Below are 1,153,433 nucleotides of genomic sequence, written 5' to 3'. Positions count from 1 at the left end.
TGATATTGATAACAGGTGCTCATAGCAACACTTTTTTTGCTGTGGACTTGAATTTCTGTCTTGTGTAGTGTTATGGTCTGTGAAAACACAATGACACTACTACAACCAAGAAAAATTTTACTAGCATTAATTTGTAAAATAACTGCTACAAAATAGAATTCTGATCCCTTCCTAGTAGCTGGAAGAAGACAGCATCATTCAACGTCCTGACGACCTGACAACAGGGTGAGTACACAATGTTGTGGACCTGTACGAGATGAAGAAAAGAGACAGAAAAAAACAACAGAGAAATCAAAGAGTATAAAAAATGGCATCTGAAACATTCAACCGGCCCCCACAGCAGTGAAATGAATCCTGTTGTCATATGTATTTTCTTCCTTTTGGTCCGTGGGCACAAGTACCAGTCTTGTTCTTGAAGCTGCTAAGCATCACTTCATTGCAAGACTTTTCTCTATCCGCCACCCGAGAACGCGCTCTGTAGCGCTCAGGCTCCGCCTAGAGACTTCTGGCAGTGTGACGTTAATCTGCGCAATATATACACAGACTTTAGTTGCTTAATTTTTAGCAAACTCATTGTGAGCGAATTTCACTTTTGAATTCGTAAAATATTTGAATGTAATATAACATCGAAATGCTGAGGCTTTAGAACATTGCAAACTTGACCTGCTCACATTAACAATCCCAGTGCCACATGCATGCAAGAACTGCTTGCCTAATCATGAATCAACTAAACCATTTTGATATATTGACAGGTTTAAAAAAAATGACCATTCTTGAAAATTTTGTATTCATATTTTTCTCCTAAAGGACAAGTTACTGTTGCTGAAAAGAAAAAAAAAGCAAGTTATATACAATATATGATACTTTTTTTGCAGTTTACAGCTGCACATGGTAAAAGGCTGCATGCATCAGTTTTTGTTGTGTGCCATTTATGGTATTATTTCCGAAATCCTTATTCAGTTGACATTGAGCGATCAGCCTATGAATTTCCTTTTGTTTTTTTATTTTTCATTTCTGGCATGGGATATGAATATCTTGTAGTTCAGGAAAATTTGCTCAACGAAGGAAAATTTTTATACTTGTGGTGAAAAAAACAGAACAAAACAAAAACTAGTCCTAGAACTTTTAGAAGAGACAGGTTTGACGTGATGAGAAGTCAATAAAAAAGAAATGCCACAGAAGGGTTGCCTCAACGAAGGAATTTGGTCCGTCGGGCCGACATACATTTGCCAATGTTTTGATGGACTCTTTGTTAACACTCCACCACTTACAACAAGGGAGAAAAATAAGGTGGTGCATGCAGAAAGTCAACTCATCACATAACGCGAAAATTTGACCCAGCACAAGAGAGGGAACAAAGACGAGTGCTCGCTTCCAACAATATTTATCTTAAAGAGCGAACACACATATACTCTTGAAATGTAAAAAACAGACAAATCATTCAAACAGCCCACAACTGCCATGCACGAAAACCTTACATCCTCAGAAAAAACAATTCGTTGTGACAAATCTTTAGAGAGAGGGTGAAAGAACGTGCTGACGCAGTTCAGCTCTAGTCTACAAATCCTTTTTGCCAGGACAATTTCTCTTGCAGTTTTTTTTTTCAATAATAATGGTGTCACACAAAAGTGGCTTGGAGGCACACCTGCTGCAGTGCAAGGCCAAGAAACGATTGCGACCAATTCTTGAGGTTACAAGCGCGTTCATTGCAGCACGTGTGACTGTAAACTGCTTTTGCACGACACCATTATCACTGGAACAAAAAACAACAAATACAATGACAAGAGAAATTACCGAGGCAAAGAGGATTTGTAGACTAGAGCTGAACTGCAACAGCACTCTGTCTCTCTCGATCTTTGTCAAAACGAATTGTCTTTCTTGAGAATGTAAGATTTTTGCGCATGGCAGTTGTGGGCTTTTTGAATGATTTGCCTGATTTTCACATTTCTGGAGTATATATGCGTTTGCCCTTCAAGATAAATTTTCTTGGAGGTGGGCACTCGTCTTTGTTCCTTCTCTTGTCCTGGGTCGAATTTTTGTGCAGTGTGATCAGTTATGCATTATCAACATGCCTAACTTCATACTTTCGATCCCTGAAGACAGTCCTTAAAGGGCCACTCACCAGGTCCCATCATCATCATCATCATCAGCCTGACTACGTCCACTGCAGGACAAAGGCCTCTCCCATGTTCCGCCAGTTAACCCGGTCCTGTGCTTGCTGCTGCCAATTTATACCCGCAAACTTCTTAATCTCATCTGCCCACCTAACCTTCTGTCTCCCCCTAACCCGCTTCCCTTCTCTGGGAATCCAGTCAGTTACCCTTAATGACCAGCGGTTATCCTGTCTACGCGCTACATGCCCTGCCCATGTCCATTTCTTCTTCTTGATTTCAGCTATGATATCCTTAACCCCCGTTTGTTCCCTAATCCACTCTGCTCTCTTCTTGTCTCTTAAGGTTACACCTACCATTTTTCTTTCCATTGCTCGCTGCGTCGTCCTCAATTTAAGCTGAACCCTCTTTGTAAGTCTCCAGGTTTCTGCTCCGTAGCTAAGTACCGGCAAGATACAGCTGTTATATACCTTCCTCTTGAGGGATAGTGGCAAACTACCTGTCATAATTTGAGAGTGCTTGCCAAATGTGCTCCACCCCATTCTTATCCTTCTAGTTACTTCAGTCTCGTGGTTCGGCTCTGCGGTTATTACCTGCCCTAAGTAGACATAGTCTTTTACAACTTCAAGTGCACTATTACCTATCTCGAAGCGCTGCTCCTTGCCGAGGTTGTTGTACATTACTTTCGTTTTCTGCAGATTAATTTTAAGACCCACCTTTCTGCTCTCCTTGTCTAGCTCCGTAATCATGAGTTGCAATTCGTCCCCCGAGTTACTCAGCAATGCAATGTCATCGGCGAAGCGCAGGTTACTAAGGTATTCTCCATTGACTCTTATCCCTAACTGTTCCCATTCTAGGCTTCTGAAAACCTCCTGTAAGCACGCGGTAAATAGCATTGGGGAAATTGTGTCCCCCTGCCTTACACCCTTCTTGATTGGTATTCTGTTGCTTTCTTTATGAAGCACTATGGTAGCAGTTGATCCCCTGTAGATTTCTTCCAGAATGTTTATATATACTTCATCTACGCCCTGATTCCGCAGTGTTTGCATGACGGCTGATATTTCTACTGAATCAAACGCTTTCTCGTAATCTATGAAGGCTATGTATAGGGGTTGGTTATACTCTGAGCATTTCTCTATTACCTGATTGATAGTATGAATGTGGTCAATTGTTGAGTAGCCTGTTCGAAATCCTGCTTGTTCCTTTGGTTGATTGAATTCTAATGTTTTCTTTACTCTGTTAGCAATTACCTTTGTAAATAGCTTGTATACTACAGAGAGCAAGCTGATCGGCCTGTAATTCTTCAAGTCCTTGTCATCTCCTTTCTTATGTATTAAGATGATGTTAGCGTTCTTCCAAGACTCTGGTACTCTTCCCGTCAGGAGACACCTCGTAAACAGGGTGGCTAGTTTTTCTAACACAATCTGTCCTCCATCTTTCAGCAGATCTGATGTTACCTGATCCTCACCAGCAGCTTTGCCCCTTTGCATGCTCTCCAAAGCTTTCCTGACTTCTTCTATCATTACTGGTGGGGTGTAATCTGGGTTTCTGCTTGTTCTTATAGTATTAAGGCCGTGGTTGTCACGGCTACTGTACAGATCTCTGTAAAACTCCTCTGCTATTTTAACTATCCTATCCATATTGGTAGTTATTTTGCCTTCTTTGTCCCTTAGTGCATACATCCGACTTTTGCCTATCCCAAGTTTCCTCTTCAATGCTTTGACACTTCCACCGTTTTTCAGAGCGTGTTCAATTCTCTCCATGTTATACCTTCTTACATCGCATACCTTACGTCTATTAATCAACTTCGAAAGCTCTGCCAGTTCTATTTTGTCTGTTGTACTTGACACTTTCATGATTTGACGCTTCTTAATTAGGTTCTTCGTTTCCTGGGAAAGCTTGCCAGTGTCCTGTCTAACTACCCTGCCTCCAACTTCCACTGCACACTCCGTAATGATACTCGTTAGATTATCATTCATTGTATCTACGCTAAGGTTCGTTTCCTCACTAAGAGCTGAGTACCTGTTCTGCAGCGACACTCTGAATTCCTGTACTTTCCCTCTCAGTGCTAGCTGATTGATTGGCTTCTTGCGTATCAGTTTCTGTCGTTCCTTCTTCAAGTCTAGGCGAATTCGAGACCGTACTATTCTATGGTCACTGCATCGTACCTTGCCAATCACTTCCACATCCTGCACGATTCCAGGTTGTGCACTCATTATAAAGTCTATTTCGTTCTTATTTTCGCCATTAGGGCTCCTCCATGTCCACTTGCGGTTTTCTCGTATTCGGTAGAAGGTATTCAAAATCCGTAAATTATTGCGTTCTGCGAATTCTACTAGTAGCTCTCCTCTGGCGTTTCTAGTACCGATGCCAAAATCTCCTACTGCCTGGTCTCCAGCCTGCTTCTTCCCTACCTTTGCATTAAAGTCGCCCATCACTATAGTATACTGTGTTTTTACCTTACTCATTGCCGATTCCACGTCTTCATAGAAGCTTTCAACTGAAGCGTCATCATGGCTGGATGTAGGCGCGTAAGCCTGTACTACCTTCATCTTGTATCTTTTATTCAGTTTAATTACGATACCTACCACCCTTTCATTAATGCTATAGTATTCCTCTATGTTGCCAGCTATGTGTCTGTGCATTAGGAACCCCACTCCCAGTTCTCTTCTGTCTGCCAAGCCCCTGTAGCAAAGGACGTGCCCATTCTGTAGCACCGTATAGGCCTCATCTGTCCTCCTAACCTCACTGAGCCCTATTATATCCCATTTAACACCCACTAGCTCCTCGAATAGTACAGCTAGACTTCCCTCACTAGATAAGGTTCTAGCATTAAACGTTGCCAAGTTCAGTTTCCAATGGCGGCCTGTCCGGATCCAGAGATTCTTAGCACCCTCTGCTGCGTTGCAGATCTGACCGCCGCCATGGTCAGTTGCTTCGCAGCTGCTGGGGACTGAGGGCCGTGAGTTATTTGACGTAAGCATGTGGGAGGTAGTGGCCAGATACTGCACCAGGGTGGCCGATCCTTCTCTGGTGAGGGAGTGCGTTCTCGGCGGTGTTTGCCGGTGAGGCCGCACCCCAGGCCTCTTAATGCAGTTCCATCAACACGCGGATTTTTTTTTTAATCCGGTTGGGAACTGCGCGGTACCGGGATTTGAACCACGGACCTCTTGCATGCGAGGCGGATGCTCTAACCACTACGCCATCGCCGCCGTGTAGCCATCGCCGCCAGGTCCCATAACAAATTTTAGTTAGACTGTGGGTGCTGTTGTGTGTCCGACCAAGAGCATTATACCACAAAAGTTTTTCAATCAGTTAATTACGAGCTCAGAAAACTGTTTCATTTTTTTAACAGCAGGAAAGAAGGATGAAAGGAGGCAAGCTCAATACCCTTGCCACTCCCCCGTGTAGTCTTCGCGAGTCAAATCTCTTTCCTACCCTCTCCAGCATCCGCCCAAGAGGTCATGTGTGCATGACGTGGTCGAACAAGCCCAACCCCCGAGCGCGCGAGCGGTGTTGTTTTGTTTACCAGCGTTATTTTGTGTCTACTGCCTGTTTCTGCGAGAGTGTTTGGGAACGCTGGCTTTGACGCGGTTGAAAAGATGAGCACAATGAGTGCTCGAATGCGCAGGATCATTCATTTCTTTTCTAGGAGAGGCGTCTGCTTTATGCAGTAACTGCGGGGACACGAACGCATGCGAAACACCGGCACATTAGTTCCGCATCTCGTTGCAATTCACGGGGGAAAATGAAAAAGACAAACACATTCTCCTATTGCGTCTCAATATGTATCCCGAGTTTTATTAATCTCTTCAAACAACAAATTACATTATCTACGCATGTCGCGTTAAAGAATTTTCGCCATGTCACGTGTCACTGTTGGCAGCGTCAGAGCACAGTCGTCTACAAATAGGACCAACGTCACTGCACTGCTGTGTATGTAGGGTGATTGATACGTGCACATCATACCTTTCTTTTCTGGGCGCGCACCCGCCAAAGAAAGAGGGAGAAGCATTCCTCTTGAAATTTGACCCATTTCCGCGCCGCATAGCGTGGCAAAGTTTGGCAGACGTGACCATAAACTCCCGATTTACGCATTGCGCTTGTCAGCTCAAAATTGTCAAACCCGGTCAGTGGCTCTTCAAAGAAGAGTAAAAATTAGAGGAGGAGACATGAAGAATGGTTATAAATTTTGCCGTATGTCTACACAAAAACGGAATGCTATTATTAATTAGAAGAACGTATCTTTTACTTGGCAAACAGCAAACATGGTTTAGAATACACGAATACTTTTTTTGTCCAAGTTAGCTGCTAAAGAGCCGAGACAAGCTCCGTGAAGTCCTTTTGAACAACCTGCACAAGTAATGTCCAATACTACCCAACCATATAGCAGTTGCCGGCCGACACAACGTAACTTGTAAATACTATCTCATGGCTGTAGGTGAGCATCCATGGAGTTTATAAGGGGAAAGTCTTCGATCATACCATTCTGTATGCATTGCAGTAAATGTTTGCGTTGCATTACTTGGTTAAGGTTCAAAGCTTCTGGTTTTCTGCCTGATGCTATATAATACATGTTAGCGATTGCAAAGAAGGCACAGTCAAGTGTGTTGCACTGGTTTTGTGCCTTCATTGTTTGAATGGTTAATGTTGGTGATTGTAGTTTTAGAATATGACAGATTTGCCTGACAGCGTCAAAAGGGGTATCTTGATCGATTGAATCATATATGAAGACTGTGTTTTTGTCGGCACCGGCATTTCTTACTGTAAGCCAATGATTGGGGTTCTGAACATGCAAGATTTGAACGAAAGGGCCTTTGATTTGAGTGAATTGTAAACGTTGGCCCTGTAAGACATCTTGAAAGCCGACACAAGTAGGAGATTTTTTCCTAATGAAATACTGTGTGACAGTGATTACGCTATCTGATATGGAGGTGCCCTGTACCAGAACATTTAAATCTACATCTGAAAGAGAATACCGTTTAAAGACATTTAGCCGGTCTACTTTAACCGTCGCAAGGCCTACCTTTTTTACTTGATTTGGGAAAAATTTACGCTTGACAGCTCTCACTTTTTTTGGCCGCCCCCTTTTTGCTTTAACCAAAGGTACCACAAGTTTAGTACTCTAAGAATGCCCAAGATAATTGGTGCCAGTAGTTTGTGGTAACTGAGCTGGTGCAGCCTTTATGCCTGCTGAAGTTTGTTTACGAGGAAATGTGGTTAAAGTTCTGAAGAAAGCTTCGCAGGACGAAAGTATTTCCATTAACTTCTTCTCACCGTAATTAAATAATACGTTAGCCACGGTTTCGGACATTTCGCAAAAACTGTTATAAGCATAAGTATACTTCTCTTGTGCAGTGTCAACCTTCACACAGGGTGGTGACTGAATGCTGCTTGTTACCACTGGTGTGGCACGAGTGGTTGTGCAGCTGTCACTCAGGAAATGACGCTTGCACCACCTGTCCGCTATGCAAGCCTTGTCGAAAAGGTCTTGCTAGGTAAAGTCAGGCACTGCTAAAATATGTGTGCAAGGCAGAGTTTACTGGTTATAAAAAGCACATGTGCAAGAAGTCAAGCACAATGAAACACTGCACTGTGATCTTGGTGAAACTACAACATAAAAATTAGGAGTGGAAGTGACTTGATAACTTACATTTTTAAACTTCTCATACTGCTGTAGTACTTGTAGCCTCATAAGTGCAATTACGGGACAATTCTAGCTGAAATAGGTCATTAAAATCATTTATGTTTAGGTTCAGCCTCATTTCTTTAAGCTTGGAGAACTGTAGAGATAAAAAATCATTATCAATGTAACCTATCAATGCTTCTATTGCTTGAACCAAATGCCTGCTTGAAGAGAGATATTTTTTAATTTTTTGATTTTGTCACTCAATGCGATTATTAGTAATATTACCAAATGTAGGAAGGGCTTGCCGATATGCATGTACCCACATTTCCTTACACAAGTGCCAGTTATGCATATAGTAAGAAATGAAATCTGTGCTAGTCATAGCTTAGAGGTCAGCAAGCTTATCGAAGTAGTCATGCTCAGTGGGGGAATAAACTAAGCTTTTTAAGAGAGGAAGCAACTGATCGAGTTGCTGGCTAGCTTTTTCATTAACCTTTTGCTGGAAATAATGCAACACCTGCCACGTACACAAAAGTATGATAAAATTAGGAAGAATACTGGTTAAAATGCGCAGTTCATTGAGATCTTTATCAATCATCACTACTTTGCAAGCAGACACAACAAATGTGTTGAAATCTACAAACTTCGTGAACATGGGCTCCACAATTTCAGTCGTCTCATTTCGTAAGAAGGCATAACACACAGGTCTCCCACGACCACGATCATCTTGAACTAATAGAGAGTAAAGAATATAACCTTCAATATTCACTTTTTACGTCCCGTCTATAAATAAAATCTCTGGCTACTTTTCCAAAATATCACACATGTGCGTTGTTTCAAGAAGTATGAATTGAAGCTTATTATTTTGATTCATTTCATAGTGAATAACCCAGTTTGGGTTATTTTTAGCAAGGTCTCTACCTTCTGTAAAACTATTTCACCATGAGCCTGCTCATGGCAGATAGGAATAGAAAATCGTTGCTTGTATTTAATAAAGTCCTTTGTAGGTAACGTCTTACCAGTTTTCTGCTCGACCAAGTTTTTAAAATCCTTTGCGCCAATATTACATTTAACTAAGTCAAAGAATTCTTTTTCTCCATAATTCAAGAGCCTCTTCTGAGGATACAAATCATAATATTCTGTGGGACGGTTATTCTTAGCTTGTAGTTTAGTTATCTTGTAGTGCAGAGTAGGCGATTTACGTGCGCTTACCGATACTTTCATTTCACAGCCAGTACCATTGTAAGCTTGCTTTGGTCGCTTTCCCATCCCCCTGGGCTTTATTGTGCGACCGTAAATGCAGCTATATTTAATCCTAATATACTCGAAGTCCTTATCTTCTCATGTGAATGGACTTTTATTACTCTTATTTATCATGACTACATGCCTGCCCTCCCTGTACCACTCATTAAAGCTTTCCTTAAAAGAAGGAAAGTTATGAATTGTTGCATTTAAGTAAACTTTGCTACCCCCATCATGTAGTGTACTTACTGGGTTGTTGAGGACGGTTGGGTTGGCACCAGTGTTTACACAAAGAGCCTGGGCACCAGGGTTGGCAGGCCTGTTTCTGGATGTCAAAGCAGCCTCACAATACTTGTACTGCACAGCTGCAGTGCACCCAGCTTCCATAGGGTCACCAGCCTTTGTGCCAGGATCGCGCTCAATTCGCATTCAATTCCGAGTCAGTGCTGGTAGATGGCTTTTGCAGACAGAAACCTCGTTCACATCGTCATTAGTGACAGATTCACAGTGAGTCGCGGAACTAACTGGGCCTTTCTTCAACTGCTTGCTAGGAACACGCTGCACCTTTTCAAAACTATCACAAATGCCGCTGTGTGAGACAATGGCTCGTTCTTCAGGCTTTCTACCACAGACATCGGAACAAGCGGACTGAATCTGCTTCTGGCTCACAACTGCTGGCATAGGTGAAGTGGACCTGATGGACTTGGCAGCTGTCACAGCAAGAACTTTGCCTTCACTGTCTGCACACAGTTTAGAGCTCTGTTCTTGCTTGTACAGTGCCATAGCCTTCCGCCGGTTCTTCTTTGACTGCACCAGTTTCCACTCACTGTCGCTACACTGGCCGACAGCCTGTGGCACAGATGCTTTTCCAGCACTGGCTTCCTCTTCCCCCACAGAAGAGCACACAACAAGAGCACTCTCACACTCCTGGGAGGCTCTCCATATTTTCCCGTCACAAGTGGTGCTTGCACCTCGACTAGAGATCATTGGCTGAACAGGCCTCTCCTCAGACTTTCCCTTGAGTGGTACACTTGTGCCATGGAAAATGGGGGAAGGTAGGCTGTCCCAGGTTCACCAAGCATTGCTTCCCTTGCAGCGAACGCGGACACCGCCAACGAGAGTAAAGCCAATACAATGAATGGTACTGGCCAGTTGGTCAGTATCATGTCTCTGCATGAGAGCACTGCTGGTTTTCCAGACCAGAGCAGGTGCAGCGGAAGGTCCGCCTACTGCTGGAGAATATTGAACTGCATGCATACCAAGTGCAGGAAAATTGGCTTCCAAGTTGATGGCACAGTGCTCCTGCCGAGCCAACCCACTCCATGCAGATGCCTTGGACTCCTTGTAGGACTGCTGGATGCGTCTTCTCTCTAGATGGGTGGGCAAGGCACAGGCCTCCCGGCGCAGGAAGTCTGCCAGCACCTTGTTGCCAAGCCGGCTGGGGTGGACACCATCCCTGCTCAGGAATCTAGGCCAGCTGTCCACAAGACTATCCTGGAAAGTGAAGCCCCCCTCCAGGCAAAGCTGTGTGAGTGCGGCATTCACATTCCTGTAGTGGCCACTCAAATGACAAACATCAGACAGCTGTTCTTCCCCTTGGCGTTACCGATTCTGCCCCCGAAGAAGAACGGCAAAAAAAACTACATGCAACGTGGGATTGCTTTTGATGATTCCCTGAGCGAGCTGGCGATATTTGTCCATGCACATGTTGACACTGTCAACAGTGTTGTTGTTCGTGCCAACATGTGCAATGAGAACATAAAAAAACTGGCCAGCCTGGCAGCAATCATTGAGGGCAAGTGCTCAATCCTTATTCCTCTGTGTGCGACAACGCTAATAGACAAGCCACGGCGCGATGGTAAATACTGGTCCACGTATTTCCCCATCGAATCGCCAGCGACTAACAAACGCGTCATGTTGCGCACACTTTCAATTCAGGATTACACCATGAAAAAAAGAAACAAGAAAGTGAATATTTAATCTAGAACACGGCTGTCAATTGCGCAAATGTACTACGCCTCAGATACGAAGCACGTTAACACGGATTATCAAAGAAAGGGCCTCGTACAAATACTGCTAAATCAGCCTATACGCAAAAAATCACAAAAATACGTATTTAGATGGATATAAACAACGTTAGTAAATATAAAATAGCAGTGAAAATGAGCGGTTGAGCTTAGACGAAGAGGATGTTCGAGGCTTGCGAATATGTAGCAGAACAAGGCCTGTAGACAGGTCGCAGAAGCAGCAACCAGCCATACTCCAGCAGTAGCAAGTGAGCGTCTGCTGAGCAGATCACTCACGTTCCAATTCGGTAAATTCAAACAACGCGCTCAATTGGAAACGACATATTTCGTGACAGTTTTTGTGACGTCACTTTTGTGCGGCGCAGGAGCCTATTCTGTGTGGGGATGGCTGCTGCGCCGCGCGACGCAGCAGTCACTGCCTTTTTTCAGCGTTTATTCCCTTTTTTTCTCTTAAAGTGGAGTAGCTATGGAATCACACACATGTACTCGTCAACGGAACGCATTGTCGGGACCGGCGCTGAGTCACGGAAAAACCGGTGACCTCTTTCCTCTTCCTCCTTTTCCTCCCAATACAATGAACAGGTCCCCCGAGGGCTGTGGCCCTGCTGATGGCCGTCCAAATATGTGCTCCCGACACGGGAAGTGGGTCACTATGCAGCCCGACGAGGCACGGTGTTCGACGAAAACAACTGCAATGGTTCCCGACCACAACGGCTTGAGAAGAGCTGTGTCACCGTGGATGACAACCAGCCCCGATAATTCAGCGTGGCGAGTGGTGGTCCTTTTCTTGCTCCGTTGCACGAGCGTTAGACCTATACCGCAGCCACCTTCTCACATCAAGAAAGGGACGCGTTGACGTTATGTTTAAAATGTGATGGACATGCCGAGTCAAAAACGGTGACCGGCGAGCGGCGTGAGCTCAGTGGAGACATCTTCGTCTGGTTTCACATGTTCGTCACGTAGCAAAATGCTTGTCCTGTAATTATTCTAAATAAATGTCCAGTTTCCTTCTACTGAAGGAAACTTAGTATCTTCAAGCTGCCTCGACCCCATCTTTGCGAATCTCTTGTGCCAGAACGACCTGACACAACACTGCAACAACCTCAAGAACCACTGATATATCTCTACAGAGTTTAATGCCGTTTCGTAATCTGTCATATAGAGGGTTCTTTTTTTATTTGGCAGTTTTATCAATTATTCGACTACTCGCATGAGGATAATCTATGGTATAACACTATGCACAATTCAGATGATCTTTCTGAACATCTCATCCAGCATGCTGAAAGGAGGTCGATCAGTCTGCTTGTTGACGATCGGTCTGTTTGTTGATGAATGGTGAAATAGATCACGTCATGCGTTGATGAATTCATTTTGTATATGCGCAGGATGGGAAGTTACCGGGAGAAGAGCAAGGGTGTGAGGTTGGTTGCTACGTCACTCGCATGAAAATAAAAGTGATGATCTCTAATGAACTATACTTTATGAGAAACCAACCAAAAGCCCAAAAACAGCGAAGGAACCAGAAAGGACAAGTGCTAGACTAATAACTAAATACTTAATAAAGAGAGCCCCTACACGTATGAACCGTCAACCATCATGAATGGGCTGTCTGAACCTAGTACGTTGCACATTTAACAATACACAGCCAAGAATTAGGCATCTCAAGGTGTCGCAAACAGCGCATTTCCACAAAGCCAAAATATCAACGCCAAATGAGCCCGTTGACTAAAAACGGGGGGTTCGCATCACATATGTCACGTTGCCTTTTTATTATTTTGATGGGCTTCACAACTTTCATATAAAATGCTATTTCTCAATTCCTTCTTTATGACACCCTAATTTGAAATCAGGGGCGTGCAGCTACACCCATTGCAGTACAAACGTACGTGAGTTTCGAAATTTTCTTGTCATGCGTCCGTGTCTACAAAAGTCAGAAGAGCTGATCAGCATCAATACAGGCTGCGTGAACACCGCATTATACTCTCTACAGGTACTGTAGGAAACTAATCTCTACACTGCAATGGCTCTGCGTCCTGATTTCAAATCAGCAATTGTCATTGGCAGATGAATAAAAATAAGCTTGAACGAAAAGCCTTTAATGTCTTCAAACTGAAATAAAACAAAACATGGCAAAACGTCATGTGTAAATCATTCATCAGTTTTTCTTACGGATAAAGAACTCGCGTTATTAGATAGTGATTGTGCGGTAGCTTCTACACTGAAGTGTTTCATAAAAATGTGCTGCTTGTAACACATTAACACCTGTGAACTGTTAGGTGTGCAACTGTGAAATGACTCAGCCTATTTATGCACGCGTAGCTGGCTTGTGTGTGGGAAGGTTTTATGCAATTAACATTGTGTTTGAAATCCAATGCTTGTTCTGTGTTGTTATTCTCCTTTGCTGTCTTCGCATCTTTCGTTGGATTCCTCTTCCGAATATTATGAAACAACTCGCACAGCAAGTTGTGTTAGTGATGTACTGTTTCAAACACCATTGGGAAAAATTGGCATCTAGATTTAATTAGTCGAATTTAGTCGAAGATAGAAAACGGGCGAAGTAAGGAGCAGATAACTCGGTTTGATTGTCTGGCGAGTGCATGACAAGGGGGGGGGGGGGGGGTAGTGATTTTAAGTGAAAAGAAGAGAAAAGTGAGCCACTATTTCAGGGGGAGGACATCTCAATAGTAGCTCATGAGGGATGAAGGTAGAGAAGGGATTAAAAGGATAGGATTAAGAGCTAAAGAAATAGAGAGAGAGGAAAGAAGGAGGTGCAGGGACAGCGAACTACGGAAGTAAAGATAAGACAGGAAAGATGGACATGGTTGCAGGAGACCGAGGACGGAGCACCACGGGCAAAATCTCTTGTCAGCGTCAGGAGTTGGCGTTGGGCTAATCCAGTCGGCCAGAGCTGCACTGTCGTCGGAGATCTCGAGGGCACGACCGGTCGGCACAGAATCCAGTGAGAGAGTCCATGACAAAGCGGAGGAAACACAATACAATGCGTACTTAGTGTTTTATCCGCATGCATTCCTGTTGTGTGCAGTACTTCACACAAGGTTATGGTGATCCTAATCTCGCCCAATGGTTGACCTTGCTGAACCTGCCAACTGTATCGTTTGTTTGGTAGAGCATATTTCATCTGGGTTGATCGTCTCTTTCTCTCTTCTTTAAAGGCTGCGTTCCGATTCCTTAAAAGACTTTTTCTAAATACGCATGCCGTAAACAGCTGGCACTTGCTTGTTAATAAGCAACTATAAGCAACTGCTTTCATACGCATTCAATTCAGTTCAGTTCATTACCTTAAAGGCCCCCCAGTCTTAGAGGGGCATTACATATGGGAGCTACATTAACTAGTGGCGATCTTCCCCTTTGAACTGTAAATGTTCCTTCACTCGTTTTCACAGTCGTATGAATTGTTATTGCAATACCAACTTTCCACACATTTTATTAGTACATATTGTGTGAAAGAAGTATGTAGACTCCATCTTCAGCCAGATATACACCGCCATTGAAGCTGGTGCCGACCTTCATTCGCTTAATTACAGTGAGCTTCAAAGTAGCTTAATATTAACGTTTATTTTTAGTCCAACACTAGCTTCGTACGTTATTATAGAGTAGTGAACAAGTTTAACAGTAATAGCTGTTATGAGATCACAACTCGGGTCACGCGCAGTTGTCCGCCATGGCCACCGGTTTCCGTAACCACATTGCACGAAAATATAAAAAAATAAGCTAGTACGAAGGACACTGTGGGGCTTGAACCCGGGTCTTCTGGGTGCCTGCCCAGCATTCTCCTACTCAACCACACAGGTTCTTGAGACTTTTTGGCAAACTTGCCTTAGGCAGGCTCCACTGACGTCGGGAAAGCAATCGTGATAATATGACTTATAAAACGTTTTAAAAAAATCGAAAGAACCACAGCCGCTGGATGAAAGAGCGCACCATGCACTCTTTTATCCAGCGGCCGTGAAAGAACAACCAGTCGTCGCACAATGCCAATAGCGTAACGAGTGGCTCGTCCAATGCTCCAACCCATTGCAAGATATTGTTTTTGTTCAGCTATTAACTGTGGCACATACCCACTTCAGGCATCGTCTCAGATTGCATGAACAATTAGCACGAAATTCCTTGCTAGTGTTATTGGATACCGCACGCTTCTCAGAAAATTATGAAAAATAGCATAGCGAATGCCAGCCTACTACGCCAAAATTTTTATTATTATTGCCATAGTGGGTATCAGGCAAGTGCGCTCACAGCAGTTACGCAATGAGTGTTTAGAAAGGGCTCTGAAAGACCGCTCTTCTAGCTTTCGCTGTTACTGTGCTGTGCTTTCCGCGAAGGCCTATCGTTTTTTTTTCTGATCCAGTTATTTATTTGTAACCAGCAGGCGAAGTGATTGCGATGCGTTCGCTAGAGGGCAGAATGAAGAAAGGACCGGCAATTTTGTGGTGACAGAATAAGCGGCCAAAAAAACCCAGGTTTACTAAGAAAGGATTAATCGGCACGCCCAGAAAACACATCGGCGGCAGCGGCGGCGGCGCGCCGATCAGTTGGCGATGGTGGCGACGACGTAGCGAAAATTGTTGGCGGCGGCGTGCCGACGTCACGGCGCACACCTCTAACTACAATCTACGGCGCGTTTCTGCTTCAAACACCCAAAGTGGATTTACTAATCTCTCTCACCACTCGCGCTATTGCTTGATGTATGCATAGAGTTTTCCAAAATTAACTAGAGGGCACTTTGGCGCTGCGATCGTTCACTCTAGACACTACCAGCATTAATGTACGCAGATGATATAGTGCTAATACCCGACAACAAGAAAGATTTGCAGAGATTGATGGACATCTGCGGTAATGAGGGAGATAGAATAAATTTCAGATTCAGTAAGGAAAAATCAGCAGTCATGATTTTTTATGATAATGAAGGCAGTGAACTTAGAATTCAGGAGGTCAGGCTAGAGATAACAGATAAATACAAATATCTCGGCGTATGGATAAACAATAGGACCGAGTACCTAAGGGAACACGAAATATACGTGACGACTAAAGGTAACAGGAATGCAGCAGTCATGAAAAATAGGGCACTGTGGAATTATAATAGGTATGATGTTGTGAGAGGAATATGGAAAGGGTCATGGTTCCTGGTCTGACGTTCAGCAATGTGGTCTTGTGAATGAGATCAAAAGTTCAAGCAAGATTAGAAATTAAGCAACATGGAATAGGTAGGCTTACTTTAGGAGCTCACGGGAATACACCAAATCAGAGAGTACAAGGTGATATGAGATGGACATAATATGAGGGCAGGGAAGCTAGCAGCAAGATAAATTTTGAGAAATGATTGAGAGGAATGGAGGAGGAGCATTCGGCAAGGAAGGTTTTGAGCTACAAGAATGTCGATACAAAATGGAGGAATTGAACCAGGAAATTGACTGGCAAATACTTAAAAAACAGCAGGTGGCCAAACCAAAAAGAACTATCGGTTAAGAAGAAAGTGAAGGAAATGGAGACAGATATGTGATGAATTGGCATGATTAAGAAGTCCGCACTAGAGATCTATCAAACTTTTATGCAGGAAATTGCCAAAGGAAGGATCTATGATAATACCCGGGATAGTTCTCTACTGTTTGAGGCTAGGACGGGAGTGTTGCGAACCAAGACATATCGGGCCAAATACGAAGGGGTAGACACGGTATGCAGTGCATGTGGAGAGGAGGAGTAAACTGCCGAACACTTGATAATGTTCTGTAAAGGGCTTCACCCTATAGTTCAGGATGATGGCGCAGAGTTTTTCAAAGCACTGGGGTTTAGGGACAGGGAGGGCAAAATAGACTTTAAGCGGCTAGAAATAACTAGAAGAAGGTTGTCTGATTGGTGGCTAAAACCAAGACACGAGTGAAAATCAAACCCTTCACTGCAAAGTACCAGTCCTCAACTTTACTATTTAAAGAAAAAAACTTTAAATCTAATAGTTAGTTCACTAAGTATTACGGCTAGGTGGCGTTAGCCACCACCCGATCTAAATGGTACAGCCCGTTCATTTATCCATCCATCCGTTCAGTGACCATGAGAATGATGGATTGATGGGTAGTAAACACATTTGCCTAGACTTCGTACTTGTGGACGGCAAATCGCACTTGCGGCTTCGTTTATTGCTCTGTTTCGATTTTGTTCTAAAAAAAAGATTCAACCATTTTGAAGTTCATGAGGCAGTTTAGATAGGTAATTTGAAAAAAAAAATATGGTGGTGAAGTGCAATCGCTGAACATTTGCTGATTTTTTGTTTCGTGAAAAACAGGTTCAAGCCACACGAACACACACGGAGCCAAAAGCAGGCCAGAAGTACGAAGTTTAGACAAATGTGTGTACTCTATCGGCCGCAGCTGCTGCTACCTGGTGAGAATAGCCGGTATGCTATATTCACCCGGTCAAAATAACGAAAAGGCTATTTTCATCCGACCATTAACCGATGAGGTTGTGTTAGGTTCTTGGCCTGACGCCAGCAGCACACATGTGGTTATACGAGCCGTCAACGCTTTCTTAAAAGCCACTGGACGGGATGCACGTCTGTAGAGTTACCCAGCCTAATAAGAACATATCATCTCTCTACTTTACCATCGTCATTCATCACTCTTTCACTTTCACTCCCCAGTCACCCTTCCCCAGTGTAGAGTAGCAGGCCAGAGCAAACTACAGCTCAGGCTGACCTTTCTACCTTTCTGTAAATAAATTCTCTCTCTCTCTCTCTCTCTCTACACACACACACACACACACACACACACACATATATATATATATATATAGATATATATAAATATATATATATATATATATTCACCCAACTTGGCTTGGATCTAGGTGGATTTGTGGAACATTGCGGCTTTTTGTCAAAGTTTACAACGCTGGTTCAGGCAAACTCTGGACGCTATTGTTTTGTCGTGTTTATGGTCGGCTCAGTGTTCACTTAGACGTGTGGCAGCTTGGGCTAGTTGGTATGGCATGACGATAGTTATAGCACGAGATCAAAACGACGACACAGAGACAAGAAGGACTTTCGTGTCCTTCTTGTCTCTGTGTCGACGTTTTGTTCTCGCGCTATAACTATCGTTGGTGTTCACGTCGTTGGCGCACGATGTGATTGTGTTTGTCGTTGCAAAGCGCTTTGTGAACGTGAATAATTAGATTGTGTTCGCGTTTGGAACTGCTGAATTTTGTGGTTCGCCTGAGCTTGCGTGAAGGCCACGATGTCAAGTACTCGTCAACCTGTTTCAGTGCTCTTTGACATCCGTGTTATTTACTTCTGTTGGGTGTGCAGTGGTGATGATGTGGTAGTCCGTACGTGTTGCCAGTTTTGCTAAATGCGCTTGTAGTTTTGTGGTTTGCGTGGCCGCTCGGCTACCTGCTCAGATTCTTGCGCTTGTTGGTCGAATACTTCACTTTACATGCGCAGTAGCATCGAACTTTATTATCTGAGCTGTTAAATGCGCGGTACTTCAACCACTACATGATTGTGCTGACTATTTTCATAGTCAGCAGTTGTGCTGACTATTTTCGGATCTCTGCACAGATGCATTGTATGCATGTTGAAATTGACACAGTCAGACTCGCTCGCTGGATTTCGTGCCGACCGGTTGTGCCCTCGTGATCTCCAACGACAGCGCAGCTCTGGCCGACTGGGTTGGTCCTACGCCACCTCTTGACACCGGTCCCCTACGACGACGTCAGCCCAGCTCTGGCTGACTGCATCAGCCCTACGCCATTTCCTGTCGCCGACAAGAGCTCTCGCAAGCCCCATCTTCGAACTCCTGTGACTGTGTTCCCATATTTCCTATTTCTCTTATGTCGTTGCTCACTGTCCTCGCGCCTCTCTCTCTCTTTTTCTCTCTCTTTCTCTCTCTCTCTCTCTATCTTTACTCCTATCATTTTAATCTCTCCTTACCCCCATCTCTCGGGAACTACTTTTGAGGTGTCCCAGTTTTATGCAGACAGTTATGGGGCTTACTTTTCTCTTTAAGAATCGCATAAGAAATCGACACAGCGAAAAAAACGAGGACACAGGAAGAATAAATACACATCACTGCGCCATCTTCCAACTAAGCTTACGAGAAAGCATACCATTAGAAGAAAACCGAAAGTATCAAGCTCCACTGATCTGGTGGACCACAATCACAAAGTTAGTTCTGAAAAGGCTAGCATGGTGTAGAAATTTGATGTGGAGGAGGGGGTGAAAAAGGTAGATTAGTGCAATTTAAAAAGCCTTTTTACTGCATCCTATATATGGGAAATTTCTTAGAGAGATTTGTCAATAAAATTCCAGAGAGATGATAATACCGACATTCAGAATGGCTAAATTATGAATGCTGATTACAAAATAAAGAACATTTAATTCGTTGGTAAGTTCTCGCAGCATGGGGTGCTTGTGGAACAAAAACTTGAAAATAATTACATCTGTGTGATTTGCCTGAACACGTTATCAAGAGCAAGAGGCAAGAAATAAGTCGAGTGCTATTTAGCGAAATGACACAACATTCTTCCTTGTAAAGTACAAAACAGCTGCAGAAGTTCTGAACATGTTCGCTTGATGCCTTGCGAAATTTAGCAGCGACAAAAGAAGAATTGTTTGTATTGTTCTGCTGAGACGATCCTCATGGTCGATCGCCGGGCCTCGTCAGTAGGGCAAGAATATCGGCTTCAGAGTGTTTTGTTCAGGCTTGGTCCCTCAAGAAAGGTCGGTGGGACACGTTTTTCAGGCCTTTGATTTAATCTGCAACCAGTTATGAGTGTTGTTCCCACGTGACAGAAAAATTGAGGCAGATTTGCAATAGTTGTGCCAAGTCTAAAGAAATGATACTGCACAAACTTCCTTTTTTGTGTTATTAGTCTTTTTCTTCCTATTTTCTTTTCGTCTGTTATTTCTGTCTTCTTTCCTACAATTGATTTTTGTTTTATTTTAGATTCTATTCTATTTCTCTTTTTCACCTTTCTCCTTCACTTTTTATCGTGTTCCTTCCTCATTCTTTCCACGCGACACCTTCTCCTCTCCACCTTTTTCCCTGTTCCTCACTCTCACTTATCTTTCCAGCCTCCTTGCCCTCTATACTATATAAAGCTATGATAAATCTTGCTAGCGTGCCTGGATATCCGAGTGGTTGTTTTCAGATGGTCAGTACATAGGTTTGAATGCCGTCTCGTTGAGATTTTTTATGCCAACATTTCGTTCTCTTTGCGCTCATTCTATTGTTCATCAGTCTTAAGGCATCCCATGCCGGACGTATTGGCACATATGTTCTGGTAGCGAAGCACAGCAGGACAGAAATGAACAAGAGGCAAAAAAGAGCATGTGCCCGTTCATGGTGATAGTTACTTCTGTTCTCCCATCGCAAACGAATTCTCTGCCTATACAGCTCCACTGTTAATACATGAAAAAGGTTGTCACATGCCGAATCTTTTACTACGTTCCAAATGATCTTCCGATTTGTCCATAAGTGTGTGTGCACCATTTGAATATCAAAGCATTTTTTTAGCGAAATAAAGGTATTTTGACCGTTTCAATCTATCCACCTCTCTAGCTGCCTGTTTGAGGGTGCTCGGGTGATCACCTCTTTTACTAGTACGTTCCAAAACTGGCATATAAGAGTATGAGTGTAAGACAAACATGACTGACGCGTTGTGGCTTGAATGACATGAAATGCCTGTTGGGTAAACCGAGAAACCTTTTCCCATACACATCTGGTGCATACCCATGACCCATGAAATTTGGGCGTGTCCCGCAGGTTGAAAGCCCACAGTAAGGCTTTATTCTCAAGTATTGCTGAAACAGACATTGGACATCTTATCATGATAACTTTAAAAAGCCTATGTCGAAAAAAAAACCTAGTGGCTGTTTCAGTGACAATGGCGGAGAGTAAAATATTTCTAGACTATACAGAATAAAAATCACTGTTAAAGCCAAAAGTGAACCCAGGCACTTTGTGAAGTAGCCAAATTTCTACCCCAGAGCCACACGACTACTTAAAGTTGCGTCCACCATGGCGGATCAGGGGCTAAGGTGCTCGCCTGCCGACCCGAAGTTCGGGAGTTTGATACCGGCAACGGCAGTTACATCTCTACAACTTGTTACAATGCAACAAGCGAGTACGCCTACGAACAGTTATTTTTATTGACAAAGTGTTAGCTACAACTAGCTGGTTCAGGCAGAAACCCGGAAATTACAAACCACACGAACATCGTCTTCTTTCACACTGGCACATAGATGGCACCGCTTTGCTCGGGTACATACTATTTGCTTTACAAGATGTTGCTTAATGTATGAAATCAGTGCCTTACAACGTCTCAATTCTGAAAGCTTGAATACCACGTGTATTCAACTTTAAAGGAAAGATGTGCCTTATTTTTATCGTGCTTCACATTGCTGCAAGAAGCAGGAGAAGGTGCTTTGTCATTTATACTATGCTATACACTGTATTCTATTGCAGATAGATTTATTGTCTTCTTGTCTATAAAGTGGTCTCTAATGCACCCAAAAAACACTCGTACATTTAAAGCCTCACATGTTGGGTGCCTCGTCTTGAACTGCATTATTGCTAAGGCAAAGGGGCTAAGGAAGCATGTGTTCCTGGAAAACAACCATTAAGTGGCTTGTAACGAGCCTCAAATCACTGTGTCTTATTACAGATGATTACCATGTTGCACAGATCACTAGCTCTTGCCTTCTTACTGAACGAGTTTGCAGCATCGAAGAATTTTGTAATTTGTTCACAGAACGTATGAAAAAAGTTGGATTCATCGATCTCTTACCTGTCAGTATCAAAGAAGAATGTGGCATTTTGTGTGCCTCAAAATAAACCGATGCTCTTAATTCTGTGTGCGGTTTTGTCGATGCCACACATGCATGCACAGTCCATTTGCAGTTCTATTCAAGTTTTATGCAATGCAGCAAATAAAAACAAACTTTCTGCTTTACGGTAAATATTCAATGAAGCCTTCTCTGTGCGCATTACAACATAGGTGACAAATTGCTTGCGGTGCTTTTTCTACGTTATACAGAATTACGTGGTTGCATCAACAAAGAAACGGATAAAAACCAGTTCCAAGGAAACACACAATACTGCATTAATACCCTGCTGAGTATACTTATTTTCTATTGGTATAACTAATTTATCCAGTCATTTTTATTATGTGTCTATGCTGAGCATCTTCTAATACACACTGGGGCAAAAACATCTTGCATCTTCAGCTTCAATCAAGCTCTTTTTTTTACAGCACTGCCTTCTGTACAAAAATTATGTACAGTAGCCTACATGAAGATGGGACTGGGCTGCATTTGCCAAGACTGAATTCTGCCATGCAGTTTCTCTATGAAAAATAAATTAAACAGCACTAAAATTAAAAGATAAGGTGAAAATGGCAGACTCTTGTGGTGCATGTTGCCTTCTCTCCAACTTATTCACAGTGCTGCACGATTCTCCTCTAAAAAAGACATATTCTGTAGCACACTCTCAGTATGTGCTATTAGGCACATAGTGAAAAAGTGCTCTACACAATAAACGAGGGAGTTATTCATATCAGAGTCTAATATAGGATCAGAAGCTCCACTTTGGTATGTATAGGTTCTATAACAAAAAAACAGCAAATGACTATGCCACTCATGAAGGAAGTTAAAAACATGCCAGAAATTCTAAAGTTAAAAAAGAAAGGACAAATGATTTCGAAGACCTAGCTAGCACTCATATGTAATAGGATATCACAATCTTGTGCATTTCAAACGAGGCAATATACATACCCTGGTTTCCTCTATGGCTTTGTTGATACCAGGGGTGTATGCATTGCCCCTGTACTGTCGTAACCTAGTATAGAACACAGCAAAGAAAAACACTTTCTTCTCTACAGTATAAGTATGTCCCAATAACGAGTATAGATTTAGTGACTAATTGCTATTTGGGTTATTTGGACAAAGAACAGAGTATACAAATGTCGTTGTTTCAACAAGTAGAGAGATAAAACCAGAGACCACGGTTAAAAGCAATGTTGTACCTATGCTGTCCTTAATGTAGATATTTTCTTTTGTTATGATCCATATGCCAGTCATTATTTAGCTTGAGTCTATGCCAAGCTTTCTTATAATAGAGCCAAAATATGCTGCATCAAGTTACAGCAATGTTAGTTGGGTCACATTATTCAAGTGTCTCACTTATTGGGCAGCATTTGCATATGCCTAATTTAGCCATAAATTTATGATCAGCACTATATAAAGAAAAGAGTTGGTGAAAATTACAGACAAAGCATGCATGTCCCATTGCCTGCTCTCTATTTCATCAATAGCGCTGTTATTTCCTCCTAAAAATTAGTATTTAATACTGCAATTGCATGCACGGTGCATGTGCCACCGAGTACATTCCAAACAAGTACCTCACAAAAACTCTGGAAGTCATTCCTTTCAAAGCCAATTACATCTGGTATGTAATAACTATGCCACTTTTGCCAAACTGCTATGAAAGCATATGCCAGCAATTCTCTCTCTCTCTCTCTCTCTCTCTCTCTCTCTATATATATATATATATATATATATATATATATATATATATATATATATATATATATATATATATATATTGTGAAGAAGAAGATGTGCCTGCAGCGAGCAGCATCGTCAACGACCGGCTCTCTCGGCTCGTGCTCAGGTTCGTTGCTGTGCCGATCGCTGGACGGTTCTTCACGCTGTCTCGTCGCTGTCTTTAACGGCGAATAAACCTCCTCACATTTGGTGGAAGGTGTTGTTAATCCCCGTTGCTACACCCTGGAGCGGCGAAGCCGCACGCTACCACCTGTCATGACTGCCAACGCCACTACATCGACGCCTTCCCTCCAGTTCAACTGCCCTGGCCATCCTACGCTACGGGAGCCGAAGGTCTTCAGCGGTGCGGATGGGACCGACGTCGAAGACTGGCTCGAGCACTACGAACTGGTGAGCGCCAACAATAAATGGGATGAAGCCGACAAGCTGGGCCACGTGATATTTTATCTCACTGGCGTCGCGGAATTGTGGTTTAATAACCACAAACACAACATCCCCACATGGAGCGTCTTCAAGACGTCATGTGCTGAAGTGTTCGGTTGGCCGGCTGTCCGCAAGCAGAGGGCAGAACAGCGCTTGCGCGTCCGCTCTCAGCAGACTGGCAAGACCTTTACCAGCTATATTGAGGACGTCGTCGACCTTTGTCGACGTGTGAATGACACCATGCCCGAATCTGACAAGGTCAAAAACATCCTGAAGGGCATCGACGACGGCGCATTTCAAATGCTCTTGGCAAGGAATGCAAGCACAGTTTCTGAAGTCGTCAGCTTGTGTCAAAGCTATGACGAGTTGAAGAAGCAACGCACTCTGACTAGGCAGCCTCAGCCTGGTGGTGAGTCGCTGTCCAGTTTCGACTCTATGCCTGACAATTCACCATTGCTTCAGCATGTCCGAGCCTTCGTCCGTGAGGAAGTCGCCCGCCAACTTTCCCTAGTGCCCTTTACTCACGAGACCACCACGCGTCTACCTGCCCCGCTTCGCACTGCTATATCGGACGAGGTTGCACAAGCTGTTCTTCTTGCGCACTACGAGCCACCTCTATCTAGCCGTGGTCACTGCCCGGGTGGCGCACAGCCGGTAGGCACTCCTGTCGCCTATCCGCCAGCCGTTCAGCCTGTGGCCGTGCCCCTAACCTATGCAACGCAGCCTGTGGCTCCTCCTGTCGCCTTTTCACAAGAGATACAGCCCGTAGCCGCGCCGCTCACATATGCAGATGCTGTGCGTAGGCTCCCGCAACTACCCTACACCACGCGCTCACATTCCGCACACCCGGCTGCTTATACTGCACCTTGGACGGCAGCGCCAGTCGCCAATCCCTGGAGGATGCCCGATAACCGACCGATTTGCTACGCTTGCTTCACTCCCGGACACGTTGCTCGCTACTGCCACCGTCGACCTCAGACGTTCGGCAACTACGCCCGGTCGTCGCATCCCGGCAGCCAACCCTTCGTCCAATACGGGCCGGTCTCACCACCTCGCTATGCGCCTACTGACCACCTTGACTCCCAGCCGCAACGCGCACCCTCTTCTTGTCGGCGATCGCCCTCCCCCATGCGTCGCCGGCCCGGACCCTCCGACCAGGAAAACTAAGCAACGCAGTTGAAGAAGCAAGAACTGCGCCGTTTTCGAACTGTCTAAGCCCTCGCTCCTCTCCTGCTAATGTGCTCACAGTAACTGTTGAAGGTTATTGTACTTTCGCCTTTGTGGACACTAGCGCCACTGTTTCTGTTATTGCCGCTAATCTCTGCCGTTTATTACGCAAAGTAACGACGCCGCTTTCCGGACTGTCGCTTCACACCGCAAGCGCACAGCAAGTAACGCCTCTCGCAGCCTGCACTGCAAGAGTCTCCGTAGAAGGCATTCTTTACATCGTGGAGTTTATTGTTCTTCCGGTCTGTTCGCATGACGTCATTCTCAGGTGGGACTTCCTATCCCGCCACAATGCCGTCATAGACTGCGCACGCGCCGAAGTTGAGTTTTCACCCTTGTGTGATGTCCCATTACTGGACGCTCCTCATCAGCCGCCGAAGTTGCTCATTCATGAAGATACCGATATTCCGCCTGGAAATTTCGCCCTTGTTCTCGTTTCATGCAACGCCTACACTGACGCTACAGTTCTTTTTATGCCTTCCGATATCTTCAAATGTCGTCGAGCTTTGCCGCTGCCTTTCGCAACAATTGACCTTGCCGCCGGAAGAAGCACCATGTTCGTAAGCAATCCGCTTTCCACACCTATCACATTGCTTGCGGGGGAATGTCTCGGCCACGTGCAGGATCTCGACCCTTCGTTTTTGTTTGATGTCCCGGACGACTACTGCGACCACCCAAAAGCACTGTCGACACTCGGGGAGTCGTCCAATGATACGTTTTCCAGCGCCATCGCCGACACTCTCACTCCCACCAAACATGCCGACCTGCTCGATCTTCTGCATGAGTTCAGGAGTTCGTTCGATGTGTCGCAACCTCAACTGGGCCGCACATTACAAGTCAAACATAATGTTGACACCGGTCTACACCAGCCACTGCGTGAAAGACCATACCGTGTCTCTGCTGAAGAGCGCCGCGTCATCTACGATCAAGTCAAAGATATGCTTCGTAGAGACGTCATTCGACCATCTCACAGTCCCTGGGCGTCCCCCGTCGTCCTGGTGCGTAAGAAAGACGGATCTATCCTATTTTGCGTGGACTATCGTCGTTTGAATAAGATAACCCGCAAGGACGTCTATCCTTTGCCGCGCATCGATGACGTCATTGACACCCTTCACGGAGCGGAATTTTTCTCGTCGCTAGATTTGCAGTCTGGCTACTGGCAGGTCCCAATGGCAGAAGCCGATCGCCAAAAAACGGCATTTATTACACCAGACGGACTATATGAATTTACCGTCGTGCCCTTTGGGCTTTGTAACGCGCCTGCCACGTTTGAAAGTCTTATGGATAATACGCTACGTGGCCTCAAATGGAATATGTGCCTCTGTTACCTCGACCATGTTGTGGTTTTCTCCCATGACTTTCCTACGCACCTCCTTCGCCTCAGGCACGTTTTGAGTTGTCTGACCAACGCTGGTCTGCAGCTTAACTTGAAAAAATGCCGCTTCGCTGCACGCGAGCTCGTCATCCTAGGCCACATTGTGTCCAAGCACGGCGTATTACCAGACCCAGCAAAACTTCGAGCAGTCGCAGAATTTCCCAAGCCGACGACCATGAAAGAACTTCGCAGTTTTGTAGGCCTATGCTCCTATTTCCGGCGCTTTGTTCGCAATTTTGCATCTATCATGTCACCGTTAACCCAGCTTCTACGCGGTGACGTGAGCCTCACCTCCTGGTCCCCTGCATGTGACGTTGCCTTCACTACTCTGCGCCGTCTGCTCACTTCCCCACCTATTCTTTGCCACTTCGACCCGACGGCTTCTACCGAAGTGCACACCGACGCCAGTGGCGTCGGGCTAGGCGCGGTCCTCGCTCAACGAAAGCCCGGCTATTCAGAATACGTTGTAGCCTACGCTAGCCGCACTCTGACGAAAGCGGAAACTAATTACAGCGTGACAGAAAAGGAGTGTTTGGCTCTGATGTGGGCGCTTGGAAAGTTCCGGCCGTACTTATACGGCCGCCCGTTCGATCTAGTAACTGATCACCACGCGCTTTGCTGGCTCTCCACGTTGAAAGACCCTTCTGGCCACCTTGCGCGATGGGCACTCCGCATCCAGGAGTGCGACATTCGCGTCGTATACTGCTGCGGACGCAAACACTCTGACGCTGATGCCCTGTCCCGCTCACCTTTACCACCAGATCAGACGTGCGGAAACACTTGCCTCCAGACCTTGTCATCGCTAAATCTCGACTCGATTGCCACCGAATAACGTCGTGACCCGTGGATCGCCTCTCTTATCGAATATTTATCTGGCACGGCCAACCTTCCAGTATCTCGATCCCTCCGACGTCAAGCTTTCCATTTCGCCATCCGCGATCAACTTCTTCATCGACGCAACTACGCTCCCGATGGCCGCCGGTGGTTGCTGGTCATTCCACGCACTTTACGATCGCAAGTATGCGCCTCCCTTCACGATGATCCGCATTGTGGCCACGCCGGAGTGTTCAAAACATATGAACGCCTTCGCCATCGCTATTACTGGCACGGCATGTACAATTTTGTACGTAAATTCGTGCAGTGCTGTCCTGACTGCCAGCGACGTAAATAAACACTGCCACGTGCGACTGGCGCATTGCAGCCACTTCCATGCCCTGCCAAGCCATTTGATCGCGTCGGCGTTGACCTCTACGGTCCCCTTTCATTGACACCAGATGGTAATCGGTGGATTATAGTGGCGGTTGACCACCTGACACGCTACGCCGAAACAGCCGCTTTACCGAGCGCTACAGCTCAGGATGTCGCCTCTTTCATTTTGCAACGCTTTATTCTTCGACATGGTGCACCTCGAGAGCTCCTTAGTGACAGAGGCCGCGCTTTCCTTTCCGAGGTCGTCGAAACTCTGCTTTCGGAATGCCACGTCATTCATCGGAAAACGACAGCATACCACCCGCAGACTAACGGACTAACGGAACGGTTCAACCGCACGCTAGGTGATTTTATTCATCAATTTTATTCATCAAGCGTGAACATGGAAAAGTGCATGGGTACAGATTCACTGGGAGGTCCCAAGGTAAGAACCGCAGGCGGGACCTCCCATGATGGAAAAAAGAAAGGTAATCATCAAGCAACACTGAAATACATTGTCAGCAAATAAACACAGCATAAAAAAGAGAAAGATGAATAAAAAACAAAAGAAAACAAAAAACCATTAGAATAATAAGCAGGAACACTAAAAAAACAAGGAATACATCGTCAATCTAAAAAAATGTGGATATGAATACCACAACAAAAAAAGACATGATAATACAGTTACAATTCAATCAAACAGAAGGGCCTAACAAGATAGTCTTTAGTTTGGATTTAAAAACGCAAAGTGATTTAGAAGATTTAACATCAGAGGTTAGTGAATTCCAGAGCGAAATGGCCGAGAATAGAATCGTTTGTTTGCCGTAGTTAGTGTGTATACACGGAAGTAAGAGATTCTGGCGTGGGGCAAAGCGCGTTGAATTGAGATTCTTAGTGATGCAATGAGGGAGAATATCTAAGACAAGGTGATCGTGCAAAACGTTAATAAATAAAATACCAATGCTGTACCTAAAAGGATGATGAAGGGGCAAAACACGGAGCTGATAGAACAGCGGGGAAGATTTTGCTTGTCGATGGGAAAATGTAATGATGCGTAACGCTTGTTTCTGCAGTGTTATTAATGGGGTGATGTGGGTATGATACGTACCACCCCAGGAAGAAATGCAGTAATTTAGGTGACTATGGACAAAAGCGTAATACAAAGTTAGGAGAGTTTGCAAGTTGAAGTATGGTCTAGCTCTAATCAAAACTCTTATGCCGAACATAACTTTCCTTGAAATGAAGATTACGTGCTCATGAAATTTAAGGTGAGAATCGACTATTACGCCAAGAAAATTAGTGCTACGACGAAGTTCAATTTTACTACCGGAAATATATAGGGAAGGGAACTGGGAAATTTTTCTTTGCGGGGAACTAAAAAGCAGAAAGCAAGTTTTAAGAACGTTAATAGATAACTTGTTGAAAAGACACCATCGCTTGAGGGAAAATAGGTCAGCTTGGAGCATTTGCGTTAAGGTACACATGTTTCGGTGGGAGTTAAAGATGGTAGTGTCGTCAGCATATAGTACGCATTGTGAAGAGGTTAAACAGCGAGGAAGGTCATTAATATAAATTAAAAAAAGAAGTGGGCCCAAGATTGAGCCTTGTGGAACGCCTCTGTTAACTGTGACCGGGGGTGATGTTGCTGTGGAAACAGAAACTATTTGTTGCCTGTTTAAAAGAAAGCTGCGTAACAAAGTTAGAGCCGGACCCGTAATGCCATAACGCTCCAGTTTAGTGAAAAGAATGTCATGGTCAATGGTGTCAAATGCTTTTGAAAAATCTATGAAAACAGCAGCAGCAACGTCGCCGCGATCAATGAAAGACTTAATTTTATCTGTTAGACATGCAGTCGCAATATTAGTTGATAGGGCAGCACGAAAACCAAACTGAGAGGGGGTAAGTAAGTTGAATTTTTTAAGGTAGCGGGAAACACGGGTCTCAATAAGTTTTTCTAGAACCTTATCTAAGAAGGAAAGAATAGAAATGGGTCGATAATTATCCATAAAGCGCGCGTCACCTTTTTTGAGTACAGGAACAATTTTTGCTATTTTCAAGGACTGTGGAAATAATCCGGTTTTAAAAATGAAGTTGAATATATAGCAAAGTAGTGGCGCAACAAGTCGACGTACAAGTTTCAAATGGAACCCATGAATACCATCTAAGCCAGGCCTGGTATTCTTTAATCCTGCAATGGTAGCTTCGATTTCGTCGGAACAAGTAGGAAATAGAAAAAAACAATTGGGGGCAACGCAAAAGGTCAGAATAATAAGGGCACGAGTGAAGTTGTGAGCATACACCCGAAAAAATGATTGCTAAATGCATTAGCAATGTCTGCAGGTTCAGTAAATGATGAGTCGCCCTGAACAATGGATTTGATGGGCTTATGCTGAGTAGCGTTATTCAGGAATTCCTTAACTAACTTCCATTTTTTCTTTATGTTGTTACCGCACCTATTGAATTCATTGTCATAGTAGCGGCGCTTGGCGGCTTTAAGGAGCGAGCACAGAACTTGAGAGTAGCGTTTATAACGTGCTCGGAGATTAGAATTTAAAGGTTTGCGCTTGATCTTTTTGTATAGATTGTCTTTTTTATGCAAGGCAAGAAGAAGGGAATTTGAAAGCCATGGGCACCGAGGGGCAGTGTAACACCTATTGGAAGTTATTATTGTCGTACAGTCACCGACAGCATTGATCATTGCATCAGAAAATTGCTGTAAAGCGATATCAGGATTCGAGACATTGAATATGCTGGACCCGTCTATTTCTGATACAAGGTTTAAAAATTTTTCACGATCAATTATAGAATGCTTGAAGGTTTCAGTTTTGTTTTTTCTTGCTTGTGCAAGTAAAAAAACACGGGGAAGTGATCGGTAATATTGCAGTCGATAGTGCCAGCTTCTATTGGGGAATCATGATTAGAAAAAATATGGTCAAGTAGGGAATGGGAAGAATGATCTACAACACGTGTAGGCGTATTTATCAGTGACTCATAACCGTAGCTACAAAAGACACTAGTGTAGATCGAAGTGATAGGATTCGCAGAATCAAGAAGATTGATGTTAAAGTCACCCATGATGAACACATTTTTGTTTTCGAAAGACAACTTATCAAGCACAAGAAAAAGTGCATCGCAGAAATCAGCTGCATTAGATGAAAGAGAGCGGTAAACGGAGCCAAAGACTGTCCTAATAACATTTGAAGAATCAATTGGATCGAGTTCAACCCAGACAGATTCGCATTTGGGAACATTTATGCTTAGATCTTTGCGTCGACAATACGAGAGCTGGTTTGAAACGAAAATGGCAGAGCCCCCGTAAGGGCTACCACTGCGATGATCGTATTCGCAACCATAGTCGGCAAAGCCATACATATCGCGATCTTCACAAGTAAGCCAGGTTTCGGAGAAGCAAATGATGGAGAAATGATGGTTCAAAGTATGTAGTAGTGTGGAAATCTTGTTACAGTTCTTTTTAAGGCTACGAGCATTGAAATGTATTGCGCTGAAAACATTCGCGTTACCTAAACATTTAGCCACCTGTGCTGGTGAAGCACAATTCATTACAGAAGAAGAGAGAAAGCTACAAAGCCAAGGAAAGTAGCCTACTCTTCAAAAATTGCAAGGTCGTGGTCAGTCAGTACCCGAAATACACGACTGTTGATTGTTTTACGCGCCTTAATAACACAGTTCTCGGTCCACACGAACATCCAGTTTTTGTCTTTCTTTAGCGCGCGCGCCTTTCCGAGCAATCTCTTCTTTTCCGGGGTAAGGTGTTCATTGATAAAAATGGGTGAATCCTCGCGATCATTGAAATTGAGGGATGAGGTCGCAAGACGGGCTTTGCGGGCTTCAGAAAGGAAACTGGAACGTTTGTCTCGTGACCGAAACCTGGCAATGATGTTTAGTTGATTTTTTACATGTGTGGGGACCCGATGCACAGTATCAAAATCATCAGGAGTCACTGGGCAACAGACTTTCTCTCCGATTAGTTCCAGGATCTCTGAGCAGTTTTCGTTTTGAGTTACAGAAACTCCCCTAATTTCAAAGTTATTTAAATGTGAGTATTGCTCGACTTGAGCCACTTTTTTGGAAAGGCGATGGTTGCACTCAGCCTGTGACCTGTTACTGGCAACAAGGGTGGCATTTTCCGCCTTGACAGCCTCAAACGTCTTATTCATGAAATCCATGGAAAGTTTCATCTCGTTTAGCTCACGCTGTAGATCCTTAATTTCAGCAGACTTGCTGTCTACCAATGCGAGTTTCAGCGCGTTCAGTGATGCAGAAAGTTTCTCCAATTTTGCATCAACAGCAACCTTATATTGTTCGAACTCTTCGGAAAGTGACGCGACAGTGGGTTTCATGGTTGGGGCGAGCGATCCACACTGCGGTACCAATTAGAAGTTCAAGAAAATAATTCGCACTGTATTACCTGGGTGAAAAGATGATTCCGATTAGTGGCCGGTCAGAGCGGTCCGCAGTGGAGGATATGATATGCTCTCAATGCACGAGGCATCTGATCATAGCAACTGGGACCGTGTTCTCCCATACTTCACGTTCGCATATAACACCGCAATACAAACCACCACGGGATTCTCACCTTTCTTTCTTCTTTACGGACGCGAGCCTTCCCATACAATTGATACCCTACTTCCTTACCGTCCTGAAGCTTCCGAGTGTCCACCTATCTCCGATGCTGCTAGACAAGCCGAAGAGTGCCGCCAGCTCGCCCGTGCGTTCATTTCGGAAGAGCAACAACGCCAGAAAGAAACCCGTAGCACCTCTCTTCCGGATCCCAGCTATGCCCCAGGGTCTCTTGTGTAGCTTGCCATCCCATACCAAACACCGGGACTCTCCTCGAATCTTGTCCCCCGGTACGAGGGGCCTTACACCGTTTTGGAGAAAACCTCTCCGGTTAATTTCCTAATTGAACCAGTTTCCCGATCGGACGACATGCGCCGGCGTGCACGTGACATCGTCCATGTTTCCCGACTGAAACCGTACCTTGAGCATTTGCCTGAAACTTCTTAAGTCGCCAGGATGGCTCCTTTTTCAGCGGCGGCGATTGTGAAGAAGAAGATGTGCCTGCAGCGAGCAGCGTCGACAACACCCGGCTCTCTCGGCTCGTGCTTCGGTTCGTTGCTGTCCCGATCGCTGGGCGGTTCTTCACGCTGTCTCGTCGCTGTCTTTAACGGCTAATAAACCTCCTCACAATATATATATAAATATATATATATATATATATATATATATATATATATATATATATATATATATATATATATATATATATATATATATATATATATATATATATATATATATATATATATATATATATAAAAGTGGACAAAAAGAAAATTTCTTTCAAATGCTAGGTATTTCGTAGGTAAAAAACTTTGTATATACATCTCAGAAAGAATCAGATTTTCAGAGAACTGCAGTAGTACAGCTACTGCAGTTCTCTTGATACTGCAGATGACTGATACTGCAGATGACTTCAAGTATGGTCACATAACTCCTAATGTGTACTGTGTACATACATGTGCATCCTCACTGCACAACAAAAGTTATTGCAGTTGAAGAATCTAGGAAACCAAGTTTTTGGGATTGATTGCAGCTACATAAAGGGTATGCTTACATATTGGGTTCTCGCGAGAAAGCCCAAGATGCACTTTTCACCCGTAAATATTGTTGCAAAACTACCTTGTACTGCAAATGAAACAATTTGTGCAAGGAATACGTAAAGGCAACAATTAGCAGCATGATTTGAAAGCAATGTGACAATCACAACTGAGTTTATTGTATGACTTAATTGTTATGGATGATTTTCCCCGTGGGTACGTGTAGAAAAGTTGTGAGTGAGTCATTGAAGGAGATTTGATTGTATACAGAAGCCGTGATATTCCACGCTCGCTCATTTCTTTCTTATATGGTCGATATACCCATGAAAAATTGATTGGCGAAAATAGCGCCAGAATGTTTGAGAAACTTCTAGATTGTTTTAGACTATTTGCGTGTATGACACGTACTAGGAGTCTCATTACTAACTCAGTTTTTATAACTGTGCTCCCAACGTCAGCCTCCACGATAACGCTCGTTTCTTCTTTAAACAGCTAACTGATATGGCCACCTTTCTCATAAAACGGCATGCCATTATTAACACACATGACAATCGATACTGCACGAATTAGATCGTCAGATGAGAAGCGGTTCTGAGTGTCTGACGAATGATGTACATCAACGTCAAACATGTGAGCTAGCTGAAGTGCGTTTGTGGGCTAGTTTGTTTATCATATTTGCATGCGCGATAGCTTGAGGTAATCGCGTCATGTCGTTACGAATCTGGCCTCCAGAGATAATGTTGAATATATTCTACTCGTTCGAGTCAAAATTGCGCCATTGTGACCAGAGTTGAAAACGGTGGAAACGAAAACATGTGCGTTACTTAGCCCTGAATTGTCATGTTACAATCCGTGCAACTGTCTGTGCATTCACACCTGTGAAAGCACATGGATATATCAATTTGATGCGCAAAAGATGTTAACTCTTATTAGTCTGCTTACTATGAGCAACCCAAGAGGTCCAATACCTTTCGCTACATATTGCCACGTTCCATTTCCCAAGTTTTCGTTATCGTCCCAAAACACCACACGATTCTCAGCGCAAACCGCGCCTGCAGTTTTCCAGAAGGTTCCGGACTGTAGTAGATCATTTCGATAAGATCACGCCCACTGTGCGAACGGTACAGATTGTTCTGGAACCTACGCCACCACGAGCGATAACGCTAGAACATTCGATGGCAAGAGTATGAATGCCGACGCGCTTCGCCACTTGTCAGTAGTTGTTGATCGAAGGCCGACGCTCTGTTCGCCGCTATCAGTCCGAGACTGCTATCTGTGCGAGACTGCTGCTGTAATTGGACTTTCCTTTTACCGGGCACAGGTTCGCCCAAATAAACAGTTAAATCCCAACACGAAGTCTCCTGTCTTCGGCCACGTCACGACCCCGTGACATCTGGTGGAGGTGCTGCTTCGTTCATGTACCGGACGCCCCCGTCAAGCCGTGAACCCAGCCCACGTCGCGGAGAAGATACCGACGCCAACCAGGAGCAGCGAACAAGCCGCCGACAGCAAGGGCTACCACCGAAGTACGGGCTTTTGCAAGACAAGGCGCGGAAGACCAAGGCCATGACCGCGACTGCAGCGACAATGACAACCGCAGCGTCCCAGCCCACGATGGTCATGCATCAACCCAGGGAACTACCAATTTTCCATGGGTCACGTTCGAAGACCCGGAGTCCTGGCTAGAAATATACGACCATGTGGCCGCCCTCAACCACGGGGACTTTGACAAAAAGCTGCGTCGTGTGTTCTTCTATTTGGAAGACACCGCAAGGACCTGGCTCGAAAATCGAGAGTCCACGCTCCGAACGTGGGATGTTTTCTGCGGCGCATTCCTGCAAACGTTCGCGAGCGTCGCTCGCAAAGAGAGGGCCGCTGCTTTATTAGAGACCCGGGTTCAGCTACCAAATGAAAATGTCGCCATTTTCACAGAAGAAATGATCCGACTATTCCGTCACGCTGATCCAGACATGCCTGAGGAGAAAAAAGTTCGTTTCCTCATGCGAGGGGTCAAACAGGAGCTCTTTGCGGGACTGATGAGAAACCCACCGAAAACCGTCCAAGAATTTGTAGCCGAAGCGACCACCATCAAAAAAACCCTGGACATGCGCACCAGACAGTATAATCGTTGCCTGACTCCAGAATGCGCTGCTGCTCAAGCCAGCGACTCCGACAACCTGCGTGAAACGATCCGAGCGATCGTGCGGGAAGAGCTGCGCAAACTGATGCCTTCGGCGCAACCTCAAGTGGATTCGATCGCCGACATTGTGCGAGAATAAGTTCAGCAATCGCTTTGAATTCCCCAAACACCACTGCCCGAGCCAGAAACTATGAGCTACACCGCTGCAGTGCGCCACAACGCTCCTCCCCGTCCACGCCGAAACGCCGCCCCGTCGCATTTCCGTCGCCAGACACCACCGCCGCCACCACCCCCACTGACGACCTACCGTTCGCCAGCGGGCCAGCGCAGTGCGCCGAGGAAAACCGACGTCTGGCGCACCCCTGACCATCGCTTGCTCTGTTACCACTGAGGCGAGGCCGGACACACATACCACCGTTGCCAGTACCGACAGATGGGACTGCATGGCTTCGCCGTCATTGCACAGCGTCCACAGCCAGGAGAACGACTACGTGACATCGCCGACTTCCTGAAAAGAACTCGGTGGACACCACGAAGCCCTTCGCGTTCGCCGTCGCCCAGCCGCCGCACGTCACCGCACCACCGGCAGTACTCTGGCCCAACGCGGGGCCGGTCTCCTAGCCCGTATCCGAGAAACTATGGGCAGCAACCGGTGGAAGTGCGGTTGCTGTGCGACGAACTACCGAAGATCCTCCTCCGACGACGACGCCGCGACGGAGCTTTCCGAACACAACGCCAATCAGGCAAAGCCCTGACGGCGAAAGCTCACTTACCGAAGGTGGCCTGACGACGCAACATGGAAGCAGCGGAACAAGGCGACGCAGCCGTGACCCGACGCCACGCCCTAACTGTAATGCGAGACGGCGAACTAGCGACCTCAACGTTCTTATCGATGGCCACAGTGTGACTGCTCTCGTCGATACTGGAGCTGACTATTCTGTCATCAGTGGGTCGTTCGCCGCGAAGTTAAAGAAAGTTAGGACAGCTTGGAAAGGCCCTGAAATCCGCAAAGCTGGAGGTCATCTCGTAACGCCTGCAGGAATCTGCACAGCGAGAGTCACCATTAACGGCCGTATTTATCCTACAGACTTCGTAGTTCTACAGCGTTGCTCGAGAGATGTCATCCTTGGCATGGACTTCTAATGCCTTCATGGTGCTGTCATCAACCTAAAAACAAAGTTGATAACGTTATCCACAGAAGAAGCACTACTGCCGCGCACGCCGTCAGGACACCATGCCTTGAATGTGCTGGAAGAACAAGTCACCATTCCGCCTCGCTCAAGCGTCATTGTTTCAGTCGGCGCTCCTAAATCACCTGACTTGGAAGGCGTCGTTGAAGGCAGTCAGCATCTGTAGGTCACCCGAAATATTTGCGTCGCAAGGGCAATTGCAGAGCTGCGGGGAGGCAAAGCAACGGTTATGCTCACGAATTTCATCAATGAGTACAAACATGTGAACAAAGGAACAACGGTCGCATACATCGAAAACGTTGTCGAAGCCACCAGTGCTTTCGCCCTCGCCGATTCTGCGGAACCTGCTCAGAGGAACCAAGCCCCTCCCATAGCTTTCGTCGTCAATCCCAGACTTCCGAACGATAAGCAAGCACAGCTCAAGGCCCTGCTCCTGCAATACGAAGATTGCTTTTCGTCGTCATCGAAAATTCGGCAGACCCCAATCACGAAACATCGCATCATAACCGAAACAAATGCCAGACCACTTCGTCAGAGTCCGTACAGGGTTTCGACACGAGAACGTAAGGCCATGAAGAGACAAGTTGATAAAATACTGCGCGATGACATTATCTAGCCGTCCAAGAGTCCATGGGCATGCCCCATGATGTTAGTGAAGAAAAAGGATGGGACCCTACGTTTCTGCGTCGATTATCGCCGCCTGAACAAAATCACAAGAAAGGACGTGTATCCTCTGCCACGAATAGACGACGCACTTGATCGGCTCCATAACGCCAAGTACTTTTCGTCAATGGACCTCAAGACTGGCTATTGGCAAATCGAAGTCGACGAAAGAGACCGAGAGAAGACGGCGTTTGTAACACCGGACGGCCTCTTCGAATTTAAGGTGATGCCCTTCGGCCTTTGCTCAGCGCCTGCAACTTTTCAACGCGTTATGGATACAGTACTGGCAGGATTGAAGTGGCAGACTTGCCTTGTGTACTTGGACGACGTTGTGTTTTCCTCAAGTTTCGACGAGCATCTTCGGCAACTTGAAGCTGTACTTCAAGCTATCAAGGCTTCCGGACTCACACTGAAGCCAGAAAAAGCAAGATTTGCGTATGAGGAGCTCTTGTTTCTGGGGCACGTTATCAGCAAGTCTGGAGTTCGTCCCGATCCACGGAAAACAGGTGCCATCGCCGACTTCCCGCCGCCCACTGACAATAAAGTCGTGCGCCGATTTCTGGGCCTGTGGCCTATTATAGGCGGTTCGTGAAAAACTTCGCCCGCATAGCCGATCCTCTCACTAACCTTACCAAGGCCGACGTGGAATTCAAGTGGGAAACGCCACAGGAACACGCTTTCCAGGAGCTTAAACATCGCCTCCAGACGCCTCCGTTACTAGCCCATTTCGACGAATTCGCCGAGACAGAAATACATACTTACCCAAGCAGCGTAGGTCTTGGCGCCGTTCTTGTGCAGAGGGCTGACGGACTTGAAAGGGTTATTGGTTACGCCAGCCGATCGCTATCCAAAGCAGAAGCAAATTATTCCACAACAGAAAAGGAGTGCCTCGCCATCATTTGGGCTACGTCGAAATTTCGCCCCTACCTCTACGGCAGGCCCTTCAAAGTTGTGAACGACCACCACGCCTTGTGTTGGCTACCCACCTTGAAGGACCCTTCAGGTCGCCTCGCACGATGGAGCCTGAGACTTCAAGAATATGACATTACTGTCATTTACAAGTCCGGCAAAAAACAATCCGACGCCGACTGTCTCTCTCGTGTGCCTGTCGACCAACCGCTACCTGACGACCCGGATGATGACTACTTCTTGGGAACGTTAACTACAGACGACTTCGCTGAACGACAGCGGGCCGACCCGGAACTTAAGGCCCTAATAGAATACCTCGAAGGCAGGACCGCCGAAGTCCCGAAGGTATTCAAGCGCGCACTTGCGTCGCTCTTCCTACGAAACGGTCTTCTACAAAAGAAAAACTTTTCACCGCTTCGAGCTAAGTACCTCCTTGTGGTGCCTTCAGCTCTGCGACCAGAACTCCTGCAGGCCCTACACGACGATCCGACGACAGGGCACCTCGGTGTTTCTCGCACGCTCGCGAGGATACAAGAAAGGTACTGCTGGCCACGTCTTACCACCGACGTCACTCGTTATGTGAGGACATGCCGGTACTGTCAGCGACGCAAGACACCACCGACAAGGCCAGCGGGACTTCTGCAGCCAATTGATCCACCTTGCCGACCTTTCGAGCAGATTGGTATGGACCTACTGGGGCCGTTCCCGACGTCGGCTTTCGGAAACAAGTGGATCGTGGTAGCTACCGACTACCTCAACCGCTACGCCGAGACAAAAGCCCTGCCAAAAGGCAATGCATCCGAGGTAGCTAAGTTCTTCGTCGAAAGTATCGTTCTACGTCACGGCGCCCCGGAGGTCCTTATCACCGACAAAGGAACGGCATTCACTGCCGACCTAACTCAAGTGATCTTGGCATACAGCCAAACAAACCACCGCCGGACGACAGCGTACCACCCACAGACCAACGGCCTCACCGAGCGGCTTAACAAGACGATCGCCGACATGCTGTCAATGTACGTCGATGTCGAACACAAGACGTGGGACGCCATTTTTCCGTATGTGACCTTAGCATACAACACGGCGGTGCAGGAGACGACGCAGATATCTCCAATACCTTTCGCTACATATACAGCTAGATTTCCGACAGGCACACCTTCAATCAATGTAAGTGCAGCAAGGGTGTTTATTCTGTGTGTGTGTGTGTGTGTATGTGCTTGTTCTCTTCTCTCCGCATTTAATCGCGCTGTTTAAACTTAGTGGGAGCTTGCTCAAGAAGCTCCTACAAGTTGTATACATCAGGAAGAGCCGCTTTCGGTATGCTCACATCAAATATGCTTTACCGCAAATCAATTATGCTTCACCGTGTGACACTTTTGTCATGCAGTGAAGCCAAACAAACGCTACGTTGTCTTTGAACGCATGTACGATCGGCCCTTCCCCATGTATGTGTATAATATATGTGTGTAATGACCACGGTAGTATTCTATGATTGTGACAACATCTGTAGCTCCAGCTCCATTTTCTATCTCCATAGGGGAAGTTTATTTTGAATTAAGAGATATTTTGCGTTGAATGCACCTTTCAGCACCTAAATAATGACTGCTGTTTTATTAACTTATGTGTACACCTATATAGGGTGCAGCGATGGCGTAGTGGTTAGAGCATCCGCCTCGCATGCAAAAGGTCCGTGGTTCAAATCTTGGTACCGCGCAGCTTCCAAACGGATGAAAAAAATCCGCGTGGTGATGGAACTGCATTACGAGGCCTGGGATGCGGCCTCACCAGTAACCACTGCCGGGAACGCATTCCCTCACCAGAGAAGGATTGGCCACTCTGGTGCAATATCTGGCCACTACCTTCCACACGCATACGTCAAATAACTCACGGCTCTCAGTCCCCAGCAGGTGGGAAGCAACTGACCACGGCGGCGGTCAGACCTGCAACGCAGCAGAGGGTGCTAAGAATCTCTGCATCCGGACAGGGCGCCCTTGGAACCTGAACTTGGCAACGTTTAACGCAAGAACCTTATCTAGTGAGGGAAGTCTAGCTGTACTATTCGAGGAGCAAGATGGTGTTAAATGGGATATAATAGGGCTCAGTGAGGTTAGGAGGACAGATGAGGCCTATACAGTGCTACAGAATGGGCACGTTCTTTGCTATCGGGGCTTGGCTGACAGAAGAGAACTCGGAGTGGGGTCCCTAATTAACAGAAACATAGCTGGCCACATAGAGGAATATTATAGCATAAATGAAAGGGTGGTAGGGATTGTAATTAAACTGAATTAAAGATACAAGATGAAGGTGGTACAGGCTTACGCGCCTACATCCAGCCATGATGACGCTTCTGTTGAAAGCTTCTATGAAGACGTGCATTCGGCAATGAGTAGAGTAAAAACACAGTATTCAATACTGATGGTAGACTTTAATGCAAAGGTAGAGATGAAGCAGGCTGGAGACCAGGCAGTAGGAGATTATGGCATCGGTACTAGAAACGCCAGAGGAGAGCTACTAGTAGAATTCGCAGAACGCAATAATTTGCGGATTTTGAATACCTTCTACTGAAAATGAGGAAACCGCAAGTGGACATGGAGGAGCCCTTACGGCGAAAACAAGAACGAAATAGACTTTATAATGAGTGCACACCCAGCAATTGTGCAGGATGTGGAAGTGGTTGACAAGGTACAATGCAGTGACCTTAGAATGGTATGGTCTCGAATTCGCCTAGACTTGAGAAAGGAACGACAAAAACTGACACGCAAGAAGCCAATCAATGAGCTAGCACTGAGAGGGAAAGTACAGGAATTCAGAGTCTTGCTTCAGAACAGGTACTCGGCTCTTAATGAGGAAACCAACCTTAGCATAGATACAATGAATGAGAATCTGACGAGTATCATTACGGAGTGTGCAGTGGAAGTTGGAGGCAGGGTAGTTAGACAGGACACTGGCAAGCTTACCCAGGAAACGAAGAATCTCATTAAGAAGCGTCAAATCATGAAAGTCTCAAGTGCAACAGACAAAATACAACTGGCAGAGCTTTCGAAGTTGATTAATAGGCGTAAGGTATCCGATGTAAGAAGGTATGACATGGAGAGAATGGAACACGCTCTGAAAAACGGAGGAAGTGTCAAAGCAGTGAAGAGCAAACTTGGGATAGGCAAAAATCGGATGTATGCACTAAGGGAAAAAGAGGTCAAAATAACTACCAATATGGTTAGGATAGTTAAAATAGCGGAGGAGTTTTACAGAGATCTGTACAGTAGCCCGGACAAACACGACTTTAATACTATGATATCTAGCAGTAACCCAGATGACACCCCACCAGTAATGATAGAAGAAGTCAGAAAAGCTTTGGAGAGCATGCAAAGAGACAAAGCTGCTGGTGAGAATCAGGTAACATCAGATCTGCTGAAAGATGGAGGACAGATTGTGTTAGAAAAACTAGCCACCCTGTTTACGAGGTGTCTGCTGACGGGAAGAGTACCAGAGTCCTGGAAGAACGCTAACATCATCTTAATACATAAGAAAGGAGATGACTAGGACTTGAAGAATTACAGGCCGATCAGCTTGCTCTCGGTAATATACCAGCTATTTACAAAGGTAATTGCTAACAGAGTAATGAAAACAATAGAATTCAATCAACCAAAGGAACAAGCATGATTTCGACCAGGCTGCTCAACAATCGACCATATTCATACTATCAATCAGATAATAGAGAAATACTCACAATATAACCAACCACTATACATAGCCTTCATAGATTACGAGAAGGCGTTTGATTCAGTAGTAATATCAGCCGACCTGCAGACACTGCGGAATCACGGTGTCGACGAAGTATATATAAACATCCTGGAAGAAATATACAGGGGATCAACTGCTGCCATAGTGCTTCATAAAACAAGCAACAGAATACCAATCAAAACGGGTGTAAGGCAGAGGGACAAATTCTTCTCAATGCTATTTACCGCGCGCTTACAGGAGGTTTTCAGAAGCCTAGAATGGAAACAGTTAGACATAAGAGTTAATGAAGAACACCTTAGTAACCTGCGCTTCGCCGATGACATTGCATTGCTGAGTAACTCAGGGGACGAATTGCAACTCATGATTACGGAGTTAGACAAGGAGATAAGAAAGGTGGGTCTTAAAATTATTCTGCATAAAACGAAAGTAATGTACAACAACCTCGGAAGAGAGCAGCGTTTCGAGATAGGTAATAATGCACTTCAAGTTGTAAAAGACTATGTCTACTTAGTGCAGGTAATAACCGCGGAGCCGAGCCAAAAGATTGAAGTAACTAGAAAAATAAGAATGGGGTGGAGTACATTCGGCAAGCACTCTCAAATCGTGACAGGGAGATTGCCACTATCCCTCAAGAGGAAGGTATATAACAGCTGTATCTTGCCGGTACTTAGCTACGGAGCAGAAACCTGGAGACTTACTTAGAGGGTTCAGCTTAAATTGAGGACAACGTAGCGAGCAATGGAAAGAAAAATGGTGAGTGTAACCTTAAGAGACAAGAAGAGGGCAGAGTGGATTAAGGAACAAACGGGGGTTTAGGATATCATAGCTGTAATCAAAAAGAAGAAATGGACATGGGCCGGGCATGTAGCGCGTAGACAGGATAACCGCTGGTCATTAAGGGTAACTAACTGGATTCTCAGAGAAGGTAAGTGGGTTCGGGGGAGACAGAAGTTTAGGTGCGCAGATGAGATTAAGAAGTTTGCAGGTATAAAGTGGCAGCAGCAAGCACAGGACCGGGTTAACAGGCGGAACATGGGAGAGGCCTTTGTCCGGCAGTGGACTTTGTCAGGCTGATAATGATGATGATGATGATGATGATGATGATTACACCTATAACCAAGCAGGGCTCGACAGTGAGTAGATAACGTTATAAAAAATTCCATTGACTGAGGAGAAAAAATTGACTTCAATGGTCTGTCTGTCTACCTAGCCGCCTACGTCTGGTTGCTCTCGTGATCACTCCCCTAATAGCTTTGGGTAAACCAAAATAGTATGGGATGGTAAAATGGTTTGACGTATATGATTGCCCGCCAGGTCGTGAATAATGCCGCAATTTCATCGCGTATATCGTCAAAGCCTTTCTTCCAGATGTATGGCACACATATTGCAGGTATGCGGTTATATGTGCCACAGGTGATTGACAGTTCGTCTATACCCAAGAATGGCAAGAAATAATATAGGTAGTTTTAACATGACAACGTCGAGACAAAGGTCAGTGTGATTGTTAGAGTATCAATTAGAACATCAAAGGTAACATGTGCAAGAGGATAAAAAGGCTCGCAGATATACGTAAAAAAAAACTTGATAATTTCTATATGGAAATAAATGAGTACTCTGATAAACCGAACTGATACACACATATGTGTTAACATGATATATAGATCATATATACCCAATAATTAAAATAATAAGGGCACAGCACTACTGTGCTAGTGAACAAAAATTATATATATGTGCGCAATTACGAATTCTAATCATGAATTAATCTGTGCACATTCAAAATTCATTGTGAAAAACTGCGACAATAAGTGAATTTTTTGATAAATTTGAAGAAAAATGATTGATTTTCGCGCGAATGCTGCATGCAAATGACGCGTTGCTTCAGGTTACATATATAGCCGAAAAAAGTGAGTTCAAAAAATTGAATGAGTGCATGCATGGTAGCACTCGTTCAGTTTAAAACAACTAAGGCGAATCTCTTGAATTGCGATCTTGGAAATTAAGCATGCTGTGAGAGAGAACCTAAATATTCGCGGCTGCGGCTGATGCCAAATTGTAAACAAACTGCATGCATGGCTACTGATCGAAGGTGTGCTTATCAAAACATGACAAAATCGGATGTCGGACCTCTTGGATGTGGCTCTTGACAGGCATGCCAATAAGAATAAACACCACGTGTGCCTCAAAGTGATATTTTTATGTGCTTATTCAAGTGTGAATTCACATAAAGATAGTTGCATGTACTGCACTCTGTCGGATTGAAACAGGACAGTTTAGGGCTTAGTAACGCACATGCTTTCGTTCCTCCGCTTTCACCTCGGGTCAAATCAGTGTAATTTTGACTCCAGCCCCTAGATCAGTCAGCGTTATCTTTAGAAACCAAATTTGTGGTGATGTGATGTCGTTACCTCGATCTATTGCACATATAAGTATGATAAACAAACTAGCCCATCAACGCGTCCACTCACTGTACAATGTTTAATACAATTCCTAGTCCACAAAGTTGACTGATTCGGACTCCGTAGAATACGCGTCGTTATCGCGCAGGCTCGCGTTTAGACTACTCGTGCCGTGGGCGCAAATAGTCTAAAACAATTTAGTAGAAGTTTTTCAAAGATTCTGGTACGGCCATGGCACTCGAAGGCCTAAAAATGAGCACGCCCGGCTTTTGCAGCAAAAGCAAAATTAAAAATTATACAATGAACTTGGTTGTCATAAACTACAGTCGTGGCTCTCACGTGGGCCGGGTCTGAGATTCATAATATATATTATGCAGTGAATTATCGCCTGTATGCCTTGGAAGCTATGGTTGTTCAGACTTCATTCACGTGTTCACATGAACGCCATTAATGACTTTGTAACACTTGTTTCACTTGCAGTGGGAATCTATATCTTACGTAACATATTTCTAGGCTCAAAGAGAAAACCCACGGCAAGCCATGGTTCTGTAGCTGCAACAATTATTAAAAAAAACTTCATTGGCTCAATTCATTGCAATAACTTTTGATGTTAAGTGCAGATGTGCATGCGCAATATAAAGGCCGGCCTAGATATATGTGACGTACCACACTTTCAGATCATCCGTAGTACAAATTAAGAAGTGCCTATAATCCTGCAGTACCCAAGAATCCGTTTCTCTCAGAAAGCTGTGCTTAATGTTTCTCACCAATACATATATAGCAATGGAAAACTATGGCCTTTCTTTCCAACTTTAGAATTGCTGACATTATTTTAACTTTCTCACAAGTGTAGTATACTCACTTTATTTTTCAATTATATAACTCATACATGCCAGATGTGGTGCCTCGACTCCCGTAATTCCCCGCCGCGGTGGTCTAGTGGAAGGTACTAGGCTGCTGACCCGCAGGTCATGGGATTGAATCCCGGCTGCGGCGGCTGCATTTCCGATGGAGGCGGAAATGTTGTAGGGCCGTGTGCTCAGAATCGAGTGCACGTTAAAGAACCCCAGGTGGTCGAAATTTTCGGGCCCTCTACTACGGCGTCTCTCATAATCATATGGTGGTTTTGGGACGTTAAAGCCCACATATCAATCAATCTACCCTCGTACTGTGAAATGAATGACTCTCCCAAATTTTGTGGAGCACTTGTTTAAACTATGCATGGCAGCCCACACTGCAGGTGAACTACTGAATACGGATTCTAGGAAGGTATCAAACAGCACAGTAGATGAAACAGTGGGCAAAAGACACATATGTTGTGTCTGTCATTTTCACCCACCTTTCCTTTATGGCGCTGTTAAATATCTTCTCCATCAAGTAATGCACTACTTAATCCAGTCCAATGCAGCCAACACACTATATTAATGTGCCCCGAAAAACAGAGCCCTAACTTTACACAGAATATTTTCGCACTATTTTACATCATAAGATTTCTTCGCAGAGCCACATGCGTAAGAGTGACGGAAGAAATCAGTCACAAAAAGAAATAATGACTTTAAGAATGGTAAAGATGCAATATTGCTTCTCACCTTGGTCTCTGCTGCTTTTATATGCTTCCATGCTAACACAAACGCATGACTCTGCTCATTCTCGAGTTAGTAAAAACTTAATAGTAGTTTAAAAGTGGCAGAGGCTGAATGGGAACAGAGGTCCCGTTAGCTCAGCGAGGTAGCCCCACCCTAAGAACCCCTTAGCAATTTGTCACTAAATCTCTACTCCTTCATACACGTGCCTCTACCTCAAAGAAGAGGGTTTTGTGTGTGTATGTGTTTTGTACTACATGGCTAGAGCGGCACAAGGACTATGCATGCATCCCTGGTTTTAACGAAGCGAAGAGGAAACCAGGGTATGAATATCACTTTGTTTTAGGGCACACAATACTGTCACATCCTATTATGAAGCTGACAGGTATGAAATAGCGCTCATTTAGCAAGAAGGCCAGAGTGAAGGTGCACTTTTAATTTGGAAGCATAGTAAACAAATAACGGATTAAGACACATCAAAGGAAGGCCAAGCCTATTAGAACCGACTTTTTAAGTGGCTTCCAGGCACACATGTGCAATTTCAGATAATTCACTCAGGGTCTAAGGCGTTAAAGTGTGAATGCAGAAAATTATAAATAGGCTAATCAGTCCATTAATTTTTAAAAAATGGCAGATCCCACGTACAGTGGGAACCAATGATATAGGAAGCACGAATGAGAAAGGCTGATATGTTGCTTAAAATAACAATGTTCTGAAACGGACGTAAATTATACCAAGCATGACTTCCATGTCATGATTATTATGTTTGGACATGTCTTAATTTTACCTTCATCGTCTATTCACGCCGCATGATACCGAATGTGGTATATGTGGAGCTAGCAAAATGGCCGCGAGCCAGCTATGAGCGTAGCATGTAGTGATGTTTTAGATGACATGCATATTATAATTATCATCTTTGGACCTGTCATTTACTTTCATTCTCCATTTAAGTCACATATTTACTACGTTCGTTATATGTGGAGCTAGTGAAACGGCTGCAATTGCATCATGAGCGTGGTATGATGTCATGTTCTCACAAGACACGCATGTCATGTTTATAACTTTTGCACCAGTCATATACTTTCGTCTTCTGTTGATGTTACGTAACACCAAACTTGGTGTATGTGAAGCCAGGGGCGGATCCAGCCACTCATTTCGGGAGGGGGGGGGGGGTCATGACTTTTTTTACTAGCAGAAAAACTACTTCATAGCACAAATACTGTTAATGTGTGCTCACAGGGGTTTAATTCACTCATGAAATGAAAATCAAACATTCTGCATGGCAATCAAGTACTCTACCACAGAGCCACACCAGGTCTCGACACTGCTGTGAAAATAGACACCACTCAGGCACAATGTTGCTTGAAAGGTCAATTGCTGTTGCAATGCTAACATTAGAATGTTCTGAAAATTACACATGCTTTCCTATGGTACAGCCGTCATGACCAGTTCACGTCGATTGTAATTAAGTGCCATATGCTTTGATAGATTAATGTAGCAGTGTTCGGGGCTATCACCCTTGAGAGCACAAGCTCTACATATCAGCTTACCGCAACTGATGTTGATAACACTCGTGTTGCTTCTGGCATCATTATGCAAATGTAAAACGTTGGTTGTATAAAACATATGCAACTGTTAAACGTACATCTGTGTGTACAACATTTGTTCATATGTTTAATGTCATTTAGTATGTTTTGCTAAATACACCACAGTCACCTTCGTTCAATGGTATACTTGAGTCTCAAATTGCAAATTACGTCATTGTACAACATTTCTATACATTAAAAAAGTCACCATTTTTTCAGTGCTTTTTTGCTGTTATCCTACATAGACGAAGTTTTTTTTTCTCCTTAGAAATTCGCTTGCTTTCCGATTACAGAAAAAACAAAACAGATGCCAATCTGTTTTTTTAATCTCAGACACGAATTGATACTAGTTCGTTTATTGCTTACAAGGGCACCATTTTGCGCCGGAAAATGAGGCACGCGTGGGCAGGAAAACCTGCGGGGCGCAAACCGCACGTACTACATACCTAGGCGTCGAACGCCCATTTATGTACAACTATCGATAGTATTATCATATGCAGCAGTATGAGGAATGAGTAGAGCCACACAACCTCTTTCAATTCGATTCGTGTTTCTCAAGCAGGAACGACTCACTTCTGCATTTTGCAATCACGATCACGATCTCAATCGAAATTACATCATGTAACTTTTGCATGGATTAACCGAGACAGAAAATCGACCTCGTTGACTGATAAAACGGCTGCAATGCCACTCGTTAATTAATTGACACATTCGATGAGCCTGCGACAAAACAGTCAAAAGCAAGTGGCCGATTCAGCATATGATCAAGCACAGTGAAAAACATACTTTCATGCTCAGTACAATTCGTACAACGAATGCTGCCACCTCACACACACACAGACACACACACACACAAATCAAATATCAGCAATCACAAAATTAACACTGAAGCACGTAGTGACAGTGCAAATATGGTTTCTAGTCCAAGCGACCCTAGTGCAAGTTCAAGCGCTGCAAACAACGTCCGCGTTCGTCAAGCACATGAGCAACGATAAGCTCAGTCGCAGTGCCCACGCCCACTACAAGGACACCGCAATCAGCGCAGGTCCAGCGCAAGGTCGTGAGCACAACACAGATGTGTTCAGCTCACGATCGCGTACAGCTCATCCCACACACGCACGCATGCACACACGCTACAGTGTACTAGAAGGGGGCGGCGGGCTCACTCTCCGGCAGAGGGTATACAGAGGGGTGGCTCCAGAAATGTCACATGTTTGTGGTTCTCTGGTCGCACGAGCGGCAGCGCTGGCATCGTCATCAGTGGATGGCGATGCCATCCACTACCAGCATTAATGTACGTTGATTGGGCATGGATGCACAACCAAAATGTGGCACTCACAATTCTTGTTCATCATTGCGGAGCTTCTTGGTTTCGTTGGATTTGCCGACTGCATGGACGGCGCCGCGTCCACGGACTCGACTGATGGTGGTTTCGGCAAGGGATCTTCGTTCAACGCCCCTGGCTGGCGTATTCATGGCGCACAACCACTCTTGCTGAGGACCGACAGCGATGCCAAGTACAATTTCCCACAGTTCGCCCTCCCCCGGAGTGTAACAGCCACAGCAACATCGACTACACGCCTGCCGGACCCTTTAAAAACCCATCTAACGGATCTTATCGCCAGTGGGTATGGATGCACAACCAAAATGTGGCACTCACAATTCTTGTTCATCATTGCGCAGGTTAGTTGCAGTTCATTACCACCTCTTAAGTCTTTTCGATCAGACAACCGATTCGTTGTTGTGCTTCCATGCCCCAGCGTCCTGCTTGAACCTTTCTGTGTCTTGTTTTTGGCGTTGTGCGGAGACGTCGAGCAAAATCCGGGTCCTACTGATGAAATACTTAAAATGGTGAAAGAAACAAATGCTCGATGCATTCGAATTGAGGCAAACCAAAGCAACATTGCGCAAGCAATAGACGACCTTAAAGCTGCCCACACTTTTTTGGTGTCCACAGTATCGAGCATTATTGAGCGCTTGCAGTCAGTGGAACAACAAAGAGCTTGTTTCGAGGGATTTCAGGGAAACGTCTGCCGCACACGTGAATGTGTAACTACAATTCAAAAAGAACTAACCACATTGCGTGCTAGACTTGAAGATGCTGAAGATCGTTCTAGGCGGGAAAACCTGCTGTTCTTTGGCATTGAAGATGATCCTCTGGAAAACTGGGAGCGATCATCAGCAAAAATTATCGCGCTTGCATCGGATAGACTACCGCTGCAGCTTTCGTCAGATAGTATTGTACGTGTCCATAGGTTGGGACGATACAAAGCAGGGAGTAACAGATCCATTATTGATAAGTCTGCTGCAGACAAAAGTAAAGATTTAGTTTTCTCAAAGCGTTCTCTGCTTTCTGGAACTGAACTAAGTATAAAGCAAGACTATTCACTCGCTACGCACACTGCCCGGAAAAACACTGAGTTCAGCAAAACACTTAACATAACCACTAAGTTAACTCACAACAAACTTCTCGCAGGTGGTAAGTGCTATATTTACGATCCAGGCGAAGACAGTGTGTATGAGCGTGTTCGCGAAGAACCTTCAGACAAAATGTGTAAGCCTGCGTCAACTTCCCGCACTTGTCAGAATGCCCCTTTCTCGCCTAAGTTAACGCGCTCTAGTAGAACGCAAGCCACAAAAAAATAGGATGCCGCGAGGGGTGGTGGCGTCTTGTTTCCTATACCTATTCTGTATACCAATATTCGCAGCCTCAGTAATAAAAAAGAGAGCCTCAGTGCTCTAATCAACGATTCGGATGCAGATGTCGTTATATTAAGTGAAACTTGGTTGTCAAACGAAGTAAAAAACAACGAGCTGTTTCATTGCAACAAAAAGTTTGTTGTGTACCAACGTGACCATGACGAGAGAATTGGTGGGGGTGTTTTGATTGCTGTAAATGAAACAATCGAGAGTTTCCTAATTTCAACTGCGAGTAGCTTGGAAATAATTTGGTGTTGTGTAACAATCAATTTCAAGGAAATATGTCTTGGTGCCTGTTATCGTCCTCCAAGTTGTGCCAGTGGTTTTTCTGAGGCTTTTCATGACTCGGTGAATAAAATTACTGTCAAGTTTCCTGCTGTGCTCGTCTTTCTTGCTGGTGATTTCAATTTTCCACATATTCAGTGGCCAGAACCTTACCTGTCCTCCATTTCATCATCCGCGGAAGCTATCACTTTTATTCATGCATGCCTCGACTTTAATCTGTCTCAGTTGGTAACTGGGCCAACGCGTGTAACGCCCAGCACAGCGTCACTACTTGACCTGATACTAACATCAGTTGCTGATATCGCTTCCTCTGTAACACACACGCCTGGCTTAACCGATCATGACGTACTTCACTTTACCATTACCCTTCCTGCACCAAACCCACGTAGACAGTTGAAACAGATAAGAGACTATAGCAAAGCAGACTTCGAAGCTATAAACTCCAGTCTCTGCTCTTTTCTCGATGAATTTCTTTTAGATTCTTCTCACGAACCCGTTGAAATACTATGGCAGTCATTCAAAGTAACGGTTGCAGAACTAACAGCCCAACATGTCCCTCTAAGAACTATATACAGCAATTCTAACGCACCTTGGTATTCTAGGCACCTTAAAAGGTTGTCGAATAAAAAATCACGGCTGTTTCGTGCCGCGAAACGATTGCAAAGCGCCGAACGCTGGTCTGTCTATAAAACGGCAGCTAAGTACTACAATGACGCTCTCAATAGTGCCAAACACCATTTCTTTCACTTCACACTACCAGCAATGTTACAAGCTAATCCAAAAAAGTTTTGGAACACATTTAAGCCGAAAGAGCACTCAACTATTTGCCTTGTTGATGAACTCGGTAATCCAGTCCCAAAAGTTCACTGTGCTTCATTACTGAATGAAACGTTCTCTTCTTCTTTCTCCGACTCTATCATTAACAATCGTCCATGCATGCAGAATCTTGACGTTCTTCCTATGGATCCCATTACCTTTACTACAACCGGCATTGCGACACTTATTGATAAGCTGAAGCGATCATCGTCATGTGGAGTTGACTCAATTAACTCTAAATTTCTTCAGAATACTAAGGAATACAGTTCCATTATCTTAGGCTGCCTATTTACTAAATTGCTCCAAGATAACTGTCTACCTAAAGACTGGAAAACCACTAAGGTGATCCCACTCCATAAGTCTGGTGAAAGACATAACCCCCGAAATTATCGTCCTATTTCTCTCACATCGGTCCCTTGCAAACTAATGGAGCACATAATTTACTCAAATCTCGTTAAACATTTGGAATCAAATAACCTCTTTCATAACTCTCAGCATGGTTTCCGCAAATTTTTCTCTTGCGAAACACAACTAATACTGTTTACTAATGATCTCCACGCTTCACTTGACTCAGGTGTGACTATTAATTGTATTTTCCTAGATTTCGCCAAAGCTTTTGACAAGGTTAATCATTAACTGTTCCTACTAAAATTACATTGCTTGCGCATAGACCTTTTATTACTTGACTGGATAAAAGAATTTCTTTCTAACCGCACACAGTTTGTTTGCACTAACGATAATAATTCCTCTGAAGTGCCCGTGCGTTCAGGCATACCTCAAGGTTCTGTTTTAGGCCCACTACTATTTTTCAATTTATATTATTGACTTGCCTAATAACATATCCTCCCCTATTTGCCTCTTCGCTGACGATTGTGTCATTTACCGTACAATTACTGATTATAACAACAACGAAACCTTACAAGCAGACCTAAACAACATTTTACATTGGTGTAACCTTTGGAAAATGGAACTTAACATTTCTAAATGTAAAGCAATGAGAGTTTCACGTAACCACACATCTATCGATAACTATTTCTACAGCCTGAACGCAACCCCTCTTGAATATGTCCTGTCTTAAAGGTATCTTGGTGTTCACATTACTAACTCGCTATCATGGTCCGACCACATTAATCACGTCACATCCAAGTCTAATCGCATGCTCGGTTACTTAAAACGAAACTTTCCTGTTGTGCCGACTTTCTTAAAGAAACAGCTGTACATCACCTACATCCGTCCTCTACTGGAGTACGCCGCATGTGTATGGGATCCCGGCCACATAACACTCGTTAACAAATTAGAGGCAATCCAAAACCGGTCGTCACGTCTCATTCTTTGCAGCTATAATCGAACATCTAGTGTAACTGCCATGAAGGTCAGGCTTACTCTCCCTGCGCTTGTCATGCGTAGAAAAGTCGCTCACTTTTGCACGTTCCAAAAAATATACTATCACAATCACGTTCTAAAATCGCGCTTATTACAGCCTGCATCTTTCATATCATCCCGCATAGACCCCCACAAAGTGCATATTCCTTGAAGTAACACCGTCACCTTTTCCCAATCTTTCCTTTCTAACACATGTCGCGACTGGAATCTTCTGCCAGCATCAACCGCCAGTATTACTGAACCTGACGCGTTCCGTCAGGCCTTGACATCTTCCATGTAAATTGAATTTCATGTTGCGCAGGCGATAATTCCTCATCGTATTCGTAACTTGTATTTCACACTGCATTGTCTTTTTTTTTCTTCTCGTTTTCTTATTATTGAATCTTTTGCAGCTTTTTTGCGTTGCCTGGCTTATTAAGTGTATGTTTTGCTTTTTGCCCGTTTCGCTTTTGCCCGTCCCGCTTTTGCTCGTTTTCTTATTATTGATTCTTTTGTAGTTTTTGCACGTTGGCTGACTTATTACGTGTATGTTTTGCTTTTTGCCCCTCCCCTCTGCAATGCTGTAAAGCCCTGAGAGTAAAAGAAAGAAAAAAAGAAAGAAAGAAAGAAGGAAGGAAAGAAAGAAAGAAGGAAAGAAGAAAAGAAGCAAAGAAGGAAAGAAGGAAAGAAAGAAAGAAAGAAAGAAAGAAAGAAAGAAAGAAAGAAAGAAAGAAAGAAAGAAAGAAAGAAAGAAAGAAAGAAAGAAAGAAAGAAAGAAAGAAAGAAAGAAAGAAAGATGATATAGTGCTAAAGGCCGACAACAAGGAAGATTTGCGGAGATTGGTGGACATCTGCGGTGAGGAGCGAGATAGATTAGATTTCATATTCAGTAAGAAAAAATCAGCCGTCATGAGTTTTAATGATAATGAAGGTAGTGAGCTTAGAATTCAGGAGGTCACGCTAGAGATAACAGATAAATACAAATATCTGTTCGTATGGATAAGCAATGGGGCCGAGTACCTAAGGGAGCACGAAATATACGTGTCGACGAAAGGTAACAGGAATGCAGCGGTAATGAAAAACAGGGCACTGTGAAATTACTATTGGTATGATGTTCTGAGAGGAATATGGAAAGGGGTCATGGGTCCTGGTCTGATGTTCGGCAATGCGGTCCTGGGCATAAGATCAGAAGTTCAAGCAAGATTAGAAATTAAGCAACGTGGAATAGGTAGGCTTGCCTTAGGAGCTCACGGGAATACACCAAATCAGGGAGTACAAGGTTATATGGGACGGACATCATTTGAGGGCAGGGAAACTAGCAGCAAGATAAAGTTTGAGAAGCAATTGAGAGAAATGCGGGAGGAGCGTTGGGCTAGGAAGGTTTTCAGCTACTTGTACATGAAGAATGTCGATACAAAATGGAGGAAGCGAACCAGAAAATTGACTGGTAAATGCTTAGAAAACAGCAGGGGGCCAAAACAAAAAAAAAATTATCAGTTAAGAAGAAGGTGAAGGAAGCTGAGACCGATATGTGGAGAATCAGCATGACTAAGAAGTTCGAACTAGAGTTCTATCGAACTTTAAGCAGGAAATATCCAAGGAAAGGATCTATGATAATACCCGGGGTAGTTATCTACTGTTTGAGTCCAGGACGGGACTATTGCGAACCAAGACATATCGGGCCCAATACGAAGGGGTAGACACGGTATGCAGTGCATACCGTGTCTACCGGAGGAAACTGCCGAACACTTGGTAATGTTCTGTAAAGGGCTTCACCCTATAGTTCAGGCTGATGGCACAGAGTTTTTCAGAGCATTGGGGTTTAGGGACGGGAAGGGCAAAATATACTTTAAGCTGGTAGAAATAACTAGAAGAAGGTTATCTGATTGGTGGCTAAAGTCAAGGCACGAGTGAAAACCCTTCACTGCAAAGCACCAGTCCTCAACTGCACCAATTAAAGGGAAAAAAAGATAAATCTAGGGGTTAGTTCACTAAGTATACGGCTAGGCCGCGTTAGCCGCCGCTTGATCTAAACGGTACAGCCACAAACACCTATAGGACAGTCACATCCATCCATCTATCCATCCATGGAACAACTTTGGGAGGGACGTTGCAGCTGAGCCAGTTGAGAGCCGGTCAAGACCTGCAAAGCAACAGAGTTTGAGCCACGTTGTGTTGCTGTGAACATAGTTGCGCCGAGTTTTTGCCGTCAGCTTTGAGCGTTACGCACCATGCAAGATGACAATATGCTTTACTGTGCATACTGTAACCATGCCGCGACAACGGCAAAACCACTGTTACGCGCTTAGGTGTCTAACAGGAAGCGTGTTCGTGAAGAGTAAGCAGAACCTTTCATTGTCCGGAGTCCTGAAGGATGAAAACAGGCGGAAAGAATGCGAGAAGAACCAGCACAGAGTGTACAAGCTTCTGAAAGACACCATGGCAGTTTGCGAACTCCACTTGCAACCGGGTCTTTAGCTTAAGGACCATGTGCATAATCGATGAAAAAAAAGTGCGCATACCTCCCTCATTATCCACGCCGAGGCTGTTTTCAACTTGTTCGGCTGACCAACTTTTGTGACCGAGGAGGCCTCCTTTATCCCTCAAGTCAGCTGTAAAGCTTCATGAAAAAGTTCGAAGATATTTTCACAGAATGTTTTTGCCAGAGTAAGCAGCACTCTGACAGCATTATGGACATACTGGCAATTGTTCAGCGCAGACTCTCGATTGAAGTTGGTTGCAGTGTGCATGCAGCTACCCTCACAGCGAAAGTAATTACTTTTTACGTTGTCACACCTCTTCATTCAATGTGAAAGGACTAAACACTGACAAGGCAGGGAAGTGGTAGAGGGCCAAGCAGATGAAGATGAGCCGTCACACAAGAAGTGAATAAGGTGTGTAAATAAGTGGCTAGATGGTGTACTTCAGTTTTTGCAAATAAGAGCTTCGTGTCAGGAGCAGAAGCTTCGTGTGTATCTTTATTTAGTTTTTCACTATGTCGCTCTACATATGTCTAACATACGTGTATCTGCATAATTACGATTATTAATAACCTCCAGAAAACTGTTGTGCCATCGTCTGCAACTGAAGCAGAACAAAAATGATTTAAGCACTACAATTTCACTTTATAATTAAGGCGCAAACCCAGCCAGCACGCCTGCATCTTAAAGCTTTTCTAGGAAGTGAACATGCACTGTTTTCTAATTATGTCGTGAAAGGGCGGGCATAATCTTGTTACGAATTATTTTTAGGTTTGGTCTACACAGCATGAGCCGTACGTTTGGTCACTGTATGAAACCATATAACTTGTGGGATAAATCATCCTTTTCAACGAGGTGTTATATTCGAGGAAACACGATGTGGCCTGAACAAGTATAGTGCTTATCAGGAATACTCAACTAACTTAAGCACACACCCTCCGAAACACCCCCCCTCCACACACACACACACACACACACACACACAAAAAAGCGTTAACTGCGTCGCACTAGAAAGGAGAATGCACAGACTGTGCCGGCTGCCATCAGACTAATTTTCAGGCAGCTGTACCGCAAAATAAAAGGAAAACACTGTGAAGCGAGAGCGCCAGAAGCTCCTAATATAATCAGAAAGCAGTCAAAGCATACAAGATTATTACAAATATCGAATAAATGCACATTCCAACTTTTATGAGCGGCCATCAGCGAGCAGCTTCTGCAGGTGAAGCTTCCATTGAAGATACCTGTGGCGCCATCTCTTCTATGTGACGCCAAATGCGTCAGAGTAGCAGCGGAGTAAGCCCACTGCCCTCTTCTAGTACACTGTAGACACACGAAACACCGGGCAGTGTTTCGATTCACCCGGTGGCACGAACCTTTTCGAGCCAAAAACGCTCGGTTCACCTAATAGCCGCTTAAAACCGGCTTGACTTGGCTTAAAGGGTAATAATAGACGACGTTAGAATCGCTGTGTTAGAAAACTTTTTTCAGGCGATTTAGGCGTTCTTTGTTTTGTGGTTCGGGTATGGTTTCTCACTAGCTTGTGACACACAGTCTGTGGCGGGTTCATCGTATTCTAGTCTTGATGTTTTTTTGGTCCGATGTTGGTGTTGGGTTGGACTGTAATCTGTTTGAAATGGCGAGAACCGCCTCTGCCCGTGGGGACGTGGTTGCTTTCTGTTGTTAGAAAGTGATTCGTACGCAAGTCGCTGCCGCTTTTGTTAATTCCTGTGATGTCACCATGTTCAGGAGCTTCTCATCCGTGCTTATCAAGTAGTTAACGGCATTCGCCCGAAGTGTTTGCCACCAAATCTACAAGAAATGATAATGAGCATAAAATAAAGGCCGTGTGGAATGCGATTTGTGAATGTTGGTCTGACGCATGTACTACGCAGATGTATGGTAGGTGCATGCGTGTTGCTTGAGGACCGATCGAACAGCTGGTGTCACTTGGGAGGAAGTATATACTTGTGCCGACGCTTTCGTTGAAGCTTGTTCTTGGGTAAGTGCGTGAGATAGATACGGAATGCACAAGTTGGAATTAGAGAACGTTCTTGTCCGAGTGGCTTTATTAAGCGGTCGCAGATGATGGCAATATGTTTGCTTAGCAGTGTGTGCTTAGCTTGTGGTAACCAACAGTGAAGGTAGTTGTGCGTGGCTGGGGAAATTAGTTTTCTTTGTTTCGGTGCCTTCCGAACAAATACGTTGTTTCTTCTCTTCATTGCGTTGGTCTCTTGATGTGGCACTAAATTTTGCTATGTGCTCTTCGTGACACTTCCTCTCGCTGTAGAATGCTCTAGTAAATGTTGACGTGAAAGTTCAGCTGAAGTGTTTAAAATTCCTTGCAGCTATCCACAGCAACATTTCTTTGTCTGTGTAATCAGTTGGACGCACGTTATTTGGCGTGGCTTTGATAACACAAAACGTTCCTCTTTTTTGTTCTCGTTTACTGAATGGTCCGGAAAAAATCGGGGACATCTGTCCCGACTGGGACACCGCGGGCAAAGTCTTGGACAGTCCAGCAAAATTCGGGACCGCTGGTAACACTAGTTTAGGCAAGTGTATAAAAATGAAAACAAATAGAATAAAATAAAATTTCAATGCTCGGAGTATTGTCGAGCTTAAATTGCTAACCCCTAAAAATTTTTTTAAAAGTTAACATTGCCGCAATACAGAAGTATCATGGGGTGAAGTGCTTGCAGTGTATTGCAGTAAATCATACATAACGCGTGTGTGTAAAATGGAAGCGTAGGACTGCTCTTAGGCGCAATGTGATGCGTCGTGCTTTGTCTAATTACTGGTCATGCGGCAGAAAGAATCGGCACCTACTGCAACCTTTGTAAAGAGTCCATATGTTCCCCCCATAATTATTTTTTTTAAATTGTGGCAAATGACTCACACTGCAGTGAACTTCTAGTATATCGCATGAATAATTTAAAATTGTTGCATGCCCCCAATAAAGAAGTGAAAAATACCTGTGACAAACTCTTTGGTACACCAGATTTTGTGCCATAAGATATGTGCTCTAAAATGAAAATGATCGTTATTATTGAAAGATATACTCAGGCTATGGGTATTGGAGATGATTGTGCATATTTCGCTAATTTCCATTTAAAAGGTCATGGTTCACTTTATCAGGCTTTCTTGAGTTATCAAGAAAAATAGCTCCCCAAGAATGGTCTAAAATTAAATACAGTTTGTCAAGGGGCAAGTTGAGCTTAGCAAGAAAATGATTTATAAAAACCATTCTGTCGCATAACTAAGAGCAAGATGGTTTCAGAAAATAAGTTGTCCTGAAATGATGGCACGTGTTCAAGCATCTCACAAAGGCTCCTTGTTGTTATAATGTGGCTGTAATTGGTCAAATGCCTGTAATCAGGTGTGGAGATACATCGCATCTCTGATCGTCGAGTTTTTAAAGAATGAGTTTTGGGGATGCTAAAAAATTTTTTGAAGGGGTGAGCATTAGAGTCTCCAATTTCATTTGGTTAGCACTGAGACTTGCAGGTATGTTAAATGAGCATGGTCACTTGAGTAACACCTCAAAGGTCAATAATTATAGGGTAGACAGCCCGGTATGCATAAAACAGGATTATGCAAATTGCAGAAGTAGACATAATGAAGTTGTCGAGAAGACTTTGTTAACAGTACATTTACAGGCTTTATGCAAAATTTGCTTTCTCGCTGGGTGAATTTACTTTTGCTGATGCTTTCGATGACATCATTGCAGTTCATAAGCACTGGTTTTATGCACTTCACATGATGATCTTGTGTTTCCAAGGTTCATGTACTGATTAAAAAGTATAGGATCAAGAAACTTACATGCTTTCTTAAGGCTTAATCAGGCTCACCATAGAGGTAAGTGGTGACATTTTAGTGAGTTCTAAGTGGGAGGTCTGTGTACATAACATCATAAGAATCTTGCAATGCTGTAGCTTTATTTGTGTAACGAGTGAAGCTTCTTTTTCTGTTAAAAATTTCTGCCAAGCAAACAAGTTCCAACAGCAGGATTGGCCCTTGGGTAAAGCAGGTGGTAAGAGTGAGCTTATTCACAAGCCCTTCAAGAGTACCCACTGAAGGAATCAGTACCTATAGGGCAAAAATTCTAGTGCACCAAGAAGGATAAGGGAGGACGGTGCAGGTTAACATTTCAGGAGGGTATCTTCTGGACATCATCCTTCTCTAGCCACAAGCTTGTATGACCAATGTTTAGCAGACTCCTACTAACATAAGTAAGGTATAAATGTTATTTCTGTGTTGCAAGATGACACACCATATACCTTTTGAGAGTCTCCTCACCACAAGACCTTACATTAGCCTAAATGTTTTTTTCCACGGTGCCCTTTTTTTGTCCCAAAGAGTTGTCTCAAGCAACAATATGCACATTGTGACAGTCTAGCTGGTGACCACAGAGATGGCTCCAGCCATCACCATGTATACTCCACTCAAAATGTAAGACACTCCAAAATCATAGTCCGGTGTGCGTGCATAGGACCTTGAACATGTAAGCAGTGACCACTTCTCTTGTGTTTTCTGCACTGGCGCATGCTTGTCGCACACCTGTTCAAGATTGTGACAGGGAAATTAGTTCTGGCAATGCTGTCTCAGAAATAAGACTGTGTACACCCACAGGAACACCATGGTGGAGTGAGCAGAGGTTCACATCAAACGTAGTAATAAACTGGCAACACCATGGTTACATAAGCACACTTGCATTAATTTATTACATGAATTTAATTAGGCAGACATCGCACCGCTAAGCCTAGCTGTGATCTCTTTCCGTTATTGTCTACATTGTTTCCCGGTTGGTCACAGCACAAGAAGAAAAATTTCTTTGTGGGAGCACCACATTTTAAGCTTGCATGACTTCAATGAAGCACTTTGCGAACAAATATATTGAAAATGTCAATACTTCGGGTCTTATAAATGGTGAACTGGTTGTCACGTTCAGCCGGTGATTCTGCAGGAGCTCTAGCGTATACTCTAAAGCAATTTTGCATGAACAATACCACATACAATAGTTTAACAATGCTTGTAAATGGGCGAGAGGGTGCATAGCTTCAGGGAGATAATTAAGCTAAGGGGAAAAATTCTAGATGCATATGCACCACAGGAAAAATGAAAGAGCACAGGAAAAGAGCGTCACTCGCAGCTTAACTACAGAAAATATTTACACTACACTACACATTCGCATCGTCTAGAATTTCTCCTAATAATGTTATACCAACCAGCCCAGCAACACGTACTTCCAAAGTAATAAAGCGCAAAATGACACTCGCATAGGTCAAGAAACACAGGACGTGATTTAACTGCCATCTATCTTTGTTTCTGGCTATGGTAGAAAATATATAAGGAAACAGACACATGTGCAGAGTGAAAGTGTGCAATGTCACAGTCATCAAAAACATCACATAACATTGTCTGCTCGAGAAACTTTCCTGGTTTTCAATGTTTCAACAAATTTGTCACTAATAAATACGCCACTTCTTTTTTAGCTTGAACTGCTTCCAACAGTTCACATCTATCAGGACTGCTGCCTGTAATCTTTGTCTCATATTTATTCTGAACTGACATGCCCTAATACTTGCGCACAATCAGCCAGATTTGTCTATCTACCGTTACAGCCTGTAAGTCCACGTGTAACAACACCCGCTCCACCATTCCAGTGGTCATAGTCCATACGGGTCGTTATATCATTCAGTTAGCTGCCCAATTATACTTTCATTCATTCACTTCATATTTCTTGAAAATAGATATGTGAACCCTACAACTGCTTTGCAAAAAAACTAATGAAGTACAAGTATAACACTTGCTATGATGGCCTAATTAAAAAAATTATTTCACGATGATGGCCCAGAAGCTTTCTCTCAAAAACATGTAAAGCCCATATGGAGAAGTATGTGTCCCAGGGAAATTCTGAAACTGCCAAATTCGAAGGGTGTGCAAAATATTCTGCGATTTCACATACCAAATTTAATACTGTTCTATTTGATTAAGTCACCATTATTCGTAGAACTAAATATTTTTTACTTGTTTAGTAATATTTTATATGTTAAGTGCACTGCAATAATTAGAAAATGTGTAAAAGTATCATAAATTTCATCCCTGGCAAGTTATACACATTAAACATGTGTAAGAAAGCGCAAAATGACACTCGCATAGGACAAGAAACACAGGACGTGATTTAACTGCCATCTATCTTTGTTTCTGGCTTTGGTAGAAAATATATAAGGAAACAGACACATGTGCAGAGTGAAAGTGTGCAATGTCACAGCAGTTCAAGCTAAAAAAGAAGTGGCGTATTTATTAGTGACAAATTTGTTGAAACATTGAAAACCAGGAAAGTAAACACAGAGGGCACGGCGGCATTGCCTCGAGCATGTCTGACTGCGCATGGCTGATCGTGCAGGTTTTTCTTGTCTGCTCAACGCAAGGGCCAGCTCTGCTGGCTGATCCTGGACAACCGCCTTGGAACAATGACTCGCCTAACACGTGGAGCTCTTCGGTGTCACCGGATCATCAAAATATCAGCCCGATCACCGCCCTGACGCCCCATTGGCTGCCCAGCCCGGTGACGTCGCCGCTTCCTGCTATAAAGCCAGTGGACATCGTTTACTGCATCAGAGGTCACGGCGGCATCGCCTCGAGCATGTCTGACTGCGCATGGCTGATCATGCAGGTTCTTCTTGTCTGCTCAACGCAAGGGCCAGCTCTGCTGGCTGATCCTGGACAACCGCCTTGGAACGATGACTCGCCTAACACGTGGAGCACTTCGGTGCCACCGGATCATCAAAATATCAGCCCGATCACCGCCCTGACGCCCCATTGGCTGCCCAGCCCGGTGACGTCGCCGCTTCCTGCTATAAAGCCAGTGGACATCGTTTACTGCATCAGAGGGCACGGCGGCATCGCCTCGAGCATGTCTGACGGCGCATGGCTGATCGTGCAGGTTAGTTTTTATGATACTTCTTTAGGAAAATGTACTAGTTACTATGGATTAGTAGTGCTGCCGTGCCCTCGGCGTTGTTTCTGTATAGTTGCTGATTGTTGGTCTGTGCTACTTCTTGTATTGTGCGGGGACGTAGAGACAAATCCCGGTCGCCAGACCCGGTCCGCTGTTGACCTCAATGAGCATAAAGATGTGTTAAGTGCTATTCTTGAGGAACTGAAAGAGATAAAGACTGCCGCGAACAAGCGCGATGAAACTCTGACCCGTATTAGTTCAAACCTTGATGCAGTTCTGGAGCTGTCAAAAGCAAATAAAGAAAAAATTCATACCCTTCAGCACACCGTTGAACAACTAGAAAAAACTGTCATAATTCAAGGCAAGAGGCTTAATGACTATGAAGATAGGTCACGACGGAATAACTTAGTAGTCTATGGCATACCAGAAGGCCCAGAAGAAACCAGAGAAGTCCTTGAAGACTTAGTTGTCCGACGGGTTTGCAATGATGAACTAAAAGTCGCTGTCACCTCTCTCGAACGCATTCACCGAATTGGTAAACCCCGAACTGATAAACCCCGGCCAATCATTCTCAGGTTGTACAATTACAACAAAAAAATAGCCATACTAAATAACTGCTTCAAACTAAAAGACAGCGAAGTTTCCGTGTCACATGACTACTCCCAGGCAACGCAGCACATAAGAAAAAAACTTTGGCAATCTGTAAGTTCTGATAACAAGGCCGACAATAAGATAAAACTGGTTCATGATAAACTGCATATTAACAACGACATTTATGCGTGGGACGAAGCAAAAGATTGCCGGGTGCTCGTGCGCAAAGGTAAAAAACGAGAACTGAGCACTAAACCGAAAAACACAAAAAAGGCGAACGAATGACTTCCAGATTCTGCAAAGCAACAACCGAAAACACTGAGGCTCATTTCCCTTAATGTGCGAAGCTTATGCAACAAACAAGGAGAACTGGAACACGTGTTGTTAACATATGACCCACACATAGCTGTCATCTCCGAAACCTGGCTTTGCCCAGATTTGCCTGATAATTACGTGATTCCGTGTTCATATACGTGCTATCGCAAAGATAGACTTACACGAGGAGGTGGTGTGGCAATTCTTGTGAAGGCGGGCCTTTCATCTGTTTCACTGCCTGCTGTTAACCCTGACAACGAAAGTGTCTTTTGTAAAATAAATATTTCAGGAAACCATATTGTTATTGCGGGAATTTATAGGCCGCCGGAAGCTCCCTGTGAATTTTTAATTGAACTGTATGATCATTTGGTAGTGTATAAGGATCAGAACATTATTGCTGCGGGAGATTTCAACTTACCGCACATGGATTGGTGCTCGATGTCATCAGGGGGCACTGATACAAAGAACTCCGAAATCCTTCTAGATACTTTATTAGCTTACAACCTTACACAGACAGTACTATATCCAACACGGGTGACTAGCACTGCTTCCTCCATTCTAGATTTAATTTTGTGTTCAGCCAGCTTTACTGATCATACCACAGAAATTCACGAAGGAGTCTCGGACCACAAGCTCGTATATTTTTCCTGCAAGCTTCCAAACCGAATCAAGTTAAACAACGCTAAATTTGTAAAAGTAAAAGACTACAACGCAGCAGATAACCCAAACATTGCCCACCATTTAGAAGAAGCATTACTGACATTTCACGATGACGATGTTAACGTCTTATGGGCAAAGTTTAAGTCATGCTGCAATTATTGTATCAATAAGTTTATTCCAGATAAAATGAAAAAAATCAACAAAGCCAATCCTTGGATAACCAGAAAAATTATACATTTAAAACGTAAACTAAAACGATACCGAAAAAGGAAGAAGAGGGATGCCGCCCTCCTTTTTAAGCTAAGTTCTAAGTTGAAATCTAAACTACGAGAAGCTAAAGAGCGCTTCTATTCAACCACCCTTGGGCGCTTTGCTACCGAATCCCCTCACAAATTCTGGCAATTTTTATCAAACAAGGACTCAAGAAGCATAGATCAAATAGCTGTTGGTGCTCGCATTGTTACAGATAAAAAAGAAATTGTTGAAACGTTTAATTTCTATTTCCAGAGCGTATTCTCAAGGCCAGCCACGCTGGGTAATACGCCTTACGTCAACGATAGCAACCAATATATCCATATTACTGTCGAAGGTGTTACTAAGCTGCTCTTACGATTAGACCCTAAAAAATCCGCAGGACCTGATAACATTCCCACCGCATTTCTCAAAAGATATGCAGAGCTCCTAGCTAGATTCTTGGTACAGTTGTATTCTAAGTCTCTTGAAACTTCTTGCCTCCCACTTGAATGGTTAGTTGCCCGAGTGAAACTAATTTTTAAAAAAAGCTCTGTCACCGATTATTGTAATTACTGACCCATATCTCTCACTTGCACAGTTTGTAAAGTTCTAGAACACGTAATTGCTAAACACCTAAATGATTTTCTTGACAACAATAATCTTCTTACTAACGTACAGCACGGTTTTCGAAGAGGTTTTTGAACTGCAACTCAATTAGTAGTTACCGTCCATGAGATGGCACAGGTACTTGACGAGGGCGGACAGATTGACGCAGTTCTAATAGACTTTTCGAAAGCGTTCGATATAGTTCCACACTCAAAACTAATAACAAAAATGAAAAACTTAGGCATTCCATCACAAGTCGTCAATTGGGTCATTTTATACCTAACTGGCCGCAAACAGTATGTTGAAATTGACGGTGCCTGTTCTCGTTTTCTTGATGTTTTCTCTGGCGTCCCACAGGGCTCGGTCTTGGCACCGGTTCTATTTAACATTTATATTAATGATCTTGGCCAAATTGTAAAGCCCCCTCTAGGCCTTAAGCTGTTTGCAGACGATTGCATCATATTTAGCCACATAGTGTCTGCCACTGACCAGCACGTTCTTAACCATGCTTTGCATGCAATAACGCAATGGTGCAATAAATGGGATATGCTTATAAATCTCGACAAGACAGTTCACATGTGCATCTCCAATAAGAATAGATCTCACTTCATGTATAGTATTGGCAATTATCAGATTAAACAAGTGGAGGAACATAAGTACCTGGGGTTAACCTTGACGTCCAGACTTAACTGGTCAACACATATAATTAACATATGTTCCTCCGCGAGAAAGAAGTTAGGATTTCTGAAGCATAAATTAGGTGATGCCCCCTCGTCGCTTAGACTCATTGCATACAAATCCAATGTAAGACCTACCCTGGAATACGGAAGCATTATATGGGACCCCCATACTATCACTAATAAAGAAAAGCTTGAAAAAATTCAGAGATTGGCAGCTCGCTTTATTTATAAACGTTTTAGACGTCGCGACTCCCCTTCAGCTATGTTGGAGCTCGCACACCTAGAGCCATTGGCCAACCGACGTAAAAGTACCCGTCTAAACTTTCTACACCAGCTATATTTTAATAAATTGGGAATCCAGTCACAAGATTACATAGCTAATAACCCTAGTCGAGCGTCTCGTCACAAACATAGCCGAAGAATTGCACCGTTCTTTGCCTGTACAGACCAATACAAATATTCATTATTTCCCAGAACTGTTTCCGATTGGAATGTTTTGCCAGAGTGCTCACCCTTGCTGTCATCCAATGTATAATGATTGTATACTTACCTGTTGATTATGTACCCTCACATTCATGTGTCGATATTGCATCTGTACGCATGTCTTCTGGATGTGTACATCCCTCTCCTGCTTGGACCTCTCAAGGTTCGCAGTATTGTACAAATAAATAAAAATAAAATAAACATGACAGCTTATTTAGTGCAGCTGGCTGCTTCGCTCTAGGAAAGTGATTTTGCTACCTATACAATTACCCTTTTTTAACACTTCTGTAGATTTTAAAGGCTTGATGTTTTTGCCAGATACTCGATTCCTACTTTTAAAATTGCTAGGAGTCCTTATCATAACTGCAAAGGGAAATCAGCCAGTATTTGATGTACTTGTTTTTATATTGCAACAGAAATAATACATCAACTGGGAAGTAGCAATGAAACATTTTGTATTAAAATTTATTTCAAATTCATTTTACTGCACAACATGTGTACCAAACAGTGGCTGACAACCATTGGGTGTACTTGCACCACGCTCTGCCATAACAAAGCACATGCATGAAACCTCAGAGACACGAGCTCATGCATCCAGGTGCAATTATTATGTAGTCTCTCTTGAAAATTCCTTGGTAATTTTAAATACTTGGCTGGGCAGATGTCTGTTAGATTATTCTCGAATGTCCAGGCTGAGTACAAAATGAGCAATGCTAATAATGTTCTTGGCTTGTGCCACAAATTTTCTGCCACTAATTCTTTAAAAATATTTCCTAACGCTGTTGTTGTACAACCAAACAAGAATATGTACATGCTCTTTAGCATACTGTTATTCACAAACTAAAAACTAAAAGCCAGTTTATTAAAACTCAAGATAATTAAACATTCATGTTCCATAATTACGATGAAACTGCAGGTGAGTTACCACAACAACCAATCTTGCACTGAAGTTATTCTGTTTTCATTATGAATTTACTAATTTGCATGCTTGCTTCTTTTCCACAGAGTATGCATATATTATACAAGACACCACAACTAACTCATTTATCAACTTCAGTACTTAATCACTTTAAATCAACCATCATATTGCAAAGTCTTGAAACAAGTCACTTTTAAGACCCAAAAGTTTTCTTGTGCCCTTACAGTGCATCGAAGGCCCTGAAGTGTCAAACAGGCCAAAAGGCAACGGTAAAGCTTGTTCATAGGCATTGGACAAATCTGTTTACAAAACCTGTTAAAGGCACATGCGTGCACTTGTTTTGGTTTGGTTGTACGTTAACATTAAGAAAGGAAGGAGTGGTGCGACATTTCTGGCACAAGCCAAGCATGTGGTTAGCATTGCTAACTTTATAGTTAGTACGGGAGTTTCAGATCCATTCCACCCTACTTTTATTTAGCAATATATCTATAACATGTGGTACAAATAGTCTCTGTTAGTAACTTCACAAATGACAACATCATTATCAGCAAATCACGATGAAATTTAGGTGATAGCAAGGAAGGGGCATCGGCAGCTAAAATGAGAAATAAGCCGGGCTTAGCTGAGCACAAAGCGAGTTCAATTTCATGCGAAGCATTGAAAGTACTAAACTTTGTTAGTGCCAAGGTGCAGATGACTTAATCTTAAAGTAAATGTTTATGACTGACCTTGTCAAATGTGTTAGAAAATTCTAAAATAATTCAGTGTATGAATCACTGCATCAAGAAAATGGCACAATTTATGAGTAAGTGAGTGGAGTCTACTTTGAAGCGTATTTTTAAATCTATTCTGCGTAATGTTGTATGAATTTTAGGGCGATGTAGATGTACTGAACTGCTAAATAAGCTTTGTTAGAATATAATAATAGTAGTGGTATTACAACGTATGTGCAAGTTAAAATGAGGAAAAATAATAATAATTTTTGTTAAATCCCAGAAGAAAAAAAGAAAATTAAAAAAATTACAGCATATTCGTGGAGTGATTGATGATGAGTGGGGTGAAGCGTCCGTCCGTGCATGCGTCTATGCGTCCGATCGCGTTCGAGAATGCAGATGACGCATGGGTAACACCGATGAGACACGTGCCAAAAGAGCCGAGCGCAAGCGTCTTTAACGTGCCCGCCACTCTGCTTCGTTCATGCCCCACCAACGATCCACTACGTATGGTGACTGTGAAGGAGACTGAGAGATCCGCTCGTTTTATGCATACCCAGGCACAGCCGCCCCATGCAGCCAATCTGAGAGTAGGGGTACAGCGCCATCTAGTTATCTTTACCCAACTGCAGTTTCTATGTAATTCTTAAGAAAGCGCTGTCTAATATACTGTTCGGTAAATACTGCCTGCTTTTCTTTCTCATCTCTTCTCTTGGTTACGCGGGACGCTTGTACCATATTTAAGGACACAGTGAAAGATGAGGCATTATTAGTACCAAAAGGACTTATTTGGTTTGCATTCTATTATCGTTTGGGGGAAGTATGAATATTTATAGCAATTCGATTTAGAAATGTATTTATTAAGTGTTTGTGAGTGCCCGTAATGTGTTAACTTAAAACGACAGAAAAAAATTACTTTTGACGTGTCGATGTTTATGTCACTATGAATTAATTGAAACAAAATGTTTAGTCTTGCTATTTTTGCCCTACCTTGTAGTGTGAATAGACCAGCTTTCGTTTGCAACTCAGTAGGAGAATTCGTTAGATTGCATTTGTTATAAACATACTTCACTGCCTTCCTGTGAACTCCCTTTTAATCCTCGCAATTAGTTACTTTGTATGCAGAAATCAAACAATACTGTTACAATCATGTTAGTAATGTATTCATTTATTATTATTATTACTATTATTATTGCATCGATAACATTGCACTTGGTTTGCGGTTTAATCAATAAATCTGTCTTCCCCTGTTAACTGTTCAAGGCAGTATTTATAATGTACTTACAGAGACCTACATATTTTAACTGCATTTAATGAACTCAGATATATCAGCCAGTTTTCTGGCACACCCTACAGGACAAGAATATGTTCATAATTTCAGGACATCCTGAGGATCTTTTGGATTTTTGAAAGAGGTACGCATTAGGGAATGACTGATGCACAGCTACCTGTTTTTCATGCAACCTTACCTTTTATCTCCAAAAGATCAGGTGATGGCAGTATGAGACAAAGCAGTTAGACTTTTTCAGAGTACCTTTATGCCTTTCTAGAAATTGCCGTGTCATGTCCTCCTCTGGCAGAGAGGTGCAAGGCAATAGTTGGTAAAGGAGTGCCAGCCCCTTCAAAGTTCGATGCAGCACACAGCAATATTTGGTAGTGCATATGTCCTGTGCTTTACACAAACTGTTTTTTAGTTGTTTTCACTGCTTGAAATGCCCTGTGCCTTTTTGAAATGAAACTTGTACTGGCATACAATGAACTGTAAATGTTGTCAGCATTAGATGTACAAAAAAAAACCACCATGAAGGCAGTGAGCCCTTATCACTTATTTGCCTTGCACTACAGGTATTCTGGGATGAAGAGAATGGCCAAAATAAAGATAATAATAAAAATATTATTAGTAATAATAATAATAATAATAATAATTCACACCAACTGGTTTCATTGCAATAAATTATTCCAGCTGATTTCATTTCCAGGCCAGCTGGTTTCATTTTCAGACTCGACTGGTTCATGCTGGGACCAAGAGGAACATGTTGCTAACCTGTTGGCTTCTACTTAGTCCCAGCTGTATACAGTGATGGTTTCAGTTAAAGTCAACTGAAACCGTGGAGTATATTTACCTGGAATAGGAAGAATGTAGAAAGTGATGCATCGAAAAGCAGAGAAGAAAACAAAGAGTAAAGATAAAGCAGAGAAAAGAGAAAAAAAGGCGAGCTCTTAAAGAGAAAGAGAGAAGAAACGAGAGGAAGAAGGAGGCAGAAGCACATGGAACTTCTCTCGCCCCCATTTTTGAGGGCTCCTCGTTTTTTCCCTATGCGTCACTTTTTTACCATTACCTGGCTAAATTTTCGCTCCAATACACAGATCGACTGAATTGATGGCGCACTCAGATTTGGTGTACTTGCTCATTGTCACATCCTGTCCCGAAATTTTCATGCCTGTCGTGCCAAAAAACATCTTGGCGATGCAAATCACTATCCTGTGGCTGAGGAGCTGGATCATGCACAGATCATAATGTCAGCCTGATCGCACGAAGTAACGGTAATAACTTAGTAGTACACCATGCATAACACAAGCGTTCAGTGGGCCCTTAAGTTATGTCGTGTTAACTGCAGAAGTGCAAGTTGTGCTTTGCCAGCATTTTCTTCAACTATGAGCCATACACTACAATTGTGTTTTGTATGAATATAAAAGAGAGTACTGCTTGAAATGTTAAGTACACTGACTGCACGATTAAATATATAGTAATCGGCATTCCTAGGAGTTGCATTTTCTTGTACAATACTGACACATACCTATGTCAAGATTCGTGCCGAAAGTACGTCTTGTCCAAGGTTATTTCTGACAAATTCAGCGTACTCCACGTAGTTTAGGAATCGACGTTATGTGAAGCATGCGGAGGCATGCTTAGCGTGACCATGTTGTAATTTGTTTATAGCGTCACGTCATGAAATTACGCCAAATATACGTCCAAATGTTTCACGCACAGACATACATTGAAGAGTTCCAAGTGTTTATATAACCAGTTGTTTGCATTTGTGCAATGATGCAAACATAAACTTGAGCATTAAGAACACCAGAAGCAGCAAGCTGGTATGAAGTGCTGGTGCTAGTGAGGATGGTAGCCCTGGACGCTGCTGCATAAATCCACTTCAGCGCATGGCACCTAGCAACAATTGACGTTAACTCGACGTCACGGCTGCATCATAGGAGTACATACGTAATGTTTAAAAAGCTGAATTGTCACCACTGCAACCACTATAACGTTTCATGACCATATTAAAGTATTAAGCTATTTGAAAAGTAGGTCCGAGATCTGGCGTAGCTTTGTTGTAGAATATGCTTGATTTCCGTGTAGAATGCTTGGGTTCGATTCCTGCTGGGACCACGACATTCATTCTTTGCATTCGTCGGGTCAGCGCTGTAAGACTTTTTAGATGCGAAGCATCTCTGACTCACGTGTGTAACGCCGTACGTACGTCCGTGCGAACGAACCACAGCTCGTTTTTCTCGCCGCAACTATTGGAGCATTGCCAAGTAGGTCATGTCACAGCTGCGCGTTAACGTCTCACCCGCAGCAGCTGCCGGCTCCTCCACCCACTCATAACACACATCTCTCCCGCTTTACCCTCTCCACCACCCGCAACGCTCTACCGCATGTCGAGTGGAACCACTTTTTCAGCTCGCTATCTGCGATGAAACTTACACGAAACCCAACCCACCTCCCATGTCTTTGCGTTTCAAACAAACGTTTACTCGAGTAAACGTTACACCAAGTTCGCTTCCAGCCGTTCTTCCAGCACCCGCGTCGACGCCCGTTTCAACTGGGTCAACGACGTGCGCACCACTGCTGCTTCGCATCCCAGCAGAGTTCACTTCAGGGAAATGGTTCATAATTTCTCAATGCTCACGCGTCAAAATTTTCCACGTGTTTTCTCGTCATTCCTGGGTAGATGCAAAAAATTAGGTGTCAATTACTTGTGGCACATACCCGCCCGCGGGTATGTCACTGTTCGGCAGGAAGCGTTTGACGACGCGTGTGACAGGATTGTGACCTTATTCACGTCTTGACCGGCGCGCCGTATTCTTCTAACTATGGAACCCTCCCATACTAATTTTTGTTCACGCCAAGTTAAGGAGGTGATCACGAGAGCACCCAAACGTGAGCGGCTAGATAGATAGATAGATAGATAGATAGATAGATAGATAGATAGATAGATAGATAGATAGATAGATAGATAGATAGATAGATAGATAGATAGATAGATAGATAGATAGATAGATAGATAGATAGATAGATAGATAGATAGATAGATAGATAGATAGATAGATAGATAGATAGATAGATAGATAGATAGATAGATAGATAGATAGATAGATAGATAGATAGATAGATAGATAGATAGATAGATAGATAGATAGATAGATAGATAGATAGATAGATAGATAGAAGAAATGCTTCGTCTGTCATATCTTTACTCACATTTGTAAAACAGCAATGGTAAAATAAATATGAATTACCTTTCTTAGGTTTAATCAATCACAACAAGGCTGTTTGTGTATGACGCGTTTTTGTTGATAATCTGCATGCTGTGAAAGAGCTTTTCGTATTGCTCTTTACATGTGCGTTAATTTGTTCCATTTATGCACTTGGAACTGCATGCATGCTTTCATGACGCGAGGACGTGCGTTGCTGTCACATGCGGAATTCAGTATTTCTTTTGTCGAGCTACACAATAGGACATGGCACAGCGCTTATAAAGCGCTGCGCAGTGCGCCATGTCCACTTATACTCTATGAATGGGTCTTGGCGCTCTCAGCCACAATGATTCTTCAGATGCATTTGCCGGTGCGCAAAGTTTTAACACAGTGAAAGGGCACGAAGGAATATATATATATATATATATATATATATATATATATATATATATATATATATATATATAGACACACTGTACACTGTGACTTAAAATTACGCACGCTAGCAAATACTTGTGCCTTCTAGATGATTTCCGACGCACGAGCCTGTGGGACCCAGCTGCGCGCGAACCGTGTTGGGGAAAAAGACGAACGTAGAAGAGGAGGCAGAAGGGAATCCTCGAGACAATCTGGCTGTGCTATTATTCTCGGGCACAAGTTCGCCCAGCGTACGTTAGCGTATTAAAAGAGTTTATTGAAGATTGTGTTACAAATCTGGTGGAAGTGCTGGGTGTGATGCCAAGCCCCTCTCGACTGACGGAGCACAGTCCAGAACCACAGCGAGTTCGACCGAACGAGCTGACGCCTGTTCATCAGCGCTGCAGTCGACGCCTCCGTGGTGAGGGTCCTGAATTTTCACCTTTATCGACTTCGCTTGGAACATCAACGGCTGTGAACGGGTACGCAACTGACATGACAGCTCAGGTCACTCCAGCCAACATTGTAGTAAACCAGCCATTGCTACCAAAGCCTTTCCACGGTGAAAGCTACGAGGACGCTGAGGACTGGCTTGAGCACTTTGAACGCGTCGCAAAGGCTAACAACGGATATGGGGAAGAGCGCAAACTTGGAAGTGTTTACTTCGCACTGGAAGATAGCGCACGAACGTGGTATGAAAACCACGAAGCCACCTTCCGGTCATTGAATGATTTTCGACGGGAGCTGCTCGCTGCTTTCCCGAACACAGACCGCAAAGAGAGAGCTGAAGCTGTGCTCCAGACAAGAAATCAGCGCAATAACGAAACTGTCGCCATGTATGTGGAAGACATGTCTCGCTTATTCCACCGAGCGGATTCAAATATGAGCGAAGACAGGAAGCTGTGCCATCTGATGCGAGGCGTGAAGCAAGAACTCTTTGCCGGACTAATTCGAAGCCCGCCGCGCACCGTCGCCGAGTTTCGTTCCGAGGCTACTACAATGGAAAAGACGCTACAACAGCGAGCAAGGTTATACAACCGGGATGCGATCGTCACTTCCTTGGACATGTTGCCACCAGCCTTCGGTAACGGCATGGAAGCACTACGCGAGCAGGTGCGGTCTGTTGTGCGAGAAGAGCTGCAGAGGCAGCGTCTTGACCAGAACGCTCCAATGCTTTCGTCTCTGGCCGATGTGATCCATGAGGAGGTCAGGCAGGTGGTACGCGAACCTTCGAGCAACGCACAGCCAGGGCTGCCACTACAACATAAGACGAGAATGACGTATGCTGATGTGCTACTACGAGGACCTCCAGGACGTGCGGACGTCGCGGCGGCTACACCTATGCAGTACCCGATGCCGCCGAGCACCCTGCAGCCAACGCCAGAGAGGAGACTAAGGAAGAGCGATGTCTGGCGCACCCCCGACAGGATACCGCTGTGTTACCAATGTGGGGAGCCTGGTCATCTCTACCGAACGTGCCACTACCGCCAGGCAGGACTACGTGGTTTTCCTGTTAATGCACCTCGACCACGAAATGGTGAACGTCCCTTCGAAATTGAAGAATACCTGTCAGGTCGTCAAACCTCAAGTAGCTTCCAACGACACCGACCTCGGGCAACGACAACGGGGAGGTATAGATCGCCTAGCCCCTGACCTTCAGCAAGCTCCCCAAGGTCTCGTTCCCCAAGCCCACGTCGGGAAAACTAGAGTCAGCGACCTGTGGAAGCAAGGCCGCTGTCGACGCTAATGCAAAAAAACCTCCAGTGCTGACTCTCAACGACGACCGATTCAGAAACCGGTGCTTCGATAGTGACGTTGCTTCCGATTTACGTGTGTTCGTTGACGGCTATGAAGTCATCGGACTGGTAGATACCGGCGCAGATTATTCAGGGATGAGTAGCGGACTTTCTAAAATACTAAAGAAAGTGCTGACTCCTTGGAAGGGACCACAAGTTCGCACAGCAGGAGGGCACCTCATCAACCCTACTGGAATATGCACAGCAAGAATCGGAATACGGGGTTTCACGTACGTCGCCAGTTTTATTGTGCTGCCGGAATGCTCAAGAGATTTGATTATCGGCATGGATTTCTTACGAGCTAATGGCGCTGTAATTAACTTGCGAGAATCTTCCGTCTCATTCTCGACTATGCACGCGATTGCTACCTTTGAAACGGAAGAAAACGTATATGACCTTTGTATTGCAGATGATGGCGTCATGGTGCCGCCAAGATCGAGCATTTCTGTCGCAGTAAACAACAAAGCATTCAGTGAATTCGAAGGATTTGCTGACAACAACACTGCCTTACTACTCCAAAAAGGGATCTGCATGGCACGAGGCCTTGTTAAGTTACGTGACGGATGTGCAAACGTTCTTCTCACAAACTTTGGAAATGAGGTGCAGCATGTTGCAAAAGGAACCGTCATCGCCAGTCTGAATGATTTCGTCCAGGTTACGGAGCTGCGAACTTTCAAACCAATGATTCTGATTTCGAAGACGTGGAGTCTGTCCTCGCCACCATCGACATCGAGCCAGGCCTACTACCGAGCGAAAAAGAGCAAATAGAGGGTCTTTTAAGGGAATTCGCCGAATGTTTCTCGTTGTCATCTAAGGTTCGACGCACTCCTCTCGCCAAACATCGCATCATTGTCGCCGAGTCAGTGAGACCAATACGCCAGCATCCCTACCGAGTGTCACCAAGAGAAAGAGAAGCTATTGGTAATCAGGTTAAAGAAATGCTCAAAGACGATGTAGTCCAGCCTTCATCAAGTTCATGGGCGTCACCTGTTGTTCTTGTGAAGAAAAAAGACCAAACCTTACGTTTCTGTGTTGATTATCGGAAGCTGAATGCTGTCACCAAACGGGATGTTTATCCTCTGCCAAGAATTGATGACACTCTGGATAGGCTGCGAAATGCCAGGTATTTTTCCTCATTGGATCTTAAAAGTGGGTATTGGCAGATAGAAGTTGACGAAAGAGATCGTGAAAAGACAGCGTTTGTGACACCTGACGGTTTATACGAGTTCAAGGTACTCCCTTTTGGCCTTTGTTCAGCACCCGCCACATTCCAACGGATGATGGACACAGTGCTCTGTGGTCTTAAATGGCAGTCATGTCTGGTTTATCTCGACGATGTTGTAGTTTTCTCTGCTACCTTTGAGCAACATTTGGAAAGGCTCCGGGCCGTGCTCACTGCGATCAAATCAGCGGACTTGACGATAAAACCGCAGAAATGTCATTTCGGCTTCCGTGAGCTCCTTTTTCTCGGCCATGTCATCAGTGCAGAAGGCGTCCGCCCAGACCCTGCAAAAACTGAGGCCGTAGCAAGATTCCGAAGCCAACAGACAAAAAGGCTGTTAGGCGATTTTTAAGTCTCTGCGCCTATTATCGACGGTTCGTTAAAAATTTTTCACGAATTGCTGAACCACTGACACGGCTGACAAAAGAGGAAATGCCTTTTGTATGCCTTGCCGAACAAGAGGATGCCTTCAATGAACTACGAAAGTGTCTTCAAAGCCATCCTGTTCAGGCGCATTTTGACGAGGAAGCGGAAAGCGATATCCACACAGATGCAAGCAATTTAGGTCTTGGGGCCGTGCTCATCCAATGGCAAAACGGACAAGAACGAGTCATTGCGTATGCCAGTCGCACTCTTTCGAAAGCTGAGGTGAACTACTCAGCGACCGAGAAAGAATGCCTTGTCGTGGTATGGGCTATCAGCAAGTTTCGACCATATTTATATGGTAGGCCTTTTCGGGCTATAAGCGACCATCATTCGCTATGCTGGCTGGCTAATCTCAAGGACCCATGTGGACGGCTTGCACGATGGAGCTTGCGATTACAGGAGTATGATATCACGCTTGTGTACAAGTCAGGTCGCAAGCACAGTGATGCGGACTGCTTGTCACGTGCTCCGATTCAACCTGCTGCTTCTGCTTCCACCGAGGATGATGAAGATTTTATTTTCTTGGGAGCTGTGACACCATCAGAGATGGCACTTCAGCAGCGATCCGACCCTGAGATACTCCTTTTGATCAAGTACCTACAAGGACAGTCTGTCGATGTTCCACGACCTTTTGTCTGCGGCTTGTCAGCGTTTGTCCTACGAAACAACATCCTGTATAAAAGGAACTTTGACAACAATACAGCGACATTCCTGCTTGTCGTCCCTTCACCTCTGCGACCAGAAATTTTGGAGGCTTGCCACGACGATCCATCAGCTGGACACTTAGGAGTAAGCAGAACGTTAGCACGCATCCGCACTAAATACTACTGGCCGAAGTTGCTTAGCTCTGTACGACACTAAGTCAGAACCTGCCGGGACTGCCAAAGACGTAAAACTCCACCGCTAAAACCAGCAGGTCTCCTTCAACCGATAGAACCACCAGAAGCACCATTCACACAAGTGGGAATGGACTTACTGGGCCCATTTCCTACGTCGTCATCGGGAAAACGGTGGATAATACTTGCCACCGACTATTTAACCAGATATGCCGAGACAGGTACTCTTGTTAAAGGATCAGCCGTTGAAGTAGCCGAATTTTTCGTCTCCAACATTGTACTGCGGCACGGAGCTCCAAAAGCGTTGATCACGGACCGAGGGACTGCATTTACGGCCGACCTGATGAAATGCATCATGAAATTGACGCACACCAGTCATAGAAAAGCGACGGCATATCATCCTCAAGCAAATGGTCTTACGGAACGACTGAACAGAACGCTGGCTGATATGTTGTCAATGTACGTTGATATAGAACACCGTACTTGGGATAAAATATTACCTTATGCAACATTCGCCTATAACACTGCGATGCAAGAGACAACACGGATGACGCCATTCCAACTTGTTTTTGGCCGGACGGTAACGACACCTTTAGATGCAATGTTACCTATTGACGAGACGCCCGAGAATTACTATGACGTTCATGACTACATACAAAGAGCAGAAGAAGCCAGACAGCTGGCACGATATCGCATTCTCCAACAGCAGAAAACCGACACGCATCGATACAATCTGCGAAGAAGAGACGTCCAGTACGCACCAGGAGACAGAGTATGGGTGTGGATTCCTGTACGAATACGTGGCCTGTCAGAAAAACTGCTTCGCCGCTATTTCTGTCCGTACAGAGTGCTCCGTCGCGTCGGCTCCCTCAACTACGAAACTATGCCATAGGGACCGGATATTCCAATCCCGACGGCGGCATCGCACGGAAACTGTGCATGTCGTCAGGATGAAACCATATCACGACAAGCAATGAAACACTGAAGATACAACGTTCTTTGACGTTAACGACATCCCCGACGAGGGTTTGTGAATGACCGCCATGCGACCAGTTTGACACAAGCATCGGGACGATGCACTCTGGAAAGGGGGGCAATGACACACTGTGACTTAAAATTACGCACGCTAGCAAATACTTGTGCCTTCTAGATGATTTGCGACGCACGAGCCTGTGGGACCCAGCTGCACGCGAACCGTGTTGGGGAAAAAGACGAACGTAGAAGAGGAGGCAGAAGGGAATCCTCGAGACAATCTAGCTGTGCCATTATTCTCGGGCACAAGTTCGCCCTGCGTACGTTAGCGTATTAAAAGAGTTTATTGAAGAGTGCGTTACAATATATATATTTATATATATATATATATATATATATATATATATATATATATATATATATAACTTCGGTTGCCGCAAGGTTATAAATATGAAAGTAGATGCGCTTTCACATAACAACTGTTTATTGTGCCGACGTTTCGACAGGAACCCTGTCCAAACGTCGGCACAATAAACAGTTGTTATGTGAAAGCGCATCTACTTTCATATTTATATATATATATATATATATATATATATATATATATATATATATATATATATATATATATATATATATATATATATATATATATATATATATATATATATATATATATATATATATATACATATATGAGATGTAACAGACAGCAATGCCAAGGAATGTACAGGGGAAGTTATTGGAACCAATGGAATGTAAATAAGAAGAAAGAAAAGTGGGTGAAAAGATAACCAGCCGTGAGCAGAAACGCGTTATTTGAAGGTCGTAGGTTCGTTTCCTGCTCACGGCTGGTTATCTTTTCACCCACTTTTCTTGCTTCTTATTTACATTCCATTGGTTCTAATAACTTCCCCTGTGCATTTCTTTGCCTTACTGTCTGTTAGATCTCATTATTATTGTGTCAAAAACACGGAAAAACGAGCCCTTAGGTATACACTTCTTTCCCTTATATATATATATATATATATATATATATATATATATATATATATATATATATATATATATATATATATATATATGTGTGTGTGTGTGTGTGTGTGTGTGTGTGTGTGTGTGTGTGTGTGTGTGTGTGTGTGTGTGTGTGTGTGTGTGTGTGTGTGTGTGTGTGTGTGTGTGTGACGCTATGGTGAATGGGCGACGTGGCCTGGTTCATTGGCTCATACGCCATGTTTATTCCTTAAGCACTTCTTCTTCCTCTTCTACTTCTCCTAACCATCCCTGCCTTTTACTTCACAGGATTCTTCCTCCCCCCGAAAGATGGCACCGGTTACAAGCTACAACAAGTTGCAGAGAATAAACAAAATAATGGCCGAATTCACAGTTTCACGTCCCGACAAAGTTTCACAATCTCACTAAATCGTCAAGGCCGAGGGAGCTGTCCGGCGATTTTTATGACGACTCTGGTGGACGAGCTTGACTGTTGCGTTCCGGACAGAGTGGGCTACACATGAACACTGACAATACTGCTTGAACTGTTCTGGGGACTGAGCAAGGTTGGAATGCATTGTTGCATCGGCAGCTCGGATGTCATCGGGGTTGTATTTTTCGTCGTGAATGGTGCAATCCCGGTGCTTCTTGCTTTCGTGCTTTTTGACAGACTGTGACGAAGTGCCTGAGTGTTTCCGGTGTGCAAGCAGTGCTTTTGCGTCTTTCTCGGCGTTTTCTGTGGTGGTGCAGTCGGTGTAAATAGCAGGTGCAGGGAGTGTTTCTGGTGACTTTTCTTTGTGCGAAAGTGCCCGGCGTCTTGAATTGGTCTTTGGTTTAGAGAACTTATTTTACGATATTCTTTTATTGGTGAGTGCGCTTCCGTTGAGATTTGCGTTCGTCGATGCCCTCGTTGTAGTCTTTCTCGTTGTAGCATGAGTTCATAAACGTGGCTTTGCTTGCTTTTCTGAGGCTGCTCAAGAGATGGCTGTAGTGGCGCCCCTTCCGGAATGGGGCCTTCATTTCCTTCGGTGTTTGAAGTGTCCTGTCGACAGCTGATGCTTGGTGAATTGGTGTCTTGCTTGTCAGGCATAGTTGGTAATGCGTCATCATTGCTAGCAGGCTCTTCAGAGGCTTCGGTGACGTGCTTCATTACGCACGCTTCCGAAAGACAACTGTGTACGAGGTTTGATGTGTCATGTACTTCTGAATTTGTTCGATTCATGAATTGGTGAGCTCTGCATATGGGCACCACAGGTGACATGGCATTACGAGGTTTGAACTGCAGATTTTGCCAAGTCGGCGGTGCCGTAGAAATGACACGAAGCTTTTCAGGGGCTTCTTTTTCGCTCTTCACTGCGAGTAGTTCTTGCGCCTCGTAGCGTGTGACCTTCGATGCGTCTGAGCCTTCTGTTTTGTTTAGACTCTCGAGGGTGTGTGAACAGGACGGTGATGCATGAAACCATACGGAAAAAGAATGGCTTGACAGGGTATTTTTCCGATGCGCGAGGTTATCCACAATGAATACGGCGTCCTTATAAGGCAAGTGGTGAGCGTTAGGAGCACTTGAAAAACCGCGTAACGAAAACCCAGGTGGTGGACCACGTATGCGACACGAAGAGTGAAGGGCATGAGGTTGTTGAGCCGCTTCTCGTGTCATATGTTGAAGCGATGACTTCGGAAATGCCGACTTTCGCTCAGAAGGGAGGCGCCCTTGACGGTTGGGTTTTTCCCAATATACGCATGGCCTTCTGTAAGTAAACTCATGTGCCACTTTGTCTTGAGGCAGTTGTCGATTCGCGCTGGGCTTTCGAATGGTTGAGGACTGCTTAGAAAATTGACGATAATGTGAGGCTGTCTCTAGATGGTTGGCAATGAGTAGGTCTTGGTGATAGTCATTAAAACGAGTAATCATCTCCTCTTTGATCTTTTGCCATGACTCTTCGTTCTCAAATATGTGGGTTAGGTAAAATTGAAATGCCTCACCGGTGACGTAGTCATTGAAGTTCGTAACCATCTCCCGTTCCGACCACGATGCAGCGGTAGCGTTGAGCTCGAACAGGTCGAACCAGTCCTGTACAGGCCCACCGTCCACTGCTTCGGTGTACTTTAGTATGGGAAAGTCAGTCGATGGTTCTGTCATGATGCCGGTAACTGCATGCGCCTGAGATTGCCTCTTCTGTGGTCGATATTCAGTTCAGACGTATGGCCGGTGGCTTCGTGAATAATGTGAGGCTGATGAACGGCAGCTAGGTCTTCATCTTGTCGACTCGTGTGACGCTATGGTGAATGGGCGACGTGGCCTGGCTCATTGGCTCATACGCCATGTTTATTCCTTAAGCACTTCTTCTTCCTCTTCTACTTCTCCTAACCATCCCTGCCTTCTTACTTCGCATATATATATATATATATATATATATATATATATATATATATATATATATATGAGATCTAACAGACAGTAATGTCAAAGAATGTACAGGGGAAGTTAGTTATTAGAACCAATGGAATGTAAATAAGAAACAAAAGTGGATGAAAAAATAACCAGCCGTGAGCAGGAATCGAACCTACGACCTTCGAATAATGCGTTCGATGCTCTAACCACTGAGCTACCACAGCGGCCTTCCCCCATCCACTTTTTTTTTTGGGGGGGGGGGGGTTATATGTGAATTTAGAAGTAGGAGTGACAGTCAGCCCCATCTATAAGCCAAACGACGAGTGTGAAAATACTCTTATGCGCATGTTTGCCGTTACGTAGCACGTGAACTTATTATGAGCGGGCAGCTGATTAATTGTCTCTCTCATACAACCTAAACACACCATGTCGGCCTTTACGAGACCCTCGGCAGACTTGGTGTGTTTAGGTTGTATAAGAGGGACAATTAATCAGCTGCCTGCTCATAATAATTTCACGTGCTACGTGACGACAAACATGCGCGTAAGAGTGTTTTCACACTCGTCGTTTGGCTTATAGATGGCGCTGACTGTCACTCATAAATCTAAATTCACATATAAACCCAAAAAAAGTGGATGGGGGGGGGGGAAGGCCGCTGTGGTAGCTCAGTGGTTAGAGCATCGAACGCGTTATTCGAAGGTCGTAGGTTCGATTCCTGCTCACGGCTGGTTATTTTTTCATCCACTTTTCTTTCTTATTTACATTCCATTGGTTCTAATAACTTCCCCTGTATATTCCTTGGCATTACTGTCTGTTAGATCTCATATATATATATATTGGGATGAGCGAGACAGAGAACAAGAGACAACACCCGATCCTGGGCCAGCTGTTCTTATTCTGTCTTTATCTTCCTCTACCTTCTCTTAGCAGCCCACGCGCCAAAGCGCCAGCGTCTTTCTTGGTCATGACACTCGGCCATGACTGCGCGCGAACGGAGCTGGCGGCAAAGCTTCTGGTGGACGGCACTGGCTGCCTCGAGCTGGTCGCTCTTTTGTACGCCACGATGTCTTTTGCAAAAGCGCTGTCGACTCAGGCGGCCGGCACTGGCGGGCCCATTGCGGCCGGCGCTCTCGGCCGCGGTTTGGTCCCGGTATCTGCCAAAGGTAGATCTGGCGGTCGATATAGTGGCTACATCTCGAAGGTCGGCCTTGGCCACGCTGAAACTGGGTGCCAGAGTCTTCCACAATTCTATCGGGAGGTCGAGACTGGCTGCTGTCTGCATCTTGAGCGCACACTATCTCCTCATGATCTTGGTCAGTGACACCAGCAGTGGTTACCTTGGGCTCTACCAGCGCCATCACCGTAGGTGGTTCAAGCATAGGCGATGCTGGTGTCTCCACTTGCCTCAGTAAAGGTGACATTGGGCTGGCTTCTCTAACTGAGCTGTATGAGGACTGGTATCAGCCTCTTCCACTGACATGATGGCATCGCGTACCGGCGCGGGTACTGAGAGCAGGAGTGGCGTGTCGCTCCTGCATCTGACGTCATTCGTAGGACAGGCGGAGAAGCTTTCTGTCGCATGGCTGGAGGGCTCCTTACACCTTAAACAAGGCAAGCACCTTTGCTTAACGTGTAGACCAATGTTGGTATAGAAAGAAGGAGCGGTACTTTTAAAATAAACTTTTCCACAAAGAACACCCAAACGACATTTTCAGGAAACTCAAAAGGCAGCCACATGACCACACATTTTTTTCTCTGAGAAAAATTTCAGCAGTTCACTGTTTTCAACGCAGTGAATCAGCACGATTTTTTTTTCGAATAAACTTGAGATGGTCGCCAAAATGGCTGGGACGTTTGGCATAGAATGACCCAATTGCAATGCTTTGAATAATTCGGCACTATATATGCTATCTGGTGGAGGCAAAAGGTGTATTAATGCCGATGTGCTGAAGAAAGTCAAGCTAGCCCAAGAACAGGAAAGGGACTGCTATTTATTTGGAGAAAGCGTGTAAGAATGGGTTACATGAAATTCCTGTTGTGGGATGCTGTGTGACACATTACAAGAAATTAAACAGGGGAGTCCACATAGCCCAAAAATAAAATGATGAGAATCAGAGAGATGAATCAACTTTCATTGAGCCCAGCTATGTTGGTGGTGCCCACAGGCACCAGACGAGGTCGTTCACTGGTTACAGGACCCATATGTTCTCAGCAGATCTTGGCCCTTGTTCGTCAGTGCAAGCCGAGCTGGTAGGAGGGGGCTGGATATCAAAGTCTCCCACGCCAAAGAGGTTGGGTATTGAGGGTGTTGGGAGAAAAGAAAAGAAGGGGGGTCTTGAGTTCTGAGCAAGCTGCCAAGATATGTGGCAGGAAGCCTGTTTTTCTTTTGAAAAACGGACTGAGCGTGGCATGTTTCGCTGGGCACATGCGGTTAATTTCATTGATTTAATCTCAGGGCGCATAAAGGCCTTGCAGAGGGGGTAGGGTTATACAAAAACAAAAAAGCAACAAACACAACATAGCAATACAACATAATAATGAAAATATATGCTCAAACAAACTAAGTTACTATAGGCTGAAGACGTAATCCGCTAGTGCAGCCTTGAATGATGACGCATCCTCCATGCAGGCGACAGAATGCAGAAGGCGGTTCCACTCAGTGCTCGTTTTTGCTAAAAAGGAGTTTGAAAAAAAATTAGTGCAGTAAAAAGGAATGAAAACCTTGAATGAAAAAGGAATGAAGATGCAATGATTCGTATGAAGACACTGAGATGATTTCCGGTTTAAGTGAACATATATGGAGGCTGATTTTTTGAAAAAGAAATACGCGAGACATTTTTCTTCGAAGTTTCAAATTTGTTTGTCCAAGGTCTGATTTCGTCAGTGAAATGCTAGCTGAGTGGGAAATGACTTAAGTGTGTGAAACGTGCTGATTGTTTCTGTAATGATTCAATTAAAGTTGTTAATACCTTTTAACCAGGTCCCAAAGATGAGCAGCATATTCCAGCTAGGGTCTAATTAATGTTTTGTAGAGTTCTAATTTTAAATGACATGAAGCGTTGGAAAAACTTCTGCGAATGTACCAGAGAGATGTAGGCGTACCAGCCGGTGGGGGAGCAAGGAAAACGCGAGCCCCCCTTCACATTAAGAAAACTTGGGGGGCTGAGCCACCCACTTTCGACAGTGGTCACTCTTGGCTGCACGCTGGTGAAACTAACAAGTAAGGTGTAAATATTTATCACAACAGCATTTACTCAATTGTGTTTTATGGGCGAATGAAATTGTTAAGAGGATATGTTACAACAAAGTGTAATTTTGCCAACATTTCCGTTTTGATGATTTTACTTGTGGGTTCATATATATATATATATATATATATTCAGCAGGAAGTTCAAGGGGTCTGGTACGTATAAAGAACACAAGCGAGTACACGTACGAAAGAGCAATACTTTTATGCCAACGTTTCAGCCGTGGCACGGCCTTCGTCAGGGAATAAAGAGTAGACAAGCAGATGCCCCTTTTAAGGGCCGTTGAAATCACACAATTGATCAGAATAGTGATTAGAAAGTGCGAAAGCAATACCAAAACAACATTGTCAGTATAATTTGATACGAGTATTGAGCAACAATATCGCTGTGGATAACTCAAGATATGAGCGCATAGCTTCAGCGTAGGGCAAATTTTTATGCGTAGGGCAAATTTTTAAAGCAATAAAGCACTTCATAAGCCAAGCGAATATCATGAGCACATGTCACGCACACTGTAAGATACCGTACGTGTACTCGCTTGTGTTCTATATATATATATATATATATAAATATATATATATATATAAATATATATATATATATATATATATATATATATATATATATATATATATATATATATATATATATTGTCTCGTTCCATTTCCCAAGTTTTTGTTATCGTCCCAAAACACCACACGATTATCAGCGCAAACCACGCCTGCAGTTTTCGAGAAGGTTCCGGACTGTAGTAGATCATTTCGATAAGGTCACGCCCACTGTGCGAACGGTACAGATTGTTCTGTAACCTACGCCACCGCCAGCGATAACGCTAGAACATTCGACGGCAAGAGTATAAATGCCGACGCGCTTCGCCGCTTGTCAGTTGTTGATCGATGGCCGACGCTCCGTTCGCCGATCTAGCTTTCTCTTCTCGAGTCCTCGCGCGAGACCCGGGGTCACGTCACGCGGACGTCGACCCCAGGGGTTCAAGTCGACAAAGAAGTCTACGCGGCACCGGCGTCTTGTACGCGCGACCGCCGCCCCTGGGTCTCGGACCTTGCTGCCTGGAGCCCGCCTACCCCATGCCAGGAGGAGGTGCAAGGTCCCCGGTTCACGCCCACCGTCCCGGAGTGCTCTGCGGTCCACCTGGTACCACCAAGACCTGCGCGGCGCCCGCCTCGGCTGAGCCGCTTCCTACCAGAGTGCAGCTCGACTGCACGTTACAAGTCACCCACGAGCCACGCCCAACCGGCGGCTTGCGGGGTCCGCCCACCAGAATGGCCACGCCATTTGAACTCCCGGTGAGGGAGAATTGTTTCATGTTTTCTGCGCCCGAGGGCGATATCTCTATCGATAAGTTAATTGACGCAATTGAAGAGACAGCTGGTGACGACAGCGTATTAGTAATGCAACATATGGGGGGCGCAAAATTTCTTGTATGCACCCGCAATGCTGGCCAGGCGACGAGGCTAATGGTGGCGGAAGGGTTTGAATTGAACGGGGTGAGGGTGCCAGTAGAGGCAGTCGGGCCGCCGGTTACATATGTGAACGTTTACCGTTACCCCGCTTTTCTATCGGACGAGGCCCTTAGCAACGCCTTAGTCCAGTTTGGTAAAGTGAAGGGCATTACGTTCGCCACCCTAGCCACTCGCCAGACCAAGTTAAACGGGGTTCGTGTGGTTAAAATTGAGATGTGCCACCCAGTCCCCAACTTCATCACTATTGCGGAGCACAAAGTTATGTGCGAGTACAGAGGCATGCGCCGGGTGTGCGCGCGTTGTGGTGAAGTCGGGCATATGGCGACTGCGTGCACCACGGCGTACTGAAAGTGGTGCGGCACCTTCGGTCACGATACTGAGGGCTGCTCGGCAGACTGTAAACGTTGCGGGGGTCACCACCGAACACGCGAGTGCTTTCGTAAGCGCTCATACGCTTCGGCCGCCCGCAGATTCCCCTCGCTATCTGAATCCGCTTCGTCGCACTCTCAGTCAAGCGGCCCCGTCTCTGCCCGAGCAACTAACTCGCCGCGTATGCAGGTCCTTACATCCAGGTCCGCATCCCGCACAACCGAGAGGGGATCCCCTTCCGGGGACCGCGACTTAGACTCCGATCTGACTTCAAGCAGTGGCATGGGCGATCCGTCCGCCAGTGAGGGGGAGAGGCCCGGGAGTTTTGACGAGACTACCACCAGGTCGACCGAAAGGGAGTCTAGCGTAATCGAGACGGGTTCGGCACAATCGTCCCCCCCTAAGCCGCCTCCACCCTCGGCGAGCCGGGATGACTGCGGGAATTCGCTGACCACGGCTGAAGCAACTCCCGAGTCCAACGAGCAGGGAGATGCCCTCCTCGCTTTATCCCACACACCCGTCAACGTCCGGGCCCCAGTGACCAGCCTGGCCTTGGAGGCCGGCACCCAAGACCCAGCTGGTTACGGCACCCCCATAAAAAGTAAAGGGTATTACTTTCTACCCGGCGACAGCAAATGCGACCATGCTGCACCGACTTCTTCCCCCGCCTTCCATTCGGCACGCCCAAGCCGGAAATTAGACGCGAAAACTGGACAGATGGCCACTGGGCTAGAGCAGAGAGCTCGCTCGCGCTCACGAATACGCCCTGCTGACCATAAGCGGTATCTGGGTGAGAGGCAGCCAGCAAGGAGGCCCGGCAGCGTATACCCGGGCCAGAGGCCAAAGCAGTGATAGCGACGCTCCACCACACGCGAAGGCTCAGAAGCTCGAGAAAGACAGTGTAGGCAAAGGGGAACCACCCCCCAAGCCCCGAGACGCAAGTCAGTGAAGCGGCGCGCCCGCCGGCCCGGTCGCCTTCACGGCCCTTTTCCCTTCCTGTCGTTCACTCTGGCCGCACTCTGTCCCACTTGCCTTTTCTTCTTCTTTGGGTGCAGCACCCTCCTCGCCCCTTTCTGTCGGCACGCGGCTGTCGCTTATCTTGCTCGGTGCATTCGCTCACCCTTCTTTCCTGCTCCCCTCCAGCGCATGGCATCGTGCCCAATCGGCGGATGACGGCCACGCTGCTTGCTAGCCTCGATACTACCCGCGTTTTGTTTTCTTCTTGTTAAGGTTTTTGATGGCTTTTTTTGAAATTGGCTACGTGGAATATCCGAGGGTTTAGAGATAGGGCGAAACAAGCAGCCATACTAGGTTTCGCAGAAACCAGAACATAGACCTCCTCTTTATTCTAGAGGCGAATTTCCGAACGCCGCTGGATGTGGTTAATTTCCGCGTAGATCATCAGAACGACGCCTTTTTCTCTCTGGCAACAACGAGAGCATGCGGGGTCGGAGTAATATTCGTATCAGGCCGATTCCGATCAAAATCCCATTGTATTTTCGGGGCGAATGGTCGGTATATAATGATTGACATTTTCATCGAAGGCAAAAAGATACGCATTGTGAACGTCTATGCCCCCGTGACAAGAAAACATACGAATAAGTTCTTTCAAGAGATGCACGAGCTCCTCCTAGAGCCCAATCCCCACGTACTGGTCGGTGATTTTAATTGCGTAGTAGATTCTAACCGGGACGTGAGGGGGCCAAGCCAAGGAAGATCAACCTACAATGCAAAAGGTTGGTGAAAACCCTTCCGCACCTAAACCTCTCGGACATATGGGTACACCTCTATAAAGACCGCTTCGTAGCAACCCGTACCTCTAGATCAGCGGGAAGTAGAATAGACCGGATGTACATTCCGGACCTCCCCCTCCCTTTGGTTGAAGGATGCGAAGTACTCGCGCCCCCGGCCAACCTGAAAAACAAAACGGATCATGCCCCGCTTGTCACGATGGTAAAGGGATCTCCCGGCCCGCACTCTGATAACAATAGCTGGAGAATAAACGCTGAGCTGCTGAGAGATGAGACTTGCGTAGAAAACTTGAAAGCTGCCATCAGCGCATCAGTAGAAAATGCCGGACATATTACTCCCCCCTCTGTGGGATAAACTTAAGGAAGAATGGAAGGGAAAGCCAGAAAAAGACGTCATCCATAAAAGATGAAAGAACTTCTTCGCCGAATGCAGATCATCAAGGCAGCCGACACGTTGACCTCATGTACAACAGAGTACCTGACCTCGCTCGAGGAGCAATACAACCAACTCCTCAGAGATACCATGAGGCGACCTAGATGTGAGCATGGACTGTTGGGCACGGCGACCGGAGTTGATGTGAGGGAAGTACGTGGAAATGGCTGTTTGCGAATTACGGAGGCAAAGCGCTTAGACGGTTCTGTAACCGACGACCCAGCAGAAATTGAGAACATCTTCAGAGAGTACTTCAGCATACAGTTCTAAGACACCGAACCAATAGACACCAATAGAGGACCCGACCATGTCAAAGAACTTTGCAAACATCTGCAGCGAATTAAGGAGGAGGAGGAGCCAGCAACCCTTAGCGCTGAAGTCTCCCCTGCAGAGCTTCGCGAAGCCATAAGAAGCATGACCCCCAATTCTGCCCCAGGCGCTGATGGCCTGACTGCAGCCTTCTATGTGACTTTTCTCGAAGTTCTCGAAGAACCCTTGTTTGCGATGGTGAATGCGATCTTTAGGTCCTTTAATAAACCCGACTCCTTCGGAGTGGGTAAAATTGTCCTACAACAGAAAGAGGGTGCACAACCAAACAAGCCCATGGCGTGGCGTCCAATCACGCTTTTGAACACCGATTACAAGCTGGTAGCCACTATACTGAACAACAGGCTCAAGCTCCTGTTACCGGACATCATTAGCCCGTACCAAACGTGCGCGATTCCAGGAAGGTCGATTTTTGCGAACCTCACAGTGATCCGTGACTCTTTCGAATACGGGACGACAAGAGGTTTCAATGGTGTTTTCATTTCCCTAGACCAAGCTAAAGCTTTTGACAGGGTACGACACCATTACCTCTTCGACGTGATGCAGAAGTTTGGCTTACCGGCAAGTTTTATAAAACTGGCAAAAACTTTGTACGAGGACCTAACCTGCACCGTTGTGATAAACGGAGTCGCAACGCTGGCATTCAAGTATAGCAGAGGCATAAGGCAAGGATGCCCATTGGGCCCGACCTTTTTTGTCATGTCGTGCGAGCCACTGATCACAAGCGTTATTGCGCATGAAGGCATTCGGGGCTTCCCACTCACGGGCCAAGAGCAGGTGAAAGTGCTCGCATACGCGGACGACATTTCCCTGTTTGTTCGGGATGAAAGCAGCCTCCAAGCCTTCAGTGCGACGTTCACAAGATACGCGCAGGCATCCGGAGCGGTGATAAATGCGGACAAGAGCAAGGCGATGCTATTTGGAACTTTCCCTAGAGAAGCCCTAGACCCCGCCGCGGTGGTCTAGTGGCTAAGGTACTCGCCTGCTGAGCCGCAGGTCGCGGGTTCAAATCCCGGCTGCGGCGGCTGCATTTCCGATGGAGGCGGAAATGTCGAGGCCCGTGTGCTTGGATTTGGGTGCACGTTAAAGAACCCCAGGTGGTCAAAATTTCCGGAGCCCTCCACTACGGCGTCTCTCATAATCATATTGTGGTTTTGGGATGTTAAACCCCACAAATCAATCAATAGAGAAGCCCTAGAAAACATCGGAGTGGTGTCCATCGTTAAAGTACTGGGAATCTACTTCTCCAGTGAAGGGGTGGCACCAGCCACGTGGCAGAGAGCCCTCGAGAGGGCAAAGCAGGCAGCTGACCGCATTCGCCTCCTAAACCTTACGTTACGTGAAAAAGCGCTGGCAGCAAGGACCACTGTTTGCGCGTTTGCGTTCTACGCCAGTAGGGTAGCGGTGATCCCTAGGAAAACCGCGAGCCAACTGAACGCCGTGATCACCGATTTGCTATGGGAAGGGAAACCGGCACCAGTCAAGCGACACCTCCTTCAACTACCCGAGGACAAAGGTGGCCTCGGCCTCCCACACGGACAAATGACCAGCCAGATACTGGCACTCAAGATTACCCGCATGCTTTATTACGCAGCGAGTTACGTTGGGAAGAATCTAATCAACTACTGGACAAGCACCATCACGCACTATCTGGAAAACCACAAACACACTGGCCCGCGCGCGGAAGCGCCCTCACACTTTTACAGGATGGCGGCAACTACGACAAAGATCATAGAAAAAGAAGCTCCAAACTGCGACATTGACAGGGACCCACCCACCCGAATTGTCGAAGCGATAACAAAAAACCAGTTGTCCGAAGAGGAAAAGGGGCAGATCAAAAGCCTAGGACTGTACAAACAAAAAAGCAATAAGTAGCGCAAGTGGCAAGTTTTGCCCACGAGACATCGCCTGCACCGTTTCGGCATCACGCCGAATAGCCAGTGTCCTAATTGCCGCGATGAGGAAACGATCTCCAACGCGTTTTTAGAATGCGGGGCGGCCAAGTCGGTATGGCGCCTGGTTGCGAGGTGCTTCAGCATCCGCCCTTCTCCGGCCCTCGAAAGGAATAGGGGCTGCTTCGCAAGGCTGGTGATTGCCATCACACTCTTTGTGATTTGGAAACACCGGTGCCTTGCTGAGATAAAGAACACCCCAGTGAGAGCGGCCTACCCAGCACTAGCCATGATCAGGCAGAAAATAGTGCAGTACTTGGCCAAGCAACTGGAAGCTGATGGGGAGGACCAGTTCCTTCGCCGCCTGCACACAAAGTTTTCTTTTCGTCAGAGGTGCGAAACTCCGTACCCCCCTAATCCCCTACTAACCCCTTCTCCCCAAAACATTGTGTTACAAGTGTGTGTCGAGTGCCAGTCGAAGTATTGTAAATATGCCTACCCATGTTCGTGATCTGTTGTAAATATATGTATACGTGATTATAAATATATATTTGTGGTTTTTACGAATGTATGCGTAGTTTATCGCAAACTTGTATATATATATATATATATATATATATATATATATATATATATATATATATATATATATATATATATATATATAATATATAGATCTGTGTATGTGCCGCTAGTTTCCTCGCTGGGTAATGGAGTTTGTATGCCCCCTAGTGCACTAGAGTAGTGTCTAAACGAGCACTGTATGTATAAAATGATGTAACGAGTTTTTTTGAGTTTGAAGTTAATAAACTCCTCTTTGTATAGATCTGTGTATGTGCCGCTAGTTTCCTCTATGGGTAATGGAGTTCGTATGCCCCATAGTGCACAAGAGGGCTGTCTAAACGAGCACTGTATGTATAAAATGATGTAAAGAGTTTTTTTGAGTTTGAAGCTAATCAACTTCTCTTTGTATCAGTCCGAGACTGCTATCTGTGCAAGACTGCTGCTGTAATTGGACTTTCCGTTTACCGGGCACAGGTTCACCCAAATAAACAGTTAAATCCCAACACGAAGTCTCCTGTCTTCGGCCATGTCACGACCCCGTGACATCTGGTGGAGGTGCTGCTTCGTTCATGTACCGGACGCCCCCGTCAAACCGTGAACCCAGCCCACGTCGCGGAGAAGACACCGACGCCAACCAGGAGCAGCGAACAAGCCGCCGATAGCAAGGGCTACCAACGGAGTACGGGCTTCTACAAGACAAGGCGCGGAAGACCAAGGCCATGACCACGACTGCAGCGACAATGACAACTGCAGCATCCCAGTCCACGATGGTCATGCATCAACCCAGGGAACCACCAATTTTCCATGGGACATCGTTCGAAGACCCGGAGTCCTGGCTAGAAACATACGACCGTGTAACTGCCCTAAACCACAGGGACCATGACGAAAAGCTGCGTCGTGTGTGCTTCTATTTGGAAGACACCGCAAAGACCTGGGTCGAAAATCGGGAGTCCACGCTCCGAACGTGAGATGTTTTCTGCGGCGCATTCCTGCAAACGTTCGCGAGCGTTGCTCACAAAGAGAGGGCCGCTGCTTTATTAGAGACCCGGGTTCAGCTACCAAATGAAAATGTCGCCATTTTCATAGAAGAAATGACCCGACTATTCCGTCACGCTGACCCAGACATGCCTGAGGAGAAAAAAGTTCGTTTCCTCATGCGAGGGATCAAACAGGAGCTCTTCGCGGGACTGATGAGAAACCTACTGAAAACCGTCCAAGAATTTGTAGCCGAACCGCCCACTATCGAAAAGACCCTAGACATGCGCACCGGACAGTATAATCGTCGCCTGATTGCAGACTGCTCTGCTGCTCAAGCCAGTAACTACGGAGACCTGCGTGAAACGATCCAAGCGATCGTGCGGGAAGAGCTGCGCAAGCTGTTGCCTTTGGCGCAGCCTCAAGTGGATTCAATCGCCGACATTGTGCGAGAATAAGTTCGGCAATCGCTTTGAATTCCCCAAACACCACTGCCCGAGCCACAAACTATGAGCTACACCGCTGCAGTGCGCCACAACGCTCCTCCCCGTCCACGCCGAAACGCCGCCCCGTCGCACTTCCGTCGCCAGACACCACCGCCGCCACCACCCCCACTGACGACCTACCGTTCGCCAGCGGGCCAGCGCAGTGCGCCGAGGAAAACCGACGTCTGGCGCACCCCTGACGAAAGAGACCGAGAGAAGACGGCGTTTATAACACCGGAAGGCCTCTTCGAGTTTAAGGTGATGCCCTTCGGCCTTTGCTCAGCGCCTGCATCTTTTCAACGCGTTATGGATAGAGTACTGGCAGGATTGAAGTGGCAGACTTGCCTTGTGTACTTGGACGACGTTGTGTTTTCCTCAAGTTTCGACGAGCATCTTCGGCAACTTGAAGCTGTACTTCAAGCTATCAAGACTTCCGGACTCACACTGAAGCCAGAAAAAGCAAGATTTGCGTATGAGGAGCTCTTGTTTCTGGGGCACGTTATCAGCAAGTCTGGAGTTCGTCCCGATCCACGGAAAACAGGTGCCATCGCCGACTTCCCGCCGCCCACTGACAATAAAGTCGTGCGCCGATTTCTGGGCCTGTGCGCCTATTATAGGTGGTTTGTGAAAAACTTCGCCCGCATCGCCAATCTTCTCACAAACGTTATCAATGCCGACGTGGAGTTCAAGTGGCAAACGCCACAGGAACACACTTTCCAGGAGCTTAAACATCGCCTCCAGACGCCTCCGTTACTTGCCCATTTCGATGAATTCGCCGAGACAGAATTACATACTGACGCAAGCAGCGTAGGGCTTGGCGCTGTTCTTGTGCAGAGGGCTGACGGACGTGAAAGAGTTATTGGTTACGCCAGCCGATCACTTTCCAAAGCAGAAGCAAATTATTCCACAACAGAAAAGGAGTGCCTCGCCATCATTTGAGCTACGTCGAAATTTCGCCCCTACCTCTACGGCAGGCCCTTCAAAGTTGTGAGCGACCACCACGCCTTGTGTCGGCGAGCCACCTTGAAAGACCCTTCAGGTCGCCTCGCACGATGGAGCCTGAGATTTCAAGAATATGACATTACTGTCATTAACAAGTCCGGCAAAAAACACTCCGACGCCGACTGTCTCTCTCGTGCGCCTGTCGACCAACCGCTACTCGACGACCCGGATGACGACTACTTCTCGGGAACGATAACTACCGACGACATCGCTGAACGACAGCGGGCCGACCCGGAACTTAAGGCCCTAATAGAATACCTCGAAGGCAGGACCGCCGAAGTCCCGAAGGTATTTAAGCGCGCACTTGCGTCGTTCTTTCTACGAAACGGTCTTCTAAAAAAAAAAAACTTTTCACCGCTACGAGCTAAGTACCTCCTTGTGGTGCCTTCAGCTCTGCGACCAGAACTCCTGCAGGCCCTGCACGACGATCCGACGGCAGGGCACCTCGGTGTTTCTCGCACGCTCGCGAGGATACAAGAAAGATACTACTGGCCACGTCTTACCACCGACGTCGCTCGTTATGTGATGACATGTCGGGACTGTCAGCGACGCAAGACACCGCCGACAAGGCCAGCGGGACTTCTGCAGCCAATTGATCCACCTTGCCGACCTTTCGAGCAGATTGGTATGGACCTACTGGGGCCATTCCCGACGTCGGCTTTCGGAAACAAGTGGATCGTGGTAGCTACCAACTACCTCAGCCGCTACGCCGAGACAAAAGCCCTGCCAAAAGGCAATGCATCCGAGGTAGCTAAGTTCCTCGTCGAAAGTATCGTTCTACGTCACGGCGCCCCGGAGGTCCTTATCACCGACAAAGGAACGGCATTCACTGCCGACTTAACTCAAGCGATCTTGGCATACAGCCAAACAAACCACTGCCGGACGACAGCGTACCACCCACAGACCAACGGCCTCACCGAGCGGCTTAACAAGACGATCGCCGACATGCTGTCAATGTACGTCGAAGTCGAACACAAGACGTGGAACGCCATTCTTCCGTATGTGACCTTAGCATACAACACGGCGGTGCACGAGACGACGCAGATATCTCCATACCAATTGGTCTGCGGAAGGAGCCCGGCAACGACGCTCGATGACATGTTACCCAACGTCACTGACGAAGAAAACCTCGATGTGAGCGAGTACCTTCAACACGCCGAAGAAGCCCGACAACTTGCGCGTCTCCGTATCAAGAATCAACAGACGACCGACAGCCACCGTTACAACCTTCGACGACGCTTCGTGGAATACCAGTCCGGTGAACGTGTTTGGGTGTGGACGCCGATACGCCGACGTAGACTAAGTGAAAAGCTTCTGCGACGGTACTTCGGACCATACAGGGTGGTTCGACGTCTCGGCCCACTTGATTACGAGGTTGTCCCCGACGGCATCATGAACTCTCAACGACGCCGATCACGACCTGAAGTCGTCCATGTCGCGCGCCTCAAGCCGTTTCATGCGCGTTAACAAACTGAAACAGTGTTTTTTTTATCATTGTTGTATCGTAATTTATTTATCGTACTTTCTTGCATTATTATAGTACCTTCATCTTTAGTTAAAGCATCGGGACGATGCCTTTTTTTCAGAGAGGGGCAATGCCACGTTCCATTTCCCAAGTTTATGTTATCGTCCCAAAACACCACATGATTCTCAGCGCAAACCGCGCCCACAGTTTTCGAGAAGGTTCCGGACTGTATAAGATCATTTCCATAAGATCACGCCCACTGTGCGAACGGTACAGATTTTTCTGGAACCTACGCCACCGCCAGCGATAACGCTAAAACATTCGACGGGAAGAGTATAAATGCCGACGCGCTTCGCCGCTTGTCAGTTGTTGATCGAAGGCCGACGCTCCGTTCACCGCTATCAGTCCGAGACCCTGCTATCTGTGCGAGACTGCTGCTGTAATTGGACTTTCCGTTTACCGGGCACAGGTTTGCCCAAATAAACAGTTAAATCCCAAAACGATGTCTCCTGTCTTTGGCCACGTCAAGACACCGTGACAATATATATATATATATATATATATATATATATATATATATATATATATATATATATATATATATATATATATATATATATATATATATATATGTATGTATGTATATATATGTATATATCTCCCGAGTGACAAGAGAGGGAGGCTTGCCCGCCCACTCACGAAAGAATTGGTACGCCACTGCAGAGAGATCTGTTAGCATTTTTATTTATGTATTCAATGTGTGCATGCTAAGAAAGGTTATTGGCAATCTGAATTCTGAAGTATTTATATCATGTTACCTACTTTAAGTTGATGTTATTGATGGCATAGCCGAAACATTTTGTCGAGTCATGGCAATGCAATAAATGCATGATTTAGCATTTATAGTGCGATTTAAGAACATAAGCCGTTGCGAGCACTTTCTTTATATGTTATCCGAGTCAGATTGAAGAATAGAGTTGTCATGCTGATTAGTGATTTCATGGCATAAAACACAGTCATCAGCAAATAGTTTAGTGGGACTAGTAATTATTGTAGGTAAGTCATTGTTGTAAATTAGAAATAACAATAAGCCGGGAACAGAGCCTTGAGGGACGCCCGACTTCACATCACAACAAGGGAATGCAGCATCAAGTTGCAAATTGAGTATGGTTATCCAGTTCAAGATGCTATGGTCAATGTTAAGAATACTATGTTGGAGAAGCGATGAGACACCTTGTCAGAAGCTTTAGCAAAACTTTAAAAAATACAGTGAATAATATGACCTTTGTCAAAAGTAGAGGAAATGTTATGGCTAAACAATATTAGTGTTGTTTCGCATGAGTAGTTCTTGCAAAACCCATGCCGTAATGAAGTAAAATGAAGAGTTTGATGTGAGCAAGGAAAGAAGATTAGTAAATAAGACACGATGCTTAAGCGATCCTGCCTGCGCTCAAAGTGGGATTGTCTGCGGTTGCCTGGCCAGTTTGGGCTGCGGTTCTGGCAGTTTGCGCCATTCTTCTTGGTGTAACCGGGTAATGTCCCGAAGGCTGGTACCCGGGTGCAGTGGCTCTTGCAGTTCTTGCTCGGCTTAGGTTACCATTTCTCAGGCATGGTAGTCAGCGATGATGTTGCCTGCTACCTGTGAGTGATCCGGAACCCACAAAAGCTTTACAGAAACATGAATTCAGTAACATGATATGTGAGACACCACAAATGTCTGTGCACAGAAATTTCTCAGATTTTTTTTCAACTATTGCTACTGCTGTAGAGTCGAGCCCCTTAATCTCTGTTCGTTGTCACAATTTCTTTGCAGCGAGAACTGAAAAATATGCAAATCTTGCAGTTACACAGCACAATTAAAATTTATTTAAGGTTGTTGGTGACCTTGTTCTGTTTCATATAATGACATTGCTTTGAAAGAGTTTGATGGCTGACCGCTTAGTACGCTTTGCATAGCTTTGTCATAGTCGTGGGTGCTAAAGAATGTGCGAGCGTTGTTAAAAGTATCAACAACTTCACACAAGCTTGCTTTGCGGCTTTCCTCACTCTTGTTGTCATCCTCATTTTTCTTTGCGCCTAGTAGGAGAGGTGTGCGAACACCCCTGCAACTTCGTTAAGTCACAATATATGTGGTTAAAAGCACACTTCTTCTCTTTTTCTCTCCTCAAACCTCTCCGAGGCTGGCGCCGAGTTGGTTTTGGCTAGATGTTTTCACGTCGGACCGCTCACAGCTCTCGTTTGTTTACGGCCGCTCTCGATTACCAACTTTGCTTTAGACGCACGGATTCGATGGTGTACAGCGCATCTGTTTTTTTAGAAATGCACTTGTCCTTTAGTGCGCATTGAGCTGTGAAATACCTTTCACCCTAGAATGACCTTGCTGTTGGATGCCATCGGTGCCTGTTGCACCTCCTGATGCCAGAATAAGTTGTGTCGACCAAAAGCATTTCATAATGCCATCTTTTAAGTGTAATGAGTTGCGACAAAAGACACGGTTGCATAGAATCAAAATTAAGAATTTCAGGCAGCCTCGCCACGGTGGTCTAGTGGTTAAGGTACTCGGCTGCTGACCCACAGGTCGTGAGATCGAATCCTGGCTGCAGCGGCTGCATTTCCGATGGAGGTGGAAACGTAGGCCCGTGTGCTTGGATTTGGGTGCACGTCAAAGAACCCCAGGTGGTAGAAATTTTCGGAGCCCTCCACTACGGCGTCTCTCATAATCATATGGTGGTTTTGGGACGTTAAACCTCACATATCGATCAATTGAACTAATCAAATCAGAATTTCAGGCATACATCTTCCACTCGACTTTGCGATGTAAGTTGCAAGTCTATCACTATGAGTATGGGTTTTGTCAAGGCTTGCTTAATTTAAAGCCTGCTTTAACACTGTAGACATGACCTACTGAGTCGTTGAGTGCGTCAACCATTTAAGAACCTCACGTAGACGTGCAATTTCGCGTGGCAGTCTTCGTGCTATTAAATGTGAAGATTTATATCCACGACTGGAGCTCTTGTGAAGGAATCGCTTATGGTGGCATGCTAGTTCATCAATTTGCTAGCTAGTTGTTTCAGAGGTATAGTTTGTATGTAAGACACCTCCACAAGGCGTTCCTGCTAAATATGGCTGGTGCATCTAACCACTTAACGAAATAAATACTGTCGTTCGAATGTATCAGCTATAAATTATGTGCACCAAAAAAACTATTAAGTATGCTGTCTCATGCATTAATAATGTGAAAACCTTAGATGCCTCCCCCAAACACTAATATTGGCTGTCGGCAACATCGCCGTCGTACGTCGGCGGAATCAATGCGAGCTGTTGCTTCTACTGACAGTCATTGTGCGTGCTCTCTGCACATGTTGTATACCTTATGCGGCACTTCACAGAGCTCTCATTGGCCGTGACACTCGTTTAGATAATTTTATGGTGAGTTTGACAGCTGGTGTGCAATCTCTCATAGCACTGCCTGGCAAGCAAGCGCTTTCTCCACGAAAGGCCGTCTGCTATGCAAGAACAAGGCAGGCGGCACCACATTCATAAAGGTAATGTGAAGAAGACTGCGCGGGAGCACTGTGAACAGAGTGGGACACGCTCTCACTGTAATCGTTGGGTTTCAATGATAAGTAGCATCAGTTGCTGCCCAGTTATTTAACGCATGGTTTCATAAGAATGCATCACAGCCTGCAGTTCATAATTGGGAGAAAACGTTTTGTACCCTGCTGCAATACACCCTGGGGTATAAGATGTGAGAAAAAAGTTTTTCTTGTTTTGTGCAACGAAAGATGATGACCTTCTGGACAAGTGGAGGCGAGCAGTCCTCATGAACAATCAGGTCCTTCATTCAACTGATTTTGCCTGCAAAAAACATTTCGAGCTCGAATGCATGTGCAAAGAATGAATGACACACTACAACGAACACGTCCTGAGAAACATGCCGCAAAGGGGGACATTGTCAAGGGACACTGTGCCAGTAAAGTTCCCTATCTGGCATACCCGACCAATGTGAGAAAACATTGCAATAAATGCCAAGCTGCTAAGTGCAGTGAAGCAATTGTTTCTGCTGAGGTTTTTAATAGAGTGTCGCTACCGCTCCTCTCTAGGTATTGCACGTATTTTACTGTCTTAGTTAATCATAGTTTTGTTTCACTGCAGTCTGTGCAGCTTACGCGATGTGACGTACTCTGCTGTGGTGAAGCAATACTTTTTTGCAGACTAGTTGGTTCATACTTGAAAAATTGAATTGCTGCACAAACTTGAAGAAAAAAACAAGAGAGACAGGAAAGAGTGCAGACTACCAACTGTTTATTGTCGTTTTTTGAAGCCAATATATACATGCTACGCTGCGCTTCCACGATGCGCACAAAACCAAAGACGCCGCAAACAAAGCCGACCAAATCAAATCAAAATTGACTGTCACCACAATGACAAACGTGAAAAATGGCAAAATACAAAAGTGATACCCACCACGATCTAAACTGCTTACTCCCAAGGTGTGCGCTCATCTTTTATCTTTTATTATTCATTGCACCAAGCATCAACTAAAGCATGAAAAAATGAAAACATGTTCTAGAGATTTTCGTTTTAAAACCCTAAAAATAGCGCTTAGCACCAAATAAAACAACAAATTAACATTTTCATATTCACTCCAAGCAGCCCCAAATGAGAAACCAGAAGAAGCAGTACGCCGAGAGAGTCAAAAACTATACTAACATAAAATCTAACAAAACATTCCGTAGCGTCACATGGGAAAGAAAACAAGAACACTAATAAACAACACAAAGAAAGATGAATGGAAGAGAACACAATGCAAGGCGTTAGCCACAACATTACACATGACCTTGCAGGAAGACCATTTCCCTGTCCGAAAGTGAAATGGAAGGCATGCTTATGCACTTGTCATCATATTGCCTGATAAAATACGCTTCAATTATCTCTCTTTCGGTCTTTTCACGCGCCTTAGCCATGACTGACGCACTCTCGAAACGGGGGGAGCAACCGCATGTCCTACAGTGGAAATCTAAATGACCGCCATTTTTTCCTTTTACGGCCAGACTGTGCTCACGCAAGCGTTCGTTGAGGCAACGCCCCGTCTGCCCTATGTACACCCTCCCACACGACAAAGGAATCAGATACACAACCGCAAATACACACCTAATGAACAAGTTCGCATGCTTTTTTGTGCATTTTGCCTTCTTTTGTTTAGTTATTAACGAGCAGATCTGACGTAACTTTGTAGGCGCAGAAAACAGTACATCAACACCGTACCTATTAGCCACCTTTTTTACATTATGGGAAACACTATGTAAGTAAGGCATAACATGAATAGGCCTCTTCTCCCTTCCTTCGACAGTTGGACCCCCGCCCTTGTATTTTTTAAGAAGGCTTTCACAAGCGCTAGCTAAAAACTGTGCTGGGTACCCAGCCGCACCCAGACGAGCTACCTGATCCTCGAAGCTTTCAGAGATCAGATGAGGGCAAGACTTGTCGAGGGCTTCCGCACAAGCTGACAACACAATGCCCCTCTTAATCAACTTCGAGTGCGCACTATCAAAAGGCAACAAGCCTTTCTTCGATCGCGGATTGTACTTGAAGCAGATGTGCTCTTTGACAAACTTCAGCCGTAGGTCCAGAAACTGGATCTCATTATCAACCGGCATTTCGTGCGTGAACTTCAGGCCAGTGGAGTGTCTGTTGAAAACCTCAAGGACACCTTTCACAACACCTTGTACCCGTTCACATGGGACCTTCCCAAGCACGATAAGGTAGTCGTCCACATACCTGAAGGTGCGAACGACATCCAAATGGGACAGATCATCCTTCAGGCGTTGGTCGAAGGCTGCCAAAAAAATGTCACTAGGAACAGGTGCGACTGCAGATCCAATACAAATTCCAGCTTTTTGGACGTAGGTGCCCTCCTGGTGGCTGATTGCAGTGGACTCGAGGTCCTACGGCTGAAGTTTGTCAAAGAGCACATCTGCTTCAAGTACAATCCGCGATCGAAGAAAGGCTTGTTGCCTTTTGATAGTGCGCACTCGAAGTTGATTAAGAGGGGCATTGTGTTGTCAGCTTGTGCGGAAGCCCTCGACAAGTCTTGCCCTCATCTGATCTCTGAAAGCTTCGAGGATCAGGTAGCTCGTCTGGGTGTGGCTGGGTACCCAGCACAGTTTTTAGCTAGCGCTTGTGAAAGCCTTCTTAAAAAATACAAGGGCGGGGGTCCAACTGTCGAAGGAAGGGAGAAGAGGCCTATTCATGTTATGCCTTACTTACATAGTGTTTCCCATAATGTAAAAAAGGTGGCTAATAGGTACGGTGTTGATGTACTGTTTTCTGCGCCTACAAAGTTACGTCAGATCTGCTCGTTAATAACTAAACAAAAGAAGGCAAAATGCACAAAAAAGCATGCGAACTTGTTCATTAGGTGTGTATTTGCGGTTGTGTATCTGATTCCTTTGTCGTGTGGGAGGGTGTACATAGGGCAGACGGGGCGTTGCCTCAACGAACGCTTGCGTGAGCACAGTCTGGCCGTAAAAGGAAAAAATGGCGGTCATTTATATTTCCACTGTAGGACATGCGGTTGCTCCCCCCGTTTCGAGAGTGCGTCAGTCATGGCTAAGGCGCGTGAAAAGACCGAAAGAGAGATAATTGAAGCGTATTTTATCAGGCAATATGATGACAAGTGCATAAGCATGCCTTCCATTTCACTTTCGGACAGGGAAATGGTCTTCCTGCAAGGTCATGTGTAATGTTGTGGCTAACGCCTTGCATTGTGTTCTCTTCCATTCATCTTTCTTTGTGTTGTTTATTAGTGTTCTTGTTTTCTTTCCCATGTGACGCTACGGAATGTTTTGTTAGATTTTATGTTAGTATAGTTTTTGACTCTCTCGGCGTACTGCTTCTTCTGGTTTCTCATTTGGGGCTGCTTGGAGTGAATATGAAAATGTTAATTTGTTGTTTTATTTGGTGCTAAGCGCTATTTTTAGGGTTTTAAAACGAAAATCTCTAGAACATGTTTTCATTTTTTCATGCTTTAGTTGATGCTTGGTGCAATGAATAATAAAAGATAAAAGATGAGCGCACACCTTGGGAGTAAGCAGTTTAGATCGTGGTGGGTATCACTTTTGTATTTTGCCATTTTTCACGTTTGTCATTGTGGTGACAGTCAATTTTGATTTGATTTGGTCGGCTTTGTTTGCGGCGTCTTTGGTTTTGTGCGCATCGTGGAAGCGCAGCGTAGCATGTATATATTGGCTTCAAAAAACGACAATAAACAGTTGGTAGTCTGCACTCTTTCCTGTCTCTCTTGTTTTTTTCTTCAAGTTTGTGCAGCAATTCAATTTTTCTGCTGTGGTGCCTCATGCATGCTCACATAAGCAATGACACAATTGGCAAAGTGAGAAAATATATTTGTAACAAAGATTGCTTGAGTATGTGAGTATTGTGAGTCCAGCTAAACCACTGGTCCTGCGAGGATGTACAGGCACTATTTTACAACTCAAGACGACACAAACGCACTGCATCACAGGCCTTTACAAAAGTAAGTGTGGGTACCGCAGCCTGCAGTTGTCGACGTACGTAAATAACACTTTCAGTGTTGACAGAGTACACGTCTAGAATATGGAAATTCTAATATGCAATTCAAAAACAAAAGCAAAATAAAAACCAGTTTTGACTCTCCGTATAGCTTCATTCTGCTACAGAACAAAACCATCCCTCTAGTGGGGCCTACATGATGCAGGTGCCTATTATACAAATGTGTATGTTGATTTTTCAGGCATTTTCATGTGACTGGTGTGCGCGCATAGGTATCTGTGCATGACAGCCTTGCCTGTGGCGACAGCCTACATTCGTTTCTACTTTCACAGCATGAGCAGATGATCGCAAGAACTTCGACTAAAGGAAAAAAATGTCAACAAACCCATTTTACTGCCCTCAATGTTCAGCTGCGCTTTCCTTATATACACATATGGCAAGGAGGCGAGACCCTGGTGCACAGCTCACTACGTATTGTGCCATCTATTGCAGAAAGAGCCCAGTCTTATTGATTTGCCAACCAAATCTGGAGACCAGTTGATACACTTCTTACTTTTCCACTGTGGCATGTACTTCTGATGTTGGCAACATTGCAGAACTCCTCGCATGCAATCAGGTCGCCATCAGCTCACACAAAGTCATGTAGAACAATAGCGCCTGGTGTCGCTCCATCGAAGCTGAAATGCCAAACACCTCTGCACGTAAGCAAATTGTGTGAGGTCTTGGAATGCGTTTGGACAGAACCACATCAGCAAGAAGTTAGGCAGCCTACAGAATATCTATTGAAATTATGGCACTTTATATGTCATGTGCTGACGTAGTTGCCAACAGAAGCATTAGTAAAAAGTATTCTCTTGAAGAAAAGGAAGTGATTTTGCTAGCATCATTATTCAACAACGTAAACAGCAATGGTTGCACCAATGCCTTTTGGCGAATACCCAAGTGCTTGACTTGTAAAAAAATTGGAGCGCCGCTCATTTCACATCTACTTTCTCACCTAGTAAGCTTCGATTCCAGCGCGGTGATCAGTCAGAAGGGCTGGCACAGTATTGAAATAATGTAAGTAATTTCTCAGCTCTTTCCACAGACCCTGTGCTTGTTGCAGCGCCTGCATCTCCATAAAAGGAAATGTGGTCGGACGTTGCACGGAAGTCTGATTCTGCTACCATACAATGTCACAGGGCGATGTCAGTGACACCTAAGGTCGCAGAAACAGACACTGCTCATGGGTACCCTTCACTGCCAATAACTGCAGTGGCAAGCACCAGGGCTCCAGCTGTGACTGTTATCACTCAAGTAAAACGGCGCCCTGTGCGTGCTCCTGCACTCGTCAGCGGTGTGTGGATGCAGCACTAGGTGAAGAAGACTGGGCGTACTGCCGTGCCAGTGTGCTCTGCTGCGTTTGAGCAGAGCCCACCTACTGACTGTGGGCCACTCCATGCCTGCGGTGTAACATCCACGGTGAGCCCCCAATCAGAAGGTGTGGTTCTGCGCAAGGGCAGCAGTGCGGCTGACACCAGCGCTTCCACACCTCGTGGTGATCCCCGTGTAGAAAAGGAGGGTAGAGTCGAAAATAAGAAAGGGCGCAGTAACAAGAGACCAGTTTCTCCTGCTCTTGTCAGTGGTGCAAGTGTGCACCACATAGTGAAGAAGACTGGGCGTACTGCCGTACCACTGTGCTCGGCTGCTTTTGAGCAGAGCCCACCTTCTGACTGTGGGCCACCCGACGCCTGCGGTGTAACATCCACGGTGAGCCCCCAGTCAGAAGGTGTGGTTCTGCGCAAGGGCAGCAGTGCGGCTGACACCAGCGCTTCCACACCTCGTGGTGATCCCCGTGGAGAAAAGGAGGGTATAGTCGAAAATAAGAAAGGGCGCAGTAACAAGAAACCAGTTTCTCCTGCTCTTGTCAGTGGTGCAAGTGCGCACCTCAAAGTGAAGAAGACTGGGCGTACTGCCGTGCCACTGTGCTCTGCTGCTTTTGAGCAGAGCGCACCTTCTGACTGTGGGCCACCCGACGCCTGCGGTGTAACATCCACGGTGAGCCCCCAGTCAGAAGGTGTGGTTCTGCGCAAGGGCAGCAGTGCGGCTGACACCAGCGCTTCCACACCTCGTGGTGATCCCCGTGGAGAAAAGGAGGGTATAGTCGAAAATAAGAAAGGGCGCAGTAACAAGAAACCAGTTTCTCCTGCTCTTGTCAGTGGTGCAAGTGCGCACCTCAAAGTGAAGAAGACTGGGCGTACTGCCGTGCCACTGTGCTCTGCTGCTTTTGAGCAGAGCGCACCTTCTGACTGTGGGCCACCCGACGCCTCCAGCCACCCGACAACCACAGTGAGCCCCCAGTCAGAAGGTGTGGTTCTGCGCAAGGACCACAGTGTGGCTGACACCAGTGCTTTCTCACCTTGTGGTGAAGACCCTGAACAGGAGCAGAAAGCAACATCAGCAAAATTGTCGCACAGCCATATTTGCACAGATGTAAGAAATCTTTCTGTAGGGAGCAAATTCAGCACTTATAAGGAGTTCAAAGCTAGCTTTGAATGATGGAGCAGTGAAGGGTTCCATCCGATGCGTATTGAAAGATCAGATAAAAACCCATTGTGTATTGAGAAAGATTTAAACAAAGCAGACTTTCCGTATGTTCGAGTTAAGTTTGTATGTTGCCACGCAGGATATCCAAATCGGAGGAAACAAAATATTCGGCCCAATCAGCACTTCAATGGTACAGGTTGCAACGTTGAACTTAAGCTTGCGCTGCGGGTTTCTCTACAGCCCTATTATGAAGTTGTAAATTTAGCCGATGTGCACAACCATAAAGTAGGTCCCGAGATTTTTGTATGGTACAATAATAATCGCGCATTAACTGCTTCTCAAAAGAGCAACTTCCGGACTTGTAATGTGAAACCTAAAGACCCAAAGGATTCTATTCTGAGGAAAATGGGAAAACACGTTACTTCTCCTGATATTAAAAACTTGAAGCATAGAACAGCTAAAAAATTCAGGACAATGCTCACCATAGAGCCGTTCTGTTAGAAAAAATCAACGAATTGTTTTCTGAAAACTCTGGGTGGAAGTTTCATAATGAAAAGAATACAGAAAATGGTCTCTTGTACGTATTGCTTCAATCAGAGCATATGGCCGAGTTACTAGAAAAATACCATGAAGTGTTGTTCTTTGATGGTACGTATAAAGTTAATAAAGAAAAGCATATCTCGCATTCGATTCTATGTGAAGATGGAACAAGCCATGGGAGGCCTGTATATGTTATGCATTTGTTCAGCAGGAGACATCAAAAATAATAAAGTCTTTCCTAGAGACATTCCTTTGTTTGAATCCTGTCGTAGAGGAGAATTGCAAAATTGTGGTAATGGACAAAGATTTAAATAAAATGCATGTAATTAGGCAGCTTCTGCCCAAATTTATAATCTTGTTGTGTTCGTCGCACGTATTAAAGTACTTACACATCAAAGTGATGCAGCATAAGTCAAACAGTCTAGATAAGAAGTATGTTAAAATATAATTACGAAACTGGTTTTTGCACCTACTGTAGATATATATCAAGAGCACTTGCAGGACTTGGAAGAAGCACTTGAAGATTACAAAGCCCTCCTGGAGTACTTTTATAAAAATAGCCACAGCTGCAAGATCATGTGGATTCATGCTTATCGTGCAAATGCATGTAGTTTAGGAATTAATACTAACAATCGAATGGAAAGCCATAATCAAAAGAAAAAAATTATCTAACACGTGACATGCACTTAGTGGAAGCAGTGAAAGCTCTGATAAGGTTGTGAGTCATGATGCTCTCGCACTCAGCCATACGCAATATAAAAAAATGAGAACTTGCATTGACACCAATAAGACTGATAAGTTTTGCATTGCAGTGTCAGCAAAATTCACCGAATATGCTAGAAAATTGGTATGTAAAGAATATGGGCTGTTTATGAAATATCCAGGAGACTGTGTTGTCTCTGATGGCAAATGCACCATTTTTGTTTGCAGTAAGCTTTATGAAGTTACTAATAATGTGAGGGCATGCATATGCACATTTAACGCGCAGTACCAGCTGCCCTACAGGCACATTCTTGCAGCTAGATCAAAAAATAATATGGAACTGTTAGATGAAAGTTGTGTGTCGAAAGCGCTGGCTTAAATCTGATTTTGTGCAGACCGACCAGACAGTGTCACCATAACAAACTAAGCATTTTAACCACTAGCATGGTAAAAAAGGTACAGCAAAACTTGATAACTCAGAGGCCAGATATAAATATGCAATGACATCTGTTGGAACTTTCAAAGGAAGCTGCTAATGCACTAGCCCAATGTAGCGCAACTGAACTTTTCGAAAAATTGAGCGAGTGTGAGGACTTTTTCTAAAATCTTGTTACTTACCCTAGAAATAAGAAACATGATTCACCACTTTCCAAAATAGCACAAAGTAATGAACAAGTTAGTGGGGAAGGAAAAGGTTTAGAAAAATTGATTGATATGTGGGGTTTAACGTCCCAAAACCACCATATGATTATGAGAGACGCCGTAATGGAGGGCTCCGGAAATTTTGACCACCTGGGGTTCTTTAACGTGCACCCAAATCTGAGCACACGGGCCTACAACATTTCCGCCTCCATCGGAAATGCAGGCGCCGCAGCCGGGATTCGAACCCGCGACCGGCGGGTCAACAGCCGAGTACCTTAGCCACTAGACCATCACGGCGGGCAGGCTTAGAAAAGTCACAAGAAGTAAGTAATTCTTGGAGTGTAGACCTGAACGACTACCTATTGGCCAAGACTGTAGATGATGACACAACCAAGAAGGGCTCCACAGAAGATAAATAGGAACTGAAAGAGCAATCTGGTGAAATTATTTCTGATTCAAAAGATGAAATTAGCTTTACTACATCCTCGCATGATGATGAGGTATGTCATGTTCTAGCAAAGACATCAGACACTAGCTCTTCGCCTAGTGATTTTGCACAGCAACTGACAGCGCTTAGCATACCTCAAGTTAAATTCGCTCGCGGCCGACCACGTAAGAGATGCGCACATGATACGAAGCGGGTAGAAAAAAGACTACGTTCGCATGTTTTGAAAAACTCTCCATTTAAAGAGAAGGCATCTGTGACAGTCGTTGGTAGAACAGTGGAAGAAATTAGTGACCCCATAGCTGCCACGATTTGTGCTCCAAATAATTGCAACCCGTACAAAATAAGTTCCTCTGATTTACTAGTGGCCTTACGAGGCACGGTATGGCTGTCAGATGCAATCGTAAATGCAGCGCAATTTATTATTTCGCGTCAGTTTTCTGGTCTGTGCAATTATTGGGTTGTTCTTCTTGTGGAGAGCTTGAAATTTAAGAAGCGAAACAACTTTATTCAAAGTCTGCATATTCCTGGGCATTGGGTTACAGTGACAAATTATGGTGCCCTTACAAACAATGTTTTTTGTATGATTCATTAGACCAGGACAATATGCCAAGTGTAGCAACTCAAGTTATGAACATAAGGAGTCTAGCTTCTAACACTCTCACCATTCACGCTAAGCAGTACAGCGTCAAGAGAACTTTCATGACTGTGGTGTTTTTGCCATTGCTAATGCATTCACCATTGCATCTGGCGTCGACCCGTGCACCGTTGCTTTTGATAAGACGTTAATGCGCAGGCATTTAATATCATGTCTTGCAGACAATGAGATGCTGCATTTCCCTAATGCTACAATGCAAGTGCCCAGGGTAAAACCAAAATCAAGTCATTTTGTTCCAAAGTAATATTTCGTATTTAAACCAATAAAAAATCTGCCTTAAATTGAAACCATATAGTTATATAGCTGCTGATTTGAGACCTTTTTATAGATACCAACTCTAGGTTATTATTATACTCTGTCATAATCATTAGCATTCTTAGTTCTTCTGCCCCACAAAGAATTTTAAAATGACATTCTTCGGTCCGTGTTATTCAGTGAGATAACTTTCTGCAGGCGTTATTTACCCAGAAAATAATGCAAAACATTATACTATATGCACCTTGCTTTTAAAAACTAAGTGGTTTGAGGAAAAGTTAATACATTTTGATGCCTATCGGTCAATAAAGTGAACTGTGTAAATAACGCAGGCCAGAAAGTTATTACTTTCGTGGTATATTTTAGGAACCATGAGCATCCTAGCATGTTGCAACCTTTTTAGATGTTTAAGTATACAAATGTATTAAACTTTTGAAAGGGGCCCTAAAGGCATACTGTTGGTGCACTTTTTGTGGTGCACTGTTTGTTCCGTGCTAAGAAAATGCCTTGTTTAAAAATAAGTTATATATTAAGTGGTCAGCACGTACAACTGGTATTTAAACAACTTTCTAAGTAGGTCTTTTTGACATTTTGTTGCTTAGGTGGCGTGAAATACAGTAGTAGCAGGCGTGGTAGAAGGAAAGTTTAGCTTTTTTGAGCAGACACTAGTCAGTAGCTTCGGAGAAGCTTCTGTGGCACAGATAGGTAATTTGAGAGAACTTTCACTGCCCACCCTCCGTTTTTGGGGGATGATTGAAGCTAGCCATGAGTGTTGTCGGCAGCTCTTAGTTCAAAGAATGAAAAAGAAAGAACCAAGCAGCATTTCATACCAGATTTGGGCGCACGTTAAAGAACCCCAGGTGGTAGAAATTTCCGAAGCCCTCCACTAAGGCGTCTCTCATAATCATTAGCTGGTTTTGAGACGGTAAACCTTACATATAAAAAATAAGCATTTCATACCAGATTTTAATGCACTGAATTCATCTTTTCTACTGTGGACAGTTTTAGTAATTGCTTTTTCTAGGACTCGACTATGTCATTTCACAGAGTTACAAAGTTCGCAGAATATTGCATGGGTGCCTCGAGCCTTATCGTACATTTACTTCTTTCTTGGTGAACTAAGCCCTGTAGATATTACTGACGTTTAGGCATTCTTAAACTTTGACTCATCATTCGAACGGGAGAAATTTTTTGCCTTTAGCGTCCTTTTCAGATGAAGATTTCCTCCTTTGTGATTGAAAGCGTGACTAAGCTGTGCTATGTGGAAACACACACTTCGGTAAAAAGAAAGCTAATGCGGGCAGCTGGTGAAAATTTACTTTTCCAACTGTAAATAAATTTTACGTGATTGTATTACAATGTAAGATGTTCTTGATGCATTAACAAATAGTTCATATTCTGAACATTCTTAGAAAACAGCATCATTTCTAGTAAAAGTCTTAATGTTTGCTATGGCAAAGTTTGATTCCATTACGCAGGCTGCAGTTTGAGGCAGCAGTTCAGCATGGCCTGTATTAGTTTCATACTGTCTAAGTCTCTCGGCGGAGCCTGACCACTACAGAGCGCGTTCTCGGGTGGCGGATAGAGAAACGTTCCATGATCTGAAGTTGCACAAAGCTGTTTCATATCATGGTGCAGGCAGTTATGCCCGCGGACCAACAGGCATATAGTCATGGTTCATATTAGTAACAACCATATTTTTGCTGCTGTTAGCGGCCAGTGATTTTTACACATCACCTGAATTTAAGTCAGTGCATATACTTAGACATTGTGATGTGCGTGTAACATCAGTGCAGTGCTCATGTTGGTTACCATTCACGAGACCATAACAAGGACCTGCTGCCAGCCATCATGCCCTGGTCCTGACCTGCCTTTAAGAGGCTGACTCAGCCGTCTAGGTTGGCGAGCGGGTTCCTGCTTCTGGTCACCAGCCACAATGGTGCAGTGACCAGCCACCATGGTGTATGCATGGGTAGATCTGTCTGATATAAAGCGTTAATGCAGGCTTGTTAATACGTCGTGAACTTGCTATAAACAGCACTACAACTAGACAAAGAAAGAAGAAACAAAAGCTGCAAGGGACATCCTGTCTCTTGCAGCTCTATCTATCAGATGTTCTGATCTCTCTGCTCACATTTGGAGATTGTTTTCCCACTATGACTGAAGCGCTTCTGTCCATGACTTATGGGTGAGGTGGGCTTCTCATCTGCTTCAGCCAACAAATACACCTGCAAAGAGTGAGTCTGCCACTCTGGATGACACCAGCATTGGAACTACTAGTGACTGTTTTTGTTTCAATTGTTCAGCAGAACTTCATTTAATTACAAAGCTTTGCTTGTCTTAGTAATTTGGTAATGGGTGCAGTTTAAGTGTGGTTGTTTTGCTTTCATTTAAAATTATTTTTGTTTTAAATATTTGACATTTGTGTGTGAAAAACTGGCTCATCCTTTCCTGAAACGAGACCCTGCCTCAATAAAACGATCCTGCATCGCAGGCATGATGGCTGAATGGCTGCAGCTGCTTCACTGCTGCCCAAGGATGTAGTGTTGATGTTTTAGAGCAGCAGCCATAGGCCGGTAGAAAAAGTGGAACCTATTTAAACTCACTCAATAAATACGTTTCACCATGGAAGCACACTCGGACTCAAATTCACTGAAATTTAGCTGAACAGAACTAATTGGGACTCGCTAAACTTTTTGTCAACCACTCTCACTCAGGCTCAAATTTACCAACATATTACTCAGTTCGGCTCCCCCAGACTCGCGATTTGACCTGTGTCTGAGTGAGCGAACAGCTGTCACTAGTCGCAATTCAATAAGAATATTTTTATGAAATATGCAGCTCACATCAGAAATTTTTGCCATGAATGTCCCATGAGCGAGTTTGTGAAGGGAGGTCTTGAAGACCCCCTTATCTCCTAACTTGCGCCTCTGTTCAATAACCACATGAACGGTTGTGGGCTGACGTATGCTTGAACAGACTTGATTACCAATGTAAGCAAATCTGACGTCGTTAGTTATGTTGATAGGTTGGTATATAGAAACTTAGGTTAGAAATAAAAGGTGGTGCTCACTAAGGCTCACCCAAGAAATACACGTTGAGCTTAGGGCTCACCACCTCAGACTCGCAAATATTTTACTCACTCGGATTCGAGCTCATTAAAATTTTCCTTAACCAGACTCACTCCAACTCAAACTCATATAATATTACTCAGCTGTACTCACTCAAACTCACGACTCAATTATAGTCCAAGTGATCCTGGCCTCAGTAACGTCCAATGTGCCATGCTCGAATCAGCCAATCGTGAAACTGTTTGTCAACCACTCTCACTCAGGCTCAAACTTTCCAACATATTACTCAGTTCGGCACGCTCAGACTCGCGATTTGACCTGTGTCTGAGTGAGCGAACAGCTGTCACTAGTCGCAATCCAATAAGAATATTTATGAAATATCCAGCCCACATCAGAAATTTTAGCCATGAATGTCCCATGAGCGAGTTTGTGAAGGGAGGTCTTGGCGACCCCCTTAATGGCTGTGATGAGTAATTTTTGAGCTTGTGGCGCAATTTGTCGAGTGAAAGGAAAGCAATTTTCAGCTGAATTTGAACATTTATTGAGAAATTGTGGCCTCGTGCTGCGCAACAATATTTGGCTCACGTGTTCTCGGCAGTCTCGACTACCGATTGGCCACGTTTTCCGACGTTATTCAATAAGTGTTGCAGGGCCCCTTAAACTTTGAAGAGGTTTTGCGGCAATGCGAATTCCCTTGGTTAGGTGCTTTCTTGGCATAGCATTCTATGCTGCAGCGAAACGATCTTTACAGAAGGTTGTGTGCCGAAGAATGTTAACTATTTGTTCATTGCAAATACTTCAAAATTTTCAATAATTTAAAATCGAGTCGAAGCGAGATTGAGTACAGTACTTTCCTTCAAATATTGGAAGCATTCAAATATTTGCACAAGCCTGCTTTTTTAGTTAATATCTTTGTCTATTTTGCTCTCTCTCTGCGCAATTGGTTTCTCCCCTTCTCTTTTTCTCTTTCTCCTCTTTCTAATGGTTCTCCCATCTTCTTTTTCACTCTCTCCTTTGCATCCTCTCTTGCCTTTCCCACCCCATATACTATTCAAGGCTATGATTTCTTCTGTCACCGTGCGTAAATAGCTGAAGAGTTATTATGCTCCACTTTCAAATATACGTTCGCTGGTTTGAATATTGCCTCGGGTAATCAAAAAAAAAACTAAGAAGTGTTCTTGTTTTCTTTCTTTCTGGTGCTAAAAAGTGGTTCATTGCGGATGGGGCCCATCTTCTAAAGCTGCACAGGCTCGGAGGTGCCAGTTAGCTTGCCAGTATCCATTCAAATGTTATGACTGGCAGTGCAAAGACCCAGTCTGCAATAGACGCTCATGGCGTACCTGCCAAATGTGGTACGCGTCGAGCAGAAACGCAACAGGTGCCTAGGTGTGCTGCAAGGAACACGCATCAGCGTTGTTCGGACAGACAGTTCGCGTTTGAGGAGAGGCGCATGCACGGACCGAGGCTATGAAAAACGCGTCGTGTGTGCGCTCAGTGCTCTCTCTGTGGCCTTCGTAACGGCCAATCCTGTCTCCTGTAAAAGCGCATCTCGACGCCTTGTCTTTTTTACACCTGTAAATATGTCAACAAATTGTGTGTTTCTCTCATCAAGAAGCCTCTCAAAGGTATCTTCTTCCCTGGCACCTGGGTGAAAGCCTGTGCCCCTAACCTCGGTCACATCAAGGAGTGCTTCCCAAAAGTACCGCTGTTGTATGTATTGTGTGCTCACAACTGACAACAATGAAGGTATGGCTAAACTTGTTGCTGGTTTATCACCAGCCTTCTTGCAATATGTGCCCGTTTCAAATCTATGAGGGCTAGGTTTTCTTTTTTTCTTCAAGTCCTAATTCGTTTGAGATAAAACTACAGCGAATTCAAGGCGCTCATGTTTGGAACATTTAGTAGACTTTCCAGCTGCCCCTTTGCATAGTTGCCACTGCAATTGAGCCATCTGTTTTGGCCTTGTAGCAGCTTTTTTATGCCCCCCCACACACACATTGAAGACAGCGAAGTCAATTATGTATGCCACTCACTGTCTGTAGATTGTTGTCTTCACAACCTGCTTCAATATTTCTATATTGTTTTTACACTTTGCTGTCACCAGGGTTGCCACATTTTCTCAAACAAAAAACAGGCCCTTCAACGAGGGAAAAAGGGAGGGCCGAGGATACCTGGAGAATAATGTCCAACAATAGACACGATGTCAGGTCTTTGGCATACAGTGCCATTTCAATATAATATTGCTTTCCTTGAATAAAAAAAAACCTGATGTAAATGCAAAAATAGCTCACTGAGCTAACCTACTAGTCAAATTGCTGGCATAAAAATATACATGGTTAGAATAATTTTTCGTTTCTCTCACTTAAAAAAGAAAAATTGGGGGACCCTTAAGGTTCGCTTTCAAGAATTGAACACGATAACGATACCCTGGCCCTAGTGCGTACTTCAAGCACTTGGTGCATGAAATCTTTTCGAACTTGGTATGCACTCACTATGTGGTCTGAAGGAAATGTGTGCAGCAAAATGTCTGCGTTTTGTTATGTCTGGCAACTTTTTAACTCTGAAGTCCTTAAGATAATCACATGTTCTGATGCCTCATTACAATGCACACTTGTATCAAGAAATATTACTGTGATGTTACATATGAAATTGTGAAGGCAGTATACAGGACCCATGTGTTTGCAAACCCTAACGTTACTTTCACTGCATTTTCAAGCAGATGAAGGAATTTTCCCTGAATTTCCAAGCAGATGTGTGGCTGTGTGGTAGAACGCCTGCTTGCCATGTAAATGGCCTGGGCTCGATCCTCCTGCAAACTGGGAAACTTTTTACTACTAATTTTATTTGCATCTTTCTTAGTTTTCCGGTTGCTCACAAAGTCCATCACTCACAATCAATGACGCTCACGAGATTTTCAAAACTATCACGTTGAAACTGGCTTAAAAGGGTAACAATGTATGACTGATTGAATAAGCTTTTACAGCTTATGCCAAATCACATTGGTGTGATGTTGAAATCTCTAGGTCCGTGGTTAGACTACCAAATGTCATGACTTTCACTTGTATGTCAATTTAGGGGTACAGCAATTAACTGGCCAGAAAGTGTAAATAGAGCTTTCTTTATTTGGAAACATGCAGAAGTATGATAAAATCAAGCTCCCTTTCCCTTGAGTAATTTTGGTTGTATACGTATTTTGAAATAGTGTTTGAAAATCACAGCAGCTGTGCCATTGCACTGCTTCGTGGCAAAAACTTAGTATTGAGTTCTGGAGAACTTCTGCACGTTGTCTGCTGCAGCTCAGACAATTGTTAATCTGGCTTAAAAATATATAATATATATATTGCATTCTCACTTTCAATTTTGCTTACTATGCAGTTTAACTTACCCTTCGTGGTTCATCGATATTTTTCACATAACAGAAATTTGCAGAACTTCATGCCTAAAAATAGTTTGACACAATCTTCACTAAAATATGGCCATCAATTTATAAGAAAAAAGTGGGACGCATGTGGCTCAGCGACCCATGAAGCATCTTTGAATAAGTGGGGCAACACCTGTCACATTGCCTCATAAGGGCACTAAGCTGTAATTCTGCAGCCAAATTTTTTGCCCAAAAAGACCCAATGGAAGCAGTACAGAGGAACACTTCTAAAACTGTGGAAAAAATTGCATTGAACCTTATTTTCAGATGTTCTACACAATTCTGTGCCTCTGCCTGTGGCATTGAGTCTAGCAGCCCTGTTCCAAGGTCTTAACATACACAAACCCTTTCAGCTTGTGTCTTTCTTGTCGGTAGGTGTAGATAATATTGAAATTCGACGAAGACAAGTAGAAAACAGCAGGCATAGAAGAGTGCACGCATTCATAAGAAAATAAAAAAGGAGAATATTGATTTTCATTCACATTCAACGAAGCTGTGTCTATGCATGTCTTGTTTTGTTTCTGCAACGATTAAGGGCGAACATGTCAGTTAAGCCTGCATTTTTGCACATAATTAGAATTGTGGTAATGAATCATGGCAAGCCACTTCGACATGGTGTCAATGCGCTGAATGCAAGTGCGTTTACAAATGCTGCATCATATTCGTGAACTCTATTCAGGTGTGACGTATTTGCTTTTCTCCTGTATCTTGCATGATTTGATGATCTTGAATATTCTTGTTCTCGTTGGCTTCCTGGCTGTATGAAGCAGCAATTTTGCCATATTTTTTCTTTGGCCGAAAGTTTTAGCAACAGTGTCTTAGCCACCACAGCTTTTCACCTCAATGCCTCTCCTCATAATGGTAAAAAATATAAAAGAATGCGCTGTTTTGTGACATCCATCAAACATGAAAAAACAGTTATGCATGCATGCTATGTTGTTAGGCTATGCAAGGAACTGCTTCATTTTTTATTCGAGTGCACTTCCACAATGATTTTAGGCAGATATAATTTTGCAATTTAGAAAGAAAATCTATAGTTGCATGCTAAAATTCTCTCAAAATTCTGAACAGAAGAATACCATAAATTTGGAACTTTAGCTACCTGGTACGCAATATGACACCGGCTGAAAAAATATAAACAGAACAAAATGATTTTAAGCTCAATGTATCACTGATACCATGCATTGTAAACGTGCAATATATAGTTTCTCAGTTTCCTTAATGTTTCTGGTACACCACAGCTGGAAGGCATTGTGCTGATGGCAACGTAAAGTGACAGAGAAAGTTTTACAGAGAAAAACGTGGGATGCATTCATACTAGTAACCCTCAAAAGGTTAAAAAATTGATGCTCAGCAGTGGAGTTTCCTCCACAGCAACAAAAAACCTGCATTGAACCATAGTGCATGCACACACCATCTCTCCAGCATTTATCTCATGCACTCTGTCATGGCAGAATTTGGTATAAATGCAGTGAACAGCTGTAAGCCACTGTTTGCAACATGTGTTGCGTATAAGACTCCATCAGCAACAAGGTTTGGTGAATACTGTTTCATTGCCTTTTTTGTGTTGCCAATGCGTGATTAGACACTCTGAATTACGAGCTTTCCAGTGACATAAAATAAATGTACATTAAAAAATTGGTTGGCTGTAGGAAATAATCAGGCCCTCGGAAGCCACAGAACCGTTAAGAAAGGCTAAGTATTCATTGATACAAGCACATTCCTGGAGCTAAGTAGCCAGCTGCGCTACACAACTTCTCAAGTCTTTTCTTATAATGTGCCAGGGCGGACGCTGTGTATCATACTGCTGCACAAGTTTTCATTTTATTTTGGTGTACTTAACATTTTAAAACATTAGTAAACTGTTAAAACATATACAGTTTTGCAAATCATGACTGTTTAATCAAACACAAAAAAATTAAATTTGGAGTGTTAAATCACTGAATATTTCGACAAATCGAATCACACTTTTCTAAAACACTCAGCTGACCGCTGCAGCTGCTGTTTTCTGCAGAAATATGTTAATGCCGACGCCGTATGAATATTTAACATGGCATACGGTGTGCTAGGCCTTTGTGCGATAAAAATAAGCGTGAACAGAAGCATGTAGCTCAGGTGACATAGAAGCCTTCGCTAACAAGATCCATGCGCTCCGCTGCTCTGGACAAGTGTGATTCCATCTGTACACCTGCAGTGTTGGCATTTTTAGTGCATTGAATTCTCCATGTTCACTTTACAATTGGTCCATGATATAAAAACATGGAAAGGTGCAAATAAAAAGAATAACAAATAAAACCTTCTAGGTCTGAGTGAGAGAAGAAGCCAAGCTGCTTGTGTGGTAAGCAGGCGTTCTACCACAAAGCCACGAGCCTGCTCAAAAATAATTTTCATGCTTTACAAATACACGCGTCTTGTATAGACGCTTCACAATACAACATGTAATAACGCAGTGTTTCATGGTACAAATGTGTATTGCCACTGGCCATCAGAACGTGTGATTATCATAATGACTTCGTTATTTAAAGCATGCCACGAATAACCAAAGGCACAAATGCTACTGGAGTATTCTCTTAGGACCACGTAGTGGGTGCATAACAAGTTTAAAAACATTTCATGCACATAGTTGCTCGTGGTTTAAAGCATATTACCCTGTGCCTGTATTGCGTGGTCTATCCTGTGTCCCATCTCCGCGCTCTTCGAAGTAACTATGTGTACGTATCAACAAGCTCGCTTAGCCACCATTTAGAAATCCATTACACAGACTGCAGCTATACGCAAAACCCTTACTGGCACAAGCCACTTTAAACATTGATTACATAGTAATAATCTGCAGTATAAACTTTTCAAGTAATGTTATTCCGTAAAAAGTACGCACTAGGTGGTTGGAGTATGCACTAGGAATAGGATATTACTGTCGTGTTCTACTCGAACCTTAAGGGTCCCGTAATTTTTTTCACCAAACAATTGTAAGGTTCATGTATAGTAATGTTCCACAAGCATGGTTTCGCAAGTAATCACCCTTTTGGCCTATACTGGAAGAGTGGAGAGGGGGCTGTTAGGAGTGAAATTACAGGCTGTTAAGAGTGGATGGACAAATCTGACAGATTGTTGTGCAAGTATGCAAGTATTAGGGCATGTCTGTTCAGAATAAATACCTGACAAAGATCAAAGGCAGGGGTCCTGATAGATGTGGACTCTTGAAAGAATTTCTTGCTAGGAAAGAAGTGATGTGTCATTGACTCGTCTGTTGAAACTTGGAACGTCCAAAAAGTTTTTCAAGCATAGTTATGTGACGTTTCTTGACAGTACATGACTGTGACATCGCACACTTACACACTGCACATGTGTCTGTTTCCAAACATATTTGCTAGAAAAGCCACAACAGGGTGTTTATCAATTAGATTTCATTCAAATTCCCTGATTTTTCCAGGTTTTTCACAGCGATTAAAAGCAAACTCCATGACCATATTGTCTGCTTGGAAAACTGTGCGGTGGAAAGAACACTATAGCGGTAAAAAAAATATGAGGCACTCATATAAAACAAATGAACATATTTTGCACACACACTCATAATGTTGTGAGTGTATATGGCAAATATGAAAAAATGTGTGTATTTGGTCAAAACAAAACTTGTGACCTAGGCACTGAGGAAGTTGGCCGTTTGATTTTTGGAACAACCAGGACACAACCACACAAATAAAATCAACTGCAGCTGCAAGTTTGAAGGAGCCTGCGATAGTCCAACAGTGCAGCCAATGCTGCTAGAAAACGTAGAAGTGGCGCCATCTCACGGCATTCATATAAAACAAGCATGCGGCAACCCGGCCAGTTGGCTTACTGTAGCACAGTCTAGTTCATTATAATGGCTATAGCCTGGAGGCCATTTAGGATTGGATTAGATTACCTTGACCTAGACTGCTGTATTTACTAATGATTTGCATCCCTGTCTAATTTGTATACGTCTAAAATATACTTTTCAGCAAAAAAAGAGTACTTACGTATTTTATGCATCCTTGTCTTGACAACGACTAACAACGTCCCAAGAACGAAACCGTACAGCAAAATTTACTGTATTTTTTTTTCACTCTCTTGCTTTTTATACACAACGCAAACATGCTTGTTGGTGTTTTATTTCTCTGGGTTCTGACACGTGGAGCACAATGAAAGTCCTCAGACACCTGTAATAAAAGCTGGTGTAGCAATTGAAGTGCTGATGTTTGAATATGGGGAAGAAAAAAGAAATCTTTCAGGCCGCAACAGATTCTCTGATTCCATAGGTAAATAAAAGATGCAGAATTGTGAGTTAGGCAAATTGGTGAATGTTCACCGTATAATATTTTACAAAAGAACGGGCTTGAAGCGGTCAGAGAGGGTCACAGCACTGATTTCAAAACTGCGATTTATTTGGGAAAGAGAAGAACATATATAGGAAATATTGACTCATCAAAACTGTGAACATATACACTTGTGTTACAACACAGAATAATTCATGTCTTCTCTAAGAGCTAATGTTCTTCATCTAGAAGAGTGTTACATGGAATACTTATGCACTTGTTGTTAGATCTAATGAAAAATGCTTCGGCTATTTCACGCATGCGCTAATCAACGTGTCAATATTTGATATTTGTTTTCTACAAGTGGGGCACACACAGGGCTGGGCAGTATCGCAATATTATTTAAGAGATACTTTTGAGTGTCTGTATTGCTGTATCGAGGCACTTTTCAAAAATGTACTTTTCTTTTGCGGCATCCATTTCAAAAACTGGAGCTTACTGCGGAAGCCACAAACCACCCAAAGAATTTGGTGAATGATGCCGTGTGCCATCTACGATACTTCTTTCTGCAGAGCATTTCTGAAAAACGCCAGCATGTTTGAACGGCGATTTGAAAGAGGTCTTTTTGAGTTTCTTTTCGCATTCCTTGTTTTGTCGGTTCTTAATTCTTTCTGCCTTTTCTATCACGTTTCTAGAAAACGCTAAACCTTCAACTGGAAGTTCGTTTGTTTATGGTTCCAGCACTTCGCTTGAACTATGCTCCTTCTAGCCTAGCTAATATTGTTGCTGTTGAGTTCCGGATTTCGGTTTACAATGCGTGTGACTGATGCTCTCATACGGCATAGTTCTTTATTGTAACTGATATCTGTAAATATGTGGTTATTACAATTATGTGCAGTATAAGCATCCTTTGTATTGCCTTAATGGCACACAGAAGACGGCGATAATAAAATAATCAATTTACATTTGCAAATTTCAATGCGCTGCACATTTTAAATATTATGCTGAACATAACAAATGTCTGTATGGAGTATAACTATCCCCGACATAGAGAAAAGTATTTTAGCATCTGTATTCCGGAGTACTTTTTTTGTCTTTTTGCAAAAGTATCTCTGAAATATCCTGTCCCATCAATTACAAATTTATCTCAGTATCTGTATTTTATGCTTCCAAACCACGCATTTCGATATCTGTATTCCAGAATACTTTTTCGGGCATCTCTGCCCAACCCTAAGCACACGTCCACATGGCTCACAATGAGCTGCCAAATGAGACGTGATTGCAGCATCTGATAGCATTAGCTCATGCTCTTTTAGGCGCAAGTTTATATAACGCCCCATTTCACCTACATATTCGCAGCCGCAAGACAGTGGAATCCCATAAACCACGCCAGTAGTGCAAGGAGCATATCTGTGGACATGACCGCAGACACATTTGTTCCCTTTCCCTGGCTGCTGAAACAACGCTCTATTCACCAAAGTACACACATTATGCACTTTATTACGTGCTGAGATTGACATGTTTATGCCATAACGAGCATTAACATTTTTCAAACCATGTACTATCCTGTGTATGTATGGGATAACTACCTGCCTCTTTTTTTTTGCTAATTTCTGGGGCACTAGAATCAGAATGATAAAACTTCTTCAGCTTTGAAATAAGTTTTTTCGACAAGGAGCAAATCACGTCACTCGAAAAGCCAGAATTTGCAAGGCGAGCAACTTGTGTATCAAATGCTTGCGCCATAAGGTGCTCGCGTAACTTCTGAAGAGCGGCACCCAGAACAGTTGAAGCAATGGTTCCCTGTATGATTTTTGAGTGGCCAGAATTAAAATTCAGAATTGGCTTTGTGAATCTAAGTTGGTATTGCTACGAATGTGATCTTTGACGAAAGCCTGTCTTAAATCGAGAAACTGTAGCTCATCAATTTTTGGCAACTCCAAAGTGAAATGCTCACATCCTGTTTTCCTTAAAATCTTTCTTTATATTAGCAACCAGTACAGAGCAAACGTTAATGTCCAGTAGAACTAAGAAGTCATGGACAAATCGAACAGCGTGTGATGATATCCAATTCAAATGCTTTTGCACCTGCCCGTCTACATACCCAAGAAAAATATAACTAATTCCAGGTATATTCAAGATTCAATGCAGATGCCAGATTTTGGGACAAAATTATTTCCCTTCCAAGACATAACTGTAGAATTTAGGTAGCCTGCATGAGCTCTAAAAACGACGCAATAGAGAAGCCACACTGGCACTGAAACAACAACTCATCGTTATCTTCTGTTACGCACTGCTTTATACATTTCAAATCTTCACATTGGGGCAAACAATAATATGAATCTTTAACGTCTATACCAAATGCGTCGCGGTACAAAGAAGGTTGTTCACTTAGTATTAAGATGACACATTCTGAGTTGAAAATTCTTAGTGGATCACAAGTCTTCAAACGCTCCAAATTTCTTTGAAGATACCCTGAAACATTTATTTACCAAGTGTGTCTTTCTGAAACAACAGCTCTTAGTGGCAACATGAATCTTCACTGAAATAAAAACTGATAGTTCTTGCCTTTTTGCTTTTTTCACACTTGCCGCTAGGCATTCTCGATTAAGCTTTAGTAACAGGACATGAGCTCATTCACTCCGTCGCCCACTTTTTGCATCAGCACTTTTTTTATTCGTATATACCCTAAAGGCCCATTCGGGCAATACACAGGGGGTTTTAGTTGTACAATAAATTTGCACATCAGAACATTGCCATTATAAAATTAAAATGGTAAACAAAGTAAAATACAGTTCAATAGACAAAGATGCAAAAGGAAAAAAATTTGTGGCAGAAATGAAAACTCAATAAAAGAAACAGCTATAGTGCAAAAATATATATATACAGAAAATTGCCATGAAAAAAATTGGCCCCGTATCTGCATATTTCACTAAAAATGTTCTTGAAAGACTATTGTTTTTCGCCTGAAAAGAGTGAATAGAATGAAATATTTATTTGACGTTTTGCACGAGAAAACTGGTGAATGAGATTCTGGAGGTGGATGGGTGGATGGATGTATGTGGCTGTACCCTTTAGATCGGGCGGCGGCTAACGCCACCTAGCCGTAATACTTAGTGAACTAACCTCTAGATTTATCTTTTTTTGTTCTTTAAAAAGTGAGGGTGAGGATTCGTACTCTGCAGTGAAGGGTTTAACTTTCACTCGTGCCTTCACATTAGCCACCAATCAGATAACCTCCTTCTAGTTAAGTCTACCCGCCTAAAGTCTATTTTGCCCTCCCTGTCCCTAAATCCTAGTGCTTTCAAAAACTCTGCGCCATCATCCTGAACTATAGGGTGAAGCCCTAACAGAATATTATCAAGTGTTCGGCAGTTTCTTCTTCCTCTCCACACGCACTGAATACTGTGTCTATCCCTTCGTGTTTGGCCCGATATGTCTTTGTTCGCAATACTCCCGTCCTGGCCTGCTGATTTTTCCTTACTGAATATGAAATCTAACATATCTCCATCATTACAGCAGATGTCCATCAATCTCTGCAAATCTTCCTTGTTGTCGGCCATTAGCACTATATAATCTGCGTACATTAGTGCTGGTAGTGCCTGATCAATGAGTTTTCCTTGTTTAACTAAAGAGAGGTTGAAGCCAAGCCCACTTCCCTCTGATTTGGCCTCCTTGTAGGTACATCATGAATAATAAGGGTGACAGTGGACACTCCTCCCGAAGTCCCCGTTTCACCTCTGTGGGCTTGGATACCCGTTTTCCCACTTTATAACTACCTTGTTACTTTTTTAGATTTCCTTTAAAGGATCAGCGACTCCATCTTCCACACCCAGTGTGTCTAGTATTCCCCACAAGTCCTCTTGAACCACGCTATCGTACGCTCCCTTGATATCCAAAAATGCTAGCCCCAGGGGCCTGAGTTCCTTTTCTGCTATTTCGATGCACTGCGTCAGTGAGAAGAGATTGTCTTCCAACCTCCTGTGTTTCCGAAACCCATTCTGCAGTTCCCCCAGCATCCCCCATCCTCTATCCATGCCTGCAGTCTTTCCTTTATAATCAGCATCGCCAGCCTGTAGACCACTGATGTCACTGTTATAGGACGGTAGTTGTTTATGTCATCTTTGTCCCCCTTTCCTTTATCGATCATGCTGATCCTGCTAAGTTTCCATCCATCACTGACTTCACCATCGATTATTGTTCTGCTCACTGCCTCTCTCAAAGTCTGTTTAGACTTCAGACCCAATGTCTTTATCAGCATAATTGGAATGCCATCTGGGCCTGTTGATGTACTACTTGGAACCCTCTTCTCAGCCCTTTCCAACTCTCGCTGTGAAAATGGAGCCATTGTGCCACTTGATCCATCCCTGTCCATTGTGGTGCATAAGGCACATTGTTGAAATTTTTCCGTCACCGTTGTTCTTATGTATTCAATAGCTTCGTCTCCTTCTAGCCTAGCACCTTGAGCTGTAGTTATAAACCTGTGCTCTAGGTTTGTTTCATTTCTTAGGGAGTTTAGATGGTTCCGAAATTGCGCAGATGCCTTTCTGTCCTTTTTATGTACTTCTGCCAGACACTGAGCACCCTTTCTTTCAATCTTTTCATTCATCAGGAGAGATGCTTCCTTTCTAGAGCTTAGAAAGATTTCTCATTTTCCTTTTACATCATATGTCTGTTCACCCCGTTGCTTAGCATGTCTGTGTTCACTAGAGGCTTTCTGACGTTTTGCTATGGCTCTCTTAACTTCCGCATCCCACCAACTCGTGGGCTTGTGTCTTCTCTTTCGGGGAAACTTGTCACGTGCCTTAGCAAGCTCTAGCCCAAACAGTTTAATTAAATTTGTGTATGTCCACACAGTTTTATTATCCTCAGTGTTTACTTTCGCAATTTGTTTAGTAGAAATTTTTATTTCTCTTTCTGGATGAAAATTTTCCTTTAGTTGCTCATCTTGTCTCCTTCCCACTTTCGATGGTCTTCCAAAACTTACCTTGATACGTTTGTGATCCCTACCCAGACTTCTGGAGCCACCTTCATGTATGTGCATTCCCCTGAGCTTATCATACATCCTATGTAACATCAGTGCGTAATTTATCGTTGACTACAGCCTTCCTACCTCCCATGTTATTTGCCCTTCACACTTCTCGGTACTGTTGCAAATGATCAAATCATGCCTTTCACACATATCCATGCTCATTTTGCCACTTGAGTGAGTATACCCATCTATATCTTCTATGTGCGCATTCATATCTTCTAGTATAATTATCTCATACTCTCCTCCTAATTCCTCAATGTCCTTTGATATACACTCCACCATTGCCTGGTTTTCCTCTCTGGCCTTTGATCCCGTCTACAAGTACACCAAACCAAGAGTGTCATCTGCCCAGCTACTTTCCCTCTTAACCATAAATGTTCCATGCATCCCTGCTTGACTCTTTGCCAACCCATGCTCTTATATATAAATCCACCAATTCCAACCCCCCGTTTGCTGCCTTCTGTTCTATTGCAATATTCCCATACGTGGTACGGATCACAGGATGGTTGCTCCGTGTCCCGAAGATGTGTCTCCACAACCCCATATACCATCAGCTCCTCCTGCCTCAACTGCTCTTCTATCTCTTCCCACTTTAACCTATTCCTGCCACCCTGCATTTTAATATAACCTACGTCTGACTTAGTTCGGCCCTTGTGCTTACGTCGATTTCTTCTCCCACGGATTTCGTGTGACTTGAATATCTGTGCCCCTTTAGGTCTGTCTTTGGCTACACTGTTGACCTTAGGGCTCTGGGTCCCCCTAAAAAAGCTATGGCTTGGCGACCCATTCTGTTACCGACCCTCCTGCCCGTCACACCACTGTAATGAATGCCATCCTGTGCAAAGGGGCTAGCGCTGGCTGGTACACGTCATGGTTAACTTCCATTCAGGGGCGGTGCCAGGGGGGGGGGCAAGGGTGGGCTGGAGCCCCTCCAAAATTCTCGCCTGCCCCCCCCCCCTCTATGCCCACCCAAGTGCCCGGAAGCATATATTGAAAACCTAGTAGGAGCAGAGCTAGCTTGCCCCCCCGAAGGAACTCACTTTTCGTGGTTGCCCCCCCAGTAAAAACATTCTGGTGCTGCCCCTGCTTCCATTACGCTGTATACAAGTTGCCGGCTCAAACCCTTGATCACACAATTGGCCTCCACTACCCTCCTTTTAATCCCACGAGGCTGCCCCCAGACCGCTGGGACTGTGCATATGGTCACATGCACACTCCCAGAGGCTTCTCGGAGCTTACGCATCCCATCCTCTAACTTTCTCTGAAAGTTCTCTGAAGGTGTTGCGTCAGACATCAGCGCCATCTGGCGGTAATTTCGGAAAACAAAAGGATGGCCTTTGTTATAGCGAGCACACAGCATGCGTGCAATCTTGGAGGCCATATTTTGTAGATTTCAAGATATGTAGCAGCACAGTATCGTCTTAGCAAAGCGTAGGAAACTTGCCTTTTTGTGCGAAGCATCACATTGTCAGCTGCACTGCTTAGAATTACTTATTTATGCCTTTTCTAATATAAAGAAACACAGTGCAGAATATCGACGTGTTGATATTGTGCCTCAAATATGCTCAATGTTTGCTTTTTATTGACAATCGTACAAGTATCAACGCAGAAACTTGAGCAATACTAGTGGATGCTGTGGATGTAGTCGTATTTGAGCCTTTTTGCTGACAGACAGACCAAAATTTTTGCGTTGAAGTATCCCAAGCAAGACTATCGTCTTTAAGGAGAAAATATATTTACAATGAAAGAACAGTAAAAATAAGCGCATACTAGCACTTACAAACTCAAACAGATGGGCAAGTCATATGTTCAAGAAAATATTGAATAAGTTTACAAAAGCGGCACGAACAATGAATCAAGCAATGTCGCCGGCAGTGTGTTCCAGTGATGTATAGCTCGAAGTAATGGTGAGTGTGGATACATAATTGTGCGTGCCAAAAAAGGCTGTACATTGAATAGGTGATCAATATGTTTCAAAATAATATGAGGGGTGTTTGTGCGAGCTCCACGAAGGCAGATTTATTATGATAAAATGTATGAAAATGCAACAACAGTGAAGACAGTCTGCGTTTTTCAAGAAGTGGTAATGAAAGTGAGTGTGTAATATCTGTAGTGCTGCAGTTGCGAGAATACTACTTGGTGATTAATCCTAATGCTTCATTTTATATTGATTTTAGTTAATCTATGAGATCTGATTGATGTGGGTTCTAGGTGTTGGATGCATATTCTATATTTGAACGGACAAGTGTAGTGTACGCTAGCATTTTAGAGGTATAGTTCACCAAGTAAAGGTTTCTTTTAATAAATCCAAGTGCTTTTGACACCTCACTAGTTATGATATCGATGCGCTTATTTTAAGGCAGGTCAGAAGATAAATGAATTCCAAGATATTTATTAAACAGGGATACTTTTTCAATGGTGACAGCTTGAATTTCACATTGACTCATTTCTGTTTTATGTGCTCTTGTAAATATCATGGCCTTTGTTTTAGAAGTGTTAATTTGCATTTGCCACTGGTGACACCAAAATGCGAGTTTATTAAGGTCCAACTATAATGACTCGTTAGCTTGGTTGCTATAAATCTTTCTATAGATGATGTAGTTGTATGTAAATAATCTGATAGTAGATGATAAACCATGTCCAATGGCGTTGATGTAAATGAGAAACAAAACTGGTCTCAGGATTGATCCTTGGGGAACACCAGACTTTACATGTGAAAGTGAAGATGCGTGTCTATTCACATAAATTGATTGGCTGCAGTGGCTCAGAAAATGATTTATTCAGCTCTTTTCCAAAGCAGTGGCTACCTTATCATTATACATAGAGCCATCCAGAGTTAAAAAGAAGCCTTCCTCGTCAGCAATCGAAACACGCAACTAAGCTTCCAGATGCATCTCAGACAGCATGAACACCGTTGTGAGGAGTGACCATGCTATGTACAACAAAGGCAAGCTGAAAAAGCCAGTAGACTTTTTTTGTGAAGCTAAGTTGCGTGTTTTGGTAACCTTTGTGCTACTTTCGTTTACGTACTCTTCTATGAACGTAATGCTAAAAAATATTCATGAATTTTATAACACCATCTCAAGAAAATGAAAAAAAATGAGAATAGAGTGTGCTACTCTTGAAATATCTGCAATAAGTGCATAGCGGAGGACGTTTGCAGCTGCATGGCCAATCATAATATTAGCAGTAATATTATAAAAGGCAAGATATAGCCCAGCAAGCCTCTTGCGATGGCAGTTCTAACATAAGCACCTAACTAAAATGCCTTCAAGCCAAGCCAAAATTGTGGCCACGACAAATATGCCCAAAATTACCGATGTGAGAAATGCTGTGCTTGGAAAGTCAGATATGCTATGTGATGTGTATAAGGAACATACATCAAAATAGGGCGTGTACCAACATGAAAGCTAAGGAATGCTTTCGTCAAAAAGAACAAGCTGCCTAGCGGAAATTTCCCTAGTCTTGTTTACACTGTAGTCTGTCACAACTGTGAGAACAAGTCAATCTATGCGATCTATGATTTCAATGAAAGAGTTAAACAACACGAATACGATGTCACCAAATCATGGGCGGCTTTGAATTCCCTCGATGAACATGTGTAATCTACAGGCTTTCAAATGGACTGGTCAAGCAACCGTGTTCTGGTCGAAGAAAACAAGCTTGAATCATGCCGGCACCTGGAATCCCTGCACATGCACACAGCTGTAAATATCCTCAATAAGATTTATGGAGCGCTGACCATATACTTTTGTTGCTTACATCACGCACCTAGTCATACTTAAATATGATGTACCTTTCTCATGGCTATCATTCAGAACAATATCGGGTGCCCAAGCGTCAATAAACTTTGTGTTGTTTTGGTCGGTGTATCCTTTTGTTTGTACACTAATAAGAAACAGTTATGCATTGCCTTTTTTTCAGGCCTCTTCTAGCTGTTCACTGTAGTTTCAGTTGAAGGAGTGACCTTTTGAGTATTGATCAAGGGTAATGCTTATTTTTGTGATGGTGGCACAGACTGCCGTCAGTTTCCATGAATTGGCCAGGTTTTACCAAAGTTACCCCAGTTTTCCAGCAAGGCCCCAATTCACCGAGTTTTTCAGGTTGGTAGACACCCTGCACAAATAAAGATAGATGGCAGTTAAAGTGCGTCCTGTGTTTCTTGTCTTATGCGAGTGTCATTCTGCACTTTATTACTTTGGAAGTACTTGTTGCTGGGCTGGTTGGTATAACATTATTAGGAAAATTCTGGACGATGCGAATGTGTGGTGTGGTGTAAATATTTTCTGTAGTTCAGCTGCGAGCGACGCTCTTTTCCTGAGCTTTTTCATTTTTCCTGTGGTGTTTAGGCATCTAGGATTTCCCCCCTTAGCTTAATTACCTCCCTGAAGCTATGTACCATCTCACCCATTAACAACCATTGTTAAACTATTGTATGTGGCATTGTTGATGCAATATGACCTTAGAGTATATCCTAGAGCTCCTGCAGGATCACCAGCTGAATGTGACAACCAGTTCACCATTTATAGGACACGAAGTGCTGACATTTACAATATATCTGTTCGCACAGTGCTTCACTGGAGTCATGCAAGCTTAAAGTATGGTGTTCACACAAAGAAATTTTTCTTCCTGTGCTGTGACCAATGGGAAAACAATGTAGACAATAACAAAAAGAGATCACAGCGAGGCTTAGCGGTGCGATGTCTGCCTCAATAAATTATTGTAATAATTTATTGCAAGTGGGCTTATATTACCATGGTGCTGCCAGTTTATTACTACGTTTGATATAAACCTCTGCTCGCTCCACCATGTTTTCCTGGGGGTATACACAGTCTCATCTCTGAGACAGTATTGCCAGAAGTAATTTCACTGCCGCAATCTTGAACAGGTGTGCTACAAGCATGTGCCAGTGCAGAGAACACAAGAGAAGTGGTCACTGCTCACATGTTCAAGGTCCTATGCACGCACAATGGACTACGATTTTACAGCGTCTTACATTTTGAGTGAAGTATACATTGTGATGGCTGGAGTCATCTATGTGGTCACCAGCTAGACTGTCACAATGTGTTTATTGTTGCTTGAGACAACCCTTTGGGACAAAAAAAGGGCACCGTAGAAAACAATTTAGGCTAATGTAAGGGCTTGTGGTGAGGAGACTCTCAAAAGGTATATGGTGTGTCATCTTGCAACAAAGAAATAACATTTATACCTAACTTATGTTAGTAGGAGTCTGCTAAACATTGGCCATACAAGCTTGTGGCTAGAGAAGGATGATGTCCAGAATATACCCTCCTGAAATGTTAACCTGCACCGTTCTCCTTTGCCCTTCTTGGTGCACTGGAATTTTCCCCACTAATTCCTTCAGTGGGTGCTCTTGAAGGGCTTGTGAATAAGCTCACTCTTACCAGCTGCTTTTCCCAAGGGCCAATCCTGCTGTTGGAACTTGTTTGCTTGGCAGAAATTTTTAACGGGAAAAGAAGCTTCAATCGTTACACAAATAAAGCTACAGCAATGCAAGATTACTATGAAGTTATGTACACAGACCTCCCACATACAACTCACTAAAATGTCACCAATTACCTCTATTGTGGGCCTAATTATGCCTTAAGACAGCATGTAAGTTTCTTGATCTTATACTTTTTAATCAGTACATGAACCTTGAAAACACAAGATTGTCACGTGCAGTGCATAAAACCAGTGCTTATTAACTGCAATGATGCCATCGGAAGCATCAGCAAAAGTAAATTCACCCTGCTAGAAAGGAAATTCTGCATGAAGCCTGTAAATGTACTGTTAACAAAGTGTTCTCAACAACTTCATTACTTCTATTTCTGTAATTTGCATAATCCTGTCTTATGCATACCTTGCTGTCAACCCAAAAATTATTGACGTCTGAGGTGTTACTCAAGTGACCATGCTCATTTAACATACCTGCAAGCCTCAGTGCTAACATAATAAAATTGAAGACTTTGATAAAGTAATGCTCTCTGCTACTCACCCCTTCAAAAACATTTTTAGCATCCCCTTCAAATCTGCTTGTTTAAAGACTCAACAGGCACAGTGACGTGACTCATGAAATGCATTTCCGGAGCTTGTGGAGCAACTAAAATCTCTTTGGAGCAGCATAAAAGCCGCCTGAAGCTCTTAAGCTAGAGCTGTTGGACCACATGTCACACGGAACTAGTTCATGAACATACACATGCATGTTAACTTGGACTTCTACTCAACATGAACGTAGACTTTTTGCTTTTATGCAGACATCCCCAATTTATATCAAGCTACCTAGCGCTTTCCGGGAATTCACATGGTATCTGTAAATGACTGTGGCTTTCAGTGATAGTTTAGCTGCAATATTGAAGCACGGGACAGTAAGACTTTTTATGCATTTTATTTACTTTAAAAAAGGTCTGTATATATTATTGCTTTTATTAGTACAACCTAATCATTCATTGTGTGTAGAAGTGGTTGCTGTCATCGTTTATGCACAGAATTGTTAGGTTCCTGATTAATGAGCGGTTCATAACAAAAGGGTTTTGTAACTGGTCCTTACTGCCCATTGGTTATTATGGCTCCACAAAATTTAGAGTTATGGGGAGTAAGTAGTCACACTTGGCAAACTGTTTGACATGTACAGTCGTCGAGGTCAAGAAGCCCAGCCGAGACATACCAGAATAGTTGAACACCATGCCTCCTAGGAGAAGTAACAGTGATTGTACAGCATGTGGTACTGCTGATAAAACTTGCCCACTGCATGGACTCAAAATTTAACCGCCCTTTATGAAATATTTTGAAAGTAAACTGTCACAAATAGGACCACAAATAAAAAAATTAAGTAAATGGTCAGTTCTATATGCAGGTACTAACTTACTATATTTTAATACAGTCAGTACTAAAATATATTACAAAGTATTACAAAGTATTACAAAGCTTAGGAAACCGATTATCGTCATCAGCGACAGCATATTTAAGCCACTTGGGAAATAACGTCGTGTGGACACCTGCTAATATTCCATCGCTTCCAACTTGTGCATTTCGTATCTGTCTCACGCAGTTACGCAAGACGAAGCTGCAATGAAAGTTTTGGCACAAGCATACACTTCACCCAAGCGACACATCGATCCTTTCGCAACACACGCACTTACCAGAAATACACGTACCGCAGGCATACGTCCACAAATAGCATAACACACGGTGTTCATGGTCGGGCAAGTCGTTACCACAGTGCTTACAGACAGTATTATAGAACGAGACCACGTATCCATGCGCAGAGGCGGTTCTCGTGAATGCATACAGCTCCCGACCAAGCAAAGACCACGGAAAAATAACCACCGCACAGTAAAGATCCTCAAAAGTAAGTGAGCAACATTACAGTAGATCTTTTGTTTTCACCACCTAAACATTCCAAAAAAATGTCCAACACAGCGATTGTGTCACCATCTACTCATACTTTTTAAGCCAAGTCAAGCCGATTTTAGGCGGCTACTGGGTGAACCAAGCGTTTTGGCTCTCAAAAGGTTCGTGCTTCCCGGTGGAAGCAGACAAGGCCCAAACACCGAGAGAACCTGAGGTTGCCTCACCCACTGTAACCAAAAGCTACAGCACGCCACACACAAAAAAATATGCCAGGAGAACCAGATTTAACTCTGCAGAGAACCTCAGGTTGCCTGACCCACCATTCTCCAAAAGCCATAGCTTTCAACGGATCCAAGCCAAGTTGTGTGAACGTAGCGTTTGCACCACGGAGGAATCTTTCCTTCCTCCATTTTGCGCTATATCCCAATTCCAGGATGGGTGGATGGATGGATATGGCCGTACTCTTTAAATTGGACGGTGGCTAGCGCCACCAAGCCGTAATACTTAATGAACTAAAAACTAGATTTTTTCCATATATAGGGAGGTTGAGGATTCGTACTTTGCAGCGAAGGGTTCAATTTTCACTCGTGCCTTGACTTTAGCTACGAATCAGATAACCTCCTTCTAGTTAATTCTACCCGCTTAAAGTCTATTTCGCCCTCACTGTCCCTAAACCCCAGTGCTTAGAAAAACTCTGCGCCATCAACCTGAACTACAGGGTGAAGCCCTTTACAGAACTTTATCGAGTGTACGGCGGTTTTTTTCCTCCTCTCCACACGCACTGCTTACCGTGTCTACCGCTTCGTATTTGGCCCGATATGTCTTTGTTCGCAATACTCCCGTCCTGGCCTCAAACAGTAGATAACTACCCCGAGTATTATCATAGATCCTTTCCTTGGCGATTTCCTGCTTAAAAGTTCGATAGATCTCTAGTGCGGACTTCTTAATCATGCCAATTCTCCACATATCGGTCTCAGCTTCCTTCACCTTCTTCCTTACCGATAATTCTTTTTGGTTTGGCCCCTGCTGTTTTCCAAGTACTTACCAGTCAATTTTTCGGTTTGCTTCCGCCATTTTGTATCGACATTCTTCATGCACAAGTAGCTGAATACCTTCCTACCCCGACGCTCCTCCCCCATTTCTCTCAATCACTTTTCAAATTTTATCTTGCTGCTAGTTTCCCTGCCCTCAAATGATGTCCGTCCCATATCACCTTGTACTCCCTGATTTGGTGTATTCCCGTGAGCTCCTAAGGCAAGCCTACCTATTCCACGTTGCTTAATTTCTAATCTTGCTTGAACTTCTGATCTCATGCCCAGGACCGCATTGCCGAACGTCAGACCAGGAACCATGACCCCTTTCCATATTCCTCTCAGAACATCATACCTATTGTAATTCCACAGTTCCCTGTTTTTCATTACCGCTGCATTCCTGTTACCTTTCGTCGACACATATATTTCGTGTTCCCTTAGGTACTCGGCCCCATTGCTTATCCATACGCCAAGATACTTGTATTTATCTGTTATCTCTAGCGTGACCTCCTGAATACTACCTTCATTGTCAATAAAAATTATTACTGCTGATTTTTCCTTACTGAATCTGAAATCTAACCTATCTCCCTCATTATTGCAGATGTCTACCAATCTGCAAATCTTACTTGTTGTCGGCCATTAGCCCTATATCATCTGCGTACATCAATGCTGGTAGTGCCTGTTCAATGAGTTTTCCTTTTTTGACGAAAGAGAGGTTGAAGCCCAGTCCACTTCCCTCTAATTTGGCCTCTAATCCTTGTAGGTACATCATGAATAACAAGGGTGACAGAGGACACCCCTGCCTAACCCCCCGTTTCACCTCTGTGGGCTTAGATACCTGTTTTTTTCACTTTATACCTACCTTGATACTTTTATAGATCTCCTTTAAAAAATTTGTGACTACATCTTCCACGCCTAGTGTGTCCAGTATTCCCCACAGTTTCTCTTGAACCATGCTATCGTACGCTTCCTTAATATCCAAAATTGCTTGCCACAGGGGCCTGTGTTCCTTTTCTGATATTTCGATGCACTGCATCAGTGAGAACAGATTGTCTTCCAACCTCCTGTGTTTCCGAAACCTATTCTGCAGTTCCCCCAGCACCCCCTCATCCTCTATCTATGCCTGCAGTCTTTCCTTTATAATCTGCATCGCCACCCTGTAGATCACTGATGTCACTGTTATAGGACGGTAGTTGTTTATCTGAGCTTTGTCCCCCTTTTCTTTATAGATCATGCTCATCCTTCTAAGTTTCCATCCAACAGGAACTTCTCCACCGATTTTTATTTTGCTGACTGCCTCTCTCAAAGCCTACTAACACTTCGGACCTAATGTCTTTATCAGCATAATTGGAATGCCATCTGGGCCTGTTGATGTACTACTAGGAACCCTTTTCTCAGCCCTTTCCCACTCTTGTTGTGAAAATGGAGCCATTGCGCCACTCGTTTCATCCTTGTCTATTGTTGCGCATAAAGCACTTCTGTGTTGAAACTTTTCTGTCACCCTTGTTCTTATATATTCAATAGCTTCGTCCCCTTCTAGCCTAGCACCTTGAGCTGTAGTTATAAAGCTCTGCTCTAGGCTCATCTCATTTCTTAGAGAGTTTAGATGGTTCAAAAATTTCGCAACTGCCTTTCCATTTTTTTATGTACTTCTACCAGCCACTGAGCTCCCTTTCTTTTAATCTTTCTACTGCTCAGAAGGGATGCATTCCTTCTACAGCTTAGAAAGATTTCCCATTTTCTTTCAACATCATCTGTCTGTTCACCCCACTGCTTAGCATGTCTGTGTTTCTTAGAGGCTTCCTGACGTTTTGCTATGGCTCTCTCAACTTCATCATCCCACCAATTTTGGAGTTTCTGTCTTTTTTTCCGGGGTGACTTTTCACGTGCCTTAGCAAGCTCTAGCTCAAACACTCTAATTAGATTCGTTTATGTCCCTACTGTTTTATTATCCTCAGTGATTACTTTCTCAATTTGTTTAGTGGCTATTTCGATTTGCCTTTCTGATTAAAAATTTTTTTGTAGTTGCTCATCATGTCTCATTCCCACTTCCACTGCTCTTCCAAAACTTAGCTTGATACGTTTGTGATAACTACCCAGACTTCTGGAGCCACCTTCATCTATGTGCATTCCCTTGAGCTTATCATACATCCTATGTAACATCAGTGCGTAATCTATCGTCGACTGCAGCCTTCCTACCTCCAATGTTATTTGCCCTTCACACTTCTCCGTACTGTTGCAAATGATCAAATCCAGTCTTTCACACATATCCATGATCATTTTACCTGTCGGGTCGGTAACCCATCTATATCTTCTAGGGGTCCATTCATATCTCCTAGTATAATTAACTCGCACTGTCCTCCTAACTCCTGAATGTTCTTTGATATACACTCTACCATTGTCTGGGTTTCCTCTCTGGCCTTTGCTCCCGTCTACAAGTACACGAAACCAAGGAGTGTCATTCGCACTGCCACTTTCCCTTTTAGCCATAAATGTTCCTTGCACTCCTGCTTGACCCTTTGCCAGTCTGTACTTTTATGAATGAATGCCCCAATACCACCCCCCTTTCTTTTTTCAACGAGGGCGCCCCAACAAGTGCTTTCTTGTAGGGGCGCCCTCGTCGGGGCCAAGTTTCAATTCTAAAATAATTAAATACTACATCTTTGCGTACAGCTATACATAAAAAACTTGTCATATAGCAAGTAATTTTTTGAACATGTGCTGCGTCATAAATTTTTCGTAATAGTTTTTTCTGCAGCTGTAGTCAGCAGCAGCCTATCGACATCAATACCCTCATTTCAAAATGGCAGCGTCTCCTGCGCCGCGCGGCGCAGCAGCCACCCCACACAGAAGTGGCTCCTGCACCTCACGGAAGTGACGTCACTTAAAAAATTATTACCTAAAGCTAGTTAAATGTCTAAATTATTCGTGCGTAATGCGTTAAACCTACAAACCTTTTACTAAGCAGATGTTTAACGAGTCAATTAGCTTAGGTTTGTTATTTAAATACATATTACAAGTATTTTGAATACAGGGGGCGCCATGGGCGCTGCGGCTGCGAAAGGTAAACACTGCGAGATAGTAGCCGCCTGCGATGAGTTGATGGCGAAAACTCCGATGAAATTGTGGCCATGGCCTAGGCCACTCCCAAGGAGGACTGGAGTGTCGTCGCTGCTTCATGTGATTGCTGGATGCTTAGTTGAACCTGGTGATTGGAGCTAGCGCGGCCATTCACCGCACCGCAGCTTGATCTGAGTGTGTGCGCCATTAAGTTTCTCAGTATGATGTGCGGATTACAGTCGTTGGACGTACTGCATGTTCTAGATTGCAATGCCAAGCGTGGTGTTGTCCAAGGAGAAAGTTTTCTTGCTGCCGAGTTTTGCTTGTCGCGAAGGACAAGGTCGACGATGAAATAAATGCTTTCGCACGGTTCACGTGTGACTGACCAGATGCACATGCATGAAACCCGAGTGCGTCGGCAAAGTGTTCGTACGATGGATGGAAACAACTTTATTGTAATGTTCTTACGAAGCCTGTGATCTCCGAAGGCCAGAGCTACTGCATTGCCGTCTGTTTTGTCAAGTGCAAACACGTACGGCCGTTCTCATCCGTTGCTACGTGAATGCTCCCGTGCTGTCACAGGCCGCGCGTGTTTTTGAGCAACGCAGACAAGTAGTTAAATGGGCTAACGCCGTCGGCACTTGCCCTTGGGCATCGTTTATCAAGTGCTGATCGCCGAGAACATTGCCGTGACATGTCAGTATTTTTAAAGAAAGCGGCCTGCTGGTTACCTCGTCAGGTGATGGTACACTGAGCGACATAAAAAAAAGTTGCCCAAGACTACGTTGCAGTGCACCTTTCTGTCATCAAGACTTTGATAAACCGTGGAAATCAGCATTCCTGACACCTGTGCTGAAGAAACAAAAGCAGCCAGCTGCATTCGAGTTTTTGTGGCTTTTTGCGTCTCGCCGATTTAGAGCACTAATTCGCAAGACACTGTATTATAATAAATATATAAATATAGTCAATCCTGCAAGCATCATCGAAGATCCAATATTAAAGGACCTGTGGACGGGACCACCAGCAGCAGCAAGTTGGGCTGATGAGGAGGCGCAAATGTTAAAACAATACATGCGTGAACAAAAAAAAGAGAAAATTATCGATAACTGCAAAGGGACTTGAACCACCGACTTCACCAGCTCATGTGTTGCTTTAACCAACTACGCCACAGCTGCCGATCGGCTAGAGGAGCCAAACAAGCCTGTTTTGTACTGATGTCACGCGAAACCTAAATAACATTTTTGTTCACTTTTTCGTTTGGACGTAATTTTAACGGCTTTTAATGGTATGATTGACGTACCGATAGACACTCCCGACTATTCAAACAAAGCGCCTAACCGGAAAATGCAACATGTCACTTTCGTGCGGTGCAGCAGCCGTTTCTGTGTGGGGGTGGCTCGTGCGCCGTGCGGCGCAGCTGTCTCTGCCTTTCAAAAATATACGACGGCCAACGGTACCGACGGCAGGTAACGGCTCGCGGTACGTTCGGATGTGTCTTGCAATGTTTCGTTTCGCTGTAAATATTTCGAGCCACTGCCGACCGACAAACTTTTTTTCGTTCTGTTTATCTTGACTCGTTCAAATGCTTTCGCTAAGGGAATTCAAGTGACATCCGGGGAACGAAGCGACCGTTGAAGCTTTCATCGGATGAACACCTGTTGCGAGCCAGAGAATTATGGCCCGCTGAGTAGAAACCACTTCAGTTTTCTAAGGACGGTTGCTTGCTGGGCTAATTGGTTCATTTCAAAATATGTAGTTTTTTTGCCAATGACTGCGTAGGCGTCACACGGCGGCAGCGCATCGCCACATTAAATTTTAAATTTCTTTTAACGTCTCAGTCTGTCACCAGAAAAACGTGCGTTACTTGCGGCATGGCTTCATCTGGGAACAAGTCGCTGACTGAATAGTTAATTCTGAACTTTTATTGCCAGGTAACACAAACCAGGCCTTTGCGATGAAAAGGGGCAAATACATTACTGTCACTTCGCATGTGTCTTCGTAGCTAGCCTATATATTAGTGCAAAAAACACACGAGTTAATAGTTTATCGCAGTCGTATTTGAGCAACATCTCATAAATATGGGTGTGGTTTTGCTATAGTGTGACAAAGAAAGTGTCGTATAAATCAGAAATACCACAGCCTCCTGGCCTACCTGACATGGAAGCAGCTGTGTAGAATGGGCAAGGAACCTGCTACGTGACATGCCTTGCGAAGAAGCAGCCCCGAGTGATACACGATTTATGAGGTACCATTACATATATGTATAAAATACTGCTGTTTAGAAGTTAACGGAGTTTGTTTACTTTGGGAAATTTCATGATTTGATTATGCATTGATTTCATGCATTTATATCTGGCTATATTACTTCTTTTTCCAGACTGCCATGCAACGACAGGATGACTGCCCCCAAATGTCCACTTCTCAGCCGTGAGCCCATGATATATGGGCTCACAGCTGAGAATTGAAACTAGTGCCTACCCTGTCGACACGACGCGACATTGCACAATTGTCTAGTACTCAATGTAGCATTGCAGAGCGAGAAATATTCAGAACTGCACGCATCCGCAATTGTTTATTTACCAAATTTAGCAAAACTACATTGCTCTCACTGCGTGAGCTATCTATCGGCAATGTGCAAGTTTCCTTTCCGATTACACATCATGCATTCACATCACTTCAAGATGAATACTACAGGGCAAGCGCCGCATTTGACAGCAGAATCTCATCTTGTCCTGAAGCTACGCTGTTTAACTAGAACTCCGCAACACAATGAGAGCGACATTTATTCTGCAATCTCGATGTTCAGTAGTATGCATATGCTTGTTAGCTTTCAAGAGTGTTTACAAATGGGTTGAAAGTTTTTTAAACGTATGAGTGACTTTTGTTCGGAACTCACTGTATGCATTGGTTGTACCAGCTTGCACACTCGCAATAAACGATGCAAACATTACTTTATTGACGTTGTTTTTGCCAGTCGAGGCCAGTTAGGTGACCTGGTGATAATTACAAACGGAAACCACGATTTAGCAACGAGAAGAAAAAACTAAATATCAGAGGAAGCGAGCAGCGTGAACCAGCAGCGAGCCACGTGTGACGTGACTTGATGCACTCGTTCGCCTCCACAGGAGACTCGAGGCACTCTAACGCAGCACCTCCAGAATTCCATTCACCATTTTTCTTGCGCAGAACATCAAATAAATCTTTTTGTTCACTCTCTCCGGATGCAAGACTATCGTCTTTCGATGACATTTGCGGTGTAACATGCAGATACGGGCTAATTTTTTTTATATCCGTGATTGTCCCTTGGGCCAGACTAATACTGTGGAGCATCGAATTTAAACTGGTGACGCTGTGCCCATCCATTGTCGGCCTTATCACGTGTCCGCATCAGAACGAGCAGTGATTCAGAAGGAAGTGGCCAACATGCTAGCGAATGACATCATCGAACCATTGTCAAGCCGTTGGGCCTCCCAGTGGTCCTGGTAAAGAAGAAAGACGGCTCCTGGTATTTCTGTATTGGTTATCGGCACCTCAACAAAATAACCAAGCAAGACATGTATCCTCGTCCACGTATTGACGACGCACTTGACTGTTTTTATGGTGCCGCCTTCTTTTCCTCTCTCGACCTCCGATCTGGCTACTGACAAACTGGTGTAGACGAAATTGATCGTAAGAAAACTGCATTCATTACCCCCGACGGCCTTTACCGATTCAAGGTCATGCCGTTTGGTCTCTGTAATGTGCCAGCAACCTACGAGAGAATGATGGACACGCTGCTTCAAGGATTTAAATAGGTGACGTGCTTGTGTTACTTGGATGAGGTGTAATCTTCTCACCAACCTTCACCACACACCTTGAACACCCTTTGACCATTCTATCAACATTCCGAAAGGCTGGCCTCCAGCTGGATTCCTCGAAGTGCCGCTTCAGTCTTCATCAAATTACTTTGTCAGTCCACCTTGTTGAGGCTTTTGGTGTACGACCATACCCGTCAAAAGTACGTGCAGTAATCTGCTTTCCCATTCCGCGCTCTATCCATGATGTTCGCAGTTTTGTACGCCTATGCTCTCACTGTGATAGCAAGCATGTCGACGTTGACTTCTCACCTGGTTCCCTAGTTCTTCTCTAGTGCCCAGTTTGTCGTGTTGTATTTTCAGAGAAGTTGCTATTTCAGTACAAGAGACCTTGCTGTATCATACGACGGGTAACAGACGTTAACTATGAGGTCATTTCAGTCTACGGGACTAACCTGTCTTCAAACGCCCCCAGTGATGTAGTCCACGTCAGTAGGTTGAATTCAGACTGTCCTCCTTCTGAAGAACATGTATAAAGTGCACCGAGCCGGTGCTTTTATAACTGGGGGAAGTAATGCTCCGTAGTTATCCCATGAAGGGTGAACTGCAGACAGCAGACGAGGAAGAGGACTGGCTTGCTTGCTCTGCGTGCTGTGCTACGTTTGGTCGTTGCCAATACACTGGTAAATAGTCACATCCCTTCTCATTTAAAGTAACAATATTCACAATTTTTACCATTAGTCTTAAAAAAGTGTTGCTCACACCAGCCTGGAGCAATACACAATAGGCAGCTAGATGCAAAACATCTACTGCACACCGGACAATGCAAAAATCAGAGGTATCGCATGGTATGCTTTCAGAGTGTGACGCTATTTGCATTGTATTTACAGGTAACAGGAGAAAATGCTGTAGCTAAGACATGCAATAGGAAGGTGTTTTGAGAAAATACAGTACAGTTTCCTATTTAAGTACATCAGCTTAATCTGTGGGAATCACAGGACATCACTTAGACGTTATTTGCCACAGAAGGTAGCTGTTGGTTCTGGACATTTGCTACCTACCACAAGTTTCATTTTTGGTCAGGCTTTGCTTAATTTGTTGCTGTGTCTTGATCTCAAATGTTGGGAGCATTGTTTCCCAGTTTTACTAAGAAGCTGGGGTTTTTTTTCTGCATCACTGTCTGCTTCCTGAAGGAGTGGCCACATTTGCATGAAACGTGAGTTTCAATGTAACACTGGCACTTAATGGGCCTTAAAATCTCGCTACAAGTTTTAACCTGAAAATTTTCAGAACATCCTATTAATTTCAGACTATAACGTCGTCTGCAAGCAATTTTGCTGAGTACATGCCATTTACAACTAAGAAACATCTGGATGAAAGCACTTATTAGATGAGAGATTTCAAATAAGTTTCACAACAGCAAATACAAAAGACTACTCTGACAATTCCACAAAAATTCGTACAGAGAAAGAATACACGACAAAGCACAATTATTGAAGATCACAACACTTTGTTAAAGAAAAAACTCTTTAAGCTATGCCACCACAGGAATGTAGCAAGCTATCATAATGCTTGCTACGTGCGGAGTTAAGGGGGCAGACTGGTCTTAGACATTTTTTTGTTAATTTTTTTTCAGTGATCTTGATCAAACTGCACAGGATTATGCAGTTTATTGCTGATTTTAAATATTTAATTAGTTTTCCTGTAACTCATCTTATTTCTGAGATAACTTAAGTTCACTCCCTATTGTTTAAGGCCACCTTAGAAAAACAAAGTGCTTAATTAAAAGTAATATTTAAAATATGCTAACGTAGAATTATGACTATAGAGTGAAAGTATGCAAGAGTTTTTTTTTGTTTTTAGGCACTTCTTGGATATTTTACAGCAAAATGAACTATCTATTGTCAAAAGCAGTTGGAATTGTGTTACAAATTTGATGAGTAATTAATTAAAAAGCTTTTACTCCGAAATATGCTCCAATACTTGCATTCTACACACATATAAATTTTTCTTGTAAAAAGAATTGTTCTTTTACAATTCCTGTTGCAGAGATATTGAGGTCTCAACATAGAACAGTCGTAAATTTACATTTTTGAAAAAAAATGAAAAAAAACTGAAAACACACAGCATCTTCAAAAACCAACAATCATGGTGCGCATGTTTTGCAATCCTCATAAAGGTGCTCATAAATTCCTAGCAGAGCTTCTAACACAGGTGCCGGCAAATTATAAACAAGCCACAAAGTCAGTTCCCCATTTTTTCGCAGGTTCTGTATGTTAACAGCACCAGGAATCTAGACAGTTAGATGACATTACAAAAAATTACCACTTTCTGGCGTGTGAAAATTTGGAGAGATAAAAAAATACTTGTAGAAACCAAACATGTGAATTTTTAAAAATGAAATTTTTTGTCGCTTTTTGGTCCCAAAGACCAGTCTGCCACCTCAAATGACTGTAGACTGCCTAGTTTACTCTCATGAGCATTGCAATTGACATACAAGAAGACATAAGTACTGTGCACAGAGAGAGCAATATTATTGTTATTGCAATTATAAACTTTTCCAACATGAATTGTTTACTGATTAGAACTTATAAGTAGCTAAAACCAGGTTTTACAGCTTCGATAAAGTTATTTACAAAAATATTTTAGAAGCACACAAACAATTATATAGAGTGATGACACTGTGCACTTCACATGTTTTTGGAATTTCGGCTAAATATTTATGTCGGACTTTTTTTTCAACTGTTAGCACATTTCACAGTTTCACAAAAATAAGGACACACTAAAATTAGCAACATACAGTAAAAACTTTCCAATCAAACTTCATTCTCATGTTTGGCATTTAAAAATTAACATTTTTACACTTCATAATTTTCGGTAGAGAATGCCCAACCAAAAACCATTCCTAAAAAGGCTTGAACACAAAACGTGCAGTCCATCAGTAGTCAAGACTCCCTAGAACACGTCCATCAAGCATAGCACAGCATGCAGCTTGGAATATAAATATAATTTTTGGATTCAGCTAAACTGACTCCATGTTCTCTCTACAAATAATGCCATATACTCAAATGACTACAACACATACCAAAATTTACAGTCATTGGCCTATGTGAGCATCATGGAGCGCATAGATACTGTGCCCGCTACAACACTTAAAAAATATAAAGTAAAAAGGGTGTCTTTTTGTACCACAACAATAATCGTAGTTAATTTCCTCCTCCTCGACTAGCTTCAACACTACCTAAGGAGAGAAGATGTTTGAGGTTCGGAATGGGTCCCCTCGATGACTCGAGTGCACGGTGGCAGCCCGAAGGAAGAGCCGTAGTCCGGTAAAGAGACGCTTTATCGCAGCCTCAGGCTACTGCCCGAGTCCAAGCCCGAACATCCGCTCTCATTTCAAATTCAAACATCCTCTTTTGAAACCCTTGGTCGAACAAAGAGTCTTCACAAAAACCAATCACGTGTTGGGACTCGCATCATCACAACCAACCACAGAAACACTTTCAAAAAAGGCACTACATTTGTAAAAACCTTGTCACCAAATAAAACACGCAAGTGGATAGGTTCTCCGCATGTGACACTCTCTCTCATGCCAGGCCGTGCTGCCCAACATTACTAGTGCTGCCTCCATCGGCCGACTTCCGTCGGTGGCCGTTCTCACGCTCGAGCCCCGTCAGTTCTCTCATTAATTGTTGCTTCCTAGAAGCATCCTTAAGAGCGGTGGGTACACCGTTAGGCTCCGTGCGCTTACCAGATGTGCATGCGACAGCGAGGCACCCCGACATCCTAACAACAGCGGGGAAGGTTATTGTCGTTTCCCTGCCGCCACTATGTCTCGGTCAGCCAAGTGGTCGCGTCCCCGTGTCATTTTCAATGACACGCGTGCCTGCCAACAATGGCTTAAACTCAGACGGTGGCGCCTGACCTGCCTCATGCCAGACGCTTTTCCGAGTAAGCTTTCCCCTTCTAATCCCGAACGGGGTGACCTTGACTGCTATGCATGCTTGCGAACCGTGAGAACGAAGAAGTCTCTTTTCTATCCCGCGCTCGGGTCTTCCGCGTTCGCCTTCGCGGAACCGATCAGCTTCCTTAGTTGACGGGTCGGGAACTGGCTACGCGCTCTACATCAGCCGCATTAATTGCGCTACACCCCACATGCGGGTAATTGGTGCGTCATACTAACTCCTTTCCCCTCAAGAGTGTTACTGGATACTCACTGTCCAGTAACGCGATAGAAAAACGAACAAAAAATCGCTCAAAATAAACTCACTCTCAGTGCACGCACATGCGTGAACCAATTATTACTTCCATCTAACAGAAGAACTTTCGGGTCCTTCTGCGAAATAGACACCGCAACATATATACATAATGCTCTCAAATGGTCCTCCGACAGAAAGCACTAGTAATGCACAACACTGAATAACGCACTTAGGATGAAGTCCACAGCGCTAGTCAGTTCGCATTAGCTTGGAACAGGGCACACGCACCGTGCAGAGTCTGGCGGCATATTGTCTTTTAAATTCACAACACCACACGGTCATTGTCCCAAAACGGCAGACCCCTCCATGCGCTCTCCAGGCCCCACATAACACACTCAAAGAGAGCGACGGACCCAGCGCTATAGGTATACCTCAGTCTGAAGGGATCACACCAAGACAAAAAAAATGATAATGAGCTTACTTCTCAAACGCTACCCTATTTTATCTACAAAATTATTCCTACAGAAAACAAAAACTACGCCTAAAAGCAGTTCTACCACTTAGATGCAAGCTCGCATCTCTACAACAACAACACAACCAAAAAATGTCTGGTACAACAAACAAAACGTTTTCACATCACGCTGGATCTATTAGTCTGTTCGACTCACTTAAATATCACGCATAACACTTAAACGTGCGATGCAAACTCCTGTACAGTCACTCAATTCACAGAGACTACTTGAATTGCACTACAACAATAACAAAAAAAAGAACTCAACCATATGAGAAAAACGTCACCTTGCCACAAAGAGTTACAATCACGCATCACTCAGTGATCATCCGAGACGCGAAAGAGCACGAGCAGCCTTGTTCAGCGCGCCTTCAATACGAACAATTAATTTTTCTCATTCGCCTATCATTCAACTGTGGACACCTCTTGCTGCGACTAGCACAGCCTTTAACCAAAGGATGTGACTGATTGTTCACCTTCACCTATCGTTTAGGAGAGGCAACCTCTAAATTCCCATTTCCGATGCGTTCGTGGCCAAACAAAAAGCTTTGCTGGGTTGGTTGCCGTCACTCAGAAATCAACGCGAAAGCCTCTAGCTCATCAAACGCAACTGGTGCCACTACGTTGCACGGCAGCGTGTTCAACACTCTCGAACCGCCGTTACCAATAATTAGCAGACTTTTCACTAAAAGCCATTCACCATGTCACCACTCTTCGGTAACACGCCATACCTAAACACTAAAAAAAACGAAAACGCAAAACTAGTACTACAGTAACTTCTGTCTACGGCGATTACAAAAAAACTGTTTAAAAAAAGAAAACACAGAACAAAAATACCTTTAAAAATTCCGGTAGTAATATCTTTCCAAGAACTTACGGCTCCACTTCACTCTTGAGTCGCACACGTGATGGTACCGTCCTGACAACCTTTCTTTTTGAACGGGGATTACGCAAGACGTAGAACCCTTTCGTTCCACCGCCAAAATCCAACGCCAGACGCTTTTTGGCAAAGTATGCGCTAACGCGCTCCCTCATCTTTCCTGACGTCTTACCACCGCAAGAGTCGTTGTGTGTTAACACTTTGTCTCAGTACGCCTTTGGTTTCCCTGAATGGCATGGCTGCTTCTGGTCTAACTGCTTAATATCAGTTCTCCTGACGTGCGACCCCTTTTTCACCCGATGCCGACCATCAGCCAGACACTCATCTCGCTTCGGCTCTCCTGCTCGGCCGTCCTGTTTCTTCATTGTGCACAGCACAGCGTTAGGGCTACTTCGAGACACATGTTCTGGCTCCCGCATTGGTGCATACTGATCCTGACTAATGCCCTGTCTTAAACAGCTGATGTCTCTCGCATTACTCTCCTTTTGATCATTCAGTGACTTTTGCCGATGACGACGAAGACATTCGTAATCTCCTGGTGTAAGTAATACGGGCACACTCGTATTTAACTGATCGGTTACTGCGCATCGCAATTTCACAGGCTGCGCAGCTCTTCCCGACGAGGTTGGAAGAGCTAGAGGTACCCACACTAGACACGCGGTAATGTCTTGCCCAAAAGCGTCAGTAAGCCTTATTGCGCCATTGCTCTCCCACAAAATCTCAGCGGATACCTCATTCTCTCGTACCACTGTAACATCCGCACCTGTGTCAACGCGTGCGAAGCAGGACTTGCTTCCCACGAGAATGTCAAGACGCTGGTCTCTCATGAGTGAGTTTTTCGTCACGGCAGGGTGTCGCAACGATGTAGCTGGGCTCTCAAATGACCGCTCATTCTTGGCAGCTACACAAGAAACTTCTGCTTTATTAGCAGCTGTGTCACGTGAGAGCTCGCAATTTCTTTGGAAGTGACCCTGCCGTCCGCATCTAAAACACACTCCTGAACTAGGGCGGAAATTAGCACAAGCAAAGTGCTTGGCTTGCGCTCGGCAACTTTGATTCCTTGTCGCAGTACCATGGTAACTCAATTGCGCAACTCCCTGCCTGCTGCTGTCAAGGCTTTCTTCAAAATTGGTTGCTAACTCATTGATATCCTAGGGCTTCAGCCTGTCAGCTATCAGTAATTCCTGAAGACTTTCGAACGACATTACCTCTCTGCTTTGAAGGTAGTACGTAAACATGGTTTCCAGGTGTGCCTTGACTTGGCTCCACGATTCACTGACTCCTCGTTTGATTTCCAAAAACTTTCGATGGTACTCGGTTGGAGTCACCCTCAGCTCCCTTAGCACCCTCACCTTTAAACCTGAATAAGGCATTACCCCAGCTTCCGATTGATTGGCCACGAACGTACGCATCTTCTCAGTTAAAAATGGCAACAGAATCGTGCCCTGAATTTCCTTAGGAATGCTCAGTGCCGCAAAAAGAGCATCCACGTTCTAGAGCCAAGCCGGAATCATCGGCTCACTACTCGGCATGGGCACTAGGACTGCTTTCAGCTCTTTCGCGTACCGTGCGATACTATAGCATGCCGGCTCCGGTTTTCCGACTCATATAACAAGGCACGCGATGACTTCATTTTCTCTAGCTCAATATTGAGCTTTAACACATCTATCTCTTGCTGCAACTCGTGGGTGCGATCCAATTCTTTCCCACTGTCACCTTCCATCACATTTCTCTCTGAATCCGCCATCTCACAGAGTGTGCCTGAACGCAAGTGCATTCAGTTAAAAAAATTGGGGGCCCCGAGAGTGCACAAAGCCGGCCTCACCTTGCAGTGATGCGTCGCCCGATGCACTTGACAGCTGGAACTGCGTCAGTCTCGTCACCAACGCTATGTGCGATGACCACTTTCAATGCAGCAGGTCTCCGCCCGATCATCCCTGTCACTGATTCACATTGACTGTCCCTGCTGCTCTGCTCCTGAAGCAACACCCTGTAGTGCCTCTCCGGTAAGTCCGTCGCTCAACGACGACCTTTGGCTCTGCTCTCGTTCACTGACGCGCAGCCGAACTCCAGGCTCCAATGTTGACCGGCAGGCTCGTACCCATTGCCAATGCTGCTTCACGCAGTGCAACAGCAGGTCCGAAGCGGTGAGCGTCTTCTCAGCTTCCCAGACTTCAGCACCATCCTCGCAGCGGGCTCTCCACTCCACGTCGACAGCGCCAGTTAGTTTTCTCCTCCTCGACTAGCTTCAAAACTAGCTAAGGAGGGAAGATGTTTGAGGTCCGGAATGGATCCCCTCGATGACTCGAGTGCAAAGTGGCAGCGCGAAGGAAGATCCGTAGCCCGGTGAAGAGACGCTATATTGCGGCCTCAGGCCACTGCCCGAGTCCAAGCCTGAATATCCGTCCTCATTTCAAATTCAAACATCCTCTTTTCAGCCCTTGGTCGAACAAAGAGTCTTCACAAAAGCCAATCACATGTTGGGACTCGAATCATCACAACCAATCACGGAAACACTTTCAAAGAAGGCACTACATTTGTAAAAACTTCGTCACCAAATAAAACACGCAAAGGGATAGGTTCTTCGCATGTGACACTCTCTCCCATGCCAGGCCGTGCTGCCCAACATTACTAGTGCTGCCTCCATCAGCCGACTTCCGTCGGCAGCCGTTCTCACGCTCGAGCCCCATCAGTTCTCTCATTAATAGTTGCTTCCTAGAAGCCTCCTTAAGAGCGGTGGGTACACCGTTGGGCTCCGTGCGCTTACCAGATGTGCATGCGACAGCGAGGCACCCCGACATCCTAACAACAGCGGGGAAGGTTATTGTCGTTTCCCTGCCGCCACTATGTCTCGGTCAGCCAAGTGGTCGCGTCCCCGTGTCATTTTCAATGACACGCGTGCCTGCAAACAATGGCTTAAACTCAGACGGTGGCGCCTGACCTGCCTCATGCCAGACGCTTTTCCGAGTAAGCTTTCCCCTTCTAATCCCGAACGGGGGCCTCTCGCTAGCTGGATTTCGTGCCGACCGGTTGTGCGCCCGCGTGCTCCGCGCGCTTGCGACCTTCGGCGTCACCGTAGCTCTGGCCGACTGGGCTCGCCCTACGTCACCTCCTGCCGCCGACGACCTTCGAAGACAGTGAAGCTCAGACTTACTGGACCTGCTCTACGCCATCTACAGACGCCGACAACATCTCTCGCAAGTCTACCCCGTCCTCGTACTCCAGTGACCGTGCTTCCATCTTTCCTGCCTCTCCTATCCCCTCAGTTTGTTGTTGCGTCTTCTTCCTCTTTTCTATAACTTTACTTCTACCCTTTTTATCCCTCCTCACCCCCATCCCTTGTGAGCCCTGTGGCGGTGTCGCTCACTGAAGCAGACAATAACGGGGCTCACTTTTCTATTCCTTTCTCTTTATTAAGAACCACTCGCAACGGGGGTGACCTTGACTGCTCTGCTTACGAACCGTGAGAACGAAGAAGTCTCTTTTCTTTCCCGCGCTCGGGTCTTCCGCGTTCGCCTTCGCGGAACCGATCAGCTTCCTGAGTTGACGGGTCGGGAACTGGCTACGCGCTCTACATCAGCCGCATTAATTGCGCTGCACCCCACATGCTGGTAATTGGTGCGTCATACTAACTATCATCATCAGGCTTGCGTGCGCTTCCTTTCTTGAAAACTCTGTGCTGGCCACTTTCCTATCGAGAATGCAATGTAAAACCCTGATAATGGGCATGTCGATCATGACCAAAATGCGCTTTTAGAGTGAAGAGACCACCACATGATTCGGTGCACAATCTCATTGAAGGTTAATTGCGCTTTCAGAGAAAAAAAAGTGCTCAATGTCATGCACGATGCGCAACGTAAAACATAGCTCAAGATAACTGCTTTACCCTGTGCTATCCCTCCAGGCTTGGCCTTCAGCACATTCGTCAAGACAAAAGATGAGAAAAAGCAATTATAATGTGCAACAAATCTTTACTGCTTGTACTTGGTGCATCCCAAATGTGGGTTCATTCTGAAGGCAATAAACTACTTTAGTGAAGCCATATGATGGTTACTTAAAAAAGCCTTGCAATGGCACTTTGATGCTATGCATGTCGCATTGAAAATTCCTTTGAATCCCAATTGCTGCTAAGCCTGTCATACTGCCATATACATGAAAAAAAAACATCTCACAAAGCTCTGCCATGACAGATTTGCGTTGATGTGTCAGCATCCACTTGTGTAGTACATACAAAGTTGCAACCATCTTCAGTGTCCTTCACAATTGTGCAAAAGAAAAAAATGTGCTCGTGAGTTTGTGCTTGTCCATACACTCGCACATCACATGCAAGCGTGCGAAAGTATTATCAATAACTTTTCATATTAATGCTTACTTGCAAAGTGGGAGTCCTCGCATCTTCTTTGCTAAACTTGCAGATCCATACAATGTAGAGAAACCACATTTGCTCACGATACCACACATGCCCATGGTTAGCCACTTAATGGCATGAAGTAATTTTTTCACAATGGTTTGCTTCATGGGTATTGCAAACCTTGAAGACAAGACTGAGTGTCGAAATGCTCCCTCCAGTGACACCCCATGTTCCATAGCATTTTATTAGTATCAAAACAACAATTTTGAATAACTCAGGCACATAAGTTCTACATATGGCATTAAACTCCTTTGCGGTTAAATTGACAATTCCAAGGGTATCCAAGTGTTTGAACCAAATTCTGTATAGACTTTCTGCCTTTCTAAATAGTGATATGAAAGTTACTTTAGGTAAAATTCTACAATTTAATTGTGACAGAAACCCTGTGTTTTTTTTCAAACATTCCTTGCAGGCTTGTCTTTCTGAAAATAACAAACCTAAAGTGTCTGCAGAGCAGGGTTAGCTTTGAACCAGGACATCTCTGCTAAACATTGTACAAGTGCTGCACACCATGGTAGCTAAGAAGCGCAGCACCCCTGCAGCTGCCGAGAGCTGTTTCAGGGGAAAATTTCAGCCCACGAAAACAAGGGGCTCTCATAGCACAATGCGCTGTGACCTTCCGCCAGCATGGCGCGGAAAAAGGAGTCTAACAAAGCAAACAAGACAGGTTATTTCACAACTGAACTGGAGTGCTTATCTGGGCCGGCTAGTACATGTCTACAGAAAATGAGAAACAGCGCAAACAGAACTCAGACAACAGCACTTAGTCTGCCCCTGTCCTCTTTTTGCTGTTTTTTCATTTCACACTATCTTAGCAGAATAAATGAAAAACAGAATCCAAAGCCATACACAAGTGCATGCCTACTAAGTGTTATATCTAACCACACACACATCTGCATAACCACGTAGACAAAGTAATAAAGCAATGCCCGATTTGCCATGCCAGTGCAGAACCATTGTACAAAACAGGACTTTTCTGATGTAAAACTGCCGAGGTTGAAACAGGTTGAATTTCTGAGGACAACCTGTGGTCATCAAGAGTTCAGGCTTGAGCCACAATATTGAGGCACCATTTGTAGAAACCAAAGCAATTTATTCGGTAAAAAATGCATTATTTAATAAAAACATCTGTTCTAATGACTCACAATAAAACTTTGTACTTTAAAAACAAAACAAATGCAAACAATTTGAATATCAACAGAACTTTGCTTAAATTCCTGTCTTCCATGAAAGGTAATATGACTACTATGACATAAATAAAATGCTGGAAAGATAAAATCTACTTCGATTAATTCTAGGATCGTAAGGAAATAAGTGATGCACCAACACTTCATAAACAAGAAGAGAAAATTAGTTCTAAATTAAGATTACACATTTGACAAAAGGGTTCAAGCTGGTTCTTGTTTGATGACTGGCAGTCTGACCAGTTGAACAACAGGGTTTACATTTGTAACACTAGCAAACTGGCTGTATGGCACTCGTGCACCACCCGGTCAGATGAAGACATTGTCAGTGATAGTTGAGGCTCTAAATTACTTTGATTTATTCTGCTTGAAATGCAACACTACCTTACTGTTCGAGTGCTCGAACTGTGCATGACCACTGGGACTAGACTTGACATTCTTGATGGTGTTGGCAATGGATGCAATTTTTTGCAGTTACCAGTTACCTAGCAAACTTATTTCGCCAGCACTGTCAACATACCTGGAAGAGTTCTCGTGCATTTTTTCAAAATGCTTGCAGAGATCTTCAAAAGTGCCAAAAGAGATAAGGTACACAGAGCACACATGCGCAGCGTGTGTGCTCCAAAATGAAAAGAATCAGGGCCACTACCAGCATTATCCTTGATTACATGCATGATGTTCAGACTAGCCAAGTTTCAGAGAACATCTTCCTCAACTGCAATGTTTCCATTCACTTTTTTGCAAGAGGAAGCATCAACGTACACTGATGACAGTATTTTCATGTGAACTTTACCATTCATGCTCGGCTGAAGCTTTGTGCAAAAAGGTGTTTTTATTTATAAGCATTTTAAAAGCTGTGGTACAGAGGACTTGATGTTAAAGTCATTTGGCACACAAGACAGAACTCCTGAATGGTTGGATTCCTCCAAGGATTGATCAATTCCATTGTCTCTGAGATCTTCCAGTGCTAACGGAGGTTTGTGCCTTGTCTTGAAGAGGTGGGCTACGAGTGACTCTAGTATACAAGCTGTAAACCATTGGTTCTGTACATTGTGTTAAGGTCTCTACAGCTGTACATGTACATTGGTCAGCTTTAATGGAGGATGTGGCGCTTCCTTGCTGCTGCTCCACTTCATTGGAAAGGACAGCAGAGCTCACATAATCAATTGAAATTCTCAGATTTTTTTATCATGGTTTTACCCTTCGCATGAAGCCTTGCACGGCTGGTCAGCTTAAGATAACACTGAGCTTCATGAACCATTGATGGTGCAACAAGCTTGCCGACATAAACTATTTTTCCATCCTCACAATTCAACATCGAAAATGGGAGCCCCTGATGATGATAACCAACATAAGTGAGCAGATATCTCGACCTCTTGTACAGGTTCAAGCAATGTCCACAGAAAAATGCCACGGAGTGTACAGTAGTCATGTGACGACAGTAGGAAAACTTTGTATCCAACTGCATAAAATAAGTGTCACAAAATATTTTGCAGTGAGGTCTTCTCCATTTTCTGCTTGACCTACATCATACTCATCAGCCTCATCATTTTCAAAGAACAATACATTGTCAATATCAACACAATCTTTGCTAACCTCTTCAACGTAACTTGCAGAGGGTGAAATATATGAAGCACGAAGTGCAGCTCCTGTAGTCGCTACAGCTCCGTCAGCCTTTTCCTACTACTCCTGGTAGATTTGATGGGTTCGAATTATGTGTTCATCAACATTCCACTGATTCTGGCTTCCAAATGAGCAGTTACCATAAGGACAAAGTATGACCCCACAGTGCCTCTCAACAATGTGTGCAAAAATATCTACTGAAGAAACAAAGATGCCACACTTTGAACAGTGAAATGGTGATCTTAGGGGATGACTTTCAGTAAGATGGTTCATAAAGCCAAACACATCACTGAATTCCATGGTGCAGTTTTCGGCGTGGCAAATAAATTGCTGTCTACCAGGAAAAGATGTGTCTTTCAAAGTCACTGTCAGACGGTCGTTGTCCGGCTTTGCTTTATTTTGTGCATGCCAACATGATGCATCCATTTCAACAGTGTGCTCAATAGTGGGTTTCCTCTGGTCATTGTCAGCTTCTGCTTCACATTGTGCACTCTCAGCATGTCCCTCCATTTCAACATTGCACTCAGGAGTGAACATTACTTCACCATTGTCAGGTGCCGTTTTGCATTGTGCATACTCAAATGGTGAAAATTGACATTCTGCACTTTCAGCTTTTCCCACATCTCTTTGAACAGTGTCCCCCATTCTCATTTATTTTGCAGCCTGTAATACCACTTTCTGATTTTTTATTTTTGCAATGTTGCATCACCAATGGCTCCTGATCTTGGTTCTGTTGCTTCATATGAACACGTTTTAATTTGAAATGAAGTGGGCATTAATGACTCTGGCAAGGGCACAGCTGGATGCCTAGGTTCTACTTCAATACTTTTAAGAGCCACCTCAACAGTTCGCTGTTTATTTTCACTGTTATTGTAAATTCTGTTTTCTGTATTTTTCAAGGGCAACGACTCTGTTGAGCAAAGTTGATCTGAGCTTGTTGTCGACTTGTTTTTTCTGCTGATATTGATTTGATTGATTGATATGTGGGGTTTTAACGTCCCAAAACCACCATATGATTATGAGAGACGCCGTAGTGGAGGGCTCCGGAAATTTTGACCACCTGGGGTTCTTTAACGTGCACCCAAATCAGAGCACACGGGCCTACATTTCCGCCTCCATTGGAAATGCAGCCGCCGCAGCCGGGATTTGAACCCGTGACCTGCGGGTCAGCAGCCGAGTACCTTAGCCACTAGACCACCGCGGCGGGGCTGTTTTTTCTGCTGATGTCTGCAGTCTGCTGTATTGACCAAGTACATGCTTCAATCTGTGATGACCCAGGCAGGAAAGATTGTGGCATAGGCGGCTGCACAGGTTTTCTAGACAGGTATTCTTTAACCAACTTTTCCAGCTCTTGAATGACATCAGAGGTGTCTCGACTTCTAAGCAGCGGGCTAAATGGTTTGTCAGGGTGCTTTTTCATAATGTGGCACATAACAATCCAGTCGTCTTCTTTGCCGAAGTCACGGTACAAGCAATGCACTTTGAAATAATCATGATCGCATCTGTAGTGCTCCAACAGTATACCTGGAGAGCCAGCTCTAATCAAACACAAATGGCAGTCATATGCTATAGATCCACAATGGTGCTCCTTAAGGTGTTCACAGAACATAACAGTTGTGAAACATCTAAAACGGTGCTCTTTGCAAAGTCCACATATGTACTCTTTCGGTCTGACCAAAGATAATGTCTCAGGCTGCGGCGAAACACTATCATTCGAACGCCATCGCACAGGCTGCACACCACCATGCTCAAGGTAGACGTGAACAGCTAGATGAGCCTTGCCGCATGCAGAGTATGCACAAAGATTACATGAATACATTTGAGATGCTCTGATCAGACACTGCCTGCTCCTGTTCTGCAAGAGGCGAGTGGGCCTCCTAGAAGTTCCAGACCCTAGAAACAAGTTGAAGACCACAATGCATAAAAGTTGGAGGTACTGGAGACACAAAATAAAAGTAATCTGAATAAAATAAGGTAAAAAAACGGATGTGCAGTGTGCACGTTCCTAAAAAAATAACAGCCTTTCAAGCACAAAGATTGGGGCGAAGGAATTAAGGAAAAAAATTTCTACAGCACTCTCACAATATTATTATTTCAATGATACAATTACCTAAGCTCTCCAGTTAGAACCGAGCAAGCAGACAGCTTTAAAATGTTGCATATTTTGTCTGTAAACCTGAAAAGCAGGACATGAGCATGGCACACTAAAAGGTGCTCTCAACCTTGTGGACACACTTTCAAAGCAAAGCTCAATGAAAACGTTTATATGCTTCAAAAGGGTGTGTGCTTAGGAACAGTGTCATGGCAATCTTTCCATATCAAATAACAGGAAGAAAACAAAATGACAAAAGAGCAGTGAAAATTACCCTTCTGCATCAATATTTTGAAGCAGTTGGCACGACGGCATCTGCCACGAACATCACCTGCAAATGGATATTCAGCAGCTGTATTTGCCCTGCCTGAACACTCTCACACTTCTGTACCATGCTGCCCATTTCCAAATAATGTCTCTAGGACACACCTCGAGGGCAGAGGGCACATTTTGACCACATTGTCAAATTTTGATCAGACTTCGCTTCACTCTATTTAGTCATCAAGTTACAAATAACCTTTTACCAGACAATCTATGACTGAGATGCGAACAAAGCAGGCACTATAAATTCACACAGGTTGCAGCCTTCAGCCTGAGCTGGGTGCCAACGAAAATTCGGAAGGAAATTTTCAATTGGGGAGCCATCATTGTTTTTTTTTTCAGTTTTCGTTTTCTTTTCTGACCTATTTTCTATCTTTTTTTATCCCTTTATTTCAATTTTTTTATTTCTTCTACTTCTTCCTCTTTGCTTTTATTTCTTGCTTGTTTCCTTTTTTCTCTATCTTTATAAACGGTTTTCCCTGTGCTATGCCAAAACGACAGCCTGAGCCCGTCAAGTGAATAGCAAAACAGTGTGCTGTCTGCCACAACACTCCTAGTTTGAGGCCTTTTTCTTAACAGTTTCAACCTGGAGGCACGTGTCTCCTCCCTCACTGCTTGCTGTTAAGTGCAACGAGGAAGCAGATACGAAAACAGAATAAGTTCATCAAAACGCTTTTCTTGGGCATTGATAAATTGATTCCAACACGATTTTCATGCTGCAAAGTCCCAAAAAGCGCCTGCCTGACCTAGTTCAGACTGTGAAAGCTCTTTAGAAAGCCCTAACACTGCCACAATAATCACCTTCCTGGCTTCTCTTGAGTTATAGGAATAGGAAGTAGTTTGGCCGGCTCAAATCAGGGCTAATTCACTTCTTATACAGCCTCATGCAATCCCAGCACATTTTTTCGTGTTCCCAAATCTCAAGGGAAGATAAAAGGTCACTGCTTCAACGGTGATCCCGCCATCTAACGGGCTCTCTGAAAGGTCACAGCAGTCAACCTCTGGGAGCCTTCGTAGCATGGGAATCTCATTGCCCTCATGAGCAGGGCCTCAAGCGTTATGTGGCCTACAACATTTGTATAAAAAATGCATTTGTTTAAATCATTTTATGTGTATCACGAACTGTTGCTGATATCATTGTGTCATGTTTTTCTTTTCTCTTAGTGCTTCTGGTTTCTTGAATTGTATAGTTTATATACATTCGAAACTCTGTTGAACAATGCTTGGGTGGTAGGGCCCAGTGGCATAGCCAGGGGGAGTTGGGGGGAGGGTTCAAACCATCTCCTCACCCGAAATTTTTCGTCCAACACCCCCTTCCTGCCACTTACTCGACTCTTTTTTTTCGTCGCTTCTTGCTGACATGATTTAGAAACTAAGCACTGCTGCTATCACAATATCATTGCTGGGCGCTTTTACAATGTATAAAGTCTGCATACGCAAAAACGTGTTGTGATGTTTCTCAAAGCTTGGCATTCTGTGAGATTTTGAGCAGGAATCTCGACCCCAAGTGTTTCAAGTTGGCTCGACAACAAGATAAACGCTCAAGGGGTGGTCATACTTGTACCTGCCGAAACAGACCTCACCAGAGTCGATCACTACGATAATCTTCAATAGGGAGACGTTTGTTTTAATGCAAATAGCCAGACACAGTTCCAAGCTCTCATAGGCCTCATTCAAGCATAGTACAGTGTCTCTTCATATGTGCGCTAAGATATACTCCACCCAAAGAATAACATTTCTATTTAACCTTCGCGCACTCTGCTAATATCTAAATATACACATATGCACACACACACACGGGCAACAGAATATTCGGTTTATACACCTAACTCAGCTTGTACGCAAGTGTACAATATATATCTTTATTATGCCCTAACGTCTAAGGCTCTCCAAAGTGTTGTCTAGTGACGAAGGTGTAACACAGGCAAACGAGCAGGCTAATCACAGCCTTGGAAAGGCCTACTAAAATGCTCATCGTGTAACTTAGGCTCATAAATAAAAAGATGGTGGTCATAAACCTAAAGCAGCGTAACGAGAAATGCAGTGTGGGCAGCTGTAGTGAGCAAAAGCTTTATTGTTCAGAACTGTAGCAAACAGCGCAAAAATAAGGAACATAAAGCTGAAAAAATATCTGACAAATAATATATATGTATTCGCTTCATCTGTTTGTTTCTTTACATTGACATGACTAGAAGGGCACACCGAGCAATTTCTGCAACTAGCGACACGACGCACGACAAGAAATGCACAGAATGTAGAAACTTGGGTGGGCGCGTTATCTGTAAAATTACGAGCAATATATATAGTAACCATAATTTTTTACAAGAAATGAAAAAAACTTTGTGCAAGCAATGTCTTGCACTGCAAACAGACACATTACATAGCGGAATACCGTTGATCATCTTTTTCAATTGACACATAGATTCTCCTGCGCATTGTATGTCACATTATATGCCCCATATGTTAACTAAAATTTGCTAGAGTTGTCACATGCAAATTTGGGTTGTTGCATTGTCGTTCACAGCTTTCGTATCCGCTAATCAAGTCTTCAAGTGAAAGGTGCCACTGGAAAGCAAGGAGTTAGCAACGGGAGAAAATGGAATCACTCGGCCATGCTGTCTAGGTTTTCAGCGATATGTCTCACACAGTTGAACTTGATTCCTTACAGCTGGACGAAAAGTAGCGCATACTGACTTTACCAAAACTGTCTGTTTTACTACCCGCCAGGGTGGTCCAGTTGTTATGGTGCTCTATTACTGCCTCGCAAGTAGCGGGATTGAATCCCTGTCGTATTTTCGATGTAGCAAAAAATGCTTGAGGCCCATGCGCTTTGATTTAGGTACTTGTTAAAAAACAAAGTGGACAAATTTCCGAAGCACCCCACTATGGCGTCTCTCGTAGTCAAATCGTGGTTTTTGGATGTCCATTATCATCATCATTAACCTGACTACGTTCACTGCAGGACAAAGGCCTCTCCCATGTTCCACCAGTCAACTCAGTCCTGTGCTTGCTGCTGCCACTTTATACCCGCAAACTTATTAATCTCATCTGTCCACCCAACTTTCTGTCTCCTCCTTACCTTCTCTGAGAATCCAGTCACTTTTAATGACCAGCCGTTCTCCTGCCTATCTGCTACATGACCGACCTACGTCCATTTTCTCTTCTTGATTTTCTTAACCCCGGTTTGTTCCCTAATCCACTCTGCTCTTTTCTTGTCTCTTAAGGTTACACTCATCATTTTCCTTTCCTAAACTCGCTGCATCGTCTTCAATTTAAGCTGAACCCTCTCTGTAAGTCTCCAGGTTTCTGTTCCATAGCTAAGTACCAACAAGATGCAGCTGTTATATACCTTCCTCTTGAGGGATAGCGGCAATCTACCAGTCATGACTTAAGAGGGCTTGCCAAATGTGCTCTACCCCATTCCTATTCTTCTAGTCACTTGAGTCTCGTAGTTTGCTTTAGCTGTTATTACCTGTCCTAAGTAGACGTAGTCTTTTACAACTTCAGGTGGACTATTACCTATCTCGAAGCGCTGTTCTCTTTTAAGGTTGTTGTACATTACTTTCATTTTCTGCAAATATTAGGACCCACCTTTCTGCTCTTCTTGTCTAACTCCGTGATCATGAGTTGCAATTAGTCCCCTGAGTTACTCAGCAATGCGATGCCTTCGGCAAAGCGTAGGTGTTGGGCTCGAACTTCGTGCCTTCCCCGAATACCTTATTGTTGCCCACCCCACGGCCGCCGACCCCTCGCCAACAAGGAAGTAGGGCCACCGGAATGCGGGACCACGACTGTCAGCTGGCCACAAAGGACGCGACAACTCCCATGCCTCAAGGTGGTCAATTATGGCGCCTTACAGGAGACCAAGGCAGGCTGCAGGTTCCCGGGCCAGGCTGCAAGGATGGAAGGTGCACGTGCGCGTCCGCCGGATAACCAGAATCAGCGGAGGCGACGGCATTTGTGCACGGGCCAATTGTATTGATGGCCTGTCAGCCCGGCATAGCGAGAACTTACTTGGAGGCGCTTTCCGGAACTACGACTCGGCAACGACCGTCGTCGATCATTCCGGGATTCAGGGTGAAAGAAACCGATGAATGGGCAAGAGGTGGTGGGTCTTCGAGGTTGTGGCGAAGAGAAATCCGGGCCTGGCACTTTAAACGGCAGCCAACCGGAAGTCGAAGAGAGACACATCCGTGCGTTCCGATTGGACTGTAAGAGTGATGCGTTACAATTGGACTGTAAGAGTGGTTGAATGGGGAGACAGGGGATAAAACCAGGGGTGCAGGGACAGAAAAAGGAGAAACAAATAAACGTCTCTATATCCAGATGATGTCGGAGCGGTCGTTTCCTCAAGGTGCCAGCAGATGAAAAATTCTCGTCTTCGGCTTCCTTGCCCTCAGCAGCAAATGTCACGCAACAAGCGAGAGGCGAGTGGAAAGAACCAAAACGGAACCTAACTGGCGAAGTCGAGCAGGATCTGCATGGCTGAACTGAGGAGGACAGCGGGGAGCGACATCGGCTGAGACTGACGAAAACCACCTTCAACTGACTACCGCGCTGCGGGATCAACAAAGCAAGGCTTGTCCACCGGATTCCGAGGAGGAAGAGCGCACCGCAAGGCTACTTCAGGCGGGTACCTCTTGATTTTCTGTTGGGCGCAGGCGATGACAAAGCATTACAACTCGCGAGACAGAGAAAGGGACAACTCGAAAATGAACGGGGACGAGGCAGGAAACTTGCAGGCGTTGTGAGTCGCCGACAGCGGCACAAGGGATCATGGTAGTGGCACGTCAGATGCGGCGTCAGAACAGCAGCTAGCGCTGCTCCAGCTTCAATTAAAAATTGCTGAGGCGAAAACGGAGAAGCAGCGCTTGATGCTGGAAAGCCAGCGGCTACGAGCCTGCAATGGGGCAGAGTCCAACGAGAGCAATGACAGCGTAGCGCTTGGCGAAAGGTCAGAGGAAGACAGGCGACTGAAATTCGCAAGCTGGCACCAATGCCAAACCAAGAGGCGATTGCGCCAATGTGGTTCGAGGCTGTTGAGGCAATGCTCGAGTCGTATGAAGTTCCGAGCGAATGGTGGGCCGGGCTAGTTTTGCCACAGATGAGTGAAAGGGCACGCGGGCTGCTGTGCAAGCTTACAGCAGAGGAGCGCAAAGCTTATGTTAAGCTTAAGTCAAGCATTTTGGAGGGTCTCAGGCTTTCGGCGGCGGAGTACAAGAGGCTGTTTGCGGGATCAAAAAAGGGAGAAAGGGAGTCCTGGGATCAGTTTGCCGTGCGCCTTGAGAATTATTTCGACTATTATGTCCAGAGTTCAAAGGTAGGCACGTTCGAGGGACTCAAGCAGCTAGTCGTCGCGGATCTCTTGAAAGAATGTTTGAGCCCGGAAGTGAGAGCGCATGTCATTTGTAAGCAACAGGAGTCTTTTTTGCTGCCCAGTGGCGTGGCTAGACTCGCGGAGAGATTCGAGAAGGGCGAAAAGTGCAAGGCAGCACAACAGAAGGCAAATTTATAGGAGTGGCAAAAGAAAGCTAAAACAGCGGTAGATACACCCACGGACAGAAAAGGGAAAAGGCAATGTTTTGAGTGTAAGGGTGCCGACCACATTTCCAGGAATTGCCCCAATAAGGGCTCAGGTGCAATGCAAGGCACTAGGCCAGCAGGACAACAAAACGGTTTAGTGGTCGCGAGGGTGACGGCTTCTGCATTCGGGTCAGAAATAGCAATGACAGACAGGTTGTGGCAGCGTAAAGAGCAGAAACAACCCTCACTGGAAACTGTAACGCTTAAGAGCTCAGGTCGATCAATAAACGCCGTGGTAGACTCAGGAGCGGAGGTGAGCGTCATAAGAAAGGCAGTGGTACCTCAGTACGATGGTACGGGTTCGCAGATAAAGTTGACGGGAGCGTTCAGGCAACAGATAACCGCTCAGTTGGCTTACGTGCCGCTTATAGCTACTGAAAGAAGTCCTTACGTGATGTCCGAGGCGGTGCAGTCGGCCGTGCTTTGTGCAATCACAGATAAGCTGCTAGACGGCACCGACGCGCTGATCACGCCCAACGATTACGCTCAGCTTCTCGAGGAAAGGGCTAAACGTGACATAGTGTCAGACGAGTGTTCAGCAGTCGAGGAGACCGAAGCTATAGTAGAGCTGTCAGATGAGGCATGTGAGGAGCAACGGGCGATGGCAGGCGTCATAACCGCGGAGAGCAATAGCGAAGGTTCCGAGCTTGTCAAAAGCAAACGACAGGATTTTCGTGAGGCTCAGGAAGCAGACCCGGCTTTGCGAGATGCTTGGGCGCAGGCAAAGGCCGGAACGCATAGTATGCTCGTTCAAGACGAGCTATTGTATCATCAGGAACACCTCGCGGGTCGCATCTGCAAACAGCTAGTGCTACCATCGCACAGGCACAAAGAAGTGCTGAAAATGGCTCACGATTCACCATGGGCAGGTCATTTAGGAGAGCGGAAAACACTACAACAAGTGAAAAGCTCATTTTACTGGCCGCAGATGTCGCGAGATGTAAAGGAGTACTGTAGGTGGTGCCATGGATGCCAGGTGAAATCGCCGACGAGGCAGATTGATAGGGTTCCGATAAAGCTCCTGGCAAGGCCCAGCGCGCCGTTTCAGACAGAAAACATGGACTGCATCGGTCCTATGGTACCCCCTTCGGCTAAAGGTCACCGCTATGCTCTTTATGTCGTAGACTTACATACCAGATGGCTAGAGGTGGTATACCTCCGTTCACTAATGGCAAAGGCTACATGTGACGCGTTACTCCAGATATTTTCTCAACACGGGGTGCTGGAGACAATTTGCTCAGATCAGGGCGCCAACTTTACGTCAAGGTTGACACAGGAGATGTTGCAAAGACTGAGGGCAACACTGAGATTTTCCACGCCCGATCACCCGCAAAGCAACGGCTTAGTCGAGTGCTGGAACGGCACGTTCAAAAGAATGCTTTCTCACATAGTCAGCGAACATGGACACGAGTGGGATAGGATGATTCCGTTTTTGTTATGGGCATATCGTGACGTCCCACATGCGACTACAGGGCGGTCACCGTTCGAGCTCATGTACGGGCGGGTGCCAAACGGGCCCCTATCCATTCTCAAAAGGACTTGGTCAGGAGACTGGGAAGTGCCGGAATCATTGGGTATGCCAGCAGCGGAATATCTTGCGAAGCTCCGAAGTAGTTTGGAAGAAGCTAGCGAAGGAGCCGCCCGACAGAGTGAAGTCACTCAGAAGGAGTACGTAGGACGCTATAACTTGAGGGCCACAGACAAACAGTTTGTCACAGGGGACCAAGTACTATGGCTCGAAAAGAAAGGAGAGGGGAAGCTAGTGGTGAAGTGGAAGGAACTGATCACAGTGGTCGAAAAACTGCGACCGTACAGTTATTTGGTTGAGCTCGAGGACGGTTAACGCAGAACCATTCACGCTAACAAGCTTCGCGCATATCCCGCCCGAGTAACTGCAGTAGGAGTGATATTCGAAGGCGATCAGGAATTTGGAGAGGTTCTGGTCCCACCATGCAGGCTAGAGGCGCAGGCGACGCTGCAGCTTGATGAGGTAGCACACCTGGAGCCCACACAGAGAGAACAGCTGCGAGGCGTAATCGCGAGGCACCCGAGGGTATTCGCAAACAAACCCGGCACCTGCAAAGTGGGAATCCATAAAATACGAATCAAAGCAGGAGAGCAACTTAGGCGCGCATACACATACAGAGTGCCGGTGGCGCTGGTGAACGAAGTAGAGAGGCGGGTAAATGAGCTCCAGCAGTGGGGATTGATATACCCGGTTGAAAGTCCGCACGCGTATCCACTGGTCTGCGTATCAAAGAAGGACGGTGGCATCCGCATCTGTTGCGATTACAGGAGACTCAACGAAATAACAGAGACAGATGCATTTCCTATGAGCATGGCGACTGATCTGTTATACCAAGTGGCGAAGGCTAAGTACATAACTTTGCTAGACATGTTCAGGGGTTACTGGCAAATACCTCCCGACGAGGACGCGCAGGTTTGTACTGCTTTTGCCACTCCCTCAGGCCAGTACGCATGGAGAGTGATGCCCTTTGGGTTAAAGAATGCCGCCAGTACCTATCAGAGGGTCATCAATAGTGTACTGGCTCCGCATAGACATTATGCTTGCGCTTACATTGACGATGTAGCGATATACTCTAAGAACTGGAACGAGCACCTAGAACATTTATACAAGGTGCTTGCGTCCCTAGCGAAGGCAGGGTTGACGCTCAACGTAAGCAATTGTCAGTTTGCACAACAAGAAGTAAAATTCTTGGGGCATATTGTGGGATCAGGCAAGCACGGGGCCGATCCAGAGAAGGTCAGGGCGATAAAGGAGATTCCGGCTCCCGAAACAAAGGGACAACTTCGTAGTTTTTTAGGGCTAGCCAACTATTATAGGGACTACGTGCCCGAGTACTCCGAAGTCGTTATGCCTCTGACTAACGTAACTGGCCGATGTATTCCGCGAAAATTACCTTGGAATACAGAGGCGCAGGAAGCTTTTGACAAAGTGAAAAACTGTCTAGTGCAGGCGTCAGCGTTTCAGGCACCAGATCCGAGGAAAGAATTTATCCTCGCCACAGATGCATCCGATTACGCCGTTGATGCATGCCTGGCACAGCAGAATATGGTTGGCAAGCAGCGCCTTATCGCTTTTCTGAGCAAGAGGTTTAGCCCGGCTCAGACCCGATGGGCCACAATAGAAAAGGAAGCTTATGCAATCATTTGGGCACTGGGAAGTTGGATATTTGGCTGTTTGGCGCTAAAATCAAGGTGATTACCGATCATAACCCACTCAAATTTCTGACTTAACTACTCCGCAGAGCGCTAGGCTGACACGCTGGGCGTTGGCACTACAGAAGTATAACCTGGAAATTGAACACAAAAAGGGGTGTCTAAACGCTAATGCCGACGCAATGTCGCAGTTAGTGACTCCTAATGATGACGCATAAAAGGGACGGCGAGTTAAGGGGTGTATGCTTTTTAGCGCGTGCGCACGACGGAGTCAACGAGGCACGAGTGACAGTTGGTGCCTCACGTGTCGAGCCAGTGAACATGTATGCATATGCGGTTGCGTTTGTGTCGCATGTCATAGATGCAGTGCAACACAGTTGGAGGGGAGGTGTTGGGCTCGAACTTCGTGCGTTCCCCGAATACCTTATTGTTACCCACCCCGCGGCCGGCGACCCCTCGCCAACAAGGAAGCAAGGCCACTGGAATGCGGGACCGCGACTGTCTGCTGGCCACAAAGGACGCGACAACTCCCATGCCCCAAGGGGTTCAATTATGCCGCCTTACAGGAGACCAAGCCAGGCTGCAGGTGGCCGGGCCAGGCTGCAAGGATGGAAGGTGCACGTGCGCGTCCGCCGGACAACCAGAATTAGCGGAGGCGACGGCATTTGTGCACGGGCCAATTGTATTGATGGCCTGTCAGTCCGGCATCGCGGGAACTTACTCGGAGGAGCTTTCCCCACGACTCGGCAACGACCGTAGTCGATCATTCCGGGATCCGGGGTGAAAGAAACCTAAGGGACCGCGGAGAACCGATGAGTGGGCAAGAGGCGGTGGGTCTTCGAGGCTGTGGCGAGGAAAAATCCGGGCCTGGCACTTCAAACGGCAGCCAACCGGGAGTCGAGGAGAGACACATCCGTGCGTTCCGATGGGACTGTAAGAGTGGTTGAATGGGGAGACAGGGGATAAAACCAGGGGTGCAGGGACAGAAAAAGGAGAAACGAATAAACGTCTCTATATCCAGATGATGTCGGAGCGGTCATTTCCTCAAGGTGCCAGCAGATGAAAAGTTCTCGTCTTCGGCTTCCTTGGCGGCAGCAGCAAATATTGCGCAACAAGCGAGAGGCGAGTGGAAAGAACCAAAACGCAACCTAACTGTAGGTTACTAAGGTACTCTCCATTGACTCTAATCCCTAACTCTTCTCATTCTAGGCTTCTGAAAACTTCCTGTAAGCACACAGTAAATAGTAGTGGGGAGATTGTATCCCCCGGCCTTACACCCTTCTTGATTGGTATTTTGTCACTTTCTTTATGAAGCACAATGATGGCAGTTCATCTACTGTAGATTTCTTCCAGGATGTTTATATATGCTTCGTCAACGCCCTGATTTTGCAGTTTCCGCATGACTGCTGATATTTCTACTGAATCAAATGCCTGTTCGTAATCTATGAAAGATATGTATAGTGGTGGGCTGTATTCTGAGCATTTCTTTATTACCCGATTGATAGTATGAATGTGGTCGATTGTTGAGTATAGCCTGTCAAAACTCCTGCTGGTTCCTTTGGTTGATTGAATTATGTCTTAATTCTGTTACCAGTTATCTTTATAAATAGCTTGTATATGATAGAGAGCAAGCTGATCGGACTGTAATTCTTCGAATCCTTGTCATCTACTTTCTTAAGTATTAGCATGATGTTAGCATTCTTCATGATTCTGGTACTCTTCCCTTCTGGAGACACTTAACAAACAGGGTGGCTAGTTTTTTTAACACAATCTGTCCTCCATCTTTTAGCAGATCTGATGTTATCTTCGAAGTCCCAAAGTTTTTATTTTTATTTTCACCAAAACAGATACAATGGCGAAAAATGAGGCAAAAAAGCTGCAGTTATTTCAGTTTGACTAAGCACCGTCCACCCTACGTCAGCAATGACAAGGTGCAAACGAAATACAATAAAATAAAAAAATATTATAGAGCAGGAAACAATTTAAACAGAAGACAAAGTAAATGACAGGACATTGTATACAAACAAAAAATAATATTTCATAAACACATGAGCACAGTAATTCGCAAATTATGTATAATCGCTCTTGTACATAAGAAAGGTACACAATGAGGTTACACAAAAGAAATAAGAAAAAAATATATATAAAGGTACACAATGAATGGTGCAAAGCAATACAGAGTGACCTATGTAAACAGTACAAATCTACAAGAATAGTGTTTGCGCATCGATATTGTTTGATGTGTCAATTTTTATGTCTTGCTGCTCGTATGAGTTCAATATAGTAGGTAGCATGTGGCTAAGTCTTTGGGTGCCGTAATTGGCGCAAGATAACGGAATTTTCCACGGGGGTTTATATCGATGGAAGTAAATGGTTTGTGTATGTTCAAGATTTGCAAGTGTCAGGAATGCGTCGAGTTTCCCTCTGTTTGCGCTTATATAGGATTGTAACAACCTGAATTTGTATATGTCATTTGCCTTAACAATTTTATGTTTAACAAAGATTTGTCCTGTGTGTTCAAGGTATGATATGATACAAACTCGTAACAATATGTTTTCTATTTCCCTGATCGCCCTTTTTTGAAGTATTTTTAGCCTATTTAAATTTGTTGACGTAGTGTTTACCCATATCAAAGCGCAGTAGTTCAAGTGGGCATGGAAAAGAGCCTGATATAAGAGTCGCTTTGAGTAACAGGCAAAAGACGTCGACAACTATTTAGAGTGCCAACCACGCGTCTCAACTTTAAACTGATGTGGTCTGTATGCTCATTCCAGGACATATGTCATTAAAAACTACTCCAAGCGTCTTAATAGAATTGGTCACTGCAATTTTGTAGGGGCCTAGGGTAACATAATTTGGTACATGCAGGGATATGCCGAGAGCTCGGAAAAGGACACATTTTGTTTTTGATTCATTTAACATTAAATTGTTCTTGGTAGACCATTCACGAAGCTTATAACATGTGTTGGCCGCTAAAGCCTCGAGAGTACTGAAATCTTTTCCAGCAAAAAATAATGTGCAGTCATCAGCATATATTATGCAGTTACAACTTTCACAAATTCTGACTATATCACTTATGTAGTATAAAAACAATACAGGCCCCAGGATACTACCTTGTGGCACTCCGGTTTTAATTGGTTGTGTGCGCGATTTGAAGCCATTTATTTCAACATACTGAGACCGCGCACACAGATATGACTGCATAAGTTTGAGTGGTATTCCCCTAAATCCATAGCATTCTAATTTTTGTAGTAACAGTTCTTGAGATACACGATCAAAGGCTTTACTAAAGTCCAAGTACAATGCAAGTGTCAGAAGTCTCTTTTCGATATTGCAAAGTATGATTTCTTTTTGTGCTAATAAGGGACTTTCTGTTGAAAGTTTCTTTCTGGAACCATATTGGAATTCGGTTATTAAATTGTGCTCTCTCGAGAAACTATCAATTCTATCATTTATTATTTTTTCAAGGCATTTCGAGAAAACTGGTAGTATAGATATTGGGCGATAATTGCTTAAGTTGTTTTTATCTGCGGACTTATATATTGCGGTAACTTTCGCTAGTTGCATGTTGGTTGGGAAAATACCTTGTTGATAACACTAAGTTGCACATATGTGCTAGCACTTCCGCTATGAAGTCTAATACATACTTTATTGGTCGCATTTGTATGCCGTCAGGATCACAGCTCCGACTATTTTTTTATTTTAACGAAAAGCGTTATCACTTGAGATGTCGAAGTCGGTTTAAGAAAAAGTGTGTTTGATAAGCATAGGCCGGCACTTTGAGAGACTACTCACTCATACTCAGTAACCACAATTTTTTCAGCCTTCACCCTCACTCACGTTCATACTCACATCTACTCCCACTCATAGGCCCTCACTCACGTTCATACTCACGCCTACTCGCACTCATGAGTACTCACTAACGTTCATACTCACTCCTTGTCACACTCAGAGTACTCACTCACGTTCATACTCACTCCTTCTCACACTCAAAGTACTCACTCACGTTCATACTCACGCTCACTCACACTCACTCCTACTCACTCACGTTCATACTCACTCCTTCTCACACTCAAAGTACTCACTCACGTTCATACTCACTCCTTGTCACACTCAGAGTACTCACTCACGTTCATACTCACTCCTACTCACGCTCATGAGTACTCACTCACGTTCATACTCACTCCTTCTCGCACTCAAAGTACTCACTCACGTTCATACTCACGCTTACTCACACTCACTCCTGCTCACTCACGTTCATACTCACTCCTTCTCACACTCAAAGTACTCACTCACGTTCATACTCACTTCTTGTCACACTCAGAGTACTCACTCACGTTCATACTCACTCCTACTCCCACTCATGAGTACTCACTCAAGTTCAAACTCACTTCCACTCACACTGAAAGTACTCATTCACGTTCATACTCACTCTTACTCATACTCATGAGTACTCACTCACATTCAAACTTACGCCAACTCAAACTCTAGGCCCTCACTCACGTTTATACTCACGAGTACTCACACTGATGAGTACTCAATCATTTCATAATCAGAACTACTCACACTTGTGAGTACTCACTCACGTTCACACTCACGCCAGCTAGCACTCATAGGCCCTCACTCACGTTCATACTCACGACTACTCACACTGATGAGTACTCACTCATGTTCATACTCACGCCTACTCACAGTCACTCATGTTCATACTCACGCCTACTCACACTCATTCTTTATGACTCACGTTCATACTCACGGCTACTCACACTCTTAGAGAAACACGGACTGCTGGGCAAGTTGGTAATTCATATTAACTGAGGTGCGCGAAAAAACTGAAGTACAAAAGGAAGACACCTCGAGACAGCACGCCGTGTCCAGGTGTCTCCTTTTTCTACTTCAAATTTTCGTGCACCTCAATTAGGACTCATAGTTACTCACTCACCTTCATATTCACACCTGCTCAAGATCATAAGCCCTCACTCACCTCCACACTCACATAAGAATTCACCTTCAAACTTACGCCTACCCATACTCAGGCGCACTCACCCACGTACTTTTACATTCACATATTCATCATCATCACAGCAGGACAAAGGCCTCTCCCCTGTTCCGCCAGTCAACTCGGTCCTTTGCTTGCTATTGCCACTTCATACCCGCAAACTTCCTAATCTCAACTGCCCACCGAAATTTGTTTCCCCTTTTCCAGCTTTCCTTCTCTTAGAATCTACAAAATAACCGGCAGAAAACGAAAGTAATGAACAACAACCTCGAAAGAAAACAGCACTACGAGATAGGTGGCAGTGCACTTGAAGTTGAGAAAGGTATATACGTCTACTTAGGACAGGTAGTACCTGCGGAGCCGAGCCACGAGACTGAAGTAACTAGAAGAATAAGAGTGGGGTTGAGAAGATTCGGCAAGCATTCTCAGCTCATGGCTGGTAGATTGTCACTATCTCCTCAAGAAGAAGGTATATAAGAGCTGCATCTCGCCGGTACTTACCTACTGAGCAGAAACCTGGAGGTTTACAAAAAGGGTTCAGCTTAAATTGCGGGCGTTGCAGAGAGCGATGGAAAGGAAAATAGTAGTTGTAACCTTAAGAGTCAAGAAGAGAGCAGAGTGGATCAGGGAACAAACCGGGGTTAAAGATATCATAGTTGAAATGAAGAAGAAGAAATGCACATGGGCCGGGCATGTAGCGCCTAGGCAGGATAACAACTGGTCATTAAACATAACTATCCAGATTTCCAGAGAAAGCAAACGGGTTAGGGGGAGACAGTAAGTTAGGTGGGCAGATGAGATTAGGAAGTTCGCGGGTACATAATGGAAGCAGCAAGCACATGACCGAGTTGAGTGGCGGATCATGGGAGAGGCCTTTGTCCTGCAGTGGACGTTGTCAGGCCGACGATGAATATTAACATTGACGTTGCGTTACGTGTACTCAGGTTACTCAAGAAACAATCGAGCTGAACAATTGTCGCTTTCTTTTAGGGTCGGTAGACTCCACAAACAGGCAATGACTCAGCGCAATTACGACGCACCTGCACATTTGTTTGTGTGCCATGACACGTAGGAGACGCTGAGACATCGTTTAGAATCTCACTAATGTGTTACAAGCACTCAAAACGCGCTTTCGTAGGCCACGACGCATGCTCGCGAAATAGAGACGCTCTCGACAGTTTCAGTATACTACATGGCCGCCACTATGATTACCCGCCAGAACCTAAGACGTTGCTATGCCATCCGGCTCGGCCGCTTCGTTCGTTTCAGTGCCCCTAGCCCCTTCAGACTGCACTAGCGGCACAGGCGGGCGCCGTGGCCAGCCCGGCCACTGGTAGGTGTTCTGTGGCCCGGCGTAACCGTCGAGACGGTGCCTTCCCTCTCTGCCTCGCCTTCAGATGGAGTGCGTTGCGTACGGCAGTTTTGCATTCGAGAAAGTGTGCGCATCTTCGGAGATGTTTTCCTTCCTCTGTGGGTCGCGCTCACGCGGAGACTTCGTTGGCTCCGTGCCCGTACTGACGATTGCAGGGGGCCTTATTTATGGATCTGCGGACGCGGTTAAGGTTCAGTGTGCGTATGCAGGGTTATCGCGGACAGCCGAATGAAACGGTAATTAACAAGTTACGTTATGTGTGTTTTTGTACTAGCCCGCATTATGTGAATGATAGAATAAATTATCAAGGGTGATTGGGCGCTTATTGCACATTGTGTCTGCACTGTTGAAGGCATAATAGGCAGCCGAAAAGTGAAGCGAGGGTAGAGATTGAAATGGCGATGCCAACAGAGTCCGATTACGCTATCACATACTATACTATTGACGGCGAAGCTCAACCGTCCTCCAAGCTTTCCTTTTTTTTCTTAATGGGACACTGAGAAGGCGAAGTTTGCACACAGCTTCGTGCTTGAGAGGTCATGAGATCACTTAAGGTTTTCGTTCAAGGCAACCTTCACTTGAGGGACAACGCAGAGATAGAAACAGCAAAATCGCTGCGCACAATGTGCGTAGCGCACACAATGTGCTTTCTCTCGCGGGCCATTTCAGCGCTTTTTTTTTGTAGCTTGCGCAGTGCATTTCTTTTTTCTGAACCGGCTCGCGCGGCAATTTTCGTTAAAGGGCTTCCCAAGACCTTGTTGTTTTACATGTATAATCAGCGCGTTGCGTAGACTGACGCGCAAGAGGTAAGTGCAGCAAGAACGGTAGCTATAGGGACAGGCAGTTCAAAGTTATTCAGCCTAGAAAATTCAAATTACAATAAAATGGACGGCTACCCTTAACTCGAGTTTTGCGCGGTCACCTTACCCCCCCCCCCCCTCTGATGTACGATGGCTCCCCCAGTTTCCAAACTAACTGAAGGCTTTTACGTACAGGAAGCTTGCATGCCATAGTGCCCGTTATTTCCAACGTATTGAGGACGCCGTTGCGATGGTTACAAATATTTATCACACTCATAGTAACTCACTCATGTTCCTACTCGTTGCTGCTCACACTCACCTTCGTAGTCAAGTCTACTCACACTCATGAGTACTCACTCACGTTCGTACTTACTCCTACTCACATTCATGAGCTCTCACTCACTCCTAATCTCACTCATGAATACTCACTCACGTTCATACTAACAAATACTCACACTGATGAGTACTCACTCACGTTCACATTCACATCTGCTCACACTCATGAGTACTCACTCACGTTCATATTCACTCATACTCACACTCAAAGTACTCACTCACGTTCATACTCACTCTTACTCACACTCACAATACTCACTCAAATTCATAATTCTACTCACGCTCAGAGTACTCACTCACTGTCACACTCACTTATACTCACACTCAGAGTGGTCACTCTCGTTCATACTCACTCCTATTCAAACTCAGAATACTCATTCACGTTCATGCTCACTCCTACTCACACTCATGAGCACCCACTCACGTTCATACTCACTTCTACTCACACTGAAAGTACTCATACACGTCCATACTCACTCTTACTTATACTCATGAGTACTCACTCACGTTCTACTCACTCCTACTCATCAGTACTCACTCATACTCACACTCACCATGCTCAAATGAGTATGAATGAGTGTGAGTGAGTGTACTCATGAGTAAGTATGCCGAGCTATGTTGATAAGCGAGTAATGTCAGTTGTTGTTTGCACGCTCTGGCTGGCATTTCCTATTTTCAGAAAGAAGTCAATAAATGTTTCAGCTAGGTCGATGCCATTTAATATCTTTCCATCCATTTCAAGATTATCGATTTTTGTGGCAGGGGCTCCTCTGTTCAATACTTCATTTAACTTTTTCCACATGGATTTACGTTGCTCTGAGCGTTCCAGGTCAAAAATATGAGAGTAGTAGTCTCATTTTGCTCTTTCTTTTTCTTTATTCAATTGATTTCTAAGAGCCTTGTATTCTACCCCTAGGTCCGCATTACGTGTTTGTACGAACTGCTGGTAAAGTTTATTTTTATGGTTTATCTGACGCTTAAGGTAGTTTGTTATCCAGGGCTTCCACAATTTGCTCGACCTGTGATGTGCCTTGAGAGGAAATGATTCAAAGTAAAGTTCCTTGAATGTTGCAATAAAATTGTTATATGCGTTTTTTGCATCTTCATCAGCCATTATATCATCCCAATGTGTCTGCATGATGCAGCACCATAAGTGCTCCAATGTATTTGGTGTTATTTAACAGTACATGAATTTTTTCGATTTTGCATAAGCCAAATTTGTATGCATTTTTAAGAAAATGAATATAGGCAAGTGACCACTTATGTTAGAACTGATCACCCCGGAAATTGTTTCTTCTGCAGAAGAATTTGTAACAAACATGTCTAGCAATGACACTGTTGATTCAGTAATACGCGTAGGCATAGTAATGACATTTTTAAAAGAGTTGCACTCAAGCACGGATAAAAATTCAGTACTTCTGACTGAGTTCATCAAGACATCTATGTTGAAATCGCCACCTACGGTAAGCATATAATCCATGACACTTGCATATGACAAAAGACGATCAATAAATGTTAGGAAATAAGCCATAGAACCACTAGGAGGGCGATAGACCACAGCAAATACCTTTGTGCCCTTTTTTAGACATAGTGATTCGTAGTTTTTTGTGATAAGACTATATTCTTGAATTACTTCACAAGACTCAAGCGTTGTTAGAATGGCTCCCCCTCAACTCTCCGTGCGATTTAAAAAGAAGTGATTGTACCCTGGTAGCATGAAATGTTCTGACTCAACAGTATACCACGTTTCTGTGAACATTAAAAGGTCAAAGTTTGTGCCACACGATTCCAACAGCGAAGTAACATCATTCTTTTTTGGTTGAAATGATCGGGCGTTCAAATGCATCACTTTGAACAGACTGCGGGCGTTTTTTTCCAGATTTCAAAATGCGCTGAATGTCCTCAGCGAGGATATAACTAGCCGACAACATGGTAAAAAGATCCATCACCCAATACTTCAAAAGCTGCACTTATAAGGTGGCGCTAATTTTTTCAAGATCACTTTCTCGACAGATTGCCACGTTCGGTGACGTCTCCGCGCGACGGGCAAAAATGTTTCTGTTTCTTGTCCAAACAAACTTCCAACCATGTTCACGCTTTCGTGAAATCGCCATGCCCAGTAGTCTATTTCCGGACACAAGTGCTCATTAATATAAATAGGGGCGTCACTTTGCAAGCCGATGGTAGCGTTCGTTATCTTCTTTTTCGAGCGACATTGAGAACCCTGTCACGCTTTTCACGGCGTTGGAACTGAACAATGATGTTTGGTTTTTCTTTATTTTTACTCGGCACCCGGTGATACACATCGACGTCACATGCTGATATGGGTTCTCCGATAGCCTGTCCAACTTTTATCAAAAGCTGTGCAATGTTCTCATCGGCTGCCTTTACAATTCCCTTGATTTCAATGTTTCGATTTCGCGAGTAATGCTCCGATTTTACCATGTTCGTTTCACAGGTAGCGAGACCCTTTTCTATAGTGATGATCCTGAGTTTGAAAGCATCATTTTCTTTCTTGATTTGTTTGTTCTCGTTCAGAACAAAGTAAAGTCGGCAATTCACATTATCGAGACTGTTGCTAACATGACTTAAGCTTGATTTATGTTCTTGAATTCCGCACGCATCTTGCGCTCGTCTGAGCGCATGCCTCATTCAAGAGCCTCTTTCGTGCTTTTCCACTCGGTTCTGATTTTCTCTTTCAAATCTTGCAATAGTTTGGCGATTTCTTTTGACATGATAAGTACAGAGACTCACAGCAAAAGCAAAGAAAAATAAATCACAGGGCAGCAGTGACAGCGGCTAGAAATATTGCACAAACCTATCATAGATCAATGCAAGAACCTGTGCACCAACCTGGAAAAGGCAGTAGATGCTTGTGAAAAGACGAATGCACACCACTGTCACTGCTGCCGAAATGTCGGTTCGGGGGGGGCGGTTCCGGATATATACCGTAATCACTCGAATCTAATGTGCACCTTTTTTCCGGTTAAGCGAGTTCCTAAGTCGCATGCGCGTTATAATTGAGTACGAAAAAAATGAATACGGTCATTCTATTGCCATCGGCATACCGAAATGGCCGCCCCCTATGTGCGTCGGCATGGCGCGTCGGCCATTTCTGTCTATGTGTTTCCCATGTGCGGCACTTCGTACGTGTGCTGAGGAGTTCGTCATCTTGGTGTGCATTAGCATCGACGGCATGGAAGGGCCGACTCCAAAAACTCGACGAGTGCACCACAGTGCCGCTTTTAAAAGAAAAGTCATCGCGTGTGCCGAAACGGACGTAAATCGGGCTGCATCGCGGTCGTTCGGAGTTCCCGAAACGTGCGTGCGGGACTGGCGGAAACAAAAGCAGAAGATTGTCGACAGCAAAGCTTCACGCAAAGGCTTCAGTGGACCACAGCAAGGTCGGTTTCCGCAAATTAAAGAGCTGCTCGGCGAGTATGTGCTTGAGCAGCGAGCGGCACGGCGGCCCGTGACGACAGAACTGCTCCAAGTGCGGGCTATGCAGTTAGCCTTAGAATAGAAAAAGGGCTAATGCGGAGCCAGTTTAAAGCGAGCAGGTGCTGGCTAACTAACTTTATGAAGAGGAAAAGCTTTTCCCTTCGAAGGCGTCCGGGCATATGCGAAAAGTTTTGCGGAGGAGTACGATGAAAAGCTTCACAGTTTTCAGAGGTTTGTCCTGAACTTGCGGCACAACAACGGCTACCTGCTTGGGCAAATCGAGAATGCCGATCAGACGCCTCTTTACTTCGACATGCCTGGCACCACAACTGTCGAGAAGGGGGCGAAGCAAGTTCGCGTGCTGACATCGGTCCACGGTACACTCAACTACTGCTAGGCGCGGTTCATTCTGTTAATTAAAACGGCCAGCGTCGCTCGTTCGCGAAATGCACCGCGAATGGCACCAATTTCTCACGAAAAAGCCACAACCACAAAAAAATTTCCCGACAAATTTAGCGGCAGCCTGGCAACACTGACCCTCTCAGTCTGGCAACCACTTATGCAACGCCAAAAGGAACCTTGCCGAATGACCGACATCCCGCGTCGATGTGATATGTTCAAGTGCTGGCTGTCTTGTGTGTCCTGTGCGGTGGTTTGTTTGACAAATTTAGTTCCCTGCACACTTGATGATACGTCAGTGTTGGCTGGTTTATGCGAGCCGTAGCGTTTAATTACTGTCACACGGGCTCTTGTTTGCTATGTCGTACCCTTTTATATCGCAGTTAGATGACGGCTGCACCTTATTTGATCCGATTAGTTTCGGCAGTTAGCGGTGACTAATACTGGTGTCACTCGAATAACTTTGATCGAGATCGACAGGTCTGTCGCTGCTGCGCCGGATCCAGTTTAGCGCAGACGCCCTAGCTGATTGCAATCAAAAGTACCCGTGTGACACCGGTATGATCGCACGTGCGAAAGCTCAAACCCTTTCTGTGCGCTCTTGTGGTCTCTAGCTTCTTGGTTGCTGGTTGCGTCAGTAGACGAGCGTGCAATAAAAACAGTTTACTACATATACAAAGCTATTCTACCAAAATTATGCAGAAAAGGTGCATCATACTGGGTAGCTAGGTCTGTAATAATGGGACTTCCGCAAATAAGCACATGTAAACAGAAAGACTGAAAGCTGGGCCAGTTGGTGACAGTACTTTAACATATTTTACACAGCGCACAAGCGGGCACAAGAGCGATTTGTCTCTTCTCTAGTGTCCGTGTAGTCTTACCCTGTGTTACAATACGTTCAAGCACATGTATGTGTTCCGTCTTGCTAAATGAAGTATGACATGGAAAATTGAAGCACTTTTCATTTTTTAGGAAGTACAATGTCATTCTGGGTCTTATTATTAGTTTTCCTGCGTGTTATTTTTTAATCAAGAGGATGTGATATTTACTTCACTATCAGATTAGCACATTTGTCCCCGCTTAGTAGTAGGTGCACGATACAAGCTTTTGGTCTTCGTTGGTGCGTGTGCACAATATTGAATAGCATCAAGTTACATTTCTCGGCTCCTCTATATTTTAAATAACGTCATTTTTCGCGATAGGCACAATGATACAGTAATATGGTTCTTGTATTAAACGAAATTTTCAAAAGTTTGTTGAGCCTTGTAAAAGACAAGTCCACTTGTCAGAACATCATTTCCAGCACCCACTCCCTATTTACAAAATTTTCAGAGCTCTCTAATGTGTAATTTTTTACTAATATTATTAAAACTCTGTATAGCAAAACAATCTTACGAAGTTTCTAATCTTAACGAAGAATTTCCATTGACCAGCAAAAATCTATAGAATGTAACGTTGTCTTACGACCACTTTAAAGTTTTTTTTAAACGACTAGGTAAAAAAGCAGTGATGTTTTCATCATTTTGCAGCAACAAATTTGAGCATGCGCTCTGACACTAGCACGTTAAATTATTTATGTGCCCTCGCTTTACTTTTATGGAGCTGCATGCCGTAAGCCTGTGCAGAAGACCAATGGATGCAGCTTTTGGTAGTGCTCTTACGTTACAGATGGTGGCAGAGGTGACGGTGGTTGCTTTTGTTACTTCATGGCTTATGCGACAGAAGGCACTGATCACTCCCAGTCTTTTTCTAGCTTGGAATGCTCGCACAATCACTGCATTCATTCTCCTTGTCATTGCATATTGGTAACTTTTCATAGCCTCATGTCTCCCTGGTCTGCATCACCCAGACACGGTGTCCCTCTTCTATGTCAAATTTGCTCCTACAAATTTTTAAGACACAATGGTCGGGCTAGTACACTTTGCTGTTCTAATAAGTGTGTGTTCTTGTAGAAGCCTAAAGATATGGCTGTCTTTAATGACAAAATAATGAGAAAAAAGGTCTAGTGGAGCTCAAACTTTCGACATTTTATTCATCATATCCTGCATCGCAAATTGTAAACGCACATGCGTGAGGTAAGCTAGGCTCACACTGAGAACATACTAACTAATCGCAATCTCTGAACTTGTTCTTTACCTACCAGAAAGACAAAGTATCACTGATACCTTGTGATTTATACAGAATGCATTCATGCATTCTCAAGTAGTTGTGTCCTTGCTTCTGCCAATAATCCAAACCTTATCCAAGTACGGCTCACACTTATGAGAATTGCAATTCATCAGCAAATGTGCCCCATCTTTATCTTTAACGAAAGCTCATGTTTCTGTGCATGCTCATTCACGCATATTCTTGCCTGGCTAACATTCATCTTTTGCCGTAGGGTGGTGGAAATTCATAAACGACCTGGTTGACACAATTTGTGTATGATTGGCGTGCCTCTTGCCGTACCCATCTTTGTTGCTTCCATCAGATCGTATACTAGTAAACATGAGAAAGCTGAGATGATTTTCGTGGCGCAGAAAAAAGAATCAGCATGCCATCTCTGTTTGCAACCATTTTTAGATCGTGCGCAGCTCGGTGCATACACGCTACAACCTCAGGTCTCGCTGTTCTGTGCTCTCGCTCTACCCCAGTACCGTGGTGTTCTCTCTTGATAGTGCCCCGCCGCGGTGGTCTAGTGGCTAAGGTACTCGCCTGCTGACCCGCAGGTTGCGGGATCGAATACTGGCTGTGGCAGCTGCATTTTCGATGCAGGCGAAAATGTTGTAGGCCTGTGTGCTCAGATTTTGGTGCACGCTAAAGAAGCCCAAATGGTCGAAATTTCCGGAGCCCTCCACTACGGCGTCTCGCATAATCATATGGTGGTTTTGGAACGTTAAATTCTACATATCAATCAATCAATCTCTTGATAGTCTGGTGGAGCAACTCAGCTAGAGCGTTAAGGAACATGCGAAAGAAACCAACCACAGACAACCTGTTCAATTATTTTTGAAAAGTCTGCATAACGTGTGAGCACGACCCTGCATATGCATACTCTGGTAATTCTTCAGCTATGGCCCTTTTCACAGTTTTGGAATGCGTCAACTCCTATGGAAGCGATTTGTCAGCACACCTAGACAAAAAAATCTAACAGCCGTGACGACTCTGCAAGGTAATGTGCTAAGCCAAAAACTGCAAAGAGCCACAAGCCTTCAAATCGTGTGTAAACACCAATCTTTTTTCAGTCTGCGAAAGCCTGCTAGAACATTGTTCACAATGGGCTAATATGTGACGGTGGTTAGTTGCTTTAAAATAATAAGAAAATTATCATCACAGTAAGAGCTTTCAAAACCTCTCACTAATTAAAATGTCGGTGGAACGTAACAAAAGCGCATAGGGTCAAACATAAGAAACTGCACAACATTGGAGCAAGATAAGACCCTACGAAAATGCCTCATTTTTGAATATAAAGTTGCTAATGAAGTTGACTTTAACATAAAACTTGAGAAAGGCCATAAAAGCTTATACTGCCATGCCCGCGGCATTCCTGAAGGCAACCACATCAATCTCGTCTATGCAACTTCTTGTGTAGAAAAACAATTCAACGTGCAGGACAGAATAAAATAGGACCTCAATATCAACAAAAAACAAGTGTCCATCGAAGGATTTTTTGAAGAAAGTGGATGATGCATAGGAAATTCTCAGTTTAAAGTGGGTCTCTCATGACAACCGAGTCTAGCCCCTTCATTAAAAACTGACTTATTATGTTCTGCCAGATACCTCAAACACTCACAATTGTCCTGAATGAAACACTTGGCTTATGCATCTTGGCCATAACAAATACAGAAAGGGTGTTGTTTTTGCTAGCTGCAGTATGCAATAGACTCTGTTAGTTGTGCAAGTTCCAAGTCCTTACCCAGAGCCACTGCCTTGCATTTCAAAACTCTTGTTTTGATGACTTTTGACTTGACAAATTTTATGTAGACTGCTTGTCTTGCCTTGAAGTTACACAAATCTACATTCATTGCTACGGAGCCACTACTTTTATCCACTTGAAATGGACTCAAATTGTTGCACTTGAAGAATGACAACACCCACCAACGTGTCCTTCTGACGAAAAGGGTTTTTCCCCTGTTCTTGCTAGAGCTTAGACATTGTATTGTAAGCAATAGTCGCTAACTGCGACATCGACTTTTGCCGTAAGTCGTCAGTGCAATGCCAGTAATTAGTGAGCCAGCAACAGAGGTTCATGGCTAAATTTCGGACCTTTGTTGAGTACATAGCGTACACTTTCTGCAATGTGAAGATTTCCCAGCCCAGTTAGGCCTTCCCAGGTCATGCGAGCAGGCTTCTTCAGTATGAAACAGCGGGCATGCCTCACCTTCAGGTTCCAGTTTGCCTACGTAAAGTGGGCTGCTGAACGCTTGGCATAGCGAAACTTCTTCAGTGCCAGCCACTCCAGGTCCAAGCTAAGCAAAGTGCACCAAGCAGGTAAAGACAGCACACCTGCTGCCACAAATAATGATTTCACGTACTTTCGTAACATGACCAAATAAATTGTGACTTCCCCGAAAAGAGGACTCACTTCTTGTAGAACATGACCTTTCGGGGAAGTCGTGCCTTCGTTTGGTTGTGTTAGCAAGCATGTAAAATTTTAAAATCCTAATTGTAGTGGCAGGTGCGCTTATTTTTTTACCTCCTTCATGCAATGTGCTTTAGTTTGGAACTGGGGTGGTTGATGCTAAAAACAATTTGCAATGCTAACCGTATCATACTTGACCAGGCACAATAACAAGTGCCTAGTCAGGCATGTGTTATCAGTCAAAACGCGTCATCTCAGAGTTCACGCGCTGAAAGCGCCCTGAGGAACCGTGCATCTACGGTTAAACAGGCACACCTTTCAACATGGTGACTCTTGTGCAAAGCAGCCCAGCATGTCTATTAGGTCACGGGTGCTCCTGGGCACAACACGTCGAAGCCCACAACTTCCGCAAGGTATCACGGATTAAGCCTGGATGCCGATGCACTATAAGTCATGAACATAGCTGTAGATGGTTCTGCTAAATGTTCCAGATATGTTTCAACGTTGCTAGAAACCTGTCGAAAAGCAGTTAGTAGCACAACTACAATGCATAAGCAGTAGCACTGCGATGTGAGTTGAATAACCTGTTGTTATTGAAACCAACCTTCTATGTGCAAAAGCTCAATAACACATGCTCTTCTTGTATATTAGCCTTTTTTTATGTCTAATTCTATACAAAGGCTTCCCCACTTACCTACAATTTTCCCAACCCTGTGCAAGCTTATTCGATCTTATGCGTGCAAATTTTTCAATTCATCATCCCATCTAACGTTCTGCCTTTCTCAACTTTTTTCCCATCTTTTTCTACCCACACAATCTCTCTAATTCGTCACTTGTCTCTCCCTCACATTGCTTGACCTGCCCAGGTCCACCTTTTTTTTTTTCTTAAAGTAAGCTAGAATGTCAACTAGCCCTGTTTGTTCTCCATCGAGCTCTGCTTTTTAATATCTCTATGTCATGGTTGGGACATCGGGACAAGTGCACCTAGGGAAGTGATGGAGGCTTTTTTCATTGAAAAGGAGGGGGAAAGGTGTGTAAGTAAGCCGTCTGTGGCCCTTGGTGCAAAGGAAGTTTGGTACCTGGGTTCAGCGCTGCCATGTTAAAGTGATTATTAGTTTGTTAGGGACTGATGCGTGTGTTTTTGGCAAGTATGAAGGTGTGTTTTTTTTTCTCGGTTGTTACGCACGTGTTGTTGTTCAATATGATTAGGCTTGTTTCGTACCTTGTTTGCTTTGATGCGTAGGCGCCTTTGGTTTGCCACGTGACCGGGTCGAATGCTTGATATATGTGCGTGTGTCTTGCAATAAAGTTTAGTTACAAGTTCAATGCGGTGTCATCTCTTCCTCTGTCTTTGTATATATTTTTACGCTGTTTTTACTTCCCAAGTTATGCTAACCATTTTCTGTTTCTACTTTTCATAGTTCTTGATCTGTTCTGGACTTTTTTCTTTTTTTTACTATCATTCAAGTTTCTGCACCATATGTTAGTACTCGCAACATACAATAGTAGACCACTTTCTGCCTCAGGGACAGTTGTAATTTGCCTTTTATGATTTGGGAATGTCTACCATTAAGGCTTTAGCCCATCCATATTGTTTGGTGAATTTCCTTTTCATGAATAGTGTGTCCTGTGAATATCTGACCTAAATACATATATATTGTGAGGATTCTAGTGTGCCAAATTGCGAACTCTTGCTCTCTTGTTTGGTCTTCTAACATTAGATCCTTGTCTTTTACTTATTTATCTGTAACCCCACTTGAACATTTTTTGGTTTAGACCCTCAGTCCATTGTAATTCAATGGCACTACTGCTGAAAAGGAAATTGTCATTTGCAAAGTGTAAGTACTGAGATATTCTTTGTAAATGTTTATTCGTGTTTCTTATCAACATGGTGGCTCAAATACTTCTGCTAAGCATGCTGTAAATATTGCTCAGATTTCGTCTCCTTGCCAGATCCACTTCACGAATAAAATGTTTCTCCTCTCCGACAGCTCCTTCCCCATAAAGGGACTTACCATCTAGTCGCCCCTCAAGACCTTAATAAAGTTCATTGTCTGTCTGCTGTTGACTATCTGTAGATATTGGCTAGGGTATTCATGCATGCATTATGCAGTAGCTACTCTAAGACTGCTAGTATTCTCTACCGAGTCGAACGCCTTTTATTAGTCTCTGCAAGCTAAGTAAATGGATGTCTTCCGTTTCGCAAATTTTTCACTTTAGACAGCGCATGGCTATGATCCACAGTGGGACATCTGTTGATCTGTGTATAATTCTTCAAATCTTTCATCTTTTTTCTGTATTTGTTTGGTATTGTGAGCGCATAGTATTCGCATTTTTACAGTTCGGTTATACATTTGATTGGCCAGTACGTGAGGCATTGTGCAGAAAGTGTCACAAGCTTGTTAAACACGAGATCTCCATCTTTGATCGGGTCAACAATTTCGCTGCATGATTTTTCGTTGGTTATGTTTTGTAGGGCTCTATTCCATTCCCTCAGGATAGGGTATCCAAGAAGATTTGTTCGTGGTTAAGCTTCTGATTTTATGTTTCTTTCTAATTTTGTTTATATTCACTCATGGAGTTTATGTGTTTTGTTGAACCTTGGCTTCTTTCTCTGTTAGGTGGCTTATTCGTGAGCTGTAGTAAATGTCTTCTGCCACCTTACTATAGATGTTGAGACTGCTGATTATGTTACTCGATCTGTTGGAGTGTGCATCCGTAGGTAGTTTCTTGTGGTCATGCTCTGTCCTTTCTTTGGATTCTTCATCATAATTCTTTGGAGCTAAAAATCCCCATGTCGGCAATCTTCTTTTTGTTAATCAGCCCTTTTAGCTCAGTTAATTCAACTTTAGATCTTGAGTGGGCAGCTTTTGTAGATGGTTGTTTTTTTTCTTTTTTCTAATTCGGAAGAGTTTGCTTACTTCTTGCCCTAGTGCTTTAACCTAACTGCAGTTGTGTTTTAGGAATCAATGTATGGGTTTGTTCATTTCCTCTATGTCATAACTTTTCTCTTGTTCTAAGGCCTCGCATACGAGTGTTCTCAGGCAGTGCTGAGAATGCGCGTGACTGTGGCTCTGCTCCATTTTCGGAGGATCCTTGCAAGAAATGGCATTGTTGGGTGCTTTCAAGTTCCGCATTCAATTTTGGCAGGCTTACTGATGATGATGACTAAAGAATTCAAGCATGTAAAGGTATCGTTTTCATCAAACATTTAAAATGAAAGATTATAAAGACAAAAACGTATTAAACATGAATCGCCGGTCATCGCGGCTGTATTTGAGCTGGTAGCTGGGTTGAATTTTGCTCTCAATAACTTAGGCTTACCTTGGCTCGTTCATGTGAGAAAAAGTACCATGGCGGCTTCCGGTTTTGTCGTTGGACCAGCGCGAAGTTCAAGCTACGTGTTTATTTGCCACAAGCACCCTTCCTCGCGATAAATCTACTCTTCAGTGACGAAAGTGATGAAGGCATATGTTCGCAGCTTCGTGTCAACGACGGGTAAGCTGTCAACCTCTTATCTCCGGGTGAATGCGCTTTTGCGCCATTAATTTCGGGGCAGTGATGGTAATACCTTACTTGAACTGGTATAGCGCATTATGGGGAAGAAGAAACGGCTGAGCAGACCGACACAAAAGGACAGAGCGCTAACTTCCAACTGAGCTTTATTGTCAAACTGCATCAAATATGTAGACCGGCGCAAGCATACAAAACCACCCTAACGCAACGACAAGATAACACACAACATCACACCGTCACATATCACAGATTCATAGGCGGTTATCCTGATTAAGGAAGGCCACTTTATGTTCAAATAAAACCAAAGAAGGGGCGCTAATACACGTGCTGCCAGCTCTTGCTATACAATGCGCTTCTATAATTTCTCGAGTTAATTGTGACGGGTGCTTTTTTACCACTTCGCATTGATCAAACAGGGGGGTACATCCACAATCTCGGCAGTGAATTCCAATGTGGCCCTGGATTGCTTTGTTAACATTATAATGGTGCTCTTTTAGCCTTTCATTAAGGCATCGCCCCGTTTGGCCGAAATACCACATACCACATGAGAATGGAATCGCGTAAACAACCCCCGCTACACACGGCACAAACCGAGTTTTGTGCTTAGTTGCGCAACCAGTGGTAGGTGATTTGAGAGGGTTGACTGCTTTGCAAAGCCGCTGTAACTTATCCGGCGCTGAAAACACCACTTTGACGCTGGATTTCTCCCCTATTTTTTTTAGCCGGTGGGAAATTTCTAGGTTCAGAATGAAAAACCCCTTTTACCCTATGACTCTTCCCATTCCAAGTTAGTTAAGCGCAGCATCACGAATCTTTCTCTCATCAATCCTCTTAGGAAATCGTGTCATCATGTCATGCAGTGCAGCTTTGCAGCTCAAGCTGAAAGGCTTTTGAGTGCTGGGTACCCAGCTATCCTACTGGCACCTATAGCTGAAAAGCTATTAAAAGAGATAAAGACAGGCTGCAACTCCAAGGCTCAGCCGGAATCTAACGACCGTAAAAGACCCGTAGTTTTACCCTACGTGCATGACATTTCCCTCCGGCTTAGCCGGCAATGAAAGGCTAAAAGAGCACCACCATAATGTTAACAAAGTAATCCAGGGCCACATTGGAATTCACTGCCGAGATTGTGGATGTACCTCCATGTTTGATCAATGCGAAGTGGTAAAAAAGCACCCGTCACAATTAACTCGAGAAATTATAGAAGCGCATTGCATAGCAAGAGCTGGCAGCACGTGTATTAGCGCCCCTTCTTTGGTTTTATCTGAACATGAAGTGGCCTTCCTTAATCAGGATAACCGCCTATGAATCTGTGATATGTGACGGTGTGATGTTGTGTGTTCTCTTGTTGTTGCGTTAGGGTGGTTTTGTATTCTTGCACCGGTCTACATATTTGATGCAGTTTGACAATAAAGCTCAGTTGGAAGTTAGCGCTCTGTCCTCTTGTGTCGGTCTGCTCAGCCGTTTCTTCTTCCCCATAATGCGCTATACCAGTTCAAGTACGACGAACCAACTTGCCCAATCTTCAACACTCGTGGATGGTAATACCGCTCTGTTTAATGCACCACAATTCAAAAACGTTCTCGCTGCGCAAGTTGCTCGGTTTGTTCAGCAGCCTGATGAGATTATTGTAAAGGCTAATACAGAATTTGACAATAAAAGTAAGACTTTCATTGTTTACCGTACTTCCACCCTACGTGTTGCATATTTCTCTTGTTGCGATACGTGTACTCATAATGTCCGTTTATTGTGTGTGTAATTTAAACACGTTGCTGATTTTCAGATCACGATTCGCTCTTCTGCTGTGCCCGATCTGCAGCAGGGGGAGCGTTTAAATCAGGTAAAATTGGCTGCGCTGACACTGAGTGACGGACGAGTCAGCTGCTCAGTGCTGCATAACAAATTAGGGTGATACGTCACATTTGGCCCACTATTCAAATTGTTATGTTATTTGAATTAATGAACCACCGAAAAAAATTGCAGGTGAGCGTCGGTGGGGGAGAGGGGATCTTTTTCACTTTGGCCCAGGAATGAACTGTTCATTGGTTAGCCCGCTGTCATGCCTCCAGCACTTGACATGCTGGTAATAAAACTAAACGACGCAATTACTAAATATTCTAATTTCTGTGCTACAGTGTAAAAGCGTCAGTCTTTTTGTTTCTTTCATATTTTCAGTCTTAGCGAAGTACGTACTAGTCTGTAGATGCAAGATGGCAGGAAATAAACAAAACATGGCAGGTAATAAACGATGAAGAGCAATCGTTGGTTCACTAACTTAGTCAAATTATTGCTCAAAAGAAACCAAGACAATGGGTGCACTGAAAATCTACCAAAATACAACAAAAATCAGCTATTATTAACACGGATTATATAACACAGTACCAATTTTATTATTTTTTATCAGAAGTGTCATGTTATGAAACAAAAAAACACAGAAGCTGAGAGGAAGACAAGCTTAAAGAGATGAAACATTTGTGAACACGGGTTGTCGCTAGTGCCATCATCTCAACATGCAGATTCCTTCAAGGCTTGAACTGCCGACCTTCTGAATTGTGTAGGGCAGATTTTTCAAGATGAAGGGAACCCACATACACTGGTGCTAACAATCAGCAAAGGACCACAAAACATTTCACATATGTTGTACCAACAAGGCCGAAATTCATCCCTTGCCTACCTTAGTCTATTTTGTATATTCTTCATACCCTCTCCTTCAACTTAAACAAAGCAGAGAAGGCCACACGTGAAAACGGGGAGATGAAAACAACGAGTCGGCATGCTGAACTGGGTGAGTTAAAAGCCAATCTCCCGTGATGAGTTGCGCCACGGTAAAAAGGGCTAACAATCAAAAGCCCATGAAACGGAAAGAAATGAGTGGCAGGAGGGAGCAAGGGTTTTGCATGGACGGATAGAAAAGGAGAAGACATTTCGCTGAATTATCTTTGCCTCAAGGAAGCATTACCTGGCAATGGGGATAATTAGCCTCAGAAACTCTTTGAAGAATGGCTTATTTTTATAGGTTTTCGCTGTGTATGTGCCATGTCAAATTGGTTCAAGTGCACCCTTTGAAACATTTATACATGTCGGCTGGAATGTATTAAACTTGTGAATAAGGTGCGGCAATTTTTTTCTTTTCGAAAAGCTGGTTACTGTATTTAGGTTTTAAGATCGTTGATGATATGTCCTGCCACTATGAAATGCTGCGCCATTGCTTCCAGTTAATCGCGATGCTTACTTGATGACTATTTAATGAAATGTTAACAGGCTGTTCTGTTTGTCCAGTAGGGTTGAGAGCTGGGCTAGTGGGTGAGATATCATTTTAACATGTGGTGTAGTAGCGCAACTTCGACGGGGACACAGAGGACAAGAAAAGCGAGTGTCGTGTTTTCTTGTACTCTGTGTCCCTGCTGAAATTGTGCTACTCCGCCATGTAAAATGTTGGCCTGTTTGTGACAATATGTATATTGAATCATGTTGATAATGTTTAAACTAGTGGAGGTTAAACTAGATTTTATACTATGCATAAATCACTTCTAGTGCTTTTAATTCTAACATAATCTTGAAGGTGTTTGCAGGTTTTAAATCTTGGATGACAACTAGTTATGTTATTATGTGTACAAAAAGAGGCAGGTTTACTTTGGCATGCACTAACATGTCTGGGAACGTTTTCCGAAGTGGCTCGTTGCTTGTTAATGTTGGGCAACACTTGCGAAGGATATTATTTAAGTTTGGAAGTGCGTTTCAGTATTTGATTACAAAGGTTTGTGGCTGGTTGGGCTGTGCTATGGGACATGTTCAGCTAGTGATGATTTCCTAATTTTCAAGCTTCATTTTGGATTTCGTTCAAAGTGTTGTGCAAGTCATTTCGCTAATGTCTCCTTTAGCTTGCTTAATTGGTGAGCATAGTGATCAATGTCGCTACAGACACTTCTTAAACGCTTTGCCTGTCTGATGAATAATTCTTCTTTGCCTTGTCATAGATGTTGACATGTGTAGTCTAGTATTATAGTTGGCTATTCGTTAGCATTATGTAGAGTGCAACCTTTGAATTCTCTGTAAAAGCAGGAACTCCAAGACAGCCCCAATAAGGTGCGCATCACAAAAATTCACTACTGAAGATTAAATTTGGCCAAACATGTTAGCAGCAAGAACAACATTGTAAACCTAACAAAGATCCTTTTTTTTTGTCCGGTTCGACTGAAAGTAGAGTCCGCTTCTGCACATCTTTCCTCCTAAAAATTTCTTTTGGATATGCCCTGTTCATTTTTCTTTTCTGATTGGCATTGCCTGCTATTATATCTTTATGGTGCGGGCGAAGCATTTGTCTATTTTTATACCTCACAATAAAAAATGTTTCAGTAGATGCCGTCATATCCGGGAAGTTAATTTCGCTAAAACGTTGATGCATGGTAAATTTACTACTAGGGTGAAACTTCTTACAATTGCCAATGAATGTGATTGTCATGAATGATGTCAGAAAGGAGGCTAGCAGCAGAGCTATTTAATTTATTCTTCAAAATGATTCTATTTTCAATAATATCAGTGGTACCTCAAGAAAGATGAAAAACAAACATTTAAACCAAGAGAAAATGCATGTGTTAGTCCCTGTTTATGATAGAGTTGTAAAAAACGAGTGGAATAAATGTCATGTTTTACCACTATTGAACTCATGTAGTTGAAACTGTGAAAGGAAACTGGAGGGATTTATAGGCCTGTGCTGCTGTAGTCTCGAGCAGTTTGGTTCCCTTCACAGCAGCAATGTGACATGGTTGAAATCACATTGTACAAACTCCGTACTCCCAACACCAGTTTGCTGTGCAGCTTTGCACTTGATTCACAAGCTTCTTGTGTGTATTTTACGAAAGCATTACAAGGATACTTAAGAGAAACAGTGGTTTTGTTTAGATTTACAAACTGCACTCTGAGAAATCTAATGCCAATGCCATATGTTTCACTATCCCAAGTTCATTGTTAGCGGAGAAAATTGGGGTTGAAGTATCACTATTGACATTTGTGCCGAAATGTCTATGCGTGATGTCGAAAGTTTTTAAATGTATTTTTCATAATTTTGCGATTAGCTCGGCTATATTTTCTCAAACTCTGTATGCTAGGTCTATTGCACCCACAAATGATAATGTACTTCATTTTTATTGATTGTAAGCTATATAGAACCCAGTAAACGCCATCAAAATTAATGATGTCATGGTTTTTGGCAAGACATTTTCTTTGCGCTGTTCTGCACTTGCCAAGTGTCGTGTAGTGGTAAGAGTGGTGTTGTGAAATCATACTTCAATAGTATGCGAAAAATTATTTCGCTGTTAAGTGTCCCTTCAACACCCAAAAAAAAAAAACTAGCAACAATGATGTAGAGTAGCTGACCAGCTCATTCACCTGGCCCAAAGAGCAATGAAAGTCAGTTGAGTTGTAATGTTAGGTGTATCACATCTCAATGCCTATAATGCTAGGAGAATAGAGGATAGGAATCGTGACACAGAGGACAGTTTATTGCAACAGACGCACATTACATGTACAATTAAACGAGCCCGTGTACTGCTTTTCTCAAACAAGCAAAAAAATGCAGTCTCACAAGTCTGCAGCACTGTCGCACCTTGTGCGGCGACGTTCATATTGCCGAGCAGTGCATTATGATAATGTCTTTAAACAACTTAACTCTTGTGCGCTTCGTTAAAAAAGGTTTGCAGTCAAGATAACAGGGTCATTAGCTATTCATTGCAACAGAAGAAATGACACGTCCAGTTTTTGTGTCGGTACTCTCTTACCATTATTTACTTACTGAATTGGAACAACCAAAACAACCGCTAAACAAAGCACATTGCCTTTTTAAGGCATCTATTGGCAAACAAAAGAATAAATTATGGCCGTTGGATAGGCGCCGATAAAAACAGAAGCGGGCACGCTTTCTTCAGATGTAGGTTGATTGTGCTGTAGCCAGTCGCCGCTGAGCGCAGGCCACGTGCTCACGTTTTCCTTTTTATAAAGGACGACAATGTATAGCCATGCTGACTATGACTGGTAATGTGGGAAGTGTGTCCTCACAAGCTCAAAGGCTACACATGGCTGAAGATTGCCCTGCATTTACACAACTTGTTTGATACACATGTGAGTTTCACCATGGTGAACTAAAACTTGAAACAGTGCAAACGTATTTTATATGCTGTGTTTCTTCTCTTTGCGTAGGGGTACAAGCTGTCCAGGTTTTTAGTACTTCCAAGTGAGAGATGCACACTGGCCCAAGCACTACCTTCAACTTCATACTACTGTAAAATCCCGAGAAATCACCCCCTCGACGCTGAAAGATGATCTGGAAGGGGGCCCTTGCTTGGTCGCGGACACTAATTCATTATTGAAGTGCCTTTAAGCAAAATGCACACCTGTGTTTCTAATGAAGTGCTGTATTGAATACACGCGCATTTACTGTTTTACAGACCCGAGGAGAATCCTTGTGTGAAATTTCAGGTGTTATGAGAAGGCGGGAAAGATGTTCTACAAACGTTCAAACAATTTGTGACAACTCAGAATGCAGCCTCGAGGCATCACACTGTAAGAGTGTCAAAAAAATCTTGCGCATATATAAGGAATCTCAGAACTTTGGTTGCAAAGAACTGCTGCTGCAGAATTTCGTAGTAGAGAACAGGTGGAAAAATATTTGCGCGAGGGGAGGGGGTGCTTGCTCAATCATTAGCACATATTCGAGATCTCCTGTAAAGTTGAAAGGGGCGCTTGCTCTGTATTTTACAGTGCCCACTCGCGATTGAAGTTGGAATGGAGACACTAGCATGTGCTTTGTTCATAGCATTGCCAGGGCTGCACAAGAGGCTCATTGAATGTGACTACCCGTACAACCAAGGAACGCTTGCCACTAATTCAGCTGGTCTATCTGCGAGAGTTCTCTTCACATTATTTTTACTGTGCTACATTAAAAGTGCACACCTAGTTTCATATTTTTGTGTTTCCACCAATTGTGCTTAAATATCTACAGTCTGAACAAAGTGGACACTTATTACAGTTTCTTATGAGGATTTATGCTTTGAATTGCAGCCCGAGTCATGCAGTGAAGTTCGTGCATGCACAGCTGACTCACCGCCACCTTTATTTGGGAGTGGAAAGATAGGCTGCTGCTTGAATTGTACAAGAAAATAAAGGAGGAGGTGAGGTAATTTGCCTTGTCTGTTACAGGTAGGTGTACTTACTTCCAAGAACCTCAAAGGAGGATAAGTGACAGTGGCGGAAATGAATCTGCACTCCAACCAAGTGCACAATGCGCTAAGTCGGGAACATTATTGAAAAGAACCACAAGTTAAGCATTTTAAGAACTGATAATGAATTGTTTTCTTGGCTTCATCAACCCACATATAGTCATTTTCATGATTCCTTTATTTTTCCTGCATCAAAAACCTTAAGCTGAGCATTCTGTTGCTATTACTAGCGCATACGTTTGCATGTGCTTATTTTCCTGCCATCTTGGATAGGATATTTATTAAGAGTGCTCAGTGACATTAATGTTTATCTGCTCTCTCGTTTGGTTTTAAGATGCACTTTTTTCTAGATTTGCACTTGTCTCTAATTGCAGATAAGTCATATTGATCCTTGAAGTGTGTAGTAAATAACAAGCCACTTTTTTACGCAAGGTTACCTTATCATTTTCGATGATATGTGGGGTGTAACGTCCCCAAACCACCATATGATTATGAAAGATGCCTAACTTTACATTTTCTTGTCAGTGATTTTTATTAAACATTTCCAATTGTCCTGAACATTACTTCTTTGACAGTATAGCTGCATGACTGCTGCACAATTATATAGAAATAGTTTGCCTAATGAAAATGAAGAAATTTTGTTGATTTGCAAAAGGCATGTGTAAGGGCCAACTTGAACACATAACCAACTGTTTCAAACATCCTCCAATGCAGTAAATGTTCCCTGGTGAGCTTGTTTTCTGGTTTGAACAAATGTGAAAAAAAGGTCATGGCAATAGGAAAGGCCTTGAAAAATCACATTGCTAAATAATGCCATAAATTTTGTGATGAACCACACATTCACATGAAAAAAACTGGAAGCAAAATTTTGCAAGCACTGTACATCTATGCTGATTTAGAGCAGAATTAATAAAATTAAGTTCGACGGTTTCGTGTCACAAAACTAAAATCTGGTTATGAGATGCACTGTTTCAAGTGAAAGCCTAATTATTTTGACCTCATACTCTTTCTGAGTGCATGGAACTAGGGTACTAGTACATATTACAACTATTATATAGCCATCTTGCTAAGAAGCGCAGCCACTATAACAAAGAACACACAACACAAGCGCTTAACTTCAACTAAACGTTTATTTCAAACGTCAGAGTATATAAAGGGGAAGAAAAGAGAAAAAGAGCAAAGTGAATAAAAAAGATAAAACTGGTAGACAACAAAAAACACACGTGTCAGTCCCGTACATCGCTATCCGTTATTGTCTATCACCCCATCCAAAAAACATAGTTCTTTCCGCGTGAGCGAGATAGAGGGTGCACTAACACAATCAAAATCATCGCGTGTCATTTCAGCCGCTTCTACTATCAAACGGGTTAACAAATCTCTGTCTCGATACAGCACGCACGTGTTATCAAAATAAGGCACACAACCGCACTCCTTACAGTGGATCGCCAAATGACCATCAGTACCCTTCTGCACTTTATTGTGGTGCTCCTTTAGCCTATCATTGATGCATCTTTCGGTTGTTCCCACATAAACAAGACAACATGACAAGGAAACTCTGTAAACAACAGACTGTGCACACTCAACAAATTTATTGCGATGCTTAATTTGGCAACATTTCTTTTCTTTTGAAACAGGACAAGTTTGGCGACATATTCTGGACAGTTTTTCAGGAGGAGACATAACCACTCGGACGCCCACCTTATTACCAATCTTTTTAAGATTGTGCGCCACACTATGGATATAGGGGACAACAGCCGTTTTGCGCTGCTGCAGGGAAGTGTTAATACGCTGCCTACTTTGTTTCTTTAGGTCCCTATGTAGCGATTCAGCGACGCTTATAACCATTCGTTGTGGGTAGCCTGCTGCCTTCAGACGCAAAACCTGTTGCTCAAAGCTCTTCTGCATGAGGTGAAAACATGACTTCTTCAACGAATTAAAAAGGCACATTCGCGCAACAGACCTCTTCACTACTTTGGTATGTGCAGAAGAGAAAGGCAACAATGGCTTTTTTCTCCTGGGCTCATAAAGCCAGCAAACGTGGTCATCTTGAAATTGCAACGACAGATCTAGGAACCTGAGCGTGTCACCATAGGGCATTTCATGTGTAAGTTTCAGAGGCTGGCAAACTGTCTCAAATACTTCAAGTGTCAAAACAGCAGCACTTTGAAACTCTTTGGCATCACACTTCAAAAAAACCAAATAATCATCCACAAACCTGAAGATCTTTAAAACCTTAGTTCCCGACAACCTCTCATCAATTAATCGATCTAAGTGGGCCATGAAAATATCACTAAGGACGGGTGCAATGGCGGAACCAATACAAATACCCTGTTTTTGGATATAGTTGTTCCCATTCCAATTTACGAATGTGGACGTTAAATACAAAGCCAGTAAATCTAGAAAACCTCTCACTGACATACCACAAGTGTTCTGAAAGGTCACTGCACTATGCTCAAGTATGCACTCCTCAACAAATTCTAGAAGCATTTCATGGGGTAAAGAATAGTACAAATCCTTCACATCTATGGACAACGCCTTAACGACAGTTTTGGCATTCGATACCAAAAAATTCACAATCTGCTCAGAATTCTTAGTGTGAAAGGGGTCATTGATATGAAGGATATTCTACAGGAAAAGCTGAATCTCCTTCATATCAATGACCCCTTTCACACTAAGAATTCTGAGCAGATTGTGAATTTTTTGGTATCGAATGCCAAAAGTGTCGTTAAGGCGTTGTCCACAGATGTGAAGGATTTGTACTATTCTTTACCCCATGAAATGCTTCTAGAATTTGTTGAGGAGTGCATCCTTGAGCATAGTGCAGTGACCTTTCAGAACACTTGTGGTATGTCAGTGAGAGGTTTTCTAGATTTACTGGCTTTGTATTTAACGTCCACATTCGTAACTTGGAATGGGAACACCTATATCCAAAAACAGGGTATTTGTATTGGTTCCGCCATTGCACCCGTCCTTAGTGATATTTTCATGGCCCACTTAGATCGATTAATTGATGAGAGGTTGTCGGGAACTAAGATTTTAAAGATCTTCAGGTTTGTGGATGATTATTTGGTTTTTTTGAAGTGTGATGCCAAAGAGTTTCAAAGTGCTGCTGTTTTGACACTTGAAGTATTTGAAACAGTTTGCCAGCCTCTGAAACTTACGCATGAAATGCCCTATGGTGACACGCTCAGGTTCCTAGATCTGTCGTTGCAATTTCAAGATGACCACGTTTGCTGGCTTTATGAGCCCAGGAGCAAAAAGCCATTGTTGCCTTTCTCTTCTGCACATACCAAAGTAGTGAAGAGGTCTGTTGCGCGAATGTGCCTTTTTAATTCGTTGAAGAAGTCATGTTTTCACCTCATGCAGAAGAGCTTTGCGCAACAGGTTTTGCGTCTGAAGGCAGCAGGCTACCCACAACGAATGGTTATAAGCGTCGCTGAATCGCTACATAGGGACCTAAAGAAACAAAGTAGGCAGCGTATTAACACTTCCCTGCAGCAGCGCAAAACGGCTGTTGTCCCCTATATCCATAGTGTGGCGCACAATCTTAAAAAGATTGGTAATAAGGTGGGCGTCCGAGTGGTTATGTCTCCTCCTGAAAAACTGTCCAGAATATGTCGCCAAACTTGTCCTGTTTCAAAAGAAAAGAAATGTTGCCAAATTAAGCATCGCAATAAATTTGTTGAGTGTGCACAGTCTGTTGTTTACAGAGTTTCCTTGTCATGTTGTCTTGTTTATGTGGGAACAACCGAAAGATGCATCAATGATAGGCTAAAGGAGCACCACAATAAAGTGCAGAAGGGTACTGATGGTCACTTGGCGATCCACTGCAAGGAGTGCGGTTGTGTGCCTTATTTTGATAACACGTGCGTGCTGTATCGAGACAGAGATTTGTTAACCCGTTTGATAGTAGAAGCGGCTGAAATGACACGCGATGATTTTGATTGTGTTAGTGCACCCTCTATCTCGCTCACGCGGAAAGAACTGTTTTTTTGATGGGGTGATAGACAATAACGGATAGCGATGTACGGGACTGGCACGTGTGTTTTTTGTTGTCTACCATTTTTATCTTTTTTATTCACTTTGCTCTTTTTCTCTTTTCTTCCCCTTTATATACTCTGACGTTTGAAATAAACGTTTAGCTGAAGTTAAGCGCTTGTGTTGTGTGTTCTTTGTTATAGTGGCTGCGCTTCTTAGCAAGATGGATCCTTACCAACTGGCCCGATACAATTGTTTATTGTATTATATAGCGACTCCTGGAATTAATAATCAATCATGTGATCTCGTGCAGAACCGCACGCAGTGGCAGATCCAGAAGGGGGCGCTAGAGGCGATAGCCCCCCCCCCCCCCCCAAAGCGTGTCAGTACCCCCGCCCGCTCTCTTCAGTGCTTGCCGTCCACCTGTTATCACCAGTTAGGACAAATGAGTGGAATTCCTTTAAGCACACAATAATAGTATTTATGCTGTGATTGAGTTTTTGAGCTAGTAAAAAAACAAAAAAGTAATGACCACGCCCTTCTCTTCGGTGTTACTTTAAGCAACCCCCTCCCGCTAAAATTATTGGCTGAATCCACCCCTGATTGCATGGCACCATTTCCCTTTACCTTAGGGCCAGAATAGAGATAGAGACTTTCTTTCTTTTAATGCACTACTTGATATTTAAATAAAGATAGCCACATTTACACTGATGATTTTTAAAGCAACATATGAAAACCAAAAAAGCATGTATATGTGACCGATGATATAGCGTTCTGTACAAACAAACAGTATTGCTCATATGCTCTACAGCAGAATGCTGAATAACGTCACTGCCTTAAACAATAGCTTAAAAAGAAACCTTTTCGTGGTGAATGGGAGATGTGACATATTAATCTCTTTTGGCATCTAGCATCGTACACTATTCTAAGTTGGAGTGAAATATAACAAAAACAGGCAATATTAATACGACTTTCGGGTTGTTCAAATGTCTATAATTAAATTCACAGGCATAAAGAAGAGAATACATATAGAGCGATATGTACATGCAACAAAGTGAAACCTCAATACTAATTATTTAAATTCAATTAGTTCTATGACTATGGAGATCACCAGCAATGCTTTTACTGAATGATGTTACCCTCTTCATGAGATGGGATAAAACACCACTTTTGAATTATACCAGTTTTATGTTTACTAAGTTGAGGCATTTGTTATTAAACCATTTGTGATGGGTTTGACAATCTGTGCAAATGCATGGCAATCGAAACAGCACCTGTTCAATCAGAGCGAAAATATTCTATTCATTACAGTGAAGTTCAATATGTTATGACACCATCCTGACACGCTAAAGAAAATTCGAATAATCTGTGGCAATCTTGACTTTAGAAGTATTTGAATTTCTAAACATTAATGTTCAGGTATTAGCAGTTTGTTATAAACGGATAAGACAGAAGCTATATAAAAAGTAAAAATGGAGCTTAGTATAATATTTTTCGGAGGCCAGCAAAAGAGCTTAAGACTTAGAAAAACAGTTGACTTTCCTTGGTGTTAGCGAAGACGGTTAAAACTCTATTGCCAAAAACTAGCAAAGGCTTTTTTTAATCACAATCAATAAAAGCCTTGCCTTGGTTTTTCTGCTAAGGAAGCATTTGCTTTTTGACCACCAAGGCCTCTTCAGTGGGTCTTATACACTTCGTGCAGGACCTATAGAGGGCACCTTGAGAGGCGCACGCAGCGCCATTTGTGGTGTGGTGGGCGCGAAACGTTGAGAGTCGTAGCAGAGAGCAGCGCCTAATTGCTTTGATAACTATTGTGGCACAAGCGTCCGTGCTCGGCGGGTTAGTGCGTGCTTCGATAAGAATTTAAAGATATTGTCACGAGGTTGTGATACACGCAGCACTTGAGAGGAAGCACGCAGGAGTCAGGGCGGTGTCAGGCGAACTGTTTATTGGGCGAACTTGTGCCCAGCAAAACAGGGCCAAACACAACTCACAGCAACAGCGGCGTGAACAGTCGTCGGCCGACGGAAAAAAAAAGAAAGACCCCCAGTGGCGCACTGCGCCGGCTTTTTATACACGCGTCGTAACGCGTTCCAAAGTGGCATACAAGATAAACGCGGCCTGCGTTGCGCTTAACAGAAAGTGATAGCGTCTTCCTTCGCAAAAACCAAAAGAACCGCACGTGTCACTACCCCCCTCTGAAAAAGCATCGTCCCGATGCTAAAGACAGAACATAAGAGAGAGTACATGCAATAAATTACATTAACAATGCGTCACAGCTAATCAGCGCGCGTAATAAGGTTTAAGTCGCACCACGTGTACGACTTCGGGTCGTGCACGGCGTGGTTGGGATGACGTTAAGCCATCGGGCACGACCTCATAGTCCAGTTCACCACGACGTCGGACTACCTTGTAGGGTCCAAAGTAGCGTCGCAGGAGCTTCTCAGACAATCCCCGTCGTCGTATCGGCGTCCAGACCCAGACAAGGTCACCTGGTTGGTATTCGGTGTGGTGTCGTCGAAGGTTGTAGTGGCGCCTGTCGACCGTCTGTTGGCTCTTGATACGCAGGCGGGCTAGCTGTCGAGCTTCTTCAGCGCGATCCAGGTAGCTGGCGACGTCGAGGTCTTCTTCGTCGGTGCCGACCGGTAGCATGGCGTCAAGCGTCGTTGTTGGGCTCCGTCCGTAGACGAGCTTGTATGGAGCAAACTGCGTCGTTTCCTGCACGGCCGTGTTGTACGCGAAGGTTACATACGGGAGTATGGCGTCCCACGTCTTGTGCTCGACGTCCACGTACATGGCCAGCATGTCGGCGATGGTCTTATTTAGACGCTCGGTGAGGCCATTCGTCTGTGGGTGGTACGCGGTGGTTCGGCGGTGGCTTGTCTGACTGTACCTCAAGATCGCTTGCGTTAGGTCAGCCGTAAAGGCCGTACCTCTGTCGGGGATGAGGACCTCGGGGGCTCCGTGGCGGAGGACGATGTTCTCAATGAAGAACATGGCGACCTCGGCGGCAGTGCCCTTGGGCAAGGCCCTTGTTTCGGCATAGCGGGTGAGGTAGTCAGTCGCTACGACAATCCATTTGTTGCCAGAAGTTGACGTCGGGAACGGCCCCAGTAAGTCCATGCCGATTTGTTGGAATGGCCGTTGAGGTGGTTCGACGGGTTGCAGAAGTCCGGCTGGCCTAGTTGTCGGCGTCTTGCGTCGCTGACAGTCTCTGCATGTTTTTACGTAGTGGGCGATGTCGGCAGCGAGGCGAGGCCAATAGTACTTCTCTTGTATTCGTGACAGTGTGCGGGAAACACCAAGATGTCCGGCTGTCGGGTCGTCGTGTAATGCTTCCAGAACCTCTGGACGTAACGCTGAAGGTACCACGAGGAGGTGGTCGGCGCGGAGCGGCGAGAAGTTTTTCTTCAGGAGGACGTTGTTTCGCAGGAAAAACGAAGCCAGTCCTCGGCGGAATACTTTCGGCACGTCGGCGGTCTTGCCTTGCAGGTAGTCCATGAGGATCTTGAGCTCCGGGTCAGCTCGTTGGCGTTCCGCGTAGTCGTCGGTACTTATGGGTCCCAGGAAAGAGTCGTCGTCCTGGTCATCCTGGGGCGGCGGATCGACAGGGGCGCGAGACAAGCAGTCGGCGTCGGAGTGCTTTCGTCCGCTCTTGTAGACGACGGTGATGTCAAATTCTTGTAGTCTGAGACTCCACCGTGCGAGGCGCCCTGATGGATCCTTCAAGTTAGCTAGCCAACACAAGGCGTGGTGGTCACTCACGACTTTGAAAGGCCTGCCGTACAGGTAGGGGCGGAACTTTGATGTAGCCCAATGATGGCAAGGCATTCCTTTTCTGTCGTGGAATAATTGGCTTCTGCCTTCGAAAGTGACCGGCTAGCGTAACTGATGACCCTTTCAAGTCCGTCGGTCCTCTGCACGATCACGGCGCCGAGCCCTGTGCTGCTTGCGTCCGTGTGAATTTCGGTGTCAGCTTCTTCGTCGAAGTGCGCCAGTATTGGCGGCGTTTGCAGGCGTCGCTTTAATTCTTGAAATGCCTCGACTTGCGGCGTTTCCCATTTGAAGTCAACGTCGGCCTTCGTGAGGTACGTCAGTGGCTCGGCGATCCGCGAAAAGTTCTTCACGAAGCGCCTGTAATAAGCGCAGAGGCCAAGAAATCGGCGTACTGCTTTCTTGTCGGTGGGTGCAGGAAAGTCGGCGATCGCAGCTGTTTTCTGTGGATCAGGGAGCACTCCCGACTTGCTGATAACGTGGCCAAGGAACAATAGTTCCTCGTAGGCGAAGCGGCACTTTTCTGGCTTCAGGGTAAGTCCCGAGGCTTTGATTACCCGAAGAACAGCTTCAAGGCGCCGGAGGTGCTCGTTGAAGTTGGAAGAAAATACGACTACGTCGTCCAAGTAGACGAGGCAAGTCTGCCACTTCAAGCCTGCGAGTACTGTGTCCATAACCCGTTGGAACGTCGCAGGCGCCGAGCAAAGACCAAAGGGCATGACCTTAAACTCGAATAGGCCGTCTGGTGTTATGAAGGCAGTCTTCTCTCGGTCTCTCTCGTCTACTTCGATTTGCCAGTAGCCGGTTTTGAGATCCATCGACGAAAAATACTTGGCGTTGTAGAGTCTGTCCAGAGCGTCGTCTATCCGTGGGAGGGGATACACGTCTTTCTTCGTGATGTTGTTCAGGCGACGATAATCGACGCAAAAACGTAGGGTTCCGTCCTTCTTCTTCACCAACACCACGGGTGATGCCCACGGACTCGTAGACGGCTGAATGATGTCGTCACGCAGCATTTCGTCGACTTGTTGCTTGATGGCCTCGCGTTCCCGTGCAGAAACTCGGTAGGGGCTCTGACGGAGCGGACGGGCATATTCGTCGGTTATGACGCGATGTTTCGCGAGAGAGGTCTGACGAAGCCTCGACGACGACGAGAAGCAGTCCTTGTATTGGTGGAGTAAGGCTTTGAGCTCCTTTTGTTGCTGCCTGGAAAGGCTTTGATTGACGTCGAAGGCGGGCGCGGACACTGCTGTCGACGTTGCGGCTCCCTGAGAATCGGTGAGGGCGAAGGCATTGCTCGCTTCCACAAATTCGCACCTCCACCAGATGTCACGAGGTTGTGATACACGCAGCACTTGAGAGGAAGCACGCAGGAGTCAGGGCGGTGTCAGGCGAACTGTTTATTGGGCGAACTTGTGCCCAGCAAAACAGGGCCAAATACAACTCACAGCAACAGCGGCGTGAACAGTCGTCGGCCGACGGAAAAAAAAAAGAAAGACCCCCAGTGGCGCACTGCGCCGGCTTTTTATACACGCGTCGTAACGCGTTCCAAAGTGGCATACAAGATAAACGCGGCCTGCGTTGCGCTTAACAGAAAGTGATAGCGTCTTCCTTCGCAGAAACCAAAAGAACCGCACGTGTCAATATCACAGGGGACAATCTTCCGCGATGCCACCATGAATAAATGGGAAAACCTTCACGAAAGCGGCCACGTTTTTTGCGTTAGTGAGTGCTTTGCTGCCCGTCGCCAAGAATGACGGCTAAAGCTGTGCGTCAGGTGTGCGTAAGGCATGAGGCTTGCTGCATAATTATCACGGCAAGCTGTCATTCTTTCGAACTTAGATTATTATCGGTGCTTGCCCAATGCCCGCGTACTTCCAAAATACTCGGAGCGTTTAGAAATATCAATGGCTCCACAGCCACTCGTCATGGAAACTGGCGTGCTCGTTGGTTGCGGCATCGTGCCACGGCTATTTTCAGCCACTGAGTCTCGCTAAGCACTTTGCTTGAAATTGTCGCGGCATCATCGTCGCTCATCATAAATCAGAAATCCGAAAGATGAGATTCAATTCACTACTTCCGGCGGTTATTTCCTTTGGAGCTACAGCACTTTGTTTTAGACACAGGAGCGTTTGGGATGCCATGTGGGATTTGCTACGCGAGACGAAACTAATTTAATTGTAAGGTTATGTAAGTGATTAATCTTAAATGACATTACATTTTGTTTCATGAATTAAGCTAATTAGTTAGAAAACAATCTATTGCCAAATATTTCGAGATTTATAAACAAAATCATTTATATAACAAGACCCCACCCATTTCATGACCGATCCCCCATAGTGTCTTGTGCCAGTTCAATAAGAACCAACCAACCAACTGACGTACTAGCCTGATCCTATCGAGTGCGCCTACGCTGCTGGGTGCCTACCTGTGTTTACAGGAAAACGCTACGTAATTCAGTTCGCCCCTTCACTGATGGACCCATCAACTCAGGAAAGCACCAAGTGACCTCGCATTGCATTCCTCATAACTGCGAACGGTATATGGCTAAGTAGTAATTATTAAGGTCCATTTATTAGTCCCATCAGCCTTGGTCTGAAATAAAATTTCTTGCATGCGTTTTTTTTCTCACCAGCTCTATGGCAGCAAGAACATCACGTAAGATAATCGCATCTGCAGAGGATGTCTCAGCCTAACTCAAGCACGCATCGGCAGAATGCGAGACGGCAGAGGAAATGGAAACTGAACAGTTTTTACTTCCCACAGCCGTGATCCACTTATTTCGCTGCTCGATAAAGCAGGAACAAGTCGAGAAACTCTGAAACTTCGTTCCCGCAGGGCACGCCGTGTACCTGTTGGTACAATCGACTACGCAGAAGTTCATGATTCAGATAAACTACGTGCTAGCGAACGTTGGGAGAGTGCTTCGTTCTGCTCGGGCTCTCAACGTTTGTCTTCTCTGACGACCATGTGGCGGTGCGCCAGTCTCAGTGCACGGAGTCTATAGCATCTAAAGATCATAAGTACTTTTACCTCCTCAACCAACTCTAACCAGACAAACTTCGTAGTTGAAACGTATGGCCTCAAGAGGTCAATCGAATTTATGTATTATGCTTTTAATGGAGAGCAACGTAGGATCCTTCTGCTCTGCTGTGCATGAGCCTGCAAGCACAGAAACTTATGCAAGTACAAAAGATCTGTACATGGTGACAGACTCCCAATAGTGCTGTGATCAAGCGCTTCCAGCTTTTATTTAACTGCAAATAACTTGCTTAAAGTGCTCCAGCTGTTGTTTTGTACCTATTGACCACATATTTTAGACAAATACTATTACACTGTATTATAATCAGTAGACATGGAGTACCATATGGGTGTTTTTTAAAAACTAATGGACCAGCTGTAGTCGATCGTCTGAGCACGTTTTCACAACCAAAACTTTACACAGACAAATATAGCAACACTAGAATTTATTACGCATAAATATTCCATGCACATGATACGCCATGATACGCATTGAATATGTCAAGCAGTCTTTTTTGAGTTGCAGTTAAAAATTGCAATATGGTAGTGCATGATCAAAGTGTCAAGGCCCTTCACTGCCCTGGTCCTTTTATTCATGTATGAGATGTGATCTTTTATTAAATAATTTGCAATATGAAGTGGCAAAAAGCAACAAGACAATAACTGATATTTCATGCCCAAAACAAATTACTGCTACATCATGAAAAGAAGATGCACTAACTGAAATACGCTGCACTTACCTGCACTATGAATTGTACCATACGTTAACGTTATCACGTGCCATAAACATATCAAACAACACCTTCACATATAATCAACACCTATACACAGCCTTCATAGAGTACGAGAAGGTGTTTGACTCAGTAAAAACATCAGCAGTAATGCAGGCACTACTGAATCAGGGCATCAACGAACGTTGCATAAACATAGTGGAAGCAATCTACAGTGGATGCACAGCCACCATAAAGAAAGCAGCAGAATTCCAATAAAGAAGGGTGTAAGGCAGGAAGATACAATCTCTCCAGTGCTATACATCTCGTGTTTACAGGAGGTTTTCAGGACCCTAGCTTGGGAAAAGTAAAGAATAAGAGTTAATAGAAAGTATCTCAGTAACCTGCGATTCGCTGATGACATTGCCTCGATGAGTAACTCAGGAGATGAATTGCAGCTCACGATTACAGAACTGAACATGGAAAGCAGAAAAGTAGGTCTGAAAATGAATGTGCACAAAACTAAAGTAATGTGCTACAGTCTCGGCAGAAAACAGCACTTTGCAATAGGTGGGGATACGCTGGAAGTTGTAAAGGAATATGTCTACTTAGGATAGGTAGTAATCGCAAAGCCGAACCATGAGAGTGAAGTAACTAGAAGAATAAAGATGGGGTTGATCATATTCAGCAAGCATTCAATAATCATGAATAGTAATCTGCCACTAACCCTCAAGAGGAAGGTATATAACAACTGCATCTTGCCAGTATTTACCTACGGAGCAGAAACCTGCAGGCTTACAAAGACGGTTGAGCTTAAATTGTGAATTACCCAAAGGGCGAAGGAAAAGAAAACGATAGGTGTAACTTTAAAAGACAAGAAGAGAGCAGAGTGGGTCAGCGAACAAACCAGGGTTCAGGATATCTAAGTTGTAATTAAGAAGAAGAAATGGACATGGGCCAGGCACATTGCACGTAAGCAGGATAACCGCTCGTAATTAAGGGTAACTGACTGGATTCCCAGAGAAGGCAAACGCACAAATGGGAGATAGAAAGTTAGGTGGGCCAATGAGATTAAAAAGTTTGCAGGTATAACATGGCAACGAAAAGCACAAGACCGGGTTGATTGGCAGATCATGGGAGATGCCTTCGCCGTGAAGTGGGCGTAGTCAGGCTGATGATGATGACACTTTCAATGTACAACGAGGTTCAGATTTAGGTGTTAAGCAGAAAGTGAGCATGCCAAAGTTGCGCTGAAGGCAAAGCACTCGCTTTTTACGCAGATCGATATTTACAGGTGACCACTTTACACACCAATCATACAATATATGTATAATGCGGGGGTCCACTGCGGCTCATGTCAGCAGAACCCTAACAACAAAATTTGTCAAAAGCGTGAGCAATAAGCTTGTCTGCAAGTCCTAACATGTACATGGGCTTCTTTGCAGACGTTTTATTTTTTCTAGAGACTTGCCTAAACATGATGCACCAATTATGCGTAAGTTTGATGTAATTCGTAGACTGCTTTTTTCTTGCATTGTCATGTAAACAGCAGCCAAAGAAGTAGAGGCCACAAAAGTGTACAGAACTGAACGGTTTACCTTGGTATAAGCATTCACGCGTGATCACCGACAAGGGATATCGCAGTCAAAGCTTTTTTTTCCTCTATGTTACTTGGACTACCTGTGCGAGTAGTGGAAGTAATGCGATATTCATACCGCTATTGTCACACAGACACTAGTGATTGCGGTCAGGGCATCTGCGCCAAACTCGATGCTGTACAGTGCAGCAGCGACAAATTGTTGCGCGCGATCGAAATTTCTCGAGGAAAACTGGTATTAGTTACCGCTAGACGATCTAAACTAATCCGGATAAAATACAGTGCAGCGCGACCCCTTGAAGCGAGTAGCCATGTGACAGCGTTCACTAAAGCACATCAGAGCGCACCGCGCATTCAGAACTAACCTCCAGGCAGAACAGCCAGCACTCACGCATCACCATATTCGCTAGGAATAATATCGCAATAATACAAACCACCGCACAACACCAAAATAGAGGAAGCGCTGACACACACATAACACGGACAGCGGCGCTTTTACATACCGCAAGCTGGAAGATGTCATGAGGTAAGCGAGTGCAAAACTCAAAACTACAGCTGATAGACGAAACCTCGTGATAATTTCAGGTGGTTTAAACAATGTCTTAAATGAAAATACGGCAGGACTAGCAACTACACTGGCGAAAGGCGTCGATGACATGCGCGCCACTTCTTCTCAGGTACAGGTAGCGATATGTACGATTCTTGAGGTACCGGTGCGTGATAGCAACCTGCAAAGAGCGGTTGTCAACGCAAACCAAGAGATATGGCGGATGAGTCGAGAGAAAGGCTTTGAGGTGGCGGAAATAAACAGAGAGGTGCATAGGTGGGGTGGTTTTCAACGAGACAGAACTCACTTCAATGGGCGGCTAGGTCATGAGGTGGGTTGGCGACTTGCAGGACGCGCAATAGCTTTATGGGGGGTACGCGGGTCCTTCGGGGTCCAAGATAGCTACTATCGAGGAAAACGACCAGGGGGACCCTTTGACAGCTGGTATGGACAGATACGATTCCAAACTGGCACCAATATCTAAGACACGTGGAGTCCGGGGCAGAAATCGACGTCGCCACGAGGGTCGTGCTGATTCAGATATAGGGTATATTACCATGCAGGGTGGCAGAAATAGGCTGAAGTGGAAAGAGATAGAACAGCTAAGTGAGAGACGCCAATGGTATATAATTTTATAGAAACACATCTTAGGGACATATAACAACCTCCTTACAATCCGGACTACGCGTGGGAATATTTCAATAGTACAGAAGGCAGCAAAAAGGAATAAATGAAAAAAGGGGGTAGAATTGGTGCGTTCATACATAAAAGTATGGGTTGGCAATGAGTCAAGCAGGGATGCATGGAACATTTATGATTAAGAGGGAAAGTAGCTGAGCAGATGACACTCTTTTGTTTGCTGTACTTGTGGACGGGAGCAAATACCAGAGAGTGAAACCAGGCAATGGCGGAGTGTATATCAAAGGACATTGAGAAATTAGGTGGAGAGTGCGAGATAATTATACTAGGAGATATGAATGCGCACATAGAAGATATAGATGGGTATACTGACTCAACAGGCAAAATGATCATGGATATGTGCGAAAGGCATGATTTGATCATTTGCAACAGTACTGAGAAGTGTGAAGGGCAAATAACATGGGAGGTATGAAGGCTGCAGTCGACGATAGATTATGAACTGATGTCAATTAGGATGTATGATAGGCTCAGGGGAATGCACATAGATGAATGTGGCTCCAGAAGTCTGGGTAGTGATCACAAACCTATCAAACAAAGTTTTGGAAAAGCAGTAAAAGTGGAAAAGAGACAAAATGAGCAACTACAGGAAAAATTTTTGTCAGAAAAGCAAATAGAAATTGTTACTAAACAAATGGAGAAAGTAATCGCTGAGGATAATAAAACAGTGTGGACATACACGAATAAAATTATACTGTTTGAGCTAGAGCATGCTAAGACACGTGACAAGTCACCCCGGAAAAGAAGACAAAAACCCAAGAGTTGGTGGGATGAGGAAGTTGAGGGAGCCATAGAAAAACCCCAGGAAGCCGCTAGGGAACACAGACATGCTAAGCGGTGGGGTGAACCGACAGATGATGTTGAAAGAAAATGGGAAATCTTTCTAAGCTGTAGAAGGAATGCATCCCTTCTGATCAGTAGAAAGATTAGAAGAAAGGGAGCTCAGTGGCTGGCAGAAGTACATAAAAAAATAGAAATGCAGTTGTGAAATCTTTGAACCATCTAAACTCCCTAAGAAATGAGACGAGCCTAGAGCAGAGCTTTATAACTACAGCTCAAGGTGCTAGGCTAGAAGGGGACGAAGCTATTGAATATATAAGAACAAGGGTGACAGAAAAATTTCAACAAAGAAGTGCTTTATGCACCACAATAGACAAGGATGAATCAAGTGGCACAATGGCTCCATTTTCACAACGAGAGTGGGAAAGGGCTGAGAAGAGGGTTTCAAGTAGTGCATCAACAGGCCCAGATGCCATTCCAATTAGGTATGCTGATAAAAACATTACGTCCGAAGTATTTGAGAGAAGCAGTGAGCAAAACAATAATCAATGGTGAAGTCCCCAATGGATGAAAACTTAGCAGGATAAGCATGATCTATAAAGGAAAGTTGGACAAAGCTGACATAAACAACTACCGTCCTATAACAGTCACTCAATGATCTACAGGCTGGCGATGCAGATTATAAATGAAAGACTGCTGGCATGAATAAAGGATGAGGGGGTGATGGGGGAACTACAGAACGGGTTTCGGAAACACAGGAGGTTGGAAGACAATCTGTTCTCACTGACGCAGTGCATCGAAATAGCAGAACAGGAACATAGGCCCCTGTGGCTAGCATTTTTAGATATCAAGGGAGCGTACGATAACGTGGTTGAAGAAGACTTGTAAGGAATACTGGAAACACTAGGCGTCGAAGATTGAGTCACTAATCTTTAAACCATATCTCTAAAAGTAACAAGGTAGTTATAAAGCGGGAAAAACAGGTATCCAAGCCCACACAGGTAAATTGGGGCTTAGGCAGGGTGTCCTCTGTCACCCTTATTATTCATGATGTACCTACAAAGATTAGAGGCCAGATTAGAGGGAAGTGGACTTGCCTTCAACCTCTCTTTCGTCAAACAAGGAGAACTCACTGAACAGGCACTACCAGCATTGATGTACGTAGATGATATAGTGCTAATGGTTGACAACAAGGAAGATTTGCAAAGACTGGACATCTGCGGTTATGAGGGAGATAGGTTAGATTTCATATTTAGTAATAAAAATTCAGCAGTCATGATTTTTAAGGATAATGAAGATAGTGAGCTTAGGATACACGAGGTCTCGCTAGAGATAAGAGATAAACACAAATATCTGGGCATATGGATAAGCAATGGGACCAAGTACCGAAGGGAACACGAAATATACGTAACGACTAAAGTTAACAGGAATGCAGCAGTGATGAAAAATAGGGAAATGTGGAATTACAATAGGTATGATGTGAGAGGAATCTGGAAAGAGGTCACGGTTTCTGGTCTGATGTTCGGCAATTCGGTCTTGTGCATGAGATCGGAAGTTCAAGCAAGATTAGAAATCAAGCAACGTGGAATAGGTAAGCTTGCTTTAGGAGCTCACGGGAATACACCAAATCAGGGAGTACAAGGTGATATGGGATGGACCTCATTTGAGGGCAGGGAAGCTAGCAGCAAGATAAAATTTGAGAAGCGATTGAGAGAAGTGGGGGAGGAGCATGGGGCTAGGAAGGTTTTCGGCTACTTGTACATGAAGAATGTGGATACAAAATGGAGGAAGCGAACCAGGAAATTGACTGGTAAATACTTAGAAAACAGCAGGTGGCCAAACCAAAAAGAACTATCGGTTAAGAAGAAAGTAAAGGAAACGGAGACTGACATGTGGAGAATTGGCATGATTAAGAACTCCGCACTAAAGGTCTGTCGAACTTTTAAGCAGGAAATTGCCAAAGAAAGGATCTATGATAATACTAAGGGTAGTTCTCCACTGTTTGAGGTCAGGAAGGGAGTATTGTGAACCACGACATGTCGGGCCAAATACGAAGGGGTAGACACGGTATGTAGTGCATGTGGAGAGGAGGAGGAAACTGCCGAACACTTGATAATTTTCTGTAAAGGGCTTCACCCTGTAGTTCAGGATGATGGTGCAGAGTTTTTGAAAGCACTGGGGTTTAGGGACAGGGAGGGCAAAATAGACTTTAAGTGGGTAGAATTAACCAGAACGAGGTTATCTGACTGGTGGCTAAAGTGAAAGCACGAGCGAAATTTAAACCCTTCACTGCAAAGTACCAATCCTCAACTTCACTATTTAAAAAAAAGATAAATATAGTTGTTGGTTCACTAATTATTATGGCTGGGTGGCATTAGCCGCCACCCGATCTAAAGAAGACAGCCACATCAATCCATTCATCCATGCGGCGGCTTCACGAATATGAAGTCATGGCCTCTCCACGGAGGAAGGAAAAGTGGGCTCTCCTATATTTTTCCTTCCTCCACGAACGTCACATATGAGGTCAATAGCAAAGCGATCAGCTTCAATTGGCACTGCAAATGGCTATGTCTTGTCAAAAGAGTTTGAGGTTACGAAAAAAAAAGACGCGTCTTGTCTCCGATTCGGTTCGCTTTCAACTTCCATTTCTGTGGTCGTCATCCACGCTTCGTTAACTTGGTGACTCGTTTTCTTCTGCGTTGCCCCAATTTACACTCCGTCGGCCGAATAGTAATATTTGACAGAGTTTAAGATCCCAGAAGCAGATCAGAATAAGAGGAACGCGGTAATTTCAACCACCTGGGGTCCTTTAATGTGCATCTCAGCAAACGAGTCTCAAGTATATTTGTCTCCATCGAAAATGCTGCCGCCTCGGATTACGTGCAGTGACAATCTGGTCGATCACCTAGCGAGGGACCAGAGCGAGTGCTCGTTTCACTGGAACTGGGTGGTACCACTTGTTCTGTCTCATCTCACTGGCGAGTTGTGTGTTACCGTGCATGACATAGTACAGTACATGGCGCCAGAGTGCTGGAACGTAATATTATCGTGCCATACAACAACGGCACCATTATGGCGTGATACACAAGTCTGTAGTTGTCAACTGCTCACTGGTTACTTCAAGAATTAGAAGCGAACGCCGCGAGAGAACCAGAGGGCCATCAGGAAGACTGCGGGCTGTACACCTGTAAACTTCAGTAGATTAATTTGATGTAAATTGTATGGCGCCGCAGCTGTATCAGCGGATGGCACCAAACTCTTACGGAAAAGCCACAACTACAGAAAAAAATTCTCAGCCAAATTTAGCGGCAGTCTGGCAACAACCACCACAAAGTTTGGCAACTGACTTATGCAATGCCAAAAGGAACCTTGCCTCAGCAAATGCCGGCAAACATATTCCTAGGTGTGTTTGCCACCAAACAACAGGGAGACTACATGACCGGCCGTTCTCAATTGGCACTACCCTCGATAACACTCATTACCCTAAAACACGGCACATGATCGACACGTCGATGAACGCCACAGACCACCGATTTCGATTACGCGGGCTTCCTTTGCCGCAGGCTCTTCAATCCGACAGGGCACGCAACAAAATGATAGCAACAAAACGCGCCTTCCCAGTTTGCTCACATGGAGGAGTCTCCAAATCCCCGTTTCGTTGTTCTTTTTTTTTTGTCACTTGACCTCGTTACGTTTAGCGAGACAACAAAAATCGGCATCTGTCCCCTGAACTTGGAAGTGTGTTTCATATCCCTATGGTTCTGGGAAAGAAAATATTTTTAATTGCTTAAGTTTTTGTGCTAGATTCATTTATCACAAAAACTAAAGCACTTAAAAATAGTTTCACTTGAAACACACCATGGTTGTAATGAACGTGGTCCAGTGTGGCTAGTTTCCAGGGTTGCAACAAAACGAAGGTATGGCTAATCACTAATATACAAGGTAATAGTAGGGGTGAGCATATATTTGACATTTAGAATATTTTTTAATGTTGTTTGCTATTTGATTCGCACTGGAATTTTACTATTCGAACTGCCCAATGACAAATGCTAATAATGTCTGGCTGAAAGTGAGTTCACTTTTTCAACATGCTTCACCTCATCACACTCGTATTGCGACAAAGCTGACTTTCGGTCTCCACTATGAATGAGCTTTCCAAAGACGGTCAATGTATGAGTGAACCCTTCAGCTTTTCAATATGCTTCACCTCGATATATTAACCTATTGAGGCAAAGCGGCCTTTCAAGATCTGCTATTGCTTATGTTGTGTACGTCTCTACCTTTTGTGTCTTCTGCACTACCCATTCCAATCTGCCCAACTTGCCACACCTCTTCCCTTATCAGTGGAACTTCCCAAAGATAAATAGAGTCAACATCCGATTGAAAGTGGCCCCTCAAGATTTTTAATGTGCTTCAACCCACATGCCCGTGTTGCATCAAAGCTGCCTTTCAGGCTTTGCTACAGTTGCTAATACCTATATTGACTAAAGAAAATGTCGATTCCAACATGGCGATGAAAGATGTTGCAGAGGTGAAGGCTCAATGATGTTTAGGACCTGAATTCCAGCAGAAAGTTCAAAAAATCGAACACCGGAGATTTTCGGCATTCAGAATTTCAGGTGTTCTTACATAATTACATGTACGAGGTACACTTGCAACTCTGGCATTGAAGGCAGCACACCCTCGTCTGCCACATTAGTAGGGCTTCAACAGAAGCTGAAAGAAGAGGAGGGGCTGAGGAAATAGCATGTATGCCCTTCAAATGTAAAGTGTTCTTAGCTACAGTGGTTCAGCTATAGTGCCCAGAATATACTGGCTACAGTGCTGTTAGCCAGCTCTTTTCAATTGGGGAGGGTAGCTCTAATTTGGATGAATGCCGCAGGGTTGGGGGGCAGCACGACAACTTGGTTCTTTCAAAAGGACAAGGAGGCGTGGAAGTTATGCGTTGTTGAAAACATGTAATGAAAAAAGTGTTCTAGGTTTACAAGTTACCTCCATAGAACGAGTTCACATAATCGGCCGCACGCAAAGCAATAAGACACAGCCCGTGATCCCTAGACTATATAACTTGGCCGAGAAAAATTAAATTTTGTCAAGTTGCTTCAATCTGAAAAACACACCAATTTTAATATCTCAGGCTTTTTTAAAGAAGGTACCTGATAGACATGTTAAACTATGGCATTCTACAGTAAACGACAGAGCAATAGAGGCAACAGTATCATTGACATTTGATAAACTGAAAATAAACGCAAAACGTTTATCTGGAGTGAACACGAAGGTCGAAGATTCGAACAAAACCCAACACCTTCCCCACATGTTGACTCGACGACTGATAACAACAGGTGACAACAAAGCGCCAAATCTATCAGAGCTTTATGGATGAATGCTCACAGTGTAGTAAATAAGCTCAGCCTGCTAGAATGCACTGTTGCAGCCCATCAACCTCACGTTATAGTTATCACCGGAACTTGGCTTCATGAAGATATCAGGATTGAGATGTATTACCGTCGTATTATTTGCTGATCCGCAAAGACTGAGAATCAGATGGTGAAGGAGTGCTTGTTGCAATTAAAGCGAACCCCAACTTTACCATTCCAGATGATAGCATACCTAGTCATCAAAATGTCTAGTGTAAACTTACCTTTCACGGAACAAGTATATTGCTGGGCGGAGTGCACCGACCTCCAAATGCCACGGCCGAGTACCTCTATGTCATGCACGATTACATTGCAGAGCACACCAATTCACATTCTAATATTACCATCACAGGTGATTTCAAATCACCCGGAATGCACTGGACTAACGGTTCGCACAAAAATCGCGACACAAAGTGCTAAATAACTGTTGTATATGTCATTTACTTTCTCTCTAAAACAATTAGTTTCTGAAACGACCAGAATAGTTGGCCCCTCATGTACTCTTCTCGATGTGATATTTGTTAGCAGTCTATTTCATGATAATACTGTGACAGTGGTATTTAAGACCACAAAATGATCGTATTCTGCTGCCCTATTTCAGGCAACAGTGAACATGTAAAGCCGTCAATAACCGTCATCAAAGATTACTCTCGATCAAATGAAAATGCCATCTCGCAATATTAAGGTGCCCGTTTTCCACAGTTTTCATTGATACAAGATGTAAATACGTTACGGTTATGTTTTAAGCAAACTGTATATTTTTTGGGTAGAAAACAACATTCTCTCCTGGAAAAAAATGTGTTAATAGAGAAAACCCTTGGGTTTTGTTTGAAATCGTTCACCTAAAGAGGAAAATTCAAGAATGAAAACACGTGCTCTGCAAGAACTTTCGCGCACACTACAAGATAAGATTCAAGCAGCGAAGGAACATTTTTTCACGCTCACTCTGCCTTCTTACATGACGGAAAAACCGCAAATCTTTTCGTGCTATCTCTCGAAGGAGCGACATACTGTATCGCAGATTACTGTTGCAAACGAAACTATTGTACAGCCTGATTTCATAGCAAATGTGTTTCATGCGTTTTTTCAATCGGTATTTACCAGAAATGCCTCTAACGACCCCCTGCCCCATTATCCATGCGACAATCCAATGCCAGAAATAGACATCACTCAAGAAGAAATTTATCGCCTCCTACAAAACTGCATGTAAAAAAACTTGAGATCCTGACCTTATGCTTTTTTGCTGAAAAGCGTAGATTGCATGTCAAGGTATTTGTTCGTAATTCACAAGCGATCATTGGAAACATTGGTAATACTGGACGACTTGCAAAAATAGTACCTATGCATAAATCTGCCTCTAATCACGAAGTTAATAGTTACAGACCAGTTTCATTAACATGTGCCTACTGTAAATTGTTTGAACATACTATTTATAAGGCCGTCATGATAAATTTATAGCATAATATTTTACTATACAACCGCCAGCCCCGCGGCAGTGGTCTAGTGGCTAAGGTACTCAGCTGCTGACCCGCAGGTCGCGGGTTGAAATCCCGGCTGCGGCGGCTGCATTTTCGATGGAGACGGAAATGTTGTAGACCCGTGTGCTCAGATTTGGGTGCACGTTAAAGAAACCCCGGTGGTAGAAATTTCCGGAGCCCTCCACTATGGCGTCTCTCATAATCATAAGGTGGTTTTGGGACGTTAATCCCCACATATCAATCAATCAATATCAATCAATTATACAACCGGCAGCATGGTTTTCGTTCAGGACTGACAACTATCACCGAACTATTTGAGATAAGCCATGATATAGCTGAAAGACAAAAGCCAAATTGATGCAATTTTTTTAGATTCCTCAAAAGAATTTGATTTTGCCCCACATGCAGGCCTAGTTACTAAATTAAGTGCCATTGGTATACACGAAAAAGCAGTATCATGAATAAAGAGCTACATCGAAAAAAGGATGCAGTGCACAGCAGGGACTGATTGTGTGTCTGATTACCTTGACGTTTATTCTGGTGTGCCGCAGTGTTCATTGCTTGTGTCACTACTATTCCTGATCTACATCAATGATATTCAATCATGCATTTATCCACTTGTTCAGATGCGATTATTTGCTGATGATTGCATAGTTTACACAACAACAAATAGCAGGGATGACCAAATAGAATTAAACTATTCCATGGCTTCTATAAAAAACTGGTGCAACAAATGGGGATGAAATAAATACAACTAAAACATCTAGTATTCCCTTTACGCAGAAAGGTAAACCTCTTTAGTATCAGTAATTGATTGATATGTGGGGGTTTAACGTCCAAAAACCACCATATGATTATGAGAGACGCTCTTCAGTATCAGTATACCATCAACAACGTGCCGCTGAAGAAACGCGACGGTCAATCATCTCGGCGTAATGACGAAACTAAACTGGGAATGTCATATAAATAACGTATATCAAAAGGCTTTAAGCAAGCTGCATTTGTTGAGAAAAAAACTACAATCACACCTCCCAGCATTAAATTAAATGCGTATAAAACACTCATTAGACCAGCTATAAAGGATGTGGACATAGTATAGCCTCCACACCAAAACTATTTAACCAATAAATTGGAACGCATACAGAACCTGGAATTGTGGTTTATATATTCAAAGTATTCACAACAAACATCCGTTACGAACTTGAGGGTCAGGGCTGATATCCAACCACTTGTACAAAGCAGACTGGTTTCTACACTGACATTTTTATACCTCCTTCATCAGGGACCTTATCGAATACCCAAAGCAACATACATTCACATGCCATTCAGGCATTTAACTCAGACAATTCATAATAAAACAATACGCCAACAAACCTGTCATACTTACACTTTCACATTTTCTTTATTTCCACTAAATTTCCCAATAGAATGCGCTGCCTGCTGATACTTTAAACTGCTCAACTGTCGATGAATTCATTAGCAGCATTCAGAATTTAGCTTTCAAATGATAAAATACATGGTATCATTAGTATTTCACATGCTACCTCTTCAACATGGACAGTTATAATACTGGTTACTGTTTATATGTACATTTTGTTTACTGCATAACGTTCATATTCCTTGTCATTTATATGGGCTCATACTTATTGCTCTGTATAGATGGCTTTTTTTTTCAACCCACCCCTGCATCAGCCCAATAGGGCCTACAGCATTGTGAAATAATAATAATAATAATAATAATAATAATAATAATAATAATAATAATAATAATAATAATAATAATGAAGTGGGGGAGGCGAGAATAACAAAGGCTCCAGCCCACTCGTGCCGCTCCTAGCTGGCATGTTGCTGTTCCGCTATGAATGGCTTGGTAGGCTAGCCGGTAATGCATCATGGAACACTACACAGCACTCATTGCTGGAGACGAAAGAAAAACACTCAAGGCATGTGCATAACACCATGTCTTGTGTGTTATTCTTTCATTCCCGTCTACATGTAGCTTCATGCTCTTGTAATATTTTTTCCTACTTTCTTCATTTCTCTATGTCTTTTGCGTATGTCTTTTTTGTATCTGCTAAATTGTATTGCATTCTTTTTTGCTCTCTGTTATTTCTTTGTGGCGGTCTTTTTTTTTCCTCTTTCTCTAACCTTCTCGCATCCTCCTAATATCTCTTTCTGCCACTCTCTTTTTAGTCTCTCATTGCATTTTCTTTCTTTACTATATGTTTTTGCTCTCTCCCATTCTCAACATCAATTGCCTTTTACACACCTTCCCGTAGTTCTTCATTATACAAGGCTCTACGGCGAAGAAATTTTGTCAATGTGTCTTTTTGCGCTAGTTGGTTAGATGTGCTTCAAAATTCGTGTGGCATAGTGCTAATACAAGACAGGTGCTAGACAAGTAAAAGATCCCCCCCTCCACCGTCCTAGAATTTTTCTCCTCTGCGCCGCTGATATGTTAAATAATTATTCATTACTTCATATATATGTACTCTTGTCATGTGTACGCCTTTGTAATTTGTTTCAATATATTTTTTAAATAAAAGCCATCTTTCTTGAACATCGTATATTACTGGTAATTAAGAATGAAACTGCATGAGGTAACCCTATCTAGCGGCCGCCTATACAACAAAATAAGACAGTAGAACTAAGCCCTCACAGCATATAAGTGGCTATTTCCAAAAAGACAGGGCTTTCGCGCTTCTGTCTCCCTTATAAGGGACACGGCTAAGTGCCCAAAGCTGGTTCAGTGGAAAATTCCAGCCCACAAAAGCAAGGGGTTCTTAAAGCACAATGCGTTGTGACCTTGTGCCGGCACGCCACGGGAACACGAGTCTAACGAAGGGAACAAGGCTCAGGTTATTTCACAACTGCACTGGAGTGCTGATCTTGGCGGGCTGGTACAAGTCTATAGAAAATGAGGAACAGCACAAACAGAACAGAACTGAGAGAACACCACTTAGTCTGCCCCTGCCCTGTTCATGCTCTCTTCACTTCACACCATCTTGGCAGCATACAATCAAAAACAGAATCCAAAGCCATACTGAAGTGCATGCCTACTAAGTGTTCTATCTAACCACGCACACAACTGCATAACTTCATACACAAAGCAATGAAGCATATGCCACATTTATCATGCAAGTGCAGAACCATTGTAGAAATCGCGACGTTTCTAATGTAGAAGTGCAGAGGTTCAAAGAGGTTGAATTTCTGAGGACAACCTGCGGCCGTAAGAAGTTCATGCTTGAGCCAGAATATTGAAGCATTATTTGTTAAAACGAAAGTAATTTATTGAGTAACAAATGCATTAATTAATAAAAACATCTGTTCTGATGACTCACGATAAAACTTTACACTTTGAAAATAAAACAAATGCAAACAATCTAAATATCAACAGAACTTTGCTTAAAATCCTGTTTTCCATGAAAGGCAATAGGACTACTATGACATATATTAAATGCTGGGAAGATAAAATCTGCTTAGATCAATTCTCGCATCATAAGGAAATGAATGAACATTTTGGAAAAAAAAAAACAAAAGTGAGTTCAAATAGAGATTGCACATTTGACAAAGGTGCTCATAGTGGCTTTCGTTTGACAGCAGGCGGCCTGACCAGTTGAACAACAGGGTTCAGACTCGTAACACTTGCACTGTATGGCAGTCATGCAACACCCAGTCGGATGAAGACGTTGTAAGTGATGGTTAAGGCTTTAAATTTTTTTTATTTTATCTGCTTCAAATGCAACACTATCTTACTGTTCGAGTGCTTGAACTGTGCATGACCCCTGGAACTCGACTTGGCATTCTTGATGGTAGTGGCAGTGGATCAAATTTTTCGCAGGTTCCAGTTACCTTGCAAACTCATTTTGCCGGCACTCTCAACGTCCCTGGAAGAGTTCTCGTGAAGTTTTGCAAAGTGCTTTCAGAGATCTTCAAAGTGCCAAAGAAGATGAAGCACACAGAGCCCACATGCGACCCTGCATGTGCTCCAAATAGAATAAAATCAAGGCCACTACCAGCATTATCCTTGAGTACATGCATGGTGTTCAGACTAGCCGAATTCCAGAGAAACTCTTGCTCAACTACAATGTTTCCATTAACTTTTTTGCAAGAGGAAGCATCAATGCATACTGACAACAGTATTTTCATGTGAACTTTATCATTCAGGCTCGGGTGAGGCTTTGTGCATAAGGGTGTTTACGCTGATAACCATTCCACAAGCTGTGGTATGAATGACTTGGTGTCAAGGACATTTGGTACAAAGGACGGAACTCCTGAATGGTTGGATTCCTCTAAGGATCAATCAATGCCATTGTCACTGAGACTGTTCAACGCCGATGGAGGTTCGTACAATGGCTTGTCTTGAAAATATGGGCTACCAAGGACTCTTGTACACAAGCTGTCAATCATGAGTTCTGAACAACGCAATGGAGTCTCTGCAGTTGTACTTTGGTCATCTGTATTGGATGTGGTGTTTCCTTCTTGTGCTCCGCTTCATTCGAGAGAACAGCAGAGCTCACATTACGAATGGCAATTCTCAGATTTTTTATCATGGTTTTACCCCTGTTTTGAAGCTTTGCACGATTGGTCCGCTTGAGATAATGCTGAGCTTCATGAACAGATGATGGTGCAACAAGCTTGCCGACATCAATAATTTTTCCATCCTCAAATTTGAACACCGAAAATATAAGCCCCTGATGATGATAACCATCGTGGGTGAGCAAATACCTCGTCATCTTGTACTGCTTCAAGCAATGTCCACAGAAGAATGCCACGAAGTGTTCAGTAGTCATGTAATGACAGTAGGAATGATTTGTGTCCCACTGCGCATGACAAGTGCGACAAAGATATTTTGAAGAGTGGTCTTGTGCAATATTAGCATTTCCCACATCTTTTCGAAGCCTGTCTGGGTTCTTATTAATTTTGCAACCTGTGTCACCAATTTCTGCATTTTTTTCTTGTAATGGTGCATCACCGCCGTCATTAGCTTCTGATCTCAGTTCTGTTCTTTCACATGAACATGTTTCAATTTGAAATGATGTGGGCGTTGATGATTTATTTATTTATTTATTTATTTCACCAAAACAGATACAATGGCGAAAAATGGGGAGACGGCAAAAAAGCTGCAGTTATTGCAGCTTGACTAAGCACCGTCCACCCTGCGTCAGCAATGACAGGGTGAAAACGAAATACAATGAAATGAAAAAAACAAATATTGTAAAGCAAGAAACAATACAAGCAAAAGGCAAAGTAAATGACAGATTGTGGCAAGGGCGCAGCTGGACGTCTAGGTTCTACCTCAATACTTTCCAGAGCCATCTACACAGTTGACACGAGGGCATCTGGAGCCACGAACATCACCTGCAAATAGACATTCAGCAGCTGTATTTGGCCTGCCTGAACACTTACTTCTGTGCGATGCCTCTAAGACACTCCTCAAGAGCAGAGCGCATTATCAAATTTTGATCGGATTCACTTGACACTATTGAGTCATCAAATAAAAAAACCTTTTACCAGACAAGCTATGATGAAGATGCCAACAACACAGCAGGCACAAAAAATGTCTGCTAATCAGATCCCACTCCACACAGCATGAATGCGCATTCTACGTGCGTTTCAAATCAGTGACAATGCTCCTTGCTTTATGTCGAAAATAGCATTGACAGTGAATGCAATCTCTTTTGAAGATACCTTGGACTCAATCTCAACAGCTGAGGACGCAGCTGCCCTCATCTCATTTCAGGATACTGAAGAGCCTATTCATTATAATACTGAACTCAAATGAAGCCATGCTATATCTCCTGAAAGTAAAGCATAAATCCCCAACCAAAGCAAATGAAACTGACACTTTCGATGAGTGAAACTATTTCTACTGAGTTAACTGCTCATCCAACAAATTTTAAATATTTGTAGCTGCCCAACCTTCAAACGAAACTACGGTAGCACACACTCAACACATTACTGCAGCCTCTATAAAACCTTCTGGATGTTTCGTGAAAGCAACTACCCTGTCAAACGTCATGCCACATCTTTTCCGACAGGGTTCACATCGCATCTTGGCAAAGCAGAATGTCAACCAAGTCTCCTCGCTTCTGTGTACATGCTACAGACCTCAAAGTTCTCCTCCCGAGGTTTGGGCAGTGCGAACAAACAAGTAGTGCACACAGTGGGGTACAAAGCCTGGATTACAATGCAAGCGTCGTAATCGAGTCACACTATAAGAGCATAGCATAGCCCTGTAGAGTATAGTACAGCATGGGGGAAAAGGGAAATGAATTTGAGGAGAAGAGATGTGATGGTGAGGAGCAAAAGCAGGAGGGGGAGAGAGCAAGGAGAGAAAAAAAATAGATTTGCGAAAAAGGACGAAAGAGAGGAACAAAGAAAGAGAATATAACGAACCCAGCCTTGCTGCGCAATGCCTTCAGGCTAGGCAGCACTAGAGCATTGCTGCTGCTTTATTTTCCTTTCCTTCATATAGCCTGCTGGTCTTACCTGGGATCATCAAACAGTGAGAGTAATTTGGGATGTTCTTAACTCACACACGAGCACTTCCGGCTGCAACTAAAATTTTTTTCTCTGGGAGCGAAAATCCTGGTTTTGTTAGCTCAATTTGGCAATATTACTCGCGAAGCCAAAAGCTGTTTTCAACACTAACATTAGGCCAGAAAACAACTTTTTCCAACTAGTTTAGGCCAAGATATAGCGGGATATTATAACACTACGCTTTCTCAACAAAGTAACACTAACTGTGTAGTATGTGGCATTGTTGATAAAATCTTCTTATTGTTTCGTATAGAAACTTAGGTGCCCTGCATAACATAACTTAATAAACTGGAACAAACAGCATTAAAAATTTTGAAAAATACCTTAAATAAATGGTTTGTTCTATATACACATTGTGAGTTAGTATAAACAATAGATTCAAACAACGATGTCGCCCAAGAACAACTAAGTCACTATTACTTTTTTCTAACAGTATCCACAAAAGTTAAGAACTATTCTGTTGCAATCAATAATCTTATCTCACAGTACAGTCTATTAATAATAGAAAACTAATACAGCAAGTTTTGCAGTATGGTCAAGTTGAATTTTTTCAAAGGCTTTCTCCCAGTAACTATCTCAGCTATATAGTACTCTTCTGTCTACTCCATTGATTGCTTGAAATTACAATAGTAGCCTATGAATTTAGAGCGCTCTTCCATCTTGTTTTTCACGGAAAGAACGCAGAAACGAAACTTTGATGCAGGCTTGCCGAAAATATCTGAATATTTGCCAAAATGTAGCATGTTTCATCTCTTTGCACAGCTTGGCACAATAGGCACACCTATTGTATCTCCGACATAAGCAAAAATCAATTTCTACGACGGAAGAAAAGTAGTTCCTCGAGTGTCAAAACTGTGGTCACAAAGGTGTTGGTGACGCATAGATAGAAAAGAGCCATTGACAGCACAAGCTGCTTGCACATCACATAAGCAGGCAACGACAGCATCAACTTGCTTGCACAAAACCTAAGTTCACAGAGTAAAACCTCGCTGTAACTTGTACTAACAAATCCCCACTGCAACTTGTTTCATAACAACCCCTATTAGAAGCGATAGCCATGTCTAAATATTTGTTTGTCGAATATCACTGCCCCCACAAGCAACATTTTCATGCACTACCCTGATAGGCTGCAAGTGTTCCTTTCAACTCGACTGTCACCAGCCCAGTGCCCCTTTGCAATTTGGAACCTGAAACCCACCGAGCTCTAGAAAGTGCTATCAGTCACAGAACATCACTCTAAGCTACAGCCATATTTCTAGCCATAAATACCTCTGTGGTCATTGAAGTAATGGGGTGATGGAAGCGGCATTTTCCTTTTTGGAGCAGATTTTGCAGCAGAAAAAAAATGGTGCTTTCGAGCAGCCTTAAGTGTCTTCAGTGCAGAAAAAAATACTATAGCTTACAGTTGCTATTGCTGTTTTCAAAGCACATGCATATTCCTAATGACTCCTGAAGTCTAAACCATCACTTAAGCATCTAATAAATATTTATATTTATTATTCATGCCAAATGCAGCAATATAGTTGGCGTAAATCGTGGGCCAAGGAGGGGGAGTCAAGAGAGTTTGGACTTTTCTGGTGTCCCCGTGCTCGTTTTTTTTACGTTTTATTTGAAACCATAATTTATTCTTATATAAATAAAATTGCAAAACATATTAAAAATACAAATTGGACACCATGACTTGATATGTGTCAGCCCTTGAGATTTTTCTGGATTCACGGCGTTGAGTAGCACACTAGTATGATAGTGTATGCAGCTTCCTTTTGGTTTCGCAGAGGCTTACCGGATGGTCCCATGGTTACCCTTTATTCTATTTAGTTTGCCAACATCCTTTGGGAGCAGGTTTGGAGCAGTAACTAGCAAATATTGCACTTCGAAGCAGCATGGAGCAGCATTTTTCATTTTGAGCAGTTTCGAGCAATTGGAGCACCACTTCCATCACGGCTAATGTTATCAGGCCATGCTGTTAGCTATTCACAGATTGAATCACTGAGAAAACTCTGCCCATCTTTCATATTCCTCCTGTGGTATTTTCCTTGACAGCTTGTGAGCCTCATATCGCCCTTTACAGCTTCATTTGATGCGAGCGTCTCAGGCAGTCTCCCACAGTTCATTGAGCCATGTCCTGTCCCTATTACACCACCTAAACACGACTGAGTTTGCAAATCAAACCTTCCCGCAATCATGTAGCATCACATTGTTTAGCAGCATTCCCTTTTTTTGTCACGGCTTTTTCCTGTACAGAGCTTTTACGCTGTTCCTTGTTTCTAGTGTTTTCCCATTTAGTGCTCGAGACTGCTCCTCACCTGAAAAAGAACGACCACTTCCTCTTTCAATGTGGCACCCACACCTATCTACTCATATTGCCACAGGAAATTACCATTGCTCCGCGCAACGCGGACGTCGGGAACCAGATAAACGCTAACGGCACGACTACGAGCGACGAAGCCAGCCGCAATGCACGAGCCGGCCCTGCATGCGCCCGGTACTCCGCTGAACAGCCAACGCGCGTGAAGAAGAAGAGAATGAGGGTGCTCGAGGCAGAGGCTCACAAGGACCACCGCCCTTGGGTCTTCTTAATTGCTGTGCGTCGTTCACTTTGGGTACAAGTTCGCCCTTAATAAACCGTGTAATAGAACGTCCTTGTTGTGAGGCTACTACATTTGTTGCATTTTCTTGTGGAGGTGCGGGGTAGATAATTCCAAACCCCACGAGAGAGCGAAGTCCGAGCCCTGACCATCCGCAAGCCGTGGAGTTTACGCCAGTGCACCAACAGATAAGTCGCCGTATTCGAGGGGATTCACTAGAATTTGGATCACTTCCCCCTGTGCCAAGGGTATCACTGACGGAAACAAGAAACGCCACCACCATGACTAGCCAAGTTGCGGAATCACAGCTCATTGTCAGCCAACCCGTCGTACTGAAGGTCTTCCATGGTGACCCGTTCGAGGACGCCGAAGACTGGCTGGATCATTTCGAGAGGGTGGCGAACATAAACCAATGGAACGAAGCCGGCAAGTTGCGCAAGGTATACGTTTCTTTGGAAGACGCAGCGCGAGTGTGGTACGAAAACCACGACACATCTTTGACGTTCGGGGAAGAGTTCCGGCGGCAGCTACTGTGAACGTTTGGCAACAATGATCGCCGGTGTCATGGGTCCCGTTAATTAGGGAGGCGATCGCCGGGCTAATTTCAAGGGCCGAAGTATCGGCCCCCCGAACCGCACCACGAAAGCGTGGACAATTTAGAAGTGGTCCTTTTTGGCGCGCCAGCGGACGCCGGCTGTGGCCGAAAGAACAAGTCAGAGTCGATAGTTGATAAACAAAACAGACTTATATTCTCAGTAACAACAGATCAAAAACAATACACAAGTATGCACACTCTACAACAGTTGAATACAATATGTCTCCCACCAAACAACGTACTACACAGTACAATCAGCCACACTCGAAACAACGGACACTGACAACAATACGCACTACAATGCAGTCGCAAGCATTGAACAACCAAGACACTTAAACACTAAAGAGATAGAAAACCTATTCAGTCCCAAGTTCTTGGAACAAAGGTCTGGATGATACTCTTCCGAGAATCACTCACTCAAAGTCCAGCGTTGTTGTCGTTCCGCGGCCCCCGAAGTTTCTCTTCCAGGAAACCTCGCCGAAGTTTCTCTTCCAGGAAACCTCGCGTCTTCAATAGGCCACTCTCCAAGCTTCAAACTTCTTCGCCGGAACACGTCGGCTTCACTCACGTAGCTGTTGCCACGCGTCTTCGCTCGATAGCGGTAAACACACACTCTTGCCTGTAGCTCGAGTCATCACCCCTCAGGTGAAAATCATCTTCTTCTCCTGCTTTGTCTCTACGGACAAAAGCTTCGCCGACTACACGGCGGTATACCCTACGCGCTCTGGCGCTAACTTCCGTCTTCTCCTGATCTCTCACCTCGGCTGCTCCATTAAATACCTTCCGCGCGAGATTCCAGAAAGTTCTCGTCATTTCGTTGGCGTGATACGGAGCGAAGGCTGGGGAGAGGGCGAGACGGTTCGAATGCCGTCCGCGACAGATGACTCAACCCGGCCTCACCACGCCCCTTTCCATCTAGAACATTCGAGTGCTTGCTCGGCCGCCGTTGTGGGGTGAGGAGGTTCGTGGGCGAACCTACGCTTCCGAGGGGAGAGGGAGCGTGCCCCGGGAGCTTGTTTTCTTGTTTTTTGTTTCTTTTTACCTCGCGGCGTCACTCCGGCGTTTTGTCGCGAGAATTTGGCGGCGCGCCCTTTTTGAGCGCTCGTTCTGTGACAGCCGGAAAAAGGCAGAAGCAGCTCTTCGTGCATGGAATCAACGCACAAATGAGACTGTCGCTATAAACATAGAAGACATTTCCCGCCTGTTCAAGCGAGCTGATCCTAACATGACTGAAGACACGAAGGTGCGTCATCTCATGCATGGGGTAAAACAAGAGCTGTTCGCGGGACTCGTTCACAATCCTCCGCGCACTGTTGCTGAGTTTCGGTCGGAAGCAACAACCATAGAAACGACGCTGCAGCAGAGAGCCCGGCAATACAATCGTGACATCAGCAGGGGTCTTCTTGGCAAACGTTGTCGATAATCTTCACACTCTGCGGGAGCTCGTCCGGTCAGTTGTCAAGGAGAAACTGTGCAAGCTGTAGCCATCCGCTTCACCGGAACTGTCTATTGCTGATGTTGTCCGAGAAGAAATTCGGCAGGCCATACGGGAGCTGCAAAGGGATGCACCACCGACACGATGCGCGGTAACTTATTCTGAGGTGCTCAGGCGGCCTGCTGTCCACTGTGCGCCTATCGAGACACCTGGTACTTACGCACCGACAACACGTAGCCCGCGCCATATCGTAGAGGCAACTCGCAGCGCACCTCTTCTGACAGAGACAACTCCTCGGAAAAGCGATGTATGGCGAGATGCGGAACGCAGGCCCCTGTGCTTCCACTGTGGAGAAGCTGGCCATCTTAACCGGTTTTGCCTATATCGTCAAGGTGGTCTTCGGGGATTAGCAGTCAACGCACCATGTCCGCGAAACGGCGAAAGGTCGTCCGACATCAAGGAATACCTGTGCTCACGTCAGAGCTTCGACTTGCATCGTCGTCATTAACCACAGTCACCATCCCCTCTACGTCAGCGCTCGCCAAGCCCACGTTCCTTTCCAAACGCACACAGGCATCGTTCGCCTAGTCCAAACCCGGGAAACTGAAGTGGGCGACCTATGAAGGCGAGGCCGCTGGTGATTCGAAATATGAAGACCCTCCACTGCGACACCAGCGTGACGACGACGACTGTCTCCAGGTAAAAAAGTGCAGTAATGACAAGATAACTTCAGACTTGCCTTTGGTAATTGACGGGCTAGAGCTCATGGCTTTAATCGATACCGGTGCGGATTACTTTGTGATAAGCTACGATTTAGCAAAGTGCTTCAGGAAAGTTCTGACCGAATGGAGTGGACCTCAAGTCCACTCCATTCTGACTCTCCTGCCCGTCGCACCACTGTAGTGAATGCCATCCTGTGCAAAGGGGCGAGCGCCGGGCTCATACACGTCTTGGTCAACTTCCATTACGCTGTATCCGAGTTGCCAGCTCAAACCCTTGATCACACACTTGGTCTCCAATACCCTCCTTTCAAACCCACGAGGCAGCCCCCATCCCTCTGGGACTGTGCATATGGTCACATGCACACTCCCAGGGGCTTTTTGGAGCTTACGCATCCCATCCTCTAACTTTCTTTGAAGGTTCTGATCCTTGCCCTTCAACATATCATTGAGCCCAGCATGAATAATGACTAGATTTTCGCTACAACCTCCTGTGCTTTGGCCAGTGCATCCACCATGTTCTTCCCTGACTGTGCCTCCACCCTGACTCTTCCACCTTCCTTCACTGTCTTGAAGACGCCATCCCTAACCCTGGCCACGTTAGAGTCCCCCACTTCTAGGACCCTTCTACGATCCAATTGCTGGCTTCCTGTTTGTGATGGTGCCCCTGTTTGCTTCACCGGTTTCTCTCTCTGCCGTCTGTCCTGTGTTTCTGCCCTGCTTGAAGACTGCTGTGCCACCGAGCTGTATGTTCTCGGAGCCTCCGTGCTGTGGCCAGACACTGCGCCCCCCTGACCTCCCTTCTCGCCTGTTCCTTCCCACCTGTCGCCTTCTCCGCTTCCCACGCCTTCAGTCTCACACCGCTCGGGGCCGGGGCAAAGCACCATTAGTTCCTTTACCCACTGCTCTAGCTCGGTCCGTCTTCCCGTTCTTTTCGAAGGTCGCCTTTCATTTGCTCTAATAGGCTGGCCGTAGCCTCCTCCTGCTCACGCGACGCTCCGAGTTCTTTTTGGAGTTCTATCCTGTGCTCCCATTCCGCCCTAAGCTCCCCCTGAAGCCCCTTGATGCTCGCCTCCATGCGCTGCACGGCCGCCTTCAGTGCCTCACACAGCCGGCACACGATGCTCGCCTTCTGCGCGTTGGCCAAACTCATGAATGCTGTCTCATCTAAGTAGCACCAGCGCTTGCATTCTTCGCACTGCACCAGCTCACTCTCGCTGTGCACTGCATGGATGGATGGATGCTATGAGCGTCCCCTTTATAACGGGGTGGTGACAAGTATGCCACCAGGCTCGACAAAAAAAAACCTTTTTTCTTTTTTTATGTTGGCCTAATGCCTCTACTTCGATAAATTCTATCTTAATGGAAAAAAAGGTAAATTTTCAGCTTAAGTTCTCTGCCATTTACGGCACACTGTCCATATTTTATTTTTCCAATATTTATTTTTGTCCTTTCTCTCTAATTTTCTGCCACCAATACTCTAACCGTCTCTTACTTATTTCAATCGCGGGTGTGTTCAGCTTTCCATTGTTGTCCCTAAAACCCAAGGCTTCCTGTAGGCTCGTGCCCAAACGTACACCTGGGTGGATATCTCCACATTCAATCAGAACATGCTCCGCCGTTTCCTTATCTTTCCCGCAGCATGTGCATTGTTATTCTTCTTTACTGAATCTTGCTTTATAACTACGCGTTCTAAGGCAACCCGATCTCGCTTCAAACAGTAAAGCGCTTCCCCTTGAATTATCGTAAAATGCCTCCCTCCTTATTTCATTTTTGCCCTTTCGGTAGTTACTCAAAGCCGGTTTTTTCTCCATAGCTGCCATCCAGTAAATCCTCTCCGCCTCCCTGACTTTTCCCTTAACGCTCTTTGTTGACATATGGCTCACAATACCAGCCGTATATTTACTAGTGAGTCTTCTAGTTCTTTTTCTCCACTGTGTGTCCACGCTCTTCCTATACAAATAACGGAACACCTTCTCTGCCCATCTACTCTCCTTCATATTTCTTAGCCTTTCTTCGAACCTTATTTTGCTCTGCGCTTCCCTCGCCTCAAAACCTGCCCACCCCATATCGCCCTTTACAGCCTCGTTTGTCGTCTTCCCGTGAGCACCCAACGCGAGGCGTCCCACAGTCCTTTGATTTACATCCATTCCCGATTGCACCTCTGCCCTCATGCACACCACTGAGTTCCCAAAAGTAAGCCCTGGAACCATTACACCCTTCCACAGACCTCGAAGCACCTCATATCTATTGTATCCCCACAACGCTCTGTGCTTCATTATTGCCGCATTCCTCTTTCCTTTTGCTGCCGAGGCTTTTTCCTGTACCTCCATGTATTTATCACTCTCATTTACCCATACTCCAAGGTACTTGTATTCACTTACCCTCGGTATTTCTTGGCCTTGTATGGACACCATCTGATCACAGGGATCATTGAATACCATCAATCCACACTTCGTTACACTGAATCCTAGTCCAAGAGCTTCACCTTCCCTTCCGCATATATTCGCCAGCTGCTGTATATCATCTCGACTGTCCGCAAATAAGACGATATCGTCCGCATAAAATAAACCTGGAAGCTTCTGCTCAATCATCATGCCGCCCTGTTTGTGTGACAGATTAAAACCAATGTTGCTACCTTCTAGCGCTTTTTCCATACTCACCATGTACAGCATGAATAGCAGCGGGGACAAAGGACATCCCTGTCTCAGACCCCTGCTAACCTCAACGTTCTCTTTGCTACGCATTCCTTCCCACTCTATGCAAACTGTATTTTCTCGGTATATCTCCCTCAAAAGCTGTATACAGTCGTCGCCCATGCCCATTCCTTTCAATATATCCCACAGAATTTCCTGATTAACGTTGTCGTATGCCCCAGTGATGTCTAGAAAAGCCACGTACAAGGGCCTATTCTCTATTATAGATATTTCTATACACTGAGTGAGAACAAACAGGTTCTCGTCTAACCGCCTGTCGACTCGAAATCCGTTCTGAAGTTCTCCCAAAATATCGTTATGTTCGGCCCATGTTTCTATTTTCATTTTTACTGCTTGCATCGCCAACCTGTATAGTACCGATGTAATGGTTAGTGGTCTATACGAGCGAATCTTGTCCTTTTCTCCCTTGCCTTTATAGATTAAGTTCATTCTACTTTGTCGCCAACTGTCCGGTATTTGTCCGTCCTTTAAGCTTTTTTCTACTGCTTTTAACAATGCTTCTTTAGTGTTATGTCCTAGTTCGTTAATGAGGCTAACGGGAATTCCATCTAAACCCGCGGCAGTGCGCTTTGGAATTTTTCCTTCGGCCTTTTTCCAGTTGAAATTATCAAGTACTAGCTCTTCCTCTGTTGCTTTCTCCGCCACACTTTTACTCACCGGGGAGATCCCCTGGACGCTCTTTTGAAACGAATCGGCTGTTACCTTTTGGATGTAACCTAGCGCTTCGTACCCTTCCAATTGATTTCACATGTGACATTGATGACACATGTGAATTGATTGCACATGTGAGACATAAGCGCCATCTAGCAGTTGTCTTAGAACACAAAACGTGTGGCTCTGAGACGGGTGTGCGTGCCCATCTCAGAGGTGATAAGGTGTAGAATGCAAGGCGACGGGTAGGCGCCACCACCGTTTCGTTTTAGCAAAGCGTTGGAAAATATCACCTTTTCGTACAAGCGTTGCATCGTCAGTGCAGCGTGATGAGCGCTACGGTCCTTAAGATTACTTATGTATGCATTTTATAGTAAGAGACGCACATGCAGAATATATACGTGTTGTTGTGGTGGCCCAGACATGCGCAATAGTTGCTTTTTATTGACAATTGCACAAGCATGAACGCTCAACCTTGAGCAACGTAGGTGGGCGCTGCGGATGGGGTCAGCCGTTTCAAGTACCCAATGCCGTTAAGAGTGGACAAACGTACAAATGTACAGACAAACAGACCAAAATTTTTGCGTTGAAGGTCGCCAAGAAAGACTATCATCTTTAAAACATCGACCTGCAAGCGGGCGTGGGCTGAGTGGAGACATCTTCATCTGGTTTCGCGATATGTCCGTCACGTAGCAAAATGCTTGTCCTGTAATTATTCTAAAGAAACGTCAAGTTTCCTTCTACTGAAGGAAATTTAGTATCTTCAAGCTGCCTCGACCCCGTCTTTGCGAATCTGCTATGCCAGAATGACCGGACACAACACTTCAACAACCTCTAGAACCACTGATATATCTCTTGAGAGTTTAATGCCGTTTCGTAATCTGACATATAGAGGGTTCTTTTTTTATTTGGCAGTTCGTTTATTGTGGCACTTCTCGCCCTACTTCCAAGCTGTGCGGAAGTTTTTTCGCGCGCTCCACCTGTTCGGTGGATTCAAGGTCGTGCAAGGTTGTTCAAGGTTGGTTGGTGCAGAAGCAGCGCGCAACGAGAGATAAGTTTCTCTTCATTTCATTGTGCTTGTGTAACCAATATTATTTTTTTGTCCTAATCAATAATTAGCAATGCTAGTATTGTAGGTGTGGGACACGGGCAACGTTGTAGTGACGTTGACCACGTGAACGGGCTAGGCGGCTCTTTTGAAGAAGGTCGGGGCACCCGGTTAGTTGTTAAAGAGCTAGTACCGAACACGAAGGGGACCTAGTGAGAGGCTACTAGCGAAATTGAACATGTGTGCGGTGTAGGCGGCAGCTTCAAACAGTTGTTGAGGTACGAGAGTTACGGAGGTGGCTGGATAGCGGGATTAGGGTTGAACGTAGGCCTGTCAGGCACGCGGTCCGATGGTCGGCATTGTTGCAAGATGTTTGAGCGCGCGAACAAAGGAAAAAGAACAGGGTAGACAGAAAGAGCACTGACTTCCAACTAACTTTATTTCACTATGTCGGGCAAACCGGCAGGTGCATAAATGACCGCCTCCGAGAATACCGAAACAACGTGCACAATGTGGTACAAAGGCATCTTGGCATTCATTGCCGAGATCGTGGGTGCACCCCTCTCTTTGATCAGTGCTCCATATTGGCAAGGCACAGGGACCAGCTTACCCGAGAGATTATCGAAGCCGAAAAAATACACTTGCTAGGAGATAAATGTGTAAGCACTTCATCGATTGCTTTATCACAGGCTGAACGTGATTACCTGGCTTGGCTTTGAGGCAATAGAGGACCCGTCACACGTGTTTTGTTACTGATGTGTAGATTAGGCTTGCATTTTACCTTCATGCTCTGTTATCATCTTTTTTAGCAGTATATATTCTTGCTACTCTGTGAAATAAAGTTAGTTGGAAGTCAGCGCTCTTTCTGTCTACCCTGTCGTTTTTCCTTTGTTCGCGCACTGAAACATCTTGAAAATACGACTACGCACCAACTAGCCCAAGCTTCCACTCTTCCGATGGTTGGGCGATGGCTAAGGAGGCTAGGAAAACCACGAGCGAGAGTGAGCTGGTGCAGTGCGAAGAATGCAAGCGCTGGTGTTACTTAGATGAGACAGCACTCACGAGTTTGGCCGACGCGCAAAAGGCGAGCTTTGTGTGCAGGCTGTGCGAGGCTTTGAAGGCGGCCGTGCAGCGCATGGAGGCTAGCATCAAGGAACTCCAGGGGGAGCTCAGGGCGGAACGGAAGCAGAGGATAGAACTCCAAAAACAGCTCGGAGTGTCACGTGAGCGGGAGGAGGCTACCGCTAGCCTATTAGAGCGAATGAAGGGCGACCTTCGCAAAGAACGGGAAGGGCGGACCGAGCTAGATCAGCGGGTAAAGAAGCTAATGGCGCTTCGCCCCGGCCCCGAGAAGTGAGAGACGGAAGGCGGGGGAAGCGGAGAAGGTGACAGGTGGGAAAGAACAGGCGAGAAGGGAGGTCAAGGGGGCGCAGTGTCTGGCCACAGCACGGAGGCTCCGAGAACATACAGCTCGGTGGTGCAGCAGTCTTCAAGCAGGGCAGAAACACAGGACAGACGGCAGAGAGAGAAACAGGTGAAGCAAACAGGGGCGCCTTCAAAACCAGGAAGCCAGCGATTTGAGCATAGAAGGGTCCTAGTGGTGGGGGACTAACGTGGCCAGGGTTAGGGATGGCGTCTTCAAGACAGTGAAGGAATATGGGAGAGTAAAGGTGGAGGCACAGTCAGGGAAGAGCATGGTGGATGCACTGGCCAAAGCTCAGGAGGTTGTAGAAAACAGCATGCAGAGCGAAAGTCTAGTCATTATTCATGCTGGGCTCAATGATGTGTTGAAGGGCAAGGATCAGAACCTTCGAAGAAAGCTAGAGGATGGGATGCGTAAGCTCCGAAAAGCCTCTGGGAGTGTGCATGTGACCATATGCACAGTCCCAGAGGTATGGGGGCTGCCTCGTGGGATTGAAAGGAGGGTATTGGAGACCAATTGTGTGATCAAGGGTTTGAGCCGGCAACTCGGATACAGCGTAATGGAAGTTAACCAATACGTGTACGAGCCCGGCGCTCACCCCTTTGCACAGGATGGCATTCACTACTGTGGTGCGACGGGCAGGAGGGTCGGTAACAGGATGGGTCGCCAAGCCACAGCTTTTTAGGGGGACCCAGAGCCCTGAGGCCAACAGTGTAGCCAAAGACGGACCTAAAGGGGCACAAATATTCAAGCCACACGAAGTCCGTGGGAGAAGAAATTGACGTAAGCACAAGAGCCGAGCTAAGTCAGACGTAGGCTATATGAACATGCAGGGTGGCAGAAATAGGTTAAAGTGGGAAGAGATAGAAGAGCAGTTGAGCCAGGAGGAGCTGATGGTATATGGGGTTGTGGAGACACATCTTCGGGACATGGAGCAACTACCCTGCAATCCGGAAAGGCAGCAAAAAGGGGGGTGGAATTGGTGCATTTATACATAAGAGCATGGGTTGGCAAAGAGTCAAGCAGGGATGCAAGGAACATTTATGGCTAAAAGGGAAAGTGGCAGGGCAAATGACTCTCCTTGGTTTCGTGTACTTGTGGACGGGAACAAAGGCCAGAGAGGAAAACCAGGCAATTGTGGAGTGTATATCAAAGGACATTGAGGAATTAGGAGGAGAGTGCGAGATAATTATACTAGGAGATATGAATGCGCACATAGAAGATATAGATGGGTATACTGACTCAACAGGCAAAATGATCATGAATATGAGTGAAGGGCAAATAACATAGGAGGTAGGAAGGCTGCAGTCAACGATAGATTACGCAGTGAAGTCACACAGGCTGTGTGATAAGCTAAGGGGAATGCACATAGATGAAGGTGGCTCCAGAAGTCTGGGTAGTGATCACAAACGTATCAAGCTAACTAAGTTTCGCAAGAGCAGCGAAAGTGGGAAGGAGACAAGATGAGCAACTACATGAAAATTGTCATTCAGAAAGTGAGGCCAGGACGGGAGTATTGCGAACCAAGACATATCGGGCCAAATATGAAGGGGTAGAGACAGTATGCAGTGCGTGTGGAGAGGAAGAAGAAACTGCCGAACACTTGATAATGTTCTGTAAAGGGCTTCACCCTATAGCTCAGGATGATGGCGCAGAGTTTTTCAAAGCACTGGGGTTTAGGGACAGGGAGGGCAAAATAGACTTTAGGCAGGTAAAATTCATTAGAAGGAGGTTATCTGATTGGTGGCTAAAGTCAAGGCACGAGTGAAAATTAAACCCTTCACTGCAAAGTACAAATCCTCATCCTCACTATTTAAAGGAAAAAAAGGATAAATCTAGTGGTTAGTTCACTAAGTATTATGGCTAGGTGGCGTTAGCCGCCGCCCGATCTAAAGGGCACAGCCACATCCATCCATCCATCCATTTTTACCAATCCTTCAATCACTCGCATAACGGTGATCTACGGTAGACCACTATACATAAATCAGATTATCTTTCTGAATATTTCGTACAACCTGCTGAAAGGAGGTCGATCGGTCTGTATAATTTGTAGATGAATGGTGAAACAGATCATGTCGTGTGTTGGTGAAATCAATTCGTATATCCACGTGATGGGAAGTTATCGGGAGCAGAGGGAGTGCGTTAGGACCGTTTTTACGTCACTCGCATGACGACGAAAGTTATGATCTTTAGCGAACTATACTTTATAAGAAACCACCCAAAAGCACAAAAAGAGCGAAGAAACCAGACAGGACAAGAGCTGCACTAACAACTGAATATTTATTAAAGAAATCCCCCACACGCATGAACCATCAGCGCATGCGTAAATGGGCTGTCTATGCCTAGTATGTTGTACATGTAACAATACAAATCCAAGAATTAAGCATGTCAAGGTGTGGCAAACAGCGCAATTACACAAAGCCAAAATATTAACGCCACGTGCGCCCACTGACTAAAAACTGAGGGTTAGCATACCATATGTCACGATGCCTTTTTTATTATATTGATAGGCTTCGCAACGATCATATTAAATGTTATTCTGAATTCATTTTTTATGGCGCCTAAATTGAAATCAGGGGCCCGCAGCTACAGCCTTTACTGCGCAGACGTACATGAGTTTTCAAATTTCCTTGTCATGCGGCCGTGTCTACAAACGTCAGAAGAACCGATCAGCTTCAATGACAGACTGCGTGAACACCGCTTTCTACTCCCTGCAGGTACTGGTGGAAACTCACCTCTGCACTGCAATGGTATACGTCCCTGATTTCAAATCAATAAGTGTCATTGGCAAAGTAATAAAAAATAAGCTGGAACATAAAGTATTTAAAGTCTTCAAAATAAAATAAAACATGGCAAAGCATCATGTGTAAATCATCCATCAGTTTTTCTTACACATAAACAATTCGTGTTGCTACATAGTAATTGCACGGTAGCGTCGACTCTATAGTGTTTCATGAAAATGTGCTGTTTGTAACACCTTAACACCTGTGCACTGTTAGGTGTGCCACTGTGCAATGACTCGGATAGCATAATTTATGCACACTTTACTGGGTTGTGTGTGGGTGGGCTTTCTGCAATAAACATTGTGTTTGAAGTCCTATGCTTGCTCTCTGTGGTTGTTCTCCTTAGCTGTCTTCATCTGTTTCGTTGGATTCCTCTTCCGAATATTATGAAGCGACTCGCACAGCAAGCAGCGTTAGTGATGTACTGCTTCAAACACCGTTTAGAAAAATCGGCATCTAGATTTAGTTAGTCGAATTTAGTCGAAGATAGAACACGGGTGAAGTAAAGCGCAGATCACTCGGTTTGATTGTCTGACGAGTGCATGACAAAGCGGAGGAAACACAAGACATTACGTACTTAGTGTTTTATCAGCATGCATTCATGTTCTGTCCAGTACTTCACACAACTTTATGGTGATCCTAATCTCACCCAATGGTCGACCTTGCTGAATCTGCGAACTGGATCGATTGTTTGATAGAGCATACTTCACTGTTATGTTGATTGTCTCTTTCTCTTTTCATTAAAGGCTGTGTTCCAATTCCTTAATGGACTTTTCCTAAATATGCATGGTGCAAACAGCTGGCTCCTGATCGTTTATAAGCAACTGCTATACGCATTCAGCTCAGTTCAGTTTATTACCTTAATTGTTCCCCTTTTTTGTAAGGGCATTACATAGGGGGGCTTCTACATTAACTAGCGCCTATCTTCCCTTTGAACTGTAAATGTTCCTTCATTCGTTTTCACAGTCGTATTGTTATTCCAATGCCGACTTTCTACACCTTTTATTCATACATATATTGTGTGAAAGGGAGTTCGTTGACTCGATCGTCAGCCAGAATATGTTGGTATATAGTTCTCGCCATACACCGCCCTTGGCGCTGTCACCGACCTGTATTTGCTTAATTAAAGTCAGCTAGAAAGTAGCTAAAACAACGTTAATTTTGAGTCCAATGCTACTTTCCTATGTTATTAGTAGTACTTGGAAGTTTCACAGCGAAAGCTGTTATTAGATCATAACTCGGGTCACGCACAGTTGTCCGCCACCACCAGTGTCCGAAACCACATTGCACGACATTAGAAAAAAAAACCTAGCATTAAAGACACAGTAAGGTTCAAACCTGGGTCTGCTGGGTGCCTGCCCAGTATTCTACCACTTAGCCACACCAGTTCTTCGGACTTGTTGGTAAGCTTGCCTTAGGCAGGGTTAATGTCGGGAAAGGAATCGCGTTAATATGACGAAGCGTTTTAAAACAGCGAAAGAACAATTAACCAGTCATCGCACGATGCGAATAGCATAGCGTGTGGGTTGTGCAATGCTCCAACCCATTACAAAAATTATTCTTGTTCAGTCATTAACTGTGGCGCATACCCACTTCAGGCATAACTCCTTATCGTCGCTTCAGGCTTAATTCCTTATCGTCGTCAGCCACTGCATGAACAATTGGCAAAAAATTCCTTGCAAGTATTTAGCGGATACCATGCTTCTCAGAAAAATGACGAAAAATACCAGAACGAATGCCGGCTTACCACCCTAAAATTTTTATTAGTAATGCCGTAGTGGATATCAAGCAAGTGTGCTTGCAGCAGTTACGCAATGAGCGTTTAGAAAAGCCTCTCGGTAGGTGTTCTGTGGCTACTCTTTTAGCTTTCGCTGTGACTGTGCTGCGCCTTCCGCGCAGGCCTGGCGTTTTTTTTTCTGATCCAGTTATTTAACTGTAAATGACAAACTGATTGCGATGTTAGCCACTGTGTTTACTAGAGGGCAGAATTAAGAAAGGACCGGTTTTTACTGTTGACAGAATAAACTGCCAAAGAAAGCCAGGTTTACTAACGAAAAATCGTTTAATCGGCGCGCCCAGAAAACACATCGGCGGCGGCGGGCGGATCAGCTGGCGTCGGCAGCGGTGGAGTAGCGAAAACTGTTGGCGGCGGCACGCTGACGTCTCGGTGCACACCTCTACTTGCCGCTCATCACACTTTTCTATTTTAGCCACTGTCGAGTGCCTCAACAAAGGTACAGTGGCTAAAATAAAAAAGTGTGATGAGTGGCAAGCGGCACTTACGAAGCGCGCTGAAGCTTCTGAGGAGGAGCCGCCGGGGGCACGCGCAGTCCCTTTTTCGTTTTTGCGCGTTTCTGACTGTTTGGTCGGGAGCGGTCGTCCTTTTTTTATTTTATATTACGGTGGCATCCGGACCTCAATGCTTCTGTATGCACTCTGATGACGCGAAAACAAAGTCATTTCTTCATCCCAGGCTGCACTGCAGGCTACAGTCAGCTAAAAAAAGCATGCCTTGTTCGGCGTTCCAGAAGACTGAGCTTTGTTTGCGCAGTGGCGGAGAGCGATGCCGCGCGCTGACAAAAGAGAGAGAGAGAGAATAAAACATTTATTTGCGACCGAGGAAGGAGTGTCGGTGAGTGGGCTCTAACCCGGCATCCTATTGGCACAGGCCTCTGTTCTCGCTTGTCTCACGAGGGCCTCTTGGGTCCTCGGATGCGAGCGGGACGGAGCTGCCTCCCACCGTACAGTGTTGTGCTGTGCTCTGGGTTGTAGAGATGGATTGTGTGGGCATTACCATACAATGTGGTACAGAGTGGCTGTTTTAGTGACGCAGAACCTGCAATGTGGTGCGTATGTGTCAGGATGTATACGTATGGATTGGACAGTATGTATGGATTGGGGTAAGACAAGGTCTGAAGGCGATGCCACGCTACCTGAGATTCTTTACTGACCTTTGGCCCCGGAAGTGGAAGTTTCTGTCTTTCGAGTCTTTGATGTTCTAGAATATCTTTGTATGTTGGGAACGGGTCCATACACATAGCCGAGGGTGGGTGCAATATGCCGGGGTCGGAGTTTGGGAAGAGTAATTCTCGGGCCGAGGCATGGGCGAGCTCATTGCCTCCAACACAGCAGTGGTCGGGTATCCATATCAGCTGCTTCCATTCGCCCTCTGAGCGTGAGGACGAGAGTTGTGTAAGAAGTCGATGCGCAATGGGGCCTATGTAGCCTTTACAAAACGTTCGGTAGTTTGCTTTTGAATCTGTTAGAACGGCTGTGTGCGGGCTGCACTTCGATGCGAGGTACATCTCCCGGCACTTCGAGCACACTGTGAATGGCGAAATTGTCCGAACATAAAGGGGCAGGCCCATAGGCGTACTTGCCGTTCAGGGAGGAGAGGGGGGGGCGAAGTTTCATTGCAGGGCGCCTCCTCCCAATTAAATCAGTGTATGAGGCAGATTTTACGCCTCCCTTTTAGATGACTAAAAGATTGCCCCGCTGCCTAGAAGGATGGATGGATGAATGGCCGGATGGATGTGGCTGTACGCTTTAGATCGGGCAGCGGCTAACGACGTGCACCGAGCCATAATATTTAGTGAACTAGCCACTAGATTTATCTTTTTTTTTCTTGAAATAGTAAAGTTGAGGACTGGTACTTTGCAATGAAGCGTTAAATTTTCACTCGTGCTTTGACTTTAGCCCCCAATCAAATAACATCTTGCTAGTTTATCCTACCCGCTTGAAGTCTATTTTGCCCTCCCTGTCTCTAAACCCCCTTGCTTCAAAAAAAACTGCGCCATCATCCCGAACTATAGGGTGAACTCTTTACAGAACAATATCAAGTGTTCCGCAGTTTCTTCTTCCTCTCCATAAGCACTGCATACTGTGTCTACCCCTTCATATTTGGCCCGATATGTCTTGGTTCGCAATACTCCCGTCCAGGCCTCAAACAGTAGAGAACTACCCCGAATGTTATCATAAATCTTTTCCATGGCAATTTCCTGCTTAAAAGTTCGATAGATCTCTAGTGCGGACTTCTTAATCATGCCAATTCTCCACATGTCAGTCTCCGTTGCCTTCACTTTCTTCTTAACCGATGGTTCTTTTTGGTTTGGCCACCTGCTGTTTTCTAAGTATTTACCAGTCAATTTCCTGGTTCGCTTCCTCCATTTTGTATCGATGTTCTTCTTGTACAAGTAGCTGAAAATGTTCCTAGCCCAATGCTCGCCCCCCATTTTTTTCAATCGCTTCTCAAGTTTTATCTTGCTGCTAGCTTCCCTGCCCTCAAATGATGTCCATCCCTTATCACCTTGTACTCCCTGATTTGGTGTATTCCCGTGAGCTCCTAAAGCAAGCCTACCTATTCCACGTTGCTTAATTTCTAATCTTGCTTGAACTTCTGATCTCATGCACAAGACCTCATTGCCGAACGTCAGACGCGAAACAATGACCCCTTTACATATTCCTCTCACAACATCATACCTATTGTAATTCTACAGTGCCCTATTTTTTATCACTGCTGCATTCCTGTTACTTTGAGTCGTTACCTATAATTCGTGTTCCCTTAGGTACTCGGTCCCATTCTCATCCACACGCCCAGAAATTTGTATTTATCTGTTATCTCTCGCGTGACCTCCTGTATCCTAAGCTCACTACCTTTATTATAATTAGAAATCATGACTGCCGATTTTTCCTTACTGAATCTGAAATCTAACCTATCTCCTTCATTAATGCAGATGTCCATCAATCTTTGCAAATCTTCCCTATTGTCGGCCATAAGCACTATATCATCTGCGTACATCAATGCTGGTAGTGCCTGTTAAATGAATTTTCCTTGTTTGACGAAAGAGAGGTTGAAGCCAAGTCCACTTCCCTCTAATTTGGCCTCTAATATTTGTAGGTACATAATGAATAACAAGGGTGACAGAGGCCACCTCTGCCTAAGCCTCCGTTTTACCTCTGTGGGCTTAGTATACTACACAGTATACTATACTGATGGGAGACTTTAATGCAAAAGTAGGGAAGAAGCAGGCAGGAGACCAGGCAGTAGGAGATTATGGCATCGGTACTAGAAACTCCAGAAGAAAGCTACTAGTAGTATTCGCCGAACGCAAAAACTTACGGACTTTGAATACCTTTTACCAAAAAAGAAGAAACTGTAAGTGAGACATGGGGGAAGCCCTAATGGCGAAAATAAGAACGAAAGAGACTTTATATTGAGCGCACACAGGCATCGCGCAGGATGTGGAAGTGATTGGCATGGTACATTGCAGTTACCATAGAATGGCACGGTCTCAAATGCGCCTAGACTTGAAGAAGGAACGACAGAAACTGATACACAAGAAGCCAATCAATGAGCTAGCACTGAGAGGAAAAGTACAAGAATTTAGAGTGTCGCTTCAGAACAGGCACTCGGCTCTTAGTGAGAAAACCAACCTTAACGTAGATAAAATGAATGATAATCTGACGAGTATCATTACGGAGTGTGCAATGGAAGTTGGACGCAGGGTAGTCAGACAGGACACTGGCAAGCTTTCTGAGGAAACGAAGAATCTCATTAAGAAGTGTCAAATCATGAAAGTGTCAAGTACAACAGACAAAATAGAACTGACAGAGCTTTCGAAGTTGATTAATAGGCGGAAGGTAAGCGATGTAAGAAAGTATAACATGGAGAGAATTAAACACGCTCTGAAAAACGGAGGAAGCGTCAAAGCAGTGAAGAGAAAACTTGGGATAGGCAAAAATCGGATGTAACCACTAAGGGACAAAGAAGGCAAAATAACTGCCAATATAGATAGGATAGTTAAAATAGCAGAGGAGTTTTACACAGATCTGTACAGTAGCCCGGACAACCACGACCTTAATACTATAAGAAGTAGCAGTAACCCAGATGACACCCCACCGGTAATGATAGAAGTAGTCAGAAAAGCTTTGGAGAGCATGCAAAGAGGCAAAGCTGCTGGTGAGGATCAGGTAACATCAGATCTGCTGAAAGATGGGGGACAAATTGTGCTAGAAAAACTAGCTACCCTGTTTACGAGGTGTCTCCTGACGGGAAGATACCAGAGTCTTGCAAGAATGCTAACATCATCTTAATACATAAGAAAGGAGATGACAAGGACTTGAAGAATTACAGGCCGATCAGCTTGCTCTCTTTAGTATACAAGCTATTTACAAAGGTAATTGCTAACAGAGTAAAGAAAACATTAGAATTCAATCAACCAAAGGAACAAGCAGGATTTCGAACAGGCTACTCACCAGTCGACCACATTCATACTATCAATCAGATAATAGAGAAATGCTCAGAATATAGCCAACCACAACACATAGCCTTCATCAATTACGAGAAGGCGTTCGATTCAGTAGAAATATCAGCAGTCATGCAGACACTGCGGAATCAGGGCATCGATGAAGCATATATAACCATTCTGGAAGAAATATACAGGGGATCAACTGCTACCATAGTGCTTTATAAAGAAAGAAACAGAATACCAACAAAACGCACCTTCCCAGTTTGCTCACATGGAGGAGTCTCCAAAATCTCGTTTCTTTTTTTTTTGTCACTTGACCTCGTTACGTTTTGCAAAACTGAACAAAAATCGGCATCGTTACCCCTGAATTTGGAAGTGTGTTTCAGATCCCTATGGTTCTGGGAAAAAATATTTTAAATGCTTTAGTTTTTGTGCTAGATTTACGTATCACAAAAACTAAAGCACTTAAAAATAGTTTCACTTAAAACACACCATGGTTGTAATGAACGTGGTCCAGTGTGGCTAGTTTCCAGGGTTGCAACAAAATGAAGGCATGGCAAATCAGTAATATACAAGGTAATAGTAGCGTTGAGCATATATTCGACATTTGGAATATTTTTAATGTTGTTTACTATTCGTTTCGCACTGTAATTTTACTATTAGAACTGCCCAATGACAAATGCTAATATTGTCTGGCTGAAAGTGAGTTCACATTTTCAACATGCTTTACCTCATCACACTCGTATTGCGACAAAGCTGACTTTCGGTCTCCACTATGAATGAGCTTTCCAAAGACGGTCAATGTATGAGTGAACCCTTCAGCTTTTCAATATGCTTGACCTCGATATACTATCCCATTGAGGCAAAGCTGCCTTTCAGGATCTGCTATTGCTTGTGCTGTGTACGTCTCTACCTTTTGTGCCTTCTGCACTACCTATTCCAATCTGCCCAACTTGCCACACCTCTTCTTTTATCAGTGGAATTTCCCAAAGATAAATAGAGTCAACATCCAATTGAAATTGGCCCCTCAAGATTTTGATGTGCTTCAACTCACATTCCCGTGTTGCATCAAAGCTGCCTTTCAGGCTTTGCTACAGTTGCTAATATATTGACTAAAGAAAACGCCGATTCCAACATGGCAATGAAAGATGTTGCAGAGGTGAAGGCTCAATTAATGCTGTTTAGGACTTTAATTCCAGTAGAAAGTTCAAAAAATTGAACTTCGGAGATTTTTAGCATTCAGAATTTGAGGTGTTCCTACATAATTACATCTACCAGGTACACTTGCAACTCTGGAATCAAAGGGAGCACACTCTCGTCTGCCACATTAGTAGGGCTTCCACAGAAGCTGAAAGAAGAGGAGGGGCTGAGGAAATAGCACGTATGCCCTTCATATGTAAAGTGTTTTTAGCAACAATGGTTAAGCTATAGTGCCTAGAATATACAGGCTACAGTGCTGTTAGCCAGCTCTTTTCAATGGATGAGGGTGGCTCCGATTTGGATGAATGCTGCAGGGTTGGGGGGCAGCACGACAACGTTGTTCTTTCAGAAGAACAGAAAGGCGTGGAAGTAATGCGTTGTTTTTATTATGCTTGCTGTTGGGGGGGGGGGGGGGGGATCCGGATTCGTCGGACGACAAATCCAGCTGTCTGGATTTGTCTTCCGACGAATTCACCTGTCTGCCTTGCTAGATTCATCAGACGAAACACAACGCATGATTCGGAACCACGTGTCCTCAATTAAGACCACCTGACTAGAATGATGACGTCGACAGATAAAGCGTGCATGGTGATAAAAGCGACTGCCATGTTCATGTACCTTTCAGTGGACTTTGGAGCACCGAAAGAGCACAGATGCTGATAAAATTCTTTTTGATCGCATAGGTTAGTACCAAAAATTCATTTTCATCAGAGACAATGACGTGACATGGACGGTGCTTGTAAGTCCACAATATCTTGTTGTCTGTTTTTGATACTGTTGTAATGTTGTTCTTTTGCTATTACTAATACCCAGATGTGTGGAACGAAACATCGGTCCTGACTGGTTCAGATGATTGTTCGCAGCGGGACATAATGAGACACATTCTAAAAAAGCAAAAAAGGAAACAAACAAAACATTGAAGCAGCTATCTTTGAACCTTATGCAGGTAGAAACAATAGTTGCAGATATGCAGGAAAGATTATGGGTAATTGAGAGTGAAAGAGTACCATGGAAAGAATATGAAAAAAAGACAGTACATTGTGAGGAATCTTGTAAATCTACAGAAGCACAAATCAAGCTTCTAGAATCAGTTTACGACTTGGAAAATACAAGTAGCCGAAAGGACCTATTAATTTACAGATTAAATCAGGCCTCTGATGAAGATGCCAAAACGCTCAAAGGGAAAGTGCGATATGATATATTGAAAAAATATTCTAGAATTACTAGTTACCTCCATAGAACGAGTTCACAGAATGAGCCACAAGCAAAGCAATAGGACACAGCCCGTGATCCCTAAACTATTTAAATTTGCCGAGAAAAATAAAATTTTGTCATGTTCTTTCAAGCTGAAAAACACCCCGATTTTAATATCCCAGGCTTTTTAAAGAAAGAACGTGATAGACGTGCTAAACACTTGGCAATCTGCAGTAAACGACAGAGCAAAGGGGGCAAAAGTATCATTGGCATTTAATAAACTGAAAATAAATGGCAAAACGTTCATCTGGAGTGAAGACGAGGGTCGAAGATTCGAACAAAAACCAACACCTTCCCCACGTGTTGACCCGACGACTGATAACAACAGGTGACAACAAAGTGCCAAAACTATCAGAGCTTTATGGATGAATGATCACAGTGTAGTAAATAAGCTCAGCCTGCTAGAATGCACTGTTGCAGCCCATCAACCTCACGTTATAGTTATCACCAGAACTTGGCTTCATGAAGTTATCCAGAATTCAGAAGTATTACCGTCGTATTATTGGCTGATCCTCAAAGACAGAGAATCACGTGGCGAAAGAGTGCTTGTTGCAATTAAAGCGAACCCAACCTTCACCGTTCCAGATAGCATACCTAGTCATGAAAGTGTCTAGTGTAAACTTACTTTTCACGGAACAAGTATATACCTGGGCAATGTGCACGGACCTCCAAATACTACGGCCGAGTACCTCTGTCATGCACGATTACATTGCACAACACACCAATTCACATTCTAATATTACCATCACAGGTGATTTCAATCCACCCGTAATTAACTGGACTAACCGTTCGCATGAAAATCGCAACACAAAGTGCTCAATAACTGTTGTATATGTCATTTACTTTCTCTCTAAAACAATTAGTTTCTGAAACGACAGAATAGTTGGCCCCTTATGTACTCTTCTCGATGTGATATTTGTTAGCAGTCTATTTCATGATAATACTGTGACAGTGGTATTTCAGACCACAAAATGATCGTATTCTGCTGCCCTATTTCAGGCAACAGTGAACATGTAAAGCCGTCAATAACCGTCATCAAAGATTACTCTCGATCAAATGAAAATGCCATCTCGCCATATTAAGGTGCCTGTTTTCCACAGTTTTCATTGATACAAGATGTAAATACGTTACGGTTATGTTTTAAGCAAACTGTATATTTTTTGGGTAGAAAACAACATTCTCTCCTGGAAAAAAATGTGTTAATAGAGAAAACCCTTGGGTTTTGTTTGAAATCGTTCACCTAAAAAGGAAAATTAAAAAGGAACGCGAGAATAAAAACACGTGCCCTGCAAGAACTTGCACGCACACTACAAGATAAGATTGAAGCAGCGAAGGAACGTTTTTTACGCTCACTCTGCCGTCTTACATGACGGAAAAACCACAAAACATTTCATGCAATCTCACGGAGGAGCGACATACTGTATCACAGATTACTGTTGCAAACGAAGCTATTGTACAGCCTGACTTCATAGCAAATAGGTTTAATGAGTTTTTCAATTGGTATTTACCAGAAATGGCTTTAACGATACACTACCCTATTATCAATGCGAAAATCTAATGCCAGAAATAGACAGCACTCAAGAATGAATTTATTGCCTCCTACAAAAACTTTATGTAAACAACCTTGTTGTCCTGACCTTATGCCTTTTTGCAGAAAAGTGCAGATTGCATGTCCAGTCATTTCTACGTAATTTACAAGCGATCATTGGAAACATTGGTTATACTGGACGACTTGCGAAAGTAGTACATGTGCATAAATCTGGCTCTAAACACGAAGATAATAGTTACAAACCAGTTTCATTAGCATGTGCGTATTGTGAATTGTTTGAACATACTATTTATAAGGCCATCATATTACATTTAGAGCATAATAACTTACTATATAACCGGCAGCATGGTTTCCGTTCAGGATTGTCAACTATCACCGAACTATTTGAGATAAGCCATGATATAGCTGAATGATAAAAGCTAAATCAATGCGATTCTTTTAGATTCCTCAAAAGAACTTGATCTTGCCCCCCATGCAGGCCTAGTTACTAAATTAAATGCCATTGGTATACACGGAAAAGCAGTTTCATGAATAAAGAGCTACATCGAAAAAAGGATGCAGTGCTCAGCAGGGAATAACTGTGTGTCTGATCACCTTGACGTTTATTCTGGTGTGCCACAGGGTTCAGTGCTTGTGCCACTACTATTCCTGATCAACATCAATGATATACCATCATGCATTTATCCAAATGTTCAGATGCGATTATTTGCTGATGATTGCATAGTTTACAGACTAACAAATAGCAGTGATGATCAAATAGAATTAAACTATTCCTTGGCTTCTATACAAAACTGGTTCAACAAATGGGGAATGAAACTAAATACAACTAAAACAGCTAGTATTCCCTTTACGCATAAGCGAAAACCTCTCCAGTATCAGTAATTGATTGATATGGGGGGGTTTAACTTCCCAAAACCACTATATGATTATGAGAGTCGCTCTTCACTAACAGTGAAGAAACGCGACGGTCAAACATCTCAGCGTAATGACGAAATTAAACTGGGAATTAAATATAAATAATGTATATCAAAAGGCTCTAAGCAAGCTGCATTTATTGAGAAAAAAACTAGAATCACACCTCTCAGCATTAAATTAAATGCGTATAAAACACTCATTAGGCAAGCTATAAAGGATGTGGACATAGTATAGCCTCCACACCAAAACTATTTAACCAATAAATTGGAACGCATACAGAACCTGGAATTGCGGTTTATATATTCAAAGTATTCACAACAAACATCCGTTACGAACTTGAGGGTCAGGGCTGATATTCAACCACTTGTACAAAGCAGACTGGTTTCTGCACTGAAATTTTTATACCTCCTTTATCAGGGACCTTATCGAATACCCAAAGCAACATACATTCACATGCCATTCAGGCATTCAACTCAGACAATTCATAATAAAACAATACGCCAACAAACCTGTCATATTTACACTTTCACATTTTCTTTATTTCCACTAAATTTCCCATTAGAATGCGCTGCCTGCTGATGCTTTAAACTGCTCAACTGTCGATGAATTCATTAGCAGCATCCAGAATTTTGATTTCAAATGATAAAATAACTGGTATCATTAGTATTTCACATGCTACCGCTTCAACATAAACAGTTATAATACTGGTTACTGTTTATAAGTACACCTTCATTACTGCATAATGTTTATATTCCTTGTCATTTATATGGGCTCATACTTATTGCTCTGTATACATGGCTTTTTTTTCAACCCACCCCTGCATCAGCCCAATAGGGCCTACAGAATTGTGAAATAATAATAATAATAGTAATAATAATAATGAAGTGGGAGAGGCGAGAATAACAAAAGCTCCAGCCCACTCGTGCCGCTCCTAGCTGGCGTGTTGCTGTTCCGCTATGAATGGCTTGGTAGGCTAGCCGGTAATGCATCACGGAATGCTACACAGCACACACTGCTGGAGGCGAAGAAAGAACAGTGAGGGCATGTGCATAGCACCATGTCTTGTGTATTATTCTTTTATTCCAGTCTACGTGTAACTTCATTCTCTTGTAGTATTTTTTCTTTTTTCTTCATTTGTCTATGTCATTTGGGTATGTCTTTTTTGTATGTGCTAAAGTGTATTGCATTCTTTTTTGCTCTCTCTCTATTATTTATTTTTGACAGTCTTTCTTTTTTCCCCTTTCTCTAAACTTTTTGCATCTTCTTAATATCTCTTCCTGTCACTCTCTTTGTAGTCTATCATTGTATTTTTCTTTCCGTACTATATGTTTTTGCTTTCTCCCATTCTCAACATCAATTCCCTTTTATACACCTTCCCGTAGTATTTCATTATACAAGGCTCTACGGCAAAGAAATCTTATCAATGTGCCTTTTTGCGCTAGTTGGTTATATATGCTTCAAAATTCGTGTGGCATAGCGCTAATACAAGACAGGTGCTAGACAAGTAAAAGATCCGCCCCCCCTCCTTTCACCGTCCTAGAATTTTTCTCCTCTGCAAGCTGATATGTTAAATAATTATTCATTACTTCATATAAATGTACTTTTGTCATGTGTACGCCTCTGAAATTTGTTTCAATAATTTTTTAATAAAAGCCATGTTTCTTAAACATCGTATAGTACTGGTAATTAAGAAAGAAACTGCATGAGGTAACCCTATCTAGCGGCGGCCTCTACAACCAATTAAGACAGTAGAACTAAGCCCTCACAGCATATAAGCGGCTGTTTCCAAAAAGACAGGGCTTTCGCGCTTCTGTCTCCCTTATAAGGGACACGGCTAAGTGCCCAAAGCTGGTTCAGTGGAAAATTCCAGCCCAAAAAAGCAAGGGGTTCTTAAAGCACAATGCGTTGTGACCTTGTGCCGGCACGCCACGGGAACACGAGTCTAACGAAGGGAACAAGGCTCAGGTTATTTCACAACTGCACTGGAGTGCTGATCTTGGCGGGCTGGTACAAGTCTATAGAAAATGAGTAACAGCACAAACAGAACATAACTGAGACAACACCACTTAGTCTGCCCCTGCCCTGTTCATGCTCTCTTCACTACACAATCTTGGCAGCATACAATGAAAAACAGAATCCAAAGCTATACCCAAGTGCATGCCTACTAAGTGTTCTATCTAACCACGCACACAACTGCATAACTTCATACACAAAGCAATAAAGCATATTTAAGATTTACCATGCAAGTGCAGAACCATTGTACAAACGCAACTTTTCATATGTAAAACTGCAGAGGCTCAAAGAGGTAATTTCTGAGGACAACCTGCGACTGTCAAAAGTTCAAGCTTGAGCCACAATATTGAAGCATTATTTGCAAAAACCAAAGTTACTTATTGAGTAACAAATATAATAATTATTAAAAACACCTGTTCTAACGACTCACAATAAAACTTTGCAGTTTGAAAACAAAACAAATGCAAACAATCTAAATATAGTAAAAGCTCGTTAATTCGGATTTCACGGGACTGGAAAAAATCTCTGAATTGACCGAATGCCGAATTAACGAATGAACAGGGAAAACAACACTTAAAATCAAGCTGCAGAAGCATACATTTATTTGTTGAAGTATTTTGTAATTGTCGTCTGCGTTTTCGCGCAGATTCCGGCTGACATCACAATTTTTCTTAACTGTTCCAAATGGCCAACAGCACACAAGCTGTCGGGAGTGTTCAGGCAAGCGTCCTCTAATATTAACAGCGCCTCCGAGATTTCCCGTGAGGTGCGATGAGGTCGCGGCTGTATCTCGTCGCATGATTCTTCGTCGGAATCGTGGTTTTCATGGGCGCCCGTGACATCATTAATAATCGCTTGATTGGTCAGGAGACCACTCATGGCGACACCATGATCAATCGCGATGTAGTCCTGAAAGGTCACACCTGTGGGAAAAACAGCATCGAAAATCGGGCAGTCATCGTCGGTGGACTCGGCTGACACCTCCTCGATGCCAGCGTCAGCTACTGCTGCATGCTCGGGCCTCACAAAACCGCTGTGCCGAAAACAGTTGGCGATGACTTGCGGCGGAGTGTTTTTCCACACGTGGGCGATGATGTGCACTGCGCCGAGTAAGTCCACTTGATACAACTTTCCAGCTTCTGACCATAGGATCATTCGCTCTAGCAGGTGCTTGCGGTACTTCGACTTCACGTAGTGAATGATACCCTGGTCCATCGGCTGAAGAGCAGACGTAGTGTTGGACGGCAAAAAACTACTTTATAGCTCTTCAGTTCGACTGTACAGTTATGGGCACTGCAGTTGTCAACAACCATAATTATCTTGCGGTCCTTCAACGTGAAGTGCCGGTCCAACTGCTGCAGCCAACCGCGAAAACTGTCCGATGTCATCTATGCCTTCTTGTTCGCTGTGTACTCGACAGGAAGGCTTTTGACGTCCTTAAAACAACGTGGCTTAAGCACCTTCCCGACGACAAGTAGTGGCAAGTGCTCTGTGCCAGTCATATTGGCAGCAAGAAGCACAGTTATCCTTTGCTTGCACTTCTTGCCACCAATGCACGCGTTCCCTTTGAAAGTCACTGTCTTGTCGGGCAGAGCTCTGAAAAATAGAGCAGTTTCATCTGCATTGAACACGTCACGTGGTTCATACGCGGCGATGTGCTCCAGCAGCTTCACATTTCTCCACTCGGTGGTCACGCTTTCGTCAACACTGGCCTCTTCGCCGCACACACTCCTGAAGACAAGTTCGTGTCTCTCTCGAAACCTCGCAAACCACCCTTCTGATGCTTTGAACGATTCAATGTTCATCATTGCAGCGTACTTCTCACTTTGCGCCATGATGAGAGGTCCGCTAAAAGGCAGATGCGCGTTGCGACAGTCAGTAATCCACCAGAGCAAAGCTTCTTCGAGCTGGGGATGAGCTGCGGATGAGCTGGCGTTGCATAAATCTGTTGCTAGACTTTGGGGTGGTTGTTGCCAGATTGCCGCTAAATTTGGCGGAAAAGTTTTTTTCTGTAGTTGTAGTTTTTCCGCAAGAGTTTGGTGCTATCCGCGGTGCACTTCTTGGCTGAAAATCTTTGTTCTGTAGTTGCGGCTCTCCGTAAGAGTTTGGTGCTATCCGCGGTACATTTCTGAGCTGAAAATTTTTCTTCTGTAGTTGTGGCTTCTCCGTAAGAATGTGGTGCTATCCGCGGTGCATTTCGCGAGTGCATGAGCGACGCTGGCCGTTTTATTTACGGAATGTACCGCGCCTAGCAGAAGTCGAGCACGGCACTGCTGCGCAATTAAGAGGCCGTTTTAATTAACGGAATGAACCGCGCCTAGCAAAAGTCAAGCGCGGTGCTTCCGTGCAATGAAGAGGCGGTTATAATTCCGTTTTTTATTAATGGAATGAACTGCGCAATACAGAATTCGTTTTACTTACGGAATGTACCGCGCCTAGCAGAAGTCGAGCGCGGCGCTGCTGCGCAATTAAGAGGCCGTTTTAATTAACGGAATGAACCTCCCATTACAGAAGTCGAGGCGCGTTCTCTTGCTGTGTGCGCAGCTGTGCGATTATAATATCGCGTCTCAGTATTAGGAATGACGGGGAAAACTGAATAGAGTCGTAGGAGGTGATGCGCTGCCCCCCTTCCCCCTTACTTTTCTTTTTTTTCTTCTCTCAGCTGATCGTGTCGTGTCTACCGCGTGCTACGACGGGGGACGCTACGCTTCCCCTAGCTGTGTCAGCACAAGACATGTCGTTCGGACTCGTGTATACATGTGATGAATAAGCGTTCCAAGGCTGGTTAATCGGGGTACATCGGATATGCTACAGCTATGTACGCCTGAAAGGCTGCTTTATCGAAGTGAGACGTCCCCCGCTACGCAACCGATTACCAAAGAAAGGGAAGACCACTCAACCTCTTGTCTATTCGGTTCCCTCTTGGCTATGTGTCTCAATCACTTCTCACATACAGCGATTCGTGCTGGGGCCGGGAAGTAAGAGACGCTACGACCTGTTTCTGTTTACTGATTCATGTAATTAAATAGCAAGTGCAAGTGGCGTACACACATACTGTCCGTGAACGACACCTCTGTTAGACGAAATTGTAACACAACAGGAAATACTCGCGACGCGCGAAACAGGATACATAAGCGAAGTAATAGTGACAATACAAGGGCGCCTCAATACAGAGTAAACACAGGATGACACAAATGATAAAATCATTAATTAATAAAACCGCGCAACGTCTCAATATGCCGCATCCCTTCCCACAAAACTCGTTTAGGTAAAGGGGGTGAAGTTTGTCTGACGAATGCTCCATGTGGTCAGTCTTCACCGTCTTCGTCGTCTCTCTCGGCGATTTCCATCTTAATCTTCTTTCATAATGTCCCGCAATCACTCGTTTCCTCGTTTCCCATCTCTAACTTTCATTCCTCGTCATATCATCTCTGCCTCAGTCATCATCCCATCGACTCTCATTGCTATCTCTTCACACCGTTATCTTCCTTTTCCATTCCGTCTCTCTACCATCTCGAGCTCATCGCATCGTATCTCCGACTCTCCTCGCATTGTATCTCTGACTCTCTTTTTGTAGGACCCGACTCCGCCCTGCCGGGGCACCAAACCAATCGCCACTATCCATGCGGCATATTTCTCTCTCAGTCGGTGTGTGTCATTTTCAATGGCCGCTCCCGCGGCCCACACCAGTAGAAAACCCTCTCCCAAACAAAGCCGAGCAAGCAACAAGGTACAAACTCAAGCTTCAGGGAGAGTGATGGGCGAGCCGTCCGATGACACTTTAATTACAGGCGAACAATGGTCCCGATGCTTCCGGTACTTGGTGAGCCGATGTCCAGACCAAGTCTCAACGTTTCCATGTAGCTCGGTGCCTCCCGCGAAATTCTCCGTAGCCGCCGCTTCTTCGTCATTCACCGCCGCGGGCGGCCATCCGCGCAGAACGCAGTAATCAGCCCTGGAGCCACCGAGGCTGACGAAAAGCCATACTGGACCCGGCACAAGCGCTTCGGCCGCGTCGCATTCCCCGAACCAACAAAAGGTGCTCTGCTGCTCCCCCATGCACAAATCTGAAGGGTGCGTGCCGATTATCTCCACCGTACACTGTCACACGGTCTGTAGACGACAAGGCGCCACCCGGTCCTCGTGTTTGCGCAGAGGAGCCCGTGAGAATAGTAGAAATAATCCTTCTGGTACTTAACTCCGGAATGCCCATTCGTTAAACCGAAGGTTTTCTTTTCCTTTTTTTATGCGTGGGTTGGAGAAACGAGCGTACACATCTAGAAAGGAGCGGGGTTCAGTCCGTGTTTGCGGGGACGTCACAGAAGCATATGGAGCGAATTAAGCGCGACTTGCGCGTACATGTAAATGGGACCCGGCCGACGAGCCACTGTCGCTTACAGGGCCCCACCCACAATAAGCACAAACTACCAAAATTCCAAATAAAGATTGTGTATTGTTTCTCAGCTCAAGAGTTTAGTATACAACAATAAGAATAAAATGACATAATAAACATAATAATGACAATAAGAATAATACAACATAATGACAACATAAACATAATAATAAAATGACAATATGTCTCACTACGCGCTAATCACAATTAAACTAGATACCGAGGATACCAACAAGACGACTACCTCACTTATGCCGTCTCACCAGGCGAGGTGAGACGGCATACGCCTGGTGAGACGGCATAATTGAGGTAGTCGTCTTGTTGCTGTTGCGCACGAGACGGTGCTTGGCCTTTTGCCATTCACTTTCAATCCTTTGCGTGTTGGCGCCTGTCGCAGGATCAACGAAGTTGACACTGTGGTTCATGGTGTGCCAGTCCAAGTTTAGCGGTGTTCCGTTGGCATCCACAAGTCTGGGTATGCACTGGTACGCGGCCCACTCGTCGCTGTACACCGTCGTCCCGGGAAGAATGTGCTGCCGATCGAAGCTAAGGCGCAGGCGACAGTCCGATTTCACGAAGGAAGGCCTCTTCCGCGGCAGGGTACCTTATGATGTCGGCGATTTCGACAATGCTGGGGTCTATCCGTGGCGGGGCCATGACGAGACGCTTTCTGAACTGGTAACAGTGTAGCTTGCATGGCTAACGTTACGGCATTTTATAAGGGTCATGAGGTGAAAGGGGGATAGAGCGCTCTAACGTTGACAGGGCGCCTACGTGATGCAGCATCAGCGGGGAAAGAAAGGGTGGGTCACGGCGCCGACGTGGCGCGAGCATCTGCGGAGAAAGAAAGAGTGGATGGGCCACAGCCCTAACCACGCGAGCACCTGCGGAGAAAGGGGGGTGGCCAAAGACGCCTGGAATAAAAAAACATAAAAAAACCTTTTTGTACCTCAAACGTTGGTTGACATGGCGCCGACCCGAAGCGACGCGAGCGTCTGCGGAGAAAGAGGGGGTGGGTCACGGCGCCGATGCGACGCGAGCATATGTGTGAAAATGCGGGATAGGCGAAGACGCCTCGAATCGTACAACACCTAGGTCACGTACTCCACTTCGGCGCCCCTCCTTCTCCACAGCAACGGTGACTTGAGCGGGAGTGCGAACGACGTTACGTGATGCTACGTGATGTGACCCACGTATCACGTAAACAGTACACCACCCAGGGCACGTACTCCACCTCGGTGCATTGGGCGTCGACACATGGGCAAACTTGCTCACGTAAACCTCTTAATGTTCCTTATTTGGTGCTCCCTATCTCGGTTGCAATCCCCAAGCTTTAGGATTGTGACCCTTATGAAATGCCGTAACGTTAGTTGTGTAAAGTACATTGTCACCATTTCAGGAGCCGTGGCGTTATTGGACTGTCGAAGACGCCATCGCTTCGAGTGGCAGTTTGACCTGCAGACAGTCGGGAAAGGCACAGAAGCGGCCGCCAACATCCGAGTGATGGGGAATTCGCAAGGACCTCGGATTAATTATGATGACCCAGGATGCAGTAAGTCGTCACGTATAATCGCCCCGGCAAAAAAACGAGCAGACCCACACTTCAGGTACAACGGTTGCAGGAAACAGCTAGCTGTCCGAGCTCCGCGGGACACTCACAATGCTGGGTAGACAGGGGCAAGGCTCCTTTTTTGCCTCTCGAGACGTACTTGGTCGTTGCACGTCTCAACGTGAAAGACCCTTTCCTTCGATTAATGGAGGTGATCACTCGCCGATATCTCGTTTAGGGATCCTTGCCATATCGTGAGTGATGAGCGTGTAGTGAGACATATTATGCCATTTTATTCTTATGTACATACCCTATTGTTTTATACTGCGCTCTTGAGCTGAGAGACAATTTGTGATCATTGTGGGTGGGGCCCTGTAAACGACGGCGGCTCGTCGGCCGGGTCTTATTTACAGGTACGCGCAAGTCGCGCTTGATTCGCTCCATCTGCTTCGATAAAGCAGCCTTCCAGGCGTACATAGCTGTAGCATATCCGACGTACCCCGGTTAACCAGCCTTGGAACGCTTATTCATCACATGTATACACGAGTCCGAACGATATGTCTTGTGCTGACACAGCTAGGGGAAGCGTAGCGTCCCCCGTCGTAGCGCGCGGTCGACGCGACACGATCAGCTGAGAGAAAAAAAAGAAAAGTAAGGGGGGAGGGGGGCAGCGCATCACCTCCTGCGACTCTAATGAGTTTTCCCCGTAATCCCTAATACTGAGACGCGATATAGTAATCGCACAGCTGCGCACGCAGCAACAGAGCGCGCCTCGACTTCTGTAATGGGAGGTTCATTTCGTTAACTAAAACGGCCTCTTAATTGTGCAGCAGCCCGCGCTCGACTTCTGCTAGGCGCGGTACATTCCGTTAATTGAAACGAAATTAAAACGGCCTTTTAATTGCACGCCAGCACCACGCTCGACTTCTGCTAGGCTCGATTCATTCCGTTAATTGAAACGGCCTCTTAACTGCGCAGCAGCACCGCGCTCGACTTCTGCTAGGCGCGGTACATTCCGTAAATAAAACAAATTCTGTAATGCGCGGTTCATTCCGTTAATTAAAACGGAATTAAAACGGCCTCTCAATTGCACGGCAGCACCACGCTCGACTTCTGCTAGGCTCGGTTCATTCCGTTAATTAAAACGGCCAGCGTCGCTCATGCACTCGCGAAATGCACTGCGGATAGCACCAAATTCTTACGGAGAAGCAACAACTACAGAAGAAAAAAATTTCAGCCAAAAAATGTTCCACGGATAGCACCGAATTCTTACGGAGAAGCCACAACTACAGGAGAAAGATTTTCTGCCAAATTTAGCGGCAATCTGGCAACAACCACCCTTCCGGTCTGGCAACCACTTATTCGACGCCAAAAGGAACCTTGCCGCGCTCCGTGCCAGTCATATTGGCGGCAAGAAGCACAGTTATCCTTTGCTTGTACTTCTTGCCACCAATGCACGCGTCCCCTTTGAAAGTCACCGTCTTGTCGGGCAGAGCTCTGAAAAATAGAGCAGTTTCACCTGCATTGAACACGTCACGTGGTTAATATGCGGCGATGTGCTCCAGCAGCTTCACATTTCTCCACTTGGTGGTCACGCTTTCGTCAACACTGGCCTTTTCGCCGCACACACTCCTGAAGACAAGTTCGTGTCTCTCTCGAAACCTCGCAAACCACCCATCTGACGCTTTGAACGATTCAATGTTCATCATTTCAGCGTACTTCTCACCTTGCGCCATGATGAGAGGTCCGCTCAAAAACAGATGCGCGTTGCGACAGTCAGTAATCCACCGGAGCAAAGCTTCTTCGAGCTGGGGATGAGCTGCGGTTCGCAACCGCTTTCTAGAGGCATGAAACTTCTCGCTTTCGCAGGCTTGTCGAATCTGTTGTTCATTTTTCACGTACGTTCCCAACGTGCTCCACTTCACGTTGTACTTGATCATAACCTGCTGTCGCGATTCGCCGTTCTTCAGTGCTTCCAAAATTTCCACTTCAGTCGCCAAGTTCTTCGCGCCGTAGTTCTGCCGCTTTTTCGGCGTTGCCAACCCTGTAGCGCACGACGGTGGTGGCATGCAAATACGGTCACAATAGAAGAAAAAGGAACTCCGCAAGAAAAGATGGTTCCGACACAACACAAGGGAAAATGGTGTCGGAAGTGCTGAATCGTGGGCTGAATGGAGAAGAAAGACGACGCCGACGTTCGGTGACGCTGCGATCGCCCCCACTACTTGATGATGATGGCGATGCCACTCAGGTTTTGGTTTCACTCTAGTGGTGCCAGCGTTGCTTTATCACACTTTTGTGTAGCAGCATCCGTCAGCATTTGTCCGAATTAAGCGGTGCGGAGCCGAATTCCGACAAAATAACGAAGGTTTGGTCCTATAGAATAACATGCACTTCTGCTGGAACCAATTGAGCCGTCCGAATTATCCGAATTTCTGCATTAACGGGTGTCGAATTAACGAGCTTTTACTGTATCAACAGAACTTTGCTTAAAATCCTGTTTTCCATGAAAGGTAATATGACTACTATGACATAAATTGAATGCTGGGAAGATAAAATCTGCTTAGATCAATTCTCGCATCATAAGGAAATCAATGAACACTTCGGAGAAACGAAGAAAAGTGAATTCAAATTAAGATTGCACATTTGACAAAGGTGCTGATAGTGGCTCTCATTTGACAGCAGGCGGCCTGACCAGCTGAACAACAGGGTTCAGACTCCTTGCACTGTATGGCAGTCATGCACCACCCAGTCGGATGAAGACAGTGTTAGTGATGGCTGAGGCTTTAATTTTTTTTTATTTCATCTCCTACAAATGCAACACTACCTTACTGTTCGAGTGCTTGAACTGTGCATGACCCCTGGGACTCGACTTGACTTTCCTGATGGCGTTGTCAACGGATGAATTTTTTTGCAGTTTCCAGTTACCTAGCAAACGTATTTCCCCGGCACTGTCAATGTCCCTGGAAGAGTTCTCGTGCATTTTTGCAAAGTGCTTGCAGAGATCTTCAAAAGTGCCAAAGGAGATAAGGCACACGGAGCACACATATGATTGTGCATGTGCTCCAAATAGAATAGAATCAGGGCCACTACCAGCATCATTTTTGAGTACATGCATGGTGTTCAGACTAGCCGAATTCCGGAGAATCTCTTGCTCAAGCACGATGTTTCCATTAACTTTTTTGCAAGAGGAAGCATCAATGTACACTGACGACAGTATTTTCATGTGAACTTTACCATTCAGGCTCGGTTGAGGCTTTGTGCATAGGGATGTTTTCGCTGATAACCATTCCAAAAGCTGTGGTACAAGGGACTTGGTGTCAAGGTGATTTGGCACAAAGGACGGAACTCCTTAATGGTTGGATTTCTCCAAGGATTGATCAATGCCATTGTCACTGAGATCGTCCAATGCTGATGGAGGTTCGTACAATGGCTCGTCTTGAAAAGATGGGCTACCAGGGACTCTTGTACACAAGCTGTCAACCATAAGTTCTGCACAACGCGTTGTAGTCTCTGCAGTTGTACTTTCGTCATCTGTATTGGAGGATGTAGTGTTTCCTTGTTGCTGCTCCGCTTCATTCGAGAGAACAGCAGAGCTCACATTACGAATGGCAATTTTCAGACTTTTTATGATGGTTTTACCCCTCTCTTGAAGCTTTGCACGATTGGTCCGCTTGAGATAATGCTGAGCTTCACGAACCCATGATGGTGCAACAAGCTTGCCGACATCAATAATTTTTCCATCCTCAAATTTGAACATCAAAAATGAAAGCCCCTGATGATGATAACCAACGTGGGTGAGCAGATACCTCGTCATCTTGTACGGCTTCAAGCAATGTCCACAGAAGAATGCCACGGAGTGTTCAGTAGTAATGTAATGACAGTAGGAAAGCTTTGCGTCCCACTGCGCATGACAAGTGCGACAGAGATATTTTGAAGAGTGGTCTTCTGCAATATTATCATTTCCAACATCTGTTCGAAGCGGGTCCGGGTTCTTATTAATTTTGCAACCTGTATCACCATTTTTTGCATTTTTTTCTTGCAATGGTGCATCACCACCGTCATCAGCTTCTGATCTCAGTTTTCTTGCTTCACATGAACATGTTTCAATTTGAATTGATGTGGGCATTGACGATTGTGGCAAGGGCACAGCTGGACGCCTAGGTTCTCTCTCAATACTTTCCAAAGACATCTCATAAGTTGACACGATGACATCTGGAGCCACCTGCAAATAGACATTCAGCAGCTGTATTTGGCCTGCCTGAACACTTACTTCTGTGCGATGCCGCTAGGACACGCCTCAAGAGCAGAAGGCATTATTAAATTTTGATCGGATTCACTTGACCCTATTGAGTCATCAAAATAAAAAAACCTTTTACCAGACAATTTATGACAAAGATGCCAACACAGCAGGCACAAGAAATGTCTGCTAATCAGATCCCACTTCGCACAGCATGAATGCGCATTCTACGTGTGTCTCGAATCAGTAACAATGCTCCTTGCCTTATGTAGAAAATAGCATTGACAGTGAATGCAATCACTTTTGAAAATACCTTGGACTCAATCTCGACAGCTGAGGACACTGCTGCGCTCAACTCATTTCAAGATACTACAGAGCTTATTCGTTATAATACTGAACTCATATGAAGCCATGCTATATCTCCTGAAAAAAAGCATAAATCCGCAACCGAAGCACAGAAAACTGACACACTTTCGATGAGTGATACTGTTTCTACTGAGTTAGCTGCTCATCCAACAAATTTTAAATACTGTAGCTGCCCTACTTTAAAGCAACTTGCACCCACCCAACACACCACTGCAGCCTCTATAAAACCTTCTGGATGTTTCGTGAAAGCAACCATCCCTTCAAATGCCATGCCACATCTTTTTCGGCAGGGTTCATATCGCATGTTGGCAAAGCAGAATGTCAACCAAGTCGCCTCGCTTCTGTGTAGATGCAACAGACCTCAAAATTCTTCTCCCGAGGTTTGGGCAGTTCGAACTAACAAGTAGTGCACACAGCTGGGTGCAAAGCCTGGATTACAATGCAAGCGTCGTAATCGAGGCATAGCATAGCCCTGTAGAGTATAGTGCAGCATGGGTTAAAAGGAAAATGAATGTGAGGAGGAGAGATGTGATGGTGAGGAGAAAAAGCAGGAGGGGGAGAGAACAAGGAGAGAAAAAATGACATTTGCAAAACAGGACGAAAGAGAGGAAGAAAGAAAGGGAATATAACGAACCCTGCCCAGTTGCGCAATGCCTTCAGGCTAGGCAGCACTAGAGCATTGCTGCTGTTTTTTTTCCTTATTTCGTTTTTTTCATATCCCGTATTTTTGCGCGTATAATCCGCCCCTGCATATAATCTGCACCCCCACTTTCAGCTCACCGAGAAAGGAAAAAAAATCCTCGCGTATTGCCCGCACATTTGATATACAGGAAAGGCTGTACAAAAGCTACTGTTCAAGCAACATAGCACATATCTAGACAGAAAAATCTTTATTTAGCGAGCAGAATACGCTGTCTGCAAGGCCAGTCACAATTCACTCACTGTCGCTGCTCTCGCTTGAGATATCACTTGAACCGCAGTTCTCACTATTATGCACAAGGTCATCTGCGGTTCCATCCATGTTGTTTGTGATGCAGCATTTCTTGAACCTTTTTCGCACCATCACACCTGGAATGGCCTTCCATGCCTCGGCAATCCACTTGCAGAATAGGGCAATATCAGGCCTTCGGACTCGTCCTGTAGGCGTCAAATCGCAGCAGCCTTCGGCCATCCACTCGGCGTAATAGCGCTTGACATGCGCTTTGAAGGGTTTGTTAAGCTACACATCTAGAGGCTGCAACATTGGCGTCATTCCACCGGATATAACAACTAAGTCGGTGCCGTTGCGTGAAAGGCGGTACTTTACTTCCTCAGTGGTGTGGCGGCGGAACGAGTCAAGAACGAGCATGGACCTCTTTGCGAGCATCGCACCGGGCCTCTACTCCCATACCGTCTTGATCCAGTTTACGAACAAGTCACTGTTCATCCACGCGTTCTCGTGTGCGCGCACCACCACACCGGCAGGCAAATGAACCTTTGGTAGAGTTTTCCTTTTCAAGATGACGTACGGTCACAGTCGCGTGCCGTCGGCGAGGGCACAAAGCAAGACTGTGATGCGCAGTTTTGTGCTCCCGCCGGTCAGCACGCTCACCGAACTGCTGCCCGTCTTCTCCATCGTTGTGTCCAACGGAATTTCAAAATAAACAGGAGTTTCATCCACACTGCCGATTTGCAAGAAAATGTAATTGTGCAGCTTTCGCAGGCAAATTACATATCTCTGGTACTTGAGCAGCTTCTCCTCATAAGAAGCCGGCAAGCGTTGACATATTGTAGTCCGCCGTCTGATTGAGAGCCCTTGCCACTTCATAAAGTGGTGAAGCCACCCGCGGCTCGCACGGAACTCGTGAGGTAGGCCTAGCTCCCTCGAAAGTCGCCGCGCTTCCACTTGGGCCATCTCGGTCAATACGGCGTGACCCCTGCTTCTCACATCTTCGATGAACTTTACTAGCTCCGCCTCCAGCTCAGGGTACGCACCGGTCTTGGGGCCACGAAATTACCTACGGTCGCGGTGCGCGGCTTGTAGGCTCTCTTTCTTCTTTCTCCACAGTCGCACGCAGGACTCGTCCACATCGTGCCGTCTTCGCGATTTCCGAATTCCTCGGAGACGGCGATGATCTTAAGCTTTTGCTGTGCCGTGAAGGCCTGCCGCCGTACGCTACTCACGGTGAGAGAACAGATCGACTTAGGCTTGGCGAACGGGTCGAGATGTGGAGAACTAGCGGTATCGGCGAGGTAAAGAGCGCTCACACTCGGCGACAACTTGACAGCACTACCCCTTCTAGTACACTGTAACAGCACCCTGGAAACAACAGAACCAAAATGCATGCCTGCTGCCACGTCAAAAAGTAGTACATTAATTTACTGATAATATCTCTATTGGCACTATATCTCATTTGCCTTGCTGAAATAAATACTGCTTTTTTAATTATGGAACTTACTTCATTTATTATGAAACTTTCTTAGACAGCACCATCTTTTCGGCAAGCCCTTTCCAAAATTAAACATAGCGTCCGTGACGTAGGGACATGTGGAGGGTCACTGAGCGGCCGCGAACGTCCAAAAATTATACTTGTGGTGGGACAGTGAGATTTTACATAACAATCAAATTGTCTCTCCCCAAATGTTTTTCTAAACGCTTCAACGATGCAAGCAAGTGAAACCAAAATCAGCCGAAAGCTGCCGTGCTACTTGCGGAGCAACACAAATTTGCGGAAACCGCCTCCGTGGCCTTCGCTACACTGTTAAGGGGCTTCACAGCACAGCACGCATTGCTGTGAAGCAGCACTATAGAAAAAACCCTGCTTATTATTCGCACCTCCACTTTGCCACTGAAATTTTTGGGTTTTTGGTGCGGGTTATACGCGCAAAAAATACGGTAACCTGCTGGTCTTACCTGGGATCATCAAATAATGAGAGTAATTTGGGATGTTCTTAACTCACACACGAGCACTTCCGGCTGCAACTGATTTTTTTTCTCTGGGGGAAAAAATCCTGGTTTTGATAGGTCAATTTGGCAATAATACTCGCAAAGCTAAAAGCTGTTTTCAACAATAACATTAAGCCAAAAAACAAGAACTTTCAACTAGTTTAGGCTGAGATATAGCGAGATATTAGAACACCATGCTTTCTCAACAAAGTAACAGTAACTGTGTAGTATGTGGCATTGTTGTTCAGATCTTGCATTGCTTGGTGTTGAAACTTAGGTGACCTGCATAAAATATCTTAGAAGTAAACTGGAACAAACAGCATTAAAAATTTTGAAAAATACCTTAAATAAATGGTCCGTTATATATATACATTGTGAGTTGGTATAAAAAATACATTTAAATAACGATGTCGCCCAAGAACAACTAAGTCACTATTACTTTTCTCTGACAGCATCCACAAAAATGAAAAGCTATTCTGTTGCAATCAATAATGTTATCTCACAGTACAGTCTATTAGTGATAAAAAACTAATACAGCAAGTTTCGCAGTATGGCCAAATTGAAATTTTTTAAAGGCTTTCTCCCAGTAACTATCTCAACTACATAGTACTCTTCTGTCTACTGCATTGATTGCTTGAAATTACAATGGTAACCTATGAGTTTAGAGCACTCTTCCATCTTGTTTTTCATGGAAAGAACGCAGAAACAACACTTTGGAGCAGGCTTGCCGAAAATAATCGAATTTTTGCGAGGATGTAGCAGGTTTCATCTCTTTGCACAGCTTGGCGAAATAGGCACGGCTATTGCATCTGTGACTAAAGCAACAATTAATTTCTATGGCGGACGAAAAGTATTTCCTGGAGTGTAAAAAACTATGGTCACGAAAGTGTTGGCGGCGCGCAGATAGAAAACAGCCATTCCTGCAAACAACCAACAATGCATCTCCAACTTAAGCAATATTTAATTTACATTGCCACGTTCCATTTCTCAAGTTTTGTTATCGCCCCAAAACACTACACAAGTCTCAGCGCAAACTGCGCCTGCAGTTTTCGAGAAGCTTCCGGAATTTAGTAGGTCATTTCGATAAGATCACGCCCACTCTGCGAACTGTACAGATTATTCTGGAACCTACGTCACTGCTAGCGATAACGCTAGAACATTCGATGGCAAGAGTATAAATGCCGACGCACTTCGCCGCTTGTGAGTAGTTAATCGACGGCCGACGCTCCGTTCACTGCTATTTGTGCAAGACTGCTACTGTAATCGGACTTTCCGTTTACCGGGCACAGGTTCGCCCAAATAAACAGTTAAATCCCAACGCAAAGTATCCTGTCTTCGACCACGTCACGACCCCGTGACATCTTGTGGAGGTGCTGGATATCGATCCCCGTACCTCTCGGGGATCGATACCCTCTCGGGAAAGCGGTGCGCCGATTTCTGGGCCTGCGCGCCTATTATATGCGGCTCGTGAAAAACCTCGCCCGCATCGCCGATCATTGCCCAGCCACGGTGGTCTAGTGGCTAAGGTACTCGGCTGCTGACCCGCAGGGCGCGGGTTCGAATCCCGGCTGCGGCGGCTGCATTTCCGATGGAGGCGGAAATGTTGTAGGCCCGTGTGCTCAGATTTGGGTGCACGTTAAAGAACCCCAGGTGGTCAAAATTTCCGGAGCCCTCCACTACGGTGTCTCTCATAATCATATCGTGGTTTTGGGACGTTAAACCCCACAAATCAATCAATCAATCAGCATCGCCGATCCACTCACTACCCTTACCAAGGCCGACGTGGAGTTCAAGTGGGAAACGCCGCAGGAACACGCTTTCCAGGAGCTAAAACATTGCCTCCAGGCGCCTCCGTTACTTGCTCATTTCGACGAATTCGGTGAGACAAAAATACACACTGACGCAAGCAGCGTAGATCTTGGCGCCGTTCTTATGCAGTGGGCTGGCGGACTTGAAAGTGTTATTAGTTACGCCAGCCGATCGCTATCCAAAGCAGAGGCTGATTATTCCACAACAGAAAAGGAGTGCCTCGCCATCGTCTGGGCTACGTCGAAATTTCGCCCCTACCTCTACGGCAGGCCCTTCGAAATTGTGAGCGACCACCATGCCTTGTGTTGGCTAGCCACCTTGAAGGACCCTTCAGGTCGCCTCGCACGATGGAGCATGAAACTTCAAGAATATGACATTACCGTCGTTTACAACTCCGGCAAGAAACACTCGACGCCGACTGTCTCTCTCGTGCGCCTGTCGACCTACCACCCCCCGACGACCCGGATGACGACTATACTTCTTGGGAACGATAACTACCGACGACTTCGCTGAACGACAGTAGGCCGACACGGAACTTAAGGCCCTAATAGAATACCTCGAAGGCAGGACCGACGAAGTCCCGATGGTATTCAAGCGCGCACTTGCGTCGTTCTTTCTACGAAACGGTCTTCTACAAAAGAAAAACTTTTCACCACTTCGGGCTAAGTACCTCCCTGTGGTGCCTTCAGCTCTGCGACCAGAACTCCTGCAGGCCCTGCACGATGATCTGACAGCAAGGCACCTCGGTGTTTCTCGCACGCTCGCGAGGATACAAGAAAGGTACTATTGGCCACGTCTTACCAATGACGTCACTTGTTATGTGGCGACATGCTGGGACTGTCAGCGACGCAAGACACCACCGACAAGGCCAGCGGGACTTCTGCAGCCAATTGAAACACCTCGCCGACCTTTCCATAAGATTGTTTGGACCTACTGGGGCCGTTCCCGACGTCAGCTTTCAGAAACAAATAGATTGTAGTAGCTACCTACTATCTCACCCTCTATGCCGAGACAAAAGCCCTGCCAAAAGGCGGTGCATCCGAGGTATCTAAGTTCTTCGTCGAAAATATCATCCTACGTCACGGCGCCCGGAGATCCTTATCACCGACAGAGCAACGGCATTTACTGCTGACCTAACTCAAGCGATCTTGGCATACAGCCAGACAAACCACCGCTGGACGAAAGCGTACCACCCACAGACCAACGGCCTCACCGAGTGGCTAAACAAGACGATCGCCGACATGCTGGCAATCTACGTCAACGTCGAACACAAGACGTGGTACGCCATTCTTTCGTACTTGACCTTCGCATACAACACAGTGGTGCAGGAGACGACGCAGATATCTCCATACAAATTGGTGACGGAAGGAGCCCGGCAACGATGCTCGATGCCATGTTACCCAACGTCACCGACAAAGAAAACCTCGATGTGAGTGAGTACCTTCAACGGGCCGAAGAAGCCCGACAACTCGCGCATCTCCGTATCAAGAATCAACAGACGACCGACAGCCACCGTTACAATCTTCGACGATGCTTCGTGGAATACCAGCCCGGTGAACGTCAACGAAGTGAAAAAAACAGCGCGTAACACAGGACACAGGACAGAGAAGAGACGGACGAGGCGCCTCGTCCGTCTCTTCTCTGTCCTGTGTCCTGTGTTACGCGCTGTTTTTTTCACTTCGTTGACCATGTACCAACCGGCCCAAATAAGCACTTTAGTACCGGTGAACGTGTTTGGGTGACGCCGATACACCGATGTGGACTAAGTGAAAAGCTTCTGCGACGGTACTTCGAACCATACAGGGTGGTTTGACGTCTCGGCCCACTTGATTGCGAGGTTGTCCCCGACGGCATCACGAACTTTCAATGACGCCGATCGCGACCTGAAGTCGTCCATCTCGCGCGCCTCAAGCCGTTTGATGGCATTAACTCAAACAGTGTTTTATTATTATTATTATTATTGTATCATAATTTATTCATTGTACTTTCTTGCATTATTGTTTTACCTTACTCTTTAATTAAAGCATCTGGACGATGCTTTTTTCAGAGGGGGGCAATGCCTCGTTCCATTACTCAAGTTTTGTTATCACCCCAAAACACTACACAATTCTCAGCGCAAACCGCGCCTGTACTTTTCAAGGAGCTTCCGGACTTTATTAGATCATTTCGATAAGATCACGCCCACTCTGCGAACTGTACAGATTATTCTGTAACCTACGCTACCGCCAGCGATAACACTAGAACATTCGATGGCAACAGTATAAATGCCGACGCACTTCGCCGCTTGTGAGTAGTTGATCGACGGCCGACGCTCCGTTCACTGCTATCTGTGCAAGACTGCTACTGTAATCGGACTTTCCATTTACAGGACACAGGTTCGCCCAAATAAACAGTTAAATCCCAACACAAAGTATCCTGTCTTCGGCCACGTCATGACCCCGTGACAATATGGTGGAAGAAAAGTATTTCCTGGAGTGTCAAAAACTGTGGTCACGAAGGTGTTGGCGGCGCACAGATAGAAAAGAGCCATTCCTCACAGTGCACTGCTGTGGCAACCAGAGACCAGATGGGTGGAGCAGTAGAGGTGCGAAAGGGGCCTGGAAGGCAAGTCACGGAGTGCTGAAACTAAAACTTCAGCTGGAGTCGCAGCAGGAGGAGCACTCCTACAATTGGAACAGAGTAGCAGCATGGGAGCATCACAGGTCAGGCAACAGTTTCTTCCATCCAGTGGATTACGCCACAGGCACTGCCAGAGAACTCTTGGACACAGGTGAAAGGAGATGTCTCTTCCAGCTTATTGGTCTCATCCTGAATCAACATGACATCCACTGCAATCCCCCTTATTGGTCTCATCCTGAATCAACATGACATCCACTGCAATCCCCACGGAACGAGTTGTGCATATGACGAGCTTTGCTGGATGAGCTCGGAGCGCAACACAAAATAACTTCATAACACACGCTGCCCCTTTCATTCTCCACGGCCGAACGCTCGACATTTCAAAAATTCTTGGAGGGCTACAACACAATAATACAAGCACTACTTCCAAAACATTTTTACAGTATGCTTGGTTTTCCAGTTTTAAGAAGAAAAGTCTAACAAGTAGATCACGGCATGCCAGGGTGTACTAATAGAGGCTACATTTGAAATGATGCTGACGAGATTATAATGTCAAGCTTCATCTGATATTATTTACAATAAAAACTTTTCTGCTCCATAATGCCAGCTAAAAAGCTAAAGACCGATGAATAGTTTACGGATTTATAATAGCCATGGCTTCTCAAAAACCCAAGTAGGACCTCAGTACAATGGTCACTAAAAATATGGGCATGTGTGAACTATACACGCTACTGAACCCACTAGCCTGAGATCACATATCAGTAAAATGCATTACACTAATGAAATTCATGAGCAATAGCAACAATTGAAAAATAGAAACTTGAGTGAAAAGCTGTGAAAAAAATTCATTAAAAAGTCGCTTGTCTTGGTGAGCCTTCAAACACACACAACTCGAATCAAAACTTCGAATATGGAATAAAATCTGGTTTAAATATCAGTATCAGGGATGCAACAGAAGAAATAGAATTTGGAGCAATTTCTGGGGCAGCAAAATATTACTTTTGGAGCACTAAAACCCAAATTTGGAGCAGGTTACAGGAGAAAAGACATTCATTTTCAATCACTAAAGACCAAATTCAGAGCAGTTTTAGAAACAAGGCTTAGATTTAGAAGAAAATATATATGTACAAGCCATTCAAATTTCCCTAAATCATGCAGACTTAATATGAGCGTTGCTATTTCAATAAAAGTAACATTTTTCTTTAAACAGCTCCTCTGCGTACATTGATTTAGGGGCAATTTTGGGGCAATTTTCATAAATTTTATGTTTTTGGCGCAGTTCAGTGCACAAAGACATAATTAAACCAAATTGGCACACCTGTCGCTTCCCTGCAGTATGAAATATTGACCAAAACCATCAATCTTTCACGTGCAAGTCTGCATGCCCCGTTTTCCAAATTACTCTCACAAAGTGTTTTCTTGAAGTAGTTTACCACCTAGAGGCAAAGTGGTATTGGGAGAAAGACAAATTGACAAGGTGTTAATGAGCAAAGTACAACAACAAGACAGACAAACTATTCACCTGCTAATTACATTCAGAAGCACAGTGTCTGGTTAGGGAGTCTTAAGAGGGCTAATCATGCACAAACATAAATGCCGCATTTCTAAGGCTGCTGTAATGGGCTGTGTCCCGGTTACTGTCAACAGACGTTCTGCAAGCAATGACAGCACCAACTTGCTTGCACATCATCTAAGTTCACACGGTAAAATGTCGCTGTAACTTCTTGTACTAACGAATCCCCGCTGCGACCTGTTTCATAACAACCCCTATTAGAAGTGATAACCATGTCTAAATATTTGTTTGTCAAATATCACTGCCCCCACAAACAACGTTTCCTTGAACTGCCCTGATCGCCTGCAAGTGGTCCTTTCAACTAGACTGTCACCAGCCCAGTGCCCCTTTGCAATTGGGAACCTGAAACCCACCAAGCTCTAGAAAGTTTGCGATTAGTCACAGAGCATCACTCCAAGCCACAGCCATATTTCTGGCCATAATTACTCCCGTGGTCATCGCAGTAATGTCGTGATGGAAGCGACATTTTGCTTTTTGGAGCAGAAAAAATGGTGCTTTCGAGCAGCCTCAAGTGTCTTCGGAGTAGAAAAAAAATGCTCTCGCTCAGGGTTGCTATTGGTGTTTTCGGAGCACATACATGATCCTAACGACTCCTCAAGTGTAAAACGTCACTTAGGCATATAATAAATATTTATATTTATTATTATACATGCCGTATACAGCAATATAGTTGGCATAAATCATGGGCCGGGGAGGGGGGGTGGTCATAAGAGTTTGGACTTTTCTGGTGTTCAGGCTGAGGAGAGCACCCCTTGCAAGTGTCCCACTTGAGATATAGTTTTAGCATGCGATATATTTGACTTAACAGTCAAGTATAGTGCAATGAACTTTTTAAAAGGTTTTTAATCTTTTACTGCATACCTGTGTTAAATGTCCCTCAGTGGCGTGAACTACGGAAATCAAAAAGTTGTGAAGAAAGAGAGACTGAGTACAACAATACAATTGCTGAAGCTTAGACCCTATGCTCGTTTTTTTTTACAATTTATTTGAAAGCATAATTTATTCTTATATAAATAAAATTACAAAGCATATTACAAATACGAAAAGGACACCACGACCTGATATGCATCAGTCCTTGAGATTTTTCTGGATTCACGCCATTGAGTAGCACACTGGGATGATAGTGTATGTAGCTTGGTTTTGGTTTTGCTTAGGCTTACGGGATGGTCCCATGGTTACCCTTCATTCTTTTTAGCTTGCCAACATCCTTTCGGAGCATGTTTGGAGCAGCAACTAGCAAATATTGCACTTTGAAGCAGCATGGAGCAGCATTTTTTATTTTGAGCAGTTTCGAGCAATTGGAGCACCAGTTACCTCACTTCTAATTTTATCAGGCCATGCTGTTAGCTATTACAGATTGAATCACCGAGAAAACTCTGCCCACTTTTCATAACCCTTTTGTGGGATCTTCATTGACAGCTTGTGAGGCTCATATTGCCCTTTACAGCTTGATTTGAAGTGAGCGTCTGAGGCAGTCTCCCGCAGCTCATTGAGCCATGTCCTGTCCCGATTACACCACTGACACAAGAGTGAGTTTCAAATGACACCTTCCTGCTAACCCGTAACACCACAATGTTCTGCAGCATTCCCGTTTTTGTCATGCCTTTTTCCTGTACAGAGCTTTTACGCTGTTCCTTGTGTCTAGTCTTTTCTCATTTAGTACTCGAGACTGCTCCTCACCTGAAAAAGAACAGCAATTTTCTCTTTCAATGTGGCACCGTCACCTATCTACTCACATTCTTAAAGAATTCCGTGGCCCTTTAATAATACTACCCGATTACTGCTGCGATTGAATACTATCAATCTCCATATTTTTCTATGTATGGAGCACTCAAGTTGGATAACTGCAGCTGAGAGGCTCAGCTAGGTCCTTGCTGGAAAATCTGACCTCCCAGTTGGGAAATACCGCAGCGTCATGTGGTTATCAAGAGGCAACAAAAGCGCTCATGGTGCCAGAAATTGTTGCACTATGAAAGGCCCAATTATTCACACTCAGATATTTGTCTCCGTGAACTACAGGCACAGGGGCGCTTAGAGCTTATGGGGCAGCGTGCCTACCACTTTGTCTAGGAAACATCAAAAGACAAAATATAAGCAAGTAATTTCAAAGCAATAAACGGCAGCACGTATTTGTGCATTGTCTGCTCACAAGAAGGTTAATTTTACTTGAAATCCACAAAATAGATATGCTTGCCTTTTACACTGTAGTTGAGGGACCACAACACGAGGACGCAGACATATGATACTCCTTGTTCCACTTGAAGAACCGACTCCAGCACGAGATGGAAACTATGCGATCAGGGAGAAATCACCTTGGTACAACAACACAACGCTCATAGCCAACAGACTGGATTTTTTGAACAACTTGATGATTAATAAAGTTTATTGGCGCAAGGGCCAGATGTGGCCAAAGAGCGCCAGAGCGATGATAATGAACTGTGCGTTACGCAGTGTGGATATTACAGATGTTACGTGGCTGTAAATGGGCCTAAAAACAGTCGCTGTAGGTGCATATAATAAACATAGAGCAAACTTATGGCAATGACAAACGATGTGAGCTATGTAGACATAAAATTCATTAAAAATGATACGTAAATGAAATAAAACTTGGCGTGGAGTACTAGTGCCTCGGCAGAGCCCTTAAAACAAGGGCATGGAGGCCTGGGCTCATTGAAAGCTGCTATCACAGCGGCATCTTCTGGACAGAGGATGCACTATGAGCTTGTTGGGCTAAAAACATTCAATATCACATCTTTGAGAAAGCATAGGACTGATTTTGCGTCAAAAAAGCGGCTCTTCGCCGAGAAAATTATTAGGATGTAAAGGAAGCTGATAACGGTATGCTAAAGGAAAATATTCCTTTCTTTTTCTTTCAGCTTCCAGACACTCCAGGAGGACGTGGAGGACGGTTAGCCTCTCGCCACATCTACCACAAGTAGGAGGTTCATCGCCAGCCAGAATAAAGCTATGGGTACCATATGTGTGTCCTAATCTTAGGCGACAGAATAGGACACCAGTTCGCCGTGTTCTTGTAGCGGAGGGCCAGTAACCCAACCGCGGCTTAATCAAGTGAAGCCTATTATTTATTACTGTGTCCCACAAGCGTTGCCAGTGGCTTCGCAGTTTCTTGCGTAGGAAGGGTTTTAGATCTGTTGCAGGGACAGTAGCGGTAGGGTTAATAGTGTACAATATAATTGACGTGGCCATTTGGTCAGCTAACACATTGCCCACGACGCTTCTATGGCCAGGTACCCAGCAAATAGTAACATGCTGGTTGGACTTATACGCAGTACACAGAACGGAATACAACTCAGTGATTACCGGATTTCTGAATCTTAAAAGTGATCTTAATGCATTTACGATGCTTAACGAGTCTGTAAATATAATTGATTTTTGTATGTTTGATTTCCGTATATGCTTCACAGCCAACAATAGTACATAACCCTCAGCCGTAAAGATACTTGTTTCCGGGTGCAGTACACCGGATTCCGAGAAGGATGGTCCGAGGGCTGCATAAGCCACCCCTGCATGCGACTTAGAAGCGCCGGTATAAAACCCTACGCATAAGTAGTTGGACTGGAGTTGTCGGAAATGCATTTTAATATGTGCTTCTGGTGCGTGTTTAGTGATCTCGACAAATGAGGTGTCTCAATGTGTAAGCTGCCACTGCCACGGCGGTAAAAGTTTCGCTGTGGGCATAGGACAAAGTTCTATCAGTGGAACACCCATTTCCTCACTTAAGTTTCTCACATGCAAAAAGAACGGCTTTCTCACAGCGGGTCGATTATGGAAGAGGATGGCAGCAGTCATATCGTTTATAGTTGAATAAGAAGGATGCTTGATGTTTGCACGTACCTTTATAAAATATGTGAAACTCCTATAGGATAACTGCAGGTGAAGTGACTACTCATTCGACTCTACATAGAGTCTCTGGATCAGACTTGTCCTGAAAGCACCGGTTGCAAGTTGGATACCCAGATGGTGAACGGGGTCTAGGATTTTGAAAGCACTTGGCATTGCGGAAAAATAAATTATAGAGAAATAATCAAGGCGCGAACAGACTAGGCTTTTGTACAACTTCAAGAGACACTTCCGATCACTACCCCATATTGTTTGTGGTAGGAGCTTTAGAAGGTTTATCGCTTTCAGACATTTCATTTTTACATATTTATTATGGGGAATAAACGTGAGCTTAGAATCTAAAGTGGTTTCCAGGAATTTATGCTCGCTGCTCACAGACAGATGGTCTCCCTTGATCGCAACAATTGGTAGTGGCATTACCCCTCGTTTGTTGGAGAAGAGTACGCAAGTACTTTTCTGGGTGTTTATTTTAAAACCATTCTTATCCGCCCATTTAGAGAATTTATTCATTCCAAGCTGCACTTGTCGTTCTCAGATAGACATATTGCATGATTTGAAACTCATCTGCACATCATCAACATACACGGAATAAAACATCGCGCTTGGAATTACTGTCTTGCTAGGAAGCGCAGCCACTATTACAAAGAACACACAACACAAGCGCTTAACTTCAACTAAACGTTTATTGCAAACGTCAGAGTTTATAGAGGGGGTGAAGTGAAGAAGAAAAAAAATGGTAGACAACAAAAAGCACACGTGCCAGTCCCGTACATTACTATTCGTTATTGTCTATCACCCCATCCAAAAAAACATAGTTCTTTCCGCGTGAGCGAGATAGAGGGTGCACTAACACAAACAAAATCATCACATGTCATTTCAGCCGCTTCTACTATGTATAGGGTTAACAAATCTCTGTCCTGATACAGCACGCACGTATTATCGAAATAAGGCACACAACCGCACTCCTTACATTGGATCGCCAAGTGACCATCAGTACCCTTCTGCACTTTATTGTGGTGCTCCTTTAGCCTATCATTGATGCATCTTTCGGTTGTTCCTACATAAACAAGACCACATGACAAGGGCACTCTGTAAACAACCGACTGTGCACACTCAACATATTTATTGCGATGCTTAATTTGGCAACCTTTCTTTTCTTTTGAAACAGGACAAGTTTGTTGACATTTTCTGGACAGTCTTTCAGGGGCAGACATAACCACTCAGACGCCCACCTTATTACCAATCTTTTTAAGATTGTGTGCCACACTATAAATATAGGGGACACACCCCTATATCTATAGTGCCAAATTAAGCATCGCAATAAATATGTTGAGGGTGCACAGTCGGTTGTTTACAGAGTGCCCTTGTCATGTGGTCTTGTTTATGGGGGAACAACTGAAAGTTGCATTAATGAAAGGCTAAAAGAGCACCACAATAAAGTGCAGAAGGGTACCGATGGTCACTTGGCGATCCACTGTAAGGAGTGCGGTTGTGTGCCTTATTTCGATAACACGTGCGTGCTGTATCGGGACAGAGATTTGTTAACCCGTTTGATAGTAGAAGTGGCTGAAATGACACATGATGATTTTGTTTGTGTTAGTGCACCCTCTATCTCGCTCACGCGGAAAGAACTATGTTTTTTGGGTGGGGTGATAGACAATAACGGATAGTAATGTACGGAACTGGCAAGCGTGCTTTTTGTTGGCTACCATTTTTTATTCTTTTTCTCTTTTCACCCCCTTTCAAAACTCTGACATCTGCAATAAACGTTTAGTTGAAGTTAAGCGCTTGTGTTGTGTGTTCTTTGTAATAGTGGCTGCGCTTCCTAGCAAGATGGATTCTTACCAACTGGCCCGATACAATTGTTTATGGAATTACTGACTGCAGGGAGTTCATTTTTACGAAGAAGATGGATGGATGGATGGATGCTATGAGCGTCCCCTTTATAACGGGGTGGTGACAAGTATGCCACCAGGCTCGACAAAAAAAAAACAACTTTTTTCTTTTTATGTTGGCCTAATGCCTCTACTTCGATAAATTCTATCTTAATAGAAAAAAAGGTAAATTTTCAGCTTAAGTTCTCTGCCATTTACGGCACACTGTCCATATTTTATTTTTCCAATATTTATTTTTGTCCTTTCTCTCTAATTTTCTGCCACCAATACTCTAACCGTCTCTTACTTATTTCAATCGCGGGTGTGTTCAGCTTTCCATTGTTGTCCCTAAAACCCAAGGCTTCCTGTAGGCTCGTGCCCAAACGTACACCTGGGTGGATATCTCCACATTCAATCAGAACATGCTCCGCCGTTTCCTTATCTTTCCTGCAACATGTGCATTGTTCTTCTTCTTTACTGAATCTTGCTTTATAACTACGCGTTCTAAGGCAACCCGATCTCGCTTCAAACAGTAAAGCGCTTCCCCTTGAATTATCGTAAAATGCCTCCCTCCTTATTTCATTTTTGCCCTTTCGGTAGTTACTCAAAGCCGGTTTTTTCTCCATAGCTGCCATCCAGTAAATCCTCTCCGCCTCCCTGACTTTTCCCTTAACGCTCTTTGTTGACATACGGCTTACAATACCAGCCGTATACTTACTAGTGAGTCTTCTAGTTCTTTTTCTCCACTGTGTGTCCACGCTCTTCCTATACAAATAACGGAACACCTTCTCTGCCCATCTACTCTCCTTCATATTTCTTAGCCTTTCTTCGAACCTTATTTTGCTCTGCGCTTCCCTCGCCTCAAAACCTGCCCACCCCATATCGCCCTTTACAGCCTCGTTTGTCGTCTTCCCGTGAGCACCCAACGCGAGGCGTCCCACAGTCCTTTGATTTACATCCATTCCCGCTTGCACCTCTGCCCTCATGCACACCACTGAGTTCCCAAAAGTAAGCCCTGGAACCATTACACCCTTCCACAGACCTCGAAGCACCTCATACCTATTGTATCCCCACAACGCTCTGTGCTTCATTATTGCCGCATTCCTCTTTCCTTTTGCTGCCGAGGCTTTTTCCTGTACCTCCATGTATCTATCACTCTCATTTACCCATACTCCAAGGTACTTGTATTCACTTACCCTCGGTATTTCTTGGCCTTGTATGGACACCGTCTGATCACAGGGATCATTGAATACCATCAATCCACACTTCGTTACACTGAATCCTAGTCCAAGAGCTTCACCTTCCCTTCCGCATATATTCGCCAGCTGCTGTATATCATCTCGACTGTCCGCAAATAAGACGATATCGTCCGCATAAAATAAACCTGGAAGCTTCTGCTCAATCATCATGCCGCCCTGTTTGTGTGACAGATTAAAACCAATGTTGCTACCTTCTAGCGCTTTTTCCATACTCACCATGTACAGCATGAATAACAGCGGGGACAAAGGACATCCCTGTCTCAGACCCCTGCTAACCTCAACGTTCTCTTTGCTACGCATTCCTTCCCACTCTATGCAAACTGTATTTTCTCGGTATATCTCCCTCAAAAGCTGTATACAGTCGTCGCCCATGCCCATTCCTTTCAATATATCCCACAAAATTTCCTGATTAACGTTGTCGTATGCCCCCGTGATGTCTAGAAAAGCCACGTACAAGGGCCTATTCTCTATTTTGGATATTTCTATACACTGAGTGAGAACAAACAGGTTATCGTCTAACCACCTGTCGACTCGAAATTCGTTCTGAAGTTCTCCCAAAATATCGTTATGTTCGGCCCATGTTTCTATTTTCATTTTTACTGCTTGCATCGCCATCCTGTATAGTACCGATGTAATTGTTAGTGGTCTATACGAGCGAATCTTGTCCTTTTCTCCCTTGCCTTTATAGATTAAGTTCATTCTACTTTGTCGCCAACTGTCCGGTATTTGTCCGTCCTTTAAGCTTTTTTCTACTGCTTTTAACAATGCTTCTTTAGTGTTATGTCCTAGTTCGTTAATGAGGCTAACGGGAATCCCATCTAAACCCGCGGCAGTGCGCTTTGGAATTTTTCCTTCGGCCTTTTTCCAGTTGAAATTATCAAGTACTAGCTCTTCCTCTGTTGCTTTCTCCGCCACACTTTTACTCACCGGGGAGATCCCCTGGACGCTCTTTTGAAACGAATCGGCTGTTACCTTTTGGATGTAACCTAGCGCTTCGTACCCTTCCAATTGATTTCCTCCTTCATCTAGAATATGTTGTTGCGTTGTGACAGACTTCCTACCTAGCGCCTTTATGTGGCTCCAAAAAATCCTAGGCGCGGCCTCCTTTTTTTCGTGTATCTCTGTCATCCAGCGTTCACTTTCACCTTTAATTTTTGCCTCTACCAATTTCTGTACAAGGGATTTTTTCTCTAAATATATTTCCCATATTTTTTTGACTTCGTCCTGCGGCCGCTTCTCCTTTTTTGCCTTTCTATGCTCCCGTGAGGCTTCGCGTCGCTTCTCGATCGCCTCCCGGATTTCCTTGTTCCACCAACTTTTTGGCTTCCTTTTTCCTTTCCAGCAAACAGTTTTCTTCTCTTTCCCTATCTCCTTCGTCATTAGATGTAACAGCTCACTATACTCCCAGTCCTTGCCTGGTATTTCGCCTACTTCTTCCTCGACTCTTGCGGCTATATTTATTATTTGTTTGTCATTTAAATACGAGCTGCCAGACTTTGATTCCATGCTCATATTTTCAGTTTCGTATCCCATTTGTAATGTTATTCGTTTATGATCACTACCCAAGCTGTTAATGCCTTCCTCGTCTATCCTCATTTCTGTCAGTTTGTGGTAAATTCCTTCAGTCATGAGACAATAATCAATACTTGATTGCTTGTTTCCGACTTCCCATGTGATCTGGCCGTCACATTTAGGCCCCGTGTTAACTATCTCCAGACTATGTTGCTCGCAAAGATCTAGTAATAACTTCCCATTGGTGTCTGAATATCCGTCAAGGTCATGTATGTGGGCATTCATGTCCCCTAGAAGGATGATTTCGGCCCCATTACCAAATTCCTTAATATCCGCACTCATGCAATCCACTATCTCCTGATTCTTTTCTCTGCAGTTATTCCCCGTCCACAAGTAGGCTACCCCTAGCCACGTTTCCTTTCCACCTACTGTGCCCCGAACCCAGAGGTGCTCTGAACACGTCTGTTTCACTCTAACCCATTTGGCTCCGCGGTGAATTAGCATTCCTACACCCCCACCTTTCCTTTCCGATATGGTCCTGTTACACCCTTCCCAAACATAATTTTTAATATGTGGTGGCTCTTCCAAGTCTCTAAGGTGTGTTTCTGTAACCGCATACACGCCTATCTGTTCTTTGTTTAACTGCTCCTCAATCTCTAACCATTTTGCCTTCTTTCTGCCACCCTGCATGTTTATGTAACTAATTGCAACACGCGCCTTTTTCCTTTTTCTTTTACCTTTTTTCTGGTTTTTCGCAATTCTACCTGTCAAAGCGTCCTCCTGGTTGCTTTCCCTGTTACGAGCTACCCCGGACTCCGAAGGGCCCGTGAGCCCCCCAAAAAAGCTACTGCGCGTCCTGCCAGTCGCCAGCCCACCTCGTGTCCAAGCCTCTTATCGAAATGAATCCTGTCTCTTTGGAATCCACACCACCTGTGCACTTCCCTGTTTAAATCCACTACCTCGAAACCCTTCTCTCGACTAATCCGCCATATCTCCTTGTTTGCGTCGACAACCGCTCTTCGCAGGTTGACGTTGCGCACCGGTACTTCCGGTACTGTGCATACTACAATTTGCACCTGGGGGGACACGGTGCGCATGTCATCCACCCCTCTCGCCAAGGCCGTCGCTAGTCCTGACGATTCTTTTTTCAGGACGTCATTTAACCCTCCCGCAATTACAACGAGGTTACGATTGCCAGCCTTAGCTGCGAGTTGTTCACCCGCTTGACTCATTACTGTCCCCAGCGTTTGTCCTGGGAACGTCCCTATCGCAACTCTCTTGTCGCCTTTCACCCTTTCTTTGATTGCCGCGGCGCATCGGACCAAATTTGAGTCACCGGCGATGATGACCTGTTCAGACATTCCTTCTGAAACCTGCACCTGGCTGCTGACTAGGTGACTAGCGTGAGTCACGGCTGCTGGTTTGCTCCCTCCCTCCCTCAAAATTACTTCCCGGTAGCTGGGCCCTGTGGCCAATGTATCTGCCTTTGTCATGCCTGTTTCCTTCATCTCTCCCGCACGGGGGGTCGTCGCCATAATGCTTCCGCCGTCACCTGCGTCTTCGTTCCCTTTCACGACCTTCGATAGGCCCTTCTCGGCTACCCGGAGCCTTTCTTCCATGGCTGACATTTTCTCTCGCTCCTTCGCCAATGCATTCTCCAGCGCTGCGATTTTCTCCATGAGCCCACTCTGGACCGCCATCATATTTTTCATTTTCTCCTCGAACTCGCACTGTTTACACTTGGCGTCATCTTCTGCTTTCTCCTCCGCACTAATTTCCACCTTCCGCCCTACCCCGCACTCGGAACACTTTACGGTCTTTTTGACCATGGCTAGCTCAGTTTACCGATGCCCACGTGTTAGAAAACTGTACTAAAATACACTGGTCTAAGCCAAAAAGAACCACAATAATAAATAAATACGCTACACTTCACAGCACCTGCGCATGCACGTGGTCGGTCTACGCGCAGGCTTCAGCCACGTGGTGGCTGGAGAAAAAAAAGGACACAGTACAAAATACTAATAGAAGAGTGTGCAACTAAGCACGCCCTCTTGCGGAACACCAGTCGCTTGAGTAAATGGTCTAGAGAGAGCATTTCCCACTTTTACGCAAAAGATTCAATTAGACAGATAGCTTTCAATTGTGTTTAACATGTTCCCATGGATGCCCATGGCAGCAAGATCGCGTAGAATCCCGAATCGCCATGTGGTATCGTACGCTTTCTCTAAGTCTAGGCACACCGAAAGTACAAACTGCTTATGAATAAATGCATCTCTGATGTATGTCTCTATGCGAACGAAGTGGTCTATTGTCGACCTCCTCTCTCTGAAACCACGCTGAAGGGGGTCTAGTATACTGTTACTTTCCAGAAGTGAATTAAGCGCCGGTTTAACATTTTCTGATATAGTTTGCATAGACAGCTTGTTAATGCTATTGGCCTGTAGCTGGCGGCTAAGGACGGGTCTTTGCCTCGTTTAAGTACCTGGATGACTATAGCTTCTTTCCATGACAATGGAATATAGCCAGATTTCCACATGGTATTGAAGAGGTTTAGGAGTGTTCTTAGTGCTTCGGGGTGAAGGTACTTGATCATTTCGTACATTATACGATCACCACCTGGCTCCGAGTTGTTGCAGTACGCAAGAGATGCCTTAAGTTCAGATAATGAATATGGGCAGTTGTAAGTTTCACCGGATAGATGTTTACATTTAAGGGGTTGCCGCTCTTCGCGTTCTTTGAATCTTAAGAATGTTTCTGTATACTGTGATGCACTTGAGAAATATTCAAAGTGTTGGAGATGTACCTATTCCAACTTTCTTTCTTTGCAAGACAACGCGTTCTTCTGGCTTGGGACTTAACCTGTTAGAAATTGACGAGGTTTTCACCTGTTGGGTAATTTCGGAGTAATCTTCAAGCTTTATATCGAATATTGTGCGCTTTCCGACAATCGTTGTTCTACCATGGAATGCGACGCTTATTAGTCATTTTGTTAGTTTGCTTAATACGTTTCACTGCAGCGTCAATAGTAAAACCTGTTAGGTTTTACAGCATCGTCTATATTAAAATCAGGAATGTCATCTTCGTCTAAAAATGTAATTTCTCGGAACAGTTCCCAGTTGGCTGAATTGGTGTTCCAACAAGGACAGTCAGGCGTGCATGTATATTCTTTTGTTAGCTTCAACATACTCGGGAAGTGGTCACTCCCAAAGGGGTTCTTCAGAACGAACCACTACAAATATGGAATTAATGTACTCGAGACAATACTCAGGTCAGTAAAATCAGGTTCTCTCTTCTCGATGTAGAAGAAACCACTTCTCCCCACTCGGCGCCCGAGGCGCACCATCCGCGGTGGTATAGCAAAGTGGGAGAAGAAACGTACGCCGCTATCCCAATAGCGGCTATTGGCCTGCTGGTCGCTTGACGATGAAGCAGAAGCAACGCTGAAGAAGTTTTAGATGGCTGAGAAAAACTTGTATTTACAGATTTTACAAAACAATGGACATCAATTTTACAAAAAAAGAAAAGAAAAACAACTTGGAAATGAACCGACTTCTGTAGGACGACCCTACGGGGTTCGGCGGAGCCGATGGTGCCTAACACCGCAAGCTCGGTTCAGAACCCTTAGCAGCCACGGGGCCTCTTCTTATCCCTTCCTGGCGCTCTGCCCTTACCACACTCTCGGCACATAATCACTTGCTTGTCCTTTGATTGAACAGTACATTGGGTAGATTAAAAAAACGCCACGAGGATCCCGCCTTCGTGCACGTGGGACTCATGCACTCTCCCCAAACAACACAACAACCAAAACGTAAATAAAACAAAACTAGAAAAAGCATAGAGGCCAGGGCCAGCTTCGCGGCGCACAATTATCTAGACCTAGCTAGCCATACTCGGTATTGCGGCCGTAGGGCGATTTCCCTCGACCACGTCAATTTCTTGATGACGCGGCTATAATCCTCTTGCCTCTGTGCGTCGTACGAGGAACCGCTCGCTGACCGCGCATGTTTCTGCTTACGAGTTCCTTTGCCCAGATAAACGGGGACGCAGTCGAAGACATGCCCGATTCAACAATAGGCAACCCAGGTGTCGAACGGGCGGCCGTCACCATTTCCCGTGTCGCGAGCCCGCTTCTGAGAGTTACTGGACCAAAGCCGGACCGGCAGAAAAGGTCGTCGGTGACTTCGGAGTTTTGGCAACGCGCGCCGCCGATTCTGCAGGCGCGCAAACAGTACGTGGCCAGGTCATACGCCGAACCGATGCGAGGAGTCGCCGCGGCGCGCGGGGTCTCGGAAGAGGCCCATTGATGCGCCGACTGCCCGTTCCGAGAGGCAATTAGGGGGCCGTCACACCGACGTTTATAATCTCACCCCTTTCGTTGCCCCGGCTGGTTCCCTTTTCCTTGAGTTAGTAGTAACTGGAAACGCTCGACCGTCTCTGGCGTTGAACAAAGCAGTGTAATATGCTGGCGCCGTGTGTCTGCGCTCGCGGCAAAACCGGTCGGTCGCGCTTCGACCGCTTGTCACTCAAGCAACGCTGGCTGCCCGCGGCTGGCGTGCCCTCCCAAGCTTACACCGCAAAGCAAATAAAATCACACAAAAATTGCCGCGCTACCGATTCTTACCGCGGTCCTACACCCCCCATCCAAGACTTCGCAACAACTTGCCTACAGTGTTGCCGAAGTAAACCCACACAAAAAAACGGACCGCACTCAACCAGTGGGTGTACGGCGGGTCAACAGCTACTGCCAACGGCTGGGGTGTCCCACCACTACGCAGTGGTCACGCTGCACCTGGCCGGCAGCAGCATGCGCAAATTCTCTCCAGCAAAGGAAGCGCGCAAAGAGCCACACTTGGTCTCGGTTCTCAAAAAAAAAGAATGAAACAAACCAGTCTCCAGCGCCAGCTGACATGACAAAGCTACTTAGTGAGCTGCCCTGCTCTCTTAATATAGCGAGCCTATTCCAAACATCATGTGGCTGAAACGCGGTATCTAGTAGCCCCGACCAAACATGCCAGAGCTGGTCGCTCCGCATGCCTTTTCACCAAACGCTTATGATGCATGCAACATCTGACATTCCCTGCCGTGGGCAATTTTTTTGAACTCTGCAAGAGTTTTCATTAACATGACACACACTGCAACACATGCCCCAGAACATTTAGGCGCTGTTGCCCCACCCAACATAATAAAAACGCAACAAAAAAATATTGGCACGTAAAAGCAAACAGACACCACACGCAGTTCACACTACACTTGGTAATTGTCACACACTGTTGTATGATGTTCAAAAGTTTCATCACCATTCTGAAGTGTTATTGCCATGCTTGCACCATAAATCCATCACTTAGTCCCGTGGCACATAACACTCGTTCCCCCTCCTTCACTGATCGCCGCTGCGGGGCTCTCAGGCTACTACACCTCCTCCCAGCATTGGTTTGTCAGCCGGGAAAGCGCGTCGGCATTAGCATGTGCTGTACCCTTTCTGTGTTGCACTACCACGTCATAGCGCTGCAAAACCAATGCCCAACGTATCAATTTGGCCCCTTGTGGCGAAGCTTGAGTGAGGTACGCGAGTGGATTGTGGTCGGAGACGACAAAGATTTTGGCCCCGAATACCCAGGTGTCGAACTTTTTGAGTCCCCAAATGACACCAAACGCCTCGCGCTCTATCGTAGACCATTTCATCTGAGCAGGCGTGAAGCGATGACTGGCAAAAGTAATCGGGCACTCGGTACCGTCATCGGCCATTTGGGCCAAACAAGCTCCCACAGCGATAGCGGAAGCGTCCGTAAAAAGCCAAAACGGCTTGTGAATGTCTGGAGTGGTTAATTCAACAGCGCTGCACAGGGCACCCTTGAGTTTTGCAAATGCCTCGTCGGCCTCGCGCGTCCAAGGGATGTGGTTAGGAACATGTTTAGCCGTCAATTGGGTAAGGGGCTTGGCAATGCCAGCAAAATTGGGTACGTAACCCCGGTAATACCCACACAGACCTAGAACACTCCTTAACTCTTTTTTATTCTGGGGTACTTGCAGCCCCTCAATAGCCGCGAGCTTGCTGGGGTCCGGACCGCGTTTTGCCGATCCCACAATATGTCCGAGGTAGCGGATAGACGCGCACGCCACCTGACATTTTTCCATGTTAGCTACTAGACCTACGGACGTTAGGGCGGAGAACACAGCGTGGAGGTGCCGGACGTGCTCCTGTAGGGACCTGCTGAAAACCGCAATATCATCCAAGTAGGCACAGGCATACGCCTCGTGGGGTGCTAACAGCTGGTTCATACTCCGCTGAAAGCTGGCTGCCGCGTTCCTGAGCCCAAATGGCATTACCCTCCAAGCAAACTGACCTAGGTGCGACACGAACGAGGTCATGCACTGTGACCCCTCCGCTAAGGGAACTTGCCAGTAGCCTCGTCGGAGATCAATGAGGGTTATATAACTAGCCTGACCTACATTCATGATAAATTCTTGCGGGAATCCCATTGGGAATGCGTCTGGTTCGGTTATGGCATTCAAGCTTCTGTAATCGACACACAGGCGCATAGTGCCATCTTTTTTCGGGACGCACACAAGGGGGTGAGCAAATGCACTTTCGCACCGGTATATTAAACCAAGCTCGAGCAGTTCCGCTATCTGTTTTGAACCCTCGTCCTTCAAGGCCACTGGCATGCGGTAAGGGCGGCTACATTTCGGTGTGGCCCCTTGCATAAGCCTTATCTTATGTTCGCCGACTTGCGCGATCCCCACTTATCCGCTAAATAAGGCCGCATGGCGTTCAAACACCTCCCGTACTAACACTCTCTCCGGGGGCTGCAAATGAGCCAAGCTACCCGCCGGTAGGATAGATGCTCTGTCGTGCGAGGTGACAGGACGCGGCACGTATTCTACCTCCCCGAACTCGTGGTCATCATGGAATATGTCACCAATGCCAGCGACACGGCACGTGTACGGGCGCAGGTGGTTGGCATGCACTAGCATACGCTTACCCGCCGGCGTCTCTAAGTAATAGGAGTGTTGGCGGTACTTTCCTGTGATCCTGCACGGACCTACCCATTTTGGTTGCATCTTACCGGAACGGTTGCTATCAAAAACAAGCACCTGCTCCCCAAGTTGAAACTCTTTTTCTTTCGCACGAAGGTTGTATTGCGTCGCGTACGCCCTCTGCTGTTTAGTTGCGGTCGCGTTAGCAGCTTCCACGGCTATCTCCAACTGTTGCTTCAGTTTTCGCATATACTCCGCCGGCTTGTCTGCCACTGTCGCGGGCATTTCCTGTTCTCCCGTCCAAGCCCTCTGTAGGATTACGAGCGGACCGACGGGTTTTCTGCCGTACATCATCTGGAACGGGGACACGCCCGTAGTGTCGTGAAGAACTTCTCTATATGCCCACAGTAGAAGTGGCACAAACTTGTTCCATTGTCGCCCCTGTTCAGATATCACATGAAATAGCATGTTTTTTAATACTCTGTTCCACCGTTCGACCGCTCCGTTGCTTTCCGGGTGGTCCGGTGTCGAAAACCGAGGGGAACAGCCGAGGCGCGTTAGGAATTCGCGGGTCAGCGCGGCGGTGAAATTGGTCCCGCAATCTGAACATACTACCTCTGGTATCCCGCTGCGGCTGAAAATTTCCAACATTGCGTCGCAGGTAGCTTTAGCTGTCAATGACTTGAGACATATGACCTCGGGCCAGCGGGTGCAGAGATCTATCATGCAAAACGCGTAGCGGTGGCCGCGAGTTGTCGGCGGCTCAATTGGTCCTATGACGTCGATATTGACTATCTGAAAGGGGTATCGGGGCCTTATGATGGGTGCTATGGGAACTCTGTCTGTCTTCCTCCTGTCAGCCCTGATCTGGCACGCGTGACAACAATTGCAGTAGTCTCGGACGTCCTTTTTTATACCTGGCCAAAAAAAACTAAGTTTAATTCTCGCTTTCGTCTTACGAAACCCCAGGTGTCCGCCCCAATACGACTCATGCGCCAGGCTGAGCACATCAGCCCGCCGGGTGGTCGGCAAAACTAACTGCTTGATCGGTTGACCCAGTACCTGTTCTCGGTGATACAGCAACCCGTCAATCACCAGCATTCCACCTCGCCCTTTCGCGGCGTCTCTCCATGCCCGGCCCAACGTTTCGTCACTCTTTTGTTCCTCACGCAATGCCTCGAAATCGCCCCTCTCGCCACTTGCGCCACCTTGCGACACGCAACTTGCCTCGTTCTCGACGGTGTGTGGTGTTTTCTCTCTAGCGTTACGCTCTCGTTCTGTCTCCATCCGAACCAGCCCTAATTCTCCCTCCTCTACCTCCACGGCTGTGCCCACCTCTTCCTCCCGGGCGCGTTCGACCTCGCTGGGCTGTAGTACGCTTCCCTGCGCTGACCGCGGATAATCCGGAGTCGGTCTACTCTGCTCTACTACTCTCCCATCTAGCTTTGCGGCCGCCTCTCATTCGTCGGAGTAGTTTTGGGGGCATAGTGTCGTGTCCTGTTCGTTGTATTCACAGTGGCTCTGTTGCAACGCGGTCCAATCGCTCGCCGAGAGCAGGCATTCACTCACGCTTAGTTTATCTGTGACCGCACACAAGACCGGTGTGGCCTGTGAAACTTCGGCGAACACCAATTGCCCCTGTTTCAGCGTTAGCGGGAGCTCTACTAGTTTGGCCTCGACTCGTTCACCAAATGCTGCCCGGAGGCTTACGCGGCCATGGGCCTGGATAAATTCATCAGGAACCACGCTTTCCTGCACTACCGTAATCTCGGCGCCCGTGTCTACTATTGCATTCAAAGTTTTATCTTTGCAATTCAGAGTTACCTTCCACAAGCGGTCGGCAGGCGTTACCTTATCTAGGCAGACTCGAGCAGTGAGTTTGTCATTTCCCTCCGAAGCGCTAGGATTCGGTGCCACCCTTTCAAGATAGTGCGGACAGTTGAGTCTGATATGAGTGTTCGATCCACACTCAAAACATCCCGTTTTCCTTGGTTGCCTACTTGAATTATACGAACCCTTCGGTCTCGTGTTCGAACCCTGACTCGGACCCGATGGGCTGCTACTCTGGTGGTCGGTCGTCTTTTCTACCCCTTTACTGCTGGCGTTACGCGGCTGTCCTTTCTGCGCTTCCGCACTGCCGTTCGCGTCTTCAAAGGTGTGCAAGAGCCTTGCAATTTCTGTGCTTTTGTACCATGCTGCCCCCTCACGTAACCTCAAGTATTTTAATGCCTCTTCAGACAACACGGTTTTCAATTGGTACACTACCAGTAGTTCCAAAAGCTACGCGAAGGTGGACACGTCTCTTGAAGCCACATAAAAATTTAAGTAGCTGCCCAACCTTGTTGTAAAACTTTTCCACGTCTCTGTTTTTCGCTTACGTGCCCCTGTGAATTTCCTTTGGTATTCTAAGGGAGACCGCTTCAGTTCATCAAGCACTACTTCCTTTACGGTCTCATAGTCCCGATGTTGGGCGGGTGTGAGCCGAGTTGATAAATACTCTATGCACTCAGCCACGAGTGGAAAGACTATTTGTCCCCAATAACTTCGAGGTACCTCATATGCCTCCAGAGTGTGCTCCACTGACTCGAACCAAATTGGGACCTCCGCGTCTGCGGGAAATTTTGGGAAAGCGCCCACTAACAATTTGGCGTATTTGCGCCACTCAGTGTTGGAGCAGCGCTCAAATGTTCCGCCAGCATCACTCACGCTACCTGATGGGCTTGCCGGACGTAATTTAGCGAGCTCTAACTCCAACTCAATTTGCCGGCTTCGTTCCCAAGCCATCTTAAAATCATGATCTGCTTGGTCTAGTGCCGTCCAAGGGACGTAACCACTCCCATCCTCACTCGCCCCATCGCCACCCTCCATCCTACTGAATGTGGTGCTAGCCTGTTTGCCCCGCAACAACAATACAGCAATGAGAAAGGGAACTCACGTTAGCTCGGTCCCGTTGTCGTGGCGTCGCTCTGGCTTGCTGCTGCAGGCTTCTGGTCGATGCCCCACCTCGTCGTGGACGCGCCTTTTTGGTGTCGAGAACTCGTTCGAGGACCGCTTTGACCCAGTCACTCCCTCAGTGTCTTCCAGGCACACCAGGCTATCTGCAGCTTCCAGCTACCGCAGCTACTTGCTGCAGTGTCTGTCTGTTGGTCTGGTGCCGATTTGCGTCTTCATCTGTACTTCGTCTTTCCTCTCAGCCAGCTTCTTCCTTCTTCCACTCCGTCCTCAGCAAGCCAATAATGTCGACTGCGCCAGTATAATCAGGTTCTCTCTTCTCGATGTAGAAGAAACCACTTCTCCCCGCTCGGCGCCCGAGGCGCACCACCCGCGGTGGTATAGCAAAGTGAGAGAAGAAACGTACGCCGCTATCCCAATAGCGGCTATTGCCCTGCTGGTCGCTTGACGATGAAGTAGAAGCAACGCTGAAGAAGTTTTAGATGGCTGAGAAAAACTTGTATTTACAGATTTTACAAAACAATGTACATCAATGTTACAAAAAAAGAAAAGAAAAACAACTTGGAAATGAACCGACTTCTGTAGGGCGACCCTACGGGGTTCGGCGGAGCCGATGGTGCCTAACACCGCAAGCTCGGTTCAGAACCCTTGGCGGAGCCACGGGGCCTCTTCTTATCTCTTCCTGGCGCTCCGCCCTTACCACACTCTCGGCACATAATCACCTGCTTGTCCTTTGATTGGACCGTACATTGGGTAGATTGAAAAAACGCCACGAGGATCCCGCCTTCGTGCACGTGGGACTCATGCACTCTCCCCAAACAACACAACAACCAAAACGTAAATAAAACAAAACTAGAAAAAGCATAGAGGCCAGGGCCAGCTTCGCGGCGCACAATTATCTAGACCGAGCTAGCCGTACTCGGTATTGCGGCCGTAGGGCGATTTCCCTCGACCACGTCAATTTCTTGATGACGCGGCTATAATCCTCTTGCCTCTGTGCGCCGTACGAGGAACCGCTCGCTGACCGCGCATGTTTCTGCTTACGAGTTCCTTTGCCCAGATAAACGGGGACGCAGTCGAAGACATGCCCGATTCAACAATAGGCAACCCAGGTGTCGAACGGGCGGCCGTCACCATTTCCAGTGTCGCGAGCCCGCTTCTGAGAGTTACTGGACCAAAGCCGGACCGGCAGAAAAGGTCGTCGGTGACTTCAGAGTTTTGGCAACGCGCGCCGCCGATTCTGCAGGCGCGCAAACAGTACGTGGCCAGGCCATACGCCGAACCGATGCGAGGAGTCGCCGCGGCGCGCGGGGTCTCGGAAGAGGCCCATTGATGCGCCGACTGCCCGTTCCGAGAGGCAATTAGGGGGCCGTCACACCGACGTTTATAATCTCACCCCTTTCGTTGCCCTGGTTGGTTCCCTTTTCCTTGAGTTAGTAGTAACTGGAAACGCTCGACTGTCTCTGGTGTTGAACAAAGCAGTGTAATATGCTGGCGCCGTGTGTCTGCGCTCGCGGCAAAACCGGTCGGTCGCGCTTCGACCGCTTGTCACTCAAGCAACGCTGGCTGCCCGCGGCTGGCGTGCCCTCCCAAGCTTACACCGCAAAGAAAATAAAAGCACACAAAAATTGCCGCGCTACCAATTCTTACCACGGTCCTACACAGGGGTATGGAAGAATATGTGTTGTGTGTAGTACTATAACATGTTGGTTCTTTTTTGCTCAGTAAACACGCACCTGACGAAAACAGAAAGTGTTCTATTAGACGTCCTCGTGCATCTAAACCGGAGTCGCCTCATAGGAGATTATGTGCATTTAGATCACCAACGACTATATATGGCGGAGGAAGTTCATCAATGAAGCTTTGAAATTCTGTCTTCGAAAGTTGATAGCACGGAGGAATGTAAATAGAGGTGATTGTTAGTAGCTTCCCGAACAGCACTGCTAGGACAGCAAATGCCTCAAGAGAAGTTCGGAGGTTTAATTGCTTACAAGCAACACCTTTATCAACTAAGTGAAAGCTCGTTATTTCACACCTCATTAATTCGAAATTTTGGATAATTCGAAATGGTCGCCGCAGTCCGGTCCGCAGTGCATAGGAGACCATGGGTAAAACGATTCGTTAATTCGAACAGAGATTGCTGCCTCTACGGATAATTCGAAGCACGCGCCGCCGAGCGTCATCATTGTCAAACACTAGTGGAAGCTTTTATGGCCGAACAATAGGTGGCACGACCAGTTTTTTCGAGCTTCAAGTGGCCTCCGAGCGAAGGGCGAGCAAAGTATGGCCTCCAAAATCTAGAGAGCAATTTTTTTCGTAGCCCTCCCGCTACCTCAGCGCCTGGCGCCACTTGTACGCGGGACACACGGGACGCTGAGGAATCGGCGCAGTAGTCCTAGCAGCCCTAGGCCGCTCCCGGCAGCGTCACTTTGTTCCTCGAGCACGTTGTTCGTTCACGCCGTCAAGCCGTCTTATTCCGCATCGAAGTTGCAAGATGCCGCGGGGAAACTACTGCGCAAAGACTGTCAAGGAGAAGGTGGAGATTTTGCGAGAGGTTGACCAAGGGAACTCGAGCAAATACGAAATTGCGAGGAAGCACGGCATACCTTCGAGCACGTTGTCAACCTACATACGCAACAGGACGGCCATTGAAAACGCCTATGAAGCCGAGGATTTTGGCGCCAGTCGTAAAAGGCTAAGGACAGCGAAGTTCCCGGAACTGGAGTCAGCTTTGATTATCTGGGTTAAAGAAATGAGAGCCCAGAGTATCGCATTGAGTGGCCCTATCATCATGGCCAAGGCAGCCGATTTCGCCCTGCGCTTGGACATTGAAGACTTTGTCGCCTCCGAGGGATGGTTTCATCCTTTCAGGGAGCGGCACAATCTCGTATTCCGCACGTTATCCGGCGAGGCAAAGGAAGTGTACGCCGAAACATGCGCTACTTGGAGAAGCGACACCCTGCTGCAGTACTTGGAGAGCTACTCACAACAGGATGTGTTTAACGCTGACGAGACAGCGTTATTTTTCAAGTTGCAGCCAGACAAGACGATCACCTACAAGAGAGACAGCTGTGCCGGCGGCAAGCGCAGCAAAGAGCGTGTCACTGTTCTGGACGCCGCAAATATTACCGGTACGGAAAAGGTCCCCCTTTTTTGTGATTGGCAAAGCACTCAAGCCACGGTGCTTCAAAAACATTCGCTCACTGCCGACGGAGTACGCCGCAAACAAGAAAGCCTGGATGACAGGTGACCTATTCAGGAAGTGGCTACTGAAATTCGACAGGCGAATGGAACTGGGCGGCAGACGCGTTCTTCTTGTCGTCGACAACTGTTTGGCGCACAAAGTCGACGTTGAGCTGAGAGCAACTAAGTTGGTGTTCCTTCCGGCAAATACGACTGCGGTCCTACATACAGCCAATAGACCAGGGTGTGATAAGGAACATTAAGTGCTTTTATAGGCGTCACGTGCTGGAGAGAATGATTTTGTGCGCGGGCGACAGGAAGCACTTCGGCGTTACGCTGCTCACTGCCACGCACATGTTGGTGCGCGCATGGGAACAGGTGACCGCGACCACAATCGCAAACTGTTTCAGCCACAGTGGATTTGCAGCTGGAAGTGCGCAGGATAGTTGTGACGTCGACGTGGATGGGGCTGAGGAGCTCATGCCAGCGGCATTGCGCGACACTCTTCGGGGCGTACGTTTTGCCGATTATGTTGAAGTTGACACCGGTGCATCGGTGTGTGGTGCCCTGACTGATGAGGACATTATCGCTCAAGTAGCTGGTGCGCAGCCTGATGCTGAAGAGCCAGAAGGTGAGGAAGACGAAAATGACGAAGCGCCTGTGCGCCCGTCAGCTTCTTCGGTGATGGAGGCACTTAATATGGCGTGTCTCTTCTTCAGCTTTGAAGAGGGTGAAGAGGATTCCCTGCGCCGCGTCCGCGCGCTGGAACAGGGAGCCACAGCTGTGGCATTCAGAGAAAAGAAGCAGATCGTCATCACCGACTTTTTTGGCCAATAAATATTTTTCGTGCCCCCACCCCCAAAATCCACCCATTTTTGCTCACTTTCATCATTTCGAATTTTGTTTAATTCGAAATTGCTCAGCGTTACCAACGAATTCGAATTAACGAGCCTTTACTATTATAGCGACACCACCCGACAAAGCGGCAGCTCGTCACGGTCTTAGCGGAAGATGGCATATTGCTTTAGAAAGTTAGTTTGTGTGGACTTGAGATGTGTTTCCTGAACACACAGCACCTTTGAAGTATGTTTATTAAGAAGTTCTCTAATATCAAGTTATGGAGAAGTCCTCTCACATTCCACTGTAAGATCTGTGTGTCCATTTTAGATGTGTTTTGTGCTGTGTGCTCAAGGATGGAAAGTTAGCTTACGGACCCTTTCCAGGGGCCGTAAGCTAAGAGATTTTTCTTTTTTGGATCGGTCGACGGAGTCGCGCCGATCCTTAGGCGCTGGCTGCGCCCTCACGCTCGGTGTTGTGTCCATTGCCTCTTGCTAGGCGCTAAACACGCGCTCTTGCAAGCGCTACGCTTGTTTTGCGGGCCTCGCCTCAAAAGACGAGACCTTCACGGCCCCCAGCCCGGATATTGGTGTGTCTTTCTCGGATGGCGGAGCAGCATTGGCTGCAACCGCCGAGAGGGCGGATGGCGTCACCGTTGGTTCACTACGTGTGTGCCAGACAGCCGCCGGAGGCCGTTGTCGTGCTGCCCCTGACGCGCCACTTCGGCAAAGCTGGTTTCTGGTAGGTAGGACACCTGTCTTCGTGCCTCCCTAAATGAAATGTTTTGTTTTACTTGAATTGTGGCAATTTCCTTTTCTTTTTTTCAGCATGGACATGACCGTGAGTATGCGGCATGCTCCCCATTACAGTTCGCACAGTGAAGAGAGTTTTCACAGGCATCAGATGTGTGTTCTTCAGCACTGCATTTCACGCAAGTTAGGCGGCCTCGGCAGTTCTGTGAGCTGTCGCCGAACCGCTGGCATTTGAAACATCGGAGAGGGTTTGGTGTGTATGGCCTCACTCGAAGCTTGATGTAACCAGCCTCAACGGAGTCGGGCAGTACACTTGAATTGAAAGTAAAAATCAGGTGCTTAGTCTGGACTTCTTTGCCATCACGCCTCATCCTAATTTGTTTCACTTTGATGACATTCTGTTCGCTTGAACCCTCCAGGAGTTCAGCCCTAACAGGTCATCATCTGAAACAACGCCACGGGTGGTGTTCATGGTTCAGTGTGGGGTTACTATTAATTTGGTATCTCCGAATTTCACTAGATTGGGCAGTTTCTCATATTGTTTCTGGTCGCGGAGCTCCAACAGGAGGTCACCACTTGCCATTCTTGATGCTTTATATCCTGGGCCAAATATTTTCGTCAAAGACTTTGAAACTAGAAAAGGGGAAAATGTTCGCACTGGTTTGCCGGGTGTGTCAGCGTGGATAACATGGAAGCGGGGAAAATACTCTCTGGTGACCAAAAAACTGGAAGACTTCATCGATGCGCCCTCTTTTCTGAGGGCGATCAGGGAGTGGAGGGCAGGAACTAGCCATGTAAATGTTTAATTTTCAGCAGCGGCGCCAGCCACCCACGGTGGAGTCCTACAAGGGGACGCTGCAAGGTCTGTAAGTACAGGCCCTGCGGACACCAGTTGTACGTCACCACTATAACCGAATATGGTGTATCCAAGGTAGGATAGCCACACAGTGTTAACCCTTGCCGCCAGGAAACACGGAAGTCAATGGAAGTGAGTAGAGGACTGGAAAGATTTAAAGTAAAAGAAAAGACGAAGATGTGAGGTGGAGACAGGAAAAGGCGACTGCCGATTCCCCCCGGGCGGGTCAATCCGGGGGTGCCGTCTACGTGAAGCCAGGGCCAAAGGGGTGTGTTGCCACTGCTGGGGGCGTTCCAGGTCCAATCACCCAGCATTGGATCAACCCCCAGGATCCCCTTTTCCCCGGACACAGCAAAGCCACGCATGGCTAGGCGTGGGAGGGGGTCGAAGTCCCCCCATTAGCTCGGGTCTGTGGTGTCGCTGCACACCAAACACCTGCTTGCGCAGACGCCCCTGCGGGGGTTTTTGAACAACTTGACTAGTAATCAACACTATTGGACGAGCCTCTCAACAGAAGCACCACGATGCTTTCAGGCTCCAGAAAAACAATTTCGAAATGACTCCACGAACCGAGTATAGATTACTACGATAATTGCTGTAGATTGTCATTGTTTCCAAGATCCACGAAGGCATGCCCTGCACTTGTTTTACTTGAAAAAAACACCACATTTGAATTAATATATTCGTGCTGTATGCAGCAAACAATAGGCCATCGACATAACCTACAAAAACATACTTTCACCATTTTTAACGGCTAATATAAATTACAAAACGCATGTAGCATTAACAAGAATATGTTTTACAATAACCGCCATTTTGAACAACTGGGTTTCCAAGCCTTTCGAACGTAAATGGACGTTATTGGACTCACTTCGTGGAGTTGCCGAGGCGCGCAGTCAGTGGTGGTTATGGTACGTTGTGGTGCCTTCCTCGTGGTTGAAACACGAGGAAGGCACCTAATTTTTGCAGCGCAGTAGCGTGTTTCCGTATCATATCCCAAGGTGTATGGAAGAAATGCGGCGTTGCTGTTTAATGAAAGCGGTCACGTTGTCTGAATGCGGTTCCGATATTTTTTTTTAATTTTTATTTCTTTTAAGAGAGATGGCAGCACGCATCGATGCTAGATTCGCAATGCGCCGGTGAAGCTTGCTGAAGCCGTATGCCATAGAAATTACGCTGAAACGTGTGGGATACTCACCGACAGTAAACGGGTTGTGTTTTTACGCAGCTGGTGCGTTCCAATTTTTCTCGTCTATTACGCGTTTGTTTGGGCTGGTTACCGGAAAAGAAGACGCTCAGCTTGAACTACTTCGAATGTCAGCTGTTTTAATGAAAGTGGGTTGTTTCACTTGTCCAATTTGCGCTGCGGTGTTCTGTATCACGCGTAAGACTCTTGTTTTAATCATAGACGTAGACGGGGTGCTTCTTCTTCTCGCTACACCGCGCGTTCGCCCAAGGGTCCTTTCGCTTCTTTTTTCTCTTTATATCACGCGCAACGCACTGCCTCTGAGCTGTCGCTTTGTTAACACGCCCAATGCTCATGAAAATTGTGAGAGAACAACTAAACATAACGCATAAGAAAAAACAAAGGAAGAAAGGCGCATGTAGTAGAGTGCTTGGAGCCTAGGCAATTGCGGGCTATTTTGAGTTGAGTTGAGTTGAGTTTATTCAAGCACGTGACAAGTACACGAAAATACACTGTATACGTGGTTTGGTGCGAAGGGAAAAAAAGCTGCATTTCACAGCTTGACTGGCCCCTTCACCCAGAAAAAATCTAAACTACAAATTTACAAAAATTACAAAAATTACAGGCAGCGGAAAGCGACAATACAAAAAGAAACACGCACGTGGCCCATGACAGCAAATAATAGAATGACAACTCGGAAATACATACAAAAATATTCATAACAAAGCAATGTATGAAAGACTAAAAACTGAATAACCATTACAGAAATCAACCAACATTCATTTACAACACAATCAGCACATCCGATTTAACATTTCAGTTTTAGACAATATACGCATATTGTCAGTTGTTGGTTTCCATTTGTTCATCACACTTGGAAGGCGGTAACGTAGTGTTTCAAATGCATAGTTTGTGCGAGGACAAGGTTCGTACCAAGTCTCTGTACACCGAGTAACGCGACTGGCAGGATTTGGTTGCAAGGTAGCTAAGGTGCGTAAAAAGATACTCCCTATGCGTATTTCTGATTTAAAAGCTGACAGAAGCTGGTACTAGTAATAACAGGCAATTCTTAAAATTTTATATTTTGCAAATATTGAAGCAGTTTGTGCGCTGTAGGATACACCTTCAATGCACCGCAAGGCATTTTTTGTAACACGACCAGGTTCTTTAGAGATGCTTTAGAGCCTGTAGACCAGACCAGATGACAATAGTGTAAATGTGAAGAAAAAAGAGCATTGTACACAAATATTTTTTGTTTCACAGGTAGTATGTTCTCGCATCGACGCAACACACCTAAAACTTTACAAAGTTTGTGACTAATGTGTTCGGCATGGTAATTCCATGCCATGTGTTCTTTAAAATGGACACCGAGAGTTTTAACTGTTTGACAAAGTTTAATTTCAACATTATTAAGTATTATTTTGTGATACGTTTCAAATGACCTCACAACGGTGTCTCCAGTGAAGCTACCAACAAGATGGCGCTTCTGTTGAAAACAAGCCTGGAGGCCAGAAATATTCGAAGCTCTTCCAACCGTTGCAAGGGGAGCCAACTATGCAGTGGCGTGCTTTGTGCCCTGTAAGCTTTGTGTTTTCTCGCCTTATGTGCCAAGTGCGGGACAAGTGAACTGGGGCCAACGATACGGAGTCATCAAGAGCATCTCCGAAAGCGGACACTTCGAATTGCGGAACAGTTACCCCTGGACAGTGGCTGCAGACCCTTGTCCATCAGGTCATCGCCACCCCGACGGAGATGCTGTTACGAACTCACTACGCGCTGGGCAGTGCTCTCTCACCTCTCTTATTTATTTATTTATTGTACCCTCAGGGCCCGAGGGCATTACAGAGGGGAGGGGAGATATACATCACGGAAACATTGTAAAACAGCAAGGAAAAAAACTCACACCAGATAAGTAAGTGAAATAAAGTAGGCATAAATGACAAAAATTTGATAAGGAAAAACGAATACTAACAATAATAGCCTTATATATACACACATATGTACTACCTATATACAAACATATATATATATATATATATATATATATATATATATATATATATATATATATATATATATATATATATATATACAAACATTTAGAGAAGATTAATAGTTTTACGAAACATATTTTATCAGTTATATAAGCGATATCATGGGGAAGATCATTCCAACTTACACAAGTTCTGGGTATGAATGAGTCATGAAAACATTCGGTGTGACATGATGGAACTCCAACTTTATTGCGGTGATCAATTCGAGCTGATATGTACGATGGCCTTGGTAATAATTTCTGTTTCAGATAGCTGTTGTAATAAATTTTGTGAAAAAGACATAATGAAGCTACTGACCTGCGATGAGAAAGAGGAGGGAGAGACAAACTTAATTTCATGGCGGTTACGCTCCTTGTTCGGTGATAGTTGGAGAGTATAAAACGGCAGGCAGGGTTCTAAATCGGAAATGAGTGATTCAATGCCAGGGCTCCAGACAGATGCAGAATACTCTAATTTTGAGCGAACCAGTGTTTTATAAAGTAGTAGTTTTATTGAACTGAATGAATGAGAAGTTGCTGCGAATATACCCAAGCATGCTGTCGGCGTTATTTATGATATAAATGAATACGAGCTTTCCAAGACAGGTTAGAAGAAATGTGAACACCTAGGTACTTATAAGAGAGTACAGTTTCAAGAAAGACATTGTTAATGTGGTGAGTGGAAGCTGGGCTAGAATTTCGGGAAATGTGCATGTGCTTACACTTATTATAGTTTAGTTTGATGTTCCAAGTGTTGCACCAGTTCATGACCTTGTTAATGTCGGATTGAAGGCAAGAGACGTCGTTATTGTCGTTAATTTCGCCATAAATAACACAATCATCTGCAAAAAGATTAACTGAAGAAGAAATATTAGTCGGTAAGTCATTTATATAGATTAGAAACAGAAGGGGCCCGAGAACGGACACCTGAGGTACACCACAATGGACAGATAAAGAATGTGAGTCAAAGTTGTTTGCTGTTAGAATTGTGAGCGGTTTGAAAGAAAACAGATCAACCATACAAGTACATTAGGGTCAATATTAAGATTACGTAGTTTAAGAAATAGAAGTTCATGCGAGGCTTTGTCAAAGGCTTTCAAAAAATCCAAATATATACATTCTGCCTGAGATCCGTGATTGAGGATGCAATGAAGTTCATGCGTGAAACATATGAGTTGGGTTTCGCATGAAAATGACTTACGGAATCCGTGCTGGGCTATAGTGAAAAAAGAATTCGATTCTACGAAAGAGACGAGATGAGAGTATATGACGTGCTTCATGATTTTACAAGGTATACTAGTGAGAAAAACTGGATGAAAGTTGTCAGGGCAATCTGTATTTCCAGACTTGTGCAAAGGAATCACCTTCCCAACTTTCCAATTATTGGGAATACAACCTGTTTCAAGGGATTGTTCAAAGAGTTTATTAAGAATTGTGGAACAATACAACTTTGTATTAATCAAGAATTTGGAAATAATGTTGTCAATGCCATAAAGAAGAAGAAATTTTAAGAATTTTTATAATCTTCTGAATGCCGGATACGTCAAATATAACTGGGTCCATAGGAGGAACTTCGAAAACAGGGTAGTTAAAATTAACGCAAGAAACATTAGAAAAAGCCGCCGCAAAAACATTGTTGAGAACACAAGCACATTCGTGTGATGGGACTGCAACACCATCAGTAGATGTAAGTAACAATGTGGTGGTGTATTTCTTGTTTATTACATTCCAAAATTGTTTAGGATTGTTAATAAGCATAGCAGGCAAAGTGTGGTTGTTGAACGTGTCCTTGGCGCTCTTTAATGCAGCTTTGTACTCAGCAGCCACAAAAAATAGGATTCCCATTGCACCTCGGAATTCATAACCTTTGCAGAGCGAAACAAAGGTTTCTTTTTATTCGACAGTCTTTTCAAATACTTATTAAACCAAGGTGATTCCCTCTCACACCTCAAAGATTTGAGCGGCACAAAAGCGTCAATATGACGCTCAACAACGCCCTTAAACGATTCCCAATTAGTGTCCACAGAGCGCAGTGAAAACTCCTGTAAGTAATCATCGAGAAAAAGAGGTAGCTCACGATTCATCGCGTTGTAGTCAGCACGTTTATAGTCTCTAATGTATTTTTTCTGATTGATGTGTTTACAGACAGGAGTTTCAAGATCAAAATGGAGTATTCAATGATCACTGAAACCAGGTAGATACACGAGTGAAGAGATAAGATGCGGTACATTAGTTAGAAAGAGATCTAAAATGCTGGTTGTGGCTGAGGTAGTTCCGAGTAGGTTCAGAGACAAGTTGTGACAGGTTGAAATCTAGACAAGTCATCAAAAACTTGTTACGCTCAGTCGAGAATTGGCTAGGATAAGGCGATGCATTATTCCACACAGTCGAGGGGTAGTTGAAATCCCCAGCCAAGAGGATAGGAGTGTTGGGAAAACGTACAGTGATCATGTTAAGTGCGTCATGCAATTCATCAACGAAAGTGGGACACGAAGACGGGGGACGGTAACATATTCCCAAGATCAACTTCTTAAAGCGTACGCAAAGCTCAACCCAGACTAGTTCCAGGTTACTTGGGGAATTAATGGTCAACGCAACAAAATTATCTGCAACAGCTATCAAAACACCACCGCCACACCTTTGGCCTATGTCGAAGCGGAATACGTTGAACTTCTTTTTGCAATCAAACAATTCCATACTCGTTACCTTAGAAGAAAGCCATGTTTCAGTCAACAAAACAACATTAGCATCACAGGAATCGATTATATAGTGAAGTTCATCGCGCTTTGGTAATAAACTTCTAATATTTGTAAAAAGAAAAGAGACAGAATTTGCGGTAGTAGGCGCTGAACCACTACCCCTCGCGCAACCCTACAGTGCAGGGTGCGGTAGACCAGTGACATCACGGTTTCACTGCTGACTCTGGACCAGCGGACGAGCAGAGCGATCAGTATGCTCAGTTTACGACAAATCAGAGATACTAGAATCGTCGATATCGTGACGTGATGTCTGTCTCCGAAAATTATTTTCTATAAAAACATGATCATGAGCTGTGCTGTAGCTATAGCACTGACCGTTAATGCACAGTTTGTTGTACCTCAGTTTGTGATGCGAGCCCCGATTCTTTGCAAATTGAAGCAGCTTTTTCCTGGCTTGGCACGTTTTTAAAAAAAATCTTCCCTTAAGTGATACCTTTATCCCTGAGTTTCACTGACTGGTATAGAATCAGCTGCTTCGTTTTAAAGGAACGAAATTTCACGATTACCGGACGGCATTTTCCCTCCGAGAATGCACCAATTCTATGAGCACGTTCTAGCGCGTCCTTTGTAAGCACTGGAGTAAAGCAGCTACAAATCATGTTTAACAGCTTTTCTTTTGTGGCCTCCCACGTTTCCGATAAACTGTCATGTACACCAAAGAACAATAAATTTTCTCTTCGTTGCCTGTCCTCCAGCTGCGATTGACCAAGTCGCAATTTGTCATTTTCACGAGCTAGGTTATCCGCGAGTTTTCTTAAGGCCAGCAGGTCTTGTTGAGCGGTGTCAGTGGTAGGCGTCCTAGTTTCAACAGCGGACAGCCTTATATCAATATTGGCTATGTTGCTTTTCATAGTTTCCCGAGTTGCTTTTAACTCAGCAATATACGTAATTAAACGTGACTGTTCCGTTTTTGTCCTAGCTGTGCGGGAATTAACGCTCTGTAGTAGGGTTAACACATCATTCAGTTTCTTCTGTATTGCCTCCTCGCTAGCATTGTCTTTAGACCGCGTAACAACGCCAGAAGCACCAGTAGAAGGGCCAGGGTTTAACTCTACGTTTCCTGACTGCAAAAGCAGCTGACCACAAACATCAAATGATTGCACAAATAAAACAAGTAGCACTCGTGGGCGTGGGAACAGCAAAATACAGGCATTTCTAAATTTCTTAGCAAATAACAAAGTGTTATTACTGACCTGCATGAACAAACGCATGTTGTAAAGCAACCGTCCAACGATGCTGTTCGCACGCCCACTGGAAGGCGCGGGCCGTTGGCGTCCGTTTATATCCAGAGGAAATGATGATGTCGTAGGCGATGAGCTGAACTTGTGCAATGGAGCCTTGGTCCAGAATGGTTGCCAAGGCAAGTCATGTTCAGCGTAGTCTTCATGGCGGTGGCCGCAATCAGTAGGCGCGCACGAAGCGATAACGGCTAGAGAGTTCGATGCCGCGCAAACTTGAAGTCATCCCACTATCTGCATGAACAAACGCATATTGTGCCGTTGTCAGATAGGAAGGAGACGCGGCGCCGAAGCGCTTTGTCCCAGAGTCACACTTAACTCATCAACCCATCATCATCCTACGTCTGTCCCGGCACTTCCTCCCCCCCAGGGTCGTGTGGAAGGCGATTTGTTTCGCGCAGACGGCCATGCCCTGGCATGGTGGCCACCGTTCGGCGCCAGGCGCCAAACAGACGCGGCCTGCCTCCCGGCGTACAAGCCAGGGAGGCCTCACAAAAGGACTACCCTTGGGCAAAGCAACTTCGGTCGCAACGCACAAAGTGAACGTACCCTGGCAAGGTGGGCTATCGCAGCGCGTTGGGTGCGCTGCGGTCACGGCCCGTCTCCTGACCACTAGGGCCCAGCGAGACTTGTCACAGGGGCTACCCTTCCGCACGGTGGCTCTCGTCACCGCACGCAAAGCGGACGTAACCAAAAACGTGGCAGCGGGACTGCCCTCGGTCGCGGAAACTTCAGTCACCGCAATCAAAGTGCCCGTGCCCTCACACTGTCGCGCGGCTGAGAGCCTGTGACGACACCCCCTCAGGCCGGTTGGGCTATCGCTCAGCGCGAGGTGCTTTGCGGTCACGGCCCGTCTTCTCACCACAAGGGCGCAGTGAGACACAATCCGTCCTGTGGGGTCTACGGGACTACTATTTGGTGCAGAGGCCAGTGCCGCTGCACGCAAACCAAACGTACCCACAGAAACCGGCATGGCTGAAAGCCGGCCTAGTCCTTCTCGATGAAGGGAGCCACCTTCCGCCTCGACGAGTAGAGCTGCCGAGCCTGCAGAAGGGGCCAACACGGACCTTGCGGGTAAAGCCCGACAAGGTGACAGGATCACCTTAGCACATGCAAAGCTCGGGTGAAAGACCATACAGACCAAACTCGGGGGCGACTGGCTCACTAGGCCTAGTCGTGGAGCCTTAGAGAAAGACATCATTAAAAGTTGATGGTTATCTGCCCTCCTGCCTCACTGAAAATCACTGCCGGACGGTGCCACATCTCATAAAACTTCTTTGCACCTAGGCGCTGCCACTCTCGGTGGAGAACGAAGCAGACCTCCTTCTGTACTTTTGCAAGCACTTCGTGAAGCCCGGGTCGCTTGCCGTCAAAGGCGGCAGCGCAACGTGCCACCCACACTTGGTAGGAGCACTCAACAAGCAGAAGCACGAATTGCTTAACCGCTTGTCCCAACAGGGGATGAAGAAAACGAACGGTGTTGAAAGGAACACCTGGGTGGCCAAACAAGCTAGCTATCCTTCGATGGAGGGCAGCTGGTAGTGCGCACTGAGAGAACACGTGAACCAGGTCCTCCTTAGTGCCACAAAACGGGCACGCTCCTCGTTGAGGAATTCTTATGAAGGGCCTGAACGTTAGAGGCAGGCAATCTCTGGCTAGGCGATACATGAATGTAGCGCGCTTGGCGTCCAGGAAACTGGCACTAATTAACCGCCAGTTAGGACTGTGTTGGGACAGGTCATGTTCTCTATAGCGTTTAGGTAACTCCGGAGCGAGTCTATCGACTAGCTCGCGGAGTTCGATCGAAACTAAATCTATCTCGGGGTCGACGTCTTGGAGATGGGCCAAAGTAGAAGCGGCCCCTGCATAGAAGGCAGAAGGCGTTCCCGCCCGAGGCACGGAATTCGCAAATGCCCCGGGCGAGAACAACCTCAGCCTGGTGCTCAGGAAATACGACGTGAAGCTTCTAGTAAGGAGCATATCTGAATCAAGAGCTACCCGTGTCCATTTAACATGTAATGCTGTGGTCACAACGCTAAGGTCGGGAATACCTAGTCCTCCTTCGTCCCTACGCAACTTCAACACGGGGCGCGCCACAAAATGAGAGGCACGACCCCTAAAGAAATCGAACACTTTCTTTTCCAAGATAACTTTGGTGTGGCGTTTAACGGGCATAACCGAACCTATGTACGTAAGGAAACTAAACAACAGTGATCGAATTATCGTGGCCCTAGCTGTAAGCGGACAAGACAAGGCACCGAGTTCCTTAATCCTGTCGGTCAGCTTTCGCCTTGCTAATCGCCAGTTTTCGGTAGTCAGGCCATCTGGCTCGAAATGGAAACATAATATACGTACGCGCTTCTGTATGGGGAGGCCATGTACAGGACGTGGACTGGAGGGAGCACAGTTCAGATACATGACTGCACTCTTCGACTTATTTATGCTGGCGCCGCTCGCCGAGCAGTACCCCTCCACAACGTCCAAGACGGTGCAAACAGTTTCCTCGTCCGGGACGACAATAGAGAGGTCATCTGCATAGGCAAACATTGTCACCGGGGGGGGAACTTGGCGGAAGGGGAAATCTGCCTATGCCGGTGTCTTTAGAAAGCCTCTGCAAGAGCGGCTCGAATGCGAGCACGTTGAGAGCGGGTGACAGTGGGTCACCCTGTCTGACTCCACGGCACACACCGAATGACTCCGAGACGCAATCTTGTATGACAACAGCAGAACTAGGACGAAAGTAGAGAGCCCTGACCATGCTGACGAACTTAGAACTGAAGCCCGACTGCTTTAAAACTTTGAAGATGTACTTATGGCTGATAATATCAAAAGCCTTTTCTTGATGAAAAGAACAAAGGATTTCACTTAGGTTGCGTGAATTCGACCATTTTATAAGGTCCCTGATAGCAAAACCATGAAGTTGGCACGATCTACCTTGGACACAACACGCCTGGTACGGACCCAAAACAGTACTAAGCACTGGAGTGAGTCGAACGGACAGACACTTAGCTATGAGCTTGTAGTCACAGTTTAGGAGGGTGATGGGCCGCCAGGCTCTCAGGTCGGTGCGTCTCGTCTCATCCTTGCACTGCAGAGTGATCCGCCCCTCCCTTTGAGTTGCTGACAGGGTCCCCTCACGGAGAAGCCTGTCTGCCAATGTGGTAAAAGGCCCCCCCAAAACCTTCTAAAACTTGACATAAAACTCGACTGTCAAACCATCTGAACCTGGGCTGCGATTATGGTGCAAGGATTTAAGGGCTGCAAACACCTTCTCTTCGGCGAGAGGAGTGTCACAGATATCAAAGTCCTCGTAAGTTTTGGTGAAAGGAAACGAGTACGGAGTGGAAGGTGGTTCGGCGTAAAGGTTCTTGTAGAACTGTCTTGCCACCTCTAATACTTCGTCCTGCGTTTCCACTAAACTGCCTGTGTTAGCATTGACCAAAGAGGTTATCGCTGAGCTCTTCCTAGCCAAGTGTCTGCGAAGGACATTTCTGCTGCACCAAGCCTCCATTTTCCACTGCTCGACGCGTGCTGTGGCCCGCAAGCGGTCCCAGCGTCGCTGGAGCAGGACTCTATATTCTTTGCACAGTGAAGTGAGAGCTGCGGTTACCCCCGGGCCGCAGGACAATGGCTTTGAGAGCAGGAGAATCGCATCAGAGACCGCTTTAATCTCTGCGCGCTCCTCCCGCACCCGCCTCTTGCCCCAATTCCGAAAGCGCTCCGCGACTCCGGCCTTCACCGCGTCCCAATCACTACCGCCTAAGTTCTGGTCGCCAAGGAGTGAACCGATGAGATAGGTCACTACATCTTTTGTGGCGTCCTTATCTTTAAGGAGCCGCAGATTTTGACGCCACGGTCGCTTGCCCCATGGCACTAAACTAGAGTCGGCAAATCTCAGTGCAAGGAGGCTATGGTCACTCAAAGCGGAAGAACACAGCCAGCTAGAGTGCACGCTAGGAGCAAGCGAAGGCGAGACATAAAAACGATCGATCCTCGACCGGCTCCCTCTCCCCGTCCAAGTCATTCCTGACTGGAGAGGACGGAGGGACTGCCAAGAATCGACAAGCCCCAACTCTTTACCAAGCTCCCGCAACTCTAGGTCGCCGTTTCGGTTTCTAAACTTTGGAGTTCCTTTGAGGGAAACGCGATCCGCTTGTTCTAAAATACGGTTGAAATCGCCTACTAAAATGACACGGGAAGGGCCAACTAGATAAGCATCTAGGGAATTAAAGAAATCTTTCTGCTGTGCGTACTGCGCTGGAACATAAACATTCACAATTCTAACGCCAGAGTCAAGATCCACTGACAGAACACGGCCATCCGAATCCCTGGCGTAGCGTAGCACAGAACCGGTGAATCGTGGCATTAAAATGACAGCAACTCTCCGGCAATGTGAGCCGCCATAATTCCAGTAGGATTTGGTGCCATACGTTCTCTCGAAGTTCTTAATTTGTTGCAATCTAGACACAAAAGTTTCCTGCAAAAGGAGAATGTCTATTTTGCGAGACCCTGCTAAATGGATAACCTCGGCTTGTTTCGCTGCTCTTGTGATACCTCGACAATTAAAGGTAGCAATAGTGAGAGAAGAAGCCATGATGAAAGATAGGAGAGAAAACAGACTCTAGGATAGGCAAGAAGCGAAAAGAAAATCACAGAAGAGATGGAAACAGCAGATACTCGTAGGTATCAGCTGCTGAAAAGCTACCTAATATAAACCTACGAACGAGAGTCCCCTTCGGAGAGGGAATCCTCGTTCGTGGACGAGTACATTGTGTCAGACATTAACGAACACTCGCAATTGCCTGGTTCACAGTTAGGGCAAGAAGAACTGTTGTTCAACTCACCCGTGGTACTGCCCGTGACTGTCGACGAGGTAGATTCCTCGTCAGACTCTGTCGCTGTGGGTCGCTTCGGAACCGGGAGGTCGTCCTTAGGGCTGCCGGGGCCGCTGCTCGGAGCCGCCGCCAGCCTCTCCTTGGAGGGCCCTGGTGATCGGCAGGCGCGCCGCTTCTTGCCCCGAACAGCGTCGGTCCAGCTCATGGGTTCCTCCTTCTCCTCGGCAGCAGGCGCGTCAGCAGGGCTGGTCCCGAAGCACTGGCAGGCGAGGCTGGCGACGGCTCGGCGGCAGCAGAAAGGGTGAGGGCCTCAGCTAATTCCGACCCCGCCTCCTGCTCTTCCCCTCCTGGAGCCCGTTCACTAATGGGCTCCGGCTGTGGCTGGGTCGAGCCCTCGGCGTCCCCTGGAGCAGCCTCCCGATCCACCGAAACGCCGCTAACCTACTCCCGGGAAGAAGAAGAGGCTACAGGCGGGGCGGCCGACGAATTCGTCTGCGCCTTGCACTCTGAGGGGCCATGATCGCCGCCGCAGTGCTTGCATTTGACCGCGCACTGGTCGTGACCAAAAACCCCACAGCGCACACACTGTGGTACAGTGCACTTTGCCGCACGGTGTCCGGTTCTGCAGCAGCGCCGGCAAACACGCGCGACACCCTCGTATTCAAACTGGACGATGATGTCCCTCACCTGGTGTAGGTTGGGGACACTCTTGTGCATCTCCATTTTGACCACGAGGATGCCGCTCCAGACTCCCGGCAGATACGCCGATTCCTCTCGCGCCACATCCAAAACAATTCCATACATTCCCAACAATTGTGCTATGATACGCACATCCGCGTCCGCCGGGAAGCCAATGACGCGCACCACCTTGACCCGAACACCTCGGTACTGGAACCTGATCCTCGCATCGCGAATGGCGAGGACTGGACCGTCGGAAAACCGCCGACTCGCCTCGTCGTTCGCGAACGTCACTTCGAACTTCCCCATGCCATAATCCTGCACACATTTCAGCTCACTGAGCTTGAAACGCTTCACAAGCTCCCTGCAAATGTCGGCACTGCCGACGCCCTTAGGCACGCGTGCGTAGTGCACCCGCGGCCTAATCTGCGAGAGCAGGTTGGTAGTCATCGAGGTAAAACCACCACGAGGCTACCAAGTCAGTTAGGAGCTAGCCTAACCTAGAAAAAAAAGGGAGAGAAAAAGGGACAAAGAAACCTCACCAAAAACCTGCGAAAACCGACGAAAAACCTGTGCGGGAGTCCGGCGGGTCACCGCATGCGAACAGCGGGTCTCGTCCCACTCGAACCAGCCAACACCTCCTCAAACGATGACGAAAGGGCGGCACTAGTCCCACCGGGAGCGGGCCAGGGTGCGTCCGATCAAAGAAACCGTCTAACGATGCTGTTCGCACGCCCACTGGAAGGCGCGGGCTGTTGGCGTCCGTTTATATCCAGAGGAAATGGTGATTTCATAGGCGATGAGCTGAACTTGTGCAATGGAGCCATGGTCCAGGAGGGTTGCCAAGGCAAGTCATGTCTAGCGTAGTCTTCATGGTGGTGGCCGCAATCAGTAGGTGTGCACGAAGCGATAACGGCTGGGGAGTTCTATGCCGCACAAACTTGAAGGCATCCCGCTATCTGCATGAAAAAAACGCATGTTGTAAAGCAACCACCCAACAATGCTGTTCCCACGCCCACTGCTAGGGTTCCCCAAAAGACACTGATGCGTCGTTCACGGACAGCAGAGGTATTTGTCAGACAAGCTGCGCGCATCAAAAAGTGGGCATTGCCCTCCTCCATGAGTGTCTCGGCGCCTATAAAAGGCCCGCACATTCAGCATCGGAGGTTTCCTCGTCCACGTTCTGTCGATATGTTTAATATAACCGTTTTGTTTCTTTCTGGCTGCCTTTTGCCTTGGCCCTGCCTGGATGCTCCCTGCCGTGTTGGCTCTCACGACATTCTTCCCAAGAAGACCTGTGAGGCCTCCCTCTTCGTAACAATATGTAATGTTTATAAAAGTGGGTAGGCAGCACTGAAACCACTACTGACGTTTACGAAGATCAACGTCTATTTGAAAAGTGGTTCTGAGACCTGGTGTAGCTCTGTGGTAAAATGCTTCATTGCCACGCAAATGCTTGGGTTTAATTCAAGCTGGGACCCTTCCATTTGTTCTTTTCATTCGTCGGGTTGACGCTACTGGTGTCGGGTATTTCTTAACGCTCGTGTGTTAAAATTGCCCATGTGTGTTCTCTTCTTTCCTGGTTAGATACTAAGTGTCAATCCCCTGTGGCTTATACCCGCTCATGGGTTTGTGCCACTGTCTGGCGGGAAGTGTTTGACGACGTACACGACGGAAATCTTACCCACCATGCTAATTTTGGTTCGCGCCAAGTTAAGGGGCTGACCACGAGAGCAGCCAAACGTGACCGACCGACCGACCGACCGACCGACCGACCGATAGATAGATAGATAGATACGCTGAAAGTCACCAAAGTTTGCAAAGAAATGCTTCGCATTTAACAAACCCTGTCGTGATAAACTGAAATGTGCACCTGCTGAAAACAAGACTTCTTGACTGTAACACGCAGGAAGTATGTTACCTGCTCCTTGCTGCATCAGCACGTCATCATGCGACCATACGCACATTCTCTCTGGTACTAATAGGAATTTAATTATGGCGAGTATGACAAAACTCGCAACATGTTTTGACTGGCAGAAAATTATTTTTAAAACTTTCGAACTTTGTTTTCAAAGTAGGTGTTGCTGACAAGAACACTGCCAACAGTGCGAAGGCGCGAATTGCTGGAGAAACCGACAATCGTAGGTTCGAATACATCGCAAATTCCTTCAAAATATTCTTTTTGATTTCAGTACAGTCTCAGACAAAATTAGTCCGCGCGCCATGATTTTCTCATTCTTTCTGGGAATATAAAGATAGTAATTAGGGACCTTTTAGAGAAATCGGCGACTAATGCAAACTTTCGAGTGCCGGTCGCTCCAGCCATTCCCGCAATTGCGCAACAGGCTGAGTTCTTGCCTGCAATGCCTACTTCGGAAACTGGGTCGAAAGCTTTAATGGTGATGTTTCCCAATCAAAACACTTTGCGAATTTCATCACACTGCCCATTATTAAATTATTTTACGAACAAGAAAGGGCGAATGGCCGCATCAAGCATGTCACTTCTGTGATGCAATGAAGATGTTTTTATCAGGCACGCAAGTTAGTCGATCACCTTTTTTTGCGGTGAAAGCAGTTAGACTTGTAATTCCCCCTTGTTTTCGGCGAAACTGTGACCAGGTATTGCTGGAAAACTTGAGCCTTGGAGCCACAATCCAGCCAGCAAAGCAACTACCCCTTAAGATGCCATGCCACATCTTTTCCGACAGGGTTCACATCGCATCTTGGCAAAACAGAATGTCAACCAAGTCGTTTCGCTTCTGTGAACTATCGGCGTCAAATAAAACCCGAACAGCGGAGAGGTTGTTTCAAGCATTAGAAACAGAATAGTGTTGGCCGTCCAGTCATCACTATTGACAGGCATGCACATCCGGTTTGGCAGCACTGCGCGATCCCCTACAGTGCGTTATCTCCATTTCTGCTCTAGTTTTCGTAAGGTGGTAATGGGCGTGCCAAGTGCTTTTGATTGTATCACTTGCAATTCCTTGCTTATACGTCAGCGTCACCGTGTAATCGGTGACTTGGCACGATAAAACAGAAACAGAAGTATAATTGGTTTGTAGTCGATTTTCAAACAATCGTAGTATCTCGTTCGCCAGCGCTGCTTCACCTGCACCCTTCTTTCAGACACCGACCTGAAAACACGTCACTTTAACTGAAAATGCCGAGCGTTTTTTTCAGCAGAGAAAGCATAAATTGTTTCAGTTTACCGGCACGAAGTGAAACAGCGTGATATTGCCAGCATTATGAACCGACTTTTGTCTACTATAAATAGAATCAGTCAGGAATTCCATGATGATGGGCTCCGTGATGACAAACCGTGCTTCGATACTCGCCTTTGGCTGCAGTTGTTTAACCTCTATTTTTTTCGTTCCTTTCAAACACCATACCTGGAACACAAGCAGAAATATTACACTGTAGGGGGATCGCGCAATGCTGCCACACCGGATGTGCGGGCCTGTCTGTGTCAATGACTGGTTGACGGCACGCACTATGCCACTGATAAGGCTTGTGCCACGCACTCCGTTGTTCGCGTTTCACTTGATGCCGATAGTACATGCTACAGACCCTCAAAGTTCCCCTCCCAAGGTGTGGGCAGTGCGAACAAACAAGTAGTGCACACAGATAGTTGGGTCTAAAGCTGTCTGCCTGGATTACATTGCAAGTGTCGTAATCGAGACACACTATAAGAGCATAGCATAGCCCTGTAGAGTATAGTAGAGCATGGGGAAGAAAGGGAAACGAGAGGAGAAGAGATGTGACGGTGAGCAGAAAAAACAGGAAAACGAGAGAGCAAGGAGAGTGAGAAAGAAAAGAAGAAAGAAATTTGCAAAAAAAAAGGACGAAAGAGAGGAATAAACAAAGACACAAAGACAATATAACGAAGCCCGCCCAGCTGCGCACTGCCTTCAAGCAAGGCAGCACTAGGGCAAAGCTGCTGTTTTTTTTTTCTTCTCTTCCAGAAGCCTTATCTCCATTTCGTTCATATAGCCTGCTAGTCTTACCTGGTATCATCAAATGGTGAGAGTAATTTGGGATGTTCTTAACTCACACACGGGCCCTTCCTGCTGCAACTGATTTTTTTTTCTCTGGGAGAAAAAATCCTGGTTTTGATAGCTCAATTAGGTAGTAGTATTCGCAAAGCCAAAAGCTCTTCCCAACACAAACATTAAGCCAGAAAACAACTTTTTCATACTAGTTTAGGCTCAGATATAGCGAGATATTAAAACACCATGCTTTCTCAACAAGAGAGAGAGAGATAAAGATGCAAGGAAAGGCAGGGTGGTTAACCAGACCCATATCCGGTTCGCTACCCTGCGCTGGGGAAGTGATGAAGGGGAGAAAAGAGGTTCAAGAGAGCTAAGAATGTACACATAATCACGAGCACACTCGGGGGAGCACACACAGTCTACAGGCGGCCGCTCAGTTTTGTTGACTTAAAGTAAAGTAGGAGCGCTTTAGTCACTTTTTGCGCAACCGAGGCAGATGCCCAAGGTCCTAGAATCTTCTGCACACAAAATGGTCTGGAGTCAAGTTGATTCAAAACCATCAGGAGCTGGCATCGCTGTGTGTCTTAGCAAGCGCAGCTGCACAGGACATGTTCAATGGTTTCTTCAGCTCCGCAGTAGTCGCATGTAGAAGTGTCTGCCATACCAATGCGAAAGGAGTACACCTTTGTGAATGCAACACCCAACCAAAGGCGGCATAACAGTGTCGCATCGGAGCGGGAAAGTTGTGATGGTAGCTTTATCTTGAGCGAAGGATCCAGTTCATAAAATTGACACCTTTGGAAGCTGGTAGACGACCAGAACGTGCGTGTAAGATCTCGAGCCAGCAGGTAAAGTTGTCTTGCTGCATTATTCTTTGATAGAGGAATCAGGACCACACAGGTTCCTTCATAGGCTGAGCGGGCTGCATCATCGGCTAATTGATTTCCGGTAATACCGATATGTCCAGGCAGCCATTGATATATAATATCATGCCCTCGTGCTGGAGCTTCATCATGGCAATGTCTTATTGCATAGTATGTGGGATTGTTGATCGAATTTTCCTGTTGTTTGGTATTGAAACTTAGGCGCCCTGCATAAAATATCCAGGAAGTAAACTGGAACAAACAGCATTAAAAATTTTGAAAAATACCCAAATGATCCTTTCTATAAAGACATACTGAGTTACTATTAATAATACATTCAAATAACCATGTCGCCCAAGAACAACTAAGTCACTATTACTTTTCTCTGACAGCATCCACAAAAGTTAAAAACTATTCTGTACAAATCAATATACATATCTCACAGTACAGTCTACTAGTTATAAAAACCTAATGCAGCAAGTTTCACACTATGGCCAAGTTGAAATTTTTGTAAAGGTTTCCTCCCAGCAACTACCTCAACGATATAGTACTCTTCGGTCTACTGCATTGATTGCTTGGTAACCTAAGAAATGGTAACCTATGAATTTAGAGCTCTCTTCCATCTTGTTTTTCATGGAAAGAATGCAGAAACAACACTTTGGCACAGGCTTGCCGAAAAGAATCGAATTTTTGCCAAGATGTAGCAGGTTTCATCTCTTTGCCCAGCTTGGCAAAATAGGCACGGCTACTGCATCTCCGATTTAAGCAACAATTATTTTTCTATGGCAGAAAAAAAGTATTTTCTGGAATGTCAAAAACTGTGACCACGAAGGTGTTGGCAGCGCGCAGATAGAAAAGAGCCATTGCTCACAGTGTACTGCTATGGAAACCAAAGTCCAGATGGGTGGAGCAGCAGCGGTGCGCAAGGGGCCTGGAAGGCAAGTCACGGAGTGCCGAAACCAAAACTTGAGCAGCAATTGCAGCACGAGGAGCACTCCTGCGTTGGGAACAGTGAAGCAGCATGTGAGTATCACAGGTCAGGCATCGGTTACGCCACAAGCACTGCCAGCTCTCGGACACAGGTCAGAGGAGATGTCTCTCCCAGCTTATTGGTCTCATCCTGAATCAACATGACATCCACTGCAATCCCCACGGGACGAGTTGTGCATATGGCAAGCTCTCTTGGATGAGCTGCAAGCGCAACACAAAATATCTTCGTAACACACGCTGCCCGTTTCATTCTGCACGGCTTAACGCTCGGCAATTCAAAAAGTTTTGGAGGGCAACAACACAATCTGACAAGCACTACTTCCAAAACATTTTTGCAGTATGCTTGGTTTTCCAGTTTTAAGAAAAAAAGTCTAACAAGTAGGTCACGGCATGCCAGGGTGTACTGAGGCGACATTCAAAATGATACTAACAAGATTATAATGTGAAGCTTTATCTGATCTTATTTACATTAAGAATTTATGTGCTCCATAATGCCAGCTAAAAAGCTAAAAGCTCAAGGACAGTCTACGGATTTATAATAGCGATGCCTTCTCACAAATCCAAATAAAACCTCAGTACAACGGCCACTAAATATAGGGAGAGGTGTGAACTATACACGTTACTAGACTCACTAGCCCTAGAAGAGCACATATTAGTAAAATTCATTACACTAATTAGGTTCATGGGCAATAGCAACAACTGAACAATACAAACTCAAGTGAAAAGTTCTAAAACAATTCATTAAAATGACGCTTGTCTTGGTGAGACTGCACACACACACGACTCAAAGCAAAAGCTTCGAATATGAAATAAATTCTGGTTTATATATCAGTATCAGGAGTGCTGTAGAATAGAATTTGGAGCAATTTTCGAAGCAGGAAAATGTTACTTTTAGAGCAATAAAATCCATATTTGGAGCACGTTACAGGAGAAATATCATTCATTTTTTATTCCTAAAGACCAAATTCAGAGCAGTTTTAGAAAAAGGCTTAGATTTAGAAAAAATATATATATATGTACAAGCCATTCAACATTCCCTCAATCGTGCAGACTGAATATGAGCGTTGCTATTTCAATAAAAGTATCATTTTCTTTATTCAGCTCCTCTGCGAACATTGCTGAGGTGCACATTAGAATTCGCCATTGTTTGACAGAGCCTGAGGATTAAAATGTGGAGCTTCCAAAATGGTGTTCATGAGATTCGTAAAACTGGAAAAAACAAAAAGCTGGTGCATGGTTTTGTTTGATTTTTTACGGCTGCAGAAAGATCATACAATACTCCAATTCATTTTGCTAGTAACTTTGTTAGACGTGAGCGATCCTATTAGTACTCACAGTTATGGAGCGTGTACACACATCAGTAATTGAACAAACTGTGCTGTGTCTATAGACTACTGCTATAAGCCCCTTCCAAATCTTTAAACACTTTTGTTCAGGCCAGCCATGTACTATGACGAAGGTGACATAAGCGGTGTCCCGAAACGTGTTAGAACAAGACTAAAAATTTTCGAACTACTACCCCCTCCTCCCCTCCCCCTCGTATTTTTTCATGAAAAGGTTAGGTTTAGGTGAAACTTCTGGGCTCGCTTGAGAGGTGCATTTGACCAGATATAGTAACGACGACACACACCCAATGTCCTGGCGACGGAACCGTATCGCATGTAGCGTTACACAACTAACGTGGTCATTGCATGAACTAATGCTGAAAGCGAACATCTTCGAAATACTGTGAGTTTGTATGCTTCCAGCTTTAGTTCCCAAAGGCTCATAACATGCCATGGCTGCGTTTGCCGACTAGGCCGTTCATATTTCTCGCGTTGCTGGCTACTGCAACACATTTTTATCATGAAGTGTTTCGCCTAGGTAATCGCCGTGGTCCGCGAACTGACAGACGCGCAGCGTTGTCACTTCATCTGGTAAAACACATTTCGAGAGTCTCTTAGCCTAATGAGGTACTATCTTGCACTGTGGTTTAGGTTCTGCCCAATTGGATTGATTGATGACACAGGCGACCAAAGTGGCATCTTTTTCTCACTTAACTTAGGGCAACTGAGAAAATTTGGAGGCTGGTTGGGCATTTTGGGGCAATTTTTATAAATTTTAGGGTTTTGGCGCAGTTCGGTGCACGAATGAATAATTGTATCAAATCAGCGCAGCTGTCGCTCCCCTGAACTATCAAATATTTACCAGAACCATCAATCTTTTACGTGCAAGCTTGCATGCCCCGTTTTTCAAATTACTCTCACAAAATGTTTCCTTACAGTAGTTTACCACCTAGAGGCAAAGTGGTAATAGGAGAGAGACAAATAGACAAGGCGAGAGAGACAAATAGACAAGGCAAAGTACAACAACAAGACAGAGAAACCATTCACCCGCCAATTACACCCAGAAGCATGGTGTCTGGTTACATAGTCTTAAGAGGGTTAATTTTGCACAAACATAAATGCCGCATTTATAAGGCTGCTGTGATGGGGTGTGTCCCGATTACTGTCAACAGATGTTCTGCAAGCAATGACAGCAACAACTTGCTTGAACGTAACCTAAGTTCACAGACTAAAATGTCACTGTAACTTCTTGTACTAACGAATCCCCACTGCGACCTCTTTCATAACAACCTCTATTAGAAGTGATGACCATGTCTAAATATATGTTTGTCGATTATCACTGGCCCCACAAGCAACGTTTCCTTGAACTGTGCTGGTAGGCTGCAATTGTTCCTTTAAACTCGACTATCACCAGCCTAGTGCCCCTTTGCAATGGGGAACCTGAAGCCCACCAAGCTCAAGAAAGTTTGCGATCAGTCACAGAACATCAGTCCAAGCTACAGCCATATTTCTGGTCATAATTACTCCTGTGGTTATTGCAGTAATGTGGTGATGAAAGCGACATCTTGCTTCTGAGAGCAGATTATGGAGCAGAAAAAAATGGTGCTTTCGAGCAGCCTCAAGTGTCTTTGAAACTGAAAAAAATGCTATAGCTGAGGGTTGCTATTGGTCTTTTCGGAGCAATACATGTTTCTAACTACTCCTGAATTCTAAAACATCACTTAGGCTTCTAATAAATATTTGTATTTATTATTATACATGCCAAATGCAGCAATATAGTTGGCGTAAATCATGGGCGGGGGAGGGGTCAAGAGACATTGGACTTTTCTGGTTTTCAGGCTGAGGAGGGCACCCCTTGCAAGTGTCCCACTTGAGATATAGTTTTAGCAAGTGATATAAATGAATTATCAGTCAAGTATAGTGCAATAAACTTTTTAAAAGATTTTTTTATGTTTTACTGAGTACCTTTGTTAAATGCCCCTCAGTGGTGCGAACTATGAAAATCGAGAAACTGTGAAGAAAGAGCGACTGAATAAAACAATACAATTGTTGGAGCTCGAACATCATGCTCATTCTTTTGATTTTTGTTTGAAAGCATAACTTATTCTTATAAAACTAAAATTACAAAGCATATTACAAAAACGAATTGAACACCACAGCCTGATATGTGTCAGCCTTCGAGTTTTTCTGGACTCACACCATTGAGTAGCACACTAGGATAATAGTGTATAGAGCTTGCTTTTGCTTTCGATTATTCTTACGGAATGGTCCCATGGTACAACTTCATTTTTTTTAGTTTCCAACATCCTTTCGAAGCAGGTTTGTAGCAGTAACTAGCAAATATTGCACTTTGAAGCAGCATAGAGCAACATTTCTCCTTTGGAGCACTTTCGAGCGATTGGAGCACCACTTCCATCACTTCTAATGTTATCAGGCCATGCTACTAGCTATTCACAGACTGAATCACCGAGAAAACTCTACCCATCTTTCACGTTCCTCCTGTAGTATCTTCTTTGACAGTTTGTACGGCTGATATTGCCCTTTACAGCTTCATTTGATGCGAGCGTCTAAGGCAGTCTCCCCCAGTTCCTTGAGCCATGTTCTGTCCCGATTTCACCATTGACACACGACTGAGTTTGCAAATCACACCTTCCCGCAAACCCGTAACTTCACAAAAATCTGCAGCATTCCCTTTTTTGTCATGGCTTTTTCCTGTACAGAGTTTTTATGCTGCTGCTTGTTTCTAGTATTTTCCCATTTAGTGCTCGAGACTGCTCCTCACCTGAAAAAGAACAGCCGCTTCCTCTTTCAATGTGGCACCTTCACCTATCTACTCATATTGTTAAGGAATTCCGTGGCCCTTATTGACACTGCCAGATTGCTGCTGCCATTGAATGCTATCAATCTCCATTTTTTTCTGTGTATGGAGCGCTCAAGTTGGATAGCTGCAGCTGGGAGTCTCAGTAAGGACCTTGCAGGAAAATCTGACCAGCACAGTTGGCGAATACTGCAGCTTTCATGTGGTTATCACGAGTCAACAAAAGCACTCATGGTGCCAAAAATTGTTACACTGTGAAGTGCCAAATCATTCACACACAAATATTGGCCTACGTGAACTACAGGCAGAGAGGCGCTTGGGGTTCATGGGGCAGCGTGCCAACCATCTTGTCTTGGAAACAACAAAAGAGAGAAAATAAGCAAGCAATTTCAAAGTAATAAAGTGCAGCAGATTTCTGTGCATTGTCTGCTCACAAGAAGGTTATTTTACTCGAAATCCGCGAAATGGATATGCGTGCCATTCACACAGTAGTTCCGGACCACAATACGAGGTCGCAGACATATTATACTTCTTGTTTCACTTGAAGAGGCAACTCCTGCAAGAGATGGCAACTACGCGATCGGCAAGAAATCCCCTTGGTACAACAGCACAATGCTCATAGCCAACAGACTGGATTTTTTGAACAACTTCACTGGTAATCAACACCACCGGACGCGCCTCTCAACACAAGCACCACGATGTTTGCAGGCTCAAGAAAGGCCATTTTAAAATGACTCCGCGATTCGGTAATGGATTAATATGATAAGAGCTGTAGATTGTGATTCTTACCTACATCCACGAAGACGGCTGCACTTGTTCTATAAAAAAATACCATATTCGGATGAATACACTCGTGTTGTAAGCACCAAACAATAAGCCATCGACATAACCCGCAAGAACGTATTTCCATCGTTTTCAACGGCTAATATAAATTACAAAACACGCGTGACACAAACACGAATATGTTTTACAACTGGGCTTCCAAACCTTTCGAACATAAATGGACATTATCGTCCTCACTTCGTGATCCCAATGCATATTGTAAGTGCAGGAGCGAGCAGTTTTTGAAATGACTAGGAAAGGAGTTGGCCAGATACTCTTCACGGACTCATTTGCTTTAGTGACCTAGTATTCACAAGAAATAAGCACGCACGATTTCGGCAGAGCTTGACAAATAAGCGCGCATGAGCGGGATTCTTACCTTACGCCAGAAATCGGGAAACATGCATTCAGGAGCGAATCACACAACCAGTATGAGCGAAAAAAAACAGTAATAAAAGAAGCTAGAAGATCATTGTTAGACAATCCAATTTACGTAGGGTCTCTACTCTAGCGGCAGACAACCAACCCACAGAAAATTTTTTTGTAGTTCAGTGCTTTCGCCATAAGGAGCGCTCGCAGATGACACCGGAGCGCTTTTTGATGCGCATTTCTTCGTACCTGCCCATCATTTATGTCTAACACATGATGTCATAACCCTTAAAGTATGACACGCCAACCTACGGAATACGAGCTTCATAAAACCCTTGTGAGAGATCGAAAATTATTTATTTTGTTGCGGTTAAGCGTAAATCTATAAAGATAACAAGGTAGTTATAAAGTGGGAAAAACAGGTATCCAAGCCTGCAGAGGTGAAACGGTGACTTAGGCAGGGATGTCCCCTGTCACGCTTATTATTCAAGGTGTACCTTCAAGGATTAGAGGCCAAATTAGAGGGAAGTGGACTGGGCTTAAACCTTTCTTTCGTCAAACAAGGAAAACTCATTGAACAGACACTACCAGCATTGATGTGCGCAGATGATATAGTGCTAATGGCCGAAAACAAGAAAGATTTGCAGAGATTGGTGGACATCTGCGGTAATGAGGGAGATAGGTAAGATTTCAGGTTCAGTAAGGAAAAATCAGCACTCATGATTTTTAATGACAATGAAGACTGTGAGCTTAGAATACAGGAGGTCACACGCTAGAGATAACAGATAAATACAAATATCTGGGCGTATGGATAAGCAATGGGGCCGAGTACCTAAGGGAGCACGAAATATACGTGACGAGTAAAGTAAACAGGAATGCAGCGGTGATGGGAAAAAGGCCACTGTGGAATTACAATAGGTATGATGTTATGAAAGGAATTTGAAAAGGTGTCTTGGTCTAACTTTGGGCAATGTGGTCTTGTGCATGAGATCAGAAGTTCTAGCAAGATTAGAAATTAAGCAACGTGGAATAAGTAGGCTTGCCTTAGGAGCTCACGGGAATACACCTAATCAGGGAGTACAAGGTGATACGGGATGGACATCATTTGAGGGCAGGGAAGCTAGCAGCAAGATGAAATGTGAGAAACGATTGAGAGAAATGGGAGAGCAGCGTTGGGCTAGGAAGGTATTCGGCTACTTGTACATGAAGAATGTCGATACAAAAGGGAGGAAGTGAACCAGAATATTGACAGGTAAATACTTAGAAAACAGCAGGGGGCCAAATCAAAAAGATTTATCGGTTAAGAAAAAGGTGAAGAAAGCTGAGACCAATATGTGGAGAATTAGCATGACTAAGAACTCTGCCCTAGAGCTATATTGAACTTTTAAGCAGGAAATTGCCAAGGAAAGGAGCTATGACAATACTCCAGGTAGTTGTCTACTGTTTGAGGCCAGGACGGGAGTATTACGAACCAAGACATATCGGGCCAAATACGAAGGGGTAGACACGGTATGCAGTGCGTGTGTAGAGGAAGAAGAAACAGCCGTACACTTGATAATGTTTTGTAAAGGGCTTGGCCCTATAGTTCAGGAGGATAGCGCAGAGTTTTTCAAAGCAGTTGGGTTTAGGGACAAGGAGGGCAAAGTAGACTTTAAGCGGGTAGAATTAACTAGAAGGAGGTTATCTGACTGGTGGCTAAAGTCAAGGCACGAGTGAAAATTAAACCCTTCACTGCAAAGTACGAATCCTCAACCTTACTTTTTAAATAGAAAAAAAATAAATCTAGTTTTTGCTTCATTAAGTACTACGGCTTGGTGGTGCTAGCCACCGCCCGATCTAAAGGGTACAGCCAGACTCATTCATCCATCCATCCTATACTCAAAGCACGAGTGAAAACTTGTGCTTTGAAGACCGCGCTCTGTCTCTACTGTCCTTTTTCCCCGAGTTATTGCGCTGCCCTTTATATGTGTGCACTATGAACGAACTTGCCCTTAACCAAAGTAATTCTTGAAAACTAAACCCTTCACTGCGAAAATTCAATCCTTAACGGCACTATTTAAAGAAAAAATTGTAGTTTTTGCTTCACTAAGTATTTCGGCTAGAGGCGTTAGCCGCCACCGAATATGGGGGCTAGAAGGAGAGGAACTTGGAGGAAGGAAAAATGCCATGACGTAATATTCGTGAAGCCCCCTCACATGGAGGAACGCCGCTAAAGCCGCCGCTCGAGTGTACTAGAAGTGTTGAGTGGCGGCCCCGCGCCTCGCCGCCCGTTCCCTTCCGTGTTGCCAAGTGGCGGTGGCGCTGCAGTCTAATCTTCGCTTCTCACGCCTGTTCGTCATGTGTAAGTGATGTGTGTGAAATAAGGAGCCGTAAAGGCGTATGCAAGCAAGCCCTGCGCCCCACGTGCGGGTAACTATGTCATCAGATCACAGGAATCATCCGGATACCATCTATGTGTGGAGACAGTGTATCGCGCCGTACGAGCCTCCTCCGAAGGGACAAGGCCTAGCTTGCCGGCCATGCCGACCTCGTCTTAGAGGCCTCCGAAACAGCACGAACATCCTCACATACGGACGAGAAGTGGTGCCAGCCTACGCCTCACCGCACCAGCTGCTGCGACACTCCGCCTGACCACCCGCCCGTTCTCCTAGCTTACCTGCAAGACAATGGTAAAGCGATCGAAGAGAAAGGAACGCGAGGAGCCGATGGTGCAATGTTACAGGTGCCGGAGGTGGGTGTATCTAGATGAAACGTTCTTCACGTGCACAGATGCTGCAGATGTGGCGCCCTTCACATGCAACCTCTGCAACATAGTGGGGTCTCTCGAAACAAGGCTTTGAGCCTCAGAGCAGGAAGTGGAGACGCTCGGAAGGGCTGTACAGGCGATGAAAGATCAACTAGAGGCATACTATGCCAAACCTGATCCGAGCGGTACCCCATAGCGAAGCCGACCCTTCAAGAATACCAAGAAGATGCTATGCTTAGCTGCTCTTCCCAGGCTCCTGGAGAAACCACTCGAGAAGTGAAACAGCCGGAAGTAGAGGAGGGAAACGGCCAATCACCACAGAAGCCACAATAGCGGAGAAGCGCTCCGAAAACAACCATGCATAGGGGCGAGAATGCTCGGCTGGACGAGCACAACGCCGACCGCACTCTCGATACTGCGAATAGAGGCAAGGAACGAGCCAGCGAAGCATGCAATTCTTAAAAGACTGGGAAAACAGGGCACAGTACAAAAGCTGAAAGCAATGGGGCTAGGTCAATGGCCGGCCTCATACCAACACCCAGAAAACAAAACGACAGGAGAAGAAAAAGGCGCCGCCAGGCTCTGCACCCGAGGTTCTAGTCATTGGTGACGGCAATGCACCTCGAATCGCGGGCGCTCTTCGACGAGTATGGGACAATACTGTGATTGTGAAGCAAAGGTCCGAACGCAAGGCGACCACCGACAGGCTACAGCATCTGCTCCGACGGCACAGGGAAGGCGAAAGCCACGGAGCAGGGCTGGTGGTCCTACACGCTGGTATACAGGATGTCCTTAATGGATCACAGCCTGAAGATATCGTCAAAGCCATACGGGAGAGTGTGGCCCCATTTACGCAGAAGCTGGTCATATGCTCAGCCCCCGAAGTTGCAACTAGAGGCAAAGCAATGCGGGCAAAAGCAATGCTACTTAACACTGAGCTTAGGAAGCTATGTGGAGCTCTAAAGGTGACGTTTGTTGACCTATACGATACACTGGCAGGCGAAAACCGACTAGCCCAGGACGGGATCCACTACCTGTCAGCTACAACGCGCCAAGTCGCGACCCAACTGGCCCAAGCGATACGCCCTTTTTTAGGACTACAGAGGCCTCGAAGGAGCAGAGACAAGTCCAACCGCACACCTCGACGGAAGTCGGACCCAAATGTCTCCTCGCTTACCCCGGAGACGCCAGCCGTGCCCCCGCCACCGCAGCCATAACTCATGGCAGCCGTGACTCACAATACGCCACACAGGGAGTTCAGATACAACATCCAGGACCTCCCCCACCCGATGTACTTAATGGACACGGCGCTTCTACCGACCCAAAGCACACAACCATGCCCACCAAGGGTGAGCCCAGCTCCGCCGACATGGATACCACACGAGGGCACCACCCGCCCTGCAATGGTCCCATGGCGACCACCTAGCCCCGATGCGCACCCAGACCTCTTCCACATGGTGGGGGACATTGTCCGCCAACAGATATCTGTACAATGGCCGACGCTGGTCAAACATGCTATGCTCCCCAACTTGACACAATGAAGAGACGTTGCCGCCGCCGCCGGAAAAAAAGAGGCCAATGCGAATGTCGGCTTCCTCAATACTCATGGAGGGCGAAAATGTAGCAAATGGGAGGAGCTGTAACAGATGCTCGAAACCAAGAAGATGACGCTATACGCAGTCGCGGAGACTCACCTCCTCGGGCTAGAGGAGCCACCGGTTCACCCAAATCGGCAATGGGCGGGTAACAACACAGAGCCCGGCTCCCGTAAAGGAGGCGGAATAGGTGTCTTGTGGTGCAACGGCATAGAAAGCAACTGGAAGAAACTGGAGGGCTCCTGCAAGGAACACATGTGGATGACGGGTGCTATCTTGCGCATGCCAGTGCTTGTTGCAGTCCTATACTTCAGCGTTGATCCTGGGCAAAATGCTGAAAACAGATGCATCGCCCAATGTATCGCGGAAGACATTCAACGCTGGGGCTCCAATAGAGAGATCCTAATTATGGGAGACTTCAACGGACATGTCCAAAGCATCGATGGTTTCCAGGACCATAACGGTGCACTTATGCTGCAGCTAGCAGAAACGTTCTCCCTTGAAGTCGCCAACCTCCGCCCCGACTGCATAGGCGAGACTACATGGAGCGCCAGAAATAGTCGATCTTGCATCGACTATATCCTCACATCGCCTAATCTAGCGGCACACCTGACAAGAGTGCATGTGGATGAGAGTGGGCACTATAGTTTGGGTAGCCACCACAATCGCATCGCCCTGACATTCTTTACCTCTGTCCATCGGAATCGTCAGACACAATGCCGCAAGTCAGCTCGACGTTTCCTACCGGCAACATCCTTTGAACGAGTGGCGGAGAACTTCGAAGAGAATGCCATACATGCACAGCAAACCACATACGAGGAAACGTGGGAGAGCTTTTACGCACTATGTGTCACTATGAGAAGCGAGTACAATCCCGAGGAGGAGCCAGACCAAAGGCCTGGTGGGAGCAGCAGGTGAAAACGGCACTTGAAGCGCGACGTAAGGCCAATAGAGCTCACCGACACGCAGTAAAGCGCTTATAGATTGAGGAATGCCAACAGGCGTGGCAGGAGTTCTTGCGGACCAAGAGAGACATGCAACAGATGGTCCAGAAGAAAATCGCGGAAAGCAGTAAAAAACAACTGCGTGCAACTACAGAAGCTGGCAACAACGGACCGCGCAAATTCTGGACATATATCTCGTCGCTCAACCGCGAGGCCCCCATTCCAACTCTCCGAGACGCAACAGGTCAAGCTGTCACAGACCTTGCAGAACACCTGACAAGCCACCTGCAGCGATTGTATGACAACCCGTCACCAGAACAACAGGGAGTGTCGTACCAGCCTCGCAGAAAAGGATGTGAGATGGACAACGGCACCACGGCGGAGTGCGAATGGAAGGTGTCCCGTGTGGCAATCGACCGAGCCATGTTCAACATTGGAGCCCACAGCGCCAAAGGACTGGATGAAATTCCACCTGGGCTAGTGAAACGGCTTGAACAGAATGCAAGAGAGACCTTGGCGTCCATCTTCACCGGCATTATTAATGGTGACCCCATCCCAGAGGACTGGCGCTGCAGCAAGGTGTGCCTGGTGCCCAAGGGGGAGGCAGCAGTGACCAACTGCACGATTATAGACCACTCACCGTCACCAGTGTGCTGTATAGATTTTTCACACAGGTCATCAAGAGATGGATGAGTGGGTGGGTGGAAACGCAGGGACCACTTACTCAGCTGCAAAATGGCTTCAGTCGAAATCGGTGAGGAGAGGACAATCTCTTTGTGCTCCTACAGAGCATCGAACTCGCACGCAGGGAATCCCGCGGGCTAATCGCCTGCTTTCTAGACGTGGCCAAGGCGTACGATAGCGTGCCACACGGGCGCCTTCTTTCTCGGATGGAAGAACTCAATATGCCGCCTGTGTCAATCGAACTACTGCACCGACTCTACACTGGCAACACAGTTGAAACCAACTTTGGTGGAACCCGCGCGCGCCCAGTAACAGTACAGCGGGGACTGAAACAAGGCTGCCCTCTTTCCCCATTGCTGTATATGTTATATACAGTGGGTATGGAACATGCCCTCCTAGATTCAGGTGTGGGGTTCAAGCTGAATGGGTCCTATGACGGCACCCCAATGACTTGGACACTCCCCGGCCTTGTTTTCGCGGATGACCTCGTGCTGCTGGCCGAAAATACGGCACAACTGCAGCATCTGGTCGAGACATCAGCCAACCACCTGGGCACCCTAGGCCTGGCCTTCAATCCGAAGAAGTCCGCGGTGCTCCAGTTCTCTGGTGATTGTGCTGAGGCTGCTCTGGTACTACCAAATGGCGAGGAGCTTCCAAGACTGGCGGAATACCGCTATCTAGGCGTGTTACTGTCCACCTCAGACAAGCTCATAGTGGAGCATGAAACCCACTTGAGACAAGTGGCACAGCGAGCCAGCAGCATACTGCGTCGACAATGCCTGTGGGGCTGCAGCCGATACCACATGGTGCGCGACCTGTGGAAAGCCGTACATGTACCTGGACTTACCTACGCTAACTCGGCCATATGTCTGTCAGCCCCAACGCGGCATTGGCTGGAACGTGCGCAACGAGAGGTGGGCCGCATAGCCTTGGGATGCCATGGCCATGTCGCCGTGGAGGCTATCCAGGGGGATGTCGAATGGTCCACGTTCGAGGCTCGAGAGGCGCGCAGCAAAACCTCGTTCGAATGTCGGCTACGGACCATGAATGACAACAGGTGGGCAGGCAGGCTCTTTCGATATATTTACATCAAGGGCCTCCGCACTCAATGGAGGTCCAGAGTGAAGTTCTTGAGGCGAAAATACGGCCTCCTCGATTATATCGAAACGGGACCTGAGCGAGAGACTGCAAAGGGCATTCGTGACCGTGTTCGTGAGGCAGAGGGAGAAATGTGGCATTCAGCCATGTTCCCTAAGACTACCCTCAACATCTACCGGGAAAGCAAGAGAGATATTGCGACGGAGCCAGCGCTGTACGACAACAGCTGTGGTGGTGCCCTCCTCTTCGAGGCTCGGGTGGGCGCGCTGCGAACTCTCGACTATCGAAGCCGTTATGATTGCGCCCCCGAGACGTGCGTGGCGGTGTGCAGGTCCTGCAGTGGCGAGCGGGAGACTATCGAGCACTTGCTTCTACGATGTTCGAAGTAGACTCCCCCTGCGGTAGAGGGCACCACCCTGCCGCAAGCCCTCGGATTTTTTGATGCGGCATAGCCTCCTTTATTGCCTGCGCTTTGCCGCCGGGATCAAAGGGAGCCGACCGTCGGGCTGAGTTCCCGCAATCACCACCAGGCGGCGCTGCCTTCCCAGAACCGGCAAGGAATATTGTAATGGAACAGAAGGCAGCAGAAAGGGGGTGGTATTGGGGCATTCATTCATAAAAGTACAGACTGGCAAAGGGTCAAGCAGGAGTGCAAGGAACATTTATGGCTAAAAGGGAAAGTGGCAGGTCAAATGACACTCCTTGGTTTCGTGTACTTGTGGACGGGAGCAAAGGCCAGAGAGGAAAACCGGACAATGGTAGAGTGTATATCAAAGGACATTCAAGAGTTAGGAAGAGAGTGCGAGATAATTATACTAGGAGACATGAATGCGCACATAGAAGATATAGATGGGTATACCGACCCGACAAGCAAAATGATCATGGATATGTGTGAAAGGCTCGATTTGATCATTTGCAACAGTACCGAGAAGTGTGAAGGGCAAATAACATGGGAGGTAGGAAGGCTTCAGTCGACGATAGATTATGCACTGATGTCACATAGGATGTATGATAAGCTCAGGGGAATGCACATAGATGAAGGTGGCTCCAAAAGTCTGGGTAGCGATCACAAACGTATCAAGCTAAGTTTTGCAAGAGCAGTGAAAGTGGGAAGGAGACAAGATGAGCAACTACAGGAAAATTTTTTTCCGGAAAGGCAAATTGAAATAGCCACTAAACAAATTGAGAAAGTAATCACGGAGGATAATAAGACAGTATGGACATACACGAATCTAATTAGACTCTTTGAGCTAGAGCTTGCTAAGACGCGTGACAAGTCACCCCGGAAAAGAAGACACAAACCCAAAAGTTGGTGGAATGACGAAGTTGAGAGAGCCATAGCAAAACGTCAGGAAGCCTATAGGGAACACAGACATGCTAAGCAGCGGGGTGAACCGACAGATGATGTTGAAAGAAAATGGGCAACCTTTCTAAGCTGTAGAAGAGATGCATCCCTTCTGATCAATGAAAAGATTAGAAGGAAGGGAGCTCAGTGGCTGGCAGAAGTACATAAAAAAGATAGAAAGGCAGCTGCGAAATTTTCGAACCATCTAAACTTCCTAAGAAATGAGACGAGCCTAAAGCAGAGATTTATAACTACAGCCCAAGGTGCTAGGCTAGAAGGGGACGAAGCTATTGAATATATAGGAACAAAAGTGACAGAAAAATTTCGACAAAGAAGTACTTTATGCACCACAATAGACAAGGACGAATCAAGTGGTGCAATGGCTCCATTTTCACAACAAGAGTGGGTAAGGGCTGAGAAAAGGGTTCCGAGGAGTACATCAACAGGCCCAGATGGCATTCCAATTAGGCTGATAAAGACATTAGGTCTGAAGTCTAAGCAGGCTTTGAGAGAGGCAGTGAGCACAATAATAATCGATGGTGAAGTTCCCGATGGATGGAAACTTAGCAGGATGAGCATGATCTATAAAGGAAAAGGGGACAAAGCTGACATAAACAACTACCGTCCTATAACAGTGACATCGGTGGTCTACAGGCTGGCGATGCAGATTATAAAGGAAAGACTGCAGGCGTGGATAGAGGATGAGGGGGTGCTGGGGGAACTGCAGAATGGATTTCGGAAACACAGGAGGTTGGAAGACAATCTGTTCTCACTGACGCAGTGCATCGAAATAGCAGAAAAGGAACACAGGCCCCTGTGGCTAGCATTTTTGGATATCAAGGGAGCGTACGATAGCGTGGTTCAAGAGGAATTGTGGGGAATACTGGACACACTAGGCGTGGAACATGTAGTCACTAATCTTTTAAAGGGTATCTATAAAGGTAACAAGGTAGTTATAAAGTGGGAAAAACAGGTATCCAAGCCTGCAGAGGTAAAACGGGGGCTTAGGCAGGGGTGCCCCCTGTCACCCTTATTATTCATGATGTACCTACAAGGATTAGAGGCAAAATAAGAGGGAAGTGGACTGGGCTTCAACCTCTCTTTAGTCAAACAAGGAAAACTTATTGACCAGGCACTACCAGCATTAATGTACGCAGATGATATAGTGCTAATGGCCAACAACAAGGAAGATTTGCAGAGATTGATGGACATCTGCGGTAATGAGGGAGATAGGTTAGATTTCAGCTTCAGTAAGGAAAAATCAGCAGTCATGATTTTCAATGACAACGAAGGTAGTGAGCTTAGAATACAGGAGGTCACGCTAGAGATAACAGATAAATACAAATATCTGGGCGTATGGATAAGCAATGGGACCGAGTATCTGAGGGAACACGAAATATACGTGACGACTAAAGGTAACAGGAATGCAGCAGTCATGAAAAATAGGGCAGTGTGGAATTACAATAGGTATGATGTTCTGAGAGGAATATGGAAAGGGGTCATGTTTCCTGGGCTGACGTTCGGCAATGCGGTCTTGTGCATGAGATCAGAAGTTCAAGCAAGATTAGAAATTAAGCAACGTGGAATACGTAGGCTTGCTTTAGGAGCTCACGGGAATAAACCAAATCAGGGAGTACAAGGTGATATGGGATGGACATCATTTGAGGGCAGGGAAGCTAGCAGCAAGATAAAATTTGAGAAGCGATTGAGAGAAATGGGGGAAGAGCGTTGGGCTAGGAAGGTTTTCAGCTAATTGTACATAAAGAATGTTGATACAAAATGAAGGAAGCGAACCAGGAAGTTGACTGGTAAATACTTAGAAAACAGCAGGTGGCCAAACCAAAAAGAACTATCGGTTAAGAAGAAAGTGAAGGAAACGGAGACTGACATGTGGAGAATGGGCATGATTAATAAGTCCGCACTAGAGGTCTATCGAACGTTTAAGCAGGAAATTGCCAAGGAAAGGATCTATGATAATACTCGGGGTAGTTCTCTACTGTTTGAGGCCAGAACGGGAGTACTGCGAACCAAGACATATCGGGCCAAATACGAAGGGGTAGACACAGTATGCAGTGCGTGTGGAGAGGAAGAAGAAACTGCCGAACACTTGATAATGTTCTGTAAAGGGCTTCACCCTATAGTTCAGGATGATGGCGCAGAGTTTTTCAAAGCACTGGGGTTTAGGGACTGGGAGGGCAAAATAAACTTTAAGCGGGTAGACTTCACTAGAAAGAGGTTGTCTGATTGGTGGCTAAAGTCAAGGCGCGAGTGAAAATTAAACTCTTCACTGCAAAGTACGAATCCTCAAACTCTTTTTAAGGAAAAAAAATAAATATAGTTTTTGGTTCATTATATATTACGGCTTGGTGGCGCTAGCCACCGCCCGATCTAAAGGGTACAGCCATATCCATCCATCCATCCATCCGGCAGAGCCTGTTCACTGACTCCGGTGCTACCGCCGGCACTGACGGGTGGGTCCTTCGTTGCGCGTTTGTAAGCGCGGCAAGCTTAAAATCAAAAGTGTGATACCACTCCCGTGTGCCACCTAAATATTTAGGAGAGAACATATGCAAGAGAGAAAGAATAAGTACGCAAGATAGCACATTGAACAGAACACCATACCTTCAAGGAAACGGTAGAGAAACTTGTTTATTGCGTATTAATTCATTCGCAACCTGCGGAAACGAACAAGAGGGCGTCGATCGAAACGTTCCTCACATGCACACAGTCTGACGAGCTTTAGTACCCTCGTTGACACTGTTCACAAGCAGCAATCACAATTTTAGCACTTTAGCAATTTTTTTGTCGAAGGCTGCAAGTAGCGCGGATATTCTTCGAATACGCTAGGCACCACACCTTTCATAAGCCTTCGTGTTTTACATCCTTGCTTAAAATCAGAAGCAGCGAAATGACGACTGCACACGGTTGAGTAGCAGGAAGTGGTGTTCGGCGTCCAATTGTCTCGTGAAATGACTTTTATCCACTTTTGCCGCAACTCCTCGTCGCTTGGAATTTCGTGTAATGAAATTCCTACTTCCTTCTTTTTGCTTGAAGACTTGCAACCGGGCACGCAACAGTACGCCATCGCACCTGACGCGGGTCATCACAGTCGAATGAACCACGGAGACTTGTGTGCGTAGGCCGCTGCACGAGACAGAAACGAGAGAAACCGTAAACTAACATTCCTGATTACTTAGCGAAATTCGCTGATAGGTGCGCGGAAAAGCCTTACGAGAAAGAAGCGTGAAAAATGATAGCAAAGCATGAAACCGGCCCTGCAAACACGAGGTGCAAACGACGTTGTTTGTTTACACGCACTCACTTATTGCCGCGTGTCATCTGTTCACGCAACACAGTGAAGCAACAGTTAAATATCATACTTGCTGAAAGTACTTCGCTGCGAAGATAGGTGCACGGAAAAGTATTGCCAGAAAGAAGCGCGAAAAATGATAGCCGCGCTTGACAACGGCCGTGCAAACGTGGGGTACAAACGACGTTGTTTGTTTATACGCACTCAGTTAATGCCACGTGTCATCTGCTCACGCAACACAATGAAGCAACAGTTACAATTATACTTGCTGAAATGGCTACGTACCGTTTTGGTCGTAAATAATTGGTGTTGCAAACGTATGCGACACGAACAAAGGTTTCCTGGAGATGCGTCGCCGCGGCTGAATGCGCCGACTCGATTCTGGGATGCGAGCGCCCCTGGCGGACAGCAGACGCAAAAACAGAGGAGGATGCGGGAGGCGACCGAATGGGCCCGGCGGACTGACTGCGCAGGCACAGAAAATAAAGGAGGCTATGGCTCACCGTATAGGGACGCTATCTGCATCTAAACCTCGCCCCATTATAATGAAATTTTGTTCCTTTAACACCCGAGATAAGGTATTATCAGCGCGCGCTAAACCTAAAGTATCCGGTATTTCGGTATCCGAAGACTTTTCGCCTGCGACTCGTGAGGCACGAAAAAAACTGTCTGAATTCGCTAAGGGTCTACCTGGATCCCCGAAATACAAATTGCGCTACACGAAACTGCATGTCAACCAACAATGCTACGTATATGACTCTTTAACCGATACTGTAACAGAAACGAGTAACTTTCCCCACCCTGAAACGCATCAACGCAAAGCATCACAAAACAACGGCCTAGACGCTACGCAAACAGCAAACCTAGAGACACGATAGGAAGACGCGAGGGGATGTGGGCGATTGCCGCCCCCATCACGCTTATCTGTACTTCTTGCGAACGTCAGGAGTGTGCTTAATAAACTTGACTCTTTTAACTCTATCGTAGACACGTGCAGACCTAATGTTATCGCGTTAACCGAAACTTGGCTGAATAATAACATTCAGAACACGGAAATTTTTTACGATGCGTCCCGCTACACAATTTACCGTTGTGACCGTACCCTTCGCCAAGGCGGTGGCGTTATGCTTGCTGTTTTGAATGCACACGATTCTCACCAGGTTGCTGTTGAAACCGATATTGAAATTATCTTATCGTTTGTTGAGGTGGCGCACCAGAAATTCATTTTTTTCGGCATGTTATCGCCCCCCTAACGCCCCGCCAACTTTTACTGCTTCCTTACACGATGTTCTTAATACCGTAGTAACTCGCCTGCCAAACGCCCCGATTTTCTTATTAGGTGACTTTAATTTCCCTCAAATCATGTGGTCCTCCGAATCACCCATGTTTAATTCAAGTTCCTCACAAGTTAGCGACTTTCTGAACCTTTGCTCAACCTTCACCCTTACCCAACAGCCGACGAGAATAACAGACAGCACAGCAACGGTACTAGACCTCGTACTTACCTCACGCCCCGAGTCTGTCTCGTGCATGACATATTTACCCGGTTTATCTGATCATTTAATCCTTTCTTTCGACATCTCAGTACCAGCTCTAGAAACACGTAAGACAACTAAGCAAATTCGTGATTATAAGAAAGCAAATTTCGATGCCATTAACATTGAACTGTCCACCTTTCTTGACATTTTTCTAGACAATTTCGACAACCGTACAGTTGAAGCTAACTGGAACTTATTCCTGCGAAAAGTCGACGAGCTAACCAACAAATACATCCCTCTTCGCAAAATCTCTTCGCATGCCAGAGCTTCATGGTACAATGCCTACTTAAAACGTCTATCAAACCGCAAGAAGCGCCTTTACCGTAAAGCGAAACTGCTGCCCACGAACGCTCGGTAGGTTGCATACAAAGTAGCTAACAATTCCTATGTATCCGCTGTCAAAAATGCAAAATCCAACTTTTTCCAGAGTACCTTACCTAGCCTGCTTCTAAACAATCCCCAAAGCTTTTGGCGTGTAATTAATCCAAGCACGACTGATTCAATTAAACTGCTGGACCATAATGACAAATTCATTCCCGACAATGAGTGTCCGGTTGTTCTGAACAGGTTTTTTTGTAGTAATTTTGTGGTTTCTTCCAGTACATCTCTTCCTTCCCCAAAGCTGCACGATTATCCACTCATGAATCCAATTATTATTGACACTCGGGGAATTTCTAAAATAATACAGTCACTTAAGCCCTCTTCAAGCCCTGGTGTCGATCTTATAACTTCTAAATTTCTTCAAGGTACGGCCTCGTATTCTTCAATTCTTCTTACCAAACTTTTTCAACAATCCATTGACAGCGGGTCCCTACCCATCCAGTGGAAAATCGGTAAGGTGGTCGCCGTTCACAAATCAGGTAGCAAAGAATCTCCTTTAAAATTACCACCCTCTATCCCTTACGAGCATTCCTTGTAAAGTCTTGGAGCATGTCTTGTACACAAGCATTGTAACGTTTCTCGAATCCAGCTCATTTTTTACGGATTCACAACATGGTTTTCGAAAGGGATTTTCGTGTGAAACCCAACTACTGTCTTTTACACACCAGCTTCACCGCATTCTTGACCGTTGCTCCAAAGCGGACTGTATTTTTTTAGATTTTGCAAAAGCCTTTGAGAAAGTGTCCCATAATCTCCTGCTCCTGAAACTTAGCAAACTTAACCTTGATCGTGATGTGTTCAAATGGCTGGAACACTTTTTGTGTGGCCGTACACAGTTTGTTGCAGCCAACTCATATAATTCCCCAGAATGTTCTGTTAATTCGGGCGTACCCCAAGGCTCAGTCCTGGGCCCCCTCTTATTTTTAATTTACATCAATGACCTCACTGATTGCGTTTCATCAAACATACACCTGTTCGCTGACGATTGTGTGATAATTCGTGAAATTAACGACACAAGCGATGTTAGTATTTTACAAAACGACCTTAACGCTATTTCAAACTGGTGCAGTCTTTGGCTAATGAACCTTAATATTAAAAAGTGTAAAGTTTTACGCGTATGTCGAACTTCAACCACTCCCGCCTCGTACCATCTTAATAATGCTCTACTCGATTGTGTTTCATCCTACCGGTACTTAGGTGTGCACATTACTTCTTGCCTGACCTGGTCCGTTTACATAAGCAACATTATTAACAATGCAAACCGTATGTTAGGCTATCTTCGTTGCAATTTTTCTTCTTCACCTGCCTCTCTAAAACTACTGATGTATAAGAACTTGGTTAGAAACAAATTAGAATATGCTGCTTCAGTTTGGGATCCCAGCATGGTTTATCTGATTAAAGCCCTCGAACTGGTCCAAAATAACTCTGCCCGGTTTATCCTACACGATTACGATCGAACAGCAAGCGTTACAGCTATAAAAAACTCGTTGCAGCTGACTTCCCTTTCTTCTCGTCGTAAGTTTTTTCGCCTGTGCCTTTTTCATAAAATCTTCCATAACAGCCCCCCCTTCGTGCTAATCTTTTTCTTTCACCGTCCTACGTGTCCTCTCGCATCGATCATGCGCACAAAGTTGGTATACCGATATGCCAAACAAGAACGTGTTCAGAATCTTTTGTCCCACGCACCAGCAAAGACTGGAACCAGCTTCCTGGAGCGACTGCTGCGATTACTGATTATCAGCTGTTTCGCGCTGCACTAACAAACATTGTAAACTGAGGTTACTTATGACGTGTGCCTTTTTCGTTTTTTTTTGTTCTTGCGTGTTCTGATGTGTTTTGTAGCTAGAATTGTATACTAAGATTATTTAAAATATGTACACTAGATCTCTTTTGTTCTGCTTTTGTGTCCTAACTTTGTTATCAGCTAAAATTGATTATTCAGTAAACATTGAATCCTGTACTCCCCTTTACTCTCCTTCTGAATCCATTTTTTGTAAACCCACTTCCCTATTCAATGCCTCTGGCCCTAAGGAAACAATAAATAAACAAATAAATAAATACTGTTAGACGCCAAGTCGAGGTGATGCAACCGTTTAATGGGCCGAACAGCAGTGAGACAGCAGCCAGCGGTTTCAGCAGCAGCTGCAGCAGCACGAGACTGCCACAATAAACGTCTTCTTCGTCGTCTCTAGCAAGCCCGTATTTTTGTCACAACATTGACTCCCCGGTGCAAAAGGAGCCATCCTGGCGACCTATGACACAGACACGACTGGTGAGTCGTAGTGAAGTTTTAGACGGTCGACGTGCAATGTTTCACGCCCGCGGCGCCATTGATCTGTGGGTGGCTGAATAGGTTCAACCATGTAGTTGGCTTGGGTGTGAACTTTGAGCAAAGGCCTGGGGTAGACGATGGCACGCGGAGCCACACGATTGTTCCAGGCGCGTATGACGATGGAGATGAGCGTTGGTCCTGGGAGTCCTTCTGGCGAGCCTGATCGTGCGTAGTAAGCGCACGTGCGAGCTGCCGACATTCTTCGGTATATGTGGCGGCTTCGGCCAAAGTCGTTGATTCTGAAGGGTCTGGGTGGTACAGAAGGATAGTGTCCAAGAACGATGAAGGTTCCCGACCATAAAGAAGAAAGAACGGGGATAATCCAGTTATAGATTAAATTGCGCTGTTGTAAGCGTACGTAACGAATGGCAGTATGCGGTCTCATTTCGTATGGTCATCAGAAAAATACATGGAGAGCATGTCACCCAGCGTGCGATTAAATCATTCGGTCATCCCGTTGGTTTGGGGGTGATATGCGGTGGTTGTTCGACGCACGATGTTGCATTCGCGTAGGAGGGCTTCTACAGCTTCCGACAAGAAGGAACGCCTACGGTCACTAAGAAGCTTACTGGGCGCACCATGCCGGAGGACGAGGTTGTGCAGAATGAACAAGATTACTTCACGCACAGTGGCCCCGGGAAGCGCTGACCGAAGTTTCGGAGTAACACGTAAGGTGGTCCACGGCTACGATCACCCAGCGGTTTCCATTTGGTGTGTATGGTAGGGGACCGTACAAGTCGATTCCGATGCGGCCGAAAGGCCGAGAAGGACACGGCAGTGGCTGGAGTGGCCCTGTGGTTGTGCGAGGGGAGCTCTTCCGGCGTTGGCACAAGGTACATGAACGGACGTACTGCCTAACAAAGCGGTACATTCCGCGCCAGTAATATCGAATTCGTAGGCGAGCATACGTCTTCACTACACCTGCGTGGGCGCATTGCGGATCCGCGTGGAAGGAGGCACAGACTTCAGATCGTTAGTGGCGAGGTATCACCAGCAACCATTTGCGGCCATCAGATAGGTAGTTTCGCCGGTACAAAAGACCGTCACGGATGGTAAAATGGCGAGCAGTTCATCAAAGTAAACGGTTGTTGGTACTTGGAGACGTCTGAGACAGGTACTTTAAGAGAGACGCTATCCATGGATCCTGGTGTTGCTCACAGGACATGTCGACATGTTCAAGTGAAGAACATTCGTAGCGGGAAACAGACGCTGTAACATAATCGTGGGGAAGTGGCGAGTGAGAAAGAGCGTCGGCGTCCTAATGCTTGCGGCCTGACCGATAAATTACACGAATGTCGTAATCTTGGACACGTAGTGCCTAGCGAGCTAGGTGACCAGATGGGTCTTTTAATGACGATAACCAACACAATGCGTGGTGATCAGTCACGACGTCAAATGGGCAGCCATATACGTAAGGTCGGAATTTCGTGATTGCCCAAACAATGGCAAGGCATTCTTTCTCGGTGACTGAATAGTTCTTTTCCGCTTTAGTAAGGGTGCGACTAGCGTAAGATACAACATACTCATCGAAGCCAGGTTTACGCTGAGCAAGAATAGCGCCGAGGCCTACTCCACTAGCGTCCGTGTGGATTTAGGTTCGAGCGTCTGGATCAAAGTGGCGTAAGATAGATGGTGATGTCAGAAGATGCCGTAACGAGGCGAATGCTTCATCGCATGCTGGGGACCACGCTGAGAGGTCTTGGTTGTCGACAAGTAGCTGCGTCAGGGGTGCGATTATGGTGGCGAAATTGCGCACGAAACGGCGAAAGTATGAGCAGAGGCCGATGAAGCTGCGGAGTTCTTTTAGTGTAACTGGCCTGAGAAAGTCGGCGACAGCGCTAAGCTTGGCTGGATCAGGACGAACACCATGCTTGCTAACAACATGTCCTAATATGGTTAGCTGCTGGGCAGCGAAGTGGCATTTATTCAAATTCAGCTGCAGTCCAGCGTCCGAAAGACAAGTCAGGACGCTTGTGAGGTGGCTGAGGTGGGAGTCGAAGTCCTTCGAGAAAACGACGACGTCATCCAAATAGCACAGGCATGTGTTCCATTTAAAGCCTCTAAGGATGTTGTCCATGAGATGCTCGAAGGTGGCAGGCGCATTACAGAGGCCGAATGGCATCACGTTAAATTCATACAATCCGTCAGGCGTTACAAACGCAGTCTTGGGGTGGTCGGCTTCATTCATATAAACCTGCCAGTAGCCTGATCGAAGGTCTAAAGAAGAAAAAAACTCTGCTCCTTGTAGGCAATCGAGGGCGTCATCAATTCTTGGCAGCGGATAAACATCTTTTCTCGTGATCTTGTTAAGACACCTGTAGTAAACGCAAAATCTGATGCCGCCGTCCTTTTTTTTTCACCAGTACAACTGGAGAGGCCCAAGGGCTGTTTGAAGGTTTTATTACACCACGTCGAAGCATATCGTTCACCTGATCATCAATGGCACGGCGTTCAGCGTGAGAAACTTGATATGGGCGCTGGTGCAAAGATGCATGGCTACCGGTGTCGATTTGGTGAACGATTGCAGATGTGCGACTCAAAGAAGGTTGGCTATGGTCAAATGACATCTTGAAGCGATATCGCAGAGCCAGGAGTTGGGTGCGCTGAGCAGCGGGAAGTTTAGGGTCAATCGATGGGAAAAAAGCCTCCGGAGATGAAGTGGGAGTGATATCAGAGGTAATAGTGTTTAGGTGAGGTAATGGCAAGTCGTCAGGTAGGTGACTGAATCAGTTTCCTCAAGGTGACCGAGGACTTCGCCACGGAATAATATGGCTGGGAAAGGAAGCGAGTTCGTTATACAAAATAAAGCCATGGGAATTTTCTACGGTGACAACTGGGAACGGGAGAAGGAAGCTTTTGCGAGAGCGAAAGGCGTCGGAGGGGTAAAAGAGGGCGGTGACAGAGGGCGCGTCGTCGCAGAAGAGTGGCACAAGAACACAGAATAGAGGAGGAATGTGAGTGTCCGCGGCCACGGTGACTCGAGAAGATAGCGGCTTGAAAGGTCTTTCAGACGTCGGCGCTTCACACAGGGGCAGTTCAGACATCGTCGACAACTCTAGTTCGGCACGCGCACAGTGAACGATGGCATGATGAGTGCAGAGGAAGTCCCAGCCTAAGATGATAGCATGCGAACATGGGGAAAACACAACGAATTCGACTTCATACAAAATGTTTTGGATGACAGACACTTATATATATATATATATATATATATATATATATATATATATATAAGTGTGTGTGTCTGTGTGTGTGTTTACTGTGTGCATATATATAAAAGTTAAATTTCTAAAAGACAGAATGCACCACCACCTGCCTACAGCTTTGACACTTAATAAAAGAACTACACTTATAATACAAAACATCGTCATGAATTTGCTGGGCTTACAATGGCCATACGCCAATAGAATACTTGGAAATCAGCACAATTTAGGCTGTGAATAGAAAATGTGAGCTGGTTACAGTGAATTTACGCAGATTAACAGACGGTCTATATATACAATTGGTACTTTTTATTATGTTTAGGATAACTCCGTTCGCGTATGATTGATTGATTGATATGTGAGGTTTAACGTCTCAAAACCACCATATGATTATGAGAGACGCCGTAGCGGAGGGTTCCGGAAATTTCGACCACCTGGGGTTCTTTAACGTGCACCCAAATCTGAGCACACGGGCCTACAACATTTCCGCCTCCATCGGAAATGCAGCCGCCGCAGCCGGGATTCAAACCCACGACCTGCGGGTCAGCAGCCGAGTACCTTAGCCACTAGACCACCGCGGTGGGGCAACCCCGTTCGCGTAGAATTTATGACTCTTAGGTACACGCTTTCCTTCAGATCGGCCTCCTGGTATTATAAGCACTTGAAGCTTAAATAAAAGAAGCAGAGTAAGCGCGAAAGCATGCGGTTTAAACAATATGAGCTTTAAAAAAAACTATATTTATTTTCTTCCGCAACACTGACATGACAAAACTGAGTCGTCGCCGATATAAATGTTGTGACAACATTAGTTATACTCGGGTTTCTCATGAAAAAAATCGAGCGCATGTGAGCTCATATGAGGAACAGTGCTCTGGATATCATAGACGTTGCCGACATAGCGAGCTTATGATTTATTCGCACTATTGATACTTCTCCTCTCTTTGTACTTCGCCAGTAGCCACTTATAATGATGTCGCGTAGCTCAAAGGGCTGCTTGAGTAAGAAGCTAGGCGGATCCGCTCAAATTACGACCTTACGTGTTCTTTTTTTTTTTGGTCGGTAGGTTTTTGAAACAGTGAATGTCTTGGCGCAATTTCGGCATGCCTGCGTATTTATTCCTTCACCATGGCGCATAGCAGATGTGCATACACTTGTGAAGGCTCAGGAACGCATTAAACGCGCTAAAAACGAGCAATTACACGCTTTCGCGCACACGCTCCTGAGATCTTCAGTGTGGATGGATGGATAGATGGATGGATGGATATGGCTGTACCCTTTAGATTGGGTGGTGGCTAGCACCACCAAGCCGTGATACTTAATGAACCAAAAAATATATTTTTTTTTTCCTTCTTTCAATAAATGTTTTCTCTCTCTCTATCTCCTTTAAATAGTGAGGTTGGGGATTCGTACTTTGCAGTGAAGGGTTTAAATTTCACTCGTGCCTTGACTTTAGCCACCCATCAGATAACGTCCTTCTAGTTAATCCTACCCACTTAACGTCTATTTTTCCCTCCCTGTCCCTCAACCCCAGTGCTTTGAAAAACTCTGCGCCATCATCCTGAACTATAGGTCGAAGCCCTTTACAGAACATTATCAAGTGTTCGGCAGTTTTTTCTTCCTCTCCACACGCACTGCATACCGTGTTTGGCTCGATATGTCTTGGTTCGCAATACTCATGTCCTGGCCTCAAACAGTAGAGAACTACCCCGAGTATTATCATAGATCCTTTCCTTGGCAATTTTCTGCTTAAAAGTTCGATAGATCTCTAGTGCGGACTTATTCATTGCAAATCTCCACATATCGGTCTAAGCTTCCTTAACCTTTTTCTTCACCGATAATTCTTTTTGGTTTGGCCCCCTGCTCTTTTCCAAGTATTTACCAGTCAATTTTCTGGTTCGCTTCCTCCATTTTGTATCGACATTCTTCATGTACAAGTAGCCGAATACCTTCCTAGCCCAAAGTTTCTCCTTCATTTCTCTCTGTCGCTTCTCAAACTTTATCTTGCTGCTAGCTTCCCTGCCCTCAAATGATGTCCATCCCATATCACCTTGTACTCCCTGATTTTGTGTATTCCCGTGAGCTCTTAAGGCAAGCCTACCTATTCCACGTTACTTAATTTCTAATCTTGCTTGAACTTCTGATCTCATGCACAAGACTGCGTTGCCGGACGTCAGACCAGGAACCATGACCCCTTTTCATATTCCTCTGACAACATCATACTTATTGTAATTCCACAGTGCCCTGTTTTTCATTACCGCTGCATTCCTGTTACCTTTAGTCGTCATGTATATTTTGTGTTCCCTTAGGTACTCGGCCCCATTGCTTATCCATACGCCCAGATATTTGTATTTATCTGTTATCTCTAGCGTGACCTCCTGTATTCGAAGCTCACTACCTTCATTGTCATTAAAAATCATGACTGCTGATTTTTTCTTACTGAATCTGAAATCTAACCTATCTCCCTCATTACCGCAGATGTCCACCAATTTCTGCAAATCTTCCTTGTTGTCGGCCATTAGCACTATATCATCTGCGTACATTAATGCTGGTAGTGCCTGATCAATGAGTTTTCCTTGTTTGACTAAAGAGAGGTTGAAGCCCAGCCCACTTCCCTCTAATTTTGCCTCTAATCCTTGTAGGTACATCATGAATAATAAGTGTGACGGGGGGCACCCCTGCCTAAGCCCCCGTTTGGCGTCTGCAGGCTTGGATACCTGTTTTTCCACTTTATAACTACCTTGTTACCTCTATAGATATCCTTTAAAAGATTAGTGACTTCATGTTCCACGCCTAGTTTGTCCAGTATTCCCCACAATTCTCCTTGAACCACGCTATCGTACGCTCCCTTGATATCCAAAAATGTTAGCTACGGGGGCCTGTGTTCCTTTTCTGATATTTCGATGCACTGCGTCAGTGAGAACAGATTGTCTTCCAACCTCCTGTGTTTCCGAAACCCATTCTGCAGTTCCCCCAGAACCCCCTCATCATCTATCCATGCCTGCAGTCTTTCCTTTATAATCTTCATCGCCAGCCTGTAGACCTCTGATGTCACTGTTATAGGACGGTATGTGTTTTCGTCAGCTTTGTCCCCCTTTCCTTTATATATCATGCTCATCCTGCTATGTTTCTATCCATCGGGAAACTCACCATCGATTATTAGTTTGCTCACTGCCTCTCTCAAACCCTGCTTCGGCCTCGGACCTAATGTCTTTATTAGCATAATTGGAATGCCATCTGGGCCTGTTGATGTACTACTAGGAACCCTTTTCTCAGCCCTTTCCCACTCTCGTTGTGAAAATGGAGCTATTGCGCCACTTGATTCATCCTTGTCTGTTGTGGTGCATAAAACACTTCTTTGTTGAAATTTTTTTGTCACCCTTGTTTTTATACCATACCATACCATAGAACTATAGAACTACAGCACCGCCGCTACTGTCACCCGCCGGAGAATCAGCCGAGATACGGTACGGCCCCCTCGTTCACTCCACTACCCCCTTCTAGTACACGGTACCGCCGCATGAATGCATGGTCGGGTGGATTGATATGGCTGTATATTTTAGATGGGGCGGTCACTATCGCCATGAAGGCGTAATACTTAGTGAACCAAAAACTAGATTTTTTTTTCGAATAGTGAGGTTGTGGGCTGGTACTTTGCAGTGAAGGCTTTAATTTTCCCTCGTGCCTTGACTTTAGCCACCAATCCCATATCACCTTGTACTCCCTGATTTGGTGTATTCCCGTGAGCTCCTACGGCAAGGACTGATAGTTGGGCTAGTTATATAGTGATACATTATGGGCAGTAAAGCGCACAAACTCACGGGACGAAGAGAAGAGACACAAACAAGCGCTGACTCTCAACTGAAGAATTTATTGAAATATACAAATTATCTAAACACGTAACATAAGAACACACAGAACATGCGCAGTGGGGCCAGCGAAGAAATGTGTCGACGTCATTAATAATTTTGCGCTGCGGGTAACTGCGCAGGCACAACATATTCTATTCAAACATGCTGCTGATTAGGATTTCATCTTTTTTCATGTAAAGATATTCACTTCTGACTAATGCAGGACCCCCCCCCCTTTTTTTTTAATGCTTCCACTAGTTCTCATGTGATCTGATCGCTATGTTTGAAGAGCACTGTCGTTTTATAGAACAAGGGCCTGCTCCCAAACCTGTGCCAGTGCGAAGGCGAATTCGCGTACGTGCTGGTCTTGAAAGTTCCGGAGTGTTTTTTTAATTGTACATAGAGACAACGCCCTGTTTGCCCAATATTAATCCTTCCGCATGGTGCTATGTAGAACAAAGTTTCTACTAACAAGTGTGTCGCCTTCAAATAGCCGGTTTCCCGACGCCCCTTATCACTTCTGTTCGCGAAGGTCTGATACGTCCGATCAAGAAGGTTGGAAAAAAGTGTTAAAAAGCAAGAGATGGCAAGGAAATGTGCCACCATTCTCTACAAGCATAGAATAGACAATGGACTAAAAAATGTGGCATCGATGTACGATGGACAGGTTCTATTCTCAGCAAAAACCAATTAGGAAAATTGTGCCCTATAGTGAGCAAAAAACACGATAAAAAGAGCTCTAGCCAATATAAATGCGGTGTAAAACACAGGGACGCCGCACTACTATTGTGTGCTAGGGGTGGTGTACGGAATTCCCTTAACATGCGGAAAGATTTATATTGGGCAAATAGGGCGTTGTCTCTATGTACGATTAAAAGAAGACTCCAAGACCAGCACGTACGCGAATTACCCTTCGCACTGCCACACGTGTGGGTGCAGGTCTTTGTTATATGAAACGACAGTGCTCATACGATCAGATCACAAGAGAACTAGTGGAAGCATTCTATATAAAAAAAGAAGGGGAGTCCTGCGTTATTCAGACATCAATATCTTTACATGAAAAAGATGAAATTCTAATCAGTAGCATGTTTGTTTGAATGGAATATGTCACGCCTGCCCAGTTACTCGTAGCGCAAAATTATTAATGACGTCGACACGTTTCTTCGCTGGCCCCTCTGCGCATGTTTTGTGTGTTTTTATCTTATAGGTTAAGATAATTTGTATATTTATATAAGTTCTTCAGTTGAGAGTCAGCGCTTGTTTGTGTCTCTTCTCTTCGTCCCGTGAGTTTGTGCGCTTTTACTGCTCATAACTCCTAAGGCAAGCCTACCTATTCGCGTTGCTTAATTTCTAATCTTGCTTGAACTTCTGATCTCATGCACAAGACCGCCTTGCCGAATGTTCGACCACGAACCATGACCCCTTTCTATATTCCTCTCACAACATCACACCTATTGTAATTCCACAGTGCCCTGTTTTTCATTACCGCTGCATTCCTGTTACCTTTAGTCGTCACGTATGTTTCGTGTTCCCTTAGGTACTCGGTCCCATTGCTTATCCATACGCCCAGATTTTTGTATTTATCTGTTATATCTAGCGTGACCTCCTGTATCCTAAGCCCACTACCTTCAGTATTATTGAAAATCATGATTGCTGGATTTTCCTTACTGAATCTGAAACCTAACCTATCTCCCTTATTACCGCCGATGTCCATCAATCTCTGCAAATATTCCTTGTTGTCGGCCATTAGCACTATATCATCTGCGTACATCAATGCTGGTAGTGCCTGTTAATAAACTCAGTTAATTTGTAAGCAGCAGTAATTTGTAGATATATGTAATGGTACCTCACACGGTGTAAGAGAAGTTTAGGTGAGAGAACGCCCCCGCTCTTCGCTTCGCGACAAAGCTCTGCTTCTCAAGTTCATCAACAGATGGCGCTAGCAACTAATGCCCCTTCAGTGCAGCAGAGCAGGCCGAGCTCGGAGCCCCTTTAGCTGAGGCTCGGTGTGTAAAATGCAGTTTGGCCAAGCTATGGCACCGAATGCGGCTATTATAAAGCAGATCGTTCCACGAAATATGCATTTTGACCGTTCTGCCTCATAAAATCATATGATTGAATTCATCAAGCATGCATCATTCAGGTTTATGTCGCAAGGCCAAGCAGCGCGTCTTCGTAAATGTTCCAATTGTCTGGCCGATATTAATATTTGCGGAGGTGGCCGGAGGTCTCTCCAACACCAAATATCATGTCAAAGAACGTTCGCAATATTTACGTTTGCCCTGGTCATGGTCGTAGGCCGTCAAGAGTACGTGCAGTTACATTCAGTTGATTTTCCGCCTCTCACGAGGGCTTTATTATGCGATGCGATAACATGAGCGTTGGCGATAAGCTTGAGATAAATTATTGAGTTAAAGGAATAGGCACAAAACGCTAACTACATCTTGGCCAAAAAGCGGCTCATGAATTGTCTCAGCTCATTCGTCATTTTCTTGCTTTGTGTAACATGCGTATCTTCGACAATCCAAATTCGACGCTTTCCCATGTATATACATTTTAATATTCTTTATGACTCCTATACTTCACGACACGCATGCATGTATTTGTGAGGGTGGCAATACTGAATGTCATTCATTTAGAATGGAGCAGTAGTACATTTAAAAAACAAACACTTTACATAAACACAAAAAGTTACATCACAGCACACCCTGATCACAGTATACATAAGCATTATTATTGCACACATAACATATTACACATACACATCTCTCGTCTCCTGAAGGAAATACTCAAGTCTTGGTTCTTTTTTACATGCGCATTCTTTAGCTGTCTGCAATACTGCCACATGCGTAGGCACACATAATAGTGCAACAGCTTGGCAAGAACATCTTTTTTATGAGCAGCACATGGAAACGTGAAGGTAAAATTTTAAAGCACTGCATCTGTCGTGCGATCATATACATCTCTCTCGCCAGCATGTTTTGCGAAGTGCTCCTCAGCCTCTTTGAAAAGAATTAAGGAACACATACACATTCGAATGTGTGAGCCCCGCTCTAGTTTTGCAATTTACCAAGTTGGTTTCTGGTAACTTTGAAATACCTTTCTGGCCAATCAAAGCATCCTTACAAATCGTACAGGAAGTTTGAGTGGCAAGCTGTCGTGACACAAATCCAGTGACATAGTATACAATGCAGTCTACGACGGCAGCATCTGAATAATCATGTTCAAACACCTCATCGCATTCCCACGTTTCTTCAGTGATGAGGCCATTTAGTTTCTCCTTCAGTTAATGCATTTTATCAGTGTGCTGGAAAGGTGCAGATTAGAACACTTCTCTGAAATTGCTCAGGGTCGGAAAAGCAGACTGTTTTTTTTTTTTTCAGAAACTACACAGTTACCAAACTGTGGGGGCTTAAGCAAAGATTACAAGAAAAGCAAGTGGTACAATTGCAAAAATGTCGAAAATGTTGGATGCTCATTTTGGCCTCCTGCTTCTCTTATGATACCAAAAAAGCATTCCAACTGATCCTGGTTTATTTTCGCTGTCAGGACATATTTGAACTCACACTCAGAAGAAATGTTGAGAGTTCCCGAACAGACTTAAGGGTAACACGCAGACCTTCAGCAGTAGGCTGCGTTAAAAAAAAAAGATCTTTGTGAATTTCACCCCTCACAACTTCCTGCTTCCAGCTATCAAGCCAATTAGATGCTGACTCTAGAACATGAAAGTCTTTGCTAGCAAGCATACCGCCTTGACTGTATTCGAGAAGTCTTCATCTTCTTCGACAAGTAACTATGCGCTCCTTCGAAAATAGTAGGCAAAGCGTCCTTTGAAAGTCCTGCTCTTATGTTCCCAGACATCAGAACGTGCTTATTCATTTTTGCAGACCATGTTTTCAAAGTAAAATGTGGAGCGAAAGGTTTTTCGCACACAAGGTCTGTCCATTGAAGCACGCGGTCTTTGCGAGGGATGGTCCGCCTCCACGCTTCAAGCCGGGCTTCGTCGTGCGAAAGCTAAAAGGTGAAAACTTTTCTTTACACGACTTGTAGCCGGTATTGCAGTAAGGTACAAAGCACTCACCCATCGCGAAGCACACGAAATCACGCGAACACGTTCACAAACACAAGTCACATTTTCGACGTGAAGCAGGGTTGAGTGACGGGAAAGCAAGGGGCACACGGCGGGAGAGCAAGCAAGAGAGAGAGAGAGAGATAAAACATTTACTTGTGACCGAGGAAGGAATGTTGGTGAGTGGGATCCTTAGCCAAGGATCCCATTGACATGACCCACTGTCCTTGCTCGTCTCACGAGGGCCTCTTTGGTCATCGGATCCGAGCTGAACAGAGTGGCCTCCCACCATACAGTGTTGTGCTGTGCTCTGGGTGGTGAAGGTGGATTGTGTGGGCATTCCCATACCGTGTGGTACAGGGTGGCTGTTTTAGTGACGCAGAACCTGCACTGTGGTGCGTATGCGTCGGCATCTATCTTGTACAGTATGTATGGATTGGGGTAAGACAAGGTCTGAAGGCGACGCGACGCTACCTGAGATTCTTTACTGAGCTTTGGCCCCGGGGGCGAAAGTTTCCGTCTTTTGAGTCTTTGATGTTCAAGAATATCTGTCCATGTTAGGAGCGGGTCCATACACATAGCCGAGGTTGGGTGCAATATGCCGAGGTCAGAGGTTCGGTAGAGTAATTCTCGGGCCGAGGCATGTGCGAGCTAATTGCCTCCAACTCCGCAGTGGCCAGGTATCCATATCAGCTGTTTCCATTTGCCCTCTGAGCATGAGGACGAGAGTTGAGTAAGAAGTCAATGCGCATTTGGGCAAATGTAGCCTTTACAAAAATTTTGGTCTTAACCCGACCATGTCGCACATAAAGACATGTGCGACATGATTTTTCTAGTTTCTATGTATAGGTTAATTAATAGCGGGGGAGAAGGCAATGATGTTCTTAAGCGTGTTAAGAAAATGCAAATTCAGCATAGTGCAAAAAGCTTTTTCTTTAAATTACACTCCGGAACACTACCGGTTAAGACTTTTTTAGAAGATATATAGAGGAGTTTGTATGCCATGGGGTTCGAACTGTTTGATCTGCCGAAAGCCGGAGACAATAGATCACGTTTTTCTGCATTGTTGGGAAGAGGTTTACTTCTGGGATGGTTTACAGAAAACTTTAAAAAAGGAACTTCCCATACTTTCACTGGGTATCAGGTTTTCAACAGTAGAAAAAGAGGAGGGACTGCCTTTTGATCTTATAATGCTGCTTGGCCTCCATTGTCTATGGCGGGCAAGAATGACCGGTTACTACTGTGACCCTGACAGGCGTCCGGCCCGTATGCTTTTCCGCGAAAGCATTGCTCAGTACATTGATATACTCAAACAACAAGATTTTGTTCCGGAATGGCTCTCCAGGGTCGAACCCCTGGTGAACCTGAAGAAATTTTAGCACTGTAATCACTAATAGTTCCACGACTGTTTTGTCATCGCTTCTGTTTGTATGTTACTGTTTATGGTGCATTCAGACGACGGACCGAATCCGGATTTGTCGTGGACGTAGACAGCTAATCCGCGGATGGTCCGCCTGCAGGCGCATCCACACGACAGACAGTGTCCTAGGGGAAGACAGCCGGATTACCCTCGACAGCAGATTCGGCGCTAGCCTGCGCCCGCTGGCAGCAGACCGGTTTGAGAGTATTCAACATGAATGCCCGCAAGAAGCGAAGCTTGGCTGCGATGTCTGTCGTGTTGTGACAAATGAACGAGTAGTGTTATTTTTTAGTTCTTTCAACTACATTATTCCCCACTTGTAGAACTTCTAAACGTGTCTCCCGCCTTTTTTTTTTTTAGAAGCGGCACGTCGCCGGTTGCAGAAGTTGGAATATTTCACCACAATGACGGCTAAAAATCTCGCGTGTTAAGCGACGGCGGCGACATTTCCCGAACCACCAAAAGTGATTTCTGCATATTTAATCACCTGAGAACAAAGTCTCCGGAAACTAAGTAAACAATGCTCAAGCGCAGATGATGCCGACCAGTCATGCAGCTGTCCGCGAGCCATGGAGGACATGCCGCGAGCAGACGAAAAGTGTACTGGTTGCCACTGACCCCAAGCTATTCCGCTGAAGTAGCGGCTCTCCCCCGCCAGGATCCCGATGTGAGAAACAGGTTGGGTTCATCCGTCCGGGAGCCGCGCGGACGAGTCGCGGAGGAGGGGAATCGCTGATGTGAGGTCACGTGACGCGCCGCCCGTCCCGCCACATTGGGATTCGATCCGTCGTCTGAATACACCATTACAGTGACTTATATTGATGTGTGTACCTTGTGCGAAACCGGTGATAAAGAAAAAAATTTGTATGGCGCAGTGGTTAGTGTCTCCGAATGGGAATCCTCAGGTTGCACGTTCGATTCTCCGTGGCACCTTGTTTTTTTTTACGGGACAGGTGTTTTTTATACTGTTTTTATAGAATTCTTTTTTAATTTTTGTGGTAGCTCGTCACGGTGATTCTGACGCCATTTCGCGCTCAAGCGTTGCCGGCACTGCAGCACCCACTATATCCCACTAGTGGGCGTTTCCCACCATTCACCCACTACATTATTCCACTATAATGGTGGGTGGGGGTTTACACCATGCCCACCATTCGTTTTTTTTTCCGATAAGGATGAACCATCAACCATCATGAATGGCCTATCTGAGCCTAGTACGTTTGCACATTTAACAATACAAAGCCAAGAATTAAGCGTGTCAAGGTGTCGCAGACAGCGCATTTCCACAAAGCCAAAATATCAACGCCAAATGAGCCCGTTGACTAAAAACGGGGGGTTTGTATCACATATGTCACGTTGCCTTTTTTATTATTTTGATGGGCTTCACAACTTTCACATAAAATGTTATATCTCAATTCCTTCTTTATGGCCCCCTGATTTGAAATCAGGGGCGTGCAGCTACACCCTTTGCAGTGCAAACGTATGGGAGTTTCGTAATTTTTTTGTCATGCGGCCGTGTCTACAAAGGTCAGAAGAGCTGATCAGCATCAATGACAGGTACTGTTACAGGTACTGTTGGAAACTCATCTCTACACTGCAATGGCTCTGCGTTCCTGATTTCAAATCAGTAAGTGTCATTGGCAGATGAATAAAAATAAGCTTGAACGTAAAGCATTTAATGCCTTCAAACTAAAAGAAAACAAAACATGGCAAAACGTCATGTGTAGATCATTCATCAGTTTTCCTTACGGATAAAGAATTCGCGTTAATAGATAGTGATTGCGCGGTAGCGTCGACACTGTAGTGTTTCATAAAAATGTGCTGCTTGTAACACATTAACACCTGTGCACTGTTAGGTATGCAACTGTGAAACGACTCAGATAGCCTATTTATGCACGCGTTGTTGGCTTGTGTGGGGTTAGGTTTTCTGCAGTTAACATTGTGTTTGAAGTCCAATGCTTGTTCTGTGTGGTTATTCTCCTTTGCTGTCTTCGCATCTTTCGTTGGATTTCTCTTCCGGATATTATAAAACAACTCGCACAGCAAGTTGTGTTAGTGATGTACCGTTTCAAACACAATTGGGAAAAATTGGCATCTAGATTTAATTAGTCGAATTTAGTCGAAGATAGAAAACGGGCGAAGTAAGGAGCAGATTACTCGGTTTGCTTGTCTGGCGAGTGCATGACAAAGAGGGGAGGGTAGTGATTTTAAGTGAAAAAAAGAGAAACGTGAGCCCCTATTTCAGGGGGAGGACATCTCAATAGTAGCTCATGAGGGATGGAGGTAGAGAAGGGATTAAAAGGATAGGATTAAGAGCTAAAGAAATAGAAAGAGAGGAAAGAAGGAGGTGCAGGGACAGCGAACTACGGAAGTAAGGACAAGACAGGAAAGATGGACATGGTTGCAGGAGACCGAGGACGGAGCGCCACGGGCGAGATCTCTTGTCGGCGTCAGGAGTTGGCGTTGGGCTAATCCAGTCGGCCAGAACTGCGCTGTCGTCGGAGATCTCGAGGGCACGACCGGTCGGAACGTAATAGTGAGCGAGTCCATGACAAAATGGAGGAAACACAATACATTACGTACTTAGTGTTTTATCCGCATGCATTCATGTTGTGTGCACTACTTCACACAAGTTTATGGTGATACTAATCTCGCCCAATGGTTGACCTTGCTGAACCTGCCAACTGTATCGTTTGTTTGGTAGAGCATATTTCATCTGGGTTGATCGTCTCTTTCTCTCTTCATTAAAGGCTGTGTTCCGATTCCTTAACAGACTTTTTTCTAAATACGCATGCCGTAAACAGCTGGCACTTGCTTGTTTACAAGCAACTATAAGCAACTGCTTTCATACGCATTCAATTCAGTTCAGTTCATTACCTTAAAGGTCCCCCAATCTTGGAGGGGCATTCCGTAAGGGAGCTACATTAACTAGTGGCGATCTTCCCCTTTGAACTGTAAATGTTTCTTCACTCGTTTTCCCAGTCGTATGGATTGTTATTGCAATACCAACTTTCCACACATTTTATTAGTACATATTGTGTGAAAGAAGTATGTAGACTCCATCTCCAGTCAGATATACACCGCCGTTGAAGCTGCATGGTGCCGACCTGCCTTCGCTTAATTACAGTGAGCTTGAAAGTAGCTTAATTTTAACGTTTATTTTTAGTCCAACACTAGCTTCGTACGTTATTATAGAGTACTGAACAAGTTTTACAGTGATAGCTGTTATGAGACCACAACTCGGGTCACGCGCAGTTGTCCGCCACGGCCGCCGGTTTCCGTAACCACATCGCACGAAATTATTTTAAAAATAAGCTAGTATGAACGACACTGTGGGGCTTTAACCCGGGTCCACTGGGTGCCTGCCCAGCATTCTCGTTCTGAGCCATACAGGTTCTTGAGACTTTTTGGCAAACTTGCCTTAGGCAGGCTTCATTGACCTCGGGAAAGCAATCGCGTTAATACTACTGTGAGAATTCATTGTACGTCATCTTCCTCATCTATCAATAACCATCATCAGTCTTCGGCCCGTTCCTCTTCATGATCGGCGCCATTTTGCTGTTGCTTCAATAAAGCGTCAGCTGCACCGTTGTATTTCAAGTGGTGGAAGGTTCTTCCCGATCTCTTCGACCTCTCTCCATCCAAAGCCAGCTCCTGGAGCTCCGTTCGGGACGTCGCTTGCGCCAGCAGAGCACCATGGCCCAAGAGCAAGCCCAACCGAACCACTCGCCGGCGCAACCACCAGCCGCCAACCCTAGCCCGGTCAACAACCCCCCTCGGGAGCCTCCAATCTTCTCCGGTCTGCCTGGCGAAGATGTCGAAGACTGGCTCGACAACTATGACCGCGTAGGTCTCTACAACAACTGGAACGAGGCATCGAAACTAGCACGCGTCCAGTTCTACGTCTCTCAGGTTGCCAAGACGTGGTTCCTGAACCATGAGAGCGACTTCCGCGATTGGTCTTCCTTCAAAGACCAGCTCCGACGCATTTTCGGTACACCGACCGTCCGTTCAGAAGTTGCTCGCAAGAAACTGGCAGAACGCGTTCAACATTGCGGTGAGTCCTACACTTCCTATATTGAGGATGTGCTTGCACTTTGCCGCCGTATCGACGACACCATGCCAGAAGGTGATCGTGTCCGGCACCTTCTGAAGGGTATCGGACCTACCGCTTTCAACGCCCTCGTCGCACACAACCCTTCGACGGTTTCCGACGTCGTCTCGGTATGCCAGAGGCTTGATACCTTGCAGTCAATCCGCCTACGACCCGACTTCTCTGAGAACCCCCTGGCAAACAGTATGGAGCTTCGATCCATCATTCGAGACATAATTCGTGAGGAATTGCAAGCCTACACTTTACCTCCTTCTAACAACTTTCCCGCTCAACCCGCCTCTAGCGATCTGCGTGGAATTATTAGGGAAGAAATGTCAGCGTTCCAAAGCATTCACCGGGCTCCACCATGCGCCCAACCCCCTTCGTATGCACAGATCGCTGCAATGCAACCCTCGCCGTCTCAAGCACCACCACCTGTACCTGATCACGAACATCTCGCACCTCTAGTCGCCCGTCCACCGAACCCTACCTACCATTCTTCCTGGCGGGCCCCACGTCCTATTTGCCACTACTGTGGAATTCGAGGACACATTTCCCGGGTCTGTCGACGTCGGCAGCAAGATGAACGTCGTGGTTATGCCGCTTTTGAACGAGACGACACATATGCTCGAGGTTACTACCGTTATGCCGACAGTCCTTCCAACCACCGATCACCGTCTCCTGTGCGCATTTCCAACACGACCAACAATACACGTGCATCCCGACCACGCTCCCCTTCGCCACTCCGACGCTCTGTTTCACCACTTCGGCCTGTCTCTCAACTGGCTGCCCAGCGATCGGAAAACTAAACAGTGCAGTTTTTGGAGGGAAAACTGCATCGCGGCGAAATGACCCAAGTCCTCCTGAACGACCGTCAAACATGTTATTGGTAACTGTGGAAGGTGTGCGGGTGTTGGCTTTGGTGGACACGGGAGCAACTATTTCAGTTATGCGTGCCGACTTGTGTTCTCGATTGCGGAAAGTGAAGACACCCTACCTTGGATCATCTTTGATTGGGGCCAATGGAGCAATAATTAGACCATCGGCCCAATGTACAGCGCGTGTCTTCATTGATGGTATTCTTCATCACATCACCTTCGCTGTCTTAATTTCATGTGCTCATGAACTAATTTTAGGCTGGGACTTTCTCTCATCAGCATCTGCATTAATTTCTTGCCGTCAACGTGTAGTCGAAATGACCGAGACCGATCACTGCAGCGAACGCGTCGACGAAAGACCATTGCGTTTCTTCACAGCTTCCGAATCCATACTACTCCCGGGTCAAGAGCAACTCATCACCATCACTTCTCCGAATATTGCCAATGGTGACGTCCTCATCACCCCTTCCAGCAGCTGTCTAGCTCGCGGCGTTGTAGTCCCCTCCAGCCTGGTGCGGTTCAAAGACAGTGCAGCGATAATCATTGGCCTGAACCCTACCCCAGAGCCCGTCCTCCTACCCCAAGGTTCTGCAGTGTCATGTTATGTGGATACCCAACCGGTTTCTTTGGTCTCTCTTGACGCCTTGACAGCTCAGCCACAACAGGCCCAGTCTGTTACGTCCTCCTCCTTTGCTCCCGGGATAAATCCTGACCTTTCTGCTTCTCAGCGTGAGGCGTTGCTGAATTTGCTCAGGAAACACCAGGCCTCCTTCGACGCCAATGCTTCGGCACTAGGACAGACCACAGTTGCGCATCATCGCATCGACACTGAAGGTCAGACTGTTGTACGCCGTCGTCCCTACCGAGTCTCCTTGGCCGAGCGCAAAATCATCGAGGAGAACGTGACCGATATGCTAAACAGAAACATCATACGACCCTCTACCAGTTCTTGGTCATCACCCGTTGTGTTGGTACAAAAGAAAGATGGATCGGTACGATTTTGTGTTGATTACCGCGCGCTCAACAAGATTACCCGAAAGGATGTATATCCGATGCCCCGTATAGATGATGCACTTGACTCATTGCAAGGCGCCCAATACTTCTCCACCCTTGACCTTCGGTCCGGGTATTGGCAAATACTAATGGACGAAGCAGACAAAGAAAAGACCGCCTTTTCTACGCCGGACGGTCTTTACGAGTTTAACGTAATGCCATTCGGTCTATGTAATGCTCCCGCCACATTTGAAAGGATGATCGACACTGTTCTTTGTGGCCTCAAGTGGAAAACTTGTCTATGCTACCTCGATGATATCGTCGTGTTTTCTTCCACTTTTGATGATCATCTGCAACGCCTAGATCAAGTGCTTACATGTCTCTCCAACGCTGGACTTCAACTAAACACAAGGAAGTGCCATTTTGGCAACACAGCTATAAAAGTACTAGGACATCTCGTTACTAAAGATGGCATCCAGCCCGATCCGGACAAAATTTCCGCAGTCCTCAACTTTCCGCGACCCTTTCGCTCCAAAGAACTACGCAGTTTTCTTGGACTCGCATCGTACTTTCGCCGCTTCATTCGCAACTTTGCCACTATTGCCGCTCCTCTCCACAAGCTCCTTGCTAGTACCGGTTCCTTCGATTGGAATGATCAATGCCAAGCCTCATTCCAAGAACTCAAGCAGGCACTGACATCCCCACCGGTGCTTTGTTATTTCGATGACAAGGCACCTACGATATTACACACTGACGCGAGTGGACAAGGAATCGGCGCCGTACTGCTCCAGCGCGACCATGCCTTTCGCGAGAAAGTTGTCGCGTATGCAAGCCGCACTCTGACCACTGCAGAGAAGAGGTACTCGATAACCGAACAAGAGTGCTTGGCTGTTGTCTGGTCCATCCAAAAATTTCGTCCGTACCTACATGGTCGACATTTTACTGTTGTGACAGACCACCATGCTCTTTGCTGGTTGTCCACAATCAAAAACTTGTCGGGACGACTTGGCCGCTGGATTCTCCGATTACAATCTTATGACTTTGACGTCATCTACAAGACTGGAATACAACATCAAGATGCCGACGCTTTGTCACGATGCCCTTTGCCGCAGTCACATCCCCTTGTCAAATTGGCTATACGGAGGACGCCTCGTCGATATCATTCATTTCTTCCCTACCTTCATCCACCCGTCCGTCAGCACTTGCTACTCACCAGCGAGCCGATTCTTATTGCACTGACATCATTGGTCGGCTTACCGGTGCTTCGTCTTCCCCTAATGCCAGGCTCCGGAAACAACTCCGACTATTCAAGTTGGAGGACGATGTGCTATATCGATACATTTTGCACCCGGAAGGCCACCGATGGGTTCCCGTCGTACCACGCGCACTACGCACTGAAGTTCTGCGCGCTTCTCACGACGACCCGACGTCAGGACACTTGGGTTACTACAAAACATACGAGCGCATCCGCAGTCGATTTTTCTGGCCAGGTCTTTCCACGACAGTAGCTAAATATATTGCCTCGTGCGCACTTTGCCAACACCGCAAGCGGCCCACTACTCCTTCAGTCGGGACCCTACAACCACTTCCTTGTCCATCAGAGCCGTTCTCTGTCGTCGGAATTGACCTCTTCGGGCCCCTCCCAACTACATCAGACGGCAAGAGGTGGATAGTCACCGCGGTTGATCACTTGACCCGGTACGCTGAGACGGCCTCAATCACTTCAGGAAGTGCTTCGGAAGTAGCAACTTTCTTCTTGAATGCTATTTATCTACGTCATGGAGCCCCTCGTGTCCTCTTGAGCGACCGGGGAAAGGCATTTCTTTCAAGCACGCTCAGTGAAGTTCTTCAAGCATCAAAAACAGTTCATAAAACAACATCTAGCTATCACCCGCAAACCAATGGCTTAACGGAAAGATTTCATCGCACGCTGTGTGACATGCTGTCCATGTATATCCGACCGGACCATCGCAATTGGGATGCCATACTACCCTTTGTCACGTATGCATATAATACGTCAGTTCAACGAACCACAGGCTATTCTCCATTTTTCCTAGTATACGGACGCCAACCGACATCACCACTCGACGTTTCATTCTTTTCTGGCCCCGTCAACTCTTCACCATTCGTTTGCGACCAGTTTCTGTCCCGCGTTGCTCGATGCCGTCGTCTTGCCCGCGTAAACACCGAAGCTAGCCAAGAAGATCGCAAACATCGTTACGATGCCACTCACCGCGTCGTTCTCTACCGCCCTGGCGACAATGTACTTCTGTGGACTCCTGCGCGAACGCCTGGCTTATGCGAAAAGTTTGAGTCACGCTATCTTGGCCCTTACAAAGTTATCGAACAGACCTCATCGGTGAACTACCGTGTCACACCTGTTCATGTCCCCACTGACCAACGCTGCCGCGGGACAGAGATTGTGCACGTTTCGCGTCTCAAGCCCTATTGTATGCGTTCCACAGCGTAATTCGCGGCCAGGCTGGCCGCTTCCGTCGACGGGGGAAATTAGTGTGAGAATTCATTGTACGTCATCTTCCTCATCTATCAATAACCATCATCAGTCTTCGGCCCGTTCCTCTTCATGATCGGCGCCATTTTGCTGTTGCTTCAATAAAGCGTCAGCTGCACCGTTGTATTTCACTACTTATAAAGCATTAAAAAAAAGCGAAAGAAGCATGGCCTGGATGAAAGAGCGCAACATGCGCTCTTCCATCCAGTGGCCGTGAAAGAACAACCAGTTGTCGCACAATGCGAATAGCGCGTAACGAGTGGCTCGTCCAATGCTCCAACCCATTACAGGATATTGTTCTTGTTCAGCTATTAACTGTGGCACATACCCACTTCAGGCATAATTCTTCATCGTCTCAGACTGCATGAACAATTAGCACGAAATTCCTAGCTATAGTGTTATCGGATACCACACGCTTCTCAGAAAATTATGAAAAATAGCATAGCGAATGCCAGCCTACTACCCCAAAATTTTTATTATTAATGCCGTAGCGGGTATCAAGCAAGTGTGCTCGCAGCAGTTACGCAATGAGTGTTTAGAAAGGGCTCTGAAAGGCCGCTCGTCTAGCTTTCGCTGTTACTGTGCTGCGCTTTCCGCGCAGGCCGGGTGTTTTTTTTTTTTTCTGATCCAGTTATTTAATTGTAACCGGCAGGCGAAGCGATGCGTTCACTAGAGGGCAGAATGAAGAAAGGACCGACAATTTAGTGGTGACAGAATAAGCTGCCAAAAAAAACCCACGTTTACTAGAAAAGAATTAATCGCCACGCCCAGAGAACACTTCGGCGGCGGCGGCGCGCCGATCAGTTCTCAGTGGCGACGGCGGCGTAGCGAAAATTGTCGGCGGCGGCGCGCCGACATCCGGCTACAGATTACTAGAAGGGTACACTCTAGTCCGGCCTACACCTCTAGTACAGTGGCTAGAATTCTAGCCACTGTACCTCTAGATACCCACGAACAGCTGATGTTTCTGCGCGTCCCGCACGTAGTGCGGACCGTGCCAATAGGCTAAAAGCGAGTGCCAATGCTGCAATTTCCTATTGAAATTAATATACACTGGTAAGCTTATCATCTGTAACAGTTTACTACAGTGAAATTAAGCACTGGAATGCATCTAATACGTGCCGGTCTATGTTTCTGACGTGGGTGAAGGTGGCTGGTTCAGACTCTTTCCTGTGCCACTTCACTCGTCGCCTTTAGAGTGGCGACCGGCTCGAATATGTACGGATGTACACTGTCGTCCTGTATGAAAGGGAACACGCAAGCGCGTGACCTGCGCTCTGCGGCGGCGGCCTACAGCACTATCAACCGACAACAAAAAGAAACACGTTGGCTTTCAGTGTCATCTGTTCAAAAAAAAATAATAACAAGTTATGGCCGGTAGACAAGCGCTGCTAGATTGCACACTCTCCCCGCCGTGGTGGTCTAGTGGCTAAGGTACTCGGCTGCTGACCCGCAGGTCGCGGGTTCGATTCCCGGCTGCATTTCCGATGGAGGCGGAAATGTTGTAGGCCCGTGTGCTCAGATTTGGGTGCACGTTAAAGAACCCAGGTGGTCGAAATTTCCGGAGCCCTCCACTACGGCGTCTCTCATAATCATATGGTGGTTTTGGGACGTTAAACTCCACAAATCAATCAGATTGCACACTCTCTCTGCTCACGCCTGCAATGCGTTCCACTGCCAACATATCAAACGTTGTTCGCGACCACTGCGCAAGCTGCAGTAATCGCCCACCATCACTCGCCGCGCTATCGATCAGGGAACGTTGATTGATTTGTGGGGTTTAACGTCCCAAAACCACCATTTGATTATAGAGACGCCGTAGTGGAGGGCTCCGGAAATTTTGACCACCTAGGGTTCTTTAAGGTGCACCCAAATCTGAGTACACGGGCCTACAACATTTCCGCCTCCATCGGAAATGCAGCCGCCGCAGCCGGGAATCGAACCCGCGACCTGCGGGTCAGCAGCCGAGTACCTTAGCCACTAGACCACCGCGGCGGAGCCGATCAGGGAACGTAATCCAGCAGCGCTTGTCTACCGGTCATAACTCGTTATCTTGCTTGGCCATAGATAACGCGAAAAGCCATGTGGAAAAGCGAACGTGCTTTCTAAACTTGTCGGTTGATGGTGCTGTAGGCAGCCGCCGCCGAGCGGAGGCCACTCGTTCGCGTGTTCCCTTTTATAAAGATCGACAGTGTTAGGCCGCGTTCACACTGAGCATTCCGGCCGCCGAAAGTGCTCCGAATCCGGTTCGGCGGCGGCGAGATCCGCCGAAAGGGCCCTCGCCGCGCCGGTCGCTCTCGGACCGATTTTTGCGGCGTCTGCCGCCGAATCGGTCACCGCGGACCAATAGGAGCGCTAGTCAAGGAATTTTGAAAAATGGCGGCCAAGCCCTACTCACTTGTTTTGCCGCAGTGCACGTAACTGTATGTTGAAACCAACGGAAGTTTAACCTACTCTGTGCCTACTTCGCGTCCGTATTTTGTGGAAGAGGTGACCGAGCTTGCTGTTGGCGTGACCGAGCTTGTTGTGGTCTTGCAGAGCAAAACGAACCCACCAACGCCGCTGGCGTCGGTGGTTTTTCTGCTCTTCGTGCATTACAAGACAGCCACTTGCCAGCAAAGTAAGCAGTACTGTCTTTTCTTGCTTCTTGCGTACGAGAATCGTCGAAGTATACACCACCGGATATCGTAGTAGCGTTTGCGAGCCGCGACAACAACCGGGTGGCAGCGCATCCATCCCGCGTTCACCCCGTAGTAGATGGCATATTCGGCGGCGCGGGGCGCGTCCAGTGCGAACGACGCTGCGTTTCGGCGGCAGGGGAATTTCGGTCGCTGTGGAAAGCGGATGTTTCAGTGTGAACTAGGCATTAGAGTGTATTAGAAGTGTTGAGTGGCGTGACCGCGCTACAGTGTACTGCGAACGCGGCCCGACCGGGACAGGTTCTTTGCAGTACGTTCCACAAGGGTCTCCTTTGCGCATGCGTGGCTACGCCTGGCAACCATGGGCGCTCGCGTCACTAGCAGACGCCTATGAGGACCGAACTAAAAATGTCGCTCTACAACAGGCCAAATCAATTTTAGAAGAATAGAAAAAACAGACTAAGGCTCCCACGCGGGCGCATTTGAAAGAAGTATTGAGCGTGCAGCTGCTACGATGGGCAATTATATGCGCTGCACGCAGGCATGTGCTAGGGGCATAGCCAGATTTTTTTTTTTTTTGGGGGGGGGGGGAGGTTGACCATACTTCGTGTATGTTCGTGCGTCCGTTTGTATGTGTGTGTATATATACATGAGCAAAATTGAAAAATTTCGAAGAGGGGTAACCCCCCCCCTGTCTACGCTCCTGGTCTGTGCTTGTGCTACTTCTCTCCATTCGATACAAATGTTACTTCAGTACATTTTGAAGATGAAAACTTTAGCGCTAATCAGGACGGAACACGCGCACTGCGCCAGGGCTCGTCTCATCTCTCTGTAATTAGTCCTCGTTTGTGCTGAAGTTCTTACCTGCAAAGTTATGCAGCAACTAGGCCTATTAACGGTGAGCGTTTGAACAGGTAATTCATCTAGAACATCGTCTTCATGGCTTTTACCTTCCAGTCATCTCAGGAAAATGCATAAGGGAGCCCGAGTTTTTATTATACTTCAGTACAGGCCATTTCATTGGGGCATCTTGGCACTTCCGTACAGCAAACGCCGAAAATACGGCATCTACCGCACGCAAATGTCGGTCGCCTGTCTATGCAGTAGGAAAGGCGACCCGTTACGGTACTCATAGGCGTGCGCATGGTGGGGGGAGAGGGGGTGCCTCACCTAGTCACCTAGGAGGGGAGGGCGCAAAATCTGCCCCATACATTCACCCCCAAGTCACCCAAGAGGGGGGGGGGCGCTGCGTTGAATGATGGGGAACCCTGCACACACCTCTATGACGGTACTTACCGCATGGCTGTCCGGCTGGGCTGATACTGGGTTTCAGCTACAGTGCGATGCTGGGGCGGCTGCGGGCATAGGTCGGCAAAAATTGTGGAGCTCACTGAGACTAACACTCACCAAAATTTTTTCTGAGCCGGACTCACTTGGACTCACACTCGCGAAAATTTTCTTCGACCGAACTCGCTCGGACTCAAACTCACCAAAATATCACTCACCTGGACTCACACAGACTCAGACTGGTGGCTTGATCCGAGCCTGAGTGAGTCAACTCACGAGTGAGTACGTCGACCTATGGTTGCGGGTTCACTAAATAGCGCATGTACTGCGTGGCATGTAGATGGGCACCGAATGCTAAGCATGCAAGACGGCCACGCGTGTAGAAGCAAAATATCTTGGAAAAAAAGCACCATTAGCAGCCGTGCTGACCACTTTATGAACGTTGGCAGACCCAAGACAAACTCGCCTGTTTTCTTACAAAATCCACGAACACTTCAGCTGTTTCGCTCGTTGTTTGTCGTAGTAATAGGCATGCAAGAATGAGAAAATGTGAACTGCTGACCACGGTGCATCAAAATCAGAATACAGTTTATTTTTGTTAGCGCTTAATTATTCACTAATAAACACGGTACACAGAAGAAGGTCTGATGTTTGAGGGCTTGCTTTACCAAGCAGCAAGACTAATGCTGCCACAAGAGACGCATCAGAGGCAGAATATACATCATATTCAACATTACAAATGCATGTCAGTTGTTCAATCAGCATAAAAATAACATTTAAAAGTAATGAGTCACATACATGAGGTAAATATACATTGGTGGTACAGAAATGAATATGTGTCATAAAACAATACTGCACAAACACTATAAAAATAAAACTTGAAAGCAATGAGTGTTATACACAAGGTATATACACATTGGTGGCACAGAAATGAATATTAGTCATAAAAGAATAGTGCACAGACATCATTTCAGGAACTAATAACAAGAACTAAAAATAAACACTGGTAGCATGTGTAGCAGACTCCACTAAGCCACAGTGAAGAAGAGCACCATAAGATAACATTGTTAACAGAATGCGACGAAAAAAAAAGATGTCATGCAAAGTGTCTCGCTAATACAAAAGACCATAGTCTGCCAGCACGCAGCCTTTCACAAACTCTGGCAGTATGAACCAGCCAAAGATATTACACAACCTGATAGGAGCAAATAATATTGGATCAGTCTATCTAAAAGAAAGGGTTCATTGACATACAAGCTATGGGGTGTGCATATTGAAAATACAGTTTTTATTTTAGTATCCTTGCTCCAAAGCACCAAACATTACCTGCTGGCTTACAAATCAGCACGGTGATTTGTAACATTCCCTCATAACTTCAGCCTTTCGGCCTACCCTTCCCCTTGAGACCCAGTGCTCCTTCTGAGGCAGATGGTCCTTATGTAACTGCAGTTTCTTCACTGCATCTCCAGTTGCTGGTGATGCTTGTGCTCTTTTTTTTTTTTTTTTTGCTGCCACTCCTGAGCACCCTTTTGTTGGTGAGCCTCTTACAGCGATTCCACTGCTTGTGGTAACATTTTCTTCAGAGAGGATTCTCGCCTCATGTAGTGCGCCAAACAAGTGTTGCAACACTATGTCACTGTGAATGTAGTGTAGAGAAGAGAGCAGACGATCGGTTTCGGCCCTTATTTTTGATCTTAAGTGGCGCCTACTTCGTTTAGATGTTTTCTGCAAACCACGCTGAAACTCTTCAGTGACCGGATCAGCTAGCACTTCAGGGTCTTCTGTGTCAGCAGATGTGCAGCTTGTGACAGAATGGGCAGTCATGTTAGGCCCTTTCCTGTATTCCACAGGTAGACGTGAAAAGCCCCACCCATCAACAAGCAAAAAAATGGCAGCAAAAGTGTTTGCATGGAAATTTTGACTTCTTGAAGTCGAAGCATGTACAGCTTGGATCACTAAAGTTAACTTCATGAAAGCCACCACCCTGAGTGACAGAAAGAATGCGAAATGTTTCTTGTTCACTGCCGACTTCCACGTCCTCCGACCTGTAATCAGATGTTCTTGTGAGCCGCTCCATAATATGCTTAGCTACAACAGGGGGCCTCCCATGGAGGAAATCGGGCACATCATGATGATAAAGGCGGTATGAAGTTGAAAAACTCAGATTTGCTTGCAAGAACTGCCCCTCTTTTTCCGGAAAAAAAGCTTTCAACTAAGACTTTCAAAAGCCCTTGCAGGCTACGGCGACCACTGTTTCCAGCCAAGTATGCCTTGAGCTCCTTGTTTTTTGATTCTGTTCTGTTGTTTGTGCCAAAAGGGAGGTCCAACCTGCACTTTTTCACCCACATTTCTTTTACTGAAAGCCACTTACTACTTAGATAGGCTTGCAGCTTCTCGTTTCTCTTCCATTGTTGTGACTCCTTCAAAAATTCGATTGTTTTGGTCAAGTCCCCCTCGTTTGTACTGGCTGCTACTTGCCTCAGCATTTTCTTAATATCGTCAACATCTTGTACTTCATTTTTTTTCGAAAGCCACCTGTGCCAAGCCTGCTCTCGGTGAAAGTCACATAGGACTGGCCTACTCTTCGGGAAGGCAACAGAAAGTGCACTGATCTCTGCCTGGCTATAGTCCACCATCCAAAACTTAGGACTTAGGGTTGGATTCCAGGCCTTAAAGATGTTTAGTGCCTCTTTGATGCAGAGAGATGTTTCAAATTGTACAATGAAAGCACCTGCAACAGCATAGCAACTTGAAGTTTTCACCACAATAAGGAAGAGCGGAAGTGCATAATCCGTTGCTTTGTATGTAGCATCAAGACATACGACAACATCACTGTACTTAAGTATCAACTCCTTCATGAACTCAGTCTGAATGCAAAGCAGCAGTGTCTGCTCGCATTCCTGTGCCACAGTTTCTAAAGCGTCACAATCAAGTAACTCGGCCTGCGGTTCCTTTTGCCCATCAGGATCATTTTCCAGAGACATGGCATGATAGGCTCGGAAAAAACATCTTGTTCCAGGTGCTTTCTCTTTCACTTGTTCTACATACACTGCCACATTCTCTTGATCAAGTGAACTAAATCTGTCCTTACGAAGTGCCTTCTGAATATGATTTTTTATGTCTGTCTTCGTAGGGTAAAAGTCTGTGCAAGTAGATGGGGGGCACTGCTTGTTTGAGAACAGTACATCTCGGACAAAAAACCTTAGACAGCTCTCAACAGTTTTTACAGATGTCACACCTTGTTGTACAAGCTCACAATTTTTTTTGGACACTTCTGAATTTATCGGCTGTGCGTAGCCTGCCCAGCGAGCATCAATGTAATGAATAGAGTGGCTTTCCCTGTTGGACATACAGACATAGAAGCGATGCTGGTGCAGAACAGGTTTACCACTAGCTTCTTCTTGCAATGCCAACCTCAGTCGAGAGATCATTTCCTTTGAAGCTGTTTCGTGCTGCCATTTGGTACATGGTTGTGGGATGTTGATCTAAAAATAAAAGAGCAAATGATAAACAGCATAAAAGAAATTAGGTTCCCAAAATTGGCTGCAAAAATGGGAACCTCTTTCAGTGGAGGAAAATAGAGGTGCATTTGACACATGAAAGCAGAGAAGACATGACAACTGAAGGACATAGGCATTAGAAAGCTGTGTTTTATAACGGTGACATTACACAATACCCTCAATACAATAATACTAAGATGATTTTAAATACACAACCTTTTTTCAGCTTTAGCTGCATTTGCCAGAAATATATCCGCTGCCATGCATCCTTTACCAATGATTGATTGATTTGTGGGGTTTAACGTCCCAAAACCACCATTTGATTATGAGAGACGCCGTAGTGGAGTGCTCCGGAAATTTTGACCACCTGGGTGCTTTAACGTGCACCCAAATCTGAGTACACGGGCCTACAACATTTCCGCCTCCATCGGAAATGCAGCCGCCGTAGCCGGGAATCGAACCCGCGACCTGCGGGTCAGCAGCCGAGTACCTTAGCCACTAGACCACCGCGGTGGGGCTCCTTTACCAATGAATACTGCACTTCAGTGCTGTAAACACTAAAGAGCAGTTAAATTTTTCAATGGCGCTCAACTGACACTTTCATAGGCAGCATAAAGTGCTAAAACCTTGCAGCAATGAAACTGAAGGCAGGCCAACTCCGCTGGGAGCGCGAGCCATTCCCCAGGCATTGTTTAGAGGAGCCAACACCATTCGGCTCGGCTACGCCAGGTGTTCTGTGGCTACGCTCGCAAAGCGCGTCTCCGTTGCTAGGCGACGGCCACGCATGCGCAAAGGAGACCCATATGGAACGTACTGCAAAGAACCTCTCCCGGCCCGACTATGCTATGGTAAGGAAAGGTGTCAGCATCAGCGCGCCAGAAAACGAGCAGGAATTCATCCGGATGCGGTGGCGCTGCGGTTGCTTTCGAGATGCCTCTTTCGCGCCCGCGCGCGCGTATAAGTCGTTTTTTGTTGCAAATATTTCACGCTACCCTGCGGATTATAACAAAGTATACCTGTTACAATTCTGGCGGCACGCCGCTAAGCGTGTATTGGCACTGAAAACCAGTGTTTTTCAATTCGCTTCGTAGTATATCAGCTACGAAGCTCAGAAGATAGAGAATCAAGTGACTTGCCGTGAGCTTGACACCAAAACGAAGTCCGTGCAGTTTTAAAATTTGATGCCGTAGTATTCTCCGTGAAGTCTCAATGCACGTAAAGGTATCGGCAACTGTTATTTTTATGACTTGTGCAGTTAAGGTCTAGTTTTACAAGCAAGACATTTATTTCCTCGAAAGCGAAAAACAACATGAAAAATAAACACAACTAATGCATTAAGGTTGAGAAAAACTACAAGTTATATGAAACTTAGCTAAAGCAACTGAATAAGGCAAATAAAGAGAACAGTAAATATACGATGATACAATGTGCATACATACACACATAACATTGAGATTTCATTGTCAAACATAGATATAGTCACAAACTAGTTCACGAAAAAAAAATTTGCGTATGTGAAACACAGCCAGACACTGACATCACTGTTGTTAACGGGATATTTATAACAATGTGAACAATAGTAAAATCACAAGAAACAACAAAGTGTGAGTAATTCACAAAAACATGAAATAAAAATTGTTCTCCGAGTTAACACTATGACAGTTAAGTCGTACGTCTCAACTTCAAGAACTTCATTTTTTTCTCTCTTTTTTTTCATTGGACGCATTTTCTACAGCAACGAGAAAATGAATTGTGGTCAGTGTAAAAAATCTAACTATCTAATTTGTCACTTCTGCAGTTTGTGGTCTCGCAGCCGACCATATTTAACCTCTTAACAGACAGGCAAGAGATAAGATCTGTTATGCGGTCACTTTTCAGCGTATTGAAACTGAAGCAATAGGTTAATGTATCTTCCATAGCTTTGACGAGGCCTGTTAAGGATTCGGACGGGTACAGAAAGCATGATTCTGCCGGAAGCATGATGAGTACAGCCGACGCAAACAGCGCAGACAGCTATAACTGACGCAATGACAAGACAGACAAAGAACATCTTTCTTCGACCAACCGATGAACAAGAAATAGTTTCAATTTTTTTCCACGCTAAAACAGAGCAGCGCTCGTGACATAGATGGAATTCAGATTTCCCCGATCAAACATGCAATCAATATCATAGCTCCCGTGCTCTCTCACATTTATAACTTGTCCCTATCAACAGGCTGTTTCCCAAAACAAATGCAAACGTCCGTTGTCAGCGTGTTATATAAGAAAGGAGACAAGAATGATCTTACGAACTATCGGCCAATTTCTATATTACCCATATTCTCGAAAGGCTTGGAGAAAATTATTTTTAAAAGACTTATGAATTTTTGTATGAAGTTTAACATAATATCCCAATCTCAACATGGTTTTATGAATGGCAGGTCGACGGAGACTGCTTTACTAACTCAGAAAGAAATAATCCTTAAATCGTTTGAGAGTAAAGAACTTTGCATTGGTGTTTTCATAGATTGTTCTAAGGCTTTCGACCGTCTCTGTCATCATACTTTATTTGAAAAATTAGAAGTATATGGTGTTCGCGGCATTCCACTTTCCCTCTTGAAATCTTACCTCAAGTACCGCTCACAATGTGTAAAAATTAAGGATTCATTTTCTTCTCTCCAGGCAATAACCACAGGGGTTCCGCAAGGTAGCATTCTAGGACCGCTGCTTTTTAACCTATACATAAATGACATTGTCAAGGTCAGTGACAAAGCTAAATACATAATATACGCGGATGACACCAGCATTTTCTTTACAGGTAATGACATGACTGCCATGACCACACTTATAAACACTACGCTAGAAAGCTTAAACACATGGAGTGAACGAAATTCATTACTTATTAATGCAACAAAGACAAAAGCTGTAGTTTTTCATTCGCGGAGACTGATTTCCTTAGACAATAGATTACGTATAGGTAGCGCGGCTGTTGAAATCGTAGAAACCGTTAAAACATTAGGAGTACTTTTTAATTGCACAATGTCGTGGGATCCTCAGATTAATAATCTAATTACCAACCTATCAAAATGTGTGGGCATACTTGCACGAATGCGTTATTTTCTTCCAGTTTCTGTTAAACTAATACTTTATAACAGCTTGTTTTTGTCGCATGTAAATTATTGTCTTTTGGTATGGGCAAGTACGACAGCAACCAACATAAATAAAATATACAGACTACAAAAGAAAGCGATCAGGTTTACAGCAAATGTTGACTACTATGCACACACAGATGAACTGTTTCAGCGCTATAATATTGTCCCAATTCACAAACTTTACGAGTATTCCCTAGCAATAAGATATAAGCAATCTCTTTTTCATAACAATCGTGCCTTCCTAGATATTTTTGAACTGGAAACGCATGCTAATCCGTACCCTACTCGTCACCAACAACATTGGAACCTTCCATTCTGTAGAACAAATTTTGGGCGACAAATGTTATGTTTTAGTGTTCCTTTGTTATTAAATAAATTACTGGAGGCGAAAATAATCCTTGAGAAATGCAGTGCACGTGACATTAGGGAAGTGCTTTTATCGTGAAAATTGAGAAAATGGTGGTCCAGGCATTCATGGAACTCTCTATATATGTATATGTGTGTGTATATATATGTGTATATATATGTGCGTATATATATATATATATATATATATATATATATATATATATATATATATATATATATATATATATATATATATATATGTGTGTGTGTGTATATGTGTGTATGTATGTGTATATATATGTGTCTGTATATGCATCTCCATATGTGTGTGTATATTTATGTGAATGTGTGTACACGCAATTTCTATGCATAGCATTGTTGTCATATATATAGTATTCTGTATTCCGTCATATTTTGCATTCTACTTCGGAATTTGTGCCGAACTACTTACGCATATTAGTCTCTGTATATAGCATTACTGTACGTGCATCTTCCGACTTGTACTGCGCTAAACATCTCATGGCTTATGTTCGTTGCCTATATGTTCATGGCCTATGTTTCTTCACCCATGTCCACGTTGCTTGCCATGTATTAGGGAGGCTCGGGTTCTCCTCAAGTGACAAAACGTCACTTTTCTCCCGAGCCTGCCCTCATCCTTGGGATGAAATAAAATTGAATTGAATTGAATTGAATGAGTGGGGTTTAACGTTCCAAAAACAGCATATCATTATGAGAGACGCTGTAGTGGAGGGCTGTAGTGGGGGTTCTTTAACGTGCACCCAAATCTGAGCACATGGGCCTACATTTCCGCCTCCATCGGAATTGCAGCCGCCGCAGCCGGGATACGAACCCGCGACCTGCGGGTCAGCTGCCGAGTACCTTAGCCACTAGACCACCACGGCGGGGCATTCTGCCGGAAGCAAGCTGGAATTCTTAGTGAGGACACAACCTACTACTTTCGTTGCACCTCATATTTTTCACCATCTTCTGGGCCACATAGCCACTGTCGTAATGTGATGCGGGAGTCACTTTTGCGTCCAATGAGATCAGTGTGGTCAGGGAGGGCTTCACAGGCAACAATAATTTCATGAACCTCATTGAGGCGCCACACATCTAGCAGCTCATCCAGCTTATTCTGCCATTTTATTGAATTATTGTGAATGGCAGAACATAGAAAGCTGCTCAGTACTCCAGAAGGTATATGTTTCCACTGGAGGGTGATGGTGCCAAACTGTAAACACTGAGGCAATTCACAGAGATAAAAAATTGTGTCGGCGAAGGGTGATCATTCCAGCCAGACATTTTCTTTAGAATTCCAAAAAGAGATTTTAAGCGCGTCTGGGCAGAGACGAGACGTCATCAAGTATTTATAGCCCAAGGTTTTCGTGACATAGTGCCGGTGGGAAAGGGTGCTGGTAAGAGTGACGCGGAGTTCTTCGGCAGTGAATTGACATAGGAACCCAACCTCCTTAGGTACAGCGTTTTGCCAAGTTGCCAAGAGCCCGTTGATAACATGCCTGTAGCTACGGACGATGAATCTTTCGTAGAAATGAGCTTCGCACGCCACGCAGTCCTTTTCCAGTTGTTTGTCAGCGCGAGGAATCGTACGCTCCCAGGCTTTGCGCTGTTCATCGTCGGCGTGAGCAGAGAAGAGAGACGCTTTCTTCCCTTGTTTGCAGGCCGAAGCATATCCCACATTGCATCCAGGTGCAAAGCAGTGTCTTTGCTGTTTACGCATCACTGTTGCATGGTCACGTTTGCACGTATTGATCCCAAACAAGTCCAAATAGGCTAAGCGCAGGCGTTGCGGCTTGTTAGCACACGGGCAAGCGACTAAAAGTGCCGCGCTAGCGGCTGGCAAGCGCTCTAGGCCGATCGCGGTGGCGACTTGCGTGTTGCTTTACGGCGGAATGAAATGGTGGTGGTGGTAGTGGTTCATGTGGAAAAGAAAGAAGGCACCTAATTTCTGCCTGCCTACAGGTGACACGGCGCAGTGCCTCGGAATGAAATACCAGCACGCCTCCTTTCAAGGCGCGGCCGGCACGACGCTGACTCCTTTCCTTCTAGCCACCTAACCCTGCCCCGGAAACTCTCAAGTTCAAGTGATCACCTGTAGGGGAAAAAAATTGAACTACGGGCCATGAAGATGTTTTTTTTATTTATTTGTGTTACAGTGTACTGGAAAGGCATGAATATAGAAAGGGACAGTGGGTGCACTCTCCAGCACGGAGGAAGGAAAACGGTAAGGAGAGGGCATGCCCAGCCGGCGCAGGGCGTGAAAAGTGTGGCGGAAATGACATCATGGCGGCCATACTCACTAGGCACAAAGGCGGCGTTGCTATGGTTACGTGTTGCGCAGTGGAGCTGGTCTCGCAGTGAGCGGCCGCGGCTGGCGGCGGAATGTGTGCCTCCCCAGGTCTCGTGCTGAGCCGTGGCGGACAATATCTGTACTCAGCGCCACGTTATTGGTTACGCAGTGTTCTCCTGGCAGTTACATTACTCTTAGCAACGTTTACAAATCCCTTTGACCATTACGGGGTTTCAACAGTGCGTAGAACAATATCCATGTGCCGTGCGGTGGATGACGCGGATGAAGCAGTTAGTGTTCAGCGAAATCGCGTTGGGAAACATGACGAAGCTGAATGACGACGAACGCCTTGCAGGTCAGTGACGGTTGAGCAGTGCTCCTGCTTGTGACGACGGACGACGCTGTTGAGCCCAGCAAGACGCCGTGAGGACCATATGTGCACATACGTAGTTTCGTGTTGTGTGTGTACAGTAACAACTTGCATGTGCGTATTGAAACACCTTTTCTGTTCCGCTTGGTACACTCTCCACCAGCATTGCATGTAATCTCAACGTAACAGCAACCACGTTCAACTGTCACTAGCACCGTGCTCAAAGTCACCACGGTCGCAGAATGCTGACGCTGGTGAGTTTCACGCAGAACACGGACACAGTGGCAGGACGCTGCGTCGGCCGCGTGGCGGAATGCAACCGTAGAAGGCGCACGACCGATCGTGTTGTCTGTACAGTTGCTGAATTAACGACGTGAAAGCGCTCGCCGTTGTCAGTGCATCTAGCGCGCGTTCTCTCGTAGTTGCTTTGTTGTCGGTGAGCTGTTACTCCCTGTTATTACTCGGACGAAGCGATTTCGCTGAAGGTGTCCCGCTGGCTTAGAGTGATGAGCCCAGTTCCATTAGTTTCGGATCGTCACGACACACGCGCTGCGCAGCCCACGTGCTTTCCGAGCCGGAGAGGGAGTCGCGCCTTCTGCTTCGCATTCATAGGTAAAAAAGAGAGGAGAATTTGCCTAGTCAATATGGCCGACTTCCGGTTTCATCGCGGCTTCACAACGAGTGACGTCAGGGCCTCTCCTTACCTTTCCTTCCTCCGTGACTCTCCAGCGAAGGGTGTGCAGAGGATGGCTCCAGAAACTTCACACGTTTGTTGTTCTCTGTTCACACAAGCGGCAGCGCTGGCATCGCCACCAATGGGACCGAGTTACCTAACCGAGTCCTAAGGGAACACGAAATATACGTAACGACTAAAGGAAACAGGAATGCCGTGGTGATGAAAAATAGGGCACTGTGGAATTACAATAGGTATGATGTTGTAAAAGGAATTTGGAAAGGTGTCATGGCTCCTAGTCTAGACATTCGGCAATGCGGTCTGGTGCATGAGATCAGAGGTTCAAGCAAGATTAGAAATTAAGCAACGAGGAATAGGTAGGCTAGCTTTAGGAGCTCACAGGAGCACACCAAACCAGGGAGTACAAGGTGATATGGGATGGTTATCATTCGACGGCAGGCAAGCTAGCAGCAAGATAAAATTTGAGGAGCGATTAAGAGAAATGGGGGAGGAGCGTTGGACTATGGTTTTCAGCTATTTGTACATGAGAAATGTCGATATAAAATGGAGGAAGCGAACCAGAAAATTGACGGGTAAATACTTAGAAAATAGCAGGGTTCCAAACCAAAAAGAACTCTCGGTTAAGAGGAAGGTGACGGAAACGGAGACCGACATGTGGAGAAAAGGCATGAATAAGAAGTCGTCACTAGAGATCTATCAAACTTTCAAGCAGGAAATTGCCAAAGGAAGGATCTATGATAATTCTCTGGGTCGTTCTCTATTGTTTGAGGCCAGGATGGAGGTATTGCGAACCAAGACTTACGGGACGAAATACGAAGGGGTAGACATCGTATGCAGTGCAAGTGGAGATGAGGAGAAAACTGTCGAACACTTGATAATGTTCTGTAAAGGGCTTCACCCTTATTGTTCAGGATGATGGCACAGAACTTTTAGTTCTTGCAAATAAGAGTTCCGTGCCAGGAACAGTATCTTCATGATTGTCTTAATTTAGTTTTTAATTATATCGTTCTACATATGCATAACATACGTGTATCTGTATAATTATGATTGTTAATAACCCCCAGAAAACTGCTGTGCCATGTTCTAAACCGAAGCAGAACAAAAATTATTTGAGTGCTACAATTTCACTTTACAATAAAGGCGCAAATACAGCCGGCACGCCTGCATGCTAAAGCTTTTCTAGGGAGTTAACGTGCTGTGTTTTCTAATTATGTCGCGGAAGGGCGGGCATAATCTTGTTACAAAATCACTTTAGGTTCGGTCTACACAGCATGAACCGTACAATTGGTCACTGTATCAAATCGTATATTTTGAGGGATACATCATCCTCCTCGACGACGTGTTATATTCGAGGAAACACGGTGTAGCCTGAACAAATATAGAGCTTATCAGAAATATTCAAATAACTTGAACCCCCCCCTCCCCCCCCCCCCCGAAACACACACACACACACACACACACACACACACACACACACACACACACACACACACACACACACAAAAAAAAAACGTTAACTGCGTCACACTAGAAAGAAGAAAGCACAGACCTCGTCGGTTGTCATCAAAATGCTTTTCGGGAAGCTGCATCGCAAAAAAAAAAAAAAGAAAGTGAAACACTGCGAACCGAGAGCGATATATATCGCTCTTAGTCAAGCCAGAGGGCAGTCAAAACATGCAAGTTTCTCACAAATATCGAAGAAATGCGCGTCGAAACTCTTACGAGCGGCCGTCGGCGAGTGGCTTCAGCAGGCGAAGCTTTATTGAAGATGCCTGTGGCGCCACCTCTTCCACCTCTCCTATGTGACGCCAAATGCGTCAGAGAAGCCGGAAGTGAGCCCACTGCTCTTTTGTAGTACACTGTATTTGTGTCTAGCTGTCTGTGTTTTCCAAGTCCCGGGAAAAGCGAAGTGTGTGTTTGAACGCGCATTCATTGCGAAAGTCCTGCTGCGGCAAAGCTTCCAATGGTGAGTGGAGCATGTAAATACGGTTGGTGCTCCAGTAACCTGTGCTCCTCGCGCATAGTTGCGTGTACGCTCTCTCTTATTTCTGACAAGGAGTACGGCCACATTTAGGATGTGCTCATCTGTTTTTTTTTTTATTCATCAGCACTGCGTGCAACTATCATCCGTTCGAATTTTCACCTCCTCCCTTTTCGTGAGCTATAAATTCGTGCACGCATATTTAAAAGTTTTGATTTCTGTCAACGCCTGACCTCGTGTGATGTGCCCTTGTCGAGCCACCGTCTAAGGAAGAGGGGGCTCGTCTAAGCTTGAATAAAGTTTTTACTACTTTTGAAAATAACTTTTCTTTGTATCTATCTCTCCTAAAAATGTTGCCCTTCGAGTTCTTGTGAAGTAACGTTAATAGCGCCTGCCTGGGAGGTCGAGAACTTGAAAGCTGAACGGGTGCATTTATTTCGGTACTTTCACGATCTCACTCGATTAATGCGAGCGTGACACCCCACGTACTAAGTTCGGTGAAACCTTCCTCGTACCTAATGACCGATGTTGGCGTTAACTGTCGTCGTACCAACCGCGGCAGAGTGTCAAAACTCGCGGCGCTGCTTAGGTCGGGCTGCGATTCCCGGCCACTGTAAAGCAAAATGCATGCGTATTTCGTAAGAATTCCAGGTGGTTCAAGAGTCTGTCACTACGACGTGCCTGATATTTATATCGTAAAATTATCGTGAATGTCGCAACTAAAGCATGAATTGATCGAATACGTGAAGCACCGTATGGCGCATCCTGTGCTCCGCGGGTTTGCTAATTTCAGGCGTTAGTAGTTTGCCGTGGTCTTATACGTTCTCAGAGCAGGCTTTTTTTTGTGTGCTTTTTCGTCTGGCTTATGTTTAAATACAACTGTTATTATAGGTACCCTATAGGAAACCAGTGTAGGAGCTTTCAGTGCTCTGGCTGTCTCAATATATACATTGCCGCCGATGAGAGCGCCAACTGGCAGAGGCGATGCACGTGTTGATAAACATTGTGAGTCCGACAGTTCGGCTACGTGTACAGGTGCCACCACTACGATGAAAGTACGAAGGAGAATTGTGCGCTGCTTTATTTTCTTTTAAGGACATAGACATTCAGCGATCTGTGAGTTGCATCCATATTTTCCTTAATGGATTCTTTTCTCACCAGTGACTGCTCCCTCATGAGGTTTGTTAATTGATGCCCTTGCATCACCTGCATCATAAATCTTAAGTGCGAACCATTGCAATGTGCTTGTATGTTTTGCCTTCGCCAGCCTTGCACGGGCCGGTGACTCTGCAATGACGGCTACAAGAGAGCATTTAGAAACGGCTTAATGTGAACATTCGCAGGCTATCATTGTCGCACTTATAATCTCTCAATATAGCACTGTTCACGCAGAGATAACAAAAGATTCACGCTGATTAGCGGCGCCACCTTTGTGGCTACTACTGGACCATGCCGAGCTGTGTATATGCTCATAGAGTGCAGGCATGAGCAGCAAAGTGCGACGCTCAAACATGAACTGCTTTTGAACTTACTGTTTGCAGCATGTATTGTGTGTATATATTTTATAGTTGCTACAAATAGAAATATTTTGATTCTGAATTCTTCAATACGTCTTGAACATAGCATTCCCTCACCAGACGCTTTTACCGGTAAGCTTTCTTTGCACAAGAGAAAACATGTGCCATAAAAGTTGGTTGTCGGTGCTTTCAACTTTTCTCCAGTATTGGTGAACTTGTTCGATGATAGATGTATATTCATGCAAAAAAAAGTATGGCCAACAACACAATAAGGGAGGTCAAGAAAAGTGTAAATCTTTGTTTCATTTTTGGAGTTATTTTCATTTTTAATCCATGATTTTTCAGTTTGTCACTTAACTTGTGACATTGAAGCTTCCATGTGCATTCGAAAGTCACACAACTTCGGAGTCACAACATCACACTATATGGTTCAGACTGCTCATTATAGATTTATGTAGTGTGAGGGAGTTGACTGGAGTGGTCCTCCCCAAGTGCCTACAGTTAGTTACCTGACAACAAGAACATAAGTGGCATCAACAGAAGGCATGTGCACTCGCTATGGCACATTATTGAAATGCCACGAGTCCATTTTTATATCAAGGGCTGCTCGTGGTCCTTTGTTTCAGCTAGTTGTTTTTTTCATTGTGTTTTAGCTACAAGTTCTTTTTGTGAACCGAGTGGGCACTTATTTCGCATTGCCGGGGCCTTGACCCACTGTGCAACACCCCTTGTCTATATGATTAGCCAATCAGCTGATTTTTCTAGCTGTGTGTGTGCAGCAGTTATCCAACTTCAGCGCTTCATACACAGAAAAAAAGGGAGATTGATAGTACTCAGCGACAGCAGTAATCGGGCAGTATCAACCAGACACCATGCTTCTGGATGTAATTAGCGGGTGAATGGTTTCTCTGTCTTGTTGTATTTTGCTCACAAATGCCTGGTCACTTTGTCTTTAGGTGGCAGCTACATTAAGGAAACACTTCGGGATAGGCATTTGAGAAAAGGGGCATGCAAGCTTGCATGTAAAAAAAATTGATAGTTCTGGTAAAGCTTTGATACTGACATTTGAGTCAGATTTTCTTCCATATTCGAAACTGTTGCTTCAACCAGTGTGTGTGTGTGTGTGCTCACGAAGAGAAATAATTTTTTAGTGAATTTTTTTCATGACTTTTCTCGTAAGTTGTTAGTTTTTAATTGTTGATATTGCCCATGACCTTCATTAGTGTAATGCATTTTACTGATATGTGCTCTTCTAGTGAGTCTAGTAACGTGTATAGTTCACACCTGCCCATATATTTAGTGGACATTGTACTGAAGTCTTATTGGGATCTGTGAGTAGCCATCGCTATTATGAATGCGTAAACTGTCTACCTGGCATTATGCAATAGAAATTTTTTATTGTTAATTAAGCTCTGATGAAACTTTATATTTTAATCTTGTTAAGCATCATTTCGAATGTCCCCGGTATTAGTACACCTTGGCATGTCGTGATCTACTTGTAGGACTTTTCTTAAAAGGAGAAAAACAAGCATATTGCAAAAATGTTTTGAAGTAGTGTTCGTCAGATTGTGTTGTTACCCTCAAGAACTTTTAGAGATGTCAAGCGGTAAACCTTGAAGAATGAAAGTGGAAGTGAATATGTGAATTTGTGTTGTGCTCCGAGCTTATTCAAGAGAGCTTGTTATATGCACAACTCGTCTACTGGGGCTTACATTGGATGTCACATTGATCCAGGATGAGGCCGTTAACCTGGGAGAAACATCAGCTCTGACCTGTGTCCACGAGTCTTGCTGGCAGTGCCTTGTGCATGATCCACTCGATGGAAGCAACTGTTGCCTAGCCTGTGGTGCTCACCTGCTGCTTCACTGTTCCCAACACTGGAGTGCTTCTCGTGCTGTGGCTGCTGCTGAAGCTTTGGTTTCGGCACTCCGTGACCTGCCCGGGTCTCTTCCAGACCCCTTGCGCACCGCTGCTGCTCCACCCATCTGGTCTCTGCTTGCCACAGCACTGCACTGTGAGCAATGGCTATTTTTTAGATGCGTGCTGCCAACACCTCCGTGACTGCAGTTTTGCTTATAGCTGAACCTAAAAGCAGCATTTTTGCTCCCAGGAAAAGAAAGTTCAGTTGCAGCAGAAAGTGCTTGTGTGTGAGCTAAGAACATCCCAAATACTCTCACCATTTCATGATCTCAGGTAAGACTAGCAGGCTACTGGTCGCGAGGAAATACCGTGGCGCCACCATGTGGAGGCGTCCCTGTGACGTATGTGGTTGGATTATTCCACGGCCCTCTCGCGCGCAGCCCACAGCTGCTTTTGCGTCTCCTTTTTTTAATTATTTTTTTTCCATACTTCACTCGGTAAGATCAGTAAAATACTACTGCAGCTTCTTCTCTGACTCTACAAAGTGCTAAATAACCAGCCTGGAAAAATTTTACGGTTATCATAATGCCTGACTGCCGGCGTTGGCTGGTATGGCCACCTGGATGAAAACCGTGGGCGCTGAGCACGCCGCCTCTGAAAAGATGGCTACTCATATCGTGTCGAATTGAAGTATAAAATGGGTATAAACGGTAAAGAAACTTATCTCTGCGGCAAGAAATGCGCGCAACCGTGCATCTTCATTCATTGTAAGTTTGCGTCTAAAGAGGAGCCCTGGTTGACATGAGAAGCGTGCACAAATTACATTTTTATTTAGCACACATAGCCCTACGAAGCACAGCGCCAGCGGATTCTGTGCTTTTTGGGAAGCAACACAGCATTCTTACGGCCGCATGCAGCCGCAACTTTTTTGTTGTCATTGCGGACAAGAGTGAGAATGACGCATATGTGTGCCTCATTCAGAGTTTAAGGTTTCTCTGTGGCACGACCCTAATATGTGGCGATCGAATGTGCATACGTTGCACGTTGGGTCGCCTAGGAGCTATGCATTGGTGAAAATTATGAATGATTGGTTCAGTTCCACAGGTTTTATAAAAGGGTAAATCATGATAACAAATGCGATGTGCCAGCTGTATCCTTTTGCGACCTTGAATGTGCATGCTGCGAGGTGTTGTGTGATCTAAACGGCAATTTCATGTTTCAGTAAAATTGCCAATGTCGAGTTTTTTTTTTTTTTTCAAATTTTTTTACAGCTTTATTCATAAGCTGTGTTATATTTCGCGGCAGCTCTTAAAAGATGAATCAGATCTCGAAGCTGACCACGTTTTCACCTGTAGATCAAAACAACATTGAGAGGAAGTGACAGTGGTTATGGGCCCCTTCTACAGACGTAATCTATAAGGAAGGAATTAAACCTGCGAGCTGAAGTCGCGGGGCAGAAATTTTTTTCGGAGGTGGCACCACCTTGATTAGAGTTGGGCCCGGGCAAGCAGCAGAGGCGGTAGATCATTATTTTGCACACATATACCATGGAAATATTTTTTTGGGGGAGGGGCAGGAAGGAGGGCTTGGTGTGCCAGCCCACTGGCGGATGGGAACCTGTGTGGTTGGGCACACAAACGGGGACGGGCACACGGGAAGGAGAATGGGGGTGGCACAAAATGCGGTAAAGGTTACCTTGGCGAGAGAAGTAAGCTTTTGCGAAGACAGGAGCCGCACATGATGATGCAAGAAAGAAGCTTTCATCAAACGCACTGGCCGATCACACAAAAGCAACTGGCCACGAAATAGATCGAAATAGGGTGAAAATAGCGAAAATAAAGGGAAAAGAATTGGACTTCCGGGCTATTTTGACTCTAACAATTCAGACAATGGCGCACATTTTTTAAATGTAAGAATGGCAACTTTCCCCACATCTGTGCTCCGATGTCCTATTTTAATATATGCATAATCAGACCGTTTGCTCATTCATTTTTCGTGAACGAGGCTCCTGTGCGGAAACTGAAACGATCTGCTTTTATGCGAACATTTATGGTCTGTGCTTTAACCTCATGGGCTCGAAATAACAATCACAACAAAGAAAGTGAGAGGTGACAGTGGCACTCCCAGCGGCCAGTAGCATCGCATATGCAGTGAACTATGGCACGCCGCCGATGACTGGTACTGCCACTTTTCACATTGGTGTAGTGTGTGGAAGTCTGCGCACCTTGAGTCAGAGCAATACAACGTTGTTCAAAAATGAAAACACCGCGAAGGCACGGTAAAAACAATACATCCAACCGTCAGCTTTCCTTCACTAGAGCGTGGCGAGATCACGTGATTCCATCCTGCACCTCACAGCGATTGTAGCACTCGCGCCTCTAGTGGTGGGCGCCACGTCCAATATGAAAAAACAAAAAGAAGGCTTCTAGAAGAAGAAAAAAAAAAAAACAGATATGCTCTAGTGCTGCCAAGCTTGAACGCAGTGCGGAGCTGGGCGGACTTCGTTTTATCTTCTTTTTTCTCTTTCTTTGTTCTTCTCTTTCATAATTTTTCTCAAATCTCTTTCTCGCTCTTTTTTTCTCTCCTTGCTCTCTTCCCCATCCTGTTTTCCTCACTATCACATCTCTCCTTCTCACTCATTTCTATTTTCCACCCGCTTGCTGTACTATACTCTACAAGGCTATGCTATGCTCCGATAGTGTGCATCGATTACGACGCTTACATTGTAATCCAGGTAAATAGCTTTGCACCTAACTATCTGTGTACACTGCTTGTTTGCCCGCACTGCCCAAACCTTTGGAGGGGAACGTTGAGGGTCTGTAACAACTACATGGAAGCGAGGCAACTTGGTTGACATTCTGCTTTGCCAAAATGCAAGGTGAACCTTGTTGTAAAAGACGCATGGTATCAGAAGTAGTAGTTGCTTTCACGAAACATTCAGAAGGATCTATAGAGTCTGCAGTGGTGTGTTGGGTGATTGAAAGTTTGCTTTTGAAGGTTGGGCAGCTACATTTATTCAAAATTTCTTGGATGAGCAGTCAAGTCAGTAAACATAGTTTTACTCATGGATAGCGTGCCAGTTTCCTGTGCTTTGGTTGCTGATTTATGCTTTTCTTCAGCAGGTATAGCATAGCTTCTTTTGACTTCACTTTTATAACGAGTAAGCTAGATAGTATCCTCAAATAAGGTGAAGGCAGCAGTGTCTTCAGCTGTTGAGATTGAGTCCAAGGTATTTTCAAAGGAGATCGCATTAATGGTTATTGCTATTTGCCACATATGGCAAGGCCACTGATGCAAGAAGCTCATGGAATGCACATTCATCCTGTGTGGAGTGGGATATGATTAGCAGACATGTGGGCCCCCTCTGACTCTTCAGATCAACAGAGAACTTCTAAGCTTGCCACCTTCCGCATAAACCGGAGCACCTCGGAGGCCCGCAACTGCTCTTGGTCATAGACCCACTTTGGAGCTGCTTTCACAAAAAACTGTCAAGCGATTCACCTGTTTGACCACAGGTGTCTTTGTATAGAAAATCGTGCACATACACTACATAAACAAAGGACCCCATGCGTTTGAAGCCTTTCAGGTTTGATAATCTAATGAATGAAATTTTTTTTTCACCACAGCATTCATGGGCCACACATCTGATGCTGAAGCTTTGCACGCAGCTGCACAGGGTGAGTTGTGTGTCATGCAGAAATTCTAATCAGTTGAGCTTAGTGGGTTTTGTAACTTGTGCTGCTAAGGGACAGTGGGAGATGAGGGGTGACAGCTCTAACTTGTCGAGGAACGTTAGAGAAACTGGGTAGCACGACATCTTCCAGTAAATTATGTATTGTTTATTTGTAATGCCATTTGTAGATTTTTCTTTCTTTCAAGTCATTAACCATTTTTATCAGATTACTGTGGTTATTTAGGTCTTAATTTAAATTATAAATGTATATAGGCATGCCATGCATTCATAATTTCATTGAGGTCTTCAATTTCTCACCAAAAGTGTTCTCTCATTTGGTTATCCACCCATTGTAAATAGTCTCGTATGAACCTATCTAAAGTAAGCTTGCACAATAAATTACTATGGAATGTAAATTTAAAAAATAGCTAGAAGGTCATATGGAAACTGGCTATGAAAAAATCCGTAAACAGAGGGGAGGGGGGCGGGTGCTTGAGCGGAAATTTCGATAAGTGGACTTGTTTTCATCTAGGCTTAAACTGATTTTCTGGAAAGAATGTCAAGTGATTTTAAATGCGACACATTTTTTTTTTGCATACTGCAGGCACTTTTGTCCTCTATCTACGTATCTATCAACACTCTAGCCGCCTACGGTCTGGGTGGTCTCGTGATCACCCCCTTAAGGGGGACACTGTGCTTGAGAAATGCCAGAAATTTTCATGTGTTTATAAAGAAAATTCACAGTGTGATTGAGTTTTTGATGCTGATTTCAAAATTGTAATTACTGTTCCTCTAAACCAATTAGCTTTTGAGATATCCTAAAATTAATTACCTATTGTTTGCCGGTATGATAGCACAAAAAATTTGTATTGCAGAGCTACTATTGGCATATGCCTGTGTACTAATGAACATAAGCCACACATTGGTAGGAGTGCTTTTTTGATTTGATAATTTTAGCAAGGTTTGTCACACCTTGCGTTTCAGTGTTGCAGACACACCCACTTTACGCTCTAATTTTTGGCAAAAATAAGATTTTTGATGACCTCAATCAAAAATTCACACCTACCATTGCGTAAACTAACGATACAGCTACATGTCACAACAAAAAAGATAGTCCTAGCTGCTCCGGAGGCAGAGATATCTTTTAGACAAGTTTGCAACTGCAGCAAAATTTGAATCCTGAGAAATCATGCAAAAACACAAGTCCATTTTAAACAGACTGTAGCATGGAAAAGCTGATTATTTACAATGACTTGCAAATTCAGCTTTCAGTAGGCGCCAGGCATGTCGTCCTTCTGTTTTTTGTCACCTAAATGGCATTTTTTCAATGCCCGCTGCATGTTTTCCGCAGAGGCACACTTGCGAGCTGATGCGGTCGCCGTGTGCTCGTCTGCTGACTAGGCCGCTTATCAGTTCGGTGCCGCCCATGTGCGACGAATGTGCGCATGGGCGGCATCCGTCATATTATAAAGCGATGTTTTCCAGCTTGTCCAGATTGAGTTGTCGCAGACCAAACTCACACACTCGCTCATCAATTTCAAAGCTGCAAGAGCAGCGAGATGTTAGTTTCCTTTTTACGTAAGATTGCCACATTTTCGAATGGAAGCCGCGGCGCAATATGTTCATCGTTGCGGACGCATCGTTACAAGCACTCTACCTGTTGCCAGTAGCCTCTATTGTGCGGGCGGCGAGCACGTTCACCGTAAATAGATTGATTTTCTGTTGTCTGTCTACGCGCGGCGAACTCCACCCTGACCACCCGTCACGCAGTTCACGTCAGACGGGGGGAACCGGCGGCATCGGTGCGTTTAGCGATAAGACTGCGCTTTCGTTACATCGTTGCAAAGATTGCTATCTCTCATAGCTTCAGTTCTGCTTTTTTCACTTTCCATCCTGCAACTGTTGAGGCTCCAAAACACAGCCGCTTTCAGCGACGTTGTCGACAACCGACGAGCTTGTACGTGAGTTAGGTTACCAGTGACTCGGCGACCGCCGTTGATCGCCGTGAGTTGGTTATTCTCCCTGTCCTGAATGATAGCGGGGCTCTTTGGGAAGTTAACAGCGAAGAAACGATCGCCACACCTGCTTCACGAATTAGTGTTTCGTGGAACTTATTTACTGTGGCAGGCAGTCGACAGCACCATGACAAAATGGTGCATGTCCGTGCGCGACACGATGGTGAAGCAGACGCCAGAAACGCCACTTGGCCAAATGGTGCCTAGCTTTTCTCACATGCCCCAAGCAGCCAACAGAATCATGCGCTGGTGCTTCTCGATGACGCGTTTTTGCTGAAAAATCAGTGCGCAAGGCGAGCCACTGGTGGCGGGAAATTGAAGATGAAGAATGACGCTTCAAAACGAGACCAAGATGACCACGATAGCTCATGTGTAACGGTATTGGTTCGGCATGAAAAAAGCGCGACTTTAGCGTCTATTCGTGCTCAGATTCATCTCACAGGGGTGTTATAAATTGATTTTGTGCTAAAAATAATGATGCGAGAGGCTATGTTAGCGTTGTAATCACCGTGCGTAGAAGGCCCCTTTGCCTTATAATTCTGCGCGTTCCAAGCTTGTAAAAACGGGGATTGCCGAATTGTGTCTCCGTTCCACTCTTGAGAAATCTTGCACACATGCAACGCAAGATAGTTTTAATGATCAGGCGCAGCACTTAATTGCTGCCGGGTATCCTTGCACGGTAGTGACGGCAATTGCAAAGGTTCTTCTGCGTGATGCCAAAGCAGCGCGTTCCAGCTTGACCCATGGCCCGCATCGCAGGTGGCATCCGGAGGTGGTGCCTTATATGCATCGCATTTCCCGCAACCTGAAAAAGATAGCGAGTTGGCATGGTGTGCCGATTGTGTTCTCTGCCCCACGTAAGCTGGCTGGACTTTGTCCCACAATCTTCTCTGGCAAGAAGAGATTCAGTGGTTACACGTGCTTATGTATGTGAAATGTGCGACTGGTTTCATCTACAAAATACCGCTGTCTTGTGGGAAATGTTATGTAGGTCATATGGGGCGTTGCGTAAACGACCGTGCAAGGGAACATGAGCTTTCACTTAAAAATGACGGGATCATGCATTTGCCTGCGCATTGCAAAACTTGCATTTGCTCACTGATTTTCTCAGAGATTATGGTTTTGGGTCGAAGTGCTGATACCACAGCCCGTAAACTGATGGAAGCCTTTTATATGGCTACAAGAGGTGACGCTTGTGTTAGTGATATGTCAATATCATTATTTGATAGTGAGCGTGATTTTTCGCGCGGTATGCTGCAAGATGTTTGGTTCAGACCTTGTGACTGCTTGACTTTGTTATATGTGACTATATATATGAAGGATGACGAAGAAGTGAATTCGATTGAAAGCTTGCGCTTCTCCCTGTCTGTTCTTTTCTGTTGTCTTTTGTCTGCATTTGCACACACCAGTTTACCCTGACTTTTTGCTTGTCCATATCTGAAAAGGTCTGCCGCCTTTCTTGCGTCTAGCCGAGCAGTCACACTTTGTGTTATTAACAGTCGCAGATAAAACTTTTAACATGCTTGCCTAGAAAATCGATAAACTGCATTCTTTAACAATGACATGTGGACTGAGGAAGGAAAAAAAAAAGGCAAAAAAGTCTGGCCTTAGTTTGCCGTATACCGAATGCAGTTTTGCCTCTGTACACTCGTGGCATTTATTATTTTTTTTTTTTTCAAAAAGAGCCAAGTGCGCAAACTGAAACTAGCATAATAATTGCATGAACTTCCAGAACAGTTGGAAATACAATGGGTCAATTCCTGATTGTAACGTGAACTCAAACAGGCAGTTTTCAATCTGAGCTAAATCCTGCATATGCTTCTGTCAAATTGAGCCTATTCATTAAACCAGCACTGTGTCAACAACCATGACCGATATAACTCGCGTGGTCTCATCTAGTCTGTTTCATTTGTGTCCTACAGTAAAAGCTCGTTTATTCAAAGTCAATGGGGTCACCAGAAATTTTCGTAATAAGAGGGCTTTTGAATTAACAGAACTTACAAAAAGTGAGATGCAAGGAACTTGAAACTATTCAAAGTAATCAGGGCTTGTCATTTGCTGTGCCGGCTAGCATGCGACTCCAAGTGTTATGTTTTTCAGCATTACCTGGTCTTAATTTTGCTGCAAACGTGGGGAAACGGTAAGCCTAGCTGCTGCCACCAGGAAAAAAAAAAAAACCTGTCGTGACAAATTGAAATGTGCGCCTGCTCAAAACAAGACATCTTCACTGCAACACAGCAGTGACACGCAAGCAATTTGTCGCCTGCTCCTTGCTGTGTGAGAACGTTCAGATGCTACCATACGCACATTCTCTCTGGTACAGTTAGGAATTTAATAATGGCCAGCATGACGAAACTCGAGACGTGTTTTCACTTGCAAAAAATTACCTTTGAAACTTTTGAACTTCGTTTTTGAAGTAGGTGTTGCTGGCAAGAACTCTGCCAGCAGTGCAAAGGCGCAAATTGCGGGAGCAACCGGCAATCGTAAGTTTGAATGCATCGCGAATTCTGTCAAGCTATTTTTTGTTAATTTCTTTACAATCCCAGAAAAAATGAGTAAACCATGACCCGCTCACGTTGCAAGAAACATGCGATATGCTGCCCATGTGTTTCGGCTGAGTTGCAGTGAAGCACATTTTGTTTTCGGCACGTGCACATTTCAGTTGACTATAAGACAGTTTTTTTGCTCTTTCTTTTGCACTGGAAGTAGTGAGGCTGGGGTGCTTCAGCTGCCACTCATTAGTATCACTACATTGCATTGCCTTGTGTCTATTAAGGGCCGTCGTTTCCGTGGATTTGCAGCGGAATCGGGATTTGGAACTGGCACTTGGCACCCAAAGTTTTCGAATTAACTAAGCTGGTGTCGGCCACCGCTTGAAATTATCCTCTGAAGCTTACATAGCATAATACAGGGCCGCGGACTTTGAATTAAGCGGGATTTCAAAATAACGGAGTTTGAATTAATGAGGTTTTACTGTGCTTGCTTTGCTATTGTGTTAACGGTGCACAATAACTTTTTTAGTGTGAGTTGGCACTTACTGAAAGACATAATATTGTAGAGCAAAATACTAATATATAGAGTGATCATTTGAATTTGCTACTTCGTTTTGCCTGTTAGTGTTTTTTTTTATTTTCTCAATTGAGTATCATGTGATTCGTGTCCTTCTTTTGCTCCAAAGTGGTATGTTTGAATTGAAAAAGATATGAAATGAAGATATTGGGTACCAGTCTATTCCTTGATGAACTAATCTTCAAGGATTAGATCAGGGCTACATGTGGTAAAGGGCTGCATATCACTGGATGGCCTGTATGTATGAAATCACATTTGTGCCGTCACAATGCAGCTGCAGCAGTCAACTAAATAATTGGTTCAGTAGGCGATCCATGAGTCGTGCCACAACACCTCAAGTCATAATAAAGGGGGGTGTCCTAATCCTTTCTCAAATGCAGCCATGCATGGCTGAGCTGTGTCCAAGTCACACAGAATCTTAAGGTTTGAGCCAGCATTCACTGATTGGTCGGCTTAATCTTCTCCCATAACTTCATACAGAATTGTATCAGGCAAGCTGGTATGGATCCATCTTAGTAGGAGGTGCACAGCTTTTACACAAAGACGTGAAAGAAGGGACACAAGCGCTTAACTTCAACTAACTGTTTCTTTCAAAACGTCATAATATATAGGGGTGAAAGCAAGAAAAAGAACAAATAACCAAAAGCCCACGTGTCGTGCCGCACATTAATCATCCATTATTATCAATCACACCATCCAAAAAACAAAGTTATTTTCAAGTGAGTGATAGAGATGGTGTGTTTACACACTCAGTCATTATGTGTCATTTCTGCTGTCATGATATAAAACTATGTGTTGTTGAAATACGGCAAGCAACCACACTCATTACAGTAAATAGCCACATGACCACCTATTGGTGATGTTCTGTTACTCCTTCGTTAATACAATAGAGTTAATATGACAGACTCTCGAGAAAAACCTGGGCCTGAAAGCTATAACCACAAAAGTCCTGCCATCTTGGAATGCTGTCACTGTTGCCCTTACAAAACTTCAGAAAAGGGATAAATATGGCAATTTAAAACACTTAAATTCTCGCAGTATAAAGGATAGACAAGTGTAGTGATGTATAATAAATGGATGGAAATCATGTCATGTTTATATCAACTACATTTACGAAAGATGCATTGGTAATTTATGCAGGGGTGCAATAGCTCTGCCAATTGTGCCAATTTGATACAGTTCCCCATTTTTGTGCCGAGCTGTGCCAAAACAATGAAATTTGCTGAAATTGCACCACGCTGCACCAAAATGCTCGAAGAGTCTCAAAATTTTCTCAATTGCGTTAATTTGAGCTAGAAATGGAGGCCACATGGGCCACCTGTAGTTTGCGTCGTCAATCAATCCAGGGACACAGGCACGTAGACCCTAACCCGCGCTGTATTTTGTTATACTCATTAGGTTGGGACACTCGCGAGCGACCAGATAAAGTAACAACGTCATGCGGCCCACTGATATCGGTCTGCTGACCACAGCGGATCTCTGTAGGTGGGACCATGCAACTTCAAGACAGAATGCGCTGCCGTAGCCACTAACTCTTCATGAGAAATATAAATTTTCTGGTCAGGAAACATGCCTATGGCATGTTAGGAGCTAAAGCTGAAACGGTACTGCGAACGATGGCATTGCCGGCGACTGAGGTGGTTGCCATAGCAACAGCACATGCAATAGATAGGCGCTCCAGGCTTTTCGAACCTACCCCATTTTATTATAAATGAATTTAAGAGGCGTTCATCTAAACGTACAGTAGAATATCAGTGATGCGATACCGCGGCGGATACGAAGTCGTGAAATTTTCCAGCCAAATTTCACTATGTTCGTTGGGCCTAAATTCGTATGTTCTGAACGCTTTCCTAATTGGGGCGGGTGACACCAACCTTAGTACGAAAACCATCGAACAAAGGCCGAGAGCAACATACTCGCAGCTTCTTAAGTACGCGTGCGACCAGTGCACGCACTGTCTTCTACATTGCGTGTGATTGTCGTTGCCTCAACCGCTGTGGATGAAACTGTGGTCGTTCTTGACACGATCATGTATGGCGACGACTTAACTGACAGAACCTCGAAAGTGTGTGTGCGTCCGACACTCAACCAGTCAAAGCAACGCCGCTTTCCGCAAACTTTGTAAACAAAACCGCGGCAGATGCCATCGTAGATGGCATCTGCCGCGGTTTTGTTCACCCATTTCTCCCAACAATGCAGGTGTTCCTTGTAACTCTCGCTCGCCTGCTGATGCCCGGCCTGGCAATCACTTCGTTGGACTCATCATCAAACTGCACCTTCCTGCCTGGCAGTGACGAAGCAGGCACTGTCCCGCCCCCCTCCGCTACCGCTCCGACGCTGTTGCCAGCGCCGTGGCTTGACTACTCCTCCCACACTTCACCTTGGACAGCCCCATCGAAGTCAACATCACCACTCCGAGCACCTATATATCGCGACTGGTCACCGGCGTCAGCTTGTGGGCTTGGCAGCTGTGACACAATGCAGTTTGCTTACCCGTTCCTCCCAATAATGCAGGTTAGTAAGCACAGCAGTCTTTATGCAAAAAAATCAAGCGATTACTTTCTAATCCAGCTGCCGGGCCCACAGTGTCTTGTCGCTATCCTTGCCGAGTGTTTATATGCCGTTTACTCCGTACTCTTGTTGTTATCTGGTGACGTTGAAAGTAACCCTGGTCCGGAAATGAACGAAGTTCTTGCAGAACTCGGAAAGATTAGTGCTGGACAAAACAAACTAATATCTGATTTTGAAGAAGTAAAGCAGCAACTCCTCACAACTGACATCGGATCTAGGAAAGCGTAGGACCCAACTAGAACGCCATTACCAAAATATTTTGCCCATACGAGCTGACATTGCCGCAATTCAAGCCGACACTACCTCAACCACGCACTTAGTTTCCGAACTTGAAAAACGGCTGGATGACACAGAAAACAGGTCACGCCACAACAACTTAATCTTCTATAACCTTCCAGATACTAACGCCAAAGAAACAAATATTGAAACAGAAGAACTTATCATTAATCACTGTCTCGAACACTTGAAAATAAAAATTGACCCGAAAGAAATTGACCGAGTGCATCGCCTCGGCCGCCACACCAATGATCATTGCCGCCCGATAATTGTCAGGTTCACATTCTACAAAACCAAAGAAAATACCCTCTCGGGATGAGAAGAGAGAATGCAATGACAGGATGTGACAAATCTTTGGGGCTCCGCTCATACTGGACAGATTCTAAAAATTTTTATGGCAATTAATTCATAAGGCAATAAGCTTCTTCAGTGAATCCGTTTCTTGAAGAACTGTTGCTAGGTCGCTTTAAATGAGCATAAGCTCAAATATATTATTGACAATTTTTCAAGCTTTAAAGCTTGTTTTGCCCGTTTATACACTTTAGCTGTAATGAATAAAGTTACATATTTTACAGGTTATTACTTGCATTCAATTGAAAGTCAAATCCCGCTACTTCTAAAGGTTGTATTCACTTACCTTGAATGGAAAAAAATTAAATATTTGGCATAGAGGCCTAGTTTAAAAAAAGAATATTGTGCTAGTTTGTTAGGTCATGATAAATATGCCCATTTTTCTTTATACATCATATATTCTGTTCAATTCGATTCGACCATAATCACTATTCGCTTCGAACCTAAAATTCACTATTCGTACAAGCCTACATAAAGCGACTTAGTTTTGAAGGCGCGTGCGCAGGGAAGGGCACGAGAATCAAAAGAGCAACTACCGTTTTTCCGCAACCACCGTGCACAACACCGCGGTCGCGGCGACACGATAGCGATCTATGAGTTCTGAAGGCATGCGGCAAATGCAACAGTAAATTAAAGGCAGTAAAAACATAAAGAGGCCAGACTCGTTTTGGCGTTCTTGTAAAAAAAAAAAATCTAGCAGCGAGCAAAGCTTTGACTTACACTTTTGTGGCAGCCAGCTGCGCCGTCCCGTCCATTCACGTGTGTCCCATGAAGACATATGCCAGTTGTTTGGATGGTAATAGATTTTGCAAGTTGTGCTAATCCTATGAGGTTCTCACCATAGTAGGAAACCCTACCCTTGTGTGTTCGGCCGCTCCAAGCCACTATAAAACCGCAACGCTGATGTTGGCGCTTGCGATTGAGACCCCCCCCCCCCCTTCTTTGTTTTCGCTATGCTTCTTTCTGGTTTGCTTGTTTGGGTTGGTTCTTTTTTTTTTTTTTGTTGCCAAAAAAATCGGAAAAATAATTCATTGCACCCCCCTGCCTTGTTGCAAAAATCTCCTGGATTAAGAATCCTTGAACTTGGCAAGTATGCTTCTGCAAATGCTGCAGGCTAAACAATGACAGAAAGCAATCATAGATAGCTTCTGTCGCGAAACAAGTGACTTGGTTTAGAAGGCACATGCGCTGGCCAGCGCTCGCAGAATAAAAATGGAACTGCCCTTTGGCACAATCACTGCGAAGAAAACTGTGGTCAATGTGACATGATCATCGATAGCGATTTCAAGCTGCAAAGGTATGCGGCTAATGCAGCGGTATATTAATGGCTATAAAGGAATAAAAAGAAAGCACGATGCATTTTGGTTTTCATGCCGATCTTCGTTTATGACTATGGTGGAGCAGACTTTAGCACTTGCCATTTGGCCTCAAGCGGCACCTTGACACGCAGTTTCGCGACAGCCAGCTGTGCCGTCCCTTATTGGTCGATTCGCGTGTGTCTCCAGAGAACTTACCTGAGTTCTTTTGACGCAAATAAATGTTCTGTTCGTATATCCCGGTTTGAAAGCTGCTTTTGCTAGTCTTTTTTAATATACGGTACAAAGCTTCAGGCAATAAGAATATTTCCGATCCTGGGTCAGATGGGTACGTATCACCGAGATTTCACTGTTGTTTAGACACTCTGCCTCCGTTGTTTATAAGCCATGATAAGGCCGCAACACCATTGTTTGTGCTTATGGGGCTGTTCTGGACTCCTAACTTTTCCAAAATTTTTTTTTGTGGGAAATAAAATGTAGTGAGGAGGATATATCAAACTTCGATATACCGGGTGTATCTGAATATCATATATACTAAGTAAATTCCTTTGAATTTTCGAAATAAAAGTATGGGGCCGGTGCACACCTACATTGAACTTCCAATCAGTGAAACATCTGATATACGGAATGCTATGTCACGCTGAAGCCCGTAAAGTGTGTTTTTCATAATAAATACTGATAATTGTTTTTGCCTCGTTCTATCAAGTTACAATTCCACATCGGACATTGATCTGGTTCATTGTGCAGTGCTTCTCAGCGCATCGGTATGTTTGATGCACAATCTGCAAGATATAATGCATGGGCATAGTGTTTTTCGAAGAAGCTGGTAGCCAAGGGCACCAAAATGAAAATGTGAAGTGACTCGGCGGCCTCGCTGCAGTGTTTGCATTCTCTTCTTTGTTCATGCCTGATTGCTTCCAGCTCAAAAAAGCATGGCGTTCGAAGTGGGCAGTGTTGTGACATTTTTTCTGTTTTTGGTTTTAGGACACACATCTTGCTGGCTACGCTTTTTTTCGCATTTCGCGTCACAGCTGCGGCTGCCTGCTATAAAGCCAGCGCTATCGCCAGCATGTTGACGGTGGGGAAATGTTGCTTTGTTGTTTTTGGGTAGCGTCGTCTCTTGCGGCATGTGGAATCGTGTACTTCTCACTTTATTCCTGATGAGTCCTCATTTGGGAGTCAAACTAAACAATGACCTGCTCGTAGGGATAAAAATGATGACCGGTGCTTGGGGTGACGTCAAGTAAAGCTCTGTCGCGCACTGTTTTCTTGCGGGCTTTGGTGTCAGGTGACTTTTAGTGCGTCATGACCGCTGACTATGTCGTACAGTACATCAATGGATTGTGCGACTTGCGTTTCCGGGCGCCATCTTGAACAGGAGTACAGTGAGCCACTTGATCGATGGCTGGTGTCACTGGTGTTGCGGAAATGAACTTGTCCGGTCATCAAAGTGCCAATGCCACCGCTGCCGCTGGCAAACAACCTTTTATTATGCTGCAGAGCTTGCATCGGCGTTGAGCGTTGACCACCACTGTGGTGGCCGAAGGGGCTGAATTTGATTATTTGAAAATTTTCACTGATATTCAAGATGACTTGATGAACGTGATGGCTTGCAAGAAGCAAGATAAGCTTACTGACTAATTCACATAAAAAACAGCGTCAATAACGAGGGACAAGAGGAAGAAGGAGACAGACAGCGGCACTGACTTACAAGATTTATTTGCTAGAACCGCACAATATATACTTGGGCAGTATCTGACAAAAAAAAGAGAAAAATACAACACAAAAAAAACAGAATCCACCTAACAACCACGTAGTCATTGCCACAACGCACCATGAACAACACGTGTGCTAACGTTCCGAAGGAAATCTATTTCTTTTTGTGATAGCGCAATTGAAGGAAAAACGTTAGCTACTTACTGACTATTTTTGTGTGAAATAAAGTGTCCGAATTTCAAAAGAAGTTTGTCACCTTGTTCTTTAGGATAATGTGGGTAAATCATGTTAGTGCTTGTTACGTTTTTCAAAAACTGTTCCAAGGCTTTGAATGCTTTGATTAAAGCCTTAGATATGCATGCTTTATAGTATTTTGTATTATCAATGTATCAAGCTATTTCGTGATCCTATTAGAGTTTGATATATCCCGGATCGACTTTATTCAGTGCTTGTTGAGGGGGCTGCTTTGTCTTGTGACAGTCTAAGCCCTTGATGTAAACGTTGGGTATTCCTGCCGATCACAAACACTGTGACATGCAGTCAGTTCTCGCAACCTGCAGCGTGAAGCTGTCAAGCCGGAAGTCTTTTCAGATATATGATGATGAAGCGCACATGTGAGATGGAGATTACTGCACAAAAAGGATAGAGAACTGATGCATAAGACTTGAGGAAACCAAAGAGAAAGCTGCCCTTTTTTCCAACCTTTTTATTCAAGCGGTGCCCACCTGCGCATGTTTATTCATTGTTTTCTATGGCACTGTCATGCATATGGAACTGTTGCACACTCGGTGCTGTGGAGGGCAAGAGTGTTATTATGAAGTGCAATTCCCTTACTGTTCATTTTTGAAGATTAGGTCTTGCTGCCAAATTGTATGTAATACTTTACAAATGTGAAATGAATGAGCTTTTAAGTGTTGAGAGATTTCAGAGGGAATTCTTGAGGCTTCACGTAGGTTGCAAAACCACTTCAGAGGGTTACAGAAGCTCGAAACACCAGTGTACTGAACATAAAAAACTGCATAAGGATGTCATTTGATAAGCGGTAGGGAGGGATAGTACATGAACGTTCTGCATAAATAAAAACATTCTTATTGGCTTTCAATCCAAATGCATGTAATAGTTAAACCTGGATATATAATGAAATTGATGAATTGTCAGAAAAATTTATTTTAAAGTGAATTTTGTTATGTGGAGGTTTGGTACGAAAAATCGGAAAATAATCACACAAATCAAACAAAAGGGGGACTGAACGCACAGCTGACCCAAAACACTTATTTAGCAGTAAAAAACAGCGTTATTATTGCGATAGCAATTGTACGGACACTCTCGGCGTTTTTTTGTCGTCGTCGCCATGTTCCGTAACAACTTTCTCGAGCGAGTAAAAGCTCGTGATCGCTGCTGAAGTTCAGATCAAATGAGCCGGCCCATCTCTATCACTTGGAAGGCGCATAAAACAACATCCCCGCATGTTAAAACTGCCATAGAATGCTCCCGTCTTGAATGACATGAAACAACGTGGTGGAGGGGGTCGCTCGAGTTGCAACAATGACCTTGGATTTTGAAGGGCAGTTATGATCTCTCAGAAAACATCAGCTGTGTGCTTCAGGGTGTCTACCAACCTGGAAAAGTCAGGTATATTTGACAAACATAGCCAGGTCATAAAAACTCACGGCAGTGTGTGCGACCATCACGAAAGTAATCATTACCATTGATCAAAGCTCAAAAAGTGGCATTTTTGGCTGAAACCGCAGTGAACTGTAGCTAAACTATGGAAAAAAAGGCAGTGCATAACATTTTCCTTAGTGTAAGCGTGAAAAGATACACTTAGCAAACTAACACAAAGTTTAGTGACGTTTCAGCACCCTATGTGGCAGCCTTGTTCACAAAGGCATAATAAGGCACAGTGTATTTAAGTACGCCTAAGTATGTCACATAACCGCTTAGAGTACATTGTTGGAAGTGGCCCACACTCTTGTTCAGTGCATGTTCAATTGTCTGTGCAAGAACTCCAGGTGCAAGGATGATGCAAGCTTCGTTTCTTAGACCAGAACATGCGCCCTTGACCAGCGAATTTGGTGGACTGTGGATTCCACTTGTTCAGTGAGGGCATTCAAGGCCAGGCGTCGTTTCCTGATGTCATATCGGGAGTGGTTTAACTCTTTTCTTGAAATAACCTTTCTCACCAATGCACTGGCTGTCACAATCATGGTAGCCTATGGCTTAAACAAGACTGGAGAAATTTTCGCTCGGCAACTTCTCCTTGACGTTGACTAAAGTATTTCTTTACTTCTGTGTTACGTATCACACAGTATATGTGACTTTCCCAGCAGAACGTTACTCATGTCAGTAAATTTGAGCATGTTTGTCTTGACAAGGATTTTGTCTCTGCTTGAAGGCCTTCTAGTTAGGCTATAGAGCTGCAGTGGCATGCAGTGCCATGTCAAGCTTTTTATTGTCAATTATTTTTTATTATTATTGCTGATGCAATGGCAAATGTCTCAAGCTTCACAGTTACTGCTGGTAGCGGGTGTTTTAAACGTAGCATGTGACTTCTGCTAAATTTCAGTTTCTTGAGAGGGTATTAATATGTGATGAATTTTTAGCGTCACCTCTACAGTATGTAAACTAAAGGAGCAAGCTGGCATTCGTGATTAATCTATCGAATTGAGAAAGCTGTTGTGGCCCGAAAGATTCCTCCCTGTCGCCACAAATTCATCAGTGCTTCAAATGCTACCCCCAGCTTTTATTGCAGGCCTCGGAGGACTTTCATCGTGCTCCAAGCATTAGAGCCAAGAGGAATATATTTTATTTATTTATTTACTTTTACTGCAAGCCAAAGACTCATACAGGCATGGGCATACAAACAGTACTGCCATAGCATCTATTACAAAAAGAAAGTACAAAAGGCACACTATGACAGTAAAAAAACAAACAAAAAAACTGAGCAATGTCAAGAATCACATTGGGCATCTCATGCAAAGCCACTTTATACAAAATTTTCAAATAAACAACGCAGTGAGGCACACTTGCACATACCTATACGCAGTCACTGAGTAACTTGTCATTGTAAACACATGATAACATGTGCATGCAAGTGAGCAGAAAAAAAGAAAAAAAGGTTGCAGATGCAGGAAAAGGGACAATATATAGGTAGATTCTTTTGTTAGGGAGAGGGAGGACCAAAGGTCGCTGATGGGGAGATTAGAGAAGGGGGAGGGTTGACCCAAAGATATAAAACAAAACATACGTGTGCCCGTCGTGTGAAAAAAAAAAATTTGGAAGGAAAGGAATTTCGCTGTACGTCTTCGTTGTTGTGACGCTCTTCTTAGCCATAGTCAAGGTAAGGGCATGGAATACGCAAGTAGTGTGAGGAACCAGTTCATTCAGCCAGGCTTGAGCTAAATCACACTGGTGATGATATTTACAGATGGAGATGTACAGGTGATGATTATATCAAAGAGAATAAAAAGTTATTTGCTTGTCGCGCTCACACTAATTCCCCCGCGCGGTGAAAGCGGCCGCCTGGTCGCTTGACAGTACTATTATGAAGTGCGTCGCGCATAAGGCTTTAAACGAGACACATGCACTATATCTGTTCTTCGGCAACGATGATCAGGATTATAGCTAACAGGAGAAACGCGGTAATTGACAGATGTCTGTTCGACCACCGTGTACGGCCCGATGAAATGACTGATTAATTTGTCGCATAAGCCGGGGACGCGTAGTAGAGTCCATAGAAGAACTTCGTCACCAGGGGAAAAACTCACAATACGGCGAGACGAGTCGTAGCGAGATTTTCGAGTGTCTTCAGAGAGACCGATGTTAACACGGGCCTGGTGACGACAGTGTGCGAGACAAGATAGAAATTCTTCAGAGAAAGGAGCCGTCGAGGGTGCAGGGGCCGAAAGGAAAGAGACATCCAGAGCGAAACTCGGCGAGCGACCATGGACGAGAAAAAAATGGTGAAAAGCCGGTAGTGCGTTGAGCAGCCGTATTATGGGTGAATGTCACGAAGGGTAGAATTGCATCCGAGTTCGTGTGGTTGGGATGAATGTACATGGCGATCATGTCCGATAGGGTGCGATGAAACCGTTTAGTCAATCCGTTGGTCTGCGGGTGGTAGCTAGAAGTGGTCTTGTGAACAGTGTTCGAGGCATGCAAAACTTGCTCGACAATGGAAGAGAGAAAGACTTTGCCACGATCACTCAGGAGAATGCGTAGAGCTCCATGACGCAAAAAGATGTGACGAAGAAAGAAATCGGCGACCTCAGTGGCAGTCCCAGATGGTATAGAAGCTGTTTCTGCGTAGCGGGTAAGGTGGTCGGCGGCCGTGACAATCCAGCGATTCCCTTTGGATGATATAAGAAGAGGGCCATACAAATCGATTCCAACGACTTAAAAAGGCAAGGCGGGACAAGGAAGAGGTTGCATTAAGCCAGCCGGAGCAGTTGTCGGTCGTTTTCGCCATTGGCAATGGACACAGGAGGCGACGTACTTAGCGACGGCGGAAGAGAGGCCAGGCCAAAAACAACGACTTCGTATTTTGTCGTAAGTCTTGTGATAGCCTAGAAGAGCAGCGGTTGGATCATCATGAAAGGCTTCTAGACTTTAACGTTGCTGAGAATGTGGGGTGACGGATACCCACTTGTTGCCATCAATGTGGTAAATGTAGCGGTATAAAGCACCACCGACAAGCTTACATTCTTTAAGTTGTCGACGGAGTCTGGCGTTTGGAGGAGTAGTAGAGCCGGTCAAGCGGTCAATAATGGTGCGGCAGTATGGGTCGACACATTGTTGTGAAACAAGGACGGATAGGGTGGCAGGTGATGAACTTAGCGCTGCGATTGGAAAGGCTGTCGTTTTCGAGTATCGATAGTGAGTGGCTTCCGCTGGGCAAAGGACAGCGTGATAGAGCATCAGCATCTTGATGCTTCTTCCCAGATCTGTAGGCGACATCGAAATCATACTACTGCAATGATGCGCCTAGTGACCGAGGCGACCCGGTAAGTTTTTCAGCGATGAAAGCCAGCATAGGGCGTTATGGTCGGTCACGACGATAAAATGATGGCCGTGAAGATATGTTCGAAATCTTTGCACTGCCCAAACAACAGCAAGGCACTCCCGCTCGGTGATAGTGTAGTTCTTTTCTGGAGCGGTAAGAGCACGACTTGAGTAAGCAACGACGCGTTCGCGTGAATTTTTGTCACGCTGCAAGAGTACCGCACCAAGACAATGACTACTTGCGTCGGTGTGAAGGATGGTGGATGCGGTAGAATCGAAGTGGCACAGTACCGAATCCGACGTGAGGGCTTGCTTCAATGCCGTGAAAGCGCTTTAGCAGTCTTCAGACCAAATGAAGGGGACGTTCCTTGCGAGGGGTTGATGGAGCGGAGACGCAAGTTCCGCGAAGCCACGTATGAAGCACCGGAAGTAAAGAGATAACCCAAGATAGCTGCGCAGGTCCTTTTGACGTAGGGGTCGAGGAAAATCGAGGACGGCGGCAAGCTTCTCAGGGTCCGGCCAAATTTCTTCTTTGCTGACGAGGTGGCGGAGAACCTTGATTGTCTTGCTAGCAAAGGTACATTTCTTGGTGTTAAGCTCTAGACCGGCTTTTGCAAGGCATGTGAGGACTTCGTCAAGACGTTGTAGATGCTGCGAGAACGTGGATGAAAACACTACTATGTCATTGAAATAGCACAGATACGTTTTTCATTTCAAATCACGCAATAGGCCAGCTATCATGCGTTCGAAGGTGGCGGGCGCAATACAGAGTCCAAAAAGTATCACATTAAACTCGTACAACCCACCTGGAGTTGAAAAAGCGGTCTTCTCTTTATTAGACTCCGACATTGATATCTGCCAGTAGCCTGACCTAACGTCGAGGCTAGAAAAATACTCTGCGCCCTGTAATGAATCCAGTGCATCGTCGATTCGAGGGAGAGGATAAACATACTTGCGGGTCATTTTGTTTAGCTCACGATAATCGACGCAGAAATGCACTGTCCCATCTTTCTTTTGAACGAGAACAACTGGGGATGACCAGGGACTCAAGGAAGGACGTATGATGTTGCATCGTAGCATGTCAGACGTTTTCCTCGATGATCTTGCGTTCTGCGTGAGACATGCGATATGGACGCCGATGTACAATACGAGAGCCGTCAGTCTGGATGCTGTGAGTAGGGGTGGTAGTCATGCTGAGGGCGGGCGAGTTCACGTCAAATAGAGAACGGTGTTTATTCAACAGGGCGAGGAAATCTTCAGTTTGATCAGGTGTTAAGTCAGTGCTTATGGTTGCCGACACAGGTGTGGAAGAGGCATTGAATGGCAATGATTGCGACTTCGGAACATCGTTGTGGTTGTTGTTCGGAAGAGTAACAATCGCAACAGGCTCACTGTCGACCGCGCAAGATACTGTTGAGCCACAGAGGAGCAGTACACACTCGGGCGTTCGATTTATGGCGGTTAGGTAGGTAGACCAATCGAAGAAGGGAATAAGCCCTGGTGTGATCACAATGCCCCTAAGTAGGGTATGGCCGTAAGGGAGAATTAGTACGTCACCATCTGCAATGTCGGTGCAATTAACACTTATAATTTCTTCGATGTATGGCCGAAGTACATAATCTGTTGTGGTGACAAGGCGGATGCGTCCATCGTGTTCAAGCGGAGGAGTCAGTGGGATTTAGATGCAGGAGGCGCTGATGACAAGATATGAAAGCGGATGCAGAAGACAACAAATCCCACCCCAGAATGAAAGCGTGGGTGCACTCACGAAATACCGCGAAAACGATGTGATGACGAATGTCTTCTATGCAAACACGAATGGTACACTGTGCAAGTGGACGAATGAGAGCGTTGGTCGCCGCACGTAGAGTTGGGCCGCCATAAGGCGTGGTGACTTTTCGAATTCGGGAACAAAAATCTGCACGAATAATCGAAACGGCAGCGCCAGTGTCTACAAGAGCCTCAACGCGTACACCTTCTGCAAACACTACGATCCAATTCGATGGCCGCTCTGGAGGAATTGTTAGCTGTCTGGTGGATGCAGTTTCCCCTCCTAAAACTGCATTGGGGAGTTTCCCGCGTGGGCGTTCGTGAAATGGGAGGCGGGCCGCAGAGGCGACTCTGAACGGTGACCTGGTGAAGGCGACCTGCGGCGAGACGTACGGAAATTCCCAGGCATGTCAGTATGGTAGGTAGGAGACGGTGAACGGTAATAGGACGATCAGGAGGGTGGTCGTAGGTAGTTCATGGTCTGATGGAAGCTTCGAAGTTCTTCAGGAACGTAGCCGCGTTGCTCGTCTTGTTGGCGCCTTGACAAAACCGAGCGATATGTCCTCGATAGCCGCAGTAGTAACAGATTGGTTGAGGTGAACGCTGAGGTGCGTAGTAAGACGGTGCACGCACTGGCGGTGACAACGAAGCCACAGACGTATGGTCTGCTGGTGTGGGCACAGAAACGGTGGGTGCGGCAGAGAGCGCGGCAACTTCGGCGTACGTGCGCGTCTGGCGTACGCAGGGACCGTTGGAACATGTCAGACGCGATGCGGAGGCGATCTCTTGTTTAATCAGGTCTCGCAAGCTATCTTTTTCAGAAAGGAGAGTAACTTTCGCAGCACAGGAAAAGTAGCGCCCGTGAAGCTTTTCACGAACAATGTCGCGAATAAGCGCACGCAAGTCGAGGGGTGCAGGCAAACAAATGTCGGTGGCATCGTAGCAAAGGCAAAGAGACTGAAGCTCGTCAAGTCGCTGTCAGATGGTTATCACGTCCTGGGTGGTGGCAAGATTTTGTGTGGCGAGGGCGTTGAAGGCGACGGTGTGGTAATGCCTTTAATAATGTGGCGTATTTGGTCGTTCTGAGACATGCCGGTGTTAACACGCTTGCACTGTGCAAGGACATCCTCAATATAAGAAGTGTAAGATTCACCCGGCAGTTGCGTGCGTTCAGCGAGCTTCTTCTTTGCTGCCTCAGTGTGAACTGTAGGGGCACCAAATATTTGACGAATTTGCTGCTCGAAAGTGTCCCAGTTGGGAAGATCCGGGTGGTGGTTCCAGAACCAAGTTTTCGCAACATCGGACAAGTAAAATGGGACACTGCACAACTTCTGTGGATTGTCCCACCTGTTCAAATCGCTGACGAGGTGGTAGTTCTTGATCCAGTCTTCGACATCATCGCCTCGGTGACCGGAAAACATAGGTGGATTACTCAGGCGAATGCTGTTGGGTGGAGCGGGTGGCGGTGGTTGCAGTAGGACGGCGACGTTGGATGGGCCAGGGTTTTTTTGGGACGTCATGGCTGAGGGTTGTATGCGACGACCCGAGTGGAGCTCCAGCGAGAACGGGCGAGAAGACTTCAGGGAACGAAAAGCACTATCCACCACTTGTGAGGAATCGGTTTATTCAGCCAGGCTCGAGCTAAATCACACTGGTGATGATATTTACAGATGAAAATGATGTACAGGTGATGATGATATCAAAAAGAATAAAGAGTCATTCGCTTGTCGCGCTCACAGTAGTTTTTATTATTTTTTGTTGAAAATGATGCTTTAGAGTAAAGTTATTCAATCACATGAGTTGCGAAACTCCCCATGGGGAACCAGCGCTGGAGTTTCCACGGCCGTCCTAGTGGTCCAAGCATGCACTTCTCAGGCGCTCCCGCAAACGAGAGTGGTGTCTGGTAGGGCTGGTCCGGGCGCACATCACTGTAAAAAATGAAAGGGTGCTGGCGGTACTACTGTGTATTCAAGTGCAACAGTAGGTACAAAGAGGGAGGACATATCCATCTACGTTTTTCGTTCTTAATCAGATCGATAAGAGAGGAGCTGGCGTTTCATTCAAGCGGTCAGGCGAGCAAAGTATGTTCTGCTCTCACTCTCCTGTTTAGTGGTATCGGGGTTATTCCTGCACCGAATGGCGTGTGGCGGACATATTTATTCGATATAATATATTTATTCGGAAACCAGAGCCAAGCAGTCTAATTCAAATGATGTTTTACCGGAAATAAAGCGAGCGTAATGTGCAGCATACGGCATTTATAATTTTTTTAATCTGGTCCACTGAGCGTTGAGTCGTGCATCTCAGAACTAGCGGAGTTTCTCATGCATCTATCTATCTGGCCACCACCACCCAACTCCACCTGATGCCACCGCGTGAAGTGAATGATACGAGAAGCAGGTAGTTTACATTATAAAAGAGTGATCCCACTCCTGTGCCAAAGTGCACCAAATTAAATTAACTGCGCCGACGAGAATAATATTGTCAGGAATTGCGCTAAACTGCACCAATGTTGGATTTAGAAGCGCCTATCACCGGCAATATCCACGCCGGTGCGTCAAAACATGCGCACCTTTTTCAACGGGGCCACCAAAGTCACAATCACGTACCTAGAGTCATTCCGCTGAATAAACAGCAGTCGCGCGCGCGTCCTAAATAATCCACAATGCTATGTTTGGTGCCAACACAACTTTAGTTGTGCAGGTCTGCTTAATGGTGAAACGGGCCCTCTGCAGGGGCTCGCGATGTCTAGTACAATAGGTAGCGTGATACTGCGGCAAGGATTCATCGGTGGACTTTGTCCATACCAGGAACGCTGCTGATAGCTCGTTTAAAGAGTTGTGTGGCACGTAATTGAAGTGATATTTACTAATAACTTCATGCGTGCCACCAGAATGTCCGTCACGTCTACTTCTGGACATCGCGATCTAATTTTATTTTTTTGTGCTTTGCATTTACATAAGAACACGTGAACGGTGGGAACGCATTAACACTTTTCCTATAATATACAGTCAACTCTCGTTAATTCAAACTTGAAAGGACCTCTCGGACCCGAGCTAACGAGAGAGTTTTGACTCTCTCCCACGCCTAGCCGTGCGTGGCTTTGCCGTGTCCGGAGAAAAGAGGATCCTGGGGGTTGAGCCAATGCTGGGTGATTGGACCTTTAAGGCCCCCCGACAGAGGTAACACACCCCTTTGGCCCCAGCTTCACGTAGACGGCACCCCTGGGCTGACCCACCCAGGGGAAATCGGCAGTCGCCTTTTCCTATCTCTCTCTTCCTACATCTTCGTCTTTATCTCTCACTTTTTATCTGTCCGGTCATCTCCTCTTTTCCGTTTACTTCAGAATTTCTTGGCGGCTAGGGTTTGTGTAGCCCTGTGTAGTTACCCAAGCTTGGGTAGTTATATTCGGTTATAGCGGCGATGCATGGCTGGCGTCTCCAAGTGTTCACTAGTCAACCTTGTAGCGTCCCCTTGTTGGGCTCGGTGGTGGGTGGCCACCATCGCCGCCGAACTTTATTGTATTTTATGGCAAAATCTTTTCCCCCCCTTCCTGATCGCTCCTTAAAAAGGTGGCGCACCGAAAATACTTTCCTGCCTAACACACCAAAGCCGACATTCCCAAAGTACCATGTAATCCACAGTCAAAACGAAAAGAAGACAGTCCGAGCTATTTCACCTTTCCTCGTTTCCAAAACTCTCACAGAAGCAATAGGCCCAGGTTACAAAGTAACAAAGATGGGAAGTGGCGATCTTCTTCTGGAGGTTCGTGACAAAGCTCAGTATGAAAAGCTGTCTAAGCTTGTAGCATTTGGGGAAACCCCTGTTTCGGTGGGCCCACACAGGTCCATGAACACTGTCCGTGGCGTAATTTCTGATGATGATCTTACTGAGCTTTCTGAAAGTGAGCTGCTCGAAGGTTGGCAGGACCAGAACGTGGTCAAAGTCCAACGAATAACAATAAGACGCAACAACAAACTGACCCCTACAAAACACGTAATAATTACCTTCGGAACAAGTGACCTACCAGAATCAATCGAAACCGGCTATTGTAAGCTTCGTGTAAGACCATACATTCCCAACCCTCGTCGATGTTTCAAGTGCCAACGTTTCGGTCATGGATCGCAGAGTTGCAGAGGGCGTGCCACTTGTGCAAAGTGCGCATCCATTCAACACATATCAGACAACTGCACCTCAGAAACAACTCATTGTTCGAACTGTGAAGGAGATCACGCTGCCTACTCACGATCATGCCCTGCATGGAAAAAAGAGAAACAAATAGTACAACTTAAGGTTAAATTCAATCTCACATTCCAAGAAGCGCGCCAACGCTTCGCAATACACAACCCATTTTATCCCTCCTTTGCAGATGTGACGCGCCGGGGCGCCGCGCCACATGCCTCGGCACCCGCGAATGTCACACAGTGTGTGGCCGCGGTCGTGCCGCCAGCGCCCCCGGCTGGAGCAGCCTGTACTGCTCCGCCACCTGACAAACAGGGCCGGCAGACCCTAGTGTCTGCTGAACCTCGGACCACTGCAGGCGCAGTCAGGTCCGAAAGTTCAGTGAATGTGCCCGCCCAGCAGGCACCATCCACCACCTCACAAGAGGTGATGGATACAAGTCCCACTCCTCCGGCGTCTCAGACGCCGAAGGATAGGCGCAACTCCTTGGAGCGCGCCAAAAAAGAAAAACCTCGAATCACAGGGCCCTCAAAAGGCCCTGTAAACTAACGCAACACCTCTGTATGCACAGCACCACACTAAATTAAAATGACACAAATACTACAGTGGAACGTCAGAGGACTGTTGAGAAACCTCGATGATATCCAGGAACTTTTACACAAACATACACCTAAGGTGCTGTGCGTACAAGAGACACACCTGAAACCGAAACACACCAACTTTTTACGTCACTACGTTATCTTTCGGAAAGACCGGAATGATGCCATTGTGCCATCCGGTGGTGTTGCCATTATAGTCAATCAAGGGATTGCATGCACACACCTAACACTACAAACATCCCTTGAGGCGGTGGCTGTTCGAGCAGTTCTATTGAATAAGCTTGTCACCATCTGCTCTCTCTACATACCTCCACAACACCGTCTCGAAAAGCATGAATTCGAGTCCCTCATAGACCAACTTCCAGAACCTTATATTCTCCTGGGAGATTTCAATGCACATAGCAATCTGTGGGGTGACTCTCGCTGCGATGCTCGAGGTCGCCTGATTGAACAGCTTCTTTTTTCTTGCGGTGCATGCCTGCTGAATCGGAAAGCGCCAACATACTACAACATTGCTAACAATACGTACTCAACAATAGACCTCAGCATAATATCCCCATCACTCCTGCCTCTACTTAAATGGGAAATTATTAATGATCCATATGGTAGTGACCATTTTCCTATCGTTGTCAGCTCATCGATAACAAATACATGTTTTGCACAAGTTCCCAAATGACTCACTGACAAAGCCGATTGGGAAAACTTTCAAAAAATGACTTTATTATCTTGGACTGACATGGCGGCATTGAGCATAGAGGATGCTGTATGCTACTTTACAGCTTTCTTGGTTGATGCAGGCACAAAATGTATTCCCCAAACATGTGGACCGTCAAGCAAACGACGAGTCCCATGGTGGAATGATGAGTGCCGTGATGCTCGAAAAAAACAAAATAAGGCATGGAGGTTGCTTAGAGACTCGCCCACAGCCGAGAATCTTGTAAACTTTAAGGACGTCAAGTCGCAAGCAAGGAGGACGCGCTGACAGGCGAGAAGAGAAAGTTGGCACAAATTTGTATCGGGCATTAACTCATACACAGATGAGTCGAGAGTCTGGAGCATGGTTGGTAAGGTGGCAGGACGAGAAGCACATTCGCTTCCTCTCGTGAACACACAAGGGGAGAGTTTGGAAGACCAGGCAAACACTCTCGGAGCGCACTTTGAACAGGTCTCCAGCTCAACACACTATAGCGAAGCGTTCTGACGATACAAAACGGCAATAAAAAAACAGAGATTAGAGCGCAAGCCCAGAACACATGAGGCATACAACGAACCTTTCTGTTTGGCTGAACTGCAGGCCTCACTTGCCTGCTGCAATAAATCTGCCCCAGGCCCGGACCGTGTGGCATATGAAATGTTAAAACACCTGCCCACTGAAACCCAGAAAGCTCTCCTCTCTCTTTAAAATGCGATATGGTCTTCTGGCGAGCTACCCTCAGCCTGGAAGGAAGCTATCATTATCCCAATTTTAAAACAAGGCAAGGACCCGGTTTCAGTTTCCAGCTACATGCCAATAGCATTAACCAGCTGTATTTGCAAAGTCTTTGAAAAAATGATTAACAGGCGCCTGATGCACTTCCTTGAAATTAGTGGCTTACTTGACCCATACCAGTGTGGGTTTCGAGAGGCTCGGTCCACCACTGACCACCTTGTCCGTATCGAAGCACAAATTCGCGACGCTTTTGTTCATAAGCAATTTTTTCTTTCTGTGTTCCTCGATATGGAAAACGCTTATGACACTGCATGGCGCTTCGGCATATTGCGAGACCTCTCACATTTAGGTGTGCGGGGTAGAATGCTGACAGTTATCGAAAGCTACCTGTCCAACCGTACATTCCGTGTCCAAGTTGGCACTGTCTTATCTCGAGTATTTGTCCAAGAAACAGGAGTGCCACAAGGAGGTGTATTGAGCTGTACACTTTTCATAGTTAAAATGAATTCTTCGCACCTGTCTCTCCCACGAAATATTTTTTACTGCATATATGTAAATGATGTGCAGATTGGTTACAAATCGTGCAACGTCTCAATGTGCCAACGTCAAGTTCAACTAGGGTTGAACAAGGTATCTCATTGGGCAAACGAGAATGGTTTTCTACTCAACGCGCAAAAGAGCACTTGTGTCTTGTTCAGCCAAAAGAGGGGCCTCCATCCTGACCCCGACATTGACCTGCATGGTCAACCTCTGTCAGTGAAGACCGAGCACAAGTTTCTTGGTCTCATATTAGACATTAAGCTAACCTTCATCCCACACATCAAGTATTTAAGGGACAGGTGCTCAAAAACAATGAACATTTTGAAAGTGTTGTCATACACTACATGGGGTAGTGACAGGAAATGTTTAATTAACTTATATAAAAGCCTCGTACGCACACGCCTAGATTACGGTGCTATAATCTATCAGTCGGCAACACCATCAGCCTTGAAAATTCTCGACCCTGTCCACCATCTAGGCATTCACCTCTCTACGGGGGCTTTCCGCACCAGCCCTGTGGAGAGCCTGTACGTGGATCCGAATGAATGGTCGCTCCACCTACAAAGATGTTCCTTGTCCTTTTTGTACTTTTTGAAGGTGAAGGCAGACAAGAAACATCCCTCCCATTTCACAATTAATGATTTGTCTTGTTCTGGCTTGTTCGAGAACCGTCCTTCGTTTAGGCAGCCCTACGCGCTGCGTGTAAGGAGCCTGGCCGAAGAAACAGGTGTGCCTCTTCTTGAACCCAGTTTGATGGCTCCTGCAACATATCTGCCACCGTGGCAGTGGCAGCTTATAGACTGTGATTTTTCTTTTGTTGATGTCACAAAGCACGCACCACTTGCACACATACATACATACTTTTTAGAACTACAACATAAATACACATGCCCTGAGTTCTTTACTGATGCGTCAAAGTCAAACACTTCTGTGTCATATGCAGCGGTAGGCCAATCCTTTACCGAGTACGGCGTTCTTCATCCTAATGCAAGCATCTTCACAGGAGAAGCTTACGCAATACTGGCGGTCATAAAACACATTAAACAGATAAAATTACAAAAGGCGGTAATATACACAGATTCCCTAAGCGTGGTCAAAGCCCTGAAAACTCCTAAAAAACACAAGAACCCCGTGCTGGTGTCACTCTACTCACTTCTGTGCACACTCTACACATCAAAACAGCATGTCGTTGTCTGCTGGGTTCCAGGGCACCGTGAAATACAAGGGAACGTTTTGGCCGACAATCTGGCTGCTTGCGCCTATCTCACTATTGCCAATGCATTTACACCAGTCCCTGCACTTGACTTAAAACCTTTTATAAAACGAAAGCTCAGGGGGTATTGGCAGAGTATGTGGGATAAACACACAGATAATAAACTCCATGCTATTAGGCCGCAACTAGGTTATTGGCCGCCACTATCAAAATCACGACACACAGAAGTAATACTAACAAGGCTTAGAACAGGACACACACATTCTACACATTCATTTCTTCTGTCTACCGGTGATCCACCATATTGTGAGAGATGTGGAGAGCCCCTTACGGTTCTCCACATTCTCGTCCAATGCAATGAGCTAGATGCTCTAAGAAAAAAGCACTTTTTACTGCCCTACCAACAGCAGCTCCCTCTACACCCTGGGATGCTCATCGGTAGGGATCCGCTTTTTAAACTGCAAACACTTTTTACGTTTTTAAAATATGTGCAAAGCTTTCACCCGATATTTCGAGGTCATCCGTAGCACGACCTCTATAGAGTGGTCGTGGCTGCGGTGACTACATCTTCATCATGGTTTTATTATCATGACATTTTGCCATCAGCTATCACCACACATATGTCACGCCACTGTCATGATTTTATTACTTTCATGTTTTAACCCGCGTTAGAGCGAGGAATTTTAAGGCCCCTTTACAGCCACGCTCCATATCATTGTTCATATCTGTAGTCAATTGGAATGGCGCTCTTTGGCCATCAATTGGCCCTTGCGCCACTAAAAACTACTCATCATCATCATCAAAGGACCTCTGGATTTTGTTTGAATTATCAAGAAGTTTGAATTATCAAGAAGTTTGAATTATCATAAGCTCTCAGATGTATGACTCTGGATGAGGTGACACCCCACATTATGGTTAGGCATTGATAAAAAAACTTTTAAGCATTCTAAAACCCTAACTGCACGCAATGAACAGAAAGCAGTGGCATAAGGTCCACAAGTTTATTGGCCGTTTACTGCTGATCAGTCATTTTAAAGAATTTGTGAATTTCCAACTGCTTCTTTGCTATATGTGCCTTCAGCACAAAGCTCTTTATACCAGTTGAAAAGCATCACGGTTTACCATGCGTGTGCTTCGTTTGAAGCATTCCTTTACTGGCAAAGTCTTTTTCCTTGAAGGCCTGAGGCACTTATTTTACAGCGAAAGCTGTTATGAGATCATAACTCAGGTCACGCACGGTGCCGTATTTGTCTGTCACCGCCGGTGTCCGCAACCATTATCACACGAAAGGAGAAAAAAAAAAAAACCTCGATAAATAAAGAACACCAAGGACACAGTGGGGCTCGAACCTGACTCCGCTGCGTGGCAGCCCAGTATTCCACCACTGAGCCACTACGCTGCTTGGAAATTGGTTGCAAACTTGCCTTAGGCAGGCTTGACATCGGGAAAGGAATCACGTTAATATGAGTAATAAAGTGTTTTAGAACAGCAAAGGAACAACCAGGCGTTCCGCAATGCGAATAGTGTAACGAGTGGGTCTTCCAATGCTGTAGCCCATTACGAAAGCTTGTTCTTGATCACCTGCTAAGGGGGGACGCTACCACAAAAACCGAACTTTTTAATTTTTGTAAGATATCTTTATAAAACTTTCAGGGTATGTTCACTACATTAAAACTAGAAAAACTGCAAAGTTTCATTGAATTGTGTTCAGGGATTCTAGGGGGAGTTACTGAGGTCTAACTGGGTGGTTCACTTGTGTGCTTGAGGAAGAGCCTGAAGAAATCCCTGGACATACCAGAGGCTGAAATTTGTGGCCATCTCTGAATAGATATCCTAGGGCATTAAAGAGGTGTTTTTTTTTCAATTTTTCCTCCAAAAACTTTTATGCAACTTTGATTTTTATGTAGCCAGTAGCTATTACATTTATCAAAAATAATTGTTTATTAATAATTAATTACACCAGTTTTCAAATAAAGAAGCTTGTTACACCCTGGCAAAATCATCCAGGAGCAGAATAAAAGAAACGACACACAAATCTGATAAGCAGTTCTGATAGACACTACAACTAGCTAAAAAATCTGTTTTGAGAAAATGGGCTTTGAAAGTTGAGCACATGTGTTTTCCTCAAAAAGCTCCAGCAGAGTAGCTTGAAGTGTCCTTGTGTACTTTTTTCCTTTTTTGTCTTCCCTCCATCTTCTCTAAGTGCCATTTAGAATTTTTTTTTCAGACGTAGGGCATCTTTTTTAAGAGCCGGCGGCATCAGTTCAAGTTTTTTCTGTGTTGATGGCCTAGATTTGAGTTCAGCGTGAACGGTGTCTCGATGTCTCAAATTCGCATCGATTTCTTCCTTAGTTAGAAAATACTTTCTCAGATGAAGGGTTGACGGTCCATGCACGCTATTGGCCCCATTGCAGACGGGAGTGCTGGGTCTGGCGATCTTAGCAACACTCGGTGTCTCAATCAATGGTACTGATTCAGAGCATGTTCTGGATTCGGCGATCTCAGACACGCTCGATGCATTTGCGGCTTTAGGTACACACAGTTTGTCCGATTCTGGACTGGTGGCAGCCGACAGCACAGTTTCGCCGGCGCAAGCATTTACGCACTGGGCTTAGCAGCAGAAAAGCGGAATTTCGATTCTTGTAGAATCCGTATAACGCATTTCTGCGCTCCGAACTAGCGCACCGTCTTTGGCTTCGTTGCCGGCATCACGCACAGCAAAAAAAATAATGGGCACAAAACTTGTGTTAAAAGAAAAAAAGGAAGTGAAAATGATCAAAAATACAGCGTAAGGCAAAAAGCGGCCCGTTAGCAAATATCTATCGAAGCGGACGGAGCACAGAGCAACAGCGAGACGAGCGCGTCAGACGTGCCACCGCCAGGAGGGACCACCCCCGCTTCCAGCGAAGCAGCCAATGGCGGGCACGCTTTCGCCCGCAAGGTATGAATTAGCTGCTCTGGCCAATCAGCGCTCCGCATCGCATCTTAACGACACGCGGATAGTATTGGAATGGCGCGCACGCGAAATTTGGTTTGATTTAAGCTTTTGCGCGTGTTTTGGGCACTGCGGTGGCCTCGAAAATAGCATCTTTTTTGCACTTAGATGTCGAATTAGGTGCTGATATTTACAGAATAGGTAGTTTATGTGACATACAAGCCAAAAATATGGTTTTTCAAAAACAGACTTTTTCGCTATTTTGCCGTTTTTAAGGGCCGTGTCTTCCCTTAACTGTGGCGCATACCCACGTCAGGCATAATTCCTCATTGTCGTCAGGCATAATTCCTCATCGTCGTCAGCCATGCCTGAACAATTGGCACAAATTCCTTGCAAGTGTTTAGCGGATACTACGCTTCTCAGAAGAATGATGAATGATAGCACAGTGAATGCTGGTCTCCTAACCAGAAATTATGAATAATAATGGCGTAGTGGGTACCCAGCAAGTGTTCTTGTACCAGGTACTCAAAGAGTGTTTAGAAAAAGATGTGAAAGGCCGCTCTTCTAGCTTTCGCTGTGACGGTGCCAGAGTTTACTATAAGTGTTAAGGGGTGTGACCGCGTCTTGCCACCTGGTCCCTTCCCCGTTGCCCATAGCGACGGCGAATAGTACTGAAAGAGCCGCGCGCTGCGCGCAGGAACTGCTATGCGCTTCGCCTCCTTCGGCGTGCTTTTTTCGATGTAGATTTCTTCGTACGGGCCCATCATTCATGTCTAACACATGATGTCATAACTAGAGGCCAGATATTTAGGCACTAAAAATGTGTGTTTTAGGTGCCAAAAACAGGCAAAGGAAACACCGTTTTAGACCCTCAAAATCATAATTGCCGGAACAATGAATTTCTACAAAGATTGAAATATCCCCAAACAATGACGTCGGTGACTTGCATCTATGGCAAGAAGCAAGAAATGATATTGTTCAAGATAACAGAAAGGTACCAATGATTGATTATAGGCAATCATTTCACGCGCAATTCGCAGTATGTGGTATTTCGTTTTATTGTTTAGCATTGTGCATCCAGTGTCCACCAATGAAGTAACACTCTGCTGGGTCTCTTTCGTTTTATTGTGGCTGGGGAGGGCAGGGTAGGAGCAAATAAACAGACCACTGATACCCCAGAAGAGAGGCATGCTTGGTGTAATTGCATAGGACCAATTTCTCCCCTATCGGTAAACACCTTAAAGGACCCCTCACTAGGGTTGGGCATTTCAAGCTGACAAGCGTCATGGTGAACTGGGCGCTCCGGATCATTCCTGTTAAAATTTGTATAATTACATGTCTGGGTAAAACGCTCAATTTCTAATGAATGCCACTTGCCCTTCTCGCGGGCGTGTGCCCAAGATCTAAGGAGTGACGTACTGCAAGGAATGGTCCTGTTCTAACGTCGCTCCTTTGCGTTGACATTGGTGGACTGACGCCGCATACCATACGCTCTTCATCAGGACTTTGTTAAATGCTGGCTATATCTAGAAAAACAGACAAAAAATGTCCCGTCTCCCGATTATATCGTGCATTTTAAACGATACCTCATTAATAGCATTATACGTGACGTTACTCTACTTTGCATGTGCATGTTGTGTGTTCTGTTGTCTAGCATCAATGAAGAGTACTTTGGTTTGGGCTAGTTGCTTTGTATCATTTTGAAAGTGAAGCGCAAGACAATGGAAAAGAAAGACAGCACTCTTTGTCTCTATGTCTTTTTTTTCCTTGTGTCTTTGCACTGCCCTTTCAAAATCAGTATAATGAATGAAAGCTAAGAAAAATGATAAAACATGCAAACAGAATCTTAACTTGTTGTTATTTTGATTTTTGTTTTGAATAGCCTCGAGATGCTATTCACTGATCGGTCCTCGTTTTGCGTCCGCCTCGGTGGATCAGTCGATATAGGGTACAGCACTGCTTACTTAGGGCCGCGGGTTCGATTGTGGCCGCGGCGGTCACATCGAGATGGAGGCGAAAAAGTCAATGCCCATGTACTGCGTTATGTCAGTGCACGTTAAAGAACACCAGATGTTCAAAATTTGCGGAGACCTCCACTACGGCATCCCTCATATTTATATCGTGGATTTTTATGTAAAACCACACATACTACTACTACTACTACTACTACTACTACTACTACTACTACTACTACTACTACTACTACTACTACTACTACTACTACTACCCTATTTCACTTGCGTTCATCTTCTCGTCGTTCTTGTATCGTACCTTCGCCAACCCTGACAACGCTTAGCTTGTGTTTGGTGCGTCTTTGACCGCAGTTTCAGCGGAGCGACGTGGTGTATTGCAGTCACAATGCATGATCCTTGCGAGTTTTTCCTAACACGCACTGATTGATCCATCCCACAGAAAATGGTAATACACAACAGAGAACGCCAAAACGACACATCGATGGCGTATGCGCACGAGTAGGCTGGGGCACGTCATGCGCGCGTGACCTTGCTTGCGCATGATGTTCTTGGTGTGTCTGCATAATGTGATCCTCCAGCCCCGATACCGAAGAGAGGACGGAAGGAATCAGGCTGGCGATGGCTACGTCGGGCGAGAGGCAAGGGATTCAAGCTTGCCTCTTCGCATTATAGTTTTGTGGCTCGTAGTGAACAAATTTGCAAAATCGCCGTGGTAGAACGCTTTTCACTGCGCACGCAAAAACTTCTAGTGTCTAACTACAACTTATTATGTCACCTAGAGAGAAACGCTTAAAAAATAAGTTACAAACAAAACTAAAGCTGCGTGCACATATTTTTTTACCCAAAGGTGCTGCAGCAGATGGGTTACAATGTCAAAGAAAACGCGTCTTTATTGACGCAACACACTTTGTTCTTTTTATAAGCCATTTCATTCTGTCATGATACTAACAAAAAACGAATTAGAAAATTATTTCTGATATGACATGCGAAGAGAACTGTTTATGTACATTCATTTTCAAGTGCGAGTTTCACCATGAAAAGCCTGACATAGGAGCTTTAACCGCAGTTTAATTCGTCGTGATAATAGTAGTTTTCATCCTAGCTCATTTTTCATATTGTCACACCTGTCATTTTTGAGTAATGGCTTAGAACAAACGTTGAAGCCCTGTTCTCTATTTTTTCATGTGTCACTTAAATACATATGACAAGGGATCTCATACGGAACACGTGTATTCAAGCATACCATGAATGTATTGTGGGCATTTAAAGCACGCTTCTTCATCACCTGTACAAAACCATCATTATCTAGTGTCCTTCATCTTCATCATTAGTGCGTATTACCCTTGAGTCGGTTTTGTGCCTTGGAGGTGACTGTTTCGGCCACATCTTCCAGGCCTAATAAAGTCGTGTAAAGGACTTCGTCGCAAGTGGTGGAGGTTGCTCCTCGATTCCCCGTTCCTGCTTGCCCGCTTTATCTCCTGGAGCTTCACTCAAGTCGTCGTTTGGGCTACGTGTCCACCAGCATGCCGCAGGACGAATCCTTGGGCACTTCTTCCTTTACCCCTCCGGCTACGAGTGCCGCAGCTACTCACTCTTGGATCGTCAGCGGACCCCCTCGCGAGCCCCCTCTATTCGCTGGACTCCGAAACGAGTACGTGGATGACTGGCTACATCAATATGACATAGTGAGTGCAGCTAACCGTTGGGACGATCCGCACAAGCTCAGCCATGTCCATAGAGTTTCCCAATTAACTAGAGGGCACTTTGGCGCTGTGATCGTTTAGCGACCATGGGAATGATGGGTAGTACACACATTTGCCTAGTCTTTGTACTTGCAGGCAGCGAATCGTACTTGCGGCTTCGTTTATTGCTGTGTTTCAGTTTTGTTTTGAAAGAAAGAATGAACCCTTTTGAACTTAGTGACTTGATTCGAAATGGTAAGCCTAAAAAAATAAGGTTGTGAAGCGCAAACGGTGAACATTTGCTAATTTATGTTTTCGTGAAAAAACAGATCCAAGCCACATGAACACACACGGAGCCAGAAGCAGGCCAGAAGTACGAAAATTAGACAAATGTGTGTACTACCCATCATTCCCATGCTCGCTGTAGCGCCGTGTGTTGCAGCTCCCATAGGCACTAGCGCCAGAGTTCCCTCTAGTGTATATTAAGAAACTCTATGGCCACGTCTCCTTCTGTTTTACTGGCGTGGCCAAGACTTGGTTTTTTAACCACCAGATCGACTTTCTCAACTGGAACGTCTTCAAAGAACATCTGCAACAAGTCTTCGCTACTCCGGCAGTTCGAGCCAATCTGGCGAACAGAACACTTGATGGTCGCAAACAACAACTAGGCGAGTCTTATACCTCGTATATCGAGGATGTTCTCTCTCTCTGTCGACGCGTCAACGCCTCCATGACCGAGACAGACAATGTGCGCCATCTGCTCAAAAGCATAGGGCCTGTTGCCTTCAATGCTTTGGTCGTAAAGGACCCAAGTACTGTTGCTGACATTGTAGTTATGTGCCAGCGCCTGGACGAGCTCGAATCCGCACGGCTGCAGCTGGACAACTCTCCTGCAGTCATCCCTGACAACCCTACTGTCGACACCTCGTTACGAGCCATGATCTGCACCATGATACGAGAGTGTCAAGAATGACAAGATGAATAAAAAGAAGAAGAGAAAGAAGTTGTCTTGAACAGGTAATTTAAATGCTGGAATGAGGGAAAAGAAGACGAAAAAAAAAGGAGCAGCGCAAGGAAGTACCGCTGTCCCTGGACGGCAATGGTTCTCGCCCGAGCACCTGACTCGGTGAGCACCTCACAGAGCAACCGCTGACCCTGGGCTGCAGTTTCCCACCCGAGCACCGACCTCGGCGAGTAGCCCTGGAACCACCGCCGACCCTGGTCTGCAGTGTATCCCGCCCGAGCACCTGCCTTGGCGAGAAACCACTGGAGCTACCGCTGTAGTGGTTCTTCAGCATCGTCGCCACCGTTGAGCATCGATATGGCGTGTAATTATGCTTGAGAGGGACTCCCAGCGGACCGGAGGCCACACCACAACTGTAAGCGCGAGAACTAGAAAACGCAAACGGTATCGGACGTTGAAACGCGTGTCATTAAGACATTTCCTTTTCTTTGTGTTTCTATGTGTGCATGTTTTTGTTGTTGTTTTGTTTTGTGATTTTTATGGTAATGAAGTGGGAGTTTCGTTCGGTACCATCAGCCTCGATGGTTCATTTTCGCAACGCCCGACGAGCGAACCAGGCATCAGCATATACGCGTGACAATGGCGAGCCTGTCAGGATCTATGTAACTTTGTCACATGCCTAGGTCTGTCGGGAGCCGTGAAATGGATCTGGAACGCTTGATGGCAGCCAGTAGTGCTGCGGGATTATTGGCTGAGGCTATAATGACGCTCTATCATGAGGAACGGAAAAGATTACGTGAAGAACATGCAGAGGCACGAGAGGCCGCGAAAAAAGATGAAGAGCGAACGAAAGCCGCTGAAGAGAGAGGGAAAGCCGCAGACGAGCGAACTTATAAAAACTTAATGCTGGAAAAGAAGCTCACTGAAAAAAAAAAATTGCAGTTGCGCGCAAGCACTAGTGTGGAAGTACCAGATAGGTCAGAGATGGTACCCCAGCCACCAAAAGAGAGTTCGCGTAAGTTAATCGCACCGTTTGATGAAAGGTGAGATGACCTCGACGCTTATATACAGCGGTTCAAGAGAATAGCGATAGGACAAGGCTGGCAGAGGAGTGATTGGGCGACTGGATTGAGCACGTGCCTTGCGGGAGAGGCATTGGCTGTTTTTAGCCGGATGCCAGCAGTGGATGCGCTAGATTACGACAAGGTCAAAAGGGCTCTGCTCCAGTGCTTCAGATCAACTGCCGAGGGTTTCCGAGAGAAATTCCGGAGCTGGAAACCACAGGAAAATTAGACAGGCCAGCAGTTCGCTGCTCGAATCTCCAATTACTTCGATCGGTGGTTGGAGATGGCTAACATAGATCATTCGAGGATCTAAGAGATAGCATGATTGTGGAACGATTCCTGGCATCGTGTCACAAGGGAGTGGCAATATTCCTGAAGGAGCGGAACTTGAAGATGGTAACTGAGCTGTCCGAACACGCCGACCGTTATTTGGAAGCTCAAAGTCAAAGGAATCTAGGGAAAGCCCAAGATGAGAAAGGTTTGGAGAAGAAAGAGCAAACCCAGAGTGCAATCAAATGCTACCTCTGTGACAAGACTGGCCATAGAGCAGCGAATTGTCCCGCGGGTCGCACTCACAGTTCATCGTCGAAATGCGACCGGTGCGGAAAGCGTGGGCACACAACAGAAACCTGTCGTGATGGGTCAGGAAATAAAACGGCTTGCATGTTTGCAGATGAAAGCTCTGCTGATGCTGACAGGGAAAAGTAACGTGACCAGGAGGACAAGGATAAGACAAGTGCTGTTATGACATCTGTCAAGGCGGGAGAAGCCGAAGATGCTATGCCAGTAGTCGCAGGGATGTTGCACGGACGTAAAGTGTCGGTACTTCGAGACACGGGCTCCAACATTGTCCTTGTAAGAGAATCCATGGTGCCAGAAACGGATATCACGGGTACAGAAAAGCCAGTTCGGTTGGCTGATGGAACAGTACGGCGTATGCAAGTTGCTAGGGTACTGATTTTGTCGCTGTATTTCTGCGGTTAGATTGAAGCCCGATGTATCAAAGACCCTCTTTATGACGTAATTCTCAGAAATATGCCAGGGGTCAGAGGAGTTGACGATCCGGATCCCCTCTGGAGATTGCCTACTGCAACGCGCGCTGAGGGTACGGAGTTCCAACCTCATAAGGTTATGGATAAATGTGACAACAGATGTGTCGATCAGCATACCAGGGAAGATTCAGGCTATGCCGTGGAGAGAGCGACGAGGAACAAGAGTGAAAAGGAAAAGGAGGGCATTAAAGAGAACAACTCAGTGGCAGCCATGGATATAACTGCAGCAGAAATGGGGAGAATGCAGGAAGCGGACAGTACGCTGCGACGGTGTTTTGAGATTCAGGGCAAATGGATCTATTGTAAGAGGAGTCCGGTCGTGCATAAGTTTGAAAAGCTTTCAGGGCTGCTGTACAGAATAGTCAAGACCCATGAGGGAGGGGAAAAGAGACAGTAGCAGTGCCGGTGAGTTTACAAAGGGCTGTTCTAGACTTGGCACATAAAACTATTATGGCTGGCCATCAGGGAGTAAGAAAGACAACTAGCAGAGTTGTGAAGAGTTTTTTTGGCCGTGTATGCAATGCGACATTAACAGGTTTGTGCGATCTTGTGACACATGTCAGAGAACCACACCAAAAGGTTTGGTCTCCAAGGTACCCTTGAGGACTATGCCTATTATTGAGCAACCTTTTCAAAGAGTCGCAGTGGACATTGTAGGACCTATAAAACCAGTATCCCACAGAGGAAATAAGTACATACTCACAATGGTGGATGTGGCTACTCGGTATCCGGATGTGGTTCCAATGAAAACCACGGATACGGTAACAATAGCGGAGGCCTTGGTGGAAATGTTTACGAGGTATGTGGTTCCGAGAGAGATACTAACGGATAGAGGAATCTATTTCACCTCGGAATTGATGAGGGAGATTTGTAGACTGCTGTCTATGCGACACCTCTTGACGACACCATATCACCCCATGTGTAACGACTTGGTTGAAAGGTTCAATGGCACGCTCAAGAATATGTTGCGCAAAATGTGCCAGGCGAAACCCAAGGACTCTTGTTTGCATATTTGCAACTTGTTTGCATATAGCACTCTTGTTTGCATATAGGGAACTGCAATCGCTTGGTTTTTCAGTACGTCAGTTTCCTTCTGCACCCCCAGTACAAATTTACGGGACGTCGTCAAGGAGGAGTTGGTGGCTATGACTGCTAATGCCTACACAGACCCTCACGTCTCTAAAGCCCCGCTGACATACGCGCAAGTCGCCGCAGTTACTCCAGCCTTTGTTTCACAGATACCGCCGATGACGACGCTAGCCCATTTGGCTTCCTTTGTGCCCATTATGCAAAACCAGCCTTACTACGCACGACTCGCGCCAGGACACCTGGATTCCATAGACAACCAGCCCTACTATCAATCATAGTGCCCGACGAGACCTACATGCTACTATTGCGGATATCGCGGACACATCGCAAGTGTCTGTCGCAAGCGTCAACGAGACGAGCGCCGTGGGTTTGACACTTACGAACTGGATGACTATGCCATAGGAACCACTTTCCAGCAATGTCCTTACGCTACACTTCACGGTTGCTCTTCTTCGCCATCAGTAACTTCTGAAATGGCTCCTTGCTACCGTGGTGCCAGGCATTGCTCGCTGTCCCCTCTCCGTCGCTCTACGTCGCCACTTCCACCAGCCTCTCAGTTCGCCGATCGTCACCCGGAAAACTAAATTACGCAGCTTCTGGGGGTAAAGCTGCATTTAGCAAAGTAGAAAAAATTCCTCCAGGACATCCTCATGATATGATATCTGTTTCGGTGGAAGGCATAGAAGTGGAAGCATCAATAGACACTGGTGCTAGTTTCTCAGTCGTTCACTGAGATTTGTGTGCATGTCTCCGCAAAGTTACTATGCTCTACGATGGACCTACGTTGCTCGCTGCTCAAGGGGACGTTGTCCGACCTTCCGCCATGTGCACTGTTTGTGTCTACATTGATGGACTTCTCCATTATGTGCAATTTGCAGTGCTTAGTTCGTGTACTCAACAGCTAATATTAGGATGGGACTTTCTTTCAACGGCGTCCACGTCCATCTGCTGCCGGCAACACGTCTTACACATGAGCGATACCGCCTATTCGCTTCACACAGATGATGCACCACTTCGTTTTTATGCTGCAGAAGACACTGAGCTGTGTCCGCACAGTCAGCGAATTGTTACACTTCTGTCTGATGTCATTGACTACGGCGATGTGCTCGTACAATCCTCCATACGCTGTGTTACCAGAGGAATAGCCTTTGCATCAGGTCTGATACGTTTCGACCATGGCTTCGCATTCGTTTGCGCAACGAACCCGACGGCCGCAAAAATTCTGGTTCCGAAGGACCTAATGTTGGCTTGTGTCGCTACACTGGAGCCTTTCTCTGTGATAGACGCTTCTCCTGAAGATATCCCTGTTGCACGTTCCCCATCCACTTCCTCCCTCAAAACTACCATCAGCCCTGACCTGACCCCTTCGCAGGCCCAACAACTGTTTGCCTTACTGACTAAACACGAAGCTTTGTTTGATGTCAATTCACCCGTACTAGCACAGACGTGCGTCACCACGCATTGCATCGAGACTGAGGGTACGTCAGTCATTCTTCGTCGGCCATATGGCGTATTAGTAGCTGAGTGGTTGGTTATTGAAAAAAACGTTGACGACATGTTGAGACGGAACATAATACGCCCCTCTGCTAGCCCTTGGTCATCACCTGTCATCTTAGTTCGAAAAAAAGACGATTCTGTGCCCTTTTGCGTAGATTACCGAGTGCTAAACAAGATCACGTGCAAGGATGTATACCCTATGTCACGTATAGATGACGCCTTGGATTTCCTACAAAGACCTCAACACTTTTCGAGTCTCCATGTACGTTCGGGATACTGGCAGATACCGATGCATGAGGACGATAAAAAAAGACGGCATTTTCGACACCAGACGGACTTTACGAGTTCAATGTAATGCCCTTCGGCCTCTGCAACGCACCTGCAACATTTGAACGCATGTGTAACAATGTTGGCTCAAATGCAGCGCTCCCACATGGCGCTGATAGTTGTGTTGAGCTGTGCAAGCCTGGCACAGCAGGGGGTGGCCGTTTTGGAAACAATAAACCACAGTTCGTTCAGGGCAAGGGGCTCAACATGTTGTCGTGTTCTTCGCGGACCTGATGGCCTACTGTTCACGGTAGTCACTACCGCCTGGCCATCAGTTAATCTACACATGTATCAACTGGCGACGAGGATGGTCGTCCACGACGAGGACGGATCGCCCACTCTTCTTGGACGCAACTGGATGCGTGAGCTCGGCATTGGCGTCTCAGACGTTGAAGTGAACATCCACGCACCCTCTGATGTCAAACACCTAGTCCAAGACTATGCCGAAGTGTTCGAAGAAGGCCTGGGTACATTCAAGGGAGCTAAAGCTTCTCTAAATTTCCTTCAGATGCTCCGCCTCGGTTCTTCAAGCCACATTCACTGCCAAATGCCGTGACAGATGGAGTAACTAAAAAAATCCATAGACTAAGAAGAGATTCCATTCTTGTCCCAGTCAAGACAGCAAAGTGGGCTGTACCTATTGTTCCTGTGACCAAAAGGGATGGATGCATCAGAATCTGTGGAGACTTTGGTGTCATCATAAACCCAGTGGCTACAGTGGAGCAGTACCCCATTCCAAGGATCGAGGACCTGTAGACTGTGCTTGCTGGAGGTGAGAAATTTACAAAATTGGATTTTTGAGATGCGTACCAACAAGTTGTTCTTGACGAAGCCTCTAGGGAGTACGTCACCATTTCGATGCATATATGGGGTTATTTCAGCACACCCGGTTGCCTTTTGGCGTCTCATATGCTCCTGCCATATTTCAGCGCGAGATGGAGAACTTGTTCAGGGGAATGCCCCATGTAGCAGTCTATTTTGACGACATTCTTGTGACTGGCGCAAATGATGTTGAGTACCTTCGCAACCTTCGTGCTGTACTTAGCAAGCTTCAGGAATCTGGCCTCAAACTGAAACTTGAAAAATGCCACTTCTTCGTGCCACAAGTTGAGTATCTCGGGCACATCATCAGCAAGGAAGGCCTTTCCCCGAATATTGACAAGGTAGTAGCCATTCTGCATGCACCTGTGCCTCCGGATGTCAAGAACTTCAGAGTTTCTTGGGACTTGTAAACTTCTATTGGCGCTTCTTACCCAATCTTTCGTCACTCCTTCATCCACTGCACTTGCTTCTTTGTGAAGGGAAGAAGTGGAAGTGGAGTCATGAACAATAAGATGCATTCAATGCCTGCAAGCACTTGGTGACATCAGCTCCAGTTCTTGTGCATTTCATCCCTGCCAGACCTCAGCTGTGAAGCATTACCTTATGGTATAGGGCAGTTCTGGCGCACAAAGATGCTGATGGTGGGGAACATCCCATTGCTTTTGCTTCGAGGAGCTTGTCAAAAGCAGAACAAAACAACAGTCAACTCGACAAGGAGGCACTGGCTTTAGTGTTTGGTGTGGATCGGTTCCACCAGTACTTGTGGGGCATCTCATTTGAAGCACACACTGACCACAAGCCACTTCTTGGACTGCTGGGTGCCAACAAGCCCGTTCCCGTGCAAGCTTTGCCTCGAGTGGTCAGGTGGTCTCTGAAGCCGTCTGCTTGCAAGTACGAACTTGTATACAAGCCTGGCAAAGAGCTCGGCCATGCTGATGCTCTTAGTAGACTGCCTCTCCCAACTGACACTAGTGCATTACCCCGACCTGCTGAAATCTTCTTGCTAGAGGAGGCATATCCGAGACTTCTTTCACCAGGTGTTGTGGCCCACGCCACACGAAATGACCCAGTTCTGGGTCATGTTGTTCTTGCTGTTCTGAAAGGAGAAAGCCTCCCAGTAGGACCAGAGTGGAACCCTTTCAATACCAGAAGCTCAGAACTCAGTCTCCATGAGGATTGCCTACTCTGGGGATTGAGAGTAGTGATCCCAAAGTCATTGCAGGCCCAAGTTCTTGGTGTTCTTCATGTCAGCCACCCGGGTATCGAGAAGAGCAAGATGATTGCCAGGAGCCATGTTTGGCGGCCAGGCATCGACAATGACATTGCCAACAGCGTGAAGAGCTGCGCTACGTGCCAGACTCAACATCAAGCTGCACAGACGGTTCAGCAGATGCCGTGGCCTTTTCCACAGCGACCCTGGTCAAGGCTTCACATTGATTTTGGGGGACCATTCCTAGGTCACACATTCTTGGTTACTGTGGATGCGTTCTCAAAGTGGATAGAAGTCTTTCTTGTGTCTTCCACATCTGCAGAAGCTACCATTTCTGCATTGAGAATTGCATTTGCCCAGCATGGCCTGTCTGATGTCATAGTTTCTGACAACGGTCCTGCCTTCACCAGTGTCCAGTACCTTGAGTTCTTAACTCAAAACAGAATACGCCTCATTCTTGTACCGCAGTATCACCCTGCCTCAAATGGTGCAGCTGAACGAGTTGTACAAACTGTGAAGAACAAACTCAAGAAGTCTGGTTCTGGGAACTTCCAAACGCAGATATTCAGGTTTCTGTTCTACTATAGGACCACACCACATGAAGTGACAGGTCGGCCACCGTGTGAACTCTTGACAGGAAGAATGTTCAAGACTCCGTTGGATGTGCTCAGGCCAAGCCTGCAGGTATCTGTATTCCTAAAACGACTCAAGCAGAAGTTGTATGCTGACAGAGGGTCCCGGCAGGCTCCGTCACTGCAGCCAGGTGATGATGTGTACGTGCGAAACTTTCGCAGGGTACACCCTGGGTGCCTGCCAGTGCCGTGGACGTCACTCCGTCATCAGCCAGTGTCCGTTTTGAAGATGGCAGCTTGGCGAACCGACACAGTGACCACTTGCGCCTTGTGCAGATAGAAACATTGGCCTCTCCTGAAACTGCTATCGCTGCAGCTTCACCACAGTTGGAGCCGCCACTTCTTCATGTGCCAGCTCAGATTTGGGTGCACGTTAAAGAACCCCAGGTGGTCAAAATTTCCGGAGCCCTCCACTACGGCGTCTCTCATAATCATATGGTGGTTTTGGGACGTTAAACCCCACACATCAATCAATCAATTCATGTGCCAGCTATTCCAGAAGTGCCTCATCAGGAACAGCTACCTGGAACTAGCTTCTCTGGGAGTAGCTGTGCCATGAAGAGCGACGGGACTGCGCTCAACAGTGGTGTACATGTAAACAGTGACTCTGTCGTGCCTGCGCCTAGCACGCCGAAGTTGCGACGCGGCACAAGAACTAGAAAACCGGTGAATAGGTACTCCCCGTAGTCTTCCTCCTAAGAGGGGAGGAGTGTAACAATGTTGGCTCAAATGCAGCGCCCCCACGCGGCGTTGATAGTTGTGTTGAGCTGTGCAAGCCTGGCTCAGCAGGGAATGGCCGTTTTGGAAACAATAAACCACAGTTCGTTCAGGGCAAAGGGCTCAACATGTTCTCGTGTTCTTCGCGGGCCTGATGGCCTACTGCTCACGGTAGTCACTACTGTCTGGCCATCAGTTAATCTACACATGTATCAGCATGATTGACACCATTTTACATGGCCTGAAGTGGAAAACTTGCCTGTGCTATTTGGACGACATCATTGTTTTCTCGTCAACCGTCTCTCAGTAGTAGTAGTAGTAGAAAACTTTATTATATACATAATCCAGACAGGCTTGAACTACAGTGCCCCGAGGAATATACGGGGTGAAAAGCGAAGTCTGTCCGGCAAGGTGGTGCCCCTATTCCAGGGCCCCACTGGCGCGAGCCATCCGCTCAGCTCTTTGGATCAGTCGCAGCTGATCCACTGGGGCTGGGCTAGACAGCAGCGCCTCCCATTCCTCTCACGTGCCAGTGGTGTCGTGTTCTTTGTTGTGCTCTGCACACTCCCCCGTGATGTGAAAGAGTGTTGGGGTGGCTCCATACAACGGGCATATATCTCTGTACACCGTGGGGTAGATCAGGTGATGAGTGTGCAGGTTTATGTAAGTGTTAGTCTGTATTCTTCTTAGCGCTGTTGCCTCCGCAGCGCTGAGCTTGCTATGAGGATGTGGATACAGCTGCCTATTTTTCCTGTAGAACTTTAAACTCATTGCGAAACAAGGGTCCAGGGGTGTAGGGTCGTCACTTGCATTGTCTTGAGTGGCTCGGTGATTTGTGAAGCCTCGAGCCGCCTCGTCCGCGTGCAGGTTCTCTGTCACACTCTTGTGTCCCGGTGCCCAAGTCACAGCCTGTACGTATTTTACTGTGGGTTCCCATCCTGTCCCAACCAATATACGGAGCGGAGCGCCTGCGCTCCAATTATGCCCTTGAGATAGTTTCTGCAAGTTTTTTGCGAATCTGTAATGATTGTTAATGGAGCGTTTCGCGTCCATCCCTCTTTTATTGCGAGTGCTATGGCAACCTCTTCTGCTTGTGTTGTCGACGCCTGATCTATTAAAGCGCAGGCTGTAATTTTCCCTCTATGGTCGGTGACTACACACACATATCTCTTTGCATGGGTCTGATAAAGCGTGGCGCCAGTGAATCTGGCCGTGTTCAAAAATCTTGTCATTTTGTTTATGTAGTCAGCCCTTGCCTTTCTTCTTCCAGCATGCAGAGTAGGATCTATGTTGCTTGGTATTGGCAATACGGTGTACCATTCTCTAAGTTCGCTTGGTACTTCTTTAGTTTCTTGGTGTGTTTGTAATAAAGTATCGTGCCCTAGCTTTGTTAGGACAACTCTGCCCGTTGGGGTCAGGAGAAGGCGTTTTTCTTGCGCTAGAAACTGGGCCTCGAATAATTCTTCAATTGTGTTATGAATACCAAGCGCCAGTAGCTTGTCGTTTGAAGTATTCCGTGGTAATCTCAGGGCTGTCTTGTAGGCCATTCTAATTATTTGGTTTGCTTTTTTCTTCTCTTCACTGTTCATAATTTGATACGGAAGCGAGTATGCAATGCGACTGATGACGAGGCTTTTGACCAATTTTAGGGTATCTTGTTCTCTCATGTCTTTATGATTGTTTGTTATTCGCGAGATCATGCGTGAGATCTGCTGTAGTGATGTTTTAAGTTGATTTAGTGTGTGCAGACATCTCTGATTAGCTTGAAGCCACATTCCTAGTATTCATACGGTATCTTTCTCCGAAATGACATTTCCGTCGAGCTTGACTTCCAGCTTTAGATTCGGGTCGATCCTCCGTGCTTTTCTCTTCGTGAAGCGAATGAGCTCTGACTTTTTTGGCTGAGCACTGAAGACCCCATATCCTTGCGTACTCTTCTATGGTGCTAGCTGCCTGTTGTAGCCTATCTTCTTTTTCTGCTAGACTGCCTGTGGTTGTCCATACCGTAATATCGTCTGCATATGTCACATGTTGTAGACCGGCAATATCTTTGAGTTTTCCTGCAAGGCCTGTCATGGCGACATTGAAAAGTGTCAGTGAAATGACCGCTTCTTGGGGTGTTCTTTTGTTTGGAGGTTTAATGATGTCGGATTTGTAATCTCCCAACTTGATTGTTGCGGTCCTGTGACTAAGAAAGCTTTTGACGTAGTGAAACATTCGTTCTCCACAGTTAGCTTCCTCCAGACCTTCTAGTATTGCTTTGTGACTGATGTTATCAAAGGCTCCCTTCATGTCAACTGCCATAACGACGTTTTCCCCCACTTTAGAGATGTCCATTCATAGTTGTTCTTTTAAAAGTAGTAGAACATCTTGCGTGGAAAGGTGTGGGCGAAAGCCAAACATAGTTTCCGGCATGAGGTTGTTGTTCTCGAGATGGTTGAGGAGCCTGGTGTTCACCAGTTTTTCAAAGATTTTTCCTAAGCAGGACATGACCTAGATAAGTCTCATGCTCTCAATGGCAAGTTTTTTTCCTGGTTTAGGCACCATGACCACAATTGCATGTTTACATTCTGGTGGGACAGTTCCAGCGAGCCGATGTTCGTTTATGTATTTAGTGAGAGCTTCAATGGCTTCGTCATTTAGGTTCCTGATCATACCATTGATGATCTTGTCTGCACCCGCGGCTGTGTTCTTTTTGTTACTAAATATGGCTGCTCTTATCTCAGCGTCCGTAAAAGGCTTGTCTAAATCAGGTTGCGGTGATCCTCTATACCTTTCTTGATATGAAGGCGTCGCTCCATCTTCCCCAAAGCATTTTTTATGCATGGCTTGAATGAGGTCAACTTTTATACTAGGGTATAAGTGCAGCAATCTTTTAACTGCTTTACTGTTTTCACTTTTTGTCTTCGTGGGGTCTATCATGGCTTTCAGTATGTTCCATGTTTTGGCCGTACTCAGCATTCCATTGAGTGAATCACAGAAATTGGCCCAATTAGTTGCAGCTAGTTGATTGGCGTATTCCTCCGCGTGCTGGGTGATATCTTAGATTTTTTCTTTCAATTCAGGGTTACGTTTCTGTGTTTTTCATCTTTTCGTAAGGCTTCTTCTTGCTTCCCAAAGATGTAGTAGGTGTGAGTCGACCTCAGGGGCATTGCTTGATTGCGTTATTTCTTTACTTTACCTTTCTTTTTGACGCCTTATTTCGTCACACCAATCACTCAAGTTTGTTATATCTGAGGCAGTCAACCTTTGTTCCAGTGATTTTCTGAACGCATGCCAATTAGTTATGTTGGCAGCGCCAATCTTTTTACGTGTCTGATCTGTGTGTATAGTGGTGCATAATGTGTAATGATCACTGCCTAGATTTTCTAGAGTTTTGGGCCGTTCCACCTCTTGACAATTTTTGCACATAGTTAGATCCGGTGTCGTGTCTCTGGAGTTACTGTTTCCTAGTCTTGTTGGCATTGCTGGATCCGTCAGGAGTGTCATACCTGTAATTTATATTTGCTGGGCTATGTTTTTGCCTTTGGAATCCTGGGTGAGGTATGCCCAGCTTGGGTCTTTTGCATTGAAGTCCCCCACCACTCTGAGCATGTTCTGCTTCGCTAGTTTTGCTGCATCTTCAAATAGTTTGTCCAAAGTTGCCTTTCTTTGTCGAGGTGGGCTATAAATGTTCAGGATGAAAATACTTTTCTTTTTCTTCTCTTCATATAGGATTTCCGTAATGATACATGGGATTTCGATTCCTTCTATTGGTTTATGCTGTATTGCGGTTATGGATCTGTGGACTAATGTCGCCACTCTCTATTCGTTGTTATTATTCACAGCTTTATCATGAGTGTCATAGCTCTGCATGCTTGGCCTTATTCCCACCTCTTGGAGAGCTATCACAGCAGGTGGCCTCGGCTGCATGGCCACCAGCTGTGAAAGCAGTTCCTTTTTTCGTCGGAATCCCCGGCAGTTCCACTGCCATATGTCGCACTCTTCCGTAGTTTTTCTTAGTCGCTTATGCATTGTCAGTAGCTTCTTGTGTCATATTAAGTAGGCCCGGCCTGTTGTATGCCTTATCTGCTTTTTTTCTTATGTGGCTACCATTGGTATGCTTTCTCAACGCCTTCGTGAATTCTATCTGCTGCGCTTGAATTTTTCTTTCCAACACGTCAAGTTTTCTGTCTACCTGCCCCATGACCTGTTTGACGATGGATGGAACTATTTCTTTTACGGCTTCTTTCAGAATAGCCATCGTCACCACAGTGTCGCCGTTCAATATCGATACGCTTTGTTGCTGTTGCTGCTGCTGTCCTGCCAAGAAAGATTGAGTGGGTTTCTCTTGTGCTTGTTGCTGCTGCTGCTTTTGTTGGCTTCTCAGTTGCCTATTTTCTTTTTCTAAAACCCCCATTCTTACACGCATTAACTCTAGTTCTCACTTGAGTCGTGCGAGCTGTGTGTGTGTTGATTGCGCTGGGTTTGGAGGAGGTTGGGAGGCTGCTGCTGCCCAGCTTACCCTGAATTTCTGGTGATGGTGGTGGTGGTGCTGCTGCTGCTGCTTCTGCTGTTGTTGTTACTGCTGCTGCTGCTGCTGTTGGTGGTGGTGCTGCTGCTGTTGCTGCTGTTGCTGCGATGTCTTCTTGAGCTTCTTGTTCTTGTTCGTCTTGCTTTCTTCTTGCCAATTGCCTTTGGAGCTGGAGTGGTCTTGGGAATCGGATCTGGACTTTGATCTCGAGCGGGAACTGGATCGAGATCCGGAGCGTCTCGGGAATCGGATCTGGACTTTGATCTCGAGCGGGAACTGGATCGAGATCCGGAGCGTGATCCCGCGTCGGACCCCTCTATTAAATCCATATCCTGCCTTTCGGTGCTGAATCACCGATGCTTCAGTATTCCTGGGGATCGTTGTCCATTATCGTGTCTAAGCTGCAGTACATGTTCTTTTCCCCGTTGGGGGACTTTCTTAAGCCTTTTAGTCTATTCCTTTGCCGCGTTGGATGATCCCTGCCACTTAGTGCACACTCGGGAACGCACTCGTGGTCTTTTGGAGGGTCTTTAAGCCTGCAGCCGCCACACACATTCACAGTGGATGTTGGACAGACGTCAGTCCTGTGGCCTTGGCTTTTACACAGTTTACAGTATTGTCTTGTGGGTTGGTATGGTAGACACGGCATCTCACCACCATGGTAATACACAAAACGCGGCACAATGGGTCCATCGAAGGTTATCATTGCCGTCTCAGATTTTCCCAACATGCGTGCTTGCACGATTGTGTCGCCCTGTGTGCGTACTCTAAGGTTGTTGACAAGTTCTTTTGGTGTTTCACGTTCTAGTCGGTGCACAACTCCCTTGAGAAACCCTTCGGGTGTAGAAATGTAGGTATTCACGAGATGTCTGGTGTCCTTGAGGTCGAGCGCCTTGATTTTGAAAATTTGCTCGGCGACGTGCTCGTACGGAGTAGTTGCAATGATAATGTTGGATCCATTCTGGAGGCGCAGCAGGAATTGTTCACCTCTGCATATTTCCGCGTCTCCACATGCACGTTCAATCGCTCGTGCCAAAGTCTCTCACCACGAGCCCTGGTTTGGGTCGTATAATAATTTTCATATCATTCTTGGGTAGGGGCATCACACGTGAGCGTCGGCGGCCTCTCATGGTCTACTCCCGTGCGCCCGCTCAGGCGTTCTGTAACTGCCACCCGCGTTCCTCTCGCTGTCTCTAAAGCTGCTGCCTGCCAGAGACGCTAAGTCATTAGTTGTTTTTTTTGTAAGACTTAGTGATAAAGTTTGCTGAAAATCATCAACTTGCCTGGGATCTTCCATGGCCTGCGCTTGCTTCCTTAGTCTCTTACGTTGACGTAATGAAAGAGCAAGCTGCCACTGACCGTCTTTCGCCTCGTCGTCAGCTCCCTTTGATGCTTCATGGTGTTGGCTCGCGTCGCCGCTGGCTGACTCCACTTACTTATCGCCTCGTCAGACGATGGGGAGTATTTGACGAAATCTTCTGCAGAGCCCAGTTCTGTGCTCAAATCTTGATCGTCCGTGTCTATGGCTTCCTTTGTCCTTACCTGGTCATCGTCCATTGGGTTATTGGCTGCTGCATTGGCACGCCCAGGAGAGTTGCTGGCAGTCGATGCACTGCTCCCCGGTCCGCCGCTAGTCCTAGCCTGGCGGCCGGGCATGCCAAGTGTTTGGTCACTTTAGAAGGGAAGAAATCGATGTCGTTGTCCCGGTAACTTGGTGTTAAAATGATCACGTCATACTTCCAGACACACTCTGCATTTGCTCTAAAGAAGCCACGAAGTTTAACACAAAAACAGCCAAAATTTTGAGGAGCCGAGACGAATGCGTCCGATCCACTCGATGCCACCTAGCGTTCTCCAAAACCATCTCTCAACACTTGCACCGTTTAGACGAAGTCCTCATGTGCTTGGGTACAGCTGGCCTTCAGTTGAACACCAAAAAGTGCCGTTTTGCCAGCAAGACAATTAAGGTATTATACCACATTGTGAGTAATGATGGCATTCGTCCTCATCCCGATCACTTCGTCGCAGTATGCTAAATACACCGTTGATTGTAAACATGCCGGCGCCTGTCTCAGGCCTCGCTCTATAAAGTATAACAATTTGGCGACCTTCGTCACCACTGAATCAATAAGAGCATTCCATGAGTGGTCTTCTATGGATTTTTATTCATTCTCCAGCTACCTGCGGCTGCCCAGAAAAACCTGCTCTTCCTTTCCCACCGCAATACCCAGGTTTTCAGGGTGGTTCTTCAGTTTTTTCAGGGCACTGGACAGTTTTCTGTAGAAGGCAGTCACCACCTCCTCGGCCATAGACGTTACTTTTTTCTTACTCCTCCTTAATTGTCTCTCCTCTTTCCGCTGCAGACGCTGAGATGTTCTTCCACTTAGGGCTGCAAAAATAGCGTCTTTTGCACTCCTCATGCTCATCCTCCAATCGCTCCCAGCATGCCAGCTTTGTCTTCGCTGAACCTTATAGTGTTTGGAAATATCAATTTTGCCTTTTTTACATGAATGATTTCACACCATGCTAGAGCACAAAATTTGGGCTTGAATAGCGCTCATATATGCATTCGTTTGGAAAATAGGCATTTATGGGCACTTTTAGATATTTAGGCACGAACATCCAAAGTAGGCATTTATAGGCACTATAAAAGCATCATAAAAGCCCTTCTTAACCTCTAATTCATGCTAATATATTAATATGACATGATAGGAACGCAAGAAACATAATAAGCATTTGCCTGTAATCCGGTCTCTAGTCATAACCTTTAAAGTATGACATGCCAATCTGCTCAATTCGAGCTTCATAAAAGCCCTTGTAAGAGATTGAAAATTATTTAGAAAGGGCATGCCTTATTGTGATTTCTTCTGTCTTGACTCTTTCTTCATTGGTTAGACATCTACAATACTCAGAATTTCTAACTGAACCAATTTTTCGGAAGTTAGCTGTCCTCAGAAAGCTGTGATGAAAAAAAAAATTACCGTGCCCAGTGCAAGCAGAACCAGGAGGCCGTAAGTAGAGAGGGGAGAGAAGGGAGTCTGAACCTCCTACACTGCGAATTTTTTTCATAATTTAAACTTTCAGGTTATACTAAAATATTTACACATGTTCACAGTGACCACCGATTGCTAAAGTTAGTCATTCTGCTGCGCACCCTACCCCCCCCCCCCCCCCAAAAAAAAAAAGAAATCCTGAGTAGCTTTGCGGCAAGAGTTTACAGTTGGCAAAGTTTATAGCACGTCTATACAAATGTGCAATGTATATTTCATCTTTTTGATGGTATGAGGTGTTAAAACTAGTTAAAGTCTAACGTAATCGGACGAGAAATGCACCGGGTAAAAATAGCGACCATTCTTAGGGGCATTGCATTGATATTGTTTCTAGGGCAGTGACGTGTGTGACTTTAATGCATGTACTTGTGGATATATATATTTGTGTGTGTGTTTGTGTGTTTACTGTGTACATATTCAAGTTAAATTTCTCAAAACAAAATGCACGACTGCCTGCCTACACCTTTGACGCCTAATGGAAAAACTACACTTATATTACAAAACATTGTCATTGCTGACTTACAATGGCGTTACGCAAATAGAATATTTGGAAAGCAGCACAATTTCAGCTGTCGTTATAAAATGAGAACTGGCCACAGTGAATTTACACAGATTAACAGACAGGCTATATATACAACTGGCATTTTTCAATATGTGTAGGATAACCCCGTTCGCTTTGAGTTCATGACTTTGAAGTACACGCGTTCCTTCAGCTTGGTTCCCAGGCTTGGACTCCTGGTATAATAATCGCATGGAGCTTGCATAAGAGAAGCGAAGTAAGCGCAAATGCACACGGTTAAAACAAGATAAGCCTTTCAGAAAGCATTAATTACTATTTTCCACAAAACTGGTATGATGAAATGCTGTTCCCTGATATTAATTGATATTGCCACGTTCCATTTCACAAGTTTTTGTTATCGTTCCGAAACACCACACGATTCTCGGCGCAAACCGCGCCTGCAGGTTTCGAGAAGGTTCCGGACTGTAGTAGATCATTTCGATAAGATCACGCCCACTGTGCGAACGGTACAGATTGTTCTGGAACCTACGCCACCGCCAGCGATAACGCTAGAACATTCGACGGCAAGGGTATAAATGCCGACGCGCTTCGCCGCTTGTCAGTTGTTGATCGAAGGCCGACGCTGCGTTCGCCGCTATCAGTTCGAGACTGTTATCTGTGCAATACTACTGCTGTAATTAGACTTTCCCTTTACCGGGCACAGGTTCGCCCAAATAAACAGTTGAATCCCAACACGACGTTTTCTGTCTTTGGCCACGTTACGACCCCGTGACATCTGGTGGAGGTGCTGCTTCGTTCATGTGCCGGACGCCCCCGTCAAGCCGTGAACCCAGCCCCCTTCGCGGAGAAGACACCGACGCCAACCAAGAGCAGCGAACGAGCCGCCGACAGCAAGGTCTCCCACCGGAGTACGGCCTGCTACAAGACAAGGCGCGGAAGACCAAGACCATGACCTCGACTGCAGCGACAATGACAACCGGAGCGTCCCAGCCCGCGATCGTCATTCATCAACCCAGGGAACCACCAACGTTCCATGGCTCATCGTTTGAAGACCCGGAAACCTGGCTAGAAACATACGACCGTGTGGCCGCCCTCAACCACTGGGACAACGAAGAAAAGCTCCGCCGTGTGTACTTCTACCTGGACGACACCGCAAGGACCTGGCTAGAGAATCGGGAGTCCACGCTCCGAACGTGGGATGTCTTCTGCGGCGCATTTCTTCAACCGTTCGCAAGCGTCGCTCGCAAAGAGAGGGCCGCTGCTCTACTCGAGACCCGGGTTCAGCTACCAAATGAAAAGGTTGGAATTTTCACAGAGGAGATGACCCGCCTATTCCGTCACGCTGACCCAGACATGCCTGAGGAAAAGAAAGTTCGTTTCCTCATGCGAGGGGTCAAACAGGAGCTCTTCGCGGGACTAATGAGGAATCCACCGAACACCGTCCAAGAATTTGTATCCGAGGCAACCACCATCGAAAAAACGCTGGACATGCGCACCAGACAGTATAATCGTCGCCTGACTCCAGAATGCGCTGCTGTTCAAGCCAGTGACTCCGACGACCTGCGTGAAACGATCCGAGCGATCGTGCGGGAAGAGCTGCACAAACTGTTGCCTTCGGCGCAGCCTCAAGTGAATTCGATCGCCGACATTGTGCGAGAAGAAGTCCGGCAATCGCTTCGAATTCCCGAAACACTGCCGCCCGAGCCAGAAACTATGAGCTATGCCGCTGCAGTGCGCCACAACGCTCCTCCCCGTCCACGCCAAAACGCCGCCCCGTCACACTTCCGTCGCCAGACGCCACCGCCGCCACCACCCCAACCGACGTCCTACCGTTCCCCAGCGGGCCAGCGCAGTGCACCGAGGAAAACGGACGTTTGGCGTGCACCTGACAACCGCCCGCTCTGCTACCACTGCGGCGAGGCCGGGCATACATACCGCTGTTGCCAGTACCGACAGATGGGACTGCGTGGCTTCGCCGTCAATGAACCGCGTCCGCAGCCAGGAGATCGGCCACGTGACATCGCCGACTACCTGGCAGGAACTCAATGGACACCACGAAGTCCTTCCCGTTCGCCGTCGCATGTCACCGCACCCCCGGCAGTACTCTGGCCCAACGCGGGGCCGGTCTCCTAGCCCGTATCAGGGAAACTAAGGGCAGCAACCGATGGAGGTGCGGTTGCTGTGCGACGAACTACCGAAGATCCTCCGACGACGACGCCGACGCGACGGAGCTTTTTGAACACAACCCCAACCAGGCAAAGCCCTGAAGGCAAAAGCTCACTTACCGAAGGTGGCCGGACGACGCAACATGGAAGCAGCGGAACAAGCCGACGCAGCCGTGACCCGACGCCACGCCCTCACTGTAATGCGAGACGGCGAACTAGCGACCTCGACGTTCTTATCGACGGCCACAGTGTGACTGCTCTCGTCGATACTGGAGCCGACTATTCTGTCATCAGTGGGTCGTTCGCCGCGAAGTTAAAGAAAGTTAGGACAGCTTGGAAAGGCCCTGAAATCCGCACAGCCGGAGGTCATCTCGTAACGCCTGCAGGAATCTGCACAGCGAGAGTCACCATTAACGGCCGTATTTATCCTACAGACTTCGTAGTCATACAGCGTTGCTCGAGAGATGTCATCCTTGGCATGGACTTCTTATGCCTCCATGGTGCTGTCATCAACCTAAAAACAAGGTCGATAACGTTATCCACAGAAGAAGCACTACCGCCGCACACGCCGTCAGGACACGATGCCTTGAATGTGCTGGAAGAACAAGTCACCATTCCGCCTCGCTCAAGCGTCATTATTTCAGTCGGCGCTCCTAAATCACCTGACTTGGAAGGCGTCGTTGAAGGCAGTCAGCATCTGTTGGTGACCCGAAATATTTGCGTCGCAAGAGGAATTGCAGAGCTGCGGGGAGGTAAAGCAACGGTTATGCTCACGAATTTCAGCAATGAGTACAAACATGTGAACAAAGGAACAACAGTCGCATACATCGAAGAAATTGTCGAAGCCACCAGTGCTTTCGCCCTCGCCGATTCTGCGGAACCTGCTCAGAGGAACCAAGCCCCTCCCATAGCTTTCGACGTCAATCCCAGACTTCCGAACGATAAGCAAGAACAGCTCAAGGCCCTGCTCCTGCAATACGAAGATTGCTTTTCGTCGTCATCGAGAATTCGGCAGACCCCAATCACGAAACATCGAATCATAACCGAAGAAAATGCCAGACCACTCCGTCAGAGTCCGTACAGGGTTTCGACGCGAGAACGTGAGGCAATGAAGAGACAAGTTGATGAAATGCTGCGAGATGACATTATCCAGCCGTCCAAGAGTCCGTGGGCATCCCCCGTGGTGTTAGTGAAGAAAAAGGATGGGACCCTACGTTTCTGCGTCGATTATCGCCGCCTGAACAAAATCACAAGAAAGGACGTGTATCCTCTCCCACGAATAGACGATGCCCTTGATCGGCTCCATAACGCCAAGTACTTCTCGTCAATGGACCTCAAGACTGGCTATTGGCAAATTGAAGTCGACGAAAGAGACCGAGAGAAGACGGTGTTTATAACACCGGACGGCCTCTTCGAGTTTAAGGTGATGCCCTTCGGCCTTTGCTCAGCGCCTGCAACTTTTCAACGCGTTATGGATACAGTACTGGCAGGATTAAAGTGGCAGACTTGCCTTGTGTACTTGGACGACGTCGTCGTGTTTTCCTCGAGTTTCGACGAGCATCTTCGGCGCCTTGAAGCTGTACTTCAAGCCATCAAGACGTCCGGACTCACACTGAAGCCAGAAAAGTGCAGATTTGCGTATGAGGAGCTCTTGTTTCTGGGGCACGTTATCAGCAAGTCTGGAGTTCGTCCCGATCCACGGTAAACAGCCGCCATCGCCGATTTCCCGCCGCCCACTGACAAGAAGGCCGTGCGCCGATTTCTGGGCCTGTGCGCCTATTATAGGCGGTTCGTGAAAAACTTCGCCCGCATCGCCGATCCTCTTACTAACCTTACCAAGGCCGACTCGGAGTTCAAGTGGGAAACGCCACAGGAACACGCTTTCCAGGAGCTTAAACATCGCCTCCAGACGCCTTCGTTACTTGCCCATTTCGACGAATTCGCCGAGACAGAAATACATACTGACGCAAGCAGCGTAGGTCTTGGCGCCGTTCTTGTGCAGAGGGCTGACGGACTTGAAACGGCAAAAAACACTCCGATGCTGACTGTTTCTCTCGTGCGCCTGTCAACCAACCGCTACCCGACGACTCGGATGACGACTACTTCTTGGGAACGATAACTACCGATGACTTCGCTGAACGACAGCGGGCCGACCCGGAACTTAAAGCCCTAATAGAATACCTCGAAGGCAGGACCGCCGAAGTCCCGAAGGTATTCAAGCGCGCACTTGCGTCGTTCTTTCTATGAAACGGTCTTCTACAAAAGAAAAACTTTTCACCACTTCGGGCTAAGTACCTCCTTGTGGTGCCTTCAGCTCTTCGACCAGAACTCCTGCAGGCCCTGCACGACGATCCGACGGCAGGGCACCTCGGTGTTTCCCGCACGCTCGCGAGGATACAAGAAAGGTACTACTGGCCACGTCTTACCACTGACGTCACTCGTTATGTGAGGACATGCCGGGACTGTCAGCGATGCAAGACACCGCCGACAAGGCCAGCGGGACTTCTGCAGCCAATTGATTCACCTTGCCGACCTTTCCAGCAGATTGGTATGGACCTACTGGGGCCGTTCCCGACGTCGGCTTTCGGAAACAAGTGGATCGTGGTAGCTACCGTCTACCTCACCCGCTACGCCGAGACAAAAGCCCTGCCAAAAGGCAGTGCATCCGAGGTAGCTAAGTTCTTCGTCGAAAATATCGTCCTACGTCACGGCGCCCCGGAGGTCCTTATCACCGACAGAGGAACGGCATTCACTGCCGACTTAACTCAAGCGATCTTGGCATACAGCAAAACAAACCACCGCCGGACGACAGCGTACCACCCACAGACCAACGGCCTCACCGAGCGGCTTAACAAGACGATCGCCGACATGCTGTCAATGTACGTCGATGTCGAACACAAGACGTGGGACACCATTCTTCCGTATGTGACCTTCGCATACAACACGGCAGTGCAGGAGACGACGCAGATATCTTCATACAAATTGGTCTACGGAAGGAGCCCGGCAACCACGCTCGATGCCATGTTACCCAACGTCACCGACGAAGAAAACCTCGATGTGAGCGAGTACCTTCAACGCGCCGAAGAAGCCCGACAACTTGCGCGTCTTCGTATCAAGAATCAACAGACGACCGACAGCCGTTACAACCTTCGACGACGCTTCGTGGAATACCAGCCCGGTGAACGTGTTTGGGTGTGGACGCCGATACGCCGACGTGGACTAAGTGAAAAGCTTCTGCGACGGTACTTCGGACCGTACAAGGTGGTTCGACGTCTCGGCCCGCTTGATTACGAGGTTGTTCCAGACGGCATCACGAACTCTCAACGACGCCGATCGCGACCTGAAGTCGTCCATGTCGCGCGCCTCAAGCCGTTTCATGCACGTTAACAAACTGAAACAGTGTTTTTTTGTATTATTGTTGTATAGTAATTTATTCATCGTACTTTCTTGCATTATAATTGTACCTTCATCTTTAGTTAAAGCATCGGGACGATGCCTTTTTTCAGAGGCGGGCAATGCCACGTTCCATTTCACAAGTTTTTGTTATCGTTCCGAAACACCACACGATTCTTGGCGCAAACCGCGCCTGCAGGTTTCGAGAAGGTTCCGGACTGTAGTAGATCATTTCGATAAGATCACGCCCACTGTGCGAACGGTACAGATTGTTCTGGAACCTACGCCACCGCCAGCGATAACGCTAGAACATTCGACGGCAAGGGTATAAATGCCGACGCGCTTCGCCGCTTGTCAGTTGTTGATCGAAGGCCGACGCTGCGTTCGCCGCTATCAGTCCGAGACTGTTGTCTGTGCAATAGTACTGCTGTAATTAGACTTTTCCTTTACCGGGCACAGGTTCGCCCAAATAAACAGTTGAATCCCAACACGACGTTTTCTGTCTTTGGCCACGTTACGACCCCGTGGCAATAATATTGTCACGACCCCGTGACAATATTAATGTGACATTGTTACTTATACTCGGGGCTTTCTCATGAAACAATCGAGAGCATGTAGACTCATATGAGGAACAGTACTCTGGGTATCATAGAGACTGCCAACAAAACGAGTGTATGATTTAATCGCGGTTCTGAGTTTTGGTACTTCTTCTCTCTTTGTAGTTCTCCAGTAGCCACTTATAATGTAGTGCAACTCAAAGTGCTGCTTGAGTGAGAAGCTAGGTGGATCTGTGCAAATTTAGATTGTACATGTTTTTTATTTGTGGGAGGTCGGCAGGCCCATGAAACGTATATTTCAGCGTGCCTGCTCATTCCCTCATGCACCATGGCATGTGGCATGCGTGCCCATACTGATAAAGCCTCAGAAATGCAATAAACACGCTAAAAACGAGCAACTACACGTTGTCGCAGGCTATAGAGCACGCGCTCCCATACAGATGCTCTTGAGATCTTCAGTACCATATGACTACAGCGCCGCCGCTACCGTCACCCGCCGGAGAATCAGCCGAGATGCGGCGTGGACGCCTCGTTCATTTCACTGCCCCCTTCTAGTACACTGTAACGGTGTTGCGCCTTCCGTACAGGCCTAGTGTTTTTTTTTATTTTTAGACTTAGGAATATATAAGCACTCAAATTGTTAAATATTAATAGGAAACCAGCAGATATTTTCCGGTATGAAACCGCAAAAAGTATGAATTAATAGAATTTAGGAGTTTGAATTGAGAGGCTTTCAAGTACATCGACAGAATAGAGGGCCAACCAAAAAATTAACTTTTGTTTCAATTTGCCGAAAGTATGAATTATAAGAGTTTGAATTATTGAGAGTCTGCGGCACTTTATTCCTGGAGATTTTTCCAGAAGAGCTTTTTCGTAATGCGTTCCACCAGCACATCTGCGTTTGTAATCGCTATTGTGGTAAAAACCCCCAGAAGACTCTGCCCTTTTGAACTCGAGATTGCCACGGTCCGAATACAAAATTTTTGCGTGCTTTCTTTGGAGATGTCATCTCTTTAATGAAAGCATGCCTCCTGGTCAGAGCAGCCGCAATTTGGTTTTAATATGCGCCGCTTTTAGCAGTGGGGCCATCGCTGACAGCTTTTGTCGTAAGGGGCACTATGAAACGGCTACGCCTTGTTACACGTATGCCCCTTGCTTTCCAGGGTCAGTAGCTGATGGTTAAAAACAAAAGGAAAATAAACGTCACGGCACCGCATTCTCTTTTTTTTAGGGGTTGGGGTGGGGAAGGCTGCGTCGCTCGAAGGGCGCAATCGCTGACGCGCGCTATATCAGTGGAGGCATAATGAGACCGCTTGTAAACTTTCTGTGCTACTAACTGCTGTTTCGCGTTTCAGATAACTGATAGCACGAAAACCGCTTCGGTAACTAGAGTGGTCATTGTCCTTTTAGCCAGCATTCTGTTGAGTTATGGGACACCGGGTCCAAAAGATACTATTTGTTAGTTTCACTTAAGCTCTTAGCATGAATGTGATACCAAGAAATTGTATTGTTTTACCAAGTAATAAGGCATGACGTCATCCGCGAGGAGCACTGGCGAGGTTGCCATTTTGAAGGTCTGTGCAGGCGCAGAAAACTTGCTGCACGTGTGGTGTTCGATATCTCTACAGCGACTTGGACTAGAGACTACCGGAACATCTTTTGCACGCTGATGCACTTACAGATAGAATCAGACTTGTCTAGAGCACCCAGCTGGTTGCTTCAGATGCCGGTCTTTTTTTTTTTTTCAGAGATATGTAAAGAGAGACACTGTAATGATATCAAACGTGGTCATACTGCATGTTAATTTTTGTGCTATAATGTAAATATGAACGGTAGCTAACGTGAGATAGAAGCCATGGCCAACAACAGTGTCGGCAGTTGCGCGCTCCGATGGTCTAGATAAGTGTGATATTATCAATGGCGAACGGCCCGTACAAATGGACCTCCAAAATGGCGCAACTATGGTATGGCCGCCTTACGATCAAGGCTAAGTGCACACCCCTATATGGCCGTTCCAGAAAGCGAAGCACTTTCGTCCAGTCAGTTTACTTTGAAAGTAAAAGGTGCACTCGCCGAAATTGCGAGCACGCCAGCGATCACACCTTCAAAGTCTAAGTTTGTATTCACATAAAAAACAGCGCCAATAACGAGGGACAAGAAAATAAGGAGACAGACAGCGGCACTGCTTCTTTTCTTGTCCCTCGTTATTGGCGCTGTTTTTTATGTGAATCATGTCGTACCAACTCGCCCGAGCAACCACGTTAGCTAAGTTCATGTAACGCCCCCTGCCTTCCAGCTGTCCTAGTTTCTTCCTGCTCCTTGAAGATTAGCAGCATGTTCCTCTGTGCTTGAGTAACATTCGATGGCAGGCCTGACACGCTGGGTGATGTTATCACATCCGCTCTCCGTGCAGAGGAGATAGGTCGACTCTTTTCATCTCTGCTTTATCCGTGTTCGTCGCCCTCGTTCGCACGCTTTTACCCACATCTAAAACATGATGTGTGGGAGGATGTTATCAATTTGGACAGTACACAAAACATGATGGTGACGGCCAGTGGCACAGCCAGGGGGGCGGGGGGCACATAAAGAACGCCCTCCCCTCCTTTGCAAAATTTTTTTCGCTATGGCATATCTAGTGTTAAATGACCCCCCCCCCCCCCCCCCCCCCCCCCCGTGCAAATCGAGGTGGTCGACTCCTAAAAAAACAAAATAAAACATTTCTGCCTACGCCCCTGGTTATGGCAAAAATCAGTTGAGAGTGTACATATAATTGCTATCACAATAAAAACAAAATGGCTCTCGCCGTCGAGTTGTCTTGAACGAATGCATAAGGCACCCCTTGAGGGTTTTTTTTTCTTTTTGCACTGCTTTCTAGAAGACACTATAGGGGGTTTTGGGTGTATAGACAGCCGCCCTAGCCACATGAAACACCGCTTCAAAAGGAAAACGAAGTTTGCTAAATTGTGCAGTTTTAGCACTGAGAGATAAGTGTCGGAGGAGGTCGGCTTTATGAGACTGGCTAAATGACATCATGTTACACCCAGCAATATAACCAGATGTGAAGAAAAAAAGAACCTTTTTTATTTTTGAATTCATCGTAGACGTATGCAGTTGGAACTGTGTGAGTTTATAGCGTTGTACGTCACAGCATTTGTCTCCGAAATCAGCGGATAATCACAAGGTTGTATTTAAGATGTTATTTTATGTACTATTTTATTCAACCAGTATTTTGCTTATTTGCTACAAAAATACAGTCACTGAACACGTTTTTTCAGAATGCTCAGCAGCCTGAAATTATTTTTGCATCATCAACTGAACCCGGGAGTCCTCCTAAGATGTCTGGCTCCATGAAATTTGCAGTCAATTGAAATATTTCTAGCTCTTCACAAGAGCCCTAAGATAATTATTCATGTCTTCAATGTAGATGCAACTTGCTTCTCCTGCAGGATGTAAAGTTACGTGCTTTGGATTGCTCCAAAATGGAAAATTTTGCTGCTTTGAAGTCCTACAAGATGCAAATTTTTAAGCTTCAAAGTGCTCCGAAATGTAAATTTTGCTGCTCCGAAAATTGCTCCAAATCAGCAGACCTCGGTAGGATCACTGTAAACAGTTACGTATAAAGGAAAGCTGCCTTGTCCTCAAGATTTGTGTGGGGGCACGTTCACCTAAGCCCCTGAAGTGTTTAAAATATACTCTCGTGGTGAATACTAAATGCTCAGATGCGTGTGTTTAACTTAATTTGTGCTAAAGACAGGGTTTTTGTTACAAAGCAGCAGACTACTCGAAGCTTAGCTTTCTAGAGTCAGCCAATGCGCCAAGATTCTTTTTCAGTGGCTGCCGTGGCTAAGTAACATCTGAATTTAGCTTTGCTAGAGAAGTATCAAATGTCTTCAACTTTTACTCTTCATTTAGTTTGCCTAACGCACAGTTAGTTTTGCCGCTTGCCCGTGTCAGCTTAAAATAAAGGTGTCTGTTCAACATCAATAATTGATATGGCTTTCATGTGCCAAATAAGATATCTTGAGGCACGTTGTATTGAGGGTATCAGGATTAATTGTGATCGCTTGGGGTTCACCTATGTACACATATATCTTGGTTCACGGGCGTTTGAATTTCACACCCATCTAAGTGCGGCTGCCGTGGTCGGTAATCTATTCCGCGCCCTCATGCAGAGCAGCGCGACATCACACGCTCTATGATGCCTTGGTGGTTTGCTTGATCAAAGTGCCCGTGCATATATGAAAAAACAAAAACAATATTGACGCAGCTACCACTTTCATTGCTTTTGTTTTGTGTTACTACAGATGTGGGCAGCGTATAGTATTGTTGCAGCAAGGAATTATCTACGGGGATTAGCCTGCACTAGCATATTATCCCAAAACCCAGCAAGCAACCAGGAAATGACGACCAAGGAGTCCCCATCATGGCACAGCACTGTCCCTTCAATATGATATGCATAGACGCAGTCCACTTTGCGAAGCTTCTCTATGTTTTTTAGTGCTTTTTATGTGAGAGTTGCCTTTGGACAAAGTGATTTTTCTAAACCACCATGCAGTATTACTGGCGCAATGGCTTTTCGAGCTGTTCCTTCCAAGACCAAGCACGGCAGCAGCGCGCGGGCGTGCTTTCAGTGCCATACACTATGGCCGATCGTCAAGATAGCTGTGGGAGATGAAATGCTGCCAGCAAAGCTGGCCTTTATGCTCTCACTTTCAGAGAAATCGGAGCCATATTTATTGGAGTTCAGACAAAAAAGCCCATGCTACCCTTTTTTTGCAACAGCACCAGATGACCTGTTGCAGTGACAGTTGGGACGAATTGTGCTAAAAGCTGGAAGCTGCAGACACATCTTGTAAACTGATGAAAATTTACCTGGAGAACGCGAACAACATCATTGATATAGCTGCCTTTGACATAGGCCTTGCTGCCAAAAGTGAGCTTCGAAAGATTGCTAAACAATCACACACTGTAGTTGTAAGTGTAAAAAAGGAATGCATTTCATTCATCAAGGCCTGTTCAGCAAAGATAATTGAAAGATCACCTCCAAAGTACAAGCTTACAAGGCGGGCCACTTGCTTAAACCCAGCTGTTTGCGCTGCTTTCGTAGAAGCAGGCCAAAAGAAACGGAACATTGCACTAGATGTCTTTATGGAGCACCGGCACCTTGCAGGCTTACAAGCATAGAGGACCAATCGATCATATGTGCAAGCGTGCTCAAACAGTACCGCACAAGTGCGTTTGCAAAAGTTAGCACATGAGAGTGCTTGGAACAATTGGGGATGGAACTGCGTTCAAATTCTCATAAAAAGCTTCACTTGTTTGTGAAGATGGTGCTTTGCCAATTCTTCAGTGGAGCAGGGTTTTTTGGTAAATAGGGAATGTCTGGTGTAAAATATGAAGGAGTAGCAGATGTGCAACAGCTGTGCCAATTGCGCCAATGTGATATGATCCCCGATCGTTGCGCTGACCTGCGCTAAAATCGGGAAATTTGCTTAAATTGTGCTATGCTGCATTCAAATGCGCAGCCAGCTTCAAAATGTTCTCTAGTGCACTAATTTTGGAAAGAAATGCAAGCCACGTCGGCCTCCTGCAGTTTGCGCTATCAGTCAATATACTTGAAATAATCTAGGCACCTTCCCTATGCTTGTGAGTCACGATCGACCAAATAAAGTAACGACGCTCTGTTCCTATCGGTCCGCTGGCCTCAGAGGATACCTATTGGCAGGAAGACAGAACTTCAAGACAAAAATGTGTTGCTGTAGCCACCAACGGTTCGTGGGATATGTAAATTTCCTACCCTGAAAATGCACCTATGGCTTGTTAGGAGCTAAAGCTGGAGCAGTGTGCCCCATTTTTTTCGCTCAAGCAAGCTCAACATGCTGCAAACGCTGGTGTTGCCAGCGACCATGTTTATTGCCTTGGCAGTGGCACATGGAATATTTGATTTGCCTTGAAGTTGCGTCGTCCCGGCCACGGTCCTGGCGATAGATATCCGGTATCGTCGTCGAGCCAACGGGCACGCGCCGTTGTTACTTTACCTGGTTGAACACGCCTTGCAAGGGAGCTGAAGCGGCACCTAACTCCCAAAAATTAGTGCCCCGAAAGTAACACTCTGCTTCTCCAAAAATTTCTCCAAATCGTATTTTGGCTATTGCACCCCTGGAGGAGTTTCTTGTAGCACAAAGGTCAGGGTACAATGAGGTGCCTAAGCCGATGGTGTCTCAAAAGTTGACATCACAGACAAGATGATTGACATGGTTCGAAGTGCCAACATCAAGGAACGGTTAGACTCATCAGATGTTGAAAGGAAGAAGAGGAGAACTGGAGCTCTTGTGAAGGAGCTTGAATTAAAGGAACAAAAGCTATTGCAAGACGCTCAGATTCAGGTCTCCGAGCTGCAGCAAGAGATCGAATGTTTGATAATGAAACTATTGCTGATGCAAACAAGCTTTTCTGTTTGTAAACATTTATTGTGTCATTTATAATAGATAGACAGCTATAGCATCTTTTATATATTATTCACTGTAAAGGATGCTTTCAGCCATAGGAATACTATAATAAAGCGTTTGCAGTTTATGCGAGTGCCTTTGACATTTTTTTCTACCACTTGAGGGTTTGTTTCCAGAGCAGAATTTTCCAAGTGGATGCAACGTTCGTTGAATTTGCCTTTGATTTTCACGAAAAACCTGAAAAAGTCAGGGAATTAGGAGAAATGAAATAGGTAGACACCTAGGTGCTTTCAATGCAAAGGGACTGTGTGAAAGGGGCACTTCTCCCTGGAGCGGCCGTATTTGCTCACACAAACGTTTTATAGGAGCACCCGATATCGGATCCAAAGAGTTGACTGCCAACCTTACTTTGTGTAACATTAATTTTTTGCTATCGCTTTCATTGCACTGCACTCAACACGCCGTTGTGTTGTTGCCAGAACTAATAGGCTAATCGCCAAAGCTATGAGACTGCGAACTCCTGGCACGGCGCAAGACGAACGTGCTTGACGAGTCGACCTCTGAAGATACGTGTTCTTATTGTGGTCTTTGAGAGTTTCCATCAGCGCCTAATCTAACATCTCCTCAGTGGTGACGTCACGGTTGTCCGCATTCAAAAATAAGAAAAGCAAAGCTGAATGTCGTAGGGGGCCACACTATGCGTGCGCAGTGGAACCATGCGCGCACGCACGGCGTTGAAAACGAAGAGCGAACGACATGGACATAGACACGGGTACTGCGGAAAACTGTTCAATAAAGAGCCCTCGATATGCAGCGTGGCCCCACATATGTAATGCTAACTAAAATCGTGGCACTGCTAATGCAAAAGTATTTTCTTTTGTTTGGTTTGGTGGGGGAGGGGGGTGGGCATATTTGCGCATGATCTCTCGGCTGCAAGGACAGCGGAAAGGCCGGCTCGTGAGGTGCAGGCCTGCATGCTCGCCTCGTGGGCACCGGCGCACAATAACAAGCCCTCGCTCTCCCCTAGTGCGCCGTCGGCGGTGGGGCACCCGTGGATGATGCATGCTCAAACCAAAATTTCAAAATCCGTGGCGAAATTCCTAGATAGTTCGTGGGGAAAATTCGTTATATCAAGGTTGTGTCTCGCTGTTACTTTATTACATAGAGGTTGCAAATACATGTGCTTCTATGTAGCAGCAATGGCGGGGAATAGAAAAAATTTTTTATATCGAGGAATATGTTATATGGAGGTTCGTTATAAGCATGGTCAGCTGTAGTAACTGTTTGGGTTTCATATCTATAATCACAAGATTATTATAGAGTGGAGGACTTAAGAAATTTTGACCATCTGGTTATATTGATCATGCACCTGAATTCAAGTACATGAACTTCTAACAATTCACCTCTTTTGAAGTGTGGCTTGCGCTGCTGGAATGAGATTCTGTGCTCTTTCGGACAACAGTTGAGCAGTATAACCACTAGATCACTGTGGCTCGTTGTATGTGCCGGTGTGCATTTTTGTTGGCTGGTGCTCATAAAAAAGAGGAATAGCACACCATGAAAATAAATTGTAACCAAATCACATTCACAAACACCTCGAAAGAGTTCTTATGTAGTGCATGTACGTTTCCTGGTTGTACTTCATCACAGCCCTCCCTCTGTGGCAGCCTGCTTCACTGCAACTCTTTACGCAGGTATGTGTCGTGCTGTGACTCTGCTTTCGTTGTCGGAGATTCCTGATGCTCAAGACATGTTCAAGGTGGTGGTTGAAGATGTTGTAGGCAGTGTGAGTGGCGTTTATTTATCTCTGTCATTGTGGGAAAGCCTTATGCATGGCAAAGCTGCGCCACTGTGCTGGAATCTGCTGCGGTGTGTGGCTGTTTGAGACAAGTGCTCACTCATGAGCTTTTGTGCGTTGAAAGTGTTAGTTGAACCGCTATTGGTGAAGCGGTTCTGTCAGATTCTATAACATGGAGGAAAGGTCAATTCGCATCCACTGGTCTGCTGCCCGGAAAAGGCTTTGGTCCAATGTAGGATTCCCATACCAGGACAAATTTTCGTTCAGCCATGTCTAAAATAAAGAAGTTGTCGTTTCATGACAATATATATTTATTAAAATTTGCTATTAATTGCTTTCATACTGAGATTCTGGATTATTTTCAAGTTGGGAGGTCTGGAGCCTCTATGCTTCCTCTTGAGCAACGTACCATGGAAATGCTGTTGTAGCTGCTCTTTATAATACAGTATTTCCTCGCATAATCCTCGCACTTTTTTCCGCTGAAAACCTATGAAAAGTGGAGAGTGCGAGAATTACGTGGCGAAAATTTTTTGTGAAAAAATATGCTCCTGAGCGCCTAGAAGGGTGGAAAAAGGGGGGACGTAATTTGGCAGATCGAACGTGCCTTACGAATCGACATTATGCAAAGCATGCGGAGAGGATACCATTTTGTAATTTTTAATATTCAGTAGCACGTTATCAAATGATCATGAATTTATGTAAAAATGTACGCACAGATATGTTGAACAGTTGCACATGTTTTTAAATAACCAGTCATTTGCACTTGCGCACTGATGCCAGCCCCAACATGAGTATTAGCAACGTGAGGAGCGGTAAACTGATGTGTAACGCCTGTATTCGCAAGGATAGTAGCCCTGGTACTGCTACATAAGTTAACTTCATTGGATGGTACTTGACTATAACTGGCATATACTCGGTGAGACAGGTGTATCATACGAGTACATATGTAATGTTTTTAAAATTGGATAGTCAGCATCGCAGCGACCGTTGACACTACACCAACATTCCACCCAAATAATATATTTTTTCAAAGCAGTACCGAGACGTGGCATGGCTCTGTGGTAGAATACCTGATTTCCATGCGGAATGATTGAGTTGGATTCCTGCTGGGACCCCGATGCTCATCGGGTCAGTGTTGCCGATGTCAGTATTTCTTCATGCTCTCGTATTTAAATTACCAGTGTTGTCACCGTTCTTGGGTACACATAAACTGTGAATCACTTGTGGCACATATGCACATACCAGTGGCATATACCGACCCACGGGTATGTGCCACTGTCTGGCGGAAAGTGACCGATGAGATGATTGTGACAATACTCATGTTACAACCAGCGGATCATATTTGTAAACCATTGTATATTTTCTTACTAATTTTGGTTTACCCAAAGTTATGAGGGTGATCACGACATGACCCTGACATAAACAAATAGACAAACAGACAGGCTGACAGACAGAAGGATGGACGAACAGACAGATATATATATATATATATATATATAGATGGACAGACAGATAGACAGACTCTCAACATGCCGACGGTACGCAAAGTAATGCTTCGCATCTAAAAGCAAATGAAGCGGTTGCAAATCAGGGTTCTCATGCCATCACCTAACTACAAGCTTTGAGAAGTATTAATCAAGACCCCGCAGGGGCGTCTCCGCAAGCAGGCGTTTGGTGTGTAGCGACACCACGGACCCGAGCTAACCGGGGATTTTGACTCCTTTCCACGCCTAGCCGTGCATGGCTTTGCCATATCCAGGGAAAAGGGGATCCTGGGGCTTGAGCCGATGCCGGGTGATAGCACCTTTAAGGCCCCCCGGCAGAGGCAACACACCCCTTTGGCCCTGGCTTCACGTAGACGGCACCCCTGGGCTGACCCACCCGCGGAAATCGGCAGTCCCCTTTTCCTATCTCTCTCTCTACCTACACCTTCGTCTTTCCCTCTCACTTCACATTTTCCCTGTCTTCTCCTCTCTTCTAGTGGCTTCTAATTTTTGATGGCGGTAAGGGTTAATCGTGTGTGGTCATCCAGCCTTGGTATATCATATCAGGTTATAGCGGCGGCGTACGACTGGCGTAGTGCAGATTTTTTTATGAAGCTCTGCCGCGTCCCCTTGTAGGGCTCCGTGGTGGGCGGTTGGCACTGTTGCCGAACTTTCCCAACTATCTAATGGCGGAAGTGTTCCCTAAACTCGGAAATGGAAATGTTCCCTAGAAGGCGGAAACGTTCCCTAAAAGTTTTCCCCAATAGCATTTTGCCTCCAAGAAACAAACCTGGGTGCAAAGCACGCTCGTATACTAAAAGGGTATACAGTTGTCCAAAGGACTGGCAAAATTGTAGCCATTTATCGGGAGGAGTTGCAATTGTAGTAAAAAGCGACATTCCCACCCGAGCAATCCTATTAAACACCCCTCTCGAGGCTGTGGCAGCCACCATTATTGCACACAAAACCATATCCATCTGCTCTATCTAGATTCCCCCTAATGAACAATTAACACTACAAGAACTTGAGGACTTGACTGCCCAACTTCCTGAACCGTTTGTTCTTGTAGGAGATTTTAACGCCCATGGTGTGCGGTGGGGCAGTGACAGAACGGACCAAAAAGGGCGACTCATCGAAGATTTTATTTTGTCGAATAACATTTGTCTTTTAAACTTTGTCACACCAACATACTTTTCACCAAGTTCAGGCAAGTTTAGTTGCCTCGATCTAGCAGTTTGCTCACCATCTGTTTTTAATAATCTTAAGTGAGAAGTCCTCGACTCTTCGTACGGCAGTGATCACTTACCTGCAATCATCAAACTGCCATCCTCACTACCCACCATCACCTCCAAACCACGCCGCTGGCTAATTCATCTTGCGCACCGGCCACTATATTCAGAAAACATGAAATTTAAGGACATCGTATCGCCAGATATCACCATCGGTGACATTAATCGCAAAATCACAGAAATTGTAATTGCAGCTGCAGAAAAGTCAATACCACGATCGTTAACTGATCTCCGAAAAACGAGAAATGCCTGGGGGACAAAAGAATGCACCGAGGCAAAGAAACTGAAAAATAAGGCTTGGGGCATCCTAAGGAGGCATCTCACGTACAGTAACCTCGTGAACTTCAAGCAGGCGAAAGCAAAAGCGCGATATATTCATAAGCAAGCCGAAAAAACGTCATGGCGCAATTACATAACTTTTATAAATAGCACTGTCTCATCTAAATGATTGTGCGACCTATTGAGAAAATTCAAAGGAGACTACTCAGCCTACACAATTCCCATTCTCACAAGCCCAGACATCCAAACAACACAAGAACAAGCCGACATACTAGGGGAACATTTCCACATTTTCAGTTAAGCCAATTACATTGATACTTTCCTCAAGCACAAAGAAACTACAGAGAAGCTGAAACTACCGCTCACAGGTGTTTCACACGAAACTTACAACCAACGCCTAACACTACAGGAACTAAGCAGGGTACTCTCATATGGTAAATAAAAAAAACGACAGTAGGCCCCGACAACATACACTACTCTATGCTGGCTCACCTGTCGGAATCATATACAAAAGTTTTACTAACATTTTTCAACATGGTATGGCAATCTGGATCTATGCCAAAACAAAGGAAAACTGCCATAGTAGTCTCATTTCTGAAAGCTGGAAAACCCCCAACATCCCCTAGCAGCCACAGACCGATCGCTCTTACCAGCTGCCTGGCGAAAACTTACGAAAGTATCATGAATTGTAGACTATCATTTATTCTGTATTCCAGAAATTTGATAGACAATCATCAGTGCTGATATAAAAAAGTTTGCTTAACCACTGACCATCTTGTTCGTATGGAGCATGAAATATGAGAGGCTTTTCGTCACAAGCAGCACTGTCTTACGGTTTTTTTGGACCCAGAAAAGGCCTACGATACCTCGTGGCGACACGCAATTCTGCAAGACATCGTTATTCTAGACATTCGAGGCAAACTGCTAAAATGTTTAATTTCATGACTAATACAACATTTTAGGTGCAGTTAGGCCCTATACTTTCACGTACATTTATCCAGGAAAACGGCGTACCTCAAGGATGCTTCTTTAGCACTACTCTTTTCATAGTCAAAATGAATTCCATTGATACGGTCATACCACCCACAATCATGCACTCTCTATATGTTGACGATCTTCAAATCGCTTCTCGTGCATCTAACCTATCAACATGTGAGAGGCAACTTCATGTTACCATAAATAAACTAACACATTGGGCTGACAGAAATGGCTTCGGATTTTCTGCACACAAGACGGTTGCTGTGGTAATTACATTGAAAAGAGGATTATTTCCAGACCCAAAGCTTACATTAAACAACAAGGCGATAATGATAAAGCATGAACAAAAATTGCTAGGGGTTACATTTGATAGTAAACTAAGCTTTCTTGCTCATATTAATGCACTCAAAATGAAGGCCAATAAAGCACTTCATATTTTAAAGGTTTTATCCCATAAGCATTGGGGTTCTGATCGATTATGCCTATTGAAGGTTTATCGTTTCATTGTGCGCAGCATTTTAAACTATGGGTGCATTGTTTACGGCTCGGCCAGACAATCCTACATTCGCCGTCTAGACGCCGCACACAATCTCGGTTTGCGTTTATCAATTGGTGCCTATAGAACATCCCCAGTTCAGAGTTTGTACATAGATTGCAATGAATCATCGCTATTCTAGCCCTGCATATTTTTAACCCTCTCTTATGTTTTAAGGATTAGGTCACAGTCTCAACATATATGCCACGACATCACCACGCAATGCCACTCACGCTTATACTACTCAAACAGGCCACACCTCATCACACCATTGATTTTACGCTTCGAAGAGCATTGCCACACCTACTATATTTGTAATGATGCACTGAAGGTCGCCACCGAACCACCGAAACTGCCGCCATGGGCTCACCTGGCGCAACTGTGCGATTTTTCACTGACCCGATATAAGAAAAACGACACCGCACGACAACACTTAATTCAAGAATTCAATGCAATCCAGGACAAATAAATAGAATTGTTATACCAAAATTTACACAGATGGCTCGAAAACAAAACACCATGTTGGCATTGGGATTGTGACAGAAGCAAGCGCTGTCGGTAGACTAGCAGAGTGCATGTCGATTTTCAGCGCTGAAATGTACGCCTTATGGGAAGCAGTAAAAAAAAAAAAAATCACTGAGGAATACAGACAAGCAATCATGTACACTGACTCATTAAGTTCAATAAAAGCACTACATTTAAAATCTGAGAGTGAACCTTTACTAGGTGATGTCCTACATATAATTGTTTCAAATAATGAGAATATGACTGTCCGGTTCTGTTGGGTTCCAAGCCACATAGGGATACCAGGCAACGAAAGGCGGAGGAATATGCGTTCTTAGCAGCACAGACATCAGTTAAACAAAGATTCCCCTTAAAGATAGCCTACATACTATACGTGTAGCATTATAATCAAAATGGCAATAACAATGGGACTCCTGCATGAGTAATAAACTGCATTTGGTGAAGCCCACAGTGGGCGAATCGAAGTCATGTGCTCACCAAGAACGATTCATTGAGGTCGTCCTATTCCGTCTTCGCATTGGGCACAATCGCCTCACCCACAATTTTTTTGCTTAGAAGAGAAGATTTTCCTGAATGTGAAAAATGTCAACAGCCATTAACGGTTTTACATATTCTAGTATCATGTCCATACATTGAAGCAGAAAGATGGAAGCATTTCAGAGCACTATACAAACACCACACACCGATGTACCTGAATCAAATTTTAGGAGATGATTCACTTGCTCCACTGTCTAACGTTATCAATTTCCCGAAACAAAGTGGATTCCTCCATAAGCTTTAGGATTAAAATGTATATACTGGCTCTAACTAAGGTACCTTGTGTTTGGCGTGGCTTAGCCTGAGTCACTCTTGCGCCAATAAACCCAATACAACTAAACAATATAACTAACTATTATTTAGACTTTTGTAAACAATGAAACCACAGGTTCAACAATGACATTTATTTGAAGACACCGAAGCCTCTAGAAAATAGTCTCTCAAGGGTCTTTGCACAGGGATGCTGCACTACACGACTGTACCTGGATGTAATCATGAAGTGCCGCCTCAATCTGTAGATATTCCCAGTCTTCGCCCACAGAAGGCTCGACATATCTTGTTGGTGGCTTTCAGCTTATCGTGCTACCGTTGCCAGTTGCTAACGTGAAACTGGACTCCGAATTGTCTGCCGGCGGCCTTGTTGTCGTTTTTTAGTGCATGATTGATCGCTTGCAACTCAAAAGCAGCTGTGAACGGACGCAACAATGTACGCAACATGAATTAGCACTAACATGCTGCAATGTGTACTTGGCACTTGTGGCCTGGCTTGGATTAGTGGTCTGTGCATTGACAGAATGCATGATGCTTAAGAGGTGGTGCTAGGTTGTTTATTGTCATAATGAAGTAAAAGGTGTGTGGTTAACAGAACTGGAGTTTCACCCAGAATGTCAAGTATTGACACAATGGCTGCCAGATTAGCACTTGTGGATTTTGCTTCGAAGATGCTTAATTAATGCTATTATGGAAAAGATGTTTTTGCATGGAGAGTGTACCTCACTCAACTACAGTCGAACATGGTTATACTGAAACCACATATATAGAATTTTCGTGTATATCGAACTCGCAAGTTATACCCTTGAAATTCCTTTGTAAAAGTATAGAAATTAGCATGTTCATATCGAACGGTACTTTTGCCCGCCTTCAGATATATCGAACGCCGTGCGAGCTGGAAGGTGCGCTTTGGCACTTGCCCAAACCCCTCCCTCCGCGACCTCCGCGACAGCGCGGCTTTATGCGCGAGTTGGAAAGCGCGCTTTTTGGCACTCGCAGCAGCGCCCAGCGACCTCCGCGCAACACCACGCCTTCGGTAAAACCCGAAACGCTCGAAAAAAAGTAAAGGCGAGGAGGCTTGGACCGCGCTATCTCCAAAGTGTGGACGGCTTTTTTTTTCGTTTCTCTTTCTCTCTGTCATGCTTTCTCTGCATACGTGTCAGCTCGGACAGTAGGAACGAAGGAGGTGACATCTTCCTCTTTTCGCCTTTTCTTTTATTTTTTGTTGCTGTTTTGCGAGTTTGATCCGACAACCACAGCTCGCACCTTTTGCTGTTGCCCTCGTAGTTGGCCATCGCCTCGCGAGCGCTTTGTTGCTTCTGTTGTCGCGTCACCTACGAACCACTGCATGTGCAGCAATTCTTTTTTGCCTGTGTGGTGTGCAAAGCTGCTGCGGACTCTTTTAACGTCGACTTTTCATGTAGCTATGGCCAGCCTCAAGAAGCGCAAGACCCTTGACTTTGTGACAAAGTTGAAGGCTATGAAGTGTGTTTAGGTTGGTGAGAAATGTTCGACCGTCGCGGACAACTTTGGAATACCACTGAGCACTCTAGAGTACCTTGTTGAAAAACAAGACAGATGTCAAGGCAAAGGCGAAGGAGCAGCGAATGTTGGGAGCCTGTCATGTGCGCGCTTCTGCCTATGGGAATGTAGAAAAGGCACTCTATGGCTGGTTTTTAGAAGTGTGCGCGAAGAACATTCTGGTGGATGGCCCGATACTGATCGCCAAAGCCAAATGGTTTGCCGCTGCACTCGGTGAAACAACTTAGCCAACAACACCGGGTGGCTTTACGAATTTAAGCAGTGCTACAACATTGTTGGCAAAACCATTTCTGGCGAAAGTGAAGCTGTCAGCAGCCAGAACATCTAGCAGTGGATGGCAAAAGAGTGGTCGGAAATCTCTGCAAAGTTTTCTCCCGCGGAGATCTTCAATGCCTGGCGAGACGTGAAGACAGACACAGTGGTCTACTGCTTCCGCAAAGCAATCTTCGAGACGGCGGAACTTCAGGAAATGAACGAAGACGACAACAACGAGTGCATAGATGACGCGTTTCCCGAGTTGTGATAAGATCAAGACTAGCGTCTTCAAAATTTCAAAAACGAAGAAGCAGGCCAAGGTTAGCAATTTTTTTTCACACAAATAAATCATTCTGTTGCGGCTTGTGTGTGGAATCAGTTGTCATTCTTGAACGAATCTATTGTTGGTGATGATTCACTAACAGGTAAGCTCTCGGGGCCTCTATTTTTTTATATCGAATTTTTCGTGTATCGATCTAACTTGTGATCCCCTTCGAGTTCGATATATCCCTGTTCGACTGTAGTCATAGGTAACTAGTAATTATTGTCAACAAATTAAGGTCAACTTGCTTGCATCGGTTATGGTAGAACACCTGGACACAAGACATGCAGGATGTAGAGTGAAAAATAGCTTTGTTGGATGAAGCATTGGACATAAATTTTGAGATGAAAAACATATCGACAAAAGCGAAATGGCTTGTTGCAGACTATAGCCCAAGGCTGTGATCTTGACTGCTGAGGCATGTCAGCAGCCGAGGACCTTGGGTGACAGTAGCAGTGTGGTCATTATAGCTACCTATTTCTAATTTAGCATGTAATCACTGAAATATTGTACTTTCAGCCGCTCTGCCACAACCTCATGTGCTTTAACCTTACATCATTTCTGTGTGGCCCCAGTTCTCCGAAGTCAAGGTTTTGAAGCCTCAAAGAAATTAAAATGTTCATTGGGTTGCGATGTGCCTATAGTAAGTTGAAACTCGTGTAGGAGCATTTAAATGCAGGAAGTGGTATGAGGCAAATTGCAGGATAAACAAGAAGGGAAAAAAATTGAAAGGTGGCTCCACATCTGTGGAATGCCATTTAGACAATACTGCTTGCAGCATCTGTGGGAAAAGATGAGAACAAGCAGCCAATGTTTTCATTGCAGAGGAAATCATGCATTAGACATGCATTCATTTGGGCTCATGCAGTGCCACTGTTGCAAAATCATGGTCACATTGGGAAGTGTACTCTAGAAGTTTACTTTTTTTGTCTTCAGGTTTTAAGCTTTACGCCGCAAATAACTTGTTTATTGAACATTCAAAAGGCTAGCTGGCGAAAAGCTATGTGCTTTTCAAAGCCTTGCATGGAAATCCGTAAGAAAGCTGGTCAGTGTCGCGGTAACAAGCATGATGAGTGCCTTTCAGATACAGTGGAACTTCGATTATACATCCCTTAGTTTCATGACAGCAAATCGGTTTGGTCTTGACGAAATCCCCATTGAAACAATGCGTGAAAAGCATTGGTTATACGACGCAGTTTTACGCCGACCCCGTATCTTACGAGAACGTTCAGATTCCGTCTGAAAGAAAAAAAAAACACATTTACTCGAATCAAATGTTGACTAAATATTCACAATATTCACCAGTGCATAATATCAAGTTGTGTTTCCTTAGCATGACGATCAGAAAAGTAGAGAGTGAGATAGGATGTCTTCTTATAATGGAAAATTTATTCTCCTGGAAGTTCATGAACTTGTACATAAGCTTTGATCACGGGCATACTTATCCGAGGTTCTTCCCTAGTCAAGCTCTATCCACACAGAGTAGCTTCAGAAAAGCTGATATTCTTACGTTCTTGGTTCGTGAGAACTTTTTCTGGTCAACATACACTTGATCGCCTGTCTTTGTTGTACTCACAGCCACACGCTTGCGCAGGCATAAGGGCACAACGTAGCTGTTTTCAGCGTGCAAAATTACTTTCACTTGATGTCAACGTTCATAATAACAGCGGAACATCATTAGTTGCTCATCACAAGCCAACAAATTACAACGCACACAGCTCAAGTCACACACTGAGACATTCTATGCAAACTCGTAGTCCATCGCTATTATGTGATAGCGATGACACTGTGTTCGAGTCTTCTGACGGGAGGCTGTTGTCAACGTTGTTTTGGTTTCGTTTTCGCATACATGCAATTTTCGGACTAAGTTTATTGGTAGAAAGATGTGCGTTGGATTCGTTTTTTTTCTTAGAATAAATATTCGCTCACATATCCTAATTATGTAGTGCTGCCATTAGCTGCACTGGCAAGAATAATTCAATCTACCTTCTTTGCACAGGCAGATCTAGCAGTTGTATTACGCAGGCCGTCTGTGCCCGTTTTTTGGGCAAGGCTGAGTGTCACTGCCTACTATCTTAGTTTTTCGGTTATACAATACCTGAATTTTAGAACAGTTTGGCGTGGTCCACTGAAAGTTGTATAATTGGGGTTGCACTGTAGCAGCTGAAAAGCCTGCATTCCGCATCGCTGTCGAAGTTACTGAATGGCCTCTCAAGATCGAACTCTATTTCAGAGCTGTATGTTTTGTTTTAAATGAGAGGACTCCGCGGTGACTGTGGTTGTCCAAGCATAAGCTTCTATGTAAGCAAACTGAAACTTTGCATGTGTAACCAGCAACAACTGAAGCTGCTAGGCTCGGTGACACTTCTTGCCAACTTCGGCAGGCAGAAGCCACTCAAGGGAGAAGGCGAGAGCTTGCTAGGTCGGGGCTTGTTCAGGGCGCTAGGAATTGAACTGAGGGTTCATCAGCTGAGAATGAACAAGGTGAGCTAGAGCCCATCGCTCGTTGGTGTGCTAAGAAAACATTCCCAGCTTTTCGAACCTGGTCTGGGCAAGGAGGAGGAGGAGGAGGAGGAAGAGAAGAAATGAAAGGCAGGGAGGTCAACCAGACGCACATCCAGTTTGCTACCCTGCACTGAGGGAAGGGGTGAGGGGATTAAAGGAGAAGAGAGAGAGAAGTGAAGGGCAACGTGTGTGTAGATGTGACCTTGTCCATCACACGCTTATAAGCAGTCGCGTAGTCCGGTCGTCTTTAGAAAACTTAGCAATGCCCGCATCGCTTTGCTAGCCAGCGGCGCGTAGAGCCATGAGCCAAGGATCTTTTCTTTGGAAAAAGGTCTACTGTCTAGTGTCTCTAACGTTTCGCGTAGCAAGTTGCGTTCGCTCGCAAAATGTTCACATGAACACAGTAGATGTTCTATTGTCTCGTCAGTGTCGCACGATTCACATCGGGAGCTATCCGCCATTCCTATGGGAAAGGAGTACGCCTTTGTAAAAGCTACTCCTAACCACAGGCAGCACAGTAAAGTTGCATCCTGGCGGGAGAGGTCCGATAGAACTTGAAGCTTTCTCGATGGGTCCAATTTGTGTAGGCGGCGGTTCCTGACACTGGAATCACTCAGCCAAGTTTCTGACATGGTGTTAGCGAACGAGTGAAGGCCCCTTGCAGCGTCGGTTCTCGACAGTGGAATTAGGGTTGTCTTGGAGTCCACGTGGGCGGATCGGGCAGCATTATCAGCAAGGTCATTACTGACAATACCACAATGTCCCGGTAACCACTGGAACACCACGTCATGTCCTTTCGATAAAACTTCGTAAATCACTTCTCTTGTTTCATTCACTAGTTGTTGATGCTCCCTTTGTCGTATAGCTGATTGCAAGCTCTGAACGGATGCCTTGGAGTCGCAGAACACAGCCCATTTTTGAGGTCGGGCTTCCGCGATATAAAGTATAGCAGCACGTAAGGCGGCAAGCTCCGCTGCTGTGGATGTTGTCCTATGCGACAGTTTGAACACTATAGTGACCTGGTACGTCGGGATGACAACAGCACCTGTGGAGCTGTCAGCCGAGACCGATCCATCGATGTAAATGTGGGTCCTCTGGCCATATTTTTCGTTGAGTAGCGACAATGTAACCTGTTGCAGGACCACTGTTGAATGACGGCTCTTGTTCGTTATTCCCGGAATAGTGAGGCACACCTGTGGTTGTTGTAGGCACCATGGAGGTGATGCTGGTCTTGTTGCTGGAGTGAAGCCAAAAGGAAGGCATTCTCTATGGGCAGAAATAATCTTTGAAAACATCGCTTGTGGTCTTTGAAGTGGCAACACTGCAACATGGTGACCAGGAACTCGGAAGAGGTGTCTTATGTGGGCTCTCAAATTGTCAGTGGTGATGTATGTTTGAATTGGATGCTCTCTTGCGATCATAAAAACCAAGGACCGCCAGTAAAGGTGAAAGCGTAACCCCATGCACAATAGAGATTTCTTAGGCCCCGGCCTGTTTCTCCCCCCCCCCCCTTTTTTTTGCATCTATGGACAGATGATGCCTTGAATAAGCTTATCGGGCTAAGAATTCTCAAACCTGTCCAACATTCTGGGTGGGCCACACCTGTAGTTCCGGTTGTCACAAAGGATATCAGTATACAAATTTGGGCACTATAAGAGTATCCCTAACCTTATCATTCGTTGGGATACATTCTCTGCCGACACTACAGAAACTGTTCACAAAGCTAGCTCGCTGTTACATGTTCAATTTTCCCATCCATGAAAAGATTTTTAATTATGAAAACTGTCACTCATTTATGAAGGGGAGTTTAAACAACCACCAAGTTGTTTTGTACAGCAAAAATATGCACAATTGGGAAAGAAAGAAAGCTCATTACCAATTCTTAATACTGTCTCCAGCGCACTCTCCATTCATTTGAAGGCACGTTTGGCACTACACGATTAACATTTCTTGTTGGTTCCTCTGGCGTATGTTTGAGGGGACGAGTTAAGCAAAAATATTTGAAAAAATCATTTTTTCTTTTTGCATTATTTGAAATGTTTAGCCTGTTTTGAACTAGAATCAATCATTTCTTTGTCTCAGTGGGATTTTTTTATCTAAAAATGATATATTTAAAAACTTGTGCGGTGGCCTGTGCAGCGTCGTCGATGAACCGCTATCACCCTCACGTTTTCTCATCTCTTGTTAAGCAAGCCCTGATGTACTCGGCCACAACTCCTGTTGGGACTTGCATGGTTTTACAGTCTATAAAAATGCCAAGTGCCAAGCAATAAACAGTTCAGTTCGTGTTGCTATTACATTGCGTCACTTCAGTGGCGACGACGCTGGGATGCCTACCAGGTGCGCCTCGAAGCCTACTTTGAAGGCAATGATATCACGGACTTCTCAAAACGTCAGGCACTCTTGGTAGCACCACTCAGGGACAGCGTGGTTCGATTCATTCAAGAATGATGCCTGTCGACGACCGTAAGCAGCCTAACGTACGAAGGCGCCGCAAAGGTGTTGGAAGAACATTACAGCCTGCAGGTGAACGAGACTGCAGCAAGTCATGAATTTTTTGTGCGAAGGCAAGGAGACATCGAGGCAGTCAGAGATTTTGTCACGGACTTGCGACGTCTTGCAAAGGACTGCAACTTCGGCAACTTTCTTGACAGAATGTTACGTGACCAGATAGTGTGTGGCATACGGGACGACAAGCCGAGAGGGTTCCTGCTGACTCGAAGAAAGCTGACTGCGCCGGAAGCTGAGGGATTCTCCATGTCGTCAGAAAGAGCTGACCGGTAACGCTGGTCCATGAAAGATGCAGATGGCAAGATGACACAAATAACATGCATCTAGTTCAAAGGCGTCCTAGCAGCAGACAAAGAGGCTGCAGGTATGACAGGAGCACCGCATCAATCGTGCTGGAGATGCGGCTCTAACCACTCGAAATGTGATTTTCAGCATGTCGAAAGGGTGTGTCGCAAGTCCGGCACTAAAGGACACTTGGCTAGGATGTGCCAGCCCAGACGTAGCAACCGGCAGAGATTGTGCCAGCTCAGAAAACTGACGGATAGAGAGGACAGTAAGGAGGATATGTTTTTCGCCCTATCCGCCCAGGACAACATTGACTAGACAAGAAAGCGGCCCATCAAATGGAGTTTTGTCTGGGGTGGCAGGACACTGCAGATGCTGATCGACTTGGGTTCATCAGTTAGTGTGATTTCAGAACACGTCTTCAGACAAAATTGTAAGTGGTGGCCCAGACTAGAAAAAACTCCTTCGGCTATCTTGCTTCCTGGGTCCTCTTCCAGGGGTCAGCATAGTCGTCATGAGCGTTGAACAGGACAAGACGCGAGTGAATAGTTCGCTCCTAGTAGTGGATTGTGACGGACCATTACTGTGCAGCCTAAACACTGTTCAAGCTTTCCGTGAAGCCGGCGTGTCACATTTAGAAGAAAGTGCCCTCCCTAGTGTCTATGCACTGCAGACTGAAGTTGACTTAAAAGGACTCCTGGAAGAGTTCTCAGACTTATTTCAAGATCGACTTGGCTGTTGTAAAGGTAAGCTTGTTAAGCTGTACAAGAAAAAAGGGGCTGTGCCATGGTTTTTAAAGGCCCGCCCGGTGCCCTTCCCGCTTCGCAAAGCAGTCTCGGCAGAAATCGACCGCCTCGTGCAGCAAGGCGTCCTAACCCCCAGTGAGCGTTTCTGAATGGGCTGCTCCTGTCGTACCAGTGGTGATGAAAAATGGAGACATCAGATTGTGCGGTGATTTTAAGCTCACCGTGAATCCGGCCATTCACCTGGAGCTAAGGTGTATGATATTTTTAGTGCGTTTTACGAGGGAGAAGTATTCACTACACTGGATTTGAGAAATGCCTATAACCAGCTCCCACTAGACGAAGAGGCGAAGAAGATGACTGTCATCAATACTCACCAGGGCTTGTACTCATACAACCGACTGGCCTTCGTCATCTGGTTGGCTCCCACACTGTTCCAGCGGCGCATTAAGTCGTTATTACGGGACTTGCCAAGAGTACATGTATATCTAGACGACATCATAATGGCCGAGAAAGAACAGGACACGTCCACACTTCGACAAGTTTTCCAGAGACTTCAGGACAATGGCCTCCAACTGAACTAGGTCAAATTTCGGTTGCTTAAAAAGAAGTGCTGTTTTTTTGGCATAAGATTGTTGTGACCGGCCTTCACCCACTTCGCGACAACATTCAAGCCGTAACAGCTACTCCAAGGTCAGAATCGGTAAGCCAACTCAAGCCCTTTCTAGGGCTCATAATCTATTACTCAAAATTCTTACCGAATTGGGCCATGATCTTGACTTCGCTCTATCGCCTACTGCTCAAGGAAGAATGCTAAAACTGGAAAAAAGAGCATCAAAAAGCATTCGAAGAAGCGAAGTGTGCCTTGTTAAAGGTGAATTTTCTGCTTCACTACGATCTGCAGAAAAAGTTGCGGCTGGAGTGTGACACTTCATCAGATGGTGTAGGGGCAGTATTATTGCATCGCATTGATGCCGTGGATCACCCGATAGCATTTCAATCGAGAACGCTGACGTCAGCAGAATGCTACTGTTCCCAAATAGAGAAAGAAGCGCTGGCTTTGGTGTTTGGAATTCGCTAATTCTGCGATTTCTTGCTGGGAGACCGTTTCACGTGGGTGACAGATCATAAGCCACTCACTGAGCTTTTCCATTCCAACAAGCCCATCCTGCAGTTGGCGGCAGCTCAGATTCAGCGTTGGGCGCTCCTTGTATCAGCTTACCAGTACAATCTAGAATACCGCTAGGGAAAACACCATGGTAACGCAGATGACCTTAGTTGCTTGCTTTTGCCAGGGGATCATGAACATGCAAGTTGATAAGTGACCACAATACGATGATAAGTGATGATAAGTGATGATAAGTGATGATAATAGATGATAAGTGAAAGCAATACGTATGTAACGTAGCGTTTGGAGGCATGTGCACTTCCATCTAACCAAATGATTGCTTTAACCCAGGAGGACAGCATGCTTCGGCAAATCTGGGAGTGCATCCAGCAAGGCTGGCCATCACATTTCACAGAGCAGCAGCAATATCTGCAACCGTACTTCACCCGCCGACATGAACTTGCTGTGAGCCATAGCCTTGTTTAATGGGGTCATCTTGTGGTCGTGCCAGTAGCGGCCCGGCAGTGCCTACTCAACGAGCTGCACCACACTCACCCATGTGTTGGGCCCATAAAGAGGCTCATTCGTACGCTGTTCTGGTACCTTGAATTTGACAAAAGATATTGAAAGGTTGGCGCAAAACTGTTCTCAATGTGTGCAAGGGTGGTCTATGCCTGCGGCGCAAGTACCTTCACTGTGGCTTAAGACAGCGAAGCAGTGGCTTCGAGTTTGCATGGATTTTGCAGGTCCTGTTGAGGTCCTAGTTTGCAGGTCCTAGTTGACGAGGAAAACGGCTACTACAGACACAACTATTCACTTGCTTAGAAAAATTGTTTGCTCATTTTGGTATCCCGCCCTGTGCAATTTCTGACAACGGCCCCCAGTTTTCGAGGGCAAGGATGGCAAAGTTCTTGCGTGAGAAATAGCATGTACCATGTCAGTAACGGTGCCGTACCACCCACAACCAAATGGACTAGCGGAGCGAGCAGTGCAAACAATAAGAGGGCCTAAAGAAAAAAGAAGCGAAACAATTTGCAAGAAATATTGTCTCGTTTTCTGTTCTGTTACAAATCTATCGAGAGTGGCAAATCGCCAGCACAACTGCTGCTAGGATTCGAGCCCAGGACAAGGTTGTCCACGGACTTTCCAGCAGGGAAGGTGTTTGTCGAGGCTACCTGAGAACAACCTTTGTCAGCCAAAACACCACCACTTTTCCCACCCGGAAAGCCCATCTGGTCCCGCCAATTTCAACAAGGGTAGAAATGGCTGCCAGGACGGTAATAGCAACAAAAGGCAATCGGATAGTGGAGGAGACCACCCTTGGAACCCAGCACCATCATGTTGATCAGCTGAGGGCACAAGTGACGTCAACCATGCCGGAAAGAGGGCATTGAAAGCAGCGCCAGTTAAGCGAAAACTCAGCCTGACGCAGATGCTTGAGAACCTAGAGCAACATTGAACTCCAGTCCAGTGACCCCTCAGTTGCCCATCTCGATGCGAGTAACCTGGGCGCCGGAAGCTGTCCCAAATTTACTCTGCCGTTCATCGCGAACAAGACGCCCTCTGGAACAACTGGGCTTTTGAAGGGGAATAAGACGTAGCGTCATCGATAAACCGCTATCACCCGCAAATTTTCTTATCACTTGTTAGCAAGCCTTGATGTACTCAGCCACAACTCATGTCGGGACTCACGTGGTTTTAAAGTCTATATAAAGGCCAAATACCAAGTATTAAACAGTTCAGTTTGTGTTGCTGTTACGTTGTGCCACTTTAGCACGCCATGCCTTTATTCTTAAACAAGAGATTCCTTGCATTTGAAGCCTCATAGCCATATGGAGTGGTTACAGTTAGCAAGCTGGAGTGCATTTACCACATTCAGAAAAGAATGTGCCCAGAATTAAGAAAATGAGAAAAGGCAGAGTCATAGAGTTTACTAAAATTAACTAGAGGGGACTCTGGCACTGCGATCACTCAGCGACCATGGGAATTATGGGTAATACACAGCTTTGCCTAGACTACATAGTTGCGGGCGGCGAATCGTACTTGCGACTTTGTTTATTGCTGGTTACGGTTTCATTTTGTAGGAAAGAACAAACCCTTTTGAATTTCATGATCCGATTCGAAATGGTAAGCCTAAAAGAATAAGGTGGTGAAACGCAAGTGCTGAACCTTTGCTGTTTTTTTTTTATCTGAGAAAACAGCTCCAAGCCGCACGAACACACACGGAGCCAGAAGCAGGCCAGAAGTACGATGATTATACAAATACGTGTACTACCTATCATTCCCATGCTCGCTGAAGCGCCGTGCGTTGCAGCTCCAATAGACACTAGAGCCAGAGTTTCCTCTAGTGTATATTAGGAAACTCTGTGGGCAGAGGCATCAAGCTTTCTGTCGGGAAATTTATATCTGGCCTGGGACGTCTTGAGGGTGGAGGTGGCGATTGGAGAAAACTTTTTTGTTTGTTGACCTAGAGTAATAAAACTTTTCAGGCATACTGAAGAGTGTCTCGAATAGATATGAAGTTTCATTGCAATATCTCAAATAGTTTTCAAGTTACACTACGTTACATAATCTGATGACATAGTCTGCTGGTGAAAAGCCTAGCATTCTTAGAAAATATGCTAGAAAGGTCCAAGTGGTTTTGATCTTTATTCAAAAGAACACTACACAGGATGGCATTATCAAAAATTGTCTATTCCTTTTAGTTTAAAATTTTTATAAATAACATCCCCACAAGCTTTATGTATTGCATGAAAACTTCTCATGCACTGTCACATAAAAAAAAAAAACTAGATCATAAGAAAGGTAATGAATAATGCCATCTTGTCAGCAAGGCTTCCAATATGGTTACCAAAGGATAGAAAACACAATCTGGGAAGGCAGAGAGTTGGACAGAGGGAAGAAATTAGGAAAGCTGCAGGAATAAAATTGTATCAGCTCGCGCAGGACAGGGTAAACTGAAGATCATTAGGAGAGGCCTTCGTCTTGCAGTGGACTAACGAAGGCTGAGAATGATGATTATGATTTTTTTAGAATGAAAGTAACTTTAATTGCTCATCTCATGCAGTGTATCATTCAATTTTTTCAGATATTGACATTTTAACTTTTTCATTCATCTGAGGTCTATAGTACCTATCCAAAGCATTGCTTATGTCTTGTTTTTGTTTTAATTACTTTGCTTTCAGCTTAATGTTTTAATGTTTTAACCACTCAAATTTTTCGTGTACCAGATAGAAAAAAAAAGAAGGAAAATATACCCCAGGAATTCGCTCTAAAACTAACTTGTGTTGCTCTGAAACACGCCTTTTGGTGCTCCAAGGCTGCTCCCGAATTCACGTTTTAGAGCTCCAAAGCTGCTCCGAAACAGCATTATTCCTGCTCCCTGAGCTGCTGCTAATGAGTGAAGCCTGCTTCCACTACCTGCAAGTAGCAGCTATATACCTCATTTAATGTACCACAAGTGGGCAGGCAATAAAGACATAAGTTTATTTTTAATGCTGCTGCTTCATTATATTTAGTTTATTATTTAAACGACTTTGTCACGCAATATTGCCTGCACATCATAAAGCAGAAAATAAAAGTTTATCCTATCCAATCCAATCATAAAGCAGAACTAAATGTAGTGTGAGCTGGCTGCCCGAGTGGGATACTTCTGTAGACAACCACTTATAGCTGACAGTAATCATTGTCCTACATGTCCCGTGACTGTCAGTGAAATGCTTTGAAGGTAGCTAGATAAGCTCCTACATGCGTGAACCTCATGCATAGCAAAAATAAATGTTGCAGTTTTGCCTGGCAAGCAGTGGCTCTCCAGAGAAGACTGAAGCAAGACTAACGGTCTTGGCAACTATGGCAGCTCTGAATGGTGCAGCAGTGGGCAAAGTGATTGCTTTAAAGACAGGTAAGTTTATGCAGGATCTTTTTAATAGGCTTGTGCGAACAGTGAATTTTAGATTCGAAGCGAATAGTGACTCTGGTCGAATAATTTAGAATCGAAGTTGAATGGTATGTATGACACATAAAAACAAAAAGGGAATATTTATCATCGACAGTATTTTTTTAAATTGAAATAAGGGCTCTATGCAAATGCCATTTTTTTTTCATTCATAGGAAATGGAAACAACTTTGAGTAAAAGCGGTATGTGAGTTTCAGTAGGATATGAGTGATAACCTGTAAAATACGGAACATTTAAAAATCCATTAAAATCTACATATAAGCCATCATAATAAGCTTTTAAGCTTAATGAAAGGATGAAGTGGTTTGAGGATATTATGTTCATTTAAAGGGGCCCTGCAGTTCTTTTTAAAGTAACCAAGGAATGGATTCACTAAAGAAGCTTATTGCCTCAAGAATTTACCACCTCCAAATTTTTAAAATACATGCAGTACGAGCGGACTTTCGAAGATTTGTCGCACGCTGCAATCGCATTCTCTCTTCTCTCGTCCCGACGAAAGAGCTGGAAACTAAGCAGGGAGGGATGGCCCAGGAAAAGAAAATATGTCACGCACGCCTCGTGAGCTCGAGTACTTTCTCTCTTTTTTTTTCTTCGAACAAACGGCTTTTCAGTGCGATGACGCACGTACGTGTGGACAAGTGACAACCTCCCGTGGCGGCCCTAGTAACGACCGAGCGCGCCATGCTCAAATCAGCCAGTGGCTGTGACAAGTGATTTTTGAGCTTGTAGTGTGATTTGCTGTGAGAAGAGAGTAATTTTTAGCTGACTTTAAGAATTTAATGTGAATTGCAGATCGCATGCTGCGCTGTAATATTTGGCTCGTGTGTTTTTGGTAGCTTCAACTACTGATCGGCAGCATTTTCTGACCATGCTAAATAACTCCTAGTTCACACTGAAGCATCCGCTTTCTACTGCGAGGGAAATTCTCCTGTCGCCAAAACGCAGTGTTGTTCGCACTGGACACGCACTGCGCCGCCGTATTCACTGAGTAGCTGCAGTGTGCTATCTGCCGAATGAACAACCAACCACGAGGCGAGCGCGGAATGGATGGGCTGTTCCCTGGATTTTGTCGCTGGCTTGCAACTTCAGTGCACCCATGAAGAGTTCATCTTCTCGTTTTGTGCGTTTGAACACTCGTTGCAACTCTGAAGTGAAAGACAACTACATCACAAGGTGCGCGCGATTCAAGGGGCAAAGTAACATAGGCAGAGAAACTCGTACTTATCTGTCAATCTGAGCTCGTTTCCTATTTTATTCCTTAAGTCGTCATTTATCAAGCTGTCCTCTTGCTTGGGGTTGCGTTTGTCGTATAGGACAGGATGGTTGCGCACCAATTCATTGAGCATTTCTGCTGAGCGCACATTACTTGACTGTGACATGACGAGCCAGTCGGACTTGGCCGTCATTTTTTTAGTTTGGTGGCTAGCACTCCTATTGGTTCGCAGCGAGCTGATTCGGCGGCCGACGCCGCGAAAATCGGTTCGAGAGTAATTGGCGCGGGGAGGTTTCTTTCGGTGGATCTCGCCGCCACAGAATCACATTCGGAGCACCTTTGGCGGCTGGAATGCTCAGTGTGAATGAGCCTTGAGTATTGCAGGGTCCCGTTAAATTTGTAGGGGGGCTTTGCGGTAGAGTGGATAGGTGCTTTCATGGCTTAGCATGCCTGCACTGCTGTGATTTATACCTTTACAGGTGGTTACATGCGGACTAATATTCATCTATTTGTTCATAGCGAATACTTTGAAATTTTCAATAATTTAAATTTGAATCGAAGGGAATTTGAATACTGTACTGTTTGTTTGAATATTAGAAGTATTTTAATTATCGCACGAGCCTACTTTTAAATTATAAATAGTATCATGCTGTCTATCAGTTGCTTAACTCTTTCATTACTATGCCTATTCAAATCGATCACCGGTGATCGACGCTTTTGGATCGTTGATATTGGCATGTTAGATTTGTTTTTCGTGCAGCCAGCATTTTCTAGTAGTTAGTCTAGCCATTCGACTTTCAAAATCAATTTGAATTGGCCCATTTTGGCAACATAGTAATTTTTGACAGACCTTTGAGCAAACCAATGTGCGTGTATACTGGAAAAGTGCAGTAAGCTGGTGAACTTGACAGAAGTGCGTGCCCCTCGTGATTATGCTACAGTAACATCGAAGTTTTGTAATGAAAAGAGCATTTGCAAGCCAAATATTCACTTAAAGTGTCAGCTTTGCAATTTCACAATGTTGAGCAGTAATTATTGCCAGAAGTTTATGCCAGCTATTCAATAGAGAGCTGTTCCTAGGAGTCAGGGAAGATTTGTTCTACAAAAAATATTTACTAAGGTTCGTTGTGTGTTTAAAGTGTTGAGGTGGCCTTCTCTGACAGTTTCCAGCACCTTTGGTTTTGCTTGCATCGTTATATCAGACACAGGCTCGCATTTAGAGTCACTAGTTGCTGCTATGACGTCGTCGTCCCGCGCGCATGGGTACACACCAGCGCTGCAAAACACATGCACTGCTCGAAACTGTCTTGTGACCCCAGCTAAATTGAGTGAGGGCGAGCTTAGAGTTAGAGGGTGACAGCACCTCAGCTTCAAGTTTTATGGCGACGGTGTTTCATGTCAGCCTGAGAGATCCGCAGCCATTCATGGGTTTGTTTTGTTTTTATCCTCAAGTTGTCTCCTCCGCCGCAAGTGCATATAGCTTCTGGCCTTTGTGCATAATCATAAAGCTACTCTGGTTACATGCGAGGACCACACTTCGCTGGGGCGTGGTATGCTGGCGCCAGGTGCAGACCTTCTCCTAACGACAAGAATATCCCCGGAGCACATCTTGGCCCTGACTACGTAGCAGTGCGAAACGCTTTAGAACTGTGCGCAATATTGTCTTTTTTTTAAAATACATTATACGAAAAAATGCAATGAAATATGCTTGGATGCATATATTGGAATGCCAACCTATGAGAAGTGGGGCAGCTCATGGATTATTCACATGGGCATTCATTTATATTGGAAGACCTGGAGACTCTTAACGCAACAAAACAAAAATTTACTGAGAAAAGTGTACGAGTTCACTTGTGCCTCACGAAAAACCATGCAATGCTTCTCCGCATGGCACAAGCAATGAAGCAGCACCTCAGTTCTGATTTTCATTGTCTTTGTGAAGAGAAACACTTTGTACAACATTCATTATTTTTTATATTGTTACTGGGTCATTGATCTACAAAACATATATTGTGAATTTTCCTTGTTTTGAATATTTTTGCATTTATAGTGTTTTTTATTGTACTGTGTACCACCTAACAATAAAAAAATTACACAATACTCACATCTTTATTTTAAAATATTTTTGTTGCTCTACAACATATAATTTTTCGAAAGAGCATTTCATTGTGCAAAGTTTGGTATGCTGCAATGCTCGCTGGAGTACTTTGCAAACTGGCAAAAATGATCTTCCTGAGACATGAAAAACAACTACTTTTGCGTGGTTAAGGGGCGACGTAGCAATGAAAATGAGCCCCGCCGCGGTGGTCTAGTGGCTAAGGTACTCGGCTGCTGACCCACATGTTGCGGGTTCGAATTCCGGCTGCGGCGGCTGCATTTCCGATGGAGGCGGAAATGTTGTAGGCCAGTGTGCTCAGATTTGGGTGCACGTTAAAGAACCCCAGGTGGTCGAAATTCCAGGAGCCCTCCACTACGGCGTCTCTCATAATCATATGGTGGTTTTGGGACGTTAAACCCCACATATCAATCAATCAAAGCAATGAAAATGATTTGATTATTTATTGAGATGAAGTGGTAAAATTTGGCATGCAGGTGTGATTTGTTTAGCTGATATCATAACCAAAGGTGATTCTGCACTATGTAATGTTTTTGAGTTAGACTACTTAATAGACTCTCATTGTTATCCCAATACAATTAAAGGGACCGACAACTGCCCAGAACATCAAATGAGATGACTGTATGGATGGAATTATTATCTCTTATAGTGACTCAAACCAACCCTGTTTTTCTCGTGAGAAGTGTTGCTATATTTTCATTGCATTGAAAAATTGCAAAAATGGCCTGTTGCACCATCTGGTGGCAGAAACTTCAATTATTAGATGTACCCTGTCATGTGACCGTAGGCTGGTGCACGTGGTCAACAGTTTTCTCCTTAGTATTGAAATGTTGTTTGCTTCTTTATAGTGAAAGATATTACTCCGTAAAAATATACATGTAGGTCTGCGTTAGTCGTGCACATTAAAGTGGCACTGCCTTTACATTTTCATTTATTTATTTATTTATTTATTTTGCCCTTAAAGGGCAAAATAAATAAATAAATAACATAACGCAAAGATCCCATGCTCATCAGCACGTCTTGAGCAACTCTTCTGAATTCTCATGAAACCATGCATGCAGTTTCCATGTCGCTAAGATTTTGGAGGGACGTGGTTTTCCTACTCACATGATGTCTCATGGCGAATTCCACTCGTCGAGCGGGAGCAAGTTTTCTTGCTCTGCAGCTGACAATCCGCGTTTCGCTGGTAGATTCGGAGCAAGTTCCCATTTTCCACAGGTAGATTCGGAGCAACCCACTCTGCGATGGCGCGTTCCGCGTCCTCTGTTTGCAGAGATGGATTTTGCCGGAACTCCGAGAATGCGTTGCTGTCATTTCCGGTACAGTCAAGCTGCTAGGTTGTCTTCAGCGTTTTTTTTTTTTGTTTTTGAGGTGGTCTAGTAACCCTGTGCACTTGTTTAAAACCAATCCTAAAATCGGAAAGTGGTGTCCCTGCTTTCCGCGACCGCGTGGTCGAAATGCGTGCTTTGCAATGGCAAGCGACACAGTTGCCATTGAAACGTAAAGAGCGGAAAACAAGATCGTTTCAGGTATGGGTTTAGTGACGTATGCGCAAACAACTTTCGGAGTGACCTCACGCTAGGCATTCCCGTGTTCCACTCGCAGATCTGGCTTAGCGCTATCCGAGTGCTCGCTCTAGGATTTCGGCGGCCGCTCCGGATCTACCAGCAGAATTCGCCATTAGAAACTACATGCACTGTTAATCGGCATGGCTGCGCATATGTATAGTGATGTTTTCGGTGAATCGGCTTGGCTCGTGTGTCGAGAGAGTAACGACGACAGACAAGTCATCCACAACTGCAGTGTACTAGAATACGCTGTACCATGACACAAGTAAAGTGAGCTTCTAGCTCACTTTAACACAGGCGCATCAACCTAGGGTGTAGGTAAACATGACACTGTAGAAATACAGAGAAGCTGTATAAATCCACATCATCTCATTGTAATGACTCGTTATATTTAAAATAGTATTGCTCAGAATAAACGTGGTTAAGCATAGTTACAGATACTCCTACAAAAGAAGAAGAATGACAGCATGCACAAGTTGCTAGAAGGACTACCGGCATACTATCCATTCTCAGCGTTGCTGGACAAAACAGGCATCCGTGTTCAGCCTTTCAGATTGAAACATACTTTTTATGAAATAACTAGTAGACCACTTATAATGTAACTGCTTGTAGTGCAGAACCGGTTACAATGCGGTTATTTTCGTCTCCCATTTACCCTCCCATAGAACCAAATTAATATGCATACTGCTTATTGTGCAGTCCGGCTGGCGCATTCTGCGTGGCACCACGCCTCCGCCAAAACCCGAATCGCTCGAAAAAAGGTAAAGGCGAGAGGTCTTGGACTCCACAATCTCTAACTAAGGGAACAGATTTTTTAAATGTTTCTCTTTCTCATGCTTTCTCCGAATACCTGTCGGCTTGGCGAGCAGGAACGAAGGAGCCACCGTACTCCTCCTTTCGCCGTTTCTTTTATTTTTTGTTGCTGTTCTGCGAGTTTGATTCCCCAACCACAGCTTGCTCTTTTTGCTGTTACCCTCGTGGGGGGCCATCGCCTCGCGAGCGCTTTGTTGTTTCCGCTGTCGCATTGCCTGGGTACCACCGCATGTGCAGCATTTCTCTTTTGCGTGTGTGGTGTGCAAAGCTGCTGCCGACTCTTTGAATTGTCAACTTTTCGTGTAGCTATGGCTAGCGTCAAGAAGCGCAAGATCTTTGACATTGCGACGAAGTTGAAGGCTATTCAGCGTGTTGAGGTGGGTGAGAAATGTTTGACCGTCACGAACAACTTTGGCATACCACGGAGCACTCTTGAGTACCTTGTTGAAAAACAAGACAGATGTCAAAGCAAAGGCGAAGGAGCAGCGAATGTCGGGAGCCTGTCATGTGCACGCTTCTGCCCGCAGGAATGTAGAAAAGGCACCCTATGTTTGGTTTTTAGAAGTACGCGCGAAGAACATTCCGGTGGATGATCTGATGCTGATCACCAAGGCCAAATGATTTGCCGCTGCACTCGGTGAAACAACTTTGCCGACAACACCGGGTGGCTTCACCGATTTAAGCAGCGCTACAACATCGTTGGCAAAACCAATTCTGGGGAAAGCGAAGCTGTCAGCTGCCAGGACACCCAGCTGTGGATGAGGAAGGAGTGGCTGGAAATCGCTGCGAAGTTTTCTCCCGCGGAGATCTTCAATACCTGGCGACACGTGAAGACGGACACAGTGGTGAACTGCTTCCGCAAGGCAGGCTCCAAGACAGCGGAACTTCTGGAAACCGGGGAAGACAACGACAATGAGCGCCTAGACGACGCGTTTCGAGAGTTGTCATTTGGCTTCCCGGCCGCAGTTCTACACAACGTGTCTGCGGACGACTTCGTGGAAGTGGACTGCAATGTCGAGGTCAACAGCTCACGTGACGAGGAAGCTCGTCCAGACGAGGTGCTGGCTACGCGCGCGTACTTCGCTGCTGAAGTGGCGGCAGCATTCAGCATCATTCGCCGTTGTATCGGCCACATAGAGGGAACCAGGCTGTCGCACCTGGACAGCCTTAATAAGATCGAGACAAGTGTCTTCAACATTTCAAAAAAGCAGAAGCAGGTCAAGATTAGCGATATCTGCCACCGTAATAAATCATTCTGTTGTGGTGTGGAATTAGTTGTCATTCTTGAATGCGCCTATTGTAGGTGATGGTTCAATAGAGGTGAGCTCTCGGGGCCTCTATTTTTTTATATTTAACTTTTTATATATCGAACTAATTCGCAATCCCCTTCAAGTTCGATATATCCGTGTTCGACTGTAGTGCATTGCTGCTTATACTGCGGATATTTGCGACTCCCGCTACTTGCGTCTATACTGTACATGTTTTTGAGATTAACTACTGCAGTTATGAACATTACGAAGGGTAAGCTTTCTGTTGTGTCAGAAAAAAACATTGTAAAAAAATTTGGTTCTCGATCTTTTCAGTGAATTTGACATGAATTTGTCAAGATTTTTGCATATCGATATTCACAAGGGCCCATTCTGTGGCTAATGCTATTGGTTTGTTTTTTAATATTCAAATAGGTACACGAAACATTTTAAAAAAAAGTCTTGTACGTATTGTCCCGTTCACAACTTTTACGAAAAGCCATTTATAAAAATCAGTATCACTTGCACTTAAAAATGGGCGGCTGTACGGCGCTCACCACTGTCTTCAGTTCTAAGTGAAAAAACTGGAATGTCTATATCTTCATTTGTTGTGAAATGCCACAGGGATGACTGGCAGTAACTGTTAAAAAATTGAGCTCAGAAAATAGAGCTCACAGAAAATGGAGCTAGATGCTAAGAAAACAAAACAGGGAAGGAACCTGGCTTTATTTATCATTGGAGATAAGTGGCACTGAGGCTATCTTGGGTTCTGATCTGTCCTATTTACGATGATGCCAATATTGTGGCAGTTTGCTTAGGTAATGCTACAGATTTGCATTTTTTTAAAGCTCAATTTTGTCATAGTTTTTTATTACAGCACACTAGTGGAATTCGTTTTCCTGACTACTACTACCTATTTTGGTGTAATAATTTACCAAGGCATTTTTAAAATGTGGTCTCTACATTGCAGGAAAAAAATAAAATGAAAAGTTGAGCATTTGACCAAATTTACCATTTTCATTGCCACATCCCCCCCTTAAGTGGTGTGTGGGACTGGTTGCCCATATATAGCCATTTATGATGTGCACACTGGTCTGTCCATATATCATACCTGCCAAGTCTCCCGGATTGGCCGGGAGACTCCCGGATTTTAACCGTTTTTTCCGGTTGTACGGCTGTCGTGAAAATCTCCCAGAAATTGAAATTTCTGTGCCTGATCTGGCTGCATTGACAAAAAAGCAGCTAAATCTGCTCCAAACTTTTCGAACCTACTCCAATTTATTATAAATGAGTTTAAGAGACGTTCATGTAAACGTACAGCATAATCTCAGTGATGCGAAACCGCGGCAGATATGAATTCTTAAATTCCCCAGCCAAGTTTTACCATGTTCATTGGGCCTGAATTCGAATGTTCTGAATACATTTCCTAATCGCTGTGGGTGATAGGAAATTTAGTACGTAAACCGCCAACCGAAGGCCGAGAGCAGCGTACTCGATGTTTCAGAAGTACGCGTGCGACCGGCGCACTACAGTGCGTTGAATTGGCGTTGCCACAACCGCTGAGGTCGAAACCGGGGTCGCTCTTGACACGATCATGTATGACGACGACCTAACTGAGAGAACCCTGAAAATGTGTGCTTAACCAGTCAAAGCAACGCTGCTTGCCACAAACTCTGTGGACAAACCTGCGGCAGATGCTATCGTAGATGGCATAAAACGGCTTAGTTTTCAAGGTGCTTGCGCAGCCAAGAGCATGGAGATTGTATAACGAACTACCGTTTGCCGCAACCGCCGCACACAAAACCGCGTTCGCAGCAATATGATAGCGATCTACGAGCTCCGAGGGCACGTAGCGATAAGTTAAAGGCAGTAAATACAAAAAAAAATTTAAAAAGTTACAGTTGCACCGCAAGGGCGAAGCAATAAATGCGACAGCAACAACTTGAAGTGTAACGCTGAGAACGGCAAGCAGATCGAAACCTGAAGCGCGCTGCTCACACACAAATGACGCACGAAAACGATACTCGCAGGATGAGAGAGAGCTAACAGCTTTTACCGCTCGACACGTAACGCGCTGTTTAAACAAAAACGATGCACGATAAGTAATCACAGGTACAGGTGAGTACAAACTAACAAGTGTCTCAGTTGTTACACCTCGCTGTGTATGAAAAGCGCGCTGTTTTCGCAAAAGGGGGGTGTGCAGAGACCGAAGTGACCTTTGTGCGCCTGGCAACTAATGCTTTCGTTTCAGTGAAAGCCGAAGGCACACTATTCCCCCACCAAAAGATAAGCGCGTGCGCACAGGCATCCATCATGGGGCAAAGTACACGCGAGAGATAAGCACGCGTCGGCGCATCGCGACGAGCTCTGCGCCAAGCACAGGTGGCTATATGAGTGCTCATATATATAGATACATATACATATACGGTGAAGGACGGCGACGGTGGCGACGGCGAAAAAAAAAAACAGCATATAATTGTTATCGCAATAAAAAGGGGCCAGACGCGTTTTGGCATTCCTGTCAAAATAATCTAGCAATGAGCAAAGCTTTGACCCAAGCTTGTGCGGCAGTCAGCTGCGCCGTCCCATCTGTTCACGTGTGTCACACGCGAATTGTTTTGACTGAAATAGATTCTGCTAGTTGTGTTGATCATTTGAGACTCTCACTTTAGTGAAAAACTCAACCCTCGTGTGTTCGGCCACTCCTAGCCATTATAAGACCGCAACGCTGATGTTGGCGCTTGAGATTGAGACCCCCCTCCCACCCCCTTTTGTTTTTCGTGATGTTTGTTTGTTTGGTCTTAGTTTTTTATCCCCTCCCCCACCGTTGCATAAATCTCCTGTATTCAAAATCTTTGAACTTGGCAGGTATGATATATTTTGGCACCTTTAAGGACATGAAAGGACATTGTGTCTGGTGCAAGTGCAAAAGTTTCAAGTCTTGTGGTGCTAGACTGAACAAAACTGTTTCTGGTGCATAGCTGAACTAAAAGAAAAAAGTTTACGCCAAACACAATGAAAGAAATTGTAGGAAGACACCTTTGTCTTATCTAATGGCTTTTATTATTCTTATTCCTATCATTATTGACGGGGCAATTGCAAACGTCCTGAGCTACGCATGTACCGATGGTAGCTCGTGTTTCAAGGGTTGTATTGGGTAACTTCACCTAAATTTCTCATTCCAGTTTCTTAAAATGGTGTTATTAGATCTGTGATTGTTTTTAACATCACGTTCATAGAAGAGTATGTAAATGAAAGTAAGATGCTGGCATCAATGATTCGCCTATGGAATTGAGGAAGCTGCTGTGGCCTGACAAATTCCTTCATGTTACCACAATCCGCATTCACTAACGTAATGAACACACTTGCATGATAAACTTCAGTCGTCAAAATTAAAATTTTTTTTTCCCTGCGTAATAAATGCACCCCCTACTGCTGCAGTCCCGCTAACCGACACCTTATGCCTCCTTCTACCCTTTGGATCTCTCCCGTTTTTAATATTATACCGACCCCCCTCGGCCACCTCGACTTGCCCCCCCCCCCTTCACCCGTTACCACGTGCCGTATTGTTTTTCTTTCTATAAAATAGATAAAAAAGACGATTTCCATTTTTTTATCTGTGCACCACAGCGAGGTTTAGGAACAGTACCAGTGTAGAGACATCACAGCTGATCAGCACACAGTGAGCCAGAGTGAGTGAAGGTCACGAAATAAACTGTCTATGCCAACCTACAGTCGCTTCCTGCAAATAGGAAACTTTAAGGCGCAAAGACGTGCACGCGATTTTCGAGCGACAAAGACAAGATTTGCTGTCGCGGAGGGTCATTCATCGCTATCGTGTCGCAAGTTTCTGGAAGACAAGGAAGAAAATTTCTTGGCACCCACCCCTGATTGTCGCTTCGTGTGCTCTTCGGGCATACAGGAACTTCTCATGTGCAAGGCGCTGACCGTATTTTGTCGTTAATCTTGTTATGGATGAATTGCTTTAATGCTTCAGGTGTAGCTTGCTGCAATGTCGGTTACTTGCTATAATTCTCAATGGCGTTGTTACAGTTGTGCGAGGTTGCCCCGTTGTTGGCAAAGTGTGTAGTAATGTCGTAGCGCACGCTTCTTGGCACCCCTCGAGATCACAGCAAGTGCACTGTTGCCATTTACCGATTGTGAGAAAAGATACCCGCAAAACGCTGTTATGGCGTGCATGGGTGGTGCAAAGACAGCTTGCAGAAGATAGCGCCATCAACCACCAAAGATGACTAAAGCGCAACAAATTAAAGAAGCTGTTTCCAAACAGTGTACGCATATGTCAATTGTGAAAGGCTAAGCGATCTAACTTTTTTTTGCATTACCGCATTTTTTGCTCATCCTGAAAAAGTTACCATAAAATTTGCCCTGCATAATAAACGCACCCCCAGCTTTACTTCGATTTTTCGAGAAAAAAGGTACGTTCATCATGCGAGTAAATACGGTAGTTGAATGCATAGCTTGAACGCTACCCCCAGCTTTCATTGCAAGCGTATGAGAACTTCCGTCAAGCTGCAAATATAAGAGGCCAGAGAAAGAAAACACCAGCAAGCATGTTCCCAATTGTGTTAAAAAGAAAAGAGAAAGAAGACAAAGGAAATTTTGCATAAGGGCTTCATTCTTGAAACATTGTTGTCACTTGTTGGAAAGGCAAGGTGCACAGAATACGCGAGTAGTAGTTATTTTTTTTTTTTTGTCGAAAAGTATATTTTAGAGGTGTGCAGATAAGGTGCAGATGCAAATCAATAGTAAACGCAGCATTCTAGATCGACCTAATCCAATCCAGTCCTAAGTGGCTTGGGCTGTAGCCGTTATATTGAACTAGAATATACTTCAGAGGTGGAACCGGCTGGACTCTCATGTCATCCTTGTACACGGATGTTGCAAGATAGCGCTACTTCTACATTTTCTAGCAGCTCTGGCTGCATTGTCAGACTGTCGTGGGCTCCTTCAAACTTGCAGCTGCGCCCCGCCGCGGTGGTCTAGTGGCTAAGGTACTCGGCTGCTGACCCGCAGGTCGCGGGATCGAATCCCGGCTGCGGCGGCTGCATTTCCGATGGAGGCAGAAATGTTGTAGGCCTGTGTGCTCAGATTTGGGTGCACGTTAAAGAATCCCAGGTGGTCAAAATTTCCGGAGCCCTCCACTACGGTGTCTCTCATAATCATATGGTGGTTTTGGGACGTTAAACCCCACATATCAATCAAAGCTTGCAGCTGCGATTAACTTTAACTCGGGTGTTTGTTTCCTGGATCTTCCGAACATCAAACAGCCCACTTGTTCACTACCTTGCCAAACGTTTTATTTTGGCTGGATATACATGTATTTTCATATTTATTGCATCTTCTCAGAATGTTATGCCTACTTATTCCATATGAGTGCCTGATATTTTTTTACCACTCGAGGGTTTGTTTCCAGTGCACAGAGTTTTCTAAGCAGGTGTGATTGTCTTTTAATTTGCTTTTGATCATCATGGAAAACCTGGAAAAGTCAGGGAATTCGAAAAAATCAAATTGGTAGACACCCTGCTGTACATAGCTAAAAATGGCACAGTTTTACCACATGGCCAAAGCAGTGAATGCCATAGCATCGAATTGCAATAGTATACAAAGTGAGACTAATACCTGTCACTCGTGGCAACTTAAGTGCACTTTGAGTGAGCGTACTTATGCTCACAGAGTGTCATTTTGGCAGTTCGCTGCTTCATGAGAAAGCGAAGTATACTTTGGAAATGATTGCAGTGGTGATTGAGGGATTTTATCACAACGTATATTTGTTATTTTTGCATCGGTGTCTCATTCTCGGACTGCATTCTCTTTGTGGATGTAGCACCAGTGGCATACGCCATTGTAAATGACTACAGAACGACTTGCCTACACATGTGCAAATGTGCCTGGAAGTAAACAATGCGACGGATGCAGCCATTATACAGCATGTGCTGCCGCATCCCCCTAGCGGATGTTGCCGTAAAACTGCCTTACGGGGAGAGCAGCATGTTTTTTTTGTTGTATTACCACTTGTTTTAATAGATAGCAGTGTTCTGCATAACAAAAACAACGGTTTAAATATAGTATGAACGCCGCTTTAGATAACAATGTATTTCTGTACAAGCCACTGGTGCTGAGGCTACACACTTCGTCGCAGCCGTTGCAGTGAAGTGAGGTTGGGGAACACACTTACCAGCAAGTGTACTTTGCAGCGAGTGACACTAAACTTTCTCGTGTGACAGCGTGCAAATGACACTCGTGGTGAAATGTACTCGCTCAAAGTGCACTTAAGTTGCCACGTGTGACAGGGGTATAGCACCTAATTCATTTGGATTCTATCTCACGTAACTATTCAAAATGCTAGTGTAAAAAGTACAGCCTCTTAGGGAGAGCAAGTCTTTTTGCAGTCTCTCCGCAATGAGAGAACAGCTTATAGAAGTGTGTAGAGCTACCTCCTGATGGCTGCCAAGCTAGTGGCATTCGCAGGCGATTGCAAGTCAGGGTTTAGAAACAAAGAAGCAGACAGTTGCTGCTCAAGTGACATCCCCCTCTCTCCATCCTCTACGTCTTTTCATGCTCGTTGAAAACAAGTAGGGTGTTTTTTTCTCTGCTTCTATGGTGGGCCTCCCTATTGTGGTAATGTTATCACATGCGCCTTCCGAGCGACGAAGGTAGGCTGGCTCGTTGGATCATTGCCCCCACTTGTGAGTTTTTAGCGACATGTAGAGCATACGATACGGATGGATATTATGAATTTGGACTTTACACGGGACATGACAGCGACAACAATGGTGAAAACCTGTCGAGAATCCATATAATAGCTGTTGCAATGATAAGGCTATTGTGCAATTTAGCATGGAGTTTGAAAAATGCAGCATTGCACGACTATTGCTTCATAAATGCTGTGAAATGGGGCTGCATCTCCTCTGAACGCTCTTTCTGACGGCTTCAAACTTGCTCGAAAAGGCCTTTCTGGCTGCTCCAAGCCTGTCGCAAAAGGCACTTTTGCTTGCTTTTAGGACTGCTCCCAAATTCATGTAACCACTATGAGATGAGCAGAAGCTCTAGCCGTTGGTCCTAGGAGTCAACACTACAAGAGACGTGTGCGATGTTCACAGCGAGTGCAGCTCACTATTGTAATCTGATGATTGAGTTTGCGCTCGCAGCTGCCAACTAAAGCGTGATTATATTCCAAGTGATTGTCGACCTGTGAACATGACTGTGAACGAGTCACTAAGCACGAATGTCTACAGCCATGACCTCGCGACGCCCAGGCAGCAGACTACACTGTCCCATAGTGAGCATCAAACTAATGGCGAGGCGTGCTAGAGCAACATAGCGAATACAGTAAATCGGAGGCTTCGAAATGAACTGCAATTGTTTGCTGTTTGTACAGTTATTTCTGAATGAAGGACCTTGCTGAAGCCAGAAACTTAGAAAACGGAGAAGTAATCTTCCAGACGAGCCAAAGATGGTTATGCCCTGTTGCATCGTTGCAGAGCTATAATTTTCTCAGAATGTAATCTAGAATATTTGTGGGCATCTTGTGCAACTTTTTTTGTTGATTTTGCTTTGAAGTATTAAAGATGTTGGAAAAATATTTTAGAATTATTTGATTCAATGGGTACTCAATCTTTTATTTTTTTTTTTTTTCAAATTGCTTCGCATCAAAATTTTGCTATTCACACAGCCCTAGTTCAAACGTGGAATTTACCCACGTTAATTTTGTGATAAAGTGAAGCAGTTTTACATTATATTGCTTGCAGGCCTCATTATCTTGTCTGTGCATAATCATTGGGCTCAGAGTTTGAAAGTGTTTTTCTGACTCAGCAGTGTTCTAAAATACACCTACTTAAATTAGTTTACTGTGTATCAATTCAATATCGTTTAGCTTATCATATTTACAGTTTTGTTCATGAAATATGTATTTAAGATTCTTTAATGCCCTGATTTTTCTCTTGTTCTCAGGTGAAGTGGAAGCTGTTTTCTTGCGGCTTCTTGCGTCATCCTCGTCACCTGAATGCACCTTACAACAGCTCGTCTGCCTTCTTTCCCGGCTATGTGAAGAGGGCATTTCGCTACAGAATGCACTTCTGTTACAAGTGCTGTATCAATCTGCTGAATTTCTGCACTCATCTCGCAGCCCTGAACTTCATGAAGAGATACTGCGTAAGAAACTTCCTATGCTCCAGCTTATAGCAGCCATTCTACTGAAAAACACATTTGATGAGCTGTTGACTGACTCTGTTATGCAGGGAGTATAAAACTGTGCTGCAATTTGGTGAAAATGCTAGCAAAGTGATAACTTGTTCTTTTCTTTGGTAGTTTGGTGACTGTGTTGTGCACATATTAATAGCCTTTAAGTGACAGTCTTGCCTTGTACCATGAGCTGAAATGATGGTATGAATGTACCAATTGCTGTTGCTGGAGTTAAAAATGAACCTCCTGTGTAGCCTTGCATATTGGCAGTTAGACAATATAGACGACTTATAGCGTCAGTGCTTATACATTCAAGCGCTATTAAAGCAAAGTTGCAACTCACATGAAAATACATTTGTCATATCTGAACATTTGTCATAAAGGTTTATTTCTAACACTACTCTATTGGAAAACTACTTTTCATATTTGTACTTCGTTATAACCGATGTTTCATTATATCAGGGCACGCTATATTGAGGTTTGAGTAAAGTGCACGACAGCTTACCATGTAGTCTTTTTCGACTCCTGTTTACCTTTCTATAGAAAAGCATTTTATTTCACTGGATTACCTTAGAGTCCCCTGTTGGGGGTGTTACATATGGGGTATGTGACGTGTCGTTGTGGCTGTCAAATAAAAACGCCAGGCCTGCGCGGTAGGCATAGCACAGTCACAGCAAATGCTAGAAGAGTGGCCTTTCAGAGCCTTTTCAAAACACTCATTGGGTAACTACTGCAAGCACACTTGCTTGGTACCCACTAGGGCATTAATAATAAACTTTTGGGTTGTAAGCTGGCATTCGCTATGCTATTTTTTGTCATTCTTCTGAGAAGCGTGGTATCTGCGAAAGACTTGCTAGGAATTTTGTGCCAATTGCCCATGCAGTGGCTGACGATGATGAGGAATTATGGCAGAAGTGGGTATGCGCCACAGTTAATAGGGAAACAAGAACAAGCTTTTGTAATGGGTTAGAGCATTGGACGGCCCACTCATTACGCTAATCGCATTGTGGGACGACTGATTGTTCTTTCGCTGTTGTAAACCGCTTTATAAGTAGTATTAATGCGATTGCTTTCCCGACATCATGCCTGCCTAAGGCAAGTTTGACAACTAGTCACAAGCACTGGAGTAGCTCAGTGGTAGAATATTGGGCTGGCACCGAGCGGACCCAGGTTCGAGCCCCACTGATCCATTGGTGCTAAGTCATGCCTGCCTAAGGCAAGTTTGACAACACATTACAAGCACCGACGTAACTCAGTGGTAGAATATTGGGCTGGCACCCAGTGGATTCAGGTTCAAGCCCCACTGTGTCATTGGTGCAAGGTTTTTTTTCTAATTTCGCGCGATGTGGTTACGGACACCGGCAGGTCAAAACATGTGCATCTTTTTCTCAGGGCCACTAAAGTCACAAACGCCTGCCTAAAATTATGCCCCTGAATTAACAGTGGTCGTGCGTACATCCTAAGTAATCTATGATGTTTGGTGCCGACACAACTTCTGTTGTGCAAGTCCGCCCCTGTAATGTAGCGTGAAACACGCTCTTACAGGGGCTCGTGACATCTATTCCAATCTGCATTGTGAAACTGTGGCGGCGATTCATCAGCGGGCGTCATCCATTCCAGAAACGCCGATGATAGCTCGTCTGAAGAGTTGAGTGGCACGTACTTAGAAAAATTTTCACTAACAACTACACGCGTACACGCTGCCAGAATGTGTGCCTCGTCTACTTCTGGGCATCGTGCGCGGTGTAATTTCCAGCGCTTCGAGTCCACAGAAGAACACGTGTACGGTGGAAACGCGTTCCCGCTTTTCTTTTAATATACTTTATTTATGGATCTTGATCCACAAGTTCATTTTCGTAATGCCTTCCACCAGCACTTCCACGTTTGTAATTGCTGTTGCGGTAAAAGCTCCTAAAACACCCTGCCAATTCGAAGTCGAGATTGCTAGGGTCTGTATTCAAAATTTTCGCATGCCTTTTTTTAATGTCATCTCATTATTAAAAGCATGCTTCCTGTTTGTAGCAGCCAGAATTCAGTTTTAATATTGCTGGTGGCTTTGGGGTTGGAAGGCCCACGGTGAAGTGGCTATGCCTTGTTACACATCTGCCTCTCGCTTTCCAAGCTCAATAGATAATGGTTGAAAAAATTAAACATCCCATCATTGCAATCATTGCTTCGTTTTTTTTTTTTTGGTGGGAGGGGGCGGAGCGTGCGTTGCTTAAAGGGCGCATTCGCGAGCGGGCTATTTCGAGGCTTAATGAGACATACTCGTAAACTTTCTGTGCTACTCTAACATGTGCTTTGCGTTTAGATAATTGACAGTGCAAAAATGCTTCGGTAATTGGAGTGATCATTGTCCCTTTAGCCAGCGTTCATTTGAGTTATGCGACATCATGTCCAAAAGATACTATTTGTGAGTTTGACTTAGGCTCTTGAAAATGAATGCAATATCAACAATCTGTTCACATTGAGAGTACAAGATAGAAGGGTACAACAGCAGTCTTTAATGCCTGTTAAATTAGCGCGAGTGCCAGTGATCACACCCAAAGTTCATAAAAAAGCCCCCTCCGCTTGTGTTACTAGTTCTTTCCTGCTTTTTGAAGATGGGTGGCTCGTTCCTTTCTGCCTTAGTAACAATCGATGGCAGGCCTGGCACACGGAGTGATGCTATCGCATCTGCACTCCGGGAAAAGGAGGTAAGTTGGCTTTTTTGTTGCGATAGCAATTATATGGACAGTCTTGGCTGTTTTTGCTGTCGCCGCTGCTGCCCTCTTTCACCACTTATGTATACGTATCTATATGGGGAACGTGCATTGAGCCGGTGGCGCCGCTGCGCGGGAGGAAACGAAACGAAGTGGCGTGATACGTGCAGCAGCTGCTCCACAAGCCGAGTCGTGTCACGCTGGTCAAGGAGCTTTCCAATGTCGCGACATCTTGTGGTATGTATGATGCGAGAACTGCGGGAGATGTTTTTGGTTGGAACATTTCCTTAAATTGCACGCCTTTTGTGTACAGCTTTAGTTGCTTGTTGGTGGGCGACTTCCATTTGTTTGGTTGTGACGTCTTTGTGACGGACTCTTCACTGTTGACAAAAGCTACAACTGCTGCTGCATGCTTGCAATGGCCTTCAACACCACCCCTACAGTTGCAGTGAGCTCTGGTGATCATCCTAGTTGCATCAAGCTGAAAAAGAGAATACTCAAGTTACACCCGGCCTACGGGCAGTGTGATTGAAAAAGACGCGTTTTTGTTGTTACCTGTCTTAAGTAATTAATGCTGAAAAGTACACACATGCATATTACAGAGCGCGTGCACTTAAAGTTACATCAACCAACAGTTATCTCGCAGTTCGCGGTGATGACCATACAATTTACTGGACGCCGTTGCTTGGCTGTACGTGCGTTACTGTTACGCGGACCGTAGTTCAGACAGTTTAATACGTGCCTAAAGGCGAGCATTATTCATTCACGCTCGTTCGCAGGTAAAAAATGTTACTCACACACCCTACGTATAAGCAAACAGCGTAGTTCGTAAACGGCAACGGTAAAGAAGAAGAGCCGGATGTGTCGCACAATGGATAGTAGACCGCGCGATTCTTTTGATGCACCTGTATTTCATTTGTGCCTTGACAGCGCTGCGCATGCAAGCGGTGCCACGCCACGCTGTTTTCATTTATGCTACGCGATGGCTAAGATATCACTTGCAAAGATGACACGTAACAGATTTACTCAATCACTCATGCAGCCCGGGCAATGTCCACAAACAGAACTGCAGCATAGTAAGGTTCGAACAATCGTTACGGCATCACTAAATGCGAGACGGGAGGCGATTGTACAAACTAGCGCCGATCGCACTCGGTTGCCCTCAAGACAACATCACGCTACAGCACACGTCTCACGTTAATGTCATCGTTTGCTCGGTAATAAGCAGGTAAAATGATGAAGAAGCGTTCGCACAAACCTTGATGATGACGGCGTATGCCTCCTGGTTCACGTTGGCCTGTCGCACACACCGCCCTTTTAATATACTCTGTCCAACTGTGGTCTCTTCAGTCACGTTGAAAATGTGCCTGCAGTGGCGTAATTTGCCTCCTTTCTCTTCGTTCGAGGCTCTGAAAAATCGTGCGCTGTTTACTTTCTTGAAGCCGGCGCACTTTATAATACCAGTAGCCATCGCGCGCACGCACGTCCGTAGAACGCGGGCGCAGCAGAAGGGGAGACGAGAATGCGTATCACATCAGTTAACAACTCAGTGGCCACTTGTGGTGCTCACGGCGCGCTGGCACACTGCATTAGCGCGCCACCTGTAGGTGCCGCACGTTTCCTATATATATGAAAACTCAAGAAAAAAGAAAAGCCCCTGTGCCGACGCGCGCTTATCTCCCACGTTGGGGGGGGGGGGGGGGTAGATGCTTGTGCGCATGCGCTTATTCTTCGTTGGGGAGAACCGTGTGCCTTCGGCTTTCACCGGAACAATTGTGTTAGTTCGTTAGTTGCCGGGCCCAATGCAAAGGCCACTTCGCTGGCTGCACAAGCCCCATTTGCGAAAAGAGCATGCTTTTCATAGACAGCAAAGTATAACTGGGACACTTGTTAGTTTGCACTCATCTGTACTTGTGACGTTTCTTGTATCGTTTTTGTTTAAACAGTGCATTAAATGTCGACCGGTAAACATTGTTTGTTTGCTCTCGTCCTGTGTATGTTGTTTTTGTGCGTCATTTGTGCGTAAGCAGCACGCTGCATGTTTCGATCTGTTGCCGTTCCCAGTGTTACATTCCAAGTTGTTGCTATTGAATTCATAGCTTCGTCCTTGCAGAGAAACTGTGGCTTTTTTATCTCTGCTTTAGCTGCATTCGTTGTCGCCCCGCCGCGGTGGTCTAGTGGCTAAGGTACTCGGCTGCTGACCCGCTGGTCGAGGGTTCAAATCCCAGCAGCGGCGGCTGCCTTTCCGATGGAGGCGGAAATGTTGTAGGCCCGTGTGCTCAGATTTGGGTGCACGTTAAAGAACCCCAGGTGGTCGAAATTTCTGGAGCCCTCCACTACGGCGTCTCTCATAATCATATGGTGGTTTTGGGACGTTGAACCCCACATATCAATCAAGCTGCATTCGTCACCTCTGCTCGCACATTTTTGCCCGCTTGTAAAACACATGATGCGTGGGGGGATGTTATCGATTGAGATATTACACGAAACATGGTGGTGACGGCCAGTGTCATAGCCAGGTGGGGGAGGGAGGCACACTGGGAACATGCCCACCCCTCCCGAAATTTGTTTTGCCATGGCATATATATATATTGTTACAGTTGAATTAAAGGATAGGTGGATTTATTTACAGGGTGGGGATGAAGTTCGGCAGTCGTGATAAAGATGGAGTCCTCAGGCCGCACCAGACAACGTCGTCTTCCTCTTCTACCTCCCCGGCACATACTACAGCCCGGCTCATACCGTAGCAATCCCCCGTTCACAGACGAAGCCCGCTGGACGAGTTTATGTCACTGGAGGGATGAAACTTCTTGAGGCGAGCCACGTGCACCAACTGCGTTCGATTTGACCAACGAGAACCTGTCGTCAAGCGTGCCACAACGTACGTCAAGTCAGTCAAGCGATCTACAATGACGTAGGGGCCTGTGTACTGCGGTAAAAACTTCTGACATAAACCAGGTTTTCGTTGGGGGGTCCACACCCACACGAATTCACCTTTGCGGAATGAAATGGCATCATGGCGTTGATCGTATCGTTGCTTGGAGCGATCTTGTGATGCCAGTGTTCGCAAGCGAGCAATTTGGCGGGCTTCTTCAGCCCGGCACAATGTTTCGGCGATGGACTCATCGGAATGGAGCTTAAATGGGAGGATTGTATCAAGGGAGCTGTGTGGTGATCGAGCGTAGAGCAGGTGTAAGGGCGTGAAGTCCGTGGTCTCGTGCTTCGCTGTATTGTATGCATAAGTAATAAATGGTGAGATCTCATCCGAGTTTTTGTGATTGGACGCGACGTACATTGCGAGCATGTTAGTAAGAGTTCGATTGGTACGTTCTACAAAACCATTCGTCTGGGGATGGTATGGTGTCATGTCTGAACAGTGAAGTGCAGAGGCGAAGCAATTCTTCCACAGCGTTTGCGATGAATTGGCGACCACGGTCACTAATGATTACTTGAGGTGGACCATGGCGAAGAACAACGGAGCATAACAAAAAGGCAGCGACACCATCAGCTGTAGAAGATGGTATCGCAGCGGTTTCGGCGTATCTGGTAAGGTGGTCGACGCACACTATTATCCAGCGGTTGTTGTTCGAAGATCGCGGAAACGGGCCCAATAGGTCGATGCCCACTTGCTCGAAAGGCGTAGTAGGCGGTTCTACGGGATGAAGAAGGCCGTGCGGTGCACTGGTAGGTCGTTTCTAGCGCTGGCGATTCTCGCTGCTCGAGACGTATTGTTTTGTAAAATCTCGCATTCGGGGCCAGTAAAAATGCTGCTGCACTCGATGCAGGGTGCGAATGAACCCAAGGTGTCCTGACGTTGGATCATCGTGCATAGTATGGAGAACGTCGCATCGAAGACTTTGAGGTACAACCAGTAAATAACGTGCGCCGGTTGCTGAGTAATTTGTTTTGCACAACAGTCCATCACGAATGCGAAAGCGACCACTGCTCTTGAGATTCCGAGCGTCAACGAACAATGGGTCTAAAGATAAATTATTCAATTGTTCTCGTTTGAAGATATTGCCGTCAGGAAACGTGTGAGAGACCACAGCAAAACAGATGTCAAGGGTATCTGCACTGTCCTCCGTCGTGGTCATAGGTAGGCGAGAAAGGCAATCAGCGTCCGAATGACGTCGTCCACTTCTGTACGAAAAGCTGAAGTCAAATCCTTGAAGGCGTAAAGCCCATCGAGCAAGGCGGCCAGAAGGGTCTCGGAGGGTAACAAGCCAACATAATGAATGATGGTCTGTCACAATCGTGAATGGACGACCGTAGAGGTAACATCAAAACTTCTGAATGGCGAATACAGCCGCTAAACATTCTTGCTTTGTCACCGTATAATTCATTTCAGCCTTGCTTAGAGATCGACTCGTATAAGCAACAACATGCTCTGCATTATCATGGCACTGAACAAGCACACCTCCGATACCAGTTCCACTTGTGTCACTGTGCAATTTTGTATCAGCAGAAGGATCGAAATGACGAAAAATAGGCTCAGATGTTAGTAGAAATTTCAGTTCAGAAAAGGCGGCATCACAATCAGGTGTCCATTCGAATGGGCTGTCTTTTCGCAACAAGCTCGTCAGTGGGTGTACTACGTCCGCGAATCGTGGCACAAAGCGGCGAAAGTACGAACATAGTCCCAAGAAGCTGCGAAGTTCCTTCAGTGTCTGGGGTGGTTTGAATGTGCTGACTTCTTCGATTTTGCAGGGATCTGGCCTGACACCATCTTTGTCAACTAGGTGACCGAGGACTAAAGCTTGTCGTTCACCAAACCGGCACTTCTTAGAGTTCAAAATCAATCCAGCCTTTACAACACAGTCTAAAACAAGGCTTAAACGGACGTTGTGCTCTTCGAAGGTACGCCCAAAAATGACGACGTCATCCAGGTAGCATAGGCACACCTCCCATTTAAGACCACGAAGGACAAAGTCCATAAACCTTTCAAAAATGGCGGGGGCGTTGCAAAGCCCAAACGGCATCACATTGAATTGGTACAGTCCATCAGGCATCACGAATGCGGTCTTATCTTTGTCTGAAGGGTGCATAGGTATCTGCCAATATCCTGATTGTAGGTCTATTGAAGAAAAGTACGAAGCCGAGTGTAAGCAGTCAATAACATCGTCAATTCTAGGCAGCGGATATACATCTTTTTTGGTCACGGCGTTAAGTCTTCTGTAATCAACACAGAATCGCCAGGCACCATCTTTTTTTTTTTTTTTTTTTTTTACCAAGATGACCGGTGCTGCCCGCGGGCTACATGACTCTTCAATAACACCCTTCTTCAGCATTTCCTCAACCTGGTCAGCAATAACTTTTCGTTCTGATGACGACACTCGGTAAGGCTTTTGTCAGATCGGATGGGCAGTGCTGGTGTCAATCCTATGGTGAGCGCGAGAACATGGTAATGGTAGTGGCCTCTCCTCTTAGCAAAAGTCAAACACAGAAGCATGTCGCCTCAACAGATGGCGTAATGTTTGCTGCTCGTGTGACCGCAAAGTGGCACCAGAGTCCTTCAATGCTTTTCTGGTCACGAAACTCCGCCCGAAGGTTGATATAGGGACAAAATCTGTCGCTAGAGGCGCCACCCGTCGTATGGGGGCCACAAGCCGCCGCCACTGCTGGGCTTGTATGCGCACTGCTGGGCTTGTATGCGCACTGCGGCCGACGTTTCGACGCGATTATGTGCGTGCTGTTCTTCCTGTTACCTTTTTTTAAACGTCTCTGAACGCATCAATGCCACCAGATAAATAAGTTGAAACGGGATCCAATGTCGACAACGAATGAGAGCTGTTTACTTTGGGACGCACGCGTAGTGCACTTGGAAGTGCAGGCCCACCTTATAAACAGCAGTGCATTAAAAGTGGTCGCACACCGCGCGATGACGCATTGTGTCAGTAATTGTCTCATAGCCCAATTATATGCATACTTACGATGCCTCGAAGCGGTACTTGCGAGCTATAGCTCGCAAGTGTTGAAAGACGATGCTTATGCTCCATGCTCTTGATGCGAGCAGCTACTGCTTGATCTGCTCGACAACATGTTTGTATTTGCTCCCGGCCAAAGGGCGATTATGTTTATGCGGTAGGTGAGCTTTATATTCTGGTAGGGCCGCTAATAGGGGGAGGAAGGTGAACGAAATGAAACACGACTGGGTAGTACAGGAGCAATCACATTGGTTTATATCTGGCTCGTCTCTCGCGCGCTACTACCCAAGTATTCAAATGAACTGAATGGTTGAGCCAGAAGTTTTATTCCAGGCCTTTCAATTGAGTTCATACCCAAATGCGCAGTTGTTTTGGACACACGTTTGTGAGCGCCGATTGCTTTTTTGACGCGGGGACTTTCGATGCCGAGGGCTTTCGCGACCGCTCTAAACGTGCCCAACATTTGATTGATCACTTCTTTCCACGCAGTTTACACGGGACACCCGCCGCTTCACGTTTCCTTGTGTTTACTGTTTAGGGCATTTTATTTACCGACCGACAACCCATGATTTCTCCGGGAACGGAAGTACAGCAGCCTAATCTGGAAGTTCCTTTTGATGCCAGTGCTAGCCGCTTGGCCGCCTCTGCCACTACCGAGGTACCTCATCACACATTTGTTTTTATTTTTTGGGTGGGAGGGGGGAAGGGCGGTTATGATTTAAGGCATGCAATAAATCTGAAATTTGGTGCTAATGATACGCCGCCTAGTAGTCAGGTGTGTACTTATGAATTGGAGATTCACATATGGTGCATGTAATGGGGAGAAAGTTGGAAAACATTTATTTACACAAAATACACTGAGAACAACACTTTGAAGAAGAAAAGCACTAGAAACTATTGCAGCTGTTCTGAACAATGTTACACAATCTGTGACTCTACTGTACAATGTGTATTTCATTTCATTAACAGCTGCACTCTGTTTCAGCTTGCATTGTGCGATCATGCAAAGCAGGCAATTTAGGATTACTCTGACATGCAACGCTAGCGTGCACTGCTCTTAAAAAATATGCACAAGACAGTGGCACGAAAAAGATGTGCGAATATATTCATAGCTTCGTGGCAGTTATGTGCGACTGAAGATTACCTGGCAGCTTTCGGAGATTTCGCGTTTGCCTTCATGATGCACTGATCGTAAATAAGCTTCTCGCGGGTAGATAGCTTGTCCAGGTTTTGCAAGAGTCTTGCATTTTTGTTGGCCAGGACTCTCATCTTCGCAAGCTGCTTCTGACACCGTTCTAGTCGTTGCCGCGTACTCGAAAGCTGCGCCTTTAGCGCCTGCACTTCAAGAAACGAACACACTGCCTGTTCCGTTTGGCAGGCCTGATCTGCGTGTCCGCTATCGCTGGCTGCTGCATCTGTAATACAATTCAATAACACTGTTCAGAAGCACCTCAATGCCACCAGCCGCTAACACAGGGTCATGCGACTGAGGGAACAAAGTAATGCCGCGACTAAACCGGCTCAAGAGCTTACCGTCACTGGCTTCTCCTGCCGAGTCGGTGTTGACATTTTGGCATTCCACTGCTGCGCATTCCGGTGACAATTCGCGCCGCCTCTTCGCTGGTTGCCTCTGAGTCGCAGGCCGTGAACGCGGTTTCGGCTTTGTCAGGTACGCCGGGAGCCCGTAAAAAATTCTTGGAACGGCGTTCGTGCGAAGCCTCGGTCTCTCTCGCTGAAGCGACACGACCGCCCCGTTCACGATGTGCTCGTCGGTTCTCACAACGTCGCTGGCATCAAAATGCTTTTCGCACTCCCGAACGTTCTTACTTTCGAAGCTGAAACCGCCAGCTTCCAACCGTGGTATTGCTCGCTTCCATTTCTCTTGGAGTTCGGCGCTACTTGGGAAACAGAAGAGCGACGCCTTTTCTTTGTTGCTTCAGTATCCGGAGCTGCAACCCGTCACACAGCACGTCTTAGGCATTGTTCATTCGAATTTTCGTGCCGTCCACCTTGAGCACGGTGCACTTGCACATGAAGTTCGCGTTTCGCTGATGCAGAAACCGCGAGCTGCCACCACACAACGCCTTCGGGATGCCGCCGCGGCCAGTGCGTTCCACCGGGCGCAGCGGGGCGATGGCCCCCCTAGGACGGCTTGCGCCGCGTAGCGGCCGCTTTTGGCACCATATCAAGCTCTCCCATAGAGTGACGGAGAAGTTTCGTGACCAGAACGGTATTAAGAGACTGTGGTGGCGCTAATCATGCCTAGGATCTGCAACTCGTAAGAGCAACTGCGCTTGCTAGAGACTTTACCTTTCTCGCTTTCATCATTGTCAACGACCGCTACAGAACCTTCACTCGCTTTCATCGTTGTTAACGACCGCTACAGAACCTTCAGTGGAATCATCGAAGACGCCTAGCTTCATTCCTCGAGGGAGCACAACCGGCATTGGTGAACAGTTCAGTGCCCACAGAAAGGTTGCTCCTTCATCAACAGATACCAAACTACGAGGGACGAGTATGCCTTTCTTAGCACATTGAACGATGGCAGGTTCAACGATGGCATCAAAAGATGTGGAAGATTCTGGGGCGAACACCGCAACTGACCTCATTGACCATGGCGGCACCGTCAGCTCATCGGAAACAATCAGAGCATCCTTCGCGGCCTCTGGTGCCTCATCGACGAGGGCAGGAACAATGTCACCGCTGACAGAAAGTTCACCGCTTCTACAGTCGACGAAATCGGCTACTGACCCGCAGGTCGCGGGTTCAATCCCGGCTGCGGCGGCTGCATTTCCGATGGAGGTGGAAATGTCGAGGCCCGTGTGCTCAGATTTGGGTGCACGTTAAAGAACCCCAGGTGGTCAAAATTTCCGGAGCCCTCCACTACGGCGTCTCTCATAATCGTATGGTGGTTTTGGGACGTTAAACCCCACAAATCAATACAGTCGACGAAAGCGCCGCATTCTTGGAGAAAGTCAAGACCGAGAACCACATTGTGGGTACAATGTTGCAGCACAAGAAACTCTGTTGGGAACACCTTTCCTGCCAATAAGACATTGATGGCACAAACTCCGACAGGATGAAGTACTTCCCCACCAACATCACGAAACCTTGTTGATTCGCCCCAAGTAAACATAACTTTGCGGCAAATGCGACTTTTGAAAGAAAGACTCAACTGATATCGCAGCACCAGTGTCAACCAAAGCACTTGTACAAAAGCCATCTATTTCACACGTATCTTGTTCTTGGACATTATAACTGGTGAGGCATCCGAGGCAAATCCTGTTGTGCGACCTCACCTCCATCGGTCGCACTGGCTAGTTTCCCGGCGGCGGCGGTGATGACAGGCGTCGTCCCGGCGAAGGGGAACGATGCAGTCGGCCAGATGGAGGCGTCAAACTACGGCCAGAAGCGGGAGAACTACCACGGTGATTTCCCCACCGTGAGGTACTCCTGGAATAGGCGAACCAATGACCGTTGTTGTGACCAGTGCCCGCTGGCGGAAACTCTGATGGGGAACGATATCGGGATGTCGGCTCTCTCTGTCGACGACAGAACTGAGCTATATTCCCGGTGATACCGCAGCGGTAGCACACAGGGGCTTGGCGGTATGCATTGTACTCCTGGAAGGCATTGCGCTGACGTGGTGGTGGTACGCGTACATCTTCGTTCGGGTCGTAATAGGTGTTGGCTGGCTGATGGGGGTAACTGAAGCGGTCTTCGTACCTCGGCAGCGGGTAGTTATTGCGCTGTGACTTCGGTCGTGAGGGTGGCCTGTAGTTGCAGTCATCGTTGCCTGCTGCGACAATTGACACGGAAGGGCGAGAGGGAGGCGGTGCGGGTGTAGGCTCGTACGGCGTCGGGCGAGCGTGTCGAGTGAGCTCTTCTCGAACGATCTGGCGTATTGTCGACGCGAGATCAAGCGGCGTGTATTTGTCAACACTTGCCACGGTGGTTACATTCGGTAGGCGACCGAACTTGGGGGTGATACGTGGCATCTTCAGGCTCTCGAATGTGCGACAGTGGCTTATGACGTTGGTCACCGTAGCAAGGCTGTCTTTGCTGATGAGGAACTGATACATGTCCTCGGCAATGCCCTTCAACAGGTGGCCAACTTTGTCTTCCTCTGACATAGAAGGTTTGACAATCTTGCAGAGCTTTAAGATTGCCTCGACATAGGTCGTGCACGTCTCTCCTGGGATCTGAGCTCTCTGCAGTAACGTTTGTTCCGCCTGCTTTCTCTTAGCTACGGAGTCTCCGAAGCACGCTCTTATTTCAGAAACGAAGCGGTCCCATGACGTGAGGGCATTTTCGTGGTTCTCGTACCACACGAGTGCTGTGTCCGTTAAGAAAAATACTACATTGGTCAGCTGGGTCGCTGCATCCCACTGGTAGTATTTGCTCACCCGTTTGTAGTGTGTGAGCCAGGCATCCACGTCCTCGCCAGATTCGCCACCGAATGTGCGAGGCACTATCAGATCCTGACGCAACCAGGGACCAGCCGCACGTGAACCTGGTACTAGCGGTGCTGCTGGGATTGGTAGAAGGTCTGCAGCTGCGGGGATCCGGTTTCCTTCTTCGCCGTGAGACATCTCAGCTGCCAGTGGTAACGGGGGCAGTCCAGCAAGGCGGCGGCTTCGTCAAAGATCAGGCGCTTGAAGCGTCGTGTGGCTTGGTTGATTACCCAGCACCTCCACCACAAAACTGTTACGGTTGAATTAAAAGATAGGTGGATTTATTTACAGGGTGAGGATGAAGTTCGGCAGTCGCGATAAAGAAAGAGTCCTCAGGCCCCACCAGACAACGCAGTCTTCCTCCTCTACCTCCCCGGCACATACTACAGCCTGGCTCATACCGTAGCAATATATAGTTCAACATTACCATTTGCATGCTCCCCTTCAGATAAGGTGCACTCTGTCCCCCCCCAAAAAAAATTACCCACGCCTCTGGCGATGGCAAGGACCGGTCGAGAATGTTCTTGTAATTGCAATAGCAATAAAAAGAAGATGGCTCTCGCCTTCTAGTCGTCTTAGGCGTATGCATAAGGTACCCTGTGAGGTTCTTTTTTCTTTATACACTGCTTTCTAGGACACTACAAAGGGTTTTAGCGTACAGACAGAATGCCCTAGCCACATGAAACATCGCTTCAAATGGAAAACGAAGTTTGTTAGGTCGTGTAGTTTCAACACAGAGAGATGAGTGCTGGAGGAGGTCGGCTTTATCAGACTAGCTAAATGAGGTCATGTTAAGCATAGCAGTATAATCGGTTGTAGAGAAAAAGAACCTTTCGATATCTTCGGAGTCGTCCAAGGGAAATGCAGTTGCGCCTGTGTGTGTCTTTAGGGCTGTACGTCACAGCATTTGTCTACCATATATATTGATAACCACATAGGTGTATAGAATGTTATTTCATGAAGTACAATTTTATTGAACCAGTATTCTGTTTATTTGCTACGAAAATAATCACTGAACAAATTTTTTTCAGAATGGCCAACATAATGATGCCGTTATTTTTACATCATCAACTAAAATAAGGAGTGCTCTTAAGATGACTGGCTTCATGAGATTTGAAATGAATAGAAATATTTCTAGCTCTTCACAAGAGACAAGAGCCGCAAATAATTATTCATGCCCTTCAACGTAAATGAAACTTGCTTCTCCTCCAGGATGTTAAGTTAGCTGCTCCTGATTGCTCCAAAATCGAAAATTTCGCTGCTCCGAACTGCTCCAAATTGGAAAATTTTGCTGCTCGAAAGTGCTCTAAAACAAAAAATTTGCTGCTCCATTATGCTCCAAAATAGAATCTTTTGCTGCTCCGAGGCGCTATAAAATGAAAATTGTACTGTTCCAAAAAATGCTCCAAATCAGAAGACCTCGGTGGGATCACTGATATGTAAATTCCGAGGCATCATAAAAAAAATGTCCAAACACATTCGATACCAGGAAGGGACGGCCAGACCCTTTTCTTTGCTGATCTTCTTCGTCTTCTTCACGTGAAGGCGCGAGACACACACCGAGCATTGTCTGCTATCACTCGTGACATGCCCGAGTTGCGAAACTAGTCGTCCCGACTTCATACACATCATAACACTAAAACAGAAAAGAAGCAGACATAACTAAACCAGCCTAAACAGTCCTATCTGTGACTGTTTCGAAAAGTTAAGCAAAACATAGTCTTTCCACTTTCACGCACACCGAACAATATACAAACACCAAGAGTTACTCACACTTCATGGCACTCATGTACACTTTACTCCGTAGCATTAGGTTGTTCCATGTGGGCAATGGGGCTCAGATAGGTTCTTAATTTTTCTAAGTGCACATTGTCACTTTTCAAGTTGTCTGCGAGTGTAGTCTCGTAATTCACAGGAGACAGTTTGCTCACTCGGTGTACGATGCGGTTGATTTAACACTGGACAGTGGAGCCTTGTATTTTTGTGGTGCTTTCGAAGTGCTGTTTCTGTTTTTCTTGAGCCAGTTGAATGTGCCTGGCTGCGAGCTCCCTGGCTTTGTGTAGGGGTTCCACGCACTACCGTGAAATTGTTTGATTCTTCTTTGAGCTCTTCAAGCTCTCGGGGACTGTACATCTAATGGCAGCACCGGATCCTTACCGTACATCAAAAAGAAGGGAGATGGGCAGTCTGTGTCTTTGTATCTGGTGTTGTAACAGAATACAACATAAGGGAGGACGATAACACAAGGGAGGACGCTATGTAGATGCTACTGCAACCGCTAAACTTCTTATCGCACCACAGAGCTTGCATTGGCACTCACTGCTAATCACTGCTGTTGTGGCTGAAGGGGCTGAATTAGCCTATATTTAAAGATTCTGTGCTTGAATACTGAGGATGACTTGATGAACATGACTGCACGCAAAGGGCAAGACAAGTCTACGGAATATTTTCACTTGAAATGATGTGGGGTAAGTTGAAAAAAAGGTTGTCACCTTTTCTTAAGCACACTGTAAGTGAACCGTCTTGCTAACACTTATTACAATTTCCCAAAGCTGCTTAGAGAGTTGCAATACATTAGTACGAGCCTAAAATTCACATATTTTTTTATAATTAGTTATTGGTATATCGAACTATTTCGTGGTCCTCTTCGAGCTTGATATACCTGGTATTGACTGTACTATTTCCGGTTCACACAGTGATGGTAATCGGCAAAAACAGTCACGCACTTACTGTTACACTGCCCTAAATGTTCTCAAACACAACTTTTACACTCTGAAACTGTTTCAAATTATGTTCATGCTGCTTCAAAACTCGGGGATAGAACAGCGGCACCATTTCCGATATTGTGCGCCAAACTTGCTTACCTGCATGCACTGAACCATTCCTGTTGCACCAAACTCGTTTACCAGCACCATGGCTAAACATTTTGTTTTCAGCTTCATCGAAGCTCTTAGAGTTTTTATTTCATCAAGGCTGTTGCCGCTTGGACAGCACCTGTGAAGTTTGATATTTAAGAGCGCGGTTGCAATTTCCGGAGTGTGCACTACACTCAAACCTCGTTATAACAAAGTTAAAGGTGAGCCACAATTATTTCATTATTACATCGATTATACTGGTTTGTGGCAATGTATGCTTTGATGGGCGCACACCTACAAGCATGCAAAGAAGGAAACCGCCTTGCGGCTCAATGTACTGCTACGTGACCACGCGTGCGACGGAAAATAAACGCAGTCGGACTTCATTACTTCGAACACGCTTCATTCGAACTTCTGGTTAATTCGAACTCATGCTGAGGTTTCGTCAAAGCTATGTGTACTTGAATGGGTGAAAACGCCCTGTAATTCGAACGCGCAAGCACTTGCGACGGTTAATCTGAACGTGCTGGGCTACGAAAATGCTCTCAGCACCGTTGTTCAATCCCGGGGCGGCTCTCTCAACACTGCGGGCGAAGAAGGGAAAGAAGAAAAGGAAAGAAAAGACTGTGGTGGATTGTTTGCTCTCTCTCAAATGCCGATATGCAACGTGCCTGTGCCATGCTTCTCCCTTTTCCGTCTCTGCACGTAGAGACCCTTCTCCTTTCACGGCCGCGCCCGGAGAGAGAGGAAAAAAAAGAAAGCTGTCGCGGAGAGTCCTCTTTTCTCGGTGCAACGGGTAGCAGCGGAGACAAAGACGCAGTCGTTGCCGTCGTCTTTAAGGCGCGGAGAGGGAAATCGCTTTGCACCGCGGTGCCGATTCTGTCATGTTACCCGTTGAGTGCTTCCTCAATCCTCTCCACTGGCTGTGTAAGGAGGACGGCTCTCTCGGACACACGTGGCGTGGCTGTAAGGTCGGCGCGGTAGTTTTGAAAGAATCGCGCCAAACGAGTGTCAAGCTAAGCAGAAAAAAATGGACTTAACACACTATGGTCGTTTTTTTACAGACTATTTAATAGACTAATTTAGTTCATTATATCCATTTACCGCTCAATTTTACTTCGTTACTGTTGTAGCCGGCGAGCAAGGCGACGCTGGACTCGGTGGCGAAGGTTTAATGTCGTAAGCAAGCGGCTCGCATGCCAATATAAGTACAGGCACATGACGTAGCCTGTGACGTCAGTACGGCGCATCATACGTTGGCTACTACATCTCTTCCCCCTTTATTTAGCAGCATAGCCAAAACGTTCGGGAGGCTTTCGAATTCTTGTGCTTCGTCGCAATTCAGGTGGCGCGACGTTTTCTTGGGAGCTGGCGTCAGGCGCCTGCTGTGATGGCAGTTCCGTCCCGCTGGCTCGGTCAGGTGGCGGAAGTCGTTGCTCTGGTGCAGGCCCGTCCGGCGGCGATGCGGTGTCGCTGTAACTTTGTGACGGAGTGGAACCCGGCTGTGCCATGCGGGTTTGCTCAGGAATCCACACGCTTCTGGGAAGAGGAGCAAGGCATGTGTTAGGAACAATATCGTCCGCATGCAGAAAGGGCTCGTGGTCTTCGATTCGGACTATGTATGTTCCTTTGCTAACTCGTCGCACAACTGTTTCTTCCAACCAATGTGGATCACTCGGTCGGTTTCCTCGCACACGAACGTTGTCGCCAACCTCGAACTCCCTCCATGAAGTATGGGTTTCCTGACCCTGTCTTCGAGCTATATTTGCTTCAGCACGTTTCGCTAGCTCCGGATGCAAGATGCTCAGCCTCGTGCGTGGCCTCCATAAGAGAAACAGTTCGGCTGGCGTCTTACCGGTCGTCGAACACGGCGTGTTTCGGTAGGTGAACAGGAACTGGTCTACCCGATGTTGCATCGTCCGAGTCACTCCCGTGTTCTGCTCGTCCCGTAGCTGTTTGATGAAGCTTCGCTTGACGGTCTGGACAAGCCTCTCCGCCGTGCCATTTGAAGCTGGGTGGTAAGGTGGTGTCTTGGTGTGCTGCACTGCATTGGAGTTGAGAAAATTTGTGAATTCAGCAGACACAAATTGCGGCCCATTGTCAGTCACAATTCTCTCGGGAAGCCCAAATGCAGCAAAAACAGTGCGGAGTTTTTCAACTGTCGCCTGTGCTGTAGTGGACTTCCTGTGAAGAACATCCACCCACTTGGAGTGCGCATCGACAAGCACTAAAAACCAGTCGTTCTTGTAGTAGGCAAAATCCAGGTGAACTCTCTGCCACCTGCGGGTTGGCCATCCCCACGATAACATCGGCACGTGGGGCGCAGAGTTCTGCGTTAGTTGGCAAGTTGAACAACCTCTTACAGTTTCTTCAATGCGGTCGCACAACTTTGGCCACCACACATGGCTTCTTGATAGCATTTTCATGCGAGTGATGCCTGGATGCCCTTCATGCAAAAGCGATAAGACTTCAGATTGTACCGCTTCAGGTATAACAACCCGAGTTCCCCATGTTATGCAACCACAGTCTACCGACAGTGCGTCTTTCCGCGAGAAGAATGGGGCTACGTTGTCTTCTGACACGTACGATGGCCATCCATTCAAAACATACATCAGCACCTTAGACAAAACTGTGTCTTTTTGGGTTTCGTCACTGATCCTTTTCGCAGATAGTGGTACGGCTTCTACTGCTGAAAAGAAGTGAACGTAGTCGCTTTTGTCGGTGTCGTTCGGAAGCGGTAATCGCGATAACGCGTCCGCGTTTGCTACTTGGGCTCCCTTTCTGTAGACCCATTTGTAGCGATATGCAGCTAGCACTAGCATCCAGCGCTGCATGCGTGCTGCTGCCATTTGCTGAATTGGCTTTCTTTGCCCCAGCAGTCCCTCCAGGGGAAGGTGATCGGAATAAATGGTGAATTCACGGCCGTAAAGATACTTGTGAAACCGTTTGATTCCAAAAATCATAGCCAACGCTTCCTTTTCTATGTGCACGTAGCCACTTTCGGCCTTGCTCAAAGTGCGTGACGCATAAGCTATCGGCCTTTCTTCCCCGTTCACGACATGAAACAACAGTGCGCCAACCCCCTAAGGAGAGGCGTCGCAGACTAATCCAAGAGGCTTCTTTGGGTCATAGAATGTTAGCACGCTCGCTTGCGTAAGGAGGCTCTTACTCTGCGCGAAGGCTTTTTCTTCTTTTGCGGACCAGACCCACTTCTTATCCTTCTGAAGCAGTGCATACAAAGGCTTTAGCCTCGAAGACATGTTTGGTATGAACTTGGAGTAAAAAGTTATCATGCCGAGGTACGCTTTAAGCTCACTGATGTTCTTAGGTGTGGGTGCTTCCCTTATGGCTTCAACCTTCTCGACGCACGAGTGCACACCATTTTCGTCAATGATATGCCCAAGATATTTGACAGAATTCAAGAAAAACTTGCATTTTTCCTTTCTCACTTTTACGCCGTGGTCCCTGAAAACCTGCAGGACTGCTTCCACCCGTGCCAGGCATTCGGTATGCGATGCTCCCGTGATGAGGACGTCGTCGAAGTAGCATACCACTCCCGGTAGTCCTTTCAACAGCTCGTTCATGATTGCCTGGAAAACTGCAGGTGCACTTGAGATTCTGTACGGCCTTCGAACATACTGGAACAACCCCATGTGAGAGTTTATAGTCAGCAAGGGTCGCGAGTCAGGGTGCACCTCGATTTGCTGATATGCTGTCGAAAGGTCCAGAACGGTGAAAACCTTGCCCCCAGCCAGTGTCGTGAACAAATCCTCCACCGCGGGCAGTGGGTAATGGTCGGTCTTCACACATGGATTCACCGTCAATTTATAGTCTCCACCCAATCGTACTGTGCCGTCTGGCTTGTGAACTGCTACCAGCGGCGTGGCCCAGTCGCTGCGGGTTACGGGCACCAGTACGCCCTCTTTTTGCAAGTTGCCTAGCTCATGCTCGACAGGTTCACGAATGGCATACGGCACAGACCGCGCCTTGCAAAAGACTGGCATGCTTCCTTCCTTAAGCACCAGTTTTGCTTGGTAACCCTTTATCAACCCCAAACCAGGTGAAAAAACGCTGACATACCTTGACAGGATGCTGTCGACAGACGGTTGTGCATGCACCTCGTGAATGCTGTTTAGGTCCATTCCGAGGTTCGCAATCCAGTCGCGGCCTAGGAGTGCTGGCTTCTCTCCTGGTATCACGATGATTGGCAGGACTTTCCGCTGTCCCTTATAATCGACGAAAACCTCCGCTTGGCCCTTCACTTGTATCGTCGCTCCGCCGTAAGTCTTGAGCTTCATCTCGCACTTCGCAAGCTGCGGCGGCTGCTTTAGCTGCCGGTAAACGCATTCCGGAACGAGTGATACGGCTGCGCCCGTATCTACTTGCATCTTCACAAGCTGGCCGGCTATCTGTACCTCAACTTCATATGGTTGTTCCGTGCCCACCAGATACACACCGTGCAGCAGTAGCTCTGTGCCTCCGCTCGCTTCGTCACTCACGTTGTGGACGGTGCCAGGTGCCGGTTGCTTGTATCTGGACATGCGCGCCAAATGTCCCATGCGCTTGCAAAGATGGCATTTGAATTTACGATAACGGCAGCAACGGGCGTCATGCTCTTGACCGCATCGATGGCAGCTTTGCATTGAACTGTTCTTCGGCTTGCTGGCAAACTCCGGTTCCTTCCCCGTCTTCTTTAGAGCGTGAATGTCGGCATCCGTATTCGCAGTTGGTCGGAATCCCCTCGACTCCCGCTCCGCTAGCTCAACGCTCTTAGCAAAAACGCAGGCCGATTCGAACGTCAGTTCCTTCCTCTTCAGTAAACCCGTCTGAATGGTGGAATTCCGTAACCCAGCGATGAACCGGTCCCGTAAAGCGTCGTCGAGAAACGTACCGTAGTTGCACTTGGCTGCCATGTGCTTCAGCGTGACTGCAAATGCCGTGACGGACTCCCCTTCTTCTTGGTACCTCCTGTTGAATTTGAAACGCTCCGCAATGACTTGACTTGAAGGCTCGTAGTGGCCACTCAGCACTTTCACCAAGCCCTCGAACCTCTTCTCTTCAGGTTTTGCAGGTAGAAGAAGGTCTTTGAGCGTCTTGTACGCTTTCTTTCCTATGGCAGAGATGAAGGCTGACTTTTTAAGTTCTTCGTCTTGTACGCCGGCTACTTTGCAATAGTGCCCAAACCGTTCTACATACGAAGCGAAATCTTCGTCTCCTTCTTCTATGAAGGCGTCAATTCCCACATCTTCGCCATACCTTGCCTTTCGCCTTCCAGCTGTCGTTGCTCACAGGATCCGCCCCCGTCGTTCGGTGCAGCCTATCCCATCCTCGTCGCCATCTGTTGTAGCCGGCGAGCAAGGCGACGCTGGACTCAGTTGGTGGCGAAGGTTTAATGTCATAAGCAAGCGGCTCGCATGCCAATATAAGTACAGGCACATGACGTAGCCTGTGACGTCAGTACGGCGCGTCATACGTTGGCTACTACAGTTACAACGAGGTTTAAAATGCATGGTTCTCAGTGGAGCTTTCAAGGGGAATTTCATTGGCTTCATTATATCTATTATTTCATTATGTTTCATTATGTTATAACGAGGTGTGAGTGTATTTCGGCAGGTGTCAGCACAAATATCTCGTAAACCCTTCTACACGCTATGCTCTCAACTCAAAGAAACTGCGAAAAAGGCATCTCTCACTGGTGTGGCCGTATTCTTTTATTCATTCAGCAAGCTGGGAGCACGGGAACGTGCTCCCAGTTCGAACACCAACTAGCCCACCGTTCTATCCTATTGCAACGTATTCTTTTATACTGGCATTTTTTGTAGTAACGCAACATCGGATCCAGAAGTTAGCTGCCAGCCCTACATTATAAAATTATTTTCAATCGAGTTGGGAATGCTTTAGGCCCGTGTGCTCAGATTTGAGTGCAGGTTAAGCAACCTCAGGGGGTCGAAATTTTCGTTGCCCTTTGCTATAGCGTCTCACGTAATCATATGGCGGTTTTGGCATGTTAAGGGGGGACAAGGCTTTTGAATACCAAAAAAATATAAAAAAGTTCATTTTTAAGAAACAGTATATTTGGTCAGCATAGTCTATGAACTATGTCCTCTGTAAATATCAGCGCTAAATTCGCACTAAAAGTACCTCAAATAAACTATTTAGTTAGCCGAGGCAGCACCTGAGGAGCGGGCAATCGTCAAAATTGCGCAAACTTTGCGTGCATGCCGTTTCTCTCCTGCTCAACCGATCGCCGCCATCTCGGTCACGTTTTATTTGCGATTTCTTGCTCTTTTTTTTTTTCCAGCCATCAGCGGCGAGAACAATGCTGTGGTTGAGGCGTAACTGGCTTGTGAATGGGTAGCTCGCGGGGTACTAGAGTTTTGCGCTTTTCAAATGCTGAGCTACGATTCGACTGAGCGCGCGCACCTTCGGGGTGAGGGAAACGAGGGGTTGCTATTGACTGGTGCGCTGCTCATGTGCTCATCTCCCGCGCATAGTGCAGCCTCTTTGTCGGCTCCGACTTCTTCGTTGCAAACATTCTCTGTGTACTTCTTCGTCTTTCGCGATCGGCCTCGGCACTGTCGTGCAAACCGTCTTTACAAGACGATAGTTCTGCGCAGCTCCCCGATCGTCGAGTTCTTCTGTGCCTTCTGCTCGAACAGTCAAAAGTTGCCGGACGCACGATTGATGCAGTTCTTTGTGCCGAGGAGGCTTTTCGGAAGTGTTAGACATAGTTTGTGGCGATGGATCGCATGTTTCACAGGAAACGCACGACTGTGCTCGCTTTCAGAAAATGAAAGCACCGACCACCTATTTCACGGCATTCGCGGAAACCCCCAGCAAGTTGGCAGTCAAGTCAGTGGTAACGAAGTCATCCTGGATCCTTGACCGTCAACAAGCTATCCTGACCAAGTGAACAATGCAGAGGTGGCGCGATGCAGGTGTGTGTCCGAATCATCAACAGAAGGCATGCTTATTGATCTTATTATGCATCAACGTGTGGCTGCATGCTCGCTTAACCGGGGTTGGGCTGTTCGGCATGACGGTGAAACGATCTATGCGTAAATGACAGGCGAGTCGGCCGCCGCCATCAATGAACGGATCGGTAACGAGGCTTTGCTCGGCGAGTGTCGTACGATTCAAGGGCATATTCAACCAAGCTTTTTGTCCGGAGAAACGGCAGAGGTGCAGTTGAAAACAGTTCGCTAGTCGCCCGGCCTGATGTTGGCAACTGAGCAGAAATTAGCACTGGCCGCATCTCAGGAACAGGAAATTGTGTCTGCGCCAGAAGAAAAAGAATGCGTGCTTTTTTAGATGGCCACTCTGAACGCAATGATTAGGAAAATACTCTGCACAATTTGCCATGAGCAAGACCTCGCTGTGGACTGGGACACAAGGCCTGCACTTGCCGTGAAAATGGTGCTAATATGTTGTTCTTGGGGCACAGCCAACTCTCACTGGTCATCAAAGAGAAAAGAAGATGGGAGAGTCTTTGATATAAACGTTAGTTCAGTGCAGGCAATCAAGAGCTTTGGAAAAGGACCTACTGCTATAAATGACTTCTGGGCAGTGATAAATGTGTCACACAGAGAGGACTGCACGAGAAGACTTATCAGCACCACCTGAAGAGTGTGACAAAGCCAGAGGGCTGCAGAAAAGGACAGCCATTGTGCTCAAAAATTATCAAACATGCACCAGGGGAAGAAGCAGAGGTCCAAAAGGCCACATGCAGGCATGGACACCAAAGACTACTGTTATGGTGCGTTTTGATTAAGGTGAAGTGTTATAAAAACTTCGAAGGTTGTTTTCTTTGAAGTGTGTTTTGGTTGCTTAATGTTTCTTGAGAAAAGCATAGCATGGCAGTGACTGGGCAGATTTTGATGCTGTTTTTTTTATTCCTTGAAGGCTTGTTGACAGGATGGAATTATTCATTACCTTGCTTACAATCTAGCTTTTTTTTGTAAATGATAATTAGTGCACGAGAAGCTCTGATACAATACATGAAGGTGATGCGGATGTTATTGTAAAAAAACTAAAAGGAATAGGCAATTTTCGATAATGCCATCCTATGTAGTGTTCTTTTGAGTAAAAATCAAAACTACCTGGACCTTCCTGGAATTTTTCGTTACAATGCTAGGCTTTTAACCAGCAGACTATGTCATCACATTATGCAACTTTGTGTAACTTGAAAACTACTTGAGATACTGCAGTGAAACTTTATATATAGCTATTCGAGACACTCGTCAGTATGCGTACTAAGGTTCATTACTCTAGGTCAACAAACAAAAAAGTTTTTTTTTCGGTTGCCATCTTCCCCGTCAAACCCCACATATCAATCAATCGATATTCATGAAACAATACAATTTGTTAGTATCGCATTTAATGCTTCTCTCTTGCAGTGATACTGTGATATCTAATAACTTGATGGTAGTGATAAAAAAATGAAGAAATACGAGAGGGGAGGACAGTAATGGGGTTCAAAAAAAGAGGGTATCGTCTGGCTCCCGGGACAGCCTAGCAAAGACAGGTGCACGGGACTGCTTATTGAGCGCATGCACGTATTGTTCATTTTCGCCACTGTGGTCTACTATACGGCACTTATCGACTCAGGGGTTGATGCTCTCGCATTGAGGTTAAAAAAGTATGGGCGTCTGTTTATAGCTAAAAAGGTTAGTTTCAGTGCTAGGGCAAAAACAGTGAAGGAAATAGCAACTAATTGTAACATTCTAGGGAATATTCAGCAAACTCTTTCCACCACATGGAGCCAGCGAGGGCATCACCATAGCCATGGTCTGTCAGCAATCCTGCATATGACGGCGGGATGTTTGGCGTCACTGCAACATACTAACTGATTTTCTTAGAAAAATATCGACATAGCATGTGCTACCAGTAGCTTTGGTTGTGGTTCGACGATGATGTTCGCGTGTGAGACCACAAGTATGGTGGGTGCCGTGCTAGCACACCTTGCAGATGACGCCACGTGAATACTTCTGATATGAAGTGAGGCTGTCAGTTAAAGCTAACTCTTTCGGATCTGTTTTCTTTTAACTCTACAAGAAGCTGGTGTGAAAAAATATGGCCACTTCAGCGAGGGCAACCCTTTTGGACTAGTCCCTTCATGATGAGAGTGCAGCATATAGAAGTGTATTCAAGCCACAAGCAAATTTCGCAGTTTCTGCTTGAGTGGTACCTCCACCTCTTGTGTTTTCGAAAGGAGTGGGGTCTCTTTCCTCTGCTTTGACAGCAGGCCTCCGGACTGCAGTGTTATCTCATGGCCCCTTCAAGCAACAGAGACGAGCCGGTTTATTGATGTGTGCTTCAGCTGAGTTTGTCACCCCTGCTCACATGCTTTTACCCGGGGGTAGTACGATGCACCGGTGGATGTTAGCAATTTGGACTCTACACTGGATATAATGGCAATGGGCACAGCAAAAAACGTTCGAAAGGTGTCCGTGTAAATGCTGTCTTGGTAATAAGGCCATTGCATAATTTAGCTTAGTGGTTGAAAAATGTAGTTTTAGACAAATGCTGATTCACAAGCCCTGTGAAACTGGGCTACATCTGCTCTGAAAATTCTCTCCGACTGCTCCAAACTTGCTCGAAAAGGCCTTTCTAGCTGCTTCAAGCCTGCTCAAAAGTGTCTCTTTGGATGCTCAAGCCTGCTAAAGATAGCACATTTGCCGGCTCCCAGGACTGCTAAAAAACCCATGTACTCTGCTCCACCCCTGAAAATTGTTCCAAAGTGCAGTTCTTTCTGCTTCAAATCTGCTCCTAAAGAGTAGTTTTCTGTCTCCGCGAATTTTTTCAAAACCTGAATTGGCTGGACCACAACTGTATAACATCATAGCTGGTGAGCCACATCTAGGCATAAACTGAGTGAACGTAGTTTTGGTTATACTATATAAATCCTATATTGTAATAATATTCACTGTGTTGCTAATCTAGGTGATGGTGAAAGGTGCAGCAGCCTACAAACAGGCTAGAAGGTGCAGTGTACATTGCAGATACGATTGGAAATATGATTGTAACTGCAACCTATGGCATTTCTATGCAGAGAAGCTGTGCCAGTTGCTGTCCAAGGCCTTCACAAACTCCTCCCTGCTGTCTAATGAAGCAGACTGTGTCTCGAAGCTGCTGGGTTCTCTGAAGGCTATCATGCTGCAAGCCAAAGAAGTCTCACTACGCATCGCAGCAACCGATTGCATTACTGCCCTTGTGGGCACGCCAGCTGCCCCGCTCTGTGCTGAACTCCATTTGCCTGGTGAGCAAGATGGCGGCTGTGAATAGAGTTTTGGGGCAGAAATACTTTTGAAATACTCGATTTTTTTTGCCAAGCTCATATATGTAAACAATCGATATGCAATAACCTCAAGGACAAACAATGGCTAAGGAAGAAAAAAGGCACTGGAAAGCAAGCATTTGAAGTGAAGACAGGTAATAACCCAAATATAGCCAAATAGGCAGCAATGAAAAAAAAAAAGAAATCACAGCATATCCATGGAGTGAATGATGACAAGTGGGGCAAAGCATCTGTGCGTCCATCCGTTCATGTATCCGTTCGTCTGTGCATGCGTCCATGCATCCGATCACGTTCGAGAATGTAAACAGCGCTTGGATAACACTTACCAGACACGAGCCAAGGAGCCCGCCCGCCGCTCTGCTTTCATCCATGCCCCACCAACGATCCACCACGTACGGCGACTATCCAGGAGACTGAAAGAGGCACTCATTCTCCGCTCTTCAGGCAAAGCACGCGCAGCAGCTAATCGGAGAGTAGCAGCACTTCGAAAAGTAGCGGCAGAGTAACACCATCTAGGAAATGAGACAGAAAACGGTCATCTATTTTTTTTGCCTTCTTTTCTTTTCCGTCTCTTCTTCTCTCGGTTACGCTTGACTAGTGACAAGGTTAGACTAAAAGGAGCTTCGCCCCTAAAATCCTGCCTACTTTACAGAAAATTGGTCCAATTAATCTATTTATACAGTTGAATTTTCTTTGTAAGAGACATGTACTGGGAAGTAATTCTTGTCTTTTATATGAGGTGTCTGTTATATGCAGGGTACTTCGTATGTGTTCTCACATCAACCCCTATTTTAATGTAGCCACACTGGTGTCTCGTATACCCAGTTGTCTGTTACACCAGTGTCTCTTATGAAGGGGCTCAGCTGTAGCCCAACTTTGCAACCCTATCGGTGTATCTTTTCATGTTTACACTGGATGTAGCAAAGATGCAATAAGTATTTTGTCGGGTGAATACGGTGATGGAAAATTTCTTTCATTTCTGCAAATGACATGCGCCTAATTGAAATGATCCTGTACGAAAGTGCAGCAGTGAATGCTATGTTTTGCTTGTCACCTACTCGTAAGTGTAGGCAGTATTTACACGAGTAATAGCAGCATTAAACTAATAAACCCTATGAACTGTCGAGCAGGCAGTTCGTGAATTAGTTTCTTTAGGATGCTTTTTGGATGCACAGTTTCTGAATTGAATACAAATGTTAGGCATTGAGTATGTGACCGATATTCGGAGCATTAGAATATTCACACACCTCTAGCTCATTCCACGAAACTGAGATATTTGCTAGATGGTCATGACTAATTGCGTAGTCATGCAGCCACTCCTCTCACTGACTCTTTGAGCTCTATTAAAGATTATATGCAGTAGCATTTTCTTGATCTTATTCACCACTCCCTGGGGTAAGCTGAGATACATGTGGGATAGACCCTTACGTGCTGATATGCAGTGCCAGAAAACCTTCCTTACCATTGCGGACATTTTTGGCATGTTTAGTAAGAGCACCCAACTAGCCCACTCAGCTACATACTGCATGCAGAATTTGACAGAAGCTTTCGCTTCCTTTTATGCCGAACAAGATTTTGTAGCTTTCCATGAATGGTCCTAACGTCTTTCCCATAAGTTGCAGCGCATGAAAAAAATGGACTTGCAAGTTCAGTGTTTGGATATTGGTTCATGTGGCCTTCACAAAGTGTGTGATGCCTACAAAGTAGAAATGCATTCAATGAGCGAGACAGCAGGCATTCATTGATCCAGCTGATTTTCACTCTTCTGTGGTGTATCTACCTGCCAAAAAAATTTTAGAGTGAAAGATCTGCAGTGCCATCTCTGTCAAAGTTATTTGTCACATTGCAACGACATTGAGCTGCTGTGATACTGCTTAAGCTAAAGTGAATGTAAGCCACGAGCAGAATTTCGTGTGCTCCTCTTTGTGCCTTTTTGCTATCCCCAGTGGCGTGTTGTGACGTCACTTGTCTGATTAGTTTATGTCACGAGTGACAGACACTGTTGCGTGGGTAGAACCTTTTTGTTGACTTTCAGGTGCACCCTCTCTCTGCTCTTTTTCTTGCATGGCGAGGAGGAGCACTTGAACAGCTAGAGGCACAAGCCAATTAACAGAGCATAGTGAAGGAAAGAGTGAATTGAGCAAGTATTGTTTCGATGGTAAGATGAGGTTAACTCTTCAAATTTCTCGCTGTAGACTCATGCAGAACTGCAAAGCCAGAACTTAATTTCAACTTTGGGTGGTTTTGCCATCAGATATGCAATGAAACTGCACTTTCAATGAAACTGTTTGTGCATAGTCTTTGCAAAACCAAGCCAAACATTCCTTTAGCTTGTGGTAATGAGCTTTCCATCAGATAAACAGCCAATATTTGTTGCAGAGAAGCCTGTTTTCCCTTCCTTTTGTATCTCACCCTTAAGTGGAGGGGTTGCCAGTGCTCAAGAGGTGCGTGAGAACAGTTGAGGCACTACACTAAAGCATTAACTGCAGGCCACTCGCACCACAGTGCGCAGCTTGTGAAAATGTCTGTCTAAAGGACCAGTTTTCTCTTGCAAAAGGGACCTATTCCGGAACATTGCAATGGTTGTGCAGCCCTTTGGGCTGTTTTTGAGACTGATTCTTCCATGACATAATTGTTTAATAGAAAAACTTGAAAGTGTTTTGAGGAGCTTTCATTCAAGATTTGCTAAGTGCTCATGGATGCGAAGCCATGGGTATAACAAATGACATTTGTTTTAGTACTAAAGTGGAAGGTAAAGGAATCTTAACAATTGAAGGACATCCTGCACAGGGCAAGCACTGAAACGGTAGAACTGAACTGGCAGCTGATCACTGAGCCCTTGCATACTACAACAAGGCATCAAGTCTGCCAGACGATACCCTCGCCATAAAGAAACAAAGGCACGTGTGAGATACCTTATTTACTCACAAAGTTAGCGCACTTTTTTTTTTTTGAAAAATCGAAGTAAAGTTGGGGGGTGCGTGGAGAAGTGCCTCTACTTGTGGATAACAAGCGAAGCGAGAATCGGGGTGCTACCATGTTGTGGAAATCGTCACGATCTTCTCTGTGCGACAAGTGATTTTTTTTAGTTTTCAGAAACATGCGATTTGATAGCAACGAATTACCCTTCGCAACAGCAAATTATGCCGTCGTCGGTTGAAAATCGTGTGCACGTAGATGGGCTTTGTTTTTTTTTTGGGGTGGGGGGGGGGGGGTGATTTTTTTAAGAAAAGGTAAGAAAAATGGGTGTGGAGTGCATGATAACTGTGCCTCATGCGAGGACACCTCACCCGATACACTCATGAATGAAGGGATAGTTAGAGTGAAGAAAAAAGAAAGTAGGATAAAAAAGGAAGGGGAGGAGGAGGAGCGGTTCGCAGGAAGCGAGACTGAGGTCAGTTGGCGCGGGCAGTTTGGTGACCTTTGCTGCTGTGTGCTTATCAGCTGGGATGTCTCTACACTCGTACAGCTCGTGAACCAACCCAGCTGTGGCTCAAAGATAAGACGGGACATGCCAGCGCACAGATTGAAAGAAAAGCAATAGGCACATGGCAGGGGGCAAAGGGGTTGAAGGAGCAAGCCTAGGTGGTTCAGGGGGGTCGGCAAAGTAATAAAAGGGGAAGAAATCCAACGAGTTAGGAGGCGCCAAGTGTCGGATTAGCGGGACTGCAGCATATGAATGTAGGGGGTGCGTTTATTACAGATAGAAAGAAGAGCAATGCGGCAACAGGCAAAGGGGGGGGGGGGGGGGAACGAGCCGCAGTAGTTGAGGCGGATTGGCAAAGTAATAAACGAATGAGGAGATCCAATAGCTGAGGAGGCGCCAGGTGTCGGTTAGCGGTACTGCAGCGGATGGATGTAGGTGGTGCGTTTATTACCCCGAAAAAAAAAAAATCTAAATTTTGATGACTGAAGTTGGGAATGCGTTTATTATGTGAGTGGTTCATTACGTGAGTGAATATGGTAATTGTGTTTGCATGGTACATTCAGTTACGCCAAAAGAATGGCACCCAGAAAACTATGAAAGGGACAGGAACAGCTTGACATTCCTTTCGCGTGCCTCTTGAAGCACATGATCCTTCATTCTCGATGCAAGTGCTGAAAGCTTTTGCTTAGCCATTGGCATGCAGGTGCACATACAAAGAGGTTTGAGTGTAAGCACTGTGAAAAATATGGCAGAGATTTAGTGCATCTCTCAACAAGTTAGCTGTGAGACAGTGAGAACCTGTTATGGGCTGCTTAAAGGGGTACTAATATGAATTAAAAAAAAAGTTTTCTGCTCTAAATGGAAACACTGGTGTCAATAATTATGAAAAGATTGTTGTAAAGCTGGGGAATGCATCTGGTTTTGGTGTCGAGGGGCCGGCTCTGCAGTGACGTGTGAAAACAGGTCTGACGTCAAGAGGAGACTGCAACTCGCCACATACAGTAGAACCTTGTTAATTTGAAGTCACTGGAGCTCTGAGAAATCTTTGAATTAAGTGGGTTTTCAAATTAATAGAGCATAAAAAAAAGGGGGAAACAAGGAACTTGCAATTATTCGAAGTAATGAGGGCTGATCATTTGTTGTGCCGGCTAGTTTGCAGTTCCAAGGGCTACGTTTTTCCGCAGTACCTGATTTTGATTTTGCTGCGAACAATGAGAAATGGCGGGCCTCGCTGCTGCCACCAAAAAGGAGAAAAATGTAACACAGGCGCGCTATCAACTGAAATGCGCGCCTGTGGAAAACAAAATATTGTCACGGGGTCGTGACGTGGCCGAAGACAGGAGACTTCGTGTTGGGATTTAACTGTTTATTTGGGCGAACCTGTGCCCGGTAAACGGAAAGTCCAATTACAGCAGCAGTCTCGCACAGATATCAGTCTTGGACTGATAGCGGAGAACGGAGCGTCGGCCTTCGATCAACAACTGACCAGCGGCGAAGCGCGTCGGCATTTATACTCTTGCCGTCGAATGTTCTAGCGTTATCGCTGAGGGTGTCGTAGGTTCCAGAACAATCTGTACCGTTCGCACAGTGGGCGTGATCTTATCGAAATGATCTACTACAGTCCGGAACCTTCTCGAAAACTGCAGGCGCGGTTTGTGCTGAGAATCGTGTGGTGTTTTGGGACGATAACAAAAACTTGGCAAATGGAACGTGCATTGCCCCCCTCTGAAAAAAAGGCATCGTCCCGATGCTTTAACTAAAGATGAAGGTACAATAATAATGCAAGAAAGTACAATGAATAAATTACGATACAACAATAATACAAAAAAAGAACACTGTTTCAGTTTGTTAACGCGCATGAAACGGCTTGAGGCGCGCGACATGGACGACTTCAGGTCGCGATCGGCGTCGTTGAGAGTTCGTGATGCCGTCGGGGACAACCTCGTAATCAAGTGGGCCGAGACGTCGAATCACCCTGTACCGTCCGAAGTACCGTCGCAGAAGCTTTTCACTTAGTCCACGTCGGCGTATCGGCGTCCACACCCAAACACGTTCACCGGGCTGCTATTCCACGAAGCGTCGTCGAAGGTTGTAACGGTGGCTGTCGGTCGTCTGTTGATTCTTGATACGGAGACGCGCAAGGTGTCAGGCTTCTTCGGCGCGTTGAAGGTACTCGCTCACATCGAGGTTTTCTTCGTCGGTGACGATGGGTAACATGGCATCGAGCGTCATTGCCGGGCTCCTTCGGTAGACCAATTTGTATGGAGATATCTGCGTCGTCTCCTGCACCGCCGTGTTGTATGCGAAGGTCACATACGGAAGAATGGCGTCCCACGTCTTGTGTTCGACATCGACGTACATTGACAGCATGTCGGCGATCGTCTTGTTAAGCCGCTCGGTGAGGCCGTTGGTCTGTGGGTGGTACGCTGTTGTCCGGCGGCGGTTTGTTTGGCTGTATGCCAAGATCGCTTGAGTTAAGTCGGCAGTGAATGCCGTTCCTCTTTCGGTGATAAGGACCTCCGGGGCGCCGTGACGTAGGACGATATTTTCGACGAAGAACTTAGATACCTCGGATGCACTGCTTTTTGGCAGGGCTTTTGTCTCGGCGTAGCGGGTGAGGTAGTCTGTAGCTACCACGATCCACTTGTTTCCGAAAGCCGACATCGGGAACGGCCCCAGTAGGTCCATACCAATCTGCTGGAAAGGTCAGCAAGGTGGATCAATTGGCTGCAGAAGTCCCGCTGGCCTTGTCGGCGGTGTCTTGCGTCGCTGACAGTCCCGGCGTGTCCTCACATAACGAGTGACGTCGGTGGTAAGACGTGGCCAGTAGTAACTTTCTTGTATCCTCGCGAGCGTGCGAGAAACACCGAGGTGCCTTGCCGTGAGATCGTCGTGCAGGGCCCGCAGGAGTTCTGGTCGCAGAGCTGTAGGCACCACAAGGAGGTACTTAGCTGGAGCGGTGAAAAGTTTTTGTTTTGTAGAAGACCGTTTCGTAGAAAGAACGATGCAAGTGCGCGCTTGGATGTTTTCGGGACTTCGGCGGTCCTGCCCTTTAGATATTCATTAGGGCCTTAAGTTCTGGGTCGGCCCGCTGTCGTTCAGCGAAGTCGTCGGTAGTTATCGTTCCCAAGAAGTAGTCGTCATCCGGGTCGTCGGGTAGCGCTTGGTCGACAGGTGCACGAGAGAGACAGTCGGCGTCGGAGTGTTTTTTGCCGGACTTGTAAATGACAGTAATGTCATATTCTTGAAGTCTCAGGCTCCATCTTGCGAGGCGACCTGAAGGGTCCTTCAAGGTGGCTAGCCAACACAAGGCATGGGGGTCGCTCACAACTTTGAAGGGCCTGCCCTAGAGATAGGGGCGAAATTTCGACGTAGCCCAGATGATGGTGAGGCACTCCTTTTCTGTTGTGGAATAATTTGCTTCTGCTTTGGATAGCGATCGGCTGGCGTAACTAATAACCCTTTCAAGTCCGTCAGCCCTCTGCACAAGAACGGCGCCAAGACCTACGCTGCTTGCGTCAGTATGTATTTCTGTCTCGGCGAATTGGTTGAAATGGGCAAGCAACGGAGCCGTCTGGAGGGGCTGTTTAAGCTCCTGGAAAGCGTGTTCCTGTGGCGTTTCCCACTTGAACTCCACGTAGGCCTTGGTAAGGTTAGTGAGAGGATTGGCGATGCGGGCGAAGTTTTTCACGAACCGCCTATAATAGGCTCACAGGCCTAGAAATCGGCGCACGGCTTTCTTGTCAGTGGGCGTCGGAAAGCCGGCGATGGCGGCTGTTTTCCGTGGATCGGGACGAACTCCAGACTTGCTGATAACGTGCCCCAGAAACAAGAGCTCCTCATACGCAAATCTGCACTTTTCTGCCTTCAGTGTAAGTCCGGAAGTCTTGATGGCTTGAAGTACAGCTTCAAGGCGCCGAAGGTGCTCGTCAAAACTCGAGGAAAACACGACGACGTCGTCCAAGTACACAAGGCAAGTCTGCCACTTCAATCCTGCCAGTACTGTATCTATAACGCGTTGAAAAGTTGCAGGCGCTGAGCAAAGGCCGAAGGGCATCACCTTAAACTCGAAGAGGCCGTCCGGTGTTATAAACGCCGTCTTCTCTCGGTCTCTTTTGTCGACTGCGATTTGCCAATAGCCAGTCTTGAGGTCCATTGACGAAAAGTACTTGGCGTAATGGAGCCGATCAAGTGCGTCGTCTATTCGTGGGAGAGGATACACGTCCTTTCTTGTGATTTTGTTCAGGCGGCGATAATCGACGCAGAAACGTAGGGTCCCATCCTTTTTCTTCACAAACACCACGGGGGATGCCCATGGACTCTTGGACGGCTGGATAATGTCATTCCGCAGGATTTCATCAACTTGTCTCTTTATGGCCTCACGTTCTCGCGTCGAAACCCTGTAAGGACTCTGACAGAGTGGTCTGGCATTTTTTTCAGTTATGATGCGATGTTTCGTGATTGGGGTCTGCCGAATTTTCGATGACGACGAAAAGCAATCTTCGTATTGTAGAAACAGGGCCTTGAGCTGTTCTTGCTTATCGTTCGGAAGTCTGGGATTGACGTCGAAAGCTATGGCAGGGGCTTGGTTCCTCTGAGCAGGTTTCGCAGAATCGGTGAGGGCGAAAGCACTAGTGGCTTCGACAATTTCTTCGATGTATGCGACCGTTGTTTCTTTGTTCACATGTTTGTACTCATTGCTGAAATTCGTGAGCATAACTGTTGCTTTGCCTCCCCGCAGCTCTGCAATTCCTCTTGCGACGCAAATATTTCGGGTGACCAACAGATGCTGACTGCCTTCAACGACGCCTTCGAAGTCTTCGTAGGAGCGCCGACTGAAAGGAGCGCCGACTGAATTTAGGAGCGCCGACTGAAATAATGACGCTTGAGCGAGGCGGAATGGTGACTTGTTCTTTCAGCACATTCAAGGCATGGTGTCCTGACGGCGTGCGCGGCGGTAGTGCTTCTTCTGTGGATAACGTTATCGACTTTGTTTTTAGGTTGATGACAGCACCATGGAGGCATAAGAAGTTCATGCCAAGGATGACATCTCTCGAGCAACGCTGTAGGACTAAGAAGTCTGTAGGATAAATACGGCCGTTAGTGGTGACTCTCGCTGTGCAGATTCCTACAGGCGTTACGAGATGATCTCCGGCTGTGCGGATTTCAGGGCCTTTCCAAGCTGTCCTAACTTTCTTTAACTTCGGGGCGAACGACCTACTGATGACAGAATATTCGGCTCCAGTATCGACGAGAGCGGTCACACTGTGCCCGTCGATAAGAACGTCTAAGTCGCTAGTTCGCCGTCTCGCATTACAGTTAGGGCGTGGCGTCTGCTCACGGCTGCGTCGGCTTGTTCCGCTGCTTCCATGTTGCGTCGTCAGGCCACCTTCGGTAAGTGAGCTTTCGCCGTCAGGGCTTTGCCTGGTTGGCGTTGTGTTCGGAAAGCTCCGTCGCGGCCTCGTCGTGGTCGGAGGATCTTCAGTAGTTCGTCGCACAGCAACCGCACCTCCACCGGTTGCTGCCCTTAGTTTCTCGGATACAGGCTAGGAGACCGGCCCCGCGTTGGGCCAGAGTACTGCCGGTGGTGCGGTGACGTGCGGCGGCTGGGGGACGGCGAACGCGAAGTGCTTCGTGGTGTCCACCGAGTTCCTTTCAGGTAGTCGGCGATGTCACGTGGTCGTTCTCCTGGCTGTGGACGCTGTGCATTGACGGCGAAGCCACGCAGTCCCATCTGTCGGTACTGGCAACGGTGGTATGTGTGTCCGGCCTCGCCTCAGTGGTAACAGAGCGGGCGATGGTCAGGGGTGCGCCAGACGTCAGTCTTCCTCGGTGCATGCGCTGGGCCGCTGGCGAACGGTATGATGTCAATGGGGGTGGTGGCGGCGGTGGCGTCTGGCGACGGAAGTGCGATGGGGTGGCGTTTTGGCGTGGACGGGGAGGAGCATTGTGGCGCAGTGCAGCGGGGTAGCTCATAGCTTCCGGCTCGGGCAGCCGTGCGTGGGGAATTTGAACTAATTGCCGAACTTCTTCTCACACAATGTCGGCGATTGAATCCACTTGAGGCTGCGCCGAAGGCAACTGTCTGCGCAGCTCTTCCCGCACGATCGCTCGGATCGTTTCACGCAGGTCTCCGGAGTTACTGGCTTGAGCAGCAGCGCAGTCTGCAGCCAGGCGACGATTATACTGTCTGGTGCGCATGTCCAGGGTCTTTTCGATGGTGGTGTCCTCGGATACAAATTCTTGGACAGTTTTCGGTGTGTTTCTCATCAGTCCCGCGAAGAGCTCCTGTTTGACCCCTCGCATGAGGAAACGAACTTTTTTCTCCTCAGGCACGTCTGGGTCAGCGTGACGGAATAGTCGGGTCATTTCTTTTGTGAAAATGGCAACATTTTTATTTGGTAGCTGAACTCGGGTCTCTAATAAAGCAGCGGCCCTCTCTTTGCGAGCGACGCTCGCGAATGTTTGCAGGAATGTGCCGCAGAAAACATCCCACGTTCGGAGCGTGGACTCCCGATTTTCGAGCCAGGTCCTTGCGGTGTCTTCCAAATAGAAGAACACACGACGGAGCTTTTCGTCATTGTCTTAGTGGTTGAAGGCGGCCACACGGTCGTATGTTTCTAGCCAGGTCTCCGGGTCTTCGAACGATTACCGATAGAAAATTGGTGGTTTCCTGGGTTGATGCATGACGATCGTGGGCTGGGGTGCTGCGATTGTCATTGTCGCTGCAGTCGCGGTCTTGGCCTTGGTCTTCTACGCCTTGTCTTGTAGAAGCCCGTACTCCGGTGGTAGCCCTTGCTGTCGGCGGCTTGTTCGCTGCTCCTGGTTGGCGTCGGTGTCTTCTCCGCGACGTGGGCTGGGTTTACGGCTTGACAGGGGCGTCCGGTACATGAAAGAAGCAGCACCTCAACCAGATGTCACCTGGTCGTGACGTGGCCGAAGACAGGAGACTTCGTGTTGGGATTTAACTGTTTATTTGGGCAAACCTGTGCCCGGTAAACGGAAAGTCCAATTACAGCAGCAGTCTCGCACAGATAGCGGCGAACAGAGCGTCGGCCTTTAATCAACAACGGACAAGCGGCGAAGCACGTCGGCATTTATACTCTTGCCGTTGAATGTTTTAGCGTTATCGCTGGCAGTGGCGTAGGTTCCAGAACAATCTGTACCGTTCGTACAGTGGGCGTGATCTTATTGAAATGATCTACTACAGTCCGGAACCTTCTCGAAAACTGCAGGCGCGGTTTGCGCTGAGAATCGTGTGGTGTTTTGGGACGATAACAAAAACTTGGAAAATGGAACGTGGCAATATGCTTCACTGCGACATAGTATTGACATGCGGGCAGTATGACGCCTTCTTCTCGCTGCGTCAGCACATCATAATGTGACCATCCTTCCATTCTTTGTGGTAAAATACAGTAAAAGCTCGTTAATTCGAATTCCACGGGAACACTGAGCGATTTCGAATTAAACAAAATTTGAAATAATCAAAGTGAGCAAAAATGGGTGGATTTCGGGGGTGGGGTCAGGAAAAATATTTATTGGCCAAAAAAGTCGGTGATGACCATCTGCCTCTTTTCTCTTAATGCCACAGCTGCGGCTCTCTGTTCCAGCGCGCGGACGCGGCGCAGGGAATCCTCTTCACCCTCTTCAAAGCTGAAGAAGAGACGCGCCACATTAAGTGCCTCCATCATCGCAGAAGCTGACGGGCGCACATGCGCTTCGTCATTTTCATCTTCCTCACATTCTGGCTCTTCAGCATCAGGCTGCGCACCGGCTACTTGAGGGATAACGTCCTCATCAGTCAGGGCACCACACACCGATGCACCGGTGTCAACTTCAACATAATCGCCAAAACGTATGCCCCAAAGAGTGTCGCGCAATGCCACTGGCATGAGCTCCTCAGCCCCATCCACGTCGACGTCACAACTATCCTGCGCACTTCCAGCTGCAAATCCACTGTGGCGGAAACAGTTTGCGATTGTGGTCGTGGTCATCTGTTCCCATGCGCGCACTAACATGTGCATGGCAGTGAGCAGCGTAACGCCGAAGTCCTTCCTGTCGCCCGCGCACAAAATCATTCTTTCCAGGACGTCACGCCTATAAAAGCACTTAATGTTCCTTATCACACCCTGGTCCATTGGCTGTAGGACCGCAGTCGTATTTGCCGGAAGGAACACCTACTTAGTTGCTCTCAGCTCAACGTCGACTTTGTGCGCCGAACAGTTGTCGACGACAAGAAGAACGCGTCTGCCGCCCAGTTCCATTCGCCTGTCGAATTTCAGTAGCCACTTCCTGAATAGGTCACCTGTCATCCAGGCTTTCTTGTTTTCGGCATACTCCGCCGGCAGTGAGCGAATGTTTTTGAAGCACCGTGGCTTGAGTGCTTTGCCAATCACAAAAAGGGGGACCTTTTTCGTACCGGTCATATTTGCGGCGACCAGAACAGTGACACGCTCTTTGCTGCGCTTGTCGCTGGCACAGCTGTCTCCCTTGTAGGTGATCGTCTTGTCTGGCTGCAACTTGAAAAATAACGCTGTCTCGTCAGCGTTAAACACATCCTGTGGTGAGTAGCTCTCCAAGTACTGCTGCAGGGTGTCGCTTCTCCAAGTAGCGCATGTTTCGGCGTACACTTCCTTTGCCTCGCCAGATAACGTGCGGAATACGAGATTGTGCCGCTCCCTGAAACGATGAAACCATCCCTTGGAGGCGACAAAGTCTTCAATGTCCAAGCGCAGGGCGAAATCGGCTGCCTTGGCCATGATGATAGGGCCGCTCAATGCGATACTCTGGGCTCTCATTTCTTTAACCCAGATAATCAAAGCTGACTCCAGTTCCGGGAACTTCGCTGTCCTTAGCCTTTTTCGACTGGTGCCAAAATCCTCGGCTTCATAGGCGTTTTCAATGGCCGTCCTTTTGCGTATGTAGGTTGACAATGTGCTCGGAGGTATGCCGTGCTTCCTCGCAATTTTGTATTTGCTCGAGTTCCCTTGGTCAACCTCTGGCAAAATCTCCACCTTCTCCTTGACAGTCTTTGCGCAGTAGTTTCCCCGCGGCATCTTGCAACTTCGATGCGGAATAAGACGGCTTGACGGCGTGAACGAACAACGTGCTCGAGGAACAAAGTGACGCTGCCGGGAGCGGCCTAGGGCTGCTAGGACTACTGCGCCGATTCCTCAGCATCCCGTGGGTCCCGTGTACAAGTGGCGCCAGGCGCTGATATAGTGGGAGGGCTACGGAAAAAAAAAAAAAAATGCTCCCTGGATTTTGGAGGGCATACTTTGCTCGCCCTTTGCTCGGAGGCCACTTGAAGCTCGAAAAAACTGGTCGTGCCACCTATCGTTCGACCGTAAAAGCTTCCACTAGTGTTTGACGATGATGACGCTCGGCGGTGCGCGCTTCGAATTATCCGTAGAAGCAGCAATTTCTGTTCGAATTAACGAATCGTTTTACATATGGTCTCCTATGCACTTCGGACCGGACTGCGGCGACCATGTCGAATTACCCAAAATTTCGAATTAATGAGGTGTGAATTTTACGAGCTTTCACTGTAAAGCATTACTAATGGTCAGTGTGATGACATTCGTCATATGTTTTCGCTGGAAAACATGATCATTGAAACTTTTGAACTCAGTGTTTAAAGTAGGCATTGCAGGCAAGAATTCTGTCAGCAATGAAAGTGTGTCAATTGCTGAAGCCACGGGCAATCAGAAGTTTGCATACATAGCAAATTCAGCCAAACTGACCTTTATTAAATTTCTTTACAATCCTAGAAAGAATGGGTAAATCATGACACGTTGATGTAGCCAGATACAATATGCTGCCAGTGCATTACCTCTGAGTTGTAGTGAAGCACATCTTAATTTTAGCAGGCACACGTTTCTCTCGATTACAAGACAGTTTTTTTTTTCCCTTTTTTTTTGCAGCTGAAGTCGCGGGGCTAGGGTGCTTCAGCTGCCACTCATCAGTATCGCTACGTTGCAAAGCCTTGTGGCTCTTAAAAGCCATTGTTTCCGCAGATTTGTGGTGATTTGGGATTGAAAATTGGTATGTGGCACCCAAAGTTTTTGAATTAACCAGACTGGTACTGACCACCGCTTCATATTGACCACTCAGGCTTACGTTACAAAATACGGGACCGCGGAAATATATTGAAATAAGTGGGATGTCAAAATAACCGAGTTCGAGTTAATGAGGTTTTACTCTACTAGCAGCAGCAGCAGTCATTGTGCTGTCAGTCACAAATCATCGTGATCAGCCTCACTATGCCCACTGCAGGACAAAGGTCTCTCCCACGTTCCTCCAGTCAACTCGGTCCTGTGCTTGCTTGCCACTTTATACTCACAAGCTTCCTAGTCTTATCTGACCACTTAACTTTCTGTCTCCCCCTAACCCGCTTTCGTTCTCTGGGAATCTAGTCAGTTACCCTTCATGACCAGCAGTTATCCGGCCCATGTGCTATGTGCCAGACCTATGTCCATTTCTATAATAAGAACTATAATATTCTTAGGCCCGGTTTGTTCCCTGACCCACTCTGCTTGCTGCATCGTCCTGAATTAAAGCTGAATCCTCTTTATATGCCTCCAGGTTTCTGCTATATAACTTTCTCTTTAGGGTTAGTGCTAGACTACCATTCATAATTTCAGAATGTTTGCCGAATGTGATCCACCCCACTCTTATTCTTCTCGTTAGTTTAATCTTGCGGTTCGGCTCCGTGGTTACAGCCTGTCCTAAGTAGACGTACTCTTTTACAACTTCAAGTGCGCTGCTACCTATCTCAAAGCGTTGTTCTCTTCTCAGGTTATACATTTTTTTGTTTTCTGCAGAATACCGTATTTACGCACATAATTTGTGCCCTTGCATAATTTGTGCACCCCTAATATTTTCCCAGCTTTTCGAAAAAAAAAATGTTTACTCGCATGTTTCGCGCTCCCTGACTCGCTCGAGCCAGCTCGCCGGCATGCGCACCTTAGGCCATTTCGATGCTTCGGCCGGGTGCACGCCTCATCGAGCAGACGAGCGCAGTCAAAGAGGCCGCGATTGTGAAGTTCCTTCTTCCGAGGACTTCCCCCAAACTAGGGTCCCTAGAATACCACACTTGAACTCAAACCTGTTGATGGGTCGCCAAAACAGCTCGAGCGCTTGCCTCCCCATATCACCCAATCTCTACTGCCGAGATAATGGCGAGACTGCACGCTCGCATCATGGTACGGACGACTTTCTGCATCGGAGGCGTGCGAGGGGCTGTCCCATTAATTGTTCCCCTCGTTCTCTGCATCAGCGCTGCAACGCACGCTTGGTAAATATCGGAAGTTTAGGTTTGGCCATTCCGCCGCCGACGCGTTTTCTCGATTAGCTTGCGATGTGCTACAGTAATTATATATACATCAAATTTGAAGCTCGCTGTTGTAAATTTCATTGAGGAAAACGGCAGGTGTGCCACTGCAAAGAACTTCAAGGGGACATAACTTAATGTGACGATCGGTTCAATCGGTATACGCGAGAAAGCAGAGTGCGTGCTTGCTAATGCAAGTTTTCTGCCATTGAAGGAGGCCTTTTAAGTTATGAGCGGTTGCTTAGTTCTTTCAGTATCGTCATGTCATGGGACTTAGTTTCTCCCAGCATTGTCGAAAGAACTTCAAGAAAATGGGGCGTTCGAGTGTGCTTGATGGAACTGAGGACGATGCGCTTCGGGAGGGCGGTGGCAGGGGCCACGACGATGATTCAAAATCGAACTTCGTGATCAGTGATTCCCACTAGACCGCACTTGACCGGATCTGACTGGTGAAAGTACGTGCGAATTCTTTCAAAATTAGCAATTACACTTCGTTTATGCTCCAATTTATTTCTTCTTTTTTAAAAATGTATATACCGTGCGTTAGGACTGTGGCACAATATTTCGTATACGCTCACGCAATCCCCGCGTAATTGGAAATGCTGTAGGCCTATGTGCTGAGATTTGGGTGGATGGTAAAGGACCCCAGGTGGTCGAAATTTCCGGAGCCCTTCACCAAGGCGTCTCTCATAATCATATGGTGGTTTTGGGACGTCAAACCCCACATATGAATCAATCCCCGTGTAATTTGCGCATCCCCTTCTCGGGGCCCCAGATTCGTGAAAAAAGTGCACAAATTATGTGAGTAAATACGGTCATTTTAACTGTGAACTGTGTTAACAGTTCAAACAAATTGAACCTCATGAACTGTGTTGACTTCTTGGGCTGGCTTGCAGATGCTGGGTGATAGAAATATTAAAATTAAAGTAAAATGTTTTATATATGTTGTCTGGCTCTGGTGTGGAGAGAATGTTGATAGTGCACAACGTGGAAACAAAAAATATTCCTTTGGGGGTGCCTCAAAGTAGTGTCACTACTCCTTTGAAGGGATGTTTTCCTTTTTTTTTCTCAGTTCACACAGGAGTGGTTACAGACAACCGCGGGGGTGGTAGACAACTACAGCGTCAAAAACGGACATTGTTGTGATCTCTTAAGAGCTTTTGCTGTAAAAGAAACTAATCGTTGGCCCCGTATGGCGAGGGCATACCTTCGAAATCTCCCGGATTGTTCGGGAGACTTTTGGATTCGGACCGTTTTTTCCCGTTTGTGCAGTTGTCATGAAAATGTCCCGCAAAATCGAAATTTCTGTTCACGATCTAGCTGCATTGAGAGTTACGGTAATTTGCAGGTAAATCTGCTCCAGGCTTTTTGCCAACCCACCGCATTTTATCATAAATGAATTTAGGAGGCGTTCGTCTAAACTGGGGGGTCTCATTGCCGAGAGCACCACACTCTTGGAGTTAACGGATTCAGCAGACGCGGTCATATCAAACCAAATAACATATTTATTTAGCTACTAAACTGTGGCAGATACAAATTCGTGAAATTTCGCTGCCAAATTCCACTGTTCTCATTGGGCCAAAATTCCAAACACTTTTCCTAATCGCGGCAGGGGATATGAAATTTAGTACCGAAACCGTCGAACAAAAGCTGAGAGCAGCGTCCTCGAAGCTTTGGAAGTACGGGTGCAACCGGTGCACGCCCTGTCGTCTACAGTTCGAAGGGTTGTCATTGCCACAACCACGGTCGTTCTTGGCCCGATCATGTATGGCGATGACGTAATTGACAGAACTCCATAAGTGTGCGCGCATACAACGCTCGACCAGTGAAAGGAGCACTGCTTTCTAAAAACTCTGTGGACAAAATCACGGCAGATGCGATCATAGATAGCATAAATCGACTAAGTTTTGCCAGTGCACGTGGATTGAAAGGGAACTATGGTTTACCGGAACCGCCATGCACAAAACCGTGGGCACGGCAACGCGATAGCTACCTACGAGCTCTGAGGACACGCGGCTAACGCAGCGGTAGAATAAAGGCCGTAACAATGTAAAAAAAGGCTAGAAGCATTTTGGCGTTCCTGTCCGAAAAATCTAACAGCGAACAAAGCTTTGATCCGCGCTTTCGCGGCAGCCAGCTGCGCCATCCCGTCCGTTCACATGTGTCCCAAGAAGACATACGTGAGATGTTTTGATGGAATTAGATATTGCTGGTTGTTTTGATGACGCGAATTTTTTCACCTTGGTGGAAAATCTTCCTCGTGTGTTCGGCCACTCCAAGCCGTTATAAGACCGCAACGCCGATGCTTGTGATTGTGACCCCCTCCCACCCTGCTCTTGTTTTTTAAAATATTTATTCTGTTTTATTTTGGTTGCATAAACACAGAAATAATTCAATGTGACCCCCCCCCCCCCCCCCGCATTACAAATATGTCCTGGGGTCAGAATTCTTGAACTTGGCACTTACGCCATGAAAAAGTGCATGCTTGCTGAGTAAGTTACCAGCTGTTGAAGGCTGGTGTGCTCTGTTTGGTTCTCATACAGTTTCTAGACCCTTTCCCCTCTTCTCTCTTTGCTGCCAAGCATAGTTCAGTCCACTCGACTTGGAAGGAGAGGAGGCAGTGAACGATTGCGCAGGTTTGTGTCAAAGGCTGTTGCTTGGCAACTATCGATTCTGCCTAGATTCTGCTGTACTGATTTGTTTTTGAGCAGCATGCTTGTGATTGAAATATGACTATTAACAAAGGACGAACCATTTCGATATTAGTTACCAAGAAAAAAATAACCCCTCAAGTTCACTTATGGTTCCGACAGCACTGCACTGCATTCTGTCAACAAATACCACTATCTGGGTATCAACATTGCGGCTGATTTAAACTGGACTATGCACATTCAGTATGTAGCAAAATAAAGCCAGAAGAAGCTTTTCTTTCTTAAACGTGTCTTGAAAAAACGCCCTTGAGGTAAAGCTTCTCGCTTATGTTTCACTTATACGTCCTATATTAGAGTATGGCAACGTAGCCTGGTCCCCTTACACATCTGACTGTGTATCAACACTTGAAAGGGTGCAGCTTAAAGTAGTAGGAAAGGGTGCAGCTTAAAGTAGTACGGTTCATCTACAATCAACACCGGTGCACAGATTCACCTACTGAGTTACTGCGACGCGCAGGGCTCGCTTCTATATCCAGTAGATCAAAGCATCATCACTTCAAGTTTATCTACCTACTTCTGCACAATTCATTTAAAATTGAGGCATCAGACTAAATCAATATAAGTCACTCTAAGGTCACCGTACACAAACACTCACTCACTCTCGATGAGTTGTCTTGCAACTTGCAACAAGAACTCTTGTTTTATTCCTTTTTTTCTGCTATTGGTGCGGGAGTTGATTGCTGTAGATGCTTCCGTGGTGTTACAAACGATCATACGAAACACACTGAGCTGTCCAATGTAACACTGATATAGATGATTCACATTGTCAGATTGATTTCTAAATAAAATACTTCCTGCTAGTTTGGTGCTGTAACCTATTGTCTGTAACATATTATTAATCTACGATGCTGTAACCTGGGTAGGGTGGCTATAATGGTGAGGTGTGAAAAGCGGCCGCTGAAACTGGTCCCCAAAGCGCGCCGATGCCGCTTGGGGCGCTGCATGCACCGGCACGGGTAACCTTGCGGAGAAGACAAACGAGACAGCACGTGCCACTCTCCACGAAAATTGCTCTGGAAGGTGGTGAAGCTCTTTAAAGTCTCATCTCTGAAAACCACTCTTGAAAAGGCCTTGATATGTTCACTTTAACGTCCCAAAACCACCATATGATTATGAAAGACGCTGTAGTGGAGGGATCCGGAAATTTCGACCACCTGGGGTTGTTTATCGATTATACTCCAAGATAGAAGTTTCTATGAATGCACCCGTGCTGTGGGAGCCAGAATATCATTTTAATAAACCTCTTATTTATAATTGACATGTCATAAAGCATTCGTTAAACATGGTTGTAGTACCATAATTTATCTTGCTAAGATAAACGTAAAGCCAAGTGTTTGTCTCACTAGGCACGAAGAATTAAATGTGGATTTTACCTGTTCCTAGAAGCGTTGAGGATGAACATTGTCCTACAGGCTACCTTACCTATTAACCACCTTAAACCACGAAGACATTGACACTTTGTCCTTTCTTCAGCCATTGAGAACTTTCTATGAATCTATTTAAATATTGCAAGAAACGTCGCTACTATTGGCTGTCTTGCGCATTTTTAAAATAATTCTTATTACTGTATTGTATCTTTTACTGTGATGTCTCTGTGTATCTGTGCATAGTTTGATCCTGATGATTTCTGACACTTCATTATAACATCATGTATAATTAATTTCTTATGAATAATTCCCAACTATAGTGCTGTAGATATATGTAATTTTAAGTAATCAAAATCGACACATTAGATGCTTCGCCCAGCTAATTCACTTTCCCAAATAGTAGATCTCCCAGAATTTCGGTCACTCTACTTATTGATTTTTGCTTTTCATGTTCATGCCAAGTCATGATACATATGTATTCCCTCGCTCTCTATTTGTGGAGCTTTGTTTCATAACTTTTGTATTCGTACTTAGTGTAATTTTATACTTGTAAAGTTTATTTTTTAATCTACGTGTATGAATGTCTGTTGTGTATTGCTGCTTTGCCAACTTGTGACTGTGTCGGTACTTTGTCAATCACTCGAGCTTTTAGTCCCGTGCTTCTCGACCTATTGAAAAAAAAAAGAAATGAATTCTCTGACCAAAACAACTATAGCTAATTTAGGTGAATGAAAATAGCGAATTTGGCACAAGATGCCGGACATAGAACACAGTGGCCTAATGTGCATTGGAGAGTTGCATGTGATGGCTTATAACAACGTGGTGCATGTTAAATCTATTTCTTATTGTCACAGAAAGCCGCAATACTATTTCACCGTCAACTCTCTCCGCAAAGATATGATGACTGACCTTAAAAAAATTTAGTAATTCTGGCAACTTGCATCTGCAGGCAGATGCAAGTTACCAGAATAATCGCAGGTATTTGCAGTCTAAAATATTTGCAGTGTAAATAATTTTTGCCCCTTTAACTACACAGGGCTCGCTAGAATCGCAACTGTTTATGGAAACGGGAGCCTCACTTTTCCAGGTACTGCAAACTTAGTGCTCCGCGACCTGTACTATCAGCAGAAGCAAATTTTATTTTGGAAACATAACTGACAAATAGCGCTACCGTTTTGCAGGAACGACTTGCTGACAACTACAACTCGCACAATTTAAGCAGCAGCTCTATTTCTACATATATAATGAGTGCTCAAATACTAATTGCCGAAGTAACGTGCTATACCAGCAACAATGTTACTTATAACGCGTAACCACCAACAGTGCGAAACAAGGCGGGCGTTCTTGCACTCATCACGATTATTATAAAGTACCAGATTTCTCACAGCGTAGCTTGCCACATAATATAAAGGGCGACCATCCGCCGCTCAGCGGTATACGATTTATGGGCGACAGACACTGCTAGTGCATCAGATGGAAGTCTTTCGTAGTCTTCCTCATTTTATTCCATCTCATGCAGCATTTTTTCAACAGACAGAGCGACTCCCCCACTAAGTGATCTACGTTGCCACCCTTAGGACTCTTCAAGAGGCTGAACTGAAGAATTAAGTTTTGTGGACAAGCATAATGCAGCGACGCTGGATCTACTTTTTTTGGCGTTGACACGTTCAGGCATTTCATAGTAACCCAGTGCAATCACCGATTAACGAAGTACATGTAAAGCAGCTATTGCCTCTAAAAAAAAAAAACAGCGCACCCGAGGAAAACTCTGCGAAGTGCGCCGCTAACTACCCACGCCGCTGCCATCAGCGCCCCTAGTGGCATCGGCGTGCCGAACGGCCTTCTCCGGCAAGCAAAAAGCGTCGTGCTCATGACACCTCCCCATTCTAGCCAACCTGACCTGGGTATCTATATCTGCAACCAATGTATATTTCCGTGTTTAAGATGTATGTTATTAGTTGCTTATTGCATATAAGCACCTATGTAAAAATTCTACTGACATGTAATTACGCCCTGACCTACATTTGCACTGTGGCATCTCAGTGTCTTTTGCTAGTGATTTATTTTTCTTTTTTGATGTACACACCCTGTAAAAACCCCATTTTAGGTTGACAGTGTGCTATAATTAATAATAATAATAATAATAATAATAATAATAATAATAATAATAATAATAATAATAATAATAATAATAATAATAATAATAATACTAATAATAATAATAATAATACTAATACTAATAATAATAATAATAATAATAGTAATAATGATGCAGAAACGAGAAGCAGCTGATTGTTTTTGTATCGTGAATTCCGGCAGGGGTTTATTACAAATTCGTATCACACCGATATTCGTACCAGTTGTGATCTACGACTGGATTTCACTGTACAAATGTTATCTAACTTGTGTGCATAATGTCACTGGCATTTTCTGTTTTTGCTGCTTTTTAAACAAGTTTTCAGGATCTGTTTTTGGTATAGTGATGGAACTATTCAATATTGATGTGCTAGCACAACAGTGATCGGCCATAAATTTTTTTCAGCAAGTTAAAATAATGCACATCTTGATCTGGTTTATTTGCGCGAATGTCTAAAAGAAGTGTGGCTTGTAGTCTTCCTTTTGACTAACCGCAGTCACGTTGCATGGTGTAAATATGATCTGTTTTCCTGGGACATGAAAAACTTGTTTTGCCTTCATGAGCTTACAGTTTTGCTAATAGGTTTGCCAGACTGTTGCTAAGCATGCACTTATGTTTGTGCAGATGTGCTTGTGGAGTGTCTTGCATCAGCTGAAGTCCTCTTTCTTGAGTGAGTATGTCTGAGCGCTGAATCGAGTTGTCTCATTGTATATAGCAGTGGTTCTCAAATGGGGGTTCGCGAAGCAATTTCTATGATCTGCAAAACCCTCACCCGCATTTTTCTTTAAGCGTGACTGTGCCACATATGGATGAACTGTCCAAAATGAAGTGATGTGGCACTTTTGTTTGATGCTTTTGGTAGCAATAAAAGACACCTGTTTCACGCTCCAGTTTCCTTCATTACCTACGTACCCCCCTCCCTCCCCTCTGCTGCAAGGGGTCCCCCATCACTTCCACCAATCCACCAGGGGCTCCCGACACATTCATGGCTGAGAACCACTGCTATATAGCATAGAATATAACTCATTAAAAGGGGTCCTTTACGACCCCCTGCACTTGGTTGTAAAACAAATACAGTAGACTCGTGATAATTCAAACTCTGATAATTCATACTTTCGGGTAATTCAAACAAAATTCATTTTTTTTGGTTGGCCCTCTATTCTTTCAATGTATTTAAAAGCCTCTTAATTCAAACTCCACCATTTGGTCAATTCATACTTTTTGCGGGTACATACCATAAAGTATCTGCTGCTTTCCCACTGTTATTTAAAAATTTATGTGCCTATATAATCCTAGCAGTCTAAATATGAAAAATTAGCACCTGAGGCCTTCAAGGAAAAAGGCTTTACAAGTAAACAAATGCTTGAAATGAAGCACACGCATAGTTAATTGTAATGGTTCTCAAATGGTATAGAGAGCTTTGTGCTGAATGCACATACCTACAGCAATGAAGCAGTTGAAAATTAATTATTTTTTTTAAAAGGTCTGATCAGCAGTAAATGGCCAATAAACTTGTGGACTTTACACTTGTGCTTTCTGCTCACTGCATGCAGTTAGGACTTAAAAACACTACACAATTTTTTAAATGTGATAATATCAATGCATAATAATAATGTTTGATGTCACCTCACCCAGAGTGATCTATCTGATAACTTCTGATAGTTTAAACTTCTGATAATTCAAACTTCTTGATAATTCAAACAAAATTCAGAGGTCTCTTTGAGTTTGAATTAACGAGAGTCGACTGTACATTAGAAAGCACATTAGAAGTCATACTGGGAGAGTGTGATCACCTTTCATGATACACACTCGAGGTCATGATGTGCACTGGCATAGATTCTTTTTCCCTAGTCATGCCTCCCTCAGTAATTTCCAGCACACTCCAGAATGTAAGAAAAAGCCCTGTTGCTATGCTCATTCCTAACGGATGTGAAAAAATCTTGAGCTGATTGGAATTGTAATACGAATTTTATTGCTCACACTAGTTTCATAAAGTTTGCACATACTGTGTGGGCCCATAGACATTGGCTAGTTTGGGTCCAAAAAGATGCATTTTATAAGGGCACTTTGGAAAAACATAACTGAAGAAGACAAATAATATCTAATAAAGAATGTGAAAAGAAGCCGTACAGTACATTAAATAACCACACCAAGAAAAACAAAAACTGGTACAATACAGGAGAAAAAAATAACTTCTACATACATAATAAAATTAGGATAGCCATTTTATTAAATCAGGACATTCTTCTGAATAATGCTTTAGTGCCTTGGTGAAATTTGAACACACTTTTATATGAATAGGTATATCATTCCAGATTTTAATACCAGCGAACTGTGAAATCCGTTCACCACATACGTTGTGACTTTGTGGAATGTTCCATTTACCAAAGGTTAGTTGTCTGGTAGAACGAAAAGGGGCGGAAAACATCGACACATTAAAAGGGTCATTGTAATTAATAACCGTGTATCCATATTTAGCTTGTTTTAATTTCTATAGCTTATCGAATGGCAAAATAAGTAATTAGAAAAACAGAAGTCTTTCTCGTGAGTCAATAAATTTTGATTATGAGGTCATTTTATGCTTACTTGTAAAAGTGGTTCAATGTCTCGTTAAGCTCGGTCAAGAGCACATATGGTCTGCTACATACTTGCTTGAGAACATTTTCTGTGTGTGTATGCTCTTATTAAAGGGCCATTACATGATCGCTCAATAATTTATGGTTTTCAGAGGAAAAAAAATTAGAAGTAGAGGGGAGAAAAAAAATTGGAAGTAGAGGGTTTATCATACCTATTCATACAGTAAAACCTCGCTGATTCGAAGTCACTGGAACTGTGAAAAATTTTTGAAATATGTGGGTTTTCTAATTAATGAAAGATACAAGAAGCGGAATGCAAGGAACTTCGAATTATGGAAAGTCATTTTAGAGGTGGTCATTTGCTGTGCCAGCTAGTTTGTGCCTACAGGGCTTGTGTTTTTCAGCAATAGCTTGTCTCAATTTCGCCGCAAACTGGCAGGACTGTGGACCTCATTTCTGCTAGCGCAGAAAAAAAAAAGTCCCGCGATCAGCTGAAATGCGCCTCTACGAAATTAGATATACTTCACTGTGACACAGTGGTGACATGCAACATGTCGTCTGCACCTTGCAGCGTCAGAGCATCATGATGTGACTATGTGCCCATTCTTTCTGGTACAATAGACAAATTATTTTTTGGCCAGTTTGATAGAATATGCGATATGTTTCCGCTGGAAAACATGGTCATTGACTTTCTCAAAGTGTGTTTTTGAACAAGGCGTTGCAAGTTCGCAAATTGCTGGAGCGACTGCCAGCCAGAGGTTGGCATACATTAGGAATTTCGTCAGATTCTCCTTTATTGATTTCTTTATATTCCTAGAGAGAATGGATGAATAAGGACGTGCTGACATTGTGAGAAGCATGCGACACACTCCCCACATGTCACTGCTGTGTTGCAGTGAAGCATTTCGATTGATTATGAGAGTTTTTTTTTTCCCCCCCGCTAACAACAGCGTGGCTGGAGCACTTCACGTATCACTCATTAGTATCGCCACAGTGCATTGTGGGTTTTAAGGGTCATCGTTTCTGTGGATTTGTAATTTCTGTGGATTAGTATCGCAACTGCATGTGCAGACTTTAAGAGCGCTGTGATCCTGCGGCGGCATTGCTTCGAGCCACAAAGAAGGATCTTGAAGGATCAAATCTGACAGGTGCATGATATTCGAGTAGGAAGCACATCTATGGCATCTCCGGGGGAAAGCACTCAGAAGTATGAGTGACGCGAGCAGCGCTACTTCTTATACAGCGCCGCATCACGACCACTCTCTTAATTAAGGCGGACCAACGGCTCCTGTTAAGAAGCGCACGTTAGCACTGACATTGAAAGTAATAAAGGAGATGTTGGCCAGACGTGTGGCACATACCCATGAGTGGGTGTGTGCCACAGGTGATTGACAACTTGTATGTACCAAGTAATGGCGAGAACAGACTCTGGTACTTTTAACATGTAAGCGTTAAAGGCCAACTCCGGCGATTTTTCGAGGTCAATGGATCTTAATGAAATTCGCTGGGTACGTTCCTTTGCACACTTTTGTTATTCATGCCAAATTACAGGCTTGAGAGATGCGCTGATTGTTTGCAAATGAATTTCAAAGATTGCCTTAAGAAGCTCGCTTGCCAAAATTATTGGCAATAGTGTCAGTGTGATGTCCTGTGTGGCATGTCAATGGAAGTGACGCAGCCAATGGCATGGCTACTTTGGCCGCTACCGCGTTTATTGTGCTGGCCACAAGGCGATGGGGGCGGTGTTTGGCACGGGTATAGCACGGGAAAGCTTTCTTCCTTTCTCTGTGGTGTTTGCCTGGTGCTTCGCTGGTCTGGCTTGAAGTTTTCATACTACGCGCCAGCGGGACTAGTGTACGGCCTCTGGTTCGTACCAAATAGTACATCATACGCAGACCCGGTCAGATTTCGGTTTCGTTTTTGCACCTTTTTGCTTATTAAGAATTATTTTCAAATTTTCTAAGCATTTCAGCTAATGGGCTCGTGACAAGAGTGTCTTGGGAACATAGAAATACCATTACCTTGACATGCTCGAAAAATCACCGGAGTTGGTTTCTAAGAAAAAGCTGACATTGGCAGCGTTGACCCGGCGAATGCAAAGAATGAATGTCAGGGTTCCAGCAAGAGTTGAACCCCAGCATTCTGCATAGATAATAAATATTCTACCATAGAGCCACGACAGGTTTCACAACTACTCCTCAAACAGACCCTAACGTTCGTGAAGCGACAATTGTGATTGCAGTGCCGGCTATCCAATTTTATGAACATTGCATATGTGCTCCTTTGATACAGCCGTCACGTTGAGTTAACATGGGTTGTAGTTAGGTGCCATTTGCTGTAGTTGAATTATGTATCAGTGTCCAGGCCTATCATCCTCTTGAGCACGAACGCTTTATATCAGCTTACCGCTTCTGGTGTTGTTCATATCCATGCTGCTGTTGGCATTGTTACGCAACTGCAAATATCTTGTAATATGAAACATATGTGGCGGTTTAATGTAGATCTGTGCTTGCATTTGTACTTATCTGTAGTGCCAGTTCATCATGTATTGCCGAATAAAAAAAAATAACACAGTGACCTTCTATCCGCATGCTTCCCATAACATCAATTCTCAAGGTATGTGGAATCTGCTAAATTTTTCAACATCGTCTGCAAAACTACAAATGATGAAGCCTCGATACATATTTTGGATGCCAATCTATGCTTAAAGAGGTAAATCATGGAATCAAGAGGCCAGACTAACTGGTGAAGTTAGTTCATTGGACATCCTATTTTGTAGGCATGGTTCACACAGTGGGCATCTATCTCTATTTAATGACCAGCAGGCCATTCTCACGCACAAAAAAATATTGCAAAACATGTATGAGTGCACCTGTGTCTCACAAAAACCAGGAAATATTTCATTGCATTGCACTACCAATGAAGTACTACCTCAGTTCAGATTATTTTGCCTCTTTCAACACAAACATTGTGAGGAGCATTTATTATTTTTTCATACTATTTCTGTGTCATTTTATCTCTAAAAGGTGTGTGCTCAACTTTTTGCTTTGAATGCTTTTGCGCATATATAGTGCTTCTTATTGCCCTGTTTATTACGTGGCCACTGAATGCAAACTAAAATTTTTATACATTCCATAGTATTTTTGTAGGTCACTATGGTCTTCAACACTATGGTCTTCAAAATTATGTATCGATGTTTTTTTTTAGTATAAACACTCCACCAAAAATTGACATGTTGTTATTGCACCTCAGATATGCATAATATTTGCTTTTTGATAAATAATGTACACAAGTATGAATGTAAACACCAGATCAAGATTAATTGATGTTCAAGAAGTGGTCAAAATTTGGCCGTGTAGCCCTATTGTTTCGGTTGCACTGAGCATTTATGTTGGTTTTGCATGCAATGCGCCACGATTGCTTGGCAATGTGAGGTTTGCGCTGCTAAGATCGATACAGCAGCTGCATTTACATTTAAGTGGAATGCAGTAAGACTGGTATACCAGTACAGTATAGACCGGTGATAACTTAAGTTGCAGGACTCGCGAATATCCACACTATAAGCGGTACTGCACTATAACCAAAACAACCTTTTTCAAGGGCAGAACTTGCGTAAAACATGTTGAACATGCAGCTTCGCGTGTCCGAAAATCGAAACATGTGATACGTTTTTGCTAACATTTAAATTCCTAAATGTTAAAAAAATTTGACGTCAAAAACACGCAATGCCAATGAAATTAACGCGAAAAGGTGGTGGAGTGTCTAACAAATGAAACCACCATCGCAGAAATTCGCCGACTACTAGAGCACCTCGATTATGCTCATAATATAGAAACTATTGCCACCCACACGTAGTGGGTCGACTGCAAGAGCGGCTCTATCATCTGGAGGAAAGAAAGAAGATCGCGTGCCTCTTCTCGACTCTAGAGCCAGTCACGACTGACGCATCGTCCCAGCGCTAGCTATTCGTTGGTTTAATAAACTCCCAGTACCTGTGATTCATCGTGACAAATTGGTGGAAGGTGCTGGGTAGTCTCACACATGCTACAGACCCCCCAGGAAGCCGCAATACGAGTCCAGTGCCAGTCAATACTCCCGTGCATCGGACCAGCAGCCAAATCAGGGGATTGCCTCCGGAAGTCGACGATACTGCGCCCACCACGTCAACAAACATGACCAGCACTTCAGTACAAACCTTGCCAACCGGCACGGGAAGCACGTCGTCGAACCGCTATACGTTAAAAAGCCCATGGGCACCGCCGACGTCCCATGGTACGGAGTGCGAGGACGTTGAGGACTGGTTGGCGGACTTCGAGCGCGTAGCCACCTTGAATCAGGGGGACGACACAGTGAAACTGGGTCGTGTCTACTTCTTTCTCGAAGACGGGACACGCACTTGGTATCAAAATCGAGAGGCGCAGCTGATGACGTGGCCCGAATTCTCTCGTAGACTTCTGCAGACATATGCCAGCGCTGACCGCCAAGAAAGAGCTGAACGAGCTATTCTTGCTCGCGTCCAGTTGCCAAACGAAACTGTGGCCGCGTACGTCGAAGACATGACGCGCCTCTTCCGATGGGCAGATTCAAGAATGACGGAAGACAAGAAGTTGCGTCACTTGATGCGCGGTGTCAAGGACCAGCTTTTCGCTGGCCTCGTGCGAAGCCCTCCGAAGACGGTTTCGGAGTTCTTGTCCGAAGCCGTGACAATGGAAAAAATGCTGCAGCAGCGATCAAACCAATACGACAGGCAAGTCAGTGGCATGTCCACTGCTGACATTTTCACTGCCGCTGGGACCAGTAATGACTCCTTACGTGAACTCATCCGTAGTATCGTACGTGAAGAGTTGCAAAGGCTGGTGTAACACCTCATTCTACGGTTAGCTCTATTGCAACTGTGATCAAGGATGAGCTGCACCAGGCCCTCCAAGACAACTTGCCTCCTGATACAGCTGCGTCAGCTCCTGCTGAATACCGCCGTGGGACAACCTACATGGAAGCCTTGAAACGCCCTGCTGCATTGCCGCCATTGTTCGTTCATCCTGTCCCTGCAGTTTCACTCGAGTCAGCACAGCACATACCATACTATGAAGGCACGTACACGCCACCGCCCCTGCCCTTTGCCCATGGTGCTTCTGTCGCCCATCGTTCGGTGCAACTGGTCCAGTACATCGACGATCGGCACTCATTTCCTTGGAAGTCTGATGTCTGGCGCACACCCGATCACCGGCCTCTATGCCTTCACTGCGGAGAAGCTGATCACTTGTACTGCCAGTGCCCATATCGCCGTCTTGGGCTTCGTGGCTTCTCTGCGTACTCGCCGCCACCCCGTTACGGCCAGAGACCACGCGACATCAAAAACTACCTCTCCCAGCAGCATGCACCACCGTCTGCCGGGCGCCAGTCGCGCTCGCCATCACCAAGGCGATTTTCATCAATGCCCCAGCGGTATTCTACCGCACGATCTCCCAGCCCCCGCCGGGAAAACTAGCCGAAGCGACCTCTGGGGGCGGGGTCGCTGAACGTCGAAGCGCTGAAGACCTCCTATTGATGCAGAACCGTACAGAAACTGGTCTGACATCACCTGCTGCTGCAAAGGCTAGCCGGCTTTCACTCGACATAGCAGTGACAATTGATGGTTGTGTAGTTAATGCGTTAGTGGACACCAGTGCAGACTATTTCATACTGAGTGGGAAACTTCCAACACAGCTGAAGAAAGTAATCACGCCGTGGCATAACTCGCAGATTCGGACAGCTGGTGGCCATGTCGTTACTCCACTGGGCGCCTGCACAACTAGAGTACAGATTCAAGGGTATACATTAGTAGCAAGCTTCCTTGTTCTACGTGAATGCTCCCATGACGTCATTCTGGGAGTTGACTTTCTACAGGAAAATGGAGCTATCATTGATCTGCAAAAGTGCCGTGTCACGTTCTCAGCCTAGCGAGCAATGAACGTTCAGGATGACGGAAGGCGTGTCGACGTACTCCGTATTTCTGAACAGAGCGTGACGCTTCCTCCCCGAGCAAGTGTTCTAGTCGACGTAACATCCTCTGGTTTGAGCGAAGGCGATGTGGTGGCCGAGACAAATTTAGAACACCTCCTGCAGCAAGGCATCGGTGTAGCGAGAAGTGTAATACACATTCCTGACGGCCGATCTGAATTGCTCGTTACCAACTTTAGCAACGAGCATCGACACCTTTTCCGCGGCACTTCGATAGCGTTTGCCCACGAAGTAGCAAACTTAACCAACTGTCTCACGTCAGAAATAGTGGATAACGCAGACACGTCAATGAGCAACATTGACATCAATCCTGATCTATCCACCGATAACCAGACTGCGCTGCGAGCACTCTTGTTCGAGTACAGGTCTTGCTTTGCAAGTTGCTCAAAGATCCGTCAAACGTCCATCACTCAAGACAGGATCATCACGTACGAGGATGCACGCCCAATACACCAGCACCCCTACCACGTGTTGGCTAAAGAACGTGTAGCGGTACGTACACAAGTTCGCGAGATGCTTTACGATGGCATTATCGAACCATCCAACAGCCCGTGGTCATCTCCAGTCGTGCTTGTCAAAAAGAAGGACGGGTCGCTACGCTTCTGCGTCGATTACCGAAAGCTTAACAACGTGACCAAAAAGGATGTGTACCCGCTGCCACGTATCGGCGATTCACTGGATAGACTTCGTCGTGCCCATTATTTCACTTCTCTCGGTCTCAAAAGCGGGACCTGGCAAATCGAGGTAGATTGGCGAGACCGCGAGAAGACAGCCTTCGTGACTCCAGATGGCCTATACCAATTTGGAATACTCCCTTTCTGCTTGTGTTCAGCGCCAGCAACTTTCCAGCAAATGATGGACACTGTCCTCACAGGGATCAAGTGGCAGACTTGTCTTGTCTACCTTGATGGTGTGGTGGTCTTCTCTGCCACGTTCGAGCAGCACCTTCACTGCCTGCGCAGTGTGCTGGAGGCTATCCGATCAGCGGACCTCACACTAAAGCCACAAAAGTGCCACTTCGGCTGTGAAGAACTAAAATTTCTTGGACATGTAGTTAGCGCCGAAGGAATCCGGCCTGATCCAGACAAGCTTGCCGCTGTTGCTGAATTACCAGCTCCTGTCGATAAGAAAGCCGCCCGGCGCTTCCTTGGTTTGTGCGCTTACTATCGCCGGTTCATTCATGGCTTTTCGCAGATACCAGAACTTCTGACTCGTCTCACAAGGGACGACACGCTGTTTGTCTGGGAAAACGAGCAGCAAGCAGCTTTTGATGAACTGCGACAGTGCATGCAATCAGCGCCCGTTCGCGCTCATTTCGACGATGATGCTGACACGGAGGTTCATACTGACGCTAGTAACGTTGGGCTTGATGCAGTGCTCGTTCAGCGTCAAGAGGGCATCGAAAGAGTGATAGCCTATGCCAGCCGCTCTCTATCCCGTGCCGAGGCGAATTATTCTACTACGGAGAAAGAGTGCCTCGCAGTCGCGTGGGCAATCACCAAGTTTCGCCCGTACTTTTATGGTCGTCCCTTCAAGATAGTGACGGACCACCACGCCCTCTGTTGGTTGGCAAGCCTGCGCGACCCTTCAGGATGGCTAGCACGGTGGAGCTTGCGGCTTCAGGAATTTGACGTCACCCGGCCGTAAGCATGAAGACGCTGACACACTGTGATGCACACCCCTTCATGTTGTCAGTTAGGAAGCAGAGGAAGACGAAGGCTTCGCCGTTAGCGCATCAGACTTGAGCAAACGGCAGCGAGATAATGCAGAGATTCGTCCAATCATTGATCATTTAGAGGGTTAGGGCGCAATCATACCACGTCATTTATCCCGCTCGTTGACGTCGCTCTTCCTGCGAGACGGTGTGCTGTACAAGAAGAACGCTCGTTCGAACAACCGGGCCTACCTCCTGGTGGTTCCTCGAGACATGCAAGAGGACGTCCTCTTCGCTTGCCATGACGAACCCACATCCGGTCATCTGGGCTACTCACGGACACTTGCCAGAGTGAGCGAGAGGTACAATTGGCCAGGACTTTCGGCAAGCGTCAAGAAGTACTTCAAGAGCTGCCGGGAATGTCAGCGCCGAAAGCAACTATCTGTTAAGCCAGCTGGTTTGCTTCAGCCCATTCAAGCACCTTGCACGCCATTCGACCAAGTCGGCATGGACATTCTCGGGCCGTTTGCCCTGTCTGCGGACAGCAACAAATGGGTGATCGTCGCGACCGACTATTTGACGCGCTACGCTGAGACGCAGCCGACCCCACGAGCCACGGCTTCTGAGGTAGCACAATTTTTTATGCGCCATATCGTGTTACGACACGGTGCTCCTTCCAGTATAATAACGGACAGAGGGACGGCATTCACGGCGCAGCTTATGGACGAAGTTTTCAAACTGAGCAACACCAGACACCGAAAGACAACTGCATAGCACTCGCAAACCAACGGACTTACCGAGCGACTGAATAAGACCGTCGCAGACATGATCTCAATGTACATCAACGTACAGCACAAAACATGGGACCGGATCTTACCTTACGTGACCTTCGCGTATAATACCACCGTGCAAGAGACCACGCGATTCATGCCATTTTGGCTACTCTACGGCCGCGAAGTGCAGACTATGCTGGACTCTATGCTACCGTGTCATTCGCAGAGCGTGCTGAGGAAGCCCGGCAGCTCGCTCGACTACACATCGGCCAGCAACAGCAGGCAGACGCACGGCGCTATAACATCCGCCATAGAGAAGTGTTTTACAACCCCGGAGACCAAGTTTGGGTGTGGACGCCCGTCCGCCGCCGTGGCCTTAGTGAAAAGGTACTGAGCCGGTACTTTGGCCCATATAAAGTGTTATGCCGCGTCAGTGACGTGAACTACGAAGTGATTCCAGACACAACATCGCAGGCACGGAGCAGGACACGACCGAGGCAGGACGTCGCTCATGTGTTGCGCATGAAATCATTTATTGCGCGTTGTTTGTAACTTTTTCCTTGCTGCACTGTTCTTTGTGTTATTTATTTATTTTTGTGAACTTGCTTCTTCGTTCACTGATTTTTCCTATATTGGCATGCTCATCAATTTCTACTTTTACATTATCCGAATTTCCATTTTCTTTTTTTTTTTACGTGCCTATGTCGTAACATCGGGGTGGTGCTATGTACTTTTATTTCCCTCTTTTGGGACTTTTTTTTTCTTTTCGAAAGGGGGGATAATGCCACTCACACATAGTGGGTCGACTGCAAGAGTTGCTCTACCATCTGGAGGAAAGAAAGAAGATTGCGTGCCTCTTCTTGACTCGAGAGCCAGCCACGACTGATGCATCGTCCCAGCGCTAGCTATACGGTGGTTTAATAAACCCTCAGTACCGGTGATTCACAGTACATAGTGCTTCATAGAGAAAGCAACAGAATACCAATCAAGAAGGGTGTAAGGCAGGGGGACACAATTTCCCCAATGCTGTTTACCGCGTGCTTACAGGAGGTTTTCAGAAGCCTAGAATGGGAACAGTTAGGGATAAGAGTCAATGGAGAATACCTTAGTAACCTGCGCTTTGCCGATGACATTGCATTGCTGAGTAACTCGGGGGACGAATTGCAACTCATGATTACGGAGTTAGACAAGGAGAGCAGAAAAGTGGGTCTTAAAATTAATCTGCAGAAAACGAAAGTAATGTACAACAACCTCGGCAAAGAGCAGCGCTTCGAGATAGGTAATAGTGCACTTGAAGTTGTAAAAGACTATGTCTACTTAGGGCAGGTAATAACCGCAGAGCCAAACCACGAGATTGAAGTAACTAGAAGAATAAGAATGGGGTGGAGCACATTCGGCAAGCACTCTCAAATTATGACAGGTAGATTGCCACTATCCCTCAAGAGGAAGGTATATAACAGCTGTATCTTGCCGGTACTTAGCTACGGAGCAGAAACCTGGAGACTTACAAAGAGGGTTCAGCTTAAATTGAAGACGACGCAGCGAGCAATGGAAAGAAAAATGGTAGGTGTAACCTTAAGAGACAAGAAGAGAGCAGAGTGGATTAGGGAACAAACGGGGGTTAAGGATATCATAGCTGAAATCAAGAAGAAGAAATGGACATGGGCAGGGCATGTAGCGCGTAGACAGGATAACCGCTGGTCATTAAGGGTAACTGACTGGATTCCCAGAGAAGGGAAGCGGGTTAGGGGGAGACAGAAGGTTAGGTGGGCAGATGAGATTAAGAAGTTTGCGGGTATAAATTGGAAGCAGCAAGCACAGGACCGGGTTAACTGGCGGAACATGGGAGAGGCCTTTGTCCTGCAGTGGACGTAGTCAGGCTGATGATGATGATGATGACCGGTGATTCATCGTGACACTATGTCGAATCACGTCCGGAATTTGACACGTCCAAAGACGACAATCATTCGAATTCATCGGTGCACCTACATCCAATTTGAGACATCGCAATTGAATTGGGAACCACTATTTGAGCACTACAGGTGCAGCCCCTGTTTTCATTGACCATGTGTATCTCTTCCCATCAAGTGGAGCCACCGCAAAGAGTTTCGTTAATTTGGTATACCAAACCGCAACTTAGATTCACGCGACTGCTACCGATCGAAGCGCAACCAACGCTGATTAGGTCTAGCTTGCTGTTTGGTATGTTGTCGTCGAAAGTTTGTCCAGAACATGAAGATTCAGCGTCAAAAAGATCACACTAGCAGTGAACCAAGAACAGTTTGCATGATACGAAGTTCGCTTTCATAGCTTGCAAATCAGCAACGACGACAACTCGCAAAGCTTACGTACGACAGTGCATTGGCAGCGAAAGTGAAAGCTCGCGTCATAAAACCATAAAAGGGTTTCAATGTACGGACAAGGAAGCAAAAGTGATATTTGTTGCAAGCTCGATAACGACGACATCTTTCTCTACAGGAAACTTTTAAGTGCATGCAGTTGATAAGGGTGGGATCGCACGTGCCATGTTGAGCGGCGTGCGACCAAAGCCACGCTAGTGACGTAGTACGCTGCAGCCGCGTCAGCGCCAGTGCAAAGGCTTATCGGTCACCAAGGCAATCGTCCTCCTGCTTTACTCATCAAGCCTGTGCAGTGTCCCGTTTTCTTTTTTTTAATTTTCTTTTTCTTTCCTCCACCCTTCGTCCGTTCACTCCGTGTCCTCTCCTTTTCCGTAACGACTTCGTCCTTCGCTTTCCAGAGGCGCACCTAGCCCGCCTTCTTTCAGAAGCCCACTCGCTACTGCATTTGTCACAAACAATTTCCAGCAACCGCATTATAACCGGTCTTTCATCTTGGGGGACTGCACAATAAGCGATATGCGTATACATGGGGTTCTATGGGAGGGTAAATGGGAGTAGAAAAAGACTGCATTTAAGCAATTCTGCACTATAAGTGGTTACGTTATAAATGGTCTACACTGTATTAAGGGGCACGTTGAAGAACAGCAGATGACTGAAACTAATGTTGAGTCCTCTACCCTAGTGTGCCTCATTATGATATACAGTAGACTCGCGAAAATTTAAACTCTGAAAATTCATACTTTTGGTTCATTCAAACAAAATTCAATTTTTGGTCGGCCCTCTTTTTTTTCAATGTATTTAATAGCCTTTTGGTTAAAACTCCATCATTCTGCTAATTCATAGTTTTTTGCGTTTTCATACCAAAAAATATCTGCTGGCTTCCCTATAATATTTAAAAATTTGAGTGCTTATATAATCCTTACAGTCTAAAAATGAAAAAAAAAAAAAACCAGGCTTGCGCGGAAGGCGAAGCACAGTCACAACGAAAGCTAAGAGAGCAGCCTTTCAGAGTCTTTTCTAAACACTCATTGGCTAACTGCTGCAAGCACACTTGCTGGGTACCCAGTGTGGCAGTGGTTCTCAGCCATTGGTGTGTCGGGGACCCCTTGTGAACTGGTGAAAGTGATGGGGGAATCCTTGCAGCGGAGTTAAGAGAGGGGGGTACGTAGGTAAATTAACACAACTAAAACGTGAAACACGCACCTTTTATTGCTACCAAAAACACCAAACAAACGTTCCAGATCACTTCATTTTTCACAGTTCATCGATACGTAGCACAGTCGCGCTTAAAACAAATGCGGGTGAGTTTCTCGGATCATATAAATGGCTTCACGGACCCCCATTTGAGAACCACTGCACTACGACATTAATAATAATACATTCTAGGTAGTAGGCCGGCATTCACTATGCTATTCTTCGTCATTCTTCTGAGAAGTGTGGCATCCGATAAAGTCTTGCAAGGAATTTTGTGCCAATTGTTGCAGTGGTTGATGACGATGAGGAATTATGCCTGAAGTGGGTATGCACCACAATTAATAGGGGATCAAGGACAAGCTTTTGTTATGGGTTGAAGCATTGTACGACCCACTCATTACACAATTTGCATTGTGGGACGCCTGGTTGTTCCTTTGCTGGTCTAAAATGCTTTATTACTCATATTAAGGCAATTTCTTTCCTGATATCAGGTCTGCCTAAGGCAAGTTTGTGACCAAGTCTCAAGCAGGAGAGTGGCTCAGTGGTAGAATACTGGGCTCGCACGCAGCGGACTTGGGTTCGAGCCCCACTGTGTCCTTGGTGTTCTTTGTCTACTGAGTTTTTTTTCTAACTTCGTGCGACAGTGGCTGCGAACACCAGTGGCGGCGGATAACTATAGCGGCACACGTGACCCGAGTTGTGCTCTCATAACAGCTTTCACTGTAAACTAAGTGCCTCAGACTTTCACGGAAAAAGGCTTTGCTAGTAAAGAAATGTTTAAAACGAAGTACACGAATGGTAAACCGTGATGCTTCTCAACTGGTATGGGGAGCTTTCTGCTGAAGGCACTTATAGCAAAAAAGCAGTTGGCAATTCATGATTTCTTTAAAATGTCTGATCAGCAGTAAATGGCCAATTAACCTGTGTACTTTACACCTCTGCTTTCTGTTCATTGTGTGTAGTTAGGGTTTAAAATGCTTAAAACTTTTTAATCAATGCCTAACCATAATGTGGTGTGTCACTTCTCCCAGAGTCATATATCTGAGAACTTGTGATAATTCAAACTTCTTGATAATTCAAACAAAATCTGGAGGTTCCTTCGAGTTGCAATTAACGAGAATTGACTGTAGTGACATTATTGGAAACATTTTGGCATGCACACAATAGACAAAAAATGGAAAGCGTAGTAGCAAACTGGCGTATCTATTTGTCTTTTGTGTGCCCGAGCCCACTTTTAATCGCTTTTCGCTTTAAAATTGGCTCATGTACAGATGTCTCTGTACCTATAACTGTCTGTTGTACCTATAACGTTGCAGGAATGCGCAGATTTTTATGACACATCAGAAGGCAAGCAACTCCTTGGGCCGGGTCGCAACTGGCTCAACCTCATCGGCATATTTTCTGCAACTTTGGCCTGGTTTACTTGCTTGATACAACAAAAATGCTACATTGTGCATGGTATCGATGCAGCTCTTCTTGGTTATGAGGTGGCAGTTGGAATCAAGGTCCTTGAACATCATTGTCATCAGCGTTGGACTCAGTGCAATGCCCCAGTCATATCCGTTAGTAGTACACCTGACAATAAACCCTAGATGCGCCAGAGATTTTATAGTCTTTAATTTTTTGTCTATTGTGTGTGTGCCGAAATGTTTTCAATAATATCCTCAGACCAACTCGCCGAGCTTTCCATACTATTACATGATATAATGGTTTCAACATGTAAAATATTATGACCTTGCATGCGTGTGAGCTGCGGCTGAAGCGAGCCAACAAAAGAACCAAGGTGGTAATAATTTTTTGTTGCAATCTGACGTGCAAGTGACAACACCGGAAACAAAAAAGCTGCCCGCATCTTGCCACTGGGGGAACTCGAGTAAATGTGTCGCAGAGTGGTAGGGGTATTGCGTGAATGTTGCGTAATTGGGTATGTCTTGGCAATGCCTGTGGTGTACACGTATCCCGAAGGAGTACGGCCACCAGCGTGGGTCCGGTCTCAGCGAGCCGCAGGGCACGCGTTAACCATCGCCGTGGCGAGAACACGATACTGCTCAAGTCGCAACACTTTATTGTGGCAACACCAAACGCAGTACAGCCCGTTGCAAAAAAAGGCGAGGCGGGAAAGCAAGTAGGCTTATTGACGCCACGGGCACAAAGTACTACACAGGGTGCCACGAGCACGTCTCCGCGGTAAAGGTGATCCACGGAGACACCGGAACAAAGGCCCGGTTGCTCGAGCGAGGGCAAAGGCGCTCGCGTTGGCTTCGGAGGGAGACGGGTCGGCGTAGCTAGGCCACGCACTAGGACACCGTACCACCCCTCGGCCGTGCGTACGCAGCGGGGCAACAAAAGGTGAGCGTTCGCTTAGGGCGCGAGGCGCCGTCAGCGAAGTCCGACGAGCCCCCGAGCGACGGGAGTCGACGGACGGAAAAGATTGCGTGGCTCACCGTTTGCTTTCCCGGAGAGTACTGACCGCTCCCGACGCAGCGCGCGAAAACCTCTCGGGAGTCCCCGCGCGCGGCGCCACAGTCAAGATCCGCTTCTGGGTGAGGGAGTTAAACGTCACTCCGCTCTCTCAGCGCGGCAGACAGCAAAGGAGGGCAGACATGTCGGGACATGAGAATGGCAGAAAAGGCGGCAAAGCCCGCGCAAAGGCAGTGGGCCAGCCTCAATTCCCACATCCCCCTCTCCTAAATTTGCTCTTTACCGGTCTGCAAAAGGCAGCCGAACGTCACCCATGCAGTTAAAATGACACTGCTATGAGCGACAGCTAACCTCAGTTCAGCCCTGTTACTGCTGCTAAAAAAAAGACCACAAATGAGAAACAAACCATAAATAACAAAGTAAACACATGACACTATAAAGATAACTGCGGAAGGGAGCACAGAAACGTGGCACTAGTGTTCGTGGTGCTGAAGGGGGATAGCGTCCACTGCGCGGAGGGGCGGAAAGGCGTGACAGTGTCCGCTGGGTGCGATGCCCGAGTGCGAGGTCAGAGGTATGGAAAGGGGGCTGACTGATGGCTTGTTCCTGCTCTTGATAAGCCGCGAGTCCGACGAAAGCCGCTTCGGTTGTTCGGGGCCGCCCCGCATTTCTGGCTCGATGACGGAGCTGGACGTTGCGGGAAGCCGGGCCTCTCCAGTGGTCAGGGAGGCCGAACCCGAATTGGCTGCGAGGCGCCCTGGCGTTGGCCGGCAGCATATAGCTGCTTTCAGCTGGCCTCGCGCAGGAGCCATGGTGGGAACGGCAGCAGGGCTTCTTCGACGGCGGCCGAGAGCAGAGCACAGCCAGACGGTCTGATGTCAATGGGTCAATGCCCCCCCAGCACCTCCAGTGTCCGCATCGATGGGGGGGAAGCCGAAGCACTCTTCGCAGGCTCGCACTGAAGCGTCACGCACTTACGCACGCACGCACACACACCGCCGACAGCTGCGCGAGCGTAGGCGCAAAGCGTCCTTCGTCTCTCTCTCTCTCCCGGCAAGCACCGACACTCAAGGTCACACACAGCTCCCTTCGCGGTAGACGAAACGAACACGGGAAAAAGGTAAAAAGAGAGCAAAATGACACTCAAGATCTGGCAAAAAAAACACAAAACACAGATAACACTTAATATTAGACAAAAGAAACATAAAATACACATGAACACTTGAAAAAAAAAAAAAGAAACACTGGCAGCAGACACGGCGGGGTCAACTTTTTTACGAGAAAAGGCCGTAAAGAAGCTAACCTATACTGAGACTATACAGTAAACTGAGGGCCTTCGGTTGCGGAGAAGTCCGCCGTCCAGCGCGAAATCACAAAGGTGACCGCTTCCTCAGATTATACCGGTGCGGGGTCCGAATGCAGTCCGCCGCTCCGGGTGTGCCCGTTGCTTGCGCGAAGTGCCGCAGGGCACTGGCGCAAGCTCGTCAGACCATGACAAAGGGCTTCAGGTCTGCGATGTGGGCACGGCTGAGTTTTCCCAAAGGGAATCTTTCAGCTAGTACGCGCCACGGACACTCACTGATAATCAGTTCATAAGACCGGGCGACTTTCCAACCCTTGGCTCAACCGTTTGTCAGACGTGACAGGCACGGAATAGCGATAAAAGCCACGCTTCGTACCGGGCCAGGTCACAACATTGCTCAGTTTGCAAAAACTTTCGAGCCACGCAGGTGACCGGCCATGGGTTCGTCGTGAGAGGATCGCAACAGTGCGGCTCTCAGACTTTTGGGCATAACCACCTTAAACGGGTCTATTGACTCGTCGTCAGTGGCTATATACTCCAGCAGGAGCCCGTCATGGTCCAGCAAAATGAATCCGCCGGGGACTCAGCGATACACGCTGTTTCAGCCCCCTAATCGCGACCGCCGCAGAACAAGCAGCGTAACGGCGCTCCGCACTTCGTCAAGACGGTTTAACGGCGCCCGCCGCAGAGCAAGCAGCGTATACGGCGCTCCGTCCATCCGAGATTCGAAACGGATCATCTTGCTGAGCCTTCAGTAGCTCTTCGCTGCTGAAAGCGATTCCCATTCTCCCAAATGGGGGAGTCTGGTATCGCGCCCACTCAGGACCGCAGCGACAACCGCATGAGTCGGCGTTACGGGTTCGCTCTCGGCCTCGTGGCCTTCGGAAAGTTCCCCCGCTCGGCCGCTTCGCGGTGCGCCGCTTACCTGGATAGCAGCCAAGGTCATCCTCATGGGGACTCCCTCTTTTCGCCGCTGTTTCGCCCTCGACGCTTGCATGTGCTAAGGCACCGCGAGCGGCCGTCGCACCGAAATCCAGGTTCTCGGCAGACAACAGGGGGCACGAGATAGCGCGTCAGCTACCACGTAGCGGTGTATTCACCACAAAAAGGGGTGACGACACATGCGAGCGCCGAAGCGCGCCCGTCGATAGAGGCGGTGGCCTCTTGGTGCAACGCGGCATGCCACGAAGCAGACATGTTGCGACGAGCCCGAATCGCGCAGGCGAACTGACTCGCTAAGAGCAGTCAAAAGCTAGAGCTTTTGATACCGCGTTGGGCGCCAGTGTGGTGTACACGTATCCCGAAGGAGTACGGCCACAAGCGTGGGTCCGGTCTTAGCAAGCCGCAGGGCACGCGTTAACCGTCGCCGTGGCGAGAACACGATACTGCTCAAGTCGCAACACTTTATTGTGGCAACACCAAACGCAGTACAGCCCGTTGCAAAAAAAGGCGCGGCGGGAAAGCAAGTAGGCTTATCCACACCACGGGCACAAAGTACTACACAGGGTGCCACGAGCACGTCTTCGCGGTAAAGGTGATCCACGGAGACACCGGAACAAAGGCCCGGTTGCTCGAGCGAGGGCAAAGGCGCTCGCGTTGGCTTCGGAGGGAGACGGGTCGGCATAGCTAGGCCACGCACTAGGACACCGTACCACCCCTCGGCCGTGCGTACGCAGCGGGGCAACAAAAGGTGAGCGTTCGCTTAGGGCGCGAGGCGCTGTCAGCGAAGTCCGACGAGCCCCCGAGCGACGGGAGTCGACGGACGGAAAAGATTGCGTGGCTCACCGTTTGCTTTCCTCAAGAGTACTGACCGCTCCCCGCGCAGCGCGCGAAAACCTCTCGGGAGTCCCCGCGCGCGGCGCCACAGTCAACATCCGCTTCCGGGTGAGGGAGTTAAACGTCACTCCGCTCTCTCAGCGCGGCAAACAGCAAAGGAGGGCAGACATGTCGGGACATGAGAATGGCAGAAAAGGCGGCAAAGCCCGCGCAAAGGCAGCGGGCCAGCCTCAATTCCCACATGCCTAATTATTGATTTGTCTTTATTATTCTTATTTATTGAATAAAAGAGAGGCATCGCCTTCACCGAGAGGTGTAACACTGATGTTGGGTTGTGCCCCACTACTGGTTGAAGGTACTGTTGCTTCATCAAGTCAAGCGAAAGCCAAGTAAGGGCACCCTGGACTGAATTCAGAATGCGCGCTCCGCTGCTTGTATACACACTGCCCATGTTTGAGGGAGAGGAGTACGGGGGGAGAGGTCTGCACCCCCACTGAACATGCTCGACTTCCGAACGCCCGGTGGTGTCTTATTCTTTAATGGCTCCTGGAGTGACAGTTTTGAGGGTGTCTTCCTGGGCCAGCATGAGATGCGAGCATGTGCAGTGGGGGTGTGGACAACGCGAAATCATGCAACTAAGAAACGCTCCACATTTAAAACATTTAATTACAGGAATATCACTGCTTATTAAGCTGCAGTGATAATGGGTATCAACACACTTGGTGACAACGAAAAACAGGCTCTAAACAAGTGCCCTTTTTTTGTGGCACACCGTCGTCACTTCTCGTGATTTCACAATCACACTTTCAAAAGCTTGCTTGGCAAGCTTCTAATGCTGCCGCTTTGTCCGGCAGCGATGTCCGGCTGCTGGCGTGTACGTCATTGTTGCCAGTGTACATTTCTCAGGTCGCTGCTCAAGGCAGTGGTTCCAATAATGCTCACTAGATGGCGTGCCGCCACCCAGGCTGTTACGGAACCTTCGTGTGTGTGTGCCGGAGGAGGTGGGGCGGCGTGCATGAAGGATCTGCTCAGTGCGCATGTGAAGGCTTCCTACCAGGCGTCGGTTTTCGATGGCCCACGCACTCGCCTCGTCGCAACTTTGTCCACTTCGTTCTCGTCGCTTCCTAAGCACGGCAGCACGTGACAAGTCCCCTACGATGAGTTTTACGCGGAAGTACCGATACCTCCCAAGCCCCCTCATCTGCCTGCTCTCAACCCTGTTGAAGAACGCCTGATAGCTTGACGTCAGCTATTTATAAGCATTGGGCATTTGAATCACGACAGTGGCCATTATGGCATAAAGGGGCAGGTGGTTAATGTGCCGATCGACGTGGGTAATACTGTGCAGTGCCGGCTGTAGAACGTGCCCGAAAACACTACCTTCGATGTACTGTACACATAATGCACCAGTTTGTTAAACTTTCCTACAGAAATGGTCTCGCCAGGAAACGCCTGGTGCACCTCTGAGCAAGCTCCTATAACATCATTCACTTTGTGGATATGGCGGTGATTTTTTATGGTTCCTCAAAATCAGATGTAGTCATCACCTCGGACAAATCTTGGCACAATCATAAACATGCATGGTTCCCTTAGCTGACCAAGCGAGCCGTCAAGACAACCAAAGCGACATTCTAGTCAGCAAACTCGATGCATGATCAGGCATCAATATTTATTAAGCATCAAATGAAATCCATTGCTGGCAGAAACATGGCTGGTCTATGTGGGCAGGAAAAAATTTTTTGTACTGTTTATTGTGCTGTCAAAGTGAGCTTTAAAAGAAGTCTAGGTGGCATTATACTTTTGGTCCGATGTTGATATTACCTGATGCAAACATCTAGTAGTGCAACTGTATTGAAACTTGACACTGCGCATTGCAGTGCTGCCTGTAATGTAACAGGGCAAACATAAATTTCTTTTGTTCGCATTGAGCTATAATAAGTCTTGTAGGACCCCTGACACCAAATTTGGAAACTCGAGATGCTTGTGTTGTTTGAGAATCCTGCATGTGGTTGCTCTTCTGACCGATTATTAGAGACGAGTGTTGCCTATAAGATATAATAATATAGTTTCAAAGTAATAGTGAATGCTCGTCAAAGTATTCCGGTCCAACCGACATTTTCAATGGTTTGACATAGGAAGGGGCTCCCACGTGATGTAGAGGTCAAGCAATTATTTTCACTGCCGGAGTATATTACGGGGCGTGCACAATACCTCGACTGACTTCCGTAGAGGACTATGGTTCGTCAGCCCTCTCGCTGTGTTGTCAGGCTGCTCTCAAGGTGGTTTTTGCTGCTTACGCCAGGAATGCTTTTCATTTTTCTGGGGAGACGCACGCATAAAACACCCACATTGTTTTGTTACTCACTGTCCCTGGGTCCACCTATTTGAAAACAGCTCGTTCAGCGACAGCAAAGCTTAGGCTCACGTCGGAGTCACATAGTCTCAGGTGCTGTCCTGCTGTGGGGCACTAGTTTCTTGTGGTATTTCGGCGAGCGTTTTGAACTGACCCAAGATTGTTCTGAAATAACAATGCTAGTAATAAATATATGATGCATCAGAGCATTTACGATTCAATTTTGTCATTAGCAGATGCAAAGCTACAAATTACTGTAAAAAATTCATCAACAAAACTTTCTCTGTCAGGGGTCCTTTAAGCAGCACGACAAACTTTGCATTCAAGCAATCAAAACTCGCACGAAAGTGTGGTAGCTGTTTCCTGAGAGCTTCGAGCAGACACCACTGTTGCAACAAAGATGCTTTCTTATTTGTATAGATCTGTGCATATTGCAAAATTTTGAGTGCAAAGAAAATTTGAGTAATAAAGTACGTTTTAATTCAACGTTTTTCGAATATTTGCCATACCTGCCAAGTCCCCGTGTTTTGTCTATTTGTTACGCTCATTCGGCTGGCTGGCGATCTCCCAGAAATCAAAATTTCTGCGCAATCTGGCCTTCTTGAAAAAAATCAAACACAGTCCAATCTAGGCTTTTTGTGAAACTATTGGACTATTGCATTATATGTTAAACAAGTTAGGAGGTGTTCATGTAAACGTACAGTATAGTTTCAGTGATACAAATTTGGGAAATTACACGGCTGAATTACACTCTGTCAATGGGCCACAATTATAATGTTCCGAACACCTTGGTGCATCACTCTAGTTGATATGAACTTCAGTACCAAACCGTCTAGCAATGGCAGAGAGCAATACGCTCAAACTTAGGAAGGACGCGCGCGGCCAATGACATTGTTGTCACTCTTGATGCGATGATGTACAGTTGCTCCCAAATATATCGAACTCGAAAGCGATCGCATAATAGTTCGATATAACGATAATTATAAATACAAAATATGCACATTTAAGGTTTAGATAAAGCATTTCAGGCCTTGGGAATCGTTACATGTGCTAACATAATGATTCGCTCACAGTATAATGAAGAACGAAGTGTGAACTGCAAGTTACGACACTTTATTTCGCATGAAAATAGTCAGTAAGCTTGTTTTACTTCTTACGCTCTGTCTAGTTTCAGTCTTTATCAATATCACTAAAGCTTTTCAAATAAGCGAATTCGGCTTCTTCGGCCATGCAAGCTTTGTAGCTCTTCAAAAGGTTGGTTAGCGATGGTAGCGAAGGCGGTGACATATTTGTAAACCCACTGGTACACTTATGCAGCAACGGCAGCCATGATCTCAGCATGGGTGCAGTCTGAAACATCTCCATCTTCATCCACACCAATCAAGTCGCTCTCTGTCAGAGATTGTGTCCAGAAACGCTAAGTCGCAGAATTCAGTGAGGCACCTTACGCCGTTGTCAGTGGTCATGACACACCCGAACGCGTGACCTGGCCCACAAGGAAAGTGTACGACGGTGCTTTACTTGACATCGCTCCAAGTGCCAGTCATGATTTTTATTGCTACGTGCTGGTCAACTTTCCGTTCAAATCCCGAATGAAGATTCATCAGGAACAAGATGAGAAGTACACAAGTTTACAAGACGCAAAAGACAAAGCCGAGTTTTCACTGTCGACATATTGGAAATATATTCACTTGTAGCTTTGTAGCTGGAAGTCGCTGCTTTGATGCAAAAAGCCATTGTGCGCTAACAAACAAGGAAGGGAATGTGAATATTGCTACAAGATGGCCGAGTCACTTCGCATTCTCATTTTGGTGTCCTCGGCAAAAGGTCTTCTTGAAAAACACAATACCTGCACATTAAGACCTTCAGATCGCGCATCAAACATATTGGTGCAATCACAAGCGCCACGCAACAAACTTGATCAGCGTAATAGAATGCCACTGCCTTTTTGTCACCTGCGGACAAAAAGAGATGGAAGCTTGTTAGAATGCGGCCCAAAATTGATGAATATGTGCTAAGAAAATGTCTTTCTGGTCTTCGGCGTGGCACAGCATTCAATATAGAGAATATCCCGCTTTGAGGGAGTTCGAAATGTGGGTGCACTGGTCCCATACTTTTGCATGGGAAATTCAAGGGGATTTCTGAACTGTTCGATATAGCAAATTGTTCGATATTCCCAAGTTTGATATACAGTCGAAACCCGCAATAACGAAACCCCGCGAGTATGAAATCCCCGCGGCAACGAAATATTTCTGGATCCCCGGCGAACGTTCATAGAAGCTAATGTATTACGTATCTCGCGGCAACGAAATGTTTTTGTGCAGCGATCCCGCATTAACGAATTTTCTACCATGGTGCGGGCCTTATTTTACCCTCCCGCCAAAGGTTAACTGTCGAAAATATGCTCGTATGCGTGTTATGCGCATTCAAAATTTGTAAACGTCTGCTTTTGCCGCGCTAGCGTGGGTACCGCCATTTTTGTTTACTTAAGGGAGGACGCGGCTTTAGGATCATGAAAAATGGCAAAAAAATTGATTTATTGAAAATCAAGTTTGAAGTTTCTGTAACTCTTTTTTCTATCTGATTCCAAAATATCTACACTGAAAACCGCGCAGAAGTGCTTCGGAAAATTCATTTCACCCACCTAGTTAGCGAAACTTTTTCTGGAAATCGCGAGAAAACAGCGATTTTCAAAAAATGGCTCCGCGATGGCGGGGCCGGGAGCCGGCTTCTTGGGCTCATCGGAAAGAGCGTTTCTCCGTGTTTAACTTTCTTGCCTCAGCTGGCTCCTCCCTTTAAAAACAAGTGCACAAAAAGCAAATGTTTGAAGGTCGTTTTGAGGCCCTTGATTGGCTGTGGCCGCGATGTTGCCTCAGCTCGCCTCGCCAATGACCCGATGCTCGCTCCGGGAGATTGTCGTCTGCTGCTTGTGCGTCGCGAGGACATGGCTCTCAAAAATTGCTACTTCGTGACGTGTTCACAGCTCGATGATCACTTAAGATATAATTACGCTTCAGTTAGGAGCAGTAGGCGGATGCGCGATCAGGTTACTACGAGCATGTCGCGTCATCGGAGTTGTCTTTAGCCCTCACTCCGCCGACAGTGAGACTGCGGGCAGGAATGATGCGCCAGCGGACTCGTGGCGACGTGCTTCGTCGCAAGCAACGAAGCTGTAAGCGGTGGCACGGTCAGATTACTACGAGTGGCCGCACCGGATGCACGATCAGATTACTACGAGCGGGCGCGTAGTCTACGAGCGTGGTGCGTCATCGTAGTCGGCCTCAGCCCTAACTTCGCTGACAGCGAGACTGCGGGCAGGAACGACGTGCTAGCGCATCCGAAACGACCCGCGGGTTGTTTTGTATGCGCAGGACACCTTCGCTCCTTCGGTGCACATGAGGACGATGTAGCAATGGACCACTTTTTCCAGTGCGAAGGCAGAGCTTTGAAGTTGTTGTATAGCAAGGATCGGCAAAGTAAGTTGACCGACTTCTGGCAATAAATTTTCGTTCTGCTGGCCGTATCACTGTTTTTATGTCTGATACTCGCGGCAACAAAATTCTCGCGAAAATGAAATTTTTCGGTTTCTCCGGCGATTTCATTATTGCGGGTATCGACTGTATCCAACATCGAGTGTATGGTGATACCAAAGTGACATAACTCCAAAAGACAGTGTAAATTCAACGCTCACCCACTAAATGTGATGCTTCTTTCTGCGAATGCTGGCAACAGAACCACGACAGATGCATTAAGCAACCAGCAAGTCCTGTATTTTTTTCAGTGCCAGTGGAAACGCTCGCTTCTCAATGGGAGCCAGTGGTCTGGCTTACTTCAGGAAGTGGGCATGATATAATGCCCCATAAAGGGTAGGCTTGCTTGCTTTGCATATGCGTCCAAACGCTTTTCTTCGGAGATGGAATAGACACACTTTCCCACTCCAATATCATGCGTCAGTGAGATTTCTTCCTCCATGCTCCTTCTTTGTGGTTCGTAGCAGTACGACTGCCGCCTCACAGCGCTCATGTGGCATCTACACCAAGGAAGTTGTGCAATGTGAAAGTGTGCAAGTTCCCCGGTTTCTTTGTGCTTGACGTTCATGTTACAGAAATTGTGTGAAAACATGCACACTGACATTCTGGCTTTCTTAAGGACATGTGCGTGTTAGTGTGATTGGGCATTCTCATGTTTAATACATTTATGCTTCAGAAGGAAGAATGATGTAGAGGTGCATATTAATTATATAACTGATTAGCCATGGTGTCATCTTATATAAGCAGAGGTCGGCTTATATATAAACAGGGGATTTTCGGGAAGGAGACTTTCATGTAGACAGCATTTCTTGTGAAGTGCGATGCTGATGGTGCGTTCTAGGACATTGCCAATGAGGGAGGGGGGCACCTTAATGGAGTGCAGTGGGCAAAACTACTAGGGTCATAGTGTGTTGTGCTTGTGTGTCATGTAAGCACAGTGTGTTACCTCATGGTCATCTCCACACACTTTTTCGTAACAGGTCTTTGGTGAGATGCCTCTTCAGCTTCAGCCAGTGTCCTGCATTTTTTGACAACCTCATTATTGCCTATGGTGAGCACCTGTAACCTATGTTCTAATACTTTCAGTGGTGATGTTGAGGGATGGAACATCTTTGCCATGTGTGCCATTTTGTGCCAATCTTGTTTATGTGTGCCATCTTGCGCTCAACCACCCACCCTGCACCAAACTCGTTTATCAGTATCGCACTACGCTGCGGCACCTGAATTGAGCCGCAGGGTTGCACAGCCAGCAAGCCCCGTGCCCGAAAACATGGCTGGAACATCGTGTTCTCAGTTTGACCGAAACTGTATAGTTTCGGTTTCATCATTACGAAGGTTGGATCAACAGGCACAATGCGCCACTAAAGAAAAAAAGGCCATAAGTTTCGAAAATGTTGCTTTGTCTTTTTTTTCTTAACATGTGTTTCAAAGCTCATTACATCAAAATGTCTTCTGTGTTAAGGAATACACTTTGATGAGATAAATGGCCTGCTGTGTTGAAAATGATCTGCTGTGTTCGATATTGCATAGTACCAAAATAAAAAACCCCAGAACCATTTTGCAGCTCTAAAGAAGTCTAACCTAGGAAGAAGCTTCCAGGATATGCACACATTTGTGCAGGCATTGTACTACCTAGTGGTATTGTGGCCATTGGGAGACTAACATATTAAAACACAATAAAGAGAATAACATGAATGTGTGCTGCGGCCCGTTATTTTTACATGGTAGCGTAAAAGAGTTCGCTTCACAGGAATTCTGTTGTCTGCATCGACATGGGCATCATTGGTTGTGAGCGAAAAATCAACTTGTGCATGACTGAAAAATCGAGAAAGATGCATATAAAATAGATAATAAAATTTCCAGGTCCAAGCGAGTATCCTCGGCTCTTGATTTTTTAGTTTGCGTGGCAAGCAAGCATTTTACTGCACAGCCGTGTGTCTGCTTGTAATTACAGTAAAAATGGCTTGCTCTACTTAGAAATGCAGTTAAAATAAGGGAAATATTGTTCTTGCTTCACAAACGAATGTATCCTGTGTACATGCTTCACAATGCAACATGTAATATCGTGATAATATTGCATGGCACAAGTGCACATTGCCATTGGTTGTCAGAACAAGTGGTTATCTTAACGAATTCATGCTTTAAAGCTGGGGACCCATTACAAAAGCCCATGTGTACGCGTATTCCCTTAAGACCACATAGTGGGTGTATAGCAAGTTAGAAAAGATTTCACGAGCATAATTGCTAGTAGTCTAAAGCATGCTAGCCATTACCAGTGATGGAAGTGCTGTTCCAATTGCTCCAAACTGATTTAAAAGAAAAGTTCACTCCGTGTTACTTTAAAGTGTTATATGCGTTAATAACTGCTCCAAACCTGTTCCAAAATGGCATTGAGAAACTGAAAACAAGGAACTTGAACTTTGTGATCATTAAGCAAGCCTACTTAAAACCAAAAACAAGGTGTATATACAGCTGAGCTTGCTTATAACAAACCTGAGTGGGACACGGCATCTGTTCATTGTATTTTGAAGTTCGTAATAAATGAAACACAGCTTCAAAAAAAATGTTGAATGAGAACACAAAATTTTTTTTTCAAAAGAAGTTCGTGACACATATTTTTCGAGTAGCAGAAGCGATAAGGATGGTCTCAAGCTTATTTAAAGTGGCAGTGTGCTTTTCTTTGAGGCCTGAAGCATAGGTTGCCTGAAGCTATTAATGTAGCCAATTGTTACAAGCACGCTTGTGGGCACTAGCTCCAAAGTTTTATTGAGTGTCATCATCCTCACAATCCGATTCCACCAAATCGCTCTTGCCGTGCACTTCATTCACAATACCTTCATCAGTGCTCAGTTCTGCAGTTTCGCCATCATTATCGGTCGTACTTAAATCATCGCAACAGATGCCCTGCACGCCTTCCCATGTCCCATGTTGGAGTGGACAACGCACTGCCACACGTCGCTGAAGTGGTCCTGTTAGGAAGCTTTACGCTCGGCATCGGATCTGACGTCAATGAAGTTAGCCTTGCGAAAACATTCTTACTCACATGAAGCCATCACCGCCACCCACGAAGCCTTCACCATTTCCACAGCTGAATACAGAGACACCCGAAACGGCAAGTTAGCTTCCGGGCGGTCAAAAGATATAAGCAAGTGCTCCACAACGCGGCACCTATAGCGATTCTTAAACGCATGGATTACGCCTAAGCCAAGCGGTCACACTTTCGACGTTTTGTTTGGCGGCAGAAAACAGCAAGGAAGGCCCCACGTCCACCATCCTGACCACACACGCGCACCAACAGCGAGCAAGACACGCACGCAAGATGTAGAAGCCAGCACGCGTGTAACTGCTCTGGGCCCATTTTTAGTCAGAAAATCAAACTTTTGGATTCGAGCTTGCGTGGCTGGTGGCTGGCGTCGCGGAGTGGTGGAGACGGGCGGAGCTGCGATAAAGGAAAGCAGACTTGCGAGAGACATGCAGAGGAGTTGGGATAGAGTGATGCATGAGTGGGGGAGCATACGGTTGTCTGTGGAAAGGGCGGTTTGTGCCTGCTGAGGCCAAAGAATCTCATTGTGACGCCGGTGGACTTGCGCAGCCCCTCAGACTACGATAATTTGCAATTAATTTCGTGTGAAAGCTGTTTTTACGCTTCCGAACTCATGTGCAGGGCATGCTAAGGTGAGTGTGAACTGAGCGAGAACAGGTCCTAAACACGGAACGAATCGCATATTATCAAAGTCGGTGCGGTAGCGCAAGTGAGTGAACTGGAACGATACGACACCGATTCAAACAAGACTCAAACTATTGGGTACAGTCGATAGTCGACGATGATTGCTAATGGTCTAGTCAATGAAAGTGTTGCAAAATCAGTGATCAAAATCTGGGGGGAGACTAGTTGGCCGACTGTTTTTTGAAAAATCGCTGGCAGTGTAAAAACACGGGCCTTGTCTGGCAATGCAGGGCGCTCAGAGTAGCGGGGGACGAAGGATGGAGGGGGCGTGTAACAAAAAACGGTTCGGGAGAGCAACTAGACGGTTGCGGAGGCAGAGTCGGCATTTAACAAAAAGATACTATGGGCACCTCGCTGATAGCTTATTGTGGCTAAAAGTTGTTTTCCAGGAAGTTGCTGGAGCGCTGACTCTGTTCGCTGTAAGCGATTGATGACACTCAGAGACTTTGTTTGATTTTTCGCCATTAAAATAATGTACATTTCCAAGGCACTGAAATAATGAGTTAGGATTAGAAGGATGAATGTATTCCCGATGGTTCAGATAGCCACGACGACACGTTGAAGGACTGGAAAAGCCCGGTTGCTCACTTCCTGGCAAGCTTCCATTCATTTACACACTGCCACTTATTTACAAACAAAGGCCACGGTGACCACTAAACTGACCGCACAGTAAGCGCTGGGCTGTATTAATGTCGGCGTTACTTGCTGGGCCCTTCGTATACTCCACACATCGACACCAACTTCTCGATGTAGTATCAACCTTGGATTGGAGCCGGCGCCAAGCACGACCTCTGTCCTTGCTTCCCGATCTCGTTCTTGAGCACTAAGCTCTGCTTCTCTCCATTTCCCTCCGTTATATACCTCCAGCTCGGCCGCTGGAGGAAAGAGCGCATGGCTACGGCCCGCCGCGTGCTCCGAAACCGGCGTGACGGGTCTAGTTCTCGAACTACCGCTGCGGCGCCACCGGGGGAAGACAGTTTTCGCGAGCGCCCACAAAATGGCATGCGCGGCGCGCATGTGGTAGTTAGCGCGTGCATCTGTGTGCGCCACGCAAAATCTTTCAATATTCGTCTAGCGTGTGCCCACCAGTTAAATACCGATCTTGCTTTTACATACCTGCAGCTCTTGCAAATTTTCAGTATTGTCTTGCACGAGATGCATGGAGCCTTCCACATCGAACAGGTTTCACGGAAGTAAGAATTGTGAGCACATTTTACTCGGATCCTACAAAATCACAACTGTAGCTCTTCCTACAGGTCTGGAAGAGCTGCATCTTTCTAATGCATCTAAATTTATTATAGCAACTGTGAGTATGTCGCTTCAGAAAACGTTGCTTCAGATTTATTCATTTCATTTAGAATAAGTAACCTCAGCAATTGCAGTTCCCACTATTTCTTTAACGCAAAATAAGATAGACTTTTTACTTCCTCCAAGTACGTCTATAGTATTCGTACAATACAGTATCAGATGCAACAACTTCGAAATATACTTAGCATGTGTGCGATCTCATAACAGTGTACTCGAGCCTCTTTGAAATTTCAGGGACTGTAACTTCAATGCTGGCAATTGAGCGCGCAGTTATGAAGTGAATAATATTGATACAAAACAGCCGCTAAACACGGCTGCATGAAAGAGGAGGACGAAGGGGGTTTTTCCGTTGGATGCTGGTCTGACGCCATCTTGCTCATCGGGTTCTCTGTGCTGTAAATAGCTCATTAAACAAGCTACTCGTAACATTATTGGAGGAGGTGGACGACCCCCGTACCTCGATGGAGATGCGCAGCGGTCGCACCATCGGCGACCTTTCGACTGCTTCGACTGCTGGTACTTCCTCTACGCCGCCCTCATCAGTCCAAGCCACCACCTACGTCACACTACCGCACCTCCGGGATACCGGCACTTTCTCCGGTGATGGTATGATTGATCTCGACACTTGGCTGAAGCGGTACGAGCGCGTCAGTGCTACTCACCGATGGGATCCCACGCTCATGCTCGCCAACGTGCTTTTCTACCTGGACGGCACTCCCCGAACATGGTTTGAAAGCCACGAAGCCGACATAACGAGCTGGGATCTCTTCAAAGAAAAGATACGTGACCTGTTTGGCGATTCATCTGGTCGTCAGCTCGCTGCGAAGAAGACTCTTGCCACACGGGTCCAGTCTTCTACCGAATCGTACGTCTCTTACATTCTTGACGTCTTGGCCCTTTGTTCCAAGGCCGACCAGTCCATGTCGGAAGACGAAAAGGTTAACCACGTCTTGAAAGGCATTGCTGACGATGCTTTCAACCTGCTGGTTTTTAACAACGTCTCGAGCATCGACACAATCCTTAAAGAATGCCGACGTCTCGAACAAGCTAAAACCCGCCGCGTAGCCCAAAGCATCGTGCGCCTTCCGAACACAGCGGCCACTTCTTCGTGTGACGACGCCTTCCACCAGGCCCCTCGATGTGACAACCTTACACGCATCATTCGTCGAGAGGTCGAGGCAGCACAACCGGTAGCCACGCCATTACCGACGCCTGTGCCTTCCCCGACCACGATCTCTTTAATACAAGCGGTCGTTCGTCAAGAGCTATCGAATGTCGGCCTACATCCTGTTCCTAACGTATACTCTGCTGAGCCTTCTTATCGTACCCCTTCTGCACCTCGCATACAACGCAATCCGTCCGAATGGCGTACTCTTGATGACAGGCCCATATGTTTTAACTGTCGACGCGTTGGTCATATCGCTCGTCACTGCCGCAGCCGCTGGGCTCCACCGTTCCATTATGCACCTCAGTATCACACCACTTCTGCTCGCCAGGCGTCCCCACCACTTTCTCCATCAATGCCGACCACATTTTACGCTCCTACAGCACCTCTGAGTAGACCTCGCTACGACCGGTCACCGTCCCCTGCTCGTCGTCAGTCCCGGTCGCCCCCACAACGCCGTGCTGCCTCCCCGACCTATTCGCAGCATCTCCGACCGGAAAACTAGGCCGTGCAGCTTCTGGAGGTGGAGCTGCGTTGACGACCTTCGTAAGAAATCTTCGATTAACATTAACAATGAACCTGAACCTTTTGGACGTTACTGTCGTCAATGTTCGTGTCAGTGCATTGATAGATACTGGCGCGCATGTGTCCATTATGAGTGCTAACCTTCGCCGCGGATTTAGAAAAGTTGTCACGCCCGCCCTCAACCGAGCTGTACGAGTCGCCGATGGAGGAACTGCCGCAATTCTTGGCATGTGCTCTGCGCGAGTGTCTATTGGGGAGAGAAGCACTGTCGTTCTTTTCGTCGTTATCGAACATTGCCCTCATGAACTCATACTCGGTATGGATTTTCTAGCCACGCACTCTGCCCTCATAGACTGTTCAGCTGGCTCTCTCTATCTCGATTTACCCCTCTTTTCCGACCCGTCCAGCCCACCGCAAACCAGCCTTTGCTGCATTGATTTCACGCGCCTCCCTCCTAACTCATTCACACATGTAGACTTATCCTTCACGCCGCCAGTACCTGATGGTAATTACATGGTGGCCCCGATTCCTGCAGTGATGCTTACGCATGGGGTTGCTGTGCCGCATATGATTCTGACGATTAAGAGAAACCGCACCTTCCTTCCACTGGTCAACTTTTCACTCACCACCCAAGTTCTGCCACAGGGTATCTCCCTGGCCAAAATTACTGCTCTCCAAGATGACCATGTCGAGCCCTTCAGAGTTGACGATTGCTGCAGCTCAGTCAGTGGCTCCACTCCATCACGTTCTTGAGGCGCCGACATCGAGCGAATGGTGTCATCGGACCTCACGTCTGAGCAAGCTGCAGCGCTTTGTCACGTTCTTCAGGGCTATCGTAGCATTTTCGACTTTGCCAGCAACTCTTTGGGCCAAACGACCATTGTCACCCATCGCATAAATACTGGCCATGCAACCCCCATTCACCGACGCCCCTACCGTGTGTCGGCGTCGGAGCGTGCAATATTACAACATGAAGTCAGAAAAATGCTTGCAAAAAACATTATCGAGCCTTCATGCAGTCCCTGGGCTTCTCCAGTCATCCTTGTTAAAAAGAAAGATGGAACATGGCGCTTGTGTCGATTATCGTCACCTTAACAAAATTACCAAAAAAGACGTTTATCCTTTACCTCGCATCGACGACGCCCTCGACTGCCTGTACGGTGCCACTTATTTTTCAACTATTTACCTTCGATCAGGGTACTGGCAGATAGCTGCGACGAGATGGACTGCGAGAAGACCGCATTCATCACTCCTGATGGTCTTTATCAGTTTAAGGTGATGCCCTTTGGACTCTGCAATGCACCAGCCACATTTGAAAGAATGCTGGACTCATTGCTCCAAGGGCTGAAATGGTCCACCTGCTTGTGTTATCTTGACGATGTTATTGTCTTTTCGCCCACATTCGACTCGCATTTTGATCGTTTCTCAGCTATTCTGGACGTTTTTCGTCGAGCCGGACTCCAGCTTAACGCCTCCAAGTGCCGCTTCGCTCGTCGTCAAATTTCCGTGCTCGGTCACCTTGTCGATGCTCAAGGCGTGCGTCCAGACCCAGAGAAAATTCGCACAGTCACGAACTTTCCCGTTCCGAAGACCACAAAGGATGTCCGCAGTTTTGTGGGGTTGTGTTCATATTTCAGACGCTTTGTTAAGGACTTTGCGACCAATGTACGCCTGCTCACAAGGACTTTGCGACCAATGTACGCCTGCTCACAGACCTCTTGAAGAAAGACGCCTCGTTTACCTGGGGCCACGACCAAGCGTCATCGTTTTCGCAACTTACGACATTGCTTACAACGCCACCAATCTTGGCTCACTTTGATCCATTAGCCCCAACCGAGGTTCACACGGACGCCAGTGGACACGGCATAGGAGCTGTGCTATTGCAGCAACAACGCGGACACGACCGTGTTATAGCCTACGCAAGTCCACTGCTATCTCCAGCCGAGCGCAACTATTCCATCACGGAGTGCGAGTGCCTCACCCTTGTATGGACAGTCGCCAAGTTTCACCCATACCTGTACGGGCGCTCATTCCGTGTTGTCACGGATCATCACGCGCTCTGCTGGCTCGCCTCCCTGAAGGACCCCACGGGACGTCTCGCTCGTTGGGCTCTACGCCTTCAAGAGTACACGTTCTCTGTAATGTACAAAACAGGGCGATTACATCAGGATGCGGATTGTTTATCCCGCTACCCTGTTGACAAAGCAACCGATACTGACGCTATCACGAACGTTTTTTCCGTGTCGCAGCTGTTAAACATTGGCAAAGAGCAACGTCGGGATGCTTCTTTACAAGCCATCATTGACAAACTGGAGTCAACGCCTCGCGACCCGTCCCTACGAATGTTTTTGGTGAAAGACGGGATCCTATATCGCCGCAACCTTGATTCCTTCGGATCAGACTTACTTCCTGTGATCCCAGTGCACCTGCGTTCCACTGTCCTGCATCAACTTCATGACGCTCCCATGACGGGCCATTTGGGCGTTCCTCGCACATACGATTAGGTACGACGTCGGTTTTTTTGGGCTGGACTTGCCCGCTCTGTTCGACGCTATGTCGCCGCTTGTGAGCCCTGTCAGCGTCGCAAAACGCCGTCTGCCCTCCCAGCCGGCTACCTTCAGCCGATCGACGTTCCCAACGAGCCTTTCTTTCGAGTTGGTCTTGACCTGTTGGGCCCTTTTCCACTCTCCACAGCCGGAAATAAATGGATTGCTGTTGCCACGGACTACGCGACGCGGTACGCAATCACACGAGCACTCCCGACCAGCTGCGCTACCGACGTTGCGGACTTTCTGCTGTACGACATAATATTAGTGCACGGTGCTCCCCGTCAACTTCTCACCGACCGTGGCCGCATGTTCTTATCAGCTGTCGTTCATGAAATCCTGAGGTCTTGCCATACCAAGCACAAATTTACTACTGTACCATCCCCAGTCAAATGGCCTCACGGAGCGCCTCAACAGGACCCTAACTGATATCCTTGCCAAATACGTTGCGCCAGACCACCATGAGTGGGACATTCATTTGCCGTATGTGACGTTCGCCTACAACTCATCTCGTCACAACACTGCCGGATATTCGCCCTTCTATCTACTATATGGCCGGGACCCAACTCTACCTTTAGACACGTTACTACCTGCGGCCACTGAATATGCTGGTGAAGCCACTGCCCGCGCCGACCACGCGCGCCAAGTCGCCCGTAACCGTCTACAGGCTTCACAGGCGCGCCAACAACAGCTCTACAATTCTCATCATAGGGACGTGCACTTTTCTCCGGGTTCTCTCGTGCTCCTCTGGTCACCTACTCGGCGTGTGGGACTGTCGGAAAAACTGTTGTCGCCCTACACTGGACCATTCCGCATCGTTCGCCAAGTGACAGACGTCACGTACGAGATTGTTCCAACCGATCCAACAAAGTCATCGTCAGCTCCAAGCGACACCGTTCACGTGGCTCGGCTAAAGCCCTATTACCCCCCTTCGACATCATCTGCTTAAATTTAGCACCGGGACGGTGCTTCTACCGCCGGGGGTTATGATACAAAACAGCCGCTAAACACGGCTGCATGAAAGAGGAGGACGAAGGGGGTTTTTCCGTTGGATGCTGGTCTGACCCCATCTTGCTCATCGGGTTCTCTGCGCTGTAACTAGCTCATTAAACAAGTTACTCATAACATTATTAAAACTGTGAGACGAAAAGAGCGATGAAATGGTACAAAGTGCGAACACAACTGCTTGCATTCCTGCGCTATTAATTGTTTTCGTCTCATTCCGTCCCGACATTCTTATGATAATGCAGCTAATTCAACAGTGAACACATAATTGAAATAATATACGTGAAAATATTGTAAATTTGTATTGTATTGTATTGTGAATTGAGGGCTGATCCTGACATTTTTAAAATTTTTTTACTTCTTTACATTTTTGCATAATAAAACGACGTGACAATTGCTCCAGCTTGTGCGCCCAACTTTTGGCTTCTGCGCCTATCGACAAAAACACCATCTGTTCGGTCTTTTCATGTTAATTTCTCCACAAGCACTTGGGAATTCCGATAGCACTCCAACGCGCTTGTCTTCTAGCAGTCTCCGTCATGTGGTTCTGTCATCTATTACTGTTTATTTGTTCTACTATGTATTGTCACAGGGTCGTGATGTCGACAAAGAAACAGTAGTATGAAGGTTAAACTGTTTATTTGGGCGAACTTGTGCCCGGTAAATAAAGAGTCGGATCACAGTAGCAGACCTGCACTGATAGCGGCGAACGAATTGTCAGCCGTCGATCAACTGACAAGCGGCGAAGCGCGTCAGCATTTATACACTTGCCGTCGAATGTTCTAGCCTTATCGCTAGCATAGACGTAGGCTCCAGAATAATCTGTATAGTTCGTGGAGTGGGCGTGATCTTTTAAAAATGACCTACTACAGTCCTGAAGCTTCTCGGAGACTGCAGGCGTGGTTTGCGCTGAGAATTACGTAGTGTATTGGGGCGATAAAAAAACTTTAGAACAAGAACTTGGCATTGCCTCCATCTGAAAAAGGCATCCCGATGCTTTAACAGAGGACGAACGTACAACAATAATGCAAGAAAGTACAATGAATAAATTACTATACAGCAATAACACAAAAAAACACTGTTTCGGTTTGTTAATGCGCATGAAACGGCTTGAGGTGCGCGACATGGACGACTTCAGGTCGCGATCGGCGTTGTGAAAGCTCGTGATGCCGTCGGGGACAACCTCGTAATCAAGTGGGCCCAGAAGTCGAACCGCCCTGTACGGTCCGAAGTACCGTCGCAGAAGCTTTTCAGAGAGTCCACGTCGGCGTATCGGCGTCCACACCCAAACACGTTCACCGGGCTGGTATTCCACGGAGCGTCGTCTAAGATTGTAACGGCGACTGTTGATTCTTGATACGTAGACGCGCGAGTTGTCGGGCTTCTTCGGCACGTTGAAGGTACTCACTCACATCGGGGTTTTTTTCGTCGGTGACGTTGGGTAACATAGCATCGAGCATCGTTGCTGGGCTCCTTCCGTGGAACAATTTGTACGGAGATATCTGCGTCGTCTCCTGCACCGCCGTGTTGTATGCGAAGGTCACATACGGAAGAATGGCGTCCCACGTCTTGTGTTCGACATCGACGTACATTGACAGTATGTCGGCGATCGTCTTGTTAAGCCGCTCGGTGAGGCCGTTGGTCTGTGGGTGGTACGCTGCCGTCCGGCGGTGGTTTGTTTGGCTGTATGCCAAGATCGCTTGAGTTAAGTCGGCAGTGAATGCCGTTCCTCTGTCGGTGATAAGGACCTCCGGGGCGCCATGACGTAGGACGATATTTTCGACGAAGAACTAAGCTACCTCGGATGCACTGCCTTTGGGCAGGGCTTTTGTCACGGCATAGCGGGTGAGGTACTCGGTAGCTATCACGATCCACTTCCGAAAGCCGACATCGGGAACGGCCCCAGTAGGTCCATACCAATCTGCTGGAATGGTCGGCGAAGTGGTTCAATTGGCTGCAGAAGTCCCGCTGACCTGGTCGGCGGTGTCTTGTGTCGCTGACAGTCCCGGCGTGTCCCCACATAACAAGTGACGTTGGTGGTAAGACGTGGTTAATAGTACCTTTCTTGTATCCTCGCGAGCGTGTGGGAAACACCGAGGTAGGTGCCTTGCTGTCGGATCGTCGTGCAGGGCCTGCAGTTCTGGTCGCAGAGCTGAAGGCACCACAAGGAGGTACTTGGCTCTAAGCGGTGAAAAGTTTTTCTTTTGGTGAAGACCGTTTCTTAAGAAGAACGACGCAAGTGCGCGCTTGAATACCTTCGGGACTTCGGTAGTCCTGCCTTCGAGGTATTCTATTAGGGCCTTAAGTTCCCGGTCGGCCTGCTGTCGTTGAGCGAAGTAGTCTGCAGTTATCGTTCCCAAGAAGTAGTCATCATCCGGGTCGTCGGGTGGTAGTTGGTCGACAGGCGCACGAGAGAGACAGTCGGTGTCGGGGTGTTTCTTGCCGCACTTGTGAACGACAGTAATGTCATATTCTTCAAGTCTCAGGCCCCATCGTGCGAGGTGACCTGAAGTGTTCTTCATGGTAGCTAGCCAACACAAGGCGTGGTGGTCGCTCACAACTTTGAAGGGCTTGCCGTAGAGGTAGGGGCGAAATTTCAACGTAGCCCAGATGATGGCGAGGCCCTCCTTTTCTGTTGTGGAATAATTGGCTTCTGCTTTGGATAGGGATCGGCTGGCGTAACTACTAACCCTTTCAAGTCCGTCAGCCCTCTGCACAAGAACAGCGCCGAGACCTACGCTGCTTGCGTGAGTGTGTATTTCTGTCTCGGCGAATTCGTCGAAATGGGCAAGTAACGGAGGCGTCTGAAGGCGATGTTTAAGCTCCTGGAAAGCGTGTTCCTGCGGCGTTTCCCACTTGAACTCTACGCCGGCCTTGGTAAGGTTAGTTAGTGGATCGGCGATGCGGGCGAAGTTTTTCAAGAACCGCCTATAGTAGGTGCATAGGCCCAGAAATCGGCGCACCGCCTTCTTTTCAGTGGGCGGCAAGTCGGCGATGGCGGCTGTTTTCCGAGGATCGGGACGAACTCCAGACTTGCTGATCACGTGCTCCAGGAACAAGAGCCCCCCGTATGCAAATCTGCACTTTTCTTGCTTCAGAGTGAGTTCGGACGTCTTGATGGCTCTAAGTACAGCTTCAAGGCGCCAAAGATGGTCGTTGAAACTCGAGGAAAACACGATGACGTCGTCCAAGTACACAAGGCAAGTCTGCCACTTCAATCCTGCCAGTACTGTATCGATAACGCGTCGAAAAGTTGCAGGCACTGAGCAAAGACCGAAGGGCATCACGTTAAACTCACCTTAAAGATTACGATCGTGCTGATGATACGGCAATCCTGGACTTTTTAGAAGTGTCGCTTGACGAATTTCAGAAAGCATCAAAACTTGAGTCCGTTGAACAGCTCTGGAAACGTTTTAAGGAAATTGTAGGTTACTGTTCAGACAACTTCATACCCACTCGCGTTAAAAAGACAAAACGAAGAAATCCATGGATAAGTAGGAAAATAATTCACATGAAGCGTAAACTAAAAAGACTGCACAGAACTGATAGTTCGACAGAACTATCATGTGCTAAGAAAAACTTGAAAGCAGAGATAGCGCAATCCAAAGAACATTTTTTCAATAACACACTCACTAGCTTTCTAAAGAACTCACCACGTAAGTTTTGGCTGTTTTTTAAGGAAGTGAATGAGGGAATTGATCTTATTGTAGATGGAAAAGAAGTAATCACATAAAAGTCAGATATAGCTGAAAGACTCAATTTTTTCAGTCGGTTTTCTGTAAGGATCAGGGTGACAACGAGGAAATTGAATCAGGTGCTGCAGTGACGCTTCAGGAAGATGATATAAATATTAACCGAGAAGGTATATTCAATCAACTACTTCTTTTAGATACCGAAACGTCACGTGGACCTGACGGTATATTGAATCAATTTTTGCGACAATTTGCGGAGTGGCTGTCATACTATCTATTGATTATTTTCGAGAAATCTTTGAAATGTCACTCGTTACCTCAAGATTGGCGTAGAGCAATTGTTGTCCCAATTTTTAGAGGTGGTGATAGAACATCATTGAACAATTATAGGCCTGTCTCACTCACGTCGGTATGTTGTAAAATATTTGAACATATAGTGGCAAAAAATATTCGGCAATTTTTAGAACAAAATGAATTATTATGCCCCTTCCAGCATGGATTTCGCGGTGGTTTTCCAACAGTCACACAGCTGATTGAAACTATACATGACTTGTGTATCGCTGTAGATGCCTATATGCAAATCGATGTTATATGTATCGATTTTTTAAGGGCATTCGACAGAGTTTCACACTGTAAGCTGCTATTCAAGCTTCACAATATCGGTATTAGTGAGAATGTTCTCAGTTGGATCAGAGCTTATTTAGAGTGGGAGATGCTATGTCGGAAAATCGGGAGGTGTACTCGGCAGTGCCTCAAAGATCTGTATTGGGGCCCCTACTCTTCTTTTTTACATAGATGATATTTCATCAGTTGTCCAACCACAAGTAAAAATTAAGCTATTTGCAAATGTCTGCCTAATTTATTGTCCGGTATCATGCAGAGAAGATCAAGTGACTATCAATCAGTGCTTACAAACGCTAAACTTATGTTCTAAATGGGGTATGAAAATGAACATTAAAAAATCCACTTACACACACATTACAAAAAAGAAGGAAGTGCTTTGCTTTGCATATAACATTGGTGATAATATGCTGGTGAAAGTGTAATTTTAACTACTTGGGTGTAACTATAACAGATAGGTTGAGTTGGCGTCCTCATGTTGATAACATCTGTTAATCAGCACATCAAAAATTGTGCTTCCTACGAAGGAAGTTAGGATGAGCCACAAAAGATGTCAAGCTGCTTGCCTACAAAACGTATGTTCGTCCGAGATTGGAACACGCTAGCGCTGTGTGCAGTCCACATCAAAAAGTATTAAAAAATAAATTAGAACGCATTCAGAGAATGTCAGCTCGCTTTATCTGCTCCAAGTATAGAAGAAGGGATTCTGTTACTGAAATGTTAAAAGTATGTAAATTAGAATCACTAGAATTAAGAAGGCGGAAACAGAGGTTGAAACTTCTTTTTCAGATCTTGCATGCCGGGGTGAAAATAAATAGGGATGATTATTCGGAGCGTTCTTACAAAAGGTTTTCAAGAACATTATGCACTACATTCATACAACCAATACATGCTCGAACAGATATCTTTTCGATTTTCCTTCTTTCCCGATGCTATTAATATGTGGAATGAATTGCCGAATGATATGGTGCAAAAAATAACTTGGAGTGATTTTGAGGTTGATCTTGATACGCATTTTGTTGAAAATATATAGTTATCAGTGTTCATGTATGTGTTTCCTTACAAATGTTTCATCGGTCATAGATATCATGTTGTAAATGTATTGGGTGAAAAAGCATGTAACTGTGTTTCTCATATAACTATGCTATATGTTACTGAGTTCATCTTACCATTTCTTTTCAAATATTTATTTTGTGCAACTCAATTCTTCACCCTCCCTGTAACGACCCTCAAGTGAGGGTTAACAGTATGACAAATAAATTTACAAAAAGAGGCCGTCCGGTGTTACAAACGCCGTCTTCTCTCGATCTCTTTCGTTGACTTTGATTTGCCAATAGCCAGTCTTGAGGTCCATTGATGAAAAGTACTTGGCGTTATGGAGCCGATCCAGTGCGTCGTCTATTCGTGGGAGAGGATACACATCCTTTTTGGTGATTTTGTTCAGGCAGGGATAATCGACGCAGAAACGTAGGGTTTCATCCTTTTTCTTCACAAACACTTTGGGGGACGCCCATGGCCTCTGGACGGCCGGATGATGTCGTCCCGTAGCATTTCATCAACTTGTGTCTTTACGGCCTCACGTTCTCACGTGTAAACCCTGTACAGACCCTGACGGAGTGGTCTGGCATTTTCGACGGTTATGATGCGATGTTTCGTGATTGGTGTCTGCCGAATTTTCGACGACGACGAAAAGCAATTTTCGTATATCAGGAGCATGGTCTTGAGCTGTTCTTGCTTATGGTTCGGAAGACTGGGACTGACGTCGAAAGCTGAGGGAAGGGCTTGGTTTTTCGGAGCAGGTTCCGCAGAATCGGCGAGGGAGAAAGCACTGGTGGCTTCCACGATTTCTTCCATAAATGCGATCGTCATTTCTTTGTTCACGTGTTTGTATTCATTGCTGAAATTTGTGAGTATAACCGTTGCTTTGCTTCCCCGCAGCTCTGCGATTCCTCTTGCGACGCAAATATTCTGGGTGACCAACAGATGCTGACTGCCTTCAACGACGCCTTTTAAGTCAGGTGATTTAGGAGCGCCGACTGAAATGATGAGCGAGGCAGAATGGTGACTTTTTCTTCCAGCCCATTCAATGCATGGTTTCCTGACGGCGTATGTGGCGGTAGTGCTTCTTCTATGGCTAACGTTATCGACTTTGCTCTTAGGTTGATGACAGCACCATGGAGGCATAAGAAGTCCATGCCAAGGATGACATCTCTCGAGCAACGCTGAAGGACTACGAAGTCTGCAGGATAAATACGGCTATTAATGGTGACTCGCGTCGCTGTGCAGATTTCTGCAGGTATTACGAGATGACCTCCGGCTGTGTGGATTTTGGGGCCTTCCCAAGCTGTCTTTCCTTCAACTTCGCAGCGAACGGCCCACTGATGACGGAATAGTCGGCTCCAGTATGGACGAGAGCGGTCACACTGTGGCCGTCGATAAGAATGTCGGGGTCGCTAGTTTGCCGTCTCACGTTATAGTTAGGGCGTGGCGTCGGGTCACGGCTGCGTCGGCTTGTTCCGCTGCTTCCATGCTGTGTCGTCAGGTCACCTTCGGTAAAAGAGGTTTCGCCGTCAAGACTTTGCCTGGTTGGCGTCGTGTTCAGAAAGCTCCAACGCGACGGCGTCGTCAGAGGATCTTCGGTAGTTCGTCGCTCAGCAACCGCACCTCCATCCGTTGCTGCTCTTAGTTTCCCAGATACGGGCTAGGAGACTGACCACGCGTTGGGCCAGAGTACTGCCGGTGGTGCGGTGACATGCGGTGGCTGGGCAATGGCGAAAGGGATGGACTTCGTGGTTTCCACTGAGTTCCTGCCAGGTAGTTGTGGCCTCGGCTAGAAATTCGCGCATGAGGAACCGGAGCTTCTTTTCCTCATCCATGTTGTAGTCGGCGTGTCGAAAGAGCTGGGTCATCTCTTCGACGAAGAGGGTTACGCTTTCATTAGGAAGTTGCACCCTTGTCTCCAGCAATGTGGCAGCCCTTTCTTTGCGGACGACGCTCGAACGTGCGCAGAAACGTCGTCTGAAAGAGTTTCCCGGTTGCTGTAGTTGATGTCGGGATCCAGGTATGCCTGGCTGCTTCAGGAAGGGGCCTCTACTCTGGTTGTAGTCCCTCTCTGCCTGCGGCTTGTTCACTGTTCAGGGTTGGCGTCCGTGTCTTCTTTGCCGCTTGGGCTTGGTTCGCAGGTTTAAGGGGGCGTCTAGAACATCAAAGCAGCACCTCCACCAGATGTCACAGGGTCGTGAGTGGACAAAAAAAACAGACAGTAGTATGAAGATTAAACTGTTTATTTGGGTGAACTTGTGCCTGGTAAATAAAAAGTCGGATCACAGTAGCAGACGTGCACTGATAGCGGCGAACGGATCGCCAGCCGTTGATCAACTGACAAGCGGCGAAGCGCGTCAGCATTTATACACTTGCCGTCGAATGTTCTAGCGTTGTCGCTAGCATAGACATAGGCTCCAGAATAATCTGTTTAGTTCGCGGAGTGGGCGTGATCTTATAAAAATGACCTACTACAGTCCTGAAGCTTCTCGGAGACGGCAGGCGCGGTTCGCGCTGAGAATCGCGTATTGTATTGGGGCGATAACAAAACTTGAGAACAAGAACGTGGCAGTATGGTCACCAAATTGGCCCATGTGCTCGCACAAACAAAGGCACGTCGTGTGCACTCAACTGCCCTATAGCAGCCGTGGTTTTGCGTTGTGTAAACATAATAAAAACTAAAGAAGGTAGCGATGGTTGGTAGAAGCCGAGGACGAAGAAGTCAGAGTAGAATAAACATGGCCGTATGAGCCAAGCCACATCTCCCATTCATCATAGCTTCACACAAGTTGACAGGATGAAGACCTGGAAGCCACTTCACCAGACACGCATCATCAATAAAGCCCTCAACATGACGCCATCACCGTATGTGGGCTGCAGAAGCGGATCATTGCTGTATGTCTTGACTAGCATCATGGCATTATCACTGACAGACCTCGACATCCCGAAGTACACAGGATCAGCGGACGACGGACCCGTACAGGACTGGTTCAACCTGTTCGAGCTCCATGCTACCGCTGCATCATGGTCGGAACGGAAGATGGTCACCAACTTTACCGACTATGTCTCCGGTGAGGCCTTCAAACTTTACCTCACCCACATATTTCAAAACGACGAGTTATGGGAAAAGATCAAACAAAAAATGATCGTTTGGTTCAAAGAATACAAGGATGACTACGATGAAGACTTGCTTATAACCCATGATCCACAGACAACCGCACTCGGTCGTCCCAGTCAAAAGCAGCCTTTACGCATTGACCAACCTCCTGATTTTCCATCGCGTGGATCTTCGGTCGCTCACAACGCCCACCTCGTGTCTCACACGTTCACTATGGTCAAAATAGAGCAGAGGAGCTCGCAGTGTATTCAGTTATGCCCAAAACCTACAGTTCAGTTTCATGCGCCAGAAGAGCTCGCATTATTCAATGCACAGAAAGGCAGCCATTCCCAACTGGAATTCGACCAAACCACGCCTGTTGCGGAGTCGCCATTGAGAGCTCAGCCATCTGAAAGCCCAAACAAAGGAGGCTCGAAAGCGACTCTGACAGGTTGCCAGGTGCCAGAAGCCTACGAAATGAATGCTGTAGAAGGCGCCTCGAATGTTCCTCCAGTCAAATCTGTCCTACCAACTTCGCTGCCTGAAAAGCGTTGCAACAGCTGCCGAATGGACACTACATCAATTTGTAAGGAAAACCAGCATGATGTTCAAGAAGCACTCCCACCTCAGCACGTTCCAGTACAATCGCAGCAACGCCAGCGAAAGCAAGTCCAACGATTCGAGACACTCCAACAGATACGACAACAAGGACGACGACGCCAAGCGAGCCTCTTAAAGCAAACTCAAGACGTAAGGCATATACGCATAATGTATCGGTGCCACAAGCACATTTTGCACAAGAGATCAAGATCGGGCTTACGATTCCAGGTCTGAAACCACAGAAAACGACGAAAGAGACGAAAATGCATCATTTGTAGAACGCAGAGACCAAGACACCATTCCGTCAGCCGCGACCATCACACTCGCAAACTGGTAGCACACCGTCTGTTCCCACCACGGCACACAATTCGATGCCTTCGACATTCGAACCTGAAATGCTACAGGGACTGCCAACCTTGCCCGTTCCTCACAAAAACTCAACCGATGTCATCACCAGTGCAGATTTCCATGATGTGGTTATGCTATCCAGGACGCAACAGTCAGCCTCGTCCACCCGAGTTCTCTTAGATATGGCCGGACTGTTTACGTCTGCTGTGGATTTTTTTGTGCGAGTTAAGGAACTCTCTTCTGAAATGGAACTACAGTGCATTTTGACATTTTACGCCTTCACACTTTGCGTTTTTGTTGTTTGTTAAGTGTCTGAGGTGACTTCTTTTGGGGGAGGGGGAATCATGTGACGTAAGAAGGTAGCGATGGCTGGTAGAAGCGGAGGAGGAAGAAGTCAGAGTAGAATAAACATGGCGTATGAGCCAAGCCACGTCTCCCATTCATCATAGCGTCACATATATATACAGTAAAAGCTCGTTAATTCAAATTCCACGGGAACGCTGAGCAATTTCGAATTAAACAAAATTCGAAATAATGAAAGTGAACAAAAATGGGTGGATTTCGGGGGTGGGGTCACGAAAAATATTTATTGGCCAAAAAAGTCGGTGATGACCATCTGCTTCTTTTCTCTGAATGCCACAGCTGCGGCTCTCTGTTCCAGCGCGCGGACGCGGCGCAGGGAATCCTCTTCACCCTCTTCAAAGCTGAAGAAGAGACGCGCCACATTAAGTGCCTCCATCACTGCAGAAGCTGACGGGCGCACAGGCGCTTCGTCATTTTCGTCTTCCTCATCTTCTGGCTCTTCAGCATGAGGCTGCGCACCGGCTACTTGAGCGATAATGTCCTCATCAGTCAGGGCACCACACACCGATGCACCGGTGTCAACTTCAACATAATCGACAAAACGTACGCCCCGAAGAGTGTCGTGCAATGCCACTGGCATGAGCTCCTCAGCCCCATCCACGTCGACGTCACAACTATCCTGCGCACTTCCAGCTGCAAATCCACTGTGGCGGAAACAGTTTGCGATTGTGGTCGCGGTCACCTGTTCCCAGGCCCGCACCAACATGTGCATGGCAGTGAGCAGCGTAATGTCGAAGTCCTTCCTGTCGCCTGCACGCAAAATCATTCTCTCCAGCACGTGACGCCTATAGAAGCACCTAATGTTCCTTATCACACCCTGGTCCATTGGCTGTAGGGCCGCAGTCGTATTTGCCGGAAGGAACACCAACTTAGTTGCTCTCAGCTCAACGTCAACTTTGTGCGCCGAACAGTTGTCGACGACAAGAAGAACGCGTCTGCCGCCCAGTTTCATTCGCCTGTCGAATTTAAGTAGCCACTTCCTGAATAGGTCACCTGTCATTGCTCTCAGCTCAACGTCGACTTTGTGCGCCAAACAGTTGTCGACGACAAGAAGAACGCGTCTGCCGCCCAGTTTCATTCGCCTGTCGAATTTCAGTAGCCACTTCCTGAATAGGTCACCTGTCATCCAGGCTTTCTTGTTTTCGGCGTACTCCGTCGGCAGTGAGCGAATGTTTTTGAAGCACCGTGGCTTGAGTGCTCTGCCAATCACAAAAAGGGGGACCTTTTCCGTACCAGTCATATTTGCGGCGACCAGAACAGTGACACGCTCTTTGCTGTGCTTGCTGCCGGCACAGCTGTCTCCCTTGTAGGTGATCGTCTTGTCTGGCTGCAACTTGAAAAATAACGCTGTCTCGTCAGCGTTAAACACATCCTGTAGTGAGTAGCTCTCCAAGTACTGCTGCAGGGTGTCGCTTCTCCAAGTAGCGCATGTTTCGATGTCCACTTCCTTTGCCTCACCGGATAACGTGCGGAATACGAGATTGTGCCGCTCCCTGAAACGATGAAACCATCCCTTGGAGGCGACAAAGTCTTCAATGTCCAAGCGCAGGGCGAAATCGGCTGCCATGGCCATGATGATAGGGCCACTCAATGCGATACTCTGGGCTCTCATTTCTTTAACCCAGATAATCAAAGCTGACTCCAGTTCCAGGAACTTCGCTGTCCTTAGCCTTTTTCGACTGGCCCCAAAATCCTCGGCTTCATAGGCGTTTTCAATGGCCGTCTTGTTGCGTATGTAGGTTGACAACGTGCTCGGAGGTATGCCGTGCTTCCTCGCAATTTCGTATTTGCTCGAGTTCCCTTGGTCAACCTCTCGTAAAATCTCCACCTTCTCCTTGACAGTCTTCGCGCAGTAGTTTCCCCGCGGCATCTTGCAACTTCGATGCGGAATAAGACGGCTTGACGGCGTGAACGAACAACGTGCTCGAGGAACGAAGTGACGCTGCCGGGAGCGGCCTACGGCTGCTAGGACTATTCCGCCGACTCCTCAGCGTCCCTTGGGTCCCGTGTACAAGTGGCGCCAGGCGCTGATATAGCGGGACGGCTACGGAAAAAAAAAAAAAAATTGCTCCCTGGATTTTGGAGACCATACTTTGCTCGCCCTTTGCTCGGAGGCCGCTTGAAGCTCGAAAAAACTGGTCGTGCCACCTATCGTTCGACCGTAAAAGCTTCCACTAGTGTTTGACGTTGATGACGCTCGGCGGCGCGTGCTTCGAATCATCCGAAGAGGCAGCAATTTCTGTTCGAATTAACGAATCGTTTTACACATGGTCTCCTATGCACTGCGGACCAGACTGCGGCGACCATTTCGAATTATCCAAAATTTCGAAATAATGAGGTGGGAATTAATGAGCTTTCACTGTATATATATATATTGTTCTGTCTAGCAAGAGCTATCAAGAAATTTGGATGCCACTTCTAATACTTTCGCAGCCTCCTCAATAAAGTTACGAGAAGCACGTCACCATGTGTGTAGAAACCACTTTTATCCAGCATTTGAAGCTTAGTTACTTTTTGGCACAATACCGTGTACTGGATAACATGAAAAATATTAAAATTAAGTTTCTTTCATATGCTTTCAACGCATAAAAACTATGAACCTTCATTATCAAATGTCCAAAAAATGTATTGTTAAGTATTCCGGCTGGGAAAACGCGGAAGTGCTGAATAAACTTCACAAAAATCAAGGTACGTTAGTTTAAGGTATCTTCATAAATAGAACGACTTTGTTATGCATTTAGTGCCATATCATTCAGCTACATGCATTGGGGATTTTCTTTTCAGCCTCAAAGCAAGAAATTGGTTCTGAAAAAAAAAAAAAAAATGTCAGGTATTCGGCACGCACAGGAAAAATCAATTGGCTCTTTAACTAGATAGCGTCTCGTAGTCAACTGAATACACAATATGTCATCGCTGCGATAAAGGAGATTAAAAAAAAACTCTGATTAGAACAAATGAAGGGGTCACTGTTGTGACAAGCACCAGCTGATTTGCTGCGGCTGCTGCCCCGAGGGAGCCGGTGCCACTCGTTTTCTCGTCTTTCCTGTCCCCACCCCGTCGCGCTGCAGGGGCCGCAACTGACCCTACGGCTGACACGCGCTCTCCCATGGAAAGCCGCTCGATGCAGCAGGCCGTACCGTGCACGCTTTCATCCAGCGGCCGTGCCTCCAGTCTCATCTGAGAGCGTCTCGTGGGACAAACCCCTTTTTGATCTCCACCAATGTAGTAAACAACTTTCCTTTCTTCAGAGACGTGTCTCCATCTCTGCGTTTCCACACTTTGCTGTCCTCATCCTCCAAGAGATCGGCTAAACAAGAACTTCATTTCATCAGCATACAGCTTAAAAATACTTTCGCGTGACAACGAGCCTGGCTAGACAGCTAGCTGGCTGTCTGGAGTTAGTACACACGATGCTGCCATCTGTCTACACGTATTGCGACAGTGCCGCCACATTATCTCTGTCGGGAGCGGTGTCGCGATAGAGACCATTTGTTTCACAGTCTGGCTCACCGTTCTCTGAGAACGCTTCCGCCGTGCAGGTGACTCACCAGCACAGGTGCGGTCTACAAAAGCTTGCGGGGTTTGGCAACAAAGGCGGGTGCAAATGACTGCGCTGACGCATTTTCAGTTGTCCTCCCTTTTCGTCACGCATTTTTTTTATTCTTTATTCAATGATTACCCCGCTTAGCCTGAAGGCGCTGCAGCAGGGAGAACACATCTTCATTAATACAGCACACTTGTTCATTTGATAAGTGATTTCATTCTCTAATGGAATGAACAAAAAACGAATTAGCATACAAATTAGATCTGGTACGGTACTCTAAAATCTTGAAACAATGATCATTTCGCGAAGAGATATGATGAGGACTGTGAAGGTACTTTTCTTTTCGAATGCCGGCTTTACCATGAAATATTTGGTACAGGAGCTTTAGCCGCAGTTTCTTTCGACGCGATGAGAGTAATTCCCACCCTAGTTCATTTTTCATATTGGTGCAACTGTCATTGCTTGAGTACCGGCTTAGGACAAACCTTGCAGCTCTATTTTGTATTTTTTCAAGTTTGTAACTTTAAGTACTTTGCCAGGGGTCCCACACGGCACAGGCGTATTCAAGCATAGGGCGAATGTATGTTGAATACGCCGTTGATTTCAAACATGCCGGCGCTTGTGTCAGGCTGCGCTGTCTAAAATTTAGTGACTTGGCAGCCTTCGCAACAACTGAATCAACGTGTGCATTATATGAACAGTCGGCTGAAAAAGTTACATCTAAATATTTATAATGCGGTTTTTGTGTTACTATACTATTACAGATTACATGCTCTGAAGTTAACTTGGTTTTTTTACGCGTGAAAGTAACATGAATGCATTTATTGGCATTTAATGTCATTTTCCACCTTGAACACCATTCTTGGATGCGCTATAAGTCGCTTTGGAGCAGGGCGACATCACTCTCATTTCTAATTTTTCTGTACAAGACACAGTCATCTGCAAACAACTGTATATTAGAATCAATTTCTGAGCAAATGTCATTTATATATATTAAAAATAAAAGTGGCCCTAGGACTGAGCCCTGCGGCACCCCTGAAGTGATGTTTACAAAACTTGATTTTTTGCCATTTAATACTACACACTGTTGGCGGCCTGAAAGGTAATTTTCTATATACACCAGAACTTCGCGGTCAGTGTTTAGCGCTGCAAGCTTACTTAAAAGAAAAGAGTGCGAAGTGTCGAAAGCTTTTTGGAAGTCTAGGAAAAGGCAATCGATTTGTCCGCTATTGTCTATTTCAGATACTAAATCATGGTTAAATTCAATTAATTGTGTTGTACAAGATAAGCCCTTACGAAAACCATGTTGTTGAAACGCCAGCAAGTTGTTTGTTGATAAATGTGCCATTATTTCTTTATACAAAATATGCTCTAATAACTTGCAGGGTATGGACGTAAGTGAAATGGGTCTATAGTTGGTTACGTCTTTCTTGGACCCACTTTTATGAATAGGAACTGTATGTGCAGTTTTCCAGTCGTCTGGGAGGGCACCGGAGGACAAAGACTTTGTGTAGATTACGTGCAGGTAAAGAAAAATTGACTCATCACACTGCTTTAAGACTCGAGGTGAAATTTCGTCCGGTCCAATTGCCTTATTATCGGTAAGTTTGTTTAGTAATGCCCTAATTCCATTCACACTTAACTCTACTGATTGCATTTTCAGCACGGAACCTGTGCATTGCGAAGCACTAGAGCTATATTTCGGCAAGTATACGGAAAGGAAGTAGTTGTTTAAACAGGTAGCTTTCTCAGTGTCGTCTAATAACTCCTCATTATCGAAGACAGTTTTGGTGATTCCCGAGGGGTCTGCTCCATAGCCTTTCATGTATTACCAGAACACTTTTGAATTAGTTTTTATTTTGTTTCCAAGTTTTTCAAAATAGTGCCGCTTAGCCACCTTTGTATTGAGCTTAAACTCCCGAGTCACATCATTCAAGCTTTCAAAGTGCCGATGGCATTTAGTCCTTTTGTATTTTAAATATATGCGCCTTCTTTTCCTTACTATTCTTAAGATACGAGCAGTCATCTAAGGTTTGTTTCGCTTTCTAAGTCTACCGCTTTTGATACTGGGTATGTAGGTTTCAGTAAGCTCTTTGATTTTTCGTTTAAACTTAACCCATAATTCTTGTACGTCACAGTCATCTGAGAGACATTCAAAAAGCGGCAGATTATTGAGAAGCTTCCTTGATATGCTAGCATAATCACCTTTGTCATAGAAGTACACCGTTCTCCTCTCCTGTTTCGTTTGTTTTTCATTTTTCGTTTGGGCAATGGCGACGACAGCATGGTGGTCACTTATTCCTGGTACGACATTTACTGAATTCACCATATTTGGCGAGTCGCAAAAAACAAGGTCTAATGTACTATTGGCTCGTGTTGGAGCATCAACACATTGGATTAACCCGCAAGAATCTGTAGTGACAAGCCTGGGTAGCGCGGACGCCGCTAGCCGAGCCAAAAGTGGGCGTGAAGCCCCCGAAGAAGGACCCGACAACGCGTAGTTCACAAACAGCAAAAAGCCCCATTTAATGACCACCGATGCATTTTATACAGAGTGGGGACGCCACCTCCCAGTTACTAGAAGCAACAGGTTGCGTCCTCTACATCCCTCCTTCCGGAGCTCTCAAACACAAGTGTTCCAAAAGAGCACCACCAAGAAACAGTCCTTGCAGCAGTCTCACAAATTCAGTCTCCGAGGTGGCACCACGCGCCAGCCGTATCGTGTGTAACGGTGACCTGGCGATCCTGCAGCAGGTGCAGGAGCTGGAGTGTCCGATGCGTTACCGGTTGCTGCCCGCTATGGTCCGGGAGACGGCGTCGATGTCGGGGCCGCATGGTTGGTGATTCCCGTCTCATCTGAGGGGGGCCGACTGAGGATTGCTGCAGGAGACAAGGTGTCTGCGGTTTCTCACCAGTATGCCACTGGGCGTCTGGACGATGTACGAGCGGGGTCTCTGAGCCGGGCTTAGGACTGTCGCCCTTGCCCGCGTGTCGCGCACCCAGACTTCCTTCCCATCGTCGAGAGCACGAAGGTCATGCGCTGCGTGTCGGTTATTGTAGTCTCTCTGTTGTCTTCGTCTATGGGCGGCATCTCTGTCATTGAATTCTTTCACCTGGGGCCAATCTGGAACAAGGCTCTGAGCCGCGGCTGGCACACGAGTTCGCATAGAGCGTCCCTTGAGCAGTTGGGCCGGGCTGTAGCCAGACACACCGGGAGTGTTACGGTATGCTAGCAGATCCAGAAACGGGTCTGTGGCCTTCAGAAACAATTCCTTGATCGTGCGAACCATGCGCTCTGCTTCGCCGTTCGACTGCGGGTAGCGTGGACTGCTCATGACATGCTTGAAACCGTATGTCTTCCCAAACTCCTCAAAAGCTTTGCAGGAAAACTGTGGACCATTGTCGCTGGCAACAGTCACCGGGATGCCGTGTCGGGCAAATGTGCTCTTGATCGCAGAAATAACGGCTCCCGCAGAAGTGGACCGGAGTGTGAGGACCTCAGGGTACCGAGAACGGTAGTCGACAACCACCAGGAACTCTTGATTAGCAAAATGAAACAAGTCGATGGCCACCCTTTCCCACGGAGCTGATGGTGTCTCGGTCGCAATCATGGGCTCACAGTGTTGAGCGCGTATAGAAGCTCATGCTGGGCAGTTCTCTACGGCTGCTTTAACCTGGATGTTGAGACCGGGCCACCACACAGAGCCTCGGGCCACCGACAAGCACCGATTGACGCCTTGGTGACCATCGTGCAGCAGGTTCACGATGTCTCTGCGTAGTGCTGGGGGCACAACTAGGCGTTCGCCCATGAACAGCATGTTCTCGCGTACAGTGAAGTCTCCCCGGTGGTCCCAGTAACGCGTCATGTTGAGCGGCAGACGGTCTCGTCGAGGCCACCCTTTCATGCAGTATGCTTTCAGCATTGAGCACTCGCCGTCTGAAGTTTGGTGAGACCTGAAGTCTTCAAGACGTACTGCCAGGGTTGAAGGAAGGGCTGCCACGACCAGAGACACAAAAATTTCTGTGCTGTCCTCTTCGGACGTGGAAGAGCCTTTGGGATCCCTAGAGAGGGTGTCTGCCGTGGCCAGGTACTTTCCTGGAACATACTTGACTGTGAACTGATATTGCATGAGCTTTATGCGAAATCTCTGGATGCGAGGGGGCATGAGGTCCAGATCGGCGGAACCAAGCAACCTGACGAGCGGCTGATGGTCGGTTTCAACGACAAAGCTGCGTCCACGCAGGAATTCCTCAAACCTCTCGATAGCCCAAGAGACACCAAGCGCTTCTTTCTCAATCTAACTGTACCGCTGCTCAGCGGTAGTCAGTGCTCTTGACGCGAACGCGACAGCCCGTCGCTCTCCCGTCTATTGCTCCTGCAAGAGAACCGCGCCTAGCCCAAACGAACTGGCATCTGCCGACACAAGGGTGGGTAGCTCTGGATTGTAGCTGGCCATACAAGCATTAGATGCCACCATTCTCTTCAATGTCTCGAAAGAGGTTGCTTACCCATGGTCCCAGGTCCAGATCGCGTTCTTGTTCAACAGGAGCCGTATCGATGTAGTGACGGCAGACAGGTTCGGTGAAAATCTTCCAATGTGGTTCAGCATGCCCAGGAAACGATGGACGCCATGCGTATCTGTCGGCGGCTTCATGTTCACAATAGCAGATACCTTGTCAGGGTCAGCCGAGATGCCACTGGTGCTCACCACTACACCAAGAAACTTGACGGAAGATACCCCGAAGGAGCATTTCGAGGCATTCAACGTAATGCCCGCTTGTTCTAACTTGCGAAGGACTGCTTGGAGTCTGCTGTCGTGCTCGGAACGGCTCCTGCCGAATACTAGAATGTCATCTACCATGTTCACACACCCTTCCAGGCCCTCTAGAATCCGAGACATTTGGCGCTGAAATACTTCGGGAGCGGACGTGATGCCGAAGGGCAGGCGGCGGTAACAGTAGCGTCCAAACGGTGTTATTAAGGTAGTCAGCTCTTGACAGCTTTCCGATAGCCTTACTTGATGAAACCCCGATTTTGCATCAAGTTTCGAGAAGACCGCGGCATTGCCAAGACGGCCAAGTACCTGGTCCACTGTGGGCAGCAGGTGTCTCTCCCGAAGAACTACTTGGTTCAACTTCGTGAGGTCAACACAAATTCTGTATTCGGTATCGGCTTTGGGTACCAGCACAATACCAGCACATCACGGGGTTGGCACTGTGACTCGCCGAATGACCCCGTCCCTTTCCATGGCATCTAAGTGCTTCTTGACTACGCCTTCGAGGGGAATAGGGATGCGCCTAGGTACGCTGAGAGAAAATGGAATCGTCCCGGCTTGATACGAATGTGGTATTCTTCAGGTATCTCGCCAAGGCCTGAGAACAGCGAAGCTGCGGCCTTGTCTGACGTTGGGGGCCTATTCGGAGCTTCCGCATCTTCCACGGTGTCAACAAACTGGACGACTCCCAGGTCCACTACCGCCGAGTACCCCAGCAGAGGAGAGTCAATGTCTGCTACAACGTACAACGTTTTGCATACCGACTGGCCTCGCCACGACAGGGTAGCAGAAAACGTCCCAAGCAACCTTAGGCGGCAGCGGCCGGGCCCCATCAACCGTTCATTATCGGGTTTGTCATGGTCTACTGGGCATCCGGCGAAGCTCGGAGGTACGACTGAAACGTCCGCCCCAGTATCCACTTTGAATTGAAGGGGGCGTTCGTTGACATGAACAATAACGTGCCGGCGTTCTGTTTGCGAGTCATCCACGGCGCAGAGCTGGATTTGGCTTAAACGCCTGGTATTATTCGAGCGGCAAACCGCCGCGAAGTGTCCCTTCTTGCGACATTGGTTGCATGTGGCCCACCGTGCTGGGCACTCAGATCGCGAATGAGGGGCGTGGCCGCAAAAATCGCATGCCGACTTCGGGCCGGCGCGGTACTCGGGAAGCCGACAGACGTTACTTTTACTTCGGGCAGCTTCGCATGCTGGGGCGTCGGCCATTCGGTACTGGTTGTTCGCAACGGCGAACAGTGCGTTCGCCGTTGCGAACGCATTGTTCAGTGCGTCTGGTGCAAGGCCTGTCCCCTGACGCCGCAATTTCTCATTTTCAGTGTCTTCGTACTGACGCGCTTGGATAAGCGCCTCGTCCAGTGTAAGCTTTGGATTGCGGCAGAGCTGGTCGGTCAAACAAGAGTCAAGCAAATCTACGATAAATCTGTCCCGAACCAGCCGTTCGTCGATTTCCCGAGAGGCGTAGTTGCACTTCTTTATGAGATTTCGGAGCGCCGTGAAAAACGCGTCGACTGACTCGCCTACCGCTTGCGCGCGCTTGTGGAACCTGCTCGACTCGTATACCTTGTTGACGGGGTGTACAAAATATCCCGAAAGACTTGTCACGCCGGAGTACGAGTGATAGGCCTCGGCGTCTGACATGAGAGACGAAAGCACCTCGCGACCTTGGGGACCCATACAGTAGAGGAGCGTGCGTACCTTGGTTTCTTCGGGGGTGGAGGACAGTCCTGAGGTGAAGGAGTGATCTTCGAACTGTTGAAGCCACGCCGTCCGTTGGGCTGGGTTGTCAAAAGTGAACTGCGACGGAGTTCGCAATGTGAAGCTGGCGGTCACGGCCGAGGCGGCGGCTGGTTTATCCTGCATGTTGCGCGGTTGTCGCAGTATCCCACTTCTGACACCACGTAGTGACGTGCCCGGGTAGCGCGGACGCCGCTAGCCGAGCCAAAAGTGGGCGTGAAGCCTGCGAAGATTGACCCGACAACGCGTAGTTCACAAACAGCAAAAAGCCCCGTTTAATGCCCACCGATGCGTTTTATACAGGGTGGGGGCGCCACCTCCCAGTTACTAGAAGCAACAGGTGGCGTCCTCTACAGAATCTACAATGTGCTTCATCTCAAGGTTTAAGGTTCCCCCTGCTGTCATCTCACAAGTTCCGTCACGCCAAGATAAATCAGGCAAGTTAAAGTTTCCCGCCAAAATGAACATGTGACAAGAAGCTTCCAAAACAATTTCATGCAAAAGCTTCAAAGCGATTACGGACGAGTTTGGAGACCGATAGAAAGTACCTGCTACAAACGAGCAATTGTCTCGCATAGGAATTTTGCACCACACGGATTCTACTTCTTGATGACCTATATATAATTCAGATGAATTTAAAGAGCGACGAACTAAAAGAAAAACGCCCCCACCCGTGCGGGATCTATTTTTTCGGTAAGCAGCAAAGTCGCTGGGAAACACCTCGCTATCTCTAATAAAAGGGTCCAGCCATGATTCAGTTCCGAATACTAGATCAGCTTTTACAGAATCGATAAGAGCCGCGAGTTCATCAGCTTTATTGACAACGCTTCTGCAGTTCACTGTCAATGTTATCAGATGTCGTATTTGACGTTTTTTCTGGCAAGGGTCATTTTTTTACAATTTGAACGACTTCTTCTTTTTCTTTGTCCCACCTATATGTTTTACCATCCACAATTGACTTATCAAAGTTCAACCTAGCGCGATGTTTTTCGTTCATGTTGTTGGTTTTAACATATTCCCAAAGTCTTTTCCGAATATATCTTGTTTCAGGTGTATAATCTTGCTCGACACTGTACGTCGTTCTCTTGAATTTCTTAGCTTCGGAAAGAACACGGGACTTTTTTTTGTAGGAGGCAAAGTTGACGATGATAGGCCTGTTTTTTGATACATTATAACGACCAATACGATGCACTCTTTCCACTGACTGCAATTCTAAATTCAAGTTTTCTTTGCAGATGTTTTTGAGCAGTAGTTCAGACTGTTCCCACGTTTCTGATTCAGAATCGCTGACCCCAAAAAAAGACCAGATTGTTTCTCCGGCTTCTATTTTCCGAGTCGACGCCCTTGTCATGCAGCTGCTTAACTTCTTTTGCTATTGTCCTAATGGTGTTTTCTTGGTCGCTTAATTGTTCTTTGAGCGTAGTAATTTGACCTTCAGTCGCACGTAATTTACCGTTAATTTCTGCCATCATTTCTTCGTGTTTTGCCAATCTGGTGTCGATGGCCTCTAACTTACGCAAAATTATAGCCTGACCACTTTGTAAGGTTTTAAGCAGTTCGAACTCTTGGGCATTTAGCGGACCGGGATTCAACTCAACAGCACCGGAAAGTATTAACAATAATGCAAGGTATAGAACCTTATGCGTGAAAAAACGAAAGCGGTTGCTACGATACATCATCGGCTTTTGCGTTCGGCGAACAGATACATCACTTGTGGTACATGGAGCCGGCAATGCACACAATAATCTACAAATCGTAATTGGGCAATTATCACTAACCTGCAGCAACAGAAGAAGCGTTAGCTGCATGTCGGCGAGTGTGCCGGCTCCAAATCCCGCGTAGCCAACGTGCCGCTCGATTAAATACGGTTTATCCGTGTCACGTGGTTGTCGTCGGCCCATGTCGATGTGATGGCTGTCCTCGTTGATAGTCACATTCCTATGTGGCTTGGTGCTGATAATCGTCGGAAGCGTCCCTGTTCCACCGGCCGCTAGCGCCATCCATGGTGATCCTGTCGAAGAAGGCACGTCGCGAGCGTGTGCTATCGCTGGCCCTCCGTTCAAACTGCAACTGTACGTAGATGCAACAGCACCAGCAACCTGCAGCAACAGAAGAAACGTTAGCTGTATGTCGACGAGTGTGCCGGCTCCAAATCCCATTGTCTACCTTTGGCCATTCTTCACTTGCCCTAAACGTAACTTAATGTATATTCTCCACCAGCGCCATTATATTTGAGCTCGACTGTACTACAGGTTTTCCCACTCACTTTAATCCAAGCGCTAGCCAAAATAATCTAGGTGCCTGTCAATTTAACTCAGACACCACTAAAATGAATCTAAGTGCCAGTCATTTTAACCCAAGTGCCACTGAAATTATTCCAACCACTAGCTGATTTCATCCAGACGCCAGCGAATTCGATCCACACTACATCGCGACTTCAAAGCGACCCAGAATTTTCGGGAATGTGTGGAGGGAATAACTCTGGAGTGAATATAAGGGGAAATTTTTTTAGGATGAGTAGAAAAAATGAATGAGTTACTAGTGACCGTCACTGCAAAAATCGACGTTGGATCACACGTAGTGAACTTTGACCAACTCAGCCTTTGTGTGCGTATTATTGCAAGTGCCAATTGAGTTATCCAGGATCACTACACTGACTAATGAGCAGGTGATCGGTAGTGACCGACGTGGATTCAAGTCCCTTCTGATCTATATATGCACATTTCTTACCTGCCAACATGCATATACAGTTGAGCCCGCTTATAACGAACCTGAGCGTGACGCGGCGTCCGTTCGCTGTATCCCGAAGTTCGTAGTAAATGAAACACATATTTAAAAAAAAATTGCAAGTGAAAACACAAACTTTTTGCCCCAAAAATTTGTGATGCACGTGTTTCGAAGAACAGAAGTGATAAGGGTGGTCTTGAGTTCATTTAAAACGGCGAAGTGCTCGTTCGCCGAGGCCCATGGCGTAAGCTGCATGAGGCACTAGCTCCAAAGTATTGTCGTTCTCGCAGGCCGATTCCTCCAAATAGCTCTCGCCATGTACTTCATTCACAATGCCCCAATTCGTTCACGGATCCCCAGTGTCGGCATCATCGGCCGTAATTAAACCATCTCAACAGTTGTCCCACCGGCTCTCCCAGGTCGGAGTCGACGATGCGCTGCCACAAATCGCCGCCGCAGTTTGGAAGCTTCAGGCTCGTCATCGGTCCCGACGTTGACAAAGTCGGCCTCGCAAAAACAGTTTCACGCGCATGTAATCGTCACCGCCGCCCACGAAATATTCACCATCTCTACGGCTGAATACCGGGACGCCCGAAGCAGCAAGTTAACTGCCAGCTGGTCAACAGCTATGAGCAAGCACTCCACAACGCGGCACCTAACGTGCGGATTACACCCTAAGCCAAGCGGTCACATTTTCGACGTTTTGTTGAGCAGCAGGAAAAAGCGTGCAAGGCCTCCTATCCGCCATCCTGACCATACACGCACACCGAGAGTGAGCAAGAAGTGCACACGCAACACGCATGCCAGAACGCATGGTACAGCTCTGGGTCTGTTTTCAGTCAGAAAACGAAACTAATTCGAACCAGCGTGGCGGGCATCGCGGAGCGGTGGAAACGGGCGAAGGGTTTGTGATGAAGAGAGGAGAGCAGACTTGCGAGAGAAGGTCAAGGAGTTGCGATAGAGGGGAGGATGTGGCGGGAGGGCGACCTTGAAAACCAAAACACGCGGGAAGGATGCAGGTTGGGTAGCTTGCTTGAAAGGTCCGCGAAACTCGCACGTAGAAAAACTTGGAAAGAGTGCCCGCGCGCGCAGATGTCAAAGCATGGCCGCCTGGATTGATGCGTGCGAAGGTGTTCAAAGAATCGGCCACTGTGGTCAAAAAATTGTTTTGTTGTGCCGGCGTTTTGCGTGGCCTTACCAACTTTGATAGTTAGCGATTCGTTCTGCGCAAATTTACAGCCGTTTTCGCGCTTCGGCACGTTCGCGGAAGGCATGCTGAGGCGAGTGCGAAGTGAGCAAGAAGAAGTCATAAACACGAAATGAAGCGCAAATTGTCAGAGCTGGTGGGGTAGCATACGCACATGCACTAAACGCAGACTATCGTATACTGTCGGTGGCCTACGATGTTGGCAAATGGTCTGGTCACTCCAGGCCGGCGACTCCAACGACACAGTACCAGCGATCAAAAACTGGGTAGATGGCCGACCGGTCTTCGAAAGATCGGTGGCAGTGTGAAAACACAGGCCTCGTCTGGCAATGCGGGGTGCTAAGAGCAGCGGGGTGACAAAGGACGGAGGGGTGCGTAACAAAAAGAACTCTGGGCATGAAGGAAGGAAACAACTTCATGGGTTGGGGAGAATGGCAACTAGAGGGTCACGGAGGCAGGGTTGGCGTTTAACAATAGAATGTATGGGCACCTTGCCGATGTTTGATCGGTGATCAAAATTGGTTTCCCAGGAAGTCAGCAGACCGCTGACTTCGTTCGCTGTAACCGATCAGCGGCGCTCAGAGACGTTCCTTGTAAGTGCTATTTTGTGCCATTTAACATATGTATATTTTCACGGTCACGCGGATATTGTTCGTTTTAAGCGAAAGTTCATTTTAAGAGGGGCCGTTATATGTGGGCTCAACTGTAAAATGAAGTGCCTTTTGAATGGTCATATGCTACTTACTATCACCCATTCAAATGGAGCAGTCACTAGCGACTCGCATGACTTCATCATGCCTATTACCCACATATGCACTATTCACACCTTCGACATGCATATAAAGGGAAAAGCTGTGTACACAGTAATAACTTGATGCCTATTACACAATATGCTGGAGGATATTGCCGAAGCACAGGAGCGGGCCCAGCTCGCACGCCTTTCGAGCTCCCAGATCGGCAGTAATATACTCCGAAAGCTAGGTTACTCTACGGCTGAAGTGGACGAGAAGAGACAGGTGGCCCGTGAGATTCGCGACCATCACCGTGGCACCAATACCAAGGAATGTCCATCTTGAGCACAATCGTCGTAGGCGACAGACTAGAGTTGCCACTCTTCTCAAGCAGATCCACAGTGAGGAGCGCGGCATCAGCTTTGTCGACGCAGCAGTGTACCGTAAGAGCCGCACCTTCTCCGTAGTTGTGGTCGACTTCAAACAGCAAATCACGAACTGCATCTGGTTCACTCTGACGATCCGACGATTGCCGAGCAAGGGGCCGTCGCCCTGGGCATCCTGGAGGGTGAAAGGGAGGTCATCTATAGAGACTCTAGGTCAGCTATCCACGCCTTCAAGCGTGTTGTTGTCTCTAAGAAAGTCCTGCACGTGCTCCAGAGCGGCGGCCGCGATGGCATCAAGCATCACTTACTGATCTGGTTTCCTGCACATGTTGGACAGGTCCAAGGCGCTCCCCCCAACCTCATTGAGTCTGCCCAAGAGACCGCGCACGCGCTAATTGACTGCGCCGGTTCCGGGCAACGATTTGGGGTCAACGGGGTTGCGGAAAACAGGGACGCTCCTGCCACGTACAACAAAATATCGAAACATTTTTACCTCGCGCAAAGACTCTATTCACTTCCTCATCCAAAACTTAATAGGCCACAGGCTCTTACGCTCAGACTATTGCAGACCGTCACATAGCCTAACCTGAGATTCCTTCACGCTATTTATTCTGACATGTTCCCCTATGACGCTTGCCCCACATGTGGCGACGTAGCCACACTGGCACACATGCTCTAGGAGTTCAAGGCAATGTACACTAATCCAGACTCTACTTTGGTCATGTGGAAAGCGGCCCTACGCAGCTCCCTCGTGGCCGACCAACTTTGGGCCGTCCAGCAGGCCCGCGGAGCGGCCGATAAGCTTGTCCTAACGGTCCCGGCGTGAAACTCGCCCGCTGCGCGCTGGCGCGTGCCTTGAAAGACCACAATAAAGTTCCGCAACCTACCAACCTATTACCCAGGCCAATAATCACAATTGACTCGCGTGATGTCATCCCGCCAATCACCCATGTCAAACTACCCACACCTGCCGACATGCATATCAAACGAAACGTGTTTAGAAGGGCCGTAATGTGAATGCTAAGACTCGGCCAAGTGATTTGATCACTAGTGACTCTTCTTACTTCAACACTCATATCACCCAGACACGTAATGTACTAGCCTGCCGACATGCACAGTAAACATCTTTGAAAGAGCATACCATGATACTTATGACTTGGCCAACCGACTTTATCAGTAGTGACTCAGGTGACGTCATTACGCCTATCACCCACACCCGCACTTCTCTTAATCTGCCGACATGCATATTGAACAAAATGTCTTTGAAAGGGTAAAAACCTGACACCTATCACTCAGTCCAATGGCTTGATCAGTAATGACTCATGTGATGTCATCACCGATATCACTCACACATCTAATACTTGCTGACGTGCATATCAAATGAAGCGTCCTTGAAAGAGCAACATGATACTTATCACTCAGCCAAGCGTCTTGATCAATAGTAACTCACGTGATGTCATCACGCCTATCACCCACACACTGTCTTAAGTTGGTGGTTCCACTGTCGCCATATTGCCAGTAATGTCGAAAACTATACCAGGCGCCGCCACTAAGTCATCAATGAGAATGCTTCGGAGGTCAAACTCTCGAACTTTTGCTGGCGTGCCTAGGAGGGAAGAGCATACTGTGTCGGTTCGGTAAAATGAGGCATTCAGCAGTGGCTTTTTTTTCTCCCCTTCAACATTTATATCTTTCCTTCTAAAATCCATGCTCATTTATCCACATCTCCTGCGGCGCTGGGCTTTTCACACAAAAAACAATGGTGCTGCAAACCGCTCAAGTTTACTTTTGGTTAGCAAGCTGTCGACCTGTCCTGCCTTGCTGGCCATCTGCTCTCCATAACACTCGGTGGCGGAATGTGTGGCTTGCTAACCAACTCTCTCGTGCAAGTAACGTTCGAATCAAACTGTGAGACATCCTTCGGTGTACATGTATAAATAATCCTGTGCTGTTGATTACTCCTGCCTCATTCAGTGCTGGCTACCAGTCAGTTGAGATATTGTCCTGCCTACGACTTCACATAGAAGCGGAAGTATTGACTAAATAAATAAATATTCTTGAGCCAGGCAGCGGTCGTCATAACGAAATCACATTTTTTAATCTATTACAAGTTAGTAGTCATTGATTCCGACCTCTCTACCGCGCCACTAACGATAACTGTCTCTCGAAAAGGACACCTCAACCGGTACACATACGAGGTGTTGAAGTGTTTGGTCCGTAGTAATGACAGAAAGGAACTTGGAAAGTACAAAACATATTTTGTGGTATTCCTTTATGTGTGGCTTGTCTTGAATTAATGCTGTTTATTGCACTGGATACACAGACAGGATCTCTGCTTCGTGTACATGAAGATTGCAGCCACAATTACCTTTTATCGCATTTGAGAGTGCCAGTGCAAGGGATGACAGAGTCGTTCACCCCTCGCATTTTTTTCTGCTATCCCCGCTTCCTTCTGTTCGCCAGCTGTGTCAAGAGGGAACAAAAAAAAAAAAAAAAAAACTGGAAGGCGCACCAACACTAATCGGATGTGACTGTTTCTTGTTCTGCACGGCCGAGCAAGCGTTCACGCTGCATCTCAGCTAGCTGGTACCTGAAGATAGCGACCACAGTGACGTCAATGCAAGTTATGTGATTCATACCAACTAGCCCCAGTCAACCACACCTCTTGAAAATTGCGCTTAAAAAAAATTGAGGTGATATTCAAAACATACTTCACCACGCGTGTCTACTCCGCTTGTTTCCACATGGGCTGTCGGGGTCGCCGCTTTCTTTCGTCTGTCGTTTATCACCCTTCACTTATTCAAAGTATAGCCTGAGTAGGTTCGTAAACAAACGTGCACACACACACAAGGGACATTCCAGAAATACGGCTTTTCTTTTCACCTGGTGAGCCTCAACCCAACCTTTCCAAGAATTGCACACCTGCTATCCAGTTTTCCCTCTGAGGGGAGGCAAGAAGAAAAGACGGGTTCAAGGAGCAGGCGGCCGGGGGCTAGTTAGATGGGGACATAAGGGGTGCACGATTTCAAGTTAGAGAACTTTCTCCTTTGAGGTAAGATGTTTTTGCACGCCACCCTCGGAAAGACCGGGAGCTTTTTGATGCACTGCTTTCATTTCGTTCGTCTAGATGGTGCCAGAGGAAGATTTTTGTCGTAATGGTAAAATCAAGGTAGATTTCTCAGTGGTTATGCAGTAGTTGTATGTGACTCGTGTGTATAGCCATATCAGGAGACGGGAACTATTGTATAGTAAGCTATACATGCTGAAATCTGAAATTTCAATGCAGCTTGAAGAATATTGAGATTTTGTTGGCGTTTGGGGCATGATGAATTCGGACAATTCACGAGCTCAGTTTTACATTTCTGCTAGCTTTATTTGAAAATGACCAGGGCCTCAGGTTCATCTGTATGCAAAATCAGCCCTAGAACTTTGGTAGCTTTCCACAAAAATGGGCAAAGGTAGGTCCTTATGAGGGTACTTGCTTGGGCGAGTTAGTATATATTCATTGTCACTTTATTGTGCACTCCTTAAAAAACTAACACTTGGGATCAAGAAATAAACGAACACAAGTGCATGTGTCTGTCTATTCCTTCATCCTTCATCTTTTAAGCAATGCACAGTAAAATGACAATAAATAGGTTCATGTATTGAAAAAATTACCCAATTTGGATCATTATAATTAAAAAATTGTGGTGCATAAAAAGATGAAGTAAACACACAAATAGGGAATGTTGTTTCTTATGTACCTTCCAAAAATGAACTTTCTCTAGCGAGTAGTTAATGGCCAGTCTATAGGTAAAATTACTAAATTTGGCTGTTTTCAAAAGGTGACCAAAAATAAACTAGAAGTCCTACATAAATTTGCTACGTTGAGGAAATAGATGGGCACTTATAGTAATTTAGGCACTATAGTCCAAGATATGCATTCATAGGTGCTCTAGGACACTATAAAAGCTATTCTTAGCCCCCAATTCTTGGTCATATATCACAGTTGCGCAATAGAAATGCAAGGAACAAAATAGGCATTTCCATAAAATCCGGTGTGTAGGGATCGGAATATTACACTTTGAATGACATTTTGTGCGGCATGAATGTCAGCGGCTAATAAGAGCTCACCCATGAGTGAGAACCATCGTGATGTCACGTGAGTTACTAGTTATTAAATCACTATGCTGAGCCATAGGTATCCCGTTATTACTTTCTCAAAAACGTTTCGTATGATTTGCATGTCGACAGGTTAGGACATTGCATGCATAGCTCACAGGCATGATGATGTCATATGTCACTTGTGATCATATCTCTGATCCTAGTGACAGGGTTCAGTTATTTCCTCTCTCAAAGATGTTTTGTTTGATATGCATAACGGCAGGTTAGGACATTACGTGCATGGGTGACAGCCATGATGACATCACGTGAGTCACTAGTGCTCAAGTCACAAGGCCGAGTGACAGGGTTCAAGTTATTACTCTCTAAAATGTCTCGTTTGATATGCATGAAGGCAGATTAGGAGAGTGCATGGGTGATAGGCGTGATAACATCACGTGAGTCACTAGTGATTAGGTCCCTAAGAAGTACCGAAGCCATGTGATAAGTATCCCGTTATTGCTCTCTCAAAGACGGTTTCTTTGATATGCGTGTCGGCAGGTAAAGACTGTGCGTGCGTAGGTGATAGACTTGATTATGTCACATGAGTCACTATTGATCAAGTCACTAGGCTGAGGGACAGGTTTCAGGGTATTGCTCTCTAAAGGTGTCTTGTTTGATATGAATGACAGGTTAGGACAGTGCGTGTGTGAGTGACAGTCGTGAGGACGTCACGCGAGTCCCTTGTGATCAAGTCACTAGGCCAAGCGACAGGGTTCAGGTTATTACTCCCTCAAAGACATTTCGTTTGAAATATATGACTGAAAGCTAGGACAGTGCGTGCATGGGTGATAGGCGTGATGACAACACGTCAGTCACTAGTGATCAAGTCACTAGGCCGAGTGACAGGGTTCTGGTTATTACTATCTCAAAGATGTTTCATTTCATATGCATGACGGCAGGTTAGGACAGTGCGTGCATGAGTAATAGGCATTATTTTGTCACGTGAGTCACTAGTAATCATGTCACAAGGGCCATTGACAGGGTTCAGGTTATTACTCTCTCAAAGGCGTTTCGTTTAATATCCATGAGAGCAGGTTAGACAGTGCATGCGTGGGCAATAGACGTGATTACGTCACGTGAGTCACTAGTGATCAAGTCACTAGGGAGAGTGACATGTGCAGGTTATTACTCTCATAGTCGTTTAGTTTTGATATGCATGACGGCAGGTTAGGAAAGTGCGTGCTTGGGGATAGGCGTGAGGACGTTAGAAGAGTCACTAGTGATCAAGTCACTAGGCTGAGTGACAAGGTTTTGGATATTACTCTATCAAAGACATTTAATTTGATATGCATGTCGGCAGGTATTACGTGCGTGGGTGATATGAGTGATGACATCAAAGGAGTCACTACTGATCAAGCCATTATACCGAGTGATAAGTATTACGTTACTACGCTTTCAAAGGTAGTGTGTGCCTGGGTGACAGCGTGATGACGTCACATGAGTCACTACTGATCAAATCATTGGACTGAGCGATAGGTGTCAGGCTTTTACTTTTTCGTTTTGTTTGATATGCATGTCAGCAGGTTGAGACAGTAGATGCATGGCTGATAGGTGTGATGACATCACTTGAGTCACTAGTGATTAAGTTGGTTAGTCGAGTCATAAGTATTATTGTATTGCTTTTTCAAAGATGTTTTGTTTTGCTATGCATATCGGCAGGCTAGTATTTTATGTGCAGGGGTGATACGAGTGTTAAAGTCGGAAGAGTCACTAGTGATAAAGTCGCTTGGTTGAGTCTTAGGTATCGTGTTACGACCCTTTCAAAGACGTTTCGTTTGGTATGCATGTAGGCAGGTGTGGGTAGTGCGTACACGGGGGGGATAAGGTCAAAGCTGATTATAACAGCTTTGACCTTATCTATGCCCGAAGAACCACCATATTAAATATATGTAGGTTATCTTAGCTGGTGTTCAGTGACCATCTGCTTCATCATTTATTTCTTTTAAATAGCTATAATATTGTGCATGCAATATGTTTATTAATAAGTTGTTATAATTATGAGTTATTTAGATAATGTGTTAAACCCCAGGAGTCGTTAGAAATATATTGCCATCTGCTTCAATAACACCAACAGCTGCTCCAAATTGGCATTTTTTTGTGCTCTGTAAACATTTAAAGCGACACTAAAATCAAATAACAATGTATACAGTCGAGCCCGCTTATAACGAACCTGAGCGTGACGCGGAATCCGTTCGCTGTATCCCGAAGTTCGTAGTAAATGAAACACAACGTTTAAAAAAAGCTGCATGTGAAAACACAAACTTTTTATGCCCCAAAAAGTCTGTGGTGCACGTGCTTCGAATAGCAGAAGCGATATAGGGCGGTCTCGAGTTCATTTAAAACAGCAGGGTGCTCGTTCGCCGAGGCCCGTGGCATAAGCTGCATGAGGCACTGACTCCGAAGTTTCGTCGTTCTCGCAATCCGATTCCTGCTAATCACTCTCGCCACGTATTTAATTCACAATGCACTAATCCGTGCACGGTTCCGCAGTGTCGGCATCATCATCGGCCGTAAGTAAACCATCGCAACAGATGTCCCACCCGCTCTTCCAGGTCAGAGTCGACGACGTGCTGCCACAAATCGCCGCCGCAGTGGTCCTGTTCAGAAGCTTCAGGCTCGGCATCGGGCCCAACGTCGACGAAGTCGGCCTCCCGTAAACAGTTTCGCACGCATGTAGCAGTCACCGCCGCCCACGAAATATTCACCATCTCCACAGCTGCATACCGGGACGCCCGAAGCGGCAAGTTGGCTTCCAGGTGGTCAACAGCTTTGAACAAGCGCTGCACAACGCGGCACCTAACGCTTGGATTACGCTCAAGCCAAGTAGTCACACTTTCGACGTTTTGTTGAGCGGCAGGAAAAAGTGTGCTAGTCCTCCCGTCGGCCACCATGACCACACACGCACACCAAGAGCGAGCAAGACGCGCACACGCGACACAAATGCCAGAACGGGTGGAACACCTCTGGGCCCGTTTCCAGTCAATTCAATTCAATTCTATTTCAAAATTTGTTTGATTGTTTTCTTGTACAAGACACAAGGAACAAAAGGATGTTGGGGCTAAAGGCATATAGCCTGACAGAGGACCAATTACCCTTGTACACAGTTCGTACATCAAAAAAAAAAAAAAAAACAGCTTTCGCGGCATCAGTTTTTCATTAACAAAAGAAGCAACAGAGAAAAGATAGCTGCTAAAAAATATCATGTTACATTGAATCTGACTGACTGTACAAATTCTGTAACATACTTACTACATAACATACTTAAATAACAATCACTCAGGAAAGAATCAGACTAGAACATTAGAGACATGTGATACATACCATTATATTTTATAGTTAATAAAATACATGCAGTACAAGATTTCCATCGCCTGACTACTACCATTGTTAACATCAGTATTTTTAGGATCCATCAAAAAGTGTGTTTTCTTGCATTAGCACTTCTTTAACTTGTACGTTAAATGCTTTTTCTGTACAATTAAAATTAAGCTTATGCTCTAATTTGTTTAATATGCAAGTTGTTTGATGGGTAAAAGTTTGTTTACCATAATTTGTTCGTGTTCGTTGTGGACGGCGGAAGATTTGGTGGATAGGATAAGTGTGTTGTCTAGCTCCTTCGTTGGGCTCATACAATTTTTTGCTGTATATGATTTGCAATATTTTCATGTAATAGACCTGATCAGCACGAAGCATATGATATCTTTGAAATAAAGGGGCTGTCCTCAAGTTTGCGTAATTTCCTTGGTGTTTGCAGTACATGCGGAGAACCCTTTTTTGTAGTAGTATAAGTTTCTTGTAGTTAGTCAGTTTAGAAATTCTGTACCTAATACCAATGCTTTTTGATAAGTCTACACATAGTTGGCTAATATGCGTGTTCCAGCTTAACTCTTCATTAAACGTCACTCCAAGAAACTTCTGGTTTGTCACTTGCTGCAGTTTCATTCCTGCATAAGTAATGGCGATTTCCTTATCGATGGGTGTATTGCGTGACCTGAATATAATGTATTTTGTTTTTTTCAGCGTTTAATTGCAATTTATTTTGATTCATCCAGCAAGCTAGTGATACAAAGTAGTGATTCACACTGTATTCTAATTCATTCAGGTCCCGTGATTTAAAAAATAGATTGGTGTCGTCGGCGTACATTATTAATTCTGGGGAATCAAGTATATTAACTATATCGTTTACGAAAATTATGAATAATAACGGACCTAGCTTAGAGCCCTGAGGGACGCCTCGTTTAAGCGTTAGATAACTAGACGAAACATCCTGCATACGTACGAACTATTGACGATTATTTAAATAGCTTACCAGCAACCGACTTGCAACACCCCTAATTCCGTACTTCTCTAACTTCTGTAACAAAATTTTGTGATCTATAGAATCAAATGCCTTCTTTAGATCTAAAAATAGACCAAGTGTATAGTTTTTGTCTTCAATATTAATTATTATTTTATCTTTGATGTACATGAGTGCTTGTTCAGTGGATTTATTCTTTTGGAAGCCATGCTGACTTTTTGTAATTACCTTGCGTGCGTTAAAAAATTTAACTAATCGTACGTAAATTATATCTTCGAAAATCTTTGAAAACACAGTTAAGATAGACATTGGTCTGTAATTACTAAATTGTCCATTATCTCCCCCTTTGTGTATTGGCCTAACTCGGGCTATTTTCAATTCTTCCGGGAAAATTCCACCAGTTAATTTTAAATCTAGTAAATATGCTAGCACTTCGCTAATTTCATGCGCGACATGTATTACTGCATTCGAAGTAATTCCATCTATCTCGCAGCTACATTTCGTTTTAGTTTTTTTATTACTGCTACTACTTTGTTGGGATCTGTTAGTCTCAAAAAAATAGTTTCACTGACCTCGGTTATAACTTCATTATTATTTCTACTGCTTTCTGCACCAGGTGGATAAGCCCTAGCTTTTATGCAATGTCTGTTCATATTGTCAACCAGTTTTACGTTTTCTGCTGTCGTCAGGGCTGTGTGGGATTGGTCACTTTATGTTATTCCTGCTGGATTGTTAACTGCTTCCCACAATTTTTTTGGTTGATTTCGCAGCTGATAAAAAAGTTCCTCATAGTACGCATCTTTCGCCCCTTTAATATCGCTGTTTAATTTATTTCATATTTCTTATATTCCTTTAGCACTTCTGGATCACGATTTCTAAGAAACTTGTGTACTATTAAATTCTTATGTTTGGTACGTTTATACAAGTTTTTATCTACCCATGGCTTTCTTGCTTTTTTGTTGCTGTGATAAGCTTGTTGCAATGGAAAAGCAATGTCATAGTATTCACGCATATGCTGCAAGAAAATACTGTAAGCCTTCCCAGCCTCGGATTCACGATAAACATCTTGACATCGTTCTTTTGACTGCAACAGCCTAAAATTCTCCAATGTTTTATTATTTATCTTGCGATGAAAATTAGCTGGGCGACGTGCATTTCCGATATTGTAGCTGATTTTGATAATGCAAAAAATTAGAAGATGATCGCTTATATCAGAAACTAAAACACCTGCTTTGATGTCACTACTGCATATGTTTGATAGGCATACATCTATTAAAGTTGCCGTTATTGCATACATCCAGAAGTTGCCGTTATTCTTGTGGGCAAATCAATAAAGTTTTTGAAAGCATGACAATGAACAAGATTACTTATCTCATGTGACCATGTGTCTTCTGAGATCATGTTTATGTTAATATCACCCATGATAATAGAGAGTCCACTTGTTTGGTATCGTTGTTGAAGTAACCGCTCTAAAAAATTAAAATTAATTTTTTGCCCATTCGGGGGCCTGTAAATTACAGATACTGTTGTTTTTCCGATTCGCAGCGTTAAACACTCGACATCCGCACTAATTTCTGAGAGTTCTTCAGCCACAGAGTAAGAAAGGGTGTCTTTGACATATATTGCCATTCCGCCCCCTTTCATTTCGTTCCTCACCAGGTGTTCAGAATGATAGCCAGGAAAAAATGGAGTTTGATCATGTACCGTCATCCATGTCTCGGTTATAAAAACAATATCGAATTTTACTGCTGTCGATTCGAAATAGATGCTCAGATCTTTTACTTTATTTTTCATGCTTCTCGCGTTAATATGTACGGCTCTCAAAGCATTCTTTTCATTTAACTCTTTCGCAAGTCTACCCAAGGTGTAGTATCCATTTTCTTTGTTTTCGATTGCCATTTGGAAATGCCTCTCAGACACTGCCTGTCTATTCTACTGGTGCCATTTTGGACAGATCGTTTAGACTAGTTATGTGCAGAACAGGAGTGTTGTCGTCCCTTCTTGCGCATACTTTGCCTCTTGTCGTCCAAGCATACTTCCACGTTACTTCTCTCTTTCTTTGTTTTGCGGCTGCAAGCAACTTCTTGTTTGCCTGTGTCAGGTGCTCATTGACGAACACATTATTTGTCGTCTGATATCCCAGTGTTGCTGCATTTAACCTCTTTTTTCTTGCTAGTGTGAAAACCTCATGTCGCTTACTTCTTTGAACAGAATGAACAATTATATTCTTAGTTCCTGCCTTCGGAGTCTGCACCCAGTGGCAGGTGTCAATATCAGTCAGACTAATCGTGGCACCAATGCACTGCCCTATCCATTGCACAACATTTATGGGATCAGCCTGTTCTGTTGTTCTCCTAATTTCCAGATTGTTCATGTGTTGATACTGTTCCAATTCGTCAATTCTTTGTGACAGTCTTTCATTTTCCGTTTTTAATTTTCTGTTTAGGGTTGTCATTTCCCTCACTTCATCTCTGAGTGCTGCAATCTCTTTGCTCAGGCCGTTCACATCATCGCATGTGTCCAAGCAATACTTCATGCTGTCCTTCAATTCCCTCATTTCTGTTCTCAAGTCACGCTTCAGATTTTCAATGAGCTTCCCAACTTCTTTTATGTCCTTAATAACAGATGGCGCCATGACTAGTAACAAGAATGGCAGCACAACAGGAGAGAAAAAAAGGACACTTTGTTCGGTAGCAGTGCGTTTTGAAAAGACAGCTACGCAGTAGAATAATTATTTAGGTAATTCTCACCTGCAAGTGCAGACAGCTCAGATTAGATGCGTGCTGTATTTGCACTGCTGCCGAACTATTGAACGGGTCAGTCAGTCCGTCATATTTGAAGCAGCGTCTCGGTGGGCGTAGTTTCTAGTCCGTAGTCGGTCACGTGTCTTGGCATGGTAATTGTCCTAACTTCTTGGGTCGTAGTAGCCGCCACATCGAAAAGGACGCCTCTGCGCTCCGGATACGTTGGTCGCTGCTATCTGAGATACCTGCAAGTGCAGACAGCTCAGATTACATGCGTGCTGTATTCGCACTGCTGCCGAACTGTTCAGAAAACGAAACTAATTCGAGCCAGCATGGCGGGCGTCGCGGAGCGGTGCAGACGGGCGAAGGGTTGTGATCAAGAGAAGAGAGCAGACTTGCAAGAGAAGGGCAAGGAGTTGCGATAAAGAGAGGGGAGGATGTGGCTGGAGGGCGACCTTGAAAACCAAAACACAGGTGAAGGAGGCAGATTGGGTAGCTTGCTCGAAAGGTCCACGAAACTCGCACATAGAAAAACTTGGAAAGAGTGCATGGCCGCCTGAATCGGTGCGTGCGGCGGTGTTCAAAGAATTGGCGGCCGTGGTAAAAAATTGTTTTGTTGCTCCGGCGGGTTTGCATGGCCTCACGAACTTCAATATTTCGCGATTCGTTCCGCGCAAATTAACAGCCGTTCTCGCGCTTTTCGGACGCGTGCGGAAGGCATGCTGAGCTGAGTGTGAAGTGAACAAGAACAAGTCCCAAACACGAAACGAATCGCAAATTATCAGAGTCGGTGGGGTAGCTACACGCATGCACTAGATGCAGACTATCGGATACAGTCGGTGGCCAATGATGTTGGCAAATGGTCTGGTCACTCCAGGCTGGCGACGTCAAAGACAGTACCAGCAATCAAAAACGGGGTAGATGGCCGACTGGTCTTCGAAAGATCGGTGGCAGTGTGAAAGAACGGGCCTCGACTGGCGTTGCGGAATGCTCAGAGTAGCGGGGGGGGACAAAGGATGGAGGGGTGCATAACAAAAGCGGTCGGGGAGAGGGGAAACTAGAGGGGCGCGGAGGCAGGGTCGGCGTTTAACAATAAGAATGTATGGGCAGCTTGGGGATGCCTGATCAGTGGTCGCAATTGGTTTCCCAGGAAGTCGGCAGACCGCTGACTCCGTTCATTGTAACTGATCAGCGGTGCTGGGAGACGTTTGTTGTGAGTGCGATTTTGTGCCATTGAACCAATGTATATTTTCAAGGTCACGCGGATATTGTTCGTTTTAAGTGGGGCCATTATATGTGGGCTCGTCTGTATCAGAGTGAAAGCTCAATGTATAACAACGTCTGAAATGACAATTGTCAAGGGGTTGATGCATATGATGACGCGACTGATTGAATGGCAAACAACTGGTTTAATAATGATTCGAAGAGATTACATGACTGATCCTCTCGTGAACACCGCTTCGCGCCTCGAAAAACCCCTGACGGTCCCCCTTGCGGCCGCTGTCTTAAACAGCTAATAGTTCCACAACATCAGGATAGGTGGTGCCAGCTGTCCGTAGCGGATGTAATCGCCGAACACATATTGTCAACAGCAGTTCCCTACTTACTGAGAAATTAAACTAAATGCACGAAAACACATGCGCCATGAGTGGGATATTCGCAAAATGATCCTGGTGACGTGAAAAGTACCACCTACAAAAAATCACTAGTAACCAAGCTAGTTGCACAAAATAAAGAACCTTCTATGCATCAAGAGACGTAAAAAAGTCTTCTTGTTCCTTTCTGTTTGATTCATGGCAAAAATAACCTCCGGACTTTACTGTGCGGAATGGCATAAGTGGTTCAAAAGCTTAATTTTCGCCTGGTTAAACTGGACAGGTCGTGTCATCTAGTGGGACCCAGTTGAACCAAGCACATCTGCTTCTCAGACGCCTTGGCAGGAAATTGTTCAGTGGCTGTTGTTGCTGCTGTGACTACTGCTACTTTTGTTCTGCTGCTACTAGTGTCGGCGGCCGCGCAGTAAAGCTGGGCAACTTTTTGCACGGCAACAGCGACGTGAGACATTCCGTTTGTGGTGTCTCGACGAGGGGAACGAGCGCCAGGTCACGCTCTTGAAGTGAAAGGACACAGCAGACACGGTCGGTACAAACCAAAAGAACAATACACATTTATTTAACTAATTTTACAACGATGATATCGATAGTCTGCCAAATCGTTACATCAATCGTAATTAATACGCTAGGACATCGTTACACAATAACACGACAGACACCATAACACACCCTAGACGGCGTCGCCAACGCTTGACTTACCACGTGGGACCCTGGCGCAAAGCCCTCGGTGCCGAGCACCGGGGACCCACGCTACAGACAATCTATCGCGGCAGCCGCCACGTGCAGAAGAGACTCTCTTAACTCTCGCACACCACCAAGGCCTGCCTTCCGCCACGGGTCATCGCCGGCACTACCACTATACCAACAGTGGTACTCAAAGCGAACACAACGCCATCTATCGCCCGGCGGTGGTCACCACCGAAATACAGCCTTGGGGCGATGCAAACACGTGGTGCAAACAACTTTACAGGGGGTGTCCGCATTCCCACATTCCCCCAACCTTAAATCAAACCATATCCCGAAAACAAAAATTAGCTACACAAGCTTTAACAAAAAAATGACATCGCATGTCTATAATGTCCTTGCACCACAACACCGCCGCTGGTTGACACTGCTGCACTGTCCGGCTCGACTTCACCTCAGTACCGGCCCCGCAACAGCAACGTTGCCGTAGCCGCGCCGAACCGTCGCTAGCGCTGACACGTCTTCCAGTTGCGACCAGCACTCACGACGGCGCCGGACTGCAGGCAGTTGCGCAGGTCCCAGGCATCTTCATCGCCCGACCTCATGACTGCATTTCTGACCAGCGACACTGACGATGTGCAAAAGACTGCCGGCCGTGGACGACATCCCTCCCGCTGAATACATCAACCAAAAAACTTGAAAGAAACAATGGAGCAGGACCTAGGGAAGGGAGCTTCGGGCTTTTCGGCCACGTGGTAGGATGGTCAGTACTGCTAGCTGATACATCGGCGGCGGCCGCGATGCCCATCAAAATAAAACAAATATCACTTTTCTAACTCGTGCATTGCAAGATAAAAAAAGTGAGGGAAGCAGAGCGCAACACCTCAATGCCACGATCCACCTAGTTGTGCCACGTGCAACAGGCGGCTATGCAGAGCCTTAGGCCTAATGAGTCGCTCGGCAACAACCGGCATCCACCCAGCACCCAGCCTAGGCGCAGAAAAGGCAGTCGCGAGGAAACATCCACACTGTGAGGTGGCCCTATCGCTCGCCGCACACAGCAGCTTACTGAGCAAGCGGCGTCCACCGCCCCGGGCGGTGTCACGACGAATACAAGTCAGCAATGACGCCCGGCTCCCTGAGCCCAAAGATATAGAAGAAGCTATTTACAGAAAATCAGACCACCCACGAGGCTTCCGTACTCACTTGCTTCGAGCCTGTCCTACAAACCACGAGCTCTAGGCCTTGCTCATTCCAGGATGCAGACCGCATGGCTCTCGTCCCAATTCAACAACGGTTTTGAAAACTAACACCAACAAAAAAAAAAACAACACTTTCGAGCAAAAAATAAATAAATAGAAAGTCAACCTGCCGATAAGTTAAAACACGTCACAAAATCAATCTCCTCGCTTCTCAACAAAGCACACCGCCGACGCTAGCAATGAGAAGTCCCCCCCTTGGCCTACTCTACTCGGGTGCTCACAAAGGCTTGTACCAAACCGCAAAAACTGTCGTCCGATACTCCAAGGGCCCCACATTGGGCGCCAGTGTGGGGTCTCGACGAGGGGAGTGAGCGCCACGCTACGCTCTTGGAGTGAACGGACACTGAAGTCGCGGTCGGTACAAACTAAAGAACAATACACATTTATTTAACTAATTTTACAACGACGATATCGTCCGCCGAATCGTTACATCAATCGTAATTAATACGCTAGGACATTGTTACACAATAACACGACAGACACCATAACACACCCAAGGCGGCGTCGCCAACGCTTGATTTACCACTTGGGACCCCGGCACAAAGCCCACGGTGCCGAGCACCAGGGACCCACGCTAGAGACAACCGTTCGCGGCAGCCGTTACGCGCAGAAGGGACTCGTTCAACTCTCACCCACCACCAAGGCCTGCCTTCCACCAGGGGTTACCGCCGGCGCTACCACTCTACCAATAGTGGTACTCAAAGCGAACACAACACCATCTATCGCTCGGCGGTGGTCATCACCGAAATACAGCCTTGGGGCGAGACACGTGCGCCATGCGGCGCAAACAACTTTACAGGGGGTGTTGGCACCCCCACACGTTTGATGCGGGTAATTTGAAGTGCGCTAACCACTTCAAATGTGGACCACTGAAATGTGGTTTTATTTCAAAGTAAGTGCTTCCTTGGCACAAAAGTAACACAACGAGGTTTCTAGACCACTATTTGAGCAAGCGTCGGCTTAATTGCCTTTAGTGTCCCTTTAAGGCTCTAACATAGGGCTGTAATGTTGTATTTTTTTCTGCTCCAGAATCTGCTCCAAGAAGTAAAATGTCGCTTCCATCACTGAATTTCACAAAATGCAACCGTATGCAAAAGCATCACTGACACAAGGCACTTTCAACTTTATCGATTACATTGTAGTAATCCACAACTTAAACATTTTGAATAACATTGTACAATAAAAAGTATGCTCTGAGTGGTTGAAGTACTCTCTAGGGACAGGATGTCATGTTCAACTGTTAAAGACAATTTTTCGAGATCAATGGATCTCAATGAAACTCTCTGGGTACATTCTTATGCACATTCTTGTCATTTATGCCAAATTTCGGCCTTAGAAATGCGCTGACGACTTCCGGTTGTTACCAAATTGTACATCATATGTAGACAGTGCGCTCGGTTTGGTTTCGGTAATGGTATTGCGCCTTTTTGCTTATTTTAATTTCCTGAGCATTTCAGCTATTGTGCTCCTGACAAAAATGTCTCGGGAACAGAGAAACACCATTACCTTGAGATGGTTGCAAAATGTCAGAGTTGGCCTTTGAAGACAAATCTTAAGGGTCCCTCTATTTTTTAACCTGAATGCACGAGTGTTGACTTCTGAGCCGATGAGCACCCTGTGACTTAGTGCAGCGGCAAAATGAGCGAGAATACGTGCATGCATAGAATGAACTGGCACAACTTTTGTCTGCCAGGCTATTATGCGAAACACACCCAACCTAACTGGCTCTTTTATCCTAATTTACGTTTCCTTGTTTTTGGTTTGCACGGACACATATCTTTTTTTTTTCTCGGGAAAGTGGTGCATGAACCAGAGTAATAATAAAGTTCTAAATTTCAAGAAGAAAAGCTTGACTTTGTATTCAATACTGTTCAGAGACTAGATTCAGTATAGGTATTTTAGAATCTGTTAACAAGGTGCTACAAATTCATATCGGCCTGAAAAGTGAACTAGAACAATTAACTCGGCGTGTCTTGGAACTTGAAGCCAGAATTCAGTCTGATGCTTCTGAAAAATCCTACTTATCTGCGAAGAGCGGCTTTTTAAACTGCAGAATGAATTCGATCAGTTCGAGCGTAAGATAACTTCGGAATCTTTGTCTGGGGAGGCTAATGCGCACTCTCTGACAGATAACTTCGGAATCTTTGTCGGGGGAGGCTAATGCGCACTCTCTGACAACACATGAAGCGAGCATTTCTAAGATAGAAGACAAGGTTGATGATTTGGAGAACCGTTCCTGCAGGTGCAACTTACTGTTTTACGGGCTTTCTGACTCTTAGCAGAATGAGCAATGGGAAACGTTTGAGCGCCTGGTTCAGGAATTTTGTGAAAACAATCTTGGTTTGAAAATACCCTCAGTAGCAGGAGCACACAGGTTAGGCCGCTTTACTGATGATAAAAAGCGACCAATTATTGCAAAGTTTTTGAATGACAAAGAAGTTAAGGCAATAATTGGCTATGGTTACAAACTAAAAGATAAACCGTTTAGCATATCACGTGACTACTCTAAAACTGTGCGAAACAAGCAGCGCAACCTTCTAAAATTTTCAAAAACAGTCCGAAAGGACGGTGATCGTGTGGGACTCGTGTTCAACAAGTTGTTTGTAAATTATGACGTTTATATATGGGACAACAATCCTAATTGCGCGACGTGAGTGTTAAAACAAGCAACAGAATAACCAGTGTCATGTTATCGCATCAACTATCCATCCACTTGACGTTTATCAGGGTGGAATGATGCTGAAGGCCTTGTTACATTCTTGTACACTAACATAAGAAGTGTCCTCTCGAAAACAGTACCAATATCATCCGCGATTGACTCATGTTCAGCATCCTTAGTGATACTAACTGAAACGTGGCTCACCGATACTGCACCCGATAACTGCATTCTGGATAGTTGGACTTCGTTTAACTTCTTTAGGTGCGACAGGTTAAATCGAATAGGTGGTGGCGTTTTGGTAGCAGTGCAAAAAAATCTTTTCGCCGCACGTGTTCTCCTCGACACTTTTTTAGAGTGTGTTTAGATTTCAATCTAGCATAAAGCAGGTCTCATAATCATTGGTACCATTTATCGACAACCTGACATGGACAAGATGTTTTCTCAGGAATTAAAACTGCTTCTTGAAATTATTACTACTCGTTTTCCTAATTCTGTACTTCTAATTTTTGGGGATTTTAATTTCCCCGATATCGATTGGGCTAACCTTTCCCCAACAACCTACCTATCGGAGGCTCATGGTTTTTTGCAGTCATGTCACAATTATTTTTTAACACAACTTGTCACGCGTCCCACCCGATCTTCGGCTACATCAGCCAATATTTTAGATCTTCTATTAACCAATGATCCAGAAGTGTGCTCTGACCTAACTCATCAAGATGGGCTTTCTGATCATGACATCATAACAGGTAGTCTTACACTTTCCCTTCCAAGACACCAGTGCTCTGATAAATATATCCGATGGTATAGTAGAGCCAATTTCGACAGCATAAACTTTGAGCTTTATGTTTTTTTTTGATTTTCTTAATAATTACCAATCTCAAACCATTGAACATAACTGGTTAATGTTTACAACCACTCACACTGACATAATCAATCGATTCGTCCCTCTAACAAAAATAGCCTGCTCTTCGACAACAACCTGGTTTACCATAAAGCTTCAACACCTTAACAATAAGAAAAAGCGTTTATATCGTTCAGCGGATAAAGACCGCCTCTCTGATTCCTGGCACCGTTACAAGGTCTGCAATAAACAATACCAATCACTCATAAAATCATCGAAACGACATTTCTATGCTCATGACTTGTATTCCATGCTCACTAACAATCCTCAGCGTTTCTGGCGTGTAATAAACCCGAAGAACTACCCTGACATAACACTTGTTAATGAGCACAGCAATATGGTTCACCACTGCGAGTGTGCGGATCTATTGAATAACGCATTTTCATCCATATTTACACATGAAGACATCACATCATCACCCTCCCTTGTCAATCTCATCAACATATCTATGCCTCAAGTAATCATTAGTGAGGCAGGAATTTCTTGTTTACTAAATAAACTTAAAACTCTTTCGGCATCTGATCACAATGGCAATAATAACAAAATGTTAAAAAGTTTGTCTCCTAGCTTATCACTTATAGTGTGTGCACTCTTCTCGCAGTCTCTATCTACTAACACTATTCCGAGCGACTGGAAAGTAGCAAAAGTCATACCCATATTCAAGTCCGGGGACCGCACTCACCCATTGAATTACCGCCCCAATTCTCTAACAAGTACTATTTGCAATTTACTTGAACACGTATTATACACTGAAATAATTAACTACTTAGAGGACCACAACATTATTTTTGAATACCAACATGGCTTTGGCTTTCGTCGGGGTTATTCATGCGAAACGCAGTTAGCCGGCTTTTTACATCACATTCATTCATATCTAGACCTAGGATTTCAAGTTGATGCCATCTTCCTTGATTTGTCGAAAGCTTTCGGTCGTGTTCCTCATCATAGACTAATAGTAAAACTAATGAACCTGATTATACACCCAACTGTTATTGGATGGATTAAAAATTTCCTCTCATCTAGATCACAATACACATATGTTAACAACAGCACCTCCTCATCCACCAACGTAACCTTCAATGTCCCGCAGGGCAGCTTTCTTGGCCCTTTACTTTTCCTAATCTATATTAATGACCTACCTAACTGCGTGTCCTCTCACATCAGACTTTTCGCGGATGACTGTATAATTTATCGAATAATTTCATGTGACAATGACAAAGATATTCTTCAAGCTGATCTTAATGCAATTAATACATGGTGTTCAACATGGTTGATGACTCTTAATACAGCTAAAACACAGTTATCATTTACAAGATGCATGCACCGCATTCCGACATCCTATGTAATCAATAATAACATAATTCAACTGACAACTTCATATAAGTACCTAGGTGTTCACTTACAGTCTGACCTTACGTGGCATCATCACATCCGCCTGACGTTGACATCAGCTAACCGCTCATTAGGTCTACTCAAACTCAACCTCAAGCATGCTCCAGATAATCTCCGTAGACTAGCATACATTACATTAATACATCCTAAAATCGAATATGCATCAGCTATCTGGGATCCCTCACAAATCTACATAACCCAAGAAATAGAATCTTCACAAAAAGCCCGTTTTCTCTTTTCCAATTATTCATCCTATACTAGCATTTCAGCACTAAAAACTCGCGCTCAGCGTGACGACTTATCTCATCGCCACAGAACTGCCCGCTTTTCGCTTCTCCACAAACTCTATCATCACCCATACCTTCATCGCATCTTCGAAGCACCAACAGTCATCTTTCCACGCACTGACCATATCTTCAAGATAAAATGTATAACTTGTCGCTCAGCTCATTATGCTAATTCCTTCATTCCCTGAACGATAGTTGCATGGAATAACTTGCCATCCCACATTGCCACTCAAGCAGATTTCACAACATTTCACGAACTTTTACTCAACATTTCCGACTAGATATCCACCGCGCGTACTCTCATTAAGCTTCTTCATATGTACATCAGTGTTTAATTTTCTTGTTATTATGTGTTAATGTTTTTCACGACCATTGTACACACTTGATTTGTATTATTTATGTGTTAATTGCAAACTTTTGTATCTTAAGATCATGCCTTTGTTTTAGTTTTTTTCTTTGTATACTGTATTTGTTAGTGCCCTTAATTAATGTTTACAGTATTCAATATTCTATATCTACCTATTTTTCTTTTTTTCCAAGGTATCTGGTTTTTGTTGTTATTTTTTGTATTTAGCTCGCTTTCCTTACTTTGTATAATCTTGTTTTTACATTGTGTAAGCGTACAAAGATTTGATTCATGTGTCCGTTCCCCTATGTAATATCCCTTCGGGGGCCTTTAGGGGTATTATGAAATAAAAAATATAATAAAAAATAAAAACCTTGTCATGCTTGAGAAACAGCAAAGCTTGTTCATCTTAGGGGCCTAACCAGGCCTTCTTGGCTGATGCTAAGTTTTTCCTTGGTGTAAACGAAGTAGAGTTGAACCATAGCTTGTCACAGACCACACGAGAATGCCAGAACTCAAGCACCAGAACTATTGTGCAGGGCTGATCGTGGCAGGCAGACTCAGTGCAGTGTGTGTGCAGACTGTCTCCGTTGGTAGGCGCGGCTGATAAGCAAGGGCGCGTACTACGTTTCTTTCTCAATGCATGCCCAATGTTTTACTTATAGGCTTGCTCATAAAGAAAAGCTAATACGCGCGTAGTGTAATTAATGGATGTTTATCACATCCCATTCCACTCGCGCTCGACCACGTGACCTTTTCCTAATGGCTTGATGGCAGCATTCTGATATGGAAGGATGATGGTAACGGTCCTTAAAAGAAGTAGGGGAAATATCCGGTTCCGCCAACAGCCTTACTCACAGGTGCACAGGAGTGCTCATCAAGCGCACCCTCGTATTCTCATTCATTTTGCCACCATGCTCTGTTATGTGACGCTTAATGACTTGGTGGTCGATGCTCGTGTGTTAAGCTTAACAAAATGAATGGCTGTGCATAGTTAACTGAGGCCATGATCAAACTAAGTGTGTGATATACGGATCCTTGGTAAGGACTGCAACTGGAAGTTTAAATGAAATCGTTCGGGCATAGTATTTAGCATAAATTACGTAAAGTTGGGGCTTAATTGTTGCTGAGCCTGTGACTTTTATGACAACCACTCATTTTGCTATTACATATGATAAATGGGCAAACCAGTTTTAGTTTTTACTTTTCGTTCGTGGGGCTTCCGATCTCTCCATATTCCATGTCTTCAAGCACGTCTTTAAGCCTCGCAAAAGCGTGTGTGTCTGTGTTATTAGTTTGCTGGACTAAACGGCATGCGCTATGTTCTTGAAAGGGCTCAACACATGTCCCCTTTAACCCATCTATGCTTTAGCCCAAGCAGCCCACCCAAGCATGTGAACCTTGCTCGGCTTCAAGAAATGTAACGAGGACACAACGCGCATTCAAAGTGGTTAATGGCACATTGTGAGAAACACATCATATTGAAGAGATCAATGTGAACATATGTGGTCACTAGCTATACAAATGGTCGATAAAATGTTATGTGTTTTGTTACTTACAAAGATGTGACTGCAATCTAAACGTAGCTTTAGGCTAATGCACAATTCAGCGTAGTTTTTGCCAAATGCAGCATTGGACAAGTATTGCTTCACAGGTTCTACTGTTAAACCGGGCTACATTTGCTCTGAACAGTTTCTCTGATGGCTCCAAGCCTGCTGCAAAAGGCACTTTTGCCTGCTCCCAGGACAGCATCCACACCCGGGTAGCCTTTTCACCCCTGGGTGTTCTTGATAAATCAGCATGTATTAGAACCTGTTCCTGCATTTTCTGTGTGACCTCTTATTTAGCATTTCCCCGCTGCAGTGGTCTAGTGGCAAAGGTACTCGGCTGCTGACCCGCAGGTCGCAGGATCGAATTCCAGCTGGGGTGGCTGCATTTTCGGTGGAGGCGAAAAGGCGGTAGGCCTTTGTGCTCAGATTCGGGTGCGCGTTAAGGAACCCCAGGTGGTTGAAATTTCCAGAGCCCTCTACTACGGCATCTCTCATAATCGTATGGTGGTTTTGGGACGTTAAACCCCACTTATCAATCAATCAAATCTTATTTAGCATCTGTGGTGGATGTGTGTAACATATCAATGAGTAGTTTTCAAGAGATTATTCATTATTTCACAAATGTGTTGGATTGTAACTATGACATTTAAGATATTTCTCAGGTATTTGAGTAAAAACTACACACAAGCTCATTTCTTCAATGCGAGACAGTCTGTTCAAGAAACACAAGAAATGCAGCAGTTGCTTGGTATAATTTCTGACCTTTACAGTGAAAGCTGTTAATGAGATCACAACAAGGGTCGTTTAGCGCTGTAGTTGCCCACTGCAGCCAAGGTTCATAATTATTATCACGCAAAATAAGGAAACAATAACACCAAGAACACAACAAAATAAAAAAATTCACCAGGCTTGCGTGGAACGCGCAGCACAGTCACACCGAAAGGTAGAACTGCTGCGAGCACACTTGCTGGGTACCCACTACGGCATTAATAATAATAGTTTCTAGGTAGTTGGCCGGCATTCACTGTGCCATCCTTCGGCATTCTTCTATAAAATGTGGTATTCATTAAACTCTTGCAAAGAATGTTGTGCCAATTGTTCATGCAGTGGCTGATGACATTGAGAAATTCGGTCTGAATTCGGTATGCATTACAGTTAATAGATAAAAACAAGCTTTTGTAATGGGTTGGAACATTGGACGACCATTCATTACGATATTCGCATTGTGTGACGCCTGGTTGTTCCTTTGCTGTTCTAAAACGCTTTATTACTCATATTAACGGGATTACTTTCCCGATATCGAGCCTGCCTAAGGCAAGTTTGCAAGCAAGTCCCAAGCACCGGCTTGGCTCAGTGGTAGAATACTGGGCTGGCATGCATTGGACCCGGGTTCGAGTCCCACTGTTGCTTTGGTGGTAAGTTTTTTTTTTTGTTATTTCTGTGATAGTGATTACAGACACGGGCAGCGGCAGCAGCGCCGGTGGTGGACTACTACAGTGAGGCGTGTTACCCGAGTTTGGATCTGATAACAGGTTTCTCTGTAAAAACGAGAATCAAATCGCTTTTGAACTCGGGCCCTCTACAAGGCAGCCAAGTATTCTACTACGCCAGTGCTTGAAGTTCTGCTGCAAACTGACTTTAGGCTGGCTTGATGTTGGGTAAGGAATTGCATCAACGTGTGTAATGAAAATGTTTTATAGCAGAAAAGGAACAGCCAGGCATGACGCAATGTGAATGGCATAGCAAGTGGGCCGCTGAATGCCCCAATCTGTTACAAAATCACCAGGCATAATTCTTTATCCTCATCAGCCACATCAGCAAAGTGCACAAAATATTAGCCTTACAAGTGTGAAGCAGGTAACGTGCTTCTCCGATGAATGACGAAGAATGGCATAGTGGATACCACCCTACTGCAAGAAAAATGTCGCAATTTAGGACCTAGTGGGCGCCATGCAAATGGGCTTGTATCAGCTACCTCAATACTGTTTAGATAGGCTGGAGAAAGGTCACTTCTCCAGCTTTTTCTGTGACTCTGCTGTGATTTTATGCAGGCTTGGCAGTTTTTATTCTGAATGATAAATCATTTTTTGATTCATACTAGACCTGTGGGAACAGAAAAACTTTGCGTGCAAGGTGAATTTGAATATTGAAGTGTGAGTGCGAATCGTATCAAGCATTTTAAAAATATTTCTCGAATATTTCTAGAATTCTTTGAAGTGAAATTACAGAAATAAAAAAAGAGTCGAAAATGGAGCTCACGAGCGTAAATCAAGCATCGCAAGTCTTCAGTCAGTCTATGTGCTCTGGTAACAAGTTCTACGGTGATGAAAAAGTTTTGAATGCCCAAGAAGCTGCAGGAGCAATCGCTTTCACTGAAAGAATGAACGAGCTTTTTGACTTCATGAATATACAGCATTCAACAGAAGGGGTGCGATACGGTAGCCGTGATCTCACTGTAATCAGAAACTCAATTTAGTGCCTGGGTGACTGGGAACGGGAGCTCCAGTTGGGCGCAATCGTGAAGGAAATGTTTCTCACACCAATAACTGCGGAAGGCCTCTGTGTCACAATGCTTTCTACACTTGCGCTAGCCGAGTACCTGTTAAGCAAGCGTGCTTACAAATACGTCCTAATGGTGAAATTTAACCAGGATCCCCTTGAGAAATTCTTTGGCAAGGCAAGACAGGCAGTCTGTGACAATGACCATCCAGACATGCCAACGTTCCTGCAATTGTACCGCATGCTTTCCGTCTACAGCGTGCTCAAACCACCGAGATTTAGGAACAGCAAAGTTATTAAACAAAGGCAGCCCTCGATCTTTCAGAGTTCTGCAAGATCTTCCAGAAAGCTGACAGTGACCCCTCGCACTTTGAACAGCTAAAGACCAAGTTAGACGGACTTGTCGAAACAGGCGATTGGGACTTGGATGATGTTGTCCAGGATAGCAAAATAAGCTCTGAAGTCGTCGATGCGGTCTCGTATTACATCACAGATGATTTCTGTCAAGAAAGATGAAAACAATGGTGTCGTGTGAACTCTGCAGAAAGTCACTTTCTGCTGCTACACCAACGTTGCCACAAGCATCTCTGACAATCTGCGAATCAAGAAGTGGGTTAGGTCATGCAAACACGCGACTCTACGAGATAATTCGCTGTGCAGAAGATTTCTTCTCCAAGAACATGGACCACTACGATGTTTTTTGGGGAACTGTTGATCATGTTCATCAAAACTTCGACCTCACGTTTTCATGCCGCGAACACAAAAAAGACACTGCCACCGAAACTCTTCACTACTACGTGGGAATGTACATGAGACAACACTGCACAAATGAAGCGTGAAACAAGCAGAAAGGGGCCCAGGAGAAGAAGAAGCTGTCAAGGCTATCAAAAGACTGATTTTTGAGAAACAATTGTTTTGATAAGAGCAAAGTTTCTTTATTGTTGGTGTCGTTGTTTCTCATTGCGCAAAGATTGTGAATAAGATGTAGAAAACATTTGTCATGCAACTTGATCTGTACATTAAAAATGAATTGAAAGTTCAGCATGTGCATGGCTCTCTTTCGGTTGTCATGTTACACGACACTGCATGACATTCGTGTTTTTTTTCTGAAGCAGCTTCCAGCAGCGTTGTTGGTCGAACAGCTGCATGCCAGGGAAAATGCGTAAAACATTTGCATATATCTCAATTTCGCAGTCATGGACAATGCTGATTTTTCTTTCAAAACCAAGGGTGTCGGCCTTTCTGCGAAACGAGCTTTTTAATGCTGTCGTGTCAAAATTTGCAGCCGGCAAGGATGCACACAAACACACCCAGTTGAACATGAAGCGCGAACGGCGAATCGGAGCGGAGTGGCCTTGAATATAAGCGCCGTGAGAGGGGTGCACTCATTTTTCCTCCTCCACTAGCAAAGTTTCAAGACAGAGGGCGCGTAAGTGCTGTGCCCGATTTTGTGACGTTTTCAGGGAGCCCAAACGAAAGCAGTTTTGCCTCCTCGAGAATTTTTGCTCCGTGGTTCATACCTCCACCGTTTTTTCACATATTGCAAAGGGCGTGGAACCCGATAAATAAAGGCCATGCTTTGATTTCTGATGGGAGCGTTGTCTCTGCAAATGTGGTGACAACTGTTTCGAAAAGAACCCTTGCAATATTGACGAGCTTGTTGCAGCGATAAATGGGTATAACTCCTGCCTCTGAGAAAATGTCCAAGATTTCCGCTGTGGAGAGATACAGAAATATTACAGTGGAACATCCGAGGCCTTCTTCGAAACCTCAATGACTTACAAGAACTCCTCCATGAGCACAATCCTAGAGTGCTGTGTGTACAAGAGACACACTTAAAACGAACAAACACAAACTTTTTACGTAACTACATAATCTTCTGAAAGGATAAAGATGATGCCATGCCACCATCCGGTGGTGCAGCGGTTAGAGTTAGTCAAGGTATAGCATGTACACAATTACCCCTTCAAACTTCCCTCGAGGTGGTGGCTGTCCGAGCAGTTATTCTAAACAAACTTGTCACTGTCTGCTCTTTGTACATACCTCCGCACCACCGTCTTGAAAAACTTCGATTCCAGTCTTTAATAGACGAACTACTTGAACCTTATCTGGTCCTTGGGGACCTGAACGCACATAATGGTCTGTGGAATGACTCTCGTTGTGATGCACGAGGTCGTCTCATTGAACAATTCCTCATTTCATCAGGTGCTTGTCTATTGAATAGGAAAGAGGCAACATACTATAACCTTGCCAACAAAACTTACTCTTCCATAGACCTCAGTATAGCATCTCCTTCACTTGTACCATTACGTCAGTGGAAAGCCATAAATAATCCATACGGAAGTGACCATTTTCCTTTAGTTTTGAGTACACCAATAATATATAAATGTCCTCCACATGTTTCCAAATGGCTGGTAAACAAAGCCGACTGGGAACAATTTCAAAAGATTACGCACTTAAGTTGGACTGACATATGCGGATTAGGCACGGATGAAGCTGTGAGGTACTTCACGGCTTTTCTAACTGACGCAGCAGCCAAGTGCATTCCACAAACATCTGGACTGCCCGGCAAACGAGACGTCCCGTGGTGGAACACTGAGTGTCAGAATGCGCGAAAGGAACAGAACAGGGCATGGAGGTTGCTGCGGAACTCGCCGACAGCGGAAAACCTTGAGAGCTTTAAGAAAATAAAATCTCGAGGCAGGAGAACGCGTCGGCAGGCCAGAAGAGAAAGCTGGCACAAGTTTTTATCAGGGATAAATTCATATACACAAGAGGCTAAATAAATTCTGGAACATGGTTCGTAGAGTAGTAGGTAGACAAATACACTCACTCCCACTCGTAAACACACAGGGTGACAGCCTGGAAGATCAGGCGAACTTCCTCGGTGCACACTACGAGCAAGTGTCTAGCTCGTCACACTATACTGAAGCTTTCCAACGATATAAAGCAAGGATAGAAAAGCAGAAACTAGAATACAAGTGCACAAATCACGAGGCATACAACCAACCTTTCAACTTAGCTGAGCTACAAACATCACTAAACTATTGCAGTAATTTTGCCCCAGGCTACGACCGTGTCACGTATGAAATGTTGAAAAACCTGCTGCTCAAAATCCGAAAAACTTTACTCTCTCTATACAATGCTATCTGGCTTTCTGGCACCATCCCTGCTTCCTGGAAAAAGGCTATTGTTATCCCTATTTTGAAACAGGCAAGGACCCTTCCTCAGTTTCAAGTTATTGGCCCATTGCACTAACCAGCTGCCTTTGTAAACTTTTTGAAAAAATGATAAATCGCCGACTTTTACATTTCCTTGAAACACACAATCTGCTTGACCAGTTCCAGTGTGGGTTTTGAGAGGGTAGATCCACCAACGACCATCTGGTCCGTATCGAGGCACAGATTCGAGACACTTTCGTCTACAAACAATACTTCTTCTAAGTGTTTCTCGATGTCGAGAAGGCTTACGACACAACATGGTGTTTTGGCATATTAAGAGACTTGTCTCACTTGGGTGTGCGCAGTAGAATGCTTTTCATAATCGAGAGTTACTTGTACAATCGGAAATTCCGTGTCCGTGTGGGCAGTATTCTCTCCCAAACATTTGTGCAAGAAACGGGAGTACCGCAAGGTGGTGTACTTAGTTGTACACTTTTTATTATCAAAATGAATTCCTTGCACCTGTCCATCCCCCGCAACATGTTATATTCCATATATGTTGATGACGCCCTGCTTGGCTTGCAACCATGCAAGTCATGCAACCTAGCAATGTGTGAGCGGCAGGTTCAGTTAGGTTTAAACAAGGTCTCCAAATGGGCAGAGCAAGACGGATTCCGGCTGAACCCAGAAAAAAGCACGTGTGTTTTGTTCTCGGGAAAGAGAGGCGTGCACTGAGAACCTGACATTGAACTGAACGGTCAACGTCTGTCTGTCAATGCGGAGCATAAATTCTTAGGCTTCATCTTGGACAACAAGTTGACCTTCGTACCGCACATCAAGTATTTAAAAACAATATGTTTAAAAGCCATGAATGTTTTAAAAGTGTTGTCACGTACTACGTGGGGTAGTGACAGGCAATGTCTCATGAATCTATATAGAAGCCTCATTCGCACCCGATTAGATTATGGGGCCGTTGTTTATCAGTCTGCGACTCAAAGTGCTTTGAAGATGCTGGACCCCGTGCACCATTTGGTCATCCGCCTTTCTACGCGTGCTTTTCGCACCAGCCCTGTAGAAAGCCTTTACGTTGAGTCAAATGAATGGTCGCTTCATCTACAAAGAACTTACATATCCTTTGTATATTTTCTTAAGGTGAAAGCAGACAAGAAGCACCCCTCATACTCCACTATTAATGATTTGTCGAGCTCTATTATGTTTCAAAACAGGCCTTCGATGAGGCAGCCCTTCTCAGTTCGCCTGAAGGGTCTAGCTGAGAAAACTGGAGTGTCACTTGAACACAGTTTAATGGCTCCTGTAGTATACCCGCCACCGTGGCAGTGGCAGATTATAGACTGCGATGTGTCTTTCCTAGAAGTTACAAAACATGCACCTATTGCCCATATTCGAAACTACTTCCTGGAACTTCAACACAAATACACACGTCCCGAGTTCTTTACAGATGCCTCCAAGTCTAACTCCTCTGTGTCCTAAGCTGCTGTCGGCCCATCCTTTTCATATGCTGGCCCTCTACATCCAGGCACAAGTATCTTCACAGCGGAAGCTTACGCGATACTTGTGGCGGCTAAACACATCAAACAATCACGAATACAAAAAGCAGTAATTTATACGGACTCCCTCAGTGTGGTTACGGCTCAGCACAATCTTAAAAAACAAAAAAATCCTGTCCTCGTCTCACTTTATTCTATCTTATGCACACTCTACACACTCAAACAACATGTTGTAGTGTGCTGGGTGCCAGGGCACCGTGAGATCCAAGGCAACGTGATGGCGGATCAGCTTGGTGCATCCGTCCACGAAATCAGTGCCACTACACCCATATCGATCCCGCCCCTTGATCTTAAGACGTCTCTCAAATGAAAGCTCAGGGACTACTGGCAGAGCAAGTGGGATAGACACACACAAAACAAGCTACACATTATCAAGCCACACCTTGGCCATTGGCCACCAGTATCAAAATCACGTCTAACAGAGGTAACACTAACAAGGCTCAGGATAGGACACACATACTCGACACACTCATATCTTTTGTCCGGTGGCGACCCACCATTGTGTGACAGATGTGGTGAGGCATTAACAGTTCTTCACGTTTTAATCTAGTGTAAACAATTAAACACTCTAAGAAGACAACACTTTTCATTATCCTACCGACAACATATACCATTACACCCCGCAATGTTTGTCGGTAGGGAACCACTTTTCACCTATAAATCATTGCTAGCTTTTTTAAGAGATGTTGGTTTTTACCATGTAATATACCCAGGCATTGCGTAGCATGACCTCTCAAGAGAGGTTGCTGCTGCAGTGGCTACATTGAGAAGCACTTGCCTCTCGGCCCTTGGACACAAGGGCGCTGATGAGGCATTTGTGCTAGTGCCAAATATTTTTACACATGCTTTTATTATCGAAACCTTTTGTCACCCATTTTTACTATCCATATCACGCCATTGGCATGATTTTATTAGTTATGTTTTTACCTGCGTTAGCGCGAGGAATTTTAAGGCCCCTATACAGCCACGCACCATATCATTGTCCACATATTTAGTCACTGAAATGGCGCTTTTTGGCCATCAATTGGCCCTTGCGCCATTGAGCCCTACACATCATAAGTAGTCTACATTGGTTAACAGAGAACCTTTTAGAATTGAGGTTACTGAATAAATCTCTTCGGCTGTACAATGAAATCTTGCATGGCCTCGAACATTTTCTCGTTGCTGTGCCCTAGGGTATGTGCACCTAAGGATTGTAAATTTGACATTGTCAAAGCTAATCCAAGGAATCGTAACAGAATTTCTAGTGATATCTTTCTTAATGATGAAAACTTTCTAGAAGAGATCAAAAAGTCTTCCACAGTTTCCTCTTCTCCATAAAAGAACAGAGCAGGGAGGGAGTCAAGCCTGCTATAAACAAAAAGTCACAGCTTTGCCACAAAGGTGAAGCAATGAACGCGATAGCAACCGATTGGAAGGGCACACGCAGAATGGCAAGCAGATGTCCCGCGTTTCTCACGCACAAAGAACACATGAAACATACTCAAAGGTACAGATGAACGCGAATAAGCGTCTCATTTGTTACTTCGCTGTGTCTGAAAAGCGCCCCCTTTTCGCAAACGGAGGCTGTGCAACGATTGCAGTGACCTTTGTGCACCCGGTAACTACAACAGAACCGTTCCGACGAAACTCAAAGGCTGGCCAAGATGTACGATTCGACTCACTGCAAGATAAGGGCGTGTGATTGAGTATACACCCCCTTATTCTCTATGTGGGCGAAAGTACGCATGAGAGATGAGAGCCGCTGCACGCTCACTGCACCATTTTGCTGATAATGCTGAAAACATGATAGTTCCCCCCCCGAGAAGCCCACCAACAGCGGTAAGTGGTAGATATGAATAGCTTGCTGCTTGATCGTTGAAGGAAGTACCCCTCAATGACTCAGTGGTTAACACTTCGCATTCATAACTCGGAGGTCCCACGTTCGATTCTGCGCGCCGGAGTCTTTTCTTTCTGGGATTTTTTTTTTGCATTTTCATATATAAAGACACACATACATATACGGTGCATGACGCCAACGTCTACGTTGACGCCCACGCCGACACCGGTGGCGAAATCCAGCCGAGAGTGTCCATATAATTGCTATCGCAATAAAACTTGGAGAGGATATTTGAGTGTACTTCTGATTAAAATGTTTCTTCTGGCTAGGTTGATGAAGTGCTGGTGCGAGGGTGTTTCATAGTTGTCTTATCAAGAATGAAGCAATGCAGAGGCTGAATTATATTTATGTATATGATTTGGTGCAATGAAATTATTGCCAACAACACCTTACAGGGGAAAGGCAAAGACAGTATTTTCTCAGCTTCTCCTCTTTGAACTTCTGTGGAATCCCAACCAATGCGGTGGACGAGGGTGCGCTCCCTCAGAGTCTGGAGTTCCAAATCTGCCTTGTAGATTCAATATATAAGAACATCTGAAATTTGAATGCTTAAAATGTTTGGCGTCGAATTTTTGTACTTTCTGCTCTAAATTATGATTCAGAAGAGCATTAATTGAGCGCCCTTTCTCTGTGACATCTATTATTCGCATGTTGGAACCAGGGTGTTCTTGAGTCAATACCGTACCTTTGCGCCTTTAGCAGAGCTTGAAAAGCACCTTTGCTGTTATACGAGTGTGTGACGGGGTGAGACATACTGGAAATCTGAAGGGGCCACTATCAATTAGACGTTGACTGTATTTGTCTTTGGGGAGTTAGAATAGTTCGCATAGTGAAATTTTGCTGTGAATTGAATCCAATTGCAAATACTATTAAAAAAATATTCAAAATCTTTCTCACCCCTATGTTATGCGTATTTTTGTGCTCTGTGAATAAGAGACTTAATTCAAAGTGTATGAACTTGAGCGTGTTGGATGCTATCATAGCAGAAGGCATTGTTATACAACGAAGATGAGAAAGACCAAATAGGACCAGTGCTGCTGACTACAAATTGGTGTGTTTATTTTTGCTGCACAAATATATATGCATTCTGAAGAGAAGTAAGACGGGAAACATTTTTCCATGCTCTGGTGCACTGTTTTCTCAAAAAATGTAAGACGCCAAACTCTACATATATACTCTTTTTTGTCGGTTAATGTGATTGGTTAACAGCCGATACATGAATGACCTACAACATAGATGGCAGAGTCTTCATATATTGCGCGTGCGCGATTATCTCTGTAGCAGCACACAATATGCACCTGGTAGAAGTTTGGCGAGCAATCATACTCGGCGCAATATACAGCCAAACACGGTTATTGGAACCCACACATAAAGAATTTTCGAATATATCGAACTCATAATTTATCCCTTTGAAATTCCTTTGTAGAAGTATACTAATTCCCACGTTTATATCGAACGATATTTTTGCCCACCTTCAGATATATCAAAAGCCAGGCGAGCTCGAAGGTGTGCTTCGGCACTCGCCTCCCCTCCACCCTTCCCCTAAGCGATCTTCGTAGCAGCGCGCCTCTGTGCGCGAGTTGGAAGGCGCGCTTTGGCACGCAGTGTCCGGCGACTTTCGCGCGGCACCACGCCTTTGCCTAAACCTGAAACACTCGAAAAAAGGTAAGGGCGAGGGGGCTCGAACTGCACAATCTCCAACTTGCGGAACGGCTTTTTTTTTTTCGTTTCTCTTTCTCTGTCTCATGCTTTGTTCGTGTACCCGTCGGCTCGGAGAGCAGGCACGAAGGAGCCGTCGTCCTCTTTTTGCCTTTTCTTTTTACTTTTTGTTGCTTTCTTGGGAGTTTTGATTAGCCAGCTATAGCCCGCGCCTTTTGCTGTTGCCCTCGCAGGTGGCCATCACTTCACCAGCGCTGCGTTGCTTTCGTTCGCCCGTCGCCCACGTACCACCGCATGTGCAGCATTTCTCTTTTGCGTGCATGGTGCGCAAAGCCGCTGCGGACTCCTTGAATTGTCGACTTTTCGTGTAGCTATGGCCAGCGTCAAGAACCGCAAGACCCTCGACTTTGCGACGAAGTTCAAAGCTATTCAGCGTGTTGAGGTGGGCGAGAAATGTTCGACCATCGCGGACGACTTTGGGTTACCACGGAGCACTTTGAGTACCTTGTTGAAAAACAAGGCAGATATGAAGGCAGAGGCGGCGGAGCAGCGAACTATGGGAGCCTGTCATGTGCGCACTTCTGCCCACAGGAATGTAGAAAAGGCGCTCTATGCCTGGTTCTTGGAAGTGCGTGCGAAGAACATTCCAGTGGATTGCTCAATGCTGATCACCAAGGCTAAATGGTTTGCCGCTGCACTCGGTGATACTACTTCGCCGACAACATCGTTGGCAAAACCAATTCTGGCGAAAGCGAACCTGTCAGCAGCCAGGTCACCCTGTAGTGGATGACGAAGGAGTGGCCAGAAATCACTGCAAAGTTTTTTCCTGCGGAAATCTTCAATGCCTGGCGAGACATGAAGATGGACACACTGGTCAACTGCTTCCGCAAGGCAGGCTCTGAGATGGCACACCTTGTGGAAACCGGTGAGGATGATGACGACAACGAGCGCCTAGTTGACGCGTTTCGCGAGTTGTCGTCTTGCTTCCCGGCTGCAGTTCTACACAACGTGTTTGCAGACGACTTCATGGAAGTGGACTGCAGTGTCGAGGTCAACAGCTCATGTGACGAGGAGACTCGTCCAGACGAGGCGCTGGCTACACGCGCGTACTCCGCTGCTGAAGTGGCGGCAGTGTTCGGCATCATTTGCCGTTGTATCGGCCACATGGAGGGAACTGGGCTGTTGCACCTGGACTGACTTGATAAGATCGAGACTAGCGTCTTCAACATTTCTGAAACGAAAAAGCAGACCAAGATTAGCAATTTTTTATCACGAAAATAAATCATTGTGTTGCAGTGTGGAATTAGATGTCATTCTTGAATGCGCCTATTGTAGGTGATGGCTCGCTACAGGTAAGGTCTCAGGGCCTCTATTTTTTCATATCGAATTTTTCATATATCGAACTAATTCGCGATCCTGTTCGAGTTCGATATATCCGTGTTCAACTGTATTTACAATTAATCTTGTGGTAGCCTTTACATACGACATACTAGCCGCAGTATAAGCTATTGCCTCCAGGAAGATTCTTACAAGGTTCGAACTAAAAAAGGCATCAATTTGTCAGTATATCATGCTGAGTGTAGTTGCACCCCAAACTTCCACCAGACACACATTGTGCGCTGCTACCGAGATAACCGTGTTCGCGAGATATATGAAGAGCGAAATATTTGTGGCATAACTGAAACAAAGAAGGAAAGAATGAAAAAAGACATAAGGTGCCCTATCCTGTCTTCTGCCGTTTTCTTTTTCTTCCTTGCCTTCATTGCAATCATCATTCTCAGCCTGTGTTAGTCCACGGCAGGATGAAGACCTCTCCCAGTGATCCACCATTTAACCTATCCTGAGCGAGCTTATTTTGTTTTACCCCTGTAAACTTCTCAATTTTTTTACTTTGTCTCTCTGTGTTTCCCATTCTTTGGTAAGCATTCTGTAATTGCTCTTACTGTCCAGCGGTTGTCCGTTCTACCCATCACCTGACCAGCCCAGGTCCATTTTTTAATTGCTTGATGTCAGCTAGGGTATCTGTATAGTTCCCTGTCAGGTCTTTTATTGAAATTGCACTGCCAATTAATGTAGTCTCATAATTATGTCTCTATTTCTTATATAAGAATTACTGGAATGGTTTGCATCTGGGGTAGTTGATCTCGCATGTCAAGTGATTGCAGCTTAAGAATTACTAAATTATAAAATCTACTCCTTCATTAATCTACTCCTTCATTGTGTACATATAACTCTTAGAAGCACAATACACTGAATGCCAGTGAGATATTTGTGCTTGTTTTAATTTGAGATGCAGCACAACGCATGCCACTGAGATAGTTCAATGCAGAAATTTGGGCCAGTTCGTGGGTGTAGAACTTATGCATATAAGCGGGCACAGCAGAACGAACACAAGAGAAAGGAATACGTAAACAGGACAAGTGCTAGACTAGCGCCGGTGCTGTTTACATGTGTCTTTCTCTTGTGTTTGTTCCTAGTGCATACCTGCCATCTGATTTAACCATAAAATGTACGAATTTAAACTGCGTTATGATTTTATGAATCTTGCCTGAAATTTAAAAAGATATTCTATTTGCGATAAAAAAAATAGCATCAGTAAAATAGTGTGGCCTTCGCGATTGGTTACAGCAAATTGCCGCAGCTAGTCGTGGAAGCCACAAAAACGGTGCGACCAGGAGAGGACAATATGTATTGGCATTGTTATCGTTACACACCTGCCAAGTCTCCCGCAATGTTCGGGAGACTCCAGATTTCAACTGTTTCTTCCATCTGTAAGGTTGCCATAAAAATCTCCCGGAAGTCGAAATTTGTGTGCAAGATCTGGCTGCCTTGACAAAAATGCAGGTCAGTTTGTTCCGGGCTTTTTGCGAGCCCACCGCATTTTATTATAAACGAATTTGAGAGGAATTCATCTAAACGCACAGTAGAGACTCAATGATGCAAAATCATGGCAGATACGAATTGGTGAAATTCTTCAGCCAAACTCATGTGTCCATTGGGTCAAAATTCGATGTTTCGAACACTTTTCCTTATCGCAGCATGTAATATGAACTTTTGTACTGAAACCATTGAAAGAAGGCCGATTGAGAGCAAGCTTCAGAAGTATGCGTGCAATGCGTGTGGTTGTCGTTGCCACAACCGCTGTGGGTGAAACCGCAGTCGTTCGACACGATCATGTATGGCGACAATGTTCCTGACAAATTTGTGTAACATTGCATGCGGCCAACACTCGACCAGTCAAAGCAATGCTGCTTTCTGCAAACTCATTGGACAAAACCGCAGTATTTGCGATCATAGGTAGCATGAAACCACTCCTAGCCATTATGAGACCGCAATGTCAATATAGGACATAGGGACATAGCTTAATGCACGTTGCACGAGTACAAGTAGATGGGGAGCAGGCATCATTGCTTTGCAGAGAATTTAGGGCCAAGACTGAGAGTTCGGAGAATGTCCAGAGGCACAGGGATATGCTCAGGCACGTGCACTGGTTTTATTTAACTCAAGGTCTCTTCATTATTATGATGGTGTGTGGTAATGGTAACTGTTGTGCCCAATTCACTGATGATGTTCTGTAAATCACAGTCTCTTTGTGGCAACAGAGCCATTAACACCAGTGAAAAAAGAAATGAACAAATACTGTCTATTCCATTTTGCTTTCAGAATTTTGCAAACTCTCAGGCCATGTTCCGCTGAAGAGGTGAAGTGATAAAAAAGAAGTTTGACGTCTTGTGATAGCATTTTCTTCCGAATGCAGAAAGATAGGGAGCCTACATGGCAAGTGGGCTAACACGATGAAGGCGACTGTGGCACAAAGATAACTAATTGTAGGACAGTTAAAAGGGCCTGTTGTATGAGAAATTAACTCTGTACTCAAGGAAATAATAAGCATTTGTTGGTAGTCCTCGGGCTATTTCTACTATTCAACTCTTCGGATGATGAAGCAACTTGCCCAGTCTGCCTCTGTCATGATGCCACGATGCGTGCACCCTTCTCCTGCCAGAAAAGTTGCGAAATGACCCCACATCTCGGAGTCCTTTGTTCTGGCAATACCGGTTGTCCCCGCTCCTACCAAAATCTTTCTAAAACGCCAGAGGGCAGCAAAGAAAGATGGAAAAGTGGATTGTCTACTGTTTTATAATTGCTGACCTTTTATAACTTGGAAAATGCTCAAGTTTCGCTTTTAAGAATAGAATGTGCTAGCATAATGGGTCCTTGTTCAAGTAGCCTTATTAATCGCTAGCCTGGCATCGCTTCTTAGTTGACACTGTGGTGCTAGGAAAGGAATGTCTGCGCATCTAACATTGGCTGTTCGAAACTACAGTAGAAACACGATAATTGAAACTCTGATGATTCATACTTTTGGTTAATTTAAACGAAATTCAACTTTTTGGGTGGCCGTCAATTTTTTCAATGTATTTAAAAGCCTCTTAATTGAAACTCTATCAATCGGCTAATTCATAATTTTCACGATTCCATGCCAAAAAATATCGGCTGGGGTTTCATCATCATCATCATCATCATCATCAGCCTGACTACGTCCACTGCAGGACAAAGGCCTCTCCCATGTTCCGCCAGTTAACCCGGTCCTGTGCTTGCTGCTGCCAATTTATACCCGCAAACTTCTTAATCTCATCTGCCCACCTAACCTTCTGTCTCCCCCTAACCCGCTTCCCTTCTCTGGGAATCCAGTCAGTTACCCTTAATGACCAGCGGTTATCCTGTCTACGCGCTACATGCCCTGCCCATGTCCATTTCTTCTTCTTGATTTCAGCTATGATATCCTTAACCCCCGTTTGTTCCCTAATCCACTCTGCTCTCTTCTTGTCTCTTAAGGTTACACCTACCATTTTTTTTTCCATTGCTCGCTGCGTCGTCCTCAATTTAAGCTGAACCCTCTTTGTAAGTCTCCAGGTTTCTGCTCTGTAGCTAAGTATCGGCAAGATACAGCTGTTATATACCTTCCTCTTGAGGGATAGTAACAATCAGCCTGTCATAACATGTTATGACAGGCTGGGGTTTCACTACTATTTAAAAGTTTGCATGCTTATATAATCCTAACAGTCTGACAATGAAAAATAAGTACCTCAGGTTTTCAAGGAAAAAGGCTTTGCTAGTAAACAAATGTTTGAAACAAAGCCCATGCACGGTACATGTGATGTTTCTCAACTGGTATAGAGAGCATTGTGCTGAATGCACATACCTACAGCAATGAAGCAGTTTGAAATTCATGATTTTTTTATAAGGACTGATACGGAGTGAATGGCCAATAAACTTATGGACTGTACTCCTCTGCTTGCTGTTTATTGTATGCAGTTAGGGTTTAAAAACACTTGAAACATTTTCGAATGTCATAAAATAAGGCCTAATCATAATGTGTGGTGCCACCTCTCCCAGAGTCATCTATCTATGAAATTCTGGTAATTCAAACTCCTTTATCATTCAAACAAAATTCTGAGGTCCCTTCAAGTTTTTAACAAAAGTCTACTGTATCCTAGAATGCCCATGGCAAGGGCAGTTGTGAAGGGCTGACCATTCTTTCTATTGTGAATTGGTGAAGTACCCACTAAGTGTTTGCAAGGCAACAGATACACACACCTTTGTAGCTGCGGGTTTTGTTGCAGTGGTGTAGCCATGGTTAACCATGATCCATGCATGGAGGTGTAATGTGACACCAACTTCGCATGATTTAGTTCTAATGCAAAGTCTGTGGCAACTTCTGTGTTCGGTACTTGTAATGGAAGAAGTTAGTGTCCTAGTTGTTTTTTTCTCCAAAGTTTGGTATTTGTTACGGTTTGTAGGGAGTAGTACCGCTTGTCTATAAGCTGAAAGGTTACGTCTGATTTCTATAAAAAATGCTTTATTTAACACAAGAATACTTTAATGTGCCAGTGGCTAAAAATCAAGTACACAAAATGTTCGATATATGAACCTGGATATAATGAAATATCGGTTGTAAAGAAGAAAAGGAAGAATAGTCTTGCAATAGGCAGTGTTAGGGATGGATCTTTGTAACGAATTTTCAAATATAACGAACCTATTTTCGTGTAAGATGCAACTTTCTTGTAATGAGATTTGGGGTGTACTTGTACAATTAAAGACTACTGAGTAAGGGCCTTATAAATGTTTTAATCAAGCACTCATTTATTGGTTTCCTGTCTACGGGTGGTTCATGGGCACCATTCACTTATTTTATGCAGTTGTTCAACCTCTTTTGATGTCTGCTACCCAGCTAATGTCGTCCAAGCGAATAGGTGCAGCAGCAAAAGCTCTCAAGCTTCTTCGGCTGGTGCTTTCCAGGTAACGGTGTTCTTTCCTGTGTTTGTAATGCCTCGAACAAAAGTTCAAAGATTATAAATGTAACCTTCAAAAATAAGATACTATATATACAGTAAAACCTTGTTAATTCGAACTCAGTTATTTAGAAATACCACTTAATTCGAACCCGGTTATTTCGAAATACTGCTTAATTTGAAAACTAAGTTCGAAAGTTTCAAAGATCATTTTTTCCAGCCAAAACACATCATGAGCTTTGTTATACTGGCCATTATTAAATGCATAATTATAACAGAAAGAATGTGCGAATAGTCGCATCATGACGTGCTGACGGAGTGAGGAGCAGGCGTCTTGCTGCCTGCATGTCACTACTGTGTTGCAGTGAAGATTTCGTGTGTCTGCAGGTGTACATTTCAGTCAATCACGACCGCGTTTTTTTTTGTTTTTTTTCTGGTGGCAGCAGCGAGGCCTTCAGTTTCTCCATGTTCGCGGCAAAAGAAAGACCAGGTTTTGCTGGAAAACATGACTTTTAGAGCCGCAAGGTGGCCGGCACAGCAAACGACGAGCACTGATTACTTTGAATAATTCTAAGTTCCTTGTATTCCTCTTCTTGTATGTTCTGTTAATTCAAAAACCCGCCTAATTCGAAGCTTTCTCCTGGCCCCAGTGACTTAGAATTAATGAGGTTTTACTGTATGTGCACTCTGTTATACTCTATTACAACCTTCATACTCTTGTGTCTTCATTGAAGCAGGTTGTAATAGGTAGTATGCTGGGTACTTATTGTCAACAAATGTTGGCTTATATCATCAATTTAAACTTCAGAATGAAGTGTCTATATAATAAGCACTGTAAGAATTTTTGGAAGACATCTTCTCAAAAGTATTAATTACTATAAAATCCCAAGCATGTACCTTCTCTACAATGAAAGATAACCAGGCATGATTTTGAAAGAGGGCAGTGTAAGGGGGCAGTGTAAGGGGGCAGTGTAAGGGGGCAGTGTAAGGGGGCAGTGTAAGGGGGCTTGCTAGATCACATGAGAAAGAGCCTCCAAGAAAAAATTGCACCTGGGCTTTTAATGAAATTTTATTAAGTACGCTTGCATTTTCTGTTTTTACTGAAGCAGAGAGAATCTTCATGTGAAATTTTATGTGTTATAACAAGGGGGGGGAGGGGGTATAGATTCTTGGAATGCTCCAGCAATTTGTGAAAGCTCAGAATTCAACTTCGAAACACACCATTCTAAGTGGGTTAAAAAATCGTGCACATATCTAAAGACTCACGAAACTTGGGTTCCTACAAAGTGTTACTGCAGGATTTTGTGAAGAAAAAAAGGTTGGAAAAAAAAAAAAAAAGATACAGGAGAGGAAGGTTGCACTTGCTCTGTCACGGCACATATTTCAAATCTCCCAAAAAGGGAGATTTTTTTTTTTTTTTTTTTCGCTCTAAGGACAAGGGTCTCTACGTTACGTGGCAGGGACGGGAAAGGGGAAGCCTGGCACCGGCGTGTCGCAGATCGACATTAGAGAGAGAGCCAACACTCTGCGACAGCTTCCTTCTTTTTTTCCCTCTCTCTCTTCGCACGCAGCGTTGGAAGGAGAAGGGTCTTTACGTGGCAGGGACAGAAAAGGGATAAGCGTGACACAGGCGCATCGCAGATCGGCATTGGAGGGAAAGCAAACATTCTGCCGCAGCCTTTTCTTTCCTTTTCTTCTCCTCCTTCTTCGCGCGCAGCGTTGAGATGTCCGAAGTGCCGTCGCGGGATTGGGCATGGTACTGACAGCATTTTCAGAGCGCGGTATGTTCGGATTAATCGTTGCAAGTGCTTGCGCATTTGAATTACAAGGCATTTTCGCCCATTGGAATACACATAGCTTTGACCGGACCACAGCGTGAGTTCGAATCAACCGGAAGTTCGAATTAAGCGTGTTCGAATTAATGAGATTCGACTGTATTTAGCTTGGGTCAAAACCATACACAATATGTATGGGGAGAATGCAATGTGTTATCACGTCTACTATACCACATGTGTTCATAAGGCAGCTGTCTTGGCCAACAGATGTCGCCATGTTGGCCATGATTAGCCATTAGCCACAGACCAGCAAATTTTCAAAGCTAGGTGACAGCTCTTGCAAAGCCTTTTGCGCTTCTTGTTCTGTCCCACATTTCGTGATCACCGCATGGCCTGGTTACAGCCTTGCCATGTGTGATTTGTTGAGTAGTTAGTGGTTGTGCAGTGGTGGCATTATGTTAGGACTTCACAGGTATTGTGTGATGATGCACCTTCATTTTTATTTTTCTTGACTTGAGTATGAATTGCTGCTTGTCTGTATTTTGCAGTGTAATAAAGTTCATTACTTTTGTAATGTAGTGGCAGTGTTTTATCGAATTTTTTTTAAATGTAGTCACTGTATAGAGTAACCACTGGACTCAAGTGCATTCTTTGCATGTGAAAAGCACAGAAAAATGGGCACCTTATTGAGTGCAACTGTTTTCTTTCAACAGGCAGCAGAGCTTTAGGGCGAATCTTGAACTTGTAAAGTTGTTTGTGCAACACTTGTCTGATCAAATGGCTACTGGACACCAAGTACTGGTGCTTGCTGCAATGGAGGTCTTTGGAGAACTGTGCAGGTAAGTGCACCAACTAGGACTTTAACTTGCTTCATTCATTTGAGGAGGTCTATTATACTGCTCGCTCATTGTTGAGAATTTATTGGGTCTCATGCACAGATCGTGCTGTTTATAATGATCCATGTCTGGTACACATTTTTCTAAAAAAGAAGTCAATACTAGCAGACGGGCAGTTTCTTTAGTTTAAGATTGTGCAGAGCACGATTGCGTGGCGAAACCTCTGGACCAGGTAACTTATTGTCAGCTAAATGACCAAATTTTGAAGAGACAGCATTTCGATCATTCTGACAAATACACATTATCAAAACGGTACCACCAGAGGTAGTTAATTCGTAGCTAACAGTGGTTTGAGCAGAAGAATATAAAACAAAAGACAAAAAGAAGGCAGGCAAAGACATTGGGCAACTAGCAGCTTAAATTTTATTTCCGTGCAAAAAGCCAAAATGAATAACTAAACATGCGTGGTGTTTGTTATTTTAAACATGCACAGTTTTTAGTTATTTGTGTGATTATGATATAAACAGGAGGAAATTAGTATGGACTAAAGGAAGACTGGGGGGCTGGCAGGAACGGAACCTGCAACCATTGATAAAAGGTTCGTTGTTGAAGCAATAGACTTTTTTCAAGCAATCACACAACGCCTCACAGTCGCGCGGAGCACTATGGCAAAAGTTGGTACGCCGAGAATACTGGCCCATCGTCTGCCAGCTGCTCGTTGGTGCCGTGCGAGCAGAAAGGGAAAAAAAGAAAACATGCTGCCACTTGTTGAATAGGGACCGACCGCACACCTGCATGTATATCTACACATGAAATGTGAAATAAATAGCGCAGTCAGTGTAGGTATCACTGTATGAATGTACGTAGAAGATAAACGGCATGCGAATTGTTGCGTACCGATACATGTGTTCAAAATACATAGCAACTGCTGCTCCATTCTCGATCTGCGAAATGTGAAGTACTGCCTGGAATTTCTGATTACTCCGCTGTGTTGTCAACCCTTTCGGGCATCTCTGTGAATAAATCTGTTGATGATCACTACTGTGCTGAACTTCTCATGTGCAGATGATGTTGTCATATTAGATATGCTTTCGTTTAGTTTTGACTCGTTTCAGGACAGTAGCGCAGATATACATATTCTTTGGAACCAATTTAAAGATCTTGTTAATGATTGCATAAATCACTTTCTTCCTTCTATGTTAAAGAAAAGAAAATGCAAATAACCCTGGATTTTTCGTGACACTTTGTAATTAAAAAGACGATTAAAATGCCTGAAGGCGAAAAGAGGTACTGCAAGAGATTTAGACGTTTTACTTGCTGAAATTTCCAAGCTTTCTTTGGAGCTAAAAATGAAAGTCTCATCAGACAAGCAACGCTACTTTTGGGAGAAACTTCCGGAATTTATCTCTTCATTGCCTGAAAAATTCTGGAGGCTCACTCCTCTAAGTAAACAAACTAATGATGCTTTCATTGTAAATGGGGTAATGAGTGATAATAGTGTGGTAATAGAAGATGCATATACCTCACACTTTAAATTTGTGTTTACTCATGAGAGCGGTTCATTGCCATACTTTCATGCTTCATACCACTTTATTTCTGACATCGCTACTGATGAAAATGGAATACTTAACATGCTTCTTAAAATCGATATTAAGAAATCACCTGGTCCTGATGGTCTACCAAACGAATTTCTCAAGCGATATGCGCCATGAGTGTCTTAATATCTGTGTGTACTATTTTACAAATCACCTACTGAAGGTTAGATACCAACGGACTGGAAAACTGCAGCAGTGAAACCCATTTTCAAAAATGGTAATAAGCAGCTTATCGTGAACAATCGTCCTATCTCGCTGATTTCAACATCATGTAAGATTTTGAAGCCTATAAAACATGACCATATTAGTGAATTCAGTGAATTCCTTTCAAAAAGTGAAATAGTGTCATGCAGTCAACTTGGTTTCAGAAAAGGGTTCTTGACACACACTCAGCTAGTAACTATGGTACACGATTTCTCTCTTGCGATAAATTCAGGTAAGCAGGTGGATGCGATCTTCATAGACTTGTAAAAGCCTTTGACAAGGTTTCCTACAAAAAGCTACTTCACAAACTTTATGTCACTTTGGGTAATACTAAAATTGTTACTTGGCTTACTGCGTATCTTTCCAACCGACAACAGTATGTTTCTTTTAAAAACCAGGCCTCTCAGATGCTTTCCGTTGACTCTGGCATTCCGCAAGATTCAGTACTTGGGCCACTTTTGTTTCTTATTTTTATAAATGATATTAATGACATCCCTGTGAAAATTAAACCGTATTCAAATGACTGTGTAATGTATTCAGAAATTGATATTATCAACGACCAGATACGATTAAATGAAGCCTTTGGTGAAATGTTAAATAGAATGTGAAAGGGTCATCATTTCATGGATTGTGAGATGGCCATCAGCTTTGACAAAACAGTTTCTATGAAAATTTCGCGCAAGCATAGCAATCTGCATTTCTAGTATTCGGCACACAATGTCTTGCTCTCAGAAGTTTACCACATAAAATATCTTGGTGTTTGGATTTGTAATGATCTCAGATGGAACAAACACATCAATAATATGTATAATTCTGCCAATCAAAAGCTTTTCTTCCTTAGACGGGCTTTGAAATTTACAACTTTCGATGTTCGTATTCTTGCATTTTACGCAATTGTGCAGCCTGTATTAGATTACGCATCCATAATCTGGTATCCTTTCACCAAAAAAGACATTGATAGAGTAGAAGGCATTCAAAAGCGGACGGTTTGATATATATGCAACAGCTTTGGACACACTTAGATCACAGCCTTGTTAAAAAGAGCTAATCTACCAACCTTGACACAAAGAAATCTTGTTCTCAGATTAAAATATCTCTATCAACCTATGAAGGTACACTACAGTGTTGATATTGCTGAGATCATCTCCTTTTCTACAGGTTATGTTACAAGACAGCGGCATGCAATAACAATCGCCCCCTTCAATATCCGCAACAACTGCTTTAAGTACTCGTTTTTTCCTGGAGTCATAAATGACTAGAATCAACTGTCTAACGATGTGGTGTTGCAGCCATTTTGAATTTGTGCGTGTGCCATGTTGTGTAACTAGCTTATTTTTCTTTTTATGGTATTAATAGCTGTATTTGATGCATTGTTTCAATTATACTTGAAGTGTATATCTGCATAGATTTTGTACCACATGTAGTTTGTTTTTTATTGTTTTTGTTTGTCCTACTAGTTGTATCAAATATTTGTATCCCATCCTGCGAAAATCTTAACGGGGTTGCATTATTTGTAAATAAATTATAAATAAATGAAGTATGCTATCGTAAGGAATGTGAGCTGGAACACTGAATTTGTAGTTATTTAACGATGAACTGCTCATAAAGCGCTGTGGCTTTTAATACCGTCACAGTTTGATTGGGCCATTAACACAAGACTGCAGTGAAGTGTTACAGCTGTAGAATTTTAATGTACAAGCCACGCGCTGGAAAAAAGAAAAGTAAACACATTCTAAATGTGTAAAGTTGAAGGAACGGAACTAAAATTCACATGCGAATACCTTGCCCTAATAATTTCGGTTTCTTATGAAATACTTAAGTGTCTGCAGAGCATGTTTGCTGGCAGTATATTCCGCATTGAGTGAGGCCACTATTGAATTTTACGTTGGCTCTTCAAATATCGTTCAATGAGCAATTGTGATGTCGTACTTACGCTCGACGAAGAAAAAGAACAAATAAACTTGGGCACATTACATGAGCAATAACTTGCAGCTACAAGAAGACGTGGTGTCCTGCCTATATCATATTGCATCGGTTTCTGAACAGCTCATTCGCACTGCAAACAAAGATTAATACGGATGACCTTCACAAAGGAACAAACTAGGAATGTTGCAGTTATTTCGTGCATACGTTCTGCACAGTCTGAAAGGGAAAGGAAGTTGAGAAGTGATATGAGGTGGGAGTTGTGTTTCCCACACCATATGCCTAGTAAAATTTTTTTCTGTAGAGTAGAAAAAGTCGCAGGGTTCTGCAGTAGGCAGAGAAAAGTACTTTGAGGGGCATGCGAATCGTTCTTTCAATTGTTGTGCAATAGTTTGTAACCGAATTCTTCTTGTGTTCACATATACACATTGGTCAGACTGGTTGGTGTATGAACACATGCCTCACAGAGCATCGAAATTAATTGAATGAAGCCACTTCATCTCACTTCGCATTTTCAGTCATTTTAATGCAATTTCATCTTTGAAGGCCTGGTAATCTTGCGCAGTCACCCTAACCAGACCATGCGAGAAATCTCGGAGACACATTATAAAGAACAGCGCACCTTGTTTGAGCCAATTAACCTTCACTATCGCTATAACATGAGCAACGTAATTAATCAACTGTAAACACCCGCCTCGGTTGTTAGTCTTTTTGTATCTTTTTGTGACATGCACTATGCACCCCAATTTTTCTTATACTATGTGTCTGTTAGCACATGCGATAACCATTCAGTCATGAGTGAGCGTTTCCTGTGTTCATATTCCTGTCCTGGTCATACTTCTGTCACGGGGTCATGACGTGGCCAAGGACAGGAGACTTTATGTTGGGATTTAACTGCTTATTTGGGCGAACCTGTAAACGGAAAGTCCGATTACCGTAGCAGTCTTTCACAGATAGCAGTGAACGGAGCGTCGGCCGTCAATCAACTACTGACAAGCGCCGAAGTGCATCGGCATTTGTACTCTTGCCGTCAAATGTTCTAGTGTTATCGCTGGCCGTGACAAGTGTTCCAGAATAATCTATACAGTTCGCGGAGTGGGCGTGATCTTATTGAAATGATCTACTACAGTCCCGAAGCTTCTCGAAAACTGTAGGCGCGGTTTGCGCTGAGAATTGTGTAGTATATTGGGGCGATAACAAAGCTTGAGGAATGGAACATGGCATTGCCCCCCTCTGAAAAACGCATCGTCCCGATGCTTCAACTAAAGATGAAGGTACAATAATTATGCAAGAAAGTATAATGAATAAATTACGATACAGCAATAATACAAAAACACTGTTTTAGTTTAATAACGTGCATGAAACGGCTTGAGGCGCGCGACATGGGGGACTTCAGGTCGCAATCGGTGTCGTTGAGAGTTCGTGATGCCGTCGGAGACAACCTCGTAATCAAGTGAGCTGAGACGTTGAACCACCTTGTACGGTCCGAAGTACCGTCGCAGAAGCTTTTCACTGAGTCCACGTCGGCGTATCGGCGTCCACACCCAAACAAGTTCACCGGGATGGTATTCCACGAGGCGTCGTCGAAGATTGTAACGGTGGCTGTCGGTTTGTTGATTCTTGATACGGAGACGCGCGAGTTGTCGGGCTTCTTCGGCACGTTGAAGGTACTCGCTCACATCGAGGTTTTCTTCGTCGGTGACGTTGGGTAACATGGCATCGAGCGTCGTTGCCGGGCTCCTTCCGTCGACCAATTTGTATGGAGATATCTGCGTCGTCTCTTGCACCGCCGTGTTGTATGCGAAGGTCACGTACGGAAGAATGGCGTCCCGCGTCTTGTGTTCGACATCGACGTACAGTGCCAACATGTCGGCGATCATCTTGGTTAGCCGCTCGGTGAGGCCGTTGGTCTGTGGGTGGTACGCTGTCGTCCGGCAGTGGTTTGTCTGGCTGTATGCCAAGATTACTTGAGTTAGGTCAGCAGTAAATGCCGTTCCACTGTCGGTGATGAGGACCTCCGGGGCGCCGTGACAAAGAACTTTTCGACAAAGAACTTAGCTACCTCGGATGCACTGCCTTTGGGCAGGGCTTTTGTCTCAGTGTAACAAGTGAGGTAGTCGGTAGCTACCACTATTCACTTGTTTCCGAAAGCTGACGTCGGGAACGCCCCCAGTAGGTCCTTACCAATCTGCTGGAACGGTCGACGAGGTGGTTCAATTGGCTGCAGAAGTCCCGTTGGTCTTGTAGGTGGTGTCTTGCGTCGCTGACAGTCTCAGCATGTCCTCACATAGCGAGTGACGTTGGTGGTAAGGCGTGGCCAGTAGTACCTTTCTTGTATCCTCGCGAGCGTGCGAGAAACATCGAGGTGTCCTGCCGTCGGATCGTCGTGCAGGGCCTGCAGGAGTTCTGGCCGCAGAGCTGAAGGCACCATGAGGAGGTACTTGGCTCGAAGCAGTGAAAAGTTTTTCTTTTGGAGAAAACCGTTTCGCAGGAAGAACGATGCAAGGGCGCGCTTGAATACCTTTGGGACTTCGGCGATCCTGCCTTTGAGGTATTCTACTAGGGCCTTAAGTTCCAGGTCGGCCCACTGTCGTTCAGTGAAGTCGTTGGCAGTTATCGTTCCCAAGAAGTAGTCATCATGCGGGTCGTCGGGTGGTGGTTGGTCGACAGGTGCACGAGAGTGACAGTCGGCGTCGGAGTGTTTCTTGCCGTACTTGTAAACAACGGTAATGTCATATTCTTGAAGTCTCGGGCTCCATCGTGCGAGGCGACCTGAAGGATAAGGTGGCTAGCCAACACAAGGCGTGGTGGTCGCTCACAACTTTGAAGGGCCTGCCGTAGAGGTAGGGGTGAAATTTCGACGTAGCCCAGATGACGGTGAGGCACTCTTTTTCTGTTGTGGAATAATTGGCTTCTGCTTTGGATAGCGACCGGCCGGCTCAACTAATAACCCTTTCAAATCCGTCAGCCCTCTGCACAAGAACGGCGCTGAAACCTACGCTGCTTGCGTCAGTGTGTATTTCTGTCTCGGCGAATTCGTCGAAATGGCTAAGTAACGGAGGCGTCTGGAGGCGATGTTTAAGCTCCTGGAAAGGGTGTTCCTGCGGCGTTTCCCACTTGAACTCTACGTCGGCCTTGGTAAGGTTAGTGAGTGGATCGCCGATGTGGGCGAAGTTTTTCACGAACCGTCTTTAGTAGGTGCACAGGCCCAGAAATTGGCGCACTGCCTTCTTTTCAGTAGGCGGCAAGTCGGCGATGGCGGCTGTTTTCTGTGGATCGGGACAAACTCCAGACTTGCTGATCACGTGCTCCAGGAACAAGACCTCCTCGTACACAAATCTGCACTTTTCTGGCTCAAGAGTGAGTCCAGTTGTCTTGATGGTTTGAAGTACAGCTTCAAGGTGCCGAAGATGCTCGTCAAAACTCGAGGAGAACACGACGACGACGTCCAAGTACACAAGGCAGGTCTGCCACTTCAATCCTGCCAGTGCGATATCCATAACGCGTTGAAATGTTGCAGGCACTGAGAAAAGACCGAAGGGCATCACCTTAAACTCGGAGGCCATCCGGTGTTATAAATGCCGTCTTCTTTCGGTCTCTTTCGTCGACTTCGATTTGCTAATAGCCAGTCTTAAGGTCCATTGACGAAAAATACTTGGTGTTATGGAGCCGATCAAGTGCGTCGTCTATTCGTGGGAGAGGATACACGTCCTTTCTTGTAATTTTGTTCAGGCGACGATAATCGACGCAGAAACGTAGGGTCCCATCCTTTTTCTTCACTAACACCACGGGTGACGCCCATGGACTGTTGGACGGGTGGATGATGTCATCCCGCAGCATTTCATCAATTTGTCTCTTCATGGCCTCGCGTTCTCACGTGAAAACCCTGTACGGACTCTGTTTTAGCCTCGAGGGACGAGCAGAGCCAGAGTGGCCGTGAACGAAGAACAGTAAAAAGGTTTATTACTACATGAATACGGAGTACAAAAGAGCACTTGGTGCCCGGTTCACAGCGCTTATATAGCCATGAAGCACCGGTGCTATCAGCGTGACGTCACACAGGCTTCGCATGACACCGCACTCCTTCCCACAATGTTTATGGCCTATATCATTCGGGAGGTCTTCTTGCACGAGCACTGTGTCGAAGAGTCTAAGCACCTAGAGGAGACACAGGCATTCGCAGAGGGGACGTCGCCGGGGCAGAGCCTTGATGTGGACTTGCATTGGTTGTTCCGAGGGAGCTGAGTTTGCGGGTTGCTCCGGCGGTGCGGTAGCAAACCTGGGAGACGCATGAACCGGAAGGGGACGGGGGCTCGTAGGAGGAGCTTCGGACCCAGGGTCTTGAATTGAGCTGGGAACGAAACAGGGATGCTCACTGGGGCCTTCTTCACCACTCTCAAAGTAGCGCGGACGTAAACTGTCGACATCCATGAACCTGTTTTCGGATCCCACACGCACAAGGTACGTAATGGCACTGCACCTTCTTTCCATGACACTTATCAGCCACTTGGGATCACCTGGACAAAGGCCTTGAACCAGAACGCTTCCCCCCTCTTTGTAAGCTCTTTCCGACCCTCTTCTTTCGTTAACTTGGGCCTTTACTTTGGAGAACCATTCTAGCATTCGTCTCTCCAGGTCTGGCTGTAGCATAGTCAGACGAGTGCGTGGCGACCACGGCAAAAACAGTTCTGCCGGTGTCTGCCCCGTGGTTGTGGTCGGTGAGTTCCGGTACCTGAACAGAAACAGATTTATGCGGTGCTGTAGGGTCTTACTCTGGCCCGATGACCTTTCGTCGAGAAGCTGTCGTGTAAAATCTCATTTCACCGTCTGGACGCATCTCTTGGTGCTTCCATTAGACGTCAGGTGGTATGGAGGTGTTCTGGTGTGCCGCACTCGGTTCTTAAGCAGGAACTCTGTGAAACTCTTTGCCGTGAACTGAGGCCGGTTGTCCGTAACAACCTCCTCTGGAAGGCCATACGATGCGAACACCCCACGGAGCCTCCCGACAGTCTTCTCGGTCGTTGTTGAATTCATCACTAACACTTCCACCCACTTCGAGTGTGCATCCACCAGCACAAGGAGCCACTTGTTGTCTGCGAATGCGAAATCCAGGTGGAGTCGCTACCATCTGCGGCTCGGCCAACCCCAAGTTTGTAGTGGGGCCTTAGGTGAAGCGTTCTGCGTCATCTGACAAGCACAGCAACATTTAACAACATTTTCAATATTTTGGGTTAACTGAGGCCACCAGACATAGCTGCACGCGAGCATTTTCATACGCGTAACTCCCGGGTGACCTTCATGACAAAGTGCCAATACTTGTTTACGCAAACAGTGTGGAACAATTACCCGATTTCCCCACGTCACGCACTGCTGATCTACCGATAGTTCATACCGGCAAACGAAGTACGGTTCGAATTCACTATCAGTGACATGCACAGGCCAGCCGTTTTTCGTGTACCACAACACTTTCGATAGAACTCTATCAGTACTCGTTTTCTTGCTGATTATGTCAGCAGACAGTGGATGTTCATTGACAAAGGAGAAAAATTGTACGTAATCTGAGACATCTCGCTCATTCGTCAACGGCAATTGCAAAAGCGCGTCAGCGTTTCCCATGTTACTGCCTTTTCGGTACTCCTATCTGTAATTGTATGCCGCCAGTAGCAAAGCCCATCGTTGCATGCGCGCTGCAGACATTACTGGAACTGGTCTGCCGTGCTCCAGAAGGCTGGCTAATGGTTGGTGGTCCGAATAAATGACAAAACTATGCCCAAATAGGTATTTGTGGAACTTCTTCAGCCCATAGACCATGGCGAGAGCCTCTTTTTCAATGTGAGCATAACCTTTCTCTGCTTTGCTCTGTGGCCTAGACGCATAAACAATAGGTTTTTCCACCTTATCGATATTATGAAACAGAATGGCGCCCACGCCATACATGGATGCGTCACACACCAGCCCTATCTCTTTCGTTGGGTCGTAGTATGTCAAAACGTTTCCTTCCGTCAACCACGTTTTACTTTGCTGGAACACTTGCTCTGCCTTACGGGACCATTTGAAACCTTTTTCTTGGTTCAACACGTCATGCAGTGGTCTGAGTCTCGTGGCCACGTGGGGAACGGCCTTAACATAATAATTTATCAACCCTAAGTAAGCTCTTAACTGTGCCTCATTCACAGGTGCAGGGGCCTTCGTTATAGCTTTTACTTTTTCCTCTGACGAGCGTATGCCGTTTTTGTTGAGAACGTGCCCCAAATACAGGACGGAAGTTGGAAAGAACTTACATTTCTCTTTTTTCAGTCGAATGCCTCTTTCTAGAAACCAGGACAGCACAATTTCCACTTTATGGAAACATTCTTCAAAGGTAACTCCTGCTATCGGCATGCCGTCTAGATAGCAGGCTACCCAATCAAGTCCTTTTAACTCGTCATCCATAACTGCCTGGAAAATCGAAGGTGCACTCGTTATGCCATAGGGTAAGCGCATATACTTGAATAACCCCAAATGCGTGTTGATCACGACTAGCGACTGGGCTTGGGGATGCAATTCTAGCTGCTGGTGTGCAGTGGACAAATCCAACACCGTGAAATATTTGCAACTGGCCAGCTTTACAAACAGATCCTCAATCATGGGAAGGGGGTAATGATCTGTTCTTAGGCATGGGTTTAGTGTCACCTTGAAATCCCCACACACCCTGACCTGGTTGTTTGGTTTCGGCACCACTACTAGTGGCGTCGCCCATTCACTCTGCTGAACAGGTGCTAGCACTCCAGTTTTCACGAGGTTCTGCAGTTCCGAAGACACTGCTTCTTTAACTGAAAATGGTACCGACCGCGCTTTACAGAAAACGAGTGTGCTATTATTATCTTTAAGCACTAACTTAATGGCCCTGTTCTTAATTAGACCCAAGGTAGGCTCAAAAATCTTAGCATATTTTTCAAGCAGCAATGACACTTTGTCCAAGCAAACCCCATGTACACTAGCCCAGTCTAACTTCAGTGCTGACAGCCAGTCTCGCCCCAACAGCATAATGTTAGTACTCTCGTTTGTTTTCACGACAATTAGCGGAAGTTGCTTTTGCTGACCATTGTGCTCTACAGAAACGTTTAGCTTCTCTTTTACCATCAGCGGAGTGTCACCGTAGGTTTTTAGCTTAAGACTGCATGGCTCTAAAGGTAGGTTGGGCCAGTATTTCTTGCACAGTGGCACTGGTACAATTGACACAGACGCCCCTTTGTCAATCTGCATGCGCACACTTTTCTGATCTAGCTTCAGACAAATTTCGTAGAGTCTGGTGCGCCCCTCACAGGAATAGATATTGTACTTCACATGTTCACCCGCGTCACTTTCCTCGTCCATCACGTTCGCAGCGTCTCTGCCTCTGTCCCTACACATCTTCGCTAAGTGTCCGACCCGTTTACACACCCGACAACGGTACTTGCGAAATTCGCAGATAGATGCTTCATGCTCTGAGCCGCATCGGAACAGTGCAGTGGTTCCGCCCCCCTGGTGCCAGCAGGCATCCCTGAAATTTCTTCTCTCCAGCGTGGTGGGTGTTTCCCGCTATCTGTTTTGTGGTTAAGGGTGTTGATCATTCCTTGCGCCGACTTGGACTGAAAATCCTGGCTTTCTTTCCGGGCCAACTCGATACTCCTAGCGATATGGCAGGCCTCTTTAAAAGCCAACTTGCTTGTCTTTAACAGCTCTGCTTGTGTTTTTTTTGTCACAAAGTCCTGCCACACACCAGTCGCGCAGCGCGTCGTCCAGAAACGTTTCGAAATCACAGGATGTCGCCAACCGCTTCAGCTCTACAGCGAAGGCTGTCACCGCTTGTCCATCTTGTTGAAAACAACGATTGAACTTGAAACGCTCGGCAATCACGGAAGTTTTGGGAACGTACTGCTCTTTCAGTGTCTGTACTAACTGTGCGTACGTCTTGTTTTCTGGCTTTTCTGGCTCCAGCAACGTTTTCAGAGTTTTGTAGGCCTTCTTCCTATTGTCGTTATGAACACTGACACCTTCAGGTCGTCGCTCACCTGGGAGGCCTTCAGGAAGTGGTCGAACCGCTCCACGTAGGACTGAAAATCTTTGTCACCGTTCTCGATGAACTGATTGAACCTTCTCAATGTCGCCATCCTGCCTGTATCGTCCCAGCGCTTCGGAACCGCCGCTTATGGTGTCTTGTAGCCCAGTGGAATTTGAATCTCATCTTCGTCCCCAGTCTGTTGTAGCCTCGAGGGACGAGCAGAGCCAGAGTGGCCATGAACAAAGAACAGTAAGAAGGTTTATTACTACATGATTACGGAGTACAAAAGAGCACTGGGCGCCCGGTTCACAGCGCTTATATAGCCATGAAGCACTGGCGCTATCTGCGTAACGTCACACAGGCTTCGCATGACACCACAGACTCTGACGCAGTGGTCTGGCATTTTCTTCGGTTATGATGCGATGTTTCGTGATTGGGGTCTGCCGAATTTTCGATGACAACGAAAAGCAATCTTCGTATTGCAGGAGCAGGGTCTTGAGCTGTTCTTGCTTATGGTTCGGAAGGCTGGGTTTGATGTCGAAAGCTGAGGGAGGGGCTTGGTTTTTCTGAGCAGGTTCCGCAGAATCGGCAAGGGAGAAAGCAGTGGTGGCTTCCACGATTTCTTCGATGTATGCGACTGTCATTCCTTTGTTCACATGTTTGTACTCATTGCTGAAATTCATGAGCATAACCGTTGCTTTGCCTCCCCGCAGCTCTGCAATTCCTCTTGCGACTCAAATATTTCGGGTGACCAACAGATGCTGACTGCCTTCAATGACGCCTTCCAAGTCAGGTGATTTAGGAGCGCCGACTGAAATAATGACGTTGGAGCGAGGTGGAATGGGGACTTGTTCTTCCAGGACATTCAAGGCATGGTTTCCTGACAACGTGCGTGGCGGTACTGCTTCTTCTGTGGATAACGTTATCGACTTTGTTCTTAGGTAGATGACAGCACCATGGAGGCACAAAAAGTCTATGCCAAGGATGACATCTCTCGAGCAACGTTCTAGGACTACGAAGTCTGCAGGATAAATACGGCCGTTAATGGTGACTCTCGCTGTGCAGATTCTTGCTGGCGTTACGACATGACCTTCGGCTGTGCGGATTTCGGGGCCTTCCCAAGCTGTCCTAACTTTCTTCAACTTCGCAGCGAATGACCCACTAATGACGGAATAGTCGGCACCAGTATCGACGAGAGCGGTCACACTGTGGCCATTGATAAGAACGTCGAGGTGGCTAGTTCGTCGTCTCGCGTTGCAGTTAGGCCATGGCGTCGGGTCATGGCTTCGTTGGCTTGTTCCGCTGCTTCTATGTTGCGTCGTCAGGTCACCCCTTCGGTGAGTGAGGTTTCGTCGTCAAGACTCTGCTTGGTGGGTGTGGTGTTCGGAAAGCTCGGTCGCGTCATCATCGTCGGAAGAGGATCTTTGGTAGTTGGTCGCACAGCAGCCGCACCTCCATCCATTGCAGCCCTTAGTTTCCTGGATACAGGCTAAGAGACCGGCCCCGCCTTGGGCCAGAGTACTGCCGGTGGTGCGGTGACATGCGGCGGCTGGGCGACGGCGAACGGGAAGGACTTCGTGCTGTCCACTGAGTTTCTGTCAGGTACTCGGCGATTTCGCGTGGCCGTTCCCCTGGCTGCGGATGTGGTGCATTGACGGCGAAGCCACGCAGTCCCATCTGCCGGTACTGGCAACGGCGGTATGTGTGCCCGGCCTCGCCGCAGTGGTAGAAGAGCGGGCAGTTGTCAGGTGCACACCAAACGTCCGTTTTCCTCGGCACACTGCGCTGGCCCGCTGGCAAACAGTAGGACGTCGGTGGGGGTGGTGGTGATGGTGGCGTCTGGCGACGGAAGTGCGATGGGGCGGCGCTTTGGCGTGGACGGGGAGGAGCATTGTGGCGCACTGCAGCGGCGTAGCTCATAGCTTCCGGCTCGGGCAGCGGTGCTTGGGGAATTCGAAGCGATTGCCGAACTTCTTCTCGCACAATGTTGGCGATCGAATCCACTTGAGGCTGCGCCGAAGGCAACAGCTTGCGCAGCTCTTCCCGCACGATCGCGTGGATCTTTTCATGTAGGTCTTCGGAGTTACTGGCTTGAGCAGCAGCGCATTCCGGAGTCAGGTGCTGATTATACTGTCTGGTGCGCATGTCCAGTGTCTTTTCGATTGTGGTCGCTTCGGATGCAAACTCTTGGACGGTGTTCGGTGGATTCCTCATTAGCCTCGCGAAGAGCTCCTGTTTGACCCCTCGCATGAAGAAACGAACTTTCTTCTCCTCTAGCATGTCTGGGTCTGCGTGACGGAATAGGCGGGTCATCTCTTCTGTGAAAGCGGCAACATTTTCATTTGGCAGCTGAACCCGGGTCTCTAATAACGCAGCGGCCCTCTCTTTGCGAGCGACGCTCGCGAACGTTTGCAGGAATGTGCCGCAGAAAACATCCCACATTCGGAGCGTGGACTCCCGATTCTCAAGCCAGGTCCTTGCGGTGTCTTCCAAATAGAAGAACACACGACGGAGCTTTTCGTCATTGTCTTAGTGGTTGAAGGCGGCCACACGGTCGTATGTTTCTAGCCAGGTCTCCAGGTCTTCGAACGATGACCGATAGAAAATTGGTGGTTTTCTGGGTTGATGCATGATGATCATGGGCTGGGACGCTGCGGTTGTCATTGTCGCTGCAGTCGCGGTCATGGCCTTGGTCTTCCGAGCCTTGTCTTGTAGAAGCTGTACTCTGGTGGTAGCCCTTGCTGTCGGCGGCTTGTTCGCTGCTCCTGGTTGGCGTCGGTGTCTTCTCCTTGACGTGGGCTGGGTTCACGGCTTGACGGAGACGTACGGTACATGAACGAAGCAGCACCTCCACCAGATGTCACGGGGTCGTGACGTGGCCGAACACCGGAGACTTTATGTCGGCATTTAAGTGTTTATTTGGGCGAACCTGTGCCCGGTAAATGGAAAGTCCGATTACAGTAGCAGTCTTTCACAGATAGCAGTGAACGGAGCGTCGGCCGTCGATCAACTACTGACAACCGGCGAAGTGCGTCGGCATTTATACTCTTGCCATCGAATGTTCTAGCGTTATCACTGGCGGTGACGAGTGTTCCGGAATAATCTATACAGTTCCCGGAGTGGGCGTGATCTTATCGAAATGATCTACTACAGTCCCGAAGGTTCTCGAAAACTGCAGGCGCAGTTTGCGCTGAGAATTGTGTAGTATATTGAAGCGATAACAAAGCTTGAGGAATGGAACGTGGCACTTTTTTTTTTCTTTTTGCCCTGTAGGCTTTATTCCAACCTGCAGTTACAGTCCCAAGAGGCGGAAATGTTGTAGGCCCGTGTACTCAGATTTGGGTGCACGTTAAAGAACCCCAGGTGGTCAAAATTTCCGGAGCCCTCCACTACGGCGTCTCTCATAATCAAATGGTGGTTTTGGGATGTCAAAGCCCACAAATCAATCAATCAGTCACAGTCCCAAGGGAAGTTTGTAGATGCTTATGCTGCGAGCGGCCGCAGTAGTCTAGCCAATGTACTTCATTTGAATAAATTACGCTTATTTCTAAAGCACTCTTTAGATATCCCAGAACCGTACAATTTATTTGTAAGCAGAGTCAAAGGACATACATCCTAATACATTCATGAATTTATGGACAGTGCTTGCACCTTTTAAGCAACGAAGTTGTACAGTTTTGTATTTAGTTCGAAGGCAGACTGATGCTAAGGGTAATGATAAATAACTGACATTTCTGAGCCGCTCAGCTGGTTGAACTTAGGGACAAGTGCAAATCATAGGCAGGCCATCGCGCCCAAACACTGCAGTGTGTTAGTGAATCACGCAGTAATACAGTCGAGCCCACATGTAACGGCGCCACTTAAAAGGAACTTTTGCTTAAAATGAACAATATGTGCGTGACCGTGAAAATATACATTGATTCAATGGCACAAAATCGCACTTACACGACGAATGTTTCTTAGCGCCGCTGATCGGTTACAGCGAACAAAGTCAGCAGTCTGACGACTTCCTGGGAAACCAATTTCGACCACTGATCAGGCATCGGCGAGATGCCCCTGCATTCTTATTGTTAAACGCTGACCCTGCCTACGCGCCCCTCTAGTTGCCGCTCTCCCCGACCGCTTTTTGTTACGCACCCCTCCGTCCTTAGTCCCCCCACTACTCTGAGCACCCCGCCTTGCCAGACGAGGCCCGTGTTTTTACACTGCCTCCGATCTTTCAAAAACCGGTCGGCCATCTACACTGTTTTTAATCGCTGGTACTATCGTTGGTGTCACCCACCTGGATTGACCAGATCATTTGCCAGCATCGTCTGCCACCGACTGTATCCGATAGTCTTCGTCTAGTACGCTACCCCACCGACTCTAATAATTTGCTATTCGTTTCGTGTTTAGGACTTGTTCTCGCTCACTTCACACTCGGCTCAGCGTGAAAACAGCTGTTAGTTTGTGCAGAACGAATCGTGAAATATCGAAGTTTATGAGGCCACGCAAAGCCGCCGGCGCAACAAAACGATTTTTTTACCACAGCCGTCGATTCTTCGAACACCGCCGCACGCATTGATTCAGGCGACCATGCACTCTTTCCAAGTTTTTCTACGTGCGAGTTTCGCGGACTTTTCAAGCAAGCTACCCAACCTACAACCTTCTCGTGTGTTTTGGTTTTCAAGGTCGCCCTCCCGCCGCATCCTCCCCTCTCTTTATCGCAACTCCTTGCCCTTCTCTCGCAAGTCTGCTCTCTTCTCTTCATCACAACCCCTTCGCCCGTCTCCACCGCTCCGCAACGCCCGCCACGCTGGCTCGAATTAGTTTCGTTTTCTGAGTGGAAACGGGCTCAGAGTTGTTCCACGCATTCTGGCATGTATGTCGCGTGTGCGAGTCTTGCTTGCTCTTGGTGTGCGTGTGTGGCCATGATGGCCGACGGGAGGACTAGCACGCTTTTTCATGCCCCTCAACAAAACGTGGAAAGTGTGACCGCTTGGCTTGAGCGTAATCTGCGCGTTAGGTGCCGCGTTGCGGAGTGCTTGCTCATAGCTGTTGACTACCTGGCAGCCAACTTGCAGCTTCGGGCGTCCTGGTATTCAGCTGTAGAGATGGTGAATATTTCGTGGGCGGCAGTGATGGCTACATGCCCGCGAAACTGTTTTTGCGAGGCCGACTTTGTCAACGTCGGGACCGATGACGAGCCTGAAGCTTCCAAACTGCGGCGGCGATTTGTGGCAGCGCATCGTCGACTCCGACCTGGGAGAGCGGGTGGGACAACTGTTGAGATGGTTTAATTACGGCCAATGATGATGCCGACACTGCGGAACCATGCACAGATTACGGCATAGTGAATGAGGTACGTGGCGAGAGCGATTTAGAGGAATCAGATAGTGAGAACGATGAAACTTTGGAGCCGGTGCCTTGTGCAGCTTATGCCACGGGCCTCGGTGAATGAGCACCGTGCCGTTTTAAATGAACTCGAGACTGCCCTTATCGCTTCTGTTCTTCGAAACACGTGCATCACGGACTTTTTGGGGCAAAAAAAGTTTGTGTTTTCACTTGAAACTTTTTTTAAAAGCTGTGTTTCATTTACTATGAACTTCAGTATACAGCGAACGGATGCCGCATTACGCTCAGGTTCGTTATAAGCGGGCTCGACTGTATATCACAGCTTGCAGAGTTCACTTGATTTGAGAAGCACTGGCACGGTGCAAACAAAAAGTTGAAGTGTCAGGCCCACGCGCTCGTTTGGGCGGCTGCTGTGGCGTACCAACTTTTCTTAAAAAAAGCTTGTGGCTCTTTGGTGGCACTAGTCAGCTTGAAAAAGGTCGATTGAGCTACGACAGTGGTCATCTCACCGTTCCTGGGGCTAGTTTACTTTTATTTCTTCACATTTGTATCATAATTAGTACAATTAATGTCACCTTTACTTTCTTTGGCTTGTCTGTTAGTTCTCCTAATTGCTCTGACAAAAAAAAAAGAATCTTTGAAATTTCTTTTTCTCTTTCATTCTAGCAAGGGTCTTATTCTGGGAGACTTGATCCCTTCAGAGTACATGTGAAGGACTATTGGTCGGCTGCCAGTTTCTCAAATGATCATGTGCTGTGTGGCGCTAGCAGTTCGAAAGAGTGTTTTGATTCACAACGTTTTATGAAGCTGTGTTATTTAGTTCCAGAGCAAATAATGTCTTGAGTGGTTGACTTGTGTGTGGGAAGAGCCTTGAGAAATCCTAGAACATAGTATGAAGCTTATCCCAGGACATTGCAAAGTCTTTTTTTCTAATTTCTCCTCCAAAACATTTTAGCTTGACATTGAATTGGATGTAGCCAGGAATCCCCACAATCACAAGAAAAGAAAATTGTTCGTTACATATTGCCTGTACAAGTTTACAAAAAAATGAAATAAAAGCTTGTTACACCTGTTCATAGTAATGTGCTGTAGAGTTGAACAGGGATCCCACTTCTGCGCCAACTGCGCCAAAGTGCGCAAAACGAGATTTGCTGTGCCAACCTGATAAAATCGACGGAAATTGCGCCAAACTGCGCCAAACCGTTCATCTCAGGGTTTCACAACCTGTGGCCCACGGGCTGCTTGGGCTCGCTGGGCAGTTTTATGCGGCTCTCGGCACATTGTCAGAAATCATAAAATTGCTAGACACTGTAATTGTGGCAGTATTTAAATAACTATAATTACCATTTTAATTACCGTAGACAGCAGTAGAGTCTAATGAGAGAACTCTTTACATTCCTGTGAACAGGCCTATAACACCTATATACTTGGTGTTAAGATGATGACGACTGCTCATCCGCTGCTGCCCTCTGCTGCAGCCGCAGCGTGACCTACACGTGAGGAGAAAGGAGGAGTGTTTTCACACGGAGAGAAGCAGATCGGCGTTTGAGAGATAACCAACACTCCACGGCAGCTTTTTTTCTTTTTTTTTTCTATTTTCGCACATGGCGTTGAAAGGAGAAGGGTCTCTACATGTCAGGGATGCGAAAGGGGGAGGCTTGGCACCGGTGTGTCACAGATCAGCATTTGAGAGATTGCGAACACTCTGTGAAGGTAAAGCCCCTATACTACGCGCTGCGCCGTGCTCCCTACTGGGCTGCAGAAATCGGGCGCCTTTCTTCCTCTTTCCTCTTCTAACCACTACCACCACCACAATCACTACCATCACCACTTCGTGACAGCTTTTTTTGTTTTCTCTTTCTCGGCGCTCGGCATTGAAAGAAGAAGGATCTTTACGTGGCAAAGACGATAAAAGGAGAAAATTGGCATTAGCATACCTTCCAACCCTTCCGATTTTCCCGTAAAATGTACGAATTTCGATCGCGCATACGATTTTACGATTCTTGCCTGAAATTTATGAATAATATTTTATTTTTGATTTAAAAAATAAAATTAGTAAAGTAGCGTGGCTTTCGCAATTGGCTATGGTGCATTGCCATAGCTGGTTGCGGAGGCCACGAAAACGCCGTTGTGTTATATTCCGTCACCGGGAGAAAACTATATGTATTGGTGTTATCATCACATACATGCGAAGTCTCCCGCATTGTCCAGGAGACTCCCGGATTGTGACTGTTTTTTCTGTGTGTAGGGTTGCCATAAAAATCTACCGAAAATCGAAATGTGTGTGCGAGATCTGGCCACGTTGACAAAAATGCAGGCCCGTCCTTTCCAGGCTTTTTACGAGCCCACCGCATTATAAACGAACTTGAGACGCATTCATCTAAACCTACAGTAGAGTCTCAGTGATGCGAAACCGGGACAGATATGAATTCATGAAATTCCCCAGTCGAATTCATTTGTCCACTTGGCCAAAATTCGAATGTTCTTAACACTTATTCTAATCGGGGCATGTGATATGAACTTCAGTACCGAAACCATCGAACGAAGGTCGATCGAGAGCAGCTTGCTCGAAGCTTCAGAAGTACGCGTGCAACCAACACATGCATGTAATTGTTGTTGCCCCAACTGCTGTGGACTAAGCCGCGGTCGTTTGACAAGATCATGTATGGCGACCGCGTTACTGACAGAACTCCTAAAGTGTTGGCGCAGCCAACGTTCGACCAGTCGAAGCAACGCTGCTTTCTGCAAACTCCGTGGAGAAAACTGCGGCAGTTGTGACCATAGATTGCATAAAACGACTCAGTTTTAGAGGCACAGCGATTGAAAACAAAACTACCGTTTGCCGCAAACCACCGCGCACAGAACTGTGGTCGGGGCGATGTGATAGCGATCTACGAGCCCCGAGGGCACGTGGCTGACGCAGCGATACGATGAAAGACGATAAAGAAGTTAAAAAGGCTAAAAGCGTTTTGCCGTTCTTGTCCAAAGAATCTAGTAGCGAGCAAAGCCAGAGCTTTGACCTGCACTGTCGCGGCAGCCAGCTGCGTCGTCTCATCTGTTGACGTGTGTACCACTCACACATATGCGAGACATATGCGAGTTGTTTTGACGGAAATATATTTTGGTAGTTGTCTTGACGCGAAATTTCAACTGGGAGCATTTGTACTCCCCCTTTTAGACTCTCACCTTATTGGAAAACCCTACCCTCGTGTGTTGGGCCACTCCAAGCCATTATGAGACCGCAGTGCCGATGTTCGTGCTTGCGTTTAGGCCCCCCCCCATTGTTTTTCAGGATACTTTTTGTTTGTTTTTTCTTTTGGTGCGAAAAATGGGAAAAAATAGTTAAGCCGGCCGTATCGACTTATGGCGGGAAAACGTGACTATGCTTGTCGCTAAAGGCAAATCTATCGCAGTTACAAATTTTTAAAAAAAGGTCGGTAACCCCACCCCTTCCTGCTTAAGGGTTTTACAAATTTCTCTGTTGCCAAGTTGCCAGGTATGCAGTTGAGAGAGAGCAAAAATTCTGCCCCAGCCTTTCCTTTTTTTCTTTTCCTTCTTCGCGCATAGCGTTGAAGTGTCGGAGGTGCCGCCGTGGGATTGGGCGTGGCGCTGAGAGCATTTTCGGAGCGCAGTATATTCGAATTAACTATCGCAAGGGCTTGCGCATTGGAATTACAGGGCATTTTTGCCTACTAGAGTACACATAGCTTTGATGGGACCACAGTCTTAGTTCTAATTAACCGAAAGTTTGAATTAAGTGTCCAAATTAATAAGATTTGACATTAGTAAATTGCGCTTTCATAATCACAAAATCACCATGCTTGCAACAAGAACTCTCTCGCTAAACAAAAAAAGTGCAAAAAGAAAATTCGGGTGGCTTCACATAGTTGCAATAATGCATCAATTGCTGGGACTTTATAAATCTTGATGTTTTTTCACTAGATCCTACATACCTCTTAAGTACTAAAAACAAAGTAAACTGACTTCTGAAATGACTCTAGACTAAACATTCTTAGTCTCAGGAAATTACTTTGAGCGAATGTCGCTAAAGTAAAAAAAAACACTCAAACATTGAAGTTCCTAGTATAATGTGGAGAAATTTCAGAGCGAAATTCAGAAATACTTTATAAATGAATGTATCAGCGATATTTTCTCTCCAATTAATCAACCTGAGATGGTGAAAAGATTGACGTGAAACTTCTCGAAACCTTTTTCAATCAAAAACGATCTTTTGTTCCAGGTCAGCGTTCATTTAATATTAAAGTCTTTAAAGTACTTCTTTTCTGATGTGCTCCATTATGAATATATACCTATGCCAAAGTGCTTTCAATACTAAGATTACCTGCCCCAAAACCAAAATTTTACTGCTGTAAAATGCTTCTAATAGCAAAATTACCTGTTCCAAAATGCTCCAAAACTAGTGCTCCAAGGTGCTCCTAATTGCAAGATTACCTGCTTCAAAATGCTTAAAAACTTAAATTTTACTGCTCCAAAGTGCTTTAAAATGAATATTTTACTGCTCCAAAGTGCTCCAAAACTAAAATTTGACTGCTCCGAAAATTGCTCTAAATCGGCGGTCCCCAGTGGGATTACTGGTTGAATAATAAAACTGGTTTATTCTAGCTCTAATACTGCAAGACTGGGCAACGCCCTATATGCGTCCAACTGCGATGCAAGTCGAGCATCCGATGCCCCCGGGTAGATCATCCGATGCCCCCCAGTAGATCACACACTTCTTGGATACTTGAAACCCGGGCCTCCTGAGACGTCAGCTCGTGAGTGTCGCTCTCACTACCTACTATCTGACGCATAGCAACCATACGGCATCTTCGAGGCTGTCCACTGTTTCTGTCAAGCGTCAGGGATAATGCGTGTAAGCACACCGAAGCAACGAGTTTACTCCAGACACTATATCTTTCCCCTTTAGTTGCGGGGTCGTGCATTGTGACATAGGGTGATAGTTTGGGTGGTGTTGATTGCGTCGTTCTCGGTTGCTTCAAGATTGGAGCCTGAGGTAAGGTGGCATGTGAAGTTATGCCGCATGATTGTTCGACACCACACCTGTCTTGTCTCTTTGATGAGGTGTGTTCTGTTGCGGCGTACTTTGCCTGTTTCTCCCTGGATCCAGTATTAACATGGCGGATCAGCCTGTCTCAGGGTGGCACCTTTGCACTTCAAGTGCAAAGGAGCGGCTTGTGACCTTTTATCCACACTTACAGCCCTGGAGTCTGGTTTGGTGAATGGCAGACACTGCCGCGATGATTGTAGTTATTTTCCTGGCTCTGCTTGATTCCTTGCTCGGTTTCTTGAAGTAGCTGACTGTTTGCGAGCATCGGCTTCAGCATGTTTGACAATATCGACACTGTGGTGTGAACACATCGGCCAAAGAGTAACTCTGCTGGGCCATAGTTGTTCTCCGGAGGTGTTGTGCAATACACGACAAGTGCCTTACAAAGGTCACCTGCCTTGACCATCTTCTGTATGGCAATTTTTTCTGTCGTTTTGGCAAATCTGTTGTTCTGTGGATACTTTGGGCTTAATGTCACGTGTTTGACTTCCCACTCCCTCACAAATTTCAAAAACTTGGGTGTGCTGCAAGGATGAAACTGTGGTTCATTCTCAGTTACAACAATATCTCTAATACTGGAGTGCATGAAGATTCATTTCATGTTCTGTATGCTTGCTGCAGGCCACATATCACCAGACATCGCAATCCTAAAGCAGTTCACGCAGTAGTCGGCCACTAAGAGATACCTTATGTGGAGCCTTTCGTGCAAAAGAGGTCAATACAGAGTGTCTGCCAAGGTCGGTCCAAAAATGCTGTGTGCAGCAAAGGGCCAGTAAACAACTTCGAGGTCCAAAAATTGTAGAAAGGGAAATATATACACTTTTGCTTTGTGGACGTGCTGATGCAAGAGTTTTGCAAATATGTACTATATTAAAGAAGTTGCAGTGGTTAAATATCGGTTTCAGCTGGTTTCAAATTTTTGTTTGGCCTTGTCATTTTTCTTCATAGGGAGGGGAAGGCGTAACCTATCGTCGAGGTTGGTTTAGGCCAATCAACGAGCTCTGTGCTACGTCAAGCCCTTGATCAGCTACTTCGCGTCAGTGCACTTGAAAGAAAGATTGGTCAGGTGTAGAAAGGCAGCGCAGAAATTGTTTTTCGAAATGCAGGCTCTGCGTGGTGCACAGCGCTGCAAAACTGTATTCGGAAAATGCGATTGCCACGGTTTTTTCTACGAATAACTGAGCTTCTTTGGAGGTTGTAAAAAAAAAAAATTGGAGCCTGTTGACTAGCCCTTTAACGGTTCACTCCTTTGTTGCCAATGTTCTACGTAGGGTGGACTTTTTTTTATCAAATAGTCTTTGATGTTTCCAGTGATCACAGTCCACCAGCACGTCTGTTAGGCAAGTCGCGAGCACTTGACTGCTCCCTCATGCAAGGCGCTCAGTGTTGCCTTATGTCAAGATTGAGGAATGATAAGCTGGTTGCCCAAATATAGGCCACGTTGCGTATTGAGAGCTTATGCTTGTTTTGAAGTCTTGCTCTCGTTGACTGGTGATCCGTTTGTTCTAAAGGCTTTTATAGATCAGAGCGCACCTATCTCGCACTCAAGCGCCTAGATTCCTGGCGACATACTCTTGCACCGTGATAGGCATCTATCTATCGTGTCTAGTTAATCTGGCATGTGGCAGCCCTGAGACATCAAAATGTGAGAAAGCGCCTGTTTTCGCTGCTCCCGGTTACAAGAAGTAATCTGGTGACCGCTTCGCTGTCTTTGGATGCGAAAACAATCAGCGCAAGAGGAAGAGATTACTGACCGCTGTCTATGAATATCACAACACAATGTGGGAATTATGCCACTTTGGTGCTTTCAGATTGCACAGATTTTCATCTGCCATGAAAAACCCCGAGCTCTGCCGCCAGTGCATAATTGTAATCAACAGTAATAACTATGAGCCCAATAAAAGTGTACGAGTAAGTACACTTACTGCGTGCATGAAAGCATGATGTCTTACAGCAGTACAGTAGAGACCACTTATAATTTAACCGCTTATAGTGCAGGACTGGTCACACTGCAATTTTTCGCAACTCCTGTTTACCCTCCCATAGAACCTCATGTATTCCCAAGATGAAATGCAGTCCTCCAAGATGAAATATCGGTTATAATGTAGTTGCCGGAAAATTCTTCCTGAGAAATGCGGCAGCGAGTGCACTTCTGAAAGGGCGTGCATCGCTGGGGAGCAAGCGCCGAGGTAGTTGCTGAGGAGGAGGGGATGTAGAGCGAATAAAAAAAGGCTAGAAAAAGGAAAAAGAGCGAAAAAAAAAAAAAAGACCACGGTATGCTACGTGGGCCTGCCGAGTGAGGGAGGAGGGCTGTTGTCTAGGCGAACGATAGGCATTAGCGCCGGCGCCGTCGTATCATGTACTGGCGTAGCTCCTCACCCTTGCCGAACCTTGTGGGGCTCAACATGGCACATGTGATCCCGTCCTCAACTGCGCTTAGAGTTTCCTGTCAGAAAAAGCGTCGTCATTATTGAGCTTGCTACAGATGTCGCATTTGCTACCTCGTTCGTAAATTTAGAAGTTTTGCGGCTTTGTGACGTGAGCTTTCACCTTTGATGCCTGCGCGCAGACTTTCGTAAGCTTGGTGGGCTTTTGTTGTCGTGACCTTCCGGTCATGAACACAAACTTTGTATCACGTATGCTGCTCTTGGTTTGGAGCCTGAGTGCGATCTTTTTGATGTCCAGTCTTCATGTTGTCTTGAACAAACTTTCCACAACAACTTGCCGAACGGCAGTCTAGGCTTCATTGGTTGTATTTTGGTAGTGGTCGCGCGAAATTTGAGCTGCAGTTTGTTACGGAATCAACAAAACTCTCCGTGGTGGTTGGGTTTGAAGAGAAAGGATACATATTGTTATTGAAAGCGAGGGTAGCACATGTTGCACTTATATGGTTGTTTGTGATTCGATTGCGATGTTGAAATCAGGTGCGCGGCCATGAAATCGAATGATCGGTGTGTTTCAGCATGTGATATTTTGGTTCTGATTCGGCATAGTTTGTGTGTAATGCTCATAGTCGAAGCGGTCTGAGAAGTAGTCGGCAAACTTATGTGATGGTGCTTTCTTCTATTAGACACCCTCCCCCAACCTTCTCACGTTTATTTTGTCGGCAGCACGGATCTTTGTACATTAAATTTTTTTTAACATTCAGAAATTTAAGTGGTTGCAAGCACCACGCCTCGCATGCTTTGCTTCTCAGACATGCAAGGCTGCATGCTCAAGAAGTTTTGTGCAGCTGTGGCGCTTGAAAAAAGTTGTTTTAGTTACAGTGCGGTAGTGCTTATAGTGTGGATATCCGCGACTCCCATGACTTACGTTATAAGGGATCTATGCTTTAATTTGCGTGTAGTATGCCTATAGTATGCGGGTGCAACTGTACCCCTTAAAAAAGGTTGTCTTGTTTACAGTGCGATAGTGCTTATAGTGCGATATCTGCGGCTCCCATGACTCACATTATAAGTGGTCTATGCTTTAATTTGCGTGTAGTATGCGGCTTCAAATCATTGCCATACTCTTTTGCAGGCCACATTCCTATAATAGGAGATAGGATATTACAACTCACACGTGCATGCACAGACTGAGCACGTTAAGTGCAAATCTAACAGCCTACTATCACAGTGCAAAGAAACGTGAAGAGCAGAAAGCTAGGCTTTCGAATCAGTCAAACTGTGACATGCTTTGACTGTTGCTAGGGGAATCTGTGTTTTCAGATGGCATCACTGTAGTACTAGAGAATCGCTTCGACTCGAACTTTTGCACTATGTGTGTGTGTGTTCCGAGTGCCAGACATGACTGGCAAATGATAAGCACATGTGGTGGAAGAGCGCAAGTTGTTGGGGAATCCTAGCGTTATAGTGATGCTGGCTGACAGCACAAGTTTTTCCCATTGACGGTCAAAGCATGTTACAGTTTGACTGAGTCGAAAGCTACGCTTTCTGCTGTTCACAATTGTTTCAATCGGGATGGTATGTACTTGATGAAGTTGCTTTCGCAATGCGCAGTACACGTGCTGTAGACATTCCTGACTGCCGAGAAATGTTTTCTCTACATTTCACACATAAACAGCACAAATATCCACGCTAGGAAAAGCGCGAACCATGCTTACAGCCAGACTCTGCTTGAAAAGTTTCGCATTTGATTTGTGAAGTGTCTGCTTCCATAGCAGTATAGACTGTTACTTCGCCACACTTGCAACAGATGGTGCGATGCATTTTCTAAATAAGGCAGAACACAGTGAACTTGCTTTGGCCTGGCGTATGGCTTTACATGTCAGATCATGCTTCTGGGCCATGGCAACTTTCTGGAGATGTGCTTAGATGGAAATGAAGCACGTGTGTTGGTCGGCATACTTTTGATGCCGGGCATTCTTTTCTAGGGTGCACTTCTTGTTTGTAACTCCGGCTGCTTAAATGCCAAGTCTATTATCACTTGAGGTCAGTGTAAATAATTATCTAAGCAATCTTTCAAATTGGTTAAGGCAAAATGGACTGCGCTTGAATGCAAAAAAAACAACCTATATGATATTCCGACCTATAAAGAAACCTATTAGTAACATAGCTGTAAAATTCGAAGGAAATTGCATCGCACATGTTAGGGAACAAAAGTTTCTTGGTGTATGGTTTCAGGAGGAATTAAACTGGAATACACATGTAAATCATCTTATCACCGCATTAGCGCGAATAGTTGGTTGTTTTTTTAGAACAATGCACTTAATCCCATTGAGGTTAAAAATAAGTATGTACTACGCACTCTTCCATTCTACTGTAAGTTATGGGATGTTAGTCTGGGGAACGACATCACAAGGGAATTACTATAAGTTAATAACTATACAAAAGAAAATGTTGCGCTGCTTTGAAAATTACAGGGGGAATCTACAAGACTTGCGCACTGCTCCACTATTCATTAAACATTCCATACTCAGAATTGATCAATTATATCATTTTAAATTACTTCAGTTAATACAAAAGACTAAGCTATATGAAGAAAGTTGCACCGAAAGACCACACTACAGTATGCGAGAACAAAAGAAACGAGCTCCTAAAACAAGAACCAAGTATGGAAAACAAAGTATTGCTTACCAGGTACCTCAGGTTTTAAATACCCTTGCAGATCAATTGAACTTTAGGGCTAGTAGTGCGACTTTCAAGAAACAAATAAAGAACTTATTCATAACCACCGGTCTACACTACCGAAACTACGTAATGGAGTCTCATGCCTCTGCAAATGCTTAAATTGTTCATCAACTTCTATGTCAATCATACGAGTGTATACAGCGGAATTCATTGTATCCGCATGCATTTTGTGTCTGTTTTCGATGTTGTTTCATTGATATTGTTTTGTTGTGAACTATAACGAGAGTGACCTCTAATTTTTAAAATGTGTTATGTAAACTTCTTATGCTATTTATGTTTGAATTTTGTGTTTACGATTTCAGGTTGCTTGAAACCAATGTATTGAATATATATATTGTTTAAGCTTTGCACTGTCACGAACTGCGGAGGGACAAGGGCCTTTGTCAGGCTGTTCGCCTTTAGCCCTTTGCCCCTGCAGTGAGCTCTGTATCCGGCTTACTGTAAATAAAAATCCTACTACTACTACTACTACTACGTTGGCCAAACTAGTTTGTGATTGGTGTCAATACGTTGTGGTTGGCCAGATGTATACAATCGAAGGCAGCTGCTGCCTCTGTGGAGTTGGCAGCATGAATGTAATGTTGCTGCTTGAGGGCTTCAAGCTGCTTGGCGCAAAGTACTGCTTTCTCCAGTGCAAAGCCTTGTTCAAGCTGAAGTTCTGTTGATAACTTTTGGTTACGTGTGCCAACGACAACTCTATTGCACATTAATTTGTCCTTTAACTCGCTTGAATCGTACCTCTTGGCTGAAGTGTGCAAAGCTTTGATGAAGTCTGTCATTGGTTCACCTTTACTGTGTGTGCTATTGAAGAGCGCTCTCTCATAGATGATGTTTTTCTTGATGTTGAAGTAACTGTCGAAGGCTCTGATAACTTTATCATACTTCGCATTTGTCGTCGTCAACGTGTCATGAGGATGTCTTTGGTTTTGTCACCCATGATGTAGGTCGATGATTCGATTTGATCAGTGTCTGGTTGGTGAGGAAGACCGCTGGTAGTTCAGAAACGCTGCCACCTTCGTTTCCAGGCACTCCATTGCTCGACCATGAAGCTGAAGGCTTGAGGGGGTTGTAGCTGGATGCGCTGATCACTTTGTGCTCCCGTTTCAGTCGTGACTGGAGTTTTTGATCAACAATCATTTGGCAATGTAAGGTATTCCCGCTCAAACTATTGGCACCATATTCTATAGTGATGCGCTGTAGAGTTGAATAAAATTTGGCAGATCTCACGTACCATTGGAATCAACATATGCTAAGCATTGGCTGTTGTGTATTTTTTATTGAATGAAATGCTACAAAATGACCTTAAATTTATGTAGAAATGTTGTGCGTGCAGACATATATTGAACAGCCGCATATGTTCTATATAACTAGCTCTTTACTGTTGCATAATGATATCAACAGCAACATGGGTATTATGAACATGGGAAGCAGTAAGTTGATATGTAACGCTTGTGTTCCCGAGGATGGTAGCTCTCAATAGTGCTATTGGAAGCAACTTCAATGAATGAAAACAACAAAAGAAAGTATAAACCAGGGATATTATTACTAGTATTTGTAATGTAAATGGGAAGAAGAAAGTTTATGAGAAGATAACTGGCCGCCAGCAGGGACCGAACCTGCGGCGTTTGAATAATGCATTTGATGCTCTGCCGACCGAGCTATAGTGACGGTCATGTCTCTGCCAGAATATAGGGTATATATATGTGCATTTTTAAATGTGGTAGTCTCAGTTTGCTCTGCCAAGAGCCATCCCAGTCAAAAATATTCAATGGGTCCAACTGGAAAATTTCCATTTAAAATCAATGGGTGTTGGACCAGTAGGATTTTCGCCACCCATTGAACATTATCCCGTTCGAATCAATGGGTAAACCCTTATATTCCAAAGGGGGATCCAAGTGGCTCACCACTTCAATGCAACTGGTTCAACAGGGGACCCCATTGGCTACCAGTTAAGTGTGGCTGGTGCTGAGCAATTGCCAGTTAGTTGCAATGGTGCGCACCATTTGAAATTGGTTGGTGACAAACTGGTAGCCCCTTTGGCCTCACATGGCCAGCCCATGAAAACGAAATGGTACGCTGGTGGTTGTCCAATTGGTGTGAATTGGCTAACCCGTTGAATCTAACTGGTGGTCAATTAAATATCCCGTTGATTTCAAATGGTCAACCCATTAAGACTAAATGGTACGCAGGTGGTTGTCCACCTGGTGTGAATTGGCTGACCTGTTGAAGCTAACTGGTGGTCAATTGGAAACCCCATTGACCTGAAATGGTCAACCCATTAATACTAAATGGTATGCAGGTGGTTGTCCACCTGGTGTGAATTGGCTGACCTGTTGAAGCTAACTGGTGGTCAATAGGAAACCCCATTGACCTAAAATGGTCAACCCATTTATACTAAATGGTATACTGGTGGTTGTCCACTTGGTGTGAATAGGCTGACCTGTTGAAGCCAACTGGTGGTGAATAGAAAACCCGTTGACCTGAAATGGTCAACCCATTGAAAATTAATGGTAGGCACGTGGTTGCCCGGCAGGTCTCAGTAGACTAACCCGTTGAAGCTAACTGGTAATCCTGTGGTTCCAGATGTTTGGCCCACTGATCGTAACTGGCATTCCAAACAGCCCCCAATTCATTCTAGTTGGTAAGCAAATTCAATGTGGCTGGTAACCACATGACTTCCCACATTGTTGCAAATGGTCAGCACTTTGATGGTAATTGAGACTCCAATGATTCCATATGTTTCAATAAAAGGTTGAGTTGGGCTAGTTGATACATACTTGGATACATGCAGCGCGAACTTAGACAAAGAACACAGACAAGCGCTCGTCTGCGTTGTGACTCTCTGGTCTTCGACCAAGCTGCACTGCATGTATCCAGATGATTGGCCCAGTGACAAAAGCTGGTGTTTAGCCAGTCACCATTCTACCTGGTAAGCCAATTTAATATGGCTGGCCATTAGTTTCTGGTAAGCACTTGGTTGACGCTAAATTGCTAACTGCATTTCAGCCAGCCAGTGGTTGGTATACAGAGAGAGCCAACTGAAGCTAAGTAGTAGTGTAGTAATTGCAGTCTCTTGGCTGACCTATAAACATGATTATCACATTTCTGCGGATGCAAGTAGAAAATGACAATCCTGTAGAAGGCTGGCTGTCATCACACTGCACTTCATTAATTGCAATTTCACAACACAGTGGAAACAGCACAGGCTGGATTACCTAGTGTGAATGTGACATTAATGCACACTCAAATGCATGCACATACAAGATAAAAACAATGGTAGAGAAAAAAAAAATATGAAAGAATGAAAATTTATTCACACATTCCATAATATTTACACTATTTAGAAAATGCACCAATGGTCCTCCTCTGTTAAACTTCCGCAACGCCCTGGTTGTCCTTCGCCCTGCAAATGTTTTGCAGAATTTATACATTTAGTCAGCCACACAATGGCTTACATTCTTCCAAGTCTAGATGTGATTTAACATAAAAACATTAACATAAAAATAGCTATGCATGTTGAAGGGGTACAACAGCTGTGCCAATTACGCGAATTTGATACAATTCCCCGCTTTTGCGCCGAGCTGCCAAAACCATATTGCGCCACGCTGCGCCAAAATGCCAGACGAGCCTCCAAATTTTCTCAGTCTCTTTCTGTACATGCATGTTGCAAGCAGATGAATATGGCCAAGTTTCTCTTAAAAAAAGGGGGGGGGGGGAGTCCTTTGACACAAAGAACACACTTATCTTACCGCTTGGCAAGCTTCTCAATATCTGAAAGCTTCTCAACAATGAAGTGGTTCATCTGTTTGACTGCCAACGGCAGTACTCCTGCAGGCACGCCTTGATGCTCCAGACGTGCTCTGTAGCAGTCTGAAACAACAAAAATTATCAATAAATAGCCTTGAAGAAACCAGCTGCTTAAAGAACTAATAGCATCGATATTACTTTAAGAACACAAAAGTTCAAAATTGAACTTTTAGTCATATTTCTTGATGCAATGAAGTGTTATATGCTGAATGGCCTAGAATATGCCTTAGCAGCACAGGCTTGAACAATACAGAAAGCATTCTCCAGTTAGCAAAAGTGTTCCGTTCCAGCATTTATTAGAAAAAGGAAACTGCGAACTTAGCGTGCACATGCACAAAAATAATCTAAAAAAGTAACATTTCACAGCTCTCCACTCGCACCATGTAACTGTGTGGATTTATATAGTGCAGGAAGAAAGCAGAGAACACTATTTCTTTTTTTGTCATTTTTTATGAAAGAGATATAAGTTATGATGAAAAAAATGCTGGCAGTCTACACACTAGCTCTATTGTTGGCTTTTCTTTTTTTCGACTATCTTTTTGAACTACCAGTGCATTTAAGAGACTTAAGACTTTCACCTGCCTGCACTCCTGACTAAAACAAATGAATTTAATAGTAAGTAAGAGGCAAGGTGTTGGGTCACATTTTTACAACTACATAGTTTATGTAAAATTGTGTTCATAACTGAAGTCAAAGCAGACAGTAAAGTTTGTAGTGGCTTCAAAATAGACTCAATTGCAACCGAGCTTTGCTGTGATTTCATGTACTAAGAATAAGATTGGTTCAATATGCATTCCAAGAGACTGTCTGCACACTTACCACGCATTACGTCCAACTTCCACGGTGTTAGGGGAGCCTTGCGTGGACGGTTAGGGTACCGTGGACAATGTTTTCCTGCATAACAGATATCCACAACAACGAATTCCCCCGTTACCAACTGACACACACTATGCTTTTGTATTATAACCAACCATGCAGGGAGCGCTCCTTAAGGTTGTCTTTCGACCAGATGGTGACTAGCAGGTCCTTGACAAATAAGGAATCCTTATGATGGGACTGCACATGTTCCCATGCACCTTTCTTGACCATAAGCCCTCGTCCAATGTCCACCTGCACGGAACATATGCATTCTGAAGGCATCCATGTGCAGTGCAACCTGTATTGCATATCATAAACAACAAAGGTCTATTCATTTCACCAGCACTTTGTCAGCCAGTTTTGTGGTGCTGCACTCTAGCATTCTTTCTATGAACTGCACATGGTGGTGTCAGCACCACAGTATTCATTGAGAGAAAGTGCAGCCTTTGTGCAAGACCAGTTTACAAAGTGCCTGCACCTTCTCAGTGAGGTTGTGCTGAATCCGCGCAGCACGAGATGGCTAAAACAGCAGCAGACAAGGCCAAGTGTATTCCTTAATATTTCTGTCCAACAAGTACGTTAGTGAAGTTGTTTTAGTAAGTTGTGTTGCTGACAACGAAATTCATTTTTTTTGGTTGTTCATAAGTTCTGCTTAAAATTTACACATATCTATAATGATCACTGAACTCTTTTTGGAATGTCTTGCTCAGCTGTGCAGAGACAAACTTCTATGACAAGTAATCTATAATGCTCAATCTTGCTTTATATTATTTTAACATGCTTTCAAAAGAACAGTTGTTTGTAATTTGGACAGCTGCACATTATTGACATTCCAGATAGAATACCATTGTTTCACTGTCATTCGGTTGCGGATTGGATGAACCTGGGCGAAGGGCTCGCTCTGTCAAGGTGTCTTGTAGATCCTCAGACACGGAGGGGCTCGACTGGCTGCCATCCATGATCCTTTTCATAATTCTGCAGCCTGCATTTATACATGAGGTGCCGTGCTGTTTGCATTGCCCAGAGAGGAAAAAGAGCTGACAAAATATTTTCATTAAATTTCATCAAACAGCTGTAAACAATAGCCATTTGCAGTCTAAACTCGAAATATCTTCACTTAAAGACTGCCGAACGTTTTATGGTAACAAGCTGTACACACTGCTAAATGTCAGAAGAATGGCATTAATGCTTTCACAGCACAAAATCAGTACAATGAAGACATTTTCTGCTTCATACCTTTCATGTCTTCCAGTGCAGAAATAACCTTGTCCTGAAGCTCCATGTTCAGTCTTCTGAGTTGAGCCATCTCCCTGTCTTTTTCTTCATTTTGTTTTCGCAGTTGGCGAATGATGGTAGATTTTTTCTCTACCTGCTCTTCAAGGTTATCAATGGTTTCATGAGCCCCCTGAAGGCGCCCACTGTCCATTGCTTCTTTGTGGTGCTTTTTAGAATGTGGCCCATCTTGATTTTTCGCCTGCCTCTTCATATTTTCTTTCTTGCTTTTTAAAAGCTGAAGCAGGCGTGCCTCTGCACCACTTGTTGTTTTGTTTTTCGTTTTTTCTTTGATAGGGCTCTGGGCGAAAATAGAAAATAACTTGTTACACACTGTTTACACAAGTGTTGACAGGACCTTTTGTAGGAGGTTTAGATAATAATTTACCTCCGCTTCATTCTCGTAGTCCGAAGACGCCGGCGAATAAACCCTCTTCGGAATACGCGTTCTCTCTCTGGCCTCTGTCTCCGCGAAGTCCTCCGATTCTGGAAAACGTGAGGGCGGATTGCAACATTAACATTTACTGAGTTAGTGTCACATCATCCTCTGACGCGTGCACATTTCACGATCTCTAGCATGCACTTTTATTAGTTTTATTGCATTGTAAATTAACCATCGAACCTCGTGTGAATGCTTAAGTACCGTTGTAACACAACGTCATATGCCGCGAGCGAAATAGTAGCGTATAGACCTTGTCATTAGGTATAAAAGCTGCAGTGCCACAAACAAAGGCGCGTCCTACCGCAAAAGGGCCTTATATACTCCAGGCTGATATACCCGACGCTGTTGGTATCTCTCTGCGGCCAGGTAAATACCAGCGTCATCTCCGTAGAGTTTTCAGGTATATGCATAAATTAATAATGACACCATACTTATTTGCGATTGCACGCGGTAAATTAACAAAATGAACTATGCTAGTGGAGATTATCGATAAAATACTTTGTAGTTACTAACGGTGAACAGTGCTTAGCAGTCAGCCAGGCCAAAGAGAATGCATTTCGCCGGCAACATATCAAACAAAAGCAGGCTTACCTCCCAGTGCCAGAATCCGGGCCCTATAGTAATCGCTGTCTCCACTGTCGTCCGTCCATTTGACTAAATAGAGGGATTTGGACTTGAAGTCTTGCTGGTGACGGGGGAAGAAATCTTTAACGTCTTCTATTGGCACCGTTCCAATTTTTTTATCATCTTCGTACCGGACTCGAACGTGGGTAATCATCTTGCAATGCTGAAGAAAACATCTACACACGTGCGCTACAGCTGGTCAAACGCTGGTCGCACACAGCAAGCAACAAGGGTCGACCGCAGCTGCGGATCTGATAGTTTGTCAATGAAAATGTTATTCTTCATTATAAGTAAACAAAAAATCAGAATAATTTTAAAAGTATTTTTTTACTTTTATAATGTTTGTTTAACGCTACGCTGTTTCAATCAATTCACATGCAGACTGCTGGCTGCAGGGTGTCTATGCAATATGGCAGCCGCTGTGGCCGCAGGCAGCCGGTGCACATTGTCCTATCGCTTACATCGCCGTTTCTGTACTTCGTGTCCCGGAGTGAAATAAGCCGTCTTGTTGCTTCAAGACCTCGCGATGGAGCGCGGTCCGAAGAAAAGAAAGAGAGGACCCTACAAGACTTATTTAAATCCCAAGTCTCAGTTCCAGCTACCAAGGAGCACCGCACGCGCTTGCCCGCCGACCGTAAGTTCTGATCATTTTCAACATGGATGGGCACTTTCGATCGGGGTTTTAGCTTGATCCGGGCCCTGCTGGTATCAGATCAGCGGTTGTCCACAACATTAATCTGCATGTTGCTCAACGACTTCGATCGTTGCGCCGTGTTTTACGGTCTTCCTTTTTACCACCCTTTATAGTTCTGCCCGCGAATGATCGAATGTGCTCGGCCGTGTTAAATTGCTATTTTTTATCAGTGCATTTTCTTTTTCATTAATTTAGCGCAGCAATTTAAGTCCAAATCTCATTATTTTCTTCTAGGGTGCCAGCCCTAGCATGCCTTCTTCGAGTGATGAGGCAGACAGCGACACTGAAAGGGCAGATCCACCAAGTCGAACAACATCACTGAAGAGCCGGAATAGTCACATAGCTAGTCCGGGCTCCGAACGTCCGGAAAGTGAAGAAGATTTCCCCGAGTCCGATAATGAGCCGGTAAATTGAGCTGGTAGTAGAATGCTACGAGAACTATTGTTTCTATACGATAAACCGTTTACTATATCGGCGCACTTGTTCTATCACAGGTAACGTCAAGTGGAGGCCGGTTAGGCTCGTCAGCTGGCAGTGCTATGGAAGCTCCTGCTGCAGCCCCTGAAGCACAAGAGCAGAGGAACAGCGCTGATCCGTCACAGAAATTTCCTGCACGCGAGCCTCACGCCCCAGCAGATGAAGTTATTTTACTAAGGCTTATCAGTTAATTAGTAAGCATACACATGCTATTTTATGCTTATGTATTACGATGGGAAATTATAAATTTTGGTTGGTTTTTTTTAGGACTCTCCACTTCAAGACGGCATTGCAAGCCTTTCTGACGCAGATGATTCGTCACTGTTTGATAAGGATGAAGAGGTAACTTTTACACACTAGTTGCACTCTACAAATATGTGCAGCTGGAAGATTCACATCCACTAGAATAGCCTTGAGCAAGTGCATTGGCACTGTGGTTTTCTCTTGCATAATCAGTTCAAGACGAGTTATCACTTGGGACAATAAACTCTGGGAACAACCTGCAACAGGTTTTCAGACCATGTTCTTAACACTGTCTGTTGTCATGTAATTTACGTGCTATGAGTGAACTAGCACAGCTAACTAGAATAGGCAGATTGGGTTACTGTGGCACTAAATGCTTCTTTTTTTTTTTCTTCACAGGAAGCTTTTTCAAGTGACCATGCTTCACAGCAAGGTTTCCCTGGAGATTTTCTCACATTAGATGATGACATGGTGTGTTTGTTTTCACTGGAAATAACTAGATTTATGGTCAGGTTTTAAGGGCACTACTTTCACAGGCTCTTTTATGTACTGGAAAATGTCTGTGTAAATTGGGCACTGTTAAGAGGGACACGTAGCGGTGATTTGGTGAATGATTCATTTCAAGATCACTGGCTCTTTCATTTTAAAGAATATCTCACCAGTTGGTCTGTAAAAAGTTATCAGCCTAGCAGGCATGATATTTTGTACTGATCAATAACAGAGTTGTTTGCTCATATTCATTGGGCTTATCACGGTTCACTATAACTGAATTCTGTGATAGCTTCATTGACGAAAGCTTTTTTTTTTTTTACTTTCAGCAGCCTGCTGCAGATCCAGTGACAGAGCCTGATCCATCTTGCAAGGCACGCTTTGGAGACCTTTTTACACAACTTGTCACTGAGAAAGTGGTTCTTTCGAAGGGAGATATTCTCCTAATGGCACTAAAGCATGCTGTGAAGAATAATTTGACTCTTTTGGGTTTAACTAGCTTAATAGATTTAATTAACAGAATTTTTGATAAACCTATATTACCTCACTCACAGTATCACCTACATAAACTTTTTAGCGAAACTGGCACCACTATGACTTTTTTCTTTTTTTGTCCGAGATGCTTTTCGCATATTGGCAGTCTTGAGACAAATTCTTACTTGACATGCTCGAAGTGCAGTCACACAACTTTTGTGTCTTCCCTTTCGGATGCCCCCTTTTTTGTCACTCTCGATGTGGAGTCGCAACTTCAAAGGCTACTTAAGGACTGTGATCTTCTTGATTTAACAAAGCCCCTTCCGACGAATGGGACATTTTCAGACATCTGGGATGGTACAATGTATCGTACTTTTGTAGCCGAATCTCAACACTGTGGACCAAGAATCAGTTTCTCGTTGAATGCAGATGGGACCCCGCTTTTCAAATCAAGTGGGACATCAATTTGGCCCATCCAGCTAATTGTTAATGAGCTCCCTCCACAGCAAAGAATGTCCAAATTGGTCCTGGCCGCATTGTGGTTCTGGAAAGAAAAGCCAAACATGGCACTTTTCCAAGGTACTTTTGTTGAGAAAATGAACGAGCTGTGTGAGAATGGCGTTGAATTACAACGTCAAGGAAGGGTTGAAAAATATAAGGTCTATTGTATCTGTTCAAGTGTAGATTCTGTTGCTAGGGCACCGATGCAAGGTGTAACCCAATTTAATGGGTATTTTGGATGTAATTGGTGTCTCCAAAGAGGTGAGAGAGCTGGCGGGGCAACTAAATACCCAGTTGAGGAAGTTGAACCCACAGAAAGAAGTGAGCTCCAAATGCTAAATGACATGGAGATTGCTTTGAAAGGGGGGGTGCCTGTGCAAGGAGTCAAAACAGTGTCACCGTTGATAAACCTGCCCCATTTTAACATAGTGTGGAGCTTTGTGCCAGACTATATGCACTGTGTCTTGCTGGGGGTAGCGCGCCAGTTCCTAGAATTGTGGTTCAATTCTGATAGTGCCTGTTCAATAAGCCGACATCAGCACATAGTGGACCGCAGGCTTATGTCTATTAAGCCACCAATGGATGTGAAGCGATTGCCGAGGCCGACAAAAGAGCGGAAATGGTGGAAGGCCAAGGAACTTGAGAGCTGGCTACTTTGTTACAGTGTCCCTGTTTTGCATGGCATTCTTGAGAAGCCATACATGCAACACTGGGCTTGCCTAGTTGAAGCCTTGCACATAATGTTGCAGCGTGCAATCAGCCCAACTGAGCTCACCATTGCCGAGGGGCTATTGTTGGAGTTTCATGTGCGTGCAGAACTGCTGTTTGGCAAGTCAGTCATGACATTCAACATGCACCAACTGACTCATATAGCAAAGAGTGTGCGCCACTGGGGACCACTTTGGGCACACAGTGCGTTCCCATTTGAAGCTGGGAACGGCAGCCTAAAAAAAGCTGTAAAAGCAGCTAACGGAATTCCCCATCAAGTCTGCCGAGTCCTACAGATGGAAAGCATGGTAGTAGAACTTCAACGGCAGGCTATCAGTCCAAGTGTAGCAGAGTACTGCTCGTCTTTTGATGGCACAAAAACGCAAAAAAGCGTACTTAGTAGTGGTGGCTACCGTTTTTTCGGACACGGTTCCCGACGTGCATCAGCAGGTTTGCAGCCATCTTTACATGACACTACCCTTGAGTTCACCAAATACAGAAGAATGTTGGCGAAGGGATCAATTATCACTGATAGCATGTATGCATCTAACAAGAGGACCAATAGCTCTGTTGTTGAACTTCAAAATGGGCATTTTGTTATTGTTGAAGAAATATACCATGGCAGCGACAACAAAGCATATATATCTGCAAGGAAATTAAGCTGCAGTCCAGTGATGTACAACTTGGTGGCCATGTCACATGTGCTGAAAGTAAATCACAAGGCAGCGAATACATCACTGGTCGAATGCTCTGAAATCAGAAAGGTGGTTGTGTTTGTGGAACTCGAAAGAGCTTCCTATGTATGCTTCCCTCCAAGTTCCTTTACATTGTAATGTATTTGAAGTGAAGAACCTATGCTGTGTAAGTTTTAAAGGAACCCTGTTTAGTGCACACTATGCCTCAAAACATGAGCGTTTTTTTATGTGAGTGGCCCTTGAAATGCCTTGAGGCGATCGACGTGAAATCGCCACCCGTGACTAGTTAGCTCTTCTAGTAGGCAAGATGTTTGTCATGATGACTCATACCATTGAAACAATTCCGTTTGAGTATATATAATGTATATAGTTCATCAAAAAGTATATAGTGAATCCAAATGTAAATTAATAAACATTGAGTATGTTATGTATATATAACATTGCCACGTCTATATATGGTAATAGAAGATTTGTACGGAGGATTCGCGGGTGACCTGATCATCTCCAAGCAAGCTCACCTAACATCATTCACTTTCTGGATATGGTGATGATTTTTTGTTTCACGATTATGTTTCAATGCATGGTGACAACATGGTGTACCTCATAAAAATTGTTCTTTAGAGCAGTCATGCCTGTGTAGCTCATGAACATACCAAGAAAATGTTTTTAAATGTGCAGTGAAAATGGTTATGTGTGGGCCCGCACATGAGAGCCTCCCCGGCTGCATATTTGAGACCACTGATATAGAGGGATTTATCGTGCTGTGCAGATTAAATTGATTGACCACATGGCTGTGACAAATTGTGAAATATCTGTCTGTAAGCCAGCTTGCTCTCTAGGTTTGATTGTTTTTGGAAATATTTTTTTTTCGTTAAAGTCTAGTGTTTTGCATATTGTATTAGGTATCTGAATATTACCGAAAAGAGATCGGTGGGTCTGAATTTCTTTAAATTTATTATGTCTCTTTTTGTGTGTATTAATGTTTTATATTTGCATTGTGTACTGAATGTTTTCCTATATTTATTCAGTGGGTGCTGTATTTTTTTTATTCTTACTGCTATTGTATTCTTTATTTTAGTGTGTGTGTCGGGGTACTGCAATATTACATGACGCTTTTTATTCTTTTTCATACAAGTTCAGTCTTGTACACTATGCATAGAATGTGTGCTTGTCATTCATACATAATTCATTGTGCCACTGTGAGCATCCTTAAAGGCCAACTCCAGCGATTTTTCGACCATGTCAAGGTAATGGTGTTTCTGTGTTCCTGAGACACTCTTGTCACGAGCCCAATAGCTGAAATGCTCAGGAAATTCGAAAACAATTTTTAATAAGCAAAAAGGTGCAAAACCGAAACCCGACCGGGCGCCCGGTCTGCATATGATGTACTATTTGTTAAGAACTGGAGGCCGTATACTGGTTCTGCCGGCACGTAGTATGAAAACTGTGAAAGCCAGACCAGCGAAGCACCGGCAAAACACCACAGAGGAAGGAAGAAAGCTCTCCCGTGCTATGGTCGTGCCAAACACCACCGCTGTCGTCTTGGGGCCAGCACAATAAACAATGTAGGGGCCAAAGTAGCGATGCCATCGCCTGCGTCACTTTCGTTGACATGACAAACTTGACATCGCACTGACAGTGTTGCCAATAATTCTGGCAAGCGAGGCGAGTTTTTCGAGGCAATCTTTAAAATTCATTTGCAAATAATCTGCGCATCTCTCAAGCCTGTAATTGGCATAAATGACAGGAATGTGCGTAAGAGTGTACCCAGCGAATTTGATTGAGATTCGTTGACCTCGAAAAACCACCGGAGTTGACCTTTAAGCATCCTTAAATAAGTAAAGACATGCTGTTCACGTGTAAACTGTTAACCTGTATGAAACCTGTTTCTCAGTGCTTTACTGAAATGCCAGTTGTATGGCAATGCCTTTTTCCTCCTTTGGAACTAAAATTCCTTTTATTGTGATTCAATTTACTGTTATAAGTATTTGTAATATTTGAAGTATCTTGTACGCCTTGTGTTGCAGCACTGGCCAAGAAATTTTTTTACACCAAAATATGTTCTGTGCTATTTAAATCCTGTTTGCCTTGAAATAAAATTCTTTTTTTTTCAATGTTATTGTTGCCTTTCATACCTTCTTTCGGATATCTTGTTAGTGAGAACATCTAATTGTTTTCTCTTAGTTGCATAACCTTTTCTATCGTATGAATATTAAAAAAATTCAGTCATATCCTGCAGCAGCATTATATGCAGTGACAGGTAGCCCATAAACACGTGACATCAGGTGCTCACTGGTAGTTAGCCATATTCCCTAGTTTGGGAATAAGACATCGTTGGTACATTGTGATGCTGCAAACAGTAGAAGGTGCGGTTCCAATGTGTACTAGTACTTTAACTGCTGCATTTTCATGATGCATATATGGAAAGCTTAATCAGATGCCCTGATACAGTGGTTGTTTGTAAACCAGGCAAGTGTTGTAAACAAGCTTAATTTAATCCAAGGTTTAAGTAAGTGACCGAGCTCAGGGATTCCAAGCTGAAGCACTAGCTCGAATTCTGTTTGGGTAACACACATAAATGAATTGCTTTATATGGAGGGTTGGATGCATCACCGTAGATTTCCATTTATGACTTTCAATACTGCTCAGGTAGAGAATTGTAAAAAATAAACTTCAAAGTTATGCATGTACTGCAATTGGGGTGTCCTATTGGACTCTCCCATTGCAGCTTGGGTCCCATTGACGTCCATTTGAGTCCCATTGCAACCAACTGGAACCACCTATCATGACAGCAGGTCATCCTGTTAGAACTTCAAATATGCAGAGTTGGTTAAAATGTTAGAAGCCACTACATGGGAAGTCCAATTGGACAGTCCCATTGCAGCATGCACTTCCAATTGGGCACCAGTTAGACACCATTTGAACCCCACTTAGCCCCCTTTGCCACCCATTGCTCCTAACTGGAACATCCAGTTGGACCCATTAACTATTTTTGACTGGGATTACAGTGAGTGTAGAACACTCTTTTTCTGTCTGTTAGTGTCACACAGCATGTGATCTTCTGACAAACTGGCAACTAACCAATAATCCCTCGCATACCACCTGAAGGCATTACGTCTGCCAGAACTGGATCCTCGCTATGAATGAAGGAAAGAGGTGGAAATATAAGGGTTCATTTACTTTGTTTACTTTGACACAATATTAATGAGAACTAACACACTATGTTACCAAGAAAAGTATAGAGGCTGCCACTAGTAGTACCATGTTTACTTGCGTAATCGGTGCACCCTCGGTTTGCTCGCGAAAAATTTTTTTTTTATTTCCGTGCATAATAGCCCCCCCCCCAAACTTGGCTGTGAATAGTTCTGTCCCGGAATTGTACGGTTGTAATTTGACACCCTTTTATCTAACTAGAGCGAGGAAAAAAAAAAAAGAAAGAAAGACCACGACAGCTGCATGAGCTTGCTTAGAGAGGAAGAAGGGCAGTTACTGGGGCGTTGAAGTAACATTCGCACTGGCGCCGGCGCAGCTCCGGCCACGCGGACTTGGCTTCAAACATGCAATCGTGTCCTCATCAAGTGCACGTTGAATTGCTTGTCTGAAAAAGCATCGTTATTGTTGCGCTTGCTACTTCGTCCGCAAATTTAAAAGCTTTTCAGCTTTCTGACGCGAGCTTTCGCCTTTGCTGCCACTAGCGGACTTGCACAAACTTGGCGGACTTTTGTCCCATTGATTTTAGGGCTGTGAACCTAAGCTTCAATCAGTGCGTGAGTGCAATCTTTTCGACGCCCAATCTTCATGTTGTCCAGTACAAACTTTTTGTGACAACATGCCAAACCATGGACTCAGCTTAATCAGGGTTTGTTGCTTTTCGTTAGCAGTCGATGAAAGTTGCGTTTTTGTACGGAATCAACATTTAACTCTTTGCGGTGGCCCTACTTGAAGGAAAGAGGGCATGAGGGGCGCTGCCTAAACTCGAATGGTGGTTTGAAGAGGAGGAGGATTGAAAGAGGAAGGACAGGGAGGTTAGCCAGTTCGAGATTTGATTATAATGTGTTTGGATGTGGGGTACATGGCCGTGAAAGGAATATTTAATACTGTTAAGTGCAAAAAGTTTTGGTCGTAATAATGCATGTAATCTAGGAGGCTTGGAATGTAATTGGCGAATTCGCAACATGGCTCTTTCTTTTCGAAGTTTATTTTTCTGTGTTCATTCTGTTGGCAATGCCAATCTTTCGATATTAACTTTGGAAATTTGATGCTTGGAATGCGCGTACTGCATTGCATGCTCCAATGTTTGGACACGCGAGACTGAATGCTCATCATGTTTTGCCCTAGTGTAGCCTATGAAAAATAATTTTTTGGCTGTAGTGTGAATATTGTGACTTTGGCGACTTATGTTATCAACAGTCTATGCTGCAGCCGTAAATTAAATTTTTGTATATTTTACCCTAGGTAATAGGTGCACCCAAAACTTGGCACCGAATTTTCGGGAAGAAAGAAGTGACTCTATTAGGCAAGTAAATACGGTAATTGGGATGTAAAGGTTAAGAGATAAAATTGGATGGACAAATAACTTGCTCCTGGCAAGGACAGAACCTGTGATCTTTGAATGATGCATCTGATGATCTACCAATTGAGCTGCAGCGGTAGTAATCCCCCCAAACACATTAAAGAAAATGTATGTGCATTTTTAAACGTGGGAGTGTCGGTTAGTGCTGCCAGTGATCATTACAGTGAGCGCGGAACAGTTTTTTTTTGCCGGTTTGTGTGACATAGCACATGAACCTAGCACGAGCTGGCAGCTGAGACGATTGGGCCAGTTGGTGATTCATGATCGATGATTACTGGACGGTGAAGAATGGATGATTCGCAGACAAGGCCTGCGCTTGCTCTTGTCTGGTTGTTGTCCATGTTCTCTACCATGCAGTATATATAGATCACTGCTGTAAGTATGCTGAGATAGAGGGGAAGATGAAATGCAATAGGCCCCTACATGCTTCCGATGCAGAAAATAGTCCATTTTGCATCGTGAGCATGCATTGGCACGGGTGGAAAAGATGTCTGAGGACAGCAAATGCTCAAACAGTTCTGATGATTCATCCACAGTTTTGGGTGTTTGGGTATGGCTTTCTAGTGACCCCTGTTTTGTGTATGACAGTGCTCGCAAAGTGTGCATCCATCCGGCCCAAAGTCTTTCTGTGCGCACACCAGCAAGTTGGGGAGTGCAAAATATGGGAGTTAATATATATATATATTTTTAGTGAAGCTGACTGTATATTAGGGGTGTGCAAATCATGGGAAAGCACAAATCATGTGACTAAATTCCGTATTTACTGGTATAATGAACGCGCTCACATAATAAACGCACCCCCATCTTCAGTCAACAAAATTAGGATTGTTTTTTCTCCCGTGTAGTAAATGCACCCCCTACATTCATATGCTGCTGTCCCGCTAACCGACACCTGGCGCCTTTTCACCTGTTGTATCTCTCCCGTTTATTATTATTTTGCCCACCCACCTCTGCTCGCTCTTTACCAACCTTCGCCCGTTGCTGCAGGCCGTATTGTTTTTCTTTCTATCTGTGCGCGGCACGTCCCCCGTCTTATCGGTGCTCCACAGTGGGGTTCACGAATGGTGCGAGTGTAGAGACATCGCAGCTGATAAGCAGACAGTGAGTGAAAGTCATGAAACTACCATGCCAAGCGATTCAGGCAGTTTCAAAAAGCCCAACCACGTGCACGAAATTTTCAAGCGACGACGACAGGATTTGCTCTCGTGAAGGGTCATTCATTTCTATCGCATTGCAGGTTTCTGGAAAACCAGAAAAAATCGCTTGTCATCCGGAAAAAATTGTAATGATTTCCGTAACATGGCAGCACCCCCAATTCTCGCTTCGTGTGTTCTCCGGTCGTAGAGAAACTTCTCATGTAGAAGCGAGGCGGCAGCCATATTTTGTCATTAATCTTGTTATCGACAGTTTGTTTTGATGCTTCGGGGGTAGCTTGCTGCAATGTTGGTTACTTGCTACAATGTCAATGGCGTCGTTATGGTGGTTGTGCGAGGCTGCTGCAAAGTTGGCAAAGTGCATCGTAGCGCACGCTTGTGGGTGCCCCTCGAGATGACAGCCGACGCCACTGTTGCGGTTAAATGATTGCGAGAAAAGATAGTCGCAAAATGATTTTATGGAATGCGCGGGCAGCCCGATGACAGCTTGCAGAAGATAGCGCTATCAGCTACATATCAGCTACGGAAAATGAATAAAGTGCAACAAAGAAGCTGTTTTCAAACAGTGTACGCTTATGTCAATTGCGAAAGGCTAAGCAACCTAACTTTTTTTGCATTACCACATTTTTCGCTCCTCCCGAAAACGTTTTCATAAAATTTACTATAAGTAAAAGACACAACCCGCAACTTTGATCCAATCTTTTGTGAAAAAAAAAGTGCTGTGATCTCGAGGGGCGCCCAGAAGCATGCGCTAGGACGCTATGATGCACTTTGCCAAATTCGCGGCAACCTCTCATGACGATTGTGACGACGGCATTGACATTGCAGTTGGTAACCAACATTGCAGCAAGCTACTTCAGAAGCATCAAAACAAGCTGCCGATAGCAAGATTAATCACAAAGTACGGCCACTGCCTCGCTTTCACATGAGAAGTTACTATATGCGCGGAGAACAAGCGAAGCGAGAATCGAGGGTGCTATTATGTTGCGGAAATTGTCAGGATCTTTTTTGGGCAACAAGAGATTTCTTGCTGGTTTTCCAGAAACCTGTGAAGCGTTAGCCACGGATGACCCTTCGTGACAATAAATCCTGTCGCCGTCACTCGAAAATCGCGTGCACTTGGTTGGACCTTTTTCGTATTCATATTTTTCGTAAGTTTCGTATTCGCTGGAAGCGACCATCGGTTGGCACGGGCAGTTTTGTGACCTTCGCTCGCTGTGTGCTTATCAGCTGTGATGTCTCTACACTCGCACCATTCATAAACTCTGCTGTGGCGCACAGATGAAAAAGACGGGGGACATGCCGTGTACAGGTAGAAAGAAAAACAAAACAGCATGCGGCAACAGGTGAAAGGGGGGAGGGAGCGAGCCGAGGTGGCCGAGAAGGAGGTCTGCATATTAATAAAAAATGGAAGAGATCTAACGGGTGAGGAGGCACAAAGTGTCGGGGGAAAAAAATCTGTATTTTTACGCTAAAGCTGGGGGTGTGTTATTATGCGAGTGTGTTTATTATGCAAGAAAATATGGTAGTTGGGACTGTGCATACCTGCTAGCATACAAGTAAGTTCTTGGTATTCTTGCTGATGCTGACACGATCGGATATACCTGATGACGGCACAAACAATGCTAGGAAGACCGGAAAGAAGGACATGAGATGGTCTGTTTTGGGGCACCCCTATGGTTCGTAGTGGTGCTTTGTTAGCACTGTTCATTGTTAATGCATTCTCAACAGTATGTGCTTATTTACTAGAAACGTTGAAAAACATTGGAGGGAGTTTAGGTGCTCCGTAAGTGTGAGTTTAAACACCATGGTTGAGTGAAACAATGCATTTACTTGGTCTAGCTGACTAGCTTTTGTCCTGTGACAGCTTGAGTGATAGCAGCCAAATCCAGATTGCACTTACGGTGCTTTTAATTATGGAAATATGAAGTGACCTTTTACATGGTCACTTCAAGGCACATTTAGGTGCTGATGCGTGCTGGCAAGTAGGCTGCTGTTATGAATATTATATGCACTCGTAGGTGTTGTTATATCGGGCTCAGTATCAAACAGGTAACCAGCTCAGGCACATAGGGCTTGAAAGAACATGCATATAATACATTGAACACTGCTCACACGAATGTAGGATAAAAACAAAATAAAGACCAGAATCAATCGAGATTGGAAGAGACAATGTGAAATATTTTCTTTTCAGTTTTTTTTCAATACAGCAGATATGTGTACTTTTCATTTATTTGACTTAGGGTTAGTAGTTATACTATTACTCAGAACACTCTCATAATCGAAAAATCAGTCAATGCTTTTCGGGCATCTTGTACATTGGTTGACGACACTGCCAAAAAAAGAGCAAGCAATCTTTAGTGGTTTCAAAAACCTAATTGTAAATGACCTTTTACATGTGGTGCACTACTATTTGGCCCACATGTTCACAGCATCTTTAGTTACAGATTTGTGTTTTCTGACTTCAAAAATGATGTGAAAAACATGATGTTTCTTTTTTCTGTTGCAGTGGATTGGTGCTTCCCACTCCTGTGCCTTTGTCTCTGCTGAGAAAGCATGTCCAAGGCAGCATGGACGCCTTGTCTGCGGCTCTTACCTTAGTATGTGGAGGCAATTCTGGTGGAGAAGTTGAATCTGATAGCCCTGCAGCACCTCTCTCAAGTAGCCAAGAGCAGTGTTTCATGGAAGGCCAGCTCCTCTGCACTGGCCTGCGCCTCCTGGTTCGATGGGCCCAGTATGCGTCTGGACCTTCACCTTATTTATTTCTTTGGGGATTTGCCTTCGAAGTGTCTCAAGCTCTTGACCCTTTACTGCCAGATGTCCTGAATTGGCGACATTTTGAAAAACTGCGAGCAAGTAACTCAAGAAATGCGTGCGACCTTCAATGTCGGCTGTCAAGTACTCGCTGGTCATGTAGCTTTCATCATGAAAAATCTAGCGCTGTCTTGCCTAAAGTATTTTACCTAGAAGCAATTGTTTTAGAGCTTATGGCTGAGAGCACGAAACACATGCAACAGCTCTCACTTCTTCATTTATTCGCGTCTTGGTAACTCAAGTTCTATCTGCAATAGTTTTGTTTATTTGGTGTGTACACACTCAAGATGTGACACCCAAGATGTTATGTAGTCCTGTAGTACATTTTATGTTACAGAGCCCTCACTTCTGTGGCATATGGAGAATTTGCAGCATATGCAAAAGTAGGCATGAAATTTGTATTTTAGATAATTGAATTGCAGAATCCTTTCATGGTTGCAATATAAAGCTGGAAAATTAAAACGATTTTTATTTTGCTCGGCAGTTTCATAATTCAGGCATTAAAAGGTTAAGGTAGATGTCTTTATTGTCCTTAGCAAGATTCGGGAAGAACAGTGTAGCATGCTGTGAGGGGACACAGTAAATGGATGGGATGTACTCTGCATATATTGTTTAAACCATCAATATTGTGTGGGCTTAGATTTTTTGGCAAACATTAGTGTGGAACTACTTTGATCATGCTGCTGTTATGCCTGAGGTGGCAGCTATCGCCTTGTGCTAGTCAGCTTCAGACTGTGGGTTTGGTTGTGGCTGCACCGGTGGAATGTGCATGGGGGAGGCAAGTTTCTGTCAATCGGGAAGACTCTTTAGGGGCCTACTGTGGGCGCACAGCCAGTCTAGCATGGTAGGCAGTCAATGGCCATGGTAACTCGGACAAAAGAAAAACTGGAAGAGAGAACAGGAAGGAAAGAGAAAACTGAAGAGGTTGCCCAGATCTGCACTTCCCTTCACGCTTGGTGAAGCTGCCTTAATTTTTTTTTATTTGGCTGTACGCTTGTTCTGTTTCCATCAGTGCACGAGATGCACACGAAGCTGGTCTCGCTCTTGTGATGGCTCGTCTTAAAGAAGCACTGCACCCAGCTTTAAGGAACTGGCGTCTGTGGTGTCAGGACTGAAGGGCTGTACCTTGTGAAGCGAATGTATGAGAATAGCATGGTCTAAAGCTGAGGCTTGCTCTGCTCTTCACGTCCAGGCTGCAGTCTTTAAAAGTCTTTGGATTGGTGCAGTCGTCTGAGAGGAACGCGGAAAGAAGCGACTCACGTGGTTGAACACATCAATGAAACTTGTTGAACTCCATAAATGTCCTCCACCTTGTCTAGGTGAGATGCGATGCCACTAGCATTGCCGCTGCTACCAAGGAATGCCACTAGACACGCCGAAACTGCACATGGCAGCGTTGAGCGTAACTCCAACTTGTTGGAGGCAAAGAAGTGCTTCTCAGAGGTGTCAGTTGGGTTTTTCTGTGGTGCGGCCAAATACAACGACGTCATCCATGAGGGTAACAACGTTGGCCACCCTTCCAGCAAGAGAGACATATGACATTGGAAGTATTGCGGGGTTCAAGTTATGCCGAATGAGAGGCGGCAACAGCAGTATCTGTTAAATGAAGTGATGTAGATCATATGTTTCTGGGAGTTATGGGCTTAGTGTACTTGGTGGAAGCCTGAATTTGCGTCTGACTTGGGAACAACGCCGGCATCGCAAACAGTCCGTGGGTTTGGTCGGCAGTCTTGAGTACGTGGCAGTCACGCAGAATGACTTGGCTGAGTTCGATCAAATCCACACAAATCTCCTGCTGGCTTTGTGTCATGAGTAAAGGGGCACGAGGCATGTGCTGAATGTCAGCGAGTGGCGATGGTGTGCAAGACATGGAAAACGTTCAGAAGCCTGAAAAGCAGTGCACTGGTGATGCCATGCTCATGCATCAGAATCACAAGCATAACAGATAAACACCAACATGTTTCTTATTTGTAATATGGTCTTGAGATCATGCAAAAGTACCAAGAAAACAAAGGATAGTGAGAAGTACAGAAGACACTTTTCTACAGGAAGCACACATAACAATAATAACAGGGAAGCAAAAAAAAGATCAAACAGCCTGTCTTTGCGTATCTCACATCACTGCATTTGTTTCATAATCTGTTTTTATTTTATATACTTCAAGAAATGAAGCATGATACTCTGTAAATGGAAGGACGGAAAGAAATGGTGCACATCGAGCAACAGCCTGTATTCTTGTAGATGAAGTAATTTTTTTTTTATTTACAGTAATCAGTAACTAAGCTTTTCTGAGCAAGTGCCTTTAAAGTATGAAAACAACGCGAATTTATTTACCATATGCAATGTGATATGCTCATGCATAGTGTTGGCATGACCTACAGTCAAACAACCATCTTGAAAAGTCAGTACATAGTTTTCAAGATTTATGTGGTTCCTAATTTTTGACCAATTACAAATTCAGTAGTACATGTTTCATGTTGATTCATCTCTACTTAAACACTGGCCATTCTCGTTATTCTTCCATGTGCCTTGTGGGCAGCCTTTTGAAAGCATGACAAGAAGCATAGTGCTGTATGCACGCAAAGGTGACAATCTATCAATTTTGGTGTTGTAGCTCTGTACGACAAGGAATTTATGTAGGTGATTTAATTCTTGTAGCACGTGATGTTACAAGAGAAGCAACTTGGGTATGCAAATTGTCGGCTAAGTGGTGCTTGGAATTATTTTATTGGCCACATTGTCACATTTATGAAAGGATCTGCACTGGCCTCTTCAACAGCCAATATTTACAGTTCATGTGCATAGTATCTTGTGAGGAGGACACTGCTTCACATTGGAAAACAAACTTACGGGTGAATGCGTAACATTGAACTGGTTCAGCGAAACAGTATTTCAATACTATTATTACTAAACATTTTTTTTTTCGAATCGGCCCATTTTATGGTTGACGGTATTTGCGAAGTGTAAACTCCTTGCATCCGCATTTCACACGATAAAGTAGTACGTGAAAGGTACTACATTATCATTAAAGGTAAATTCACAATTGATGATGATAAGCTGAATGCTTGTAATATTAGATTGGCTGTACTAGCTTTCGAAGATTATTCATTAGTGTTTTGAGTCAAAAAAAAGGAACAGAAGAGTACCAGCAAAGTACCTAGGTGAAAAGGAATGCTGGCGCAAGAACTTTGCTGCATCCATGCTGCATCCAGTTAGTAAAGGCCAACATCAAGCACTTGCATCAAATAAATGAGCGGATATTGCATTATTTGAACGATTTAAGGTGCCTTGTCGTCATAATCAACATGCTCACACATTACGTTCGAACATAGAAAGCAGTGTGACATGCATCTAATGTGGAATAATAATTTTTGCATCTTTCAATGAAAAGAGGAGCTCTACATTCATGAACACCAGCAGCAGCAGAAGCTTGAATCGGGTCAGGTGTAGAATCCTCACTTGTGCATAGCTGGCAACATCTTTTTGTTTACAACAAAATAAAAAGAAGAGAAATCTCGAGGAATCTCGCCTTTCTTTTCCTATTCCCATCTAAAACGTCGCTCCCAACTGGCTGAATAACCAAGCCCTGTATAGACAGCTCCTTTTATTAAACAATACAGTGCTGACATGAACAAGAAAAATGTAGCATTGGTCCCAGTGCACCAGAAATGATCAGTTATTGCCACACTAGTGGTATGCAGAGACTAGTGATTTAAGGTGAAAATTTATTTTTCATTTACTTACAGCAAGGCGTTTAAATTTCTGCATTTTAAATAATTTTCGCCCTCTTTGTGAAAGGTGAACAGATACTGATACCAAATTCATAAAGGCGATACCTTTCGGGCTGCAAAATATGCCAGCACGTCCTAACCATTGCTCTCCTTTTGAATATGTTCACTTCAGCACAGCAAATATAACAGTTCAAAACAGCAGAGACATTAGCTGCATTACGCTTAGAGCGGCCCGGCAACACTTTTTTGTCCGCATTGTACAGCGCTGGAGTTTGTGTGGCGCTGAATACTTACTGTATCTACTTGTGTAGTAAGCCCACCTTTTTTTCAGCAACGTTGGTGTCAATTAGGGAGGCGGGTTCATTACGCGGGAGAAAAGAAAATCAAGGAAGCAATAACTGTAAAAGTTTTGCATGACGATAATTAAAAACGGCCTGTCCAACTGCTGCTGGCTTTCAATTCAGTGGCAGGACTATGGAGCATCAATTTAAGAACATCACTCACCAGAAAAGAAAACTGTGCTTGTTTTGGCTAGCGAAATGCCTGATACTTTTTTTTGTAGCCTGAAGATGTACACGTGCTATCTGCACAGGCATGCTGCACCTGCTGCGACACCTGCTGCACGTAAGCGTAGGGCGATTTTGCTCCCCGCTTGCGTGCAGCAGGTGTCTGCCTGCACGCAGGTGTCTACCCGCACCTGCATGCAGCAGATGAGGGTAGAGCGTGTACAGGCCAACGCACGTAAGTTGACGCTAAAGCCACTCGTGTCTCATGCTCCAGCGCATTCTTGATCGACATTAAGATTAAAACTGGCCATGTTATTAGGGTACGGCCCGATTGGCAACAAAAACACAGCACTGGATGACAGCGCATGCACACTGCGGGTGCACATCGTGCTGTCAGCGTGGTGGGAGCGAGTGCTACTAGATGGCCCTAAGACAAAATATGTAACCAGTTGCGCTCAAAATCAGCAAATTGTGCTAAATGCCTACATTCATCAAAAATTAATTCAATGACACAAATAAATAATTACTTGTGTTGGTAATTATTTCGTTTTTTTACTTATTATTAGTTATGATGAAGCACTTATAAAAATTTTGTGTGAAAAAAATAAAAAAATATAATGGACCTTTTCACAATCGCTAGAGCACCCCTAGTGACAAGAGGCATCTCTGGTTGACGGGATGTGTGTTTGTTTTTCTTCTGTGGTTTTTTCTGGTTATTTTAGTACCTATGGACTTTGAGAATGTGTGCTCACAGGTTTTGCAGGCTATGCGCAACTGAAAATGTTTCGGGTGCTCACCTCTTGTGGCGCATTCAAAGTATTTTCAGCGCATGCTGCCACCTCTTTGTGGGCAGAGAGCACAGTGGCGGACTGTTCACCTCCGAGATTTGTTAATGCACATTCTAGTGGTCATTTGCAAACACTCTTTGAAAGTGTTGAATTTGACAGCTTGAGAGCTTTGCAGCGACAACGAGCAGACATGCATATTATGTCCCTCCTTCTTTATCATGTAATGGCCTGATTATATCAGTAATAATGCTCAGTTGCTCTTTTACATGATTTTTTGGAAGAGCGTTGCGAGTGCTCAGAAATGACAATTACTCATTTCTGGTAGCCATGTGAGCTTCTTCGCACTTTGCCAGCACCTGTTCTAAGACCTCCATGATAGAGGTGCAGCTGGTCGCACCTCAGACTCGTAAACACACCGCAATTTTGGTGCAACATGGGAGGACGTGTGGCTGAAGGAAGGAGGGGTAAAGGCTGAATGAGATGAAAAAGACCGTTTCTTTGGGGCGCACGCGAGTGACTGCATCTGCATCTTGTGCGCTCAGGTGTATGGCTAATGTTTAATCTTCTAGGTAGGAAGAACATTTTGACAGATGGTGAGTGTCCTTGAGAGGGGGGTCTGTAGAGGATGCAGATTTTACAACTGAAAGAAAAAAAAATAGAAGTCTAGGAACTTCGTAAAAATCTGTAGAAGTTTCTTTTTGTGTGGGTATCTGTAGGTAGCCAAGAAAATCAGTAGATTTATGGCAAAATTCGTAGGTCTGGCATCACTGGTGGGAGTGGTGGCGCTTTGTTTTTTACAGTGTAAGCTGTTATGACATCAGAACACGGGTCACGCATGGTGTCATAGTTGTCCGCTGCCGGTGTCCGTAACCAATATCGATAGAAAATGAAAAACACTACTGACACAATGGATTCGAACCTGGGTATGCTGCGTGCCAGCCCAGTATTCTACCACTGAGCCACGGCAGTGCTTAGAACTCATTTCTAAACTGGATTAAGGCATGCTTGATGCCGGGAAAGAAATCCCGTTAATGTGAGTAATAAAGTGTTTTAGAACAGCAAAAAAACAACCAGGTGAACAAACAGGCATAAACGAACAATCAGTGAACAACTTTGAAAATCTCGCTAGCACATAAAAAAAGTTTTGGTCAGAGAGAGGTTACAAGCCGACTTTGACCTGAAAGATGGGCATCGTAATGAATAATCTTAAAGCGTACTCGAAAACACTTATTAAGCACACAAGCGAAAGATTGAAATCGATTTGGACACGCGTACCTTTCGCGGGTATCTAAGGTTGACCATCTGCACTAGTTGGTTACTGAACATTCACTAGAAACAAAATGCTCGGAGGAAACGCGAGCCCCCAGAAGATGGCACAAAATTCTTTCCACTTATTATCGAGAGATGTCGTTTGTTGTTGTGTGCATGGAACCAGTGCATCTTGAACATGTTACAATCGCAAGAAGCCGCCAGGCCTGTGCGGAATGCACAGCAGAGTGACACTGAAAGCTGGAAGAGTGGCTTTTCGGGTCCCTTTATAAGCACTCTTTGGGTAACTGCTACAAGCACACTTGCAATGTACTCACTGCACCGTAGATTATCATAATTTAGTGTAATAGGGACGCATTCACTATGCCATTATTCATGATTTTTTGTAAAAACGTGGTACTCGTTATATACTTGCCAGGAATTTTAGGCACTTTGATGATGCTGTGGCTGACAAGAATACAGAATTACACCTGAAGCTTTTGTAATGAATTGGAGGATTCGGTGACATACTTCTTACCCGATTTGTGTTGTGGAATGCCGGGTTGTTCTTTTGCCGTTTTAAAATGCCTTATCACTCCTGTTGACGATTCCTTTCTTGTAAATAAAATACTCTCGAGCCACTTATACTACAAAGTTTCAAAAGTCAAACTTTAAAAAGTAGAAACTGACCTGACGTTTTGGGACTGATTCGTTCCCTTCTTCAGGGCTGACTGTATGGCTGGCTCTGAAGCTAGTGACTTTTCTTGGTGGTGCCTTCCTCTTCATTGTCCTTCTTCCTGCCGTTGTTGCTGCGGTGTTTTTTTTATGGGTTTTTTAGACTGTGCACGTATACACTCGGTAAATTTCAAGTTGAGTGATCAATTTTTGCTGGTGTTGTTTTTATATGCCAAAATTCTAAGAATGGTCTTTTTGCGTGGCTGCCTTCTGTATCAATGACCCGGGCTAGCTCAGGGGTAGAATACTGGGCTGGCACACAGGGGTCTCTGGTCTAAATTCCATTGTGTTCTTGGTGTACATTATTTACTTAGTTGTGTTTTTATTTCGTGCTATAGTTGTTAGAGACACCGGTGGCGGCAGACAACCACAGCGCCAAAAACGACCCTTGTTGGTATCTTATAACAGCTTTCGCTATAAAATGCCATGACTGTTGAGGCGTTGCGCATGTCTTCAACTGCTAGTCTTTTGCTCTTTCGATCATATCCACAGATAAACACAATGCATTGGCAACCTGTCGACCTGTTTTCATTCTACAGTTAAATTTTTGGCATTGCAATTGCTTTAGCATGACAAAAAAACTAAAACACATTGACCTCTCACATGTCAGGGGTTGCGAAATGCGGAAACCCCACACACCAGTGGCAGTTGGTGAATGGTCGAGAGAGAGAGAGTCATGAAAATGCGCTGGTTTGAGGCTACATTCCTCCTTTCTGTGCGTCTGTAATACCTTCTCCTCTTCACTCTGTGCTGTCTAAACAAAAAACTTTCACTGACATGTAGCCGCACGTTTCAAAACATGCCTGGGAAGCAATTTTTGAGCAATGATGTGAGGATGCAATAATAGCGAGCTTGTGCAGAAATACGAGACATTGATCGAAAATAAGAAATTGGACACGGTATCGCTGACAAAGCACTGTAGAGAAGTGCTCTTTTAGTGCATGTAGCAAGGTAAGGGGGCATGAAGGTTGCCCTATCACTACCTTAACTTGAAAAAGCACCAAGGAAGGCCTCAGTGAGGGAAATTCAGTCTGGAATATGGGATAAAACATCCTCAAGCAGTTAAGGCATTCTCACTGAGGTGAGGAGCATATTAAAATACAGGCCTTAGCTAATCAACATAAAAATTCTATGGCTATGCTGTTGTTCCTATCTCTCATAATAATATAGTTACACAAGCCTTTTATGCAGTTATGGAACGTAATAAACTGATATGCATGCCAATGTTCGGTATGTTTCACAAGCATTTTGTTTAATTTATTCCGATGACGGGCAGTCTTCACATTAGCACTTGATTTATGCTTCACATTGCAGATGATTCTGTCTGCAAGTATTTTTTGTTTTTGTGCATTGTCTTATGCAGCTCTGGGCTTGATTTTTTTTTTCTTGTGGCACATTTTTTGAATATGTATTGCTGAATCAGTTCGAATGCAGCTATATCGTGAATGCGCAGGGTACATAAGAATGCGTGCCAAGATCCTGTTCATAGCGAAGACTCCTATGGATTGGAGTCGACAGCAGAGGATGGACTGGACTGGCTGGTGTCCTTTGTCATACGGCAGCTGAGTTGTGTTTTCATGGCCCACTGCCAGGTTAGGTTTCACTTCAATCAGCTGTGAGCGGTTAGTAACTGAATTGCCATTCTGTGTGTGCCAGTTATGTGCTTACTTCTGGAGTTTTCGGAGCTTGCTGCCATCAGCCATCCTTTGGTTGTTTCGGTACCGAAATTCCTATCACCATCATCACCATCATGACGCATAAACGTTTTCGGAACATTCAAATTTTTGCCCAATAGACACAGTAGGATTTTGCTGGGAATTCAATGAATTCATATGTACCATATATGAGACTCAAGTTTGTATCAGTCAGGTTTGTATCACTGAGATTTACTTTATAAAATTTGGGTGCGTGCATCAGAACACTGCACTGGCGTATTTTATTTCGTCTTGACTCATGAAACCAACAAGCATATATTGTTTGAAGTGTGTATAGATGTATACATAGTACAGTCTACTCTTATTACAACGAACCATGATAGTCTGGTAAAATGAGACCACGATATCCAAACTCCACATGAAGAAGGGGGCGGGGGGGGGGAGCTGCATTGCCGTTTGCTGTGTGACGATCCTCTCCATTTCGTGCAGCAGTGTGGGGCTAGGCAGTTCAGCTGATACATGCTGAATGTATTAGACAGCATGGTTATGAAAGATTTGATCACCAGTAGCAGTTGCTATCAAAATTGCAGTTCAAGTTTATAACTAATGAAGGAGTGCCGTTACAGTAGGTGCAGGCCCTTGTAAAGCAGCAAATCTTAGTGTGACAATAAAGCATCTCTAGCAGGTTTTTTTCAGCCACTTTTGTTGATTGGCTCAGAATAAATTCCCTGTTATTTCTGTGAATGGGAGGGCAGTTCAAAGTTAGTCTGAGAGTTCTAAATTGAGCAGCAGTGCCAAGGCACCTCTCGCGTTAATACTCTTATTTGACTGTGGAACTCTCCTGCTTGGTGCACCAGAATGTCTTACTTTGGTCGTGAGGCCTAACAAGGTAACTGGAATAAGTGATGTACTGCTAACATGAACAATAACTAAGAGTTGTTTTTGAGTTTGTATTAATAGAAGATTTTGTATTAATAGAATCAATGAGTGAAGCTCCCTAGAAATTTGATGCAAATGACTATGTGCCTGATCTCTCTGTTGGCTTTCACAAATGCAGTAGGGTGTGTAGTGGGTAGGGAGAGCATGTGCGGCGCTTATGGTGCACTGCAAGTCAGCTCAGGCAACGGACCAACCACTGAGCGGTAGACAGGGTGAAGCGATAGTTTCGCGCGTTCGTCACTTGAGGGGAGAGGGCAAAGAAGAAGAAAGAGGGTGAGTTATGCAGGTGGAAGAGGAGTGTGAGTGCTTTGCCGCCCTTGTATAACACAGGTGCAGGGGTTTGACATTGATGGATTGTTTGTTTTGCGTTAGCACTACGCGTGTGTTGCAGGGACCGTTCCCCACCGGCAGCAATGATGATGACACGGGCTCTGGCCTTAAGAGCTTTGTTGCTAAAAAATTTTGATTTACACTTAGCTCGAAAAAAAATTTGTGATAAGAGGTTGGCGAGCACCCTTGAGTGATCATGCAATCATCACTTTCAGCCGCATTTAATAAGCTGCAACACATGAATCACTAACTAGTGCAACCTGTGTGACTATGGAGAAAGGAATATACTGAGGAGAGACTGCTACGTCACATTAAGTAGGGAAGAGTAGAGGACTCCTTCTCACAAGGGTGATCACGCTTCGGTGGTTCACACATGTGCAACTGGCGCCGGCGAGAGAGAGGCGAGCCACGTGAGCCGATTTTAGATGCGCTGGGCGGCACTGCTGCCGCCGTCAACAAGCTGTTAAAGTGACACTTTTGTGCTGATTATGAGCAAACCGGCTGCGATACTCACTTATGGAGGGCCTGTGGCCCATTCGCAGTCTCATTACGGCTCATATTGTAAATCTACAATAAACATTCAGCTTTCCACTTTGTGTTAAATCCCCCGAATGCAAGAGAACAACAGCGAGAATTGGCTAGATAATTCCTACGACAGGCTGTTTTCTCCTGCAGATACAGTGAGTTCGGGGTACGGACCACAATTTAACAGTGCAATTTTATTTAATTTGTGTTGCTATTTAGCCAGATGAAGCACCTTGGAATCATTCTTTACCCACGTGTGTTACAATACGTTCACACGAGTATCGTTCACAGCAGCGCGGGTTGGCTTACTGCGACCATATCGAAAAAAACTTGGCCAATGATGAGGTTATCACACACAAAACGTAAGCAGGACATGATCATTTGAACAATAAATCACCTTGCTGTGTCAGGCATCTCTAATTCTTGATTATGCAAGCTCTGGTGAGAACAGTGGGCCACGTACTGCTTTCCGATAGTTTTGACCGTCGTACATCAGAATGGCTTGCCGCCGCCTCTCGCATTAAGAGCTGTAGACACTGCCGTTCTTGTCTTAGATTTCTAGGCTTCCTTCGCTGAGGCACGCAACAGCACTGTGCCGAAGGAAAATAACGAAGCTGCGACGCGAACTGTTTTTGGAGAAGTGGTTGCAGCCTTCGAAAACGACCGCCTTCGACCACAAGTGATATAAACTAAACTCGCAACCATGAACACCAATGCTCATGGTAGGCTTCTAACGCATTGCATCATCTGTGGAGTGCAGCAACTGCATAAAAATGAATATTCGAAACTCCAGCCAGCTATCAACAACGCGCTCATATTAGTGGTGATGCAGACAACATGAGATGGCCGCGTGACTACGGAATCCCAACAACCCCCTTGTAAAAGCGCATGACTTCTGCCACACTTCTTGCTCTGCATCTTGAGTTTTGAGGGCCTCTCCTCAGCTTTCCTTTCTCCATGGTCGTGACCAATATGCTCATAGACTGGCTTGGCTGAAGGCTTGGCTTGGCCGGAAGTCATTAGTGCTGCCAGTCTTAATTTGAAATTACCACAGCTTTAGCGTGATCTAGTCAAAAAAAGTGTTGTCAGCGCACTTCAACATTTCCGAAGTAGGCTTTATGCACCTAGGTTTAAAAAAAATGTACTGCTAATATCGCTCACTGCAGTCAATAGTCTGTTCTACTGTGGTTCGTTAAAAAAACCTGACTCCATTAATTTAATGTACACTTCAAACTTATGTTGAGTAATTGGCCATTGTATATCCAAAAGTCTGTTATGTGCAGGTTCGTTCTAATGAGTGTAGACTCTTTCAGTAGTGTCACGAATGCAAAATATTGTAATGTGTTGTTATGTATGCAGCCTAAACAACTTCGCATGCTGTCCAGCTCAATACAAATTTTACAGGTCATGAACTTTTTTTTCACATCCTCTATTCAAAACACTATCAGAAAAGCTGATCTTCATTTTTTTGTGTTTCATGCCTGCCACTGGTGTTTTCATGTGACTTTGGATCTTATTTCAATATTAAAGCAGTACCGTATGTTGTGACATTTGTCTGTGTTCCACTTCTGCTGATTTAAAGTAGAATATTTTGATTATGTGTGGCAGGAGCTCTGCAATTTGATAACCTCATGACAATATTAGCATTATACAGTCCAACCTAGCACTTATAATGATCCTAGTTATAATGATATATTGGATATCACTACCGTATTTCGGTGCATTTACGCTTTTTCTATGCTACCCATTGAAGCGGTGTCTATATATAGAATCCTTTTCAAAGGCTCTTACTTTTATAACAAACACTTTCAACACATTCGTGTTATCATGGTAAAATTGTGGCGCATGCAAAAACTTCAATGTGCCGGCTGCAGTTTACTTGCCACGAAGATATTGTTAAACTGTGGTAAGGATATAGTAGATTTTGGATGCTGCAAGGTAGGTCGATTACTTTGCAGGCATTTTTTCACTGGCAGAATGGCAGTGAAAACGCTCAACTCGCCAATGCTACAATGTGCTGCGAAAGGTCTTCCGCCTTTCATTAACGGCAGAAACGGGTTCATCAATGATAACTTATGCACGTTTGTGACGCCTTAATGGATTGGCATCAGAACACAGCAAAGGTGCGGTGGCCGTTGATAATGAAAGGGTCATTTTGAATTATTGTTGGCAACCCTATCGCAGTCATCTGCAGATATCTGCTTAGCTGCTCGTGAAGATTAAACTGCGTGGAGTGATGGCAGTACAAGCCTATAAGTCGTACTACGATTTGCAAGCTCGCTGCCGCTGCGTCATGTGAGGTCGCCTGCCCGTCGCTTGTAAAATGCATGTCTTCGTGATGTTGAACGAACAGGCTACTTGTCACCCCAGGGGATTATCCGAACTGAAGCATGGATGGAGAATGCACAAATGTGCACATAGGAGGTCTGTTGGAAGAGTATTCTACTTTATTTTTGCGAGCACCTGTTGAATTTGAAACAAGCGTGTTTGCTTCAGCTGACCTTGAACCTTTAAGCACATGCGTGAATTTTTTCCTGCCTGCCAATAGTGTCATTCGCTAGGACGCAGTGTTTGAGTGAGGTAGTGTGTAGTGTTCTCGTTGGTTTTTCATTGCAAGAAAAATGACGTAGAGACTGGAACAGTGCTACTACGTCGAATTTTGCCAAAAACTGGGCGACAGCGAAGTGGAAATCAATCGGAAGATCAAAACGGCTTTCAGTGACGACGCTATGAGCAGCACACAAATTAACGAGTGGTACAACCACTCCTTTTTGTGTGGGCATGTTTGTGTTATAGCTGCAAATACCGTAATTACTCGAATCTAACGCGCACCTTTTTTCTGGTTAAACGAGTTCATAAATCGCATGCGTGTTAGAATCAAGTACAAAAAAAAAATGAATACGGTCATTCTATTGCCATCGGCACTTCCAAAATGGCCGCCCCCTACGTGTATCGGCATGGCAGGTCGGCCATTTCTGCCTATATGTTTCCCATGTGCGGCACTTCGTATGTGTGTTGAGGAGCTCGTCATCTTGTAGTGCATTAGCATCGACGGCATGGAAGGGCCGACTCCATAAACTTGAGTGCACCATGATGCCGCTTTTAAAAGAAAAGTCATCGCGTGTGCAGAAACGGACGGAAATCGGGCCGCATCGTGGTCGTTCGGAGTTCCCGAAACGTGCATGCGGGACTAGTGGAAACAAAAGCAGAAGATTGTTGACAGCAAAGCTTCACGCAAAGGCTTCAGTGGAACACAGCAGGGTCAGTTTCCGCAAATTAAAGAGCTGCTCGGCAAGTATGTGCTTGAGCAGAGAGCGGCACAGCGGCCCGTGACGACAGAACTGCTCCAAGTGCGGGCTATGCAATCAGCCTTAGAAAAAGGTCTAATGCGGAGCCAGTTTAAAGCGAGCAGGTGCTGGTTGACTAACTTTATGAAGAGGAAAGGCTTTTCCCTCCGGGGAACGGGCATATGCGAAAAGTTTTACAGAGGAGTACGATGAAAAGCTTCACAGTTTTCAGAGGTTCGTCCTAAACTTGAGGCACAACAACGGCTACCTGCTTGGGCAAATTGGGAATGCTGATCAGACGCCTCTTTACTTCGACATGCCTGGCACCACTACTGTCGAGAAGAAGGGGGCAAAGCAAGTTCGCGTGCTGACATCGGTCCACGATAAAACTACAGTGACGGCAATGCTCTGTTACACGTCAGATGGGCACAAGCTTCGCCCGTACCTCATTTAAGTGGAAGACGCTCCCGAAAGGAGTCGTTTTTTTGAGTGGTGTGATCGTGCGGACCAGCGAGAAAAATGAGTGTGCGTTGCAATCGATGTCTTACGTTTTTTTTTGTCTTGGAAATCGGGTGCGCGTTACAATCGAGGGCGTGATAGAATCGAGTAAATACGGTAATTGAAATGTTGTGGGCATTCGTCATGCGCTTCTTTTCATATATCATCATCATCATCATCATCATCATCAGCCTGACTACGTCCACTGCAGGACAAAGGCCTCTCCCATGTTCCGCTAGTTAACCCGGTCCTGTGCTTGCTGCTGCCAATTTATACCCGCAAACTTCTTAATCTCATCGGCCCACCTAACCTTCTGTCTCCCCCTAACTCGCTTGCCTTCTCTGGGAATCCAGTTCGTTACCCTTAATGACCAGCGGTTATCCTGTCTATGCGCTACATGCCCGGCCCATGTCCATTTTCTCTTCTTGATTTCAACTATGATATCCTTAACCCCCGTTTGTTCTCTAATTCACTCTGCTCTCTTCTTGTCTCTTAAGGTTACACCTACCATTTTTCTTTCCATTGCTCGCTGCGTCGTCCTCAATTTAAGCTGAACCCTCTTTGTAAGTCTCCAGGTTTCTGCTCGGTAGCTAAGTACCGGCAAGATACAGCGGTTATATATCTTCCTCTTGAGGGATAGTGGCAACCTAATTGTCATAATTTGCGAGTGCTTCCTGAATATGCTTCACCCCATTCTTAGTCTTCTAGTTACTTCAATCTCGTGGTTTGGCTCCGCTGTTATTACCTGCCCTAAGTAGACATAGTCTTTTACAACTTGAAGTGCACTATTACCTATCTCAAACCTCTTTTTTGAGGTTGTTGTACATTACTTTCGTTTTCTACAGATTAATTTTAAGACCCACCTTTTTGCTCTCCTTGTCTAACTCTGTAATCATGAGTTGCAATTTGTCCCCTGAGTGCATTATGCATTATATATCATCATATATATATATATATGTGACGCTATGATGAATGGGAGATGTGGCGTGGCTCATACTCCATGTTTATTCCGTTCTGCACTTCTTCCTTCTCAGCTTCTACCAACCATCAGTTCATACGTCACACGATTCCCCCTCCCCCTGAAAGAATGCGCGAGCTACAATCTAGAAAGCATGAACAAATGGAGTCTTATAATAAAAAAATAATGCCAGAAAATTCAGTAGTTCTATGCCACACGGCGGTTCCATGCACTTGCACAAAATGTTCACAGGAAAGGCAGTCCGGTGATATCTAGGTGACCTCAGGTGGGCGAGGTTGGCTGTTGTGCCCTGGATAGCATAACCCTGCCCTGCACATCTCCACTGATGATGACACGACTTGCGGTCTGGTGAGGAACGAACAAGGCTTGAAATCTGTGTAGCATTGGATTGACGAATGTCTTTGGCATCGGATCCAGCGCCGTCGTGGCAATAGATGTTTTGCTTCTAGTCGGCGCGCGTGAGAACCGAGGATGATGGGACGATGTCTTTTTCTTTTCGTTGTATACGTAGTAGCTTCATGTCTCTTTCGCAACATTCTGTGGCGTTCTCTCAGTTTGTTGGATCGCAGACGTGGCTTTGAGAACTGGTGCAGAAAATTTTGTCGACGTTGATTTCTGCGAAGATGGCTTAGGCATCGACTTTGTCTTTGCTTCTTTAATTGATGTTGTCTCTGATGACCTTTCAGCCACAAATGCTCTCGTGAGGATGTTTCACTTGATCGTTGTTCTTGTTCGAGTAGCTGTTGCAGTTCTTGGAGTTCGTGGAGTTGCCTTTGTTGAATTTGCTCGTCTTGTTGTAAAAGTTTGTCAGATGGGCCTCTTTCAAGAACATGAGTTTGCTTTTCTTTAGATGGTGATGTGTTCTGTAGATTGTCGGTAGTCGACACTGAACTGCTAGGCTTGTCTTGCGATGAAAGCAGCGTGACAGGCTGATGAGAAAGCTCCCAAGATAGTTGTGAGTCATCCCTGAATGTAAATGCTTCTGTCAGATGACAATGCGCCGGCGTTGGTGGATTCGAAATTCCTGCAGTGCTTTGACTCACATGTGTGTTATCACTTGATGAGAGCACAACAGACATGGCTTCAGGTGGTTCTGATGGCGTATGTTTTTCTTTTTGCAGCGTAGTTAGGCTGAGAATGTCTGTCGAACGACCCTGGTCGGGAACGTCAGGGTGGGGGCTCGTATTGCGAGGATTCGCCAGCTCGTCACACGTAAATTCCGTCACACGCTCAAAACCGTTTGGGCCTTGTGTGTGACACGAAGCATCAAGGCATTCGGGTGTTTCAGTAAAATATGAAGTGTGGTGGTGCAGTGAACACGTTGAAAATGCCGAATTCATTGCTCTTGGGAAAGGTGGCTTTAGGTTCAGTTTTTTGGTGAAAATTTCTCGATTCCTTTCAGTATACGGACGCTTTACCTTGTCTGTTGCGACGTGCACGTTACCAGTCGGTGTTCGAATGCGTGATGTTTTTTCGGAAGAGTCATATGATGGTACAATGGTGGTATATTTTCTCTGAGATCTCGTTCGGACAATGGGGTTACTGCGGGAAGACTTCGCGTAACTGTGATGGGTGAGTTGAAATGCCTTCCGCTGATGAGGTATGGACCGGTCTTTATCGTATTCTTCGAAACGAATGATCATTTCTTCTTTGATCTTTTTCCAAGACTCATCGTTCTCGAAGATGTGGGTGAGGTAAAATTTGAATGCCTCACCTGAGATGTAGTCAGTGAAGTTTATGATCATCTCCCGTTCCGACCATGATGCAGCGGTAGCGTGGAGCTCGAACAGGTCGAACCAGTCTTGTACGGGTCCATCGTCCACTGCTCCGGTGTACTTGGGGATGGGAAGGTCAGTAGATGCTTCTGACATGATGCTGGTCGATGCGTAATGCTAGGTGCTTGCACGGTTGTCCATGTGTGGTCAGGGTGTCTTGCGTAGAACTGCGTCGATGCTGAGCGACTGATGAAGGGGCAGGCAGGTCTCCATCCTGTCGACTTGTGTGACGCTATGATGAATGGACAACGTAGCCTGGCTCCGTGGTCGAATGCGTGAAGGCTGCTTATGACTGCGATGACGGAGTTCGAATGCATTGAGAGTGCGTGTTTTAATCGAATCTTCATTATAGTCTTGAAACCAGATGACCATTTCTTCTTTTATCTTTTGCCAAGACTCGTCGTTGTCGAATATGTGGGTGAGGTAAAATTTAAATGCCTCACCGGTGACGTAGTCGCTGAAGTTCGCAACCATCTCCCGTTCTGACCAAGATGCAGCGGTGGCGTGGACCTCGAATAGGTTGAACCAGTCCTGTATGGGTCCATCGTCCGCTGATCCGGTGTACTTGGGGATGTCGAGGTCAGCCGATGGTTCTGTCATGGTGCTGGTCGTTGTCCTTCTAGGTGATGATTCGGTAGTAAATGTACGGTCTGGGTGTCTTCTGGGGAACTGCGTCGATGATGAGTGACTGATGAAGGGGCAAGCAGGTCTCCATCCTGTCGACTCGTGTGACGCTATGATGAATGGGAGATGTGGCGTGGCTCATACTCCATGTTTATTCCGTTCTGCACTTCTTCCTTCTCAGCTTCTACCAACCATCAGTTCATACGTCACATATATATGCATTATCATAATCACATTATCATATTGTATGCATTATCATAATCATCATCATTGGTCTGGGTCTGTCCTCATCTTCACTGGGTGTCACCACAATCATCATCGGGTGTGTGCACACTCGGTCTCAGACTGCCCATTCGCTGCTGAGGCCTTGGGCTCAATAAACACTGTCTCAACCCAGATGTCATGTATGGTAGAGGTGGATTTTCGGTTCTCGGTCCTCTCCCACTTTGCTCGACTCCCTGGAGCTGCGTTCAGGCCGCCGATTGCTGCCACTGTCTGGCAGCATGTCACAGAACGAGCCTGCCGGCGCTGCTGCCATCGCTGCTGCCATCTCTTTCTCGCCGTCTTCAGCCGTGCCTCCTGTTTATGTACACAGCCACCAGCGGGATCCCCATCTCTTCGCCAGTTTTCACGGTGAAGACGTGGAGGACTGGCTTGATGAGTACAGCCGCGTGAGCGTTGCTAATCACTGGGATGATAGCGCCAAGCTCCGTTACGTCTCTTTCTACTTGACCCGTGTGGTGAAGACATGGTATTTCAACCACGTCATTGACTTACCCAACTGGGCAATCTTCCAGCACCAGCTGCAGCATGTTTTTGGGACACCAGCCATTCGTTCCGCTGTCGCGAAGAGGACTCTCGGTACTCGCCGAAAACACCTCGACAAACCTTACACTTCCTACATTGAGGATGTCCTTTCACTGTGCCGCCGTGTCAATTCATCTATGCCAGAATTGGACAAAGTACACCACATCTTGAAAGGCATTGGACCTGTTGCTTTTAATGCCCTCGCTGCGCAAAATCCACCTACCATCGCTGACGTCGTCGGGACATGCCAGCGCCTTGATTCGCTGGACTCCGTTTGTCTCCAACTGGACATTGGCGACCACCACTCCACGTCCCATGGCCATCTACGTGACCTTATCCGGGACATTATACGAGAAGAATTGCGGTCTATGGGCTTCACACCTCCTTCACCGCGTTCAACACAGTCTTCGGGAGTTCCTTTGCGTGACCTCATTAGGGATGAACTTACATCTCTGACCGGCCCTGATCTCGTACAACCACCTGTTTCTTGCCCCATATCAACCTATGCTCAAGTCGCTGCTGCACCTCCGAGAAATGTACACGCGACATTGCTGCAACCATCCTACGCGTCGGTTGCTGCCGCTTCCCCGGTCAACTACTGTTCGATGCCACCTGACCCTTCTTCGGCCCACCTGAGCGCGCTATCTCCAGGTGCCCCTAATGTCTTGTACTCTCCACCCTGGCACTCTTCCCGCCCTGTCTGCTATTACTGCGACTATCGCAGCCACATATCTCGTTTCTGCTGAAAGTGCCAGCAAGGTGAGCGTCGGTGTTACGACATGCGTGAACGAGATACTTCATACTATCAAGGTCAACGCCATTCATCACCTCCGCCCGCATCGAGTGCAGCTCGGAACAGCTGGAACTCCAGACGCCGTTTACCTTCACCCTTTCGCCGCTCCTCCTCCCCACTTCAGCCTGCGTCATTCGCCACCGCCAGTCATTCGGAAAACTAAGTGATGCTATTTCTTGGGGGAAAACTGCATTCCAAAATAGGGCTGATATTCCTCCACCAGGCCCGTGCAACATAATTTCGGTAGTGGTGGAAGGAGTGTACGTGGATGCTCTGGTAGACACGGGTGCAGCATTTTCTGTTATGCGTGTTGATTTAGGCCAACGTCTGAAAAAAAGTGATGAGCCCTTATGATGGACCCACGTTACATTGGTTGCTGCCCAGGGGTATACCATTCGCCCTTCCGCTTTCTGTACAGCCCACGTTTTTATTGATGGTGTTCGACACCACATTCAGTTCGTCGTCCTGACTGACTGCTCTTACTAATTAATTTTAAGGTGGGATTTTTTTTCTTCTGCTTCTGCAGCTATGTGCTGTGGCCAACGCGTCTTCCACCTCACCGACATAGACTGGACGCTCAACGACGACCCCCAGAGGCCACTTGGTTTGGCAGCTGCGGAAGATACCGAATTACCACCAGGTCAAGAGCGAATCGTAACTATTACCTCCAAAGACATCGACCATGGCGACGTCTTAGTCTCACCATCACTTAGTTGCGCCGGTAAAGGCATCATTCTCGCTTCCGGTATAATTCGTTTTTTCAATGGTTCCGCATTTGTCATTGCCGTAAATACGACATTCGAAAAAATTCTACTTCCTCAGAAAATCACGGTGGCCTGCGTGGCGGATCCGGAGCCAGCGTGCATCATGCCACTTCATGCCGTCTCCTCCAACGACAACCCTAGTGGTGAGCCTGCTTTTTCTGCCTTTAGTGCAGCCATTAGCGATGACTTGACACCTTCACAGACGCAACAGCTGCTTGCTTTATTAAAGAAACAGGCACGTTTTTTCGATGTTTACTCCTCGACGTTAGTCAGCACTACTACTACAATGCATCGAATCCACACAGTCGGAACATCTGTTGTACGCGGCCAACCCTACCATGTGTCTCCTGCTGAGAGAAAAATTATTGAAAAAACGTAGCTGACATGCTCAAACCAGAGGCGATTCGCCCCTCATCTAGCCCTTGGTCATCGCCTGTGGTTCTGGTTCGTAAGAAGGATGGCTCCGTGCGCTTTTGCTTCGATTACAGGGCACTCAACAAAATCACTCGCAAGGATCTGTACCCAATGCCTCGCATTGATGATGCCCTTGATTCTCTACAAGGGGTGAAAAACTTTTCCAGCCTCGACCTGCATTCCGGATACTGGGAAATTTCTATGCACGAAGAGGATAAAGAGAAAACGGCATTTGCAACCCCCGACGGGCTATACGAATTCAACGTTATGCCTTTCGGGCTGTGCAATGCGCCCGCTACATTTGAGCGCATGATCGATACCGTGCTGCGAGGCCTCAAATGGAAGACTTGCCTCTGCTACTTGGACGACATCGTCATTTTTTCATCAGCGTTTTCTCAGCACCTACAATGTTTGGATGATGTTTTGACGTGTCTTGCCACCGCTGGTCTCCAACTCAACACAAAAAAATGCCGTTTCGCCACAAAAGCTATCAAGGTGTTGGGCCACGTCGTGACCAAAGACTGAATTCGGCCAGATTCGGACAAAATTGCTGCGGTGCTTCGCTTTCCGCGCCCCGAAAGGACAAAGGAGTTGTGAAGTTTTCTTGGTCTCGCCTCCTATTTTTGCCGTTTTATACGCAACTTCGCATCAATAGCGGCTCCACTGCACCAGCTTTTTGCTTTCGACGTGCGCTTTCTGTGGCCGGAAGAATGTCAAACAGCATTCGACCTTTTAAAGTGTGCCCTCATGTCCGAACCTGTACCCCACCACTTTGATGAGGCCGCACCGACCATCCTACATACGGACGCTAGTGGTCGTGGTATAGGTGCTGTTCTGCTTCAACGTGACACCTCTTCATAAGAGAGAGTAGTTGCATATGCCAGTCGAGTTTTAACAGCGACCGAGAAGAACTATACCATAACTGAGCAGGAGTGCTTGGCTGTGGTCTGGTCAGTGCAAAAGTTTCGTCCCTATCTCCACGGCTGTCATTTTACCATCATTACAGACTACCACGCCCTATGCTGGCTTTCCGCGCTGAAGAACTTGTCTGGACACTTGGGTCGGTAGATTCCACGTTTAGAGGAGTATGACTTCGATATCATTTACAAGTCAGGTAGAAAACACCAAGACGCCTATGCCCTTTCGCGTTGCCCGCTACCAAATACCCATCCCAGCATCGGTCAAAGTTCGGCCATCACTTCTACTGCAACACCCGCGCTCGCCTCAATAGACCAGCTATCCTCGGATGACAAGCGGACATTTCACTCCTGCCAGTTGCCTGATCCGCACTGTAGACATATTATAGACCAGCTCTCGGGAGCTTCCCATCCACCTAATGCGCGACATCGTCGTCAACTCTTGCGATTTAAGCTGGAGAATGGAGTTCTGTACTGTCACATCTACCACCAAGATGGTCAACGCTGGGTTCCCGTGCTACCACGCTCTCTTCGACTTGACGTGCTTAAAGCCTTCCACGACGACTTGACTGCTAGACATCTTGGTATTCAAAAAACTACCAACCACATTTGAAGTCGCTTCTACTGGCCTGGTATTTCTACCAGCATCGCGCACTACGTCGGTTCCTGCGTCCCGTTCTAGCGTTGTAAAATGCAGACAACTGCACCGGCCAGGCCTCTGCAGCCAATTTCGTGGCCCACAACGCCATTTGAGGTTCTAGGTATCGACCTTTACAGCCCTCTTCCCGTCACATCTACTGGCAAACGATGGATAGTGACCACAGTAGACCACTTAACACGCTACGCGGAGACAATGTCTGTATCAACTGCCTCTGCTTCGGAAGTTGCCGACTTCGTTCTGCACGCCATCATTCTGCGCCATGGCGCCCCTCATATATTGCTCAGTGACCGTGGAAGGGTCTTCCTGTCACAAGTGCAAAATGAAGTATTGTGCGCCTCTGGAATAACATACAAGACAGCTTCTAGCTACCACCTTCAGACCAGTGGTCTCACCGAGAGGTTTCACCGCACTCTTGCTGATATGATAGCCGTCTACATCAGTCCAGACCACAAAAACTGGGATACTCTTCTGCCATTCCTCACCTTTGTCTACAACACGGCCGTTCAGCGCACCATCGGTTATTCGCCGTTCTACCTCGTTTATGAACGTTCCCCTACTTTCTTCCTCGACGTCTCCTTTTTCAACAGTGATGTCAACGCGTTTTCGTCTTCCAGTGAGGAAAACATTTCAAGACTAGCCCTGTGTCGCGATCGTGCTCGCATCAACACAGAAGCGCGACAGCAAGATAGAAAAGTCATTTATGATGCATCCCATCGCCTTGTATTCTTCCGACCTGGTGACGAAGTGCTCCTATTCACACCTATTCGTACACCTGGTCTGTGTGACAAGCTTCAGCCACACTTCATTGGGCCTTACATAGTTATCGAGCAGACTTTGCCCATTAATTATCGTGTGACCCCACTTGTCGTCCCAACAGACCGCCATCACTGCACCACAGAGATCGTGTACGTGTCTCGCATGAAGCCTTTCAGGCAACGTTCTCTGTCACATTGACTTGCTCCGGCCAGGTTGGTCGCTTCAATGTGGGGGGAATTAGTGTGGGCATTTGTCATGCGCTTCTTTTCATATATGCATTATCATAATCATCATTGTCCGTCTGAGTCTCTGTCCTCATCTTCACTGGGTGTCACCACAATCATCATCGGGTGTGTGCACGCTCGGTCTCAGACTGCCAGTTCGCTGCTGAGCCATTGGGCTGAATAAACACAGTCTCAACCCAGACGTCATAATATTTATTAATTTTTTAGTAAGAGCTTTGTATCAATTTTTCAGTTGTTTCAGTGTAAATTGCATCTTGCTTTTCAGTGTACTTTAGAACGTAAAATGAGCTGCTCCATGATGCTCTCAGATGCGACATTTCGTAGTACTTGGTAGTGTTCCAGTGTGAAACATTTTGCTGCTCCAAATTTTTTCTAAAGCAAGTCTTCCTGCTTCGAAAATTTCTCCCAATCGGAAGTCACCAGAAGTATCATTGTACTGCAGATTGCCAACAAATATCTGTGTATATTCAGCCAAATTGGCCTGCCGGTTAACAGGGCCCATTCATGCACTGACTGAACCATCATAGTGCAAGCAGCGCCTTTGTGCTTGCCACAAGGTGGCAAGCACAAAGGCGCTGCTTCATGCTTTCCTGCCTCAGCAGGAAAGCATGAAGTTCATGTGATTTTTGCCTCTCTGAAGCAATGAATGTCATGTCTTGGAAAAATTGTAAATTAATCTTGGATCAAAGCAGCGATAGCAAAGTGTCTTCAGCCTAAAAAAAAAATTGTTAATGGGCAATGGGCAGCATGTTGGACTAACGTGAATGCTGATCACCTGCAGCTATGGTTTCTAAAAATTACTATTCTTGCTTTGCAAGTGTACTGAGTGTGTTTCCATCTCATGGCTTTTTACTGTTACCTGCATTGCTTTTCAATGGAGTTGTGTCATTGCCCGCAGCACTTTCAGCAGCCTCGGCCCTGTGAGATGTTCCTGGAGTGTCTGTGCTTGGTATTTGGCATTGCGGCGGAGCATAATGTAATTGAGGCACCGAAAGTACTGGAGGAATCCACGGCACTGCTGTCTTTCCTGTGGGACATAAGGGCACACCACAAGAAACTGTGAGATGCACTTTCTTATCACGTCCGAACATTGGGGTACTATTGTCTTTCACTTTTTGTAATACTGCGGAACCTCGATTATACGTCTCCTGGTAATGTAACAACCCACATGTCACAACGAATCCTATTGGTCCTGAAAAAACCATCGCAGAAATAACGGATTGAAAACTAAGGTGTGTCAATAGCAAAATTTTGTGTGTGAAGTGAATTCAAAAAATAAAGTTTGAGAGGCAGTTGTGTCGAATAAGTTTTGACTATTTCTCAAATAGTTCTGAAACACTTCGAAGTGAAATTATAAAAAAAAAAAGTAGCTGAGAATCCCTAAACATATTCTAAATTTTATTCTAAAGAAAATTATAGCTTTGCAACGGTACTACTGGGCATCTTCGTTTCGGGCTAGCCGTGAAAAATATATTTTTTTCTTACAATTTCTTTCTTCAGCTAGAACTTCTATTCGGAAAAAGCATACAAAAAGCAAATGTCGGATGTTTATTTAGAAACCTCCAACTGTTTGCGGCTGCCTCATTGCTCCTATACGTCTCACCTTTGTTCTGATGCTTGCTTGAGGAAAGCATAGTCTGCTGCTTGCATGTCATGAGATCATGGCTGTTGACAGTCGTGCTAATTAATCACACGTTTGCGTTCATTCTGTGTTCACGGTCTGTGATCACAATATAATTTCGCTCAAGTTTGGCTCGTGGAAACATAGCCTCAACCATCGCATTACTACAGTGCACTGTGTATGTTGCAAACATTGCAGATGTGCATCTCGTGACCAATTTTAGAGGTTTTGCTTATCAGCACTTATCAGAAGATCATCGTGGTACGGCTATATGTACTTGCGATCATGCGTGATTTACTTTGAAGCATCAAGCACTGTGGTCATGCACAACTGCGACCTAGCTAAGAAGCTAGGATAAGTAACCTAGGTAACCTAGATAAGCTATGCTAGTAAGGTAGGCTCGGCTTAACACTTCTCAAGGCAAACAATGTGCGAAATGAGTTAAAACTTTGCAGGCAAGCACATTGCGGTAGTGGACACACGAAAGCGGAGAAGCTGCTATGTGCTTTGTTTCAAGCAACGAATCACGTCACCCACAGGCTCCTTGGAAACATGGATAGGCATTTCGCACATTAGCAGTGAACCCCACAGTTGAGTTTGTTGTGCAGCAATCGTTTGGAGCAGTGATGGTAGTGGTTAGCAGTATCGGTCAGCACCCCCAACACACAAGACCAAGCACGCTGCATGTCTTTTTTCTGTTATTATAAATTGTTCTATTTATTAAAGAGGATAGTTCTTCTTAGAATACATGAATACATAAATTATAGTCTGTTTCCTTTTCTGCCACATAATTCAGCCACTCGGCCAAACTTTAAGCATTTTCTGAGCACCCAGCCATCTTGGACTGGTGGCTGTTTTCTTACTTGTGAACATTGTCTATCAAAAAGCCAGTGTTATGCATATATGAGGTGCAACAGCAATATGTAAGTATTAGGGAGTGTGTTTCTTTACTAGCAAATACATACATACATAATTATAAAGCCACTAATTTCTTAAGCCGCACTAAAAACACGATGCATTCACGTTAAAGACCTCTGGTAACCATACGGTGCTCTCACTTAGGAGTGGCCCCGGGTTCTGTACAAGCTCGTGTTTCCTGACACTACTGTCAGGTGGCATCGACGTCTCACGCAGCACCTCCTCTATTTTATCAATGCCAGCCAGATGAGGCTTATTCAACATGGAGGAGGCACCGTCAGAGGCAAGGCAAAATGTAATTGGCTGTTTGATGAAATACAATCCACTCTACGAGACATACCCCAGGACTCGGTCGGCAGAAGACCATCGTCTTTTGACAATATTTGCAGCGAAGCATATAGATATGCAGTCAACTTTCTTCATGAAATTCGAATGCTTTTAATGCTAAATTTCTGCTGCAAATAGAATTGAACAGGAAATATCATTCCAAATATTTTCAAAAGTTTACACACTCCAATTGAAAAACATTGGTTATGCGATGCTGTTTTACACCAAACCTGTATCTTACAACTCTGACAGGGTCCGATGAAAAAAATTTCATCTCAATTGTCCTGCAGTTTTGTCAACTCTTCTCCATGATGAGCAACTTTTTCAACCTGTTGACTGCTTTTCTGCTCTTCCAAGCCATGCACAAGATCTAATGTAGTTTGGCATGCCTGATCTACAGGAAAACTACGCTGTGTGCACGATTCTAAGGCCAACTGTAGAAAGAGCTCTTCAATCTCATATTCCACAGAATGTGAGGAACATTTGATGTCGGAGCTTTCCCCTGAGCTTTCACAATCTCTTTCTCCAACTGTTGTGCCATCAGCTGCATTCATTCACTGGGATTTCCTGGGCTGTGCATTTTTTTTGCATGTGGTGCGGATAACCGAGAAACAGTCAAGACTGCAGTCAGAAGCAAAGGCTGATTCTTCTGGTTCTTTTCATGGTCATTCTTGACAAAATGTAATGAATGTACCTGTTGCTTGTCTCCTGGCTCCCATTTGCTTCCTTTCCGTGACAGTCCTTGGCGAGAAATGTTCTTCAGCCACGCTTCCCAATGCTGTAGGTTGCAGGGGAATTCGTGGTGCTTCACAGTAGTGTAAGAAGAAGAATAAAACAGTACAAAAGACGGGACGAGAAGAGGACACATACATCAACACTGTGTATCTGTCCTCTTCATGTTTCGTCTGTAGTGCTGTTTTATCTTTCATCTACCATGAATCATTAACCAGCCCAATCAAGCACTCTGCCACAGTGGCGTCTTTTCCCGTGTTTGAGTTGCACAGTGGCACACAATAGCTTCCCTGCATCACACAATTGGAAAAAAACGTCTGCCACACAAAAGCATACTCAAGCACAGGGAACAGGAGGCAAATTGCCCAAACATATATTCTCTCTCTCACACACACACACACACACACACACACACACAAAAGAGGCGAGAGAGCACACGAAAACGCTCACAAACATGCATGAATTTTGAGGCAACCATATTGTTGCCCGAACCGGTGCCTGCCTTATATACTGAGGCACCGAAAACAGCGGCTGTAACTGTAAACTCTGCTGAGACGCGCTCATCCATTGATGGGGATGCGACGCAGAAGGCCGCACCTTTTTTATGTAGTGGCTGTGGTTATACCATAAAACCTGCAATAAAAAAAATTGAGCAAAGAAAGGAACTGCGAAAGCATCTTTAGTTAACTATTGGTTTCGAAAAAGTGCCTGCATTAGCTTGTCTGCAAAGAAAGACTATTTTCATGCTGTAAAATCTGGCGTTTTATTTTTTGTGTGTGTGATCTCAGCAACTGTTGTTTCAAGTCCCTGAATATTCTTCATTAATTTCTTGAAAATCCTTAAGAACCCTTGAATTTTTTTTTTTTCAAAGTTGTTATGCACCCTGTTATCATAGAGGTACTTTTACAGCGCAAACACAGACACACCACAAAGAAACATACAGTCAAATCCCGCTACAATGAAATTGACGAAATGCATGAAAAAATTCATGATCAAAATATACTGAAAATTTGGAGCTGAAGTCGAGGTGCAAGTTATACGATAATTTTGGCACGCAACTTGGGGGCATGGCACGGCTTCACAGCAAGGCAGAAAAGGCGGCTTCACATAAATATGCAAGTAGCTTTTTTTCCTTTCCGTAGTTTGTGGCCAGGGGTGCTGGTTATATGCAGGGGTGGGTTGTACAGAAGAAAATATGATATTCGGGTGACCGTTGGGGATTGACGAGTGCACAGCATCGCAAATAAGTGTGCCAAAGCTTTGCTAGAGACCAACTAATAACTGCAACTGAAAGTGACGAAGCTCCGCACTACCGTGGCCGTAAGGAAAGAACAGGAAAGCCGCAGCGCCTCGTGTCGTTTCATGGCTTTATAGCCTTTAATTTATGGCTGTGTTAGCTGTGCACCTTCAAATTGTATTTGCTAATTATGAACACCATAGGGACCGCTGTTTCCTGCACAACAGTTGCGGTAACCACAAGTTCCGTTTTTAATCTGTGTGCCCTGCGCTGGCCGTGCTCATGACTTAAGAACTGCATTGTTGCTATCTTTGTTCGCATTATGGCAAGAAATATTTGGCTGAGTCGGTGCACATTGACTGCGCTTACTTTCATAGTCGCCCATGATCGCGTTCGACACGACCGCATTTGTGTTCGCAGCAGGTCGGCAGGATGCAGTTATGCTGGGACTAGGTGCGCGCTGCTCGCGTGTGTGCCTTCACGACGCATGGTTGTCATTTACGAACGCAGGGCTAGTGACGACGAGCAGTAGTTTTGTTATGAGCGTGACGTCAAAAACATATGGCAGGGTTTCTTGAAGATCGCGATTCTGCCATGGCCCACATGTGCATCAAATCCACCGACAGCTTCACGGCGAATGGGCCTGCTGTCACTGAGCATTTCAATGGCGATAAATTTAGCTGGATGTGTGTATGGTGGCAGAAAGCATGTATCTGATGAAAATACAGTGATTTCGATACGACTGTGCGCTCTGGATGTCACTAGCCATTGAGAAATGCCCAACTTGGTTTCGAAACTTCGCGGCAATCCAAAGCAAGTTTCTTTTTCTTACGAGGTAGTACGGACGAAAAGTTTGTTAAAGGGAAAATATACAGGAAACGTATTCGTTGCAGCTAGATATTTTTTCACCTTGTTTTCTATGGGTGGCTGACGTAGAATAAAAAAATCATTTGTTGTGGCAGAAATTTCGTAGTAGTGGAATTCATTGTAGCAGGATTCGACTACGACACACACAAGTGCTGACTATCAACTGGCTTCATGCTGTAACTGGTTTCATCAGTTGATAGTCAGCATTTGTGTATTGTATCTTTTTTGTGGTGTGTCTGTGTTTGCACTGTAAAAGTACCTCTATTATTATGAACGAACTAGGCCCAAAAGAAGTGTTACTAATACAGTAAGTTTTGAATATTGCCTACCACCAATAAAGCTCGTCATGATCAGCTGAACTATGCTCGCTGCTAGGCAAAAGTCTTTCCCATGTTTCTCCAATTAACTTGATGTGTAAAGTAAAGCAATTGCCTAATCAGTATTTCTGATCAGTGGCTTTTTTATGCAACTACAGTGCATCTGGTATCAGGTGCCGCCTTACATGGTGGAATTGCACAGGTCACAGCAGCATGGTGTCCGAGATTGCAATAAGTGCACTGATAATGGAGGCCATGAAATCTCTGGCAGCCATTCGTCCCTGGCAGCCATTGTCCTGGTGGCTTGTTGTTGCAGAATAAAAAAAAAAAGCTAATTTTTTCTTTTTTGAGGAGAGGTGTGGGGGTCATTTTCTCGCATAAGACACTTGAGGGCATTTTTTTAGACGTGTAAGATTTTGAAGGGGCCAATTATTATATGTGTCTCTGAGAATTAGGCACATTGACTTCTTTCATGCTACAGCATGTTTACAGCTGTGGTGATCATTGAGGTTATTTTAATGCCTTTCATTGTTTATGGCTTGTGTTCAAACAGAATGGATAGCGCAGCACACTCTTGGTGATGCAGGATTCAGCTCTCTGGAGTGGCATTATCTTGGCTTTTGTGGTTCACTGCCGGAGATTACAAAGATGCTGCTTTGCTGACCATCATTCAGACGGGGTGCCAACATTTGCGAGGTAAGTCTCTCATTTGGGGGTTGGTTACACGCACTGCTGCCTACACAAGCACTGTCCTTATTCTGTCATATAAAAGTTTGATTGCTGCCCTTCAATTATAGGAAATTTGTATTAGCAAATACAAAAGCTGGGAGAGCAGTTGAAGTTGTTTTTAGGCAAATGCGAGTAGAGCATAGCTGAAACTAAAAGCTCCTTTTGAGGCACTCATTCGCTGTGGTCTTTTATTACTTAATAGCAAGTGTTTATATTGACACGTGTGTATACGTGTAGAAGAGAACGATGATGGAGGTGTTTTGCAGACTCCGAGCAGTGGGACTGTACGTTTAGAAAAAGAAGATGAAGATAGTGTTCTGTGTACTGTTGATTCAGGAATGCGCTGTTTCGCTGTCGCAAGTTGTTTCTATCTCGAGAACAAAAGTTGGGGCTCAGAAAGTTGCCTCAACTTTCTGAGCACATATAGTGCTCAGGAGCTTGTTGCTTTATGTTGTAAGAATCTTTCTCACTTTGGCTGATAGAAGGCCACGTTCAGTGGGATCGGTGACAGACGTACGATTAAAAATGGCCCCATCAGACTTTTTTTTTAAATGCTTCAGCTCAATACATTCTCGGGTTGCAGTTAAGCTGCCTTTTAAGCTTTGCTATGGTCTTTTCAAGCTCCGCTATGAAATTTTCTTCAAGACAAATACAGTTATCCAATTAAAAATGGCCTCTTCAGGTTTTCACCTCATCACATTCTCTTGTTGCACCACAGCTGCATTTTACGCTGCACTACAGTTGAATTTTTCTCAGACAAATACTGTCTGATCAAAAAGAGCCCCTTTGGATTTTTTAATATGCTTCACCCCATCACAATCTCATATTGCAGCAAAGCTGCTTTTTAAACTCCGTTACGGTTTATTTTTTTCTAAGACAAGTACAGTGATCCAAATAAAAATGGCCCCTTCAGATTTTTTTAAATGTTTTACCTCGTTACACTTTTGTATTGAAGCAAAGCTACATTTCAAACTTCGTTACGGTCGAACTTTGCAAGACGCAGTCGTCCGATTGAAAGGCCCCTTCAGATTTTCACTTGCTTCACCTCATCAAATTTTCGTGTTTCAGCAATGCTGCCTTTCAGGCTCTGCTACAGTCGAGCATTTCTAAGAGGTATTTCGTCCGATTAAAAATGACCCCTTCTGATTTTCAATTGCTTCATCACATCAAGTTTTCATGTTGCGGCAATGCTGCCTTGCGGCCTCTGCTACAGTCGAACAACCCTAAGGCGTGTTTCGTTCGATTAAAAATGGGCCCTTCAGATTTTCATCTCATCACATTCCTTTATTGCCCTACCGCGAGGGTCTAGTGACTGAAGTACTTGGCTGTTGACCCGCAGGTCGCGTGATCGAATCCCTGATGCGGCGGCCTTATTTTTGATGGTGAAATGGTACCCGCCCGTGTGCTTAGGTTTAGGTGCACGTTGAAGAATCCCAGGTAGTCGAAATGTCAGGAGCCCTCCACTACGGCATCTCTCATAATCATATGGTGGTTCTGGGACATTAAACCCGGTATATCAATCAGTGAAATTTTTTAATTGCTGCAAAGCTACTTTTCAGGCTCCGCTACGGTTGAATGTTTTAATGACAAATACAGCTGTTGGATTGAACGTGGCCCCTTCAGATTTTCAATATGCTTCACCACACTGTGCACCTATATTGATTAATTTATTTGACAATACTACTAACTCTTGGGGGAGTTGTTGCAGAGTAAGGTTACAAAGAAGAATGATGCATGGAACTTTTTTAGGGGAAACAGTAGTGTAAAAAGAAGATAATATAAAGCGAAGAACTAACACAACTTGTTAAACAAAAGAAGCAGAATGTATAATGACAAAATGAGGCCAAAAACAAAGACAAACCACTCATACTATTATGTAAAACACATCTGATGCAAGGTAAGAAACTTCACATAATCAACTAGCTGTAATGAGTTGGACAATTCTATGCTGTTGGTTTCAACGATGGGTGGATCTTTCACTCAACGATCATTTGCTGAAAAAAATACTTAAAAACATTACTAGCTATTTGATATTGAGTGATTAAAAAACGATTTCACATTCTTGTATCGTAATCTGTTGAAAAATGCACATAGTTGCATGTACTGCCATTGAGATGACCTTTAACGTTTTTGAACATAAAACATACTCGTGCAATTTTATTTCATTAATTTTATTCATGCGATTTCATTCCTGTGGTTTAAATTAGCTTTTGCAACTAAGCCTGAGACCATTGGCCAGTTGTATTGAGCCAGTCATATTGCGGCAAAGCTGTCTTTCAACCTTTGCTGAGGTCGAATTTTTGTAAGACAAATACAGTCATCCTATTTAAAATGGCCCCTTCAAGGTTTTTAGGTGCTTCACCTCTTCATATTGTCATAATGCAGCAAAGCTGTCTTTCAAGCTCTGGTATGGTCGATTTTTTATTACAAATACAATCGTCCAATTGAAAGTAGTCCCTTCAGATTTTTTTGATTGCTTCACCTCATCACATTCTCATATTGCAGCAATGCTGTCTTTCAAGCTCCTCTCCGGTTGAAGATCTCGAAGACAAGCACAGTCGTCTGATTAAAAATGGTCCCTTCAGATTTTCACCTCATCACATTCTCTTATTGCCGCAAAGCTACTTTTTAAGCTTTGCTACGGTTGAATTTTTCGAAAACAAATACAGTCGTTTGATTGAAAATGGCCCCTTCAGAGGTTCAATATTGCAACGCAATATAAAAAAGTAGGGGTCAAACTTTGATGTATCCCAGATGATGTCAAGGAACTTTTTTTCTGTTGTAAAATAGTTGGCCTCAGCCTTTGATAGTGACCGGGTAGTGTAACTGATGACTCTTTCCAGTTCGTCAATCCTCTGCACAAGAACGGCTCCGAGCCCTAAGCTGCTTGCGTTGGTGTGGATTCTCGTGTCGGAATATTCACAGAAATGCGCAAGTATCAGCCTGTGCATCAGGAATCAGCATATGATTGACAGCCACCGTTGCAATCTTCGTCCAAGCTTCGTGGAATACCAGCCCAGTGACCGCGTTTGGGTATGGATCCCGATACGCCAACGTAGACTGAATGAAAAAGTAAAGATGCGAAGCAGTGTGCGCTAACACTTACATTGGTGGTGATGTTGATACTGGCTCTCATCGCGGCATTACGCTGGAGAGAAACATGGGGATGTGCAAAGCACTCATTCATGGACCGGTGTTTCCTACTGGAACATGCGAGTCGCTGCTAATGGGCAGTGAAAAACAGAAGACTCTAATTGGACACAGAGACATGAAGTCTGTTTTTAGTCAACGTGCAAGATGCGAATTTTGTTTATTGTTGAACAACGCACAACTGACCCCTGTCTTCGACTACGTCATGACTATGTTACAATCTGATTTTTGTTTATCGGCCGCAAGTTCAGCCAAATAAACAATTTCAACTTGGACGTACTTGTACAGGTCGCCACTATTGTGGTGGTTTGTGGCGCCCCCTCCTAGCGGTGAAGCGTTCGGGCTAAAGAGAATAAAGGCAGTTGTTGTTTCGCTTCAGTGGGGACCGGTTGTCTTTCTACGGGCTCCTCAGAGGCTAAGGCTTTGTTTGCCTCGGTTAGCATTCCCGGTGAACTGTTAACACTACATGGGGTCAGAAGTGGGATGGAGACCCGACGTCGCGCTTAGCCATCGTCCTTGCCATGTCTACCGAGCAGTCCAGCTCGAAATGGGTGGGTGTCTTATCTTCAGACGCCGGAACCATTCGACTTCGGCAGCGCTGGGACCTGGCTGATGTAGAAAAGCCGGTTTGAGGACTACGCTGCCATCTCAGGACTCAAGAATGCACCAGAAGAAACACAGATGTGCTCGCTCTTATATTGCATGGGCCCCAAAGCGCATCCGCTCCTCCATACATTCTCTCGATGCTGCGTCCCTCACTTCCTACAAGACTGTTGTCGACATTTTTACCAAGCACTTTGTTCATTCTACTAATGAGCTCTACGAGTCATCGCATTTTCACAGACGCTTAGAGCAGCCAGGCGAGAGTGTCTATGTGTACTGTGCTGAATTATGCAGGTTGGTGAAACGCTGCGCCTATCCTTCAGCGCAAGTTGAAGAAAGGCTAGCACGTGATAGAGTCGTCGTCGGCTTACGCGACTCGCACCTTTCAGACCAGCTATGCAGAAACGCTAAGCTCACTTTCAAAGAAGCTTGGATGCAAGCACATCGGGCGGAAGACCCGGAAAAAGAAAAGCGGAAGTCACAATCTGGCAGTGCTCTGCACATGGATGCTACAAAGACGCAGAAGTCTGCTCGCTATCACCAGAAAACGAAGCCTTCTTTCAACCGTCACAATGCAGAGACGCCCACCTGCGAATTCTGTGGCCGTGAGTCTAATCCTCGTGCGCAATGCCCGGCATGCAATTCGCTCTGCAATTTTTGTAGAAAAAAGGGGCACTGCATGGAAGTTTGTCCCTCGTGGAAACCAATGCAAGAAGTTGGATCCATTCACCTGAGTACCGTCGGGGCGAGGACCAAGTCTTTATTAGTGGATTTCACCGGGAACGACTACTCGACGCAATTCAATGTTGACTCAGGAGCCGAGGTCTCAGTCATACCCGATGAGTTCCCCAAGCTTCCTGGCAAGCTGGACAAGGTTGACACTGTACTTACTGGACCCGGAGGTCAAGCGTTGTGGGTGCTTAGTTCATATACGGCTCAACTACGCTCGCACCAGAAGGCGTCCTCACAGCGGTTCTTCGCCATTGAATCGCTCTCTGTCCCTCTTCTGGGACTTCCGGCTATACAGGCCCTCGATGTCTTGCAATTCCTTGGTGGAGTGGAAGCACCTGAAGCTTCACTTCATGCTGAACTGTTTCGAGGACTTCGCACCCTCAAGGATGGATATCGAATTCGCTTGAAGCCTGATGTCACACCATTCTCACTCAGCATTCCTCGTCGCATCCCCATCCCATTACATGAAACCGTAAGGTGTGAGCTGAACAAGCTCGAGAGGGACGGAGTTATTCGCCGCGTCGACAGTCCAACGCCATGGTGTTCTGGACTGGTGGTGATCTCTAAAGTGTCAGGGGATTATCGTCTTTGTGTTGACTTAGCTTAGCTAAATCAAGTTGTGCTTCGAGAACGCCACATCCTCCCTGCTGTTAAACAGGTCCTCGGGCTTATTGGAGACGCAATAGTGTTCTCCAAGCTGAATGCAACAGCAAGTTTCCACCAAGTGAAACTCGCTGCGAAGTGGCAAGACTTCACGACTCTTTTTGGCCGATACTGCTTTTGCTGCCTTCCGTTTGGCATTACCTCAGCGCCAGAGTACTTTCAGAAGCAGATGGCCAGAATTCTTGAAGGACAGACAGGGGTAGCAAATATGATTGACGATTGTCTTCGGACGCACTCGAGAGGAACATGATATTTGAATGAACTAGGTTCTGTCCCGTCTTGCCGAGGCAGGGGTCACACTAAACAAGAGCAAATGCTTATTCGGTGTGTCGGAAGTACCATTCCTTAGAGTAATCGTGTCTGCACAAGGCATCAGGCCAGACCCAGGCAAGGTTGCAGCCATCAAGACCATGGGAGCTCCAAAAGACATTGCAAGTATCAGGCGTCCTCTCCGGATGATCGATCATCTGGCCATGTTCTTGCCACATTTCTCTGAGATAACTGCTCCGATCCGAGCACTCCTCAACAAGTCTTCAAGCTGGACTTGGCAGCATGAACAGGAAGCCACATTTGTCAAGGTGAGAAGATACTGACATCCAATAGGTGTATGGCGAAGTGCAATCCATTGTATGCCAAGACTGTCTCAGCTGATGTGAGTTCGTTTGGACTTAGGGCTGTGTTGCTTCAGACGCAATCATCAGGGGCTTGCCGTCGTGTTGCTTTTGCCTCAAGAGCAATGACGAAGACGGAGCAGAGATATAGCCAAACTGAAAAGAAAGCTTTGACTATAACATGGCCTCTTTGAAGGTTCGGTGAATTCGTACGAGGTATCCCACTCGATGTTGAGACAGATCACTTACCCCTCGTCTCTCTTTTTGATAAGATGGAGCTTGACATGTTGCCTCCAAGAATACAAAGACTGCAGATAAAAACAATGCCTTACCAATTCAAGGTACTTTATGTGCCTGGTGAGCTCTTGGCTACAGCTGATACACTCTGACGCATCAACAACCCGGATGAATCTCTCGTGCATGCAGTGCAGCTCCTTACCACAGAAACTGTGGCCGGCACAACCCTTGACGTAATGGAGCTCTATTTTGCAGATGCAGTGGTTGTCACGTTCGAAGTTTTGCCACTAAACATGCAGGAGGTGCATCGAGCACAAAGTTCAGATGGTGAATGCACTACACTAATCTGTTTCTGTCAGTGGGGGCGGCCTCAGAAAAATAAGCAGCTGTTGCTTATCTCTAAGTATTCATCGATGATTGATGAACTTTCTGTTTGCGACGATGTACTGCTCAAAGGTGCCTGTTTGGTGATTCCATCATCACTTCGATCTTTAATCTTGGCACTGCTACACGAGGGACACCAAGGCATTAACAAAAGCAAAGCCTTTGCACATGGTTTAGTATGGTGGCCTGGCATCTCTAATGACATTACCTCTGTGGTCACTAACTGTGAAACATGCGCTGTCACTTGAGTCAACTTCGCTGAGCCACTTATACCGGCACCTCTCCTGGATCATCCATGGCAACTTCTTGGCATGGACCTATTTCACTTCAATAGACAAACTTTCCTCCTGGTAGTTCATTAATACTCAAGGTAGCCGTAAGTAATAACCATGAGAAGCACAACCGCGCAAACTGTCGTGGATGTGCTGAAGAGCATATTCGCCCGCCATGGTATACCCGAGGAAATTTGGTTTGACAATAGCCCATCATTCTTGTCACGAGATTTTGCAGCCTTCGTTTTTTCGTACGTCTTCGTCCATATGGCAAGCAGTCCCCACTACGCCCAGTCTAATGGGTAAGTGGAGAGAATAGTCTGGACAGTTAAAAACCTCTTCACTAAGGCGAAAGACCACGACATGGCTCTCCTATGCTACAGGGATACCCCAGGCATCAGCGGTTCCAGCCCAGCTCAGCTCTTGATGGTTCGTCGGCTTGGGACCAAAGTCCCCAGGAAGAATTGCTACAGCCAAGTGTGCCATTCAAAGACACAGTGGTGTTCAGAAATGCATCCTACCAATGAAAGCAGAAAGCAGAGGAGCTACAATCAGCGCCATTGGGCCAGACATCAATTGCAAGTTCCAGTGGGACAGCAAGTCTGGGTGCGGCCAGAGAACGTAAAAGGAACTGTGTTAAAGGAGCACTGACATCAAATTTCCTCATGCCTAGATTTTTGCATTCAGCAGTGATTCGCGACCTAAACGCAACTGAGGGATGAATTACTATCACTTTTTTGATTTATATTACTGGGATCTAGCACTATTCAAAAACGGCTGGCAATCCTGCCATTTTTAGCACTCGGAGCACCAGCAGTGGTGCGACCTAGCGTTCACCTCCAGATCACGCCACAGTTGACCACTTCTCCACAGAGAAGAGTGACGTCAGGCTCAGCTGCTCCGCAAGCAATTGGTCTGCTAGGCGGACACATTCAGTCATGCCTTGTCACCTGCATTGCTGTTGTCACCGTACAAAGTGTTGACTGGGGTTTAATACGATAGTCTGGAGCTTGAAATCCTTGCGATTCGCGATGTCGTGAATTATTTTTGCTTCAATCGACCTTTTGCAGAACAGTGATTTTGAAATGGACGTCGTTCCAAGCAGCACTGCAGAGGTGCCCGAGGTTGCACTCTTCAGCCATGTTCGCTCGTGTGTCTCAATTAGCTATATTGGTGTGTTTGGCGTGCAAAGCATTCAGGTATACGCAGAGGGGTAAATGCAATGTAGCTACCGCGCATGAGCATCAGCGGAAAAATAAAATACGTTTCCTGCTTGTCAGGTTCTTTTTTGCGACTCCAGATGGCCCCACCTATCCAGCTTCTCGTGGATAACACGGTATTACCACTTTTATGTGGAGGTAAAGTCTACAGATGAACTAAAATTCAATGATACATGCATGTTTCTTGTTAGCGTTGATATCCGGACTACACGCTCTTCCACTTTTGATAGCTTGCGGTCGTGTTGATGTGTAACACATTCGTAATATGAAAAGACACGCTCATTGCGCTTTTTCTATGCTTCGAACTAGACGACTGCAACTCACCTGCAACTCACAACGATTCCCCTGCATGCTAGCTGACAAGCACACATTTAATCATGCTCTTTTTTTCGCCAATCTTTTAAAGGTGGTTTTTATCTTGATAATTTCACGAAATCATTGAAACCGGTGCGATGAAGATCAGGCGCGACGAGCTACGGCCGGGCTAGAATGCACCTGCGCGCGTTAGCCCGGCCCTAGCCCGGCCGTGGACGAGCAAGTGCGTTTCTGCACTTCGGCACCAGTCGGCGCCACGATAAGAACACTCGGATCGTACACATCATCGCTACTAGGGCATCGTCACTCAGGATGGTATTTGTGGAATGTATCACACCGAACACGTAGCACTAGTGTCGATGTCGCAGGGCAGTCTATTTTTCGTTTTTTCTCCTTAGCTTTTCTACGCTGTTTGATATCGAATTAAAATAACTTCCACGCAACGGATGCCGTTCAAATTTGGCCAAGAATACCTATGCATACCAATCGATCGAATGATGGGCACATCTCGATCGTGAAATTTGTTGTCAGTGCTCCTTTAAGCCCAGCACAAAGATTCAGGAGCTACACAGTAGAAACAAGACAAGGCGGTATCTTGCGGTGCAACAGGTGTCACCTTGTCCCCTTTGTTCCAACATCGCCGCCTCCCCAAGCTTCATCAGAAGAAACTAAGCCACAGCCACAAGTAGGTCACCCAACTTGAGGCCCTCCAAATGCTACGGCATTGAGTGACTCGGCACAGGCGGGTGGTTGTGTTGGTGGTGATGGTGGTGCTAGTGATGGTGGTGGGCGGGGTGGTGTTGTGCACACGCGTAGTGATGGTCGTGATGGTGTTGTGCACATGTGTAGTAGCCGATGAATTGTTCCACCAGACCGCTTAAACTTGTGACTGCCCAATGTCCGAAAGGGGGCAGATGTAGAGGTCGCTACTATTGTGGGGGTTTTTGGTGCCCCCTCCTAGCGGTGAAATGTTTGGGCTAAGGAGAATAAAGGCAGTTGTTTTGGTTCAGTGGGGACCGGCTGTCTTTCTACGGGCTCCTCAGACGTTAAGGCTTTGCCTTGGTTAGCGTCCCCGGTGAACTGTTAACACTACAGTACTGACCACTGGCTTCGTCAGCGTCACTACGTGACAATATGCTTCATCTCATTACACTTCCATATGAGGCAAAGCTGCTTTGCAAGCTTCGCTCTGGTCAACTTTTTTTTAAGACAAATATAGTCATCTGATTGAAAATTGCTCAGATTTTCGATACGGTTCACCCCATTACATTCTCGTATTGCAACAAAGCTGCCTTTCAAGTTCCGTCATGGTTGAATTTTTTCAAAACAAGTACAGTTCGAGCAAAAATGGTCCTTTCAAATTTTCTATATGCTTCACCCCACTAGACTCCTGTATTGCAGCTAAGCTGTCTCAAGCTCAGCTGCAGTTGAGTGTTAGCTCCAACAGGGAGATGATAGAGGCGGCAGAGGTGAGAGCTCAATAATGCTATTTTGGACCTGAAATTCGGGCACAAAGTCCCAAATATCAGATGCCGAAAATAGGATAATTAAGACCTTGCAAATAATCCAGGTCGGCAACAAACTTTAGGCTGCTAATCCAGCCTCCTATCACCAACGCAAGCTGCCCAGATGTTTTCTAAAAGCACACAAATTTGTCCTAAACCAACAGGAAGATGAGCAATGGCTCAAATGTTATGTAACTTTAATAAAAGTAACTTAAATTAAATAAGTAATTATTATTATTTGACAAGTACCTGGGATGGCCCTACATAGGCAAGTGGGTAGTTGAAGGTACAGATAGGCACACAATGTACCATAAATCGAACTGCTCATCAATATTAACAAACCATACGATAATTTGTAAGCCTCCTAAGCTGTAGAGAAAAGAGAACATCGCTACGCTATAAGGCAAAAAAGTAGCCCTTTACCCTCTTCACCAAGTTCACAATGGTTGAAGTTGTATAAGATACGATGAAATTGGAGCAGAAGTTTAGCTCAGATAAGGTTCAGATAACTATTGAAAGTAATTGAATGAAGTAATTTAAAGAGCAGACTGTTTTCTTGTGAACAGCTGAGATTGTTCCGACACCTTGTGAAACACATCTCAATCGTGCCATTCCTTTTACATGGGTGCTCGGATCTGCTTTGGCAGCACGTTGTACTGCAGGAGTTGATAGAGAGAAAAGCGCAGTCCCACAGCAACTCGTCCTATTTGCTTGAATATACTGAATGCATTCACTCAGAAAACAGACTAGCTTTTTGTCCTCCACTGAGAAGTTTCTTTTCTCTGAAGTGAACCAAAGGTTCATCATATGTGCTATTGTAAGCACCTGAATAGAACAAGAAGATGCAATAAGGCCTTCTTGTTTTGAATAAATAAACAGACAAAGGTCTGTGCTTTTACCTTTGTTTATCGAGCTATTTAGCGCGAGAGCATTGAAGAGCTTGCTTAGCAGAAATTTTGGTGTTGCTGTCATCGTTGGTGTTTACGTAGGTGGCAGTGTGGGCGTCATTGGTTGTGAGCAAACAATAATTTTGTGCATGACTGAAAAATGGAGAATGATGCAAATAAAATAAATAATAAAATAGCCATGTTCTAGTGAGGATTGAATCCAGGCCATTTTGTGTGGCAAGCAGGTGCTCAATGGCACAGCCATGTGTCTGCTTGAATATACAGTAAAAATAGTTTCCTCTACTTGGAAATGCAGTGAACATGATGTTCATGCTTTGCAAACGTGTGCGCTCTGTTTACAGGCTTTATAATACAACATGTTATACAGCAGTAATATTGCATGGTACAAGCCTACATTGCCATCAGGTGTCCGAGCATGTGAGTATCATAACCACTTCTTCGCTTAAGGGGAGATGCTACTGGAAGACACTTTTTTTTTTAATATTCACCCTAGAGCAATGAAACCAGAGCTGTTTTGTGGAGCTTTTTAAGCTAATTTCAAATATATTGAATCTTGAAAAGACAAAATCTTGATGGTTTGGCAAAAAAGATGGATGGCGAGAAAGACCTTAGCATGGAAATTTCCTTTAACGCGAAAACGCGCAAAGTTAACTGTCCTTTCCGTGTTATAGTATCAGAGGCCAACTCGTGGCAAAAAGTACTGGCACAATTTCTTCAGGGTAAACTGATGTTATTAAGCATAGACGATCCATTCCTAGCTAAACGCTCCGATGATGTGATTTCCGTGCTGAAAGATAACAAATTTTATGGCTACCAGGCATGCTCAATAAATATTAAAGATCTGTACTACTCATTGCCACACAGTGAGCTTCTAGCATGCATTCGCGGGTGCATTGACAGTTTTGGCGTAGTGAATTATCAGAATGCAGTAGGCATATCTGTTGAAGGTTTTATGGAACTGCTAGGCGGACCTGACGTCGACATTTGCAGAGTGGGACGATCATATTTACTTGAAACGTCAAGGGGTGTGCATAGGATTATGCCTTGCGCCCATTTCGAGTGATTTATTTTTAGCCAGCCGTGATCGTGCCATTCAGAATTGCTTGGAATCCACATCTGATAAGAGAGTATTCCGTTATGTTGACGACTTCCTCGTGTTGTTTCAAGCTGGAACCTCGTCGGACGGTTCACCTTTGACTGGTATTTTAGAAATTTTCAATAAGTACCTTTCTCCGCTTGTTATAACACATGAAGTTCCGGACAGAGGAGCCATCAGGTTCCTAGATTTGATGTTAACATTGAGTCCTTCCCACGTGTGTTGGGCCTATGAGCCACGCGCTAACAAGCTAATCCTCCCTTTTGGTTCAGCACATTCGAAAGTGGTGCAGCGCGCTATTGCTAAGACTTGCTACACAAACGCTCTGCAAAGGTCTTGCCGTCACATGATTCAGTCCAGCTTTAATCAACAAACTAAACGCCTTACTGAAGCTGGTTTCCCGATGGGCGTTTTGACCGCCGTTGCTGAGTGTCTACTCCGCGACATCAGAACGAGCCCAGAGAATAATGCTCGAACCCATACAAAGGATAAGGGATGGGAGAAACGAAACTTCGTCGTTATTCACTATATCCACGGCGTCATCCACAACCTCAAAAAAGTGGCCAGCAGGTGTGACGTAGACCTGGTTTTTTCTGCCCCAGAAAAACTGGCTAGGTTGTGCAGGGCCGTGAATCCTGGTTCCAGGGGTGAGCGAGGCTGCAGAATCAAGCATCGGAAGAAGTACGTTCCATGCATTGAAGGGGTGGTGTACTCTCTACCCCTGTCCTGCGGCAAGTGGTACATCGGCCAAACAGGCAGGTGTTTAAATGAGCGGCTGAAAGAGCACGCTCACAACGTCTCGTCTATAGTTTCGGGCCACCTCGGCATTCATTGCCAAGACTGCGGTTGTGTCCCCGATTTTCAGCTTTGTACTGTCATTAGGCATCATCGGGACCAGATGATACGTGAAATTTATGAGGCTGCAGAAATAGAAAGGCTGGGCAGTGCATGTGTCAGCAGGCCTTCGATTGCGCTATCACAAAAAGAAATAGATTTTCTTCGGAACGTTAGCACACGTGTTGTTTATGGTGCGTTGTGGCGACGACTACGTGGTTGTTAGGTGGATTCTGTTTTCTTTGTTTTCTATTTTTCTCTCTTTTTTTTGTCAGATACTGCTCAAGTATATATTGCGCGGTTCTAGCAAATGAATCTTGTTGTAAGTCAGTGCCGCTGTCTGTCTCCTTCTTTTGCTTGTCCCTCGTTATTGGCGCTGTTTTTTCTGTGAATCATGTCGTACCAACTCGCCCAAGCAACCACGTTAACCACGTTAGATATAATTAGTTTTCTTGCAAGTTGCGCACTTTTAGCTCTGCAAGATGACTAAGTGAAAAACCTTAACCTTCCCCCCCCCCTCTTTTCATCCCTAAACTTCTGTAATTTTTGCTATTCATAGTTCATAATGCTTCAAATAAAGTGTATAGTGTAAATAACTAATGAGGAAGCACATACAAAATATGTAATGCACGTGAAAAATGTGCGTGACGTAAAAAGTCCATATTTCACCTACCCTAGTAAAGGTATACATACATTTTTTTATTATACAATAAAATATTGAAATTTAAACTAGATAATTGCATTTGTCATACTTTGGAAAAAATTTGGCCAAATTTTATGCAGATCCGAGCTTTAGAAGTACCCGAAAAAGGAGGGGCACTTTTGAAACTATGGCAAAATTTGTGTTTTGAAAAAAAACGAGTTTTGAAGTTAAAATTAAGTTTTCATTTATGAAAGATATCATTAAATCAGATGAAGTTTGCATACCAAAAAGAACAATCCTTCTTGTAGTGGCCACTACGACAAAAATACGCCAGCACCATGAGTTTGTCCCTCTCGGCTTTTTCGAGCCGACTCCTCGCAGACCTTTCGCTCACAGACAGGGCCATGAAACGCTTGCCAAACTTCCGCTTCATCTGGCAGAGCCTTGTGCCTACTGCAAGCTAGGAAGAAGTTCGACAGGACTGCAAAATCCAAACTAAGTCCAGTGTCATGCCATTTTGTGGCCATGTTTGTGCCACATACCGTCGTACATAATGGCAATGTCGTCCCTGCTAAGTTCTCTCACTGCGAGCTCTTTAGACCTCTCAAGATTGGCGCTGACGTCATCCATTGCCGCATCACGAACTTTCCGGCTGACGGGTGTGAATGACTTTTGATGCATTGGCTTTTGCAAGCCAACAACTGCCGCAAATCGGACCAGCTGTTCGTAGCCTAGTCCTACAGAGCGCGCCGCACAACGGCTTTCACTTGCGAGCAATGCCTTTTTTCATTCATAACGGAGATAATTACACGAGAAAAGCATTGTTCAGCTGCGCTGCTCGACAAGACATGGACCCCACAAATAGGTTTCACAGCACATACAGGCACGCAGCGGCCAATGGCGGTCACCGATTCGTACCATGTGATAAGCCAGTCACGGCGCTCGAAAAACGTGCAGAAGAGTGCTTTCTTTTATTACTTCTTGTGCTGCATCAGCGAGAGAAACTTGTTATTTGAAGAGTGAGGCTCGACTCTTCGACTCATGCGATCAACAATGGCGAGCGGCGGCGCATAATCGGCGGCAAGGTGCTCGAAGACTGCACACTTTCAACCTTTCAACAGACACATTATCCTCTTTAGATGCAATTTTAAAGCATTTTCAGTTAAGTCTCGATCTTTATTTCTTTTTTTTCATAGCAGTAGAGGTACTAATCTTATCAAAACAGGCGAAAATAAAAAATCGGTAATTTTGAAAAGAACTCGCGTTTTTCGACCCGCATCTCCCCTTAAAGCCGGCCACGTGTTACGTAAGGCATACACGTTACTGTGCGTATTCTGTTAAGACCACGTATTAGGTGCATAGCAAGTTCAAAGACCTTTCATGCGCCTGATTACTGATAGTTGAAAGCATAGTACCCATTGCACAGAATACAGCCATATACGAAAGCTTCACAAAGCTATTGATTACATTGTAGTAATCCATAATTAAACATCTAGAGTAACATATAATCAAAAGTATTCGCTAAGTGGTTGAAGTATGTACCAAGGCCAGGATATTTCTATCGCGTTCAACTCTTGAAGGCGAAACTATAACGTTCCTCAATTTTTCCTGCTTCCTATCCTTCGTGCTCCCACCGTACTCAATCCCTTTGAGCATTAAAGATTGCGAATGTCACTTGTGGTAGTTAAATTGTCTCAAGGTGATGTTTCATGTTCTTAGCTCGTATACAAGCATTCGTAGCTACAGTTGAAAGGTTTTATTCAGGTAAAATGCTAAAGAAGACTGCAATATAAATCCAGCTGATGTAGACACTTAATGAGTATTACAGCGGATTCATCTACTAAGCGATGTATCTTACTTGGCATGTACCATGTCCTCACACTAACTATGAATTTGAAATGCTAAATGTGATGAACAAATGGAAATTAACAATTGATAATCTACGTGTATTGTCTAAAACTGATATTTTCAATTAAATGTGCTAACATGAATACTGGGTGATTTTTGTAATGGTTACTTAGTTTCATTCGTTCATACCTTGCTTTGTTATGAATGGTGTTGTATGTATTTCAGGATTGATATTTTATTTTTCGCTGTCATGGCCCACATGTGCCTTCTTTTTGTATTGTCACTTCTCGCTGCTTGTATTGTTTTGTAATTTCGTAACCTATATATTTTTCTGGGTGAAGGGGCCAGTCAAGCTGTGACAGCTAGCTTTTATCCTTTCACACCGATCCACATATACAATGTTTTTTTCATGTATTTGTCTCATGTTTAAACAAACTCAAACTTTGTTTTGTGCAGATTCTTTTCCGGAGTGCCTGCAGCTGCTGCTCCAGAGCCACACGACGCATTCTGAAGTTCAACTGGCCATCCTCATGCTGTGCATCCTCCAGTGGGAGGAGCTGTCCCACAGTGAAGATGAGAGGTGAGCTTTGCTATCTTTAAAAAAAGTCATAGCATACTCACGGAGTGGATCATGATGAGTGGGGTGAAGCTTCGAAGGGTTTTATCGGCAAACCAAGAATCATCTGCTTGCCGTGTCCGTCCCTCTGTCGGTATGTCTGTCCATCTGTCTGTTCGTCCATTTAGTGAACACTCCAAGTATCCCCATCTCTCATTTTTTTATCATATATCCATCATATAGAAGTACTGCCATCTAGCGAACATTCCAAAGACTAAAATGAGAGGTGACTACTACATATAGAAGACGCACGACCCACGCCTTCTGGAGCTTTGCCCCCAAAATACAAAAAGAGAGGAGACAAGAGAAATTTTGTATACAAGATTGCCTTATCACCAGTCTGAAGACGTGTTAACCAAGCACCGGTGATGCTGAAGAACAAAGAAGTTGAATTGGTTTAACTGATGTTGTTCTCTTACATTTCACACAGGAGCATTTCGTGCGAGCTGTTATTCGAAACACATTTGTGATTTGTGGGGTGCCAGATTGTGGGCTCTCGAAACGTCGAGCGCCACGCCACGCTCTTGGAGTGAAAGGACACAGCAGCAAGGTCTGTACAAACCAAACAATAACATACATTTATTTAACTAATTTACAACGACGATACTGTCTGCCGAATCGATACATCAATCATTATCAATACGCTAGGACATCCGTACACATTATATTACCATACACTCCAGGGCTACACAATAACATGACAAATACAATAACACGACAAACACACTAACATGCCCAAGACGGCGTCGCCAACACTTGACTTACCACGAGGGGCCCTGACGTGCGGCCCGCAGTGCCACGCTTTGAGGACCCTCGCTAGAGACCCTCGAGACCACGCTTAGAGACCACGCTTTGAGGACCCTCGCAACTGCGACGTGCAAAAGAGACTTGCTCAACTCTCGCCCGCCACCAAGGCTTGCTTCCGCTAGGGGTCACTGCTGGCGCTACCACTATACAAACCATGATTATGATAGTGGTATTCAACGTGAACACGCCATCTATCGCCTGGTGGTTGTCACCCCGAAATGCGGCTTTTGGGCTAGACACGTGCGCCACGTGGCGCAAACAACTTTACAGGAGGTGTCAGCACCCTCACATTCCCCAATCTTATTTCAAACCATATTCTGAAAAACAAAGATATCAGTTACACAAGCTCTAAAAAAAATTAAACCCCTGTCCATTCATAATGTCCGTGCACCACGACACCACTGCCAGTCGACACTGCTACACTGTCCAGCTAGACTTCACCTCAGTACCTGTCCCACAACAGCAATGTTGCCGTTGGCGCGACGAACCGTCACTAGCGCCAACACATCTGCCGGTTGCGACCAGCACTCACGAGGGCGCCTGACTGCAGGCAGTTGCGCAGGTCCGAGGCATGTGCATCGCCCGACCTCACGACCGCATTCCTGGCCAGCAGCGCTGACAGTGTGCAGAAGACAGCCAGCTGTGGATTACAACACTCCCGCTGTGTAATTTCAGAAACTTTTGAAAGAACAATGGAGCAGGGCCTAAGGAAGGGAGCTTCGGGCTTTTCGCTCACATGATACGATGGTCAGTACTGCTAGCTAATACATCGGCGGCGGCTAAGACGCCATCAAAATAAAACAAAAATCACTTTTCTTAACTCGTGCATCGCAAGATAAAAAAAAAATTGAGGGAAGTAACCTGCAACACCTCAAGGCCACGATCTTTCTGGTTGTGCCACATGCGACAGGCGGCTGCACAGAGCCTTAGGTCTAATGAGTCGCTCGGCAACAACTGGCATCCACCCAGCACCCAGCCTAGGCACAGAAGAGCCAGCCGCGAGGAGACATTCACTCTGTGAGGTGGCCCTATCGCTTGCCGCACACAGCAACTTACCGAGCGATCGGTGTCCACTGTCCCGAAGGGTGTAGCGATGCTACGGCGTCGAGCTGCAATACCAGACAGCAACGACGCCCGGCTCTCTGAGCCCAAAGAGATAGAAGAAGCTATTTACAAAAAATCGGACCACCCACGGGGCTTCCGTACTCACTCGCTTCTGGCCTGGCCTACAAACCACGTGCTCTAAGCCTTGCTCACTTCAGAATGATGATTGCATGGCTCTTGTCCCAACTGAAACAATGTTCTTGAAAACCAACAAAAAAACTTGTGAAGAAAGTAAAAATAAAAACTTAACCTGCCGACAAGCTCAAGCACGTCACAAAACCAATCTTTTCGCTTCTCAACAAAGCACACCGCCGACACTAGCAAAGAAGTCCCCTCCTAGGCCTACTCTTCCGTGGCTCTAACAAAAGCTTGCACCAAACCGCGACAACTGTCGTCTGATGCTCCAAGAGCCCCACGTTGGGCGCCAGTGTGGGGTCTCAAATTCGTGAGCGAGCGCCACGCTCTTGGAGTGAACAGACACAGCAGACGTGGTCAGTACCAAACAAAACAACACATACATTTATTTAACTAACTTAGATGATGATATCGTCCACCGAATTATTATACATCAATTGTAATTAACCCGCTAAGACATTCTTACACAATAACATGACAAACACAATAACACACCCAGGGCGGCGTCGCCAAGGCCTGACTTACCACGAGGGCCCCCGACGCGCAGGCCGCAGTACCACGCGCCGAGGACCCACGCTAAAGACAACCGTTTGCGCCAACCACCACGCGCAGAAGAGACTCGCTCAACTCTGGCTCGCCACCAAGGCTTGTCTTCCGCCAGGAGTCACCGCTCGCGTACACAACGCCACCTATTGCTCGGTAGTTGCAACCCAAAATGCGGCTTTTGGGTGAGACACGTGCGCTACGCGGCGCAAACAACTTTACAGGAGGTGTCAGCACTCCCACAAGATAAAAGTAATGTTTTCATGATTTTTGCTTATATGACGTGTCGTTGGTTCAAACAAGGGAAATTCATGGTTAATCTAGGTGAGGAAAGGTGCTTATTTCAGTAGCTGAGCATGATGCAGCATTGTTGCAAGGGGGGTGGGATGATATAAGAGAGTAAAAAGCAAAATGCACCTTTGCAAGGTAAGTTGTTCCAAAGTACCAAAAACAAGGTTGGTGTACTTGTCTCCCCATTTTAAAAATCGATGGGGGCACTAAGAAGGGAACTTTTACATTGCACCTTTTCATTTCATTAGGAGAAAGGCCTGCCGAACGATGGGTGGAGAGCCTATTGCCCTTCCCAGCTTGAATGTGTTGTCATGTCATGGTGAAATTTTCTGAACATATTTCAGCGCCTTGTGTGAAATCACTTTCCGCTTGATGAAGAGCAGTGTAGGTTGTGGATCGACAGTATGAATTGGGAAAGTGTCTCAATATCTAACTTTTTATGAGAGCGGAAAAAAAACAAGCGTCCTTGTATGGACAACTCACCGTAGCATTGAAACATATAAACATTGATTGTTAGAGCATTTACTCAATCATTACAATGTTTGTCATGCTTTTAAAATCTGCTTTCTATGTCTGCGTTAGCTTTTGCATGCGAACAATATTTTGATATTACACAGATAGCACTGGTTGGTAAATAAGCAGAACCGTGTAAGCTCTGTACTCTAACATCACCTGTTTAGGTTCACATTGTGAAGCAGCAATGTTCAACCCGAACCACTTAAAAAGAATGCAATGCCTCTGTCTAAGAAAGAATGACGGCATTGCAGTTTAGTGTACCATGCATCGCAACCCCAGAAAAAGCGTTTTCATTGTCTTATGACTTGTATGATATGCTGCTATTATCAATAAAAACTGCTCTCTTTTTTTTTTTTTGGTCAAAAACTGCCTACTTGGTGATATTAGAATGGCATTCTTGCTGATGATATCAGAATGGCATGCTTGCTGGAACAGTTCTCGCTAGAGCTGTGCTAATGGGAAAATTTTGGGTGCGAAGTGAATTTGAATGTCGGAGCGTGAATCAAATCTAATGTTTTTGAATATTTTAAATATATTTCTAGAATATTTTTTGAATAGTTCAGAATGAAATTCTCCAAAAAAAAATGTTGGAGGGGATTCCTAACTATATTGTCATGAGATATAGTATCATTAAAGTTGATAAGACTGCATCATAAAGTTGATGAGATGCTTGGGCTAGTTGGTGATTGGGAATAAACATATTTGCACAGCACAAGACTACGAGTAGTTACGACGTAACTACAGAAGAGACAAGGACTACTCGTAGACACGGACTACTCGTAGACAAGGACTACGTCGTAACTGCTCGTAGTCTTGCGCTTTGCAGATATGTTGATTATGAAAGTGTGTTTTTTTTTTCGTTAGGTTGATGAAGAGCTTGCAGGTTAGTATGTCATAGTCTTATCAAGAATGAGACAATGCAAAAACTGAATTGTGTTTATGTACACAATATGATGCAGCCAAAGTGTTAAGGACAACACTTTACACGTGAAAGGCAAAGGTGCCATTTCCTCATCCTCTCTTTTCTTTCAACTTCTCTGGAAGTCCAACTGGTGTAGCAGACAGGGGTGTGCTCGCTTCGAGTCCGGAGTTCCACATCTGCCTTATAGACATCAATATACAAAAACATTTGAAGTTTTGGATGCTGAATTTGGTGTCCAATTTTTCGGACTTTTTGCCCAAGTTTAAATTCTAAAACAGCAGCAATCGAGTCCCCACTTCTCCCACATTTATTATCGCACTGTTAGAACCAGTGCATTCTCGAGTTAATACATTTGCGACTGTAGCAGAGCCAGAAAGGCAGCTTTGTTGCAATACGGAATTGTACTAAGGAGAAGCATTTCTAAATTTTGTAGAAGTCATTTTTAATTTCACGGTGACTGCATTTGTCTTGGGGAAGCTCGAATAGTTTGAATAGTAAAAATTCCAGTGTAAATCGAATAGGATAGCAAGCACTATCTGAAAAGTATTTGAAATTTTAAATATTCATCCACGCCTAGTTCTGACATATGTTTTTTAAATACTTCTCTCTGCTAAACAATAGTAAAGAGTATTTTGAGTGTAAATAATTCAATGAACTTACATACGTTCGTGAAAGGCATGTTTCAAGTTTAAATGCAATTATCTGAAACTGATCATAAGCTGTAATGCATGCGCACACGTCATGCTTGGTGCTTTTGTTTCTGACTAGCAGCAAAAGCCATGCTCATGTTAAGTAAATTTTTATTCCAAAGAGTTGCTGTGAAAAAAAAAATGGAAGATGCCACTTCATTCTAAGGAGGCTGCATCAGAATGGTCGTTACATGCGGATTAATATACACCTATACGTTCATTGCAAATACTTTGAAATTTTCAATAATTTAAATTCAAATCGAAGCGAATTTGAATACTCTACTATTTGTTTGAATATTCGCACAAGCCAACAAATTATGGCAACTGTGCACTAGTGGTGCTGAGCTTAAAAAAATAAAAAGGGTTTCCTTGTCTCCTTTTTTTTTTCTTTCTTTTCTTTCTTGTATCTCTTGAATGGTTTCCTTCCATTTATTTATCTCTCTTTCTCTTCCTTCTTTTCTATCAGTTCCTCCTTTTTGTCATATATTTATCTCTTTTTCCGCGTCCTGTTTCTTTTTGTTTCGGGCATGTGCTGCGTTTTCTCTCTTTCTTTTGGGGTGGAGGAGGTCTTGTTTGATTCTCTCTACTTCTGTTGCTTTTCTCTATTTCTTCTTTCTTTCACGAGTTTCATGTGCTCCTCTCCGCCAGGCAGAGTTTTCATTTAACGCTCGCATCTGAAGTACTTAGTTGTGGGGCTTCCCAATGCCTGTGGCGCATACCCACCTGAGGAGTTTTGCGTGACAGAGCACAAGCTTTCAATAGACAATTTTGTGCAGCTGGTTCGCCCATTCAAATATAGATGGCACCACAACACCGTGGATGTCTCCTTACCATTGCCGTTTTTCTGCCGTAGCCTTCTGCTGCACTGCTGAACAACCGCTTCATGTCTTCTGTTTGGCCTTCTCGTAGTGTCTGCACGCACGCGAGAAAAAGCGAAGCAGACGCTATGGGGATGTCGAGCAAAAGACTCGACACGGATGTTCAGCATTGCTGCAGAAAGCCACTGCAGAAAGACGGCATAACTACAATAGGCTAGAAAAGTTGAGTGCCGTATAGAGGTGATGTGATATGTAGTATTGAATAAGTATTCAGCAAGGGCACAGTCAAAGGAACTGATTGGGGGACAACCTCCTTCAAAAGACTATTCCAATCATGGCATTTCTTAGAAAAAACTAATGTTTATATATATTAATGTGATAGCTTTTTTTTTATGACCTTTAAAGCGATCATCGTTACGGGCTGACCTGTATGTAGGATCAAGAATATATGTTTCCTTTCTTGGGCGTGTTGCTCCAATAAAAATTTTGAAGTGTGTTGGGCATAGCTTACCTGCCAAGACTCCCGGATTTAGACCGTTTCTTCCGTTTGTATGGTTGTCATGAAAATCTCACGTGAATAGAAATTTCTGTGCTTGATCTGGCCACATTGACAAAAAAGCAGCTCAATTCACTCCAGGCTTTTCGAACCTACCTCATTTCATTATAAATGAATTTAAGAGGTGTTCATCTAGACGTACAGTAGAATCTCAGTGATGCGAGACCGTGGCAGATACGAATTCATGAAATTCTTCAGCGAAATTCCACTATGTCTATTGGGCCTAAATTCGAATGTTTTGAACACATTTCTTAATCGCGGCGGGTGATACGAACTTTAGTATGGAAATCGTCAAACGAAAGCCGAGTGCAGCGTACTCGAAGCTTCGGAAGTACGCGTGCGACCGGTGCACGCACTGTCTTCTACAGTGTGCGAGATTGTCGTTGCCACAACCGCTGTCGACAAAACCGTGGTCGCTTTTGATGCGATCATGTAAGGCGACGACGTAACTGGCAGAGTCCCGAAAGTGTGTGTGCGTCCAACACTCAACCAGTTAAAGCAACGCTGCTTTCTACAAACTCTGCAGACTAAACCGCAGCAGATGCGATCGTATACGACATAAAACGACTTAGTTTTAAAGGCGTGTGCACAGTCAAGCGCATGCGGATTGAAAAATGAACTACCATTTGCCGCAACCGCCACACACAACATCGTGGTCGCGGCGACGCGATAGCGATCTTCGAGCTTCGAGGGCACGCAGTAGCGATCTACGAGCTCCGAGGGCACGCAGTGGTAGACTAAAGGCTGTAAATACGTTAAAAAATGCCACAGTCTTGCCGCAAGGGCAAAGCAATGAATGCGACAGCAACAACTTGGAATGTCACACTGAGAACGGCAAGCAGATGGAAACGCACAGCGCACTGCTCACGCACAAATGACGTATGAAAACAATACACACAAGACGAGAGTGAACTAACAACGTTTACTGCTCGACACGTAACGTGCTGTTTAAACAATATAAAAAGCGGTGCTCGATACATAATCTCAGGTACGGATGAGTACAAACAAGTGTCCCAGTTATACCTCACTGTTTGTGAAGAGCCCGCTCTTTTCGCAAACGGGGCCTGTGCATAGACCGAAGATACCTTTGTGGCCCGGCAATTAATGCAATTGTTCCAGTGAAAGCCGAAGGCACACGATTCTCCCCACCGAAAGATAAGCGCGCGCGCACAAGCGTGACACCCCCACCCCCATTTCCCATGGGGCAAAGTACGTGCCGGAGATAAGCGCGCGTCGGCGCATTGCGATGAGCTGGGCACTGAGCGTGGGCGGCTTTTTTTCGATTTTAGAGTATTAATATATATAGATAAGTATACATATACGGTGAATGATGGCGGCAGCGACGGCAAAAAACCAGCCTAGACTTTCAATAACAAAGGGGGCAGACGCGTTTTGGCGTTCCTGTCAAAAGAATCTAGTGTGAAGCAAAGCTTGGACTCGCACTTTTGCGGCAGCCAGCTGCGCCGTCCCGCCCGTTCACGTGTGTCCCAGTAAGACATACACGAACTGTTTTGAAGGAAATAAATTCCACTAGTTGTGTTGATTCTTTGAGACTCTCACCTTAGTGAAAAACTCTACCCTCGTGTGTTGGGCGACTCCTAGCCAGTATAAGACCGCAATGCTGATGTTGGCGCTTGTGATTGAGACCCCCTTCCCACCCTCTTTTGTTTTTCGCAATGTTTATTTTTGTTTTTTTTGTGCCGCGCAGCCTTCCCCTCTCTTCCCTCATTGCAGAAATCTCCCGAATTCAGAATCCTTGAACTTGGCAGGTATGGACTATCAAAAGGACGGACGGATGCGCAGACGTACGGACGGATGGACACACGAATGGTTGGATGGACGGACACACGGACAGACAAACGAACGCACGGATGGTCGTGCAAGTGGACGAAAGCAAGAACGAATAGACGGACGGAAGCACAGACGGACTGATGGATGATTCGCCCTATTTATCATCCTTTATTCCATGGATCTGCTGTGATTTTTTTATTTCTCTTCTCAACTTGCTCAATGATGTCAGGCTTGTCTTTCAGGAATATTGCTTACACTTCGTCGCTTGAAGTGGCTTACGACGCGCAGCATTGGCTGATGTGTTCGGCTCCATAGGCTCTATCACACTGTGATTACATCCACTACGAACCAATGCACACGATACACGAGGAGTGGACTAACAAATCGTCAAAACAGCCCCTGCCGAACAAAGTACCCACTGTCGGCGCCATGCCAAATGTAACTTCTATTTTGAGAGGGGCCGCTACCAAGCGAGCGCTCTCTATGAACTTTTTTTTCACTTTGGCAAAGGTATGCAATTGCTGAGGAAGTATCACTTTAATGTTTTTTTTTTCTTTTTTGAGTCGATAAGCAGACTGTTTTGTGCTTTGGTAATACTGTTATATTAAAAATTATGCATCGATTTTCATAATAACGTTCCCTATCCGTAGCTTGTCTCATTGCAGCTACACGGGTTCGGGCGAATAAGCCAACACGCTAGGTCTACAACAACACTTTATTTATTGCTGTAAGTTAGCAATAATGTGTGAATGTCGCATAGAGATACTACAGAAACAAGGGTAGACGCTTACTTCTTGGTCATTGTCGTGCTCGGCTCGCAAGGGGTTGTGGGTTCGACCCCCTTCTTCCTAGGCTGGCATCAGAGAGAGCGTCCGGTTGTCGGCACGCTGGTTTTATTTTCCACCCCGGTTTCTCTCTCCCTGATGAGAATACGTTCCCTCGCTGAGGGAGGAGAAACCCATTCTATGCGCCAGGAAAGAGGGATTGCAAGCGCAGGTCGCGGAGGTGTTTCATTCCTTCGCAAGAGGCTTTATTGACTCTCGAAGGGACAGTCATGTCCCCGCAACTAGGCTGTCGCACTGCCGTAAAAGGGAAAAGGAGGCTGGGCGCACGTGCTCCCCCACAAAGTCAGCTGGATATTGCATGCTTTTCTCTCAGACGTGATTCCATAATTCAAATTGGTGGTACCGTAAATGCAAACATTTGCGCATTGGTAGCTGCATTGTTTCTGCGGCTGCTGCATATGGCCACGATGTGGCCACGCTGCATGCTTGGGATCACCCTGAAAATAAGCTCCACGTTTAAAGCAGGAAATAAAAAGGACATGCTCAAGGTCCTGAGATGTGTTGACGAAGGGGCGAAGCTTCTTGCCCCCTCATCCTTTCCCCCTGCTTAGCTATTAGGGCATTAACTGGTACGAAAGGAGAGAGAAAGCACTTAAAGTGTGTGACAAATGCCTGCAACTCCATTTGTTTGTGACAGTTTCTAAAAGTTATGGTGCCAGTCTATTTGTGTGGCAATAAACTCCCTTGGTTTTGTGCATATTATTTTCAGACCTTCTCTTCTGCTTTTCGTGTCTATGATTCACTAATCATGAACTGTCAAGTTGTCTCCTCACTTGCTCATCAATGTAATTCCATCAGCCAATCGCAGGCTACTAAGATACTCTTCGTTAACTCTTATCCATTACGGTTACTCTTCTCAATCTAGGGACCTGAAAACCTCTTGTAAACACGTGAATAGCATTAGAGAGATCGCGTCTCCCAAACTTACAGCCTTCTTTATTGGGATTCTGTTGTTTTCTTTATAGAGGGCCATGGTGGCTGTGCATCCACTGCAGATTTCTTCCTATGTTTTTTTATAGGCTTCGTTAATGCCCTGGTTCCTCAGTGCATGCATGACTGCTAATATTTTGAGGAAATCAAATGCCTTCTCATAATGAAGCCGATCGATTATTTAGGAAAGTGCTGCAAGACCCCTTTAAAAAACTTTGTCCTGCATGGTACAGTCGAGCCGACATATAATGGCCCCACTTGAAATGGACTTTTGGTTAAAATGAACAATACATGTGGGACTGTGGAAATATACATTATTTCAGTGGCACAAAATCGCACTTACAGTGAATGTCTCAGTGCCTTGCCGATGGGTTATAGTGAATAGAGTCCGTACTCCAGCGACTCTCTGAGACACCACTTTCAACTACCAACAAGCCATCCACAATTTTTATTGTTAAATGCCGACCCTGCGTTCTCAGTCTTCTGGTTGTGGCTCTCTCAAACCGTTTTTTTGTTATGCACCCCTGTGTCTTTTGACTCCCTGCTTCTTCGAGCATCGTCAGGCTGGTGTGGGCAGATAATCGGCAACATCGTTGCGTGCTTGTACTAGTCAGCTGTGTAGGTATCTTGTCTGCATTGGTGTCATATTGTTCCAGTGCACGCACTTGCACTGACTCACTGGCTTGAATAATTAGTGATTCAATGCATGTTTAGGGCATGTTCTCGCTCATAGGATTTTGCACTCTCATCAGCTTGCCTTTTCCATGCATACGGAAGTGTGAAAACTGCTGTCACAAGAAACAAATAGCAAATTATCGAAGTCATTCAAAGCCCCACCAAGTTCAATATGTTGCGATACATTCTGCGTGACAGCCGTTACCACCCTTTCGTACACGTGCATTCGAACGGAGTGGGAAAAGGCCCTAAATTTTCTCGCTTGTTAACAGCTGGCACCACAATGCGATTCTCTGAACTCTCTGACCCCTGCATACGCAGGCCACTGTTTCAACTTTTCTTACATGTGAGTTATTTATTTATTTCATCATACTGCATGTCGAGGTTGCTGGCCCAAAGCAGAAGGGGCATACATAGTATAAAAGAACTACAACGTGAACAAGTGTATCTAAAATTTACTCGTTCATAAATAGGCTTAGTGCACAAACTAACAATTACATGTATAAGCAGCACAAAAATAACGCTATCATAGCTAAGTTCTAAGTTGTGCGAAAAGCCAATACAGCAACCAACACATCAGAAAACAAAACACTGGTATCATTGATTCACTGACAAATATTCTTCCAGACAGTGGTGGAAATCTTGTGCTTGAATGACGAACTCTGGGAGCTTATTTGATTCCCATATTGTTCTCGAAAAAAAAAAAAAAGAACTCTAACTGAAAGCAGCTGTGTGAGCAAATATAGGCTTCAAAGCCTGCTTGCATGCTTCATGGGCCTATCAAGCAAGCTATCTGAGTTATGTTTTTTCTGTGTGTTCTGACTCGGTCGCCTTCCCGCCGTTCTCACAATTCTCAGAAATGTGCTTCCCTCTCTTTCCTCTTTATTGCAACACCTTCGTCTGTCTCAACCGCTCTGTGTCACTGGCCTTGCTGGCTCGAATTCAGAAGTTTCTTTTTCTTATTATAAATGGGCTCACGGCAGTTCTGTGTCCCTGCTTGTCTGTCGCACATACACGTCTTGCTCACTGTTGGTGTATTTGTGCAGTCAGGATAGCAGATGGAAGCCTGCCATGCTAGCAGATGGAACGAAGCGAAAAGTACTGGAAAAGTATTGCCAAGCGAGCCATTCTAACCGAACTATCTCAAGTTGATGAAAACTGGCAAGTTGGTTAAAAAAAACAGAATGCGCTAGTCAACTATATCAGCAATCCTAAAAAACAAGGAAAAAATAATCAGTGCCGATGCCAACTCAACAAAATGTCTGTGGAGTGCTACCTGTGCAGACATGGAGGACATATGACTGAAAACTAGGCTTGTGCAAATATTTTAATGCTTCGAATATTCAAACGAATAGTAGAGTATTCAAATTCTTTTCAATTCAAGTTTAAATTTTTGAAAATTTCAAAGTATTCGCAATCAAGAAATAAGTGTATATTATCGCCATGCAACTCTTTCTAAAGGTGGTTTCTCTGTAGTGTAGGGGTGCAAACTGTGAAAGCAAAAATTCTTGGGAAATCTGCCTTGCCACGAAGCCCCACTTCAAGTATAAAGGGGCTCTGCAACACGTATTGAGTATGGTCAGAAAACGCTGCGGATAGGTAGTCGAGGCTACCGAGAACACACGAGCTAAATATTATAGTGCATAATGTGGCCTGCAATTCACAATAAAATCTCAAAGTCAGCAAAAAATTGCTCTTCTCTTTCAGCAAATCACACTACAATCTCGGAAAACCACTTGTCACAGCGAGAAGCTGCCACTTGTCTACGCGTACGTGCGCAATCGCACTGAAAGGCTGTGTATTCGAAGAAAACAAAAAGAGAGAAGGTACTCGACACAAGGCGCTCGTGATGTTTTTTTTTTTCCCTGTGCCATCCCACACTGCTTAGTTTAAGTTGTCTCATCGAGACGAGCGAAGAGAGAATGCAATTGCAGAGTGCGATAAATATTTGAAACTCCGCTCATACTGGGTGTATTCTAAAAAAACGTGCGGCGGCGAATTCGTGAAGCAATAAGCTTTTTTAGTGAATCCATTTCATTGTTACTTGGAAAAGTATTGCAGGACGCCTTAAATGAACATAATACTCTCAAATCAATTCATAGTTTTTTAAGCTTTAAAGCTTGTTATTCCGGCTTATGTGCTCCAAGTGTAATAAATTTTAGAATGCTACATATTTTTCAGGTTTTCATTTCCATCCTACTGTAAGTCAAATCCTGCAACTACTCAAAATCGTTTCAACTTCCTTTGAATGAGAAAAAAAAAAGGCTTTTGCACAGAGGCCTTATTTAGGTTATAAAAAATTATAATGCATTTTCAAGGCTTTGAAAGTGCTACAATTCTTGCAAATCTCAAAATTTTCAAAAATACTTGAATTTCTCTTTTTTATAATGCACATTGTCATACATTTCACAGTGCATTAATTGTGATGCCGTAAATGTAGCAAGTGGCAGACGTAATCTGGTCATCACTTAAGAATTGAGAACATCAGTAGCTTCTGCATTTTGTGGAGCTTCCAAACTGAGTTTATTCTAGTAACGTTGGGCGGCGCTGGTGGTGCTTCAAGTGGAAATGACATCCTACTTGCCCGTGCTTGAGCTTGTCTATTATCCTTGCCTATATCAAGCCAGCCCAGTCAACATTCTGTACGTCATAGCATATGCAAATTATGTTTGAATACATTGCTTTTTGTAAGAGGCTAGATGCCATTAGTCGGGAAAACTGTGTAGCAGAAAAGCACGCTTGCGAATTATGAAAGTCTTCTGTTTGCTATATATCTAGCCTGAGGTTGGTTGTCTATGCCAGGAGCCTCGACAAAGATCATGGTGCTGCTTCAAATAAACTGCAGACCATTCTTCTCACACTTGTACCATAAAAACACACTGCATTAAGGACTTTTTTGGGATAAAATAATAGCTATATTTTCACTTCCAAATTTGAAGGATGTGTTTAATTTGCTATGAACTTGGAGATATAGCGAACGAATCATGTGTCACGTCAGGTTCATTACAAACAGGCTTGGCTGCAGTTTGTTTACCTTGAGTGTTGTTGAGTGTTGTGGATATTGTATCTTGCAGTTGTGCCTGCCCTCTATCATTCATGTCATACTCAATGAATAAAGGCTAATCATGCATGGCTGTAGTGATCACTTTTAACCAGTTTTACTACTTCCTTCCAGTTCTGTGCCTGAGCCTGAGGGAGTGGAACAGCCACTGTGTTATGCCACAGCAATTGCCAACTACGTGCTCACCAATGGCTGCCAGAGCCTCCTGGTGCTTTCACTGGTCTGCAAAATGATACCGGTGGGGCAAAACAAGCTTTGTATGTAATCATTTGACACGAATGTTTGATCAGATATTCTGACTTAGTTCTGACAAAGGAGGACATTTTTAAAGCAAATTGCAATGAAGCATGCTTCTTTTTCTGCCCTGCCTTTTATATTCTCTAATATTTGTTTAGTGAAAAGTAATATCTTTTTTATAAATTTGTATTGCTATCTTACAGTTAATGAAAACCAGGAGAGAACAAGGCCAAGGAAGAAAAATTGAATATAATTGTGCTGTTTCAGTTGTATTGTAATAATTGTGCTATAAATGTGAACAAAGTAAGGTGGGCAAAAAGACAACTTGCCACTGGCAGATTTCGAACTTGTGCCCTTTGAAGGTCAGAAATTCGGACATGTCTTACAAGGAAAGCTGTTATGAGATCAAAACACAGGCCACATGCGGCGCCGTAGTTGTCCGCCACTGCTGCTGGTGTTGGTACCGAATATCTAAAAAAATGAGAAAAAAACCGAGTTAATAAAAAAATACCAAAGAATCAATAAGATTCGAACCCGGGTCCACTGCATGCCAGCCCGATATTCTACCGCTGAACCACGCCGGTGCTTGGGACTCCTTCACGAACTTGCCTTAGTCAGGCCTGATGTCAGGAAAACATTTGGGCTAATATGAGTTATAAAGCATTTTAACACATCAAAAGAACAACCAGGCATTACACAATCAGTGATCACACACTTGCGCCAACTGTGCCAAAGTGTGCCAAATCAGATTTACTGCACCATCCTGATATCATCAAAGGAAATTGTGCCGAATTCACCAAAGTCGGATTTGGGAATGTCTATCACCTGCAATAGCCACGCCGGCGCATCAATACATGTGCACCTTCTTCTCAAGGTCACCAAAGTCAAAATCACATACCTATTTTATAACGTTGAATAAACAGCAGTCGCACATATGTCCTAAATTCCACGATGTTATGTTTGGTGCTGACACAACTCTGATGTGCATGTCCGCTCAATGGCGAAACGCGCTTTCCGCAGGGGCTCCTGATGTCTACTCTAATCGGTAGCCTGAAACTGTGGCGGCGATTCATCAGGGGACGTCGTTTGTTCAAGGAACGCTGCACATAGTTTGTTTGAAGACTTGCACGGCATGTAATAAAGCAATTTTCACTAATACCTGCACGCATGCCGCCAGAATGTCTGTCACGTGTATGTCTGGACATCGCGATCTAATTTTCCGTGCTTCGCGTTTTCAGAAGAACACGTAAATGATGGGAACGCGCTGACACTGTTTCTCTAATATACATTATTCATAAATCATCATACAGAAAAGCTGTTCAGTAATTCCTTTCACCAGCATGTGCATCCATGTTTATAATCGCTGTGGCTGTAAAAGCCTTCACAGCTTACTGTTGATCAGCCTCTAATTCCTGAGACCTTCCACGGGAAGGTTTATGAAGATGTTGAGGACTGGTTAGCCCAGCATGAGCGAGTCACCAAAGCCAACCGCTGGCCCACTGAACAAAAGCTATCGCGCGTCTACTTTGCTTTGGCAGAAAGAGCTCGTACGTGGTACGAGAACCACGAGTCAACGCTGTCTTCATGGGAGGAATTTCGTCAGCGAATTCTCGGGACATTCGCAAACACCGACCACCGTGATTCTGCTCTGCAACTCATCGAGGCACGCATGCAGAAATCAAACGAGAGCGTAGCTATGTTTGCGGAAGACATGGCCCGCCTATTTCAGCGGGCTGACCCTGAGATGCCTGAAGGTAAAAAAGTCCGACATTTGATGAAGAATGTCAAGGAAGAGCTGTTTGCTAGTCTCCTACGCAACCCGCCAACAAGCGTAGTGGAATTCGTCAAAGAGGTTACGACAATCGAGCGAGCACTGCAGCAACCGCGCCGATACCATGATCAACTAAACAAAACATCTCCCAGCCTCTCTGCTTTGACTGTCGGTAGTGAGTGTTCTCTGTGCGAGTTCATTCGTGAGGTCGTTCGGGAGGAGATCCGAAACCTCCTTGTGACTCCGCAAGAAAATACCATGGCTTGCGTTGCAGAAGTTGTGCAGCAAGAGCTCCGCCAGGCATCAAGAGCTCCGCCAGGCATTTTCGTTGCTTGAATCGCTCTCAGACCAGTGGTCTGTAAGCTACGCATCAGCCGTCCGTCGACCCACTCCAGTGTCGTACAACTCGTCACCACTGGCTTATCATGACGTCAGCCAAGGGCCTTACAATGAGCCATGAGCCTCAGCTCCCAATCTGCCGCAGCCGTATCCACAGTCTAACATGCCTATGCAAACGTCGCCGACGTACACTTCGCCGACATCTTCATCTTGGTCGCAAAGGATGCCCACCAGTCGACCATTCATCCGTAAGACGGACTTGTGGCGCACCGTCGACCACTTTGCTTTCATTGCGGAGAAGCTGGCCATATTTTCCACAATTGCCCGTACCGTGACCGTAGACATCGGAACTTTCTACAAACCTCCCCTCATGCTTATTTCGTTAACCGCCATGACAGCAGTGCAGGCCCGCAAGCACAGCAACCCGATGTGTCGTATCTTCGACCCCGCTCTCCTTCACCTGCACCTAACTCACTGCAGCAGCGCAGTTACTCCGAGGTGGTCCGGGGCAGATCTCCTAGCCCTCGTTGGGGAAACTAAGAACAGCGACCTTTGGGGGGAAGGTTGCCGCCCGCCGAGATGCTATCACACCCCCAACATCTTCTCTACGACACGATACGACAAATGATACTAGGGATTGTACGACACACGATACTAAGGACGATACGACGTCACCGACATCAACGGAAATCGTAAGCGCCAATCTAGACATTTATATAGACGGACGCCCAGTAACAGCGCTGGTAGATACTGGTGCGGCCTTCTCTATTATCAGCCGTAAACTCGCCGACTGCCTAAAAAAAGTAAGAACAATATGGACGGGCTCAAACATTAAAACCGCAGGGGGTCAATTGGTGACGCCGACGGGCAAATGTACAGCTCGAATTAGTATCGGCATTTCAGATTTCGTCGCTACTTTCGTAATTTTACCGGAGTGCTGCAAAGACCTGATCTTGGGCATGGACTTCTTGCGTGAATACGGTGAAATTATCAACATTCCTGAGAGATTGGTTATGTTTTGGATGGCCCCAGATCAAGTTTCGAATGGGCCCTGTACAGACCAGTGATGTAAACCTTTGCGCGTCTTCGACGATGACGTTACCATCCCACCGCGGTCAAGTGCACTCGTGGCTGTTGCATGTGACACGTCGAGCGATTCTGAAAACATCGCCGAGCGAATTCCAACACTGCTATTCAGCCATGGTTTATCTATCGCAAGAGGCGTCGTGAGCATAAAATGCGGACACACGCACGTCCTTGTTACGAACATCAGCTATGAACGCTGGCATCTGACGAAGGGCTTCGCAGTCCCGTATATCGAAGAGCTCGCCGAGATGACAGACTGCCTAACTCTTGAGAAAGATAATTCAACTGATCTGCCCCCCGCACCTCTATCTGTTCATATTGGCCCAAGTTTGCTGCCGGCGCAGAAGCAAAGTATCATGCAGCGTCTTAAGAAGTTTGAAGATTGTTTCTTTTTGACGTCCATGTAGTAACGTGCCCGGGTAGCGCGGGCGCCGCTAGCCGAGCCAAAAGTGGGCGTGAAGCCCGCGAAGAATGACCCGACAACGCGTAGTTCACAAACAGCAAAAAGCCCCGTTTAATGCCCACCGATGCCTTTTATACAGAGTGGGGGCGCCACCTCCCAGTTACTAGAAGCAACAGGTGGCGTACTCTACATCCCTCCTTCCGGAGCTCTCAAACACAAGTGTTCCAAAAGAGCACCACCAAGAAACAGTCCTTGCAGCAGTCTCACAAATTCAGTCTCCGAGGTGGCACCACGCGCCGGCCATATCGTGTGTAACGGTGACCTGGCGATCCTGCAGCAGGTGCAGGAGCTGGAGTGTCCGATGCGTTACCGGTTGCTGCCCGCTGTGGTCCGGGAGACGGCGCCGATGTCGGGGCCGCAGGGTTGGGGATTCCCGTCTCATCTGAGGGGGCCGACTGAGGATTGCTGCAGGGGACAAGGTGTCTGCGGTTTCTCACTAGTATGCCACTGAGAGTCTGGACGATGTACGAGCGGAGTCTCTGAGCCGGGCTTAGGACCGTCGCCCTAGCCCGCGTGTCACGCACTCAGACTTCCTCCCCATCGTCGAGAGCACGAAGGTCATGCGCTGCGTGTCGGTTATTGTAGTCTCTCTGTTGTCTTCGTCTCTGGGCGGCATCTCTGTCATTGAATCCTTTCACCTGGGGCCAATCTGGAACAAGGCTTTGAGCCGCAGCTGGCACACGAGTTCGCATAGAGCGTCCCATGAGCAGTTGGGCTGGGCTGTAGCCAGACACGCCGGGAGTGTTACGGTATGCTAGCAGAGCCAGAAACGGGTCTGTGGCCTTCAGAAATAACTCCTTGATCGTGTGAACCATGCGCTCTGCTTCGCCGTTCGACTGCGGGTAGCGTGGACTGCTCGTGACATGCGTGAAACCGTATGTCTTCCCAAAGTCCTCAAAAGCTTTGCAGGAAAACTGTGGCCCATTGTTGCTGACAACAGTCACCAGGATGCCGTGTCGGGCAAATGTGCTCTTGATCGCAGAAATAACGGCTCCCGCAGAAGTGGACCGAAGTGTGAGGACCTCAGGGTACCGAGAACGGTAGTCGACAACCACCAGGAACTCTTGATTAGCAAAATGAAACAAGTCAATGGCCACCCTTTCCCACGGAGCTGATCGTGTCTCGGTCGCAATCATGGGCTCACAGCGTTGAACGCGTATAGAAGCACATGCTGGGCAGTTCTCTACGGCTGCTTTAACCTGGCTGTTGAGACCGGGCCACCACACGGAGCCTCGGGCCACCGCCAAGCACCGATTGACGCCTTGGCGACCATCATGTAGCAGGTTCAAGATGTCTCTGCGTAGTGCTGCGGGCACAACTAGGCGTCCGCCCATGAACAGCATGTTCTCGCGTACAGTGAAGTCTCCCCGGTGGTCCCAGTAACGCGTCATGTTGAGCGGCAGACTGTCTCATCGAGGCCACCCTTTCATACAGTATGCTTTCAGAATTGAGCACTCGCCGTCTGAAGTTTGGTGAGACCTGAAGTCTTCAAGACGTACGGCCAGGGTTGAAGGAAGGGCTGCCACGACCAGAGACACAAAAATTTCTGTGCTGTCCTCTTCGGACGTGGAAGAGCCTTCGGGATCCCTAGAGAGGGTGTCTGCCGTGGCCAGGTACTTTCCTGGAACATACTTGACTGCGAACTGATATCGCATGAGCCTTATGCGAAATCAATTGGATGCGAGGGTGCATGAGGTCCAGATCGGCGGAACCAAGCAACCTGACGAGCGGCTGATGGTCGGTTTCAACGACAAAGCTGTGTCCACGCAGGAATTCTTCAAACCTCTCAATAGCCCAAGAGACACCAAGCGCTTCTTTCTCAATCTGACTGTACCGCTGCTCAGCGGTAGTCAGTGCTCTTGACGCGAACGCGACAGCCCGTCGCTTTCCCGTCTGTTGCTCCTGCAAGAGAACCGCGCCTAGCCCGAACGAACTGGCATCTGCCGACACAAGGGTGGGTAGCTCTGGATTGTAGCTGGCCATACAAGCATTAGATGCCACCATTCCCTTCAATGTCTCGAAAGAGGTTGCTTGCGCATGGTCCCAGGTCCAGACCGCGTTCTTGTTCAACAGGAGCCGTATCGGTGTAGTGACGGCAGAGAGGTTCGGTAAAAATCTTCCAATGTGGTTCAGCATGCCCAGGAAACGATGGACGCCATGCGTATCTGTCGGCGGCTTCGTGTTCACAATAGCAGATACCTTGTCAGGGTCAGCCGAGATGCCACTGGCGCTCACCACTACACCAAGGAACTTGACGGAAGATACCCCGAAGGAGCATTTTAAGGCATTCAACGTAATGCCCGCTTGTTCTAACTTGCGAAGGACTGCTTGGAGTCTGCTGTCGTGCTCGGAACGGCTCCTGCTGAATACTAGAATGTCATCTACCATGTTCACACACCCTTCCAGGCCCTCTAGAATCCGAGACATTTGGCGCTGAAATACTTCGGGAGCGGACGTGATGCCGAAGGGCAGGCGGCGGTTGCAGTAGCGTCCAAACGGTGTTATGAAGGTAGTCAGCTCCTGACAGCTTTCCGATAGCCTTACTTGATGAAACCCCGATTTTGCATCAAGTTTCGAGAACACCGCGGCATTGCCAAGATGGCCAAGTACCTGGTCCACTGTGGGCATAAGGTGTCTCTCCCGAAGAACTACTTGGTTCAACTTCGTGAGGTCAACACAAATTCTGTATTCGCCATCGGCTTTGGGTGCCAACACAATACCAGCACACCACGGGGTTGGCACTGTGACTCGCCGGATGACCCCGTCCCTTTCCATGGCATCTAAGTCCTTCTTGACTACGCCTTCAAGGGGAATAGGGATGCGCCTAGGAACGCTGAGAGAAAATGGAATCGCTCCCGGCTTGATACGAATGTGGTATTCTTCAGGCATCTCGCCAAGTCCTGAGAACAGCAAAGCTGCGGCCTTGTCTGATGTTGGGGGCCTATTCGGAGCTTCTGCATCTTCCACGGTGTCAACAAACTCGACGACTCCCAGGTCCACTACCGCCGAGTACCCCAGCAGAGGAGAGTCAATGTCTGCTACAACGTACGTTTTGCATACCGACCGGCCTCGCCACGACAGGGTAGCGGGAAACATCCCAAGGAACCTTAGGGGGCAGCGGCCCGGCCCCATCAACCGTTCATTATCGTGTTTGTCAAGGTCTACTGGGCACCTGGCCAAGCTCGGAGGTACGACCGAAACGACCGCCCCAGTATCCACTTTGAATTGAAGGGGGCGTCCGTTGACATGAACAACAACGTGCCAGCGTTCTGTTTGCGAGGCATCCACGGCACAGAGCTGGATTTGGCTTAAACGCCTAGTATTATTCGAGCGGCAAACCGCCACGAAGTGTCCCTTCTTGCGACATTGGTTGCATGAGGCCCACCGTGCTGGGCACTCAGATCGCAGATGAAGGTCGTGGCCGCAAAAATCGCATGCCGACTTCGGGCCGGCGCGGTACTCGGGAGGCTGACAAACGTTACTTTTACTTCGGGCAGCTTCGCATGCTGGAGCGTCGGCTATTCGGTACTGGTTGTTTGCAACGGCGTCGACGTTCAGTGCGTCTGGTGCAAGGCCTGTCCCATGACGCCGCAATTTCTCATTTTCAGCGTCTTCGTACTGACGCGCTTGGATGAGCGCCTCGTCCAGTGTAAGCTTTGGATTGCGGCAGAGCTGGTCGGTCAAGCGAGAGTCAAGCAAACCTACGACAAATCTGTCCCGAACCAGCCGGTCGTCGATTTCCCGAGAGGCGTAGTTGTACTTCTTCACGAGATTTCGGAGCGCCGTGAAAAACGCGTTGACTGACTCGCCTACCGCTTGCGTGCGCTTGTGGAACCTACTCGACTCGTATACCTCGTTAATTGGGTGTACAAAATATCCCGAAAGACTTGTTGTCACGCCGAAGTACGAGCGATAGGCCTCGGCGTCTGACATGAGAGACGAAAGCACCTCGCGACCTTGGGGACCCATACAGTAGAGGAGCGTGCGTACCTTGGTTTCTTCGGGGGCGGAGGACAGTCCTGAGGCGAAGGAGTAATCCTCGAATTGTTGAAGCCACGCCGTCCATTGGGCTGGGTTGTGAAAGGTGAACTGCGGCGGAGTTCGCAATGTGAAGCTGGCGGTCACGGCGGAGGCGGCGGCTGGGTTATCCTGCATGTTGCACGGTTGTCGCAGGATCCCACTTCTGACACCATGTAGTGACGTGACCGGGTAGCGCGGACACCGCTAGCCGAGCCAAAAGTGGGCGTGATGCCCGCGAAAAATGACCCGACAAGGCGTAGTTCACAAACAGCAAAAAGCCCCGTTTAATGTCCACCGATGCCTTTTATACAGAGTGGGGGCGCCACCTCCCAGTTACTAGAAGCAACAGGTGGCGTACTCTACAGTCCAGGGTCCGTCAAACGCCACTGACAAAACATCCAATTATAACGGACGACATGACCAGACCCATCAGGCAAAACCCGTACCGAGTAGCTCCGTGAGAACGTGAAGCCATCGAAAACCAGGTGCGACAGATGCTTGAAGACGACGTTATTCAGCCGTCGAAAAGCCCTTGGGCTTCGCCGGTTGTATTAGTGAAGAAAAAAGATGGCACCTTACTTTTCTGCGTGGATTACCGCAAGCTGAATCAGGTGACAAAAAAAGACGTCGACCCACTTCCACATATAAACGATTCACTCGACCGACTACGGCATGCACATTTTTTCTCGTCGTTGGATCTAAGGAGTGGGTATTAGCAGATAGGAAGTAGATGAAAGCGACCGGGAGAAAACAGCTTTCGTGACACCTGATGGCCTTTTTGAATTTAAGGTACTTTCATTTGGCTTGTGTTCAGCACCGGCAACGTTTCAGCGGTTAATGAACACCGTAGTATCAGGCCTAAAGTGGGAGACGTGCTTAGTATATTTAGATGATGTCATCATATTTTCTGCCACATTCGACGAACACGTCAGGCGACTGCAAGTATTTCAAGCTATCCGTTCCGCCGGACTAACGCTTAAGCCGGAAAAATGAGCTTCTGTTCCTGGAGCATCTTGTCAGTAGTGAAGGTGTGCGGCCTGACCTGAAAAAATAGCTGCCATTACGAATTTTCCACCGCCAACTGACAAAAAGGCGGTCAGACGGTTTTTAGGACTGTGTGCTTACTACCGACGCTTCATTGAGAACTTCTCATAGCATTGCCTCGCCGTTGACCCGCCTTACCAGAGAAGACGTCGCATTCGTATAGAATGAAGAGCAGCAAAAATCATTCGACGAGCTGCGGCAACGCCTTCAGAAGCCACCAGTCCTCGCACACTTTGATGATGACGCATTGACAACAGTGCACACCGACGCTAGCAATGTCGGCTTAGGAGCTGTACTCATGCAGTGGCAGGATGGCGCCGAACAAGTAATTGCTTACGCGAGCAGAACTCTCTCACGTGCGGAAGAAAATTATTCCACTACGGAAAAACAGTGCCTTGCGGTGGTGTTGGTGGTTATAAAATTCCGCCCATGTCTGTATGGTCATCCTTTTAATGTTGTCAGCGACCATCACTCCCTCTGCTGGCTGACGAATTTAAAAGACCCTTTAGGACGGTTGGCGCGCTGGAGCCTGAAGCTTCAAGAATTTGACATGACAATGGTCTACAGATCGGGGAAGCGGCATTCAGACGCTGATTGCCTTTCTCGTGCGCCATACGAAGCTGCGACGGCAGAAGATGACGATACAGCTTTTGTCGGAGTTGTAAACACGGCAACTGTCGCACAGCTGCAACGAGACGACCCCGAACTAGAACCCATAATACGTTTTTAGAGGGTCGCGCTTCAGCTGTACCTAGACTGTTTGCGAGAGGGCTTTCGTCATTTTGCTTGCGCAAGGACGTCCTGTATAAGATGAACTTCACGTCACGCGGAAACGACTACTTACTCGTCGTCCCAACATCTCTAAGAAGCGAAGTATTACAGGCATGCCACGATGAACCAACATCCGGCCACCTGGGTTACACGCGTACGTTGTGCAGAGTGAGGCAGAAATACTACTGGCCAAGACTGACGGCGACCCTTCAACATTATGTTCGGAAGTACCTTGATTGCCAGCGCAGAAAAGTTCCACCCGTCAAACCAGCAGGCCTACACGAGGCAGGATAACGACAACAACGAGTTTATTAACTCAAGATGCAGCACAGTGCGACACTCACGGGCTTGCAAGCTGTATAGGGAACTCTGCAAGACCGAGCAAGTACGTTTGCCTAGGGCACGACGACTGCCGCACAAGGGCCGAAGTCGAACGCACGAACGAGAAGCCGCCTGCTAAGCAGCACGTCAACCTCTCGTGGAGGCCTGAGAGCATCTGCCACGACAGGCGAATCGTCGGGCACAACACAGCTCATAGGAGAGGAGGAGGTCACGCGCGCCCATAGGGAAAAGGTGCTGCGTTGTGACGTAGGCCAGTGCAGCGCGCCAGCGTAGCGTGCCCGGACATGCCAGTGCGGGAAGGAGCCGACGGTTGACTGGCCCAGACCAAGAGGCGTCCTGGCAGCCATCTTGACGGATGCCGGTGCTTATGCGCACCCGAGCTACGCTGTCGGCGCGCACACGGCAGCTGGGGAACGAGGCGCCAGGTAGAAGGGCGCTCTCGATTCCCACACATCTGAAGCTGCTGCTATCGCGTTAATTCCTTTGCCCTTGCGACGAAACTGTTACTTTTTATCTCTGCTTTAGCTGTGATCGTTACCCCTGCTCGCGCGTTTTTGCCTGCTTGTAAAACACTCGATGCATGGGGCATGTTATCGATTGGAATATTACACAAAACATGACGGCGACGGCCAATGGCATAGCTAGGCAGAGAAGGGGGGGGGGGGGGGGCATATTGGAAACGTGTCCTCCCTTCCGAAATATTTTTGCCAAGGCAAATATATAGCTCAATATTGCCATTTGCATGCCCTCCCCTTCAGATCAAGGTGCACCCCTCATACAAAAAAAAAATTTTAAAAATACCTACGCCCCTGGCGATGGCAAAGACCAGCCGAGAATGTCTTTGTAATTGCTATCGCAATAAAAACACAATTGCTCTCGCCTTCTAGTCGTCTTAGGCGTATTGCATAAGGTACCCTGTGAGGTTTTTTTTTTCTTTATGCTCTGCTTTCTAGAACACTACAGGGGGGTTTTGGAGTATAGATAGAAAGCCCTAGCCACATAAAACATCGCTGCAAAAAGAAAATGAAGTTTGTTAAATTTGGGCATTATCAGCACAGAGAGGTGAGTGCCGGAAGAAGTCGGCTTTATAAGACTAGCTAAATGACGTCATGTTAAGCCCAGCACTCTAATTGGTTGTGAAGAAAAACAACCTTTCTATATCATTAGAGTCATCAAAGGGAAATGCAGTTGCGACTGTGTGTGTCTCTAGTGTTGTACGTCACAGCATTCGTCTATCATATATACTGATAACCACATAAGTGTATAGAATGGTATTTTATGAAGTACAATTTTATTCAACCAGTATTCTGTTTATTAGCTACAGAAATAATCACTGAACAAGTTTTTTCCAGAATGCTTGACAGCATGATGCCATTATTCTTGCATCATCAACTGAAATAGAGAGTGCTTCGAAGATGATTGGCTTCATGAGATTTGAAATGAATGGAAATATTTCTAGCTCGTCACAGAAGACACGAGCCCCAAAATAATTATACATGCCCTCTAATGTAAGTGGAACTTTCTTCTCCTCCAGAATGTGAGGTTAGCTGCTCCAGATTGTTCCAAAATGGAAAATTTTGCTGGTCCAAAGTGCTCCAAAAAGAAAATTTCACTGCTCTAAAAATTGCTCTAAGTCAGAAGACCTCAGTGGTATCACTGCAAGGTGCTCAAAATGAAAAACATTTCTGCTTTAAAGTGCTCCAAAATGAAAATTTTGCTGCGTTGAAAATTGCTCCAAATCAGAAGACCTCGGTGGCACCACTGCAAATGATTTGACAGGTGCAGCGAATGCTAATATGGACTTCATCACTGTAGTGGGGTGGTTCAAAATACTGCTTTCATTGAAATAGCAGTGCTCATGTTCACACTTCACAATTCAGGTGATGTTGAATGGTTTATATATATATGTTTTTTTCAAAATGTAAGCCTTCTTATTTATACCACTCCAAATTCGGTATTTCATGTTTTTAGTATTTATGACTTTTTTCTCCATAACCTGCTCCAAATTTGGATTTTAGTGCTAAAAAAGTAACATTTTGCTGCTTCAGAAATTGCTCCAAATTGTATTTCAGATATTGCACCCCTGAGCTTGTGATAGGCCTTTACGAAATATGTATTGTTGTGTATCGCCACTCCAGCTAAGTTGGCAGGAAAGTCATGAATATGAGAGAGGGTATATTGATCAAGAACCATGCATGTGTTGGGGGCACAGTAGTTGCCACATGGGGACCAATCTCCTGGGTCATGCTTCTGTACTATGTGAAGAGCCTTTGTGCCATGTGAATTTCAAACTTTGGTGCCATCTGAATCGGTTGCAACAATGCTCAACTTGTTTTTGGAGGAAAACAATAAAATGTTGTCCCAGGATATCTATTTTACTTCCATCAAACTACGTATGCAATAGATTGGTCGGCTTGCGAGCTTTAAGAAATGTGAACTTTGGAGCTGGCATTGATGGCATCCCTACAGGGTGTGTTTGATGCAGGCAGCCAATTTAGGCGACTAGTAGTGTTTGCAATCGACCCAGAGTTTTTGAGTATTCAGACGTCGGCTTGTCATGGCAAGTGAATGGGATGTCATCATGAGGTCCTTGAGACCACATGATAAGATCTGTTGCCAGCACCACTGTTCCTTATGGATAAGGTGCTTTCTTGTTGGGAAAATGACCGAAACATTCACGAAATCAGATGAGAAATGGGTTCAATGCCATCTTCTAATGACGAATTGTATTGAGAGAACAGGAGTATAAAGATAGTGCATTGAAGAGTGGGGAGCAAAGCACTGAGTGCAGGGTTCCTTGATCTGCCACTAGAATGCGATACTCCTTCATATTGCAAGTGAGATGGTGCAGATTGATTGATATGTGTGGTTTAACATCCCAAAACCATCATATGATTATGAGAGACACCGTAGTGGAGGACTCTGGAAATCTTGACCACCTGTGGTTCTTTAACGGGCACCGTAATCTGAGCACATGGGCCTACAGCATCAGATGGTACAGAGTGGGGAGAATTATACCACGTAATCAAAACATTCTAAGCCTCAGCATTTTCTCTGGATCAGCAGCAAAGTACATGCAATATCTGTCAGTCGCATGTTTGCCATTATCCAAACTTGTAGTTACATACACTTAAACCTCAATATAACAAACCCTGTTATAACAAAATATCGGTTATAACTAAGTAAACGAAGAATATTCTTGCAATAGATGTAGTGTTAGGAATATACCTTCATAAATTTTTGCATGTAACGAACTAATTTTAATTTAAGATGCAAGTTTGTTATAATGAGGTTTGAGTTTAGTATGTTTGTGAAATGATGCATTCAGCAGCATCTAGCAGTCATCATCACCACTTGTACAAAAATGCCAATGCACCCAACAACAGCAGTGTCAAGCTACACATGGTTGCTACCATAGCTCACTGGCTGAAGGATGATTTGGAGTACAGTATATTCAGAGTAAGCGTAAATCTGTCAAACAAAACTGCGGCCTAAATGGAACTGCCTCCAGCACAATTGGTTTCACACTTGGATTCTCCACCTCTTGTTAATCGCTCAGTAAATGAAACTCTAGCTAAAGGGAACACATTGCCCCGCCGCGGTGGTCTAGTGGCTAAGGTACTCGGCTGCTGACCCGCAGGGCGCGGGTTTGAATCCCGGCTGCAACGGCTGCATTTCCGATGGAGGCGGAAATGTTGTAGGCCCGTGTGCTCAGATTTGGGTGCACATTAAAGAACCCCAGGTGGTCTAAATTTCCGGAGCCCTCCACTACGGCGTCTCTCATAATCATATAGTGGTTTTGGGACGTTAAACCCCACATATCAACCAAAGGGAACACATTTTTCTAGTCCCTTCAGGTTATTTTTAACAACTGTCTAGTGTATATGACGTTTAAAAGTTGTCGACTGCACCTACTTTGCTTTTCAGGCGAGAGCACAGCAAACCGCTCCTGGCTGCTCTTGGTGTAGCAAAAGTTCTCTCGCTTTACCACTGGATGGCAATGCTCTTACTCCCATTCGGCCACTGAAACATGCCGGCTCTGAAGAGAGCACTCTTAGCGGGCTTTTGAGTGCTCCTGTTCTCCCAATAAAATTTGCCATAAGTGATAAATGACCAGTCTTAGCTCACTGTCATTTCTCTTCAGATCTGTCCAGTGGAAGGTTCTCACGAACACGTGGCCCTCTTCTGCGGCTGCACTGTGTGTTCAAAAGGTGCTCGTGATGTGCTGACACGCTATCAAAAGCACCTCTTGAATCCAACAAGCAAAAAACATGCACTGACACCAGCGCCTGTTTTGTGCCCCTCTTTCTTCTCCGTCCGGTGCACGCGGCTTCAACCAAAGTTGAAGGGTGTTGTGTACTTGCAAACCAGCACAAAGCCTGATGATTAGTCATGACTTTTTAGATGGCCTTTCTTATAAATGTGGCTTAAACTTTGAAATAGCCTGTATGACCGCGAGACACTCCTTCCCTGTTTTGAAATAGTTGGATTCGACACAATGCAGAGTGTAGCTTGCATAAGCTAATACGCATTGACCCTGTCTTGCCTTTGCGCCAAGATAGCTTAGAGATTTATATTGCTCGCATCGCCTTTCTAAACAGGTTAATCGAATTGGCTGAGCACGGTAGATGAACAGAAGCGATGTAGTTTCATAAAGGCAGTCTTTTGTTCGTCAGCCCAGAGAAATAGTGTGTCGTCACACATAATGCAGAATAGCAGCTTCGCGAGCTAGGATAAAATGACGATAAAGCGCAATACACACACAGACCCAGAAATGACAATAAATTGTCAGTTGGAGAAGTGGTGAAAGTGGTAAAGCGGTGAAAAAGTGGGGATCTAGGCAGCATCCTCTCAAGATCAGGCCGAAGACCAGTGGCGCTCACGAGTTGACAGAGAAACTTTAGTTGTCTGTAGCGAAACTGACGATTTCAAGGCTTTAGTGTCATTTGAGTAGATCGAATGGTTTTGAGTACATTCAGAAGGCAGCAAAGACGCACATCAAGCACTTCTGAAAACACAGTGATGTCATCGAAAATGGCGAGACACCTTTTCCGCGTGAGGTCAGCAGCAAGGGCGGTATCTATGTTTTCCTGGAATGTGGCCCGAGTGAAACAGTCGCTGAAGGAGAGGCTCAAAAGAGCTGAAAGCAAGAGTCTCGTTATGGTAGATTTGATGCCATAAGTGGCATGTGAGGGTTTATTGGTCAGCTACCATCTTGTAACTATCACAAGCAAAGAGGGACAGCCTCTGCCAGAAAAGAATGTTTCACATTCACCGCCATGCCTGCAAGCAGTGCTGACTAACACTTCCATGATTACATGTGCAGAAATGCCTAGTAAAGTGATTGGGGAAATGTGCTCCAGTGGCTGAATAGGGATAGCATTGGATGCACTATTGGAAGGTTGTGGTCCACACTGGCTGCTAGTTGTTTCATTGTCTACTAGTCTAACAAAAACAGCAGGTCACTTGACCCTTCCTTTATTAATGTTCAGCAAGTGCACTCAATGTGCTTTTTCACACCTCTTGTGTTCTTTTAGTTAAGGATTTTTTTTGTCTGAAACAATGATGAAGCAGGTGTACTGATGCCTCAGAAGCAACCTGTACATGCAGCCGCTATGCTGCTACTGCAGCTTTCCACTGAGAATATTCTATATCAAGAAAAAAAAAAATACTAGGAGTGTGTGAATATTCTAATGCTTGAATATTTTTTGAATATTTTTTGAATATTTTTTACAAGTTCTATTGGATTTGCACTGAAATTTTACTATTCGAACTTCCCCAAAACAGGAACAGCCGATCATAAATTGGCAGTGGACCCTTCAGATTCTTAAATTATTCACCTCAATAGATTCCCGTACTGTGGCAAAGCTGCCTATCAGCAACAAGAGTTTAATTTTGGCGAGTTGGTTCATCGTGGTTGTGTTCTAGTAACAGCGTGACAACTTCAGGAAGAGACAAAAAGGACAGGAAAGTGGGCTGACTGTCAACTGACTATCAGGCATTGCTACTGTCGCAACTCTGTCGACTCAAGTAAACGCTGGTTCAAATATGGAGATGAGTGACCTGATATTAGGGCAGAACGTTTGAAAAATAGGATGCCGAATCTTTTTAGCATCCGAAATTTCAGATGTTTTTTGAGGCATTTATGAGACAGATTTGGAACTCTGTACTCAACGAGAGCACAAGCCCTAGCACGCGGCATCAGTTGGGCTTTCACAAATATTGAAAGAAGAGAAGAGTCTGAGAAAATAGCATCTTTGCCTTTTACGCATAAAGCATTGTTCCCAACACTTTGGTAGCACCAAATCGTGGACATAAATACAATTCAGTTTCTGCATTGCTTTATTCTGTATTAGACAACTACGAAATACCACCCCTCCAGCACTTCACCTATTTAGCTGAAACAATTTCGTGTTGCTATATTACAGGAGTACGCTTAAAAATCCTCTCCAACTTTTTCTGCAATTTTGTTTCAAAGTATTCGAAAAATATTTCATAAATACTTAAAAAATATTGAATTCTATTTGCACTTAAACTTATGTATTTGAATTAGCTTTAGACTGAAAATTTTGCTATTTATACCACTCTAAAAAACGCTAGTGTGTTGTCTTTTGGAATGACTCTGCTCTGAGGTCATTTTATATTTGCTGAATAAAATAAGTGACTTCATTGTCAATCATAGCAACAAAAGATTTCTGTATTACAGTTACAAATTGATTTTTAGTGTTCTTATGTTTTCTAGCATTTATGTATCCATTTTTCGTCTTGCAGTCTATTGTTCACTCCGGTCGAGGTGACCAGAAGGCAGTAACAGCAGGTATGTGTTTTTGAGAAATTTTGTTTGGCTCGCAAGAAAAAATGCGTCTGTGCTCGATTAGGAAATAGTTTCGTTTTACACACTACTCAATGGTTTAATTGTATGGTTGTGGGAACATTCAAACTTTCAAAAAGTTTTTTATAGTGCTGGCTATTCGATTCGATTAGCACTAGAATATTTCTATTAGAAGTATTTGGCCTTCTGTAAAAAAGATGTAAGGATTCATAATCACTAAAACTAAATGAAACGGGGATAAATCGGCATGCAGCATGCTTGGTCATGTGTTTCACTGTTTATAATCTATTGACAACAGATCATTGGCTGTTCTGTCTGGCAGCTGTTTCACAGAAGGCTGCTTATGCCCACTTTTTTTTTTTTCATTTTAGTCTTTCGAAATTTGGATCTTGGTCCGCCAGCAACAACTCAAACAATCGGTCGAAAAGTCCTCCTCAAATGGATTTTTGTGTGCAGAACGTGTAGCATTGATGAAAAACTTAAGCAACCACTGAAGCTACGACAAGTTAAAAAGTCCTGAACCATGTCATGACTGGTTTTCAGTACACAAAAATATGACTGAGAATACATAGCGATCCCGACATAGTTAACGGATTCTTTGGCACAGGCTTTCTCGCCAATAAAAAAACTAATAAAGGTAATTTTTCGGTTGTCTACATGTGGGTACTTCTTAACGTGCCTTAAAGGTGCCAATAAAATAGAGTACACAATTTTCATTTATCAGCCGACAGTTTTGCTACCAGGTGAACAAATTGAGCATGTTTCAAATGACACTGCCGCTGACCCTGGTGGTTACCATTAAAACCGCACATACAACATTTGTGAGTCTTAAAGTTACGTCGTCCCGCCAATAGATATTCAGTGCCATTGCTGGAACAACAGACACGTTTCGTTGTTGCATCTGGTCGAACACAACTTGCAAGTGAGCTGAGAAGTTGCATGTACCCTAAACCTGATACCGACGTTGAAGAAAAAAAAAAAGAGGGGGTGTGCGTGGAAGGGGGAGTAGCACACCCTTCTATATTTTCTTGGCTTTGTTCTGTCCCATTTAAAATGCTGCGTAAGCCACCTTAGCTGCAGTACAGTATTGCCTTGCGGAAAAGGTTTTTTGTACGCCAAACATCCCCTGTCAACTACCTTGTTGAGCCGCTGGATGCATCTCCGGACAAGCGCCGTCGGGGAAAAGAAATCGTACACATCTCTCGGCTCAAGCCATACTATGACCCTTCTGTGTACACCTGTCCTTAGGTCGCCAGGATGGCTCCCTCATCGGCCGGGGGTGATTGTAACAAGGGCAGTGGGCATGGAGCTCGAGTATAGAAAAGGAAGAAGACTTGCTGTGATCGCAGGCTTGCGTTCAGTTAGCCCTTGCGCTAAATAAAGCTCTCCTTCGCCTAGTCAACTCCTGCTCGTCCAACAACCCGTTTCAGCAGGTAGGTTCCGGGCGCACAAAAAACACTTCGCTTGCTGCACAAGCACCGTTTGTTAAAACAGTGCGCTTTTCAAACTCAGCGAAGTAAACAACTGGGGCACTTGTTAGTTCGCACTCATATTTGTACCTGTGATTACGTTTCATGCCTGGTTTTTGTTTAAACATGCATCAATTGTTGAGCGGTAAACATAGTTAGTTCGTTCTAGCCCTGTATATGTTGTTTTTGTGCGTCATTTGTGCGTGAGCACCGGGCTGCACGTTGAGATCTGCTTCTCATTCTCAGCGTTACATTCAAAGTTACCCTTAGCGAAAATCGGCAAAAATTTGAATCGGCCCTCTATAGCAAAAATCACCTATAGAAAAATCAATAGCCTATCGGAATATTGAACATATTGGTCTATTGGTATCCTATGGGTCTATAGGTGGCATTGTGGTCTATTAGACTTCTATTTGTCTATTGGTGTATTTGTGTATTGGTGCTCTATTAGCCTATTGCGTATTGGTCTATTGGCGTATTGGTCCTGTATATGTCTATTGGCATTCTATTTGTCTATTAGGGCTGTATTTGTGTATAGGGAATCTATCTCGGCCTATTTCTTATTTGAGAACTCTTAGCTTTGGAATAAAAATATAGGACATTTGAGGACTGCAACATAGCAGCGCCTCTATAAAACAAAACAGATACATTCGAAGTGAGGCCTGTATTATATTTATAATTGAAAGAAAATAACTTCATCAAATTGGCAATCTTTCCTGAAACAAGCTTTTCAAGCATGCTGTTCTTCCTTGTCGAATGTATGCCACTGCATCACTTCTCTAGGTAGTGCCTGAAATGAAAAACATATAAAATACCAGGAAGAAGGAAGAAAATATTTTATAAGTGCTACTCAAAAGAATGGCACATCAAAAAAAATGCAGAACTAGCATGAGGGAAGTTCCAGTGAGCTCGCAGTAGCTAACAGCTTCACACAGTAGGAACGAATATTTTGATCTCATCTGTGCAGCAGATTTGATTATGCTTGTGTCCCAGAAACAAAACCGCAGTCACTTAAGTGGACCTTGGACACTTGTGGGCAAGACAAAAGGGCAACCACCGCACCGCGGAAAGACACCTGCAAGCGACACACCGCCCGACCCCCTTTCCGCCCTGGCCACACCACCGCACACGAGAGAAACGAAGACGCCAAACAACCGCGTCGCCATTCCATATGTGCCGGGCATAAGTGAACAGCTCTCGTGAGTCCTAGGAAAAGCCGGGGTCACGGTAATCCATAAACCTGTTTCGACGCTCGCTCGCTTGCTACCGCGGCCGAAAGACCGACCTCCGAGGGAGCTACACCCGGGCGTTGTCTACAAAGTGTCGTGTTCTGGGTGTCCAGCCAGCTACATAGGCGAGAGCAAGTGTTTCCTGGAAAGAATGCGCCAACACAAGAACAACGTCAGGAAGATGGAAGTGCAACGTAGTGCTCTGGCGGAGCACTGCGAGAAGCACGACCATAAAATTGACTTAGACGGCGCTTCTGTTATTGAAACAGAACGGAATTTGGGAAAGAGGCTCTTGCTCGAGTCTTGGCACATTCAGCATACGCCTGCCAACGTGAACCGCTCGCTGGGAACAATGCCTTCGGTGTACGTTCACGGTCTCCGAAACGTGGTGGAAAGGGAAAGCCGGAGCCGTGGTGAGAGAACACGACGCGACGACACTTCCATGACCAAGACAGTCACCCCCTGAGGAAGGGACCGAGTCGGTCTCGAAACGTCGGGCTCTTTTTGAACTGTGGCTGGAGCAATTTCAATTTTCTAAACTTTTCTACCCAGCCAGACAGATTGCTGTCAAAATGTTTACGTTTAAAAGGGCACTAGCACCAAACCGATTGCAGCGCCTGAGCTTTGAAAGTCAGACAAAAAGCTTTACTGAATAAGGGTCTCTCCAGTGCAACCATGTATGATACATAATGGGTTTCATTGAGCATGAATGCTAATTATTGATGGGAGAGCCGCGCAGTATTTTTGTTGGCAATAAGCTTAGCTTTTTCCCTATTTGCAAAGTTTACTATTATGAATGAATGAAGACATTACACATTTTAGTCTTTTGGAATTCCCACAAAAACAATATGCTAGTCAATAATGTGCGTTAATGCCAGTGTCTGTATATGCTAACAGCCAGCACAATGTTCAAAAGTGTTGTACTGTAGAGTGGAAAAACTACATAATAAATAAAGCGGCCAAACACTCTTAACGGGTATGCACTTTGATGGCTGGCGAATAAACGAATTAGAAGCACAAGAAGAACAACTTCTACTGACTAACAAATATATAGAACAGTTTTCTTACCTAACAGCCCAGCTCCTGACCCGCAGGTCGCTGGTTCAAATCCCGGCTGCGGCGGCTGCATCTCCGATGGAGGCGGAAATGCTGTAGGCCCGTGTACTCAGATTTGAGTGCACATTAAAGAACCCCAGGTGGTCGAAATTTCCGGAGCCCTCCACTACGGCGTGTCTCATAATCATATGGTGGTTTTGGGATGTTAAGCCCCACAAATCTAATCTAATCTTACCTAACAGCCGCAGCGTATGCGCTCGGAAGAAATCACTTTGGTGGGCATCGTGTCGGCACCGCACCATTCATTGCTGTTTAAGTCCGAGACACTGCTTCTAGCACTGTAACTCCTTTGACGTTCATGAATGATCTATCAACGTCGTTGTGATCCCATATATGTCAATTTAACTTTGAAATACTTTAATACAAACACCGGCCCCAAGCACTTACATTAAGGCTTTTGCAAACGCGGATGTACCCTACTTTGAAAATGTTACACATCATGTACCCTGACCTATATCCAAGTAATCTTTGTCCACATTGTGGGGAAATAGCTTCATTAGAACACATGCTCTGGCAGTGCACCAAATTCGCTCATTTATCGCACATCACCTCTGCCAGATGGGAGGCGGCAATCCGCAGCTCATCCTTGGCAGATCAGCTCTGGGCTGTCCACCAAGCCCGCGAGGCGGCTGAGGAGCTTGGCATCTCAGTCCCCACGTGGGAGCTGCCCGCAACACAGTGATCTGTGTTTTGGAGGACCAAATAAAAGTTTATCCAATCCAATCCAACACCGAGCCCAACCACGCTGCCAGACACACTTGGCCAACAACAGCGGCGGCTGCGGCTGGCTGTAGTCGGCTCGCACGCACGCTTGCTGGCTTGAGCACTCATGCTGTGGTGATGCCACAAAAACAAGAGTTTGTTTTCTCACTTTTTATTGCAATATTTTTTTCGTCAAATATGCTGAGCTGCAAATACATTAAAAGATCATAAAAAGCATAGCAAAGTGAAATGTTAGTGGCAGAAATAAAAATAAAGTGTAAGACATACAGCGCCTTCTCACGACATTATAGTCCTTTTCTTATTTCTTCAAGCCTGTATCGCACTGCGGCGTCTTTCAAATGTTGTACCTTTCCAGTTTTAATTTGTACTGAGGTCTGAATAATAATTTCTATGTAACTATCTCACGCATCGGCGACATCAGTTTCTCTTACTGCAGGGGGTTCGTGTAACGCAGGAAGCACAGGCACGAACTTCCGAGCCGCAGCAGCAAACGTGAACATTGATGTTCACTTTTGAAGTGCTCGAACGAGCTCGCCTATGTATTTACACATGGGCGACAGAAAGTACACGCCGTTCGCATTTGTTATTGTTCGTATTTGTCTCGTTATTATGCACCATAAATAGCCTGTCTTTTTATTACCACGAATGCTAGAAGCGTAACGCGAACAGTGACGTGGGGAGACATACTGTTCGTGTTTTTTTGTTTGTTTATTCGAAGAACCGTACTGGCCTGCCGGCTGAAATGGACAATGTATACATTATGAGTATACACATTTAAGCAGGCCGTGCCATGCACTTCGACTTGGGTTATTTTGTTAGTAGTTGATTTTCCCACTCGTTTGCACTTTGAAGGAAAGCAGTACGCTGCTGTCCCTTCACGAACATCGTGACCTCCTGCTAAAACATCACCTGCAGTGACATTCTTTTTTTAACACTATGATAAGTTTCCCTTCTGTGAACACTTATTTTTCGGGCTTATATAGCCTACAAACATTATAAACATAATATTGAGTGCAGAATGAAATTACTCAAATTCACTGTGTGTTAAATTATTTTGGTGATATTTATAAAAAAAGTATGGGTGCAATATTTCGGAATACATATATATCTGTCACTTTTCTCATATATTGAACAAATAAAAAGCTCCCTTTTGATTGAATTTGCCAATAAGTGAAATACATATATGAATGGCCTCTTAATACCATGCATATAACTTAAAAGTTACCTAATTCAAGTACAAATTCACACCAGCTAGTTTTATAAATGACAAATAGCTGCTGTTTATTGGTTCTATAGGCGACAAATACGTCTCACCTATTATAGCCTATGAGCACCAATTCGCACCAATAGCTGTCGCCTATATGTACCAGTACTTATTTATTGGTCCGATAAAGGACAAATAGCTGTCTCTTATTGAACTCTGATGGCACCAATACGTCTCCATTGGTTCTATAGGTGACAAATAGCTACAAGCTATAGGCACCCTATTGGTCTTATCAGTGACAAATAGGTGCACTCAATTGGTTTTTATTGGTGCCAATAGATTCCTAATGAGACCAATGAAGCACCAATACAGCCAGTATAGAACCAATAAGATTTCTTTATAGGACCAATACATTTCGCTATTGGCCTTTTTGCTAGGGCTGCAACACTTTTTGAGCATGGTCAGCAAACGCTGCTGATTGGTAGTCGAGGTTACCGAGAACACGTGAGATAAATATTATAGCGCAGCACGCGACCTGTAAATCACAATAAGTTCTCAAAGTCAGATAAATATTGCTCTTTTCTCTCGGGAAATGGCACCACATTGTCAAAAGTCACTAGTTACAGTCATTTTACTAGCCATTCGCTGATTTGAGCATGGGGCGCTCGGCCGTTACTGGGGCTGCTGTGAGTGGCCGCGACATGTCTACACGCACATGCACGATCGTACTAAAAATCCGTGTATTCAAAGAAAAAAAAAAAGAGTGCTCAAGGTCACAACACGGGCGTGACGTCTTCTCTTTCCCTATGCATACCACCTCTCCCGCCTTTGCTTCAAGCGCTTTCATCGGGACGAGAAAAGAGAATGGAATTGTAGCATGTGACAAATCTTTGCGACACCGCTCGTACTGGACAAATTCTAAAAATTTTGCGGCGGTCAATTCATAGGGCAAGATGCATCTTTAATGAATTCATTTCATTGCTACTTGAAAAGCTGTTGTATGGTCCCTTTGAATGAACATATTATCCTCAAATCGATTGACCATTTTTCAAACTTAAAAGCATGTTTTGCCGGCTTATGCACCATAACTGCAATGAATAATGTTACGCATTTTACAGGTTATCACTTGCATCCTACTGAAAGTCTAATTCTGCTACTTCTCAAAGCTGTTTTTATTTCCTTTGAATGGAAAAAAATAAAGACAACTCTTGCATAGAGGCCATGTCTCAAAAAAGAATATTGTGCAGGTTAGTTAGAACTTGATAAATGTGCCCATTTTTCTCTATACAGTTGAATCTCATTATTTCGATTACGCCTAATTAAAACTTCTAGTTATTTCGAACTCACGATGAGGTCCTGTCAAAGAAAGCTGTGTGTATTCCAATGGGCAAAAAAGCTCAGCAATTCGAATGCTCAAGCACTTGCAACGGTTGATTCGAACATACCGCGCTCTGAAAATGCTCTCAGCACCTCTGGCACCTCAACGCTGCGCGTGATGGGAAAGAAAAAAAAACGCTGCGGTGGAATGTTTGTTCTCTCTCAAATGCCAATCTGTGACGCTCCTGTGCTATGGTTCTCTCTTTTCCGCCCCTGCCACACGAAGACCCTTCTCCTTCCAACGCCGTGTGGAAAGAGAGACAAAAAAAAAAAAAAGCTGTCGCGGAGTGTGACTCTTTCTCACGCGCCAGTGCCACGCTTCTCCCTTTCCCGTCCCTGCCCCGTAACCCTTTTCCTTTCAACAACGCGTGCGAAAAGAGCAAAAAAAGAAAGCTGCCGAGGAGTATTGGTTCTTTCTCAAATGCCGATTCGCTTCCCTCCGCGTGAAGACGCTCTTCTTTCTTGCGACGTGCTGGCCACGCTGCGGCTTTGGTGCAGAGGGTAGCAGCGGAGATGCAGTCGTTATCGTCGTCTTTAGGGATTGTCGGCGCTTGACATTGCCGCGCGCAACTTCTCATGCCAGGTGAATGCTGATGCTGAAGTAGACATACTTTACAAGCTGCGTGCGAAATTGATTGAATCGCTGCAAGGCAAACGTGTGCAGATGCGCACCACCGATTACTTTAATTAATGACGGATGTCCTGGGATTTTCGAATAAATGTAAGTCTTCTGAAACATACCTCTGTGTGTTAGCTCAATGCACATGCACCACTGCATGAGGAGCCCTCAGTTTATTTAGCTTTTATTAATTCGAACTTCTTTTAATTCTAACAAGTTGTCGGGCCCCTTCGAGTTCGAATCATCGAGATTCGTCTATACATATGTATTCTATTGGCATTCGATTCAAAATTATTTGACCAAAATCACTCTTCGCTTCAAACCTAAAGTTTACTATCCGCACAAGCATACATTTTACTGCTCCTAAACTTGCTCCAAATTATATTTCGGCTGCTACACCTCTAATCACATTTAATTGATTCTGTTTCTGATGAAGTATCATTCATAGGAGATTACAAGGTTTCCCAGGTGAAAGATTTGTGAATGGTGTCAACTGGGAACATTTCAGTGGCAGACCAGTTTGGTCTAAAATACCAGACTAAAATGGTCTTTTATTGGACAGTTACGTTGTGAACACCTATTGTTCATTTGCTTGCAGGGAAAGTAGACATATATTGTACAAAGAATAAGCCTTGCCTTTTTTTTTTTTAAATGACCGAATGTAGATTGGGTCATGCATGCATCCTGCCTTCAGCATTGGCTTACTGAGCGCAACGTGAACTTCTGTGAAGTCTGTGGTGATCGTTTCCAGATGGTCTCCCAACCTTTTACTGCACTAGGCTTCTTCTGTTGGGTGTCCAAAACAAGGGACAGCTGTTGCGAGAACGTCTCTGCGACCTGTTCGGGATATTGGCACGGATTCTTCTTTGATTTGGGGCTGGTCATGAACTTGCCTTGTACCCATCGGCTGATGCGCCTCTTTCCCTCTAGCACGAAGTGGGTAGGAAATGGTAATTGATTGATATGTGGGGTTTAACGTCCCAAAACCACTATATGATTAAGAGAGACGCCGTAGTGGAGGGCTTCGGAAATTTAGACCACCTGGGGTTCTTTAACGTGCACCCAAATCTGAGCACACGGGCCTACAACATTTCCGCCTCCATCGGAAATGCAGCCGCCGCAGCCGGGATTCGAACCCGTGCCCTGCGGGTCAGCAGCCGAGGTAGGAAATGGTAGTGGAACACTAATGCTCACCTGGGAAATCCACAAAATGTTGGATATCTTGGCCCAATGCAGATAGCCTGAAAAATTAACTGTGTATTGTCATGTCGGTCCATCTTCTATGTGATTTATCGCAACTTTGTTTTGCTTAGTTATTGATTCCCAGTTGTTCTGACAAAAGCAGTCCCAGCTTTTTCAACTACTCGCAACAATTCTTCGAGTGGCTAAGTTTCTGCTACTGTGAAAAGTTTTCAAAGACCATCATAATCTCAGCCACACATGCAGGGGTGCAACAGCTGTGCTGGTTGCATCAATTTGATACGATTCCCAATTGCTGAAATTGTGCCACGCTGCGCCAAAATGCAAAGCTAGTCTCAAGATTTTTTTTTCAGGTGCGCTAATTTTGATGAGAAATGCAGGTCACGTCAGCCACCTGCAGCTTGCGCTATCAGTAAAAGTGCGTACACCCGTACTATAGTTCCTAGAATATACTTAAAGGAGCTGTCTACCATCCTTTAAGGCTTTTCTTTTCAATGTCGCTATAAAAAGCGTATTGTCTGAAGTGTAATCTTTCAGGGGTTTCGCTGGAAAGTGCATAGAAATTTTTAAAACAGAATTCTGCTATCCGAGTTCGGTTTCCTTTCATCAGTAAGATGAATGCCCATAACACTGGTCGGTGGAGGCAATGAAAATCGTACTGCGGGTAAAAGTCCAGAACTGAAACCGCATGCGGTCATTACAGGTTTCATCGAGTTTTGTTTATTATTAAAAGAAATACCTTAGTAATCATTGAAGACACGCACACACTTTTTGTTGTTTTTATTAACGGCGGCGAAGGCCATGCTCACGTTTCTGCACCGTTTGCATGCAGGCAAGCGAACACACCGCCGGCAGCGCCACCAGGTGCCGCTTCGAACACATGAGAAAAAAAGCAAAAATTGGCCTCTGCGGCAGCCTAAAGCTGCTTCAAGTGCGTAACATACAATTCCAGGTTATACATGTACTAATTCTTTTTTAAGGGACAAAAACGCTCAATTCCGCCAATGTGATGAACGATCTTCTCATTAGTGCCACAATCAAAAAACATTTTCCATATGGTAGACAGCTTTTTAAAATACTCTAGGCACACACGCTACGCTCGCAAAACACGATTGACCAAATAAAGTAACAACGCAGCGTGCCCATTGGCCCTCTGATTGCAGCAGTTATCTATGGGCGGGACAATAAAACTACAAGATAAAGATACGTTGCTGGCTTCGTGGGAAATGTAAATTTCTTAGCCTGAAAACGTGGCTACGGCTTGTTCAGAACTAAATCTGGAAGCGTATGCTGTGTTTTCCACGCCCGAAGAAGCTTGACGAGCCGCAAGACGCCGTCGTTGCCCCAGTGATCATGTTGATTGTCTTATCAGTGGCACATAAAACATTCTTTTTTTTTGAAGTCGAATCGTTTCGTCTCTGCCATGGTCCTAGTAATAGGTATCCGGTACCGTCGCCGGGCCAACGGGTGCACGCCATTATTGCTTTACCTGGTTAAACGCACCTTGTAAGGAAGCCGAAGCGCCACCTAACCCCATGGTGAAAAAAAAGGGTGGGAAGTGAGGTGGTGCTGTAGCGGTTAGAAAATTTCTTGCTAATGTTGCTTGAGCCACCTTCGCCGCAGTGTACCGGTGTCCTGCAAAAAAGCGTATTGAGATTTAGAAGGGGCTGTTAGCGCTAGTAGGACAATGCACATTTTACACAATTACTCATGCGTTTGTACCCCGCACAATTCTGAGTTGCAGTATAACTGATGTCTAAATAAGCTAGTGGCTACCATTTGAAGCAGTGTATTACTTTCCTGCTTCCCTAAAAATAACTAACTAGATTGTATGCCAGTTTTTTTTTTTGCCGCCTCCTACTTCTCAGTTTTACGAATCTCTCAAATTTCAAGATTTGCAGATTGCAGATTGATATCTAAATTTGCTGAGTTTATCAAATGATTTGACAGGTATAGCAAATGCTCATAGGACTTCATCACTGTTTGTTCAGCAAGGTGGTTCAAAATGCTGCTTTCATTGAAATAGCAGTGCTCGTGTTCACACTGCATGATTTAGGTGATGTTAAATGGTTAATACATATTTTTTTCTGAACGTAAGCGTTGTTTTTTTTAATGCTCCAAGTTTGGTATTCCGTAATAAAAAATGCATGTTTTTTTCTCGTAACTTGTTTCAAATTGGGAATTTAGTGCTCTAAGAGTAGCATTTTGCTGCTCTTAAAATTGCTCGAAATTGTATTTCGGCACTTGCACCACTGCACATGCTTGAGTAGTTCTAGGCAGCTCAAAAAGCCAGCACGCTGACACTAACGCTTCTTTTGGGCTCGATTATCCATAAAGCAGCACTTCTTTAAAGGGACTGACAACTGATTTTTCTCGGCCCTTTTTTTTTAAACGGTGAAACAGAACGCTCACTCTTTATAGCGTTTGTAGCTTCATTAGTTAATCCCAAAAGCGGGTAGTTATTTTAGAAGCAGTGCTGTATTTATTCGCATAATAGGTGCACTTTTTTTCCAGAAAGCTCCAAGTTTGGAGTGCCCCTATTACGCGGGGTAAAATTTCCAAAAATTTTGTTCAGACTACTACAGCATAGACCGTTGATAATGTACGTCGCCGAAGTCCCGCTTATTTGGACTATAGCCAAAAAAACCTTCTTCTTAGGCTACACTAGCGCAAAACCTGTTGAGCATGCAATCTCGTGTGTCCAAGAATCGAGGCATGCAATGCAGTGTGTATTCAAATTTCCAAAAATTGAGATAGAAAGATCAACATCACCAACAAAAATGAATGTGAAAAACAAAGAAAAAAAATCATGAAATGAAAGTGCCATCATGGATATTCACCGATTTCATTTCAGGCCACCTAGATTATGCGCATTATCACGACTGAAATTTTGTGCGCTGGCTGGTGCCGATCGTTCGATTTCACAGGATCACACCTTATATCCTAAACACTACAATGGAATCACGAACCACCATTCGAGATTACAAGCCCAAGCCTTTTTTCCTTTAAATAAAGTCACTGAAAAGAGTGATCCTGCACAAAACTGCAATTTTGATTGCCCTCAACCGCCACCGAAAAGCACCAACAGTGATTAGGCCTAGCTAGCCTATGACTTGGCATGTTGTCGCGGGATGTTTGTACAAGGCTACTTGCCCAAAGCGACAAGTTATAGCTGCCAGGTGGTCAACAGATATGAGCAAGCACTACATAACGCAGCACCTACAATAAGTGTTAAACGTGGGGATTATGCCCAAGCCAAGCAGTCACATTTTTGACAATTTGCTGTGTGGCAGAAAAAAGTGCCGAAGGCCTCGCACGTGCACCAACAGCAAGCAAGACGCATACGTGCGACGTAGAAGCTCGTATGCGTAGAACTGTTCTGGGCCCATCTCTAGTCAGAAAACAAAACTGCATTCAAGCCAGCGTGACTGGCAGCTGGTGTCGCAAAGCGGTGGAGACGGGAGGAGTTGCGATAAGAGATGAGAGCAGACTTAGGAGAGACATGCGAAAAAGTTGGGATAGAGTGATGCATGTGTAGGGGAGCATACGGCTGGAAGGCGACCTCGAAAACTAAAACACGCGGGAAGAAGAAATATTGTGTAGCTTACTTGCAGTGTCCATGAAGCGCACACTTCGCGCATTGAAGAACTTCGGAGAGCGGTCTGCACGTGCAGAGGTCAGAGAATCGCATTGTGGCATCGAAGGACTTGCGTGGCCCCGCCGACTTCGATAATTTGCAATTCATTCCATGTAAAAGCCATTTTCACGCTTCCGATACGTGCAGAGGGCATGCTGACCTGAGTGCGAAGTGAGCAAGAACAGCTCTTATACACCGAATGAATCGGGAATTATCAAAGTTGGTAGGGTAGCACAAGCGCATGTGCTGCAAGGATACAACAACGATCCAGACAAGATGTAGACGATCGGGTACAGTTGATGGCCGGGGACGGCAGGGTCGCCGTTTAACAATAAGAATCTATGCTCACTGCGCCGATGGCTTATCGGTGGTCGAAAGTGGTTTTCTGGGAAGTTGCTGGAGTGCCGTTCTGATCACTGTAACCACTCAACAATGCTCAGAGATGTTCGTTGTAAGTGTTTATTAAAATAATGGATATTTCTCAGTCACGCACGGGTATAGTGTGTTTTAGGGGAAAGTTCGTTTTAAGTGGGGCTGTTATATGTGGGCTCCACCGTTTTTCAATTTTAATACTTTCTATATGTTGTAGGTTAATTGTAAACTTCATTAGTGACAGTTCCGGAACCTGTCACATACTGGCACTTGCATCTTGCTCACAGTCTAAGCAGGCTTCAAGTAAACTGGCCTGCTGTTGTTTTAAACGCCCTTGGAGAGAAACAACAAAGCACATTAGTGCAGCTATGTTCCATGGTGCATGTATGTCCCGTTGATAATAGCTAGAATTTTTTGACGCATTTTAACGTGGTATGACTTTCCCGCTGTGTAAGCGATGTGGTGTTCTGGCCTGATGAAGCAATTTCACGGCTGCTTGTTTTCATGTCCGTAGATTTTTGTTCTTGTTATAAATTTCATCAGAAGAGGATAAGCGCAGTGTAACACAATTGTCGTAGCTGCTTTATTAGCAATCCAAAGTTGCCTTGAAGATGAGTGTGGCTCTACTCTGTGTTCATCTAATATGTCTTGCAAAAGGTTATAGAAAAAGTAGGGCCGGTTGTTGTCCATAAATGAAAGAGTGTGCATGGGGCCTTGAACTCTCTCCAACTCATATGTGTTTACTTGTCTGCAGCGAGTGAGTGGCTGTGCAAGCACTTGCAGGAAAGGGCACACTGGAAAGATGTACTGCTCAGCACACAAGATTCTTTGCTTTGGTGTGTTTCCACTCATAATCACCAAGAACTGCTTGGAGACTATGCGGTGAGTGAAGTTGGTCAACACAGTCATGCCTTCAATGTATCATTGCTTTTCTGCAGTTGGTTTGTGCGATGACTCTATGAGAGAACTGTGCTTTTTGAATGTCCGTGGCCCTAGATGCTACAGCAAAAGAATCATTGCTTTGCTGTAAGCTATGTACTGTTTCCGAATATTTGAAAGAGCTAAAGTGACATCATAGATACAGTTGGATAATAAACTTATCATTTGGATTTCAAAATTTTAGTTCTAAACTGCCAATAACCAATAAGCTTTGCCTGATTACTGAGTTGGTGTCGGTCTCCTTTGGCAAGTGTGAAATGGGAGCTCTCATTTTTAAAGTGCTTGAGTTACAGCCCCAGTTATGCCCCTTTCGATTTAGATTAGGCCTCAATCTGGCTAAGAATTTCGGTCATAATAGAAAGCTATTGTACTACGAGCATCATTATTATCTTGTGGGGCTCTAATGCTTTAAGTATTCCTGAGTAAGTCCATAGAAAATAATAAGCATGCAAAATAAGTAATAAAGGTAGTGCTGCAGAACCTTTATCAAAAACAACTTTTGTTCCTTATTCGACTACAAGTAGGTGAAATTGTGAATTACAAAATGTTGCTAATATTGTTGCATCACGATTAGGACGAATGCTTACCTTAAAGGGATAATGAACAAAATTTCTTGCTTCCAAGATTTTCAACCAAATTGACAGATTGGTTCCTGAAATCAACAGAGATAACCTTCATTCTAGGCAGAAACTACAGGAATATAATGAATTTATTGGGTTTTCACAAACTGCTGTGTCTAGTGGATGCGTCGTGAACTACAGGAGAGCATGTTTGATGATGTCAAACCTGCCTGAAACGGGAAAGCCAGCCATCGCTTGCGTCTCTTGACTCGCGCATCTCCCCCTCTGGTTCGCAGAACCAGTATGAACAGGAGCGGTTGCGAACAATGCTCCCGGCTAAGGGAAATCATCAGCGCTTTTGTGGAAGGAGGAGAGTGGAAAGAAAAGAGAGGTGGGGAAAAGGAAAAGAAGGACGGGAACTCGTGCACTCTGCCTGTGCCTCGGCAAATATGACGTCACAGCTCCCGCTCTCATGAGGCCGCCACGCACTGACAATCCATCAAAAATACAGCCAACTGCTTAAAAATGTGGGAAATTAACTCTGTTTATTACAACAATTGTATCTTCCGAGTAGAACTACGAAGTTTTGTCAGTTTTACCAATTTTTTTTTTTCACTATCTCTTTAACTCTTTCATTTTACATCTATTCAAATTGATCATTGTTGATTGATGCTTCGAATAGTTTATTTTGGCATGTTCAATTTTTTTCTCGTGAACTCAGCCCTTTGTATTAGTTAGTCCAGTCACTGAACTTTCAGAATCAGTTGCCCATTTTGGCTACATAGTAATTTTTAACATACCTTTGTGTGAATCAGTGTGTATGCATTTGGGAAAAAATGCTTGGCTGACAAGCTGAAGAGAAATGCGTGCTGCTCGTGGTTATGGTGCACTAACATCAAAGTTTTGTCAGAAGAGCCTTTGCAAATCAAATGTCAAGTTGTTGTGTCAGCTTTGCAATCTGACAGTGTTGAGTGGTGATAATTGCCTGAAATTTATGCCAGCTATTCACTAGAGAGCTCATGTTTGAATTTGGGGAAGATTTTTTTTTTTTTTTCACAGAACTTATTTCTGAAGCTCAGCTGTTGGTATAGTGTGTGAAGGTAACCTTTTAAGATAGCTTCGGTTTTGCTGGTATTGCTGTACGAGATACAGTGCCGTATCTAGTGTGACTAATTGCACCTATGGTGGCGCCATCATGTGCACAAGAGTGCTCACCTGTGACACGAGAAATGCACATATCAATAAACTACATATCTTATAAGCACACCTGAAAATGCGTAAAGACGGTATTTTAGTTTGATCATGACAGCACCTCAGCTTCAAGCTCTCATGATGAGCATGTCTCACGTCAGCCTGGAACATCCACAGCCGTTCAGGGGTCGATTTCGTTTATGATCTCAAGTGTTCTCCTGCATCGCACATGCATAGATGCTGACCTTTGTCCACGATCTCAGAGCTTCTCTATTTACGTGCGAGGTCTACTTGTCACTAGGGTGCGATATGTTTACTAGGGTGCGATGTGCTAGTGCCTGCTACAAAGCTTCTCCTCTTGACAACAAACATCTCGGCACTGCAATAGCATATTATGCTTTAGGCCCGTGTGCATTTAATACTCTCTGCAAAAATACAAACAAGCTTGGATGCGTACTTTGGAATGCCAAGCTATGAGGCGAGAGCTGGCTCATGAAAAGGGGAGACAACAGATGAATTGATGAGGTTTATTGGACATCCAAATCATATACTCTGCAGGGACGTCTGCTTCGGCAGGCGTTTGGTGTGTAGTGATACCACGGACCTGAGCTACCCGCAAGGGTATCTTGAGCTATCAAGGTAATGGTGCTTGGCGCCCCCACGGAACTCTTAGCCCCAAACCTCTGCTGTTACTCGCACCGTGGCTACAGGTTGCAAGGTGGAAGGTTATAAACGGCGAACGGTGGCGGTCGGGGTCTCGGTCAATCCCTGGCCCACGAGCCTCCACCTGTTTATCAGGTTGGAGGCTCCGGGACCTTGTTGAGAGTAGAAGGGTGAACCTCAGCTGACATATTAGAAACGTTTTATTTATATATAATGCATGGTATCTATTCACTCTAAAAATGATTGGCCTCAGAAAAGAAGCCACACCGAAGTCTTACGAAAAGATAAGTTTTCTGAAACATTCCCAAAGTTCTTGGTTGTTCCCTAAAGACAAAGAACTAATGACATCGAAATCAGTCTTCAAGATCGCAAAGTCACTAGAAAGGGCAGTCGGTACAGACTACAAGGTAAAGAACCTTTCATCAGGCGACCTCTTGATCGAAGTACAAACAAAAGAACAAAGTGAAGCTCTCCAGAAGCACAAAGAAATTGCCGAACAAACAGTCACTGTCACATTGCACTGCAGCTTGAATAGTGTGCAAAGGGTAATTTCTGAAAAACAGTTGATGAATGAAACACAGATATTCTCGAAAGTCTGTAAAGTCAAGGAGTCAGTGCTGTCCGAAGGATTACAATCAAAAGAGCCAAGGAGGAGATAAAGACCAAACACTTAGTTATAACGTTTTACCGCCACAATATACCAGAAAAGGTAAATGTATCACATTTAAATTGTCCTGTCTGGGCATATGTCCCCAATTTAAGGAGATGCTTTAACTGTCAACGGTACGGACAAGGTTCACAGGCCTGCCAAGGAACGACCACTTGTGCGAAATGTGGAGACAAGAACCACCCATCAGGGGATTGTGACTCAACAGTCACAAAATGCTCCAACTGTCACACCCCGCGTACTCAAGATTCTGCGAGATCTTCAAGAAAGAGAAAGAAATCATGCCACTGAAAGTAAACGAATATATCACATACCCCGAGGCATGCCGAAAGCATGCGATGTTTTCAGGCTCGCGCTATGCGGATGCAGCTCGCCAGGGAGCAGAGCAGCGTCTGGTATCTACAGGCTGCCAGTACAGCTTCGCTGATGTGGCACAACCTTTGCCCCCTCGTGAGGCTCCATCAGGTGCCCAAAAGGCCTTGGCTTTTGACGCAAGGCCCATATTAACAACTAACACACCGCAAGTGGATTCTGTTGTGAAATCCATCGCAACGTGCACTATTCCTATGGTACTTTTACCTACGGATAAAGCACCACCAAAAAATACTGCGCCTACAGGCAAGCAGCTTGAACGAACACCTTCAGTGTCTAAGCTTTCTGATGAAGCAATGAACACGACGACTACTACATCAGGGACACCTGCCCGGAAACAACCTGGTTTGCCTCTTGGCCAAGGTAAATCAGGTCGTCGACCAGTTCCTGCCCCTGGAAAAGGGAGGTGACTAGAAATGTGTTTCACCTTATTCTGAAACCAACAAACTTAAATTTTATACAGTGCAGATCACTTATAACGTAACCGCTTTTTGCGCGGGACCAGTTATAACGTGGTTTTTTTTGACCACCAATATGTCGCCCATAGAACTCAATGTATAGGCCGACCGTTTATTGCGTAGGCGCGCGAAGGAGAATACCGGTTATAGCGCGGAGTTTTTAGGCGCGCGACCATAAAATCGGCGAACGGAGCACGGTCGGCACGATTTCCCGGCGGAGTTCCCGGCGCACCGGAACATTGGGAGTGTGAGCGGGAGGGCGCACGTGGAGACCGCCGCGAAAAGTCAAACATTGCGGAGGAGAAGAGAGGGAGTTGGGGAGACCTTGGAAGGAGGGAGCGTGTTTTCGTCACCGTGGCGACCGTGGCAGCATCCGATCCGGGTGCACGCTGCGCGGAGTGGGTGAGAGAAGCGGTAGCATGCTTTTTTTTTCTCAACCTCCTTCTTTTGTCTCTTTGGATTTGCTGTGTGCGCTTCGCCGTGTCGTTGCCGTCTGAGAGCCCAGAGCACGTGTGTTGCGTAGCTCCTGTCGCCATGGCGTCGCCGGCGTCTTCAAGCGGTGTGAAAAAACGCCGTGCCTTATCGCTGGAGATTAAGGAAGGCATCATAAGGGACATTGAGAGTGACCATCTACAAAAACAAGGGGAAACTGCGGCAGCAACTGCAGCAAGATTCGTCTTCCCTGTCACAGAAGAGAATACGTACGTCAAATTACGAAGACGGGGACGCAGCACTGTTCAGGTGGTTCCGCGAAGTTAGGGCTCAGAGCATCCCAGTAAGCGGCCCCATGCTCCAACAAAAGGCCAAGTGTCTTGGAACTCTTTTAGACCACGACGACTTCAATCCACTCAACGGGTGGATTCAGCGTTTCAAAGATCGCCATGGCATCAGCTGCAAAGTGGTGTGCGAAGAAAGCGGCGCTGTCGACGACGAGTCTATCGAAGTCTAGCTTCACTTGAACTTGGAGAGTATGCTGTCGACCTATACTGACAGAAACATTTATAATGCCGATGAAGCCGGTTTATTTTATAACCTTTTGCCCAACCGCACGCTTGTGCTGAAAGGCGAAGCCTGCTCCGGCCACAAGGTCTCAAAGGAGCGCATAACTGTATTGTTTTGCGCCAATTTGGACGGGAGCAACAAGCACCGCCTCTTTGTCATAGGTCAATCGGCAAGGCTAGGTTGCTTTAAAAAGCGAGAGTGCCTGCCAGTGACCTACAAAGCCAATAAAAAGGCGTGGATGACGCAGGATTTGGTCACCAGCTGGCTTTGCAAGTTTGATGAAGATATGGTGGCAGAGAAGCGGCGAGTCGTGTTTATCCTCGACAACTGCACGGCCCACAACGTCAAGCCGAAGTTGACCGCAGTCAACCTAAAGTTTTTGCCTGCCAACACTACAGCAAAATGTCAACCTCTCGACCAGGGTTTCATCGCAACCATAAAGGCGCTGTACAAAAAGCGCATTTGCGAGAGAGTTTTGCTGAGCATGCAGCAGCAGCAGCCTCTTAAAGTGAACTTAAGAGGCGCAATTGACATGGTGGTCGCTTCATGGTGGCAGGTAAAGGCCGATACCATAAGCAAGTGTTTAAAGGGGCAGGCTTCGTGCGCAATGCAGAGGCTCTGGAAGACGATGAGCAGAGCGACACGTCGCTCGCCGATGAGACCCTCAACACTGACGACGTGTGGTCCTGCCTCGTTGACAGCAACTTTGTAACCGCCACCGACACTTTCCAAGAACTTGTCGATGCCGGGGAGTTTGAGCTTTCTGTCTGCGAGGAAGCGAGCACAGATGACGCGATCATCGCAGCGGTGCGCGGTAGTGCGGAGGTTGCAACGGACGACGAGTCGGACGGCGAAGACGATGTCGACCTGACGCCAGAACCAGATTTCCGTGCAAAGACGCATTGGAATACCTCACTAAAGCGAAAATGTACTGCGCGAAAAACAGTTTGAGCGAGAAATCGCTTCAGTGCTTAAGCTTTGTGGAGGACGAAATTGTTCGCAGCGCTGTTCGCAAGCATCGCCAGACGAAAATAACGGCGTTCTTCCGCTGATGCCGGACTTGAGAACTTTGTTTCCGTGCGGTGTTGTGATTGTGTTTAATGTGTCTGCGAGTGAAAAGTGTAGTAAATTGCTTTTGAAAGGTGGGTTGCCCTTTTGACATAGGCAAAGGCCGAAAAACTCATGCTTTGGTTATAACGCGGTACCGCTTATAGCGCGGATTTTTACAACTCCCGTGACTTACGTTATAAGCGGTCTACACTGTATCACCTATTGCATATCCCACTGTACAACAAAACAGTGATGATGCTAATGCCTAACAAAAAAAAATGACACTCATTGTTCACTGGAACTTCCGTGGACTCCTGCGCAACCTAGGTGATACAAAAGACATTTTAAATCGTTTCTTTTCTTTAGCTTTATGCGTTCAGGAAACAAACCTGGATCTTCAAAACACGTACTTTATTAGACAGTACAAAGTTGTTCGCTGAGACCGTGACACCATAGGTCGCCTATCCGGCGGCGTTGCAATCATAATAAAATGCAAAACTACACCACAAGACATCCGGTTACAAATCATTTTGAAAGCAGTTGCAGTTAGTGTAGTACCGTTCAAAACAGTAACCATTTGTTCTATATACCTTCCTCCTCATTCATACGCAGATAACTGTTCGTGACCTGGAAGAACTGATTGAACAACTTCCAAAACCTTTTATCTTGGTCAGCAACTTTAATGCACACAGCTCGATGTGGGGCAGCATGACAACAGACACCAGGGGGCAAATCATAGAAGACTTCATTCTGACTAACGACATTTGAATCCTTAACACAATTGTTCGAACATACTGCACACCAAGCACAAAAAAGATGAGTTGTCTTGACTTAGCTCTCTGCTCATCGGATTTCTACGTCTACTTAATTTGGGAAGTTCATGATAATTCATACGGGAGCGACCACCTGCCATGCCTCATACATCTGACCCAGCCAACCACACTACCCACCAAACCGCAAAGGTGGAAGCTACACTTAGCAAACTGGACCCTCTACACTAGTTATGCTTCTCTAGAAGAAGAATACAATGAGCGTCTGAGCGTAGATGAAATAAATGGAAAATTTACTATCTGTCTGCTAGCAGCGGCATCCATATCAATACCGCAGACATCGGCACTTGCGCGAAAACATAGGAAACCATGGTGGACTTAAGAGGGCCGTGCTGCGAAAAAGAAACAAAACAAAGCCTGGGGTGCTTTCAGGAGATACCCGACGTATGCAAATTTAATAAGCTTCAAACGAGCTCGATCGCAGGCATGCTACATTCGCAAACAAGCAGAAAAAGTGTCTTGGCAAAAATATGTATCTTCCATAAATAGCTCATCACCAAGCAAAAAAGTATGGGAGGGTGTCCGAAAAATGAACGGAGATTACAGAGCCTATACTATCTCTCTCCTCACCCCTCCTGGTGTTCAAACCACAATCGAAGATCAGGCAAACATTTTAGGAGAACATTTTGCACATATATTAAGTTTGGCAAACTGCAATCCAGCTTTCGTTTCATACAAAACAAAAATAGAAAAGCAGAAACTTCCTACCAAAGGTGGTACAAAGGAAGAATATAACAGCCTAATCACTATCGACAAATTGGAAAATGCACTCAAAACACGAAAGCAAACTGCCCCAGGCCTTGATAACGTCCATTACATTGCGATCCAACACCTATCTGAAAGCGTAACGTATGCGTTACTCAAGTTCTTCAACAAGGTATGGGTTACGGGCAAACTACCTTTAGCATGGAAAAAGGCTGTTGTCATACCTTTCCTAAAGACAGGAAAACCACATACTCTACCCAATAGCTACCGCCCTATAGCCTTAACAAGTTGCTTAGCAAAATCATTCGAAAGCATAATAAATGTCAGGCTCACGTTCATCCTTCAACAACATAACCTTCTAGACACTAACCAGTGTGGTTTTACACAAACGAGATCAACATTAGACCACCTTGTCCACTTAGAACACACAATACGAGAAGCATTTATACATAAGCAATAGTGCCTAGTAGTTTTCTTTGACTTTAGAAAAGCTTATGATACTATCTGGAGGTTTGGAATCCTGTGCGACTTGGCCAATATGAGAATAAGAGGCGGAATGCTCTACTGTTTATCAGACTTTCTCGCAAATCGCACTTTTCAGGTTCGCATTGGCACTATCCTCTCGCGTACTTTCACTCATGAGAATGAGTACCACAGGGCTGTATTTTAGGCACAATCCTTTTTATTGTGAAAATGAATTCTGTTGCAAAAGAAATACCCCGTACTGTAGAGCATTCCGTATATGGGGATGACCTACAAATTGGATGTCGCTCTTCTAACATACATACCTACGAAAAACAGATACAGCCAACTATAAATAAACTATCTGAATGGGCAGATAAAAATGGCTTCAGGTTTTCAAACGACAAAACGGCGACCGTGCTGTTTTCATGCAAAAGAGGACTCCAACCTGACTCTAATTTACGGCTTAACAAACAAAATCTGCCCGTAAAAAAAAAAACACAAGTTTCTTGGTGTTATATTTCATAAATCACTGAGTTCTATACCTCATATAACTGCTCTGAAGACAAAAGCAAATAAATCTTTCAACATTCTAAAGATGCTATCTAGAAAGAACTGGGGCTTCGATAGAGCATGGATTCTTCATCTGTATCGATCATTGGTATGCAGCATCCTTGATTACGGTTGTACTGTGTACGGATCAGCAAGACTGTCATACCTCCGAAAACTAGACCCCATTCATAACCATGCTCTACGACTAGCCACGGGAGCATACAGAACATCCCCAGTAGAAAGCCTACATGTAGAAGCAAACGAACCATGCCTAGATGCCAGGCGGTGTTTACTTTTAGCCACATGCGCACTAAAAATTCACTCATTACTCTCACATTCATGTTTTAACATTGTTACACAATGCAGGGAAAGACTCTTATATACTTAGCCTTCCCCTGTGAAACCGCTCTGCCTCAGATTAGAAGAGGTTTGTCAAAAATTAAATATTCCAGAAAACTATCTGTATGTCTGGAAAAACCACAAGCTATTCCGCCATGGAAAAGTCATCAAGCCATCTGCGACTTCAAGCTTACAAAGCTCAAAAAGAGTGAAACGCCAAGGGAACACTTCATACACCAGTTCTACTCTATGCAGGAAACTTACCAAGGCTTCACAGAATTTTACTCCGACGGATCTAAAACACAGGAACATGTTGGCTGGGGAGTTATCGGAATGGAGTGGGAAGAGAGCATGAACTTACCGACTCACACTTCGATTTTTGCGACTGAACTCTTCGCGATATACACAGCAGTAAAAAAAGCAAAGAAGACAACAGCCACAACACAGTTATATATAGTGATTTTCTGAGTGCACTCCAATCACTCGCATTAAAAAAAACCGGCTCCTCATTGTAGCAGGTATATTGAGACTCGCCGCAGAGGCAAACGAAACCGGGAAAGCTATAAAATTCTGCTGGATTCCAAGTCATGTTGGTATAAAAGGAAATGAAAGGGCAGATAACAGTGCAAACATGGCAACGAAAATTTTCCATTAAAACCCAAAAATACCTTCTACCGACTGTGTAGCAGCATTTAGGGGATCACTCTACAAACAATGGCAACTAAAGTGGGATAAAAATCTAACAAACAAACTCTGTGTTATCAAACCAACGATTGGAGAATGGAAGTCATGCAGACACCAGGAGCGTTTCATAGACGTAGTTCTGTGCAGACTACCATTCGGGCATACACACCTGACCCATAGTTACCTTCTTCGTAAGGAGCAACAACCGACTTGTCAGAGGTGTGGAGAAATCTTGACAGTAAACCATCTTTTGATCTCTTGTACAAAACTAGAGCGGGAACGGAAACTTTTTTTTCAACCCCTATACCATCAACAAACACCATTTCATCCAGCTTTTTTTATTGACGATAACCCTACAATAGAACTGAAGAATCTGATCAGATTCCTAAAAGCTATAAATGTACTGAAACTACTCTGACCCTTATTATCAAAAATATTAGGACCTGTTTTTAATATTTCTCTTGTACACAAAAAATACATTACCATTGGCGCAATATAGCCATAGTCGCTCTTGCATCACAAAACCCGACACAACACAAACACATCTAATTCATATAGGCATTGTCCACATCATCCATCTACAGTATAGACCATCTATAACGCATAGAGTTCCTCACGAAAATACCTAGAGCAAATTACGGTGCCACCGTCTATATAAAAAAACCTTTTTAAAGCGATCCCAGAACACCCAGCGCGCGTGTAGAGCACTATGGGAAAAGTGTGTTAACCGAGTGAGGCTGAGGCAGCTGTTCCGGCGTGCGCGCTGCTCATTGTAGCCATGTCAGCAGAAAACAAAAAGTAGGTGCCGCCGCTTGTTCGATAATATTTTGAACCTGAACACTTGATATGTCCGTGTGTACCTGTATGTATCTCTACGAATTAATTTGAAAAAGAATAATGTAGTCAGTATAGGTGTCACCGGCCGGATGAGCTGAGCAACACGTGAGTTGCTGCGCACTACATTATTGCGTACTGATACATATACTAGTCAAAGCGTGCTGTCATGAAGAATGTGAGGTGGGGCATTGAATTCATATTTATTCAACAATTAACAGTTCACAACGCGCTATGGCATTTAATACCTTTGCAGTGTAATTGGGTTGTTAATGCCAAACTGCGGAGAAGTGTTACTAAATAATTTATAATTTTTATTGACAATTCACGTGCTGTAAAAAAAACAGTGAGCACATACCAAAGGTGTTTAATGACAAAGGAATAGAACTAGAATCCACTTGCGAGGTACCTTGCTCGGATAATTTACGTTTTCTTCGTCACTGTGGAGCATGTTTGCTGACTGTATATTGCGCATTTAGCGAAACTTGTTTTGAATTTTGTGTCGGTGCAATCGAATATTGTTTAACAGGAAATAATGATGTCATGCTTACTCCTGGCAGTAAAGAAAAAAATAAAACACTAAAAGTTGCGCATTACCCGTGTTATACTTTCCAGCTGCAAATTGATCACCTCAAGGAGGCGCAGTATTCTGCGTATTATATTGTATAAGTTTGCGAACCGCTCTTTCGCATGCAAAAAAGGATGAATACGAACTTCCTACATCCTTGAAGACAATAGCAACCGGGAATACTGCATTTATTTTATGTCTACATAAGTCGCACAGTCTAAGAGAACGTTGTGAAGGGATACAGGGTGAGTGTTGTGTTTTCCACACATTACTTACATTTTCTTCCGCAGGGCACAACAGGCCACAGCAGTCTGCAATGGGCTGAGAAAAATACTATCAGAGGCCCGCCAATTGTTCATCCAGTTTTTGGGAAGGAGTTGCTAAGGGAATTCTTCTTTCTGGTGTTCACGTACACACGTCAGCTGGACTGGTTGATGATCGAGTCAACACTCGCTTCATAGAGCATAGAGATTCATTTACTACAGCCGTCTCATTGCACCTCGAATTGTCAGTCATGCAAATAGAATTTTATCGTCAAAGGCGCAGTAACTCTGCCGAGTCACCCTATCCCGACTGCGCGAGTGATCTCGGAGGCATATTGTGAAAAACAACCAACCAACAACCAACCAACAAACAAGTCAACCTTCCATCGATAGTACACAAGATATGTAGCTTTATTAATCAACTGTAAACACGTGTTTTGAGTTTTTTGCCTTTCTGTGCCTCTTTTTGACATGTACGATGCACCGCATTTTCGTACATATAGTACATACGTTTTTTAACACGTGCACTAACCTTCCAGTTGTGAGTGAGCATTTGTGGTGTGTACATTTCTTTCCTTCTCCTACTACATGTGAATGGCACAATGCGGCGCACGTTTCTGGACTGGCTAAAGCCTGTCACGACAGCAGTGCCACTTCCATCCACTGCTTGCGGTGGCTCCACCCCACACCGCCGAGTTTACAAACTGAACAGGTTCTATAAACATTGTCTTGAACTACCTTCGCTGCAATACACTATTGGCCTGCGAAAGAGCATCTCAAGTTCGGAAGGCACTGCTAGCACTATTCACAGAACATAGCACAGTTTGTTCAGTTACTCAAGTGTGTGTACGCCGCCTAATTGGGAGTACTAATAGGATCACTGACGTCTAAAAAGAAGTTCCTGTCATTTATTTGGAGCACTGTATGACGTTTCTGCAGCCTTAAAAAATCAAACAAGACCACACAACAGTTCTTTCTTCTTTTGCCGCCCCTACTTCTCACTTAATGATAAATGCGAATGTTGACTTTTATCATTGTTTTTTGAAGGGGGGGGGGGGGGGGCATGGTCAAAATGCTTGTTTTATGAAAATATCAGTGTTCATATTCATTCTACATGGTTTAGGGGATGGTGAATGGTGTACATTTTTTTTTGCTAATTGTAAGCCTTTTTTTTTTCATACTGCTCCAAATTTAGTCTTTCGTGTTAAAAAAAAAATGCCCCCCCCCCCCCCCCTCTCTTCATGACCTGCTCCAAATTTCAATTTTAGTGCTCCAAAAGTAACATTTTACTGCTCAAACAATTGCTCCCAATTCTATTTCGGCTATTGCACCCCTGCCTATGTTATTGTATTTGTTGAACTCAAAAGTCAATTTAAATTTTGCCAAGGATTCTCTCGCGATTGTGGTCTAGTGGCTAAGGTACTCGGCTGCTGACCCACAGGCCGCGATATCGAATTCCGGCTGTGACTGCTGCATTTTCATTGTAGGCGAAAATGCTGTAGGCCCGTGTGCTTAGATTTGGGTGCACGTTAAAGAACACCATGTAGTCTAAATTTCTGGAGTCCTCCACTACAGCGTCCCTCAAAACCATATGGTGGTTTTGGGACGTTAAACATCACACATCAATCAACCAATCAATTTTTCTCGATTCTGAAATTGGTCAGTGGCTGTGTCAATCTCTACAGCATAGTGGTTTGCTAGGAGGAGAGTTTGCTAATTTTTACTGCCTGTCATATAAAACTGTAGATTCCCTGCTGTGTCCAGGCCTATTATTTGACTCGTATTTTTTCAAGAGCCTTGACTTCTGTTCTAACAGGGCTGTAGGGCGAGTTGGTGTGTAGTATTAACACTTCAAGAACAGGCGAACAAAGCCACAGCACAGAGGAACAAAGCATGTTGTCCAGATCACTTCATTGCTCTGTGCTGTAGTTTTTTGCGCTTTTTTGCCCTGCCCTTGTGTACTGAATGGAAACATTTTCTGGGTATGTTTAAAAGCTTTGAAGAGCCCTTTATAATGACCATGTGAGATCGAGGCAGATCTCACAGGCTAGACTCATCGCTGGTGCGACCTGAAAAAAAAAAAAAAAAAACATTTTAAGGCATCTTCCCTCTCTTGCATGGCAGATGCCCAACTTTAGAAGTTTCTAGGTGCACTTACTTTTCTCTTGTTCACATAAATCTAGTTAGCACCTGCCAGGATCATCACGCTTAGGCAATTTTCTGTGGCCTCTCAGCCATAGCGTTATTTTGAGCAAATTATTTACACAGCTGTAGTATTTCTCAAAAAAGGCTAGACCTGCGTGGAACGCACAGCACAGTTCCAGCGAAAGCTAGCAGAGTGGCCTTTCAGAGCCTTTTTCTAAACTCTTTGGGATGCTACAAGCACACTGCTAGGTACCCACTGCACCATAAATAATTATAAATTTTGTGTAGTAGGCCAGCATTCATTATGCTATCCTTCGTCATTCTTTGGAGAAGCGTGGTATCCGCTACACACTTATTGGAAATTTCGTGCAATTTTTTTATTCAGTGGCTGATGACGAAGAATATGCTGAAAGTGGGTATGCACCACAGTTAATAGGTGATCAAAAAGAAGTTTTCTAATGGGTTGGAGGGTTCGACAACCCAATCGTTACGCAATTCGCATTGTTTGATGCCTCGCTGTTCCTCTGATGTTCTAAAATGCTTTATTACTCATTTTAATGCGACTCCTTTCGCGACATTAAGCATGCCCAGTTTAGAAACGAGTTCCAAGCACTGGCATGGCACAATGGTAGAATACTGGGCAGGCATGCAGCGGACCCGGTTCGGAATCCCATTGTGTCATTGGTATTTTTTATTCACCGAGTTTTTTTCGTTCAATACTGGTTATGGTGTGAGGACTTGGCAACGTAGACAAGGCTATTATACGGCAAAAACATTTTTAATAAACAGGAGCTATGGCATCAACACAGTCATGGTGCATGTGCGCGCTTAGGAACAGCTACGAAACGGCATCAGGACTAGATCAACATGTAGCACAGAGTTGCCAGATTACGTGCAGTCTCGCATCTGACCCCTCTTTTTTGTAAAAGGCTCAATTGGCTTCTCATATCACATCCCAACCTGTTTTTTTAAAATGTCTTATAGTTTTGCAGTCACCGAACCTTCTAGTATATAGCCCACAAATCCTGGAACAATATGGTTTTTTTTTTTGAGACTCTTCATCTTGGTCTAAAGCTTGGCCTGTTGGTGTGCCTTGATGTTGTCCCGAAGTTTCTGGTGCCACTCCAACTTCCGTTGCTAGACGTTCTCAGTGCTAGAATACCACTTCTTGTGCCTCTTCTGCTGCCGCTTCTCGCACAGCTTCAGCGGTGCCTTCCTCAAAGTATAGTCACCTCTAACCTTGATCTGTTCTTCCTTGTACAGAGCCCAGTAACATTTTTGCTTCTCCTGAGCCCGTTTCGCATGGCACATTTCGCATTCTTTAATGTGCTGCACCTTTTCCGCCTTCATCTCTGGTTGACGAGCAACCTCCTCCTCCTTTTCGACCTGAGGCCGCCCATCTGTACTAGTTGACGGGTAAGTCAATTCAAAATTACTATAGACGATGTAGCGGTCGAGGTAGAAGGCAGCTGTACTCTGTGGTGCCTTTTCCGCTTTCGTGTTGCTCGCCGTGGCTAGGCTTTCTTGACTCAGCTTGTGTCGCTTATTTTGGGTTGGCTTAGCAGGTGGCTTGTTTGTTTTTCCTGCACTTACTTTCTGCAGGTCTTTTACCTCGGAGAGCCTCAATTTTATGGCTGAGATGCTGTCGAAGCTCACCCAGAGAACTGACAAGTTCCCGTGCCGCTGAGTGGGTCCTGCCTTGGCGTCCTGTTCTTTCTTTGTTTTCAAATCCTTGGCTTGCAGCAGTTGGCTTGCTGTCTCGTACAGTCCTTGTTTTAGCTGTGCCGTCTTAGTGACCGAGCCTTGAGCATGAAACACTTGATATTGGCGCTCCATTAAATCCCGATTCTTTTTGCCACATCTACATGATTGACGTGCATATGGTGATGCATCTGGCAAAGGGTCAGTGAAATGCTCAGCCTCTTTGCAGAGCCTTAAATCATCATCATTTGTGGCGAACAGGTCAATAGGCTGATGCGAGATGTCGTTAACTGCAATAACTTTTTATTGCTAGGGGGCCATCTGAGCACAACGGAGCCATGGCATGTCCAACGTAGCATCCATCATGCAAAGTGCTGCATCCTTTGGTTCATGTGGCTTCTGCTGAGGCAACTCTTTCCTCTGGTCGACGGGTAAGTGAAACGGCCAACAGGCTGTAGAAGACCTGTGTAAAAAAGGCGTGGAGTTATTAGACAGCACAATAGCATTAGCGATTCTTGGCAGCGGCTTCTCCAAGCATCGCGTAACAACACCCGTGCTGGGATGGTGAGTTTCTGTTGGATGAGGTGGCCGAACAATAAGCTTAGCGTGAGCGGCTTCAAACCAGTCCTCTCCCAGGATCAAAGGCAAAGAGCTTCTGGCCAGAACTAAAACCTCAAGCACTGGAGAAATAGGCCCTACAGTGATGCGAGTACATAATGTACCAACTGGCATGACGGCACCACCACCTACAACAGATATGGGATTTGCACCATGGTAACAGGTTCGAAGATCCAGCAGCACTTGGCGAGAACATTGTGTGTTTGGATCCGCTGTCTGGAAACGTATCAACAATGCTCACAAGTGGAACGTATGCTTGAATTACGACACACTTGCCCAAGTCAAAGTGCTTTCGCACAAATGTTTCTGCGAGTGGCTCTGAAGCTTGAAAGCAGGCCATGGAAGGAAGACTCGTTTGCTGGCTCTGAGCATTGCATCTGGAACGAGGACACTTAGATGTAAGATGGCCAGTCTGCTAACAATTATAGCATGTGACCTTGCATGTGACCTCAAAAAAGAGCAGTGCTTCGAGATAGGTAATAGTGCACTTGAAGTTGTAAAAGACTATGTCTACTTAGGGCAGTTAATAACTGCGGAGCCGAACCACCAGATTGAAGTAACTAGAAGAATAAGAATGGGGTGGAGCACATTTGGCAAGCACTCTCAAATTATGACAGGTAAATTGCCACTATCCCTCAAGGGGAAGGTATATAACAGCTGTATCTTGCCGGTACTTAGCTACGGAGCAGAAACCTGGAGACTAACAAAGAGGGTTCAGCTTAAATTGAGGACGACGCAGCGAGCAATGGAAAGAAAAATGGTAGGTGTAACCTTAAGAGACAAGAAGAGAGCAGAGTGGATTAGGGAACAAACGGGGTTTAAGGATATCATAGCTGAAATCAAGAAGAAAAAATGAACATGGGCCGGGCATGTAGCGCGTAGACAGGATAACCGCTGGTCGTTAAGGGTAACTAACTGGATTCCTAGAGAAGGCAAGCGGGTTAGGGGGAGACAGAAGGTTATGTGGGCAGATGAGATTAAGAAGTATGCGGGTATAAATTATCAGCAGAAAGCACAGGACCGGGTTAACTGGCGGAATATCGAAGAGGCCTTTGTCTTGCAGTGGACGTAGTCAGGATGATGATGATGATGACCTTGCTTAGGTTGTCCCCAGGGGGATAAGCCGGTCCGCCATTTCTGGAGCTGATTGTAGAGGAACGACTGTCTTGCTCTTCCAATAGTAACGAGGAAATGCTACCTGAGACTGGTGACTGAGCTGGTTCAATTGGTTACGAAGAGCTGTCATTCATATTACAAATCTGCTGCACAGGCATGAGAGGCACTCATGATGTTGATGTTCTGGCTGCACTGGACGACTGACTTGGGAAAAGAGAGGCATGCTTTAAAGTTCGGTCGAGTTGGGTGAAAATGGCAAGAAACGCCCTCACAGTTGATGGCTGTTGTCCAGCAATAGTTGTTACCAAGTGTGCGTCGTGCACACTCTGTAAGGCATACTCAATGCGCTGAGGATCTGTCACTTGAATGGGGACAGCTTGAGATTAAGTGCAGTTTTTCCAAAGGGTAGTCAATGAGGCTCTCACTGTGTTACTGGATGCATCTGGTGACTATGTGCTGCCACTGCAAGAGCATGAGTTTGTCCCCAAACTGACTCTCGAACGCAGTCTTGAAATTTTTTTATGTGTCGACACAATTCCTTGCCACGCTCTTCCTATCTGCAGCAGGGCCACGGAGCTTACCAAGCGCTACGGCGAGGAGAGTTGACGATGTCCATGATGCCAATACAGACGAGCCCTCATATAACGGCCCCACTTAGAACAAACTTTCGCTTAAAACGAACAATATCCGCGTGACCGTCAAAATATACATTGGTTCAATGGCACAAAATCGCACTTACAACGAACGTCTCCGAGCGCCACTGATCGGTTACAGCGAACGGAGTCAGCGGTCAGCCGACTTCCCGGGAAACCAATTTCGACCGCCGATCAGGCATCGGCGAGCTGCCCATACATCCTTATTGTTAAACGCCGATTCTGCCTCCGCGCCCCTCTAGTTGCTGCTCTCCCGGACCGCTTTTTGTTACGCACCCCTCCGTCCTTTGTCCCCCCGCTACTCTGAGCACCCCACATTGCCAGACGAGGCCCGTGTTTTCACACTGCCACCGATCTTTCGAAGACCGGTCGGCCACGTACCCTGTTTTTGATCGCTGGTACTGTCGTTCGTGTCACCGGCCTGGAGTGACCAGACCATTTGCCAACATTGTCGGCCACTGACTGTATCCGATAGTCTGCGTCTAGTGCATCTGCGTACGCTACCCCACCGACTCTGATAATTAGCGATTCGTTTCGTGTTTAGGACTTGTTCTCGCTCACTTTGCACTCAACTCAGCATGCCTTCCGCGCGCGTGCGGAAGCGCGAAAATGGCTGTTAATTTGCGCGGATTGAATCGCGAAATATCGAAGTTCGTGAAGCCACGCAAACCCGCCAGCGCAACAAAACGATTTTTTGATCACGGCCGCCGATTCTTCGAACGCCGCTGCATAAAACCAAACGAGGCGGCCATGCTTTGACTTTTGCGCGCTGGCACTCTTTTCAAGTTTTTCTACGTTCGAGTTTCACGGACCTTTCAAGCAAGCTACCCAACCTGCCTTCTTTTCGTGTGTTTTGGTTTTCAAGGTCACCCTCCCGCCGCGTCCTCCCCTTTCTTTATCTCACGGAGGAAGAAATCTTTCGTTCCTCCGTGCTTTATCGCAACTCCTTGCCCTTCTCTCGCAAGCCTGCTCTCCTCTCTTGATCACAATCCCTTTGCCCGTCTCCACCGCTCCGCGACGCCTGTCACGCTGGCTCGAATTAGTTTCGTTTTCCGACTGGAAACGTGCCCAGAGCTGTTCCATGCGTGTGCGCGTCCTGCTCACTCTTGGTGTGCGTGTGTGGTCATGATGGCCGACGGGAGGACTAGCACGCTTTTTCGTGCCGCTCAACAAAACGTCGAAAGTGTGAGTGCTTCGCTTGAGCGTAATCCGCGTGTTAGGTGCTGCGTTGCGAAGCGCTTGCTCATAGCTGTTGACCATCTGGCAGCCAACTTGCCGCTTCAGGCGTCCCGGTATTAAGGTGTGGAGATGGTCAATATTTCTTGGGTGGCGGTGACGGCTACTTGTGCACAAAATTGTTTTCGCGAGGCCTACTTCGTCGATCGTCGGGCCCGATGCCGAGCCTGAAGCTTCCGAACAGGACCACTGCGGCAGCGATTTGTGGCAGCGCGTCGTCGACTCCGACCTGGGAGATCGGGTGGGACATCTGTTGCGATGATTCAATTACGGCCGATGATCATGCCGACACTGCGAAACCATGCACAGATTGGTGAATTGTGAATGAAGTACATGGCGAGAGCGATTTGGAAGAATCGGATTGCGAGAACGACGACGAAGCTTTGGAGCCAGTGCCTCATGCAGCTTATGCCACGTGTCTCGGGGAACGAGCACCTTGCCGTTTTAAATGGAACTCGAGACCGCCCTTATCGCTTCTGCTCTTCGAAACACGTGCATAACGGACTTTTGAGGGCAAAAAAAGTTTGTCTTTTCACTCGCCACTTTTTTTAAAAGCTGTGTTTTATTTACTACGAACTTCGGGATACAGCGAACGGATGCCGTGTCACGCTCAGGTTCGTTATAAGCGGGCTCGACTACTTGGGTATGCTCTAGCTCTTCAAGCCACTAATGGGCTCAAATGCTACCGTCATCATTAAAGCTTGGTAGTGAAGCCGAGAGGTCAGGCAACGTATTAATTTGTCTGGAACCATAGGCCGTTGTGACGTAAAAAAATTGTTGTAGTAAGTCACTCACCATTTTTGTACTTAAAAGCGACTTCTCAGCTGTAGAGTCGGGCCCACCAGGCAGTTGACGGTTGTTGGCGACGATATGAAGCAAGCGTTCAGTCATTTCTTCCTTTGAGCCAGTCGTCTCCAGGTTACAACGTGAAAGTTCATGGCGTATAAAGTGTGCTGTGTACCCGTGGAGGTCTTCCACAGTGGCTTCATTCCAGTTGGTAAGCGGTATTGCGGTTGATGGACGGGCAAGCAAGATTGAAGAAGGCTTAAGGCATGAAATGCACGAGTGGTTCCAGTTTCCTCAGCATGGTTTGTCGACGACTGCGCCAAATGTGAGAACTCGGCGACGTGGGCAAGGCTATTATATGGCGAAAACATCTTTAAAAAGGAGCTATGGCATCAACACAGTCATGGTTGATGCCGTAGCTCACAGGAACAGCTACGACACGATGTCACGACAAGATCAACATGTAGCACAAGATTAGCAGATTACGTGCAGTCTCACAATGGACACCAGCGGCGGCGGACTACTACAGTGCTGCGCGTGACCCGTGTTCTGATCTCATAACAGCGTTCGTGGTAAAAGGTGCATTGTTAAACTTGTTTGTTCATTTAAATGGTGGGGAAAATTGCAAAAGACATGGCTTGAGACGATAAAAAATTCAACATGAATGCTGTGTCGGACGTGTTGGCTCAGTGCTCGTGTTAACTCATTTTATAGTTTTACTTACCAGGGTGCATTATGTCTGTGTCTGTATTTTAAAGGTTTGCTATTTATTGCTTAGTGTGATGGTGCCCTTGCTGTGTTGTTTTTTTTTTTTTTCAATCATGGCCTCAATAAAATTCTATTTAACAAAAAACACAACATAGGGTGCTATATGATAGGCAGGATAGAAGGTTCTTGTATTTGGATGACAAGCTATTGCAAGTAGTCTGTTGTAATGCCATAAATAATTAGGGAAACTAGTATCTATGTCATGGGAAATGGCCTCTAAGCACTACTTTCTTGTTGCTTTACAATGCTAATGTTGGCTGTGTGTCCAAAAAATAAATTCAGCCATAATCACATTCGACCATTTACACAGCCCATGGTTGAAGGAGTGAAAATATTGAATGTTGCTATTGGCAATATGAAACTGAGCTGTTCACAAGGAAGAGGCTTGTTACATAGACATTCATTTTGCAAGCTACTTTTTGTTGAAATGACTACAGTTTATTGCTAAATGACTCTATTAGCCAAAACAAAAGTAATGTCCTTTTTTACATTACAAGATGAACGCCAATCAATTGCTTTGCAGTTTTGTAAGTGGATGGAGCTGCCTGAATTACCTGAGGGCCTGGAGGTTCATCTTAGTAAATCAAAGGTGGCACTCAAGCCTTTAGTGGTGAGTGAAAAAGCTATTGCTTCTTACTGAAATTTAATATTTTTTTTTTGGCTGCCTTTGTTTAGGAATTTTTAAGTAGGCACAGGTTTGGTTTGTTTGAGATTTCCTCTAAACAAAGCAGAGAGATGGAGTGTGTTATTGCAACTTGAGAAAGAATGCAGACTAAAAGAGATTGCATTCATTAAAAGGTCTGCTCACAAAGGTAAATCTCAAGCCTTGTTAAACATTACCCAACCTCAAAGGATGATCCAGAGTTCTCAAAATTCTGAATATGACAAGTATTTTCTGTTTGCCTGTCATGCTTATTTAGTGACTGTGGTGTTTTGCTGAACTCATTGTGCTGTGCTGAACAATAACGATACCAGGGTTGAACTTCTCTGGCAGGTTTGAGTCAGCCTCTCACTAAAGGCCATTAGTGTGGTTATTTTTATTCGGACAGCTTTGTCAGCATGCCAATCTCGACGTACTTTTGCCGCCACCACTAGTAGTGTTAAAAGTGATTAGCGGTAAGATATATTATATTTCAACATCTTAATGCTCATTCATAGTTTAGTGTTGAATTTATCACTCTCCTGCTTGAACCACCACAACTGCTTCTACATTGGTTAACACTTTCGTGATAGCGAGAAATTAGGCCGTTTTAGGTAGTCCAGGAAATGTTATTTATAAGACACCCAAAGTACGTGATGTTAATGTTTATGGTATCAAATTGTACAGCAAGAAGTTATCCGTCAAACAAAGTTGGTTTGAAACCACAAATTTATTAACAATATTAGGAAAAAATTATCAAACAAACAAGAATTGTAACATGAACAAAGGAATTTCATGAAACCATCAACACTCCTCTGAACAGGGTAAGCATAAAGAAAAATCTTAATATACACATTAAAAGGGTGGTGACACCAAATTTGTGGAATGCCTGTTTTTTGCTGCAAGCGTTTTTTTCAGCTCCAGGAAGCATGATACACACACCAAGATTCGCGTATTTTTGCTAAATAGTTTAATATTGTTCTACTTATGTGGACTGTTTTCGGTTTCGAGGCGCCAAGTTGGGCAGTGACGTCGATGCATAGGTAGCTTGGTAATGTGACCACACAAAGCTGTGACGCATATCGTGCTGAGTTTCGTCTGCTCTCACATGCACGCGCCACACATGCACCAGCAAAACAAACGCGCTGACAGTCGCCATGGCCATCTGCAGTAGCATCCAAGCAGTGGCAAGGCAAAAGGCAGCCAGAAGGAAACAAAGCGTCTATATTTACAACCTGATGTACAGAACATGGACGAGGAAGCCGCCTGACGCTAGATGCGCCGGCCTTTTATAGGTGCCAATACGCTGAAGAAGCACGGGGCAGCTCCGCTGCTGGATGCGCGCGGCTTCTCTGACGGACAAGGACTCGTCGAGTGTCTCTTCAAAAGCACCCAGTGTCCTTGACAAATGCACAGTTTCTCTGCAAGGGACGCCAACACACTCGTCACTACAGATCTGGCGTGACGTCACGACAAATGCCGTTGCTTCTCTTATTCTAAAATGTCAGTGTTGCTGCGCAAGCAATGGGTCTACATCGTAAGAGTGGGCATTCAGCTACACTTTTAAAAGTGAATTAAAATACATTCAACACGTTTGTTTTGTCCGACCCTTTGTGTGGAGAGTCCTTGCATACAGAGGAAACCCACAACAGGCTTAGGATAGCCTCGAAATTTGGTGACACCACCCCTTTAAGCACAAAAAATACTTAATTATTCTGTAAGTATACATGTTGTAAATGTAAAAGTTTTTGTGTACATAGAATAACATTGCATATGGTGTATTTCATGCCACCAAGCTAAGCAGTTTTGCGATGCAGTAAGACACAGGTTTGCTCTGCATGTTTCATGGAACACATTTGTTTTTTGTTTTCTCCGATAACTTGAGCAGTAAAAAACAAAGAGAAAAAGGTGACAACTTTGCTGAGAGACTCCAAGCTCAAGGGTGTTGCCATTGTCAAAATAGTGTTTCAAGACCCCCCCTACCTCTTTTTTTACCTTGCCCATCTGAGAGGTTTGTATAAAACTACCTTACCTTTTTCCCATCAAGTGTTGCTTTCTACACTGTTCTCTGGTCAGTGGTAAAACACTGTAACTGTTCATTGTCAGAAGTCGAGGAAAGGCCCACATACGTCATTCATGATACATTCGAACCTAAATATAACAATGTTGCATCTTACACGGAAGTAAGTTTGTTATATCCAAAAATTTTTCATTTAACACTATATTCATTTAAGTTCATTTAACACTATATTTATTGCAATAATACTTTTAATTTACTTTGTTATAACCAATATTTCATTTTATCGAGTTTTGTTATGTCGAGGTTTGAGTGTATCTTTGTTGTTGGCTTGCTTAACTGCAATCGCTCGTATAAACTATGTCAAAGTCTAAAGCTCGCTTTACAAAACCTGCTTACACAAGTCCATCAGCATAAAAAAGTCACAGCTTTGCTGCAAAGGCGAAGCAATAAATGCGATAGCGACTAGTTAGAAGGTCGCACTAACAATGGTAAGCAGATCGAAATGCGCCCCGAAATTACGCACGAAACATACTCAAAGGTACAGATGGACGCCAGTCAGCATCTCAGTTATTACTTTTCTGAGATTAAAAAGCGCTCCCTTTTCACAAACGTAGACTGCAGTGATCATTGTGCGTCCAGTAGCTACAACACAATCGCTCCGGTGAAAGCTCAAGGCGTACGATTGTACCCACCATGAGATAAGCGATCCCACGCGTGAGCGTTCCCTCTTTGCGGAGCAGAATACACGTGAGAGATGAGAGCGTGCGCCGCTGCGTCTTAACGATCTGGTAACGCGCGCTCATTGCGCCATCTGGTAATGCTGAAAACACAAGAGTGGCCCCAAGATGCCCATCGGCAGTGGTCAGTGTTAGATACAAATAGCTTGCCGTTTGAACGTTGAAGGAGGTGCTCCTTCGTGGTGCAGTGGCTAACGCCTCGCACTCACAATTCAGAGGTCAGACGTTTGATTCTGTGCGCCAAAGTCTTTTTCTGAATTATTTTTCTTCTTTGAATTTTTATATATATACTGTATTTACTCGCGTAATGAATGCACGTTTTTGTCTCGAAAAATCGGAACAAAGTTGAGGGTGCGTTTATTACGCGGGGTAAATTTTATGAGAACCTTTTCGGGAGAAGAAAAAAATGCGGTGATGCAAAAAAAAAATGTTAAGAAGCTTAGTCTTTCGCAATTTACATACCCATACACTGTTTGGAAACAGCTTCTTTGTTGCCCTTTACTCATCTTCGGTGGTTGATGCTGCTATCTTCTGCTAGAGGTCCCCGGGCCGCACGCGCATGCCATAAAAACGCTTTGCGGCTATCTTTTCTTGCAATCAATCTTTTAACCACAAGAGTGGTATCTGCTTGTGATCTTGAGGGACGCCCGAAAGCGTGCAATCATGGTGGAACAGGGAATGAACTTAATGATCAAACCCTGGCCGTCCAGAGTGCCCGTGAACGGGCCTCCAAGCTCCGCTTGACAATCTCTACGTGGGATTAGCCAGGTGGCGCGGGGTCTCGCCTGCGTCTTCTCAGGACTAAAATGAAGTTTTAATTTATCAAGGGATAGTTTTAATCAATCAAGGGAAGAAAGAAGGGGGGGAGGTTCGCAAGATGCGACCGACGTCGGTTGGCGTGGGCAGTTTTGGCAGTTTGGTGACCTTCGCTCATCGTGTGCTTATCAGCTGCGATGTCTCTGCACTCGCAAGGCTCGTGTGTACCCCACTGTGGAGCACAGATAAGACGGGAGATGTGCTGAGGGGTCCACAAAGTAATAAAAAAATGGAAAAGCGCCAACGGGTGAAGAGGCGCCTGGTGGGACTACAGCAGATGAATGTAGGGGATGCGTTTATTACAGATAGAAAGAAAAGCAATGCGGCACGGCATGCAACAACAGGCAAGGGGGAAGGGGGGGGGAGCGAGCCGAGGTGGTGGAGGGGAGTTGGCAAAGTAATAAAAAACAGAAGAGATCCAAAGGGTGATGATGCGCCAGGTGTCGGTTAGCGGGACTGCAGCGGATAAATGTGGTGGTTGTGTTTATTACGCGGGGGGGGGGGGGGGGAATCATAATTTTGATCACAAAAGTTGGGGGTGCATTTATTATGCGAGTGCGTTCATTACGTGAGTAAATATGGTAGATAGGTATACATATACAACGAATAAGGGCGACGCCGACGTCGGTGGCAAATTCCAGCCTGGAGTGTTCATATAATTACTATCACAATAAAATGCAAAGAACCATTTGGCAGACATGCTTCAGCTGGTCGTAGATTCTGCTTGGATTCTCAAAAGAGCTGTGCTGTGGACCAATCAGTCTGTTTTTTTTTTTTTTTTTTCACATTGATATTTATCGTAAGTGCATGCTGTATATTTGCCTCAAGAAGGCACCTGCCATTTTTTTCAAAACAAGGGTCGTTTTGAAGTGGTCTGCTTTCAGAAAAAAAAAGAGCAGGCAGCCTTCAATATCTTCATGTGGTAGCCGAGAACCATTTGATCAAAGAGTTAATTAAGGGATTTGTGAATACCTGTTTCCTGGTGTAGATTCATTGAGAAAGTTTTGCTATCAAACACAGCAACTATTTGCTATCAAACTACCATATTTATTAATAATATTTATTTTTATTTGTGTTTTGTTAATAATGCCTAATTATAATAATTTTATATGGTCCCTAAAGGTAGAAAGTACATGTACCTCACAAAAGATTGCAATGAACTTGAAAAATTGCTCTATAAAGTTGATCTTGCTCAAAGGGAGAACAAATTTGCTGTTGTGAGTTTGGTAGTGTAAAGGAAACTATATTATGGAAATCGAATGAGCTAGAGATTGCTTGTTTTCATTTTTCTGCCTTTAAATTCCTATGTTTCCTCGTGTATCATTAAGCCTTGTAGGGTTTCTAGTAGAGCGTCGGGGTAGTCCAAGTTTTGTTTTGGAATGCTTGCTCTTATAAGCACCGATACTGGTGTTGACTATTTGCAGAGGCTGATTACATCTGTGAATGAAGGTCTGTCAGAGAAGGCGGTTCATTTTTTGAAGATACTGCTCCAAAAGGTGAATGTCTTGTTTTTCCTTTGACACAATAATTACAGGTACTGCATTCAGAAGTGAAACCTGCTACATCCAGCTACATTTCAGTAGAAATTGCATAATTTGCCCTGAGTACGCACCAATAGGTAATTCTTGTAGTCTTCCAGAAAAAAAGAAATGCTAGGTTGCCCAATTACATACACAGGCTACCATTGCAATTTTTGTGGTCACTTGTGGAGACATGTAAGGGTCGTGTAACTAAAAAAAATATCTCATGGTCAATAGCTACATACTGAACAGAGAATGCTTATGGATTGAGTTAATAGTGAAGAGAAAATAAATGGCAGTTGGCACCCGATTTCTAACTGATTGTACTCTAATGTTCTTTTCTCACCACCATCTGTGCTATAACTTTGCTTGGTGCGACCATCTTGCCTATCTGCAAAGACTTGCACTCAGATTTTCATGTGACAAAGTTGTCGCACGTGTAACCACTGCTTTGCGCACCCTGTTGAATGTCGAACATTGCTGACTATATTAGATTGTTCTGATAAGCCTGAGCACGCTAAGTGAACCGTAGTGTTTATTCTGGAACTAACAAGGCCATCAAGGATGAGGCGGGAATCTTGGATGCCACATGTATAAATGTCGCTGCACCCTGCCACTGACCAGATTGCCAACCGCTGACGACTATGATTGCCACTATTTCTGAACAATGCAATTGCAGTAGGCTCCCAATAATTCAAACTTTGATAATTCATACTTTTGGTTCATTGAAACAAAATTAAATTTTTTGGTTGGCCCTTGTTGGGACTCCGAGTCCTGCGGGTCTTAGTTTGATGGCAGGCCCCCTTCCTAGGACCCATCGTCGAACAAGTCAGATAAAGCACTCGTAAAACGACAACAATTTATTTATATGGTTAGTAACTGAGAATTCGAAAGGAGGTGATCAAGTGATCAGAACTGTGCAGGGGAACTGTTGAACTGTGTAGCTTAAAATATACAAACGTCTTCCGCTTATAAAGCACCTCGTTGCCAACCATGGGCACATTGTCCACGGCTTCCACCAAGAGTGCTCCATGGTCTAGGTGCTCCACCCACGAAGGAGGGGAAAGACACCACAAAATGCATGTGCAGAGGGCACAGTCTACACGATGCCCAAATAAGGTCACAAACGCACTGCACCGACGTTTCGCACACGTCACCAAGAGTTCGCGCATGTCTGATGATCTTAGATTACCTTGGTTTCCAAGACTCTTCTGGCAGTTGGGTGAGGTTCAAAAAACCGGCTGCCAGTACACGTGCCAAACTTGCCTGGCTGTGTTTGGGTAGGACAATGTAGTGGTGTGCCAGCATATCGTCAAAATATGCCTCCCCATTCAGCCGATCCTATGGAGAAAGGGGGAAGAAGGAGTAGTCAACTAATCCCTCGTCGTCCAGGCGGGCTCCCGTAAGGGCTACAGCAGATAGTGCCTTTTCCTTTCCTTCAACCCCACATTTCATTCCTGGTTGTTTGCTAGAAGCTGCGGCTTAGCTGCGAATATCTGAGGCTTCGCATCTCCTCGCAAGGTGCAGCCACAACCAGTTTGGTTTTAGCTTTCAGCCCAAACTGCAAATACCATGCTGGTTCGGATCTTTCCAGATCCTCGGTGACCTCGAAAATGGCCCAGCTTCTTCCTTGTTTGCCTCGAAAGCCTTGCATAGAGTCGAGCTCACAATGGTCTTTCTTGGCTCGTGCGTTTTCTTTGCGTGGACCGGTCCTGGACCACTTTTGCACGTTTCGCTGACAGGAAGCCAACCCGTCTTGACGGCATATCCTTGCTTGGAATGCGTCAAAATATTTTCGTCCCGTTTACAAAGACAGAAAGACTTCAATAATGATGACGGTCATAACACCCTCTATTCGTTTAATGTATTTAAAAGCCTCTTAATTTAAACTTCATCATCCAGGTAATTCATACCTTTTGCAGTTCCATACCAGAAAATATCTGCTGCTTTCCCACTACTATTTAAAATTTTGCGTGCTTACATAATCACAGCAGTCTAAAATTAAAAATTAGCACCTGATGCCTTCAAGGAACAAGGCTTTGCAAGTAAACAAATGTTTGAAACAAAGCACACGCATGGTAAACCGGGATGCTTTTCAACTGCTATAGAGAGCGTTGTGCTTGTCACACACCTACAGCAATGAAGCAGTTGGAAATTCACTTTTCCTTTAAAAGGTCTGATCAGTTATAAATGGTCAATAAACTTGTGGACCTTACATTTGTTTTTTCTGTTCATTGGGCGTAGTTAGGGTTTAACAACGCTTTTAAAAATCACAGCATATCAACGGAGTGAATGGTGATGACTTGATAAGTGGGGCAAAGTGTCAGTCAGTTCGTCCGTGCTTCCATCCGTGTGTCCGTCCGTTCATGCGTCCATCTGTGCGTGAGTCTGTCTGTCTGTCTGTTCATCGAGTGAGCACTCCAAGCCCCGGCATTTCGCATCTTTTCATCATATTGTTACGGGGTCCTGGTACATTCTGCGGGACTGATGGCGTCGACTTTGACGATTGGTTGGCCATGTTCGAACGAGTAAGTGTGCCGAACAGATGGGATAACACACTTCAGTTGGCTAATGTACTGTTTTACTTGAGAGGCACGGCGAAGGTGTGGTATGAAAGCAACGAAGAAGAGCTCACCAGCTAGGACCAATGCAAAGAAAAGATGCGAGAGGTGTTTGGCAAAACCGCCAGTCGTAAGATCGCCGCCAAAAAGGAATTGAGCCTGCCGTGCCCAATCCCCCACAGAATCGTACCTCGCATACATTCAAAATTTGCTGGCTCTCTGCCAAAAGGCCGAAAGGGACATGACAGAAGGGGACAAAGTCGGGCATGTCCTGAAAGGGATGGCCGATGATGCAATCTATCACCTGATGTGCAAGGGCTGTTCCACCGTGGACGTGATCTTCAAAAAGTGTCGTCAGTTCGAGCAAGTGAAAAGTCACCCCATTCTGCAAACATGCGCCCAACTTCTAAACACCGCTGCAACATTGACTCGCGAGGACCAGTTTGCACCACAACGTCCGTCCCCACTGAGAGACCTGACACGAATTGTTTGTTGCGAATTGGAAGCAATGGCGCCCTTAACGTTCTATTTGCGCAGTACTGATACCACTCCTGTTAATGTTCCTCTTGTTCAAGCCATCGTGCGCTAGGAGCTTGAAAACATCGGAGTGCATTCTGTGTGCCATGTCACCGCACCCAGAGTCAGCGAACGCCCTTTCGCGATGCCCTCCTCCGACCGACGGTTTTCTCCACATACTCGCAACCCAGCTGAGTGGCGAACTGTAGATGACCGTCTATACGTTTCAACTGCCACCGCGTTGGACATATTGCTCGTTACTGCCGCTACACATGGTCCTCGGTGTTTCATTCAACGACCAATATGACCCGTTTCGATGGTACCCCCTGCACCTTTTCAGCTGCCGAAGAGTCTTATGCCGTTGACCATTCTTGGAACACTTGGTACAGCCGCTCGCCTTCACCAAGTGGGCACCAGTCTCTTTCGCCGCAAATACGTCGCTCATCGTCCCGTTCACCGCAGCCGCGGCGCTTCTTGTCTCCCGTGGCTTCCGGCTGCATCGTCTCTTAAAACTGAGAAATGCAGCTGCCGGAGGCGGTGCTGCATTGACGACTTCCACAGCAAATTCTCTCTTCATTCCTACCAGACGAAATGTAATAGATGTTGAAGTAGATGGTGTACCTGTACAAGCACTTGTAGACACTAGCGCAAGCATTTGGGTCATGAGTTCAAGCCTGCACACGCATTTAAAGAAAGTTCTGACACAAGCGGCTGGACAAATGCTCTGTGTGGCCGATGGCTGCATGCCGATGGTTCTCGGTCTGTGCACTGCCCGCTTAAGTATAAAGGACCACACTACTGTCATTTTGATTGACCACTGCCTACTGTCATTGACCACTGTCATTTTGATTGACCACTGTGGTTGACCACTGCCCTTATGACCTTATCCTAGGCCTGGACTTCTTGTCGAATCATTCTGCTCTTATCGATTCTGCTACCGGCGTCCTTCAGCTAGAGCTGCCTCAGATAGTCGCTGAACCCCACACAGCCCCGCTGCGCCTGTGCTTTCTTCACGATGTGCGACTGTCACCTCAGGCAGCCAGCTACGTCGTTTTGACCGCACAGCCACAGGTTTCTGATGGTCAATATGTCCTGCTTCCTCTCGCCGACATCCTTTTGGTGCACAACATCGCCATTCCCAATACGCTTGTGACTGTCACTGAGAACTGTACCTTGCTCCCACTTCTCAATTTCAGCTTTTGCCCTCAAGTACTTCCTCGTGGCATGTTCTTGGCCAGCGTATCTAATGCTGACGAATTTGAAATAGCAGCTCTCACCACCGAGATCGATTTACTTCAGTCTCCTGTAGCTAACAGCACCTGTTCTCTGCCAGATCGTTTCTCGAAGATGATTGCACCTGACCTCAATCATGTCCAAGCCAAAGACATCCGTCGCCTTCTCACATCATATACCAACATTTTTTAATTCTACGACAGACCTCTAGGGCAAACATCTACCATTCAGCGCCATATAAACACTGGTGACACCAGTTCCATTCGCTGACGCCCCTATCGTGTCTCCCACACTGAGTGCAGAGTTATCCAAGGGGAAGTTGACAAAATGCTCAACAAAGGTGTCATAGAACCATTAAGTAGTCCTTGGGCCTCCCCTGTCGCCGTTGTGAAAAAAAAGGACAGTACCTGGCGCTTCTGCGTTGACTATCGCCACCTCAACAAGATCACGCAAAAACACGTGTACTCGTTACCACGCATCCATGACGCGTTGGACTGCCTGCACGATGCTACATACTTCTCGTCCATTGATCTTCAGTCTGGCTACTGGCAGATTTCTGTCGATGAAATAGACCGCGAGAAGATGGCCTTTATTACACCGGATGGTTTATACCAGTTTAAGGTGATGTCTTTTGGACTATGCAATGCCCCTGCCACATTCCAACGAATTATGGACTCTCTCCTGCGTGGTTTTATTGTCACGTGCTTGTCAAAAAGAAAGACAATGACAGTTGTGCATGTGCCATGAAGTACAATGAAATGGATGAAAAAGAAGAACTCTCTTGTGCGTTCTTTTAAAAGAACCTACCTGCTTCTGGTGTCTCAGTTTCTGCGGGAAGACCTCTGTTTTGATGTCTTGACACTGGTGGAGTTGCTGGAGCCTACAACCTGATGCAGGACAGTCTTGCTCGGATCCGTTCACTTAGTCCAGAGACTCAGCCCCTCGTCACGACTCCAGTGCACTGATTCAGTCGGCGCCTACTAGGCCTAAGTCCAGAGTCCGCACCTGTTCCGCCTCTTTCCAGCATGGCAGCTCCTACAACATCCACGGTTATCCCGCCATCGCAGACCACTCTTCCCTCGCAGGTAACTCTTGAACATCCTCGCAATCCTAAAGTTTTCCGTGGGGAAGAGTACAAGGATGTCGAGTACTGGCTCAAACAGTTCGAACGGGCCGCTGTATCCAACTACTGGAGCGAACAGCACAAACTTGGCCATGCATATTTCGCACTGGAAGATAGTGCTCGCACGTGGTATGAGAACCGCGAGGCTACATTCCAATCTTGGGAAGACTTCCGTCGAAAGCTCCTCGCTACATTTTTGAACTCGGACCGACGGGATCGCGCACAGCAAGTGATTGAGGCACGCGTGCAAAAACCCAATAAAACAGCCGCCATGTACGCAGAGGGTATGATCCGTCTGTTTCGACGAGCTGACCCTGACATGCCCGAGGCGAAGAAGGTGCGTCACCTAATGCAGGGTGTTAAGGAACAAGTGTTTGCGGGCCTCGTACGAAATCCACCTACAACAGTAGATGAATTCATAAGAGAGGCGACAGTCATCGAGCGCGCACTGCAATAACGACGCCGACACTTTGACCACCTGCAGAACCACACGGCAGTAAGTGCTGCAGCTCAGAACACTGCCGTATGCGAAGGTTCCCTGCGACAAATGATTAAGGAAATACTGAGTGAGAAACTTCGGGCCTTCTGGGTTCCCCCTGCCCAACAGCCAGTCGCATCTGTTGCCGAAATCATCCGCCAGGAGTTGAGGCAAGCCATTACACCACTCGCGCCAAGTCCTGAGCCACATTTAGTGAGCTACGCTGATGTGGTCCGTCGCCCTCCACCGACATTTGTGGCGACGCCCTTCCAGCCACGACCCGCTGCCGTACCTTGGTGGCAACGGGATTCTACGAGACGACCACCAGTTCGCCGAACTGACTTGTGGCGCATGGCCGACCGTCGACCTATTTGCTACCGCTGCGGAGAACCCGGTCACATTGCCCCGCTATTGCGGTCACGGCAATTCTGGGTTCAGGAACTTTTCTCGCCCCGCTTCTTTCCGCTCCGAAGACCGTCGTGCCCACGATGCCGATCAACTATCGCCTGCCCAAGCAACCCCACCGTGTCACTGGTGATCTCCATCACCTGCGCGTCATCATGACTCCTCTCAGAGCTACGTGGACGTCACCAGAGGCCGTTTGCCTAGCTCGCGCCGGGGAAACTAACTGATGCGACCTCGAGGGGCAAGGTTGCCAATCGTCGAGACACTGAAAAGTTCCTCCAATCATCGCAAGAAGGTATGACGACAACGACGACGAATACGACGACAAATATTAATGCTGATGAAGTTGTAGGTGCCGATCTGAGCGTTCTCATTGACGGACATCACGTTACAGCACTGGTCGACACTGGCGCCGACTTCTCAATCATGCGACAAGAGCTCGCCGACCGCCTTAGGAAGGTCAAGACACCGTGGACAGGGCCGCACATAAGGAGTGCTGGTGGTCAGCTGATGACACCCACGGGCAAATGCACCACTGTAGTTCACATCGGGGATTCTAGCTTCGTGGCCACTTTCGTCCTGTTGCCAGACTGCTGTAAAGAGTTAATTTTGGGCATGGCTTTTCTTCAAGACATGGCGCTGTTATCAACATCCCTCAACGTATGGTGACGTTTTGCGCACATCCTTATGCCAACAACAGCAGTGAAGAACCACGCGGTCGTTTGCAAATAGCCGATGATGTGACACTCCCACTGAGATCCTGCTGCCTTGTGTCGGTGTCCAGGGGGTGTCCTTGCTATAAAGATGTGATAGCGGAGCACATAGTCACTCTTTTGTTCACGCAAAGCATTTCCATCGCGAGGGGCGTCCTGGCGCTTACTGGTGGACAGGCAGAAGTGCTCCTCAGAAACTTCAGCAACGAGCGCCATCAAATCCAGAAGGGTACCGCAATTGCCTACTACGACGATGTAGACCAAGCCGGGGATTGTTTTACCTTGCAACCAGATGACGGGGCTGTCCCCGCCTCGACTACTTTGTCGGTGGACATCTGCTCTACGCTACCGCCCTCTGACAGAAAGCGCCTGCTTGAACTTATACACCAATTAGAAGACTGCTTTTCGCGTACGTCAAAGGTCCAGCAAACACTATTGACCAAGCACCGCATCATTACCGAAGACAACACGCGACCGATTCGACAAAGCCCCTACCGTGTGTCTCCAAACAAATGAGCGCGAGGAGATTCAGAAGCAAGTACACAAGATGCTCGCGGATGACGTCATACAGCCTTCGAAAAGTCCTTGGGCATCCCCCGTGGTTTTGGTCAAGAAAAAAGACGGCAGCTTGCACTTCTGTATTGATTTTCGCAAGTTGAACCAAGTCACGAAGAAAGACGTCTATCCACTGCCCCGCATAGACGATTCACTCGATGGGCTACGTCATGCGGACTATTTCTCTTCAATGGACCTTCGAAGCAGCTACTGGCAGATAAAAGTCGATGAAAGAGATCGTGCAAAAACGGCCTTTGTGACGCTCGGTGACCTTTACCAATTTAAGGTGCTTTCTTTTGGGTTGTGCTCGGCGCCAGCCACTTTTCAGCGTCTCATGAACATTGTACTATCAGGCCTGAAGTGGAAAACATGCTTGGTCTATCTGGACGATGTTATTGTATTCTCAGCAACATTCGAGGAACATCTCAGCCGTTTATTCACCGTCCTTCAAGCCATACGTTCGGCCGGCCTTACTTTAAAACCGGAAAAATGTCATTTTGGTTTTAACGAACTCAGCTCTAGACCACGTCGTCAGTCACGAGGGTGTTCGACCTGACCCGGCCAAAATTGACGCCGTAGCGCAATTTCCTGCACCACGCGACAAAAAGGCCGTGAGACGCTTTTTAGGGTTGTGTGCCTATTACCGGCAATTTATTGAGGACTTTTCGTCTATTGCGGCGCCATTGACACGACTCACACGTGAGGACGTCCCCTTCTTTTGGGGTGAACAACAGCAAATGATGTTCAATGAACTACGACAACGCCTGCAAACACCTCCAGTCCTCGCACACTTCGACCAGGAAGCCCCTACAGCACTTCACACTGACGCCAGCAATGTAGGTCTGGGTGCCGTTCTGGTGCAGTGGCAAGACGGCTGTGAAAGAGTAATAGCCTACGCCAGCAGAACTCTCTTTAGCATGTAGCAGAACTACTCGACTACCGAGAAGGAGTGTCTCGCCGTGGTGTGGGCGGTCATCAAATTTCGTCCATATTTGTACGGCCGCTCCTTCAAGGTTGTTAGCGACCATCACTCTTTGTGCTGGCTCACCAACCTTAAAGATCCATCTGGCCGTTTGGCGCGCTGGAGCCTAAGACTTCAAGAGTTCGACATGACCATCGTCTATAAATCTGGGAAGCGGCACACCGACTGTCTCTCACGGTCGCCAGTGGAGACTGTCTCTCGTGATGACGAAAACATCGACGCGGCATTCTTGGCAGTTGTCAACACGGCCACTATTGCACGGGAGCAGCGCAGTGACCCCGAGCTGTTACCACTCATTGAATATTTAGAAGGACGACGTAAGAACGTGCCGCGGTTATTTGCCAGAGGACTGCCATCTTTTTGCTTGCAAAATGATGTTCTCTATAAGAAAAACTTCTCAGCAATCGGCAACCCGCACTTGCTCGTCGTGCCTGCCTCTCTTCGAAAAGAAATTATGGAAGCGTGCCTTGATGAAGCAACTTCTGGTCATCTAAGCTACACCCCAACATTGTGCCGACTACGATGCAAGTACTACTGGCCAGAGTTTCTCGCTGATGTTAACCATCACGTGCGAACTTGCACCAACTGCCAAAGACGCGAAGCACCTCCTAGCAAGCCAGCCGGTCTTTTACATCCAGTCGAAGCACCAGCAAAATCGTTCACCCAGATTGGAACGAATTTCCTAGGCCCCTTTTTAACTTCCACAACAGGAAACAGAATGATAATCGTGGCCACCGATTACCTCTCCCGTTATGCGGAGACTAAAGCTATGCAGCACGACACAGCAGCAGAGGCCGCTCAGTTCTTCATTGAAAGAAGAAATTGGCCTGTCCCCTCTATCTTCCCGCCGCCGCATTGCCACCCTTTGCTTGTTTCATAAACTTTTTCACAGTCCACTTGCTATCGAACCTTACATTTCCCCCCCCATTTCGCAGGTCATATCGCATTGGCCATGTCTTCCAAGTTGCCCGTCAACGTTCCCGCACCGTTACTTTTGCTGCCTCATTTTTTCTTCGTGCAGCAAAAGACTGGAATGACCTCCCCCACCATATTGCAGCAATCACCTGTCCATCAACATTTATGCATAGCGTCACAAGCCATTTTTCAAACTAATTCATGGCTTTTTTTTGTACGTTTTTTGTAACCCCACCCCTTATGTAATGTCCCCCTGGGGACCTTTAAGGTAATAAAATGAAATGAAATGAAATGAAAACATCTTCCTTCGGCATGGCGCTCCGACAGCAGTGATCACAGACAGAGGACCCACCTTCACCGCAGAGCTTTTGGAGTCGGCTCTCGAACTCAGCGGTACAGCTCACCGGAGAACTGCTTATCATCCGCAGACAAACGGACTGACGGAGCGCCTCAATAGGACCCTCACAGACATGATCAGCATGTACGTTGGCACGGAACATAAAAACTGGGATCAGATATTGCCGTACGTGACCTTTGCCTATAATACTGCTCGACAAGAAATCACTGGAATGACGCCGTTCAGTCTGATCTATGGTCGCGAAGTCACGACAATGTTGGACGCCATGTTGCTGCATGAGTGTGACGACATCCATGTGGACGCCGAAGAGTTCACTCAGCGCGCCGAAGAAGCCAGACAGCTCGCGCGTGTGCGCATCTGTCATCAACAGCATCAAGATACACAACGGTACGACCCCCGACACAAGTTTATTAGCTACACACCAGGCGACAAGGTCTGGGTCTGGATTCCGATACGTCGACGTGGACCGTCGGAAAAACTGCTAAGACGATACTTTGGCCCATACAGCGTCACGCGACGCTTGAACGACGTGAACTATGAAGTTGTTCCCGACACTGACTGTAGTTCTTAGCGTCAAAATCATTCACCCGAAGTCGTACACGTCGTGCGAATGAAAACGTATTTATCCAGTTCACGCGACCACTTCATACGCCTGGTAGAGCGCCTAAGTTGTGCATCGGGACGATGCCTCTTTTAGAGGGAGGCATATGTCACGTGCCTGTCACAAAGAAAGACAATGACAGTTGTGCATGTGCCTTGAAGTACAATGAAATGAATGAAAAAGAAGAACTCTCTTGCGCGTTCTATTAAAAGAACCTACCTGCTTCTGGTGTCTCAGTTTCTACGGGAAGACCTCTGTTTTGAGGTCGTGATAATATGCGATTTACTTGTCTCTGTTACCTAGATGATGTGATAGTCTTTTCATCTACTTTTGATAGGCACCTGACCCGTCTCACTGCAATTCTTCATCACGGGCTCCCACATGGGAGTGGCCGCGCGAGCACGCACTGCCACTGCCTTGTGCGCTCACCGCTCTGCAGCCTTGTCCATCCGGTGACTCCTAGCACATGCCAACAGCAAACGAATTTTATTACAACGCTCCCCCTAGCGTGCGTCAGTCAATCAATCATTTTTATTTCGTTTTGATTAGGAGGAGTACAGGACTAAAAGCTCAAGAGCTTGACGAGGTCCCGACCCCGTTCACAAGTTGGCAAAGCAGCAGGAATGGCAGACAGTCATGCATAACTGATATCAAATAAGGTTACACGTATAACATCACAAAAAGTAATACAAAAATTTATTTAAAAAGTGCTGAAAATAAAAGAAAATAGTTGAAATGTTTAGCCATGAAATGGCGTGAACTTGAAAAGGCATTTATAAATAGGAAAGAACGGTCATAAATTTTTTGAATTTGCCGCACTAAATTGAACGATTTCTTTTCACCAATGACACGCGCCATATGTGATATCATTCCTATTATAGCATCTCGCATCTTTTATCATCAACTACAAGTACCGCCTTCTAGTGAATACTGCAAGAACTAAACTAGAGGTGGCTACCTACTTCTACAACTACATACCTCAGAGGATGTACAGACCCACGCCTTAAGGAGCTTCGCCCATAAAAATTTTTAAATCTGATAAAATCAGTGCCTAATTATAATGTGTGGTGTCATCTCACCCACAGTCATATATCTGAAAACTTCTGATAATTCAAACTTGTTGATAGTTCCAACTAAATTCAGAGGTCCCTTCGAGTTTGAATTAACGAGAGTCAATTGTATAACATCTGGTGTTTAACGTCCAAAAACCATGATATGATTACGAGGAACACCAAAGTACGGGGCTGTGGACATTATGACCATCTGGTGTTCTTTAATGTGCCCTGACTTTGTATTGTATATCAGTCTCTAGCATATTGTCTCCATCTAAATGCGACCGCCGCAGATGGGATGTAATCTACGACCTTCGGACCAGCAGCTGAGCATCGCAACTGTTAGGTCGCTGTACAGTGGACCCGCTGTGCTGGTATAGTGGTTATGGTGCTCATTTGCTGACCCGAGGCCTCTGGGTCAAATCCTGGCCGCAGCGGCTGTATTTTCCATGTATGCGAAAATTCTGGAAGCCTGTGTGCTTAGATTTAGGTGCACGTTGAAGAACACCAGAAGGTCAAAATGTATGGAGCTCTTCATTATGTCGTCTTTTGTAATCTTATTGTGGTTTTCAGGATGTAAAACTTGAACAATAAATATTATTATATTGTCGCTAGGTGAAAATAACAGAATACAGGACGACGGTGCGACCAGAAAAAAACGAGGTCTGTATTAGCAGAACAAAAGAGCAGCCGCTTCGACTTCTTCCTCGGAGAAACCGTGGGTGCTGTCCACGCTCATCACTTCATCGTCCGCTGTCTTCTTGCCCGGCCTTTAGCCGTGACATTAGCCTCTCATTCAAGAAAGCATCGTCCCGATGCTTTATAATCAAAGCGGTTTGTACTCGTTGAAAACGCATGAGTTAATTCGGAGAAATAAGGCTTCATGCGTACCACAGCACAACTTCTGGAGCATACCTTCGACGCCTTGAAGAGTGCGCAGTATCAGGAACAACCTTATAATTAATGTCACTGAGACGTCGCAGAACTTTATAGGGACCGAAGTACCGTCTTAACAGTTTTTCTGAGAGGCCACGGCGCCGAATAGGTGTCCATATCCAAACTTTCTCTCCTGGCTCGTAGGAGACTGGTCGGTGACGAAGGTTGTACCGTCTTGAATCGTAGTCCTGCTGGCGACTAATACGTAGGCGTGCAAGTTGTCGGGCTTGTTCGGCCAGCTGAGTGATATAATCAGCATTCGTTTCAGTGTCTTCGCACTCGTGCGGCAGCATAGCATCCAGCATAGTGATGACTTCACGACCATGAAGAAGGCGGAATGGCGTTGTTCTTGTTGTTTCTTGATAAGCCGTGTTATAGGCGAACATGACATACGGCAAGATCTCATCCCAGTTTTTATGCTCCACATCGACGTAAATGCAGAGCATATCCGCTAGTGTCTTGTTGAGATGCTCCGTAAGACCATTCGCTAGCGGATGATACGCCGTTGTTTGCCGTTGGGATGTGCCGCTAAGTCTTAAAACTTTCTGTAATAGTTCGGCTGCGAATGCAGTTCCCCTGTCAGTTATTACCACTGATGGAGCACCATGCCTCAGCACCACATTCTCTACGAAAAATCGGGCTGCTTCACTTGCCGTGCTCCTCTCCAAAGCCTTGGTTTTGGCGTAACGAGTGAGGTAGTCGGTGGCTACTATAATCCATCTGCGACCTGCTGATGAGGTTGGAAATGGGCCCAAAAGATCCATTCCGACTTGAGCGAATGGAGTAACAGGCACATCAATAGGACAGAGGAGGCCCGCTGATTTGACGAGTGGAACTTTTCTGCGCTGGCAATCAAGGCACGTCCGAACATAGTGTTGAACGGTCACCGTCAGTCTTGGCCAGTAGTATTTTTTACTCACTCTGCACAACGTATGCGTGTAACCCAGGTGGCCGGATGTTGATTCATCGTGGCACGCCTGTAATACTTCGCTCCTTAGAGATGTTGGGATGACGAGTAAGTAGTCGTTTCCGTGTGGCGTGAAGTTCATCTTATACAGGTCGTCGTTGCGCAAGCAAAATGACGAAAGCCCTCTCGCAAACAGTCTAAATACTGCTGAAGTGCGACCCTCTAAAAAACGTATTATGGGTTCTAGTTCGGGGTCGTCTCGTTGCAGCTGTGCGACAGTTGCCGTGTTTACAACTCCGACAAAAGCTGTATCGTCATCTTCTGCCGTCGCAGCTTCGTATGGCGCACGAGAAAGGCAATCAGCGTCTGAATGCCGCTTCCCCGATCTGTAGACCATTGTCATGTCAAATTCTTGAAGCTTCAGGCTCCAGCGCGCCAACCGTCCTAAAGGGTCTTTTAAATTCGTCAGCCAGCAGAGGGAGTGATGGTCGCTGACAACATTAAAAGGATGACCATACAGACATGGGCGGAATTTTATAACCACCAACACCACCGCAAGGCACTGTTTTTCCGTAGTGGAATAATTTTCTTCCGCACGTGAGAGAGTTCTGCTCGCGTAAGCAATTACTTGTTCGGCGCCATCCTGCCACTGCATGAGTACAGCTCCTAAGCCGACATTGCTAGCGTCGGTGTGCACTGTTGTCAATGCGTCATCATCAAAGTGTGCGAGGACTGGTGGCATCTGAAGGCGTTGCCGCAGCTCGTCGAATGATTTTTGCTGCTCTTCATTTTATACGAATGCGACGTCTTCTCTGGTAAGGCGGGTCAACGGCGAGGCAATGCTATGAGAAGTTCTCAATGAAGCGTCGGTAGTAAGCACACAGTCCTAAAAACCGTCTGACCGCCTTTTTGTCAGTTGGCGCTGGAAAATTCGGAACGGCAGCTATTTTTTCAGGGTCAGGCCGCACACCTTCACTACTGACAAGATGCTCCAGGAACAGAAGCTCTTCGAAGCCCAAATGGCATTTTTCCGGCTTAAGTGTTAGTCAGGCGGAATGGATAGCTAGAAATACCGAGTGCAGTCGCCTGATGTGTTCGTCGAATGTGGCAGAAAATACGATGACGTCATCTAAATACACTAAGCATGTCTGCCACTTGAGGCCTGATAGTACGGTGTCCATTAGCCGCTGAAATGTTGCTGGTGCTGAGCACAAGCCAAATGGAAGTACCTTAAATTCAAAAAGGCCATCAGGTGTCACGAAAGCTGTTTTCTCCCGGTGTCTTTCATCAACTTCTATCTGCCAATACCCACTCCTTAGATCCATCGACGAGAAATAACACGCGTGCCGTAGTCGATCGCGTGAATCGTCGATACGTGGAAGTGGGTAGACGTCTTTTTTTGTCACCTAATTCAGCTTGCGGTAATCCACGCAGAAACGTAAGGTGCTGTCTTTTTTCTTCACTATTAAAACCGGCGAAGCCCAAGGCCTTATCGACGGCTGAATAACGTCGTCTTCAAGCATCTGTCGCACCTGCTTTTCGATGGCTTCACGTTCTCGCGGAGCTACCCGGTAGGGGTTTTGCCTGATGGGTCTGGTCATGTCGTCCGTTATAATTCGATGTTTCGTCAGCGGCGTTTGACGGACCCTGGAAATGGAAGAGAAACAATCTTCAAACTTGTTAATAAGCTGCATGATACTTTGCTTCTGCACCGGCAGCAAATTTGGGCCAATATCAACAGATAGAGGTACAGGGGTCAGATCAGTTGAATTATCTTTTTCAAGAGTTAGGCAGTCTGTCATCTCGGCGAGCTCTTCCACATACGCGACTGCCATGCCCCTCGTTAGATGTCGGCGTTCAGAGCTGAAGTTCGTAACAAGGACGTGCGTGTGTCCGCATTTTATGCTTACGACGCCTCTTGCGATAGATAAACCATGGCTGAATAGCAGTGTTGGAATTCGCTCGGCGATGTTTTCAGAATCGCTCGACATGTCACATGTGACAGCCACGAGTGCACTCAACCGCGGTAGGATGGTCACGTCGTCTTCAAAGACACGCAAAGGCTGACGTCGCTGGTCTGTATAGGGCACATCCGAAACTTGATCTGGGGCCGTCCAAAACGTAACCGATCTCTCAGGAATGTTGATAATGGCACCGTATTCACGCAAGAAGTCCATGCCCAAGATCAGGTCTTTGCAGCACTCTGGTAAAATTACGAAAGTAGCGCCGAAATCTGAAATGCCGATATTAATTCGAGCTGTACATTTGCCCGTCAGCGTCACCAATTGACCCCCTGCGGTTCTATAATGTTTGAGCCTGTCCATATTGTTCTTACTTTTCTTAGGCAGTCGGCAAGTTTACGGCTGATAATAGAGAAGCCCGCACCAGTATCTACCAGCGCTGTTACTGGGCGTCCGTCTATATAAATTTCTAGATTGGCGTTTACGATTTCCGTTGATGTCGGTGACGTCGTATCGACCTTGGTATCGTGCGTCGTACGATCCGTGGTATCATTCGTCGTATCACGTCGTAGAGAAGATGTTGGGGGTGTGATAGCATCTCGACGGGCGGCACCCTTCCCCCCAAAGGTCGCAGCTGTTAGTTTCCCCGACGAGGGCTAGGAGATCTGCCCCGGACCACCTCGGAGTAACTGCGCTGCGGCGGCGAGTTCGGTGCAGGTGAAGGAGAGCGGGGTCGACGATACGGCACTTCGGGTTGCTGTGCTTGCGGGCCTCCACTGCTGTCACGGCGGTTATCAAAATAGGCACGAGGGGAGGTTTGTAGAAAGTTATGATGTCTACGGTCACGGTATGGGCAATTGCGGAAAATATGGCTGGTTTCTCCGCAATGAAACCAAAGTGGTCGATGGTCGACGGTGCGGCACAAGTCTGTCTTACGGATGAATGGTCGACTGGTGGGCATACCTTGGGACCAAGATGCAGATGTCGGCGGAGTGTACACTGGTGCCGTTTGCATAGGCACGTTGGACTGTAGATACGGCTGCGGCGGATTGGGAGCTGGGGCCCACGGCTCATTGTAAGGCCCTTGGCTCACGTCACGATAAGCCAGTGGTGACGAGTTGTAAGACACTGGAGTGTGTCGACGGACAGCTGATGTGTAGCTCACAGACCGCTGGTCTGAGGCGATTCGGGACACGAAAATGCCTGGCGGAGTTCTTGCCGCACAACTTCTGCAACGCAAGCCATGGTATTTTCTTGCGGAGTCGCAAGACGGTTTCGGATCTCCTCCCGAACGACCTCACGAATGAGTTCCCGCAGAGAACACTCACTACCGGCACTTAAAGCAAGAGAGACTGGGAGATGTTTTGATTGGTTGGTCATGGTATCGGCGCCGTTGCTGCAGTGCTCGCTCGATTCTTGTAGCCTCTTTGGCAAATTCAGCTACGCTTGTTGGTGGGTTGCGTAAGAGACCGGCTAACAGCTCTTCCTTGACGCCCCTCATCAAATGTAGAAGTTTTTTACCTTCAAGCATCTCGGGCTCGGCCCGCTGAAATAGGCGGGTCATGTCTTCCGCAAACATGGCGACGCTCTCGTTTGGTTTCTGTATGCGTGCCTCGATGAGCTGCAAAGCAGAATCACGCCTGTCGGTGTTTGCGAATGTCCCGAGAATTCGCTGCCGAAATTCCTCCCACGAAGACAGCGTTGACTTGTGATTCTCATACCACGTACGAGCGCTGTCTGCCAAAGCAAAGTAGACGCGCCATAGCTTTTGTTCAGTGGACCAGCGGTGCGCTTTGGCGACTCGCTCATACTGGGCTAACCAGTCCTCGACGTCTTCATAAACCTCACCGTGGAAGTTCTCAGGAATTAGAGGCTGATCAACAGTAAGCTGTGAAGGCCCTCCGGTAGCCATTTCTCCCGGTACGGTGTGTTGCTGGAGAAGTTCGAGCGGGATCGCCTCGGGACTAAGGCCTCGCTGTCGGCGACTGTAGCGGTGAACAGGAGTATCCACTGCAGGAACGGATTGCGGTGGTGGACTCGATGTGCTAGGGTGCGGAGGTGTCCGAAGCTTCAGTTGGAGAAGTCCAGCACCTCCACCAATGTCGCTAGGTGAAAATAACAGAATACAGGACGACGGTGCGCCCAGAAAATACGAGGTCTGTATTAACAGAACAAAAGAGCAGCCGCTTCGCCTTCTTCCTCGGAGGAACCGTGGGTGCTGTCCACGCTCATCACTTCATCGTCCTCTGTCTTCTTGCCCGGCCTTTAGCCGTGACAATATCGTTCAGTCTGTATTGCTCATGTGTTGTAAAGTGCATTTATATAGACAATATTTCTAATATCACTAACAAGTTATCTATGTTATATTCTATGATGTTCATATTGCCACCATTGTTTATTAATTCTGTTTTGATGTACCGTATACACAGTCAAACCTCATTATAACAAAGCTGCAGCTTACACAAAACTAAGTTTGTTTTATTTAAAAATTCATTATAATGGTATATTCCTAACACTTGTAGGGGTTTTGGGACTGTGGTTAACCTGAGAACCCCTCAAGGAAGAGGTAGAGACCGACAGAGCATTATGTTTACTGATCGGAACCCCGGTCGTAAATGTCAGCAGCAACTTTCAGCTGCCAGCGGCTGCCGCATCTTCATTCTTTTTGTCTTCTACTTCTGAGCAGCGCCCTCACGACCGCTGCTCTCATACTGCCCCCTCCCCTTCGGCGAGAGTGAAGAGAAGGATATGATGTGATGGCTGCTAGCCCTGGCAACAACGGACCACTCGCGGTGCGCAAGACCATATGCCAGCACAGTCGTTCTGCGCAGAGGAGCCAACTCTACCGCCGCCCAAAGACGAAGGCACAAAGACTCACTCAGGTTGACGACCGTGGTCGTCGGCAAACGTATGACAGAACGCTGATGCTCTTGGTGCAGCGCCAGTCCCGGCGAGTCGCCCTGCCGTGGTGGTCTAGTGGCTAAGGTACTCGGCTGCTGACCCGCAGGGCGCGGGTTCGAATCCCGGCTGCGGCGGCTGCATTTCCGATGGAGGCGGAAATGTTGTAGGCCCGTGTGCTCAGATTTGGGTGCACGTTAAAGAACCCCAGGTGGTCTAAATTTCCGGAGCCCTCCACTACGGCGTCTCTCATAATCATATAGTGGTTTTGGGACGTTAAACCCCACATATCAATCAAGTCCCGGCGAGTCGTCAGTCGTTGTCGTGTGTGTAGCTGTCCGGCCCAGTCGCTCAATAGGTAATTGGACCGGTCGCATGAGTGGTCTCTCAATTTGCAACGGTTATACAATATTCTCACGTATTGTCGCGAGCAAAAACAAGACCTGCAGCCAGGAGTTCACCCGAACCAGAGCAACGAAAATGTTCTCTTCTTCGTAGCCCAAAACGGGTATGAGCCACAGCGGCTTGTTCATTAATGGTGGCATTACTCCCTCTCCCAAGAAGCATCGTCTCGATGCTGTACAAGAAGGCAAAAAAAAAAGAAAATGAGATAAAAATTACCATGCAAGCAAAATGGATGGCGTAAGGGGGAATAACATAGTTGGTTGTGGAGCCAAGAGTTAAATGAGAAATAAGAAAAATAGGAAAGAATGTAAGGGAGAGACGAATAAAGTCATTCACTCACTGGCGATTCACAGCGCGAAAAGTGTGGTTTCAGCCGTGAAACGTGAAGGACTTCAATTCGCGGGGAGAAACGGGAACGTCTCGAAGTGCCTTCTGGGAGAACCTCGTATGTCACGTCTCCGAGACGTCGTACGACCTTGTAAGGGCCGAAGTAGCGGCGAAGAAGCTTCTCTGAACGGCCACGTTTTCGGATAGGGGTCCACACCCAGACTTCATCACCGGGATTGAAAATAACTTCACGGTGACGAAGATTGTAGCGGCGTGCGTCTGCGGTTTGGTGATGTTGAATACGGTGACGAGCAATTTGACGGGCCTCTTCTGCACACTGAGCGAATTTTGCGGCATCGGTGCGGTATATTCCTAAGTTGTCGGGCAGGAGCATGGCGTCGAGCATCGTCGTGACCTCGCGACCGTGGACTAAGCGAAAAGGTGTGAAACCGGTACTTTCTTGAATAGCAGTATCATACACAAAAGTTACGTAGGGAAGTATGGCATCCCAGTTCTTGTGATTGATGTCCACATACATTGACAGCATGTCTGCAATTGTCTTATTGAGTCGTTCAGTCAGCCCGTTTGCTTGCGGGTGGTTAGCCGTTGTTTTACGATGTTCCGTGCCACTTAATCGCAAGACTTTCTGCAGCATCTCTGCGGTGAAAGCTGTCCCACAATCAGTTATGACGACAGCTGGAGCATCGTGACGTAAGAGGATGCTGTTCACGAAAAATTGGGCGACATCTGCTGCGGTTGCTTTTAGAAGCGCCTTGGTTTCACAGTAGCGTGTTAAGTAGTCGGTAGCGACCACAATCCACCAGTTTCCAGACGAAGACGTGGGGAATGACCCCAGCAAGTCCATGCCAATCTGATGAAAGGGCGCCTTTGGTGGGCCTATTGGTTGCAGTAGTCCCGCTGGTTGTAAAGGTGGAACCTTACGTCGCTGACAGTCGCGACATGTGCGAACGTAGTGCTTCACAGTCTTTGCGAGACGTGGTCAGTACTAGGAGCGTTGAATCCGTTGCAGCGTGCGCGTATAGCCGAGGTGTCCGGACGATGGCTCATCATGACACGCACGTAAAATGTCACCACGAAGTGTAGTTGGCGCAACAAGTAGATACATAGCTTGTGTTGGATGAAAGTTCTTTTTGTAAAGCACTCCATCGCGGAAACAAAAGGAGGATAGCGAGCGTGCAAAGCTTCGAGGAGGGTGGGAATTGCGTCCTTCCAGGTAGTCAATGAGCGGGATGAGCTCCGAGTCGTGACGCTGTTGCTCAGCTAAGCTGGTTGCTGATACGGCAGAAAGAGAAGTGTCGTCGTCTTCAAGGTCAGTGTTGGCATTTTCGACCGGTGCACGTGAGAGACAGTTGGCGTCGGTGTGTTTCCGCCCAGATTTGTGGACGATGGTGACATCGAAATCTTGTAGCCGAAGGCTCCATTGTGCCAGACGACCTGAGGGATCTTTGATATTTGCGAGCCAACAAAGGGAATGGTGGTCGCTAACTACCCTGAATGGGTGGCCATACAAGTATGGGCGGAACTTTGTTATGGTCCAGCCAACAGCGAGGCATTCCTTTTCGGTTGCAGAATAGTTTTCCTCCGCTGGGGATAATGTTCTGCTCGCATAAGCGATCACGCGCTCTACGCCATTCTGCCACTGAACTAATACCGCTCCTAGTCCAACGTTGCTGGCGTCAGTGTGTAATTCCGTGTCAGCGCTTTCGTCAAAATGACCCAGTACAGGTGGAGCCTGGAGGAGGTTTCGGAGGGTGTCAAACGCATGACACTGATCGGGACCCCAAACAAACGAGACACCGTCTTTTGTAAGCTTGTTGAGGGGTTCCGCAATCTTCGAAAAGTTTTGGACAAAGCGCCTGTAATACGCACAGAGCCCCAGAAATCGGCGTAGGTCGCACTTATTTGTGGGCACGGGAAAGCCGGCAACAGCACGGGTTTTCTCTGGATCTGGGCGGATGCCGGCATGGCTCACAACGTGACCAAGGAACTTCAGTTCTTCATATCCAAAATGACATTTCTCTGGTTTGAGAGAAAGCCCCGCTGTTCTGATTGCCTGAAGAACTGCATGAAGGCGTTGGACGTGTTGTTCAAACGTGTCTGCAAAGACCACGACGTCATCAAGGTAAACAAGACATGATTGCCATTTGAGCCCTGTGAGAACTGTATCCATCATTCTTTGGAAAGTAGCTGGCGCTGAGCATAGACCGAAAGGCAACACTTTAAAGTTGTACAGGCCGTCGGGAGTAATAAACGCCGTCTTTTCGCAGTCGTGCTCATCCACTGCGATTTGCTAGTAGCCGCTACGTAAATCCATGAAAGAAAAATATTTAGCGTTGCGTATATGGTCCAACTAGTCATCTATCTGAGGTAGAGGATAAACGTCCTTTTTGGTGACCTTGTTCAGTTTACGGTAATCAACGCAAAAACGCAATGTACCGCCCTTCTTTACTAGCACAACTGGTGAAGCCCAGGGACTGGTTGATGGCTCGATGACGTCGTCCTGAAGCATCTGCTGGACTTGGTCACGTATAGCGTGTTGCTCTTTTTGCGACACCCTATAGGCGTGTTGTCGGATAGGTCTCTCGGTGGGTTCCGTGATGATACGGTGCTGAGCAAGTGGTGTCTGTTTAACCTTTGACGTAGTGGCAAAGCAGTCTTGAAATGAGCCGAGTAAACGCAAAAGGCTTTCTCGTTGAGCCGGAGGTAGTCTCTCGTTTACGTCGAGAGTGCTCGGGAAGGCCTCGTCAGGGTGGCCATTCGATGAAAATAAAGCTAACGTGGGCGAACCATCGGCATCGGCAAGTTCTTCACAATATGCAATGGCAGTTTGTCTCGTTAGGTGGCGATATTCGTCGCTGAAGTTCATGACCAGCAGGTGAACATGCCTATTGCTAGGCTGAATTATTCCTCGGGCAACACAGATTTGTCATGAAATAAGGAGAGACAAATTGACCTCTGCAATTACCGCGTCAGACATGTCCTGTCCCGATTCTACTTCGACAAAGAAGCTGCTTCGAGGTGGGAGAGTCAGAGAATCGTCGGTAACATGAAGCTCTCTTTTCCGGAATTGTGTACTGTCAGTTGCAGCGCAAAAAAGATGCTCGAACGACACAAGTAATTCACGGAGGTCGATGATGGCACTGTATTCACGAAGGAAGTCCATTCCTAGAATGACTGGCCGAGAGCACACGCGCAATACAAGGAAAGAGCCCACGAATGTCGACGTACGTATACGAATGCGTGCCGTGCACATAGCGGTAGGCCTCACCAGATGGCCCCCTGCCGTGCGCAACTGGGGTCCTTGCCATGGTGTGGTAACCTTCCTCAGTTCAGATGCAGTGCGGCGCTCATTACGAAATATTCGGCGCCGGTGTCGACAAGGGCGTTGACAGCATGATTGTCGACGAAAACGGCGATTTCGGCAGAAACGATCTTTCTGCTGTCAGAGAACACTGCAAAACTGGAATGGTCCTCGTCTGGTCGTTGCGTCGAATAAGGGTCTTTTGCAGTTCGCCGAGCCGCGACTTCACCCCCAGAAGTCGCCGTTCCTAGTTTCCCCTGCGGGGACTTGGTGACCGGCTCCTGAAAGGAGCGGAAGACGATGAGGGCAAACTGGGTGACGTAGACCGACGAGGCGACGGTGATCTCGACTGGTGGTGCTGAACAGTCGAAGGTGTTCGCTGGCCCGTGAGATAGGCTTCGATTTCGCGGGGGCGCTCACCGTAGCACGGGCATCGAGCATCAGGATGGAAGCCGCGGAGACCTAGTTGCCGGTATTGACAGTTCCTGTATACGTGACCCGCTTTACCGTAGTGATAGCAGAGCGGACGGTTATCCGAGGTGCGCCACGTGCTTGCCTTGCTACCACTTTGTCTTGAGGTAGACGGCAGATAGGTGAGTGTGCTCGGGAACATTGAGCTGAAAGGCGGGCTCGAAGCAGTGGCGTGGAATGACTGCATAGCCTGGTACCTGGGCCGCATAGCAGGATCTGTAGCCGGTGGCACAGGGGATCGCAATGCCGCTGCGTATGTCAGGACTGGGGCCTCGGGAATCGGTGGTGCGATTGGTGTCAGGGGTGTGGCGGCCTGCCGGACTTCTTGTCTGATTACATCTGCGAGGGCTGACACAGGCTGACGGGATCCCACTGCCTGAAGCTGTCGCAGTTCGTTCCGAGCAATACTTCGAATGAAGTCTGCGAGGGCCTGTCTCTCGCTGTCAGAGCCGATAGAGCATGCGGTGGCCGGGACCTGGCGTTCGTATTGTGACGACCGCTGCTGCAGCGTGTGTTCCATAGTGGTCGCCTCACTGATGAACTGGGCGACTGTCGTTAGTGGATTGCGCACGAGCCCAGCGAAAAGCTGTTCTTTTACTCCGCGCATCAAATGCCGCACCTTCTTTTCCTCGGACATGGCACGGTTCGCGCGCTTGAAGAGCTGAAGCATGTCCTCGACAAACATGGATACTCGTTTGTTCGGCCGCTGGTTTCTGCAGGATATGGCTTGTTCAGCCTTCTCATTCCTCTCAGTGTTCCAAAAGGCATCACGGAGCTGACGGCTAAACTCTTGCCAGGTTGCAAAGGAGTCCTCGTGGTTCTCGTACCATGTCTTCGCAGAATCTTCCTAGTAGAAGTAAACTCGGCGCAGCTTGCGAACATCGTCCCATTCGTTGATACTGGCAACCCGATCAAAGTGGTCGAGCCAGTCATCAACATCCTCGAAGATGTCTCCATGGAACAGCTTTGGTGTCTGTGGCGCATGAAAAACATGGGCGAGAAGAGAACCATGGGCATCGCTGATTTGGACCGCCTGGCTTGTCATTGGAGTTGCCATCTTTCTGGGTGTCGATGTCAAGGGACGAAATTCAGGGGGTAACCCACGCAGGCGGCGGCTTCTTCTTGCTCTGGGAGATGTAGCTGTCTCCACGATGGCCGACACAGCCGAAGTACACGTACCCAGCACCTCCACCAGTAATGTCGCGAGCAAAAACAAGACCTGCAGCCAAGAGTTCACCCAAACCAGAGCAACGAAAATGTTCTCTTCTTCTTCGTAGTTCAAAACAGGTATGAGCCACAGCGGCTCGTTCATCAACGGTGGCAATATTTTCTGAAAATGAATGCACAATCTGAACACCCTGTTCATCCTACTGCAAGCGATTCTCAACGTGCTGCACTAATCTACAACCGACCTACAGTCAGAGAGCCTTTCTCACTTTGTGTTAGAAAGCCTAATAAAGATGAATGTCTGAACTTTACTCACAGAGTAATGCCTACGGCGAGACCATTCCTGGCGTGGCAGTGTCAGCTAGTTGGTTGTGACATATTCTTCATTGAAACATCTAAACATACTCCACAAGCACACACACATGTGCATTTTCTTGAACTGTACCGCTGTCCTAAGTTTTCTTTTTTTGCTGCCTCACCGCGGCGGTCATTTGGATACGCATTAAAGAACTCCAGGTGGTCGAAATTTCCAGAGCCCTCCACTATGGCATATCTCATAATCACATGGTGGTTTTGGGACGTTAAACCCCGCATATCATTCAATCAGGTTTTTACTGATGCTTCCGAGCCTCATGCGAGTTAGTGTTATGCAGTGATCGGGCCTTTCACTTACAGACTCTGGCGTTCTGTACCCAAAAGCAAGCTTATTCACCACAGAAGCTTTTGCTCTGTTGACTGCTGTGATACATATTGGCCAGGTTGGGTTAGAAAAATCAGTTATCCTCATCGACTCCTCGAGTGTAGTAAAAGCCATGATTTCTCTCCGAAAGAATAAAAACTCTGTATTGATGGAACTGTACTCATTGCTTAGCACCATGTATGCATCCGGCCCACATATCTGTTGTGCTGTGTGCCTGGACATAGTGACATCGAAGGCAATGTCTTAGCTGACCAGCTAGAAACTTCTGTCCACGTAAATCCTTCCAATACATCTGTGGGCGTTCCCGTCACGATCTGTCTCGAAGACCGTGGAAAAAAGGGAGGGCCGAGGTGCCGCTCTCTGACTAGGACGACACCACACACATGGTGGAGTAACAGATACTGACTGCCGAGCAGCGCTCATCAGTGTTTATTTTTCAAGCACGACCAAGGTTGCCTGCCGAACTTGGCGAGGTAATGGAAATAGGCTAGGCAGGGCGCGGCACGCTCGTTACAGTTCCTTGTAATGTACTTGAAGGCCTTTTTAAAGAATAATCTGAGGGCCCATTAGCAAAGATAATGGGATCTAGAAATACATAATAAACTAAGCACACGAATAAGCGATACCTTGGTAGCTAGACACTCATTTCAAAGACACCCCACACCAAAGTAACATTACGTAGACTTGGAACAGGACACACACATAGCACACTTAAGTACTTTTTATACGTGAATGAGCCACCCAGCAGGTATAAACGTGATGAGGCACTTTCAGTCTTTCATGTCTTGCTTTAATGCAGGGAACTTGAACTGCTTTGGAGGAAACATTTTCAAGTACCTTGCTGACAGCAAGTCCTACTGCATCCAGTAATATTCTTATGCAAGGATCTGCTTTTTAAGTATGAATTTTTTTTAGCATATTTGAAAGAACTTCGAGGTTTTCAGGTCATCTATACAGGTGATCCCTAGCACAACCTCTTAAAAGAAGTCTATACATTGGTAGTTTCATTGAAAGAGAGCACATAGCTCAGGGTGCTTAATCTCAAGGGCATTCGTGAGGCCTCTGTGCTACCTCCACTCTATTGTAGTACAGTTGAACCCGCTACAATGAAATTGACGGGGGGCGGAAAAAATTTCAATATAGTGAAATCGAAAAAATATAGCTGATCTGAGCTAGAAAAACAAAGGAACGTTTATTCACAAAATTCAAAAAGTGTCCGCTGCTTCCTATTCTTTCCTAGCAGCGTCACGATGCGATTCTCACCTATGCATGGCGAGGCCATGGTGAGAAGCACGCTGAAACAAAGCCTACAACCGCTTTCGTGAACAAACCAAACAGCTGCATTACATGCTGCATAACACGTTAACGCCAGCAGCTGTCCGCCGTCAAAGTGTATCCGATAACGCCGAGATGAAGGTAGGATATCGTGGAGAGATGACTTTTGCCTTATTCTATGTCATTCTTATTATCCACTACTTGCGGCCTAATTCTGTTGATAATGTGGACGAACAGCTGCTCTGATTAGTTACCACAAGGGCAAGCGCAAACGAAAAATACGCATTGGCATCGAAAAAGGCATCGTTCCTCACAGCTGCCGGAAAGAAAACCATCAACTGAGCGACTGAGCTTTAGCTTTGAATCGTCTGCGGCTCAAAAGCAACCCAGTGGCAAAAACAGGGCGGTCTCATTGCCAACGCTATCGAGCAATGGCGGCGCCCATGCTTGCTGAACAGCGGCGGTTTCTGGTGGTGCCAACGCGTGTTTTAGACTTTGTCGACGTATTTTCGAGGTCTGAAAATGCATCAAAATGTTAAAGACTGTGTTTACTGTATAGCAATAATTATATGAACCTGGAATCGCATCGTAAAATTTCGTTGAAGCGGGACGGCAGAAGAAAAAGTGTTTGTTGTGGTGACAACATTCATGCATTGACTCTTATGGACTGCCGACGGTAAACCTTGATTTTTTCGTTGAAGCAACTTTCATTGGAGTTTGACTTTAGCTCAAGCACTACTCTCTCATCTTTATTACAGACAGTTCACATCACTTACATGATTTTTGCTATGACCTGTATGTTTTATGCACCTTTAGTGCAAATAGATTTAGGCCCTTGTACAGCCACCTAACATCACCACTGATCACATCCCAAACCATGGCCTGGCACTCTTTGGCCACCACTGGTCCTTGTGCCATAAAATGCCATATATAAATCAATCAGAACACGAGACTGTGAAGAAAAAAGTTGATGAAGTGCTGTGCAATGACATCATCTAACTATATTGTACAAGCACCACAGATCATTATATAATACAGTACATGGTAATATACCATGACATACCCTTAGTCTTTCTTACATACACCTTTAAGTGCCTGAAGGCATTAGCCATTCTATGCTACTTCTAGCCTAGTGTAATGTCATATTAAAAGTTTCTTGCCTATGACATCATCTCATTCTCTAATATTGCCTGCCCTGACACAATGTAGTTTTGACGACTGCTGGACCAAAAGAATAATTCATTTATGATAATTAGTAAAAAAATTCTGTTTAATGTTCTTGCTCATTGCAACTGCCAATCATCATTTACAATCAGCTGCAGCGTACTGCTTGCAATTGCTTTTTGTTTCTGGGATGTCTCTTATTGGTCCTTGCTATACAGAGAGAGCTTTTCCCCCTCACTTACTCGCAGAGTCCTGCCAGTCAGGTCGTAGGACTCCGCTTGCGGACTGTGCTTGTGAGCTTATTTGTGGAGAAGTTCACTGACATCTGGCACCAGCGAACAGCAGCAACAGGCAGGTAATGTTTGCTATCTCTGTACAGGTTCGAATCATGTGAGGGTTGCTTAAATATGTTGTTTTTGAATAAAAGCCTGTAGCTGGCTTTTATGCAAAATTTGTAACCCCAAGCATTTTAAACACGAACGCTTTGCTTATGATTCAGTCGTGCTTTCAAGATGAGCAGAGCAGCGAAATAACTGCTCTGCATTTGCATGAAGGACCGACAGGCTCATTAAAAGTTTAGGCTCACCGAAACTGAGAAAATAGTCATAGTAGTGAGAGAATAGAGCAAAGGAACCATCCCACTGCCAAATACTGAAGTACAGTTAAACCCAGCTACAACAAAACTGACGGGGCGGTTAAAAAATTTTGTTGAGGTGCAGATTTCGTTGTAGTGAGATTGAAAAAATATAGCTGATCTGAGCTAGTAAAACAAAGGAAAGTTTTATTCTCAAAATTAAAAAAAAATGTCCGCTGCTTCCTATTTTCTCCCTACAGCGTCACGAAGTCATTCTCACCCATGCAGAGCGAGTATGGTGAAAAGCACGCTGAAGCAATGCCTAAAGCTACCTTCGTGAACGAACCAAACAGTTGGATTAACACGATAACACCAGCAGCTGTCTGCTGTCAAAATTATCCAACAACACCGAGATGAAGGCAGGGTATCGTGAAGTGGCGACTTTATCATTATTCTATGCCATTCTTATCATCCATCACTCGCAGCTAGCTGATTTTGTTGATATTGCAGACGAAAAGCCGCTCTGAACAGTTATCACGCTGGCCAAGTGCGAACATAATAATAAGCATCGGAATCAGAAAAGGCATCATTCCACAGTTGTACCCAACAGCTGCGTGAAAGGAACCATGAACTGAGCGTCCGAGCTTTAGCTTCCGATTGTCTGCGACTCAAAAGCAAGCTAGTGGCAAAAGCAGGGCAGTCTCATTGCCGTCCCTATCGAGCAATGGCGGCACCCATACTTGCTGAACAGCGGCGGTATAGCAGCGGTTTGTGGTGGTGCAAACGTGTGTTTTAGACTTCGTTGACACATTTTTAGGCTCTGAAAATGCATCGAAGTGTTAAAGATTAGGTTACTGCTTAGCAATAAGTACCCGAGCCTGGAATCGCATTGTAAAGTTTCGTTGAAGCCGGACGATCAAAGAAAAAGTGTTCCTTGTGGCGACAATATTTATGCATTGACTCCTATGGACTGCTGACGGGGAATCGTTAATTTTTCGTTGTGGAAATTTCGTTGAAGCGGTGTACGATGTAGCGGAGTTCGATTGTACAGTAAAACCTTGCTAATTTGAAATCACTGGGCCCATCAAAAATCTTCTAAATGGGTTTTTGAATTAATAGAACATACAGAAAGTGAGACACAAGGAACTTGAAATAATTTTAAGTAATCTGGGCTGGTCGTTTGCGGTGTCGGCTAGTTTGCTGCTCCAAGGGCTTTGTTTTCGAGCTACACCTAGTCCTAATTTTGTCACAAACGCGGGGGAATGACAAGCCTCGCTGCTGCCATGGGAAAAAAAATGAGAGAGAGAGAGAGAAAACAAAGAAGAAATGGTGTAGTGTTCAACTGAAATGCATGCCTGTATAGACAAGACATCTTCACAGCAACTCAGTAGTGACATGTTGCCTGCTCTTCGCTGCATCAGCACGTTATGATGCAATCATTCACCTACTCTTTCTAATAAAATAGAAAATTTAATAATGGCCCTTGTAATGAAATTCAAGATGTGTTTAGGCTGCAAAACATGATTGAAGCTTTTGAATTTAGATTTAGGAATAGACATAGCAAGCAAGAATACCGCCAGCGGTGCAAATGTGAATCAAAATTGCTGGAGCAACCGACGCTCTCAGGTTCGCACACATTGCGAATTCCTCCAAACTGTCTTTCGTTAATTCTTATATATTCCCAGAAAGAATTGATAAATCGCGACGTGCTGACATTGTGCGCAGCCGAAATATGCTGCCCGCGCTTCACTACTGTGCTGCTTTTCAGCGGGCACACATTTCAGTTGACCTAAGGACACCCTCCCCCTCCCCATTGTTTTTCTCTTGAAGTAGTGACACTGGCGTGCTTCAACTGCCACTTACTAGTATCGCTACGTTGTGCTGCCTTGTGGCGCTTTAGAGGGGACATGGTTCTTAGGGCTCTTGCATTTATTTTTAAACCAAGTGTGACAGAAGTTGGCGTGCTTACTTAGTTTGTTCTGCGGATTCTAAAAATGTAGTTATTTGTTCTGTAGCTTCATTAGTTAATTAAATAATCAAGATAACAATTTCTATTATAAAAATAACCACCTGTCAAACATTTATAAATAACATAGGGATTGACAGTAGAAAGCATAAGACATGCAACATTAGAAGCACTTTTTTGAATGGGTCATTATTTCTTACTTTACAGTACACTAATCTTCACAGCCCTGAATGTGGCCATTGTGTGGTCACACAAAAGACTAGTTTGAAAAACTTGCATCAAGAGAAATCAAAATCTGCTTCCTATGTTGTGTGCTCCAAGCATATAGCTTCATGCTGCAAAATAAAATATTCTGCTATCTGTAATATTTTCAGATATATTGCAGTAATTTTCATGCAGGGTGTACAAAATTGCCATTTTGAGAAAATGAAGAAAACAAAGAATTCTAACATTTTTAACTGTAAAAGTGTATGCACTTATAATCACATAGTCATTGACATATAAATTAATGCTAGAAAGCCTAAGGAGTGCAATGCTGCAAGCTGATAGAAAATTGAACGAGTACTTCTCGAATTACAGCACAGTAAAGTTCATTGCATGTAACCAAATATAAAAATTTTTATATTAAAATAAAAAAAAATGAAGCTGCTCATTAAAAATAGGCTCCAAGCATTGTTTTTTGTGCACATTTAGCTACATTGTGCAAAAACAATTACAGCTCTAGCTGTCCTAGGTCCACTTTTACCGAACAAGCAAAAGAAAGTGGTCAAAATCTGTGCTTCGAGAATAATGCTGTTAAAACTCAATTTCGCCGATCCAAGGGAAAAATATCATGGCACACATACTTTTAGTCAGTCGATATGCACCGGGAATGTAATAGGACTGATTGTTTGTACGAGCGTGTCGTTTCTTTTAGTCCTGCAGCAAGTTGTCGCCATGTGCTCGTCTGCCGCGATGCCGCTTATCAGTTCGGTGACTGTACTGACAGCGATGTGCGACAAATGTGCGTGCGTCATCCACGATCCGTCGAATAACGCGGCGACGTTTTTCGGCCTGTCCAGAATAAGTTACCCGTAAGTGTCGCAAACCAAAGTTGCTCCCTCGCTCATCAATTTCGAGGCTACACAAGTGCCGAGGTGTTAGTTTCCTTTTCACGTAAGACTGCCGCATTTTCGAGCAGAGATCGCGACAACGTTGCGAACACGTCGTTAAAAGGAGTCTACCTGTTGCCAGTAGCCTCCATTGCGAGGGCCGCTAGCATGTTCACTGCGAACGAATTGACTTTCTGTTGTTGGTGGACGCGCGGCATACTTCACTCTGACGACCCGTTTAAGGTCCTTTCGTCAGGCGGGGGGGAACCACAACATCGGCGGGTTTAGCGATAAGACTGCACTTCTGTTCCGTCACTACAATGATTGATATCTCTGGTACCTTCACTTCTGCTTTTTACATGCCGTCCTCTAACTGATGAGGCTGCAAAACACAGCCGTTCTCAGTAATGTTGTCGGCAACCAACGGGCTCGTACGTGAGTTAGGCCTACACCGGTGACTTGGCGACCACCATTGACCGCACTGAGTTCGTTATCCTCGTTGTCCTGAGCCATAGCGGGGATTCTTCTGAAGTTCACAGCGAACGAACCTCTGCCAAACCCGCTTCACAAATTACTGTAGCACGAAACTTCTTTACTGCCGCTAGCAGTCAGTAGCACCATGACAAAATGGCGCATGTCCGTGCGCGTCACGATGGTGAAGCAGACGTCGAAAGCGCCCCTTGGCCAATCGGATGCCTAAATTTGGTCACGTGCCCCAAGAAGCCAATTGAATCGCGCGCTAGTGCTTCTTGATGACGCATTTTTGCTAAAAAACCAATGAGCAAGGTGAGCCAGCAGTTGCGGGAAATTGAAGATGAAGAACGACTCTTCCAAACGAGACCAAGATGAACACGATAGCTCGTGTGTAACAGCAACAGTTTGGCGCGCAAAAAGCGTGATTTTAGCGTCAATTCGTGCTCACATTCATCTCACAGGGATGTTATAAATTGATTTTGCACCAGAAATAATGATGCGAGAAGCTAGAAACTTTTCAGATAAGTGCAAAAATAGGCGGAGATTTCGAAAATGTCAGCTTCAAAAAGTCGATTTTTTTTTTTTGCGATTTTTGGCCCTCTAAGACCCGTGTCCCCATTAAGGGCCGTCGCTCTCGCGAACTTGCGGGGAAAGCGGGATCAGGAATCGGCGCATCGCACCCAAAGTTTTTGAAGTAACGAGACTTGAGCTGAACGCTGCTCAAATTATCCGCTCAGACTTACATTGAAAATACTGGAGTGTGGAAATATTAAGAATTAAGCCGGATTTCAATATAACTGGGTCAAATCACAAGGGTTTCAGTAGTCTCATGCGAGGAGGTTTTCAAAGAAAAAAAATGTTATAAAGAATTTCAGGTGAGAAGATGGATAAAAAGCTTTCCACCGTTTTGGTGGTCCTGCAGCTTTTGGAGGCTCCATGCACAGTTGCTGTTATCCCACCCTGTGCAATGAGAAGCTGTGAGAGATACTTTATTCCATCAAAGTTAGCTGGTATACACCAAAGCTTGTGAGCTCAGCATTTAGCTTGTCTTGTAGGGAAGTTGAGCATAATTGCTTTTGAATCTTCGAGCACTAAATTACAGTAAAAGGACATTAGTAGGGCTGCCTAATGAGTAAGTTTTGAGACTGAACTAATAGTTTCATACCAGATTGTATCAAATCGAATGTGAAATACTTAGACATTTTTTGGTGCAAGTGTGAGTCATGTTATAAACAATGATGACTGAGACGTGTCTCATGTCAGCTGGTGTTTGTTATTTGAAGTAAAGTTTGCCAATGGTACTCCTGAAATTCATTTCTCTTCGTTATGCAGAACTGCAACTTGCTTCATTGTGAATGTGTCAAGTAAACTTGTCATGACATTCAGTGTTTCTGAGGACCTCCACAGCTTCAGGCAACACACTTTTCTAGTGACAAAGCTATTATGGATGCGTTTGTGATATTTCAGAAGTAAAGCATCTGTGGTCCCTTAGTAGCCCTTTCAGCTCATCACTACAGAAAATTTCAACTGTACAAGCTCAGTGTGTAGAGTAATTGATGGCAGTTGTGTTTTTCCATCCTACAACTTCTTTTTGTCCGCCTCTTCTCAACATTCCTGTCACCCTCTTCCACGTAGACTCACCCCTCTTTAGGGGCCTTACCCCAGCCGGGAGCATGGTTCACTGACAGTGCTGAGTTCTAAGAACCGTAGCAGAAAATGAGCGGCTGGAGAGACATAGCTGACAGCTGGCATTGTTGGCACACCCATTTCCTGTAATCTTAAAGGACCCCTCACACTATATTTGGAAACTCGAGATGGTTTTGTTGTTTCATATTGTGACGACGCGAGATTGACGAGCACGCAAAGCACCTCAAACAAATACGATTTATCGATCGCAGGAAACAGACTGCAACGACTTCTTCGTCTTTTTTCCTCGGCCAAGGACACTCACGCTGCTTCGTTGTCCTCATCACTGGCACATACGCGCGACATTATTCCCCCTTTAAAAAAAACATCGTCCCGATGTTAAACATTTAAAAAGCAAGGCGAAACCAAAACTGCACAGTTAGTCACTGAATGTAAGGCTTCATCCGAAACACGTGGATAATTTCTGGTGAATGTCTGCGCCGCTTTGAACACTGCACGTCGTCCAGAACAACCTCGTAGTTGACGTCACTGATGCATCGCAGAACCTTGTAGGGTCCGAAGTATCTTCGCAACAGCTTTTCGGGGAGACCACACTGACGAATAGGTGTCCAGACACATACTTTGTCGTCCACGTTGCATATGACGGGTCTGTGCCGGAGGTTGTAATACTTGGCATCGTCGTCTTGCTGTTTGGTGATTCGCAACCTGGCAAGTCGTCTGGCTTCTTCTGCTAGCTGGGTAAATTCTTCGGTGTCCATCTCATTGCCATCATTTTCATGAGGGAGCATTGCGTCTGACGTTGTCGTAACCTCGCGTCCGTAAAGGAGACTAAAGGGTGTTTTTCGAGTGGTCTCCTGACGAGCCGTGTTGTACGCGAACGTGACCTAGGGCAAAATTATGTCCCAGTTCTTGTGCTCTACATCTTCGTACATGCTTATCATGTCAGCCAGGGTCTTATTGAAGCGTTCGGTGAGCCCGTTGGTCTGGGGATGATACGCTGTTGTCTTCCTGTGAGCTGTACCACTTAGTCGGAAAATGGTGTCCAAAAGCTCGGCCATGAACGCAGTACCTCTGTCGGTGATGACTATTGCAGGAGCACCATGTCTTAAGACGATGGCTTCGATGAAAAATTGCGCCGCTTCAGCTGTCGTTGCTTGTGGCAGAGCGCCTATCTCCGTGTATCGGGTCAAATAATCCGTGGTGACCATTATCCATCTGTTTCCAGTGGCAGACTTTGGGAAGGGGCCCAGAAAATCCATGCCAATTTGTGCAAACGGTGTCGCCGGCACTCGGACAGGCTGCAGGAGGCCAGCTGGTTTAATGGATGGTGGCTTGCGGCGCTGGCAATCTAGACATGCCTGCACGTAAGTTTCTACAACTTCGGCAAGTCTTGGCCAGTAATAGTTGTGCCTTATCCTCGCCAATGTTCTTGCGTAACCCAAGTGACCAGCGGTAGGTTCGTCGTGACAGGCTTGCTGTACCTCACGGCGAAGCGAAGAAGGAACAACGAGCTAGTAGCTGCTGCTGGTGGGTGAAAAGTTCCTTTTATAAAGAACATCATTTCGCAAGCAGTACGACGGCAGCCCTCTCGCAAATAACTTCGGAACGCTATTCGTTCGCCCTTGTAGGTAATCTATAAGTGGTAGGAGCTCAGCATCGCCACGCTGCTGTTGAGAAAAGGCGGCAGTGTCCACAATTCCGAAAAAGGCCGTGTCGTCATCCTCGTTGTCCGGGGATGCCGTTGTCCGGGGATTTCAACAGGAGACCGAGAAAGACAGTCGGCATCGGTGTGTCGTTTTCTCGACTTATAGGCAACAGTGAAGTCAAATTCTTGGAGCCGAAGACACCATCGTGCAAGGGGGCCAGACGGATCTTTCAAGTTGACTAACCAACAGAGAGAGTGGTGATCGCTGATAACGGTGAATGGGCGGCCGTACAAATAAGGACGAAACTTCAGGACTGCCCATACCATTGCAAGACATTCTTTTTCCGTCGTAGTGTAATTAGCTTCAGCTCGGGACAGCGTCCTGCTGGCGTAGGCGATCACGTTTTCGTCATTGTCCTTTGACTGTACGAGCACTGCTCCAAGACCCACATTACTAGCGTCTGTATGAAGTATTGTTGGCACGTCTTCATCGAAGTGGGCCAGCACGGGGGGTGTTTGCATGCGCTGACGAAGCTCGTGAAATGCCTGCTGTTGGTCTTCGCCCCATCTGAAGGGGGTATCTTCCCGAGTAAGCTGTGTCAATGGCCATGCGATGCGCGAAAAATTAGCAATAAACCGCCGGTAATAGGCACAGAGTACTAAAAAACGTCGAACAGATTTTTTGTGTGATGGCGTCGGGAAGATTGCCACGGCGGCAATTTTATCCGGGTAGGGTCGGATCCCTTGGCCCATTATGACGTGACTGAAGAATTGAAGTTCATGGAAGCCGAAGTGGCACTTTTCTGGTTTTAGAGTAAGACCGGCCAAGCGTATCGCTTCAAAAACTGCTTCGAGCCTTCGTAAGTGTTCCTCGAAAGTCCCCGAAAAGACAATCACGTCGTCGAGGTACACCAAGCAGGTTTGCCACTTAGGTCTCGACAGAACCGTGTCCATGAGACGCTGGAATGTTGCTGGCGCCGAACACAAACCGAAAGGAAGAACCTGAAATTCATAAAGTTCATCGGGCGTAACAAAGGCGGTCTTCTCACGATCTCTCTCATTCACTTCGATTTGCCAGTAGCCGCTTTTTAAGTACATAGACGAAAAGTAACGTGCACTTCGTAGTCTACCCAATGAATCATCAATACGCCGCAGAGGGTAGACATCTTTTTTTGTGATCTGATTAAGCTTACGGTAGTCGACGCAGAAACGCAAGCTACCGTCCTTCTTTTTCACGAGTACTACAGGTGATGCCTAAGGACTGTTAGATGGCTGAATAACACCATCTTCTAGCATCGTTTTTACGTGTCTTTTGCCTCACGCTCCTTTGGGGCGACTCGATAAGGATTTTGCCGGATGGGTCTGGCGTCGGAATCCGTGATGATGCGGTGTTTCGTCAGTGCCATTTGACTAGCTCTTGATGTGGATGAGAAGCAGCCGTGGAACTTGTTGATCAGCGTGAGAAGGCGGTCTTGCTCAATGGGAAATAACATTGGACCAACGTCGACAGGTGTCCGTGTAGTGATAGTAGACGCTGCTGCTTCCTCCACTAAATGACAATCTTCTGTTTGCGAGAGTTCGTCAAAGTAGGCAATAGCCATGCCTTTAATTATGTGTCGGCATTTTCTGCTGAAATTTGTCAATAGTAGTTCAGCGCATCCGTCAATAACAGTGATGACAGCTCTGGCAACAGAAATGCCGCTAGTGAATGCGAGCTTCTTGATGTGTTCAGCGATGCCAGTACCGTTTTGTAACTTGTCACAGTGCACGGATACGAGGGAACAACTTCGTGGCGGCAGTATGACGTCGTCATCGGCAATACGGAAGCGAGGTGGCTGGTGTTCCTCATCTGTAGCAGTCTCCGAGCTTATAGTGAAGGTTACACTTCTGTCACGGATGTCAATCACAGCCCCGTATTCGCGCAAGAAATCCATTCCTAATATGAGCTGTTTACAGCACTCGTGAAGAATGACGAGGGTGGCGACAAAGGTGGAACCAGCGATGAAGAGTCGGGCCGTGCATTTTCTAACCGGTGTCATCAACTGACCTCCTGCAGTTCTTATATTGGGTCCCGGCCATGGCATCTTGACCTTCTTTAGTCTGTCGGCCAGCTTCAGGCTTATTATAGAAAAGTGGGAGCCGGTGTCCACAAGAGCCGTCACTTGGTGGCCGTCAATGTAAACAACGAGGTCAGCGCTGGTAACGTCGGTTACGTCGGCAGTTGTTCCATTCGTCAGATTAGTCGTTGCTGTCATCGACTTCGGCATCGGTGGCTTCGAGCTGTTATATGTCTGCAATGGGGGCTGTTCGGAAGTTCGATTAATGGCAACCCCACCCCCCGAGGTCGCTGCGTCTAGTTTCCCCATCGCGGGCTAGGGGACCTGCCCCTGGTGACGTCGGCAAAACTGCGACGATTAGGTGAAGTGCCCCGCGCAGGAGATGGAGAACGTGACCCGGGCCTCATTGGATTCTGCGGCGGTGTGTTCATAGGAGTGTCATTGTTCGTGCGTCGATCGTCGTACGTAGCGTAATCATGGTAGCGAGGAAATATCGAGTACTGAGCGTCGCGATAACAGCAAACTCTGTAAACGTGCCCGGCTTCGCCACAACGAAAGCATACCGGTCGACGGTCAGCGGTACGCTTCAAATCGGTTTTCCGACGCTGGTAGGTAAATGGGGACTCACTATTGAACCACGTTGTGGGCTTCACATTTTCGCTAAATGGCATTCGTCTTGTCGGGGAAATTGGTGCGATTGGGAAAGTTGTCGGCAATGACAGCGGCTGTGTTTGCAGGGTTGGTGGTGGTCCAGTCATTGGAGTCTGCTGTGCTGAAGGTGCGATGACGGGGCGTGAGACTGCATCAGCATAAGTAAAATGTCGTCGCACACCATTATAGCCGGATGAAGAGATAGCCTGGCTGACCTCATCCCGGACAACATCAGCGACAAAAGACAATGCCGGCGTCGGTTCAGTTGCTGGAATTAAACCAAGCTCCCGAAGCTCCTCCTTCAAAGTCTCCCGGATGACTTCCCGCAGAGGCCTGTCGTTGTCACAGAGGCTCGCCGCAGTCGTAACAGGGCTACTCGCTCGAACGTTGACCGGGTTCTGCTGGCGGTACCGTTGCTGTAGGGCTCGTTCAATAGCTGTGGCTTCTTTCGTGAACTCAGCTACTGTTGTTGGTGGATTTCTCGCAAGCCCAGCAAACAGTTGCTCCTTCACACCTCGCATTAGATACCGCAGCTTCCTGTCTTCCGGCATCTCGGGATCTGCCCTGCCGAAAAAACAGGTCATGTCCTCGGCGAACATAGTGACGCTCTCATTTGGTTTTTTAATTCGAGCTTCCAAGAGACGTTGCGCATTCTCCTTTCTGTCAAGACTACTAAAAGGGTCGATCAGCTGGTTGCGGAAGTCGTCTCACGTAGCCATGCTTCTTTCCCTGTTGATGTACTACGTCTGGGCGTTGTCTTTCAGGTAGAAGTACACATTCGCGAGCTTGTCTCCTGGGGTGGCCCACTGGTTGTACTTCCCACAGCGTTCGAACTGGTCCAGCCAGTCTTGTGCATCTTCATAGGTCTCACCATGAAAGCTGTCAGGAATCATGGGATTCTGAAGTGTCATGTGCGATGTAGCTGCAGTGGCCATGGTGGTTGAAGGAGGCAAGTGATTGCTGGCAGTTTCTGGCAAAAGATTGAGCTCGGGAGCTAGGCCTCACAGACGGCGGCTGGAACGGTGGACTGGTGTGTCAACGGGTGGTAGTGATTCCGGGCTCGATTGTCGGGTCCGTGAAGGGGTGCCAAGCATGAAGACGTACTCAGCACCTCCACCAGTGTGACGACGCGAGATTGACGAGCACACAAAGCGCCTCAAACAAATGCGATTTATCGATCACAGGAAACAGACTGCAACGACTTCTTCGTCTTTTTCCCTCGGCTAAGGACACTCACGCTGCTTCGTTGTCCTCACCACTGGCACATACGTGCGGCAATATTACGAGGCCACTTTGGACCAATTATTAGTGATTGCCTATAATAAATTTTAATTGGGTTTTAAAGTAAGGGTGCATGAGCATCTGAGTATTGAGGTCCAGCTGACATTATCCGTGGTTTGACTAGACAGGGGCTCTCTCCTGGGGTTGGGGAGGTCAAGCAAGTATTGTTGGCATCGGAGAATATTTGCGAGGCATACCGGACTGGCACCCCGCGCGAACTATTGTTGTAACCCTTCTCACTCTAATGTCGGGCTCCTCTCGAGATGGCCATTTTGATGGTTTTGGCTGCTTACACCAGGAAAACTTTTGTTGTTCTTGGGGGTGAGGAAAGGTTGAAAGCACCCTCACTATCGTTTCATTCTTCAGCTCCCGCAGGTCCCCCTATCCCTATTTTGAAAACAGCGAGTGAAGCATCACTGAAGCTCGGGCACATGTAATCTCAGGCACTGCCTAGCTATGGGGCGCTAGTTTTTTATGGTACTTAGACAGGCGTTTTGAACTGACGCAAAATCGTTTGGAATTTATGATGCCATCATAATAATAAGGTACGTTGGAGCATCTACGATTCAATTTCGGCATTATCACACTCAAAGCTATGAATTACTGTTAAAAAGTCACAAACAAAACTTTTGCTCTCGGGCTTCTTTATATAACCTTTCCTAGTTCATGGTGCAGCAGTTTGGGAAAAGTGCAACAAATTAAATACTTTCTACAGAGTCCTTCTTAAGGGCGCACTATACCTGCCATGTATTTGAAGACTTCTTTAAGATTTATTTTCTCTGTAACTATTATATGTAAAGTGTTCAAGTTTTATTCATTTTATTGATCAGTGTCTTTTCTTGCAATAAAGCCATAATTTAAATTGTGTTTCAAGTGCTGATATTTTTATCAATTTTGTTAGTAAAGCCAGTCGTTTTTCTCATGGTTTTTTAGATAAGACCACCGAAAAATTGGGACTTAGGACTTAATTAGGACCTGGTGAAAGCTCAGCTCCATCTAGGGGCATTTACAAGAAACTCTAACTGACTGGTGTGTTAACGTGACACCAGTGGTCGCGCAACACTACATTTTGTCCCCCTGGGAGAATTGCATTTTTGTACAATATGAAAAAGTTCCTGAACTATGTTACGTAGCTTATGACAATTTATACATTTCAATGAACAACAATAAAGCAGAAATAGCCAGCCTGACTTTAGATGAAACAAAATTAACAGCACTGTTCAAACCACAGAAATAGCCTTACATTCAAATTCCTGTTAAAACCCCATCCTTATATAGATATTGCACAACGATGGGAATTTCTTTTTTTTTAACACTCAAAGAAAATAACGCATCTACATAACTACTAGCGGGTCTTCGCACCTTTCATGTGCAGGCACTAAACATAGGAAGTGAAGCCCAAAAATAATACAACATTGTCCTAGGAACAACCCAGAGTGATGAAAATAAAATACGCTTTGCCGACACATAACACAAGTGCCAACTTGCACTGTTCAATGAACTGCGTGAACATGCACTGGTCTTCTGCAGCTATACTGTGGCCTCTAAGGCAGTATAGCCGCAGACAATTGACTACGTTAGTCCGTGACATGGTCCTTTCAGTAGGCGAGGGGCTTACGTGTACTTTGTGGATGCTACAACTCTGGCCCTGCAGGATGACTTTGAGAAATGCAGCTGTCGGGAGCCGACTTCGAAAACCCGTCCCCATCTCTTCCAAAAGAACTCTGCAGATTGCTGCTGTTGAGAGCAGACTCTGAAGACCCCTTCCCCGCATCTCCCGTGCCCATAATGGAATTTGGTGCATTCACGGTAGGTGAGGAGGAATACCCAGGGCTTCTCTCCTGAAGGCCCGACAAATTGTCTTGGGTCACAGGCACTTAAGGGTGCACCTCAGGTGGTGTGGAGTGGGAATGGGCAATAGCAGGTGCAGAGTTAGGCTGGACAGCTGGGACACTAGGATTGGAGTGCTAAAGGAAGATCTCTGTATCGGACGGAGAGGGTAAATGGCTCAAGTCATCTTGATTAAAGAGGAAATGTGCATCACAGATGGGTGCAGACTGAGGTGTTAATGGAAGAGATGCTGAAGTCGCATGTTGGGTGAGCATTAACTTTGACGCATTCCACTTTTTTCATCGCTTAGAAGGAATGTGGATGGATTAACTTGTTGCAGGATGGTAAGAGGGTGGCTGAACCTGAATGGACCTTTCAAACGTAGCCTAACTTTCCCCTTGTCGCTTACTTTAATGAGAGTTCGCTTAGCGCCTTTGCGCACATCTACATAGGACTTCCTTTTTTTCCTGCTTTTACTGAATCTTCTGGCGAAGTGCAAGAGGAGAGATATGTTGCAACACTGGAAGCTCATGCTTACTGATGTCTATTGTTAATCGTAGTTGGCGACTGTGAAGTAAGATAGCTGGTGAACAACCAGTCGTAACATGAGGGGTGATCCTATAAGATCCTAAGAACTCCATAGTGCTTTGAATGACATCCTTTCTTTACATCTTGGCCACTTGAATGTGTTATTTGAGAACATGGTTGAATTTCTCTAAGGATGACTGCCAGTTGGGTGTGTTGGTAATGGTTCATGATGAGACAAGTGCAAAAAAAAAATACACACACTCAAAGGGGACACAGACAAGTGCTTGAATCTCTCTATTAGCCCGTTTGCTTGCGGGTAGTACAGTAGAATCTCGATGATACAAATCTCATGGGGTCACGAAAAATATTCGTATTAGCCGAAATTCATATCATCGAAACAAATAAAGCTAGCTAAATTAGCGAAGAGTCAGACATGAGCTCATCCAGGCACAAGTACGTAAAAGCATTTATTTCTTGATGAAAAAGTCTCTGATGTCCTTCTGCCTCTTTTTCTTCGCCAGGTCACCTGGCAGACTTTGTTCAAAAGCATAAAAACATGTGCACGTGTCGTCGCTGACTTCATCGGCGGCCACAGCGCGTCTCAGAACGTCGAGCGCGTGTAGCGTTTCAACCGCCGGTGGTGATTCTTCGCCGTCGCCCACATCTATGTCGTCGCCATCATCGCTAGAATCGGCAGCCTCCCACGTGGCCTCCTCAACAATATCATCGACCGTGCGCGCACCACAGGTGGCGAGATTGTCATCTGCCGTGCAAAAATCATCAGATGTGCACTCGACGTTGAGCTGTTCCCAGTCCTCAATTGTAGGATCTTCCGGCTCTGGGGGCATCCCTTCTGGACTCCCGAAGAGGCCGCATTTGCCAAAGCAGTTCGCTACGGTAGTCGGAGTTACCCGATCCCATGCCATAGCTATAAAATGGACGGCTTCCAAGAGGCTTATTCTCAGGTCACTTTCGTCCTTTCGGTCAATTTTTGCGAGTAGTAACGCACAAGAAGGCTCTTAAAATGGTGCTTCACATTCTTAATAATCCCAGTTTCAAGGGTATGCAGGTGCGTCGTCGCGTTTGCGGGTAAAAAGACAAGTTTGACCTTCTGAAGCGTTACTTGCCTCGGGTGGGCGGCTTACTGGTCAAGAAAAAAAAGAATCTTCCGATTCTTACAAGTCATCCTCCTGTCAAGGAGTGACAGAAACTCTTCAAACAATGCCGTCGTCATCCACGCCTTTTTGTTTGCGCGATAGACGCACGGCAAATGACTCTCACGCTTGAAGCACCGGGGCTTTTGGAACTTTCCAACTACGGTCAGCTTAAGCTTTTTCGATCCGTTGGCGTTACAGCACAGTAATACGCTCTTTGCTTTTTTTGCCTCCTCTGCATGCTTCGCCTTTTAAACAGAGGCTCTTTTCGGGTTGCAGGTTAAAAAAGAGACCTGCCTCATCAGCATTAAAAACATCACGAGGCTCATACTCTGCAATGAGTGACGGCAGCTTTTCTAACCAGTTGCTGACAACTGCCTCGTCAGCTTTTTTCACTTCGCCGCAGACGCTTTTGTAAATGAGAGCATGCCTAGTCTTAAAGCGCTGCAGCCATGGTGTTAGATATAGAGAGGTGAGTCAACGGAAGCGGCCGGCGTGGCGAGTTAACGCCCGCATTTCCGATTGCCGCGACAGATTGCGCTCGCGCACTGCGGGCCTTAGCGGGCCGCTCCGGCGGCTGGGGGCGGCCGCGAGGAATGCGTGGCGCGGGTTCGAGCGCGTGAAAAATGAACATGTTCTGGCGGCCCGGCCAGTTCATTGAACTTGATTCAAATGCCACAAGAGTAGCAGTGCAATGTATTGCGAACAGAATGTTTCAAGTGTTGTCTGCTTTTCAGGAACTAAATCGCTTAAGGCGCGATCAGTCACAACATAGCACAAGCGCGTGTTCGCAATGGAATGAAAGTCTAGGATTCCTACCGAACACAAACGTCAGCATTGCGGTTAATTACGAGCGTTTCGAGAACGTGTTGTAAATAAGTGAGATCCGAGTAAGCCTTTATCTTCGGCTGTAGCGAGGTATCATTGGTACGCACACTCCTAGCTTGATTTCTGCAGCCAGTGAAGTAGGCTAAATTGTTCCTCATTCTTGCAGTTAAAGTACAACTCCAGACATAATGAAAACAAGTGAAGACAAGTTTTATTAAACTATTTACAGCAGTGGATTGAGGTGCATGAAAGAAATAAAGAACGGCGTGCCTCATAATCATAAGGTGTTCTTGGCACGTAAAACCCCCAAAACAGCAACGAACAATCAGTCGCCTGTACGGAAAATGGGCATTACACCAGCTTGGATTTCTTTCTGAGCTCTCCTGTTTTGTTTGCCCGTTCGTGCGCTTTTTGTTTGCAGTATTGCCTCATTCTCATTGAAATATAATAATGCAATATCTGGGCGATTATGTCGGTCTTGTGAACAGCACACGGAAATGCGAAATGAAAGTTATCCATAACCTCATCCAGAGTTTGCTCGTAAGCAAACTTGCTCGCAGAGTACTTCTGAAAGCAAGTTTCTGTGGCGCAAACCAGATCAAACACGTTGGTGGTAGGGTGCAGCAGGTTTCCACGGGTCTTGCAGTTTACAAAAGCAGATTCGGGCTTCTCTGAGGTTGTTGTCTGTGATACAAGCCCCAGCTTACATTCAGAGCAAACCGTGTGCCTCAGAAGCTTCCTACACAAATACCCCGTTACATAATAAACAATACAATCTTCCACAGTCGCACTTGTGAACACATGAGCAAACGCCTCTTTGCACTCTACATCTGCGTCAACCAGACCATCAAGCTTTCGCTTCAGCTCCTCAAGTTTCGTTTCTTGCTCACAATCCATTTGAAAGGCTGATGTGAAATCCGAGAGCGCCAGAAATTGAGGTTCGTTTGCATTCTGGACCTCACAATTCCCAAATTTTGGCGGCTTAATTAAGCTGTATATGGACAGCATGTTGTAAAGCTGTAAGAAAGTCGGCATCGACGGATGCTCGTTCTGACCAGCAGCTTGGCGAATTATTCCAAAAAATCTCTCGAGCACATCCTGATTAAACTTGGCTGTTAGAACATAGTTAAAAACCACAAGTCTCAAGAAGATACTTCGAAAGCTGAATTGCAGACAGGATTGTCACACGCAAGCCCTCAGCTGTTGACTCTGTCAAAAAGTCCTCGCGTGATATTGTGCCAGAAACAAGCTCCCTCTCCCACGTGTTCAACCAATGCAGAGAGGAAGCTAGGACCCTCAAATCTTTACCGCCTTGTCTCAGTCCCTCCTTTGGATGACTTCGGTTAAGTGCATCAAACAAGTCATTCATTCTTAGCGTAAAATATACAGTGGCTTTCACATCTTGCAGACCTGACGCTCCTCTGCTTGAGTAGTATTCAAGGCCCTTAGCTACACTCCTGCTGAACACTTGTGTGGCCAATTTGACTCTCATTTTCTCGGTGCTAGATGGGTTCATGTGTGAGAAGGTGAGTTTTGGACAACCCCTCAGGTAACCAGGAAGCTTGCTGTCCTCAACATACAGCTTGTCGTAGTGTGCCCACATTACGCGCCCCACGTTAGTCCGCAACACCTTCTGTTTCAGGAGGCGGTTTCTCACACATTTGACCAAATGTGGTGCATCAGAAAACACATATACACTGCGCTTATCGTCCAAAGGGTGAACGAACGAGTTTTTTGTGCACTTTATTTCTCCACTTACACAGAACTGCTTCCACATAGCCCTATTGGTTGCAGCACCATCACACACAATGGCATCGACGAATACTCCTGCATCCTCAAGCAGCACAATAGCTTTCACTACCAGCTGTGCGAGGACTGTCCCTCTTGTTGGTCCTTTGCTTGCGAACACAGCGACTGGCTGAGAGTAACTATCACCAAACGTACGAAAGGTGAACACCAGTTCATGATCCGCAAGTTCATCCGAAGAGTTTGCCGCTTCACCGAAGTCCGCAAATCCAGCATACGTCATTGTCTTAGCGCTCACTCTCATCTCTTTCCTTACTTGAATTTCATCGAAAACCAATATGCCATGACGCTCCGAGCATGACTTTGTGGCTATCTTCTTCTTGAAGGCCGAAAAAAAAACGAGTGTCAAATCTACATTTGACCCGAAGCATTGACAGGTACTTCCGTACCGTGGTCACACAAGGTAGCGGCAAGATCTCATTGTCTCTTAGAAAAGAGTACCCAGATGGGCTTCTAATATGCAAAAGCAAGCATATCAATATCCAATGCTCAGTGTACCGCCTGTTGTTCTTGCTTCGGCATTTGGCAGCCGACACACATTCCTTAATTAATTCCACTTGAGGTGCAGGCAGCTTCAGTGCCCCCAGTTTTTCGTTAAGCACTTCCATAGACATGCTTTGCATCTTTGCTTGGGCCTGCTTCATCTCTTCCCTAAGAACCTTCACACGTTTCAACAAGCGTTCTTTGGACCTTTTCAGCGCATTCCTTGCTCTGTGGAAAGCAAGCATTCTGTCACTACTTGGTACAGATGAGAAGCGGTAGCGCTTGGTCGGTTTCGTTCCGTTTCTTTTGTCCATCTCCCTCTTCTGGCGAATCCGGAGTGTGTCAGATAAACTTGAGCACCACTTGCATGTGCTGTTACCACGAACAAGAAGGGGGCACTTTTTGTGTCGCCACCGATTGCATGCATCGACAGATGCGCTCTTTGGATGTGCCAGCGGATACACACTTGTCTTTGGCCCTCCGCCACATATGGGTATCTCATGCAAGCTTTGCAGAAAAGTCTTGACATCTTCTGTAGTAGCAACGTCATCCCGGATGTGAAACGCATCGACTGATACGCGCCTTCCCATCACAGATACAGACACCTGCATGTTCCGGTCAATGTCAACAACCTTTGTTGTGACCAAATGACTGCTCTCTGTAGAAGTGGCGGCGTCTGTGCTCAGTTCGCGCACCTTTGGACTTGTGCTCCACTTCATCTCAGTAAAAGCAACGTTGCGGATTCCATCCGTGTCCCGCCTGTGATAGCCCCATGATATGGACGGAAGAACTACGGAGGCTGATTGCTCGAACAAGTTGTTGAAAACTTGTTGACGAGACCCCTCGGCAGACGGAATGACTTCCGGGGCGCCAACCTCGAACGGAGCCGCATCGGTGCTTTCAGTGGATGAAGGTCCTGCATGATCAAGGTCACTGACCTTGGGATCATCAGCTTCTTCAGCTTTCTTGGTACTATCTGCCGGATGAAAGCGCTTTTGCCTAGGAACGCAGGCAGGCTGCCTGACCGCTGGTCTCTTCCGATGTTTTACCAGTTTGGAGAGGTGTGCTGGACAATCGGGAAATATCGACGGCACTGCGTCGTCAGATAGGCATGCTCGGCGTGGGGTACTCACAAGGACGTTCCCGTTGTACTCAGCCGTCCAGGTCTTTGAGACAAAGCGGGGCTCGAAATGTCGCTCGCACACGTGGTCCGACGCTTTAAGGATCCGATCCTTCTGCGGAATGGCATGTCTCCAAAGTTTCAGGCGAGCTTCGTCTTTCGGGGCCGAAAATAGAGAAAACTTTTGCTCACAGGACTTGTAACCGGTATTACACCGTGGTACGAAGCACTTTCTTCCCATTGTCGAAAGACATACATGAGCTGCCAAGTCGAAAACACGACCAACTGTGAAACGCGCGCGCGCGCCAGAGAAGAACTTGCAGCGAGCACGGCCCGCACATGGCCCGCAGTGCGCCACCGCCCTCTCTCGGAGGGCGCGTGAACTACGGTCGTCAACTCGATGCACGCGCTCCTTTCGGGAAGCGGTGCGTTCAGTCACCTTATATATCTAACACCATGGCTGCAGCCATCCACCTGAGGCCTGAAATCCGTCGATGTGCAGAGCAAGTGCAAACTCGTCGGCTTTCTCCCACAAAACTTTGCCATTGATATTTAGGCCAGCTGCGGTTACTTCTTTAAACCAAGTCAGGAGAGTCTCTTCAAGTTTCACGTGCTGAGCGGTCATCGCTCGCTTTGCGTTGACGTTGAACGAAAGCACGTTTTTCTTTATGGTCTCTCGCTGTCCAACAACTGTGCTCAGTGTTGACGTTGCAAGGCCTAGCTCCTTAGCCAACTCCGTCCGCTTTCTCTTAGGATCCTCATCGACCTTTCGAAGGATGTCTAATTTCTCCTTAAAGGAGAGTGTTTTTTGCTTGCGAGACATAGCTCGCGACTAGACAAAATAGCGCAAACACAAAGAATGCGACCCGAAGCACAGGACTGCAGCCACTCCGTCCAACGCCACGCAGAGAAAGAGGAAAAGCACAACAGCAACAAAAGCGTCACCGCTCCAAACTCGTTGTGCCTTGCCCCGCGCAGTCCGCCGCGTCGTCGCGTCCGTGCTGCCGCACCCAAAAAGAGAGGAAGAAAGGAAACCGTGGCCAGCGCCATCTCTAAACCTGAACCGAAATCAAAGGGCGCAATCGGTCTCTGAGGTCTCCGATATTGCGCACGCAGTGCGCCGATGTTTGAGGCCGCCATGCACTGCTGGCAGGTACCATTGACAAAATGCCAAATCGGCGGTGCAGCACGCATTCCGGCACGCGACTGAGCACTGTTCTATTTCGCAGCCGTCAGTGAGGTGGCGTTCATTCGTATCAAACGACGCGGGCAGAAAATCGATTCGTAACAAACGTACTCTAGCGCATTGCAAAGTAATGGGGCTCGGCAGGGGCCACAGAAAAATTCTTATCATCTGGAAATTCGTATTAGCTGTGATCGTATCATCGAGAATATACTGTAGTTGGAAGAGAAGTGATTAACGATGCCTCTTTTCTTTAAGAAGTCCTGAAATTCTCTGGAGGTAAACTTGGGTCCATTATTTGTAACTAGGGTTTCTGGCAGACCTTCACGGCTGAAAGCTGCGCTGAGTAGCTTTATGTCATCGTAGGTCATACTGAATTGGTAAAAAGGACTTCAGGCTATTTAGAATAATAGTCCATTAAGGTGATGGCATATGTAGGATTAGGAGCTGTATGCAGAGGACCAATAATATCCATACCCAGTTGCTGCCATGACTGCTCAAGCCAGTGTACTGGCTGAAAGGGAGGCATTGTAGTTTTAGCAGATTTATCCGCAAGCTTACAGATGTGGCTGTAATGAATGGACGACTTTTGTGTGGCATAAATGCATGAGCATGTGAACTTTTGTGGAATTTATAAATGTTTGTGCGGGCGTCCGAGGAAGAGAAGGACGTGACAAGAAGCCGTGCCAGTGATAGGTGGCAACAGGTGGCACGTGTGGCAGTGGCACAAGAGGAAAAAGAAAAGAAAAAAGAGAGGCGTTGGGGGAATGCGCAGAGAGCCAAGCAAAACCTAACCGAAGGACAGGCCGGACCAGGGCGCTGTTCTGGGAGGTTTCGTGGCCGTGCTTACAGAGGGCCTGGTGCTCGCATGGTGGCCCTGATGGTGGCTCCAGCTGGGGCATGCCAGGCCAGGGCCCTGGGGATCGAGGTCCGGGAGCAGAGGTACCTATACGGGACTGCCGACACTGGGCGCGGCTCCTGCTACGTCAGCGTGCGAGACAAGGACGACGGGTTCCTGATCCCCGCCGCCACCTGAGATGGCTGAAAGCCTTCTACAAACGTGAGGCCTGACAGAGGCCTCGTCTCCTGCTGCGACCGCACGTGGGACATTCCACCTGCATGCGTGAGCTCGCTATGTACAAGGGTCAACGCCGTATGTGGACTCTTGCCTGCTCAGGACGCTGGTTCAAGAAACAATGAGCGATTGTGTAGCCACGTAGATTGGACAGTAGCCACTTGGACTTTAGGTAGTCTAAGCGTGTATTTCTGTGCTTCTTTTTGTGATAGTTGATCGAGTCCCTTGTTGTTATAAATGTTGTTCAAGATATACTCCTGCGTCATCTCATTTCGTTCATTTCGTTGACCACGCAAGGGCAAACGTGACGAACCATTCCTGTCGTTACTGTGGCATTGCCTGACAAACTCCTCCACACACTCATCCATGTGGGACCATCAATAGCGCTGGTGTAGTAGCTGCTTAGTGCGAACAATACCCTGATGAGACTCATGGGCTAATTGCAAGAAGGTCAGTATTAGTATATTTAGAATAACTACACGTTCTACCCGCAATAAGAGTCCGTCAACGAAAGAAACCTCTTCCTGTTCGTGGAAGTAGACCTGTGCGCCAGTACCGAAATCGCCAGCGGCAGCGTGTCATTGACGCAGGGTTTATCAGATCATGCGGGGAGGGGGGTAGGATACTATTCAAGAGTTGGTGGGGATAGCCACTCGTTCCTTGAATTTTGAGAACAAAAATCTGTTTCCCCGAAAGGGTGAAGCAGTTGAAGTGACAGCAGCATGTCCTAATGTTATTTATTTACAAGTACTGCTGTTTCAGTTTTCGAGACATAGCAGGTGTAAATACAAATGTTCAGCACCGTCATTAGTATGTAAAATGAAGAGGCCATTTCTTAATTGAAAAGGTTATGACTACAATATTTTTGCAGTTAATAGACAATCACTATGTTTTATTTCTATTAGAAAACGATAAAAAAAAGGAACCAATCAGCGCATCTTGATCTTGAGTATTAAAGATGATTTTACAGATAATGCAGTCATCTGCATACATTTAAAGTTTAATTTGGGTGTTACTGATAATCTCGGCTATGCCATTTATATAAAGAATAAATGAAAGTATCCCGAACACGTAGCCTTGAGGTCACCCTGATGTGATCTCTACGTCAGATGACTTTGCATGGTTAAACGAAAATAATCTTGAGTGCCATCACAATAATTCACTATCCAACCAACCAGCTTGTTGTGGCCAAAAAATTTATGATGAAGCTAGAAGTTTGGCATGGCAAACCATGTCGAAATTTTTAGAATAGCGAATAAATATGCCATAACTCTTAGTCATTAAGGGAAGCAACAATGCCGCGCGTAAATTCAAGCAACTGTGTAGCCAGCACAGAAGCCGTGCTGTGATCGGAAAATATGTTGTATGCATTTTGGTATTCTACATAGTATTTGTTGATTACATGCTCCAAAAGTGTGGAGCTCGTATAGAAAGTGTAGATATTGGTCTATAATTTGGTATTTGCTTGTTTGCGGACTTAAGGGCACAACGTTTGCTAATTTCCACAGTTGGAGAACTGTTGCAGGGATTTACTTTTTAAATATTATGGTAAGATAATTGGCACACCGTAATCAGTACTACTTTAGAAATATATTTGGCCTACCATGTGGGCCACAGTGTTTCGTAACTTCGTAAATACTATTACGTTATGCACTTCAGAAAAACTCAATTCTATATTATGAAAAGCAGGCAATTTGCTGCACATAGAAAATGAAGGAGTTATGCAGTTATCGGTACAAAAAGAAATACAGATTTGAAGTAATTAATAAAGGCATTCGCTATAGCTTCAGGATTTTAGGAGAATTGGCCATCAAGAATAAACGATGAGGGCATAGACAATCCAGGGCTAATCAACCTATGAAACCTGGATGGATTTTTTTCATAAGTGTAGCGAACGCATTGCTAAAGTAGTACTTCTTAGCAGGGCTAGCACTGGTCACTACTTTTTGCCAAATTGGCAAATTAGCGATGCTCGTGACGACCTAAATTTATGAATGGTGAAATGGCAAAAATTTGGCGATTTTCGGCTTAGGTCTCAACTGAGTTAAGCATTCTATACTCAATGTCTTCAAAACAAATGGGCCACAACACCTTCTAAGTTTTTAATAGTTTTAGACCCTCTAGTAGAAGGCACACTTTATGCTCAATTCAGTACGTCTGTTCTGTTTGTAAAATTACCTACATCTCGGCATAACAAACTTCAGAGGGCTACGAGAATTTGTTCGCTATTTTGAAAGGTCGTTATAGTGAAAGCCCACAAATTAACTATAAATACTTCTCTTCCACTGACCAATACGACTTACCTTTATAACTTTGGGTCCTTGAACTCGTTTTTCACGAAAAACAACAAATGCACAAGTGGACACCAAAAAATGCACGTTTAATTTTAAGAAGTGTGTGTGTGTGTGTTTTTTTTTTTACGCGTGCAACACAAACTTTGTAGCGTGAGGGCCTCCAGCTTATCCACATTACTGTGGCGCGATTCTGTTCTTTGATCACAACAGCCTGCTTTTTTCCTTCCAGTTGCCAAAGAATAACCACTTTCTTGTTTAGTGAAAACTGCTTCTGGTTCTTCGTTGCAAGCAGAAATGAACTCATTTGTAGTAGCACCGAACGTCGACTTGCTTTGCGGACGCGATAAGTAATCACCGAAAAGAGATGAACACGACTGACAAATGAGGCCTCCTAGAGCACGTGTAGAAGTGACAAAGAAAGAAAAACCCGAAGCGTCGCGCCTGTCATCGCCTGTTCTAAAAAAAAACGAGCTAAAAAAGAAAATTTCTCGCGTTTCGTTTTCTGCTTCCTCGCTGTCTCAGGTTTTCAGTGCCCGTGCTTGCTGCTCTGCAACTCTCACTCTGCCTCGCTGACCTTTCCCTCCCGTGTTGCCGTCACCCCTCCCCTCAGTGCTTGTAAACCTGCAGCGGCGGCATTTCAACAAAATGAAAGAAATAAAAGTCACTCTTTCGTTTTTTTCCCTCTGCACCATCGCGCGTCTTCCGAGAAGCAAGGCGTCCGTTCGCTTTGTCGTCTGCTTGTGTACCGCTTCGGTGGTTGTTACGGATTTCAGAACATAAGTTCATAGTACAATAGACTCTCAGTAAACGGAACCTGAAGGGACCGGAAAAATATGTTTCATTTAACAGGAGTTGCGTTTACTGAGAAGTGAACATTAGTGCAGAATACAAGCCCAAAACCAAGCATTGCAGAAGCAATAGTTTCGTTCAAACAGTATTTCTGTTGAACAGATTTCTGTTTACTGAGGGTCTACAGTACTGAGACATTGTTAATATAAGGCAGAACTAAATTAACGCTCGTTATTCTAAAGAGTTCGGTATTTTGAAGTACGTTGTAGTGAAACAATTTTACATTGGAACTATTAGCAGTCGGCACGAGATTTTCTAAAAGTTCGTTAATCTGAAAAGTTTGTTAATGTGGGGTTCGATCTACACCGAGATTTCACTGTATATTCTTGAGGCACTGACGTGATGAGTTCGCCCGCAGCCTTCTAGCAAAATTTACGTAAACAGAGTGCTTCACAGGCATCAAAGTAGTGATATAAGTTTAGGTGCTTTAAATGTTTTAGGCTTCTTTAACTTTCACTTCTCAAGTGGCTGTTGATGGTTAGACCACGTATTCCGACCACAGCTCCAACTATCCTCAATAGCTTGTCGACTTCTTCAATATGGTACTACTCCCTGATTTCGAATGTAGAGCTTACAATTGTACACATGCTTTTCGGGCCGGCCATGAAATCAATTTCTTTGGACAACCTTCAGAAACTGCATTGAGGCGAATGTCTATAGCATAAGCATTACTGCACAGATAGCTTGGTGCGGGCATCGCTGCAGTTACACAGTCCTTTGAACTGTTTTCGAATTTATTTCTCTTGCTTTGTATTTAAGTTGTTCAATTATTTGACACATCATTCCACTGCGATAGGATTGTTTAAAGCGGGAGGAAGGCTACGCACGCCATCTCTCTCTTGTTGTAGCGATTGTATCGCCCTGTATTCGATACACTCAAACAATCACAAACTTTTGTTAGGTGCTAACCTTCATAGACGCCGCTGGTGCATCCGTGCCCTTTCTCAGTGTTCCCATGGTAAAGCTGGTGATGGGAATCTAAGGCTGAATTGAAGTCCAGTGGGCCTTCTCATGGTGAATTGGTTGATTAGACTTCGGTTGAAAAACGTCCGTATAAATCTGGATTATGGATGTTACTGTATTACTGGGGGCTATACATAATTAGCAATATTTATTACTAGGCCCACAACGTTTGTTGAGTGCCGACTTTTTTGGCGATATTTGAAAAAAAAAAAGGTGACTTTTCGCTCGTTATTTGGTGCACTTCATTGAAATGTCAGTGGCAACCCCTGTTATTAGCCTTTTGATTTTAGCTTCTATTTACTTTTCAATGTATTAACTCAGAATCATTGCACTTAGAATGACGGTTCTTGCATAAGCACCTTATGCGACGAATGCGATGGATTATATTTTTATGGTTGCATGAGTGTATTGGGCATTTAATATATTTTTGTGGTATATACTGTGATAGAAATTATCACAAAACTTGAGAAAGAGCGCATGTAAATTGCAAGATTTGCTACAACATTCAAATTCTTCAAAAGATAAAGTGTCCGGTACGGAAGTGTCATCAACATTAAGAAAGTGCAAAACAGTTTTGAACTGAGGTCTTTGAGAAAAACACGCTAAGTTTGAGGCGACCTGGCAACCTCAAGAGTATTAGGGTGAGAAAACCCTTCAAAGACTTCACATTTTACTCCGTGCGATAGGAGCTTGCTGTCCCATAACGAACTTAAGCTGCAGCTATCTCTTTTAAATCTGATCTCGCAATTTTTCTCGCAATCAAAAAATATACAAAAACTGCCAATGCGGGCTGGCCTTTGTTATGGAGAGCTGCGTTCTCGTCACTGTAAGGAATTTTTCCGTTGGGAGAATGAATATTGTGTAGCCTTCCCTATTGGTTTCGTTCTCAATTACTTTGCGCTACACTGTCTTTACTGCAATTCTTACAGGCTGTTCTACATTTATGTTTCCTAAAGCATGTGTGCAGTGTGAGTGATAAGCGTCGAGTCTATCAGGATTTCAAACATTCCGGCTACACGCTTTTTATTTTCACTTGCCCAATCGAAAACACAAAATTCAGTGAGATCACAAGTTCATAGCACGTGATAATCTTGTGAGACGCGAGGAAGAACGGTGGTGGTGGATAGTGAAGGCATGGCAAAGCAGGGTAAAAAACAATTTACAACTGATATTTCTCATGGACCATTCTAGAGTATGTGCCCTAATGATGTCACATGAACCACTGTTCAGGCGTCCCGAAGGCACCAAACAAACTGAACTGTGTATCTTGACAAGCTGTTTTAGGACAGTTATATAGGCAGGGCATGCATGCAGATAACTAGAAACCAATAAAAAAAAACTGCAAATGCTGCCCTCAAAAATTTTAAAGCTGCAAAAAAGAAGGTGAAGTGAAATATTCTATGCTCAGATTTTCCTCTCGGGTAAAAATAAGACAAACGGTGGCGCGCCGCAAATTATTTTGCGGCAGCGGCAGCGTGGCCTCTCTTGGAACTTCCGCGGTGGCGTGAACGGCGTGAGCTAGAACGAGCACTGCACCGCTGCACAGCTCTACGTGGAAGTAGGCCATTAGCGCATTGTCAAGTTTTTTTTTCCGGGACCATCCTTGAGCTACATAGTAAATGACTCGTTGCAATGTTTTATCGGAAGCAGTAGCTGCCTCAACCGCTTGCTTATCGACTACAGTGGTTACAAGGGAGACCCTCATCTAGGGTAGTGGAATTATCGTTTTGCAAGAGAAGCAATGAAGTGCCGTGTGCTGTGACGTAGAAAGCAATGGAGGCGCACTCCTCACAATGCTGCAAGTCTTTGTGGAAATATCCGAGGACTGGTAGGCGGTGCCTCGAAAAGTTTTGTAGTTGAATGAATGTCTGGAGCAGTCTATGCTTAGAAGCGAAATGCATGTCGTAGACCTTTTTCATCATTGCCAATGATGCCTGTATCCACCAGAAGAGACATGTGGACTTGTTCGCCAACGACCGCAGGGATACGAAGGTCCTTCGGGCTATTCGGCGTAAGGTTCATGGACAGGACTGTGGGAGCGCAGGAGTCTGAGTCTTGTATGGGCCTAACCTCCTGTACCGACGCCTACTGTTTACGGCAAATTGCTACGAAGTGGCATTTGATGCGGCAGAATTGGCAGATTTTGTATGGCAGCGAAGCCGAAAGATCGGGCTACATGGTGACTTAAACTGGAACTGTTGGTTGTTATGACAATATCAAGAACTGCTGTAGTAGGTCAATGAGCACTTGCATATTTGAAGCCGACTGCTCAGCTGTCCAGTCAGGCCCACCAAACGGTTGACAATTGTGGGCGATGTCATGAAGTAAGTGTTCAATCACGTCTTCCTTCAAACCAGTCGTCTCCAGCTTATGGTGCAAAAGTTTATGACGTATAAAGGCTATCATGAACCAATGGAGATCTTCCGCAGTGGCTGCATTCCAGTTTACATGCGGCATTGCAGTCGATGGACGGGTGGGCAGGCTCGAAGAAGGCTTAGGGCAGGCAACGGCAGCGATGCAGGCAGCTGGTACAAAGCACAAACTCACTCGAAATGGATGAGTGGCTCTAGTTTTCTTGGCATGGTTCGTCGACAACTGTGCCAAATGTGAGGGCTCGGCGACGTAAACAAGGTGACTATATGGCGAAATCAACTATATTAAACAAGAGTTATGGCATCAATACAGTCGTGGTGCCCGCGCGTGCCTAGGAACAACACAACGAAATCAGCGTCTTCACTAGCTCAACATGTTGCACAAGACTGCCAAATTGCCTGCAGTCTCACAAAAAAATGGGTGTGCCACAATTTGGCACACTGTACAACTTTCTAATACAAAAAGTGTCCTTTAGTCAATCATTAAAGGAAGGTAATGTAACAAGTTTTTGTTAGCCTCATCAGCAACATTTCAAAAGCAGCAATGTATTTTGCCTACACATAGAGTACGTTTACGAAAATGAATGGAGTGTGACTGTCACAAAATAAAATCTGTATATTCTATAAAAACACCCTGTGATTTAATTTTTGGCCAGTCTGGTTGATTCAACAATAATGAATGTTTAGTAAATACCACTGGAATTTTATGTACCCCAGAAATAAAAAGCTTCACTTAAACAGTAACAGCGATGTTTGCACCTACACATCTGCTCCAAAACTTATTTGCATGGCTCCAAAACAGACTTTGTGGCCCTTTAAAGCTGCTACAAAACAGCACTATTCCTGCTCCCTGAGCTGTTTCAAAATGCTGAGATGCACTTCTACCCATAATGAAGGTGCAGCTGAACTTAAAGTAAATGCACAGAATCATGTCTCCTTGCACTTCTCACGTACTCACGGCAAATGGACATGGTAAATACAGTCGAGCTCACATATAATGGCCCCATTTAAGACGAACTTTCGCTTAAAACTAACAATATCCGCGTGACCTTGAAAATATACATTGTTTCAATGACACAAAATCGCACTAACAACAAACTTCTCCGAGCACCGCCGATCGGTTACAACGAACGAATTCAGCGCTCTGCCGACTTCTAGGGAAACCACTTTCGACCAACGATCAGGCATCGGCGAAGTGCCCATAGATTCTTATTGTTAAACGCCGACCCTGCCTCCGCGCCTCTCTAGTTGCCGCTCTCCCCGACCGCTTTTTGTTATCCAATCCTCCGTCCTTTGTCCTCGCGCTACTCTGAACAACCCGCATCGCCAGACACGGCCTGTGTTTTCACACTGCCACGGACCTTTCGGAGACCGGTCAGCCATCTCCCGTGTTTTTAATCACTGGTACTGTCGTTGGTGTCGCCAGCCTGGAGTGACCTGACCATTTGCCAACATCGTCTGTATCCGATGGTCTGCGTCTTATCGTATCGTTCTAGTGCACGTGCGTACGCTACTCCACCCACTCTGATAATTAGGGATTCTTTTCGTGTTTAGGCCCTGTTCTCGCTCACTTTGCACTTGGCTCAACATGCCCTCCACATGCGTGCGGAAGCGTAAAATTAGCTGTTAATTTACGTGGAACGAATCGCGAAATATCAAAGTCGGTGAGGCCATGCAAACTCGCCGGTGCAACAAAACCATTCTTTGATCATGGCCGCTGATTCTTTGAACACCGCCACGCGCCCTGATCCAGGCGGCCGTGCTTACACCTCTGTGCGCGCAGGTCCTCTTTCAAGTTTTTCTACGGGCGAGTAGTGCGTTTCGCGGGCCTTTCAAGCAAGTTACCCGACCTGCCTCTTTCCCGCGTTTTGGTTTTCAAAACCGCCATATCCTCCCCTCTCTTCACTCTATCGCAACTCCTTGCTCGTCTCCACAGTTCCGCGATGCCAGCTACGCTGGCTTGAATTCAGAAGTTTTGTTTTCTGACCGCGCGTTTTGGCATGTGTGTCGCGTGTGCGCGTCTTGCTTGCTCTCAGTGTGCATGTGTGTTCAGGATGGTGGACGGGAGGCCTTGCACGCTTTTTTCTGCCGCTCAACAAAACGCCAAAGTGTGACCGCTTGGCTTGGGCGTAATTTGCGCATTAGGTGCGGCGTTACGGAGCGCTTGCTGATAGCTGTTGACCACCTGGCAGCCAACTTGCTGCTTCGGGCATCCCGTTATTCAGCTGTGGAGATGGTGAATATTTCGTGGATGGCGGTGACGTCTACATGCGTACGAAACTGTTTTCGCGAGGCCGACTTCGTCGACGTTGGGCCCGATGCCGAGCCTGAAGCTTCCAAACAGGACCACTGCGGCGGCGATTTGTGGCAGCGTGTTGTCACCTGCGACATGGAGAGCGGGTGGAAAATCTATTGGGATAGTGTCATTATGGCCGATGATGATGCCGACACTGTGGAACCGTGCATGGATTAGGGCATTGTAAAGGAAGTACACGGCAAGATCGTTTTTGATGCAAGCGGATTGCGAGAACAACTCGTGTCTTTCGTGTCCACTCGGGAAAGATGGTTTTCTTGCTCAGCACTGCACTGAGGGCAATTGTGTGCCCCTTTTCAAGGGCACAGCGACGCTGTACAAGCACAGAGATGAGCGCACCCGAGTCATTGTCGAGGCCGCGCAGATGGCACGCGAACAGGTGCTTTGTATTAGCAAGCCCTCCGTGGCTCTGTCCAAGAAAAAACTCAGGTTCCTCGAAAGTTTCGGTGCGCGCAAGTAGTTATATTAACTTTACTTTTCTGTTTTGTTTCATTTTAGATTTTCCTTTGCCGTTTTCCTGTGCTATTGTTTTTTGTTTTTGTTTTTCTCTTACTCATGTTCTGCTTTTTGTGCCATATGGTTTTTGTCAAATGGTTACTGTGTTCTCTATATATTTTCATGCTCTGCGCAATAAACTCAGTTGGAAGTCAGCGCTCGTGTCTTTCGTGTCCTTCTTGTCTCTGTGTTGTCGTTTTGTTCTCGCGCTATAACTATCGTCAGCTCATGCCACGGGCCTCGGCGAAGAGCATGCTGCTGTTTGAAATAAACTCGAGACTGCCCTTATCGCTTCTACTCTTCGAAACACGTGTATCACGGACATTTCTGGGCAAAAAAGTTTTGAGTTTTCACTCGTAACTTTTTTGAAGCTGTGTTTCATTTAGTATGAACTTCGAAGTACAGCGAACGAATGCCGCGTCAGGATCAGGTTCGTTATAAGCAGGCTGGACTGTACTACACATGTACAGAAAAAAACTGTACCATGTGCTTTTAAGTAGCCAGGATACTTTAAAAAAAACTGCTGTGCCAATAGAAACAACCAATATATATTTTTAAAAATTCACCGAAGGCAGAAAGCTCAGGTTGCATATCATCTCCAAAAACAGGACTTGGCTACACGTCAGTCGTTCTTGAAAACCTGGTTATTTTGGCTTAGTGAAACCACTTAAAATTGTGAGGGGCGCTGAGTATTGATAAGAAAGGTCTATCATTATAAACAAGCAAAAAACCATTCTTCAATATATTTTTGAAAATTTCACTCTACCCTGCGTCCTGAAGGTTGTGTCGGCATATTTCAGCATTCATTCTTTCAGTTTGGCTGAAGGTCTCAGCAACAAAAACTTCATTCAGTATCCCTTCAGAGGGTTAAGGTTGCTTAAAGTTATTAGTAAAGCATATCATTGTATGTCATTGATTCTCCACTGGATTGGCTTTTCGTTGATTCAAAATACTGCTGAGATATTATCGATACTCCACTTGGAATACTCTAAATTTCTTAGTGTGAAAACTAGTGACATATTTTCAGTACCAAAAATAGGTTGCAGTATGTAAACGTTTTATAGTACAGTTTGAGTTTGAGGCGGGCTGATAGGGAGAGTGCCAGGCACATTTTGTTTTCCAAAGCAGGGGTGCCTGGCATAAACCAGTGGGCTCACATGTGCAACTCTGTTGGTGCATTGCTTGGTGGAAGAGAGAGTCATATGATGGCTTTCAAGATTTATGGTTAAGATTGGTCGCTCGCTGCAAGCCATACCTGCTTTAGAAAATAGATTGGGCTTGGCAATCTCACTCTTTGCGTGCTTGGGAACAACAGTGCCCCATTTCACAATTTTACTAGTTTGGACAGTCACTTGAGCTAATGTTTTTCCGCTGGGACTATACTTATCTCCGCTCATGTTGTGTCTAAAAATAAGCTTTTAAGCAGTGTTGTTTGTCATTTAAAATGCATGCCTTTCTGTTTGTAAACCCGGCTTCCACTCATGAAGTGTGTCTCTTTTTATTCCGTTGCAGAGGGCCTCTGGCAACTGCTTGGCCTTGTGGTGCTGTGCAGGGATGGCTCCGTAGAAGGGCTCATTGTGGGTGAAGAACTTCAGGTGCTTTTTCAGAAGGGTGTGTAGAGAAATTTTCATGCTTCCTTGCCTCATCTTGGAAAGTTCGTGCAAAATATTTTTTCTTTTTAATTGTGTGGTTGTGAATGCTGATGTGGGTCCTGCTATTTTGGCATATGAACACTGAACGGTTGGCGATTGTGAATCTAGATCGCAGTGGCACTTTCAGCTCAAAAGCTGCTGTGCAAAAACCTGCACCAAAAGGTGTGCATTCTAAGCTGACGTCATTACATGTTTTGGGCTGCTGTTGGCCCTGCCATCGTATAACATGGCTGAGGCGCAACACGACTTAAACTAGCTCAAGGTCTCTCCACTCCAACTGTAACATCACGGTACTTGCAATCACTACTTGCTCTATGGTTTTGCGAGCTGCCAACATTTTCTCCTATTTATAGTGTTGGGAGTGTGCACAGTGGGCGAATATTTCAACCAAAGCTAGAATTTTGTGTAAGTGCTTACTAAGACTGAATAATTTGGTAAATTTACGACAGCAATTGTTAAAGGAATTGGCTGGCTTTGGGAAAAATTGAGCATTGTTTGGTCATACTTTCAAGTGCACAATTGAAAATCATACCATTCTTACGTACAATCATATACGCATTTTGTTACGTTTAGTCAGTTTTTTTTTGTTGCCTTGACACATATGAAAAGCATGTGAAACAAGTTCTCTTCGTATAAAGTTTAATGTATTGCCGTGAACCTAAATATACAAGCTGCACACCCTAATCAAAATGTCACTACACCACACGCACCTAACTTTTCTTTAATTTGGTTGCTTTGCGCACAGCAACGTTTTTCTGGGCATCATACTGCACTGCATTATTTTTCTCTGTGAAAAAATTGTTCAAGAATGTGTTTGTCGCTGCATTTCACAATTAAGCTTATCACAGTTTCTAATGTGTGCCCCCTGGATTCCTAAGGAATCTCTGAGACATTGCCATTGATCGAAGAACAGTTCTTCATTTTAAGAAGTCCTTCACAAAACTTCCATCTCTAAGCATTTGAACAGCAAGTTTTATGAATATGTGAACAGTAAAAGGCCGAGGTAATTTTAAGCCACCTCGGGAAATGTTTCTCATCATTCACTTGCCTGGACTTCTATGTCTCTACTTTCCAGAATAGGAGTGACATGGCATGATTTGCATGGCAGCATTTTGTAAGGCGGCATGCGCTATTCGTTTCTGCTTGCTTGGATGCTGGAGCAACGCCTCCTTTAATTCATTCAATGCCAGTGCAAACACCTGCTCCTCAACCGGAGCCGTCAGTCCGCCTTAGTTTAGGGAGTGGTCATGATGCGACCCTACATGATGGGTAGCGCTGCTTGTGTCACATGTGCGTCTGAGCAATTTCTCATGGAGATGCAATAGATGTGTTTTTTTTTTTTTCAGACATTAAATTGAATATTTATTTGCCTTGAAAAAAAAACATACAGGAGCAGGTGCAGAGACTAAAGGCTATACAGCCCCTGGCAAAGGGCCTCTGCTCCTAAATACAGTTTGGCACACAGGCCACTGAGCATCTGAACATCTAACAAATATTTTGAATATATTATTGTATAAAAATACAATAAACATTACCATAGTCTTACTATGCTGTGTGAAATAAACACAAAAGAAATTCATCACAAAGCAACATTTCAGCAAACCTGAAAATACAACAGCACAACATTAAAATACAAAATGAGATCCTTGTAGTACATTACAAAATATTAGAAATCAAACATATAGAAAGACAAGATATTAGACAAGATATTAGAAATCAAACAAACTTTAGATAGCATACTCAATATCATGGTGCATCAGCATAGTTTTGATAATGATGTTAGAAGGTGTGTAATTGGGATCTAGAAGACCTTGTAGGCGATTTAACATTGTAGTTATTTGGTATTGAACGTGTTGTTTGCCATAATTTGTCCTAAGTGTTGGGATTTTGTGGCATTACTAAGGAATGTGGTAATTAGTACTTCCAGGTGTGTTCTGAAGACATTGGGGCTTATTTTGTTTGACGCATTTTAAAAGTCTGAAGTAATATGGCTGTGTTACCTTTAACATTTCATATTTTGAAAGAGTGGTTTAGTTTTCAGGTCTCTGATAATGCCGTGGTATCGCTCAAACGCTCATAAGACTCTTTTCTGGAGAACTAGTAATTTTTATAGTTTGTCCGTGTGGTAGTTACGCATACTGAGATAGCGTATGTCATTTTAGAATAGAAAAGTGCATAATATAATTCTATGTGTAGCCATTTTGGCAGAACTGCACCGAGCTTGTATAAGACTCCTACGGTTCTACTAAGTTCTATCGTTAATTTATTTACATGTGTATTGCATGTCAAGCCTTCGGTAAACCATATGCCTAGAAACTTCTGGCTGTTGACCTGCTCTATCTCGCTGCCCTCAAATAAAACAGTCGGACTGTAGCTACGCGGCTTATTAGGCGGGGCACATACTATGTATTTCGTTTTGCTAACGTTTAGTTGCAACTAAAATAACCCTACAGCTGATAGAGGTAATCATTAATCTGGCATTCAAGCGCTAGAATGGATGTACCAATGAAAAATATGTTAATGTCATCTGCATACATTATTAGCTTGGGTGAATGTGGAATATCACACAGGTAATTTATATAAATTATCAATAACAGAGGGCCATGTATCAACCCATGTGGTACTCTTCTTATTATATTTGCGTAAGATGTGCTGTTGTTTATACAAACATATTGATAGCGGTGTGATAAGTACAGTCGAATCTTATTTATTGAACTTCTGGTTAATAGTTTGAACTTCCGGTTAATTCGAACTCATGATGAGGTCCTGTAAAAGCTATGTGTATTCCCATGGGTGAAAACGCCCGGTAATTCGAACCCCCAAGCACTTGCGACAATTAATTAGAACATACCGCGCTCCAAAAATGCTCTCAGCACCCTGCCCGATCCCGTGGCGGCACCTGCGACATTTCAACGCTGCCCGCGAAGGAAATGAGAAGGAAAGGCTGCGGTGGAATGTTTGCTCTCTCTCAAATGCCCATCTGCGACGCACCCGTGTCACGCTTCTCCCTTTCCCGTCTCTGCCACGTAAAGACCCTTCTTCTTCCAACGCTGCGCGCGAAGAGGGACAGGAAAAAAAAAAAAAAAAGAAAGAAAGCTGTCGCTGGGTTGAATGAATGTGTGGTTGAAGGTAAGAAAAAAGTCACCATCGTTCGCAGCCTTTGCCCATTGCGGGAGCACGGCTTGGTGCCTTGAGGGGGGGGGGGGGACTCGCGCACCGGTGCCACGCTTCCCCCTTTTCCGTCCCTGCCACGTAATTCTTTTCCTTTCAACGACGTGCGCGAAGAGAGCAAAGAAAAAGCTGTTGTGGAGTGTTAGTTTTTTTTCAAATGCCGATCTGCTTCTCTCTGCGTGGAGACGCTCCTCCTTTCTCGTCACATGCTGGCCATGCTGGGGCTGCGTAGCGGAGAGGCTCCGTTACGCAGTCCTTGTTGTCGTCGTTTTTAGAAAGTGTCGGCGCTGGACATTTCCTTGGGCAACTTCTCTTGCCAGGAGAATGCTGAAGCCAAAGTAGAAATACTTTGCAAGTTGCGTGCGAAATTGATTGACTTGCTGCAAGGCAAGCGTGTGCAGACGCGCATCACCGATTTCTTCAATTAATATGGATGTCCTGTGATTTATGAATAAATTTAAGTCTTCTGAAACTCCCTCCTCGTGTGTTAGCTCAATGCGCCCTCCGTTTATTTAGCCTTCATTCATTCAAACTTCTTTTAATTCGAACAAATTTTCGGACCCCTTCGAGTTTGAATAATCGAGATTCGACTGTAGTCTTTCAATAATTCAAAAATACACCACATGCACCGTATTTGCTAAGTTTACACGTTAGTACTTTGTCGCATACAGAATCAAATGCCTTCCTAAAATCTATGAAGAAACCGAGTTAGTACAGTTTATGTTCAATATTTTTAATTAGTTCATGTTAAACATTTAGCAAAGCTGCTTAACAAGATTTATTTTTTTGAAAACCATATTGAGCCTCATTGATCACATTATACTTGGTGAAGAACTTATACAAACAGATATTTATTGCATTTTCAAACACTTTCGATAGAACAGGAAGGACGGATATTGGCCTGCAATTAGTTATTTGCCCTTTATTCCCATCGAGAGTATGCCAAAGACAGGGCATACTTTCGCTACTTTTAGGCGGCCTGAAAAAATGCCAGTCTGTAACATTCTGATTATTATATGCACAATGACTGGACCTACAATATCAGCAGCATATTTTAATGGAGTGACATTTATCTCGTCAAAAGCACCTGCTACATTATTCTTAATCTCATTTATCAATTGTATTACTTCATCTGATGTCACTGCAGATAGGGACAGAGAGTTTGTAAGACTGTATTCTTTTAATATAATACGAGAAACTGTATTGCTATTGTTTTTGTATTCGGAACTGGTCACGAAATACTCATTCATCCTATTCGCTGCTTCACTATCAGGTAAGGTGCCTGCATTAGTCTGAAGACAAAGCGGTGGTGGCTGTCTCTCTTGCATTACATTTTTACTTCATTCCACACCTTTCTAGAGTCATTTTTATTTTTATAAACAGCTTTTCACAATATAATTTTTTCGCTCGCTTTAACTTGGTAGTCAGCCTGTTACGGTATTGTTTAAACTCTGACAACACTTCCAAGTTCCTTGTCTGAATAAATGTGTGGTACAATTTATTTTTCGCCTTAATCATTTTAAGTAGTTTTCCGTCAATTCACGGCTTCCTTGCCCGTTTGTGCTTCTGATTTTGCAAGTCATAGAAAACGCTTGATTATAACATGCTTTGAATTACTCAAAGAATACCTCGTATGTTGCATTGGGGTTTCTTTGTTCATCTTGCTAGGAAGTGCAGCCACTATTACAAAGAACACACAACACAAGCGCTTAACTTCAACTAACTTCTTTGTTCAAACACACATTCCCAATCTAATGACTGAGTATGTGTGCGGAAAACTTCCTAGCCTGCGCCACTGATGCTGTGAGATAAGGCTTCCACGGTGGTTTTGCGTTTGACCTGCGTGTTTGGCAGTAGTCAAAAGCCTGGTAGGTGGTTGCTTAAGTCCACTGTTAGCAGTCCAGCAATACAGTCTCAAGAATGAATGTTTGTTACACATATGTCAAGTAACGTACCGCTTTTTTCTGTTAATCTTGTGGCTTCTGTAATAAGATTAGTGCACGCGTAGGAGTGAATGATTTCAGCAAACTTTTTAGCAGCAGTGTCCCCAGATAACATATTTTGACATCTCCCATTATTACAAAAGGCATGGTAAATCGACATAGAAAAGAAAGCACATGCTCCTAATAGTCAAAGAAGTCTAATTTGTTACCCATTGGTGGTCGATACATAACAACAACTATTAACTTCTCCAAGAGTACCAACACTCGTTGTTATTATTTGTTACTGAAAACTCAGACATAATTTCATAATTTATTGACCTTTTAACATAAATTGATATGCCCCCCCCCCCCCCCCTCCGGCCAATTGAACACACCAGACCATTGTACATGTAGTTATGAAAATGGGGGGGGTTTTTCGGTTTCTGTTAGCCAAGTTTCCATGTACATCAAAATATCAAAGCTATGGGTGATCGAAGCATACAAGTCACTGAGTTGTGTTTCTTTATTTTTAATTCTATGCGTGTTTACGTGCAAGATTTTCAAGTGTTTAGAAGTACCTGAAACAGTTTTGTTAAAATTGACGATATCGTAATAGCTACACACTTCAGGAAGGTCTATTATCTACGGGGTGGTCTACACGTACACACACACTACATTGAATGGTTCATCTTCTCAATATCACTAATGCATGATGCTTTCAACACCGGAGAGTCGTAATTTTTTCTCGCAAACACTTTGCCTCCCGCTGTCCACACGAATTTCCATCGTAGTTCCTCCTTTTTTTTGCACCGTGGTACCGAGTAACTGCTTGCCAAAGCTGGTTAGGTGCTCACTCACAAAAACTCTAAAGGTGGAGTGGAAGCCAAGTGACTTTGCATCCAGTTTTAATTTCTTTGCTTTACTAGGAAAATCATTTCTTTTTGTTCTACAGATGAACTGGAACATTATATTTGATTCGTCATGCCGAGCAGTCGGCACACGGTGACAAACATTAATGTCAGTTTCCGTTACTTCCTCCTGTATGACTACACCAATTTGTTTGATGATAGCTACTAGTTCACCCTTGAGTGAAACGCCCTTAATCTCAACATTGTTGGAATGCTGATACTGTTCCAACTCTTCTAGTTTGTCAGTTTCATATTTTAGGTCAAAGCTCTCCATTTTCTTTCAGTACTTCTTCTGACGGCTTCGTGATTTCACCAATGCCCTCAAATTTTTCTTTTAAGCCTCTGATTTCTAACCTAAGCTCATGCTTAAAATCTTCAAACGCCTTAGTCATATCGCGCACTTCTTTGGTCATTACAATGGAAAACCAACAGTAGACCAACAGCAAGGCAACTGTAATAACTATGTGAACAAAACAAATGGCAACTCGTTCAGCAGCAGCGCATAGCTCTAAAGTACAAGTAAATGGGATTTTTCAAGAACACCGCCTACCTGCAAAAGCTAAGAAAATACTTACAGATGCTGCTCTCGTGCGCACCACTGCCGAACTGTGTTGAAACCTCGTTGCACCGCTCCTGTTAAAACCGTCCGCACTTGCGTAGTTGTCGTGAAGGTGGGCGTTGCTTCGTCTTTTGTGCACAATCGCAGCTGATGCAGGCCATATCCGGGCTCGTCACGCCGATCCGCCTTCAACTGGGCAACAGCACTTTCTCGCGCAGTTCTTCAAAACCAAGGAAAATACTTATAGATGCTGCTCTCATGCGGACAGCTGCCAAGCTGATCGAACAATACTTCTTCATTTTAAGAAGTCCTTTGCAAAACTTCCATCTGTAAGCGTTTGAACAGCAAGTTTTATGTGTATGTGAACAGTAAAAGGCCGAGGCAATTTCAAGCCACCTCAGGAAATGTTTCTCATCATTCACTTGCCTGGACTTCCATGTCTCTACTTTCCAGAATAGGAGCAACGTGGCATGATTTGCATGGCAGCATTTTGTAAGGCGGCATGCGTTATTCATTCTTGCTTGCTTGGATGCTGGAGCATTGCCTCCTTTATTTCATTCAATGCCAGTGCAAATGCCTGCTCCTCAACGGAAGCCAACGGTCTGCCTTAGTTTAGGGAGTGGTCATGATGCAGCACTACATGATGGGTAGCACTGCTTGCATCACAAGTGCGTCTGAGCGCTTTGCCACGAAAATGCAATGCAGTAGACTTCCTTTAAATGAAACATGAAGGGACCAGGAAAATGTGTTTCCTTTATGAGGAGTTTTGTTTACTGAGAGATAAAAAGGGATACAATATCTAAGTAGGAAACCAAACATATTAGTGGCAGTTGTTCCTTTTAAGAGAGTTTCGTTTAAAGGAAGTCTAGTGTAGATATGTTTTCATCTCCAAAATCATACGTCTATTAGATTTGTTACTTTGCACTTCTTTCTTGTGGCTCGAATCAGTGCCACCGCCACCTCACAGCGCTTGTGATGCAGTAGCGTCACAGCGACACATCTCCATTGGTTTCCCGCATACAGGGGTGCAAAACCTGTGCCAATAGTGCCAATTTGATACAATTTCTAATTGTTGTGCCGAGCTGCACCATAACCGTGAAATTCGCTGAAATCGTGCCACCGTGCGCCAAAACACCCAGCCAAGCACAAAATTTTCTCAGAGGTACTAATTTCAGCGAGAATTAATTGCATGCCACGTCGGCCATCTGCAGTTTGCGCCAGCAGTCAAAGTGCAGAACCTATCTATAAGGCCTAGAATATAATTGATATATTCTAGGCATCTGTCGTATGCGCTCACGGAACACAATCGACCAGATACGGTTATCGCAGCAAATACTTATCGGTGGGACACAGAACTTCAAGACAAAAATGTGTTGCTGGCTTCGCAGGAAATGTAAGTTTTCTAGCCTGAATACGCGGCTATGGCTTGTTAGGAACTAAAGTGTTGGAATCGTATGCTGCGTTTTTCTCACATGAACTAGCTCGACGAGCTGCGAACACTGGTGTTGCCAGCAACCATGTTGATTGCCTTAGCAGTGGCACATAAAACACTTTTTTTGTGTCGATAAGTTGCGTCGTCCCGGTCACTGTCTTGGTGAAAGATATCCGGTGCCGTTGGCGGACCAACGATCACACGCTGTTATTTGTTACTTTATGTCGTCGAACGCCCCTTGCAAGCAAGCCGAAGTGGCACCTAACATCACAGTGAAAGAAAAAAAAAAAGGGTTGAAATAACTGGGGGGGGGGGGGCCGTAGCGGGTTAGAAAATTTCTTGGCTTTAGTTCTAACCCCTGCAGAGAATGCTGCTGCTTAAGCCACCTTTTCCGCAGCACACTGGTGCCCTGTGGAACAGCACATTTTGTTTATTTACCCCGAATGCAAAGATGTTACTTGGCTCACGCCTTGGACTTAACTTGAGTAAGTCAGCGCGAAGCAAGCAGCAGACTTGAAAACGCTCAAGTCGGGATTCGCGTTTCATAGATGCTCAGGCTGTCTTGCTTGGTCAAGTTACGAACAAGCTTCAATGCATAAACACGTTTCTCACGTGGTAATGAAGTTAATAATAAAGTTGTTCGCGTAATGCACATGTTACAGCAAAACATGATCCTAAATTTCAAAATTACTATAAGAACAAAGTGCCATAAGCATATTTTTGCCATTTTATGGCTAACGAGTGATACGTGCTACCCACCACCGTAATGATACGCAGTGTTGTTTCTATAAAGCGTCCATTTCCCACTGGTTTTTGCGACCACCCAAGTGCGGCAAGTTTCTCCATGTTTGCTTATTTGGAGGCGAAACAAGTGTCATGTTGAGTTCTTCTGTCTTTTTTTTTTTTTTCAATCAAACGACACGGCGTGTATTTGTGCGGACCTTGCTCGCGACGTAACTTGATTTCCAAGGTAATCGTTTAATCTTCGCTCCTGGGACGTGGATGTATCAGACTCGGTTGCAGTTACATACGAAAAAATAAAAAAGCAACAAGTTCTGTGAACAAAAGTGATTCGTATCCTTTTGTTGAGCCAGCTAAACAAGAGAAAAATGGGGGGTTTAGGACATTGCCTCGGCGGAATTTTCTATCGCAGGGTGCAGCAATGCCTCACTGCATGATGATGAAGGGGGAGGCACATAATCAGGAAACCTGTAATAAGAGCACCTTTTTTTTTTTGTGGAATTTTTCATAGTTTTGTGCATCAAACGATGCCTGTCTGAGCGAGAAACAGCGCCCTAGACAGGACGAAAAGATAAACGAGGCACACAGACACAGCACTGCGTCAAACAGAAAGTCCTTGCTGTTACGAAACACTTCGGCATCGTCACCACTGGGCCTATTAATACGCACTATGCACGTGTGTGCAGTCGACAGATCCTGTAACCCCAGGGAAGTCAGACACTTCATAAAAGTCTTGCATAACTTTAGGAAGTGCTACCGGCTGCGGAAAGCGCACCAGCATCGCGTACAGGGGCTTTGTGTTGAGCAGCGTAACTTTTCCGACTGCACGGCACACTGTCGACTACGGAATGTGGACGAGATTCCCGGTGACTGTTTGGAATGTGCCAGTGCCGTAAAACCTGAGCGCCATCAGTAGCTGTAACATGGGAGGCACAGGCTGTCTGTCCTCGATTGTCCCCACTTTCACAAAGTGCCACATAGCCGGCAGCTGCCGCACGGCATGCTTCGTGAATCTGCATTGAGCGTGGAATGGTTCTTCGTTGTACAACTACATCAAATTTCCTCGATCACATAAAGCGGGTCGAGGAATCTTTGGCAGGCAGTGCGCATGAGAAAAAGCAAACTCAAGAACGGTCAACTATCACATGATGGCCATTCGAGAGATGGTCATGTTAGAATAACGCATGAAGCCGCTTTCAAGCTAGCCCCCCAGCTGACTTGAAACTTGTCCTGACTTCGACCGAGCCAAGTAACCTTCAAGTCATACGCAAGTTCGAGAACGATTTATAGCGAGCGGCAAGGCTGTCTTGAGTCAAGAACGAGTCAAGTACGAGTCAAGTAACATCTCTGCATTCAGAGGCTACTCATGCGTTTGTACGCTGCATAATTCTGAGTACCAATTATAATAACTGACATCTTAATAAGCTATTTGCAATCATTTAGAACAGTGCGACATTTCTGCTTACCTAAAAAAAAAGTCTCAGTTTTTTCCAATGGGTGAAGTAATGAATGCAATAGCAACATATTCAAACGTTTTACGAAGCAAAGCTAGCATTTTTAGGAGCAATATTAATTGAAGTTAACATGCGCTTGCTATGTAACCAAGCTTCTTGGGGCGTGGGTATAACCACAACAAGGCTCGTGCGTAGTAACGGCGTTGATATACGAAGTGAGGCTGGCAGTGACCTCATTTAAATCCGATCTCACTTAACTCTACAAAACGCTGGTGTAAGAGAACACGGCCACTCTAGGTAGACTTCTGGCACCATTTTTTCGTGTTGAGAGCGCAGTCTGTAAAGCTCCCACTTGCTGTGAGGGCACAAGGGGCGCGCTGATTGTTGCTGCGATAGCGCGGCAACCATAAGCGACCCCCCTCCCCCCTTCTTCTTGTTCACTGCCAAGATAAGCGCACACAGAGATGAGCCCGTCTGCAAAGACGTTGTTCCATATATGTATACATACATATACATATACGAGATTGATGGCAGTGGCGACGCCAAAAAGCAGCCGAGACTGTCCATATTATTGCTGTTGCAATAAAACTTAGCTGGGCAGCAGTTTTTTTTTACACTCCTACTTCTCGGTCTTAAGAATCTCCCGAATTTCATGGTCGCGACCTTGGCAGATTCATATTTAAATTCTCAGTCTGTTAAATTATTTGACAGGCACAGGCAGCGCTAATATAGACTTCATTATTGTTTGCTCAGTGGGGTGGCTCAAAGTACTGTATTTACTTGCGTAATGGACGTGCTCGCATAATAAATGCACGCCCAACTTCAGTCGTCAAAATTCGAATTTCTTCTCCGGCGAAATAAACGCACGCTCACATTCGTTTAATCGCTGTTACGGTAAAACGATTGCGAAAAAAGATAACCCCGAAACGCCTTTATGGCATGTGAGGGTGGCATGAGGACGACTTGCAGAAGATACCGCCAACAACCACCGAAGATGAGTGAAATGCCACAAATTAAAGAAGCTGTTTCCAAACAGTGTATGCATATGTCAATTGCAAAAAGCTAAGCGGCTTAACTTTGTTTTGTATTAGTGCATTTTTTGCTCATCCCAATAAAGTTTTCTTAAAATTTGCCCCACATAATGAATGCTACCCCAACTTTGCTCTAATTTTCCAAGAAATAAGGTGCATTCATTATGCGAGTGAATACAATATTCATCATCATCATCATCAGCCTGACTACGTCCACTGCAGGACAAAGGCCTCTCCCATGTTCCGCCAGTTAACCCGGTCCTGTGGTTGCTGCTGCCAATTTATACCTGCAAACTTCTTAATCTCATCTGCCCACCTAACCTTCTGTCTCCCCCTAACCCGCTTGCCTTCTCTGGGAATTCAGTTAGTTACCCTTAACGACCAGCGGTTATCCTGTCTACGCGCTACATGCCCGGCCCATGTCCATTTCTTCTTCTTGATTTCAGCTATGATATCCTTAACCCCCGTTTGTTCCCTAATCCACTCTGCTGTGTTCTTGTCTTTTAAGGTTACACCTACCATTTTTCTTTCCATTGCTCATTGCGTCGTCCTCAATTTAAGCTGAACCCTCTTTGTAAGTCTCCAGGTTTCTGCTCCGTAGCTAAGTACCGGCAAGATACAGCTGTTATATACCTTCCTCTTGAGGGATTGTGGCAATCTACCTGTCATAATTTGAGAGTGCTTGCCAAATGTGCTCCACCCCATTCTTATTCTTCTAGTTACTTCAATCTCGTGGTTCGGCTCCGCGGTTATTACCTGCCCTAAGTAGACAGTCTATTACAACTTGAAGTGCACTATTACCTATCTCGAAGCGCTGCTCTTTTCCGAGGTTGTTGTATATCTTTTCCGAGGTTGTTGTATATCTTTTCCGAGGTTGTTGTACAATATTACTTTCATATAAATAGCAGTGCTCATGTTCACGCTGCATGATTTTAGTTATGTTGAATATTTTATGCAGTTTTTTTTAAACGTAAGCCTTTTTATTATTTCTTCAAGTTTGCTATTTCATATTAAAAATTGCATAGTTTCTTTCCCATAACCTGCTCCAAATTAGGATTTTAATGCTCCAAAAGTAACATTTTGCTGCTCTAACTATTGCTCCAAATTCTATTTCAACTATTGCACCCCTGTGTATAGCACCACGAACGGAGACGCACTATCTCAAAATACCGTATATTTTACAGAGCCAGCATGACGGCCAACATTGTGAACACGAGGAATGCAAGACGCTGCCCCACGGATTTGTACACAACTAAACGAAAAATATTACTTCATATGATTTCTGTTGTGAGGCACTACTTGATAGGTTCTTTCCCCCATGACTGCAAAGCTCACATGAAGGCTAGGCAATGGGCTCTAAGAAAGGGCTAGAGGCTAAGAGGGTAGTGAATGGCTGGATCGGGCACATCCAGCTGGCATTAGTAAAATAGAGGAGGAACTGGCAGGAGACTCGGGACAAGCAGGAGTTCTCATTAAGTAAACTAGACAGTTGGCGAAAGCTGTGGGCATATCATCTTCCCTCTGGCAACCTTTGTCACTTTTAGCTTTGAGCCGTCTTCCTGTAGTCTCATCACAATGGGTCACCATTGCGACAAAGTCGCTTGTACAAGGGTGCAACAGCTGTGCCAATTGTGCCAATTTGATACAATTCCTCATTTTTGCACCAAGCTGCATCAAAACCATAAACTTTGCCGAAATTGCGCCACACTGCTCCAAAATGCCCAACCAGCCTCAACAATTTATCAGTCGTGCCGATTTCAGTGAGAAAAGGAGGCCACGTTGGCCACCTGCAGTTTGTGTCATCAATCAATTCGGGAATCAAGGGGCACTAAATTTAAACAATGGTGTAAGACACTCCTAAGGCCAGGACACTTGCAAGGTGCATTGACCAGATAAAGTAGCGACGCAGTGCGCGCATCAGTCCGCTTATTGCTGCGGATATCTATCGCATGATCTTTTAGTAGGACGACCCAACCATTTCCGTAGCCAGCAACACTTTGCAAGAAATATAAATTTCCTGGTCAGCAAACAGCGCTATGGCATGTAAGAAAGTAAAGCTAGAAGTGCATTTCATTGTTAATACACATGAACAAACTCGACATGCTGCTAACGCCGGCATTCTCGGCGACCATATCAGTTGCCATAGCTATGGCACATGCGATAGATATCCGTTGCCGTCGCCTGGCCGACGGGCTCATGCCATTGTTACTTTATCTAGTCAAACGGGCCTTGCAAGTGAGCCCAAACGTTTTGCTCTGAACCCAAACTCAGGGAGCGGAAACTCTCTGTACCTCCCATGTATTCGCTCTTGGCAGCGGCAGTGCCACTTTTATCATTGGCGGTTGCCAGTCGTCCTACTAGAAATAAATCATGAATAGAAAATTTCTTTCATGCCCTTACTGGTGAGGTTCCCTATAGGGTAAATAGAGGGAAAGGATAAAAAGTCGACAGGAGGAGAGTTGCCGCAAAAGCCCCCCTCTCCCACTTCGCATGCAAGTGGAATGCACTGGTGCCTTTTTTGAGGTTCGCTGGCCGTTTGGGCGATGTGGCCATTTGTAAAATTTTGGTAATGAATTTTAAAATTTTTTTTTGTGTTTTCTCAAAAGGCAAAAGTTAAACTGACTGATTTCTCAGTAAGACGAAACTCAATCAACACAAATGAAATGCATCTTTTATTGCATTTTTTTAAAATAAAAAAAAAATACATATACATAGTGTGGAAGTGTCTCAATTTATACTCTCAGCTTCAAGTTACAACTGACATATGGACATAATAAAGCAAACGTTGAACCCAGAATATTCGAAACAATCTGAAAATTATCAACAATCATAAGTAGGATAGGTCGTATTTTACTGAATCACGTTTGTTATGACAGCGCGCATGATTTTCTCACAGAACTTGAGTACCAAATGAAACTGAAGTTCAGAGGCTTGAAGCAATCAGAAGTTTTTCAAAAAAGTTTTTCAAGAAACATCAGAAGTTGCCTTGACGAAGAAAAGTTCACTTGTCAAGATGTTGGCTCCATTGATATTCTCTTTAATAATTTTTAGAAGCATTTATTCCATCCTGTGTATTTGAGTGACACTATTAGAAGTAAAGACTCACAAATGTTGTAACTGCGGCTGCGAAAATTTCATGAGGCGGAAGTAGCTTACAATTGCTTGGCATCATTTGAATTACACGCCAAAAATAAAAAAAACTATAACTATGTAGCCAAGGCAACTCAAATTCAAGCCTTTCAATAAACGCATTTTTTCTACAGGAGCTTATCTGCCGTCTTCACCAATTAGTAAAGCAACACTGCACTTCTATCAGTCCAATCAGGCTTGCAGAGAATTGGGTTTACTCATAATGTACTCATGCAAAATCAATACCTGCTCAAATAATGGGTCCAAACGCTTGTGCTCACCTGTTGCCTTTAGGAAACGCTAAAAAACCTTCGCGTAACTAGAAATCTCCGGGTTAGCACACCGCAGAGCTGCAGAAGACATGTGTTGCCCGATTAAGCCATCTTCAACGAATTCATGGTTGGCTTGTTTAGGGTAGCTCACACTGCGGCTTCCGTTCTCTGTCTCGCACAGCTTGCTGTCTTTGTCTTTCACACAGTTGACACGCCAACTGAGGTAACTGAGCGCGATCCAACTTCTGATGTCGCTCAGCGAGGGGCAAGAAGGAGCAGAGGCAAGCGCTACGAATGCAAGTCAGTCAGGGTGACTTAAAATTCACGAAATAAGAAGTAAGAGAAGACATATAAACAAAAGAGAAATTCTTATCAAGAAATCGAATTTTTTTTATTTGTGATAACTTGTGAAAGCCAATAAATGTGAAAATTCACATCAACCTCACTCTGTTCAACCGGATCTTAGGATGCCGGGCAACTGCTATGAGCGTGCATGTTTTTTGAAACCAAAACTAGTGCTGAGTTTCCAGGGGCTGGTAAACTCACCTTGAAAAAAAGGGGGGGCATGTAATGGTTCGAAATATGCTTGGCCTTGCTCCAACCCATGCAAAATGCAGCTTAAGAGGGCGGACTCATCGTAGACATTTTGTTTATTTCTACAGTGATCTTGATTATACTGCAAATGTTTATGCAGTTCTTCTGCTGATTTTCAAATATGTAATTAGTTTTCCTGTAAATCATCTTGTTCCTGAAATAACTTAAGTTCACCCCCTATTGTTTAAGGGCACCATATAAAAAAAGTGCTTAATTAGAAGTGACATTTAAAATGAGGCATTATTGACTAATGACTAGAGAATGAGAGTATGTAAGAGTTTTTTGTTTTTTGGCCTTACTTGGTTATTTACAGCAAAATGAACTTTCCATTTTCAAAAGCAGTTGGAATTGTGCTACAGTTTTGATAAGTAATTAATTAAAGAGGATTGGGCTCTTAATTCTACTCCCATACTTGCATTCTATACACGCACTGGTTTTATTGAAAAATAAATATTGTTGTACCTGCCCTAGCTTCAGAGATTTTGAGGCCTTAAAATTGAAGTCATAAATTTACTTTTTTTTCGAGAAAAATAGAAAAAAACTGATAACACCCAGTTTCTTCAAAAAACACCAGTCTTGGTGTGCATGTTTTGGAATGCTCATAAAGGTGCTCATAAATTGGTAGTAAATCTTCGGACACAGGTGCTAGCAAATTATAAAGAAGCCTCGAAGTAGGCTCCCCATTTTTCGCAGGATTTGCATTGTGCTAGCGCCAAGACCCTGGGCAGTCAGAATGACATTACAAGAAAAAATTACCCCTTCCTGATGGGTGAAAATTTGCAGATAGATAGAAAAATACTTCCAGAAACCAAATATGCCAATTTTGAAGTTTTTTGTCACTTTTCGGTCCCAAAGACCAGTGAGCCTTCTTAAGTCACTTTCGTCACAGTATAGTGGTGGCCTTCGGAAAAGCATTTAAGGATTCAGAAGGGGTTAGTGCTATAGTCACGGGACACAGCACAGTTTGTCAAGTTACTCATGCGTGTGTACATCACATGATTAGCATAAATAATATGATCACTGGCGATCAAAACAGTTAGTGGATTCGTATCACATTGCTGCAGCCCTAAAATAAAATTAAATAAAGTTGTGCACCAGTTTTTTTCTTTTGTTTTTCCTCACCCGTATTGCAGGGTGCCTATAACATTTTACTGCTTCGAAAATTGCTCCAAATTCTATTTTGGCTCTTGCACCTTTGCTTGTACGGAAGTGAAGCTCACATTTCTATTCTCAAGAAAATATAAAAATAAGATGTCTGTGTAAAAGTGATTTTCTGAAAATTATTATCAGTTGACTCTCTGTTGCTTTGCAACACGGAAATAAAAATACCCTATTAACTGAACAACTTCTGTACGCAGTGAATGATGTTCATTCACATTTCTATACAATTATACGTAAGACCGGTTCACCAAGTTCTTTCGAAGTACTATTACTAGCTCTGAAATACTATAGTAGAAATATTTCATGAAGCAAACAACTTTATGGTATATTGCTGCGACCGCACCGAGCATAGAGGAGGAGGCGTACTACTTGCGGTCTCGAAGGATATATCATCATCACCAATCCAAGTTAACAGTTTACTAGAAATAACTTTGGGTAGCTGTAAACTGGTTCTAGGTACCTGCTACAGATCACCTTCCTCAACATCCACATTTGTTAACGCTTCGACTGCATGACTCCATCAACATAGTAAGCTCTCGTTTCCCTTCTTTACCTATGCTTTTACTCGGAGATTTTAACTTTCCAAACATAACGTGGAACACAATGCCGATACGTATTTCCCCCTTTTCACAGCAGAGTGCAGATTTTCTGAATACATGCTTTGTTTATTGCTTGAATCAGTTAGTAACTCAAGCCACAAGAATTACACGTAATGCAGCAAGCACTCTCGAACTAATACTGGCAACGCATCCTGACCTTGTCTCCGACATTACATACTTACCAGGAATCAGCGACCACATCTCGCTAAACTTTGTCATCAATATTAGTTTTAGTAAAAAGACTAAACAGCAGAAATGCATACGATACTGCCGGAAAGCTAACTTCGAAGCAATAAATAATGAGCTAACTCACTTTTACGATTATTTTGTTAGAGATTTTGAATCTCGTTTCGTTCAATCTAACTGGCATCTGTTCGCATGCACAGTCCATAAATTGATAGAGAAGTACATTCCTAATCGCACACTCATTTCCAATCCCCAAGCGCCGTGGTATTCCAGTCACCTAAAACGCCTATCTAATCGGAAAAAGCGTTTCTTTCGTTTAGCTAAAAGCTCGCCTTCACCTTCACGCCGGACAACTTACAAATCTGCTGCAAACGCAGAAGAGCTCTAAAAACGGCAAAAAACAACTACCTAACTAGAACACTACCTGAAACACTGAAACATAGCCCTAGAAAGTTTTGGCAAATGAATAACCCAACCACTATCAACACTATATCACTAGAAGATTTGTCTGGAAATAATATTCCCGATAACATGTGTGCATCAGCTATTAATGATTCATTTTCAAGCCAGTAGTACTCTGAATCCGCCAACATCATACTCCCTTATGCGCACCACTATAATTACATGCCCTTGAATCGAGTAATTATTGAGGTACCTGGAATATTGAAACTAATAGATAAGTTACCATTCCACTCCGCTCCAGGCTATGATGTCATTAATAGCAAATTTCTTAAAAGCACTAACATAGTTAGTTCAATGATACTAAGCCAAATATTTCAACAATCATTGAGTACTTGTCAACTTCCAAAGGAATGGAAAATAGGGAAGGTGGTTACTATCTGTAAATCTGGCCCCAGAAACTCGCCTCTTAATTACCGACCCATATCACTAACAAGTAATTGTTGCAAATTATTAGAACATGTAATCTTCTCGAACCTTGCTAACTTTCTAGAGTCTAACTCATACTTTGCTAAAGCGCAACATGGTTTTAGAAAACAGTACTCCTGCGAGACACAGCTTGCTTCGTTTACTCATCATCTGCATCAAATCCTGGATCGATCATCTTGCACTGACAGTATTCTTTTGGATTTTAGCGAAGCATTTGACATGGTTTGCCATAAATTACTGCTCTTAAAATTAAGCTTGCTAAATATCAACACTAACCTTCCTAAATAGTTGGAACATTTTCTCTCTAATCGTTTCCCATTTGTAACTGCTAATGACCATCATTCACCACTCACTAAAGTACAATCAGGTGTGCCTCAAGGTTCAGTATTGGGACCTTTATTATTTCTTGTATATATTAATGATCTAACTTCTTCAAAAACTTCTAACATACATCTCTTTGCAGATGACTGTGTTATTTACCGCGAAATTACCAATGTTGATGATACTAAAACACTTCAAACTGACCTAAATAATATAGCTAATTGGTGTAATATCTGGTTAATGGAACTTAATATTAAGAAATCTAAGATAATGCACGTATCAAGAACTAACTCGAATCATAACACTTACCACCTAAACAACATTCCTTTAGATTCCGTCTTGTCTTATAAAGATCTTGGCATGCACATCACAAATAACTTAAGTTGGACAACTCATGGAGAGTATGTGATTAACAATGCTAATCGCATGCTCGTCTACTTACGACGTAACTTCTCCAAAGCACCCTCTTCCTTGAATCTAGTACTTTATAAGTCTCTCATACGCCCCAAACTCGAATATGCATTCGCCATATGGGATCCCAGTCATGCTAATCTCATCACCTCTCTTGAACTAGTACAAAATAACTCTGCTAGGTTCATCCTCTCTAACTACAATCGCACTACAAGTATGACTTCAATGAAAACTAATTTATCACTTATTCCATTGGCTCACCGACCAAAAATCGCCCGTCTTTCACTGTTTCATAAAATTTTCTATCACCCTACACTTCATAATGACCTGATACTCCAGCCTCTGTACATCTCAAGCCGTGTTGATCATCGGAATGAGGTAGGAATCGCATCATGTCACATTAGGTCTTTCTTTCTGTCATTTATTCCCCGCACATCTCATGATTGGAACCGCCTTCCCTCGAATGTCGCAACCATCATTGACTTCAAACTTTTTCATGAAACATTAGCTAACATTGTATAACCAAGAAAATCTGTTACCTATGCTTATTGCTTCTGTTTTTGTATATTTGGAAATAACTATTTTTATTTGGAAATAACTACATTTTGCAGAAATGTTAATATTATCTATCTTTTATTGTATTGTTTTATTTGTATTTATTGTATTGTTTTTTTATTTATTACACTGTTTTATTTGTATTTTTTATGTATTTACCCACTCCCCTCTTTAATGCCTTTTTGGCCCTGAGGGTATTATAAATAAAATAAATAAATAGTCTGAGCACAAAGCACATGTAATTAACTAGGTTGAACAAAGCTATGGACATATGCATTGGCTTTTTTTCGACTGTTACTTCTGTTTGCCTAATGACCTTGGAGTGAAATTCTCCCTTAGAATTTCTCGCAGCCACTTATTCTTGATGGCACCTTTCGTTGTAAATAGAGGCACATGAACCTATATGCCCACAGTGGTAATTTCTTTTACAACTGTCAATGCAACAGAGGCCTCTGTTCATGGATGCGCTCGACCACATGCAGCTCAAAGGGTATCCCGCACGAGGAAAGTGTGGTACATAGTCACATCACTATCAAATGGTGTCACTCGCCACCAAATGCAGAGCCTAAATAAAAATTCTTAGAGAAACACCTTTAAGAAATATGAAACGTGTGCACCGCACGGAACTTCGCTACGACGACAGAAAGTACTGCCAAGTAAATCAGGTGACATGGGTAAATCACAGATGTGGCAGAACAGGTTGTGTTGAGCATAACAACTAGTGGGACGTACATCGCGTGTTAGAAGAGGGAATAGGCCTGATGCTAGTCTAGATGGTGTGTGCCGAGGACTTCAACGGGACGACCTCTTTAATCGCCGAGGCAGTCGGCTGCCATGCATCAGTCATCTGGGCCTTCTGAAGTTGCTCCAGACATTTGTGGTTTCTCTGCACCATTTGCATTTTAATGCAACAGAATTATGCAGCATGTTTGTGCCCTACAGTTATGATGCACATCTTGTTTGTGGGATTTAATGACATAAGAGTTAGCTCATTCATTGGCCAGCATACATGCCGTGAAGGTAACAAATAAAAAATATAGTGTAGCTGCCAGGCAGAGGGATGAAGCTCATGTACTCTGCCAGCAACTAGCACTTTTAGAACTATCAGTCTGAAGGGGCTATGGCATGAGTGTAGTTGCCAATAAGTTGTCACAAATGTGAAGAGCACTTACAGTGGATGGAATGAGATGCACGAGAGACAGTTGGGGTACAGGAACCAGCTTTATCTAAGAGAACAAACCTCACCCAATTCCTTGCGAATAAAATACAAGCAAATCACAATAATTAAAGCTGTACTTCAGCTAAGCACACTCTGAACGGCAGTCTATAGCCACATTTGCTTGTGTGATTTAGTATGCTTACTGTTAAAACACTAGGCTCGGAGTTTAAGTCGATTCGTTGCCATCTGTGTCATGTCATGCTGCTGTCAATGTTCTCCCTGAGGTCCTGCAGTCAATGCTCAGTACCTACCAGACAAATCGCTTGTCTCCATCGCTAATTTCTCAATCATTGTCAAAGCTGTCACCAGGGTAGATTGGTTAGACCTAGCTGCTTTCTAGGCCCGTGTTTTCAATTGACTTCATAGCTCAAAATGACAATATGGCATTCTGGCGTCTGTACTGCAGTTTGAATCCTTTCTGTTGGCTAACGGGAAACATTGCATGTCCTCTGGAAACTGCTCTGACGAGGATGCTAGGACTTGGTGGTAGCCCCACCCAGCTGCTGCCAACATCGACGTGTATGCTTCGCACTCTCGATGCTGCATCTCTGAAACCGGCACCGGCTGCTTACATCACCTGTGCAATGCTGCCTTTCTTTACCGTCTTCCAACGGTGCCCCACAGACAATCCCCAATTGTTGTTTTTGTGAATTTTTCACCATGCATCTTGTCACTACAACCTTGGTTTACTTTGTTTTCGCTTGGGTCTTGTTGTAGTGGTATGTAGGGGGATGAGCATGAGCCTACTTAGATGGGAGAAACTGATGCATTTCTATAGGTATGCCTTTCAAGGATTGACACCTTTCTAAGATTTTCTGTAGGCACTGTTCAATGACAGGACAAACAGGTAGAGCAATAGGATACTAAAAAGAAGCTGCCCCGGTGTTTTATCTGGTGTTTTGAACTGGACTTAAGGGGAGATGCGGGTCGAAAAACGCGAGTTTTCTTCAAAATGACCTTTTTTTTTATTTTTGCCTATTTGATAAAACTAGTACCTCTACTTTTCTGAAAAAAAAAGTATGTCGAGACTTGACTGGAAATACTTTAAAATTGCGTCTAAAGAGCACAAGGTGCCTGTTTAAAGGCCCAAAGTGGGCAGTCTTCGAGCACCTTGCCGCCGATAATGTGCTGCCGATTGCATGAGGCGAACCTCACTATTCAAATAACGACAGTTTCCCTCGCCGATGCGGCACAAGAATTAATAAAAAGAAGCACATTTTTGCGCGTATTTCAAGCGCCGCGACTGGCTTATTATTTGGTACAGATCGGAAACCGCCTTTGGCTGCTGTGATCCTGTATGTGCTGTGAAGCCTACATGCGGGGTCCATGTCTTGATGAGCAGCGCAGCTGAACAATGCTTTTCTCGTGTATTTTATCTCTGTTATGAATGAAAAAAGCCATTCCTCATGTGTGAAAGCCATTGTGGTAATGCGCTCTGTAGGAATTGGCTGCGAGCAGCTGGTCCAATATGCAGCAGTTGGCTTGCAAAAGCTAAGGCATCAAGAGTCATTCACAGCCATCAGCCGGAAAGTTCGGGATGCGGAGATGGATGACGTCAGCGCCAATCTTGCAAGGTCAAAGAAACTTAGCGGGGACATTGCCATTATGTATGATGGTATGTGGCACAAACATGACCACAAAATGGCATCGGCACTGTTGTGTGTCTCGACACTGGGCTTAGTTTAGATTTCCCACTCCTCTCGAACTTCTTCCTAGCTTGCAGTCAGCACAAGGCTCGGCCAGATGGAGCGGAAGAAGTTTGGCAAGCACTTTATGGCCCTGTATGTGAGCGAAATGTCTGTGAGGAGTCAGCCCAAAAAAACCAAGAGGGACAAACTCATGGTGTTTGGGTATTTTAGTGGCAGTGGCCACTACAAAAAAGATTATTCTTTTTGTTGTGCTAATTTCATCACATTTAGTAATATTTTTTTATAAATAAAAACCTAATTATAACTTTAAAACCCGTTTTTCTTAACACACAAATTTTGCTATTTTTTTCAATGTGACCCTCCTTTTTCGTGCACTTCTTGTGCTCGGATCTGCATGAAATTTTCACCAAATTTTTTCCAAAGTATGACAAATACAATTATCCAGTTTGAATTTCAATGTTTTATTATATAATGAAAAATTGGATGTAAACATTCACTAGGGTGGGTGAGGTGTGGACTTTTTTATGTATATTATTTTACACACCTATTGCATATTTTGAATGTGCTTCCTAATTAGTTATTTGCATTTCACACTTTATTTTAAACATTATAAACTATGAATGGTAAAAAATTACAGAAGTATATGGATGAAAAGAGGGGGGCAAAAGGGTTAAGATTTTCACTTTGTCATGTTGCAGAGCTGAAAGTATGCAACTTGTAAGAAAAACAAATATATATTTGAAATCAGCATACCAAGTTTCATGAACAGCTCAAGTTTCATTGTTCATTTATTTATTTATTTATTTATTTATTTATTTATTTATATATACATACTGCAGCCCCCAATTTGGGGCAATGGCAGGAGTGAGCATTTACAGAATGAAAAAAAAAAAAAACAAACAGATCAACAGAGCAATAAAACAAAAGAACACTTAACGCAAATCAGCAAGGGCAAGTAAAAAATTTTCCAGCGGAAGGGAGCGAATATCACCGGACAGTTGATTTCACATTTCGGCAGTGAAAGGTAAAAAACTAAATTTGAATGTGTTGGTTCGACAATGGTAAGGCTTGATATTAAGGTGGTGATTACTTCTAGTTGTAGACGGCGAGGCAAATGAGATGTAGGTATTGTGGGACATGCGATAGACCGAGTTAATAAAACAGTAAAGCAGTTTCATAGAATCCTTTAGACGGCGCATGCGTAATGTGGTTAGTTCAAGAGAAGACAGGGCAAGGGAAGATGAAAAGTAGCGATCATAGCGGTTACAAATAAATCTGATAGCTTTTTTTTGAATGGCCTCAATTCTATCGATTTCACCCTGCTTGTGTGGATTCCATACGGGGCATGCGTAGTCAAGTATAGTACGAATCAGTGTTTTATACATTAGTAATTCAGTGCTTTTGGGTGATTGGGACAGTGTTCGTCTTAAATAACCTAACTTTTTTAAAGATTTTGTGCAGATAAAGTTAATATGCTGAGACCAAGATAAATTGCTAGAAAGAACAACACCAAGATATTTGTATTCTGTTACTTTTTTTAAGATGGATCTGTTAAACGAGTACGTGAAGCAGAAAGGGGACTTACTATTCGTGAAAGACATAAGCACAGATTTGTTAAAATTTATACTCATTTGCCAGGTTGCACACCATTCACAAAATTTAGTAAATGAGTCATTTAGACGATAATGGGCTTCAGGAGAGTCGATGGGTTCATACAAAACACAATAATCCGCGTACAGACGAATTTTACAGGTGACGTTATTAGGCAAATCGTTTATGTACAGTAGAAACAGTAATGGGCCAAGTACAGAACCTTGTGGAACGCCTGAATTAACACTAACAATGTCGGAGTCAGTTGAGTTATAACAAACGTATTGCGAGCACTCAGAAAGAAAATTAGAAATCCAGGTAACTAGTTGCGGGTTGTTTAATATGGCATTTCATTTGCATAGTAATTTAGAGTGAAGTACAGTGTCGAACGCTTTCGAAAAGTCGATGAATAGTGCGTCAACCTGATTACCAATGTCCATATTACTAGAAATGTCGTGCACGAATTCGGTTAGCTGCGTAACAGTACTATAACTTCGTCTGAATCCATGTTGGAAGCTAGACAACAAATTGTTAGATTCGAGAAATGCAATAATATGTTTGTATATAATATGCTCTAATAGCTTGCAGGAATGAGGGGTAAGAGAGATGGGCCTGTAATTGCTGAAAACTTGCTTGTCACCAGATTTATGTAAAGGTACTATTTTGCCGTTTTTCCAAGATCTGGGAACGGTTCCAGATTTTATGGATTTATTGAAAATTATTGTAAGGTATTGAGAGGTCCAAAGGGAGTAGCGAACGAGAAACATGTTGGGGATACCATCGGGTCCATTACACTTTTTAGTGTCCAAATTAAGTACGAGATTTAACACGCCCTCTTCAGTGATCACTACATCACTGATTGGAGACGTTGGATTCAAGGTGGAAAAAGAACGAACAACCAGATTGTCGACTGTAAAGACAGACTGAAAGAACGAGTTAAAATTGTTCGAAATTTCCGCCGGATCATCAATGATTCTATCGTTTATTTTGAAAGAATTACAAGAAGCATCGCGAGGCAGGACCGAGCGCCAGAACTTGCGGGGATTGTCGGATAGCAAACTTTGAAGTTGAACACGAAAAAAGAAATCTTTAGCTATATTTTGCTGCTCTCGAAGTTCCCTCTTGGCCTCAGTAAACCTGATAATGCTTTCTGGATTGCTCGATGATTTGCAGCGCCGAAGTCTTCGGACTTTACGAGATAAGTGTAAAAGATCGCGGGTCATCCAGGGAACATCAGTGTTTTTCTTTTTAGTCTTTGTAGGGATAAACTCTGAAATGCATGATTTTACTAGATTTTCAAAAGTGGTAGTTAGTGTATCAATGTCTCCTGAAGCGCTGAGTAGCACAAAGTCATCGTACGCATCGGCCAAAGCGTCTAAAACAAAAAGGTCATCCGCACGTTCAAAGTCAGGAAACGAAGTGAAAACATATCGCGGTTTATTGATTACGCATGCGAGGGAAACGAGAACAGCCTGATGGTCAGACAGGCCATCAATTATTTCATAGTCAAAGCCTTTATCCGAAAGGTCGGAGCTTAAAAATACGAGATCGAGAACAGCATTCAACTTGGTGGCACCATGAACAATTTGAGTTAAGCCGAAAGATACTGTAAAGTCTATAAGTTCCTTGCAAATATTACTTTCGCGACCATCACACGTAAGGGAAGGCCAGTGGATACCTGGGGCGTTAAAATCGCCCATGTAAATGAAGTTCGACGCACTGAAATTGCGTTCGTACATGAAGTTATTAAGAATCTGTAATGTTTCAATACTCGAGGCAGGAGGCCGATAAAAAACGCAAACGACAATTGCACATTTTTCGAGACAAATCTTGCACCAAACAGACTCGGTGTCGGCTGGGCCTGTAATCACAGCAAATTTTAAGTCCGAACAGATAAAAAAAGCAACACCACCCCCTTTCCCCACGAGTCTATCGGTGTGAACTGCTGTGTACCCTGGGGGAGTGAACTCGGAATCAAGGATACCATCATGTAGCCACGTTTCAGTAATGCCGATGACGTGAGGCGAATACGCTGAGACAAAGGAGAGAAGGCTAGGCAATTTCTTTATTATGCTCCTAGCGTTTAAGTTTAGAAGGACGAAATTTTCATTCCTGCCGGGACGACGTCAACCGGAGACAACAGGCGCTGCTGCCGGGGAAGGTTCACCAGGAGAAAATCGTAGTTCCAAACCGGATGCAGCCGGGAAGGGCATCGCATCGGAATTATTTGGAAAACTAGGTGCTTTGACAAGGGAATTCAGTGTTTCATCCCAGTAGTACCGAGCTTTGTTTATTAGAATGTAATCAAACCTCAAACTAGTAGAACACCCTATATCACAAAAAGGAGCTGCGGCGTCCCACATTTTTTTACGCAGAGCGCGAACTTGCGGAGAGAAATCTTCGTTAATATAAATTTTAGTTCCTTTAAGCTTTGCAACGTTCTTAAATATGGTCATTTTATCCCGATAATCAACAAGCTTAAGTATAACAGGACGGGAACGATCTAGTTGCTGTCTACCGAGTCTGTGACAACGTTCAATCTGAGGACATTCAATCTGCAGCTTTTCAGTAAAAAACGCCTCAATCTTAGTTGCCAAACAACCACCGTCTTCGAAGGCTTCCTCTTCCAGTCCATAAATTACAATATTGTTGCGCCGTGAACGATTCTCAAGATCATCAATCTTGGAAGCGAGTTCGGCAATGCATGCGTTAGGCGACCCAACAGAAGCAGAATTGGAGTTGGAACCCGTGGAAGCTTTTTCCAAAGCACATACCCGAGACTCGAGTGCATCAAATCGGTTGTCGAAACGGAGCTTAATGTCAGCAATATCACTTGCGATTTGCTGCTGAGTAGCCAGCAGTTGTGAAAGCAAAGCAGCGACATCGGGTTTGTCTGATATAGAACAATCAGCTATTCAGGAACGTGCGCCGAGCTCAGGGGTCGAAATAGAATTCCCGAATGAACGAGTAGCGGGACGAGTGCTATGCGGCCGGTTATTAGTTCCAGGTGCAGTTTTGGGGGGGCCGGGATTAGGTTCAACATCACCACACAGTAAAATACTGTTAAAGAAAAACACTGCATCCGAACATGACAAAACAAACACTTGTGGGCAGAGCAGCAGCAATAAAAAACGGTCATCGCTACGGACTACGTACGCGTCAAAAAAGTAACATACCTGCGTCAAAAAAAGGCATCGTTTTAGCATAGTGTTCTCGTTGCTGCCACTATGCCCACTGAAGCTGAAGCTGATGGCCGGTTCCTTTATAGCTTCGCTGCGGGACGTCACATGTCTTGTGTTGGCGATGATTGGATGATCGATGACTGCGTTGAAGGAGGGCGCGGAGTGGAATCTTCGATAAGGCACACGGGTGGACACGTCGCAACTATCGCGCACGGGGCGATAGGAAAGTCCAGGGGCGTGCCGCCACCGAAGACCACATGACCCTCCAGGCAGAATGGCACATCAGAAGGCGATGCAGCGCTGAAACCATGAGTTAATATAAAAAAATTGGCCGTGTATCTGCATGTTAATCTGCAATTTTCATTGAAAGATGATAGTATTGCGTGTGGAGAGAGTGAACAAAAAAAATATTTGATGTTCTGCGCAAGAAAATCAGTGAATGATATTCTGGAGGCGCTGCGTTAAAGTGCCTCCAGCGTGCAGCAGAGGCGAACGAGCGCATCAAGTCATGTCACACGTGAGACATGAGCGCTCTGAGGTGGGCGTGCACGCCCGTCTCAGAGGTGATATGGACTATAACGCAAGGCGACGGGTAGGTGCCACCACTGTGTACTAGCAAAGCGTGTCTACAAGCAAAGTGTGTACTAGCAAAGCCTGTACTAGCAAAGCAAAGCGTAGCAAAGCGCGTCTTAGCAAAGCGTTGGAAACGCTCGCCCTTTCATACAAGCGTTACATGGTCAGCGCGGTGTGATAAATTCTACGGTCCTTAGAATTATTTATGTATACGTTTTCTAGTAAAAGACGCACATACAGAATATATACGTATTATTATGGTGCCTCAAATATGTGCAATAATTGCTTTTTTTAATTGACAAACGCACAAGTATGAATGCTGAAGCTTGAGCAACATTGATGGGCGCTGCAGATGGGGTCGGTCGTTTAGGGTATTGGCTGGTGCTGTTAGAGTACCTAAAACCGTTAAGGGTGAACAAACAGACAAATGTACAGACAGACAGATCACAATTTTTGCATCGAAGGTCCCCAAGAAAAACTATCGTCTTTAAAAGTGTCTTCGAGTAGCATCTCCCCTTAAGGTGTTGAGCACTGTCAGGTCTGCCAAATCTTGTAGGGCTACCCTACAGACAGTGCACCTCCAGTGTTTGTTCTGTTTTTTTTATATCATTTATGTTTTTTCTGTAAAAGTGCAAAAGTGACTCACCTCAATTTTACGTTAAACACCTTCCAGGTGACCAGTGAATCTATTGTCGCTATTTGCATAGCAGATATTCTCACTCCCTCCAACTTTATTTATATCGCCTCGCATGGTGCATCTCGGGCATTGAGTGTGGAATGCTCCTTCTTCCTTCGAAAGAACATTGAATTTAACTGACACGTTTGCTTTATGGCAGTGGCACTTGAAGTCTTACACGCAAACCTTCATTGCTGTACCAAAGCTGACTTAAAATGGAGCTGCGTAGCACTGATCAAAGAAAACGACTGCCGTTCAGTTCAAATGAAATAAGTGATGAAAATGCAATCAATGCCAATGGGCTGCTGCTTTTTGAAGCATCAGCGTCATTTTCATATTTGACTTTTAGTAATCAAGCTCCAGAGCTAACAGAACAACCGACCCCTACCCACTTATGAAAAATGATCCACTAACTGAGATTCTTACATTCTTGTAATACATTTCGGAATGAAATTGAATGGATGAATGGATGAATGATTGTTATGATACAGCGGCCTGGATGCGGCATGTGCAGCGGTGCTTCTCGGGCCGTTTTATTCGACGTGAAGCTCATTGAAAAAAAGAAATTCGAGAACTTCTGCCATGCGCCGCGACGCGGCGCTCTTCTCTTACTCCTCTGTAGACGACGCCGACTGCGTGGCGCCGTAGACATGCTTGGAGAAATGCACATTGGACGTCGTTCACGTGGTGACTAGAATAAAGGAACGCTAATATGTGTTCTTAATCGGGCTTGACACAGTGAGTGTTGTTCTCTGTAGCATGCTATGATCGAGACAGAGCCAAGCAGTGTGAGGCAACTTCGTGTGGCGCAGCTTGTTTGGAAATTTCGCCTCCATGACGCATGTATTAAGCTGACTGACTAAGTGATCTGCCTCTTTTTCATTCTTTGTTTTAGCAATCGTTTCTCTCACTACCGCCTGAATTGGCGCGTCAATTTAGGCATACTTGTTCTCTTAAAAGGAATGTAGTTTGTCGTTGTCGACCTTGCATATATAGCTATGTTACGCAGTCTAGCTCTGTCGTCACAGCATTATATAGCTGGAAAACTAAACCGCAGTGCTGGTAAAGCTACAGTCATTTTCACCTACACGATGATCGGCGAACTTTTGTTGTGGGCATCACACTTAGTATTTCTAAGTTCCTACAGTACGACAGTGTTGCGAATGCGACATTCTTATCTGAGCGCACGCAGCACATAGGCGAATATGAACGTGAAAATGATGGGCGATGCTAGTCGACTGCAAATTATAGGGTGCCAGGGATCAATCACCCAATCACCAAAGTACTTTCTTTCGCTTAGGTGAATCCTGTCTTTTTAATGTGCGACATCGTTAAAGAGCTTGTTTCGCAGAAACGATGTCGTCATCGGCTGTGTGTGAGCGGAAAATCTGCACTGGCCGTGAGCGAAAATTCGAGGTAGATGCAATGAAGGTGGTGTTTGCACTTCGGCCTTCCTTAGGATAAAGTGTGGGTCTCCACCGAGAAGTGGGGGCTTCGTGCTAGTGATTGGGGAGGCGATTGTGTGTGAGTTCTTCTGTGCGTGAGTGTATATGTGTGTGTGCATGTACGCACACTTTTGTGTGGAATCTAGTGCGCGCCCGCCACGTGTATGTGTGCTCTTCGGTGCATGTATATGTGCGTGTATACGTGCTCTTGTGTGTGTGGGCAAGTGCACGCGCTCGTGTGTGTGTTCTGTGCATGCGAATGTATGTGTATGTGAGAGCACTTGTCTGTCTGTGTGCATGTGTGTTCGTTTACGCATGTTTTTCTGCGTGTTTTTGTGATACTGGGTGTTTCCACATGTGAAAAAAAACCTGCCTTCTTCGTGTACCTCTGTGTCTATGCAAATTAATGCTGGTTGCGCTCAGCCATCATTTTCCACAGAGTTACGAGACGCGTGCCAAGCCAGACTGTTTCGCGTAGGAGCACATTTGCAGAAAGCTCCGCTCCTGTAGCTTTCCATTCATATCCAAAAAAAGTTGTCTGCAGGTAAAGCAGGTAAGCTTGCGCATTGAAGGCCTCAGTACCCCAAGGTATCCTTCGAATCGTTTTTCTCTTCTGGATGCGGTCAACCAAAAAAATTTAATAAATCAATAAGGGGACTTCGCTCTGTTGTGAATTTTTTGTATCTCATGCGCTGCACAGGAGGGCACCGAAATTTTCTTGAAAACTGGCCCACGAATGTGTTCGCTTTTGTCACTATCAGTCGCAACAGCCACTGGGGCATGATGAGAAAGAAAAATATAGCGCCAGCCTCCATCAATTCTTCTAGTATTTGTTTTATTTGCGGCAGTTGGGGGGCGAAGAAAAATAAGGGACACAGCTAACCAGCGATCTCCGGTTTCTATAAAGCAACGTATTCAAACTCGGCAAACCATCTCGCATAGACAACAAAGGAAAGGAGGGGTAGTAGGCACGCGCTGCTATGCGGCGAACGAAGCAGTCACGCCATCTTCAGCGATTACGCCTCCTCCATCCAAATGAGACAAAGAACACCACTGCACGCCCCCGAATCAGGTGGCTGTGCTTATGAGCATCTCTGACGGTAATGTGTGTGTCACTATGCTTAACGAAAACTATATATATATATATATATATATATATATATATATATATATATGAGATCTAACAGACAGTAATGCCAAGGAATGTGCAGGGGAAGTTATTAGAACCAATAGAATGTAAATAAGAAGAAAGAAGAAAGAAAAGTGGATGAAAAAAATAACCAGCCACTTTTCTTTCTTCTTTCTTCTTATTTACATTCCATTGGTTCTAATAACTTCCCCTGTACATTCCTTGGCATTACTGTCTGTTAGATCTCATTAATATTGTGTTAAAACACGGAAAAACGAGCCCTTAGTTATACACTTCTTTCTCTTATATATATATATATATATATATATATATATATATATATATTGTAGAGAAGCCTCCAACACTGAAATGGGTCGAACTCTCAAGTGTTTTTTAGTGGGTCTACCCAAAAAGGATGCCGCTTGCGCTGAGACTCCGTGCTTGGCCGGTATTGTCGCCATTGTGTATGCTGGCTGTGTGCCAGCTAATAAAGGCCCTAACAAATTGGTGGAGAGTGCTACGATCCCCTTCGATGCCCTTAGAACTACGATCAGGTACCGTGCCATCTACTATGTCCCATGACACCTCTCAGCAAACGCCTCCTTCCTTGTCGCCCCCTTGTCCCGGTGTGCCCAGAACCTGCGATCCACCCATCTTCACGGGCGCCGATGGCACTGGCGTGGAGGACTGGCTCGCCATTTACGAGCGCGTGAGCGTCCCCAACAAATGGGACGAGGACGGCAAGTTGACAAACTTGGTATTACCTGGTGGGCGTAGCAAGTTTGTGGTACAACAACCACACGTCCGATTTCGCAACCTGGTCCGATTTTAAGACCGCTATCACCAACGTTTTTTGCCGCCCTGCCATTTGTAAGCTGCAAGCCGAGCAGCACTTACACGAACACGCTCAGCAGGCTGGTGAATAATTCACCAGTTACATCGAAGATGTCCTGGACTTGTGCAAGAAATCCAACGACAGCATGTCCAAATCAGACAAGATCCGGAACATCATGAAAGGCATTGACGATGATGCCTTCACGATGCTGCTTGCCAAAAACCCAGGCACAGTGGCTAAGATCATCATGCTGTGCCAGAGCTACGAGGAGCTCCGCCGGCAGCTTTGGATGACCCGTTGCTCGACACCACGAGATGCAGGGCTTGCTGGCTTGGAGGCGAGCTGTGATCAGGTGGCGCTGCTGGCAGACCTCAAGTCCTTCATACGTGAGGAAATTGCACGCCTGTTCTCTATTCTGCCCTTTGCTCACCCACCCGCCAGCTGTTCAACAATCAGCCACTACCATTCTTCCGCCCATCTGCCGAGTGATTGAGCAGGAAATAGAGGAGGTCATGCTGGCGTTCCACCCACAACAACTTCCGGCCCCTGCGCCCCCAAATTACGCCCAAGTGGTCGCCAGGCTGCCTCCAGTCGTTCAAGCGCAGGCCCCACTGAGTTACGCCGAAGCTGCCGCACGACCTCCGTCCTTTGCAGCGGGTGTGCCAGCTACGTATGTTGACGTGACCCCTCAGACTCAGCTCCAGCCCACCCTGCAGCCTTCTACTACTTTTCAGCCACCGTTCCGTCCATTGGCTCTTGCGACATGGACAGGACCTACCCCGGCGAACCGATGGTGCACACCTGACAATCGGCCCATCTGCTTTGTCTGCGGTTAAGCCAGCCACGTAGCACGTTATTGCTCTCGCGTACAGCCGGCTCCCATTTCTTCGCCTGTTACGGGCCAGCTCAGCTGTCCCTATCACCACGAACCACTGTCTATGCCACTGCCATCTCGCCCAGGTCCATCTCTTCGAAGGTCGTTGTCTCCACGATGTCGTTTCTTGTCCCCCATGCGGCTATGTTCGGCTGATCATGAGCAGGTAGTCGTTGCAGTCCCCGAGGCAAGGACTGTGTCGCTATCGCAATGTGAAAGCCCTCAGAGCAGCGCCTCGAATGTCATTGACGTGTTTGTGGATGCTGCTCGTGCATCTGCTCTTATTGACACTGGAGCTGCCCTATTGACACTGGAGCTGCCGTCGACGAAAAACTTTGCCGCTTACTTCGAAAAGTGACGACGCCACTTTCTGGCTTGTCCCTTCGTGCTGCCAGTTCGCATCGTATTCATCCTACAGCAGGGTGCACAGCTCGTGCTGTCATTCAGGACGTTTTGTATGTCGCCCATTTTATCATCATTCCGCCATGCTCTCATGACGTCATCGTGGCATGGGATTTTCTCCCTCATCACAATGCCGTCATTCATTGTGCCTCCGCCGAAATTGAACTCTCACCCTTCTCGCATTTGACACCAGAAGACAGTCCTTCGAAACTGAGCAAAATTCTCGTGAAAGACGATACGATAGTGCCTCCAAGCTCGACGACGGGTGTATCGGTCTACTGCGCCGGTCTCTCCGACACAATTGTACTCGTCTCCCCATCCGACCGTGCTTGCAGAAAGAAAGAGTTTCTAGTATCTTTCGCGGCCGTGCAAATCACTCAGGGCAACGCCACTATTTTTGTGACCAACCCATCCCCGTTCTCTGCCGAGACATTCCACTCTGCCGAGAGGAATGTCTCGGCAGAGTGGAACCAGTCGATGACGCACAAGTCCTTGACGTACCCGATGACTCGCATTGTCCCAATTCCCGTACCATCAGTGCTGTTTTCACTTCTGATCCGTCATCTCCTGATGTATTTGACCCCTACATTGATGACAACCTTACGTCGGTACAGCGTTCCCAGCTTCTAGACCTGTTGCAAGAATATCGTTCTTCTTTTGATGTCGGGCGAAGTTCTCTCGGTCGCGCGTCCACTGTTACGCATTGTATCGACACTGGTGCCCATCCACTATTACGGCAATGTCCATACCGCATGTCGCCTGCTGAACGTTGGGAAATTAATGAGCAGGTTGACGGTATGCTCCGACGCGACATTATTCGGCCCTCGGACAGTCCATGGGTGTCTCCTGTTGTTCTTGTTGCGAAGAAATATGGTTCTGTTTGGACTGCCGATGGCTCAATAAGATCACTCACAAGGATGTTTACCGACTGCCGCGCATCGATGACGCAATTGACGGCCTTCATGGAGCCGAATTTTTTTTCCCTCTCGATCTGTGCTTGGGGTACTGGCGAGTACCCATGGCTGATGACGCTCGCCCGAAGACTGCCTTCATCACACCTGACGGCTTGTACGAATTCAACATCATGTCATTTGGTCTATGTAATGCACCTGCAACTTTTGAGCGCATGATGGACATCGTTCTGCACAACTTGAAATGGCACACGTGCTTGTGTTACCTCAATGACGTTTTTGTCTTCGCTCCAGATTTCTTCATGCATTTCTAACGTCTGAAAGAAGTTTTCACACATGTGAGCAATGCCAGCTTGCAACTAAATGTGAAGAAGTGCCACTTTTCAGCACGACAACTCACCATCCTAGAGTACGCCGTGTCCAAGGATGACATTCTTCCTGACCCAGCCAAGCTTCGGGCCGTGGACGAATTCCCCAAACCTGCGTCCATCAAAGAACTGCGCAGTTTCGTGGGCCTGTGCTCATACTTCCGACGCTTCATACGAGACTTTGCCACGATCAGATCACTGCTAACGTCGCTCCTTGGAAGTTACGGGCCCCTTAATTCGTGGTCATTCGAGTGCGATGACGCGTTCGTAAAGCTGCAACATTTGTTGACGTCTCCTCCCATTCTATGCCACTACGACCCTACGGCCCCAACGGAGGTGCACATGGACGCCAGCGCTGTAGGCCTCGATGCTGTCCTGGTGCAGCGAAAACCTGGATTCCCTGAATATGTCGTAGCATATGCAAGCTGTACACTCACGAGAGCCAAGACAAACTACACCGTCACGGAAACAGAGTGCCTGGCGATCGTCTGGGCCTTTACAAAGTTTCAACCTTATTTGTATGGTCGCCCATTCGATGTCGTCAGCGACCATCATGCACTATGCTGGCTGTCATCATTGAAGGATCCCTCACGCCGTCTCGCCCATTGGGCTCTTCGCTCACAGGACTACGACATCCGCGTGCTGTATCGCAACGGACGCCAGCACGCTGACGCCGATGTCCTCTTGCGCTCCCCTCTGAATGAAGATGACGTGCTCTGCTCAGTATCCTCGGTTGCTGTTTTTGCCATTGATGTTGACATCCTCACTACCGAACAGTGAAAGGATAATTGGATCGCCCCGCTGATCGACTTGCCCTCTGATCCGTCTGCAATGCCATTCACGCGTGCCTTGCATCGTCGAGCTCACCATTTTGCCATTTGTGACGGCCTCCTACACCGACGCAATTACGATTCCGATGGCCGGCAGTAGTTACTCATGATACCCCGCAGTCTGCGGTCGGAGACGTATGAATCCTTTCATTCTGATCCGCAATGCGCGCACTCTGGGGTATTCAAAACCTACCATCGCAATTGACAACGCTACTTCTGGTGCGGGATGTACTGCTACGTGCAGTAGTTCGTTCGCTCCTTCTTCGCTTGCCAATGCCACAAACCATCAGCACACATGTCGCCAGCCGGTCTGCAACCGTTACCTTGCCCGACCATCCGTTTGGGCACATAGGTATCGATTTGTATGGACCACTTCCCCTGACGTCGACCGGTAACCGCTGGGCCATCGTCGCCGTAGATCATTTAACGCGATACGCCGAAACCGCCGCTCTTCCTGCGGCTACTGCGCGTGATGTTGCATCTTTCCTACTGCATCGATTCATACTGCGCCACGGTCCATCCCAGGAGCTTCTCAGCGATCGAGGTCTTCTTGTCAGAAGTCGTCGAAGCCATTCTCACAGAGTGCCATTCTGTCCACCGCAAAACTACTGCTTACCACCCGCAGAGGAATGGTCTCACCAAACGCTTCAACTGCACCCTCGGGGACATGCTTTCGATGTACGTCGCCGCCAACCACACGAATTAGGATACTATACTGCCCTTCATCACCTACACCTACAACACCGCCCTTCAGAGCATGAGCAATTTTTCACCTTTCTTCTTGCTGTACGGAAGGCACCTGTCACACACCATCGACACGATACTCCTGTACACGCCGGATCCATCTGAGTGTGCACCTATTTCTGAGACAGCCAGGCTGGCTGAAGAGTGTCGCGAGCTTGCCAAGACTTTTACGATGCATGAGCAAGAGTGACAGAAGAATATTCGTGATGGCTCTGCCACTTCTGAGCCCACGTTTCTTCCTGGTTCCCTCATATGGCTCTCAATCCCAACCTCTGTAACTGGCCTTTCTTTCAAACTACTCCCAAAATACGAAGGCCCCTGCCGTGTCATCGAGCGCACATCTCCGGTCAACTATCTGATTGAACCAACTGAACAATCTTCGTACATGCGCCATCGCGGACGTGGAGCGCCTGAAGGCTTACTATGACCCGCTCATAGTGACAAGCTGTTGATTCGCCAGGTGGCTCCCTCTTCGACCCCGGGGGTGATTGTAGAAGCCTCCAAACACTGAAATGGGTAAAACTCTCAAGTGCTTTCTAGTGGGTCTACCCAAAAACGACGCCACTCGCGCTGAGAGTCCGTGCTTGGCTGGTACTGTCGCCATTGTGTGTGCTCGCTGTGTGCCAGCTAATAAACGCTGGTAATAAATATATATATATATATATATTTATTCGTCTCCTATAAATAAATATATATATATATATATATATATATATATATTTATTTATTTATTTAGCTTAGTGTTTTCACAGCCTAGCTCTCTGCTTCTTATGGCGGAATGACCATATTTTATGCACTATTTATTTGTCCTCATGCTTGACAAAAAGTAAAAACAATACTTTAATTAGCCTAGTGCCTTTGCAGCCCAGCACTGTGCTCCTTACGGCAGAATAACCATCACATTGCTTTATCATGGTGCTCTTTATTGTACTTCAACATGAGCAAAACTCATCGTAAATGACACGTTTTCTTTTTTGTCAATGCTGGCAGTCATGGCGGCAGTAGTACATGTGAACAGTTGTATAACCCATCCACAGCAAGGGCTTAATGGACTGAACTTGAGACCTGTGCTCATCAGATATCGGAAAGGACAACATGATATAAGTGTCAACTTCACAGAAATCGACAAGTTGCAGTGTGTTTAACTGTTGATGCAGTTAGTCAAAATGTGACCCAGACAAATGTACAGTGTTCCCAGCACTCTGATCAACACTACACTACTAACATGCTTGTAGGTACATGTTTCTGTGATTAAAGCCAAATGTTTTTTTTTTCATTGTGATTAAACTAAAGCTTCAAACTTATTCAAATATTTAAACTCACTTTGATTTGAATGTAAGATATTGGACATTTCAAAGTAGTTAAAATGAACGAATAAGGGTATACTAGTCCACATGTAACACCCCTGTAATGGTTCTTTCTCAGTGCAGCGGATAGATATTGTACCGTGAATTCACCTAACCAGGAAAAATTCGCACCGCCACGAAGCCTCATATCAAGGTTAAATGAAAATGTTACTCTGACATAATTTTTGAAACTTTAAGAACTTGTTGTACTGGCTTATGTGCTCTAAATATAGTCAGCTTTTAAATGTAGCATATTTCACAGGTTATCACCATGATATCAAAGCCAGTAGAACCGGCTTTGGAAGGTGAACAGCCAAATGAATAAATTTTCCATTCTTTAAAAAAAAATTGTTTTTTTTTTCTTTTTTTTTCTTTTTCTAATCACCAAACTAGAGTCGTACTACAGTTTTCTTGTTAAAATGAGGTAGCAATTTATACATGAGCATAGTGTGGGCATTTGTTACTTTCATCGTCCTCATCCCTGCATGATCACAATCACCATTATCAGCTTGTCTCTTTGTCCTCATTGCCCCCCTGGGTCATCATCATCGTCATCGTCTGTGTACTGGCTCTGCCCGTTCGTTTTGCAAGGTCTTTCCTCAAATAAAGGCTGACGCAGCCAAGACTTCCAAGACTTCATACGTGGTGGAGGTGGATTTTCGGTCCTCTGACCTCCCGCAGCCCGCTATACCCCCTGGAGCTTCGTTCAGGCCGCCGCTTGCGCCCACAGTCAGGCAGCATGTCCCAGACCGAGCCTGCCGGCACTGATGTCATCAACCACACACCGCCGCAAGCTGCCCCTCCTACTTACATACACGGACATCAGCGGGAACCCCCGCTCTTCGCTGGTCTTCGGGGAGAAGACGTAGAAGACTGGCTTGATGACTACGACCGCGTAAGTGCCGCTAATAGGTAGGATGAGGCCGTCAAACTGCGTTACGGGCCTTTTTATCTGATCGGAGTCGCGAAGACATGGTATTTTAACCACGTTGTTGACTTACCCGACTGGGCTACCTTCCAGTAGCAGCTGCGACACGTCTTTGGGACACCCAACATTCGATGCGCCGTCGCGAGGAGGACACTCGATACTCGCCGACAACATCCCGGTGAATCGTACACTTCATACATCGAGGATGTCCTCGCACTCTGCCGGCGTGTCAATCAATCCATGCCGGAATCGGACAAAGTGCACCATATATTGAAAGGCATTGGGCCTGTTGTCTTTAATGCCTTCGCTGTGCAAAACCCAGCTACCATCGCTGATGTCATGACGACATGCCAGCACCTTGATGCGCTGGACTCCGTTCGCCTTCAACCGGACATTGGCGACCACCACTCCACGTCAGATGGCCATCTGCGGGACCTCATCCGAGACAATATATGCGAAGAATTACAGTCCATGGGCTTCACACCTCCTACACCGCGACCTACACAGCCTTTGAGAATGCCCTTACGTGACATCATCAGGGAGGAACTTACATCCCTGACTGGCTCTGCGCCCGTACAGCCGCCTGCTTCTCACCCTATATCCACGTACCCTCAAGTTGCTTCCGTGCCTCCCAGCGACGCCCACGCAACATTGCCGCGTCCATCCTTTGCGTCAGTTACTGCCGCTCTCCCGGTGAACTACCATTCCGTGCCCCCTGACCCTTCGGCCCACCTGACCGCGCTATCTCCATGTGCCCCGAATGCCTTCTATTCCCCACCGTGGCGCTCGTCTCGCCCTGTATGCTACTACTGTGGCCATCGCGGCCACATATCTCGTTTCTGCCAAAAGTGCCCGCAAGATGAGCGTCGAAACGACGTGCGTGAACGGGTTTGTACACCGGGGTGTCTTATTCAGGTCGCCATTATTCGTCTCCCCCGCACCGGTCTCCATCTCCTCCTGCATCGACTGCATCACGAAACAGCCGAAACACGAGACGCCGCTCGCTTTCGCCTTCGCCCTTCCGCCGTTTCACTTCTCCACTTCAGCCCACCTCATTCACCTCTGATATTCATTCAGAAAACTAAGTGATGCAGTTTGTGGAGGAAAAACTGCATTCGAAATTAGAACTGAAATTCCTCCATCAGGCCCGTGTAACATGGTTTCTGTGAAAATGGGAGGAGTGCGAGTCGATGCTTTGGTGGACACAGGTGCGACATTGTCTGTGATACGTGCTGATTTGTGTGAACATTTAAGGAAAGTAATGACGCCTTACGATGGCCCCACGTTAGTTGCTGCCCAGGGGAACGTCATTCGCCCTTCCACGTTTTGTACTGTGCGTGTTTTCATCGACGGCATCCGCCATCATGTCCAGTTTGCTGTCCTGTCCCGCTGCTCTCACGAACTAATTTTAGGGTGAGATTTTCTATCATCTGCTTTCGCGGCGATTTGTTGTGGACAACGCGTCGTTCACCTCGCTGACAACGACTACATGCTTGACGATGACAATCAGAAGCCACTTCGTCTGGTCGCTGCGAAAGACATCGAACTGCCGCCACTACAAGAGCAAATTGTCAGCATTACGTCCAACGACATCTGTCACGGGGATGCATTGGTCTCACCGTCACCAGTTTGCGTTCGCAAAGATATAGTTCTTCCGTCCGGTGTGTTCGTTTTTGCAATGGCTCGGCACTTGTCACCGCCGTCAACTCTACACCGGAGAAGATCTTACTGCCACAGGGCACTACTGTGGCCCGTGTTGCTGACTTCGAGCCTGTATTTGTCACGCCACTTCAGGCCATCGCATCCAAAGAACCTTGCCTCGGTGAGCATGTTTCTTCTTCTGCCTTTATCATCACTATCAGCAGCGAATTGACATATTCACAGAGGCAGCAGCTGCTCGCATTGTTACAGAAACATGCAAATTCTTTTGATATTTGCTCATCTAAGCTGGGCCGCACTAATACTACAGTACATCGAATTCAAACTGTTGGGACGTATATCGTACACCGCCGACCCTACCGCGTGTCTCTAACTGAAAGAAAAATTATAGAAGAAGAAAACGTTGCTGACATGCTTTAACGGGAAGTCATCCGTCCCTCATCTAGCCCTTGGTCGTCTCCTATTGTTTTGGTCCATAAAAAGGATGGCTCTGTGCGGTTTTGCGTGAACTACCGGGTGCTCGATAAGATCACACGCAAGGACGTGTACCCTATGCCACGCATTGACGACGCCCTTGATTCCCTACAAGGCGCGGCATTCTTTTCAAGCATCGACTTGCGTTCTGGGTACTGGCAGATACCCATGCATGAAGACGATAAGGAGAAAACGGCATTCGCAACCCCTGACAGGCTATATGAATTCAACGTGATGCCTTTCAGGCTCTGCAATGCACCCGCGACTTTTGAGCGCATGATAGATACCGTGCTGCGCAGCCTGAAATGGAAAAGTTGTCTTTGCTACCTGGACGACATTATTATCTTTTCGTCAACGTTTCCTGAGCATCTAGAATGATTGGATCAAGTTTTGACGTGCCTTGCCGGCGCCGGGCTTCAAATAAACACCAAGAAATGCACTTTCGCTAGCTAATCTATCAAGGTCTTAGGACACGTCGTTATCAAAGATGGCATCCGGCCCGACCCTGACAAGATTTCTGCAGTCCTTCACTTTCCACGTCCCGAAAAACCAAAGGATCTTCGCAGTTTCCTTGGCCTCGCCTTCTATTTTTGCCGGTTTATCCAGAACTTCGCTTGTATTGCTGCTCCATTACACCAACTACTTGCTTCCAACGTTCCCTTTCTGTGGTCTCAAGAATGTCAAACGGCATTCGACATGTTGAAGCGAGCACTCACGTCTGAACCTCTGCTCTGCCACTTTGACGAAGCCGCACCGACTATCCTCCATACCGACGCTAGCGGCCTTGGTATAGGGGCCGTTTTTCTACAACGCGACAAGTCTTTCCTAGAGAAAGTTGTTGCATATGCCAGTCGCGTACTCACCCCTGCCGAAAAGAACTACACTTGCAGGAGTACGACTTTGACATAACTTACAAGTCAGGCAGAAAACATCAAGACGCCGACGCTTTATCTCATTGCCCGCTTCCAACTACCCATATCAGCGGTGGTGAGAACTCAACCGCCACGTCTACCAAAGTTCATACGCTCGCATCAATAAGACAACCCTCTTCGGAGGACGAGCCAGCATTTATCTCCCACCAGCGGTCCGATTCATACTGCAGACGCACGATGGACAACCTTTCGGGAGTTTCTCATCCACCCAACGCGCGACTCCGTCGTCAACTCCTGCACTTTAAGCTGGACAATGGGGTTCTCTACCGCCAGGTCTATCACCCTGACGGTCAGCGCTGGGTTCCTGTACTGCCACGCTCTCTTCGACTTCAGGTGCTCGAAGCCTTCCACGACGACTTCACTGCTGGTCATCTTGGTTATAAAAAAACTCTTGACCGCATTCGATGTCGTTATTACTGGCCTGGCCTTTCTTCTAGTGTAGTGCGGTACGTCGGCTCCTGCTACCCATGCCAGCGTCCTAAACTCCCCACGTCTGCACCTGCTGGACCTCTACAGCCACTTCCGTGCCCTTCAATGCCGTTCGAGGTTGTAGGTGTTGACCTTAACGGGCCTCTCCCCATCACATCTGCTAGCAAACGATGGATAGTGACCGCCGTGGACCACCTGACACGCTACGCTGAGACTTCCTCTGTTATTACAGGCTCAGCTGTGGAAGTTGCAGACTTTATTCTTCACGCAATAATACTGCGTCATGGGGCTCCTCGTGTACTGCTTAGTGACCGCGGCAAAGTGTTCCTGTCACAAATGGTAAATGAAGTACTGCGCGCTTTTGGAACTACTCACAAGACAGCTTCAAGCTACCACCCTCAGACAAATGGTCTCACAGAAAGATTTCATCGAACCCTTGCTGACATGATAGCCCTTTACGCCCAACCCGACCACAAAAACTGGGATACTCTTTTACCATTCCTGACATTCGCTTAAAACACCGCCGTTCAGCGAACAACTTGCTATTCACCATTTTACCTCGTGTACGGACGCACCCCGACTACCTTTCTCGACGTCTCCTTCTTTAACAGCCATGGGAATTCATGTCAGTCTTCTAGCGAAGAATACATTTCCCGCCTGGCCCAGTCTCGCCATCAGGCTCGCATCAATACTGAAGCGAGACAGCACGAGCGGAAGATCATCTATGATGAATCCCACCGCGTTGTGTCTTTCCAACCTGGTGACGAGGTGCTGCTTTTGACACCTATTTGCACTCCTGGTCTTTGTGACAAATTCCAACCACGCTTCATGGGGCCATACATTGTTTTAGAACAGACTTCGCCAGTTGATTATCGTGTCACACCACTCGTCGCCCCAACAGACCGCCGCTACCGCAGCACAGAGATTGTCCACGTTTGTCGCATGAAACCTTTCTTTCACGCGACGTTCCCCGTCACTTTGACTTACGGCGGCCAGGATGTCCGCTTCCAAGTGGGGGCATTAGTGTGGGCATTTGTTACTTTCATCGTCCTCATCCCTGCATGATCACAATCACCATCATCAGCTTGTCTCTTTGTCCTCATTGCCACTCTGGGTCATCATCATCGTCATCGTCTGTGTACTGGCTCTGCCCGTTCGTTTTGCGAGGTCTTTCCTCAAATAAACGCTGATGCAGCCAAGACTACCAAGACTTCATAATATTTATTATTAACTCATGAAATTGAGGGCTCATTAAAGGGCCCCTGATGCCAAATTCGGGAACTCGAGATGCTTGTGCTGTTTGAAAGTCCTGCGTGTGGGGGCACTCTGGATGGATTAATAATTATGAGCATTGCCTATGAGATATTTTAATTTGGTTTTAAAGAAAAGGTGCATGCTCTTCCGAGTATTCTGGTGCAGTCGACATTGTCTGTGGTGTGATGTTGACCGGTGGTCCCCTTGGGACATTGCAGAGATAAAGTAAGTATTGTCGTTGTCAAGGAATGTTTGCGGGGCACTCCAAATAGCCCGTCTGGCCCTCAGCGAGGACTATTGTTCGTCACTCATTCTCGCTCTATTGTTGGGCTGCTCCCAAGGTGGGTTTGACTGCGTTCGCAAGGAATGCCTTTCTTTTTTCTATGGGGACATGCTTGAAGCACCACATCGTTTCATTCTTCATAAGCCACAGGTGCCCCTATTGGAAAACGGCGCGTGCAGCGTCACCAAAGCTTGAGTGCACGTAGTTTCACGTGCTGCCCCACTGTAGAGCGCTAGTTTCTTATAGTATTTAATGGCCATTTCAAATTGATGTAAAATCATTGTGAATGAATGATGCTCGCAATAATTATACCATGCTTCAGAGTATTTACAATTCAATTACTGCATTACCAGAAGCAAACCTACAAATTGGTTTGTAGTTAGTTTTTGTATCCAGCCTCCCTTATATGCCTCCCTTATATTTAACAATATTGCATGAGTGTCGACTGTGCACAATGTCATCTTTTTATGATGGTAATGATCTGTAAAACTGGCAGTAGTCTGCCCATGTGTATAAAGAAATTTCAACCACAAGAATCATCCACAATCTTGTTGCTTTCAGAAGAAAATTCAGAAGCTAATTTGTGGGGCCACGTTACACATGGTGACGAATAGCGGGGTCACAAAACTGTTTGTTTTTTGTAGAACCCCAGATCTTGCATGCAATGTCACTGTTGTCAATCATAGTTTGATTTGATCTTTTCATTATGTAACTATTGTTTCTCTTCTTTTTGTTTCATTAAGGAGTCCAACTAAGACACTGTGCTGGGGTATATATTGCCCTCTAAGGAATAGTGAAGGAGATGGCACTTATTCTGGAGATGCTTTGTTCACCTGCAAACACTGCTGTCAATCTTGCAGATCATTGCCATTCTAAGGGGCTGCTGACACATCAGTGGTCGATGCTTGTGTGGTATGGTTAGACATTTTTTCTTTAGTTTTTTTTTTTTTGCTTTTTTCTTTTGTTCAGTTATGCAGCTGACCCTGAAGTCCAATGTGTTACATGCAAGCACTGCCCTTGCCTACTTCGTGTTTGTTCTCAAAGCTGCTGACATGGATACTCACAGTGGTAAGTAGCATTCCCATTTTCTTTCTCAAAAGTGGCAACTCAACGTTGTCTTTGTACTTGGATGTGCTGCAATATCTGACATGTAAACAGGTCATATTTACAAGCCTATAAGCCTACAAGAAATGATGCAAAAAGGTTTTGGGTAAACTTGAGACGCATTGGGTAATAAACAAATGACATAACAGAGGAACCTAAGGCGACCTCGTGTCAGTGAGAACTGGCCCTACAATCATCACATGATGCCCATTTATCAAGGTCAAAATGACTGCTCCTTATTTATTGACCATAAAGTCCAAAATGTGCTTCAATGAAGAAAACTAAGTTCTCCATGGTGTTATTTGCTTTCTCTACTGGGAGCTGGAAAACTGAGCACCTTGATCTTCATTAGGCCCTGTTTTCTCACATTTGGAGTGCAATGCTCATTTATCATTCATGTTTTCAATTATGTGCCAAATACTTGTAACTTTCACATGCATATTCTCCTACAGGGCTACCTTTTTTGTCAATTGTGCTGTCTATTTCTCACATTTGCTTACCTGGTAGCTCAATTTGAGCATTTTGAAACAATTGGTTTCATTTTATGTTTTCTTGCCCTTTGTCATTGGCTCATTCTGCTACAGAAAACAGCCGCTGGAATTGTGATTGGCGATAAGAACTTAGATGTCACTTAGCGAAAATTTTAGAGTGGCATGCGTAGCGGGGCGGACTCTGAAATTCTTTATTAGCATTGCGTGTTCCTCTTGCAGCTGTGGTTTTCCTGTCGACACTGTTGGGTGTAGTCGCCAACGCGCTTATTTGTGGTAGGCCAGTGCCTTGTTGCATAAACACGACATCAGCTAACCTGTATGCGACGTCGCCACATCTTTGCAGTGCTGTAGCACGTGGGTTCGCAAACGGGGGTTCCCGCGACCAAGGAATTTTTAAAGGACATCTTAAAGTTCCGTCCGCGAGTGGCCAGAATGAGTGCAACGTGCTACTGTTTTACTCCCATCAGTAGCTAATTTGTGTATTTATAAACAAACCAATTTCCATTGCAATTTGCACTTTGCGAGGCCATCACATGCCGCATTCGAGCATGGGGTGTTGGCAGGTAGCAAAAGACCCACGTGGTATCCCTCTCCTTATGGAGAGAGAGGGCTGTGTGCCCTTTCTTTCTTTTTGACATACTTCATTACTCCATTACAGCCTGATAACCATATGGTCACGTGCTTGCTCTAGAAAGACGATGGCAGTTGTGCATGTGCCATGAATCAGGACTATGAAATAGACGAAAAAGAAGAACTCGCTTGCGCGTTCTATTAAAAAGACCGACACATTTCTGGTGTCTGGATCTTTGCAGCAAGACCTCTGTTTTGACGCGGTTACACTGGTGGAGCTGCTGGAGCCTACAACCTGATGCAGGACAGTCTTGCTCGGACCCATTCACCTAGTGCAGTGACTTAGCCCCTCGTCACAACTGCAGTGCACTGATTCAGTCGGTGCTTACTAGGCCTAAGTCCGGAGTCCGCACCTGTTCCGCCTCTTGCCAGCATGGCAGCTCCTACCACATCCACGGTTATCCTTCTATCGCAGACCACTCTTTCCTCGCAGGTGACTCTTGAACATCCTCACGTTCCTGAAATTTCTCGTGGGGAAGAGTACGAGGATGTTGAGAACTGGCTCAAACAGGTCGCTGTATCCAACCACTGGAGCGAACAGCACAAACTTGGCCGTGCATATTTTGCACTGAAAAATAGTGCTCACGTGGTACGAGAACCGCAAGGCTACTTTCCAATCTTGCCAAAATTTCCGTCGAAAGCTCCTCTCCACATTTTTTAACTCTGACCGACGGGATAGCACGCTGCAATTGATTGAGGCCCACGAGCAAAAACCCAACGAAACAGCCGCCATGTACGCAGAGGGTGTGATCCGTCTGTTTCGACAAGCTGACCCTGACATGCCCGAGGCAAAGAAGCTGTGCCACCTAATGTATGGTGTTAATGAACCAGTGTTTGCGGGCCTCATACGAAATCCACCTACAACAGTCAAAGAATTCATAAGAGAGGCGACTGTCATTGAGCTCGCATCGCAACAACGATGCCGATACTTTGACCACCTGCCGAACCACCCGGCAGTAAGTGCTGCAGCTCAGAGCACTGCCCTCTGCGAAAGTTCCCTGCAACAAATGATCAGAGAAATACTGCATGAGGAACTTTGGGCCCTCTGCGTTCCTCCTACCCAACCGCCTGTCGCATCTGTTGCCGAAATCGTCCGCCAGGAGTTGAGGCAAGCCGTTACACCACCCGCGCCAAGTCCTGAACCACATCCAGCGAGCTACGCTAATGTAGCTTGTCGTCCTCCACCGTCATTCATGGCGATGCCCTTCCAGCCACGACCCGCTGCCGTACCTTGGTGGCAACGGGATTCCATGAGACGACCACCAGTTCGCTGAACTGACTTAAGGGGCATGGCGAACTGTAGACCTATTTGCTTCCGCTTCAGAGAACCAGGTCACATTGCCCGCTATTGCCGTTATGACGATTTTGGGTTCGGGAACTTTTATCGTCCCGCTTCTTTTCGCTCGGAAGACCGTCGCGCCCATAATGCTGATCAACTGTCGCCTGGCCAAGCGACTCCATCGCGTCGCTGGCGATCTCCATCACCTGCGCATCACCAAGACTTCCCGAAACCTATAAGCTACGCGGACGTCACCAGAGGCCGTTCGCCTAGCCTGCGCCGGGAAAACTAACTGCTGTGACCTCCAGGGGCAAAGTTGCCAATCGTCGAGACACCGAAAAGTTCCCTCCATCATCGCAAGAAGATATGACGACAACGACGATGAATACTAATGCCGATGAAGTTGTACGTGCCGATCTGGGCGTTCTCATTGACGGACATCACGTTACAGCACTGGTCGACACTGGCGCCGGCTTCTCGATCATGCGACAAGAACTTGCTGACCACCTTAGAAAGGTCAAGACACCGTAGACAGGGTCGCACATAAGGAGGGCTGGTGGTCAGCTGATCATTCCCACGGGTAAACGCCTCACTCGACTTCGCATCGGGGATTCTAGCCTCGTGGCCACTTTTTGTCCTCTTGCCAGACTGCTGTAAAGAGTTAATTTTGGGCATGGATTTTCTTCAAGACATGGCGCTGTTATCAACATCCCTCAACGTATGGTGACGTTTTGCGCACATCTGTATGTCCACAACAGCAGCGACGAACCACACGGCTGTTTGCGAATAGCCGACGATGTGATGCTCCCACCGAGATCCTGCTGCCTTGAGTCAGTGTCCAGTGGGTGGCCTTGCTATAAGAATGTGATAGCAGAGCACGTAGTTGCTCTTTTGCTTATGCAAGGCATTTCCATCGCGAGAGGTGTCCTGGCACTTACTGGTGAACAGGCAGAAGTGCTCCTCACAAACTTGAGCAACGAGCGCCGTCGAATCCAGAAGTGTATCACAATTGCCTACTACGACGATTTAGACCAAGCTGGGGATCGTTTTGCATTGCAACCAGATGACGTGGCTGTCCTTGCTTCAACAGCTTCGTCGGTGGACATCTGCTCCACGCTGCCACCCTCTGATAGGAAGCGCCTGCTTGAATTTATACACCAATTCGAAGACTGCTTTCGTGTACGTCAAAGGTCTAGCAAACACCATTGACCAAGCACCGCATCATTACTGAAGACAACACGCGACCGATTCGACAAAGCCCCTACCGTGTGTCTCCGAATGAGCGCGAGGAGATTCAGAAGAAAGTAACAAGATGCTCGCGGATGACGTCATGCAACCTTCGAAAAGTCCTTGGGCGTCCCCCGTGGTTTTGGTCAAGAAAAAAGACGGCAGCTTGCACTTTTGTATTGATTATCGCAAGTTGAACCAAGTCACAAAGAAAGACATCTATCCACTGCCCCGCATAGACGATTCACTCGATGGGCTACGTCATGCGGACTATTTCTCTTCAATGGACCTTCGAAGCAGCTACTGGCAGATAAAAGTCGATGAAAGAGATCGTGCAAAAACGGCCTTTGTGACGCTCGGTGACCTTTACCAATTTAAGGTGCTTTCTTTTGGGTTGTGCTCGGCGCCAGCCACTTTTCAGCGTCTCATGAACATTGTACTATCAGGCCTGAAGTGGAAAACATGCTTGGTCTATCTGGACGATGTTATTGTATGCTCAGCAACATTAGAGGAACATCTCAGCCGTTTATTCACCATCCTTCAAGCCATACGTTTGGCCGGCCTTACTTTAAAACTGGAAAAATGTCATTTTGGTTTCAGTGAACTCGGCTTTTTAGGCCACATCGTCAGTCACGAGGGTGTTCGACCTGACCCGGCCGAAATAGACGCCATAGTGCAATTTCCTGCACCATGCGTCAAAAAGGCCGGGGGACGCTTCTTAAGGTTGTGCGCCTATTACCGGCGATTTATCAAAGACTTTCCGTCTATTGCAGCGCCATTTACACGACTCACACGTGAGGACATCCCCTTCCTTTGAGGTGAACAGGAGCAAATGGCATTCAATGAACTACGACAGTGCCTGCAAACACCTCTAGTCCTTGCGCACTTCGACCAGGAAGCCCCTACAGTACTTCACACTGATGCCAGCAATGTAGGTCTGGGTACCATTCTGGTGCAGTGGCAAGACAGCTGTGAAAAAGTAATAGCCTACTCCTGCAGAACTCTCTCTCGCACGGAGGAGAATCATTTGACTACCGAGAAAGAGTCTCGCCTTGGTGTGGGTGGTCATGAAATTTCGTCTGTATCTGTACGGTCGCTCCTTCAAGGTTGTTAGCGACCATCACTCTTTGAGTGATGGTCGCTAACTTGAGTTCCTGATAGCCGAAGTAGCACTTTTCGGGCTTGATAGTAAGGTTCGCGCTCCTTATTGCAGTGAGGACACTTTTAGCCTTGAAAGATGCTCGTCAAACGTGCTTGAAAACACAACGACATCATCCAAGTATACAAGACACGTCTTTCACTGCAGTCCAGCTAGTACAGTGTCCATCATGCGTTGAAACGTGGCGGGAGCGGAACAGAGACCGAAAGGCAGCACTTTATATTCGTAGAGCTCATCAGGTGTCACGAATGCGGTTTTCTCAAGGTCGCCCTCGTCAACTTCAATTTGCCAGTACCCTGACTTGAAATCTAATGATGTAAAGAATTGGGCGTGGCGTAGACGGTCCAAGGCGTCATCAATCTGTGGCAGGGAGTAAACGTCGCATTTTGTGACTTTGTTAAACCGTCGATAGTCGACGAAGAAGCGTAGAGTGTTGTCTTTTTTCTTTACTAAGACAACAGGTGACGCCCACAGACTTGTCGAGGGTTGAATGACGTCATCATTCAGCATTTCTTGAACTTGACGCTTAATCACCTCTCTTTCCTTCGGGGACACACGGTATGGATGTTGGCGAAGAGGCCGCGCCGACTCCTCGGTAACAGTGCGGTGTTTTGTAACGGTGGTACGCTGAACTTTCGATGCTGTGGAGAAGGAGTTTGAGAATTCTCTCACAAGGTTTAGCAGCCGCTCTTTTTGTGAATCTGGCAAATCTGGATTAACGTGAATGCAGCTTTCCAGGTCAGCACAAGCTTTTGCATGCGGTGAAGTCGTATCCAATGTGCAAATATCGAAAAAGTCGGCGATTCCACTGAGGAAAGCGACATTAGTCCCTTTAGCGACGTGCTGAAACTCATTGCTGAAGTTGGTCAGCAGAACTCGAGAGTGTTTACTCTCTAACCGAACAAGGCATCGGGCTATGCATATGTTTCATTTGAGCAGCAGCGGGATATTTGCCTCTGCAATACTTTCATAGTCGTTCAATTCATCACAAATGTCGCAGGCTACCGAGGTGAACACGCTACTCTTCGGCGGTAACGTGACGTCATCGTCAACAATTCTCAAAGCATTGACGTAACTGCCGTGAGGGTTGCGCACTAAAGCGTGTGCCGTAGAAAACGTCACCTGCGACTCTTGCAAATCAATCACAGCTCCATTATCGCGCAGAGAGTCCAGTCCGAGAATTAGGTCCCTCGAGCAACTCGGCAGTATTACAAAATCTCCGAGATACGTAAATCCGTAAGATACGCAGTGCACAGCGCGAGTCAGTATTCACGTAAATCCGTGAATACTGACTCGCGCTGTGCACCGCCCCACTGGAGTGAGAAAATGGTCTCCCGCCGTACGTATCTGCGACCCAGCCCACTGGGTAGAAACCTTCTTCAGCCTGCAGGCAAGACCCATGCTCATAACGGAAGTGTATTCTCCAGTGTCAATTAGCCCCAATACTTCTTCGTCGTCCACAGAGACCGCAATGTTTGATGTTACCACTCTTCGTACCACGTTTGACTGCGTCAGTACATCTTTTTGCTGCCGTCACTGTCGTCGTAGTGGAGGATCTTCCGTAGAGTCAGCGTCAGCGGCCTCACCTCGGGAGGTCGCTGAACTCAGTTTTCCCGACTTGGAGGACTGGGTGAACGGCGTCTCGGAGCGCCGCGTGAATCGGCTGGACTCGGTGACCTGTAGCGAGCAGGCGACAACGAGCGAGGCTCTTGCGACCGATGTTCGATACTGCGACGATTCGAGATGAAACTCTCTATTTCCTGTGGTCGCTCACCAGGTCGTGGACGAGGGGCCGTAGGCGAAAATCCACGGAGACCCACATGACGGTATGGACATGTTCGGTAGATGTGTCCGGCTTCCCCGCAGTGGAAACAAAGAGGCCTGTGGTTGGGTGTATACCAGATGTCACTCTTTCTCGGTCTTGGATTCGGCGATCAACGGTGAGCTGCGAGGACGTAAGCCTACCTCCATTTGCTGAGCGTGTCGATCATTGGGGTAAAATACGCTGGTTGAACTGCACGATGGAGGACGTCGCACTGCTTCCGCGTAGCTCATCTCGATGCAGTGCCTCTGTTGTGGCGCCTCTCCATGGCAGTGGCTTCCTCATGGAACACCGCAAGTGTCGCAGGCGGGTTTCGAATCAGGCCGGCAAAAATCTCTTCTTTAACACCACGCATTAGGTGGTGAACTTTCTTGGATTCAGACATAGAGGGCTCCGTACGCCTGAAAAGCCAATCCATGTCCTCTACGTAAGTCGTCACCCTTTCGTTAGGGCCTTGAACCCTTGCCTCTATAGCACGCTCTGCTGTCTCTTTCCTGTCCTCTCGGGCAAATGCCTTGAGGAACTGCCGGTGAAACTCATCCCATGACGTAAGCGCTGCTTCATGGTTCTCAAACCATGTTTTCGTGGAGTCCTCCAGAAAGCAGTACACATAGCGTAGCTTATGCTCTGGGGTCCAATCGTTGATGTCGGCGACCCGGTCGAAATGCTCAAGCCAGTCGTCGGCATCTTCAAAAGCAGCTCTGTGAAATGTCTACGGCGTCTTGGGCTGGTTGATAACCAGGTGCGCTGGTGCTGGCGCGATGACATTAGGCGGTGTTTTATTCATAGTCCTCTGACGTTCAGGCAGAAAACCGTGCTGTGGATCGAGTCCCTGGAGATGACGGCTGGAACGCACGTGCACAGTGGTAAGCTCGGCTGAGCTACTCGATGGACTTGCATCAGGTGTGCTCTCAGGGGACCGTATCATCTACAGTACCCAGCACCTCCACCAGAAAATGTCACGAAGACACAGGTATGCAGGTACAAAATAGGGCGTTTACTTTCGTAACCCAAGGGCCAGAAACGCGAACACCAGAGCACGCGCACACAGAACTACTTCGTTGTCCTCCTCAGAGGCTGGCTACTATAGTTGCCAGCCTACCTTGCGTTAATATTTATCGAGTTAATTAGCTTCCGGTTACCGTGTTCGTGCGACCACTTCATACGCCTGGTAGAGCACCTAATTTGCGCATCGGGATGATGCCTCTTTAGGAGGGAGGCAGATTTCACGTACTTGCTCAAGAAAGACGATGGCAGTTATGCGTGTGCCATGAAGAACTATGAAATGGGCGAAAAAGAACTCGCTTGCACATTCTAATAAAGAGATTAACCTGCCTCTGGTGTCTCAATCTCTGTGGCAAGACCTCTGTTTTGACGTCATGACAATATTGTCATGGAGTTGTGAAGGCGACAAAGGGAGCCAACTGTAAGTAGATGATCACACTGTTTTTTTGGCCGAACTTGTGGCCGGTCAACAAAAAGTCATATTACAGCGATACACACTGGCTCTGATATCGGTGAACAGAGTGTCAAGGATCGATCAACTGACAAGTGGTGAAGCCCGTCCGCATTTATACAAGTGCCGTCGAATATTTCAGCATTATCTCTGGCGGCCACGTAAATTCTAGAATAATTTGTAATATTCACGCTGTATGCGTAATCTTCACAAAATTATTACATACAGTGAAACCTCGTTAAACCGTTCCCACATAAACAGTAGTTTCGTTTTAAAAGTAGTGAAGTCAAATCCCCAACTGGGCGGCCACTGAACATAATGCATTTTGTATCCGCATAAGCCGTACCAGCTTATCGCGTATGTATTGGTTACTAAGTAAATTTTCCAATTTTTGTTGCGCAGTCGCCGCGGCATGTCGTCTCCCACTGGGCGTCCCGACAGAACAGCAAGCCCCAGAGATCGAAACACGGCTGGCTTGTTTGTGTTGATGAAGATGGCGGCTGTGTTGGTGAGCGCCATCTGTTGGGTTTTTCTGCAACAAGAAGCACTCGGCTGGCTAGGCTTCTGGTGTAGTCCACGCGACGGGGCTTTGCACAAACACGCAAACACGGTGTGCGCTTGCTTTGCTTTCTTTGTTCTTTTGGGGCCGTGCATAGGTGTTCTCTGGTTGATTTGTGCCGTACAGCTCTTGCGTCGTTTTTCACGTGTTGTGTATGTGTGATTGTGCTGCTTCGTACTTGCATCATGCAGAAGCTGGGACAAAAGCATCGAGTGTTGAAAATAGAGGAGAAATCGGACATAATTGGTGCTATTGAAAGAGGCATGAAAAAATAGGCGCTGGCACGCGAAAAGGACCTGTCGTTAACCACGGTGTGTGGAGTTTGAAATGCCAGAGAGAAGTTGCTCGGAAGTGCTGCTGCAACTGCGAAAAAGTGCAAGCTACGCGGTTCGGCGTTTTCGGATGTAGAGGAGGCGCTGGTGAAGTGGCTAAAAGCTGCACGGTCAAAAAATATGCCTATCAGCGGACCCCTGCTCATGGAGAAGGCCCTGATTTTTGCCTCGCAGCTCAGCCATGACAACTTCGTGTGCAGCAATGGCTGGCTGGCCAGATTTAAGACGAGGCACGGCATTACCACAAGGACTGTTTCGGAAAAAGGTGCTGCTGCTGACGTGGATGGCGCAGAGCAGTGGCAGAATGATCAGCTGAAGAACATCTTGGAAGACTACGCACCTGATGACATCTTTAATATGGATGAATCGGCGCTATTCTTTAAGCTGCTACCAGACAAAACGCTCGCGTTCAAAGGCGAGACGTGCACCCGCGGCAAGCATGCAAAAGACAGAATATCAGTGGCGTTTTGCGTAAACATGGCTGGAACCGACAAAACTCCGCTCCTCGTGATTGGAAAGTCGGCGAAGCCTAGATGTTTTAAAGGCGCCCGGATGCCATCAGGGGTCATCTAACGCAGCAACACCAAAGCATGGATGACGACAAAACTCTTTGAGGAGTACGTGCGCCTCATCGATTGTCATTTTGTGGCTAAGAACAGAAGAGTTGTTATTATTTTAGACAACGGTTCGGTGCACGTCGCCCTGGACAACCTGATGGCTGTGAAGTTGGTGTTTCTGCCAACAAACACAACAGCGATTGCCAAGCCCTTGGACCAAGGCATCATTCGAGCTGTAAAACTGCTCTACAAGACGAATCTTCTGCACAGATTTCTTCTTGCCATTGAATGTGGCAAATTATTCTCCATCGACCTGATTAGCACGATTCACCTGCTCGAATACTCGTTGCGGCAGGTTGAAGCAACAACAGTTCAGAATCGCTTCAAGCGTGCTGGTTTCAGTGTGTGTGCAGGCGAGGCAGATGACGCCAGTGACACCATCGACCAGACTTCGGACATCGTAGACGAAGCTTGCAAAACTCTGCTAGCTGAATTGCTGGAGCGGCAGGGCGTTACGCAAGGCATTTCCTTCCCCGACTTCAGAGACACAGACAGCGATGTGCAGACATCTCCGGACATCTCCGACAAAGCCATTGTTGCCTCGGTTGTCGAAGTGTCACCAAATGATAGTGATGAGAACGACATGAAAAGCGACAACATGGGTTATCCACGTCCGACAGTGGCCAAAGCTGCGCATTGCGTCAGCGTCATGCGGGTATTTGCCGAGAAGAGGGGGCTGGTGGAAAAGCTGGCTCACAGCATAAGCGAGTTTGAGGCCGCTGTCATTGCTGCTAGGCCACCGCGTCGTCAAATGAAGATTAAAAACTTTGTCACGCGAAGTTAATAAATTACTGCACGTTTTTTGTTCTTTCATCGCACTGCCCTAAGGTTTCTTTTTTACAGGTAAGTGAGCAACCTGACGCTATTTCGGTTAAGCAGTACTACCGTTTAGTACGTACTTTTTCCGAGCTCTGGCCAACTACGGTTTAATGAGGTTTCACTGTATCTACTACAGTCCCAAAGCTTCTCAAACACTGCAGGTGCAGTTTGCGCTGAACCTTGCCTGTAACAAGGTGATAACTAATCTTGAGGAAGGATTGGAGCATTGCCCTCCTCTGAAAAAAGCATCGTCCCAATGCTTGAGCAAATGATGAAAGTACGATAGTAAAGTTAGAAAATAAACAATAAGTACAAGCAATAAATACAGCAACAAGGACAAAAAATACAGTTCTCAGGTTCGCGCATAAAATGGCTTGAAGCGCATGACATTGAGGACTTCAGGTCGTGCACAGCGCCGTTGAAAGTTCGTAATGCCGTCAGAAACAACCTCGTAGTCAAGTGGGCCAAGACGTTGAACTATCTTGTATGGTTGCGAAGTACCATCGCAGATGAATTTCACTGAGTTCATGCCAGCGTATCAGTATACGCATCCAAACGCGGTTGCCGGACTGGTATGCCACGAAGCTTCATCGAAGATTTTAACGGTGGCTGCTTATCATCTGCTGATTCCTTATTCACAGGCATGCGAGTTGACGAGCTTCTAAAGCACGCTTAAAATAGATGGTGGCGTCAAGGTTTTCTTCGACAGCGACGTGTGGCAGCATAGAATCGAGTGTCATTGCGGAGTTCCTTTCGCAGACCAACTTCTATAAAGACATCTGTGTTGTCTCCTGTGGTGCTATATTGTATGCACATGTCACACACGAAAAGATGGCATCTCACATTTTGTGTTCGACGTCTACATACATGGCCAGCACGTCGCAATGGTCTTGTTCAGCCATTCGGTGAGGCCGTTTGTCTGTGGGTGGTACGCTGTCGTCCGGCAGTGGCTTGTCTGCCTGTATGCCAAGATTGCCCGAGTTAGGTTAGCATTAAATACCGTACCTCTGTTGGTGATGATGACCTCTTGGGCACCATGAGCCAGGAACAGTGTTCTTGACGAAGAACTTTGCTACATTGGCGGCACTGCTTTTGGTCGATGCCCTTGTCTCGGGGTAGCAGATGAGATAGTCAGTAGCTACAATGATCCATTTGTTTTCAGAAGTCGACGGCAGGAACAGCTCAAATAGACCCATGCTAATTTGCTAGAATGGCTGGCGAGATGGCTCGATGGGCTCCAGAAGTCCAGCTGGCCTATTTGGCCGTGTCTTTCATCGCCGACAGTCTTGGCAGGTTTTAAATGCGAAGCATTTCTTTGCAAACTGCAAGTACTTTTGGGGTCTATCTGTGTGTTTATTTAACTATCTATTTAGCTGCTTACGTCTGGGTGCTCTCGTGATCGCCCCCTTAACTCGTCGTGAACCAAAATTATTGTGAGAGGGTAAGTTGGTTTGTCTTGATGCACTGGTCAAGACATGAATGTCACTATCCCATCGCATACATCTTCACACACTTTTTGCGAAACAGTTGCACATACCCGCGGGCAGGTATGTGCTGCTGCTATGTGCCACAGGTGACTGACACTTGGTATCTACCCAGAAATGAAGAGATCTTGTATGGGCAGTTTTAATGCGTGAGCATGAAGAAAAACCTGACATCGACAGTGTTGACCCGATGCAGTCGCCAGGGTTACGAATGCGGTTGGCTCCGTGACACTTCGCATTTCATCATTGGCAGGGCAACCACAGATGATGCATGCTGTCCCTGCTCATGCCCAAATTATGAAATTCAGGACAGAATTCCTATGTTGGAAGCGGCAATAAGTTAGTTATATCGAGGGTGTCTTTTTCTGCTATGTTGTTACTTATGCGAATACAATTGAACATGGATATATCAAACCCACATATATCAAAATTTTGGATATATCGAACTCGTAAGTTATTCTCTTTCAATTACTTTGTAGAAGTATAGAAATTCACACGTTTATATAGAACAGTATTTTTACCCGCCTTCGAATTAATCGAACGCCGTGCGAGTGGGAAGGTGTGCTTCGATGCTCGCCGTGCCCCACGATCTCCACAGCAGCGTGGCTCTCTGTGTGAGATGGAAGATGTGCTTTGGCAATCGCAGCGCCCGGCGACTTTCACGCGGCACCAGGTCTCCGCCGAAACCCGAAATGCTCAAAAAAGGTAAGAGCAAGGGGGCTCGCAGTGCACAGTCTCTAACTTGTGGAACAGCTTTTTTTTGTTTTCGTTTATCTTTCTCTCTCCTATGCTTTCTTTGCGTACCCGTGGGCTCGGAGAGCAGGAACGAAGGAGCTGACGTCCTCCTCCTTTCGCTTTTTCATTTATTTTTTCTTGCTGTTTTGCAAGTTTTGATCAGCCAACCACAACTTGCGCCTTTCGGTGTTGCCCTTGCAGGTGGCGAGCGCTTTGTTGCTCCAGCTGTTGCGTTGCCTACATACCACCGCATGTGCAGCGTTTGTCTTTTGCGTGCGTCGTGTGCAAAGCTGCGGCGGACTCCTTGAATTGTTCACTTCTCGTTCTCGTGTAGCTATGGCCAGCGTCAAGAAGCGCAAGACCCTTGATTTTGCGATCAGGTTGAAGGCTATTCAGCATTTTGAGGTGGGCGAGAAATGTTTATCGTTGCAAAACACTTCGGGATACTAAAGAGGACTCTGAGCACCTTGTTAAAAAACAAAGCAGGTATTTAGGCAAAGGCAACACTCCAGGGAACGTCACGAGTCTGTCGTATGCACACTCCTGCCCACGGGAATGTAGAAAAGGCACTCTATGCCTGGTTTTTAGAAGTGCGTGCGAAAAACAATCCTGTGGATGGCCAAATGATAATTGCCAAGGCCAAGTGATTTGCCGTTGCACTAGGTGAAGAAAACTTCGCCGACAACACAGAGTGGCTTCACGGATTTAAGGAGCGGTACAACATCGTTGGAAAACCATTTCTGGCAAAAGCAAAGCTGTCAGCAGCCAGGACATCCAGTAGTGGATGATGAAGGAGTGCCTGGAAATCTCCACCAACTTTTTCCCACAGAGATCTTCAACACCGACGGGACCGGTCTCTATTGACAAATGTTGCCAAGCAAGACTCTCAACGTCCGCGGTAGCACGTGTCACAGGGGCTAAATGAGGAAAGTTCGGGGGAGCGTTCTGCTGGCAGCCAATATGGATGGGTCTCAGAACCTCTAGCCCTTTCTGACCGGAAATTCAAGGGCACTGTGCTGTTTCAAGAACTGTAAACAGTTCCCCGTTCGCTGAGCCTAAACCAAATAGGCTAGATGAGGCATCAGCTGTTCAATGATACGCTGCAAGCATGGGACTTCGAGCTGGGCAAGTCGGGGCGTCGCACTTGCCTTCTTGTGGACAACTGCTCGGCCCATCACACCACCTGCGAACTCAAAAACATCGAGCAGAAGTTTCTGCCGGCAAACACGATGGCAAAGCTGCAGCCGCTTGATCAGGGTATCGTAAAGTCTTTCAAGGTGGGCTACAGGAGGCGACTCCTTGATAGGCTGCTGATCAACCTCCACATGGGCAATGAGCTGAAGGTCGACCTTCTTGGTGCCATACAAATGATGACAGGTGCCTGGTGAGATGCGAAGATAGACACAGAGATAAACTGATTTTTAAGGTAAGCTTTGGGGTGGCGGAGCTTGCGAAAAGCAGTGAAGGCAGCAATGACGAGCGCATAGACAGTGCGTTTCGCGAGTTGTCATCCCTCTTTCCGGCTGCAGTTCTACACGAAGTGTCTGCGAACAATTTCATGGAAGCGGACTGCAATGTCCAGGCCGGTGGGAACCTTGCTGGCGAGGACATAGTAGCTGTGGTCGCAGGGACCCAGGATGCCCAGACCGACAGCTAAAGTGATGAGGAGGGTCATCCGGACGAAATGCTTGCTACATGCGTATACTTCGCTGCTGAAGTGGCGGCAGCGTTCGTCGTCATTGGCCGTGTTATCGGCGACATGGAGGGAACTGGACTGTTGAACCATAACAGCCTTGAGAAGATCGAGACTGGCGTCTTCAACTTCCTTTCATAAACGAAGAAGTAGGCCAAGATAAGTGATTTTGTTTTTCACGCAAATAAATCATTCTGTTGCGGCATGTGTGTGGAATTAGTTGTCATTCTTGAATGCACCGATTGTAAGTGATGGTCCACTACAGGTCAGCTCTCGGGGCCTGTATTTTTTTATAGTGACCTTTTAATATATCGAACTAATTTGCAATCCCCTTTGAGTTCGCCATATCCATGTTCGACTGCACAGGTGCTTCTATGGAGTAACAGCAGAGCATTGAAAAACTTCATAATATCGAGGATGTTGTATGGAGGTTTAATATAAGTAGGTTTCACTGTAGTTTCAGCACAGAAAACTGGCCTAACGTGCAATCGTGAGAAATGTGTTTTTGGCATGGAGGCTATTGATATGTGGGGTTTAACGTCCTCAAACAACTATACGATTTAAGAGACGCCATAGTGGAGGGCTCTGGAAATTTCGACCACCTGGTGTTCTTTGCGCCCAACTGTAAGCACATGGGCCTACAGCATTTCCTCCATTAAACATGCAGCCACCACAGCTGAGATTTGATCCTGTAATCTGTTGGTCAGCAGCGGAGTACTTTTGCCACTAGACCACCGCGGCGACACTGGGCATAGAGGTAGTGCAGATTCTGGGTGAACTCATTTTTGAAGACGCTATCAAACCAGATTAGCAACTGGTAATATGGTTTGCTTACATACCAATTTTTATATCAAAGCACGGAGCACAGAAGGTGCTAGTACGAACTATAAAATACTTAGGCAGGTTCATACTTAACTTGTCAGGAAGGACTCGGGACATGCACGCATTGCTAAAACACAGTCATTTGTTTGACAGGACAAGTTCGCACGGTAAAGAATGAAAATAGATGTGGGACCTTTTATCAACTGCACCTGTGCTCGCAGAATTTTATCCGTCAAGACCTTCCGAGGTATTAGTAGACTCATCTAGTTTTGTACTAGGCAAGACTAAACAAGTCTGTTGGAAAAAAATTACGAGTGCGCCCTTCTGTATTTGCATGGTAAAAACTGGTGTCCAGTTGTCTACACTTCACGTTTGTTGTCAGATGCCGAGTCAAGATATGCAGAAACAGAAAAGCAAGCACTTGGAATAACGTGTGTGTGTGAAACACTCTGTCGCACTTAAGCAAACATCAATGAAATGTTCGTAACGAGTTTATATATTCCAAGATATTCATATTCTATTTCATCCCACTATCCTATAGAAAATACTACGTTGCATAGACTAGCAGGTGTGTAAACATGGGGCTAATAGAGCATCTTAACAATACTAAAAAGCTGCCGCTTGACAGTTTCCACACTTTCCACACTCTAATGGGACTTTAACCCAACTATCGTATTGGGTCATCACAAGGAAGAATTCAGCTACTTCATCGTGGAAACGGAGCACATCAATGCTCTTGGTGATATCTGCATAAACAAGTCATTGATTACATTGTCATTAGAAGAGTTAAGGTTATTGGGAAAATGCTGACATCCTGCTACTGTCCGGTTGTCACCTGTTATGTTACTGTTGCATGGGTGATTCCCTCCCGCATGTCTGTTGTTATCACCACGTGACCTTTTTTTACTAGTGAGATAGAAATATAGGCACTCAGGGCGTTGTGTGTCTTAAAAAATAACCGTTGGTCTTGCTAGTAGCACTGTGTGCGTCCTCTTCCGCCTCCGTCTCTTTTGTGAAGTTTGTGCTGAAAACAATTTTTAATGACTTATCAACAAGCCCACTTTGCAACTCCTATTGACTTCAATGTGTGCTAAACCGAATAAAAGATTTATTTGCTTCTTCAGTGTCACGATTAATCTCAGGAGTGCTTGCTTAGGACGGATTGTGAGAGAAAGACGGAGACGAGAGCGGCATGACAAACACACAGTAAGCATGACAAACACATGGTGCAGGTCAACTCAAACCCTAGCCGGTATCTAGCCAAAGTGGTGTTTAAGTACCCAAACATTTTTACTGTTTTTTAATTTGAGTTCATGCCCTTGGCATTTGGACAATTGTTCGAGTTCCTACAGTCATCATCGCTTGTTTACACCCAACGAGGCACTCATCTTCATTGCCAATGTTCCGGTCTTCACCATCTTCGGCCCGGCTTTTTTAAGACTAACTCGTCAAGGCCCCACTGATGCAGTGGCACCAGTCACTCTGATGATTGGTGCGGGCAGCAACAATCCTGAGGCGAAGTGGGAGAGCTGTAGACCTACTGTAACCGCTGTAAAAAGTGTGGCAAGTCCAGGCAGCCTCACACGGGTCCTCCAAGATCAATGGGGACTCCCCGGACCTCTACGCCAACAATCTTCAGAACCACCTACCGCGGTGGTCCAGTGGCTAAGGCACTCGGCTGCTGACCTCCAGGTCGCGAGATTGAGCCTCATCACCAATGGAGGTGAAAATGCTTGAGGCCCGTGTGCTTAGATTCAGGCGCGCACCCCAGGTAGTTGAAATTTCCGGAGCCCTCCACTATGGCGTCTCTCATAATCATATCATGGTTTCGGGACTTTAAACCCCAGCAATAATTATTATCATCAGCCTTCAGAACTGAGCGGCTATTGCTCCTGTCGCTCTAATGACGATGGTTTTCCTGATCTTCTGAGCTTGAATTCCCACAGCACAGTGACAGCTCATCCTCTCATGTTGCGTGCTATGAGCCTTCCTGTGTCCAATCTCGCACGTGAATGTGGCGCGTATGCACTTCATCGGGGTCTTGCACATCATTGCCGCATTCTAGCACACACTCATGCCCTCTTACTCATGACATTCGGGCCATGGAGAAGTCATGTTTTAATTTGCTTGTGGTGTCAGTTTCACAAAAGTAAAACAATGAATCGGTTCAAAATGAAAACAGGTGCTAGAAAAAAATTAATATTGTTAATTTCATCATTACAGGTTTATTAATAAAGGATAAAACTAAGGCTAAAGTTTGTTTAAATTTCACATTAAAATCTCCGTGTCTGACATCACTGATTTTAAAGAGTATTTTTAGTATTTTAGTGACATTGGCTGAAAATTTTCTGATACTTGGTAGTGTAACGAGCGAGTTCACCTAGGAACACTTGTTATTATTATTGATGAACTGTTAGCCGCAGCATGCTGGTTCAGGCAGAAACCTGGCAAGCACAAGCCATGGAGACGTCAAGGTCTTCTTTCACGCTGGAACAGAGTTGACGTCACTATACTCTGCTACAATTACTCCCCGCGCAGGAGCAATCATAAGTGAAATCCTGCTCCATTGTGCCTTTCATTATGCAGTTGCAGTTTTCTACAAATCCCTCTAACGTGCAGTCCAGAACATTTGTGAATAAATAGGCACACCTTTAATGTATATAGAATGGAATCTTGGTAGAAGAACCCCACATTAATAAACTCTTCAGAATAACGAACTTTTAAAAAATCTCACGCCAACTGCGTGAGATTTTAAATGTAAAATTATTTCACTACTACATACTTCAGAATAGCAAACTTTCCAGAATAACGAGCGTTAATTCAGTTTCGCATTATATTAACAATGCCTCAGTACTACGAACTCATGTTCTAAAATCTGTCACGACCATTGGAGCGATACGCAAGCAGATGACAAAACGAACAGACGCCTTGCTTCTCAGAAGACGCGTGACGATGCGGGGGGGGGGGGGGGGGAAACGAAAGGGCGTCTTTCTTTTCTTTTTGTTGAAACGCGACGCTGCAGATTTACAAGCGCCCAGGTGAGGGGCGAGGGCAACACAAGAGGGCAAGGTCAGCGAGGCAGAGTGGGAGTTGCGGAGCAGGAAGCACGGGCACGGAAAACCTGACAGCAAGGGAGCAGAAAAGGGAATGCGAGAAATTTTCCATTTTTAGCATTTTTATTTTCTTCGGAAGAGGCGATGACAGCCGTGACACTTCGGGTTTTTCTTTCTTTGTCACTCCTACATGTACTCTAGGAGGCCTTGTTTCTAAGTCGTGTTCATCACTTTTCGGCGCAAAGCAAGTTGGCATTCGCGCTGGGGAGCTACTACAAATGAGTTCATCTCTGCTTGCAATGAAAAAACGGTAGCAGTTTTGGCTAAGTGAGAAAGTGGATATTCTTCGGCAACTGGAAGGGAAAAAGCAGGCTGTTGTGACCAAAGAACCGAATCACACCATAGGACTGTGGATGAGCGTGAGCGCTTCGGGCTGCAAAGTTTGTGCTGCATGCACCAAAAAGAAATTCACAGACTTTTTAAAAGTAAACATGCATTTTTTGGTGTTCACTTGTGCATTTGTTTTTTCTCGTGAAAAATGAGTTCAAGGACGCACCGTCGTAAAGGTAAGTCATTTTGGTCGGTGGAAAATATGTATTTATGGTTAATTTTTGGGCTTTCACTATAACGACCTTTCAAAATAACAAACGAATTGCCGTGGCCCCCCGATGTTTATTATACCGAGATGTCATTGTAATTAATAAATGTTGCAGATACATTGCAGTGTAATTAACAACCTTGCACTGCAATTATTAACACAATTAACTCATGCAACGTACAATTCTAAATTCTAACTCTTTCGAGGATTCTCATAAGTGTCACAGCACATAAATTTATCACAATCTGTAGAGATCACGTCTTGGTCTATTCCGATTTTTAAACCGTCGAGCTTATCTCTATGGCGAAAAAGTGCACCTTTCATCCGCTAGGTGCATACTTATTGTTATGCTTTGTTACATACACATGCACACACACACACACAAACATGCAACAGTACATTGTACCAGCGCGCACTATTATCGCCGAATGGGCTCGTTTTCGTCGTGACACATGTCGAACAAAATGCGTTAAAAAGGCCCTGAAACACTTTTTTAAGACCATGGAATAAATTCACTAGAAGAGCTTATTTCCTCACGAATTTAACGCCGCAAAAATTTTAAGAATCCGTCCAGTGGAGTTACAAAGGTTTGTCGCATGCTGCTATTTGATTATCTCGTCTCTGGTCCTGACGAAAGCGCTGGAAGCGAAGCGGAGAGGGGTGGCAGGGCAAGGAAACTACCGCACCTCGTGACCTTGAGCACTTTTTTTTTTTTCTTTGAATGCGTGGATTTTTCAGTGTGATCTCGCGTGCATGCGTAGACAAGTAGTGGTCTTTCGCGGCTATCTCGATAGACAAGTAGTGGTCTTTCGCGGCTATCTCGATAATTGGATTTTTCGGTCATAGATGCACAGACGGTTTTTCGCTCACAATCAACGGGGTGGAGGGTTTTCGTGACATGAGCTCGTTAATGCTATTGCATTAAAAAGCATTGGACAGTAAAGTTGAAGCTCACACACAGACAATAGGTTTGGGGATATTTCATAGCCGAGCAAATACGTGCCTTTCTTCTGGTACTTCGGATAGAGCTACAAGCCTGCAATGAGGATACTTCGTGGTTGTTTAGCAAGCTGTTCTTCATACAGTAGGCTCTCAGTAAACGAAACCTGAAGGGTCCGGGAGGTGAACTCAGAGGTGAACATAGGTGCAGAAAACAAGCCCGAAACCAAGTGTTGAAAATGTAATAATTCCATTCAAGCAGTAGTTTCGTTTAACAGATTTTCGTTTACTGAGAATCCACTGTACTTTATTTTTTATTCATACATAACCTCACTTTGCCTAGAGGCATTACAGCAGGGGCTTACAAACATAAGAAAAACAAATCTTCATTGTTGCTGCACACTTGCTCTGACACAGACCATTCCGCTCATTAATCGTTTTCACAAAAAACGAATTTGTGTACAAGTACCTCCTGGCCCGGTATGACCTTATTTTGTGTATATGATCTATACTTTCAGATATGTACTCTGGCTGTTTTAAGTAAAGGTCTCTCTCAATTCCTGTTCTATTATGAAATATCTGATATAACAACTTGAAGCGTAATTTTTTACGTCGTGACTAAAGTGACTCCCTGTTTAATTCTGTTTTCATTTCGGTACAACTGTGACTTCTTCCATACCAACCCACGACAAACCTGGCTGCTCTATTTTGAATTTTTTCTAATTTATTGAACAAGCCTACTTGTGAAGGGTTCGAAAGAGAACAGGAATGTTCTAAAATTGGTCAAATACAGGGGAGGTAAGCCATGTTTCTAAGCTGATAATGTGCATATCTCACATTCCTTGGAATATAGTGCAATGCCACCGCAACCTTACCTACCACATAATCCACATGTGCATTCCAAAAGAATCGTGCGACAATAATCCATCCAAATATTTGTACATATATTTTCTATCTGAAACCTTTCCCCTTAAATAAAGTCACAATATTTTTTTCTTCTTTGAAAAACACATATGAACACACTTGTTAGTATTTAAAGTCATTTGCCACTTACGACACTATTGATGAATACATTCAAGATCAGCCTGTAATTTATTGACATCATGGTCATTTTGAATTTTTATGTAAATGCTATCATCTGCGAATAGCCAAGTATTGGATCTTTGGCCCACATTAATGTCATTAATAAAAATGATATGTAACAGAGGCCCCAGTACAGACCCTTAGGGGACGCTTGATGTGACCTAAAAAAATCTGATTTAATGTCATTCAAAACAGCACATTGGTTGCATTGAAACAGGTAATTTTCAGTTCAATTAAGAATTTTTAAAATATTTATCACTGACAATTCTGCAAGAAGCCGAGTATGGGAAACAATGTCGAAAGCCTTGTTGTAATCGAGAAAGTCTGTTTGCCTGCCCAAGTCTATTACTGATGCTAAGTCGTTAAAAAACTCAAGAAGCTGCGTCGTGCATGAAAAGCCTTTACGAAAACTTTGTTGTTTCTTGGTTAATAAATCGTGATCTAATAAATGGTTCAGTATAGCCTTGTATATTATGTGTTCAATAATCTTACAGGATAGCAATGTAAGCAAAATAGGTCAATAATTCGCGACGTCTTTCTTGGAACCTCCTTTGTGAATTGGGACTACATTTGCTACTTTCTAATCTTGTGGCAACCAATCAGTGCATAATGACTTTTTAAAGACTAAGGTGAAGTGAAATTGGATGAGCACACTGTTTTAGAACTCTTGGAAAAACGCCATCAGGAGCAGTAGCTTTACTTTCAGCGAGGCTCTCTAGCAAGGCCTCAATGCCACTAATACTAATTTCGAATGGTTGCATAAAAGAAACACTACTACTTGGCAAAAGTGAGCTTAATGTAGACTTAGAAAGAAAGACTGATTGGAAGTAATTATTTAAGCATGTGGCTTTATCTAAAACACAAATATTGTACGATCGATACTCATTTTTTATGATGCCCCAAGACAAATAGCGGCGAATCTGCAGTGCAAATTAAAGGCAGCGTTCCATTACAAGGCAGCGTTCCATCATATTCACCCTCAAAACACTCTGTGTTGCATTTTATTGCCGCGTCCATAGCTGCGTCTAGCTGCGAGATAGCAACGACAACGAAGACGGCGGATTTGCTCGAGAGGTGCAGTGCAGGTGAGTGAAGAAGACGACAATCTTAGCGGCCTTCTTTTAAGAGCATCTCTGCGAGTTCGACTGTCTGTGTTTTTAAATAAAGCCTCTATATTTTAAAACCCGCGACACTGGTGGAGGTGCTGGATACTACCACCTTATGATCGGCACACGGGTGAGAAGCCCTGAGTCCAGCCCTACGAGACAGCCACACGTGGAGACGCCTGTGCACCGCTCAAGTCGTCGCCTTCAAGGTCTTGAACCAGAATTTGGTCTTTTAGAAGGAGCAACATTTACGACAGCCACTCTTACTCAAGAAATGACATTTTCAAGGAGTCCTGCACAGGTGAAGGTCCAGAATATGCACATTCCTGAACCATTTCATGGCCGGCCGAAGAAAGATGCGCAAGACTGGCTTGAGCAGTTTGACCAGGTAGCTAGATCGAACTACTGGAGTCTCGATGAAAAGCTATTCCACGTATACTTCACCCTTGAAGACGGCGCGAAGACATGGTTTATAAACCGCGAGGCAACATTGACGACATGGGAGGGGTTTTGTCGGCGGTTTCTTGACACCTTTGGTAACGCCGACCGACACGAAAACATACAACGCGTTCTTGAAGGACGCACCTAACAGCTGCATGAAAGTGCCACCATGTTTGCTGAGGATATGGTGCGTCTCTGCCACCGCGCGGACCCCAACATGCTCGAGGCTCAAAAGCTAAGCCATCTCATGAGGGGCGTCAAGTAGCAGCTATTTGCTGGTCTTGTGTGCAATCCGCCAACAACAGTGGACGAGTTCACCAGGGAGGCCACTGTAATAGAGCATGCGCTGCAGCAATGGTACCGTCAATCTGATCGCCCTGCCACCGGCGCAGCTGCAGGTGCCACTGCACTTACCTCAAACAATGAGTTTTCTCTACGCCACCTGATTCAACAAATCGTGCATGAGGACATTGCGAAGGAGAACGCTAAGTACACATTGCAGTCACAGGCACCTCCGCAGCAGGAGTCCACGGTAGCCTCCGTCGCTAAAGTCGTTCGCCTTGAACTTCAACAAGCGTTTGCCTCTTCTCAGCGATATTCCGCTCCGCCGTACGATCCAAACCCGTATACCTACGCAGACACTGTGCATCATTCATTGGCTCCAGAAGTATCGACCCACGCCCATGTCAGTGCCGCAGTACCTCGAACCGTATCCTGTGGCAGCCTGGGCTCAGCAGGATTCTCTCAGACGACCCTATATGCGGAAGACCAACATATGGCGCACTGCGGATCGCCGACCACTCTGCTAAAATGGTGGAGAGCCAGGGCACATTTACCGTTTTTGCCCACATCGCCAAGCTGAATACCCCGGCAGTGCACCTACCACTACGCGCCGACAGTTCGACGAAAGTCGTGCCCCCTTCGACGACGACCAGGCTGGCCGGTGGGAAGGCTCTGTTACCTTCCGCACATGCTCACCAGACGCGCTCACCGCCGAAGTTTTGCTGACATCGTCAGAGGTCGGTCTCCCAGCCCACGGCGGGGAAACTGAAAGCAGCTATCTCTGGGGGGAAGGTTGCAAGCCGTCGAATTGCCGAAAATCCCCCACTGCTGCCCAAATGTGTGAGAGACGACGATGAAGACTCCGCCAAATAAAACTGTCACTGCCGACCTTGCTGTGACGATTGATGGCGTTGAAGTGACGACCTTAGTCGACACGGGTGTAGACTTTTTCATAATGAGTGAACGATTGGCAGACAAACTCAGGAAAGTCAGGACGGAATGGACGGGCCCTTATATTCGAAATGCTGGAGGCGAGATAGTGACACCCATAGGAAAATGTACAGCAAGATTCATGATTGAGAATATGGCTTTTGTAGCCACATTTCTGATCCTACCGGAGTGCTGCAAATCTATGATACTGGGAATGAACTTCTTAAAAGTGTACGGTGCTGTGGTCAACATACGTGATGGTTTGATTACATTCGGCGCTGACAAGCCTGTGACCCATGATCCAGACCAAGAACCCAGGGTGTTACGTGTGGTCGACGACGACGTCTGCGTGCCACCACTGTCACGTAGTCTTGTTTCCGTGTGTTGCGGCATGCACGGTAATGAAGACTCCATTGCCAAACGCATCACTGCCCTTCTTTTTTGCCAAGGCATTGTCATCGCTCGTGGCATCGTCAGTTTAGTGGATGGGCGCGCAGAGGTGCTTCTGACCAACTTCACGAATGAGGGCCGGCACATTGGTAAAGGCACGGCTGTGGCATACCTCGAGGAGCTCGACTACTCTGACGAATGTCTTCTTATGCAAGGGGAAGCCACAGCCCCTACACCTCCGCGTACACCACCAGTCGATATCAGTCCGAGTTTAACACCAACTGAAAGATGCCATCTGAAAGAGTCCGAGTCTAACACCAGGTGAAAGATGGAGCTGCTCAACCAGTTCAAGAACTGCTTCTCATCGACATCACAAGTGGGTCGAACACCTCTGACTAAGCATCACATCATTACAGAAGACACAGCAAGACCGATCCGACAGAATTCATATCGCGTCACTCGAAAAGAACGTGACGTAATCCAGCAGCAAATCAAGAAGATGCTAGAGCATGATGTAATTCAACCATCAAAGAGTCCTTGGCCATCGCCAGTGGTACTTGTGAAAAAGAAAGATGACAGCTTGCATTTCTGCATCGATTATTGTAAGCCGAACCACGTTACGAAAAAAGACATTTATCCGTTACCACGGATTAATGACTCTTTGGACAGGCTATGGCATGCGCGCTACTTCTCGTCAATGAACCTTAAAAGTGGATACTGGCAAATAGAAGTAGATGAGCGCGACCGAGAAAAGACCGCCTTCGTGACGCCAGACGGGCTTTATGAATTCAAAGTCCTTCTTTTCGGTCTATGCTCAGCCACGTTTCCGAAATTAGGATATCATTCTGTCCGGCTTGAAATGGAAAACATGCCTTGTGTAGCTCAACGACGTGATTGTTTTTTCAGCTATGTTTCAGGAACATCTAAAGCGGCTGCTGTCAGTCTTTCAAGTGATACAGTCCACTGGACTCACACTCAAACCGGAAAAATGCCACTTCGGCTTTGTGTCCAATGGACACTTCGACTATGTGTCCCAGGAACTCAAGTTCCTGGGACACGTAGTCAGTCGCGAAGGTGTGATGCCTGACCCAGATAAAACTGCAGCCGTCGCAAAGTTCGCAAGGCCTGTTGATAAGCAAGCAATCAGGCGTTTTGTGGGTCTCTGCACCTACTACTGGGGATTTATGGCAGACTTTGTACACATCGCCTCTCCAATCACCCGCCTTACAAGGGAAGACGTTGCGTTTTAGATAGGGTGAAGAGCAAGAAGCTTAGTTCAACAAGCTACGACAACGTCTACAAACTCCACCCGTCCTCGCTCACTTCGGCGAGAATGCCCCAACAGCCATTCATACAGACCGCAGCAATGTGGGCCTAGGTGCGGTTCTTGTCCAATGCCAAGATGGTGTGAAAAGAGTAGTTGCCTGTGCTAGCAGAACGTTCACACGCGCTGAGTCCAACTACTCAACAGCGGAGAAGAAGTGTCTGGCTGTCGTTCGGGCAGTTGCGAAGTTCCGCCAGTACTTATATGGCCGCACTTTTCAAGTCGTAAGCGACCATCACTCTCTTTGTTGGTTGACCAAAATGAAAGACCCATCTGGACGTTTAGCACGATGGAGCTTACGGCTCCAAGAGTACGACATGGCCTTAGTTTACAAGTCCAGAAGGCAACACTTAAATGCTGACTGTTTGTCAAGGTTACCTATTGAATCACCGGTTACGGAGGGTGATGAATTCACAGGTTTTTTAGGAGTTGTTGATGCAGCTATCATTTCTCGGCAACAACAAGATGATCGGAAGCTAAACTCGAATTCTCGAACGAACGAATTCTCGAACGGATGAGCCGCCAATGCACCAAAAGTGTTTTCGAAAAAACTTATCGTCATTCTATTTACGGGATGGAATTTTGTACAAAAAGAATTTATCATCAACAGGTAGAAGCTATCTGCTGGTAGTTCCTGAAGCTCTCCGCAGCAAAATTTTACAAGCCTGCCATGACGAAGTCACTGTGGGCCACCTCGGTTTCACAAGAACACATACGCATCAAAGAAAAATATTACTGGCCAAGAATCGAAGCAGAGGTGAAATATTACGTCCGAACATGCATTGACTGTCAGCGGCGCAAGGTACCACCTGTCAAACCCGCTGGGCTATTACGTCCTGTGCCCAAGCCAGAAACTCCGTTTTCTCAAATTGAAATGGATCTGCTGGGCCCATTTCCAACATCGGACAGCGGCAACAAATGGGTTATAGTGGCGACGGACTACCTCACGGGATATGCGGAGACCAAAGTAATTGCGAGTGGCACTGCAGCTGAAGCGGCCCAGTTCTTCAGTGAGAACATTGTCTTGAGACATGGTGCTCCAGCTGTCGTCATAAGAGACAAAGGTACCACGTTTACAGCCCAGCTTTTGTGCACTGTGCTTACGCTAAGTGGCACGGCGCATAGGAAGACAACAGCTTACCACCCGCAAACGAATGGGCTTACAGAACGACTTAACAAGACAATCGCTGACATGCTTTGCATGTACGTCGACGTGGAACACAAGAATTGGGACCGAATATTGCCGTACATCACATTTGCGTATAATATGGCGCGCCAGGAAACAACGAAAATGACGCTTTTCGCACTAATTCATGCAGAGAAGTTACTACAATGCTTGACGCCATGCTGCCTTACGATTGCAATGATTCAGAGATAGACGCCGCAGACTTCACTGAGCACGCTGATGAAGCAAGGCAGCTTGCTCGTGTCAGAATAATCACCCAGCAGCAACTTGACGCACAATGGTACAACCTTTGCCATGGATTTGTCGCTTATCATCCAGGAGATAGAGTCTGCGTTCGGTTTCCTGTACGACGGCGTGGCCTCTTGGAGAAACTCCTACCCCGATACTTTGGACCCTACAAGGTTTTGCACCGTCTTAGCGATGTGACGTACGAAGTCGTGCCCGACGCCTCCTCCTGTTCGAAACGTCGCCAGCATCTGCCTCAGACATTGCACGTGGTCTGCATGAAACTTTACCACTCTCAGTGATGTAAACACCCGCTGGCCGCATCTCTACCTGGTGAGCATCAGGAAGACTCTCACTCTAGTGGGAGGGTAATGCCACGTGCATAGCTGCGTCTAGCTGCAAGATTGCCACGACATCGAAGATCACGGATTTGCTCGAGAGACGCAGCGCAGGCGAGTGAAGAATGCGACAATCTTAGCAGCCTTCTTTTGAGAGCGTCTATACGAGTTACACTGTCCGTGTTTTTAAATAAATCCTCTGTATTTTATAACCCGTGACTTTTCAAAGATTAAGGTGAAGTGAAATTGGATGAGCACACTGTTTTAGAACTCTTGGAGAAACGCCATCAGAAGCAGTTGCTTTACTTTCGTCAAGGTCTCTCGCAAGGCCTCAATGCCACTAACAATGATTTTGAGTGGTTGCATAAGAGGAACACTACTACTTGGCAAAAGTGAGCCTAATGTAGACTTAGAAAAAAAGACTGATTGGACGTAAACATTTAAGCATGTGGCTTTTTCTACAACACAAGTATTCCGTGATCGATGCTAATTTTTTATGACGCTCCAAGACAAATGGCAGCGAATATGCAGTGCAAGTTAAGCATTGTTTACAAGGCAGCATTTCATCATCTTCACCCCAAAACACACTGTGATGTATTTTATTATATCTACATCGTCACTTCCTCAAAGCAGAAGGGATTACTTACCTTCAAACGGCTGCATTGTGGACAAGATAGGCAGCCCAGCATTCCATACACGATGGATCCACATATCCGTCTTGTCACAAGCAAAAACACTCGTCCAACAATTACCTGAAGTTGTGAAATCTTTTGGAGATGAAACTGGCGAGCACTAATCAAAACACATAAATTATGCGCACCATGACTCCACATTATTCATCAAGAACACCAAAATTGCGCTTTGTTTTCGTGCCTATACGAAGCACGGTAGCTAGCCCTCGCCACATGTGCAGCTTTCACCGCATGCGCTGTACAAAACTGCTCGTTGCTGTGTTAAAAACTTTTCCGCCTGTACGCTTCTTTCATTCAACACTGCAGAATCTGCGCTTAATAAATTATTTATATTTATTTTATATTGATGTTCGGTTATACTTCACTGTTTTATTCAGTATTAGAGCGTAAGATTAGATACGCAACTACAGTGACGGCTGCTGGCCATTCAGGTAGAATATGAGAGAGAAAGCGGCAGAGAGGAGTAGATGTTTGTGGTAAAACCAGCTGTGGTGTACGATCTGGTGTTGGTACAATATACGCTTGCAGTGGAGTTGGCAGCATTATAAAATATCTGCAGTCTCAGCCATGGTAGACATAGGCTCGGCACTGTGTTACCTTTATTTGTTCTTCCGAAGTAATGCGTCTGTGCAGCACACAAGGTTGTCAAGCAGGCATGCTCCCTGCGAGATAATTCAGCAAAATTACAGCCTGACTTCAATCGGCACCACTTCGCCAGCGTATTTTCACCACGATGGACTTAAAGATTGATAATTGGCAACAGCTTAATGCAGTTGAATTTACTACAGCAAAAACAATGTACGTTTGAATCCAATGTGTTTGCCTACTTATGCAACTCAATATTCCATGATAATATTATTTTAATCTAGTCAGTGAGGTTAAAACAACTCACAGAGAATGAGAAAAAGTAAGATAATAGATTTGTAAATCATGAGACACTCATTTTTTATCATCATATATGTCTTACTGGGCTGGTCGTCCAGTACACTTCCATGTGTAAGAAAAAAAAAACTTGAATAAAACCCACTTGTTGAGGTGCAACAATTGCACGTCATACACAATCAAGCTCAACTTTTTTCATTTTTCCTTGTCAATAGACGTACAATCAGAACATAAACGTCGCAGCTCCTGATACGAATGTAACTGCAACCAGCAGCTTTCAGTTGAACTGGTGATGGTCCCTGTTGGCGGCCAGTTGAGCTGTAACTGGGACCAGCTACTAACTGGAACCACTTGCAACTAAGACCAACTGTTCCCAGTTGATTCTCAGCTGAAACCAGTTGACTTGAAACTAGGACCAGCTACTAACTAGAACCACTTGCAACTAGGACCAATTGTTCCCAGTTGATTCCCAGCCGAAACCAGTTGGCCTGCAACTGAGATAAATTGATCTCAGTTAATGCCAGTTGAAACCATGTGTATTCCCAGTTACATATTTTCATCTGGGACTAGTTTATTGATGTGCATTTCATGCCTTTTAATCACAACACATCAATTTTCGTTGCTTTTGTGTTGGGATTTTGTCCTGATTTTAGTAGAATTTTACAACCATTACAGCTTTATACACTTGCAAATTCACAAGATTTCATTTAAGGTTACTCGACGAGAACAGTATAGGGAATTTTTCAGATAGGTTCCCCTGGGCACATAAACTTTTCTCTTTTAGTGCTTGTATTTGTTGAAAGCAAGAATTTGCTAATTTAAATGTTCCTAGGGTGGCGACAACTCCAAAACTTGCTTTCTCTGCTATGAAATTGCAAACTTTTTTCTCTGATACTGCTTCGGTATTGCTCTTGGCTGCTCCAGAGATGCTTTGAAACATTCATTTTGCTGCTACCAGCCCTCCTCAAAAAAAAATTGGTGCCTGTTTCGACACTTGATTGTTGTATAAATGACTTAGTGGATAGATTTAAAGTTAATAAGTTATTAGTAAGGGTTCATAATCCACTCATTTACTTACAAAACTCGCAAAATTTCAAAATTTACGTGAAAGATGATTATCTATCAATAGGGTAACTAAAAGTAAGAATGGCCTAGTATTGGGAGAAATCAAATAATATGTCTCAACTAAAGAGCTAAACCAAATGAAAGGCTCATTTTGCAGGTATAGTAAAGAAAAGAGAATCAGTCTGGACTGCACTGGTAAATTACTGTTCTGCATTCCCAAAATGGTGCAGTTTGTTTGCAATGTGAAGCATTTATAATGATAAGAAAGGATTGGGTTTTTATAAAGTAAGATAGTTTATATTTGACTTTATTTGAGAGAGAGAATCATTAGTCGCATAATAAACCTTGTGTCAAGCCAAGATCAAGCATCAGATTTCACTTGACAGCCACAAGTACGCACTGTTTGTCAGAGTGTATGTAGTCTGGCCTTTCTTCGCTTTCACAAATAAGTTATATTTATTTGTGTTTGATACATGTGGTGCTTTAATCATACTACTCTGTTGCATTGACAACTACAACTAATAGTAAAACAAACATCCCCACAGCAGCCACATTGCTGATATCCAATGACCAGTGGTTGCAATGGTTCGAGTCTCAACTAGCTGCAGGGACACCACATGCTTGGCCCCTTCTTGCTGCACTGTTCGGTATTCACCAACGTTTCAAACTTTCGGTGAGTGTCTCCATTTGGGGATGATTGTACATATAAGTATCGCGGAGCTCATTCAGACATTTGAAAGTCTGTCATTGATTGAAGAGAACTGCCCATTTTGAGTGCTCTACCTTGCAGGTTACATGCACACTTGGAGATCAAACTTTGGCTCAAACAGTAAAACCTCATTTTAATAAAGTGGGATTAATGAACTAATGGATATAACGAAGCAATTGTAATTTGTCTTAAAATTCTCATAGACGCCCATGTATTTAAAACCTGGTTTTAGCGAAGCCGAGTTTTCCTCACAATGGATATAACGAACCATTCTTTGTCCACAACGAGCATTTGCTGATCATTCTGATATATGTCAATTCTATAATGCCACGTTCCTTTTCTCAAGTTTTGTTATCGCCCCGACACGCTATGCAATTCTCAGCACAAATCGTGCTTGTAGTCTTCGAGAAGCTTCAGGACTGTAGTAGATCATTTTGATAAGATCACGCCCACTCCACAAACTATACAGATTATTCTGGAACCTAGGTCACCGCTAGCGATAACGCTATAACATTTGATGGCAAGTGTGTAAATGCCGACCCGCTTCTCTGCTTGTCAGTTGATCAACGGAAGATGCTCTGTTTGCCGCTATCAGTGCAGGTCTGCTACTGTAACTGGACTTTTGGTTTACCGGGCACAGGTTCCCCCAAATAAACAGTTTGATCTGACAATCCAGTCTCCTCCCTTCAGCCATGTCACGACCCCATGACATCTGTTGGGGGTGCTGCTTCTTTGATGTACCGGACGCCTCCGTCAAGCCGCAAACCAAGCCCACACCACGAAGACACCGACGCAATCCACGAGCACCGAGTTAGCTGTAGGAAACAAGGGATGCCACCGGAGTATGGGCTTCTACCCGACAAGACTCTGAATACCAAGTCTTTGGTGTCAACTGCGATGACAATGACAGCGCCTGTACCACCGGCACCGATCTTGCTGCGGCAACTCAATAAACCGCCCACTTTCTGCGGTTCGCCACTTGAAGACCCGAAAAAGCGGGCTTGAAAGATTCGACTGAGTCTCCCTTTTCAATGATTGGACTGAAAATGACAAGCTGCAGCATGTATATTTTGTCTTGCAAGACGCTACCAGGACATGGTTCGAGAACGAAGAGTCGATCTTGACAACGTGGGACATTTCCTGCTCCAGGTTATTGGCCACTTTCACAAGCATCGTCTGCAAAGAGAGGGCTGAAACTCTGCTTGAAACTCACATCCAGCTACCCAACGAAAACGTCATGCTCTTCACAAAAGAAATGACTAAACTCTTTTGCCATGCAGACCCAGAAATGCCGGAAGAAAAGAAAGTCCGGTTCCTCATGCGAGGAGTCAAACAGAAGCTTTTCACGGGACTGATGAGGAATCCACTGAACACCTTCCAAGAGTTTGTATCGGAGGCGATCACTATCGAAAAGACCCTGGACATGCGCACCAGACAGTATAATCGTCACCTGACTCCAGACTGCGCAGCAGCTCAAGCCAGTGACTCCAAAGACCTGCGTGAAACGATTCGAGCAAGCGTGCGGGAAGAGCTACGCAAGCTGTTGCCTTCGGCGCAGCCTCAAGTGGATTCGATCGACGACATTGTGCGAGAAGTTCGGCAATCGCTTCGAATTCCCCAAGCAACGCTGCCCGAGGCGGAAGATATGAGCTACGCCGCTACAGTGCGTCACAATGCTCCTCCCGTCCACGCCAAAACGGTGCCCCGTCACACTTTCGTCGTCAGACTGAAGTGCGATATCTCATAGCATACGACGGTTTACTTTTCATCACAGCTACGGTAATTTTAAACTTGCGCCTTGTGCTCCCCGGGAGAGCCGCCTGTCAACATAAGTGGGGGTGCGAGTCTCCCTGCCTCCGCTTTCCTCGGGAACTAGTGGACTGCTACCAGCCCTGCTCCAAAATATTGGCGCCCACATACACCCACATGCTTTTTTGCCAGGCGGCTCACGCATGTGAGTGCAAGTCTCTCTGCCTCCACTTTCCTCAGGAACTAGTGGGTTCGCCCCGCGCAGCAACTCTCGCAAGCGTGTGCGTCAGCCAGCAGCCTCCCTTCTTCTGCAGAACTCATTGACCTGCCCGCGCATCTGACTTCCTTCTCCCTTTCAGTTTCGTGCCGGAACAGCAGAAATTGTAGCTTTATTCCTTGTTGTTCACTGTGGTGGAGCACCATCACCTCTATCAGTTTCTGCCGCTAGACAAGAGATGGACAACGGCAGTGGCAAACGTAGGTGAAAAAATTTAACAATCAGGCAGAAGTTGGCACTGTTGAAAAACGTTAGCCCGGAATCAAGAAAAAAAAAGTGGCCAAAGATTTCGGTGAAGTCTTAAGTGGGTGCCGCGGGGGACCAGGCTCAGATGTTCTGGGATGCTCTCTTTGATGCTGGCGTTGTGCCAGACTGTAAAACTTTCTGCACGTAGGTCAGTGCCTATACTGATGCAGATGCAGAAATTGTTCCCACGGTGATGGGGGTGCATGACGACAGTGACGAATGTGTCGAACCCCCAGAGCCTCATGTTGGCGAATCCGACTTATCGATGCCCTTGCAAGCACTGGATGCGACAGAACTGCTGCGCCGCTTCTTTGATGCTTACGATAATGGCAAGGACAGACTCTAAATAGCGGCTGCAGCTGAAGAAGCAGTCATCCGCATGAAGAAAAATCTGCAAAAGTATATTAAGGACTATTTTTCTTCGAAGTGATCTGCTAGCTAGTGTGCTGAATTTGGCAAGAATAAAGTGCATTGTTCTTTTTTATTTTGCTAGTTTTTTGCCTTCTAACAACTGTTTTTTTCTGCACGGCGAGCTGTTGTGATATTTGGCGATGAGTACATTCTCCCTTTCTGGCTAATTGTCAGTAAAAATGAATATTGACTATAACAAACTAATGGTTATAGCAAAGTAATTACAACTCCCTCTTCAACTTCGTTATAATGAGGTTTGACTGTACTTACATTCTCAACAATGTAAAGGTAGTTTAGAAGGTTAGCTTCTGCTTAGTGATCTCCTGTGTTGCAATAATTTCTGGTTAATGCAACATCCCGTCTGTCCAGCGTAAAAGTGGCCGCAACTGCAAGGTACCTTGTGAATTGCACTTGTATGGTAATCAGTGAATTTATTGTCTTTACCCCTCATTCTTTCGTTGCACTATGGCACAAATCTCACCTAGCTCATTGGGAGCCGTAAGATCTCACGTACCTTGGGAATAAATGTAAAGATGGCTGTGTAGTATTTTTTTTATTGAGCGAATCGTACGAAATCACGCGAAAGATATTTGCAAATGCTGTACACACAAACATATTAAGGGGAAGGCTACACTTGATAGGCAACTTTGTTATTTATGTATAGATCTGAATGAAATGTTCAGAGTTTGTGTGTTTAGATGTGCCGATTTCAAAAATGTAATTACTTTTTTTGATTGGTTAGGTAGTTTCCAACATACTTCATAATCAATGTAAAACCTGGGTCCTTTGTTTTCAGCTAATTAGCATCTAAGGAGGAAGTACCAAAAGATTGACGACAGTGTAGAAACAATGTAGGATGCTTAAGGAGTGAAATATGCTATAAATCAATTTGCTGGGCCAACTTCAACAGGACTTAGAGGACATCAGTGTTCAAAAAAAAAAACAAGCCACCTTCACCTCTCACGCATGTGTTCGATTAAAAAATTTTTTTATGTGTATATTGCCTTCAAATTAGGCATATTGCATGCTGCATGCATTTATCTTTCTGGCAAAAAAAAATAAATATGCTGATAGCTCGTACGAAACAGAAGTTATTTTTCCTCTAACTTGGCAAATATGCCAAAATTGACGTTTTGAGAGAACGAGAAAAATTGTTTAAAAACATCTTTATTGAAAAAAAATTTGTAATATTGTATTGGTAATGCTACATGCGCTCCTTTATTTCTGTCATTGCTACCGCATCGTTACACGTGTAACGCTTCGTTGTGCGAACCGCGCCTGAATGACTAGGAACAATCTAGATCATCTAAATTAAGGGTGCAATGCATACATTACAGTTTGTTCTGCAACTTATGCAGCCGCTAGCGATAACGCTAGAATTTTTGATGGCACATGTATAAATCCCAAGACACTTCGCTGCTTGTCAGATTATCGACGGCGACGCTCTATGTTCGCTGCTATTGGCCTACAGCGTGTATTGCTTGTATAGTGATGTTTTGTTTTCGGGGCACTGGTTCGCTCAAAATAAAAAGTTCACTGCTGCCTTTTTCAACATCACGACTGTTACATGTGAAGATTAACTGATGGCCAGGCGGTAGTGACAACCGTGAACAGTAGGCCATCAGGCCCGCGAAGGACACGAGAACATCTTGAGCCCTTAGCCCAGAACGAACTGTTTTATTCTCTCCCAAAACGGCCATCCCGCTGCTGTGCCAGGCTTGCACAGCTAAACACAACTATCAGCGCCGCGTGGGGGCGCTGCATTTGAACCAACATTGTAACAATGACCCCAACCCCGTGACAGTACAAAGACTGCAGCTGACAGCTAACTCTTTTGGATCTGACATCGCAAAACTCTACAAAACGATGGTGTAAGAGAATAAGTACAGCCGCTTTAGGGAGAATTGCTTTTATCCCACAATCTCTTGCGGTTGAGAGCACACCACGAGCCGTGCGCTGATGCTTGCCGATAGCACGCACGCCAGCTATCCAACCACGCACTTAAAATAAAAGTTCTCGGCTGCTGCTCCAGTGACTCCCCCCCCCCCCCCCTTTCCTCGCGTCTTTTCATGCTCGTTCAAGACAGGCAGCGTGTTTCCTCTCTGCTTGATCCGCTTGAGCATTCGACGGCAGGTCTAACACAAGGTGGGATGCTATTGTGTGAGCTCCCCAAGTGAGTGGCTGAGATTGGCCGCCTCATTTAATTTCTGCTTGAGCAGCACTCATCACCCCAGCTTGTGCAATCGTATGGGTGGGTAGAATGTATGATGCGCAGGGAATGTTACCAACTCGTAGTTTACAGGGAACATGGCACCACACAGTGAAAACCCGTGGAGTGTCTATATAGTTGCTATCATAAAAAAAAGAAACTTCACCTAATTGCCTAGCAAAAGTGCAGCTAGCTCATTCAAATTTCTTCCTGGGTCTCATATAGGCTGTAGCACTTCATTGACCGGAACATAAGTTTTTTCTTACATTTATTTTGTACAGCCCTATTGGTTTAGTATGAAGATAACGGTTAATATATTAGTTCATCTCTTGTCTTAAGTTGCTGTTTATGTTGAATGATGTTTTTTAATCATATTTTGAACATAGCAGCATTCAGCATAAAATTTTTTTTCAGTTTATTGAGGTCTAGTAGCTGTCCAGAGTACCGTTTATGTTTTTTATTTTAATTGCTATGCTTTCAGTTTTGATATTGTACGGTTTAATATATATATAGTGGAAGTTCGATTATACATTCTTGGGTTTCGAGATGACCTGCATTTAACGTGGAATTGGCTTGGTCCTGGCAAAATCCTCATAGAAACAATGTACAGTCGAGCCTGCTTATAGAGAACCTGAGCCTGACGCGGCATCCATTCACTGTATCCTCAAGTTGGTAGTGAATTAAACACAGTTTTTTTTTTTAAATTTGCAAGAGAAAACACAAACTTCTTGCCCCAAAAAGTATGTGACGCACGCGTTTTAAAGAGAAGAAGCAATAGGGGTGGTCTCGAGTTCATTTAAAGCGGCAAGGTGCTCGTTCACCGAGGCCCGCGGCATAAGCTGCATGAGGCACAGGCCCCAAAGTTTCATCGGTTTGCTGTGGTTTTATCGTTCTCGCAATCCGATTCCTCCAAATCTCCTTCCCCACGTATTTCATTCACAATGCCCTAATCCATGCACGGTTTCGCAGTGGGGGCATCATCATCAACTGTAATTAAACTATCGCAACAGCTGTTCCACCTGCTCTCCCATGTCGGTGTCGACGACGCGCTGTCACAAATCGCTGCCGGAGTGATCCTGCTCGGAAGCGTCAGGCTCGGCACCGGGCCTGACGTCAACAAAGTCGGCCTCGCAAAAACAGTTTTGTGCGCATGTAGCTGTCACCGCCGCCCACGAAATATTCATCATCTCCACAGCTGAATACCGCGACCCCCTAAGCGGCAAGTTGGCTGCCAGTTGGTCAACAGCTATGAGCAAACGCTCCGCAATGCAGCACCTAACACGCGTATTACGCCCAAGCCAAGCGGCCACACTTTCGGCGTTTTCTTGAGCGGCAGGAAAAAGCGTGCAAGTTCTCCCGTCTGCCATCCTGACCACACGCACGCCAAGAGCGAGCAAGACGTGCACATGCGCCACACATGCCAGAACGCATAGGACAGCTCTTGGCACGTTTCTAGTCAGAAAGTGAAACTGATTCGAGCCAGCGTGACTGACGTCGCAGAGCGGTGGAGATGGGCGAAGGGGTTGTGATCAAAAGAGGAGAGCAGATTTGCGAGAGAAGTCCAAGGAGTTGTGCTAGAGTGAAGAGAGGAGACGTTGGGCAGGAAGGCAACCTTGAAAGCCAAAACACACAAGACGGGAAGGAGGCAGGTTGGGTAGCTTGCTTGAAAGGTTCGCGAAACGCGAAACTCGCACGTAGCAAAACTTGAGAGTGCCTGCGGTTGCGCACCCAGAAGTCAAAGCACGGCCGCCTGAGTCGAGGTACGCGGCGGTGTTCAAAGAATCGGTGGTCGTGGTCAAAAAATTGTTTTGTTACGCCGGCGGGTTTGCGTGGCTTCATCAACTTTGATATTTGGCGATTCATTCCGTGCAAATTAACAGCTGTTTTCGCGCTTCGACACGCATGCGGAGGTCATGCTGAGCAGAGTGCGAAGTGAGCGAGAACAAGTCCTAAACATGAAACGAATCGCAAATATTCAAAGTCAGTGGGGTAGCGTACGCGCGTGCACTAGACACAGACGATCGGATACAGTCTGTGGCCGACGATGTTGGCAAATAGTCTGGTCACTCCAGGCTGACAACACCAACGACAGTACCAGGGATCAAAAACAGGGTAGATGACCAACCGGTCTTCGAAAAATCGGTGGCCGTGTAAAAACACTGGTTTGTCTGGCGATGCTGGGTGCTCAGAGTAGCCGGGGCACAAAGGACGGAGGGGTGCATAACAAAAAGTGGTCGGGGAGAGTGGCAACTAGAGGAGTGCAGAGGCTTGGTCGGCATTTAACAATAAGAATGAATGGGCCCCTTGCAGATGCCTGACGGGTGGTCGAAAGTGGTTTCCTGAAAAGTCTGCAGAGCGTTGACTCTGTTCACTGTAACTTATCAGCGGCGCTTAGAGACGTTCTTTGTAAGTGCGACTTTGTGCCATTGAACTAATGTATATTTTCACGGTTACGGGGATATTGTTCGCTTTAAGCGAAAGTTCGTTTCAAGTGGGGTTATTTTATGTAGGCCCGACTGTATTGAAGAGCTTGGTTATACGATGCAGTTTGATGCCGACCCCGCATCTTACGTCGACTTTCACACTCCGTCGGAAAAAAAAACACCTTTTTTCGAATTACATGTCAACCAAATATTCACGAGTGCGAAATACGAACTTGCGTACTCCATGGAGGACTACATAAAAAGTAGTCATCTTCATCAAATGCAAAATTTATTTTCTTGGAAGTTCGCGTACTTGTACATATGCCTCAATCGCGTGCATACATATCCGAGGTCGTTACCTAGTCAAGTTTTATCCACATAGACTAGGTACAGCTGACCAAAAAGCTGATATTTTCACATTTTATTTATTTATTTATTCAATACTTCCAGCCACCCTTTGGCAGCCAAGGCAGGAGTGGTACAGTGCAGAGTTTGAACACAAAGCTTACATGCGACCAGTAACACAGTCCGCGGTACACAGGGAAGCAATAATGCAGTAAGCTTACAGATTGTCACGACACAGAAGTGCGTGTGTCGTGATTTGTGTCCATAGAAACATTTCCTGGTCGACATACTGCTAATTTCTTGCCTCTATGACACTCGCAGTCTCTGGTTTGCGCACGCATCAGGGCACGACACAGCCGCTTTAACCGTGGAAAATTACTTTCACTTGACGTCAACGATCATAACGACAGTGGCACACCACTAGTTGAACTTCAAAAGGTAACAAATTACAATGCACACAGCTAGCTCAGTCACGCACGAACATTGATTGTACATAAACTCATTGCCTGTCGTCATTATGCGATAGCGATGACACTGTGTCCGACTCTTCTCATGGGAGGCTTACGACGACACGGTTTCGATTTCGTTTTCACGCGCAGACAATTTTAGGACTTTATTTATCGAGAGAAAGATGGGCATTGGATTTGATTGTTTTTAAAGTTGAAAATAAAAATTCGCTCGGATCTCTTCCAACGGAATATTGCTGCCATTAGCTACCACTAGCAATAATAATTTAATCTCTTTCATTGCACGGGCAGAAGGTCGGGTGGTAGGCTTATTCAGGCGGTCTGTACCCATTTTCGGACAAGGCTGAGTGTTGCGGTCTATATTCTTAGTTTTTCGATTATACGATGCCCGGGTTATATGACGGTTTCTCGTGGTCTCCCCTAAAAGCTGTATAATCGTGGTTCTACAGTGTATATATATATATATATATATATATATATATATATATATATATATATATATATATATATATATATATATATAAAAGAAATAGGGAATTAAGCCTTTCGTTGGTTTGGCACTGTATATTTTCACTAACATTTAGTCTGCTGGACCAGTCTTTGACGAAATCTGGTCCACCAGACAAAACGTTAGTGAAAATATACAGTGCCAAACCAACGAAAGTTTTTATTCCCTATTTCTTACTCTAACGGGGTCCACGCGATTTTTTTACCACTATATATATATATATATATATATATATATATATATATGTGTGATGCAGGAGATGTGATGGCTATAGGATGAACCATTCATTTGCCTTCGTCTTCCTTCTTTTGTACTATTCCACCGCACCATTCTCGTGTGGTTCGTCACACGCTTCCTCCTCCCCCGAGAGGGACGTAGATGCAGGGGCGGATGATATTGTTTAAGTCTCCCGACATAAACGATGTCAGTCTGGCGACCGAGTGGACCCATGCTGTGGTCAATCTCATAGTTAACTGCCGAAATCTTGCGTATGGTCGTATAGGGTCCTTTCATGATTGCGCTGAGTTTGCCGCGGTTCAGGTGCCAGGGTGTTTCATATAGAACAAAGTCTCCCATTTAAAGCTCTAATGGAAGGAATTTCTTGTCATATATGATCTTGCTTTTCTGGTGATATGCCACTGAATTGCGGACTGCGTTTGTACGAGCTTCCTGCAGATTTTTGGCAATGCCTGAAAGGAGATAAGGATACGATGTTGTCCCATGCATAAGAAAGCAGGGTGGTTAGCCTGTGACTTCGTGAGGTGTTCTATTGTACTCGTCGACAATGTCGGAGAGGAGACGCGGCCACAGTTTTTGGGGTTCGTCGTTGATCTTGCATCAGAGGCGAGTAACGATCGTCCGATGAGTGCCCTCATTGAGGCCATTACACTGTGGGTGTTGTGAGCTTGTTATAGGATGATGAATATTGTTGTGCTTGAGGAACTGCTTAAATTTGCCAGCAGTCAATTCTGTGCCGCTGTAGGAAAAGAACTTCCGAGGCTTTCCAGCAGCGAAGATACTGTTCAGGCAAGAGATGTACCCGTCGCAAGTCTCATTCTTGTGTGCGAAAGCCCAGACATATTGGGTGGCATGATCAACGGCTAAGTGAATGAATCTTTTGGATGAGCTGTAGTTGCTAAAACATCTGATAGTGTCTATGGCCAGAAGATGAAATGGCTGTTTCGTTGGTGGCAGAGATTGCAAGGAACCAAAGCGTTTGGTCTTCGGTTTCTTGTAGCGCTGGCAAGTATCGCAGTGCCGTATGTACTCGCTCACGTCGGTGATGATGTCGGGCCAATAGTAGTGTGGAGAGAGAAGCCACAACGTCTTCTTTATCCTGACATGACAAAGCGTCATGAGCTTTTTGGAGAAGAGAAGACCGGAGAGCAAAAGGCACATAGACTTTTCGTATTTCTCTGTGTGTCACTATACTCAGTCCGTTCTCAATGGTATGCTTTCCGGGTGGTTTGTCGTTGTGATGCTCTTGCAGTTGCTCAGCAGATAGGAGTTGAACTATCGGGCTTCGAAATAGTGCATCAGCCTCAATGATGTCAATGCCCTTTTGGTGTTTGATGTTCACGTCGTACATGGAGAGTTTCAAGGACCATCGGAAAAGTCGGCCTCAAGGATTCTTGATGCTTTTAAGCCATTGCAACGCTGTGTGATCCATGATCATAGTGAAAGGTTTCCCATTTAGATAGCAGTGCCATTTATCAATGGCGTCAATAATTGCTAAACATGAGTTCTGTGATAGCGTAATTAATTTTGTGTTTTAGTAACTTCCGTGAAGGGTATGCAATTAGGTGTTCTTTACCTTCATCATCAGCCTGCTTCAAGACGGCGCTGATACCTCTGTTGGATGCATCGCACACAAGGCTTAGCCGCATCATAGATGTTAAGGATTGGCTCTTATGTCACGCATTTCTTGAGCTGAGGGAAAGCCAGTTCACACTCCGAATCCCAGTTCCAGGTGGCGTCTTTGCTGAGCAGGCGTGTCAGTGGGTGAGCGATTTGACTGAAGTGGTCAATGTATCGACGGTAAACATTGACAGTGCCGAAAAAACGCTGCAACTTATTAGGGCGTGATGGTGTCAGAAACCGTAGGATTGCATCCAGGTTGCTTTGCTTTGGAGTGACGGTGCGATATGAAACCTTGTGTCTCAGGTACTCGATGGAGGTTCGAGCGAATTGGCATTTTTTCGATTTCAGCTTGATACCTTCACTTTTAAAAGCTTTTAAAGTGTTTTCTAGATGCCTCAGATGGTCTGGAAACATGTCAGAGTAGACAACAGTGTCATCGAAGTGATTCGTGACGTTCTGCAAACGGTGTTTTGCCAATATGAATTTGACAGCCCATTCGAAGGTGGCCGGAGCATTCTGAAGACCAAAAAGCATGACAAAGCACTCTTAGTAACCGGTACGTGTGACAAACGTCGTTTTCGAAATGCCATCAGACTGAATCTTCACGTGCCAGTAACCTGACATTATGTTTAACATCGAAAAGTATGTAGATTTCCCCAGAGAATCGAGAACGTCATCGATGCGAGAGATGGGCTGATAATCAGGCACCGTCAATTCGTTTAGCTTGTGGTAGTCGATGCAGAAGCGCGTGCATCCTTCCCCTTTTTTATCTGTCAGAAGTGCCGGCGCAGTGTATGGGGAGGTAGATAGTCATATGACACCTTGCTTGAGAAGGTCGTCGATCTGTCTGTCCATTTCTGAGCTGTCTGTTTCTGAGCATCGATAGGGACCTCTACGAATGGGAACATTGGTGGTGAGGTGAATGCGATGCATTTTGCCATTGGTGCACCCAGTGTTTGTCTGTGACTTGGAAAAAATGCTGTCATAGTTGTGGATAAGCTGCTTCAATGCCAACTGTTGAGTTTTATTTATATGTAGTACATCGCAAACTTCAACACCCGGCAAAGACGTGCCCATGTTAGCCATGGTATGGTTCTGTGTACCAGAATGGAGGATGTCAGTCTCTTGGCATAGAGTCATTGTGTCAATGTCCAGCAACAAGTTAAAGAGGCAGGCACTATCCAAGCCGAGAACTAAGTTGCTCTTCATGCCTTGTAGAACATGAGCCTAAATTTTTCTTGTGACTTTTTCTATCTGTACCTTTAGATTAATGCGACCCAAAGTTTTGGTTGATGATGTGACTTGTTGAACTGACATGCATGAATTCTTCATTATTTGCAGGTGAAGTGCCTTCAGCACTGCTTCGCTGATACAGGTAATCGTAGCTCCAGTATCAAGAGTAGCGCTGACAGAGTACCCGTTAAAGAGGGCATCAAACTGAATTACATGAACTCTGGGTCGCCCTCCTCGTTTCCCTCGTTGGTGGAGAGGGCGGAAATGCTAGCGCGTCATGGGCATTCATTATGCCAGTGCACCTGTCGGGGTAAGCCATCCATTGCGCAGTGTTTGCACTCACGCATGGGTGTTTGTACCGGGATATTACGTGGACGCTGACTAGTGCTGTCACTTGTTACGTCAATCTGTGTATTCTGAGCTGGTGGAAGGCGATGTAACCACTCTCTGCATGGTTGACTCTACACGAAGTGCAGCTGTAAGCTATGCCGCTGGTGTAGACGAGGTAAGCCCAGCAAGCGCCGTTTCCATATGCGCAGGAAGGCCGTCAACGAACCCTGATATAAGGTGCGCGTCCTTTAGGTCGGTGAGGTGTCAAGAGACATTTTTTCATTATAGTATTCCTTCAAGCTCTGGCCTGTTCTCAACCGGCAATAAATGAATTGGCAAACAGGATCCATGACGCTGCTCATAAAGCGTTCCTTCATGCGTTGAGATAAGCTCTCCCAAGACGCATCAGTGTCGAAAACCTCAGTGAGAAACCATCTGAAAACTTCACCTTCAAGGTAATCGGAGAAGTAGCACAGCTTGTCTCGCTCCGTCCATGCTGCGGCCGCAGTCTTCACCTGCAAGAGCCGGAGCCACTTGTTAAAGGGCACGTCTGTAGATGCTCCCGAGTACTTCAGGAGGTTGATGACTTTCTTGGATGTCGCCATGATGAAGGGCACGGTAGATCCTGTCGACTAGTGTGACGCAGGAAACGTGATCGCTATGCGATGAACCATTCATTTGCCTTCGTCTTCCTCCTTTTGTACTATTCCACCACACCGTTCTTGTGTGGTTCGTCACATATATATATACACACACACACACACATATAGTGGGAGTAATAATTCAATGGGCCAGTTAGTCTTCGTGAAAGTATGGGATATGGCACAACGGGAGCGTTGTCAACAAGGATAAATATATTTATTTTCCAACAGTTTCGGGAGGGGTCCTCCCTTCATCAGGGGATGAGTTATACTAACATGAACTTCCAAACTTCGTTGCTGCCGCGTCCCTCTCGCCTTGAAAGATGTTTGCGAGAGTGAGAGAGAACTAAAAAAAGAAAGAAAGAAAAAAAAGAGAGAAGAAAAACACGAAAAGAAAAAGAAAAAAAGAAAGAAAGTAAAAAGAGGAAGAACCACTGTCAACACTAAGAACAAAACCAAATGTCCGTGTACGTCCACATCCAGTTCTTATCACGTGCTGTTCAGTTCTCGACGTGTGTCGGGCCACCCAAGATTGTCGGCGCAGTGGCGGGAGGGGTCCGTGACAGCGTGCGTAAAGAAAGGGTTTCCCCTTAATGGGTCGGTCAACAGCAGCCACCCAAAGCATTGCGAAACGGTTATTCCATATTCTCAGGCCTATCGGTACAAAAGAATATGCACCGATATGCAGGAATTGGACAGACACGCAGAACACCTAAAGCATTCCTTATTGAAACAAAATTATCCGGAAGACATTATTGGCGATGCCATACTACGTGCTCGCAACGTGAACAGGAATGATATAATTAAGGCACCAAACAGAGTATCTAAAACGACTTCTCAAACGAACCTTGTACTAACTTACTCCTCATCAGCGCCACAAATCAACAACATACTTTCCCGCCATTTCAACATAATCAGGCAAAGCAAACGACTAACTTCTATTTTCGCGAAGCCATCTCACGTGGTGTACCACAGGGATAAAAGTCTGAAGGACATTCTTGTCAGAGCAAAAACAAACACCCCCAAAATTCAATCAGGGTGCCATCTCTGCGGAAAAGCTCGATGCAAGGTATGCCCACAGATGGTCACAACACGTGAATCCAAAGCGAACTTCTTGGATTTCAAATTCTGCATAACTGAAAGCCTTAATTGTGACACCAGTAATGTAATATACATCCTACATTGCAACATCTGCGGACAAGAATATATCGGCCAAACAGACATGCCATTTCGGCTGCGGTTCAATAATCACCGGTAGCACGCCACTTCACTGCTGAACCTACCTTTATCTAGACATCTGCGCCTGCCAAATCACAGTTTTGAAAATATCAGCGTAACTCTTTTGCAGTCCGGTTTCTCAAACAGGCGCGAGCGCGAACAGCGTGAGGCATATTTTATTTTCAAATTTCGAACATTAGTAGCCAGCATCAACGAGGACCCCGGAAGACTCTCCTGCCTCCTAGAAGTAAGCCAGGAGGAAATTGGTGACAAAGATTGATAGCTGGAGACCATGCTTGTTTTTTCTGACTGACTGGTACGTTTACACTGTCCTTTCTTGTTTTTTTTTTCTTCTTTTTTTGTTTTTTTCTTTTTTTTTCACATGCACATACAAAGTGTTTATGTTCGCCTATCACTTGATGACCATTGAAGGGAAACGGACAAAGATGAAAGGTAAAGAGCCGACCGACCCTTTAAGGGGAAACCCTTTGTTTACGCACGCCGTCACGGACCCCTCTCGCCACCGCGGCGACAATCTTGGGTGGCCCGACACACATCGAGAACTGACCAGCACGTGATAAGAACCGGATGTGGACGTACACGGACATTTGGTTTTGTTCTCAGTGTTGACAGTGGTTCTTCCTCTTTTTTACTTTCTTTCTTTTTTTCTTTTTCTTGTTTCTTTTTTCTTTTCGTCTTTTTTCTTCTTTTTTTTCCTTTCTTTTTTTTAGTTCTCTCTCACTCTCGCAAACATCTTTCAAGGCGAGAGGAACGCAGCACCAACGAAGTTTGGAAGTTCATGTTAGTATAACTCATCCCCTGATGAATGGAGGACCCCTCCCGAAACTGTTGGGAAATAAATATATTTATCCTTGTTGACAATGCTCCCGTTGTGCCATATCCCATACCTTCATATATACATATTGTAATGAATCTGAATAACGGATGCTCTGCTGGTAATGAAGAAGACGAGGATGATCGGTGGCTGTAGTAGTAGCTCGCGCACGCCGCTCGCCATTAACCAGACCTGCCTGATAAAGCACATTTTGCCAAGCTGCGTCTGAACCTTTCTCGACGTACAACTCCTCTATTTTAAGTGGTGGAGGAGCCGGGGTTCCCATCAACCTGGAACTTCGCAATCGGACGCTACCCTCATCGTTCATCATGACTGCTCCTGGCCCTTCTCAAGCTGCCTTACCAACGACAGTCTACTGTACTGGCGTGCCTCGGCAACGCGACCCACCAATTTTTCACGGCAACAACGAACAAGACGTCGAGGACTGGCTCGTCGAATACGAAATCGTAAGCGCTTCCAACTAGTGGAACACCTGCGACCAGCTCACAAACGTGCGCTTTTACCTCGCCGATGTGGCCAGCCTCTGGTTCAAGAACCACGAAAGCGAAATCACCAACTGGTCCGCCTTCAAGACCACCATCGCCGCCGTCTTCGGTCGTCCCGCCGTGCGCCGGCTTCGGGCGGAACAGCGTCTCCGTAGTTGAGTCCAGCCCAGGGACGAGACCTTTACAAGTTACATTGAAGATGTTTTGTCTCTTTTCAAGCGCGTCGATGAATCTCTAACCGAACGCGACAAAATCAAGCACATCATCAAAGGAGTTGACGACGATACCTTCCAGATGCTCGTCACTAGGAATCCACAGACCGTCATCGATGCTGTCCAGCTCTGTCAGGAGTACGACGAGTTGTGTAAGCAGCGTGTCTCGACGCACAGGGCCGCTGAAGATACGGCTGAAGTTTCCGCCCTCGTGCACGACGTCACTGCTGATCACACCGTCTTACTGCCCCACATCAAACAATTCATTCGTGAAGAAGTTGCGCGTCAGCTTTCTCTTGTGGCCGAAACATTCGCGCCAGTGACCTCGTTAGACCCACGTCTACACGAGGTCATTGAGACACAGGTCACGCAGGCACTGCCTCCATCGCCATCTGTCCCTACGCCGCTGACCTATGCTGCCAACGTTGCTAGACCCCCAGCCCCACCTGTCTCTGGTGCATACCGGGGCACCGGGTCCTCCTACCCTACGACCCTGCCTACATACACGGCACCCCATCCCGTTTCGCCCCCTGCACTTTTTGTCATTAACCCATGGCGCACCTTGGATAATCGACCCATTTGTTTCGCATGCGGTTTCGTGGGACATATAGCACGCTACTGTCGCCATCGCAACTTCTAGCCTCCAGACCATGGGAATTCTGCAAATTACCAGGCTGGCCAGAATCCCCAGCGACATTCTTCTCCTATCACCGACTCATTGTCGCCACGACGCCCTGTCGATTCTCGCCGGTCATTACCACCCCGTCGCCGATCTGTCTCTCCGATGCTTCGACGCACGACCCCTGCTCGAGACGAAAACTGACAGCCGCAGTTCCGGAGGCAAGAACTGAGTCGTCGTCGAACTTTCTAAGACCTCCTCTTTGTCCGACCAACGAAATTGATGTGCTAGTAGAAGGTGTTGCTGTACGTGCACTTATCGACACAGGCGCCATCGTTTCTGTAATTAGTGAAAAACTGTGTCGCGATTTGAGAAAAGTTACAACACCGCTTACGAATCTTGCACTGTGTACAGCCACCTCCCATTTCATCGTGCCGACAGCTCAGTGCACAGCACGCGTTCTTATTCAAGATGTTTCGTACGCCGTCAACTTTCTTGTTCTCCCACGTTCATCTTACGACGTCATACTAGGATGGGATTTCCTTTCTACCCATCAGGCCCTCGTCGACTGCGCTCGTGCTGAACTCACGTTTACGAATCCGTGCCTTGATATCGACCACCACAGTCCCACGAAAGTGTTTGCCGCAGCTGACGTCCACATCGCGCTGTTGTCCGCCGTCCTAGTGCCTGTTTTTTTCCCTGCTGCCACTAACTCGATGCTCCTGTTACAACCAACTATAGCTAGTGTGCAACACCAAACCATCGTCCTCCCGTTTGCCGTCATCAACTTTTCCAATGGTTCGGCGGTACTTAATGCGTGCAACGTTTCTGCTTGTCCGTACATCCTGCTACGCGGCGAGTGTCTGGGAAGCCTCGAGACCTTAAATTGAATTTTCGAAGACCCGATCTATCCAGACAAGCCATTTTTACCGACTTGTGCCATTACACCCGCAACTGACGCTACTGAACCTATGGATGTATTCCGCAAGTCCATTGATTGCAACCTCACGCTTGGGCAGCAGGAACAGCTGATCGAGCTCCTACAGCATTTTCGAGCCTCGTTTGACCACAATCAGCCTTCCTTAGGTCGAGCGTCATCTGTTGTTCACCGTATAGATACCAGTCGAGAGACGCCATTACGGCAGCGTCCATATCGTGTGTCAACTACCGAACGCAGTGCCATTAATGAACAAGTTGACGACATGCTGACACGTGGCATAATCAAACCGTCAAGCAGTCCCTGGGCCTCTCCAGTTGTGTTGGTGAAGAAGATGGATGGATCCATCAGGTTTTGCGTGGACTACCGGCGTCTCAACCGAATCACGTGCAAGGATGTCTATCCGGTGCCACGCATTGACGATGCCTTAGACTGCCTACAGGGAGCCAAATTTTTCTCTTCTTTAGATCTGCGCTCTGGATACTAGCAGGTACCCATGGCAAAGGCCGAGAGCGAAAAAACTGCTTTCATCACGCCCGACGGGCTTTACAAATTCACAGTCATGCCCTTCGGCCTCTGTAACGCGCCAGCTACTTTCGAGCGGATGATGGACTCTATCCTTCGAGGCCTCAAATGGAACATTTGCCTTTGTTATTTAGATGACATTGTGGTCTTTTCAACTGATTTTGCAACCCATTTAACCCTCCTCGAGAAAGTCTTCGCGTGTATTTCTGCCGCGGGGCTGCAACTGAATCTGAAGAAGTGTCATTTCGCCGCTCGAAAGCTTACGATTCTTGGCCACATGGTTTCAAAAGACGGCATTTTTGCTGACCCTGCCAAACTTACAGTCGTTTCAGCGTTTCCCAAACCGACCACCATGAAAGAGCTCCGAAGCTTCATAGGCCTTTGCTCTTACTTCCGGCGCTTCGTCTGCAATTTCGCGACGATTATTGCTCCTTTGACCAAGCTCCTCGCCGGCTCTAGAGACCTTTCAGCCTGGTCTGCCACCTGTGACGATTCTTTCAATGAACTGTGCCGCCTCCTCACGTCGCCGCCTATTCTGCGACACTACGACCCATCGGCATCCACAGAGATCCACACCGACGCTAGTGGTGTCGGGCTAGGCGCCATTTTTGCACAGAAGAAAGACAGCTTCCATGAGTACGTGGTTGCCTACGCAAGCCGAACTCTTAGCAAAGCCGAAACCAATTATTCTGTCACTGAAAAGGAATGTCTCGCCATTATTTGGGCGATAGAGAAATTTCGACCTTACGTGTACGGGCGCTCTTTTGACGTCGTGACTGACCACCACGCCCTCTGCTGGTTGTCGTCACTGAAGGATTCAAGCGGTCGCCTCGCCCGATGGGCATTACGCCTCCAAGAATATAATATTCGCGTGGTCTATCGCTCCGGCCGAAAACATTCGGACGCAGACGCCCTATCCCGTTCGCCTCTACCACCTGACCCGGACTGCTGCGAAAGTCTAACCTGTGATGCCACTGCCGTCACCATCGCCGACATGCCATCTGAGCAATGCAAGGACCCTTGGGTTGCTTCGATTCTAGACATGCTGGCTGGGCGGACGGCTTCCCCCCTTCTCGCACATTGTGGCGGCAAGTCGAGCACTTCGCCACTTGCGACGACGTACTATATCGACGCAACTTTGCAGCCGGTGGACGTCAGTGGCTACTCGTGATTCCACGCCATCTGCGATCTGAAATTTGTTCCACGTTTCATGACGACCCCCAATGTGGCCACGCAGGTTTCCTGAAGACTTATTCTCGCATACGTCTCCGATATTACTGGCGTGGCATGTACCGTTTTATACGACAATACGTTCGGGCCTGCTCGACGTGCTAGAGACGAAAAGCTCCCCCTTGTCACGCCAGCGGTACCTTGCTACCCTTACCATGCTCATCCCGACCATTCGACCGCGTCGGCATCGATATCTATGATCCCCTTCCCAACACTGCTGACGGTAACCGCTGGATCATAGTTGCCGTCAACCATCTCATGCGGTATGCCGAAACTTCATCCCTTCCTTCGTCTACAGCAAAAGACGTTGCGACTTTCGTTCTTCACAACATCGTATTACGTCATGGAGCACCTCGGGAGTTACTGAGCAATCGTGGTCGCGTATTCTTGTTACACGTCATCACAGCATTGCTGCGTGAGTGCCACGTCGTTCACTGCACTACAAGCGCCTATCATTCCCAGACCAATGGAATGACAGAGCGCTTCAACCGCACCCTTGGGGACATTCTGTCTATGTATATCTCGTCAGACCACTTCAATTAGGACCGAGTGCTCCCGTTTATCACAATCGCTTATAATACCGCCATTCAAAGCACTACTGGGTTCTCTCCTTTTTTCCTCCTTTACGGACGTGAACCTTCTTGTACTATGGACACCATTCTTTCGTACAAACCTGACTCCTCAGAGTCCACGACTTTGTCTGAAGCCGCTACATACGCTGAAGAATGCCGCCAACTGGCGAGATCATTTACAACTCAAGACCAAGGACGCCAAAAGCACCACCATGACGCATCAAATAACACTACTTCCTACGATCCAGGTTCACTCGTCTGGCTGCATGTCCCTTCTGCTACACCTGGCCTTTCTACCAAGTTGGTCCCCAAGTATCACGGCCCATATCGTGTGCTACAAAAAATGTCACCAGTGAATTACCTCATTGAGCCACTGGAACCATCTTCTGACCAACGTCGTCGTGGCCAGCAAATTGTCCACGTCTCGAGACTTAAGCCCTCCTATGACCGTCCCGTGTTTACTTGTCCATAGGTCGCCAGGATGGCTCTTTATTTCGCGGGGAGTAATTGTAATGTATCTGAATAACGAACGCTCTGCTGGTAATGAAGAAGACGAGGATGATCGGTGGCTGTAGTAGTAGCTCGCGCATGCCGCTCGCCATTAGCCAGACCTGCCTGATAAAGCACATTTTGCCAAGCTGCGTCTGAACCTTTCTCGACGTACAACACCTCTATTTTAATATATATATATATATATATATATATATATATATATATATATATATATATATATATATATATATATATATACATATATACATACAGTAGACGCCCGCTGTTGCGTTCCCGTGTGCTGCGTTTTCCTGGCTCTTACGTCGTTTTCGGCTGGTCTCGGCAGAGCTCCCATAGTATCCAATGCATTGGGAACCCCGCTGCTGCGTCGCAACTGTGGGATTGTTCCTGCATCATACGTTGCGAAGTACCACAACGCGCCGGCCCGAGTGGCCATGTTGTCTTTCATGTAGCTTGGCTTGGTGGCTTGACGATGGGATTGGCGGCCCAAAGTGCCGGGGGCAACACCTATGACGTATTTTCGGTTCATGCCAGCAAAAGCATGACCTTTGAGATCCGTATTTGCACTCTAAGAAAGATTGTGTCTATGACGCGTTGGGGCCCTAAAATTGGTTTTGGCATCTGTAAAAGTAACGTCTCTGAGACCTGTTTTTGTTTTCTTGGGATGTCACGCTGGCTTAAACTTATCGCCACCGGGTCGCCCAGACGGCCCAATTCAAAGGGTATAGCCCGACCGCCATCCCCATTGCCCATGTGTGCCCGTGCTACCCGTGCTTGCTGTGGTCTTCTCGCATTGCTTTTGTTTCGTGTCGATCATTGCGCAGGTTATACGACCGTGCAGCATAGTGCCTTTACACTTCCAATGCTTCAAATAGTCTTCAAACAGTATGACATGAAGAAAACGGAAATCACTTTCGCTGCAAGAGAAGTTGAACATTCTCCACGTTGTGAAAAAAAACCCGATGTGGAAGAAGGTGTGCATAGCGAAGAAGTTAGGACTGACGCCTTCCATCTTGAACTCCATCGTTGCAAAATGGATCAAAATTAAAGAAACTGCCCGAATCTTGGACGTCAAGAGCAAGCAAGCCCGGAGTCAGGAGCATGTGCAGCTTGACAAGGCTGTTTTCGAATGGTTCAAACAAGCCAGGGCTGCAGGAGTTAACTTTGACGGTGCCATCCTGCGAGAGAAGGCACTCAAGGTCGCCGACAAGCTCGGTATTGATGGTTTTTGTGCATCTAATGGTTGGGTCGACCGTTTCAAAAACAGACATGGATTATGCTTTCGCACTGTCAACGGATAGGCTGCAAGCATGGACACGGAGACTGTTGAGGTGCTGCATGATTTTTCATGCGAAACAATTAAAATAAAACTATGTGCAGTTCACCACTACTCTTATTTCTCAATATTTCGTGTTTCTCGGCTCTTGCGTTTCCCGGCTCCTACGTTTTTTTTACGGTCCCGTGAAAAACGTATCAGCGGGGTTCTATTGTATATATATATATATATATATATATATATATATATATATATATATATATATATATATATATATATATATATATATATATATTGGGGTAAGTCTGGTCACTTGATCAGCATTGAATACTTAATAAAGACCACTGAAATTTTTTGTGTTTATGAGAAAGCTAAAATTCTAATTAACAGTCATGTGTAACCCGAGAAATCTGCTTCAAAAAAATTTTTATGCTCCGAAACCGTTTTATTCCTGCTCCCAAAGCTGTTCCAAAAGACTGAAGCCTGCTTCCACCCCTGACCGCTGTATTTTATTTATTTATTTTATTTTATTTAATACATACTGCGGACCACACTTCGGTCCAAGTAGGAGGGCATGGCGTAATACAAAGAGAAATACAATACACGCAAAACAAAAACAAAACAGTGCACAGTTACTCAGTATCGCAAGTACTAGATTCGATTGTCTGGTTCCAGTCTGAAATGGTGCATGGAAAAAATGAAAATTTGAACGTGTCCGTTCTCGCGAAGTACGGAGTTAGTGCATTTGGTTGGTGATGTCTTGTCGGTCTTGTGTTTAATGGAGAAAGAAAAGGGGTTGGATCAAGGGAAAGTTCGCGATTATATAAAAGAGACAGAAAATCAAGGCGGGACTTCTTTCTACGATCCTGAAGGGAAGGAATATTACTAGCTAGCATTAGGTCTGTGGGGGAGTCCGTTCGCAAAAACCTAGAATAAACAAACCGAATGGCCTTCCGCTGAATCCTTTCAAGTTTTTTAACGTTTTGTTTAGTATGGGGGTCCCACACGATACTCGCATACTCCAGCTTCGGCCTAACGAAAGTGAAATAACTAAGAAGCTTTACGTTTGGAGGGGAATTTCTGAGCTTATATCTTAGGAAGCATAATTTCCGAAAGGCAGACGAGCAAATATTATCTATGTGCATGTTCCATGATAAGTTGTTTGTTAGCGTAACGCCGAGGTACTTATAACTGTCAACCTGTGTGAGAGAAGACTATCCTAATTTATACACGTGTTCACTAGGGTTTTTCTTTCTCGTTACACAGAGATATACACTTTTTTCCAAATTTAATTCTATTCCCCATTCTGCACACCACTCCCGCACGTTTTCAATGTTTTTCTCGAGTTCGTTCTGATCATTAGTACATGTGACTTCCCAAAACAAAACACAGTCGTCAGCGAACAATCGAATTTGAACAGTAGGGTCAACAACAGTTACTAAATCGTTAATATACAACAAAAAAAGCAATGGTCCCAAAACACTACCTTGTGGAACCCCAGAGGTGACAGGAAGACACCGAGATTCTTCTTCGTTAATTTTTACAAGCTGTTCGTGGTTGGATAGGTAGGCTGCAATCCAGGAAACAAAAATATCCGGAATGTGAATGTTTTTAAGTTTTGCTATTAGTTTGTCGTGTGGTACCTTGTCGAAAGCTTTTTTGAAATCTAAAAATATAGCATCCATTTGGCCGTTATTGTCAAGACACGCTGTGAACGAATGAATTATTGTCACCAATCGGGTTGCCGTGGAATAACCTTTTCTAAAACCATGTTGAAAATTTGTTAGTACGGCATTTTCGTCTAGAAATTCAAAAATGTGTTTGGAAATAATATGTTCAATAATCTTGCAGCATTGAGACGTTAAAGATATCGGACGGTAATTTTGAAAGCTGGACCGGTCACCTTTTTTAAAAACGGGAACAATCAGAGCCATCCTCCAGTCACTCGGCAGCTTCCCAGTCGACAAAGAAGTACGAAATATTACTACAAGAAACTTAGCAAGTATTTCGGCATATCTGCGTAAAAAGGCGTTTGGAATCTGGTCTGCACCACATGAAGACTTGGTTTTCAAATTTAACAGCATAGATAGTACTCCAGAGTAAGATACAAAGTCAGCGTCATAAATGCCAGGATCTGATATTAACAGTGGATACGTTTGCGCAGGAGAAAACACACTGTGAAAATAATGATTAAAATATTTAGCAATAATTGCAGGGTCAGAAACGAGGTCCCCATCGATTTTCATTTCCCTTACAGGCTGCCTTCTATCAGTAATGTAATGCCAAAACTTATCAGGATCATTTTTTATGAAGTTTGGTAGGAGGGTTTGAAAGTAGTGGTCCTTTGAGCAGCGCACTGCGTTTTGCAAAGAATTTTTAATGTCAGTGATAACGTCAGACTGTGCCTTCTTCTTTTTTAATCTTTTAAGTTTGCGTTTCAAGTGAACAATTTTGCGTGTTATCCAGGGTGTACACTTGTGAATTTTTTTGCGCTTGCTGGGTATAAAGTTGTCAAGGCAGTAATGGCACATGTCTTTGAACCGGCCCCATAGGTTGCAAACGTCATCACCATCAAAATTAGCAAGACATATTTCTAGATGGTCAAGTACAGATTTGTCATTAGCTCGTGAGTAATCTTTGAAGCGCCGTGTCGTCGACCTATCTTGGGAGCTTAACTTGAGAAGGGGTAAAGTAACGCATACTAAGTGGTGGTCAGATATCCCGGGTTCTATTGTAACAGAGTATTGGTCAAAATTACGGGGAATAAATACAAGATCCAGAAGGGAACTACAAGGGCCCTGTACACGAGTTGGTTCGTTTACTACTTGTATTAGGTTATGTGTAAGCATGATATCAAACACTATGTTTGTGTGTTTCAAAAATTCTGAACCAGCCATCAATCGTTTCCAGTCAATCCCTGGAAAGTTAAAGTCCCCAATCAGAAAAACTTTGCTGTTCACATATTTCGACATGTGCTCTTGAAGTCTAGTTAGATATTCTGATGGGGAATCAGGAGGCCTGTAAAGCGCGTAAAGAATGAAAGAGTACCCCCAGCACAAAACCTTCATGCACAGGCATTCAAGTTCGTCGATATCAGGCAACAAAACGACCCGTATGTTGTTCTTCAAAAGAACAGCCACGCCCCCGCCTCTGGAAGCCCTGTCTTTACGTAAGATCTGATAGGATGCGGGAAAGACGCTGTCATCTGATATGTCGCTTCAGAGCCAAGTTTCAGTCACTACGACAATGTGCGGGTCATTTTTAAGCAAGATAATTTCAAGCTGGTCAGTTTTATTTATTAGACTACGAGCATTCAGGTTCAGCAGGCGCAGTTGCTTTTCTTTGGTTGGGTTCGCATTACTGTTAGGGGTGTTCCTGGTTTTTCGGTTGATTGGCCTTTTGGAAGTATTTTTGATCATGATGCGTTGTTTAATGCCTGAGCCTGTTGCCTCGTCTGTGGACGATTTGGCTTTCGTTCGTCGTTTTTTCGTAGGAGTAGGCGTTCATCTTTTTCGGTATCCCAAGTGTAAACGTTGCTATTGATGAATAGTTTGTCGAAAACTAGCGACACTTTCTCTTTTTTGTCGCGGTTTGGTTTCGAACTTGCCCACAGTTTACGTCTGACATCTCGCACTCTACGGGAGAAATCTTCACCAATGGAGAAATCTGAACCTTTTAGCTTAGATCCTTGCTTAAGAATTGAGATCTTGTCGTGTGCGTCTTGCAGCTTAAAAATAACTGGTCTAATCTTGTTTGGTGCAGGCCTACCTATTCGATGGATGCGCTCAATCCTAATTGGTTCAAGCTCCAACAAGTCTTGAATTACTTCTTTGTTGACAACGTGTTCAAGTGTGTCACTGGTCTCGTTGTCCCTTTCCGGTAAGCCGTACACTATTAGGTTCGATCTTCTGCTATGGTTTTCGAGCTGATCAACCTGCTTTTCTAGTTGATGAATTACGGTGCTCAAAGAAGCTATTTGAGTTTGGCAAGAAGCAATTTTGTTCTCTGAAATAGTCAAGGCGTCCAATTTTTTTCTCTATATCGGTTAGTCGCTTTTCTTTTATGTCCTTTATGTCAGTAGCTATGCTCTCTAGTTGTTTAGCAATTTTAGCCAAATCAGGACCAGGATTGGTCTCAATGTCTTCGCCCAGAAGGAGCAGTTGTCGCAACAAGCCAGAAACATCATAAAACACACCAGAAGACCATGGGCACGGCAGCACAATTAAGAACGGGTCGCCTGAGCGAAAGCATTTTCCGTAACGCCTGCTCACCTGTAGAAGGAAACGAATTTTGAGACCACCGCATACTGGCTGTGCCGCCGTGCCCAGTGGCCGAGGAGTAAACAGGACGCTCATATATAGCCAGAATCTGCAACGGCGCCACCTGGACGGCTTCTGGTATCAGTAATGCCCACGTGGCTGATATCTGTAGAGGCAGGTGGTCCGGGTGTGCAGTTGATGACCGGCAAGGAAAGATGAGGCTAGTCGCAGGGTGCGGCGCATGCGCATCTCCCACTCGCAGATCGAAAGGTTCGGCAAAAAGGGGGCGCAGCAATCTAAGGAACTGTAGAAGGAAGACAAACGGATTTTGAGACCACCGCATACTGGCTGTGCCGCCGTGCCCAGTGGCCGAGGAGTGAACAGGACGCTCATATATAGCCGGAATCTGCACCGGCGCCACCTGGACGGCTTCTGGTATCAGTGATGCCCACGTGGCTGATATCTGTAGAGGCAGGTGGTTCGGGTGTGCAGTTGATGACCGGCAAGGAAAGATGAGGCTGGTCGCAGGGTGCGGCGCATGCGCATCTCCCACTCCCAGATCGAAAGGTTCGGCAAAAAGGGGGCCCAGCAATCCAAGGAACTGTAGAAGGAAGACAAACGGATTTTGAGACCACCGCATACTGGCTGTGCCGCCGTGCTGTATATCGATACCAACATCAATATGAGTATTAGCAGCACCAGAAGTAGTTAGCTGACGTAGAGCTGGTACTCGCGAGGATGGTAGCCCAGGACGCTGCTGCATAAATCAACTTCAGTGCATGGCATCTCACTACTACTGTCGTTAACCCGATGTGACAGCTCTAGGATAGGAGTATGTATGCACTGCCTAGAAGATTGGATAGCCAACACTGCAATCACTATTGACATTTCACAAATATAACGGTGTACTTGAAAAGCAGTTGCAAGACCTAATGTGACTTTTTAGTGAAATACTTGTTTGCCACGCAGAATGCTGGGGTTCAATTCCTGCTGGGACCCTCGCAATTTTTCTCTACATTTGTCAGGTCAACGCAACTGAGGTCATCTTTTTCTTAATGCTCACATGTTAAAATTACCCATGCAGGTTCTTGCTGTTTCTGGGTACATATGAAGTGTCAATCACCTGTAGCACAGACCTGCCTGCGAATGGCACATGCCCGCCCGCTGGTATGTGGCAATGTCTTGTAGACAGCGCTTGAGGTCGTACGTGATAGGATCGCACCATTACATTCATGTCATAACCAGCGAGTCGTATTGGTCAAACGATCTTACCCTCTCATGCTAATTTTGGTGTACCCCAAGTTGGGGGGTTGATCATGAGAGCAGCCAAACATAGGCATCTGGAATGATAGATACTGTCGAACACAGATATATCAAACTTGAAAAAGATCGCAATTAGTTCGATAAATAAAAAATTCGATATAAAAAAATTGAGGCACCAAGAGCTTAGCTGTAGCGGATCATCACCACAATAGGTGCATCCTAGAATGACAACTAATTCCACACAAATGCCATAACAGAATGACTTATTTGCGTGAAAAAAAAATCGCCAACCATAGCCTGCTTCTTTATTTTGGAAATGTTGAAGACGCTAGTCTTGATCTTATCACAACTACCGAAACGCGTCGTCTATGCGGTCGTCCTTGTCTTCACCGGTTTCCGCAAGTTCCGCCGTCTCTAAGCCTGCCTTTTGGAAGCAGTTGACCCCTGTGTCCGTCTTTATGTGTCATCAGGCATTGAAGATTTCCACGGGAGAAAATTTTGCAGGGATTGCCGGCCACTATTTCGTGATCCACTGCTGGATGTCCTGGCTACTGACAGCTTCACTTTCGTTAAAAATGGTTTTGCCAACAATATTGTAGTGCTGCTTAAATCCGTGAAGCCACCTGCTGTTGTCGGCGAAGTTGTTTCACAGAGTGCAGAGGCAAACTATTTGACCTTGGCGATCAGCATCGAGCCATCCACTGGAATGGTCTTCGCGCGCACTTCTAAAAACGAGGCACAGAGTGCCTTCTCTACAATCGTGTTGGCTGAAGCGCGCACATGACAGGCTCCCAACATTTGCTGCTCCGTGGTATCCTAAAGTCGTCTGCGCCGGTCGAACATTTACATTTCTCACCCGCCACAACAGAGTGAATAGCCTTCAACTTTGTCGTAAAGTCAATGGTCTTGCGCTTCTTGACGCTGGTCATAGCTACGCAGCGGCTTTACACATCATGCATGCAAAAGAAAAAGGATGGTGGTGGTTGCAGTGGTTAGAAGAGGAAGAGGCACCTAATTTCTGCAGCCCGGTAGGGAGCACGGTGCAGTGCCGGAAATGCTGCACAAGGGGTGGTACGTAGGCAAGGATGTCGGCTCCTTTTTTTTCTGCTCTCTGAAGCGACATGCACGCGGAGAAAATATGAGAGAGAGAAAAAGAAACGAAAAAAAAGCTCTTTTGCAAATTGGAGATTGCGCAGTCCGAGCCCTCTCGCCCTTACCTTTTCTCGAGTGTTTCAGGTTTTGGCAGAGCTGCGCTGCCACGGAGATTGCGGGGAGGGGGAAGGGCAAGTGCCGAAGCGCACCTTGCAGCTCATGCGGCGTTCGATATATCCTAAGGTGGGTAAAAATACCATTCGATATAAAAGTGCAAATTTCATACTTTTACAGTGGAATTTGAAGGAGATAACTTGCAAGTTAGATATACCTGAAAATTCGATATACCGTATAAACCGGAATATAATTCGAGATATTTTCAATAAAATAATAAGCTGAAGTCGCCTCTTGTCCTTTTATAGCGGTGTCCAGCCGAAAGTGCACCACTGTCTGGCGACATGTGGCTTGCATGCAGAGTTGGCTTGCATGTGCTTGAGAAGCCGGACGCAGCCATATCTGCATCCAAATCCAATCGCTTTTTTGTGTTCGTGATTTGCTTCCGATCTGTTCTTAGTTTTCGCTCCGCTTGACATTGCTCTGCATTTTTAGTGGTCTTTTTTTTTTCGTTCACTGAATATGAGTAGCGGTACGAGGAGGCAGTACTCAGCTGCATTTTAACTAAATGTTGTTGAGTTTGCAAAAGCGAACGGGAATATGGCTGCTATCAGAAAAAAGCGTGCGCTATTGGAGGATGCAGAGAGGGAAGCTGCAGATGTGCAATCCTCGAAAAATGTCGTATCGTGGACAAAGTGCTGTTCATCCTCAGCTGGAGGACAAGCTAGCGGACTTTGTGCGAGAAGTTCGTGCGCGCTCGCTGCCAATGACCGTGGATACCATTTGCAAGAAAGCCGTGGAACTCGCTCGAGAAGCTGGGCTCACGAGAGAAGAGTTCCATGCACCAAACTCTTGGGTGCGTCGATTTATGCGACGCAAAGGATTTTTTCTCCGGCGGCACACATCCATCTATCAAAAGTTGCCGGAGGAGTTCAAGGACAAGTTCATAAACTTTCAATGCTTCGTGAACTGGCTTTGGGAGCAGAATGACTACATGATGGGGCAGATTGGCAACGCCGATCAGACCCCCATGGGGCTTGACATGGCTTCATCGACCACAATCACGCAGCACGGTGCCAAGGATGTGAAGCTGTTGTCCACTGGCAACGAGCACTCACGCTTCACCGTCATGCTGGCATCACGGCAGATGGTAGAAAGCTTCCACCCTTCATCGTTCTTAAACGCAAGACAATGCCGAAAGAAGTGTTCCCGCCCGGTGTTGTCATTTGCGTCAACAAAAAGGGATACATGAACGAGGCCATGATGCTCGAATAGATAAGAGTGGTGTGGAACCGTCGGCCAGGTGCACTGCTGCGTCTTCGCAGCATGCTGGTTTTGGATGCGTTTCGTGGCCACTTAACCGACGCAGTGAAACGTGCACTCAGTGACGGGGAACAGTGTGGCTAGGGTTACGTCTAGGCGTAACTGTAAGCACCTCAATCGTTACGTCCAGGTGATGATAGTGATGACTTGATGCTGTTTTCTTTTTAGTGGGCGGGTGTAGTGGCACCCTAGCATATAAATCGGTGACAAAAAAAAACCACACACAAAACCACGCTCTGCTCGAGCTTGTAACCACTGCTACACTGTCACTGCACTGCGCCACCCAGTGCTTTCGCTCGCTGCGAGACAACCACTGCCCTTCAGCGCTCGAGACACCGCATCCTCTCCTTCACTGCTTGTGGATTAATCACACCATCCTCACCTGCAAAGCCCAGCGCTGTGTGCAATGGCTCCGTCTCCGAGAGGCCTATTTGGCCGCACTCGAGCATAATGTGCGCAATTGTTTCCTCCGCACTTCCACATGTGCGACACAACACCGAGAGCACCGCGTTGTCAAACATTCTTCTGTAGGCGAGGGTTTGGAGCGCGCCTGCGCGAGCCTCGAAAAGAAGTGAGCTCTCGGTGCCGTTGATGTACAAATGAACTGTGTCGATGGTGTCCTTGTAGGTTCAGTATAGTTCGAGGGTGGCTTTGACACTCTGCGTGTCGCCACATTTCTCTCTCCTTCTCACGAACTTGCTTTCGCACTTCCTTGGTATATCGCCTTGTGGTTTCAGCCTGTACAGGTCCCGTAAAGGTTATGTACTTCTGTTCTAGGCGAAACACTCGGTTCTCCCAGGTTGTACGAATCCACGTTGGCGAAAGGTATTCAAATACCCGCCGTGCCCACCGGTCTCGACTCATGAATTGCAGGCAACCCCGGTACATTAGCTTGCTGGATGCCTCCCGAGCTTCAAAACCAGACCAGCCCATGTCCCCCTGGACTGCCTCATTTGCCACCCTTCCATGGCATGCGAGCGCTGTGCGGCCTACTTCTCGCTGTCGCGGCTCTAACCATTCTCTAGTTGCTGTTGTCATGCAGACTACTGCATGTCACGCTTATACTGAAGGTAGCCCTGCCACGCAACGTCAGTTTGTACAGTGTCCTTCGTTTTGACTGCTCGACGATGGGAGCGATTCGCTTCCCGCCGGGCATGCCATGCTGCGGCAACTTCTTTGTCCCACCAGGGTTTTTTGTGGTGGCGTGCAGGTCTTGTGCCACCACAAAACTTATGCATTTCCATGATGCGACATAGCTCTGACACATACTTTTCCTATGACTTAGCTTCTTCTCTTTTTGGACTCGCCTCGAATTGCTCCGCCACTGTTTGAAGTGAGTCGCCCGGCAGGTACCGACGAACTTATTTTTCAACCCCAGTATTTTTCCAACCGTGTCGATCACCGTCACAAGGTTGGAATTATCACCTGTCGTACTAACACAGCTGCGCAGTCGTTCCTGCCTCGTTCTCGCGAGTGGAACTACCTTCCCCCTGAAATTGTTGCTATTAATGACAACCATCTTTTTCGTGATACCGTAGCTAACTTTGTATACGCAGGACCGATTTAATATATTTTTTGTTTGTACACTGACTTTTGCTTATATTCGTACTAACGCTGTATTTTTCCCTCCCCACCATGTACTATGTGTTATTCAATGTAATCCACTCCCCTCTGTAATGCCATTTGGCCATGAGGGTATTATAAATAAATAAATAAAAATAAAATACTAGGAGTCACCCTTTATTCTGTATTTGGCTCTCGGTGATAGGCTTTAGAGAAATCCAGCGGAAGTCGATTGTGATCACTCCCGATGATGTGCATACCCTTCTCATCTATGTGGAGTCGCTGGAGGACTTTCATCACTTCAACGGATGCCAAAGCGTAGTCAATAGATGTGGCGCTTCTTCGAGCACATTAGGTGGTTTGACCCTCGCAAAGCGGAATATTGTTCAAGACTTCCAGCTGGAGACATTCTGACAGTTGGATTAGCAGTTTGCCATTCGCGTCTGTATATCCATCCAACTCGGAAATATGGCCATTGAAGTCGCCCAGAATGAGCACTTCCCTGCAGCCTGCAAGGCGCTCTGCGTCTTCAAGAACACACACCAATAGCCGCTCATTTTCCACATAGTGTGCGCCCTGGACAGCCATATACACCTCACACTCTGCCGATGGTATCCCCATCAAGTCGCCCGTCATCCACATATCGTCGGTACAGTCTCTTGCCTCTTGCTGCCACTGCTGTTGTCGGTGCCACAGGAAGCCCACACCACCTCTTTTTTCACCGTGACCAGCTCTGTTTTTGCCCTCTCATCTCCACTCGGGGTGGATGGGTGGCTCCTCAAGTTAGCGGAGGTGCGTTTCAGCTACCGCATAGAGCAGCATATGCTCTGCGGTCATAGTACGATAGAGCTCTTCCTATTTCAGTGCGTGTCGTGCACCGTTCATACTTAGGAAGCCCACTCTACATAGAAGTTGGGCTTGACAGTTGTGCCGACAGGTGGGCTTGACAGTTGTGCCGACATGCGGTATCTCTTCACGCCCTTCGCATTTATTGTGCAGGTGCTCGCTGCTGCATGCCGTGTCGAGCCCTTCGACGCTGTCGGCAGCAACCAATCCGGACAACGCCCCATTCTCCTGCATGACGCTCCAGCACCGTTCTATCCAGCACCGAAAGATGGCCCTTGCATCGACCCCCTCACCGTACTCCTAGAATTTTCAACAGCGCTACCCTCAGCGACATCAGCTGCCCAACCGGGCATAAAAGACAGCGCTCCGCAGCCGACACTTCGTGGGCTTGACATTTGTGCCGACATGCGGTATCCCTTCACGCCCTTCGCATTTATTGTGCAGGTGCTCGCTGCTGCATGCCGTGTCGAGCCCTTCGACGCTGTCGGCAGCAACCAATCCGGACAACGCCCCATTCTCCTGCATGACGCTCCAGCACCGTTCCATCCAGCACCGAAAGATGGCCCTTGCATCGACCCCCTCACCGTACTCCTAGAATTTTCAACAGCGCCACCCTCAGCGACATCAGCTGCCCAACTGGGCATAAAAGACAGCGCTCCGCAGCCGACACTTCGTGGGCTTGACAGTTGTGCCGACATGCGGTATCCCTTCACGCCCTTCGCATTTATTGTGCAGGTACGTTCGCCCGACTTCCTTTATGCAAAAAAAACTAGCAACCGTTTCTTGGTGCAACTGCCATGCCCACAGTGTTTCTTGTGTTTTGTTATGAATATCTTTACATGTGCGAACATTGTCCTAAAACTGCTACTGTTATCAGGTGACGTAGAGCTTAATCCAGGCCCTATCACGCGTAGCGCAAACAGTCAAACCGACCAAACTATCCAAGCACTTCTAACAAAACTAGACGAAGGCCAGGCTCAAATTCTTTCCGAACTGAAAACGATAAATGAACGACTAACAGCAACCGAAGTAACATTAACAGACTTGCAACTCGTATCACAAAATCTGAAGAATTGTGCGCATCTATCCCGGAACTTCTTTCCAGCGTAGGAACTTTAACAAAATCATCAACCGACACAACAATCCTGCTCTCCAATATGGAAGGCAGGCTGAACGATGCCGAAGATAGGTCGCGTCGGTGCAATCTTCTTTTTTATGGAATCCCCGAAAAAGAAGAAGCAACTTGGGCGGACAGTGAAGGGTTTGTTGCTGACATTTGCAAGAAGCACATCAAAATTAACCTTGTGCCGAACGATATCGAAAGAGCGCATAGAATTGGAAAACGTGAACCAGAAAAACCGCGCCCAGTAATTGTTAATTTCTCCCAGTTCAAAATAAAAGAAGCAATCTTATCTCACGGCTTCAAACTAAAAGATACGCCGTACAGTGTAGGTCAGGATTATTGTTCCGCTACCCGCACTGCCCAGAGAGAGCTTCTACGCTTCGCACGTGAGCACGGCGGCCCTTTCAAGCTTCGTTACAAGAAGGTAGTTATCGGGAAAAAATCGTACCACTATGATGCAACCCGAAAAGAAGTCAAAGAAATTTTTCCACGCGGCAGCTAGCAATTTCACATCTCAGTAAATGTATCGCCAGTTGCCTCACCCTCTCGCCATACCCAGAATCACCCCGCCAAACATGCAAACGACGTCAGCTTTTCTATTCTCTACACAAACATAAGAAGTATCATGCCGAAACGCGACGAAATATGTACCATAATTGAATCATCTGATTGTGACGTCGTGATGGTGACAGAAACATGGCTTTCACCTTCCATCAAAGATTCTGAAGTTCTTTCATATCTAACCAATTTCGCATTGCATCGCCAGGACCGTTTATCCGGTCGAGGTGGTGGCGTGCTTATCGCTGTTAAACATACAATCCGTCACTTCGTTATTAGCATTACCAGTCCACTGGAAGCCCTTTGGGTAGCTTGCAAAAGTACCCATGGGCTGATCATACTAGGTGTCTGTTACCGCCCCCCCAAATCAGATTGATTTATTGATTGATTTGTGGGGTTTAACGTCCCAAAACCACCATATGATTATGAGAGACGCCGTAGTGGAGGGCTCCGGAAATTTTGACCACCTGGGGTTCTTTAACGTGCACCCAAATCTGAGCACACGGGCCTCGACATTTCCGCCTCCATCGGAAATGCAGCCGCCGCAGCCGGGATTTGAACCCGCGACCTGCGGGTCAGCAGCCGAGTACCTTAGCCACTAGACCACCGCGGCGGGGCAGCCGCGGTGGTCTAGTGGCTAAATCAAATCAGAGCCCAACTTTAACATCAACTTTAACGACACACTCGACAAACTACACAAAATGTATCCCCGTGCAAAGTTCATAATTTGCAGGGACTTCAATTATCCGTCCATAAAGTGGTCAAACAACGTTTCCCTTTGCAGCGGTGAATGCGGCGAATTCCTAGCCTGTTTAGATAACTACCAACTAACACAAGTAATAGCTCATGCCACCAGGGAAACATTACACAGCTCTAATATATTAGACCTTATTCTAATGTCGGATCCAAGTAGCCTGCATTCTCTCCATTACCTTAAAGAAATAAGTGATCACAAAATTATTCTTGCCTCTTTTAGTTTTACTTTTCCAGAAAATAAGCCTATACCAAAGCAGATAAAACTCTACGGTCGTGGCAATTATGAAAAGATTAACAGCGAACTTGAACAATTTTACATTTCGTACGAGCAGGGATTCAACAAGCGCACCATAGAAAATAATTGGAAGTTGCTGGTCGAAAAACTCAACCAACTAACTGATGCATATATTCCAAGAATAAAAATTAAAAACAAAACATCCGCCCCTTGGTTTAACAACGCGATTAAAAAACTGATAAACCGGAAAAAACGTGTGTTCAGACGTGCCAAAAAACAGAACCAACCGTCCCTATGGAAAGAATATTCCGATTCCGTACGATGCCTCTCGATTAACATTCAAAAGGCGAAACGCGATTTTTTTCGAACAACACTACCAGACATGCTCAAAAATAACCCTAAAAAATTCTGGCAAACAATAAACCAAAGAGACATCTTGCCGATAACCTTATCCGGTACAAATGACAAACCGCTCAGTGACGTAGATTCGGCGAATGCCTTAAACCATGCCTTTTGTTCTGTTTTCACTCGTGAACATAGCTTTTTTATGAACTGCGGAGAGACCCTTGAGTCTATTATAAGCGAGCCAATGTCACCTATTGAAATATCTGCAAATGGAATAAGTAACGTAATTAGAAAAATGAAACTCTCATCTGCAAGTGGAACTGATAATATCAACAGCAAAATATTAAAGAATACACAATTGATAATTAGCGCTGCATTTCAGCTGCTCTTCTCTCAATGGCCCCGCCGCGGTGGTCTAGTGACTAAGGTACCCGGCTGCTGACACGCAGGTCACGGGTTCGATTCCCGGCTGCGGCGGCTGCATTTCCGATGGAGGCGGAAATGTTGTAGGCCCGTGTGCTCAGATTTGGGCGCACTTTAAAGAACCCCAGGTGGTCGAAATTTCCGGAGCCCTCCACTACGGCGTCTCTCATAATCATATGGTGGTTTTGGAACGTTAAACCCCACAAATCAATCAATCTTCTCTCAATCACTTTCACAGGGACAGGTACCGAGTGATTGGAAACTCGGTAAAATCACTTCATTGTTCAAAAATGGCAACAAAGCATCCCCATATAACTACCGGCCCATATCGCTTACGAGTGTCCCATCCAAAATTATGGAGCACATTTTATTTACCAACATCATTAATCACCTCGAACAGCACAACTTTATTCACCCTTCCCAACATGGTTTTCGTAAAGGCCTGTCGTGCGAAACACAACTTGCTGCCTTCATCCATGACTTGCACACAAATCTTGACCGGAACATCCAAACTGACGCCATATTTCTTGACTTTGAAAAGGCCTTCGATAAAGTTCCTCACCACCGCCTTATGACCAAACTTTCTTTGCTTAACCTCGACCCATTCGTCTTGTCCTGGATTAATAACTTTCTCACTGACAGAAAACAGTTCGTCGTCATAAATACAGCCAGGTCTCAAATCTCTCCCGTCCTCTCCGGTGTTCCCCAGGGAACAGTACTTGGCTCCCTGCTTTTCCTGATTTATATCAACGACCTTCCACACTGTATTACTAACAATATAAGATTATTCGCCGACGATTGCGTTATTTACGCAACAATCTCTAGTCATGAAGACCAAATAGCTTTACAAACAGACTTAACAGCCGTTCAAAATTGGTGCCACAAGTGGCAGATGAGTTTAAACATTTCCAAATGTAGATCAGTGTCTTTTCACAGACGTACTAATCCGTTAGTGTACAACTACACCCTACATAACAGTTTTCTACAACAGACTAGCTCGTATAAATACCTTGGAATACATATCTCAAGTGATCTATCATGGACCCTCCACATCAATCACGTCATTTCAACAGCTCGTAGATCTTTAGGTTATATCCAAAGAACCCTGAAGTTTGCTCCCAGCCACTTAAAAAAATTAGCTTTCACCACAATAATACGCCCCAAACTGGAGTACGCCGCAGCAATTTGGGACCCACATCAGCATTATCTCATCCAAAACCTAGAAGCCATCCAAAACCGCGCTGCCAGATTCGCCTTTTCCGATTACTCATCGTTCACCAGTGTAACAGACTTAAAGAAACGTGCCGCATTCATTCCCCTTAGTCAACGCCGAAAATCTGCGCGGCTCGCATTATTCCACAAATTCTATCACGCATCTCCATCCACCATTTACGTCACCCAACGCCCCCATTTCTCTGATCGTTGTTGCAACACTATGCAAGTACATTACCCTCGTCCCAAAACTACCACATTTGCAGAATCTTTCTTCATTCGGACAGCTAAGGAATGGAACGCCCTACCGGAAACCATTGTTAGCATTCAGGATGCAGAAGCCTTTAAAAACTCCCTGACAACCATCACTGAACTGTAATAGCTAACTGAACTGTGACCTGCCATGCTATTTCATGTATAAAGGTTTCTAGTGTCATCTCCCTAGTATGGCATGTATATATATTTTGTGTACTTGGCAATGTTTCGAAACCTTTTAAGTGGTACCTTTTGTCACTGAAAAATGTTTTCATCCAGAGTCCTCAAACAAATGTACCTGTTACCGCCTCACCTTCTTCTTGTATGCCCACCCCTCATGTAATGTCCCTTCTGTTAGAGACCCTTGAGGAAAATAAAATAAATAAATAAATAAATAAAGTTCATGCTTTCGATTCTTCCGTCTGCGTGGCACACGCGTTATTTCAAGCGCAGCTGATCCGTGTGTAGTCTGTTGTTTCGAGTGCAGCTGATCGTACTGTGTAGTACGTTGTTTGATTGTTGGCATATCGTATTCAACTATTGTCGAGTGTGCATATTTGTGTATCGTTTAATCTGCCATATTCGAGAATATAGTTTTGTTTTGTTTATCAACTCTTGGCTCTGACTCGTTCTTTGGGCCACAGCCAGGGCGCGCTGGCACGCCAAATAGGACCATTTCTAAATTGTCCGTGCTTTCGTGGTGCAGTTCGGGGGGCCGGTACTCCGGACCTTGGAATTAGCCCGGCGATCGCCTCCCTAATTAACGGGACCTGTGACAATTAATCTGGCATTCGCGACAAGGACCTTTTGGTGCACAGTGTGTCCATAGCAGTAAGAAAGAGCCTTGAGTCGTTGATAGTGCTATCGGAACAATTTTCATGTGCTGCTCAGTGTTCTTGTTAACGAGTGTGTAGAATGTGTTTTGATAGGCTGAGTTGGCAGATATTTTGTGCATGCGGCTGGATTTTTATTTGAAAGGCACCATGGATCGGGAGAAGTTAGCAGCTCTTGGTGAGAAGATGGTTCTTTCTGGTGCCGAACTACGGAAATGGGTCAGCCAAAAGGAAAAGAAAGAAAAAGAGAGGGCCAAAGAAGAAAAGGCAGCTGAGCTGGACAAAGAAAGATTGGCGGTTGAAAGAGCCAAAGCGGAAAAAGCAGCTGGGAGAGGTTGGCAGCTGAGAGGGTGAAAGAAGAAAGAGAGGCAAAGGAGCGACAGCTGAAAGAAGAAAGAGAGCAGCAATTGAAGTTGGAGCTGGAGAGATAGGCTGGCAGCCGAGATGGCGAAAGAAGAAAGAGAGGCTAAGCAGTGACAGCTGAAAGAAGAAAGAGGGGCTAAGCAGTGACAGCTGAAAGAAGAAAGGCAAGGGAATGGCAGCGGCAGCACGAGATAGAACTCGAGCAGCTCCATTTGCAACAGCGAAGCGAAAATCCTGTCCAAGCTAGAGTTGAAAGCAGCGAACGGGAAGATCATGGCTTCCGTTTGAACCCAAGCAAGCTGCTCGTAGCATTTGATGAAAGGAAGGACAACCTTGACGCGTACCTTCACAGATTCGAGACGATTGCAAAGAGCCAGAATTGGCCGGAACATCAAAGGGCAACTGCTTTGAGTACCTGCTTGAGTGGCGAAGCCCTCACCGTGTACGGTAAGCTTATGCCAACTGATGCAGCGAACTATACAAAGGTGAAGGCTGCTTTACTGAAACGATTTAGATTTACTGTGGAAGGTTTCCGGGACAGATTTCGGACAGGAAAACCAGCTGATGGTGAGACAGCTACGTAGTACGTCGCCTGAGTTAGCCATTATTTCGAGAGATAGATCGAACTTTCAGGCACAGCACAGGAGTACGATGAGCTTAGAGAGCTCCTTATTAGAAAGCAAGTTCTCAACAGTTGCCACCCAAACCTGTCGCTGTACTTAAAAGAGAGGAGAGCTAAGTCACTTGAAGACATGCTTGAATCGGCTGATCAATTCTTGGAAGTACAAGGTGGCACAAGTTTGACTAAGGTCAAGAAGAATTGTCCGGAAGATTAGAAGAAATCGGCACACGAACAAAAGAAGCGTGCTCTGGAGAGTGTTCCACGATGTTTTGCAAATGTGGTCAGACCGGGCACAAGGCAGATGCATGTCGTAATGGAGCGAGTCGAACTCACCAAGTGGCCTGTGTGCAGGTGGCACCGAAAGTCGATGACAATGACGTCACCGTCGTATTCGTGGAGATGAAAAACAGGAAGAAAATTCCCATTGTGGGTGCTGTAATGACAAAACAGCCAACTGGTCTTACGAAGGGAATGCCAACGCAGCCTGGAAGAGTTGCGGGCAAGGAGGTTACAGTGTTAAGAGACACCGATAGCTCCATTGTTATCATGCGGAGAAATTTGGTGCGGGAAAGCGAACTAACTGGTAAAACTAAACCGGTTTGCCTAATTGACAGTACGGTTCGCATGCTTCCTGAAGCAGAGATTGAGGTTGAAAACCCCTACTTCAGTGGAAGGGTTACTGCCCTGTGCATGACGAACCCCCTGTACGACCTCATCATCCGAAATATTGACGGAGCGCGAGGGCCGAACAATCCAAAACGTTTGGGGGAAGACCCGAAGATGGAGCCCTCACCAACACTCGAACCGCGAGATATAGTGGAGAAAAATCTCGGGAAGGATTTCAATCGAGCCCAAGGTGAAGCCTGGGTGCAAAAGACAGTGAATCAGGAGGCGATCATGTTGAACGAGAGAATGTGCCGGGCGTCTGGACTTACGGCGGCACGACCTCAACCGACCAACAGTAAAAAGGTGACGGAGTCGGCCAGCCAGGCTCAATATCGTGACGTGAACAAGCTGGTAAATAACCTGACAAGATCAGTTGAACGTTATGACAAGTTAACGGTGTCAAAAGTGACAACCATGGCTGAGATGCCGTCCCAGATACCGTTGGTTGAAAGGGCTCGCCGGAACAGAACGAGGAAAAATAAGAAGAGATTGAGCAGGCACCGCAAAAAAGGGCACAATTGCAGCTCGAAGTACACAGGATAGGTGCTGAGGCCGAATCGGTATGTGTTTGGCAGTGTTGAGCCTAAGTGTGTTGTGTTGTTGTTATCCGGTGTCACAAGTGTCTGTCGAGGGAGTAAAAATGTTTGTTGCGGTGATGTGATGTATATGATTGTATAATTGTTGTAAAGACAGACCTTTTACATTTGTATTGTTTGAAATATGTGATGGAGTGTTGTACTCATGTACCTGTGGTTATATTCTATGTGTTGTGAGATTGAATTGTGAATGTGACCCGCCATGAGCGATGGACTATGTTGCAGTCTTTAAATGTGTGGTGACTGTTCGCGCTCATTTGTGTGGTTTTGAATATTATGTGATAATATTTTTAAAGTGGGGGGCAGTGTCACAAACAAGCGCTCAAAAAAGGGCGCGCCGCTGAATTTTGGTGACCAGGTGCCAGAAAGGCGCCTCAAGGTCAACGATAAAAAAAGAAAACAAGCATCCAAAGACTCCCCAGGTGCGCCGTCTCTCCCCCCTCGGAAGCGTAGTTTGGCCGACTAACCTCCTCACATCGGAGGCCGAGCAAGCCCTGGAATGTTCTCGAATGAAAGGGGTGTGGGCATGCAGAGTTGCGTCACGTGTCGCGGACGGCCCTTGAACGTTTCACTCTTGCCCCAGCCTTGGCTGTGCATCGCGCCGACGAAACGATGAGAATTTTCTGAAATCTAGCACGAAAGGTATTCAAGCTAGCAGCAGAGAAGGGAGATCAGAAGAAGAAAGTTTACGCCTGTGTGTGTAAGCAGGAGAAGAAGGAATTTCGCACCAGTATGCGTAGGGTTTTTCCGCCATATTGGCGAAACCTTTTGTCCTCAGTGACAAAGGAGGAGATGAAGTGGATTTCCACCTGAGGGGTGAAGACTCGTGCTACAAGCAGAAAAGTGTGTCTACTGCCAGGGAGCGAAGACGCATTGCAACAGCTGCCCGTGAGAAGCCGACATGTTACAAGGGAATAAGTTGGTACTTGGGGAGTGGCCAATTGAAAACGCGAGGTTTCCAGGAGGAGAAACATCGGGGGCAACGGGACGACAACAGCGCTGGACTTAGTGTGAGTGGTTCTTGGAACAGTATTATTCAGACTTTGTTCCAAGCACTTTGAACTGAATAAGTTTCGAACTCTTTAGTCTTTAAGTGTCTTAGATTTTCAATGCATGTGATTGCATTGTAGCGTGTATTGTTGTATGAGTCCGTTGTTTGGAGTGTAGCTGATCGTACTGTGTAGTACGTTGTTTGACTGTTGACATATCGTATTCAACTATTGTCGAGTGTGCATATTTGTGTATCGTTTGATCTGCCATATTCAAGAATATAATTTTGTTGTGTTTATCAACTTTCGGCTCCAACTCGTTCTTTGGTTCACAGCCGACGTGTGCTGGCGTGCCAAATAGGACCACTTCTAAATTGTCTGTGCTTTGTGATGCTGTTCGGGGGGCCGGTACTCCAGCCCTTGGAATTAGCCCGGCGATTGCCTCCCTCATTAATGGGACCTGTGACAACAGCTCCCTTGAGATTTTCCGCAGGCGGTGTTTCCTCCTCGTCCCGAGGCTGTCCCGGCAGATCATTATCTTCCACATCCGAAGGGGATGGGGGAGAGGAGCCTGATGGTTATTGCTGTTGAACTTGTAGCTGCTGTACTTGTAGCTGCTGTAACTGCTCAGTCATCTCTGGACAGAGTTGTCAAGTCGTATAATCTTGGCCTGTAGCGCTTCACAGGCCTGTTTGTGTCGTGAGGTACGCCGCTCCTCCAAGTCATTCATCTTTTGGCATATAGCCAGCACTATTCTTACGTCCAGCTGTAACTATAGCCAATGATAGCGCTACGTCCAGACATAACTTCAGCCACTGCTTGTGTTGCGTCCACGGTCCAACAGTGACGTTTGCATCTGCTACGGTAACGTTTGGCACTGCTGCTCGCCGAATTAAGTGGTCATAAGCTCAGATTCACCGATTTACTGGAATCACTTGTGTGTTGAAAGCTGCATCGTTTATCGTGCCGGACTTTTTCATGTATCAGCAGCTATGTTGAGACAGACCAGCTGACGAAATTTTGGAAAATGAATTCGGTACCACTCTAGCCTATCGGGTGCTGCCTTTTTGTTAGCTTCCTTGAAGTGGTCAACAAGGGGAGCAATTATGATGGAACCCTGGTCACACCACGGTTAGTGGTAAACAGCGGCTTTCCAACTGGATGCAAGTATGGTTCGCGTGCCCGTTCTGAAGTATAAAACTTTCACTAAGGTTACGCCCATACAGTAACACTAGTTATAGCTGTCCCACGTTGCGACATGTAAATATCTCGTCCTCCGAAAACCTCATCTTCCTAATTTTAATGGTGCAGCCCGTGCCAATGTAGTATCTATAAAGGTGTTTTGTGGAAGTATCTCTAAACGTTGACTCGCGCAAACTACTTGTAGCGCATTGCCTTTTGTAGCAGCCTGTAGCTGCGATATTAGGCTACAGGTGACAGCAGCAATTTTGGAAGAATTTATCGTGATTTTATAGACATTATCGTGAATAATTCTTGGTTGATCACGTAGTTTGCATTATTTCAGAATCTCTAATTTATTTCGCACTGATATTGAGCATTGATAGCCTGTTTTAGACCTGCATTGACCACAGCGCGATCGCGTCACATCAGACAGTGGATAGGTGACATGTACATTGAAATATAGATTAATATAGATTACGGTAGTTGTTCAGCGACAAAAAAACATCCATCTGACTCGTTATATATATATTATTAGGGGTGTAGTGGTAAAAACATGAAAAATCACCTCAGAACACAAAACGAATTGTCACTGAGGCCATAGAGTTTTCTGCGGGGAACTCTATGACTCATAGAGTTAATACACAGACTCTACAGGAAAATCTCCCAATAGCGCTAATGTTGGGATAATCTCGTGGTGCGCTTTCATCGCTAACACTCACTATTTTGCTAAAGCAGAACTGTACAGCGCTGTAGCAACGCGGTTTTGCGCGTCCGCCGCGGCCATGAAGGCTATTTTCTTTAAGAATAAAACATATACAAGTATAAGTGACGACGCCCTTGGAACAATAATGCTGCACTGTTTAAAAAAATACTTGCACAAAAAGTAAAAATAAAATAAATTTCTGGTAGGGCTTGAACCAACGATCTCACCGAGTTGAACGCGCTGCGTTTGCCGACTACGCCACTACTGCCGACCAGGTAAGTGTGTTTAACAAGTTGGTTTTGTATGGTTGTCATGCTGGAGATAACTAACATGTTTTATTTTTACGTCTGCATGTAACTTTAGCGGCTTCTACCGTTACATCTAGACGTAGCTTTTGCGGAAGGTGAAAGTTACGTCCAGCTGTAACGATAATTAGCTGCTAAGGTTACGTCCGTTGTGTGGTTCACAATATGCACTTGAGTTTGATAATCAATTCACAGTCTCGGTGGTTTGCTCATGTTTGTTGACCATGGGACCACCACGTTGTGAATGCGGGGCGTTATGTGGGATATCTGTTTGCTCGTGTGTCACTAGGATAATCTCACTTTGCGGTGCACTTGCTACAGCGAAACTGTACGGCGGTGTAGCAGTTTTGCGCGTCTGCGGCAGCCATGAAGGCTATTTTTTTTAAGAAAAAAAATATATATATATAAGCGGCACCCTTTGAACATAATGCTGCACTGTTTAGAAAAATACTTCCACAAAAAAAAGAATAAAATTAAAATATTTGGCTAGGCTTGAACTAACGACCTCACCGTCCTGTACGAGCTGCGTTAGCTGACTACACCACTGCTGCCTATCGAATTTGGCAAGTTTTACCAGCCGGTTTTGTATTGTTGTCACGCTTGACGTAACTCTAACATGTCTTATTTTTACGTTAACGGCTTCAATCGTTACGTCTAGACACTCTGGACGGGAAAACAGACCTCGCCGTAATACCAGGTGGTATGATGTCCACCCTCCATCCGCTCAATTTTGTGTTAAACAAGCCGTTCAAGGACCAAGTGCGGCTGAAATACCAAGAGTGAATATCAGGTGACAACCCCAAGACACCGACGGGCCGCCTACAGAGGCCTCCGCTTGCGACTGTTTGTGGCTGGGTGCTTTCTGCCTGGCGTTCCTTGCTGGATTCCATGGTGGAAAATGCTTTCAAGGAATGTTGCATGAGGAACTCGCTGGATGGCACTGAAGACAACGCACTGTGGGAGGTGGCCACCTATAAACTCTCGTCTTCAGAAGACAGCGGTGCTTCGTGGGACGAATAGGAGCAGTTGCGATAGGGCTGGAGGAGAGCTCTGACGATCGAGGTGCGGTGCGCCAATTTCGCAAATAAATGTGGTTTGGCAGTTTTGGGTTGTTTTTCTTTTTTTCTTTTTCAGTAACCTGAACTTGGGGGGTCAACCTATATACCCACTCAACCTATAGTATGGTTTATACGGTATGTGAGTTCGATGTACAGTGGAAACCCGCAATAACGAAATCATAGGGAAAATTGAAAAATTTAGTTTTCGCGAGAATTTCGTTGCCGCGAGTATGAGACATAAAAACAGTGATACAGCCAGCAGAACCAAAATTTATTGCCAGAGGTCAGTCAACTTATTTTGCCGACCCTTGTCACGCAACAACTTCAATGCTCTGCCTTCGCATTGGAAAAAGTGGTTCATTGCTACGTCATCGTCATGTGCACCGAAGAAGGAGCGAAGGGTGTGCAGTGCATCCATAAGAACCCGCGAGTTGGGTTTCTCTGCGTGCATCTCTTCTTGGTCTTCGGTGTCGTCAGCTTCGCGCACGCTTTCGATAATGGCCTCGTCGGTCACTTCCTCGTATATGACTACGTCATCATCGGCGCGAACGAATGCATCAACGGTGAGTTCATCTGGGATGTCGATGGAAACAGCCACACACAACACAACTCGCGGCGCTCATGTGTGTGAGGCTACGGAAGTGATGAAATGACGGCAGCAATGCAAGATGGGATTGTGTCGCCCCCTAATGGTGTCGCTGCATGGCTGCTTAACATGATGATGATATTGTTGCCGTTCTTTTCTTTTTTTGCGATCAACGGGGAATCTGCTTCCAGCGTCAAGCTTTTCTCAGGCGCCATTGTAATTTCATCTCGATTTTTCCACCAGTTCCAGTCTTCTCTTCATCATTTTGATTGATTCCAACTGTTGGTGTTGCTTCAGCCTGTTGAGCTCGTCTGACGGCGCCATCTGCACTCCAGCATGATCATTTGCGATCGCCTGCTTCAGTGTGGCCAGGCATGTTGCCGGACACAGACTTTATCGCTGGTTTAAGTAAACAAAATATGTGGTACCCACGCTATCACGGTAAAAGCAGACGTTTACAAATATTGAGTGCGCATATTACACATACGAGCATATTTTCGACAGTTAACCTTTGGCCGGAGGGTAAAATAAGGCCCGCACCATGGTAGAAAATTCCTTAATGTGGGATCCCTGTCCAAAAACGTTTCGTTGCCGCGTGATACGAAATACATGGGCTTTTATGAATGTTTGCCGGGGATCCCGAAACACTTCGTTGCCACGGGGATTTCGTACTCGCGGGGTTTCGTTATTGCGGGTTTCGACTGTAACCATGTTTGACTGTACGTGGATAGACCCCAAATGTGCTTGCAGTACACAAAAAAAAAATGCCTTGCACCTAAAACAAATTTATTGCCGTATCTGCTTTCTACTTTTTTTAGCCTGTGAGATACGCAATGAATGTACGGTATCATCTGTACAATACGTGTCTTCCTGTTGCTTTCTTCAACTATGCTGGGACTGGACATAACATACTTCTTCAAATTCTCAGTGACAGTTCGAACCCGGGACTTCTCACATGCGAAGCAAGCGCTCTACCTCTGAGCTACAAATTCTCAGTGACAGTGACCGCTGAAACAAGCAGATGACCTACATCACAAATACGTAACTCGTCTGCCAAAGCTGTCACTCATTTTGTGCTCACATGATTTCATGACGGCTGTCTTCAAGCAAGACATACTATACCATTTTTCTAACCTTCAATTGCTTCGATGAGAAATTTTACAGTGATTTTGAGGATCTTGGAAAATACTGCCAGCAAACATGGTTATTCTGAAACGTTAAGAAAATGTCTAGTAATTTTATTACACTATTCTGAGGCAATTCTTTAGTAAAGCAGCCCTTCTGCATTTAATTCAAATTTTTCACTCGCAGAAGTTACCACAGTTTTGAAGTTCTCACCACTACGAAAATTCAAGTAATTGTCCACATAGTGAAATACCATAAGACCTTTAATACTTTTTGCCACCTGAAGACTTGTGATGTTAATGACTGTATGATTGAAGGTAAAAAAACTGGAGACACTGCATCGACCAAAATAAAAGTTTAAAAAGAGAAAAAAGAAAAACACAGAAAAAAAGACATTTTGGGTCCCACACGGAAGCCTTGTTCACAGTGAAATGAAAACATGTGTAAAGCAGTTCGCCTTATGTATGTTTCAATATATCACGCAGGCAGTGCGCATATACTGATGGCAGATTACCATCGCTCCTGTTTAAGAGGGGACACAGGTCTTAAAAAGCCGAAAATCACGAAAAAACCGACTTTTTGAAGTTGGCATTTTCGGAATCTGCTACTATTTTTACACTTATCTGAAAAGTTACAAGCTGTTGGTTGTCGACAACTTTGCTAAAAGCGGCAGTGTTTCGGAGCTTCAACAGTTACAGGACGGCAAGTAAAAAAAGCAGAAGTGAAGTTACGAGAAATAGCAGTTTTTGCAACCATGGAACGGAAGCACCGTTTTTTTGCTAAATGCACCGATGCCGCGGGTTCCCCCCGTCTGGCGTGAACTGCGTGACGGGTCGTCAGAGTTGAGTTCGCCGCACGTCGGCAAACAACAAAAAATCAATCCGTTTACGGTGAACGTGCTCGCCGCTCACGCAGTGAAGGCTACTGGCAACAGGTAGAGTGCTTGTAATGAGGCGTCCACAACGATGAACATATTGTGCCGCAGCCTTTACTCGAAAATGTGGCAATCTTATGTGAAAAGGAAACTAACACCTCGCTGCTCTTGGTGCCTTGAAATTGATGAGCGAGTGCACTAGTTTGGTCTGCGACATCAACAACTCAATCTGGACAAGCCGGAAATCCGCTTTATCATACGATGGATCGTGGATGACGCGCACACATTTGTCGCCCTCATCAACACTCGGTGACATAGGCGTTACCGAACTGATAAGCGGCCAAGTCGGCAGACGAGCACACGGCGACCGCATCAGCTCGCAAGTGTGCCTCTGCGGAAAACATGCAGCGGGCATTGAAAAAATGCCATTTAGGTGACGCAAAACAGAAGGACTACATGCCTGGTGCCTACTCAAAGCTGAATTTGCAAATCATTGTAAATAAACAGCTTTTCCATGCTACAATCTGTTTAAAATGGACTTGTGTTTTGCATGATTTCTCAGGATTCAAATATTGCTGCTGTTGCAAACTTGTCTAAAAGATATCTCTGCCTACAAAGCAGCTAGGACTGTCTTTTTTGTAGTGACATGTAGCTGCATGTTTAGTTTACACAATAGTAGGTGTTAATTTCTGATTGAGATTTTCAAAAAATTTAATTTTTGCCAGAAATTGTAGCATAAAGTGGGTGTATCTGCAACACTGAAATGCAAGGTGTGATAAACCTTGCTAAAATTATCAAATAAAAAAAAGCACTCCTACTGTTGTGTAGCTTATGTTCATTAGTACACAGGCATGTGCCAGTAGTAGCTCTGCAATACAAATTTATTTTGTCATTATACGAGCAAACAATAGGTAATTAATTTTAAAATATCTCAAAAGCTAATTAGTTTAGAGGAACAGTAATTACATTTTTGAAATCAGCATCAACAACTTAATCACACTGTGAATTTTTTTTATAAACACATGAAAATATCTGGCATTTCGTCTCAAGTACAGTGTCCCCCCTTAAGGTGCGCGGAGTGGTTTGTATCACGAGTGATTCAAGATAAAGACGCCGTGACATCCCTTTATCTAGCGAGAACACGTGTCTTCCCCCAATCGATTGTGTGACCACCTGACGCATACTCAGCCAAGGCACTGGATTTAACATTCCCTGTCTTAACGTCGTAAATGTGCTGTTTGAGGCGCCGTTCAAAGTCACCACTTTCATCGATATACACATCGTCACAATCTGCACAAGGGACAGCGTACACCACACCAGGGAACTTCACTTTGGCTAGTCTGTCTTTCACATTTAAAAGCGATTGTCGTAGCTTTTGGTCCGGAACATGTTCTACATGGACGCCGGAACGCATGTGGCACATGACTGTAATAATGACTGTATTAATGACTGTATTAGTAAACAAGTGCATGAAATGGCCTTCATCTATAAATCTGGCCTTTCAAAGGGGGCTTCTTTAGCATTTATTTTCATGTACAGTATTTAATGTCGGCACTGGTAGGTCGGAAGGAAAACATTTATGTGCAAATCAGGAATATTTATTGTTTATAATGTAGTTCCTGTTCTTAGTTATTTATACCTAACAAGATTGACTACCGATTAGAAGGTGCCTTAGGTAATTCCAATATTGAGGTATTTCGCTATGTGGATGATTGTACACTGATTGTATGCTAAAGTGCAGTCAGCACCAAGCACTGCCGACAGTCTTTGATGGTGTAAACCAAACACAGCAAACTTGGAAGAAACGCGCATGGCAAGACTCTAGTGATCAAGAAAATAAGCTTCATAATAGTTATGAGACTCGTGGACAATTTATGAAAGTGAATGTATACCAGGAAGTATCAGTTTGAGACAGAGAAAGTGATTTTCTGCAATCACATCAGTGAAAGGTTTTCCTTTAGTGAACATGGCATAATATAGCACTGTAGTTTGTCTATAATCTGCCTAAAATATGGGGATACAGGCTTAGCAGAGCATGACAGCAGTATTAAAGCTGGTAGTGATGTATTGTAGCGTGTTGACCAACTTCATAGCATTTCAAATATTATTCAGCTGCGTCAGTCTTTCGACCAAAGAAAACATTGAAATTACTCGGACTGAGTATATTTTGCTTGCTGTTGATGCTTTCCACAAGTGCTGGCCACCCCTCTTGTTTCTGTTTTCTTTGTTTGTGTGGTTGCAATTTTGGCGCAAAATTGGCCACTGAATCCAGACAAGAAATGAAGTTGAAGTGCAAGTTACTGCATTATTAGCTTTGGGTGTGTCCGGTCAGGCTCTACATCATGAGAGGTTGCTCCGCACGTTGTTCTTAACCTGCAAATGGTTGTGAATCTGAGCATTGAGTAATATCACTATAAATTCCAGCATTTTTCTTTCTTTGCTTGTGCAGACAACTTACACCATACGTATTACCAAGCAAAACTTCCTGCGTGAACTTGGCCACGGCGACCCTGATCGTGCATTGCCTGCTTTGACAGCGCTGCCAGGCTTGTTGGGCAAATCTTCACTGGCCCAGATATCGTTGCACTACCCTGACTGCAGCAACATTGTCTATATCTTGGCCTCACATATTGCCAAGGTAAGTCACTCTTATAGCTTTGCCCTACAAGCTTGATTTGTCAGACTTCTGTAACGTTGAAAGTTGGGTGAGTTGGTGATAGTTCATATTTACTTATGAAGCAGTGCATGGAGACAAGGCACAAAAGAATTGAAAGGGTCACCGCTGTGAAACGAAAGGGAGCAGCAGTATCCCTTTCGTTTCCTCTGTGCGTTATCTTCATGCGCTGCTTTATAAGTAAACAAGTCAGAGTTCTGCATGCTGTACTTAGCAATCAGCGTTTACCAATTGAACAAGCAACGAGATGTAGGATAGTTTGCGCATGTTATTTTTATAGAAGCGAGTGCATTCATCACATTTACTTATTTTTGCAGAATGGTTTTATTTGACTTATTTGGCATACTTTATAAAAATAAAGGCAACAGTTGGCTCATATGTAGAAAGTAAACTAATGCCTTAACAGTTATTTCTTAGGCACTGACGTTTGTGTACCTTGTGCTGGCTGAACGTGGCAGATACATTTCTAACTACAAATATATGCCATGTTATTTTAGTGTTACTGAGTTTGTTGTAACACTATTTAGATCTTGGTACTTTCTCTGTCTAACAATACTCTGAAATCGCTATATTTATATGGCTTCTTGTTTTAGTAGTTAGCGTGCAAAAGTTTCAATTATTTCATGTTTCTGACAATGCATACAGTTGAACATGTTTATAATGAACCTTGCAACAGAGCCCATACTTAGATATAGCTCATCAGCCTAGCATGCAATGACAAGATTCTGTTCAAATGCCGATGTCGGACCATTCCCAATTCTATATTTCTTCAAACGCGTGATGAAGGAATCGTTAAAAAAAGGAAAAGGTCTAGGGTGCGACCTCACTACATACAACCTACCGGTAATGCACTCCCTCACCAGAGCAGGATTGGCCACCCTGAGGCAGTACTTGGCCAATACCTCCCATATGAACGTACCAATTAACCCTCAGTCTCTAGTGGTTCCGAAGCAACTCCAAGGCGGCGGTCAGACCTGTGATGCAGGGTACGGTGCTAAGAATCTCGATATGGACAGGCCACCGTTGGAATCTAAACTTAGCTATGTCTAACGCTAGAACGCTATCTAGTGAGGCTAGTTCAGCTGTGCTAATCGAAGGTTTACAGGACATGAAATGGGAATAATACGGCTCTGCAAGGTTAGGAGAACATGTGAGGCCTATACAGCCTTTAAAAAGAGCGCATTCTATGCTACCATGGATTAGTTGATAGAAGAGAACTAGGGGTGGAGAACTATAGGCTGGCAACATGGAAAATTACTAGAGCCTCAGTGAGAGGGTGGTAAGTATCGTAAATAAGTTTAATAAAATGTACAAGATGAAGGTGGTACAGGCTTATGCACCTACATTAAGCCATGATGATGATTTGGTTGAGTGCTTTTATAAAGAATGGAAGCTTGAGCGAGTTGGTATGGGTTCATCTCGATTGAACAGGGTACACGGGACAAGGACGAAGGGAAAGAACACAGACAAGCAAGGACATAGAGTCGCTTCTACGAAGACATAGAGTCAGCAAATAATAAAGTAAAAGCAGAGTATACTATTCTGGTAAGTGACTTTAATGCCAAAGTAGGCAAGAAACAGGCCGGAGATCGTGGAGTGGGGGAATGTGGCATCGGCTCTAGAAATGCCAGAGGGGGGTTATTTGTAGAGTTCGTAGAATTTAATAATTTACGGTCTTTAATAACTAGTATACAGAAAATGGGCTAACCGTAAGTGGACGTGGCAGAGTTGAAATGGGTAAAATTAAAAAGGAGATATCCGTGTGCACACACAGGCGTTTTACAGAATGTAGAAATAGTTGGCAAGATACGTTGCAGTGACCATAGAATGGTAAGTGCTCAAACTCACCTAGATTTAAATAAACAAAGGCATAAAAATATATGCAAGAAGCCAATTTGTGAGCTAGCGATCAGGAAGAAAGCACAGGAATTCAGTTTCTCTTCAGAATAGATTCGTGGCTCTAAATGAGGTAACTGACATTAGCGTTGACACAATGAACAGTAATCTTACCAGTATTATCAAAGAGTGTGCAATGGAAGTCGGAGGTACAGTCACAAGGCGGGACACTGGCAAACAATCCCAAGAGACGAGAAATCTAATTAAGAGACAACAAACTATGAAAGCCTCAAATGCAAGTGACAAATTAAAACTAGTGGACGTTTCAAACTTAATCAATAGGGTAAGGCAGTCGACATCTTAGTATCGTGCGGCGGACGCGACGCACGGAGAACACAGGGCACGGTGTTGAAGGGCCGGCTGACAATAAGTACGCAGCAACCAGTAGCCAAGCAGGAACTCTTTTTATTACACGAGCATGCTATTATATACATATGTACAACGCCCTCTAGGGGCCAGCCAACCGGTTCCAAAACCAGAACTGGAACCACGACACCACATCATCGCCCTCTTGAAATGAAGATGATGTGGGGTCCGCCACGCGACCAATGCACAGTAATAGAATGCACAGAAAACTCAGAAAAGCAAGAAAATGTACAACATAACAGCGTGAAGATATGTACAGCAAACACGCGAAAATTCAAAGGTAATGCACACTTGAGAAGGAACAACAACATCACATCATCTCCCTCTTGAATAGAAAGCATGGAGGGGGGGATAACACGTAACACAAGCACACCCTGCACATAGCACAATGAAGGATATGAATGTACGGAAGGCAGACTATCAAACCAAGCAAGCCGCACGACCAAGGCACAATGTAAAATATCGGCCCATCATTCCCTCCCCTAAGAAAGGATGTCCCCATAGTCACTGACCTGTTTGTGTCTATGGCGCCGACGCCTGTACCGGTTCCATTTTCACATGAGGTGGCTGGACTGTCGCCGCCCGCAGCAGTCCAGTGGAGCGAGACAATAGGCCCATGAACTCTGTGAACTCTGCATCCAGGGTACTTTCGGCATAGTAGGAGCCCGAACAAGCAGGTAACGACGCTCCGATGGAGCCTGGTTCAGCGCCACTAATGCAGAGGTCGCGCATAGAGCAGGAACGGGCACGGTCGGCGTAGACGCGACCAGCGGAAGCATCTCAGCAGCATGCAGGATTGGGACTGGCTCTGGAATCCGGGCTGTCACTCTTGGTGGGTGCACCTCCAGTAGACGGCAAACAGAAACAGTATCCCGGAGATCATCCCCAGTCAGAAGTAGTACAGCCGGATCAGGCGGAGCAGCATGCACAAACGGGAGCAGGCACTAGTGAAGGATGGACAACTGATGCAGGAAGAGTATGGTCAGCAGTGGCAGACCCGACCAGAACAGCCATCCTCGCAAGAGCACTCCAAGTCGAAGCGTGTGCAGTCAGGGTATGCTCAACTGCAGGACACAAGGCAGGAGCAGGTGCCTCAGGAGCATGGCCAGCTGGGACGCTAACTTGCAGGACAGTAACTGTATTGGTCACTGTCAATGTGCCTTGATGACCGGTCGGCTCTGTGGTAGTGCGGCAGACCCGCACAAAGTGTCCACGCCGTTCGCACCGCGAGCATGTCTAGCTCCTGGCAAGGCAAGCGGCGGAGTTGGCCCAATGCCGCGTCGAACTGCAGAGGTAACAGGCACCCGTGCCAGCCGGTAACAAAGTTGGAGAGGAGGTGTCCGCAGCAGCGGAGAGCGAGGCAGTGCACGCAGAAGTCCCACCGGCGCCATCTTGCGTTGAAGCTTGGGGAGGACGGCCACCATTTGGCCTGGCATCTTGAATAATTCGGCGAGCTCAGCTGCCATTTTGAATTGGACGCGACAACACGGCGTCAACATATGCTCCAGATAACTGTAGCAACGCGCAGTCGATGCCCTCCCCCTCTCTTGCTACGTCGAGCACCTTCTGTAGAAAGAAGTCTTTCCCAATCTTGAAAAAAGTTCTTCGGATGTGGGACAATGCAATGCCAGAGACGATCTGGTCGAAAGCGAGGATATCGCCCGTCGCGCCGAATTCACAAAGCTTGGCTACTCAGCGTACTTCCTGAATGAATTACACCGCTGACTGCTCTGGTCCCTGGCGCAGGGCTTTGAAGTGAGCGGGCAGACATGCCACGTCAGTTTGAGGGTCAAATTTCTTGTTAATCAGCACAAGAGCTGCGTCGTACGCACTCAGCATCATCTCCTGAGTTGGCCGGTCAGCTCCTGGCTGCTGCTCATCTTCGGCAGCTTCAACATTTTTAGATACTGTCACTTGGGTAAGCGGGCGGGGTCTCAGCAGCGAGGAGCGGCCCCCTCGCGTATCCCACGGAGCGGCGACGCTGCTGTCGCTTTGAGATTGGTGAAGGAGCGTCGTCTGCTACCTCTGCATGCGAGACAGTGAGAAATTAGTTTCCAAATGCGCATATTTTAGCTAAAGTAGCTAGATGAGGGCCGAATAAATACTGCATAGTGATAAAAAAGGTCCGTGCCTGTATCTTTATTATTTCTTTGCCTGCAATCGCTGGGTGGTGTGACCAGCGGGTGGCACACTGGGCTTGTACGATTCTACTCCCCAATTTCCCCGCTATTGTTTACAGGGCAAAAAGTGACACTTGACCGCACTTGTTTGTCCTGCATTCTCTTCAGATCAAGGTAGTACCCCTTCCACCCGTCAAAATATTCTGCCTTGCCCTCTGCTATAAATAGGGCATATCTGTGCCTTCAGGTTGTGGATGATTCCAGGTGAACGAGCCTGTTTTAATTAGGCATCGTGTGAATTGCATTAAAAAATATATTTAGAAATGCTTGTGGTTTTTTTTGACAGCTAAGGAAAAATAGACAGGTCACACACGCAGTCTTGTGTGAATCTGCGCCACAATCCTGCTGTGCTTAAATGGGTGAGCTTGCAAGCCTCACATCTGGCACAGTTGACATAAATGGTATAATTTTTATGTGAAGATGCATTTCATACACAAACTCCTTGGACTGTAGCTAAAATTATTCGTGGAGTTAAAAGGGCTTCCAAAGTGATGAAAAAATAATTTAAGAAAAAAAATAGAATGCAGTGCAATAGGTGACATACAGCCAGTATTTCAACAACTTTTATTTAAAAAAGCTCTTTGCAATTTGTATTTCACACGTAACATTATGATCAAGCATGCTTGAGTGAATTAGCAGTTAAAAAAGTAAGAATGCCGACCTGCGCTCTGGGCTGTCGAAGTAGCTATACCTCTGAAGGAAACACTTGCGATCGGTGGCACTATCCAAACTCCAAATAATTCTGCAGTTTTCAAGGTGTGCACTGCTACTATTCCACGAGAAGCCTTCCAGGTGACAGTGAAGACCTACATTTCGAATCCGAGGACCAAATCACATAGTAGGCAAAAACGCTGTTCTGATTCCCCATGGTAGGATGGCACTTAAGCCCAGTGCTGTTCCTGGAATTTTTTCGTATATTCCTGCACACTTGTCTAAATCAGTGGCATTAAAGCACGTGAGGAAACCCCCAAAACTACAAGAAACTACGAATTTCCAGGGTCGTGTGTCGGTAACTGGTGGTAATGTGTCTGACGTTAACATGGAGGACAGCGATGTTGATGAAGCTACTGGCGTCCACTCCGATCCAAATTTATGTCCAGAGGTAGCAGCTTAGTTGGCTACAGTACACAACCGAGAAAAGTTCCAATTCAGGAATGTCGAGCTTATCCAAGAAAATGTTCTTTATTTTTTTTAAATTATTCCAAAACAAAGGTGTTAAAATCGACAAGGCATAGGTGGTAACAGAAGACTTCACCTTTGTCCTCAGTTGTAGAGGGAAGCTTGTTCCCTCGTGCGCATACAGCAAACATGGTTTGGGAAGCCAGCTGAAACTCTCGAGCTTGCAAATGGTTTCAACGTTTCTCAGTTATGTTGATCACTATTATATGCACAGGCTGTCATAGTAGCTTATTCTCATCGATTTCGACCGCAACATCAACTCTGAAGATCCGGGACGTGTGGAGGACCAGTTTTGGGCTGTCTTGGAAACACTTATGCCCATCATACAAGAACACAAGGAAGAATCGGTGAGCTCTGTAGAAGAAAAAAGAAGAGAAATCTACAAAACCACCAAAGCTTCACCAAAAATTTCGCTCGACTACTAAAAACTAAAAAGGACGGTTAATGGGGCCATAGTTTTGGAGAAAAAGTGTAGAACGACATTCAGAGAATGAAAACACCGCGTCACAAAGGTTCTACCAGTCAAGTGGACTAACTGATGACCAGCCTTCCTCCAGCACAACAAATGATATTGCTGACCGAAACCTCTTTGAACCTGAATTCGCAAAGCATTCCTTTAATAAGTTATTTGTTTAAGTCATGATCATGTCGGCAGAGGCAGTATGTTCACCTTTGACATCGACCTATAAGCAGGAGCAGGGTTCGATATTTGAAGGAGAAGGCAAGTAATCACCTACTCGGTTTCGTAGCACTACCATCTGGCTGACTTCGCTTTGAAGCTTTTAGCTCAGCACAATAAGCGAATTTGAAAAAAAAAAAGAAAGAAAACTTCTTGAATAAGCTCAGCATTTCAGTATTGGAACATTGTTCGGTCTTGTAATGCATGGAACCAAGTTGCTACGTCTGGACACAACTCAGGATCGGAGGGGACGCCAGTAGCTTCGTCAACATTGCTGTCCCCCTCCACAATAACGTCCGACACATCACCACCGCTGGCCGACACACGGCCCTTGAAATTTGTGGGTTTTCCAAGTTTCAGTGGTTTCCTTTTGTGCTTTAATGCTACTGGTTTAGACAGGTGCGCAGGAATATTCAGGAAATTTCGAGGAACAGTGGGAAGCTTAGGTGTCCCTTTACGACACAGAATTTTCACATTTCTACTTACGATGTGCTCGTAGCAAGTGATTAGGTCGTCAATATCAAAATGTAATTCGTAAATGTATGTCTTGACCGTCACCTGGAAGGCTTTTCGTGGAATAGCAGCTGTTCAGGCCTTGAGAACTGCAGGGTAATTGGGGGGTTTGAAGAAGTGCTGCCGATAGCAAGTGTTTTTCTCAGAGGCATAGTCACTTGGACAGCCTAGCACCCCACAGGTCAGCATGTTTACTATGTTAAACTTTTAATTCACTCAAGCATGCTTGATTGTTGTGTACCATGTTAAATACTATTTGCGATGACAGAAATCTAACCTTCAAGCTCCCGGCGCTGTGGTTTGAGCAAGCAAACTAAAAAAAAATACAACGCTGCCACGGGAAGCTGACGGTGGCAGCGGCATGATCTTAACGCTACGCTAGCGCCGCCCCTTGGAGCGGATACAAGTTGGTGCCACCTCCGGAGCGGGCTTTTCTAACTGACAGTATCTAAAAACGTTCTGTCAGTATCTAAAAACGGCATCTGACAGTATCTAAAACCAACTGACAGTATCTAAAACGTATGACAGTATCTAAAAACCAACTGACAGTATCTAAAAACGGCATCAAGGTAGGTGTTGAGTCTCTCGATGCCTAAGGCACTCAGGAACAGCGTCTTCCTATGATCTGGCGTGGCATCCCTGGCAGCGCCGTCGACGTAGACCTGTAAGATAGGACGCCGCTGCCTCCATGGAGTACGTGGTACACCGGGGCACTGAAGAAACGAAGGCGGAAAGATAGCCACTTTCATGATTGCTGAAGAGAGCATCGAGAAGGCAGTTCAGGAGAGGCATGAACGTCAGTAGGCCTCGTGACCGAACTAGCATGAAAATTGTAGAAAAGTAGAAATGGATGGAGCAAATACAGTACCAGCGGGACAGCTTGCACGGATGCTCAGTCGACAGCACGAGGAAGAAGGCTGGATGCCCACTTTATCACCTGATGCTCAGGGATTGAAGCTCCTCGTCCCCAAAATGTAGTATCGTGCAGCGGACGTGACGCACGGAGAACACAGGGCACGGCTGAAGAAGCGTCGGCTGACAAGAAGTACGCAGCAGCCCGTATCCACGCAGGAATTCCTTTTGTGTACATAAGCATGCTATTAACATATGTACAACGCCCTCTAGGGGCCAGCCAACCGGTTACAAAACCGGAACCGAAACCACGACACCACAGACGTCGGAAGGTATAACATGGAGAGAATCAAACAAGCTATAAATGCGGCAAAAGCCTAAAACCTGGAAAAGCAAACTTGTGCGTAGGCAAAATTGAATGCATGCACTAAAAGACTAGAAAAGCAATGCCATAATCAATATAGATAGGTGGTTATGGTGGTGGAGGAGTTCTGGAAAAGCCGAAATGACCAGGATGATATCGTCAGAAGCAATTCGCAATGTCCATAGACTGTCACGCTGCCTAGCAGAATCCAGGAGCGTCCTCTCAAGGATGATCAGTACGAAAATGCTTCCAATCCTTCCATGCTGTCCTTTGTTCAGTGGTGTTAGCCACAGTGTTAACGCGTTAGCCAGCAACGAACACAAATCACTTTGCATGTTTCGTGCATTAGTGAATATACCGGACTGTTCGTGACACGGTAAATTGTATTCGTTCTTGCGAGATGCAGAGTTTTTATGAAAGTACATGGCAACTCGCGCTTTTGATTATAGCCCACGAGTACACATATCAGCTTCGCGAGATTTTATACGGCCACTTTGAATAGCTAATTGTTTTCATCTGACCATTTCAGTTAAAACTCTCCTTGTTTTGATCGGGCTATACGTGGCAGCTCCATCCCCGCGCAAGTGTGAATAGGCGGTTGGCGGCACGTATACAAGTACACACAGCGGCGCTTCATTGCGTGCAGTTTGGGCCGATTGTCAGCAGATGAAATGCGTTGACTACAGTTTACTGGTAATATCTACGCTCTCCTCTACTGAATCGGTGCACAAGGCATATGCAAGGTTAACATTACCCGCGAGTAAATCGCATCCTGCCTTTCATAGGGATACTCGCTCTGGGTGACTCTCTTTAAGCTTTCGCACTAAATCACGCCTTTGCTGTGTTGTTTGTACGTGGTTAGCTTGTGTTCGGCCTGCTACGCACTACTGTAGCGTGACTGAACTACTTATTTACATCTTCGTCATCTGAATACAAAAAAGAAAAAGTGAATCTTAGAAAGTCCGCATACCTGTGCGATTCGTTCAGCAGCACCGTTCGCACCTTATACGCATATGATTTTTCTTTTCTTTCATTCTGTTCATCATTAAATGAAGGATAGTCGATAAGTCTTGTCAGGAAAGCTTAATGGCAGACGGCCCTTTGGGGCTACACTTTGTTTACCACATGTACGTACATGTTCTTGTACCAGTAAAAATCTTATATAAGAGTTCAGCAGAAAGCTTTCATCGATGAATTACGTTGATGACGATGCTACAACAAAGACGTGGTTAATGGGACAAGCATGTTTTTTTTTTTTTTGGACAAAAAATTACCACTGCCTGCCGTCGGTCACTAACAATGCCACGCAAATGCTGAAGATAATGTAAAAAATATGGCAATTTCAGTGAAGTTATATGACAATATATATAAGGCATGCCATCTGAAGTAATTTTCAACAGATGGGGGCTCTTTAAATCGTTCTTAAATCTAAGCAGACGGTTGCGCACAGTAACTCTGTTTTAAGTACAGTGTAAGTGCCGAAGTCTCACAGTTTATGTTATTGCAATATTTCTTTGCAATGGTACCACAGCCAGATAAACACAACTAAGGCTCTTTGCATGATTGATAAACTACCTTACCATAGTTGTACACTTACCAATAGCGTACAAGTGCATGACCTAGAGCCTTTTTTTTTTTTTTTTGCTGCAGCTGAGCCGCTATAACACGCTGCAATCACACAGCATTTAATATTCCTCACTTGTGCTTGGGAGGATGCCAAGAGCATTTTGCGATGTGTTTGAAACAGAAAGCAGTACTACTCTGAAATTACTCTGGTGAATGGTGGGTACGACGACAATAAACGGCACTCTGGAAAGTTGCTCTTGCCGACTTTATTACAATTCATTAGCAGCCGAGCAAGACCAAATGCTTTTATACGTCGTTTCAGGCATACATAGAAATAGTTACACTCCCGCTGACATGATCAGACAAACCACACTTTTAAAATGTGCATGATATACGTGCACATAGAAACACGACATGGCTAGCAGACGGTGCAAGGAGCAATCTACACTTCACCGTTTCGGTCAGTTGCCACCAGGCGGTGACTTTGCTCGATTTCACAGCCAATAGCATTCGTCAGTGCTTTTGTAGTGCATGAATCCCATAACATTCATTGTACACAGAAAGTAGCACAGGCTCACAATTTGCGCTTCCAAACCTTGGTCTACGCTGCACCACTTGTTTTTTACGTTTGTTGGTAGATGGCAGCACACTGCAAGTGATTCCTTTCTTGCCAGGTATTGAAGCAAAATTATCTCCGCATCCTCAGATAAATGTGGTGAGTGACGCCATGTGGGTGTTGTGCGTGGTGAATGGTCGACGCGTTTTTCGTGCTATTGAAGTCGTTTGGCAGAGAGAATTCCTCAGATTACTTTCAGCAGTAATGTTCAAAGAAACCGTCTTGACGTTGACGATTTTGCACTGAACATAGATGGTTGTTAACGCGCTGAGAGTGACAGCAACGGTGAACAATCAGCTACTAGCTCACAAGCAGAGAGTTGCACTTCATGTTCTTGTCGTGCACTAATCTTTTTTTCACGCTCATAAGTCACTTTGATTGTATTTATTGTATAATATCCTTCGCCCCGTCGTGGCAGTCTAGTGGCTAAGGTACTGGGCTGCTGACCCGCAGGTCGCGAGATCAAATCCCGGCTGCGACGGCTGCATTTCCGATGGAGGCGGAATTGTTGTAGGCCCGTGTGCTCAGATTTGAGTGCAGGTTAAAGAACTCCAGGTGGTCGAAATTTCCGGAGCCCTCCACTACCGCGGCTCTCATAATCATGTGGTGGTTTTGGGACATTAAACCCCACAAATCAATCAATGTATAATATTCTTCAGCGAGCTCAAAATAAAAGCATATTTTTTCTTGTGCATTGAATGTATTCCAATTATGGATATTACGAAGCGCCGCATGCCCCCAACACGCTCGAGCTCGACCAGCAAAGCATAGTGGTTACAGCAATGAAATAGTATGTAGTTACGACTACTGTCTGCGCTAACTTCTTATGCACTGTTAGTCTGATCACGGCTGTCACACAAGTGCTACTTAATGGGAAGTTAAATCCTTGTGTTTTGTTAAGAAGCAGCTGCATAATACTTACAGCGCAAGAATTGACGACAACGTAATATGTTTGCAAACTATCGCTATGTTAAACATTCGGTTCCGTGCAGAAGCGACGGCACGCTACTCACTAGGGGCCTACTACTGTGGCAAATCCGCCAGACAGGTTCGGCACAAATGATCTCGGAGTGCCGTTCAGTTCATACGTAAATTCTAGTTCACGCAGTTTTCTGTAGCATGCACAGGATTACACAAAGCATCGTTGATACACGGTCGATCAGCTGACACCACCACCCTTTGCACTGTGGCAAAAAATGAGGTAGCGAACATACAGCAGTTTCTGTTGGTTGTCAAAGTACTTTGGTTCGATATACGTTCATTTGATGATCAAAAGTTCATCCGGTGAAAGCGGCATGGGGATTACGTCTGTGCATCGTATCTTATGCGAGTTCACAGGTTGATCATCCTTCCGCAGCCATCTTGATTGCACGGCGCGCCACTTATAGGCTGTGGGCAATGCTAATAATAGCCCAGAGGAATTCGACGCTCATCTTGTAACGACAGGGGAAGTAAGAAAAGCCCTAGAAGGAATGCAAAGAGACAAAGTCGCTCGTAAGGATAAGGTAACAAAAAACCTGCTGAAAGATGTCATAGAGAGTGTGTTAAAAAAACTGACCAGTTTATCTGCGAAGTGTGTCTTGAGGTGAAAGTATCTTGGAAGAACGCCGACATCATCTCAATTCATAAGAAAGGAGACATCAAGGACTTAAAAAATTACAGGCCAATCAGCTTGCTGTTCGTTCTCTACAAACTATGTACAAAAATAATAGCTAATAGAACTAAGGTAATATTAGAGTTCAATCAACGACAGGACCAAGCAGTATTTCGTACAGGCTGCTCCACAATAGACCATATTCATACTATCAATCAGGTGATAGAGAAATGCACGGAATGGTATAACCAACCCATGTACATAGCCTTCATATATTATTAGAAGGCATTTGACTCAGTCGAGACATCAGCAGTGATGCAGGCACTATGCAATAAGGGCATCGATGAACCCTACACAAATATATTAGAAGAAATCTGCAGCGGATCTACAGCCACCATAGTTCTTCATAAACAAAGCGACAGAATCCCAATAAAAAGGGCTGTAAGGCAGGGAAACACAATCTCTCCAGTGCTATTCACCGCATGTTTACAAAAGGTTTTCAGGGCCCTATATTGAGAATAGTTGAAGAGAAGAGTTCACGAAGGGTATCTTAGTAACCTGAGATTTGCTGATGACATTGCTTGATGAGTAACTTAGGGAACGATTCACAACTTATGATTACTGAACTGTACACTGAAAGCAGAATATATCTGAAAATAATATACATAAAATAAAATAATGTGTAGCAGTCTTGGCAAAAAAGAGTGCTTTGCAATAGGTGGAGAGACGTTGGAAGTTGTGAAGGAAGGTGTCTACGCGATGCTACCGTGGTTACTACCTGGTACAGGTAGTAACCACGGTGCCATACTGTGTGACTGAAATAACTGGAAGAATAACGAACGATGGGGTGGATGAAATTTGGCAAGCATTCTCAAATTATGTATGGTAACCTATCATTAGCCTTCAAGAGGAAGGTTGATTTTGCCTTGATTTTGCCTTGATAACAGCTTGATTTTGCCGGTACTTACCTACAGAGCAGAAACCTAGAGGCTTACGAAGAAGGTTCGGCCTAAATTGAGGACGACGTAGCGAATGATGGAAAGGAAGATGATAGGTTTAACCTTAAGAGACAAGAAGAGAGCAGAGTGGATCAGGTAACAAACCATGGTTAAGGATATCATACTTGGTATCAAGAAGAAGAAATGGAGATGGACCGGGCACGTAAAGCGTCAGCAAGGTAATAGCTGGGGATTAAAGGTAACTCAATGAATTCCCAGAGAAAGCAAGCACATAAGAGGGAGGTGAAAAGTTAGGTGGGTCGATAAGATTAACAAGTTCACAGGTATTGCGCGTTAGCAGATTGGGGAATTATGAGAGAGGCCTTTGCCCTGCAGTGTGTGTAGTGAGGCTGATAATGATGAAAGTCAGGCTTTTCTGGCGCTGGAGTTCGGATATTCTCGAATGATCTTTGACAGACTGTGGTTTGACTCAACTTTGTCTACGCCAAATCAAGGCCTCTCATCAGCCAAGGCCACGTTAAGTGCCTCAGAGCACTTTGTAAGTGAATGACTTTGGGGCTGTTGCTACTGCATAACGAAAAAAAAAAAAAACAGAGGTGAAGAGACGAGAATAAGAGAGAATGAAATACAATGCGATACTAACAACATTTTTTATTACGGCTAGACAATAAATAGAAAAACAAGCCTCCTAGTGCATTACACGACAAGTTTTAAAAACAGATAAACAATACTTTTGCTTGACTTTTCAAGTAATGTCCATTACTGTTATTTTTCACTGAGTTTCAGCTGGCTTTGTCCGGACTAATGAGATTCTGATACAAAGCGAACTACGATTTCTCGACACAAGCCTCAAGTTTCTCGGGGATCATGTTTGCTGGCAGTGCGCATGCCCTGGGCGAAACAATTGAGCCTCCTTCTCTACCATTCTGCTTATGCGAAACTCGTGAAGAGAGTCATTGAACTCACCACCTTCCGTTAGTCATTTCGCAGTCATGTGTTCTTCAGATTGACCTTAGTTTCGTGTCTCAACTGCGAAGGTTGACCAACGTCGGGTTCCCCCATTTTCTTTTAGGTGAGCTTGCCGCGACTCTTTGCAAGTCCCTACGCGAAAGAAAAAAATCAAGAGACTGGAAGAAGGTCAGTGTAATTCCGTATGGCACAGCATTTCACACGGCTTCAAGAAAGTAGCAGGGTGAATGGGAGTTCCACCCATGCTTTCTACCCCCCGAAGTTGGGCAGGATTTGCAAGGGCGGGAACCGAAGATAACTGAAAAAGGTGGCATGTAACGCAAAGCACCCCAGACCATTTGTTAAGTGCACTGTAGATGTGATGTATGAGGTCCCCTTGTCCTGTGGTCGAACTTACGTCGAACTTACATTGGCCAAAGGGGGAGGCGCATCAACTGTGACAGAGAAAACACTTGAATAACTTTAGCCACAAACAGCGAAGCAACACGGCACTACAGGACTTTGCTTCATGCATTTTGCTTGCAAGTTATCACCAAGAGTTCGCACATGTCTTTGCTGAAGTTCACGCAATTGTCAGTAAAGGTGACGTGTGTTTCAACACAGCAGCTTTATCCCTGAGCAAGAAAGAGATCGATTTCTTAGCTGAAACATCTTAAGTTCATGTTACCTGGTTGCTGTTTTTTGTTTATGACTAGTTCACTGTAGTTAAAAGTATAGTTTATCTGTTTTTAAAACTTATCATGTACATTTTTCATGACAATTCGATCTGCGAGTTTTCCAGGAGGCTTGCTTTTGTATTTATTGCCTTGCCACAATAATAATTGTTGTACAAACGTTGTTTCGGGAGATATGTCAGAAGAAACGACACGAGCGAACGCGCCGGCAGTAGGGGCGATCAGTTCAGCCGGCAGTGAAAAAGCAAGACACGTTAGGGCATGCTGACTCGTTTTTTGGGCACCTTCCTCGACTTCCAATGCTTACAACGATAGCAATTCGAACCAGGCTCTCGATGAATGTGTCTTTTTCAAGGCTGTGAGCCTTGTCATGCTGCGCTTGTAGTTCCCGATTGCGCCAACGCAAACCCAGTGATGTTCCGTGCAGGGAATTTTCTCTTTTTTGGGGGAAGTTTCGCCTGTCATTTTGAGCCAAAAGGAAAAAGGGAGCCTTCGTGATATTGCAGGGAATTTCAGGAATGGTTAAATCTTCAATGACGACTGAAAATTAGCGATAAAAGTGTGCCTTCATCTGCTGTAATCAGTTCTGGTGCATGCACACCGCAAGCATAGCCCTTGAGATGTGTTTCTGATATTTACACTATTGTTATTAGACTTAAAGCCCACAATGTGTAGTGTACTAACAGTATATGAATTAGTGAAGTCATGCTTTCATTGTGCGGCAGTGGAGAGGTTGGTCATGAACTCAGAATTTCAGAAGTCACCAGTACATCAGACACGTGCAAATATAATATGTGTGTGCGTGAATGGGGGCGGAAATTAATACTGTTGTGCAGGAACATATGCTGGGAATTTCGTCAAAGTTTGCAGGGAAAAATCCCTGAAATAGAGAATTTTCATGTCTCTGAATAAGAATTCTTCAGCATAGCATGGAACATCACTGCGTGAACCACCGCAGACGCCTTTACCACCATGTTGAATGTATGGCTAGTTGTCTACATCATGTGGTGTGAGAGCTAGTGCAGCCGGTGTAGCTAAGGTTGTAGCAGAAAGGCAATCTACTATCGCGTGGCGCAAAATTGGTCGTGGAGCGATTTTTTCACGTTGGCCTTGTGGCATAATTGGCCAGCTACTTTTCCGGCGGCCAAGGAAGTGAAATACCAGTGAGTTTCGCCGCATTCACTCTCTTCGAGGCCAAGTGTGAATGGGCCTTCTTCCACAGACAAGCCATGTCGCGCCGCTCGCGTGCAGTGGTCAAACACCTGTTTGTATCATCCGCGGTTGCTGGGGAAATAGTTTGTATTACGCAGAATCACGGTGTATTTTATACGATCTAGTCCATTCGAAGCAACCTTAAAATTCATATCGTGAAATTGCATCACTTTAATCATATCATCGAGATTCTACGTTAATCTGTGGAACGGCATTAGAATTTACGAGTTTTCTGAAGCTGTGTGAGCTGTACACACTGAAAGATAAGCTGTTATACGATTGTTTTGTTTTCAATAAAAAGCAGTTTTCAAAGCGCCAAAATACAGCAATGGGCTCAGTTTTAAAAACAAGAGTAAAAGCAGGCACTCCCACTCAGAATGACCAGCTGAGATAATCGTAGGCAATCTCTACCTCTGCGTTTTCATTATTCACAGGAGCATCTGTAGCTATTACAGTATTTGTTTCTGCATGAACCAGATAACCTTTAGTCTGCTGTTTAAAAATCTGGGTGATTAAACTTTGAGGGACACTTCATCTTCTATCGTAATGCAGTCAAATACCGCTACAACGAAATTGACGGGGCACGCAAAAAAATTCGTTGTCATGTAATTTCGTTGTAGGGAAATTTTGCTATTCGTAACTCCAACCAAACGCTCGCCCCCTAGCAGCTGCGACTGGTAATGGCGCTAACAGGGTCAACCTTGAAATGAGATATTTTACCATGTTGTGCACGTTGAGAAGCAGCTGCATAGTTCCTTTATTTTTGCCATACCGCACGCGCAAGCCCATAAAAAAGGAAAGTGCTGTTCAAAGAACATTGAAGTGTGCTGCAATGTGTGACATCATCGTGGAAATATGGCGACGTATTGTTATATCACTTCCCGAAGGACGCAGACGACGCGCGACGAAGAAGGGCGCGAATCAGAAGATTAGGCATTGGAAAGAAGGTGACAGACAGCATACGATAGTCTGTTCTAATCAGTTTGCCGACGATGACTCAATTCTCCTCAGTGAGTACAACATTATTTAGCGTGTGTACATTCTTATCAATATTTGGCCTTCTCTAAGCACGGAGTATAGTTTGGTTTATATAAGCAAATGCATTAGGAAAAGTGTTGCATTACATGCGTGACTCTATTTTTCGCATATGCTTGTTTTTTCTGCAAGTCGTAGTGCTACCCATTCTCAAATAAACCTGTCGTAATCTTTCCCCACGAGTATTTTTTTTTTTTTCATTTCGAATGTTCATATATACTCGCACACAACTGCATGCGTGAGGGTTGCACGTGTGTAGCATGTATGTGTGTATGTTCGTATATATATATATCCTGTTGTGAATTCCTAGCATGGATAGTGTGCATGCATATATCTGCTTTGAATATCAACGACTGCCAACATGAATAAGCGAGTGTTCTGAAGCACACGACCTTATTCACTAGAAACTTAATAACACGGATCGTAAACGAAAAGAAAGAAGCACTCTTATTTCAATCAAAACTATGATTTGCCTAATCTCAGGATACACTGGCCTAGGCATATAGCTCTGTAGTCAAGTTAATGGCATGTGTATTCAGCTCTTTTCGTGACAACGAAACTCAATGGTAAACATGCAATTGGCTGCACGAGTCGCGGCCTAGTTATCTCGAGAACTGTAAAGGCCCTGCCTGTAGCAGTCTAACAACGCAGCGCAAAAGTGCTATCACCTTTCACAGAGTTCTGCATCACACGAACAGTTGCCATTTTCAACCTCAAGCTCGCTAGACAGGTTCTTCAACTTGCAGTGAATCTCATGCAATTCGTCTAAGAGGCTTGATGTTTGTGCGCACAGCACCAATATTTCCGTTGTTTGGCCAGTAAAATCATTTATGGAAATGAAAATGAAGCTGTCAATTGCCAGCTACCCTTCGCCTTTGACAAAGCAACGCGATGCAATGCCACAATCGAGAAACTTCAGAACAGCGTCAAGCAAAAGTGCTACATTGACCCTGTTAAGCGCAGCCACTTTTGTTTTTACGACCAGTGTTGCCAGCACACAGAGCGTTTTCTTGAATACACCCTAAAGTTGGGTATGATATGATTTGATAATGACTCATCCTTTCATGTATTGCGCATGCATTGAACTCTCGCCAAGTCGGACGTACCTGGCTGCACACCGATGAACGTATTTTTTTCCATATAACACGGTCAAAATATGCATGAAATTGCGATCTAAAGTTGGCTTAGGGTTTTCCGAAAATTTTGGTGCTGGCGTGCGTTAACAGTAATGCAAGGAGGGCAGTCTTGCAACAATACACAGGTACTTTTTTCTTTCTCTTGCAATTTGCAGTCCGGGGTGCCAGTTATATGCAGGAGTGGGTTACACACAAGAAAATATGATATTCAAACAACCTTTGAAACGTGTAGAGCACGCAGTCTCGCGAACGAGCTTGCCAAAGCTTCGCTAAAGGCCAACTTGAAAGTGCCGAAGCTCGGCACAATCATATCAATATGTGAACGACAAGAAAGCCATAAGGATTCCTGTCATTTTATTGAATTGAATTAAATTGAATCGAAAGTTTACTCGCCCTGAAAAAAACTTACAGGAACAGAGACTAAAGACTATACAGCCTGACAAAGGGCCTCTGCTCCTAAATACAGTTTGGCACACAGGCCACAGAGCATCTGCATATCTAACAAATATTTTGGATGTATTATTGCACAGAAATACAGCAAACATTAGCATAGTCTTCCTACGCAGTGGGAAATAAACACAAAAAAAACTCATCACAATGCAACATTTCAGCACAACTTTATTGTTACACGACATGAAAATATAAAATGACATCCTCGTACCATAATGCAAAATATTAGAAATCAAAGATATAAAAAGACAAAATATTAAACAAGATATTAAAAATCAAACAAACTTTATATAGGGAACTCAATATTGTTACGGGGATTACAAATACACGGAAGAGAGAAGTCAGTGTATTTGCAATATTTACAGGTAGGTATGACACCGCAGGGCTGCTAGGATCTCACACGCTGAATCCGCTTCTTCTTCATCGATGCGTCTACGACGGGGCGGAGCCATGCCCACTGCCTCGTAATATCACCCCCGGCGAACAAAGCGTCGTCACGGCGCCGCTAAGTCAATCAGTACTGGCAGTGTAGTAGGGTTTTAGTTGCAACACATGAACAACATCAGTAGGTGGTGTGGCAGAAGATGAGTGTGGTTCAACGGGAGTGATAAGGTAGTCCACGTCAGTGACCTTGCGGAGAACTTTTTTGGGCCCGGTGTATTGTGGAAGGAGCTTCTCACACAAGCCTTCACGCCGATGCGACATCTAAAGTAGGACGAGAGAATCAGCAGGGTAGTCAACGTCGCGGTGCCAGTCATCGTAGCAGACTTTTTGTGAGGCCTGAGAAGCAGTGAGCCTAGTGTGCGCGATTTGGCGAGCGACGCGAGCTCGAGAAGCAACGTCCTGAGCATAGACCGTTGGTTTGGTATTATCAGAAGGAAGGAGTGTGTCGAATGGCAAGGCAGGGTTGCGGGCGTACAGAAGAAAGAACGGAAAATAGCCGGCGGTGTCATGCCTTGATGAATTGTACGCAAACGTAACGTAGGGTAGCATTGCGTCCCAATCACGGTGATCAGCAGAGACGTACATGGACAACATGTCTGTAAGAGTTCGGTTGAGGCGCTCTGTGAGACCGTTGGGGATGGTAGGCAGTAGTAAGGTGATGTTGGATAGAGCAGCTACGGAGGATTTTGTCGATAACTTTTGCGAGGAAGCAGCAGCGACGATCCGTCAGAAGCTGGCGCGGAGCCCCATGCCACAGAATGATTTTATTCAGTAGAAAGTCTGCAACGTCTGTAGCGCAGCTACTTGGCAAGGCACGAGTTATAGCATATCTGGTTGTATAGTCAGTTGCGACAGCGATCCATTTGTTGCCTGACATGGACGTCGGGAAAGGTCCGAGCAAGTTGAGGCCGTCACGGAAGAATGGTTCCAGGGGAATGTCGATAGGTTGGAGCAGGCCAGCCGTACGGAGAGCAGGACATCTGCGACGCTGGCAGCGCTCGCAAGCAGCGACATAGTGCCGCACAAATTTATACAGGCCAGGCCAAAAGAATCTTTGCCGCACGTGGTGATAGGTGCGTTAAAAACCCAGGTGTCCTGCCGTCGGAGCGTCGTGCAGATATTGAAGAATGGTGGCACGCAGGTGTCGGGGAATAACTAACAAAAAGTCTGGGCCATCAGGCTTCATGTTGCGGTGGTACAGAATTTTGTTGCGGAGGACATATTGATGGAGCGAAGGGTCAAAATGTCCTGAAGATACTCGCTCAATGACCGTCTTGAGGGTTGCGTCCCGGCGCTGCTCTGTGCTCATGTCGCGCAAATCGGATATGGCGAGCACACAAGAATCGCTCTCATGGACGGCGAGGCTAACAGTGTCCACCAGATAAGGCGAGAGACAATCGGCATGTTGGTGTAACCTTCCAGACTTATAAATTACGTCGAAGTTATACTCCTGGAGACGTAGAGCCCAGCGACCTAGGCGACCAGTTGGGTCCTTGAGCGACGAAAACCAACACAGAGCGTGGTGGTCTGTAATAACTGAAAACTCCCGGCCATACTAGTAGGGGCGAAATTTTGCTACAGCTCAGACCAACGCAAGACACTCGCGCTCCGTTATCGAATAGTTTCGCTCAGATGTGGAGAGAAAGCGACTGGCATACGCAATAACACGCGTTTGGCCCCCTCCCCCCCCTGGTGTTGAGGGAGGACAGCCCCGATACCGTGAGCACTGGCGTCTGTGTGAACTTCAGGCATCGCGGACAGGTCGAAGTGAGCCAATATTGTTGGCGAAGTGAGCAGCTGGATCAGCGTGGACAACGCAGCTGCTTGGTCTTGGCCCCACGAGAAGGGCGCATTCTTTTTGAGAAGATCAGTCAGTGGTCGTGCAATCGTAGCAAAATTGGGTATAAAACGTTGGAAGTACGAGCATAAGCCCACAAAACAACGAACATCTTTGGTATTAGAAGGCAGAGGAAAGTTTTTGACAGCGCTAATCTTGTCAAGGTCCAATTGGACGCCAGCAGCACTTACACGATGACCAAGGACCGTGATTTCTCGTCGGCCGAAATTGCACTTTTTCGAGTTCAGCTGGAGTCCCACTCGACGAAAAACGGCTAGAATGGTCGATAAACGAGTTAAGTGGCTTTCAAATGTTGGGGAAAAAACAATCAGATCGTCGAGGCAGCAAAGGCATAACCTTGAACTGTTAAAGGCCGTCCGGTGTGACAAAGACAGTTTTTTTGCGGTCTAAGTCATCGACAGAAATTTGCCAATAGCCCGAACGCAGATCTATAGATGAGAAGTATCGGGCGCCATGAAGGCAGTCAAGGGCATCGTCGATCTGGGGCAGCGGATATACGTCTTTGCGGGTTATCTTTTTGAAGGCACGGTAGTCAACACAAAATCTCCAACTGCCATCCTTCTTTTTGACTAAAACAACAGGTGACGCCCATGGACTTGAAGAGGCCTCTATGGCTCCTTTGGGGAGCGTCTTCTCGACTTCTCGTTGTATGACCTGGCGTTCGGACTGGGATACACGATATGGTCGCCGTCTAACAGTACTAGCATCGCCGGTATGTATTTGTTGACACACGACAGAGGTTTGACCTAAAGGGCGGTTATCGATGTCGAAAATATCTCGGTAGGTGGTCAGAACGTGGTGGAGTTGCGCAGCCTGACAGGGCAGAAGATCAGGGGCAATCATCATCCTGATTTCATCGGTAGGTGCGTTTGCTCGGCTGACTGCAATAGGGGATGAACAGTCATCAGGGTCTAATGCCACGATGTTACATGTATCACGTGGGGAAACATGGCCTAACGAAATGCCTTGCGGGAGAACTTGGGTCGAACTACTGAAGTTGAGAAGCGGAAGCTGAACGTAGTTTTCCACGATAGTCACGATGGTATGCGGCACAGCAACATTTCGCGCCAAGAGCGCATCCACTAATGGAGACACTATGTAGTCACTGTCAGGAAGAGCTGGTGTTATCGTTAAGGCCATAAACGTGGTGGCTTGCGGTGACAGCCGAACATAATCGACAGCGCACAAGCGGTTTGACAGTGAGGACGGCATAGTCCTAAGTTGAGGCAGTTAAGTTGGAGAACGCCGGTTGCACAGTGAATGAGAGTGGCATGAGTGGACAAGAAATCCAATCCAAGAATCAGGTCATTGGGGCACTGCTCAATAACTGCAAAGAAAACAGATGTGTGGTGATTGGTGATTGTGATGCGTGCTGTGCACATTCCTGTGATTTCAAGACTTCTTCCGTTGGCGACACGAATAATGCCAGAAGCAGCCAGTGTGAGAGCTTTCTTCAGGCGGCAACGAAGTCGGGCACTCATCACAGAAATATGCGCCTCGGTGTCAATAAGTGCAGAAACAGTCAGGCCATCAACGTCTACGTCGATCAAATTTCGTCGTGTCGGCAGTACAAGGAGAGGATTTGAGCTCGGTATCGAAGATGCAGCTTCATCTCTAAGAGCTGCACGGCTTAGTTTCCCTGATGAGAATTGAGCAGGGAGGTCGGGCGTCGTCGTAGAGGAGAAGGGGACGACGGGCGACGTGCAGGCGGCGAACGAGACTGATGACGTCGAAGTGACGGTGAGCGGCTGTGCTGCGTATCAGGGGTATCGAAGGGTGGAAGGCGGCAGTAGCTGTCGGGGATCGGCGCAGGAGGCTGGAAAAGGCGGTAGCTGTCGGCGCGACAAGCAGTGTTATACTGTGTTCGGGATGAAGACCAATGATTGCGGCAATACCGTGCGACGTGCTCTATGCAGCGGCAGTTAAAGCAGATCGGCCGATCATCCGCCGTTCGCCATTCGACCAGATTGCGAGAGCGTGGAAAAGACCGTTCCTGGGGCAACGACCTTGAACGGAAGCCAATAGGTTGAGACTGGGCAACGGCGCAGACATCGAAGCCCAAATTGCTGAGTTCTTCCCGCACAATCGACTGTACCAAGCAAACCTGAGGTACTAGTGAATCTATGTGGCCGTTGTTAGGAAGAGCAGGTGTAATTGCTTCGATTTCCCGCCAGATGATTCGTGTAACTTCAGACGCCGGTAAAGACTGCCGATGAGAGGTCAGTCCATCTTCGCAGGAGGATGTTGCAACGGTGTTCGGTAGTCGAGTCAATGATCTTGAAATACGCCTGCTTTTGGCCTTTTCAAAACGCCGGCATTCCTGAATAATTTCCTCGACGATCGTGCAGTTCCGGCACACTAGCAGGCTGAACGCATCGTCTGCTATCCCCTTGAGGACGTAGCCAACCTTATCTGACTCCGACATGTCGTTGTCGGCTTTATGACATGGAGCCAGCACGTCCTGTATATATGAGATATACAGCTCTGTGGACGTCTGAGCACGTAGACAGATCCTTTTTTGCAGATGCCTTTCGACTGATAGGCTTCCCAAATAAGTCGCGCAGCTTCGCGTTGAATGTGTCCCAACTGCCGATCTCCTCCTCATGGTTCTTGTACCAGACTTTGGCCATGCCTTTCAGGTAAAACAGCACGTTGGCCAGCATGAGAGTCGGGTCATACCGGTTGAGCGCACTGGTACGTTCGTAGTTGGCTATCCAGTCGTCAACGTCAACTTAGTCCGTACCGCAGAACGTTCCTGGATGTTTCGGATGTGTCAACACGTACGTGCGGGGGGTGGGGCCGGTGGAGAGGTGGCCGTGGAATTAGTCCCGTGTTCCATCACCGGAAACTCCAATTTGATGACCACTGTGGAGCTCCGTTGTATGGGGCTTCGTTACCCAGCACTTCCACCAATTTGTTACGGGGATTACAAATACACAGGAGAAAGAAAGCAGTGTACTTGCAGTATTTACAGGTAGGTATGACACCCCAGGGCTGCTAGGATCTCGCGCACCGAATCCGCTTCTTCTTCATCGATGATGCGTCTACAACGGGGCGGAGCCATGCCCACTGCCTCGTAATAATATCAAGGTGCATAAGTATGGTTTTGATAATGGTGTTAGAAGGTGTGGAATTGTGATCTAGAAGACCTTGTAGATGATTTAACAGTGTAGGTATTTGGTATTGAACGTGTTGTTTGCCATAATTTGTCCTAGGTGTTGGGATTTTGTGGCATACTTCTAGGTGTGTTCTGATAACATTGTGGCTTATTTTGCTTGACCCATTGCAAAAGTCTGAAGTAATACAGCTGTGTTACCTTTAACATTTCATATTTTTCAAAGAGTGTGAAGTCTCTGATAATGCCGTAGTATTGCTCAAACGCTCATAAGGCTCTTTTCTGGATAACTAGTAATTTTTTATACTTTGTCTGTGTGATAGTTTCCCATACTAAGATAGAGTATGTCATTTTAGAATAAAAAAGTGCATAATATAATTCTACTTGTACCCATTTTGGCAAAAATGCGCTGAGCTTGTATAAACATTCCATGGTTCTACTAAGTTTTATCGTTAATTTTTCTACATGTGTATTCTATCTCAAGCCTTCGGTAAACCATACGCCTGGAAACTTCTGGCTGGTGACCTGCTCTCTCTCGCTGCCCTCGAATAAAACACTCGGACTGTAGCTATGTGGCTTAGACGGGGCAATTACTGTGTGTTTCGTTTCGCTACCGTTTAGTTGCAATTTATTTAAACTAAAATAATCCTACAGGTGATATAAGTAGTCATTAACCTGGCATTCAAGGGCTAGAATGGATGTACCACGGAAGAATATAATAGTGTTATCTGCATACATTATTTACTTGGGTGAACGTGCGATATCACACAGGTCATTTATATAAATTATGAATAACAGAGGGCCAAGTATCGACCTTTGCCATACTACCCTTATTATATTTGTGTAAGAAGATGTGCTGTTGTTTATACAAAAGTATTTGTAGTGGTTTGATAAATATTCTTTCAATAATTCAAGAACTAGACCAGGTACACCGTACTTGCTAAGTTTACATGTTAGTACTTCGTGGAATACAGAATCAAATGCCTTTCTAAAATCTATGAACAAACTGAGCTGGTACAGTCTATGTTCAATATGTTTAATTAGTTCATGTTTAACATTTATCAAAGGTGTTTCGCAGGATTTATTTTTTTGAAAACTGTATTGAGCCTCATTGATCACAACATACTTGGTAAATAACTTATACAAACAGATGTTTATTGCATTCTCAAATACTTTAGATAGAACAGAAAGGACGGATATTGGTCTGTAATTAGTTATTTACCCTTAATCCCCACTTTTAAAGACAGGGAATACTCTCTCTACTTTTAGGGGGTCTGGAAAAATGCCAGTCTAGAACATTCTGTTTATTATATGAACAATGACTGGAGCTACAATATCGGCAACATATTTTAATGGAGTTGCCTTTATCTCTTCAAAATAATGTCGTGAGCCAATGAGAAATTGCCGAGTTGGTAGCAGAATTTTGAAATTATCCTTGGAATATTCCTTTTTCTTAAGTCATAGACGTGCGCAGGGTTCCACTTCAAGAGGGGGGGGGGGGGGGAGTTCATTGTAGCGCCCCCTCCCTATTTAGTCAATCTATGGGGAAGACTTTGCGTGCCCCCCCTCTTCTTAAGTAACCAGGGGGGGCTGCCCCCCCTCGGCCCCCCTCATAGACGTGCCTATGTCTTAATTGGAAGTACTCGCAAAAACTTCATTGTATAGAAGTATCTAGACAAAGTATTCGTTGTGATGAAACATTTTCACATTGTTTTCTTTGGGCGGCTGACTGGGAACCGAAAATTACTTGTTGTGGCGGAAATCTCATTGTAGTGGGCTTTTTTATTGTGGGATTTGACTTATTACAGCTCAAAACATTAGTTTCAATCGCATTTGGAATGTCTACATTGATATTTTGTAGTTTCTTTTGAACAAACATTATCTGGGGTGTGTGACTCTATTTCCAATTGGCAAGAAACAGAGCGTCCGGGTCAGTGATAAGGGTTTATTCAGATCATCTTGCCGGTAAAGTATAAAATTTTAAAAATGCTTGTACTACTGTTAAAATGCAGAATCACCAAAGTAGTGTAGGCAGGCACACTTTAGATAGGCACACTGATAGCTTGAATTTTGTGGAGTCCCAGACACTTTCGTAGCTCTTGTCGCTTCAAGAGAACCAGGTGTTTTGTTTCATCAACAGGGCCGCTCGAGAATAAAATGCACCCAGATTGCAGTACTGGGCAGTTGTACATTTTGTATAACATTATCATGTTGTATAACCTGTATTTTCAGTTGAACAGCCTGCAGTGTAAGCCTAAAGCCCGGTGTGCTTTTCCAGCTATGTACTCCATGTCCAGGTTCCAGTAAAGCTTTTTATTATAAATGATTTCCAACCAAATACTTGATTGAATCGACCTAATTAATGGGTCCTGTTTATATACTAAAATTGAAATCGAGTCTACCAACAGAAACAGCAAGAGTGGACTTTTACTGGGGTTTAACGGTAACGCAGCCGACTGCTGCCAAATGTCCAGCATAATATTGTATCTTTGCGATTTTCGATGAAGCGAGTGAATGTCTGTCAGCACCGAAGAATGCGATATAATCTGCATACCTAAGTGTTGACGGTAGCATCCTGATCAGTTGGAATACAGTCAAAACCCGCAATAACGAAATCACTGGGGAAACGGAAAAATTTCGTTTTCGCGAGAATTTCGTTGCCACGAGTATGAGACAAAAAACAGTGATACGGCCAGCAGAAGGAAAATTTATTGCCAAAAGTCGGTCAACTTACTTTGCCGACCCTTGCCATGCAACAACTTCAAAGTTCTCCCTTCGCACTGGAAAAAGTGGTCCATTGCTACGTCGTCGTCATGTGCGCTGAAAAAGGAGCGAAGGGTGTCCAGCACATCTAAAACAAACCACGGGTTGTTTTGGATGAGCTAGCGCGTTGTTCCTGCCCGCAGTCTTGCCGTCAGCGGAGTTAGGACTAAAGCCGACTCCGATGACGCCCCGCGCTCGTAGACCGCGCGCCCGCTCGTAGTAATCTGATCGTGCATCCGGTGCGGCCACTCGTAGTAATCTGACCGTGCCGCCACTTGCAGCTTCGTTGCTTGCGATGAAGCACGTCGCAACGAGTGCGCTAGCGCATCGTTCCTGCCCGCAGTCTTGCTGTCGGCCGAGTGAGGGCTAAAGACGACTCCGATGACGCGCCTCGCTCGTAGTAACCTGATCGCGCATCCGCCTACTGCTCCTAACTAAAGCGTAATTATATCTTAGGTGATCATCGAGCCCTGAACCTATCACGAAGTAGCAATTTTCGAGAGCCATGTTCTCGCGACACACAAGCAGCTGACGACGATCTCCTGGAGCGAGCATTGGGCCAATGGTGAGGCGAGCTGAGGCAACATGGCGGCCACAGCCAATCAAGGGCCTCAAAACGACCTTCAAACATTTGCTTTTCGTGCGCTTGTTTTTAATTAAAGGTAGGAGCCAGCTGAAGCGGGAAAGCTAAACTCGGAGAAATGCTCTTTCCGATAAGCTCATGAAGCTGGCTCCCGGCCCCGCCATCGCGAAGCCATAATTTTTTGAACATCGCTGTTTTCTCGTGATTTCCAGAAAAAGTTTCGCTACCTAGATGGGTGAAATTAATTTTCAGAGGCACTTATGTGCAGTTTTCAGTGTAGATACTTTGGAATTAGATAGAAAAAGTGTTCCAGAAACTGAAAACTTGATTTTCAAAAATCGATTTTTTTCTTTTTTTCGCGATCCCGAAGCCGCGTTCCCCCTTAAGTAAACAAAAATGGTGGTACCCACACTAGCGCGGCAAAAGCAGCCGTTTACAAATTTTGAGTGCACATAACATGCATATGAGCATATTATCGACAGTTAACCTTTGGCGGGAGGGAAAAATAAGGCCCACACCGTGGTAGAAAATGCGTTAATGCGGTATCACTGTCCAAAAACATTTCGTTGCCGCAAGATATGTAATACATGGGCTTCTATGAACGTTCGCCGGGGATCCGGAATTATTTCGTTGCCGCGGGGATTTCGTACTCGCAGGGTTTTGTTATTGCGGGTTTCGACTGTAGTGTTTAATATTGTATTTAATAATATTGGTTATTTGACTACAGAGTCTTATTCCCTCTAGGTCTCCATAGAGTATTTAATAAAATATAGTGCTCGACAGTGTCATATGCTTTAGCTATGTCAAGTGTTACAAATGCAACGTATTGTTTTCTTTTTTGAGCAAGCTGTATTCGGCTTTCTAAATCAGCATGGGCACACCAAATCAAGAAATGACTAAGAAAAGCAAGTTGCTTTGGTATAATATCAAGTTATCTGCCATTCAGATACTTATTCTATCACATTGGACACTCTCTCTGAGTTTGACCATGTTAGACGTTAGAGGGATGAGCCTGATATTTTCGATCATAAAACCTGACCCTTGCTATTTTTTTATGGGACCCTCGCTATTCTCCAATCGTGCAACATCTATGGGTTCTTTAATGAGTAGTTTATAACATTGAGGAGATCACTGGTGATAATTTACATGAGATTTTGATCATAGAAACTGTGATTTTATTTTGGCCAGATGCTGAAGAGCGTTAATGTCTAAGCATGCTGAATGCTTTTGATAGTGTCACTTTTTCAAAGTCAATTGTTATCAATGACTTTTTCCAGTTGTTTGGCACACTCTACTTTCAAGGCCTTCACCAATTAACTCTAAAGATTTAGTAATTTCTTGCGACAATAGAAGTTCATAATTTACATTTATTGGCGACAGCAGGATTCTCCAAGCCCTTATGTATCGAAACAGTGCTTTTTTAGATTTAAGTATCGACAACCACTCATGGTGCTTTTGGCCATATTCATTTTTTAGCTTGGGCCACCGTATGTTTTAAACCAGCTGCAATTACCGTAATTTATAATCTGCCAAGCTTTTAGGGAGCTGGTTAAGTATGAGCTGCTTCCAAGCTGCCTGTCATCGTCGGTGCTCTCTTGCACAATCACATTTCACCAAGGACTATGAAGTCGATTCATTAGTAAATTCCACTTTTTTATAGGCTCTATTAATAACTGCATTATTTTTCGTAGCTTTCTTTTTATCGCTTTCTTCAGAGTGAGAAGCCAACACTGATTTTAGAAGCATAAACTGCTGGGTGAGTTGGTAATTCATCTTAACTGAGTTGTGCAAAAAATTGAAGTACGAAACGAAGACACTGTTTAGGCAGCATTCGTGCCGCTGTTTCGAGGAGGATTGAGAATGAGAAGCAAGGCAAGGGCATTTGCCAGGTCAATCACAGGGCCAAGGAAGTCGACAGCGCCGTCGTTGTAGTGTAAGACACTTCGCTGTTGTGTGGGAAGCGTTATTTTGGACAGATGGGGTGTTGCATTAATAATAGGATTATGGATCACAAAGCTACTCTAGAGAGACAGCCGTGCACTAACTTATCTTTGCATGGTAGTGAATGCGGCTGTGTACCTTTTTTTGGTGATACGATAGTGAAAGCTAGGTTTAGGGACAGATTAGCACGGGAAATCGAAGAGGCATATTTTGTCAACAATGCTGGTGATTCATGTCTTACAAAACCCTCGGTTGTGTTACTTGCCACTGAGGTAGCTTTTCTGGAAGAGCATCATGAATACAATCTGTCTGTTCATCTAATCATTTCTTTCACTGTACGTGTTCTACTAACCACTTATATATGTCTGTTTTTTTGAGTAAAGTTTCGATTGTTAATGTGCGCTGTGTCCAGGTGTCTTTTTTTCATACTTCAATTTCTCGCACTGATTTTAGAACATTTTTAAATTTAGTATAGTTTACACAAGCTCGAACAAGAGAACATGATAGAATTGTTGGGCGAGAACTCTCAGAACTTTTTTGGAAGTGGTCACTGTTTTTCGCTCAGTCTTGCGCATTCCAGAAAGAGCTAGCAATAGCTGAACTTGCAAAACTAAAGTCTAAGACCGATCGGGATTCATTGCGAATAAATGTGGGAGTTTGCAACATTGAGGCATTTTATGTTATTGTCTATTGCACGACCCCCCTTAAGCACTTTCCACACTGATCAGTTCTTAAACATCAACACGTAAGATTTAAGTTAAAATTTCCGACTAAAATTTTTTTCTTTGTACCTTGGCCTTGTAGCTACTATATATACAAACGTTGTGTGTCTTGCCTTTAGGAAAATGTAAGTTGACAAAGAGTAAGGAAGGCAGCTCTGTAAAGTAATGCCTACTGCAAAGATTTTGCATTCTGAGGACATATTTTTCCATGAACATTTGGCTTTCATACCAATTCTGTCAATATTAAAAATTCTAAACCCCCATCTCTTGAGTGACGGTCTAGTCGAAAAGATCAGTAGTTGTTTAAATGAAATGAAGAATCTGTAGATGGCTATGTCTCTTGTAATACAATGATATATGGGGCAAATTTAGACGCCTAATACACTATATCTGTTGTTGCAGAATGAACATATTGACAGTTCTAATATAGAATTTTGAGCATGCCTATCGTTTCAAAAGAGTTGATTCTGCGACTGCCTTATCTAAAATGATACATTTCAAGAAATCTCTTTTTGAGAGGCTGCCCTTGTCTTTCAGGTACTTTCTGTTTTTTGACTGGTTCGGTGAGCTAGCTTTTTTAGACAGAGGGGATACAGATCGTTGCAGTGATCTAGGGTCCAAATCTATGTCATCTGCAGTGATCTCACTCCTGCACCAACTGCACCAAAGTGCGCCAAATCAGATTTACTGCACCATTCTGATAATATCAACGAAAATTGCGCCAAACTGTGCCAAAGTTAGATTTGGGAGCGTCTATCACCAGCAATAGTCACACCAGCGCGTCAAAACATGTGCATCTTGTTCTCGGGGCCACTAAAGTCATAATCACGTGTCTAAAGTTATTCCGCTGAATTAACAGTGGTCGCACATGCGTTCTAAGTAATCCACAATGTTTAGTGCCGATGCAACTTCTGTTGTGCAAGTCCGTTTAATGGTGAAACGAGCTTTTCACAGGGGCTCGGGAGGTCTATTCCAATCTGTATCGTGAAACTGTGGCGGTGATTCATCGGCGCGCATTGTCCGTTCCAGAAACGCTGCTAATAGCTCGTCTGAAGAGTTGCGTGGCATCTAATTAAAGCAATTTTCACTAACAACTATACGCATACACGCTGCCACAATTTGTGTCGCATCTTTTTCTGGGCATCGTGCCAGCTCTAATTTCCCGTGCTTCGAGTCCACAGAACATGTGCCCGGTGGTAACGTGTTAACACTTTTCCTTTAATATACCTTATTCATGGATCTTCATTCAGAAGATCATTTTCGTAATCCTTCCACCAGCACATCTGCATTTGTAATCGTTATTGCGCAAAAGCTCCTAAAACATTCTGTCATTTCAGACTCGAGATTTCTAGGGTCTGTATTCAAAATTTTTGCATTCTTTTTTTTAATGTCATCTCATTATTAAAAGCATGCTTCCTGGTTGGAGCAGCCTGAATTTAGTTGTAATACGCGCAGCTTTCAATAGAAAAGCTATCGCTCACGGCTCTGGGAATGGAAGGCCTACGGTGAAGCGGCTACGCCTTGTTACGCGTCCGCCTCTTGCTTTCTAAGGTCAATAGCTAACGGTTAAAAATATAAACATCAGATCATCGCAATCATTGCTCCGTGTTTTTTTTGGGGGGGGGGGGGGGGGTTGGTAGGAGGAGGCAGAAGCTGCATCGCTTGAAAAATGCATTCGCGAACGTGCTATTTCGAGGCCTCTAAATGAGACTTGCTCATTAACTTTCATTGCTACTGCAACTTATGCTTTGCGTTTAGGTAACTGACAGTGCGAAAACCGCTTCGGCAAGTGGAGTGATCATTGTCCCTTCAGCCAGCGTTCATCTGAGTTTTGCGACGTCATGTCCAAAAGATACTATTTTCTGGTTTCAATTAGGCTCTTAGCAATGAATGCGATATCAACAGTCTGTTCGCATTGAGAGTATAAAATAGAAGAGTATAACAGCCGTCTTTAATGCCTGCCAAATTAGCGTGAGTGCCAGTGACCACACCCAAAGTTCATAACAATGTCACTGCCGTCTTTCACTGCTTATGTATACGTATCTATATACTATATGAAAACTTTAAAAAGAAAAAAAAAGGCCTCCCGCGCTCGGCGCCCAGCTCGTGACGATGCGCTGACGCGCGCTTATCTCCTACGCGTACTTTGCCCCGCGAATGGGGGGGGGGTAGATTCTTGTGCACACATGCTTATCCTTCAGTGGGGAGAATCGTGCGCCTTCGGCTTTCACCGGAATGATTTTTTTGTTTCCAGGCCCAACACAAAGGTCACTTTGCTGGCTGCACAGGCCCCGTTTGCAAAAAGAGCGCGCTTTTCATAGACAGCGAAGTACAGTGGACTCTCAATAAACGAAACTCACTTAAACAAAAATGTCTCATTAACGAAACTAAATGGGCTCATATGGCTGGATTTGTATGTGTTGAGCAGTAAAATTCATCGTTTAATCGAAAGAGTGCTTATTGGTCACCGCCGGTTAAACGGCACTAGCTCTAAACACAGCATAGACTCGTTCAGGCCAAAGGTAGTCTCACAACCATGGCAACACCTCGAGCAACGCCTCCTAGAAAAATTATGCATGGAACGTGACCCGCGACTGCGCTGCTCTACCCTCTGATTTTACCCTCCCTCTTCGGCACGGAGGTGAGGGTAAAACGAGGCGAGGGTACCCTCCCCCTCCGGCACAGGGCGAGGTGAAGGTCAGAGAGCCCCCAGCCTTGCCCCAGTTGCCCATTGCCCCAGAGCAGAGCACATGTGACACTTCTTTTACATCACATAGTCTGTGCATTCGTGCCTCTTGCACAGACTATGCTGGACGCAAAGCGCGTTTGGACGGTACGCTGGTGAGCGTCTCTTGCAGACCGAATCCATGCAGTGCCAGTCATAACAGCCTGCCAATTGTAGCATATCTTTGTGATAGTTTTTCGCCGTATGTTATTTCAACGCCTTTTGTTATTGCGGAGCCGTCACTCCACCCAATTTAAGCTGCAATGCAGTGCTGTTGTGAACCTGGCTGTTCTTTTAGTCACCGACGAAACCAACCGGGAGTTTCCTTTTATGAAGTGTCAGCCGCGATCCCTTTGCGTGATAAGTGGATGCAAGCAATATTAAGTGGCATCTTTCCCAGCACTGCAATCAAGGAGCACTCCGTGGTATGCAGCCTGCACTTTCATGCAAGTGACTTCAAGTGAGACTTTACCAGGCACTTACTCAAGCCTGGTGCAGTGCCTAGTGTGTTCAGTGGACCAACGCCAAGCCTCGCTCGAAACATCGAGAGTATGACAGTGGCCAGTGTGTCCACGAGCACGTCGTTCCCAACAGTACAGTGTGAACTCTCCCCGTGACCAACTCAACTAGCCAACGCGATGACAAATCTGTCCACAAGAGCACCAGTGTCAATCGGTGGACTGGTGGCACCCGTTCCAAAACCAAGCCTGACTCAAGGCATTACAAAAAAGTGCAAGCGTACTCCTTCAAGCGCTTCATTGTCACAGGAGCAAGAAAATTCATCTGAAGGGCCATCTGTATCTCCAGACAGTGATGACAGCGGTGAAGGACGTGACTTGGAAAAGAATATCGTCTAACCGCATTAAGTAGAAGCGGATCTCGCAGCTGAGACCGTAGATGTGTTTAATTTGACACCAACGGGATTGTTGCACGCGAAACGTTTGCTCAGTACACATACTTTGTTTAAGCTGTACCCCTCAACGTACTTTATTTATTTATTTATTTATACAAGTACCTCACGGGTTCCACGAGGGAACATTGCGTGAGGGGGGGGTACATTTTGATTTTCAAAGAGCGATGAAAATATATACATATGCAAAAGTCTGGCTGCGTAAAAATAGAAAAGAACGAAAGAAGCAGCAAACAATAACATTATATAATTCGGAACGATAATACGCAAGTATACAATACAAAATTGTGAAATATTTTTCTATAAAAGCCAAAAAGCACTTGGCTGCGCAAAAAAGATACAGATGAGAAAAATAGCAAACAATAACGTTATACAATTCCAAACGATACAACATAACTATATAATACAAGAAGCGTTACAGTGTTAGAGGCGACCGCGTTAAGAATCAGAAACTAGCAGGAGTACAATAGGTAAGGCGCACACAACTAGAGTTCAAGAGGCAGTTTTTCAAGCAAGCCTCTAAAGATCTCGGTTTCTTTCACGTTTGCTATATTTTCAGGAAGATTGTTCCAGAGTACAATGGCACGTGGTAATGAAGATGAATTATAGGCGTTAGTGTGCCCGTATAGACGCTGAAAACTGAGGTTATGCTGCAAACGACGGGAATATCGATGAGGTTTGAGAAGTGGCAAGAAAAAACTGTGCTTGCTGTTGATGATTCTGTGCAACAGACATAAAAGAGAAATGTTTCTGCGGGAGGCGAGAGAGGAAAGAGAGAGCGACTGCTTGATTTTAGTTACACTAGAATGCCTGCTGTAGTTACCGGTGATAAAGCGAGCAGCGCGGTTTTGAACCGATTCCAGGCTTCGGGATAGATAATCTTGGTCAGGTGACCATATAGAAGAAGCGTATTCGAGTTTAGGGCGCACGAGTGTTTGGTAAGCGAGCTTGCGTGTGGTAGGAGGTGCATCACGAAGGTTGCGTTTTAGGTAACCAAGCGTTCGTGACGCGTCAGCAGTAATCTTGTTGATATGACTAGCCCAAGAAAGGTTCGATGCCAGATGGATGCCTAGATACTTATAAGATGAAGTAGGTCTTAGAGGGCTACCATCAAGGAAATACTGAAATGTTGAGAGTGAGCGCTTTCGAGTGAAGGTCATTTGATTGCACTTATCAACGTTTAATGACATTTGCCAATCTGAGCACCATGTGGTTACACGATCAAGGTCTTGCTGCAGAGCTGTATGATCTGATGGTGAAGTGATTTTGCGATAGATTATGCAGTCGTCCGCGAAGAGGCGAATTGATGACGTGATTTCTGAGGGAAGATCATTGATAAAAATTAAAAATAACAAAGGGCCAATAACGCTCCCCTGAGGGACACCAGATGTCACCTCCGAGAGAGGGGAAGACATGTTATCAATTACAGTACACTGTTTGCGAAAACACAGGAAGTTCCTAATCCAAGAGACTGTAAGTGAATCTAAGTTCAGAGATGATACTTTAGCTATTAAACGACAATGTGCAACGCGGTCAAATGCCTTAGAAAAGTCGATGAATATGCTGTCTGTTGGTAAATTTTCATCCATATTGTTAAAGATCTCATGCGTGAATTCGATAAGCTGTGTATCACAGGAAAGTCCTTTGCGGAAGCCGTGCTGATTTTTAAAAAAGTATTGGTTTTGTTCTAAGTGTGATGCAACATGTGAAGAAATAATGTGCTCAAGTAGCTTACATGGGATGCTCGTTAAGGATATGGGACGATAATTACTGGGCAGGCATTTGTCCCCGGATTTGAAGACCGGAATGACCTTAGCGATTTTCCAGTCATATGGAATCTCGCCAGTTTGTAACGATTGCTGAAAGATGTGACCGAGAATGGTACTAGACGGAACAACGGTATGCTTTAAGATTTTAGAGTTTATGCCGTCGACACCTGAACATGTGGACGTCTTGAGATTTGTAATTAGGGAAGAGATACCTGCAGGATTAATCTCTATAGGATCCATAAAACGATACTGAAATGTAGGTGGCAGAGGCATGTTAGTGTAATTTTCTTTCGTAAAAACTGAAGTGAAGTAATTATTAAACACCACTGGGCAAGATTCAGGAGAGACCGTAACACCGGCACTGTTCAAAATCGTGATACGAGTGTTAGAGCGTGTGGGGGCGATTGATTTCCAGAATTTCTTAGGGTCGTTTTTTAAAAGTGACTGTAGGTCATGTGAAAAGAACTTGTGTTTCGCCTGACGCACAGCATGACAATAAACCTTATCAGAATCACGATGCTTCGCCCATGCTACCGAAGATTGCAATAACTTTGCCTTACTGAAAAGACGCTTCTTTTTATTTCGAAGGGTGCGAAGTGTACGGGTAAACCATGGTTTAGATGTATTTACGCGAATTGTCAAGCGAGGGATATGTTCATGCACCAGGCTCAACAATTTTTCTTTATAAAGGCACCAATTTTCGTTGACTGAGCGGTTGAAGAAAGAGGCCATAAATGAGTGAGAGAAGTCAACTAAACTCTGATTTATGGATTGATAATCACCTCTTTTATAATCAAGTATTGGCCTTGGAGAGACATAAGGCTTGGATGCAGGTAAGCTAATAGATACCTGAATGAGACGGTGGTCACTGAGACCATCTAGATATAAGGTTGATGTAGCTTTTTCAGGAGCTGACGATAGAAGCAGGTCAAGAATGTTGTGTTGGCGCGTGGGTTGGTCAATTAATTGAACAAAAGAGAAGTCAAGGGTTAGATCGAGGAACTCTCTGGAATTGCGTGAGAGGGAAGTTAGATTGGACCAGTCAATTTCAGGGTAGTTGAAATCGCCCAAGAGGAAAACGTCAGCTTTAGGAAACTTAGAGCGCAAATTTGTCAAGTTGTCGTGCAAATCTGTAACAAAACTTTCCGAGCAATCTGGCGGCCTGTAACATACTCCGAAAATTGTTTTGGATGCATGTGATGAGGAGCACACCCAAACAATTTCCAACCGTGACGGAATGTCAATCACAAAAGATGTGATATGACTTTTTATGGCAATAAGTACCCCCCCACCAGCTCTACCTATCCTATCTTTTCTGAAAATATGGAAATCAGATGAGTCAAGCAAAACTTCACTATCTGAGATATTAGGGTTTAGCCAAGTTTCCGTAAGCAGCAAGATATCGCAGTTGCTGTTTTCAAGATAAGAGCACAACTCAGTACGCTTTGAAATAATACTGCGTATGTTGGTGTATGATAAAGTGAAGTTCTTGTACGGAATGGGATCAGCATGTGGCAGGAAATTGTTTGCAAGTGTGTGCGTAGCCGACCTACGCGCGAGCTATTGCGATGCAGGTGTTATTTTGTCATTGATTGCGTCGTACACGTAAGTAACGTTATCGATTCGCAGTTTATCGACTGAAAGCTTGAAAGGCACGTTTTTAGCTTTTCCAAATTCTAACAACTTTTTCCTAGCAAACCGTGTTTGCGGAGCAAAATCCTCACGGATGGCAAAGAGCGTGCCCTTCAGTTTGTGGCCCATTTCCATGATGCTGTGCTTGTCTTTAAAGAAAGCGAACTTTGTGATGATCGGTCTGCACTTATCAGAGTTGTATCTTCCAAGCCTGTGGGCTCTTTCAACTTGCGAGGATTGAAGTGTTATGCCAAGGTGCTCCGAACATAATTGAATAACTTTCTGTTCGGATGAGAACCAGGACTCAGACGGTTCGTCAGGTAGGCCAAAGAAAAGCAGGTTAGAACGTCGTAACCTGTTCTCGGCATCTTCACATCGCGATTCAATAGCCTTTATTTTTTCGCATATGTTGACGCCGGAAATTTGTGACAAGGAAGTCGATGAACCATCATTTTGCTTTAAAGCCATAACGTCCACCTCCACGGCATGCATCCGGGAGGATATCTGCTTTAGTTCGTCATCAACAGATGTCTGCCAAAGTTTCAGGGCGCGCAGATCATTCAGTATTTCTTCTTGTCTGGAATCTATCCTCTGGACAGTGGCCAGGACGGTAGTTAGAACTTCGTTTGTGTTAGGACCGGGATTAGATTCAACGTCACCGGATAGCAATAAAAGCAGGCTATTGGTATACATGCGAAACCAATTCTTACAGCGTTCAAACATAAGGAACAGTTCACTTGGGCACGACACCATAAGAAAGCAACGATTGCTGCTGCGGGGACAGCAAGAGCGGTCTAAATAACTAACCTGTAAGAGCAGACAGGGTAAGCGCTCCATTCCGGAACCGGTGTCGTGCCCCAAGCAAGCCTCTTCGGGAAAATGCTTATATGCGGTGCCTCCCCCGAAGATAGTGGCGTTGATTATCGTAGTCGATGACCATGGTTGCTGGTGTAGGAACTGATGATTATCCACTCCTGGCGGTATCGTCGAATGCACTGGTATTTCCACGGAGCATGAAGTGACGCCGCACAGAAAGGCGGCATCAGGCAGCACGTCTGGAGTAGAAATCAGCAGGAAAGCCTGTAAGAGCAGACAGGGTAAGCGCTCCATTCCGGAACCGGTGTCGTGCCCCAAGCAAGCCTCTTCGGGAAAATGCTTATATGCGGTGCCTCCCCCGAAGATAGTGGCGTTGATTATCGTAGTCGATGACCATGGTTGCTGGTGTAGGAACTGATGATTATCCACACCTGGCGGTATCGTCGAATGCACTGGTATTTCCACGGAGCATGAAGTGACGCCGCACAGAAAGGCGGCATTAGGCAGCACGTCTGGAGTAGAAATCAGCAGGAAAGCCTGTAAGAGCAGACAGGGTAAGCGCTCCATTCCGGAACCGGTGTCGTGCCCCAAGCAAGCCTCTTCGGGAAAATGCTTATATGCGGTGCCTCCCCCGAAGATAGTGGCGTTGATTATCGTAGTCGATGACCATGGTTGCTGGTGTAGGAACTGATGATTATCCACTCCTGGCGGTATCGTCGAATGCACTGGTATTTCCACGGAGCATGAAGTGACGCCGCACAGAAAGGCGGCATCAGGCAGCACGTCTGGAGTAGAAATCAGCAGGAAAGCCTGTAAGAGCAGACAGGGTAAGCGCTCCATTCCGGAACCGGTGTCGTGCCCCCGGAAAGCCTGTAAGAGCAGACAGGGTAAGCGCTCCATTCCGGAACCGGTGTCGTGCCCCCTTCGTCCAGCGCAAGCGATGGCACCAGAAAGAATGGGCACTGAAAGCAAGAATTGAAAGACTGAGCAAAACAGTGAATTCCTGCTAATAGTAACTGCTCATGCTAAAGGAAGCCACACACGTGAGCGCATTTCTGGAAGTCACGTCCGACGCTGAGAAGGAATATGCCAAGGCTCTCCTGATTGTTGGTCAGGTCAGTTACCAAAAGAAAAAGTCTCAGTGGTCAGAAACTATGCTGAGGCATAGCATCATCTTGAGAAATTTGTCGACGAAGTCGTACGAATATTTGCATTCACAAGACCTCCTGAGATTGCCATGCAATAGGACCCTGCAAAAGTATGTCAGCGCGGTTTCAGGGGAAATTGGCTTTAGTCAGCTAGTTCATTGCCGCTTTGAAACCAAATTATCGGCCTTTGAAACACCACAGTCTAAAGCTTCTTCACTGATTGATTAAATGAGAATACACCAGAAGTTACAGAATCATCAATAACGGGTTGCATTCATTGGTGACATGGACTTGGGCGCTTAGCTGCAACACCTTGTTGACAACTCTCAGAATAAGTGCCTGGTAAACTCTGTCCTCTGCTTTTTGCTATGTGGCCTCCACGGTCGATACAAGATACCTGTAAGGTATTTTTTCACGAAGGAGTGTACAGGGGAGCAATTGGCAAAAGTCACCCGCCATGTGATACAAAAAACATCGGAGATCGGCTTTGATGTAGTCCGGGTGTTAACGGACGACCTTATGATTAACGTGAGAGCAATGGAAGTTCTGTGTGATGGGCCACTGCTTGTACGCACACCGCACCCCACGGATGCCATGAAGAACATATTCCTTGCTTTCTATCAGAGCCATGTAATAAAAACTGTTACATCCCAGTTTTTGGCAAAGGACATAGACAGAGAACAAGAAATATCAACAGTGTACCTAAATAAGATCTACAAAATACAAGAGAACTAAACAGGAAAGCCAATAAGGTTTCTTTCAAGAAAACTCTTTTATCCTTCAAATATTAAAAAGATGAGCATTAAACTAGCCGTGGCCGTTGCTGTCAGACGCGATGATTGCAGTCTTAAATTATTTTAAAGAGCAGGCAAGGCACACTACCGATGTTAAGTTCACATCAGCAGGTCCTTCGATCCAATCCCTGGAGATGATGCAAAGATGGCTCAGTTTAATGGACGTAAGCAATTGCCAGCAGTACGTTTACTACAACAACACTGATTGCCGTCCATTCACAAATGCAGATGACCTAAGACTCGATCGGCTGGAACTCGCTTTCATTGCATGTGTAGAAAACCTGAGGTATGCAAGCAAAACTAAAAACTTTTCAGAAAAGAAACCTGTCATGCCCTACTTTTCACAACGCAATCAAGTGTTGCCTGCATACGATACCTGTTGACTGAGAAAAATTTCAAGTTTGTTCTGACTCGGAAGATGTCAAGTGACCCTATTAAACCCATGTTCGTATTCCTGAGGCAGAGTGTAGGTTGTGACGATGCCTTGGACGTCAGGAGCACAATATGTAGCCTCGAAAAAATGCTGAAAAGAGGAATCATAGCTGCTTCTAATAACAGCAACGTGCAGAACTCGGTGACATTCTCGTCGACGCAGCTTCTGCCAATTCAGCAGGCACGCCGTAAGAGCACGCCCACCGCAGCTGATCTTATTTTGAACACAGCAGCAATGCATCTAAGGGAACATTTGCTGACAGACAAGCCGATTTTCTCGAACCCCGACGTTGCCAGCCTGGCAATGATCATAGCTTTCATTGTTCGCTCTGCAAGCGAGCACATTGCCTGTGCTGAGTGCATAGCTATGCTTCAAGTACCAAACAGCAGTGCTCCAAATCTTGGCCTCATAAAGCACCTAGACCGTGGCGGCCTTTACTATCCGACGCAAGAACTTGTCATTATCCTTATAGGCATGTTGAGATTTGTGGACTACGTACTTTCGCAACAAAGGTCAGTCAAGAAGCCTCTACACGTATGCATTAAGAGGTTGGTACAAAAGCTCGTGAACCTGCCCGTGTTGAGCTGCAGCAACACCGATTCAGACCATCGCTAAGTTCTGCTGGAGGTGATCACACAAAAGTTCATCAAGCCACTTTTTGCTAACTATTCCTAAGGAAAAACCGATATGATGACTACTGAGAAGTTTCTTCAGAAAAAGCCCCTTTCAAGAAAAATCCTCAAATTGCAGCTCGTACAGTCCCCACAGTACTCGGGACATCGTGCCGCAGTGCCTTCCTCCTGTACAAAAATGCATGTAATATCACGAATTGGCATGGGCCGTGTGTGTCTCAGCGGAGTATGCGATACATGTGCACGATGCTAGCACAGAACCATTCTAAGAACAGTTTTTTTTTACTGGGCGCTTAAAGTGTGTAGTTTTGCTTCACCTGTTTGGTTTTGTTGTTTCTGTGTTTTTTTCACCTTATGCCCAGTTGAAGTTCTCAGGGTATATGTGTTTACATTTGTGCCTTTCTTTCTTTCTCCTTCACTTGGAGTTATTTTGCGCCACTAATGAATAATTGTACTTCCTAGCACGTCGGAAAGTGGAGAAGCTTAAAACACATTCACGTGCCTACAAGCAAACAGTTGGGTCTCTTTCTGCCAGAAAAGTATGTGTGACACTCACATTTTCCACGCACTATCTATATTGTCCATCAACATACAGTATGCTCATCTTAATTGCAATAAGCTAATCTCACACATTTGTCAAAAATTTCATGACTTACACCACGTAGCGCAGCAAGCTGAATATGCTGCATTCTGCCCCGTTTAGGCTTTCCACAATGCAATTTGCTGGCTGGGGGGTGGGGGGGAGAAACGTCATTTTGAAAGTGACCTCGCCAGCGCAATTCATTGTTACAGTTAAGTTAGAAAGCATTCGCATGTCATATACCATGCCCATTTCGGAGTGCAGCAATTTAGGTAAACCAAACGTCTACGATGCCTTCAGTATGAAAAGTCGAGGCCGAGACTGGCCCAGTCAAGGTGCTTTTGGTTCACTGAGAGATGACACACTTTTTAGGGCGGCTTATAAAAGGTTTTTCGTGCGATCATGCCAATTCCCCCCCCCCCCCTGCCTCTGGAAAGAAACACACAAAAAAAAGAATGCTGCTGTGCTTATGTGCCTGCGTAAGTGCATCTTGCGAGTTGTCTTACGGGGCTTCTTGTCACTGTTTGGTTTTTTGTAATAGATAATTGTTCTGCAAAGCTGCAGATAGGTTTCAGCGTGTTGAACGCAGCATCCTCTGCTCTTCGGCGGCACCCCTGGCAGATTGGCTGCTCCAGGAAATGATATTGGCTGCACTGGGGTTATCACGTGACCAGGCGGTACGGAGGCGAGCGCTCTCACACGGCACCTGGTCAAAACGTGTGGCAGGGAGCTCCTTAGGGGAAAAAAAGCGACATTCCAGGCATAATTTTTCTAGGAGGCATTGCCTCGAAACAAGCTAATACAGTAGCCATTTTCACTTGTGGTGGCTGTGGGAGCCGAGTCGGCGAGTCATTGTGTGTCAGGCCTATTTGTGCAGCTAAGTGCGGTAGATCATGGTGTTATTTCAGCCAGATGGAAAGGAAGTGGCAGCACCACGCACTCTCGCTTGAAAAAAAGCTCCGAATTCTTCAAGAGCTCGATCGAAGCGGCCTGCCCAAGACCGAGGTGGCGAACAAATACGACATCTCGAAATCGACGCTGTCGCGTATCTGAAAAGACAGATAAAAGATTGAAGGCACTGTAAAGAACGGGACCTTTACATCCAAATGGCTACTGATGCGAACAACGCCTCATGAACAACTACAAAAACTTCTTTTTTCATGGTTCAAGCTAGCACGGAGTTCCAATTTGCCCATAAACGGGCCGATTCTCGAGCAGACAGCTCGAGAGATTGCCATGCAAATGGGTGTTGAGAACTTCGTCCTAAGCGAGGGATGGCTCAGCCGCTTCAAAACACGCCATGGCTTAGTCTTCAAAGCATTCTCAGGTGAGAGTGGGGCAGTCAACAGGGGCATTTGCACCGACTGGCAACAGGGGCGGTTTAAGGAAATTTTGATGACCTTTGATCTACGAGACGTCTTCACCATTAATGAGATGGGTCTTATTTATAAGGCGCTTTCATCAAAGATTATCACCTTCAAAGGCGAAGTCTGTAGTGGAGGAAAATGGAGTAAAGAATGCATCACTGTGCTGGTAAGTGCAAACATGGCATGAGATGAGAAATTGAAGCTGTTGGTAATAGGAAAATTAAGGCATCCACATTGTTTCAAAGGCGTTCGACACCTTCCCGTTGCGTATGTGAACGGAAGAGGGTGGATGACCATGGCCATTTTGGAAAACTGGCTACGGGAGGAAGACGCAAGGTTTACGAGGCAAGGAAGGAAGGTTGTCTTCATTGTGGATAATTGCCCAGCCCATGGGTCAGGTTGAAAGACCCCAAGCCATCACTCTGGAGTTCTTGCCAGCCAATGCAATGACAGGGATCCAGCCGATGGATCAAGGAGTTATTCAGAACATTAAAGTTCATTACCGCAGACAATTGCTTCATCGAATGCTGCTTTGTGCAGACAGCGGGAAATGCTACAGCATACATTTATTGGCAGCCATCCACATTTTGGCTCATGCCTGGGAGCTAGTGAAGGCAACAACAATACACAGATGCTTTCATCATGCTGGCTTTCAAGTGCAAGAAGCAGTACCTGATGAAGGAGATAGCCCTGCTGATGCCGACATTGAGGCAGTATTCAGTGAGGTCATGCCCTCTGCCCCTTTCACGCTGCAGAATTACAAATCAATTGATGAAAATATTCGTACCTGTCATGAGAAGACTGTCAAGGAAATGATTGCCGAAGTGCAAGATGAAAATCAACCTTCCAGCAATGAATGTGATGAAAATATTGCCAGTGCAGTGGGGCCGCTGGACCAATCAGCTCAAGAGGCTATTGAACTTTTGTAGCGCTATTTTGAGCATGAGGCTTGTCTAGAATTTTCGGCTAGTTTGCCAGGCATGGGTGCGTACCTAGTGAAAAAACAACTCAAGCTTGCCAAACAAACCACCTTTCACTTCTTTTTTCTCCTACTCATCCCCATGAGTAAGGTGAGGTTTGTACAATTTGAATAAAGGTTTTTATTCACTAATTAGGTATACTTTGTTTAAATGAAACTTCTGGTAAATGGAACAGTTTTATGGATCCCCTTCGAGTTCCGTTTAAGATTAGTCGACTGTATAACTGGGACACTTGTTAATTTGCACTCATCTGTACTTGTGACTACGTTTCTGGGTATCGTTTTTGTTTAAACAGTGCATAAAGTGTCGAACAGTAAACGTTGTTCGCTCACTCTCGTCGTGTGTATGTTGTTTTTGTGCGTCATTTGTGCGTGAGCAGCGTGCTGCACATTTCGATCTGTTGCCGTTTTCAGCATTACATTCGAAGTTGTTGCTATCGAATTTATTGCTTCGCCCTTGCGGAGAAACTGTCACTTTTTTATCTCTGCTTTAGCTGCATTCGTCATCCCAGCTCGCGCACTTTTGCCCACTTGTAAAACACACGATGCGTAGGGGGATGTTATCGATTGGGATATTACTGACTGGGAAAAAGACGCTTGAAAAGCACATGAAAAAACGCAGACAGAGAAGAACGGGGCAGGGGCTAACTTTCAAGAATGTTTATTCCAGAAAAAAGGTAACCATATATCAGGCGTTCTTTTTTTCTAAAACAACTAAATACACTTTAACTGAAACTGACAGAAATGCACTTTTTTTCTCTTCACAAAATGGTCAGGCCCGCTGAAACAACTTTTTTCAAATGTGTCCCTTGTCGCGTGGTTAGTGCTGCGAAGGGGCACAGGCACGCAAGAGCTGACTCGCACAAGCTGGCTCCCCGGACAATACTGCGTTCTCCGCTTTTATTGGGACCGACATATATTGACATACACAGAAGGCACAGGGGGCACCACGCTCCTGTGGCAGCCTAATCAATGCACTGAAAGATGGCGACCTCTACGTCTCCCTTATTGAATCGAAGTATTAAACGTCTGTTGGGAGGATGAAGGAAGCCTCACGCAAAGTTTCACGAATTCGAACGGCGTGGCAGAACAATACATCGGCTGTAACATGTTCGCGTTAAACTGGTCAAACTGATGTCCCTGGCCACAGGAGACCGTTGCGCTGGCTGCCTCGAGCGGGTTGTTGATTCAGCGAGGTCAGCAGGCTGAGGTTCCCGAGCGGGAACATGCTGCGGTGGTGGTTGTTGTGCAGCTCTCTGGGGTGGTTCTTCTGTATCGGTAGCAGGTGTAAAAGGCACTAGGCGACGAAAGTTGCATTGCAGGACTCCACTTCGCTCTGTCTCGACCACGTAGCTTTGTGGCCTTTGCCCTGGACTGAGGACTGTACCTTGCACTTTCTCGGGTCGCACCCAGACACGCTGACCAGTTTGGAGCGGTGGCAGGTCTCGTGCTCCGTAATGTAGGATGTTGAAGTTGTCTGTCTGCTTTCGCTTGTAAGCTGCATCCTTAGTGCCGACGTCTTTCCCTGACGGCCAGTTGGGACATAGCTTGGATTCTTGTTTCGGGACCTTGGTTCTGAGTTGGCGTCTCATTAACAGCTGGGCTGGGCTGAAGCCATCAACCCCTGAAGTATCCCGATAACTGAGCCGAGCCAGATGAGGGTCGCTCGACTTGGGGAACAGGTCCTTGACAGTACAAACCATCTTGACAGCCTCTCGGTTGGGTTGAGCGTAGTGTAGACTACTGGTCGCATGTTTGAAGAGTACGACGCTGCAAATGATGGAAATTCTTGTGACGAGAACGGTGGGCCATTGTCTGACCTGACCTCTTGCAGGATTTCGTGTCTAGCAGAGATGCTTTTGAGAGCATCGATGACTGCCTGAGCTGCCGTGCTTCTCAGGGTAACCACCTCAGAGAACCTTGAGTAATATTCCACCACCAGGATGAATGTCTAGCCATTGAGGTGGAATAAATTTATTCCTATAAATTCCCAGGGACGTCCAGATAGAGCCGTGGAGACCAGGGGCTCAGCAAGGTTCACGCAGGTGGAGATGCACTGTTCGCCATTGGTGATGAGACAGGCGATGTCTGCAAAGATGCCCGGCCACCAAACCAATTCTCGAGCTAGGGCTTTGGTCCTGTTGATGCCCTGATGACCTTTGTGCAAGAGTGTCAAGACCGCAGGCCGAGGGGATGATGGGATGACTATACGGGGGCCTTTGAGCGAAACACCATCGTAGACTGAGAGCTCATCTACCACAGAGGCGTACTTGGAAGGATGCAGTGGTATCTTTGACTTCTGTGGCCAACCCTGCTGGCAGAAGGAAATGAGAGCCTTGCACTCTCCATCAGACTTTTGTGCCTGTCGTATGTCCTCGTGGCTCAGTGACAAGACATCCGACATGCAGCCGACGACTTGCGCTGCGTGCGTAGAGTTCCACTGTGTTGAAGGAAGTGAGTGCCTTGATGATTCGAGACAAGGTATCGGCTGTCGCTAGCAGTTTTCCCAGCACGTGTAGCAAGTGAAATGGATATTGCATTGTCTTGAGTCGTAGTCTCTGAACACGAGGCGGCAACATGTCCAGCTCCATCTTGCCCACGAGTGAAATGAGCGGCAGGTGGTCACTCTCGACGTTGAAGTTGATGCCACAGATGAACATGTCAAATTTTTTAATAGCTCATGTCGTTGCCAAGGTTTCTTTTTTGGTCTGGCTGTAACAATGTTCTGTTTCAGTCAGCCGTCTCAAAGGGAACGTGACTGGGCGGAGCTCTCCCGAGGGTTGCATCTGTAGCAAGACTGCACCAATTCCGAATGAGCTGCCGTTTGCAGACACTGTAGTGGCATGCGACGGATGGTGCTTAGCCATGCACCTGTCTGATGTCAAGAGTGCTTTAATTTTCTCGGATGCAGCCTTTTACTCATGCTGCCACACCCAACTTGCGGACTTACCCAATAAAACTCTGATGGGTGCTGTGGCATTCGAAATGTGTGGTAAAAATCTGGCGAGGTGGTTCGCCATTCCCAGCAGTCTCCTAACGTCGTTGACGTCAGTTAGAGCTTCCATGGCTTTGACTGCTTCGATCCTGCTTGGATCTATCCTGATGCCTTCTGCTGAGATGACAATTTTGAGGAAGGAGACCTCAGATACCCCAAAACGACATTTGTCCTGGTTCAGTGTGATGCCTGCTTTTGCAAGGCAGGACAGCATCTAGCTCAGTCTAGCGTCATGCTCTTAGCAGGTGCGTTCAAAAACAAGGATGTCATCTATCATACTGGCGACTCCATCTTCGCCCTCCAGGATTCTCGACATCTGTTTTTGGAAGTATTCGGGCGCGGAGGTGATGCCAAAGGGGAGCCGGCAAAAGCAGTAGCGGGCATATGGTGTAATAAACATCGTGAGCTCTTGGGAATCAGCCGAGAGCTTAACCTGGTGGAAGCTTGCAGTGGCATCGAGCTTTGAAAAAACTGTTGTGTCACCAAGGAGGCCAAGGACTTGCTCCACAGTTGATAGAATATGACATTCACGGAGGACAACTTTGTTCAGTTTCATCAAGTCAACGCTCAGCCGGTAGGAACCATCGTCTTTCCGTATGACGACGAGACTGGAGCAGCATGGTGTAGGCTTTTCGACCCTGCGAATCAGAATCACGCCGGCGCTTTCCGATTTGTCCAGCTCACAGCAGATGATCTCTAGCAACAGGATAGGAATCCTGCAGGAGACACTTAACGAGAAGGGCACGGCATCGGCTTTCAGCCGAATAAAAAACTCGTCTTTCAGAGTGCCTTGTACTTTGAAGACCTCGGCGCGCAGCTTTGCCTTTGGAGTCTTGAGTTCGGCAAGCAACTTTACTACTTGTAGGGCTTGCAGCACAGGTAGTTCGAGAAAAGGTACAGTGAGAGACTGTAAGACGTAGAGGCACTGGCAACTTGTTTTTTTGTGCCACCGAAGTCGTGCCGGATACGAGCCTAGCACACCAAGTGGCTGTTCTCTCGGGCCGGTGAGCAAGCTGTCGACTTGGTTGAGCTTGGCGGGTAGCACAGGGAAGTCACTGGGCACGGCAGATACTTCGGCACCGAAGTTTACCTTGAACTGTGCTGTGTAGTTGTCAACAGTAACGTCGACAAGTTTCGCCGTGGCACGTGCTAATGGAGCCGAGCTTGTTCTGCTTGTACTTCCTCGAGCGGCACACTTGAGCCTTTTTTTTTGCAAGAGTTGCAGGTGGAGCGTCGAGCTGGACAGTTCGAACGTCGGTGAGGGGCACGACCACAGAATTCACATGTGGATGGCTCGCGGGCGTGCTCTGCTTGCGGCTGCCACACAGTAGGCTTAGCTCCGGAACGACGAGAGGCGAGCATGTCCGATTTTGCAGCGTCGAGGTTGAGCTCACACGAGTTCTCAGTGCAGTTCTGGGAATACTTTTTTTAATCGGCGTCTTCGGATTGACGGGCCTGAGTCCATGCCTCCTTGAGCGTCAGCTTCAGGTTTCAGCACAGCTGGTACGAGAGGTGGGAGTCGCGGAGGCCGACAACGAACCGGTCACGTACGAGCCTTTCCTCGGTGGCAGCTGATTGAAAGTTACAGCGGTTCACCATCCTACACAGCTCTGTGTAGTACATATCAACGCCTTTGTACGGCAGCTGGACTTGCAGTTAAACTATGACGACTCATATAGCTTGTTGCCCGGGTGCACTAAAGAAGCGAGCGGCAACGACTTTGTATGAGGCAAGTGACAGGGCGTCGAGCGAAAAAGTCTCGAGGAGCCGGTGCGCGTCCAGGCCTATGCGTCCGGGCCCAGTAACGAGCGTACCTGCACGTCTTCCGACACTTTTGTGAGCCGTGAAACCACCGCGGAGTCTTTATAGCAGCGGCGTCATGTCACCCATGTTGCCGAGTTTGCATAGTCAAACGGATCTGGTGGCTGGAGGTTGATGCTGTACAGTTGCCGCAGTTGCGGCCGCTGGCTTGTCTCGTTGAGGGACATCATGTTGCCGTTCAGTCATGGCAGGGCCTAAGGCTGGGGGCATTGTTCGTTTGCTATCCCACTTCTGACACAATGTCGTGTGGTTAGTGCCGCGAAGGGGCACGGGCACACAAGAACCGACACGCACAAGTTGGCTCCCCCAGACAAAACTGCGTTCCCCGCCTTTATTGAGACGGACATATATAGACATACACAGAAGGCACAGGGGGCGCCACGCTCCAGTGGCAGCCTAATCAAAGCACTGAAAAGTGGCGAGCTCTATATCTTTTTCCTCTAAATATAAGAAATCTTTATTGTGAATAAAATCTACATAGCCTAGCATCATCAGTTTTCAGGAGTGAAGTTTTTATTTGGCTGATATATATAGAATTCAACATTTCTATTGGGCATGAACTAGCTCGTAAAATAAGTTCAAAAGGATTCGAATGCACTGTATAGCAATATTTTCTGATAGATTTAATGTCAATCTTAGTGCCTCCGTCAGTGCCATGCTTTGTCGCATGGGGGTAATGGAAATTACTGGACTTGAAAAACGAGTGGTCCTTCTTGGCAAAAGGGACACTATTCTGGACTGTTATAAGTTGTCTTGTTCTTGGCATTTATCGTAGGCCTTGAAAAGTGTTCTATTTTGTTTTAGGCTGTCTTCTTTCAGACCACATCTTCCTTGGGGAAGAGGTAGATGCCAAATATCTTCACTTCATGCATATTTCAAATATACCGTGTTGGAGTGAACAGAGGACATGATACTCTATAGCGCTAAAGTCAAAAAGAATCACTAAGAGGCAAAACAAAAAAAACTGGGAAAGTCAGCCTCTTACATTCTATAATCAAGCTTTGTCATTAAACATCGTGAGTTTCAATCTTGCCCTATAAAAACCAGTGGAATGTGAACACCATAAGCAACTAGAAGACGAATGAAACATTTTGAGTGAGCCCATTTTCGTTCTTTCAGTCATGTTACTTTGCACAATGCTGATTTAATGAATATGGCTCAGTTTGATTTAGAGAATTGGAGTACTTGGCTCATTTTTTATTAGAAACTGCTTTTTTAAGTTCATGTTACGATGAAAAAATTGCTCCATTTAATTAAAACTGTTCTAGGAGTTGAAGATACTTAGGCATGCTTTACGTTCCCGTGAAATTCAGCCTAAATTTGGTTCCTGCATTTGGCTTTTTTTGAAAAAAAAAAATGTCTTATATATAGGCAACATAGTTTTTCAATTTTCAATTATAATGATCGCACGTATTTTGCCAATTCACATATCTTTACGTAGATAGGCTAATTCCTTACGTGAAAGGGCAGTCGACAGTTTAGAAAAGTTATCTGCCAGCCTATCAATCATTTCAGCCTCGATTACTTCGCCGGTCAGCTGACCAAGCTGGCACCAACAACTCATGAAAAAGCAGCATTCACATAGTATAGACATCATCACTTGCACTGTCACTTGAATTACTGCAATGCCTGCAGCAGGCATCGAGCAACCCCCCACTTCCCTTTTTTTCTGACGCTGTAGCAGTGTTTCTTTGAACGTTCATTTACGCACGGCCCACTTTTACCCAGATAATTCTTGCCACGTGTCAACGGAAGTTTGTACACAACTGTGTCATTGTACTCTATAAAACTATTTTTATGCTTTGTTTTACATTCCTGCTTGTTCGATGAGGCAGGTCTGGTTAGTCTGCACATACTCTGCGATTTGTGGGAGCAGGGAACACGACTTTTATGTTTGCTCGTGGTCCTATTCTCTCTAGTCGGTGTGATAACCCTTAGATATAAGGTAGGACTGTCACTTTTCTTGTATCAGCTGGGAGCTGGCTGCTGAGAGGTGGTCTCAACCAAACCTGCCTCATCAGAATAAAAAGGATGCTATTGTTTGCCTCCTGTCGCAGGAGCATGGCTCAGTGCCTTTAGGAATAGGGAGGAGGAAGTAGATTTGATAGGAAGAAGAGAAAAAAAGAAACGTTACAGGCATGGCAAGAGAGTATTTTCAGCACAGTCGGTAGTAAAAGCCATAAAGCAGAGAGATCCGCAGAAGCTCAAAGCTTAAAAAAGGCTTGAAGGGCTTGCATCTTCGAATGGGTGGGAAAAAAGATGTTCTCTGCAGGGCAGGAGCAAATTACATGCTCAAGCGTTTCGTCGTCGCCACATATTTGGCACTCGGACAATGAAGATCGACCCATGAAATACATAAGTGCCGTAGGTCAGGCGCTGCCAGTACAGAGGCAAACTGACAACCACTGTTCACATCAGTTCAGGCTGGAGGGGGGGGGGGGGGGGGCGGCAGTGACTTCCTGCTTGCCACCCGCGTGTCAGGGTGGGCCGTTGGTAGGAGCAATCACAGTTGTTGCTGGGAGTAAACTGACTGAGCTACTGCCTTGGTGACTGGGGTGGTGCCGTGGTATGATGCCTAGGTGGCAGTGGCGGCCTCTTTGTTGCCAGCTATGCCAATATGCTAGGGAACCCGGTGGAAGGACAGATGCACACCACTAGCCTTTTCGCTGTTACTTTGGCGTGCAGCAATACCAAAAGGAAGCCTGCTTGGTCTGGTTGGAGTAGCGCTTGTAGGGCTGGCTGGTAGTGAAACCAGCCTATTCATCTGTAGTGGAGTTGGTATGGAAGGGAAGGCAGCACCGGATGGTTGTCCCAGTTGAAAGTATAACACAGGCTGCCATGGAGCTGTCCCGAACAGAGCCATTCGCGAACACCAATATAGCAGTCCGCGACAGGCTGCCAAGACTTATTTGGAAGCCTGTTTTGAAGTTTTTCCACCACTTGCTGGTGGAGCTCGCTCACCGGTGTGCACCTTTTGCTAAGGTTTCCCAGCCCTAAATGTACATCGAGAGGCTGCTGGTGAGATGGAGGGGGCTGGATAGGACAGGGAGGCTTAGTCACCAGTTCTTCATAGAGTGCACATATCTGTGCCATTCGTGAAACTGGTCGACTCTGTAATCTTTGAACGAAGGCAGCGCCTCCAGGGGAGTTTCACCATGGCGCCTGGTGGAGCTCACACGCCATTGTTCCCCTTTTGCTGAGGTTTTTCAGTCCTAAATGCATGTTGAAAGGCTGCAGTGGAAAAAGCCGAATAGGGCATGAAAAGCCGAATAGGGCATGGAACCTCGAGCCCTAGTTCTTCATAGAGAGCGCAGATTTCTGCCTTTTGTGATGCTGATTGGTAGTCTCCGAAGGAAGGCAGTTCTCCCAGTGGCCCTGTGAAGACGATCCACATGATTTAGTGCATGTCTCAGCATAAGGGGTAACAGAGACCAAGTTTGTGCCTTTGCCAACGTTGCTGCCACAAGCAACTGGCGTGGGAGTCCCTTGAGGCATTGAACTGCCGTGTGGTGCCAGCTGCATCATGAGCAGTATGTAAGTTTGTGCTGCCGTTACAGCCCCCACACAGCCCATACGAAACGAATGACCATGTCTTGGCGCACCACTAAGGCAGCTGCGTTGATTCAACACTTTCATTTATCATCATTAATTATTGCCATTATGAGCACGTTATTCTTGTTATTCAATACTTTCATCATCACCGTTATATCATCATTAAAGGTCTATTTACTTGCCCATAAGTCTGTAGATGCCCATGGACCATAGATCTTACTTGTCCATAAGCTAGAGCAATGAAAATTTTCGCTCTAAATATAGGCAGGTCTGAGTGGGATTTCAACCGAGGAGGACGCAAGTTTTTTTGCCCTCCCATTCTTTTGTTCATAGCAGCTCTGCACTTAATGAAAGGCCATCGCAAGAAAGTGAACCAGCAGGAAGCCATCCCAGCAACATTGGCATAGTCATTGGGGCCCATACAGCAGGAGCAGTAGCCGCCGAAGCCGGCACGCTCCAAAAAGAAAAACTTGCCTCAGGAGAAAGGGCTCTGGCACCCTCTTTCAGGCTGTGAGAGAATGAAATGTGCAAACCGGCTTTTCCTTCTCGCCTGCTACTGTCCTAGCTTCATGCGAAGGACTCCCTCCTTGTAGCAACAGCATCTCTCTTCTCCTAACTCCATCGACCGCCAAGCAAATGGCGCCCTTCCTAAGTGCGCGCATGCATGCAAGCACTTCACCGTGCTCTCATTGGAGCCACCAAGATCTCCAAGCCTGCGGATATTTAATGCCGAAAAACCAAGTGGCCAGGATTATCTTTCGACCTGTCGGGAAAAAGGCCAACTTCCTGGCTGTGTCGAAGGACTCGGTCGCTGCATTTTTCTCGGGATTTCTAACTGCCCGATGCATTCCGGTGAATTTCAAACACAACCTACTTGCAGTTGACACGCACCCCACTGCCGTTCTAACCGCCCTGCTGCAGGTCGGGATAATCTGCGAGATAGAAGTCTGGTCCAAGCAACTGGATCTCAACAACTGTGTTGGCATGATCTTCTGAGTGGACCCGTTCATACCATTTGAGGACCTAGCCATTAACATTGCTTCACCAGTGCCACTTGCTTCCGGTGTTTGTAGAGACAAATGCCTCACACTCACCTATCCATTGACCACCATTCCCCCTGACATCCTGCTGTACGCCCCACCTGTCAATGCCAGCCCCGGCCCCTAAAGTGTTCCCACTGCAGCCGCTACGGGAACACAAAAGCCACTTGCTCGCAAGACGAATGGTGCCTGTGCTGCAGGGTCAAGCACTCCCCAGGACCATGTGCAGCTGAACAACTGTGCAGCATCAACTGTAACGGAAAAAATACCCGCATATCCACGTAGTGAATCACAATGAAGGAGCCTGCTCTAGAGGTTAGATACGGTAAACCATGAATCTTCTTTACATATGCTCAATCATCATCATATAAAGACGTGACACGAGAGTTTGTTGTGGTGTGATTGTATATACATACACGTTATATACACAGTTTTTTTTTTTTTTTGAAGAGCCACGCCACACGCTCTAATGCCTGCACACAAGCATGTTATACCATCTGCTGTTTTGGCCAGCCATTCCCCTATGCATCCGTTGTCTTGTCGCCATTTTGGCATCTCATTATGGCACGCTCTTTGTGGTTCATTATTTGGCCCTTACTGACAATGCAACAAGACCTCAGTGGTTCGTGGCAAGTCACTGCGTGACAAGTTCTTTCTTGGTTCGTTCACACGTGTGTTTTCTCAATGCATTGTTTTTCTCTAAGAGACCTAGAAAACATGTTTTGCTCTAGCTTTGATTTTTTTACTTTTTTACAGAAGGAATGGCAGCTATGTAAAATAAAATTAAATATTTGGGACCATACAGGGTGATGAAGTAAGATTGTCAGTTACCGATTCATTTTCAAAACAATTATATTTTATTATTTCACTAGAGACAGTCGAGGATTTTCAATGCATTTTACTTGTTTTAGAAAAACTCAGCCTGAAAAAATGAACTGCCAAGTAAACACTGACCTTCCAAATTAAGTGTGAACGAAAAGTTGCCTTTATGAACCACCTGTCAGATTGCCACGAAGGTGCTAAGTTCACATCACTAAAGTGGCTACTGAATGAAAAATTTATTTACAGTGTTAGCCTGCAAAGCTATTTAGTTCTGGACATGTCTTAATTAATTGCTATCAATTAAATTGCATTCACATGAGCATAAGGCTTTGACTCACTGCAGCAGGACACCCAGTTACAAACGTCTGCACTGAACTGCCTGGAGGTGGTGCTACCTTATGCACAGATTTTGGCTGATATGGGTGAGTTGTACTCTGCCACTGCATCATTTCTGACATGCACTCTTGTTTCTTGGAAAATCTTTGCTTTTATATGTACGTCTATCTTAGTCATGCCCTTTGATGACACAGTCTGTGTAAATGTTTTGTAAACTCACTTATGTGGTTAGGTTTTATATCAGACGATGGTAGATTAAGTTAAGTTTGAAAGTTGCAGGTTTAGTTTCTGCAGGCGGTGAATTGTATTTTCGTGCCATTTACTCTTTTCACACCTCCCATTTACTCATCTTCAGTTTACCTGGAATCACAGTTTTACTCATGCCTATTTAAGCGTATTCCATAGCTGTGTCATTTATACACTGTTTGAGTATTTATTGATCAGAGGCACAAATTACGTAAGGGGGTGCTTTGGCCACCTCTTTTAGGGAAGTTCTTAGTAAACATTTTTTATGTTGTCATCACTTTAAAAAAATTGTCTCACTAGTTTGAGAGCACTCGCAACATCGCAGTAGAACTCTGTTGTTACGTTCCTCACTGCTGCATTTTCTCAGCTGTTATGTTGTCTTTCTTCGTTCCCGGCATAGCTCCCATAGAATCCCATGTATTGCGAACCCCGCTGTTACGTCACAACTGTGAGAACGTTCTTGCTCGACGCCTCGCGTCCAAGTCTGCCGAACCCGCCAGGGCGCTGCCATTTTTATTTGACGTTTGACAGTCTTCGCTTGGCTTGGCTGCGGAACAGGCTGCAAAAAGCCACAGGCAAGTTGGAGAGCCCACCCCTAGATGGCCTTTTGTGAAAAATGCTATCACCATCATCACTGTGCTTGCAATGAAAGTTTCACTACGGAATATTTACTCAGAAGTAATAATAATATTTACTCAGAAATAAGTAATATTTACTCAGAAACTTTTGGAGCCCTTAAGAGTTAACCTTTGGGAAACACTTGTGCTCAACACTGTAGATGCAATCAGGATAGCATTTGACGATATATATCCCAAGAATGCAAAAAATTTACCATATCAGTATATAAATGGCATTTTGGAAGATCATTTGGCCAATCTAGAAACATCCATGGTGATAGCGACTAACGCTTCAGTTTATGAAGAGAAGGCTGGCGTAGGAATTGTATCATTCTCTCTAGATTGGGCTTTTTCAATTCGATTACCCGACTTTACACCTATTTACCAAGCTGAACTACTGGCAATAGTCCTTGCATTGCGCAAAGTGCCGCAAGATATATCAGCGGTTATTGTTCTAACAGACTGTCTCTCGGTCTGTACTGCCTTAATCTCACCAAATTTTTCGCGTACCTTAGAAACTTTCTACTCGCTCATTCCTACACATGTGCGACTCGTCCGACTAGTTTGGGTATCAGGCCATAGAGGTTTAGCTCTGAAAGAGCATGCAGATGCACTAGCTGTATCTTCCCTTGATTGTCCTGTTTTACCTATTTTGCCTACTTCGGAATATATCACAGCAGCACCCTTTGAAAAACGCACAACGGCCAATAACTTTGCAAAATCTCCTTTGTTTGTATCAGACTTCCCACAGCTAAAGTTCCCTTGGAAGAACAAGTGGTGTTCATCAAGAAAGGAAGAAATAGTGATTACCAGGCTGCGTTGTCGAGTCCCCTCATTGAACTTTTACCTTCACAGGTCGGGTCTGGCACAGTCACCTTTGTGCCTTTATTGTAATGAGAGAGAATCTTTGGAGCACTTCTTTTTGTCATGCCAAAAATTCAAAACTCAAAGGGAAAATCTACTAGAAGAACCCCTACGAAAGTTGGGCTTAAACTTGACACTTCCGGTGATTCTTTCATTTGGCGCCACGGAGGAAGGAAAGGACCTTTCCTTCCTTCATGTTTGGCGCAGTCGCATTTGGATTCAGCCACAGGAGCGTTTTTACCGCTGTTACAAATTTCTTACGAGAATCTAAAAGAATGGAATGCTAATAATAAGTAACTTCAGTTGTTTTATGTATAATTTTTTTTGTATGTTTATACGTTTTCTTTTCAAGGTTTTTTTAGAAATTTAACACCTTTTTATTATTACCTATATTACCTAAGTAATCCAACCCTCTCTTTCAAGAAGTGAAATAATTTGAAAAGCAAGGCACCGTCCCATTCATGGCCTATCCCCCTAGGTGGGTCAACTGGTAGGTGTTCTGTGGGTGGGTTGCGCCAAAGTGTTGAGGAACCAACCAACCAACCAACCACTATGGAATGCCGCAACTGCGTGGCAGTCGTACCGCCGCACATTGCGTTGTGACTCGTCTTCAGTCACAGTTGTGTGCGCTAATCCTGTTACCGTTGAACTTGTCAACGCAATCTTTGTCAAGTCTTTATGGCGTCACGTAAGCAGAAAGCACTTTCCCTTGAGAAAACGCTGGATGTACTTAAAGCAATCGGCAAGCAGGCAGCGCGAAAAAGAATGGACGTTGCCAAAGATGTTGGAAAGCCACCGTCAACTCTCAACAGCATCATCTCGAAGTGTACTGAGATTGAAGGGAATGCCGCTTTCTTCAGCCTGAAAGCCAAGCAAGCTCGTGGCGCCAAGCACAAGAACCTGGACGAGGTTCTTCTCACCTGATCATGCAAGCTTGCGCTGCCGGTATCAACTTCGACAGCAGCATTTTATGGGAGAATGCGATAGAAATTGCTGACAAACTGGGCATTGTATTTTGCGGTGTAAAATGGCTGAATCGACCATTTCCGCAAGAGGCACGTCATCGCTTAGAAAACAGTCAAAGTGGCGGACAATCACAGAGATCATTGCAAACTCAATCGCAACTGAAGACGGGGACATCGATGACGACGACAAGCACAAGCCTTATGATTTTGTAGAGTTGGCAGTGGAGTCAGCCGATCTCAACTTTGGAGAAGCCGTCGCGGCCCTAGACTACCTTTGCAGGTATGTAGCACACCAAAGTGACGCTGAAAGCAATGCCATCTTCCAAATTGTTGAGAAGGGTGTGGTGCTTAGCAGCGAGCAAAAGAAGCGGCAGTCAACTATCGTCGAATATTTTAAGTCTGAGGCTCACCTTGCCGAAATACATTATTTGTAGTCAAGTACCTGTGCTCTGATTGATTTTCGGTGCTTTTCTCACTCTTGCGTTTTCTCGTTTGTTGCATTTTTCTTACCCGGTTCGCTGAAAAACGTATGAATGGGGTTCCACTGTATATAGAGGTACCATATTGAAAGGAGCGAAGAAAAGAACCAATTACATGATATTGGTGTTAAAGAGCGTTGACATTATGGTCAAAAAAGATACTTTTGACCTAACGAACTTTTCATCTACTCCCTTCTCGCCGGATACAATAAAATAGTGGAGCCAACCAGAAGATGTTTCGAAGTCTGTTATATTCTGCATTATCGAAAAGCGTTGCACCTCCTTATGAAACTTGGGGTGTGACAGGGACATGTTCAATGCTTTGTTCTTAAACCATATCAGTACCTCTGAGTCATCTAATAAAAGTCACTAAGGCGCAGTCACTTTTTTGAGGGGGTAAGTTGTGATTGAACCTCGTAGTACTTTATTCTTTTCAGTTAGCGTCAGTTTTATTAGTTGCATAAGCATCAACTACATAACACTTTTATACAGATGATGGTTCCAAAGTATGAATACGTAAAAATGGGAGCTGCGATTAGGAATTACAACAAAAGTGAATTGAAAACAATTGCCTAACAAGAAAATAGCACGTGGGAATAATAATCTCATACAAGGCAAAACAAGCAGCATCATGCTAGAACAGCTGAAACAAAAAAGGAAACAATATTATAAAACAAAAGCCACAATGGGAAATATAACATAAAAAGCAATGCAATGCACAGTCAAATACGGTACACAGAAGCAATGCAGAATAAAAGTAGAAAATGTGCACAAAAGAAATGAAAATGACAAAAATGAAAATTTTACATGGCAAACAGGAATGAACACACAAAATAAATGAGGACAAGTGGAAAAAATATATATACTATAACATAGTGAAGCAATCAGGAGTTAAAAGGAAAGATTTTATTGATGTTTTGAAAAGTGAAAATGGGGGGGGGGGGGGGACAGCTTTAAGTTTAGCCAGCAATTATATTAAAGATGATTGGTAGAGAATTTAGATGTTTTCTTACTGTAGTTGTGCGAATAGGTGGTAGCAACTAATTATGATTAAAAACAAACGTGGTGGGGTTAGTATTCTCGAAAGAGCTGCATTCAATATATTAGCAGGGAATTAAGTAACTTTTAAATCATTATACTTATATTATACTGAAATAACTTTTTAACAGATAAAATTTTGTGCTAATTAAGCAGGCTAAAGGCATCTGAATGTGAAGAACTGTAAGTTATGATGCGCATGGCTCAATTTTGTATATGTTGGATGGAACGAAGATAACAATGATAGGTGTTACCCATGCAATGCCACCGTAGTTAATGTGCAAATGAATAAATGCAAAGTACAGTGAAAGCAATGCGATATCTCAATCTGAATGTCTCAATCGTTCAGGATCCTGGCCATTGCACAATGCGCTATTGTTGTTGCTTGGCCAAAACAGCCTACTTGTTGCCTTTGTCCAAATTGCTGAAAGATATCCGTTTTCAGACTTAGCGAAAACTATTTCCGTTTCTTCACAGGAGGGAGAGATGAGAGCATTGCAGCACCGCTGCATAATGGCAACTTGCATTATGGATGCGATATATAAACACCAAAAAAACTTGGATACATCTGGCACGGTTGAGAGCATGTGCGTGCAGAAGTGAAAAAGGAATGAAAAACTTCGTGCCACAGCAATTGCGGCTCTCGTCGCCTCCTCCAGAGAAAAGTAAACACTTTAAAAAAGTTCTCATCTTTTGTCTTTTGCTCCCACGCTATTGCAAGTTTTCTGAGCCCATGCTTCCTGCCTCCTGCTGCTCTGCCTCCCTGTCCTCACCTTCAGCTTTGTGCACGTAAAACCTGCAGCGTTGTCGTTTCAACAGGAAAAGGAAAAAGAAAAAAAAGTGGCTCACCCCTTATCTAGGATCTAGGAATCAATATAACACGAAAGTGAATCATCTTCACAGAGGTAGTTGAGCATTTATCGTGAATTGTTTCAGGCACAGATACAAATTTCATAGTCCTGTGAACAACGGCAAGCAGCTCGAAACCCGTAGTGCACATCTCAAGTAGTAATTACGCACGAAATTAGCATACACAGAACAAGCACGAACAAAACACTGTCACAGCTCAATGCCAATAATGCCTCTTTTATTCATGAACTCAGTTCAGTTCTTGTGCATCTTTTCTCCGTTTTCCTTTTGCTAATTTCATGCTCTGTGGCAATATTAATTTTAACTGGACAAATCCTGAGTCACATAACCGCCAATCCAAAGGCTTTCTTGATATGATTCTGACGTTAAATTTTACTCAAATGGTTAATTCACCAACCCACAGAGGAAATATTTCAGACCTTGTTCTTGTATCAAACCCCAATATAATTAAATCGCTATCATTCGTCGATGGTCTAAGTGATGATAACTTGGTCCTATTTAACCTCTGCATCCCATGTCCTGTATGACTGCCCTCCTCTAAACACATCAAGGATTATGGCAAAGCCGAGTTCACAAAAATAAACTTCGAATTAGGTCTTTTCCTTGATTTCTTTTGTTGGACTGCTCCATCTCGCTCAGTAGATGACAATCGGCTGTTATTTAAGAATAAACTAACATCACTCGTTGAGTTACACGTACCCCTTGTACGCACTTGCAACGATTTGGGAAAACCCTGGTTTTTGAATACTCTAAAGAGACTTTCAGGGAAGAAAAAGCATCTTTTTCGCAATGTGAAACACTCAGAAAATCCTTCTTCAAAGTGGGGAAAGTATTTTACATGCCTGCATGAACACACTACTGCTTTGAGACGATTCAAAAAGAAGTTCTTTCATCATGACCTACAAACAATTACGCGTGCCAACCCCCAAAAATTTTGGAAAGTCCTCACACCAAGTAAAGGCTCCAATAACATTTCTTTAAGTTACCCTGATCGTTCTAATGTGCCAATTGATCATATGTAATCAATTCATACTTTTAATTCGTTTTCACAAACGAACCTACGCTAAGCGGCTTTGAACGGCCCAACCACACTCTTCCCCAAAGGCCTCTCATAACCATCACTTCCGAAGAAATTTCGAAACTCATCGAAAAAAAATTAAAATTTCTGGTGCCCATGATGGTATTACAGCCAAAATACTAAAAGGCATAAAAGTATTCTCCTGTTACATATTACAAATAATTTTCTTGCAGTCCATCACAGACAGTTTGTTTCCGAATGACTAGAAAATTAATAAGGTAGAACCGGCATTCAAGTCTGGCAGCCGCTCGGATCCTTCTAATTACCGTCCCATTTCGCTTACAAGCATTGCTTGCAAACTCTTAGAAACGTAATATATTCACAAATAGCATGCCATCTAAGTAATCATTCCTTCTTTTTTCACAATCAACATGGTTTTAGGCCAGGCTTATCATGTGATACTCAGCACTTTGAATTTGTTACAGATCTTCACTTAAACATAGACTCATCTTTTCAAACCGATGTCATCTATCTAAATTTTGCCAAAGCTTTTGATTGCGTTCCCCACCAGCGACTTTCGGCCAAGCTTGCATGCCTACGGCTGGACCCCCTCGCATTGTCATGGATCCGCTGCTTTCGGACAAATCGCCTGCAATACACAGTTGTCGGAAATTGATGTTCAGCCACTACTGACGTGATTTCTGGAGTACCACAGGGATCCGTCCTTGGTTCTCTGCTCTTTCTCATCTTCATAAACGACCTTCCTAACGGCATTTCATCTCCAATTCTACTTTTTGCAGACAACTTTATTCTTTATCGTCGCATTTCACACCATAGTGACCATGATATCATACAAAATGATTTGGATCTAATCGAAACCCGGTGTTACAATTCATTAATGAACTCAACATTTCGAAATACAAAGTGATGCAGATATTCCGTAAGCGCTCTAACAGTAGTTACATGTACTCCCTAAACCCGATAGCTTTGTCCTCCGTCGAATCATATTGTTATCTTGGTCTCACCGTAAATAACAAGTGGACATGGTTCAAGCACATCACAAAATTAGCTGCCAATACTACTAAATCACTTGGTTACATCAGGTTCTCTTTCTTTGTGTCCCTCGGCCATAGAAAACTGGCGTATGAAACATTTATACGGAGTCAGCTTGAATATGCCTCAGCTATTTGGAGCCCTCACCAAGCATACATCATTAACATTTTGGAATCCATTCAGAACTCTGCGGCCAGATTCATCTCTTCCAGCTACAGCCGTGATGAAAGGTTCAGTGCCATAAAGTCATCCGTGGGACTTGAGTCATTGTCATTCTGACCTAAGATTGTAAGGCTGTGCTTGTTCCATAGGCTCTCAACTTCCCTCAACTTCGTGGTGAACTCCTAAACCCCCAACACCGTACATCTCGTCGCCTTTTTAACTCTTGCAGCATCCAGCGGTTGCATGGTTCAATGTCTTCTTTCAATCAATCTTTTTTGCCGGTTGCCATTGCTGAGTGGAATATATGCCGGATAGTGTTGTCACCGAGCGTAACCCCGTTGTGTTCAAGCAGTTGCTTACTGATCACCTCACGCTGTAATATTCACTATGACTTTACATTGTTCTCTATGTCTCGTTAAATTGTAATGTTTTTATTTTGAATCCAAATAGGTAATCTATTTCACTGAGTTGTGTGTTTCAAATTTGTGACTTGACAAGTCTCATTTCTAACTTTCTATGTCCCCCCCCCTTTTATGTAATACCCCAACAAAGGCCTTTAGGGGAAAATAAATGATGATGATGTAAGCATGCTGTTTGAATAGAAAGAAAGACGCTGGAAACGAGCGCACAAGTATACAGAGGACAAGTGCAAACTGTTGCAATTCTTTCTTTGTCGTGTGTGAGCAGCGTGCTCCTTTTATAAACACGGATGCGGCAACAAGCGAAGTGACTTTCGTCCGCTCCCGAATTACGAGTCTGATAAGCGCGTGTTCAAGAGGGACCATGCTCCGTGAAAATGGTAAAATTACATGGGTCGTGAAACTTGGACCGAAGAAGTGTTGCCCGTGCGTCAACGCCCACCGATGGTTGAAGTGCAACTAAATGAGGCAGAAAAAAAACAACCAAAGCTAAAAACTTAACATGATTTTTTTGTTCAAATAATCATTATTTTATATATGTGAAAGTTAACTATAAACTTACTTTACGGTGTATCTCACACCTGGCTAAATTGTTGATTGCCTTAATATTTCGTCGAGTGCCATAAATTTGGAGGGGGGGGCATATCCAGGCAATTTGCTATCAGAGCTTGTGTTAAGTTCGGCGTGTTCTTTGGTTCAATGCGTTGCCTTTTTAACAAGGCATCGCTCACTTTTTTGTGGTAGTTCACAGTAGTTTACTTTTTTTTATGTGCTGTTTACTGGTGTGACATTTCAGAGCTCAATTAGCTCACAGAGTGTGTAGATAGCCGATCCTGTGACTGCCGACTGCTTTTGCTGGCGCACTTTCACCTTTGGTGATGGTAGACGTGACACGCTAAGCAACGAGACACTGTACCCTAGGCCTGTCAAAGCTATAGTTTCGAAGCTGCAGTCTCGCTGCAGTCATTTTCAACAATTGGGCAACCTGAGTTTTCGAGCTATTACGCGCGTGGACAGTTTTCTCAGAATTGCTTCTGCAAAGTTTCTTGTGCATATTGTAAGTGTGTCATTTAGCTAATAAAATAACTTTGCTTCCTCAATCTTTGTTTTTTTTTGTTTTTTTTTGTTCTCTCCTAATGCAGTTAGAAAGCTTCAATAAGATCACGTAATAATAAGGCATGTAAAAGGTCAGCAATCAAGAAAATTTCCAATTTCGCGCCATGTAAGGCAAATAGGTGACGTCGCTACCACTTCCGGTTGTGGCGTCATATTTTATTTTTTGTTTGCCATTGTCCCCTCTTCACGTAGATGGCGATGGTGGCAACTAGCTGCCGACTACTAGATCTATGGGCTGCTATGGAAGTTACGGTGCCAGTTTACATATATCTTGCCGTGGACCCGATGACCTTAAGTGTGCCCAATGCGGAGCCGTTGCGCCACCTAGCTACTGATAACGAAAAGCTAAAGTTTTGGAGCTCTGGGGACCGCCAAACTATGTGTGGTGTATATAAATGGCTCGTCATTAGCACCATCAACAACATTAGTTTTGTGGCATAGTGGTTAGCGCGGCGCACTGCGAATCGAGATGTTGCTGGTTCGAAGCCGCATGAAGTACCTTTTCTTCTCGTCTTTTTTCTTTGCATTGTATTATTTTATATTGTACAACGTAATATCCCTGACGGGAACCCGTCAGCAGAACCGGGGTGGACCCTGGCATGAAACAGTTTTCTGTTAAAAAAAGGGGGGGAGAAGTCGACATTTTAAGTGCGGAGCACTTTTGGCTGGCAGGCTGATGTCGTCGCTTGGCGTAAAGCAGGCATAATGTATATACTATCTTTAGCAGAGTTGCGCATAACTCTTTTTTGTGCCGCTCGCGCCACTATTCAGCGAGTGCGGTCACATAGTGACGTGAAATCTTCAATCTCACGTGGCAAAGCTAACTTTGCATGCACGGCGGCGTGGCATTTGTGCGTTCTCTTCCCACGCTTCAAGTTTCCATCAGTCTGATGGTGACCACCATTAGCGGTCATCGTGCCTTTCAGCACGCGTTTGTGTGTCGAGTGTGCACTTCGTTTATTGGCTTCATATGTCAGTGAAGTGTTCAAAAGTACGTCGTATTGGGATGGGATCGTGACGTTGACGAAGGGAGCAGATAGTAGGTCGAAGATTAAACTGTTTATTTGACAAAACTTGTGATCACGTAAAAGGAAAGTCGGATTACAGCAAGGCACTTGCCTTGCTAAATAGTGCCTTGCTAAATATTGAAAATATTATTAGCTTTCAGAGACAGCCAATTGAATGCATTTGGATGGAAATTCATGCGTTACGTCTCTTGAATTTCTCGGTGTCTTTTTTCTTAAATATTTAGATTGGTCTGTGCATATAAATTACTCACAAAAAAACATCTCTCGAGCAGTTGGCATACTATGCACGTTGCACCACTTATTACCAGTATGGTTAAAAAGACAGATTTATTATGCAACAACACATTCTCACCTTCATTGTCTTCTAATATGGGGAACGACGTCAAAAACTGACCTCAGCTGCTTATGTCTATTACAAAAAAGAGCTGTGCGAAAAATTGAACTCCTACCCTTTCATTCGCACATGGCCCACTTTTTTGAAAAACATGGACTACTAGTCGTTAATAATATCCGATATGAAAAAGTAACAATGATCATATATCGTGAAGTTAAATCTAACCAAATTGAATTTTTGAGGAAGTTTCATGAGCGGGACCACCGCCATAATTTATGACACATCAGCTATAAAAAAGATGTGCTTCGTACTAACTACGGTACACAAAAACTTACTTACCCAATTCCCCACTTCCCTAATGAACACCCCATTGTGATCACAATAATTGAACAAAGTTCTTTCATTTATGTCTTCAAAAAGAAGATACACACAGTCCTCCTAAAAACTCAGTTTCATTCCTCTTTCGATTTATCTTCTTATTTTATGTAACTTGCAAATGCGGCTCACACCTGTGTGTTTTATTAATTTTTTTTATTTTGGCTGCCATCGTTGTGCATAAATAGTCTCTCATTCTTTCTTTATGTGCTAGTTACAATTATGTACATTTTTGTCAAATGGCTTTATGTCGGAAAACAAATTGCTAATATTTGATGGTATTGTATAGATTCAATTTTGTACTGCTATGTATAACTGTTTGTGTATGTGTATACACAATGGGTTGGTGCTGTGTCAGGCTTTCTTTGCCTTTGTGCCAATCCCCTAGGCCAACTGTGTATACAGGTTGTCTGAAGCAAATAAATAAAAATCAAATAAATAGCGGCGAACTGAGCGTCGGCCTTTGATCAACTGACAAGCGGTAAAGCAGGTCGGCATTTATACACATACTATCGAATCTTTTAGCGTTATCGTAGTGGCCGCATGGGTTGCAGAATAATCTGTAATGTTCGTGAAGTGGGCGTAATCTTAGCGAAGTGATTTTCCACAGTCCTGAAGCTTCGCGAACACTGCAGGTGCGGTTTGTGCTGAGAATTATGTACAGTTTAACGGGCAATATCAAAACTTGAGGAAGGAACGTGGCAGTAGGGACAGTTTTACGCAACCTTTGACTGGGTGTAGTGCACCTACTGCCTGCAGCTATTTGCCATTCATACTGTTTATACCAGTGTACAAATGAAATTTCATTCAAATGTTTTTGCATTTCTGTCTGTTATGCAGCATGAATTCAAATTTTGAATTCACAGGGTCCCTTATTGCATGGTAAGAGGACTTGACGGCGAAAGCCAGCATGCATTCTTATGAAAATTCGCTGTGATGTTAGTTACATTCTCAGTTATTTCATGCTTGAATCGTCCTTAATTAGCTTTAGGTTATCTTATGCACTAAGCTAACATACTCTTTGTTTTCTTATTTATCTTACTCTTCTTGATTTGTTATAATTTACTTTCTTAGTTGTATTAATTCATTCTACACCATGTTAATAAAGTTGAGCATGCTTTAATTAGTATTTGGTGTATTATAAGACACAATACGACTATTGGCAGAACTTGTGTTGTCACCAAAGGATGGTCCTTTATCGTATTCCATAAGACGTATAAGGTTTTTCCCTTGATTATTTGAATGTATACTCCACAAAATGCGTGGTTCACATGGACATTTAAATTGAGTGTGAAGCTAATTTTCTGCCTCACTCCTGTTTTATACATTCACGTCACTCCTGTTTTATACATTACAGTGAATGTGTATTTTTGTAGACATAAGGCCCAATGAGCTAGGCATCCTGTGGGATCCTTGAGTGAGGCGAACCAGCAGAGCACGTGGTGATCGGTGGTGACAAGGAATGGATGAATAAGTATGTGCGAAACTTGATGACTTCCTACACAATAGCGAGGCACTCGCACTTTGTGATTGAATAGTTGTGCTCGAGGGCAGATGGCAGTTGGCTTGCATAGTCTATAACACGGTCATGTCCGCATTGCTGTTCCAATAAAGTTGCACCTATGCTGTGCCTACTAGCGTAAGTGTGAACCTTGGCTGAAGCTGATTGTTCGAAGTGGGCTAAAATTGGCAAGGTTGTAAGCAGGGTCGTGAGCTGCGAAAAAGATGAGGCTTGGTCTGTGCCCCTGTAAAACAGGGTTTTCCGCTTCAGGAGGTTTGTGAGTGGGCATGCAATGGTTGCGAAGCCCTTAAGGGAACACTGACATCGAATTTCAAGATCGAGATGTGCCCATCATTTGATCGCTTGGTATGCATAGGTCTTCTTGGCCAAATTTGAACGGCATCCCATGTATAGAAGTTATTTTAATTCAATGCCAAACAGTATAGAAAAGCTAAGAAGAAAAAACGGAAAATAGACTGCCCTGCAACGTCGACACTACTGCTACGTGTTCGATGTGATAGAATCCACAAATACCATTCTGAGTGACGATGCCCTAGTAGCGATGACTTGTACGATCTGAGTGTTCTTATCGTGGCTCCGACTGGCGTCGAAGTGCAGAAACACACTCGCCCGTCGTGTCTAGTCTTCGGCGCACCGGTTTGAATGATTTTGTGAAATTATTCAGATAAAAACCACCTTTAAAACAACGGGCAAAGAAAAGAGCATGATTAAACGTGTGCTTGTCGGTCAGCATGTCGGGGAATCATTGTGAGTTGCAGATGAGTTGCAGTCATCTAGTCCGAAGCACGGAATCGCGCAACGAGGGTGTCTTTTCATATCACGTATGTGACACACATCAACACGACAACAAGCTATCAAAAGTCGAACAGCGTATAGTCAGATATCATCGCTAACAAGTAACACGCAGGTATCATTGAATTTTAGTTAATCTGTAGACTGCGTCCATGTAAAAGTGGTAATACCATGTTAACCGCGAGAGGCTGGATAGGTGTGGCCATCTGGAGACGCAAAAAAGAACCTGGCAAGCAGGAAACGCATTCTGTTTCTCCGCTGATGCTCATTCACTATAGCTATATTGCATTGGCCCCTCTGTGTATACCTGAATGCTTTGCACACCAAAACACATCATTGCTATAGCTAACTGAGACAAGCAAGCGAACATTACTAAAGCCTGCATCCTTGGGCACCTCTGCAGTGCTGCTTGGAACGGCGTCCATTTCGAAATTACTGTTCTGCAAAAGGTCGATCGAAGCAAAAATAATTCGGGATGTCGCGAATCTTGGGGATTCCAAGCTCCAGACTATCGTATTGAACCCGAGTCGACACTTTTTACAGCCATGGCAGCAATATTGGTGATAAGGCATGACTGAATGTGTCCATCTAGCAGGCAAAATGTTTGTGGAGCAGCTGGGCCTCACGTCACTCTTTTCTGTGGAGAAGTGGTCAGCTGTAGCGTGATCTCGAGGTGACCATGAGGTAGCACCACTGCTGGTGCTCCCAGAGCTAGAAATGGTGGGATTGCCGACCGTTTTGAGTAGTGCTAAATACCAGTGATATAAATCATTAAAAGTGATAGTTATTCATCCTTCAGTTGCGTTTTAGGTCGCGAATGGCTGCTACAGGGTCTATAGCTACTCGCTGACGCAAAAATTTTGGCATGAGTAAATTTGATGTCAGTGCTCCTTTGACAAAGCATTGGAAGTAAGGGCACAGCCCCAGAACTCTAAAAATCATTTGTGTACTTCGAAACAGGAAATTCCCTAATGGTGGGAATTTTTTCAGGATCTGGGCACACCCCTTAGACATCGACAAGATAGCCAAGTATGGTTATTTGATAAGGAGAGAAGTGGCATTTTGAAGAGTTCAATTGAAGTCCGTATCTACAGAAAATGTGAAGAATTGCCAATAAATTTTAGAGATGTGAGTCGAATATGGGCGAAGAAACGATAATGTCGTCTAAATAACATAGGCAGATTGCCCATTTTAGCCCTTAGAGCAATGAATCCATCATTCTTTCGAATGTGGCCGGTGCATTACACAGACCAAAGGGCATTACCTTGAAATGATGAAGACCATCAGGATTGATTAATGCGGTCTTCTCACGGTCCATCTCATCGGCAGCCAGTAGCCAGATGGAAGGTTGATAGTGGAAAAATAAGTAGCACCGTAAATGCAGTCCAGGGCATCATCGATGCGGTGCAAAGGGTAAAATCTTTCTTTGTAATTTTGCTAAAATGCCGATAATTTACTTAAAAGCGTCACATTTCATCCTTCTTTCTGACCAGGACAACGGGAGAAGCCCAGGGGCTGCACGAGGGCCCGATTACGTCTTTCGCTGGTATCTTCTCTACTTCCTGTTGTATTACTGTATGGTCATACGCAGGAACCCGGTATGGACGTCGGTGAATGGCACTCGCATCGCCAGTATTTATGCGATGAGTAACAACAGTCATTTGGCTTGAGGATTTGTTGGTGAAGTCAAAAATGCCACAATAGCACTCAAGAACATGACGGAGGGCTTCAGCCTGATCAGGGGTGAGGTCCGATGAAAACATTTGTTCAACGTCGACGCCTGATGAATGTGGTGAAGTGGAACCATGGTCTGAGCTGCAGCAATTATCCACAATGAAGGGCTCGACTGTATGTTCTCGTAGGCATAGGTCGTCATAACTGGTGGAGCTCACTCAGACTCACTTGTGAAATATATTTTTAGCTTTGGACTCAATCAGACTCACAAAACTTTCCTTGAGCCGGGCTCATTTAAACTCACATTCACGAAAGTTTTCTTCCGCCAGACTCATTCGGACTCAAACTCACCAGCACATAACTCACCCGGACTCAACTCAGAATCACGGCTCGATCCCAGTCTGAGTGAGTCCGAGTGAGTCGACTCATGAGTTCGTCAGCCCAGAATTAGCTTCTCCGATCATGGTGTCAATGCTCTCACATCTGTATCTCTCGTAATCGGTGCTCTTCTTGGTGCCGTTTGATATAGTATTTTCAAAAATAAGTAGTGAGTGCTTCCAAACCAGTAAGGTAATTTTTTTTTTAAGAAATGGCAGCATAAGGTATAGTAATCAAGATGTTTCCTGGAAGAGTTATTGGGGGAGTTCAAGGCTACCCCCTGCATCATTCACGCCTCTAAATATTCAATATTGAAACAGTGTATAAAGAGGACACTGTTTAGAATACCTGTAAGCAGGCGAGAGTATAAACATGAATCCAGGTTACACTGATAGCAATGCTGAAAATAACTATATAGGGCTTGAGGTCGGCAATAAAATGTGGAACTCACTCAGACTCACTCAAGAACCATATTTTGTACTTTGGACTCACTCCCCACGAAACACAAGAAAAAGCTAAAAAACTGATAGTAAATGTCCAAAAAGGATAGTCCAAAAGTATATAAGAATCTTTTTGAGATGTTATTTAAACTTGAGCAGCTTGAAAACCTCCTGTAGCTGTGCTAACGCCACATTATTATACGGCTAGAAAACTTTTAGCATGAAGTCTGAAAACGTTGTTCTAGATTTTTTGAAGAACTTTTGTAAACGTTTACTATACTTATAATATTAGAAGCCTAGTAAACTTCTTGCCAAGATTCTAGAAAGATTTTTGCTAGATCTTTTAACACTTTTTTTAGACATTTATTTTTCTTGTAAACCAGCTTGTAGAGCGCTTCCCGTGATTAGTTTGTTGCATTATGTTAGCGTTTTACAATCGGTGTATTTAGCTGTTCACTGTAGAGAGTGACAAGTAGGGACAGTAACCTAATTTGGCGTCAAATTATTGCTGGCACTATTCTAACCAGCAAAATTGGTGCCATATTTGTTGAAAGAATTAATTAGTAACTGCCATCCATCATTACAATAATCTGTTTTGCTTGGAGACAAGATGGGCTTTTAAACGTCAGCTCATAATTATTTAAGGTGTTGCCTGGAATGTATCATACTGCACATCCAAAAGTAAATGCAAAATTTAAACAAATCTTGTTCCATACATTAAACCTTTATTATTCATAACAATGACCGCATACTTTGTCCCAAAACTTGCACGCTTTATAGTAACTATAATTATACAAGGGAATTGAGGGGCTGGCCAGATACTTGGTCCAAGAACCTGGACACATACAAAAGGCACAAACTGTTTTCTTCGAACAGACTTCTATCAGTGCAACGAAAATTAGCAAGCTAGCTTAGCAAACACATTATCGGCCCAGTAGCAAATATCTGAAGGTAGAAAATTTGTTACAGCCAAAAAGCAGCAGTCGAACAATTGATTTTTTTCTCGCCCAGCGCGCTTTAATTTAGGTATCTTAGAACCATGAGTAGTCGAAATTAATGGGTTTCACAACAAATCTGTGTTTAACAATCAAATCGTGGTTTTGGCAACACCCCGAATTCTAATTCCATCCAAGATACTCGCACAAAAGACACAGTGAAGTAAAAAATGCTACAGTATTCCAGAATGCCTTCTGTCAGTCATCATTACTAATGTTGAACATGGTTAAGTATCACTATAGTATATCACATATGGTTAGGTATTAGTAAAGTTAGGTATGATCAAGTGTGACAGAAAATCTCTTCATTGTACTTTCGGCATTAAATTCAAGAAGACAATGAACTAAGATTACAAAAACAATAAAACAAAATATTCAGTCAATCTTACAGTAAAAATAAAACCATTGATCTGCTACAGCCTTATTGCAATGCAAAAAGTTCCATTTTAAGTGACTAACTACAGATTACGCAAAAATTAAAGATGACATAAAACCTTAGGAAGCTGCAATCACACATTTAGAGACGTGTTTTGTGCTTGCAATAAAATTCAACTCTAAGAACAGAAAAAACTGCCTTTGCAGATAAGTTATGTGTCCAGGGGGACAGAAAGTAAGACACTAATGCTCTCAGCTACCCAATCAACGAAGAATACCGAAATTTCGGGGCCTACAATAAGTGGGTATATTTGCATAGAAAAGTTCGTGGCAGTCGTGTTTCTACAGACTGCCACTTGGAAAAATTCTTCGAACATGTCTATGCTCTGAAATATTCCACTCGAACGTTTGTTATGCTTTTCATGATTACGCATGCAAGGCAGTGAGGATCAGCAAAACATTACTCCCTGGTGGGACGAGCAGTCAGTGCTTGCTATCACCAGCCTGTAGTAAAAAGGTAACCATTATAATGCTTGTCTATGGCTTCGACCCATGGTCAGATTAAATGCGGCACCTCAGGGAGTAGTAGCTGTGTGCTACTGCTCACTGTCCTGCATGCAAAATGATGCAAGCCACAACTAAACTTTCCAGCAGGATATCTGAGCGCAGGCATGCCAGAATTCTTTAGACCTATGTAGAAATGTGACTGGCTCAAATTTTTAATACGTGCATGGCCACCTGCTGTAGTCACTAATAAGTTCATTATTGAATCTTATTCAAGGGCACGACTGACAGTGATAATTATTGTTGCACATTGTGTTTCCTGAACACTTAGCTATCTGTAAAGGTGGCTTTTACACATACAACTTACAGCACTGAATTTTTTAAAGAAAAACAAAGGGCTTAATTTTGAACATCCTGAACATACGGGCTACTTGAATACAGCAACCAGGTGGCTCTGTGAAGTTCCCTTTCTATAGGAAACAGAAGCCATGTGCAGCTGCTGTACCACAGCCGCTGGATGAAAAAGCGCATGGTACGGCCTGCCGCGTCGAGCGGCTTTCTATGGAAGAGCGCGTGTCAGCCGTAGGGTCAGTTGCGGCCGCTGCAGCATGACGGGGTGGAAACGGGAGGGACGGGGAATTGAGTGGCGGTGGCTCCCTCGGGGCTGCAGCCGCAGCAAATTAGCTGGTGTTTGTCACAACAGTGACCCACTCAGTTGTTCTGATCAGTGTTTTTTTTTATATCATTTATCACAGCGATGACATATCGCATACTTAGTAGACTACAAGGCACTATTTAGTTAAATAGCCAATTGATTTTATCTGTGCGTTCCGAGCCCCTGACTTTTTTTTTCAAGAACCAGCTTGCTCTGAGGCTGACAGGAAAATCCACAATGCATGTAGCTGACTGATATGGCACTGAATGCTTGAGAAAGTCATTGTTCTATTTATGGAAACGTCTTAAACCTACATGTTTTGATCATTTTGACGTTTATTCAGAACTTTCGTGTTTTCTCAGCCGGAATGCTTGACAATTAATTTTTAGACACCTTACGTAAGACGTTCGTAGTTTTTGTATTTCGAAAGTGTATCGAAGAAACCTATTTTAAATATTTTTCATGTTATCCGGTACACGGTAGTATGCCAGAAAGTAATGAAGCTTCAAATGCTAGATAAAAGTGGTTTCTACAAACATCGTGACGCGCTCCTCATAACTTTATTGAAGAGGCCGCAAAAGTATACTTCATTAGAAGTGGCTGGCATTCAAATTTTTTTATAGTTCTTACTAGGCAGAGTTATATATATATATATATATATATATATATATATATATATATATATATATATATATATATATATATATATATATATATATATATATATATATATGGAGTGGTTTATCAAGAGCAATGACGCTGACAATAGTAGGCCTCAACTCCTGAAACAAAATCATGAGACTGCAGGGATAAACTCAAGCTTAATTTATGTACACGTGACATATATATATATATATATATATATATATATATATATATATATATATATATAGATATAGTCCAGTAGATCCTCCGTGAGCAGTCACAACGTAGTTTATTTCGACGTTTCGGCCTAGAGTCTGGCCTTCATCAGGATGAAGGCCAGACTCTAGGCCGCAACGTCGAAATAAACCACGTTGTGATCGCTCACGGAGGATCTACTGGACTATATGCAACGCTACAGCCACTCAACCACCATGCCTGCCTATATATATATATATATATATATATATATATATATATATATATATATATATATATATATTGTCATGACCAAGAAAGACGCTGGCGCATCGGCGCGTGGGCAGCTAAGGGAAGGTAGAGCAAGAAGAAGGCAGAACAAGAACAGCTGGCCCAGGATCGGGTGTTGTCTCTTGTTCTCTGTCTCGCTCATTACAATGGCGCAGTAGACGAATAAGAAGTCTTATGTCCCGGCTTCGTCATCCAGGACAGCTACGATAAGCGCCGCTTGAGGACGGCGTCAAGGCCTCCTCGGCGGCTGCAGTACTCGTTACCGGTACCATTTCACAAGGGACGCCGTCCACGCGTCCTTGGCTATGGATTCTGCCGTCAGCGCAAGCCGACAAGTGAACCCTCTGCAGAAAGCCACCGGTACGTGTCTTCGTGGTTCGTCGGCAGTGCGGGCGTCTCCATCAAGGAACGCCATTCACGCTTCCTTAGCGATGAGGTCCCACCCGCCGCTCCAGCCACCCTTCAGACCACCTGTGGACGGCGTCCAGGTCTCCCCTGTGGTTCTAGGCCATGACCTGATTGAAACCCTGCCATCATTTCACGGCAGGGATCCGCACCGGCTCCTGTCCCTTGGGAATTCCTCTCACGTTTGCCATGGCCTACATTCCCGTTGCGGTACTCTTTCAACAAATGAGCCGCCACGGAACGCCGTCCAGGCTTCCCTGCTCGCCGACCTCACCGCGGTGAGTGCCTCAAATGCTACTTACTCAACGACCACGACCACTCACTCTTCAGGCTTAACGCCCGACAGCACCCCGAACCTGTGGCGTACCATCGCGCTACTCCGCGTCAGGACTAGCAAACTGGCAGCGTTGATCGCCGAGCGAGCTCCCACAATCTTGCCAGCATTGTGTGACATTAACGCACTGTTGGATGTAGCTGCCTCATACGGCCTTGAGGCAAGCACACTGGAGCAATGCAGGGAGCTTCGGTCTTCTCTGATCGAGCTCTCACACCAGCTCGACTGCTTCGCGTTGGTGATCTCTGCGTTGCCACCTGCCACCTCACAATCACCAGCCGTCTGCGAACTACCGGAATTCCACAGGGTCCGGAACGATGCCGACAGCTGGGTGGCAACCGTCAACGCGATAGCAATGCGCGAAACCTGGACAGAAAATCAAAAATGGACCGTGGTTGTAGATCATCTTCGGGAAAGTGCAGCGGCATGGTACCGGTATGAAGGCTGGAAGCAGCAGTCATGGGCAGAGTGGAGCTGCAAGCTCATAGCTGCTTTCGGTCGTAATCCTTACCACCTCTCCACCACCACCCCGTCCAACCTGGCCGGTATCGAGGAGCAAGCTTCAGAGGCTTTCCACCTCGAGGCTGCAGCTGTGCGCTGCAGCTTATCACACGAGAAGTTCCCGAAGCAAGTTCACTGCGGCCAGAGGCTGCTACCCGAAGTCGGACCTCTTGAAGGGCGTTGCTCCAACGAAACAGTCGCAGAGAATCATCTCAACTGTGCTGCATTGCCTTTCACCAACGCAACCCCATTCGCACACCGAGCTGAAGTGGAGCAATACCTCGAAGGTTCCTCGGAGCCCTCCAGCCGCGCGGCAGAAAGCTTCTCCGCCTGTCGTACGAATGACGACAGACGCAGGCCGACAACTGAACCCTCTGCAGAACCTGCGTCAACTGAACCCTCTGTGGCAACTGAACCTTCCCACAGAGACAGTCTGCATGGCCGAGACCGACCACAACGATGCAGCCAGTCTCGAACTCCCGATAGACTTGTGGAAGACTCTGGTGCCCAGTTTCAGCGTGGCCAAGGCCGACCTTCGAGATACAGTCACTATATCGACCGCCAGATCTATCTTTGGCAGATACCGGGACCAAATGGCGGCCGAGAGCGTCGGCAGCAACGGGGCAGCCAGTGCCGGCCGCCTGAGTTTAGAGCACTTTTTCAAAAGACATCGTGGTGAGCAAAAGAGCGACCAGCTCGAGGCAGCCAGTGCCGTCCACTAGAGACGCTTCTCCCTGACCGTCGCTCCATGTTGCATTGTAGTCCGGGCTGACCACCACAATGCAGCCAAGCCCGCCCACCAGAAACTTTGCCGCCAGCTCCGCGCCCACGCAGTCATGGCCGAGTGTCATGACCAAGAAAGACGCTGGCGCGTGGGCAGCTAAGGGAAGGTAGAGGAAGAAGGCAGAGCAAGAACAGCTGGCCCAGGATCGGGTGTTGTCTCTTGTTCTCTGTTTCGCTCATTACAATATATATATATATATTATTTATATATAAATTCAAGAGGTTTATTGACGGACACTCCGGGATGATTCACGACAGCGACAGTCAATTCGGGGACCGACTCTCTGCACGAGCTGCTCTTCTTCTGAAAAGGGCGACCCACTAGAAGGCGCTGGAGAGGACGACCCACTGTTCAAAGGCTTTACCACAACTACCCCGGGTACGAAAAGGGAGCCGCCTGGCGACCTAACAGCTAGTTACAATGAGCGTGTCATGGTAGGCCTTGAGGCGCTCCACGTTAACAATGTCACGTCCTCGACGGCACATGTCCGAAGATGGTTCGATGGGTTCAGTCAAGTAGTTGACTGAGCAAGTGCATTTGACGAAACGGTAGGGGCCTTCGTATTTGGACAATAGTTTTGAAGATAGGCCAGTTGCAGTGGTAGGAATCGAGAGCCAGATGAGTGCTCCAGGGAAGAACGTGGGCGCAGTAGTGCTGGCGTCAGCGCGAATGCTTTTTTGCCGCTCTTGATCATGAGCAGGAAAGGTCTTTGCAAGCTCTCGACACCCTTCAGCAAGCTTGGCTGTAGCAGATATAGGTGCCCACTCAGATGGATCTGGCCTGTACAGAAGTATCATGTCGATGGTGTGTGACGGGTGCTTTCCATATAATAAAAGGAAAGGTGAAAAGCCAGTAGTGCTCTGAGGGGCAGTATTATATGCGTAGGTGACGAAGGGTAGAATGGAATCCCAATTTGTGTGATCGGCGGCGATGTACTTGGAGAGCATGCCGCCGAGCGTACGGTTGAAGCGTTCGGTGAGGCCATTCGTCTGCAGGTGGTAAGCAGCTGTTTTGCGGTGAACAACGTTGCTCTCTTTGAGAATGGCTTCAACGATTTCAGACAGGAAGACACAGCCTCGGTCACTGAGCAGTTCCTGGGGTGAACCATGCCGCAGAATGAATCGTTGGAGCAGAAAGGAGGCCACATCGCTCGCTGTAGCCGCGGGAAGAACAGCCGTTTCGGCGTATCGCGGGAGGTGGTCCACAGCGAGAATGGCCCAGTGGTTACTAGCTGACGTTAGTGGAAGTGGCCCATACAAATCGATGCCAACGCGTGCGCCCAAAGGGCCTGGCAGGGCAAGGTAGAGGTTGCAGACCTACCGGCGACAGATGCGTTGAAGCTTAGCGGCACTGACAATCTATGCAGGAGCGAACGAATTTCTGCACGTAGCGGTACATGCCGCGCCAAAAGTACCGTTGGCAAATGCGGTGGTAAGTCTTCGATACCCCGGAGTGCGCACATTGCGGATCAGAATGAAAGAATTCGCATATGTCAGAGCGCAGACTGCGAGGTATGACTAGTAGCCACTGGCGGCCGTCACCGTTGTAATTGCGCCTGTGTAGGAGGTCGTCGCGAAGGGCGAAATGGTGGGCTTGACGATGCAACACGCGAATGGATGGATTAGTCAGTAAGTCTATCAGTGAGGCAAACCATTGATCCTTGCGCTGTTCAGTAGCAATGGTATGAATGCTAATCGAAGAAATGGCAAGGTGAGACGCTGAGTTATTGGCATTGTCGTCAGGCAAGGGAGAGCGCAACAGGGCGTTGGCGTCAGCATGTTGCCTTTCATTGCGGTACAGCACGCGGATGTCATAGTCTTGCAGGCGAAGTGCCCACCGGGTGAGACGGCCTGAGGGATCTTTCAATGACGACAACCAGCATAGTGCGTGATGGTCGGTGACCACATCAAATGGGCGACCGTACAAATAAGGTCGGACCTTTGCAAGGACCCAGACGATTGCCAAACATTCTTTCTCGGTGACTGTGTAATTAGTCTCGGCTTTAGTAAGCGTACGGCTTGCATACGCCACGACATATTCCGGGAATCCTGGTTTGTGCTTCGCAAGGACAGCGCCGAGGCCGACACCACTGGCATCCGTGTGTATCTCTGTAGGGGCCGTAGGGTCGTAGTGGCAGAGTATGGGAGGCGACGTCAACAAAAGACGAAGTGCTGTGAAAGCGTTGTCGCACTGTGATGACCACGAATGGAGAGGCCCGTTACTTCCAAGGAGCTTGGTCAGCGGCGATATGATAGTCGTGAAGTTTCGAATGAAGCGCCGAAAGTAGGAACACAGTCCTAAGAAACTGCGCAGTTTCTTGATGGATGTCGGCTCGGGGAACTCGGTCACGGCCCGAAGCTTGGCTGGATCAGGGGGAATTCGGTCCTTGGACACGACGTAGCCGATATTGTCAGCTGCCGAGCTGCAAATCGGCATTTCTTTAGGTTCAGTTGGAGACTGGTGTCGCTCAGACACGTTAAAAGATGCCGAAGGCGTTGAAGATGCGTTGTGAAGTCCAGAGCGAAAATGACGACGTCATCGAGGTAGCACAGGCTCGTGTGCTATTTCAGGTCACGCAGAACAGTATCCATTATGCGCTCAAAGATGGCAGGCGTAATGTACAGCCCAAACGGCATGACGTTGAATTCGTACAAGCCGTCGGGGGTGACAAAAGCGATCTTCGGTCGAGCTTCCTCAGTCATAGGTACTTGCCAGTACCCTGAGCGCAAATCGAGAGATGAAAAGAATTCTGCTCCTTGCAGGCTGTCAATCGTGTCATCTACCCGCGGTAGTGGGTACAGGTCCTTACGAGTGATCTTGTTGAGGCGTCGGTAGTCCATACAGAACCGCATAGAACCGTCCTTCTTCGTGACGAGAACGACAGGAGATGCCCAGGGGCTGCTAGAGGGGCGAATAACATTGCGGCGAAGCATGTCGTCGACTTGCTCGTTGATTACACGGCGTTCTGTGGGAGATACGCGATATGGACGTTGCCGCAATGGTGGCTGTGCGCCTGTGTCGATGTGATGCGTAACGGTGGATGTGCGGCCGTGAGAAGGTTGAGCGACATCAAAAGAAGAGCGGAATTCTTTCAACAGGCCCAAAAGCTTGGAACGCTGGCCGGCATAAGGTTGTCGGGTATGGAGAGACCGAATACATCATCGGATGATGAAGCAGATGTGGAAACAGCACTAAGCGTACAGGAACTTGAGCAGTGCATGTCATCGGGTCGATCCATAACTTGCGCGACTTCGATGGGTTCCACGCTGCCGAGACATTCCCCTCGCACCAACGTAACGCTGTACGGAGATGAGTTCACAACAAAAATAGTGGTGCTGCCGTGAGTGAGTTGCACGGTCGCGAAAGGAACCTGCAAGCCTTTTCTTATTGAAACACGATGAGATGGCGAGAGGAGTGCAGCGGTGTCAGAAAGGCTTGCGCAGTAGAGCGACACCGCCGCGGACGAGCTTGCAGGCACTTGAGTGTCGTCTCTGACGATTAACTTGCTTGCAGCAGCTGGACTGTCAGCCGGCGTCAAAGAAGAGAACTGTGTGAGTTCTACTTCTGCTAGTGCGCAATGAATGACGGCGTCGTGGCGGGAGAGAAAATCCCATCCTAGGATGACGTCGTGAGAACATGAAGAAATTATGATGAATTCGACTGCATACATCATGTCCTGAATCATAAGGCGGGCTGTGCACATCGCTGTAGGGTGAATGCTTTTGGCGCTGGCTGTACGATGGGAGAGCCCGGAAAGCCGCGTGGTCACTTTGCGCAGTAATCAGCTAAGTTTTGCGTCCATGACGGATACGGCGGCTCCAGTGTCTACAAGGGCAGATGCACGAACGCCATCCACAAGCACGTCTATCACGTTCGACAGGCTTTCCTGAGGGCTTCCGCAGTTTGACAGCGTCGCAGCCCTTGCCTCGTGGACTGCGACGACTAGTTTTCCTGGTCGTCCTCGAGTAGACGTGGCCGCATCGGCGACAGTGAGCGATGTTGTGGAGATGGTGAACGGCGGGTAGACTGAACGGGGCGGGACAACGGTGACATAGGCGACGGTTGGTCAAAAGAGCGGCTTGATTGGCTGGGAAAGTTGGAGACGACCTGCGGTTGCTGCACACGATTGCAATAGCATGCTACATGACCGATGCAACCACAAGCAAAGCAGATGGGGCGGTTGTCAGCAGTGCGCCATCGGTTCGCGGGTCCGATCCATGTCGCAGAACGCGATGGGCGAGCCGGCTGCTGATATGAGTGCATGGTAGGCAGCACTCAAAGCACGTGGGTGACGCCGGCGTATGTAGGCGAGACAGTTTCTCCAAAGGCCTGGGGCCTCGCGACGGTTTCGGTGTAACTTAGGGGAACAGCGACAGAAATCGGTTGGGGCGGCCTGGCGACAACTTGGGCGTAGCTGAGTGGCACAGATACAGGAGGCGGCTGGTGGTATTCAGGAATGACCTCTGCGATTTCCTGCTGCATGGCTCGGCGGAGCGGAGGTAGAAGTGTACTTGATGGCTGTTGAGCATGTTGTGGAGAAGCAAAAGCCAGTAAGGAGACCTGGCGGGCAACTTCCTCATGCACAAACGACTTGATTTCGGCGAGCAAGGTTGCATGGTCAGAAACTGCTGACAAGGTCTAGAGATCAGCATCACGTGGTGGCAGTCGATGGGTCATCAAGCGCTGCCGCCGCAGCTCGTCGTAACTTTGGCATAACATAATGACTTTTGCCACAGTGCGGGGGTTCTTTGCCAGGAGCATGGTGAAGGCATCTTCGGCGATGCCTTTTAGAACATGCGTGATTTTGTCAGCCTCTGACATGTTCAGGTCGACTTTCTTGCACAAGTCAAGGATGTCCTCGATATAACTTGTGAAGGACTCGCCGGTCTGCTGGCCTCGTTCACATAAACGCTGTTTGGCTTGCAGCTTACGAACGACCGGACGGCCGTACACGTCGGCGACAGCGGTTTTAACAGCGAATCAAGTCGGGAAATCATATGCGTGGTTGATGTACCACATGCCGGCCACACCCGCGAGGTAGAAAAACAGGATGCCGAATTTACCTGCCTCGTACCAATGGTTGGGGACGCTCACGTGTTCGTACATGGCCAGCCAGTCCTCGACGTCGGTGCCATCCGCGCCTGTGAAGACAGGAGGGTCGCGGATGCGGGGGACACCGGGACATGGCGTCGGCGTAGGAGGAAGCGTTTGCTGGGCGGCATCTTGGTGCATGGTTGAAGGCACGGTATGGGAACGAAGCTCCAAGGGCATCGAATGCAGACCGAAGGTGTTTGAAGGGAACAGCACTCTCAGCACCTCCACCAAATTGTTAAGAGATTTATTGGCGGACACTCCACGATGATTCATGACAGCGACAGTCAATGCAGTGGCCGACTCTGCACGGGCTGCTTTTCTTCTGAAAAGGGCGACCCACTGTTCAAAGGCTTTACCACAATATATATATATATATATATATATATATATATATATATATATATATATATATATATATATATATTGACAGACAGAGAACAAGAGACAACACCCGATCTTAGGCCAGCTGTTCTTATTCTGCCTCTTCTTCCTCTACCTTTCCTTAGCTGCCCACGCGCCCGAGCCCCAGTGTCTTTCTCCGTCGTGACACTCGGCAATGACTGCGCGCGCCCGGAGCTGGCGACAAAGTTTCTGCTGGGTGAGCTTGGCTGCATCGTGGTGGTCATCCCGAACTGCAATGCAGCATGAAGTGACGGTCTGGGGAAAGTGTCTCTGGTGGTCGACACTGGCTGCCTCGAGCCGATCGCCACGGTGCGCCTTTGCTTGAAGATCTGTCAGTGTGTACTCAGGTGGGCGAAAATGGCTTTGTCGCTGCGGTTGAACTCGTCCATGATACAACGTTTCCTGACAACTCATAGAATACCGCTCAGGTGGACGGCCCTGACAGTTCCGGCAAGGTCTCAGAGTAATTTGGAAATGCTGGTGTTTGTTCCACCGCCGTTGGTGGACTGAACTGCAGTGGGACGCTCTGTGAGGCAGCCGTGTGGATGTTTGTGCTATTCCTTGAAATTAGTTGCGACGCAGCTCATGGTTGGGCATCAATACCACAGCAGAACTCTCTGAAGTTGTCCAGCTGGTGGCTTCTGGCGAACTGTCGCGTGCAGACTTGGTGTGCTGGGAGGGAACAGCACGAGGGCTGGTCCTCAACAAGTTCTCAATGGCAGTGGCCTCAGCCTGGCTAGGTGTCTGGATTTTCTCAAAGGAAACATCCCTTGAGAGCGAAGTGTCTGCGCGGCTGAGCCTATGTGCGTCTTCGAAAATGAATGTATGAGTCGTCTGCAAACATGGCTGTGTCAGGTTACGGCTGATCTTGTTCGCATCTTCGGAAAGGCCTGCTTTGTGAAACGGTAAGGAGTGCGTTTTGTTTCCGAGGATCATGGTCTGGTGGGGTTCAGTTGTGTCTAGTACGATAGATGTGAGTGCCTCCATGTCTTCAAACGACAACGAGCGCGAGGATAGTATCTCCTGAGGAAGGTCTGGTAGTGGTATTCCCGGGTCTAATACCGATGCAGAGTTCACGACCTGCAGAGGAGGACTGTGGTCATTTTGGTCAGGGTCAGCAGCAGGAAACTCGTCGATATACTTCATTTCTCGAGAGGCGTCTTTTTGCAAGGCGGAAATGCTCTCATGTTCAGTTACTAAATCATTTAAAGCGTGCAGACCGGCTTCCGCCTGGTCAAAGATGAGCATGGTGAAATCCACAGGCACGCGCGTTTGATGACGCGGTAGAATGTCCAGTAAGATGGAAACTGGCGCCTCAGCGTCTACCAAATGGTCTGACGACTTCGGATGGCGTTCGTTGGGGCCTTTCGCAGGGTGTTTTGCAAAACTTGTCATGAAAGACCTACCGGACACAGGTGCACCATTGGGCCTCTGCTTCATGACAGCAGAAATGCCTGTGCAAGGCAGAGTTACACGATCGAGATTGTTCTCTACATCTTGGTCACAAAGAAATGACAGGATGGTAGGGGCTCGAATTGCATCCTCTAGGTCGGGCTTTTCCCGAGTTCCGTCCTGAGAGAAGGTCGAGTTGCATGGGCATGTGACACAGAGAATTGGACCGAAAGCAGCTATGAGCTTGAACCTCCACTCTGCCCATGACTGCTGCTTCCAACCTTCATACCGGTGCCACGCCGCTGCACCTTCCCGAAGACGGTCTATAGCCGCATACCATTTCTGATTTTCTGTCTAGGCCTCGCCCATTGCTATCGCGTTGACGGTTGCCACCCAGCTGTCGGCGTCGTTCTGGACCCTGTGGAATTCCAGTAGTTCGCAGACGGCTGGTGATTGTGAGGTGGCAGGTGGCACCGCAGGGATCACCGACGCGAAGCAGTCGAGCTGGTGTAAGAGCTCGATCAGAGAAGACCGAAGCTGCCTGCGTTGCTCCGGTGTGCTTGCCTCAAGGTCGTATGAGGCAGCTGCATCCAACACTGCGTTAATGTCATGCAATGCTGGCAACATTGTAGGAGCTCGTTCGGCGATCAACACTGTCAGTTTGTTAGTCTCGGCGCGAAGGAGTGCGATGGTACGCCGCAGTTCCACGGCACTGTCGCACGAGGCTTCTGAACCGCTTTGGTTCGCGTCCGTGAAGTCCGTGGTTCTAGTAGTACTCACGGCGGTGACACGCACATCCAAGGAAGCATGAACAGCATTTCTTGGTGGCTCGTATGTTGTAAGAGTACCGGACAGGGAATGCAGGCCGTGGGAAGCTTGAACAGCATTCCCAAAGGACAGGAGCCCGTGCGTATTACGGCCGCGAAGTGGTACCATAGTGTCCATTGGGTGATGCCCTGGTACCACAGAGGAGGCATGGACACCGTCCACTGATGGTCCAATGGGCAGCTGAAGTGGCGGCCGGGTTGTTGACTTCATCGCCAAAGAAACGTGAACGGCGTTCCTGTATGGAGAAGCCCGCAATGCCAACGAACCACGAAGACACGTACCGGTGGCTTCCCGCAGAGGGTTCACTTGTCGGATTGCGCTGACGGCAGAATTCATAGCCAAGGATGGGTGGACGGCGTCCCTTGTGAAATGGTACCGGTAACGTGTACTGCAGCCGCCGAGGAGGCCTTGACGTCGTCCCCAAACGGTGGTGGCAGTGGCAGCAGGTGAACAGCTGCCGAGGAGGTCTTGACGCCGTCCTCAAGCGGCGCTTATCGCGGCTGTCCTGGATGACGAAGCCAGGACGTAACACTTATTCTTCGTCGGCTGCGCCATTGTAATGTACTAGACAGAGAACAAGAGACAACACCTGATCCTGGGCCAGCTGTTCTTATTCTGCCTCTTCTTCCTCTACGTTCCCATAGCTGCCCACGCGCCCGAGCCCCAGCGTCTTTCTTCGTCTTGACAATATATATATATATATATATATATATATATATATATATATATATATATAAGGGAGAGAAGTGTATACCTAAGAGCTCGTATTTCCGTGTTTTAACACAATATTAATGAGATATAACAGACAGTAATGCGAAGGAATGTACAGGGGAAGTTATTAGAACCAATGGAATGTAAATAAGAAGAAAGAAAAGTGGATGAAAAAATTACCAGCTGTGAGCAGGAATCGAACCTACGACCTTATATATATATATATATATATATATATATATATATATATATATATATATATATATATATATATATATATATATATATATATATATATATATATATGTGTGTGTATTTAGGTGCCTATTTGTCGACGATACATAGTAGAACAAATAAACAGTAATGGATGACAGAACCACATGCCATAAAATAAGCGCGTTGGAGTGTTATCTGCATTCGCCAGTGCCTGTTGAGAGGCTAACATGAAAAGACCGAACGGATGGTTTTATTGTCGATAGACACAGAAGCCAAAAGTTGGGCGCAAAAGCTGGAGCAATAGTGAAGTCGTTTTATTATGCAAAACTGTAAAGAAGTAAAAAAAATATTAGGAATGCCAGGATCAGCCCTAAATAGAGAATAAATAAAATATTTTCATGCACCTTGTTACGATTATGTGTTTACTGTTAAATTAGTTGCATTATGATAAGAATGCCGGGACGGAAAGAAATGAAAACATTCAAAAGTGCAGGAACGCAAGCAGTTGTTTGCATTTTGCAGAATTTCATCACTCTTTTCGTCTCACAGTTTTCATATTATTCACTTCAAAACTGCTCTCTCAATTGCCAGCGTTGAAGTTAGTCACTGAAATTTGAAAGAGGCTCGAGTCCACTGTTATGAGATCGCATGCATGCTAAGTATATTTCGTGGATGTTGCGTCTGATACTGCATTATATGAATACTATAGACGTGTTCGGAGGAAGTGAGATCTCTATCTTATTTTGTCATAAAGAAACGAAACAGTGGCAACTGCAGTTGCTGAGGTTACATATTCTAAATGAAATTATTAAATCTGAAACAACATTTTCTGATGGGACATACTCAGTTACTATAATTATTTAGGTGCATTACAAAGGTGTAGCTCTTCCAGATCTGTTAGTTGTGATCTTGTAGGATCTGGGTAAAATGTCCTCACAATTCTTACTTCCACGAGAACTGATCGGTGTGCAAGGTTTCATCTCGGGTTAGACAATACCAAAAATTTGCAAAGGCTGCAGGTATCTAAAAGCAAGGTCGGTAATTACCTGGTGCGCACACGCCAGACAGATATTAAAAAAAGATTTGGCGGGTCACGCAAAGATGCACGCACTCAATTGTAACTACCGCAAGCGCGCCGCGCATGCGATTCTATGGGCGCTCGCGAAAACTGTCCCCCCCCCTCTCCCGGTGGCGCCGCAGCGGCGGTTTGGGAACTAGACCTGTCACGCCGGTTTTGGAGCACGCGGCGGGCCGTACCCGTGTGCTCTTTCATCCAGCGGCCGTGGCTGTGCATTCAGTAGCCAACTTTTCCACCAGCCACTATTGATGACGGGCTTGTCCAGAAGTCTGTCACGCTCAGTTCGTACGAGGTGCATGCATAGGCTGCGATGGAAACACCGAAAAAACAATTTAGTGACTTGAGTGACATATGTCTCTTAGAATAACTTGATTCGTCATTATATTTAAAATGATTTTGAACAATATGTCTTAAAACAAGCAGGATGTTCATAAACTAGAATGTTACCAGCAAAACTTTCTTGATGTTCTGGCGAACACAGTTCTAACCTTATGAAAGAAAATGCGAATTTCCACATTGCAGATGCGTCAAAACCATGCTTGAACTGCGCTCGTGCATAGTGCGTTGAAAGCAAATTCAATTATACCACAAGACATACATGATGTTATGCACTTTCATCAAGTATCTATTGCAGGTAACCTATATTATTGAATATGAATTTGATTTGGAATACTACTAATCAAGCTTTTTTCAGGCTGTTTACACTGGGACGATTAAACCTATAATGTCAGAAATTTGTGTCTCTAAATTACTATTGTGTGCTGCCAAATTATGGTCCTCAGTTTCAATGATTCTGGTTGGCTAAAAAGGCAGTGCTCCTCACTCAAGCATCACAGGCTGTCTAATGAAAAAAAAAAAGTGGAAATACTAAGACGTACGAGGCACCCACCTTGAACCACACACCATCCCAATAAAGCATACAAGCTTCTGCAACAAATAACGGGAACCAGAATCTTGGAAGCTATTGACCGTGATTTAGCAATAAGATTTGATGAAACTGATTTCTGAATTTGTATAATTCCTTCAGTGCCAATAGCTTGAAAACTTGCAGTCTATATTTATTATTCTCAAATAAATATGGTGTCTAATTTTACATTTTAACAGCAATACGTGCATGACTTGTGCATGCTTACCATGATTTATAACATTATCGTGAGTTTTGAGCGATAAATAAAATATTCATTCTGCACATACCACAGATTCCATCCATTAACATCTGAAACGCATGCCTAGAGAGTTTACTATATTCAATATATTGTTAAGCTTGCCATTAATCAGAAAATTTTATTGGAGGTAGTGCTCTAAACTATTTTTAATGTTCGTACAAGTAAAAGTGTTTAGCAAAGTTTCAACACCAAGGTTGGGCAAGGTGCATGAAATGTTTATTAAACCAAAACAAAATAAATCCAGACGTAGAGGAAACAAGCAGAGTAAAATCTATGGTGCTCAATTGCACAGACTAATGACCTAATTAGTGCTCACGCAGTAAGGTACAGAAAATTAGCCACATTTAGCCATGAAATATTTGTTTTAAAATACAGTTCAGGGTAAACGAATGGCTTAAAATGCACGAATTCAGGCCACATGAGGCAATCTATGTTGCAGGTGTATACCACAAGTTCGAATTTTACTAAACGAGCTGCATGAACATCTAAGCATAAGTGCAACCTTTGCGAGCCATACCTAAACCATGCAACACACGGCACACAAGCACGCATTAAGGGGGGACGTGGTTCTTAGGGCTCTCTCATTTATTTTTGAACCAAGTGTGACAAAAGTTGGCACGCTTACTTACTTTGTTCTCCGGATTCTAAAAATGTAGTTATTTTTTCTGTAGCTTCCTTAGTTAATTAAGTAATCAAGATAACAATTTCCATTGTTCTTGCCATAATAGCAATATGCTGTCAAAAATTTTAAATAGCATAGGGATTGAGAGTAGAAAGCATAAAACATGCGACATAAGGCGCACTTGTTTGAATGGATCATTATTTCTTACTTTACAGTACACTAAACTTCACAGCCCTGAATGTGGCCATTGTGTCGTCACACAAAAGACTAGATTGAAAAACTTGCCTCAAGAGAAATCAAAATCTGCTTCCTATGTTGTGTGCTCCAAGCATATAGCTTCATGCTGCAAAATAAAATATTCTGCTATCTGTAATATTTTGAGATATATTGCAGTAATTTTCATGCAGGTTGTGTGAAACAGCCATTTTGAGAAAATGAAGAAAACAAAGAATTTTAACAATTTAACTGTAAAAATGTATGCACTTATAATTACATAGCCATTGACATATCAATGAATGCTAAAAAGCCTAAGGAGTGCAATGCTGCAAGCTGATCGAAAATTGAACGAGTACTTCTCGAATTACAGCACAGTAAAGTTCATTGCATGTAACCAAATATAGAAGTTTTTATAATAAAATAAAAAAAATGAAGCTGCCCATTGAAAATAGGCTCCCAGCATTGTTTTTTGTGGACGTTTAGCTACATTGTGCAAAAACAATTACAGCTCTAGCTGTCCTAGGTCCACTTTTACCGAACAAGCAAAAGAAAGTGGTCAAAATCTGTGATTCGGGAATAATGCTGTTGAAACTAAATTTCGCCATTTCAAGGGAAAAATGTCATGGCACACATACTTTTAGTCAGTTGATATGCACCGGGAATGTAATAGGACTGATCGTTTGTACGAGCGTGTCGTTTCTTCTAGTCCTGCAGCAAGTTGTCGCCATGTGCTCGTCTGCCGCGATGCCGCTTATCAGTTCGGTGACTGTACTGACAGCGATGTGCGAAAAATGTGCGTGCGTCATCCACGATTCGTCGAATAACGCGGCGATGTTTTTCAGCTTGTCCAGAATAAGTTACCCGTAAGTGTAGCGAACCAAAGTTGCTCCCTCGCTCATCAATTTCGAGGCCACAGAAGTGCCGAGGTGTTGGTTTCCTTTTCACGTAAGACTGCCGCATTTTTGAGCGGAGATCGCGACAACGTTGCGAACACATCGTTAAACGCAGCCTACCTGTTGCCAATAGCCTCCATTGCGAGGGCCGTTAGCATGTTCACTGCGAACGGATTGACTTTCTGTTGGTGGACGCGCGGCGTACTCCACTCTGACGACCCGTCGCGCAGTTCAAGGTCCTTTCGTCAGGTGGGGGGAAGCACAACATCGGCGGGTTTAGTGATAAGAGTGCACTTCCGTTCCGTCACTACAAAGATTGATATCTCTGGTAGCTTCACTTCTGCTTTTTACATGCCGTCCTCTAACTGATGAGGCTGCAAAACACAGCCGTTCTCAGTAATGTTGTCGGCAAACCACTGGGCTCGTACGTGAGTTAGGCCTACACCGGTGACTCGGCGACCGCCGTTGGCCGCATCGAGTTCGTTATCCTCATTGTCCTGAGCCATAGCGGGGATCTTTCTGAAGTTCCCCGCTATGACTCAGTTTTGGCGACTGAGCGGCAGGTAAACACGTCCAGACAAGTAAAATTGTTGTTGTCGCGCAGGTGCACACCGCATTTGTGCATCTTAATTTCCTAATGCTGACTAGAGAGCTTAGTTAATATATTTAGGTATGTAAAAAGTATGTAAAAATATAGACTACATAAATATGTAAAGCAAATATTATTTTGATTAAAAAAAGAAACGTAGAAAATACCCTGCATATATTCCATGGACAATCGAGACCTCATCCGCGAATTCTACCAACGTTCACAAAATAACTTAGTAAACATTTTGAAAAAGACTTCTTGTAAAGAACGTTTCTCAACGTCTTCTAAAAAACTTCCTTTGAAAAACGTTTATTTAATGTCAAATATTATACCTAGATGTCCGCATACCTTTCTAGTCACTTCGAGAAGTTTATACGACGTTTTGTGTTTCTTGGGTCGGACTCAGACTCACTGAAATTTGCCTGAGCCAAACTGAGTTGGACTCATACTAACGAAAAATTTTTCTAACCGGATTCACTCATACTCAGACTCACGAAAATATTACTCACCCGGACTCACTCAGACTCCCAGCTCGATCTTGGTCTTGGTGAGTCGACCCATGAGCGAGTTCGCCGACCTGTGCTCGTAGGGCAGTAATTTCGGCGAGAGAGATACCCTGAGGAAGAATTGGGATAGCGAGGGTGAACTTGACAAGAGAAAGGCAGGTGCGGTTTTTGACAATATTCAAAATCGTGTGCGAAACAGCGACACCACGCGTAAGCATCACAGCAGGAATTGGTGCAATCATGTAATCGCGTCAGGTACAGGTGGCGTGGAGGATAAGTCAACGTGTGTAACAGAGTGAGGCAGAAGAAGTTATTGAATTGATACAGCAGAGACGGCTTTGAGTTAGGTCGATCTGATCAGAAAACAGAGAGGCGTCTAAAGGTGAAGAGAGCTAGTAGAGCAGTCTATAAGGGCAGAGTGAGCAGTTAGAAAATTCATAAATAATATAAGATCATGAGGCCAATTTTCAATAACTGTGAATTTGCTGCTACTCCGCACCTTTACCAATATTGTTACGGGTAGGTTATTCATTTGATCAGAGCACTGGGTGAACAAGATGCCACCAGTCCAACAACAACCGTCATCGTCTTTTTTTTTCATGCAGCAAGGCTGCAGCAGCTGTTCTGTATCACTGTAAAATGCTAACATTACTGCTATGGCTAGGGAAAACTGACAGTGCAAACTACATATAAAAATTGAAAGAGGAAGCTAACCAGAAATACAGAAAGAAAAAAATTTGTGAGACAAATAAGATACAAAGAGAGAAAAACAGAAAAAAGTTGGGACAAAAAGAGGAATAAAATAGAAGAGGCAAGAAACAAACAAAGCTGCCGTGTAGCTTTGCACTACTTTCTTGCTTGGTACCACTTGGCCGAAGCTGTCCCTAATTTTTTTCTCCTGCACCATCTCATGTTTTCCGAGGGCAAGATGTTCGTGCACTGTATTGCCTGCTTTCCTACCGCTGCATCGGCCACGACGGATTCAGTGACACCCAATAAAATGAGCTCATAGTAGTTCGTAGTACTGAAGCGTTGGTGACATAACGTGAAACTAAACGCAACGCTCAATATTCTGAAATGATCAGTATTCTGAAGTACCTATAGCAGTTAAATAATTTTACATTGAAATTATTAGCAGCTGGTGCGGGATTTCTTGAAAGTATAGTGTCAATTTTTATAAAAGGGAATATGGAAACGCATGGCTCGTGCGCTTCGGCGGCTGCTTGTATTGTGTTCAAGCAGGACTGATAGCAACCACAGCCTCTATTTCCGTTATCTAGTGGCGAGCAAAGCAACCGGTCATTGGTGATATGAAACTGGCGGCAAGATTGCAGCCCAGTCCCCTTTCAAGGCCAAGACCGAGCCTCTCATGTAATTGCCTTGAAAGGGAGGCGGTTGCTATCTTGCTGCTGGTTCCATATCACCAATGACCATCTGCTTTGCTCGCCACTAGATGACGGAAATAGAGGCTGTGGTTGCTATCAGTCCCGCTTGAACACGTTACAAGCAGCCACCAGAGCACTTGGGCCGCGAGTTCGCACGTTCCCTTTCATAAAAATTGACACTGTACATTAACCTAAAAACATTAGTGATGTGGCGTTCGTTCTACTGAAATTTTATTGCAAAACATTACAGATAAACAAAAACTGAGAATAAATTATGACTTTTTCCATATCTACTGAACATGATATTTATTTGAGTACTGCTTCCATTGCTTTTGGCAGAAAACAAAAAATTTCTGACAAACACCTGCAGGTGTCTAATGACTTGTAAAATATCTTTTGTTAAGTTTGTGTGCATGCACATTTATTCATCGTCCTTTTCAATTGAGGGCCAACGTTCATACTGTCTTTAGTTCAATGCTCCCTCTAAGTTTTTCTTCACATGCTGAAAAATTTTTTATTTGCGCCAGTTTTGTTCAAAATATTGTCACGTGGTCATGACGTGAACGAAGGGAGCAGACTGTAGGTAGAACATGAAACTGTTTATTTTGCTGAACTTGTGGTCGATAAACTGTACGTCAGATTACAGTGATACACACTGGCACTAGTAGCGGCGAACCTATCATCGGCCATCGATCAACTGGCAAGCGGCGAAGCGCACCAGCATTTATACACATGCCATTGAATATTCCAGCCTTATCACTTCTGGTGCTATCTTTGGAATAATGTCGAGTGTTCACGTCATTGCGTACAATCTTAGCTGAATAATGTACAATAATCACGAACCTTCTTGAACAGTGAGGCGCAGTTCATGCTGAGCATTTCTAACAGCTGAGCATTTCTCGAACAATGAGACGCAGTTCATGCTGAGCATGTCTGACAGGCTTTGTGGGTGATAATCAAATCAAACAAGAGTTAAAATAAGAATCGCGTGTGGCAGTGCCCCCTTCTGAAGACGCATCCTCTTGATGCATAAAACAGAATACGCACAAAAAATAAATGCATGCAAGAAAGCACGAAAGTACAATAATAAATAAGTACCAGCAATAAAGCACAATATTAGGAAAACAACAATAAAGAATGCAGTTCTTAGGTATGCGCATGGAATGGCTTGAGGTGCACAACATGAATCAGAATCAGAATTTTATTAAGGAGAGATGCTACCCGAAGACACTTTGTTTTAATATAAACTCTAGAGCAATGAAACTTGAGCTGTTTATGGAATTTTTTATGCTGATTTCAAATATATAATTAGTTTTCTTGCAAGTTGCAAACTTTTAGCTCTGCAACATGACAAATTGAAAACCTTAACCCTTTTTCCATCTCTCTTTTCATCCCTGAATTTCCGTTATTTTTTACCATTCATAGTTCATAATGTTTGAAATAAAGTGTAGAATGCAAATAACTAATTAGAAAGCACATACAAAATATGTAGTAGGCGTGAAAAGTAATAGACATAAAAAGTCCATATTTCACCTACCTTAGTAACGGTTTACATACAATTTTTTTATTATACCATGAAATATTGAAATTTAAACTAGATGATTGCATTTGTCATATTTTGAAAAAAAATTGGGCAAAATGTCATGCAGATCCAAGCACTAAAAGTGCCCGAAAAAGGAGGGGCACCTTGAAAAAAAATGGCATAATTTTTGTTTTGAGAAAAACGAGTTTTAAAGTTAATTCTGGGTTTTTATTTATGAAAGATATCATTAAATTTGATGAAATTTGACAACCAAAAACAACAATCCTTCTTGTAGTGGCCACTGCCACTAAAATACGCCAGCACCATAAGTTTGTCCCTCTCAGCTTTTTCGAGCCGAATCCTCACAGACATTTTGCTCACAGACAGGGCCATGAAACACTTGCCAAACTTCCGCTCCATCTGGCAGAGCCATGTGCCAACTGCAAGCTAGGAAGAAGTTCGACAGGACTGCAAAATTCAAACTAAGTCCAGTGTCATGCCATTTTGCGGCCATGCTTGTGCCACATATCGTCGTACATAATGGCAATGTCGTCCCTTCTAAGTTCCCTCACTTCGAGCTCTTTCAACCTCACAAGATTGGCGCTGACGTCATCCATTGCCGCATCACAAACTTTCTGGCTGATGGGTGTGAATGACTTTTGATGCATTGGCTTTTGCAAGCCAACAACTGCCGCAAATCGGACCATCTGCTCGTAGCCTATTCCTACAAAGCGCGTCGCACAACGGCTTTCATTTGCGAGCAATGGCTTTTTGCATTCATAATGAAGAAGAACACGAGAAAAGCATTGTTCAGCTGCGCTGCTCGACAAGACATGGACCCCGCAAATAGGCTTCACAGCACATACAGGCGCGCAGTGGCCAATGGCGGTCCCCCGGTCCGTACCACGTGATAAGCCAGTCGCGGCACTCGAAAAACGCGGAGAAGCGTGCTTCTTTTTATTATTTCTTGCGCTGCATCAGCGAGGGAAACTGTTGTTATTTGAAGAGTGAGGCTCGACTCTTCGGCTCATGGGATCAACAGTGGCGAGCGGCAGCGCATTATCGGTGGCAAGGTGCTCGAATCTGCACACTTTGGACCTTTTAACAGGCACCTTGTGCTCTTTAGATGCAATTTTTAAGTATTTCCTGTTAAGTCTCGACCTGTATCTTTTTTTCATAACAATAGATGTATTAATCTTATCAAAACAGGCAAAAATTTAAAAATCGGTAATTTTGAAAAAAACTCGTTTTTCGACCCGCATCTCCCCTTAATAAAAGTTGAGTGAAGTTACAAGCACGTGGTATACAGGTCTTCAGATGGTGCACACTGCCATAGAGAGTTCGTGATGCCATCAAGGACAATCTCGTTGTCGAGTGTACCGAGACGTCAAACTACCCTGTATAGTTCGAAGTACCGTCACAGAAGTTCTTTCTTGAGTCCACGTCGGCATGTCACCGTCTAAACTTTAACAATCACCGGGCTGGTATTCCACAAAACTTCATCGAAGATTGTAACTCAGCTGCTGTCACTCAGCCGTTCATTCTTGATATGAAGGCGGGCTGTTGTCAAGCTTCTTAGGGGCCCTGAATTTAGACAGTCCCGTTGATGTTTTGTTCATAGCTGACGTTTGGTAGCATGGTGTCGAGCATCGTGGCCAGACTCCTTTCATACACCAACTTGTATGGCGTCATTTTCGTCGTTAGTATACGCGAAGGTCGCATATGAAAAAATTGCATCCCACGTTTTGAGTTCGACGTACATGGCCCGCATATCGGCGATGGCCTTATTAAGATGCTTGGTGAAATCACTGGTCTGTGTTCCGGCGGTGACATCTCTGCCTACACCTCAGGATTGCTTGAATTAGATCAGCTGTAAAAGCCGTACCTCTGTCAGTAATGAGGACCTTTGGAGTTCGTGATGCAGGACAGTGTTATCGATGATGAACTTTGCAACCTTGGCGGCACTGCCTTTGGGCAGGGCCTTTGTCTCGGCGTAGCTATGACGATCCAGTAGCTACGACGATCCAGCTTTTTCTGGATTGCGACGTCGGGAACGGCCTCAATAAATCCATGCCGATTTGCTGGAACAGCTGGTGAAATGGCTTGATGGGTTGTAGAAGTCTGGTTGGCCTAGTCAGCAATGTCTTTCGTCGTTTGTAGTCCTGGAATGTTTTCATGTAACGAGGGACCTTGGCGAAAAGGCGTGGCTAGTACTACTTCTCTTGTATCCTCACGAGCGTGCGGGAAAAACCGAGGCGGCTAACTGTTGGGGGGTCGTGCATGGCCTGCAATATTTCTGGTGGTATTGCTGAAGGTACGATGGTTAGGTAGCTAGCCCGGGGTGGAGAGAAGTTCTTCACGAGGACGTTGTTTTTCACGAAAAACAATGCCAGTCCTGGCTTGAATACTTTTGGGGCGATGGTGGTGCGGCCCTCAAGTATTCCACTAGGCCTCTCAGTTCCAGCTCGGCGAGTCATCAGCACTGGTGGTTCCCAAGATGGCTAAGCACTCATCATCCTGGTCGTCCTGAGGGGGTGAATTGATGGGGGCGTGAGACAGGCAATCGGCATCAGAGTGTTTCTTTTCGAACTTGTACACGACGATAATGTTGATTACTCAAAGCCTTAGGTTCAACCGTGCGAGGTTAGCTAGCCAACACAAGGCATGTTGGTTGCTCACAACTTTGAAAGGCCTGCCGTAAAATTAATAGCGAAACTTTCACGCTGCCTGGATGATGGCAAGGCACTTTTTTTCTGTTGTGGAATAGTTGGCCTCGGCCTTGGATAGCGACTGGCTAGCATAACTGATAACCCTTTCCAGGCAGTCAGTTCTTTGCGCAAGGATGGCCCCGAGTCCTACGCTGCTTGTGAAAGTGTGTACTTTTGTTTCGGTGTATTCGTTAAAGTGCAGAAGTAGGGGTGATGTCTACAGGCGTCGTTCAAGTTCCTGAAATGCTTCTTTTTATGCCATTTTCTCATCTAAATACGGAATCGGTTTTCGTGAGGTGAGTTAGCGACTCAAGGAGCTGTGAAAATATTTTTACGAAACACTTGCAATAGGCGCACAATCTAAGCAATCGGCATACAGACTTCTTGTCAATAGGCGGTGGAATATCGGTGATGGTGTCTGTTTTCTGTGAGTCTAGGTGGACTCCAGAATTGCTTATCACGTGTCCCAGGAACAAGGGCTCCTCGTACGTGAAGAGGCACTTTTCTGGGTTCAGGATGAGTTGAGAAATCTTGATAGCTTGAAGTACTGCTTCAAAATGCTGGAGAGGCTAGTCGATGCTCAAGGAAAACACGTTGTCCACTTGACACAAAGCAAGTCTGGCATTTCAATCCAGCCAGCACGGCGTCCATAACATGCTGGGACATCACGGGCGCCGAGAAAAAACCAAATGGCATGGCCTTGAGCTTGAAGAGGCCATCTGGTGTAGTGAAGGCAGTTTTCTCTCTATCTATCTCGACCTCAATTTATCAATAGCCGCTATTGAGGCTCATCGACAAAAAGTGCCTCGCGCTGTGGTGTTGATCTAGGGCCTGGTCTGTACGTGAGAGAGGGTACAGACTAATTCAGACTTCAGGTCGATAGTGACACCATGGTGACTTAGGACATTCATTTTTAGTATCACGTCCCTGGAGAAGTTCTGTAAGATAACGAAACTCGCCGGATAAGTTTGCTTCTTGTTTTTTCCTCTGGCTGTGCAAACTCCAACCGGCGTCATTAGGTCGCCTTCAGCAGTTCAGATTTTAGGACCATTTCAAGGGGTCTTTACTTTCTTCAGCTTTGTGGGAAACGGCACACTGATTACAGAATAGTGTTCATAAGTGTCGATGAGAGCGATGACGTTGTGACCGTCGATGAGAACATTGACGACGCTTGTTCGTCGTCGTGCATTGAAGTTGGGTCGTGGCGGTGAATCATGGCTCTGTCAATTTGCTCCGCTGCTTCTACATTGCGGCATCAAATCTTTTGGCCGCAAAGTTTTGACGCAGCTGCGTACGAATTGCAGCAGGTTCTTGAGGTTTTTTTACGTAGTCGTCTTTGGCGGTGGAGGGTCTTTGGTAGTTTGTCATACAGCAACCAAACCTCCATCAGTTGCTGCCCTTAGTTTTACAAGTAAAAGCTCAGAGATCGGCCGCGAGCAGATCTGGCTTATTGGCTGTGGTGCGGCAAGGCGTAACGGCCTTGCAAAGGAGATCGGAGAGATCGTCAGGGCATCTCTTGCGCTCCTGCGAGATAGTCAGGGATGTGATGTGGTCGCTCTCCTGCTGGGAAGGTGGTGAGTGACCACACGTCTCGTGTGCTATCTTAACAGAACAATCTACAATATTCGCGAACTTTCTTGAACAATGCGGGGCAGTTCGCACTGAGCATTCTTGACAGGCTTTGTGCGCGAAAACTGAATGAATTAAGAGTGAAAATAAGAAGCGTGCGTGGCAGTAGGATGTCTGTGGCTACATAATTACCTGTTTCTCATCTGTTGCCTAAGGCATAATTTCAACCAGCAGATCGCTATACTCATTGTCTTGTGTGCTAGGTCGAGTTGACATTGCTTCTAGCTAAATGCTTTTCAACTTGTGGAATGCTTTCAGAAGGTTACCTAAACGACCTATCAGCCCACCCGTGGTTAATTCATGTGCTACTGCTCAGCTCTTCGGATGAAGACTGTGCCAGGCTGCTGAATGGGGTGAGAACTACTATGCTCGTTTCATAAAAATGCTTTTGGAAATCATATCTGAAATGTGCTGTGAAAGGTATTTTATAGTAGTGACTTTATCTTGACAGTCGAAAGATAACATTAAAATGGAATGTAAGCATGGCAGTTGTGATTGAGCTCAGAAGACTGGTAAATTTACTGAAAAAGTTGTCCACTGACATTGAGACGGTTAATGCGGTTGCTTTCTCGATGCAGAATATCTATGCCTGTGCTGTATTCACTGCATGAAACTGCATAAAGCACTTTTTGCTAAGTGTGCGAAATAATTATTTAGCACGAATATCTATGCCTGTGCTGTCTCTTGTATTCACTGCATGAAACTGCATAAAGCACTTTTTGCTAAGTGTGCGAAATAATTATTTAGCACTGTGTAGCTTCACACATGTATGGAAAATGTGGAAGTAATGATTGTTGCTGCTGGACTACTTGTGTAAACCTAAAACATTTACTTGAGTTATTGTGCGACTTTTATTGTATTAGTTTTGTGTCTAACAAAAAAGATGAGTTTTTAAATGTAGACTTCTTTTCTTGTATTCAGTCTTGGGAGGCCGACTCATAGCGTAGTTTGTGGGCATGTAGCCAGTCCTGAATTGGCTAGCCTTTTATTCTTTCACCTGTTTCCTTTCTATCTCTTACTATACTATACCCAAGGCTATGCTAGGCTCTACTAGTGTGCCTGAATAGCCGAGTGATTACTACGCTTGCAGTCAGATCATGTGTGCGTGGGTTTCGATCTGATCTCACCAAAAATTTCTTCACTTCGCTTTGAATGAAGGAAAGGTGTGTAATCTTAAGTGCTCGCTTTCTTCGTTAAGTACAATAATAATAAAACCTAACAGACAATAATGCCAGAGAGAGTATAGGGGATATTATTAGAAGTACTTGTAATGTAAGTTTGAAGAAACAAAAGCGGATGAAAAAATAACTTACCACGGGCAGGAACCGAACCTGCGATCTTCGAATAATGCTTTGTATCTCTTTTCTCTGTACTCGTTCTGTCGCCCATCAAAGTTATTGCGTCTCACACTGGACAAATTCATGCGAGTGCTCTGGGAGCAAAGCAGAAGAGGACAAAAAGAGTAGATGCTATTTCATGATGATGACCATTTTCTATCTATGACAGACGCAAAAACTCAAGCATAATATCACCTGTGTTCTAAAATAATTGAGGTGACGGTAATATACACATCTGACCTTGAAGTGCCACCATGGTAGTGTGGATTTCAGCTTGATGGGTGGTTTCACGGCATATCACTCTCATGCTGCGATGAAACCTTCATTATAGAGTGTTGAATGTACTCAAATATACACATAATTAGTCATTTAGAATACTTGAAATTTTAAATACTGTACTGTTTGTTTGGATATTCGAAGTGTTGCAATATTCATCGATCCCAAACATACATACCGTTGCTTTGCAATAAAATGTTCCTGAAAACCAGAGCTGTGTGTGTTCTTTAGCAGTCCTTCTCTATTCACTGTTTTCACATTCAACTTGTGTAATGCTGCATAAACTTGTGTTGCAATAGATGCTTCAAGGTGACATTGTGAGTGAGTTGCTGGCAAGCCACCTACCACTGATTGTTGAAAGGCTTCACAAGGATGGCAGCAGCCAGGCACAGGCTGTCGCTGCCAAGGTAACAACACCTTCTCACCTTCTTTTTTGAGGCAATGTAGCACCTGCACTTGCATCTTCAATCGTGAGTTTTAGCATACTACAGAGCTCTTTCATCAGCATCAGCATGTGTGTAAAATCCTAAATTCAAGCTTAACATTGCAACAGAATGGAAAGGTGGGCTAGTGTGTAATTCATGATGGTTCAGCGAAGTGGGAGCGCAGGAGTAAACACAGACACAAAGCAAAGAAGAGGCACACAGCATGAGCGCTCAACTAACAACTGGTTTATTATCACGTTTGAAGGACATATAAATACACAAGGGTGCGCATGTCAACAGAGATAAGATGATAGTGTGAGCAGCAAGCGTGGCGTTCATTCGAAGCACTTGTCTACGAATTATCAATATAGTTAAACTCACAGTTATGTAGTGATAATGATGGATGGCTAATACAATGATTCTTATTTCTAGAAATGTGATATGCTTCGGAAATTTCATGCGTGATTTGAAGCAGATGCCGGAAAAGTACACATGTTTTTTCAAACAACAGTTGACACTTTCAGGAATTGCAATGTGAAGCTAAAACGGAAAAAGGAGTATTTTTCAAGGAACTCAAATGCTCCCTGAGGCGTATGTTCAAACATCGCCCGGTCTGGCCGATGTACACGCGACCGCACGTTAGCGGTATGCTATACACCACTCCTAAAAAACACTTAACGAATTCTTTTGCATGTTTCTGTGAACATCCTCTGTTTTTTGACGTGCCCTGCATCTTCCTATGCATCATGGCACAAATGCGGCCTAATTTATTGGGTGCACAAAAAACAACGCACACACCAAACCTGTTCCCCACACTTTTCAGTCCATGCGCCAATTTATGAATGTAAGGGATGACGGCCACGCGTTTGTTTTCTTTATTGCAGTCTTCAGAAACAGACGCACGTTTATCACCGTTTCTCACCATCCGCAGAAGCCTCTCACACACCGATGTGATTAGATACGGCAAGTACGCAGCCTCGAATAAGCGTCCTAGCTGCGCTAAGAAACCATAATGCACCATGTGGATAGAGCTTTTTTCGAGCGCTGAACGAAGGCATGACAGAACAATTCCTCGTTTTACAAGCTTGGAATGGCCGGATGAATAATTTAAAACAGGTTTAAACAGGAGTAATTTAATACAGGTGCCCATGCCCTCCGTCTCGAAGCATGCCAAAATAGCGTCATAGTTCACTGCAGAACATTTCTTTACAAAAATAAGATAGTCATCAACATATCTGAAGATTTTGATGCCAGACGGTAGTTTATTGCTTAGGGCGGTGTCCACCTTTCCTAGGAAAATGTTGCTTAATGCAGGAGCCACACTGGAACCTATACACACATCCGATTTCTGCATGCACAGGTTTCCAAGCCATACGATGAAGGTCGACTTTAGGTAAAACATCAAAATTTCTAAAAAGGACTCAGTTGACACTCTTGTATGATTCCTAAATGATAGTTCGTCATTGTCTTCCACAATGCACTGCTCAACGCAGTTTAGCAACCGATATTACAGCAAAGAATAGTATAGGTCGACTACATCAACACTAAATGCTGTTACCTTTTAAAACTCACTGGTGTTTAAGTATTCAATCAAAAATCCTAGTTTTTGACATAGAAAGGGTCGTTCACGTGCAACACAGATAAATGCTTCTGCAGAGATTTCGACACATCCAGCTGCCACGAGTCCCTCTCAGAGATGATCACACGTAACGGCATTTCTGGTTTGTGCGTCTTTATGGAAGAAAAAGATTCCCAACTCTGCAGATTTGGCCTTTGCCACAGAAGAGCCGAGCTTTTCCAGGTTCACTCTATTTAACAGCGAGATCGCTCTGGCTTTCACGGCATTGCTTTTCACAGAAACAGGTTTGAAATTTCGTTCCAATGCTTCCTCAACCAGATGCCAGAAAGTGCACTTGTTTTTTCAACCGTTGTTTGAAAAAACAAGTGCACTTTTCCCGCATCCGCTTCAAACCACGCGTGAAATTTCCGAAGCATATCACATTTCTAGAAATAAGAATCATTGTATTAGCCATCCATCATTATCACTACTTGACTGTGAGTTTAACTATATTGATAATTCGTAGACAAGTGCTTCGAATGAACGCCAGGCTTGCTGCTCACACTATCGTCTTATTTCTGTTGACATGCGCACCCTTGTGTATTTATATGTCCTTCAAACGTGATAATAAACCAGTTGTTAGTTGAACACTCATGCTGTGTGCCTCTTCTTTGCTTTGTGTCTGTGTTTACCCCCGTGCTCCCAGTTCGCTGAACCATCAAGCTTAACATTGCCCATGGGGTGCACTACATGGCAAAAATTAGTTATTCAGAAAATAAATTGCTAATGCAGACACATTCTGTATTATGTTTATGTAAAAACATAAAATATGGTAAGCGAAAGCCCTATGATCGCATTTATTTTTGTTGTGCTGTAGGAAACAGTATGCATCTAAGCTGTTTTGAGGCAATGTACCATATTTACTCGCATAATAGGTGCACCCTCAGTTTGGTTGTGAGAAATCAGTTTTTTTTTAAGCTCATAATAGACGCACCGCGAACTTTGCCATGATCGTTTGTTAATTTTGTACCGTATTTGCACGGTTGCAAGTCGACGTTCTCTTACGTTAATGGAAACGAGGGAAAAAAATCACAGCATATTTAGAGTGAATGATGATGAGTGAGCAGAGCTCTGTAAGTACATAGGTAAACCGTGAATCCTCTGTAAATCTTCTCATTCGATCATCATGTACAGACGGCGAGCACGTGTTGCAGCCGTTTTCCCGAGCCCTCCGCTCCGCCGCCTTGTCTTCATCGCTCATACTCAAAGCATACAGACTGCCAGCGAAAGGGGAAAGGTACCAAGATAGAACGGATTTTAATGCATGAGCGAACGCGGTCTCCTATCACATGAGAACACGCAGCAATCGCTTGAGGTGCTTGGCCGCTACTTCCCATGCTCGCACCACCTCAGGACCCGCCTGTCTGTGCGCGCGTTTCATTGCCGCTTCGCGGGCTCTAGGCTCGGGATCCGCTTGCCACCGATTCCTTGCAGCTTCGGCTTTGCAGGCTCTCGGCTCAGGATCCGCTGGTCGACGATTGCGGGCTGCTTTGGTATTGCGGGCTCGCACCTCCAGGTCTTGTCAGCGAGCGCACAGTGCAGCTGCTTTTAGAGCTCTACGTTCCGCCGCTTTGTCGCTCATAGTCACAGGGCCCAAACAGCCAGAGAAAGCAGAAGCACATTAACCTGCATACAACCATCTCGAACGATTCCCCCATTTAATGAGATACGCACCATCTAGTGATCCCCCATCACACTATATTCTTCCATGCGTCTGAATGGCGTGAGCGCTGTAGCGCCATCTCGTGTTCATTACACTATGCGCTGCTACGCATTTTTAATGGAGCGAATGTTGTTGCGCTATCTAGTGAACACTCTGAGAACAGGAGGTGGCTACGAGAATGCCAGACTTGCCTACGCCTTAAAGGGACACTAAAGGCACTTATTAATTCGATGTTGATATTTGAAATAGCACTTCAAAAACCTCGTATTGTTACTTTCGTACTAAGGAGAGGCTTATTTTTAAATAAAAGCACGTTTTAGTGTTCTGCATTGGATTAGCACACTTCAAATTATCTGCCTCAAGAAGCGGAACGTCTCGCGTCACTGTTGCCGTGCACAACGTTACCCGGTTTCGCTGCGCAGCCGCTGACACTACTAGCAGCAAAGCGAAAGCAGGGGGAGCCACAGCAGCAACAATGGCCATTGATCGATTTCCTTCATAGGCTCCAAGATGGCAGGTGGGTTTTGGTTCAACTGGGCCCCGCTACATGGCACGACCTGTCCAGTACAACCACTCGTAAATTGAATGTTTGAACCACACACGCCATTGCTCTTAGTAACATCCGGCAGTTTTTTTTTCCATGGATCAAACAGAAACAAACAAACAGCATTTTATTTTGTCTCTTGATGCACGGAAAGTTCTTTATTTAGTGCAGCTAGATCGATTACTAGTGATTTTTGTAGGTGGTTCATCTCACGTCATCGGCATCATTTTGAGAATTTCCTACTGCAGTGCATGTCTTCTTGTGCATTTACCTTAATTTCTCGATAAGCAGGGTACTGCTATTAATAATATTGTCTTCCTAGTTGTTGTCATACATTGAGCTTTCTACCGACGTAAATTGTCATTTGGCTTTAGTGTCCCTTTAAGGAGTTTTGCTCCTAGAAGACCACGACAGTGCTGCGCGGGCGCCGAGTTAAGCAGAAGGGTGGTTTCTTTGGTGTCGGAGTAACCTTTGCTCTGGTGCCAGCATAGCTCCGGCCGCACGCGCTCCATGTGCAACCTGCGGCCACGTATGCTTCAAATGAGTTTTGAGTTGTCTGTCAGGAAAGAGTCGTCGTTATCGCACTTGTTAGCTCGTCTGCAACTTTAAAAGCTTTTTGGCTTTCCGACGTGAGCTTTTTCCTTTGCTGCCACTATGCAGACACGCACAAGCTCAGCGGACCTTTGTTACCATTGATTTCCCAGCCACAAACCTAAAGTTCATATCACACGCACTACTCTCGAATCAGTGTCTGAGTGCAATCTTTTCGACACCCAATCATCATGCTATTCTTTACAATCTTACCACGACAACATGCCAAACCATATAGGCTAGGTCTAATCAGCGTTGGTTGTTTTACAGTGGCGTTTTCAAGTGATCAAAGTACTGTTTTGTACGAAATTAACGTAACGTTTTGCCCTATCTCTACTTGAAGAAAAGGGAGCAGGGGTGGTGCTCTTAAAACTCTTACCGTGGTTCACGATTTGATTGCAATGTCTTTGGATATAGGTGGCGGACCATTAAATCGAACGATTGCTACATTCAGCACACAACATTTCGATCAGGATAATGCGCATAGTCTAGGTGGCCTCAAATGTAATCGAGGAATTTCTGCAAAGGCGCTTTCTTTTCGTAGTTTTTTTTGCGTTCACTTTGTTGGGGACACAGGTCTTTTGATATTAATTTTTTTTTCATTTTTAATGCTTGTAACCACACCGCGAGACTGCATGCTCAACACGTTTTGCGCTAGTGTAGCCCATAAAGAATGTTGTTTCAGCTGTTGTTGTAACGGGCGGTGTTTGATGTCTACGACTTGGGTGACTGGAGACCCCCAAAACATCTCATTCAGGCCAATGCACGTACAGATGGAATCAGACTTGTCTAAAGCGCCCAGCCGGCCGCTCCAGCTGGTGTTTTCTTCATAAATATGTAGAGACACGCTGTAATGCTACCAAACATGGTCATTCTGTGTGTTAGACCCTTGTGCTATAATGTAAGCATCAATGGTAGCTTGTAGCTAACATGAGATAGAAGCTGCAGCCAACAACAGTGTCGACAGGCATGTGCTTCGCTCCTGTAGACCAGTGTTATTCTACTTGTACAGCACGAACGGCACGTATGATTGTACCTCCGAAATGGCACGAGGATGGTATGTGGCCCCCTTGCAATCAAGGCTCAATGACGCTTTAGAAAGCAAACCACTTTTCGCACGGTCTGTTCGCATTGATAGTACAAGGTAGAAAGGTATACTATCTGTAAATAGTGTGTGCGTCAGCGATCACACCCTTAAAGTCAAAGGTGCATTTCTCTCTGCTTGAGTAATAATCGATGGGAGGCCTGGCATGCGGGGTGATGTTATCCCATCCGCTCTCAGTGCAATGAAGATAGGTCGGCTCTTCTTATCTCTCTGCTTTAGCCTCGTTAGTCGCCCCCGCTCACGCGCTTTTACTACCCGTGTGTAAAATATGATATGCCAGTGGATGTTATCGATTGAGACATTACACAAAACATGACGGCCAGTGGCATAGCCGGGGGGGGGGGGGGGGGGCACATCAGGAATGTGCACCCCCCACCTCCGAATTTTTTGTCTTGACCCTACGTTAGGTCTTCAAGTCCTGTCGAGACTTTGCCGAGCAGACGAAATCCTTTTATGTAGGCTGTGGTTCGGCGTTGCGTTTACCAATGCCTACGCTTTTTGCATTGGGATGACCGACACCACAGCCTCTGACCACTGTGGCAACGAAAAAGTTATCTGACATATCCTTTGTGACTGCCTAGAGTATAGTAAACACTGAATACGCCTTTGCAAGGAACTCAGCAAATTAGATAATCTACTCTGTCAGAGGAAATAATTTTACAATATCAACAAGATACAACTTCGCAGAATAAGGCCCTGAAAGTGCTACTGCACTTTTTACAATCAACCGGCCTTTCTGAACGGTTGTAGCCACAATGCCCGTCCTGTGTACGTTTTTTTTTCTCATGAGAGCACGTGCCTTCTCTTTTCCTCTCTTTCTCTCTCTGCCCTCTCTTTCTTGCCCCTATTTGTCCACCCCCAGTGCTGGGTAGCAAACCGGATACCAATATCTGGTTAACCTCCCGGCCTTCCTTTCTCTCTTTCTTTGCCATGGCATATATAGCGCAAAATGACCTTTTGCCTGCCCTCCCTCTTTAGATCACGGTGCGATGCCCCCCTCCCCCCATTATTTTTTTGATTTCCGGCTACACCCGTGGCAATGGCAAAAACCAGTCGAGGCTGTCCATATAATTGCTATCCAATTAATAACAAAATCGATCTTGCCTTCGAGTTGTCTGAGGCATATGCATAAAGTACCCTGTGAGATTTTTCTTTATGCACTGCTTTATGGAGGACATGGTAGGGGTTTTTTGGTACATAAAATATTGCTGAAGAAAGAAAATGAAGTTCCTTAAATTGCGTAGCTTCAGCACAGACATAAGTGCCGGAGGAGGTTGGTTTTCTGAAACTAGCTTAATGACATCATATTGTGCCCAGCAGTCTAATCAGTTCTGAAGAAAAACAACCTTTTTTTATTCTTGAAATCATATTGGGGAAATGCTCTTGGGACTGTGTGAGTCTCTAGCGTTGTACGTCACAGCGTTTGTCTACCATATCTGCTGATAGCCACATAGGTATATTTCTATTGTATTCTGTAAATAACCAGTATTCTGTTTATTGCTAAGGAAGTAATCACTGAGCAAGTTTTTTCAGAATGCTAGCAGCATGACGCCATTATTCTTGCATCAACTAAAATAGGGAGTGTTTCTAAGGTGATTGACTCTAAATATGAATATAAATATTTCTAATAATCTAAACATGAATCTAAATATTTCAATAAATCAAAATATTTTTAACTCTTCACAAAAGCCTCAGAAAATAGTTTTTCATGTCCTTGAATGTAAATGCAAGTTGCTTCTCCTCCAGGATATAAAGATAGCTGCTCTAGATTACTCCAAAATGAAAATTTTTCTGCTCCAGATCTCACGAAAAGGAAAGTTTTGCTGCTCTAAAGTGCTCCAAAATAGAAAATTGTACTGCTCCAAAGTGCTCCAAATGAAAAGTTTTGTAGCTCCTAAGTGCTCCAAAATGAACATTTTGCTGCTCTAAAGTTTACTCCAAATTGAAAGACCTCGGTGGCATCCCTGTACTTGCGAAGCATCTTTACTGAAAACTAAAGGAAGTAGGTCTCCTTGTGGGGAATGAAGGAGCTGAAAAATGCATGGCAATAGCTGGTAAGTACAAAGCAAAGGGCTCTCACTTTGACAAGCACCACCAACGTTGCCGTTGGGTCGATTTGAAAAGGACCAAGAACTAAGCCGGATTAAAGCAGCCAAGTCGATATATTAATTATTTTATCACCAAATGTCTTGCCAAATGAAACAGAAGCTGTATTATGAGTACAGTTTTTTTTATTTAACTGGGTAGGAGAGTGCCTCCATTAAATAGCATCGCCTTGACTCGACTCGTGCTTTGGAGTGCTACTGTTTTGCTCGACAGTGTCTCACGCAGCCTCGCCACTGATAAGTGTAACACTTTTGACTTTGAACTGCTAATCAACCACTTCACAATTAGTGGAGGGTGCTAAGAAAATAACACGAACAAAAATCATATCACCTCACCATTTCGTTCTACTTGATGTTTGATCCAGTGAATTTCCTCTCAAGATTAATGCTTTCCTGTGAGCGACTCGTTTTTGTTCTATTCTCAGCTTCTATCTGGAGTGTACAGCGCTTGGCTCAGCAAGGACGTTGAAGGAGAACTTCGAGAACTGCTTTCCCCGATTGTGCCTGCCACCGGTGGTGACACTCCAGGTGTTAGCGATCTCAGTGACTATGAGGCGCTCGCTTTTTATATACTATAATAAAGTCATTTATTTCAGCAGCTAAATGAGATTTGGGTATTGTTTCACACTGATCAAGGTGAATATTACTAATCAAGAGAATGTGTGCTGCCTTTTTATATTGTCTTGCCAGTAGCTGTATCTTGAGTGTACCTAGAATATACTTAATGCCAACACAAAGAAAAGCATTGCCTGACACTGTCATATTTTGTGATACGTTAGGACTGCCTGACACTTCTTTTTGAACAAATATTTTACTATTGTTAAAGATATTGTGCTCTGGCATGTGTCACTCGGTACGACAAGCACACTGGTACAGCATTACTTTTCGTTTTCTTTCATAACTGATTTCATGAAGGCTTTTACATGTTTGCTTGAGCATTGATATTTGATGGGATGATGTACAGTTTGAGGTATTATTCTACAGAAGTAGTACACATGCAGGCAGTTATTCACATAAATATCATTGCCCTGACTGCAGTCCACAAGGGATACTTAACAGTTATGAATTTGTGCATCAGATCCAGTATTCATGGACATCACCGTTCAATTCGCGTGTCTTCCATCACTTCCCGCATAACGTTTATATATTTGAATCTCGGGCAAAGTCAAGAAATGCGTTGTGGCTAGAAAGAAACAAAATAAAAAAATTTTGCCCAAATATTCATGTTACACTGTAAATGTCATCGAAAGACGATAGTTTTGTGCTGGAGAGAGTGAACAAAACGTTTATTTGATGTTCTGCGCAAGACAATCGGTGAATGGTATTCTGAAGGCGCTGCGTTAGAGTGCCTCGAGCGTGTAGCGGAGGCGAACAAGCGCATCTAGGCACGTTAGACCAGAGTGCCATCTGGCAATTATCTTCGAAAACGAAGGCATGCGCGACCGCGGAGAAAGATGCACGCCAGTCTCGGAGGTGATAAGGTGTAGAATGCAAAGTGACGGGCAGGTGCCACCACCGTGTCGTCGTATCAAAGCGTTGGAAACACCTTCTTGAGCATCACGTTGCACTGTCAGCGCAGTGCGATAAACGCTACAGTCCTTAGAGGTAATTGTGTGTGCCTCTACTTGTATAAAGGCAGACATACAAAATATAGACGTGTTGTTATGGTGCCTCAGATATGTGCACTAATTGCTTTTTTAATTGACAATCACACAAATATGATTGCTATACCTTGAGCAATGTTGGTGGGCGCTGCGGATGGGGTTGACTGTTTGGTGCCGTTTGAGGTATCCTTAAAGTGGACAAACAAACAATGTATGGACAGACAAACAGACAAAAATTTTTCTGTCGAAGGTCCCCAAGAAAGACTATCGTCTTTAAAACAGTTCAAGAGGTGGCTTAGTCTGCCACCGTTCATTGTCAACGGTGCAAAGATAAGACCAGTGACCTGTGATGTTAAAGAGGCTGGTCGTTCCACGATTTTACAGCAACTATTCGTTATACACATCAGAAAAAAGAAATGCTGCCCAACTGCGTGGATAGTTTTGAAAAGGCAGCCAAATATATAGCTTTTTTTTTTTCTTTTGTACAGCGCCAATGATATGACCGCCATTTGTCCAGTTCACAACGTGGAGAAGAAATCATGGTCACGCTGGCGCAGTGGTGGCATCAATCTACAGCTGTGCCGAGCTAAACCAATATAACCATACGCAAGCTTCATAATCCATGTTAAGCATTGTAAAACTGAATTAGACACACATAACTAAGCTAATTAATTTACACTGTAATAGTGTTAATTGAAAATTTGGTAGATGACACATATCTTGTGAATCGACTTTATGCGAAAGTAAAGTGACAATGTTGTAATTTTTTTAATGTGAATGCATTTCTTAGTCCAGATGTGTCAGGTATCCGGCATTGTTCGCGGTGTCCACACGCCGGCAGGTCTTATCTCTTCGCTCTCACTTCTTTTCCCATATCAACAGCTGTGGGTGAGCGCGCTTAGGGGCCAATCACTGGCATGCGTATGCACGTGCCTATGCGTCAACAGCGTTTAGTCGCGCCCGTGGAGGAAAAGGGCATGCAACCACTGGCATCCATCGACCTCGTCAACACTCACGCGTCCAAGGCTGGTGCACAGTGTTGCTTGATCTTATGGCTTAAAACTGTCCAAGCTCGGCACAGAACAACACGTACATTCACAACTGGAGGGGGTTCGTACGTTTTCAAAGATGAGAGGACATTAAAATACTGATTGTGCTTCACCCGCCACAGTTTTGACTATATTAGAAGTAATTGACATAGCAGTGACCAAAGTAACTACAATGGTATGCACCATAAATCAACATCGGCGCGTGCGCTGCTCCTGCGAATGCAAATTCACGTCTAGGATACTGTACATTTATCATATGCATGTGCAGAGTTCTCCTTAAAGGGGCACTAAAGTCAAATAGCAGTTTACATCAGAGTGAAACCTCAATGAACGAAAACATCTAAAATGACAATATTATCAACAACAGTGCCCTACTTACCAAGAAATTAAGGTAAATTAAGGTTGCTCCCAGTAGCAGCGTATGTTCTAACGACATCGATTCATCGCCGTGCAATGCCGTCGGAGGTGAGGATTTACTGTGGCTCTGTCGAAGCAATCATGATGGTGCTGGAGAAGGTTGACGCTTCACCTCTGTGTGGTGACCATTAGTATGTGGGGGTGCATGGACATTAATTGTCAGGTACTGATACTTCAAAGAAGACATTAGTGTTGGAGCCTTGGTAGGCTCGTCTGCCATCTTACCCCCAAAGTCGCGGTCGCTTGGCTACATAAGCGGCAAGTCAGTCTTAGTATGAGCACCACCATCTAGTCAATGCCCCTGCAAGCACACGCTTCACTGTGATATATTTCTATGAGGCTCGCCGCGTTGTATTTTCGCACTGCTCTACGGGAGTTCGTGTTTATAGTTTTGCTCACCAGTAACTGTAGCACTCTGAATCACGGTTCAGGAATGCTCAGAGTGGTTCATCTCACTTCTAAGCAATGTTTTGTGCTACATTTTTCCCCTATTAAGTAGACCCCTACTACCAGCTCTCAAGGCCCCAGTACTTGTGCGCCACAAAGTCCGCCACGCCTGTGCATATTTCGTTTCGGCAAAGAAAAGAAGGGCGGCAACCACGTAACTGGCAGGAGACCCATGTTTTACACCATCGTGACCGAGGCAGAGCGAAGGGGGGAACTATGGCAGTGGTTCTGGGTGCCCCTGAACAGCAGCAAATCACCTTGAAGGGAAATGTCGCCAGTATGCCACTTGTTATGACTGTCATCATTATTGAAGTCTTTCGGCCTCTGTGGACTGGACAAAAATATTTCGACGCACTCCAAGCAAGGATGTGCCGTCAAGACGGGTTGATTTCCTGTCAGTAAAAGGTGAACAAGGGGTTCGAGGACCGGTTCACGCAAAGAAAACGCACAAGCCAAGAAAGGCCATTGTGAGCTCGACTCTATGCAACACTTTCAAGGCAAACAAAGTTGCAGCTTGGCCATTTTTGAAGTCACCGTGGATCTGGAGAGACCGAAACCAGCGTGGTATTTGCAATTTGGGCTGAAAGTTAAAACCCAAACCGGTTGTGGCTGCTCCTTGGGAGGAGAAGCAAAGTCCCGAAAATTCGCAGCTCACCTTCTAGCATATAACGATGGATTGAATGTGTTTGAAAGAAAGGGAAAAGGCACTATATTCAGCAGCCTTTGCGGGAGCACGCCTCGACGACAAGGGATTAGTCGACCACTCCTCCTTCCCCCTCTCTCAATAGGATCGGCTCGGTGAAGTGGCATGTTCCGACGAGAAACTGTCAGGCCTGTACATTCTCCTACCCAAACGCAGTCAGGCAAGTTTGGCATGTGTACCGAAAGCCGGTTTTCGAACCTCATCCAACTGCCAAGAGAGTTCTTGAAAACCAAGGTCATCTACGATCATCGGACGTGCGCAATATCCTGGTGATGTGTGCTAAACGTCAGTGCAGTGCGTTTGTGACCATATTTGGGCATCGTGTAGACTGTGCCCTCTCCGCATGCATTGTGTGGTGTCCTTCCCCGCCTTCGTTGGTGGAGCACCTAGACCATCGAGCGCCGTATTGGCTAAAGCCGTGAACAATGCGCTTAGGGTTGGCAACGCGGCGCTGTATAAATGGAACACTTTTGTATATTTTCAATTCAACAACTGGATGGCAGTGGGGGGGGGGGGGGGTAATCAACCCAGGTAGCATTGACTCGACGACAGCAGTCATATGCTATAATTTCATCAACTCTGAGAGGCGATTGGACGACAACGGTCAGATGCTCCGAGCTTATCGACTTTCCTTTTCGATGGAAAACTTTCCATTGCCTTCCGGTTGCCTCTCGCAGTCGATGACCCGAAGTCATCGACTGCGAGAAGCAACCGGAAGGCAATGCTGAGATGCGTGACGCTGGGGGCATTACTGCGAGCCGGGTGAGTGCCGACTTTCTCTGTTAACCTGTACCAGGCATTTACTAATGTGTGAGAAAAAGCTGGTTGGGAAAATAGCTGTTTTGGTCATTATGTAACTAGCATCAGGTAGATTGTGAGATAGCTTGGTTAAGCTATAGTCTGTGGGTGACAGCAAGGTGAACAGTGAAATTGTTCTAGTAATTGGGTTAAGAAATAACTTGTGTCAGGCAGATAATTGTGAGATAGCTTGTTTAAACTGTTTTTTGTCGGTGGAAGCAAGGTTAAAAGTGACAGAACAGGATTCCGTGTAGAGCCTAAGGAAGCTTTTGCAGACTAAGTTAACGGGTAACTTGAGGTAAAGTAGAGAACTAGGGCTGTGGTTCTTGTTCGGGTTAATTAGCTGCAAGGCAAGAATCTTTCGGGGAACAGAGAACAGTACCCAAAGTAGTCATGAATCTCAAAGCCCTGCGAAAACCTGTGTTGCTAGCTATCGCAAGGGAGTTAAATCTGGATGTGCCCGACTCCATATTAAGGTCAAAACTGATCGAGCGTATCGTTGGGACAGGGACAAGCGATGAAGACCTCTCGGGGTATGTGAAGAGCATTCAACAGAGAAAAGAAGCAGAAAGGGAAAAGCGCAAAAAGAAAAAGTCGAAAAAATATGTACACACGAGACTGAAATGCGAGCATTAGACGAAGAGATAAAAGGGGTGCAATGTGAAACTTGGGCACAGCACCGGAAGCGTCTTTGGCCGTGTATATGTTAGGTATGTGTGAAGCCCGAAAGAGGAGATGAAGTGTCAAGTACGGTGCAGGGTGAAGTCGCGAGAAAGGCGCTGTTTGCGAGGCACTGCTCAAGAAAGATACGCGTCTCTATGAGTGCAACATGCAAAGTGATCCTTTGGCGGAGAGAAAAGAGGAAAAGGTCGTTGTTAGTGAGATTGCGCATAGAGAAGGCACGCGACTCCGATGGTGCGAAGGTAATGCATGTAGAGAGCGGGACCGTGGCTGGCATGCAAACTGTAGCAAGTCCAAAAGGTGTTCCATGTGAGGCCGAGACTGGTTCCAGTTGCCCAGGTGGGGTCATTGAACAGAATAATGAGCTGGCGACTGTGCTCGAGCCTCAGTAGGGAAATGACCTTTCGTACATTGAAAGAGAGGAGGATGAAGGTTGTCCTAAATGTAGTGAAGTCATAACGCTACTGAAACCTAAGAGTACTGACAGAGAGGGCGAGCTACTGTTGAAAGTGTTTCCTACAGATAGCGTGGAAAATGCCCCAGAGGGTGAGAAGTTATATTGCAAGGCTGTTGTAGGTGTACAAACAGGTACAAGCTCGGTGGAAGATCATTTCGAGTAAAAGTCTAATCCCAGCAGCATGAATAGAGCTTGCGTGGTGTTGGAGACATACCTCGTGCGGCGGCAAGTAAACGATCAGCCGGACACTAAAAAATACCTGGAAATCGAGAAGGACACAAATCTCCAAAAGTTCAGATCTGTGGTTAAGGAGGGCCCAGCGTCTGGTTTCGTGAGGGGTAGCACAGATAAATTGGCCCTACAGCACAATGGAGCGCAACAGCGCAAAGGCACAGGCACACCTGAACTGCAAGATTGGCGATTTCACAAAGAGAGAAGTAAAAAAAAAAAGAAGTGGTGACGTGCGGCACCACAAAAGGTGGAGGCAGACGGCACGCGCCGCAGCGAAAACGAAAGGGTGTGCCATCAGGCAATTCAACAAAATGTTCTTTGAGGCGTACCGTCAGGCGAAATTGGCGAGAGAGAAGTAGCGGGAAGGGGCACGCATCCCCAAAAAGGAAAGCGCGGTTGAAGAGAACAGGTTTGCATCAACCACGATGTCGGCAAGTTCCCGAAAGAAAGGTTGCTGGTCCTGAATTCCGGGCGGAGCCAAACACCAAAGGACAATGGCGAGTCTTTCACCCACACTTCAGAGATCTTCGATGTCAGAAAAAAGCCGGCCGAAATCACGAATGAGGCGAGATAGTAAAGTTGGGCTAGGAGCGCGCGCTCATTGTGGCCTTTGGCGATCGTGAAAGCAGCAGATAAAACGACCGTCACGTGCAAAACTTAAAGTGTGAAGGTCAGCTGCAAGCTTTTCAAAAAATGTCACCCAGAGTTTCTGGAAAGAAATAATTTTGGAATATTCTTCCAGTTTGAACCTTTGAAGTAATGTTTTTTGTAAGTAAAGTTTGAGCAGAAAGCAAAGAGTAGTTTCAAGGGTTCATGCTAAACGCGGAATGTTGCACACTTATAATGAAACGCGTATTTAGAAGAACTGTTATATCGAACGAAGGCGTACATTTAGTCGTGATATGTTACAGCGCTCTATAAATGCGTGTAGAGTAGAGCTAAAATGCCCAAAAGAACCCAGTGCGTTCTTTATCTGAGGTGTTGGTATGATGAGGTAACATTAACCAAACAAGACTATTATGCAAGGCTTAATTTTTCACTTCGGTTTTTAATGGAATGCTTAAGTATCGTGCAATAGTTTAAGCGGAGCTTCACACGTTACCCAAAGTCGAGGTTGGAGCGTCATTTTTGACAGTTGCAAGATGCAGTCGAATCTAGTGTGAAAGATTTGAGTCTGTCAAGGTGTGTCCTTTTAGACATGTGAAGAAACGGTAGCGTTTGAGCTTAGGTTATAGCGTGCACAGAGAACTGGCACGAAGGCTTAAGCTTTTTTTTGTGTGTAAACAGAACTCATGTGACAATTCTTCATTTTGAGCTTTTTTTTTTTGTTTTGCAAGTGCCCTGTTTTGGTTAGGGCGGAAAAACTTAATTAGTGAAGGCGGCTTGGAAAACTAGCTAACTAGATTACCAATTTAGTTTTGTAGAGGTGGAGCATTACCCTCTCTCGTGGCTACTGCCCTTGTCCTCTAAGAATGGCCGCCTGCTGCATTGAAGCCTCGTTTTGCAACATACGTTTCAAAAGGGGATACTCCATGGCAACTTGGTTGGTCTGAGTCGCTACCCTGTCGCGAGCGGCATCCTCAAGAGTTTTGCAATATTTTTTTTCTTGACCTAGACGAGGGCCATTCATTAGGGCTTTTTTTTTGTTTTGTTGCTTTTTAGAGTTCCTTTAACCCATGGCGAATACATTGAAGACACCGCTATTCAAGGCCTCAGGTTGGGTGTGCTTCCAGTGTTGTTATTCTGTTTCACTCAAATGTAGAAGAGGTATTTAGAATAACTAGTGTACTTCTTTTAATTACCGTAGTTGTAAAAGGGTAAATATGCCTGGTGGGGTTTGACGGAATTGTCTGGCGCTCACTAGGTGGGTGGTTGTGTTTTCATGTGCATATGTGATGTCTCTTGAGCCAAAATGAAGCAGGTGGTTATTACTTCATCAAGGACAGTTCTCACCAGACCGGACATCAGCGGTAATCTCTCCGAAATGTGGCTGCAAATCTCAGCCCATCGAGATCTTTACCCCCACCCCCGGGCTCGCAAGAGACTGTTAAGACCGTCATCATTATTGAAGCCTTTCGGCCTTTGTAGACTGGACGACAATATTTCGACCCATTCCAAGCAAGGATGTGCCGTCAAGACCGGTTGATTTCCTGTCAGTAAAAGGTGAACAAGGGGTTCCAGGACCAGTTTGCGCAAAAAAAACGCTCGAGCCAAGAAAGGCTATTGTGAACTCAACTTTATGCAAGGCTTTTGAGGCAAACAAGGTGGCAGCTTGGCCATTTTTGAGGTCACCGTGGACCTGGAGAGACCGGAACCAACGTGGTATTTTCAATTTGGGCTGAACACTAAAACCCAAACCGCTTGTGGCTGCTCCTTGCGAGGAGAAGCGAAGTCTCGGAAATTCGCAGCTAAGCCGAACCTTCTAGCATACAAGGAGGGATTGAATGTGTGGTGGAAAGAAAGGGAAAAGACACTATATTGTCATGCTTATTAGCTGTAAGCACAACAGAGGAGGAAGAAACCAGCATCACGAGCGGTAGTCTCTGGCGTTTTTCGAGGAAGACGACGTTGCGCGTCTATTCCCGTTAGGTTATTACGGCAGTCTGGAATACAGGCTCAAAAGCATATTACTTGTAGTTAAATTGAATATTTTACGTATACGTTTCATTTCATTTCCTTGTTTTTGGTTTTAAATTTTATAGCTTACTTAGAATAACATTTATAAATCTCTACGTTACATTCTTGGCCAATTCCTCGAAGTGGGTACGTGCCATGTATCTAGGAAGCAAAGCTCTTGCGCTTTGTTTTTGCGCATGAATAGAGCCTTGCTGTTCACGTCAAAATGAAGCCTTGTGTCTTGTTCTTTGCACGTTGCGACACTGGTGGAGGTGCTGGACTTCTACGACTGATGCTCAAGATTCCTTCGCGGCCCGGCACTTCAAGTCCGACACCACGACCCGTTCCTTTAGTGGATACCCCTGTCCACCGCTGCAGTCGCCGACAGCGAGGCCTTAGTCCTGAAGCGATTCCCCTGGAATTTTCCTAGCAAACACTCCGCTTGGAGAAATGGCAACTGCAGGTGCTTCCCAGCTGACTTTTGAGCAGCCTCACATTCCGGAGACATTACATGGTGAGGCGTATAAAGACATTGAGGACTGGTTAGACCAGTATGAGCGAGTCGCCAATGCCAACCGCTGGCCCACTGAACAAAAGCTAGCGCGCGTCTACTTTGCTTTGGCAGACAGCGCTCGTACGTGGTACGAGAACCACGAGTCAATGCTGTCCTCATGGGAGGAATTTTGGCAGCAGATTCTCAGCACCTTCGCAAACAATGACCGCCGTGACTTTGCTCAACAAATCATCGTGTCTTGAGTCCAGAAACCGAATGAGAGTGTCGCCGTGTTTGTGGAGGACATGACCCACCTATTTCGACGGACTGACCGCGACAGACCTGAAACCAAGAAACTCCGCCATTTTATGTGAGGCGTCGAAGAACAGCTGTTTGCCGGCCTTCTTCGCAATCCACCGACAACCGTTGCAGAGTTCATCAAGGAGGCTACAGCTATCGAGCGCGCACTGCAGCAACGGTTTTGCTATTACAACCGACCAAACGGCACCTCAATCAGCGTCTCTGCTTTGAGGACCGGCAGTGATGGATCTGTGTGAGCTGATTCGCGAGGTTGTTCATGAGGAGATCCGCAGCTCCCTTGTGACTCCGTAAGAACGTGCGATGGCTTCAGTTGGAGAAGTTGTGCGGAAGGAAATCAGGCAAGCATTTTTGCAGCCTGAATCACTACCATCCCAGCTATCTCTTAACTATGCGGCAGCCACCCGTCGCCAGTGCCGCACAACTCGTCTGCACTGGATTCTTGCAACGCACCGGCAGCACCAGTCTACAACACACCGCCGCCACCGCCTCCACCACCAATCACGATGACTCCGCAATATAACGCACCTACTGAAACTTCGTTCTACCCGTTGTTCTACCCCTCACCGACAGCTGCAACTTGGTCGCCCAGGATGCCTACTAGTCGACCATTCATTCGCAAGATGGATCTGTGGCGCACCGTCGACCGCCGTCCACTGTGTTTCAATTGCTGAGAAGCTAGACATGTTTACCGCATCTGTCTATATCGTCAAAAAAAACCCCGACTTATGCACCGACTTTTTCACGACCTCATTTCAACACCCGATGTGACAGCGCGTACCTGCAAGCACAGTCATCCGCTCTGTATTGTCGATCCCGCTTTCCGTCACCTTCGCCGAGCTCTTCGCCGAACTGTCATAGTTACGCCGACGCCGTCCGGGGCAGGTCCCCAAGCCCTCATTAGGGAAACTAACAGCTGCGACCTTTGGAGGGAAGGTTGCCACCTGTCGAGATGCTGGAATACCTCCAGTACTAGTACGATAAGACAAACGATGCAACGCCGCCGAACCCACAGGAAATCGTAAGCGCCAACCTAGCTGCTTACATAGACAAACGTCCTGTGACAGCGCTAGTAGACACTGGCACAGATTTCTCTATTATGAGCAAAAAGCTTCGCGATTGGCTTAAAAAAAAGTTAAAACTTCATGGACGGGGCCTAACATAAGAACTGCGGGGGGCCAACTGATGATGCCAACTGGAAAGTGCACTGCCAGAATCAGTATCGGTGATCCAGCTTTCAGATATGAGATAAAACGACAAGCGACGTAAACATCTGCGCGTCTTCGAAGATCACGTGACCCTTCCACCCCGTTCAAGTGCTCTCTTAGCAGTAATAGGCGACCACCCAGGCAACTTCGACCACATGGCTGAACAAATTCCAGCATTGCTATTCAGCCATGGCCTGTCTATTGCAGAGCTGTTGTAAGCCGCAATTGTGGACACACGCATGTTCTGGTTACGAACTTCAGTACTGAGCGACGACATCTTGCAAGAGGTATGGCAGTCGCGTACGTGGAGGAGCTCACTGAGGTTGCAGGCTGCTTGACTGTGAAGAAAGCCGATGTCACCAGGTCAGCCCCTTTATCCATCGACGTTGGCCCAAGTTTACTGCCCCCGCAGAAACAAAGCCTTCTGGAGCTTATTAATGAGTTTCAGGACTGTTTTTCTTCGACATCCAGAGTTCGCCAAACGCCGTTGACGAAACATCGCATAACTACAGATGAAACAGCTACATCCATACGACAGAACCCATACCGAGTAGCTCGGCGAGAACGTGAGGCCATAGAAAATCAGGTGCAAAAGATGCTTCAGGATGACGTTATTCAGCCGTCAAAAAGTCCTTGGGCATCGCCGGTAGTATTGGTGAAAAAAAAAAAGATGGCACCTTATTTTTCTGCGTTGATTACCGCAAGCTCAATCAGGTTACGAAAAAGGACGTTTACCCGCTGCCTCGTATAGACGATGACGATTCTCTCGATCGACTACGCCATGCACGGTATTTCTCGTCGATGGATTTACGGAGCGCATATTGGCAAATAGAAGTTGACGATAGAGATCGATAAAAAACAGCATTTATGACACCCGATGGTCTTTATAAGTTTAATGTTCTCCCGTTCGGCTTGTGCTCAGCACCGGCAACGTTTTATTTATTATTTTATTTATTATTTATTAGGTACCTGCTTCGCCACAAGGCATTACAGCAGGGAGGGTACAATACACATGATCAAACACATGAAAAAACATTCATAAAGCATGGAAAAATTCATCACTAGAGTCAATATAAACTATATCCGGTGGCAGAGTGTTTCATTCTCTTATAGTGCGGACAAAAAAAAGAGTAGCGAAAAGCGTCACCCCCAAAAGGAATCTCTCATATTTTTAAATGATGATCGCGTCTTTGAGAAACATAGTTGGGTGGTTGAAAATACAATTGCCTGATGATCCTTGTTCTCGAATGATAAATGCTATGAAAGAATTTTAATCTGATGTTTCGACGACGGTTTTCAAGAAGATCCATTTTAATGTTTTTTTGCTCTCTGTCACACTAAGCATCCTGTCGTAATTTCCAAGGACAAATCGAATTGCTCTATTCTGCACTTTTTCAAGTTTATCTGTAAGTTCCTTAGTATATGGGTCCCAGCAGACGCACGCATACTCCAGTATACTGTGAACGTATGTAAAATAGAGCTGTTCTCTAAGTTTTTGTGGTAAACTACTGAAGTTACGTTTCAGAAAACTTAATGTTCCTACCGCCTTGTTCCTAACGTAACTGACATGTTTATTTCATCTCAAATGAGCAGTGAAAAATACGCCTAGATATTTATATTCCGTGACATGTTGAAGATTAACATTATCAATCGTGTAATGATTTCTGCAGTGCAATAGTTTCCTGGTAAAGGTGACGTGGACGCTTTTTTTCACATTAAAAGCCATTTTCCATTTTTCACACCATGCGGCAATTAAATCTAAATCATTTTGCAGTGCTTATTTGTCAAGGTCGCTCTTGATGGCCCTATATACTATACAGTCATCTGCAAACAATCTAAATGATGATGTGATACCGAAAATGATGTCATTTATGAACAACAAAAATAAAAGCAGACCTAAGACTGATCTCTGTGGTACACCAGAGGTCACAGCAACGTATGTAGAGGAACAACCATTCAGAGCCACAGACATGTGGCTTGCCAGACATGCTGCCTTGAGCGAAGATACTCAGCTATCCAAGCAATAACCCTATCATCCACTTTGTAATATCGAAGTTTAGCGATCAAGAGACTATGCGTAACGACGTCAAAAGCTTTTCTGAAATCCAAAACTATACAGTCAAAACTTTGCTGCTTGTCGACAGGTGAGGCAAGGTCATGAGTAAAATCTACCCATTGCGTCGTACAAGAAAAACCCTTCCGGAACCCATGCTGACTAGGATGAAGAATGTTATTGGCAACAAGTTGAGACATGACGCTGCTATAAATCACATGTTCCATAACTTTGCATACAATTCTAGTTAACGACACTGGCCTATAATTCTCAACTCTGTCCCTCTGTCCACTTTTATGGATTGGTACCACGCAGGCCAACTTCCAGTCCCCAGGAACAATGCCATCCTCTGAGAAATTTTGAAATCAACGACAAAAATATAAACACAGAGTGCCCGAACAGTTAGTAAGAAATGATGCCGCAATATCATCCGGACCACTCGCTTTCGTGTGTTTCAAGCCTTGCAATAATCTCTCGACTCCCGTCTCGCTAAACAAAACCTCAGACATTGTGTCAACTTGGACCGAAAAATCATTTATTGTAACTGCACTAGCATCTAAAAGATCAGACTGAAATACCGATGAAAAGTAATTAACAAAAATTTTGACCTTACTCGGATCATCATTAATAATTCGGTCGGACCAGTGCAATGGTGGAACAGAAGTGTCTTCCTCACCGTTTCTTTTAACGTATTTCCAAAATTCCTTCGGATCGTCTACCAGCCTCTGGCCTAAGTTAGCGAAGTATGTTTGTTCGGCTGATCCAGCGAGCTTTCTAAAATTACGTTTTAACTCTGCTAACTGTAGGTAGCGACTACCAGATTTCTGAGTCTTGCAAAGCCGATAGGTTCTTCCAATTTTTATTAATAAAGAACCGAGTTGCCTGTTAAACCACGGTTTATCTTTTGAACTTTTGGAAGAGAGTGTTTGAACGGGAACAAATTTAGCACGCAGTTCAAAAAGCTTCTCTTTAAGTACTCCCCATAACTCTTCCCCGTTTAACTCATCTGACAATGCGTCAAAAGTAGGAAAGTAAGATTCAAGAGCTAGATTTAGTGCAGGGTAGTTAGCCCTGTTATATGGATACACTGTTCTAGGGGCTTTTTTCGGTACACACACATTTCGAAATGTAACGTTCGCTACAATAACCTTATGATCACTTATGCCAAGCAAAGCACATATATCTGAAATAATGTTCGGCGCATCACAAAGAAACAAATAAAGCACGTTACCAGTATCATCATTACGGGAAGGATCTCTTACCAATTGATGCAGACTGTTTTCGTGCATAAATTCAAAGAAAGCATTGTATAAACTACCTGTTGTACCACCTGCGAAACAATTACCCGACCCCCAATCCAAACCAAGAAGGTTAAAATCTCCTCCCAGTATAATGTTATCACACTGAACCGTCTCAAGAAAAGTAGTCAATTGAGCAAACTGCTGACAAGAGGCACCAGGTGGTCGATAATAAGAACCAATGAAAAAAACTCTGACCATTATCAGCCCGCAACTTGCAAAATACAGATTCACATTCCAAAGCACAATCAACTTGAACACAATGCAAGTCTGATCGTACAAGAATAAATACACCACAACCCCTAGATTTATGGTCCCGCCTAAAACAGTGATACTCAACGGGGAACAATTCTCTATCAAGGATAGGGGCATCGAGCCATGATTCAGTGCCTAATACAACTGCAGGCTGAACAGAACTTAACAGCAAGTGAAAGTCGTCAACATTATTTCTAAGACTTCTGCAATTGACGATGAGTAGTCTTAGTTTATGCGTCACAGAAGACTGCAACGGTCGTTACATCTGAATTACGTCACCTGTAGTTTCAGCGGCTCATGGACACAGTCCTATGAGGCCTGAAATGGCAAACGTGCCTGGTATATTTGGACGATGTAATTTTATTTTCAATGACATTTGACGAGCGCAAGCGACTACACACGGTATTTAAAGCGATACGATCGGCCGGACTAACGCTCAAGCCAGAAAAATGTCACTTTGGCTTCAAAGAGCTTTTTTTCTTGGGACACCTTGTTAGCTGTGAAGGTGTACGACCTGACCCAGACAAAATAGCCGCTGTTGTAAGTTTTCCCACGCCATCAGACAAGAAGGAAGTGAGGCGTTTTTCAGGCCTGTGCACCTATTACCGATGCCTCATTGAGAATTTTTTGCATATTGCATCACCTTTGACACAACTCACCTGAGAAGACGTCACGTTCATGTGGGGTGAAGAGCAGCAGGCAGCGTTCAACGAGCTTTGACTATGTCTTGAAAACCCACCAGTTCTCGGACACTTCGACGATGACGCTCCGACAGTGGTTCACACCGATGCCAGCAATGTCGGCTTAGGAGCTGTGTTCGTTCAGTGGCAAGATGGCGCCGAACAAGTAATTGCTTATGCAAGTAGGACTCTCTCCCGTACAGAGGAGAATTAGTCTACCACTGAAAAAGAGTGTCTTGCGGTGGTGTGGATGGTCATGAAGTTTCGCCCATATTTGTACGGCCGCCCATTTAAAGTCATCAGTGATCACCACTCGCTTTGCTGCTTGACGAACATAAAGAACCCGTCAGGACGATTAGCACACTGGAGCCTCAAGCTTCAAGATTCAATATGGCTATAGTTTACAAATCTGGAAAGCGACATACAGACGCCGATTGAATTTCTCGTGACCCATCAGAAGAAGCAAAGGCCGAAGATGATGACGATGCAGTGTTTGTCGGTGTAGTCAACACGTCTACCATCGCACAGCAGCAACGCGACGACCCCGAGTTGCAACCCCTTATTGATTTCTTGAAGGGACGCGCATCTGCTATGCCAAAGCTCTTCGCAAAAAGGGTACCATCGTTTTGTTTGCGCAACGAGGTCTTTTATAAGGTAAACTTTTCTCCGAGTGGCAACACCTATACTTACTTGTCGTCCCAACACCACTCAGGAAAGAACTACTGGAGGCGTGCCATGACGAACCGACATCCTGTCATTTAGGCCACACATGAACGCTATGCTGAGTGAGACAGAAGTATTACTGGCCGAAACTGACGGCAACCGTTCAACAGCACGTTCCGACTTGTCTTCAGTGGCAACGTAGGAAAGTGCCAGCCGTCAAACAAGCAGGGCTCCTCCATCCAATTGATGTACCGGAAACTCCATTAGCTCAAGTCGGAATAGATCTTCTAGGACCATTTTCAACTTTGGCTGCTGGTCGCAAATACCTCATTGTAGCCACAAACTACCTTACTCGCTACGCTGAAACCAATGCTTTGGAGTGGGACACCGCAAGTGAAGCAGCCCAGTTTTTCATTGAAAATATAGTCCTGAGGCATGGTGCTCCATCTGTAGTAATAAACTGACAGAGGAAAAGCATTCACAGCCGAGCTGTTACGCACAGTTTTAAGCCTAAGTGGAATATCTCACTGGCATAAAACGGCATATCATCCACAAACAAATGGTCTGATGGAACAGCTGAACAAAACACTTGCGGATATGCATTGCAAGTACGTCGATGTGGAAAACAAAAACTGGAACGAGATACTGCCTTATGTCACTTTCGCTTCCAATACGGCACAGCAAAAGACAACACGCGTGACACCATTCCGTCTTCTCTATGGCCGTGACGTCACAACCATGCTCGACGCTATATTACCGCATGAAAGCGATGGCGTTGAAACAATTAAGTGCAGACAACATAACTCAGCTTGTTGAAGAAGCCCGCCAACTTGCCCGCGTACCTATTCGTCACCACCAGGACTATGACACAAGGTGCTATAATCTTCTTCACCGAACAGTCTGCTATGAACCAGGAGAGAAAGTTTGGATTTGGACCCCAGTTCGCCGTCATGGCCTCTTGGAGAAGCTCTTAAGATGCTACTTTGGGCTGTATTAAGTCCTCCGGTGTCTCAGTGGAGTTAACTGTGAAGTGATTCCAGACAGTCCACATTGTTCAAGACGTCAAAGACATGCACCAGAAGTTGTGCACGTGGTTCGGATGAAGCCTTATTTATCCGAATGAACCCGTGGACTGCCAGTGACTACCAACTCTGCCGCCATGATGATGAAGCATCGGGATGACGCCTTCTTGAAAGGGAGGCTAATGTCACGGTTATTAGCCGTACTCACAACAGAGGAGAAAGAAGCCAGCATCACGAGCGGCATTCTCTGGTGTTTTTCGAGGAAGACGACGTTGCGCGTCTGCTCTTGCGCTTTGTTTTTGTGTGTGAATAGAGCCTTGCTGTTCAGGTCGAAACGAAGCCTTGTGTACTGTTCCTTGCACGTTGCGACAATATTCTGCGGCTTTTGCGGGAGCATGCCTCACTGCCTCGACGACGAGGGATTAGTCGACCACTCCTTCTTCTCCCTCTCTCCATAGGATCGTCTGAATAGAGTGGCATGTTTCAACGAGAAGCTGTCAGGCCCGTACATTTTCCTACCCGAACGCAGTCAGGCAAGTTAAACACGTGTACCGGAAGCCAGTTTTCAAACCTCACACAACTGCCAGAAGAATTCTTGGAAACCAAGGTCATCTAAGATCATCGGACGTACGGAAAATCCTGGTGAAGTGTGCTAAACGTCAGTGCAGTGTGTTTATGACCATATTTGGGCATTGTGTAGACTGTGCCCTCTCCACGTGCAGGGTGTGGTGTCTTTCCCCGCCTTCGTCGGTGGAGCACCTAGACCATCGTGCGCCATATTGGCTGAAGCTGCGGACACTGCGCCCAGGGTTGGCTACGCAGCACTGTATAAGCAAAATAATTTTGTATGTTTTCAGTTCAAGAGTTCTCCTGTTCAGTTCCACAGTTCATACTTGATCACCTCCTTTTGAATTGTCAGTTACTAACCAAGTAAATAAATTTTTGTCATTCTTACGAGTGCCTCATCTGACTTGTTCGACGAAGGGTCCTAGGACGGAAGCCCGCTACCAGAATGAGACCCGCGAGACCCGGAGTCGCAACACACTCTTGTCATATGAGCGCACACATTCCCGCGCTCTCTGAAGGCTGCCCCTGGTGGCAGCGAATGTCTAGACGTTGCCAATTCGATGAACTTTTAGGATGCCAACTTTATAAGAGATATTAAAATAGATCTTTTGCTTACTCGTATTTCATTTCAATTCTTTATCAGTAATTGCAGTTCATTGGCTTCACGGCTGGAGTTCGATTTAGCGAAGTGATGACAGTACTGGAAAGATTTCATTCAATTTGGAAGTTAGTAAAATCAAGATAGAAATTGCTTCGTTATTTGTAATTAAAATAATAGCGCAGCGACACTCAAGAGCTATCACTGCAATGTTTCTTCCGCCAAGCCACTCCTGTGCGTTGTAAAAGTTCGCATAGGTGGCCCGAGAGTGTTCTGAACTTGAAGCCTCCTATGTCGCCCGTACATAGGAGCCACATTGTTCGGGCTATGCAAACCAGGCAGATGGTCACGTGAAACTTCGCCAAGCTAACTATACACCTATTTCATGTTTGTAAATAGGGGTACACGGCGTCGACGTGCTGAGGCGCTTCTAGCAACATCGCGGCGTGTAGGCTCGGCCTTACTCAAAGCTCGCTACTACCGTCTATGATCACATCACAAGTGGCGCAAGAGGCTTCCCAATTTCACAGCTGTTTTGCCAGTTATTACAAGGACATAGACGGTAGTGGCGAGTTTTTGGCAGGGCGGAGCCTTCACGCCATGACGTCGCTATAAGTGCCCTAAAATATTAATGGCGCCTACCCCATGCTTACAACCATGGAATAGAGATGCACAGAGTGAATCTAGTGATTGTGCAAGCAGGCGGAGCAAAGTTGCGAGTTGTGAGGAGTGATGAGTGCCATCTGTCGCATAGGCCTTAAAATAACGGAAGCAGCCATGGATGTATGGATGGATTGACGTGGCTGTATTCTTTAGATCGGGCTACGGCTAACGCAACCTAGCCGTGATACTTTGTCAACCACCAAATAGATTTATCTTTTTTCCCCCTTTAAATAGTGAAGTATAGGACTTGTACTTTGCAGTGAATGGTTTAATTTTCACTCATGCCTTGACTTTAGCCACCAATCAGGTAACCTCCTTCTGGTTAATTCTACCCACTTAAATCTATTTTTCCCTCCCTGTCTCTAAACCCCAGTGCTTTGAAAAACTCTGCGCCATAATCTTGAACTATAGGATGAAGCCCTTTACAGGACATTATCAAGTGTTCGGCAGTTTCTTCTTCCTCTCCACGCGCACTGCATACTGTGTCTACCCCTTCGTATTTGGCACGATATGTCTTGGTTCACAGTACTCCCATCCTGGCCTCAAACAGTAGAGAACTACCCCGAGTATTATGATGGATCCTTTCCTTGCCAATTTCCTGCTTAAAAGTTCGATAGATCTCTAGTGTGGACTTCTTAATCATGCCAATTCTCCACATGTCAGTCTCCGTTTCCTTCACCTTATTCTTAACTGATAGTTCTTTTTGGTTTGAACACCTGCTGTTTTCTAAGTATTTACCAGTCAACTTCCTGGTTCGCTTCCTCCATTTTGTATCGACATTCTTCATGTACAAGTAGCTGAAAACCTTCCTAGCCCAACGCTCCTCCCGCATTTCTCTCAATGGCTTCTCAAACTTTATCTTGCTGCTAGTTTCCCTGCCCTCAAATGATGTCCATCCCGTATCACCTTGTACTCCCTGATTAGGTGTATTCCCGTGAGCTCCTAAGGCAAGCCTACCTATTCTACGTTGCTTAATTTTTAATCTTGCTTGAACTTCTGATCTCATGCACAAGACCGCATTGCCGTACGTCAGACCTAGAATCATGACCCCCTTGATATTCCTCTCACAACATCATACCTATTGTAATTCCACAATGCCCTAATTTTCATTACTGCTCCATTCCTGTTTCCTTTAGTCGTAGCGTATATTTCGTGTTCACTTAGGTACTCGGTCCTATTGTTTATCCATACGCCCAGATATTTGTATTTATCTGTTATCTCTAGCGTGACCTCCCGTATCCTAAGCTCACTACCTTCATTATCATTAAAAATCATGACTGCTGATTTTTTCTTACTGTATCTGAAATCTAATCTATCTCCCTCAGTACCGCAGGTGTCCATCAATCTTTGCAAATCTTCCTTGTTGTTGGCCATTATTATCTGCGTACATCAATGCTGGTAGTGCCTGTTCAATGAGTTTTCCTTGTTTGACAAAAGAGAGGTTGATGCCAAGTACACTTACCTCTAATTTGGTCTCTAATCTTTGTAAGTACATCATTAATAACAAGGGTGACAGAGGACACCCCTGCCTAAGCCCCCGTTTTACCTCTGTGGGATTGGATACCTGTTTTTCCCAGTTTTTAACTATTTTGTTACTTTTATAGATATCCTTTAAAAGATTAGCGACCCGATCTTCCACCCCTAGTGTGTCCAGTATTCCCCACAAGTCCTCTTGAACCACGTTATCGTTCGCTCCCTTGATATCCAAAAATGCTAGCCACAGGGGCCTGTTTTCCTTTTCTGCTATTTCGATGCACTGCGTCAGTGAGAACAGATTGTGTTCCAACCTCCTGTGTTTTCAAAACCCATTCTGCAGTTTCCCCAGCACCCCCTCATCCTCTATCCATGCCTGCAGTCTTTCTTTTATAATCTGCATTGCCAGCTTGTAGACCACTGATGTCACTGTTATAGGACGGTAGTTGTTTATGTCAGCTTTATCCCCTCTTTCCTTTATAGATCATGCTCATCCTGCTAAGTTTCCATCCATCGGGAACTTCACCATCGATTATTGTTTTGCTCACTGCCTCTCTCAAAGCCTTCTTAGACTTCAGACCTAATGTCTTTATCAGCCTAATTGGAATGCCATCTGGGCCTGTTGATGTACTGCTAGGAACCCTTTTCTCAGCCCTTTCCCACTCTCGTTGTGAAAATAGAGCCATTGCGACACTTGATCCATCCTTGTCTATTGTGGTGTATAAAGCACTTCTTTTTTGAAATTTTTTTGTCACCCTTGTTCTTATATATTCAATAGCTTCGCCCCCTTCTAGCCTTGTAGCTGTAGTTATAAACCTCTGTTCTAGGCTTGTCTCATTTCTTAGGGAGTTTAGATGGTTCCCAAACTTCACAGCTGCATTTCTATCTTATTTATGTACTTCTGCCAGCCACTGAGCCCCCTTTTTCTAATCTTTTTATTGGCCAGAACGGATACTTCCCTTCTACAGTTTGGAAAGATATTGTCTCCTTCCCACTTTCACTGCTTTTCGAAAACTTAACTTCATACGTTTGTATTGACTACCGGGACTTATGGAGCCACCTTCATCTATGTGCATTCCCCTGAGCTTATCGTACATCCTATGTGACATCAGTGCCTAATCTATCGTCGACTGCAGCCTTCCTACCTCCCATGGTATTTGCCCTTCACACTTCTCAGTACTGTCGCAAACGATCAAATCATGCCTTTCACACATATCCATGATCATTTTTCCTGTCGGGTCGGTATACCCTTCTATATCTTCTATGTGCACATTCATATCTCCTACTATAATTATCTCGCACTCTCCTCCTAATTCCTCAATGTCCTTTGATATACACTCTACCATTGCCTGGTTTTCCTCTCTGGCCTTTGCTCCCGTCCACAAGTACACCAAACCAAGGAGTGTCATCTGCCCAGCTACTTTCCCTCTTAACCATAAATGTTTCATGCATCCCTGCTTGACTCTTTGCCAACCCATACTTTTATATATGAATGCACTAATTCCACCCCCCTTTTTGCTTCCTTCTGTTATATTGCAATATTCCCATACGTAGTTTGGTTTGCAAGGTGGTTGCTTCATGTCCCGAAGATGTGTCTCCACAACCCCATATACCATCAGCTCCTCCTGCTTCAACTGCTCTTCTATCTCTTCCCACTTTAACCTATTCCTGCCACTCTGCATATTAATATACCCTATGGCTGACTTAGCTCGGTCCTTGTGCTTACGTCGATTTCTTCTCCCACTGACTTCGTGCGGCTTGAATATTTTTGCCTCTTTAGAACTGTCTTTGGCTACACTGTTGGCCTCAGGGCTCTGGGTCCCCCTAAAAAAGCTGCGGCTTGACGACCCATTCTATTACCGACCCTCCTGCCCGTCGCACCACTGTAGTGAATGCCATCCTATGCAAAGGGGCGAGCGCCGGGCTCGTACACGTCTTGTTTCCCTTCCATTACGCTGTATCCGAGTTGCTGGCTCATACCCTTGATCACACAGTTGGCCTCCACTACCCTCCGTTGAATCCCACAAGACTGCCTTCAGACCTCTGGAACTGTGCATATGGTCACATGCACACTCCCAGAGGCTTCTCAGAACTTATGCATCCCATCCTCGAACTGTCTCTGAAGGTTCTGATCCTTGCCCCTCAACACATCATTGAGCCGAGCATAAATAATGACGAGATTTTCGCCCTCCATGCTGTCCGCTACAACCTCCTGAGCATTGGCCAGTGCATCCACCATGCTCTTGCCTGACTGGGCCTCCACTCTCACTCTCCCATCTTCCTTCACTGTCGTGGAGACGCCATCACTAACCCTGGCCCCGTTAGAGTCCCCCCCCCCCCCACAAGGACCCTTCTATGCTTCAATCGCTGGCTTCCTGCTTGTGATGGCGCCCCTGTTTGCTTCACCTGTTTCTCTCTCTGCCGTCCGTCCTGTGTTTCTACTTTGCTCAAAGACTGCCGCGCCACTGAGCTGTATGTTCTCAGAGCCTCCATGCTGTGGCCAGACACTGCGGCCCCCTGACCTCTCTTCTCGCCTGTTCCTTCCCACCTGTCGCCTTCTACGCTACCCACGCCTTCGTCTCATACCGCTCGGGGCCGGGGCAAAGCGCCATTAGCTCTTTTACCTGCTGCTCGAGCTCAGCACACTTTTTCCGTTCTTTTCGAAGGTCACCCTTCATTTGCTCTAATAGGCTGGCGGTAGCCTACTCCCGCTCACGCGACGCTCCGAGCTGTATTTGGAGTTTTATCCTCTGCTCCCGTTCCGCCCTAAGCTCCCCCTGAAACCCCTCGATGCTAGCCTTCATGCGCTGCACGGCCGCCCTCAGTGCCTCGCCACTGCTGCCCCTAGAGCCTCATCTGCTGGCAGGGAAGAGTTTATACCAAAAGCCGAGTCCATGACAGAATAAAGCCATGACTTTAAAAGAATAAGAGGTGAGGCTAATTGGTTTTGTGTGAATAAAATCCTCTGGTACAGTTACTGAGACGAAAGAAGCTATATAGGGAGGACACTCGTTATGAAGGGTACACTGTAGGTGAAAATTCACGACAAGGGCAAAATTCAGTTGATAGTTTGCGTTCTTCATATCCACGTCTTAAGGTGTGTCCTCCCTAACTTCTTTGTCCCAGGAACTGTAGCACAGTATTTTAATGATTGAAACCATAACTAGGCTGCGATATTTTAATGCGATAGAGCATTAAACAGCAAGCTTAAAGAACAACGCGTCTCTTGAAATTGAAACAAAATCTTTGGTGAAGCTTTACAGAGAAAACTTCGGCAAATCTCTATGACGATCGATGTCATGCGAAGCATGCGGAGGGAAGTTGACTTTGGGTATAGGTGTAACCAGAAGCATTAGGGCTTAAATGAAGGCCTTGTGCATCCGAGGATGGTAGCCCCGGTTAGTGCTATGTAGACAAAGTTCAGTGGGTGGGGCTTCACTACAATTGAGACTAACCTGAAGTGATGCCTGTATTATAGGAGTAGATATGTAATGTTTATAAAATTTGATGAACAGCGCCTAAACGACAACTCACATTTCACCAACTTTATACCTGCATAAGATCTTTTTCAAATGTAATTCCGAAACCTGGTATGGCTCTGTGGTTGAATTCTTCTTTACTATGTGCAGAATGCTTAGGTTTGATACCTGCTCGAACCATAACATTTATTCTTTGCCTTCATCGGGTCAGTACTGCCTATGTTGGTTTTTTAATGTTCTCACATTTAAATTACCAATGCATTTTTTTTCGTTCATCGGCAGATGCAAACTGCCGATTACCTGTGACTCATACCTGCGGCCCATGGTATACGGCTATGTGCGACAGGCATCTGTCTGAAAGGATTTAGTGTCGTACGCAAGGGAATTCTATCATTAGTTTCGTCATCACCACACTAATAATCAGCATACGCATACCCTTTTACACTAATTTCAATCAGGTCATCATGAGAGTATCTATACGTAGATATATAGGCAGGCAAGCAGGCGGCAGATAGATAGATAGATAGATAGATAGATAGATAGGTCGGTCGGTCGGTCGGTCGGTCGGTCGGTCGGTCGGTCGGTCGGTCGGTCGGTCGGTCGGTCGGTCGGTCGGTCGGTCGGTCGGTCGGTCGGTCGGTCGGTCGGTCGGTCGGTCGGTCGGTCGGTCGGTCGGTCGGTCGGTCGGTCGGTCGGTCGGTCGGTCGGTCGGTCGGTCGGTCGGTCGGTCGGTCGGTCGGTCGGTCGGTCGGTCGGTCGGTCGGTCGGTCGGTCGGTCGGTCGGTCGGTCGGTCGGTCGGTCGGTCGGTCGGTCGGTCGGTCGGTCGGTCGGTCGGTCGGTCGGTCGGTCGGTCGGTCGGTCGGTCGGTCGGTCGGTCGGTCGGTCGGTCGGTCGGTCGGTCGGTCGGTCGGTCGGTCGGTCGGTCGGTCGGTCGGTCGGTCGGTCGGTCGGTCGGTCGGTCGGTCGGTCGGTCGGTCGGTCGGTCGGTCGGTCGGTCGGTCGGTCGGTCGGTCGGTCGGTCGGTCGGTCGGTCGGTCGGTCGGTCGGTCGGTCGGTCGGTCGGTCGGTCGGTCGGTCGGTCGGTCGGTCGGTCGGTCGGTCGGTCGGTCGGTCGGTCGGTCGGTCGGTCGGTCGGTCGGTCGGTCGGTCGGTCGGTCGGTCGGTCGGTCGGTCGGTCGGTCGGTCGGTCGGTCGGTCGGTCGGTCGGTCGGTCGGTCGGTCGGTCGGTCGGTCGGTCGGTCGGTCGGTCGGTCGGTCGGTCGGTCGGTCGGTCGGTCGGTCGGTCGGTCGGTCGGTCGGTCGGTCGGTCGGTCGGTCGGTCGGTCGGTCGGTCGGTCGGTCGGTCGGTCGGTCGGTCGGTCGGTCGGTCGGTCGGTCGGTCGGTCGGTCGGTCGGTCGGTCGGTCGGTCGGTCGGTCGGTCGGTCGGTCGGTCGGTCGGTCGGTCGGTCGGTCGGTCGGTCGGTCGGTCGGTCGGTCGGTCGGTCGGTCGGTCGGTCGGTCGGTCGGTCGGTCGGTCGGTCGGTCGGTCGGTCGGTCGGTCGGTCGGTCGGTCGGTCGGTCGGTCGGTCGGTCGGTCGGTCGGTCGGTCGGTCGGTCGGTCGGTCGGTCGGTCGGTCGGTCGGTCGGTCGGTCGGTCGGTCGGTCGGTCGGTCGGTCGGTCGGTCGGTCGGTCGGTCGGTCGGTCGGTCGGTCGGTCGGTCGGTCGGTCGGTCGGTCGGTCGGTCGGTAAAGGGCCCATAAACCACCCAGAGATGGAAATTCAGTTGTGGTGGAGAACTTGTGCTCGAGTGTTTGATGAACATGGAGCTGTGATAATTTTCGAGGTGGTGCAGTACGGAGTTAGACACGTTTGATTATCGAAACAGTGACAATTACACCTCCTACGCTCTCCTGCGCTTCCCTCCGCTGTTATCCTCTCCCACGCCGCTTTGCCATCTCGCCAAGAGCCCCTCCCATGCCCCTCCCAATCTCGCGTAGCATACATCATCGCTGACATGCTGCTCTAAACACTGTCTACTTCCGGTTGCCGCAACTCCGGCCGTCGACTCCATCAGTTGAGTGCTTGTTGGAGAACCATGGCTGCCGTAATCGTGCTGGTATGGACCCTGCATCGCGCGCACGCCTTCAAAGGACCGCTAACGCAAATGACCCGTATGGGGACACGCCATGCCCCACATGTGTTGCTCGCACGCGGGTAACACGACGAACAACAACAAACAGCGTGGGCAGCTGCTTGCAGACTGACCGGAAGTCATAGGCTTTTCCTCGATCAGTTACAGCATATTTGGCATATTTGGCTCGGTGCGTCAGAGATGTGGCACAGCGCGCGGAGGCCCGAAAATGAGGAGAAATTGTTTCTTGGAATTTGTGCCGTGCCGGTGGCTCATAGGGCTGCCACTTGTAGAATCGTTGATCGCGACAGCAATCTGCACACGACGCGCGCGTTTATTTGAAATGCTCAAAAAATATCGGCGGTAGCTTACGGGCCCTTTAAAGGGTCCGTAAAGCACCCAGAGTTCGAAATTAAGTTGTAGAGGGCGAATTGTGCGTGAGTACGACGAACACGCAGCTGTGAGACTTTTTCGAAATAGTGCCGTAATAGCGGAGTCAGGCGCGTTTGATTATCAAAACCATGATGAACACACCTTTCTAAGTGGTTCTAAGAAAGAAAGGAAGAGTAAAGTGAGCCCCGTAACTGTCTGCTTCAGGGAGCGACACCTCAACAGTAGCTCACAAGGGATAGGGTTAGGAGGGATTAAAATGATAGGAATAAAGGTGTAGAGAGAGAGAGAAACAGTATGCCAGAGAGCGAGCCCGACGACATATCGAAGGGATAGGAGAGATAGGAAAGATGGAAACACGGTCACAGGAGTCCGAGGGTGGGGCACCACTTGCGAGAGCTCTTGTCGGCGTCAGTAGATGGCGTAGAGCAAGTCCTGTCTAGGCACTGCGCCGTGCTCCCAGCCAGGTTGCAGAAATTAGGTGCCTTTTTTCATCTTCTAACCACTACCACCACCAAGTCCACTCGGTCAGAGCTACACTGTCGTCGAAGGTCGTCAGCGTCAGGAGATGACGTAGGGCGAGCCCAGTCAGCCAGAGCTACGCTGATGTCAGAGATCGCGAGGGCACAACCGGTCGGCACCAAGGAGTTTTATGTATCCTCCTTGGTCGGCACGGCATCCACATTTCGCTCTCTCCTGCGCTTCCCTTCGCCGGTATCCTCTGCCACGTCGCTTTGACCTCTCGCCGAGTGCCCCTCCCAGTCTCGCGTTGCATACGTCATCGCTAACGCGCTGCTTGAAACACCGTCCACTTCCGGTTGCTGCGACTCCGTCAGTTGCTTGCTTGTTGGCGAACAGTGGCAGTCGTAATCGTGACAGTATGGGAACTGCGTCGCGCGCATGCCTTCAATGGATTGCCAACGCGATGGACCCATACGGGGACATGCCGTGCCTTTGACGTGTTACACGTACGCTAGCAACACGACGAACAACAACAAACAGCGTGGGTACCTGCTTGCAGACTGACCGGAAGTCATAGGCTCTTGCTCGATCAGTCACAGCATATTTGGCTCGGTGCATCAATAACCCAAGCAACCATGACCCAACGTTTATAGATACTTTTTCAGTTTTCGAACTCCTCCTTTCGAGGTGGGCGCAATTTGCTCTAAGGGAGTCTGAGGGCGCTGCAGTCTAACTTTGCGTAGGGTGCCTGAATGGTTTCCCTCGCCCGCCGCTCCTTGCAGGGTGGGGACATTGTTTGACGGGGTGCTCGCCGCCGCGACCGGTTTTTCCTGACGGCCGCCGCCATTGCAGATCTCACTTCGCATAGCGACGGGAGCAAAGAAGGAGCTGTGGCCGCTCTGTCATATACTTTTTTAGGGAAATGACTGGGTGCTGCGTGCCCATGTGCACGAACAACTCCAGAAATGGTTGGAAACTCTACCATTTTCCGACAGAGCCCAAAAGAAGGCTGCTATGGATGGTGAAGATTAAGCGAGACAAGTGGCAGCCTACGAAGTCCTCGTGTGTATGCAGTGTGAGTATCCCGACATGTGTTCTTTTCTCGTCGAGAACTTTGAAACTTGTTTTTTTAAATGTGTATACGTGTCTGTGGGTCACTTTGTCGGTGCTGTAAACGCTTCACGTCTAAGTTGCAGTTTTTCTCTCTTTTTTTGCGATCTCTAAAAGTGCAGCTATGGAAACGTGTGGCGCAGCCGCAGTATTTGAAGTTTGTACCAGTTTTTAGTCACTATATGTATAAACAAAATAGGCTGCTTGTTATTAAATTGCGTATTTACAGAAAAGTGTTTTTCATTCGTTTATTGCAAATCACGAAATTCAATAAAAGTTGTGTGGTATACTGTGTCTTTCTAGTAATTCTGTCTAGGCTAAGCTAAGCTAAAATTCATGGTTCATAACGGACTTACAGGCACATTTTGAAGCAAGCCATTTCGAGCAGCACCGAGCTGACCAGTGGATAAAACTGAAGCCGAACGCTGTGCCAACGGTGTTCCCTTTCAGGGGTAAGTTACTGTTTCACTGTGCGTCAAAGATTCTGTATGAACCTAACAGGTGGCAACAGTACAAGGCTAAAATGATTTAGTTTCAAAAATTAGGATGATCCGTGGAATTCCTCGTTTGAGGATATTAAGAAAGTCGGGGTACGTGCCTGCGACCTGAGAAAAGGCATATGTCTGCAACCTATAATACTGCTAAAATCCAGTACAGGCCTGTGATTAGAGCTGGCTACCTTGTAATACTTGCAGCTTGTGACTGTCCTTTTTTGCACTGCAGGCTTGCCTCCACAAAGGAAGGCGCCAAAGGACAGGGCAGGACCTGCTGTGTTGCCTGATGCATGCCAAGAAACACGCGGTGACAACTCTACGGCCATTAATTGTACGCCACTCACAAGTGCACAGGCGAATTTAAATTCACGCACAGACAGTCTTGGCGCACAGCAACCGCAAAGCTGCAATTCTCAGACGCCTGATTCAGTACCGCACATTATGGAAAGGGAAGAAGTTGTGATCTCGGCCGATGCACCTGACGGGGCACGTGAAAACAAGCAGTTAAATAAGCAGCTCTCTGATATGGGCAGAAAATACACTCAGCTACATCAAGTCCATCGGAAAGCCACCTCAACCATTCAAGCACTAAAAAAACAGGTGAAAAAATTGGAAACCAAAATGGAATTATTCGGACAGCGTTTGAAATTCCTCAATGATGACCAGCTGCAGGCTCTTGGGCGCCAGAGTAATAAGGGAAGCACTTGGTCTGCAGAAACAATCAAGCAGGCGCTTCAGATTAAGTTTTCCTGTGGAAAAACTGGTTACCAGACACTAAGAAATCTGGGCTACCCCTTGCCATCCGGAAAAACCCTTGCACGTCGCCTTCAGGGCCTCAAGTTTCTTCCCGGAATTTTGACGGAAGTCATCGATGTTCTCAAAATCAAAGCAGAGAACATGCAAGACATTGAAAAAGACTGTGCTTTGTTCTTGGATGAAATGGAGATTGCTCGCGGGTACGAGCTCGATCGCGCTGAGGATGTGGTGTTGGGGGGGCAAACTATGCCAGAAAATCCAGACGAACCTGCACATCACGCACTAGTGTTCATGGTAGGAGGCCTGAATACGAGATGGAAGCAAGTGATTGCCTACCACTTCACCGGAAGTCATGTAGAGGGTAGTATCCTCAAGGACTACGTCATGAAGATAGTGCAGCTCTGCGCGGAAATCTCTTTAAGAATCCGTGTCGTCACTTGCGACATGGGGGCTTCTAATCGGGCTATGTGGCGCGAGCTCGGATTCTCCAGCCACAGGAATTCCATTACTGTATGTTCAGTGCCTCACCCCTGTCTGGAAGACAAAGAATTGTTTTTCACAGCAGATGCTGCACACGTGCTGAAGAATGTCAAGTCACAGTTGCTTTCATCGGAAGTATTCTTTCTGAGTGATGCAACAGTATGCCAGCACAATCTGCCATCAAAAGAAGTGAACGTGGACCATGTGCGCAGTGTAATTAAGTATGATGCTGAACGAGAGCTGAAAGTCGCCCCGAGGCTCTCAGAGTTACACATTTCGCGAGGCCATTTCACAAAAATGAAAGTGGGAGTTGCTGTCCGCTTCTTCAGGGAAGCTCCTGCAGCGATTCGGTACCTAATTAAAGAGGACGCGATAGAGCCGGAGGCAGAGACAACAGCTTGGTTTCTAGAATTAGTATTCAACTGGTACACGCTAATGTCTTCCCGCCACCCATCAGTTGCTCTCAGCCTTCGAGACATGCGGAGGTACCACGAATCAATTGAGCTACTGAACTCGGCCCTCGAAGTTTTTCAAGGAATGAAGATGGGAAGCAAGGCACAGTGGAAGCCTTCGCAAGCAGGTTTACTAATAACAACAAAAGTCGTTCTTCGTCTCCAAGACATTCTCTTGCGCAGTGAAGGATACGAATTCTTCCTCACGAGCAGAATCTTGCAAGACTGCCTCGAAAATTTGTTTTCGGTGGTGCGCATCAGGAAGCCTGTTCCTAACGCATATGACTTAAAGTGTGCCCTGAAGCTTGTGTGCGTGAGTCAGTTCCTTCATGCACCCGGAACGTCAAGCTACGAAGTCGACGATGCTAAGTACCTCGCCGACATGCTTGCAAAAGGCAAACAAGAGCACGGGGAGGTGGAAGCTGATGTCATTGATGACTCGGAAATTTTGTTCATTGAAGAACTTCAAGAAAACGAATGCAACATCCTTTTCTACATCGGCGGCTTCCTTTTAAAAGGTATGCTGAGTGTTGTAGCGGGATGCGGGCATTGTAATTCTGCCTTGTTAGGCTCAACTGAAAGCGAGCACGCAACTCTGACTATTCTGAAGGAGTACAGGAGTGAAGGTGGCAACCTCACATATCCCAGCAAGGATGTTTTGCTGACACTCAAGTCGTGTGAAGAGCATTTCAGGGGCATCATAAGTTGGAGTGAGGGCTTGCTGCGCTTAAGGTCCCCGTTGAAGGCCGTGACCGATTATTTGAACGAGATGGTGCGCCCTTGCGTAAAGACTTGCTCCGAGCACAGTGACGCCGTAGCAAAACTCCTTATTGCGAATTATGCAAGACTGAGGCTTCGCGTGCATTTGCGCCACGTTAGTTCAAACGGCGTCAATGAACACGGAAGCAAGACGTGCGCTGGGGTAAGCCTTCCGTGACCAGCCGAACTGGACCAGTCACTTATAAATTTTATTATTTTTTCTTTCAGAACACTTATTGTTTGATTAAAATATTTTGAGTTCATTGTGAACTGGCTAACCTCCCTGTCCTTTCTTCATCCTCCTCCTTAAGTTCATAGACATTTTTCTTATTTGTTATACAATATCACATTCTTAGATAAAAACAGCGTTGTGATCTTTAAGCTGACTAAGGTTGTGATCTTTGGAGAATGTTTATGGTAAGTTAATATTATTGCGGTCGAAGCAATACCGACACAGCGTCACAGAGGCAGAATACGAGAGTGATACTTCTCGGATAATTAGATTGCTCGCTTACATATATCTATGGAAAGTAGAAAAACTGAACAGGTATAGGGCATCAAAATCGTTATTACTGCATTTCATCTTGTATTTTCCAATAACTTAGTAAGATTTTTTTCTCAGTGGTCACATAAAAACGAGAGATTCAATTGATGTTTACGCTGTTTCACTATCTCAACCAGCTATAACAGAAAAATAGCTGTGTAACAAATCTGAATCTCATTCCCGCAAGATTATTCAGAGCTGCGAGGGCACGCAAGGCGGGGGAAAAAGCAGGATGAAGTAAGTTCAACGCGTACAATGCGAGCACTACTGAGTGGCTGGCACGCTGCACAGCCACTGAGGAGTGCGGTGAGTTTAGGTAACAGGAAAAGGCGTGCGCTTCATGAATTAATGTAGATTTATCCTGCAAACAGTCTCCAATGACAGACGCACATATTCAGACTGCTTTTTTATAGCGCGAAATACCATTTCTCGCACTAAACTCTTCTCAAACTCTCCTCATACGCGCGCGCAGGCAGTGTGTTTCGTTGGGGTGAGATATGTAATGGCGGACGCTCTAGCAGACGACGCGGTTGTCCCCACCCTGTACGGAGCGGCGGGCGAGGGAAACCATTCAGGCACCCTAACTTTGCGTAGGGAGCCTTCATGTGCGCGCGTCTCCGTGTTTTAGGGTGATGAGAACTCCTATCATGGTTGCTTACAACTGGCTAAAACGGCCCCCATACTTGACGGGCCGCCATGTTGGTTCTGAGTGGTCGCTCATTTACATTGACGGCAGCGTGGGTTTCAACAAGAAAAGGGTTTATTTTGTATAGCAAGTGCTGAAGGCTGGAGGGTTGTTTTCTGAAGTTAGCCGTGGTTTGGTAGAACAGGAAAGATATGTTCTTGACTCGAGTTTGTATAAAACACTGTTAAAACAGTTCGTTTCTCCCACTTGGGAGAACCACCGCATTGGTGGGGTGTGGTTATTTAGGGAGCCTATATTTGCGAGGGGGAGAACCTCGATGTCACTATGAATGGACTTTACTGTCTGCGCGCTATTCATGAAGCATATTCACCTTAGTACTGCAAATACCTCAAAAGCCTCTTAGTGCAAGGCTTGAAACCGTGCTGTTTATATGACAGAACTCGTAACGACAGGGAAGGCAGAACAAACAACCGGGTAGCTCGCGATGTTCTCTGTAAATCGAATAGCTCAGCTAGCCTGTTTCTCATACCCTAAACATTGCGTTTCTCCGTAATATAATTTTCTACAGCAAGTTTAGTTCCTGCGAACAAATCTGTACGATGACTGCTTAAAAACCTTACAGGCTGTAAGCATTGCTCGAAAAAGTAGGGCATTCAATCGCATTACACCGCCCTCGCTCTATGCCCACAAGCCTGTATATTAGGCTAGAAGAAAAGCAAAGGGGAGCAACGAGGGACAAATCAAGTTTTTCCAGGTCATATTTTATTGCAAACAGCATCTAACGGCATCTGGCCTTGTGTCTTCAAACCATCCTGCCTCCTTTGCTGGAAGCTTGTGTCCTCGCAGTGGGCCTAGAGTAAAGCAATAAGACAAGAAATCACACGCGGCTCCGACCACATATACGGAGTCCATACACATTTTCTCTACAAGCACTAAATAAAAGCGAAGTTTACAATATCAAATCATCTGTGTGTCTGGTTATGAAACAAAAGAACGACACAAATAACGATGTAGCACGTAGGGCATATTTGAGTTATGGGCTGACAACCGACTTGCTTAGTGCACATATACTGCTCCGTCAGACTGACAGATAGACAGAAGGATGGACGGACACGAACAGTAAATCTGTCGCATTCTGTACTTCTCTTTAATGACATATGTCATTAAAGAAAAGTCCTGTTTGCAATTATTGATTGAGTTTCGGTGTGGTTGCGCGTGTCATTGAAGCGAAGAACGAATACCTCATGGCAAGCCACACAAAAAGTTAGTTGTGTTGCAACTGTGGAAGACAAGCGCCTACAGGGAACCCGTTCATCGGCTCGTCTGTCTATCTCTCCAAATGCCCTTCCTCAGCAACCAAGGTAAAATTGCAGGAATGCGAACATCTGCCAGAAAAGGAAGAAGCGAACGGGAGCGTCTGTAGGTGGTTTACGGGCCTGGCGTTTTCCGCCACGAATGCAGCGACGGCTTCGGAAACCGACAAAGTGCAGATAGTGAATGCACGCAGGACCACACATTCGACTAGTCATATCATTCGATTGAGGAACTGCGCTTCGACTACAAGGATAAACAAGCATACTCAACCATCTTCCGCTCGCACAGCGTTGCCGAACGAAGCCTAATTCATTATTATACTGTGCACGTTGTCGTGCTTACTTTGCTAAAACTGCTTTTCGTTGCATGGCTAAGTCAGCCATTTCACGAAATGTGTGGTGATATACTCAACCCACTTGCAATACAACGGGTACTCACCTCACAAACACGGCGAGAAGTAGTCGCCTCCAAGCAGTCTCACTTCACTTGTGTAGCCCAGTGTTTCCGTTGGCTAGAGCAAGTCTGGAAGGGGGAAGGTCTCCAGATGGTTTTGCATTGTGGCACGCAGCACCCTGGCATATAGACTTCAAAGTTCTTTTATGTGTGGTTAGCACAAGGATGGTGTCATAGCGGAAGCTACGTCTATGGCGTAATCAAATGCAGCTCATACCGCGGCTTGCACACCTGCGCAAACATGCAGCTGGTGCAGTGCGACGGAGCAGGAACGCCTGGCCGCAAGAACCAACAAGGCCCCTGTTGCCACGGAAACCAGGACTGGCAACATTGTGTTTTAGCGGGTGGCGGCAAGTGGTGGGTCATAGGCTGACACCACCCTTGAACACGGAGACGCGCGCACATGAAGGCTCCCTAACTTTGCGTAGAGTTACTGTACATGCTACCTAAAGGTAGCATACACAGTAACTCTAACTTTGCGCCAAGTAACCGGCTCCTTCCCGCTGGCTTCACTGCCGCTGCATTTCGTGCGTTCCATGCCGGTGTTCAGTCGCACTTTTTTTCCTGTGTGTATGTCTCGTCGCATGGCATGCTTCTGTGGTCTTCTGAAGACCATTCGACGCCTACAGTCACGGAGATACTCAGACATCCACGACGTAGGAAACTCTCTGATTGTTGACATCGCGGGAACGATCTAAGCACTGAACACCTGTGGACGCATCGAGCACGTGTGTACGTCTTCAGAAGTTAATTCTACTGTTGCTGCCATCCCGTGCGCCATAGCTCAGACCCTCCGGACATCATAATGATGAGTTTTTGATCGGGCGCACCAGGGGCTACAGAGAAAGCCCTAAAACGCCACTTATCCCCGCCGTCAGACTCATGGAAAAGTCTGGGAAAGACGCGCAAGGTGGACGATGTTTACTTTCAAGCAAGTGACATCCTGAAGACATATAGGCATATAAATAAAGAAACCTAAACCGACCAAGGTGCATAGGAATCGAGGAGTGATGAAGTTTCTTTATAATTTCCGAATTTCCCAGTGCAATTGTAATGAAGCCGCAAAATAAGGGGTACCCGCATAACAACTGGCGATCTGCCAGAATAATGCCTGCAAGAAGTCCCTGCTCCTTCGGAGGACTCCAGTTTTTTTTTTAGGGGGGAGGGGGACCCAGGTAGCACAAAACATTAAAGTAACGTATTTTTGTTGCGAATGTTAAAGAAACATTTTATGTTTTCCAACAACGTTGTCTAAACGTTTTACATGAAACATGTAACGTTCTTTGTTGTATGTAAAACGTTATATATATATATATATATATATATATATATATATATATATATATATATATATATATATATATAATATATATATATATATATATATATATATATATATATATATATATATATATATATATATATATATATATATATATATATATATATTAGAAATACACTGTTAAATAACGTTTAATGTGGAACATTAGTGCAACATTCAAACAAAACATTGAACATTCAATGTTATATTTCAAACATTAATAAATGTTAAAACTGCACAAAGAATTAACATAACAGGTAAACATTCCAGTAATGTTCATTTAATACTTTACCATCATTATTTGCCGAAAATGCCCATTAACCAAGAAATTTAATGACTTATAGCTGCAGAGAAATACTTCATGATGTACAGATAAAACATTAAATTTTATTTAAGAAATGAAATTGGTTTTTCCTAAGTGACACCGGATAATGATAGTTACAATAACATATAGTGCAATCAATCTGTGGCTATTCTTCAATAGGCAATGGATGGATGGATGCTATGAGCGTCCCCTTTATAACGGGGTGGTGACAAGTATGCCACCAGGCTCGACAAAAAAAAAAACACCTTTTTTTTCTCCTTTTTTTTATGTTGGCCTAATGCCTCTACTTCGATAAATTCTATCTTAATGGAAAAAAAGGTAAATTTTCAGCTTAAGTTCTCTGCCATTTACGGCACACTGTCCATATTTTATTTTTCCAATATTTATTTTTGTCCTTTCTCTCTAATTTTCTGCCACCAATACTCTAACCGTCTCTTACTTATTTCAATCGCGGGTGTTTTCAGCTTTCCATTGTTGTCCCTAAAACCCAAGGCTTCCTGTAGGCTCGTGCCCAAACGTACACCTGGGTGGATATCTCCACATTCAATCAGAACATGCTCCGCCGTTTCCTTATCTTTCCCGCAGCATGTGCATTGTTCTTCTTCTTTACTGAATCTTGCTTTATAACTACGCGTTCTAAGGCAACCCGATCTCGCTTCAAACAGTAAAGCGCTTCCCCTTGAATTATCGTAAAATGCCTCCCTCCTTATTTCATTTTTGCCCTTTCGGTAGTTACTCAGAGCCGGTTTTTTCTCCATAGCTGCCATCCAGTAAATCCTCTCCGCCTCCCTGACTTTTCCCTTAACGCTCTTTGTTGACGTATGGCTCACAATACCAGCCGTATATTTACTAGTGAGTCTTCTAGTTCTTTTTCTCCACTGTGTGTCCACGCTCTTCCTATACAAATAACGGAACACCTTCTCTGCCCATCTACTCTCCTTCATATTTCTTAGCCTTTCTTCGAACCTTATTTTGCTCTGCGCTTCCCTCGCCTCAAAACCTGCCCACCCCATATCGCCCTTTACAGCCTCGTTTGTCGTCTTCCCGTGAGCACCCAACGCGAGGCGTCCCACAGTCCTTTGATTTACATCCATTCCCGATTGCACCTCTGCCCTCATGCACACCACTGAGTTCCCAAAAGTAAGCCCTGGAACCATTACACCCTTCCACAGACCTCGAAGCACCTCATACCTATTGTATCCCCACAACGCTCTGTGCTTCATTATTGCCGCATTCCTCTTTCCTTTTGCTGCCGAGGCTTTTTCCTGTACCTCCATGTATCTATCACTCTCATTTACCCATACTCCAAGGTACTTGTATTCACTTACCCTCGGTATTTCTTGGCCTTGTATGGACACCGTCTGATCACAGGGATCATTGAATACCATCAATCCACACTTCGTTACACTGAATCCTAGTCCAAGAGCTTCACCTTCCCTTCCGCATATATTCGCCAGCTTCTGTATATCATCTCGACTGTCCGCAAATAAGACGATATCGTCCGCATAAAATAAACCTGGAAGCTTCTGCTCAATCATCATGCCGCCCTGTTTGTGTGACAGATTAAAACCAATGTTGCTACCTTCTAGCGCTTTTTCCATACTCACCATGTACAGCATGAATAACAGTGGGGACAAAGGACATCCCTGTCTCAGACCCCTGCTGACCTCAACGTTCTCTTTGCTACGCATTCCTTCCCACTCTATGCAAACTGTATTTTCTCGGTATATCTCCCTCAAAAGCTGTATACAGTCGTCGCCCATGCCCATTCCTTTCAATATATCCCACAAAATTTCCTGATTAACGTTGTCGTATGCCCCAGTGATGTCTAGAAAAGCCACGTACAAGGGCCTATTCTCTATTTTAGATATTTCTATACACTGAGTGAGAACAAACAGGTTATCGTCTAACCGCCTGTCGACTCGAAATCCGTTCTGAAGTTCTCCCAAAATTTCGTTATGTTCGGCCCATGTTTCTATTTTCATTTTTACTGCTTGCATCGCCAACCTGTATAGTACCGATGTAATGGTTAGTGGTCTATACGAGCGAATCTTGTCCTTTTCTCCCTTGCCTTTATAGATTAAGTTCATTCTACTTTGTCGCCAACTGTCCGGTATTTGTCCGTCCTTTAAGCTTTTTTCTACTGCTTTTAACAATGCTTCTTTAGTGTTATGTCCTAGTTCGTTAATGAGGCTAACGGGAATCCCATCTAAACCCGCGGCAGTGCGCTTTGGAATTTTTTCTTCGGCCTTTTTCCAGTTGAAATTATCAAGTACTAGCTCTTCCTCTGTTGCTTTCTCCGCCACACTTTTACTCACCGGGGAGATCCCCTGGACGCTCTTTTGAAACGAATCGGCTGTTACCTTTTGGATGTAACCTAGCGCTTCGTACCCTTCCAATTGATTTCCTCCTTCATCTAGAATATGTTGTTGCGTTGTGACAGACTTCCTACCTAGCGCCTTTATGTGGCTCCAAAAAATCCTAGGCGCGGCCTCCTTTTTTTCGTGTATCTCTGTCATCCAGCGTTCACTTTCACCTTTAATTTTTGCCTCTACCAATTTCTGTACAAGGGATTTTTTCTCCAAATATATTTCCCATATTTTTTTGACTTCGTCCTGCGGCCGCTTCTCCTTTTTTGCCTTTCTATGCTCCCGTGATGCTTCGCGTCGCTTCTCGATCGCCTCCCGGATTTCCTTGTTCCACCAACTTTTTGACTTCCTTTTTCCTTTCCAGCAAACAGTTTTCTTCTCTTTCCCTATCTCCTTCGTCATTAGATGTAACAGCTCACTATACTCCCAGTCCTTGCCTGGTATTTCGCCTACTTCTTCCTCGACTCTTGCGGCTATATTTATTATTTGTTTGTTATTTAAATACGAGCTGCCAGACTTTGATTCCATGCTCATATTTTTAGTTTCGTATCCCATTTGTAATGTTATTCGTTTATGATCACTACCCAAGCTGTTAATGCCTTCCTCGTCTATCCTCATTTCTGTCAGTTTGTGGTAAATTCCTTCAGTCATGAGACAATAATCAATACTTGATTGCTTGTTTCCGACTTCCCATGTGATCTGGCCGTCACATTTAGGCCCCGTGTTAACTATCTCCAGACTATGTTGCTCGCAAAGATCTAGTAATAACTTCCCATTGGTGTCTGAATATCCGTCAAGGTCATGTATGTGGGCATTCATGTCCCCTAGAAGGATGATTTCGGCCCCATTACCAAATTCCTTAATATCCGCACTCATGCAATCCACTATCTCCTGATTCTTTTCTCTGCAGTTATTCCCCGTCCACAAGTAGGCTACCCCTAGCCACGTTTCCTTTCCACCTACTGTGCCCAGAACCCAGAGGTGCTCTGAACACGTCTGTTTCACTCTAACCCATTTGGCTCCGCGGTGAATTAGCATTCCTACACCCCCACCTTTCCTTTCCGATGTGGTCCTGTTACACCCTTCCCAAACATAATTTTTAATATGTGGTGGCTCTTCCAAGTCTCTAAGGTGTGTTTCTGTAACCGCATACACGCCTATCTGTTCTTTGTTTAACTGCTCCTCAATCTCTAACCATTTTGCCTTCTTTCTGCCACCCTGCATGTTTATGTAACTAATTGCAACACGCGCCTTTTTCCTTTTTCTTTTACCTTTTTTCTGGTTTTTCGCAATTCTACCTGTCAAAGCGTCCTCCTGGTTGTTTTCCCTGTTACGAGCTACCCCGGACTCCGAAGGGCCCGTGAGCCCCCCCAAAAAGCTACTGCGCGTTTTGCCAGTCGCCAGCCCACCTCGTGTCCAAGCCTCTTATCGAAATGAATCTTGTCTCTTTGGAATCCACCCCACCTGTGCACTTCCCTGTTTAAATCCACTACCTCGAAACCCTTCTCTCGACTAATTCGCCATATCTCTTTGTTTGCGTCGACAATCGCTCTTTGCAGGTTGACGTTGCGTACTGGTACTTCCGGTACTGTGCATATGCGAAATTAACAGCGCCATCTAGTGAACGCAGCAGGTACCCTATCCGCCATTTTGATGCTGGCGAGGCTCGACCACTACGCACGGGCGACCCGCATGCGAGCGTACCACGGAACGTACGCGCTTCGACGCTTCGACTGTCGCAGTCAGATTTTTTTTTGCTGGCGAAATGCCAGTACACTGCTGTGTACCGCTGTGCAAGCAGCGCGGAGTCACAGACAGCGATGGGAGCAAGGTATGTGGCATGAATTACGTTTTTGCAGCGATCATTTAAACGCAAAACAGGGTATGGCGTGCAGAAGCTTTATGGGCACATTCTAGGTTGCATGAATCTCCGCGGTGCACGGGCTGCACGAGAGCAATGCAGGACTAACCATTTTTCTGTGTTACTCAGACAGGCCGTGTTTTTATAGGTTTGTCAGCTTTGCGGCTAGGTGTTTTCACTACGTCGGCCCTCTCCACGACAGTGGTGCTCTTCGATTTACCGTCTCGGACTCGCCGAGAAGCTGTCCGGCATTCGAATTTCCCTATGGCTTCGGGGAATCCTCGGACTACCCGCGGCGAGTCCGAGATGGTAAATCGAAGAGCCCCGGTGATTCTCTGCAGTCGAGTGGAGAGTGCGCCGCTGCTGTTGGGGTAACTAGTGTGATAGAAACGAATTGTTAGGACGGGCTGTTTTGTGATGAGATTACACCATGTAGGTAGACGACGTATAAATGTTATTTTTGAAGGTGATTGCGCACAGAGACGTGTAGAGCTTCCGCTACTCCGAGTAACATGCCGTACACGCATTCTAGAAAGGCAACTCGGTTGCTTGTCCGCGTTCAGGCTCCGTTGTGTCGCCAAGTACGGTCACCGCGCAGCAATAAAACTGTCATTCGGAAGATGAGGGCTATGCCCACTTTCGAACAGAAAAGTATCTGCTCAGGCGCTTAACTTCAGTTCCCCCAACGTGCGCGGACGCAACTTTTCCATTCGGTCCTCTCTCACCGATGTTCCTTTACCAACGAAATAAAATCGAAAAGATAGCGGGGCGCGCTGCCGTAGGTTTGGAAAACTGGCACCATGAGTATCGCCAGGGCTTGACTGAATGACGTTCTGCATGAGTTCAGAGCGCGGCAGTTCCATTTATTTGTGAGACGGGATTCATTCTCTGCATTTTAGTCTCTTCGACTCAGTTGTGTTGCAGCTGTTTGGTTGTGTTGCAACTCACCTCACCTGAAAAATGTTTCATGTTGCATTATCAAACATACAGCTGTGGAGGCAGCCATAACTTAGTTGTACGGGATTCTGCCTTTTGGCTGCCTTAGACTCGCAGATCATAGAAACCTTTGATGCTACCTGGAGATAAAAAATAACTGATTTAAATTCCCCCCAGTGTCCACAAGTGACTAATGCCTCTTAAGGCTTGCTGTGAAGGGCCATATCTAGGAAAGGCTGCTAGAAAAGGGGAGTGTGCGCAGAAAAAACTGAGGGGGGTGGGTCACATTACAAGTGCATCATTAGTCCTGCAATGCACGTATTAGTGTGACCTCTATTCTTTGTGAGATGAATTTGTGATAGTGCCTGTGTTTGTAAACAACAATCAAACAGCTAAGAGAAACCTAGCTCATGACGTCGCACTGAATGTTTGTTTGCTTATATCTTGTAGGTATCCTTCCACCGCTTTCCGAAAGATGCAATGATATACAAGAAGTGGATTGTTGCGATCAAGAGGGATGAAGGCCCGGAATTTCAAGTCGGCAAGTCAACGAAGGTCTGCTCGAAGCATTTTAGGTCATCGGACTTTATACATAGCGTTGCGAGTGGCCGCAGCCTCCTTCGGGACTCGGCAGTTCCGTCAGTTTTTGTTTTTTCCAAGGAAAAGAAAGAACGGAAGCCCCCAAAGCCACGTGCTTCACCACAAGTAAGAAGCCAAAACCCGGTTCTAGGCCCAGGAGTGCTAGGCGATGAGCTTATGCATAGCCCAGATGAAGTGAAGGCAGCACCGGTAGGTCTAGAGGAACCCACTAGGCTCAACAGCTCACTTGAAGGTGAAAATGCACGTTTGGCCGAAACGATAAAACAGAAAAACAACGAAATCGCACGGCTCCGAGACGAGCTTTGCCAAATCAAGGAGCAGCTTGTTGCTGCAAAAGGAATCATCGGGCAACTGGGCTTCGAAAAGGCGTCCTTGAGTTGCCAACTTGCTGCTGAAAGAGAACGAACGGCTCCCTTCACAGTGGAACGGTTCAAGGACTGCGACGAAGACATGCTATTTTACACTGGGCTGCCAAGCTACAACCATTTCAAAAAACTTCTGGTCTACTTGAACCCCGGTGATGATGGGTGCAACGTTCTACGTTCAGAACGTACAGAAAGCAGTGAACCCAGATCATCGCGAGGGCGGAAGAGAAAACTAAGCACGGAAAATGAGCTGTTTTTGGTGCTAGTCCGACTGCGCCTCGGCCTGTTTGAAGATGATTTGGCTCACAGGTTCTGCATTGCCCAGTCAACTGTGTCCCGAATATGCACATCGTGGATTAACTTCCTGTATGCCAAACTAGGCCTGTTACCTCTGTGGGCTCCTAGAAGAATTGTAGATGCTACAATGCCACCCGAGTTTAAGGAAAAGTATTCATCGACTCGAGTAATCCTGGACGCCACGGAAATACAGTGCGAGGTGCCATCATCCTTGTCCCTACAGTCTACAACGTACTCCCCATACAAGTCGAGCAACACATTCAAGGGACTCATCGGCGTCCTGCCTAATGGCCTTGTCGCCTTTGTGTCAGAGCTTTTCACAGGATCCAGCTCAGACAGAGAGTGTGTGATTAGGAGTGGTTTTTTAGACTTGAAGTTTGACGACGAAGATGCTGTTATGGCAGATAAGGGCTTTCGCATCGAAGATCTCTTGAAAAAGAAGGGAGTGAAATTGAACCTGCCGCCGTTCCTGTAGGGTGGCACATTCTCACCTGAGGAAGTGAAATCTACAAAGGAGATTGCTGCTTTGCGGATACACGTGGAGCGGCGGATACAGCGGATAAAGGCATTCCACATTTTTGATAGACCCATACCGTTAACCTTGGCTCCACTGATTAACCAAATTTGGACTGTGACGGCAATCCTGAGCAACTTCCAGTCTTCTCTCATGCAACAGTCAAGTGGCAAACCGCAACAAGAGCCTTAGATGTGGCAAGCTAAAAAATTACGCCCTTTCCCACGAGGGGATTCCTGCGAAGGATGCGGAGCGTAACGGGGCTCCATCTGAACAGCACTTTGCGACTTATCACAAAGTATATATTTTTGCAATGCACCAATGAAGTGCAAGAGTTTTTTTTTTCAGCGCACGCACTTGCTTTCACGAGACGAGCCCGCTTCCACTTTAAAAGCTCTGAAGCGACAGTGTTGCTGGTGTCCTCCTGGGCCGGCACGAGCCCCGACTGTTGAGATGGCTCCTGGAGCGACAGTGTTGCCGGCGTCTTCCTGGGCGCATGCGCAGGTGGCGTGCGGACGACGGACTATGGACGGACAGAGCCCAAGCCTAAGATGCATTCGCAGTTACGCTCCGCATCTAAAAGAACACACAGCACTTGGCACGTTTTAATGCACCGACGACTGATGATTGACTGGTTGTGAGGTGTAACGTGCCGACGCTACACAGGCGATGAAGCGCGCCGTAGTGGAGGGCTCCGGAGTAATTCTGATCACCTGGGGGTCTTTAACGTGCACTGAAATCTCAAACGCGCAGGCAATTTCACTTTCCGCCTCAGTCCGAAAAGCGGCTGCTCCGGCCAGGAAACGAGCCCACAAATGGAGGATGACTGCAGGATCAAAAGGGAGATGACAGCACGGACCGTCAAACTGGTAATCTGCAGCTGTGTGACTTGAGCACTCAGGGGCGCCACGTGCGCGAACAAAAAGCCTTGAGCAAGAAGGCAATGTTCTGCGCTGTTAAGTTGTTGCTCACTGTGTGATTCGTTCAAAGACGTAACCACCAAACTTGCACTCACCGTGTAAATACTTGTGCAATTTTTTTCCTGGTCACCTCCGGACACCATTCACGCTACCAAAAGGCTCCCGAACCTGGATTCACAGCAGTACTTTGTCAAGCTCTATTATTATTTCTTCGCTCATTTGTAATCCTTCCTTATTGTTCATATACTGTGTTGTGTTTGTTAACCTACCTCAAGTTGACTCTCATTGTAACAAATCTTGCAAAGATTGACTATAAACTGGTTTTGTTTTGTCCATGTGCAGCTCAATGGCAGAAGATGTGGTTGTGTCCAGTCATGACATGCTTTTGGTTACCACAGACTAAATTTTAAGTAATCTAGTCCAAAAAATGCTCACAAAGGGATTGAGTGGTGCTAGCATGTACATTATAACTTATTTGGATGAGATAAGAATTTAATTCGCGGCATTGCAATGTGGCCCAAAATCATAGCTTTTCTCCTCCCTCCCTTTTAGGCATGTTTCGTTGCCTTTTTTGCTTTTTTTGAGGCCGTAGCACTTCTGTGTATCGCTGTGTATCACATGTTAAAACATGTGGCGCTGTCCACCTTGAATGGCTTGAAAGGCGCACTCGCTGCGTGCGGAGTATTTCTCTATTTCAAAAAAAAAGTGCAGGAACACAAAAGTACATGTCCCTTGTGACTCTGTAGCATGTGGTTAAGAAAACTGCTACGTTGTGTTTGCGTCTCTTCCTGCAATATCACTCAAACTGATGCGTTACAAAGCATCACTATGCCTGAAAAATGGTGTTTTTCTGAACTTTCATCGGCGAGATTTTAAATTATTCAAGATTAAATCGAGCGAGTGTGAGCTCACGTACAATATCTGTATTCTCTTAGACGTATCCAAAACTTTTAAGGGCTCACTGAGTTCTGTATGAATACAAGCAACTGGATGCTGCAAGTATGTACTAAGATTCATTAAACACTGCTTAAAAAACCTTGGATGGGAGTCTAATAATAATAGGTATGGCATGCAATCTTTTATCTTTACCCAAAATATGATGCATAAGATTTTTCATTTCCTTATTGTGGTCTCCACAACTTGTGCTGTGGCAATGTGAAGTCTAGTGAAAAAAGTGAATCTGAAAAAATTCTTGCACGAAATCAGCCTGTGTATGTTTGGTTCACAATAAAGCAGCCAATGTTTTTATTTCCACATGTCCGCAAAAGGAAAATTTTTTGTCTCAAGGTATTATGTTGTGTTGCCTTCTCTGCGTTGAGATTTTGGTGCACGTTAAGATGCCCAGGCAACCAAGACAATTTGCAACCATCCATTACAGGGCACAGTATTGCCCAGATGCCCAAATGGCAAGTAAAGCTCGGAGCGTTATTTTTTTAGTATTGAAAAATCCTCTGGCACGAAGGTAGCACCGAGTTACCTCTTGGCTAGGGTGTGCAGGTATTGTGCACGCCTCATAGGTTAGGTGTAGCTTTGGCGCACTAATCAGCCGAAATCGGGAAGCTTCACTGATTACCGCCTGGCAAGATGGGGCAGCATTTGCTCAAAGAAGAAGGCATCAAGCTTTTTGCGCATATCCTCCCACTCGTTCCTGTCGAACCAAATGCGCTCAATGCCAATCCACTTTTTCGAACACACGACAAAATCGCCCCACAAGCAGCCAGTGAGGGCCATCTGCCCAAGCACCTGAGCATAATACTCATGGTCTCTGTCCAGCTGCGGTTCACCATTTTCCCCGAACACCAAGGAAAACTTTCTTTTCTTCGCTTCCTCTGGCTCAGAGTCTTTCAGAGAATGGGGGCACTTGACCTCCAACACACCATATGAAAGTTCTTCCGGGTTGTACACGAGTCCGTCTGGTGTTGCACCCAACCAAGGGCACACAGGGTCTACCACAAGGCCGCAATGCTGCACTGACACATTGTGCCCGTAGCTGTTCATGACAGCTATATACCTATCTTTGGCCATGTTCTCATTCCTTATGCCATATTGCACCGGACGGACGTGCGTGAGGTCCTTCGGCTCAATGAGGTTACGGAGGCCCTTCTCCGTCCATGCCTGCCGCCTGACGACGTGGCCGAAAGTTGACGCTGTCAGTCGATTGGCCCGTGCCTGTCGCCAGCGTTCACTGAGCCGCTGCTGCCTTGAGTTCAGCTCGAGGTCCCGAGCTTCTTCTTGTGACAGCTGGATCTCCTGCACAATGTGGAAGTAAATATAGCATGAGAAAGCGCTAGAAACTTTTAACGGCTCAGAGCTTGCATACACTGTACTTTGACTACTAGCAAGACCCAATCAGCTTTCCTGCAGCCTAGCTGGTATGCCAATGTTTGTTTTCGGTACCGTGCTGCACTAAGATTAATAGCCAGTCATCAAAAGACAGATTTAGGAGCCACTTTTAGGAGAGTCAATGGCATGAATGGCAAAACAGCAGCAGCAATGAAATTGTGCTTTTTAATAAGAACAGGCAAGAGAGGAGCACAGTTCCCGGTTTTTTAAGCAAAGCTTGGATAGCTAGGGTTCCATATATTTTTTGCATTTGGATATAGAAGCTCATGAGGCTGCAAATGTTTTCAAAGCACAATACAATAAAAAAAAGTCCACACGTGTGTCCCCTCATGTTTAAAATGGCATATGCAGTGGATGGTGACCGCGCACATAAAAAAAACGGGGTGTTTGTCGTCCTCGCAAAAGTAGCTAGAGATTTGGGCTTGAGAGTGGCACACACCCCAACCGAGGCATCGGTGTTTGCACCACAGAATGAATGCGCACCTGAGTCGGGCTCCACCACCTGCCGCCGCAGCGTTAGCGCCCGGTCATCCCTATTCTAAAACTCTATTGTTATAATGCAGGTTTGACAAAATCAGAGGACATGCAATTGACAGTGGCCCCAAGTTCGATTAAGTGTAAGTCTTGGTTTACATTACACTGATGCATTGAAATGAATCAAAATACGGATATTGGGTGGTAAAGCTAGCAAATAGCAAATGTTAGCCTGTAGAAGCACATATGAGTGAGACTGTTTAATAACCACACAGCTTAACATCCTTCAAAGCGTAGAACATAAAGCAATGATCTGCACTGATAAAATAAAGCACATCATTAGTGCTGGGTTTGCCTGTAGTTTAAAATTGCTTAACCACTATCATCACTGGGGCCATTGTCTTGGCATTTGTAACATTTGGTGGAAGCAAATAGGGCATTCATAATTTTCTCGCTTTCTCTTTTTACAGAGGACTGCATAAGAATATTTCTAGGCTGCATGTGCTCTACATCTAGGTCCACCTAATCAGTTAAAAGCATGAATGGTACACACTCCACCAGTGCAGAGAGAAGTATCTTTTCTATACTGCACTTACAGTCAACACCCTCCATTCTTCAGCCGTGAATCTGCCGGGCAAGGGTGGCTGTGAGGCTCCGTCACTAAACAGAGTCAAAGCTGGCACTGGTGTCACGGTGGCTGCCCCTTGCGAAATGCTGGGTGACATCCACGTAGTGAAGCCTGCAGGGAGTTTTGCCTGCTGGTACGACAGTGCAGACCCCGCAGGCGCAGGCCCAAGCTTTGTGTCCACTGACGGCCCCCCAGCAGCAAGGAGAATGGCAGCAAAGTCGAAGGTCCCGAGGCTCTGGAGGTCCTCTCCCAGGCTATGGATCGCTTCAAGGTGTTGCTGCTCCTTTTGCTCCTCAGCCCGCGCATCAAAAAGTCGCACGGGCATTGGCATGCCCATGCCACCCTCACGTGGACTCCGCCAGTCCACGTTCTGCACGGCCATAGGCCTGATGCCTTGTCGTCGGGGGCGCCTCCATTGCTGCGGCAACTCGGTGCATGAAAGCTCTGGTGGTGCCTCTTTGAAGCCCTTCTGCTTCAGCAGAACAAGGAGGCGCAGAGCCGCAAGAATGTGGCTGCAGGCACCACCAGCCCCAGCAGGGCACTCACAAGTAGAATCTGCCACTGCTCCACTGTCGCTTTTCAAAGCCAAGCTGACTTTGTACGGCCGCCCACTCTTCTTCTGGCTTCGGTAGCACGTGGCACGTGCATAGACAAACCCGAGACTGTAAGAGCAACAACAACAACAAAAAAAAAGAACTTTGTAAGCTGCACACAGTCAAGTTTGTCATTTTTTTACCGAGTGCCATATCACAAGTACGAATAAAGCTGTCGTGGCACTTGCCATGACAGCTTTATGCAAAGAAACAAGGTTATGCAACCTACTCTCCACAAAGTAATGACTATGTCATTCGGGAAAACCCCTGCGCAGCTTACGTTACAGTGCAATAATACAAAACCTGCATGAAGTGCTTCGATGTGAACAACCTCTAGTGGAACATAAAAAAACACTGCTTTTTATTGACGAGTTGGAAAACCACATGCCAATGCTGCTGAAAAATCTCCAAACCAACATGCACTGAATGAATCAGGTTTTTAAGGAGTCCCACTGTTAACTTACGTTGACACTTGCGGTGGATAAGTTCCGTTCTTTCTAGCTGTCCTTGTAGACCCGTTTAGTCTAAATGTTTAGTGAACAAACTAGCGTACGTCGTGTTTTATACAAAGCAGCATGCACACTCGTAAAGGCAGCACATTAATATTAGACCAGTAATGCATACGTGCGGACGCGAAATTTGTTTGCGCAAAAAACTGTTTTCATAGTACGAGCGATGTCCTTCAAGGCATGCACACTGCACCACCGGAACAGCTGCGAAGTTCCTGCGCGACCACGCCTGCTGATCGGACGTGCTAAAAATAAACGCCAAACCATAGCCTCCTCTTGCCAAGCCACAATGACAAGTTATCCAAGCACGTGAGCACGCGTAGTGAAAGAAACACGCAGTGACATGACCGACCTCGCCGAGAACGCCCGCACGACGTTAACATCGGCGGCACTATTTGTACGTTGCTCCAAAAGGAAAAGCACTGCATGCTTTCAGAAGGTTACACAAAACGTCGCTTACGTACCTTGTGTCACAGGCGTTGGTCACAACCGACGACGGCAAGGTGTACGCTTCCACGGCGAAGGCATAAGATTTTGTTTGCTGCTTAGATGACGTCGGCGCCTGGTTTATTAGGTCCGCTACAGCGTCGTTCGATATATGCGGCAAGTTTTCTAAACAGTTTGTCCACATCACATGTTCGGGCACTGGGAAACGTCTTGCTGCGGCCATCGCAGTAGCTCAGCGCAGTGAAGCGGGTGTTCAGAAGTCGTACGGCCGTACTAGCGAACGCGTTTCCGTCGACCGCTCGCCCACATTAAAATGGCGGCGGGGTCGAAGTGCACAGTGTTGCCAGAGCACAAAGCAATTTCGCATATGGTCTATTGATATTGCAACTATTTTATGCACGCTTATGAACTGGTTTTACTGCTTGAAACGTCATGCACAGCTGTCATTTGGTCATGTATTTGTAGTAGCTTTCAAGTTTCTCACACATCACTGTGGTATATATTATAGTGATGTGTGAGAAGCATATGCACATATGTACTTTAAAGTACTTATGTACTTTAATAGCCAAACTACCATGGACGTCGGCTTGAATGAGTTGTCTTGGTGGGGGGGGGGTTGCATTGCTGTGAGGGAGTGCTGGTATGGCTTGGGCAAATGATGCTTTAAATGTGCATGCCCCTGCTGAGTCCCAAGAACACTGGTGACTCACAAAAGGTTGGCAAAACAGTAATGGAATTTCTTTATTGAGGTCCCAATGCTTTACATGTGGGAGTGAGCCAAACAATTATTGTAAATAAAACTAAGATTTCTAAGGCTTCGCTAAAGCTATCCAAGTTTGAATGATGGTGGTGCTCTTGGAAAGACCGTTCCAGTCCTGGGTGGTCTAGCAAAGGAACGACATTGGGTCACGGTGCAAACAAGAGGTAGGTCGACGTCCTTGTGGTAATGTGTGTGGGCTGAAGTATGTTGAGCAGTTTGGAAGTTATATTGAAATGTATGCATTGGTACTACAAGTACATTCTAGTGATTGTGCATTGCAGGTATACATTATGTACGCCTGGGTTTGTCCTTATCTAAGCAACACTAGCTGGTACAGTACGAGAAACAGTAGGGTACTTGGAACAAATTAATATAACTTCACGGTTTAGGTCAAGCTCCATAGACTTCATTTGGGCTGCGTTCAAACTGCAGGTTAATTTTGGGCCAATTCATGTTTTGTAAGTTCAAAAATTTGACTCATGGAGGGGCAAAATGCAAGTTATAATGAAAATAGCCAGAATCTTTGTAAGTATTGTTAACTATCTTACTTCAGAAGACTATCTTACTTTAGATTCTGGTAATTCTTAAAAAACAAGACACTTAAGATAATTGAGAGACTACATCGTAGCATGACCTCACCAGGGCTTTTGCGATTCTTTAGCCTTCTATCAGCGAAGCTGTTTAGGAAATCGTGAGCCGGTGGAAAAAACTATCATTGTAACAGGTATGTGGCTCTATGCAGCCTACCAGAAAACTATCATCATCATAAATGGGTATGTGTGACAGAAATTGAGAAAATCTTACTACTCGCCCCTGGTCCACTAATAATAATGAAGGCAACAGTTAGCCCAACAAATCGCTTCAAAGCAACAGCGAACCGAAGACCCCTGAGCCCCTATGAGAAAATACTAGGAAAAGAGAAAAGCAACAGCAGCGGCGAGAAGACCCCGAAGCAATGGAAGGCCTGTGCTAAAGACGTGCCTATAATCTATAAGAGGTGTGGATGCTCAGTTTGAGGGAGAGCTTTTGTCTCTGGAATTTGAATAACCGTGTCGTGCCTGTGACTGTCTATGGGCTTCTTTGATCTAAGAATCAACGTAAAAACAACCTAGCATCACCAAGCTAAAGCCTAGAAGCAACCATATAAGTCTTCACAATCGTCCAGTTTTGCTGTTTCAAGCCTTGAGCGGCCTAGTACAAGTTTTGCCAATTCTTGTACGTCACTGCATTAGAAGCGATATAAATATTGTGTATAGTTTCCGCATCCACCAGAATCTGCGATAATTTAAGGGGCTTTTATAATTAACATGTCAAAACATTTCTCATCTCAGTAGGAATTATTGTTCCTAACAAGTATGGTAGCGTGAGCATGTAAAGAATGCTCCTCATTCTGGCTAGTTTTCATTCACAGTCTCAACATCAGCAGCCAAAGCTACAGGCAAAATGCCAGAGGCCCATGTACAGTCGTCAGTAAGCTTAGCTCGAATGCTCCACATGTCCTGAAGCAGTTTGGTTGACGCCAGCGCCACGCAGCTTTGAGTTTTGTTGCCGAGGTGTTACGCATGCATGCCAACATACAATCCTGGCTTACCAAGCTAATATCTCGGCAACAGTGCCCAGTGTTTCGCGGCTCGCCTCAGTCAAGCCAGTCCAAGACACGCTGCGGAGCGTTCGAGTTAAGCTTTCCGACAATTGTACGGTGCAATGTCGTTTAAGAATACCAGATAGTTGAAATTCCTAAAGCTCTCTGCTACAGTGCGCTCATATTCATATTATGGTTTTGGCATGTAAACGCCCCGAAAAAATTATTATTAAAACTATAAAAAGCCAGACATAAGGACATGACAATGAAAGTAGTCTGGCTGTTGACATTTCAGTGCATAAAAGAAAACAGAGCAGTAGGAACATTTAACATGAGCAGTCATGTTGTACATACTCTGTGTGCAGTCTGCTCTTGTGCAACAATATTTCAACAAGAGCCAATACTAGATTTCACACCGTTTCTGTCATGTGCACCTTGAAATTGTGTTAAAATAATGGAGATACAGCAACTCGGTCAGGATTGTAGGCACTGCGTTAATAGGATGAGGTTAGTTTCTACATTTCATCTGAAGCACAGCCCGAACGAAATTGGCCGAAAATGAGACGTCCCACGAAAAGCATTACGCTAACGTAACTCCTTAGCCAGAACAGCAACAGGGAAGCTACATATATGAGACGTAACGCAAGAGTGCCAGTAACACACCTCGTAGGATGTACAACTGCATGCAGTCGGCCACTCGGTCAAAATAGCTGAACACTAGTCAGGAAATGTCCTGCCGAAAGTCAATCCGTGCACAGACATGACATTGCAACCAACAAAATATGGTCAACGGGCACATTCTCATCTTCGCCGCTTCGGTGAATCATGAATGCAAGGCGTGAAGACAGCGCGCAAAGGCAGTGTGCAGCTGGGCTAGCTACCCTTGCTGGGCCGCACCACGAACTGAACCTAATTGGTAACACGCTGAACACAGTAAGCACATTCCAGGCAACATGCCCGATCAACGCACCAACCACCTTCCACGATCAAATCAAAAGCACAGTAGGCGAGCGCTGAGAGTCTCAAGATCTATGAAGGCCAAACTGTGTGTGCGCCGAATGTCAGAATGTCGCAACACGAACAAATCACGAACGAAACCTACAGTTTTGCAGATGATGCACACACACTCTATACGTTTTGAGACGATGCCCCACATCAAAATTTGTTACCATTACGATCTTTTACGACGCTAATTTCGCCAATGGGTCATTGCAGCTCTAGCGCAGCTTGCTTTACGGCTCTACTTAGTGTAACAAGGCGTTGACTGTAACCACTTAACCTAGTTATTTACAATTTAAGCCACTTCACGGGTGCATCCCCGTTTTTACCTCTGTTTTTGATCAACTGAGAAGGTAGCGCTAATGAAATTTTACTGATGTTTAAAAACAATATTTCATTTAGTTAACAAAAACTTACTATATTGAATTACAATCTGTTTTGTTTTGAAAATATGTTTTTTTGTTGCAGTACTAGCAGTTTTAATCAGATGCAGTGCTTAATTTTTCTATGTTCTGGCTCAAGTTGGCAACCATGAAAGCGTCTTTCTGTTTTCTTGGCGAGCGTAGACAATCGTGACGATGAGACCGGCGCGCTTTTCGTTCACGCTTGTGAAGATAGTACATGAAGGTAAGCATAAATGACCTAATTGCACTTTAAAGCTGCTACTCTCGATGAAGTGAAACTACTGCATGCATATATACTAATGTCACGCGGAACCGCGCCGTGGCTGACACAAAAGTACAGGAGGGATCAACAGTTGCCAGGCCACACTGCCATAGAAATTCATGGGATAATGGCCTAAGAACTTTTCACCAACCCTGTACGTCGAAACTAAGATTATATAAAGACCAATCCGCGGATCGAGTTTGCCGCAGCGCAATCTGAAAGTTGGATCGCGTTGCGATAGGGGCTGAGCACCTGATCCGGCTTAAGCCTCATCCAGATCGGCCCTTTGTGCGATCTTAACTGCTCGTGGGACACCGGTACAGTCAGTTTTAATCGCGATCAGGTCCAACCACTATTTGTCCAATGTCTGCGCCAAAATCGATACGGATCAGGCTCTAACGCAATGCATTGGCCAATTGTTTGCGATCAAAAGCGGGCAAGGTTCCTTTTGGCGTTGCATAAGTGGTTGCCAGACTGGGAGCGTGGTTGTTGCCAGACTGTCGCTAAATTTGGCGGAATTTTTTTTCTGTAGTTGTGGCTTTTTCGTAAGTTTGGTGCTATCCGCGGTGCATTTTGCGAGTGCATGAGCGACGCTGGCCCTTTTAATTAACGAAATGAACCGCGCATTAGAGAATTCATTTTATTTACGGAATGAACCGCGCCTAGCAGAAGTCGAGCGTGGGGCTGCCGCGCAATTAAGAGGCCAATTTAATTAACGGAATGAACCACGCATTACAGAATTCGTTTTATTTACGGAATGAACCACGCCTAGCAGAAGTCGAGCGCGGCGCTGCTGCGCAATTAGGAGGCCGTTTTAATTAACGGAATGAACCGCGCCTAGCAAAAGTCGAGCGCGGCGCTGCTGCGCAATTAGGAGGCCGTTTTAATTAACGGAATGAACCATGCCTAGCAGAAGTCGAGCGCGGTGCTGCTACGCAATTAAGAGGCCGTTTTAATTAACAGAATGAACCGTCCATTACAGAAACCGAGGCGCGTTCTCTTGCTGTGTGCGCAGCTGTGCGATTAAGATATCGCGTCTCAGTATTAGGGGTGACGGGGAAAACTGAATAGAGTCGCGCTGCCCCTCTCCCCCTTACTTTTCTTTTTTCCTCTCAGCTGATCGTGTCGCGTCGACCGCGCGCTACGACGGGGGACGCTACGCTTCCCCTAGCTGTGTCAGCACAAGACATATCGTTCGGACTCGTATATACATGTGATGAATAAGCGTTCCAAGGCTGGTTAATTGGGGTATGTCAGATATGCTACAGCTATGTGCGCCTGGACTCGCGAAATGCACCGCGGATAGCACCAAACTCTTACGGAGAAGCCACAACTACAGGAGAAAAATTTTCAGCCAAATTTAGCGGCATTCTGGCAACAACCACCCCAAAGTCTGGCAACAAACTTATGCAATGCCAAAAGGAACCTTGCCCAAAAGCGCCCTTGTGTCACCGGTTTTGCGATCGAGAAATGATCGGGCTTGATTGTGACCAGAAGTACTCTTGTGACATTTGCATAACCTTTAAGTTGTGAAGAGCAGGAATGATTGCACACGGGGTGTTGTTGGAGCCAACATTTTGAAAGGTTTTGCCAGGCTGAAACAAATCCGCTTCTTGAAACGTTCGCTCCAACGACACCCCGTGTTCGCGAATTTTTCATGTCTTCAAGCTTCTATTTCCCCCTGAACTTCTCCCTCTACCCTCCGTGGCTGTATATCAGCTGTCATGCTGCTAAAGTTGAGGCCACGGCCGACGCATCGCGAAAAGGTTAAGAACAAGCAAACCTATACATTTCAATCCACATAAAAGATTCCCAGCTGGCCAAAATTAATCCTGAATACCCCCTTCTCTGTGGCATGCCATATTATCACCATTTTAGCTCGTGTTACTGCAGTAGTTATTAGCTTTCTTTGTGTGTCAACTTAAATTGAAAACACTCGCTATATGATATGCAGATATGAAACGGTACCGGAGACATTTACAAGATGTCGGCGACCGGCAAAGAAAAAGAAGAGTTGCTGAAGTTGTGCACAAACACTTTGCAGACTTTGCAACTTCATCTTTTTCTGAACAGGATAAGAATTTCGAAAATGATGAAGTAGACAAGAGAAGCAGTGATGTCACGGAGGCTTCGAATCAAGAGCATGTCGACCCTACAAATGCTTTTGCGAGCACGTCAGCTGTTGAACAGCCAAGATTGGCCAGCAATGTGGCAGAAGTTGAGTTTGAAACAACTTATGAAGAACAGCCAAGCTTGGCCAGTGAGCTGGCAGCTTGGGCCTGTGAAACTAAAGCTTGTGCATCTCATCTAACGCTGCTGCTGAAAATATTGAAGAAGCACCACCCGCAGTTACCCAGTGACTCACTAACCCCAATGGGGACACCGAGGTCTTGCGCGTTAAGAAAAATGGGGACATCTGGTTTATACCACTACTTTGGTATTAAATCAACACTTGAACAAATGTACAAGCAGGCAGCATCACAAGTGATACCATCTCACTTCTGATAAGTATTGATGAGCTTCCCATTGCAACGAGTTCAAGCAAACAGTTCTGGCCAATATTGGCATCTGTTGAAGACTCCAGTGATGTCAAGCCATTTGTCATTGCCTTGTTTGTTGGAAACACAAAACCTGAGAGCCTCCAGGACTACTTGAGTGATTTTATTGCAGAAGTGAGCATGCTGGAATCGGAAGGCTTCACTCAAGGTGACAAAAAGTTTACAGTTCAAGTACGTGCATTTGTCTGTGATGCACCTGCAAGGGCATTCTTGAAGTGCATCAAGGGCCATGGGGGCTATTACAGTTGCGAGAGATGCACTCAAAAAGGAGTCTATTCTGAAAGCTCTCAGAAAGTAATCCTTCCAGAGCTCAATGATCCACTGCGAACTGACGAAGTGTTTCTGAACCAAGAGCAGGAAGAGCACCATCGTGGACACTCACCATTGACAGAGTTAAAAATTGGCATGGTTAGCGATTTTCCACTGGATTACATGCACCTTGTGTGCCTAGGGGTTGTGAGAAAACTGCTTCACTACTGGGTCCGTGGAGTACCCATAGGTCAAAGGTTCCAGTACGTGTGCAGATGAAATATCAGAGATGCTAATAAATTTGCATAAGCACACACCTCGAGAAATGGCCCGTAAGCCCCGAAGTCTTTGCGAACTGGAAAGATGGAAGGCCACAGAGTTTCAAAACTTTTTATTCTACTTTGGACCTGTGGTGCTGTCAGGGCGAATTGAAAAATGTTATTACCAGCATTTCATGAAGCTGAGTGTGGCATTGTCTATCCTCGCAAGCCCTGAGCTTTGCCACTTGCACTTAAACTTTGCCAAAAATCTTCTCCGAGGGTTTGTCGCTGATGCTGGACGTCTTTATGGGGAGGGTGTTTATATGTACAATGTACATTCACTTGTACACCTTCCTTATGATGTGCAGAAGTTTGGCCATCTTGACTCATTTTCAGCATTCCCGTTTGAGAACTTTTTGGGTCAAGTGAAGCGTGACTTGAAATCTCCAAATCGACCGCTTCAGCAAGTCGTGAAGTGCTTGTGTGAGCGCAGTCAGAGTGACGTGTTCAAAACAGCACTCCCAGAAAAGCAAGTAATTTTGCAGAAGCCACACGATTCTGGACCTACTCCTCCAGGTTTTCAGGGACAACAGTTTCACTGCATAGCTTTTTCAGATGTAGTTATTGAAACCAACACTGCTGACTCATGTCTTCTTATGAAAAACGGGAAAACTGTGATTGTAACAAATGTTTTATCAGATAGTGTTGATGTAAAGATATCTGCTAGATTTTTCAAGCAACTGACCAACTTTCATGCCGGTATTGTGGAGACAACTGAGCTCCATGCTTACCAGGCTTCGGACCTTTCAGCAATCAATGCAGTATGGTCAATCAAGGAGATCAAGTTAAAGTGCTGCTGCTTACCTGGTAAACGAGGTTTTGTTGTACTGTCACTTTTACACAGTGGCTGATGTCACCACAGCCTCGTTTGAAAAGTTTCATGCTGTTTATAATATTTCATGGATGAAGATTTTAATGGAAAACATGGCTGTCATTTCAACAATTTTACACTGTTGGCAATGTAGCTGTGCATCACTACCCATGCTCTGTGCGATGTCAGTACGTGCGAAAGAAATTCTGAACTACTTTTCCGAGCAATCATCTATTGACCTTAGCATCAAAGTTCATTGTCATTCACGATTGCCGCAGCAATTTTTCAAATCCGTCAAGATTGAGTGGAGTTACAGGAGTTTATTGCGTGCTGTTAAGTTATTTCTCTCTTGTTTTGTCCTGACGAGTCCACTGGAAGCTACACAGGAAGGGTGACTTGTGAGAAAGAAGCTAGGTCATATGCATGACATTGAGTGCATGTCACGAAGTACAATTGCTTGTTAGAAATGCACATGCCCCTTTTCGTAGTTAGTGGAAGAAGACGTCGACGTGATTTAGTGACGCTCGTGCCGTTTCGCCTGTGTAGCGTTAGTAACCTGTGTGCCTTGTGTTTTCTTGAAAGTTAAGTAAATCCTTCCCTTTCTACAACGTCTCGGGTGCTTCAAGGATGCCGGCGAAGCTAACATGGTTGATTGATTGAATTGTGGGATTTAACATCCCAAAACCACTATATGATTATGAGAGACGTTGTAGTGGAGGGCTCCGGGAATTTCGACCACCTGGGGTTCTTTAACGTGCACCCAAATCTGAGCACACGGGCCTACAACATTTCTGCCTCCATAAAAAAAATGCAGCCGCCGCAGCTGGGATTCGATCCCGCGACCGAAGCTAACATGCTTTTTCAAGATGTGGTTTCAGAGCACATCAGTGTTGCGACTTGTAGGGATCACCAGTAACCATCCTTGCCCTCACCCACAGATGGGAAGAGAAGTTGGCTAAAGTATGCGATGAGTTTTCACGTGCGTGGATAGTCCGTTAGGCCCTAAAATAGTGGCTACCAGTGTGGAAGTTATTCTTCTGATTTGTGCCACTGTCATGAAACAGGTGTGAAAAACGATTAAGTGGTTGCCGTGCGGGGGCCATGAACAACAACGAAGTGTGCGACTTCGTGCAGCGGTGTGCATCCGGTGGTTCGAGGCAGCGCAGTGGTAGAGGACAGACAGTTTTCGGCGGGACGTCAGGTCCGGCGAACTAGGCGACGACCTCTAGGCAATCTACCGTTCTTGTACTCCGGCTGGGTGACTGGCCTGGCAGTAGAAGATACACCCTGACAGCAGGCATCAAAAAGCATTAGCTTTCCAGCTTGCCCCGCCACCTACAAGCATCTCTTATTTGGACCACACGACAAGGAACAGCCATTAACTATATAATTGGCTTTAGCAGACTGGGGCAAGAAGCACATCTGATCCAAACGCCACTTATGATTTATGCCAGCTATCGACCAATAGCAGCAGTCTGTTGTGTAAGGAAAGATCTGTTTTATGCCAGCCCTCCAAAGAGCTGAGTGCAGTCCTCTGTGAAGAGAGAGTGCTTAAGAAAGTGGAAACATTGCATTCTACTTATTAACTCTGCGTGCCAAGCATGACTACAAGATTTGGCAGAGCTGTCCACAGCATAAAGTGTCTGCTTTTGTCTGCATGTTTTCTTTTACTTGCACAAGAGGTAATTCATGATACCTTTGAGGACTTCTAAGGGGACGAAATTAAGCCTTTCACTGTGGCATATACCAGGTCACTATGGGATGTTGAACCCAATAAACCAACCAATCAACTTGTGCACCACTGTTTGCTGGAACAAGAGTGCTCTCCTGATAGGAAAATAAGGTGGGGCCCAAGGTCAGAGGGGTCTTTTTATTTAATGAACGGAGTTCAGCATGCCTTGTAAAACTTTTGTCGCGTCTCTTGCTATGGAACCAGATTACATGGAAGAACATCATTGCATAAAGCTTGGTTTTCAAGAGCCCATTTGATTTTTTGTATACCTCTTTCCATGTTTTTTTTTTCCTGCAGGAGATGATCGTACCTTGCATATATGACTGTTTTTCAGTAAATTGTCCCTTCGAGCTAGTTGGTTTTTTTAATGCATTTCATGTCAAGATAAACCATAAGCTCACCTGAAAAATCAACCTTTAAGTTTAATATATTTATTGCTGTAGAAAGCTCATCATCCACAGTTGGCACCCCTGCACTGGTTTTATTGATATGGAGTGAATTTGTATCTGATATAAGACTTCCAAATGCTGAGTTAGCTTGAGCAGATGGGAATAACAACTTTTAAAGATGATGGACTTTCTTGGCGACCTTCGACGAAAAAACGTTGGTCTGTCTGTCTCTACATTTGTCTGTTGGTCCGCTCTTAACGGTACCCTAAAAGGCACCAGACGATATCCGAGACGGCCAACCCTATCCGCAGCGCCCACCAATACTGCTCAAGATTCAGCGTTCATACTTGTGCAGTTGTCCATTAAAAAAGCAATTATTGTGCATATCTGAGGCAACATAACAACACGTCAATATTCTGTATGTGTGTCTTTTACTAGAAAAGGCATACATAAGTAATTCTAAAGACCGTAGCGTTCTTCACGCTGCACTGACCATGAAACGCTTGCACGAAAAGGCAAGTGCCAACGCTTTGCTAAGACGACACGGTGGTGGCACCTGCCCGTCGCCTTGCGTTCCTACACCTTATCGCCTGCGAGACTAGCGCGCACACCATGCACTTCGTTTTCCGAGATGCCCCGCCACGGTGGTCTAGTGACTAAGGTACTCGGCTGCTGACCCGCAGGTCGCGGGATCAAATCCCGGCTGTGGCGGCTGCATTTCCGATGGAGGCGGAAATGTTGTAGGCCCGTGTGCTCAGATTTGGGTGCACGTTGAAGAACCCCAGGTGGTCAAAATTTCCGGAGCCCTCCACTACGGCGTCTCTCATAATCATATGGTGGTTTTGGGACGTCAAGCCCTACACATCTATCTACGTGCAATAATTGTGCAGTGGGGGTGAATGGTTTTCATTGTCCTATAAAAAGCATCTGTAATGTTTATGCTGCTACAAAAGCTATTTTGTTTGTTTATTATCTGCAGTAATTCCTGAATATTTCTTGTTTTTGCAGAACAAAGTGCCGCGGCCTGCTTATTGATGACAGTCAAGCCTCGGATGAGCATCGAGGAATAAAGTATATAAGGGCATCATGCAATAAAGTATATTTGCAATCAAGACATGCAGTTGAGAAGAGTTAATGCTGTCAAACAGCTGCAAAATGTAGAAAGTCGTTGAAACTGCTGATTAGAGTGCTTCGAATCAGTCTGGTTCGGTCCATGCATATATATACAAGCCGCTAACACACATGCGTTCCATCAATAATTTAATGTACTTTAGAATACCCTACTGCATGTTGAACATGTGCTCCAGCTATGATTCGGAAGTTTGTCTTTTCAGTTAAAAAGACTTCTGACATTGGGCCTGTTTTCAGCGTTGCATGAGCATAATTTACAATAATTCTTAATGTTTTATGTTACGGGAATGTAACTTGTAACGTCACTCTTACGTTTTGCTTAACGTTATGCAAACGTTAGCAGAACATTTAGTTTCGATGACATTAACAATATTGTTTTAACGTTGAAACCGAACGTAAAAGTAACATTATTATAACGTATTTGAGCTACTTGGGGAGGGCAATTGAAAAAAGAAAGTGTGCTTCAACTTCTCTGTATTAGAGTTCGGCGGTCCTTGACGAGGCGGAAACGACTACTGGATTAACCTTATATACACAGAATTTACAGAATACATCTTACTGGCACAGCGAAAGGAGAAAGTGCGCAGCTAAGAAATATTCGTTACAAAGACTGTGTGGGCATGACTGGTGCTAACAGACGTGTGTGTGTCTTCATTTCAGCGGTTGCAATGAAAAAAAAACAATGACAAGAACAAGGTGTAGATTGCAACCAGCGAATTTAGAAAACGCTTGATCTGTGCCACCACCGCTCGTGAACAAAGAAAACATGAGATACGCCGGCTGAGTGAAAAAGAAAGAAGACTGCATCCACAGCGATTCTCACTGATCTAGTTGAAGATTTACCTGAAGTGCAGAAAGTGTCCATTCAGAGTACATCCATCATGCAACCAGCAAAATGACCGAATGGGTATAGGTACACAACAGATTGTCTTAAGCTTTGTTTGCCTCTCACAAGCCCGAATTGTTACAGGAATTCAGCTATGCGCTTGTTTGAAATTGAAATTCAGTGCTCGTGACTAGTGTGCGACAGTGAAAAGTGTTTTTGTATCGATACACCGATGTTTTCTCATTTTCACAAATTGTGCATTTTTTAAATGATCCTAAGTATTATCCACTCAGACATCCATAAATCTGAATACTTCAAAAGAAGAAAGTGCACTGGTTTGAAGAGAGAAATAGTGTCGTTTCAGTGGGATTTTAAATGTGGCTGATACCTTACAGCAAAGGCTCGATTTCAACTTCCTTTACGTACGGCCCACCAAAGTGCTTTTTCCTGCACAAGTTAATGTGCACAGCGTCGAAGATCCCTAGGTTGAGACTTGCAAAAATAGCTTCTAAAAAACTAAGCTGGAACCATATGAGTCACAGTTTTTACCGCGGCTTCGGTCAGACGTTTATAATACAACTGAGCTCTAAATTTCGTTTCTACTACCTGGAAGAACAAGAAGTTACAGGGCGGCAAAACGGCTCTTTATTGACGAATGCTCGTCTAGCACCACGCTACGCGAGCTATTATTTTCACCAAGAACCTGGAAAGACGCCGCACGCTCATCTGGGCTCTACGCTATACTCCTCGTGCCTAAACCAAGAAGTTGCGGTGTTGTGTAAACGCTGCTCACCGGCAGCACCGCACCTAGTAGGAGCAGACGACCCTCGTTTGCTTGGCGCAAAGTTGGCCTGCAGCGCCGTGGTGGCGGGAACTGCAGCCGGCCGCCTACTCCCCGAAGGCAAAGCGGAGAGTTCCGAAACTGAAAAAAGAATCTATAAACGTTGCCTTGGCCGACTGCCGACCATTGGCGGATGGCTGGCATGTAGTCGCAGCCGACTTCACTGGCTCCCAGACTATAGTGTACTAGAATATTCTAGTACACTATACCCAGACATTCAAAACGGTCGGCCCAAGGTGCGCTGCCGGTTACGTCCGCACATGGTCGGCGGCGTGGTTCGGGCCTACGTCGGCGGCCGAGTGAACACCGATCGTGCAAACACTCGTCGGGGTGACCAGTCGGCAATACATCGGGCCGGCCTTGGTTGTAGAAGGAGCATATAGTAAAACAATGCATTTATTTATGCTGGCATAAAATATATTGTTGAGGGATTTTAATTCTCAGTGTATACTGGGACAGATATAAAAAGGCCTCGAGAAGGGAGTTGAAGAAGTTGGCATTCGGGCGTGAGTCGTACTGTGGTTTACGACTAAATTGGTGCGATTTTCACGTAACAATATAAACACCATTGTGTTTTCTTTAACATTCAAAAACAATACCTCGAAATCATACAATATACCTGTGGTCTTAAACTCGATTACTTTAATTGGCAGAGAGTATTTGTGCAAAAATTCGGTTACATTATGGACCAAATAATAAAAATATTAGTAATTTAATTCGTACATGGTTCTGCCGGGTGAGCGTATTCACCTTGAGAAATTTTGTGGCAACCTTATTCACCAAGAGGGCAATAACTATATTGTTACAGTTGGATAAAGGATGATTGGGTTTATTTGCATGGTGAGGGGGGGAGTGGTTCTTATTATTGGAAAAGAAAAAAAGTGAACCCCACAACTGTCTGCAGCTAAGTGCGACACCTCACCAGTGGATCACAGGGGAAGGGGAATGGGGGAGTAATAGACTTGAGCGAAGAGATGAAAGAGAAAAGAGAGAGTGAGCGAAGAGACCGAAAAGGGAGGAGGGGGATGCACAGATCGTCTACCCAAATCATGGGGCGCGAACTCTAAATTCGCTCACGCAGTCCGCTTCCGTCTACAAAGTCGAGCAGCGCTGAAAGGGCACGCTTGATATGCGCGCGGCCACTAGCTGTTCGGGAACAAGAGGAGCTCAGTTGTCCGAGGCAGGCCGAGAGCTCCGTACGTAGCGAGCATCATCTCTCTGCTCGCGTCACCAGCCGGGCAATGAAGCAAAAGGTGGTCCAGAGTCTCCAGGTCGCCACAGTCCATGCAGTATGGACTGCTACGCCCGGAGTGCCGATGTTTTCGCTCGGTGGTGCAGTTGTCCCCGGTGCGGAGACGGAGAAGGAAACGGTGGTCTCGTCTTGGTAATCCCTTGACAGGGAGCCGCCGCGGCGGCTTTTCAGCTGCTACACGAGGGTCGGGATGACGCTCGCGCACGTAGCGGGCGGTGAAGAGACGGCCGGAATCCGCAGAGTGCACGAAGTTGGTGACCCTGGTGTCGTGGTGTCGTGCGCATCCCTCGCGGCACAGTTGGCCGCCTCGTTGCCGGGTATTCCAATGTGTGAAGGTACCCAGTGCAGCGAAAGGTCACATTCAGATGCTGCACGGCGTGTAGCTTCCGGGCAACTCTCTGCGAGACGAGGCTGCCGTCTTCCTCGCGCGAGATCGCGGCCAAGGCCGCCCGGAATCGCAGATGATGGCTGCAACGCTCATGGGTGCCCGCTCACTCAGGAAATCGGCTGCCAAATTTATAGCGGTGAGTTCCGCCACAGTGGAGGAGGTGAGGGAGGGGAGGCGGCAACAGCATGGTGATGATCAGATTGGGCAATCAGAAGTAAAGATGGAGTTGTTCACCTATTGTCTGTGGCGCATACCCACCGTGGGGGATTGGCAAAAAATTGAGTGGTGTTATAAAATTTTGTGCAGTTTTAGAATAATGGAGACTATAGATATATTAGAAAGATTACCAATGACCTAGGAAATTGTGGTGCTTCATCTAATGATGGAGTCCTCATACAGCACCATACAACGCCGTCTTCCTCTTTCACGTCACTGGCACATAGTACAGCCCGGCTCATACCATAGCAAGCTATATATAAATGGATGTTGAGAAAAGTGGAAAGAATGCTATTGCATTACTTAGTGCATCGGTTATGTGCATTGTATTTTCGTTCCCGTGTTTCTACCACTTTATTGCGGCATTATTGTGGCCAGCTCTGTAGCCTAATATGTTTCCTTGAAATTTAGGTGCTTGTAGACACTTGTGGTAAAACGCTTTCTTATTTGATTTTCAGATGTATAATTTTACTTCAAGCTAGAATATTCAAGAACCACTACCAAAATATACCGATACAAGAATCAGCAGTGCAGTAGAAGTACCCACGGGGGCTACACGGTTTAATACAGCCCAGTATGAAGAATTTTCCCAGGCACCAGCACCACTGCGAAAGGGGCCAGGTCAAAAGAGGAAACGCCGCTTCTTGCATCGGTCACGAGATTTTTTTTTGAAACAATTTTGTTTTTCTTGCAGTGGTCATCACCCTCATATTGAGCTGAATATCATACTTGTGGCATCAGCACACAAACTCCTAACCTCCTGTCTATGAAGACAGATGTCCAAAAGAGTACAAATAAAACTTCAGAAATTTTTTAAATGAGTAGCTACAGTTTCCCTGCATGCTCTAGATAGTGTGTGTCTGCGTGCGTGTGTATGTAAATAAATAAAGAATGAATGAAATTTACCTTATTTATTTTGTCAATTGGTCCGTCAAGTTTTGCTTTTAAGATCGACTGCATACAATCTTTCACTTTTTCATGGAAGAAATGGCTCACTAGTGAATCTCCGAAAGCTTTAAAGCGCAATGCATTTCTTAAATCAGCGGCTTTTTCTTTTTACCTAAAAGGTCGAATAAAGCTGCCAAGCATGTAAAACTCGACGCAAACGTTTTATATTTTAACGAGAGACGATGGCGGCAATGGGTTCACAGCCTCCCGTACGTGCGCTCACTCGAGCAAAATGAGTGACGTCACGGCGGGAGTGAGCAGGCCTGATAAGATTTTTGGCATTGAACGGGCACGAGCAAGGAGGAGACAGGCACCGAACTGCACATGTCAACTAACACCAAGAAACTCTTTTAAACAACAACTAGAATATATACAGTGTTGCTAGGAGTATTCGAAGCGTTTCTAACCCACAACAAGAATCATATGTTTCTAGCTAGCACAACATAACATGTAGCAGTGCACGCTGCACAGAGATAGGAAAGATGGGAGACACAGTCAAAGGAGTCCGACGGCGGGGCACCACTCGTCGGACGTCGATGATCGCGGACAAGACAGTCAGTTGGCACGCAATCTACCTAGTGAGTCCTTGGAGGCGTTGCTGCAAAGGAGCCGACGAGCGCAACGTAGCAAAAACAAAGGAGGGAAACGCCTGCAACTTCTGCAGCGTTCGGTGAGCACTCGCGCACAACTGCGACGCCACAACTAAATTTCGACCTCTTGGCGGTTTTTAAAGTGTAAAATATACATTTGTTGATCCATAGTCAGGGTGGGTACGAGCCATGTTGAAGGGACATCATCACCATTGTTAGCTCAAGCTGCAATGCTGTAGCGCGCGATTAAGGCACGAGGAGTTGAGTTATTCTTCGTTCGAACCCAGATAGCTGCTGCCTTGTGATGTTGCCTGCCTGGCCTTTACTCTGCTGGAACAAGGTTCGAGTCTAGACTGCGATATCGGTCCCCATTCAGCATCCGCCCACCTGACTACCTTCCCTAGACGTCACTGCCCGGCTGTCACGTCGTTTCAATGCTATCGCCATCAGCTGTCGTCTTCAGTTTTGCCTCCACTCGCGCACTGACATCCACAAGGTGAAAACCTACGTCACGTTTAATCGGGGGTCTTCTATCATAAATAAAGCGGCGATAACCGAGTTTACGCAAATTTTATTCAGGACTTATGGGCCGCGTGAAAAAAGTTCAGTGACAATAGCGGGAGGTTTTAATTTTTATGTGGGAGCCTTTCTCGGTGAATCCAATATGAAGTTTGAAATTAGTTTTCATTGATGCAAACAAGGCGGAAAGGGTCGTTCGCGAAGGATGCAGAGGAAAGGGCAAGTTAGCACAGTTTGTGTGCTCAAAACTGCAGTTTTGAGTTAGCGAGTCAAATTTGAGTAGTTAGCAAATTAAGCTAGAAGTCATCTTTTACTTGTCAATAATCGCTGTTATCCTCAGAGAGAAGGAAAGTAATAACTGCAGTCCATTGCCTGTTCGAAGACATTGCTTGTGATTGTGACCAGCATATATCACGCGCACAGGGAGGGTTGGGAGAATGGTCGGCTTTTCAGTCACCTAAAAGCGGGGGGTGGGGGTGGAGGGGGTTGTAGAGGTGCAGAGTGTAGCCCCGTGCTTTGGCTGAATAGGGAAAATGGGTGATGCGACGAACCATCACCTACGCTGAAGGAAGACCTCGCGACCCCTTCTGGTGACCGCTTTCTTTTTCTGTAACCTCTGCAAACGAAAGCCACGGCTGCGCATGACAAGATTGTTCCTGCCGATATCATTATTATAAGACGCTATTGGACGTTCCAGATAGCGTGTCATAGTTTTGCTTCGATCGTACAATATTTTTCGCGTCAGCTTGCTACGCTCGAGAACAACTTCCTGTGGCAATGAAGGGAAAGCTACAGTGGCGTAGCTTCTGCAATTGTACTTCTCTGCGAAGAAGTCTGGTTCGTCTCGAATGACGGCCACGTTCCAATAATGCCAGTGCATAAAAGTCCCTACGTCTACTTAAACAGCCATTTGCGAGTGAAGTTCACCACAAGCTCCTTCGGTGAGTCAGTTTTAATGTGAGGACTCTTTACGCCCGTCAACATTACATGTGATGCCTGCCTTGGCGGAAAAGTGCTAGGGACGTCGGCTCGTCACGCGAGGGTCGGGGGTCCCAGCTCTGACGATTGCATTTAAAGGAGGTGAAATGGAAGACGCCCGTGTTCTGTCTTGTACCAGTGCACACGTTAAATACACCAGATGGTCAATATTTCCGGAGCCCTTCACTACGACGTCTATCATAATCTTATTGTGATTTCGAAATGTAATACCTCCGATAATATTATATTATACCATTATATATTTTCAGTCGCACTGGAATACTCTGGAATGCACCTGACTGTTCTAACTGGACCTGCTGAGTAACCATGGAGGTCTAACGCTTCGTCCTATTCTCCAACCAAGCGGGTACGTCATCATGGAAAGCTCGCAAAGAGTGACCGGTGTTCACCTTTTCCCCTGCACGGCTTCGGATCAAGAAACGTCTCAGATTGTCACCGAGCTGGTGACCTGGAACAAGTTTTTTCGCCAGCACCGCAGCACATTTTGTGAAAAGTTTAATCACACAACCACGGCCACAATAGCTGCAACTTCTTGGATGGATATTAATGACACATCGGTACATAGGCCGCGTCAGCCTCAAGCTTTCCTCGATAAAGTGTAGAAACCTGCCCCTCCTGAGTGGCCTTGGTCAAAACAGGGGTATCGAAACCGGCCCTGTTGCTAACATGTATACTTTGACAGCTAGCACCATTTTCAATTTACTACCTTGCCTGACAAACATTGAAAAACTGCAACTCACGCCCGTGGAGATACCTGCGGACGTTCTTGTAGGCCATCTGCGTGAACTTCTGGAGACGTCGGTATCTCTCAGTAGCCTACACGTACGTGGCAGGTTTGCAGAAGACAGGATGGTTGACACACTCTTTAACGCCTTGCTGTAAAAACCCGTTCTAAAGGGGCTCCACTTCCAGGACATGTCCGCGTACGGTGGTGCGTATCCACAATCTGTAAACAAATTCGTCGGCTCCACCAAATTGCTAATCGTTCTCTACGTGACCGTGAGAACACCTTCAATGTAAATTACCGTACTTGAAGGCCTTTTAGAAAACTGGAGCATCGAGAAGCTATCGCTCGACCTGTTCGTGGGGAGAGAAGAGATCACGGCTCTGATGTCGCAAATAATCATGAGTAAGCTAGCAATACCCATGCTTCGAGATTTCGAGACGACTTCCTTTTCGACCTGCTTTGCAACCAGTTTACGATTGTTGGATTCATCTTTTTGAGAACGACACGCTGGAAGAAGTAATCTTTCCTTTCATGCACTGCATCCTGAAACATGGTCTCCTTTCTTCCGGGCACTGCCAACTAAAGAAAGCCTGAAGAAGTGCCACACCAGTTCGCCATTTTATCTTTCTCGATTCAACTGGCTTTGCGCAAAGCGAAAACACAGTAGATCGGAAGAAAAAGTTACCCTCAAATGTTTCAGTAGTGCGTGCGGCATTTAATTCCTGCAGGCGAAGGCATTTTCGGCAGCCGATTTGTCGTTGTAGGAGTATGAACACAAATTAGCCGTCTTGATTCGGTTACCGAATTGTCAGCACCTGACGTCCGTGTTCATTCATTTTAGATCTGACGACACCCGGCTATCAATTGCATTACCTGAATTTTTTAGATTAACTAAAACCTTGCAGAAACTAGACATTAGCGTGATGCGCGCTGGTCAAACAGATGGACAAAACCAGTGGTTTCCAGGAAGGGCATGCTTGAGTCGCTGTTTCTGAACAAGACTTTGAGGAAACTGGCCGACTCGATCAAGCGAAACACGTGCATACCGCGACTCTCCTTATTCTCCACACCGCAGGCAAATTGGAGTGCATTCATTCGGCGCCTTTCAAAAGGTATTGAGGAAAATTACAGGCTGACTATGGTGAAATATACTGTATACTTTGAATGAGGGAGCCGCCAGTGACTGGTTTACTGTCCAGGAGGCAACATGGCGGAACTCGGGTCTCGTATCACGAGCGGCTCGGATAAAGCAGGCATCTTTAATGGACAGGTAGGTTGTGGTGTGCACGTATCCCGCGCCACAGTCAACATCCGCTTCCGGGTGAGGGAGTTAAACGTCACTCCGCTCTCCCACCACGGCAGACAGCAAAGAAGGGCAGACATGTCGGGACATGAGAACGGCAGAAAAGGCGGCAAAGCCCGTGCAAAGGCAGCGGGCTAGCCTCGATTCCCACAAGGTGTAAGACAGAAGTGAAGGATTTTTTTTTCTTGTATTGCGCGTTCAGAGTTGTAAGCTCCTTGGTGTCCTCTCCATGTAAAGACAAGTTTTCACTGGTGTTTAGCGATCCAGTCTCTTATGACAAGTATTAAAATACCGCGGGTAGGTCAAGTAATGCATGTACGACTGTCTTGAGACGTTTATGATGAAACATTCGTTAACAGGGGTGTGTGTGCTGCAGCCAGAATTTAAACAAGTGGTCCTGTCTCTTTCAATGCTATAACAAAAGTCAAGTTCATTTGCCAAAACGTTGACTCCACTTTGCTGTTTTATTTTGTTTTTTAATTTATCATCGCAAGCTTTTATCGTCTCCTTATTGCTTTTCTTTGAACGCTTATGCTGCTTTATTTCTCTATTTATTTAATAAAATACTCAGCGCCAAAGGCATTGAAGAGGGGAGTGGCTACAATAAAGGATATACAACAAAAAAGCGGATAAAGTAATTATAGTACACATGCTTCTAATTATAAAGCTTTAGCGAGTTACAACAAGGATTGGTACAGTGTTCACAGACTAATGCTAAATAATAATAAAAAATGTGCTAAGGATACAGGCATGTACGTAATAAAACAAAAATGTAGTTATGGATAACGAAATCAATACACGTCGCGCGAAAAATTTAGAAAAAAAAACAAGGAAAGGAGAGTCCGGCTATACAATGCTAACTAAGGCTCCTCTGAACACATGAATATGATGAGTTGATACGATGTCATCAGAAAGGTGGTTCTATTCAGTAGATGTTCGAGGGATGAATGACTGAAAGAATGATTTTGTGTGGCATGTATCAAGGCCAACTTTGTAACGATGGTCTATATTACAAGATATATATTGTGTCGGCAAAACTAGTTCATTCTTGAAAATTGAATGATGATATATTTTATGAAAAAGAGCGAGACGTGCGATTTTGTGACGATGAGATAGCAGTGTAAGCGAAAGATAAGATTTCATGGCAGGCACACTTGCGGTACGATTGTAGTTAGACAAGATGAAGCGAGCTGAATTATTTTGCACAAGTTCTAATGAAGTAATTCTTTGTCAGCAGTAGAATCGCAAACGGCGCATGCATATTCTAGTTTTGGACTTACAAGGGGTATATAAAGAAGCCATTTTAGGGATGAAGGGGCATTACAAAAGTTGCGGCGTAAATAGCCAAGAGTGCAGTTTGCATTCTTAGTCCTGTATTAGGTGTGGGTGTTCCAAGATAGGTGAGAAGTTATATGTACGCCTAGATATCTATATGAGTCAACGCATTCAAGGGAAATAAGGTAGTACGTGTGCATGATGTTAGTAGAACGTGACACCGCATGACTTTACATCTGGTGACATTAAGTTCCTTTAGCCATTGTTTGCACCAGTTAGCTATGATAGCTAAACCAGACTGAAGATGAACTTGATCATCGACACTGGCAATTTCGTAAAATATAACGTAGTCATCGGCGAATAAATAAATTTAGATGACGCCAAAGGAAGGTCGTTCGAGGTTCGAGCATTGACTCTTTCGGTACACCGCAGGTTACGTTTCGGAGTGATGAATTAACGCCATTAGCAACTACGAATTGTGTGCGGTTAGAGAGACAGCATTCAATACACCTGAGATTGGTGTCACGATTTAGTAGACTTAGTTTATAAAATAAATGCTGATGTGAAACTTTATCAAATGCTTTGGCGAAATCTACAAAAAATGTAATCGGCGAAAGATGAACGATGAAGAATACGATGAAGTTGTGAGTAAAGATCGCAAGTTGAGTTTCGTATGAGAATGATTTTTTATATCCGTGCTGGGCCTTGGTGTCTTTTTTAGAAGTGTCGTGCTGATAAAGTCATAACCTGGTGATGAGTGATTGCTCAGAGAGTCGATAAGTTTCGCAATGCCATCTATGTCAACAATTACTGGAGGCATAACAACTAAATCTTATTGGCGAGCGGGAGGAAGGCGATCACTGCAAGAGGCAGGAAAGTTTTTCGCAAACGTGTCATTAGGAGTGAGAAATCTATTAGAATCGATAAAGCTAACAAGCTGTTTGAAAATGATGTGTTCAAGTAGTTTACAGCTATTATCTAACAGTGAAATCAGACTGAAGAAAACGTCCAAAAAGATCCATACAGTTAATCTGTAACAATTTCCGACGCATCTCAGAGCGTGACCTGCAAGCTTGAGCTAGCCTGATGCCCTTACCCGAAATAAACCGCTCATCAAGTTTAAAATTCTTATATCAGTTAATCAAGGGGAACTACAACGTCAACGCTAGCGAATTGATTTCGTCCTCTTCTGATTATTCAAAGTGCCAAAGACACGAACTAACAATCACTCCTCTCCGTTCTCATAACGACTGCTTCAAGCGCTCTTTTTTTTTCGCAAACAGTCACAGCTTGGAATAACATTAACAACAACATTAACAACAACATTGATGGCTGAAACATGATCAGTTAGTTTTCATAAATACTGTCTCTGTTTGCTGTCACTTTGTTTCATGGACACTAGTGAATGGTTTGCTGGGTCATTTAGCATGAATTTGTTATTTTGATTGAGTGTGATTATTATTATTATTATTATTATTATTATTACAATCTCTCTGTACATAAAACTTATAATGTATTTTCATTCATGCATTGTAGCCCCGCCGCGGTAGTCTAGTAGCTCAGGTACTGGGCTGCTGACCCGCAGGTCACGAGATCGAATCCCGGCTGCGGCGGCTGCATTTCCGATGGAGGCAGACATGTTGTAGGCCCATGTGCTCAGATTTGGGTGCACGTTAAAGAACCCCAGGTGGGCAAATTTTCCGGAGCCCTCCACTATGGCGTCTCTCATAATCATATGGTGGTTTTGGGACGTTAAACCCCACATATCAATCATGCATTGTATCCCACCCTACCCAAACTCCTGAAAAGGGGTTGCTGTGCCAACAAATAAACAAATAAATGGGACGATCATTATTTGCGATATTTTTATTGCATGATTTTGCAGCGGTACCACATTCCCGATTTTTCATTGTATAGGCAGAGTATATGAATCCAAATATTGCTGAAAAAGTTTCGCGAGAATTATCAAACTAATGGCCTTGGTGTCTTTTTTAGAAGTGTCGTGCTGATGAAGTCATAACCTGGTGATGAGTGATTGTTCAGAGAGTCGATAAGTTTCGCAATTCCATCTATGTCAACAATTACTGGAGGCATAACAACTAAATCTTATTGTCGAGCGGGAGGAAGGCGATCACTGCAAGAGGGAAGAAAGTTTTTCACAAACGTTTCATTAGGAGCTGAAGCGCGTTGTTTCATTAGTATATGGTTTGTAGGCCCGTGTGCTCAGATTTGGGTGCACGTTAAAGAACCCCAGGTGATCGCAATTTCCGGAGCCCTCCACTACGGCGTCTCTCATAATCGTATGGTGGTTTTGGGACGTTAAACCCCATATATCAATCAATCAATCAATCATTAGTATATGGTTACCTGATGAATCCTCAAGAGATGTATGCTCGTCACGTGAGGGGTTGATAACGCTCCAAAACTGCCTATAACATAGTAGGAAGTACGTTGCATAGAAAGTTAGATATTGCGTTTTTTAGTGCCGTTACGTAGGTGGCGAGTGCAGCTTTATAGGCAGACCAGCATTTATTGTTAGGCGCGAATTTTACGGAGCGGTATAGGCGTATACGATATATACGAGCTTTCCTCCCCAAGTAAACAAGTCTTGAAAGTGTGGGCTGAAATGGTCAAGGAGTAAGGCCGTTCTTGAAGTGGTAGGCAAAGATACTGCGTACATTCAGGAACATGAGTATTGCTGTATGGATCCATTTGTATGCTAACAACTATCTTGTGGCTAACAGTAATGTGGCCTAATACTGCAAAGCTAACACGTACTCAGATGCACCTGTAATTGGGCAAAACGATCGTCCTCGCCGTAGCACGACTGGTAGTGCAATTCGTGCTTAACTCGAAAGTCGTATTTTCGGTTGTCGCATTAGCCGAGACGGGTTTTTTTTTTTTTGGTCCTTAGATCGTTTTTTTATCACATCATTTCTGCTTTTTCAATGAATGCGAGTAGGCCTATGAGTTCATATAATTCATTGGTCCTCTAGAACTGTGTGAAATAGCTGTTGCGTTGATTTATGTCGATCGTATTGTTAAAGTATTTTATTAAGATAAAATAGACAACTAAACTGTTCAATCAATCACAGTGGTGCGGCTTGCGGACATTAGTAAGGAAGGCATGTTATGCTACTTTGTACAAACAGTTATGCAACACTTTATTGGCAAGAAACAGCACCTTTTTTATGAGCAATGTTTATTTCATAAAGCTAGTTTTTGTTTATTATTATCAATGTCAGTTACTATACTTAGGCAAAGCATTTACAAGAAGGAAACGAGTACTGCCATATCAGGGCGAACTGGTCTGGCAACAACATCTGGTGTTGCTCTCATTTGCGCCTCTCTGTCGCAAGCCTGCAAAATATTTTATACCAGAATACGTAATCAGTACTTGTCTTCCATTATCGACGACGTTTTGCTCGAAAAGTACGTGCGTATTCTATGACACTTTTTATAGCCGATATTTTCTGTGCTGGCTGTAAGTCCTCCTCAAAATGCGTCTGATATTTCATTTACATTCTCCCATTCATGGTTATGTCTTCTATTCAACTGCTAGCAGACTTCTTACACTTGTTTCTGGAGCTATATAATATTAGCGCCCGCAAGTGCTATAGCACAAGGTTTGCACTGCTGTGCCTCACATAGGACAATGTGACTTTCTCAAATGCCAGGAATGGTGACATGCAGGTACGTGACGGGTGCTGTGGAGCACGTCGCCCGACACCCTGCTCTGCTGGACGAGGTTGCTTTGATAGCTAAACTCAACCGTGCAGAATTCGCGGTCTTCGTACGAGAAGCCTGATGCAAATACGATCCATGGACGGCTTCTTGAGGGCTTCCGTAGTCGTAAATAAACGTGTCATGTGCCATCCTACCGAAGACGACCGCATGCAGCTGGACGACCTGAATGAGGACTGCTGGAGTCACGTGCAGCGGTACCTCGTGACTGATGATTTCAGGCGCGGTGCACTGCAGGTTGATAGTGCATAAATACGGAAGCAGCTTGTTTCCCAAATGGACACGTGGCGCCCAGTTCAACGTGCTTTGACTTGTAATCATTAAAATCATAGAATCTTAATTTTTGAGGACTCTTAAGCTTCTCTTTCAAAAGGAACCGCCACGGTAAGTAATCTGGTGGTAATGGCTCTCCAGTTCTGATCTCAAGGTCACGATGTGGAATCCCGGCTGCAGCAGCCGCATATTGATGGAGACTCACCGCGAGAGTCTCGTGAGCTAAGTATTACTCGCTTATAAATATAGCAACTACAGGTGTCTCACATTCTGAACTAAAATCTGGCATCGGTTTTTATTGCGAGACCTTCAATTGTTCCTTCTCATTAGGAATTTCGGATGCCTTACCAGTATCTTCGGTGAAATTGCACTAGGAAAGCTCAGTCTATCAACCTCAAGTGTGGTCATAGTTGGAGATTTTGTGTGCTCAGCACTCGCTACAAATGATTCTCAATTATCACGTGGCTTTGGGACGTGAAACCCCTGATATTCCTACCCAAGTAATTCTAATCAGGTTAATCTGGGTACCGGGTCATAAAGGGATAAAGATCAACTTGGTGCTGCGAAAGGCGCTTTCAGTGATCCGATATTCTAAATTATTCCGGAGACTTCCCTCATAATTAGCGACAGATTTAAAAGGCGAGCAATACCTTGACACTGTGAAGTGAATAACCGCTCATCTAAACAAGTGTTGACTTGTCTTGTTTCCTTGACGTAGGAATTTGTATACAAAAAGAGGTTATTTTCCTAAAATTACGCTGTCGGGTTCCAAAATTGACCTATTACACGCACAGAGGCGGTCTGGATCCTTCCCTTTTTTGCAAGTTTTGTAACAAGGAGGAAGCAACTGAAAATTCTTTCTCATGATGCATCGGCTTCAATTTACTGAGGAGAAACATTCTTAGAGCGGTGTTTAATCAAATAGACTGGATTTCGTCAATTCAAATATTCTATCCTTGGGAGCCCCTTTATTAGGTAATTGTCGCTAAGACATCTATCCGAATGAAAATTTGTTTTTATGAATTAGGGTGGTGTTAATCTGAAGTATCTAAATTTGCGTAAATAATTTAGTTTAACTGTCATATAATTATTTATTCATACGATTCTTATGAGATCACTTTTCCTTATAATAATCCATTTCTTGGCTAGTTCCGAAGAGCGGGCGTGAGCCATACATATAGGCAACCATCAACATCGTCGAAAGACAAAAAAAAAAACGAAAGTGATCACAAAAAACAAACAATAGCAAAAATAAATGTGGCTCTATCCCATACCTCAGTGCCCTTCCGGAAAAAGAGACCAGAAAAGTGTTAGCACCGCTCGGCACAGGCAACTCCAGAATGTTTGCCCAGTTTTGCGGTTGTTATAAGTTGTTCTCTTGCGATTACACGCAGGACACGAGCAGTCAAGCATGTTCTCGAACTTAAACGAGCACCAGAGATTACACTGGAGAGTTAGATCTCTGATGTATAGAGCATTTTCCGTTAGTGATGTGGGCGGTGCCCCCTAAGGTTATTCAGAAATGATTCGTTATATTTGAGCCCCATGGCGTGTATTAATGGTAATGTAAAAAAGCATCGAGAGCACCAAGCCAATCGTTTGGTATACGTCCAAAGAAAGTATCACTTATTTCGTTTAGATAGACCTAGCTGAAGCGGTGGACTTGCCGTTTTTATATCAACTAAATTTATACATAGAGCGAAGATTAACTACCATGGAGTGTATGGATACTAACTATGAAATTATGGTATTAGACATCACTTCCAGGCTTCTCCCCTTTTTCTTTTGTTAAAGCATACTTTCCGGCAGGAGTACAGGACACAAGATTCTTGGATGTGATGCTAGCTTCTTGAAGGAAGCATGCAATGTTAACTGGTGACTTCAATTCACACCACGTGTCCTGGGTTTTCACGACTGATGTAAAGAGAAGGTGCTTGTGGGAATGGACTGTTGATAATTGATTATCTTGTGTGAATTCCCCTACTGTTACCTTTGATAGAGGACAATCTAAGTCGGCTGTAGATCTGACTTTCACCAGCTCCTCACTAAGGATATCTTTGTAAAAACCCTCAGATTACGCTACAGACAGTGACCACCTTCATATTAGCTTTGATGTGAACTTTCCCAGGATATTTTTTTAACTGACAAAGTTCATTTGTAAATAATGAATGATTACAAAAAAGACTTGGAGTCTACTTTTATTCATCGCAAGCACATGCAGGAAGAAATTTGGGCTATGAGTCTGTGTGCGGTATTGAAAAGAGCATTAAAAAAAGTCAACGTTTACAATAACTTCAGGCACAAGAAGATCGTTTAGCCCATGGTGGAATGCTGATTTTATGAGGGGTGTTACGAGCCGCATCGGTGGCCGCAGCGGACCCAGTAAGTAGCGTGGAGCTGGGTGGTGATCGTTATTCCGCAGGCCACGGGGACGTTCAGAACTCCAGAAAGCTGAGGCAGAGGGACCGGCGTAGAGGAAAACTTAACAAGACGTTTATTTGCAACATGTCGGACAGTAACGTCCGAACAACGACTCTTCTCGCGACTCTCTCCTGTTTCCTTCTGGCGGGGCTGCTCCCGCTACCTCGCCGTGCAGTTCCGAAGATAGGGGCGGAATGTCACTTCGGGGTACCAACCACTCATGGAGAGCACAACACAAGACAAGTATCCCTTCACGCACGTGGCAGACGCACGTGGCACATGCGCGGGGACTCGAAGGCGACCTCGCAGGAGGAATTCACGGGAGTCGCTCCTACAGCACACAACCGGCCTTCCGCACATTCCAGAGGGGCCCGATCGTAGCCACTGCCCCACAGGCGAAGCGCACAGCCGAGACAAAGACAGCCAGTGCAGGTGATAACCCGTACCCCATAAAAGAATGTTCGAGATGACGGGAAGTCACGCTTGGGGCAGCTGGCTCAAGGACTTCGTTACTGCTTTGTAACAGCTTCCCCGGCGGCCATCCGAGACCTCGACGTAGAAAGGTCATCCACCTTTGTGTGGAGAAGTCGATGAAGACAATGCTGGTGTGCTGAAGCTGTGGACACTTCGATGGGACTCTGCTGCATTCCTCGGCCACCCCCGGTGATCTCGAGTCTCTGGTAGCGTCGTCCAAAATCGGAGAAAGGCTCCCGCTCTGCTGGCCAACATTCCTTCTCGAAAGACAGCACCTGTGTCCACCACGCGAGAAACACAACCGCCAAGCAGGCAAACGCCCACACTCCCTTCCTGAGACCTACCAGGCTTTTACTTCATCCAAAACGACCTGTTCTTCATTACAATAACAGCAGCAATTCCAACAACCCGACCTGAAATAGGCTGCTCAAATTCACAAACACGTGTCGTGATAAAGCACAAGTACAAAAAAAGCAATTGTAAACCTGTCACACAAAGCAAAAATGGAACCTAAATACCCAAGCCAGATTACCTGACGTCATCAAGATCCCTAGAAACAACGACTTAAGCCATCAGTGTTGCCATTCAATTTGCCTCTCTTGTAAGGAATTTCGAAAGAGTATTGTTGCAATAGCAAGCTCCAGCGAAGTAGCCGGCCGTTCTTAGGTGACATCGTTTGCAACCACGTGAGGGGACAGTGGTGCGTCTCGATAACAAACTCCGATCCCGCGAGATAGCATGCGAGCTTCTAAACCACCCATACAACAAAGGCGCATTCTTTCTCTGAAGCGCTATACGCTTCCTCCCTTACAGTTAGTTTGCGGCTTGCATATAGCACGGGATGTTCCTCTCCTGCGTCGTTTCTCTGACAAAATACGGCGCCCATGCCATGGTCGCTTGCATCGCACTGAACCACGAAGGGTCAGCGTAGTCGGGGGCTTGAAGTACAGGTTGGCTCATGAGCGCATTTTTCAACGCTAAGAATGCCCTCGCTTTCTTTTCGTCCCACTCCAGGATCTGAGGTTCGGTTTTTCTAAGAGCGTCAGTAAGCGGGCTGGCAAGCTCTGAATAGCGGGGAATGTAATGCTAGTAGTACCCTGCCAATCCTAGGAACGACCGCACATACGTCTTTGTCCGGGGCTGCGCAAAATTATTAACTGCCGCCACTTTGACATCGGAAGGTCTGGGGTGGCCTTGCCCCACTATGTGACCCAGGTAAGTAACCTCTGCTCGGCCGAGTTGGCACTTCCGAGCCTTCACGGTCAGACCTGCTACGCAGAAACGTTGAAGCACTGCTCGCAAGTGGGTGAGATGTTCTGACCATGACACTGACAATACTGCTACATCATCCAGATAAGGCAAGGCAAACCCCTCTAAACCCCGCAATACTTTGTCCATGAGAGCAGAGAAACAGCAGGGGGCGTTCTTTAAGCCGAAGCTCAACACCTTAGGGCGGTATGTTCCTATGGGAGAAATAAACGCCGCATATCGGCTGGCCCTTTCGGTCAGGGGCACCTGCCAATAACCCTGCACAAGGTCGAAGATAGAGATGTACTTATCACTGCTTACTTCTTCAATTATTTCCTCTATATTTGGTATGGGGTAGGTCTGGTTCTTCGTTATGGCATTTAACCTCCTGTAATCAACGCATGGTCGCGGATCTTTCCCAGGAACCTCCACTAATATAAGCGGAGACGTATAATCACTTTCACAAGCTTCAATCACATCAAGCTCGAGCATTCTTTTAATCTCGGCCTCAATAATGGCGCGCTGACGGGGCGACACTCGACACGCCTTTGACCGTACGGGCTGAGTTGAGTGGCCGTAAGCTCTATGTCATGCACTACCAAATTTGTTCGGCCTGGTTTCTCCGAGAACATGTCCTCATATTCTATCAGGAGGCTTTCTAGGTCACGCTTCTCGTTAGCTGTGAGCTCAGCTACCTCAACCGTGGCCTTGAGCGTTTGACCAGCGTTATCCTGCTTTCTTTCCGCTCCCGAAAAGGGGAAATCTAGTGGTGGCTCTTCGGGCACGTTTACCGCCATGTTTACGACAATCTCTCTCTATCAATACGGTTTGAGCAGATTGCTGTGGTAGCCCCACCACGGTGGTCTAGTGGCTAAGGTACTCGGCTGCTGACCTGCAGGGCGCGGGTTCGAATTCCGGCTGCGGCGGCTGCATTTCCGATGGAGGCGGAAATGTTGTAGGCCCGTGTGCTCAGATTTGGGTGCACGTTAAAGAACCCCAGGTGGTCTAAATTTCCGGAGCCCTCCACCACGGCGTCTCTCATAATCATATAGTGGTTTTGGGACGTTAAACCCCACATATCAATCAATCAGATTGCTGTGGTAGATCTGCTGCGTCTTACGTCTACCTGGCATCCTTACCAGATAGTTTGTGTCGGACAGCCTTTGAACGACTTCCACCGGACCTTCCCAATGGACATCCAGCTTATTCTTTTGTGAAGGTTTCAGCCGCATTACTTGATCTCCAGCTTCAAACCGGCGTGATCTTGCCAACCTGTCGTAGTAGCGTTTGGCCCGAGCCTGTGCCCTGCTCATCTCATCCCCTGCCCGCTCCTGTGCTCTATGCAACCTCTCTAGCAGAGTTGGCACATATTCAACCACCGTAGGGTCCTCCGCTCGACCTTCCCATGACTCACGAAAAATACGGAGTGGGGATCGCAGAGAGCGACCGTAGACCAATTCTGCCGGGGTAAATCCAGTGGCTTCATGAGGTGCAGTCCTGAGTGCAAACATGGTTGCTGAGTGGGTAAGGTGACAGCAGCACCAGCACAATGCTTAATCGCTGTCTGTTCCTTGTGCAGTTTTGCGCTGGCCAGGCAGCTCTCTTGGTAGCCACATCTTCGACGGTTTTTGATGTTTCGCCGGTTGCTGATCGACACGCGGAAGTTTCGGCTTGCGTGCGCGCCGACTGCTCTGTCCTTCTCTCGGAGCAAAGCCATGGTTCGTTCGTCAGAATGCCGGCAACCTTCTTCGATGACATCATCCATGACAGCGTACTTCTGAAAACGCCCACCGATGTGACGTCGGTGGTCAAGGATATAAAAGCGCCGCCGCAACTGCATCGCTTCAGTGGGGAAGGTGACAGCAGCACCAGCACAATGCTTAATCGCTGTCTGTTCCTTGTCCAGGTACGTTATCTAAGCAATGCCTATTGCCTTCGTTCTGACGATCAATTTTTGCTGCTGGTACCTTGCCCCCACATTTGCTCATTTATGCTTACTTCATCATATGCTGATATTGTACATGGCCTGTGTAGTCTCTTATTAAGCGACGATGCGGAGTTAAACCCGGGACCTCCGCAAAGGCTAACTCGGGCTAATTTGGATAACTCAGGCCTTGCATCGCGCACAGGTTCTCCTACTCGAACGGATTATAATAATCCATCAAGTTCTGATGCCGACAATGAATGGTCTATTTCAGAAATGTTTTCTGAAATTCTATCTGGCCAGAAGAAAATAGAACACGATGTCGCGGAATTGCGTAACTCTGTCAACTCCCGGTTTGAGGCTATCGAAACGCGCTTAACTGTTCTAGAGAAGACTCCACCTTCTCACAATGCTGCATTCTGCGACGAACTGCGTTGCCAAATTAAAAAGCTGTCTTCTACAGTCAACAAGCTTTCTTCTCGAAATGATGATTTAGAAAATAGTTCA

At 45.5% G+C, this 1,153,433-nt stretch overlaps 6 protein-coding genes, 1 non-coding gene and 2 pseudogenes across 22 annotated transcripts; 5 read left to right on the top strand and 4 right to left on the bottom strand.

Moving 5' to 3' along the window:
• Positions 1-365,882: 365,882 nt before the first annotated feature.
• LOC119160784 (uncharacterized) lies at positions 365,883-1,074,117 on the top strand. 15 transcript variants are annotated; one of them, XM_075880896.1, is made up of 30 exons: positions 365,887-366,265; positions 369,532-369,811; positions 373,284-373,334; positions 437,684-437,775; positions 456,742-456,856; positions 471,843-472,043; positions 498,060-498,266; positions 519,904-519,949; positions 546,200-546,270; positions 619,226-619,325; positions 621,807-621,932; positions 668,726-668,950; positions 677,492-677,630; positions 692,906-693,066; positions 698,613-698,722; positions 714,233-714,356; positions 728,190-728,313; positions 744,920-744,965; positions 758,681-758,808; positions 779,612-779,698; positions 784,726-784,797; positions 812,095-812,197; positions 844,039-844,137; positions 888,214-888,312; positions 918,553-918,680; positions 967,577-967,765; positions 1,021,829-1,021,904; positions 1,064,108-1,064,202; positions 1,065,762-1,065,869; positions 1,073,939-1,074,117. In XM_075880896.1, the coding sequence occupies exons 1-30, from the start codon at positions 366,263-366,265 to the stop codon at positions 1,074,089-1,074,091; spliced, it is 3,558 nt and encodes a 1,185-aa protein (XP_075737011.1). In that variant the 5' UTR covers positions 365,887-366,262; the 3' UTR covers positions 1,074,092-1,074,117. The 15 variants fall into 15 exon arrangements, 12 of the variants coding, with proteins under 12 accessions (XP_075737019.1, XP_075737020.1, XP_075737021.1 ...); XM_075880897.1 differs by having other exon boundaries at positions 1,021,826-1,021,904; positions 1,064,111-1,064,202; XM_075880895.1 differs by having other exon boundaries at positions 365,888-366,265; positions 1,021,826-1,021,904.
• On the bottom strand, positions 481,514-488,722 carry LOC142776714 (uncharacterized). The gene is made up of 2 exons (XM_075880907.1): positions 482,233-488,722; positions 481,514-482,114 (listed from the first exon to the last, which is right to left on the bottom strand). Exon 1 carries the CDS (start codon positions 485,289-485,291, stop codon positions 484,017-484,019), a length of 1,275 nt encoding a protein of 424 aa, XP_075737022.1. The 5' UTR covers positions 485,292-488,722; the 3' UTR covers positions 481,514-482,114; positions 482,233-484,016.
• Positions 652,498-656,362, bottom strand: LOC119175113 (uncharacterized). The gene is made up of 8 exons (XM_037426355.2): positions 656,176-656,362; positions 655,531-655,628; positions 655,107-655,443; positions 654,716-654,852; positions 653,984-654,122; positions 653,832-653,906; positions 652,955-653,075; positions 652,498-652,608 (listed from the first exon to the last, which is right to left on the bottom strand). Exons 1-8 carry the CDS (start codon positions 656,360-656,362, stop codon positions 652,575-652,577), a joined length of 1,128 nt encoding a protein of 375 aa, XP_037282252.1. The 3' UTR covers positions 652,498-652,574.
• LOC119175111 (uncharacterized) lies at positions 656,709-658,606 on the top strand. 2 transcript variants are annotated; one of them, XR_012887744.1, is made up of 5 exons: positions 656,709-656,842; positions 657,137-657,307; positions 657,397-657,573; positions 657,647-657,721; positions 658,441-658,606. XR_012887744.1 is itself a non-coding variant. In XM_037426354.2 (4 exons), the coding sequence occupies exons 1-3, from the start codon at positions 656,735-656,737 to the stop codon at positions 657,568-657,570; spliced, it is 453 nt and encodes a 150-aa protein (XP_037282251.1). In that variant the 5' UTR covers positions 656,709-656,734; the 3' UTR covers positions 657,571-657,573; positions 657,647-657,885. The 2 variants fall into 2 exon arrangements, 1 of the variants encoding a protein (XP_037282251.1); XM_037426354.2 differs by lacking the exon at positions 658,441-658,606 and having other exon boundaries at positions 657,647-657,885.
• Positions 829,932-831,237, bottom strand: LOC142776715 (uncharacterized; annotated as a pseudogene).
• A 26,915-nt stretch (positions 1,074,118-1,101,032) lies between the features above and the next one.
• On the top strand, positions 1,101,033-1,104,572 carry LOC142776713 (uncharacterized). Its single transcript, XM_075880893.1, has 3 exons — positions 1,101,033-1,101,326; positions 1,101,720-1,101,813; positions 1,102,085-1,104,572. The coding sequence occupies exons 1-3, from the start codon at positions 1,101,174-1,101,176 to the stop codon at positions 1,104,478-1,104,480; spliced, it is 2,643 nt and encodes an 880-aa protein (XP_075737008.1). The 5' UTR covers positions 1,101,033-1,101,173; the 3' UTR covers positions 1,104,481-1,104,572.
• A 9,832-nt stretch (positions 1,104,573-1,114,404) lies between these two features.
• Positions 1,114,405-1,116,171, top strand: LOC119185800 (uncharacterized). Its single transcript, XR_012887740.1, has one exon. It is a non-coding gene; the product is annotated as an uncharacterized LOC119185800 (transcript).
• A 2,029-nt stretch (positions 1,116,172-1,118,200) lies between these two features.
• On the bottom strand, positions 1,118,201-1,122,113 carry LOC142776712 (uncharacterized). The gene is made up of 3 exons (XM_075880892.1): positions 1,121,779-1,122,113; positions 1,120,181-1,120,874; positions 1,118,201-1,119,017 (listed from the first exon to the last, which is right to left on the bottom strand). The coding sequence occupies exons 1-3, from the start codon at positions 1,121,982-1,121,984 to the stop codon at positions 1,118,337-1,118,339; spliced, it is 1,581 nt and encodes a 526-aa protein (XP_075737007.1). The 5' UTR covers positions 1,121,985-1,122,113; the 3' UTR covers positions 1,118,201-1,118,336.
• A 5,369-nt stretch (positions 1,122,114-1,127,482) lies between these two features.
• Positions 1,127,483-1,129,746, top strand: LOC142775024 (uncharacterized; annotated as a pseudogene).
• Positions 1,129,747-1,153,433: the final 23,687 nt, after the last annotated feature.

This window comes from Rhipicephalus microplus, chromosome X (assembly GCF_043290135.1).
Source record: "Rhipicephalus microplus isolate Deutch F79 chromosome X, USDA_Rmic, whole genome shotgun sequence".
Classification (NCBI taxonomy): domain Eukaryota; kingdom Metazoa; phylum Arthropoda; class Arachnida; order Ixodida; family Ixodidae; genus Rhipicephalus; species Rhipicephalus microplus.
This window is presented reverse-complemented; position numbering and strand designations above follow the sequence as displayed.

Coding starts and splice junctions, on each gene's coding strand:
- LOC119160784 (XM_075880895.1), top strand. Junction 728,314..744,919: donor TGGTCTGCAAAATGATACCG/GTGGGGCAAAAC, acceptor TTCGTCTTGCAG/TCTATTGTTCACTCCGGTCG. Junction 888,313..918,552: donor TGACATGGATACTCACAGTG/GTAAGTAGCATT, acceptor ACATCCCCACAG/CAGCCACATTGCTGATATCC.
- LOC119175113 (XM_037426355.2), bottom strand. CDS start 656,362: ATGATTACCCACGTTCGAGTCCGGTACGAAGATGATAAAAAAATTGGA. Junction 653,907..653,983: donor TAAGGAGCGCTCCCTGCATG/GTTGGTTATAAT, acceptor TCTGTTATGCAG/GAAAACATTGTCCACGGTAC. Junction 653,076..653,831: donor GAAGTTGGACGTAATGCGTG/GTAAGTGTGCAG, acceptor TTGTTGTTTCAG/ACTGCTACAGAGCACGTCTG.
- LOC142776714 (XM_075880907.1), bottom strand. CDS start 485,291: ATGTCTCACGGCGAAGAAGGAAACCGGATCCCCGCAGCTGCAGACCTT.
- LOC142776713 (XM_075880893.1), top strand. CDS start 1,101,174: ATGACTGGGTGCTGCGTGCCCATGTGCACGAACAACTCCAGAAATGGT. Junction 1,101,327..1,101,719: donor AGTCCTCGTGTGTATGCAGT/GTGAGTATCCCG, acceptor ACGGACTTACAG/GCACATTTTGAAGCAAGCCA. Junction 1,101,814..1,102,084: donor AACGGTGTTCCCTTTCAGGG/GTAAGTTACTGT, acceptor TTTGCACTGCAG/GCTTGCCTCCACAAAGGAAG.
- LOC142776712 (XM_075880892.1), bottom strand. CDS start 1,121,984: ATGGCCGCAGCAAGACGTTTCCCAGTGCCCGAACATGTGATGTGGACA. Junction 1,120,875..1,121,778: donor ACCAACGCCTGTGACACAAG/GTACGTAAGCGA, acceptor TTGCTCTTACAG/TCTCGGGTTTGTCTATGCAC. Junction 1,119,018..1,120,180: donor AAGAATGGAGGGTGTTGACT/GTAAGTGCAGTA, acceptor CACATTGTGCAG/GAGATCCAGCTGTCACAAGA.
- LOC119175111 (XM_037426354.2), top strand. CDS start 656,735: ATGGAGCGCGGTCCGAAGAAAAGAAAGAGAGGACCCTACAAGACTTAT. Junction 656,843..657,136: donor CACGCGCTTGCCCGCCGACC/GTAAGTTCTGAT, acceptor ATTTTCTTCTAG/GGTGCCAGCCCTAGCATGCC. Junction 657,308..657,396: donor CCGAGTCCGATAATGAGCCG/GTAAATTGAGCT, acceptor GTTCTATCACAG/GTAACGTCAAGTGGAGGCCG.